This window comes from Bombus pascuorum, chromosome 12 (assembly GCF_905332965.1).
Source record: "Bombus pascuorum chromosome 12, iyBomPasc1.1, whole genome shotgun sequence".
Classification (NCBI taxonomy): domain Eukaryota; kingdom Metazoa; phylum Arthropoda; class Insecta; order Hymenoptera; family Apidae; genus Bombus; species Bombus pascuorum.
The window spans coordinates 9168407-10115089 of record NC_083499.1 but is presented as its reverse complement, the minus strand read 5'-3'; the positions used below and the strand labels follow the sequence as shown (position 1 = coordinate 10115089).

Genomic DNA, 946683 nt, shown 5'->3' with positions numbered 1-946683 from the left:
TAAAAAGAATCGTTATTATTTTATGAAGAAATTTTTAACGAAAAGCTTATAAAATTGTGTGCAATTTGTCCTTGTAATTTATTTATTAGAAAACGTGTCTATTTGATGTATCGTTTAAATCGTTACGTATTGTCGCCTTTTTCTTTTCGAAGGCTATCATTTCTACTTTACGTACTCGGTTCTTTGTTCATTAAATTCTGTCCCATGGGGACTGATTTTGCGGAATGCAAACTGCTCCGTAGCTACTATCCCCACGAAACAATTAACGTTCCTGACAGGCGCAAAAGTGTTCCAAGAAAGGGGGAAACGTCGCGACACCCCGCATCATGAAAATACAAGATTGGAATTGCTTTGCGATAATGCCAATTGTCGCTTAAAGGGTGAAGCAATTTCTCAAATATTCATACAAGGAAACATGATCCTCTGGCATCTCGAATGATCACCATGTTGTTGAAATTTAATTCGTTTCTTTTCTGTTATTGTTTCGGAAACAGGAAATTTTCATTCGTTTGGAACAATTGCAAATAATTTTTCAATTATGATATTTAAAATTCGCGATTCTAATTATATACAATAATTATACAATAATTTTATATACATTAATTCTATACAATAATTTTAATCATAGATAATTGTTTATCCGTGTTATTCTTTTATTTATTCGTTGTTCCAAATAAAATTAGATTTCGTTTGGAAATATAAAATATAAAAAAACATTTTTAACGCTTTAACGTATTAATATAAAATTAATTTTTTCGGGATCAAATCTTTTTTGGCCCGAGAGAAAATTTTCCTTTTTAAACCAATTATTAATAATAGAAACACATTTTCTGTCAATGTATTTTTGAAAAAGACCCGATGCACTAAAATTTCAGACAAATAATATCTTGTCGAAGCACAACCACGCGTATACGTGTTCATATGGCAGGCATTCGAACGTGAAATGGTTCAATTAAGAAACAAAGTACATTGATAACAATTCTTTCGTATTTCGGCAAACTTAAGAAAACACACGAAAACGTAACAGCTCTAAATATATCGCGATCGAAAGAATTATTAAATATCGAAACAACGTGAACATCAGGATCTATATGACACGATGTTTTAAAGACAAGAATCTATGATATTTGAATCGTTGCAATTTGAAGACAAGAAAACCATCGAATATAAAGATTCCAGCTGGATAATTTCATTCTTGCAGGGTGACGCGTGCGATAGTATTACAGAATTCGAATGGCAATAAATTTATGCTCATTTCGACATTTACGCGAGCACTTGAGCAATCTCGTATTGGATATTTCTATTCAGCCTTTGTCTTATGTATTCTATTCGTCTATTTCGAGGCTACGTGAACCGGAATGCACGTTTTATCCGATGAGACCTGTCTATCGTTGTTAGAAGCAAGGTGTATTCGATAAAATCATAGGGTAACGCCGAAAAGACAAACAAGTAAAAGATACGCGAACGAGATATTGGCGACACTTAGCTTTAAAGAACAGTGTCTATTACCTGTGAACGGTGAAATCGTTTTTAGATGGAAACGCAATTATATGCGATAATATAGTTCCTGTATTATACATAACGTATACATATATATATATACAAATTTAATATAAATTATTCTATTAGTAGCTTTAGATTATTCTAACAGTAGTACGTTGTACGAACCAAAAATTGCACGTCACATTAATATCTGTCGTAATTGTTCTTTCGATGTTCATTCAAACTAACTCTCGTAACTCGTGAGCGTTTAAAAGTCTGCTCGAAAGTTTTGTTCGGGAGATGTTGATTCGAGTACTGGCGACCATCGAAACGAGAGGAAAACAGTACATTATATGGAGAATATATGGTAACGTCGAGCAAGAGACAATCTAAAAAACAACCTAACAGATAATTATCTACATTCGCTGTTTCTCTTTTGATCAAGTCGGAGACAACGTAGTAGAAGAGAAAGATAGAAGAAAATTATCAATGAAATTTCGATACAAATGTTTGACGTGCTTGTCTGAGTTTTTAGGAATGAAAATCTTCCATTGGCTTGTTATTATATAATTCCGAGATTTGACTTACGTATCCTATTTATTTTCGCTAAATATTATTATTATGGAACTTCATTTTCAGTTAGACTTTTGTAATAAATTCTATATTTGATTCGTTACTATAATAACTTATTTAATAACGAAGTATGGATTAATATTATAATTTTCGATTAAATTATAACGTTGTTAGTATTCATCGAGACTGTGCTTTCAATTAATTTATTGCGATACTTGATTTAAAAGTGTTGCCATTTCGTTGCTTCGTGTAAGAAACTAACGCATATAATTAAAATATCTGACATCGTTTCGTAATAATTCTACGCACTAATCGAGATAAAAGATAAATATCATTTACATAAACACAGGCGCAGGTATTTCTATACAATAAATATATAATGGAGGCGGGCACCAAGTATAATTTCAAACATGTTTGAGAAAAAAATGGCAATTTCATCATATACTTCCTAAACTCGTGACATACGTTATGTTATGTTATGTAAAACAAATGAATGTTTATATTGGTATCTTTAGTGACGCAATGAAAGTAAGTAGAACTTTTAAGAAACGAAACCTACTGTTGTTTTTCATTTATGAAACACACGATAGAATATCTATAAAAAAAGCTCAAACAAAGTATAAAGTATTATCTAAATATAATTTCCACTTATACGTATAAAAAAGGAACAGGAAAGTTATTTTGTAGATGTTTATTGAGTATCGTGTTTAGTTAGGAAGTATATGATATATTTAATGTGTTCATGAAAAAATTAGTTCAAATCACAGTTGACACAGAAATATCATACCACATTTACGTTGAAACATATGGTGTTGAACTTGTGATATAATACAAACAGAAAATATATCAATAGTTTAATCTTCACTAGATAAGAGAGAAAAACAAAGTAATGTCTTTGTCTCTGAGAGAAACGAGGATAAAACGGTAAAAAGCCAGAATAATTGGATCTTTCTCTCTCAAAATACGAAGCTTTCATGATGATTCATATTTGAAACTGAATAAAAATAGAAAAAGCAAGATGATAAGAAAATTACAATAGCACGTACTTCTAAAGCACGCGATATACACTTTAATTTCTACTAATATCTCTGCGATTATAGCTTGAGTTCAAGAATTGCAATTGTCCATATGATTTTCCACAACACGTGTACGATATATAGCATATCGCATGATTTACATAAAATCTGTATAATTAATGCAAGACAAACCGACGAATACAATAGACGATAAAGTAGGAAGCTGCTGTAAATTAAATTAAGTGTATCTTAGCTTCCAAATAATTTAAAAACAATTTAAAAACTTACAAAGTTGTCGCTCAGCGAGACGTAGAAAAATGGAGGAACGCGAAGTCAGGAATGCAGAATGTTTCAAAGATAGAACCCATGCACTGCCGTGTACCTAAAATAATCGACAGTAATCACTGTAAAGAGTATATAACATCGAAACTGCAGTCGTAAAGTCTACAGACATAAACAGAATAGCCTAATAATCATTGATTGATTCCTTAAGTTTCGAGAATGCTTTATCTAGACGGTAACGAAGTGGTTTTAACTTATAAATAAATGAAACGAGTAAATAAATGAATTTATATAATGTATACATACTATATGTATTTATGAGAACGATCTATGTATACATGTACCGCGCGTATATGTGTATATAAATATGTGTGTGTATGCATGTATGTGGATGTATATACATACATATACATATATATATATATGTGTGTGTATATCGGTTAGCAACTACTTTCAAGACTGTCGAACATCATAGGTGTATAAATGTTTAAATAAATTATTATAACGTGGCAATCATTCTTTCCTCTAATTATTTCCCTATTTCCTTTAGTTCTCCCTCTTTTCTTTTCCTTTCATTAGTTGTTTCATAATATGTACATTGATTCATAAGTGTAAAGATTATTGGACATAGATGATTTCACAAGTTTTATAAATGATACATTTTACAAGTTCAAAAGTTCAGTCTTTTTTAATTTTCATATTTAATATTCATTCGATATTTTATTTATACCGATTTTGACAGAAATAGGAAATTTCCTGAAAAATTCTGCTCTAGCTATTTCATACGAAATGAATTTTGAAGTTAATCTATTCGTGTATGTAATTCTATCGGAAAATTGCAAATAATTGATCATTCAGCGGATTTTTATATGAAAACCAAAAGTTCAACGATACTACTGAAAAAAATGCAAATTACGTAAAAGATTGCGAAAGTATAATAGAATTATGTGTGCGAGAAAATTCTACTAATGACATGTTAAGATGATATCATACCTTTTTTTCTCGATAAGAAATAACATTGTGAATTTTTAGAAACTGACTCTACATTTCTGAACATTCGATTCTAATAGGCAGTTTTGAACGAAGTTTGAAACAATCAAGATTTACAGGTTATGTATATACAGAAAATATGACAAACACACTATCATAATGTAAGTCCACTCGTTATTACATCAATCATTCTACTAAGGAGAATGTATTTAATATTTATTTTATATTATTTTATATGTTGTATCTAATAGAAATATATTTTACATTAGTTTATAAAATGATATATTTTATAAAATTATTACTACCTATATTGCGTGTACCTACTATCTATACCATCTATTCACTAAGCATATACGTTCATATATGACGTGCTATATACAAAAATTCATTATTAATTTATTACTATATTACATCATGCATACAACGTCCATTTTTATATCATAAATGGGAAGTGATAATGAATGTATAATTATTTGAAATAAAAAGAATTAAATTTATGTTATGTGGATAATTCATTCCACTCTGTACAACATAACCATTTTCGCTGATATATTAAAAGATTTGTTCGTATCTGTTGATTTCATTTATCGAGGAGAGTATATCCTTTAAACTTACCATTTCATACTGCAAACAGCCTACTTCTTTTCGAAATTGATAATTAATTTCACACGACGTTAAATTTACACTAAATTTCGTTTGTATTTTACGTAAGTAAATTTCTATCGTCACTTCAAATTTTCAAACGTTCGAGAACCGTTACTATTATATTTTTCTCACTTAACACGGAGGCAGCACCTATCGTTTCGATTGCGTAGACATCTGGTAGACAATACTACATCTTCTTGAACTGCTTAGTATACATTTCAAAGGTTATGTTCATTAGTACAGTTTGTAAAAAGTAGTAAAGATTACTGTAATGAAAAAATTAAATATTCATTGACAATGGAAATGGGTCAAATAAAATGATACATGTTTTACTTTATATTTAAAAATTTGATTATTGCACATTGTTATTGCATATAAAAAGCAATAATAAATTTTACGGTTTTATGTGATACGAAATTTTATCAAAATGTATTTAAAATTTGTGATTACTTTTTGCATTTTTCATTTAACTTATGCATGGGAGGTTCGTATTTTAATCTAATTTTACAATATTTTCTAAAGTACCATTGTTGAATGCGAAAACCTAACCTTTACAGATACCGGACAACTTCGCTAAGACGGGACATTCAAATAATTGGGCAGTATTAGTCGATACTTCAAGGTTTTGGTTTAATTATCGACATGTGGCAAACGTGTTATCTATTTATAGGAGCGTTAAACGCTTGGGCATACCAGATTCGCAAATTATTTTGATGATAGCAGACGACATGGCGTGCAATCCCAGGAATCCTAGGCCGGCTACTGTCTTTAATAACATTAAGCAACATATTAATGTTTATGGAGACGATGTAGAAGTAGATTACAGAGGTTATGAAGTTACTGTAGAAAATTTTGTAAGACTGTTAACCGGGCGGTTAGCACCAGAAACACCAAGATCCAAGAAATTGTTAACAGATGAAGGATCTAATATTTTGATTTATCTTACTGGTCATGGTGGAAATGGATTCTTGAAATTCCAAGATTCCGAAGAAATTACTAGTAAAGAACTTGGAGATGCATTAGAGCAAATGTGGCAGAAAAGAAGATACCATGAAATTTTTTTCATTATTGATACTTGCCAAGCAAGTTCAATGTATGAGAAGTTTTATTCTCCAAACATTCTAGCAGTTGCTTCTAGTTTAGTGGGAGAAGATTCACTTTCTGTGAGTAATTGAAGTTATTTTGTAATTATTAATATGTTTTCAGCTGAATAGTATTAATATCTTCCATATTTTTACAGCATCACTTGGATCCTGCAATTGGTGTTTACATTATAGATAGATATACATATTATGCATTGGATTTTCTGGAGAAAGTAGAACCTTTTAGTTTCAAAACTTTAGGAGAATTTGTAAGTTATATATTATATAAAAAGCAATTTTTACTGCACGAATAAACTAACAAATCTTTATCTTTCTAGCTCAGAGTTTGTCCCAAACATTATTGTTTGTCAACAGTCGGAGTAAGAAAAGATTTATTTAGAAGGGATCCTGATAAAGTACCAGTTACAGATTTCTTTGGATCTTTAAGGCCTATAGAATTAACCACGAATATAATGAACGTTTTACCCGTGAAAAAAAATAAAACAAAAGCTATCGAGCCAGAAAGAAAGTATTCTTACGTCGCACAATTTCCAGACGTATCGAAATTTACGTGATTGATAGAAATAAATACGAATTTCTTTAAAAAAATTACATTTTCTTTCTAAATATTTAAGTAAAAAACGTAAAATAATAATATATATAATGTTAATAAGAGAACGTATTTCCTGACATGCTTTGACTCATTTTTGCATCACTGTTGCAAGCATATTGAGCAAATCTCATGTATCATACATTTATGTTATACTTTATAACTATATTCTTATCGTCTTAGAAGCATTAAACAAGGTACGTGATTCTGAAAGAAGTCAATAAAGTCCATGAGAGATAGCAGATACTAAGCGTACCATACTGTTATTATGTCAATTTCAGAGTAAGATTTAAAATAATTCTCCATGAGAAGTATTTAATAACTCCAAAATTCGCGAGTATTACTACATTTTACATATTTACATTACTTGATTACATTTTACATATATATGAACGTGATAAATGGAAATCTGTGTAATTATATACTTCAACTATATAGAAGTCACATATATGAACATATGTATGTATAAATGTGGTACCAGCGCTGTCAACGGCAGTTAGCAGAACGTGCTTGAGAGCATCGTACGAGAACTTTAATCGATCTAAGTGTATACAAAAGTATTTGGAACATCGTTAAAATCTTTCAACTATTGCGGTTTTTTTTTAAAGTTAGTATTTTCGTACTATTTACTGTTACATTTGGTAATAAAAATAAAAAATTTCAAAATTTATGCTGAAGATAAATAAATTTGATTTTTATATTTTTTTATTCATAATGTTGTACGTAAACTTTGATTGTTTGTTTTTTCTCCGTCTTATGTAAATCGTTAATATAATATGACGCACCCAGAATCAAAGGAATGTAAGTGACATTTGTTTGATATCGAGTAAACTGCATTTAAAATATAATGTAATGTGTAATGAAAATATAATGTATCTGTGAAAATTAAATTGTATTTATTGCTTGACGTATAGTGGATATTATATACGCAAATTTTCAATGAATTCTGTTTTTCAGTTTATGAATTATCGAATATGAAGAAAACAACTTTATTGCACATTTATCCTTTCGACACCAACAATATTTTGACAAAAAAAAAAGAAAAAAAAAGGTGAAACGTGAAACGAAATATTCTAAAAATGCATTTATTGTAAATACAAATAAAATAGTTGGAAATATTATACGTATGTTAAGTTTATCCTTACGATCGTCTCGTACTCGACAACCCATCTCGACAAGAAATAGTCCATAACATTCTATTGATTCTAAGTGCCTTATATATATTATCGTAATATTTTGTTTATTACTTTAATTTTTCATATGGAAATATTTAGCTGTTTACAATTAATTAATTATTTCTTTTAATTAATCTTCTATGAATAGTGTTCTGAATATAATCTTTCTTTATGTAATATCACAGAATGTTTCAGTGTGTGTTTCAGCACAATAAAATGAATGTGTTTTCCCAATAATTTTTCGGAACCAGTTACACCTAATCGATTTTTATGACCTTGAAGTATGTCGTCAAGATCATAATTCTTAAAAACCTTTCCCTATACATACTACCACCGCTCGGACTTAGTTTCCAAAATATTCACAAAGAATTTCAACAGAATTTAGATTACACTTTCTATTCTGAAGTAAACGGCCTGATTTTTATATGGACCAACCCAAACTTAACTCATCGATGTTAATTATCTTTAATATAAATGAAAAAAAAAAAATAAATCCTTGAGTTATAATAGGTTGAGCTAGATCAACATTTGGCTGCTTCGAGAAGGTCGGTAACGCAAGACTTAATTATTATTTCATTCGATTTTGAGGTAAAGTACCATTTATTATTATTAATATACATTACCGTAAATACTTCTGTACATGACTCACAGACTAAGAGCGTACGGGCAACTACGTTGTACAAGAGGGGCATGTATATATTTTGTATACATTATTTTGATCGAACGAAGGTCAAAATAGAGTGCAGCTATATATTAATAGATCCAGGTATTTATATCCATATATTAATAGATTCATTGAAAATCATTTCACGCTGGCATTGCCGACCGCCTGGTCGGATACTAATTTAGCCTAACTCATAACGCATTAATTTCTCTTTTTTATTAATGCAATATTAAAAATAGTTATCTCTTGCATCAATGAGTGAAGTTTACGTTGGCCGCTATAAAAATGCGGCTACTTACTCCAAAATAGAGTATAATCTAAATTCTATTGAAGCTTTTTGCGAATATTTAGGAAACTAAGGTCGAATGGCAGTAGCCACAGAATGACAACCATCACAGCATACTTCAAGGTCATAGAAATCGACGAGGTGCACCGGTTTTATCATATCTACAAAGTTATGGATTTACTATATGCATACTTATTTTTGTTTTTAGATGTATTTCTTGAGGACGTTGATACTAATCATCGCAGTCTTCACGTTATCATTCGCGTTTAAGTTAAATGGAAAATATATAGGAGTTTATGATATGAAGGACGTGTTAAGCCACAGGAGACAACAATCACCTAAAGATCCTGCAATTAATTCTTTCCCAACCGAACCAGTCCCTCCACTGATTCCAATTTGCGTGAAAGAAGGATATTTCAGAGATCCTTTCAATTGCAAGAAAGTTTATTATTGTACACATCCGAAAGCAGTTCCAAAGGCTTTCTATTGTGAAGATGACTTAGTATTTAACATCTATACTAATTGGTGTGATTATCCACAAAATGTGATTTGCTGATCGAATATCTAGGTATAACGTTCGAGATGTTTCTATTGATTCTAGTATATTGTTTCGAGAATTGTAAATGATCTGTTACCTTCGTGTTAGTATTGACATCTATTTATAATGTTGTTTATGGTAAATTATCGTTGCGTCCATTGAAAAAGTTATGTAATAACTGAAATATCATAAAATGCATTCTTATAGGATATATTATGTATATATAAAATGTTACTTGATTTGCTTGTCTTATACGAACGTAAGTTTGAAATTATAGAAGGAGATGTAAATAAAATAGAAAAAAATTCAACAATCACGTAATTATAAAAAGGGTTTAAAATAAAAAGAGACTTAAAACGTTTTATAAATTAAATTATTTAAAATATTTTTCGATATTTATAGAAATGAAAATTCAACGAATACAATGAATCATGATTTTATTTGTTATATAATAATATCTACAATAAAAATACCACATCGTTTGAAAAACAATTTTCGTTACAATTATATAGTAATTTTATATAATAATATAATATTTAGGTTTTCGTTCCAAATAAGATGTAGCGATGAACATACACCTCGCAGTGGGAGTGAGAAAATACATTTTTTTTGTTGCAAATTCCACATTGATTTCTTCACTCAGTGTTATTTTTTTTTCTTTTTCACATTTTTTTTTTTTGCAATACATAACGAACACACTCGAAACGGCACCACGACGTATCGTTTTCTTATTATCGCGTTTCCCCTCTCTTATTTCTCATTCGTATCTAGTGATTCTCAAGATGAAAAGATACACTTCTTTCACCAACCGTGGTATAAGGAAATCGCTTCGAGTGTCTCGTTCCTATCGTTTTCTTTTTTTTTCTAGTTTTTGTCTGTTTTTTAAATATTTCGCGTCGCGAGTACGCTGGCCCGCCTTCTCCACCATTTTTTCTGTTTTTTTTTTTGTTTGTTTGTTTCTTTTGTTTTCATTTAGCGAGATTTATAGAAATATTGGACTAGAGTAATCCAACCTTTTCCTATCTCTTTCTTGTAACGCGAACATCCGCCCGCCTAATTTTTGTTTAACTACACTTAGTTAATAGTACCGTAATGTCATCTCAATATATATCATTGTATTAGTTGTCATAATATATAGAAAATACATATAACAATTATTTAAATGACTCACAATCAATCATTTGTTAGAATGTATATATATGTGTATACATACGTGTAGGTATGTATACATATATAGATACACGCATACACACATGTATACATACATATATTTATATATATTTATTTATTTATATATATATTTATATTTATTCATTTATTTATAATATTTATATTTATATTTATATTAATCGGTGTGTTAATTTTACATGATATTTTTTTTACACTCGTCGTAGAGAGAGAGGAAAAGGATGCCGAGGAAGGATTCTGCGAAAGGAGGAGGGGGAGGAAGTACCTTTGAAAGGATTAGGAAAGGGCTAGGATCAGGTAATTAATAGATCTTTCATACATTTACATTGTCCTCATCGTACTACTATTTTAAAGTGAAACTCCTCAGGGCTTAGCCGATATCTTACAAACATTTCACTTTTTATTTTGTCTATCTTGTACTGTTGTACGTATCCTCGCTCTTTTACGAACTATTCTTTTCCGTCATACCGTTTTGTCAGGCGCGAAGCAGATGGAATTTTTCGTTACTCCATTCCTCTCTCATATTTAATATCTCGCAATGTCTATCCAATGTCTTTTTAACCTTTACAAACGAACCTCTGCCTCTCGTGCTCTGAACACCGGGCGCTTTGCTCTTTCTCTCCTCTCAAGTTGTTTTTGATGTTTTCGTTAACGAGGAATATAAACATTTACTCGTCTATATATATCTAACATATTCGAGTATCAATACTTTGGTAAATTCTCGCTTCTTCTGCCGATTTCTATTTCATTCTGTAATCGAAGTTTCAACCACGGCCGCTTCGACTCGATCTTTCAGCTGGCGAGTTTTCGAAATATTTCTTTCGCGTACACCTGCTCCTATATGGTATAAAAGGACGATAGGGTGACATTTGATTTCTTTTACGTTTTCTTCACTTTTGTAAAGGAGTCACAATCACGAAAATCGTCAAGCAATAATAACATTGATAACTACTCACGATTCAATGCATTTTATCAGCTGATTACTTTTGCAATTTCACTTTCTGTTCAATTCTATCGCTCAGTGCTTGCAACAATCTCTGGCAAACCGCTTTCCAAGATTTGCACGAAGACACCGCGTCCAATCGAATGACGTAATTCGAATGATGTGACATTTAGAAACTTTAGAATCGGCACGCGGTACGAAGTTCGGCAATTCGCTTATTGTACGAAGCAGGTCTTTTGAAATTGATTTTTGTGCCTACAAACAATTTTACACGCTATTGTACGTGACGAAAAAATCGTTAAAATTTCGCCGGAATATCTACATACATTCGTCTACCGTCTCTGTAAATGGTGTCGAATTCTTTAACATTAAAACATTCTCAAAACATCGTTATGTTACTCCTCCTTTATTATCCATATTGAGCGGAAAGGTATTGCTGTGTGGTTTCTCGTCAAGAAGAATCCTGTCTTTTGATATGTCAGACGTCTAGCTGGCTCTCATTCTCTCACTCTCACACTCTCTGCTTTTGATTTTTTCTTTCTCATCCTTTATTTCCATCGAATCGTAGGGGACCGATAAGCTTCGACTCTGATCTTTCGCACGAATGTCAGTGTTTCTTGTTTCATACAAATTTTTAGCTCAATTATAATTGTAAAATATTTTACACTTTTGTAATTATTTGAAACTTTCTACGCGTAATGAAAATTCACGTCCAGAACTATTTGTATAATTCGAAGATTATCTGTTGCAATTTCGAGAAGAATGGTGAATTTTTAATTTAGAAAACTAGGTATCGAAATAGAGCGGCGATTTATACTTCTGCCATTCGGTAGAAAGGTCAAAGTGAAACTCTGATTGATCTCTGTAGACCGTTTCGTGTGCACTTGAGAATGCAAACGAACAACATCGATAAACGTGTTTGCTATGTACACACACAAAGAGCACCGACAAGAAATATACAATAAATAAATACAAGAATTATCCTAAAGAATGTCCAGTCCTATTTTTTTACTTTAATTTCCCGTTCCATTAAGCACGAACGGCTTAATAAAGTTTTGCAAAGCGAAAACTATCGATGATTGTTACGAATTCTTTTATATTTTCATCCTATTAAAAATCGTTCCCATTCCCATTCACACGGTATTGGTGTTACAAATTTTCCATTATCAATCAACGAGTGAAAAAATCACGTGCTTCCCATCTGTCCACGTCAACGTCGACTTTTGATTAACGCTTTCGCTTTACAACGTCGCTTAAAAATACGAACAAAATTATTCGACGAACAATCCTATCGGGAACATGATTAAACGTCCCGATGATCGATGCTCGTATCTAGATCTGTGCATTTTGATTTGGAGCTTCAGCCACGGTTACTGCGTACACTGTATAATATATGTATATCCTTCACATAAATAGTAGCTAGAACGCAGCGAAGCGCGAGCGAGGATGCGTCGATCTCTTCTCTAAAGTCGAAAAATTCTCCTTGGATCGACACAAACCGCGCTTTCCTTGCGGAATTATGCACTCGAGAGTCCAATAATCATGGATAATTGTTCTCCGAAAAGCACTTTTAATACCATTCGATCATTTCCATCGTTTACTTCTCCGATCCTTTTCTCTTTATCTAACCTTCTTCGTACTTGGACAAATTGTTTTCCATTTTGATTGTCAATTTTGATTCTTCGATATTTTCGTTGAAAGATGTTCGAATCTCGAGCGCAGTTTGTATCCTACGCGACGTCGCTTCGATCTCTTACGCGTCTAAATTGAAACACACGAGTCGTGGAATTCATGAGGAGTATCGGAGGGGCGGGAGGGGGTTGGATCGAGAGGATCGAAAGGATTTCGTGCACCTTCTTGCACACCGTTGTTCACGACACATATAAAATCCAGACTCTTTATATAGAATATTATTGCATACTACACGTTCGTCGCTCGCGGGCTACGATTCACCACATTTGCACTAACACATTTGCGCTAAAACGTACTATAACGCGTACGTAGAGACGAGTGGAAAAGGAACGAGAGTCGATTCAGCCTCGACGACGTAACTTATTGGGAGGAACGGAAGATTCACGGAACGATATACCCGAGAATTTTTCCTAATTTTATCGCAGCAGTGTTTCTTTCCTCTTTTTGATTTACTACACCGACTGAGATGTTGCGTCTTTTGATTACAACGACGATATTTGGCACGGTATTTATTGTTAAGCGTTACGATCTCATTTTTCAAATAATTTCGCGTTTCTGGTTGATCTTCGTTGTTTTTGATTTTTCGCAGAGTGTAAATAGTTTCTTGCTTCCTTATAGAGAACTTTGGCCAGGTATCAGCGAAAGAAATTTTGAAACATTTTTCGCACCAGTTTCGATAACCGTAAAAACGAATATTTTGATTAGAGCAGATACCTTTCATTGTTATAATAGTCACTCGACGAAATAGGAATTTAAAAATTGAAAATTCATTTTTGATATTTGCGTTTAAGATCACTGGCTTCGAATATTAATGTTCAGCAAGCAGGATACGATCGCAAATGAAATTTGATGACAATTTGCTTTCAATAAAATAATTTACTTATACAGATATTCCCGTATGTATAAGCGTGTATATTTTTCTAATTGCGACTGACGCAGGGAAAAGGTTAAACGTTTTACAATATTTCGATTGCGATGAAATCTTTGATACTTCATCGGAATATATCAAATAAAATTTTTCTATTATAAACTTAGGTATCGGCTTAGAATTCTATACATCGGGATGCACTCCGAATAAATCAATTATTCCGTGTCAATTTCGATAAAGACATCGTCTTCATCTTCAAACCGATCAGAAGCCATCGCAGTTACAGAAATTATCATTGAAAACAGAATACTCTGTTGTTCATGGTTAGACTAGACATCGAACCATTGCTTCATGATTTTTTCACAAGTTCCGAATTGTTTCGTTCTCTCCAAACCATGCTCCGATTATTAACGATCGAATTTTGTTTAATTCTATCTAACTTTCGCCACTGGCGATAATTACCGGATCATAATCTTAAATCTATTCGAAAGAACGTAAAGGTTAAAAAATATTTCGTATTCTCTCGAGTAAAATTGAAATTCTTCTAAAACATGCGAGTCGCGAAGACGCTGCGAAACGACTGTCGACTGTTCGTTTCTCGACTTTTCCTTAAGAATTTTTCCAACCTATTATTCGTATTATACAATCGTTCTGAATATCGAAGCTCGTAAAATAAGCCAATGCCTACAAGAGTTTTAAGAGGAAGAAGAAAACTCTTCGCAAGATCGACGTACTATGTAACAAGCGGATACGAGGATACGTTATAACATATTTCGAGAAAACTCTTTATTGGCACGTGATTCAATTTGATTCTCCAATTCGACATACGCTATCGTTTAAAAATCTTATTCTTTTTTCCTTTTACACTTAAAAAACATCTAAATTACTCATCCATTCAACCAATAAAAAGTACCGTGCATCGTATCCGCTTTCTCTAGGATTTAAGTACACTCGTATCTATCTAAAGAATGAGAAAATATAAGAAAGAGGGACGAGGGGAGAGTGTAGGGCTACAGATGGCGAATAGGCGCAATTACTTCGGCTCCTTACGAATTAATACTTTCCATACATTTCATTCATACATAGGGACACGACACGCGCGTATTTAAGGACTAACTAACAAAGGATTGTCTGCTTAAAGGGGTTTCTCATCCGATTCAATGCATCCATGAGGCAGCAATCGCTGTTACACTTTCTATGAAACGTCCTCGAATTTTATTCGAACGCTCTCGTATAATTCGTTTCCCTCGTTACGTACTAATATCGTCGCAGAACGATTTGTGTTCTTTCTCCTGGAGAAAGAAATATTAAACACGATTCCGTTTAAGCGCGTCATGAATGCAGAACTCCCTCGGCCACGACACATTTGCTATCTACCGAGATCTACTATGTACATCAATTCCTTTTAGACATAGCTAATATTTCGTTCCTCGTCATAGTTAAAAAGATTAGTACATTAAGTATAGAGTCGCCGGTAAGAAACGGCGTACGTACGTGCACGCGCAATCGGAACACTCGCTGCATTTCCTTCTCTAGTTCTTTTCTTTTGCTTCGTTCTCGCATCTGTTTTCTTTCTTCCGTGTTTCTCATGTAACACACAGTATACACATATACATACATACACACGATGACGCAACACACGTATTCCATTCTGCTCTGACACCTTCGCCGTCTATCGCAACACCAAACGATTTCTGCTACGAATGAAAATGTCCACATTTTATTTTTTTATTTACGTCTTTTATTCAGTTTAGTCGCCGTTTCCTTTTCATTTCTGCTAACCGAGGATTTGGGACGGGATGGGCCCGGAGTGCACTGCGGCACAAGTGATTCTATCTTCTAAGCCTAACAACAGCTCGATGATCAATTTCGTCGTCGAGTTTTCCATCCCTTTCCCTCTTCTTACTTCCGTTCGCGAAATCAGCTTCCAACGCGATACGGTACCCGACACTCGCCTCGCTTCTGGCCAACTTTCGTGAAAACGCTCGCGGTATTGAACAGCGTTAAAAGCATAGCGTTTTTCTCAAGCGTTAGAAGGAAGATTCTAGCTAATGGAGGGAGTCGGTCGAGGTTTCCGAGTATGTCGACGAAACTTCGAGCGTCTCTTGCATGATAACGTGATACCATATTAACGTTTAAACTAAATTTCTATTGTTTATCTCGCTGAATAAGTTTGACAAGAGGATCGTATGAAATAATCATTTTGATAGAGGTAAGGCTTAGTGCAGAATGGATTAACTCGAAGACTTGATTGAAGCAATTAACTCTTTCGTTAACACAGGCACATACGCTACGAAGGGTAAAAAAATTCCGACAACGAAGACACGTTGCAGAGTTAACGACATTTCGCTATTCGTAAACTTGAGATCAATCTTTTTTCAGGCAGTGGAAGTAGAGAGAAACTGAGCAATCAAAACGAACGTTTTTCTCTTCATTACGCATAATCAGACGGAAGAAACGTAAAACTAGATTTTATGCACGATGGCAATACCTTCGTGCTTTGGCACATCGTTACGATACGTCGGAATCGATAAAACATTGTTACGAATCTTTTTTCGCAGCAAAACACTCGGAGCAATGAAAACAGGTATCGAAGAGAAACGTCGCTGTAAAACGCGAACGATTGTGCGTTTTGATTATTCGATTACTCGTATATACTTTCTATTCCATCTTTTAAACACTGTGCGTCTTTGTATTATAAAAAATACCAATTCGCGTTTCAGAAATTGTCTTGTTTCTTTGCTCTTTGTACGATTGTTAAAATCGTTATTAAAGTTATTATTGATAAAATCGACGAGTCGTTAAATCTGCAATGAAATTATTGAAATTAACGCGACTGAAATTATTCGAAGAGCAGATATAGTTCGGAGCAACGATCATTTAAGATCGTATAAAAAGAGGAGAAAAAGTGTATTCTTATCCTATCGAAGAACACGCTTCACTTTTCCTTCGAACCGATATCAAAAACCTTTGATTTCGTTCTCCCGTTCTTTTTGCTTCTCCTCGGTGTCTCTTTCTTTCGTTCGTTCTCTCGTTTTCTCACTTCCTCTAATATCATAGTTAAAAATCAATGATTAGTTACCAGAACACAAGGCACTTGGCTTAAACATCGTACATATTTTTATTCTTTTTTCTTCATTCTTTTTTAATTTCTTTCGTTAGTCGCTTGCTTTTGGTGTAGCTCGGTGTTGGGATAGCTTGCGCAGGACGCACCGCATACACGAGACGAACGACGCGAGACATCGATTATGTTCACTGTAATCGAGAAGCAGCTGACTCGATTCACTACCGCTAGTTACTATTTACAATGTGTTTACAATTGAAAAATATCGTTATAATATATCTATTGCACACTGAAAATACCAACATTGTTTTGTTTATTAAATCGAGTTTCGTAAGACGTCAATAGCGAATAAATTAATCGACTGATAAATTAATAAAATATTTTAGGTGTTTAAAATTAAATAATTGTAACTCGATGAATAATAAAAACAGAATTGAATATATCGAAGTAAATTGAAAAAAGTCATCGAAAAATATAATGATAGAATAATCATCTGCATTGCGTTTCGTTGCTCCTTAAGTTATACTCAATAACTCACGGAAAATTAAATATCCTTGTTTCTTAAGAATCTTTTTTTTTAATTTGCTACACGTATGTAAGATTATTTCTGTAACAAGTTTAATTAGAAACAATGGTAGTAAGTCGTAACTCCAAAGAACATTTACATCATATAAAAAATTCTATATACTATTTACCATACTAATATTTCGTTTCTCCTCATACGAAAGTTTTCGAATAGATGCACGAATAACGATTAGCTACATTCTTTTCTCGAGAAATGTACATTCAAATGAAGTTCCATTTAGCGCTACATCACATCGATTCCTCTACTAACCGCTAAATTAGCAACAATGACGTTAATATCGACTAAAATCGTTCATTTCGCGTCTCGTCGTCGGTTGCAGAGTGCCTTGCGACGTATGATGGAAATAACACGCAGCAATTACTCACAATATCAATAGAAGAAAATAGTCCATATGTATGTATATATATACATATATATCGCCACATACATATATATATATACTACGTATGCAATGCAGTTTTAATATATATTATATACATATATTACGTATATATATCATATATCATATATTATACATATAACATATATTTAATATATAATATACATATATATACATATATTTATTTATTTATTTATTTCATATATCCATTGCTCATCATCCATATCCATTTATAAACGACGGTTAGATTATACATTACATCTGAGTATTAAAACATCATTTCCTTCTTTCTATTTCATGCTTGTCTTGAATTTCCCGCAGCGGTATTATTCCACGGTTATACACATCTTTTTTTAATATTCTGTTGCACTCGTGAGCCAGGGTTTTCGGTAAGTTTTGCTCAATATCATCGAAAGGACAAACATCCGGATCGGCCGATCGAGGAAAAACCGAAGTTTCGTTCAGCTAATCCGTGAACAATTTCGTCGACTTATCTCGAGACACGCGAATCGTCGAATTTCCGCAACAGGCGGATCGGTGTTTCAAATTCGATCGATCGATCGTGATTGGTTCACGTGCAATGATCAAAAACTCAACCAATTTTGTCAAGAATTTGATGTATAAGTTGATCGACGGTTCGACGATTGCCTTGCAAAGGATCGACGATCGTTTCATTGCAAAATATCGAAGTACATCGATAAGAATTTAAACGAACACGATGACGACAAGTCGACTGTTGGGAGTTTTACATTGTTGAAAAAACTGAACAATTGAAGCAAGCAACTGCTTCCCCCGTTTTCCAAAAATCAGTCCTTTCCATCTGCGTTTCCTTTTATCGCGTACCGAAGCCCCACCGCTCACGATTCCGAAGCGCGAGCTGTTGTTTCCTTTTTACTCTTCCTCTTTTCTATTTTATTTTGTTTCATTTCAACGAACAACATCGAGATTTAAACCGCGACCTATCGCAAAGCGCGTGGTCGCTGCCTACTCCCTGCACGTAATCGGCGCCCATATATATATAAATATATATATATACGAATATATATATTTATACATGTATAAGTATTTATATATACAAATATATATATATAAGTATATATATATCCCCACATATCTATATAATAATTAATAATAATTAATAGTTAATAATAATAATATCGCCCTTTCATATCCAATATGTATATATATATATGTGTGTATATTAAATAAAATCGTATGTACGCAATATAATGTATAATCACTAGACCAATGTATATTAGTATCGCTCTTCGAACGTAATACTGATGCATAGAAGCTCGTCACTCCGGCTAAGCCTAACTAGCGCACATCAACATCGATCCGATCGTTTCTCCCGTCATCGATGGAATCCTTCTTCCTGCCCTCAATTTTCGTCGATGCTTTTGCCGGACCTCGAGCTCCTCGATTTTTGTCGACTGACGTTAAAATCAGAAACGTGCGCGTCTATGAACTCTCGTTGATCCATCTGTTTATAAGCTTGTTCAAATATTCACAATTCGCGCAAGGGCGTCGTAGCACCTCGGTCAAAGACTTCGTTAAAACTTCGTTAAAACGACGAAAAGCAAGCGGTTACATCGTGGCTATCGACAGACTAAAGAGGTATACCTAACACAGTGATCGATTCGAAATTTTCACGAGGCCATGCGTAACTGGACAAAATCGACGCTCTTCCGGTTTTCATTTATTTAAAGGATCGACAAAGAGTCACAGACGCGCGCATTCGGTTTCAGAGGATCAGCTGCGACGTTTGTGCCGTCTTTGTTGGCCGAAGACCAATGTGGTGGAGTCGCGTGTCGAGGGGTTTTCATGCCTCCTATGGGGGTCTTTCGTTCCTCTCTCCTCGTAGATCGGAGAGGAAAGTTAGTTTAATAGGCCTTCGAATCGATTTTCGATCGTTTTCGTCGACGACTCGGTACCACATCGCGCTTCAAATTGACTGAACTGTGTGTAAATGTGTGGAAAGCCACGCTATCGTTTCTCATGAGCTGATTGTATAGTATAGAATGTGAAACTGCGTGAAAGCGCAGTCGAAAAAGAATCGTTCAAATGGAAGAATTTATAGAATTAGTCCAACTAGTCTATACTATATTAATGAGAAATTTGACGAAGAAAGGTTGAAAAGCAACGTTCAAGTTTATTTAGATACTTGATAAGTAAGGCTAGTAAAAATATTGCTCACGAGGGACGATCACGGGACGTTTCGTCTGCAAATCCCTTAAAGTGGAATCCCTCACTCGGCCAGCTGTAGTTAGCGCATACGTCATCTAACACAATTAATAATATATTGTCCATATTGCTTATGGCACCAACTTTTGAGCGATATCATTGCAAATTTTTCTTCTTTCTTTCTTTGTTTATTTGTTGTAGAGTTACGAGAGGTTCGTCTGCGCTTTTCCCGGCGTAGCCTCAAAATCGGCTACCTCGATATTCTTTCTTTCACGCGAGTTTTGAGCAAAAGACAATACAAGAGTCGGAGAGAGAACGGTGTTTTTTTTTCCTTTTCCTTCTTTTCTTTTTATCGTTTCGTTTAAAAGACTAACCGTGACGAGGATATTTTAATGTATACAGCTACACCTTACAGGTAAGAACTAGTTGAGCAGAGAAGTGGAAAAAACAACGACAGCGCGGACACGCGTCCACACCGATATTGCTACCGAGCACACGTTTCTTCTTTCACTCTATCGTAATAATTATTGCGATAATAACCGTGCGATAAAAATGTCCGTGTCACATGAATACTCTGGACCGTGCTGTTCTCACGTTCTCCATATATTCGCGATTTTTTCACGACAGCAAAACGGATCAAAGATAAGGGCTGTCTAGGACAAGGGATCTTTGAACACGAAATCGAAAGATTGTTCGTATCGAACGAATGAAAATCGAATAATCGAAGGGTTCGAAAAATCGAACGAATCTAATCTCACAAAGTTGTCAGGCAAAAAAGACAGAGAGACGACGATGGTTTTGTCTGAACGAGATCAAAGATTCCCAATGCCTCGCGTTCTACGAATTTATTTCTTTCCCTTTTGTTTCTCTTTTTCTATTTCTCTCTTCTCTTACTTTTTTTTTGTTCCGTTATCTTTGTGTATTTAGGATCGAATCGATCAGTTCTCATGTGAAACGCGACATTACGTATCCGTGGCTCACCTACAGCTGACCATGCTTCGAATACATTTAAAAACACTATTAACAATACATTTCGTTTTTTGTTTCTCCGTCGTAGTAAAAGTTATAATAGAGAATAGTATTAACATCAAATAGAAGAGTATAAAGAACCATGCTGGCGTATAGAGATAGATATTAAAGTAGGTAATAGGTAAGAGGACGATAGATTACGATATCAATATAATCCAATAAATAACTTTTCACTTGTTTAAGAGTAGTTTTTTTTTCTTGCATAAACGATGATGATCATTTAGTAGACTTTTTTTTCATTTTAATACAGTATTTTGAGCACATTCCTCAGGTGTATAACCACGCTACACTTTCTTCGCCGAGTTGTACCAATATATTTCGCAACGTCACCTCGCCATTGCTTCGATTTGATTTATCGACGATATGAGACATATCTGTTTCTTTTCGCAGACATACGAGTTATGGTGTGTTAATAAATTATTAAATAAAATTCGACTAATGAAAATCAATCACATTCACGATGAACAATGGTAACGATAGACTCGAAGACACTATGTTGCCTTGGTCTGCTTAATCATTTAAATTAACTACGAATATAATATATATTAAAATATCGTTAAATAATTTTGTACTTCGTCGAAGTTTCAAAATTAATCAGCGCATTGTGAAATAATTTAAACTATACATTTTTTTTTTTAACACTTAGATAAATATAATCGATAACGTCTAGTACGATATTAAATAAATTGCGTAACAATTTCGTGCTCGATAAAAATTAAACTAAACTTTTCAGGTCGTGCTTAAATAAGATTTTTGCTAAAAATCAATTTCACTCGGTCTGGATAGTCACATAGAATTAAATATAATAAAATTAATCTCCGAATTCGAATCCGCTACGCTTTTCGTTCGGCTGTACCATTTTGCCGGTAGAAACAAAAAATTTCATACGATGAACGTAATCCGTTTCGTCGTCAATCTATCTCCATTCACTCGATGTTATCCGCTAACTCGACTAATGGCAGTACAATATCGGTACAACTCACTAATTGATGGCACGGGTCCGCCTATGTACAAATATGTAATACCATATACCACATACCATTTAAATACATCACATATTTATCATTTTTTTTTTTTTTTGTTATATATATATTCTCCATATAGATATATATATATATCATTCTTTTTTTCTGTGACGTGGAGGGACTCGTTTGTACAATTCATGCATATATTCGTTACTGTTTCATTGCTTCGTTTTATCGTACCTTTCCTCAAAATTCTGAGTAATCAGCCTCCAGAATTGCCTCTTGCGTTTACATTTGCCAAACAAATCCAGAGAGTGTGGCCAAGCTTGGAACTTTCTCGTTACAGGAGAAAGAACGTAGAATAATTACATTTTATTAAGTACACATAATCTTACCCAAGAAGGCTGATTAAAAGCTAACTAAATTTTAAGTACATAATCACTTTGTTTTTTCTTAAATTCGTAACGCAATTTAATAAGAATTATTTAACTACGAAATTAATTCGGTTGTATTTTAACAACTAACGATCGTGATCTCTGGATTTGATCTCGCTGCTGTGTAATATTTTCAACATTTTCTTCTTCTTTTTTCCCCTTTCTCGACTTCTCGTTTCTTTCTTTTTTTTTTTTTTATCACTAACTACGTCGTGTTTCACCTCGAATCGATTCTAAATCTGATTAAGAGTTAGATTACGTACATATAATAAGAATTACATTAGTAGAAACGTAGTTTCTGTAACAAGTGTATTGTCTTAAATGATATGTTTGCTAATTTTGTTGCATTGCGACTTATGACCCGGACCTGTGGTCGGGATTCACATATATAACAGTTTTACACCTTAAATGAACTTATTTTTAAATACTCGAATCACCTAGGATCTTAGTTAGTATAATTAATTATAGATTTCTAGGATTACGCATCTTATTCGACTTATTTCTTTTTCTTTCTTTCTCTCTTTTCCTTTCTTTCTTTACTGGAGGCCGTTCACTCAGAGTTTACAAAATCGTGTGTTCTTCTATGGTCGTAAAAGAGGTATACCCATGGGCCGTAAGTATCCGTGATATTCGCGATTTAAGATTCGAAAATAAGTACATGCGTCGAACGTTTGAACGATAAAATACTGCTTCGATTTAATTATTCTTCATTGCTATCAAATGTGGTCAACGTGATAAAAATATTTCTCTCGAACGAAACGATCGCTCGTTGCGTGTCTGTGGAACGATATTTAGGTATCTAGGAAACAAGGATTCGTTATTTATCAACGGTTTTCTCTTTTTTTCGAGAGATGATTTTCTTTCTTTAAATAGATAGAACGGTGCCCTTGGCCATACGCCTTTCTTTTCTTTTTTTTCTTTTTCCATCGATACGCAATTCTTGTCTGTAAATGAACGAATGGTGCGTGGCCGGAACGTTTGTCGTTTGAACAGCGCGTTACACATTTCTTTCTTGATTTCATTTTCGTCGGTAGATCAGGGGGTTGAGAAGGATTGGAAAGGGAAAACATGGAAGAAACACAAGACACACACGCATAAAGGACAGACGATTCTCTCGTAAGCTTAAAATCCAACGAATCTGCTCGAATGCGGAACGTCAAACGGAAGTATCTCTCCTTTCTCCTAGATCTTTCTCTCCTTCTGTTTCGAAACGTGTTTGTACGTTGTTTGTAACGATATTCTTTGCTCGCGTATTTTTCAGACTAAAAAAGCAACATTGGAAAATGTCAAGCAATCCTTTCTTTCGTTCACTTTTCTCTTCCTTTCTCCCCTTTTGTTTTCGTTTAAAACTTGGCAGATTCTTTAAAAGCATCCTCAGTCACTTGCATCTCTTTTTTTCGCTTTTTTCCCCTTTTTACACGTGAAAAGTTTAAAAAGTTAAAATGTATATCGTGGTTTTTTAATTCCTTTTAATGGTAAAAGTTAATAAGAAGAAGAGTGTTAACAATAACAATATCTTTAAAGGTAGAATTAGAGCAGCTACGATCGGCGGACAAATCTGAACGACAATCTCTCGAGTGACGTCGGCCAATGGATACACATGTATACGTTTTAGCGTTCACACGTATCGTGAAACGTAGCTCGAGTACGTGTCAACGCCACGTGTAGCTTTTCTCGTATATTTGTTTCTCGTATATCTTGTAAAATTTCGCCGAGAACGATGTTCCTATATATACATTTAAAACAATCAAACAACGTAACTAAAAACAAGCAACATAGAATTTCTGCCGTTCAGGCCGAATTTCGTACGCCGATGTAAATATTAATTAAACGATATAATTGCTAAATAATCGCTAACATAATTATTCTTTAATTAAATTACATTTGTACTACCTATCGGATAAAGTTTCGAAACATAAAGGTGAGACAACGTATTGTCAACACCACGGTAACAATTTATAAAATCAACGCAAACCATCGTTTAAGGCACCTTACATACAGGAACATCGTTGAATTCCGTTAAAACGAAAGGATAAAAATTTGCGAAACTTGTATCCAGGCGATTCACCGTCATTGTCTCGAGGGTCTCGCCTCGTAGTCCCTAGTAAGGTAGAAAATCAAGCCAAGTATATATACTTTATTTATAATATAGATCCCTCCTAAAACAACCTAAAACCTATAACCTACGTATTTTTTTTTTTGCGTTAAAATTCATTCGAATTGTACATACAGACACTGACGTTTAGAATTATGTACAGACATGTACACGAATTATGTACACATAGAGTGATGATCTAACGCGATCATTGTTAGTCGAATAATAATCCGTCTGTTCTTTTTCTTATCTCTTACTTTTTCTTTTGTTCGCATCTTGATTTATTTAAATAAACACTCTCTGCCACGTGTCTGCGTTAGATGCGCGTATATATAATGTATTCATGGCTGTATGTATAATTAATTTATGTTACAGTTCGATCGCGATCGCACGATCGATCGCGGCCCGAAGTGAAACTTGAACAACGTGTCTCTCTTTCTTAATCTTTTTTTTTTTTCTTCTATAGAGGACTATATCTCACCTAGGCTACGAGTCATCTTCAAATTACATCGATCTGTTTATACATATGTATAATATGTATATATATAATATATATTAAAATTTATTCTGACAAATATAGTTAATATATATATTATATATATTAAGTAACAGAGGTAACAAAAATCTTGGGGAGCTTCAACAAATCTACGAACGTTTTCTCTTGACGATTGATCGCTTTACATATCGACATTTAAATACGCTAAATGTAAATTTAAACTAAGTAGAACTAGAGCGAACGTGCAACAAGTCGTATTAATTTTAGAAGGACGGGATGTGCTCGCGAACCGTTTATAAGATCGTTACCTTACGTGCTTTTTTAAAAACAAGATCAATTTTAGATTAAGTTCGTCTTATATTACACTACGTTCATGTTATATTTAACCAATTAGCTTTATACTTCGATATATACCTCTCTTTATTCTAATCGTCTTGTTTACCATTCGAATCTCGTTGAAAAATATCCGAAAGAAAAGATTCTTCTAATTCGAAGGTTAAACGATTCGATTCGTAAGCCGATCTCGTCTACGATACACCAAAAAAAAAAAAAAAAAAATAATAAAAGAAGTAATGAAGAGTAGATAGTGAAGAAAAGACGATTAAAATTAATCTAAAATGTTTAAAAAATGACAAAGAGGCAACAGGTAACAGTTAATGTCTTGTGGCACAATCCTGGGAACATTTCACGTGCATATAGCCATAATAGGTACATCGAAAACTGCGAATAATCGTTCAACGCGTTACATCGCACTAAATCGTGGCTAATTCCCTTATCCTGACTCATCCAGTCAGGTTTAAACCTCTGCTAGATTGCTACTTAAAAAAAAAAAAAGAAAGAAAAAAAGGAAATACTTAAAAACACCAGCCAGTGTGTAGCTCGTGTAGGACACGATCTTTCCTGTAGGCCATTTGGTTCGTCGATGACGTTTTCACGCGTCTCCAACATCCTCTTTCGTTAATCGACAAAACGAAAATGATCAATAAAACAGACGGAAAGCTTGCACGTTCGATTATTATCCCATAGACAAATCCAACCGATCGCTGTTGACCGCTGCCGTTGCTGGACTGTCGCGATGTTTCGTCCATCCCTCGTTCGACACGAAATGGGGGACTTCCGTTACCCTGTCTCCTCGTTGAACAGAGATTCGACTACGGCTGCGAAGTATAACACCTACGCGATATCTCTATCCTCCTTTCGTCATTTTCAGTATCTAGATTTCTTTTCAAAAATTAGAATTTCCATTCTGATCGTACTTATGTCATTTGTTTTTCCTTTCAACGGTGTCTGTTACTAACAAAGGATAGAGGTACCTCGGGATAGCTTCATCCTCCGATGCACGTGTTCCTCACCTATGTATGACCGCTTATGTATAACTTATGGTATGGCTGGTCTGGTAGAGAACACGCGTCATTTCGTTTCGCTCAAGTCCATAGCGCGTACAAGAGGTATTTCTCATTTTCTTCGTTTAATTTGTTTCCTTCTTTTCATTGTTCTTGGGACTATATTATCTATCATATGGAAGTGTCCGTTTTTCATTTACAACTCGCCTAGAACGTCAGTTAACGTTTTGCCTCTGCGTAGGAGGTTTCGAGACACGACTCTCTCTCTCTCTTTCTTTCTCTGTAGATTGACACTGGAGTCACTAACTTTTTACGCGTTTTCGTCGTGCCATCGACGATCCTTCGACGATCGTGATTTATTGTTTTCTAGTTTTAGTTTCTCTTAGTAGTGCCTGCCTATTAACGTAGCGCGACCGTAAAATACTTTCCTACCGTACCGTTACAGCCTTCGTTAAGGTAACTTTAGTTGAACCGGCTGGTCATCGTCCTATGGTGGTCTGAGCCGGGTTGGGTTGTGCCATAAATGCGCTTGATTCTGAGCGCCGGTGTCACTATTGCTGGGAGGCAGTTGTTGCTGATTGAAGTCTTGGGCCTGCGATGAAACGCTGCTTGATTGTTGTTGTTGTTGTTGCTGCTGCTGCTGCTGCTGCTGCTGCTGCTGTTGCTGCTGCTGCGATTGTTGTTGCTGTGGTTGTTGCTGCTGACGTTGTTGTTGGGATTGCTGCACCTTCGATTGCTGCTGTGCAGGCCTTTTAGATTCCTGTCCCGTTGAATCGGGCGAGGGTACCGGCCTGTGAGATTTCATGTGTGCGCTTCTGCTTTTCACTTTGTTGAAAACTCTGCAAAGACAAATCGAACGATCGTGTTAGTTCAATCGACGATTTACTGTCGGAATTAAGTTTGAACGGATTAGACCGTAGATAGGTAAATGTAAACACGATGCCTGGGATCGGTACATAACACACAGACTATGCGAATCAAAGAAATTGAAGCTATCGAGATGTGGGCAACATTAATAGTATTGTATCGAAAGGGGATCTTTCATTTTGTTTTTGTAATCTCCTTTCTCTTTGATAAATTGGTGTATAATTTCGATGATTTTGAGTATTTGTAATTCTTGTCGAACGTATTTTCAACGATGTGTTCGGTATTCATGATCGTGACGACAACGACGTATGAACATTGAGCTAATTAATGACAGATCATGCGTATGATGCGCTGCAACATTAATTATCGATTCCATGGTAATGCAAGCATTCTAAATATTTATTGTCGGAATTATTCACCTTGACGTGCGACGTGTAACCGTATTGGAACGATTGCAATTCAAATGAACGAGATCGAAATGCTGGTTTAACAGAGAAAGGAATGTAAGTGACAGCAACGTAAACGTAATTTAATGAGGCGAATAACAAATTTATTAAAAAATTATGTCGAGCAAGGAGATACAGATGTATAATATTTTTCACAATGCATTTCTGAACGATGGAAAAGAAAAAGAAAGAAAATTTGATTTACGTATCATGGTCATATACGCTACTACGTATCGTTAGAAATTTTCCACTATTTTCTCTACATTATATGTACATCGATGTTTCTGTAACATTTTTGCAATATTTCGCAACATTGCAATTAAATTCTAGATTTGAAACGTATACGTTCAGGCAAATACATCGATTTCATTATGCTATTATGCACAGAGCGTTGCAAGCAGATTTTTAAACAAATTAATAAATCTCAAGACAAAAGGAATTAAAAGTAGAGGACAGAGACGATTAACAATACCGTTTTAATAAATTTGCCGCAAAATACCTATGGTTGTTGAAAACATATGTACCAAGCAATTTATATGAGTATATTATATAAAAAATAGTGCGTTTTCATTGAACATATCAAACTTGCTGCAATAGCATATTGCATAATTATTGTCTTACGTTAATACATAGTAAGTAAAACACTTATTAAAAAGCGGCATTAACAGTATCTAGCAGCAAGTAGGATACAAGTATCGTAATGAGTCTTTTTGTGAAAATATGTTTGTAGTACAGAGTGCTAATGAATATCAAGGATATCTTTGGCTTCTTCAAATCATCTTTCCATCAACTTCTATTTTCTAAACACTTATTTTGCAACTTTAACGTTATAACAATTTTTCAAAAATCGTTTAATCCAAGAATTCACTTTAAATCCCAAAGATTCTTTTTCCTGTAAACAATAAATTTAATCTGTCTCTCCTTTAATTATTTAATTATAATATTAAGTAACATCCCTTCTGGAACTACTATTAACAAAATATCCCTGTTATTCACGAACTCTCCGTTGAGTATACGACACGTAACCGAAATTCGAATCTACAAAAACGAGCACTGAGAAACTCTACGTGGTTTGAGATAAAAAAAAAAAAAAAAAAAAAAAAAGGAAGAAGACGAGATAATTTAATGCAGGAAGGCTCTCTTTCTTTCTCGGCCTGTTTCTCTCGCCCTCTAAAAAAAAAAGCAAAGGTGTTCTCTATAGTTGTGCTTGCGCCGATACTTGCCGCTTGTAACCCGTCGTGTTAATTAATTCGCTTGTGTCAGTGGCTAGCCGTCGGTTATTTTATTCGAAATGGACTTAATTTTTTGTTTAGATTAGAGATTGGAGACTTACTTCCCGCAAATCTTGCAGGGGTAGTGAAGTGGGGTGGGCACGGGTAGTTGTTGCTCAGAACTAGTGTGAGTTTGTGAGTTGGTGTTGACTGTGGCGTGGCCGGTATTGCCGGTTTGGGCGGTTTGGGTGCTTCCGGCCATCGTTACTGTTACACTTCCGCTAAAGCTCTGACAACACAAAGAAACACAAAGCCAAAATAAACAACACAAACAAACAACAACACGTACGACGACGACGACGACGATGACGACGACGACGACGACGGACAGAGATAAGTAAACGCACAAAACGTGTTTGGTTTTAACGCAACGCACAACGCGCTCGTACCTTGTGAGAAGAAAGCGTGAGAGAAAAGTAGAAACGACAGGTCCAACAACAAGTCACATGCGACACTTAAACGTTCACGCGTTATCTACGCGTGTCGAGTGGTCACGCGCTGTACGTACAAATCGAATACGAATCGATCATTGTGAATTTTTGTAGATTTTCGCTCACATATTACGTATCCGAGTTAGATTTTTCAAATTTCCAGTACTTTCAGGTATTTTCTTCTAATAAAAATGCCGTTTCATGCATGCATTTCTTTGAAAATGAATTTCTTTGCTTATTTTACTTCTCTTGCAATAAAAACAATATAAATTGTTAGATCGTTTTAATATTTTTTTAAAATATACTATTTAGCGCAGTAACAATATTTGCTGTAAATAATATTCAATTTGAACGATTCGTATTCAATACTCGACGAGTAGTTAGTTTAATAATTAATAATTGAAAAAAAATAAAAATAATACAAGTTCAATGAAGGATACATTTAATAGTCTCGATAATCGTCTAGACATTTAAAGATCGATCTATGCTTGTTGTTAAAAAAAAAGATATATATATATATATAAAAGAATATTAAAATGCTCGATATTATGTCATATATTCCTAATCAAAAAGAAGCGGTGACATTAAGTTATATTCAGCAGCTAACAAACTCTGTTACTCTAATACCTTATTTATTAAAATCGTAATATTTGTTATCGTTTGGAGTTACTCGGTCTCATTGTATCAAATAAAGCTTGTAGGTAAAAGATAGAATACATAGAGGGTAATATAAAGTAATGGTACTCACATCGGGGCAGTCGTATGCGAATAATCTCAGCTCTCCGTCGCTAGTGGTCAGAGTAGCCGAGTTTTCTCTCTCGTTTGTCTGTAACTGAAGAACAAGTTCTACGTGAAACGAAAAATCAAACTTCATACAAATAAATGTTAGATACAAATATCACAATATTTAGAAATGTTACAATCGTGATAATTAAATAGTCTTCGATCTTTATAGGATATAAATACAAGGATAATTTTCTATGCTTTAAAATCACGTTAAAATTGCAAGAGAATTCTTTGTCTGTATATTTAAATGTCCCTTAAACGCATAAGCATCCGTGATTTAACAATAATATTGTTCGAATCTCGATTGAACTTACCAGAGTGCGGTGAATAACAGATTTGTTTTCGCTGAAGTCCATCTCCGTGACCGATGCGATGGCGTCGCGAAGCTCCCTAGTGTCCTTGGAATCCTTGCTCTCTGTCTTAATCTTTGGTTTACCGTGGCGAACACGCAGTCTCCTGTATTCGTCCGGGCACAGCCTCTTCCACAGATAATAGAATTGCACGCATTGTTTCGCGGACTTGCCACCCACGTCTCGCGAGATCGCAGAGAAGTCCTTGTTGTACTTCAACAGGCCCTGGTAGAATGCGTCCATTTCCTGCGACGTCCATCGGTCGGTTTCGTGGCACTCGTAACTCAGCAACGGATGTTGCGCTGGTAACGGAGGCGTCGGTCTCATCAACTTTAGCATTGCTTCCTAGAAACGAACAATGAACCACGTTGATACTATTAATTAAAGAATTTAACAAAAGAGAGACATCGAGAAGATGAGAAATCCTAACTTTCTGTATTTGGAAAAGTTTCATACTAAGAGTATTTGAGTATTTGACTAAGTTGAGATAAGTTTATGAAAATGACTAAATAGAAGTTTGACAGTTAAGATAAAATAAAATAGTTACGTATTAGTAACTATTAGTTAGAGAATATGCGTTGATTTCTGTGCATGCAAGAGAATAAATGATAATGAAATATGGAAATACAAAGATGTATAAAGATGATGATATTTCTTTACTTTAGAACAGGAAGATATAAATCTATTCGATACTGTTTGCGAGTTAATTGAAATGTTTCAAAGAATAACAAACAGCGAACGATCGGACGTTGAATTTGATATAATTTCGGGCTATATGTAATTGATGAGAAACTTGAAAACGAAGGAAAATATAAAGTATGGAATATAGACAATGAGAATGATATTGTATGTACATAGAACATAGCAGAGACAGAATAGCATAGATCGAGTTCAAGGGAAAGATGTAATTTTTTAATAATCGTGGATATGTCATGTATTTTGTATAAACAACCCCAATGGATAAAATTACGAAATGTATGAAATATGTGAAAATTAGACACTAGCTATATACAATTTTTTTAACCGTTTTGTTTTCAACTACAATAATACATTGCTCAAAATTGTATCAAGAGAAAAAGAAAAGCGAAAAAGGATGGTATAGGAATTTTAGGGATAATGGAAATGGAATAAAGGAATTAAACTGAAAGAATCGTACATGAATATTTCCTTTGCACATGTGCAGCAGATGAAGCGCGTATTCTTTGTTCCTTCCTCCACCTGGTACCGCAGCGCAGCATGCAAATTGTAGGTACATTTCCACTGCAAAAACAAAAGTTTTTTGCTTCAGATACAAATTCGTTCGCGCGGAAACAACGCATTCTCTGGCGTGAAAGCGTAAACTAAATGTAATTTGTATATCTGTAGCGCGATGATATTGCAAACGTTTTACGTATTATTCTCGTCTATTTTATTACAATCTACGTTTATGGATAAAGTAATCTACTTATTCTTTTAATGTATTCTCTGTGATGCCATATAGAAACATTGGGAAACATTAATCAACGAATATCGATTATTTGTTTCGAGTTAATTTCATGGAAAATAATAATTATTACAACTGCGTTTCTTACGAAATTATTGCATATGTAATGCGCGGTTGTGTAATCACATCCTATATACAAAATGATACTTTTGATGAGAGATACACTGTACGATCATTCACATAACCATCGTTTATATAACCAATACCTTCTTAATTCAAGAATGTATATATACAAGCCAGAGATAGTATTGTTCACTGACATTACGCCTCTAATACAAACGAGAGACTCGGAGGAAAGAAGGTACAAAAATCTTCAATTTGAGAAACCGTGGATCATATAGAACTTAATTAAAAAAGCATCAAAACATTTTTACATATGTACACATATTCGTAAAAGCTTGGAACTTCCCAATAAAGTTCTCTAGCTGAATACCTATAATTGTAGATATTATTTTTTATATCCATTTCGTCAAAAAAAAAAAAAAAAAAAAAAAAAAAAAGAAAAAAAAAGAAAAGGAAAAAACATTTATCCCATTTCTCTCTCATAAAAAAACTCTCAATAAACCCAAGTCTCTCATAAACCAAATCCAATATCTTTTAAAAGCCGCAATTACTTACGTTCATTATCTGTCAGCACGTTATTTATACCAGGATCCCAGAGCAGATGATCAGCTTCAGGCTCCCCCTTTCCTCTATCTCCGTCACTCCCAACCGGCGGTATCGTCGCTTGGTACCTCGTCCCGATATTAATTCTCGGCGGAGGTCCATCGTTCCCTTGCGAATCATCCGAACTGAAGTCAGAATCCCTTTCATACTGATGCAGCCTGGCGTACAGTCCAGGTCCAGGTCTAGAAGGATCCAAAATCGGTGGAGGCGTGTAGCTACTATCCCAATGTCGATCGCAGGCCTTCCTCAATCTCGATGGATACGAATGTGACGCGTTCGCGTACAATCCTCCATCCATACGAGGCCTTTTTCTGCACTGCCTAACAGGACTGCCAGTTGGTACGTTACTGGGATTAAGGAAAACATCCTCGTCCAGAAGCTCTTGCTTGATCTGCTCCACCGGAATAGGCAAGTTTCCACTGACCGTTTTCTGTCTCATATTATTACTCTTAATCACATTTGTATGTATAAGAAATTTCGTCGGATTCACCACTTGCTGTTGATTGAACTGGCCAGCGTTGTACTGATGGTTGGTCTGCACGTTTAGGCCGAGATTTACAGTGACAGGTTCCATCTTCGGAGTCGTCAGCCGCATCTCTTTCTTGAAAGTCAACGCCGGGCTCAGAGAGCTCGTGTGCACCAGCACGTTCGTCTTTTGCAGCCCAGCCGTCTGAATCAGCTTGAACTCCCCGTTGTTATCTACCACGATACCAGTTAGGCTACCATTACCCATCCCGATGTCGACCAAGTTTTGGCTGGTGATGAACTTGTACGATTGAAACTCGAATCGCCTACGGCTGGCTGTCGTGAAATCCTTCGGAGTGGACGACAGTAGTGGGTCCTCCGAGTTGGGCATCATCTGATTCTGGAGAGCGTGATGTGGCGACACAGGGAAGCTGGTGCCCGTGAACGACACTGGTCCTGGTGACGAGACCGAAGACGGTGGTAACGAGGACAGTGGCGACGGTGCTGGGGTCGCCGACAAAGGGCTTGGCAGTGGAGAATGCGGATTCGGTGAACCGGATCCGTATAGATCAGCGTCTGCTTCGGATTCAGTTGGCAATACTTCGCTCAGAGCTTCCTCCACCGCCGCCGCAGAGGACATCGTGGTCGCGTAAAAAGCCGCTGATAAAGGTGACGATACTTGTCTCACGCTCTCCGGGTCCGCTTGAGGACTCAATAGAGGGAAGCTTCCGGTTAAAAGGCCTTCTTGGCTCGCTGGTGGCGTTGGATATGTGAAACTTGGACTGTCGTGTCTCGTTAAAGGCGATGGCAGAGGAGACTGGGTTGGTAACGTGTGCGGGCTTTCTGTATATTGGGCACCGTAAGTACTGAATTCGGCTAGCGAGTCTGGTAACGGCGAGTTGACCAGTGCTTGTAAGTCGGGATTCACCGTGTGCTGAGATGGGTATCGGTCCTCCATGGTGATATCTTGTAACTGCTCGGCAGGTTGTTCTTGCAACAGGCTCGTTGTCTGAAACTGAATGGTTTGGTTTTTCTTTGTTTATTCAGTATACTAGAATTATTAGTAATTTGTTAGACGGTTATTATACGATGACACGATTTTCTGATTGCTCTCAAATTTCGTATTGCTATTCGTGTTTAATATTTCCTAGAGTGTATTGAAATAATTTCATAAAAATCCGCCGAAACATTTAAATCGATCAAACCCATAAACTATAGAAATTCTTATTCAAAAAGTAACATTGTCCTAAGTTCCACCTACGACACCAATCCTCGTTCTAGAAATTCTCATCAAAAATTGAATTTTCCAAAGGATTGGGGATGAAAAATTCGCGGAATAAAAGCGTTCCAATGGCACGTCGATGAATGCAGCTATTACGGTGGAATTTCATAGGTCAGACGTTAATGAGTCTCCTCGACGACGAGAGAAACACGACGAAGAGAGAGAGAAAGGAAGAGCGTGCAAGATATCCGATGGATAGGTGGAGGACACAGACGGAAACGGTGCTTTCCAAACGGTACAAAGCATCGTCGACGTCACCGTCGGTGCAGTTGGTGCCAACTACTTAGATAATTCGCCTTATTAAATTCTGCGCCCGGAGAGAGAGGCGGCCCCTTGCCCCGTCACGTAATTGAAACTAAAGCGTCTTCGACGCTTGACACGGAACGAAGAACGGGGCGCCAGGTGTAATTAGCCCATCAAAGGATCTTGGATATATTCTGTTTTGACACAAGTGACGAAAACGCGGATTCTCATATCCGTTCGCGCGTCGTCGCTTTTAGCAATCTTCTTGCTATGTACTTTTTGGTGGATGGCAATTGCGAGGCAAAAGTTGGGCGTGTGAAGCATTTGGGGAAGAACGAACGAAGACGTATGCATAATAATGGAGTTATTATTTTGAGTGCGTCTGTGGAGAATAAGCGAACTGTTTATTGGAGAATTTGAGGGTTATTTTGGAGGTTTACTATGGAAATGTAATAGAAACTGAATGTTTTAATTATCGAGTTAGGTATCATCAAATTCAACAAAGGTGAACTTTGTTATGTGATATTTGAACTTTGGATCATGATTCTAGTTGATAAAAATGGTTCACTGTGTTTATAATTTTATCACATAGCTACAGATTAATTGTTCAAGATTGTACAAATATAGTCTTCTTAGAGTATCATTTTTCTACAGACAAATTTTACTTATCAAAATGCCATAAAGGAAAATAAGTCAATACTTTATAGGCGAGCAGAAACATTCAAGAAACTTTTACTTTTACATAAATTTGATAAATTATCACCAATTGATTCATCGCCTGATTATACGACAGAGGTCAGAAAGACAGAGAATAACAAGAGACAAGATCAGATGATAGAAACAAACTAGAAAAAAAGAAAAAGGAAACAATCACTCACCTGAAGAGAATCCAATTGTGTTGCATGAAGCAGGACGCTGTCAGGAACTGCGGTGACTTGCTGGAACACCTCATCCTGAAGATTTGGGCTAAAATAACCACCGTCTTCGGAATAGCCTGTCATTGAGAAACTGTCTGTAACTGTAGGCTGAGCTTGAGGTTGATTATTTTGCTGCTGTTGTTGTTGTTGCTGCTGTGCCTGCTGCTGTGCCTGCTGCTGTTGCTTCTGCTGTTGTTGTTGTTGCTGCTGTTGCTGTTGCTGCTGCTGCAGATTGGTGGTCGATTGAATCGTTGCCTGATACGTCAGGTGCAATCTTTGCCCGGGATCGGAAGTCGTCCTCTTCACAGCCATTTTGGTAGTGCCCTGGAAGATCGAAGATTTCTGCTTATAAAATCAAAATGTGCGTCTATTACGCTATACGAAACGTTATAAATTGCCAGATATATTTTGGAAACATATAATTTCTAAATTTCTAAATATACAGCTATCCATAAGACACTTAGGAGTGATATAAAAACGTAGGTAAATCTTGAATCAAAGAACAGAAGTGCACCTTCAAGATCATGTCGGCCAGCGCCTGCGCCTGAGCCTGTGTTTGTGCTTCCTGCAGTTGCTTCTGTACGGTGACGTGTCCGGAAACCGTGACATTGGGCTGCCGGAAATGCTCGCCATCCGAAAGTCTGCGGACCTTTTCCGCAGAGGCCAAAGGAGGCGGTGCTGGTACCGCGAAGCTCGTTTTACCGGAAATCTGCGACGCACTGTCGGTTTGCGTGGTAAAAACCGTTGTATTCGTACGAGGCTGTTGATTTGTGCTCGTATCTGCTGCTGAAATATGAAAGAATATTTTCTTGAAATAACTGTTCGCTTTATTTCTGTGTATTTGAGGCAATAATTTTTGTAAAAGATTTCCTTTCTACGATATGAGATTTGTTGTGAGAAATGTTAGCAGATTAAGCGATAATAACATATATATCCTGTATTTCTAAAATATTTTCATATGTTTCAACTATTTTATAATATGATGTTTGCTTTATTTATATCGTTTTCAATATTATATATTTACATTTATTTAATACGGAAGTGCAGGAATATTAAATACAAAAATTGAATATTGCTTTTTCTTCATATTTTCAGTGATAGATTAAAATCGCCTATAGTTCATTATTTGATGTATTAAATTATTACGAATGGTTATTAGTCGAGCTGATACCATATGGATTGTATCGAATTTCCTAACGTTTATTCATATTACATAAATACAGCTTTTATTCTGCAATCAAATTTCTCCGGTATTTCTTTTTCTCATATTACACGTGACTTGACTCTAATATCATTGAAACTTAAACTTACCAACTTATAAAAGAAGAGTATATGATGTATTTAAATTAGTTTGATGATTATATGAATTTCGAATTAATACACGGACTAAAAGGAATTAAAATGTCTATCGTAGTACGAATATTAATCTTATTTGGATGCAGTTAACGCAATAAGATTGAGAAACCTTTTGGAAATCCTTTAGCCTGCTTTCTAGTTATCATTAAACGATACTTCGATAAATTCCAATTGAAATAAACCGAATTATTCACTTTATCATTGCAGTTTAATTTCCCGGGGATCGGCGTGTGTGTTTGCGTGTAACTTGCGTGAATTTTCGTCGATAAAACGTGGGATCACGGCGCATGCTTCTCGAAACGGAACTGTACCCTGTCGATTCTACGAACGAACATATTTTATTAGTTAATTGAAGTACCTTGCGGACTGTACCGTACACGGGTCTTAAAATTAATATCAACTCGTTTCTAATTAAATATATTTTTAACGATGAAAATACTAAGTATCGATCATCAATTTGGAATTATTAATAGAAAATATTCCCGCTAGTAGAGCATTTAAGCACGGCAACCTTATAACTGTGTTGGAATGTAGTTTGTAAACGATCCAGCGATATCAAAGCATTTTTAACTAATTTTGTAGTACGACGTTTACTCTGAAAATTATATGAAAATTATCATACTAAATATTTTCTGTGATGACACATAACACAGTGATGATCGATATCGAAAAGAAATATATTAAAATCGATTAAAACTTTCCAAGTTAAACCACATTACAGACCTATACACAAAAGATATCGTTTGTAAGTAGAATATACCAATATATAATCTGCCAGCAGACAACGGACGCTACAAACACGAAAAGGCATACAATTTTACATAAATAACGGCTTAACAAGATACAACTCCAATGACGTTCTTCGAGCACGGCTTCTTCTTTGCCGAGATCTTTTTAAACGACTAATTGAAGAAACGAGAAGGGAGAAAATGAGGGAAGAAGATCAGTGAATGCAGCGGAACGATCCGTTCTGCCTGGCTCGTCTCAGCCGTACATATTCTCTCTTATAATGACGTTAATATGAATTAATCGTACTACCAGTTAAGCGAACGCACTTTGTAAGAGCGTTTCAGTTTATGGGGAATAAATTATAAGATCTGTGATCTTCTTAAACGAGCGCCGATTCCGTCCATTTGTGCGTTCTTTAATTCGCCTTTTCACGACCGTACAAGCTGGAAAAGGGAATAATCTTTCGACGAAGGGAAATGGTTTTATTAACGTGTCTCTGTCAAAGAGCGGGACGCTCGTATTTATCTCGAACTCGAAAACATTTCGCCATTTCCAAGTAGATAGAACACATATGTAGAGATATATATTTTTTAAGAAATTTTTACTTCAAAGCATTAAGTAGAAAAGATTCTTGTAATGTAAAAGTACATTTTAATTTGCGTTTGTTAATTCTTCGTTGATTATACCGAAACGAATATGATTTTGTCGTTTTTTCGGTGTGGAATATCGTTTAATATTTATTGGCAAATTCGATGCGAATGATTAAAAGCATATAAACTCTGAAATTATTCGGCAATCAAAAATCCGTGATCGGTACACGCATACTTTAATAATGAATTGAACGCATAATAGCGAAAATGAATAAGATATTCCAACAAATCGGCAGGAAAAACAAAGTGAAAAGAGGAAAGTTTCATATTAACTTTTCTACGTGTATATATCTATATTTTTCAAGTATCTGCCAAACGTGGTACTTAATAATCGCATAATCCATATTTAAAATATGTATTCATATAAATACTATTTTTTTATTTCTGGAAAAATAAAAATTCGAAATAAAATTCATTTATCTATAGAAGATTTATTCGGTAGAATATTCCACCGAACGGCCAGCCAATTAGAAGTAGAAATCTCGTTACGAAGCCTATTTCTTTAATAGAAAATATATCGTCTTTTTAAACAAATTTATATACGAGCCTACCGATGCTCAAAAAGGATCGAGACACTCGCTCGTTCGTTACAGGATGTAATTTAATTAGAAAATTATAGATAATGGACCAGCTTTTTATTAATACAGTTATATACTGCGATTGAAAATTGATTGTCAAAAACAAATACGTAATAACAAAATTGAATCTTTTGGATATCAAACATTGTTCAAATTATGAATTTACATAAATCAACGTTATAGCCATCAAAGTCACGCTAGGGAAGGTTCGGTATATAGGTTACTTAATCGTGTCATGCTAATTCTAATTACGGTTATTTCATCATCATCTGTCATCAACACCGATAAACTATATATTATCTACTATCTAGTTCCCACGGTACATATGTATATTGCCTAATTAGAACAATATGTATTGCCATAATTTTGATCAAAATATTGTATCGCGTGAGAGTTGGTGGCAAAATTAGAATCTTGTAATTGTTAACAATCCATTCGTAAACAATCCAATTTCGTCAAACGTGTAACAATACATATCAAAATACATGGAAAACGCTATAAACTTGCAGAACAACCTAATTCCTAGATACTCGTAGCCGATAGGGCACCTGTACAAAATCGATCAGTAGAATACGTGAGCGTGTGATCAGACGTCGCACATAAACAACCTCTACGAGTAACGAATTAACAGGAAACAATTTTCCCGTTGTAATACCGTAGGTTTTCCATCAATTGCTCGAGTGCGATCAGCATTGACAGCCGATGCATCCGCGGAGACACGACGCGGGGCTCGTTGAAAAATACATTTCGAGACGAGGAACGTCGTTTACGACAGCAACGAAACCCGACAGATATAAATGCGCGCATATCCTGACCGAGGCGCGAGAAGGAAATGGGATACGTCGAGAGTGTGCAGTTGTGTATGGCGAGAGGAAACTTTTCTACGACGATATTCCATGAATATTTGGCCCTCGTTCTGGCTACGAGCCCGTGAGTTTCACTTCCTCTCGGTTTTTTACCTTACGTTATACACCAGAAACCGCGAGTTGCTCGACGTTTTTGCTCATTGTCGACACGGCCCACGCGGCCAATAAATCAACCGGAAGAAATTAATATCCGTCTTTGACTATTGCTTTTCTTCCCTCTGGGGGTAAATTGAAATCGTTGTAAACGCTTTTGTTCGACCAATGGAGATGGAAATTGTAGCGACGGCGATCGATCTCCGTGCAATTTGTCGTGCGTAGTACCCACAACATTTCGACGAAATTTTCTAGCTTTTTTTTTTCTATTTTCTTTCGCTACCTTTACTCCACGGGGAAACGCTGAATTATGTGGCGCAATGAAACGACGCTAAATTACTCTTAAACGAGGAAATAATAAAAACCAGGTACCAAATTACATTTGAAAAATAATATCACAATCGAAACTAAATTCTAATTAAAAAAGATGATATTCCAATCGAAGAATACATAATTGTTACTTTTAAATGCGAAACATTTTTTGTATTTTAACGAACGTTTGCACAAACGTGCATATAGATTCGGAATAAAGCTTACAGGGGCAGCCGATCGATAAATCAATGTTTCATATTAACCCGCCGAAATTCACGCAGTGCTCGACGATGGAGCCTCGTTACATTTTTCAGTCGGCGCTTCTACGCATAACGTTATGTGCACCGCAAATCCATTTGATGGCCGCGCATTTGTACGGTCACGTAACGACGTAAATCCGCGCGGGCGAAACCGCCGGGGATTTTTGCAAATTGCCAATCATTGATCGCGGTAAAAGCAGATTGTTCGCAGTCCAAGAGATCCTTCGATGTTGTTTTTACTTCTCCGCGAGGAAATCGTTGCGGCTTTCGCTATATCGGAGGAAAGCGCGCGGAAAAGTCGAGTGGTCGATATTTTTTCAAGGTCTTCGCACGGGAAACCTCGATGGTTGAAGTAAAAGAGTAAATCGTGGCGATCGAACGTTCAAAAATAAACGTAATAAAATTGTAAATAAGCAAATCGAAGGGATTTAAATTGGGCCGATTGGAAAGTATTTGTTTATTTCTTCTTTTTTTGTATTCATTTAATTCGCAGGTTTTTATCGAACGATATATTTGACGCCGCGTTACTCGTATTTTTATTTCCTAGCGAAGCATATTTACTGTTTTAAATCATTAACTCTGGAATATCACAAGAAATTATAGCTTTTCGTTATTTATGATTTTGATTAAAAATAAATAGATACAAAATATATATGAAATTTTCATGATTTATCGTCCGTTTTTATGTCGTTTCTAAAACTAACAGAAAATCCATAAAAATGTATTCTTATACCTTTTGCGTGTGATTCTCAATTAATGACGAGTAGTCGTGATACGAGAAATTATTGTTGACAAAACGCTCAAAACGAGGCATAACTTGGAAGTAATATCGACACGATAATTCTTCAAGTAGAAACGACGATTTACACAGAATTTGCTGGGGATCCTGGCGGACTACGAGCCACTGCTGACGATGCATAACTCGATGCTGGGTGCATCGCTGCAATTCAATGGAAAGTACGATAAGATGACGGCGCTGGTTATGGGGAGCCGGTAAAATATCGTGGTTATCTGCTGATCGTTGCGAAAGTTTGGCAAATGGATAGAAAATATGTGTTATAAGAGATAATTTCAAACGTTTTCGACAGTACGAGGCATAATATCGTCAATAAATGTGAGAAATAATTATGACAAATAATTAACCAAATAATTATCTCCAACCTTGACAAATTCGTTGCTACAGCGATTAAAGAATAAAAATACTATTTTCAAAAAATCTGACCATGGAATTATAGTTTATAGAAGGAAGATCAGACTATAAAAGACTATGTGTTCATTTCGAGCGCGTATAGAAAATAAAATTAAATAAAGAAATAAATCGTTCGAGCTGTAAAGTTACATTCGAGCGAATTATTTTTAATGAATGAACAGCCCCCATGACCGATGTTTCATGGATTTTAAGTATTTACGCTGGCATTATCGTTGCAAATTGTTTTAAAATTCGCATCATTTCTGTTATTACGTTATTACGAGCGTCATGCTTCGGCGCGTTCGCACGCCTGTGATCACTTATTCATTTACAATCAATTTATCTGCTTATGAATGTTTTGTTCGGTGAATATGTAGTTCCCCTAAATACGCAATGAATATTTATATCGTGTTTGCCGCACCGCGTGCCGTGTTTTCATCAAAGAACTCGCGTTCCTAACCGAACGATTTTTTCCTTCCCCTTTTTCCTCGTTGCGATTATTAAAATGAATAATCGTGTGGCGTAGAAACGGACAGTTAGGAAAAAGGCTACGCGTGCGCTAAGCGAAGAGCGATAGCTTTGAAGTGGAATAATAGCTTCATTGAAACGGAAATTCTATCCGTGACGTGGAATTTTCAACGTGTAGTGGAATAAATTATATTTTGACGTGCAATTGTTTTTCCTGTCAGACGTATACATACCGGTTAAATTAAAAAGCAGCAAAACAATGGGAAATGTCGTTTTTAGGCACCGTTTTAATTAACGCGGAATTGTAAATTTATAGATCAAGCGAATCTTTTTACACAGAAAGGAAATAATTATGAGAATATTAATAATAATATAACGGGAGACGGAAAGGTATTTAATATAACTTGAATAATATATACATGCGATAGTACTAATTAAAAGGACGTAAAAATTAATATTGGTCATTTTAGAATTGTATCTTATTTTTTAAATAAAAATTGTCAATTTTTTCAAGCAATCGTATCCGATTATCGTCGTCTAGCGTAAACCGAAAGAACGAGTAGAATGCATCCAGAAGTTGTCAGACATTAGAAACGATACGAACGCTGGAAATAACAATCAATGGAAGTTCAAATATATTAAAATTTACGAATAAATTCATAGCAACAATCTCTACTTCTTAGTCGAATAAATAATTCCAGCTTTTATTGCTAGAACTATCCATAAGTAGAATATATCAGGCTTCTATCAGACCATAAGCTGTAATTCGATCATGAGATATTAATAACAGTTCACGAACATTAAGGACTTTTATACTAAAAAACACGTAAAATTTTCCAATATAGTAACACTACAGTAGAGCCTGGATTTTGCATGAAAACTATTTATCAACATATAGCATAAATATGAAACATTTCAAAGCAAAATATTTGAAAATTATCGTTCAACTCGAAAAATGAATGTGCAACGTATTTTCCAAGGAACATTCCGAAGAGTTTCAATGAATTTCGAAATATTTCGAAAGATCACAAATCAGATTTCAAAATCGTCGAATTGAATTCACACGTCAACGAAGCGTTGTCACGATGTTCACTGTCGTTTCTCTTGAGACTCTGACCAAACACCGAGCCATTTCGTCGTCGACAACTAACTCAACCAGAAACCATCCTCTAATTGCATCGATGCGTCGACGACGGACGACGCGACGCGATGCGTCGTCAGCAAGCGAACAGTGTCGAACGGTCGATTCCGCCAAATTATTTATCGACCGATTTCGTGGCCTGCCACTATAGGCTCGACTGGTTGATTTTCCACAAAATAAATGCCAACAATTCATTCTTTATCAATCCGATGATAAACCAATCATCGACGGACTTGTAAGTTTATTTCAAAAATTGAGGTGAGACACAGGCACGGCTGACCAACCACTTTTCACATATCTTTTCCGTTAATCCACACAATCACGTTTCCGTATTTACAAAGGCATTTGTTTTCTCTCGCTTTTTACTTTGCCTTTGGCATCCTGTTGTTTTGAAAATGGAAGTATCAAAAATTGAAACATTGCACTAAAAATGAAACAATATTACAAAAAAAAAAAAAAAAAATAGTACATTTACGATCGGATAGATCGAAGAAAACTGTACGTCAAGGGATGAGTTCAAGTAGACCAATCTGAATATGGAACGAGACCGGTGATCCACGAAGAATCATCGCGGAAGAAACGACAGTTTCGTCTCGCGTTGCACTTGGCAGCGGTCGACGACGAAATAGCGCATAAATCGTTAACGACGCGCACTTTGTTACAAAAGCGCGGCATCCGGCCACCCTCGCGCCACCCTACGCCACCCAGGACCATCGCGGCACAGCTTGATTTATCGTTCGAACGTGGACAATGCGAGAAATATTCTGGCGTGCTCGCTTCGTAAATCACGATTCTTCGGCAGTGCATAGAGCGACGAGGAGGAGGCGCGATTTCTCGCTGGCTGGAATATCACGCGAGCTTCTGGCAAGTGTACACGGTTTTCACAGACGGACGGACGTACTATGTAGACACGGACCAAACATAGACATAGACGCAAATATAGACACGTATATAGATACAAGAGACACGGATACATAGAAACACGCATAGATACGAAAGAGCAAGGAGAAAAGAAGAGAGAGGAGATGGGATTGGATTGAGATACGCCGTGGATCGCATGAATCATCGGAATCGCGTTCACGAATTTTGTGTTCTCAGCGTTGCCGTTCCAAGTTGATCGGATTAATGTCTTGCTACGGAAACGACTCTGCGAACATTGATTTGAAGATTAACATCGATCCACTTTTTCCAGCATTCTACACCGAATCGCGATTTTAATAACATATTCTAATTATTTATAATTTCTATAATATATGTGTTACGTTGGCTGACTCTGTGCCTAGACCGAGCCACACGTCGCGGGCAGGATGGCAATCAGATGTCTTCACATCCTTACCGCGTACCCTCAATAGTCTCAAGTACCCTCCATAAATTCCAGGCATTTTCTATTTAAGGTCCTTCAGACCGACCAAATATTCTTTTACTAAATAGTTTATTGTCTACTACGGAAAGATACGGGAAAGTTGGTTTCTCTCACGATCAGTATCTTCCGTTAGCGACTTTCTCTCGAGGGCGGCTAAGACCCTTCCTAGTCCACCAGCCGTCTATTATCCAATCAGAAGCAATGTCTATTGCCCTCACTTTCCTAGCCAAAATTGTCATCAACAAATCCGATGGTTCCGCGCGCGAGACACACCCATCCTTAGCTTTCCTCCGCCACAGCATCGTCACCGAACGGCACTGATTTTGCATCTTTCGAACGGTCAACACCTTTGACCGGGTTTCCACCTTCAGATCAATCACCTACTTTACTTATACATTCGCACCAGTGTAACTATAATCATTACAAAGTTGTCGGAATAAACTGTAACTTATAATTTGTTATATCGATGTCGCGTTCAATTTAACTAGCTCTATTATCCTAACCGAAATAGGGGACCGATCATTTCGCGGCGTAGATTGTCTAATCGTAACGGGAATTTACGACTCCCGTTGACGCGCTTCCTCGCGATCGCGTCTCTCCGCGAGTGAACGAAACAATATGATACAACGTGGATTGTATTGAACGTCATGTTGCGTTCATTTTCGTACAAATCGTATTGTTATACAACGTACAATTAGTTTTCCAATAGGAACGTATTTCTAATCTCATGGTGAATATTAAATATTCTTTGAGCTTAAACGAGATTGAAATATAAATGTAAAGCAAAGAAAAGGTAACTTACTAATTCGAAATACCATTGTATTATTCACCTGTGATTACTCTAATCTTTATCGCGATTATATTAAAACGTCTTCTCTAACGCGTAGTTACGCTCTCGCTACACTTTGCGAACGAATTCCATGTTCGTTCAAGTTGCCCTAGTTCCGGTCTTAAGTATTCGCGAGTGTATACAGAGTAGCTCAGCGACAGATTCTCTGTAACCAGATGTCACGTTAGACTCCTGAATGTGTCTAAGGGAAAGTTAACGTAACTCGACAGTTAATATAACTCGGTCTTGCTCCTTATGATAGTTCGCGAAATGTATCTGTAGAGAAGACAGATCGTGATAAAGAGAGAGATTGGGAGGAAGAAGGATAGACGTAATCCAACTGAGATACGTTTCAAGGCACATAAATCATCGTGATCGTATTTCTATTCCGCAAGCTCTTTGAATTTTCACGTTGTTTGATATTAACGTCATTATTCGACATATCATAGAACTATAAATTACACGAATAAAAGATATTTCTACCCTTATCCTCCTTTCTTTGCAATTCGCGTTTATTGCGTTAACTTATTAGGTTGATGTATACGAAACATTAATACTTGTTATTAAATTTACGTTAACATTAGTTATAAATATTATTGCGAGTGACATGCTTTAAAATACGAGCACCTAATACAACTTACCAGTCGTTCTTTTCTGTATGATTTTTTCCTCGATCAGCGCTCTCACACTGACAGACGCGGTTTGTAAAGGCGGACCGACGACCTCTTTCTTCTCACTTTTCTTATTCTCAGCATCCTAGAATAAGTAGAAATAATAAGCGTCTATAAATTTCATTTCAAATCAAAACTTTTGTTTGTTGTAAATATTAAAAAAAAAATTAATATTCTAAAAGTTTTCAGATGTGTATCTTAAAATTATCAATTCTTCCTATATTTCAATTATGTTATAAAATTTGTCCTGTATTTTATGGAATTAGGTGATTTTTATCCAATCGAAAACATTTATATTATCCACAATATGGTAATATAATAATATTTATGCTAATAACTTTGATATTGTTGGTCATAAATTTCCGATCAAAAACATTATTTTAATTCTTTTTGATATGCATATACATACACTGCAACTTAAATGACTTAATAGAAAAAAATAAAGAAAAGAACATACGAGTCGACATTAATTCCAACAAGCCCACCTTCCTTTCAATTGCTCAGCTACTTTGTACATTGAGATATACGTATAATATAAACAATGGAAGCAATCACGTAAATCAATCGGTATCAAAGATTCAGAATAAATTCGACGCAAATATACTTCCCTAATTACTGATTAGCTCATTTCACGAATCTACTACAAGTCTTGGTTGTTCACCTAAAGTTCCTTGCGCAACACGATTCTATTTGACCTAGTTCGTAATTCGCGAATGATTCAAAATCTAATTTTACAGAGCTTGTATCGATAAATCGATTAGAATGTTAAACGATGCTTAAGCGCGACAAGAGGAAGAAAGAGAGCGAGTAAAGAAAAAGGGGCAATCCAGTGGAAAAGTAACATGGAAAAGAGGCGGGAGAGACAGAGGGATGTCCGTGGAATGAGATTGAAGAGATCAGGCGTTTCAAGCAGGATTATAAAAGAGAAGGGAGAAGATAAAGATGACAGTTGAAGAAAGGCTAGACGGGGAAGAGGAAATGACTGAGCAATAGTGGTCTGTATTATTGGTCCTTTTTCCTTTGTTCAAGAACGTTTTTATATCTCTGCAGTATCTTCGTTGTTCTAACTGCGTAACCCTGCTTTAGATAAATTTCTAATTCCGTTTGAAAGAAGTAGGATTTAAAAGAGAGATTATTTTTGGAACAATATAGATGTTCTTTGAATTAAAGGAATACAAAAATTCTATTTGGCGGATAGAAGCTTGTTATGTCAATTTCATAAAATAATGTCTTATTCAAGCTTCGACGAAATTTTCTTAGAAACATTCGCAAGTTATCTGTCGCGGATATATACTAACACGTTGACAAATATCGGAAATGGTAATCATACGAGGAACCTTCGTATTTGTGCGAGGAATATTACCACCGATTAATCATAATGTTTGATAAAAATCGAGAAACGAATCAATTGTAATATCTCCCTACTTAAGATCGCTTGAATGTCTCTTCAAGGTAGTGTCAAAACTTGGCGTACTGTTCTTGATGCCTTTTCAAATGCATTACTCCGCGTTTCAACTCTTCGATTCTCCAATTACAACGACCATATAATCGAATCACGTCCTCGAACACGTTGCTTGGAAAAGTATAATTATCGCGATACGAGGCAAAGCAAAGTAAAATCTCTACACGCGCGAAAGTACAACGAAAACAGCTACAGAGTAGGAAATAACGAAATTTTACGGTAAGCAAATACTGGCGATCGAATTAAAACAATTAAACGAATTAAAAGATTAAAGGGAGTTTGCTTAGCAACGAGGATTCCCTTAATCAAACCGAAAGCCATTAATCACGAGTACACCCACAACTCTCTGATCACACCACTGTCCCCGTTTCCTCAACAAATCTTAACTAACCAAACGCATCTCGAAACCCACACGTCAAACGCTCCCCACGCGGCCCATAATCCTCGTCTCGTCTATCATGGGTGCAGCCGGTTAATCGGAAACGCATCCCTCGCCGACTGATACTTCGATCGGGTACGACCGGTTCGCAGATTAGTGGTCCCGATGAAACGAAGGGTTAATTGTGCCAGTCCTTCGGACGCCGAGGCGGCAATTAGCATACGTCCACGTCGGATGTGCTATATATCTTCGTCCTGTTTCACGTGAGAGCCAGTCCCCTTCGAGGAACCATGCATCACCGTGATACGCACGCTACGGCGTCCACGTTGTCATCTTGATGAAACCTTAATGGCGAGGGAGCAAGATAGAACGAGGTGGAGGAGGACTACGGCGAACCCGGTAATCGCTGATCGTCATCGTGCTCCTCAATTTCCTACTTCGATATGTAGCTGCGTTTCTCTCTGCTTTGTATGCGAATATCTACGGGACCTTCTAGAAGTCGTGATAGGATTGCCAAGGGGGTGATTCGAAGGGGATGAAAAAATGAGTCGAGATTATAGTATAGGGTACGTAAGTTTTGGTTCGATATGTTTAAATTTAAAATTAGGTTCGATGTTCCCTCTTTTCATTTTCATATTGCGCTTATGCGTGTAAATTATGGCATAGGTTTTTAGATATGGTACTCATTTTATATTTCTTATATCACACATATTACATAGATACATTTTGTACTTTGGTTGCATTTTTTGTGGACCATTAAATCGAGCTACTTGAATATCCATATGAAGATATTTTGCTTTTTATACCAAAAATATTGATTCTTTACTCTGTATCAGTTAAATATTTTTTATTTTCTCTTGTAAATACTACAAACCCTCAAAGTCGTAGATTCATAGATACCCTTTTTCAACACTCTGTACAGAGTATATATTATTTCACACATATATATATATGTGTGTAATATATAATATAATATATATAATAATATATATAATATAGTAATATATACTATGTATTCTTGTATTTTATATGTATGTACGTATGTGTGTATATGACCTGCCGCGAAATTGAACTCTGTCTTTGACGTGGCGTACCGCGCTCGCTTCATGAATATTGATCGGCTGCCGTTAATGCGCGGAATTGATTGCGGAACGTTCGCAGGCTCCGACTCATCAATTCGATCCGTGTCGATTCCAGCCCCGAACGCGAGTTCTCTTGTGTGCCGTAATGTACACACGTCTGACTCTTTTTTTGTACTCTCTTTTCCCCCCTTTTTTGCTCTCATTTTTTTTTTTTTTTACCACGTCCCTCTCGACACAGTTCGAACACAGGATGCTTCGTTGCGTCGATCTGTAAGTGAGTTCGAGAGTCGCCTTCTTTTTTCTTGTTTTAGTTCTTTATTTCGTTGCTCGTATATTTTTTCATCTCTTTTTTTGCTTGTTCACTTTTGTGTTTTGCTTTGTTCGATACAGTTCGAATAATAGAAAGTCGATCGCCCGATACTTTCGTGAAATAAAGAACTTCAAGCAGTGACTTTGTACGTACAAAGCTTCGTTTGTATCGGTCGTATCGCGTTCCATATCACAATTCGCTTTCGACTAAATTAACAAAATTTCATAAGTAAATTGTATCGTAAGAAATTTTATTTTTCTTCTCTGTACTAGATTCAAATATCGATTGAATTTTGAATTTATGAAATTCGTGTCATTTCCTAACAGTTTCTAACATTTCCAATCGAAGTCTGGTATGATTTTATTGCAAAATTTAAATTTTTTAATCGAATGGTATGACGGATGCGCGATTAAAAATATGATTGAATTCCTAAAAATATAAATGAATTGTTAAATTTTGTAAGTTACGACGAACGAGATTTACAATACGATATAAAGTTCGTGCTGATGATGTAAAGAACGAATACACGTATAAATATTAATTTCACTTTTAGCTGGATATTTGATTTCTTTTCCTTTTTTAATATCGAGTGTTACTATCGATCACGATAAGAGTTACTTTAATATTCAGATAACGTATTTTTACAGATGTTTAATTAAAAATGTGGTTCAACGATAAAAGAATTTCAATATGAATAGTATCGGAACGGCATATAATGGATTCGATGGGATTTTTAGTTTAATAATGAAAGAACAGACACATACAGATTGGAGAGCCGAGGAATTTCATAAATTTTCTTGAATTATACAGTTTCAACGTATCGAATCCGCAACGAAAGATTAAAAAATATAATTATTATTTTCTCCATAGCGAAACCTGAATAAATCATCATTATTCGCCCTTCTTAATGACTTTATCCTTAATTCCAGCTTTAAAGTGCTCCCAATTTCTATTGGTAATCATAGCAATTGTTCCTAATTTATCTCATAAATCCTTTGAATTTCTCAACAGAAAAGTTAAATATGCCAACTAATTAATGTTAAAATACATCCGCGGTATTACATCCTTTGACATATGTATGCAGGATTATGAAAGATTTATCGTAAAGCTTTGCTATTTTTGATATACCTAAATCCATTTCAATCTCATGATAATAATTATTTCATATATTTACTTTCTTCTATATATGTATATTTTTACATTAATTTAGATTAGTTTAGATCAGCAAATTTCACCAATATAATCATGACAGTCACGTCTTGCTACGATGTTAATAAAATTTCAGAATGTTTTATGTAACACATTATATATATACACATGGAACTCTTTTATCGGAAGTGTCGAAATTCTTCTGTCAGCCGGTGTATATTTAATCTTACTACCAGCTTCCTAGAATAGCTTCTCTCATATACCACCGTAGAAATCAATGCTGTTTTCCGTGAATCGAACGTAACAGAACCACTACTATAAACAGAATTATAATACTAAGCAGTTTCAATAGTTTTTCATTCAGGTATATCCGAATTAAATCGTGTTGTTTTTGTTCTCAAGAAGAGAAAGAATAGAAAATTCAGATGCGGACGCGCGTTGGGAAATGGCGCGTTTCATGGAATATGTCGGTTAAATCGACATCCGTGCGTGGAAATTGTCGGACCCGAAGCGTTTAAGGTTCCGTATAACGGGCGTTGCACGAGGAACGGGATTCACGTGGACTTTTAAGCAATACAAAAGTGCTCAGCAAGTTAGTTTCAGGTTCAGGTTAAATATTTTTCGTCCGATTGCCGGAAACGTTGCGTTCCTGCGCAACGACCGAGAATAATCCTCGAATAAATAGAATTTACTCGATTATCTTACGGACATAAACGGTATGAAATCGATGAAAAAATCAGCTTGCATGTAGGATCACGTGTATTTTCCTCCATTCGATAATTCGTGCCTACTCATCACAGCCTCTACTTTATGCTCTCTAAAAGATAGATTATCCATTAATCGAAGGAAAAACATTCGTGGAAAATTTCATCGTTCTTAGTTCTCGTCCTTCGAAGATTCCTCTAGCTCTCAATTTTTCACATCGACTACATAAACATTGGTAATCGACATAGAAATAATCAGCGATCTACACCAGCTATCTAATACCGATCCGGAGAACATCCCCGGGCAATAGCCACGTGGTAACCCATTAACGTAGGACAAAGTGCAGGCGAACCAGGTATTCAGATGTCGACTACAAATATATCCGAATGCACTCACGCCTCTGTTCCCCGGCCGTGAACCATGAACGTTCACCTCGTGTCCCTGAACGGCTACGTGGACCTCTCTGACGCTTGATCGTGAACACGGTCACGACGAACATAAAGGCCCCTGGCCGCGAGCATGAATATGAATCTGTGTATGTACACAGATCAAAATGAATGGATCCGGACGCTGCGCTAGTGCATGAACGGAAGGCTGGACGCGAAGCCTTGGATACGCTGGAATGCGCGTGGATTCAACCTACACACACGTACAGACATGGACGAGAGAGTGGCGAGTTGAAAACTCCGGGTGCAGTTTGAAACGAGAGCAGACCGCGTTGAAAACCCAGCCGGTAACCGGTTCAGATTCAATCTACATAATGGAGAAAGCTCGAGACAATGTTTGCACAGCCCTCTTCGACCGTGGCTGCTTCCCAATCTTTCCGTCTCCAGCCGCCACCGTCCAAGCAAAGAGCTTGTTAATGGGTTCATTTGGATTCGATCATCGCCTTACCATTCCATCTCTCGATTTTATTCTCTCACGATCTGCGCTCGTTTACCTCGTGTCTTTGCTCGATCGACCGATTCCTAACTTTTGAGTTTTCACTTTTTCATCGAAGATGCGTTTGAAGCGATAGTCGCAGAGAAGATTTGTGCGAGTTGGAATTAGACGTGAATTAGACGCGAGAATCAGTTCTACTACGGAAGCGAATTTACGAAGAAACGTAAAAATTGTAAACGTCAAATTTGCAAAATGTAGAACGATACGTAGGAGAATATTATTGTTGGAGCGGATTTACGAAACTTCAACTTATGACTTATTTTTAAAAGATGTACATCTTTGTACCTAAAAGATTTTCGTTTTCAATTATGCGATATTAACATTTTTCCGATCGATCATAAAATTATCTTACAATTAGAAACTTATTAAAAATATACTATCGCACGAAATTGTCGTTTTCTCATTTTGCGATGCATCTGCAGGCGATAATCTTTGCAGAGGTAGGAAAAAAGTGAGAAGAAATCAGGGATAGGATCTCGAGGCGAGATCTGCTCGATTTCATACTTTTCTTCTTCTTTCTCTTCTCTTCGCGAGCAGAGAATCTGAACAGAGAGGCTCTTAATAAGGTCAAGGAAGAGGCAGGCTGTTGCAGTCGTCGGAATAGAAAGATCAGCGATTCTGCCTCCTTCTTTCTTCCTCTTCTCTGATTCCACCCCAGTCGCCTCTCTTCTCACTGATTAAAAATGTCTTAACGAATGGCGCGGCGTGTCGTTTGTAGGGATACGCTGAAAATGATTCGCCCGAAGTTTTTTCTCGCCATTTCGATAGAAACGACATTCAACGTAAAAACGTCTTCGGTGGAATGATAATATCGCAGAATTTACGCGGATATGGGTAACGAAAGACGAAGCAACATTTCTTGATTCTATTAGAAACTGGATGAAAAGTAAAAAAAGGAACAGAAATTGCAAATACACTTTTCGATCCTATCGGACGTCTTGTTCCGTTTCTTCATCCACTTTCGAGCATCTATCGTTTTAATTCATATCAGGACGAGGAATTTGACATTTTAACAAAAGAAGACTTCTTGTTTTTTCCTTTTCAGTGATTATCGTCTCATGTATCGCGAAGAAAGGAGCGTCGTAGAAGGTAACCGGTCGAAATTTTCATAAAATCGCCGGTTGATTGCGTTTCGGTCGTCGAGATTTTCATGAAATCACCAACTGATTACACGAAGCTCTCCGTGCGAGTTTCTGGGATTGCGAATTCATATGGTAATGTCGCTGAACCTTGCAGGTTGCCGTAGCCTTTGGTAAACTTCATGAAATTCTTCTTGAAAATTCAATTCTGCCCCCGCGGGATGAAACGCGGTTCGTGGAAGAGGTAAGCAAAGCCCGGATTCCGTATAATTTTCATCTCGAGACCGTCTCGAGGAGAATTGATGAAGCAAGCGGAACAAACGCGAGACTAGAATTAACGACTCGTTCCTCTCAATTACTTTATCTCGCTATTCTTATTTTCTGATATAAAATATTGCAAATTTTATGATGATTCCTTGGATGACTCTTGCAAAATTATTAGCTGCAACTATCAAATTATAGCGCTCACAACTTTTGTAAAATTCTTCACTGTAACCTCGTCCAAGATTATTGTATTTTATCATTTACACTATTCTACTAATTATTGTTATGTTTCTTATTTATAACATTACTTTTATGTAATTTATAACGATTTATAAATCTAGATACGGTAAATAGAAACGCATAAAAGGAACATTGCCAAGAAAATCTGCGTTATTAATACTTTATCATAATATTTGAATCTTATTAGAATAAAATATTGTCCTTTCTTTGAAAATATTCCTATAATACTATATATAATACTGTGATAATATACTATATAGGTAATAATACGAAAGAAAACACTTGAGAATAGTGGAAAGCGTAACTTGCTTACCTTCTTGAAATAACCACCATGGAGTCTCATATGACCATTGAGTGCCGGTATATTTTTGAATTTCCGATGGCACAAATTGCATTCGACCGGTTTTGACTCGGTTTGCGTCTTGTTGGACATCGTCACAGTGCCAGGGGACGCCGAATTTCCCGACGACGGGCTGCCTTTCCCCACATTTCCGCCTCCTGGCGAATTAACTTGTGTCTGTTGCTGCTGATGCTGTTGCTGCTGATGCTGTTGCTGCTGGTGCTGTTGCTGCTGCTGCTGCTGCTGCTGTTGCTGGGCTTGCTGTTGCGCTTGCTGCTGTTGTTGCTGCAACGAGAAATAAATAGCTGAAGTTATTAATTTGTTATTGAATTTATATATAATATATGAACGCATCTAAGTTTGCTCTTCCTATTTTACTTTGTATGAATATTACAATATCGTTATTTTAAACACTCCGAAGGGATTTTTAATGCAATATCTTCTTCAAGGTTAGACGAGTGGTATACTTGTGTAATTGTTGTACGACGGAATTGTATGTATCGAATATTTAATAAGTTCAACGTTGGAAATAATTAATTTTGTTAAATTTGTTCTCCTTTACAATTTATGACTTGTCCCAAAATATCAAAAGAGCATCATATCGTTTATTTTCATATAAATTATTTGTTAAATATTATACATAATGTTTTTATATGATATATTTTATATATCTAGAGAAGATTATTTAAATTATGCTGATATTGTATTATATACTGTTATAATTTATAGGTGGTATTGCTGCTGGTCTCAGCAATGTTAACTAAAGTGGAAGATGCGATGCTTCAAATGTAAAGGGACCTTCGGAATAACATTTAATTCCATAGTTCAAAGTGGTCCTTTACCTAACAGAGTGCGAAACGAAGAACATTCTTTTCACACTAGCTTTGACAATTAATGAAAACATCTTACGATTCAAGCATACTTTCCTCCACAGCTTTGAAACACCAAGCGCTTTTCAAGCGATTACCATGAAATTAAATATTCAACATTGTTATCGTTCCTGATATCATACAGCTTCTTTCCCTCCTCACTATTTTAATGGTTTCTCATACATATATTACAGTATGGTGTTTCTCCATGACAATTTTTATCACGGTTCGAGTTTATAAAATTAGCATACGGGAAGATACTATCTCATTTGCAACCTTCAAAATTTAAATTCTAGTTTGTCTTCGAGTGCAAATTACATTTAAAAGATAGGCACGTATAATTCAAAATCAATTCGATCGATAGAATTCTTGTATCATTATTGAAACATTTTTCATTCGACTTCAAACATTTGAATATCATAAAGATGAATTATTTTTTCTAAATAAAGGGACTTTTAAATACTTTAAAATTCGACACATAACTCGTAGTAAACTACGCATTAATATTTGCAATTTTCACCGAGAAAACGCTTAACACACGCATGACCATACGCGCGCATTCATTATTGTTATAGCAAGAAAATTGAAATTCTTCGAATTGTGACAATTCTTCAGCACGAAAGCTGCATATTTGAGCTTCAACCAACAAGAATTTATCGCACGGTGTAATAAAAATTCTAATAAAAGCGTATGTTCGTTATTTCATTCTCTTTCTTTCTCGCATACACGTTTTTCGTTTCATCGCTTTCACAAGAATAATGAAGAAGTATAAAGAATAATAATAAAAAAAAAAGAACAATGCATGTAAATAATGCGGCTACATGGAATATAGAATTCCTTCTGCCCTCCAGTGAAGTCTTTCCATGAGTCTGTTCTCTTTTCTCTCGCCTACTTCAAGCTCTGAGGTAACTTTGTAATTTCGCGAATGTTAAGGGAGAAACGACGATGCCGGCGGAATGGTTAAGTACAGATCGAGAACGATGCAACTTGTTACGCGGCGTATTGTTCTGTAATTTTCGTTTCGTTGCAAGAGGTGAGAGGAAGTTTCCGTTTTATTGCAGTAGATGAGAGCGTAGGAAGAAATGCTACAAGAATATGTGTATTTTCATTCTCTTATTATTTTCCTCGGCAAGTTGCAAAAATAACGAAAATTGTATGATTTAATATTCATTTCATTTTTTACGTTGATGGAAACTTTTGGTTATACAGACGAAGGACAAATTAAATTAAATAGCAATTAGTCGAGATGTATGACGTCAAATTTATCAAACAATACACGTAAACATTAATTTTCCTTTTATTTTCATGGGGAGGTTGATAGAGCAGTGAATTCAAGTAGAATAGAGCCGTGTTTAGTCAGACATACTGCATTCATAACATCAAACGAAAGTATTCATCAAAATTTTCATGGAACCGCGTCAATTATAGCTTTAAAACAGCCCCCACGATCGATTCCCGATCATACAGGAAGTCGCATCCACGCAACGCTCAAACGAAAATTAATCTTCATTTAATTCCTCTGTAATTCCGAACCGCGTTAATTCTCGCTACGCCTCTGACCCCTACCAAAGTTGATTGATTCCGAAAGTAGACGCAGGTTTCATTAAACGTCGAATTAGCGCGACGAATTTGAAACGATCGATCCTGCTCGTCAAAGCGAAAATACAGAACAAGTTTCGCGAAAACAGCACCGCAGCGCACAAGACTTATAGAAACTTGGAAGGTGTTGAAGTAATTACTTCAAGAAAAACTCTACACATTTTCTGTTGTATATCCGTGATCTAGAGACCGCTGTTACGAAAAAAATAGAATTTAGTGAAGAAAATTCAAAATAAAGAGAGGTCCATATTATTGTGCTCTTGAATATAAATTTTGTTTTTGGATTACAAGATCTAGAAACAAAAGAGCTATAAGTAGATTTGTGTTGCTGTTTCTTGTAGCCTTTACCTAGAGCTACATATCAAGGTTAACTTTTTGGTAATGTCCTTTGCTATAAATATATGAACGTGCTCCCTATTGTATCGTAACACTGAAAGAGTGAGGATCTGGATCAGCATACTATACCTATACTTATTTTAATATTTTTTCTATTACAAATTCATCCACTCGTTCCTCTATCAGTCAGCCTCAACAGAAGGTAAGCAAACATAGAAAATATTTGCTTAGGTTCCATTTCTTTAATATCACTCACAAGAATATGAATTTACATAAACATCCTTTTCTTTCCCACGAGTTCAATCCTTCGTAATCTGGCACCATGCAGACGATTAATAATATTCTGTCAATCTTTTCGAAATTTACATCTAATAAAAGTTGAAAAATGCAAAGTCGACAGAACTTATGAGACAATCTACAGGTTTATTTTAACAGCTTTAGTGTATAGCCAGAGTAATCAGCTTTAAACTCGTAGTGAGTGGAGGTCAGGTCAGAGAATGTGTTTATATGGACGGGATGGTTAGACGAGGATTTTCGAGAATTCTGTTGGTGTGCATCTTCCTGGTACAGGATCTTGCCGCCGCAAGCTCATCAGTATTCCAACGACGATCTCGACGCTACGATAAATCGCAGAGCATCGAATCCGTGCGATTTCAGACTACAGTGTGCAGTTCAGAGTGAAGTATTGTTCGAGTTTTCTCGAAGGGACATTGAGCGTATTAGGGAATCGAGTAGCTCGTTCGATGAAAATTTATGGATAATGTATGGGTATTCGTCGTAGAAGATGAAAAATAATGGAAGAGGAAGCAATAGTCGTATTTGAATGTTATAGATTAAGGAGAATATATTCTTGTATACGAGAGGTTCCATATCGATCACCCTTTTCGTTTTATCCTTTCGTATAATATATTATCATTGTCCTACCAACCAAGGTACATTATTTTTGTGAATTTTTGGCATTGATGATGACGTTTCTAGAAGTTAGGAATCAAGTGTCTTCTTATATATATTATACATTACATTTCATGAAAATCTTCAATTTTAGTTCAAATTAATCAAGATGTAAGTTCCTTAACTTTTACAAAATTCAAAATTCTTAGATGAACGAAGATCTTTCACCGATAATTTCTATTCTACTTAAAAACCTATATCCTATATAAATCATTAAATACCTAAACGAGGATAAACACTTCAAAATCAAACCTGCAATCTAAAAAATACCTGTATCTGATTATCTGTTCGCAAACTCCACTTATTTATGTAGCTGTTATCATACTTATATCGACTTTTCCACATATGTAGCGTCAATATCATAAAACTTGATGATTCTAAACATTCACCTCTATTCATTGTCACAGCACTTGCTTTGAAAACGTACTTTATCTTAGTCTTATAACATCTACAAAGTAACAAAGCATCGTTACACAGTCGATTTCTCTTTAATAACTAGTAGTAGTAGCAGTAAGAAATCGTGCGGTATCCAGCTTTATTAAAGCGCAGGAAAAGTTGATTCGACATTCATAACGGCGCAACCACACGTTCATCTTGCGTGGAACGCATCAGGCTCGCACGTTCTACGGAAGGTTTCAACGTTGGCAAAGAATTTCGAGGAGTTTTCTTTCGAGTCACATCTCGTCTTCGAGTTACCCTATCCGCTGTCGTCAATGTCGGCGAATGTCGATGGTTGTGAGCTGCTGAAGAAGAGAAGCAAGCGAAGAAAAACTGTCGGAAGCTAAGGCAGGGCTCTTTGCGATCGAATGGTTAATTAATGGAGTCAACGGGATCACGTAGTTATAGCGCAGACTCTTAATGAAGAAGATTCTTTTCCTCTTCGTTACGATGAGACATTTTTTGCGCTTCAACTTTACTCGCTTATGAAGGATCATTGTGAAATGTTTGCTTCCTACGCTCATGTATTGTATCGTTAAACGACGACCTATTTCGATTCGTTTTCTTCTCTTTAATTGCTATTTCAAATTGACAAGATAAGATTGTTTTTACAGTGAACGAAGAAAGTTTTGTTTAATGATTTTTATTTATTTGTATAGAATATCATAATGGATGAGAATTTTCTTACGTTTTCTCGCGAGTATTTGAATTTCAAACAAGTATGTACATATATATATATATTGCACTTCTTGTACGAAAGATATATTTCTGAATTAGTCGTTGAATATGAGGTGAATAGGACGTGATAGTTGTAGTAGTTGCTGACTGTAGATGTTGCTATGTTGCTGCTGGGGTACTGCTGCATTTTCTTCCAATTAAAGAAAATATCGGACCACGACGTCGGGATTTGAAAACCCGGGTCCTGAACGTTCGTAAGCAAAGGCGCTAACTACTGCGCTATCGTCGTTCAATGCTAGTTGGTGTCGAGTGGCGGTATTTGTTGTTGTATGCCGCCACAAATATATACATGGTTTTTGAGTTTAGTGTTACAATTTTCGGACGCGGTGTTTTGATTTTTTGAGACGTGGATTAGTCTTAGTTTATTTTATATTGTATTTAACTGTTTAGAATTATTAGGTTGTCCAGAAAGTTTCTTTGAGGAAAGAATAGACGTACGACGTTTTTTGTTTTATATTATTTTGTCGAATTACGTACGATCCATTTTGTTCCGTTAAAATAAACACCACGACATTTCACAGACTTGGTTTCACATTTGTATGAAGGTGCACTATTGTAAGAAACACGTTTGCGAAAGAAAGACACTTTTCGGACAACCTAATATAATAATCGTAATCTTATATTTGATGTTAAAATTGTTTTATATAATTTTTGTTTTGTTTATTCTATATATCTTTCCGTTATTTCCTGGATAGAATAATGAAAATTCGTAATACGAAATTTTAAGAAGAAAAGGCAGTTTTAGAATATCGCAGGAAGATCTTGGAAAGGAAACGTTGGGTCTAGACACGATGGTTAGCGTTGCGATTACAACAAATTGGTACGTCAAAGTGAACAAGTTAGGATCCGTTAAAGGACTCGCCAGAACTTGGTAAACTAACGAACTCTGTGCGAATTAGAACTTTGAACTTCGTAATGTTTGAACTCGCTAAAGTATATGGACCTTTGAAGTCGATTCGACGTTCGACTCATTTAAAACTTCCTTCGTTAAAGAATAGCAATATCTATCCTCAATTTCTGACTCGAAGAATTTTTATTAAAGTACATAGAACGAAGTGAAATAGTTCAAACGAATATCTACAGTTCGATAGCTTGTTATTGAAAGTTGAATTTCATAAAACTTCTATTCCCAGCTATATATTTTTAACGCTACAAATTGTGAATTATAAATTTTGAATTTTAAATTTCACCTTCAGTTTTACATTACGAACACTGAATTCTATTTAAATCGCGTAATATTTCCGAATATTCTAAAATTAAAATTTTAAATCTTAAAATTTCAACACATTAGACGACGATACATTCAACAGGTAATTTGTCACCAAATAAAAGAGTCGTAATCATTCTTTCGCTATATCGTCTTTCTTCGTGTCTTCGTATCTTGATTACAACGGGATGAGATTTTTTGTAGCAGCGATCAGTGCACTGTCTTGGTTGAAAGGGGTAGAAGTATAGCGACAGTAACAAAATACGAGGCGTTTTTTTCTAGCTGACTGTTTTGTTTCGGAGGTCGCGAATTGTAGCAAGAATAACGAGATACGGCAGCGTTAAAGAAGACAAAACCGTGCCACACAAAGCGAAGAAACGGCCACGTTTCTTGCGCGGGCTTGAGAAAAGAGTTTGCCCTACTTTCTATAAAAAATGGAGTAAGGTAAGATAAAAGGAGAGCAAACAACAAACTTTTTTTTAATTATGATCGAAAATATCTATAAATTATTAAAATCACTTGTTTTTTTGTTATCACTAAAAAGAAAATAGTATCGGATAAAGAAATTATTAAACATTAACTTTATGAAAAATATCGATATAAATGTCGAATTCAAGTTCCAATAGTTTTAAAAGATACAATAAACTTACCACGAATAAATATTTCCGAGTTTACGAAATGCTTTCATAAACAGTAAAATTGCCAGAAAAATAATATGTAATTATCTTCTTTGATTTTAATAAAGCCACGTTTGAAAAATTAAACGATAGTTTAAATAATATCTGAGTTTTGTTCGCAAGTGACAATAGATAAATAGATATAAAGCAGGTAGTCGTATCTATCACGTTGTATCGTGCAGTGGCTGACCAACTACTTACTTATTCTACTGACAAGAGATAAAACATTGTTCCACTTAATTTACAGCTATTGAAACAACGTACCTGGCACAAATAAATACCTCTTTATACTCTTCAAACTACTGTAATATTTTCAAAAATTCAACATAAAATCGTCTCGTTTTCACAAAAGAGCAATATCTACCAATTCGTAGGAAAGCACCGTGAAGTAATCGAAACGTAATTACAAGCTAACGTCAGGTTCATTAAGAAAGAAGATAACCGTTCGCTACGCGTTTGACGTTTATCATTATTTCCCTGGCATTTTGATTCCCTCCGGGCGATCTCTAGTGCCGAAAGCATTCCGTTCGATTACCTTCCTCCTTTTGCTTCATCAAATACGTAATCCAGTCGATCGGCGATAATCGCGGCTCGTTTGTAGCGTCGATGCATGGCGGAGTACAGAGCGAGTTTAATTTAAGACTCGACCGCGGCAATGGCGCGCCGATAAAATCCGTTTAATTCGTGCAGTTCGACCGATTATATCCCTCTCGGTTCGCTCGTTCATCGTTCGAGAAGTCGCCACGATTGAACGACGCGACGGTCAAGTATCGATCCGTAGCCGGATACCTTTCGAGACAATCTTCGTGTAGCTCTTTTTACCTTTCTGCTCTCCTTTTGATCGTTAACGATGCTTCCACTTTTGAAAACGATAACGCGGCCTCGTTGCAAGATCGTAAAAGGCGAACTTAAACGTTGGAACACGGTTTTTAGTAAATTCTATATAAGCTTTTAATCAGTTGGCTTGGACGTCGATTTCTTTACACGAGATTAAAATTTTCTACGTGCTGTGCAATTTAACATTATTCTACTGTAACTGTGAAAACAACGTACATTTGTATTATTTTATATTTATTTTATATACATATATATGCGTTACTTAATAACCGATTATTTCATCGGAGATTCTTCAATTGTGTTCGGCATTGAAAATTGTTCAACACGGCGAAATTAGGTAGACTCGTATTATGATTCATGTAATCGTCGATTACACTCTAAGCTAAACATAATAGTTAAAGTAAATCAAGAAAATTCATTTCTAGGACTTAATAACGTTCTTGATACCCGGTTTAAACTTTCCATTTTGGATTCTACAATTTAACGTTTCTAATACCTAATTTGAATTTCCCGCCTTGGTTCTCCTGCGATCTCCTGTTCCTAATACCTACTTTAAATCTTGCAGCGTTACGCCCGTGATTTAACGTTTCTAATACCTGCTTCCAATCTCTTACCTTGATCTCTGTGATATTCTTAAAATTATATTACTATAGACATGATTCACGATTGAATTTAATAACCGTGGAATTATTTGTATTTAGTCCCTCAATGCAGGACTTTAACAATCTGTTACAAATTTACGCGCATAATAAATAAAAAATTTAAGGACATTAACGTTCTCCGAAATTCTAAAAATTTTTAATCGATACTCTCGCGTACCAGAGGTACCAGTAATTTCTGTACTAGACATTTCTTACTACATTGCCAATGATCATTTATTTTGAACTATTACGTTCATTCATTGCTCCTGTCAATTACAATAATCTCATTTTCTAAAATTGTCGCGATTCTTCGTGTTACTTATCCTTTAAATCTTCTTTTGTCAATGCCACTTGTATACGACAGCCCCGTCGTTCCATTTCGAGACACATAATCGGCCACGGACAACGACATCGATAAAACAGCGTCTAAAAAGGCGTAAGTTTTCTCTTAAAGTGGAAAATTACGGGGCGTTTCCAGATACGGTCTGCCCGTGAAACAGAAGAAAGACTCCATGACCAAGATTGCGTCCTTGTACTCTACGGTTCGTGCGCTAACATGCGTGTCGTCGTGTCGTTGACAACGTCCAACGAACGCCGGAAACGATGGTAGATTGTGGCGAAATTAACGAAGGAACAGGAGAAGGAGAATGGCTATCGAGAAAATTTATACGACCGTAAAGAGGCAGGCTAAGATAAAGAGGAAGAAATGCGTATACGTCGAAGACGTCGTTGGAGAAAAAACGACGAGACAAGGAGGAAAGACGAGAGGAAAGAAGAGGTAATTGGCGGCCGAGAGTAGAAAGAAGAAATAGCGAGCAGGATGAATGTTGGGGGGATAAAGATTCCTTGGGTGTAAGCGTTGTACTGTTTGGTAAATGAAAGGAGAAACGGTGGGCGTGATTGTGGGAGCAATTTGTTCCGAGTTCTTTGGTGAAATTATTCGCTGATTTCGAGCCGCGATGGGATGATGTGAAAAACACGTTTCATTTATAGGATTTTCTTGCGACAGTTCTTGTAAAATAGAATTTCCATGATTTATTATTACTATCAAGTTGCAGAACGTTTACCGATAAACGCAGTACGAGTGGTTCCGTGGTGGCGAAAAACCGAACCATAGGATGACTGCTGTTCTAAAGAGAGTCGCATAATTAAGTTTCATCCCTCGTCGCCCGGATTTCCTTTGTTACATTAGCTGTCCCCTGTTCCGGCTCTTGGAACCACGAACGCGATTCCAGGCCGACGACGTTAATCTTTAACGAGCCGAGCCGCGCCAACGACGAGGATGAAAAGGAAAGAAAAGAGATCTCGAAGGCTTTGTAATCGAATCCCTTCGCTTCCCTTCGTTTTTAGCGATCAACGTGATTCGGTTTATGTATAGTCGAAGACGCGGAGACGAAGAATTTTGTCTAATGCTATCCTTGATCCGATTGGACCAACGTCTCGTAATCTTTCGCGTGTACGAAGGATCTGTCCAATTTAATTTCTTCAATGAAAAAAATTCATCGAGTTTTGGATCGATGAAAGTAGAAGTTTTGAAATTGAGGATATATCGAATTCGGTAGAATATCGTTCATAAATGAGAATAAATCCTACAAGTGAAATTCTTTATGCGATTCGATAATTCTATAATATAAAATTTATCTATACAATTTTCAAGTATAAATAGCAATAAATAATAAATTGCACTTGCGTTACGTAAGCAATTGTTCGTTATTATAATACTGAATTCTTAAACACTGGCCACGGCGTGAAATCATAAATTCTCGAAACTCTTTTCTCACCTTTTCACATGAAATATATGTGATGTCTAATCATAGCAGCGTCTGCGCCTCGGTAGCAAGGTAATCGAGCGTGTATCCTTGCGTGTACTCGTATCCGTGTGTGTAAAGCGAGATGCGAAACGATACATATTTTGCCAGTGGTGCTGGATGATGGAAAAATAAACGAGTATCGCGACCAGCGAGAAGAATGTAGTTACATGTATAACAAAAGATATCAAACCGTATTTCTTGTATTTTTTAACATTGTAATTAATTTCATGAACTTTGTTTTTATTATATACCCCATTGATAAACTTATTTTTCCTATCTACTTCATACAAAACGATATCGCATATAAAATTTCTTTTCTGTAACGAACAACACAGAATGATCCATAGCTGCACCAACCTACTTTACTTCCAGCAAACCATCCACTTGTTCCACGCTTCCCCAAAAACTATTGGAACATCCTAAACTCTAAAATTATATTCACATTTCCTTTCGATTCACCGTGTATACGGATTTCATCGTTTCTTCGATGCTTCGAGGACGCGACGCGTCATCTTACATCGACGCGCACCCCTGTACACGAATTTACGTGCAAGGGGGTTGGATAGGCAGGAATGACGGTACCAGTAATGGAAACAGAATGGGATAATTCCGCGAACCGCGGACGGACGCGGTAATTGCGAATAATTGCATTGTCTTCGAGTCGTTCGCTCGAGTTCCCCTGTTTCTCCTTCTCCGATCTCCGCCATTCTCGGCTATCTCGCTTCGTTCCTCCATGGTGCGTTAGTCCGTTGCTCCCGCGGGCTCTCGTTGAATTGCTTCGGGTACGAATTGAGAGTCGGCTGGTGGAAACTCTCATACCGATTAGGAGATCCCTCTCCTCGTCTCGGCTGTTTCACCCTCCTCTTTCTGGCGTCCGGTCTGGTTAGCCGGGGTCCAGATCCAGCGGCCGTGCAACGGAATTACGTTCGAACCAGAGGACACGTGGCTGCCTTCTGAATCTGATCTCATCGGGTGTAATTAATTTTTGCAGACGGAGATTGCCCGGCGAATTCCGGCTCGGTGAGTATGGACGATTGTTTCAGGGGTTGAACGTGCTAGAGGTTTCTGTGCGACGGGGGTGTAAGGAGAGTTTTAAAGAAGGGACATTGCGGTAGGAGGTTTGAAAGACTCGTAAGGTGGGCGAAAGATGATTCGTGCGAGATCCGGAAGGTTAGATTTTGGCTTAAAAAAGGTAAGAGGTATAATGCTGTACCGTCTGTAGTTAGCGGAAACGATGCAAGCGAGGTCGTAGACAGGCTGAGTTTGAAAAAGATTTTGAAAAGGACAGAATTGTGCTAAGAATCATTGTGCTAAGAATTTTGAAAGATTCGTGAAGAATATGAGAAATTGAGATAATTAGATGTTAAAATAAGAATATGAAGATATAGTACTTGATACTCGAGGTATAACCAGCACGTAGAACTGCTACAAATTTGTATTATTTTATTATTAAGTTGATACCTTACATCTTGTCAATTCGTTTTTCCTTTCACGTTATTCATTAGACGAGAAATCAATAATCTAAGTTTTGAAGATAAAAGTAACTACCTATCAAGGTTTCCAAGAAGTGTTCCATTCAGTCAAATCATCCATAATGGAAATCGATCGCGCTTACTTAGGAAATTCCTGATACTCCCATGCGACAGAAGGATCATTCAACATAATGTAAACGTTAATAATTGCGCGGATATGCGTTAGCTCATCCGTGTGTCGCGCAACAGCCGCGTCGTTGTTGCTTTATCTCCGTATTTTACGTCGACTTCGCAACGAGTGCTCTCCAGGACAAGAGCCGACACGTCGATGGAGTTTGAGCCCCGTGTTGATATAACTCGCGGAACGAGAGCAGGAACGAAAGGAAAAGTGAGGCATTAAAAAGTGGAACAAGCATCGCATCGAGCTAATTACCATTCTTTTCCTTGTTGGTTCCATTTACAGGATAATTAGGTACCCTTCGAGTAAAATGCTGATTCGTACTCGATTCTAAGAAAGTTCTAGAATATTAGACGAGGAAAATGGTTTCCTGAGTTACGTTTTAAGAAACTGCTATTGTATTGACTATTGTGTTGTGTTGCGTTCGTAAATTTAAACGAAAAATTGGAAAAGTGACTTGTAACTTATAAATATTCTCTACTAATTTTCTGTTTTTGTATTTTCAATTGTTTTCATTGTTCAACGTCTTTTGACAGAGGAAGAATGAAATTCTCCATCAATTCTTTTCCTTCTTGATAATAGTATAAAGATTGTAATACTTTCGTTTTCTTCACAGACACTATTTTCATCAGGTATGATAAATTATACTTTGGAAAAAATGTTTTCCTTTTCTCTTAAAAATGTCCTTCCATCTGTGTTCTTTAGATTCTTTTCACACATTTGAAAGTGACAAGACAAACGATCATGCTAGGAAGAACCTTCTGTTACTTCAAACACGAAGCTGTTTTCCTGTAAACTGTCACATGGTTCAAGACTACCATGATGTAAGCAATATATTAATATTAATATACATATATATCGAAATAAAAATAAGTACTATTCTAAAAACTACTGTTTTTGCAAATCTCGTTAAAAAATCTTTCCATACAAACCAAAGAAGCAAATATATTCTTTTAGAATAAATTTTATTATCGACGTAATGGAACAAGAAATTCAGTAAAATAAAACAATTTTGCTATCTAAAAATGAAAAACCTATAGACTAAAAATTCTTTTTAAATTTTAAATTACACTACCAATCGTTTATCGTGCTCTCTAATTCGAATTCGTTTCGACGTTTGTGAAAACATCAAGGTTGTCGTCGCTATCGAAAAAGAGTACGTTTTAATTAAACGCCTCCATCTCCGGAACTTCTCGTCCGCGAAAAAGTTTGACTTCTATGCGACGGAAACAAATTATGCTGAAAACAAGGGGCTCAGCGTTAATTTTCGGCCTTGGCGTTTCATGGTTCTCGAATTTCCTTGATAAATAATGCTCCGGGGTTTGTGGAAAGTTTGGTGATTGGTGCGAGCACGTTTCAAACTTTATGCCGACTCCGTCTCGCGTTTTTCGTTTCTCACAAAGCTATGAATATTTAAACTTTCATAATTACCGGTTTTATTTGTGCCGGTGGTTCGTTCGTTCGTTCACTCCTACTTTTCGACATGCTGGAAATACAAGATGCGGAAAGATACTTTCACTCTACCAACGAATCGAACGCGAGTGCTCCGTGACACGCTTGAGAAACAGATGTTGAAATTGAATCTCATTTATGCAAGCAACTGTACGTTGATTCTCCTGCAAACGTGTCTTGCATTACTCTTAAATAATTCGCAGGGCATATTGAGATTGAGCTTCAACTTGCAATTGGATTTACAAGCTTTCAAGTATTCTACGTTAATTATAGTTGAAATTGTCAAGAAATACATCATCGCCAAAAGTTGGTTGATAAATTATATTCGTTAATTTCAAAGAATATTCGAGAGACTCGTTGTGTTTTAGGAAAATATGCTATCCATGGATGCTTCTAATATTTGTAAGATACTTTATACGTCAATGGATCACGTTCTTTGTATTTTATATCAACTAATAAATACCTGATACGAAGGCAATTCATAAATTCAAAATTCAACAGCCTATCAAAAATTCAATTTAATACTATGATCTGCACCCTCCTAACATATTTATTGTCTACTAATTCAAAGAGCACAAAGAGTACAAATTAAAAGACGCAAAATCTTGAGAGAGACCTTTATTACAAGAAGATCATCCTCGACCAAATACTTCCCGATGTTTACCATCCACTACCATCGTATCAAACACCAACACAACCTTAAACTATATCCAAGTTACTTGACAAAAAGGACCCGACCCTAAATCATCCATGGCAGACCTGCCAAAAAATGAAGCAACGTGACCGAGGGACACGGTTAACGTAGCAAGAACGAGGACTGGAAAGCCGAGCAATCCGTTGAGAAGGGACACGTGAACAAAGCAGGTCGGGGTATCTTGATCCAACGCGACATCATGATTCATCGCGGGGGTCAAGGAGAGTGGAGGTTACTACGTAGTGGAGGGTGGATCGAGCGTTAACCGGAGAAGTAAACACGACCTCGGTGAACATTATCGGTGCGCGGTGACAAATCCAGTGCGGGCGAAGACAGAGAGACAGAACTGTGGCGTGCACTCGCTTAGTCGGACAAACGTGCACGAACACAGATAGAAACCGAGCGGCACACTCTTCGCGACGATGGTGTGCTCGAGACACGAGAGACGACGAGGATATTCTCTCGGTGCAGTTCAGCCAGCGCATAAATTCCTCGAACACATGGCGCCTGAGCTTATGAACAATAACCACGGCTGGCTTCTCCACCTCCTCTGGCTGTCGACGTTGATGCCAGCGGCACGTTAGCCGACCTCCTAGCCGGTAATTACGCCAGACCCATAAACATTCGGCTCACGGTTCAATCTCGCCCGGAAGACAAGGGACACAAGTGCCAGGCGTGGCTTCCTGGCACATGTCTCCTCTGCGCGCCGCCTCGAATCATCTGCATAACGTTTTCTGCATCGGAGACCCGGCCTCCGTGGATTTAAACCGGCTTATTATGGCGGTGATGCATGCGTCCGCTACTAAGGAGGAACTCGCTGAGCTTCGCGACCATCGTGACTCAGGATTCTTCGAGAACAGAGCTGTAGGTGGATGAAAGTGTGTTGGTTGGTTAAGGCAATCGGATAGGATAGTATTCGTTCGGGGAAATTATAATTTTCTATTCTACTAGTTCTATTCTCTAATTCTATTCTGCAATATGATATGGATAAGAGATTAATTTGGAGCCGAGAGATGTTTTATTCGATTTAGATGGTTTCCGTTTACATCGAATGGAATAATTGTAATTAAAGCATTAACCATAGCAGGTATTTTTGATGTTTTATATGTTTTACATTAGAATGTTGTAACGAATATTTGACTTTAGATATTTTATACGTATATTTTTAGACACGCGATGTGATTCTTTTATTTTTGAATTTGTATTCCTTTTTCATATTTCTCGTTTTTCTACTCCACTGACACACATTTCGCTCTTCCTTTATCGATACAGTTATATTTATTCGCGTCCAACGTCACAATAACTTGACAGCTTTGTAGAATTTATTGTACTTTCCATCCTGTGTAATACTGAATATTAGAAAACTGTAGGAGATAAAAAGTATCATGTCGTAACTTTCTAACTCGATGTATAGATTCGTTAAAAAAGTACATGGAACGATTGGTCTTGGAATTCGCAATAAAATATCTTTATCCTATTGTATTCTTTACCAGGAGAAAAAAAATGTGTCCGTACTGTAAAAATAAAAAAAGAAAAAATTCATATATTGATAATATTTACTCAATAAAGAACTATCTTGTCTTTCAACGAAAATTAAGCTTTATTTATAATGTTTTATTTTTCATAAATATTTCACGCATCGGCCAAGTATATTTCAGCGAAGACTCCGCGTCACCTATGTATATAGTTTCCCATTCACTACACATGTTTGAATTCATAGCCTCGTAAATTGCTTTCAGAATCGTGGTGTTACGCCGCGAGAGATAAAATGTATTGAAAAATGGTTATTCTAAAGAAAACTGGTGCAGCGATCGGACACGTGTAAGGAAATGGTGTAATATTTATTTATTACGATGTACCACCAACAAGGATGACACAAAATGGTATAAATGAAAAATGCAGATTTCCTTTGCATATTTCTTTGCAAAACCGTCTTCGATTACGCTCGGTACACGACTTTTCGTAGAATCGAAGAAATCCAGAAAGTCTTCCTGCATGTATGAAACATGTTCCCTAAAGAAATCGAAGGAGCTTTACAGTAGAATCACTTTTTTCGAGTTTATAAGGAAAATCGTTTCAAGAAATTTTCCAAGAAACATTGTGTTAAGGATCAAGTTATTCCTTTTTCCGAAACACACTTTTTCTTTTATACAAGGCTCTTGTATGCAATTTTTACTCTCATGACATACAATATCCACAGACGTTATATAAAAATGTTTCGCAAATATCACGTTTTAAAACGTTCGCTTAAAACAATTAATTATTCAACGCGACGATATTGCCAGAACAATTTTATTGAAAAGCTTCTATTTTCGTCAATAACCTGCATCAATAATTACAATAAATATTCCAAAAATATCGATACATCAAAATATCTCAAATTTTCATCTTCTATATATTCGACATTTTCTACGTATAAATATACAAATATTCTACGTAGATTTTATAATTTTATAAATATACAAAATTCTACATTAATATACATATGTACTGAAATCTCATTAATTCTACTAACACGTTAAACAATTTTACTAATGCCCATGCTGTTAATTTTCAACTAAACTAATTACCCATTTAACACATAATTCCCCGGCCCAAATTCAAATTCAAGTTCCCGTCAAGTCGATTATCACTATACGACATACCTCGTCTATCTGCATCCAAATTACCAAAAGACGTACGTACGAATCATTCAATTTTGAACAGCCATCAATTTATAGGAAGCATAACCAAGGAAGCTTGATGCAGGGATACGTGGTCCCATCTCGGTTCCTTAGTTCGCGAAATCACGTTACGTCGACGATAATAAATACGACAGCGTCATAAATATTCGGTTCACGATTTAATCTTGCCGACGAGGCACGAGTGCCAAACGTGGCCTCGGTAACAGATGTCCCTTATTTGACCGAGTACCGGGGATCATCTGCATAATGTTCCTGGCAGAAGTAAACGATCCTGAGATTAGGTCAGGAGTTCTCTCTTCGAACCCTCTGCTCCGCTCCGTAATGCTGTGGTACGCGCCACGTCACGTGCAGCTTGTTCTTTAAATTACCGATTGTCCCGTAGATCTTCGCGACAGAATCGAACCGCTCTTACTTTGAAAACTAGCAAGGCATGTCCCATAAATCCCCATTATTCTCGCTTCGATCTCGGATCAGCCGAATTTCGATGTTCGACTGGAATTTAACACGAACCTCTTACATTCTTGTGAATTCTCAGAGCGGAAGAAAGATATTTTGTAAGAAATTTTGGAAAATAAAATGTATGGTAGGACTGTTTTAATGATGACAATACTATAATCTTCTTGTACGAGAGATTCTACTAACGTCTTTTCCTTTTCTTCATTTTTTTTTAATACGAGGGACTTTAAGTTAAAATTGCACAAAGTAATTATAATTTTCTTCCTCAATCCACTACATGCTTAATGTATTTAACATCGTTGTACCTTAATCTCGTATCTGTACTTCAATAATTCTTTAATTAATTTTTTACTCAATATTGGAAAGCAACTGCCGTATTAATTAAAACCCCCCCTTTTTTTTTACTTCTTGCAGTTACCCCCGCGTCTGACATTCAAAGCATTCATCGCGTTTCGCAAGCATTCCAGGCTACTTATTTTACCCAACCATTCCTCGTCGCGAAATAAAACTTTCTCTCCGCTCTTCAACTCTCTCAGGATGCCTTATACAAGTTTGTCCAGCGAGGCCAAGCTGACGTGCCTTAAACCGGCTAACGGTTGTGTAGCTCGTTAACTCAGCTTCGTCGTTCAACCTCACCCTCCATTCCTATCTTCCTCTCTTTCTCCCTCCGCCTCCCTTCCTCTCGCGCTCTCTGACGATGTTGCACCAGAAAGGTCTAACCAACCAGGACGATCCGCATTTCGCATGCACTCCGCGCGACAATTGTGCGACGTGGATGCGTTACGCCGTTTTAACGGTACCGGACGGCGAGACTCGGTCGACGAACCAGCCCGGCAGAGGATCGTTCAATTTAGTCCCGGTGAACCTTCGTCCCAACGAATGGACGACCGTTCTCTCTGCGTTACGCTGAAAAGGCTGCGACCTCTTTATCTCGCGTCTCGAGTCCGAGAGTTTAATGTCTCTAGGTAAACTGGACGACGTGTCTAATTACGTGCTGCAAAAGCCAGCTTCGCCGTGGGCCAAGCCAAAGGCAGTTCTCGTTCTTTTTCCAACTGCCGGACGTATGTATGTATATGAGTATATAGATACGAAAGTACAGGCGCTCGTTAAGCTCGTTAGAGGTGCGCAACAGAAAATGTGCTTTCAACTCGCCGTAGAATATTTTTCGTCTTTCGATTCCGATGGAGCAGGAAGAATCATGATTCTTGTGACAGGTTGAGTTTTGTGTAGATATCATTGTGCCGTAATAATCAGCAAACGATAATAAGCTCACCTGTCGTTTGCAACATTCGCTTATAGAATACGACTGGTTTTATTATCAAAGTTATTAGCATTGTTGCTATTATAAAAGATTTGTCAGATCCAGCAACTCGTAACTTGCGGTCTATGAAACGTTGCTAATAACGTTCTATCGTGCAACAAGTTTCAAATTCGTTGATCGGTAACAAAGCTTCTGGTTCATTATATCGAATCTATGATTCACAAGAAACACGATACAGTCAGTAACTCACTGTTAGAAATATTTTTCGTTTTACGAATGCGTTACAACAACAGCATTTTCCAAGAAACAAAATTACCTCTGAAAATGCATCGACCCATATTTCGCCTGCTATTTGTCGTTCCGACGAAATTTACCGCTCGACGGACCGCGTATCATGCTATTTACGAAGCGAACGAAATTTCGTTGCGACAAAAATTCGGTTATACGTATAATTTCCAAACGTATCGCGACGACGCGATGTTGAATCAGCAACGGAAACAGTGAAATGCGAAAAAATGCATTAAAAAAAGAGAGAGAGAGAGAAGAAAATAATAAAAGAAAAAAGCGCGAGGATCTCGCTGACATTCAAATAATGCGAACCGTGTATGACGTAGAATATAAAATGGATCGCCGCGCTTCAACCTTTTTCCCGGACGGTGCACGGGGGATTTATAGGAGCCTATTTTGACAAGGGGGAATCGCACGCACAAAAGAGGTGCTTCGCGAATATTTGATATACACCGAAAATACGCGTGCATCAGACCGCGGGAAAAAATGTAATTTCGCAGAAAGCTTCCTTCGTTCGCCGACCCTTTGAGCATCCGCTGGAACACGCTCGGTACACGATGATCTCATAGGTTGCGTCAGTGACGACAATTTTCGAATGTTAAGCCGAATTTTTTCATTTCTTTTCTGCGTGGCAAGTCTCGCTTCGGTTTAATGCTGTTTAATTGAGTTTTATCTTTAAAATGCACGGACTTCAAATTTGTCCATGAATCTAATGGATTTGATTTTCAGAGGAAAATATATCTCTGACGTGTATTTTAAAGTGGAAAATGTCAAATATCGATAACTAGTCTATGGACATTACTTCTTTTTACACATTGACCGTCTCTTACTCCGAATTATATCGATTGATCTACGGCCATTCTTAACGATTTTCGCTATTTCATAAGACAACATTGAATTTTCTTTTATCTCTAGTTTCATCACGATATCTCGTGTTTCTCTAAAGTTGGATATTTATGGCGGATCAGAAGTTAATTTTTGACGACAATCTTATCGTTCAAACTTTATTATTTATGTATTCATCAATATATTTTCAATTACATTTTCCATTTACCTTTTTCTTTCCCATCTATCACATAATTATTTATGTTATACGAAAGAAATTATTTTCTGCAATGGTTACGTGAATTCTTTGGATTATAAGAGTACGTGGATAGACGCGATGATATTATCAATGAATAGAGAATAAACGATGACTTGGTGGTCGAAATAGCTGGAGGTTTGGTCGATATTTGAAACAACTAGCAATGAATAGCGACAGGAAACTAGGCGATAACTTGCTAATGAGGAGCATATATCACTTTTCCGATACTGCAACGAACGCACAACGCCGGTGTTGAATGGTTCGAATTGCAATGTGGAAACGCTGAATCGTCCCCGCGAAGCAATGTACTATGAACCGCCCTGTAAATCACAACATAGTCTTGGCAAGGAAGTTAGTTGTCGAGCTGGCGCGTTTGACGGATAATGGAAAACATTAATCTCAACGAGAAATATTTGTCGGTGCCGACCGTTTTCCAACCGGTGGAATTCGCGTGCATCGTTTTCACGCAACGTGTTTCATATTATAGATCCAATCACGCGTACCGAATCAACAGATCGTAAATCGTTCTTCTCTTTATTTGACGTATAAACTAACAAGTTGTAACGTATGATCCATACATCGATGAGTATTTGGGTCGCACTACGATTATTGTCTGAAGATTCTTACCGTTAATAGATCACGAAAAAAGCATAAAAACTTTGCAGATCGTTCTTTTAGCTGATCCATATACGTACATAAGTATTAGGATTCACACGAGAAAGTGAATGAATTTGAATAACCATTGGAGAAAAATATTACAATATTTAGAAATTACTATCTCGTTCGAGATCGTACATAATGAAGAATACATACATTAATATTGCTATGATATTCAATAATTAACTCCTACTTATTTCCACACTTATGTTCCTGAAATTTCGGTAATTTCGGTTTTAAATTTCGATTCAAACAGGAAAATATACAAATTTCTTTTTAATGACGATTCGATCGCTCTTGATGCTCTGAGGAAAATCGATATGTAAAAGCGAATTCTTCTATACTCGAAAAAACCGGCGGGAAAAATAGAACTATAAAATCTTGTAACAAGCTCGTTCTTAACGTTTAACCGATAACGCCACACGCACATGCTGCTCATTCATTTCCAACGAGATCGTCCGACAAAGAAATAGCGCACGCTGAAACAAAGAGACAGTTACTCTTCACATTTTCCTCTCATTTCCCAACCAGGCCACGACGAGTGTTCATCGGTGGATCGATCTAAACGCGATCTCAACACACCAGGAAAATCCGATGAAAAGTGCGCTGCGTCGAGAATCTGCACGGACAGGGCACACGCGGTCAGAATGTAGACGTCATTGTTCCAAGCCAAGTCTTTCATCAGTGAACGAATTACCGTTGCTGTTTAGAACGCTCTATCTTCCCTTCACCCCTTCTTGTCCTGTCAATGCTGCATCCATCGTACAACATCAACCTGTCTACCCTTATCACCTTTTTCCTCTTGCTTTCTTCGACCTTTCTCCATGGCTCGTTCTTTCTCTCTCTCTTTCTCTTTCTCTCTCATTCCTTCGTTGATAGCAATGATTTCCCTCCTTGATCACTTTATCTTATTTTTCCTTCCACACGTCCTATCGTTTTATTTTTATTTTAATTGTCCTTTGGAGTTTTCATTTGTTCTTCGTCAGTCGATGTGCCTTGCCTCGTTCACGATTCGATCCTCTTGTTTTTGATTTTTTATTTAGTTCAAACGATTTCGTTGTGTTCTTTACAAATGCAAAGCTGATGTTTCGTTGTTCCGATATAATTCTACGTCGAGCGCGTTTAAGAGAGTTCTTCCTTGTGCTGCATCGATTTTCTTTAGAATTTGTTCTTGGAACGAGTTCGTTGTGTCGTGGGTCTTTGACAGAATAGAAGAGGAATTAGATCTGACAGGATTTCGCGAGAAAAATGTTTGCCTATTCTCGCTTTAAGCAGAAAGGAGTTCTTGATTCGTTTAAGTACGGATAAAATTGATGAAATTGATATAATTTAAAAAGAGCTTCGAAATGGATACCAATAACCATTTAAAATTTTGCACAAGAGTAACATAGTATGGAGAATTATTGAGGCTCCACTTTTTGTTTTAACTTTCTGCAAACACCTGTTTTATTTTGTAATAATTTTTGTGCCATCTGTACACTGTTACAATTACTGGCAGCCAAAGCCGCCATACGCGACCGTCAGCCCGTATACATGACATGAAACAGTTAGGAAAGAAAAGAAACGAGAAATGACCTCCAATTAATCCTTCAGCACTGCACAGGTACTCGAATTCCATGATCGAATGTACACGATCGACGAAATGCTCCTGTGCACGATATTCGGCCGTACCTTCGACCGAGCCAGCACACAGCCAGTGATTATCGGACGAGGACGTTGTCGATACGAAAATTGTGCACTGATTATCTCGAACGAGCGATCTGGCGTGTACAGTTTCGCGCTTTCGGCTGCGACGCCTAACGCGGGCTAGCGATCATTATCGGTCGCATCGATTGCCATGCCGCTGCCGCGCTGCGCCGCTTGTTTCGCTTTATTGTTAGCGTGGCCCGCGTCGCTATTTGCGAGACTGGCCACGTTATTGCAGTCGTTACCGTTATCGGTCCACGGCTGATTTTGTTTTCCATACGCGCGACACCCACGTTTTTCGGGCACCGCAATCCAGATAAAACCACGTGTCCCTTCTGACGATCCAACGGAATGATGGATGCGCGAGTAATCGAATCCGGGATTTATGGTGTCCTACCGTTTCAAGTGCTTCGCAACGATCGGTCCGTCGAGTTATCGTTAGCTTGTCTGATTAGTGGCACTAATATAGCAGAGTTGATGTACTCGTGAGTTTACATTGGTCCACTAGGTCTTTCATGGTATTGCGTTGGATGAACGATTTTTGGGGTGCGACGATTTTAGGGAGAGTCAGGCATTGCGTAACAAACACGTATCCTGTGTTTATTTGATGCATTTCAGATAACGCGTGATATCGTCAAGACGTAGCAATCATACAGTTTTATCGTTGCTTTGCATTTTTATATATTTTATTATTTTTAAACGACATGTCCAAGTATCCGTCTTGAGAATGTTTCATGACTTATAAAAGTCACCGTGTGTTTAGAATTATTCTACTCGCACAGAATGCTGCTACACCGCGTTATTCCATTCCAAGAGCATCGACGCTCCAATATGATCGAAATTCTTCTACGAAATAATTCACCTAGCACCTATTCATCGACACCAGAACATTTTCCAGTCGATCAGTTCGCCCATTAAGATCCAATACCTTCGCATTCCTACAGTCCTAGTTCAACAATTAATCTTTGTTCCATAAAATAATTCACCATCGACGCTCCTTGTAAATCGATAAACCCAATTACTTTCATATTCGCGAAGAATTATTCGCCTAGTAGCTACTCGTCGACATTAGAATATTTTCCAGTCGATCGATTTAACCACTGATTCTCGCGAACTAGCTAGGGCCATTCGCGCGAATACGCGCGCTTATGGACGATGCAATTTCAGTTGACAGTTTAACGATCAGAAGCGTTTCGGAGCGGACGGCCTGGTTTTTCCCGCGTTGCTCTGACGAGTCGTAAATCCGCTCTGCGCGAAGATAGCCGGCTACGATCGTTCGCCACGGGAAGAGCGAGCATAATTCCGCGCGCGTACGACGCGCGTAATTCACCGCTGTATCTATACGACGCTGGCGATACGCGTCGCGCACGCGTCTTTATTAGGGCTCTTTGTTCGAATTTTTACGATTGTCGGTAGCAGCTACCGGCTCGGAACTTCGAAACGACGCGACGGGAACGACCGTGGAGATTTGTTACGACACAGTGAACGAACGCTTCGCGAGATTTTTCGTTTCACGCGACGCTTTTTAAATCTCGGATATGGCAAACCACAAGTTTTTGGTTTACATTGGAGAGTGGTTTGTTTTTCCATGATCGTCAAATATTTTTGTTTTTGTTTCGGCTTTGAGATTTAGTTTGAAGTTCTCCGAGTGAATCATTCAGTTTTTTATTTTGCGCTTCGAGTTTATTTTCGGACGATTTTTAGTTTTGGATGGGAAAATTTTCATTTATGTCTGCTAGGAACTTGGAAAGGGGGAAGGGAAAGTTATATAATTGAACGTTGATTAAAATTCAAGGACTTAAAAATTTAGCAGTTGAATTTTTAAATAATTTGAGATTTATGTCCTCAAATATTAATTTCTCATCGGTATTGTCAAAATAATAATAATAATGAATTTTTCGCTCTTCTTATTCTCCTCAAATAAAAAACCTGTTCCTCTTCTAAATAAAACAAAGAAACTAAAAAGGCCAAGAAGAAATAAATTCCAATTCTTCTTAAGGTACTTGTCTTCTACATAAAATACAGAAAAATGGTTTCTGCAATTGGAAAAATTCAAACTATGAGAAACACCAACTATCGTTGCTCCATTCGTGTCGACGTTCCATCCTATATCCGTCAATTATTCCGGCAAATTCTGACGTAACACCGCAAAATCCAACGGAATGTAGGAAAAGCGAGGTAACCATCGAGTAATTGGACAAAACGGTAACCGAACGGCAAACAAAGCCGAGTTTCGTTCGTCGACATCGTCGACCCGCTGTACGCGTAATCCCACAGAACGGGGCAGGACAAGTTCGAATCTCCGTGTCAGAAATTTGCGACAAGCAGAGATCCGTGGCATTTCGAACGGAAATTCCGTCTGGTTCGTTCGTCGGATGCCTCTCACGGCGAGAATCATAACTTCGAGGATGACGTGCAGTGCGATAGAGGCACGGCTCTTCGCTCTTGCCATCGACCTATACTACTGAAACGACCATAGGGGATAACAGAAGCATAATTCGGACACAGGTAACGCGTAAGTCTACTGGTCACCATTTGTCAGACGAAGGCACCGTCCTGTTACCGTCACTCTACGTTGGATAACGAATTCTATCAGTGGTCGATGTCATTACGTTCTCCGATTTTCTAGACATTTATTTTCCTTTGTGTCTTCTAATGAGTTTCACGATCGCTTATATAATGGCAGGATGAGTTACATGGAGGATTTAACAAGTTTGGAGAATCGGTATTATTTTTAAAAGTCTGCTATATAAAATTATACCGGAATTAATAATTTAGCAAAAGTTTATTGTTACTGTTATTCAATTTTATGTGCAACATGCTTGTCCAACAGTGAGTAACTTCTGGAACAACAGTCGTTGCGTTTATGTACTCTTACAACATCGAATAGCTTAAAATAAAATTGTATCGATGATAAAAAGAACCTCTTTCATATTCTTCTCGTTCTTTCAAAATTATTAAGATAAAAATTCCTACAGTAATAATTTCAAAAGTTTAATGAAAACTAATTAAAATCATTAATGCGCTGATCGAGAAATTCTCTAAAATCGGTTCCGTTGAAATCGCACGTTTATGTCGGCGGTCCGCGACACGGTTAAATCATTTGGTGAGTGAATCGTGACACGACCGATGTATCCGTCTGCACGTCCATCTATCTGTGTCCCCTTTCCGCGTTTCGCTCGTTTGCTCGGCTCGATATGCGGTTGTTCATGCCGACCAATGTGTCGAACGAACGAACGTTGCAAAATCGTACGGGCACGGTCGCATTCGCGAACGTTGCACGTTGCCGAGTTTGATTAATTCTCGACCCAACGCTAGCACCCGCCTGATAAGGAATATATATGGTGGATCTCGAAAATCGTTTACGGTATTTCGTAAGAAATATCGTTGCCATGATAAATGGTCTTTCAGATTCACTAGTGTTGGTTCCAGTTATCAAGGAACCGTTCCTTCGGTTCTTAAAGGAAAATCTTCTTGTAAGAAGCGTTTCCAATTATTGTTTCTTCCACCGATCTTTCGATAGTTTCTTAGGATCGTGAGAACGGTTGGGTTCGGATAATATCCGAAATATCACCCCGATACGTAACGCGTAAAAGATTTTGTTATTACATTCGTTCTCAACAATTTCCTACGTTGAATAAATTGTTTGAGAATGTTTCACGTAGATTTATTATTTGCACGCTGACATAAATAAAGGTGAAAGCTAAAATTGTGTGTATGTGCTAAAAAAAAAAAAAAAAAAAAAAAAGAGACACAAGTATGGCAAAATAAATTTCATTTGTAGAATACTCAATTTTTAAGCAAACCATCAATATGAAGTTTTAATGTAATTTTTCATATTTAAATTTGGCAGAAGTTGCAACATTAATTCAACTTTTAGTGAATAGATTCAGGCAACGGACAAACTACCATGGGTATGAAAAATTAGGTCAAAATTCGTGGTGGAAGTCTGGACGAAACGTTATTTACCTGCAACGAGAACCGATAGAGATAGCCTGGTGGATACTGTTGTAGATACTGATGATGCACATGATGCTGATAGGGTTGCTGACTATACTGTTGCCCTTGCTGCGGCTGAAACTGTTGCTGTTGCTGGTATTGCTGTTCCAGATGCGTCTGATGTTGATGCTGATGCTGATGCTGATGTTGATGCTGATGTTGATGATGATGATGCTGGTGATACCAGGCATGATTGTAACCATCCATATCACAACGAAGTCACGTTTCCGGTTCACAACCTCGGACGTATCCTCAGTTCGAGGTGAAAAAGGGAAGCTCGCGCAAATGGCAAACATATCAATCACCTGCCAATAGGGCCCGGACGTTCGATCGTCGTATTCCGAATTCTCTTTCGCATGGAATCCCCGACATCACATTCGAGGCGGACCTCCGCGTATCTGTCTATTGTTTGGAAGCTTCCTTTGTCCCGATTGACGGATGGCTCGGCGAATCGACGAGAAAAATTATTGCGCACCCGCGAGTACCGATTGCGAGTTTTTGAAAACGAAGCGGCTTGATTGTTCCGATGCGCGCTTCGTTCGAGAGCTCTTAATCTTTCTCGTATTTTTCTTCGATCACTTCGATGAATTTTAACGTGTATAATTCGCGCAGGAACGCTGAATAATTATTTGAAAATCGAATGGTACACAAACATTTTGAGACTCTCGAGAAAACTTGAATCAAGAGACGTTACTTCTACCGTTAGTCTATGTCGTAGAAACGAATATGTAGATCATGAATCTTCATAAGATGTACAGTTATTGGATAAACACTGAATTATTATTTGGAAGTCGAACGTTTCAAAGGATTTTCCTACTGTTTCTATCGTGATTGTAGGTTGCAGTAACAAACGCGTAGATCGTTTATCTTCGAATATACAGTAAATAGATGAATACCGAACACAAAGGTTGAAAGGGTTTTTAGAAATTTCCAACGAAAAGATCAAACTATCTTTATCGTTCTTCTATATTGTACCAGTAACTGATCGTGGGTTTTCATGAATCTGATCCTCGCGAGTCTCATCTACGATCAAATGCGTCCTCGATTCGATAAATGAAGATGCGCATCCAGATTTAATGGCTGCAAAAATACGAAATCGCAAAAGAGAGCCACATAGAAAGTTAGTCACTGAACGTTCTACAATGTCTGGAGGATACCACGAAACTTAGATTCGAAAACTAAAACGATCCCTCGTTCCCCAATGGTGTTACCGATTTTCACATAGTTCACGGGAACAGGAAACTTGGTTCTCGTAACTTCGATGCTTGCACTTCCGCCGGATCTCGTATTGCACTCTACTAGGTGATGATTGCGGACCAACTAACTCGTGTTCAAATTGCCGAAAACGCGGTGAGCCGCTGGTGGTCTTTCCCCACTCTGCTTGACCCCCACGGACTATTATTGTTCGCCCCTTTTGAGGATTCTCTTCCTTCCGTCTCTTTTTCTCTCTCAGAGATCCGCTGGACCGGTCAGCCTTCTAGCTTTCGTTGCTGCTGGGGGTCGTCTTTGGGAAAAAGATGCCACGCATCAGGAAGAAAAGGGGTTGATACGTACAAGTCGTGCATAGAATTTTCGTTTGAATCGAAAACCTGCTGGAGAGATTCTTCCTGATGGATACCACTTCCTTCGCGTTCTTTCTTTTTCATTTCTAAACAACCAATCGTCGAAGATCTTTCTGTTTATAGATAGTTTCTCGAGGTTTGAACTTGTTTTCTCGGTGCTACGATTTTAGGATAGTTCGTAAATTTTGTAAATTGAAATGTTTCTTATATTTGATCATTACAATATGTTATGAAATAGGAATCTAAGTGTCTTCGATAAAAAGGGATACGTAGATCTTGAAACGTTAGGTATAAAGGATTACGCTAGTCGTTACGTTAGAAGTTTGTTCCGATAAATTCGACGGTAGGATATATCCTCAATTGTTTCTTTAGCAAGTTATATCCATTCGAAACGTCCGTTCTAAATATTCTATTGTTCGAATATTATCACAATTATACAATGATATTTAATTCGTAGCGATAATAAAATTTGCAAAGGGAATTTCAGTGCTGTGTATTTTTAGAAGATGTCACATTTCCGTTCCCTCATTGATTAAATATTGGTAGTACGATCCGGGATAATATGGAATTAAGATAAAATATACGACATATCGAATTCATTATTCCTGGTGAATTTCCATTTAAAGCTGATTTAAACTGGCAATTAACACTAGTATTACAGCTCGCGTGTTATCAGTTGCACGGGCACGAATCCGTTAACGATTATGCACTTCTAACACTCACCCGTTTCGTTTTATCGTGGCCAGATAATCATTAACTCAAATTAATTCTAGTCGCGACGGTCCATTACAGAACTGTAATTGCAACGCCGCGATTCCCATTACCACCCATTTAGATTGCATCATAGGCAATTAATACGACTCTGGATAGGAATATTCTAATTAATCCCGTCAACGGTACCCGTCAAAAATCTCGGTTATACTCGCCGACGAGAGAGGCAGGGAGAAAGAGAGAAAGAGAGAACGCAATATCGCGTGACAAATTGGACCAAATACGAGTAACTCGATCGCTGGTCTGAATAAGCGCGCGAATGAATTTGAAAAATTGCTATCTGATGCCTGTCCATGCGACACACAGTTTAAAATAAAAAATTCTAATTTGGAAATGTTATATAATTTTTTTACAAAATTTGATAGCCCGTGACTTTGACTTTTGACTTTGATACCCTCGATACGTTTTTAATTTAAAACACAAGCGAGATATATTTTCACTTTTCTTTTTAACCGTTGGACAAAATTGATAAAGGTAAACGATGAACCATTATTTAGATAGATATGGTATGATAGATATATACGTGTAACTAATAAATATTAAGTAATGATGTTTCAATTTGTTCAATTTCCGATGATAAATTTTTAAACGAATATATTCTATATTCTCCATTATTTGTCAAAATTACAGGATTATAATTCAAAATGATAAACAGGATACCGCCGCCTTTAACACGTTTTATTTCGACTCTGTTAATTAATTACTCTTGTTCAATTTCCAATTTTATCAAACATTCGCGCAATCTCGTCGTTCATTCCTATCAATATCGACTCCGTTATCATTATTTTTTAAATCCACCCGATTTTCCCCGTACGTGGACGCATCCTTTGGGCTGCGAGCAAACAGGTTAGACAGGATTTGGTGGAATCCCTCGGAGGACGCTGCTAAAAAGGCGATTGTTCGACGAAGGATAGGGAGAAGCCGAGAGGGTTCGTCCAACCCTTTTCGCGTGGTTCGGAAGGGTAAATCTAATAATGCACGGCCCACGACACCCTGCGAAACGTCGCTGGCGACAAGTGTCCGATGAGATTTCCACGAAGGGCCGTGGAAGGGGGAGAGGAGAGAAAAAATTCGAAACGAAGCAGGGTTTGGTCGGTTCGAACTGTTCTCTTTGCCTCTCCGTCGGATTTCTGCGCCTCTTTCCTCGGAAACAATGGGGAGAGCCGTAATAACGAGCTTCCATTTTCGCGAACGTTACACCAGGCAGAAACAAATGGTCGGCAAAACAATGAGACCGAACACGCTGGTTGGCCGCTCGCGAAGGTAATTCGAAAGCGTTGCGAAATTTTTGCGGAAGCGGGATTATTAAAGGCCGTAATCCTCTTTAATAACCGCGCCGGGCAGAGCATTAAGCGGCGGTTATTCTCCGCGCTGAACGGGCTAAGTGGCTGAAAACTGTCGAACCCCGATCAAATGGCCTCCACGTTCGTAGTTTTCTTTTTTTCTTTACCTTTCTGTTTGGTTCCGCGGAAATGTCGATTTCCAACAGTTCGATCTGTCGTTTGGCTGATCCGCGCCTGTTGTCCAGATGTTCATACAGTAATCGTAGCTCGCGATTCGTCGCTATTATTGCTACGGCAATTTTAAAGCGAGAGCATTAGCGAAATCGTGAAATAGGAATGGTTACTTCGCTGTAGTGGCTGGTGGTAGTACTCGTTTAGCTTTATTATTATTTAGGCTGTTTTATTTTCGCCCTGTGATTACAATCAGCTTGCATTGAGAGAATGTTGCGCGTTGCGACCATAAAATTTCACTCCATGAAATTCCCAATATTTTTACTTGAATTAATTACGATAGTCCTCTTATTAAAACTATCTTTATTCCCTTATTATAGAAATTAAGCGATCCGAAGATAAAGAATTTCCCATAAATAGTAGCAGAAAATTTCGTAAGATTGAATGATCGAGAACGTCAAATTTATCATTACGTATTCATCATATCTTTATTGCACTCGTCGTATCTTAAAAAGAGCATGCCCCTATTCACTGATGCATCGTGCACAGAAGACAGATCTTATCGAGAAGACGTATAAAACGTCTAACATAATTAAAGCGCCACAGCGTGTTCCAATAACACGCATACATTTACGATTCCTTAATGATCCGCAAGATAAAACCCGAGCATAATTATATAGCTACCTTCTCGCATTCTCTTTGTATGGTTTGGCGAGCCGGCCGTCAGTAGCAATTAAAAAAAGGAGGGAGAAGGAAAAGAGAGGAGAAAAGGTAGAAAGAACATGGGAGAAGCGGGCGTCTATAACATCATTTCAAAAAATTGACGTCAGTACGCTCGACCTAGTTTTCCCTTGGCTCTACGACCGATTCTTCCGGCATGGCGGTACGCGCTTGTAAAAATCCAACCGGGATAACACGATTGTAAGTTACACGCGCTGGAAACGCGCCTGCACGTTCAATGGGGTGAGGTCGAACCAACGTATGTATATGTATGTCTAGAGAGAGAGAAAGAGAAAAGAAGAGACAGAGAAAGTCAAACGAGATGGAACTGAAAAAGAAATGGAAGGAGAGCAAGGGAAGAGATGAACGCGAAGGGAAAGAAAAAGGATAATTAAGAGAAAAAAAGATGGGAGAAGAGAAATTAGAATTGAGATTTTCAACGAATATTTTCACTGAATATATCGTAATTTTGTTTAAAAGGTCAAGATTCGTAGAATTAAAAATGAGTAGCAACGAAGGGAAGTGAGAGAAAGGTTATAATTAGTGTTAGAATTAGAGCGAATCACCATAATTTGGCTATCTCTCTAGTTGCTGCTAGAATTACAAACGAACCAAAATGCAAATGTAATTTTGAAAGTGAAAATGTAAATCACGTTGGCGGCGCAAGCTCTGTTTTAAGCTCACGCACATTAAAATTGATTAAAAAAATGTTACAAAGACTACAATTACAATTATACCTCAACATACAGGTGACAATCTCAAAGTCAACCGTTATCGTGTGCTATTTTTCATTGCTTGAGAGAATATTACAATGAAATGTATCGTTTCGTTAAATATATACATATACCCGTCAACACAATGTAGTTATTTAATTTGATAAATAATATAAAATGAGTCGGAAAAGGGGACAGAAAAATCGAAGAAAAACGAAATCGAAGGACCACGAGGATTATTAAAACGGGACATACGTAGGATCGTGGAACGGGAAGAAACGAACGATATATACGGTAGCCGGAAAATGAGGGAAACGCGGCAGCGTTGGTGAAGCGAGGGAAGTTTCGTTTCGCACGCGTACGCGGTTCCACAAAAAGAAAATCAACCAGCGCGTGGGCGGGGCCGGTGAAAAATTCAAAGCTTTACATGCAAGCAAAAAGCAGCGGCATAGCATGCCTCTTGAATCTCTGTACCGGTGAATTTCGACCCCGCTGGACGGAGCATCGCCGATGTATAACTTTTTTTCGCGTCCAATCATCGTGATTCGAGGAGACCCACGCGTATGTATTCGCCGTGGCAAAAACAGCCACCGCGATGAAACATCACCTTCCTTTTCCTACCTTTCACTATAGACGCGCAAAGAACTTAAGCATTTCCATCGATAAACGCGATTTCACCGGCTAATGAGTTCGTTGAAACAAATTGTAGCTTATTCGGTATCTCCTTTCTTTGTGTTTTATTTTTTAGCTTTTTAAAGATTCGCTGCTCCTGCTTGGTTTGGCTTATTCCTTCTGACATATGGATTATTAAGTACGATAAAGAAAATTCAATACGCGTTTTGTTTATGGATAATCATGTGAATCCATAAGTTTAGTTTCTTCGTAATTGAGGGATCATTTCGACGGATCTTTTACAGAGCAATATTTTTCCGATTTGTTTAACATCGATGACAGGTAAGCGTTTGATTTTTCAAAGATATGGCGTAGATATAAGTTTGATACTTACACGTATTTATGAACATTCTAAATCAGTTATTCGATATTTCTTCATTTTTCATCATCGCGTAATTATCAACCGAGGACATTGATTTTAATTACGTGAAGTAGTTCAAGTGTTTTCCCACCGCACGAAATTCCGATTACTTCACAGTTTCATTCCCCAGAACCATAAATTCTTCCAGTTTCCATTTTGTTTTTTTCTTTACTATAGTATTTTTATCTCTGCCGGGGAAAAATTCCTTTTCGAACGCTCAGCAACCGTATAGTCCTCTCTTGCGTGAATGTCGCTGATGAAAAAAAATGAGACTCGCGAAATGTGCTTTGGTTACTTCAACCCCTTAATTTCGCATTAATTACTTTTCGAATTCAAGCTTGAAATAATATCGGTGGAACGGCCGACAGTAAAATTTCAGTTCGTTGAGATTAAAACATATTTATATATAAAAAAATTAATGACAATTTATATATTACGACTTAGAAGGATTCTATTGAAATCAAACATTGAACTCGATAACAGAGTCACAAATATGATATGCCTATATATATATCATACATTTTATTGCACTTTTTATTACATGTCTGTTTGTATATTTTTATTATATTAATCAACGATTAATAATCAAATCCAAATTAGTTCCAAGCAACAGTCACCTATCAAAACCCACAAAAGTAGTCAAAATCTTCAAATCCTTTTGGAATCGAAAAAGGAATATAGGGAGATTTTTTTAATTTTACGCATCATTAACGTCGTAATTCCTATATCAGATAAACATTAACGGCACATTCAGTCTTCCGGCGTTCGTAAACGTGAAATTCAGTGGACATTTTAGTCGCCGGTTAATAACGCGACGACGCACGTTACAGTAATTCGTCGACGAGCGACGGGCGACGAACGAGCACGCGGCCGACAAGATTAAAGGATCCACGCGCGTGCACGTATAAATTCGAAATGGAGATAATTACGATAGCAGCCGTATAACGAGTCCATAAAGCGCCGCTTGGAATTGGTTAAATTTATCGATCGTATCCCTGCGATACGCAGTCGCTTTTTATCTGTACGATCCCCTGGTAATTCCATTCCACGAACAAATATACACGAGACTGCTGCACGCACGTATATATACCATGAGCCAAAAGTTTGTAATCACAATATGTTCCATAAAATTGAAGAATTTAAAAGAATCAGCTTAGAAAATTTATTCACCGAAAGTTTGGCAAAATAAAGGAAATTATTATCGATATTAATCCTTTAATAGTATGGTCCGAGATTCGTAGGTATTACGAGTAATAATTTCTTTGTTAGAATTTTTGTTATAATAGAAATTACATCGATGAGAAATAAAATATAATTTTCCATTGGTTAAAAATTTGTACGTGTGTGTTCATGCTCGGCTATTTTATAATTCAACTCATACGTAACACGAAATCTTTGACCGGTAGTGTACTTGAATGCGGTACAGCTTGTGGTACAGCTTGCATCGCCTACCACGCTGTTATTTGACGTTGTTTCTGCACCGAAAAATCTAGCGACGCGACATTAATTAGCAGCACTAAAGGAAACGATTGCAACTGCTTCCGTGGTCATTTTCTCGCGTGACTGTTACGACCGATGCAATAAGATTTCAAAGCGTAAGGTTTATTTAAACACGAGAAGCACTTTCGTGTCTGAGATTGGTAGAACGTGGAAGTTGAAACGACAAGCAATACATTTACATTTTAGAATCTCGTTACCTATAGTATCAAAATAGAAAAACGTATTTAGAATTTTATACCTCGCTGATACTTTATCATTAATCGTAAAAACGTACTTCCATCGTTATCTTATTATGCACACTTAGTTCGAAGGTTGTCCGAATCAATAAATCCGCGTGCCCGTTATCCAATATTCGTGTTCTTCGTCGGTCCGGCAAAAAGGACAGGTTTCAAAGGCTGCGAGGCACTTCGTCATCTCGTGGCAACGAGAGACTCCCCGGAGGTCTTCTGTTCCGCCTCGTCTCTGAAAGCCATCCACCACCCCCTAACTCCTACCGGTTCGCGATCCTCTCGCCTCGTATTTATGTTCTTGAGAGCAACCTGCCAATTAGTTCCTACCCTTACTCGGCTGTTATGCACACTTTGAACAACTAGAGACGCGGCACGGTACTTGCAATTGGATACCAGTATTCACTTTCAAGAGTATTCTCGACGAGCTTTGTAGCCCACGTGCGATCCCCTCCAATACTCCGTGCACCCCCTCGACCGATTCGATCCCCTTTTCCATGTCTCGTTCGCTCACGCTCTTCTCCCAATTACGTATCCGTCTCTGAAGATCGTTTTCTCTTTAGATATCTAACTCTGTCCGCCCATAGAAATCGAATCCGCCTTCGAGTTCCTGAACGCGGAAGCGTCACGAAGCCGCAAAATGATTCCCCCGGCTTGGATTCGCAATTGCCAGACGGCTGCATACCATCGGTGAAGGTGGTTAGAGAATATGAGAGAAAGAGAGAGAGAGTGAGAAGGGGGAGGGAGGAGAAGAGTGCTTGGCAACGAGGGACTTGGAAAAGGGCGGCGATAACGTCTGAGCAAGGTGTCTCCGATCGAAACAGCTACTGCGAAATTACCAACGAACGGTGCGTGCGTTTTGCATGTAACGACCACGGTAATGATCGCCATGTGCGGCATTCCATGGCGATCGAAGCTTCCAGTTCGACCTTTTCTCGTCGATTTTTTAAATGGGAAGAAGGAAGAACGGGTTGGGGTAGGTTGGTAAAGGATTAATGAAGTTTGAGGGATAATGGCTTTTGAAGGCATTTAACGATGTTCGCCGGCGTAATGGGGGTGGAACAATGGGGCCGAACTCTGTGGACGAAATGAAGAAGTTCAGTTTTTCAACGTGAAATACGGCCCCCCTTTGTGGATTACTTTAAATCCCTCGGTTTTTAATACTATTTCAACTTCGAGCGGTTTCCTCCTATACATTGGATTCTACTTTTTGCGTTATAGTTCCTATATGTGTAGGAACGATTCTGTATTATAAAAATCCGAGTCTATTAGCTTAATCGTTGGAAAAGAAACCAGAGGAGATTAAGAAAATACGAGAGGTTAAGATTAATATTGGTTGTAAAATGGTGGAATTGGGCTATAAAGATTCAGGTTAGTTAAAATATTTCGTTATATACTTTTCGATGTTTTTATACCACATTTCAGCTAAACTGTGTGAACGGTCGTATATCGGCTAAGTCTTGACTTTGATATCTCGAAACATTTCCCTTATTTGCATAGATACATTAAAATATGTATTTCGTGCATGTCTACCACGATTTCGGAAGATTTAGCAAATCAGTCCAACGTACATATCTTTTTCGTCGAGACCTCTTTAGTACTTCAAGCCGAGCTTTCCAGGTGGCACGCAATATTTCCATTGCGATGAAATTGTCGTTACGATTAAGAGAAAATACACAGAATGATTATTTGGTGACACGTTCAATTTTTTAGATAGACGAAGATTGATAACGAAGCACTACAAAGTAAAAATATAATGTTCGCAATTCCTATAATAATAGTATAATAAATATTGCAACAATTAATATTTTTAAATATCTAGATATATAGGACGAAGATACACATTTAATCCCAAACGATTTCTGACGGTATAAAGTCGAATTTTTAAAAAATGTACAACTTACCATGAAATCTTTGCACCACATCGGAAAATTCAAAAATGTTCTTTGTCATTAATATTAAATATATTCGCGAGTGTTTGCAAAATTTTACAAATTTGACACCTATTTAAAATACTCGTATCATTTCAACCAAACAGTTATCTCGATCAACAGGTAACATCGAAATGAACAAATCAATGAAAACGCATATGCGTGCTCTTCGTATTCGTAAAAATCTTCTCTGCTATTTATCTAAATATGTACTTTGACCGGTCATCGTACGAAAAATTGTACGATACAAAGACAAGGTGCTTGTTTCGTTAGTACGCGGCATCGTAGCAGCAAACGTGTCAACCCCGTTTGTCAACAGCACTTCCATTCCATCGTTTGGTCGATCGAGGGAATTATTTCCGAACTTTGGGCGAGAGAGGACCGCGGGACGGCGAAGAAGCCGGCGTGCTTCTTGGATCGATTCGTTCGATAGGGAAGAGAGGTTCGTGTACACAAGGAATGATCGTTAATGGAAGATGTAATTGGAAAATACTTGGCGCGCCTCCGTTCAATTCGCCTTCGTGTTTGTTTGCGATACCGTGCCAAGCCGCGGCGAGTTATTGCAAGAATCCTGCTACTACCCGCCGCCATAATCCCGCGCGCTATATAAGCTTCCTGTTCCCTTGCCACGGCATCGTCCTATACGCTTTTACGCCGACATCCCCGTCATCTGAACAGAGATCGATGCCCTCCGCGTACCGGATGCCCGACAGCCGATCGGCCCCGCGAAATATGCGTTTTCATCGCTGGGAAAAAATCATTTCCTTCCGCCCTGGCGAGCCTCACGCGCCAGCCAAACTTTAAAGCGGGAATATCCAATATAAATACCGTCCCCCCCCCTTTTTTTACGACAAGGTTTCTACTACGGTTTTTGTTGTTCCATTGAAATATTGCCAAAGCTAGGGCTGTAGTTTTTTATTTAGAAACATTTTCCCAGGACATACATTTTTGTTAAGGATTTTCGAAGAATTTGACGAGGGTCAGATACGGGAGAAAGATGCGTTTCAGAAGAAACGTGGAATTTATTATTCTTTACTTTCTTGTAGTTGAAATTTGATTAGGATGGAGATATAGATTTGTAGCTTCGTGATAAATTTATTTTGACATATAGAAATATGGAGATTGCTTCGGGGACACGTATTTTTGTGAAAAATTTTGAGAGACTTTTGGGGGTCGATAAAAACGTTGGATGTGGATTTTCTTTCTCTCGTATTCTATGACAGAAATTGATTAGGTTAAGAAATGTAGAAACGCATCTTTCAAGCGCAATATTTGTATTAAATATTCGTTGTTCTAATCAAAGAAGAATTTTATATATTTCTTGGGAATTCAAGTGAATATTATATTTTAACATTAATTTAATTAATATTATTTACTACTTCAACAATGACAAACGGGGTATTGTAGTTTAAAAATTCGAATCGTCAAAGCAGTATTATAGCCGAAAAATTCTTCTGTAAGAATCCCATTTTCCAATCACGTCCAGAAAATCACGATTACTCTTGGCCAATATATTTCAGCGATAACATCGACCGATGGAAATTCAGCGAGCGGACGTACAAACGGAGAAACGAAACGATTCGGGATACATGTTCATCGCCGAGGATCTCGTCTGAATACTAACGGTCCTCCGTGACCTAGAAAAAGTGGCCATCCACCATCGACAAAGAGGAAGAACAGTTCTGAAGGGTTAGTAGCATGTACGTTTCGGTTTTTAAATTTAAGTCGCCGCGATGAATCGCGGAGGGAAGCGACCAGGAAGCTAGGTCATCCCTTTAAAGTCTTCAACGTACTACTATTAACTAGAAACAACGAACTACCGATGATCAAAGAAAGATAGCAATACGAAAAATGAAAAGAAATTTCACGCGAGAAAGAGAAGAAAATAGTAAAAGAAGGAGAAGACGAGCAGCTGCTGGTCCAGACTTTCGAGTTCGTCATCGTCGAGTAATAAAAATCGGGAAAGAAAACGCACGTGCTTGACATTTTTCAAGGCCATCTGACGGTCCAACGTACTCAGAACGCTTGGAGGCAGAAAGACAGACACGCTATTGGTCGGAAATCAAGATTTTTCCTCGGCGAAATCAAGACAGAAATCTTTCATTGGCCACTATCCGGTCCAAGGGGGGTCCTTTCACTCGTTGGAGAGAAAAGGACGCGATAAAACTTGCTGGGGGTCCTTCGAGATTCATTGGGGGTCTTCTTCTTTTTCCTTTAGGGGTGGACGAAGCGGAGAAATTCTTTCGTCTAACGGGGTGCATGTGACACTGGTCCGACCGGATTCAAGTGTGAGAAGAAACGTTGTACGCGTCTACGTGAACCGAAGGAGTTTCGGGTTAGCCAGGTTTCACATCTTCCTCGTAGTTGGAGGCAAGCAAAACACCCCTTTACGTACCCCTGCGATGCGACCCGTTTTTGCCGCTACTCGTTCCGAGAATAGTGGGTTATTTAAAGGGAACGATGGCTTTTACTTCCGGTCGTCGAGACAGTTTGAATTTTTAATCACGCACACGAGGCATGTCGCTGTAAGTGGGTAATTTTATTATCGATTGTTCGCTTCGGGGAACGTAGCTAAGATTTTACGCGTGCAGATGATTTAGAAGTCGTTTCACAACTTTTCCTTCCTTTCCGAAGAGCGTTATACTTCGATTTATAAAATATCTGCCATTTAGAGCTTGGACAAAATTTTGGGGTAAAAATTGAGAGACTCTGAATTTCCGAAATCTTGAAATTATTTTTGGTATATTTTTACAATTAGAGATTGTCGATAAACCGAATCAATATCTCAAGTTGTCCTAAGGTCCGCTAAGAGCTAGTTGTCGTTAAAATTATACAGATGTTGTTTGTAAAATTAATTTTGATTTTTATTAAACAATCTCGTATACGTGTTTTCTTTTATTCAATCACTTTAGACGTTGAACGTTTGAAGCCTCGGTTGACGTTAAATATTGGGACAATATTCACATGTATATCCGAAGATATAGGAGGTTATGAATTATGTTCTTAATTTTATCATAGACAATTTTCTATATTTTAGGATTTGTATCTTTGAAAAAAAAGATACCATTAAAGTATTTGATTAAAATTATTTTGGCTCCTTGAATTCTGGAATCCAAATTTTACGTACTGAATTCTATTTCTTTTCTAAATAACGAAGAGAAAATTCTTGATAAAGTCGTGTTTCGTTGAGTGGATGAAATTGTCGCGACACGAAAAACCCTCAGATATTAGCGAACACTTGGCAGACGCTTTGCTTCGTCCGGTCGAATTTAGAGCGAACGCAATGACACGAACTATTTTCGGAAATTCCTTCAGAAGTTTCGCTAGAGTTTCCAAGCTATTTATAAGATCATAGTCGTGTGTCGTTAGGATTGTGATGCATGGACAGTTATTAAGTAACGCGTGGGCCTTAATACGAAGATCAATAATATCAGTTTGCACTATGGTAACCAGTACATATATAAAAATGTTAAAGAAAAAGGAAAGAAATCGGAAGAATAATTAAAAAGAATAAATTTCAAACAGTTAGATTTAACCATAATTTTACAATTAAAATATGTAGACCCAGCGAAATATAAGCAGGTGCTGGTCGGATATTTTCTTCATTCTAAAAACGGTGGACGATACATAGTTGTAAACTAATATGATATAACAGATATTAGGTATAATAAATAATAGCTAATAATAGATATAACACGAATAAACAGATAACTTAGATCTCCAAAACGTAGCACAGTATCAAAAATCTCAAAACTCGAATATTCTTCGTAAAACGTTGAATGGATTGGACTCGATTATATAGAGAGTGTAATGATTACGGTCATTAAAAAACGGAGCAGAGGCATTACGATCATTTAAAAGCGGAGTCTCGAGAACGAATAAGAATTACGATCGAGTCGTTAGATTCGCAGAGAAACAAGGAACCTAGTTCGGTAACGCGTCTCCGACAGAATAGAACGAAACGGAAGGGGAATAGGAGCAGTTCCGGTGTGTCGCGGTCGTTTGCACTATCGTAAGTTTATGTCGTCGGTTGCAGGCTAACCTCTGCCAGCCTCTCGCGCCCTTTTATACGACACGATAGTTTCATCGCGAAACAGCCAGCGTTCGCATCTGTTGCCTTTCCCATTACCGTGCGAACATATACCAGCCCATTTGCTGGCCGGTAAACTCGAGTGCGCTCTCAATTTCCTCGTCTCTCTCTCATCGTTTTCTTCCTCGTCGTCTCTGCTTTTGTCGTCTCTCTTTCTCTCTATCTTTTCACACTTTCCTCTATTGTTTCGTTTTGGTTCTGCTTTTTGGTACTTTCTTCTTCCTTCCTTCTTTCGTTACATTTCTTTTAGTCATTTCTTGCTCCTTCTTTTCGATTTCTTTATGTCAATATTCTTCTTTCTTTACTGTTGCCACGTTTTCCACGTTTCCTCTGTAATTACTCGTTTTATTTCCATGACGCTATTCGTATCATTTCAGCGAACCCAACTATCCGCCCTTTTGAATGGCCGATCGATAGAAACGCAGGTTGAATTAACCTTTTGCGGCCAATGCATACACGTGAAGATACAATATGTATAAATTTTTCTGAAATTTTGATAGCAACTTTTCAAACGATTCAATAGTAGCGAATAGACACCGGCGATTCGTCGAGAATCGTATGCATTGCATGACCGCTGTTTTTTTAAATATAATTTATTTTATATAAATATTTGGAAAGCTTCGTAATTTTGTTTCTCTGAAGTTGTAATATCCTATAATAGTAACATGCGGAACAAAACACGCAGTAGCTACGCTAAACGTAGCTCATTGAAACAACATTCGCAAAAGTTGAACCTGAAAGTTTCGCGTGTATAAATTTACAATCTACTCCAAGTATCATTTTAACCGTGCGCTCTGGCATTATTTCAACTTCAGATTGAAATTACATCTCTCTCTTGCCGATATACGAGTAAATTCGATACATTTTGATCAACGAAAAGGGCCGTAATTGCAACGGAAACGTGCTAAAACTGTTCGCTAAATACATATATAGAATTTCAGAATGTAGAACGTGAATAATTTCTCCTTCCTTGCCCGATCACAAAATGTTCTGTTTCAAAGGTCAGATATATGAAACGCAACTTCTTGTAATCAATAGGAAATCATAAAAATAACTTCCTCGTTAAAAAATGAAGTTATATTATTAAGAAGAACAACACAAAATTTCACCGTTTTTCATATTGTTACTTTATCAATATCGTTGCATAGATTTTAATAAATATTTTATCAACAAGATAGATGTAACAATGAAAATAAATAGATGATATTATGTACACAAAATATAAAAATGATATATACAAGTACTCCGTTCAAAGCATGTTGAAAGAAAGATTCTATTATCGTTGTGTGAAAATATTCAATGTAATTTTTCTTTTGCAACAAAGCAGAGGTAATACAGTAGCACAAAAATGAACACGCGTTCGTAAAAATTGGTGTACATCGACGTCCGCTACGACTTGACAATTTTCTCGGAATTTTTACATACTATAGCGTTGTACTAACTCGTAAAACGTACATTTTCGCAGCTGACTGCTCTCTTTCCGCTGAATAAACTCCTCTTATATCACGGAAAGCGTGCTTTATAGCTATGTACGTATAACTGTTTTTAACTATTTGCGGGGAAACTTGCGGGATATATATAATATACGTTCTTTTCTCTCAGTGGGATCCCAGATTTTTATATCTTCCATTATGTTTTACTTTTCTGAATATAATTCAGTAATTCTAATTGCAAGTTCAGCTTTCTATTAAGGAACAAATCTTCGTTTAAATCATAATTGAACCACAACGTTCTATAAATTGACGATTCAGACAGATATCAAATCATAAAAGTATTCTTAGAGAACGTATCAAAGAACGAGAAGCTCTATATTACGAACCTGGGCAATTTTGGAAAATTTCTTCTGTAATATCGGAGAATGTCCTCTGGGAAATATATCATAATGATTTTTCTTCGAAATTTCCTTCGTATAATAGTTTCCTTGCATTTCCTATCTTTTTACACAAAATTCTTTAATTGTATCGCAATCACTGTTATTAAAAAATCAATTTAATCAAATGAAAATAAAGGAATTCATATTTAAAAAACAAAAAAATGAAACACAGAAATACGATTATATGAAAAACAAATAGTACATTGCAAATACGCAATATTCAGCATATACAGGATACAAATAAACGTTTACTCTCTATTATTTAGATGACCAAAAAAAAAAAAAAAAAAGAAAGAAAGAAATAATTATCATCACCGGCGAAGTCTACCATTACGAAATTTTTGAACATAAGTTAAGGTTTTAACGAAAAATAGAATTTCACATTACTCTTTTCCATCTTCCTCTAACTGCAAAACGACAAGAGCACGGAAATGCATTTGGATGCGCTAACCAGTTTGGTCCGGTAAGTCAGAAGCAGCGAGACGAAAGCGTCGAAACCCGTAAATACGAATCTCCGTGGACCAGCTGCATAAAGATAAAGCCGTCCAACGAACGGACCGAATCCTCTCGATCCCTTCATTACTATGCGAGGGCGTATCCAAGAGCGCGTACCAGATCATATTAATTTAATCCATACTCTCGTTACAAACTCTATCTTATAGCCGGTTAGGTGAAACGGCGATCCGAGGTTGGCTCTCGATCGTGTCGCCAATTTGTTTCACGAGTTTATTCGTGCGCACGTCCGCGAAACGCGCCTCTATCGCGCAATCCGGAAATATTTATTATTATTACTGGCGCTTCTATCCGCCGGTGAAACTTTGTGCAGCTTCTGATCTATCCACAACGATGGCCGACCAGAGTGCATACATATTAATGCAACCGAACGATCGTCAGCTTGCGTCTCGTCTCTTCATCTCGCCCTTTCTCTATCCTCCCTTTTCATCGCTACTCCTGTGTTTCCTTTCGACATACAATTTTCCACCGCTGTCGCTGGTTAATATTGAACACCTTTCTCTGTGGTAGTTTCGACGAATTTTCGTTGTTCGAGTTTTACTGTTAACTGTTCGGTTCGAGCGGTTGAGCAGAGAATTGTACATGTGAGGTTGCGTTGTGCCGCGAATTTGGACCCAAATGGGAAAATGCGGACGCGAGGGATGAGGAAGAATGTTGGTTTGGTTTTTGATGAAACACACGATGCAGGTGTTTGGAGAATTCCAGATGCATTTAGCAATGAGGTTATTTGGAGGGAGAGCGTTCGTTGGAAAAAGATTGCTTCAAGTAAGCGTAATCTTTATCGGAGTGAAAATCGACGAGGAAGTAAGTAATCAAAGGAACTTTTAGTTTCAGTAGTTTAGTAATTTTTTGATTCGAGAATATTTAATATAAAGTAATAAAAAATGAAATTTGATATTTTAGCATTGGTAACATTAAATAGAAAGTTTGCTTGTTTTTTTTAATAATGCTTTGGGTATCTTCTTTCGTAATAATTTGTTGGACAATGATAAGACAGTGCTTCGTCTTAACGAAGTTGGACGGAAGTCAAAGCCAAAATTCCTTTTCAACTTGATCGTGACTTTTCTCTTTAACTTTAAATAGCATAGATTCGATAGGAAGATGAGATTGGTTTGGTCTATCTGATCAAAGTAAATTCCTAAGTATATATATAGCCGAATTGTCAAAATATTTCTAATTCAAAAGTATCGATATCTAATTCTTCTTGTTACTTCACATTCGATACGTTGCAGAAATAGCGATCTACTTAAACTAACAGGGTTTGCAATCTCGCTGATAATTTATATTTGAAATTCTGTTTTAAAATATAATTAATTATATAAACGAAGCTAATGGCGTTACACGAAATAAAAATAGAAGCAAATAAGATATTATATTCTTATCGTTTTATTTCTTTCGCTCCAAATATCATTTCTATCCAATGTTACTCAAGCCTGATGGAAAAAATCACATGAAATTAACTCGTAATTCAAACTGCATTATCGTTACTAATTGAAACAATTTCTATGAAAAATCCCTTTTTGTTTCTTCACAGACCCATCTATACAAACTAATCCCCTGCAGCATCACATTACGCCGTAAATCCAACGAATATATCCCAACACTGTCGACACGTTGGAAGAAGATCTGAGTCGAAATGGAGGAGTAAATCGGTCGTCATTCGAGTCTTGTAACTGTTATTGCCTCGTATCGATTGGGGATCGACGAACTGGAGGCCTCACCAGGGAAACGATTTAAGATAATCGAGGAGCCAGCCCTCTCGGTTCGTTCGTCGGGCAACGACGAGCTATCGATAGAATAATTTTCGAGCGACTGTTCTCTCCGCTCAATCCCGGTTCTTTATTAATATTCGTCGACGTCCAAGAGTTAGGTTCGCAGCTGTGCCGTCCGCGGCGCGATTGAAAAGAGTCGGGGCAGGTGCTTTTGGAATTCGAATAGGGGGAAAAGCCGTCGGAGCGGGTTACTTGTGATTGCAAATCCTTGCCGATTCGATCTCGTTTCCTTCTCTCTTCCCGGTCGCGTGGGTCATTGTGCCTCGAATTGTGTCAGAAAATTGCCAGCCCGCGCCTTGTACAACACGGAACGGATTTAGAAAATTCGAATCCGTGATCTGCTCGAACAGTTCCTTCAACGAATCCTGTGGTTTGATATTCCAGATCCGATGGCAAGGCGTGAAATATGCGACAGAAGAGAATATATGGTGCAGATCGAGGGTACAGTGAAATGAATTTTTGAAATTTCTAACGAACAAATTTTACCAACGACTTTAGAATTTGAATAAAGTATGTTTGAAGAAAAACTGTTGAGTTTCGAGAATTTGATCAATGAGAGGTTGATCAATCCATATCGTTTTACAATTATTATTGCCAGCATTCATAAACGCTGTAATTAATCTTTCGTCGACGGAATTTAACGATTTTCTAGAATCGTATCAAATTTGATCGATCAGAATGTTTCTGTGAGTTTCGATTATACTAACGGATACTCGTTACTAGTGAAAATCATGAGATTCCTATTATATTTATAACCTGTTTATTCTATTCTATTCTATTCTTTCTAGAGACTAAAATTCTGTTTGTGGTTTAATCACACAAAAGGAATCGTATCCTCGTATCTCCAAAATATTTTATATTACATGCCTCGACCCTTTTAAACGTCCCAACGTCAGTACCCAACACCATTTTTACAACCATATCACCGTATCTCTTCGTCCAACTGTACCACTCATTCGAGAGCGTCAGCGCGAGATTCTCCGGAAACCGAACGCCATGGGCTCGTGACGCGAGTCACGAAAAGAAGGAAAAAGGATGGGCAAAAGAGGATATGACGACGCGAGAAGGAACGCGCGTGGATTTGTCGTTGACACGTTCCGTGAATGGGGGCTGGTTAAACCGAGCGTGTAAAGCCCGAAACGTTGCGTGACTGCAGTCTGCAGCCGGCTGTTACACGGAGGAAGCTGCGCATAGTGTGTGCGATGGTATCGAATACTAACGCATATACATCTCTTATTCGCATTTGTGCACGCACAGACACGGAATACGCTATTCGCAGCGAAAAGTTCGCCTGCCAGAACGCTGACTAAGAACACGTCGTTACCTGTGCAATTTGTGGCCGTCGTGTTTACTCTTTCACTTTCCCTGCCTGGCCGGGTCTAATGTTTTAGGCCAGTCGCTTTAAATCACTGCCTCGCTTCGGCCACAGCTATTTCCGGCGGAATTGGAGCAGCCGATCGGTCCGCGCGCGTTTTTCCATCTACGCGGACCGATTGCACCGTTCGTGTAATTTACGTTGATCGATCAGTTCGCGCTTCGTAACGCTGCCAGAGATTTATTTTGTCCGTAGAAAGCAGAAATATATATATGTATATATAGTATATTTTTTTTCTATGGAAATTGATGGTGGCGACGTGATCGATGAAGATTAGACAGCTGGAGAAACGAAGTTTCCAATGGAAAAAGTCATTCGTTGCTGGCTCGGGTTAGCTTTATGTCATCAATTACGAAATACGATAGAGAAAGAATTGAAGAAGGTTTTACGGGTTTATAGAATTTGTCAAAAGGAATAGAAAATGTTCATTTAGAATTGATTCTTAATATTGAGCAAGGTTCGTACTTTTAGTACTTTAGTAGAATCTAGTTCCGTCGCATCTTCTGAAAATACTTTATGAATTTATCTTATTCGTGCAAAGTAGATGAAATAGAAAAGTTCCGACCAAACGTTTGAAAAACAATCTCTGTAATAAAATTCACAAAATCTTGACTCTAAGTACTACATTAATCAAGCAGTGGTTTTATTCTTCCCAATAAGTAGCACAAGCACTTCAAGAGCCAGCCGCTTATTTTCAAACATCACGCGGGATATCCTACATTTAATATCCTATGTTTCCAGAAAGTACAACTCCATCACAATACAATCTCCTATCCAAAAATTATCCACAAAGAAACCAAACTTCTGAGCAAACATTCGGAAAATAATTCCTTTAAAGAACTGTAAAAATCCATCCAGGATGTCTTTGTCGTCAGAACTGCTCTGAATTGATCCGCTGGGTAAAAGTATTTCTCTCCAGAGTAATACGAACCATCCTTTGATCTCGCGGAATGGAATAAAGCTCGAACGCATCCCGACAGTGTCGATTGTTTCGCTGTCTCGACGAAAGCAGACCGAAAGTCCGTGAGAATTCGTTGGCCCGCGAATTCCTAGCCAATTATGAGCAGGTCCCCGTCTCGTCTTCCTATGGTAACGACGATTCCAACGATTTCTTCGTTCCTACTCTCCAATGAAAGGGGGTGGAAGGAGCGGAGGACGCGTTCATCCAGCTTCGTCGTTCTATCGGCGAAGATCTCATACATATTAATGGCGAACCGATCGATTTCGGGGCGAATTCGCTTCTTGCTCTGTTTAGGGACGTCGACGTTTCGGCGCGTAAGCCCTTCCGTCGGCCACAATGGTTATTATGCCATTAACGTAATGAAGTTAGGTGGCGGTAAAGGTTCCGGTGCCGCTGGGACGGCCTCTGCCTTGTTCAAAATACGAAGATCGTGATAAAACAGGGAACGTAGGCATTTTGATAGTAAACGAAAGGCGATCTTTGCATACGTCCTTTGGTTAATCGGAAGCTTCGACCGATGTAAGAGCCGTAAGTATTAAAAGAGTAAGAAAAACGGATTTCTTAATGAGAAGGGATGCAAATTATACGCAGAATATGGCGCAACATAGTAGATGTTGCAGACTGTAAAATATAAAAGGAGTTCTCTTCAACAACTGATTCTTCTCCTTTGTTATAATACTTATTAGTAACGTCCGTGCCTTCTTTATATTTTAATTAAAATCTTCCAAAGGATAGAAAGAGATCCGAATGCCGAACGTATTTTCAATGAAACATCGTAATATTCTCCAAAGGTGTATACATGAAATTCATTTTTACGTTCATTCAAACGGGATCGATAAATTTTAAATAGGCGACGTATATTTAAATTTAATTAAACTACTATATTCTTAAATTTCTATATTCCCAAGCCCGATAATAATCACGCAAATTTAATCGTTCTTCGCGTTGCTGGTTTTATGCAAAATAAAAATATTAACACCCAGAACGTTTCAAACGAATGCGTCGAACAAAGAATATTGCAACTTTTTCTTATACCTACGTGTAATATTTATATTCCGTAAATTTGTAAAGATTGTATCTCGATCGTGAATTAATAGTCGTCTAGTAAATCGAAATTACTGAAAATATGTAAATACGCGAACAGTGTAGAACTGTGTAAATTGTGTCAACAAAAATTAAAGGCAAAGGATACCTCGGGGATTTCTCAAGGGATGTTGATTCTTGCTAATGCATCGCGATTAGCGTTTATTGTTCTTATACATAGATTGGAGCAAACGGTAAACAATTTGTCCCCACGGTGGACCGAGTAACTACTATTAGATCGATTAAGTCAACGTGCAAGACGCATGGCTGATATGTTTAGGTGGCTGGAAACTGAATTCCTTGTGGCAACAACGTGGCTGTTTGCCGATTGTATTTCTTGTATCAACAATTGAGAAATGTACCGATGTTACGGATCGTGATTGCTTTTGTTTCACGCGACCAGTCGAAACTAACTTGCATGAGACAGGATTACTCCAAATCCCTCTGTTGCTGATTCATTATTAAACGTTCACTCAGAAATAGCCCAATAGCCAGTTACTATTTTTATACGAAACACGTCATTGACTGAAACTTTGAAACCACTTTTCCAGTTATATTTACGGTACGTAGAACCGATATCTCAAATTACACATAATTTTATTAACGACAAGACAATTTCTTTTATAATTAATTATTGGCGTAATTACAAAAGGAACCAAACGAATACTAAAACAACGTTTGCCAATAATCTCCTTATCTTATTCCAGCGTTCGTGAAATCCAATAAATCTTATTTAACGCAGACTCACAAACGTCCTCCGCTGTCCGTTATAATTTTTGCTAGCAATTTGCCATGGAAAATATAATTAGTTGTAGCGATAACCCACAAAAATCACGATTCAACGTTGTAATCAGCGAAACCGCTGAAGAACAATTCCAAAGTATCCACGTGATCTCTCTGTGTGGATTTTTATCCCCGAAATCTCGCATTCATCATTACAGAATTTAGCCATATAATAACCTTATTTCGAATTGAATCCTGAACCAGAACAATGAAAAACCTCTCTTTCTAAAAAGCTTCAGATTCCCATTAAATTTCATGTTCGCTTCTAAATTAATATAAATATCTAATAAATGAAAGTTCTCATCAATTTTATTTGTTACAAAAAATCCTTTCACCTATTAATTTTCGTCCATTTGGTCAAAGAGCTGGATTACCTGGATCATACTGATTCGCGTTAATAGAACTCTGAGAATTTAACCGAATAATCCGAAACGACCAACTTCTGAGAGCAGGAATAACAGATTATCATGGCCGTTTGAAAAGGGAGCAAATGTAAATTGGCAAATTATCGCAAAGCCAAAAAACGAGAGTTAGCAGAGAACGAATCGCGTGGACATGCTCGCCTCCATAATTTGAACACTGGCTATCGGCATTTTAACGGGTCACGCTGATTAGTTGAAATGACAAAATATATCATTAGGCACCGTACCGTCTGCTGTCTCGTTAAAATGCTTTTGCGTCCGACACGAAATATCCCGAGTAATGTATGCACTTTGCAACGTCACAATGTCCAACTGCTATTAAGTAATAGTCAACAAGATATTTCTTTGTCGCGCGTCACATCCTGGCCGGACAGCAATTTCAACGAGTATATTGCGCATTGTCGTCGACTATTACATTGTGTATAATGTATTTTAGATTTTAAATCTTTGTACACTTCTGAGAATCTTTTCTTGTATTTTCTTGCTTTGGTATTTCCTTTGGAATTCCTACTCTGTTCATAAACGCACATTTATATATACACGCAATATCTAGAGAGCAAGTTCCTTTGAGGAATAAATAAAAACGGAAGAAGTTTCGGAGAAACCTTTAGAAATTTGTGCCTAGGTTTTTCTTTCAACTTTCAGTCGTTGTTTTTGGAAACAATATACGTTCTTCCAATTGTTCAACACTAGAAATACCACAGCAGTCAAAAATGACTGGTTCTACAATTTTACAAATGTGTCAACCCTCTTTTAGGGATCATGGTCGCAGATGGATTAATAATACCAAAGATGTACTACATAACATGGAATTGCTTTTGTAAGAAAGTAATAAATCAGTAAATATAAAAATATTCCATTATTACGTATTTTTTAAAGACCAGTCGTTCTGATTGTCTTTTGGTATAAATAGCTTCGTGTTAATTATCGGTAGTTCTAGCGTTAAACATTAAAAAGAGTAGAGGAAATTAGCTTTGTGTCAAGATGGAAATTCATATTTATAGCGTCAATGTTTAACGCAAAATGATTAAACGCAAGACAATTTTTCAAAATTTTACTCACCTGTACGTGACTCCAGACTTTGGGTTTCGGGCTGGATCTCGCGTTGTTCGTTGCATTGGAACTTCCACTGTTATTCGAAACGTTTCCAGATGAAGTCGTGGACTTGACGGACGGCTTTTGCGTTTTTGAAATATGTGTTATGACTGTGGTTGACGAATTATTACGTTGTTGCTGAGGCTGTTGCGCGGATGTTTGTTGCTGTTGTTGCTGTTGCGTTTGATGCATAATCTGTTGAATAAGCTCCAATTGTTGCTTTGTGAGGCCGTCGTTACTGGCACCAGGAGACGTGGCACTCTGTAAAACACAGAAAAAGAACAGAGATATCAGTAATTATTCGTGTTTCTCGGGCAAATCCTACGACTATTGAACTTTTATTTACTTTAGAGTTACAAACAATACAAAAAACATTGTTTATGAGAAAAAGTTAGCATTGATTTTAATATCTGAAGAGAAATATCTTTACTCTAGAATACTAGTGAATCGTTGGTGTGAAATTCAACAATATAATTTAATTGTCTAGAAATAAATGAAAAATTATGAAATAGCTTAAATAATTATTTGCAGAATTTATAAAACAATTGAAAAAGCGTGGATTATTTTTCTTATTTCGTTCCTGAAACTTTTCGAGTCCCTGCCTCGCTCAAAAAAGAACAAAGAAAGAATAATCCTACAGAAAAAATTTGACGATGACCTAGAAACCTTAGTCGATTAAAGCTAGGTTGAAAATCTACCTCAAAATGGACAACTTCGTTTCAGTGTTTAACGATCTTCCCTAAGAAATTCACTTCGTTCCGCATTAGCGCGCGCAAATCCTTTAGAAATAACCTGACGAGAAATCTAATTGAAATTCTAGCTTTTTCAGCTTCTATTTCTCACGTCTTTCGAATTCCTCGATTATAAATATAATTCAAATACATTGTACTATATTGAAGAGCCGGAATTTCGCTACTCGATGACCAAATTTTAAACGAACGCGATCTTTATCGATCGAATGGAACGAATAACACAAAAGAGCGGGTTTTTCCCTTCTCAAGAAATTCCATTCGCCATGAACGTTAACGACCATCGTAATATTTGCGAAAGAATCGCCCCATAATACCGGTGCGCTATATAGTTGGCTTACGCACATGCACATGCCTAAACTCGCGATACGTGGCCACCAAGCGAACAATGAAACTGATAGCCAGCGTATATACTGGACGACGCAGCTGTGCTATGGTACACTATAGTTGTACGCATTGTTTTATAGTCGGAGATCTCGTAGTATGTGAGCTGCGTTCGTACTACCGCCAATTTCTCCAGATCGGAACCCCGTGGCGACGTGCAACGAAGGAAGATGCAAGCGAACCGCGTTATTTTATTTGGATCGAGTTATATAGAAAGAAAACAGGAAAATAAAACGTACGACCGTAATTGGATTTTGTATAGTTTTATACAAACTGCGGCAGATGTTAGTGTTAGAAAAAGTTTTCATTGGAACTATTGGATATAGAGACCAATATATATATATATATATATATATATATATATATTGGTCTCTATATCCAATATATATATATATATAAAAAAAGATACATTTGATGTACAACGAATTTTTCTAGATCGACTGCTAGAAAAACGCAGGCAGCCGTTCCTTCTTTTTCTTTCTTTAATGGGAGCATTTTTCAAATCCAAAGATTCGGGTTTGTTGCAAAACTATCAGATTCCTACCGTGGTAATTTATCTCCTCCAATTCTAAACTCAAGAGAAATAATATCCAGACGATAAATTCGGATAGAACGTTCCGCATGAAGTACAATAAAATGCAGGAAAAAAAAGAACGCGAGGGAGGGGAAAAAAGAACGAAAGAAGGATAATAAAAAAAAGGGCAATACAGGGAGAAAGAGAGAGAAATAGGGGAAAAGAGCGCGAGCGCCAGAGTAGACGCGTACCAACGAAAGAATGGCGGATGCGAGCAGTGGTTGTCCTGCCTGCTGATCGTTTTTCGACGACACACCATGGAAAAACCGTAGACGACGGTACGTTCACCTTTTTCGCTTTTTTCTCTTTTTCTTCTATTTTCTTTTTTTTTTTTTTTTTTTTTTTATTCTACTCGATGGAACGACGAATGACGAGAGCGGTAACAAAGGGACACGACGGGGGCCGGATTTCACGATTTTTAATTAAGAGACCGGTCCCATTGGGTTACCACGGACACGCCCGGCATGCCATTCGTGTCATCGCTTTCCGAACGATCCTCGGACTCGGTTTCCTGAATTATTCGGGTGTGATCGCGGAAAGGCCGGCCATTCAATGCTCCCTTCGTTCCTGTGCAAGCGTTTTGGTTATTACGGACGGCACCCAGTCGAAAAATCTCCGGACAACTGACGGCAAGCAAGAGATATGTGCGGGATATGCGCATTTGTGTTACGCGGTTTCATTGATTCTGACTTGTTTGTAAGGACCAGTCGCAACGTTAATTTCGTATAGAGAGCCAGACGTATTATTTTTCAATTTATGCATGATGTTTGTTTGCGATTAGATTGGTGGGAATATTTTCTACTTACAAGCAGCGAAGTGTATATTTTCATAAGGGGTATAAAATAAAAGAATAACGAAATTAAATAATTGTTGTTATTTCTATATTCAGAGGTAGGATCACGATAGTTATTACTATATTGTATGGATAAATCTATCGCACCGTTCTGAGCCCAAAAAAGCCTTTATTTCACACGCTTACATGGACCAGGGAAAAAATAAACAAAAAACATCTTAAAACTATCGATTGTATCTAGAACAATCTTCTAGTTACTGTTTTTTATAACTAGCGCATCTGCATATGGAGGGCGAGCACGAACTCACGTTGTCACTTTCCTACAATAATATTTTAAGATGTAAAACTATAAATTATTGTATTTTAAGAGAAACTATTTTACTTATTAGGCGAGGATTAAAAAAAAAAAACACTCGCAAAGTTAAATTTTAAAAAATTTAAAACTATTCGAACACTCGTATCCAAAACGATCGAAACGATTAATTTTATTTTACCCTTTAGTAGTATTTCCAGGCAAAGCATAAAGAAATAAACTAATCAAGTGTCTGGATCGCTGAATTTTCATATTTAAATTTCAATACTCTACAAACAAGCGTACGCATACTTATTTTATTACGTAAACAGCTTTCGACCCTCGCACTTTATGGTAACCACGGTGTCCAATCCAAAACCAAAAGAAAGAAAAAAACAGCTCGGATCCAGCTGACGCGAAATAATTTCGCCACGGAGGCAGCCGCTAATCACTTTTACCCGGGCGCGACGAACATGGACCGTGGGACATCTACAGGGGGTGGCGAGCACGAATTGGAGCGTCGATTAAAATTGGATTTGTTAATTAGCACAGGGAATGTGGCGGCGCGGACGTTCCCGATCCGTCTCATACCTTATTAAACCTTCATTTCGTAATTCCCACGCTACCATTTGTCATCGCTGTAATCAGTAGCCGGTTGTTTTCCGCTGGCACCACCGCGTTTTTCTCACCCTCCGCACTGACACAGGGTAGAACGATCGAGCAAGATATTTTACGCTACCTCGCTGCTACGTCCGTTGGCTATTGTTGCGTTACGCGAACAAATCACGGTGAATTGTTGTTCCTCTGTACGTAAAAGTTGGATTCGACTATGTAAATTTGTATATGAAGTTAGCGGAATTATTTTTCCTTTCTTGTTTGGCAAAATTATTCCAGAATTGTATCTTTTGTTCCTTATGTTTTTAATCGATCAATTGTTTCACGATGTTGAGGAATATTTTTTAATACAGCAGAATTTCTTGCGAATGTGACTGTAAAATTTGACGATATATTTAACGAGGAAATTACTGCATTCGTTCTTTGGTAATCGTTTCCAGCTTCGTTTAGACAAATTCAGATACGTTTATTTCACGACTAACCTGTTATCCAGGAATATACAGACACAAAGTTCTTATTAAAACAGTAGAATTGTAGTTTTCTGAAACTTATACGTTCGAAGTACATAACTATAACATTTATAATATTGATAAACCAATTGAAAAGAACTTCAACACGAAAACTATTAAATCACTTAGAACGTTCTAAATTATATAATAACATGTACATAATCGTATCTTTTAATTCTTTTACGTCGCCAGTAGCTCATAGGACTTAACGTGGCTATACAGAACGAAAGAAAATAAAAAATACCAATAAAACGAATATACGAATGTAAAAGTCAATCAGAAATAATTTTCATTGATCCATCGTTCTCACAAAGGTGCATAAAATAAATCCACCATATTCTTTCCCAATCAATTCGCTTTAAATCTTCCCCATGCGGTGCGAGGGTGAGCGACAGAGGGCGAAACAAAACGAAACGCGCACGGTTAACTAATGTGGCCGAGTAAATATCGAATAATTATAATTAAATATTTAGGAGAAAACGCAGAGCCCTCCGGTGTATTTTATACCGTATGAAGAATTAAAGGCGTGAGATTGCATACGTGTGTAACGTACAATGTTTGTTTTCTAAATATATATCCGTACGTTTTCGATCCCTTTAATTTTCTGCTTGGAACAGAAATCAGCCGGCGTATGTTCGCTTATTATTAATATCGGACACTTTGTGGCCGCATAAAGGCATTGGAAAGAGACACGGCTTTCACAGGAACTCGTTTATGGTTAGAAACAAAGCGGTCCTCTACCGAGCTTTCGAACGCTATTGACTTTTTCAGATTCTGATTTCGAACATATTTCGAAGCGGCACAATGATATTGTGTTATTTCAATACACCGATGCACGTGCGAGGGTCGGAAAAATTTGCAGAACGATCACGATTGTTCTCGTTCAAGCGATCGTTACGTATGAATCTTTTAGAAGCGCGAAAGCCCGCCTCAATTTGAATCTTTAACGCCGTTTACTTTTGAGCGCGGTACTTCGGCGCTAAGACCACATGGATCATTTTTTTCTTTCATTTTTCTATTCTGATTGTTTAAAGCTTGAAACTCTAGATTTTGTTTCGTTGGCAAGCTTTAAGAAAGAAAAATAAGAATCGTAAGATTGAGAGTGAAACTAGTGAATTATTCGGCGAATTATTAGTGAATTATTATTAAAGAGCGATACGTGGAATTTATTTAATTGTCTGCTTACGGTTATTTACAGTTTGTTCAAATTAGAATAAAATTACTAAATGCGATGAAATCAAGTAAAATACTTAAAGTCAAGAATTAGTTCAACTATTACGAAGAATTTGAAATAAAAAAAAAGAAAATGTAAAATGTTACGACGTCTTTTAGCATCGTTGAAAATTTTCCTCAATTTCTGAAGGAAAGTTTAAGATGTGTTTAGAATTGTTAGAAAATTTCCAAGCAGCAATTCTACAAAAATAATTCTATCCTTCTTAAAGTAAGAATTTTTCATCTTATACATGGAATTATTAAAAAATTGACTTGCTTCTATAACTTAGAAATTTTTCAATTTTCATCGCAAAAGTTTGACACGTTTTATACCTAGATCACACTTGCGATGCACGTACACCGAGGAAACGACTATTTGTAATCATAACAAAGTGGCTCCAGACACGGTCCATGAGGGAAACGCATTTGTTAGCCACTAGCTCACGGATGTTCGTTCTTCACAACGCCTCTGAAAGTTCGGTGTTATCTCTTGTTGGACGAACGAGCTTCCTTGACAAATCGTCGTTTCCGACGATAGGAGTATGTCGACGAACGGCACCACTTGGACTCGTTTTCACCCTCTTGCATCTTTCTTCGTTCTTACTGCTCGTTCACCATATTCCCTATCCACGTGTGAACGAACACTTCCTTCTTCCTATCTTCCTGTGCGATGTATCATTGACAATTACAGGCAACGTTTCGTAAAATTACTCACAAGAGCGAAAATAGCAACAATTCTTGTCGGAGACGAAGACAATTGCATTTAACATACAATAGTACTTCTTAATGATATTTTTGATAAAATAAGAACTTATCTATATTAATTCAATTTAAGGAGATATATGTATATTACTCATGAAATTAGAAATATTAAATAATTCATGGATGTACATTTTTCTATTTATGTAATTATCTCGAATTTTGAATTTCTTAATTACGAATTTACATAACTATCTCGAATTCACCGAGATTTATATTCTAAAATCACATAAATTACGTACCTGTTTCTATAAATGATATCCGAATGTCTATATATTCGTACAAGAACATTTTCGATATTCCGATTGAGAATATCACGTTGCTAGAAATTCAGGTTGAAATTTCAATATTTAAAAATACCTACTTCAACAAAGAATCCATCATTTAAGCATGAAAGGCCCATTCCAAGGCTTTCATCGCGTCCGCACGCCATAGTAATTTTCGCTGCAATTATTGGCCACGATGTCTCGCATCATCTTGCCACCCTCCTTAATTCCTTCCTTCCTACCCTCGTTCGACACTTTCCAACGGCACGGCTGGCGCGTCCGCGATTTCAGAATCCATCGTGCTCACGCGAGAATCGCATTATTTTTCTGCCAGCCTCCCTCCATCTCTCACGTCGCTACCACGCTCGTTTATCATCCGCCTTTTCTCAGAGACGACCCACTTTTCTCCGGGGCGCGGTTGTCTTCCTTCCTCCCACTGTTTATGATATTTTCGCGTCTCCGTTCTATTATTTATAAGCATATACACGGATGCTTCCTCTGTTCGTTTCCGGTGTTGCTTCCGCGAGGTCCCGCAACCACCAGAGATGCTCTTTTATTTCAATTGTTCCAGAGTGAAGGAAACGCGGCGAGCTTTTAATTATTCGACCACGTTTTTTGCGCTATAGCCAATGCAATTCTCTTTACCGTTACGTCTCTTTTCTCTCTTTCTAGATTTACCTGCCACTGTGCTAGTTTGTCTGCGTGATAGCGTTAAACTTTGTTTAGATGGCAACTTGGTACCGATTTAGTCAATTTAGTCTTTAAGTATGTTCGTTTGCGATTAGGACACAGAGTTGGAGATAGAATCATATGTACTAAGCAATTACAATGTTTTATAAAAGTTAAATTTCTGTCATACTATAATTTCATGAAGTATTAATACATTTTCTTTCAGTAAAAAAACTTTCAAAGAAACTCGTGGCAATTTGCAAATTGTGTATTATTACATATTTCTATAAATGAATTATATCTTGCGTATCTTATTCTTTTTTTTCCATTAATAATTCCGTTTAAAGGAAATTTGATCAATACCAAAGCCAGATATAATCCGAACGTAACGATCATTATTAGATTACAGCATTTATAAATTCTCCAACTATGTGATGTGCATGTAGAAAAGTACACAAGTTAACAGTGTTGTACAAACATTTATGGGTATGCAGCTTAATCAATTATGTTAATTATCTAATATATTTAATAACGTGCTCGATAATGAATCACGTTGATTAATGATAGCACTAGCATATTAATATATTCATGACGTGGAAGCAAATAAACATCGATTCAACATCTGCAACGGGGAATATTTTACTTTTTAGTCCCATTCACAAGAGCATAATTATTTTTCATTTTAACAGGACGCCCTATTACTTCGACGCTGTTCGAGATTCTTGCAATTTCTTTCCTCTGGTAACTCCCTTCCGAGGCAGCCGAATAAATGCGTGGAATTTCTCACTTCCATATCCGCCCCCTTCTTTCGTGTTGTAATTTCAATAAACAGTAGTGCAGATGTTAAAATCCCCGAAGGCGGCTCACACTTCGCGTTTTATACATCGCGTGTGCAACGTCGTTCGACGATATACAGGACGTTTCATTGATTCCGTCGCGAAACATTTTTCTCGAATCTTTTCATCGATTTCAAGAGACTCGTAAATTTTGCATTAGTTAGGAATACGAAGAAAATAGAAATTTATATAATACGATGTACGAGGTTAATATTAAGTATAATACAACTATAAATCCAATATAATCTTACTTTTAAAAATAGAACGACTCATGTAGCTGTTGTAGAAAAATTAAATCCTTTTTCGAATTTCAATTCATTAATGTACTTTCTATAACATAGTAAAAACTCGTTTAAAAATTATTTCCAAACTATATAAATCTTACATTCATTCGCCATAAGAAACAATTCGGAATTCTTTAATTCTGCGATACTTTGATCTCTCAAAATTAATTCGAATTTCCTAAAACGAAATGGGAGAATAAATCACGGAAATTAACGAATACGCTTTATCACGATGTACTTATTATATTATATCCCGAAACACGAATAGTGAAACGACCTATACACGCGAGGGAACGTGATATCCTGAATCGAACGTAAAGTTCGACGCGGCTGCTAGAGGCTGAAACGATCGAAGGGCTTTTCCACGAGACAGGAAATGGGAGTTTGAAAATGTATTCCAGCATGAGTGACGCGTATGTTATTGTCGGGAGACTGGCGAACGAACATCCGGTGTGCAGGTAAACGAGCACAGGGAGGCGGAGACGCGTGGAAGATGATTGCACGCGCGTTAGTTCCCTGAAAAATTTCAGTCAAGCCCACCGAGAGACACTGACGTGCCTGGTAATAGCGTTAACAGCGCTGGAAAATCAAATTCGATACAATACGAATAAGCAAGATGAATAACGACGAAGAAGAAGGTTGGAGAACTAAAACGATTCGTTCTGGCTTCAATCATTTTATTTAGACTGTTGTATTTTTCGATAGTTCTTTTCTTTTTTACTTTTATATTTCTCAAAAAATTGTTAACTCGTGTTATAAAAATTCATACAAAGAAATCAGACGCAAGAAGATGAAATAGGTTTTCTTGCAATGTATAAACACGGAAACTTCTCGTTGAAATAAAATATTCCACAGAAGGTATTCTTCTAACCCCTGCACTCGCCCTTTAAATTTCATTAAAGTTCTCAAGCGCTCAGCCCTACGGTCTTGTCAGTAATAATTATAAACGAATAAACGGAAAATAGGACTTCCAAGCTCCAACTTAGTTTTCATTTATGCGCTTCCAGTTTATATCCAAACGTTAAAATTACCATATATTCAGAAAGCGCAAAGTTCTAGCCTCTAAAAATTTCTTAAATCAATCTGTCTTTTTCAATCCTTTTGCTTCGGCAAATAATTATTCTTAGAAAAGTACGTATCTCGTGCTTATATACGTTTATTCGCTGTTTATTCGCGAGGCGAAAGTAGACGGCAGGTGAGAAAAGTTAGCTCTAAGTGCGTCACTTTTCGAGGAAGTGGCGTCTCTTAATCGTCTCGGGACGAAAAGGTGCAAAGACCGGAGTCAGCCAAACTTCGAAATGAAAATTGACGGAGAAAGGCGAAAATATGTGACCACGGAAGGATCTTAACACCTGCTTTCGCCAGCGACGAGGTCCCAAGGTGGCCACGATGGACTTAAACGAAATTAAAAGTACGACGTGCTTTTTTTCTCTTCTCCAGTCTTTTCTCGACGGTCTGCCGGAGAAACTTGTCCGTCCACGCCGCTTCTATTGAAGTTTTTTTTACATCCGTCGAGATAATCTGGCTTAATTAATTTAATTCCGGAGGAGAGGCGAAGCCAGGGCCGTTTCTCCTCGACCTGATTCTCCATCTGCCACGCCACGAAACTATGGCAACCGGTTCGTTAACGAACGTTTTATTATGCGAAATACAGCTACCAGCGGATATCGAACACGCTATCGATACGACGAGCACGGATCGCGATTGGTATCTGCGTCTTGTAATTGCATGATCCACGCTTCGACGCTCTCCCATCTTCCATGGGATTAGGTTCTCATGCTTGTTGCGTAGAGAATGAGAGGTCGAATATCCACGGTAATTTTGTAAATACATTTTACAAAATGAATTTTGTTTAGACGTTAAGAGCTCTTTTTGTTGGATAAGCGAGGGTGGTATGTGATTGAGAAGTTTGATTTTGTGAAAGTTGAAAAACTTGAGTTTCGTATAATTTATAGGGAGAAACATTTAGGTTTCTGATAAATTACCGCATAAAAATAAGTTTTATAAATAAAATTAGGTACTTTATACTATTATTTATACATATATACAGGAATTGTATAGTGTGTTTGAAATATCGTGCTGATTAAATGGAAGTTTTATTGCGTTTCATAGTCCTAATCATCAATTTCCAATGTTCTCAATAATTCTATAATAAATTATCATAGCTCAATACAACCTTTCGTTCTTGGAATACAGGTAAATTGCTCCAAAATCACAACTATACACAAACTTGCGAAGAAATGAAGTACAAAATAACTATCATTCATTTCTGGTTTTCACAATTTAATTTATTCCTTGGTTTTTTAAGTAAATTCGCGAACTCTCTCATTTTAAATTTGAAAAAGAAATAATTTTCTGGAAACGATGTGTAGGACGTGTCGCATTTTTTACATTCATCGGAAGATGTAGAACTGACGCAAGGGACGGGATAGAAAAATTTGACCATAAAAATTCTCCAGTTCGCCAATCTAAAATTTATGTCAACCACGCGATACACTTGCGTGTGTATTTCAAACTAGAACAGAAAAGAGAAAAAGGAGAAAGAAAAAGGAAGAACCAGACGGAGAAAGATGATATGTTTCTGGTCTTTCGAGCATTTAATACCCAAACCAACTGGCTTATCGACCTGCGAGAGATCGGCATCGTTTCACTACACAAATCGTCAAGTTTCCATGGGAATCGACAACCAGACAACTTCGTTTGTTAGTTCGCGAAACTTTTCCAGAAGTTTCATAGATGTGGTCGCGATCCTGACTATTTCTTCGTTCCTTCTTTTAGCCAGGGGACTGTTATTGACGAAGAAACTTTAGAATTCTTATATTCTAAGCTTTCATCCTTATATACTATTTTATTCTCGATTATATAAAAATGTAATATAATTAATTATACTTTGTTCTTAATTCTATCTTTATTAGATGCAGTTTTACCGGACAAAAGTGAAGCTTCCAATACATATGTACGAGCAAATAAAGGAAAAAATCCTGAATTTATCCTAAGAAGATGTATAATTTGCATAGTACGTTTGACTCAAGTACTACTATTTGATCTCTCTCTCATTGACCTAATTGCCTACAATTTTATTGGTCTGTGACTTTATAATTGGTCGATCGATAGTTGAAAACATTTTATATATTCAGATATTCTTTCTATCTATTCTACGTTAGAAAATAAACGAAATTTTGATTGCGTTACATATAATCTATTATCTGTTTACAGAATAAATGATAGCGCTATAAAAGTTTTAGCTTGAAACTTCCATAAAAATAGCGAATGAAATACCGTATTTTATTAACTCACCGAATGAAACGAAAAAAGAGTTCACCGTGATATATGAGTTTGTTCGCGTAAAATTTGTCACGAAATTGACGCAACACCCTATACATACGGTGCAACAGGGTATGCTCTGTTCGATCGACTGTCACAAGCCTAATTGCAATATCGTCAGGGGGTTGGCATTCGGGGTTGGCATTAAAGTGGAATTCCGTTTCGATTGGCTACGACGCTCAAGCGACATTTATAGATACATACACGTCTCCCTTCCTGTTTCACTTTTAATCTATCACCCTTTAATCTTTCGCTTGACCAGTTTATCCTCGAAGCATTTGCGAAATAAAAATTCCTGAAAATTTCTTGACCATATCCACCGCATTGAATTAAATTAATATTCAACAGGAATTTAATTATAGACGAATTCTCGTTCAACTGAATTCTGATATTTAAAATAAAACGTTTGTAATGGAAAGGAAGAAAACCTTATCCGTTGATACATTATTTTATACTTTTTGTAAAATTCGAGCAAAGCAGGTGCCTTATAGTTTCATAACAATCATATCGTTCTACGATAAGATATAATTTACAACCGCAGTACTATAGCACGTGATTTATAAAAATCTACCTCCAACAAGAAATGAAATGAAATCGTCATTTGCAGTTTGCAAGATATAGGTGATGCATCCATTGTACGCCAGACTATGACCATTAATATATCAGTGATTAATAGCTCCGTTAAAACCATTTCTCTCAATGATAAAGTACGATCTCTCCTTTATGAAACTTAATAAATCAAAAGGTACAAAGAAAATAAAATCGAACACCTTCATAGATTTAATCACAGGTATGGTTAATATATCATATTTATGAAACTTATATACATTAAAAATTCTTTCAATAATTACAAATTTTCATTTCGATCTTCTTTTAATAGAATTATACTCGAAATCCTAGTACAGTGTCTAATGTTTAAAAAACTCTAGCAAAACTACATTTTTTAATTTCCTTCCAATCCAGAGATTATAATACACAGATTTATATAATATACATACTAATATATAAATGCTATTTCAAGAGAATTACATTCGAATCTTTCACGTAATATCTAATACTAGTGAAACTTCGACGAAAGTACATTTTTTGTTCGTACAATGGAATTGCAATTAATCCAAAGTGATGCAGAAATTTGTATACGCGAACGTTTGAGACAGAAACGCGAAATCTGCTTTTTCGCGCTAGCATTAATCGGATACGCGGGAACAAAGGGGTGAAGCTACCGACAAGGGTGGAAAAAATTCATGTCCTGACTGCGAGAGCCAGAACGAACAATGAAATGTACATTAAACGAAGCCAATTTCTGGCCATCTTTGTTCGCAAACATTCGGATATTGCGTATTTAAAAAAGAAGCTAATTCGTCGTTTTTTGGCTACGATATTCTTCGTTCGTCGACGAGCTCGAACCGAAAAGCACGAGAAAGCTTGATAAGATCTCGACCCCGTTACGCATCGCGTTAAACCCTCGAAAAAATGTGATGGAAGATCTCCACTGCCACGAATGAATACCCATTTTCGAACTGCGAGATACACCAATTTTTCTCTTTGGGCCACTTGATGTCCGTGTGGTGTGCGACCATTCGAAGAATTTACGGTAGTCGGAAAAAAGTCCTCGCCTTCGTTTCTTTTCAGTGATGAAGCTAGGTTGCTGAGATTTTGTTCACGCTCGAGAAATAAAATAGATTACGAGTTGCGATATTTCTGTTTTTGACAATGGTATTATCTTATTTTAAATACTTGATTATATTCTTTGCTGTGTTGCAACTTTTACGTGAAAGAATAAACTCGATCGTTATCTTTGGATATCAAGCTTTTCTATTGATCTTTGAGTGTTATTAATGTTGGGCGACTGAGTGTTAAGAAGACTAGAAATTTCTGAATATTTTTATTCGTTACTTTTAAAGATTCTTATTTTTTTTTTTTTTTTTTAGAAATTATGCGAGCATTTTAAAACCTATAATACGTCTTTATAATATGTCTTTTATTTTATAAACTGTTCATGTATGCAGGAGTAGCGCGTTAATGCCATAAAAAGCTGCAGTCGTTTCAATACATAGACATTTTTGTTCCCTCGTCAAACATAATCCACAAAGGACAAACATCGATCGACATCGAATAATCTATTATCCTGTTGATTGAAAAATCCCATTACTCATGCATGTACTCTGAACGCGTACCACGAAGAAAATTGCAAGCTATTGAAAAACTATAATTAAAATCACTTAACACACACCTCATTGGAAAATCGTGTTATCTTTAAAACGCGCACCCCTTTTATGTTTGACTTCAAGACCATTAAACGGAGACAATTTAAAAACAACCGAAGGGGTGAGATTGAAATCACGTTCGAACGTTTCGATTTGTAGCTTCTATCCTTTTATTTTATTTCTGTCTCCAATACTTTCCTGCTTTTCACATTTCTCTCCTTCGAAATGCAATTATAAGGAAACTTTGAAACGAGATGAATCAACTTTCGAAGTAGGATATGCTAAGATTCCGTAAAAGTAAAATTCAAAAATTTGATGAAACTATTAATTATTCAGAATCTGAACTTGATAAAACTTTCCATTATCTTTATAAGCATGACGAAACGTGAGTCTTAACTTTGATCGCATTTTTTTACATACAATTTCAAACAGAGAATATTCAATTCTTTGGATAAACGATATGAAAGAAACTCGACCGAAAAGTCCCCTTTTCTCGAATAGCCTCGAAAGCTCTGCCGTCAGTGCTTTATACGATGTAAAAAAGTGCGAGGCATCAAGCAAACGAAAAGGAAATTCGTTTGCACGTGGCAAAAATTGTCCATTGAGTGGGAAATTTCCAAAACTGAAAAGCAAATTTTGCGGTGTGCCTGGCGTTCCGGCACGTGAAATTCGAAAGTACGAAAACTCGATAAGGTCTCGATCCGATTACACATCACATCGGCTAAAACTTTTAGGATATGGGCTTTTGTGACTTGCTTGTGTTCCCGGAGGGACAAAATCTACGCTAGAAAGCATTGCTCCTCTTTTTCGATAACCCCTTTTTCCTTCGGACAACGAAACTTCCGATCATCTCTTCGTACGGAAATCGAAGATCTTGCTCTTCGACTGATATTTGCTCGAAGTCAAAGAGACTGCTGGGAAAAGTTCGCTCTACCTTTGCCAATCGAGTCTCCGGCCGAGAAACGAGCAAAATTGGAATTAAACTTGTTACTTAAATGGAAACGAAACGTGCAAGTTTATTAACTTCTTGGTAAAATTTTAATTAGTAAAAGATCAAACTGTTATACTTTTAATTTAATATTTTCATAGAAAATGAAAGAAGAGTCGATGTATATTTTTCTAAAACGTTTGGTAGAATCTTAGCGACTCGGCAATTGCAAAACTTGAGATACATATCTCATTTAATAAAACTTTCATTCGCATAATTTGCTTGTTTATGGAAAAAAATATGTTACGAAAAAAGACAACGCTTCGCCTCTCCAATTTGATCATTCGATCGTTGCGCTAAAATCTAAATAATTTAAATAATCAATTATCAATTATCCAAGTATTTGTTGCATCCCACATAATTTGTTTATAACCATTTTTCTTTCAGTGTATTTCATTCTCTGTATACTTAAGGTCCTCCTTACGTTCCAACCGAAATTTAAATTGCAAAGTGCACTTAAGACTTACACGAGAAATAACAGCATTCCCGTCCCTGCTCCTGGTATTAGACTGGTAAACGCGCTCAAAAGATCGAACCCATTGCTTGAACATTCGATCCCTCGTCCCATCGTCCAACGGGACGGAACTGGGTTATTCAAACAGAGAACTACTAGACGCGATAAAAGGTAAATCTTATTTCTGAAAGCAAAAATATTATTTCTAGATCCCGACCGAGCCGTTATTTCTAGGATCGATATATGTAAGTTTTAGACCTGTGGATAGGTATTCGTCTTCATATGAAATATTTTTCTTCTTCTCTTGTAGACCGCCGTCGCAATCAGTTCTGCACGCAATAACAACATCATACTTTTTATTGCAAGAATGGATAAATTCAAATAGTTTCAATTAGAATTTTAAGCCGATGATCTGAGAGAATGAAGAGTAATAATAAAAAATTATAATCAATTTAATAAATATTTATTATAATTTTTTATTATTGCTCTTCTACTCTAATATAAAATTATAATCAATTTAATAAATATTAATTATAATTTGTTATTATTACTCTTCGTTAGTAGCCGATATTTTGTTTGTTATCCACGTTAAATAAGCTGGATACGTGAACAAATTTTTCCCTTTCACATACACCGAACTTTTTCTTCCTTTATAGTATTTAATTTAACTTTTTACGTATAAACACCGTAAATAATATTCATTCATCAAGCGTTTTAATTCATTCGGTAATAATTGGTACATTTAATTTCTCTTTTAATAAAAACGCACGAAATGCCTGGTAATTTAATGCCCGATTTTGTAAACCGTATTATCCGATTGTACGCCCAATTCCAAACGATATTTAGAGGCGAATAGCTACTTCATTAATATTTTTTAATATTACGCTAATTTTACGAGATCTCACGTATGTTTTATACATTTTGTACAATATATAAAAATATACTCTGCCATTGCGGCACATGGCGAAATATAGGAAACGCAAATGGTCAAGTTTTACATCGATTTCTGTTCCTTTTGTATCGTTAAATTATGAATTTGTCGAGCCTTATCTCGTTCAGATAAGCCGCTTATGTGAAACAAATATAAACGATAAATTTCCAAGTCACGCATTTAATCCATTGCTGATTCAGAATGGGAATTAGAAATACGTGCTCGTAAAATTGCCATGTTCATCGTATCGTAATCGTAATGCACCGATGTTATATACAGCGTAATATTTATGTTGTTTTACCATGTATAACGTTTGATAAAGTACCTAGATCATTTAAAACTCGACAAAACACAAGAGTATAGTAATTCACTGTAAATAAAATCGTTTTTTAATCTTCTTTCTAATCTTCTCTAAACATTCAAATTATTTAAATTGAAGATAATTATCTTAATCCGTTATCGGAAGAAAAATGAGTTACTTTTAATTCCATGAATATAGAAGTCGATAGTTAAGGGATGACACGATTAATAATTTTAATTGTTCAATTATAATTATTAAGCTTGAACAGGTAATACCTTAAATAAATAATAGCATGAAATATCAGACGGTCGTAAACTAGTTTGCAACATGATTAAATGAATTTACAATTCAATAAGAAAATAAATATAAAAACGATAGAACTATTTCTATGATTTTCATCGCAGCCTGTGAATTTGATCGGTATTAGTTGTCAATTAATATTTGTAATCAAGATCATTCGATACGCGTAATAAAATACGCTGCTATGCAGCTACAAGCATCGAATTTCATGCTTGATATAACGAAGGTAATGAAGCCACGGAATTGCATGGAATGCAACTTTTGTATAAAATCTATTAACATAAAACCAACTTTGCTTGCGTTTTGTGCGAGAGAATAAGAGAAATGCTTGAAAATTAAACAGCGCACCATACTCAATTTAATTTCGATGTATCGATAAAAGAAAATACAGGAAAATTCACGGAGGTTAGTGCGTTTGCTTTTTTTAGAAATCCACTGTCACTGCCCCTGCATCGAACTGCACTCAATTTCTGAGTCATTTTTTCGACTACAAAAAAAAATCGTTTACATCCATTCGTTAGCTTTCTCTGACAATTTGCAGAATAAAAATTGCAATCGGTTTTGACTTTTCATTGTAAGTTTTGAAAACATTGCATTTGCCATGGAAAGTATTTCTGGTATCAACAGCGGCGTATTCTGAATTCAAATATAAAACAGAAATATTGATCTTTCTAAAAAATACAATTTCGAATTAATTTTTTCCAGCAGTTTGTGAAGCTGAAAAGATACCTCTGGCGATTGGTCGAAGAGTGTTTCTTTAAATTTGTCATAATGGTAACTCGAAATGCACATTTTTCTGTTTGCGCAATAAATCAACTACCGAACTTTATGCGTTTGACGGGAGTTCATATTGCGATAGTTCAAAAATACACAAAATGTATTGTAAATTAGGTGCTAAGAATCCTTTGGAAACGTGTAAAATACCAACATGAGAATTTTAGAGGAAGTTACGGCAATTTAGTAATCGCGAATGACGCACGTGCATGTTATTCTATGTCGGCCAATGTGTAATGGCGCATGCATTTCTCGAATTATTCCGTGGAAGCATTTACACTAATCGCTATTCCCAGGTAGTTCTCGTGAATTTCATCACAGAATACCATAATGGGATAAATGAGGCACCCAGTTAAATCGCCACAGATAGCCGTGCCAAACTACTTGTCCGAACGCAAGTTGAAACAAATGAAATCAGGATATCGATAATTTTCTCTGTGTTCAGATCCACACACATGTAACGTGTTTCTAATACTGTGATCATATACGTATATGAAGAATAATATGAAGAATTATATTTACTTCCTTTTTCAATAGTAAAATGGAAACTGTTTCATTTACTATAAATTACTTCGTGTATAAAGTACTCGGTAAAAACGAAACAAGTAATTTAACTCTAAAATGACTTTCATTTAGCACAAACCGATTCTCTGAATTCCTAACTCTGACTCTCAACTAACAATGGATGCTCTAGATACCAGAGATTACACATTCAATGTCTTCCACTCGATCCTCAATCTACTTGTCATTCACTCAAATTCTCACTTCCACAGAAATTTCCTTCGCTCTTGAAACGAGTCTGACATTAGTCGTACATTAAATTATTTCTAATCGTTTCTACTTACTACGTGTTTTACGCTTTGGAGTAACTCTAACGAAGAGATAGCGCGTCGATTTTAACGCCGATCTCGAGCGTGCCCAACGTGCGGCAGACGCGCTGAGATTCCGATCTTCAATTAGCCCTATATCAAGTCGACTGCCTGTTTGTGATTTAAATACGATCGCATGTAGCCCGAACTCGATGCGATAAATTTATGACGGTTTTTAGACTCGTCCTCGCCTACGTGTACCTTTACTCTTCGATGAATGACTATACCTTGTAAAATATACTATGGAAAACGTCTCGTGTCACGGTAATGTCACTCGCGTGTTGTTTTTCCATATTATTACGGTTTATTCACTCTGCTTGAGGACGATTTCATGGATAAAGGCATAGGAGGTAGGAAAGTAGATGAACGAAGATTATATAAGTGTAAGATTATATAAGATTATATAGTGTGTAAATTAAGAAAAGAGGAAGAGAAAGATAGAAAGAGTGATTTTTATACTTGAGAATCAGATTAATTTATGTCGGGAATATGATATGGGAAAAAAGAAAAGAAATTTTGATCAGCTCGATCTCTAAAAGAGCTCTTATGCGATAACGAACAAGTGTACGTATGTACGTATGTATATGGGAAGGAATATAAAGTTTTAGAGCACACAGGCAACATGGAAGAAAGAGACTTGAATTCGGAATATGTGAATGGAGTAGATAGAGAACATTATGTAGAGGATGAAACTTAAATGCTTTAGGAATTATTCTCGAGTATCACTAGGTAGATTACAATTTGGTCTCGAAGACGAGAACAGTGCTTAATTTTGACCTAATATCGTTGCATATTTTCCATATATCTGCATAGAATTTCTAGAGATTTAATTATGAACATGTAAATTGCTTCACAACCGAATTCATACATATAAATGCATATGGGATAAAAAATTAATTTAATCGTGTAACAATATGTAAATGTCATGTAAATATATATGGATCTTCCTATTTCTGATATAGACATCGCTGATACATTTATTGTTTCAGACATGGATCAATTTAAAGCAGAATTACTTTATGAAAGTTACTTTGTTTGAATAATTTTAGCAACTTGCTGCATGCACGTCGCGATTACTATGCAAATGAGAAACGAAATAGATCCGAACGTGAATTATCATACACAAATATCGGAATATGGGAGAAATTATGAAAACGATTAATCGAAACGCAACTGGAAAAATAAGAGGATCGCGTGACGTTGAATAAATTATTTACTTCTCCATGCGTTACGACCACTTAACTCGACAATCGAATTATCACGTTCGATGATGAAATTAAATTTTATTTATTAGATCGCGAATTTTCATTCTTCTTTGTTTTTTCAGTATTCTTTATCTTTCCAGACAATCAGTCTTGTTTCTCATTGAATATGAAAAAAATGGAAAATAGTTTACTAATAATTGAAGCACAAACGACCAATAATCGAATACGAATAGGAGAAAAAACGTTGAAAATTCAATATTCAATAAGTGAATATTTATATCGGGAAAATAAATTCTTGGAAAATCTACGCAATCCGGAATTCAATTCTCGAACGAATTATTTGTAATACTTTTTTTATCTATACCTATAACTACGAATCGAATTAATCGACAATTGAATCGCGCGAAAAAATTTTGCTTTTTGATGGGTTTTTACAAAAGTGGATTTTTATTTATACATGTATCACTAATAATCCCATAAAACAATGAAAATTATCGTTTGAAGTATCTACCTCTTTTTTTTTTATTTTCCGAATTTCGTAGCAAATTAAATTTGTTAAATTCTCCGAAAATAATTTGTCTGGCATTTTTGTTCTCCAATTATGTTTTAAAATTTCTTTTCTAATTCCTCCAGAAACATTCTCAAAGCTACAAAAATTAAAAAACTGTCACAGTTTGAACATTGCGCAATAATAATTCCTATGAAAAGTATAAAACGTGTGAAAGGCAGAATTCGTAAATATATTTTCAAAGTGAAGAGAAAAAAGACGAAGGAGCTCAGAAGTATAATTCTAACAAACACTTAAAAACGTAAAGGAGTCACGATGTATTTGTAAAAATACCATCAAAATTAAAAAAGATAAAATAGAGTTCAAGATTTCTGTGAATTACAAAATCTGAAAAGATCACGGAAAGGTTATTAAGGATTAAAGAGCTAAAAAAGAAAATTCCTCGAAGTTTGCTTCAAATACTTGTTCAACTCTTTTATCCTTACACTTAAACTTTCTAAAACTCCCTCGTCTTAGATTCGAATTCCATTTCACCATTAATCGCAGAAATTTCAAGAAACGATGTTTGAAAGTGCCTCCATATGCCTTGCGAATCGTTCGCTTTCAGAGTCCAATCTTCAATTAGCTGTTCATTAAGCGGCTGCATTCAGCGATATCTCTCGTCGTTAAGCACCTATAAATGAGCTAAACGAATATATAAGTAGATGCGGTTATGCTAATAAAAGCGTAGCACAAAAAGGGAAAACATTATACATAATACGGAGAGTAGGCACTTCGATGCACGCGAGTAAATCGAGATTCACGATTTTTTCACTATTTAGGAGAAATGTTTCACTCTATTTGTGAATAATTATTGAACACATATGTTTCGTTATAATTGCACAACAAACAAATTTATTTTTACAAATAGTAGTAAACATACCCAGACCATTTCAAGACCTTCTGATCTTTACGTTAACCCATCGAGAAACGAATAATTACTCAAATTAAAAAATATACCGATTATACACCGCCAAATCACAACGATACCAAAATTCAAGATTTCGTTCCCAACATGTCTCATATCCCTAAAACGATTCTCATATCTGTGAAAATTGTTCAACGATCTATATACAGCAACCACGTTAAGAACTTTCGTAATCAAACAAATAATAACCAAACATAAACATAACCCTCACAGTTCCTTTTAATTAGACACGTGAAATGAATTTAATCCTTATCTCACGCACTGGCGCTATCTGGTCGGGCAACATACGTCTCACTTCCTCGATTACACGCGTTCAGGCCCCAAATTCCCTCAGTGAGAGGATTGTAACGCTGCCTCGAACCAAACAAGTACACTCTAAAGCAACGCAAAACGTTTCCCTTGAATCTCGGCCAGGCAAATCGAGATTTCGATCTCTAATTAGCTTCTGCGAATTCGCTGCAACATTCCGTTACAAAGATAGAATGTTGTCAAACGTTCATTTTATTTCCGCCACTCTCTAATTCCTCTTTTCTTGCCACTTTATAAGATCGCGCAAAATTCTAGACTCGCGATTACAAAGTACACCGCCTTTTGCCTTTCTCTACGTCGCGTCCTCTCGCTACTGCTATCCTGGTGTGCGTGTGTTTGCGTTAATATCGTCGGCGCATTAATGTGTGTTGGTTTTGCGCCCCTATATGAATATGTATACGTCGACGTTGCGTAGGATTTATGCGAGGGTGCACGATCCTCTTCCATCCCCATTTCCTGCTCCTCCGTCACTGTTCCCTCCGTTTATACGATAGCACCACTGTCACCGTTTGCATACATTTTAGTGTTGGTAGCTTTCTGCGTGTGTATGCGCGACCGTGTGTACGGATACGCGTACAGGGTGTACCGTTTGTCTTGAATTTCGTAATATTTTAGTTACTTTCGTCGATACGAATAATCGTGTCAGGGCAAAGCTTGTTGGTTGACAACGACGAACATCGTGTTTCGTGATTTCTTTCCTCCTACAATTATTTCTTTAGCTTCTAGACCCGATCATTTTCTGCGTTTTTTACGGTTATTATTGGTATTAGATATTTTTTCTTTCTCCATTGAAAGGTAATTTAAAATATAGTTTAATCTTGCAAAACTCAGCGTGGACAAAGAAATCGAGGAAAGTGGAAGTTTGTTACAAAGAAAAGAAAAGAGTATAAGATATAAATTGCCAAATGTTAAATATTATTTTCGAAATAAAATTCAGGGAAATATTGGTAAAAATAGTTGAAGCATTAAGAAATCCAAGATAAACGAAACACCCTATATATGCCTACATATGTGTACATATACATGCGCTGTGTACAAACGTCGCTTCTCGTGTTTCTGCATCTTCATCCAATAGCTGGCGAGACTGTCAGTATCCACGTGGAATGGTGACTTTGATTTGTAACTCGCATTCACCCTTGCAATCAGTGGATCGACCAATAGATGGACGAATGAAACATCTATGTACCATGATCGGTGGATGATTAACAGTTTTCGACCGAAGCTGACATTGGTTATCTCTTTCCCTCTGATTCTCCGGCACATAGGGAGGAGGCGATTAGGATAATATTTCTGATGAGATTGGCGTATGTGGTTGGTGGATGAGCGTTTCGAAGGGAACTAGGCTACCTGGAGATGCTTTAGATAGGATTTTAGGGTAATGGCTCAATGCGATCGTTTGATACGATACCTTCTGTGAAATGGTAGATCAAGAGGTTTTAGGTTGCAGGTTTCACCTATATCTATTTTATAATCCAATCTTCTGCATAATATACATGGGACTGTATATCATACATAGAGGTATTGCACTTATGTCAAATCTATATGAAAGTGTATGAAACGTGTATATATAACGACAGTATAAAATTTATAAAGTTACCCGGATTAATTAATTTTAAGAAAATATGGAAATGTTATTAAAATTCACAAGCTATGGCCTGTTTCATGCGACACAATTACGAGCTTACATCGTCCTTACATCGTCTCTTTCTGCAAAAATTCTGCAAATTCTTTTTCTAAATTCTTATACGCTACTATTTCACAGCGAAAACCAAAAACGATTCGTACGCGATATCTTGGAATTATCTTGGCGGTCTCAAATCCACTATTTTCTTGAAGATACAAGAGGACTCGTTTGCAAACGGAAGTACATGGTGTAGTAGCTGGCGTATTTATCTGCGCGGAGAAACTGGCGCGTGTACACACACGTGTATGAGCACTTTAGATTAAAGCTCTCATCGAGCACTTTGTCCGTTGGGATGCTTCAGGAAACTCGATTAATTCCATGGCTCGAAAGGGATACACGACTTTTGCGGTGCTTCGGCCAAAGATAAAGCCAATGCTAAAGCGAGATTCTGGCTCGCACGCCCGTTTGATTAAAGTCAACCACAAACCCGATTACCTTTTTATATCTATAGATACGGATGAACAAAGCAAAGTCACGAAAACGTCCAAACACTTGTAGAAACCTCTTATGAATATAATATCTTTGTTATACGAAATATTTTTACATCTCATTAGCACGAAGAGTTACGATGCTCGACTATTATGACTATATTGGTATAGTTTGATATCAATCTGAAGATATATATGTATCTAGAAATTATAAGGTATTTAGTGTAAGTAAACCAGTTAATATCTGCCTTACTTATTAGTAAATTTTAATTATCCGCAGACGTCGATATCTAAAAATTAAACGACGATAACGTGATCGAATTTATTATTTTACCTTCTACAAGGATACCTTCTACAAGGAAGAGTAAATTGGAGGAGATAAGAAGTATAGGAGAAATGAACTTCGAAGAAAGAAAGAAAGAAAACCGAGTATAATAGCCAAAATAAGGACAATAATTGTATTGTACTATATTCTTGGTACTTTAAATTCGCTTCTTTTTTTAAATTTCTTCTGTTTCATGTACGTTTGTGATCGTCGAAAATTTACGATAAATTCGCAGCTACGGTCGACAAAGATATTCCTCTGAAATTGGACGATCACAATGACGGGGCACTCGATCGCCTCGATTACAAATCGTTCAAAAGCGCAATCGCGCTCTCCAACAAAATGCAACGCAATAAGTGCATTTCGCTCCGATGATTATTCCCCTAATGATTGAAATCATCCGTATGCAGTGAAACATTTGAAACGCACAATTTCAAGCGTTTTACAACCAGCTACGAACGTTTCATCGTCAAAACGAACAAGTGATCCCTGTACTTATTAAAACCCGCGCTGAACGGCATGTTTTCAAAATTATTTCAATGAGCCACGCTGCGAAACAGCTAAGCTACAAATAATCACGATATCCATCTTAATTTTTGGGTTTATATGAAACAGCAGCTAATTAATTTGACACGAAGAAATTCCAGTTTTAAAGAATTGTACGCAGGTTTAAACAACTTCAATTAACTATTCCTTGAACTCTACTTCTTTAACTTACATATGTTAACCATTGAAATGGAAATAAAGTCATACGCTATGTATTCTTCTCTGTAAAAAAGTCTAATTGATGCTATTTATCATTAAACGATACGTAGAGTGAGATCGTCTTTCCATAACAAATTACTCGTATCAACGTAGTTGCAAGATAACGAGGCTACATTCGGTGTTATAAATGTTCTAGAATATACGTAATATTTTACTACAAAACCAATTTGCCCGTTTTATAGCGTGAAACCTCCATTTTCAAGCTTCACGATATTAAACAGTTGATTAACTAGTTCTAGAAGCTAGAGGAGAAATTTAAACAAGAGGTAGGGAGTAGATAGAAATCGAGGTATTCAGCGTTTAAATCGACTTCTCATCGAGAACGTCGTCGATTCGACCAGACACGGGCTACGTTCATTCGGTTCGTCTCGTCAAAGGGCGTACATAATTTTTTTTCTCTTCTTTCTTTTTTATTCAACGTCGAATTATTCTCCTCCATCGAGAGCCACGGCGGCCGGACGATACCAATTTGCCTGGGAATTTACTTTCCGTCGAACAAAAAGGTTCCCTTTCAGCCGTATCCGACGCGAATAAGAGAATACGGACGTTCCATAAAAATCGTACGTGAACTCCCATGGAATCGATGGACTCCCCCTCGTTCGAGTGGGTACTTCGTTTTAAAAGCTCCGCGGAGCGAAATTAGAACACGTCGAGACCGCCCGGAGAAAGGAAAGAGTGGAACCAGACGAGAAATTTCGTTGCTCGTTCCTGACTGAATCGCCGGTTATTATGTATTTGCATCGTTGGTCCTCGATTTCGTGGCCTACTCGAACTTCGAGCCGAGCGGATTTTCCTTTTTCCCCCGTTCCTGCACTTGTTCGTCGATGATGGTCGGGCACGAGGGTTGCGTTCGAAATCGATCGAATTTGCACCCGATACGTGCGATAATTTCAGATAATTTAGCTAACTGAAGGATATCTGGAAATGCTCGAAGAAAACGCCATAAAAGCGATTCAATCGTTATTATTCAAATTGAGCTCTTCGTGTTCTTTTCACGCGTCCGATGTATCGTTCAATTGTTATGCATCTTAGAATTTCAGCTTTTATCGAGGAAAATCGCGTTCTTTTATAATTCCTATGTTTACAGAAATTGCTATGATACTGTTGTACGTTGAATTTTTATTGAACGAATTTTATAAATAAATTACAATTAATAGATAGAAAGGTACAACGAAATAAATAAACAACAAGAAAGTTACAAATGATTCGAGAATTACCAGACGATATAAATACTGAATTCTCAAAAATGTTAATCCATCTTGATTATGTCATAAACTTGGTCTAACAGCAAACTCTAACACCCCTATTTCGAAAATACCAAACAACGATATCTCTATGAAAATACACGATCGATGAAATTTCATTCGGTTATCCTTTCGCGCTAGGCCAGCCTGTATTAACATAAATTTCCATTGTCACGCGTTATTTACGACTCGATGCCGCTTCTGGCGTTCACGATTTATCCCCGTATCGAGCGAGCCGTTTAATAAATTTCGCTGCGCCGCTCGAACGGGTGCTTGTTCGCCTAAACGCAGCGCGATATCGCCGGAAAGGGAATCGAAACTGTTCTCTTTGATAACGTACTATCTATTTACGGTGGATCCGAGCGACAAAAGGACCATTTTTGCGATATAATTCGCGCAGGAAGTCTGCCTCAGACGCGAATTCCGCCACAATCCACTTTCCAAGCGAAATTTCGCCAGGATGATGATTAACCGTCGACTAATTGACGCGTTATGGAGCAACAGGGAAATTAACCTCTGTTGCGAAATTATAATTTCCAGATCAATTTCGGTATATACTATCCGTTTGTTTGACTTTCGGTTTACGCTTGGAAAATTATTAAAAAGGGAAAATTGCCTTCACGAATTGTGTGCAGTTTAGATTACCTTCTCTTTCTCCTTATTTTACAGGAGGGAACGAAAGAATGAAACTTTTCTTTGTGTGTTCGTGTTATATATAGAAGTGAGAAAATTCAGACGACTTAGTAATTAGGTTATTGGTATTGCTGCGAAGAAATATATAACTACAGGTAAATCGATAATCACAGGTCCGGTATAAATTATTATTCCAGGTATACAAGAAGTAGTATACATAACGGAAATATTTCGAATAATCACAATTAATTTATCCACTTTATTCTTCTAACTTATTCTTCGGTATCGTATGAATACAAAGATCTGTCGTTTCACGCTTATCAACTAAAATGACTAAAAGGTTTCTAGCAATAATTTCAACAACAGATTCGAAGAGTGCTTTCCTACAGCACGATCATCTCCAATATTCAATAACCCCGTTAGCCGTGACAGAAATTCTTCGCCGAAAATATGATTGGCGTACTTTTCGGTCGCATAAAAAAGAGGCACCCGCGTGCTCTGCATAAATTCGACGTCGCCGTCGCCAGGATTCTCCCGATTATTTTTGTCCCGGGGAGCTAATAGAACGCGAATAAAGTTTCCCGTGAAAGTCCCTGGAACAAAATTTCATTTCACAGTCCGTCGTCCAACTCCGGCAAATATTATCGTAAATTTTCAAGCCCCTTGCCGACCTCCATATGTATCACCTGCGCGATTCTCCGTCTTTTTCTCTTCGTCTTCGTCCTCCGTCTCTTTCGCCTACACATCGTGAGAATATTTCTCACCCGTGGACCGATAAATCAATCTAGCCCATTCGACACGTTGGTCATCAATAACTATGGTGCTTAGACTTTTTCTTCCAGGCTTCGACAACGGAATATCGAAAGCATGTTCTGCAAGAGAACAATGCGCTTCTAACCCACCGCTGTACTCTTTTTTCTTTACCTTCCTTTGTGATTTTTCTTCCTTTCCTTCGTTTCAATCCATGACAAAAATCATGTTCTTTCTCTTCCTATTATTTACAATGAGAAAACTCGATACGCCGTACGTTATTGATCGATACATACGATGATTGAACTTGTCAACATCGCGTTATGTGGTTGCGTTTGTAGAATATATTGTAAAATTCAGAGAGAAATTAGCAAGATGTTTAATTTAAGAAAACTTTACGGAAATCTAAAACCTATTTCGCTTATTTTTCATTTTTTTTCTTTACAGATATTTTTTAGGTTGTTGTAATAACATCGTGAAAGTGTCGTTGCGTAGTATCGAACGGCCATGTACAAAGATACGCGCAACGCCGTAAAACTCGCGAACCACCGCCATTTAATGACCCGGAACAACGTTGCAGCCGGTTGCAGCGGCTCGTTTATTTTCCACGACCGAGGGGAACGAAGGAGCTTGGGACGGGAAATCGGCGGCGTTTCCGGTTCTCGTTTTTATGCGGACAGTCGAAGGAGAAGCTGCTTACGGAAATCGAGTCGCGAGATTTACGTTTGGAAACGTAATTATTCGAGGGTTGTTCCGCGTTTATTCCGTATTCTGATTTTTACTACATCAGCATAGCAAATTTTTTCACGCTGAAATTACAGTGGACGAGAGATTGGATAAGTTCTGCAACTTTTTGTCCCTTTCTCATTTTCTTCTCTCTTCTTCCGTAAATATTATTTCGTAAATCTATATAAAAGTGTATCAACTAGGTAAAAAATCTTAGATTCCTTTCCTAAAATGCTCGCATCTAAATACACGAATTCGGTCGATAGAATTTCGTCGTAGTTCGGGCACCAACTAAACTTTCGCTTCAACAAGTAGAATTCCACTATAGGTTAATTTTCCATCGACAGAACTCTTTTGTAAAATAAATCACTCAGAGAAAATCAGTAATTCATAGACTTTGTTCTCGAAAGCAACGAAAATAGCGTACTATCCAAAGCATTCAGATTTGAATTCCTCTTAATAAAGCTCGAACAAATTCAATCCGTATAAGCACACGTGCAACATCGAGAGCAAAGCGACCACGAGGTAACATTGTTAGCGCAACGAAGGAAGCGAAGAGCTTCTCCCAAGCGAACCGTCCGAATTGTCGCTAATCGGATACACTTTCAGGAGGAGAGTCGGCCGATATCGAGCCATTCGCCTCCCTCGCAGCTAACTCCCACGGGAAAGTACGTCAATTTCCGCTCGCGATGGCGATTCGTCGAAATCCCACACGGCGATGCTTAGAAACTGCTGCTCCAGCCGATGCCCGGAAATTTATCCTCTCCCTTCGTTCTTTCCTCTTCGTTTACCTTTCTTTCTCCTATTCTCCACTTTCACGTACAGTTTCGCGAGTCTCTAGATATTATAGATATTTTTAGATACAACACGACCAGCTTCTCCTAGTCGATGAGACTGTTCTCGAGATAGGAGGAAGATAGAGGAAGTATCGAAAAGAGAGGTTTCTGATCGTTGAAATTGAGATAGTATTTTCAACGCTAACGTTATTGTAAATTATTTTTTTCGATAATTGGGTCATTGCTTTCTTCAAGTAATTTCATCCCGCATTAAGACTTGCACTTTCGTTCGAAGAATTCAAATATTGTTTATTTATCGTCGTTATCGCATCTTCGTCGTAAATGTACGAAAGCTGTAAAGCTAAAAATATTCCAAGATTATCTATTTAATATCATAAAATGATAGAAATACAATAATCCTTGCTAATCATATAACAACTTGTTGGGGTTATTAGATGTATGTGAACAAAGGAACGCGTGGATAAATTGTAAGGTAGAAAATATATTTTAAAAACTGAAGTGTAAATACGAAGCGGAATATAATTGAGCTGGTCCAGATCCGCACGCTAGCAATGTTACCCTATCACTGAAAAACCCTGAAGCCATCGTCGCCTGTCTACAGTTTATGGCCTGTCTCCGTCTTTTGTCTATACGCTGTCGATGGCTTCGGTGCTTGAGAAAACTAAAAGACCAGATGTAGAGTTTTCCTAGAAGTGCTGACCACTTCAACGCAAGTAAACTTTCATCTGCTCTACTTTTGTCTGCTCTTTTAAATCCAATTAATCAATTCCGTAGAATTTTTCTCGTCGCAAATAACATTATATCTACAACAATCTCGCCTCAAATACTCAAACCAGTCAAAAACAGCGACCGATTGCTGTAAGCGTATTAAAAGATACCTTCGCTAGATAAAACTCGAATTAACAAGTCGGAAGGATGAGCATCTTCGCGGTGATCGTCTGGAGGTTTCATTAAAATCGGTGAGTCACAGTTCTCGCCGCTTAAAAGTTCGCCTCGCGAAGCGTAGACGATAATTGCAATCGTGCGATGGCTCGTTCCGATTGGGAAAGTAGATAGGGATCAGAGCTGTAGCTCGCGAGCTGCAGGCTATTACGCCGTAATTCCGTTTAAGATGGCGCCATGGAGATACGATATATCCAGGCCAGACGAAACGAAAGCGCGACCGGGCGACAATTTTGCTCCGAGAAATCGAAGGAAATTCGATGACGAGCAACGCGCGAGGATTACGAGGGATTAATCGACGACGACGACGCGACGACACCGGGACGCGATTATGCAGCTCAAAGAAGTCGGACCTCTTCGTCTCGACAACGAAGAACTCATCTCGAACGATCCTTTGTACGGAGAAACTAAATTCTGCGGCCAACAGGGAAATTCTTCTTTTTTCTTCGCGAAGCTCTAATGATTCGTTGATAGCTCTGTCTTGATGTTTTCGTGGCTTGCAACACGGTTCATTGGTTTATTCATTTTATTATTATTCATTGTATTATTCATTTTATTCATTAGTTACAGTTTCATTTATTTTTTTTTTTTTTTGTGGTGATGAGATTTATTCCTTTTTCCATAGTGGTTCTATGGCAGCTCTTGTTTTCATAGTGGTTCTATGGTAACAGATTTAAAATTATGAAACGGAATATTGTAGATACTAGGACACTCGCTGATCCATATAAAATGTAGTAATTGGTAGAAAGTTTAGTTATTCATTGTTCTACGATATCAAGGAATTACCTTTTATATCCTGTTACGTTTTTATATGCCGAGTATATCTGCGGTGTATGTATTTTATGAATTTAGAGATTTAGTATTTAGTATTTTAGTAGTTGAACCGCGTGTTCCATGAATTTCGAAATTTAATTTAGTTTTTACGTTGAAAATGGTTCTCGTATTTGTTGTGAATCGTGTTGTTTCCTGATTAATCTTTTTAGTTACGGTTTTATACGTTAAACCTTTGTGAATACGCTTGTATCATGATTTTTCGGGATTTACTATATCGAAAAGATTTTTTTTTATTCGTCTCCCGTGTACAGTATTTAATTTATAAATTTAGTTATATTTGCGGGTAAAATGCTATAGAAATTGAGAGAAAAAAAGAAAAAAATTTTTCTGTCTGATTTAAAAAGTGTATTCTTTAATTACGTTTCGATGTGTTGACTTTTAGATCCACGTAAGACATTTTTCTTTTAATTAAGCATATGATTTCTTTGTTATATTTGTTTGTTGCACCCTTTGTTATACTTTGTTACGCTCTGTTCTCCTTGGTTTCGTTTAAAAATAATTTAGAACAATTACTCTTGTTTTCATACGAAAGTTAAGTAGATACTGTCGTTTACTAATTAGTGTAATCGGGTTATACCCCCAGTGAAATAAAACAAGAGATTAATTAAAATCATGAATAGTTAATAAAACGAGGACACGTCTCGAAGTACAGTCACTTTTCTGGCACGATCTTCTCATTAGCTCTACTTTATACAATTCCGTATTCATTAATTTTTGACATGAAAAATTCGTTTCGTTAGCGATTGTCTAATGAAAAATACGAATAAAAGATTAACCAGCGAAATGTCAGTTTATTTTCATAATTCAACAAAAGAATTTACCTTTCTACATGGACAATATACATAAAAACGCGTATCGTTAAAAATTCATAAAAAGCTTTCTGCCTTCGAATTACAACAAATTTTATCCTGGTATTCCAATTCATTCAAAAAGTTCACAGTATTTGAAAACTTAATTCTGCGTAACCATAATGCTCACACTCCTCCTCCCTCCTCCTTTAATTATGTATCTACTGTACCAAATCTCCGTCACTAATCTATTCCAAATCAATTAGCCAAAACTATTATAAAACACTCGAACCATAGCGTGTCAGTCGAACCATTCACCGCGAAACTTTATCGAATTTTGTCTCTCGCAAATCCGATTCTCTCCTCTAATTGCTTCGCTTTCCAATACAAAATACAAGCACGGTTAACAAACGTTAACTTGGAGAATTGTGAATTTCACGATTGACTTGCCGGTGATCGTGATATGCTGTCTGCACGATTGAAAGGGTTTGCTGCGTGTGTGGGGGACAGCCACGAGGCCGGAACACGGTCGAACGTAATTTGCAAACTTCGAGACACTCCGATTCCGATTTCGATTGAGATTCTAAAGCCGGCGGGCACAAACAGTCAAGAGGAACCACATGAGCGCGCATCCCATGTGTACCGTTCGTACCGTGGCTCTCGTTCGACCCAGTTTACGATGTCTCCGCGCTAAGAAGATAATTCCGGGCCGGAGCGAGTATGGAACGAACCTCTGAAACGGTAATCACGATCGCAGCGAATCAAGGTCGAGTGGGACTCCGTAGGGAACACGCGTTTACCGTAATTATACAGAGCTGTACGAGCCTGGAAACGAGGGAAACTTTACGCGCTGGGATTTCGGAGGTTCGGTGAAATTTTTGTCATCAGGTGGTCGCTTGAGATACGATTCTCGGTGCTCAGGGAGAAATTTTAGCTTTTTTTGTTCTTTCGAGTTTGTGTTTATTTCTTAGCAATCTGTTCAATTTTCGTATGAAGATATATATGAAAAGAATATTTTGACTATGGTATATTGTGATATATTCGATCGATATTTCTGTTAATCGTCCGAGCATTTCAATTTTTGCATAAAAATGCGCAAAGACAAGATACGAAATGTATTTATTAAAATTACTTTTTTAATTAAACATCAAAGATTATGATAAGCGAGGTACGTATAAATCTTTAAAAATGGAATTGAGGAACAGTAATTCACAATTTGAATTTTCACTGAAACATTTATAATATAACATCAACCAGCTGAAAGACCTACATTATCAATTTTGCAAATCGATAAAGCGCTGTTTTCGATTTCCATTAACGTATTTCATGCTCAAATGGTTTTTAAAATTCACGAAACGCGTATGTTCACCGAGAAATAAATGAAAAACAACAAACGGTTCACAGGTGCACCGTTGTTTCGTTTCATAGAATTCATCTGCAAATTAAGAATACCATCGACTTCCGGCTATAAAGTGCATGCACGCGTTCCTCGTCGTCTATGATTAAGGGCAATTCATGGAATTCGGGCGATTCGCTTGATTCCAACTAATTACTGGCTGAAATTCCATCGGCTGCGTATCCTCTGTTCCATGAGAATGTTTTTCATGGGTCTCGACGCGTTTTATAGCGAACCACGCGCGCTTGGTACTTTCGGTTCGATTTTAATCATATTAAATTCGAAGCTACCGGGAGCTCTTTCAGCTGCCATTAATATTGACAAAGAGTCCCGGAATTTCATATTACACGTTCCTGTTTCCACGAGTGTGCATTCATTCTCCCGTGAATAGCGTTGTCGTTGCTATAAAATTGAACACTGCCGTGCGATATACGTCTATTGTGCATACATCGCATAATGCTCATTAGCTGAGTGCATTAGAGCTCCTAGGCTTAGAGCGTTTCATTGCTTTTTTGTCTCAGGATAAGAATTTGCCGGAAGAAATGCCAATGGAAATGCCTATGGAAACTAGCTATGGTTGAATCGATGATGAAATGTTTCATGTATATCCATATCGAAGATTTTACGATTTTTTACTTCTTATCATAGTATTTTAAATATTCTATCTTGTAAATAGTTTACACCATACAATACCCATTTTATAATAAAAATAACTTGGGAAATTGGAAAGTGAAGATCCATTTCTTCTTAGTAATACTTATGCCAGTTTCTTATCAACTTTGAAATTTTCCTACCCCTTTTTCTCTTCGTTCTCAAATATTCTCCGTTTAATTCAAAGTCAAAGCTCACAAATGTCTTTAGTACTCTAAATCTAATATACGAGACATTCTTTACGTACCTATTGCTATTAATATTTTCAAATTACAAATTAATTACAAATCAATCCGAACAAGAAGTTCAATTACAGATACCGAAAATTTTCAAATCAATAATCATCATCTCTTAAAGGGTATAATATCAAAAATGTTATTTCACCGTTGAGGAAAAAGGTATTTCTATCGATAGAGAAAATTACCGGATTACTAGCGGGTGACCAATACACAGGGACGAGCAACACGAAAGACAATGCCAAACCCGATGCCACGTTGGACCCCTTTCCTTTATGGTTCACCTTGCCCTTTGCCGCTTTTGTCGAGCGTACACGCTTCCGCGAGCAAGAAAGTGATTTTCTGCCGCGATAAACGTGATTTCTAAGACACGCTGCCTTTACCGTGCAATCAGAGGATCGGTTGAACGACCGACAGACGCCTTTTGATGTCGAATCACTGCCAACGTCCCTTCTACTGGCTCATCTTTCCGCCACTCTCGAGTGGATTTCACGCGACGAACCGCTCTTTACATCTGCCTATTGCGTTCACGCGCCATCCTTCTTTCTAAGACCTTCGATTTCCTTGTAAATCGTAGCTATCTCGTGTTGTAGTTGCATTTGAATAAAGAAAGTAGAGTTCCTCGTATTAGCGGATAATTGTGATTTGCCTGATTCCTATTAATAAATAAGAATATGTAACATTATAATATCTGGATCATAATTATAACTAAAAATTTAAGAAACTTTTTCTTGGAAGAATTTTATATTTTATCAGTTATAATATATGTTGCAATGGAATATAATTATCATCTAAAGTTTGAACAGTCATTTTTCATTAACAACGATTAAATTAATTTTAATTAAACGTACACTATCAATTAATCAGAGCAGCTGTAAAAATCTTCCAACAGAAGCGTTGGATTTCTTTTAAACTTTCTAGTATACCTTTACATCTAGAAGCAGTTGATAATCCTATGAGGGTCTTGAGTCGTCGCTGTTAATACGAAATACATTTGTACTAAACAACGCCGAAAAATAATTTTCGTCCCTTTAACGTACAATAACATACACTGGGGAAAATAGTCCCAGCTCGTACTCTCTCGCCGCTATCATAGGGGACTTTTAATAAAGGTACTTCAACGTTTTTACGTTGGTACATTCACGGCGTATAAACTGACCTCTTCTTTGCACTCGTGTCTGGTGTTTAAAGAGATACCTCTGCGCTTCTGGCAGTATTTTTCTACTTTGCATTTCTAGCCAGCATTGTGTCTGAACAAACGAAACGAGCAACGAGCCTTTTGCGAATTTTTAGAGAACTCCAAGCTTTGTGAATAGGTTGAAAATCAAATAAAAATACAAGATAATGTGTTAGATCATTCTTACGGTTGCTTCAGAGAACGATAGAAAATAAACTAGAGCAATATCTTATTATCTTCATTATCCTCTGCAGAATCTACAGGACTAGCCTTATTATTAAAGAATTATTAAAGAAATTAAATTATCCGCATCAAATAAAATTTCTACGGCGCAGCCACCGTTCACCCTGCAGCAAAGATTCACGAAGGCAAAGGCACGTGTCGTCACTGTACAAATCTTTACAATCGAAAACGACGAAGATGAAGAAAGAAAAAGAAGAAGATGATGAAAATACCTCGGTTGAGCGACGCTGGAGCACCTGCCCCACGAGGAACTCGACGATAACCACTCGGGTTACGCGGGTGAAGAAACTCGAGGTCTGTGTAACGTCCGATGAAATATCGTAAATCACGGAACTCGTTGTGTCTGCGAAGTTTTCATAGACGGCCGATTCGACCAGCCCTCTCCGGTAACACCCAGCCACCCCCAGGTTTCACCTCTTTCCGCGTCTCATTCTCATTACGAAGTTCCCGGTCATCAAATTTTATTAGCCCCGCTTCAAGGGTTCGCCTTACTTCTAACTCAATATCGTAGATTTGTAGTCTCGGTTTAACTACCCTCGTTTCTTTCACCTTTCTCTCTTATGCTCGCGCATATACGTTCTCCCTTCGCCTCTTCTCCGTCCTTCTTTTCGCTTGTACTTTCTCGGGCGTCTCAGTGAGAAGGCCAAGATGTAAGCACGGCGAGCTCGAGCTCCAGCGACTTTGAAAGCAGCAATAATTTCGTGCTCCACGGCCGAGAACTAATTTCCACCGGGTCTGAAGGCGGCTCTGGTGGACGGGGGATCAAGCCAGATGAAGAAGGGTGGACTCACCAACGCCTCCTTTCGTCCTTCACCTCTGATTCTCTCCTCTACTTTCTTTTCCTCTTTCGTCTTCCTCTTTTTCGTTTCTTGTAAGTAGTTCGTTTTCTCTCGCGCCCTTTTACCGCCCGACAATGGCCAACCAGCTCCACCTACTGTACCAGGTCGCGAACCGTCGCACCCAGTACGGTTAGCACGAAGCTGCCTGATTCCGCGGAAAAGCGCTACAACGAATGCGACGGCCAAGTCGTGGCATCTCCGCTCGTCGAATTAACCGATGTTCCTTGATCAGGAATGGAAAATTTTACCATTCATGGATCTATCGTGGAATTTATTTACGACGAGCACAATTGAGGAAGTAGAATCTATAGGCAGAGATCTCTTACATTTTGAGTTCATCTGCTGTTTTATAAATGTTCAAAAGAACTTCTTTTTGTTAGTCTGGTTTACAATTTGGAAGTTTCGATAATTGAAAATGTCAGTTTTCCATTAGCACATAATTATTTCTAAAAATCAACTTAATCGCATCATAATAATATAATGCACGCTGCTATGATCCTTATAAAGGACAAAGTTAGTGCAAATCGATTTATCCATAATTTTTAATTAAAGTATGTGCTCCCGAAAATAGATAAATCTTTGAATAACTTTGAAATATTTGCATCATTTACAGGTTATAGGTATAGTAACATTTAATGGCAATTCGATAAATGACGTAAATGTAATTTTTGTTATTTATTTTCACAAAGTACTATTGCACCTAATATCCACTGCTATCGTCGTAGATAGTACTACTGGCGGTGTTTCTACAAACTCCTGCTAGTGTCACGGCTGGCTGATTATGCTAACCAACTCCACTATTAGTAGCGTCCGTCCCTGTGTGCCAGTGTAAACGATGGCTGACTGATACGGCCAGTTTCTACTGCGTTGGTAATCGCCCGCAATATTAACATTCTGTTTGTCTAGGACATCGTATTACTACATTCTTGGTAATTATACGCTCAAGTTGCTTACATCGCATTCTTATTATGAAGCTTAGAATAATATTATTCCTTTCCTATCGAATATTGCAATAAAAACAAAATTTGCTAATATCGTAAAATTACCAGCCGTTCAATTAACATTATCGCGACACTTCTTCGAGATAATTAATCCATACATAATGCAAACACACGATTAACAAAAACGTTGAAATCAAAATAACAATATAAAATATCGCTAAAAAGTTTGAAATATATGTTTCACAAAATTAAAGAGAGTTTTAACGAATCAATTCGAAGAAAAGAACAATTCCAATATTTCCAGCCATTCCATCACGTGTATCATTAATTCTCCATTGAAAGCTAAGTGCCTTATAACACGTGCAAACAACAGAAACCATTTCGTACGTTTCTCCGTCGACCTTATAGTTTTCCAATAATTACACTTAGCAATAGATGGAGGAAGAAACGTGACAACAAATGTCGAACGACGTTATTAAAGAATTTTTCGCAACGACTATAATCCCTAATCTGTCTCTGAACTGATCTAATTCCTTGAATCCAGTTATCGGAGTCACTGTACCGAGCCGGACAAATTGAAGCTCGTGAATGACGTATAAAAATTAATGAGGGTGCAGTTAGAGGTCGCGTAACATCGCTCGACGATCAGGCAGATCAACGTAATCCTCTTATGTCGCTGGATCTTCAGATCCACGTTGACCGGACTCATCCAAGAGAGCCGCTATTCCCTAAGCCTTTAAACCTATCTCAGACGAACCAATATCGGACCAATTTCAAGAAAACGGTGTCACGATATACATATATCTATGTATACATATATACAGACGCGTAGGCAAGCTTTTGAACTATATCAGTAAACGGAATGATAGATGGAAAAGATACTTTCGAGGGAAGATTTCGTTTTCTTTTTGTTTCTTTGACATCATAACTGAGCTCGTTTCTATAATTGAACAAATATTATGAACGAGGTTTCATCAACTACAAATTATAAATTATCAACTTATTAAATATATCTCGTAGAACAAGCTTGATTAAAAATGGATGAAATTTTAACTTTTTAGATATATGACAATTGCAACTGAATTATAAAAACATGTACTTTAATATACAGATTCGAGCAATGTTTAATATATTTTTTGTTATTTCCACTGTGTTGTTTCAGCTAAGTAAAATGTGAAATATATGCAAACTTACCTTTTGCTGTTGCGCCTGTGTAGGTTCTGTGGCGAGCAGTTGCTTCAAGGCCGGATGTCCGTGTCCACTCGGTGTCGACGTTGCACCTGGTGTGCTGGGCGTACTGGGATTGCTCCCTGGAGTGTTTGGTGTATGCGGGCTCGTAGTTGGACTGCTAGGACTCACGCTTTCATTCACCTTGCTACCGGCATGATGATTCTCCGTATGCCTCCTCAGACTCCTCGCGTCGCAATACGATTTGCCACATCCTTCCGCCTTGCATTCGTATGGCTTCTTGTTTCGATGTGTTAGCATATGCCCGTTCCTGCAAAATAATATTTAGAATAAGAATTATTTTAAAGTTCGAAGAATTCTCATAGTAAATTTTTATAACAACAGAAAGAAACTCTTTTTGTAATATTTGTTCTACGATTTGGAAAATGATAAATCTTTAGCGAAATTCTTTGAGACCGTTTCTCAATATAATAATACGTATCAATAAGTATCTCTGTCCTAATTAACAATACCAACAATACGTAACTGAACACAGTAGTAAAAGATTTATACACAGTCGGTGATATTATCCATAAACCCACATTCTACAAGAAACGTGGGATTCTTGTCACGTTTCATCGAGATCAGACCAACACTCTGCCAAAGCATTCATAATCCACCACCGATATACAAGAAACATCCAAGAAAACTCGATCATCTGGCGCCCCAATCGTGCGTAGAAAATTATGTCAGTCCAATTAAGTCCTTATCTATATGGAGGATCACTGAACTCCGGAAATCCTGTACGAGTTACACAGCGATCTTGGCATCGAGTTATCTGCGAGACAGATCTAAGCTTACCTCCGACGTGACAATCTTACGACCGTTTCTCTGTGCTAAAGACCGATCTCTACAGGCTATTTATCTGATAACCATAGCGTGGAACGCCATCGATAATGCTAAACGTACCGAATGGGCAATGCTATGAGATCTTTCAATGAATATACCGACTGATTATTATCATGTTGATAATATTCGAATACGTAATACAGAGCGACGGGCTAATCGTAGTACAACTGGACAGAGGGTGGTAGAAAGAGGGTGGTTCTATGTGAAAGCATAAGTCGAAGATATGGAATAAAATTTGTTCATATGACGTGTCGTTTCTGAAAAAATGGACTTTGAAAATTTGTAGTATACCTTAATGTATGTAATTATATATCTGATGTGATATATACACGCGCATGGGAAATTTTCAAATTTATTTTCCTCGCAAATGAAACATTTTACGAAAGAATCATGTTCCATATTTTTGGGAGAAGTGAAGTTTTTGGGAGAACGACCTCATCTACTAGAAACTATCTGAAGAGTAAACAAATTCTGCTACTTTATTCATCAAACACTTTAACACTATTTGTTGAGGTTATTAGATGTGTGTTAACAAAGGAACGCGTGGATAAATTGTAAGGTAGAAAATATATTTTAATGTTGAAGCGTAAACACAAGTCGGAATATAATTCGAGCTGGTTTAGATCCGCACGCTAGCAGTGCCACCCTATGACTGAAAGCCCTGAAGCCATTGTCGCCTATCTACAGTTTATGGCCTGCCTTCGTCCTAGTCTTTTGTCTATACGCTGTCGATGGCTTCAGCGCTTGAGAAAACTAAAGGATCAGATGTAGAGTTTTCTTAGATGTTGCAACCACTTCAACACTATTAATACTTCATTACACAAGTTTTAGTTGCTTACTAGTTTAGCATTTTAAATCATTTTCATTTTTACTATAAACCATATCCTTATAGTCCCTGTTAACCTAGAAAAAAAAAAAAAAAAAACAAAACGAGAAGAGTGCGATGAAAGACGGAGAAAGTGCAACAAGTTGGCCATGTGGCAGACGAATAAAGGGCATCTTTACTACCCCCATGAATCGTCTGATACGTTCATCTCCCATGATAGTTGGCCCTATAATTGCATTAATCCAGCAACGAGGTACACGGTGGAAACGACGTCGTTAAACGCCATTGTCTAGTCGTAACTATAATCTAGAGATTGGAGATTTAACGCGGATAAAACAGCCAGTAAGTACGAGGGTAAATCGTCGATCTGTATCACTGGTGGCGCTATGCTTGTTCTCGTTGTCGCCATCGATACGAACCACTATGCTGGATCCGATTTCTCTGGACAAATATTTGCTTGGAATATCAATCGCGACGACCGAGCCGAGAGGGAAACGGCTCTAACGGAGTATTTTTCAGATTACTCGATTAATTTGCACCGTCGCGTCGTTGCGTGGAGAACGTAAACGAAAACGATTTCGAAGTAAACGACAATCAGATATCTCGTCTCGCTAAGAGACTATTTTAGGAATTTATTTAACCGTTAATGTTGACTTTTAAAATCACGAACGAAGTAACATTTTCATTCGGCGGTGCTTTCTACGGTTCAATCTGTGAAAGTACCATCTTTCCTTTTTTGTCGTTTATGGAATCTTCTCGACGTTAAATATCAAAGGTTTTAATTAGTAAATTAGTAAAGGAGCACGGAGATGGGCAAAGTTCTTTTAAATATTGTTTGCTGTTTAAGGAGATCGTTGAGCTCGTTGAAAAAAATGTTACCTTTAACCTTTCGCCTACGCGTCAACCTTTAATTTTTTAAGAGTGAACCACTTGCTTCTTCTGTTAAGAGTAAAAGCAAGAATACTTAGCTTTATAAATAAAAAGTAAAGCGCGCACCTCAATTAGGAATTGTATAGAAGTATGCAACGTGAGAAATATTTATATTATTCTCGGTTCTCGTGGCAATTGGAAGGAACAATAAATTTTAAACAGATTTTTCGTTTGTCAGAAACATCCTACGTACGAATCTTATTTTATAATCTTTCTTATTTTCCAATGCAACGCTTTGTTTTATCAGGTTCCACGTTTCATTTTCATAGCTATCAAATTTTTCTAATCATACGAAAATACTACCAAATGATACGAAACTTAATATACTTGGACTTAATTAATTACTATATAAATGTTATAATAATACACAAATACTTTTTATAATCTCTGTATATAACACACATCATACGGTATACTCGTATACATACAATTTTCCTATAGTAAGCAATCAAATACTTTTCTGAGTCACGGTGTATGTAACAGAAGGTTCATCGAACGAATCTATCCATTTCAATGTATTCCAACTAGCTATTCTCATGTCGCAACCCTTTCTCCCTTCTTGTGAAACTTTAATGAGCCCTGGAACATCGGCCACGTCTCGTATCTTTCGACACAGAGAGGATTCTCTTGTGGATCGCGCTAAGAAGTGGCCAGAGCATAGCACGGATGACATCGTTTCCAATAAATTTTCCAACAGTCCACCGAGGCCATTCTCTCTCTCTCTATTGGTGCAAGTTTTATAGTCCATCGATATACGAACGAGGTCTCTTAAATTCTATCGCAGAATGAACTTCCAACTGGGCAGGGTTTAATTTGTAAAAGCTAATTCGTTCAACTTTAACGTATTTCCTTTCTGATCCGCACACAGTTCACGCACACGCACACACACGTTGAATCCCGTGGGAATCTGCATCCATCCGGGAATCGATCGACCTATTCTTGCGACTATTCGTTGTTAAGTGGTGAAAGAGAAAAGCAAATAGCTATTTGCAAAGATATTGGAAGAGTAAGAGACGGGGTGAATAAACAGTGGAGTAATTTATTTCGTAATTTTCTCATTCACTTTGATATATAGTGCAACGGAAAGTGTAATCTGAATAATTAGATTTTGTAATTTATGGAGTGATTAATTTTGTTTGATACTTCATTTGTCTGTGTAGATCAATCGTTAAAGTTGTAGCAAGATTTTGATTCACGTTTCAGATATACAGCAAATACACTAAAACTTCAAGATATTAATAAAATTAATCTATCTGAATTATAATTTAATTTTCAATAAATCTTGAATTTACTCAACGAATAGTATACTTACTGAGAGCTTTTGATGTTTGTTGAAATTTTGTAAAAAGAAATTATGATTTTTCTTTGCGTAGTTAATTTTTGCAGATAATTAATAGTTTAAGAAATCGCTGATATTTCTTACGATTTACTACGTACATATTATCATTTTGCTTCAAAAACCATTAGGAAGACCACGAACTAACATTGATTAATTTTTCGTTGATTCGAAATAAACTTAGATTTGGCCGTGAAGAAGATAAGAGCGTGAAAGATGGAAGATGTATACTTCCATAATTTCTTTCGTTCTAGTTCCTTTTTCACGGCGAAACGTTTTTAGCTCGACGAGGGGAAAGGAAAATGTACGAACAAAGACCGTATTGAAGACGTCGAAGCAGGAAAGGAAAGCTTCGTTGTTGAAGGAGAAACAAAAGAACGAGAGTTCTGCGGATCCTTTTTTTTTCCTTTAATGACGATGTACCCTTTAAAGAACCACGTTGAAACTATATTTCTAAAGTAGAATCGATCGCCATATCAATTTTTAAGGCTAATGATGCCCCTGGATAATTAGCGCAAATCTCAAAAGCAAAATATTCGATTCTTTAAAATTGAAATAGAAAAGCGGACGTTCATCGTCTCTTTTATTTTAAGTTCCATAAAAAATTTAACGGTTTACATTCCACGTACTTTGCATACGAATCGGCGACAAAGGAAAGGAAAGGATAGTGCTTTCCTCTGAAAACGAGCCATAGCTCTTGTTTAAAAAAATTCCTCTTGCAACGAGGATCCGATGCAAACATGAGAAACAACTCAGCAATGAAAACACCAAGGCTTTTATGACAGCTTATTCCCCTTGAAATACAACGCGCTACGTTAAAACGAGGTTACATAGACACGGAGGAGTTCAACATCTATATCCTAACTTTAAACATGCTGCTCGATCAACCGTATTAATGCGACGCTAGTATGTATCGATTAGAATATTTTATTTCGGTGAAAATGCGAGGTAAATTATACTTTATTTTAAGAGTCGATGACAAATGCTTGCGAACGGTGTAATGTGCTAATTATTAAAAGTTAAGTTAGAAAAATATGTGGACTATATATTACAAGCAAAAATGTCCAAAGTTGGAATATTTCGGGAGTATAATAAAATAAACTTCTATTGAGTTTTGTTCGTAGATATATAAATTAATAATGCATAAATATCCTTGGTTTAATTATTCCAACGAATTAAACACAGGATCGAATACAATTATCCATCGTGAAGAATTGCAATATCCTTTATAAAGAGGGAAAAGTGTTCCATTTGCCATCTCAACTCCCAGCAATTTATTTACCCACGACCCACGCATTTTATCTTTCATTCAGGCTTTCAAATATAATCAACTAGTGACTCTTTTCAATAAATCCAATTTCATTCCTTTTTTATAGATTCCCCTCTATAGCCATTTAAAACGACACTACGATATTACACCTCTTTTCGCTGTTTCGCACACGCTAGAAGTGCGATTATATTAGGTTGTCCGAAAAGTTTCTTTCGTTTCATAAGGAGATAATAAATGAACAATAATTGCTGTTCTATATTATTTTATTGAATTAGGTATGATCCATTTCGTTCTATTTCTATTATTATGTTCGTGCATAATTCAATAAACTGATATAAAAGAAAAAACATTGTGTGTCTATTATTTCCTTATAAAACGAAAGAAGCTTTTCGGACAACCTAATATAATAAAACAAAATACACAGATCGTTGAACAAAAGAATTCCTCGAACATCCCTATCACCGTAAAACATCTCCAACATCGATTCTTCCCTCTAAAATCATCCAACAAACTCTCTAAACTCGAACAAATTTCCCACGCGAAAATTCCCTCCTGGATTCAGCTGTCGGGATCGAAGATTAAATTCGCGCCAATTATCAACTCTCCATTAATTCCAGCAATGACAGAGAGACGGCAGTAGGGACTAGGCTCCCACTAAAGAGGAAGCACTATCGGGTTCGTGGAGGCTGTTTCCCCAGGTCTATTTTCTTTCATTTCACGGGGTCAGAGCATCCTTAATGCGAGGCGGACGAGACGGAAGCGGAGGAACAAAGGGGGTATCGACGATATCGAGGTGGGAAAGCAAGTCCTCTTTACAAGCGGAAGACCGAAGAAACGACCAGGCTCTCTCCCTACTGGCTGCATCGGCAACGACTCTTTCTGAATCCCACTCTCTCCGTCCCTTCACCCTCGCCACCTCGAAGTTGTCGCAAATCCCTTTCGGACGGAGAGACTGTCCTCCGCTCTTTCTATGTACAGGGTGTCCCAGGAGGAAATCGAATAACTTTGTTAGAATGTTTGGTAGGTTATTCTGGATGAAAAAAGTCGGAGTAGAATCTTGGTCCATTCGACTTTGGTTCGTTTCAACAAATAAATAAATTCTATATTCTATATGTGTATATGTAATTAATTCTGTGAATGTAAATAATAATAAAAGTAATTCTATATATGTATATGTAATTGGAATAGAGAAATACAGGAAAATTCTTATCTTTCTTTACTTGTACATACTAAAAGTGTTCAAAGTGACAGTTTCTCGTTTCATGTTCGTTTCGCGTATAAATTTTTGTGTCTTAAATTTATCCAGCCATAATCGCCTAATGACATCGAATTAGAGACAACAGCGTTGCTTCTATCTTTTCCTTTTTTTGTATTTCGTACTTTTGTTATAATCTTTTAAGAAAGCTTCGGATGAATCGTATTTATACATATAACACTGTCTCGTTCATACGTGTAAAATATATCTATTGTCATAGTTTGGCCGTTAAACCCTGGGACACTCTGTATATATATTATATATATATTTTTCTCTCTTTATGTATACAGTATATATGTAGCCTGGCTCCCGAAGAAGAGCTCTCGAAGAGAATACCTCTCGAGGTATAAGCGCTTCCTTTCGTCTTTCCTCATTTCAAGCGGCACCGTCGCCGTTCGAACACGGGAAAAGGACTACGTGGATTTACTTCGATAACAGAGATACGCCGTAGAACTTACAATGGCGCGTCCGCTCGCTCGGCAAGAAAGGGTTGAACAGGCATGAGAGAGAAGGGTGGCAAGGCTATGCTCGCTGGACCGAGTCTGGAAACGCAGCTTTCTCCTCGCAGGAGAATAAGAATTTCCGGAGATGTTGCGCTCCTCTTTTTTTAGATTTCAATTAAGCGACTCTGCAGCGTTTTTCTTTGAATAGGAGAGAAAAGAGTTGTCGTTGGATTTGCCTGTTGGCGTGATTAACGTTATAGGTTGCATTGGAACGGCTCGTGTTATCCGAGGATTTGATATTCAGTGACTGCTTCTCTTCTTTCTTTTTTTCTTTTTTTTTTGTTTGGTGTATAGATTTTTGAATGGTTGAGCGTGTGAAAAGTTTTCTCATTATAAAATTGTTCAATCGTTTGCTAAAAGAATGTTAGTATCAGTGGAGTTCAAATCAAAGTTATAGCTCGATGCGAAAGCTTTTAACCCCTGGCTTATAATATCGAGCCATACTTGTGACAGAGATTATAATTCCGATTGAATGAGGGCAGTTTATATTCTCTTTCGTAACAAAGTTTACTTTCAACTCTAACTTTAGTTTCCATTCTTCAAACTGGAGATTATTAGATACAAATTGTATAGAATATTTCGATATTCTGCCATCTGACAGCGTCGCGCTCACTTAAGTTACTATTCAAGAAATCATAAGCCAAGAGCTTAATGGCGACTTAACTTGCTCGGTAAATTCTGTTACTATAGGTTATTATAATAAACTGTAGATGTACAGAAAATTAAAAGCGATTCTTGAAAATTAATTAATAACAATTGATAACTTTCAACACTGTATATGTTTCTCCTTTTAGCATATTTAAGTATCCGATAAAGGTACAAATATCTCCAATTTATTAATTCGATTACAACGTTAATATCATAAAGGTAATTCTGCAATGACGATAAATAAAATTTGCATGCAGATAAATTCGACGAAACACCATTATAAAAATTCTCTTGAATATTTCAAGTAGTAAAACGATGTATCCCAGTTTCAAAGTTTCATATAACTCTATCGTGTGTATGTGTGTGAATTAAAATATTCTTCTGGCCAAAGGGTACACACACGAACAGTTTATATTCGAGGAAATCAAAAATGTGCAAAATAGAGAACAATTGCAGTTACGAAGTTGGCAGCGAAGGAAGGAAAGCCCGTCGGCGTTGTTCTTTTATATTTCCTTTTACCCGTTTAATTACTGCAGCATGGAACAACGAATTCTATACAAATTCTATGTAGCGTCCACGAAATAAGAGGCTTTCAAGGGATAACAGGAAACAGGTTAAGTACACGGAGATTCTTTCTTTCCTCTTCAGTGTACTGTTGCCTAAAGTCGAACAGCAAACGCCTGTTTGGAATGTTTTTGATAATAAGAGCACGCAAATCACGGGAGAACCGTGGCGCTTAGTACAAACGGAAAACAAACGAGAGAACGAGGATATTGTTGCTCGTGACCTATAAGTATAAAGAATCTATGTTTTCTGCGTCTACTTTTTGGTAAAATTGAGTCAAGGCAGATGAAGATTCTGTCACGTGTTAAATGTAAATTTTCTGATCTTTTTAAATATTTCGTATACATTTAGATAGTTGTATTTTTTAGAAAAGATCTTAACTTTGTAGACTTTTTTTCAAATTAAAAAATATTTTATGTGTACTTTGAAAAATTAACGAGCAGTCTAGTATTATTGAAATTATAACGAATAAAATCAAAGATATCGTATTGGAGAATTACTGTATTTAATGTATTTTCATTGAAATGATTGTATTTACTTAATTCCCTTTTGAATTTGATTCTATAGAGAAATGCATGGACTAGCCACGTTTTAATGAAAGTAGATTAAAATACCGAACGTTAAGATTAAAAGAAGAAAATGAAGAATAAAATCATACATCAATTAAAAATTGTTACAACAATTCATAGAATTTGCGGGAAATATCTGCTGTTTAGTATAATAAAAGATCCCAAACGAAGTAGATTTAGTTCAAGAACGATCGCCCGCCGGTATGAAATGGGAAATTAATTGAGAAAGAAAGATGTTTTTATCCTTTTTCTTCTGAAAAATTTCCCGATAGCTCTACGAACGCGTTACGTGATCTAAAACCCGCTCTTTCCCCTATTATATAATGATGAGAGGAGAACAAAAAAGGAAGTTGAAGGGCTAGATAACAGAAAGTACCAGCAAAAAGTGTAATTCGATGCTTATTAGTTCGTGCAAATGGAATTAAATTACGCTCGATCATGGGAGCATTACTTTTATTTCCTGATCAGCCGTCAAACTTCCTCTGAACGATGAGAGCTCTAATCACGTTTGGTCTGAGGGTGCCTATCTCCGCACTTTTCCTGTTGTCAGTAATTCGAGGCTCGTCTAAACGTCACAAAACATTTCAATGACAAGGAAAACTATAGACAATCTTCTATTTCTGCTTTTTCTATCGAATCGATCTCCAGTTCTTTTTTTCTCGATTTTTCTTTCCTTTTTAATTAGAACATCGAACACTATGAAATGAAAATCAAGATATTTATATGCCTGCAAGCATTCAACAATGACAAAATTGTTCCATCTTTCCAATTTAGACAATAGTCTTTATATTTTGGGATTTACTTACTGTCTGTGTGTTTATATTCGTGTATTTTATTATTTAGGACAAAAGTTCAAAGGCTTCTGACATGGTAAATTTTTGCAGATATTTAAAAATCGTCTCCCACTTGATTATAGCACTATAAAATATTAATAAGAAGAATAATTGTGCGCCTCAGTCTGATGACTGAGAATACAATTACAGTAGCGGACAAAAGTTTAAGACGAAATGGAAGAAATAAATAATTGATTTACTTTCCATAAAAAATATAAATACGGTGTTCTACTTTTGGTATTAACTAATTGTACATTTGTTTGTACACTTAGAAAAAAAATTTCATTTTGATATTTTGCTCAATAGCTAAGTTATAAAAAAGGAACGAAATCTGTATAATATTTCGTCGGTCAAAAGTTTAAGACTATACAAAAAATATTAATTTTTGGTTAAAAAATATACACAATTTTTGTTTAAATTCAATATTTTGTTCAATATCCGTTATTTCTTATCCCTTCGGTACATCTTCTTGGCATAGAATCTATTAATTTTTTATATTAATCTACCGTAATATTATTCCAGGCTGTTTCAATCGTAGAGTAAAGTTCATTTAAATTTTTCGGTTTATAACCTTGTACTGTCTTTTTTATGATGCTTCACAAATTCTCGATTGGGTTAATGTCTGGTGATTGCGACGGCCACGGCAGCACGGTGATATTTTCTTCTTGAAAAAACTGTTTCACAACCCGAGCCGTGTGCTTCGGATCATTATCATTTTGAAAAATAAAATCATCACTCATATTGTTGCGTGCAAAAGGTAACATTGTGTTCTTGAGTATGTCCTTGTATTGAAAACGGTCCATAATTCCATTGATACGACATATCGGACCAGGGCCGCTTCGAGAAAAACACGCCCACACCATAACGTTGCCACCACCATGTTTAAGAGTTTTTAAAACGCACTGTGTTTTCAAACTTTCGCCAATTCGACGTCTAACGTACCGTATCCCGTCAGAACAGACGCGATTGAATTTCGATTCGTCAGAAAACAATACCTTTTGCCAATCTTCACTTGTCCAATGCTTATGAGCTTTAGCAAATGCAAGTCGTCTTTTTCGATTCCTAGAACTCAGCAGTGGTTTCTTTTGGGGTTTTCGTCCTCTTAAGTTAAAGTCTTCTAATCTTCTCCTAACAGTTCTAGCACTAATTTGTGTATCGTTTTCATAGTTTATCTCCGCAGCAATATTATTTGCACTACGAAAACGATCCTTTTCGCTCAATCGATGAATCCGGCGATCCATTTTCGGTGTTGTTTTCCGTGGTCTTCCGTTTTTCGGTTGATCGCAATACATGCCTGTCTTTAAAAATTTATACCAAGCTTGTTTACAAGCTGTTTCTGACCTGTTCACTATATTTGCTATTTCGGTGAAGGTTTTACTTTGCTTTCGCAGCCTTACGATTTGTTCCCTTTCGTTTTCAAGTAAATTCTTTGATTTACCCATAGTCTGTTCCTACCTAAATGAATTTTAAGCAATAAAAGGTACACTAAACAATGATTTTGACATTCCAGAATCAAAATGTTCAAAAACTGTACTCGTACTCACGTTTTACACAGATCGTCTTAAACTAATGTCCACTGTTTCCAAGTGCTAGGCGGTAACTAACTGTTGTAACTCCTACATTGTTTGTATTTAACAACTGACTGTCTGAGGTTACGAAGGTCAAACATACAGCTACGTTATTCCAAAGAGACAAACCGAATAGAAGAACAATATGCGTATAAGATGTTTGTAATCCGGTTTACAAATCATCGTCTTAAACTTTTGTCCGCTACTGTATATATGATGTAGTAAGCGACAGAAAATTGAACGTATTCGATTGCCATCTGAATAACATGTCAGAGTGTTTAAATAGTTGTTAATTAATATTAATATCTTTACTTGACGATAGTACAAGTACATACAGCGAGCAGAATTTGACGAAGATATAAAAGAGAGAAATAACAAGGATTCTTGCACGCGAGAAAAACACGAGGGACAACAGGCAAGCTTCCTTTTGCCCTCGATTAATTAGTTGATTTTCTTTATGCAATGGGAGTTTCTTACCAGACCCGCGCTCCAAGAAAATTCTTTGCTAAATACTTGAAAGGCAAGAGACTTCAAAGAAGTATTTCATTCACGACAATTGCAATATTACATCCAGCCGGTTGAAATATTACGTAAAAAGCAGGCAGGACGTAATTTTTTTCTCTTCACTGAACCTAGGAAAATTTTCAGCTCGATGAGCACGAATTAAACTTCACGCTGAACTCGCGGGACAAGAATCTCGAAGTGCAATTATACTTAATTTTCATACGTAATAAACTGTACGGCGTGGAAAAAAAGAGAAGGAAGATGTTTATTTTAATAACAAACAATTTCTACTTTTTTTGCCCGTAACAATTTAATAAAAGACATCCACAGTGAAACAGGAATTTTTGTTGTGAATTATAAAAACTTTAATTTGACAAGGAATAAAAATGTGTTAAGTAACAACCACTAAAATATGAAATATCCCAAGTAATTCTATTCTTCGTATTACTAACATTACTTTTTTTCAAACGAAACATTTCTACTAATGGAACATTCAAACGACATTCTACTTTTATTTAAAAATTCAAACAAAATTTTCCGAATTTTCAACATTATCAATACTTAAAAAGTCAACATTAATTCGCACAACAAATTTGCTTCGCCATCAAAATATCTTGATAATTTGTTATCGAATTTAGGAACACGCGATACAGATTAATAATTTTATTGTCGATTACTCTACTTGCGAACCGTATCGACAGGCTTAATGCCAATTTTATCGATCCCGAATACGAATCATCGAGGATCTTACTTTTTGCCATTCGAAAAGCTATGCGTTGGTTGGCGGCAAAGTTTAAAAGGATTCGTAGGGAGGGAAAACGCAATTCTTTACGATTCCGTACGTACAGAGTTAGGTACTTAAGTCCCTCATCTCTGCGAGATATCCGAGGTTAAAAGGATTTCAATAAAAACAGGAAACAGGCCAAGGACTTTTTCGCTGATCGGATAAAGTCGTCCACATCGTTTACTCGAATCCCGGCATATGCTTTCTTGAAAACGAGTTTCCAAGTAACCGACCAGGAAATTTTATGGACGCAAGCCAAATGGAATGCCCGCATGGGCCAATGTTTTTTGCCGAGCTATTCTTGCCATCGTGTGCAACTTGTTAGGATTGATAAAAAAAAAAAAAAAGGAAAAAAAAATCGTTGAATTCTGGAATCGTGGCTCCTTTGGTAGTTTGGAACTGATGAATGAGTTGTTTGAAGTGGAAGTCGATGATCGATAAGCTTAACTTCGTTACGATCTTCGAGTCTACGTATCGAATTCGTCGTATTCAAAGAAACAGATTGCATGAATTGAAAGTAGTATAAAGTAAGATAACTCACACGATCCAACTGTCAAACTTTAAAATATTCCATCCAAAGGTAGTAACATATTTGAAGAAAATTCTTCGATTCAAAATCGATAAGAGGGAATTTTCTGTTGAATTTTCACGCCAAAAGCGAGCGTACAGTAGATTGCAAGATAATTGATCTTGAATCTCAGGCTATAGAAGAAACTGAAAAAAGGAACAATCAGCGAGACGATACCTTTGAACAAAGCAACAACAACAAAAAGAGGGAAAAAATTCTGGGAACCATGGACGAAACGAAAGTAATTCTAAGGGCTGTTCGTCAGCTCGTATTGAGCCGAGTGTTGAGCGACCCTATCGAATAAAATACGTACATAAAACGAAGGCGACACAGTGGAAAGGTCGAGGAAAAGAAAAATACGGTCTACTCGAAGTGGATCCAGCGCACGTAGCACAGACGGAATCAAGCACAAAAGAGGATTGTGCCGATTTCGACGAGAGTACAAAGATAAACTTTCGTACGTTCCAGTTATAAAGGATTCTTATTAAATATCTGATAATTGAAATTACTAAAAATCATCGATACTTCTTTGTTCCGATGTTTCATTTAGTATTATTTATTTACTTAGCATTTAGAATTTATATCATGAGCCTGAAAACTTCATACAGTCTAATAAAATGTTTGCCTTTAAAACCATTTCCTTTCTCGACTTTCTCGAGGCAATCCTATTTTAAAACAATTGACAAGGAAACCATAAAACGTATAAAACAATTAGTTCAATGAACTTGCTACAACTAAAATGCTATACGAATCAATCAAGGTTATCTTAATAGCAAAATTAATCTGCGTAACATCAACAGCAAAGTTCCCTTAAGAACAAACGACTCGTATCCAAAGAAATTCACAACGAATGATTAAATATCCTAAATACGAGAAGCAACATTTCCATGACGTATCAATAAGTTTTCGACAAAGTATTCAACGAATCGCTAGTAAAACTGCAAAGCCGAGTTGAACGTCACAGAGAGAGAGAGAGAGAGAGAGAGAGAGAGACAGGGAGAGAGATGGCATGAGATGCCGAGGAAAAAGGGAAATTTACCGAGGAGAAACGTGGACGAAGATACGTGGCGAATTTCGAATGAGAAGGAAGAAGAACCGTCGAGAAGGTAGAAGAAACGGAGGGAAGATTTGTAGATCCGTCTACGCAAAAGGTAATACAAGTCTAACTCCTTCCGACCAACCAACAAGTCTGACCAAGGCTAGCAACCGTTGCTGCTACTATTGATTCCCCTTTATTTCTTTTTCCGTTCTCGAGAAGAATAGAATCTTCGATTCTCGCGATCCTGCGATCCTCCAAAGTCTTTCTCTTTTCACGCCATTGCCCACGTTCCACGCCTTTCGACTGTTCACAACTTTGACTCACGATCAGTGAAGAATAATCATTTCGAAATGTTTCTTTGATTCGAGCGATACAAGAGAACGTATTGAATTCGACCTTTTGAATTTTATTCCGCGATATACGAAGAGTTAAAAATTAGGAAACGAAGAAGTTTGGAAGATCGAGATTAAATAATTCAAGGATTCAGGGATTCGTAATTTCGAAAATGCAAAGATCAAAGTATTTAGAAATTTCAAAATCCAATGATTCGGAGATTTTAAAATTGCAACGTTAAAAAATTTAAAGATGTAAAATAACTACTCCATCGTGTGCATCGATAAGAGGCAACATCGATTCACCACGTTGCCGAAACTTTTTACCGCAGTTCAAATCAGCATTCAACTAGCACCAATCGCAAGCAGCGTGGCTCGGAACAAAAGGCGAGCTTTCCTCTTGAAATCCGGCCTAGAGAGCAAGCTGCACTCCAGTCGTGGCCCACTCGTGCGTTGCCTCGAATCGCATATCAGAAACAATCCTCTCGTCGAGTGTACAAAGCACCAAAACAGCTATTCCATAATATTATGTAATGCACAAGCCTTAGGAAGCCTCATTCTCTACCAGAATAGCGTCTATTCGTTGAGAGGCTTTGGCGAACGTACACGAAAAGCTTCGGTTTTTAGATAGAAGCGTTTTGTTCAAAGACTCATTGAGGATTCACTATCGATGAAAGAGGAAAAGAAGCAAAGTTTTATTTTTTTTTTTTTTTTTTTTTGAGAATCGAAGAAAAGATATAGACAAAAAATACTGATTTTGCGCTATAGGGAAATCTGCTCCAATGACCTTGATACACATACGTATACCATAGAAGTGACGATTCTAACAATGAATAACTTTCAGAAGGTTTTAATTATCGCTGCTACTTATTTGGAATAATAGAAGACATATGTAGAATTCTTATTTTATAAATATTTCAATTCCCTATACTATAATTCGAATGTAATTCTACGATGTTATTGTAGAACTGACCGACATTGATTCTTCGTAAATTCTGTGTTATTTATAGCTCAAAATTAAATCATACAGTGTTATAAATCTGCATCGTACAAACAAAATATTTTTCTAAAAAAGAATTACAGATGTGTCAACGCATCGTTGTAAAAGATTGAGATCTAAAATTACCCCGAAACTTGTCATTTTTTCTTAATTTAGTCGACGAACGATTGAACTGGAAGAGATGGCACAAGTGTTGGTTAATTGACGCGGAAAAGGGGCGAATGGTGTGCATCTATACTCACAAGTGGTCCTGCCGCTTGAACGCCTTGCCGCACATCGTGCACACGTATTTCCTCTCATCGCTGTGCGTCAGCTTGTGCTTCGTGAGCGCCGATGCGTTGTTGAACACCTTCCCGCAGACCTGCAGACAGAAACCGTGCTACGTGTCAGCGCGTCTTTGTGCTGATGCTCCATCCCTGACAATCGGCTTAATTGGCTATTTATGCTTTCAAGGTTACACGATTTTTTCCCTCTTACGTACTAAATATGTGCTTCCGAAAGTATTTCAAAATATTTTATCGATATATTATGAGTATTAAACAAAACATATTGAAATCTCATTCACGCTGCGCGTTAATTTTTTGTAATTGCAGATTTGTTCTAAATTTTACCAATTTAAACATTGCAATTGTGTCTCATCACGGGGCTAATAAAATTACAAAAATTTGGATATCTTGGCACCATACGTATGTGAAATCCTATTTGATTAATATCAATTAATGTATAATGTATTATAAATTAGATATAATATGAATTATATAGAACGTTTTATATATATATACCAAGTCGGAGTAGTGAGATCTTAAATTTCCGTTGAATTTTTTCGCACGAATTTACGTGAAAAATCAAACTGACTTTTAATAAAATGACTTTTCACGAGCCATTCGACCATCGTTGACAAACAGGGAAAATGTAATTTCAGTAAACCTATATTTGGCCATTAGCATTACGCGGAACACGTTTTCAGAACCGTCTAACATTTGACACATGTTACTGCCAAACGTGCGAATGTGCTTGACGTAGACAGCGCTGCTATATGCCCGCGTACACACATTTCCTAGCATCCATTAATGACTGCGTTCTAAAAATACACCCGGTTTCCTGTGTTTTTTACGCTACAAAACAAATATACACAGTCGCGCTTCTATTTCCCCCCGTTTTCCACCGGACAACCTTTGCTTGAAACATTACAAAAATATTTGAACGTAAAACGTATAAAACAGACGTTCGCGACAACAATTTAAACGAAAATACTTGTGTATATTCAAAGCTCATTTCGATAATTTATAATTTATACAATATTAATCGATGGATTAATTCAATTATTAAACTGCGAATATGTTACTGTAAATTTATCTTTTCATGAACGAGTTACGAATGAGTAAATAGAAATTTGTTTCGTCAATTGAACGCTATACGAGGTATTTTATTCTCCTGAATGTTATGTCTTTTAAATATTCCACAAACGTATAATCATCCGCGGTGTAACAATCAAAGAAATATTAAAAAATCAATCAAGTGATCAAAACGTTACAAAACCATAAGCCAACGTTAATTTTTGCCATTTATAAATCTTTATAATGGATCTTTATTTAATAATCCAAAACATAATTCTGGCCATAGCTGGAAAGCATAATTTAATACAAATTATATATATTCTACAAATAGATTTGCGATCTTTTATAAATAATTTTACAATCTCCGCCACTAATTTCACCTAAAATTTCGTATTGATTTCTTCGTACAAATTCTACATCTACTTTAATCTCGATAATTAAAGTTCTGGTATCATTTTCCTATCTATTCGTTTCTCACGAAAAAAAATTGTATCTTATTTTTTTAACGCCTCATTCAACTCTTCGTTTCAACCTTTGAATTACACGAAACTATCTCGATTTAGCTAACGAATTCTATCGAAACGAGAGAAAATTTCGGTCTAACGAGTATCACGAACGGCGATCGACGTCGAATCAAGTGTAACGACTTCCAATCGAGACTGCCGCGCTTTTAATACACGGTAATCGCGGCGCGTATCGCGCGAATGTTCGCAATTCCGCGCGGGCCGTCGCGCGTTTCGAACGGTTCATTACGGACACGTGAAACGGAACGAGGTTGGACACGATTTTCAATTACCACGCGTAGCCGTCGTAAAGCCAGGCCGGACGCGCTTTACGACGGACATTAGAACGTCGATAAAGATACCATTGCGCCGCGTTTCCACGTTCGCGTTTAGCATGCGTCAGGGTGGTCTGACTCTGCCTGTACGTTATTGCGATCTCCTTTTCATTCAAACGAATCACGATCCATTTCAGTAGCTCGAATTTCTTTGGTTACGTCGTCTATGGTTTAATGTACAGTGGGGCCTCTCATAGCTAAACTAATAGGGTGGTAAAAATGTTCGGGAAACAGAACAATCATTCTTCTCATATCGAATTTCATATCAAAGGAAATTGTCAGTTAATTTTTTACCGCCAAACTACATATATCTCTGACGCGAGAAGATGGCTATATCTTCGTTATTTTCATTTGCTATTCATTTATTTTCGTTTATGCTATTAGAGAGAGAAAAAATCATCTGTTATTAACAGACAGTCTGTTGGCATAAGAGAATACTCGGAGAGTAAAGCGTTCAGATATTAATAGACACATGGTGTAAATTTCAAATATCACAGTTCTTTGAATATAACGAAAAGAAAAGGAAAAGAAACACAGAAATCAACGAATTTGATTCCGTCATTATTAGTGAATAAATCATAGCGTACATGTCGCATAGTAAGTAGTTCGGAACAGTTCAATACATAAACAGACTTTTTTCATTACAATTCACTCAAACACAGTAGAATAGACGAAGCATCAAAATCAATAAGAATTTTCTACAAATATTTTTAATTCATAAGAAAGTTACAAAATGGAAGTCTGGAGAGAGAGAGAATAGTTAAATCATTTATTATTTTATGTATATTTTTAAGCAGAAGAGTTCTACGAAGTCGAATTCATGCTGTATAAACGAAGATAAGGCGAAACCCTGTTCTACACAATTCTCAATTAACGTGAGACGTCGGCACAGCATTTCACGTGTTAACAGCAGGAAGGTCGAAGACACGGTCGAGGGTGTTAGACATGGTATGCCTGTTAAGTATGTAGAATTGGGTTTATTTCTCGGGCAGGGGAGTGTACTATTACAACAACTATTTCAGGAAGCCAAAGGCCGAAGGCTTGCGCGCATAGGCGCTGTTTCATTTGAAAGACCCACAAGCCGCGCAAGAATACCGGGTATTGGCGTCGAATTTACCGTCAAACATTGTGCCAAATTCCCTGATTTGAATTCGTCTAGGAACGAATGGCTTTTCTGATAAAATTTCAATGAAACTCTCTCCCTACTTTTCACCTTTACTTTCTATTCAGCGTTGCGTTCGACAAGGTTTCCTCGAGATATATTGGAAATTGTAGGCTAGTATTAAATTGCTATTTAGAGATAGTAAAATAAATCGCGTTTTGTCGAGTGATAATTCAGTAAGCTAATATTAAGCTTATTGTTATGAGTAAACTACGGATGCTTATGCATTTGTGCAAAATTGGAAGAAGGGGAAATCTACAAAATACAAATATATATGGAATATCCAAAGTGCAGTGTTCAGGATATTAAACAGTACGCGAAACAAATTATTTCCAAGAGTCTGTTTCTGTATTTATGTAAAAAAATATGTAATGCAATGTGTATACAATATGAGTTTACATAAATATCCATGGTTTAGTTTATGAGTTTATTAAGATTAATATAAATATCGTGGTATTGCATTTATACCAATAATTTTGGGTAAAATAAATTACGACACGTCTTATTTTTGTTATTTATCGTATCACGTTAATGTTGTTAATATCCAGTTTTTCTTCATTAATAAAAGTTACACGGTTTCTACATTTAAAAGTGATGTAGTGAAAGAGATACTGAAAAAGCCTCTCTTATAAGGAACAGAAAGCAAATATGTACAAAATAAAAACATAGAAATGTTTATGAATATAAGTATAAATGAATCTGCAGGAATATTTATGTCAGCTTATCCACGAGAATATGTGAAACACGAGCTTACAGAGAGATTTGTATTAAGAAAAACTAGCACACATAATTATATCGTAATTATACTATCAAAAGAGCAACCGTGCTATTTGCATTTTGTACAGCATTTCATCGCTACGATAACGACGCTTAAAACATCGGGTTAGAAGTCGAATTTATTTATTATACTCGCAATTATCCTCGACATTTTGATACTTAAGCTACTAAACCTTTTAACTTTTAACAATGGATGGTAAATACATCAAGTTTTATGGAAAAAACTAAATGTATACTAAATATGTATCTATACGATAACCAACATTTTTCAGATTATTATTTTGATGTAAATATTTTTCAAGAGAATTCCACAGTTAAATTTAGTGAAAAGACAATCTGATAATACGTGAATGCTCGACAAGATACTGGCTGGCAAAATTGCTGTCATATGGAAGAACATTTTTCCGTCTTCACAATTCAACGTACATATATTAGCCTGTGTTTCTAGCAGCTTTTATTTCTATTCTATAAGCGAAAAGTCTACACATTCCTCGTACGAATTTACGTCGCATAAAGCTTCATCAAACTTGTATTTACTGCATTTCAATAGCAACTAATATATTTCCAAATTGACAAATGGCCATCCTCCGCGTGAACTTCGAATCGTTACCTCGAATCGTAAAATCCCAGGGAACAAACTCGACTTTCGATTCCGCCCATTTACTCTTCTCGTCCCTCTGGAAATCTACACGCATCAAAAACTCGTAACGCATCGGAAATCCACCGACACACCGGCTTCGGAATTCGCATCGTTAAGTCGAAATTAATTTCCAATGCAGCTGCGGCCAGCACGTGGCGACGGATCCACGATTCTCGGCTCCATTATCGGAAAACTTCTTTCCACTTTTCGTTTCGCCGTTATTTTCATCGGTTCGATCGAGCCTCTGGCTTCGACGACGACGACGACGACGACGACGACGAACGCGAATAAGTCGCGCACTCGACTCGTCCGTAGAAATTTCCCTCGCCTTCCAATCGAACCACCAACTTTCTTCCTTCTTCCTTCGATCCGCGCCCGGAAACTTCCGCTTTCCTAATGGAACGAGAAGAAAGGATAAACTGTCGACTCAGCGATCGCTGATACTTGAGCCGTGAAATTTACTGGTTTTCTGTGGACGATCGTACGGGAAGACGGCTGCTAGAATTTCGATACTTCCAGGAAATATGTATCCTATGTGGCTTATGAATTCTTCCTCTTTTTCTCTTGTCTCTTCTTTTTCTATCGTCATTCATCATCCAAGGATATCTTTCGAAAGAAAGATACGAGGCATCCATCATCTTTACTGGGCTTTGGCGCTTTGATCGAATATCAGGTGATTTCTATTAACCATTTGAATCTTACTCGGTTTCTTTTGTTTTCAGCTTGCTGTTCCCTTTGGCTCAATGATTTTAGTATTCCATGTATTTATATCTTATTACCTTTTCTTTATATTACACTGTTTATCCACAAAGTATTTCACAGTCTACTAAAAATGATCTCTCAAGTTAATATTGAGAAATTTTTTACATTCCATGCGGAACACTGTGTGTAATATCTTCATATAACCACATATCACGTAGGACACGTGAAAGATCCATAAATGAAAACTCGCACGCTATCTTTTAATGAAATTCATGAAGAATCATAGTTCAAGGCTGGTTATTAAGGTCACTAATTTAAATAAACCGCCGTTACGCGCATAAAATGCAACCTCTTATCAAAAAGAGAAGTTTATTATTCGAGATAAAACAAAACTATGTTTCCTCGCGGAAGATGTACAACACCCTCTCTAACCCTCTCCCTCGCATTCTTTCTCTATCTTTTGCACTTAATGCAACTACGTCAGTAGAATCCAGGTTAATCGAAAGACAAGTTAACCATACAATTCGTTGTATCGGGCTTTTAATCTTAATTAAACTACTGCTTGTCAGATCTTTTCTATCGTAATTAAAAAAAAGCTAAATTCTGTCAGATATCGTATTCTTCTTCTTTTCTTAGCGGGATCTCTTTTACTCGATCTGCATACGTACAGGAAATTACTGTAACATTCGTGACCTACTTACTGCGAGAAAATTCTCTTGCAAATATTTCTCTCTATTTTCCAATTGGTAAATTTGAAACTTTTGTTTGTACCAAAGCGACGAGAGAAATCAGTTCCTGTTACAATTGCCTAAACTCGTATGGTTGATATAGTTGAGAAAAAATTGAATAGTATTATATACAACCACGAAATTTTTTTTAACACCTATCTATTGTATATATCTTTACATTAATTTCAAACCAGATAATAATTCATAAATAGTTCTCTAACCATTTCTGAAGACAACTTCATCTTCTGCAAGTGACTTGATAATTATAAATGATATATCTAGAACCCAACAACAAGAGCACATAATCAAAAACAACTTCCTAAAAAACATTTTAAAACATCCTACTAACTACACATACCATCAAGCTCTCAGTAGCGATTTTCAAACCGAAGTACGCGTAAGTTGCGCGAGAATCTTCAGTGAAGACAGATCGACGAATCCTACAGAAAGGGAGGAGACCAAGAAAATCATACTGCCGCTTCCTAAGCAGAAAATCTAATTTACGTAGCCGAACTCGTAAGGTGCTGCGGATCCACGGACTTGAATACATGGGAGTTTCAATTTACGAAGCAAAAGGATCGCTAGGCCCGAAGAGAGGACCATCTAGAGAGGCTGACGAAGAGACGGATACGAGATGAAAAAGAACGGAGACGTTTGAACGGGCCTCGACACCGGCTGGTCGTTCCAGCCCTTAACCATCATCTTCGTGCCAAAACCCGTATCTTCCAGTCCCGCTAACGGTCCTTCCTCAAGAGTTAAACAAACATCATTACTCCTGGCCTTTCTCGATCCCTCTGCCGCCACCAGCAGACACGCCACTCGGCTTTCTGCCACCCCCGCTCTCCCCGGCAACGTATCAACGTGCACGTCTGCAGCAGCAGGCTCCTCGTGTCCGCGCTACCAAACCCGCCAATGTACACCGAGCAACGCCGCTCCTGAATACGTAATCCGCCGCTGGTAACATTGATACTTCGTTAGGGATGAAGCTTCATGGCTGCTACTGGTAAAGGAAGCTGGAAGGAGAGAGTCGATGGATGAAGTTAGACGATGGCAGGAGAAACGGCGATTCGTGGTCTGAGAGGCATATCGTCGGTTGGTCGATTCGGTTAACGTTTGTTCTCGCCATTCACGCTGTTACGCCATGCTGCTAAATGAGGAGACGACCTACCTCGAGGACTTTTTGGGATTTATCAAAGGCGTTGAAGATATTAGATAAGAAGGATTCATCGGAGACGATTTTGTTTGGGATTTTCGATGTTTTGTCGCTAACGAGGATTAAGATGATCGTCAACGCGCGTAAAAAACACGTGACTATCTGAATATCAGTGTATTTGTTATAGTATTTATATAGCAATTAATCAGCATCATATATTATTCGCTGGTACTTTCATGTCCTTCCATCAGCGTTTTAAACAAACCAATACAAACGAAAATAAACAAACCAATATAGGATTCTCAGACAATCCTCCAGTCTATCTACCCTAACCAATCTCATCTGTCCACATGTTCATCCCTCTGCTCCATAGAACTTCCTAAAACCAACCACAAAAAAGTGAACAAACCTGAAAAAAAAACAACAGTGCAGCTTGAAACATCGACACACTCCCGCATTAGAGTTTACCTCGTTAATCCTCCCCTGGTTCGAAGGCAGCTGGTTGATTCGAGCTTAAAACGCGTCCACGGTACTATCCGGTTAACGTTTGTTCTGGCTAACCACATTCGTCTCGACGAGGTTGCCTCAAAGCAGGGCGGTCTGCGAGGACGTTAGATGGAGGGTGAAGGGTTGGGCAATGCAATTTGTTGCAGCCGGAGTCCTTTAAAGAAGTGCATCTTATTACCAGCAGCCAGCAGGCAGACGAGAAACTCGCGCCCCCGTAAATAATGAGCGAGCCAACGTCGACGAGGTGAACTCGTCGTTGGCTGCTGTGCCGTTGCTGGGACACAAAAGTGAACCACGCCACGACTTCGTAGTCCTGGGATATTATTCGCAAGTAGGAGCTTTGGGGGCACGAACGGAATACGTCGCGAGGAAAAGGAGACGACGAGCGTCGCGACGCTACTTGAAGCCCCTTCATTGTAAGCGAACGACAATCGCGCCGAGTCACTCGCTCGAGCTCCAGCCCCGTTTTGAGTTCGTTTTCAATGGGGAATTATGGAATTACCGGTGCGGGAATGCGAGCCTCTGTCGCTTCGAGGGATTTCTTGTCTTGACGAAGGGTTTATGGTATTCGTACGGAAGATAGAGGTTGGTGATTTTGTTTTAGTTGAGAGTTTTGGCAGAGTGAGGAGGAGTATTTGTTGCGAGTGTATCTGCTAACGATGATGTAGGGATAGAATGTAGGGTAGAGGAGCAGAGTAGAATCGAGTATTTGCTGCGATGTTAGGAAGACAGAATCGCGTAATTGCTGAGATATTTTTAGTGAATTCGAAATAAAAGACGGCGAACTAAAGTACAGCTTCGTAATCGAACTTCTTACTTCACTAATTCCAAGTTTGGCACGTGTCATTCGTGAATGACAGATGTCGAGCGAGTGTATTTTTCCCGAGAAAAATTACAAGTCACACCGATGCGAGAAATTTTGTTCATTCAGTATCGTGAAACGTCTAAATTACTTGAAGGTCAAAATTCCTATCCTCAGTTCCTTCGAATTACATTTCCTCCGCTCAAAGAATCTCTTTACCACCCAGAAGTATACCCATTGAATAAAACCTTTCCAAGTATCGTTCAACCCCCTTCCCGTGCTATCTCTCGAACTTTCTGAACCATAAACACAGCTGCGCCAACTACGAAAATACCGCGTAGTCGGACGCACATAATCATCTCCATAAATCCCGATGAACCACTTCATCGATCAGCCGAAGTGTTTCTCCACCCATCTTGCCGGGGTTGCAGGCGGATCTTCGCAAGTGTTCTCGGTGGAAGCCACGTAACGTCGAGCGGGCCGTACAACCGGGTAACCTCCTAGTCAATTAATTAACTTAACGACCTGCACGGTCCGCGCAACGGCACGCTTTAACGTCCCATAACTCGGGAAACGGATCGGCCGTGCTCTCTGAAAGAGGTGCGCGCTTATCGGGTCCGATCGTTGGCGAGCACGTTGTATGCCAACTTCGAAGAGTTTCGATTCCGTGTGCTCGAATCGCGAGAGGATAATCGGAAGACGAGGTCAACGACTCTCGAAACCCTTCTACGAAGTTATCGGATTCAGGGCTCACTGTGTAAGCGTGTTGTGTGTATCGATGTGAGAGTCTGCGAGAGTGGTGAATCCACGAGAGAAAAGAGGGAAATGCTCGACGAAAACGAGACACAGAGGAGAACGAAGAGAGGTCGAACTTGGTACAGGAGAAGGAATGCCATCAGATTTCGCTCGGTTCAATCGGTTTACCCCCATTGTGCTCGGTGTTCCTCGCTTTCAGATTACCGTGAATCGACCACCGACGCGCGTACACACACGTGTACGTATGACCGACAGGTTTGGTATCCTGCTGCTCCTTGAAAGGATCGATGCAATCGCTCGAATTATCTTGGACGTTCCTCCTGCTTGTGATCTTCGCGCATTCCGTTCGAGGATCCGTTACATTGTTCTGCGACAATGGACACGCGGCTACGTCACTATGAGAATTTATACGCTTCCCTATGTCCCAGACACTGGCAATTGCATGGCCAGCCACGTTCGCGTATACGTGCATCTGCATTGTTTCACAATTTAACTTGGGAAGTTCATTTTTCATCGTTCTTTTCTGGAAATTAAATTACTGTCCAACGCGGGGTCAAAAAAGTTTTTGCTAAGTAGGATGAGTAGCTTATATTATAAATGTACAATGGAGACAATATAAATGTGTCAAGGCTAATGTTTGTCAAGGTCTACGCTTGACGTATAATCGTCAACCGCTTTCTGAACGATACAACCTGCTTCTTTTATCTACTTCTTAATGCTATTTTTAATAACAGTAATGCTTCTCTTGCAAAATCACAACTGTTTCACGTGAAAGATATATTTCGTTACGAAGATAAATTCTCTTAGCAACTTAGATCGAAAGGGTTCACAAAATCCACGTATTTCGGTTTGTTATCTTGTGCAAATATGAAACTCTAACCGATTAATTCTTTTCTCAATAATCTGAATCAATTATCGTGAAGAAAACAGCAGATGTGCTAATACTTAAATTTTTCTCAAACTCAACAAGATCAGACAAATTTTACCAAAAATTACCAAGAGGTTTATTGAAAGTATCTGCGTATTTGAAAAATACAAGTTACAGCATTGGGAAACCGATAAAATCGAGGAGATCAAAGACAAAGACGTTCGAATGGTTGTCTGAAAATGAGTCGTCAATTAAAAGTATGAAACGATGAACGACGAGTTGCCGATAATTCACGGATCGATTCGCCAAGGTTTTCACGATCCCCGCGCAACCTGTAACTATTAATTTCCTGTAAAATTACGACACGGTCGTCGTTTGGAAGCCAGAGAAGCACGAGCTAGGAGCCACTTCTGCTTCAGGTTCGTCTTCTCCTTCTCCTTTGTGGATCCTTCGTGCCAATATCCGAGCCATAATCGAGCGGTGGAGGATCAGCTTAATTCGTCGCTAACTCGATACATCGACGGGGCTTGTCAACAAGTCGGCCAAGTCATCATTTAATTATGTAACAAGGCGACCCGTAATTCACGGCCCTTCGGTTCTCAGCTATCCAAGTTGCTAATACAAAACGAAGATGCCACTTTGAGGCCAGAGGATGAGACTAGCTATAGAGATTCGAATTATCTTCAGCTTCGGTCGGAAAGTTGTATTTGGAATGTATTTCCAATTTTTGTAATTTTTATTCCAGCTAGTCGCTCGATATTAAGTTAGTACAGTATTTAATGTATAACACAATATGTTGTACATAAATGATCGTAATTAAAGTCATAGGAACTTTGTAATTTTAATGATTTCAGCAAAGTTTCTTTCAATTGCGTGATTTAACAGCATTTCCTTTCTTATTATCCTTCTTAAGAGTATATTCATTTCATACTTTAAAAACAATTACCAAAGGACAATGTGCTGTTATTTTCAACAAAGCATTAAAAAGGTCGCTCGTCCTTCTCTAAACTCAAAAACTTCCGTACAATTATTCTTCTCACTGAAAACAATGATTTCTGCCGATTTAATAACGAATCAGAATAATCCAGCCGATCTTTCAGGTATTCAACAACATTCAACGTTTCTCCGTTCTTATTTTTCTCTTAAAATTACAATGTCTCGTTCTCTCGAACAGCTTGCTAAAAAGTGTCAACGTTCGGTCTCTGTATTCGCTAAAAGCAGAGCAGAAAGAGGAGGAACGAAGCAAAAGAAGAGAATAACGGCAACGTGACGTAACTTAAACGGGGTGCGCGAAGACAAAGAAAAGAAAAAACAGTCGCGCTTCCTTAAATGGTCCTTGACGTAACTACGCTGCTCGGTTACGCGAACGAAGAGATATTGCGTTCGTGTGTTATACTCGACGAGGCGGCGTGTTCCCCCTGGCTGCTCGAGGATCGCATCGCCTGAATATTCAACAGCCTTTCCGAGTTACACACTATCCACCGTTGTTTGTGTAATGTAGTCTGCCTGTGTATGTGTGTACACGTGTGCGACGACCAGTTTGGCCGCTGCAAGCTCGCCTGCATAAACAGTCCGACATCGATAGAAGCGTGGCTTTCGCGTCTCGGTCGTTTCATACCAATCTGGGTCACGCGTGCACGCAAAAACGCACACGTGCCGCGAGTATCTAGCAACTATACCTATATGCAACTATGATCGAACGGACTAGCTTGCAGGCAGACCAAATTTCAGGAAATTTTGGAGAATTTCGATGAGATTCATGGGTGAGACGAGATGATTCGAAAACGGGGAAACTTTAAGACAATCGAGTTGTAAATAAATTTTTAACCCTTCAACGTACAAAGTTTTCTTTTGGTTTTGGTTGGTGTCAATGGAAAATAATTAACCCCTGTCGAAGAAAAATTAAATTCTTGAAATACTGGTAGAGAATTTTTTATTTATATCAAGGACTGTTTCGAAAGTTTTACGTAAAAATGATTACAGAACGATTTTATAAAAATGTTATGGAACTCGATGTGAGATTTAATTTCGTCGTAGACTCGTCTGTTTCATTCGTTGGAAGTATCAGAATGTGTTTAAAATTTTGGCAAGCGATTAGCAATTTTAAGAGTCTCGTTTAGAATATTCAAATATCGATCCGAATTATGACTTTCAACTACTGCAACATTTATCTTTGTGAGATTAAACGTATTGCAATAACATACAATGTTGTAGAAATCTATATAACCTTCTGAAAATTACTATGCATGTACAGTGAATTAAACAGAGATTGAAAGGGCACAGTTTTCAAATGTTCTTGCGAGAAACCGCAGGATGCGTATTTTCCTCGATATACGGACTTTCTCTAAGAAACGACGTTTAATTAATACGAATTCGAATTCTCGCTTTGACATGGCCCTTGCAAATATCTTCAAAGAGATGAAATTAAATGCTCCAACTGAGCTGGATGTGTTCGAAAATCAGTTTACGTTATTCGCGTCGTACGCAGCGCGTGTGTTTAATTATTAATGTTTAGGAGATTCACCGCGATGTAAATTAACAGAGAATGTTACGGACGTAGTCGTTTCTACATTTATTCTAGAGCCGTCTGTACTTGAGCGAAACGTTTGAGCATTTAACCGGTTATATGCAAACAGACTTAACTGAATTATTATATTTCCAATTACTCTTGGTTTATGTTAGATGCTACAAAATTGTCGAGATACCAATGCTTAATTTCTATCAAACATAGCTTACATTCTTTGAGACAAATTTCATAAAGTAGAAATTTACAAATTTCATAATATACCAAAGAGAAGATATTAATTAAAATTCTTAATATTATTGTGTAATTTTCTTATGTTTATAGTTATTAAATTGATATATTTAAAATTATAATCGAATAACTATAATTATTACAATCGCTATTAAATAGTTTGTAAATAAATATAGCAACGATAACATTAGTCCGAAATATCGGAATATAAAAACCAATAGTAGGAAAGAGTCATTTTTACTTTTCATATTGATTGGAGCTAAAAGTAATAGATAGAACTGAATTGCAGATTGAGAGGTTTCGCTCCAATATTTCTCTTGACTTTGTTCACAAATTGGGAATAGAAATTAAATCGAACGCGGCTAACGAAGCGGATAGTACCGAAATGGCCTTGAACTTTTGGCCTAATTCGGTTGTTACACAGATACGCTTCCGCTAAGCTGCGTTAGGTCCGCGAAATACAAGAACATAAACCAGCAATTAGTCAACGATGGAATAATAATTATTCACAGTTTATCGTTCTATCATAATCGACCAAGTTACATCAATCCATTATACCAAATCATATGTATAAAAAGGTGTTCCTCTTTTATAAAGAGAATACAATGAATTTAAAACTTCGAACGAACGATGAAAAATTAAGAATCAAACATCAAAAAATCGAAGTTCACAGTGTAAAGTTGCTAGCTTAAAATTCTGAATGGATTCAAAATGTTGTATTTGAAACTAGAAATTCAAGATTAAAATATCCGGACAATATCATATAGTTTGAAACCCTGTTTTTTAACTTTCCAAAGTTAATTAAAGTTAATTGTAATCAACTATATTCCCTACTCGTTTCAAGTTTACGATCGCGAATCGTGTTGAAATCCAAACGTTTGAGTTTCGATAGCTGCGATTGTTACCCTTCGGGAAAAAACTAACAAATGCTACACGTACAGAACACACGAGACATAAGCAAAAAGGAAAGAATTTTCTCCGAGAAATATAGGTACGCGGAAACTAAAACCGCAGAAAAAAGAAACGAGACGAAAAAAAGATTGTAACATCATAGAACGCAGGAGCACGCGGATCGTAAACGAAAAAACGAAAAGCAGAATGCCTAGGGAAACAAGAGCGATAAAAAGTAAAGTACATGTGGAACAATAGCCGAGTAAAAACATGAAACGAGAGAATAAAAGGAAACCGGTTCGGTAAGCTGGCGTAGATTTTGTGGACTTGCGGTTTCGCGAGCACACTTCGTTGGCTATCGATCGACATTCTAATTCGATCGTCTGCATGTCGCTAATGAACTGTTCTTTCGTTTTCCGCGATTTCATTGAAAATTCTCTTTGCAGTCAGTGTCCCGACGAGTTAATAAAATTGTCAAACGAACGTCACCGGGGACGCTGATCGGACAGAGCGACGATTCACCTCTAACATTAAAGCATGTTTCGAGTTCTCACTTCTCTTATCTCGACGTTCCGCGTGAATCCAACTGTGGGACGACTTCTTTTATATTTCAAACGTTGAAAGAATACTGTAATCACGAGCTTAGCTTTGGAAGACTGAGAATTCGATTTTTAATTGAAAGAAAATTGTTCGTGATAACGTGTTAGTAAGTCAAATGATCTATCACACAGAATTTTAATTGCAAGTATTCGACTGACACGTTTGTTCCGCTTTTACTTTGTGACTTTTGTTTCTGGCTAATCTTGGGATTCTATAAGCAATGAAATAGCTTATCTTTAGAATATTTTTTAAAGTAAAATTACAAAATCTGGATAATATTTTTTTTTAATAAAACTGTCATTAAAGAAAAGCTAACGTTAGTCGATGATTCTCTGAGTTTCTTCATATACGAAATATGAAAGCATTGATACATAATTCTTTCGTTGATTCATGCAAGAAGGTCCAGTCATAGCATATACGTTCCCAATATTAATTTTTAGTTATTTTTAACTACATTTAAAATGTGATGTATTTATATATATTCAGAAACCAGACTGACCAATCCCATGAATCGAAAAGAGGAAGTAAGCCACGTTCTGATAGGCATTATTGTTTGAAATTCACTTTAGGATTTACTATTATTGCGCTAGTTTTGTTACGATAAATGAATCGAAGGAAGTAAGCCAAGTCAAGATTCTTGATAATTGAACATCGACCTTCTACTTGTCTGATGAAATTGAGAAACTTATTGAAAGAGGAATTGCAGCAGTTCGGCTTTCGAAAAGCTCATATATCGAACTAAAACAACTAAATGAAAAAGATATGCAATGTTTAAAAAATAACAACTCTTCTACCTGGCATTGCTGTGGTCCCTGTCGGTTGGGCGACGAAGCCTTCGGTCTTGCTTTCTTCACTCCCAACTTTCCAGGTTCACCAGCTCCAAGTCTCGATTCCTCGCTGCTCCCTGAAACCAAAGAACAGATTTATGAGCTGCTAACTTCCTTTCACCGATATACATATATCTCGATGAATCAAAATATACCCCCCAGTGAAAATCGCACGATGACCACGCGTACAAGAAATCTTTCTTCTTGTTCTTGTTGATCGACGACGAAACCATTACTTACACATCGAGCCGATGTTTCGAGATTCCCGATCGAAAATTTCTTGCGACACCTCGCGAGAGATTTCGCTCTTACACGCGCGTCAGTTTCTTCGTACGATCGAGAACGTTCGATAGAACCGAGCGGGTGTTTCTTCGAAGCTTCGACTTATCGAAGATTGATTGCCTGTCGCGTCTCTTTTTGCGATCAGTAGACAAGATATACTTAATGGCCGATTGGCCCGTCACCACCGATCGATTCCACCACGAAGAAACGATCTAAAGTATCGATTGGCTACGAGTAAAAAATGTCTGACTTGTTTCAGATATAGAGATTCTTTTTTAGACTGAGCTCTTTCTTTTATACGCTTCTATTGTAGAGTATTTTTTCCGAATTGATATTGAATTAGAGGCGTATTAATAAAATATTTTATCGAATGTAGTGAATCGGATAACCTGGTACTTTCACGTTTACAGCTTCGTACTTCTGTCAAAGATATCATAGCAAAAGTACCAAGGAACAGTTCAATGAAAATCAAATTCTATTCACTACACTGTAGATGTTTATTCGACAAACTTAAAGACGCAAAGATGTATAGGATGTGCATAATATACGGTGTACAAAACTACATGAACTATTCAAAACGAAGTAGTGATTGCAGTATTTAGTAGGTAAAGCAAATTTCTTGCTTCCATCTCTTCAATTATGTATACAAAAACAGGAATTTGCAAGAACGCCCGACCGCTAACTATTAACAAAGCCAACAAAAGCGCACTGTTTGCTACCAATGTAGTCCACCAATTCTCCATCAAGAATCGTTAAAATAGAAAAGGAGAAAGCATCCCCCTTTGATAACAAGAAACAGTGTTTGCACAGTCGCGAGAAGGATATTTGCATGAAACGGTAACGAACCGCGAGGCTCGGGAACTAAACACTAGGTTGCCTCGTATCCGTTTACGGGACCATTGTGTCTTTTGACGATAATAACACAGTTCGGCCTTGAAAGAGAGGTGGACCGGTGGATGGTCTGCCACGATGGAGTTTGCTCGAAGAAAGGGAGCACACGGCGCAAAGTCCCTTGAGTCCGCGACGACATTTTCAATTATGGCGGACACATCACAAAGAACAAAATGGAGAGGCCTTCTCTGACCGGAGATTGTACTTGGCAAGCCTCATTTCCGGCCGAGAAACAGCCCTACTCCTCCGATTTACTTTCAAGGAGAAACATGCTCTCTCTTTTCTCTTCTATCACTCCCCATTGCTCTTCGTTGAATCGTCGTTGCTGGTTCAGCCACACCTGCGTTCATCTTCCTTCGTATCTGGCCAGTTTCCTCTCTCATCCTTGTTTCATGGCGAATCTAATTAATGATTGTTCCAAGAACGACCGTTGCGCCGGAATTCTACAAGTACGGATCGTTCTACTTTATCTTTAGCTACAAAAAGAGCAGAGAGAGAAAGAGAGAGAGAGGTGGAAGTCTTGCGTAGGATCTAATTATCATCGTATCAAGTAGTCGAGAGAACACATCTCCTGCTATAAATGTGGATGCTGTTCTTCTTTTCAAGCTTAAAATTAAGACGACGAAGCTTACGATGGTAATTGATGAATATTAACTGATAACAATAATTGTCTTGTTATTATATTTACACAAACGAGAATCAACCGTAGCGACGAACAAAGTTTCCATTTAATTAATCGTATCGAACATTCCGAAACTCATAAAGTACAGTTTATGCAGGATGTTTATGCAATATCATACTCATATCGTCATACAACAATTCTCTATTGCAAACAGCGTCTTCGAAGAAGAATATCTCTTCAACAACACCTCTGCCTGTAACATCATAGCTTGTAAACTACCCTTCGATACAACGACCCTAGTACGACCCATCATCTGTATCCAAAAACGAATCCAATTTCACGATGTTGAACAATCAACGCATCAACTCTCGAGCGACCCTCCCATGTACCGTAACGCAAACAACCCGAGCGGATGCTCGTGTCGGCCATCTTCAGAAGGGACGATGGGTTCTTCGCGAAACTTCCCCGTCTTAAAATAAAAGATTCCTCGTCGAAACCACCCTAAGTACACGCGGCTCCGCTTTCTTCCCACCCACTGAAACTTTTTTCGTCGCTGTCCCGGAAGTCAACGGGGCGCAGGGACGAGGTAAACAAGTCGCTTTTCATCACCTTCGACGGAGCCGTATTTACCGGAAGAAGCTCTTCTCTCTCGCGCGCGCGAGCTATCTCGTCTCAGCGACGCAAACATCGGACGGAAGATAAATGTGTATACAGCGAACTTTAATAATTTTGTCTTCGAGCGTGCCCCCACCCATGACAACGACGATGACGACGACATCGGGCGACGTAGGCGACGCCTCGTGACGTCGAATCCACCGTTTAATAGATTCCTCTTTCGGCGGCACAGCCACAGTTTCATCCGGCCGCAATTTAATAAATCAACGGCTCTGTCTTTGATGCGGCGCATACCAAGCGAATTTGATAAACGAGCCGCGCCTCGCGTCCTCCGCGAGTAATTCGCCCGACCGAAGCTGAATTCGGCGCCGACGCCGCGGAATTTTCATTCCTCTCGTCCGTAGCCTTTTCAACGACCTTCCACCTCCAATTATAGTTTATTTGAGCCAACCACCGACTAATTTCCGAACGCTTATACAGGCACGAATTCGCGGTCCGGTCTGATCGATGGTTTAGAAAGCGACTGCGATGAGATGTGCTGAATTACGCAGAAAAAGTCATTGTTTCGAGTGGAGATTACGGGATTTTATGAGATGATAATTTATTCTTAGTCCTTGAATTGTAATTTTGAATCATACTTGCATTGTAGGTTATGAATAAAATATAGAAAACGTAGGTAGCCGATAGTGACTCTTAGCGATTTGCGAGAAGGTATTCGCCGACAGTCTAGACAGCTTCATTGGGAAGGTATCAGCTTGGTAAGAAGAAAATCCGAGTTCGAATCCCGAATCCTCGAATCCAGCAAACCGATCAGCCGATAATATTTATTCCCCCCACAGAATGATAAATTGTATTTCCTTATATCGGAATTCAACGTTGAATCTGATTTTATTCCATGTAATTATGAGATTCTGCATTATCAACGTAGGCTGTTTTACACTGTTACTTCGTGTATAACGAGTACCTATCTGCTAACAAGTAACCAAAAACTCGCATATTTTTAATAATTGCAAAACCCACAAATTCCGATATCAGTCACTTTAAATGAATGGTAGTTTTAGCATTAAAAAGTGCCAACTTCAAACTCAACATCACCGAAATCTGACATCAGAAATCTAAAAAAACCTCGTTCTCAGATACGCTTGCAACCACCATCGTTGTTCAACTTCTTCCCATCAACGATCATCCAAACCAAATTAACCAAACCATCTCGAACGATCACCAAATCGGTCTAACATCTATCATCCTCGAAGAATACCGACTCGACTCGTTCGACGACACTTAATTCGCGAGCTCGCGGAGCAATTTCGCGCGGAGCCGCAGGCAGACCCGTGGAGGATCGCGCAAATATAACGCCTCCGCGATCGTCGGTTTAACGTGTGTACGCGTAAGCCGCGCGCAGAAGGTGTCAGCCGCAAGCGGAGATCCGCGGGCGGTGGGCGGGATGCGTTTGTAATTCCATTTACCACGTAAGTGGGTGATGCAACGCGCAGACGGCATGCTTAATAAAGTGTACTTAACCGAGTACGCGGAGCTGGTACACGACCCCGTCACGATTGCATTCGCCTCTCGCACATCCGAGGGCGATGGAGTTTCGTCCTTCCCTTCCTTGTGGCTGTAGCTTGTCTCAGAAAGCGAACCGTCACGATCATGACGTCGACCACCAGGACGAGTGCGCATAATTGCATCGCCGATCGTGGCAAACACGCACGTGTTATCTTCTCTGCAACCATCTTCCGATATCTTCTCTGTACTGTGACATCCTAAATGCTCCTACGGGATGGTTTCGCGTTAACGCTAAGGTATTTTGATATCGCGCTAAGTTCCAGGTCTTGTTCAGATTGATCGTACGATAGTCTTTCGCAAAAAATATTTTGTAGTCCGTAAAATTGAGAATTTCAATGGCGAGATAGATACTCAGAAATAAACTATCTTAATATCGATATAAGTTGCATTCTAATTTTTGTCTACGTAAATTTTCTAAACTTCACTCCAATTAGGAAGCTTCATTTTGACTGATCTATCCTCCTTATGTAGATCTTATGAGCAATATCGAAACTCATTTTCTAAAAATTTAATGTTATGTACACAATCATACGATATATTATATTTTATATTTCATAGTTTTTAAATTTCCTCGCTTCCATTACTTCTCATCGTAAAGTATCGGCCATTTCAAATAACTGAATATCAATGTTTTTAAAAAACGAAACAAGAAGGAATCAATGTACCACTGACTTGAAAAGTACTACGTAGTTGGAAATGCATTTATCACGGTAACCACATGGTACAACGGAGTCGTAATTTGGAACACCTATCTTTTAATTGCCGTTCTTCGTTCTACTGCACCGTTAAAAGTTTAACGAGAGCGTTGCGATGCATTTTAATGGGTGGTCCAGCGCTCGTCACTCGGGGAGTGGTTAATTGGTAACAATATGCGAGCAGAGTAATACATTCGCGATTGGCCAACGTTGTTTGGTCGGTCGGTCGGTCGCATTTCATTCGCGTCCCTTTGGGTTTGCCTGTGTCTCAGAAAGCGAAGCGTCACTCCTCGACTCCCGTGCATAATTGCATCGCTAATTTTACTAGACAAATACACGGTCTCGTAGCCGCGCGTATACTTAACAGGCCACAGAGGACGCGGCAATTGTACAACAGCTCAAAAACCGTTTAATATTCATACGGCCGGGTAACTCGCTCCTGTTGCGATTAACTTGCCAGGATATCTAGAATACGTTCTGGGAATATTCGGAAATAAACGACGTTCCTTGTCTGTTTTAGTCCATCTTATGCGGCATATGTATATTTAGATGGTTTCGTAATATACTTTTATCTTTCTTGATACGTTAATGCGATCATTTTTGTTCTTTCTACGAATTTATAAAATTAACTGTACTTGAATTTCATGTCTCGGTGTAATTTTCGTACAATTACTTAGTAATTTCAATACGATTAAGGAGTTGAGGCTATGAGTTTGCTATGTGTGACATGTTCAATAATTGGAGTATATGTATCCGCGTTATATTATTTTTGGATCGATGCTGTATTGATCTTTGCATGATTCTTGATCGTATTATTAAACTGCTATTTGGAAAGTACGAAACCCTTCTTCTGATTCTTAAGACGATCGCTTAACACGATGACTAAGATAATTATAAAGAGGATTATCAAACATCTTTTCAATTATTCTAACAAGTAACACATAGTTAAATGATCCTACGTATTTTTTCGTTTAAATGTTTTGCTGGTTCGTTTGACAGCGACGTGTCATTACGTCGTTCAGAGAAAAAAGATTTTAATTAAATAAAATGGAGCAATAGGGCTAACAGATGCCACGAATTTTGTATTTTCTCCGCGGTGCCGTTGCTGGTCTTAATTATTCGACCTTTCGGGCACTTTACAGATCATGCAAAACATCGTAGCAGTGCATGTCCGGTGTGCAACGACAATTTTTCACGCGTTCTGCCGCATTAAGCCGTGACCTGCAAAAATGTCGGAACGCTGAAAATGCAGCAACCCTATCCCATCATAATCCCTTGTGTCGCGGTTGAAATAAATAATGCATGAGAAATAATTGTCGGTAGCGCGCTTTTTGCGGCAGCCTCATTTGTCGCTAAAGTTTGTTCATGAATTTCCAGAGACAAAGGGAGGGTCCAAATTGTCGATACTGACAAATCTAATTTTCCTTTTCTTTGTCAGAATTTGAAAAATCATAACTGTATTAAAAAATATTTCAAACGTTAAGAAATGTTTTCTGTCTTTCTTTGCTACGTATTATTATTTGTTTAACAAAACAAAAGAAAATTTTTAATTTCTGGATGTAGAGTTTGATAATTGTTGTTACTTCTATACAAAATATAAATGCCATTTATTCCACGAGGTATATACGAATACTACTCTTGAACTATTAGCTTGAAGTTAAATATTACAACTAGAACATAAATTTGTTATCTTTTATATTTCAACGACAGGATTATCTAGAACAGAGTTTCTGATAGTTAATTTAAAAAATTATGAACCATAAATCATGAAACTTGCATCAATTCTAAACTTCAAGTTACGACTGAACATGTTATGAAACATGTACTCGTCTGACTCTTTTAAAATCTCGAATATATATCTATGAAACAAAATTTCAGTGAGGAAGGAAGATAATATTTGTCCATTGAGAGATTAGAAGGTGTACGGTCTAACTTACATACTGCAATGGCCCATTTCGGAATTACTTATCGTTTCTCAAAAAGTGGCCAACCGGGAATGGCACGCTGATAAGTAGAGAACGGAGATGAAGATATTTGTAGAGAATAGGTAATTTTAGCCAGTAATTACCAGCCGCTGATAATTCCTTGATTGGTAACGGGAATTAGAGGTGGAATCTAATTATCTAGCATTATCGTTAAATCTGATCACTGACGGACCTGTGGTCCCCTGTAGTGGCCTCGCCTTGCTATGTTAAATCCCTGAAGCCAAAATCGATTTCACCAGTGTCGTGCTCCATACCCAACTACAACTTCAACATGGTTATTCAAAAGTACGCCGTTTATTTGGATGACTTTGTCGCTTTCTCTTCATCCAGTGGAAAAAAGGTTATCCGATATGATAACCTCGACGAACACATGGGAAAAAGAAAGACGATGTTTCGTACGTAAGCTACGTTTGTTCACTCGTCTGTTCGATTTGGTCGCGAATGGTCGATTGATTTTCCGGCCGGAATATACGTATTTCCACGTCAAACAGACGGATCTATAAATATCCGGCTTTCCAAATATCGCCGATATTTACATTCCGCGGATTTGCACAATACGCGGACACTGAAAACAGCTCGCGTTTATAAATGTATCGCGAGACACGAACACAGTTTATGTAAGAAACGATAGTATAATTAGGAAGCCAGAATCATAGGAAAGACATCGATGACGGATGAATAACGAAAAACCTCGGCATAACTCTGTTTAACTTCAGTTTTAATATATATTTTTCAACCTTTTACCTTCCACTTAATGTTTAATCTACTAATCTAATTCTGCATAATACGAAGCATTATTTTGTTGAAGAAAAATTGGATTTTTAAAAAATTGGTAGAATTCAGAATTTAGGAAAAGTCTGGAGAATTTCTGAAACACAGTGGCTCGCGAAAGTATTTGTACAGTTATCGTATGGTTCGTGTGCAACTGTATGTCACTTAATTTTCATGATTGAGTATTTGTATCGTCAGAATATTACGTAAAAATTCAAACTTATCGCTGTAACGGAATAAACATACAGGCGTGTTTTCGAAATTACACAAAGCGAGAGCTTTTCACAGGGAGAGAGCTTAAAATGATACGTATGTTGGACAAACATGGAAAACGTTAAACAGTAGAAAATATATTTTAGAGGCTTTACAAATATTGCAAATGACGAGACTGGGGTTTCGTCGATGCCGTAAATTAATCAGTATAGTGCGTTGGTAAACTTGATGGTATCGATTAAACTTTCGTAAAACTGTACGAACGAGTGGTTGGCAATTGTATGATTTTATCGTGGCAAGAAAAAAGCAACAAAAAAAAAAAAAAAAGAAAAAGAAAAAAAGAAACAGAGAAAAGAAAGGGAGGAACAAAATAGAGTCCCTGGCGAACGAATGTCGAAACACAGAACTTGCGAGAATTTAACACGCGCGGAAAGTTTTCTAACCCGAATACACGTGCACCTTTTACGAGGATCCATAAAAGGCTGCAGTGAACCTTAACGACTGCATAATGAAAACGGTGCGTAAACTGTGAAAAGAGGCCGCTACGGGTCCCTTGACCTGTTTTTCGAACAGAAAAAGCAACCCTTCTCTTGAAGTGGTCCCTACCGTAAAAAGTATAAACAGATGTATAAAGCGAAACGATTCCGTGTAACAACTTGTAGTATCTTCTTTTACGATTAAAGCTTGGATACCGGTCACCGTTTGATGTCTCCTTTAAAATACGGTATTCGCTATTGTGTTTTTCTATGCGAGATCTTGATTGACGTAGTGGTCAACTATCTTGCGAAGATAATAGTAGTCATGTATTAATTTTTTTTTTTTAATTTTATTTTGGTTTTTTTACAATTTGTCCTTATGGACATTTGGTAAAGTGTTATATCTTATTGGTGAAAAAAATAAAATAAAATAAAAATAAATATAGCATGTGGGTGGCTACCCCCAGCGGGGTGCCAGCTTCGTTTTTTCTAAGTTATATCTTTTATGCCATGTATTAATGACAAAAAAAAAGAAAAGAAGAAAGAAAAAGAACAATATATTTTATTGACATTCTTAATTTGTGAGACATATGCATCTTATTGAAATATTTATTCAGGGAAAAAATAACTATTTTACGTGAATATTTAGATATATAGGAAAAGATAATATTATATCATTCTACGTAAACAGCATCTGTTTGACCACTGCAATATTTACTTACATTTACCAAGCATCATGAAAGATTTACGTAATACAATTCAAATAACATATAGAATCTGAAATTTCGCAATATTATCGATAATTGTTGATTTTTAAGTTCATTTCATTGGAAAGTTTCCAAATGTTAATGTTTTTTAATTGCGATACGCAACATTTCAGTCTTTCGATGATTTCCGAGAACAGATGAAACAGAATTGCAGCTTACGATCATGACCGTATCCAATTAAAACGCGAACAAAACACCATTCTCGGGCACGTGAAATACAATATTCAACAAGAAACGAATGATGCAAAACTTTCGATCAATAAGTGTATTTTGCGTACGAGGTTTCACGGAAAATACGCGACAGAGTAATAAAAATATCTGGCTATAGAATACACATTTTAATTAGTCCACGATATTACGTATCGCTGAAATCGAACTGAATCATTTCGTGTTGCACATTGAAAAGAAAAACCTATTCGTGGTTTCGTCGCTTGACATTTTTATAATTACGCAGACAGGTAATATTCTACTGTGAACCGGAAAGGTTCACAAAAGAGTTCGCTGGAAATATTGGTATGGTTTGTATATTGGTCAAAATTTTAGATCGTGGCCAATTTCGTATTATTCTTTGCAACTTTGCTGCACAATAACCACACACATTTGCAGAGTTAAAGAAAAGAGTCAGAATGTCGTGTAGATTTTTCAAAATATCATTCCAGATTTAAAGAATTACGCATTAAGAAAATCAATTTTTTATTGTTATTGCAGATATTTCCAAGTCGTCGAATATTCGATAGTTGTTTAACATCCTGTCAAGAATAAATTAAAAGAGAACCCTGATCATTGCTTCTCTAGAAACGCTTACAGCATCTCGTTGACAGTTCTTCGACGTTCTATGCTGATCGATCGTCTCAATGTCGAGTATCCGCAGCATCTCCATCTGCATTCACGATGCATCTATGCAATTAAACGTACAAAAAGACACGTGCACGGAAGAGGCACTTGCGACTGTGAATGAATGCGCTGGTACACATGTGTGTTGGAGTACGGACTTGAGCGTGGAGTATGAACACGCGTACTCCTGAAGTGGGCCATCATTCCGCGCTGCAGATGCACACACCGTTCGCTAAATGCATGTTGCAATAAACATGAAAATGCGATTCTGCGTGTGGATGCAGAGAATTCCGCGCGCGATATGCATTCCAGCTAGGTATCACGAGGAGAATCTTTCCGTTTCAATGCGCTAACGTGTACGTAGACCAACGCACTGGTCGTTCCCTGGTCTCATTTAACGTTGAAACGATCGTCGTTGAGAGCTCAGAGAGACGAGGATTTTTTTTATTCCTGGATCAATATGTCTTTTGTTCTTAGCATAGTTAGAAATTGTTAGAGGGCGAATGGAAAATTTGGACCATTATATACCGCGAGCAATTAACGTTTAAAAGCATTAAAGATGTGCAGATGGGTCGACTGCTTGAAATTAGAATGGGTGAAATAAAAAGTGATCGGCCACGCTGTTTAACCCTTAGATAGGTACAAACGAAATTTTTCTGAGAAATATTAATATAATTATATAGTTTTATTTATGCTATTTGACAGTAGTAATACTATAAGTTATATTACTTAATAAATTATACTTCTGTAATTATATATAGGAATAAAATTATATACACTATGTAGATTATACTTTAACTTTTTACTATTTTCAGAGTTTCTCAGAGTTACGATAACAAAATTCCGACAAAAGTAACAGAATAGCGACAGTGATCGAGTTATGGAATGATGTCAAAAATGCTCGATACTAGACATTCTCCCTAATTTAAAATTCATCGCAGTCCCTGGTTTTATTACCGAGCGTCGCGTACAACCTGATCTTTCGTTTTCGAATTTTGCCAGGTCGTAAATTCTGGTTAGCTGAGGACGATAAATCGGAGAGGTTGACTTATGTAAAATTAATCTCAATAACTCGGCTTGAAACTGAAAAATTCTTGGTTCGAGCAACTGACGCTTTCAACGTGATATCTCTGCAGCTATATTTCAAAAGCTGAACAAATTCATAAATTCGCGTATCCTATATGCCATGTTACGTGATGTGCAAGCTATTGTTGTAATTTTGGTTGGAAAATGTTTTTGAAAAAAAGAGCGGAAAAAAGCATCTAAAAACTACCAATTCCGCTGGAATGCGTTTTTCACTACAGCGTTATTTAGCAGGAACAATGTCCAGTGAAAAGAAAGATATTTATGCCTGTTGGAAGCGAATAAAGGCCACCGGCAGAAGTATTTCTTTTAACAAGGCGTTAGCGATGCAATTTGAAATTGTTCAGGCTGTACCATTCAGAACTGCGTTCTTTGTGGCAACGCGCGAAAACGTATTTTCCCGTGCGTTCCTATATTTATTCGTGGCAACCCTTCCGCCAACTTTTTTTCCTGCAAGCGCCGCTTACTTTTACCGCGGCTCGACCTTCTTTTACAGAGAGCACTTATATTTTTAATTCCCCTTTATGTTTTCATCGCCGCCATCCCTTCAAACTCTCCTCCTCTTCCCTTTTTATTACTGTGGCCGGGCTTTCGCTTTAATTTTTAATCCGCGCTGATTCCGGAATACCCGCGCAACGAAAATTCCAAAGTTTCCCGCCCGAACACTCTGCCGACTTGCCCGAGCCTCCTTCTTTTTTACGGCCTATAAAAATAAGTAGGGAACCGCCGTGCCTACGAAAAGCACACGTTCAAACTGAAATAAAAGCGGAGACAGCTGAAAAGGAAATGATGTAACCGAGTAACATGATAAAAAGTCCCGTGGAATATTCGCCGTTCTTGCTTGGCAACGATTCGACCATCGAATGTTTTGAACGAAAGATATTTAACGCTCTTGCATCGAACGCTGCGACGAAAGCTGAGGATCGTTCATTGTGGAAATATTTACTTTGACAAATGGAAAGATAGCTTTGGTAAGGTAAAAGTTGAAAATCACTCGAATGTAGTTATAATTACGCCATTTCTTTAATCGCGAGAGCGCGAAAGTACGAAAGTTAAATTTCGTAACTCGCATCGAATGGTATCGTTTCACGCAGGAAGTAGATATTCTCGAAGATGTTACTTCCAGCAGCCGAGCACGAGGCAATCTCGCTACTTCCGCAACGTCGCTTGTACAAGCAAACACACCTTCCACGACGAACATATTGCATATAACGGCCAGCTAACGCAACTTTCGATATCAAAAGGAAAATAATATCGAACATTGGTTTCCTTCTCTTCCTCGTCTCGAAGACACAATGATAGATATGAGGGAAAGTTCTCAAACATAATATAGAAAAAGATACATCAACGTGGAAATGATTAAAAAGTAAAATTGAAAAACGATATACCATTTGAATAAAAAAAATAGTACGTGGGAAAGTTTTGCAAAGAATTTGCGGAATCCAGAGTTTTTACTGAAGAAATCTGTGCAGCTTTCGAAATTAAATTACATTTTTTATTCTATTGTTTAGTATTGCAAACATAATATAGCGATAAATTTTTATTATTCTAAGGGTATTCGCGAATAAAATAAAATTTTAATATGACAATCGTATAATTTGCTGATTTATCTCGATGATATATAAATGGTAATTATTTAGGGAAAACCGTTATGAATTGATAGATGCGTCAGTGTCAGAATATGAAAGGTAATATTATAATTAATTATCATCAAAAAATAGAGGGAAAATATCGCGTATACATGCATCTAAATATACCTAAATATTCGAGCCAGTATTTGATGGATATTCATCGTTTCGTTGCATTTTTGCGGTAATATATATAGATATATTTCAGCTCTTCCACAAGAACGTGGATCGTTGCGTTATACGAAGAATCCTTTTCACTTGAGCAAACAACAGAACGTTTATTTGTTCCGATACAATTTCAAATCGCTGTTTATTTTCAATACACTCCACCAAAACACGGAGGTACGCGCATACAATAAAAATAACATCTAAAAATACATCTTCATCAGTGACAGAGTATAAAAAAAATATTTCTACAAATGCGCATGATTTTTTAAACATTTGTTGCAAAATTGGTCGAGCGTCGTACTATTATTATTCATTCGCAAATTAATCAAAATTATGACAATCGTCAAACGTTCAAAATATATTTTTATACATCAAGATTTTTTATGGAAACTGTAACCCTTTGAAGTTTAAATTACATTTTGTACAACGTTATAGAATACCTAATAATTCATGATGTTTTAAATTTTATCTACATTTCTTTTTCGTTCGTTTTTTCATTGGTAAAATATTGAGGAGACTTTTACGTAACAAGTGGTTAAAAAGTTCAAAGAACACTGCAGTAAAAAATATTCCTATACCACAAATGCGCACAGATTTTCAAACGAACCACATTAAAATCTCACTCTGCGTTACTCGCCAACTAAATCAATCAACGAATTCTTCCGGTAAAACAATGTATAAACATGTTTGTACTCTGCGTTGGGAGGAAATGCTCGTTAAAGCTGCAGCTATGGTCGATCAATATTAATAGTGGCGATCGATGATGCATGAAATCTCTACGTCACGAAGGGCCAGAACGATTTAAAATATTCACCAAAGCAATCGTTTACGGTTTGCGCAGTGATCGATCGCGAGTTCGAGCATGATCGGGTGAAAACAATTCGTCGTCAGCCGGTTGTCAGTCTCATGGTATTTCGCGACATCTTGTCGACTGGTAGAAACTAGCCGAAAATCCATCCTGTCCGAAACCGCCGTACCATGAAAGTTTCTCTCCGGCGAAACTCGATAAGTACACGTTTACATTTGTAAACTTAATCCTATACAATGGTGAATATTTTGGCAGAATTGAATTTTTTCACTGTTTTAAATTAATTGTTAATTTAGATTAATTTTCTAATAATTTTTAACAATTTTTAAAAATAATACTTGGACATTTGTAGAAACAGTATTATTTTTCGTAAAAGATGCTCGCTGCTAATAATCCTTAATATTTTCCGGTTATACTACGCTCTTTCGTTTCAACAACTGTTTGATCTTTAATTAAAGCTCGGGTAAAATTGACTTCTTCGCTTTCTCATAATCCAGTCGTTAAGTAACTGGGTCGAAGAAAATAATCTTGGATTTCAAATAACCTCAGCTCTGGTGAGTTTTGTTGAAGGTGTAAAATTGCGATGGAAGTTTTTCTAATCAGATTACGAATTCGATGGACGTTTCATGTGACGTCCGTAGGAATAAGATTATTAATGATTACGACATAAAAGCATGAAATTTGTTCTCCTTCCCTCCTTATAGAATCCTATTAGATATAAACTCTCGAAATCATCGAAGAAACGGAATCCGCAACAGGTGAAACCAGGCCAGATTTGGCAATCTCCTACAATATCTCGAAAGAAACCACCGTTGGGGTGGTTTTACTTAAATTCAGTTCAGAAGGAACAAACTTGCACGAGCCGTGTCGGGTATATCACGACTAACCCAATTGTTTTATCCCGTGGATTTCACAAGAAACTTACCAGCCAGTGAATTAACAATCCCGTACTGTACGGTACGAGGCAAGAAACGATCTGAAGTCATAAACGTGTGTTGGCGTTTGTCCTGGTAAAAAGCTACGCTGACGTTCTGGGGCAGAGGTAATGGATACGAGGCCGGAGCCAATGGCGCAAAATCGTGGATCGAGGGCAGGTCTGGCGATAGATAGTTGGGCTTTTTATCAACGGTCTGTGGAATATATTGCGGGAAGATGGAGAGAATCGTTAACGTCCACTATCGTTCCCTTACACGACGCTATCAATCAACCGGAGAGAAAATAAGTATCGCGCGACTGACTGCGCTTAATTCATCCCTGTCGATGCTATCGGATAAAGTTAGGCGACTGTGAGATCACGACGAAGCCTCTGCAAAACCAGATAATTTTCGCGGCATACGGCATGGAAAATGTTATGTTTATGTAAGTGTTGGTATACAACGATATTACATGCATAGACACAAATACTCTTACACAGGCATTTGAACAGGATGCTTACACAGGTCATACTCATTAGTGTATAGAGAGTGAGGTTTAAAATATTTAAGGGATGATGGGTCACTACCTACGTCTAGTCTGAGAGTAACTGGCCAACTGTCAGCAATCCATAAATTCTTTATCTGCATACTTTGTTAATTATACCATATCACTCGCTTATATACATTTGGTTCTGTAGTTCTGTTTAATAAATATCACTGAATGTTATTTTAACATAATGTCTTCCACAGGTTATTAATCTTAACTTAAAGATTACATTCTAACAGTAAGAAATGCAGATGAAAGTTCTGTAATCTTATTTGGAGATTTCAGTTGCCATTGTATTAATATGACAACGAATGAGAAATTATGTTGTAAAGCCGAGGGATGGATGAGTTAAAAATATGTCAGTTGTTTTAAATGGACAGAGATATATAGAGATATCCTATCTTGTAGATTTATACATAAATTAGATTTGAACGTAGGAGAAATGGAAAGTATTAATTCAGGGGGTGGGGGAGTAGCATAGATAACTGCTTCTTCCAAAGACGAAGGTAATTAATCGTTTTCTTAATTGATTCTTACTAATAAATTCGAGCAGCAGTGTCTACAGATATAATTAATCATACTGTTGTTACGTTTTCTCGGCTCTTAATCTCCTTCTATCGTGACGTATATATGTATAATTTATTTAGTAAGTTTGAAGAACAAAGATATTACTTTAAAATGATATTTCTTGGTGACGTTACTAGACGAATGTATAACTGTGTTTGTAAAAATAAAATAAAGTAATAACGAGAGACATTCTTGGATTAAGTTTTCTATATCTTTCTTCTTACTATGCGTTATCCTTTAGCGAAAGATTTAAATTAAAAAATATTTAACTAAAATTATTGCAGTAATATTAAATTAATACGAACGTCGCAAGAAAATTAAATAATTCTAAACGTAGCATCGCAACACAATAATTGTCATAATTAACACATCAATATCAACGTTCTGAACACGCTCGACATTCTTCACTCCCAAAGGGGATGGAAATTTCGTTAATTCAGAAAACGGCCGAAAGCTGACTTCCTGACAAAGACTGGTATCTTGATTTAATCCGCGCTTCGATGCTAATTAAATTAATTAACATAGCGGAACAATACGCAGCGCTGGATGGTCTTTTGTTCCATCGCAGCTTTGATCAAGAATCTCTCTTTGTGGAATCAAACCGACGATTGTATCTGACGTTTGATATTCAATTTTGCGTTTCCATTTTTAGCCGAGGCTCCATATGAAGAAGCTCACCCGATGCTTTCTTTCTCGACGCTTCACTTTTGTGACCAATTCCATTTCATCGTGGATGTGAAGCATTGTTAAACAAGACTATATCGTAATTATTTTTCTTTTAATATTTCACATGGAACGCGAACAGACCGTTGTTACACTGCGAATCTTTCGACTTTAATTTAACGAAATTGAGACGTTCCGTATTAATTGTTTTTTTTTTTTTTTTTTTTTTTTTTTTTTTGAAGGGAGAGGGGATAAAAGAGATCGAGTTAGAATTATTTGAATAGTATTAATAAATCCGTAAATTTATACGTAGCGGTTCAATAAATTATAATTAATCAAGCTTTCATTCAATGAATTTTATTAGGCAAAGAACAAAATTCTATGCGTTCAACATAATACTATGCTTTTTCGAACAAAACGTATCCTCGTTTTCTAAAGAATTGAAATATTTCCAATTACTGAAGCGTTCTCTTGTCAAAAAACATTAACGACTTCCTATCTATCCCTCGTTTTATTTGTAGCCACTTTAAAAATTGCAATTTTTGTTCTTTCCGCATCTCGAACTTCTTCAATCTCTCTTTACAAATGGCCTTCTCGTTCGGCTTTCCGTTTTGACACTCAAACTGCACAACTAATTGCGGTATCAAACTAAAAGTGCAGAAATTTTTTTCTGCATCTGGCATTTTATTTTAAATTCGTGACATAAATTTTCTGCTCGCATTTCAATTGCTACCCTCTACACAACAGTTTCCAGCTAACTTCAAAGCTCTACAAACACAATGGTTCCAAGGTATTCAACGTTATCTTAAAATACAAGTAAAAACGTCGGAGAAGCATCCAGCCTAAAATAAAGGATAAACGCAACAAAGCTGCGATGTCTCTAGAAACGCGAGAAAAAAAAAGAAAAAAACCCTCGAGCCCAACATCCACGCTTCCAAAACCATCAATCCGAAACCCAACCGTTCGACAAGCACTCCGCCGTTTTCGTCAAAGCATTTTCAGCTGGCGTATCGTTTGTTTCCGCAAAAACTGTCGTCGTCTGCGTCGGCACGGAGTACATCTCTGCCATCGAAACACCGTACGCCTCGAGTGTATTTCGAACGAAACGTCGCCGTGGAGAGGAGAAACGAAAGAAACAAAATACAGCGACAAATGGAAGAAAGCGGGAAAAAAAGAGAATGAAACGAAGGAAAAGAAAAAGTAGAAGGGCGGAAATCGAGGGATGGAATGGAGAATCGAACAGAAATGGGATGTAGAGGAAAGAAATAAAGCCCGGTGGTGGCGTCGCGATACCGGCGGCCAATAACGCTCGCGGACCATCCCCGCCGTTAAAATCGCTTAAACCATTCCCCTCCGTGGGCTAGATTTATCACGAAAGGGCTTAAAAAAAGGAGACCAGGCGAAGAGGGGTAGGAGATGGTGAACGAAGGACGACGATATATATTCGCTGGCTCAGTGGAGTCCTCCTCGCGGGGGGTGGCTTTGTGAGCGAGCAGAGAAAGTACGCCAGACACGGAGAACGCGATAGGAAAGGGGATGGCTCCGATAGAAGGGGGGTGGATAGAGCGCGAGAAAGAAGAGTGGACGAAGAAAAGGGAACGAGGGTGCGGGGAAGGTGGTGTTTCGTGTAGCCGACAGGGAGGCGAGAGCGAGGGAAACGACAGCAACCACCCCAATTTATAATATTTATCGCCGCTAGCCGATAATGGAATTTCGCCTGGCGCGTTTATGCGCGTATATGTACGGCCTTGGCCGGCCCCTCTTAAATCCTCAATCGGGACGTATGGCTGGCTTCCACCCTCTCGTAATATTCCTGGTAAATACTCGCTACCGATCGAATATGTCCTTTCTTCTTCGTTTTTTATTTCTTTGTTTGCTTGTTGTTCTTGTTTACTGATTTTTTTCTTATAGTAGAAGGTTGACTGATTAGCGAAATCGAAGCGAGATTTGTTAGCAGTAGGGACAGTTTCTTGTTCCATTTGGGGATAATGAGACAGCAGCGGTGAATTCATAAATCGAACAGGATCGTCCCAATAAATTTATTACGAGCGTCTAGTTTGAGTTGTGGATTTTTTATTTATAAGTTGTACTCTAATCTTACGATTTCTTCGATAAAACGAAAGCTAGAACGCGAAAATACGCAGGAGAATAAGACTGCAAATGATATACCTATATGAATGCATGAAAATTCTTAGAATCACATACTTCCCACCAATAATTTCATTGTATCGTCAAAAATTTATGAATCTTGCAATTACAACGCGTATTATACAATCTCTTAGCTGCACCGATGAAAGATTCATAAACCTACGTACAACAACGAATCCTCGAATCATTCGGAATTTTCTGAAACAACATAATTTCAATGGAAAAAATTGGTCGCAAACTTCCTGGAAAAAGCTACAAAGAGGAATGTAAAACAAAGATCGAGCGAACAAAGGGGGATCGAACGTTTGCAGCAAAGCACAAATCCGTCAAAAAAGTCGTCTCGTGGAATTCATTAGTCGAGCGATTCCAAATATTCGTCCATTGAATCGGTGCGCTTTGTCCGCGCGATCGCCGAAGCGAAATCGCCGTGTCTAGGCCGTAAATCCCGCGGCGGGCAGCTTATCGATTCGCGCGAACGAAACGGAAAGCGGGCCGAGGGAATGGCGCGTAACGAGCGGCTCGTAAATACGTTTCGTCGCGTATCAACTATCCCGTTTGTCCGGCCACAGGCTGCATACGTGGCCGTGTTTATGCTCGCGCGGATAATGCGTTCTGTTATAAATTCTGGCCCACAATGCAACGCGATCCACGTGTCTATTTGCCACACGCACGTAATTCTCTGTCTCTCTCGTTCACATTCATCTTCTATTCTCCATCTCTGTTTCACCGCGTTGCGAATCGGGCGAGCAGCACGCGCAAATCCACGCCGCAAACTAGATACGTCACACGGCGTGACCGGCTCGCTAATTAACCCTTTTCAATTTTCTCTCAAATATTGACGCGTGTGCGCGCCTACTCTCGCGTTCACCGGCTCGAGGTTTGGTCGAGCGCCGCGAAATTGCGAGATATCCGCGCGGCTGCTTTCCAATCGAATCGCCGATCCCCTTTTTATTCATTAACGAGAAACGGCTGGCAAAGAGGCCGCCCTCTGCGATTGTTTGTTCCGGGTACACGCTGCCGCGAATCTGGGACACATCGGACCGACTCCGGTTTTCATCGCAATCGCTAGCACACCAAGCTTTTGTTACATCCCCGGACGCTTCTTAATTGCGTATTTAGCGATTTGCTCGCGGAGATACGCCAAATTCAGACAGCTTTTCTCCATGGTTTAGCTGTTTCCTTTTTGGTTCTCCTACGTTTTGTTTTGATCCATCGACGAGTGTTGCTCGCAGAGCGGGTATTTTCGTAAAATTAAATCTGATCAGAGAGAAGGAAATGTATTTGGTTGGTATAATGGTTATTATTGCGGGAATAACGATGAGACTCGTTCTTGGTAATTAATTGGCGAACTAAATTGGATAACGCATAGGATTTGATCGTTAAATTACGGTTGTTAAGGATGCAAGTATTTTTACGTTTACGTTTGATAAATTTTGTTTCAAGTTTTAATAAAATTATGAGTCGCTCGGATACAGCGGCGGATAAAAAGAATCAAAGCTTCGCACTCTTGTGAATTTTATGACACTATGACTTTTATTTATTCGTTCCCCTTTCCACGTACAATCCATCTCGTAAAGTTACGATGGCTTTTTATATTTCTCATATTATAAACTCTCTTTCATCCGCGACTGTATATCGTGGTCAACATCAAGTATCTGAGATTATCAATTTTCAGCGATAAATTTGTGCCACGTCTGGTTGAAATCACGAGGAAGACAGCTATTAACCGTTGAATGCCGCTCGGTATTCGCCTCGGTGGTGAGGATTGTTCGAGATTCTTGCAAGGTCGTGCGCACACGAGCGCGTGGGCGCGAGACGGGCAAAGGAGATGGAGCTAGTCAAGGCGAATTTCTCGATAACCCAAGTTATTAACTCATAAAGGCCGAGCTAAGGCTGGGTTAGGGGATGAAGCATCCCCTGCTATTATCGCGAATTTACATACTCGGCGGCAAGGGTGACGGAGATGAAGACACAACCACCCTCTCTTGTCTACTCAAATCCGCGCCTCATCCTCTCACTCTTTGACAATAAAACCACGCGTCCTGAAGTATAATGATTAAATGTAAACAAGCCATTGCTTGTCGCTGTTGACGGCGAACGTGAAAATCTGTACAATTGATTAATGGCGTTGGCAAGTATCGATTACTTTGCTCTTCGGACGTAGAATCGTATCCGAAGGGGAGTTCAAAATAGAGTAGTGAGAAATGAGGTAGAGTAATGACATTAGTAAATTACTGTTGTTAATTGGTACAATATAGAACGGGCAATATGTTTGTTGTAAATATACATGTTGCATAGTAGTATTTTTTGGGTGAATAATGGGAATCTGTTCTTTATAGCAATACTAAGGAACCAAATGGAAGTTAGATGGTAAAATGCTAAAATACAATAAGAACTCTAGGGGTATTTAATAGCAACAGAATGATCATAATTGATGATTGCAAACTGAATGATAATAGGGCATATAATTTTATGGAATAATGTTTACAAATCTTTCTCGCGATTTTTAGTTTTCGGAACAACGAATTTGCTTCTTCAAATAATTTTTAACTTCTCAAGATGGCCGTAAAATTACATTTATGGTGTACCAACCTCAGAAATTTCTATCTGTAATATTATTATAATAGTGTACCAGGGCAGCGTGATATCATTTTTTACAACAGAATCTTATATATAAAAATAAATAAACATAGAAGCCTCTCGCAACTAAATCTCTGTATTATTTTTGGTATAATTTTTTAAAATTGAAGAAAAATTGAATAGACGACCTTACAAAATGTTACTGTCATTGTACGGTGTAAAAAATGCGATTCGAAGATGGTATTTGGAAATATCGTTCAATTTTACTCCAGTATACTTACTAGAGTATGCTAGTAAGTATACTGTAAATAAATTTGCATTTATGATGGATACTTCAGGTTTCTCGAAGACGCAAGAGCATTTCACTTTCGAAACAATTACGTTGGGAAAGGGGAGCAACTTTTAACAGCACCTTTCTCTTTATGGTCGTTACAGTGCCAAAGTAGCGCGGCTGCGCTCACGTAAATGAGTATGCTTTATGGTTTAGCTTTAAAACGTAAGTTTTTCATGGCTGTCAGTAGGCCCCTAACTGGATTGTATTAACGCATTCAGTTGCGTATTGCCATGAGTTAATGGACCTCGCGAAACACTGCAGAAACTTGGATGCCATGTATTTCTTACGTTGTAACTCGATGCTTTTGTTCTTACGCAAAATGAAACAAAAATCTCGGAATGTAAATGCTCTACCCTACTCTGGATGTTTTATAGGTTTTTGCTTGCTGCAGGCATCAAATATACATATTTTCGCATACATTAAAATTCCCATAAATGTATAGAGATATATATATATATATCACATAATATAACCGTTTATATTTCCTAAAAGATCGGTTCTCAAATAATTCCAGGAGAAGATTCACCGCTCATGATTCTTGCTTTTGAAAGACCTTCTTATATTCTGAAATTTTTACAACGACTAGGATCTTGTCCAACGTCCATTTCCTCTAACTCGTCAATCGCGGATCTAATTTCCCGTGGAAAGCAAGTAATGGAAAAAATGAATGGCATAAAACGAAAGGAAGAAGAAACCAAAAGAAGAAAAAATGAGAGGTCGCCGACACAATAAGAAGAATAGCGTACAGCACAATCGGAATAAGGACAAAGAATAAACGAGATAGGGGGTAGAAAGAAGGGACGAAAAGGGTGGCGGTAAAGGGAGAGCAAGCCCGCTGAGATGTGAAATGGCTTTAATTAATCTCCGCCTAATTGTGTCGGAGACCTGAGATTTCCAGGGACGTATTAATTTATGCCGCCAAATTATGCACCCACAGCAGGTGAACGCTTCTGCCATTTCTCGTCGGTTCAGGACTTCGCTGGATTCGCCCTATAATTGCATGGATTGCTCGAATAACTCAGACTCCGATGTCCTTTCTTCTTTCTCTCGTAAATTCTAACGCCACGCACGTTTTGTACGAATTTTTTTTTTTTTTTTTTAAGTACCTTATACACGTATGTTAAATAATTGGAAACAAGGATAAAACGCGAGAAAGGAATTCTAAAAATACATAAACATATTATTCGTTTATACAGGAAAATGTTCTCGTAAGAAGGTTACTTTGGATGTAAAATATACCGACGCTTCGTTCTTTCGCATTGTCCTAAGACGACAATGACCGAGAAACGATTCAACTAACACGTGAATTATCATCGATCAAAATAACAATGCCAACTAAAATAATAATACCAAGTAATTTTCTAATTTCTAAACTACTCGATACATAGAAATCAATCCACAAAGACTACATACGTATCGAACAGTTCTATTAGAAACTCTTAGCCAACGATGCTTGCTAAACAGATCAACGATCAATAATTCCCTTTGCAATACCAGAGACGCCTAATATCGTCTTTCGTCATATGCTTCATATCACATTCAGAAAGGACTCGTAACCATTCGCTTGCGAAATTAGTAAGATCCAATATCTCCAGTCATCGTCGTTTACTAATAGCTGCATTAAAAGACAACATAAGGCAAGAAGAAACTCCATTAACCAACGAGAGAGTCTCATGAAAAATTTCACTTAATTCTTGTCTTCTGTGAAACAACAAGAAGAAGAACGTAGGTGCATCGACGAGAAGAAAGAAGAAAGTAGCGGTGAAAATGGGGATACTCTATGCGCCGATCGTTTGGTTGAACGTGTGAGTAAACTAGAGCTCTTATCATGGACGAGTGTGCAGCCAAGAGATAGCGGCCGGCACGTCAAAGAGAATAAGCGATCGATACTCGATGGCCCCTTTGTCGAGGGATTAGCTCGCGGCTTCTACGTGCACATCGAACGGAGAGGCTGAAAGGGAGGAAGACGAGCCAACAGAGACCAGAGAAATCCTTGCACCGAGCGTAAACTGCGGCTGCTCGACCGCCAGGAACCGCATTACACGGCTGATCCGGGCAAAAATTGTTTCCCTTCAAACAGTATCGAAGAGGAAGCACGAGAGATCTAGCGAATTGTTGTTGTTGTTGTTCCTGGAAAACGAGCAGGAAAACTTTCGATGTGGTGGATCTCAATATGTATGTAATCTTCTATGCAACTCGCGGAACGTCCACTACGTGGAAAATAAAGTATGCTATTTGTTGATGCGAATGAATATTAATGTTTCGATGTACAAAGTTGTACATGGATTCAAATGAATTGGATATGTTGAAATTCCTAGATTTGCAATGCAATTGTCAGGTATTTTAGAGAATTCGAGGGTTCGGAGGGTCGATTTTAATTAACGACGTTATGTGAAATATTTTCAACATCGTTGAAAAATTAAGTAAACTTAATCAACTACATCGTCTGGAATATCTTTAACGTCGCTACAACACAACACGAAATATTCTAACGTTTCGCAGTTTAACGTCGTTCATTGTATACCGTCGAGGTATATTTTACTTCGAAAAATTGTTTTCGCATTTTTACGTCACTTTAAGGTGTAGAAAGCGCGTCGTCGGAACGAATTAATGAATTCTTGCGCTCCTAACGCGCAAACGGCACGACAAGTATCGAGAAAGGAACGAAGTTAAACCAGCAAAGCGCCGCGCTATTCCGTTATTTCACGATGAAGGCACTTGCAGTTAAATGGAACGAAGAAATGGTATCTCGAGTTGTTCCTTCATTTCGTTTCGTGCCGTTCTCCTTTTACGGAGTTACACTGAACTGCAACCTTCCCTTCCCCGTCACTTTCATCTTTCTAAAGAACAAACCCTTAATTAACGTTTGAAAAAAAATCCATTACCCTACATTTTCTACATTGTTGTACACGCGACGTGAAATTTTGTTGAATAAAAGAGAAAATAATTGAAGATACGTTTATCGATACATATAACAATTTATATATTTACGAGATCTAAACGATCTTACAAAATTTCATCTGAAATATTTTCAGATATTCATTCGATACATCTCTATATTTATAGAATATTTCGAAGTATTTATTCAACACGTCTATATCTATAGAATATTTCCAAATACTTATTTAATATATATTTCTATTAATATAGAAATATGTCCATTGGAATTTTACATCCTATTCTGTCATTTCATCAAGCTTCCTGTATCTCACGCGTCATTTTGGAAAACACCTTTATTTTCATCCTTCCGGATGGGACGTTCGTCTCCGTTCGAAAGATATAACTGGAAGATGAAAGCAGGATTGAAAAGAAACGAGAACGCCGGAGACATAATTCTCAGAAATGGAAAGAACCAACGGTCTTATTGACCACGAGCACGAGACGGGGTTGGGTTGACACATGGATGCACACGTTACCTTTGCAACGTTCGATGTACCCTTTTGCCCCTCGGCTTTCATTTTATAGATGGATTGCTTAGATTTATGCTCACGCGACGAACAGACGCGGCTCCACTTCTCTATCTTCTTCGAAAACCAATCCGTTTCCATCGAACCATAATATCCTCGCTTTTCGAACACCTCGTGTAATTCGATATTTTGTTATCGTTGCTGAAGAGAAATTTCTTTGGAAAATTTCCATTTCTAAAAACTTACGACTATAATTCGTAATTATATTTTCACTCATTTTATACAATCATTTGTTATTCTGCAATGTTAGAATCCACGTAGAATTTTATATATCTGTATTTCACATGTCTATTATACTAATCATAATGGAAAGTTATTATAACGTCTAACTAATTTTTCGAACATCTTAAGATGAATATGAATTTATATTTAGTAAGGAAATGAATTGAAAAGTTGATTGCTTTAGCATTCCATAAAATTTATAATTCAATAATTCTATGAAACATAAACTGGTCAGACTCGTCTGATCACGATATTCCGTATCTACTGCACGAATCTATGAATCCTATCTTGAAACATTCAAATACCAATGTTTAGCAAAGAAATTATTTAATAATTCCTTTAGCATTATATCAGTTACTTAATGACAGTAATATTCGAAAAGTTTTTGAGCATGTTTCATCAATACACAAATAAATCGTTCTTTCACTATTCGCTATTAAATCTCAGCCTAATGTTTTTCTTCATTTTTTTCTAATTCGAACAGGCAATAACGTTTCAGGGTCCACCCACGCCTATCTCAAACAAATTAACGAGTCTCATCGGTCGTAAAGATCGTCCGTTTCTTATTAACTCGGCAAACACCGAGTATCACGGAAGACCAATATTTTACACCGGGAATACTCTCTAGAACTTCGATCGTATATCCGTTTTAGAGTTTGCCTTCCTCGCTCCACCGTCGATCTGTATTTGCACCCTACCTCGTTTGGAATTATTGTATAACGTTTCATTCGTAATAACCGTGGAGATCTTCGACGATCTCCGAAGATGAGCATAATATGGAGTACGATTAAGTTTCGTCCGAATGTACGATGAAGTGATCAATTGTAAAATAAAATAGCTGTGTTTGAAAAGTCTTCTCATCAACTTAAGAAGAGCAACGAGTATGATAGAAGAAATTTTCGTAAGAATATGTATCTTTCTCACAGGTAAATTGTATATAGAATATTTACCGAGCATTGTTGCATAATAATTTAAAGAAAGACTCCTCTTTTCACAATTTTCTAAGATAAATTACCGATATTATTATCGTAAGAGCTCGTTGAACGATTCATCAAACAAAGAAATATATACAACGACGTATGCTACTTACGTGTATCAATGCTATAATAAATTCATCTTTCAACGATAAACCTAATTAAAGAATTCGATCCTTAGTGAAATAAACGTTCATAAAGACCTGTTCGTACATATGGGTAACTACAATAAACTCAATTCTCACACGCCGTAAATCCAAGACCTAGATATCAAACATCGTGATGGAATAATCGATGAAAAAGTCCCATTAAACTGGAACCCACACACAGCCCAGTTTTCCTCCTTTCCATTAATACCCTGGGCACTCTCGCGTTAACAAAGTACCGAGAAGAATGCACGATCGCGTGGCTCGCACAAAATTCCCAATTATACCGAGAGAAACCCTGGGTTTCTGTCCTTTTCTCGCGTACAATTGTATGCACCCTTCAACGATGTTCCGGGAAAACCGAATGCGGTGCCGGTCGATCATTTTCGACTGGAGAAGTTCGAGCACCCTCGCAGTTTCGAGAGGTGGATTAACGAGTTTCCTCAAAGCGGTTCCCGACGCAGGAGAAGCAAAAGGGGAGGAGAGACGAAGAGGTTGGCGGGACAGGCACTGTCAGAGATTCCAGGGAATGACAAAGTCTCGAGACGATCGTTAAATCCATTCGTAACTCGGGGAACTGGTCGCTTTGACTGATGGGAGACGTCGCGGTTAGAACAAATCACTTTTGTCGCTAATGCCTTAGATGTTGCTCTCGCGTCTTCTCCGAAACGCTGCGCCGTGTTTCTATCGGGCAAACCATCGGCTTTGAAACGACGTGCACCCTCGCGTAAAAGCAGAATCGTATACCTGCGTTTGATAAAGTTTTTTAAAGTTAAAGTTCTACCCATATGCATATAATTTCGATACCAAGGAGTAACGTTTATTGACAGAGTGATGATTGATATTCTACTGTTGTATTTGTTGTAAAATCATTGTATTTGAAACGATTGATGGTATTACTGTAAGAGCAGTCGTGTACTCGTAGGAAGCTATAAATGATAATATACCTAAACCTAATCGAGGAACGATGTAGAAAAATGAAGTTTTCCGTACGATGAAGATATTAAAAATTATTTATGTATTATCAATGTTACAATTTATAATTTGTCAGCAGAGTGGTGATTGATCTACGTTTTTCATACCGACTTCAAGATTTAAGAAGATTCCTTAATAATTAGCTGCATAAATATCATCCGACACCTAATCGAACTTCTTTCTATTAACAATCACATCTAACTTCGCAAAATATTACACACGACGCACCATTAAAGCCTCATAACCTTACGCACCCCATGTTCAATCTTCCCCACGAGTAACCCACATCTCTGAATCAACTATTTCGCTTTATTACCAAACTCCACGTCAGAAGCATGTTCGTAGCTTTACAAGCTGCTTACCATCGAACTTCCAAACACGAACATTTCTTCCCAAAGAGTTTCGCCTAACGTCCAATTCATCGTGTCTAACTCCAATAAAACGGGCCTAATGAATACATCGTTCCATGAAACGATCCATGACTGTTACAGCCTATCGCCACTTGTTGCTAGCACATGACTCGAATGCCACTTCCGCCACGAGAAACCGCGATCTCGCATCTCTAACTGTGCGTCCAGCAATGTCCGTTGAACACCTCTCTTCGCGTGTCTCATCAGCTCTGTAGAATTCTTCGGGCGTGTTTGGCTTGTAGCCAAAACGCTGACTAACCGCTATACTCTGGTCAATTATACGTATTGTTATCTTGGCAGAAATCATCGGGTATTTTTGGATAATTAGGCTCAGCTGCTGACACGACGTGGATGATATGTAGTGGCAGGCACGATCTTACGTCATGATTCTTAGAACGATTTTATGGAAACTTCAGTAGAAACAGAGTGATTGTGTTGGTTGATTTTTCTCGTGGCAAACTAACACATCCACGTCTTGGAATTTAGATTGCGGATGATAGTCATCGCGGATTGCCAGGTGATTTTCGGTGTTAATGGACCGGTTCGAGACGCTTTTATCGCGACACGTCGTGTTCTTCATCCAAGGTGGTTTATTAACATTTTAACAGCGGGTCACGCCGCGCCAGTTGGCGCGCTGCTAATAATATGATTTGACCAATGTTAAACAACAGATATATGAGTCTATTAGAAGCCAGACTGATCGACTTCACCTTTCGTTAATTTTTTACTTTCATTGCATGTGTATAGGATTATATCCACAAGAAGAAAACTTCCACGAGTTTATTTATTGCAAAAGGATGACATTTATTTCTGATTAAATATTTAAAAGTTCTAGGATTAAGAAAATGTTGTGGAAAGAATTTTGTTTTTAAAAGTAACTGACAATTCTGCTAAATTTAGAGAATATTCATTTTACAGCGTTGCTGTACAAATGTCTGTAATTCATTTCCTCGTAGTGTTTAGCTCCTTCTCATAAGTATTTCCTCGAAAGTTCAGCATGATTCACGGAAACACATCTCTTGTCCCTTAAATGTACCATAACTTTACATTGCAGTCCTACGTGAAACTCATCCTTCTTGAATTTCACCCCTTCAGAGATAATTGCCGCTGGCATAAGTGGTCTCTTAACAGCACTACGTGTCATCACATCGCGAGCAAACTTCCTACCTCGCGTCACATAATTCATATATTGTGTTACCACATTCGTCGCGCGTCAAAAAATTCAGTTATACGTTCATAATGAATGGCAAAAAAGCGGCGAACGACGAAACTTCTATTTCGTTCGTTCGTATTACTATTATAAGACGATTAAAGAAAATATTCTACGATCATAGAATTAAAAAGCAATAGAAACAAGTCCCCATTTCTATTAGGTCGATTTTAATCCTTGCACATATAAGTACGATATAATCCGTTCCTAATAAAACCGAATCGCTTCTCAAATAAATAAACAAAATATTATATTCAAGAGATTGACAATCCAATTCGCGTTCCTCAGTTAACGATCTAATTTAACTTTTCAACTTCCAACAATCACTTCCAAAACTCCAATCTCTATCTACCCTATCTAATCTTCCATCACCAACAACGTTATATACGATACTCGCATACGCTCTCATCTGGACCTTCAACCAACAGAAACTCCTGCCTCGTATACTTTCTACTTGATCTTGATCTGCAAGATCGGCCATCACGAAGAATCGGTTGTTGCACGGTTGGCTGGCTCTAGATGGTTTTTCGCGGCAGCATACGGCGCCGACAGGTCAGAAGGAAGAAAGACAGAGAGAGAAATAGGGAAGGAGTGGATAACAGGCGGGCTAACCGGCTCAGAGAATCGCGAGGAACGCAAGCTACGTGGTGTGCAGGCCAGACCTGGCCTGGATCCTCTGCGCTTGGCGTGAAAGGCTGTTAGCATAGGAATGGTTCAGCTTCGAGTGGAGTGGTCCATTGTCGGGTCAGCCGTTCGTAGAAGTGCCATCGGCCTCCGAGTGTCGTATATACTCACGGAGAAAGAACACCTAGCTCACCCTCTGGCCGTCGTATCGAGAGAACGGGACAACAATAGACGAGAGGAGCACGGTGTCCCGGCCGACTACTGGATTCTCCTTGTTACACAACCGTCCCGCCATTGTCCCAGCTGTTTGCGCTTTGCCGCGCCCGTGCGCGACGCCTCGGCTCGTTGCTCCAACCCGCCCACGCTTCTTTCAACGACCACTCGTGAAATGGTTATCCGCTATGGTTTAGAAGTCGCAGGGAATATCTCTCTGTTAAACGACACGATTCTTCCCTTTTTTAGCTTCCTTTTCGTTTTCTCCTTCTTTTCTCCTTTTTCTTTCTTTCTTTTTTTTTTTTTTTTTTGTTATGTCGACGCGCTTGAATTGTGGACTCTGGAAGATCGTCTTCAGGACGCGTGGGATGTCTGTAATGGAATGGTTGGGTTATTGGAAGAGTAAGGTAGGTGTAGCACGAGAAAGTTTTCAGTCAAGTTGACAGAGTATATGGAAGTGACGATTGGAAGGGCGATTCGAATTTAACGCAGTGAAATTTTATTAGTTGTAGATCGTAATATCGAGTATAGAGTATTATAACTTTTCCTAACTCGTCGTACGTCAGAATAAATAATCTTCGCACGAAATTTACTTTTGTATCGCAAAACTCGATGTATTACTTAACTTCGTGCAAATCCTATCGATCACTTGCCAACAAAATTTCCAATACATTATCATAATCGTAAACCATCCAAAAGAATAACGCATACGGTTGATAGAGCTAGAGCGAAATAATTATCGTCTGTTATTACTTACTCATCAAGAGTAAAAATAAACGAAACGGGTAATTAGAAAGACGGGTTGGCCGAAGGGTGCGTAGAACAAACGAGCATCTTCTATCTTAGCGATTCGACGATAAAATTGTTTTTCCGGTGCCGGTGGACAGCGAGAAACGCGTGCTAAGTGGCCAGATGTCTATCACGGTCCAAGGCTGCTCCCGTGTCAGCGTTGCGTGAAACTCGGTCGGGCGTTTATCTTCGTTTCCTCGGAAGAATTCTTCGTAGCTGCATAATAAACTGTCTCTCTGTGCGCGCTTCTGTTTCCGTCTTTTTCCATTGCCTCGTAAACACGGCAAATAAAACAATAATATTATGGAGCCGAGCCAAGCGAAACTGCCTCGCCTCTCTGTTCTTTTCTACGCTTCTTCTCCTCCTCCGTCTGTGTCTGCTATACTCTTCCGCTTCGTTTCCTAGCGCGCATTCCACGTACCACGCACCCAGCTTTATTATCGAATAATTTTGGAAATCAGCCAACGCGGAATATTATGTTAACTACTACCGTCCCTTCTTTTCGTCGTATTTGGCGTCTTTAGTCGTTCGATTGTAGATGATAGACAACTAGGATTTCTTAGATTTCATGTTTATGAGCGATTTTGGACGACGTTGGTGATGGTATTGGTGTTTCTGATAAATTGAAGTTTCAGATAAATTGTTAAAGGTTTAGAATGTCGAGCGTGTTATGGAATTTGGAGCTTGTCGCTGGAATTTTTCCTAGTTCCGAAGATGGTTGCAAAGCGATCGAAAATACTTGACACGTTCCATGTGAAAATCATGTAGTTTGAGAATATATCATGTTACGATTCTGATCATAAAATCTTGCGATTTTGGTAATCCTAATTTGCAAACGAATATTCTCTGCAACGTGATAGAGATAGAATCATATTTTCTGAAAGCTCGATGTGGTTTTCCTTTCAATATGAAAAAGAAGAGTGTTTTCAACGCATCTTTTGCCATTCCACATTGTCTATTCGATACAGATAAATCGCGGATAATAATTTCTCTTTTATTACATTCATGCATAGCATTACTCTGGTGTCGATGAACGCCCTGTTAATGTATTAACGAATAATCACATGTATTTGATTAATGTGTTTAAAAATATATGATTCCATTTATGAAACAACAGATTTAATGTTCATACATTCCCTACATTCGCAACAAAATTAACGATATTAAATTATGTTTCCCTTGAAATTATTCGACCTTCGTCTGAAACATTTTCCAATATCATTGATAGCTTTCAAAATATCTATATATATAATAATATAAATAATATAAAATATTTAAAAATAAAAAATACATCACTGACACAGACTTCTCACATTTGAAGGCTAATATTTGAAACAAATCGAAAGAATTTCAAGCCACATATCAAGCACAATCATGGAAAGCGTAATCTGAAAATCGATGAATTCAGGAAGTTCATACATAATAAAGGATGGTTGTGAAATATACGTAACGTAGAAAGCGAATAGAAGGTCGATTGCATCCTCCACCTCCGGAAAAAGCCGGGGTATCCATCTATCGACAAGTGTGGCTCGTCTTCACTGGAACTTGCCTATCGATCACTTTGTCTACCCTATCGTCGTGTTCTACTACTGCGACACTCGCTATCCTCAGCCCTATCGCGGTTGCTATCTTTCCCGGTGCCAGCATCGCTATAACCAGTGCAGACAGATACCGTCCTGGCTCGTATGTCACTATTACCAATGCCATTTCTCTTTTTGACTCTCCTTGCACCTAGTCCGCCTCTTTCGACCGCTATCGAACAGCCAGACAAACCGGGTAATTCTGTTTTTCCTTCGTGAACCGACCGACTCGAATAGATCAAAGTGCTATCGACGAGGGTAATGTAATGTGTAACGAGAGGAGAGGCGAAGGGAGGGGAACGGAGAGGGCACGTCTAGGCTGAAAGAAACCAGCTGTGAGCGTTTTGATAACAGGTAGTAAGCAATATCGGTGGTAATTATCAAATTACTTCCAAATTGTACCAAATTGTACTACCAAATTTATCGAAATGACGGATTTTATATGTTATTTTTGTATAATTACCAAAAATACGTAGGTATTTTGTCAAAAAATAATTGGAAAAAGTTGCAATAGAATTTCAAGTTCGAACTTTCAAGATTGTAGTCTTTTACAATGGAAATTGAAGTTTTGTAAATTTTATAAATTCGAGTTCCGCGTAATTAAGAATTTCGATCTTCTGACGAATTTGCTGACAGAAGTCATACTTGTCTGAACTTTTTAAATATTTTACGCCTCGCTCTTTCAAATTTCCCACTTTTCAATCTTTTATGATGGAAATTGTAATCCTGCAAACCTTGCATACTCGAATCCTCAAATTTCCTGCGTTCTATTTTTCTAAATTTTTCAAATTCTGATTATGTATCAACATTAAAATATACAGATAAATATATATACAGATATATATCAGAATATAGATTTAAAAATATCGGCAACACAAAGAGGAATTACTGTCGCGTATCTAAAATCAAACAATGCGAATTCTTCCATTTGTTTTAAACAGGCAACGTTTACTAGTAGCGATTTAACTCTTGTCAGGATTATGGCACAGCGACAAAACGTACACGCGAAATAGAAAATTACTTATAGCTATGTTGCAAGGGTAGTAAAATTTCTACGCATAAATAGACAGAAAGCTGAAACAAAGGAAAGATAATCGGATAAAACTTCAATTTGATGAGATTCTTAACGTATCGCTAGAGCAACAGTATCTTCGTGGAATTTGCTTTAAAATCCAACTTTGAGGGGAAAGAAAGGGAAAAAAGAGAAGATCGTTAGAAAAAACATTATCATCCGCTGAGTTTCCATTCGCGCAAGGAATTCGTTTGCGCATGCATAGATAGGGGCGACATTCGGTGCTTCAACCCCTGGGCCGTTACTTCGAGGCGAAATATTAATTATAACTTTCTTTATTAAAGAGCTGTATAGTTAACGACAATGTTTGAGTTTATTATGACAACGCCAGAAGATGATTTACTCGATCGATCCACGACGCTGGATTTTACCAGCGCTGGTAGAGAAACTTACAGCCACCGCGAGTGGCGCCGGCGATAAATTAAACTATGGGATGATGAAAAGCTGACCGAACCACTCAGAATCCTTTGAAGTAATCATTGAAAAATCGAAGATTTTTGAAAACTTCTTCTTGGAAAATATATTTTCAATACTTTTTCTTTAGTTATTTAGCCTGCAAGGAGGTGCAAAGAAAAATTCTGAGCGTTTGTGAAATGTGCTTTAAATAAAACAATAAAACATGACGAGGTGTAGCTTCATTTTATAAACGAACATATTCTTGTTAAATTAAATAACGTTAAATTAGATCCAATAATTACTGTTCTTTTTAAATGCTGAATTTTTGCAGTTAGCATAAAATTAGTTTGGACTAAGAAACGATATCAAAACTTAGTCGTAGAGCCACTATCGCACTAACATCACGTAGCAATCTCGTGTGATCAGATTAGGTTTTAATTAACAAGGAGCAGCCCAACCTGTCTTTAACTTCTAAGGGTTATGGAATCCTCGAAGTTATTCGAGAATAATGAAGAACCTTGGATGGAAAAGAGATTTAACCGGCCTTCTATGAGATACTTTTAAAAAGAATCTACGCCTCACTGGGTAGCCTATTTCAACCCCTGAATGTAACCTGAATTATAGTTAGGGAAGAAGTGGTTGCTCAATATCCATCGAAACAAAGAGATTTGTCTTCCAAATTATTAATAGTCTGCGGATTTTTATGTGCCCAATTTGTTCCAAAATTCACAGAATATTTCTTCGGTTATATAATTAGAAATTCGCGTAAAAAAGTGATCTGATTATTAATCGGGCAATTGCATCGTTTATTCTATTTAGAATTTCCTGTTCACTGCGGAAGTAGGAAATGACTGCGACCTATTTTCGCTCGGGATGAGCTCTTTTTTTTTAAGGAGCGAAAGCCTACTTAACGGAGCGCATAAATTCCCGGAACTAGTTAGTACACGTCCCGATATCTTCCCGAAGGAGTTTACGACGAGTAATAAACTCGCAACGCCTACAGGTTCTGCAAACACGAGTCGATTTAATAGTACGGAAAGATTCTTTCCCTTCCAGAGGAATCGTGACGTTGCATCCACTGTAACAAGCAGTAAAAGGAACAAGAAAGGTTCAGAAACGGTGTCATCGGAACACGAACGTTAAATTTTATTATCTTCCATTAGTATCAGTAGAATGAACCAGTCAGATCAGACCTGATTCTACCTAACATTTTCAAGTATTTTTGAGATAACATTTAAATTATTGTTAGAGTTACGTGCCAACTAATTAGCGCACGAAATTTTAAAGAGCTAAGTGCTTAATTACACTTACGGTTTGGAGTCACGCGTCATTCCGCACCGACTAATTAGTGCACGCGCAGAAAAATTTAAAAGCGTAATTGCTAATGCAATTTGTGGAAATAAAATTAATTTCGAATTTTTTACACTATAAAGTTGCTTGTGTTGCAAACAATGTTTCGAATAGAAGTGGACATTTTTATGAATGTGAGTCATGAACTTTCAAATGTTAAAAGTGAAATATGTAGTTGAAATTAGAGTTTTAGGCGAGTGCGACTGATTATTCTCTACGAATACTTACGAAACTTATCAGAAATTATGAATACGTAATAATTATATAGGATCTCTAAACGTATATGTAATGTTTTCAAAGAAATTAAAAAAATGTTGTTTTTGTATAAAATAGAAAACTAAAACAAGCGTAATATCTCTTTCCAAAGGATCTCGTCGTACGAGCAATACGATACGAGATATCTTATTTATAGATATGAAGGGATTAAAGATAGAATGATAAAAATTTTATTATACACAACATACAACTGTCTTTAGCATTATATCTATTGGAATTTCGTGGAAGAATCAAGCTTGATCAATTCTCAGACTTCTGGCTGGCAAGGGTGGATAGTTTTCTTCTTATCCAGCAAGGACCAACTTCTCAGCAAATATACTCTGTATTCGCAACAATATTTATATATTAGACTATATAAGTGCGTTATATTTCACTTTCTTTCTAAATACTAGATTTCGTACGCAATGATCTTACAATAAAATACAGAATAAACTAACGAGATTTAAGTTGCTAGAAGCTAAAGCATTTAATTATATTATTTCTCCTTCCTAAATGAATTTTAAACACGACCATGTCACTATAAAATACAAAACAAGCTAATAAAATCTCAAGCTTCCATAAAAATAACATATTTCGTTCCATTTTATTTCCCTTCGCCAATAAATACTAAAACCTTTACCTTTCTGCTAAAAATATCTACCAGATTCTAAATGACACAGAATTCTTCGCGATAAAAAAGAAAAATGTGAAATAGCCAAAGAATAAAGAAAAGGTGGTGAAGAATTCGAAAACGATGTCACCAGAGCGCGATCGTTAAATTGCTCTGTTTTCCCGGTGGCAGGCGAAGTTTTCTCTATTAATATAGCCGATTGACGGCGGCGAAACGAGCGACACCGAGTTGGAAAAAAGGGAGCAATGACGGGAGGACAATCGAGAGGAAGAATGAAAATACATTGGCGCGTGGCCGTGCAGTTGCAGCCGTGGAGGCGGCCACGGGTAATTGAGTCGCGCGAATCGCCGAGAATTGATTACGTAGCCACGTATCTGTCTCTCTTCTTTTTCTTCTGTCCTCATCTTTCTGTCCTTTTTCCTTCAACGCGGATCTCGATGGGAAAGTGGAAGCCTATCTCGTTTGCTTTTTCTCTCTGTCCATCCAGTTGCCGGTGCACACTGTCTCCGCAAATCTTTGTGACATTTTCATTAACCCGCTACAGAGAATGCTCGAAGAACGACTGCGTGAAAGAGGATAAAAGGAGAAGAAAGATGACAGAGATAGAGCGGGCTAAAAGGAAAAAAGGGAAAGCTGCAAACTCCCGCATAGAATAATTAAATACGCTCTCGCGGAAATTCATATTTACACTCGAATCCATTATACGCGGCAGCTTCCACGCTTCTCTCCCTTTCACCCCTTTCTCCGCTACAGCTTTTCGAAGCTTCCGCGCGCGCCATATCTCGCGGTCAACGTCTTCGTTTGTTCTCTCGCTCTCCGTTACCGTTCGCTCGCACGACTGTAATTGGAACACGGCCGCGGAAAACGGGACGACATCAGCCGCGACTCCTTTAAAATTAACCATATACCGTTTATATCTCGGAACGAGCCGAGTAATGGCCGTCTAAACGGCCGGCTGAAAAGCAGACCTGTTGAAACACCAGTGTACCACTACGCCAGAGACATCGTGTTCGTTTGTTTGCCGAAACTAATACGATGCGATGGATGTTAATTATTTCTTGGAAAAACGACGCGATGCGATGCAACGGCGGACCTCAGTGTGTTTAGCGAATGTGAAAACAGAGAGAAACGTTCAACACCTTGGAAACTGTTTCGAATGAAGAAATAAACGAAGGTTCCCTTTCCAAAAGAAGGAAGAAAGATATGACACGTATATTCTCGTGAGTATACGTATTATAATAATTGAAAAGAAATATTGTAATACAAGATAGATAAAGGTCCAAAGATATTCTTGATAAAGTTTGTAAAAATCAAATATACGTATGTTAAGGTAAACAATATTTTGATATCTTTAATATTTTACCATCCCTACAAGCAATATATTTAAAGTGACGAAGAAGTTCAGAAAATGCGCGTTTAATTAAAATTAAATAAAAGGACAATTTTGATTGTGTAAACTCAACTGATAATGTGGTGAATTTTGAAACTGCTCTGCTGTAAAAATGGATACGTAGATTTTTAACGAATAAGAGAAACAAATGAATTATTCTTGGAAATATTTGGAACTTTTAAAGTAAAATGGGAAGATAATAAACGTGTTTGCATGCATGAAATTATTTTGGAAATATTTAGGATAAATTAAAGGAAGAATAAATTAAAACGAGTAGATCTACAGACACTCTCATTTAGGAATGCTCTGTAGAAATGTTTGAGAATTACGAAATAGAATAAAATACATAGAATACCTGATGAATTTCCTTGCGCTAGCAAATATTCGTTAAAAGTATTTGAGAACTGCGAACTGAGATAAAATGTATAAGAGGTATTTAATAAATCCGTCCATTCGCGAATTTATCTTGAAAATAGTAAGGAAGTAAATTAAAAGAGGTACAGTATCTAGTAAATATTAAGATGTATTTGGATATGTTTTGTATAAATATTCAGAATAAAATACATAAAATTATCAAAACCTTGAAATAGCGTAAAATACATAAGAGGTGTTTCTATTGGACATTCTCTTCGAAAACATCTAAACTTAAGAAGAAATTTAATAATTATTATTAATTATCTAATAAAAAAATAAACATTAGAAAATTAGAAATAACCTAAAGTCTTTCTTGGAAATATTAGAGTGAGTTGAAAGAAAATGACCGAGTCGAAACGTATGCTCATTGTTATAAAGTCTCATATTTTTGTTTCAACGGTTATTCCGCGTGTTTCTGATTTTTGAAATGTTCGAAATATGAAAGAAGTATCATGCAAGGAATTTCTTTGAAATTCAATGCCTAGGAAAAGTGCTTTTTGCAGTAACCTACGAAAGAAACTCAATTTAACGCGTTCGTCGGTCAAATTGACACAGCCCTTTTTAATAAAACGTCGCAACGAATTCAACATAATATTACGAGAATCTCAAGAATACCATAATGAGAGAATGGTACTTCATAAGGGAAAGAATTTAATGTAGCTCCGGTAGCTACGTACGCGTAATATGAATCTAAAACGCGAAATATATGTGTATAACTTGTGCGACAACCAGAACGCATTTTATGTGATTTAATTTCCTTTCTCTGGTTTCTTCAACCGTGTGCAGAATTCGCATTCTTTCGAGTTTCAAACGTTAACGGTGAGCTAACGCGAGATATTTATGTTATCCAAATGCAACAATTACGGTGCTAAGCTAATTATATACGAAGCATGCGAGGATATTCCAATTTTACGTGAAACGAAGGAAATATTCGTTTAATAAATAGAAAATAAATAATTAAAGAAGTAAAATATCCAACAACGTGAGTAAGGTAGAATAAAATAAATTTATTATAATATCGTTTATTATAAAGTCGACAAATTAGGAGTTTTAATTCTTACTGTAAAAGTAATCCGATCTCTTTGCATTTACGCGAAATTCTACAATTTATAAATTGTTACCGCCCTAAATTTGTTGTTAAAAATATAAATACAGTGGCTATTGTAGCCTGTAAAAGGCGTACGTTAAATTGCACTGAACTACTTCGGGATAATTGCTTCACGCATATCAGATAATTACGCCACTCGAGTCTATGACCTTATTAATGTCATTCGCGAATATTCAGGGACTATTCCTGAATCGATATCGAGAACGATTTCGAGGACAATTCGCGAGATTCTATGCACTTCTCCGTAAAGTGCATTTCAAACGATATTACCACCAATTCACTGTCATCATTTGCCAAATTAATACTTCATTAGTAGTTTCGCAGTCATTCCGAACTTACTCTTCAATTAAGAAACGTACTGATATTGGTTTACCCTGCTTAATAATATTTTCAATTTAAAGTCGTTTCAATTTAAATAATATCTTCTTTCATACTTAAGTTCCCTTTTTGAGCTGATATAAAAAACTTAATGTTCTCATTCAAATGCTTCAGCAATTTTATTATCCCTCCTTTAATCTGGATAATGATTATTCTCTTTATTCATTAGTGAAGATTTTTAAATTTAAGTAATACCTCCTTTCATTCTTAAATTCTCCTTTTAAACTCTGAAGGATACTGGTGATTAATTTAAGTACCATTCCGAAGAATAAAGAAATATAATGAGTGCATATAACCACGTATAGTGCATATAGTTCTTTTCATTAGTTTCGTTTTAAATGCTACAAGAATTTTATTATTAAAAAATTTCTAACCTAAATGCCATTACGTAGAAATATTTATGCAGAAACGAAATTAATGTAAAATTAGAATCTGTAAAATAATATATAGAAAATAATAGAATCATTATACTGAAATATCGCAGTATTTCTAGCGATGTTATCTACAAACATTTAGGTATCGCCGATGGACATTATTTGCAATATAATGTTGCAAAGATGTACAGTTTTGTACGGTGTAAAGCATTTTCTTGAAAATGATTATAACCACAACTCAATATGTTCTTCTTTGACTAAGGTGTTTGTAACGATATCTCCTTTCTCCTTGAGAAAGGAGATATTGCACGAGGTGGTTTCGTGGAAGCAAATTGCAGTTTCCTATCGCGCTGGAACAGCAACGCGAGAAGACACGTAATGCTTTCCATCGTTTCTTTTCTATTCCTGTGCTTTCTTCGGGCGTGCGTCGTTGAGATCGTCGAAAAGGAAGTGTGGAAATATTGAAGCCATTCGTGAATGCATTTGCCGCGTTAGATAAGCGTCGTACGAACGCGAAATGTCTCTTCGTGTCTTTCGAAATCGAAAACTAGAGTATCTAACATAAATCGTGGCAAAAAGCTAACTATAAAACTTGACAAATTTGTTTTAATTAAAAGATTTCAGAAATAATATTTTAATGAACGTACACGTTCGACGTCTTAACTACGTTATATGTCACTTACAAATAGACAAGACTGCGAATATTATTAACATTTCAAACATATCAAACAAGAAAATAAAATCGTAATACAAATATAAACTTTTATTTCAATCATCTGTAGAAACTACGTTGAATCTGTTAAAAATTTCTTTTTACGGTTTTAGTTGTGGTATTGACTCATGATAATTTCATAAAATACTTCATCCCAAATTGTACCACTGTTAACACATATACATATATACTAATACATTATATACCACAGAAAAAGCAGCAAAATCAAGCACTAAATTTGTTCTTGCACGAAACAAATATTTCTGCGCTCTACAATCCTCCGTATCAATCATTCGCAACAAAAACGAGTAGAAATCGCAGCCTTGCTCACGAAACTCACACGACACGTATCCGTGTTTCATTAAGCACGCGCACGCCACTTCGCCGCGCATATTATATTTCCGCTCGTTTAACGTCCGCGTACGTCTAATTGGAAAAAATTATTCCATTTAGCCGGCTCGTTCGATACGGACGGGACTAATAAAAATTCATCGTCGCGTACGCGCACTTTGCTAAATTGCCGCCTCTCTCACCCTTCCCTCACCCGACTCTCTCTGTTTCACCCCCTGGCGTGTGCAGGCGCGCGTGTACGCGTTCCGCGTGGCGAATGCGACGCGTCGCAACGCATAATAGAAACCATGGATGTCATAGAGAAAGCTGAAACATGGAGATAGAGGAAAAGAGAGAGAGAGAGAGAGAGAGATTCGTGGTCGAATTTCAGCCGTCTCGATCAATTTACTTCTCGCTCGCGGCTGCATATCAATGCAGCATGGCATCGTGCACCCGTCACAGGCGAAATCGTCCGACGAAACGCTCGTGTAATTAGGTATTCCTGCCGATGTACGTCTCGCGGGAACGTTTATGATTTAAATTCTATTAATGCGTTCACCCACGCGGATGAAAGGAACGCTGTTCTTTTCTACAGATTTATGGATTTTTATGTTTTTCAGAGAATTCTCGTGTTGGAACGATTGGAACGTGAACCTGAAGATTCTTAAGGATATCGTGGTGGTTTTGATTTTGCTATGAAGTTTCATATTTTAAATACGTTTGATAATATGTAACTCTTTTTGAGAAAAAATGTATCTATATATTCGTAATTATAAAAAATACATTCATCAAATATATTCTATGTACATTTCAATCTGAAGAATCCAAAGCTGTTTATGTTTGTAAAACACAATAATATTCTTATAAATATCTACTCATTTACTCGGTCAAACTACTCGAAATTGCGATACTGTTGGTTGTTAGGAAAAATATATTCATATATTCGTAACGACATAATTATCAAAGGTACATTCATCAAACGTATTCTAAATCGATCTAAAGCATTCAAAGTTTGGTGATGTCACGACGAGGATTCAACGAATATGATGGATCACCCAAGTTCTCCGGATGCTCCATTAATCCACGGTGAGAAGATACGGCTTAAAACTCGCCGCAATATTTTTCCGTGGATGTGCTGCGGGCACTGGGAAAAATCGCTCTCGTCCGGCGTAGAAAAATTAACGCCACGCTGTAACTCTCGCGATTTGTCTCGCGCGGACGTTCCAAGCGATTGTTCCGTGCCGGTTGCGATGGAACGAGCGTCGTTACCGTATCGTTTCTCGTACGGCGACGATCCAGCCGTCCGTGGAAACGCTCGTTTTCCAGAAACTTTATCGCGGACGTCCGCCGCCGGAAGAACGGCCGTCGTTGCGCTTGAAAGAGGAACGATGCTCGCAATTGCAACACGGTTTTTGAATGAATGGATCTTGCTCGCCAAATAGCATCAATGGTAAGAGGCTGGAAAAACTGTTACTTCTAGCGTCCATGTAATTTCGTGAAATTCATTCTGCAAGTTTTGAGATTGCAAGAAATTGTTTCGTCCGTTTGTGACAAGTGTTTGATTCACTGGCAACCAGACTTGAAACTTTTGACAGTGAAGGTTTTAAGTATGTATTAGTGTACTTTGAAATTGTTATTCAGTGTTGTTAATTTTATATTATTTTAAGTTTCATTTATTAAAAAATCGATCTGCAACCCAATATTTCTACGGTAGGTGTGTGACTAGATGGGATAGAATAGTATATGTGCCTTCAAATTAACGTTTATACTTCTTAATGGGAAAAACTATGTAAGTACTAGGTGCTAGTTTGTTAGTCGAATTTAGTTTTAACGAAGCAAAGAGGCAACGAGTGTTTAAAAGCTAATGGACAAATTTTGAAAAATTATACTCGGAATACATTTGGTTTGAAACGAATGATCTAAAATTAGAAGGAACGCGAATCAAACAAACGTAAAATATTTCAAACGTTGTTTATTTAATCAGTTTCTCTTTCGATAAAATCATATTCGTTTGCACATTAAAAATATCCAATTATTTCCAATATTGAACTTTCCAAGAATTATTTACATATATGATACAGCATGTAATAATACGAAATCAAAACTTTCCCAATTATCATCCCAATTCTATAAATTTTCGCGATACCTGTTTCTGCTTATTTTACCTCTCGTCAATTGAGAACAACGAAATGATAAATTGGATCATTCAACTCCAAAACAAAATAACTTTACGATGAAACATCTATTCCCGTATTAAATACACACTCCCAAAAATTATTCGCAAATCACGAGGGTATGTGGTAATTATTCAAAATTTCGAAATTACTACTTTTATTTCTCTCGTCCTTTTTTTCTCTTTTTTCGCTCGAATGTGCGGAATTCCAATTTCCCTTCATTCAGTTTTATAAATCTTCATTTTAATTATAAGTCAACATATCCATACCAGCATGAAGAAAATTATTAATATACTTGATGAAAAATTTTTGCTACACCCTTTTTTTACGTTATCACATAGCGTGAAATTGTAAAATTACATTGTTTTATATGTTACGATAAAATTGCAAGATTAGCAAATGTTTTAAATATATTAGAATATAGTTCAATAAAATAGAATACTCAGTGCACACGAGCATTCGAAAAGTAAGCTTAACTAACGTCGTTCTTCGCCACCATGTAGCATTCCCTTCGTACACACTAACCAGCGACCTTACTATTGCAAATTGCCATCCGGACGTTTTTATTTGGTCATTCTCTCCCCGTGTAGAGCTCGTCCTTCCCATTCTCTCGCAACCTAATCGGCGAGAGCCGTTCCGGACTAACGTTACGTTCCCGGATTAAATTTCTACGGGGTGCTTTTCGAGCGACCGGCGTTTCTCTCGCGCTAACGCTTCTCTACACGCCTTACATCGTTCTGGCGCACGCTACCATAGTATTCTCTACTTGCTGACATTCTGAGCGTGTTTTACCCTTTCTTCTCGTCGTGGATGTTTAAGTTTCTTTAGTAAACTAGCATTGTATGGGAGTAAAGTTGAAGAGGATGATTTTATGACGAATGCCATGTAAAAAATATTTCGCTGATAGTTATTAATTATGTGCATCATGGAATTTGTAACCTTTTCGTACATTTCGAGGCTGAAGGGTAGGATGAATCATTTGAAATAACATTGGCGATAACGACGATGATAAATATAAAGAAAAATATATTCATCTTAATAAATAATTCTCTGTGCCTTGCAAATTACGAAAATTACTGTGCCTAGCGAATTTTCGAGAAATATTTGGATAGTTAATACATCAAGACTATAAAGACACGTCGTAACGTCTCTGATCCTTACAATGTTGAATTACATCTGTAAAAGTAAAATGTCTTGTCCTTTGTTATAAGAAACAGCTAAGAACATCAAACTTCCTCAAACTCCCCTTAAAAGTACAAAATACGTTCTACCTTCCAAAATATTCTGTAAAAAAGAAAATTTTCATCGACGAAAGTGATATTATTTCATTTCAAAGAATTTCAAGAAACTGAAAATCTTCCAAACACGAGTTCCATTCGACTATAACGCGTCAAATCTTGCTTCTTTTTAAAAAGGGAATCTACGGTATGTCCGTTCACGGATCCACGCGTACAGCGAGTAAGAAGAAGCGAGAGAGAAAGGAAGTCAGCTAGGCGGCACTTATTTCAATACTCCGCCACTTTTAGCCCGGAAGCGATGTAGTAGTGACAATTCGCGTGGCTTTGAGGGTGCTGTCGGATACCTGCCACTCGCTTTTGCCACGATTATTAAAATGCACTTCATCCAACCTCCGTCTCTTATCTCGGTACTTTTCTTATATCCAGCAGACTGGTTTTTCTCTTCTTTTGCACGTCCTCTTTACCCTTTCTCCTGCCGCTGTTCCTTCTCCTTGCCGCGGAGTCGGCAGTTCTTTCAGCTATTTACTCGTTACACCAGGACCACGGGAAAAAAGGTAGAATCCCTTGGCGAAAGCATGTGACGCAGCTACGAGGATAGACGGTAGGAAAGAGAGGAGAAAACTACTACAGGCTGCACTTTCCGTGAGCTTGCTCTTCTTTCTCCCATTCCACCGCCACGTTTCGTCGTACATTGTAAAGGACACTTTCAATTTAAGTTCGTCTTTCGCGAGCTTTTCGCCAGACTTGTCCCGGAACGATCAAAGAAAGCCCTTTCTGTATTGATTAACTCTATGGTCTTACAAGGATGAACCACTGTGGGATTCTCTGCGCTCTACGTCGTTGAATCTCGAAGCTGGAAAATTGATACGGTATCCGCGTTGCAATCAGCACAGGATAACGTGATACGGGGCTAATTGTTTCGGAGATGAATTATTTCAACAGTATGAGAAATATAGAGAACAGTGTTGTTAGAAGTAAATTCTGGATAAATAGACAGCTAAAGGATAGGAAAAAATGCCCTGTTCGAGAATTATATCCAGGAATACTGTATATAGAAAATACAAACTTTGGTTTATTTTAAGGAAAAGAAATATCGTAACTCTGGACTGAATTTAACTTTCAATAAACAATATCGATCGATCGATGGTGCGTTAAGTATTACTAGAAAACTGTAGAAAATTCTTACTCTGAAAAATCCTGTATTTCTATACGAAATTCTGTATTTTATAAATTTTTTTTAGTAAACGAAATTTATGTAGTCTTGGAGAAACCTATGCGATTGACGCATGGTCGGTATTTCCGCGTGTAAAGCGAAATAATTCCAACGGCCCATTTGCTCCATCCTTGGTGGAATTATTAATTTCATTCTCACACCAAAGGGAACAATATATTACGAGTTGCATATATTATTTGGCTGCCAGTGCATTTCATAATATTTATCGTCACGAAGAATAGTACGTGTTTTCAGCAGGCTATTTTTTATTTCTCCCTCAGTTTCTCGACCGTGGAAAAATAACGATCCGAGTGTGCGTAATGCGATCGCAAGTATGGCGATGATGTACGGGCGCACGTCTATAAATTCCAGCCCCGTCGAAAAATATTTTATACATTAACAGACGACGAACTGCATCAAAGCTGAAAAACACGCGCGTTCAGTTATTTTTATCAATCATGTGCGATTTTCCATATGACACGTGATTTTTTATGCCGAGCTCCTCTTTCTCTTTAAACAATCAGAATTATAAGTTTCGTGTGTCAACGACATCGAAGTCCAGCCCTAAAACAGGCTTCAGTGTATAGCGCAAACATCGACGAACATATTTTTTCGTAACCTATCATACAGCGAGAACATTTGCAAGGTTTCATTTGATAAAATATCGAGCGTTTGACATAATCGACAAATTTACGTTGCTTCGACATAAAATTAAAACATTGACAGGGGCGAGCGAACTATCGCAACAAATTTAAACAATCGACGCAATCGTAGCCGGGCTCGAGAGCGAAGGCGTTTTCCAGGTTAAAAAAAGAAAAAAAAAAACGGCGATAAAAGTTAATAAATGTCACGTGATCGACGGGAAACCAATACGTAAAGCAGACTCGCGAACGGTGCCCGGAAATACGACTATACGTCTGCCTCTCTCTGTATTGGTATATAGATATTATGTACACGTATATACGCGTACTCCAAAGTATTCGATATCCAATAACTCGCTTCATAATTACAAATCGATACTTCGGAGCTCGCTCTCTGGAATAAAGTCTCCGCATCAACCCCTTCTCCACCCCCGATTTCCTTTATTACAAATTTACTCGTTCCAGGGTAATTCCGCTGGAAGAAACTTAACTGACCGAGCCATTGTGACACACGGCCGTTTCCACCGTTGTAATTCGACCAAATATTCCAACGGGCGTAGGCAAATTTTATATCGTAACGTGTGCTGGTAATAACGATACGTTCGTGAGAAATGAATGCCTATATTGGAAGAAAAAAGAGGTCTCGCAGAATGGTTAATCGATAGCCGACGTGAAAGCAAGTTTCCAGAAGCGATTATGGAAAACGTGATCCTTTCGCACTCGAAAATTTTTTTTTTCTATATAAGAGAAAAATTTGAGTTATAATAAGAATTATAGAAAAATATATACAGAATAGTTTTCAGATGAAAAAGGATTTTCTTACAAAGATTCGACTATAGCAATTTTTGAAATAATCCCTTTTATTTTAATATCTTCTAACAAACTCTAAATATTTACTAGAATTATTTATTAACAACTGTCGATCAATTCTTATACCAATCGTCGATTTTATTTCACCCGCCACTGTTCTATCTATCGATTCTCAATTTCCGATTTCCCATAATGCCACTCTTTTATTAAATCTTTCTTTCCACATTTAAAATCCTTTCTGCGAGCTAGTCTACACTTTCCACCGACGAACAAATGAAAACAGAGCCCCACAAAACCAGCTTACGCCTATACCATCCATTCTTTTCTCATTCCATTCTTCCCACACCAGCAAAGAACTTTCGTTTAAAAATCCGTACGATCGTATTCGAGCGTGTGTGTGTACGCGCATGCGTATGTATGTACGATGCGGCGCACACATTCACAGCTAACACCTGTGCCTGTGGACGGCTCGTTGGATGTCGGAGACGGTGAAATCGTATTACTAGTGCATTGTGGGAGCTGAATAGCCCGCATTAGAGCCAACGAGGTTGTACCATCGACCTTCCTCTCCCGTTTCCCACTCTCTCTGTCTCCCTCTCTCTCGCTCTCTCTTTCTTTCTCTGTTGATCCCACTCACACTTTCCACGATCTCTCCGTATCATTACGCCGACATCGCCTCCTTCCTCTTCAACCTTCTCCGGCGTTCCTTCCGTCCTCCCTGGAACCCCTGCATTCCGACACCCACGACTACCTTGTTCACGAACGAGCATTCTACGACGCTGTTTACGAACGAGAAGCGAGATAGGAAACGCGAGGCCAGGAGAATTCCGGAAGTTTATGGATTACGAGGCGAATTAACGCTCGGAAGATCGTGCAAGCTCCGACTCAATCGATAAAAGAAAGGACTATATCCAAGTAGTCTTTGATTGTTGAAAATTATTAAACTGCGGATGTTTATGTTAATTCATATTTTTTAAATTATTAGTAAGAAATGAAGCTTGTTTCCTCCAATAAGATTTACAACGCATTCCATGCGTTTTTCATCGTTGAATTTCATACATTAGGTTGTCCAAATGTGTCTTTTACAACAGTGTACCTTCGTACAAACGTGAAACCAAGTCTGTGAAATGTCACGGTGTTTGTTTCAACAGAACAAAATGGATCGTACGTAATTCGACAAGATACGAAACAAAAAACGTTGTACGTCAATTTCCTCATAAAACGAAAGAAACTTTTCGGACAACCTAATAAATGCGTGAACATTCGCAAGTGTAGAAATGAAGTGTTGGGACGATGAACGACATAAATATTAAAAATAAGTTAGACTACGGTAAATGCAAAGTGATGGGCAAATACAAATAAAATTAACTAATCCAAAAGATCGTTTGCCATTAATTTCTTTTCCAAGGATGATCTTAATAAAAGATATATAATCAATTTTGTCAAGACCTTGAGTAAATTCTAGAAGAAAAACTAGCTGATTAACTACTTAATCTTCATCGGCCAACGAAAGTTTCCCAAATTCGTAAGAGCAAATCCAAGAAAATCATAATCAACACGTTCAACCCTATTCTTCAATGATCGAAACCTCGTTCATCACCAACGATCGTTACCTGCTCTTCTTCTCATCGAAACGCAAAAACTAAAACCCAAGGTCCCTCCATTCGCTGCAGTAGAACTCGTTAAACACGTCGCTAAAACGCGAACCGCGTCGCTGAAAATTTCTATGTTGGAAAGTTGGGCCACGCAAACGCGAGACCGTGCTCTCACCCGCAACCAGTTTCGTCGCTCGTACTCGTTTACCACTCTTGTTCGAAGTTCATCTATTAGCGACGAGGCGGCATAGAGGCATAGACGCGAGAACCGAACTTTCTCCGAAATACTCGCTCCATTCGTCGTAACAATCTCGGCCGGTTCCTAGCGACGCGACAGCTGCGTCGATGGGAACGATCCCGCCTCTCATTACGCCCGAGCTTTTACGAGCTTCTCGAACAGCCGGTGAAAGACAGACAAAGACAGAGGAAACGGAGCGAGGCCCTGTGAGTGGTAGTTTCAGAGATTGGATAAGGAATCCATAAGTTCTGACGTAATCTCGACGCGTTTGAGAATAGAACTCGGTCTCGGAGGACCAGCCCCAGTGATCTTCTCGCCGCGACGTAAAAGTCTTGGACCAGAGAGAAAGAATGTTGTAACCGGGCCATTTATGTCAACCACCTACTAGAACTCTGTATATGAATTGGTGGGGGAGGGCAAGTATTTTATCGAGTTCATGCATATAGTAGGAGTTCATTCGTTCTTTTCACCATCTATGTTTCTTCATTTTTGTGTATAAATATACAAAATATTATATTCACATTTTTATATTATTACATTTTGCGGGTTCATTATACAGCATGGATTAAAGTTACACAGAGTAACAGAATTTTATCGTAATAGAATGTCACTTCACTCGTGTGAATAACTATGTATCGAGTCAATATTAATAAAAATCGACGTTATATCGTAGACCGAAATAATTTCTTACACTTCGATAAACACAATTTCAACTGCTCTCATCTCCTCTTTGTACTTCTTCTCCAAAGTTAATGGTACAAAAATGAACAGTTCGAAGGTTAACACGAAAGAGTAACGTTATATCGTACTACAGTAACACTCCGTTATTATAATATCACTGAGTGCTCGGTAACGAACGAGAACTCCTATTATTCCTACGTATCAAAATATTTCATAGACGTACACATACATAGCTATAATTAATATGGCACGATAAATGGTAACTCATAATGATAGCTCATAACTTGAGACTCGTAAAACTTTGCTAACAATATCGATTCAATTCTGTTCAAGAGAGTGCGAATGGTGAGAGCGGTAAATTTGAACTCTCAAAAACAGGAATCGTTTCGGACCTTGTCACAAAGGGAGCCTAACTGCAAGCTGTAACAGCCGTAAGGCGAAGGGAAAAAACGACAAACGAAGCTGGCGAAAAAACGGCTACGAGTTTTTCCAGCGACAACCACGAAGTGTGTAGTGCGCTCTATCCTTTTTTTCTCATGTTCTGGGTATCTGGCTGGGTCGCGCGCGCGAAACGGCGATATCAACGAGCGGCTTGTCGCTTCTGCGTGGCAGTCGTTATTTACGGAAGCGAGCAACCAGTGCGGCTGAATTGGTCCTCAGTGTAACGAGAATATCCGGGTCAGCGTGTATGTCAGCCACGTTACGCGGAAGTAACGCTATTATTGTGCGAAAAATGATTGGAAGTTCTTCTATTTTTGTCCTTCTGTCTCTGCAAACTGGAGATCTCGCTTCACTATTCCGGAGAATGATGAATACGTCTGTCGGCTGCGCGGTTTTCGTCCTCGCGATGCAGGCTATTTATCCTGGTAACTTTCGAGGCTAATGGTTGCATGAAACGAGGATGACAAGTATAAAAAGGAGATCAGGGGAAATAGAAATTGTGTTTACTAAAATGCAACGAAGCTTTGCGTGCGAAATATACACCAGTTCGGATTTGTGATAAATACTGATTCTGTTTATAATGTTGATTTTTGTAAATATTGACTCGATATGAAGACTAAAAACACATAAATAATTTCCAGTTAATCTTGAATTAATACACGTATGTTTCTGATATACTTGTAAATAATTGTGCTGTGAATTATGAACAAAATGTTATTTTATATAACGCGTGATCGATCTAGCGTCGATAGAGATATAACAAATACGTTTAATAAAACATCAGATCAGAGAATTTAAATCCATAATTAAATATATAATCATTTAATTAGGAAATACGGAAGGATCAGAAATTAAAGTTCTTTGTTTTGTCAAGATTTTTATTTGTGACTTATACACAGGAAAATCAAATTTCCCCTAGCACGGAAGAAACTATTATCGAGGGAAAATTTTCATTGGATTTTAACTTGGAATTCAGCTTTCGCATGAAATTTTTACAAGATAATAAAGTTATATAGAGTAATTCCATGGAGAATGGCTCTTTTATTACTATTATTTTAACAATCATAGAACTCGAGAAAGTATGGTACTTTCTATTACCTTCATAACTATAAGTAAATTGCAAAATGTAAAAAGGAAATTATTCAAATAGTTGAGGAATTTCCATTCTATTTATAATAGAATGAGAAATGTTTTCAATATTTTTGCATTGTCAACTATCTTTTAATGGTAATTTTGTAATATCAAGTAACATTTATCGCACTGTTTACTAGAAAAGATACCGATACGGAAGCCATGCGTTAATAGCGAGACGACAAGTTACTATTCATAAAACGTGTGGGTGTAGTTGCTGATGTAATGCTCCGGAAGAATATCAGTGGATTTCATTGCCAAGGGAGAGTCAGAAGTCACATCGTAAAAAGTTGGCACGGATTCATCTTGGACGGAAAAGCTAAGGAGAATCGGTAATCAGCGAAGATTTTTACGATTTCATCAAAGTGCCTTCTTTGGCACTAGATAGATACTTATAAAGATTGGATTGATTAATTTTCTGCTTGCTTAACAATTTGCACAATTGCTACAAAATCCGAGACGTACTACTTGTGATTCTCATGCCAAGTTTCCGGCTACAATTTTGGCTTTCCCCAGTATTTAAAAATATTATAGTTCATTCCAAAACTTCAACCTTGAACTTTAATCAGATCACTTTCGTTCTAATTCTTGATAGTCCGTCTTCAAAATATGTTATTAAAATGTTTCGTTAAGAACTTGAAAAAGTAAGATTTATATCAGAGATATTTATTTCGTGCAGGCTGATACGAATAATATGCGAATAGGAACAAAAATAAAAGCAAAGAATGATCTTTCAAAATCAATCACATTCAGAACTAAGAATTTTTCTTGATCTGAAGGATTCTTCTCCAAACGTATACATTTCACGCTCATAAGTGTCGCACACAAAATTTCATGTTTTATGTACGGAATTGAAGATCTCAACTTGAGAAATGTCATATACGAAACAAAGTGTCAAATATATAACATCCATCGGGCCGAAAAATTTCATTCCCTTAAAAAGGAGCTTCCGACACGTTTCCTATTTCGCTGTTGTTCTCGCGAAACGTTCTCGCGAATTACTCAACTCGGTGAGCAAAACAACAGAAACCTCCGATTTATTTTAGCGATCAGAACAAACGTCCAAATCCCCGAACCACTTTATCCGACCGTTCTTAACAATTTTTATACACACTCTCTCGCATCGAATTCCAGCTCGCCCTTCTAAATGAATAGGGCCAACATCCACGACGGATAAGAGGGTAGAGCAAGCTCCCACGCGAATTGCGGGAACAGCACACGCGAATACCCGCCACAAGATCAATCATATCGAGCAATAAACCGACGGGTTGAAACGATCGCGTGCTTGCCCGCGTACAACCCCGACCATGCAACACGCGTTCGTGATTGGGTTACGTGCGATGTTTACGGCTTCCCGTAATTGATCCTCTAGCCATCGTCTAAAATCGACTCTCGCTCTTCTCGAAAGAGGCAGAAATACCGTGCACACGGTGGACAACTAGCGAAATGATTGCGTACGCTAACATTTACCACCCCCTTTATACGCGTTCGAAATTATTGACCCGGTAGTTTGCTTGTAATTCGACCCGTTTCATTTCGAGCTGCAACTTTTCTCGCTGTATATTAGTCGAGGGTATTAGGTGCAGGTAAATGGCTGGGTGAGAAATTGGAAATGATGCAATTTTTGGGTTACCGTTGAGTTGTGAAGGAAAGTTAGTATATTTCTGGCCGCCTTCCTTCTTATTAGAGTAAATCGATTATTTGACAATACCTTGGACAGGAAAAAGTAGAATATTCCGTTAGCGGCTATTAATACACGTGTATATCGATTTAGCACGAAGCAAATGTGTTATGAATAGAAAGGAAAGTTGATATCATAAAATTTAGTCAATCATCGAAATTTGTTTTTTTTTTTTACACGAGGAATAACAGATATTTCTGTCAAATTTTGTATCGGATAGTAGCTCCACGTGTGTAAACACGTTTTAATATCGTATATATAGTTCAGCGATTTTTCCAACAGTTTTTTCTCAAAATAATACACGCTCTTTAAAGCCAACGACTCAGACGACCAATAACCAAAATTACAAAGAATCAATAGATATTTCAAGAGAAACAACTTTCAGATGGATTTCTAAACTCGATCTACTGTTATTAGATAATAAGCTGCGATATCTTGCTGAATTTTATTTCCAAAATATTTAGACAACTATATCTTGTACAATTAATTTTACGGATAATTTTCATCATATCGACGTTTAAAAAATATACTATGCTATTTATAGTGTCTTTCAAACAGAATCAAGCCGATAACATCGAACAACTTCACAATTCGGACAAAAGTTGTAGGAACCGTATTTTAATAACCGAGTACAACAATGAATCGAGCTTTACAAGCCGCAAGACGGCGAAAAGTCGAGGAACACCGCGACTGGAAAGATGAACAAAAGAAAAATCGATCGTCCACGAGGAGATATCGAGACGCGTCCTGTTCAGAGTTCCATTAAAACCGCCGTTCTACGCTTCTGAAACTGACACCTCCTGAAACGAGATCGCCGTTGCAGTTTCGAGCATGGCGAAAACAACGAAACCGGGCGCGAAAGCTGAATCACGTTCCGTTCAGTGCGAGAGAAAAGGATAGATAGCGCTCTGGACCGAGCCGGAGAAAAACAAGCGTGAAAAAGCTGGTCAACGAAAAAAGAACTCGGTTTCGCGATACACCATCAGGTTCACGTTGAAAAAAGGAAAAAAAAAAGCGGCAAATAGACAGCTAGAGTGCACGAGGCTGCGCTTACACGAAGGTGATCGTCGAGGTTTGATAGTGTGAAAGTTGTTAAAACCTAGCTTTTTATTGTTACAACCGTGGTCGTGATAATTCGCAGCAGGTGAAATTTAAAACAGTTGAATTTCGTGGGTTTTTGGAAAAGCTCGTCCGAAAGTAACGAAATTTAGATGCTGAAAAGAAATGTGAGATTAATTCTCAACAATCAAATGTTTAACACTCGATGTACTGTTTAATGAAAATGCCGCAACTCTGAGCAATTAAGGAAACCTAATAGCGTTTCCCTTTGCTTTGAATCTCTTACGAGTATCAAAGAAGATTCGAAGAAACTTTGTACTCTGTCAGGCACGCTATCTATAGAAAACAAAAAATCCAATCACCTGTACTATAATCATTTCTCAAGTTTTTAGCCAAATCATTGAACGCCACCATCCGTGGCGGAGAATTCGCGTGAAATAAAAAACTTCCACCGAGAGAGACTAATGTCATGATTCCAAATAGAGACACGAAAAGACACAAATTGCGGAGTCCTGAAGTCAGAAATGAAGTTCTTTCAAGAACAAGCGGAGTTGTGTGCGAGAGATAGAGAGGAACGGTAGGAAAGGCAGCGAAGAGGAAAGGGAAAAAGTAAACGAGGAGTCCTAGATACGATCCTTTGCCTGGTATTTTCTATGGTGGTAGAAAAGTGATCCTTCTTTTTTCTTCTCTTCCCTTCGTTTCTTCTTCCTCTGTTCGCTCTCAAGCATTTTTCCTTAGTAGAAAGTTTCCGACGTGTAAAGGCGACAGAAGAACGATACCTCGGCGCGCGAGTAATTGCTTCAACGTAAGAATGCAATATTCCTCTGTCTACAACGATTCCGACGTATTTTTTCCCCCCAGGCTGAGGTTCATCCCCTGGTGACGTCCGCGTGCCAGTCTGATGTCTTATTACGAGAGCTCGCGTCTCTCGCTGAATTTAATACGAACACCATGGCATACCGGCGCTGCCTTTCTATTTCATCAAAGCTTATTTCGCGGGATCGTTTAATTAATTGTCTGGAACGAACTCGGCAACTTATCTTGAATAGAGGATTTTACTTGCTTACGAGGAACAGGAATACGACTCGTTGGTAATACAACGTGACGATTCTCCAGGAACAAGTAAATAATGTAAAATTGAAAATAATATGCCCTCGAGTCTTGTTTCCAAATATTTATTTATAAATACGATATTTAAAAAGTTATTGCGATTAAACGTTGAAATAGTAAACTAGGAAATGCCACTTTGTTACATTTCTTCGTATTTTTCTTCGACCAGGTTGAACGTTTCATTAGAGTTCTTAATTTCGACTAATGCATTATTCGAATGAAAATAAGAAGCAGAAAAAGTCAGGAGAAACTTCTACCTCTGTTTTTGAAAAATCAATGTTTAAATTCTATCAGTATTTTCATAAATATAGCCATTCTTTAAAATATATTATTAAAAAATACTCTTTCGGTAAAGGATCGTAATTTTAAGTCAATGTATCTAATCCAAATTGTAAAATGAGCTTACAATTAGATAACGATATCTAAACGATATAGACCACGTACTCACACACTACTACCACTAATGACTTTTTAGCGAGGGAATTGAAATCTCCACAATGAAAGTACTTTACAGCATACAATTACAAATTATTGAAGGAATTATAATTACAATTTTCGGTTTCGACGTTACCATACAAATCCGAAAGAATAAAATGCCGAGGATCAATAACATGCCATTTGCATACGTCACTGTGAAAGAAATGTCCATTCTTTCATATTTGAAAAGGTATCAAAAATCGATTCGTAATGAAATAATGCTTTGTCGGAGTTCGTAGTGCGTAACGTTGAAAATCGAAAAATATATGTATGTCCTTTTACAACAGGAAAATACGCCGGCATTTGCATGTTTCGCGATTTCCATGTAGCTCGTTTGAATTGCAAGTCGAATAAAAATCAGTCCGTCCGTGGATTAGCATAACAACGTTTTTATTTTCCTCGTCGTTGTAATTCGGGGAATTAATATTCCCCGAACGGCAGAAGGTAGTATAAAAAGGCTAAAGAATAAGGCGAAAGACGCTCTTGACGACATTTCTCGGCACAATGTCGTCGGGATAACCTCCTTAGGAGCGGCGTTTATCGTCGAGCAACGCGTCGTCTTTCATATGTAGATTGTCTTGGTCGACGTTCGTCTCTAACCTCGTCGGACGAATAATATTCTTATCGGTGGCACTTCCTTAACTTGGAACGTCGAAAATTCGAATAAAAGGCAAGACTTTGGAGATCGTTCCAAGTTCCCGTCAACAATGGAGTTTTTACTTCAGATCGTTGACATAAAAATCGTTTATTAGTTACTTTATTATTATTTCTTTCAAAGGAATAAAACGAAGTCTGTATGTAGGAACTTGCAAAGGTTTCATAAAATTTGGCAAAATTTCTCAGATAATCGATGGAGCAGTTTTTTGAATTTCAGAAAATATTGAACATTTGTGACGATATAAGAAAATGATACGACAAAGGGATGAATTGTATTTTTAATTTATCGCTAAATAAGATTATATGATCTTTCAGGTGTATCGAAACAGAGATAATCACTGTTATTAAAACAATGAATGTTTAATTTCTCTATTATTCTCAGTTAGACGTGTACATAACTTCTTATTCCTCTTATAAACAGCTGTTTAATTTCAACGAAGTTTGTCTAATCATCAAACATATATTACATTTACGAAATACTTTACATTCATAATTTTTGATCTCCTTTGAATTTTACATATCAATTGTCTAGTTAGATTAATTTGAATTAAGTTTAAAGTTCAAGTTCCAACTTTCAAGTAACAATCGCAGATACGTTTCATTGTGTTCTACCTGTTTCGTTGAAGCTACCCGTAGAAAGTCTACCAATATGAGCGAGCGTAGATCGATAGCAGCATACAGGAACTCTGTTCGTATCGCACAGTTCCTCGTAATACGGTAGAGTCGAGCGTTTCGATCTGGCTTACCCTAACGCGACATTCGACGCGACCAAGGTTCGGCCGTCACGTAGCAGGTAATATGCAAATGACATATCGTCACGGTGAAATTTATTCATGGACGCGACTGCCCGCAGCTGCGGCTTCGAAGTTCTCCCGACCACCCTCTGTGTCCCTCAAAATTGTCGTAACGAACTTACTCGCTCGTGCAAAATACCTTATTCCCCGTGATCGCGGTCTACATTTTACAAATGAAACAAATCCGTAGTTGTCGGAACTTCCGTTTTAGACGTGGTTAAAGCGAGTAAAATATAGTTTATCGGTGATTTTGAATGTTTGCAGTTTTCGAAAAAGATTATTGGAATTCGAGCAATTTTCAATGAATCGAGAATAAAGATTGCGTGAATTTTGATCGATCGGTGCTATTGGAATAAATTTTATGGATTTCAGTAAATTTCAGTTGGGAAAAGAGAAAAATTTGGGGAATTTAAGAATGCGATTTATTTAGATTTTAGCTTGATAAGTAAACATTTGGTAAACTCGAATATATCATTATATTACATTGGTATCTTTAGAAATGCGAATATTGAAAATAGTAATAATACACAGTTACAGAATAAGCGTTATATAAAACACGATCTCATTTTCAAGTTCTCAATCTGTCAGACATAGACAGGGTTCAAGAGTATCGTATACCAAAGACTATACGACCGAGACCCGTCAAAAGCATTGGGAAAATATAGCACTACATAAAATCCAATTACAATGTTATTCAGCAGCAGCTCATAAATCATTATCCTCAAAAATGATAAATCTTTACTCTGTATTAATTAGAATCTGGTTACTGTCCAACTTCACGTTACACGTGCAAAGCGAAATACCTATTAGAATTCACAAACGTATCTCAGGTTCAATTTCCAATTTCATAAATTATTTCTGACATTTTGACTAAAACGAAACTATAATGTCTATAGGAATTTTATCGATGTGGGAAATTTATGAATTACCATGAAATAAATTCGTGGAACTTTGAATATTTTGATGATGAATCCTGATGGGATTTACGGAATCTAATTGCATAAATTACTTGTGATATTGTAAAATAAAAATACAAAGTCAGATTTTTCACGTATTTTTCCATAACGAGTTATCGTTCGTGAAATCTATCAACAATCATCGATGGGTACCTCGATGATGAATTTTGACATACTTTTCGCCGGTGAAAGCAACCCTGAAGACACGCGACGGCAATTAGAATGCGTCCATGTGACGAGAAAAAACAAATCGAATCGCGGTTTGACACAGCGAACGCAAACAACGCGCTTTTGGCATCGAGCATGACACGCTCAGTTGTTGGCTCGCCGCTTGAAATCCGATAGTTTTTGGCCAGGCAGCTCGTTTGTTTTATCCCGCGCGTGAATCGCGCGTCAAAGGATGAGAGATTGCGTCATGTTACTACATTCTATCGCAATTACGAGAAGGACTGGATACTATGTATTTTTGTTTCTTGTAAACATGTCTTCTTTCGATGATTTACGTGTCTAAAGTTGCGAGTATTTATCGAAAAACAGGTTTGTCACGCTCGAATGTAAATTATTTCTCATAACGTTTCGATACACAAGTGCCTTACAAATGGCCACAAACGAACTTCGAAAGTAAATCTTCCTGTTCTTACATTTTCTCAATCTGTTTCGTTCACTCGGGGAGAGACGCGATCGCGAGGAAGCACGTCAACGGGAGTCGTAAATTCCCGTTACGATTAGACAATCGACGCCGCGAAATGATCCCCTATTTCGGTTAGGATAACATAATAATCGATGGGATAAGTTACAGTTTATTCCAACAACTTTGTAATGAATATAGTTACACTGGTGCGTATGTATCAGTTAAGTAGGTGACTGATCTAAAGGTGGAAACCCGGTCAAAGGTGATGACCGTTCGAAAGATGGAAAATCAGTGCCGTTCGGTGACGATGCTGTGGCGGAGGAAAGCTAAGGATGAGTGTGTCTAGCGCACGGAACCATCGGATTTGTTGATGACAATTTTGGCTAGGAAAGTGAGGGCAATAGACGTTGCTTCTGATTGGATAATAGACGGCTGGTGGACTAGGAAGGATCTTAGCCGCCCTCGAGAGAAAGTCGCTAATGGAAGATACTAAACGCGAGAGGAACCAACTTTCCCGTATCTTCCCGTAGTAGACAATAAACTATTCAGTGAAAGAATATTTGGTCGGTCTGAGGAACCTTAAATAGAAAATGCCTGGGATTCATGAAGGGTATTTGAGACTATTGAGGGTACGCGGTAAGGATGTGAAGACATCTGGTTGCCACCCTGCCCGCGACGTGTGACCCGGTCCAGACAGAGAGTGGATAAATAGATAAATTGTAAGAAAATATATTTTTAGATACTAAAGTGTAGATACAAATCGAAATATAATTGAGCTGGTCCAGATCCGCAGTGTTACCCTATGACTGAAAACCCTGAAGCCAACGTTGCCTGTGTACTGTTTATGTTTATGTACGTGTACTGTGTACTGTTTGCCTTCGACCCAGTCTTTTGTCTATACGCTGTCGATGGCTTCAGTGCTAGAGAAAACTAAAAGACCAGATGTAGAGTTTTCTTAGAAGTGGTGACCACTTCAACAAATTTTAAAACCGATCATTTTTACAAATATTTTAGTAAATACGATATCTGAAACTAGTCGATCGTTAAGTGGAACGTTATTTCATTTAAGTGAATGACGTTTTAACGAAACAACGTGTACGTCCGTACGAAATACAAACGAGCTAAGGTTTCAATCAGAACATTAAGGTGTAGCTTCCACTTCTGGAAAGGCGTGTTGATTACCGTGCACCGTGTCCCCAGGAAACAATGCGGACATTTTATAGCCGGTGTACAACTAGTACAGACCCCTTATACTTGTCGGGAACAATGGGTATTATGTAGCGTGGCGCACGCACGGAAATAGCTTCCCCCGGACTTGTTCGAACTAGTTGTAACTCACTGTTCAACTGTACCCGTTGACGAGCAGCGCAACAATTACGCTAATGCATTGTCCTCGGTTCCTTCGCCTAACGACTCTAAACGATCGACGGCCCACGCCCTTTAGACCGTTTCAATTAAAGGAAACACGGGCTTCCACTAAAACGCCGCGACGATTTCGAATCTTGATTTATTCGTCCTTATCACCAATTTCATTTGTCGAAGGTTAATCGGTTGAGTGGATGTCTAAATAGGTTTTAGTGTTGTCTGACGACTAGCGTTTTTGAAATTTTAACAATGGGATAAAATGGATGAAATTAATTTCAACGAGATGAATTTGGGAGAATAGGATTACTGTTAAGATTTAAAGCTTGCTTAAAGAGGCAGAAAATTTGGGAAAATTTAGTTGGTCAAGATTTTAGTATTAATATCGTACCAAATCATTAATAATCGGAATGCAAATTATTAATAATTGAATGTTTCCTCCGAGAAATAGAAAATCTGATGGAATTCAGTTAATTGAAATTTTAGAATTAATGTTTTGGTTGTTCACTAATTTACAAATAAAATTTCTTTGTAAAAGTACACTCTTCTAAAATGTTATATGTAATGTATAATGACTTTAAAATGTTATACATTAAAAATACTCTTTGCTGAAATATTTGTATCACAACACAAGTGGGCAAAACGAATGAAAAACGCTGCAGAAATTTTATTTACTAATTTGTAATTTTATGTAGTAAATGAATCTTTTATGAATTTGTATACTTTAAGAGCCCTCCAATATCATTTCAATTTTATTATCGTCATAAAAGAAAAGATTTAAGAGATGTGTTTTCGCTTACAACGTGGAGCTCAAGTAGAACAAGCACGGTAGTGGTCAGACAGCGCGCAATAAAAGTAGAATTGGAAACGACACTCACCCGTATCGTTGTCTCCTGGAACACCAAGACTATCACTATTGTCATTGATGAAGGCCTCCGCCGACGACGTGAAGGTCTGAGGTGATAGTGTGAGGTCCGGCCCGCTCTCACTATCGAACAATTCTAAATTCCCGTTGCCTGAAACAAAAACAGATGTATCATACATTTTCTGGCAGTCAATATTCGATTGAATAATACATTTAATAAATTGAAACGAAGTTTAAAAAATACGCGACTAACGCAACAATAAATTTTCCTAGATAATTTCGTTGTGTGTCAATCAGTTTCAGAATATTTTGTGGCTCTTCTTATTGTGATATCGCTGCTATGAACTTGAAACTTTTCATTTATTTTTCATCATATTTCCCTCGTAAATTCCACGTATTCATTATCGTTATTAATGATTAATAAAAGATTCGAATTGTAAATTTTCTTTCGCTTTTATTACTAGGTATTACATTAAAAATAATTTTCTGTTTCATAATTTATTATTTACGTTTATGAATCTACATCCTCCTGCTGGTTTATAAAATTATGTAACATAATTAACGTTAATTGCATTTCCACTACTTTGCAATTATTTATCATTGTAGATTTTGGAGTTCATAAATTCATCATAAGAAGAAAACTATCATCGATTCGATTATTTAAAATATTTTTCTCAACGTTCATCTCGTCACATTTTCTTGTAAGAAAATCTTTATTATTCTGTAAATATCTCTACATATCTTTTAGTAAAAGTAATTTCTTGTATACGTTGCTTCTAACAAAAACAATGATGAACAAAGAGAATCGCATGATGATACTAAATTTAGCAGAAATATCAAGAATAGAAGAATTCTTCGAACGAATGCTACGGGACGAAGTTAATGAACCGAGGCGAAAAATTAGTAGAAGCGTCTGCACGTGGGCGAGATGATTCTCTTGATTTCTGTGAACACGCTCGCCCCCATTCTCGTTTTTATGGCCACGCAACACGCAGAAACAAAATTTCGTTCGTTGTTGATTCTATTCGATGCCAGGTTGCTCGACATCAAAGTTGGCGAACAGCGTCGACAGATGAACAAGATTCTTCGCGTGTTACGAAGGGCACAACTCAAACGTAATTGGCTACTTCTGTTACGATATGATCCGCGGCTCATCCCCTACACTGTCATGTTTCTTCATAGGAAAATTAATTGTTTGATCGACATACAAACTGTTTAATTTCTCCATAGAAAATAGTTCTAAGCTACGATGTATAAATTACTTTCCCACTAATGGGAATAACCATGTAATTTAGATTCAAAGAAATCCGATTTGCAATGAACGATTTCCTCGATACAAGTTCAATAGTTTCATGAATTCTTCGGTAATTTTTCTATCATCAAGAATCGAGTGATTAATCTTTATAATGGAAAAAGAGATTAATCCAAAAGATTAAGCAGAAATTTCCTAAAACTTAGAAGAATTTCTTAGAAGAAACTTAGAAGAAATCTTAAGCATCCCCCATGTACATTTTCATCAAGGTTTCGCGTGTTTAATAAATAACAGAACATTGTTTTAAGAACAATCGATGGAACTTAGCAAACAAAAAATAAAAGCTAGCAAAACTGAAAACAAAAGAAAAATACACGTAATATAGTTCAACGAGTTGATCGATTATTTTCGTTATCAGGACGATACGTAGAAGGAATGGAAGTTGGACAACGGGGCTGGGAGGGTTAAACGAGAAGTTCTCGGGTATGAGACGAGTGTCGCTTTCGCATATTCCTCGGCGCACTGACAACAACGCTGAAGCACTCTTACGAGAACTAGCAGCCAGTCGAGGATCTCTCGAGACCTTAGGTGGCCTTCGCGATCCGAGGACAACTGCTGCCAAGTGGTAGCAAACTTTGACTGTGGATTTTAGGTTACGAAGCTCGTCGCGCTAAGCGACCTAAACTCCGTCTTCTTGCTTGTCAGACCCTCGTTACGATCGTCTCGGTTCACTCGATTATACCGCGTCGTCAACTGGGTCTCGTCAACCATAGTCGTGTTGAGTAATCGCGAGATACACCTGTATTTTCGTTACAGATTAACCAGAAGAATTATGAGACGATAGTTACTATCGATGATTAACAGGTTGTAAATTCGTTTGACGATTCAGTGGTTGTATTACAAGATACGAGTTTCTCAGAAACCAAACTGATCCAATCAACTTATTGCCAATTACTTAAATTTCATTGCGCAGGTACAGGATCAACGTTCAATTCCCTCCGAGTAACAAGACCAGGTCTTTCGTAAACAAAAACTAAAATTCGACATCAGAGAACCTACTACAAAGAAATTAATCAAAGGAACTAAATTAATCAGAAATACAATTCATGTAAAAATTCTGATTTACATCGTGATAATGCAAAATCATTAAAACAAACAATGTAAAAGAAGGGAAATTTTAATACGAACGGAAGCAATGGTGGCAATATCTGGAATAATTCAACACAAAAAATATACGATATTCAGCCATTGTCACTGACACAATTATACGTTTGACGTAGGGGTACACACAAAGCATTACATGCCATATTCGTCCGCTTCGACATCAGCCGTGTACACGATTCGCGTCGTAGACGAGCGTTCGCGTTAATTCAAAGCGACGGTATGCATCTCGCGGCGGATTAACATATTCCAGATTATCCGTCCGCGTTTGCGTTAATGCTTCCGCCGTTGGGTTAGTTAAATATGTAAATATAAGCGGACCAGCCATGCTGGACGTTATCCGCGCTTACGAGAGATCGATGAATCACACGCGAACACACAGGACGCGACACAAAACGTTTGCATATAGCAAGAGATGCGCAAGCGAAAGGGGGTGGAACGGGAGGGTTGAATAAAATTCTGAAAGAAACGAGAGCAGAGTTTCGACGCTGGAAACGCGTGGTATTTTGTATACCACTGCAACTCATTCTTAATTTATTATATACATAATACATTTAAATAGTTGATGTCCGCTTTTATGATGATACTTTATGTCTAATTTTTTTATAGTAAATACAAAAATAGAAGTATTCTCCGAAAAAGTGATCGAAATTTAAGTAATGAAGTAAACTATAATTACTTCCATCGCTATTCACGAGTTTTTCTAAAGTTTAATAATTTTTCCAAAGATAAGGACTACCATATTTAATTTTCTCCAAACTTTTTTAAATAGTAATGTTCTCCTAATATATTTCCCACTACTTTGTCTATCTCTCTAACAACAACCAATAAAATACGTAACCTAAAATGCAACATATACATCAGCGAACACGTTGAACCTCCATCGTAAAGACGAAAACGTTTCTCTTACTATTTCATGCACATAGTCCTCCAACTATTCACATATGTACTCTGCTAAAAGGAACCTTCAGGAACCTAAAGGAACACCGTAGGTACGAGAAACGAACGCCTTTAACCCAATTACCTAACATAGCCTAGAAGGTCGTGAATACGTCATCAGTGTCATCACGACTCGCACAAAGGCACGAAAAAGAACCGAAAAGGTATAAATAATAGATCCAAACGAAACAAGAATACCACACACGCTACGTGATCAGCAACAGTCCGACGATCGTAATTCCAAGAAACAAAAGGAGGAACGAACAGTGGCGATCCGGAATTAAAGTTCCGCCGCGAAGTTATTAACGAACGCGACCGTTTTACGTTCGCATGGCTTGTTCAGCAATGCTTAGAGCGGGGAAAAACGAGAGCGCGAGGGTGTTCGAAGACAAGGGGTTGATCATCGTCGCCCGGAAGTAGCGAGGGAGGAAGAGGAACGAAGGAGGAAGCGACGCTGGAAGGAAGCGGCCATGCAACCGAGTTTATTCAACGCGCGAACGAAGCCCAGATATTAATTTTCTCGATGTATATGGATGAGTTCCGACTGGGCCACGGTGCACAACTCGACGAGAGAGAAAGAGAGGGTGGAAGCAGCCGCGGTAGCCACGATGATGATGATGCTTCTGCTGGTTGCTGGAGGTGGACCTACGTCCGACGAAGGTACATAGATGTAGCGTCGGGAAGCGGTCGTACAGAATGGTGAGGGGCGGTTAAATTGCTATCGATCCCCCAAGCTTCGCAAATATCGTTTACCTTACCCTTGCAACCCTTCTAAAATCCCATCTACGCTCTGCCGACGCTCACCATCCGAGCGCCATCCTTCGCAACGAACACGATTTCGTTTCACGTATCGTTCCCCGTGCCGCTTCGGTTTTTATGGAAGGTTAATGTCGCGGAGAATTCAAGCTACTTCGGATGAGTTTTTGACGAGCTCTTCGCGTGCTTTGTCTCTAAAATTGGAGTGGATATTTCTATCTTACACCAGTAAGGGGTAGTTTGATGGTGGATGGGCTTGAAATCTGCTGATATTTCTGTTTATGAAGATGGTTAGATAAATAGGATTTCGAAATGTCGGGGCAAACTTAGAAGTTATTGTTTAGGTATTTTATTCTGACTCTTAGTGGTGGTTCAGAGGTCTCAGCGAATATGTTGAAGATGAAACTAAATCTGGCAGCGCCAGTTGATACTGGCAATTGTTAGGGGATATAAGAAAAAGAGGGATGAAGAATGGGGAAATATTCTTGTAGATTATATCCTAACACACTCCAAAGAAACTTGCAATTTTTTATACAAAGAATATTGACTACTAAAGAGTGGAAAATACAGAAACTCAAATACGGAATCATTCAATACATCATATTTTTCGACCCTTAAAGTGAAATACATTAAACAATGCAATCTTCATATTTATAGTGAAATGGAACTCTCGCAACATCACTGAACAAAATTGAGCGTCCATGCGCCTCAATGAGAGTAGATCGACCACTCGACCACTGACCCAGCAATCATTATTTCCGAGCGAGACAGGATGACGCCGAAAATTTCGAACGGTGAACAAACAAAAATTTTAATCAAATTGAAATTAATGACGGTAAACGTGTTCGAACTGTTATGGGTCCAAAAACATTTTTTAAAACATGTTCTCTCTCTCTCTCTCTCTCTCTCTCTCTCTCCGAAACACCTATGTACGTAGGATCGATCGATTCCAATATTGCAGCATCGCAAATTTTGTTTACCTTTCGGCAGCTGCGCTGTCAGGATTCTATCCTGTCAGATATGTGTTATCAGTTGAATAGAGGTTCGAAACTCTATGTGCTGACAATTACGATCGGCGATATCCCCGTTTGATTTTTTTTCCAATTTTTTTCTTCTTCCGCCCCTTTTTTTGCAATTCAGTTCGACAGTGTAAACCATTTTCAATTTCCTCGCGCGCGTTAAATTTATCTTCAACCCGCGGTACAGCGAGGTTGCACTAACAGTCAATTGTAACTCTGTTAATATTGACGATCGTCCTGTCACGAAGAATTATGGAATGCTTTATCTGACGGTGCACGCAATTCCAGTCGGTGGCTAATTCTTCTTGGTATCTGGTCGTTCGTCATTACTTTCCTCCGCCATTGTGAGAGGCCAATGATTTACGAGGGATCGATACCTTTGAAATTTCTTGATTATCGTCAAGTTTGACAAGAATGTATATCTATCGAGAGATGATATGGTAATATTTAAAATTGAACAAAAAATTGTAGGAGTACCGCTTTCCGCCAACTTGCAATTTTATGCATTCGACATCTGCCTATGTGATTCTTTAAAATCCGAGATCAATTCTTAAAATTAATATTCCTCGACTATGGAAACAATATTGGAAATTTTACAAACGGCTGATCACCGGAACTCGTTTCAAGATCGATACTATTATTAAATGCTTAAAACGGATACAGCCGAGTCGAATAAGGTCCAGTTGGATGGAACCTGAAACTCTGTCCTTTCGTCTATGAAGTTGCGAAAATAAAAACTGGTGCGTATATAAAACTAACAAAATATGCGAGCGAGAGTACACAATTTACATAGGGGTTTTGTTTGGCCGTTACGCGGAATCGAACAGTTTCCTCTCTGTAAAAGATATTCAGAATCACGCAGCCGCGGCCGACTCGGGATTTTATGAAAAATATCGCGTTTCACCGCTCGATGAACGGAGCTTCCGGCGGTTCTCGCGATGCACGCCGACCGTAAATGAATTCGTTCGCCAAACAGTAAAGATGAAACTTCCCGTACGAGATTTCAAGTATATTAAATAAAAATCACGTATAGGATAAACATCGTCGAATTATTTTTGGACGTATTAGCTGACAAAAATGATTCTGCGTGTTGATAAACCGTCGTTAACAAAGAGCTAATACTGTAACGCGCATTCTTATTTGATTGACGATATTAACGAATTTCAATCAAATGAAACGATGCATATAGATATATATTTTTTAATAAATCACGAGAAATATAACATTGAGACCATGATACAAAGAATCACTGCCGCTTCATGATACATTATTTTATATATCGCGCGATGAACAGCTTTTCTCTAGCTAGTTTCAAACTTTCTGTAGAATATTCTCTACACAGGGTATATATGAATCATTCTCTCTACAAGACGAATACAAACGCTTAACCACAGTATCCCCCAATCCCTGACCGCCACTCTACAAAACCCCCTTGCCAGTAAACAATAAAAAAGAGGCGAAAGAAAATACTCAAGCATATTCCAGACCAAAGCCATTTTCATCTGCCTGGTTCACAACCCTCGGGGGCTATGAAAACAAGCCGCACTGCTGGAACAACGGTCTTCGGCCAAAGGTCGGTTTCTTTAAGCCAAAGATATGCAAATTGCATTAAGTGTCCTCCTAACGTGTACAGTGTATCACGGCCGCTCGGCCGGTATTACGAAACTTAAGCCGTAGCGCACAAGTGTCGCGAGCTGCGGGTGCCATCCTCCCTTTGTGCAGACTAAGCCCGAGCTATTATCTCTCGGCCAGCAGCGAGAAACTTGAACCGGAGCTACTCGTCAGGCCCCGCGCCATCTTTCCACGTCCTTGCGTATTCCTCCCAAGGATTCCTTCTCACTTTCTCCCTTCTCTGTTTCGTTGATGATCCTTCCAGGGTCGAGCCTTTGTCGACCAACGTTTCCACGCGAAATATTTCTCGGCCAGCTTGCTGCGGATAATTAAACGACTTAGACGAGACGAGGGGACCAAGACGATGGACGGGCTTGATGAACTGAGACACCAGAATTTGGCGCGCATTGGCGGATGCTGACTTGGGCAAATTGTTCGGTTCATGGGATGGAAAGCGGTTTAGGGTGACTTTTGGGGGTGAGGAAGACTTTATGGGGTGCGCTCTCCTGTATTTGCGTTTATATGGTATATGAAGTTTGGTTTCGTAAGGAGGGAGGCGGGGAAAATATTCTGGAAGAAGAAAACGAAGCGAATTGTTTGTTCATTGTTTGACAATACGACGGGTAGACTGCGGCGGAACTGCACGTTCTTCGCACTTGACTTATATACTTAACGGTCGTCGAAGTTTTGAGAATTTTCTAGATTATTCGTAACGTACAAAGTCATCTATGGGGTGCGCGTCAACGTCCAATAAGCGGTGTGGGTGATATTAATTATACGTTTTTGCCGTAGTGTATTTTTAACTTTCTTTTTATTACGAAGAAAACTGCCCGAGATGAACAAAGAAATTACACCACGAAGACATATACATACACGCACATTGTGAGGCTATCATTCGGGTCTGACAAGTGATCGAATGGTGGCACCCAGCCGGTGTCGACATTAGTTACTGGGTCGATCCCAGCGTGCACAAAGACGGCCTAATCGGCGCAGATGAGACGGGCAGGGGTAATCACGCTCACGGCCCAATAATCATACCATTATAATTAATGTGCCGCAATTAAGGCGGTAATATAGGACAACCGACAATCGAGCCGTGATTGTCGATTAAACGTTTTCACAGTGCGAGGCGACGCGTTTATCGGCGCGATGCGCGACCCTCGTTTCGCGAGCAACCCTGCTCGTTACACGACATGCCGTGCTGGAAAATGCGATATTTTGGTCCCTGCTTTCTATGGTCGCATTAGGATAATGGAAGGTTTTAAGTGTGGTTTAAACAGAGATTCCAGTAACGTTTCATTTTCGGGCCTGACATGGCAGAATCTTATTTCATTAGTCAGTACGTGTAGAAGAACATAACTGAGTTGAGAACTATAACTTTCGTACAAATGACTTTTCGCTGTTATTAATATTACGATATATAGAAAACGATTGTGACAGGAATATTTTGTATAATGGAAGATAAGTTGGGCAATTTTTTGATGTTGTACGTAACGAGAAAATAAAATACAGAAATTATGGAAGGAGATGTTTTATTGAAAAAAGTGTATACTTCGTATTCATTAGCAGTATGACAAATGAAATATATGTATGTTAGGTAATTTCACATGTACATTATTTCTTATGTACGAAAATGTGATAAGTTCTAAATTTTGTATTTCTCAATTCAATTAATTCCATTGTTCATCATATAAGGAGATTTTTAGCAAATTATACAATGATGTAACTGTGAACAGCTTTAATTATAATGGAATTATTTATTAACATTTTAATAATTTGATAAATTAAATTATAATAATTTACAAGTTACGTAAGATAAATTTTTCCGAAGGCAGAAGAAATTCTTGGTGAAAATTAACCTGACGTATACAAAGATAGAAGGGAGAAGTTTATTTATCGCGGAAGGCAAATTCGTTCCCTCTGTTCATTGAAGAAAATAAAAGGTCCTAGTTGGAGGACCGCGTTGCAAAAATCACAGCGTCTATTTTCGAAACCGACCGACCATGAAACGCATTCAAATTACGCGCGCAGTGAAATCGCGCAAGAATGCACAGCGTCGGAGAATTTTCCCAGCGTGAAGTTTTGCGAAATTCCTGTTTGGACGTTGTCGGTTGGTCTCGGAAAACAAAGGCAGCTCGTGCATAGTTCCTGGCGTTGCCCATTTCGGAATCTCTGTTCTCAATTTCTTTTTTCTAACTGTAGACGAAATGGAGAATTTTTTCCAAACTGTATGAGCACAGTTGAAAGAATAATTTTTCTTTTAATTAAATGAATATTCAGTAATCGACAATTTGTAGCTTTTCGTCAAAAAGAAACAAAATCTTGTATGTTTAATTCAGTTATCAAAGTGTTAGTATTATCCTTTGATATCATACTATTTTGTAAGACACACACACAATATACAAAAATATTAGACTGTTCATTGCAACGAGGAGAACAAGTAGATATTTCATAATACAAAATTAGATCATAATACAAAATTATTGAGCTATTAGGGGAAAGAGTTCAACTATTAAATATTATAAGCTTTGAGGTTCGAATAGTTTTTCACCTTTTTAATTGTAATAGATAAGTAAACAAGTAATAGATAATAAATAAAACCTTCTTCGTTCACATAGATAAAACTGCATCTTAGACTTAACGCTGTATTTCGAGCAAAATTTCTCCAAAACCTGTCAATTGCCAGTACCGTCGGCAAACTCTATCAAACATCGTTGTACGAGTCAAATCGTCTGAAACGGTAAAATCTTTGGAACGTTGATAAGTAGCGAACGGACGAAACGAAACACGGAATCAAAATGAAGGAAGGAAAAGGAGGAGAGAAAGGGTAAAGACGAAGAACGGGGGAATAAATTGGATTACAACATTCTCGACAAACGGTCTGCTACAAAGAAACGTAGAAAGGAGACTGAAGGTAAATAATGGAGTTGAGAAAAGGACGGAAAGGCAAAGGGGAGGAAAGGGTGGAAAATAAAGGAAAAAAAAAAGAGAGTAAGCGAAACGCGAGAGGAAGAGCGGGCTAGGGGGTGGCGTACACGTACGTTTAAACAGGGGAAACGAAATGTGCGCGTAGTGGGAACGAAACAGCGAGCGGACAGAGAAAAAGAATAACCGTAACGAACTTGGTGCAATAAGAATCGCAAGGTAACGGGCTCGCCGGTATTATTTCGGTAGCGAAGTCAATTTGCAATCAGCGGTGCAGCCGTTCTCCCCTCGTTTCCGCCGGAACGAGTATAGTCCGTATTTACTATAATGCGATAAGAGGCGAGCGGTATCGTACATTTAAATGAGACCGGCCCGCGTACTGTGTTTCCTTTCTTTATTTCCATCGTCCCGGGCTTCGCCGCCGTTCTTTCTTAATCCGACGCGAGTATCTGCTTCGTTGACTGCTACGATAAAAATGACGACGACAGCTTGCTAGATTACCAATTCCGTGGAAGTATACTAGAAACGTTCACAGACTCAATGGATTCGTTATATTGCTTCGATTTAATGCTTTATGGTTTTGTTGGTACATATATATTTGGTTATTCAGGAAATTCATAGCAAAAGTTAAGAAACATATAAAGGAACTGCGTGTGCTTCCATAAAATTGGTATTCTATCGAATAATACATACGTCGTATCTTTACGTGAATTTTTCGAAGAACTACTTACTTGTTTTGTTTTTGGTAATTAATTCCTTTCGATAGCTTTCACAGATTTCTAGAGTATTGAATTTTTTGCTTATGTCTTTCGACTTTTTATCCTCTTATTTACACATGCCGCGAGATCGTGACTAATACAAAGAAGGAGGCGCAAAATATCGTTCGAGTCGAGGGATGCTTAAATAAAAAAAGATGGAATCGTAAGGGGAGGAGGTAAATTGAAAGAGCCAGCGAAAATAGATCGACAATGCAGAATGCTTAGAAATGGCCGCATGCATGCCAAATATAACGTGTCCGTAAGTGTATTCGTTTAACAAGGGCAAAGGTACGAGCGTTGAATATAGAGGAAGCTATAAAGTTGCAAGAGCTGGGGAAAAAAGTCGACCATCCACCATCTCGAATATTTAAATTCATAAATGCGGGTCCGTTCTTCGATCCGAGCTGTCCCTTTCCCTCCGCAAAAAAAAAAAAGAAAAAAATTGACCTCGATTTGCTATGAATTATCGCCAGTAACACGATCGTTCAAAAATATAAAAATGCGCGGTTTCGATAACAAAAGAGTTTTACTTTTCGACAATTTAATTGCTTGTGACAATATATAGAATTCTGCATCGTGTTTTTGATAAATAGAACTAACCACGAGTGTACTATGTCAACTGTACAGGCAGTTATTAATTATGAAGTTAAACAATAATCGAGCCATATCAAAGATAATTTATTTAACGAACATGACCAATCGTCTGTGAAATTGAAAAATAATTTAAAAGAGAGACTGAGAAATTTATAAAGTTTTCTGAGAATGCAACTGTTCAATTCACATTTTGTTTCCTATAGAATTAATTTAAGAAAATTGATCAGGTATTTCGACACTAACACCAACAAATGTTCAGAAAATGAGATTCAATTTGTCTTCTGAATAATTCAATCGTCGAATGAGATTTAAGATCTTATCGTTTTAGATGTTTTAAATACTTTACAACCCTCTCCCTCGTAATTCCACCTAATGCTAGAATCCAGCTAGACCTTAATGCTAATAATCCTATCATAATATTTACCACATCCCTCCCAACCGCAATAATCCTACGGTAACAGTTATCAACTCTCTTTCTCTCTCTCTCTCTAATTCTAACAATTCTAATACGACTTTTACCAATTACCTAAACCCTATTAACTGCCTTATCTATTAATAGACAAATATCAGTTCGTTTCATTCAGCAGAAATTAAAAAAGAAACAGAGATAAAAAATTACGTATCGAAATATCCAATGTTCAAAGGTTAACAAAGCTAAAGCCTAGGCTAATTACGAATTAACAAATATCATTCCATTCCAAAATAAAATCACAATTTTCGTTATGATTTCTTCATCAAAAATAAAAGACAAAAAAGAAAGACAGAATTTTCATATTAAAGTATTTGACGCCCGAGCACTCGTATTGTTTAACAAAGCGTCGTCCACTTTAATTGCATTCACGCTCCTTTCGTTCCCACTGACAACAGCCTCCGAAACAATTACCCAGCAAAGTATACAGAAGCTAATTAGAGTTTGAGACACGTGTACGACGTAGAAGCCTCAGAGACACGGATCAAGTCTTTGCCTTCGTAACGAGAATAGCAAAGGGAGAACACGGTAAAGGATGCGTTCTCTTGCGGAGCTTGAGTGGTCAATTTATCTGAGGTCACTTACCCGTTTTCCCCAAATAACAACGCCGCCGGAATATCATCCCTGTGTTCAACGAATCGGACAACAGTAACGAGACACTTCAACAGGATCTCTGACAGATACTACGAAAGTGTGATGTCGGTTGGAGAATTTCCTTCGAAAAAAAAGATCGACGATCTTCTCTTTTTTTTATTAATGGATTTTTCTCGTCGATAAAAGAATTAATAGATATCACTGTATAGTATTACTGACGTGCGATGTAACACGTAGAACCTACATACCAAATTTTAATGAATTTATTCGTGATAAAGTTTTCCTGAGATTCTGTATAAAATAAACTGAAAAATTGTGCTATATAGTCGGAATACCTTTTCGCTAGAAAAGGAAAATTAGAACGTTAAATAATTTGAATTAGAATAGGTTCAAAAATTTATGCCGAATTTATTATTTTACATGGAAATCGGATAGTCTTATCTTTTTTTTTTTTTTAAATCTTATGTAAAAATTGACACATTATATTGTGAAACAGAATTTGGAAAATCTATTTGAAGATACAAGTAGCGGATAATTATCAAATGGATTAATTTCTATTGCGATGGATCTACGTAACTGATTCATTTACAATAGAGTTCTGTTTTTTAAGGAAATTTTTATTTGATCTCGTCAAACGTTCTTCTTTAGGCGTCTTAAAACTTTGCTTTTACTGCTTGCTAGCCGCTCTTAAGAGGTTTTGACCTCGATCCCATATAAGCACCATCTCGATCACCATTAGCCTTCGTAATTTATGTATCCTTTTTCTATGCCTGCTTATTAAAAGAACAACTATTCAAGATGCACAAAAACCTCGCTAGATTATTCATAACAATTTTGAAAAGGTTGTTTTTCTACCAATCGTTCGATACGAAAGAACTAAAAGAATTAAATAATAATTGTTCTAAATTCAAAATATTTTAAAAATTACTTAAAAAACAATCACGTTGAGTAAAAAGAATCTGATCCTACTACAATAACGTTCCTCACTCGCACTACTACTTTCAACGAACGACTGCAATCTATAATCACTATTAAACCACCAACGAATAACGTAAAAAAATCCAATCGTACTATAGCCGTCGCAGATTGCAAACAAATAATTATTCCAAATTTAAATGGTCGCTTAAAAAACAATTGCATTAATCACAAAAATACCCTTTCTTCTAAAAGAACGTTTCTTAATCGCATTACTAACAAACCAGTGCAATCTACCATCAGGTTCAATAATTGCCAGCAGAGAACATCGCTAAAAGTTCAGCTCACCGAACATCCCGAATAAACACTAACTCATTTCCCTCATTCCCTAAAAAACCTCATCGAATATGAAAATTACAGCAAGCCAGGCGCTTTTTCCGCCGCTTTTCGGAACTCATTCGGCTGGGCATCCGCGTCGGGAAAAACCATCGAGCCACCGATATCTCGCGCATGGACATCTCATTATGGCATCGTAAAAACGCAATTTCCGGGTGAACGCAATTTCGTTCGTTCGGGACTTTCTCTCTGGACCAACAGCTGGGTGGGCCGAACGATGTTTCACGACGAGAGTCCCGCCATATCTACGCGGGGAACATTAATTAAATCGGCTGGCTGGCTGGCTGGAGCTGGCGGCCAAGCAAAGGGGTGGAGAACACGCTGTGCTGGAGGGGGTTGGAAGCGCGCGGCATCCCTTTGACAGCGCAGTCAGCTTCTATCGCAAATTAAAGTCCCGGCTCACACTGGCCGGCACGAAAATAATTTCGCGCGCATAAGTTTCGCATCCCGCGCCCCCCGGCCACGATTTTCATGTTAATCCGTTCGCGGCCGGTGCTCGCATACACTGTGGCGAATTATCATTCTTTGACAGACGGATTCGAATTGCGAATCGTCGAGGGACACCCCTTTGAAGCTCGACTGCATCCACAGAGGGGATGAAACGCGCGAACCTTCGTTTGTTTTCCACTATGATTAGGCGATTTTGTTTCTACTGGTAGTGGCTTTTTGGTCGTTTCGAATCGCTTTTTTTACACTACGGAATTAAGGGCATGGTAATCTGACAATGAATTATACATTTTTGGAATTAGGGGCGGATTATAGGAGGGAGGTTATTTGAAATTTCTCCCGTTTAGAATGTTTAGAACGAACGGTTTGATTCCAGTTTCTCAAGTACGGAGATTCACACATATCCATTACCGTCTACAAATTATTATCTTTTAATAATGATAACAGTGTTATCGTTATTAACAGTGTTAAAAATATCGTGCAAAGTGCACACCGTAAAGTATACGCACTATGCCAAACGTACGGTAGTCTACGTCGATCTAACTATTACTACAAATTAATCAAATCAAAGGAACTTTCAACTTTTGAACGCCGACAAAACCATTCTAATATGTCCGACGACAGTCACGAAAGCTTCTCAGGAATCTGAAATAAATCTTGGGGAAAAAATCGAGCGAATGGTATTACCGCAAGATATAGGCATCGATCTAAAAACTAGACGCATCGGAGGACGTAGAAGCGAAATCGATTACAGAGAAAGAAATGCCGGTGACATCGTCGGTTTTATCGCAGACCCGATTAATACCAAGCGCGTGCTTCTACATTCCATGGAAAAAACAGCCTCGTACCCGAAGCTGGCTCAATTTTTTCCCTCGATTCGCATTCCCGTTGCGTCCTGCACGCCCACGCAGTTTCTACTTTTTGCGTGTCGTAGCTTCCGCTGCGGCCCGCACACTTAATCAACTCTCGTTACGGTCTAATGGCTTAATACCGTGGCTAGCTTTGTCCAGAGGCTAGCAGAATCTCTCGCCTGTAGGCTAATTCGAATTTAAACCCTGCCACTTGCTTCGCCCGGTCGCCGCCACTCTTCCCAGAGAGTTACGCGCTGCTGTAGTTTTCGTAAACGTTCCCGACGCTGCCAACCACTCTACTTCTCTCTTTCTCTCTTTCTCTTACGCTTTCCTGTAACTCTTGTTACTGTGCCTTCAATTACGGTCTATAACTTTCCGTTGACCGGTGAAATCACGCTTTTAGCTGAATGCGTCTATTACGTCGTAACGCGGAACGAGTTTAGCCGCGGTACCGGCTGAAATATTTCAGTGCTCCAGAACCGGGGCCAGATGATCCCGACCGAATCTCCGTTTCCAAGCGTTGCTTAGGTATCAGACGGTATCTGTGCTTTCGATACTGTGCATCGTGGATTTTCATGGAATTCCGTCACAGGATTATGGGTGAATGATTAGGGTGTTTGAAAAAGCGGAGGGAAAATCGTGAAGATTTTTGTTCTACGAATTATGTACTAGATACGGAGGATTCGTCTAATAAATGTATAGAAGTGAAATGTAAATTTAGAGCTTCCTTACTCAAACGAGTCCTTTCATTTATTTCGATATGTGTCGAAAATGTTTCGAGGATTCGTGATCTTCATTGAATGGAAATTATTCTATTTGAATTGGTTGGTTATAGAAAGTATATTAGCGATTTCCAAGTTTCTTCAACGAATAAGACAACGTATGGTGTACGGACGAGATGTGACTATTTGCCAACCTCGTGGCGTGGAACAGTCACGCTGTCAGAGCTTGTAACGTACTCTATTGGATGCAGTAACTAATAGCTGTTCCCGTAGATTAAACCATTGCTACTCTAGTTAATGGTTGCTATGTTAATGGGTACCATGAGTACAGTAGAAATATCAAACATAACCGCTACGATTAACGCATCGATTCGTAGAAGTATTACAAGTACCTTTTACGCTTTTATTTCACAATAAAATAGGATTTCAACAAAATGACGATAAGTACTATGGCAATTGAAAATGTGGCTTAATAATAGAAAGAGGTGAAAAGTTAGACGACTATTTTATATTCTCTAAACGAAATGATGCAAAAATTTGTTTAGATTTTATATAATGTGTTTGTTTCGTTCAATGTGATTGATTTACAAAATTACGCGATAAATATTAATCGCAAGATTTAGAATATTTCTGAAACTTGTACGTAAGCTAGGGAAGATCTGATTAGATGATTAATCTAATTCACGCGTTTAATCGATACATGGTACCTATCTTATATGGAAGCGCACTCCTCACGGCTGATGTTTGGAATCATCAGCTTAAGCAGATCAAGGATCACATGTAATTAACGTCCGATTAATACGATGATCTGCGCTCCGTTTCACGTCTATGAGACCGAGCAACAGGATAGCAAGGTTCGAAGCGAAAGCCTTTCATACCGTAAATGGATCCAATAATCGCAAGATTGCTATCATCTCCGGTGGCACGAACCTAAAAATCATCTTTAATGTTCTCCTTTTGGCTCTGCCAGCCTCCTCATACTTTCTAGCCTTTAATTTGCTAATTTCAAAGATTCCTCAGCACTTTATCAGCCATCAAAGACTATGATAAGAGATTTCAATTGAAGATGTCGCTTAATAATATGGTTGAAAAGTTAGCGGATATTTTATATTCATTAAGCAAAACGGCGAAGAAAATTGTTTCACAACAGGAACATTTTTCTATTTATAGAAGATCTAGAAGATACATTATAACAGTTAAATAAATTATTATCACTGAGGTAAAGAGAGAGAAGTAAAAGAATCATATGAGATATCTCCTCAGGAGCAAAGAATAGGAAACTTAATTTATTATTCCATAGTTTTATGCTACATAATCTGACAATTTCGAAACACCGTATACACTATCTCAAAAGTCACATTTCCAATATTTACTGCCACAAAACTTCCACCATAATGTAGACCGCGATTAAAAATACACCGCGATAAAGCGCACAAAAACCCATTAAAGTACACGAAAAACTTTCATCAACGCTGATTCTCCTTCTCAAACACAAGGATAAAGATAGTTCAATATCTTTCTACAATTCTACATCACACAACTCACCCATAGCAAAATTATTTCCCGTACAATAAATTTCTTTGCTACAAAAAATTCTATCTGTCCAGCGCGATATTCACGAAAATTCCAGCGCATCATCGACGCAATAAGACACAGTTCTATTACACAGAGACACGCACAACTCGTTAACCGACGTTATAAGCAGCACGAAACGCAACCTCGTAAATGATCCCGCTTCGAGATCGATCGAGGGCAATTCCCCATTATCCGGTATCGCGTCGATCCTGCGATCGCGGCTGTATGGACAGGTACAGGCGTCCCAAAGGTGAACGAAGGTATCCTCCGTGGCGCGGCAATATCGCGGTAAACCCGGTGAAAATATGTATCGCGCGCGGCTCATCTGTTTTAGCCGGTAGGCATGCGGCCGGCATGTGCGGCCGCGGTTGACTCACGCCTACGCGGCTCGCTGCCGATTACACCAGCACGCCCCGGGTTATAACCGGTCTCGAAACCGGTCCCGAGGGATACAACCGTGCACGGTAAATACGGAACGTTGGAATGGCGCTGCATCCCTTTCCTATCTTCGATCGTTCGCGCGTCTTTACCCTGTGTGCGTAGCCTGTTGTTCGAAGTTGTTTGTAGTAGTTTGAGAGTAACGGGTGGGTAGCGAGTTGTTCTTCGAAAGTGTGTGGTGGGAAACGTTTTTTTATGTGTCCAACGTTTTACATCTGCAACGTGATTGGGAGAATTGGTTTTTTGAATGGGGATGATTCGTTTGCGAGAGGCTTGTAGTTTGTAACATGAGTATTTAGGATGGCAAGATTGGAACGAGACTTGACGATAAAACAGCTTATTTTCTTTTCAGCTGGCTAGTAGGTTATAGAAGTTTAACACAATTTTGCGTGTGTTTGTTTGGGAAATATAACAACGATGTAGTTGCTAGAGTCGAAATTGTGAACGAGATAGGCTGGAGAGTTGTAGCGATGTCGTAGTGATTTGGATACTATTGTGCGCCAGTGTGTTGACATTTTGTGACATATGGAAATCAGTATCGGAAGCCTGATGGAAACTATGTAGTTACACTGTAACGTAGTATATGACTGAAATGACGTATGAAGTCCGAGGGCGAGTTTCGTGGTAATTTCGATGTTTGTATATGTTAATTTACCATAATTTAGATACGGACCAATTTGTAATAATATTGTGAAAACTTTCTAACATATAGAACGAGTAATGTAATGGAAATTTTATGCTCAGTCTTGAAAAATTATCTTGTAACATTGTAACAAATGCAGGTTCTATTTAAAAATAGTTTATTTTATATTAGATAAGAAATGATTCATTTCGTTATAAAATACAACAGTATGCGAATATTAGATGTAATTGTGGGAGAAATTTGATGTTATTGCATTCTACGTGTAAAATCAATTTAACCCCGCAGGCTATCAGGATAATTTTAAATGACGTCACATGTGACCCCTTATTTTACAATCTCAACACACACGCTGACCTCGTATATTTCCGACAGAGAGAAAGAGAGAGCGCTTACACGTTGTGTACTCACAGACTTACGTTCTCTGCGTTTTAAACCAGCTAGACTGGGCGAGGCAAACAGAAAAAGGAGACAAACGAGCAAAGGTACGGTCACTCTGTGACTACCAATCGCTACAAACTACCACTACTTTATACCGATTCAACCCACTCGAACCCATTCAAAGCTACCACTCTAAAAATCTGTTCCCAACTCTTTCACGTACAAACGCTTGCATCGTAAAACATTTCAAGCAAACAACTATCCAAAGGAAACACGAACAAACAACTCAAATCTATAAACCACGAATAGGTTTATACGTGAATAGAATTTTGAAAAATGTAGAGTAAATGGAACGCAAGGTGTCGTATATTCTTTACACATTACACGTAGAAATCTAGCGTTGTGCGGTTAGTAGATTAAAGATGTATACGAATTTATTTAAAGAAATAGAATATAAGATGGAAAATATAGAATATCAGAAGTATAATATTTATTAGAACATCTAATGACTGAAATAAATGTTTCCGTTCCTTCTATTTTCTTAGTTACGTTCATGAAAAATGAACTTTGCACAAACATTCGCGATCTAGCGACGTAATATTTACTTTACAGATATTTAAGTCTGGTTATCGAAATTTCTAACCAATGAGGTAACGCTGATGTTATAACAACTGACCAAATTCCTCCATGGAACAACGAAGAAATCAATGATTCACGAACCCACGCACATTTTCTTTCACGCATTTACATTCACCTAACTCTAACCTGCTCCGTCACTCTGCTATGATTCTTTCGATCGAGTGACCGACACACGACTTGACACGCGGTCTGCACCGCGCACAGGTTGAAGAAAACAGAGCAAACTTCGTGGCTAAAGAAACACTTTTCGCGCAGCTCGATATTTTTGGATTAATCTGCCGGCTGACCGATGGAATTCGCCGAGACAAAGGGAGAAAAAATTCACCTGGGCGCGACATGAAACAGTTCGAAATAGGCGCTTAACAGGATGGCGGAGAAGACGAGAAGCAAAACACGAGTCCAGTCGTGCGTATAAACTTTAATTTATGGCGTAACGCCTGGAGAAAGGTTTCGAGCTAATTTCGCGTCAGCTTCTATGCGGTGGTCTGTTCTTTACAGGTTCAATCTACTTTGTACAGGTTATACGCGTTTCTAGCTTTATGGTGCTTTTCTCTGATATGGCGGTTTGAATTGGTTGGTTAAATGAAAGGATTAATACTTTTGTAGTATCGTGCAAGTAGTTTGGAAAAAGAAAATCTAAATATTGCTATTAAATATTCGTTGTTGCTTGTTAAGTGGAGAGAGCTTAGAGATTAATAAGTAAGAACGGCGCGAGGGAACTTGAACAATTTAAGTAAAATTGTTTTATCATCTCGTGATTAACTCGCTATTATAACACTTTGACGGCGCGTTCTTAATTAATGACATATTATAATAAAGTCCCATATTTCAGAAATAAACAGTTTCGAAACGATAATACGGACTTTTAATGAATATTACAAGCATGATAATTAAATTTAAAGCGGAGTACTTAATCGAGTCAATATCAGGACAGAATCATATTTCATTGAAATCAGGCCAGTGGGACATGAAAATCACGTTTTAACGTTTAAAAGCTATTAATTCATTCGCAAATGACGATTTCCTATCTTTGTTCCATAGCCTGCTTATTCTCAATCGCGTCTAAACGCTTACACGCGTATGAAAACTCGTGAGTGAAACAAACCATTTCTTTTTCGTACATTCAACAATAACTCTTCGATATTATCGATCTTCGTCGTGTTAGTTTCATCGAGAACATTAAAACTAAGATTTTCCCGTTCAACACGAGTAATTTACACAGATTCAAGATAAGATTCGAGAAACAAGCAATACACTCGTTAACAGTTTATTGAATATATCGACTTCTATCGGATTCACAAGTGACTCACGCGAGGGCTCACGTTCAAGTGGTTATTTTTTCGTGCGATCTTACAGACTGAGATCGCGCGAAGAAACGCGTCGAGACGACGCATTTAAATCGAGTCAGTGGGCGTATCTTTACGTCAACTAGCAGAAGAATGCTGTTACTTCTAACATCGGATTGACGTCATTGGAATAGGAAGAGGCTTATCGTCCAGTTGACATATCTATTTGTTTAAGACTTAAAAACTGACAGTGTATAATTCTTCTTGGGTAAAATTGATCGGTTCAACGAGGATACAAGTGAGAGATTTTTCTGCTCTCGGCGAGTTATACGTATTTATGAGATGATAAATAAAAATAAATAATTTTCTAGCTGGTTTCGAGAAATGATGACGAGTCGATAGTATGTACGTATTTTTGAAACAAGTATCATTTAAAATACATATTATGTGCATTTTGTGCAGTTTTCTTTCTATCTTTACACTTTCAAATTTCTCATAAATTGCATAAAAATCTACAGTCTGATAACACACGATGATTCAGAAATATTTATCTGAATTTAATTTGTCATAAAAAGAAGTAGCTTTCTAAACGCAAACTTGCAACGACCACGCGCCAGCTGTTCGCGACTGTTCACGCGTTACAACAATAGCTCGACAATAGGCATTCTACTGAACTGTAATATCATGCAAAATCATTAACAGCGCGGTGTGCAATTTATCGAGCGATAAATCTTGAACGAGCAGGACAAAACGCGGTGTCTTTTCGAGCCGCGTGGAATTAGAAACAGAAGTGCGGCGCATTGTTTGCCAGTAAACGTTTATAGTCGACAGATTTCGTAATTTGTCGTATAAACAGATATTCGAGATAAAGAATGGGTGCCTGAGTCCCTTTGCTATTGTAAAGATATAAATTAGCGTGTTTGTATCGTGCTGACGCGTATGGAAAAAAAATTTGTTGTTAAAAAAATCATATTCCTTTTAAGAAATGTTCGTATAATGAAAGATTTATGTCAGAGAAAAAACTAACGATCAATTAATTAGATATTTTTAACGGATGGGTGATGACAAAGTTAAACTTTATTTTTAGAGAGAAATATCAAATGTTCTTTTTATTTGCTTTCGGATTTCGTTGTTTTGTCATTCTTCGCGTTTTGGCATCGATTCTGGCAAATTTTCAACAACCCGCGACACGGTTCGATGATTTAATTACAACTCTATTTTATACCACGCCTAAGCGCCCTAATAGAATTACTCGCAATGAATGCTAAAATGTACAGTTGAATGGCAGAATCAGGAAATCGGTGGTATTAAACAAGCTCAAGCTTTCATTGCTCCATTACACAGATTATAAACTTCCGAACTAGCAAATCTCCAGCACCGGCCAACAGTTACAAACAATTATAACATTTGTTATTACAATCCGTGTAATTATTCGAATAAAATTCTTATTTGTTTGTCTATTCTTTCCTATAGAAATACTTTTATTTAGAGAAATTACATTTTTCGCGCTTACTTTTCTTAAAACGATATACGATCAACTAAACTTCAAACAATTTGAGTAAAGAAAAATTCAAATTGAAAATTAGAATATAGGCCTTCTATTTAATGATCGTAATGAGATCCGAGAAACAAGGAATCTTCAAATTCTTACAATCGGTCTATCCGTTAAATTACCCTTCTAGGATATCAAAAAATGTACATCCGAGTCTCCATTCAAGAAACAAAGAAGCATCGAATCCTTACAATCAAGCTGTGCATTCAACCCTAATTTTACAATATCAAAATTCTGCCTCCGGCTCAAAGAAACCGAACTGAAGCTCCATCGAACAAACATCTACTCCGGCAGCAACAGAAAATGTAACGCCCAGGACGAACGTGATCCAGGATGAACGTGAAAGAAAGCAGAAAGCCCTGTCCAAGTCATACACAACACGCTACAAAAACATGTAACGAAAGGTTCGGGGCGACGCTTTCGAGAATTTATTTGGAATCAATGGCGACAAGATCACGCGACAGCTGAATGAATAGCTTTAACGAGGCGAGGGGTGTGTTTTCTCGCGCGGGTTCACAGTTAAATCTTCTCCGGACTCGTTCGTTGGTTTGCTACCCTCGATAACCAAGGAACACGTGCGATCTACACGAACACAGGTCATGAAATTTCGTTTCGTGCGCGAAGCTGTGTATCCCTCGGCTCCCTCTTAAATACGTGATGCCAGGATAACGGAACCTGTCCTCCCAAAGCGTCTCTAGAAACAGTGCTGGGACTCATACGAACTCACACACACACATAGACAGACACAGCACACGCGTACGCCAACCGTATACGGGATTAAGATTCGATCGGTGATTGCAGTTCGAAGAAAAAGCGCGCGGTTCCCAGCGGCCGACCTATTAATGACCGGAGATAAGGGAGAACGAGAGATACGATAGCGGGACCGGGTTCGAAATTTCAGATAAGCCGGCTGGGAATAACGACGATCGAGTTCTAGGTCTTTTAATACCGCTTCCATAGCCGCTGCGTTCTATGTATTCGGTTGTTTTATCAACCACGCGGTTTCTTTGCGGGGGAGTGTACCGATTTAGAAACTTTATCGAGTTCTTTTTTTTTTCTTGTAGGAAGACAGAAATCTTTTAGAAGTTTTATTAGGGGTGTGGTTTGGCGGAGGAAAAGCAGAGCGGGAAGATCTTACAATGATAGGAAATAAAGAATGAACGAGTGACGTAGGTTAGAAGGATCTTTTGCATTTGTGTGTGATCTTTCTTATAGAGTATAAGCGTTTTAATTAGTTTCAGGAAAAACGTGTAGTTTCTTGTATTAAAAAAATTATTACAAATTGCAATAAAGCATCTGCCATCAGTGGATCTTAAACTACAAGGTAACACGCACAGATGTTTAAAAATAATCAGGTTAAGATCATATTATGTTTGGAGCAAGGATAAGCTTACGTTTTATCGTTGCCAAGTGGAAATGAGTGATAATCACAAGTACATATAAATTTCTCATAATTCCAAATACGAAACGTTCACGATTGAAAATCAACAGAATAATTCACAAGCTCGTATCGCGTCTTTCCTTGTACCTCTTTAAACCAGAGTTCCGCGACAACGTATGGAAAGACTAGTTCGAGCCGTACGAAGAGAAAACGAGAAAACGGGAAGGAAGCCAAGAGAAAAAGACGAGCGCAGAGGGATCGTTCTCTCGCCTGCGTGCTATCCAACCGAAAGGACAGGCAGCAGAAGCGGGACGATTGTCCCGAGCAGGAAAACGGCGGAAAGTTCCGCGTGTTCGGCCGGCAGCAGTTTAAGTTTCCGCAGAGCCGAAGTTATAACGAGAATTGCTCTGCCCGCAAACTTTTCCGGCCGAGTCTCGCATGTACACAACCCCCTACCTACCATTTTTCTCCACCGACACGGTGTTCCTTCGCATACGTGCATGCAACCCATCCCCATCTCGTCTCGCTACCCTCTTGCACAGTCTCACGCTCGTATTTACGCGGCGCATGCTCCACGGGAATTGTTTGCGTCCACGTTCCCTCCCTGCCCACATCTCGTGTTCGCCATGTAAACCGCGCGTACCGCAGACATTTTTTCCTCGACGCGAAATCCACGCCCGCACCCCCGTCCACCCTACAGTTTCACAGGTCGCGGCGCACCGATCTTTTTCTCGGCCGCGACCCGCTCTTTCTCGTAGGTATTCGCGCGGCGAGAATAAAACGCTGGCATATTTCAGACTTATTGCCACGCGCGACGAGTATTCCGCCAAGAGTATTCCTTTATTTCGCCTGTTTCCATTCCTACGCGGTTTATGGCCGCGCAGAAACGTTACACGAGCTTCGAAGCTCTACTCGTAAGATTCGTAGATTTTTGCTTTTGCTGGTTGTTGGAAACGATCGTTGGAAGCATGGTAAATGTATTTCGAGAATTTGTAGAACGATCTTTTTCACAGGAGTTTAATTCTAGATTCGAGAGAGATGGATTAGTTGTCGAGAATAAAATTCTTCAAGATCATCGTTTCATCCCCTTTCGTACAAATGCATCGTGATACGATCGTAATCAAGAAGATTGTAAGAAAGCTGAACGTTTGAAAATGAAAGGAATATCGAGAATAATAAAATTTCGTTGGAGGTTTCATTTTCGAGGAAGAACGTAGCTATAGAAACTATGGAAACTCGTAAAAAGCAATAGCAAGATTAGAAAACATTTTTGGTTGGAAAAATATCTCTTCGCCAACGTGGATGTATCAGGAAATTATTACAGATTGATAATCATGAAATCATGATCGCACACCGAATAACAACGTTCGATCAAACTGGTGCGTAATAATTGTTGCAGAATATCCATCAATTATTTTCCAGTTTGTTATAAATGTTTAAAATAATACACGACCAATGAATTCACGTAATTACAGTCTGTAGGATTGTAATATATTTGAGTATTTACCTTGTTGTCCCAACGTTAATGAAATTAATTTTGGGAAATGTAATATCGACGCAACCGCAACGCATTCGTATATATAGCTACGTTTTCGTTCTACTTCCGATAGATTTATAGAAACGTACGATTATTCTTGTTGGTAACCGAACGATTATCGATTCCTAGACACGCGTCGAAAATTCAATTGAGATTTTTCTCGCAAACCTACAGCACAACGTGTGGTTTGCAGGTGTCACTTTTTCCAAGCTAATGTCCATAAAATTGCCTGTCCTGTTTCGAATTTCCAGTTTAGAGGAGGAAACGCGCGGCAATGTTGATTTTAGCAAAACGGTAGTTTTCTTACTGCAACTTTGTTTCTCGTTCTTCTTTTACGTCGTGTTGGCTGGCCATAAACGAGCATCGTTTACCGTCGCGTGGCGTCTGTCTAAGTCTGGTTAATACCACTGCGCTGTTGCTTTTATCCGAGAAGATTGACTTTTGGAAATTGGAACTTGACAAAAACCAAACATTTCACGTGTTTTATTAATAAAATGCTGTTCGACGAAATTTTTAATTCGTTTAATATATTATAATGTGGTTAATTACATAATTGTTAAAAAGGTACAAATTTGTTTAATTCTTATTAACATTTCTTTATAAGGTCTCGAATTTTAGTTTCTTAAGTAATCTTATTAAATTTATATTACTGCCGTGCGTAAAGCTTCAATTTCTAAAAGGCACCTAATAAATTACAAGTAATAAATTCGAAATATATTCCACATGTGAGTGACTATTTACCACCTCATAATCACCCAAAGCTGCAAGTCCTCAAATTCCAATCTACATTTTGTTACCGCTGCGCGTGCACACAAATAAAATCAGTTTCGAATCCAGGAGAACAACGAGGTGAAACGTACCAGATTACCGGCGTAAAATCTCCGAATTCCCGGCGAGGTTGTCGGATTACCGCGAAAGTTTTGACGCGAAACGAGGTGGAACAAAAGAATCCGAGTGGTGTGACACAGAAGAGGCCTGAAAAGCGGCTAAGATCGGGCGGGGGTCGCGTTTGAAGTAGCATTTCCTTGGCGCAAACGACCCTCTTAATCAATTGCTAGCACCTTTATCGCGGCTCTCGAGCGACGTAAAGCCTCGATAACAAGCCGCAACTTCGATAAATCTCCTTCTTTCTCTCGCTATTTCCTTTCTCGGCTACGTCTTGTCGAAAAAAAGAAAAAAAGGAAAAAAAAGAGAAACGGTGGACATATATCTTGATTCGATCGTTGCGTCGTGGCTGAAACGCTTAGAATACGAGGCAAAAGAAAGAGAAGGGGGGAAAACTCGTGGCCCACGAGACAGGCGAAAAAGCTTTCGATGGCTCGACCTTCTCGCGACCGAATAAGGACCATAGGGAGAGAGGAAACTTATGAAAATCCGGGATTTATCGCGGCATACGCGAGAGGCAGCCGCCACCACCGTGGGAGGCTCAGACAAATCGTCCGGAAGTTAACGTTCGATCGTTCCACGAATCCTCTTTTCGGCAGAGCCACGGGGCACCCTCTGTCCCGTGGACCAGCTGCCTTTGAAAGCCCTGATAAAAGTTTTAATCCGTTTCTACTGGCTCTCTACCGATGTGGTTCCTCTGTTGCTCTCGGCCGGAGCGAAAGCCCCGGGATTCTCCGCTTTTGTCTGCTGTTTCCCCCAGAAAAATACGGGAAACGAATGTCTGCTTTTAATGAGACCTTCGAGGTGGATACAACCAGATGGCTTTAAGAGCTGTTTAGAGAAATATGAATGGAGGTTATTCGAGTTAACTGCAAGAATTCGAACTCCACGTGAATTTTTGTTCGTGTTGTTTCGTTCTTGTATCTTGTTTTGTTAAGTTTTGAATATTCGAGACAAAGTATTTAGATTCGACCATGAACGAAAATTTCCTACATAATTCAGCGATTTATTCGTTTGAGTTTTCCTTCTGGTTTCGCGTTAGAAGATTTGCTACATTTAAATATTTAATCTCTGTGGTCAAGGTAACTGAGACTACCATATCTTTGAGATGGTTAAACCATTTTCGAAACAAAGAAGTTTTAATATATATTTTTTCATTTCTAAAATTTCACGCTATAAACACAGCTGGATAAAGCGTCTAGAATAAATTCAAAATAGAAAACGAAATTCGTTAGCTAAAATCTCATTTCCAAGAACGTCAATATTAAAAATCTATTCACATTCTATCACTGTGATCGATAAATATAATACGTAATACTTGTTTCGATGATACGATCCGCTGCAACGTAGCCGTCAATGTAAAGCTATTACATTTGTACGTGTATTGAAAAACAAGTTAAACAGAATGACGAAGAAGCGGAAGACTTAAAATGCTGGAACGAATATGCGAGAAATATCGAACAGTTGGCCATTTGAAAGACCATCTCAATCGAAAAGTTTCTTCAAATAAACAGATCGAACGCCGTGTTCGCAATAAGAAAACTTTTATTTTCCAGCTGATGTTTTCGAAACGCGATCTTCCGTCTCGGCTGCAATGGCGATGCTTAAAGCGATTTATCGAGATCAAGCTGCGCGCTGCGACCGTTTCCATTGGACCAACAAAGCTAGACGTTTAGTTTCAATGGAAATACGCGAAACTGAAGCAATCTGGAAGTTCCGTCTTTCGAGAAAGCAGACTCGATCGAGGTTACGCCTCCATCTCCTTCGAGGTTAATCGTTAATGCAATCGATTCCGACGATTGCGGCAAGGGGAAACGTCGAGTACGACGTTCATTTAGATTTCTAGAGCCGTCACTGTGTTCTCGTGTATTTTTAGAGCGAACGGCTCCGGTTTCATGAAATAGCTTCGCTGATTCTACAAAGATGTTTCTTGCTACATTTTCAGACGTTCGTAAGTGTAATCCGTTTTAATGGAGATTTCCATCGTGGAAATTGGTTTATTTTTGGTTTATTTATTGGTTGGTGGATCGTGTGTTTTGCGAGCTTTCAGCTCGATCTTAACATTTTATCGTTCTATATATAAATTTATGAAAAACATAACTTTCTTCTTGAAGATTCTATAAAATTAATCTCTTCGCTATTTTCACCCTTAATTATAATATAAGCGATTAAACCTATGTATAAACGTCACACGTATAACTGAAACACGTTTCAACCTCTCGTCTACTTCGGAATCAGTTACAACGACCAATAAATAACCTGTTTTAATCCAACTATCGCATCCATGGCTTCCTATTTGAAGTAAAATTAAGATTTCCTCGTAGGATAACATTTTACAACTGAATATTTAATACGTGATAAAGTGTACTTATACGAGCAAGCAGCACGATCGTTCACCAACTAATCGAGCTCACAAATTTCACGACAGGCTAGCGGCAGCATCGAGCGCCGATAAAACGAAACGAATGGCCAGCTTATCAACGAAAAATGCATCGCACAAAAGTAGTATCGGCGATAATGCGTGCCAGGGATCGGCGTATTTCAGTAAAATAATTCTGCATTAGGCTGCGCACACGCGTGCAAACGCGCTGGCTAATCTGCCCGAGGCCGCATACGCGCGCGCTTCGGAAACGAGAAAATTAATTGCGATCCCAAAAATACGAGGGGGCGATTCCCATTATAATAAATTCTGGAGTAAGTTTCACGAAGGCTGCGATCCCGTCGGAATTTATGCACCGTATAAGCCAATTATTTATCGTCCAGCCGCTCGTCCCTCGACTTTGACCACCGTAACACTTTTTAATTTGACCTCGATTAATCGTCCAGCCGAGTGGAGAACGTTCATTCGATTATAGTTCGACATTCCGATTATGCTTTTACCGAAGAATACCAACGTTTCTACAGCCATTTTATATTTCTAATCTCGTTTCGTGTTAAGATTCTATCAATCGGAGTTTCTTAGGGTGATATTATAAAGTTAAAAAGAACATCGGTTTTATATGCAAATTCGGAGGGTAATTGAATTTCTATAGGGAATGCACATTTTGAATTAATAATATTACGTAATAATGTTCCCACGTGGATTTATACGTGCATAATAAAAGCGTATCTTCACAAAATAAATCTTATTTTAAACATATTTCAACCTTATTAAAGTTAGTCTGACCGAATTAAAACACTCTAATTTAAACCCATTCAAACGTCCTTTCCACGTTCTTCTTATTCCTATAAACTAATGACTAATAATTTTGTGTTCAGCTTTGTTAGTAAAAGAAACGAATTTACCAGTTATTCAAGCTATCGCTACTCTCAATACAGAATTTGCACCCTCGTTAACATTTACAATGATTTTTTATTTCGTCAGTCCTCACTGACCAAATAAAACAAGTTTATAACGATGAAAACGCACATATCTTCGCTCGAATGTCTTAACACTCTCGCTACTAACCTACATATATTTTGTATAAATCACAAGAACTTTGCTTTTCTACGTCTCTTAATTATGACCTAACTTTATCTGGCATTGAAACGAATATAAAACTTTTGAGCAGTGATCTACACGAAATGTGCTACAATAACAACAGATACAACAAATTGAACGAATTGATTTCTCGAAAGTCACAATGAAGCTTTATCCTGTTAAAATATTTACTGCTCTTTATCCAACACAGCGAAAGAACAGGTGACCAGAAAGAGATAAAAATGGGACTTACTCGAACCAGCCGCCCCCAGCCTTAGCACTGCGTCGCCTTGAAGGGAGATGGAGAGGGTGGCTGTGTCTTCAAGGCGTGCAAGAACTTCTTCGGGAATGTCCTCGGGTTCGCGGAGGCGGAGGGTTACTTCGCCTCCGCCTCCGCCACCCTGACCATTTCCACCCCCGGGACTCGTCGACGCCGAGTACATGAACACAGATCCGTACCCATGTAATGACTGCAACGGCAGCCTGACGCCGCCCACTTCCCCGACCGGACCCTGCAAATATTACAAGATAGCGTTGAGAATCAGATTTTTCGAAGGCTAGAGATACTTTTAGACGAATTAAAGTTGATATCTTGCAGTGGGATGATCAATTTAATGTTCGCGAAGAAGTAGAGTTAAGAGGAATTGGTGTAATTGTGAACTGCTGTTTGAAATCAAAGGTTACGTTGCTTTTACGAAGTTTCAATGATTTATTAATTTTTATAGCGTTCTAAATTACGAAACCTTGGTAGGTTAGCTTCCATTAAATTGAAGTTTAATATATCTTATAAATTGATTGTTTCAATGTTTGTTGATAAAAAAAAAAACTCGCCCTACGTAGGTGATAGGCATCTGTCGTGACGTTAGGAAACAATTGGAGGCTGAGAATGTTCAAATTTTCTTTCCGATAAATGTACACTTTGCGAATGTGGAATAATTTGTGAAAATTGATTACAGAAATGAATTACGTTAATTATATCGATTTAACGCTGATTGTGGACAGCTTCGTTACAAGTATCTTGGTATAGACAGTACTGAAGTTATTTATATACAAAAATTACAATAAACAATGGAAGACTAGAAACGAGCTTAATCAAGTACGATACAAACGAGTGAAATTTTCTTTTTGGACAGTAACTCGATCGAAGAAAGAAAGCGGACAAAGATGTTTTCGGGGCGATCGGACGCGTGATATTAAATTTAAGGGTTCAGTTTTACGTCAGGCAACGAGTGATATTCCCTAGAGGCAAACACCGTTGACGTCGTCGCTTCTCGACATAGCTGGGTTTCCATTTCTCGCTATACGGGCCACGCAGCGCGTCGCCGAACGTTCTTTTACGAGCAGAAATATTTTGCCAATTTCGCCGTCCATGCAAATTTCAATTTGCGAGCGTCAATATTTGCTGAATCGCGTCGAAAAAGGATTTCGATGTACCGCCACTCGATTCGCCGTCAAACGCTCTGGCCACGGTTCGCTCCTCTAAAAACGGTAATATCGAGCGTTAAAATAAAGGGGTCGACGAGGAAATAGCAGGAAGAAGAAAAATACCTCTACAAACGTCCATATTCTTTTCCCTTTCTTTATTTCTCTCTCTGTTTATCCATAAGTAGAAATTATCCTTTTGGTGTAGATACAAGTAATGGATTTTATATGAAATAACAATATTTCAAAAGAAATTTATCATTTTCATCGTTCGATTCAATTAATTCTAAGTGACTTTTTATAGAAGAAAGATACGGGTATTATATTTATTTTCTAATGTAACCTTTGCCCTTCTTCTCGCAAAGGTATACCCTCTTTATTTTATCTCCTCATCTTTCTAAGAGATATCATTCTGTATCTGTCCTTTTATATTGCCTTTGTCTTTCTACATGTGGGTCCCCTCCGCTTTTCTTACCTAATCTACAACATCCCTGCTATCCTCTTTTTCCTATAACAAGAATGAAACAGAAGGAAAATGGCCAATTCAGCCGGTGTCTACTTTAGTTTCATATAGCTTTCAAAATTGATATTACGCTATTTATAAAACTATGCCGTGGTTAAAAATAGCGTATTGAGAATCGCACAGTAGTGTATAAAGATGAAGATTTACAAAATTCTAATCTATGTATTTTAACGCTTAAAAGTACAATCTCATTTTTTTCATAATTAATTCAGCGTTAACTTCATTCTCCACCGCGATAGATTTTCGTGACTTCGAAAAACGTGATGAATTTTCGTAACAACGAACACACGGCATTATTTTACGCGAACGCGCTAAACTAGTTACAGCTAAAAACATTTGTAATTCATTCTACGTCCGAAAAGACCTTTATACTTCGGACAAGCGATGGAATGACCAAACACTAGAAAAAGATTTCCAGTAATAACTTCGCCACCGCCATTCATTTCAAATCTGACTGCTCAATAATCCATTCGAAATTCCTTGAAATATGGCTTCGGCCACCTGCAGCCCGAAATAACTGTAACGGGATGGACCATTTCTAGAACTCGTATTCATCACGAAATTTCAGTTGCTATCGTGGCGTGTAACCAAAATCCAACGGAGGATGAACATTTTCCTGTGCACAAAGGTGTTCGGTTCGATGGTCCACTGTTTCTGCCGGTGAAAATTTCGCCCGGCGGCCCTGCGCCCTATTCCCGGTGCCATTATTTGCGTAAATTGATTCGTACGCGGCGAACTATTTCCGCGCCACGTATTCCAAGGTATTGGCGAGCGTTGCCGGGCGTTACGTTGCTCGCGATGAGAGTAATTTATTTTAATGGTCATTTTCGTAATGGCCCTTTGAACATGGTGCATGGCCACTTCTGAATAGGCTGTGCGTAACCCTGACATAACCTGGAACCGGAGAATGCGCGATAACGCTGCCATTCGCCGAATGGCACCTGCTGCTCTCCACAATGGCAACGCGTCTGCGTTCACGTGCTTGCCACCGCGATTTTATCGCGATCGCTGTTAAGAGTTTCTGGCAGTCAAGCTTTTATCGTTATAGTCCTATCCACGTTTGTTCTGTTATGTATTTTATGGCTTCAATTTGGTAATTTTACCAAGTTCTTTTGATTTGTATCGTGCGCAGTATTTGGCGTATAAAATATTTCAACTTCTTTGATCAATCGATATTCGAAGATTTAACTCCTAACGTATCGGTATTCTTAGACTTCACGCAACCTAACATCGGCTCATATCGCCGATTCTTTACGATTTTTCCGATCGTTAACGATCTTCCTTTCCTCGATACGTCCGATGCGTGTCGCGTTGTCGGCGCGATAAGACCGCTTTACGATCTTCGAGGAAGGCGTACCGAAGCCGAATAGGGAAACGCAATGCACAACTGACGAGGAGATTTCAGAATGTCTCCTCGTAGGACAAACGACCGGAAACGTGGCCATAACAATGCGGATACGCAGACTGAGAGCATCTCTATGTAGCCGTTTCCGGTACACCTTCGGTGTATCGGTGCAATGAGACCGCACTATAGCACAGGACGCAGATTTCCTCGACTATAACGCAAATACGGGGCAGAGTCGTAAAAGACCCGGTTCCCTGTTTCGTCCCCTATGCAATCGATTTCGTGAATTATCGAGACGACTCGAAACACGCCCATGTCGTGCGTGGATTTCATACTTGAAGGCTTCGTCGTAAGTTTCGCCGGAACGCCAGGAATCTACGGCCATTTATCGAGACGTGACAGAGTTCGTGATGCTCGGGCATAATCGATTAGGAGTGGCTCGTGTTGCGTGATTCGCCTGATTCTTTAATGGTCGTTCATTTTAGAATAGGATTTTCGAGAATTTGGAAAATTTGGAAACTTTAAGAGGACTGATAACATTCTCATCATTGAATTAAGAGAATTTAAGCGGAAGAAAGATATTAGTAAAATAATATACTCTAATTTTCATTCTCATTTGAACACGTCTCACTTTTAATTATTCAAATTCTATCACTAGCAGATACACGTATAAATACCAACATCTCCCACGCCACGTTGTCACGTGCAACTAGTCAGCTGATAATTAAATCGAAGCATAAACGCACAAACCAACCAATAGTCAGGTATAAATAAGCGTCGATCTGCGAGAAAAACAATTCAACACACGGAACACGCTTGAAATCAACGGATCCACCTGCGCAACAAACAAAGCTACCGAAAGAAGTTGACGCGGGTCTCGGGGAGAAAGCTCGTTCAGGTCGTAATCAAACTCGCCTCCCGGTGGAGGCCGCCGCTGATAATTTTCCATGCATAATAATACGCGAGGCGAAGAATTTGAATAATCCACTTTCACGCTATTTTCCCGTCTGATAAGTCATTAAGCCGCCACCGTCGCCGCCGCGAGGAAACTTAACGCCGGCCGGAGAGCAATCTGCTTTGTTCCGGCGTTCCTACCCCACAACGAACGAACGAAACGTGTCTGGTGAGAAAGAAAGAGCACAGGACTGTACAGACACAGAAGAGAAGCCAGAAGAGAAACAGAGACGGTTGAGCCGTTGTTGCGCGATCTCGCTTTGTGTATTCGACGCCAGGCAATCGCTCGTCCCTGGAAAATTCACGGTCTAGCTCGCGGCGAACAAATGCCACCACCTAGTCGTCCCTTTCGCTGGTTTCTCTTCGTTCGTTCGGCCGGCCACAATTTCTCCGTATTACCGTAATATTCGCTTTAACGACTGCCGGCCGAACGACACAGCCTAACAATGCGCACACCCCTTCGCTAGGACGTAACGCGCGATTTTCCGCCGAGGAATCTTTTTTCCGCTCTTCTGAGCCGTCTCCAACTCGCTTCCGACGTTAATTCGAACAGCGTGTATCTCTATTCAACGTCGTTCAGCGTTCTTCGATGTATGATAGCTCACGGAAGTATCCGAACACTTGTAATACATTTTACGAGTGTATTATACCAGTGAACGTATTGACACAGATCGATATCATATTTTTATCAAGTTCTTTTATAAAATACAAGTTCTTAACCTGGAGTTTACGTACATTATGATAACATGGACGTGGAACTTTTCGTGAGCCACTGAACACAGTGGAGGTCTTCAGCGCGTAGGTTCAGAGAGTCGGAAGGATGAGGGGACGCATACAGATGGATCATAGCGGTCTAAGATTTCGATTGAATCAATGCCATAGAAGATGGTGTTCGGGATTTAGGGAAATTGCAGTGATTTGCTTTTGCTACAGGTAGCAAGTATTATAGTTAACGTGTATGTCCTTTTAAAATTGGAGATTACTACTACGTTATCGATGTCAACCGATTTTATTGGCGATCGCTAAAGAAGGTAACCGTCCAAATTATCCTTTTTAACTTTCAGATAGAAATCTCAAACAACCCAAAAAGCGACGCCAACTTCTCCTCTTCCAACCTTATGAATAAACCTGTGAAATGCAGAAAGCTCGTTGAAAATAACAAGGACTCAAAGCCAACAAAAAGACAGTAACATAGAAACGGAGAAAAAGGCAGGAAGATCGTTTCTCATTGATAGCGAAGGAAATCGAGAGTGCGAGAAAGATCGGCGCGATAAAATATTTTTCAAAGCGTGTAAAGCACGGACTGGCTCTCGTACACGCGACACGAAAAAAGTCATAGAGGGGACGCGCACCAGCGCGCATAAATGTTCACCGCCGATGAATTATTGCCGCGAAATGGTCGTATCCAGTTTGTAACCCGTTGGACGAGGGGTAGCGCGTGCTGAACACATTGTTTACGAAGCATCTGACCACCATGATGGTGCGATACGCACGGCCTGTTCCCTCATTTTTCTGGCGCGCGTAAAGTGCGTTTTGCTGCAGTGCATTAAGCTGCAAGGCGGTTGCTCGAAAAAGAGATACACGCGATTTCACTCCCTCCGCTGCGCCCGTTTCACCCTTCGCTGCTGCAACGACATTTATATTTTTGCGGTGACCATCGTGTCGTTTGTCAGACGACCGATACCAGCTTCGAAGAGCAACGCTCGTAAACGCTTGTAACGAACGTCGCGAAGCGATTTGTGCCACGACAAGGAGGATTTTTGGTTATCGTGCAGTTCTCGCGTGTGCGCGGCTCGGTAATTTTGAAACGAGTGAATCGTCAGTTTATGAAACGTGACAATGGTGGACCGGGGATTTTTGGATGGAGTTCATGCGCTGTTTCGTAGTGGTTTTAGTATCGGTTTCATTGAATTTTGATGGTCGTTAACCGGTGCACGCAATTTCAGCTGAAGTCGAAAATTTGTCTGATGTATGCAATATGGACGTGACTTTGCAAGCTGTCGTAGCGTGATTTAATCAGCTAGCTGTGCGAAACTGGATCATTATAAATGATTGTCCGATTATGGCTATTGTTAAACTCTTGCCTTATCTTTGTCATAAGCAATTACAAAATTAAAAGCTTTTCGGATAATATCGTGCATGATATTTCAGATATTTGCAAAATGGTAACAAAAGTATTACGAGACAATATTCGCAAGATTATACGCATCTAGAACCTCAAAAAAAAGTACCTACCAAATAAATTTTCTATTTACGATAATTCTGGCCAAATGGCAAACTCTAACGCGATCTGTATCAGAGAAACTTCATCAGCGGTTGTATCGTCTTTTTCGATTCGACTCGCGGAATATTCGATCGTTGTGTTTTCTCGTACCGAGATTGAAATTCTTACAAATGCAGGCCAATTAATTGACTGAAAACCGACGATACACTTCGATACCACGTCGGGAAGCCGTTAATTTACGCGGAACACGAGCCACGGCTAACCGAGTGAATGTCGGTGTTTCCACGTTAAATGAAAAGCAACATGATATTTTCGTGAGAACGGCTGCCGCGTTCGCCGTGGCGGGAAAAAATATGTTGTTAAAGTGGTGAAATCGGTGAAATTATTCGGAAACGACGAATACACTGCTGCGATGTTTGCGTTATATCGTGTTTCGTGAAAGCATTTCTGAACGGTATGCTGAATTTTGTATCGCTCGTTTTCGCCAGCGATTGTCGGATTCCTTGAATTTAAACGCAAAATATTGTATCGATTATTCGGGTCAAAGAAATGGAGTTTCTCCATAGCGGGTTTCTGGCAGATTTTTATATATCTTGTCCGAATTATCGAATTTGAGACTTTGAATCTTACGCTGTTGCCCTGTCTTGTTGTCATGTCCTGCAGTGTACATTTAAAGTTTGAAGCGACTCAAGCATATTAATTGTTCTGTCCTATCAAGAAAGGTAAACAAAGTCTTCACAAGCAAATTCTTCAAATAGTAATACAATCTGTGATTGTTGTTTTCTATCTATAATCTTCTTCTGCCAAATTTAGATTGATAGATTTTTCTGTTCAAACTTTTATATTTTTACTCTCTTTCTCATTCTATGCACTCGTAACGAAACAAAGTAGCAAAGAATTCCGCTAAAATTTTTACTAAAATCTAATCTGATGCAAAGCATAAGGTTCTTAAACAACCTTCCTTTAACAACTACGTAACAGCATTCGTGATTTCTTCACGATTCCATGTCCGTCAACTAGACTGATTCTTCGAATGGCCAAGAGAAAAAAAATGGTAACAACGCGCGAAACCAGCAAAGGAAAAAATTGTAAATATTCAGAAATGATAAGCGATCTTAGCATATTATACAGATTTGTCTGCGAGAATGCAATTGGCAAAGAGTAAAAAAGGAGCAAAAGGAGAAACAAGTAAAAAAGATATAGGATGCAGACGCGACACGTTCAAGGGATGAATTATTGTTGCAAAACAGTCGCGCTCGAATCGCTGTGGCAACAAAACGCGAGCGACGTGCATACGTACAACAGATAGAACACACTTTGTAGGGGTTGGTTTTTCGCGCACAGGACACCTGTGAACACCGTCCCAACTCTTTTTTCCATCAATGCACGCGGAGACTCTCCTCTGTCGGGTGCACTCCGGCTGTTTGCGCTGTCACAGGCAAACAGAATGTGATTTGGATCGAGTCTATGGGCGTGCAAACATTGCTGACAAATGGGGAGCAATTTCTAAGCGGTAATTTTTAAATCGTCCGTTCGCCGATGTATACGTATTTTATCAATCGGCTTTTTTGAATCGTCGCTATCGATTCTATGCTTTAAACAAAACGACCGAGAGAGTTTAGTTCCTGTTGCTTTAGTAATCGCTTGAATAGAATTTTTCGGGATCGAGAATAATTTTACCTTGTTGAACAAAAAATTTCACCGCAAAAACCTGCCTCTGTATAAGCGAATCGTTTATTACAAAGGTATTCTTGATATTATTAAAATAAATCATACGCTTTCATAGGAATTCTTTTCACGTGTTTCGAATTTTTGTTTCTTTTCTTCATATTTATTTCATAATCCTCTATGTGATTTATTTTGTGAGAATTAAATGTTTCGTGAAATAGCCTACGTATATATTATATATGTACAATGACTAGATCGAGAGATTCGTTTCTTTCTATTCTTCTTTTCATTTCTTCCCTCGAATCATCGTCTCTGCCTGTCGTTTCTACCTTATCCCAGTCACGAAGATCGCGTAATTACAACCCTTCCTGCCCCTTTTACTGGTCTTCAACCCCTCAGCGATTTTAGTCATTACAGTTTCTAATGTTTCTCTTCCATCCTTTCTTTCGATTGTCTTGCCTCTGTCTGCCACGATGTTGTATCGCTATTTATGTTACAAATCTCCCTACATATTTGTGAAATGTAATTTATTCTACTTTTAATTCAGCAAAATTAACCCTGTGATCAATCCATTCTTATATGCTCTCTTATATTTCGAACATAACTGAGTGCTCGATACTAAGAGATTAAACGTTATTGTTGAAGTGATCGTCACTTCTGAGAAAACTCTACATCTGGTCTTCGGTTTCTCAAGAGCCTAAGGTCATCGATAGCGCGTAGACAAAAGAATGCGTCGAGGAAAGACGATAAGCGGTACACGTGCGACGTTGGTTTCGGCAGTTGTCTTTAGTCTCAGGGTAACGTTGCTAGCGAGAGGATCTGGATCAGTTTACATAGTACCACATATTTTGTATTTTACTATTCACAATATATATACTTTCAATACCTTGCAGTTTGCCCACGCATTTCTTTAATTCCATCCACTGAATAACCTTAACAGTTATAAATGTTTCTATAGACACAAATCAACTTAACTACGAAGAAGATATACGATTATAAACAACATAACCATATTGTTTATGTAACTCATCGACAAAGCACCATATTTTAGTGATCCTTGGTCGTGAACAGCAGTCTGCTAATCGAAGAGCATCGATTTCGCAGCGAATTTCTCTGGTTGGCTGTGCGTTTCAATGTGGATATCGGCGCGTGTGCGACAAAACAGAAGCGGAGTCCGGCGCGGTGGCCGTTTGTTTTCATTAAAAGTTATTATCCACCGTGTAAAAACTTCAATGCGCGCGGCCAGGCTAACATTTTTAAACCGCCATTGTGCACGAAGCGCTTTTCTTTCGCTTTCTCTCTCTCTCCCTCTCTCTCTCTCTCTCGCCCTCTCTCTTCCACTTTTATCTTTTTGTCCGCTGCGTTGCCGCCACTGGCCGCGGAGCACAATTACCGGGAATGACTCTGCGAATTGGTTGTTTCGACGGAATAACGTATCCGCATGAAATTACGATTCGCCATTTCGCCAGGACCCGATCCAGCGTAATACCGTTTGCACGCTGTTTGTTCGCGCGAAAAATGGTTAAAAACTGGGCGCGCAAGGTTTACTTGCTTTTTCTTCTTGCTTTTGGTTTTTCTGCTCCAGCGGAATTTTACTCGATTATAAATAAAGCAACTGCGGTTCGTGCAAAGAGGCTGATTATATTTTCTTTCTGTCTTTTTTTTTTTTGGTTTTTTCTAAAGAGGTATTTTATGCGATAATTAAATGAAAGTTACGACGATTTATCCTAACGTTTATGCGACGGTAAAACGACAAATTAAAATGGTAGTCTAATGTGAGATCATTACATTTTCTTGCGCCAATATCTTTACATTTATATAGAGACAGAAAATAAGGAAAAAAGGAAGTGGACAATATACATAGATATCGGAAAATGTTTAGGAAAAAACGAAGAATAAAATAGGAAATGAAAATATGTAATTGTGTGGAACGAAGGAAGCAAGCAGCAAACTAGAAGGTACACGTGAACTTGGTCGCTTTGCCTACAACTTCGCCTCGATTGTACGATCAATACGACGTCAAATCTTATAAAAGAACAATATTACACGTTCACGATAATTCCGTCACGTCACGATCGAGAACCGAAGCAATAACTGAAAACAAAACGCGAATAAGAGCGCGCTATGCGGCCATCGGCGAAATATTTCGCGAGATATAACTTGCCTCTCTCCGTCAAACTCGTTCCGCGAATGAAGATTGATGAAAAACGTAATTACTGAACTTACTGTCGGACTTGTCGTTTCTACCAGCGAAATCTGCATTTAATGTCGCTGCTATTGACAAACGGAACGCTTACTTCGTAAAATTACTTGTCCTTGTTTCTGTTGCTCTTGCTGCAACGGATTATTGCAGTTTAACGATGACGTCTCCTTCTTTAAAGTCGCGTTACCTACTTTCAAAATAGGAATAAACAACTGTGCCTCGTTTGCCTGTTAAAGAGCGATTTCATACAGTCATGAAAAATAACGAAAAGTACAGACTAAAAATAAAACTAAGATTATTAGGATATCAGGCAATTAGAGAAATGGTTCCGTTTTATTATCGATTAAATTTAGTGCAAGTTATGGTTCTCTTATTTGAAGGTATTTGTGTATTTAATTTCTTTCCTATAACGTACTTGTAATCGAAATATATCTATATTATTCTATCTTTATATTTTTGCATCTTTGAATATAGAATATTAAATTAATATTATAGATCCAAATAAGAATGATTGTATTATTTACATTTCAGTATAATTAATTATGGCATAACATATGCAATGTACGAACATGGAAATGATTCTGCGTTATAAACAATGCCTACATACGTCTGTTTCTTAACAGACGTATCTTAACTCGATATGTGTATAACAGTAAATACACCCTATATAACGGTTAATTAATCAAACTACAGTTGTTACGCTTGCGGTTGCCAAAAGACGTACCAACTTTTGTACAACAGATATTAATATACCGAAGATACTTCCTTGCCAAAAATTGGAACATTTCTCGACGATTACAAGTACAACAGATTCGGTTTGATAAATTCAGAACACGCAACAGAGACCATTCTTCAAACGATGTAATGTGCAACACGCGAAGGTTCAATATTCGTGAAACTATTTATAGAATTCTACAATTAACACAAATTATTACTGTGTGCCAAAGAATTGGACCAAAATAATAGACCAAGGAAACACGGCCTTCTTTTACGAACATCACAAATCTATATGTATCGTAAAAATTCTAATTAAAATAACAGATCGAAGCGTCACGACCGCTATATTAGCGTAGGTCGTTACGCATTTATAATTATCAACACGATGAAAGTGATCATCGTTAAAATCTAAATTAAACGCCGTTATCAAGCTCCGTATATGCTTTCCGATCATGCTGATCCATTCATGACTATGATTACGGTAAACGAATCGACGTTCCGACGAATTCGATACATCAATGTAACCAAACACGTATTGTGTATATTTTTATGAATTTACGTGTTCCAGTTTTCGAATCAGATTCAGTTTCACACGTCGAAACATCGTTTCGTCCGACTACGTACTCGCTGTAACTATCGCCTTATTACGATACGATAAATCAGCCACAAATTCCTCTACGAGAGTTCCTGAAACGCTTTTGAAACGGTGAACGAAGGATGACGACGCGAGATATAACGACACCGTGATATAATTTAGCGAAGCCTCTCGGCGAAAGACGGAGCCACGTCAGGAACAGCGACGGAACTTTAACCGCGAATTATAGACGCGACTTTTCCCTCTGACCCTCGTCCTCCTCTGCCGCCCTGGTCCGCAGCGACGCCCTATGAAAGTGGAGAAAAACGAGCTGGCCTGTCTTTCGCGGCTGCTCCGGGTAAAAAGTTGTCTGGCTTCTATCGGGGTAACGTCCTAGCCGCATATAATAAAACGGGTCGCCTTTCACGGAAACGCTCTTGCCCCCGGGGCGCTTTTCTTTCATTTCTGACGTAATTACGCGAAGCGGCGCAAGAAAAGGAAGGGAACTGCGAAAGGGCAGCCGCGAAGAATGGGACGCGGAGAGAAAGCCTCGACGGGCCGGGAATATTTCGCGACCGAGACAGTTGTATATAGCCACCTTTTCTACCAACCACTCGAGCCGCGACCTACTACCTTCGTTTTCTCGATAAACCCTCATGGACCAACTTCGACGCCGACCAACCTTCCCTTTCTCGCCGCCTCGCTTCCCTTAGGATCGATCCTTTCGCTTTGTACTCTCGCGATGGCTCCACGCTAACTTTAAGTGGTTCTGCGTTTATTTTTCTCCTTTCTGTTCTATCATTTGTTCTTGCCAGAGCAAGCAGGATGAATGTTGTTATGTTTGTGAGATGGTATGAGAGGAGGGGTTGGCGTAGACGTTGAGTTTTCAGATTTGGGGAAGATCGAGGATGTTGTGAAAGAGGTAAAGGAAGAATTACGAGATGTTTTAGCGTGTTTCCTTTGTTCTGGCAAAAATGTAAAGAATCGATTCGTTAAGAACCGAGACACGTTAGAAATACTGCAATTTTTAAGTTTCATAAAATTGTAGAATCTAAATGGAAGAAATGCCAAGCAAATCTTTCCAATTCGCTTTCATGTGACGTTCGCGTCGATAGAATATTATGTAAGAATATTTTCGCGTTACACGCGAATGATTGTTTCTTAAAAAGCAAGCAACTTGAAAAATTCCAACGGTAACAATTTCTTTTCGTAATTTCCTCGCTCTGGTGTATAATATATACCTATAAACTTTATTCCGCGTAAAACTAATTATTTCAAGCTGCAGGTAACGTTATACTTTGATAAAAATTCGTTTATTTCGTATGTAAAAGTTTCATTAAAATGAAAGAACGTATCACTTGCACGGTCCATTATAAATATTTTCTTGCTTCGTGTTTTCGCTTGAAACATACTAATTATCGCAACGCACACGCGTGCAACGTCAGTTTCGAAATTATTAAATTATTCCTGATGAATTTCTACTGGCCGGTCTTTAAATTTCTATAATGCATTCCGAGAGGAACGTAATGAATTGTAAATTGCGAGAAAAAGCATGCGCAAACGATAACAAGAATGCTATACCTAGCAACGAAGCTGCCGCTAATTAACGCCCACGCAAAAACAACCGTTATATTATTGAAACTTTATTTCATTCGAGGAATTTACATTGTGCGGGTGCGGCGTCGGGTGGCCACGAATGGAAACCCGTGTTATTTCATAAATCCCGTGTCCGTATCTATCGCGAAACGAGCTTGTTGAAAACTTTCAATAACTGAATATTAAAAACCAACCTCGATGATATCCACAAACACGATAACCGGCGCATGTGACCGCATCCACAAAGGAAATCCGCATAAATCGCGCGCGCATCTTGTTTACATTTATCCGAAAAATTGAGTAAACACCGAACGAACATACGTGAAAAATGAGAAACATTCCGAATATTCTATTGATCCTTTTCAAAACGATATGGTTTTCATCATTTGAAGATACCGTGATTACATTTGTTTTTTATATTTGTAATATCGGAATATTTATTTTAGCGTTCAAGTTATGAAATACGAAGAGAGCGTTTTTTCAATCATTGTATCGTCCTTCTGAGAAATATTTTACTGGCGTAAATAACGCACGTATAATATGAATTGCCGTGCGTTCAAAATATAGTCGACCAAAAAAAGAAATTGAATAAAAAAATAGTTTTGATAATACGTGATCGATTAACGGTTGGTTTAAAACTGTTCTCGTGCGAAGAACGAAAGGTGTCTTCCCTGCGTAGTGTTCGTATGACAGCATCAAGCCTCACTTTATGAATTCAACATGTTGTAATTACAAAATCAATATCAGAATTACAGTCGTAAATTTGCTTTCACGTGCTTCGCCATTTATCTTAATATACCGTAATATAAATACACGAAAGAATATAAGGAATAACCTATAATGCAATATGCTTCCAAAAATACTACAATCTAGCTTCATATATTACTCGTATATGCTCTTGTCAGATGTTAATAACGTATTTTCAAAAATACTATCGTACATCTTTAAAATTATTCTACGAATCAAACCCAAGCATTATATCACTTTCCATCTGCCAAATCCCAACAACCACTAAATCACGTAGCATCCCGAATACCTCGCGAAACGAGATCAAACGTGTCTCATCATACCGAAATCCGTGTCCAATGAACGCAATAAATTTCACGGAACTGCGAATCCCGCTATTACGGAAATCCGTCGGGTACGAACGCGCGCTCGAAGGAGGGAAATAAAAGCGCGAATCAATCTTGCGGAATCCCGTTTTATACGCGCATTATGCACGTATGTGCGCGACTGGTCGCGCGTACACGCGCACAGGTCCAGACACTTTAACGACGAAAAATGCAATTCCCCGCGGTGGCAAAATTTTCCAACCGCCATATTTCCGCTGCTATCTACGGATGGACGTGTTTCCCTGCGCTTGATAAACGCGTCGCCGCGAAGCGAGTTCGCGTCCAGGTGCGCTTCCACGCCGCTCCCGATTGCTGTCTTCGCGTTCCATGATTAAACAGCGTCCTGGGAACGCTTCTTGCCTTCTTAAGAAGGAAAAATTGCTGCGAGAACCGCGTACTCCGAGATGTGTAATCGCAGGTTCGTTCCTGGAATAATCGCTTTAGTTTACGACGTTTCAGATGCATTTTTACGAGAAATATAGATATTGAAATGTTCTCGAGTCTCCGGCGAACGAGTCTACCGGTATCACGATGGTTGTAGACGTGGTAGGGGTGGAAAGGAAGAGAATTTTTAAAAATCAGTCATCGCTTAACCAGTCTCTACAAATACAAATTGTCTTTTACATTTATTTCTCTCTACAGACGCATCCTTTTCATTTTTCTCCTTTTATCGTAACGTGCACGCAGAGCAGATGTGTTTTATCATGGATTTGTCTGAAATGTCCGTGCTCGTGGACGCTTTAACGCGAATATTTGAGTGGTGCAACGATGACTTTCGCGATGTCGTCGTAAACTTTCCTTACTGTGATGCAGTTTCGAATATTGTAAAAGAAGGTATAGGTTTGTCCAAGTGTAAATGTTTACGTGTCCAAACGAAGAATTGCGTTTTCATTTTTCAAGTATTTTCTCGCCAGAGAAAATCGTTCGAATAGAGTTGAAATTCTATGAAGGTAGTTTTGGAAATCTGATTTCCATAGCATGATACCGATTGGCTTCTAATCCTATCCTGAAGATGGTGGAAGCATGTATACAAGGACAATCATGATGAAGTTTGAGATTAGTCTGTTGGTGTTTCTGCTTATGTCTTACACTGTCAAAGATCGCCATCCAGAGAATATAAGATTAACCTACTTATAAAGTTTAAATTGAAAATATCGATTAGATTTTCGTCTTAAACAATCACGCCACGGTGATGTATCTTTAATCGTATTAAACTCGATACCACAAACTTCTCTGAAATTTTCAAATAAATCTTTCATAGATAATAATACGATTCTTAGTCATTAGCCATCCGTTTGATGTTTCAACTCTTCTGTATGCTGTATGTTCAAGAAAATTGTACAACGCTAGACATTCAGCTCGATTTCCAGAATATTTATAGACGTATTGTCGTTAAAAGCAATCGTCGCAATAACTTTTTTAATACGTCCACGCTATATAACGCTTTTCTCTAAATTACATGTTCTACTTTCTTATTTTTTGTTATTAAATATATAAAACCTTAATGAAGATTTATTTGACTACACATGAGCATCTACAGAGTGTTCGTCGTAACGATCGCTACGATTTTTCAATACTTTGCAACAAATTAAAAAGTACATCGAGTGATGTATAAAAAGATATAAAAAAACCAAAAAAAAAAAAAAAAAAAACGGAGGTGACCCGAATTTTTCATCGAAGTAAAGCTTTTTTAAGAATCCTTAATATTGCAATTTGTAGTCGTTTCTCTCCGACTACCGGCAGTCCCTGAAATATCGTGGCGACAGTTACGATGAACATTCTGTATACGCGTATTTCCATTCAAAATATGCGTTTGTTAACTTTTACATAAATAATTGGCACTCTCACAAATAAACGAATAGACAATTTACTGTCGCAATATATAAAACGAATTTGTTCTGATTATTACAACTTGACTGCCTGCTGCATTCGCGTTAATGTTATAAATACTTCCGTTGAAAATGACAACGCGAGTTACAGTAAATAGTAACTAGAAGATAGTTTTAGATATAATCGATAGATATGATCGATAGATTTAAAATATTCTTTTGTTTTTATCCCTAGTCTATGTAAGAAAGTGCAATAAAGGTTTTTCGGCTCAGAACGGTGTGACAGATTTATCCAAAAAATAAAATATTGTGATCCTACCTCTAAATACAGAAATAACAGCAACTTCAAAACATAAATATAATTTTAGAATAATGAACGCCTGGAAAAACCATCTAAAATTGTCAAATTCTTAACAATTGAACTACAATTATTTCTTTAATCTACGCCACCAAATAGCAAAACGCTATAAGACTGAACACTAATACACAATCTCGGGATGGAAACTCTATTGGTTATTACTGTCAGGTCATGACGTCTTGCGTCGCGGCGCCACAGGCTTTACGAATGATACCCTTATACAAGATGTAACACGTGCCTCGATAATATAGAACCCAGCAAACCCAACGGGACGTATTCGAGGAAGGGCGATGAAAATCGCGATGCGACCGTGCTGCGGCTGATTTCTCGGGTGAAAATAATGCGAGATCGTGCAATGAATTTTCCTTGGCGACGCGCCGTTTCCGAGGAAACCGCGTCGAAAGTTATCGGATCGCGCTTGACCGATTTGGCTCGACTTCGTTGCTCCAGTTTGACTCTCTGTATCATTCTCTGATTATGACGACGTTGAATTACGAATCGTCCGAGTTATCTAAATAATTGATATCGCATTAAAGGTTGAAATGTGTGTTATTCCAACGAAAATAACGATATACTAGCTATCCTAAATAACATTCTTGGGAAATGTCGGATAGCATTCTTTAACATTGAAAATAGAAAATTGTAACACCTAATATCTATTTCTGTAAATATTGCATCTTTCATTATTTTCTATGAAAAATAACAGATTGAAATTTTTTATTTTCTACGTAAATGACAATTTTATGCGTTACGATTTTTTAAACGACATATTATTTTGCCATACTTCTAGGAATAACAAAGATGCGATAATTTTTATACTGCAATTGCTCGACTCTTTACTATGATCCTTTTAGTATCTTTTTATAATTCCATAGATAACAAAGTCTACATTAGAATTTAAGAATTTTTCGCTATTCTATCTGAAACGTTCAATATGTTGGAGAATTTCCTCACTGTTACACATCGCGTCGTTCCACTCTCTTAATCAAACCGAAAGTTTGTTCCATCGTTTTGGAAGCTTGCCCTGCGCCACCAAGGGATCACGTGCTTTTAACGGTCCATAAATGTATGGTGAAAAAGGATTCAGATGCCTTGTCACACTTTCCGGGATTACGCGAATTTAGAACTTTGTTTACCTACACCGCGTGTGAACATGATGGAGGACTGTGGCAAATTTCGTCCAAGTTGGTCGTTAATTTAACGCATACGTAACCGGCTAATTTCCAGCCTCGTTTTTCTCTAGGAACAGGCATCGCGCGAATAAAATTCCCCTTTAATAGAGATGGATTCGTGTATGGTAAAAAATCAGATTACGTGTGGTTAATCATGCTAGAGACGTTTTTACGATATATGTACCTTGTTGTCAAGGGACGAAGAGACAAAACTTTGTTTCATGTAAATACGTTAGCACGGCGCGGCGATTCGATAATTTCTAGGTGATATTAGTCATCGTTTCTATCGTCTATTTTACTTTATTTATACGATAATAATATTTTATATACATACAAAATTACGTAAAACCAAATACAATATTTCAATAATTTTTTTTGGACCATGTATGCTAATGGAAATAATTTGAATAATAAAATATTCGAAAAATAAGAATGTAGATAGCGAACGATGGCGTAGACAAAGTTGCATTTGGTCGAAGATTCTCATTGAGGGTATTAAATCAAGACGATAACGCTGCGAATTTCGAAGATAGCCAGCAGTAAGACGATCTCTTTATGCGCGAACACGCTTTCGATTAGTCTACGTCGAGAAAATCTGTGGCGTCTTAAACGGATCAGAAGGGTTCTAACTCTTGCTTTCAAGAATTCTCCGCTTGGCTTTGTGCAATTATTATTCAACGTTCCAGCGATTAGACGCTGTCTCTTCAAATGATTGTCTTTACCACTGCCACCTGTGAAATTCCCCTTGAATAAAATCCTATTTCTCAAGCGACGCTGTAACTACGTTCCCTGCGCTAAGGAAATCTACAAAATGCGTAAAATAATTTTCCTTCTGTCAAACTGACTTAAAAATTCCATCTAAGAATGCATTTCTCAGACTTATCTCTATGGAAACAGAAAAATGAGTAACAATTATTACCGAGGGATGAGAAAGAATAGAAATGTAAAATAGAGGAGGATATTAGAACCGTAGAAATATGAAAATGCGCAACGATATTCTCAGAAGGACGAAAGAAGAATTAAAAAATTGATGGAACGTAATTAAGAAAATAATTTCAGATTAAATATTATTTATATAGTTATTGAAATATTTCTCAAACGCACTTCGTACGAAAATAGATGGAAATGTGGACAAAATGAAGGAGGCAGAATAGAAGGAATGGAGCAGAAAATAGAAAGTAGGAGGCAGGATGTCGAGCAACATTAGACGTAGACCGTGCGCTGGAAAATTGGGCCCTGAAGAAGCAATCTATCATAGCCATACGTTCCTCCTGTTTGGAGGCAAAGGGAAATGGATGGGCGTGAACACGCGCGAACGAAGAAACACGTGAAAATTGAGTTACATCGTTCAACGCGAGACGCGAAAATTCTTTTTTAATGGAACAGCCCTGTCGGCTACATCGCGTCTTGCAGTCCGGGAACAAGACTTCGGTTGTTCTGCTTACGTCTGCCGAGTGAAGAAGAGGAAATGAGTAGAAAATTTGTACGAACATTACTTCGTACCTTTTATCCAACTTCATTTTATGTTCCTGTAGTAATTTCTCCCGTAAATACATTTTAAAAATTCTTTCACGAATTATTTGTTTCATGATCGCGCGATAAATCGTATGCATCAGTTTTGTTCATTAAATTGCAACTAAATTTAGTCGAAGATACTATTGTATAAGAATATCTTTTAAGACACATTATTATTGAAGTTTCAGGAAATAATATCCCTTTAAATTCTTCGTTGCGTTGACGTTATTGCTTTTCCACTGTCTTTATCGTAGTATCGTGTCTTTGTTACACGCTATGAATAATTTTCGATAATACGTGATCCGATAAGTTCCAATACATTTTAACAAGAACTTTCATAGACTCGGCAATCGCTTCGACGTGTTAATCGTCCAGTACACCGACTCGACTGCGATGTAAAAACAATGGTCGCTGACACGCAATCGTAATTAATAATTGCAGGTTTCGTACAACCGATTAGAAGCTTTGATCATCCGATGGACTCTAATTACTGGAGCTGGAGCTGGAGCTAGTGCTCGTGTCGGAAGCGGAACGAACGACGCAGTAGCTTTGTCAGCTACAAAATTTACAAGCATTCCCAAGGGCGAGGATGTCCCCGGAACTAACGTTATCGAGGCACCTGAATTAGCCCCTCCATTCGCAAAATTATGCCTCTCCGACGCTCTTCATTTCCCCCTCGTTAAATCGATGTTGTCCAGATACAGGATAATTTAACAACTCTTGCCATTGTGCAGGTCCACCAGTGATTTGCTATTTAACCCTTTTGAGCGACACGCAGGTGTTGGAAATGTAACCGATCGAAGTGTAAACTTCGTTTAATGAGACGAGAATTTTGTTTATTACATTTGTGTATTTAATTAGATAACACGTACGTTGCACTGTTATTAAACTGTATCGAGTAACGTAATAATAATTTATCCATCGATGAAACTGCAACTTGCAGTTTATTTAGATTATGTAACGTACTTTCGAATGCCATTGATAACGTCACTCTCGTTCACTTCCACCTCCACTCTTAACAATTCGTATACTCTGCCAAACAAGCGCGAAACAGCATCCAATATACGTAAGTTGGAGTGCAAAGAGTACAAAGAAGTCCTCTTTCTAAATCAAAATCGATCGAATCTCACGAAAGGCCACATGCATATCTCACAGCAGTCAAACAAGCTTTTAACAAACGTACCAACAATTACGAGTGTTCAATTTCCAGGAAGATGTGCTGCAGCCCCATAACACTGAGAAAATCGGGGAAATTCAGTGGCGGCGACTCGATTGAGATCGAGTGTCAACAGAACGAAGAAGACGCACACGAAAAGGATTTAACTGGTTGGCGTTTCACGTGTTCTCGCGACAGGGAATTGAACAAAAAGCGAGAAAGAGGCTGGATAGGAAGAGGAAGAGGAATAGAAGGAAGGTGAGCATGGCGGACCAGGCTCGTTCGATTGAATATCGACTAAAACGTTATTGCGGTTCGTTGCGTTCGCCTATGCGAGAAAACAGGACCACGGTGGGACAGCTGTCGGTATTTTCCCTCCATTTCTGTTCGATTCTCCCTCTGTCTCTCCTCTTTTTTTTCCTATTTCAAAGAGGAATCGCTAGCTCCTCTCTGTGTACCACCATTGTTGGCACGACAAGAGCGCGGAAATTACACGGATTTCCTTTCCTTCGTCGGGGAAACGATTGCCGGCGAGCCTTGTAATTAGCTGTCGATTAGCGATTGCCAGGTTCCGAAGTCTGTCGACGGGATCGTTAGGCGTCATTAGCGGCGAATTATTCTACGGGTCTTCTTGATGAACGCTTGGTTAGACACCGTTCGTAACTTCCGCATCGGGGCTGTTTTCTTATCCATTCGTCGCGATATTCGTATTGTCGTTCGTCAAAGTCGTCGCTTTTCGTTACTGTGAATCTGTGAACGGTACATCCTTTTATCTCTAACGTGATTCTTTCTCCAGTTAGGTCCAACTGCGTGCTTTATTTGTAGATTACCAGGTATGTGACAGGATACACGTAATTTGATATACGACATTTGTTTACGATACTGGATGATATTATAATATTAGTGTCTTTCATCGTTCATCCGAACAAGAATTTTTGTTAGAAGGAAAGATATAGCGGATATTTATAGTAGAATACAATATAGTTTTTCATTACACAAGGCTGTAAATTTTCAATAAATACCACGTCGGTCGATCTATGTAATACGATAGTTATACTTGACAAGTGGTACGTCTTAATATATCTCTGCCAAAGTTATGAGCCATATGCAAAGCATCGAAAAGCATTTCTTCTAGAAACCTATCAATCACGTAGAATTAATAATGGAAAGAGTGTCTAAAACATTTGTTTCGGATTATATTCGCTGAGACAATACTATAAATTTACGTTGTTTCTGAAATTTTAAAGAAAAGATGCAAAATAGCAAAAGACCACCTACAGCAAACTTTCTTTTTTAAATAACATCTAAAAATAATTCATCCAACTAAGAAATATATAAATAGTAAATGAATAAAATATATAAATATATTTCTAAATAACAAACTATTTATTAAATCAACTACCATAAAATATCCTTTCGCAAGATGTACGAACGACTAGAACAAACGTAGCTCTTCAACGAGTAGCTGAATCTTCGTCCAGTAACAGTCTCTTTTGCTCTTTTACTGCAAGCAAAGATCAGAAAATCGTGCACGCGTTTAATTCAGTGGCACTTTCGAACCCCAGTGAAATTGACGTCACAGCGCAAGGCAACAAGAAACCTTAGCAGAGGAAACATCGCGAGGATTGGAAAACCGAAACTCTCGAGAGAAGAGTTTGGTTATAGCGAGCGTAGCCAGTCGTTACACATAGCCTTTGTAGACTTTTAGTTATACCACGTTCCTGTGTAGGCGTACTGTCACACACGTACACAGGTTCACAGAATTCGTTCGCCTCGTCGTGGTAATATTCGCCCTCTTAATTAGCGTTAGTACTCGGAATAACTCAAGCGCTATGCTTTAACAAACCTTAAACGGAATTTTCCTTCGACAAGAACGTTCGTTTCTAGATTGTAATAATCGCGGTGGATTCGAACAATCCACGTGATTTAATCTTGATTAATGGTTTAAAGTTTAGAGTATGTTTCTACAGGATGATAGTTTGGCTCGAGATGTAACGTGCTTTTGTTTTCTATGCTGCGATTCTTTGATTCAGAAATATCAGATTTAAAAATATTAGACTTCGTTAAATAAGAACTTGGTCAAAGTATATGTCAGAGATTTAAATGTTCTGCAATTAATTTCAATTTTGATAAAATTGCGGTAGAATATTGTGTAAGCAATGGACAACGTTAGATTAACATTGTACGAAATTAAAAGTGGGAACTTTTATCGTAGAATTGTTGTAATTTCTGGCTTCAATTTTCTGTAGCACAATAAGCAGACGTATATTTTCATCATATTCAGCAACTCATCTTCTGTAATTTTATTTTCTGCCTCGCCTCGTTCAGAAGCTCGGTTTAGAGAAAAAAAAAGAACATATTCATATTCCATAAACATCAACAATTTCACTCCTTTACTTCCTCGAGGTTTCTCAATTTTCAATATCGCAATAAGAAAATAAAAATATAAAGAGAATAAAGAACTATTTATTACGCGGTTTCTACGTTTTCGTTCCTTCCTTTTTCCAATTTCGTTTCTTTCGAGCTTATTCAATCGCAAACGCATGTTTGTGTTTTATAATACATAAAGAAACATCCCATTCATTCTTCGGTTAACGGCGAAACAAATTTTTCACGCAAATATTCTTTATCTTTACAGCGTTGTATACGTACAATCTTTGAAGATTGATTTCGAAGTTTATCTACTTCTTGCGTGGATGGTTAAAATGACGTAAAAAGTATGTAAAGATTTCATGGAAACAACAGTGAACTGCTTATGAGATTAAGCTTGAGGTGATTTGCATGGTAATTTTCTGCTTGACATTTCACATCTTCTCAAGCTTTTTTAGTGAAAATTTTTCAACTTTTCGATACTGAAGTATTATAAAATATCTGTCACTCGAATGTTAGAAATTTCCCGTTCTTTATGATTCTATTTTTATGTCTCAACATACACGAAAAATTCATATTTACATTTCAATGTTGTTCCCATATAATACAAATAACTTTTATTCCCACTTTTGTTCTTTTTACCCTTTCTACGATTCTTCAAACTAACTGAAAATTCTTCTCCGTTTCACTTAAATCCTTCAACACTCGTAAATTGCGATAGAACGTAATTCTTGCTTCGCAGCCAGGTTTTAAACAAAATAAGCCTGCAATAAACTTCTAACAATGGAAACTCGATGAAAACACACATAGATATACATGCGCAAGAAACGTCTTCCTCTTACTGATAACCATTCAACGTACAATAAAGGCGTATTACTATTATTATCGATATTATTACAAATACCAATTTCATTCTTTCTGCTTTCTATTATTCCCATCGTTACCATAAAGCCATACAAGAATCGTCGTTTCATATCCATCGAAGTCGAACACGAAATCACGAGCGCGCTTTGCTGTCTGCTAAACTAACACACGTTCAGAAGGAAAACTCGACGAGAGGGAAACATTATGAACGCGCGAGTTCTCTCGGAGGAAGACCCACTCGAACGAGCCGCGAATCGGAAAGCCGGCTAATAATGGTCGAACGGCAAACAAGGCGCATTATATTGCCGCTATAAATTGCTGCGCTATACTTAATTTACGCGGCGCACGAAGAGCGAGAGAAAGCGAGAAGGGACGAGAGAGAGAGAGGAGAGAGAGAGAGAGGAAGTCAGAATGGGATGGCGCGTTCGCCTTCCCTTCTCGAAACTTTACCAGTTAGCAGTTACCGATAATTATCCGCGCCGCTTTCCTTTCACGGGGCGCGAAATTATAACGCTCCGCTGGTCCCGGCGAAAAGCTCGCGGCCTCGAAACTTTTCATCGCCGATCGCCTCGCCGATCCTCGCCGATTCTCGCTTCCTCGCCCCGTAAAAAAAAAAAATCGAATTTCTCTTTAACGTTAGAATTATCGTTGATCGTAGTGCAGAAGCGATAGCGAAGAAACTATAACGAAGGGCATACGGAAAAATATAGGATGCAAGAAGAATGCAATGTTTGAATTTACAAGCTTAAATGCAAGTTTGGCAAAAACTGGACGAGTGATTTCAGTAGAAATTGATCGATTAATTACGTGGTTCCTAGAACGTGTTAATGGAACTTGTTAAGAATGTAATAGCATTAAGGTATTGTTCAAATCCTATATAATACCACGGTATAAGTAGAAAAGTAGGTAGAAACTCAGTTACAGAGCACGTTGTAACATATTAATAACGACGCGATAAATTCCGAGAATCCAACTTCTCGAGACGATTTTACTTCAATTTTCGATTTTATCTCGTATCGACACAAAGCCACATGCACGCGCGTCAATCGTTCACAAACATTACGAGTTTGGCGTGGTGCGAAACAAGCGCGAAGAGGCGAGATTTCAATTTCGAGTAGAATTTACGGAACGAATCCGACGAAATGGATTCCCCGGGCTGGTGATCGATGCCTCTATTGCGCCACATCCAATTGACCTGGAGAAATCCGGTAATATATTTATAGAGGAGAGACGTAAAAGCCATATATCAACAAAAGCCAAGCATTGGCAGAATCTGCTTCGTTTACAACAATCGTGGTTTCCTAAAAGTAGGAAAAAGGAAAATAGACGAGGATCGGTGTGTTAAAACGATGGAATTCGCGAAGTAAATGCTATTCTATCACTTCGGATATTTACCATATTAAATTTCGAGCATTTAAGGTTTGATCAGTTTCGTTACTGTTACAAATGAAATCGTTCGTCTGATATTTAGAGTCATAGTAATGGAAGATTACAGCCCCACCAGAGTAATTTACATATTCTCATTATATTTGTATTATAATTTGAACACAGCAAACAGGACTTTATTACACGCGTTGTAAATGCTTCGTAAAATTTATCACTCCGATTGACAGTACATCACGTGCGAGAAATCTCATAGAACATCCTGTCTTAGCGACAGTACTATGGACGACTGAAGCACAGAATTTAAAAAAGAAAAGAAAGGAAAAACGAACGTGTCTATATATTTTACAAAAAATCACAGACATTACGAATTGATCGTTTAGACTACTCTGATAATTCTAACGTTAACGACTGCTTTCAGTGGACAAAGGCTGGCACGATGGTCTTCCTTTTTCTAGATGGGGTTATATCCTCAACGAAATCTACCGTGTAAGTTCGCTAAGAATGTAGCGTGTGCTCGCAACAACATTACCATTATTCATAACTACTTTCAGAATGTGGAATACCTAAGTACGCTAAGATGCAGGGTCGTGTCTGATTCTGCTTCTGAATTGCATCTGAATAATCTACTTAAAGTCTGGCTTGAATATTTCATCGCCTACTACATCAGACTTTACTAAAATCTTTCTTATTATACACAATAAGCAACGTACGTAGGTATTCATTGATACACTCTATTTTCATAACTTCAAATTATATCTCATAAAAGGAAAAAATGGGCAAAGTTAACGTCGATCTATACAGTTAAGCCAAATAAGTTAAACAAATTATTCGAACATAATAAATCAGTCTAATGTAAGCTTGCAACTCTTAACGTAATAATCGTTGCTTTATAAATCGATCAGATACTTTCAGTTCGTTTTCACCATCGTTATTCTCTTCTCTGGTTTTCGTCACATCTCTAAAAGTTTACAGAAAACTTTCTTACAAATTTTGATTAGTATACAATTTCTCAACCAGACTTTCTGCATTCGATAACTGATACGTAGCGCAAATTATACGTGTCCGGTCTAAATGGGAATAGTTCTAAGTACCTGAGAAAAATATGAAAGGCACGGAGAAACATTTCAAATGAAAATTGCGAAACATCAAAGAGGAATAACCATGTATGTCATACATTCGTAACTCAAATACGGACAGTTCATTTTGGAACACACCATACTGATTAAAACGTATCTATTCAATATACCTACACTGTTCATCAATCACCACCACGCTATATTCTGTAATAAAAGCCTAGCTCTCGGCCCATTTAGATCACGGCAACATCGAAAATCGTTCAACATAAAACCACGCGACGCGACTTATTGAACCCAGAATTTAGCACAAACCTATATTCACGTACTAAAAGAAATAAAAATGAGAAGAAAAGAAACCACAAAGGAGAAACTACTTAAATCGACGAAAAAGCTGAAAAGAGGTGGACCGAGGGTGGTAACAGGGCGTAAACCTTCGGAAATAAGCTAAATTCTTCCTACTTACAGCTGGTTAAATATGCAGCGAAATATCAGAGTGTGGCCAGCGATGACCATATCCTCGATAATATAGTGCGATACTTGGGAGGTATCCTGCATAACTCGAAGCAGGCAACGGAAGGAGGGTGAACAGCGTGCACGGCGAAATAATATTCCTCGACCATAATTTCGTACCGCCTCGCTCTCTCCGTGTATTTTACCTTGGATATGGTATCCATAATGCATCCAGAAGATGTAACTCTAGCCGGCGAACGGCCAATATAAACGCGAACGTTGATGCTTGAAGGAGAACCGGACGTTTTCGATCGAATCGTCGTTAACGTTTCACGAGACGTCGCCGTACGATAAAAAGCGTATTGCTACCCTCGATGACAATGGAGAAGGGAACGTTGAAATGTTGCTGCTTAAACTTTCACGTATGTGCATTTGTAAAGCGACATTCGATGCTGAATTTTATTTTACCCGCAGAACAGGTAGAAAGGTGTGGTGGCTGGAGTGTAGGAATTTCGAGAGACGTTGCTTTGTCTATGAATACTTGTAAATTGTCGATAGGATGAGCATACATTTATTTTGTAAGAAGATTTCAAACTATCATACATAATCTTAAATATATTAACAGATGTTACATCTAGTTGAATAAATTCCTAACATTTCGCGCTTTATTTTTGTATTGTATTTAACGCAGTAGAAGTTAATTTGAAAATTCGAAAACATTCAGAAAACAATTGCGTCTCCTAAAAGAAGCGTCGCACGAAACCCAGCAAATTCTATTTGAAATGCCTCCAACAATAAGTTCTACTCTTTTCGAATAGGGAACACTTTATGAGATAATTGCATGCGAATGCAAACTATATGTGCGAGAGTAACTTTTCAATAATAGAACACTGACTATATTACTCGGTGAATAATGGACGATGTATTAATAATAGCAACTTTGTGCCTACTCTCTTAAGTATCGCGCGAATGTACGGTGACACGAATCCATCAACAAGGTTCGGACGAACAGAACTAATGCACCCTCGGAAGTACTATTTTAAAGAGTCACAGAAGTTGTATTCACGAATGGCATTTCTCCAAAGTAAACCTTCGCAGGAAATACGTCGTACAGTGGAACAAGTCTTGCAAAAATAAAAGCAATAGGCTTAAACAGATTCAGCTTACAAATAAAAACTAACTAGACTGAGAATGCGACGAAAATAAAATTTGTTCCTTTAAATATTTCTTTTATTTATACTATGGGCCTGTGTTTGGCCATTGGCGGCTTCAGATGTTGTATAAAAAAGAAACAAATGTAAGTCAAATTATTTTCTTTTATCAAGGCGTTAATTAGAAAAAGAAACTGATCGAAAGATGGACCAAAAAAATGTTTAACGTGAAATTTGACGATAGTCACGATTAATTTTTTCTCAACGAGGTTTCTCGTCTCGTAGTTTATGGCGTGACAATCGGGTTACGCAAGCAATATTACGCAACGGCAATTTATTCGCATAAACAACCGAATTCCTCGGCTTTGGCACGATGAACCACGTTGCAGTGAAGCAAAATATTTTCGAGCATCCTCCATGTGCGGTATTTAAGACTCGAGCCAGTGAAGTTACGAGGAAATTATGAATCAGTAGCTTTGGATCGTCTAGGGAGCGCATTTCCAAAAATAGGGAACTTTTACTATTTCGTAATTCGTTCCTTGCAATTAATTCAACAGAAAATTTCAACAGTAATTATACGCGTGAAAGTTTATAAAATAAGAAAGTATAGGAAAAAGATGTATGTACCTAATAAGCAAACGCGTCGAAGAAACCATGTTTCTGGATTCGAGTGGATTTCAGGTGCTCGAATGTATTCTGGAAACTCATTACTGAAAGTCAATCTCTCGAAGCTTACGCGCTTTTTCAAACTAGTCGTCTGCATTTGTCACTGTCACGTGTTCATGTCATGTTTCATTCCTACCTTCAATTTTAGTTTGCTGTTATAGTCTGACCGTCTTTCGTACGTTTTCAAATATGCCATGCCAGAGCCAAATTCAAAATCGATTCGAGTCGTAAGCGCTAAAAAGTGAAATGTTAGAACGCTCTTGTAATTTTGAAAAATAACTATTGTTGCTTCGAAGATTTTCGCAAAGTGGCTGGTAGTGTGTTTCCAAACATTTGACATTCAGAGAGTAGCATTTCTCGTAAAAATTAATTGTGACTTAATAGAAAAGGTTCAAGATAAAAGATAAATATAGACAATTTCCAAACATTTGACATTCAGAGAGTAGCATTTCTCGTAAAAATTAATTGTGACTTAATAGAAAAGGTTCAAGATAAATATAGACAATTTCCAAACATTTGACATTCAGAGAGTAGCATTTCTCGTAAAAATTAATTGTGACTTAATAGAAAAGGTTCAAGATAAATATAGACAATTTCCAAACATTTGACATTCAGAGAGTAGCATTTCTCGTAAAAATTAATTGTGACTTAATAGAAAAGGTTCAAGATAAATATAGACAATTTCCAAACATTTGACATTCAGAGAGTAGCATTTCTCGCAAAAATTAATTGTGACTTAGTAGAAAAGGTTCAAGATAAATATAGATAATTTCCAAACATTTGACATTCAGAGAGTAGCATTTCTCGCAAAAATTAATTGTGACTTAGTAGAAAAGGTTCAAGATAAATATAGATAATTTCCAAACATTTGACATTCAGAGAGTAGCATTTCTCGTAAAAATTAATTGTGACTTAATAGAAAAGGTTCAAGATAAATATAGACAACTGCACGTAAGATCGGATTTCGTGAATTATTCTACTAACGCATTCTTCGTAATTTATTCTTGGACACGAAAAATCGGCTCTTTTATATTTCTCTATTTCTCTAAAATATATTTAGGTACTCTCATCCAACATACTCAGTTTTTACATCTTTATAATCTTTTTGAACTCTTTAAACTTTCGTCTCTTTAGAATATTCGTCGTTCGCATCATTGTATCGTCTCGAGCAACAAAATCGAATTTTAAACAATTTTAGTTTTCTATTCGGCTCTTCACACTATAATTAACTGTACATAAAATATTGATAAAATTCTACCACACCAACGGAACAATATCTTCCGTGTACCAGTCTGAAGATTCTAAATTTCACGCTGCGACAAACCACACATTAAATTACTATCCAGGGAAACACAAATCCTAGGAAATCTCAGTCGCCGAAGGAATCCAAGAAACTGGAAGTGGAGCAAGAACCAGTTACAAACTCGCATCAGTTTACGTGTCGTGAGGTGGTACAGCAGTTCTACCACGTTGATCGCCGCTAAATTTCTCAAGATACGGACCAGGTTCATGACACGAGAACGAATGATTGCAGCCGGCTACGTGTTCAGGTACGTACGGAAATAATTGTTGCATATTTAATGAGGCGTGAGGTAACAGAGTCACGCTAGGCGAGCGTCAATTTCCTCGCGGAAAATTTACCATTTTCACGGTCCGAACCTCCTGGTGTCCAAAGAAGACTCGAAGCGTCACGGAACGTGCCTGCCAACGTACGGAAATAATTGTTGCATATTTAATGAGACGGAAGGTGACAGGATTGCCGGATCCTGCTTTATTCTTGCTTCCAACTGCATCTCAGTCGATCTTCTGCTGGAAATGGATCAATTTCGAGAATCCTACAACGAGGACCTTGGAAAGATAGCAACGCGTGATTCGGAGGAAATCTTGAATGATGACGCTATTTTGGATGATTTAATGGTTAGCGAGAATATTGAAATAGTTGAAAATTTTGATCATGCAGCAGTAGTTCAGTGATTGAAGTTATTACTTTGCTAATAACGAAAGATAAAAGAAGGGAAATTTTTGGAAATGTTTTTAGAGATTGTTTGTAACATCATAGTTTTTTCAAGAAAATTTCACTAATTAGAATTATTCGGAATTAAATACTGGGAAGCTTCTGTATAATCTTCATTTTTCAATAAGAATTGCCCATAAAAGAATTACCATTCTTGGAATAATAAATTTGTTTCGTCTAATATGAATGATATCCTAAATATAACAGATCCTTGAATACTCATTCAAAAACAGAATCTAGTACATTTAACTTTATGAATGTAAGTAGCATATAATTTTAATAAGAGAAAGAATATCTCCATCGTTCTAACATCGCATACATTATAAAATTCATTAATTTAAAAGAGAGCCTTACACATACGAATCGTAAAACGAGAACCTACGTATATGTATTAAGATTGTTTTCTTCCGAAAATGTTTCCTATATAAATAGTATTGTTAGGGAAGCGTAAATAGAACAGGGATAAAAGTGTTCTGTCGGTGTTACGATTTTTGAGAAATGTTTTTAAACGACAGCGAAGAAGACACCGATAATATCACTACGTCATGTATATAACTTAGAGACGATATAGCATTGTTGTGCAATTTATCTACGCGAATTTATATTTTCATAAACACAATTAAAGAACTTAAACAGAGATTTCTTTCTTCGATAAAATATTATAAGCAGTAAAATAAAATACAATAACCAAAACGTAGCTCGAGTAAACGCAATACCTGGCTCTCGCTACAACGAAGCATTAAAAAGAATAAAAATTTAAGTTAAACGAGTGATTGTTTCGAATGGTTAGTTAACAGTTTCGAATGGCCAACGCGAGGAAACAATGTCAGTCACCCCATTCGTCCGTGAATTAAAAGTAACAACAATTCCGTAAGGTACTCACTAATCGCAAAATAGTGGAAACGATCGGTGCCAGGCGTGGTCGTTGAATTTTCAGTAAACTTAATTGTGAAAATAATTGCTGTACATTTAATGAGCCGGACGGGTAAATAGGGTCACCCTGCTGCCACGCTAAACTACCCTCCGTGTATTGTATAAGCACCTTCGGTTCAACTTCTTCTTTTTCTTCTTCCTCTTCTTCTTCCTCTTCTTCCTCTCCATTCGCCTCTTCTTCTGCTCCGCTTTTATTAGCCCCGTTTTCTCTCGTACAACTCGCGCGCGACTTCACGGATAATTAATTTAGTTTTGCAATTTCTCCCGCCGAAGGAACGCCAGCGTACTGCGATTTACGTTCGTTCCAACCGTCTTCCTTACTATTCTCCTTTTCTCCTCTCTCGTGCCATTTCGCTTTGTGCGCCGGGAAATCGTCCTCGGCTTGTTTACCTGCGTGCTTTCGTGGAATTCATCGATCGTTACACGCAGTAAATATGACGTCGACTCGTTCGGAAACACAACAGAAACACACGCAACGCTATTTGGTCGACCTCTGTGCAGAACAAGGAATACACTGATCTCTGCGAAAGTAGTTACGCATTTACCACAGCAAACTTTTATATACTGTACGTGATATATAAAGACATTTCGAAATTTCATGAGCACTGTAACGAAACGCGACTATCGTAATTATATACATAAGTAGAAATTGGATCTAAAAATGTACGAGTAATTTTAGACAGATTTGGAAATAAACAAATATTATTCGTTCTATTACTTATTCCACTTGGACAGGTACGAGAATAACGAATGGATGCTATATAGCTAAATTTATGGACTTCGTGGTATTACTAAGCCATGAATAATAACTTCGAAGGCGTTCGCAAGTTTGTCCAATAGATTACAGTTCAATACATTCGTTGCAAATCGATTACAAATCGATCATAAATATTTCCAGAGCATTAAAGTTACTAATTCGCTGCGTTGAAAAACCAGCGAGCAAAAAGAGCAAAGAGGGACAAGAGAAAAACAAAAGCAGAAAAAAAAGGAGATCAGAACGTTGATTCGACTTTAAACGTTAATCTTCTCTGGCCTAATCACCAGCGACGAGGCCAGGCCTCGTGTTCTTCGGTTGGGTTGATCTGGCTCCGCAGCCATTCTAAAAAGAACACTCGAAATATCGCATGTTGCAGTGGTCGTAGCCTCAAAATTTCATTCGTGTACAGATGTGTATAGCCTGTGTATTTGTGCGGGGAAGGGGCGCAAGCTCGACGAAGAGGAGAAGAGAAGGAGATGGCAGAGCGAGCGGACGTCGCATGGGCTGTGTGCAGCCTGAAACCTGGAAGCCTGGATGGGTGGGGGTCAAGTGGCAAATATTAGTAGGAAAACTGGCGTTGCCGAGCATGCGAGAGCTTCGCGACGAAAGCTGCTTAAACGTTCCCTTCCCTCGCTACCGTTCAACCAGCTCCACCTCCCCAAAAACCTCTCGTTTCTCCGCCACCCACGTCGAGGAAACCAGCCATCCCTGTAGCCCTCCGAGGTTTCTCTCTCCAACACAATTCCGCCTCGGCGAAGTTCCCCTGCCTTCCACTCGGTGGTTAAAGTTCCAAACGGATCCGTTGTGTGTGCGTGAGAGCGAGCAAGCCAGGATGAACGAGAAGAAGAAAGAGAGGCGAAGAGAGAATCGCAGTAGCGATGCTAGAGGAGTAGCAGCTTCCAACTGGTAGGATGCAGTACCAGCCTAGCGATAATAATAGTGCCGGTATATTCCTTTGAGGGGTGAGAGCATACAGGGAAGACTTTTCGCGAATCGTGTACGTATCTGCTTCGTTTATGTTCGCGTATTTACTGGCATAGTTGGTATCGTGCTTCGACCAGGGACTTCCGATGCCGATAAAGGGAACGTTAGAATATGAGGATTTGTGGTATGATCGGTCAGCAGCAGAGAGGTTATTTTATACAGTTATATTTGAAGTATAACGATAGGTTTCCAAATCTGTAGACTGTGCTCGATCGATCATTTCTAGTACTTCGTAAAGGTAACGGAAACACGAAAGATAAACTCTGTTTTAAATTGGTGTTCGGAGCAGAGTGAATTTGTTCGGTACAATTATATTTGAAGAAACAGACGGTATAACGCTAAGTTTTAAAAGCTATGCCTCGTATTTGACTACCCGATTTTCTGGATTTTGACGAGGATAAAGAAAATAGAACATCGTTCGATGTCTGAGACTAACGTATGAAAGATATAATCGACCAGGTCGACTTCCAAGTGATTCGTTTAACCATATTTATATTACTGAAACAATATTATTAATCGGAGATATTGAATAATATCGAGGTGGATATTAAACGTACTGATTCGTTTAATAAAGAGACGAGTGATAAAATTGTAATAGTCGATTATATTAAAATCACTGTAAGTACAAGTACAGAAATAGTGTACACTGGTCGTACTCGTCGCTCGCTCGAAACAATTCAACTCCTCTACTCGCTGATTACTCTACCATCGAACTGTACTAGTATTGTCTAACTGTCCCACTATTTATAACTACAGTTGTTGTAAATTCGTCCAGTCGCGGGGAGACGCGATCGCGTTGAAGCGCGGCAACGGAAGTCGTAAATTCCCGTTACGATTATAATAATCGACACCACGAGCAGGTCGACCCCCTTATTTCTTGTGAGATAACAGGGGTGTTTATTTTGTAATAAAACTGTAGTCTGCAGTTCTATAATATATATTTTTACAATAACTTACAACACTTGTTGCGTAGACAGGAGTTGGTTGACTTCGTCGTGACGGAAAGTACAGTAGTTGGTTACTCGAATGTTTAGTTGATTTGACTGTCCGATCAATGTTTGACTAGATTTGATATGTTGAAGAACAAGGTTTGACTTGACTGACCGGAGATTGTTAGAAAAGTAACAGACTCGTCTCGTACTATTAAGGAGGAGAGATCGTTGTGGGTGTTCCCTTTTTGAACTAATAACGTGGATTCGTTGTTCACGCTTTTCGGTAGAAAAACGAGGGTAACGATCCGCGATGCCCATTATAGTCAATGTTATAGTCAATGTTGATAAATAAAATACCTTGGTGTCCTTGTTTATGGGAAAAACCTGCTATTTCGCTGTACAAACATCCGCTTTCTCCGTAATTATTAAGAGCGTGCAATAAACCTAAAGACTGTTTAAAGGACCATCCATAAACCGAAAATACTTATATATAGAGATACTTATAATAGAAGAAATATATATAAGAAATACTTATAATAGAGATTAAACTAAAAAGATTCGGTTTATGGTGGTTCCTTGGGTTTATTGCGGGTCAGTGTAACGAGGTGTAGGCCTTGGTGGTCAGACCGCGAGGGACGTCGCACCGACCATTTCGCGCGACGTAACAGTTGTTATAAAAAGTTCCAATGTAACTCCGGTTGACGATTACAAATAACGACGATAATATTTCATCTGGAGTTCGTTTACCTTTGAACCTAGCAAACCAAAACAACGTTGGTCCATTCCAAGGCACAATAATATGGGTCTTTCCCATTCAAATCTTCCATTGACTCGTGTGCCGCTACAATATCAACAAGAACCAGCTTATGCTATTTCGTCCTAAACTGTCTAACACAACTCTTCAATCAAACAACAACTGTCATAAACAACCACATTCTGAAACATCTCGATGGCGGAATTATCTGACCGTTGACAATAATAAATTATCAAAGAAAACTGACCACACGGTGTCTTTTCCTCAACTGCGGCCCTTATTTGGTCGTCGTGTTTGCGTATGGTACGGACGCGTTTGAATTCATTAAACAGACCACGATGGAGCCCTTTTCCACGGATACGTGCGCCAGGCGTTCTCATTATATCCGATTACATAGAGGCCCGCGCGTACGCTTGGCCACGGGCGATTCACGGTTAATGCGAACTAATTACCGGTCGACCGGAAGTTAAAAAGTGTGGTCAAGCTACCGCCAGCATCCGCTTATACCCTCCCATTTTCTGACCCCGGCTGGACGATTCCCAGGGAACGAAAGTTTCCTGGTCGTGGCTCCGAGGTTCCTCCACTTTCCTCAATCTATTGACCGCTTTGCACTAGTGTAACACACGCGTTATATTCTTTCTATTTATTTAGATAAGTTGCCATCGTAAAAATATCGTGTATCATCAGCGGGAAGAATTCTGTGCGATCGGCGATGAAATTGTTGGACGATACGCGATGCAGCATCTTTAATTAGATCGTCCGTTGGTTAAGTTCTGTGTTTTAATTCTATGGTGCAGATTGTATTATAATACGAAAAAAGAAAACAAGGAAATAAACGGGGACCAAAAAAATTTGTACATACGGAAAAATTGAGTCGAGTTTCAAGTTGAGTTTAATCTGAAATTTCATACGCGCTGAACGAATTGATTGATGCACCGAGTTTAATATAGAAGTGTAGAGTACTTTTAAACGTGAAAAATTTGCTACTTTTGGAAATAATAAATACATATCGAGTTTAATGTAAACTAGAGGATTTGTAAGTGTGAACAAATTTGATATGTTTGAAGCTGTATGAACGTAAGAATCGAGGGGACAAAATGCAAAAGTTACGATACTTTTCATACACTCTGCGTGTTAAATTAATTAATCTTCGTTCAATTTGTATTGTTCTTAGTATTTTCGTTGTAATTTTTGAACGTCATAAAATCGGATGTTACTTTTAGTTCTCAACTAGAGTGCGAATAAAATATTTATATTATATTATAGTTTACAAGTACGTAATTTTGTTTTCTTTATCTAATTCTACTATCTGATTAGCCCTAATGAGTAATAATTTGTCCTACGGTCCAATAAAAAGATCTCACGAGACAAATACGTAAAAGGAATCAAAATAGTTGAACTAGTGAGTAATGAAAAATTAAAAAATTCACATTTTGAATTTTAAAATACAGTCGAAATTATTTTCGGCTACACCGATTGATTCGTTCGACATCTTTTACCGCTATCCGAATTTTTACAGCTAATATAAAATAATTACTGGGCGCCAGTAAAACAAGCGAAGTACGAACAAACCTCCTGCGGGATCCGCTTATTTCGTTTTCAACTAGCTTGGCCGGGATGGCTCGCTACGCGTACAAATCCCGTGGAATAAAAGTTTACCATCGCAGATGGACTGGATCTCTCCGCTTCCATCGCTATTTTAATACCATCTCCTCTGTACACCTACGCACTTTAATCCCCCGTATAATATTTACAAAGCATACGACTAAATACACGATCCGCTAGTCCGAAATGCTGCTCCCGTCATAGTGTTCACGAGTTATCAGATTAGTTTAGTTTCCAAGAATGAACCTCTGGATAATCGTGAGATAGAATTTGAAAGTTTTTTGAAAATTCCTTGGGAAAAATTTTTAGAATATTTCACATCGTTTATCTTGTAGAATTAACGATGTGAAACGGAAAGCGATTGATGTTGGAATTGATAGAAATGTTGGGAAATAGTCGATAGATGTTTGGATTTTCTCTTAAATGCTCGACGATGATATTTGAAAAAAGACATTGTACTCTGTTTTCTTTAAAGCAGAGAGTGTTAGCAATTTCTTTGACTATTTGATCATTTTTTGGCTACAATTGTTGTAAATTAATCGGATTAAGTTTATTTTCCTTTACTAGGAAGAAAATTATTGTACACGCGAAATTTGATTAAAAACATTGAACGGAAAAATGTTAAAAGTTGTCTGAATATAAAATACGATTAAACTACTTTTCATAATCGTAGCGTAATAAATACCTTTTTCCTCAGAAAAGAGCTTTAAATAAAAAAAAACACAAGTCACATTTTTCCTGTACATCGCATCCATTTCACTTTGTACTTTCCACTTTTTCGCAATTAAAATATCGTTTCTTTAACATTAAAATTACCAGTATAGCAAAAATGAAAGATTCGTAGGATATAAAAATTGTACAAACGGAAAAGATGTGTATTAGGAGATTTCGATGATATCTTTTTAAAATCTACGGATGAAAGCTCGATTTCTCCTTTTGTTCTGATTTCTTTAATACACATTTCATGCTCTGGCCTTCGGTACTTCTGGTTCTGAGAAAATTTTGGTGCTTACGAAAGTTTAAACGCGAGTTCGCAATATTCAGAAAACGGGAGTCGTTAGACGAAGTCTGAGAGTCCATCGCGACTTCTTTTTGGTGCTACTTCCGGTCGCCAGGGGACAACGTTAAAAATGCAGCTTAATGACCCGTTGTCTCGAAGAAAGCATCGTTGTTCTTTCGCTTTTGCGTTGGCACATCCGTGTTCCGTTAATGCGAACTGATACAAGGCAGCGATATCAAATTAACGAGCATCGTTACGGCCTTTAACACGATATTTCGACTCGTTGCGCGCCGCAATTGCACGTGAGAGGATTATCGAAAGAGCTGGAGGCTGAGCTCTCTTAAAAGTTGCACGAGCTGCTTGAAGATTTCCGACCAAGACGCGAACTGCAAGATATAATAGCTAAAGAAAGGTACGGTTTTTACCGTAACCGAAGTAAATTTTTAAAAATTCCTTCCTTTTCCTGTACGTTCTTAAATGTTAAGCACCTTGAGATTTGCACGAAAAATATAAAGCGTTTCTTATTGAATATATAGCACATTATACATTATACGTGGCAATCAATAAACAATTTAGAAAGTACTTCTAAAGAAATATTCTACGAAATAAACACTTCTAAAGGGTATTTAAAGAAATTGAGTTTTGAATCTTCCAATGAGAAAGTTCCAAGTTGTAAAACAGCCGCTGAATTATTCAGTTCAAATTGTTATAAAGTAAACGTTAAAAAAAGAATTGGTTTTAATATAGGAATGACACAGAAATATTCTTATTTCGATTTTCTCCCGTATCCTCTTCTCTTACCACCGTAACCGAACTAAGCTAAACGTCACCTTAAATCTCACTCGCAGAGAAAGACACGTTAAAGAAACATCCTGTGTTCCCATCTACAAACTCAGTTCTCTGTCTCTTTAACACCACTAACATACATTCCATCACTATTCGAGTCTCACGTTTTCCACGAAAATTCTATCTGAAATCTCCCTCGACTGTAGAACCACGAAACACACGAGGGCGCATTATTCGTGCTCCCTTCCTCTTACGAAAATCCGTAAGTTTCGTGGCAGCTCGAAGAGAAAAGGCGGAAGCACGCGGCGAAGTTGCAGGTCGAAGCATAACTTTTTCATTTCCTAGAGTCTTCCGGTTCCGCGACGGACTTCCTCCCAGCGGTACCCGTTGGAAAACTCGATGGTTGAGGGGTTGGTGGCTGTGTCACGTCCTTCTCGCGCGGAATATCTTTTGTACGTGAGCCTCTTGAATAAACATGCAGGGATGCAGCGCGCAGAAGCGAAGGGTGAGCGCGAAAGAAGCAGAAAGGAAATAGAGCCGGCGTTAAGGGCGAAGGCCTGTTACGGGCAAACGATGAAAAATGTCTGCGCGCCGCTCTCGCGCCAGCACCGCAAAAGACAAAAGAACAGCGGCGCGATAAGGAGGCCGCAAATATTTTCAACTTAATTAACCGCGCCCGCTTCTTAACGGACGATTCCGCTTTGAAAGCACGCGCCGCGCGAGAAGATATCTACGTGCACGCGCGCCTACGTGTGTCGCGTCGCTGCTGCGAAGGGATGGAAAAGCTAACCAAAGAGACGACGCCTGCCTTTGGCGACAAAGGGATCCTATTTTTGCGGCGGCGATGCGATACGTGTTCGCGGCGTGGAAACGAGATTACTCCACAGCCACCGGCCAAACTGACGCGACTCCGAGTGAAAAAAACGAAATTCTCCGAGCCTTTTGCTATTTACGAAATAATCTTTCACCGCGGGCATGGATTTTCGATGTTATCGGAGATCTTTTGGCGAATGAGCTGGGACGCGTCGTGTGATTATGAGCCATAAAAATGTCGAACATGCGTTCTTCTAGAATATCGACCAAATGCTTAAAAAAGAAAAGAAACTCCATCTACAAAATCACGTTAAACGTTCAACCTCTCCCAATCGCAGCTCAGAATGTACAATTACAGCCCACTTGCGCTTTAGCAAAGTTCAAAACCACGGAAACATCGTGGGAACCAAGTTTCCCGATAACGACAACCTAGCAACGCAGCCGGACTCTCTGGTCGCAGCAAACGAATCCAGACGAGCGCATAGCCGCGCATTAGAGCTCCCTTTGCCGGGATTTCGTTAATTCATCGCGTTAGGGGCACGAAGACACGGCCGATGCAAAGCCGTTGGTCCACGTTGGTTGCTCGCTCGTAGCCGCGCAATCATTCATATTTAACGGACCATTTGATGGATTGTACCAAGAGACGATGGGGTAAAGGACGAGAGAGAGAGAGAGAGAGAGAGAGAGAGAAATGGCAAGCAACGGAGGTTATATGGAACAGGACGTAAACGGAGGTTTAAAGCGTAGGTTGGCAGCAGGTCGAAGTCTCGTAGGTGGGTTAGGTCGTAGTCCTCGGGGACGCTGCATTAGTCACACTCTCGCATCACTCGGCTCACCCTCTCTTCCTACGTCTACTTTCCTTTCCCCCTTTCTTCGTGTATCCTCGCTCTACGTAGAAAACGGGCAACGGCCTTCTCTTTACACAGCACAGGAACATTTTCACGTGGGAATATTTAACTCCACGGCGGCAAATTACTCTGCGGCCCTCCGGTCACCATTGCGCGCCTGCTGCAAGCTAACCCGATGCTGGCAGGTTGCGCGCCACCGCACCGGGAACCGTCCAACACAAGACGGGACTTTACGAGCTACGCCTCCCTCGGGAACTGATAAGGCAACGTCGTGCTCGCCTGACATGCCCGCCCGCCACCCGTCTTCCCGACAACTTGATATAAGTGCGCGAATACGCTCTGTGTTTACGCGAGAGCTACGCTTCCCGCTACTTCTTCCACTTTTTCCCACGTTCCGCGTGTCTGCTCCCGACCCAACTTTTGGAAATCGCGCTACGCGACCACTTTGTCAATGTGTTTCACGCTTTGCACCAGCCTTCAGATTGTACGCGTTTTCGAAGGACTTCGTGAATAGTTTTGGTATATTTTTAGTAGTAGGTACGCTTCTTTCGCAGTATTGCTCGTGGCCCGAGAATCGTATAGCATGGGAGATGCAGGTCTGATCGATGCACATTGTAATTACCGTTACTGATCATTTTCTCTCCACGCGCGTGTTTAGAAATAAGACACACGTTATTTGTTATAAGTCGAAATAATTATATCTCGTTTCGATCTGAATTGAACTGAAGATTAACCACACGATTAATAATTGAGAGATTGTAACATAAAAGAGCGAATAAACTGCTCGTCTTCGACACATCGAGAAAAGAACCGCGAACGTTTCTGGTAACAAATAGCGAAGCTGCTCGATAGATGGGCGGTTCCTCGCGCGATTGGAACCGATTCAAGCTTGAGAAACCATGAGCCAATTTCGACCATGGTCGTTCGAAACGGAGTAACGTGGCGAAGGTCGTCAACCTCTGCCGCGAATCGCACGAAAATTCGTTTTCGGTAGACGAACGAGCTATCAGCGAACCGCGGTTTTTAAACACGCCATTACGCAAATTAACTTTTGTAGCGCCGACGGCGTCCGCGTGCGACTCGCCGACGAAGAGGGACACAGGACATCCCCTTTGGCCGTGAGCCAACCGTTCGTTCGAGATGTTTTGCCACGAGAAAATTCGCGCATATTTTCCACGTGGCGTCGAAAACGTCGAAATCGCGATTCGATGGTAAGCTGAGCTGCCGCTGGCACCTAAGACGTTCGATCATAATGAGAAAGAGAGAAACATCGTTCTCGTGGTATTACGTAGTTTGTCGAGAATTTACGAAGCAGAATTCGCCGGCTGACACAAGAAATAGCGTTATGACGATGTGATGTCGTAAGAGTAGAATCGATGGATGATGCAATATCATAACAATGTACATTTATTATTTTGTCGTGCAGTTTTAAGGCGTGTGACAGCAGGAGGATCGCAGAAGAAAAAATAAGCGTAGATAAGAATAGAAACAAAAACTATCGTTGCGATGTGTCGATCATGGTCCAACTATAGAGATTAAAAAATGAGGCGCGAATACATATGCAAGTACGTGACAGATAGACTTCAAAAATTCCAAAGTATATTTTTTCAGAGATACAGAACCGCTCGACATCTTGCGTTTCGTCGGACAGATCGCTTCTACTACGACGGAATAACACAGATCAATACTGCACGGGGAAATAAATAATTCACGTTTCAGCGACATTCTATTTTTTGAAACACAAACGTTGTCACTGTGACACAGTCCATTCGCTTTACACTTTGCGACGAAGCAAACGAGAATAATATGCATAGCCTTGGAGCTTGAAGGAAGATCAGAAAGTAACGTTCGAAGGTGAAGAGCTTTGAACGAAGTCGAAAGTACGACTGAAGATTTCTTCTTTCACAGAAGCACCTTCAAAGAAGGATTCGACCTACATAGCGTGAAAGAGGCGCAGACTGTTGGCTTCCGAAAAGTTGATTGATCTTTTTCTTTTGTGTTACGTATGTTACATTCGTCTCTGTCCAGAAGCGGCCAACGAAATGGATTTTGCTTCTTTGAACGAACATAGGTATCTACTTCCTCGGACGAACCTATGCCAAGACTCTTTATAATTCTTTTACTTACAATCGTTTTATTTCATAGTCCAGATGCTACGATTGACTGAAAACGAAATTGAGATTTATCGTCGTTTACTCGTTAGTTCACAACCTCAGCGATGGTCATTTAATTAGTACAAATGAAAGTGGATAACGCGCGATGCGTCTGATTATTTTGGTAAAGATGCGATCTTTGTAATTTACTCGTGATACACGACAAACATGCAGAGATATACGAGTTATTTCGATGGACGAACAGTTGGTGTTGAAATGCACCGTGATAACAATTTTCGTATAATGCGACAGTGTAATATATCTACCGGCTGATATACCGGTACAATATACTTCGATTATATACGATCATTGATGATGTTACAGAATTGTTGACGCGCAACGGTGGGTTAAATTTAATCTATTCACGGTAGGACGCCGTTGTTTTGCATTATGCTCACGACCCCTTGCAAATCTAGAATGACCCAAATAACGATCGAGCGAATTCCATTCTACTACTATTTCTTCTGTTACAAAAACGATGCAATCTCGATATCGCGATACGATAAAATGGCCACGTTCTCTACGAAATAGATGCTCCATATGAATAAACGAATGCTTTCAATTTTTCTTTATCTCACTAGTATTTCTTTAACAAAGAAACAATGCAGCCCGAGTATCACATTTTATTATCAACATTAACGTTAAATTCTCTCACAGAGGTATCACTATTTATCAGTTTATTACTGACACCTATAACAAAGTAATTTCACATACGTAAAACTTTGCAAACTTAATTTTCAAAAAATCCCAAATACGTAGTCCATTTTTAATCCGCTTGCATCTACGAGATTGCAAGTATCGATTAAAAACTAGCTCATTTGCCTCGCAGAGTCAGCGGAAGCGCATGAAGATACAAAAAGCTGGGAGAAACCACGAGATCACCTCCGTCTTTGAGGAAAAGTTAAAGGACAGTGATTCGACGGTCTACCATTGAAGCTGCCACACGTGTCGCTTTGCAATTCAACGCGGTCGGGACATGGTGGCACGCAAATATGCGTTTTTGAGTGTGCATAGCCCGGTTAGGTTCGGTGGCGAGATGCTTCGAGAATCACTATAAATGGTAATGGAGAGCGGTGTTCACCTCAAGCCGGGACAAAAGGTGTGGAAACAAGGCCAAGAAAAGAGGAGGACAAGAAAATGGTCGAGGAGAGAGGTCGATGGGGAAAGAAGACAAGGAACGGGTGGCCCCAGGGGGTGGTTTGAAAATGTAATATTTCTTCTGGCTGCGGAATAAATAATAGTATCGTACTATTATACAATGGTAATAATACACGTTCAATTCAATGGTACGCTTCACCACGACCTTCGTTTTCAACTCCGCTAAAGCGGTTCCCGATGCTCCATTGCATTTCCATAAATTTCAGTTGTGCCACTGGCCGCCCCCGCGGTTCGCTTACATTCGATGAACCTGGGCAAGGTTTCAGGGTTTAGCGTTGGTTTCGTTGGCAATTAAGTCGCTCGTATAATTTCAGCTAGTTGACTGTACGAGTTTCGAGAGATGATACCGCGTCCATTAATAGTCATATCGATTAGGGATAGAGGGAAGTTGGATAGATCAGGAGAACACTGACTTGGATTGAATTTGTTGGGAAATATATGAGAAGATACCAAGCTTTTGGTTTTTTATAATCTCAAAGAAATGTTTATATTATGGATAATAAATAAGAAGTTGTAAAATCATTCGTCATTCGTTGTACAGTAAAATTGACTCTAATATTTACGATCCTTACTTTTACGAAAAATAAACTTCACGAGCTTTCTTTGTACTAATTTATGGAATAAAATTTCGGTTGTATAAACTTCGTTTGATCGAGCGAAACGTTAATTAGTTTTCCATCGGACGAATTCCTTGTATACTCGAATTCATTTATCCAAACCCGAGGTCCTGTTATATGAGAGAAAGATCATCGGAATAAAAATGTTCGTTATACCGAGCTCTAATTATACAAACTATTTATCTCTTAGCATGTATAAACAGGTCTTCATTGGCTTATAAAAAAGGAAAACGAAGTCAAACGATTTACGCAGGCATAAAAATTTGCAGTGAATAGGATTTGTAAAATAATGTATTACTTAAAGCATCACTTATAAAATAAAAACACTGATAACTATACCACGGAAAGGCTATTAATATTCCTGACATAAATTGATATTCGCGCATAATCTTGATGCGATCAAACGACGTCGCTAATAATTCTTTTACCTCCGAAGTACGAACTAAGTCTCAGCCAATTTATACTCCCTGGCCCACTCCCGTTTTCTTCCTCGTTCCATAGCTATAGAAACGGGGGAAAAGTCACGCTTAACTCGCGGGTTTTCCATTTATCTAAGCCCTGTCGAACAACGTGGCGTGCTCTCGCGTTAAAACGATTTTCTCTGGCGTCCCCAGCTATCACGTTCCCCCCATGATTTTCCACCAATAACGCGCTGCAGCCCCCGCGTTCTTGTCGCCCCAACCCCATTTCTTCGAAGACCCATCGTCTCTCGTGTCGTCGCGACGCATAGGCGTCAAACGTTCCGCGACAGATGCGATCCTTCGCAGAAATTACCCTCTGAGATTTCAGTACAGCCGAGACATCTGGCAATGCGCGAGAAACCGGAGACAAGCGATGTTACAGGCGCGAGACGTTTCGAATAATTCTCAACCTGCAATGAGATTTCAGATTGCTCGAGTAATCTCGTTGTTTGCTCTTGGAAATCTCGCCAAGAGTCAGAAAGAATAACAGGAAGAAGGTGGAAGAAATTCAGTCAACAAAGAGCGAAGTTCTTCTATTTAAATTTACAACGATAATTGCAACGGTATATTGTTGTGTACAATACTTGCTGAGAGGATTGTTGGCACTAGAATTTTCGTTTATCATGCAAGATTGTTTTTAATTAAGCAACTGAACTTGTTTTCCTTATTATCGATCTTAACCTGTTCGTAGAAGAAACAACTGCAGCCATCGACAAAGAAGACTCGCTGTCGGACAAGACGGCTATAAAGCGAGTCGATCAAAAAGGATGAGAAATTGACCGACGATCTTCCAAAAGAAAACGCGTCATCCTGATTTCTGAGACAATCGCATCCTCAACTAATATCGTTAGAATCAACGTTACACCTCTGTTTAAGATATAAATTTGCATAACAATTGGCACGAATAAACCAGACCGATATCCTATCATAGAAAACTTTGAGCAGCGCGTCGATTCGAAAGACGAAGAGATTGCCGACCTTAAAATCCGCAAAAATTCCTAAATCTTGCGAAACATCCGCTTATCGATTGAAATACTTTTCACATCCCATGAAAACTATGTATTGCATGATGAACGAAGCTGGCACGGCAGATCGACAAATCCTACATATTCTTCAAGACGCGGAGGAGCCGCGAGACTCCACGGGGAGATGCGCGGTATGCTTCTCGAGTCGCGAGAGAGTTTCGAAGGCTCGAATTGCAAAGGGAAATAACTTGGTATTCTATTAAAGAAACAGCCGGTGGGAACAGAGATCGCGAAGGGAGTTGGTTTTGCTCGCGATGCTGCAACATTGGAGGAGGGTGGGCGCGCGTTATCCTGCTCGCGTGCGCCGCCATTGGGAATTAGTTGCGTAGAACTGTTTCCGTGAGAAGCTGTAAAACTCGGCTGGGGGTTGAAGCAGCCGCGCGCCATGCCGACGAGGAGAGGGGTTGGAGGCGGAAGTTTCGCCGCAACGAAAGAAGTTCTCGGGGATTCGGAACTCGCGCTGCTCTCGTTAATATCGGCGCTTGTTGCCGCGTACAGCGCGAACCAGCGCGATGATGAATGCGAAATGCACGTTACACGGATATGCAAGCGGAAGTAGATGGAAGACGAGTTTCGCCGGGTTGGAGAAGAAACGGAGGGAGGATACAGTTCTTACGCGCCGCATCCACAAGAGAAGAATTACGCTGTTTCGTTCCAATTTTCTTCGAACTCGCTGCAGATTAAATACCGGTCTAAGAGGATTTCTGACTCGTAAGATGATTAAGTGGAAGACGTTGCGTTTTCTGTAAATTAGAAGAAGCAGGATCATGAATATTTTGTTACGTATCGAGGCATGCAATGTTTCGTTGCTTTTCTCAGTTATCGATTTTATATTGCATCCATCGCTGTGTCATTAGCGGTGAAATTGTCTTCATTTTCTTTTATATCGATGCAATACAATTTTGTGGTGGACGTTGGTGTCTTTCGGATTGTTGGACGCAGTCTGTTCTCTACCGTAATACGAGGTCGTGTGCGCAGCAGAAAAGCTCAATTTACATTTTCACCTTTAAAATTGAACTTTCCAGGCTCGTGTTTTTAATTCTGAATAGAAGAAGGACTCTTATAGAGTTTTAAATAAGATACATAGGACAGAAGTTAAAGTCCAAAAATATGAGATTTAAAAGCGAATAATACGACATTGGAAGCATGGAATTAACGAGACCAATTAGCCGTAATCCATTTCTATCAGAAAAATGATTCGTGCTCATGCCCGAGTTATCAATTAAATGTGTATTGCTTTTATTTTCTAGATAGAATCGATTTCAACTAACGAGGATAATTCTCATCGAATTAACAAGTCCGTTTAATATGTAATCAACCAAACTCTACTATATTCGATATGGTTTTATTACAGAATTCCAACTAAAACACACGATCCGCTTACATTCAGGGCGAAAAAATACAAAAATGAAAAAGGTATTAATCTCGAATACACATACTTTTCATTAAATGAAAATCGAACTACGCTCTACACAAATTTCGTCTTCGATCGAACGTAAATATCGTCAGAATTATAGGAAGCTAATCAAACGGATACAGATTCGAGATTTACCGTAACTTCAACAAACAATCTATGATACATGTTGGAAACAAAATAACATTTCGAGATATCAGCAGATAACAAGAAAATCATGAATCGCAAGAAACAGATCTCTGCTTAGGTTCTATCCCTTTAATTATACTCGTAAAGATATTGTATGTATTCACGTAAACCTCTGCAATCTACCTTCTAAACACTCGTTAATCGTAGGTAATTAATATCACGAAGAGCGTGGATTCGTTAATTGAAGGAAAGCAAACGAATTTCTTATGACACAGGTATTACGCTATAAATCACGATACGACATTACGCGAAAGAGATGATAATGGAAAAGAACCACAATAGAAGCGTAGTATCCTCGAAACGAAACGGTTTCACAGAGTAGATTCTATGCAAGATGAAACGTCGTGGCATCGTTACTCACTCTTCACGGTCGGCGAAGGGTGAGTTGATGGAGCGAATCTCGTTGCCGCTTTAAGATGCTTCTCGCTTTATCTTTTCGCACGATTTGACAAAAAGCATTTGCTACAGTGTATACTCGGTAAAATAAAGCCAACTAGACACGGGCTGCAGCGCATCCTGACGCCGTTTTGTTATCTAATGATGCGAAAACCTATTCTTCACTGCCTTCGCGTCATTTCATCGAATAATGCGCAGATTATTATTTCCAACGTTTAGACCAAGAAATTGAATTTTCTCTGTTGTACAAAAGTGAAGTCGATTTATACGTAAACATAAAAATATTTATTTTAAAGACTGTTCTCCTTCTGATTTTTAAATTCAGCTGGATTATTATACGTGTTGATTTATTAAACAGACGAGTGATAAAATTGTAATAGTCGATTATATTAAAATCACTTTTTAAATACAAGTAAAGAGATAGCGTGTGCCGGTCGTTATCATAGCTCCATCAATGTTACTGTTCAACTCTGCGCTCGCTATACGACTGTATGACTCGCTATAATGATTGTCCTAGAGAGCACGTTCGTCTATTTATTTGTATCTACCGGTGGTATTAGAAAAAGTTCCAATGTAACTCCGGTTGACGATTACAAATAATAATATTTTGTCCGGAGTTTGTTTACCTTTGAACCTAGCAAACCAAAACCATTGATACCCCAAGGCACAACGATACGAGTCTCTCCCGATTCGAATCTTTCGTTGACTCGTGTACCGCTACAAAATTACAAAGTTTTGGATCGACAAGTGCCTCCGATATTTTAGAATTTTAATTTAGCAGTGGTCGAAGAAGGTTCCATATGATTACAGGAAATTCTCATAATTGAGAAGAAATTATTACGATAATACATGTGTCTAGAAATATATTAGTCCTCGATCTCGAAAAATTTGAAACTGCGATCGATTTCACGATTTATTTAATTAATCGAAATAATCATCGCAACAAAAGATCTAACAACGAAAATTATCCTACCCGTGACAGACAAATACCGAAGAGTTCCCAATGTAACTAATATGGACATGTCAAAGGAAAATGCACGTATAATGTCGAAAAGCAGCGTAAGTGTTTGTTGGAAAAATTGACATTATCATATATTTACGTATAGACAGCCATAATCCTTGGTGCTCACGGGTAAATTACGAAACCTATTTACCGCTGTGATAAAATATCGTACGTTCGAGTGTCACCGCGCATTTACGTTTCAATTGTTCATTTGTTCGATGTATATGGGGTAGAAGGGGCACTGGGAATTGTTATACATTAATAATGAAATGCTGCGTTTTGCCGTCGGTTATTATCGGACAGGGGAACGCTTCAAAGTGTTTTGAAGAAGCAGCTATTGTTGAAATGCTAGTAACAACAATAACCGGGTGCACCGAGAATAAAAGAATTTACGATATATTTACTGAATATTCACAATCAGCTTTTGCAATTACAATGAAAATGAAAATAAAAAAGAATTGTTCTTGGTATTAAAAAATCGCTTCGCTGAAATATGTACTACATGGTATTTATGGACTAAAATCGGAATGGTGGATAGCAGAGCACGAATAAAAGGATTTGTTACGATTATTACAAAAATTTTCAACGAGCTGAACTTTTCTCGATTTAAAAATTTCAAAGATAATAAAATGGTAATAATACCATTCTAGGGAATATGTTACCTAAAATGCTTCGTTAAAATTGTTATATTACAAAAGAACGTAGATAATCGATATCTTGCTCTATAGATTACTCCATAATTATTCCTTAACAGGAATCAATCGCTCTAGACTCCAATTTAAAAAAAAAAAAAAAACTGTAAAATTATAGTTGAAAAAAGAACGAGGAGGAGAATCAAAAGAGCGAATAAAAAAAAAATAGACGACGGGGCAAACGTTTCGAAAGTTTCGATCAGTTAAAAAGGTCTATTAAGTACACAGCTTTCAGAGGGTTAACAAGCCACCGCAAGTTCAGCGGAGTGTAATTAAATCTAGAGGAGACTGCGTTTAGCTACAGCGAAAGGTTGCAGAAATTTATCGAGTTCTCGAAAAGTTATACAAGTTTCGAGTCGCTCGAGAACTTGCCGGACACTCCGCCGTAGACATCACACGAAAATTAAACTCCGCTAGACTTGGGCAAAAATTTTAAAAGCGACCAAGCTTTGCCTCGCTAAGACGATTCTATTTCCTCTTTTCCGCAGCTTCTATGATATCGTGTCATAGCAGTCGCGACTTCACATTATTCAAACAAGTACAGAACTGTTGTACACTTTCGTCATGAATTTTATTTGTTAATCATTCTAATTTAAAGCGACCAATTTAATGTGAAGTTATACGAAATATTTAGACCGTCGAAAGAGTATAACAGTGCGTTCTAACCTGAATAATAATACTAAGCTTAGAAAACGATCTTTACAATCCTTTCCCTCTCCGTCTCTATCTTTTTCAATTTAAGCGAGCTTCGTAAAAATTCGCGAAAGCATTCATTCGCCTGCGCTCGAGGCCTTAAACAGTTTTCCATCTCACACGTTTCCATTTCAACTTCAAAGACTTTCCAACCAATTTTTCGCGCCTTATATGCCGAAAAGCGTATCATTCCCTATAAACTTTCATTCGAACTATCGTTCCAATCGTATCTGACGTAATTCGAGTTCCCCATTGACTAGTTTGGAGAACTAGCGGAAGTCGAAGTAAAAGTCGAGCGTGGCGTATCGTGCACCGGTAAAACTGCTCCGGAAACTCAGACGGAGATGAGCACGACCGGGCCGCATACGCGACCTGCCTTTCCGCGAATAAATTCCCCGTACGTGTCTCGAATCGTAGCGAACGAGATCTCTCTGCCTGGTTTCCGGTCCCCGCGGATGGCGAGGGAACCGGCCGAGGATCCTCCGTTGGAACGAATTTCGGGTCAGAAAGGACTGCCACGAGCTCTCGTCTCGTAGCGATACCTTCGTACGTTCGCACGTTCCCTCGTCGCGCCACCTGACAAGAATATTATAATCGTGGATCACGAGAGACAAAAGTTTTCTGGCCGGGTTGTAAAATTCTTTCGTTCGTATTTTTCAAGGAACGACCGAAGGTGAGAAAATCGAGAAAACAATTGCTGGAAGACGTTCGAAGGAGATTTACGGTAGCGACGATTCTTTCCTTTCATTTCGTCTCTTGAAAGTAAGCTACAGAGTGCGCACCTCCAACTGGAATATCAGTAGAATATTAATTTAATATTAATTTAATATTAATGGCCGAGAAGCCATGTGACTAAGTTGATCGAGAGATTCTGGTTTGTCGAGTTGAAGTTTCGCATCGATGAAAAGTAGGGTAGCTGGTGAAATTGTGGGGCTATCGATGGAAACCAGTTTCTGATGAAATATATTCGGTTATTATGCTTCCGAATTTAATTTCCAGTTTGTAGGATATATAATTTGAAAATTAAACTTGCATTTGGAAATGAAAATTTGTAGGTTTGGTATCTATACTTGATAGTCTGTCTCTCTGACAGCGGTAGTTTAACATGTAAATTTCGTACGCAAAGAGTTGAATTGTCAGATCAAAATTCAATGTGCGTATAAATCGTAACTAAAAAAAATAACCAGCTTCACGAGATACTAATACGTAATCAATAGAATTAAATCTAGAACATTGATCGCAATTTGTAATTGACTAAACGAACGGATAGTCTGAAACGAAAAGAAAATTACTGCAAGATGGAACAAACGATAAACTAACAAAATACCAATCGATAAGTACATTTTTTACTGTTGTTATATTTTTTCTGTTACCATAAACAATAGCATATTTTTCTACCAAAAGCCGATCCCAAAACCAGTGTTCCTAAATGCAATTTCCTGTACGAAACTCGGCCGAAAACGCGAGAGCCTGCAGCTGGTGCGCCCGATTGCAGGCTGCACGGCCACCAATATCCAAGAAAATCTGAATATCACATCCTTTTCCCGCAAACGCACCCCTCGTTTTCACACGGTTGATCGTACGTTCGCGTTAACGCCCCCTTCACCCCTGTTTTTCCACCCTCTCCTTTCCATGACCTCCTTCGTTGCTCCCTGCTGTTTCACTTCTCGCTCTCTTTCTCTGTCTCTCTCTCTCTCTCTCTCGTCGCAAGGATTATTGAATTTCCTGTCATTTCCAGAAGAAATACGCTCTATTTACTCTGCCGTGCTATGAGCACGCTTGCAGCCGGCCTGGATGTGGACGAGAAATAAGAAATATAAGGAGAAGCAGGAACGAATCGAGTCGTTGGCTCGCCTATACCGCGGCCAAATCAACAACAGAGTATTTCACGTTGCGACCACGATCTGGAATCGCGCGAGAAACCGTTCGAAGACGTCGTGTCCAAACATCCACTCAGCCCCGATCATCCAATCGATCTGTTTGTTGAGACTCGCGATGCTGTACCGGCGAAACATCGTATTATTTTTGTTAAAACGTTTGAATTGAGAAAGAAGGGAGTAGAGGCTGTTATATCGGGCGACAAAGCTGATGTTTCTGTCAACAACCCGATAAAAAGTGACATGATGCTGCTATGTTGTCTTTAGGCGGGACTTAAAGTAGGGCAAGTTGTAGACATTCGCGTGAAAAAGAGAATTTAACGCTAGGACTACCAGAGCAGTAAAACTGACCAATGTATACTTTTTTCATGATAATTTTATAGACTTGCAACGTAAAGTAAAATATAAAACGAAACGTTTGCTATATGCGATACATATAGACGAGAATCATCGCATATTCGACTATAATTCAACAATGCAGATTTGTAATTATCGATTCCAGCAAATTTTTTAATGTCTTCGAACTACGTATACTTTTATCTGCAAATTATCTATAACACTCGTTGCACAGATTATCGTTAAGATTGAACAAAGGCAAATCGTATTTACAAGAAACTTCAATTTCAATTCTAGCTTTAATCTCGATTCTCTGACCTGAAAATCTCCAAGTACAACGGTGAATAAGTAACGACCATACAAGTAGCTACTAGAAAAATACTGGGAGACCAGGGGTTAAGGACCGAAATCCTGAATTCCATTGAACCATTCCGTATATCGCATTACCTTTATTATCCTGTGAGAGCGATCAGCCATGCAAAAATTTCGTTTAAAATCTGGGATGATCGGCTGGTATCGGTCACAGGTACTCGAAAACGTACTCCATGGCCAGGAATTCGCGTTGTCGTGAAACCCCTCGGGCGATCCCATCGTCGAGTAGGTAAAAGGAGACAAAAAAAAAAGAACAACACACATACAGGATAACGCGAAATGGCCTCAAAGTCTCGACGATCGAGGCGTAAATCGACGAAGGTTTTAGCTTGCGGGCATAGTCTAGCTCCCATCCTACGATGAAAGCATCCAGGGGCGCTAGTTCGTACCTCTTTTCTCGCCTTATCTCGTCGCGAACGCGAGAAGAAGAGAAAAAATAAAAAAGAAAGAAGAGACAAAGGATGAAAAGCGCGCAACGGCCAATCGCATCTCGGGAATAAAAATCTCATACATGTAAAAATATTCAATCGGGGGTTGTCCTCCTCGTGCTTGGTGGGTCACGCCTCCGATATTTCCTACTCTTTCCGGGCCGCTCTATCTGGGATTGCCTGGAGAAAAAGGGAAATCCTTTTTCTCCGCGCCACCCTCTGTCTGAAACCCCTTCTCACGCCTCGATCCGTCCAACGAGAAAGAAGAACGTGCGATTTCCTGCCTTTGCAGCGCCGGTTTATTAGCGATCGCTGTCGAACACGACGAACCAAAGCTCGCGACCTAAGGACCAAAGAGAAAGGGAGAGATCGATCCGAGAAAGTACTAGGCAATTCGTCGTGACACGCTTCGCTCTGGTGTGCTGTGCTGTGGTGTGCCGTTCCGATCGAAGAACAAGGGAAGAAAAGATGCGAGATTGAGATATCGATTAGCGCGCCTGTCGGTGACTTTGATGTAACAACGGAGAAATCTCGGTAGTTTGGATCGAGCTTTGGTACTCATCGTTGGAAATTATTGTTTAATGCTTGTGGCTGTAATGTATTTTTAATTATAAAAATAAAGAATTTCACGTGACTGAGCGTTTTTGATCCGAACTACGTTAAACGTTTTATCGTGATTAGCTCGTACACTGGATTGTGTGTATGGGGCATAGCGCGAGTTATTTATTTCATTCGTTTCTTGAGTTGTTACCTTAAACTGGGGGAGGTGGTATTGAAGCTTTTTAGATTTCACTTACAAGTTATCATTTTTCTATTAAACGTAAGGTTACTGTTACGAAGCTTGGTGAACATCATGCGACTAAATTTAAAGATTGTTTATATAATTTGGCTACGTTTTGTCTATATTTGATATATTTGCACTGCGTCGAGTTTTGACAGAAGCATTCTATTTTATATTATTTTATTATTTATTGTATAGCAACAATAAGAGGAGCAGAGTACAATGTGAATTACAGGTAGAAAGATTGTGGAAGATCAAAAGACCGTTTAAAGTTACAGGTTTGTTAACATTTTATTTCAAAAGAGTATTTATAAATTTATATTTCTACAATGACGTTCTTCCTCCTCGAACTTTTTATCGCTGAAAACGAAGTTAAATTAAGACGCGTATAACGGTACCAACAAACTACAAAGAATTAAATATTTCATAATACAGAGTGTGTTGTGAACATGACATTTTTTAAAGGTTTCCAGCTTCCTTCGATGTTGCGTGGCTACCGTTCTTCCTTCTTTACGAAGATGTGAGATATTTACGATGAAATAAATCAGACTCGAAATTGATACTTCGAATGCGATAAATTGAACTTGATGACAGGAGAAATCGATAAAAGTGGTATATGCAAAACTTAATAACAACGAGCTTAGTAGTTTCCACGACAGCTTAATTATACGAAATACTATTTTAACTCGGTCACGGGGCGATATTTATATCTTCTCCGGTAAATATAAAAATAAAAGAAATTCTCTTGTGCCATATCAACGTGGAATTCTAAGATGGTATTTGTCTGAAAGAAAGCCAAACCGTAGGACAAACGTACCACGCGCCAGTATAAAACTTTAACCTTTGAAAGGCATTCTGAACGTTGAAAACAACAGACGGTGGCAACGACATTAGGTAAACAGGTCTGATGAATGCAAACTGTTCCCGGGTCAAAAGTTACCATGTCGTGAACGAACGCGACAAATCTCGAAGACGTAACGAAGGAAAAGCTTCGGGCGGCATTTCCAACAATCGCGACTTCGCTAGTTTACGTGCACCGAAAATAGAATCTGACCTACAATTGTCGTCTGCGAGAACGGCACTCCGCGAAGCCAAGCTAAACACACGCATTCCGATTTATCGATCTCGATCATTCTACAATTTGCTATTTCGTTCGAAGGCGATCGAACGATTCTTCGATAGAAAATTTTATTTTTATATCCTTTTACACACAACGTAATTGGTAGATGGAAATTTTTACATCAAAGTACGCATATATATGTTGAACAATGAGAACATATTTTACGAGCATTTAAAAAAATCATTTTTGAAATTAAAGTTTCATAACCTCTACGTATATAAATATGTCTGTGACTATAAAAGTGGCCTAAATTAAGAATCTAAAAAAAGAAGAGTTTATCGCTTAATTATCGTTGCGTATATTTACATTAATTAGATAAAACGAATTCATCACGCGCTGTATTAACATCTAGAAGTATAAAGTAAATTATTGTTTGACCACGTCACGGCACGCGTTTTTCAAGAAAATAGCACCAACAACTTAACACGTCTTTCAATTTTAACAAATTTTAATCGGCGAAGAAGAACAGGAACCACAAAATCAAAAACAATTCCATCCACAAAAAGAAGACCATTACCAATACCTACGCATCTTCGCTCGAATCAGAAAGCAATTTCAAAAATGCAAACAAAAACGTGACTAAAAATCCCCCACGAAGATAAAGTATTAAACCAGATGTCCCATTTTATTCTAAGAAAATAAAATCGATGCTTGCCAGCATTCGTATGGAATCTGTACATAACCCGTGGTTGGGTACAACTGTGCAACAAAAGCGGAAGAGGGTGGACCGATGGGTGAAGGGGTGCGAGCAAAACGCGAGGACGACGTGTCGCCCATGGCACGGATTGCGTACACGTACCAGCCATAAGAACGGATTTTCGTTGCGCAAGTGGAACGAGCGAACAGTCGTCGGCCCTTCCGTGTCCCTCTTTTAGTCGTGACTTTATTGCAGCAAGCGGCCATTTGTCCACGTCGACGACGCGACGTTCGGACGGTGGCTGGATCTTTTCAGAAATTGTGCATGCACACCAGAACGAGCAAACCGCAAGCATGTGCTCTAGACGCGCTTTTTACCAATCCAACGACCACTCTTTCTCTTCTTCTCTCGTTGTTAGACTTCGTCTAACCGAATAAATTACAGGCTTCTTTGGGTTCCTTTCACTCGATATTCGCGTTCGATGAAGGTTGACGAGCTTGACGTTTTAACGCGACGCTAATTGCATGGAGCTAACAGAGTTTTTGACTTGAGACGTGGACACTTATTAGAAACTTTGTGGACCTTGGTGTTTTTCATAGAATGTAATTTGAATGTAATTTTTTTAGAATGAGAAAGACTCGTAAAAATGTTGTTTTTTATTGAAACTGTTGCAAAATATTATAGCACGATGGAATTTATAAATATGTATATCTGATCGATGGATCGTCTGCTGGAAAATTTAGATCGATTATCATATTTTATCTGAAATTAGTATGTATCTTAATATTATGCTTAGCAACACAGGTATACGTTACGCCAATGGCTATGGACAATAAGTGTCCTGTGACTTATAGACGATGGTATACACATGTACGTTATGTGACTTCCTATGACTTATGGAAGTTAGTGAATGTACAACGTACATAGATTCGAGTGTGTAGAGCGAGCTATTTTTTGGGCTGTTTGTTATATAAAGGATGATTTGATTTAGAACGGACAAGGATTACGTGGTTTTGATGAAGTGTTGGAAGAAGCGAGGAACGTAGGTATTGTTTCAGGTTCTTCGAAGATTTATGCTCCGATATTTTAAATTTGAAACCCGAAGAACACGTTTGCCCGCTTGGTTGGTAAAGGCATTTCGACTCGAACTTCGCGCGTGCAATGTGTTAAACCTCACGCGTTCGGTATTTTTATCGTACATTAATGTTTTCTGATAGTAGCATATGTATTTTCATCGTAAATTAATACCTTCTGATAGTGGCATATCTCGAAAGTTTCTGAAAGGAAAAGGAAGAAAGTTGCAAAGAAGAAACTTTCGCCAATTTCTCACTAAGTTTGTAGTGTCTTTTTCGTGATCGGATATTTTCTGCCTGCTGGAACCCTCGACTCGGCCCTCTCAATTTTCTATCGCGTTTATCCCGCAACACCTTCGATAGAATTAAGACCCGGTATCTACGGCATCTACACCATATTTCTCGATACTTTGCCCAATCTCCCCTCGCGAAAACTTCGACGAAACCTCCTATAAAATACAACGAGGAAAGACGTCTCTCTGGCACGGCAAAATGTTCGGGATAAAATAAGATTTTAGTCGCAGACTCGCGAAATCCCATTGAACACGTTCGCTAAGCACCTTATTCTTATTTCTCACACCGTTACATGCTAACGAGTAAATTTATTTCAAGTTTTGTACAAGCCAAAGGTGTAACTATTAAGACGAATGATATATTAATATTTTCCATATTTTGATACTATGAGAAGTAATATTTTAAAATTATAAAGAGGATGGAAAAATATATGTTTGGTCTTAGAATAAAATAAAATAGCAGGAGGAAAAATAAAAAGGCTAATAAAATAGCCAAAGGTGTAACTATTAAGATGAATGATATATTAATATTTTCCATATTTTGATACTATGAGAAGTAATATTTTAAAACTATAAAGAGGATGAAAAAATATATGTTTGGTCTTAGAATAAAATAAAATAGCAGGAGGAAAAATAAAAAGGCTAATAAAATAGCCAAAGGTGTAACTATTAAGATGAATGATATATTAATATTTTCCATATTTTGATACTATGAAAAGTAATATTTTAAAACTATAAAGAGGATGGAAAAATATATGTTTGGTCTTAGAATAAAATAAAATAGCAGGAGGAAAAATAAAAAGGCTAATAAAATAGCCAAAGGTGTAACTATTAAGATCAATGATATATTAATATTTTCAATATTTTGATACTATGAGAAGTAATATTTTAAAATTATAAAGAGGATGGAAAAATATATGTTTGGTCTTAGAATAAAATAAAATAGCAGGAGGAAAAATAAAAATGCTAATAAAATAGCCAAAGGTGTAACTATTAAGATGAATGATATATTAATATTTTCCATATTTTGATACTATGAGAAGTAATATTTTAAAATTATAAAGGGGATGGAAAAATATATGTTTGGTCTTAGAATAAAATAAAATAGCAGGAGGAAAAATAAAAAGGCTAATAAAATAGCCAAAGGTGTAACTATTAAGATGAATGATATATTAATATTTTCCATATTTTGATACTATGAAAAGTAATATTTTAAAATTATAAAGAGGATGGAAAAATATATGTTTGGTCTTAGAATAAAATAAAATGGCAATGTTCGTAATGTAGGATTAATGAGATTAATTTTAAACTGCATTCTGCGTATCTTGGAATTTTCAAATTTCCCATAAATACTCAAAAGTTCTTCGTACAATCTAAAAACGTCGATACGAATGTCGTTCGCTGCGTAAATGGAACCGAACGAGTCTGCCAGGAGTGACAGGAAGATAATATTTCATGTTTCAAAAAGACATCGGCTGATCTACTCGAAGACTCATTTTTTTCTTCCGTTCCGCTTTCGCGTAGAGTACCAAGTCGTAGTCGATTCGCGTCAGCGGAAATTCCTCGAAATTAACAAGAGCTGCCAATTTATCTCTCGAGTGTGTACGCGCATTTACGCACACACGTTGGCGCGAAATAGGGGGAAGGTGTACGGCTGTGGAAACGAGAAGAGGATAACCGAGGGTGAAGCGAGGCAAGGAAACACTCGAGCATGACTCAATTCTTGGCACGGTGATTCGCAACGACCACGTAACTCTCTACATCCTTGCAGCGGTGTCACCCGCACCGCAGACGTTCCGCTCCCTTCGATTACTATATTCGGTGGTTAGAAGCGAGAAAGGAAAAGAGCAAACGCTGATTGATAGATTCCTGGCAAACATTTTGAAACAACGCATCTAAGTCAGTGTATTGGGATAATTATTTATAGGGTTTGCGAATCGAGATGGATTTTTCTTGATTTAAAGCACGGATAAAGATCTAAAAAAAACGAGATTATGTGAAGTTAGAAAATTATGCAGTACGAAGTTGGAAGTTGAACGTGTGCCAACTTTTCCAAAAGGGAGAGTAAAATTGAAGACAGATTTTAAAGAAACGGTAGGTCCTCTGTAAAATATAAATAAAATTAAAAAAAAGACCATTTTAATCGTTCTAAAAACGTTCTTCGGTCTACGTTAAATCTCACATCTCTAACGCTTTCAAGCTTCTCTTAAAACTTCACCTACTCTTATCGTCATTTCGTATTCACACAGCCCGAATTTGCTGAAACAACCGCCTCCGCTCGATCGAGCCACTCGCATGTCACGTAATTTTTAAGTAATTACACGACTGTTGATTTTTTAGTATAATCTTTATTCTTTTAGACTCAGAGTTTTATTACAAAGGTCAATATTGTGACTGAATTGGAATTAGAAATAGAACCGGATTGAAATTAGAAATAGAACTGTTTGAACGGTCTCGTACCATCAAAGAAGAAAGCTCGGTGTGGGTGTTCCCTTTGGAACTCAGAACGCGGATTCGTTGTCCACACTTTTTGGTGGAAAAGTGAGGGTAACGATCCGCGATGCCCATTGGTAAATGAATTAGGTAGTAAAGACAAGGAGAGCTAGATATGGCTCGTGGGCATCCTTGTCTATGGGGAAAGTTTTATCTTGCCAGGCACCCGCTTTCTCCGTATTAGGTAAGAGTCGAGTGCAACAAACATAAGGACCATCTGTAAACCGAAAATGTTTAAGTGAAGAAAACTGAAACTGAACAGATTCGGTTTATGTCGTATTCTTAGGCCTGCTGCGAGTTACTAGAACAATGGATAGGTCTTGGCGTCCGGACTACGTGGAATTTTACAAGGACCGTCACATCTGGCGTACCACATGGCAAAAGGAAAGTTGGTACGTGACATTCCCCCCTCCTTAGATTGAACTTGGTCCCTCAAGTTTTCTTCAGGAGGCCCTTTGTGAAATCGCACTCGATGTGATTTGAAATTGCAGCTGATTCCTCTTCTCTTTGGGGGTGGCATGTATTGGTTGAGGTACAGGTGTTGGGTGTTGGTGGAACTGTTAACTAAGATTTCATTTCGGCGAAAAGAAAAGGTTAGATTGATACATAAATGGTTATTCTGGCAAAGAGAAGTGTCGACCTGGAAAGTAGGGTTTTAAACGATTCCCATGTATTTTTTTTTTTTGAATTAAATAGTATGGAGTACATACTTTATCAATCGTGTACGGTCCCAACCATTCCACATCGAGTTTGTGTCTTTTATGGTCGTTATGTATTAATACGGAGTCTCCTTCTTTGAATACTGATTGCGGCTTTATGATTTTTCGTTTCTGATCGCGCTGATATCGCTGTTTGCTTTTAATTAATGTTTTACGCGCGCGTTGGAGTCTGGAGTCCCATTCCTTTTTACGGAACGTGACTTCGTCTGCGTATGTGCGTTGGGGATTCTTGGATATTGTGGAAGGGAGATTGGCTTGGTGTCCGAATGTGAGTTCGAATGGCGTGTAACCAGTGGAATCATGTATCATGGTATTGTATGCGAGGCATACAAAATTAAGCTGATCGTCCCATTCTTCATCTGAATTTCGCTGTATAGATTTCAACATGTCCGTTACTACTGCGTGTGTTCGTTCTAAAGATCCGTTACTCTGTGGGTGGAAGGATGTCGTTTTGATGTGTTTAATTTTAAACGCGTCTTCGTACTGTTGCATTAAACTAGATATAAAATTCTGTCCGCGGTCGGTTAGTATTTTCTTTGGAGCGGAAAAGATATAAATGTAGTGGTTCAAGAGTGCGTTCCAAATTGTCTCCGTTTGTTGAGTCTTTAGTGGCACGAGTATTAAATATTTTGTCAGTTCGTCATGTATGGACAAAATGTACTGATTGCCTTTCTTTGTCTTTTTTAATGGCCCTAGTAAATCCATAGCAATTTTATCGTTCGGTTCGAGGGGTGTGTCAGTGATACAGGGTTCTTCGCGCGGTCTGATGCGCGTGGTTTTAGATATTTGGCAGGTGTCGCATGATTCTACGTGTTGTTGTACGCGTTTCATCAAATCTGGTACTCGGTGCCGTTCACGAATGCGGTCGTATGTTTTTTGTATGCCGGGGTGTCCTACTAAGTCGTGATTTTCCTTCAATAGTTCCTCTATTTCCTCGTCGCGGTATGTTTTAATTGGTTCCCACGCGAAATTTAATTCTCTCACGGTGTCGTTCAGGAATAATAAAATTTGTTTGATCGCGTTCTTTTCTGTTTCTGTGAAACTGTCGTCGCCTATACCTATCTTTTCGTTTGCATGGATAATCTCGTTTAACTTGTTCAACCATTTAGTTTCGTCGTAATTCCCTAGCTCTGTCTTGTATAATTGATAGAAAGATTTATGGTTCGGAGGCATTTTGAGAATTTTGGGTAACGCGTCGGTAGATTTTTTCCAATCGTGATATTTTTTTTCGAGTTCTATGTTCAAATTTCTGTTTCGTCTAGTTAAAACATGTATCCTAGATAGTGCGTCGGCTGCGGTATTATCTTTTCCTTTAGTGTACTCTATATCGTATTCGTATTCCTCTAGTTTTAGTCTCCACCTCATCAGGCGTGACGAGGGGTCTTTGCAATTTTGTAGCCATTTTAGCGCTTGGTGATCGGTTCGAATAAGGAATTTCCGGCCTAACAGATATTGTCGGAGGCGTTTCACGGCCCATACGATTGCCAAGAGTTCTTTTTCGGTTGTGGAATAATTCTGTTCGGGTGGGTTCAAAGTTCGTGAGATGTAACAACAGGGGTGTCCGTCTTGTGATAAGATAGCACCTAAACCTTCGTTACTAGCGTCAGTCGTTACTATGAATTGTTTTGTAAAATCTGGGAATTTTAACACGGGTGATGAGCAAAGTTTGTCTTTTAGTGTTTGGAATGCTTCTTGGGTTTTATCTGTCCAATGAAATGGTGCGTCCTTTTTCGTAAGTTCGGTCAATGGTTTCGCGATTTTGGAAAAATTTTTGATGAACTTGCGGTAATAACCCGCTAGTCCTAAGAAACTTTTGATGTCTGTGGGATTGCGTGGCTGTCTGAAATTACTAACGGCTTCTAATTTCTTGGGATTTGGTTTTACACCTTCGGCGGTTACCAAATGCCCGAGATATTCCAGTTCGGGTTTAAGGAATTCGCATTTATCAGGCTGTATCTTGAGTCCGACTTCGCGTAAACGTTGCAATACTATCGCGAGATTGTTATTGTGTTCCTCGATTGACTGTCCGAATATTATGATATCATCCAAGTAAACAAAGCAATGTTTATTTACGAGTCCTCTTAAAGCGGTGTCCATCATCCGTTGGAATGTGGCAGGTGCGTTTTTTAAACCAAATGGCATTCTATTGTAATGGTAATGTCCTTGTGGCGTTGAGAATGCTGTGTATTTTTTAGAGTCTGTGTCCATTGGGATTTGGTGGAATCCAGAGGATAGATCGAGGGCCGAGAAGAATTTTGCGTTGCCTAGTTGGGATAGTATGTCGTCTATGTCGGGTAATGGGTATGCGTCTTGGTCAGTTAGTTCGTTTATTTTCCTGAAGTCTATTACAATTCGCCATTTCTGTTTCCCTGAGGCGTCTGCCTTTTTTGGTACTACCCAGACTGGTGAATTGTAAGGGGAGTCAGATGGTTCTATTATGTTCTTTCGTAGCATTTCGTCCGTTTGTCGTTTGATTTCCTCTTTGTGGCATTCGGGTGGTCGGTAAGATTTTGTGTTAATGACTTTGTTTTCCTTTAGCGTTATTCTGTGTTTAGCAAGGTTAGTGCACGGTAAAAGTTCGGTTTCTAGGTTAAATACGTCGAGGTAAAACAGCAATATCTTTTCGATTGGTTCACGGAGAGTTTTCTCTATATGCGAGAGTCTGACTAGATCTTTAAATGTGGAGACTTGACCGTATGTATTTGAATTTTCAATGAGATTAGTTATTCTGGTTGGGTACTTACCACCATTGATAAAGCATATCCTCGTCGGTTTTCCTTCCAGATAGACCATTTTTGACAATGCTTGTTTAGGGGGTACGTTGTTTTCCTGTTGCAACAGGAGAATGTTATCGTCCAGTTTGAGCTGTTGGTTTGAAAGTTCGAATTTAAATTTAGATAGCGCCGGCACACCGAGTATGCCGTCCTCTATAATCGGAAAGTTATCGTCTACCACGAAGAATTCTATGACCTTACCGAATAGTTTTATTAACGCGTGTTCATTAGTCCTAAACTTAGAATGTCCCATCGAGAATTTTTGTTCTTTCACTATTGTTGGTCGTAATACACATCGTCTTTTGAGCACATTAATTCCTGCTCCGCTGTCAACGAGGAGTTCACGTCGTCGTCCGTCGGATCGTAGAATCACCGTGGGTAGTCTTCCTGTTGTGGCGTTAATTCGAAGGTCTGGTCTATTGGTTCCTTTGTTTCCTCCTTGTGTGTCTCGAGATTGTGGACTGCCGGTGGTCTCGGGTGTTGGCTGGGTGTGCGAAAATTTTTACACTGATTGGAGATATGTCCGCTTTGGCTGCATTTGAAGCACTTCAGTTGAGTTCTTTGGGTAAGTGGCGTTCGCTCAGCTTGCTGGAAGTTTCTTGGCATTGGTTTAGGTGTTCCTTGGAATCGGGTTTTAGCTCTCTCAATTGGTTGATACATTGTTCTTCCTAATCTTTTGTTGCGTTCGATCTCCCCTATGACTAATTCCGCCTCGAAAGCTGCATCTTGCGCTTCTTGAAGATTCTTCGGCCTTGTAGCTGATGTGCGTATCTCTATTTCGGGTTTTAAATTCAGCACGAAAACTTTGGTTGCTCGTTCAGTTTCAAGATCTATGGCGACTGCTCGGCGTACTGGATCGCGAATTTCATGTTGAAGCGCGTATATCAGTTCGTTGAGGTTGTGTCGGAATCTCTTCACATAATTGTGTACCGATTCGGTTTGTCGCGTACGTTGCAACTTATCACGAGCTCCATTGGAAGTAATACTTACGGATACAAATTTTCTGAGGCTTTCAAATAGGTCCTCGTAGTTCTCGATTTCAGAGTGGCGGATACTACGTTCCGCTTCTCCAATGATTCTTTGTGTTAAAATTAGTCGTAGTAATATGCGTTTTTCTCTACATTCGGCTCGAGCTTCCCTTACCCGTTTAATAAACCCTTCTACTCCTATATCATCTTGTCCGTTGAGTATGGGGATAAAGTCTAAGCAGGTTTTTGCGCTGTACATGGGGTTGTCAACACTTATTACTTCTTCTTCACTGTCCATATCGTCCGTTTTGTCAGATTTTACAGGTGGTCGCTTTATCTGAGTACTGCTGGTATTAATTTCATCTATCGTAACATAGGAGTCTAATTCGGTAGTAGCGTCACGTCCTGAATTTATTTTAGACATATGTTTTCCCAATAATTCTACATCCGCTGCAAGTTTTTTTTTTTCATTGTCCGCTTCTTCCAGACGTTGCATAATAAGTGCGTTTTGTTTTAATATCGCGTCGAGTGTGGCACGAATCGAATTGTCCGTAACTTCGGTTGCGGAAACGGTCTCGGTTTCGTCTTTTCGCGATGTAGACATGATTCTAATTAAATTCACTGAGTCTGAACTATTTATTTGAGCTCGAAACGCTCGAAACGCTTGAGAAACTTGATTTTCTCGTACGGTAATGTACAAATGAATCTAGATTTCCAGCTTACCGTAGTAGCTATGGCCGTTGAGGAGTCTCTGGGATGTTTCCTCTCTGGTTGGTTCTAGATTCCGAATCTTATTCGTAGGCTTGCTCTGCGCTGACCGTAGTCCTCTCGTCTAGTTTCACCGTAGTGGAACGTTGAAAGTTGCTGCAGGGCTTCGTAGTAGCAAAGATTCGCAGTGGTCCGCTGATCCTTCAATCTTCAATGATGCGCGTACGCCGAAATCGTAATTTCGTTTTCACTGAAGCGAATGGATCCTGGCAGTGGATCGCCAAAATGTCACGTAATTTTTAAGTAATTACACGACTGTTGATTTTTTAGTATAATCTTTATTCTTTTAGACTCAGAGTTTTATTACAAAGGTCAATATTGTGACTGAATTGGAATTAGAAATAGAACCGGATTGAAATTAGAAATAGAACTGTTTGAACGGTCTCGTACCATCAAAGAAGAAAGCTCGGTGTGGGTGTTCCCTTTGGAACTCAGAACGCGGATTCGTTGTCCACACTTTTTGGTGGAAAAGTGAGGGTAACGATCCGCGATGCCCATTGGTAAATGAATTAGGTAGTAAAGACAAGGAGAGCTAGATATGGCTCGTGGGCATCCTTGTCTATGGGGAAAGTTTTATCTTGCCAGGCACCCGCTTTCTCCGTATTAGGTAAGAGTCGAGTGCAACAAACATAAGGACCATCTGTAAACCGAAAATGTTTAAGTGAAGAAAACTGAAACTGAACAGATTCGGTTTATGTCGTATTCTTAGGCCTGCTGCGAGTTACTAGAACAATGGATAGGTCTTGGCGTCCGGACTACGTGGAATTTTACAAGGACCGTCACATCTGGCGTACCACATGGCAAAAGGAAAGTTGGTACGTGACACGCACAACGTTAATTCGTTGGGCGCGCATCGAGTAATACAGCAGCTCCTAACATCAATGTAATGGAGATTCACGAGCTCGTGAAGTTCTCTCAACTCGTTGAGTTTCTAACGAAAGACTCGACCACGGGCTGCGTTTGTTTTTTCACCGCGGAGGAAAGCAAACTTACGCCGGCCAGTTTCGCGGCGACTTCGAAAGCGAATCGATCAACGTACCCGGAACGTGGTTTCCTCTGTCGGCAACCGTCTGATCCAACAGAAACGCCATCCACGACGGATAAATTGATTTAGCGCCGTTGTCTGAAATACCTGACAACGCTTTGCTCGCAACTAGACAAGTTAGACTACAAGGAATTGTACTCTCGGCTCGTTTGGAAGACACAGCCTTGCCAAATTTATACCAGAGGAGGATCCTTTGATTTCAACGACGTGGTTCGGGCTAAAACGACAAGCTTTTCATCCTGTTCGGGGACCCTGCGCCGTGTCGTTCGTTAAAATCGGACAAAGGAACTCGCGCGAATCGTAAAACGCGACTTTATCGCGCCATTGAAAAGTCTGGCGCGACCAGTTCGCAGAAATGATGGAAGAACCAGCTTCGTGTAAGCGTTAATGACAGCTAAATTGGATCGCAACGCCGCTGCTGAAGCATTGCTAATGACATTAGTTAACATTCGATATTTTTAGGGCAATTTACTTCTCGATAGAAATTTTGCAAGGAATTTTGCTCAAAGAAGTTTAAGGTGTTATAACGCGAATCCAACTGGTTAGTATATTACATAATTTCATTGGCACACTCTGGTGCAGTATTTTAATTGCTCCAACATTCGAACACTTTCTTTCGATCGTAAAATGTCTTCACAAACAGATATATATCATTGAAGAAAGTTGTTACATTACGTTTAATTCTATAACGTTATCTATGTCGAGAATAAGAATACGAATATTCGCAGCTGAAGATCAATTCACCTTCGAACCACGAGTTCGCCTATGATAATTACCCGAAACGAGATATTTAACCTAAATCGACACCGAAATCAAGACTTCCTTTTGTCTTCCGATCGAATTCCAACGAGTCATTATAAAAGACCAACTAACAGTAAGCGAAAGAAAGGAAACACGGCGAAAATTTTGATAGCGAAATATCGAGGAACAAGCCAGCCGTGCCACGGAATTCCTTTCGAATGGATCAAATTCGAGCACGAAGGTTTTATTAATAGGCGCAAGATGAAGCCACTCGATCGCTGGCGAAATGGCTCCGGCTAGCGTTTTACCGCGAACCAATCGCAATTTGTCACCAGCCACGCTTCGCGATACAAACGACACGCTTCGAGGACGCGGCTCTCTCTTTCTCCCTCTCTCTCTTTTCATATTTCACCTTTTCGTAATTAAACTGCAATCGATACGCCTTTCACCGTGAACGCGAAATCGAGAAAAACAATGCACCACGCTCGCGCGCTCCACTTCGCACACCCTCCCTTGTATTCCACGTCAAAGGTAATTACATTTTTATTACGTCCTCCGGGAAACAGTTTTGCGGACGTTCTACAGCGGACCGGTCAATTTACGCGCTATTAGCGCGCGTTCAACATCGCACGCTGTCTATTTTCCAGCGTACGAGACTCGTCGAACTTTCGATCCTTCGTTTCCTACCGACTTTTGTGTGTGTTCATTGTACGCGATAAAAACCGGTTTTTATCGCATGCGTGATGTTATAAGTATGTCTTTGGAATCGATTTTGGATTTGGTGTTCACGCAGTTCCTGACAAAATTGGCATACATTTTAATACACGTACGATGGCTCTTTTATGTATTATCGTTAAAGATAGTACTGTGCATTTTGTATTACACGTATCCTCTGTATTTGGTACTAGAAATGCAGAAAATCTGGGCGATAAAGAAACAATTGTCTTCTAAATTGTTCAGCTTGAATTATTTGTTTCTACAGCGCTAAAGGGTTAAGTCGATGCTAATAATTCTTAATCACAGTTGTACTATTTAAACCTTTTTAGTATCCGTGAATATATCTTCGCGCGACATTTATCGTTGCACCCGCACATTCTTTGTCCCCCTGGTCAACAGCTCTCTCGTTAAGTTCAAGCAAAGTCCGCAAACATTTCCAAAAAGTGCTCACTCGCAACGTGCAAAAACCTTCTGCAGCTTATATAATTCTAAAGTGACGATCTAGTTTTAAAGGAAATATTAGAAATGCAAAAAACGTTGACAGTCTATCTTATCGCTGGTAGCTCTTGCGAATATATTCGCCATAAAAATAACTTAGATACGCGATACAAATTATTAGTATTTTCAAGGAATCAATTTGGCGATTCGTCCGTGCCGCTCAACCGCAATTTCAGCCTTGAAACGCCATCGATCGGCGTAGCTCGTACGAACGCAAGATCGTGAAATATCGATATCTATACTACACGGTGGCGCAGAAATGGCTCGCGGGCAATTTCAATCGCGTGAAACTTGAAGAGACCACAAGCCGTGGAATTCGTTTCGAGGCTGCATGCAATCGATATCCAATTAACGATGATGCTCGCGAGAACAACAATAACAAGAACGAGCAACGGCCAACATTCGCAAGAATCACCGGCAAATACTTTCTATCTAGCTGATTAGCCGCTGATTGCGAGCGACTTGGAAACGAGAATTACGCGCTGTTTTGCCTGCTTCGATTCACTGTTCGTGCGAACAATAACGAAACGACAAATCCAACTGCAATATATATGTATGTATGTATGTATGTATGTAGGTGCGATTCTCGATATCTCGCTGAACGGAAGAAGAGGATGGGGATGAAAGGCAGAGAGGAAGAGGATGTTCCCCCAACCCTCTCTGCTCGATGACCGATCGAAGCGGACGGTGAACGTAACTTAATAATCTTCGAACAAACACGGCTTCATCATTAATTATCGCTGGGAATCCGGGTTTAAAACTGTTGGGAAGCTACGCGATATCGGCCGATACTGTGTGCCCTGCAAATACACTCGGCAAATATGGGATATGCGCGATTCGAACGACGATGATGGCGGCACCGTTTCCATACGCTCCATCCCGAAATCATAGATAAAGCTGTCTACGTTCAATTAAACGTAATTTACCTGGCCGCCTGTATCGAGTCCCTGGCAGATTGATTCGTTCGACGGAATGGCAAATAACACGCTAGGGATTAAAATTTATTTTAGCTTTCTCTCTTTTTCTGTCAGTCGTTCTCTCTTAATGGTTGATATAATTCGTGGAAAAATTCTTTCTTCGTATCGGTCCGCTGTTCGTGAAGTCGAGTCTAATTGAGATTTGAGAGCAGTGACGGGACAAAGTATCTACATTGGAAATAGAAATACTTTTCAAAAGAAAATGCTGTTTTTAAGAATAGAACTCGACCATCAAACTGATAGGTTCTGGATCCTTTGCTTTTGCGATTACTAAAAACATGTAGGAGTTGTTGGAAAAATTAAAGTTGACTTTTATCGAATTACGTTATTATTTGAACATTGGTTAAATAGATTTGAGTTGTGTGAAAAAGTGTAAATTTGTAAGTAGATATAATCAGGCCTTAATCGAGCGAGTTAGAATCTTTACGAGTACTTTGATCAGAAGTTTGAGTTAATTTCTCGTTTAAAACATTGAACTCTAGCGAAAACCGAACGTACGTAACGAATAGATAAAATAATAGTGTTATTTGTAGCAGATTTTTACATTTGACAGAGGAAATGTATTTTATTTTGAGAATTGTAGAGTTCCATCGCACTATATTTCACTGGCATACAATGGCTGAATACTGTGCAATCGCAGCGGTTTATAAATGCAGAAAACGAAACATACGTATAACCTCTTATGGTTAAAAATCACGTATCCATAAAATGAAACTTTCATATGGAAAATAATTTGGAACTGATGCTTACAGCTGTTTCAAGCTTATTTTACGAGTAATACAGAGCTGTTTTAACGTGTATTTTTTTCAACTTTGTTCTCCTTTCTGTTTTTTTATTTCAGCTTTTATCCGTTCAGCGAGAGACTGTAAAACATCCTATGAAATTCAGAGAACTTCGCGAACGAGCTTGCGGTCAAATGGTGGAATTGTTCCCGCTGGTTTCCACCATCCTAAGAACTCAAAAGCACACCTGTGCGCACAGTTACGACGGCCGAGTTCCACGCCACGACATGCAAACAGATATGAAATTTTATTGCACACGGCTCTGACGAACAGGCAACCGTTTTACGAGCAACAGGTACCGTAACGCTAGGCTAATTATAAACTTGTTAATTAAAATACATGCTTTGTTTTCTACGTGAATGCAGGTTATGTAGATTTTTAGCGAGATGCATCGTCGTTATTCGATAACGTTTTCTCACAGACAAAAATATTTGATCTTAAATTAATCGATATTTCAACCTTGAATTATACGTGTAACCCGTTACGTTAACAATTAACCTATTATCAGGAATAACAAATTATCACGATGAGACGAAAGCAATACCTTCGTGGAACAACGTGTGCAATTTCAACTTATTAGCGATATTAATCGATAATACAAATTCACGCATCATCAAAATTCGGCATCATAGAAGCTTTGTACTTTAAGCAAACTATTCGACCTGTATTATTAAAACTCGATAAATGTTCAATAACCATTCTGCAACGTAGCTATATAATCGAATGGACTACAAAGGAAGGTAATAAACCACGATAAAAGCAAACTTTTCAATACTGTTTTCCTATAAAAATATACCAAAGTAAGGATAATTCTGCTGAAACAGATGTTCTAGATAGCGACATTGCTGAAAACCTTTTCCAACATCGACCATAAATTAGCTGTCGAGAATAGGAAAATCATTTCCTGATTCGAAGGAAAATCAGGCAAAATTCACGCTTGCGTTGTAGAAACGAGAGTTACAAAATGGTTTGCCATTATTACTCTGTCATTTTGTTACGCCTTGACTGCAGACTACCAACGCATGGCAACGTGATGTGGGGGGAATGCTTTTCGTGAGAATTTTCGAGCGGAAGAACGCGTCGCCGACGTGCTTCGCTCGAAGGCATCGAGTTTAACGACACCCCGGAGGGTGGTTTTCGAGCTGCTACACCAGCCTTACGCTAAAGCTCGACGATGTAAGAGAGACGCGACCGTTCAACACGTTAAATTCAACCAAGTTTATAATAGTACGAATCGTTTCGTGTTTTTAGAGAATGTCGAATATTGAGATTTAACAGCGTTATTAGTTTAAGATCGCTTAGAATTGTTATCATATCGATGGTTAATTGATATTTCAGAAGTTTCATCGTTTTTGCTCGATAGCGAACGATATCGATAGGCGTTAGAGGAAGACAGAGTAATTTAGAAAACAAATATTATACGATGATTGGATTTTATTCGTATCCATTTCAATATGCGAATACCTAATACGCGAATGTATATTAATTCTGACGTATAATATAGTTAATTCACGGTATTGTAGATGATATATAGTCAGCAGATACGAGATAATACATTTTAATTGATGATCGATATTAATTAGAAGTCAAATTGCGAATTAGTAGAAACGACCAAATTGGTTACCAATTTGTGGTAATGTATTCAATCTAGAAAATCAGACTATGATCTTGTAAAATGTACAACTTATAAAATTATAGAAACACGAGTGCGAGGAAGAACATCTAACACGTTCCACTAGTAACCTTTCTCATAACGATTAACTCAAACTCACATAATTCGTCGTTTGGACGATATCTAACAGATGTCTACCTATTTTTATAAACAAGTCACATAGAAAAATCATCAAAGAATGTATGTAATAGAAAGAAATTACAAACAGAGCGAACAACGATGGATTAATAAAAATCTCGTATCAGAAGAGCCGTACTTTTCCCTATCGTTATGATAACGAACATAACGAGAGACCATTAAACTCGCCACGATGCAGTGACGAACACGTGCTCGCTCTTTTCGATAATTTTTCATTCCGCATCGTACAAGACGAACGATCGATAAAAAGTCCACGTGTGCATATCTCGTGTATTCCGCACCGCTGGAAATATTCCGGTCGCCTCGGCTGTTCTTCCCTTGCTCGTGTCCCTCGCATCTCTTGAATTTATTTTCGCGGCCTACAGGACGAATAAATAGCTTAGCCGTGCTATTTTCGAGCCACTGTTACGTTGTTTCGCTACGCGCAAGGAAACACGCGATTCTTCTCTTATTCGAGCCTGACCGCGAATGAAATTTCTACTTTTTTAACGCAAGTCCGTCGGAACTCGGTTTTGTGCAATTTGTTTCAAACGAAGAAAGGAACTTTATTTCACGAAGAAGTTAGTGTAATTATCACGACACAGTGCTGGTAATTATATGCTCGGTCGCCGTTGCTGTTAACAAGTTACTACCGTACGTCTACTATTTATTGGGCCAACGAATTCCTTGATTCTTAATAAATTACACTTATCTCGGTTGCTAACGACACGACGTTCGATGGATGAATTAAGCGTCGTTTGCTGGCCGAAACGCTCGATTCATTCGATATACGTCCTCGTGCGACGTTCGTTCACATTTTCCACCAACTTTCCTCCGCGGTCTCCTTCGACAAGCGTTCACTCGCAAGATCCGTGGGCGAGTTGACGGAAATGGGCGGTAATTGCGCGGGAACAATAACAACGACGGCAACGTAGCCGAGCGCACTTCCACGTTGATGTAACCGCGGCAGAATAAATTCGAAGAAACTTTTGGACCCGGTTCAAAAATAGACGGTGATTTATATCTCGGCCGGCATATTATTACGAGAGGCGAAGGCTCGCACCTCCGGTAGCCGAGCGGAGCCGAGAGTGTCGCGAGACAATTTCACGACGATGCCAATTTCGTCGACACGTCCGACGTAAAATCGCACTTAATAATGTCCCGGCATGACAAAGACGAACTTAAGGACGAGCGTGCCGGCAGTCGCGAAAAATTTACCGGGCAGATTTACGCGCGCACCTCGCCGAGCATGATTTACGCGGGCTACGTTCGCCGCGGATCGATTCGTTCCCAGAACCTTGCTCGGCCACTCTGCTGGCGGCGGCCAACGTAAATTAAGCCTGAATGCTACTCGCTGATACCGTGATACAGTTGGATGCTGTTCCATTGTATTCTATTTTAGTCTCTTCCCTTTCTTTCTGCCGTTAGGGAGCAACCAAAGTATCTTACCGATGACAAAAGTATAAAATCATTGTTGATTTGACATTGACACTTACGGTGGAACTCGATTTATCCGAACGAAATTTCAGCTAATGTTTTTGATGCCCGATTAATTGAATTTTTGCTGGCTGATTTATACTACGCAGATACCTGTGATTATTGCACGAAATGATATAGAAATTCTCACCCTGTATATTGTATGCTACAAAATATCGTATCCTGCGAGAGATAGGATACAATAGGAAATAAAAAGTGTGTATTTCAATGACATAGAATAAAGTGTAATACCATGCGATACTGATTGTTAGATCATAAATATTTATGCCGTATCATGCTTTTGCACGTTTTGTTTGAACCAACGTTTTGTTAGTTGTAGCAGTTATCGATACGCGTTATTTTGCCGAACATAAAATATTTCTGAAAAATGTTATGCAAGTTGAACGTATCCCGTGAACTCGCTAGACGATAAATTTTTTAGTAACGTATACGAGTGTGAGTGTAATTAATACGAAGATAAAATTTAAAAATAAAAAAAATCCCAGCTAACCGGCGCGTATTGCAAAGAAATGTATTCGCGCGTAGATAGCGCGGTCGAATTTCGAAAGCGCCGCAGTCGTATCGTTTGTCACGGCGAAGCTTTTGACAAGCCTATTAATTATAAACAAAAATGTAATAAAACCAACTTGTAACTCGTTCACGATGATAAATTGAACGACGCATCAATTCACCTCAAATGACTGTAACGTTTGTCATCGTGAACATAAAATGCAAACACGAAAATGCCCGATGCTGCGTGCACGTTTTGCCAGTAAAAAACCAATTGTAATGTTATTCCACTACGGATACACTCGACGACTAATCCGCTTCAATTATGAAAAATGCCGAAAAAATTCAGCAGAGAACATGAGACAAATAGTATTTCGTTTACTAAGCCATCGTGATGATGAATTAATTGTTGGATCATACTATAAACTATATTCTCAGTATCGATCATTTTCAATAACTGTTGGTAGCCAATGTTTCCTCAACATTCTAGATTCTCATATTTCAAAATAATCAATCGTCGAGAACAACGAGAAACCTCGTAAAATAAGAGAAATTCGCGAATATCCAATATGACCAAGATTTTAACATAACTCGATCATTATTCAAGTATCATTCTATGTACAATAAATATCAGTTTGCGGAGAAGAAGAAATATATAAACCTAAAACAGAATATTCAGTTAACTAAGAATTTAACGCTGTTATAACTGCTATAGTTCAATTATTATCTTCCAGATATCATTGCATGTATGCACGCATAGCGAATATCAGTTTCTAGAGCACGCGGCATCCAAAGCGTTAACTATCGGCCAAAGAAAACGCATACGGGAACCGTATTATCCGGAAATGCGGGCATGAAAACGCTTTACGCAAGCGGGTACGCGCATGTGTGTGTTGGAATAGGTGTGTTCCCCCCCGCCCCCTTCGATCAGTGAACGGTTTTCCAAGCGGCGTGCATCGACGGGGTATCCGGTGTCGTGGCGGTGGCGTCGAATAAATTTGCATTCGCGGGGATTTCAATTCACTTCGACCGCGGCTAATTCGAATGATAATACGGGTTGGAGCGGATACGCGGGCCGCTGGTCCGCCGCGTGGACGAGCAAAGCTTCGCCGAGAGGAGAGAGGCTTGGCGGCGCGCGTCCAGCAGCGGCGCATGCAAATTTCTGATTACAAATTAAAATTGTCCCTCGAGGGGGCGAGGCTTGTGACGAGGGTTCGAAGAATGAGAAGCGGGCCGGACGATGGTATTTCGTTTTAGAAAATTTAAATTCAAATCCGGCCGACCACGCTCGAGGTTATACACGCGTGTAGGTATATAGCGATGATGCGTGGTCATTGGCGGGCGTGCATCGTGAAAGGCGGCATGCAAATGGGCGAGGTTCTTCTGAAATAGGTGAAAACTAGGCAACGGGGATATACACTTATATTTGGACATTTGTTTATTTTTGACAAGATGTGGCTTGGTTCTAGAGCTACGGGTAAACCGAACTGCAATGTTTTAATTCGATACGGACAACATTCTAAGACGATGATTATTTCCATAGGAAAAGTATTTTCTATAGGAAGATTATCTCTATACGAAGATCACTTCTGTTGGCATTTTTATTTCAACGTAATTGTATAACTAAAATGGAATATTTTAATATAAAATTGTTGAATCTGATATTTGTAATTTATTATACTCAAAGATATAAATAGTAAAATATACCATTGCAGTGTTTTTAATAGGCGTTTGGATTAATAGACACGAGGGAACGTACGTGCTGCTTCGAATTAATATTTTACCATTAACTTTTTACTCTTTGGAAAAATTCACATACTGCTGAAGTGTATCTCTTGTTTTTTCAGTGACTTTTGTTTCCATTCCTTTCCTTTTTTTCTTTTTTTTTTTTTAGCTTCCCCTATTTTTCTTCTCTTTCTTTTTCAATGTTGTTACGTTCTGTTATTTCTAGTCTATCTGCGAATATATTTTTTCTCGTGGCCGTACGCGTGTTCGTATACGCGTGCAACGGAATTTCGGGCACGCCTGATAACCGAAAATATAATCTAGATTTCATTACCATAAACTCGACCACCCCTTCCCTTCCAGTCACCGCACCAACCCCTATTCGTGCGCTACTCTTTATGACAGAGATTCTATCATTTGCGCGGTAATGCAACCGCGAAGTCCGGATAATACCGTGGTTTTCTCTGTTTCTCTCGCTCCCTTCTTTCCGTTCGTCGACCAACGAAATAAAGGATTTTAATGCTAATAGTCGCCACGGCAATATCGCTAGAACAAATTAGCTCGCGAATAACTCGCATTCGCTGGTTGAAATTTATTCTTTTCCCCTTGTGAATTCGGTTTCTGGCCAGAGGGCGTCGAATGCTTTCATTAAAGCGACCGACACGTTGACGAGAACTAATAGAGGGCGGTAAAAATCGCGTTAACGACGCGTTGATGTGTTACGGGCTGGCTAATGCGATTCCCCCGACTGAGCTGCTCGACGACCTCTGCTAATGTCTCGAAAGTATTCAATACGAACAAGGTTTCGGAGATAACTTGCATTTTTCTGCAATACTTTACGTTTTTTCTTTCTTTTATGCAAGGCGAAGAACGCAAGGGAAAATGAGACTTTTTATTTTAGTTGCTGATTGTTCTGCAAATAAATTTAATTACTCTTTCTTTGGTTTATTTGTATATTTTTATTTGAATATTTTGTCTAAGAATTAAATTGGAATCGAACCGAAATAAAATTATTACAGAAATTTTAAATACATGCATTTTTAACATATTAATTTTACGACCTATGAAAGATAAAGAAAGTCGCTTATACATTTCTTTAAAGCATAAACGAATATAAACGAATAATACATTCATTAAATAAGAATAGAGTTATTAGCAGGAATGTTAACATAATTCGTTACACTTCATGATTTCCTTCGCGGTAATAAATGTCATTTCTTCGATAAAATTTATTTCATAAAATACTCATGTTTGGTAAATGGATCGAACTAAAAGCGAGATGTCGCAAAGAAAAATCTGCCAATTTATTAACTCTTACATTCGGGACAGTACATCGTTCCTTCGTAGAATTACGCTTCAGGATTGCGATTCGACTCGGAGCAACGGAATTCTCGTCGAATTTATCGCGTTCAAAGCATTCTAAGCTGAAAAACAGCATACTCGTTGAGACCATTAAACCAAGAACGAGAGGAAGGCTGGGGAAACGGTAAACGTAAACGCGAAGAACGATGTATCTCGTTTCGCGTGTCGTCTCGGAGAGAAAGCTCGGAGATTAAGCAACGACTAGATCTCCTGCCGTGGAAGTTCGAGCATTCCAATTTTAGTTTCATGTAGAAGAAACGAGCAACGAGACACGCCGTTTCTACCTTTGTATCGACATGTCAAAGTAAAATTCCAAATACTCTGCTATTAGGACTTCAATAAAAACGCACTCATTTTTGGCTAAAAAATAAGAACTTTTTCCTTCCTACAGTCTTCAGACTCTTTCGCGTTTCAATACGCTTCAATACGTTTCAATTATTTATTTTCTATTATTGCCCACCGTTTGAAGAAATAAAATCACAAAGAGAATACATAACAAATTAAATTTAAAACATACAGAAAAAATTTATATTTACCAAATTCATCGCTGACGGAACACCATAGACGAGGTAGTAGCCGTAAACGAGCATCGCCATTCCACCTGCCTAGCCACGTTTTAGTAAATGGATATTACCAGCACGACTTATGTCCCGCAACAGAAGAGGTCGTTCGTTTTTAAGGGAGGCAGGGCGGGAAGAAACCGCGTTCGAGAAGCTACAGATAGATCGAACGAAGAGACGAGAGAGAAAGAGAGAGAGAAAGGATGAAGGCACGAGAGCGTAGAACGAGGCGAGCTTAATGGGGCAGAAACGAATTTAAAAACTTCAGCCGCTCGACGAGAACGTAGAAAAAGAGCATGAGTCGCGCTTCGTTCCGCGTATGGAATAGGCGAAACTGCACATGTGCATTTCCTTAATTCAGACATGCCTATTATCCCTTCAAGAGCATGATTGCGTGGAATTTTTATTATATTTTTGAACGTTCATTGAAATAAAGATGGCCATTTTTTTTTTAAACCAAAGATAAAATTTTCAGTGGGTAAAGAAAGATATTCTTTGACTTATTTTTCAACAAAATACATATAGAAGAAGACTAAAGTAGTAAGAATTTAGTTTCATTGTTATTCTTTCAGAATTCAGTTGGTATACACATATTTGATTTGATGAAACATGGAACGTCTTACCGAGGAACTTTTCTACCGTATTCTGTGTACATAGAACAATACACGTCTTGTTCTATAATCCTTTACAGCACCAATTCAATTAGTTGAAATTCTTTGTAGAACAATAACGTTCATTGGATCCTACTATTAGGTTGTCCGAAAAATTCCTTTCGTTTTACAAGGAAATAACAGACGCGCAATGTCTTCTGTTTTATATTAGCATATTGAATTATGCACGAACATGATAATAGAAATATAGCGAAATGGATCATACCTAGTTCAATAAAATAATATAAAACAGAAATTGTTGTTCATCTATTATCACCTTATGAAACGAAAGAAATAATACATTAAACTTTCAGTTTTTCTTTGTTTAATCAGCGATATTAAAAATGTAAAGCTAGAATCAAGTGATTTAGTTCCTTTGTTGTTACATACGCAGATATAATATGTATCCGATATAAATAATTAAATAAATAATTACGTACAATACCGATACATTCGTGGCGTGATAGTCGCCAGTTAGCGACAAAGGATGCACGAAACTTCTGTACTTCCATTCACTGGCGATCGTTCTGGCAACGAACGAGTAAAGTTTACGCGACTTTGCACGGCTTCCTGAAATTTCACGCAGGTTTTGCACAACGCTGTGCATGGCGCGCGATATGGTTCCGGCTTTAACCATACGTTCATGCGAAATAAACAAGCCAGAGGGAACGTTATCCGCACCACCTTATGGCCCTACCGCGAACGAGCCTCTTTCCGCGTAAATGTTGTAACGCGACAGTGGATCAGCCCCGTGAGCGCTGCTTTTACGCGTGGACCGCGCTGTTTCGAAAATTAATCGCCGCTCACCGGGGACGCGTTTCGCCGCGACTGCTGCAACCCCCTTTGACGAACGACCGTGCAACTTCGACATCGACGTTGTTTATGTGCGCGGGTAACGGGCAGCGAAGGACCATTTTCGCTGGATTAAAATGCTCAAGATTTTACGGAGGAAATTGCTTTCAGGGGAAAAGGTTTTAAAGATTTCTTTGGCAAGCCAACTTTTTACTCCTTTTGCTCTCGCAGTGTTTCTCAGAGAATGCTGAGAGGCGATTTTGAGAGTTTTTGGAATCTTTATTTGGTTCACCTTTTATTTCGTTTTATATCGTAAATTTTTAACGATTTTTATATGACAGACTCTTGTAATAGAAAATCAACGTAGGAAGATTTCAGAACACTTTCCAAAAGACAAAGTTTTTGCTTACTTTTTCGTTTTAAATATCATTTGCAGCTTCCAAAAGGATTATTTATTATATCGTTGGTAATTTAATTAAGGATCATTTATGTTGACTCATTATGATGGGTGAACGAAAATGTACCCACAAACGTTCGGTGTTTTCAACATTCCGCAAGTAACAAAATTTGATGGTATTTTTATATAACGCAGTTACTAATAGTTAAAAGTAATAATGTAACGATATTCGTTACCAATATTAAAAATATTACAGCTATATTAACATGAAATATTACAGATTGTAATCTTCGCGGATTACAAATTCACAAAATGAGATATAATCCATCTTCGGTACATGTACGAGATATTTGAACTTATTTTGAAGTATTACGAATACGGGCAACCGAAAAACGGAACACGGAAGCATTGCAATCACCGTTTCCATACGGATGCAAAATTGCGGTTCGATGCGGGCTGAAGCGTACTTCGATCGTGTAAATACACCTCGGATCGTTTCCTTTTCGAAAGCTCGAATGTTTCATGGAAGTCGGTCGAGTGCGATTCCGTTTTATTTGCTCTTTCGAAATTCCGGTACACGACAACAATGCTTCGCCTCGCGACCAGCTATCTGCGTTCGAGTTTTTAACAGCATTTCGAATACCTGTCCTCGTAGCTACGTATCGTCGTGCTCGTCGCGGGCGCTCCTGACCTTCGATCGGCTTCGAAATTGAAAATTCGACCACGAGTGCTAACACCAGGAACCGATAAAATTTCATTTTACCTTGTCACTGTGTTATTTAACAGCGCAGTACCGACCTTCTATCGGTGCGAATATTTGACGAGCGTGCGCAAGTTACATCAATTTGTTAGCTACGAGATATAATTTATTCAAATTTTTGAATACCTGTGCCTAGACGTAAAATTTCACAGCATAGAATATGACGTTCAGGACAGGCATTTTTAGATCACTTGCTAAAATGAGAAAATATCTACTCGTATTTGGTGAGAAGATCTTTCTTTTAAATTAACGAAATGCCATAGTTCTGATAGATGATCGATCCGTGGAATATACATGGCGAAAGTAAAGAAATTCGTTAAATATTAATAAAAGACATTGTTCTATGAAAATCAACTTGATCTAATGAGAAACTTTAAATGGAAGAAAATACACAAATATCCTATAGTTTTACTTGTTTTATCATTCAAGTTTCAATTGCCATTTTTAATTATAAATTACTGTATAGTCCGATAAAATCAACTAGGCATTAAGTTAACATCGACAAAAATTCGAAATTATCAACTCGAAGTTACTCCTGGCTTTGTATTTTAAACTTGATCTATTCTAATGTATATGAATCTTGATCTTTAACACACGATTTGAAAAATAGATGATAAGGAACATAAGCTACGTTATTTTTTACGCCACCATCACATATTGAATACAAATTTAAAGGACTCCTGTAGCCTGAGATTCAAGAAACTTCTCTAAGATACGTACAATTCTGAATGCAACTGCATCAGTTGGAGTTGTCGCATAATTATTTCATTTACAAGTTCGCTATAATTTATATAATTTACCGTTTAAGAATTTTTCGCAACTATCGCGAATGGAATATTTTGACAACGAGCCATTGACTCTTGGAGATTTTTTCCCCATCGATATTGAGACGTTTGATGCGTTTTGCCACTCGCCTTGATTTTCCCTGTGAAAACTCGAGAACAACGAGAAAGACGAAAATTCTTTCGTGTCATTAAACATTATCGAACATCGCGTGTTCGGTTGATTAGATCTGCCGCGAGTACGCTGACAGCGGCATACTGTAAAGAAAGGAATCATTAAGGAGAAAAAAGGATTTGCCATCGAGCTTTATTCCCTCGCGGAAAAACAAATGGGACGTGGAAGACGAAAAAAATTGCCGGGGATGGCTGGTTGGTTGCAACCAAGGGAATGGAAACGGAAAGGATGAGAAACGAGGGAAACTGATCGAAAAAATAGCATCCTAGGACAAACGATGGAGAAACGCTGATGTAATATTTAACATGAAGCAATTTTTGTAAAGTACTTGGATAATATCGTATTCCCTCGTTAAGGTATTTAATTTTATGTAATAGAATAAAATCTATCAAATATTACGTGTGATTTTTATGCGTGAAATAGATAAATAAATAATAAACAATTCAGAATATAATTTAGTAATTGTAATGGACGGTAATTTTTACAAAATATTCAGCGTACAACGAATCATACAGTCCTCGCTAATTTTTTTCAATATTTCGTTTCGTACAGTGGAATAAAGTTTGTCAAACGTTACATGTGATTCTTGTGGGAGTAATAAATAAAAATTGAAACATCGCTGTATATTTAATGTCATTTTTAAGTATACGATCGAGATTTATCAAGACTGTAAAGAAGCATCCTATTTCGCGAAACGTAACCGCTTCAATTTTTAAACTTCCATACGTACTGTAACGAGCTCCCTAAAAGGCACTTCCGAGATTCGACTATCGTTTCACAATTTTCTCAACCCGTTTACTGCGAATACGGATGGCCCAGGCCACTAATGATAGTTATCCCCAAGTGGAACATGAATCTTAAACAACCCTTCGATAGGATAAGCCTGCCAGCTACAGTATTTACATCAACATTCTCAATCCTGTTATTCTATTACTAGTAAAATCTTGGCCAATGCTTTAAAGCATTTATATCTACATTAGCAACAATTTTTACACAATATTTACGTTCACTGGCAAATACAGGCTTGAAATAATTATTAAATTTCAGAACCAATAAAAAATCTACGAAAAACCTTGGATAGACCAGGACATATTACTAAAGTCACAGCGATCGGTAACTTTCTCTGTTACGAGGATACTACGTGGTGTAATTTGCAAATGCGACGACTACTGTCACCTGAAGGTAATAAACGCAAAATAAAATAAACTCCGTGTATCTTAAATAGAAATTTGTGTAAAAAAATCGAACTCCTGGAAATTGTCTGTTTCTATCCAGTTAGAAATTAGTCAAACACCCATAAGATATATTTGATGAGGTCTGAAAGTCTATTCTCTGAAAAACAAAGTTTCCAACGCAAGAAGATTTATGCTAATACTTATTTTGTGACGCTTCGAAATTTAGGACCACGGTGTATAATATATTCACACACTAACTCTAAACGTTCTTTTCAAACAACCATATACCTTGAGAAGCGTGGAAGCTCTCGAAAGCTACGATTGCCGGCGGAAGTGGATCCACGAGGAAAAAGACGGCTCTATCGTGGCGATAAAGGGCGTCGTGGTCGGTACGGAAAGAGCTCGTTGGAAAAGAAAAAAGAGCTGATCGGTGACCAGCTAAAACGAAGCTCTAAGAGAGTACGATGCCGCGGGATGAGCAGGAACGATGTTACGCGGTAAAAAGAAGCCGGAATGCGAATTGGAAGAGAAGGGACTCGGTTGTTTTGGCGAAGGTTATTTTCCGGTTGGACGGCCTCGTCTACTTCGCTGTACTTCGGGGAGAAATCTTCCTCTCTTGTTTAAGGAGACGTTTTTTCTCTGGCTACAAGGCCACCGTTTCGCTACTTGACTTCCCTGGACATTTATTAGACAAACATTCGCCGTTGTCTGTCACCCAACTCCTTTCTTTCTTTATTTTCAAACAACCGGGATACATTATTACGCGGCGTTGTTACGACCTGGCGAATTCACCGAGGATCAGCATCTCGCGTTACCAATGTTTGTTTACTTCACGTTCGTTGTTTGATATCTAGATGTATTTGAAGGAAAGCAAAGACCGTGTTTAAATAAGAATATCGTTGGTGGACTGTTTGCATAATTATTTTTACTAGCTGTTTTGGTCATTGGCATAATATTAAAAAATTGATAAATAAGAGAAGATTCGAGGATGAGTTAATTGGCGGTTGGAAATTGCTTAAGCATCGCGCGATATTATTTTAAAAGTGAAATTTTCGCACAGTGTATATATGCTGCTGTAAACAGTTCGTCGTTGTACGGAAGCTAAAGAGAAAAGTTGGAAAATTACACCCAAGGTTTTTGTACTCTTTTGTCGAGGAAATTATAAAAACCTTGCGTCAAATTTTCATTTCCTTCGTCCAATATTACATTCGCGAGAAACTACTTAATGAAGACCAAATATACAGCTATGAGAGAACGTATTGATTTTCACTTTGCTCGACTAAGACGCCAGCCCACATTCAAAAATCGTTTTATCTCTCTCAACACGTTAAACAAACCTTCTTGCACCGAGACTTCCAAACTTCTTTTCTTGTTCCAAATCGAGCGAAATTTTCAGTCGCACAAAGAAGTATCTCTAAAGAACAATAAACCGCGCATTCGTACAGTTCAGCAGACAATTCGCCAATAGAAGTTCCAGATCCAACAGGCGAAGAATCCACAAAGAAACGTCGAAAAGCAACCGAAGCTTCTAGTTGAAAACCACGTCGTTCGCGTGCTCCGATTTGTCGTCGAGATCAGGACATAGGAAGGAGATGAATCGACCGAATCGTCCCATGGGAAAAATGTCAAAAGACGACACGGAGGAGGAAATTAGGGTCGTTAGGGCGTGTGTCTCGCTTTTCTAGGGAACCAGCTTTTTCGTATGTCCAGCCGATCAACCGAGAAAAGGTAACGAACTTGGTTGGTTTCAAAAAGAAAGATGGCTTCAAAGAAGATCACTCATCCAGAGCTTATGATTTTTTGATCGTTAAACGATGCTACGTAGAGATACGTATACAGATGCTTTGTTTTTTAATGCTATAATTTTCTTTAGATGGCTACAAAAAAAAACGACTACGATCTTTCTCTGTTTGGAACTCTGTTCTGTGTCTTTCTTAAGAGTATACCATAGCGCTGCTTGATTTTACATTATTAAATGTCTATGGAAGTATTGAAAATATAAAAATGTTTGACATTCGGAAAACTAAAAATCGCAAGATTAGCAATAGGTAAATAAAAAATGGAGTAATTCTTGTGACAATTTTTCCATAGTTTTACAGATGCAAACAAACGAAATACGAAATGACGAATCGTAATATACTCAAAAACGAAACACATCGATCGACGAAAGCTGTGCACGACAGATTTCTCGTTTAAGATGTTTCATCATTCGCAAGTTTCTCTATTAATGCGTCTTGAGAAGTTGCGTTACGCGACGATACATATCTACGGATCGAGCGTGCAAAGATACGACGGATTCACAGTGGGACACCGTGCACGTGAATAATGCTGTTTGCCGAGAAAACATCGAACGCGAACGACGTTCGTACGCCGTGGAACGTGACGGGAAATCGCTTTCACGGCGGCAACCGAGTAGCAGTTGAACGACGTTTTTGCAGACACGATGAGTCTTAAGATGTCTTGAAACAGTTTGATCCGACTCAAACAAGAAATTAGAAGGGACGAAGTTTCACTGTTGATGTATTTTTGTGGAAATGATTTGGATGGAAGCTTGTGCGAAATAAGAAATATACCGCTATTCCGGATGATTCAGTTTTCCTTGCGCTCTCATAGATGTGGAAAAATAATCGAAAGATGGCAACGATATATACGAAACGTAAAAATAGCTGGAATTGTAGAATATCTTCTTTCCTAGAATGACATTTGAAACGAATATCTTGAAAGTATCCTGTACTAATATCTGTTATAAATAAAATATTCTATAATTCCAAGTTTCATAACATACGTTTCTCGGTAAAACTGTTAATTCAATAACTTATTCCTTTAAACAATTTCGTTTCCTTTAACCATCTAGAAAATATTGATTTTCTATTAGAAATACAAGGGTACGCGCAGAAGAGCCTGTTCAAATTTTACTTTTACCTCGTTAATAGACAAGTAGTAACGCAACATCCACCAACCCAATGAATTTGTTATAATAAGTACAATCGTTCGGTTCGATACTTTCTCCAAAAATCTACGTTTTCATGTTTCTGCGCAAAGACTTGATACACTCGTAACATTCCAACAACGATCGCGATCCACGTGAAATGAAAACATCCTAAACACCACTAACGATATCGTTGCCGAAAGACGACCAATTTCGCCAGTATCCCGTGTTTTCCAGTACAATACCGTTCGGAACAAGGCTGCCAATTAGGGAGCGAAGTTTGCACCGATGAAACCAGCCGAGCTAGCACGCGACGTGAAGCTTCTAACAATAAATCACGGATTCACTTTCGCCGGCGTCTATCTAATGGCAACAATTGTCTGAAATAACGCGATTACACGGGCGAGGCGATGATTTATTATTAGTCGATGCGTCAGGGCATTCCATTAGGAGCGTTAGTCAGCGCGGAACTCTTCCCTCGTTCGAAACGAAGGCTGCACAAACAATTAAGAGGGAGGCGATCGTCGGATAATAATCGTAAACGGCCGCTGCCAGCCTTTGCGAGCGAACGGACGTTCGTTTAATTTTCCCTTGGCCCGCGGCCGTCCGTGTATTTTCGTAGCCGGTTTTCACGGCGAGCCATGAACCGCGAACGTCCCGTCACTCCAGTCGAGATCTATATTCTCGCGTTCCTAGCCAACAGGCGAAGGCTGACCGGAATCCATCCTTCTTGTTTTATGTCTTAATATCGACGGCTTAACGAGATACAAACAACGTGTGTTTGGATAAATCGTTTATTCCTTCTTCAGAGATGAGAGATTAAGTAACCGACTCATTTCGCTACGGCTAGCTTCTTGCGTTTTATTTTTCTCTATTTATCGAGAATTTTATTGTTTCGATATCTCTGAAGAAATTGGTTTATTCCTTGAAATAAAAAATTCGAGAGCTTCTTTTTCTGGGAGAATTTCATCTCGAACGAATTTATTGGTATTATGCGATGACTTTAACGATGGTCAATTGTAACATTACTAATTCTAAAGCGTAAAAGTAAGATCGTTGGAGAAATAATTGATTTCTTATTGAGAAATAAAAGACCGAGTAACTTCGATAGCTTGTTTGATAAAATATTACCAACAGGTGGATGTAGCATATGCTCTGTAGATTATTAGAATTTGACAATTGCGTCTCTTTGGTTTCGTTTCTATTTTCTCTGGTTCTCGTTTACCATTTTTGATTTCATAAATGTTGACTCTTACTATTCTTAAAAAATCTCTATCTCAAGTTGCAACACCGGAAAATATTTACTATTGTGAAAGAGAAAACAAGCACGACGTTTTCGTTGTACCATTTATTAACAAATGTAATCTTGCACTCACAATTTTACTAGGAAAGCGACGACGTGTTACAACAATGTAGCGAAATGAAAAAGGGGGTAAAAAATCACAAAGTACAGTGATTAATTTAATCAGAAGGGAAAATTAAATTTCGGCTTGCGTGACTCTCGAAACGATGCCATAACGTGGCAAGTAAACACGACGTAGCGACGCGTTTAACACGGCGCCAGTGAAATTGAAATATAATCGAGACTGTAATTAAGGCGATGTTTGCATCGTTAATATTGAACGCGCCAGCGTTCAAGCGTATTATCGTAAAATCTGATCGACCTCTAGAACAGTTTTGCATTCGCTTTGTTGGCGATGAATGCTGAAAGTTGGCACAATTCTCGGCCGATCATTGCGCAGTTCTTCGTACGAATTTTATACAGATAATAGTGCATATATAACAGACTGTGATTGTGAGCTATATACGTATTATATATATTATTTGTTATATATACATATACTTATAGAGACATGGTATTTATAAAAATGTCAAAACGTTTATTATAAATATTGTAAAGTGTAAATAATTAGAATGAAAAATCCAGCTATCACTTCCTTTTATAAACAACAACCAAAGCTCGAACGATATCAGTTTCCAATTGGATCAAGTACGGCGAATAACTTCGATGTGATCGCGAAGTTTCAAGGAGCAAAGCGACCAAGCTTATGATTAATGGTATCTTGTAATTACAGGTAAAATATGCCACAGATAAAGCTCGATGTACCGTAACGATAGTCGAGGGAATTACAGTACACATACAATAAGTACACATACTTTCACGGTCTACTCCTTTTATCAGATCTGAATTACCAGCTACTATGTATAAACTGTTTGTATTATCGCGAATATTACGTATCATGAAGCACCGACGTAATCAGCTACTTCGTACTCTTTGTAGCTACTTCGCATAAGCAACGAGAAGAAAATCAGAAAGATACATAAGATATATATATATAAGGATCTTATATAAGGAACTTCAGAAGAATGAAAATAATTTATTATGAGATCGTACAAATGAAAATGGCTCATTGAACGAACGACAATTCGCTGTTAATCTTTCCTCATCGCACGATTTATTCGTGATTTTAAAATAAGCAAAGGCGCCGTAGGCGAGAACGAAAGATGCTGAAATTTATTGGAACATTCGTTAATCGACGTTTCAAATAACCGATAATCCATTGCAAAGCAATATCGATAAGAGATGTAAATAGACGTATTTTCCTTTCTTCTTTTTTTACATCTACCAGCATTTGAGACCAGTTCCGCCTACTATCAGCTACGTTAAAACGAGCTACACCTGTTAAGAGAACTACGTTCATCAATCAGTCGTCTGTCATAAGTATCCTTCGCTTACATTATTTTTGCAATAATAATGCCTACACTGATTCGCACTCAGGACAGAAACCTTCCACCATCGACTCATTTCCACGCGTAAACCATTTTTCTGGTCGCGCAACAATGCGACCGGAGTGCCACCTTCGCAGAATGCAAAGTGTCAAGTCGTAAATAACAGCGGTATTATTTATGGAGGCTGTGGCGACAATAGTAGAATCGGGCACAGAACGCTCGCGTAACAAGAATGGAAAAATGAGCAAAAATTGTAAGGGACAGTGACTGCGATACGACGGTAAATTTTACTGCGCGTTCCAAAAGCGGGCATAAATGATCTCACAAAGATTATACCTACTTGATACGTGACTGTATTTAACAAGGATTTACTCAGTTCGTAAAAACGTAAAAAAAGAAAAAAAAAGAAAAAGAAGGAAAACAAAATAAGATTACAGGGTAAGTTAAGCGAAAGTTCGTAAAACTCCATGTTAGGTAAACATGGACAAACTTCTTGATTTGTTGCATGAAACGAAAAGTTGATTGATTCAAGAGGTGTCTAAAAGTTCCGAACATTCCAAGATTAATAGTTGGCTGTTATTTCGAGGAAATGAAGATGAACCGAAGCTATAAGCTTTTATAAAAGAGTAAACAGTAATTTGCGTATTTCAGCATAGCCTATATATAATAACTATTCATCCTTTATATTCTACCCTTCTCTTTAGTTCTACCTTTTATTATAATTCTGTTGAATCGAACATTTTTTTAATTTAATTTTGAAATCTAAATTTTATTCCCGTCACACACATTAAAACCATTGCAAACCTAGCGAAAGATCAATCAAACTCGAAGGTCTACTCACTCGAGAACAGGTGAGGACCAGAGTGCAATCACTCGTCGCGTTTCCTCCATTTAATCGTGCAAATAAAATCTAATTTCAGTCTATTCGGTACAACAAAGCCGACGACATTAGCCAGCTGCTTCCGTTCTATCGTGGAAATAAATCTCACGTCGTCGTTCGGGATTGGGATCCCGCCGAAGAATCGGCCGTTCTCTTTTCTTTTCGAGCGCGCCGGCTGCAGTTCATTTTATGTGCCTTCCACTTCTCGTGAGTACGACGCGCGAGATAATATGGAGGAACGAAGAACGCGGAGCGAGAGAGGAAGCGACTGGAACGAAGTACCCGAACAAGGAAGAAAAGAAAGACGAAGGATTTTACCCTTCGTGTAGATCGAAGCACCTGAGTCCATCCCAAGGGACACCGTAGTCACTATTCGACGAAATGGGTGACGATTTATGCATCTTCCAGCACCCAACCCCGTTTATCGACTGTGAAGGATGATTCGAAAATTCTAATGAAAAATTTTCTTAAACCGTAAAGATTGATCAAATAATTTGGACTTACTTGCATTGGTGTGTTTAAGATCTGGTGACGAAGAATCTGGTAAGAAAGCTTAAAATATTCAGTAATCTTCCTTAACCCCAAAAAACATATGTGTAATCGATAATTGATACATATATGTGATCAATTACTGATATGATATTAACAATTCTCTAATAAATTTAATTTTTAAAATTTAAAATAAAAAACATACTTCTACTATTTCCAATAAGTAGATGTAACCAAATAAACAAATGACGTTCACAAGCAATCTTAGTAATTGTTCACATAGATAAAATTAATCGTCGAGCCGAACACCCACAAGATAAATTTTCTGTACCATTCTTATCAATCGATCCTCTGAAGTTCATCGTATCTGTAAAACCTGGGCCCCACGAACCGGTTCGAAATTAAAAAGCTCTCAACGCAACGTGTACCGAACCAAACGATGAAATAAAAACAGTCGACTGTAGGAACGTTTATTCATCGGTATCAGTTTCCATCTGTATCTCACTCCATCTATTCTTAGCGCGTAGATAGAGTCACTGTACGTGTGCACAAAGGGGAACGCATAATTAAGAGTCATTTACGACGGTGACATCGTAGACCATGGATAATTTACGAGTCCATTATATTCGATTTTTCTTAGAAACCATGGTCGTATTGACTAGGGCGTTCTGCTCGTTTTACTCGCTTTTACAAGCTGACGACGTCCCCGATATTTTGATCTTTGAAGACGGCTTTTGCCGCCGTGTGCTCGTAAAACTCGCCCTATCTTTAGGGAGAGAAGGAACGAAAGGCAACAGATAAAACGTGTCGCTTATAGCGCGGGCTTCGTCACGTCGTGTCGTTTCGAAAACTGTAACGTGACAACCCTCCTGACTGGAAGAGCATGCGGGTAAATATTTAGCCGGTCGACAACACATGGCTCGACTGATTTCCCTTTCCTGCCCTCTACTCTTGTATCCGATTTTCGATACATTTCATCGTTATACAATCACGGTGGTGCTAATTAGGTGCTGCTAGTTTTATTAAGAAAAATTCTTTTCTGGATAAACCTGGTAGCGAGATATCTCGACATTGCGATTTTATAATAGCCAGGTTAATTGTTTTCAGTGCAGTCTATATCTGTGTTAAAGAAGCAAGAAATTTTGGAAAAACCTGTATTACGTGAAACTACTAATAAATAGGGTACACACAAAGGCTCACAATAATGTTCGAATACTTACATATATATATACTACTACTACTAGTAGTAGTACTATTTTTTTTACTAAATATACGTTTACTGTAAATGTTTTATAATTTCTACATATATTTTTAGATTAATTTTAAATTTGGTCAGTATAATTATGATAGTCGTGTCTCATTACAGTGCTAATGGAATTTCAGAATGTTTTATATAACGTTATTACTGTCTTCAAGCATCGTTTATAATGAAATAAACGGTGACACGTACGCGGATAATAAATGTCGGCGAGTTTTTCGGGACCATTAGGAGCGACCGGTTGATGCAGCATGTGTGCACCACCGACGCGTCTTAACAAAGCTCGATGCAAGTAATGCGTGCGGCGGAATCAGCTTGCGTAACGCACATGCACGATGCACGCCACGCCGGCTGACCCACATGCGCGGTCTTTATTTAAACTGGTTTCCTCCTTGGCGTCCTTTAGTACCGTCTTTCGGCTACAATTTCATTAAAAGAGTCATCGGTTTCGAGTTCGCGTTCCGCTTCGTTTCGGAATCAATTTCACAGCGTTGCGTAAAAGACACATTTTCGACTTCGCTAGAGTTTAATTATGAAGAAATATTTTTAACTTCTTAAAACAAGATATCTATACGCTACGAATCAAAAGTCTGCGGTCACCATCTGCCGCGTATAAGTCCCGAAATAAAAAGAAAAGATACGTTTAGAATTTCGTTATAGAAAAAAATTGTTTCCTATAGTACTAATCCATAATTAATAATAAAATCAGAATAAATAATAATAAATCAGGATAAATAAATTTGTCCATAATAAAGACGAAATATCTCTTTATATGCATAAAAACAAATTCATAATTGCGATTTTTATGCAGTAAATCGTAATTTTCACACTCCAACTGTGGTGGGCAGGGTCATTCGAATTTATCGATACACCATTAACCTCCAAGCTGACGATGTATCGTGATGCTTGATTTTACTCGGTAATTCTAAAAGTAATTGGACGCACTGTTTACTCCATGGCCTTTTCAAAAATAGTTGCACACCTCGCGACCAGATAGTTGTGTCCAGTTATTTGCAGCGTGAAACTGGGTTGCACGTTAAATCGCGCGTTAATCGTGCATCGACGCTCCATCAGGGAGAATATTGTTCGATTAGAATGCATTGACGTTCGGAAGAAAAAGTGCTGGTCATCGTTGTGTCATTTTGGAACAGTGCGAAAATACGCGATCGTAGAAATTTAATCGGTTTTCAAGTCTCCAGTTGGTTAAATATGTCGGCTCACAACATGTTAATTTAAAAAAAGATAATAAATTGGGTTTGGGAATAAGAATGGAACGGGAGAAGATTATTTAATCGTTGGAAAAAAGAGAAACGGAATCGGTAAATCATTTGCGGAAACGTCGTCCCAGCAACGAGCGCGAGGTTAAAAAGAAGCTCGCGGTCAAAACGCGCGCCCAACTTATGGCTCGTGTACGAGACGCCAGCTAAAATATGACTCCCAAAGCGCGGGTACTCACTACACAGAAGCGTTTCAACTATTAAAATGGAATTTAGCCTCGACCGCCGGCGTATTTCACTTCCTAACTTACAGCGCTCTTGAAACACTCGCATCGTTGCTAAATAATACCATGCCCTTCTAAAACTCGCGTATCAACTCGTCAAATTATGCCTGAACGAACGTGAAAACATCCACGAAGAAACGTTCTCAATCTTCTGCGCTAACTAAATTATTATACGAAAGAATGAAATATTTTTCGCCACTGTAACTTTCTACTTTAACTAAATTAAAAATTACCAATTAAATTAAAGAACCTAGTTAACAATTTAATCAGTTTCGACGTAATACGAAGAGAACCGCAAAAACTAACCAACTTTCTGTGTGGTAACATCGAATAGCTGGTACATCAAGTTTCATGAAACGCGGCAAACGAAGAGGAAGAATGGCGACGAGAATGAAACGAAGAAAAGGCGTAGGTTAGAGGGCGTAGCCTCGACGTCGGTCACCGAATGGTCCACTGGAATTCTCATACATTCAATCGCCTATCGACGCGGAATTCCAAGACTTTTTGATGAAAAAAGATGGAAAAAAGCTCGTAGATGTGAGCCTTCCGACAGGGCACGTCGCGCCGTGTCGACGAACGATTCTCACGAGTTGTGCCAACTACGTTCGGGCTCCTCATTTCCATACTACCGCGAATCCCGTTTCCATCGGGGTAGTTTCTATGGATCGGGCCACTATAGAGACCGCGTCACGTGCAGCTACTCGAGGATCGAACAGAGAATTTGCTCGAATCGAGCGACTTTGGATCGGTCGAGGAGGAACTTGATTTATCGCATCCCTCACTTGAGGGGTGCTCGTCGCTTTTGATGCCTCATCGTTTACAAACTGCGCGAGTTTGTGCAACTGGAGAGGGACTTCGAGTGCCGTACGCTCGATGATTCGCTTGGAAATGCGGATAATGAGGTGGTTACGTTTGTAGATTTTAATTAGACAAACCGGACAACGTAGTTCAGGTTTTTGTATTTACTTCTACTTGTGATAAACGTCTGTTGGGTTCGATACGCGTCGATCGCGTATTTATTTTATGTAGTACCTAGAAGAAGATATATAGGGCAGAAAAGAAATTCTAATCTGTGTCTGTGTGAAGTATGACGCGTCTCGTAAGAAGTATACAATTAGACCTTCTTTCGAAGATGAAACAGAAAATAATAAGATGTAAGACATGGAAGAAATGATAAGGTTCTTCTAGTAGAATTCTACTCTTTGTGAAATATATAATTATATATATTTATATATTATATAATTCAGACATAATAACAACGTTTCTTTCCTTCGTTAATAACCTGTGCCCCTCAAGCGAGGGATGCGATAAATCAAGTTCCTCCTCGACCGATCCAAAGTCGTTCGATTCGAGCAAATTCTCTGTTCATTTGCGAATAAAAGAAATAGACACGCTAGAGTGATAAATAAAACTTGTCGATGAAATTGTCTAGTAAAACAGATCGGCTAATTAATGTTACTAGTATATCAGATATTACGTTGCAGAATAAAGCAAAGATATGTATCGGATAGTCTTAATAAGCAGATCAAATAGATAGACTCAATGAAGTAAACAGAGAAGTGTAGATTTTAGTTTGTCAATTAGAATATTAAAAAATAGAATTTGATGCTAAGGAACGACATGTCTTTTACATCAGTGTCTGTAAGATTCCATTAATTACATACCGAGTTGATGGCTGTCATGCTGCTAACTCGACCTGGATCTGTGTCCACTAGCCCGCTGTCACTCTACAACAAAAAAAAGAAAAAAATTGTTGGTTAATATGAGAAATAGCAGAGCCAGTCGCTAATTACGAGCGAAATTGGTGATATCGTGGTTGAAAACAACGCGTAAATCGCCACGACAATTAAATATCGAACGGATCGTTAATCATCGGAATTTGCAATTGAAATTAACGTGGCAAAAATCAAACACGGAGAATACGTAGAAAAACTGAATCAACCGATTCGTTAGTATCGTAGATTAAACTCGACAAGTATTTTAGTTTCTAAATTGTTGGATTACAAATTAAAACGATCGAAAGAAAAGATAACCGCGATGGGAAGAAAAGTGGAAGGGTAACAGGAACATTTTTGCCCAGCGAATTCACCCAAGAGCGGAGGTAAATGAGGGCTAACACGAGTGCACTCGACGTTGGGCACACGATTTTGTTTTAATCGCCGCCGGTCGCAATTAAAATTTCGTCTCGTCGAAAATGTTTCTTATTCGGCCCTCGAAACCGTCTCGTCAAGCGAGGACATTAATTAGGCAGCGCTAATGTCGCTAAAATATCAGAGAAATATAGCGAAATATCGATATCGTTGGTAACGATAATTTCCTTAATGGAGCATAAATTGTTAAAGTACATCAAGGTTAAAAACATTATTTATTTAGAAACTTTTTTAATCATTTCTGCTCGAAGGTAGAAATCAGAGGGTGAGGCACTAGCGTTAAAAAGGAACGTCGAAAAATAAATTTCGCTTGTACATGTTCAAACACATTAGCGAAAGTAGCACTTTAAAACCAAGTTAACATTCTCTTACTACGCATTTCGCTTATTGTTACTCTACGTGATATATCCTACGCTAAATCTCGTCACGCGATCTTATCGAAAAACACAAATTGTTTGAAAGAACGATAATATTACAAATGTAACAATTACAATTCACCTACAATTCCTACTATTCTCTAGCAAGTAACGGCTATTCGACAAGGACGCAAATCATGCTGAAATCGAAACGACAAAAAGAAAAGGCTCGTATCTCGCTACGACGACGATTGCTAAATCGTGGCAAATAAAAGCAACCCTATCGGCGCAGACTCCAAACGAAAGCACGTTCCAGCCAAACTCGAAATCGATCTCGCCAAAAGGCAACGTTAGTGGTAATTCGTGGTAAAAATCGTGTCTGGATTCGGCGGAAACGTTGGTCGGTCCAGTTTAGAGTCGTCCATGGCGATCTCGCGCGATCCAGTCGGGATTATCGAGATGGAAATTTCGTGCTCGATGCACGGACGACGGAAACGCGCTCGAGAATCATCGGAGCGTGACGTACGGGAGGGGTTCGACACGAAGAAACGGCACAAAGACGACGTCGGCCACGGAATCGTGGCGAAAGAGCAACCTGGGTGCAAGCGTCGTTCCGAACTTTGATCGTAAAACTGTGCCGGACTTCTCAGACTAGCTGGAGCGTCCGTCTTGAACGTCTGCCAGATCGGTTATGCTTGAATAAATTTACGTGTCGAAGCAAAGCGTGAACTGCCACCGTTCCGTTTTCCTCGTTCCGCCATCGTGGTTTTTTTTGGCCTTAGGCAAAGCCAAGCCGCGAATAGTCGCTCGGAGGTGTGAAGCGAGACGAGGGTGTAATTTCTGATAGGAGACAAGCGCGACGATGCTTCAGCTTGAAACGGCGATACCGATGATCGAGGACAGCTCGTAAAACGAGGGTTAAACGACCTAAGGCTCGTTTTTAATTTCTGTCACGCTGATGACATGATTTTATGATGCTGCGAAATTCAAGCTTGTATTGTCGTTCCTGCTAGTTCGCCTCGCGAAGATGTCCGCCGAATCGTGTTCGCGCTAGATCGTTTCTGTCTGGTAAATTTATACGATAGACGAGTTCGAAAACATGTTCGTTGTTTGGGACGTTGTATGTTCGATGATACACGCGATACAGGGAATGAAAGTATTCGTTGCGTGGCTATATCGGTGGGTACAGCTATTATTTCGAGGAATGAGCGAGTCCAAACAGATATAGATGAGATTTAATAGATTTCGTTAGAAGAAGACAGTCTGACAGACTTTCCTTACACAATATCAGTTTTCAACCGGCAGACGTGTTTCTGAAACGAATCTGTCATCTCGTCAACTAGTTGGGTGTTGAGTTACGTACGTTACTAGCTGAAAACGGTTCCAACATCTTTTGATCCTCTATTCGCGTACCATGTTTCGATGAAATATTGGAATAAAACTTCGCGTGGTTCGCTTTTGCGAGAAATAACCATCTTCTCTGACTCTATGGATATATATAGTGGCTCAAGACGGATGGCTATATTGTGTGTGTTTATCGTTCATCCATCGTAAATTAATAGATGTCTTCGCATTTGCAATAAATACCTCGCACAAGTTTAGATTTCACTGAAACTTTACCGATATAATCGCTCTATTTTGCTCTATTAGTACGTTAACGAGACCACGAAATGTTTCACCTAACACATGCAACATACTCGTGAAAGATGTGCGCGAGTCTTCAAGAGCTTTCGCGATTCATCCTACGTATCCTCGCTCGTTAGAGACGTCAGTTTTGTCTGTTTAAACACGTTCGTGCTCCTTCGAAGATGCAGCGAAAGCGACGTTCATTGATTAATTATAATCAGAAGTCCGTAACGCGTGACAAGCCGTGACGAAAGTTGCAACGAAGCGTTAGTTAGAGTCAAACGAGGTTGATCGGCGCATTAGTCATTAGAAGGCACGAGATGAATTACGCGTGCAACTTCAAGTTCCAGTCCGTTTCCAATACGGTAATTTATTAGGTTCGTTCGCTCGACGGTTTCTTGTCGCGCGATCGCGACCGGGATACATTAGGGAAGATAGATGGCACGAAACCGTACCGTGGAAAAATTCAGCAAAAGTGGGAACGTCGGCGGGCTAAGTGATTCGAAGACGGACACCATCGGACCTCTAAACTTGGCAAGAATCAGAAACCTTGAACGACTCGAAACTGGGTTGTATTTTGTTTACGCGCAGCGACTTCCGGGGTGGAAGTGGTCCACCTCGAGCTTTAATAGCGCCATTTGCCCCATCTGCCAAGCAACAATTTCTCGGCCAAGCATATTTTACACACCAGTCCCGTTGCACGGTTACCGAGCAAAGAGAGTATTCGAACACTTATAGAAACATTCTATGAATATATTACGCGTCATATTTTAAATTTCATAATGAAATGAAATTCCAAGCTGTTTCATAGAGTAATATAAAAGTTACCTGTGATAAATGTTCGAATATTTTCGCGAGACGTTACAGGCACACGTCGCAGCGAAATTTGATTTTAGCCTTTATACATCAGATATTTTGAAACTTTGATTATAAATAAAACGAGCTACGATTGTATGACGATGAACTAGGCTGGAGATCGTTTTATGATGTCTCGAGTGGAATAAAAGAGCAGCCAAAAGAGACCGTAAGCGTTGGAATGCGAGATAATAGATTTTAAATATTAAAATACTATCGCGCCTGATGCAAATTCTCTGTAATGGACAGAGTATCATGGGAACGATTATGCGTATATTGTAATTAGATACGCAAAGGAAGAGCAAGTTTTATTTTCAAAGTGTAAAGAAATTTACGGTTAATACGCATTGTACGAAGAAAAGTGAAATGATCATTACCTGTAATACACGATTAATCTAAAAAATTTTATTCGCTTAGAATAAATTATTTCCTTCCCCGAGTTTAATATTATCTCGATGCATGATGGTTCAACAAATTCAAGCAAACTCGAAAACGAAAGTTTTAAAATGGGAATAGGTATTTTCAATCCGTCGTAAACGTTTGTGTTACAGGAATGCAGAGTAAAATTTTACCGTTGCATAAAATCGGAATAACACGCCGAGTATTACGCGTGTTAATATGTTCCATGTGAGCCATCAGCTATTCACAGCATACGTGTAATCGGCAGAAGTAAAATTTCCGTTAGGGGAACAAAAATATCGTTTGTTATACTGTACAAATACATTACATGTAATATATTATAACGTTTAAATATTTTAATGTAGCCATGTCTTCCACTTAAATTTAAAATACTGTCAAAACTCAAAACATTCTTATATATGTATTTTCATCTTCTAAAAATGAAGGAACGTTTTAACTTCCTCGATTTTATAACTAGAATCATGCACAATATCAAATCAATCGAATATTGTTAAAGAAGATGAATGGAGGATAACCAGTGAATGTAATATCTCTGTTCTAACAGAAATTCTCTTTTCAATTTTCCTATCGTTACTATTGAGATATATATAATTTTGTGTGGTAGACTAAATTAGCCGCGTAGTAGTGACACACGTATGTGAATATGAGTGTATGGAAGGGAAGTATGCTTGTGCACAGCGTCTCGAAAAACAGACAAATGTAACTGTTCCGTTGGCAGTGTGATAAAGAAGATGATGAGACAAAGAAAGTGCTGAGACGCGTACAGATGTATATCGACGAAGATCCTGGAAATTTATTAAATATTATTAATTTTATTTTGTAAATATTATTTTTAAATATTATTATTAAATTTATTAAATAAGTCTAAAACTATTTTAATATGAATTCTAAGTGTAATCTTAGTGTTCCTTTACTTTTATTTCGGCGATTAAGATCCACAATTCTCAACAGTTACAATGACTACAAAATTGTTATTATATCTGGTATTTATTATAACGTCTATACATGAATTAAATAGGTACAAATGTATTAAATTTCGTATCGTTTAGCGATAGTTCCATGTGACTGCAAAATATCCATGTCGTGAAAATATTGAGTTCCATTAAAAGGAATTACTTGGTTGGAAAATACGGAAAGTAAATATATGTACAAATATATATTGTAGCCACTGTATGTTTCCAATAGATCTTCAAATTTTATTCCCTTCAATTAAACGAATTCTTGGATCGTCGTTGTGTTTGCTTGCAATACGTCGACCGAGTCAGTTACCGTTATGATTTAACATGGAGCGAAACAGCGTCTTGGCTAAGCCAAGTGTGGATTCGGCAATAAAACGGCGGAGGGATATAAAGACGTCGTCTGACAAAGTCAGGGTGCAAAGTTATAGAATGTAGCCAGAAGTTAAATCGAAACGCGGGGACGTCGTAAAAGAGTCTGCCGTTAATTTACGATGGCGCACTGACAAGGAAGATCGACCACTTTTCGTCAACGACATGATTCCGCGGGCCACAGGATCGTCTTCCGGCGAGCTGGCAATTTACGATGTCCAATTATCGACCTGCGCTGACCTATTTACTCGTGGAATCGTGGAAATGCTCCTTAATATCCCGAACCCCCTAATCCCAGCCGACATTGCGACTATGTTGCCGTCGATGAATCACAAACGCGATAAGGAAAAGCGTATAAAACGTGAAATGAACGAACGAGGCTTTGCATATTCTGATCTGCTCTGTTTCAATCAACTGATACTTTGAAAACGGAAGTGAAATATCATAGGAATATTTGAAAAATTGCCTGAGGACATAATCAAATTCAAGAATAATCGTATCTCGTAGAAGGGCAAGTATCGAGGCATGACAAATGTTTTAGAATTATATTAAAATAATTAGAAACTTCGTTAACGCTGTAGCGAGATACGATTGTTACGTAATGTCCACTATGATCGCCACTTTTAAGAAAACTCTACATCTGGTCTTTAGTTTTCTCAAGCACTGAAGCCATCGACAGCGCATAGACAAAAGACTGCGTCGAAGGTGAACCATAAACGGTACACATGCAACGTTGGCTTAGGGTTTTTCAGTCATAGGGTAACACTGCTAACGTGCGGATCTGGACCAGCTCATATTGTATTCCAAACTCTGTACTTACACTTTAATATTCAAAATATATATATTTTCTACCTTGCAATTTATCCACGCGTTCCTTTGTATTCACACTATTATATTAATATTCATCGAACATTAATTCTCTATTTCTCTGCGAAAAATACGAAGAAAAATCGGGTCAAAGAAAGGTAACTGGCTTGAACTCACCTCGATTTTATTAAACCTAAACCCAAAAATAAAAACAGACAGAGTTACGTAAGTATCTCTCTCTCACTCACTCTTTCTCTCTCTGTTTCTTAGATCTATTTCTAGTTTCTAAGAACAATCCAATCTTACACAAATTACTTTATAATTCAACAGCTTGCAACAACAGAATCACGAAAAATCTCTGCATAACCATTACTAAAATAGAAAAAGAATGAAACTACGGTTTTATAAATTTCTTTCTCATGCAGATTCCGGATGATCCGAAAATTCCATCGAAAAGCTAGATCATTCTGAGAAGAATACTTTCAACGACATTAAGGTAGGATAATGTTTTCAACTTGTTACAACGTCTAGCACGACGCAACAATCGTTTCTCAATATTAAGGAGACTTCGGAGACGATTTAAATAATTCCGCGGGAATTTGGTCCCGTACGGGTACCGGAAGGTCGGGAAGTTCTTCAATTTATAGGAGAAACGTCGTTGAATGGCTTTGCCTTCCTTTTGCCTTTCCGCGCTTCAGTCCCTTCCTATTTCGCCCTTTCTGTCGCCGTATCTCTTTTTCTGCTACATTTCTCTGTGTTCCATCCACTTGTAGTTCGTCTTTCATTCCCTTTATCGCTTCCCGGTCTTGGCGAATCAAAGACCGCGGTCGTAAAAATGGAGATTCCTGTTCAACGACAGGGCACCGTATCGATAAGGAAAATCAAATTGTAATTCCTCGTACGCGTACGAGCGCGACGTCGACATAGTCGATAAGATGGAAAGAGAGAGCCACTTAAGATCTAGTAGTCTATAAAGATCAGCTGCTCTCTTGTTGTTCTCTTACTAAAATAACTTTTTGCTTTACCACTACTCACTTATATATATAGTTCCTACGTATACCCATCTTGTCTCTTAAAAAAGATTTAATTACTTCCTGCCCCATAAACGAAAGTAAAATTTATTCATTCGAAAGCTAACCTCGAGTCAATACGAATTTGCAATTCCAATGTATTACTTCTTGTTTGTCATCGAACTATAATCCATAAACCAACATTCATATTCTCTATATACACCAGGAGATTGACTAGCTGCAAATTAAAGACGAGCCATTAATTAACACATTTATGCGCGTCAATAGGGTGACAACGATAAATCAAAGCGCAGTCGATATTTCTTCCATGGTCTGTCAGCATATCCATTTCCAAGAGTCCCGCAATTTCTTCGCCCGAGCATCGTCACGTCACGTCGATCGTAAGAGAAGGATACGCAGCACCGGCAAGTCGAACAGAAAAAGAAAAGAAAAAAGGAAGGACGAGCATCGCGTCCGTCAAAAGCTCTTCCTGTTCCGTGTATTTGTTACGTCGCGTCGCGTCGGCACGAGCTAACGAAAAGAATCGAGTGCATTAAAACCTTGTCAAGGGGCATGGGCGACAGAAAGAGCTCGGCCCTGGGTCGTTCTACAAACGGAAGTATACCGGGTGATTGATGGCCGACCGATTGTCAGTGGAAGCGAACGCACAGCAGCCTCGACGATAATTCACCGCTACGTCTTTCCCTTTCTCTCTCTTTCCTTATATTTCACTCGTTCTCACCTTCGCTCTTTCTCTCTCGTTCTCGGTCTGTCTCTCGTTCTGTCCCATGGCTGACACGCGCCAGGGCTGTTAAAAATAGGGAACAGCGGAGATTAGACGGCCGCAGAGTTGTCAGACATCGGCGGCATCGGGTAACAAGAGGCAACGAGAGAGCAAGACGAAAAGTGCTCGCGAGTAGCGTGTGTCGACCGTGTTCTCTCGCCCATTCCTCGTTCTTCCTCTTCATCATTTTCATTGGCCGGACGTTCGTTTGCGCCGGGCCGTTCTATTCTTTCGCGGCGACGTCGTCACGGCCGCTCGCTTTTTACCGCATAATTAAGCAGCCTGGCGTCATTCGTCACGCGCGTTTCGCCGGCTTTTAATTTAAACTCGTGATTCATGGAGCCACGATGACGAAAAAAGGCAACGCATCGTTCCTCGCAAGGTGCAGACCTCGAAGAAACCTGACTTCGTAACATCTACATATATATATATGTGTGTGTGTGTAGGCGATATGTCTACTCACGTGAAAATTCAATAGAACTTTACTTGTTTGGAAGATTGGACGAGAGAATTGATACCAAAGCTGGGATAAAGATCGAAATCTACTTCGATTCGTAACTCTGTGAAATGTGCGTTGTACACGTTGTATCTTAGCTTTAGTTAGGTTTCGATCGAAAGGCGTTGAATATTACACGAGCCTTTATGTGTCACTGCATCGATTATTGTCAATTACAACGGTTAATTTATAGGAAATTTATCTATGCAAAAATATACAAAGTATTCAAAGTGAAACACTTGCATAGTGAATGAAACGGATCGCTTTGTATTTTAATTTCACTTTTTTTTTCCTTCACAGAAAAATATAAATTTACGTAAACGTGCTAATAACGAATGTAACACTGAAGCAAATAAGAGAAGTCGTGATTTCTCGAGGCGATCAAAAAACTGCACTGAACGATAAGTTTATCCTGTATCTCATCCGCGGCTTTAGAATCAAGAAGGAGCGCAAAGAGCGACTGGTAATATACCTCTGGATACACATATGAACTTCTTGATCGATAGGTTAAATAATCCGCGATAATAAACGAACCTGTTCCTCGATCGATTCGATATTTCTGCTGGAACGATGAGTCAGCGAGCAGCAGCGCGGAACGGAGAAATAAGAGTAACGAAGAAGATGAGAAACGTGGGACGAGTGAATACTAGGAGAATGATTAAAATCGTCCGAGAATTTGATCTTTTTTTCAATTAAGTCGGTACTTCGATCAGCGACTGATCGACTTGCAAGGTTACTGCGGATCGATGCCTCGTTGCCTTTAAAAGGATTGAGTAGGCATAGGTCACGGCTACGAAAATCACCATAACACAGCACATTACATACACGCTTCGAACGATTGAAACATAATCTTGTTAAAGCGATACGTATCGTACAATCAGATATAAAAATGGAACGTCGATCTTGTATATTGAATCAACACGTTTGTATCGAGAAGAACCGCAAAGAGAGTTAGAGCATAGTTTGTATGGATGATGGGCGAATGAAGAAGCTCGTTGATCATTTTCTCGCGTGATCTCATTGAAATAATAGTAGTTTCAAGTTTCAAAGTAGAATTTACGAGGAATATATGCTTGAATATTCTCTTTACTGACAACTTGTCATTTTAGATTTAGTAACCGAGAAGCTTTACGAAAAAATAAACTATAGATCCATGGTGAATATTATAAACGTTGAGTACATTTTCTAGTCAGATAGTAGAATTATTTCTTCTTCTTCTTCTTTAAGCGGTATTATAATTATCGATTGAAACGAAGCTCATATTACAAAACTAAAACTAATTCTATAGAAAATCTTCACCGAGTTTATATCGATTACGGGAGAAATAATTTTAATTTGTGTGTAAAAGTATCTTTTGTGTAATAAATAATGGTCTACTATCCTCGTACGTTTTAATGCACCAAGACGAAATATTCCAATTTTACGTGAAACTGAATCAAAATTTATCTGACACGGACCGAATAACTCTTTCGAACGTAATTTACTTTGATAGTTATTTTCAGAGCGGTAAAACTGAGAATTCTGAGGTCGAGAACATCGAAAATTCCTTCGATTCATCGATCCGTTTTTAAATAGCTTTAGTTTATTTTTAGCTGAAAGATTCTCTGCAAATAGTCTTATAGAAAATTCCTATGATCCTCTTCGTTGCATGCTATGAGCAGAATAAAACGTATCGTTATAACGCATCGCCTTTGTATAAGACAGCGTAGCTACTAATGTCGCTATCATAGTAACGTTTAAAACAAGAGTGACGAACGTGAAGCAGACAGTAGAAATGTTATGCATTAGTCAGCCAGAGCTACAATTACGTCATGCGTATAGATAGATTTTATGCTTTTTGATCTCTAACTACCTGACATCTAAATCGAGAGACACGTGTTCAACGAGGAATAATTATTAAATTTCTCACGAGCACGTAAGATAAGACAAAATGTTAGTTAGAGGTAGTTAATAAAATGACACGCAACTGGAGGATAGATTGCAAATACACTGGATATTTTACAATTCTGTATAATACGATGTGTTTTAAAATATATAATATCTATCGAGCTTTACGATTTTCTAAAGTTCAAATTATAGAGAAGTGTAGAGTTTCAGTGGAATTAAAGAATCATAATCAAATGAAACATTATAACAACTGCACTAAACGGTGTCAAGGCTGTTCGAAACTCAGAACGCACATATATTTTAATTTATCACCCCATAACTGACAGCAGTCGTCATATGATCATAAACCTTTCGCCATTTTGCATAAACTTCCCAATCTTAAACCGCACGTCTTAACTTCAAATTTACAACTTCCTCTTCTTTTCGGTTAATTCGAGTAACTGAAAATCTCGTTCAAGCTTCAATCGCCAAGCTGTTTTTCAAACTAACACTTTCAATGCTACCGATGCATACGCTGCGTCGTCTAATAATAAATAGAAAATGTAAGTGCGGCTATCGCGTTTGTACTTTTTTATGTTTCAATAAAAAAACTTTGCACTGGTTTTTGGAAAAAAAAATGCTGAAACACAATTATCGGTTAAAGTAAAGCCACTTCTGGCGAGGAAATATACGCAATTGCAAAAATGGAGTAACTACTTTATTAACAACGAATATGCCTCACGTCGAAGCTTCGCTTAAACTTGTTCGAAAAATTCGTGGCGTGTTTGACAATCGATGTCTTAAGGAAAATATAACCGAGTAAAAAATAACTAACTGGAAAAAATAACTGGAAAGGCATAAAAAGCCTGTTTGAATTGTTTTCATTAAACCTCTGTAACTCACGCTTAAACCTCTATAAATCGAGGATTTTAGTTCTTCCTTGAAATTCGAATTGCCGAGCTTCGATTACGTTTTAACGATGCTTAATGTTTCATTTCCTAACAATCGCGAACGCAGCATGCGTTTACTATAGTCGATCGAAGAGAGCATTAGACGCGGCCAAAAAGAAGCACGCGAGCGTTCGAACAATGAATGACGAAAGACGAGAACGAACTCGCGAGAAGCATTCTCGAAAGCACAGCACCGAGCGCGTGCATTGTCATGCTAATAGCGCGCGTACAGAGTCATCGATCATCGCTGCTTTGCCTTCGCTTTCGCTCTCCTCCGTCTCTCTTCGTCTTTTTTCCTCTCTCTCTCTCGCTCTCTCTTCTGTTTGTCCTTTCAAACATTTTCCACCCCCGGTCCTTTGTCCGTACATTTTGCCGCCGGTGTTTCCTTAATAACGTAACCTGACACATGCGCGATCCACCTATACATAGACACGCACATACAACCGAGCAGCTTTTAAGCACCACGTAATCACGCAGTAGTTTCGCTAACGTCCTTTCCAACATTCGAGCTTCAGAGGGACGCGTGGCTGGTTACGTGAAAGCTCTTCGTGGACGAAACACGGGAAAGAAGGCGAGAGAAGGGAGATTAGAGGTGAAGATTCAATTTCGAACTGACGGTGTTTGCGCTTTGTGCGCCGGCCCGCTTGTTACGCCATAGTTTGGATAGGTTTTAACGCTGAAATCCGGAAGATGGATGGATGAGAAATATTTATAAGGTTTCGTGAGTTTTTCTACTTTCTAATTATAATACGATGATCGAAGAAGAAATACTTTTAATATTTGACAGATTGTTGTCTACTTAGGCTGGAATGTAACATTTATTCCTGTTTCGAGGAATTGCGGAGGTAGTGGAAACATTTAGAGAATTTTTGACTTTTCAAACTACCTGCAACGTAATATTTATTTGTATTTTGAAGTATTTCGAACGTCGAAGGAATTTTTGTGTGTTCGTATCATTCACAGTACGATATTTCTATTCAAATAATCTGAAACATAACGTTTAATGTATAGGAAGATTGCTGAAAAAGAAATATTTATAACGTTTCGAGGATTCTTAGCTACGCGTACCATCTGCAATAAAATATTTCGTGGGAAGAAAAGTATTTGTAACGTTTCAAGAATTCCTATTCGTTCAAATTTCCAGAAATATAATGGCCGATGGTGAATCGTCGATGTGAATGAAGAAAAAATATCTGCGATGTTTGAAGAATTTTGTCCATGCAAATTACCTGGCAAATGGTACTGGATAGTGAATCAACGATATGGTTGAAAGAGAATCATTTCTGATGTTTGAACAATTTTTCTTCATGCAAATTACCTAGAAACGTAAAAGTGAATCGACGTGCTGGTTATAAGACAAGTATTTGCAATGTTTGAAGAATTTTTAAGTATATTGAGTTTAGAAGATTGAGATTATTTCTTGGAATGCTGAGCAGAAATGTAGGTTTTTGATTCAGAGAGACGAATAAAGCGTGTACCAAGTAAACGTAAAGGATATGCTCCTGCAGAAATGTGCCCTACAAACCGCTTGTAATCCTGTTTCTACTCGGTGCAGCTATCTACCTTTACGACAACTTTATTATACGCTTCCCGTGATTATGTACGATACGAATTATAAGATACAGGTAACGTTCCTTCAAACGAAGCGAGGATCGTTTCGTGTAACGCGCTATTATCAAACGTTGCAAGTCCGTACGAAGTAAATTACGCTGAGAACAAGTCTTCCACGTCTGCGGTTAAAACTATAGTCTGTAGACCTCTGATAAATACCTGTTTTATATACGACAAACGCGAATACGTAAAACCAACGATTACAATGTACGTAACATGCTGATTGTGGGGAAAATGTCAGTTGTCAACTAAACGTAAGAAATACAAATAAGAACTAGCGATACACAGCTATGGTAGATTATCTACCTCCGTTCACGTAACAAATTACCTTGCTTCCTTTATCCTGTAACTCGGTACACCTGATAAACACATTTCAAACATAATGACTACATAAAGGCAGTATGATCGCAATATCTGACCAACTTCTTCGATCGATTTCTATCTCGAGGGAAGATAAACGAACGCAAAAATTACTCGACCCATTATTAAATTGTATTCCACCTTGCACGTTAATCGCAATTCGCGCGCACTGGACGAAAACATAATTCAGAAGCTCCCTGAAAGGAAAAGGATGCCTATACTCGCGCGTTTACGAAAAATTCATAAAAGCAAAACGCATTTTCCGGCCGTGTAGTTAAATCATTATAAAAATCGTATTTATTTCGTGGATATAGAAAGAACGGAAGTTTACTTGATTCATCTTGTGTTTTATAGATCCTATATATAGAAATCTTCTCGGTTGTATTTCCCTATCGAATCCACCGAAAAATTAACAACGTGAGAAGCTAACGAAAGTGACAACAGACCGGAACAACGATCATAGCGATGTCGTATAGAGATCTAATTGTACGACAACGAACTTGTTGATGCGTACAGCGAAGATACACAGTGGCATGCCAGATTTATACACACACACACACACGCGCGTGCTGAGAGAAACAGAGATACACATAGCACGCTCGGACGACTGGTCGGTGAACGAGCCGCGATTTATAATTCCTTTAAGCGGAGCAAGAGCGCCGCCGAGCGCAAATTGCCACAGGGAGAATACGCCGGCCTTGATTTGTCGCTCAACACACCACCAACTTCTTGGCAAATTGCGCGGTTATGCGGCTACACGTCTAGTTCATGCGTCATGTTTCTCGATGTCCTCGAAAGTCGTGTTTCCCGTATCGGGCGATGAAATATCGCTTCTGGTTTCATCAGTTTTCCAACGTAACCGTTTACGACCGATACGTGTTGAGACGAAAATATATTAATCGTGAAAGTCTTCTTCTATTCTTTTATTTTCAAAGTTGACGTGATATGTGATTCATTCATTGTCGTGTACAACGAAAAAGAACTTTCTACCGTCGTGAGATTTTAAAAGGATCCCTTTATTGTCTGTATGTGGTAAGAAAAGAAAGACGACACTTCAATATTCGAATATTGGTAGTAAAGTTGTTAAAATGCTATTGAGAAATTCGTTTTACGTTTAGTAAGGTGTCCTGTGTACAAGAATCATAGGTGTTTTCCCTACGCGTAAATTATTTCTAGGACTATATGAGCGTGTAAATTATCTTTATCGAATTTCTCTATTAGATCACTCGATAATTTGTTTTTCTTTCCCTGACATAAATAATGAACAATGAAATTCATCGTGATTAAAGTTTTATAAAAGGAGGAATAAGAAATTCAGTGGAAGGACAATAAATAGTCCTAGACAATGAAAATACATTAGCGATTAATTCTACACAGATATTTGCTTATCTTCGTCCGAAGTATCCAAAAAACCGTATTACTTATATATTTTACTGTAATACACGTACATATAGTAATCAATTTTTATATAAACCATACACAATATTTTAGCCATACCATCTACAATACGGCATTCATTTAAAAAACGTGTTTCGAGTACTGACATTTTTACGATATTTATTTCAAACTGGTACATCGTGCAAGACTATAAAACAGAATAAAAAGGAACAGAAGCGGAACCAGAAGCGAAATGATAAATAGAGGCACGTTAGCTCGTCCACGGTATAATACATCCCCAATTAAAAGCCAGGGCGCGTTGGACTTTTTGAAATTCCATTTCGTTTCTGACACTGTTGGCAGTAACGCGTGTCCAACGTCACTGGGCCCGCAGAAATTTCATTAGACGACAGACTGACGCAAATCGTAGCATTTTTACCGCTAATTGTCCGTCGACAACGAAAATATTCTACAGAGTCTGTGAATTCTTGCCGGATGCACTCTAAAGCGATGTAATTAAATAACGAAATTTTCCGCGTTCCATCCGCTTTATTACGAAATTCCGTCAATAATCGCCCGTTGATCGAATCAACAATCTTCCTCTTTCGTAGTTTTAACCCTTTTCGTTCATACCACGACCGAGTCAAATTGATCGGATTAATTCGCACCACGCCAGATGACTATAAAGAACCAGAGAAAATAAAGAGGAGAAATAAAGGAACGAGACGGAGGATGTAGGAAGAAACGGTCGATTAAAACGCATCGTTCGATATTCATTTTTCCAAGAGAAAGGCTGCACGTCGACGACACGGCCGATTAATTAATTTAAGCATCTCCAGCGTGACGTTATTAACCTCGAATTAAAAATAGCCTCGGAATCAACAGCGACCGATCAAAGCCGTATGAATGGATTAAACGAACAAAAAAGAAAAAATAAAAGAAAAAAGAAAAACGAAAAAATAAAACAAAAGGGGAAAGGGAGAGAAAATAGTAGAAAAGGGTCGAGAGAAAAAAGGGATGGTGACAAACAAGAGTGAAAAGAGGTCGATTAGAAAAAATGGGAGTGATATGTTACACGATGGCGTCGATCGCTCTTTGAAAATTCTATGGAAAATATTGTCGGGGCCACGCATCGAGCGTCGCTTCATGGAAAATACGTCTGACCGACGATCGTAAACGTCCATTGCCAGTAGAGGTACCGTGTACGGAGCGGCTACCATGACGATGGTTCGCGCGCGCGTCATTCGTCGAAACGACGAAACGGTTCTACACCTGCTCGGTCTATAATTCCAAGACGTTCGTTTACATTCCAACGACTCTACGAGAGCAATATTTTTACAAAGTGTAGAACATGCGCCTAGTGAGACTCGGCTGGCATGTAACGGACCTCGCGTGTGTATAAAGCTAAGAATAAAACGACAAGACTTGGTTAATTGAACGAGAAGAAGGATGCGGTAACTTCACGTGAACGGTGTCCATTAGCCGGGGAATATAGAAATAATAATAGAGGATATTGTAAGCAATATCTGTAGCACTTTAACGAAACGAACGCGACGCGATGATTATAAATGACGCGACTTCCTACCACTTTACGACGAACGCTCCTCCTATTTTCCTTTATTCTCTCTTTCAATTTCGATTTCAAACTAATGATAGAGGAGAATCGATATCATCGAGGTCACGAAAATTACAACGGACGAGTCTAGCGTGATATTCTAATCTATAATTTTCTCTATCACGCTACTTTCCCTTTCGTGAAAGCGATTTCAAAGTCTCCGACCGTTTAACCGCGTTTAGAGATCACAATCTTGTCCATGACACGCTCGATAACGACTCGTCCTTCCTCTTTCATCGATACAATATGCAAATCGTATTTATGAAAATGAATAAATTAAAATAAACAAAACGCTACGTCGGACGATATCTTATAAAGGATCGTAAAATAGTCGTGAAAGAAGAAACCGATAAAGAGGAAAGGGAAAAGGATAAAATAAAATCAGAGATCCGAGAGCGAGCTGTATCGATCGCGGCGAGTCGCTCAACGTCGGCACATAAATTCTGGAAACGAAGCGGTCGGGCTTCCTCGAGGAGCTCGCGAAACTTGAACGAGGTCAAGAAGAAGTAGTAACGTTGTCGGTTCCCGCCACGTATCCTCGTGATAACTGCGCGATAGAATGTTCTCTTAAATTTCCCAGGTGGATCCCGGCTGTACTTGCTTTCGCGACGTCTTTATACGGTTTCCAACGAATACCTATGCGTCTTGTGTCGGCCCATTCAACCATTCGCGAGAAGCCACGTCCTTCGAGAATAAGCGAATATCGAGGATGTCGCGGGAAAGTGGCTGCTTCCACGGACAGGACTGTCATTTTTCATGTATATAACTCGTGCCTGGATTTTCGAGACGGCAGAAGTTTCGCGAAGGAGCAACAGAGGCGCGACGGAATCCAAGTGAAACTGGCGTCACAATGAAATTCTGGATATCTTTCTTTTTGCCTTTTTCTCCTCTTTCCGTGATCACTCTGACGTTTAATTTCGCTCTGGATGAAAAAGCACGAGCAAACTTCGGCGCGTTGAAAATTGTTCGGAATTAAAGCACAGTATCTCGCGAAAGTAATATATTTACTACGGAAAATATTTATGTATATATTATGCGTGTACAAAACATTTTGACGTTTAATTCGTATTATAATGAGATATGACTATCACGATTATGACTATCACATTGGTAAAATTTCGAATCAATTGGAATTGTATAAAATATTGTAACATGAATGGTCGTGTTGAACGTGTAATTTGCTTTTAAATTTTACCAATATAATCGACGCGATACGATATAACATCGAACGAAGAGGTTTTTCAGGAAAAAGTAAATGAGAAATGAAAAATGACATTTCGTACGATCCTTCGTTTTCGAGAATATCGTGTATGAAAATATGCGGACCGGATACCACTTCCCTCGTGTTTATATTTGAGTAGCTCTTCAAGCTCTTCAAACACGTCGGATTTTTTTTTCTATAAGAGGTCACGGGAATTTCCGACCGATATGGGGCATTTTTTTATTACGAGCTATTGCTCCTATAAATCGCGCACGAATTTCGCGTATTTATAGCGATGTTTATTACACCGAATTTTGATTGAGCGTGACCGTACTCCGTGCATTTTCAAACTCGATTTCCTACACGAGACTTTTACACGGAAAAAAGACATAGAAACAGAAAACATACATTCGGAATTCCAATTTATTCCAACAAACGTAGCTTGATATACGCTTCTCTGTACTGAGACACGAGATATCTGCCTGATATTACTCTTGTTTCGACAACAGTGCGAAATAAATTATCCATATATTTTACGTTCGAAATCAATCACCGTAAAACCATGGATCCGATACAAAACAGTGTATCGCGATTAATTCCAAAACAAGCTCGCCAGTAAACTCGGAAAGAGGAACGGGACAACAGCTCGTGGATAACACGAATTACGGGATCTAGCAGCAAACGCGTGTCATTTGTCGCTGGCGCGCTCTCTCTTTATTAGTTTTGACTCTCGGTTTGCAGGGATGTGCCGGATCGCAGTTTGCGGCCGGTTAACGGTGACAAAAAGCGCGGGCTGACACTAGGAAAGAAAACGAAAAAGAAGAGGCTACCAACGTACACGATCGTACGTATGAACAAAACGTACGTAGGTCGGAACGGGAGCAAGAAGAAGGGGAAAAATAACGAAGCGTGTCGAGTACGCGGGAAGCGAAGAAGAGAAGCTCACACATAAACGCGCGCGAGCACCAGCGCCACAGGGACGAGTGGTGACTCCCGGTGGTATTTATATAGATGCTGGAGTGTCGCCAAAATGCTAGAACCGACCCTATCTATCGTCAAAAACACGGCACACCTCTCTTCTTCCACTCGGTTCTATCTGCCTCCTTCCATCGTTCTCGCGTCTCTTATCTGGTGTGCTCCTCCTCTGACTTCTCTCGGTTTCTTGGCCGAGGATGCGACAGCCAAGAGTGCTCCACACCATCCACACACCCGTGCGATGGTCAGAGGGGATCTATCTAGACGGTAGTTTTCGCGGGATGCTCGTTCGAACCACTCCAGCAGCTTTATTTGTCAACCACTTTGTGGCAGAGCCGAGCGAACCGTCCGTCCGGTGAAATTAAAGGCCCTGCGCCACACCGATGACGAAGGTCACTATGCATCGTAATATCATCTTAATGTTGCTGCTGACACCCGCTACTAACGGCGTCACTCTCTTCTGATACACTGTGCTAGCTTTCTACCATGGAGGTAAATTCACGATTTATCGGATTTTGCGAACGAAGAAAAGATTCAGCGGTTCTAGATGAACCGTGTCGTTTAGTGGTGGACTGTATCGACGTATTCTTTCATCTACGGATTTCCAACATCGTAAACAAGTGTATCGTGCATACGATTGTGCTCTCAGTGAAAAGTGAAAAAGAACGATGATACATAATAAAGAAGTTACTTTCTTTTCGATTTACCTTCAAAATTCCTATTATTTATGCCACCTCTTTGGAACAAGTGAACAGTAATCGTAACAGTAATCGAAGTAGAACCGAGCAAATCTTATAAACAACTGAAACAATTTAAACTTCTAGACGGACACGTCAGATTATAAATACGATACAAACGTTAGATCTCACTAATTAATCGCATTACTCGTTACATATTATCGAGCTATATAATAATACGTATCTGTTTCCACCGTATCATGAAACCTGTCGCTCGAAATCAAAGCAAACAAACAGAAACGATCGAAGTTTAGAGGCATTAAATAATTATAATCAAACGCAGCAACGTTTCCGATTGCACGTACCGTGTGCACGGATGTTCACAGTTTCGCAGATTCTCGGCACGTACGAGAAGAGAGAAAGGAAGAGAGGTCGAAAGAAAAATCTTTTGAGGGTTATTCTTAGAGATGCACCGCCGAACAGGAACAACGGCCAATCCATTCGAGTATTCAGGCAGTTAAGGATCCGCACGATGTACCAGATATCCCGATGACTGCCAAGATTTCATAGCAATGACTATTCCGAAGACGATTCTGTCCAGAGCTGGTTATAAAGAGGATTTTAAGAGGCGAATGATCGACATGGTCAACACCCTCCGATTTCATCGATCCTATAGTATCCTCTTCATAATCCACGTTCTGTTTTCTCTAGATAGAATCCACCAGCTTTGATTTCTCGACCAGAGGTCAGACCTCGATCGTGTCAGAAACGATTGGCAATCCGCGATATCGATAGAAAATACATAGATCTCGTTTTCTCGTTCTCTGCACATAGATAATAATGCTGGTCGATAAGTGTTCGTTTAAGATGGATCTTCTTCGAAGAAATGTTTTCTGAAGAAACAGCAACGAAGGTTTCATCGTTGCTTCGAAAGACAGATAAACGTAACAAAGCTTAAAAAAAGGTAACATCTCGAAAACTGAAAGTAGGACAGGAACCGCGTGATCATAGTCCTTTTTAGAGAAGACGAACGGTACGAAGTTACACCATGACACGAGAGTACGCGACAATGGCATCTTTTTAGAAATTTCCATCGCGGTAGTTCCGCTCGGCGAACTTCAGTTAATTTCGTACGCTGCTCGCGGTCCTCGCTCATATTCGGAAACATTCGCGCAAAATTTTCACCGTGGCGTCCCCGATGCGATGCTAAACGCGCACGAAGAAGCACGAATGGCTTTTGATACGCCATCTGAACTCGCAAAATGTTCGTTCGTGCGTGTTTCTGCGCGACGAAATGTCTTCGCCGCTTTAAGTGTTTGCAAATGTTCGCGAACACCCAGGCCGCACCGTGAATACTGAGAGTTTCCAGTTCGATTAAAAATTCCCCACGTTCTCATCTTCGTTCTTAGTTTCGCAGCTTAACGAAGTTACTAATTATACTCGATTTTATTAATTTCTCTAATGACAACTCGATGATTGTTCGTTGATAAATATCTGTTTGTTATATTATAAATTTTGCATTAATTGATAAGAGAAGTGGCATTATATATGGTGTATTTAAATGTTAGAATTTAATCCTAAATTAAGAAGGGCTATATAAAATGCTGGTAAAATATTTTGCCAGATACACAGTAACTGAATTTCTTCTTTACATTTTATACGTGATATTCTTTTCTATTGTCTTGGAAATTTACTTTTTCTCGGTAATCCATTTAATATGGGTAAACGTATATTTCATTCTAAAAAGTACAAATAAGCATGCAACACGAAACTTATTTCACCGTTAAACCTACATGAACAGTATTTTTCCAACACAGAATTAAAACAAAGTAAGTTGCCTCTAACAAAATGCGCGGAAAAAGGTTAAAAAAAATAGCCACACGATTCGTCTACTCTTCAAACCTTATCAGCCACATTTTTATTACCATATTAATAATCGCCATAATACAATGTCATTTTTCCTTCATTTAGCAACGACCTGTTTTTCCTCTTTTCTTTTTCTTTTTTTTTTTTTCTTTGTAATTGCAAACTTTCTTATTCCTCTAACACAATATCTTCACAAAGAGAAAACACTGTTCGAGCGACTCTCTCCATGTTCGTTTCGTAGCAAGAATTCTTCATTAACACAGCGAATTTCTAGGATATTATATTTCGGTCTGAAGGGGAAAAACGATACGACGTTCTACGCGAATTTCTAGCTTAAGTAGCCAGCTAGTACAACCGGTAAGGACGTCGTGAAAAGTTCCAAGTAGTTGGTGCTACGGCTAGCAATTAAGAGGATCATTAAAGCGAAGATATCGCGCACGCTTTGAAACGATCGTCAACCAGCGATGTGATAACCGTAAAAGAATACGAGTGGGAGCATTAGAGGGAGAAGAAAGCTCGCCATTTTGCACGCACGATCGAGCAATGACGAGATCGAGAGGAAAACGTGGAAGAGTGCTAGATCGATGTTATTATTGTTCACGTGGACGTGAACTCTCAAACGACTGGCTCGTTTCTCTCGTACGCCTCTATTTCCGCGTGAAATTATTACCTCGGTACCGAGCATGCTGAGCTTCTTCCACGATTCGTTACGACTAAACGTTCGAGTTCGATGTCTTCCGCAATGTATAATATCGAAGATATTTCACTTATCTGGTCGATGTTAAAGTGTTTGATAACGCTAACTACGCTTTTATAAATACTCGAACACCTGGCAACGATAGTTCACCGGCTAATAATATTACATTATAATCGATTAGTTAAAAGTATGAACATATATGATTGCCTGAGATAAAATTAAATATTAAGATATTAAGTATTAGATTATAACATTCAAGTATACTTCGTTGGAAATATACTTTATGATAGCAAGCTATACTTTATGTTTCGAAAAGTGTTAACTACAAATATAATATTTGTATGCATAAGTAACATTGTGTATAATTTAAAAGTATACAAGTATACATGTACAAGGGTTGAACAAAATAATGAAAACGCTTCTTACATGTCATATATGTTATATATGTAATATATAAAACATGTTTCCATTATTTCATATATGCTATATACATATATAACATATAGTAGGTGTTTCCATTATTTCGTCCACCTCCTCTATATCAAACAGTTATTTCTTTTTACGCGATCAACGTTAAATTTATCGAAACCACTATCTGCGCTAGTATATACGCGTTATAGTTCCAAAGACACTGAACGAGCGTAATTATCGTCCGTCTATCCGTACGCGTCTCCCGTTCGCTGTACGCGAGCTAATGGTTCAATAATTGTTTTATGACACTATTACATTTCTCGACGGCGTATTAACGGTGAGAAATAAGCAATGGAACCTAGGTGCGAGTACTCGATGGTTGGAAAGTTTTAAGACGTACGCCGGTGAGGGATGTAGCAGCGTTGTAGGAGAAGATACGATTAAAAGATTCATAAAGATAGTCTTTCTAGAGTTGCGCAGGTAGGTTGAATGGAGTAAGAAATAACAGCTGACTGAATTTTACAGAGTGAGGAAATACTTGGAATTTGATTTGAGAGCATTATGGCTGTTGACGAATGTCTACGTTATAATCCGTGAACGAGTGTGATGCATTATATGAACATTTAAAAACAGAAAATGGATGATGAAGTGTTCGTAAATCCCTGACTTGTCCTTAATGTAATATTTCATTTTCACACATTTATGAAGTTTATTTGTACAAAAATATATTCGAATAATACGCGTTGCAAAATCATTGGAGGCACCGTATTTTGTAATAACGTAAAGAAATGAAACTATAGAAAGAAATATTTGAAGACTGATATTAATTTACGGGTAAAATAATCTTCTCTGCCTCGAATAGTAGAAATTGTTATTATAATAAATGTAATACAACCACTTTTAACATAATTCCATCGTTCTTTTTAATCAGAACAAAATAAAATCCCTTTATATCAAATATAAAATCACTGTTTCGTTCGAAGAAAGAAAATTAATATTTTACTCCATTTCACGTATCACTTTTTCGTTCACGTTCTAAAAACTCGGAGGAAAAAATTCTCATTTCGTTCACCATCGTATCTCCTTGTTTGGCGCAACGATATTTCGCGGGAAAAACAATCGAGACGATGACGAACGCACCAGAATTAGCCGCTTCTCACTGACATATCCTGCGGTAATTTGCAATGCAGTTGTCTAATGTCGCGCACACTGGCCGTTACGCATTGTTTCGCATCTGCGATTTCGTGACAGGGGACATTCGTTGGCAGACCGCGAAGACCTCGAGACGGTGTTAGTGGTAGCGCACGTTAAGTTGATTAGGCTAGCAAGCTGGCGCTTTGCACGATTTTACGTTTTGCACGTACTGGCGCTCGTGAACGCACCGTTTCGTGTTCTCGCTGACACACCACGTTTTCGCGAATGATTTACGATAAAACCACCGGCACCATGACCAGCCAAAATCCCAAAAAATCGAACGACCTACCACTTCCTCTTTCCAGTTTCTCCTAACTACGGAAATAGAAGTTTGCGGAAACTATATATATGCACACGAAGATCGTAGAAACAAATATAGTAAGTACGTCCTTGTTAATTTTTTTATTTTAATCTCGCTTTACGACTAAAAAAGAATGTTTTAATAAAAAAAAAGATAAAAATAAGAAGAAACTGTTAGCCAATGCTATAATCGGTAAGATAAATTTTTTAACATTTTCACTATCTCAGAACTTTTCTGTATTTTAATATGATGAGAAGCAATATTTTTTAGACTATGCAAACGGTAGAAGAATACATGCTTGACGCCAAGGTCAAATAGCTGGATAATTTTGATAACATAACTGATTTATAAAAGCATTATTCTGTAAAAAATAGAAAATACAGTTTAAGTGATTATTCTACTCGGTAAATATTTTAAATAACCATGGTAATTATCATTTGGTTAATCTCCTTAGTATTTTAATCCTTATGAACTGGTAATTAATATATAATCTGATAATTATGAATGTGCAATAATAATTAATATTTAGTATTCAATTAACATTGGTATTAGATATTATATTTACTAGCTCGATTTTGCCGAGATACAAAGTGGTCACGAAGAGGTACATATGAATCGTTCTTCGAATTTGATATTTAAGAAACATCCAAGTACATCTAAATATATTAACATTCTACTACATATTTATTTAAATACACGTCTATAAGAAACCAGCGCCCAAGGTGCAAAAGATAGAAGAAACTTAACAAATTGTTCTGCTGAGAAACATGAACATGTTCGACTACTTCTTGTACTTTAATTAATCTTACTTTACTTAGCTGTTCCACCCAATTCTACTTCACGAAAAACATACAAAATTACCGAACCTTAGATCCAAGATCACATGACATTTTATAAATACATATTCTTAGATATGTTTGAAAAGAGCCTTGAAAATAGGAAAAATCGTTGATATAAATTTCAAATAGAAGTTCTTCTACACAAAGGTCGTGCTTTGTTCACAAAGTTAAGATGATTAGGATGCGAAGTTGATAGTAGGAGAAACTAGGGCGACCATTTAGACGCGTTAATTAAAGAACCTGAGTTTTCCGGAGCAATACCGATATCAATCAGCCTGATTATCGCGTATGCATCAAATGGTACAGAAATATCCATCCAGAAGGCGAGAAATGAGAACAGCTGTCGATGCTTGGCCCGGATGCGTTCACTATGACGTTGAACGCACGTGACAGCCGTATGTCACGCACATAGCCGTGTTCTTTTTCGATTTCAAATCCGCACACATACAAACTCGATTCAGAGATTTTGCCCCGAGTCAAAAAAATAATGAAATGGTCGCGTCCAAATCTATTGGACCGCAGCCAAAGAAACAGATACCGTAGCGCGATATGACAGGGGAAAAAATTGAAGCCAGAACCCGAAAATCCCATGGACGATAACAAAGGTATGCACTAGGTGTTTTTTTTTTTTTTCGACAGCACTGTGTTCGATAACAAATAAATAAGCTTGATATCGGTACAAATGTGATTAATACCGTATGACGACGCTGTTAGATGATTAAATTCAGTCCCTAATCCTTTATCTATTGACACATTTGTATGTATAGTTTGTATTTGTCAATCTTCGATATAAATATTTGAAACTAGAAAAACTACAAGTACGATATGTCTTGAGATTAAGAGGATTAAGAGGAATACAACCATAATTATTATCTGTGTTACGATTGTCACGGATATTACAAGACAGCCTAACATTTTACACAATAATCACATTACGATATTGTTTATATCAATGCTGTGTAAGCAACAGCAATATTTCTCCTGCTGTCTTGAATTATTCTACAAAAACTATTATTACCACTCTCACGACGCATAAAGGAACGCTTTATTTCTACCGAGTGCAAAGCAGTAATTATAACTGCTTCCAAAATGCAACAACGATGACCTAACGTGACTTGTCTGAAACTTTTTAATTTCCATTCCTTCTTTCTTCCGGTGTGCTGTTTGCACTGAAACATCCCTACGAACCGGCCGATGTTTCGCGTTTCCTGTCTGCGGCTGACTTCAAAGGAATCGTTCGCGGCGCTTTTAAATCCGATATTAAACGGTTTAATAAATGAAGCAATTTTCGATAAAGAGCACGGGCAAACGGCTCTCTTACTTCAGCTTCACGTGCATACGATAACCGCCCGAAGCGCGAGAATTATTTTTTAGAATACCGGAAGAGGATCGCGAAGGGGTGGGCGGCTCGCCCTGTCGAACCTGTGGGGTTAATTCGCGATTCGCAACGATCGTTGAATACTTGAACGTTGGACAAAGAATGGAAAGGAACGAAAGAGAACGAGAGTGGATCTCCCGTCCATTCGGCTCTTTTATTCCGTTTTCTCTGCTTTTTATTCAAGCAACATCGGATTTCTCGCCTGTGGCGAGACCGTAACAAGTTCTGTCAATTTCCACTCGTGGCTGAATATTGAAATGAGTCAAAGCGATGTGGAAATGTTTATCGCTGGCAGAGGGACCAAGGTCGAGAGGAAAAAAGAGGGGAGGAAAAGCAGGGAGGAAGCAAGCGAACGGAAAAGCCTCGCTAATCTAAAGCTCTAACCCATGCAGTCGGAAATGAATCGCGAGTAAGATTCTCGATATAATGGAAAGGAAAAATAACGCCGGGATAAGCTGTATCCGTTCGTTTGCATCCCTTTGCATCGTTCTGTATTTTTCTATCGGCAAATGCGTCCGGCTTTGAAATTATTTCCGCTCGTTTCTTGCGCAGCTCATGGGCGCGATCAGAAAGAAAAGCGTACGGTTCTATCGTGAATGATGCACGATCGACGTGAAATGGTTCTACAGCGTAGTTTTGGTTTCGTTGAAAAAGGACAAATGCCGCTAAAACGGGCAGATATTGCTTGATAGTTGGAAATATACATGTACGAAAGTGGAATGGAAATTTTGTTCGATTCTTCTAGATTGGTTTACTCTTGTGTTGGTTCGAGTAAGTCTGCAGGATGGGCATGGTGTGTAATGCTGCAATCAGTAGATTAGGAGAGCGGTGGATAGACAAGTAGAATAGGACGATAATTGCTGTGAAACTAACTTTCAATCTGCTAATTGTATCTCATGTACTTTTTGATCATGTATATTATTATAACAAATAAGATAATAATATTCGTTGTTAATAATCCTAGGTATTCTATTATTATATTGAAAGGAATTATTGGTTATTTAAATCTATCAAATACACGTTTCTCGTCTTTTCCAAAAAAAGAAAAAATGTTATGTAAAAATTTATGCACAAAGTATAAATTGCAATGTTAAACATAACATACCATAAAATATGAAACGAACGAGGAAAAGTACAATACATTTCTGATAAAAATACCGTTTCTATATGCGATACTTCATTAACTTAAGACATATGTACGTACATATATGCTACCAATCCTTGAAATGTATTGTATATAACGTATTCAGACGTATATGGAGATAAGAAAATAGAATGAGTTGTAAACTGTATCTCATGAATAGGAAACGATCGTTTTAACGAAGAGACGTTGATCCATTCCACGGAGAGATAGTCACAAGGCAAATAATTGCACGATTTATTGGAGAGGAATAAAAGGGAAGATACGTCGTTGTGAAACGAAAATAAATATCTACATTCGACGGAGTGATATTTTTATACGAAAAACTGATCGAGCTTCGAATAAAAAAATTAACAAATGCGGGAAAAAGTGATGATACTAAAAGATAAACACATACTTTGCCAAACACGATGAATCATGCTTTATTCATTCGGATTATTTGTTTTCTACGAAAAATTTAAAACTCATTCCGCAACGCTGTTTTTCAAATTTTGAGAAATTCACAGTCACGAAACTTATCATGTCGATTGCAATAATTTCATGTTAAAGAATTCGAATCAAAATTGTGTATTACGCTAGATACTGTCGCAACTTTCTTGCCAGTGACAAATATAAACTGAACATATACAGGTATACATTGTAGTATATACCAATTTATCTTAAGTGACTCGATCTACTATGAATGTATTTAAGCTAAGCATGAATTTAATTATTATTGTTGTCATACAGGTTATATTCATATCGTTCATCACAAGAAAATCTGTGTACTATACGTATAATACACTATAACAATGACTGCTTCAAAGATTTAATCCGATCCTCCTGACCTTTTCAAAACACGTAACGTGCACTCAGACAATATTGAATCAGTAACATCATCTTCGAAAGTAGCAGTACATCCTACACGATATCTATCAAAATGGTAAAGATTACAAATGAATTGAAATAATATTAATTTTACTTGAAAATTTAAGGCAATTTAAATTTTTTAACGTTATGCTAGCGGAGAGAAGGCACATAGCAGCGCAGTAGATTCAGCCGACATGGTCAGACTATGCATATCGCACTACCGTTTACATGTACACTTCCCCTCTCTTGTAAATCGACAAAAATCCTCGGTAACACGTAAATAGCTCAATAAAAATCAAAGGGAGCAGTTCGGTTAAACAATTGGATTTTCCAGTAATTTGACTAAACCAACGAAAACCACCTGAATAAACAGCCAATGTTCGTGAAAATAAATTTTTATACTTTTGAATATAAAATAGGTTCTAGCTATAGCTTTCTTTCTCTTTCAAAAAAACACATTTCAAATATCGAATCTTCCTACTGCAAACCCTTCAATTCTCAGACAATACTACTATTCCCAAAATCCCTTCCATTACAATTTCCTAGTAATCAAAGTTGAATCTCCATTTTCTCCTCATCAAGCAATCACAGATCACTTCAGCAAACATCCTATAGCAACGAAGCGTGCATCTGAAATTCTAATCCGTTCTGCACCTTCTCGATTCCGCAAAGCGATCTAAACTTTCGCGGGCCTCCTCGCGATAGCGGAAATTCCCCGTAAATATTCGGCGACGTTTCGATTCGTTTCGAAACGGTAGCCGCGCACGAACGTTCGAGTGGCCGCAGCTAATGCCCGTCAATCAGAAACGGCACGTAGTAGCCGCGATAAATAAAAGTGTTCCCCCGCTGGTGTGTATATTTACCGGTGACTATTTTAAAGCGCCACGCGCGCAAATACACGCCACCGACGAGGAAGTCGCTGATGCACTCACTGAATGAAGAATGTAACTAATACCGGGGCCGTGATTGCGACACGGTCCAACGATATTCCGTAATAATTCTCTGGTCGGTGATCTCTACTCCGTTAAAGTTTTAGCTTTGATTTACACGGACACGACAGATTCCATGTCCCTTCCGTGTATATAAATTATCTATTTAGAAGCAACAGCGTAAAACGATCATATTAGTGGTGAACTGTCGACGGTGAATCATTTATAAATGATTGCAAAGTTGCGAAGTATAGATAAGCTACAGATAGTGAAAAATGTTGATAGCACTTTTACTTAAGTAACGTCTTTGTAATTTAATTATATTCTGGCATTTTTAAACTACTGGAATCGTTGGGAAAAATCAAGGATTTCTAGGGATTCTTGTAAAAGTAGAAATCTTTGATATTATGAAAATAAATTAACGTAAAGCAAAGAGGAAGATAGGTACCGAGGCAGAAAGAACTCGATTCTTTTGTTTTCTCCGCAAGCAACACAACTAATGTCAATTTCCACTCTTCTCTTCATTCGTAAACAACTATTTATACCCATTACTCTCTACTCTGACAACTATCTCTATTATTCGCATCAATATTCATCGATATTTATCAATCAATCCATAGCTATTAGTACTATAGAATCAACAAAGATCCGTTTCCATATATTCATAGATTAAAGAGCTATTCGTTACCGAGCGTATTCTTGAAAACGAGTGCGCGAAGACGACAGTTCGTGGCGTCGGGACGCGCGGTCGTCGCGTGGTGAATCTCGGTGGTGAACCTTTAATTAAAATCTTTCGATCCGAGGGGACAAATCTCGCCGTCTGAAATGAGGCGAAACGACGCGAGAATGGTCGTAGAGAAACGCGCGCGAGTAATGTCTCATTACGTACAGATTGACCTAATTACGAAAGGAAACGTCTGGCGCACTCGAGTAGTCGCATCTCGTCTGCAGTTGGTGCGTTGCCTGCCTTTCTGTGTAAAATTGGAAATCGTTCTCTATTTATAGCGCTTTTCCGATAGGGTCACCGAAGCCGGACAAATATGGAACAATGTAGGGAGCAACAGGGAGCGTAAAACACTGCGTTGCACGTTCCCTCTTTGTTTCCATCTTCCCTCCTCTTTGCTCCTCTCTCGCCGTTCCCGCGGCGTGTTATTATTTTTACGTGCCGCCGTACTGGCAACCTTGACTCCGGTATCGATCTGAAAAAGCACAAGTCACCGAACGCCTCGTGAAACTACGAAATTTCCAACGTGCACTGTTAACGCCGGAAACAGCGTAAACAGTAAATCCGCCGGACGTCAGAGACGAACAGCCGCCACTACTCACGGAGTCTCTTTATTCGTCCGTGAGTTCTACGCTTTCACGGAGCAGCTACTGGTCCTGCTGGAAAGCGAGTTTCGTTGTTACGCGCCGTCGAACCGCGGAACGAGCGTTCAATTAATCACTTCCCGCTTATTCGAACGCAGCCGGCTCGAATATCAACTTTGCAGAAAGAAAAAGCGATTTGACATTCCTATTCGGAGCAAGTAAAATGAATCGATTCCCCTGAGTCTTTTCGAATTATTAAAAAAAGTTAACACTTATTTTGAATGTTTCTAATTGTTATAAAATACATGGTAAAATTGTGATATTTGAATCGAAGTGAAAAATTGGAGTCGTTTGATATATCGAAGAGAAATATAGATCGATAACGGCGGCCATCTTTACAGCGTACGGATGTATAACAAGACGTTAATAATTGCTTCGATACGCGACACTGAAAAGCGTTGAAGTTAACTATCCAAGATCATACAATCTAACCTACATCTGTCATCGCGAAAACGTATTACGCGATCCTTACTTTCTAAGTGTAACCGTGTCAAACTATATTACGATCGATCACTGTCTAACACGCGATCGACCATTACGTTAATCGACGTCGACAATGGGTTGGCTATTTCGATGAATCCCCGCAACGCGACGCGATATTTTCACGCGAAATTGCGATGGGAAATGCACCTCGCACACATAGACGTGCGAGCAATACTGCACAGCGACACTAAACACGGGTAGCGAAAAAACGGTTGCACGAGAAGAGGTAGAGTCCACAAATCGTGTAATTAACGTGCACACGTTTCAGCGAAATCCGCGACGTGTCGCGTTTGCGCGCGTACAGAGCGTAAATCACGCGAACACGAACCATACCCGCGTTTATTTGGCGCGTAAAAACGCCTGGTCAGCCGTATCGCATTACCTTGTCAACGAAATCGTCCGGTGTCCCGCCAACCAGCCGGAACAACAAGTTTCTCACATTTTCAGCCCTCGGCGCGCTCTCGTTCTCCCGCTGGGGCACAGAGCACAATCTCCGAACGAGCGTGGTTGCACGCGGCTATGATCACGGCACTGACTAGAAAAAACCAATACAAACAGGAGCAGCAGGCCTTATATATCTCCTCCGGTTGAACGGCGTGCAACCGGCTTCCGCACTTCTTCCTCTTCCTCTTCTATATTTTTTTTCTCTCGTCTCACACTGTGATCGCGTGCGAACGCGCCCCGTTATGGCGCCGCTGTCGGCGATCAGCGACGCAACGTTCACCGCGACGCGGCACGCGCCAACCAATGCCCATATTTCTTCCTCTCGTTAAAACCACCACTCGATCGTCACACGGTAAACGGCAACAACAACACCGGCGGAGTTTGATCGGTACAGTCGCGCTCGTAATCGACCACACGCGAGACCAAGATCGTCCGCTCAAAGAGATCCGGTGTACCACACGATCACCACCACGACAACGATGACCACCGCACGTATCAAACACGACTGCTACAAAGATCCACAAACGCGTGACGATCGCGCGAAGACGAGGACTAGCACAACGGCGCGACGACGATGACTAGGACGACGCGACTACAACGACGACGGCGGCGGCCGGCTCGCGAGGACCTCTTCCGCCGCACGATTCATGACCACCGACGGAGAGCACGTCGCTCTCGTGGCGACGACTGCGCCACTGCGCGGTATCTCGTCGAAACGATCCGACGGGCACGCGAGAGGGGTAAGGACGGAAGATCGGAGAAAGAGAGAAGAAGGGGGATGCCGGAAAGGGAGAGAGATAGGTAGATCGGTGCGCGTGCACGTAGTAATAGTAGGCTACGGGTAGAAAGAGAAATATATAGATCGTGTTTCGCTGTATGTGTGTGTTATATCTGTACGTATATATAATGTGCGTGGCCTAGGAAGAGCAAGAGAGAAATGGCTAGGATTCAACGGAAGAGCGCGAACGCGTACGACGAAGACTTAGCCGAAATTGACGGTCGTTCGCTGCGTTTGGATCATCGCATAGCGTCGTGACAAACGTGTCGTATATACCACCGACGAATGGATGGACACACACGTTGGGTTGAATTTTCGACGGCCGCGTTTTAGTTGTTTGTCGCGTTGTGCAGCGGCGCTCACGACGTTGGGACGCCCACCACCTGTAGTGCTCACCCTCTTTTCCTCGCGGCCAACCGTCCTTCCGCGCGCGCCATAGGCGCGCGCACTCGCGCTATGTCGTCCTTTCGGCCCGCTTCCCCTTTCATGCTGTACGTTCCGATCGAGTGGGGGAAACGAATTTTAAATTCACGTCTATGTTGTCGTTGTCATCGCGAGTCTTTGTCATCGTCCTATATTATGTGCTGTAATGCGGTTCACCTGTACGTTGTCTTACTTTCTAACTACTATATACATATCTTGTAAGATATTGGTTATTCATATCGACAACAAACTTGCAGGACGCTGGGTGGTAAACTACAACGGAAATCGTGTTTATAAACATAACCACAAACAGAGAGCTACGTGACAGGTTCGCCGAGTCATTGTGTTCGAGTTAAGGGTAAGTACACATACTTGGAATGTTTTTTAAATTGATCTCCTTAAAGACAAAGTGTTATTTCGAAGAATATTATTGTTCAGTTTCAATTTATTCTTGAACAAAGAATCTGTAACGTACGAATCTGCACGTATCGTGCCATTGTGAGTTTATAATGTTTCTTATGTTCACCATTAATATTGTAGTATAACTAAGAGTGACAGAGTTATAAAATGGCGGGATATGATCGAAAATCTTTCTATGAAACTCGATATATGTAACTTCTACTGAAGCTATTTTTTTTTAATTGTTAAATAATTGCATTTCTATCGTTATAGTCTACTCGTACACGCGTTTTTCTATGCACGTAACATAACCTTATCTCGATCATTGCTACAATTAGACTTCTTAATTTTATGTTATATGTATTATATCACAGTAATTAGATCTTTTACTTTTTATATATGTAAGAAAGATGCTTACGTTATTATAATCGTGGCACAAATTTATTTTAATACATATGTACATAGAGATTACACAGATACATGATAAATGCAGATTATAGAGTCAATTACTACTTAAACTATAATCAACATATATAGCACAAAGATGGATTCCTCAGAATCGATCGATTTTCGTTATAAATATCAGACTGAATTTTGCAAACGCAACAAGTATAACACGGAAACCAGTCATTAATTTCGAGATACATCGGTAGCACGGTAGCTATGCAAATAAAGCTTGGACAAATTTGTTACCATACCAGGAATGTTATCGCTCGCTGTCAGCGTAAGGTGTAAGGTGTAAGGTGCAACATTTTAGCGTGGTTCCTTACTCGCGGTTCGCACCATTATCCCGGCTCGTTTACAAAAAAATGCAGCGTCTGGTAAGCTTCTCGTTTCTTAACGGAGAGATAGAGGAACGGATATACCGCAGCCTCGACCCTCCGTAAACACGGATTAAGGGAAATGTTCCGGTGTAACCTTACTAATGGCCGTGAAAAAACAAATCTATTTGACGTAGAGCTTCTGTTAATTGTCAACGTAGCCGCAGAATTTTCGTTATTCCCTGTGTAAATAATTTCAGCCGGGAATTATCTGCACGTTTTGTTTTCCCGCCAACGTTAGCTGCTGGACGTTGCTCCAGCCTGTTACTGCTCCGCATGTTATTGCTTCACCTGTCTTCGATGTTTCTTTGCGCCCGCGCACAATTTCCATCGGGAAAGAAACGGAAATCACGCCGGCCTCTATATTTCCGTCTGCTTCACTGATATTCCTTGTTTTCACTGATCTCGACCTACTTATTCCCAACAGTCATTGCTTGGAAAACAAATCGTCCTAATTTAAAGTAAATTTAACGTTTATGCCTCCTTACGAAATGATGTACATAGTACGCTTGGTACTTTTTAGTGGACGCGTTATTTGAACACTACCGTCCAGACTGAGCAATCGCAGATCAGGTCTCGTTTTCTTTTCTCCGAATAAAACACGAGTTGTAAAAGTCCAGCTACGTGGTCGTGTTTTATGATCGTGGATTATAATTGGGTGAATCATAAAGCATGCGTGGTAAAACAAGATTGAAGGCTATGGCAATACCAAAAGTTACGTTCCGATGTCGCATGTAGTTAAGAAGATATCTAAATGTTCTCTATTTAGAAATTGCGAGTATAACAAGATCGGAACGTTAGACCGCATAATGCGTGTAGATTATAGATTAAACGTAAAACATGCTCCGTCGACTAAATATGCTCTTTCAATATTCGCAAGATCGTTCATTAAACATCCGAGCAAGCAGCATATTTTATCGGATACAAATGGCTAGGGGAGAAAGCAACCGCGTGTACGTCAAAGTAAAATAAATTACAAATTTACTATTGAGGAATGATAATAAAAAGGATCGAGGAAGGAACTTTCGATTCCTCTCGCGTACATTCACTAGGTTCACTGCAGCCTTTTTTAATTTTCCTTTACTAAGAAATGTTAAACTTGATCGGAAGATACGCGTGTACGAAAATTTATTTCAATGAACAAACTTAGGCCGCGCCGTGATTTTGAAGGAAAAAGAAATAACAATCGAACGTAGGCAGTTCTATTTTTAATATGATTGACAAGACACGCCGATAGGGAGGCAGGAGTTGGCGATGGTTAAGCACATTAGCCGGGAAAATTACGATCGACGAACAGTTAGGAGCATAACGACCGTAGAAAAGCAGTGCTGTAAATCGTTGAAATGGCGCCACAGGGATCGTCTCTTTTTGCCGTGGTCGGTTGTTCCCCGGACTTTTTGTAAAATACACGTAGGCCACTTTGGTGCGCGTAGATGACACTTCGAATTTCGAGAGTAACCGCCAACGGATTTACAAAGTGAGGAAAAGGCACAACGCCATTTGTCTCGCTTACCTAATTAACTGCAGCCACGGATTCAAACAAAGCCGCTCGATTTAATAACAATTTTGCTGGCGATGTTAACGAGATCCCATTGGATCATTAATTCCAGGCCCCCCTGCCTAACGTGTCGTGACTATTCGCACCGAGCTTCTTTGCTTCGTGTTTTGTAACCGATACATCCGTCGATATTTTTAGTAGAGAACGCGAGAAAGCTCGGCGAATCAGTTTGATACGAAACAGCGAGATGGTTGTACGGCATGCATAGCGGCAATTCGTATCTACGGATCCAAATTCTCAATAGATCCGCAAATAGTTGCCAACGGATTCTCTCGGCGAGTGATTTGCAACCGCACGTTCCAATAACTTATGTCAAGTAATTACATTGTTGCGATTACAAATAATTGCGTTGTCTAGTTCAAGTAGAAATCCATTTGAGTTAGATTCATTTTACGTCCCTTGCGCAGGGATAATCAACGGTTCCGGGTAAGCTGGATAAAACGCTCGTAAAGTCTTGGTCTTTATCCGAGAAAATTAAGTGTTGCTGCGTGCTCGCCTACGCGACCATGCTTATTTATTTATCGGGACGAAAATAAAGAACTACGATTGATTATGTTTGGAAGAAACGGCTAGTAGAGCTTTATTTAGCATAATTCATTTTTGTAAGATATATTCTTACCGAATGATGTTCACACAGATATGTTTGCAATAGTATGAAAATTAAAGCATTTATAAATAACTCGTCTTCGTGATTCATTGTTTAATCCATAAAAAATATTAATCGTGGATATTTACTTCGTGTTTCGCAACATCTTGATAATTGCGATAAAGGCACATCTTTTTAATTAATTCTCGAACGTTAGATATACCTGGCCGAGGGAGATGCTTAAAGAATTTTTAACAGCATCGGATAAACTCCACGTTCCTCGCTATTTACTCGGTCGCGTTTTAGTCTTTCCAAGTACGGTAATAAATCTCCTCAAGGCAGTATACTCCCGCTATATGTACTTTCTTTCCTTTTGCCGAGATTCTCTGAGGGCTCGGATTTAATTAAAATATTCTATGCGCTTCTTATACCGACATGGAGTAGGCGAGCATCGTATTCTTCCAAATATAATATTCATTTTGCGAAACGCCGTCAGATAAAAAAAAGGAAATTACCCCGCTGTATCACCAGCATTCCATTCTAACGTATAAGTGAATCACGATATTGAATTAATGCAGATTAATATCATGTATATGAAAAGGGGCGAGAAAGAGGAAATAAGAAGTGGATGACCTTTTTAAAATTACCGGAATATAATGCAACGTTGCTCGATATATTCATGAAGAAATCGGAGCTTCAAAGGTAGCGTGCGTGTTTTCTTTGGCTTGTGCTTTGGCGTATTCAGATGATCTCAACTTTTGTTTCCCAGTTCATAGTTTGGCAGAATGTACGGTTTTCCGCAGATTAAATATAACGTTTACTATGCGAAATTATTAGACATCAAAATTAAATTTATTCGGAGCAATTGCCAAAACTGGAATGGGGAGGGAGGAAAAACGAAGAAAAACGAAAAAGAGGAAAAGAACGAAGAAATAGGATTGTCGAAAGAGGAGTGGCAAAAAAGGGAGGGGAAGATGAAGGAGAATAGAAGCTGAGGGAAGAAAGGGTAAACATATGGTGGAATGAGGAATGAAAAAAGAATGAAACGAAAGAGAAGCCGTTACATTTGCTTACTTTAACCTAATACCTGGCTGACATGAAATTTGTATACCCTACCTCATCATTACTCGATTCTAAATTTATTTTATCATGACTCAATCACGATGTTTCACTGTAGATAATCTAATCTTTAGATATTTTTAATTATTGGAACTACTTTAACTAATTACATCACTATACTCAGATATATTTGCTATGGAAGATATAGAACTGCGATTTCCACAGAATTAACAGACCACGATAATTGGAATTTTAAATAATCTACAATATTTCTAGGGTTTATCGATTTTTTCCCGTAATATTTTCCACATATCAGTTCGTTGACAGAAAATTCATACATTCGTTTCGTGAAAAACGTATAATCCTCGTTCTGTATTTTGCATACGGATATTGGCACTATGCTCACGGATATTATCAAAATTGGTAATCAAAGTAAAAAATACACAACGAGAGAAGAAGAGAGAGAGAGACAGAGAGAGAACGGGAGAATTCTATATTCGAAGCATCAAGCCGAGTAAATGGTCAGTGTAGTGAGTAGATCAGAATGGAAATTCAAATATGTATTGCAATTCGACGTCATATAATGGCGACCGAGCCAAAACGTATGAAATGGCAGGATGATGCTCGCACATACTTGAGCACGCACACATAATACACGTACATATTTATTTCTAGAAAAACGTCACGACCGCAAGATTCCGTCACGAAATTTCTGGCGTGGATTCAACGATATCTTTTTGGCTCCGAATCGACATATTCGACCAACCGCTCTATAGATAAAATAGCGTTTCATTCATCGTGGATCATTTTGTTAAGCCCACGTGGCTTATGCCGGGCATTCACGTGAATCGGCAAGCATGGAACGTTGCGAAAATCCATTGGAATATCGTGCGCCCACCGAAAAGGGCTTACCGGACTATTACCAGAAATTTTCGCTGACGTATGTTGAGAGGTTTTGAGAGAAATCGCCGTTGTTACGCATTGCGTGTAGACGGAGCACGCGTTAAACGGCGCGCGTTCTCTCGTTATCCGTTGAAATATGGTGTTAATATTAGCTGGTTAAAGCGCGGCTCCCTGTAAAATGCCCTTAAAATTGAATCATCGAACCTCGGCAAGAACCGTTCTGTATGGATTTGTTCGTTGTGCAATCATGATACATGATATTATGATAAATTCATTTGCGGCTTGACGTCAGAATTCTTAGATCGTAGATATCCGAAGAATTTGAAAACATGTAGAGAACATTTGCGATTAAAATTGGCATACTACATATTTAAGATGTTTTCAGAGTAGATAGTAAGCTTTGTACAAAGCATATCTCATTGTGAACAAGAATAGAAATATATTTTACTTTATATCTAGAAATCAAAAGTTCCAAGTATTCTAGAGCCTAAAGAATTAGCTCGAAAACCTACTGCTGTTTGGTTTTATCTATACGCATATACCTACTCGTATATCTATCTGTATTTTCGACTTATTTTATTTTATCGTCTATTATGTTTTATTAGTATACCATTCTACTTCTGCTAAGTAATGCACATTTACAATAAAATCAAGATTACTATTATTAGTCGACAACCTGTTTTCTCTGCATGAGTAAACTAAAAATACCAGTTTTTAGATAATTAACAACAAGAAAAAATACATCCTCCTATATAGCAAATTGCCCGTTACATTTTACCGTTATATCTTTACCGTTTTCACAAGTAAGAGCCATTTATCCGAGAAGGGGGCGTGAAAGTAGCTATATTGCTCTTAATTTCGTCCGGTACACAAATAAATATGCAGTTTCGTCAACTGTGAGTCAATGCGGCGCGCAATAAACTTTCCGCTTCGCAATTCCCCATTTACGCACAGTTGCCCGTGTATCATGGCCTATTGTACCGAATGCAGTAACTTAATGCATCATCTACGAGTTGATGATGCAGCACGGATAAGTCTAATTTGAGTTGCTCCACGTAACCAGTTCCACGAAGAAAACTTTGCATGAGATGGAGATAATAGTGGTACATGTTATTCCACGTATATTGCGTGTGCGAGATGTTAAGCGAAGTCTATAACAACCTCCCGTACGTTGCTGTGTATCCGGAAGTCGAAATATGACGATTCTATAGCCGAGCATTTTCAAAAGAAAGATTTTCTCTCCGTGGTTGCTTGTAATTTCCCTTAAACAAGAAATTCGAGAATAGTTGTTCCGTTATATATACTTGAACGTAGAATTAAGAATTAAAGATTGAACGCAATTCAGAAGTATTTTTATTAAAAACCAATGTTGTATTCATCCGACGTATTACGTTTATGTAATTCGAAATTCTTTTTTCTAATTCTTCACTTTTTCCAGTCAATCGATATAATCGAATCTTACTTTACACATTGTGTTTATGAAGGAAAATTCGAGAATTTTGAAAAAGATTCTCTTCGTTTACATTTTGTCTTCAAAAGATTCCCATTTTCAGAAAGTTTCATACTTATAAGAACAAAAAAATCGAAAAGATATTTGAAGCATCGTGAATTCTATTAAAACAAATAAGCTGAAAATAAGCTTCTTCGCTCAATAAATTAACCATACGTATCAGCGATCAGCTCCGCCTTCGAGCAATCGGATCGAAATCACGCACTCTGCCAAAATGCCCCTCGAAATCGGCCAGTTACCACCGAGAATTATCGACAGTCGAAGCCCCTTCGACTGTGTTTCCATTTCCTATCAGGCCGTGCCAAATGACGTCGAAAAGTCGAGCCAACCCCCGTGTGCGTTATCGCGCTGGGCGAAAAATAAAATTGGTCGACGGGAGGGTCGGTCGTTTTCGAAATTTCCCAGAGCTTCGCTGTGATTCTGGAGAAGGTCGACCTGGGGCGGGAGATGGTGGAAAACTAGCTGACAGATCATCCGGTGTTACCGTGGCTCGTTGGATTATCGAGCATGTCCGTAGAACTTCGGTTTTGACGGACGGCTCTGTTATTACTGTCATTCCGGCCTCCCTCGAGCTTCTGCCACGTTAATCCTTTCGTCATCGCGCGTCCCGTCCATCGAACTGTTTTAATGAGATGCTCCGCGCTTGAACTTGTCCCTCCCCCTGGCTCGAAAATGGAATTTTTAATCCGCCTGTCTCGAATCATCCCTGTTGTTTTTTTCATAGGTTTCGTTGCTCGACGCTTGACGTTTTCAGTGTTGGTATTTGAGTAATTACCGGAGGCTTATCAGCCGGTTGACGCGTTCCTCGTCGGTGTGAAATTAGTCGGACACCAATGCGCGATGCTTGAATAATTAGATATTTACGAGGCCAATTGTGGCGAATCTTGTATCAGAAATTTGTATAGAGAAGAGGGATGAGTTTATTCGATGAATCGATACATACGTTTCATTCGATTGGTTACACTTGTTAAGTTGATTGTTTGCAAGACGTGTTTGTACACTGAATTCATAGTGTACCGTTTCGTGATGGTTTTGGAATTAATAAAGTGGAGTATGTTATGAACACATAACGTCATATGATCCGCTTGTGCACGCTGTATTTCAACCTAACAGCTCGAAATAGATATTGCAGTTTTTCATATGATAGAACGAAATAATTCCACAAATCACAGCCTTAGAATACGAAGGCCACGGGAAAAGACATATGAGTTCATTTCAATACAGTAATGTAATTTCAATACAATATCTACTTATATAATTGGAAATAAGATGCGCGATAATTTTAAAGTTGTTTTTCTGTAAAATATGAAAAATGTGGCTTATTGTGTCTTCTTTCTATGATCTTCATACAGCTTCATATACTCGATCCATAGTATTTACTATATCGTTCGTAATCAAAATTGCCCATCTTGAAGAAACCTATCGTTATCCTAATAGCATCCTTAATCGAATGTAAATGTGCTGTTTACGATTAGTAGAAGAAACCAAAAGAAAATAAGAGGAATACTCGGGAACGTATAAATTATCTGTCAACCAGGTTATGCAGATCCCCACGGAAATAGCCGTAACAGAAGAAATAATCCCAGATAAGACGTGCAAGGAGCAAGTTCGTCGAGATAAAAACTCTCGACGTTCATCACGAGGGTAACGTTTGTTTCGGTAGATTTAAACCATTCAGCCGCCCCCCAGCTTGATACAATCCAGCTAGGAATTAAGTCGAGTAAAGGCAAAGCGCTCCATTTCTAGGAATAAATCCTGGAATGGAAGTTTGCCATACAGAATATTTGGTTAGCGGAAGCTAATGCAGTTTTTCTGCGAATTGATAATTAAAATAATTGCCAGTGTTTCATAGAAATAATTTCTGATTGCAGGAAAAAGCAAATGAAAGTAAATTTACATAAATGATTCGCAACAAGTCACCAATTAAAATAACGTGACTACGTTTGTGTTAGCTTCACGGGGACACAACTTAAAGTAGGTCACTCCGCGTCTCGTTTCCAAACAAAAATCCTATTACCGCGAGCAAAACATTTTATTTGTACGTTTAGGAATAGGAATATCCACAAATTGTAGATTATACGTGACTAACGGAATTATATTCCAGATATAATTCAGTTGTTTCGCTAAGTAAATCTTCCCTATATAATGGATGGATAAGATATTTATGGCTTAATGAAAGAGAATGAATTCCAACAAACACTGTTCATTTCCAGCTAATATACAAACCGAAGAACGCTGAATTACCAATCTCCTGATCCATTAAATCGATGGGAACAAAACATGAAACGCGACTTGCATTACAACAAATCAGCAAATAAAAAACCACGCTACCATAAATTGAAAGAACCTCCTATCTACCTGCTAGCAATGTTACTGTCATAAGTTGAATATAGTACAAGTGCGCAATCTCGTAGTTTCTTGGCAAGTCGTCGATACGATGTAACTTTTCTGTGAAGTTGCACCCTTTTCCAATTAACGCGTTGATAAAAGGCTGGTAGTCGATTCCGTATCGGAAGTGAGAGGACGATGTGCCCTTCGTGCACGCGAACACGCCACGACTAGAAGTAATTGGGTTACATCGCGCGAGGATTTATTGCACGAAGAATACGAGAGGGATTCTGATTCTACGCCTGCTGGTAGACGGCGTGGCTTCGCTCTCGCGGGGATCTCCCTGGTACAAATCGAATTAAAATTCCGTAGCATCGTTAGAACCCTCCCAGTACTACGGGACTTCGAAGGAACGCCGGGGCAGGAATATACCTACCGGCGTTCCGCGTGCTTGCGTGACTGCCAGAGTTTCAGGGTCGTGCCGAACACTCGGAAGAGAGGAGCGTTGAATTGCTCTTTCTTCCCCCTTCGTGTTCGCCACCATGCTCCGACACTACTTGCCCGGTCAAAAGTCCGTGCCTTGCCTCGTGATTTTGGGAATGGTAAAAGGGGAATGCCATTCCCACTCTTTTCATTCCTTTTCGACTCTTTCCTCGCTACTGGAATTTCAAACTTCGAGAAATAAGGCATATTGTTAGATCTCGTTGTCCTGGCGAATAAAGTAGAAAATCATGTCTCGGACGAGATACAAAAATTCATTTAGAACTTTTCGTGTTAGCGTACATAAGATAGTCTGTATAATAGCGATCTTACCAATTTAGTGTCGTTCCTTTGAGGTAAATGATAAAAACCACGATAATTGCGTCTAACGTATCGTAGCGTTACTGAAATTCCGAAAAGTTTTTACCATTATTTCCCAGAACAGTGACCTATCAATTCGTCTCGCATTAACTTTCAAAGCGAAACGCCTTCTCGAGAAGAAATCGAAAATTCCCAAGCGCAAAGGCGCATCGGCGCGAAGGTATCGAGAGCAACCACGTCGATCAGCGAAGCGAGACGTTTCTCGAGTCGTTTCCTGCTGAAAGTCCCACAGTTCTAAGCTCGACGTTTCGAAGCCGTAGGACAACTGTGAAAGAGAAATGAATCGAATGTTTGTTTTTCGTCGTCGAAGGAGGTCGTCTCCCGACTTCGAATCGGTCTTTCTCGTGGCGAGGTTGGCGCTGCAACTAAGAAGGATCGATTCGTCTAAGGGCACCGGCTATCCGTTAGCGGGACGGAATAGCCTCGAGGGACAGGTCCTGAAGCGCACACACCGAGAGCTCTCGGTGTGGCTCGACGTGGCATGCCGTCTCGCGCGCCAACTCAGCCCCAAATTAATGCTTGTCCCTCGCAGTAACTTATCTGCCGACCCGGTATATTATGGTCCACGATCGCCGTTCGCTGACGAATGGTCGACTATTTTCCTGCGCAGCTTTCGCTATTTCACTGGTCTCCGTCAAGCAACATAGCAACTACCCATTACCAATTCGTGTTTTGAGCGACCATTTGTCACGTGCGCGCGTTTATTGGCATCTCAGACTGGGCTGTATATTGAAAGAACTCCAATTAACGCGCGAATGACAACGGTATAGCTTGAGATATGAACTTGGAAATGGCGTTGAATGACTTTTTGTTTCAGAGCAAGGGAAGTAGAAACGATGATGTTGCTGAACTAGTGAAAAATTAGGCTGCTAATTCTGCTATTGGCTTTGAATTTTTGTATCATAGATTTGCTTTTGTTTTAACAAATGCATTTCTACTTCTTCAAGAACTTTGGCATGTATAAATAAGGAATTATACACTTTGATAACGACTGTCTTATATTTTGATCAAATTTAGGAAAATAATGTTTCACGATCAAGAAGATAGAACTTGGGTTTAAATTTGGGTTTCTATTTTATGAAAAACTAGCATCTCGTTACTATATAGAGAGATGTGATTTGTAATTGGAATATCTAATTGGGAATGAAAAATGTGAATTTTATTTTATAAATAATATCATGTCACATCGATGTTCTTACAGTAGGGATTTCAGATTGCTAGCGTAAACATTATGGTACAACTTTCAAGTTTAAAAAATTTCAGTGAGTTAAATCCAACGAATCGAAAGGCAAACTTTTCTATAAAATTTCAATAGCGCCGTTACGTTAAAGCATTAGAAACACGATGTACGATGGAATTCCAACGTTATCAATCGTATTTCCGTCGAGCTAACGAAAGAATCGCTCTGTTCATCAACGTTCTATCAACCCTGTTGGCAAAGTCCGAGATCGATGGTTTTGAAACGCCATTATCGAGGCTCATCTCAAACGTCGTCGAGCAATTCATTCTGTCGGCTTCGAAGGTGCCCGGTCCGTTGTATCTTTAGAAACAATTTTGGAAAGTTATCGGCTGTCAAACCAAGACAATCTACGTTCCTCCCGTCAAGTTAACGTCCGTCTAGGGCAACAATATATCACACCAACTCACCCCGGTATAGATATTATGGTCCACTATTGCTGACGCTGAAGGATGGCCGACTATTTTCCTAGCGAGCTTTCGCTATTTCTCCACCTGTCGGCCGTAAGAATGATAGTGAACCAAGCTTAACATCGTGAAATTGCATTCTAAATGACCGGCCAATTTTACATTGCACCGAAGTGTATGCGTTTTTCACAGAAAATAAAATAAAATTCGCTTCAAATTGAAATTATTTACGAAATATCAAAATTAATTAGAAACGCGTGCTTGCCTTATGGAACATCGAGTCCCGTAGGTCTATGAATGGGAAATATTCTTTTCGATCAATATTCTATTTCAATCAATCCTTAATATTGTGTCGCTTTTATAAGCATCAAACATATCACCAGAAGATACCAACAATTTCATGAAAGTGCTAGCAAATGATACGAAATTTAATATACTAAAAATTAATCTATCACTGCGTAAATAGTAGAATAAATACAATGGCGTGTAAATAATTTCTATAGCCCATGTATAGCCATGTAACCACCATAAAAATGAAACGGTTAAATCTTCATTTCAACATCATCCCATTCTTATTCTAACTTAACAACCAATCAATAACCGAAAACATAATTCTTGTTTAAATTTGTCAGGTTAAATTCCTATCAGAACGGACCTGTTCAGCCCATCAGTTTACTAATTGCTATTTCAAATTCCAGAAACAAGGTACAAGTCCTGCTTCGTTTAAAAACCACTCGATGAAGCACGAACGAACTATGACTCATTATTCCTCGTTTCTTTTTCCTCGAACAGCGGTTTAGAGTTGTTACGATAGGTCCCGGCGCGTAACCGTAACCGCGTCTGCATTCCTTGGCAAGGTGCCAAAAGCGGGCTTTTCTATTCGCCGAATACGTAATTCACGTGGATGCGCGTCGTCGGAAACGAGCCCGCCGACCTTCTTTCGAATCGCGCGCGGAACGCGGGCAAAAGAAAGCGCGGCCACGCGTAATCCGACCTGACCCGTGCCACCTCCGCCGCGTCTGACGACCTCACAAACTCACCGTCCGCATTTAGACTTTTACAAGCGGTTCCGCTCGGTTGTGCGCGCGCCGCGTTTTGCGAATTTTCGACGCGAACGCCGTTCGATTCAAAAGGTTGACCACGCCGGTTATTTTCGGCCGGCCGAGAGGTGCTCCGTTGGATAATCGAATCGACGCGTTGAGCACGAAGCATGCTGTTAGAGGCTATCAATTTTTTTCTTCTTCTTTCTAATCAAAAGTTTGAAATTGTTTGGAAGCTTCGTAAAATCTTGGTGTACTGGGCAACATGGATTGATGAATGGATTAAACGGTGAGGAATAAGTTGATGTCGTTAGTTGATCCTTTCAAGATCGATGTTTTCTTTAGCCTGTAAGAAAAATTGTTGTTTGCTAATTGTTGGTGAAAATGCAAAGCTGCTCGGTTTCAATAAATTGCTGTCAAATTACGCGTCATTTCCGATAACAGTGAACACAATCGCCATGCCCATGCTTCAAACATCGCTACACATACTAAAACAGTTGATGTTTGCTCGTCGCGACAGATATACAAAACATCTAATCAACATGTAAATCCACAGTGCAACGATAAATAATACAATTGTACAACTTGAAAATTGTTCGTTAACGCTAGAAAGTTGGTTCTCCTGGCTATAAATGAAATTAAAACAAATGTAGGTATAAAAGTGGAAGATAGCGAGAAAATCATGTTCGCAACCAGATTTAAAACTAACTATTGCTGACGCCTTAACAAAGGTTGAAAATTATGTTGATGTAATGATAATATTTCATTTGAAACAGGCTACTTAATTGTCATCTCTAATTACGACGATACGGAATTTTTGCATGTAGATTAAGCGGGAACCGGAGGATAAATACATTGCGTCGAGTTCTCCTCCAAAGCTGTACTTTCCAGAGTTTTCAAGTTTTCATATAAGAGCATAATATTATAAAAGATAATTAAGTGGTCTAGTTTAGATAGGAGCATGTAGTACAAATTAAAATTAGCGAAAGATATTCTCTCGAGAGGAATCTGCAAAGTAATCTTGTAGAGCATAAGTTAGATGTTTATTCCAGTTTGTCATAAAAGCGTACTACTTTCCATTTTAATTTAGATCTGACGTTTCCGCGAAAAGAAATTACAAACATTTAGAAAAGTCTCCATTTATGATGAGTCGTTTCCCAGAAGCCACCTCTATTATAATATTTCATATACCGTACCTACTCGCTTTGAAAGACAGATCAAATTAAATTTCTATATCCGGAGATATTCGTATCAGCATTAATACGTTATGGATCTATGATATATTAATGAAAAAAATGTTATTTATGCGTTATCTTCTCTGTGCATTACGTCACACCTTCAAATCGTTCTAACCAACTAAATGAAAAGTTTGAACAAATAGAATACTCGTTCTTGATATACTTAACTTGGTTGGTTGCCTGAAAATTGGATAAACAGATTAACGTGCAGAAACCGCGTGAAGCAAGCGACAATATAATAGACTAACGTTCGCTTAAAGTTCAAGTGCAATAGCGTGAACAAGAGATTGCACGATCACCTAACTCCTCTATTCGTTTAAAACTTGGTTAAATTACAGTTCGTTGAAAAAGGTTAGTGCTTTAATCCCACTTGGCTCTCGATATTAATATAAAAATGAGCTACACTTTGTTGAAAAAATTCAAGCAGAATATCTAACATTAAACAGCGATAACGCGATAAACCAATTACACTGTTCGTTTAGGGTTTTGGATAGAATGGTCGCGTGATGGAATTCCCATATTCATTTAAACTCGTAAGCACGATCTAACTCCGTGCTGTTAAAAAGTTGGAGCGCAACAGTGTCATAAACTAGGCGATTACGCTATATATTCGCCTATACTACGCTATACATGGTATAGCAATTTAGCTGGAAGTTTTAGCGCGATCGAGTAAAGAGTTAAAACTCCGCAGTCTCGTAAAGCAAACGGTAACGCGATCAACGACTGATAGTTTACCTGAAACTGTTTTATTGCACGGTCAAATTGAGCAAATAATATTAATTCGAGTGAATTGCATTTGAATAACAGAAACTTTCTACGATCACGTATCTTCAGTGGATAAAGTCAGTATCAGTCGCGACTGGAAAGTCGTGAGTCGACTTTAATCGTCTTCTTTGATAGAACGAATGCCTCTTCTTAACTTAATATCCGTCTTCTCTGGTAAGTATCATATTATTGGAAAGAAGTATTAAAGCGTTGTTTAATATTCGTGCAAGTTTCATCCTAATAGCGGAAAGTGAAAAGCGAAGAGTAAGCGGTGGAGTGAATTTTCGAGCAAGTGTATGAAACAGCATTTTTAATGAAAATTCTCGGGGATACCAAAAATTTAACTAACGTAATTCTCCTACGCGATATACTATGACTTAATTAAGTAATTGAAACGAATGGTAACGATGAAAGTATATCGTGCAAATAAATAATTCCTACATTTCTTATTACATTTCTTATCATTTATGGCGCCTCTTAATGAAACTCAAACATCAATAACGTTCAAACGATAGAAAATGTAAATGGCAAACTTAATCGTCGTTTCCATAAAGAATCTTCGTTTCCGCTACTTGAATGGTATACAATTTCAATTTCTCAAATTGTCAGACAAAAAGAATACAGCAAATAAAATTTTTGTTAAGAAGCATTGCTCTTGAACAATTATATCTGGCAAATGTTTCGCACTAAAATGTTATATCTGATAAATTAAACGATGTCTGAAATAAAATGGAACAATTGCTCAGGCGTCTTAAAGAACGGATGAAATTAAACGTTTGACGAAGAAAGCCTCGTAAACAGTTTAGACCTTTCCGGTCACTTTGTTCCGTACGAATAAACAGCGAGCTCGTCTCGTCTGTTTCAGACGTGCCGTCGCTTTGCAGTTCGGTAATTAACTTGGCCGTGCAAACGAATCAAGACCGGATTCCGCAGCAATGGCGCGGCCGCTTCTGCAAACGCGCGAACGAAGTCGATTGGCCTAATCGTAATTTCAGCGGTACGAACGGCCCCTGCAGGACCAATAGTCGTTTCACGGTCACTGTAACCGTGGAAATTGCCTAGCGGGTTAACCGTAATTACGATCGTTCGTTATACGCGAATCACGAACGTAACGCCGCTGTTAACGACTTTCGCGTAAGAAAAAACACACGCCTGGCTACGCGTACTTTTTAATTTTTCTTTCGTTTCTGCCATTGGAATGAAATAGAGGAAAGGAACGAAGAAAGAAGGATAGGAGAAAGGAAAAGGAACGGACATTTTGGTTGCAGGCCTAAGAATCGAATTGTCAATAAGATTACTTAGCACACTTGTGTTTCAAACAGGATTACAGTATTTAGGATACAGGAGGTAAGATTGGAGAATATATAAAAAAAATAAAAATTTCAGGATCAAATTTTGTTCTGTATAAATCGTGCGATTATCTAGAAGATGTTTGTTCGTCGTAAAGTCTAGCGATAGATCGATTGCTAGACTAAATAACATTGGCTCAATGAATTTAAAGTGAATGTGAAGCAGATTCGTCACAAACGCGGAAAAGGATCTAAATGATCCGTGACAAAGGACGTCGATTTAAGATAAAAACGCTCTTCTCTTATTAAGCTCCTATTCGCTGCGAGGCATTTCATAAAAAAAGGTTCCAAAACCGACGTGTAGAACAGAGAGAGAGCGAAATGCTAATATAATCAATCCTAAATGCAGTTCTGCTATCCAAAAAATAAAACATATTTCCTTCGTCCAAGGTTTTATTTCCACGAAATCCATGTTCTGAAAATTTAACAAAAAAAGCTCTCCACCTCTTTTACGATTACACATTATACAACGTTACATCCAAATCCTATGCAAACACATACATGGCCTGGTGTATACGTTGGCGCGCAGATCCGTGGAATATGGTATAGTTTAGTACGTACTAAATATCAGAACAGTGCACGAGAACAGGCTTGCGAAACGCGTATATATCGACGCGGCTGAATAAGAACGGCCCATCAACGATAACAAATATTTACGCCAAAAGCGTGACCAAATTTTTATAACCAGCTGTGTGCACCCTTGCAGTCTCACCCCTTACTGGTGGCGCGAAATGAAATACAAGCATCGGTGGCGCATTAATTACCGCGAATTCGACGTAGCCGCGCGAAGAACGTACATTACGTACCTAATCACGTTGAAATTTATCAACGTGGCCGGGCAGCGCGCGGAATTAATTATAACGTGATCCGGAAAAAGCCCGAAAAATCTCTGGTAATTTACAATCCGGCGTTGCTGCGCGGCCGCGATACGAGCGTCCGCGAAATAATTGCTCACGTAAAAATTTCCCACTTCTATCCTGGAATCTGTGGTGGGGGAAGAAGAAACGCGTGACATCCCACGAGGGAAAAAAGAGTCAAAAGGTGGAAGAGGCAAAAAGAAGGAAACCTGTACAGAGAGAGAATGAAAAGAGGAAAAGAAAAGAGAAGAAAAGAGAAAGGGGGAGAACAAAAGTAGAATGGCCGGTTTTGACCGCGCTTTTTCCACTGGCATTGCGTAGGAAACGCTGCCTCGAATAACGGGAACGTATCTCGAGGTAAGTGGGTCACGATGCAAATAGTCGGGCGCAATTTGTGCACGGCGTCGTGGCACACGTCGTGACGCCGCGTCGCGTCGTTTCTCGTTCGTAGAGCACACACGAAGAGGGAAGCCGCGCCGAAAATACGCGCGGATTCGCGATGGAACAATGAGCGTTTGCTTGGTCGTGCGTTCCATCGTCGTGCTTTCATCGCGAAGCACGAGGTCCGGCGAAATAAAATTTCAATTTTCATCGCGTTTTTAACCGACTTCCTGTCTAACGCAGAAGAGGAGCCACCGGAAACAGATACGGAGGAAAAGAGACGCAAACGTATACGAACGAGCGCAAACGTGAAGTTTTTCGTCGCGGTTGTGAAACGGGAGGAAAAAATTATTTCCGCGAACGTTTGTCTTATTTGACCTGGTTTTCAAGTTACAGCAGTTTTGACATTGTATCAACTACCTCTGACCCTCCACGTCGCGAGTGTTGTTAAAAATTTCCTATGCAAGGTCTGCTCTCGACAATTAGCGCGAAAATTATCCGCTGCGTGATTCCCGTGTGTTTACGAACGGTCAGTGAGATAGGAGGTTTGTATCCGTTTGGGATTATAGTCAAGCAACGCTGGTTTCGATTGACGCTGATTCTTTGACAGTGAAACGAATGATGTTCCGATCAATCGACGGTAATTGAGAACCGAGTGTTCCAGTTGGATCACGAGATCATGCTACGTTATGCTAAAGAACTTTTGTTAGGTAATATAAGGGAAGGGAAGTTTAATTACAACGAAGAATAGATTCTAATTTCGAAGATGAAAGTACAGAGTGTATCGTACACGTCCAAAGTCACGTAAATAAAAATTGAAGCATTACCAGCTTCACAAACTCGTACAATTTAGATTGACAAGGATTTTTCAGCGACACGTTGTTTTCAAACATAGGGACCAACAAATTGTTTAGTATAATAAGCATAAGAAGAAGAATCTTATAACAAAAACTGAAGACAGAAATACTTAAACAAAAGAATACCGATAAATAAAGAGCAAAGCATCGGAGAACGGAATCATGCCCAATGATAATTCTGGCAAAGAAAAAGAATGCACTCGAGTACACCGCTGGAAGATGAATTTTAGCGGCATCGCTTGAAGTTACAATGTTTTCGAGCGAAATTCACCGCACCAGCGATTCGCTTAATTTCCAATTACACAGAGACATAATTTCCCCTCGAGTAAGCTGTTTTACCGGCGGGGGATACTCGCGTTAAATCGAAGCAGCGAGTTCAATCGGCCGAGACGCGATAAATTCGCGCAACCAGGCCAGTCGTCGATTTCTAATCACCAGCCGGGTAATCCACATTCTTGCCGTGTCGCAGGCCGATGCAACCGATGTCCCTGATCGGTCGTGTTATTGGCCTCCGGGTCTAACGACGAGGAATTTACGCTCGAATAGAGTCACCTGCGCACCCCACCGAGGAACTTGCCGCCTCGCATACTACCAACTACACCATTCCAAACACCTTGGTACACGTTTATATTATAGATGTACGAACGCGCGTGCTGGGGCCAGTGCCGAAAAGCCGCGCGTCTCTTCTCTCCCCCATTTATCTGCTCAGCGCCAGGGTTTCTGCATAATAGAACAGGATGATGGCGAACTAGGAGGTGGGAGAGAGTGGTAGCAAGTGGCTAAGGGCGAAGTGGAGGCGATAAGGTATGACCAAGGCACGGGCACGCGATAGTAATAGGCAAGTTACGCCATTGTGCGAAGTTTGCTTGCGCTGAGCGTCCTACAGCCTCGGTTGCACCGCGTGTAAATACAGGGCCATCGCGTTAAGGTGGGATTCGTGAGTGTAGAGGAGATGAAAGGGGATAGAGGAAGTCAGTGGGTTTCGGGGAAGAAGTCGGTAGAGAATGGACATATACATGGGGGTGCGGTGGAAGGGACAAGCGAGACAAAGAGGTGAGACAGAGAACGGGAGAAAGAATCGTGGAGAAGCAGAATGAAAAAGGGGTTATAAAATGGGGCGGTGGGAATAGTAGGCACACGGTGGAGAGAAGAGGAAGACATCGGTGGAGTAAAAGCGGGAGGGGCAGCGTAGCACGACCGGAAACGGAAGCTCGTGCAGGCGCCACCGGAAGTGACCTCGTAATTCTCCCTTCCAACCCCTCTTCACCTCGAAGCGTGCAACGCCGTTCCTCCATCCCCTTCGTCCATCCAACCATCAACCCTGAATTATAGGCCGCCTCTAAACCCTTTTGTCTGCGCTTTTCCTGTCGAGGATTCGAGACCTCGCTGCCCCTCTTGCCGTTCGTGATTTTCGGTTCGCTTTTGTTTTGCTTAGTGGAACGCCTGTCTTTCTCCTCGCCCCGTTCCAAGCTTCCCCTTCTCTCTGTCCATTTCACGAAGAAAGCGTGGCTTTATTGTTGCGAAAACGGTGCTCGCTCATCCCCTTCGTTTCCCGACTTCCAGAGACGATCGAGGTCTCGCTTAAATCGCCGGATCTAAAGCGTGAAGAAACTGTTGTTGTTGCTCCGCTGCGATTATCGAGCTACGACGAAGAACGATGCACCGGACAGAGAGAATGGTCCGCCGATCGATGTCCTCTCCGATCGATCGTAGTCTTGCAGAACTCTACAAACCAGAAAACAGGGGACTGCACGGAAGAACGTTTCTCTCGCCGCGTTCATTGTTCCTCGCGCGTGCTGGAAACACGACAACTTTGCGATAAATGGGCAAAAAGCGATGATAATGGTCCTCCGCGAAATGTCTCGCGGAAATACCTGAAGCGTTTGTTCTTTTTCTCGAGAACAGGCTAGCCTTCTTGTTCGCTCGCTTCAATTCCAACGAATAGTACTCGAGCACCAGCGACGAGATGTTACATGGCCACGCGCTCATTTTATTTTCGAAGACGTCTTGAGTGATGCAAATGGAAATAATGGGACATGGTTTTAGAGTTCGTCGCTAATCTTTGAACATATACAGACCTTTGGTCGTCATTTTATGATTTAGATAAACAGTTTTCTTAATCGTCGATTGACGAGATGTTCTACTTGACTTCTGTTACGAAATAGACGAATAACCAAACGAATTGCTAACGTTTTGTGACGTTCACAAAACAATCCGCACACGGGGACGTTCGTGGAACAACAAAAGAAACTGCAATTACCCAATATGCTTCGATGCAATAATTACCGGAGCAACAGCCAGCTAGTTTTTAAAGTAGCTCTTTAACGCGGGGATACGAACACAGCAAAGCTGTTTCGCCGCAACATAGGGGAGTTTCCTTCGAATAGGTCGCGTTTGGTTCATAAACATAATCCATCGTGGTGCAGTTGCCTTTTGGACAATTGAAAACACCTTGCTGGGCTCTTCTTAAAGACTAGCTTGACGATAATGTCCTGTATTCTACATTTGTGAACTAATCCTCATACAAATCTAACAAATGTTGGACATTTCTAGTTATTTCTAACAATTCTCTCCTGTCGAATATTTGAAGCCTTTCATGGCATCCTGTATCTAGTGACATCATTAAAGATTTCATTGTTTCTTGCCTCTATCGAAAACAGTATTTGATGTTGCAATATGTTTCTAGTTATATCATTTTTGATCCTTTATCCTACGTACAATTGAAATTACGGTTAATAGCTGCATCTCACTTCCTCCACTACTATGTAACATAATTAATCGATAAACCAATAATTCGGATGGTTATAGCGCAATGAAGATTCGTTATCTGGAACTTTAGAAAATATTGTGTATTTCCGAGGTTTAGTTAATTCCGTCGATACGAATGGAAATGATTAAACAAGATAAGAAAATCTACATTTCCTCAGACACGCTACTATTCGCAAGACTAATAGCAATAATACGAACAGATTCAAGGTGTGATTAAGAAATAAATACAAATTTTTCAGCATCATCGCTCCCCTTATCCCTCGTTCCTAATAATTGTACCTTTCGTTTCTAACTAGCGACACGAACAAGCCATACCAGAGAGACATAGCGCGACCCGCTTCGATTTTCCTCGTTGCGCGTAAATTATTAATTACTCGTGATCGTTCTCGACCGACTGAGCTTCCATTGAACACGTTCAATCGACTCGAAATCTCGGCGAATTCCGCGAATTTACAGCGTTCACGGTTCGACCACGAGGAGAAGAGGAGACCTGGTTTTCCACCAGGGTCGACGAATCGCCACCCTCGGCGGACGCGCCGTGTGAATCGCGACAGAATTCGTCGTCGAGAGGTAAATCGCGCGAAGAAAATCCAAAGGATAGAATCGAACCGGTTTGAAAGAAGGTAAAAGCGTGCGGCGGGGAGCGGAAGAAGGGATAGAAAAAGGGCGAGGCGAGATGGGAAGAGAAGGGGGGGTGATTCGAAGATGCAGAAGAAGCGGCGGTGGAAAAAGAAACGAGAATTAATTTCCGTTAATTGCTCCGAACTGAAGTTTGCTGAAAGCGTTTTATCGAATTGAAAGCCTTTCAACTTCGCTCTTTCCAGAGCTTAGCGGGGAGATGAAATGCCGAATAGACAGCACCCAACCGTCTATATGCGAGCGAGCGAGCGAGCGAACGAGCCGCCCCGGAACGTTTATGTGCGCGGAAAACGTAAGAGGGAAAGAGGAGAGAGGAGCGCGCGGCCGAGAGGGCAGAGAGTGAGGGCTAAACGCTGGCAATTCGGAGCACTCTGTTCCCTGATTGCATTTAATTACACGTGCCCAGCCCCACGGTCCGCTGCGATTGCTACATTGTACGCCAGGACAGCTAAGCTTCCTAGAGGTACCACTCGTCGTCCGCCGCTTCCCGCTCCTCGCGATAGATAGCTGGACACACGAGTCGTTGCCTGTAAGTGCGGCGAACTTCGGCGCAGGACATTCGACATTCCGGAACCGCCGCCCGGAAACGTATCTCCCTATTTCGCCCTTCGGTGTGCCGCTCATACTACGACGCTTCTACCGGCTCCTTAAACCGGGCATGGGCAAAAGGGAAAGAAGCGCCGGAATTATTGGATGGACGAGCCAGTAGAAGATTTTGGAAATTCGAAAGGGACCGCTAGAGAGTCGTTTTGCAGAGGTTTTTTGGTATTCTGTAAGAGAGAGGGAAGGTTGGGTAGAGAGGTTTTATTGGAAGACTTTTTGGTTGAATGATAAATTGTCAGTTATTAGAGATGCTTGTTTGGCTCCGGTTGGAAGATTTTTTAATTAGGATAAGTCGAATCGTTTTGGAACTATTTCGATCAACTTGCAAAATTGAGAAGCCAGCGAAGAAATACGATGACGTTGCAGACGCTGTTTCTTAAATCGGCCTTAGAATTTGCCATAACAAACTTATCTCTCGTAATCACAATCGATAGCATTCGAGCCATTTCTAATGATTTGTCATTCCAAGATTGCTATTTAGTGCTTTGGAATAAACTATTCAAATAGTTGAGTTTGAATTTGAAGAAAAGAAAGGCGAAGTCGAAATTTTGCTACTAACTTCGATGATTTGAGCGATTCGCTTTCAAGCCTTCGCCATGGCGGAAATGAAACAGAGAAATTACGATCGATAAATGTGGCAAAGACGTGGAAACGCAGGTAAATACGAGAGAACTTCTGGCAGATGTATAAGATGCAAACTTTTCGAGGATCCGACAAACCGAAGGTATAGCGATCGGAACATATTATGTGACAATGTAATTAAGCTAATTAAACCACTTCGACAATAATCTTAAACATATAATTACGAAAATGTTATTATAGATCTTTATGGTGAAATATTTTCGTATACGTACTAGACAATATTTTTAATGGCGACAAACGTTTTCTTCATAATTGTTTTTTGAAAATAGTTTCACTTTATTATAGAGAATGTAGACTAGAGGAAATAACAGTGATAAACTTACATTTTCTGAGCTTTCGACTTAGGTTTCTTTCATAATTCAGAATTCCAGAATTCAGAGTGATTTATCAAATACGAAGATATCCCACTCTTATTTCAGAAAATAAAAAAACGCTTAACGTTCTAAGAATATTTTTAGCATAAAATTGAAACAAGAGATCATACGTATTAATAATGATTCCATTACGTTTTTATAAAAGTGCAGGAATGTTAAACCATTCAAAATACAAATTGTAACATACCAGAAGTCGATTTAACTCAATTATCATCATTTACCACAAAACGCTCTTTTTAAACAAATGACGAAATTTCTCCAACTTGAACCTTATCTTTTTTCACAATACGCCGTTCCATTCCAGCTTATCGATTGCGTCACACACACACACACACACACTAAAAGAAAAGAAAAATAGAAAAAGAATAAACGTAACGTAGTATCAAAATCAGACTAACATGAAAACGCGAATCGCGAACGAAATGGTCGGTTCGATCGATTCCAGCCGGTATATTGGAACGAACCGATAACGAACCAGGAAAAAAATAGCGATATGCTTCTGGCAGCCGTTGATCTCGTTCAATTACGCCGATCGATCGGCCGCGAATAACCAGCGAGCCCCATGGTCGCTCGCTATACTCCCTTGAGATACTCTCAAGGATCGATAGATAAACGAATAATGGCAGCGGCAATGTAAATACACGAAACTCGTTTACAGAATGTTCTATATCCGGATATCCTTATCCGGTGGTGCATAACCAGCCATCTTTCAGCGTCCCTTCTGGCATCGTGCAACTGTTCGCATGACAATGCGAACTCGATGATGGGATCAACTTCCACGCGGAAAATGCGAATCAATTGGATGTCCGTTTTGCTGGCAACTGACTGAACCATGCTCGGGAAAAATGACAAGAGCGAACTGAACCGAGTGTCTTGTTTATTCTGACAGTTAACACTCTGCCTGTTTTTAAGGTTTCTCCAGCCGAACGATATTTCGAGATATATTGGGAAATTTGTAAAAAGTTAAAGTGTTTTTTCGAATGGATTTTGGTTTTGTGTCTCGCAGATATTTTTGAGAAATTATTGGATCGAGTAATAAACTCGTTCGTTGGTTGGCTTGTTTATTCTGGCGGACTTAATGCTCTTCCTGTTTCGAAAGTACCGCGATTGGAGTATTTTTTAAGTTGGTTTTGATTTTGTGATTTGCAGTCGTTTCTGCGTGTACGATTCTACGTGCACGTAGGTACGGAAAATCGTTTTTAATTAAACGAAAGCCGCACGATAAGAGTTTGCCACAAGTGAACGATACACGCAACAAATAATGGAAATTTAACAGAGATGTGAAAAGAAGAGCGACGGTTAACATTTTCATTTAGAGTTTCTATGTCAATTGTCTCGTATTGTTCTACTGCAAATTACGATTCGTTATACCTAACAAATTTTTTACGAGGAAGATGGTAATTCTGTTCGCAGTGGATAATTCCAGGAATTTTTTTAACGCAGCCGAAAGAGAAGAGAGCACGGTCGACTTGAGAGTAATGAAAATACAGGAAATTATAACTCAAATAAAACTGGGTCATGCGGAATATACGCGTGCATGTTTTTTTACAGCTTAAAGTCGATCATACGAGTCACGACCATGAAATTAATGGGATTAAGATGCGCGCAATTAAAAAAAAAATATATATCCATTTAAAGATTTCCGTGCGCACAGTTGCTGTTCGATATTGTCTTTCCAAATAAAATTCGTGCACTGTCGAGTTTCAAAATTCATGTCAAAATCTTCGAGTTTTATCATTTTAAATTTGTACTAAACGAGCCACTTTACGGATTAATGAAAAGCAAGTATGTATATCACGGTCAGCAATTCCGAATTTCCATCTTCAATTAAAAATGAACCTGTTTGCTTTGTTAGAAATTATATAAAGCTAATATGACAAGTGGACTGCAATGCGGAATAGTATAATTTTGTTATCTCGTGTGTGTGCGACGAAGAGATTTATAAATTTACGAAATAACTTTCGCAATAAGTATTTTGTATCATACAAAGTACTAAAAATAATTATATATACCTCAACAACATATAACATTCATATCCTACAACACAGGTGTTAGCTTTGAAACACGTACGCGATGTGTTTCGTCGCTAGGCGTTAGAATATGAAGAAATCACACCAGTTTAGTGTATCTACGGCGATTTAACCTCGGACAAAACGGAGCAAATGCGTGCTTTATACTTTTACGCTCATTCGCAACAGGTACAGTTACGTTTCATCCAAAGGATCCTTTCGAATTAATAGAGCAATCGCGACGCAGCTGGGCCGTAGACGTTTTAAAAAGGACGTGGCGCGTGTCTCGAAGAATTCCTAGTTAATTCCCGCGGCTAATTGGACGGAAATGAAAATTAAAAAGTTGGTTGGTTCGCTAACAAGAGACAAAGCAGAAAAGAAACAGGCTGGGACAGGGGATCGGAGGGCAGAACGGAGGTGGAACGCTGGAATGGAGGCGACGAGGCTGAAGGGTGGCCGCTAGTTGCGAAGGTAAATTGGCAATTTAACAAATTTGCAAAGTTCTCGCGCGGAACTTGGTCGTTTCCGGGCTCGCCCTAAGAGCGTGCAAGCGTTCCAGCAACATAAATACATACCTATAGACGTATTTATACGCGCGACTCGCCTTGAAAACCAGCGCCACGACTTTCCAGTCACCCGATTGATGCGCTCATTCGTGGCGTTTTTCGAGACATCGATGAAATTCCTCAATTAGCCGATGAAAATTAATTTTTTGCACTGCAGTATTGTCAGTTGAATCGCTGTACTGCATATACATTGCGTTCTCCGATCTTTGCGCCGCTCCGTTTTAGTCCTCCAGTTGATTGCTTTATGAAAACTTGTTCCTTGATTGATAAGGTCATAATTTCAGAAATAAAAGTTTGGCAATGGGTGAATATTTCAATAAGATTGAAAGGACATTTTGAAGAATCTAGTATTTTATATAACATATTGGTAGATATACTATACTAGTAGGCATACAGGAAGAGAAAGTATTAAAGTTGCTATAAAATAGGATATTAGAAATAGCTTTTATTTTTGTTACTACATACTTTGGAAATTTGCAACATTCTTGTAATTGATAATGTTGTAGCATGTTCTGTGAAATATTATTATATCTCGACTACGAAGTTATCGACTTTGAAAAGAATATTTTTAGCTCTATCCAACGAGAGTATACTAGATACGAACGCTCGCTATTTAACTTTATCGAAACTAATTAACGATTAAACGAACACTGTTAGAACATTTATAACGCATCAACCAGTCTGTGAATAATCAAAACGATTTTCCTTTTGACAACACGAAGCTTGTACACTAGTGTGTAGAAAATTTCCCTCGCAAAGACGGGATGGTGCGATTTGTCGCGGAATTATGCAAACTCCGGAACACGAGGCGGTGGGATTTCGGTAAGACGCGTCTGCTCAACGTAGAAGCGCCAGATTAACGCGAGCTTGGATATCCGGTTGCACAAAGAGAATGCGGTCACCGCCGAAATTCAGCGCTGGCCCGTTTGTATTTGCAAATAATCGCGTTGACGTTTAATTTGCTGCTCCCCGAGCTAATTCGTCGCCTTGGACGGACGCTTTGTCATCTGACCGCGCATCTTCGATTCAAGAACAAAGTTCGCAGAGCAGCAGTTGCGGATTTAATCCTTTGCGGACCTGCAACTATTGTAATAATCGTTTTCGGCTTCCTGAGCTAAAACAAATTTGTAAAAGCGTAGTCGGATCAAGACGATGTTTGTTAAACCCATAGGAAATATTTACGTTGACAGATTCTCTGACTCATCTGTCAAAATACGATATTCTCTTAGACGGTGAATGTCAACCTCGTGTCTAGTAATTAGAATACGCACGATGCGATGGCCAGTCCAAAACTGTCTCCAAAATTCCCATCGAGTATCGAGCAAGCGAGTTGGAGTCGATTGGTTTTTAGGCATTTTATTGGTTGCCAACTAATTACCTCCTAATGACAAAATCCGCTATCACTTAGTTGCTAACCCGATAGAACACGTAAGAATCCTTCAGAACTCGAGCGCTCGATAGGCGTCGCGAATATTCGAACGATAATATTCGTTGATTCGGTGAACATCGTTTATCCAAACTAAAATTTGTATTCCGGTCATTGCGTACTAAAAAATGTATTTTATGTAATCCTGATAATCGTTTCTCCTTTTTCGCAAACTTTCGAAGTCCCCATAGGTTTGCGGAGCCCGACGTTTACCGTGTCATTAGCGTCAAGATAAATCCGCCCCTGGAAAATAGTAGAATCTACTCTCAATGCAAGATCAAAGGAAAATCCACTTCGTTGGTATTTATTTTCTTTTCTTTCCTCTTCGGATAAACTTTTCAAGATTCTCTCCTTTCTTTCCAGAACAATGAAGGGGATTACGAGTTCGGAAATATTTATTTCTCGTTTGGGTAAATCGACATGAGAAATCGGCAAATCCGTAGGCAAAACACGAAAGTTGGTAGTCGAGCTACTTTAGCCACCGAGGGCTCTTATCTTTCCCTTGAGCACAACGAAACAAAGCTCCGCCATTTTTCCTTGCTCCTTTTGTACGTGCCGCTATGCAAACGTCAATCGTTCGAAGCTCTTATCGATCTAGCGATTCGAGGCCCTTGCTTTGTTTCTTGCTGTTGAATGCCTTACCTGTTGCTCCCTTACGAAATTAGGCAAACATTTTCCGAACGTCAACTTCGGTTTATTATTCATACGTCTTGTACACGTACAATAGATAAATCTTCGTGGCAGCGTGAAGTAAACAGAGAATCGCACTTTCAGCATGAAATTTCCTAAATATATGGAGAACGATAAAATGTATAATTCGTCGTAATAATAAATAATAATTATTATAATTCGTTAAAGAAAGCAAAGAATGGAATTCGTACCCGCTACTAGAAAAGTATGAATCATTGATAAAAAAAGGAATTCATCTCCTAAGATTACTTATTCTTTCCGTGGATTGAGCGTATAAGAAGTCAGATTTCTTAAAAAATAAACCTTCATAAGTTTGTTTATAGCACGAAGATGAAATAAGGAATCGTAAATTTCGAGAACTAACGTTTGTAATATTAACACTTCTTTCTGTTTTGAAACTATGGAGCTGACTAATGTAACTTTTCAGTTTTATGAAAAATTTCAGCCCAACCTCGCGTTGTAATACCATCATCGACCTATTATTCATCACAAATGTGTATTGTACAAGCAATAATTCTGTCATTAAAGTATCATAAAATCTCGCAGCTTGCAGATTCGTCAGACAACTTGCATTACTCATAGATTCTAAAAGTCTCGTAATAAAATCAACGTAGAAGTGGATTCACAGGCATATTAGCGGCGCGCGATCCTTCGATACATTCACGAGAAAGTTTAAAGAGTACGACCCAATTCTATTGGAACCTGTAGAAGCTTCTTTGTTCGTCATTGGTGATTTATCCGAGGTGTCGTTAGCCAGCCGCAATAAAGCACCGTAACGATCAAATAATCGTTATATATAGTTATAGAAGAAGTTGGTCGCTGTTTCATCGGCACTGAACCGGCGCTGTGTAAAGATCGACCGAACGTAATTGTAGTTTCAACCGCGGGAAACAGAAGAAAGAGAAAGAGAGAAGGTAAGGAGCTGGCGCAGCTGTTTCGCATAAGTCTTTCGGGAAGAATAATATCTTGGCCAGTGCAAACGTTCGGTCTACGAAAAGATGCGCGAGCTGGCTTAATAGCTCGTGCATCAGTATGAAACATCCGTTCAGTGGCTGTATCGTTTCGTGCATATGCTGCTCGAAAAATGACACGACGAATCGTCAGGGTGAACTTGGACGACCGAGCGAGAATTTATTATTACGATAGAAGTTGAACGAAGTGCGAAATGATTTTTAAGATGCTGGATACTCGAGATGGTTACGACGAAGAGGATTTTTAGTGGATCGATTTTCTTCGATCCGTCGTTGATCATGAAAGTTCATTTTCTTCCGACGTTCTTCCAACGACGATATAATTTTTGGTACCGATAAAATTGTACAAGAGTATAGTAATAAATAAATGGAACGAGGATTTTAAAAGGAAGGTTCATGAGCGTATAACTTGAAACACCTCTATAAAAAGTTAAAAAGCTTATCCAAAGACCAAAAGGAATATGATAACGTGTTATTTAATTAAAACTTGAACGATAACCATCGTAAAAGTATGAAAGATCGCAGAAGGGAAGAGCCTTAAAATAACTTGCAAACATAGGACGACAGAATTCCCACACCGACAGGGTCAAACGAAATATCGGAAAGTCGTTTCGTGTAGTTACAGCGAAGGTTAACAATGCTTATTGAAATGTACCTTTTTGGTAGACATTAACGCGACGAAGGTGCCGCGTGTATCTCAAACAGCCTATAAAATTCGATGTTTATGACTGGCCTGAAAAACGTGTGTCCTCGATTCGCGACTGCGAACGCGCGCTTAGAGCGCAAACTCGAAGGGAATAGAAATAAATCGACGTCATTTGAGAGCACAAATTGGAGCGGTTTGCGTGGCTGGTTCGAACGCGCTCGCGCGATTTCCAACAAGCCTGGAGTTTAAGCGCGAACAAGTTCGAGCGAATTAGAGCGAGTTGAGGCGAGTTGGCGCTCGCTCTCGAAACGATTTCAAGCGAGTCGAGTGAGTTTGCCCCGAGGTCGAACGTATCGAGCGTGAAACGTGTCTGACTAGAACTTTATACTTTTACTTCTATCCACTTTCTTTCCTTCCTCTGCGTTCTTCCTTCCTTCATTCGCACGCACACCTTGTTACATAATGTTGGAAATTTGTTTAAGACGCTGTAACTCGACGTATAGGATTAGCGAATTGAATTGCGATTAACAACGAAACTATTTATTTCTATTCTTGCCCAGAGAATATATTACAATAATAACTTCTATTACGATCAGTAGCGTGCAAAACGTATTATGAGAGATACGCATAATTCTAGTTGTATTTAAGGCAATTTAAACAGAACTTTAAGCGTTCTGTATGCGAAGTGAATCTTTTGTGTTTGGCTTCCTGTTACTTTGTTGTGTTAAACAGCAGTCACTTTGTTAATCGAAATTTATCTTTCCATCGGTTTATCTTCAAATATTTGTACGTTCCAAAGCAATTATTCAAGTCGTTTAATAAAATAAAACGTACAAAAGAATAGTTTCAGACATTGTAAAAATTCGACAGAAAATGTCACGCCTACGGACCAAATTAATGTAGACCCATTTAACAAATAACTGCTACGTGTTCATATAAATTTTCTTTGTGTCACCTTTATACTTTTACGTGTAAACTCTGCTTTATTACTCGTTTTGCTCAAACGCAAACTTCCGAATATCGAAGATTCATTAATTTCATCAACGATGCATATTCCGCTATCCGTCGATTCCTCTTTGACGACGGTAACATTCGCCGAACGAAGCAACGTTTGCCAGAGTGAAGGAACGGTGATCCGTCTCCGTGAAATTAATTAGAAAAATCCTCGCATGTCGTTCCAGCGTCGTTTGCCTTCCCGCGGGATACAGGAAAGAAGAACAAGCCCAGAGAGACGAGAGAAAAAGGACAGAAGGAAGAGCTTGCTTCTCGAGCGTATCGTCCACCCTCTTTCTCTTTCTCTCGTTCTTTTTTCCGCCCTCTCTTCTTCGAACGAGGCCGATCGTCCCGAGAGGAACGGAAATCCTTAATTGAAAGCGTCCTCGAGCGGGAGCAACTTTTATAATTCCCCGGTCGATGATTAAAATTAAAAGTCCGGCCGTGTCAGAGGCAGGAAATCGTTGCGCTGGAAAAAGCGAAACGAGAAGAAAATCAGAGCGAGAACCGATCGCTCGTTCCGTCGACGGACAAAGCGCGAGATCACGGAAAGGACCCGCTCCACCATTTCCGAGTTCTTCTTCTTCTTGCCGAACGCTTCTTTGGCAATTTTAATGTTCCACGGAACTGCTGATATTGTCGTATATTTCTCTTCTATTTTGTAGAAGAAGAAGATTTTGTTTTCAGACGTTTTCGCAACCGTTTGTCGCTACGTGTTTCGAGATGCGACTAATTTATTTTGTGATTTTGCTGTTAGTCGATCGGCTTTTGCTATTTATAGTTCGGAACTATAAAGAACTATAGAAATTTTCTCGTAGTAAGAAGTTTTACAAAACGTCTTAATACATTTTTTCCATTCAGTTTTGTAGCAAGAATAGATAGGATAGAAGGTACGATAGATGACACAAATGATTCTTGGAATGATCACAAATGACATTGACGCCGTAAACATTTGCGTTTTTTCATAAAATTTGTTCCATATATAGTCAATGTGTAATTGAGAATACTTGAACGTTCTACCGCAGTACGAAGATATGAACAGGTCCTTGACAAATTTTAGGCAACTACGATCTTTTAATTATACACACACGTAAATTTCTTCAGAAAAGTTCTAAATTATTTTCGAACTTTTCATTTACACAGAATGAGTCACTCGAAGTTACCACCTTGATTTACGTCAATATTATACCTAAAGGAAAATGGGTCGAACAAAGTTGCATAATTTCGAGAGTTCGAATGAAATTCTTCTGATTAAACGTTTGAAGCATTCGTCAAGAATATTTCATCGACGTAACGTAATTAGCTTAGTGCCATAAAATATTATGAAGTTACTGTACTTTTACCAAAACATACACGACGTAGAGCAAATTATAACAATTAAAGTATCGATTAACGATAGATCAATCTTGTCAGTATTTATTCTACGATATTACTTAGCGGGTACTGAATTTTTTCTCGAACGTTTATGGTAAAAGATAAATTACGTAACAGCTATTAGTCATCATGGAAATTGTTACTTAACTCTTAAATGAACCATTTGGCAGCATTCTTATATTTTCTACTATAGCAGACACACGATACTTGTTGCACGTTGTTTTCGAACGTATTTTCTTAATACTGAAAATATCGCTATGAAATATCAACTATACTATCTTTCATTTTATGAAATATTTTAATGTTATACATAGCTATTGCTTTCTGTTTTGTTTAAAGTATTTGTTATTACACTAAAGTATCTTGTTCCACTGTTTGGTGTGTTCGCATCTTTCACGTTTCATGCATTTCATACATTATTAATTTCACATTATTTTATTATATGCAGAAAAATCCTGCGTTCAACAGTTACATATTAGTTTGCTCGAAAAGTGTCTTTCTTTTACAGACACGTCTTTTACAACAACGCATCTTTATACAAACATGAAACCTAAGCTGTCAAACGTTGTGATCTTTATCTTGATAGAACAACATGGATCATACGTAATTCGATAAAATAATATAAAACGAAAAATGTTGTGCGTCCATTATTTCCTTATAAAACAAAAGAAACTTTTCGGACGATCTAATACATCGAAGATTAGCAAAGGAAATTATTAAGCTAAATTTATTACATCTTCAGCGGCTAATGTACATTGTTGTATATTCATCAAAAACGTACTTAACGTTCAAAGTAACTGCCATCAATTTAAACATCGTTCGAAGCCTCGTCTGGAATAACGTCAACTACCTTCGAAACTCGTGCCAAGGATTTTGGCATAGAAACACCCGAGAATCGATTCTAGTGGCGACAATGGGTCGACTTAATAAATCGAACGAGAAATGATTGTTTGAATTCTTTATGAAGTAACGTTCGCAGATTTATCTGTTGGAACGACACTCGAAATAAATCAAGACGTGCTGGCGGCGCGACGTTTCGGTACGCCAATCGTGCACCGCTTCGAACACCAATCTTCTGTAGCCGCTTTTCGCGTTAATCTCGTAATACTTTTCGAGAAATCAAGCCAGACAATGCATTAGAGACAACGGGCCCACTAAGCAAGCCTTTGCTAAGGTAACGGAAGAATCGTCGCAAATAAACGCGCAATAAATAGAAACACGCTCTTGAATTCTCTCGTGCAAGCGACTAGGAACGTTCGAAAGCACTTTGACCACCAGTTCTCGACGCTTTCCTCGAATGTCTGTGCAACATCGACTGTCTGAATTTCAGGTAGCTATTTGAGAATCGTGGCCAGCTTTTGTTTGTCGAGGTAAACTCGACGCGAACAGAAGGAATGTTCCAACTGGAATAAAGATAAGGAAACAATTTTGACATTGTAAGATAATCAGACTGGATTCGTGGGACATTCGAATGTGCAAAATGTAAAGTATTGTTTTTATAGGAGCTCTATTTTTGTGAACCTGCGATAACAAAATATTTCAAAATTTGCCGAAGAACACTGACAAAGAGTAGTACGGTAAAGTGAACTTGTACGCTGAAATTGACACTTGTTTCGTCAATAAAACACGCGAATAGATTTCATCGGGCGATAGACATAAATTTCCAAAGACACGCTTCATGGAATATAGTATCAAAGTCATACACGTGTACCTTCCACCGGAAAAGATTTATGAACTAGCCTGACGGCCATGGATCCGAAACTTTCAACCAATCGCTCGCACAAAGGGTCCAATTCCAGCCAATAAATCACGAAATTCCACAGAAGAAAAAAAAACGAAGACAAAGTTGGCTATCGAAGCAACGATTCTTCCCCTATAAAACCTGTGCTCTCCCCTATGCGCCGTTTCGAGCCATCCACCGTCGATGACTACGAAAATCTCGTGTAAAGGGTGGATCCGCCAAAGTCATCGTATCGTTAACAACCCTGCGCAGATTGGCTGTTCGAATGCAAAGGGGAAAGGACTTTCTGAATGGTCCAAGTTCAGCGAATGCAACGCGATCACCGACCAGAGACATCCATCTCTCGTGACAATCTCTTTTTGCGTTTCCCTGCCACTTCCTCTCTCTCTCTCTCTCTCTCTCTCTTTGTCTCGCGCGCGCGTGGCTGGCTGCTCGATTCGTGGCGTTTCGCATTTATCATCGGTCGATTAATTTATGCCAAGACTCTCCCAGACTAGGTCCGGGACAACAGTCAACTTCAGGCTAGCTGTCTGTTCCAGCGAGATATTCCGGCCGTGGCAGTTGAGTTTTACTTGGCCAAGCAGGAGGCTAATGGCAGGAAGAGAATCCAACAGGGAATAAAGGGGAATGGCTGATGATATCTGCTAAAAGAGACGCACGTTTGCGGTATCGAGACGTTGGTGTCTGCCGTGCTAATGCCGTAGATGCGATTATCGCGTCGCAGCTTTCGTCGCCATTGTGTCGATCGTAAGTAGTTTTGGATGCATTTCTGCCGACGATCGAACGAGTGGTTCTGACGTTCGTGGGATAAATTTTAGGACGATCTAGAAACTCGCGACTTTGTGGACGAGGGTGGTAGACGAGAGAGACGTTTAAGTATTTGCACTGAAATTGGAATTGTTGAAATGGATTTTAAGTAGCGCGATTATCGTTGCTTCGCTAGGCTCAGTCATTCGCTTGTACGAGTTCAAGTAGGCGTGTACTTTTGTGGCGAATGATCCAAGTTGATTTACACGTGGAACGTAAATTAACAGAAACCACGAAATTTTGATGAAGCGATACCTGTCTTCCGTGAACGTCATTTACGTTGCTACAAGTAACGAATGTATTAATTGTAAAATATCTTAACTGAGATTTATTTCGTAAAGAATATTCGTTGTTTTTTGCATCTACGACATTTTAATTCGATTTCAGACTGGTCAAAATATCCTTCGAGTCTTTGTTCTCATTCGCAGAGACGTTTTCACGAAACGTTGACACGAACCTTTATACATGTTAATACGAACGTTACTGCGAAACGTTTCACAAAGGGGAAAAAGGAATAAGATAGAAAGTTGCACGATCGATGAATCTAATTGCGCTCGCGTCTAATTCGTTTCGTCGAAGTTCTTTAATAAGTTGAACAAACCTAAGGCGATGGGCTAAGATAAAGTTTCCGCTGAACCAGAAGTATTTCATCGGGAATTTAAAGCGAGTCGCCTTTTTCTCATGCAAATTGAACATCATCCACTTAATCTAACTGGAAAGTTTTTTCTGAGAAATTGCGTAGAACAAATATAATTGCGTCCACCGTTAAACCAAATAGAACACAAGACTAAGAGAGAATTCCAAAAAGCTGCGACAGTTTGCGATTCAAATTTTCTTGTAAATACAAAAGTAAAAGGAACAGAGAGGAAGAAAATATAAAAGGAAATATCTTCCTCGATATTCTAAAAATATTTTACCATTCTCAATGCGCGTGAGAAAGATCGATCATGTTACGTTTACAAGAAACGTGTTTCTATCGCCAATAATAATAATTGGTCGATAACCATCCAAGGTCTTTTTCACAATGATCGACGAAACGCCGAGAGAAAAATTCAATTCTTCGAGTCTTAAGAACACCATATCCAGAACCTTGAATTCTCTCCACAGACATTACACGTCTAAAGCTTTCGAATAAAAAGCTACCGTGTAAAATAGAAAGTCAAATAATCCATATCAAGAGCCGTTTGAACCGTTTCCTCTAAACCTGTCTCTAATCTTAAGGACGCTATAGCCAGAGTCCCAAATTCTCTCCACAAACATCACACAACCAGAACCTGGCTCTTCATCCCTGTATTAATTCCACTATGAACTAGGCGCTTGAACAACGATGGAACAACGTACGTAGACTGGGAACCATTTAGAAATCCACGTCCGGTGTCAGGTGATTCCGGTGAATTTAAGGGATAGTTGCTACGGGGCAGAGGTGCAATTCGGGATGAAATTGGCTAAAGTCCGCACTTACCTATATCGCACCGGGAACGTTCTGTTTGTCGATCCGAACCACGTGAAACCGTATTCTGGCTATCGGTCTGTTTGCGTGAACAGAAGGTCAATATAATAGTTTCACGGAGTAAACGACGCCACTACATCCTCGTATACTCGACTCTTCTACGTGGACGACGAAGAGAAACGATGGATTGATAAGGAAGAACGACGAAGAGAAACAATGGAAAGGATGGACGTTTATCAGAATGGATGGAATCGCAACGATATTTTGATGGACCGTTCTCGTTCCTGATAGCGAGCTACGTTCACCGAAATGGCTACCTATCACGGTGCTTTCCACGCAAGCTTCTTTTAACGCGGAAAACATCGAGCTAAAGCTGAAAGCACGAGAGTCGTGTTCGCGTATCGTGTTGTTTGGCCAGTTTACGGGTTGTTTTTGAATTCTCTGTCGACAAGTGGGAAATAGAGTGGAAAGAATGAAAATATTACCTTTCCGTTGCTTTCTTTTGTTCGAATAGTTTAACCATAGCGTCCAACTTGCTGAATCAATAATTAGAAACAATCGCTACCTTTCGCTTCGGAAGACCATACATTTCAAATATTTATTGCACGATATAACAAGAATATACTTTACTATTTAATCTATTTACCATTAACTGTACGCACGAATGATATTAGTTAAGAATTATTTTTTAAGCTACAACGTCGAACGTTTTTCTATTAATTCTGCAGGATTTTAGCGTTAAAAATTTGAAGATAGATAGCTTGTCGCGTAGAAAAGAGTTCTACGAGGTTTTATATTTTGTAATATCACTTTTACCGTTACCGATTATAGAAACTTATGGTCATTATGAGGGATAATATCGTTTTAGTTCTATTTCTATCCATAATCCTATAATCAATAAACATTTTGTCGTAAATCAGCAAGTGTTGGAATAATTTCGAATAATTATATAGATACCGCATATGTCCCTTTGAAATTTTCGCATCTGGAGATAGATAGAGGTACCAAAATGCTGGAATTGAGCAAATTTAATGGACTTTTTAAATATTTGAACGACGAGACTAGTTCGAAGATAATTTAATTTATTAAAGTTCGCATTACGATTGCAGTATATTCTACGAAATTCTCGCTTGTTATACACTGTGCAACCTAATTACCCGTCCCTCCTCCCTCCGTCCCGTGATATTTAATTTCTCAAATAAACCATCGAAACGCAGAAGTGATCCACGGAACCCACCGAATTACCACAATAAATTAGAATATAATTGTACATTAATCCCAGGCAGTTATAATCACCCTCGCAACATTATTCCGCAGCGTTAATTAACGATGCCGCGTTACTCGATAACGATAGCAGCTACGTATGCGTGTGCCTGAGACGTGAATGTTCCGCACGTGATTATTTAAAAAATATCACGGGCAGAGCGTAAGGAAAACGAAAACAAAGAGGCGCAACGAAGTTTGCAGCCGGAAAATTCGCTGACGGCGTAAATTTGCACAAAGCGAGGCAACGTGTAACCGACGGCGAGGGTTTGGGCGATGGTTCTTTGAAATTTATTCGTAAAATTAATACGTCGACGCGCATCAAATTGATACATTGTAATTTCGCGCCTTTTCAAGCAACAAGTCGTAGCGGTGATTGGCAAAAGCTTCGCGTGCACGCGGACCGATACAATTGCTTTTGAAGTATAATCAAAGCGGACGAAATTGCGCCCCCGATAAAATTCGCATGACGAGGCAGGAACGAACGGACAGGGGCTGGTCCGAATTTTCCAACCACTTCAATCCCGTTAGGCTGCAAACACATTGTAAAAGGATAATGGCGAGTGTAGCGACGCGCACGGTCAAATAAATGGCCGCGCCCCCTAGGCCAGTGTTCACAATACGTGTGATTATCACTGGCGAACAGGGGAAGGGGTTAAATGACGTCCGGCAAAAATATTCTCGAATTTTGTTTGCCGTCGATTTTACCCTTCCTCGATCAGTTTTTTGATTAGGTGGATGCGCTCCAAATTCGATACTTGATCATATAGTACGGTAGCTTTTAAGGTTTCGACATTTCCTTTCCGATACGATAAATAATTATACGATACGATAAATAATTGATACAAAATATTAAATACAAAAGTGAAATTATTGGAATAGTAATTAACCCAGGCAATGAAACGATCATTGATGTACCCATTTCAATGTTAAAATTACATTGCAAGATTAGGAAAAAAGAAAACTATAATTTGTATGTTGTAACATGTCAATTTACCGATGCTATGAATCGATAAATTATTAGAGAGGAGAGTCCACATAATCTATTAAGTATCAGGGACAAAGCTAACACGAGATATTGCAACAGTTTCTAATTATGATTTTAATTGCCGATTCGTGAAGGCGATTCACGCGAAGCGGATCCTATTAAAGGAACGCGAACAACCAGCCTCTAGGAAACGACGAAACTAGAAACTATACAAAGCAAACCACAAACTGTATCTCGATGGTAAATGAGACACTTGGCTCGGGAAACAATGGCCACGATTTCACCAGCCGATGTCGCCGTCATCTCTTCCAACATTCAGACATCGCGTCTATGTTAGGCATGTACATTACCAAATATTTTCGTGCTGAATCAAGCTGCTGGCAACCGGCTTCAAAACACGTACTCGAAATACATCGGATCCCCGTTGATTTATGCCGAAACTAATCGTGAGTTACTTAAAATTACAGTGAAACCACTTGGAATTCACCGGGGCAAGATAAATGACGCGAAACCAAGAGTGGTTTGCTTAAATAATCCTCTTAATTAATTCGAGACACATTGTGCATCCCTGTTTTTCTGTTAAATTTAACTGACTTAATGGTGAATAATGGTTTGCGTTTCGAATCTCGAGAACCTCTATGTTCGTATTTATAAATTTCCTCTTATTATTAAATATCCTACGTTAAACGGTACATCGAACATCGTTTCTTAATTTTTATTCGATAAATATAAAAAATTACGACCCATTGTGTACAATCTATACATTTTCAGAATAGTTCGATTTTCTACGACTGGCTACGTAAACACTTTTAACTATCGATAAGTAGCAGCTTTTAACCATCAATAGATATATTATGACATTGTAACTTAAATATCGAAGTGTTCTTGCCCATTGATCAGCAGCGAATAATATATCAAGTTTCGATAGAAACAGCGATTTGTTATCAAAGCCACTTAACAGGCTCTTCGCCGTACTAAATAGCATTAGTACTCGATCGGTGCACGTGCCATCGAAACATTTTTGTTGCTCGCGATCTCGTGTATTACCTAGTTACGTTCGTCCATGACCACTGCTAATTTACCGAGAATTCTGCTTTTCGCTTAATGCTTTGTTCGTTGATAATGCACTGGTGGTGCAGGTTCTCCACGTATGTACCTGTACACGCAGGGATCACGAGAGGCGCATGCGTTTTCCAGTTGAAAGTTTGAAAAAACGAATCGATATATGAGTATTCTGTACTGTAATATGATCACTTTCCAAAAAACAAGCCACTACCTTTTTTCCAGTAGCTCGTTCGTTAGCTACGATTCCATAATGGGAAATCCTTCATGCTGCGATATACGATTCAATAAAAACTCTATTTTGAGGTTTTTCCTCTCAACGTGGAATTTTTTGTAATATTTGTGCCAGCGTTCAATGTCTAATATTTGATATAATTGCGGAATCGACAATGAAAGAATAATACAGAATAAAATGATATCAAACAGTTCCATTTTTGGTAAACGAAACTCTACATCAAGGTCTTTCTTCTTCGTGCAATGCGAATTTGTATTTGTAATTATTGTTTAATATTTAATATAATTTCGAAAGTGATAATCTAGGAATAAGATAGTAGAATGAAATAGTTGTTCGACTGGCTGAATAATTGTCGAATGATTCCTTTGCTTGGTCAGGTTTATGACGCAGGAAGTTAAATTGGCTCGAAGGTAATGACTTTGAATATAACTGACTGGCGTTTCAGAAAGCATTTGATGAATTCCACGTGGTTAAATTGGAATATTCTTGCGTGTGATCCTAAAGTAAGCAGTCGAAAGGTTAGAAAGCGTGGAAAAGTACAGTGATTTCGAGGTAAGAAATAAGATGGTTGAAAAATATATTAGAATTTCTGCGTAGTTCGTCAAACACCAAAGAGAAAGAAACAAGTACAGTAAGATACGATCTTTAATCTCAAAATATACATTAAACGTTGAAGAAGAATTTTATGGAATAATCAACTAACCGAGATATAATTTGTACATCATTGCAATTATTGGACTCGACTGATTAATATTTTTTAACATTAAACTACGATATTTATCAATAGGATTACATAGTGTAATAATTCAGCTATTGGTTTATATACCTTTTATTAAAAGATAGTGTTTATTCAATTCATTATAACGCAAAACGAAAATTCAAACGAATCATCCAATTCAATAATCGCGTATTGTATAAAAAATTGATTAATGGAACGAATAGGAAAAAATCTTGGTTGAATGCATGATTATTTGACATAATTTCTTCTCGAAGTTTAATGCGAATATCCTCTATAACAAAATGTCTGTTTCCACAACCGCTCGTTGCTCGCTCGCACTTCCCATTTCCCTATTCACATCACAAAGCCAATGGATTTACCTTGAGAACTCGAGAATACCATCAAATTCGCAAGTTTCATCCCGAAAAAACTATGAGCATCTAACCGAACCGAACAGGCGTATCAGTGCTATCCGGGCAAATCCGCGAGTTTGGTGTCGAATACGATTCCATCGACGATGCAATGGATATCGGGTCGAGAGTACGACTCTCGATCGGCGAAACGATCGAAACGAGAGCAGCAGATACAATTACTGCTGGCACATAATTCAAATCGAAGCTTGCGATAAAATAGTCGCGCGTCCGGATTTTCGAATCGCTCGAAATCCCGTTACTCGTACGGACGTTGCACGCATTAATGCGTCCATGTCCGTGCGTGCATACGTACGTTTCTCTTTGCTAAACGCGTGTTTATAGGGCGTTTCATAACATTCGGTAGAAATACCGTTGTTTCAACGTTAGAGGCGGATGCAGAGTCAATGAAAAAATACGTAACAAGTGCCTTTACCTTTATAGTTGGCGTTCAAAAACATCATCTTGGGGATTAAACGTAAATCTATAGTTGCTATGTCATAGGAGTTTCTAATTTCTTGAAAGTGTCAAACTGTATTGTATATTCCTTGCTTCCGGTATTATTTAAAAGTCTCAAACCACCTACGAAGTAGCTACGTTTCGTTTAATGTTATTTCGTAAGAAACGTTAGAGAATTTAATAATTAATAGTGCACGACTGTTTTTCTACGATACACATAACTCACATTTCTTTGTAATTCTTCTTTTAATGCTTCAAGAAGCTGATTCCCTTGTTTACCCTTGCATTCTGCCCTCACGCGTTCTAGTTAACTACAGTCTACGAGATCTAGGTCAAGACTTCATTTATTGCAACATTTTCAACGAATTTGCGAATCGGGAGAAATCATAATTGAGCCAGAGCACGAAGGGAATATCTAAACGTCTCGTCCTATTTAAATTAAATGATTTTGAGAAATACATTCGGTAGTAATTAATTTCCGTATATATGCGTGTTTGTCTGTTCATTATACGTACGATAGAATGTGATAAATTTGATCTTCTACACGCAGTTGTCGTAATCATCGAACCTCGCGAAATTCTTTTGTTGCTTGAGAAATTTTTCAGTCTCGTATCCTGTAATCCCTAAACTGACGAACCACTGCAATTAATCCAAGCAATAATACCTAACTACCTACCACAGTTGCATTTTCAAATCACGTCTCCAACTATGACGTACTAAAATATCCATCTAAAAATATTAAAATATTCAAAATATCGAAATTCACGGTCTACCAGTTTCATAAAAAGGCAACAAGTACTGCTCCTCGTCACATAAATCTTCCATTAATTCCTACACTTAGTTACAATTCATGTACCTCTTACGACAAATCGATCAAAGTGTCCCGATACTTATGAGCGGTAGTGTATACACTCGCACACACATATACATATACACGCACGTAGGTGACGTGCGTGCGAGGCAGCGAGGTGCGCGCGCGCGCTGAAATTCGAAGTTTGAAAGACGAATCGATACATGGAGAGCCTGCGTTACCGTAGCGAAGGGCACCACTTGACTACGACCCAATGGGACCGCGCGCGCTTTCCCAACCCGCCCCCTCGCCACCCCCAGCCCTTCCATCCTTTCTCCATCCGTCTCTTTCCACCTCGCACTCTACCCCGTTACATTTTCCCTTCGTCGCTATTTCTGCGTCGCTTCAGCTTCTCGCTACGCCTCTCCTTCCCGTTTACCCTGAAACGCTCTCTATCCTTTCCATCTTTCTCCGTTTCCCGTCGGTTTTCCCTATCGTCCGTTTTTCTCTGTCGCGACTCGACAAAGCCGCACGCTCCACGTAGCATAGAAAACTGTCCCGCTGCTCTCGACAACGTCCAATTAACGTAATTTCGAACGATAGGCACATCGATCAGACCGGCATGAGTTTCCGTGTCGGCGAGTCAGCGCCGCGCGCGTTCACGCTCGTCAGCGCGGATTCGCGACACGATATGCTTCGCCCTCGCACGAGTAATAAGCGCAGTTTTTTCTGCGAATTAATCAATCGACGAGCGAGACGCTCGTCGCGCTTAATTAAGTTCGAGGCGTCCGGTTTTGTTAGGCTGTGGGGCGACGTGCTCCGTCACCGATCGTGGAATCGTAGCCGGATTCGAGGCGTTCGAAGTCTGTGGATACTTTGAAGTTTGTCGGATGATCTCGAAGATTTAGTACATTCGGTTTAGATTAGTTCGGAAGACTAAATGCGGAATGCTTGATTTTTTGTTATAAGGATCCCGTGATTGAGCGTTGGCTGTTTATGCCAATTATCGTAGGACAATTGTTTCTTTGTTTGCTCGTTGGAGGATCGAACAAGGTGACAAAAACACGGCCAAGTTGTATTTCGAATTTACAATGAAAATCTTCTTATTGCGGTAGCCATTGCTAAACCATTCTTCGAAAATCTTCAGCCCTTTCATAAGACAACCAACAACAAAAGCGGAAAACTATATTTTCCGACGCACGATTAACGCCTTTTAATTTGCTCGACCGATGTCTCTGCCTCGTTAGAGAAATGCCAAAGCATGCTCTGCCGCAGTTAGGTTAAACGCACAGATACGTCCGGAACAGGCGAAACAGACGCCCCGAAGATCCGCAGATAGTTGTCGCGCCGCGTGTGCCGCATACGTACCTACGTGTACACGTGTGCGCGACGAAAACTTGTTCCTGGTGCGCGCGGCGCAATTAACGTCTCGGAGTTAATTAATAGGCACGCCACGGAGAAAGGAGCCCCGTAGCCATATCCAAAGGCAGTGCAGCAGACATTAGGCAAACGAACGTAAACTCGCACAGTCCCCGTCTCCGACCCTTCGTTGCTGGCTTCTACTCCATCCTGTTTGCCGGTGTTCGTCGTTGCGTGGGCGCAACGACAAGTGTGGTACAGTTACACCGCACGTACGAACTCGTGGCAGCACACACGGAACTTCGGATGGACGAGTGTCGACGAGGAAAGGGAGAGGAGAGAAAGGAGAGAAGGTACCCCGTAATCACCGTTGCGTCCCGCTCTCTCGGCGTACGAAGTTAAATGTAAAATTGGCCTCGTTAATTTCGCTCTATGACGAATACAATCCAGGCCCGGGGCTCGTTAGGAGGAAACTAATTAGGGCTCGCGAGGAGCCGGGCCTCGCGTCTTCGCCACGCGGAACGCTTATCTTTGAGCTGGCTGCAGGCGTGTGCCCGGTATCTCCGAGTCGCGTGTACAAATAATATCATTCAACGGATATCTTTGTAGTGCGGCTTTACGTAACAAGCACTTCCGGTTAAATTGCTCGTTCCGAACAGCCTCGGCCTCGACCTCGCTTCGCCAAGGCAGAGACAGCGAATTCGTTCTCTGGCCTTTCTCTTTTTTCACGTCGCCGCGGAGAGAGTGGAAAGCAAGCTTGCAGGGGCGAGACGGAACACCGTTTTCAGAATTTAGACACGAGCTTTAATTTTACTAGCAGGACTTTCGACAAGCCACGCTTGCAGCGTTCTTTGCGAGAGGAAATTTAAAATTGACGTAAACGTGGGTGAAATATAACAGTTGACGCGGGCGATACACCTGCTTAAAAGCAATAGCGTCATTCGTTTTAATATTCCGCTAAGGAATAGCTCTTTTGTGTGTTACCGGAAGAATCTCCCTGCTGTAGGTAGAAGAGTATTAACTTTCCTTTAGTGACCAAAAATTTCACTACGTAATAAAGTACTTGTATGAAATAAAAATACGAAGAAAGATGTTGATCATTAGCGCAAGAAATGGTACATTTACTCGTCTTGTGACTTAAAAGCTTATAACCGGCTATGATATAATACTTCAAAAGTTGTAAGTAGAGCTGTCTTGTCGGGCGTGACACATGTCTGACCATAGTAGACTCCCTTACCACTTGCGGCTTCTATATCGAGTTCTTTTATAGTCTGTTATTTTCTCCTTACGTAGCGAACTATTTCTCTTCGTGTTTCTTCCTAGAATCTACTAAGAACGTAGTTTCAAAGTTTATTTTAAATATGAATAATTTCCCCAAATTTTGAAAATATACCTTAGCGTTACCAAATGGACGAATGCGTAACATTATAATAAAAGACACGCGTTTAATCAAAAGAGAGGGTAATATCTTTCTAGTTCACAACTTATACAACATAAAACTTTAAATCACAAAGAAATTCACGACTAAAGTTGCGTATCAATTACAAAACGGTCGTAATAAATTTCACTTATCTTTATATACCTCGGTGTCGCGTTACGATAATTTCCAAACTGAAAAACACCAGAGAGTAAGCAACGAGAATAGAATCCGCGCTTTCTAAACATCTTTTACGATGGACAATAAACGCAGACTGCTAGATTTCGAATTTACTCGATCTCCATCTCGTGTCCCTGAAATTTAAAACTCGTGTTTCACGATTACGTCGTAAATCTTCCTCTATACATACGTGAACTCACATGTTCCACACCTAATCTGTTACATCATTCGAATTTACAAACACGCGTATAAAGGTTCAGAAATGGCTGTTTAACAAGGGAAACGAAAAGACGAATCGTTAGAATATGCCTGTAGCGCATCCTCGTAATCATCTGAATGGCACTCGTAAGCGTATAAAGCTAAATACGAAATTAGCCTCGTTAATGCTTCTGTAAAAGAAGCACCGGCCTTCTTCCTCGTTAGTGTGAAACTAATTAGACGACTTCTATGGCCGAGCGCCGACAGACATTTTTGCAGACGCGACGTTGTGTTCCGTGAGATCTCAGCGTCTATGACATCTTTCGACGCTAGAAAACACGTGCATGCCAGGCACATCTTTTTTACAAACGAAGAAAATCACGTTCTTCCGAAATTTTATAAAGTCGTTTGTTAATCAGGCTTTGTTAAAACGTGAACGACTTGCAAAAAGAAATTCATATCTGCGAGCTGTTAGAAACGAAGAAGATTCTCTTCGAGAATCTTTCGTTTAGAATAATTATAATTTTTCTCTTCTCGTTTGTTATTCACTTTTGAATGGCTAAAGAAAGTTGATTAAATATATTCTCGCGAGGAAGCATATTAACAGTAAAGACGATGCGCCAGAAGATTCTTTTGTTTCGCCAGAGTTAAACTTACACTTCAGCCAACTCTTGGTTAATCAAAGTTCATTCAGGAGAACGATGATAATAATAGAGGAAATTCTCCAGAACATTGTCTTGTCATTCCCACGGTCTATCCAGTTTCCAAGCTTGATTTATCAAAATCCAGCGTGACAATTCTTTCGAACAAAATTTATTCTCATAGAAAGTTCACCCTTTCGTACTTAATATCGAGCATGGACAACGAAGTTATTAAGCAATTAAATTACCATTTTCATATGTTATATCTTCTTTACAAGGCCAGGAAAGGTATAGTTTTATCATCGACAATCGGCAAGAACAAATTTTCTCTTGCACAAAATAAACGTTCGGTCATGTAAGAGTTATCGAAGTTCTTAATGAACAAATGAAATTCCTGAGAAACGAATACACAAAAAGAAACGCACAAAACGGTAGATAAAATTCTTAAAAAGCTTACAGTTTCACTTGCATCTCGTGTAACGCAGATAAATTTCGACTCGTCCAAGAAAACTAAAAATTCTACCTACAAATAATACGTTCCATAAGTACTACCATTCGCGCCTGAAAATTCCAGCGTCGAACGAAACCTATCAAGAGGCCAATAAACAAACTCACCCCTTTAGAGTTTGAACGATATCGGTAGCGAAAGAACACTCGTCGTTCGATCGAAGCTACCTCTACATCTTCGACCCTCTGTTCGCGGCAACTGGCGCCAGAGGTCCACTCCGAGTAGGAAGGTGAAGGGCGGTGTCGTCATTTTGAAAAATCGCGTAATTGGCGTCAAAGGGATCCGATAACACGGAGCTGGATCTTTGCCAGCAGATAAGGGGGCCACTCAAGAAGGACCCGGAAAGGGAAAGGGTTCCAGAGAATAGAGCGGAGGAAGAGGTAGAGCGGGTGGAAGGAGCGAAGCGGATTGCTGACGGGTGAGAAGGGGACGACAGCGCGTCGGGTATCAAGAGCATCGAATCGTTATTCTCGATTTTCTCGAAATAGACCGTACAACTGCAGGCGACGATAAAAATCGTTCCATCTGACGACGGTTGAATCGTTATTGTCACGCTGCTCTACGCGGGGCTATTTATATAAGGAGGGTGCTTTTTCCCGAACGCGCGGAACGGCTCGTGTGCCAGCCTCGAAAATGGGGTCGAATGGACGCAACGACGGACCGGCACAAAAGGGGAAGCCCGATAACGGCCAGAAAATATAAATCTCCGCTGCGTCGGAATCGCGACATGAAAATTCGATGAGAGCGTTTCGCGTTCGCCAGTATCTTTTAAGAATGTGTTGGTGAATGGGAGAAACCTGTAGCAAATCGTAAACCAGGATAAAGCTGCTTATCTGCGTAATTAATTGAAAGAAGAACGTTCCTTTGACGATCGCCTTTATATCGGAGTGTTTGTTAATATAAAATTAAAAGAAAGAATCTGGCGAATTATTATGTTCTTACGAAGAATATCGTCGATTTTCATGGAACGCGTTAAACGTAAAATAGAAATGTTGTTAAGGAGACGAAGAATGCCGAGTATGTCGTAATGGCTGTGTATATAGTTCGTTTAAGGATAACGCTTGAATATTAGCATGTTAGGAATGGTAAGTGCAATTTTGAGAAAATTTGTTGGAAACTATTAAAATAAATAATTGAAACAACGTTACACGGATAATAGAAAGTTCGAGAGACTTGTTTGATAATGACAAATACTTCGCTGTATAGTAGTAATTTTATAGACGTTACATTGTTGGCAATCAACGTGACTGATGAGGTAAATTACTTTTACTTATGACACGTAAGATAAAAAGCATAGTAGAGAAGAAGTTGGAGAGAAAAGTGCAAAAACATTGAAAAAACAGGATATTTTATCGATAGGAATGTTTTTTATGAGAATTTTAAAAAATCCTATACATAACATCGACGTTGAACTCTTCATTCGCTATTCTATACGTTCATCTATTCTCACAAAAAAAATGTCGTCTATAAAATCCCAAAATCCCAAAACAATTCCCCCCCGAAAACCCTTATCACTCACCTCGAAACACAAAGATCATCGATCAGCAACGTCATCGTTTCACCGGCACTTCACCCGAATCCACCCCTTTCTGGTCGCTTAAAAATAATTTTCCTCGCCGGGACCAGCCCCGCCGTGCAATTTGCACACCCACTAGAGCAATCACCGCGGACAGTTTTCTCTCTTTTCTCCCTCGTCTCGTCCTTACTTCCTCCCTCATACACGGTGAACAAAGCCACCCTTTCGCCTCGTTTCGCTTTCCTTTCCTCGTCCGCCCTCTCTCTCTCTCTCTCTCTCTCACTCACTCACTCTGCCGTCTAGCCGGTACGTCTGCAAATGCGGCAAGATAAACTGCGAACTCTGAAATTCGGTGCACCTACGACCGCCCCTTTGTATTTTCACCCTCCAGGTCGACTGTTCTCGCGTCCGTAAACGAGGAGAGGGAGAGAGCACGGAGAAAGAAGAAAGAGCACGGCGAATACACGCATCGCGAGGTCAGGATCGTGGAAACAGAGTGCACGGTAATTACACCGCTTGCGTCAGCTCTGAGGGTTAAAGTTTGCTGGTGGGTAACGCGCGTGTACTTGTTCATTCTGGAGCGAAAGCGACCGAGAACGTTTGATCTTCCCGTCGATCGTCACAGGTCACAGATCGTGGCGATTTGTTCTCTAGGACCTTCCTTCTTCGGCTTATATTTATTGCCTTTGAACTTCTTAGGTCGTATGTTCTTTACGGTGGTGTGGGTCCTTTAGGTGGAATTTAAAAGTTGGTCATTGTACCCGGGAGTTGAGTCGAAGATTCAAGAGCAAGGCGAGGGTAGAAGAATCGAAAGTAGGGCAAGTTGTTTCGTTTATTTATGGGTGGTTTTAAAGCGAGTAATTGGATACGAAACAACGAGTGTTATATTTCGGCAGATTTATTAAACGGATAGGTTTTTGTGTTCTCATTGACGCGCTAAATATTGTTAGCTCTGAAACGAGTTTCAATTAATAATATTCGACTATCACAAATAATTATATTATTTTGTACTCAATTATTGCACTCAATTATTAGAAGAAACATGGCTTACGACAGAAAACGTAGTGGATCCAAAAAATACTATTTACGTTACGGAGCGTTATAAATTAAATATGTTTGAGGTTGAAAATATTTAAAACCACGCTAAACTAAATACTCTGTCAGTCTCCATTGCTGCCAAATCACTCCTTCGATATGGACGACATTAAAAAATTAAACAATGTCAATGTTGCGCTCGAAAATGAAAAGATGTTCGTCGATATGAGAGCGATTTTGTTCTTAATTGTTGAAGTGATCGTCACTTCTGAGAAAACTCAACATCTGGTCTTCGGTTTCTCAACCGCCTAAGGTCTTCGAGGGCGCATAGACAAAAGAATGCGTTTAGGAAAGGCCATAAGCGGTACACGTCCGATGTTGGTTGAGGAGTTGTCTTTAGTCTCAGGGTAACGTTGCTAGAGAGAGGATCTGGATCGGCTTACATAGTACCACATATTTTGTAATTTACTAGTCACAAAATATACACTTTCAATACCTTGCAGTTTGCTCACGCATTTATTTAATTCCATCCACTGAATAATCTTAACATTAATATAATTCGTTCAAACTATAATATCTGAAACCACTACACGAGTTTACACCGGAAAAGCGGTTAATATCGCAAACATCAATTTTCTATATATAAAACTAATTTAAGAAAAAGCAAGTAAAGGAAAAGAGCTTGAACCAAGCCTAAACAACTTGAACTACTTCATAGCAATTACAGGCTGCAAGTCAATGACGAAACAGCCATTTCTCGCCACACTTTGACCGACGTGTCGCGATACCACGCGGAAAAACGCTCTGAGCGCGTAATTTTTTATTGCGTTCTCCATTTTTACGAACGTTTTCAACCGCCAGTCGGAAACATCGCGGCTTAAGCTGAAGTTTATAACTTCTTTTCTCTCTTCTTCTTCTTCTGACTGGGATTTAAATTGCAGACGCCATTATCTGCTTCATAAAAATCTGCTTCGCTTCGTCCCGCCCTCCATTCGTTCCTCCGTGTACCACCATGACGATCCAAATTCGTTCAGGCCGAGATAAATACGCGCGAGGAACGAATCCTCGTAGAATGATCGCATGCATTCTCATGTCCGGGGAAAACGCGGAACGTAAACGAGATTTATGGAGGGCTGTAAAGAAAAATTCATCGTTTTTCTTTCTCGTTTTTAAACCAGGCGATTCTGTTGATCGTATTGTTCATCGCAGTGCGCTGGTAGAAGCGCAAGATTGATTGCTATTGTTATTGAGGTATTGTTATCGAAGCTTCGCATGTTTTAAAAAATGAAATTTATCGTTGGAAAAAGTTGTATCGCGCGTACAAATATTTTCGTTCAATTATCTTTAATCGGGTAGACATTACGAATGAAAATATGGAAAAATTGGAAATTTAACGAACGTTTCGACTACAACCGATCTATTATTTGATCCGCATTCTCCTTCTTGCGGCATTTCAAAATATAGACGTACAAAATATAGAATCGTTTAGTTAAAATTGAATCGTATTTACAAATTGCAACATAAAATTGACCCATTGTTCTATAAATAAAATATTTCCAAAAGTCTATTCCGCTGATGGCAATTTCACAAAAATGGCTAACCGTCAGCCTAAAACAAAACCATCGAACAAATAGCAGGATCGTTACGATCGCATCCGACACCCGTTAAACCAATTTCCTGCAAAATTCGAGCAATTTCTTCGCCGACCAGCAAAAAACCATGAAACGAAGCAAAGAATAGCCGATTAATCGTTCCAATTCCTTCAACCGTTTATCAATTCCGGCCCCTCTCGCTACGGGTACACCGCATCGGGCGCTCGAGATATCTCGGATCCAACTAGGAAATTACAAAGCCGGAATCAACACGACTTTTCCAGGTTGAGGGAGGAGAAGATTACAGGTAAGCGCGTGCACCGGTCCAATTCGCTGGAAGCGAGGCGCAACGACGTTACAAACGAAAAAGTTTCACCGTTGTATGTTCGTCTTTTTCATTGTCTCTGCTGGAAGCTGCCTCCATCGCTCTCTTTCCCTTTACTTCTCCCGTTGCCTAGGCTCGTTGTTGCCGGACGAGGGGCCGGAAATACGGCCGCTGTACTGCCCTCGAAAGTTTTTATCGCGCCGCTCAAGCCCGGGGTTTACAACTTCTTCCTCGTCTCTTCTTCGTTTCCCGAGCCGAGCCAGCGTTAACTCGTAGCACAAAATCGTAAACTCGCGAATCAGATTCCAGGGATCTCGATCGTCGACGCCGAGGGTCGTCTTCGAATAATCGAAAGACTTGTTAGAGAAACGCTGCAGTCGTTCGGAACGACTTTTGTATCTGGCGACCGAGTGCCAGTAAATTGTAGAATCCTTCCACGAACTGGATAAACGTGTTCTTCTCTAGGGATGAGTCGTATGTTGACTGGAATTCTTGGATTTTGCTTCAACTCCAGATTTCTAGCGTTTTCTTGATAGTTTTTGGATTTATGAGGAAATAAGAGGATAAATTGTCGAAGCACGAATAGTGGTATATCGATTGTGTTTGGAAGGAGAAAATAGATTAAAAGAACGTAAGGGATTTGATACATTGTTATTAGTTTTTTCGAGCTGTGAGCGTAATTGGATTTATAGGTATATTTAGAAATCGAGTTACGTAAGGAGAGGAAATTGAATTTACGATATCACGTAGAATTCAATTTTATATTGAAATTTAATCTAATTTTGATATCGAATATTAGAGAAACGCTATCCCAAAGAAACTTCAGCCGATATGGAGCTTCGAAATAACGAATCGAGCGAATAAAATACGTGTAATTTGCTACTCAATACATAGCCATCTGCTATGAACATATATCACAAACTGATTAATTCGCGAACAAATTTTTCTAGAAAGAAAATCTTGCATTAAGAATTACTTTTAGAGGAATAACTGGATTGTCGCAATTTTTCTGACCTAATAATCTACCGCGAATAACGCAATTGTTTCATAATTCAGTTAATCTGATCTGTTAAGCAAAGCACGACAACCGAAATGCAAATATATATCCAATTGGCAAAGCTACGATTGACCTATTAATATTCTGTTCAAACCAGTGTGTATCATATCCTGCGCTATTGTAGCAATATTATTGTATTCGAATAGACCGCAGAAATCTCGCGCTTTTCAACTTACAATCGAGTAAACATCCAGCTGGCAACCCCGTGCTAATCGATGAAATCCCATCGTCCTGTGCAACGGAGATTAACCGTTCGATAGGCCGAGCAAAGTTCGGAGGTGGCCGAATTAACGAGCTATTTAGCGGAACACGCCAGGCAACGCAGCCCTTAAAAAGTTTTTAATCAAAACGCGAGACGAGGAGTAGAAGCACCGTCCACCGATCCAGCTTAACCCCTCCTCCCTCCTCTTCTACATATACGTACGTACATCCTCTCTTCTACTCCCTTGAATTTTATTTTTTACTTTACAACCGGTCCTTTGTGCAGCGACTACAACGTCGTCCCTGCAGTTTCGCTCGATGCCTCCTAACGAAGGCTCGATAAAAGGATGTTTATGGGTAAGCCCCGATCAAAGGCGAGTGGGCTGACGCGATTAACGAAAAGTCCGCGCAAACCCTCGGTTTCGGAGGATCTGTGGTCCATGCACAAAGTCACTGCGGACGTACCACCTTTATCTCTGCTCGAGACACAAGCGCATACACAATTACGCGCGCTGAAATGGTTATATGTACGTATGAACGATGGTGTGATTGTACGCGAAAGCTGGATGCAGTTCTTAGGCCGATGAGAGAAGTTGGAGCACGAGAAGCGAACCAGAGCCCTTGCAGCTTTAATGTCTGCTAGCTGATTATAATCTCGTCAACGAGTTATGCCATTAGAAGCAGGCTACGCCATAATGCAGCCGCGTACAACGCCACACCGGCCTTATCCGTTTCCATGGCGTCTTTCCTTCCTTGGTAGGATAGCTCTGGTTGTTGTTCGAGCCTCCTTGATCTCGGTGGCCTTCGAAAGTCGGAGAAGTCGACTCCTGAGAAAACCAACCAATTACGTGATTAAAGCGCCAACCCGTATCAAACAACGCAAATGTTTGCCGACGCTGTCATACGCAGCACAAAGACATTTGTACTCGCGACCTGTTTGTTAGCGCGGAATGTTGACTTCGTCTGGCCATTGCTTTATTCTTCGACGCGTTTCAATTTCACGAAGATACGTAACGTCGAAGCTTTTTCGTAAATTTCGCTAGGAACTTCTCGAACAAACCGATACTCGTTTCGTAAGAAAATAGCGTGTTTTAATGCGAGATAATAAATAAAAAAATGCTTGGGAATTATAATAAATTTTCACGGGCATAAGTTCATGTAAATTCAGAAGAATTAATAAATCATAGGGTAGTATAATAAAAGTATGTTAAACTGTAGACTCAGCAAGGATCTCTAAGCGACGTTCCGAAGTTAGGGGTTGCTGTCTACCATATACTATATAGCGGGGCTCGCGAAACTGTAGCTTAAGCTCATTTATCATTCTGACTTCTTATCAGACACATCACGAATTTAAGCAGAGTGGTCTTGAGACGTGAATAGGGTGGACGAGGGCTATCTGGCAGCACTCTTGGCTTTTGATAGCTCTTGTCCACGCTTCGCTATTCCTGATAATTCAAAGTAACATTTGATGGAACAAAATGGAATTTCCAATAGTGATTCATATTTTATATTTCGACAAAATAACTAAGTTCCTTCAGAATCATTTAACTGTCGATTCAGAAATAGTTATACATTTAGTAACAATAACATTAATACAAATTTTCGACGTTTCCCATCGAATTCACCCTTCGACAAAAAATCCAGTCCATATCTGCAAAATCTCAGAATATTAAGAGATCAAACGAGATATTTTTCTGTATTATCTTATACATTATTCGTATATTCCGCATATTTCGAATTTCCCATGCATAAACATTAGCGGTCTAATAATCGTAATACATTGCAGCAACGCTAATGTATAAACAATCCCATCTTTCTTGCAATCGCTTTTAAAGCGCTTAAAAATCGCTGTTACGTATCATCTACCATAGTCTGGATAGATTTTTGGGTGAGTAATTTCTCGCTAAGAAGCTTACTCGATTCGCGTTTCCGCTTGGAACGTAACGGGCTTACGACGCGCACGGGAGGAGAACGCCTCGCGTTAAGACACACGGTGTAACGATCGTTGGAAAGATTTCCAAGAACGCGTCACAAAAGAAGATTAATGTCGACGATGAGGAGGAGACCCTCTTAATTTAATCGCGAGAGGACGGGAATTTTAAACGCGCACTCGCGCCCTCCTTTTTGTTCCTGAACTTCTCGACGATAACACCGGAAGTCAAGAGACGCGGCCACGCTCCTCTTCGGGGGCGAAGAAGCCGGCGGATTCTCAAAGGAGGCTCTAACGGCCGGAAGGGTGAACGAAGGAACGCTCATTTCGGTTAATCACGCCACTTTCCAGATATCCCGCAGGAACAGAAGACCCGGTTTATGTAATTTTTCCTCGACTTTGATAATTAGAATCGGCCCGGGGGCTGCCCGCCAACCACTTCGAACCAAGCGCAAAGGCTTCCTTTGACGAACCGACGGTTTTCAGCTAGAATTTGAACATCTATCCTTATTGCAAGCTTGACACGATATTCTATTCTTCGGCTGGAAATTTATTATAATTTTCGAGATATATTCGCGATACTTTGTTCTGAGTTGATGCGAGTTCAAAGTATACGCTTGTTGCCATTTTTTAACGACGTTGCAATACCTTGGTTTTGGTTTACAGTTGGTGATACACATCGAGGAGGTATCTTCTATTTATTCTAATTTTTAAACAAGTTTATAATAATTTAGTTTGGGTTTCAAGGATTACCAGCATAAATCGACGTAAGGAAAAGAGAAAACCTTGACGCGTATGTTAAAAAAGAAAGATCGTAGAGTATGACATCGGAAGTAAGAATTTTACATTTCTCTACCAACGCTTTACGCTTGTAAATATTTCACGCTATTTCATTGCATATTTTCTTCGTCGTCTTTCGCTCTATTTAATCTTCTGCATTCGCTTCTTTCCGCGCATGAAATGGTGGAAAGTAATCTCTATTGGAAGAACGGGTTACTTGATTCTTCGTCGTCATTCACGTGACAAACGAAGAAAAACTTCATATCCGGATTGAGACTTGGACATTTCTTTCGTTTCCTTATTCTCGCTCGTAAGCGTTATCGCTTCCTTGGTATCGCTTTCCACCGACATTATCGCGATCGACCCAGCCGAGTCACCAGCTATTAAGTTGACGAACAGCGTTGAACAATCGAGTCGAGTCACCGCGTGGCGGACAGCATTCTTCAACGTCGGACGATATATTTCAAAAGTGCCGGCCACGTCCACGTTCCAGCACGAAAATACGATTCTAATCGGTGCCGTTCGAAACCGACTAAACATAGGTCCGTCGCGGGCGTATTTGCGTAACGGAGCCTCTCGATTAACTGTGTCCGCTCTTGTCGCGCGGCAGCAGCTGCGAACCGAGTGCAACGCGACGATAGAAGATGGGAAACGCTCCATTCGATCGGTATCTCGGCGATCGAGCGACCTCGAGACCAAGGTAGCACGACTTTACACTCGAAATCACGTGATCGTTATTAAAGATTGCAGGTTAAATTAGATTTTATTGCAGAATATACGCAGAAGACAAGCTATATGTAATATACTCGGGTTCTATTCCTTTGTGCGCCTTTATAAAAATATAAATTTGCGCAAATATCTGCAGTCCAGTGATAATTTAATCCAGTCACTGATCCCTGTTTTTAATTCTTCTGTTTTTTTCAAAGGTTTCGAATCGCTTTCTTCTTTGTACCTGTGCTGTGTTTTCTATATTTTTACAATGGTACCTTCACGATTGGTACCTTTGCTTTGCAGCAAATCACCGTAAGTTTTCCAATTTATATATCCTATTTAGATGACGGTGTCTCAGTTGCATTTCAGTTTCTTCACGATGCATTCTTATTCGTATCACATACCAGCAACAAGATACACGTAATTGAAATGAACGAAACTAATTTAGTTGTGTCAAAAGATACTGTCCTTGCAAACCAAAAACTATCTATCGCATGAGGGTTATATCTGCTTGATTGAAGCGTCGATATTATCAGAAATATGGAGGCAAAAATACGGGCATGGTTGCTGCAGCTGCAACTCAGCGAAACGAGAATCGCGCGATTCGTATCTTCCATATTCGATTCTGGCGCGGTTATGAGAAAGAAAGCAAAAGGTCGTAGAAAAAATGGCCGTAAAATATGACGCGCTAGTTAAGAGAAACATCAACCAAACGGCAAACTATGCAAACGTTCAGATATTCAGGTATTTCTATTAATTTCCATCTGATTCGCGCGAGTATATGAAATATCTGAAAATGTACTTTCCAATGTTCTTTCGTTTAATTTCAGAGCGCTTTTGGCTATATTCGTTCTTCTCCTTGGCTCCTCTTTCAGCGGTTTATTCAACGCAAAACATTCCTTCGGTAACCCTTGGGCTACGAAAGTTCCTGCGCACTTGTTAAGTTAACATTTTGCTTTTCTCCACAGTTATTACTAACTAACAAATAAGTTTACAATTATATAGTAATAAAACGGGCCGTAAATGGACAAAGATATTGCACTTTAAACAAGCAATTTAAAGAGCAAGCGTCAACTTGGCATTTATAATACATTGCTACGAGCCTATCAACTTTTTATATATTTTATTCTCCCATAGTTTTATTCCACAAGAATAGCAATTGCAAAATTTAATATATATTACATACATTGTGTAGTAGAATAATTTAAATGAATTTTTAACAGCACGTAATTCCTCCACAATATTGTCTTCTATGTTCTCGCGCTTGGAACATATACTAACGATCAAACACTTGGAATTATTATTCGTAAATAATTGGTTCTGACTAATTTCAAAGAAATAATTATAATGTCATTCGTAATTTCACATAGGAGAATACTAAATTGCCATTTTTTTAAATTCTCAATATCCACGGAATATGTATTGATTAAAAATTTGCAGCCGATATAGTACATACATTTAAGCTATCCATAATTGATGAAAATCCCGGAATGAAGTTATGAATATAGAAAGAAAATCTGGCGACAGAGCTTTCCAATCAACCCAACACAATGATAATAACGATACTATGCAATCCTCCGAAACGAAAGCAGCACAAAGTATTAAACCATCCCGGCCAAAGCCAGCAACAGACCGAAACGCTGGACATGAGAGTACGTTCGAAAAACTAGGCTGGAAAATTCAAGTCCCTTGTTATTTCTGTATAAGGATAACCCGGACACGTTCGCGGCGGCAGCCGGGGGCCAAATGGTTCGTGAGCTAAATTAAAAGCACGAATCGCTGGGAGCCAGCTTCCTCCTTTGATCCATCGGGCGACGTGGTCGACGGTTGTGTACGTGACGTTATTACGAAAATCTGGCCGCGCGACAGAGAAACGCAAAATCGAAGCTCAATGGCTCGCGCGATACGACCGCGCGACGAGGCCGATGGTTTCGCGCACGCGTTCGAATTCCCATTGCCCGACGTTCCGCGATGACGTTCCGAGTTTGCTTGATTTTCGCGTTGGCACAGCTGAGCGTGTGCGACCCACGCGCGTCGCCGAACCCGCGACAATTTACAACGCCATCGATGGCCCATGGATTTTCGAAAATGTCCCTGGAATCGTCCACCGTTTATAGCTGTTTCGTTGTTTCTTATTTTGCGTGAAGGAAGAGTCGAGAACTTGGAGCAAAAGATGGTATAGGGATGTATGGATCTTGTAATGTTGCTTGTTAGTCGATTGTTAGTTAATTAGTTTAGAGATCGATAAGATTGAGGAAGATGCCGGGGTTGATTTTATAGATGATTTTTGTGTGATTTTTAATTTGTTAATTGGGTAGAAGTTGTTACTTAATTAGACGGTTTGTTTCTTAAGTAAATAGGATTTAATAAATTTTATAAAACAACGAGGGATGCTTTTGTAGAAGTTGGATGTGTAATCCATTAGGTAGCTTGTTACTTAAATGTTAACAGTTTATTTTTTATTGGTTGCACGATTAAGAGTTGATACGATCGAGAAAGGAGTCGAGGATAAAAATTGTTAAATTTTGATTAAATCCGTTTGGTTCCTTAAAAATGACGATCGAAAAGTGAAAATATTATAAGTTTTACCATTTCACGTCTGTAGGGGAGTTTTTCGATATAATATAGTTTGGTAATATTGAAAAGAGAAACAGGTCCTTTAAAAATAGACGATATATCCATGAAATATTGTAGAGAAACAGTAGACCACAGCTGATGTTATGAAAATCAATATTTTTGGAGTTTTCTACAGGGTGACGAAAGTGTATATTAAATTCCAAAAAGAAACAGACACTTCTGATAACATAAAATACATCGACTATAAAAGTTGAAAAATGTTCTTTCCAGTCCTCGAATATAAATATTATATTAATTTGTCTTTCATAAAATTCGATAAAAGAATGTATAAAAAATAAAGTATTCGTAAATAAATCAGCTTTAGTTTATATTGGCAATCCAATTTTTATTCTCCCGTTAACAAGCTAAATAATATTTCTGTTTGATTTCGTTGTTATTCTATCTTATACCTTTTTTTTCCTCATATTTGATATTGTTCTAGAAATTTATCCCATAAGGAATACAAATATTTGAAAAACTTGACAATGAAATGGAAAAATTGATTTAAAAAAAAAAAAAAAAGAAAAAACGGAGACTGCAGGCGAATAAAAAACTACTGTTGAAAATAATAATGGAGGTTTTTTAAAAGTAGAAAAATATTCACGTCACTTGTGACATGACCTAACAATGTTAGGCTAATATCGTTGGACCTCCGCTTCAAACAGAAAATGTATGTAAATTTGGAGGTAGACGTTTTTGGATGAGTTCTATCATATTGAAGTTCAGTTAGTATATCCAGAATATTCAGTGTATTCGGGAAAGGGTCACTTGTGACGTCATTTGTAGTGGGAGTAGTGGCCTTGAGCGGTCAATTGATTTTGAACATGGACTAGTGTACAGTTACTATTGGTACAGTATCCTACGATATCATCGATGTTTACTATCGTCATTTTAGGAAATAACGTGAGATGGACTTACCGAAACATTTTATATATTTCTCTTAATATCACGTATTTTTATTTCAGAAAATTTTGCTTCGCGTAATATATCATACTTTTCACGTAACGAAAACGCGTACCATTGACAGGTCTAAAATCAAATAATATCGTTTAATGGAAAAACGTGATACGCATCTTAAAGAAGCTTTCCTAACGCTGCGATATATTTTTTACAGTAGCCGATAGCAAACGTTATTCAAATAACTGAAGCAACCTGTACACTAATGGCAACGGCAACGTTAGTAAAAATTTCTTAATAAAAAAATGGAACACTCGGTTAAAAAATGCAAAATCTAAACGCTGGAGAAACAAATATCCTTCGATTAATAAAGAAAGGAAACCTAAAGGCCGTGTCTACACTTTAAATAAACGCCTGCGAAGTCTCTCACTATACTGCGAATCATTCGAAAATATCACAAGGGAGAATGGCCGTTTTGCTTGTTCGGCCAGTTCCGCGAAGAAGCTTTTCAGGCCAGTAGGAAACGAAACGCTCGTGACGAAGAAACATCGTCGTCGACACGTTCTAGACGTGGCACCTGTTTCTTTGATCGCGTTTGTTTAAAGTAACCAAAGCATCGGTTGTCACTGCGCGTTGCGTGTGCCTGCATCCGCTTTCAAAGTGGCCGCTGGCCCTCGCCGTAGTTCCGTTGTTTTCTCAGTGTCCATCCGTATCCGAACGATCGTTTCCAAGCGAAATATCACCGGGCTGAGTCGAACCGTGCAACGTTCTCGTCATTCGCCGATGAAATTACCGGCGGCCTTCGTGAAATTTCTACCCACGGCCGGAACGTTACAGATTTTGCCTCGTTTTCCTTGACGCACCCCCGTGCGCACCCTGCGCGCTCTTCCATCGAAAATGTAGGTCGTAAAAGCCGAGTCGAGTAAACGCAACGATTTACAGCATCTTCTTCGCTTCGGTTAAAAAAAAAAAAAAAAAAAAAGCGGCGGCGATAAAAGTTGGATCGTTTACCGAGGATCCGAGTTTCCAGTTTCCTGGTTTCTTTATTTCGTGGCGTTATGTGAATGGAGGATACCTGTAGTTGTGTGATTTTTTATTCCTTTTTTTTTTTTTTTAATTGGGGTGGATGCTTCTTGTTAAATGGAAGTTGGATCAGGGATTCGAGCGTTGTGGTGTTTTACCGCGTAGGACAGTCGTCTGAAAGATACAGTTTGTCATTTTGAAATTCATGCTCAACCACTTATCCGTCTGCTATTTCTATCTATTTGACACGTAGAAGTTAGGAGATAGCATAGTCTTATTACACGTCGTTTTATTATTTGTGAGTGAAAGGAGAAGCTTATGCTTAAGCGTATTATTTTCAAGAAGGCATTTGCATTTAACTATTTATCTTTCCATTATATCGACCTTTTGACACCGAGAGATAAATTAAGTTGCGATTAAATTAAACGAAGGTTAGTCAAGGTACTGAAGAAAATTAAAACGTTGTTATAAGTCTACGGTTTTAGATCCACTACAGGTAACGTTTCACGTTCGCGTCTAATTTTGAACAATTTTATTTTTATTTTTCCCCCGTGCAAATTTCTGTATATTCCGTTTGACAAGTCGCTCTAAAAAAAAACTACATCGTTGCCACCGATTCCAGCGGTGACACGTCGAAACTAAACTAAAAGACAACCGCGCGAAATCTTGCATTAATCACAATATAACATGATTAAACATAAATCCGCTGAAACAAACAAATAGAGGATTCGAAATAAAAATGTGGTAAAATGTTATTTATACGATGCATGAAATTGATTCGAAATAAAACAGAAGCTCGGCGTTATTTTTATCCCATACACTTGTCACAGTTCTCAAATATCTCTCACGGTGACCCACAAATTTCTACGTCTCCTTCTCTTCCGTAACACAATAATTCACTTTCAAACTCTTGGAAATAGAAAGCAAGCTGTTCACAATGAGACGAAAAACGAGAAGGAAGAGAGACGGAAAATAAACTGAAAGAAAAATAAGATGAGAAATAATTGTGAAAACGCAATAATTCGGTCGCATTTTTCGCGGTTAAGGGGACAAAGCGTTCCAAGCGGCACGGCGCGCTGTCGGAACTTGGTTTCGAGTGGGCTCGTTGTACCAGCTAATTACAGGACGAGAAGAAATTCCGTCCGTAGTTCGTGGACATTACATTTCGCGGTGTCCGCATTCCACGGGTTGCGTAAGAAAACCATCCGAAACGAAACGACGTCGAGCATTAATCACATCGCGCGCCACCGAAGTGGACATTTAGCTTCTTTGACGGACAGGATTCGTGCCTTGGAAAAAAATACGCGTTCCTCGCGATACGTGGGTGTCAAGATGAATTGGACTGTTGTCTGGACGCGTTCGCCCTCGTAAATTGATTTTCCGTGACAGGTATTTTAGCATTCCTCTTTGTGAAAGCGTGTTGAAAGAACGTTTTATTTTTATTATTCGCTCGTTAAATTTGGAACCGCTGGTAGATGATGGTTTTTTTAGTAATGTAGGACAACATGTGCACTACTATCCATAAGTCATAGAGAATGATATATAAAACTTCTGCTTACAATCTTCCATTAAACTTACTTTATGTTCACGATCTATCGCTTTCTACTCTGGTTAGTCTTAATAACAAAATTACGAGAGTCTATTCGTGTCCGTAAAGAATTTTCATTTTTTACACAAAAATTGAAACTCTGTCGCTCTAGGAATTTGGATACCACCATCTCGGCGATTTCGTTTGCATACGACCTTCGATAATCTTCGGTGAACTGCAAGCTATTAAACTCTGAGAAACTGTACTTGCCGATTTTTCTGCGAAATCCTTCGAAAATGAAAACATTTTCGCTGAATAACGATCACTTGATAAGTTGTTCGGCAGGAAGAAGTACGTATTAAACATCTCACGATCAACGTTTGCTTCGTCGCAAGCAAATTATCATAATAACATGATAAATTGCCGGTCTACGCCATAAAAAGAATATTATATCCATCGGAATTAATATCCTTCCATGGCCGTTTTTTAACGTATCTATTGGTAACCTTGTTGTTGTCGTTTATAATTCATTCTCTGTTTCTCTTGGAACATACAATCCCATTTACTGGATCTAAAAAAACAAATACTGTCTCCAAAAAAACTACACTCTTTAAAAAAACACGAGAGAGAGAAAATACAGAGAACGCGTTACATAACCATCGTGACGAGAGGCGAGCGCAGAGATCGCGCCCTGAAAAATTGACAAAAGCGATAAACTCGTAGTTACCGGCGCGACGATCTCCGAGCTGACAATAAACAGCCGCTTAAAGCCCAATAAAAATGTACCCACCGTCAGCGTGAATTCCTGAACGATCACGTATCTTTTAAGCTTTTCAAGAGACATCCAGTGGGATTCTTTCTCGCGTAGGTCCAGCACCGACGCGTTAGATTATCCTCGTAATGCGAGGGGGTGCCATTAAAATTCACGCGAGGGACCACGTACGTGGCAAATAGGTTGGCGCCCAAAGGGAGAAATTTATCATTTGGGGCCATGCTGGTGTAAAACGAACTCACGGAACTAACAGTGGAAGGGAGTGGATGGAAGGAAGAAAGAAAGTTTCTCGTTTGCATCGTGATGAACGAACAGAAAAGAAAAAAAGATAAGGGCTGACGAGGATAAAAAATGGAGGGATAAAAGTAACGCTATGAAAAGAAGAAGACGTCCTACCTTGAGATGAAGAATGAACAGGATCTCGTCATTTTCTCGTGGGCCACTAATGTTTCGCGGCTTGGTGATTTAACTGCGCCACAAACTACGGCACGACAATGATCGCACGATCATCCGGCTTGCAAATGACACTCGTTATCTTTATCGGATGAGCGGTGCGCTCACGGCGCTCGCACGATCTGCTCGTTGTAACAACACGCTCGTGGCACCGAAATCTTCCAGGCGGGGGAACATCTGTTGGACCAGCAACGGCACACGCAGCTGACGGACGCAACGGCGTCTTTAATTGCCGTCCGACCACGGACATTAACGTTCCCGAGCACTCGTAAAACCAACGCTCGACCATCGACCGTACGCGCACACTGGCTGAGACATTCGATGGGACACGGTTATAGCGGAGATCTTTGCGAGGTCGAAGGAATCGAGATTCGATTTCCAACTTAGGACTTTGAATTTTATCGGTGGCGTAAAAATGCCACTTCGTAATACTCGGAAGCTGTTCGACGACGATGAACGATGGACGTTTAGAACCCTCTCACACTCTGTACACGATCGAACCTCTTCTTCTGGAGTCTAGCCTCGCGTCGAATCGCAGATTACACCCTGTGCCATACTTAACACTCGAAGATTTGGTTAAGATCAGTTTCGAGCGGATGTCCGAAGCCAGTCGCTTGGACCGGCAGCCGTCGTTTCGCTTCGAATCGAACACCATAGCATGGTAAAAAGACACAACAGTGAATGCTGCGATTGGTCACCACTGATACATCACGGCACTGTGGACTAGCACTCGCGAGCACTCGATCTATCCAGCTTCAGTCTCGAACCCTCGAATCTCTATCTCGCTCGAATGAATCGCACGTGACGGATCAGAGAGGGATCGATCGGCTTGGGGATCGATCGCGGAATCACTGACATCGCGTCGATCGACTAGCAATCACTTTCACTGTGCGCTGTTCCGCTCGTCCGCGAGCACACCGTTGCTCTCGCAGACTCCTCATCTTCTCCGATCAATCTGTCAGCAACGACGCCTCGTAATGCCTCGATATACGCGAACACGGCTGCCCGATTCATTCGTCGACACCCACGAGATCACTGCTCGATTCACGCATCACCGATCGATCACTCGTCACCTTGCATCGATCCGTTCTCTCTATGTCTACCCTCGGTTGACCGACTAACACCACGTACAAATAGGATCTCTATTCACGTGCACACTGAAATTCGTGAAGCTCGCGGAATTCGAAGGACGATCGCGGAGACACGAGACGAAAGTATGCTTGGCCTGTGACGCGCGACAACAAAGGGGCTCTGCGACAACAACCTGTTAATCACCTGGCGGCGTCTCGCGTGCACGAGGCACGCATCGACTGTAAGAAAAGCGCGATGATCCACGCCAGACTGACCTTGACTACCAGAAACCTCGTCAAACTCCTTTCACCAACACCTAAACTAACGCATTAGCTTTCTTTCATCGGTAACTCGAACAGATAGAGTAACGTCACACGCAGTCACACTTTAATCGAACGAATCATCGATCTTATCCCGATGTTCACATCAACGAGATCACTTTTGACGAGATCACTAAAACGAACACCGATGTCCTCGCCGGCTACTTTTCGCACCACTAGCTGACGACGTTTCGGGCCGCGAGTGACGCGGGTCGCGAGAGATGACAGCCGGCGGGTTGCTGGTGGCCGTGTTGCTGATGGTGCCGCTGGCAGGCCGAATATCACGCGCCGGTGGTAGCGATAATAGCGGGGGTAATGGTGGCGGTTCGGCGGTGCGATATGGTAGCCGGAGGTCGGCCGGTCGGTCGGTCGGTCTGGTTGGTGCAGGTGGCGGCGGTGGATGGATGTGCCAGAGTGCGGGCTTACGACGGAATGAGAGGAAAGCTCGGCTTAGGAGCGCTACAGCGTGGCATCGGCGACTCCGCGATGAGCGAGAGAGTTGCGCGTTATCGACCCATCCACGACGCTATATTCAACCGCCAGCACACGCTGCTGCTCTCCGCTCCGGACCGTACTACGCGCGCGGCGACGCGTACTACCGAGGAGAACGGCGCGTACGCGCTGACACCGGCTGCGCGCCGCTGGAACCGCCGGATCCTCCTCGTTCACGATCGAAATTTTTCCGCCAACGTGCATCACGCGACCACCAAGCGGAACGCTTTTGGATGAATGGAGAGATGAGAGGGTGAGTCGGTTTGTTTGGGGTGGTTTCAGGCGACAGTTTCAACGTAGTGGTGGATTTTTAAATTGCTTGGAAGATGCGATGTGATGGATATCGATGTTGGTGGTGAATGAACGAGGAAGATGGAACAAGGGAGAAATTTTTTACTTTGCAGACAGCGAGGGTTAAAATAAAGCCTAGGGAAATATGGATATTTTTAAGTGTCAAAATAAGTTGTTACGTGTAATCGGTAAAGTTGAGAAATTTATAAAATTCTTTAAACCAGTACGGATATATTATATACGCTTTTTTGTACTTACCTCGTTTTTCGAAAAAATCCTGTTCCATTTCGAATCCTGTTCCTTTCTCGAAATCGTCGTTCGCGAAAGACGGTATAATTTAAAATGATAATGGTTTTTCAAAGAATTATATTAATGTGACGTATAGAATGTATTTGGTATAGTTGTAAGTACAGGAAGTATTATTTGAAGGTATAATATTGCTAAAAGTATCTAATCGCTTATTTATTTTTAACAGGATGCAATTACAAATACAATGAGCAATTGTGACTTTATTCTTGATTATCTTTATTAATGTGAGCTTTGTTTAAGTATTTTAGTAATTAAATACGCGTATCTAAGACTACTTTATTTCAAAATTAATGTTACGACGTTATTTTAATTTCATGGCATTTTATTTCAGTAAAATAATCTTCTTACGAAGAAAACTTTGATCCTCGTTGTATGCGTTAAGATTCAAGTATGTGCTAAGCGCTCGTGTGAAGGTTTAAGTTACAAGATTCTAAATCCTTTTCAGACGTGTCCGACATAGTTTAGTATCATTCAAATATTTATACGTGGAATCTTCGTTGGAAATATGGGAAACTAAATGGCACGGCCTGTAACTTTTAAGCTACAGTTATTATCGATTTTATGCAGGCTCTCTGAACAGAGCACGATCTATAAACCAGATATTTAAAAAGCAGCATGAATGAAACATAATCCATTAAAGCAATTGAATATGTTATGATACAGAAATGTTGAAAAAACCAGACATTTCATCTACTACTTGTCAATAAAACATACGTAAAAATGTTCTGCGATATGTTCAGACACAGCCTACGACATTACATTCGATCTAAAATTTATATTTACAAAACTTCTTTCGTCGCTCCAATCTCACCCCTTACAATTATACTTCGCATCAGCTCATATAAATATGCATTCGTACCAAATGGAACGAGACGTTAGACTATGGATATGGATATAAAATAATAGACGACGATGCTAACAGAATTGGTAACATAATTGGGAAAATGTATAAAATATAAAAGATAAAATAAATGGTACAACATTTGAACAATAAATTATACCTCTAATCAATTTCTATCTCTTTGCTTAGTATCGCTAAAAATATAAATTTGTATGAACATCTATTTTACCAACCACTCTATTCAATGATCTTAAAATTTCACTTCATATCAGGATGATCACCTTGCTTTATACTTTCCTTTTAAAATTTACAACGTGTTAAGTTAAGCGTTAAATTGTAAGATCTGCCTTCGTAAAAATCTCACGTCTGAAATTACGTCGACGATCATCGCACTGATTCCACTAGCAATTTCACACACGAGGACGACGAATCTACGAAGCGAACCGCTCGCTCGCGGCGCGCGGACAACGCTCGCGTTGAAATGAAATTCGTCAAGCTGGATCGACCAATCGGCCTACTTTTAATTACTTGAAATTATTCGCCGCGATTCGCGTCTTCTTCTTTGCCCTCTTATCTCGTACGCGTCTCGCCAATCCCTTTGTCCGATCTTTCGACTTCTCGAGAACCGCTCGATACACGCGCCAACGCACTTTTGTCGTTCGGAATTTCTCCTTTTCGCGTTCTATCCTGTTCGCATCGATTTACGCACGTGCACGCGTGTCGCATCTATGTGTGTGGGTATGATCGAGCAGAGAGAGCAGCGTCGAGAGGCGGGAAAAATGGGTAATTCGTCAGCAATTTCGCGGCTTTGTACGGACGAAGCCGCGAGGGGAATTGAAAAGGGGCGAACCGTTTCTTCTTCGATTGATTTTTTAAGCGGACGAATTTATCCTTCCCGTTAATCGACTTCTTTTTTACACGGCCGTTAACGTTTCTCTTGCCGCGTAACGGAGGAAAACGTCACCGAAGGAGACGAACTTTGACTTTTTGTCCGACTACGATTTTCCTACGAACGTGGACGGAACGGTGTTTTTAAAGAGAATTTTGTACCGTTGGCGAGTTGGTTGGTTAAAATCAATGCTTTCGAGCAAAAATTTATTTTCGGATAAAGTCTTGGGAAATTGATGAAATTGTAGATTGCTGGATTTTCTGGGTTTTGTTAACAGTGTGTTTTATATGCAAGTAAGAACACGTAATATTTATTTATATACATAACGTACTATATCGACGATTTTAATCAAGAAATTAATTATTCTTCGAATATCTTTTAGCGCCACGTTGCACTATCAAACTTGCTATTGGTATCATTTAGTTATTACATTATTTAGTGGCGTTATCCTGATAAGTACAGGTGATATTCGTTTTATCCACGATTTGCATCGCTAGCATAAAAGTTTTAAAAAATGGATTTTGTCTGAGCAATCGTAACACAAAGGCCACCGAAGGAATGTAAAAGTAAATACAACTGACTACAAGTTACAGTAATATTTCACAATATAAAAAATATCATAGTAAGAGAACTTTTTTTTACAGAATCATATATTCGAAAGTATACTTATAACTAGGAAAATACCTTTCTCAAACGTTTAAAGCTTATAATAATTTCTCTACACGTTTCCACTTTCTTTGCGCCTTTCTGAAATACAACGCTTTGGAATATATTCGCCTAATCGAAAATCTCCAGATCAGAGAATCGAGAAGCTGATTCCTACTACGTACACAGGATACGTACGATTTTATCGCAATATACTTACGTAAGACGCGTTTCGGATCGTTTCACAATTTCCAAAAGTCTATGGTTTTACGGCTCGATGCAGTGGTATTGTGACGACCATTGTGCTGCGATCGTTCGATGCGCACAAAGGTGGTGGGTCACCGATAATCGGGAAAGCTCCCGATGGAAATGGAAGGGAAGAAACGAAAAGCGAGGCCCAAAAGGTCCGGCAGAAGGTCTTCTGCTTTTGAGGATCAAAATGAAATCGTCAATCGGAACGTGAATGCACGCGCATAGAAATGTCCTCTTCAATGAACTTCTTTAACCGTCGCGAAATGGACGCAGTCGAGTTTGATCTCTCTCTCTCTCTCTCTCTCTCTCTCTCTCTCTCTCTTGCATTTTGTGGTTTCAGTAAGCGTATATCTACGTTCTATTTCTGTTGATGTTACCTCTTTTCAGTGAAATGTTAAAGATCAGTAAAGTGCATGATAAAATAGTAAATAATTGGAGATAGTTTACCATTTCACGTACGATATACACGTATGTACGTTACATGTGGATGCGCAAATCTATAAATAAATTACTACGATGTTTGATTGAGAGATAAATATATTTGTTTCCGATGAAACTAATTGCAGATTTTAGCGAAAATGAATTACTATTATTCGTGATCAATAAAATATTATTTTTCTTATAGGATAAAAACAGTCAGTCCTGAAACAGTTAAATTTATCATTTAGTTCGTAAAATTGCAAATAGCAAAGTTAAATGTGATTGAACATTAGGTCTACCTACTTGTAATATGCAGGGTGACCCACAAAATTGTTTCAAGTCACAGTTCTTTCTTCGGTACAAATACATCTTCGAGAAGATATTTTCTGATTACTTTGCTCTAGCACTTTTTGTACAAGTTCTATAAAAGATACATTTATATATATAATATATATGTGAACGTTGAAAAATCAAACTCCTATGTGCAAGAGAGAATCCCGAATTTCAAAAGGATACATCGAAAGGATCTACAGACACAAAAATTTGATTGGGAAAGAAAAAGAAGAAAATTCAACGTTTCACGTATTTTATTACGTATTACAGCTTAGTACGTACAACGAAGAATCAAATTATAAACAGAAAAGAAAGAGAAAAGAGAACACATGGAAATCGAAGTATCGTTAAAGTTGAAATTAAAAATACTTTTTAAAATGGTGAATTGAACAAATTTCAACGAACGAGGGAATAATTTTTTCGCGAAAATTGGCCAAAACGATTACGCGCCAGCATGGAAAAAGGTGACACAGGTGTGAACGGGTCGGAAACAGCGACGAAAGCCGACAACGATATTGACACAAGCTTCAGTTTAATTTCTCCGTCCGGTAAACATTGGTTTCCCAACCACGCGGAGTTACGTGCACCCCACTCGTGTCTTGTTCGATCGACACGGACGTCGAAAGAATCGAACTTGACCAGGAACGAAACGTAGTCAGCCTGTCGCGCGACAAATTTGCTCGTTACTTCGCCAGCCATTACGATCGCGTCGGTTTGCGAACCGAATGGGGACGTTTCGCGTTTTGCTCATCCGGACCAACGAGAAGTTTCCATCGTAAAGGGAAAAAAATTCACCAGTGTAATTTCAGAAGCGAGTTTTGTCCGCGGTGCATTTAAAATCGATGAATTTTTGATCGGTCATGATGGATCGAGATTCGTTGATGAAATCTTTGTCTCGTTATATTGCTGATTCTGCGGTGAAAAATTGATCCTCTACCTTACAGGAAGAATGTCATTTTAGTCGAAAAATTATCGAATATACATTTATATAAATGTTGTGAAATTTGAAAGAAGAAGGTTAAAAAAACGACTCTCTTTTTAACATCTTAATTTTTGTTAAAATGTCTTGTTGTGTAGTTGTAGTAAATAGTTGATAAAAATTGAAAGAAAACGTTCATAACAAAAATATATATTTTTATATAGATTATAGAATAAGGTAGATGTTCGAATGAAATAAATAATACACAACACAAAAATTATTTTGTGGTTACAAAAAAGACGATATTTTCTCTCTTCAAAGAACGAAATTTTTCGCGTATTCTATCGAATTTTCCTAGAATTTACTTCCAATTCATCAAAGAATATCTCAATCTATAGTTAACGATCTACGATCGCTCTTTCACGTGTCCACCTTCACTTCGATCTTTACTCTAGAACATCCAAGAACGTTACTCTTTCCTCTACTTCTCAGCTTTCAATGGTATTCTCAATTATCTACTCAAATTATATTCCCTTTTCGTTAAGTAGAAAATAAAATCATTGTTAGCAATATATTCGTATTAAATACGGCATATCACTCATGGCGGTGGAAATGTACAGAGCAAATGTTCATGGAGCGAGTTTACACGACGCGAAAAATATTCCTCGTGTATCCCGGCGAATGTTGGCCGACCGAACTTTCGTTAGAGGAAAAATCGGTAACGAGGGAAATACGCTCGTACCTCAACGAAACACGCTCGCGGCCACGGCGAAATTTATTTATCAGCAAGCGTTACGATATCTCGAAACACGGCGTGCCGCTGTAACAACCGTGTCTCTGAAAAAGTGTCGGTACATACTGATAACGATCACCCCTCTGTATCGCGGGTTATTAATTAATGCGCCGCGGGGCCGGTTCGCCAGCCATAATCGGTGAATTGACGCGACGAGCTTGTCTGCTGTGGTCTTGTTTTATATGTGCGCGCGTATATTTACGTCTGAAGATCGAGAGAAAAATAGCAGGTCGTAGTTCATTTTTGTCAGGATCTGTCGTATCAGGGAAACGCGTCAGATAATGTATTATCGTGAAAAATTTGACGATTTAAAGAGAAAGTGAGAGAATGAAGAATATTGTTAGGAGAAATTAATTTTCCATGCGCGTTCACCGATATTTAACTTTTAATACCTTTCGCGGCGATTATGTGAAAAGATAAAATAATGTTTTTACCATATTACTACTTGATACCTTATCAAAAGTATACCCATTGTGTATGAAATTTTTGTATTCACATATGAAACTATTTTTGAAGAAAGTTTCTGTAATTGAGAAAATACCTACTTGTTGTTAATAGAAAAAACGCACACTTTTTTACCTGACCGATTGTTGATTGTTAATCAATATCACGAGAGATATGTATTTTTACATAGTCAACATACGATGTGTTAGAAGCTTGAGCGACTATGTTGTGTTACTTGTTTCTCTTCTCCATTTACTATTTATTGATAGTGACATTCATGATAGTCGTATAAATATACATTTACGATTATGAAGTGGAATGTTTGTTTCATCACAAACTAATCATAGAGTCACAGCCTACTCTAGCTTTATTCCGGTTCTTACTCGGTTTAAATGTCAAGATATTCGTCTGACTCGTTCGTCTACCATACACGCAGACAAAAGAGTCGCAAACAAACGTTTATAGCCATCAAATAATTTCGGACTGAGAATGTATTTGAAATCTGGATATTTTTTTTATCAAGTTTTACATATGCTTCTGATTTTATGAGAAAAAGAAGCGATAAATTTAGCAGAAATTTAGAGGAAAATTTCATTTAGCATTATACAAGCAAATGATAATATAGTGTATGAAAATATGTTTTCGTGTAGGGAAGGATATTTTTGATTGCAATCGGCCAGACAATAAAACGATAGAAATTTTATTCGCAAATAATAATATTATATGTAAGAGAATTTGGTTGGCCAACGCTTACAAAAACCACGTTAGCATAAAGCTACGTTACAAATTATGAAACGGCGCATTTAATACCAAACGTCCGACGATTTACTAATCAAATTTTCAGAGACGGTAATTTGACATATTTGATAACGTTCATTACTGATCCACGCAATTGTAAGCTTCGATACAATTAACTCTGTGCATCGATACGTCGGTAATTATTTAACGTTACCTTGCCGCAGTAGAACGATGCATGCAAATTTATCATAAAACCTGGAAATCTGTTAATTCCAGAATTCAGCTCGCTATCTATATTATTTCTATGCTTTGATACCATCGATGTAAAAAACAATCGATATCGTCGACAGTTACGATTCTTGCAATTAACGTATGTGCAACACTCTTTATGAAGTTTATGAAGTTTGTATGTGTAGCACTCTTTATGAAGTTTCAGAAAGTATACGTTACATAAAACAAAAAAGATGCAACAAAAGAAGGAATGTGTAGCGAAACAACAATCCCAAATAAGTATCAGAAAATCCGACAGGTTTCGGATCTTTTATAATTATTAATAACATACAATTATTTTGGGGAAAATTAATGTTGACTTTTATTGAGAGAGAAACATGATCATTTATTTATTTTCATCGTACCTTCATAGAAACTGAAATATAAACTTTATGTACGCACCGATCTTTGTATCTCTTATACTCGTTTCACTGTCTGTCGTACGACGATCTTCCACAGTCCGTGATGCAACGAATTTTTTCCAGCGCTTGGTAATTTTCTACCATCAGGCCAGTGTATCTGCTCGGTGTTACATATTGTACACGCTTATTAACATTTCGAACAGCTGTCAATCACGCGGCTGTCCAATGAACAAGCATCGTTGCGCCAATTTATATAGAAATAATGCAACGAGGTAACGTTATCCCGGGCGAAAACAATGCGCCGGGGCAAAAGATATAATTAACGGAGCTTCTGATTTAATATGCGCCGCTTTAAAGCAACATCAATGGACGGTCGACGAATGATTTGCAATTAATGCACTTGACGCGTTGCTAATGTCGTTCCTATTCGAGCGTCATTGTTTTCGCTATTACCGTCGTTACTATCGTCATCGTTGTCGTAATATTCCAAAAAGGAATTCGATATATATTAAATACGTCTGTTTAAAATTATCTTTGTAAATTTAGTCGAAAATTGGTGATCGATGTGTCACGACTTGTATAGCGAGTTCACCTAAAACGAATATTTGAATTATGGATAGCGGAGAAAAGAAAAAAGAACTAGGGGAAGTTTATATAATTTCAAGGTTTAGATACGTTCGATGAGGGTGGAAGAAATGGAAGAAGCACAAAGTCATCTTGGAAGCCATTCCAAGGTCATCGTCATTCTTTCTTGTCACACGTCAGCATATACGTTTTTAAAAGCACACCACTCGATTTTGACGTCGTTTGATTATTTAGAAAAATTTCCCTCTGAGATGTCATGAATCTCTATCGACCTAATTCTAATAATAATAGTCTAATAATAATAAGAGGGTATATGCATAACTTTCAGATTTAACCTAAAATGGTAGAATAAATTATCGCAAGTTCTAATAAATTTAATACTGCTTTATATTATCATAACGTTCAATTTTATATTCGTATTATATACAAGTACAAACTATAAATCCTTCTTTCAGTGAGCAGGTCTACGTAACATTTCGAACGTTAAAATTCATTTCTCGTCATATTAATATAAATTATATAGATACTGTAAATTTCCACTCGAACCAAAAATATCAACTTTCAAACTACTTCGGCCTTCCTTCGGTTTTCCGCATTGTCTCTAATTTGTTTTTAATATCTTCTTTATATTCTACCATAAAGACAATAGGCGAAAGACGATTGGACAAAGAAGAGACACGGGGACGCGGTAAGTCGACTCGTCTCATTCTCCTTGCAATTCCAAGAAGGCGTATCAACTGGTCGCACTCGGTTGTCGCGTCGTCGACGATGTCGGCACCTTCTTCTATTTTCGATCGGCGAGTTGCATAACCAGACTCACCGAGGAGAAATAGAAACAGGGTGGGAATAGAGCAGTCGAGAGGAGAGCGAGTGTACGTTTCGCGGCGAGTACGTTTGCCTTTCGACCAGCTCGGTTTTTCCACGAAAAACGACCGTATAGATTGCCCCAGGAATGTTTCACATCGCGGGATATTTTACTTTTTGATCAGACGAACACCGAAATGCTTTTAGTAAGGAGCTCTATCCGGAAGAGATGTTTATTGACATATATTATTTAAAATGCTTCAGGTAATATTTAAAATAGTTCATACCGTTAAAATTAATAATATCCGGCTCTTTTACCTTTTCTGAGCATTGTGGTTAAGCGTATCGTAAGTTTGCTGGAGGAACAACGTATTTTAAAAATAGTCGCCTCTGAGGTATTTGCAAGAATTGATTTCAAAAGTGTGTCACTTGGTAGAATAAAAGTGTCGTAGTTACTTAAGAACGCTATTGAACAACTTAAAATACAGCTTTAATAATAAACAATACGCGTGAATAATATTTTATTAGACACCTGCAAAAAGTTTGTTAATTAAATAATCAGAGAGAAAAAATACTTTGACCGTTAAATAGTAGGATAATTAAAAATTTTCTACTCTAATCTTTTCTCATCTACTTCAAACTGATTTTTTGTGATATTTTCTTCTCTTATCGGCATTATTCTTCTAGCAAGCTGACGATACCACTGCGTGAGAAGATTATATAATTGTTGATTCACTAAACTTAACGTGGAAACATTTTCGTTCATTTATATGGTAATAAGACTCTACGAAAGAGAGAAAAATTCTAAAAATGAAATATTTATTTCTCCTGTTTTGTTTCCTTCTTCGAGCAACGCTCGTAAGTAGAATAAGACGCTAGTCAGACACTGAAGCGACCTTTCTAAACGATCGCATAATAGAGACGCGTAATAGATCCTTAATAATATTTCTTGCCACACACGTTATAGTAATTTCCTTGATACTCAACATCTATTCACACGTTCCTTCGTAAACGTGAAATATCCTTTACAACCGCTATTCCTTCCAACGAAAGCAACAACAAAATTCTGAAATATTATTATTTCAACAACTTTTCACTATCGAAATGAAAAGAAAGAAATTGAGAAAGAATTGAATGAAAAAAATGAACTTCCAAGAGCGCGATGGAACAATCAGTTGAAAACTCTGGAACAAGCAACCGTCGAAATTTTTAAATTCTTCTAGCACGCGTTTCGATCGCTTTCGCGTAACGAACGCCTGGAGGCAACACGAATTCGCGAACATTTTGCATAATTCAGTCGCGGTGTATTGTGCAAGGTAATAAAGGCTGCGAGTTTTGATCAAAGGATCTTCTTCACCGGAAGCATGGCTCGTGGCTCGCTATATCTATGTTATCACGTGTACAGAAGCAGGAACGATGATGCTGTTGCGATGAGTCGTCGATGGATGCGCGATGCGGACCGCGTAATCGAATTTCACGCGATGCTTCGCCCCTTTTTCCTCGCGACAACGTGGCCAGGCTTGAAAACTAACGGCTCGAATAACCAGTTCCTTCGTCGACAGCCACGCTGATCGTCGGAAGAACACGAAGATTTATCGTGACGGGGATCGAACAGGAATCGAGTGATGTACGAGGCTGGCCGAGAGAAAAGAGACGCCGTGGCAGCTTTTTCGAACCTCCACCGACCATGTTTTCTCCGAATCTTTCGACTAGAGATTGGTTTCAAACTTCGGTTGTGAAATTTTAATGTATGACGTAATACTATCTTCTATAAGTAGCCTTCACGATAAAATTTGGTTCTTACAAATTCGTGATTTCCTTCGCACAAGCTTTCCAATTTCATGGTACGTATTAAACAAATAATATCTACTCGCGCGATTTTCAAAATTTTCACCGATCACATTTAGGCTACAGAAATCTACTTACAAAACCTGCACGTCTTGAAACTATCCAAAACAACGTAACTTAAATAATATCTATTAGCAACAGTATCTTATCTAATCGCACTTTATCCTCGTGATTCATTCAAATCTTCTACATCGTTCCAAATCTATCTTCCACGGTCCAATGTTTCTTGCCTTAGACTTTAGACGATAGAAATCTCCTTACAAGACCTACATTCGCCCAAAAAATAATCGAAACAACGTAACCATCGACGTTTCTCCTCCCTTGCGAATAATATTCTCAAATCGTAGCCTCGTGTCGGTCTAGGTCGAGCATTCGTCAAGCTTATCGTTGGTTCGTATCTTTAAATCCAATTACACGGGCGAGGCACACGCGTCGAGCAACGATAGGCCACAGGTAGAGAAGGCTGGCTTCGTTGGCCATCGATCACCGTAGATCGATCGTTCGCCAATCAATCGGATCGATCAAACCGGTTGGAGATCCGGTGAAAACGGTTTACTCGCAACGTGTAACACGCGCTACTGGAGAACGGATGCTCGCACTTGGACGAATTATATATGCAGGATATAATAAGCTGCCGGTCCTCGAGATATCGACGAGTTATGGCCACCCTAATGGGTTCATAGTGGTTGATTTATAACGCGGGGTCGAACGCGTTTCCCTCTGGCTGGCGTGCGCCATAAAGCCGGTCGGGACGAGCTGGGGGGTTTCGCGACGACATCCTTGGCCCTGTGATGACCCGCGTCAGCTTCCGATTTATTGCCCGCTCTCAAAAATGTATTACGCCTCGTGACGGATGCGCCGCTGTGACCAGCCCGTCACGAACCTCTGTTTCCGGTTGGTTGCTACGTATGGTTGTGCGTGAGTTTGTTGCGTGATTTTTGATTGCAGATTTCATGGGGGAATTTAGAGCGCAGAGGGTGCTTTTGTTCGAGGATTTTGTGGTTGTTGGAGGGTTGATTTTTAAAGGATGTCAGCTACGCGAATGTTTGCTGAGTTTCGGAACAAAGTACATTATGATAAGTTTGGAACACGCAATAAACCAGTGTACGTATTTTCTCTATACCGTGGCCTAGAACTAGAACATAAAACGTGTAACAAAAATGTTCACGTCTCTATTACTTGCTCCCTTCGGTATCGCGTAAATAACGTCGATCTTTCTACAATTGAAATACAAGTGAGTACAGTAGATGTACATGTTATCCATTTTCACGTTGCACAACCGATACGTAACGTACTTCAAACAGATTCTACAAGAGTTTGAAGTAGACTCTGGGAACACAAGTGTCGACGAGATAAAAATAGGTTAAGCTATCTTTGAGCAAAATAGACTCGGTCAATAAAGAGAATTGATAGTTTGAAATAAAACTCGAGTTTAGAATAGCGTATCAGTTTCGGAATGAAGTTACGTATTACGACAATTCTATTATATTTACCGTTAATTAGAAACAAGGCAGATTTTCATTTTCCTAATACCCACGTTAGGCCTCAGATATAAAATAAAATCTCTTGAAAATGATCGGTTTGTCCTATTACACAGCATCTTTCCGCGCATTTCGTCATACTTAATACCTACAACTTACATTACATTAAATACAATTACAAATATTGGATTGTCCGGAAAGTGTCTTTCTTTCACAGACATGTTTTTTACAACAACGCGTCTTTATACAAATATGAAACCTAATCCGTGGAACGTTGTGATCTGTATTTTGATAGAACAAAATGAATCATAATTCGATAAAATAATATAAAACGGAAAATTTTGTGCATCCATCATTTCCTTGTAAAACGAAAGAAATTTTTCCTAATATATATTGTAAATATACCGTTACAACATAAAACGCGTTATTCGTTACAACATACAATTACCAACTCCGAATCGAATACAACTACAACACCACTCGTAAGGCTCGATACAAACCGAAGCTATCCTTTGTATATCACACGGTCGTTCCAATAACAGTTTCCGAAAAACGCGAATCTCTATCAGTATACTTCCAGCAATTCACAATCGTTGCTTTCATTGCTTTTCGGACGACCTAATATATATTGTAAATATACCGTTACAACATACAATTAGCAACTCCGATTCGAATACAACTACAACGCCATTCGTAAGGCTCGATACAAACCGAATCTATCCTTTGTGTATCACACGGTCGTTCCAATAACAGTTTCCGAAAAACGCGAATCTCTGTCAGCATACTTCCAGCAATTCACGATCGTTGCTTTCATTGCTTTTCGGACGACCTAATATGTATTGTAAATATACCGTTACAACATAAAACGCATTATTCGTTACAACATACAATTAGCAACTCCGAATCGAATACAACTACAACACCATTCGTAAGACTCGATACAAACCGAAGCTATCCTTTGTATATCACACGGTCGTTCCAATAACAGTTTCCGAAAAACGCGAATCTCTGTCAGCAATACTTCCAGCAATTCACGATCGTTGCTTTCATTGCTTTTCGGACGACCTAATATATATTGTAAATATATCGTTACAACATACAATTAGCAACTCCGAATCGAATACAACTACAACACCATTCGTAAGACTCGATACAAACCAAAGCTATCCTTTGTATATCACACGGTCGTTTCAATAACAGTTTCCGAAAAACGCGAATCTCTATCAGTATACTTCCAACAATTAATGATCGTTGCTTTCATTGCTTTTCGGACGACCTAATATATATTGTAAATATACCGTTACAACATACAATTAGCAACTCCGAATCGAATACAACTACAACACCATTCGTAAGGCTCGATACAAACCGAAGCTATCCTTTGTATATCACACGGTCGTTCCAATAACAGTTTTCGAAAAACGCGAATCTCTGTCAGCATACTTCCAGCAATTCACGATCGTTGCTTTCATTGCTTTTCGGACGACCTAATATATATTGTAAATATACCGTTACAACATACAATTAGCAACTCCGATTCGAATACAACTACAACACCATTCGTAAGGCTCGATACAAACCGAAGCTATCCTTTGTATATCACACGGTCGTTCCAATAACAGTTTCCGAAAAACGCGAATCTCTGTCAATATACTTCCAGCAATTCACGATCGTTGCTTTCATTGCGTGTTTCACGTGTACCGACAAATACAAGGGTTAATGCGTCATAACGCGTTTCCCGCCGCCATTAACGAATCGGCGGCGGCCGCGCGACAAATTGCATGCGCGACACAGAGCGCACCACGTCACCGAATATAGTCGTATTCATTTTGCGCCACGGGCGATAATCGATAACCGGATGGAGGAACGGATAGATTGTCAGATATCGACGATGAACATCAAAAGGTAGAACGATCAAAGTCGCATTTGCGCGGTTGTGTCGTTTAGCCGGTGCCCGTTTTTCAGACAGGGAGGGATGTGCTCGCTGTCGAAACGTTGCTTATCGCGAACCAACTTTCGATCGTACTTCCGGCCAGCGTAAAACGCGTAAACAATTCGCCCGGTATCGGAGTTTACGTAAACGCTTAGCGCTAATGACGCGCCGGGCTGGATGGTATTTGGGCGAAAATTCGCTTCCGCTTTTCAGCGTCGATTTTTCGAAGCGGATGCAACAAGTAAAATGTGCTTCAGAGATGAGCTTTGGATGTTACCGTGTTTAAAGGGGGATGGGCTTTTCCCGTTCAATCGTAGCTTCCGTTTGGAAGGTTCAATTGGCGGCTGTGGCTCGGGGCGAGAGATTTCAGCGATTGCATTTACTGCGATTGTTTTGGATAAATCGACAGGAATCTTGAGTTATCGGGAAACAGGTACTTGAAACGTACGAGGAAGCTTTGTACGTTAAGGAACTCTTTTCAATCTCTCGTTGCGAGTTACAGTTGTAAAAAATAAAATCACAGTTGCATTGTTTTATAACATTGCCAGGATCAATTGCGAAGACGAATAGAGATTTTGCGATGAAATCATATCTTTTTCAAAACAACCGTTCTAATACTCTTCGATGTCAATGTACATACAAGGCGTTGTTAAAAGCTGATCGGCCAATTCTCAAACTATCGCCTCTCAGATTGAAAATTACCAGCGCCTCTTATCCGAAACATAACGAGCCTTTTCAAAACAGCGAAAGCCGCAACACGAGGGTCCGTTTGTCGCGAGCAAGTTTCGTGCAAATTAACGCCGTTACAGCAACAATCGCGTGGACGCTTTTATAGGTTCAGCCACGGCTCCTCATTTACGTGACGTGACGAAATATGTTACGTTCAAAGGACTATACGCTACGTAAACACTGTCACCGTGACGCTTTGACCCAGTTTTTCCTTTTCTCGATTTTGCGAATAGGTGAAGTCGACGTTGCGTTCTCTCTTTAGCATATTCGAATCGAAGTCTTCCCCGACCATTCGAAGGTGACTAATAATCGTTATCGACGTGTACCGTGCGACTCCGCTATTCCATTTGCAATCTGCAAATTAATGCGGATACTTGGAGAGAAGATGTATTTTCCGGAAGGCGGGCGACGTTCGCTAAGGTGAACGCAAACAGTGCTTCGAGGGTGGAAAATGGTCGAGTAAAATCGAATAAAAAGTGCGTGCGTGCGCCAGCTTCTTCGATGTACATTTCCGAAGAACGTCAATGTGAAACGAGAGCGAAGAAATTCGAGTAAAATGGATGAGTGTAAACGTCTATGGATGGTGAATTGTAAATATCTGCTTTTGGATGAATGAAAATTTGGATTTGTGACAAGGAATGTTGATCGTGTAAGTTTCTACAGCTCTGATTTTTAGAGCTGGATAAGCTGAATAACAAAGACCAATTTTCTAAAATTCCTGCGAAAAGTCTCATTAACACCAGCCTCGCTTAAAGCCATAATTACTTGATATTCTCTTTTTTAATGTTCCTCTGAAACTTACATACACAACATACACTATCTTAAACAAGTCATAGACAAACACTCGTGCTTTAAACTTCAGAAACTCGCAAGTATGATATAATATTTACACCATACATTATACAGTACAATATAGAAGCTTGCACGCCAACGATTACATAATCGTACTTGTTCTTACGAAACTAATTTTTGCTAATTCGTTAATAGACCACATTGACTCGATTAATTGTTTTAATATGGTTGAGAATTGTGAATCTTAATTGCCGAAATAAGAGTAAAGGAACACTAAGGTTACACTTAGAATTCATATTAAAATATTTTTAGATCTATTTAATAAACAATTTCCAGGATCTTCGTCGATATACGTCTCACCATCTTCCATACCAGACTGCCAACGGAACAGTTACATTCGTCTGTTTTTCGAGACGCGCGCACACAATACTTCCACACACTCATATTCACACACGCGTGTCACTACTACGCGGCCAATTTAATCTAGCGCACAAAATTATACATATCTCAAAAATATCAAAACCCTCTTCTCTCGACCAAACCACCTGATTTCCTAATCGAAGAAACCAACGCCCTGGTTAGTCTCTTTAAAACTTGCTGTTATCGCAAACACCTACGTTCCATCGCCAACAAACGGAGGCCTACGAACGAAACGGAGAAACTCGGCAAGGTTCCGATCACGGAAGCATCGAAATCAGTCTGGTTACCGTAGGAGGCAGCAAGAAGAAGGTAGGACGACGCTGCGGAAGGAAGTATACCATCCCCCTGCCCAGTAGCCAGCGGCGATAGAGTCGCTATTCACGTCGTACTCCCTTTCGAGCGGACTCTTCAGAGTTTAATATAATGGCTAATATCATCGGAGATCCGCACAATGCAAACAATTTGAACCTGCGGGTTCCGACTGCTCTCTCGTGCCCCGTGAACGAGCGACAGGGGATGCTGTGGGAGGGTGGCACGCGATAAGACGGCCAATGAACAGAAAATAGCGTGCTCGCGGAGGAAACTGTGGGCCTCGCTGGTTAAATACGACGGACATCGGTAATCGATAACGAACAATGGCTCGCGGAAAACGCGAACCCGATGATGTCGTGTCTCCGTGATATCCACCACCAGTCAATCTGCTCTCCTGTGAATGTTGTCGATGGTTAGGGATCGTTGCCACGATCCCTGTTCCTACTTTGATTTTCGCTCTTTGTCTTTAATCAGTTGCAACAGGGGCACGTAAGTTATCGAGGTTATTTGGAACGTGATGAAATGATAGTTTTTAGATTTAAATTACTCGATTGTTGATACTTACTATTTGCTTTTTAATATTGGCATGCACGAGGAACAATGAGAGTTTGTGGTCACCACTTTTAAGAAAACTCTACATCTGGTCTTTTAGTTTTCTCAAGCACTGAAGCCATCGACAGCGATAGATAGACGAAAGACTGGGACGAAGACAGACCATAAACAGTAGACAGGCGACGATGGCTTCAGGGTTTTTCAGTCATAGGGTAGCACTGCTAGCGTGTGGATCTAGACTAGCTCGAATTATATTCCGACTTGTATTTACACTTCTGTATTAAAATATATCTTCTATCTTACAATTTATCCACGCGTTTCTTTGTTCGCACATCTAATAACCTCAATATGAAGAATTTCTTTGGTCTTTATGCTATAGGTGAAACAATATTGTCTACCTTATAATTAGATCGTAACTGTGATTAGCAATCGCTGATTGTGAATACATATATCAAAATATATAACATACAGTTGTAACTCGTCGATTGACAATTTTTACAACTTCGATGCATCCAACATTGAATTTTAATAATCGAACGACAGCACCGTGTATATTTTTCGAAAGAAAAATCTTGAATTCGTAATGTGCTTATTGCGATGGTATTGTTACAAATGATTTCAGTACATCAGCAACCTATATTTTCCTAAGGTTACTGGATCAAACACGAACATCGTCCATAATTAATAAAAGCTATTGTTATCGCAAAATCAGAATCGTATGTTTATCAGTGTCGTAATGATTTGCCAGGTCCCGTTTAACGTGGCTACATTTCGACCAATTAGCATTTATAATTAGAAGCGTTTGTCCTCCATTATTCATGGAAAGCCGATGGCTCGAGCCATCATCGTGTCGTTCACGAATTCGATGATCGACCTCTGTAACCTGTTCCTCGTCGTTCGGCGATTTTTCATCGGACAACGTCGAATAAACAAACGCATTGCTCGTCTCTAGTTAGTTAAACGACTTCAAAAACTGCCGGACATTTTGACGTTCCATTATACTCGAAGGATAATGAGTGCTTGATAAAACGTTGCGTCAAATACTTTCGGTAATTAAATTTCAAGCGACGTTTAATTGCGAGCAAGAAATTCCAAATGAACGTTGCTGAATATTATTCGTAGAAAGCGACGTCTCTTTTGTACGAGAGGAATGAAACTAAAGGAATAAAAATAAAAGAAATAACAAGTAAAATAAGTAAAACAAAAGTATCTTTTCCATTATAATGGTTGATGCAATTGTAGACGATCAATTTAGAAATGTAACAGAGTGCACTTGTCGTGCAAATAAAAATCTTCTTGTCCTGTAATAGGTAATTTGTAAAACAGATTGACAATAAGTATAAGGCAGTATTTTTAGTTTTTTGTGATGATGTATACTCATATTATAGAGTTTGTATTATCTCATTCGGTAAAATTTTCACTGTTTCATCAACTTACTGTTTGGTCTCTTATATCGTTTAGTTTGTCGTCGCGTTTAGTGATGATTAAATATAATTTGGAAATTTTGTAGACTTTATCTTCGGAGATATTTGTTTAAAGAATGAAATAAAACTCGTTCGATCGAAGAAATTTGTTTCGTTTATTTATTCACTTAGAGCGACAAAAATAAACTTTTCGCGTATTAATTGTCCCTGTATCAAGACCACTCGTACACTGCAGTATTTTACGGCATGAATCAGCTCAAAAACTTTTTAATCCTCGCTGGATACCTTGAGGATCCGGCTGCTTTAGAAACTTGTTGCTGGCCATATATCTCCACTGAATCATTTCAGAAATATAAAGCATTTTCTTATATTCCTTACAACTTTACTTCTGTCTTTTCCTTTATAAGAAAACAACGAAACAATTTATCAACTTTCATGCTGAATATTTCAAAACTGGCACTTCAAATCTCTAGATTTCATTAAATCAGAAATAGAATTTCCCCGTGCAAAACCATACTGCAAAATCTAACACACACCCACCGATAGAAATTTTCATATATTCTATTAACGCAGTAAAATTGTACGAATTGTTCGCCGCCAAGTTGATACTTTTAAAAATTCTGTGCCAAGAAAAATTCTGTTTTATTCCCTCTTTATCCTCTGACAAAATAAATTTGTGTATTTTAACACGATACTATATACGTTCTCCTTAAACAGAAATGGCTTTCCTCTGAGATGTATCGAGACTTTTGTAGGTAACTTTTGTAAGTAAAAAAATATATAATCGCCATAATTAGACTTTTACCTTAAAGTTTTAGATTTGTATTTAAAATACAACTTCGTTCGGGGGACAAAGAAAACCAATATCATCATTCTTCAAAATGAGACTTTTGCGAAATTAGAGAAACAGTGTAACAAGATATAAGATGGAATCGTTCGCTATAAGGAAATTGATTATCATTTGACGATGGAAAAATGAATATCGAAGGGAAGTATCGATTATTAGTGGGAAACGACGAGTAGCGAATCGTCGGCTCTATTATTCCCTGTAACTGGGTTAATTTTTCTTCGGGTTCGTTTTCTCCTTGCCTGATCGCAACGAAGAGTATCCGACAGGTGTACCATCCTTCTCCAGGCTGAGAATATATTATCCCCGCTTTAATTGTACTTTTATCGTCCGGTCGTCCAGCTTCGATAAATCTCGCCAGTTAACTCAGTGGCTCGCGTTCAACTACCGCTCGTACAGCTCTCACTGTATAACACTTGACAGGAATTTCTTCGGTCAAACGAACGGCTCACGAAATAGATTTTTAGAAGACAGTGGAGAAAAAGTGGGACAAATTATGAAAGATCATAAAAGATATAACTTGGAAAAAACGAAGCTGGCACTCCGCTGGGGGTAGCCACCCACATGCTATATTTATTTTTATTTTATTTTTTTTTCACCAATAAGACACAACACTTTACCAAATGTCCATAAGGACAAATTGTAAAAAACCAAAATAAAATAAAAAAAAAAAATTATGAAAGAGAAAGAATTGATTGCGAAAACTAGAAAATGTTAACGTTGGTAGTAGGTAAATGTAGAAGTTTATCATGGCACGGAGATCGTTGAATAATTCGATGAATAGAAAAATTAATCGTTTTTATTACACATGTAATTTGTCGTTCAATAAAAATGTTATATTATACACATGTTTATACGTACAGTTCTAACGTAGGTTAACGATCTATATACTGATATCGATAGATTGTAGAGATAGATTTTAGCAGAGAAAGAATAGCTTGCCAAAATTAATTCTGTCTTTAAAAACTAACAGGTAATCTTTATTACATGACTGTACAAAGAATTGAAAAGTGCATGGTACTTTTCAGTTACACACAATTTCTTGGTATTTTAATCGATATTATATTATACCTAATTTTATTAAATACCAAATTATTTCTATCCCATGATCATATGTATACAATATCACGAAATAGCGTGCATATAATACATAAAATGTTAGAATTTAATCTTAAAGTTAAGATAAATAATCTGTGGAAGACACAATGTTTATGTTAAAATAATATTTATTAAACAGAACTACAGAACCAAATGTATACAAGCGAGTGATATGGTATAATTAACAAAGTATGCAGGTAAAGGATTTATGGATTGTTGACAGTTGGCCAGTTACTCTCAGACTAGACGTAGGTAATGACCCATGATCCCTTAAATATTTTAAACCCCACTCTTTATACAGTAATGAGTATGATCTGTATAAGCGTCCTGTTCAAATGCCTGTGTAGGTGTCTGTGTAAGAGTATTTGTGCCTATGCGTGTAATATCGTTGTATTCCAACGTAAAATACCAAAATTTCCTTTCGCCCTGCAAAGGAAACTGTTGCGAATTATCGACTAAGGAGCAACCGGTCAGGTCAAACCGATCGGTCGATATCGCGTACCTCGAATGACTTAACGCACACGGTGGAGGAGGTTTGATAGATCGAATGTTAGAGTAATCCAGCACTGTATTTGCACTTGTATAAACGTAAAATGTGATGTTCTAAACATGGCGGTGGTAAGATTTTGTTGGGAGTGAAGTATTTCACCCGCACGGTACGAAGTCTGTTGACGAACTGTCCTCCTACGTTGCTGATTCTCCCTAACAGACGTTGGGTTTCGTCTGTCCATCGTGCCTTTCCGGCTAGGCTTTTCCCGGGGTTTTTACCTCACCTCGGAGTCATTGGGTTTACAGCTCAGGGAGGATATGAAATTCGGAATTTCCTAAAAAGGGAAATGGGTCTGTCCGTGCCATAAACGGACACCCACTCAAAATTCCGGACAGAAACTATATTAAAATTAAAAATAAATAAGCGATTATTCCAAAGAAATGTTTATTATCATTGATACGTTATTCGGACAACAACGATTTCTCCTATAATTTCATGATTTCTAATTACAGACCTTAAACAATCTCCGACCGAACTAATGAGAGGAACAAAAGGGTCCACAGCGATTTCCGTGAGAGCGTAAACGATATATCAGTGACGACTAGCAGCGCCGGTTAAACATCATCGGCAATAAAGCATGCTTTGCATCGAGCGAACAGTTGCCTTTAGTCTGCATTCGGATTAAGGGGAGGGGTGGATTAAAAGTGAAAATAACATTCTGGATCTCTTTAACGCTAAACATCAGAACGGAACAACCGATGGAAAAGCTTCGAGCGTATTACGCGAATTAGTGTCGTTTCCACCCTCGCAGCTCGTCCCGTGAATCGCATTAAACGTTAATGCTTATATATTAATATATTAATCGAGCAACTGAATGTGGAAACTGAACGATTCAACAGCGGCTCTATGCCAGGATTTTGCAACGCCATTAATCAAATAATAAATAAGTTTGGATAACTTTCGTAGCACGATGGTTGAAAATTGAACCTGTTTCATTAGCGATTAATTTATTGATAATGCGGGGCTGGGAATTTAATTGTTCATCGCGAGTCATTGAATTTTGTGGACTAAAAATGTGCGAACAGATGGAATGCTCGATGCTACGTTGAAAGGAGAACGAGCCTCTTCAAAATTTTTAATGGATATGCACTTACGTTGTGAGGAAAATCAGAGAAGATTGTAAAATAGGAAAAGCTGCGTGGAAAGATGTAGTTGAATATGGTACTGGTTCAGAAGGTTTCTGAATGATTATGACGCAGAACGATGATCGAATGTTTTACGTTCGATATTACAGCATTTAAATATAACACTATAATATTTAATTGCGCATTCAAATTTATTCTTATTTTATATGGCTCTCGATTTACACTAATTTAGAGAATACATAAAAATGATAGAATAAAATGAAGAAGATCAAAGAAAGCACTGTTCAGTTTTGTGGATTTCTAAAAATTTTATATATTAAAATGAAAGATCTCAAAAAAAAAAAAAAAAAAAAAAAATAGAGAGATTTTGAAATTGTTAGACAGGATTCGAACAAAATTAAGAATCCTAAAGTTTCACAAGTTTCTTCGACCATTACACTTCGAGGCTTCGGAATGCGAAGTCCTATCCGATAAGAATTGCACGTTCCAAAATCCGAAATTTAAGATTCGATATTTTTATTTAATATAAGCACCATCGTGCCTTCTGTCGTCGATACGAACTCTGTCTACTTTTCAAACAACAGAAACCATCTTTTTCACTTGAACGCACAAGCGAGATTACCAAAATCTAACTCTTTAAAGAAGGACGAAACTTGCGTTGGCGAAACTTAGTTTCCAATCTTTGCCTTCCCAAATCGGACTTCTTTTAACTCCACGCAAAGTATTACGATACACTAGTTTCGGAAGGAGCAAGAGCCCGGAACAGAACGAACATTATCAACTCAGAAAAGATACTCTGTGTCGCGAGCATCTGGCCAACAGTCGCCACCTCGTTTGGAATTAAGTGGCCTCTGAAATGGAAGCATATTTTTCGGTTGTTCGGCAACGAACGGCCTAACTTTCGCGGCGATATTACGCGGTACATACGTTATCCAAACTTTTCTGGATTACAACGGCTTTTTCCAGACCTGGTCGTGTAAAAAATGTATCACCGTTATGGAAGGTGCGCGTGCACGCAGCCAGTGTCAGTGTCTAGATTTTATCGCGGATAATATGGTTACGTCGTTCTTACTAAGCCGCCTTACTTCTTAAGAATCTATGGGCTGTGCATAGGTTATTCGTGCTCTGTGACATTACAGCTGGAAAGGAAAGTTTCTATTGAATTGTTCTCCGAATAGATGTAGAAGATTATTCCGCTGGAGCTTCGTTCGGATTTCTAAAATCCATTCGGCACGTTCAAAGAATTTTCCAAAAAGCTTCGAGTAACTTGAACGACGTAGAAACCTGTATGACGAAACCTGTAAATCTGTGAATCTATTATATAAGTTAAGAATATGTGAAAAAACTTTCTCGCATTCAAATCCACAGATTTGAAAGTACGGCCAGAATGTACATTTTTAACGAATATTTTGATGGCGTAAAAATGTCGTTAAGGCATTAAACCAAACTAAAAGAAAAAAGTGTAATATGGAGCGGTAGAAATTCACCAACTGCAATCGCGGTATCCGCTAACACACTAATTATGTCGGAAAACATTTACAATGGCACAATTTCCAGTCTCAAATAACATTCTTCCGATACCGTTTCTTGAGAAGTTTCCAAGAATCGTCGTTTTAAGCATCGAGCGATTCTTTTTAAAGCATCGTCGCAAACAAGCGACAAAGGGAGAAAAAAAAGCAGAAAAAGACTGGCGCGGAAATTCTTCAAAAATTTCCTTTTGTCGTCGTTCGTTCGTTTGCTCATGGACCGGTCGTGTTGCAATTTTATCGCGCAAATAGCTGAGCTCGTTCATTTTCAATTTCTCGCGCCGTTTACCCCTCTTATTTCCCTCTTCTTCCGGTTTTAACGAAGGTGAAAAATTCAACGGGATAATTTTCGTATGCAAATACAGCGTTACCGGGGCGGGACCTCTCGTAATCGCGCCTCTGCCCATCTAACGAGGCTGCATTGAATTTTTATTTAGCCAAGCCTCGTTATTCCCCCCACTCGTGAAACGTTCCACCCCGTCTCTCTTCGATTATACGTTAAATTCTTCGTTGTTCGTGCGTATCATCGATCGTACGATCGACGAGAAGAAGGACGAGAACCGAGGATGGAAACGAGGGAAGAGAATAGCGAGAAGGAAGCGGAAAGACTGACCTCTTTCGGTGTTCGTGGTTGAATTAAATGTTTGGACTTGGTCGCGTTTGATGGCGCCGAGCCAACTAGTTTGTCATCAGGAAAAGTTACGCGAAAAGGAAAACTGGCTGGCAGGAAAAGGACGAAACAGATTATTTATTTGATCACTGTTTCGTCGAGATTTATTGTTGCAAACGGAAGCCAATGGAGACGCAGAAGAAACAACGACACAGAAGCATAAACATTAATCAATGCTAGAAAATTGATTTTTATGTGTTGTATCGTATTTGTCTCGTCGTGTAAGTAGTACGACTAAATGAATGTTGTTTTTCATCCACTCTGGAGAAAATCTTTCTTACCGCGATGTGATTGAAAATATATTTATCCTTTGTTTCTTTCGCGAACAGAAGATTTTAATATTTTTAATATCTTTTTAATATGTTTTCTTCAAGGTATTGTAAATATCGTAGTATTAATTTGAAACATTAAATAAATAGGTAATCAAACGGGAAAATTTGAAGACACGCTAAATGTTAAAAGACGTAGACGTATCTCGTAATCTTCTTAATTACTAATTTTTTCATGGAACATGTAAGTAGATATTATGATTTATAGCTTAAATTTTCCCTTCAATGTGTTATACGAAGACAGAATATAGAGATAGAGATCTGTATTATGTGCTTGGGTTAATGCCAATGTGGTTAATAATTCAAAAATACGGAAGCAAAATCAAAGGGACCGAGGAAATAGTGGGAATTGGGTTGGATATATAGCATGTAGTATAAGAAATAACAAGCAGCAGAAACAGACAAAGAGACAAGAAATAAATGATAAGCAGTGCTTTGTGACAGGCGACTAGATATAATGTGGGCAAAATACACCGAACTAAAATATAGGGGGATAAAAGTGACAAATATCGATGACAAATTAAAATATAAATCTTGCTCCATTTAACACGCTATTGCGGCGCTAATTCGACATTTCGATTAACGAGAATCTTGAGAAATATCGTTAAAACACATTCGCAAAGAATTTCTTGCTACGTTAGTCTCGAAGATAGAAAGGTTGTTAAAATGAAATTTTGTGCGAAAGTACGACCATAAATTAAAATATTTAAAACTTCTCAAGTTTCCTCCGGTTTAATCAATACATAGTTGATCAACACCTGCGCGCTCTAAATTATGAACGCATTTCTGTCCAAACGAATCGATGCACGGTCCGCTTCGCGATCTTACCAAACCTAATACAACGAAATCACAAGCTGAAATCGAAAAAGTATATACAATGCGATCCTATAAAACGAATCACCGTAGAAAAAAAAAAAAAAATCGAAAGATTTCAACGTGCGGCCGAAAAGCTCCTAAACCGCGATCGATTCGAGCGTAACGCGTACAAAATAGCAAAACCGCGGACGTCGACGTGTTCAGCAATTGATACACGGGTTTTTTCAATTTCGTTCTTCCATTTCCGTGGCGACGCGAAAGATATTGAAAAACGGCCGAACGTGTACAACCGGACGAGGTGGTGGCCAATCCTCAAGAGGTAGGGAACGGCGGATATGGGTACGTAAGGTAGAAAATCCTTCTCGAATTGTGCTTGGAGCAGCATTGTTACTGGCTTGGACCGAAGGCAGGACAATGAAATTCTGAAAAATGCGGAAGAAAACAGCGTGGCCAATACGCGACTTCGAGAAGAACGGAAGTTTTACCGTCTTTCTGCCACCCTCTTTCATCTTCTCCTTCATCCCCTCTTTCATCTCAACCACCGCCCTTATGGCAATTATATCTATATCCCTCGAACGTATGAGCATACCAGGTTAAAGGCATCCCCGTTTTTCTCTTCGATCGTCCCCTTTTCTTGTCCGTTCAAACCCCGACGTAAATCGAGGGTTCGCTTTCCAAGTTTTCGAGACGCTGCGCGATTGTAATGGCGATCAGGATTCTCGAGGATCGATTAATGCGAACGGTAGCCTGGAATTCGAGGAAGAATTGCCTCGTTCCTTTCTCGGGTATACGAAAGGTAGAGTGGAATAACGGAGGGAAAAGAATTACTAAGATGCTGCGACGTTATTATAGTTTGCGTGGGATTGTTGTAATGTCTCGAAGGAAATATAATGTCCTACGTACTTAAGAGCCGAGTCCTTTTCAGTCTGTGAGAATGATTCGTTTTATTAGTAGGAACAAAGATTCTTCGAATGTTTTTGTGAATGAGGCATAACGTACCAGGACTTAGGAAAAGAGACATAATTTATAGAACGAAGTGCAGAAAGGTGAGAAACAGCGTTGATTCTGATTTTCGTATTTTTGAGAACAGTTTTTACCAATCCCTTGCTTTCTTGCTCTCAAATAGCTACTTAAGGAATTGTTAGAGAACCCTGCGCACTTTGTATTTAACGAACCTTATCGGAGAATCGACGCCAAAATTGCAGTTAAACTTCCTTACAAATAAATCCGTTTCTATTAAACCAGAACCCTAATCGTGAAACATCATGAGCGTAGTTCGATATTAATATGAGCCAATCAATTGCCGATGCACGAGCTTCCCAACTCAAAAAACAGTAAAATTAAAGTAAATTTCTGCAACAATTAGCAATTCAAATCGGTCGTTCTACAGTTCCTCTTAAACATCTTCACACACTAGCCCAGCCTCGTAACACAGTTCAGTTTCAACTTCATGTTCAACTATCCATCGCCATCAAAGAAAAGCTAGCACTAAGCAACCAACCTCTGGAACAATCAGGAGGAAAAAGAGTCGTAAAACAAGCCATTAATTCCACCCAGTTCCCTCGATTTTCCGAAACGAAACAGGTGAAGGTTGCGCGACTCGAGTCGATACTCTACACGAAAGTTTCCCTTCCTCCGTCCCTTTTGGTGGGTCTCCACCCCCTGGGGCGCGCGGATGACGTAAATCCGCGATCTACGCTGATTTTCGAGGAAATTTCGCCGAGTGCCGGTGTAACAATAGCTTCCTATAGCTTTTTCCAGAGCGAAAGTTTCGCCAGCGGTTCGTTCGTTCATTCGTTCAGGATAAAAAAGAGACGAGCGAGGCGGAGGGGCGGAAGCGAAATTCAATCTTCCGGTTAAAGAAAAGTTAAAGCGGCTACCGGCTTATCGGGAAGTTGCCGCGCCGCGCGGAAACGGATCTCGGTCCCCCGGACATATTTAAATCCCCGGCGGGGCTAGCCGTAAATTACCAGGGTTAGGCCAACACGCGCTGCTAACTTTGACGCGGGGGCGGAAGCGTTCGTTGCGCCGGCTAAACGAGCCTCGATCGCTCGTTGATCATCGACCGCGACGATTAAGGGTCACGGGCTAATGAAATCCGCCTCCACCGATCCTGCGTGTGTACAATGTGCGAGAACGAAGGGAGGGTCGTTCCTGATTGGATTGTTAAATATTTTAAAGCAAACTTCGTTTCTTTTTCCTTTATGCCTCGATAATGAGTAGATCGAGAACGTTGGCTGCTAACGAATAGCTTAAAAATGTTTGTGGATTTATGGAAAATATATATAACGCAATAATATGTAAAGTGTATTAGAGTATCGACTCGTTCTGCTTGAAAGAAATCTCTACTTAAATTCGATTTTTCTACTCTTATTTATAAAAATATAAACGTCTACGATATTGTATAAAGATCTGTACTCAAGCTGTAGGTGAAGAATAGTCGTGTTAATTTTTTATCAAGATTTTACGAGGATATTTTTCCATTTTGACTTTCAATCGATACTGTTGAAGCATGGATGACCAAAATAGTCTGAAACCGATCTAACTTAAGTTACTTAATTTTGTAGTATTGAATTTCTATTTGTATCGTACATATTACTCGACGAATCCCATTGACGATTCTTAATATAGGATATACCTTAAAACGAAACGATCTAGTTGGAACTATCGTGAATTGTCTGTAATCCAATACCATCTGAGTGCACAGAGTACAATCGCATACATGCATTAATAACGAAATATAAAAATAATTAACAGGAGACATCTTCCCTGTTTACGAATACATTAATAAAACAATTATTCTAAAGAATCTTGGTATTTTCATCTTTTGAGTATCTCTAATGAAGTTTTCGATACTAAAAACTGATACTATATTAATCATATGAATTATAAAGATCTTTAAACTTTGTTATTCTACGAACGAAGCTGCCTTTCCAATGGCAACCTCGTATACCGATATTATTTTCCATTTTTAATCGACATTACAAATCGACTGTCGAAAATATAACTCGAGTTCATTTTTACTTACGTTGCCCAGAAAATGAAGATAAACGTTTGAACTATTTGACTTGACGGAAAGACGTAAGCTTCGTTCTGGAAAGTAACTAGAAGTGCAACGTCAGGTGCGTGAACGCGCGACTTCGCGCGCAGCCGAAGCGAGTAACCGGCGACGACGTATGAATGATACATGAACGAGCCTGTGGATCCTCTCGCGTCCCATTACCGCCAGTAAATCGTCCTTTGGAAAACCTTCGAACAGGAGTGCGCTCGGTCGAGTTTGCATAATGCTCGGCGAAGAACGTGGTCGAAAAACGTTGGAAAAAGATTTCGCTGCTTGACGACCGGTGCACGTTAAATCTTGAAAAAGTGTGGAAATTTTGTATCTTTAAAGCAACTAATTGGAAATTTAACAAGCCACGAAGAAGTAAAAGAGGAAAAGGGGAAATTTAGCCTCTTAAGAAAATATATAAAACACCATTTACATTGAGATTCTTACGCTTAAAATTTACGATAATAATAAATAGTTTAAAATATTAATAGCTTAAAAAGTACTCGATAATGAAATATGTACATATAACGATAGCTAAACACGAAGATGCAAATTACCACGTATAGTAAACAACTTTTGACGATGAACAATTAATTACCGATACGATGGAATTTTACATTATGCGTAAAAGAAGCAATTACATAGCCAGGTTAATTAAACGAGAAGTGACGTAAATTTTTCAATATACGGCTAACACGATCGTCGAACGCGAACGTATAAATTATTGAAATTAATTATTAGTTATGCCTCGAACGCAACAGTTACGTGTAATAGCGACAAATAACGAAGAATAATAGTCTCTGGTAATCGGTTGCACTGAATTCAGCCCGTTCCAACGGGGCAGCATGACTTCACGAATGCTAGAAAGCTCGCAAGCGTGCGTTTCACGGGAACAATGGACCTTCGATAAGTATGCCAGTCAACAACAATTTACTATCCGATACGCGACATAAATCTTTCCTATAAATTGTTCGATGATTCTTAACCAATTTATTAGTTAACGAACATGTTTGCTCTTTATATAAAGGGGCTTTTTTAATCTGAGAAAATTCAATCAAACACCATAGGGCGATGTTAAAATTCATAATCTTGTCGAGCAATCCTGGATTAGCAAAGCTGTTGCTCCGTTTAGTTTTCGGATTAAATACAGATTTTTCCTCTGGAAAATATTTCAAAAATATCGACTGTTATAAGATTAATTACACCGTTTGCTTTACTTTTCTCTTTTCACAAATCTTCGCGGATCTATCGCCTATTTTTCGCAGGTTTATATCTTTGGATCTAACCTTTCCCCATTTACTTCATTTTCAACAGGTACGACGAGAAGCTGCAAGTGTGTTCAACAACATCGTCAACAAAAATATTTCTTCGTCCTCGCCTCACGCTTCCCTTCTATGGTTTCCTTTGAAAAAGAAACTCCACTGCGATGTACGTTCAAAATTACAAGTCGTGCGTCGATATAAAGCAAAGAAGAGTACGATCGATAATTAAGCTCGCGATCTTCCCCTGCAATTTCGCAACGAAGGTTAAGGAATCGCTTAATAAGTATTCGAGATATTGATTGCCGAAGTTAACTCGTTTGTCCCAGTTAACAGGTGAACCAGAATCTAACGTAACAGAGATCCGAGCAGATAACGAGGCAATGGAATGGTGGTACGCGGGAATGGACCGTTTAAAAAGTGCAGTGGATTTTACGAGGTGGTCTGGTTTGTCGCGGCGGAATCGAAGGGGCTTATGCAGATTGCTTATTATATGACCACGGCCTGTATCGCGTAGATTTTATTACGGCTACAGTGACGGTCGGCAGAAGAGGATAGCGGGATTGAACAGGGTTGAAGAGCAGAAGGAGGGAGCGCGCTTTAATTGGTATGTAAATCGCGTCTCCCTCGCGTTCGCGGTTCGTACAGGAGAACGCGCATACAAGGGACGAGCAGGCCGCTTATCGTTTATGCGTGCCCGTACTCGTTGGCTTTACCATACATTATCCCCTCGGTGATATCAGCCTAAATCAAGCGGCTTTCGTGTTATCGATTTTCGAATGGAGAGCGTAGCCCGCGCCTGGACCGTCGACCCGACCATCGAAAGTGATTTTAACCCATTTCGATCGATACTCCGTTTACCCTTGCCACGAGTGTTCGTTCCGTTCCAACCGGCATGGTGACCAAACACCATGACGTACAATGGGGTACGTAATTTTTGATGATTCTTCTTTTGGGCTGACTTTATCGAACGACTGCTCGTTTGCTGGGCTATGGCGTTTATTAGCTGAAAACAATGCGTGTTACGGCTCTTTGTACCCGGTTTGGTTAACTTGCTTGGTGATTGATTTCAGGTTTAATAAATCATGTATGCCGTAGGTCATAAGTTTTGTGGATAATGCAGATACCAGTAGAATTATAGAATATTCCGTGATAAGCACGTTACGATAAGTACGTTGAATTATCGAAATTCGTAATCGTGTTAAAACAATTCCCTGATTTTGCTTCCAGCTATTTAATAATTCCAGCCTACAGTGTCAGTAGCGATGATCGATAACAACTCAGGCGTTTGCAAGCAGCAAACAGAATTAGATATTTCACCACCACGCTCCACGTATTAAGATGTGCTTCATTCGTATCTCATCATCAATTTCGTTTTGTATTAAGAATATTTGAATAACTACTTTTTCGTTCCGGTTTGCTATTTTACGAGCTATCTATGTTGTAATAAATAAATGTAATAAAGTAAGAAGATTCACGTGATTCTGCATTTTCGTCTTCGATAAAAATACAAAAGCGAATTTTCAAGAGAATTAAGCCTACTTTATCCAACGTACACACAGCAATCAAAACCTGTCTGCAATTCGGTATTCCTTCGAGAATCTAATTGCGAAGCTACGCAAGGATACCTTCCGCTATTCCTTATGAAATTCCTTTCCAAGCGTGGCCGTTTAACTTCCACAAAGAAAAGCCACCCTTCAGAAACAACTCGACAAATCGACTGCAGGTTGAAACAGACGGTTCATACACGCCAATTTCACCGTCAATTGTCACGCGATGTTCAGTCGTTCGCGAGGAGACCCGTTTTCCTCGACTGGTTCGACATCATCGCGCATCGTCGAGGAGGGCGGGAGAGACACCTTTTCGCATATTTCCACACGACAGCCACGAAGGGGAGACGCGACGAACGCTCACCAGGAGTCTACGTTCCAAGGAAACGACGCGGCGAGACATAATCAAAAGTTGCCATGACTACACTCAGGATCCCGTGTCACGACGCGGCGTGGCCTTGGGCCGCGGCTTGAATATAAGGACGAGAACGAGGGAAAACAACCCCTGCCCTCGCTCCTCGATAACGCAAGAACGTCTTTCAATTACGGACCAACCCGACAGCGAGATCTCTGCTGTCTAAGACACGACAGCAGAATCACATGTTTTTGTATAAAAATAGAAAAATAGTATTTTCATTTCGAAATTAGTGCGAATATGTTCCATCGATAGTAAAGATGTACAAGCCAAGTATGTGCAAATTTGACGTTAGAATTGGCAAATTTGTCGAAATGATTTTCCTTCCAGGCTTCTAGTTTAAGTCGTTTCTAAAAGTGTGCATTGATATCTGTCCAGTTTTACTGATAGTGAATTAAAGGTTGATCGAATGTAGGCTGCTTCTTAATAGATAGATTGGACGTGAAAAAGTACGGTGAAGATGTATAATAAAGCTTGTTGTGGACAAACACCTTTTTGAAATGTCCGATACTCCTAAGAGCTTGTTTTTAAAAAATAAAAATGAATAGAAAGAGAGGATATTTTGGTCTCCGCTTCTTTGCCAAGGCTTGGCCTTTGTGACTTGTTCTTATTCTTCAACAACAGAATAAAGTTAATGAGAGGAAGGTCTGAAGACGTTGATATAATTAAAGCGGATTTAATTAATGTAACAGCTATTTATTCCCATCAAAAGACTTTCAACGAAGTTGTAGCAAGCATACAAATACTATCAACAGAAGACTTCTTTGAAAGGAATAGTTGGCGTTTAGCTGATTATTGGTGTCTCTGGTCGTTGGTATCTGCCTTTCTCTCTTTCCCTCTCTCTTTTTCTCTTCCTCACTCTTCAACTAATTGCAAATAACGTTACAACATGTCGATCGCTAGGACCAAGTACACGATTCTAATCTACCGTCGTTTTATTAGATTAGATTATACTGTCGTTATTAATTAGAACGCCAACTACTTTCGCAAGCTACTCGCACAGAAACGTCTACTCCTTTCGCTAAACGTCCACGTAGTTTTTCGAAAATTCCCGGGAAACTTGGACGTGCTGCTGGAAACTCGATTTCGAGAGAACGTGGTCGCCTTCAGGATTATGCCATTTTAAACGAACTTAAAGCGGCACATATCGATCGATAGTCAGAGGATGGGCGAGGAAGAGATAGACAGATGGAGGAATGGAAAGAGAGAGCTAGGCAGGGAATAAGTGAGTTCACAGTGGGTGGAGGAGGCGACGGATTCGCGTGACGTCTTTGACGGTGCGTCTTCGTCGACGACGAAAGCGTCGGAAGCTGCACGTCTTGAACAGAACGGCACCGAGCGGCACGCATCTTCAAAGGGGCCGAAGTCCTTTGCAATTCTAGTTCGCGTCATGTGAAATGCAATCATATTCTATTTCGAACGCTCGCAACTCGGCGAAGCGTATTCCGGCATCCGTTTGCCGAACGCTATATGTACCCTTCGCATAATTGATTCATTGTTTCCGGCTGTTGCGATTATCCTTACTTCGACGATCTATTATTGCGACTTTTTCAGCTATAATTTTAGAACGAAACGTGCAGAAACGTTAAAATTAAATTTATCGTGGTAACTAACGTAACACAAAGGTTTCTTTTCACGGCTTGTACTGAATGGCTAAGAGACTGAACTTTGCGTTCGTTGCAGACAAAAGGTCTGTTTGTATTTATTTAAAAAAAATGACGTATCTAAAATTTTGCTTGTGGTATTGGGATTTAAAATATCAATTTTTATTTTGGAATTATGAAATTTCTTTTATATGGAGAATATAACCTAAGTGGAAATTAGAAATGCATAAACATTCGCAGTTTATGATTAATTAATTAATTATCGTGCAAGAAGCATCCTCTGATAGTAAAACTCTGAATCTCAGAAAGAAACGTAAGACACAGCGAATCAAACAAAAATTTAGTTTCCGAACCACAGAACGTAACACTGTCAGATGACACTGTTCGACGTTATCACGATCTTTGCGAGTTAAATGTAAGTACCTACGCGAACGCCATTCCTTGCATACTATCGAAACACCTTGCTTTAATTGTCGAAAATAACAGCATCCTCGCGAGCATCTGTTCCCTTGGTTGGTTAGACAGTTGACGAGGAAAGAGGAAAAGAGAGAAAGTTGCGCGTGGCGAGCAGCTTTGCTACTTGATAAACCGTGTAGCTTTCCCGGGCTTTTCTTTGCTTCAGCAACGGCACAGGGTGATTTCCTTTCGGAACGTAGCGCGCAAAATTCTAACTAGCAAAGTTTCACGGCGACGCGACGGCGACGTGATAGTAAGAGGAAAATGAGGCAGAAGGGCGGCGGAGGGGGTGGACCAAGAGGTGGAGAAAGAGCAGTTGACAACTTTTTAATCTTCTTGGAATCTCATTGGATCCATCCGCTGGAACAACGAGGCGAAATTCGCGCCGTTGGCAAACAAATTTCGTTTGTCCGCCAGAATCACGCTGATACGCGATCTCCTCGATTTCTCTGCTCATTCTGCGAATAACCAATAGCTGCGAATAACTTCATTTTGTCTTCCATTCCCTTCCTTCCTTGTCGTTTTCGTCGCCTTATTTTATTGATTATAACGAGGTTGAAAATACGATCGAAGGGATCGCAACTACAAAACCGACAACTTCATCTTTTGGCAATCTGAGTAAATGAAACGAAGATTTAAGAAACAAACTTACTTTGATCTTCCCTCGTACACGAGAAAAGGAAACAATCTTGTTTTGCGTGAATTTATGATCTATTTTTTGCATTATTGCTTAGAATTATTAACTACGATGAATATTTTTGCCTGGAGAAATGAATAGAACTGTTTTGAAGATTCTTTCAGATTCGTCAAATACAATAAAAGGTAGATCAATAAAAAATCCCTAGAAGAGATTAATGTGTCTAATTGTTTGACTGAAGACGTTTCATTTCTCGTAATTTTTAATATCGAACTTTACATTTCTGTTCTCAATATTTCTTTCCTATGTGATGTAAGTTTTATTTCTATGACAACAATAAATACCTTTGTTCGCTACGTTTTTAAAACACGATTTATTTTCTTTGTCTCGTGATCCATACTAATATGAATTCTACGCACGTGTTTCGTTCTAACGGATTTCCAACACCGTGCAATGTTCCTCGCTAACAAGTACCAGTCACTAAAATTTATATCTGTTGTTAGATCTGAAACGCAAGCAAACGGTGTAAAGTACGATGCAAGGCCAAACTTCGGGCAACAGAAACAACGAAATTTGCTTTTGAAGCAGGTGCAAGTGCCAAGTTTTTCACAAAAATTATGATCTGCGGAAATGGCACAACGTACAGATTGTTACTTCCAAAAAGAACGAATTATTCAACGTAAAGGTGCAAAATTATGTACGAATAATTCATTCAAACTGCAAACAATCTGTTGTGTAACTTTTTCTCGCGCGTGTCGATGACTCACCCAGAACAAAAACCAAATTATTATTAATTATTCGTGTTCGAACAAAAGATAGATAAAAACGTAGAACTAAGGAAAGAATAGGTGAATAAAAATTAATTTCAAATTCTATTCTCAATTAATTATTCGTAAACCTTTATCGTACAGTAATAATTAATTAAAACGATGAATGGTCCTATTTAATACCTTTTATTTTTTTATATTATAAGATGGCAAAAATAATATTACTAGAGATTAAGATAATAAAATTTCAGATAAAAATAATACACGATACCGATAATATCATGGTTTGACTGTTTGTAATAATTTTCTCTGATTGTAATTATCTCCTGAATTAATTATTCGAGACAGTGAACACGAATGAGCGCATGCACGGAAAATTCTACATAATTCATTCGATTAACAGTTACTGCAATTTTTCTGTTATCTATCCGCAGCTGAGTAATGGATCGCCGAACGTGACAAACGTTTTTGTCGCGTAATTTATTACTCCGATTTCAATGAAAGCTCCCGAATATCGTGACGGTGTAAAAAATAGAACGGAAATGAAATTTATAAAACTAGGAGATACCGATCTGTATGCGTGTTGTGCAAGCCATGATCGAGAAAGACTGTCACGTAGTTTCACGATCATATTATATATTTTTAAATTAAATGAAAAGTAAAATAAAAAATTAAAGAAAATATTATTAAAAGTTATGCGTAAATAGTCAGAAATTATGATATATAGCGTATCATGACATAAGAAATAATAATCATAGAGGAACGAGGGAAATGAAACGAATGATAAAAAAAAAGCAAATTTATCATTTTACCGACGATATGTTTTTATTATGAATTTATACGATTTTACTTAAATTGTATTATCCAAATTGAACGTGATATTTTATGAAAATTTAAAAATATATCGTCTCTAGAATTATCAAACCGTTCGAAATATTGATTTTACTGAATTCTAAATACAAACTGTACTGTATTCTTACTTGACTTTTATCGTATAATTTTAATCACAATTATTCACTTAACTTTATTTAAATTACATACTAGATATTTATAATATCTGTATTAAAATGAATCTTTCAGCAATCTGAAATCTCTTTATTTCTCACTTGCTGAACAATTTTCAGAGCTCGTACACTTACAATCACTTGACATTAATTTCATAAACAAAGCAATTTCTAAAACGCGGAACAACGAGACGGCAAACGAAACGGATACAACGAAACGCTTTCGTTGGCCTTTTTCCCTTGTGAAACAACGCTGGTCGCGCGAAAATTTCAAGCGGAAACAACCCTCCGGCATCGCGCGCAAAGCCACGAAACGGAACGCAACGTAGAAACGCGGCACGTATACAGCTGTCCTAAAAAAATTCGTAGAAGCTCAGACTAACCGACGTTAAACTGGAAACGAGGCAGTTCGAAAGGTTAACTCGACTTTCATGGCCGCTTCGGCTCAAATACGAGTAACCGAAATAAACGAAGAGGGATGACGAAAAGAAGAAGCGCGAACGGTGAATTGTTACGAGCACATCTACGAATACTAGCTGTATTGAAAATCGTAGAAATAATTCTACGGAATTTTTTGCAATTGACTTACGATCAGAAGAAGGCTGTATATAATTAACTATTAATCGTTAATAGCAATATATTTAAGTCTTATTAAGCCAGTCATATTTTTCTGTAAAGTAAATTTGTTTTGCAGAATATTTTTTACAGGATGAAGCCAAACGACAAACGCGACAGAAGAAATAAGCGATGAAAATTTTGCGACGACGCTGAGATAAAATTTGATTTCAAACATAATGGCAATTCTTACAGGTTTTGAGGATTTCGTGACGCTTATAAACGAGGTTACATTGTATATCTTAACGCAGTAACCACCGCTGACGTAGTACTACGTCTTTTCATGGCTAAAGCGGAAAGCCGCTAACGTTGTAGCGGTCCAGGGTTATTTTATAGAAGGCAATAACAATTTAACAACATACTGTAACTATAAAGGTGGATAGCATGAATGATGTCATATCATACTATTACATACTATCACACTATCGTCAAAGAAACGAATAGCGATATAAATCTTTGTGGATGGGAAGTTACTGTCTTTAATATTTTACATTTATATAAGAAACAAAAATCAGAATTTAATATTTCATTATATGTAATTTTCGTGTATCTTTCGTACGACCTTTTGCTGTTAAAAATAGAAAGCTTACTTTTGAGCTACAGTTAATACATTTTTATAGCGTCTAATGTCATTTACGATCCTTTGTAACATTGCAACTCCATGACTTGGATGTTCAGTTTCTTCCGCTTGCAATTAGTTTATATGATATCTCGCGAACGAAATTGTTGTTTCCCGAGAGTATACTGTACATCTGGTATGGGTTAGGTTAAAAGACTTAGCGAAAAGTCGACAGTTTTATTTGTCAAGGTACAGAACCAAGTTCTCAGATATTACGAGAAAAGAAATGGCTAGAGGCGAGGAACTCGGTATCGAAGTTAGAAGTGCTGTCGTCACTGTACTTGCACAAAGTGGCAGAAGAAGGCGTGCGAGGCCAATTATCAGTGACTCTGAGACCAAAGAAATTTCTCCAATTGTAAATACTAAGCAAATCGAACCATGATATTCGCAGACTCTTGTTACTTTATATCGTACTTTTTAGAAATATCTCAATACACGTTCCGATGTTTTATAGTGTTATCACGTTTCAAGCAAAACGTATTTATATTAAAAAAAATATGAAAATATGGTGACACGTATTACAGATAAAACGAAGCTATTCAAGGAGCAAGTTCTAGTCGAAAAGTATATATATCCTAACGAGTGGATTAATTTCAATAGCTTTAACAGTACGAACAGGAAAATTCTAATAAAATATCCTTAATAATCCTTTAAATTCTTTCATTCGTAATAATTATTCATAACTACGGTTGCGGTTAACTCTCCGCAAATATTACCATCCGTTGGAACACTTTTTAACAAACTTAAGTTTCATCAAATTCGTTCCAACTATCGAAATTAATCCCCTCGTTACTAGTAACATTTTCTTCTTAAATATTCCTGTTAAAATTGCAATGATATTAACGTTTTACGAAATATAACGAAAACATTCTGATTTCTCGAGACGTGCAATCTATTACTAGATTAATTGGTTTCCCTACAAGCCCTTGCTTCAAAACACGCACGCCTCCAACAACAGTTTTAACAACCCTTCGATCAACCCTACGTACGAAAACATTTTCTCAGAATCCATTAAAAGGTTTTCCAACGAGTCTCATCCGAGCCGCGTACGTCCAGAAAATTCCGAAAATCCAATTTTCCTGAGAAAAAGCTGCGTCTTGGTCTTCCTTTCGAGAGAAAGATTTCCTCAAAAAATCCCCGTCTTCTCGATCACGGTATACAAACTCGAGGTCCTCGACGTGCTACGTACCACCCATCAGCACCCAAACATCCACACCTACATACATGTACTTACGTACTCACACATTGGCGCATACACATTAGGGAAAAAAGGAGAAAAAAAATGTATTTGCCGTCCCAGTTTGCCCCGGTTGGCATGGCAGGGCAAAAGCTCTTCAGTAAATCCAGCTTAAAGCAGCTGTGTAAACGTTGACCTATATTACAATCACGCCGGCTCGAGTGCTCGGCGACGCCATCGGTCTTTTCGAAGCCGCTACAAAGTAACTTCGTGGCCGCCTGGTGCACGTGGTCGACCGTGTGGTGTGCGTGGCGTGCAGTCGAACGCCTACGCGAACGCCACCAGCCTCTACCTTACTACTATTTACCGTGGTTCTTGGCAAAATTTCCACTAGCCGAGCACAGTCCTCTCTCGCTCTTCGCTTCTTCTTGTCGCCGCTCCTCGCTTTGCCTCGTTGATCGTTTCGCGATTCGACCACCGGAGAAACCCTTTTCAACCCTTCGGAACTCGGTTAATCGGTGCTCGCATAGAAAATCCGTCGTATACGGACGAATGTTCATACAGGGTGTCTCTAATAATTTCGGTGCAATCAGCAAGAGGGTGGCTTTTACATGAAAACGTAAGTGGAAATGAAATTGCTTCGTACGACGAATTTGTTAAGTATATGTAAATGTGGCTAATCTTCGACGAATAAACAATGGACAGCAGGTTATTCCAAATGAGAAAATAAACGAAAGCTGTGGAACAAAATTTGTGTAGAATTAATTCGATGCATAGGTAGTCGACAAATTTACAAATTCGATTTTCTAAAAGACGAGACTTCAAGTGAGAAATTCTTCTTCTATGGTTTCAACTTATTTTCAAGTGTGAGGTTTCAGTCGATTGTCCGCTCTTATCTGGTTAGGAATTAGCCAAGTTCACATATATCTGACAGACTGAAGCTTCGTTTTCTCGAAACCTCATTTTCAACTCGTTTTTTCATCCAGCAGCAGCCAATTGCAAATTGTACCTGATTATTGAGACACCCTGTACACCCGTGTCGATGAGATCGACGAACGGATGGATGGATATTTTAAACGGGAATTTTTTTCACCTTCTGACGTTTCCTTTTATCTCTTTGCTTTGATTCCCTTCGGAAAGAGATACCGTAACGATTGGACGGAGTTTCATCTTGAGTTCGAGTCGAGAATCCAGGGAATCCGGTCGAACTAATTTGCCAGTTTTCGAGGGTTTCTCCTTTCGCCACGGATTTTTCGGATCACGTGGCCGAGATCGGTGCTCGAGTCATGTTTTGCTACCAGCGATCGATTTTGTTTCTGGAGTTCGACCTTTTTTTTTTTTTTTTTTTGTTCTTTAATGGGTAGCCAGCTGAATCGACGTTCGAACTCGCCTTTTTCTCTCCGCTAGCAAATATCCTGGATTAGACCTCGTTAGCTTTCTACGAGTGGAAATTAGAAGTTTAGTTTGTTAACTAGCGACCTCTCAATCAAAAAGAGAGATAAATACATTTTAGTTTCTTCTTCCTTTATATATACGTATTACCAACGAAGAAATACACGCAATTAATACCTTAATTTCTAAAAAAAAAGAAGAAATGGTAAAATTGTAGCGTAAAAATTTTGCGAGCAGTTATTTCGGGTTTAATAGAAAGAAGTCTTTAACTACGGTATACTCTACTATACAAAGGCGAGAATTTGTCAACCTTACGCTGTTCCTCGAATCAAATCTCAAAGTATTTTTTATTAGGGAATTATTAGGGAAAGATTGCTTCTTTTTTCATGAAACGCGATAATATGGAACGTGGCGCGCGCATAACGAAGAACGGGTCTACGAAACGAACAGATTTTCATTTAACACGTCGTATGTAGAGAGTGAGCAAGATGTGGATGGTCGATACTTGTGTATCGCGTGCCAAAGAATATTTGTTTGCGCGTCGGTCGCGATATTACTTGCGAGAGGTGCGCATAAAAAATAGCGGGCAGACGCGCGCAAAGAAAAATGGCACAACTGCACAAGTAAGTACTTCGCTTTACTCCTCCTCACTCTGTTATCTACACTCCAGGGGTTGAGTGGTAAAAGCGGGGAGACACTTAAAGGATTTACGGGTCTGAGAACTCTAGACCGCTCTTGGATTGGCTCGAAAGTACGAACTTGAAACCGAGTGCACGCTCGCCCCGGAAATGCTGGATGGAAAACGAAACGAAGCCAGGGAAAGGAAAAAAAGATCTGAAATCATCGTTGCTCGACGCGATCGAATTAATTCTAATTACACGGAGTGCTCGCTGTCTTTGGTCCGTGAACGATCTGAGAAAGCAAAAGATTAAAAGACAAATTTTTCTATGATTTATATTTAATTAAACAACGTTACGTACATTTTTGTCTCCTGTATCCTTCAAGTAGCATCGATAAAAGTCACTAAATCTCATATAAATCTGAAAATTAAAAAATGACGATAACGACGATCGATATACAAAAGCGAAGAATATTAAAACCACTAGGAAGTCTGAAATTTTCTTATAAATAAATAAAAACTAGCAATTATAAAATAATAATAATCTCAGTTATTCTTACAATTAAAAGACAAACTAATCTTATAACCCTGAAAAGACAACAGAACTCGGAAAGGGGGAAAAAATGTCGAAACCTTTCCACAAGAACCAAATATTTGAAACCCCGGTGTTCACAGTTGTAGGTTAAGCGCTGTTGTTTTCAAAGTGGAATCATAAAAAACCAATAAACTACAGCCCATAGTCGGACCAGTTTGACTATCGTTCGAAGGGGAGCAGCTCTTTGCATCACTGGCATTGTTATGGACTCGAATACAAAGCTGTTTCCCCTTTCTTCTTACATGTCTGTCCTTCGACTCTGTGGCTATGGTTCTTCTCAACCCTCCAGAGTAGACCTCCTTCTGAAAGAGGGTGGAAAAACCGATACTGGATCGAAAATGATTAAATAGACAAGTTAACGAGATGAGAGCAAAGGTCGCGGTATATTCGATGGATCTTTTAATCGACGAAAACCCCATGGAAGTTAGATGATATTTTAACATCGGACGTTTTACCTGGTAAAATGAATGAATTTTCGAGACGGAAATGATTACCGAGCCGGTGCTCGTGAAAGAAGCATGCACGTCGGTGCTTAATTAATCGATTCACTTTGACGGCACACGCGTGCAAAAAACGTTGAGATGCTGTAAGGAAAGAGGGTCAACTTCTTTGCTCGGTAATAAAAGAAAAAAAGTTGCTTCGCCGAGGTTGCCTTGGTTAGGCGGAAAAATCCTGAAATTAATGATTCGTTTTAAAGCGCAAAAATGCTTTTTCACGTGAGCATCGTTCTGCTGCTATATGGGACATTATTCGGAGAGAAGGAATGAAATTTTTTCAAATTTTTCGATAAAAGCACCACTGATAGCAATTGGAGAAATATTAGGACGGAATTAGAATTTTATGCGACGAGATGGAAAATGTTTGAACAATAAATGGGAAAAAAAAGAAATACGTCTGATTTGATGCTTGTCGATGTACATATATAATGGTGTATAAGTCGGCAACTTGATACGTGATATTTTCAACAGGATGTTTATGAATATGTAGAATTTTTTGGACGATAGTAGACATCAGGATAATGAAAAACGTTCATTTACACAAATATTGGATGAAGCTTATTCTTTAATTTACGAAGAATTTAATTTTCCGCTAAAAGGACTTATACGCTAGAAATTCGTCGTGTACGATGTAAACAAGGGAACTAAAATACAACAGAACCTTGATTATTCTAATTAATTATGGCATACCCTGTTTGGATAATCGAAATGTTCGGCTAATCGAATAACTTCGTTTTCATGCACAAGGGAATTTTTTATTTTACAGTATTTTTTAGATATTGATATTAAACGCAAATAACAACTTTTAATTATTGATATAACTATATTAATATTAATATATAATTATTCATATAAACATATTTAAATATATAAACTCTATCAAACTGTATATAGAATAATTTTATTTAGAAAAATTAAATTAAGTTTTAAATAATCGATCGTTCCATGATCAAACCTCTCTCTCTCTATATATATACGTTGAAATTTGATTCTAATATATCGAGTTACATTTAAAATAACATATTTAATCGACTTACAATCTGTTGCTCTACTGTTATAAAGCAATTTCCTAAATATCCGATCCTCTATCAGGATATGGAAAAATATTAATTACTAATTACCGTGGTGTAACGTGATCGATCGCAAAACTGATGGAACACTCTCCGATAGACTAGGCCGGCAATTACGCGTATAATCGGCGTGCGTAATATTTTATTATGGATGGAAGGTTGGCAGAAGGTCGATAGAGGGGTGAGAAGCTGGCGCTTAGAGGGGTGGGCGTCGAACAGGAGCGGAGCTGAATGCTAAACACGGCTAGTCTGTTACGTGTGGTTGCAGTTTGGCTTCTTAATGAAAACCAGCGGCATGGAAACGTCAGGTTTGGTTTACCCTGCAATTGGAAGCACGTCTCCTTCGAGACAGGCGTTACCGACTCCAAGAGGAAAGGCGATGCAAGATATGGATTTAGCTACCTTAATTTTCGACACTTTAACTCGCCGCTTAATGTCACCTGACCTTTTATGCTGTTCGTGATAATCATTGATCTATGCACATAATCTTTGCTTCTTCTCGAAGGATAGACGAGAGGCACAATGTGGTACCAACAGTGTTTTTGTAGGTGGAAATCTGGAGACGAAGCGTGATTTTTTAAATGGAATGTTCTCAACGTTGTATAATAGAATGCACATTTTTCACAGTGCACGATTTTCCGTTCAAACAACGAAATGAATTTGATTATGAAGCATCGGACATTCTACTTAAGGAATCAAGACTGATCCTTATCTCCTAACAAGAAGTTATTGCTACTGTATCTTCCTTTGCAAGCATATGACTCTTGCGAATCATTTTTGTACTTATTGCTTGAAATAATAGCGGTAATTGAAATTTACAGAACCATACAGTGGAACACAGCGTATATGGTGGAATTGCGCTGTTAAATGGAAGATGGAACCTTGGAAAATCAACTATTGTATAAAAACAATAACCAATTTTGATTAAAACTTCGAAGATTTTGTAAATTTTACCAATACCTACATATAAAAAATTAAAAAAAAATTGAAGGAACAAAATAATGTAGAGATCACACTTGCTTAAAATTTAGTAGACAGACGTGTCTGATTTATCAGACATATACTACTGCGTTCAACATTACACACGCTGTACTGTACGTCCGTATGTCTAACAATTTTCTATCGTCCTATACTATATCAGTGCAGCTAAAATACATCACAATCTATTCCTAACCAACTCGAATCCCCATTTCCTTACATTTATTCACCGGTCTAACGGAGGCCGCTCTCCAATCAGTTTTAAACACTCTCTAAACTCGAAGAAGCATCGGGAAAATAGATTAAATCGATCGGACACGTGTATGGTGGTAGAGTTTTCGCGAAATCCCTTCAGAGTCTAGACTTCACAGCCAAACTTAGATCGATTCGAAACAGACCTTGATACTTTCGATATAAAATTAATTGTCCTCCTCATATTTAACTAGAAAACTCCAATACCAAGTAATTCTCAAATAGTTACAATAACAATCCCCAACTAATCAAGAAGAACAAGTAGACAAGCCATACGCCAATCCAAGAAAACAGCAACCACCTGTACGTTACAGAAAAGTCACCCTAGATACGACCACGTCAAACATACCTAACAAACCACTCTAACCAGCCCCTTAATTTCTCCTTCCACTGCTCTTACACCCCAGACGTTATATACATATATCCCTTCGCTCGATCAACTCTACATCAAACAGTCACCCCATAATGAGTCCGTAATGTCACGAAAACAACGGAAACCGACAGCGACCTCGGCCACGCTAGTTTGCGTCGCCGAGAATTCCAGCGCAGGTGCGTGTTGCGTGTTATCGACTAGCGATAAACGGTCGGCCAATACATCGATGGAACATCTACGAGAGCCAGTATAGGGGTAAGTCTGATGGCGCGGCTGCGGCCGCCAACGATCAAAATGGATGTTCGTGCCGATAGCGTAGCCCTTCGCGTGCTCTAGCCACCCAATTAGCTCCCTCGCAACAAGCAGCCACCCTCTGACCGACGATCACCGAACTTCTACCCTCCTTACTGCAATTCAAGAACGATCAACACGAAAAGGAGCTGGTAAGTAGAATTCTTTTGTGGGGGTGAAACGGGGCAGATGGATTACCGTTATAGCAATAAGGATAATAGGGATATTTAGCAATAAAAACATTTAGAGATCCTATTGTGAATTACATATTTACGGACGATTCTGCGGAAAGAGTATTTGTAATTAAATTTTCCTTTTGGGCGATGAATAGAAAAGAAAATTAGTATTTTTGTTTAACTCGTAGGTTTACGGTAAATAGTTCTAATCTTGGTGGTTTAATTTATTCGCGGTAGATTCTGTGTGCTACTTGTTCCATTCCTTGGATAGTATGTTATTTTAAATTTACAAATTGATTGATTGTAGAAAAATAGCGCGTAAGAATGGATTGAAAGGCGTGCGTGAGCTGTGAGCTTTCGTGGAAGAATAAAATGAATTTTAAACGATTGGTATAACAGAAAATGAGAGATTAGAAATTCTGGTGCTAATGTAACGAATCCTCGTAACACGGGAAAATTATATACATAATTAATCGCAATTAATTCCATTATACTGATACAGGTACGACAACGAACCATAGAATTTTAGATCCATATTTTTAACTTGTAGGGTGTGTGTCCACCCTCGCAAAAGTACACGTATTTCAATCGTATTTCAAAAAAATGGGTTCTATTTTTAACGGATATTCAAGAATAACCTGCACCCTATGAACACCTAGTTGCAACGACGTTCGTCCTGTTTGATCCAGGCAGGCACGTACGTGGCCGACCAAGCTGGAGATATACGACGAACGAATATCCGGAAGGGGCGGTCTGAAACTTTGGACTTTGTCCATCGTGAAGGGAGAACGAAGTGCCCCTGTCTCTATCGTAACGCGCTGCTGCACGTGCACGCTGACAAACAGGCCTTCCTCTAGGGCCTAGTGACCGATGGGGCTCGGAGTATAAACTACGAGATTGAGGAAGGGTTATTCTCCAAGGGGATACAGCGACAATGCTCGAAATCGTAACGTTTTACGGGAAAGATCAATGATGATGTATTTCAAGATCGTTAGACTACAGTTCAAAGATAAAATAATTCTTTAATTATCGAAGATTATAGAATTTGTGAACAATAAAATTCACGTATGTAACATTGCTTGTGATTATCATTTTATATTTACCACTTGGAATTATTGTTAATTATACGAAGATGACTATACCCTCGATATATTACCGAAATTGTGTGATAATCATAAACTGCTTCAGATACGAAGTTACAAATTTTATTAATAAAAATGATCACAGTTTGGTTACATTGTATATAGCTTTTCTATATTTGGGATATAAATATAAGGCTGTATTTTGAGGAATAAATATCTTCGAATAAATCAATCACTGTGTCTAAAATATTGGCAATTTTTGTGACAAGTTAAGTCGTCTTTCCAGATAGCAGGTTAAAGCGTGGCTTTAGCCATTATTATTTATATGCAAAGTAGAAAAAGTAATATATATTGAATTTTATATCGAAGTAAAACTACACCACTATTAAAACACTTTGTACTTACATTAATAACCATCTGCTCAAACTACCTCAAACTAACTACTTGATATATATTCTTCCTCTATTATTTTGTACATATCATAATACCAAGTATTCATTCTATTTCAATGTATTATTTATTGTCAACTTATTTTAAATGTATAATTTTTACAAGTTATTATTAAAACAAATGTGAATTTATTAAAAATAGAATAAGAAATGTACAAATGTATTTGAAAATTGATTAAATTCTACCTTAGAACGACGGATGAAGTCAACTTAAACTCGCAGAAACAAATCTTTCTCCACTATCGAGTGACATCGGAAACAAGTTGCGATAGAGAATATTCGTGGAGAAATGGATAACTTTGATATCGGAATCTCAGACGAGAAAAGCGTTGACGAGGGTAAACGCGGTAAAGGAATGGCCGTTAGTCGAAAACGGAAGACACGCGCATGGGACACGCGAGATTCTCTGCTAACGAAACTAATTTTATTGTCGTCCACTTATTAAGATCAAGACGGGGAAACTCGTCGACGGACAGACTGTTGGCATAGCGTTGCATAAGGAGCAACGAAGGGTCTCTGGTTAACAATGTTTTAGCGTCAATTTACTTACCGTGGCTGCCATGGAGAGATGAGGGGCGGCTCGGACGGCGGGATCTGAGGCTTCACTAAGCGAGCCATAGCCAACCGGAATCTGTACCGCCTTTGGACATTCTGCAGCAGAAATTTATTCCTATAATACGCTTTATCCCATCGTCCGTTTCTCTCCATACTTTATCCGAAATCGCGAAAGATTCCTTCTCAATTTTCCGAAAATCAATATCATCCATTACAAACAATAAAATTATTCCAACTCGTAAATTATAACTCTATTGTTAGAAAAATAGCAAAGCTGTAAGAAACGCGTGTCATCTCTACGCTTTCGAAAGAAATCACTCGTGTCATCCTTGAAATGTATCTTCGTCGATCTTCGAGCAATCTTGAAACTCCTTTTCCCCATAAGGACGTCTGTTTTTCAAAATGAAAATGAGGTATTACACGGTCGTCGCTTCACAGGGAAGTAAGTCAATTTCGGAAATTCGAATGGCAATGCGGTCCAGGAGCAAGTTGAAAGCCAATCGTAAACTAATTGCAGCTAAATTCGCCCAGCGTAATTACGCGTTTTAATTTGAAGCCTCGCGAAAGTGCTCTTTCTCTCGTTCTCTTTCTTCGCTGTCGTTGTCCTGGCGTAACCAGCGTTCCTTCGTTTCTCGCGCTCTTTAAAAGGGGCTGTATTTTAAGCTAGCCAGTAATTAAAAGAATTACATCTTCGTTCGCTAAGGTAGCGAACTGTCGCGCCACCAAGACGTGGAAAATGGAACGGTCACGAATTTTAATCCTTCGTTCGTTGGCGTCTTAATTGAACACGTTCGCCACACGTAAAAATCAGGCTTATTGAATTTTAACTTGCTCTCGCTTTTCACCGATCCAGAATGACACTTTTGGCGAAACATTTGCGATCTACGATGATACCTTTATATTACGAAAAATTCTATCCTAAAATTCGGCTGCTATGAAATGTTACGATGATTGATTCTCTTCGAGTATTGTATACTTCAAATACGAAGTACACAGCCACACAGCAAAATGTATCAATTTCCGATATTCTGCTTACTGTTTACATGATCTTTCGATAGCACCATACAAGCCTCCAATTTTCAAATTTTCGTAGATGAAACGAAATTACAAGTCATATGGAGACTTCATTTACCTTCAATCGCATAAAATACTATTAGCCTGTGGCCGGACTTGATCGTGGCATTAAACGTATTAGAACGAATTCCAAGCGAAGAATTGATTCCTGACACAAAAGACCACGGTTTCATTACAAAATGAAAAAGATGAGATTGAAAAGGATAATACGTTCGTTCGATTAACAGTCGGTAATTAATATAACATGCAGGTAATTTTATTTGAACAATTCTTTTATACCGTGCCATTGCAATAAAGTCACAGAACAGTTTGCTCAGTGAATATTTAACGAGAAAATCGTTAGACGCAATTAATTGCTGTTTAAATAAGACGCTGAGACGGGTAAATATCGACGCGTGTATTAACTAAAAACATGCAACCTAAAATCCGATTTGTCTGTAACTTCGCCAAGTTGCGGCTTCCCGTAGATCTTACAGCGTACAAGCTGAAGTTCTACCTGCCTCGTCAAAACTTAATATACTGTTCACGGCCAATCAAACTTCCAGATCCACTAATACCCAAGTCAAATATTTCGCATGAACGTTGCTGCTCGTAAAACAGTATTTAGGTCTAGAGATGGCCAAATTAATTTTCCGATCATCCACCAAAAAGATTCAAACTTTCTTCCGATAAATCTAATAATCCCAATAAACATTCACTACGCGTCGACTACATACGCACGCAACAGCACCCTGCGCTCACAGTCAGCGGATCACCTAATCATTCCGCATTCAGGCATCCTCTGTATTTCAGCGCGAGCAGTCGCAACCGGTCGAAACGACACGGCATTATCCAGCCAGTACGATTCGCGCGACATCGAGATCGTTCTCACCCCAGCGTTCTCCAACGCGGCGAGTTCGATTTCGAGGGAGGGCGTCGGTGTTCCACTCTGCTTCTTCCCCGCAGGAACCCCCTTTCGCCCCTCTTTCCACGACTGCAACCGTGCACCGTTACATGCGTATGCAAATTTATTCTGGCTATGCGTCCGTGTGCGATCCATGCTGTGTCCGGCAGCGAGTATACGTCTACACGCGCGCGACTACGCGTACATCTACAGAAGCACAGGCTTCTCGCGCTTGTTGTCGGTGCAGCGTAGAGGGTCATAAATTAAATGATGTAAATGCTCTGTCCACCCTCTGTCGTAGCGAGGAGAGACGACACACGAGTTCTCTCCTTCTGTCGTTGGCTGAACGTCTCTCTCCCTCTCTCCCTCCCTCTCTCTCTCTCTCTCCCTCTGTCTGTCTGTCTTGCTCTTGTTACATCAACCCCTGAGTGACCTGGACGATCCATGCTAACCCCTAGCCAGACCCCTACTGACTGATTATAATTATCGGGGCGTACCCTGCGGCTCGCCTCGCATGGATGAAGAGGAAAGATAATGGCCGAGTGCCATTGATTCGGATGCGCCTAACTGCCGTCGAATTGTCGTAAGTGTTCACCGCGGGTGTGATTCTTCCGCGACTCTGATTGAATGGTACTTTGATGGGTAGTGCGTTGCTTGGTATATTGTATATAGTTGGCGATAAGAGTATTTGATATATTTTATGAAAAATGATAAAAGAGTGAAAAGTAAAGTGTAGAAGAAATTTATCTTTGATAAACACTTATCGTTTTACTCTACCGCGTCGATAGTTGTAGAGGAAGTATACTTTGAGAATTGAATAACAAATACTCGGATGATTGGATATTTTTGTATATTTTGGACGATACATTTAATAAGAAGAAATATCGACGTTTCTGTTGGTTTAAATTATTAAATTCGTTGATGGTTCTCGTAATATAATATATTATTATAGATTTAGGTGTTCAAGACTCGGTCTTTAGGAAATTGATATCTTAATTTCGCATACGTTGATCAGAGGAGAAACTAGATCACGATTCTGTGTGCGTTATCGTATAATTTGCCTCGTAGCAATGAAATACGTTGCCATAGTTTTCGTATAGAATCTCATTAGGAGAATCGATCGTAACTAGAAACAATTGTGCGGCTGCCCACGTACGGTCTGCCTTGCGGTGAGAATTATATCCACTAAATATGTTTAAATGTTAGGATCTTTGTATTATTTTCAGAAAAAGGAATATGTATGTAAGCGATATGTGCACGCATCAAAAGTATTTTTACAGAACGAACTAAACGATAAAATAAAATAACGATAGAAGAAACGACGTTCCTTAGAAAACTCTTCAGTTAGAAAACATATATTGTTTTCGAAATTGTCAATAAAATGTTGTGAAAAATATTAAAATAAAAGAAGATAACGAAAAGAAATTTGTACAATACTCTGAACAATTATTTATCAAATAAACTATCTATGTTGTATCAAGTATTCCATAATGGGATACATAAAGACGAAGAACATATAAAAAGATAAATATAGACAGGATTTTCGTATAGCTCCGCTATTAATAAAATCCGTTCTCCCCTTTTAATACTAATGTTTGCTTTCAATAAGTTTGAAGAGAGATCTGTCAGTCGTTGAGTAATGTATTCAATAAAATTCGGCAGTATGCAAATCTGAAAAGCTTTCGGCGGATCTCTCACAAATTCGACAGTGTTCCAATCCACTCTGCGATCCTGCTTTCCTTCTTTTCAATTCGATATCCGATTCATCGGAAATAACCAGCATCAGCCTTTATTCAGACGCTCGCTACAAATTGCTCGTTTTCTCTGGTACTTTGCTCTAATCTTACTCGATGCGACACGCTCCTATAATATTTATACGATAATCGACTGCTTAAGCAGAATTTCGCATTCTTATATCGTACCGTGTCGTTAAAAGTATGCTCGCTATTAAACGAACAAACAATAGATATCAAACTATTTCATTTTTCGAATAACATTACTCTATAGATTGTATATCTACGTTGGAATACAATGATATTACACATATAGACACAAATACTCTTATACAAACACCTACATAGGCATTTGAACAGGACACTTACACAGGTCATACTTATTACTGTATAGAGAGTGGGGTTCAAAATATTTAAGGAATCATGGGTCCCTTCCTGCAGTCAGTCTGAGAGTAACTGGCCAACTGTCAACAATCCATAAATTCTTTTCCTGCATACTTTGTTAATTATACCATATCATTCGCTTGTATACATTTGGTTCTGTAGTTCTGTTTAATAAATATTATTTTAACATAAACATTGTGTCTTCCACAGATTATTTATTTTAACTCTAAGATTAAATTCTAACAATCTAATAATTTTCAAACAGTATTTCTGACAAACAATTTCTTAAAGTAGTGGCATTTGATAGAGTATTTTATCTACGTACTTATATAACAAAGGAAAGAATCTACCAATCACAATCAATCGAGTGTTTAATTTGCCAACTGTCAACAATCCATAAATTCATTTCCTGCATACTTTGTTAATTATACCATATCACTCGCTTGTATACATTTGGTTCTGTAGTTCTGTTTAATAAATATTATTTTAACATAAACATTGTGTCTTCCACAGATTATTTATTTTAACTCTAAGATTAAATTCTAACAATCTAATAATTTTCAATCAGTATTTCTGACAAACAATTTCTTAAAGTAATGGCATTTGGTAGAGTATTTTATCTACGTACTTATATAACAAAGGAAAGAATCTACCAATCACAATCAATCGAGTGTTTACATTGAAAAGTCTCTGAAACAGACTAATACGAAGCATTACATTTTATCTGTGACATAATACAGAACATCACATTTTGTTTCCAGTCGTTATACTACATTAACATTTATAATACTTGGAATAAACAAAGCGTCCGTTTTGCTTACAATTAACCAAGTATGACCGCGTCAACATTTCCTAAGCCATCGTATACCACGAGCATCTCTAGCACATTCCAAAATATTACACTTAAGCGAACCATTAACCTCGATTTCGCTCGTCAGTATCAACGATCATGGCGCAACGACCACGAAAACCCGTATCAGATTCATTCGTCGGCGCTAAAACGCAGTTTCGAAACGAGTTGCCGTCGTGGCCGGTATACAAGAACACTTTTGCAGCATCAAACGGGCTGCGCCATAATTTCGCGAGCACGGCAACACGTCCGCTCTAGCAGGCTACAGTTTTACCGTGGCGCAAACTAGCGTCTCGTACGCGGCGAATGACCGCTTTCATAGTGATAGACACGCAACAGGCCATCGACGTTCCCGTGTTACGTCGCAGCTTGGCGGGCTTTCACGCCTTTAACGTCGTCGTAACTCGTCGCGAAAAACTCAATTATCCGACCGCGAAATACCTGAACCGATAACGGAACGATAATGCAGCGCGAGCTCAAGTGGCTATCAATTATCGTCTCATTATCATTATCATAGCCGAGATCTCGTTAAAAGCGATAAAAAGTATACGGAATTAACGTGCTTCGCGTATCGATCATACGATGTATCGAGTGTTCGCTGGTGTTTGCGACGATTGTGAATTGTGAAAGTTTGTGCGGGTTTATCGTATAAAGTATGCAGAGGCTTTGTGGTGAAAAGGAAAAGATTTAATTTTTCAGATGGAATTCTCCGAATGATTTGTGAAAAATGAAAGTTGGCATTGGAGGTTTGACGATAGAGAAGAATTTGAAAGGTTAAGGATACTTGCGGTGAAATTTGTACGAGATTTGCACGTTTCTCGGCATACTTGTTACGCTATTAAAAATTATAATAATAAAGAAAGATAGGGATGGACAACTTTTTGGAAGCTTCAACGATGCAAATTTTTTATCGAACGGTAAGAGAATAGCGACGGTAGAACAATATGGAGATGTTATTTAATATTCGATAATTATGATAATAAATTCATGAATAACTTGAATCTCCAGTTACAATGGCAAGATAAAGGGAATTTTAATTAACAAGATTCGTATACATGTACAGGGAAAATATAGAAAATATTTATACGAGTTTAAGAAAAATCAGAAAGAGGTAAATAAATAAGAGTCACTGAGAGGAGCTTCGTAAATAACAAAGCACGTAGGAAACGAACAAAAATTCACAAAGAACAAATCGCGAAAGAAATCATTAAAACGAAAGAAATTCAAAAAGAGAAACGAACTACGATCGCCGACTTAGTTTCGAATGCGTTCACGGTGAAGAACGACGATGCTAGTATTCGCTATCTCGTCGAGGAAAAATGGCTGTGCTCCGCGCTTTTACGCTTAAACGTCTTAAATACGCGTCGCAAAAGAATCGTCCGGTGTTGTCCCATTTCTATCTGTCGGGACGCGTCTCTCGTTTCCACCCCCTCACGTTCACAACCCCTTGCCACGCCTCTGCCACTTTTATAGACCTCTCTTTCTCCCACGGAGCTTTAATCGTGCGATTAAATTACATCTCTCGCGAGGAAGACGTACTGCCGCGTGGCGGTTCACGGCAGAACGAATTTACCCTGTCTTTTACATTCGTTAAGCTTGTTCCACCGCGAAGACTTAATTAAACGACTCGGCGAGTCGCCCGTGGACCGTGTGTATTTATCCTTTGAACGGAGGGACAATTTTATGAATTACCTTCAATTATTTTCCCTCGACGCTCTTGCAACGTACGCGAACTACGTTTCGCGAAAGATGGTCGAATTATACTTATGTCGATTCTTGCAATTAGCCAGTAGTTGGTTCCGTGTTCAAAGAACTATGAGATTATGCAATTATTAAAATTTATTACCCACGAGTACAGTAGAAAGTAGCGTCCTTTGTACTTGACGTCACAGATACAAGCAATCTTGATAAAGGGATAATTATTTCTAAATCGACCACTCCTCTAATTTTACGTCATCTTATTCCACTTATCTGCACTACAGACTCCAAAAGAATGAAATACATAAAACTATAGAACAAATACACAATTCCGAAACTGCAAACAATTCTAGAACTTGAAAGAATGTCCAGTTGTACGCTAAGAAATATCACCGTCCCATCAGGAAGTTAAAGTTCGATTTAAAGCATCTTCCCTCTATCGTTCATTGCTTATCTGCGAAAGCTTCGTCACGCAAGCCCATCGTTCGTCGACCAAACAAACGGAAAAACGCGTCTATTAACGTATCATCCTCTGCTGAGCGATCTCGCCAGACATCGTTATTAGCGTCACGCGTACTCTAAGAAGAAGCTTCTCAGAAATCCAATCGAGGAGGAAACGACGACGTCGTGCCGAGGAAGCCGAGTGGAGCTGTAGAGGGAGGCGGCGGATCGAGACGTTACCCCTCGCCCCCCGACGCAACTAAAATATCCCAGCAAATAACTCGAATTCTATCTGGATTTCCATCGAGCGGATCGAAGCAGGTAGGCGAGTTCGAAAGGGTGGGTAGAGTGGCGTGGAAGCGAATCGTGGAATTCGCGGTAAAAGAACGAGAAAGCCGGCTGCTTACGTATTCGATCACGTAAGTACACACTGAAGAAGGAAAAGGGAAGCAAGCGGGCGAACGATGATCGTACACGCGGCTCTGTAGAGACGTCGTTGGCACACACATTCTCCAACAAAAAGAAGAATATGAGCGTGAACGCGCGCAAGATCGTATTGGTTTGCGCTAAGCGGCGTCGAACGGCGAGAATCAAAATCCTGGATCGCGGTGGGCAGGGTCGCGCGTGGAATTTTAAACGATCGCAGAGACAGGGATACGCGGCTAGGGCCGGAAGCGGGAACAATTTGTACCGGTCTTTCGAAATATACGAATAATCGCGGGCCGCATGCCAATGGCGGGAAATATTTCCGGCGAAATCCCAGTGCTTTCCCGCGCTCTGTCACCGCTCGTCCTCTTGATCCTCTTCCTTTTTCGTTATTCTCCTCTTTTACAATTTTTCTTCCTTTCCTCTCCTTCTTCTTTCCTTCGTCTTCGCTCCACGCTTTTTACACGCCGCGCCCCGACCAGCAATTGAATTTTAAAATTCGACACCGCGACGAATTTTATTGTTGCCGGGGAATCGCGCGAATTGATTTAACCCTTGCGCTTGCTTCCCTCTCGACTCTCTTTCCGGAAGCGACGCTTTTTTACTTCACACCCGGAATGCTAATTGGCCGTGATGGAACTCGGCGATTGTGTAAGTGATAATTGAGGCAAGGTGGAATTACTTGGCCCGATTCGAGGGTAATTTTTGACCGAGTGATGGTTTTTGCTCGTTTTTGCATTATCATTTAGGAAGCGTAGGAACTGAGATTTTCTTCTCGGTTCGTTACTTTTGTATCAATCTTGTTACGCTGTTCTATAGGTAAAAATAGTCTCGTTATCGTTTATTGTAGTCTTAACAAAACTTCTCGAAAAGGCGCTAGCAGAGAATTAAATATTTTTACAATTCTGTAAAAGCTATTATACTTGATTCATCATCAACAAAGAAAAGAAAGAAATGGTTTTTCAAGAAAATATTCGTAAGATTGTCAGACGAAAAAAGATCCAATTCTCGTTAAACCTTCCTTATCTTTCGCTGTGAATTTTCCAAACAATTTGATATAAATATTCATTCGATCAACGTTGTTCGTTATTCTGATACGATACGTTTATCGATATTTTCATGTATCCTCGAAATACGAGATATCATCAACGAAATATATCGAAAAATTGTGCTCTTTGGTAAAGAGTTCCTTCGCGCACCGTGAACGAGCTGTTCACAGACATCAGCCCTTTCATCCAGTAAAGATGCTGCAACTAAATTCTTTATGCACGCCAGTTACGTTACTTCGATGCACGCAGTCGTGATCGTACATCACCGGAACGTAGTCTTTCCGCCTTTCCATCTGGCTAGCGAGCGTGTTCAATAATATCTCGCCCAATTTCACCCGATCCTTTGCACGCTTTGAAAACACGCGTCTCGCTACTCTCTGATCTTCATCGTCGACACTACGCGCGCGCCGCCGGGCATCAGCCAATCCGACGTATCGATATTGAAACTTGTTCCCCTTCGTTCGAACCTACATCACCTCACCTTTTTTCCTTTCTTCGTCTCGAGTTTGTTGAACTTTCGATTTTTTATTCTACTAAAGCAACTAAATTTTGGTCCCGATTTTTCTAATATATTATTCAATATTATTATTCCTACCACTGAAAGCCAAAAATCTATGTATCAATAACAGTATCGATCGATGGTATTAATAAAAGAAATTTGAAAATATCAACGAACATAGACAACAACATCGAGAAACATTTTAGTGGACAATCGGGAATATCTTACAGCGATAGAATTTAGCTAGAAAATATAAAGAAAGTACTTTTTCATCAAATTTCAATTATGATCGAAGTGACAGTGATCCAAATTTCAGTATAATATTCTATACGAATTTATTGAATCGCGATTAATATACGTAACTTCATGATTGGGTCTTTTACAATTTCTTGATTATATTTCATTTTAATATAGTTACTAGTATATAGAGTATAGTATTGTAAGAGAGAAAGAGGAAGAGGGAGAGAGAGAGTTAGAATCAAACTATGTTCGTACTTCGTTTGTACTACTTAGTAGATTCAGACTCTACTAAACTCAAACTTCTTTAGAACACGTAGACAACAAATATCTCGCAATGTACATACTTGTAATTAACATTCTACTGTACCTAATATTCCACCAAATATCTTATTTTGCATAACAAAATAGACAAAATTTTTACGATTTTAAACTTGAAAACCCTCGCGCTGTTTACAATCGGCTCTGTCGATCAATTTTAAAACTCGATAGTTACAAAAAAAAAGAGAGCACGACAAAAGAAAAATCAATGGAATTTGAAGATAAATTAAAAAAATCGTGCGCGCTACCGATGATCGAGGGACAAAAATGGCCCACTTTTTACATTCAACGCACAGCAGAACGAACATTTATAGAATGTACGTGGCTAGAAATGCCTTCAGCGTTCCAGAACTCTATTATCGCCCATGACGAGGTCATAAGACGAGAAGTTAGTGAGAGAGGGAGATAATACCGAAGGGAGTAAGTCGTAGTTTACACGTGAAATCCAACCCGTATGCCGACGTAATCGAAATGAGACGGGGACCCCCATGTACCCCATGGACAGGATTGATGGACAGCCGGTGGTCCGTGACGTGACCACCTGACATTCTTGTCCGATCGGGCTGACATGCCCCAGGGATCATGCATGCGAGTTTCGTGCTCACGTAGCAAAACGTCTACTCCGATTTTCCGCCATCCACCAAGTGTACAACCGAATCTGCGTACTGAAATTTCGTCTAATGTTCGTCTACCCGCGTTCATTTAAAGTCTTTGTGGAAGATTTTCGGTATCTTATCGATGGACATTGTAATTGAAGACTAGTCTAAGTCTTCTATGACCGAAATCTTTCTTTGCTCTGTGATAAAAATTGTTTTCTGTCAGTTACTGATAGTAGCAATACATTTTTTCGATTGCTGAAACATAGGATCAGTTTTACAGAAAATAAATATACTTAAACTTAACAAGTTTAATTAATTAGTAACTTACAAAGAGCACAGTGTCGCGTACATCGAGTATGAAACTATCAAAGATGATCACGTTTTTACAAAGTATATTAGTTGAAAGTGACTGATATGTGAATGCTTCCTATATATATTTATGTTAAACAAATATCGTGAAATTGTGAATTATGTTGAATAAAGTAAGTAAAAAAGAAAAGTAATAAGTTACGAATATTTCACTAATTCGAAGATTCTACAAATCAGATATAGACAATTCTTCTATTAAAACAGCAGACATTGAAAACCTTCCAAAAATAATTCAAGATAAATAATCCGAATACCAAGTAAACCTTTAAACAAAATCCGGCAATAAAATCCCACCAATACATCTATCGTTTCTCGATCTACGTGAAAATAACGTACGCTTAGCTCCTTTCAAAAAAACAACATCAAATCCAAAAAGAAACCTGTATAGTTCTGACTACAATTCTGAAAACCTGACGACTATAATTCCGAATAAACCGCAACGATAAAAATCCATCAAAATTCTTATGACCCCGAACACTGAGGCTCCCTATCTCGAAAAACACATTACCATCGCCAACCAGATCGCCCTCCTGCATCTTTTTCTTCGACAAATTGCTATTTCCCTGCAGCGTGTTTCGTATTTTTTACAGAGAGACAAGCAGCCAAAGGGGCTGGCCACGCGAACATTGACGCTCACATTTATTCACACGGATTCTTGCCACGATTCACACGCATTTGGCGCGTATGCCTGTTCGTTCACACGTGCCAGGCAATTTTGCCATAACGTCGAGAAGTATGCGGCGGAGACGAGCGGGCCGAGCGTAAATCCAGCCAGGGGGCTGGCTGAGGCTTGATTTCACCATGCGCGCGTGGAAACAACTCGAAACTCACGGAGAGAGAGACGATACTTTCGAGCGTGCACCGTTTACACGGAAATGCACGCGTGGGTGAGCGCGCGGCCGCTCGCGAGTCAGCAAACCGTGCGGAATGTCGACTGACGTAACGTCACCGAAATTGAACGGCACCCTGGCTGTCTCGCGTAATCGAAGCCTCGTTCGACTCGTCGGCCTCGCGTCCACAGATCGTTAAGGGGTTGCTCTCGATTCGAATATTTGCCGGTAGATTTTTATTGCGAGTAGACTGTGCATATTTCTGCAAATTCATACTTTCTGCGAAAAAAATAGGGCTTAGGTAGAGAATGCTTTTAGCTGTTAACCCTCAGCGGTGGACGTATTTTTCTGGTGACGATACAACGGCGGCGACGTCCAATTTTGAGACAAATTTTAAATGTTGCAAAAAAGAAAAAAAGGAAAATGGTTAAAGGATACAAAATTTGCATGCTTCGGTAATAAATTTGTATAAGCGTTAATAACCCAAAAACGAGGCTATATTTGTAACTTTAATCACATACTTTACCGCAAACATATTTTACCGCGTTTCCAGGCTATTTTAATATTTCCAGCGTGTTTGACATTTCCTGCGCAAGCATCGAAATATACGCATAACGGTGCGTGATTTTTAGGATCGAAACTCGGGCGGAACACGTTCGAAGCATTTACGAACGCGCCATTAATCAAGCCGATATTTCCCGTGTTTCAGATGTTGCAGAAGCGTCGGTGAATTTAACGTTATCGTCGCTTATAGCTTCATTTACGTACAAACACGCATAAGTGCTTGTACGTGCGTATTCGCAGATGCGACCTCCGTCCCTGTGGAATTCTAGAGCTGGTCAATGTATAGTTACATACATACGGAACATACCACCGAACCGGCAACTAGACACGAGTGTTTACCCCCCTGTGTGATCCTTACGTTGCCTGCAATTTATAGGAAAAAAGTTCTACGAGATTATTCTAACTATACCACACACGTGTGTTTTCTGGATACACGTGTACGTTTATATATAAAACAAACGTTACCAATTTTTGTGAAAAAAATTATATTACAAATTGCAATAAATAAACTTTTCATACCTTGCACTTTGATTTTTCTCCTATATTAATTAACAGGTAACACTCAACTGATACGAACTAATTCTGCTACAGACAACCCTTTTGTAACGTGGTGAACTCGTTCCGCGTTATATCGAAATCGGGTTTCCAAGTGTGTGTTAACAGCAAGTACTTAATACTAAGGAAGACTGCAAGACCCTGGATATCTTCACCTTAAGGGATCTATATATATGTAGGTAAGTCTTTAAACTCCTATCCTAAACTAAACCTGTTTGGTACACGTAGTTTGACATTGCAATTTCTCTTGGAAGATCGTCGAGCGGAACGCGTGAGCTGGAATCGGAAAGGTCAGAGGATCTCGTGGCAATGCGTCATCGAGTAGGCAAACAGGACACCGATCGAAGCGAGCGTTCCTATCCCTAGGACGACGTACACTGTACGCCACACATCGGTCGTACAATTCGTCGCTGCCGTGGGCTGTCAACGTAATTACACGTACAGGGACCATTAGACACGCGCGACGCTTACAAACGACTCAAACCACCTGCGAAATCGTCACTTTGTTCCGCAGTTAAATCATGCCAAACTCGAACGACCCTGTGTACAGATGCGTTCCACCTCGTTGCAATCGATATACGACGAATGTCTACAAATGTCTGAAAAAGGTGAAGGTTATCGTCGTCGAGAATTATGATCGGAGTATAATCGAAAAATATCGTTAGAGTTCTTCTCTCTACCTCGCACGGAGATGTGTCTGACGATGGGATCTGAAACACTTCGAAACGCTTCGAACTTGTACTGTATTTTATGTGGCGGCAAATTCGAATCGCTTCGAACATGATCCGAAATTTAAAACTCTGGAAAGCTTTGATAAGCGTTGAGATACGTGGCCAGATGTAAAATACAGGAAGATATTAACGCGATCAGTATATTCGGCTAATAGAGTAGCTGAGCACACATAGTTTAACCGATACAGCTTCTACATATATTTATAAAAGCAGCGATAATTTTCAAGTTTTATAATTTTCAAAAACGTAAATAGTAGAATTATATATAAAGAAACATATAAATAAATCGAGAACATAATTTTTCTTTTATTCTTGCTCTTAGAACGACGGAATACCAGCTTGCAGATGTGATATGCAAATGTAAAGAACATACACATAATATGCAAATTTAATACGCAAAAGGTATAACGCAAGTGGTATAAGAGAAATTTCTAATTAACAATTTTTTCTTGGCATTACCTGTCTTTTTAGGAAATAAGGAAGTTTGCAAAAATCTGTATTTCGAAGGTTTCAGAAATTATGTTCATCGTCTGCCACGAAAATTACATAGCTTACATACGGTCTCCATCGAGATCAAAATAAAAGTCTGTAAAACACGTTCCAGTTCCCATGGCGACACACGACCGAACAAGAAATCCATTTCCCTCGTGTGGAACACTTTCTGTGTTTCAATGAAAGGAACTGGAGATGAATTTACCGATCAACGGCTGGAGGTTTATACGGCGGCTTGTGCCTGACAGAAACATTTTCTAAGATCGATTCTCGCGAATCGCACGAAAACGAATTTCTCGTGGGCGAAACTAAAATTATATAGTAACGCCGTATTGCAACCTGTCCTATATCATAAAAATATCTTTGTGTGCAATAAATAAATATTCATCGAAGATACGATATTTGTAAGATTTTCATATTTTATTTATTACCTAAAAATGTAATTTAGATCACAAACACGAATAATAAATAGTGCCCACTAAAAAGACGATAAAGATCTACCATTTTCACATAAAAATAAAAGTTACATGTACCATGATCTTCCTTCCAAAATTAATTGAATTAAATTAATGTTAAATCCTCCCGTAAGAACTCCGAAACAAAGCAAAATTGATACTAAACAGCTTCAAACAATCTTCGACGCATAACTTCAAACATTGCAACCGTGCAGCCACGAACAATAGAACCGAAACCAATGCCAATATTCCATCAACCGCAGCACCATGCTAACAACTTGGTATTGTCGCCAAATTTTTCTACGATTCTCTTCTTCTTTCAATGATTTTTCTTCGATCTCGTTTATTGTCCAACAGCAAAAGTAAAGTTGAAATTTAACCACGGCCACGGAGTATCAAAGTTTGGAGAATTTTCGCGCTGGCCAAGAGTGTCTCGGTGGTCGGTTGCAGATGCAGCTAACTGCGCTACGGGGCGTATTCATTATCGGGCCGCCGGAACCCAGGTTGCTGAGACGATTAAACAGGGAATGGGAGGATCCTCCAATGATTGGCTACACGGGGCCGATTCAATGTCTACGGCTCTATCGGTCTATCGCTCTCCCGCGGCCGTGTTACCCATCTCCGCCGTTCTATTTTATCGCGTTGTACGCTCGTCGCTAGCTGAGCGAAAAACGCGCATAGTTTGACGAATTGTTCAAAAATTCTTTCCCCTTTGCCTTTCGTTTTCTGGAAATATATATTTGTGACGATCCTTTGAAACGAACTGCAAATTAACGCATCGAGCATGACTCTACGACTAGTTAAGCGAAAAATTCGGCTATTTCGGGGAATTGGCCAGGAATTCTTTTCGTTTTTTTCTTTTTTTCCTTTTTGTTTTATGGAAACATTGGATATTCGGCGATTTTGATATGTTGGAATTGTGACGATCGTTCGAGATGTATTATGATTGATGAAACTATGAGCTGGTATGTTTCAAGTGGTAGAGCGGATTCAAGTTGAATCATTGATCGATGGCTTAGTTTTCGTATAGATAGTATTTCTGTCGATACTGCTTTTTTTTTTTCTTTTTTTCGGTATCGTATAATAGCAGACCGACTCTAATTTCTTTTCTACGTTTATAAATTTGTAACGAGAATAAGATGACATATCTTTATAATTACGTATTATTTGTATCGATCAGTCCGATGGAACTACGATAGATTTCTGATAGCTGTACTTGTCTCACGAGATATAATACGTTTGTTAAAATGTTCACAGGATAGAGCAGTCATTATTGAAATTGAAAGACGATATCTAATTAAAGACAAAGCTCCACGAAAAGCTTGTCTAATACCACGATCTAGAATCTCCTGTCCACGTAGCGCTAGTTAGAACACGAAAGCTATCGCACATTGAGAACAGATAATCCGACGCAATTCGACCAAAATGTATCCACACGTCACGAGAAATGCAATTACAGATTGACGTCAGTCAGGTGCTTCTGAAGCGTGTTCATCGTATCTCGGGTTTATAACCGACAGCTTACCAACTGATGCAGCATTCGGCTGATCTTACAGGTTGAAATTTTTCTTCGAGGAGAGTGGATTCTTTTAAGCAAATAAATTCAATTTCTCACATTTACAAATATTTAATATGGCAATTAAAAAAATAAGAAATACTTATCTTATCACTTCTAAAAAAACTCTGGTCTTTTAGCTTTCTCAAGCACTGAAGCCATCGACAGCGTATAGATAAAAGGCAAACCATAAACAGTAAACAGGCGACGATGGCTTCAGGGTTTTTCCGTCATAGGGTAACGCTGCTAGCGTGCGGATCTGGACCAGCTCAATTATATTCCGATTTGTATTTACACTTCAGTATTTAAAATATATTTTCTACCTTACAATTTATCCACGCGTTCCTTTGTTCACGTACATCTAACAACCTCAGCAATTAGTGTACTGTGAAATGTTTATGTCAATTTGTGTTTCTGTAGACACTGATAAAAAAGAAGAATAAAAGTATATCTTACTTTCTAATTATTATCTAACGTGTATTTCATATTTGATATTTAATATACTTTTCCATATTTGTAGATATTTACAAGTTTACATTTGTCACGAATGTACAAATATTCACGGTCTAGTTATTACGTGTCCACTGATAATATTGGATCAAGAATATTGGGAAAAGATGATCATTTTGTAGATTATTGATCTAAGAGAAATAGCAGAAGTGAACATCTACTGGATGAAAAACCATGTCTATTCTTCGTTATAGGAAAAAATGCAACGGACGATCAACTTGTCGCTAATTCGACAAAAGTAGCATGGTTTTTCTAATTTTCTTATTTTTATATCGCTATAATTCTTCGTTTAAACCATTTACTTTCCTCTATGCACGAAACGTAAAAGTTGCTACAAAAACGACTCTATCGGACTGCCACAAGTTCAACTTCAGCATCATCGAATTAATGCAATTTTCAACACTGATCGATTCCTCTGTAGCCAGTAACAAGTTCAATGGTAATTGCAATCGCGACAAACACCTCCAACAACCGTAAATGATTATGTATCCATTGCACTGGAACGCAAAATTACACGAAACGATACGATACCACCATTTTCCTTTTGAAAGAATTTAACCCCTTGGCGTCGAATGACGAGTTTGACTCGTCATAGTAATTTAATCCCTTGGTCTCATATCACGAGTCTGACTCGTCACAGTAATTTAACCCCGTGGTGTCAAATGACGAACGCAGATCTTTATACTTATAGTAAATTTAACATTGCAAAAAGTGCACGAAATATCCAAAGAATAATATTTGCTATAACAATCAGTGAATTAAACAAATTCCTATTTAGATTTCATTCGTTTGACTAGGTTTATAAAGGTACGAATTTGCTTGAAAATCTGCCATCTAGTAATAACGTTACGTACAAGGTATACGATGACGAGCCAATCTCGACTAAATTGTGCGTCAAGGAACACGTATACTTCCGCGTGGACACGTCGAAGAGAATGTTGTTCGCGCGTGTGCACTGAAAACTGTTCGTGACTTATAGTTGTACCTTCGCTTAAGCCAACACACTCGTACCTACACGCGAATCTCCACGTTGCATAAATCCTGTCCCGATGATATACGACCGTAAGGCTTCCAACTATTTGCCGGACCAGTCTGGCTTGGCACTTGCGTGTACCTAATGCGCATACACGCGAACCCTCGTGACAACTGGCCGACCCTCCATTTTCGATTTTCAACCTGCGACTCGCTCTAAAAGCGGTCCTAGACTTGGGACTCTATTTCTATCGGTTTCGATTATATTCAATATTATAATTATATTTTTTATGTAATTATATAATTATAATGCTATAATTATAATTTCAGGAATTTGTAATTCATCGCAGCAGTTTTAAGCGTAAGCGTGAGAATCTGACCGAAAGTTACTCCAAGTGGTAGTATCTTATTGGCTAAATATCTCTATGGAAATCTATATTAATTCATATATTTATATTAATTATTAAATATTTTCCATTCGCGAAAGCGTACAAAATATTAGATTTCAAAAGATACTGAAAATGTTATGCGACTGAAGTTTTCGAACTATCCTGAATTTCAAACAGTGATTACTATACTGCGGATTTGTATGCAAATTCCTATGTTTGAGAATATAATTAAAAAAGTAGAACCTCGGTAGAAAATCGTTTTACCTACTAACGATAAGTAGCGGAGAAAATTCTATAGTACATTGAATATTTTACCTACTTTTTCGTATTACATGCATTCCATGCAAATCCTTAAAAATTTCCTACAAACGCATCAAAATTCGTAGGCTGTTAATCGCAACAGTTCCTAAAATAATCTGATCACGATAAAAATCAACCATTGTATCCACATATTTACCACAAAAGCACATTCATAGAGAGGACAATAGTAGCTCATCCACGAAGCTTCGATTTATCCAGTATATCTGGGTATTAGCCGAGGTAGGGTAAGAAATCGAGATAGTTGGAGGCGCGAAGCGAGCAAGAACGGCGGAAGTGGTAGAAACTCAGGGGGAGGGGGATGTTAACGACAGACGAAAGTCCGAACCGAAACGAAACGGAACGGAACGATATCCCCCTTCTCTTTCTCTATGGTGCAGCCGTTTTTTCCGTCTGGCAGCCGTTTTCTTTTTCCTCCTGACGATCGAGCCTCGTTAACTTCGCTCTCCTCGTCCCACTCGACGAGACTTTCGTAACCATGGGGCCATTTACATGTAAATGCCTCTTACCAACGGACATTTCCTCGAGCCTTTTCCAGCATTGGTATCAACGCAGTGTCTCCCGTTCCCTTTCTTCTCTCTCTCTCTCTCTCTCTTTCTTTGCCCCTTTTTTTATACATATATACAATCGTCCTTTTTTTCCGACGCTCTTTGTCGAGCACTTGCTTCGTTTCGCTTACAAAAGCTTCGGTAATTAAGTAGATATCACGCTTGGACGTTTCTGGAGGGAGAAGAGGACCTAGAAATCGTGCTCGAACGAGGAAAAAGGAGAAGAAAATGAAAAGAGAAGAAGGAGCAGCGCCTACGAAAGTGCTCTTCGTCGAAACAATCGCTTTAATCAAGATGTAGACCGGCGGTGGCTCGTTCGATTCCAAAAGAAATCTTCTGCAGGATCTCTCGAGATGACGGCAGCTGCCGACAAAAGTCAAGGGTTGCGTCGATTCGATGAAATATGCATTCGTGAAACAACGCGGCAAACCTCTTATTTGCTCACCTTCTCTTCTTCTCTGTTTCTCTTTCTCTCTTCCCCTTTATTTGCTTTTCACTTTTTAACTTACCGTTTTAACTTCTTGCATCGTGCGATTAAGGTGTCCATGGAGAAGGAACGCGAGTGTCTTTTGACAAGAAACGAACAGATTATCTGCTCCGTAGAGTAGCGTGTTTTATAGCAACTAGATAACTTATATCTATGTCTAAGACTAATCTTTTATATGTCTGTTGTAAAAAGTGACAGTCGGTGGAGCGGTTTGTGAGAACGTATACAGACATTAATCATAATCCGCGATTATCAACCGATGTGTGGCAATGTTTCTTAAAACATGCAATACCTAAATATTTGATCAATGACGCTGACCTCTTTTCCTTCGGATTGTCAAATAACAACAGCAGTCATCCAATGCGAACGTCTTGAATCAAATACGATATATTTTTTGACACTTTCGCAGAATTTCCCTAATTAATTTATATTAAAAACGGTCAAAAATTACGATTACGAAAAAGCACAAGCGAGAAACTACGCGAATATTAACAACGATTCTACCATATTTCCTTGGTACTCGAGAGACCACTTTCAACGACAGAAGAATACAATTAAGCTGCAGGGTGTAAACAGCGACGGGAAGATTTCGCGTGAAAGTATGGTAGAAAGGGTGCCGAGCGCTGTACGTTCGATAGATTCTATTAATCGTAGAGCGGGAACGGACGACAATCGCAATAAATTTGACGCGCGGAGCGTGGCGTGCGAGGAAAACGTGAGAGAAAAGGGCGATGCCGGCCACGGGCTGCCTGCTCGATATTGATGCCGGATTTATGAAGTCTCGCTGAGGTCACGTAACGTACGCTCGGCTCGCGTGGCTAAGCCTCTACCCGCTTCGAGAAACCTGTTCATTTTTCACCCAGCCGACTCGATCGTACATCGTTCACGCCACGAAATCGGCCTGGCCGCGATCACGCGGTTCGCTCTCCACGATAACACGTAGAACCCGCACTACGTTCTCTCTACGTCAGTGCCGCGAGATACGAACGACCGATTACAGAAGCGAAGAAACTAGAGGGGAAAGGCCGAAGGAATTGCGAATGCCTTCGGCGAAGTAGCCGGCGAGGTATGATTCGTGAAGCAAGTAGGAGATTCGAGAGCCGATTTTCAGCTACGAACCAGTCGCTATCACGGTGATGGTGAACTGACGAGGAACGGAAATGGGTGGTCCGTTCAACGTGTACGATACACGTCTCAGGAATGGTAAGTGATCCAGGAATGGTTGTCTCGGGCTGACGTAGATACGGGTGGCACGTGTTGCGCTCAATGGTATTCTGAATTTTTGCGTTGAATTATTGAGTAGATTTCCTTTAGTATTTTGGTACTTCGGTAGTCGTTTGTTCGTTCACTATACGATTTTTATTTGCTTTTAGAAAGTTGGGGTGTGCGAGGAGAATTTATTTATTCCTTGGTTTTATGGTTGAAATATTTTGTTTTATTAAGGTTTCTGGTAAGATGTTCCAAGAAGATACTTGAATTATATCGAAGTGCAATTTAAAGACAGAAATTTATTTGTCTTTTTCATCCGAATCTAACTTAGGAAGTTTTAGTGTTTTTTTTTTTTTTTTTTTTTTGGATGGGAGGGTGCAATACGTAGTTTTGATCTCTATAAATGTAATTTTTGTCATGTCTGTAAAATCAATTTACGGTATAATATCGATAAAAGGTGAATTAGATTGTGTTTAAATGTTAACATACCTCTTGATACTTTGCTGACTTAATTTTTCAGTACACTGTTTCTATTAGTATATCTTATGAAAGAATATTGTTACTGTTAGCTGAATAGCAGATCCCATAAAACGTGCCGGGGGGCTGGAGGAGTTCGAAGCTGATCGAAGCCAATTCTATTGAAATATCACTTTCCCGTTTTTTGCCCATTTTTATTCTTGGCAAATGAGCTAGGAAACAGTATTTCCAATACCTACCCTGAGAGAATAAATAGTAGAAAAGAGTGGCAAGAATAGAACAATAATGATAAATAATAATGATGATAAATCATATCGTTACACCCTTCAATTTTTACAAGGAAATAATTAATAACCCAAAATAAAATAACATTTATTCTAATCGATAGTCTGATTCTTTTTAAAGGCCAACTGTCCGATAAAATCTACTTTGTGTTTACAAGAACATTTTCTAAATTATTTATCCTAAATTACTACATTGCCATCTTACAGTTTAGAGTAACTATATGTTCCATAAAATTCCAAAATTTGAGAAATAGTCGTTTTAACTTTGGGAAACATTTTTATTAAAAATCTACCGAAACCGCAAGAAAATTACTATCGATATCTGTAGCATTAATTGTCTTTATAGCTGCTATATATTTGAAATATCAAACGTAAGTTTACCTTCCTATCAATAATTCCGAAATAATTTTTCATTTGTACTTATACCCGATTTTCTAATAATCTTGATAGTAATTTAAATTTTTATCAAAAACTTACCGAAACCGCAAGAAAATTACTATCGATATCTGTAACATTAATTTTAAATTACTATGAAAATTCTTAGAAAATCGGGTATAAGTACAAATGAGAAATTATTTCGAAATTATTGATAGGAAGGTAAACTTACGTTTGATATTTCAAACATATAGCAGCTATAAAGACATTTGTTCGTCACAGCAAGGAAAAAAGATATGAAAACGTAGATTAACTAAAGCGCGATGTCGTAAATGTTTCTACGAATTTTTATCAATTCAAAGACGAATGATGTTTATCCTTTGACTGGACAGAAATATTTCTTTCGATACTTTCGTACGGAGATGTGAGAAAACGCGGAAGGTGGGTAGAATTGGAATGTCAGTTCGACTTATACGAAAACGAATAGAACAGAGGCACGTTCAGCTATCTCCACATAAAACCTTATGAATGACAAGTAACGAGCAAAGGTATTTGTTACTGCACTCGAATCCGCGAAGACGAATCTTGAGAAGGGACTGACGGCATTTGAGATTGACACGAACGCTTCGAGACATTATCCCTCTTCGATTTATTTCCACCGCTTTCTCCTCTCGCTTCTGAATGCTCTTTTATCAAACAACACACCAGAGATATAGTATATTATCTTCCGACATTGTTACTGCCATTTGTTTAGTCCAAAAATATATATCACTCACACTTTCTTCGTTATTCATTGTTATTTGAAATATTCCTAAACAGCTGCAGATTAAAAGCTCCTGGTATTTTATATTCTTTATGATTAAAAAATAATTCGAAATTTGTCGAGTTTCCTGTATTTTTATATTACTTTCATTTATCTACTAATAAAATGTATTTATTAATATATTCATTCCACGAGAATTGAACAGAACTAATTTCTATTATTAATAGTCATGTGTAAAAATTGAAGCATTAAAGTAAACAATAAAAAATAAAATACTCGACTAAATGTAGACAACATTGATAAAACGCCAATAACTTTAAAGTAACGATCACAAAATTGAAGAATAAAATATAAATACAGTGGAGCTCGACGCAATTTGAAATATATTTACCGCCAAAGTAAAGAGTTTTCCCTTCACAAACCTAGAATTGTGAATCAGATTTGTTAAGCCCGATCCTAACATCGAAACTGCGCAAATTTTAACGTTTCTAGAAGATTTCCCGAATATTTTTCCATTGAAAGAGATCTGTTTGCCAGCAAAGAGGAAAATGTGACGTGGCGTAAGATGCTGGGACGCAATATCCATAGGAAGAGAGCAATATGAAACTGATTAAACTAATTACGACTTTCCGATGGCAATTTCCAGCGAAACAAGCGCAGCAACTGCGAGCGTGCCGCGTTCGTGTGAACGTACGTGAGATTCTGCACCACAAACGCGTTCCCTGAACAAGTTGCCTCGCTCTTCGAGTTATCGTGCTCACGTGCTGCAACCAACTGCAAAGATGCAAACGGAAGATTTCAGGTCGCTTCGCGATTACCTCGATAAATTCGAAAGCATTTAACTACGAGCATTTTGTGTCTCCGTCGTTTGAAATTCTCCGGCGAGTTTCTTAAAGGGGATAAATGATAGAGATTTAGAAATTCAAGATGGTGCACGCGATAATTAACGCGAATACATTTTTCATAAAATTCTTCACTGCAATTTAATCTTTTAGAAAAATATACCATGCGTTGAAAGTAACTAATTAATAAGTGAGATTTCAATTCTGTTTTTTAACAGGCAGTTCCAAGAATTCATTTAACATTTTTCTCGTCTGTTCCTTCTACGTATTAATTCGCTTCTCGATCTTTAATGGGTTAAACATATAAAAGTTTCTTCGAAAAGTCTAAAATTATTACTAAAACGAATATGTAAGAGTTCGTAAAATAATTCCCAGTAAAATTTTACATTCTGTTTCCGCCATATCAGAAAATTGCAGTGCCTTCTATCATTGCGCGTTTTATTTTAGGATAAAATCCAAGCATACAGTATAAATATTTTTGAAATTAAATTCTTTACGTTAAAAGCAATGCTTTAAATGCCCGTATTTCCATACAAGATACAAAGTTTTAATCGCTTATTAAGTTTTCGCTGTTCAACATTTTTTAATCCTTCCGTTGCGTGTACCGTCAGAAATCTACATTTGCTATTTGCTCGTTAAAAAAAATCGCCATAACGTAACGTCTTCTGTTTCAAAATGTTCCATCGCTCTTGGACCACTTTTCACCGAAGCCTTCCTTTTTCAAGTTTATTCCCCGTTCGCTTTTAAACCAGAGTAAACTGTTTCAAAAGACCCGGGAACTGATCCTAGTATTGATCTTGAAAAAAGGAAGACATCATTTTCACGGAATGCTCAAAAACTGGACGAGTTTCTTTATATATTTAAATTCGTATATTTGTAAATTTTAAATTCGGAGCTTTTGTTCAATAATTGGATTTTCTATAGAACCGATATTTCAAACAGTTCAAAAATGTGTACATCGCCAAAAACAAGAAGGAAATCCATGTACCTGTTTTCTATTATTTGATAATTAACAGTGAGATCCTCACGCATCGTACATTATCGCCACATATCAGTATTATCAATAATATCGACAATACCATTTCAATTAGATTTACGACTTTTAAGAATTAATTCTGAAATCAAACGATGATGGTGAACAAATTGCAGACGATACAAAAATCTTCATAGGAAAATAAAAATTAAAAAAACTCCATAGAAAATTTCGATACAAAACGTTCATTTACAATGAATCTCTGACAAAAGAAAGGACGAATTTAACAAGAACGCTGAATCTTCCGTCTGGATTACAGTTCCACTACGTCATTTTCCAACTTCTTCAACAACTTCATCTCTCTCTCTCTCTAGTGCCCTTTTCCCATGTCTATCGTCGCAAATCATCCGCCTACAACCCCAAAAGAACGAGAGAAACCATGCACACACGCCCCGTGCAGAACATCCAAGACACGAGAGCGTTGAACGAATAGCTGCGACACCCTTGCGACAGATAACCGTGAACAAGTTCGCGCTCACCCTTTCCATTCGAGCATCTGGCCGATTCAAACGTAAGACGCGACACGTTCGAGCTCCTTTTCAGGATGATTAAAAAACACGGACACGGACCAGGCCCATCTGTGTCTCTCTCCTTTCACCAGCTCTTCGTTTCAACCGTTAACTTTCGTTCGTCGGGGAAAGGAAGAAAGAAAGAAAGAAGAGAAGAGAAGCATCCCTCCCGACGCGGCGGATTCAAGGGTGTCTGCGTCGTTGGCAGCGGCGGCGCGCGATCAGCCAGAAATCCGATACTCGATGAGAAAGCTCGAGGGAGATGACTTCGCTCGTTGGAAAAGTTTCTCCCATTAAAGAGATGAGATTTCATCGAAGGCCCGCGCGCTCCCTGTATCTTGCTTCTTCGCCCATTCCGCCCCTTTTCACAGTGTCCGCGAGCACCGCCATGTTTCACCGCCTCTACTCGTCCGCGAGCCACCCCCCTTTCACCCTCCGTCGGCCTTATTTTTTAATACGCCTTTTTAGCCGTCCCGCTTTTCATTTTGCCGACGAGAAAGCCGCGGGCGGGATTAAATACCCGCGTTAATCCGATTCGCTGTAAATGTTTTCGAGCGCTTCCCAACCCTGTTCGTCCCCCGCTGGACCACTCTCTCCCTCTCTCACTCTCTCTTTCCCTCTCTCTCTCTCTCTCTGTATGTGTTCTACGCTCCCCATTTGTCGTTCGCGTGGATTCTACGAGCTTTCGTGAGAGTGGAGTATGTGAAACCACGGTTGTGCGTGTGTACACGCGTTATAGAAACGCGGCACGGTTGTACAGTACTGTACACGCGCGTACGAAACTAGTTTCAGGGCGAAAGGGGATGGTTTTGCTCGATAACGTCTACGGGGCTAAGGGCGCGCCTCTTCTCGCGCGCATTATTACTTGACCGGCCTCGTAATCTCGGTCGCTGCGCTAAATTTATTCATGGCTCGGCTAACAGCGTTAAGGTGTGTTTTACCTACCGCCACTGCATGTTCTTCGTTCGAGCGGGCTTTTTTCCGTGTATCTTGAGCTTTCGGTTTGGGGAACGGGTTGAAGTAGAATTTGCGTATGATGGTTGTCTCGTGGAAAAGTCGAGTGAGACGAATGACACGATCGGAGAATTAATTTTCTACGAAGGTAGAGTTAATACCTTTGCCATTACTGAAGTTTCGTTTTGTTTTCTGCATCCAGCTTCGTTAGCAACAACTAATTTCGAAATTCACCGAGTAGTAACACTGTATCGTTCGAAAGGTTGAAATGTTTTAACTTGCACGCCAATTTGCGCCTGATCGTGGACCGAGTCGAGTTCCAGCTTTTCCTATGCAAACCGATTAAACGTATTCTGTAATTCTCGATTTTTCAAAATTTGTAAAAAGCAGGAAAAACGTTTACCAATGAACGTTTCTTAACAATCTAGAAATCACTCGACGCTTGCCTTGTAATCGCTTTTGGAAATCGTGCAAACGCGCGCGCAACGAGGTAAACACTCGAATCAGCTCGGTTCGGTTGAAAATTCGAAGCGCCTCGCACACTCCCGGACGAATTATCGTTGACTGGGTTCGGGTCACATCGTTGCATAGGTGTACTCACCGTGTAGCGAACTCCAGATGACGTCAGTACATCCAATTCACGTCGAAGGCAATCCCTGAAACACACAGAGGTACACGGTTACAGAGAGATGAAACATTAACCGAGTTGTTGACTACCGGGACGACACAGGAAATCCGCGCCAGGGTTGCTTTAGGCTTCGATCACTGCCACGACACGAGTACTAGGTGAAAAGGTTTTACACCGAAGAGAAATATACAATGTGTGCGCGTACTGTAAACTAAGTTTGTTTAAATTAACAAACATCTTGGAATTCGTGAGATTACGTAGAATGGTTCAAAAATACACAGACAGAATGGAAAACTTTCACGTGTATGTTACGTTCACACGGTAACGCTCGTTACACGAAGGTCTAGGAATGATTTACATTAATCATGCATTTGATAATTAAACTACGTGCTCGTGGCTGCTAAAAAAAATCGGTAAAAACAATCTCCATGATAAAAATAGTTTCACGAGCGAGCTATACACACGCATGAGCAGTTTCCTACAGGACAAACAACGTGGTACAGGACGTCAAGCTGAACGTTCTATGTCGCTTACATGTATTATTCAAGCTGACAGTGACGCGACGCTTAGCAAGGGTGGATCCTCGTCGGACAAGAATGCTTGGTGAGAAACAAAAATACGGAAGGACAAGGATCCGCTCACCGCGATGTCCTGCAGGAAAAGGGGAAAACTGGAGTGTCCAACGAGAATGAGGCGGACAACGAGCAACATGACGACGACGCCGACGACGACGACAACGACGACAATGTCGCGCTGATGCTGGAGGAGGAAATGTTATTTCTTTGGGACGCTAAGTGACAGGTCGAAAGACATTCGGAGATACTCGTGCCAGAATGTCGCGAAGACGCTCGCACGAATCCGCTGAACGAACAGCGAGCCATCGTGCAAAAGTTCGGACGCACTTTTGCCAAAGAGAGAGGGAACACGACGATGAAACTAGTCGCGAAACATCTCGCTGATCGTTTGACCGACGCGACGACGACGATTCTCCAGAACAATCGGTGGAATTGTTGTGCCGGAGATTTTGCTTTTTCCATCCTCATCCTGTTTTTCTCAAGCTTTGTTCTCGAAGATAATGAATCGAAGGAATAAAGGTTTTGATGTTGCCAGAGAAGATGACGAGAGATACGGGATTTGTGAAAAAATGTATTAATTATGCGTGTAATTATGTATTTATCAAAAATGTGCATTGTAATATTGGTCAACGAAAGCAACTGCGACAAGCGAAGGATTTATCTTGGATATTTTGACTTATTCGTGTTTCCGCGAAGAACTGTTCTGGAAGAAACGTACCGAGTCGAGAAAATAAGAGATTCGATGGAATTGAGAAAATTAGAAAGCAGCAAATCTGCTAAAACGCGTGTATTCTAGCAAAACACGAACGTAAACGAACAAAGTGGAGAAATTTGATTTCGGTAAAATTCGAAATAAAAAGATCGTATTAGTTTGAGAAAAGAGACAGATTCGATCGCAGTAGAAAGGTTAAAAATAGCGTTATTCGCGTACTATGTAGGTGATATTGATTTATAGCGTCGCCTCTACTATACATTTTCCGTCGGAAGGTAAAATTTAAAGGCTGAGTTTTTATAGAATAAATAGAGCTTCTTCGTAAACTGGATAAGAACTTATGACTCATTCAAGTGCTATTTATCTTCGTCAAGGTTCCCGGCCGTGGAGTTCTTGGATCTCAACTTGAATTACATTAACCTATTTTAATGAAAAGCAAGATATGTTTTCCTAGAATACATATGTACATAATTTAAGACAAACTAAAGCAAAAAGACTTTCAAAATTGCTAGAGTGAAGTAGGAGATGCATATATGGAGAGAATGAAATTTTACCATTAATAATTGCTTATCGTTGAAAGGTATTATCGAATGGTAAATTGCGTTCTCGATTCTCAGATTAAATTAAGTACACTCGATATGCAATGGCTATAAAAAATATTTCCATACCATTGTATATTATTATAGCATTTGCATATTAATCGGTTAGGTTCAAGTATAACGAATTTCATATCATTTAACAACGCTTTCATACGGCTATAAAATTTTGATACTATGAAAGTGAAGTAGAAAACATGATAAAAGCGACGTTTCGTTAGAAAATGAAGAGTATGTGGAAACATGTTTTACAGCCGCTATACGCAGGCTTCTGTTTCCTCTCTTTCGTCGTGCAATCAAATTGTCTATTTAAATTCTCAATCCGCTTCTATCTAAGCTTCGAATCAACACAAATCTACTATCGTCCAGCCTGTGAAATATGTTTCACGAAAACTGCAGCCATCTTTCACGATACGCGGAAACAGGACGAAGATTAAACAGTTAGGCGAAAACCTGTCTCGCGGAATCATCCCCCGAAACGGATCGTCGTTAACACATTCGTTATCGATAGGAGCGAACGACAAATCGAACTAAAAAGCGAAAAAGAAGAAAAAGAAGGACAGGAGGGCAAGAAAAACGACCGTCCATCGATTGCTATCGAATTACCCATTCGAGCGATTCTGCGCCGCGTAAAAAATACTTTTATTCGACGAGAGCGATCGTTCGCCGATTATTGCATTCTCCCACGCGAAGAGTAATGCTCCCCCGGCATCGTTTGCTTCGCGCGGCCCTCTAAACCGTGCCGGCAGAAAAATGGTGAAACGAGCAGACTGAAAGAACGCTGCGAAAGCTGAAGAAAGAAAGAAAGTAGATCGGTGTGTATATCCAGGTTCTATGTGTGCGTGAATAAAAAAGAGAGAGAAAGAAAGAGAGAGAGAGAAGGGAGAAAGGGAGTGAAGGTGGAGAAGGTATAAAGTAAGAGGAGCGGAAGCATTAGTGGTATTGCCATACTATTACTCGCGCCCCTCTTAATAGCTCGCCCATTAAAGATAATGAACGTAAATTATGCGTAACGGAGCACAGTTAAAAAGGTCGCCTCTATCTACCGCACGAGGTACGGCCACTCTAAATTGACTGTACAACTGGACGGTTCCGCATGGCGGGACACGGCTGTCCGTGAAGAAGTGGATCGGAATGAACAATTTATTGACACGCCGAACCTACCTGTCGTGGGACTACCGTGTACATACATTTACGTGAAATGCAAAAGATAGTCGTGGAGATCGAATAAGAGAGCCAATAAGGGAAGAATTTTTAATTTAGGCGGACCAAGTATATGTACAATATATGTCATTTTGTAGGCTTGATTTAAATCAGTGTGAAGATACGAGAATGTTTTTCGATGAATGGAACATTGTGATGGACTTGAATCTACGATATAGTGTAGTAATAAATTAATTATCATGTGCACGATATTACTGTCAACCGGTACTCTTTTCCACTCGTGATACAGCGTTGTAATCAGAAAGCGAAATGATCCCAATTGTCAGGAATTGTATAAAAAGATTCGTTCCATTCTCAACATACAAACTTAAAGAACCATACGGAACTTTCTCATATTTTCAAACTCGGAACTCATTATCTAAGAAAATATTTTACCACGTTTCGCTTCTCTCTCTTTCAAACTTTCGGCGTCACAAGGTGAAACTGTTGGACCAAGGAACCAAATGTAAAATGCTACATTCGAAAAATTTGGTTGCCTGCTTTCACAAATCTGATGAAAAGAACGTAGTCGCCTGTCTATACAAGGTAACGCTGCAACGGTACCTTTTCGTCACTGAATCGTGAACGAAATCGACGGAATAACAGGAGAGAAAAGGGGACACAGGAACCTGTATAATATACTGATTTTCACGTCTACATAGGGGGATATATTCGTCGCACGTCCGTGCCAGATTTCCTTGAGTTATATCGGCAAATGCTGAGGAAAATACGTTGTGTTCGAAACGTTGCCGGTCTAGTCGGAACAAATGTTTCACGACTGTACACTGTACATCTGGCACTCCAGGTTTTACGCTCGTGGATAGAGAGAGCGTGTCGTTTTATCGCGAGCACCAATCTATTCTTTGATTGCGCCATTGTGCGTTTCCTCGGTTTACGTACTCGCGGAAAGAAAAAGGGAAGAAAGAGCGGAAGACGCGGTCGATTCCAGTGTTTTTCTTTAGCTTCGGTCGGTATTGTTCTTTTTTGCTTCGTAGAAATTAATGGCAAAGCGTAACTCTTTAACGCCCAAGCATTTCAGTTATTATGGAAAATTGCGAAACATATGTGTGCGTTGTAATTTGCTATTTTGAAGTCGAAGATACGAACAACGAGACAAATTATAAATTATTGACGCATGTTACATCGGTGCAACAGATATTTATAAGTTATTTGTATGTATGAGATTTTAAACGATTTCACAACGTTTTAGCACACTTGATTGAAATTTCAATCGAGTATTACGATATACTTGTAATTCACTCGAAGTGAATCAATAGCGATAGAAATGAACGCTTTGGCAAATAAACAAACGCGACAATAATCCATCTACAAGCAACGCGCGTAAAATATTAAGAATTCCAATGAATAACAAATTAATGGCTGGACTTTCAATTTCCGAGATCAATCGAATTTTTTCCAAACGCATTCATATAAAAAGTTTAAATGGCCGATTTATCCCGGACAAAATGAAACGTTAAAAACTTATAATTTTCTATTACTAAATTTTCTCAACTTTATCGTTATTAAACGAGACTGTCCTGTTCGTTGCTGAAAAGCAGCAAACGATCGTCCCGCGAGAAGGCAATATCGCGGCACGGTGCATAAAGTTCATAACGCATATGCTTTGGTAACTCCCTATTCAGCCGACGTTCGCATGATGGAAGTACGTCAAAGGGTAAACTTTATTCCACGGCATTCCTTGTGCAGTGGCTCCAACCGAGTCGGATAATCGAGACTCTATTGTGCCACTAATAATATTAGCTTTCAGGACAGCCTGCGTTTTCAGTCGTTCTACGTTGGCAATTCTCAGACGTTACGTTAACGAACGCGACCATTAGAACACCGGATACGAAAAGAAGTTTGAGAGCTTCGTAACACGATGCCAACATATCTCTTTGGTTCCTGAAATTTTGCATTTTCTATTATATTTCTCTGGAAGAAATTATCAACTGAGAAGATAATTTGAATTTTAATAACCAATTAGTGAAAGCTTCTGTACCTTCGTAAGGATTGCAGGGACGAGTCGTATCGTTCAAGGCTTACGATTAAATTAATACCAAAAGGAAATTCAATAAATGAGCCATTTAGAATGTCAAACCGATCGACTCTCTTCCTAAAAAGTTCTTAACTCGCGTATATAACTGACGATCAATCTCTGAGAAACCAAATCGGTGGAGCAACAGTTTAACTTCTGTATAATTCAAATGGACCTCCTTTGTTTTAATATATCGCGTTATAACGAGCACTTTACTTCGCGGATTTCATTATATACGTTCTGTTCAATTTTACACGGTTCAATATCCCATAGACAATTTATTAAACAGCAGACAATTAGATAAACAGCTGCGGTCAAATCATTACCCTTCTAATCGCGTTCCAGCGAAACGATTTCTAACTTTCAACTCACAATATATATTACGTATACATATATCATATGTGCGAACGATCGTCTGTCAATTTGAAAAGCATTTCCATCGCGCAACAAATGGCAAATACCTAGCCGAGCGAACAAGGCAAAAGCACGATGGCTTTCATTTTCGCGTGTTTTCATTACCAGAGATAATTGACAGAAGCATAAACCAGCATTCGCAGATGCATCGGCAATGCAGCAAGGAGTATTCGATACTCGGCAATGTCTCTTGGAAGAGGCCATTAGACGCTCGCCACCTGATTCACTATCCGTTAGCAAACGTTTCACCCTCGCTTCTTTAGCGTGACGCGGACCCATTACCATTTAGATACGAGGTTGCTCGGCCCTAGGTAGGAATTCTAATTCGAGGCCGGCTCGAGTAAATTACACGCGGACCGCTTAACGTCCGACGATATTTCACGATCGGCGGCGAGGACGCGGGAATGGCCGCGTGTCCGTTCGAAACGTCGATTCCCATTGGTCGACTCGATGCCAGAATGCCATCGTGATCGTCGATGATTTACGGCGTTTCACCTCGTTCGCTACTGTATCGAGTTTTCGTTATACCTCGGCTTAAATGTGTTTTGCGCGCAGGTTATAAACTTGGAGATTCGCGGCTCTTTTTTCTATGGTATAATTTCACGGATATGGGATCAGAGTGGTTAAGGCGAAAATCGTCGTGTGGATATTTGACGTAGTTCGAACGATGAAATACTAGGATCTGAAAACTAGGTTTATTTATAGCCTTTTGCTTCTTTTGCTATCGTATCGGATTCTCGTCACATCCTCAGCTTAAACATGCTCGTGTATCGACCGTAAAGAGTGAACATTATTTATTATAAATGTACTAACTTAATACTAACATAATATTGATAAGTTTTTTTTTTTTTTTTTTTTTTTTTTTTATTTTATTTTGGTTATTTTACAATTTGTCCTTGCGGACATTTGGTAAAGTGTTATATCTTGTTGGTGAAGAAAAAAAAAATATATAAATAAAAAATAATATAGCATGTGGGCGGCTACCCCCAGCGGGGTGCCAGCTTCGTTTTTATTGATAAGTGTTGAAGTGATCGCCACTTCTAAGAAAACTCTGCATCTGTCTTTGGTTTCTCAAGCGCTGAGGTCATCGATAGCGCGTAGACAAAAGAATGCGTCAATGACAGACTATAAACGGTACACGTGCGACGTTGGTTTCGGCGGTTCTTTTAGTCTCAGGGTAACATTGCTAGTGTCACGAATCAACTTTCCTTTTTCTCATGTGATACGCCAGATGTGACGGTCCTTGCGAGATTCCCCGTAGTCCGAACGCCAAGACCTATCTATTGTTCTATTAACTCGCAGCAGGCCTAAGAAGACGACATAAACCGAATCTGTTCAGTTTCAGTTTTCTTCGTGTAAACATTTTCGGTTTACAGATGGTCCTTATGTTTGTTGCACGCTCTTACCTAATACGGAGAAAGCGGGTGTCTGGCAAGATAAGACTTTTCCCATGAACAAGGATGCCCACGAGCCATATCTAGCTCTCCTTGTCTTTACTACCTAATTCATTTACCAATGGGCATCGCGGATCGTTACCCTCACTTTTCCACCAAAAAGTGTGGACAACGAATCCGCGTTCTGAGTTCCAAAGGGAACACCCACACCGAGCTTTCTTCTTTGATGGTACGAGACCGTTCAAACAGTTCCATTTTTAATTTCAGTTCAGTCACAATATTGACCTTTGTAATAAAACTCTAAAGTCTAAAAAATAAAGACTATACTAAAAAATCAACAGTTGTGTCATTATTCAGATTTTACGTGACACTAGCGTGAGGATCTCTGGATCAGCTTACATTGTATTCCACAGTTTGAACTTTAATATTCACAATATACAGGGTGCGCCGTTAGAATTCGGACAGAATTCAATTTGTAGTTCCCACCATATTAGAATTCAGATGTTTGTGCTGATTGACTCTGAAGTTAGTTAAATATGTCAATAAGTCTTCTATAACCTCAAAATGACAGAACTCGTTAAGCAAAACCCGGAATACGATAGAAGAGCGGCGATTATAGAAAGTCTTCGCGCCGGGTGGATGCCAAAGTGAATCGGAGGAACGACCGTTGGCTGGCCCACAATCTCGAAGATGTTCCTGTTGTGGGCAAAACCAAATTTCCAGCAAGTGTTCACGTTTTGAGCGTTGTCTCAAGTGAGGGCGACGTCATGCCTCCGCACTTCTTCCAAAAAGGCGAAAGAATCACAAAGGAGGTTTATTTGGAGGTCCTGAAGACAGTAATAAAGCCGTGGATGGAAATTACGGCTTCTGGAAGGCCGTATTTATTTCAACAAGATGGCGCACCTGCTCACACAAGTCATCTTGTTCAAAATTGGCTCTCTGACAATGTGGACATGTTTTGGTCGAAAGATTTCTGGCCTCCTAACAGTCCCGACCTAAACCCATTGGACTATTACGTGTGGGGCGTTATCGAGAGACAAACTAATAAATGCAGGCACCCCAACGTCAACTCCCTACGAGCTGCTATCGAGTCAGAATTCGCGACAATTAAACGCGACCAGTTGAAGTCAGCGTGCTCGCGCTTTAGAGCAAGAATAGAGCAGGTCATAGAGGCAGAGGGTGGTTACATAGAATAAAAGTTCTCAGCAAGGACCCTTTAAATGAGATATAACAACATTTTCATGTGTTTTTGTGTATTGACTTAAATAAACAACTTTCTGCACAAAACTTCTTTTGTCCGGATTCTAACGGCGCACCCTGTATATACTTACAATACCTTACAATTTACCCACGCGTTTAATTCCACATACACCGAATAACCTTAAGAATAAGAAACCACCGAAACAGTGTCTAAAACCGTAAATTATTCGTATCCGTAATATTTGTCATACAATTAGAGATCTCGCTAAATGAAAATCTTGCTTCAAGCAAAGCGGACACGTTATTCGTAGTTTGTATCGAATGACAGCGCCAAGATCCAGCGCACAGTAAAACGGACTACCCTCTGTTTCAGACATTCCAACCCTCGTGTCACGCTTCGCCGAGCTCGCCCTTCCTCAAACACAGCTCGAACACTTTAACGGTACCTGTCAAACAAGTCCAGTCTAGCCGAAACCGATTCTAACCCGACGTAAAGACGATTTAATCGCATCACGCGAACCTCTTAAAATTCCATCATCCTCCCCGAGGAAAACGTACTCGTAGACGACACTCCAATCATTTCGAGCATGGTGGAAGAATTTTCAGTACCGGGAATACGAAACGAGTTCCCCTTTGCATCTTCATCGGCGTTTAAAAGCGTCAGAGAAACCTCCGAACTCGCCACGATCTTGTCTTTCGACGAGGACGGCGATCGAGAAGGGCGTTGAATAAATTCGCTTCTGGCCGCGTTTAAGGAGCGATCGGCCGCTATATAGCGGATCGTCTCGTCCATAAACATTAGATAACGGAAATACGAGGGTGGAAAGGGGCTGAAGATAAAGAGGAGCGCGAGTCGGTGCGAAAGAGGAGAGAGGCAGCCGGTAATAGGCGCGTCCATGAGAAATATCGACGAGGGGCGGAATTCCGAAGATGCTATCAGCCCTTAACCTTTACTCTCTCCCCTCCCTCTCTCTCTCACTCTCCCTCTCCTTCTTTCTCTTTCTCTTTCGCGTTCACTTTCGGCCGAAAGGCGAAACGAGCGGCAACTCGACGATGGTATCGCACACCTCCGAGAATCCGGCTTAATCCGCGAATCGCTTGTTAGCAGCGCAAAAAGCGGCGACCAAGTCGAGGGATCGAGCACGCGGCTTCGAATTAGAAGAGAAGGGAACGTCGAGAGAGGTCGATCGTGACGAAGATATCGCGAAGGTAACGCGCGATGTAATTGACTGATAATGGCAGATAGCTTAATATCTCGCACGGCGTGCCACGGAAAAATAGATTTCGCGAAAGTTTGATGATATCGATGTTGGCACGAGACTTGATGCGGAAAGGCAGGAAGGAAATACTTTGCGATAAGCACAGTGGCGGATTTAACTCTGCGAGCTACAAGATAATAATCATTTTGGAGCTTCTGAACTAAGCCAAATTTGAAAAAGTTTCCAGTTAAATCGATGTTTGTCGAACCAAGGTGAAATTAATATTTACGTCTGCAGGTTCTTTGGCACATCTGTCAGAATATGATATTCGCTTAGAAAGTGAATATTGACTTCGTGCGTAGTAATTGAAATACACGCGAATTCACGATTGCCTTCAAAACTGCCATGATAAGTGAGTCTCGTTGGAGGTATTCCTTGTTTTTCACGCATTCCGGAAAACGCAGGCTCCTTCAGAACGCTGCAGAATAGACCCATCGAGTGATCGATTATACGTGCTGCCTCCAATTAATGAAACTGAAAGTTTTATCCCAGTCTTTGCATATTAATAAACGTATTTTCTGTAATTTTGATAATCGTTTATTAATCTCTTTGACAAACACTTTTGGAATCCCCATAGCGTTTCGGGGCAGAAGACTCACAGTGTCATTAGGGTCAAGGTAAAACCGCCCCTGAACGAGAATCATTTTTGTATTGCGTGGAGAAGATACGGACACTCGGTGTAAAATTAGTTAGGTTTCAAAAGCATGAGATCTACAATGTCTATAAAAAGTATTGGCACTCTTCCTTATTTTCTAATGAGACGCTTTTTCATCAAGTTCTATACGTTTCGTTTTCGTAGTTTGAAATTCTAATCAATTAACATAGAAATGCTATAATAAATACAATGATATGTTTTTTATAGGCAGTTATATATGAGTTTCAAAAAACGAGATAGGAATTTGAGATAATTTAATGGGACGTAAGGTGTAGAAGACTTGTCAGAAATGTGAGATGTTAATTCGGACTTACGTGTTCTTCCTTCACAGTTGCAGGTTAATTTTGACGAATAGAGTGATCAAAAATAAATGTGACGTAATTCTCAACACACACACACACACCAGTTTACAGCGTTCTATTTTCTTTCCTTGTCAAACTTTGTCTATTCTATGGACATAAATAGAAACAAACCGATATATAAATTTGTATCCTTTGAAAGTTTATCAAAAAATGAGAAGAAAGATAACAAAATATAAAAATATAACGTAGAAAGTAAAAATAGATGGACGATATTTAAGTCTAGTTAAAAGTAGCATAATGCGCGACATTTATAAAACGTTAAAGGAGACTACATCTAAATATACTTAAAGCCGTAAAACTTCTTGCGAAAGACGCAAAACCCAAAGAGCCGGAAAGATTAGGAAAATCACGTCCTGGCTGCGACTCCCATTTAAACCGTCAGCAAGAAAGTTGGATAGCGTAGGCAAGCTTACGAGTAAATAACAAGCAAGAAGAGATATAGTTACACGAAGGAGGCTGTAATTAAAATCAGTTAGTATATACTCGGAGGTAATGAAGGGGCAAACACACAGTTTAGCTATCCAGCGACTCGCGATTTCCTCATACGTTCAGATACAGTCGTATCGTTGAATACTAACAACCCTTGTGTCACCTAACATTCCATTTTCTATTTGTAGTTCGATACATTTTCTAAATTCCACTATACATTACAACACAAAAGTTTAAGATTATTCTACTTAAAGTCTCCAGAATTGTATTTTACGTGAGAATTTAGGAAATCAGATTTTACGAATATTTTATATTTTACTTTAAATTAGAAAATTAAGGCTACAATATACTAAAGAAAGTTTTCAATTTCGTTTTAGACAGAATATATTATAACAACGATCGTTAACTTGAAACAATCGGAAGATATTAGCTTCGCAAAACTTCTATTCAATTGTATACCAAGGTGTAACACCGAGTTAACGATTAATCCGCATCCGCTAATTTTGAGGTCAAAATCTACGACTATGACAAATTAGAAACTTACGATTGCGACCATCTACCGCTATTAACATCGTCGAAATTATCTTGCAAGGAGTCGTCGATCGCGTCAGCAGCAAGAACATCATGCGCACCTATAATCGTATTCGTATGGATGCTGGCTGCGCGAGTGTAATTTCGCAGACGCACACCACTGCATTTCTCCTGTGCATCGACAGCGATTACAATTCCCCGCAACGTAATTCCTTCGAATCCCTAATTGCCGCATTCATTCTCGCTCCACTCCATTTCCAGGCGTTGCGCGTTCATGCGTGCGCGTACTAAGGCTGTACACGCTCGAGCGACACGCACGTGCGCGATTTACGCGCCCGACCACCAAACGAAATAACCGCGGCTCACCTGATCTCTTATCAACATCTGGAATCGATACTGCACGAAAGGGTACAGAGAATGCTGTTATTTTCTCCATCTTCCCTCTGCCAACCTTTTTGGAATAGCGACGACGTTACATCTTTGGAAACGCGATAAATCTTTCAAGCTGGCCTGTGATACATGCCGCTTTCGACAGGACGATAGCGCGAAAAACTCGAAGGAAATTCGTCACGCGTTAAAGAAGAATACATGTGGCAGTCGATAACGAAGATACAAATATGTATCGAACTTGATAAAGCGACACACAGTGAGACATTTGTCCAGATGGATATTCGGCAGGACAATGGGAGACACGGGTTTAAAGGATTTATTCGTTTCACCAATGGATTGGTTTACCTCGTCTCTGGATCATTTTAACGAAGTACGTGAGAACGTAGATTGAGATACAAATTATCTGTTCGCGAATGCTTCGCTTCTAATTTTCGGATAAGTCGTCGTTTGAGAAAACATAGGATGTTTGAGAAAAAAATAGAATGTAAAAGAAAAGCATAGGCTGAAATCGATACACTTTTCCAACACGTATTTCCAATTCATAACGTTTTCACATTATGTAATTTTTCCAAATTCTTATATCAAATCCTATTGGGAATATCTCATACATTTTTGTATGTTAACTGCGTTCCGTGAGTTTTTGCATGCTCAAATTTCCCATAATCCCATAAAAATACGCAGCCTGACGACACGCGTTCTCACGACAGATTAAGCTTCGAAGAAGCAGCAATCAGACTAACGAACGATCGCTTGGTCTCCATCCTTGTTCGCAAATGCGTCTCAAAATTGGAACGGATTGAATTCATGGTCGATTTGCCACCAGAAGGAGACTCGAACGTGATTCTGGTTAGACAAAAGCTCACGACGAATTCGTCACAGCTCGTACACGTGTACTCGTGTCGCAAAATCGCGGCTGTATGCCGACCGCGACGGAATTCGAGCAACGGCCAAATTCGACGGCTTTAACCAAGAGCCAAAATTGGCTCTTAGGCGCTCCGTAAGGAGACAATTGGACATCGGCCATTCGGCTGAGCGACAGCACAGATGCGACAAAAATATGCACAATTACGCTGAACGTTGGGACGTCGCTTCGTGAATAATAGGCGACCGTTTCTCCATCTTCCGCTTCGTTCCTATAGAAACTCTGGCCAGTATAGAAATTGGCCCAGGCCATCGTACGACCGTTTTACGGCATCGTTGTCACGACGATTTTTTTCCTCGTTTTTTTATCCAACCAGAATGTCGTACTTGGTTCTCGTCTTACGAAATTTCATTGCGAGCTTGCTCCTAATACGTACCGGTGATAGAGGATAATCCAATTACATAGCAAAGGTTATGTGGTTCTAATTACAAGGATAATAGGATTATTTGAGTTACCTAAGCTTCAACACCTTAAAATTCAATCTTAAACTTTGCACAAAATTTACGAAACACTTCTCATTTGATGTTACACTCGAACAGCAACTAGCTGTACCTAATAAGTTTGTCATATACGTAAGTCTATCGATAAACCTATACCTGAAAGACGCAACAGAACGAACGATTCGGAATGAAAAGCTTCCTCCGATACTCTGCGGCAAGATAATAGAATCAGGGTGCGGTAGAGCGCACAGCGAAGCGTCGCGTCGCAAACGTTGTTCGTGTTTACCGTATGAAACAAGGCGGGCGTAAAATCGGGAAACAAGCTTTTTCAGTTTTCGCCACTGCCCTCTCTACCCCCTCTTATTTGAGAACGTGGACGGCGTTCGCGCGACGAGACGATATCCGCGCGAAGATCCGTGCCGATGAAATTCCGGGGCCGAGGCTATTATCGGGAAGCACTCGTTTTAAAATATACCCCCGGCGTGTGGCATTTGCAATTCCGACGAGGAGTCCGCGAGTTTGCAATTCGTTCGGCAGGAGGCGAGCACGTAGCCGGCCAGACAGCCGAACGCTCGACCGAGCGTGCGGCGACTCGCATAAACACGCTTCAAGTATCGAGCCCTGGACCAGGAAACGACCAGGTCTTGTGTACCGACAGACGCGACGTTTCCATACTGGTATAATATGACTTCGTGTCCTGTGCTTGTTAAACGTCCCTCTGGATGCAACGTTATTTATGTACCTTCGAAACAGACGGTCAACGATCGAGAGTCCACCAAGATGGGTGTGTACAGTGAATCGCAAAAGTATTCGTACCAGCCTTTTTCAATTGCCAACTTTGAGCGATTCCAATCTTTTTATAAATACAAGTTTAATCCTTGCAACGTACGTCATCGTCGATACGAATTTTGAAGTTTGTACCGTAAAAAATATCAATCGTTCAGAGTTCGAAATTCGCAACGTATCGTTATGCCGATAGGAAAATCGGATGATTTTCGAGGATAAACCACGCTGGTTGATTAAGGTCCGGAATACCGACCACGTCGAACGCTAATTATTATCGTATAGCGGCGTACGTAACAAAAGCCGCTGCGTGATAAATGGAGGGTAACATCTTCCTAGAGCTCGGGCAAGGAATTTGCGAGCGTAGCACTTCCGAGTAGCTGGCTTCCAATGAAGTGAAATCAGTCTTCACAACGAGTAACCCACAAATTCCCTACCTTAACACATCCTCACAGTACGAATAATTTGTAAGTCATTGTACGCAAGTAATCAAGAGAGTAAAAAATACCCGAATGTGTTATTATATCGTGTACTATCGACCGAGTACTTACAACGTAAAGCGCTGCATCTATCGATTAATATCCGAAAGGTAGCTCGATTTGCATCTTGCGTGGATTCGTTTTAATCAGAATTCACCATCAACACAAGATACATTCGATATTGTCGATTAAATTACAACTGAAACACAGCTCACGCATTAATCTATCCTATCTAAACAGATAATTTCCAGCAACACCATTTCAAACAAAATGGGAAAGCCACGAAAGCGCACGACTGTCAATGATACCGCACGATATCGGCGAAAGAAGCACGAGCGGAACGTAGCACACATCTGCCATCGTTAACACCACGTTCCATAACGACCGAAACAATCCTCGAGCGACGTTGGTTTCAGGCGACAAGGGTTATTTAGCGCATTTACGGTGAATCAGTGCTTTCTCCGTGAATTATAACGTTGAATGTTTATCCACTTCTGACGAGAGACCCTCCACGCGACCGACTCTTCAAAGTGGTACCGTTAATTTTAACGAAGAAATACGCCCCCTTCAGAAGGACGCGCTCCCTTCAAAGCCTGGCCTCGCTTTACTTAGCCGACGTAACTCTTTTTCGTAGCCCCCTTTCCCCTTCCGTTGCTCCCCCTCCCTCTTTATGTGCGCAACGCTGTACCGTGTGTATACCCCAGGTGTGAACGCGCGCTGAATTTTCTCCTTTTTCACCCTATCCTCTCCTCTATCTCGCGCTTCCTTTTCTCTCGACGTCAAAACGACGCCGAAATTGGACGACGGCCAAAAGCGACCCGTGCAGTACGCGAAAAGCCTGTCCTTTTCCTCCATCTCGCCCCTGGCCACCTTCCTATCCCGACCATCCTCGTCACACCTCGTAGTTTCGAATGGAAACCGTCTTCGTTCCTTCTTCGTCCCCGTGCTATCAATTTATCCAGCCATTTCTTGGCCCTCCTTTGCCCTTCCGTTTATTCTTTTTGCGGACTTTCGTCGCCGCGACCAGCCCACCGTGGATAAATTATTGTTTACTCCGCCTAACATGACATTTCTTTGGCGAGGTTATCGTTTGTTATTAACAATATTTAGCTGGCGCTCGTCGATAAGAACGCAGCGAGTAATGCATAGAACGTTGGCGAGATTCGATGAATAGCTGGAGGAACGTTTGTCGTTGGACTTGCGACGAGAGAATAATTTTTTCGAAAATTTTTCTGAAATAAACATTTTTATGAAAATGTTTCTTTCTCGACGAATACGAATTCGACTTGTCGAGAACAATGCGTCGTATCAAATATTTTATTCTATATTTTCGATTTACTTTTTCACATAGAATTAAGAATTTTATTGGCTGTACGATAATTATAAGGACATTCCGTATAATGCAAGAAATCATTTGCACTTTCTCTCGTTGTTACGTTCTTCGTTTTCTTGATATCGTTATATTCTTATTTACTTCCGTATTCTTTACCGCTAAAATTTGTATATCACCAGGGTCAAAATCTTACTATTAACAAAGTCATTTTAGTTATTTTTTCTATGTATAAGTTCCTATGAAACATGTTCCCGAAACATGCAAATACGTGAAAGGAACTTTTCATCGACGTCTCGTCGAATTTGATATAAAATCCAATTCGGAGTGTTCAAGACAGGTATCAATAATTCGTTCGGCCAGGATAAAGGGCCGATGTAAATTTAAAGTGCGGTGTATATCGCAGCGTAGCTTTTTTTCACGAATCGACGAGCTGCGTTAAAATTTATACGACACGCGTTTTCATGCGAGAATATCGAACGATCTCTGACACGCGCCGTTCCATTCCTTTTTTTCCCCTTTTTTTTCATTTTTCCTCCTCCCTCTCCCCCACTTCGTGACACTTTATTTTCGATAGAAAATTTAATACCCGGTGCTGCTGACGCGTGCAGCGAAACAAAGCAGATTTTAATTATGACGCTGAGCCCCGGGACTTAAAATCAACGGAATAACATTAAACGTAAAACGAACGCTCGTTCCGAAAGTAACACGAGCATTGTTGACGAATATTAATTTACTATACGTTATTTCTGCCTTTTCTTCCTTTCTTAATAGCCACTAGTACCCTGACACATGATAATTCCTGGTGAAATTGTATCGCGACGTTGACTGCCGATATGGTAAATACGTGACTGTCACATTTTTGTACAAAGACAAAAGATTAACCTTTCACTGCGTTTCATCGATCGATGTTCCGCGCTTTTCGCAAAACCAGTGACATAAATCAGCAAATAATAGTTTACAACAATACTCGAAGCTCTGTAACGTACGTATAATCAAAAGTAACAAAAAATTACCGAAATATCAGAAACACATACATCACGATATCTACATAAAAAATATCTACAAATTACAATCGTTCCGATACTTTCGATAATTTCACTATATGTTCCAACTAAATTGTAATTTAAATAATATAAAATAAATACGTTCAAATCCTTTTTAATGCATCCTCCTATTTTCGTATCAATATCTTGATTAATTAAAAAATTCCAACAAAACCGTCGTTCGCGTTAAAAGCTCGTCAATAAAGCGTTAACCGAAATGAAAGGAGGATTTCGCGAACAGAAAGCGGAAAGAACACGCGGCGAAACGGACGTATCAGCATGAAAATACAAAAGAGGTTGCGCCAGGGTGAGGGAGGACGAGGGTGGAGGGATAGCACGATTGTCGCAGATGAGACGCGAGGCGCAATGCGTTTCAATAAAATTCCTTATATATATTCGGGATCGGGCAAGGGTTTACACGAAAGCGAGTCGAAGGGAAGGTGCAACGCCGCGGAATATTGAGTCGGGGGCTTACGACGTAAACGTGGCCCGTTTCCGTTTTCGCGGTCCTTCCGCGATACACATTCACGCGAACAATACGCGCCCGAAAAGTAGAAATACCCGTCGTGAGACTCACTGCCGCGGAAAATAGAATTTCCAATACGTCACCTCCTAGCTGTTTCGATAACAGAAAACACCGTCTCTCGTGCATCGATTCCGCGATTCTTCGTCTCTCGTTCTTCCGTCGTCTGTTATTCCGATATCCGACTCTTGGTGCTGGTCGGATAAGGTTGGTTTTGGTGCGAGAGCTTTTGTATTATTATAATTGGGCTGCGAATTTTTCGAAAATTTCACTATAAACAATGGAATGAAAATATTTATTTCGTTTATTAAATATTACAACAAATATTCTGCTTTCGATGTTTTATATTTTCTTTTCTTTCGTATTACGCGCGTACTTTTGGGTGCACTTTGGCACCTTCAAATTGTCCGCATATACGTAACAATTCGCAGTTTAATTATAATAATATCTCTGGTGTCTCTAAAATTTCGCGAAATAAATACAAATTAAAATCTGAAATTTACACGGGGTCGTTCCATCAAATTTTTTACAGGTGAACGATCAAATAAAAAAAAATACACGAATAACTTGCTGAAGGTAAACAGAAATAAAAAAAAAAAATACCAAGGAAAAGAAACGCGTATTCCTTTCTTAAGGTACTCGCCGGCTGAAAGTGCATCCGAGTGCAAATAGTCGGGACGATTAGTCGGTGGTAAAAACAGAAGACGACGTGGGTCGAGGTGGTGAGAGCGTAATGCACGTATTCCTATAGAGCGGAACGAGATGGAACCGAGGCCGCAACTTCCCGGAAACAGCTTCGCCTCGGCTTACGCGCGGCCGTTACAGCCGTTATAGATAGCACCTGTTACCTTTACTCAAGCTCCACCAGTCGCCCCTGGCTCTTTCACCCCGCTTCAATTCGACGCTCCTCTAACTACTCGAGCATCGCTTTTACATATCGCGCCAGCGTCCTCTTTTTATCCCCCCGCGTCGACGTGCCGGCAATTCTTTCGTGTGTGCACGCCGAGATCGAAATTTTTACAGCCACGGCTTAGAAACGTGGCGTTGCTTGTGACCGTGATTCGTGAGATAACGTAAGAGCAAGGAATAAAAAGTATCACGTATATGCTCGAATGTTCTTTTACGATGAATTTTTAGTAAACTTAATGTAAGTGTAAAATTAATAAAAATGATCGTATAGATTTAAAACTTGAACGACTGTGGATGTAAAAGATTCAATGATCGTTTCTAATGATCGATATATTATACGTACTGCTGATCGAAAATTTGAGTTTAATTTTTCCAGTGTACCTATATTGAATCAGCTGCTAACTTTGTTATTTGTATGTTTGGAATGAAGGCTAGAAATGTCAATAACAATATCTTTGATTAAAGACCAGGAACAACCTGACCCAAGCAGCAACATCAACATCGTAGCAGAACACGTTGGTAAGTTTCTGCAAGATTATTGGAATTCTCGACAATTTACAAAGACCCTACCGAATCATCCCTTCTAGTTCGATTGGTCGCAAACCCTTACCTATAATGTTTATTTAATTCAGCCAACAGTCGCTAATAACCTTTGATGTTGATGCGACTTGGAACTTATAAATAAAAAAGGATACGTTTTACTTTGATGACATTCTTTTACCAAGAACTTCTTTAAAGCGAAAGAATACAAAATTGAGTTTTCCTTTAAATTCTTCGGTTCTATGAAACACATAGCGATCCCAAACTTTTCATCAGTACGATACCTATAAACGTATCGCGTAAATATATCATTTGAGAAATATGTTTATCCTAATAAATGGCAGGACCAATATCCAACGTATACTTACAAGAGGATGAAACAAATTGTTAAACATTAATACGTTTCTGTTTGTTCAGATAAGAAAAAGAAATTAAGATTAAATCCTGGACAATGCTAGAATCTCGACTAAACAAGTAGAACGAGACGTTTTTGATCAACCGCGTAGACTGTTACGTGTATAGGCTGCATCTACTTATGAGCAGACAAAGTAGAACGGGACCGTTTATGATCAGACGTCGCTCCAAATAAACTCTTTAAAATTCTGTTAACAATTTTAGACGTCGACGAATGATGGAAATTAAACGATCCGATAGAAATTAATCGAAACGAAATTGCGTTCCCTTTTAATTTTCGTAATACGTTGTCAAGATTTTCCATCATGCCACGAAAAGATGCGTCGTGCAATATAACCGCAAAGTTTCTCATCGACGGAAGGAAATTGGTTTGAAAAGAGGCGATCTAAAAAAAACGTAACAACTTGTCCTTGCTTTGGTAGGTCTTGCCGCGACAGGAAATTGATTTACCTGCACACGTGGATTTATCTTTACGCTGTGGAAAATATACTCGTCTTTCCTTTTCTGTTATATCGGCGATCAGCAACGCGACCTCGCTTATCGTCTCTATCATTTATCCATCTTTTTAATACTTTAAACAGCACTTAAAAGTTTATAAGTCGATGTGTAGATTTATTCCTATCGAATATTGAAAATTAAAAATTATTATAACCATATATTAATCTATAACGTGTACTTTACATATCACTCGCAGATTATTTCGAATACCGTTTGACTGTTTGACTTAAAAATTGTTATAATTTTATTAATACGTACGTCGTCGATGACAGCGTAAATTTTCATAATGAAAAACAACAGCGTGAGTTGTTACTGTACTACTGTGCAAAGCATATATACAAAAATTGTATATGAAATCATAGAGACACTACACAGGTACCAGTGATTTTGAAAGTAGCTTTAAAAAATACACTTTCAAAGCCGTCGAGCAATTTAGCTTTTCAATTATTTTTCGCAAATGGTTTCGTGTTATTAAAATATGGATCGGTGTAACAAAAAATAAATGGAAATTTCTCTCAATCTTACTTTTCATCGCTTTGCAAAGCGTTTCCATTCGCTAGTATATTTTCAAATTGTTTAAAACATTATTCGACGTTTAATCTGTTGCCAAGCTATCAGATATCGAACAGGTTAACAAATAATCACGAGATCGGTTTACTTAGTCAACACACGAATCTTTTCTAATTCTCAATTCTAGCTTACGCTATTCAGAAGGACGAAACGGTAGGTGCAAGCGATTCTCAAAGAGACGAAATAGAAGTTGATAATCGATCGACTTAATTCTAAACCAAATTGTCGTGAAAGTAAAGTGGTAGTATAATGACGATACACGACACCTGAGACACATAGTGTAGTATCGTGGACAAAGGGCCTAAAAGATATCAGGTAAAGCATAAACATTGTCGCGAGCCGAGGTGTCGACAGGCCTATCAATGTGTCGTGAGTTTTTCAGTTGAAGAGTTTCGTAGAAAAGGTCTACGTGACCCTGGCTACGAGCGGTTGCGTAACACGTGCGTGGTGGGCCTAAGACAAAGGGACAAAAGGGATGCTAAGGCAGAAAGACAAATTCACAGTGAGTGTCAGTAGAGAAGTCAGAGAGTGCGAGTTTCTTTGTCGAGATAGTGTTGTTAACGTTGTCGAGAGAGTGTGGTCCGCGTGAGAGAGAGAGAGAGAGAGAGAGAGAGAGCGTTGGATCCGTTGTGACGAGAGTTGCAAATTAATTATTGAGTTGTCTAAAGTATAATACGATATTGCGATTAGTTCATGTTAAACAACCATCGTTTTTCTGTTTAATCAACATCTGTACAATCCATACATTTGTAAATAAATCACCATCATTAATTAATATTTCCCGATGCTACAATAGATACTTATACGTTTATCACTCATATTATTAAATACTTCGTCTTTATATAAAGCAATTATTTAAAGATCTAAGATTAGGAAGGGATTACTGAAAGATTGTAGGATATAAACGGCGCTAACTATTCAAAAAGATTCAAAGCCCTGATGGCCAAGAAATTCTATCTCAAAGCGAAATCGCCATTGCACCTCCGATTCCTTACTAATGAAAAACAGCGCGTCGGATGTCTGTACGATGCAAGCAGAAAATCCAACGTCTGTAATCCTGAAACGTCTTTGACGTTGCGGAATAACGTTCGTTTCCAACGATATCGCAACGAATCTCTGTCTCGGCGAGTTATTACCATCGAGCTGGGGATCTCGAGGCGCCACACGGATAAGATTATTCACCGATGTTCTCTTAATCTTAATAGAATTACTCTCGAATCGAGAGATTCCCGCGATCCTTCCGTAATCCCAGTTTCGCTCGGTAGAGAGCTGCAAAACCATGGAAACGTAACCCGAATCGTGCCTGGCCGCGTCCACCATTTTTAACCACGTTGGTGCAGCTGGCCACGACGCGATGGATCCATGGAATTCAACTTATTACGGGCGTACACGTGCACGTTGCCGCGTGTAACGCGCACACTACATTCGCTCTTAAGTTACAATCAGTTCGACAAGTAGCAACGTGTCACCGACTGATTGTGCCAATATACCTTGCCGTTTCCGCCCGACCGCTACATCCAATCGGTTTTCATCCCTCCTTGCTTCCTCTCCTGCCTCTCTTTCTCGTCTCTGCATCTGGACGACGATCGAGTATTTTTCCTCTTCGCATCGAGTTTGAAATCCGCGAGTGTTTCTTCGTATCGTTCGGTTTCGTCTTGCGAGAAATCTTTCCGCAGTTAATATTTTAGTCGACGAAAAGAAGTTCGTTTATCGCTAATACAATTTCCCTATTCATGGATGCATTGCTGTTCTCCTTTTTTTTAACGCGTTGTCAAATTTCTGCTAGAAATAAATTCGGACTACTGTATTTACATTTAGAAGATTTAAAATCGATTTAAATTTGATTTGTCAGGTATGGCGATGTTTGATAGGTTCGGTGATACATAATGTATCTTGTTAACATTCTCATCGAAATATAACATGCGGAAGAATGTAACGTAACGGGGAATTTGAAAATCAAATCAATGTTTCCTCTAAGATTTTCCTGAGTAAGGATATTGAATTTATTTCAGCCTATATTTTAACACCGCTATATTCCTAGCGAATCTTTTACATTTGACAAGAAGAATTTCAGCTGCTTTTCTGAAACCTCGTAAAGAAGCCGAATTCTTTCTCTAAACTTCATAACCATTACCAACGCCTGCAAAATTCCCGTGCAGATAAGCGTAGCAGCCGTATACTTTTCCATCGCCCTATACCTCCTCAACCAGTCATCTACCTATCCAATAGTTCCATCCGCGTCTCTCTTCTTCTCCGTGCTGCGCGTCCGCTCCTTTCATCCCTGGTGACTGAGCGTCTGTTCGCAAACTTAGCTTCAAAGACCGGATGCAATTAGCGAGCAAGAAAGATCCACGTTGAGGGAGAAGGGAGACCACGAAGGAAGAGCGAAAGAAGCCGAAGAAGATAAAAAGGAAAAAAGTAGAAAGAAGAAGAAGAAGGTTTGAAGGGATGATAGGAGGAGGCAGTCGGCCGTTTGCGAGCAAGATTTTCACGGAATCACGATCACGTCCATCATCGGTTCCTTGCGAAAGTAATTGGTACTACTGCGAATTCGCGTAATTGATCCGAAAACGTTTTTCGAGCGGCACGTCGCGTCGCCAACGAATCCCTTGGATCCCTGAAAGATTTCTCTCGTCCTCTCCTCGCCCCCGCTTCCGTCTGCTTCTCCATCTTCGGATAGAAGGTAATCACCGGGTGATTACGCCGCGTACTTACACACGGACACATTGAAAAAAGAAACGAAGAATACGATCGTTACAGCCGCTCTCCTTTCGATATCCTCGACGAAGGCTACGATAATTAATTAGTCAGGTCGGCTGATTTACTGATCGCGAAATAGCAAGGTACCTGGCTCGCCGACCTTTGATCCGCTGATTTTGATCGAGATTAACGTCGTGCGCCAGTTACGCTGCCGTGCTTCGACTTTGATTCGACAGAGGAAAGGAAGCGAAAGAAAATAAAAAAGGAACGACTTAAAGGAGTAAACAGAGACGAGAGCGAAAGAGAGAACGGCAGGTAGATCGGAGAAGAAAGTGGAAGAAGGCTGGTCCGCCGCGTAGAAAAGTTGCATTGGTGCAGCGGTCTGGTTGGCTGCTGCTGCTACTACTGCTGCTGCTACTACTACTAGCAACGCTCTCGGAGCCGCAAGTAATTAGAGAAAAAGTCGCGACCCAGATGTGGGCGAGCGTGTCGATCGATTACAGAGCGTAGCCTCTCTTTCCCGCGCCCAGGAAAATTTTCCTTTCGAGAAGCTCGCTGGAGAATGTCAAAAAGATGGATGCATGTTTCACGGTGGCCGTCGCGTCGTCATTCTTCTTAGATGGTCGTTCAGTGTTTGCAAACGACCATCTGACTGAGAGAAAGTCATAATTTTCGTCATTTTTTTCTTGCCTGATATCCTCATTCCTTTTAAGTTCCATATCTCATAAAAACTCTTAATCAGAATATTATTTACTTGGAAAGATTATTTAAGTAGACTTATACGAGTATCGAAATTCTGTCATCTTTCTATCGCAATTCTTAGATAAACACGTTCCTCTACAAAATTTATAACACGTGAAACGATCTACTTTAAATATCTCTTTTTACAACGGGAAAAGTGGTATTCTTTAAAATCACCGATCGAAGAGGATTCTTCAGAATTACTGACAAACATAATTCATCTCTATGTACTCATCAACCCAATTATACAATTAATTTTTATACCTACCAATCTAAGTGATATAGTAATTGAGAATCTTTAAGGAAAATTTTTATAAATAAAGGACAAAAATTAGATAATATGAAATGACGAAACTCATACGTTGCCATCATTCCTCCTAAATGAACGCCGCCTTTCCATCTTGCGCCATTACATACGAACGCAAACCTATGAGTTTACGACGTGTCTCGCAGAACCGGAAATGGCCATGGACCGAGCTTCTCGCAATGCTATCGTAGTTATCGGAGCAATTAAGGGAAACGAGGGTCGCGAGCCCGTTATAAAGCTCGTAGCTAGTTTTCGGAACACCGTGCAGCTTGTTACGTCTTAATCCCTCGAGTTACGTGCAAGTGGCTTCCCAGACTGATTTGCGATTAATTGAAAATATTTGTCCGCTTCGAGCGAGTTTTCGAATTCTCGAGTTTGTTGTGGAACAAGGTTTTTTGAATCGCGGTTAAATTGTGTTGAAACGATCGCCACTTCTAAGAAAACTCTACATCTGGTCTTCGGTTTTCTCAAGCGCTGAGGTCATCGATAGTGCATAGACAAAAGAATGCGTCGATGACAGACCATAAGCGGTACACGTGCGACGTTGTCTTCGGGGTTCTTTTAGTCTCAGGGTAACATTGCTAGCGTGAGGATCCGGAGCAGCTTACATTGTATTCCACACTTTGTACTTTAATACTCACAATATATATATACTTACAATCCCTTACAATTTACCCACGCGTTTCTTTAATTCCACATACACCGAATAACCTTAACAAATTGAAATGAACGAAAGATGGAAATTATCATATCACATGTTCGTTGAAATTATATTCTGGATAGGTATTTTCTTAATCTGATAAAGTAATATTCTAATATAAAGAATAACGATAAAATAAAATTACATCGTCTATTGCTTTTTATTTCATCAAATTTCAGATTTATAAAAGATTTATAAAAATACCATTAACCTTTTACAAGACGTCGTAGGTTCGTCATCGTATGAAAGACTCGTATCTTTGTATTTAATGTATTCTTTCCTCAAGTACTTTCTTCGGTTACCAAAATGAAAATCGCACGATCAATGAGACTCTCTGTACAGTACGAGATACGGACATGCACAGACGGCCGAGTTGAACATTTAATTACCAACGCACGATGCATCGAAGTTCAGAAACTATTTAAAATCAATCGTTTGGAAAGCACGTTCTACTCGTAACTATATGTACGTAGAAAACTGATTAATCATCTAACCATAAAAGGTTCTTCCTACGATCTCATCAATCTGACATCGTCTGAGCTACGCTGAGTGAAAAAATTCGCAAAAAATGTCTATTCTCGATCATTAAACAAAACGAGAACTTGGAAAGGTAGGTCTTGATGAAACTGGTCAAGTTAAACGCAGACGGTGGAAGTGTTCTCGCGCGCGTCCATTATACTCGCATAAAGGATTCCATCTAGGCGTTCCCATTATCTCGTAAAAATACGACTCTGTTCGACTCTGTGGAAAAAAGGTCGCGATCATTTATACCGCGATTTAATAGCAGATTAACGAGGCAATTTGCGTCAAAGGAGGGTAGCCGGGTCGTTTAATCGGCGGAGACGGCTAATTTGTCATCGACATCGATACCTATCTACTCGTAATTTCGTGGCGGATAATTCGTGCCGCTCGTAGATCGGCCCTGGCCGCTTTCGCTTCCTTCCTCTCGCCGATCTATAAAACTAATTGATCTCGTTCGCGACGTTTTTCACCGGCCATCCACGCCATGAAGATCGATCTTCCGTCGTATTGGACGCGGCCGTGCGAAGAACTCGCGGTAATTAACGGGCCGAAACATTTTTAAATATTGCCCACAGATAGCGTTTAATTGATAATTAAGGGCCGTGTAATTAGTCGAAATTCGTATACAATGCGCTTCCTTCGCGCTCGCGATGTTACAACGTTTACGGGAAATTAATTAGCTCCGATACATTTATCACGGCCGATCAAAACGTGATAAATTTAAAAGGTCTTTTGCCCGGATGCAACTGCCTCCTCTCGCGAGTTTACCATTATCGAAATTGTCTATAGGCGGCTGTTAAATGATTGTAATTAATTTACTGTGAAATGGATACCGAGCCGCGCCGATGTTGTCTCAGCCAATCAACGTGCGAAATTCGTTTCGAACGCCGGCTGACACCTTCTGTCCCGAAAACAGACATCATCCGTTCTAATGAACGTTCATCCATCTTCCAATTACATTTCGATAATAAGTTATTGCATCTGATTAGCCTGTTCTCTGTTGTTTTGTTATCGATCATCGATTACGAAAGGTAATCGATTTTTCTATTGGAAAAAGAAAGTTTTTTAATACCTAGATAAGCTACAAAATATTTAACAGATTATCGAAACGATTATTAATACAATCAATGATTACACATCGTACTTATGCACGTAAAATTGAAATCAAAAGATATTACTGTTGTTGTGGTTATTAGATGTATGAACAGAGGATAAATCGTAAGGTAGAAAATATATTTTAATACAGAAGTGTAAGTACAAGTAGGAATATAATTTGAGCTGATCCCGATCCGCACGCTAGCAGTGTTACTCTATGACTCAAAACCCCGAAGCCACCGTCGCCTGTCTACTGTCTATGGTGTGCCTTCGTCCCAGTCTATCGTCTATACACTGTCGATGGTTTCAGTGCTTGAGAAAACTAAAAAGACCAGATGTAGAGTTTTCTTTAAAATGGTGACCACTTCAACACCCTCCCCAAAACTCTACATCCCTACAAACAATTATCTCTTAATATTTTTCTAACTCTTATCGTAAATATCTGAACCTTCATTTCGTCAATACCTTCACAAATACATTTGCCAGCCACTTTCTCTTTTCCATTCAAATTAATTTATTAGTAAAAAAAGCTACGAGAAGACTAAACACATCATGTAGAGTTTTTTTTTTTTTTATATAAGTGATAACCACTTCAACAACTTTTAACACCATACGTAAGAAGATAATATCCCTACGAATTCCTAAAGATTATAGTCCAGAACTTGAATAAAATACTACACCGTATTGAAAAAGCCGCGTCCAGCGTACGAACGAATACTTACGTAACCGACAGCTCCTTTCCGCTTATAAAAATCAACCACCTTAGCGACTGAGAAAAATCTCGATACGTCAACTACCACTAACAGGATTAACCATTCGGGCAACCTATCCAATCTGCGGCTTCCAACTTGTTCGAACAAAAAAAAGTCCTTTACAAATCCAGCACGACATCTACTCTGTGCCGTGAGACAGCCCTCAACCTCGATCCATATTCCCCTGTGAAAGAGGGAGTCGAGCGAACGTTCCCAGAGCCAAACTGCACCAGCCAACTGAAACACCCTTTTCCCAGCCAGGTCAATTCTCGGCCTTCCAGGATCCGTCTTGCAAATCATGCAAGGTCGTTCGTTTTCGGAAAAATGGGCGACGCTGGCGTTTCCAACCGGCGACAACGCGGCGTCCCTTTACGAGCGGCTTTTGGCCAGTGGCATGTCGTTGGCCCCCGAAACGGGTTTTCGTCGAATGTCGCTCCCTTGCGGCCGGTCAGCGGGGAGTTTTACGCGCGTACGTGCGGTATTGATCGTTACGCGCGAGAGCACGCCGCTTTTTACCGGCCATGAAATTTTCCCTAGATTACGGTGGATTTGGCGTGGTACACGGCGTGCTCGCGACCACCACGCCGGATGGCCGCTGCTCGTATTTAATGGATAGTTAAGTGGAGGTTTCCTACGTGGTACGAATATGCCCCAACTCGAAACCGCGTCGCATGTGTCGCGAATACGCGCGCGGCCAGAGTTGGCGAAAACGCGAGGCCAACTCCGCGAACAAACGTGTACGATCCCCTTCCACCGCTTCTCTGTTGTGTTGGTGCTTGTCGTTTTGTATTCTGGAATTTTACGACGTGAACAAGGAGCTCGGAACGACGTTTTTCTCTTTTTTTTGTAGTCTTTTTGGTTTTTTTTTTTTTTTGTTTTGAGAGAAGATCTGATATAATTGTAACATTTTCGTTGGGAATAGACTTAATTTTGTTCTACAGAAGTTGAGAATTTTTGTTTCTGGCGATTTTCATGGCTCTTGCGGATTTATATTTTACGAGTTGTTTTTCTGGTGGCAGAAGATTTAAAGGTTCTCGTTTCTAATAAATGAGTTTCGGATTTCTTTTATTTCCGATTATTCAAGACGCTACTTTTCGTCGCCTATGTATTTTCCATAAGAGAAATCCTCTGTACTTGCAACGATTGATGCAAGAACACCCGATAGTAGTTACATTCCTGTAGGCAGCAAAATTTAGCGATTATATTGCGCAGGGTATAATTTGATCCCGTGCTCGAAGGTTTATCTGAATTTCTCTTTCCATAGAAGGGTTAAAAATCGATCGGAAGCTACATAGAAGCAAAGTAGAATTGGTCTATTGAACCAGGAATGGAAACCGAAGAAATCGCAACCTGGGTGAGTTTCATAGAGAAGAAGAATCGATCATCGTGGCCTCTTATTTCCCGCGAAAAATCGCTTATCTACCACTTGCCCACGTAATTGCGCAACAGCCAGGGCATAGAAACGATCCGCGTATTAGGAGCATAACCACACCAAACACGTACCTATAGTGACCGAACCGCTTCTGAAGCTGGCCCTAGAACGAATGAAACGCCACAACATTCCTATACAGAAGCTTTTATGGCCTGCTTTAGATTATACGCATGAGATAACGACCGAAGAAACAGCGGCGAAGCGAGCTTTTATTTGCAGCCAACGGAGAAGGTATGCGAAACCGCCCTCTCGCTTCTTCCCCGTAACGCGGCTGGTCCGGTCTCTTTAAGTTAACCCCTTTCCCTTCTGCAACAGCGACCTCTTCATCTTCTTCCTTCTCTTCTGCTTCTTCTTCTCTTCTCTCTAGTTCTTCTCGAGATCCATACTTCAGCTCGAACTTAACTTGCTGAACGATTCGTTTCTCGAACGAACGAGAAACACGAACTAGTCGTGGAATTGACAGGATTTTGCCTGTCCGGTTTATTTTCCTTTGTCTCTGGTGGGCGGCAGGAGGACTGATACGATTCGGGATTCGAGTTTGGCAAGCAGAGGTAGGTCAGGGCGACACTGATACCCTCGCTGTTGTCCGTTCAGGTGACGTTCGAGTGGGTTTGTGTTTGAAGGTGATCAGAAGTTTCTTGATGTTTGCGAGATTATCGATGGAGATCGATACATAAATAATTAGATGGCGGACATTTGTGCGAATTCATATTTTCATGAATATAATTAAAAGAATGGAATCTAGGTATGGAACTGTTCCAAAAATGAGAATCTCTCTTTTACAGGATAATTTCCTTTCCTATGTCCTCTCGTTTATTCAAAATAAATTACATCGTACTTGTGCAAGGATTAAACCCAACCAAACTAAAATTGATTCGATTTTATCCACCTTTAGCATGGTTTCTATCTATGGAAATAGTTAGACGTTGGAAATATATTCTTCTCGTTAAGGGATAACGCGATTAACTAAATAATTGCAATTTCCTTTAGAGAAAAAAATATTCCGAACAGACAAATATTGTTTAAGAGAAAGAAGAAGAAAATGGAAGATTGGGCTGGCTTTTTGCTACTTCGTTTCCTTGTTGAGTGTTGATTATTCGGAATTTGAATTCATTGGCGATTCGTATGCGCGCCACTTAATAGGAAATTCCGTTTTCCTATCGGACTTGTCCTATCGGTAAGATTCTTTCGTTATCCTTCTCTCCTTCTTTCCCCGCTTTCTTCCCGGAATCGTAACTTCTCTGTGCTTCTGCGCCAAGGAATCGCGGTCACGTTCCAACTAAGTTCAGTCGTTCGTACAAAAAGGTGATTTATCTCGACGATGAAGGGGAAGGTATTTAGATTTCCTCCTCCAACGTTACCTCTTCGAGGCAATTTTTAACTCTGCTACAGTTCTGCCGATTTCCTTTATACTTTTTCCATCGGTCGATTCGCTGGTTAAACATTCGTAGATACAAAGACGGATATTTCGAATAAATCGACATCATAATCTGTGAAATTTCTTAAATAAATACCTTAAGCGCTGTCGATTCTCCAGGAAAACCAATCACTAAAATAAATATCTTTTTAAGTAGTTTACACTACTGGAAAATTCCTAGTTTGCACTCTACTTTTGGCAAATTTTTACTTATTTTCTTTCTTACTGATAAAACTTCGAATAAAATATCAATTTTACCAACATACAAAAACATTCGACTATAATTAAACACCGCTGTACTTAGAGATAAATTACATACTCGTTCTTCTACCCTCGAAAAATCGGTATACGAAAGCGACATAAAAATTGCCCAAGGGTTGATAATCGAAGAATTTTTGTTCTCCATTAAAATTAATTACGCTTCGGTGTAATTGGAAAAATTAATTAATTACACAGGGTAAAATTGAAACTTAAACAACGATACTTTATATATCAATTTCTTCGAAATCTTACATCGAGTATGAAATATCTGGAAATCCTGAAATCTTATAAATCATGTTTAAAACATAAAATCATCCTTAAAGCGCATTCTCACAAAATGATCTCTAGATAACCGTACAAAATGAATCAAGGGATTTGCTGGAGTACCGCGCGAGTATGGCGATTATCGAGCAGGTCTGTCGTTCGGTTTATAACGCGTTCATATGTTAGTGTCGCTGTACTGTGGAAACTTGAGATCGCCTACACGAAAGTGGCCGGAGAGATCGTAAAAACGAGCCTGATCCTTTTATCGCCAGCACCCTTACTCGCCCACTGTGGATTACGTTCGCGGAATCCAGCATGGTCAGTATCAATAACGGTTTCATCGTCGTGGCGTTTGTCGCCATCGTAATGTTTGTTCCAAAAGTGCGATCGTTTTCGCGCGATAGAAATATTTCTAAAGAAAATCTTCATTCTGAAGCTATTCATCGAAACGAGCGAGAATTTAACTGTTTAAACAGATTTCTGCAATAAATAGGAATTCTCTCTGTACTTTGTAAAGCAGTAACATTCTTACTTTTATAATTAACAATCCATGTGGAAAACATCGAAGTTTGTCGAACGAGAAGAAAGTTAAATCATTGGTAAAGATGAAAATGAAAGATGATTTCCAATTTTCAATTTATGTTTTATATAAACGTTTCTACAAATGTCTTTTTGTAAATGTGTCAAGCTTCTCCTAATTGTAGAATGCATTCGATGCGCGTAATTGGTTTATCCTGTAAGAACATGAGAAACGACGAGGTATTTCCAGCGTTCACTGCTTACTTTGTGTTATAAGGGTATCCAGAATTCAGGTTTAAAGGGTCAACCTCAAAGAAATGCTTTTACGAGCGATACTAACGTGAAAGCCGGCTTCCAGTTAGTCATATACATCTATCTATGGATATTCATAATCCATTTGCGTTTCAAAACTCCTGCTGAATCACAATCTTAATAATAGGGTTTTAAAGCGCGGTGTTATAAGCGATAATAGCTTTGAGAGTGTCAATTTGTCTTTGAATAACTGGAGAAGTAAAATGTTCGTGAACTGAAACGTTCGAAAAGAATTTTACGATGGTATTACGTTATGGAAATAAATTTAAGAAACGAAGCTTTTTATATTATATAATTTAAATAGAATTTAATGTAAGCTTGACTCTTTTAAGAATGAAAACTCGAGAAGAAAGGTTCTATTACAAAATATAATTCTATTTCGTAAAATAGATTCTAAATTATATGTTGTTATTTCTATATTCAGAGGTAGGATCACAATAGCTATTATTTTATTCTTTGGATAAATCTATCACAGCGTTCTGAGCCGAAAACTTTATCACACATTCTTACGTGGACAGGGATAAAAACAAAAGAATATTGTTACGCCACGAGGCTTAGTACAGGCCGTATTTCTAACCGTCGCTCGCGGTCCTATAGCGTCGCAGACAGATCGTCTTATCTGCCCGACGGAAAATATACAATTTAGCGACGAGCGCATATTTGTCATCAAGCGTCGATTTCGGTCCGTTATTTCATCCACACAAAGAAGGTGGCATACGTGATCATAGCCGCGAACGGTGGCATGACCCGAGCGTAGTGGGAGTCGTCTCCCCGAGAAGACAAAGAAATGATCGAAGGACAGTGAGTCTCTTTTGAAGATTCCAACTGCATACATCGAGAGGTGTGACGAATAAAGTCGCTAAGTCTAACGAATATATCGAGAGACATCACAAAGTCTAGTCGAATTTCTGTAACACATTAACTGTATTCATCGCTAAATAATTTGTGACATTTTCATTGTTATATATGTCGGAGATGAAGGGAGCCTTTCTTCCGGAATATTTGGGAAGGTCCCCGATACTGTGGTCCAGACTTTTTATTATAGCCGTACTTAAACAATAAAACTGAGGAATAGTTGTTTATGAGTTAAGTCAATTATGATTATCCGAGATTTATGACAGTGGGCTTGGGCTCGAAGTGACATAATGGGTCACTGAACGTAGCCACGGTCACGGGAGGGACGTGTACCTAACAGAGGTATAAAGTAATTAAATAACTCTCCTTAAAAACAGGGATTCACCTGAGGAATACGGAGAGGAGTTGGACCGAGGTTCAATCCGATAAGTTCGACTAGCCCAGTGAACACGTACATCGAGTTCCTAATCGCAATCGTCATCCCGTTGACCGTGTGTTCGTTATCGAACCTAAATTCATCGTCATAGGCATATGGATCACTCGATCATCGATATCACTTGTTAACTTTTGTAATACATTCCCATAAACAAACATCATCTGGTATAAGACAACTATGGACAACTCGCAGCAAAACTCATCACACGCCCTATTTTCCAAAGATGATCCGACATATAATTTATTGTTAAATATACAAGTTATGTTAACACAGTGTTAAATTCATTGCACTATCTCTGTTATCTTAACCGAAACGAATCGATTATACGAATTTATGCCTCGTTTTCCTCGCGATCGCGAACGATCGTAACAAATTTCTTAAACCTATCGATTAAATCTATCGATTGTGTCTAGGACAATCTTCTAGTTACTATTTAGTGTAACCAGCGCATCTGCATATGAATGGAGAGCACGAACTCACGTTGTCATTTTCATATCTTAAGTTTAAGCAGACACCGTAGAAAAATGAAACACTGAAAATTGTTATTCCGACGAAACTTTTACAAAGAGGTAGAATAATCTTGTTGATCAAATTCCAAATGCGTACTACGAGTCTCGAAACCTTCTGAAATATTCTTTCTTCCGATTCGTAACTCTTTCTCGATTTCTTTCGAATCCTTCTTTCGCTCGATCTGTTTCCCTTTGAATTTTCGCCCACGTCGATCCTGTTTTTATCTCTCCTTGTTGGTGGCTATTGCTCCGAATTCACCAGCCATTCTTCTCTCGGCCGATGGAGTCGGAGTTCGAGGTCGGATATCGATTTGCCGCGTTGGCACCCTCGAAATCCTTCTCGAGTCTCATACTTCATACGCATCGTCGAGAAATTGAAAGATATCGCACCCTTTTGTTCAAAGGGAACGGCTGCAATATGTTTCGTTGAAAATCAAAAATTGCGTGTCGACGTTTGAACGCTTTGAACGATGCTTTCCACAAACTTTCGCTTCATTTGCGATTAGTATTCATATTCCCATTAGTATTCGTATTCATTATACTTTGAAAATATTACAGTATCTAGTTGCAAACTAAATTAATTAATAAATTTCTGCTCGTCTGTTTCAAACTTATTTCTAGTTTGAAAATAATAGAACCGGCAGCTTGTACTTAGCTAATGTTAAATTAATCGATACATTTTTATCCGCTTACTTGAAAACGTCTCGCACGCTTTTTACGATAATAAATTTTTGCAATAATAAATATTAAGAAAACACGATTATCAATATTCAAATACCATAAAATAAAACTATCTAAATGTCAACGATATAGCAAATTCCCAGCGTTCTACTAACGTTACGTTGCAACCTCAGTTTATTAACTCACCGAATGAAATTCCCAGCAATAGCATAAAAATTCAACTGGCAATTTTCGTTTCTCCGTTATTCATCAATTTCATTATCCATAAATCCCAATTAAAAATCTGTCTCGTCGCATATTCTACCTACCATCGATATCCTCGTCAAACGAAATTTGTAGGAAACCAGTGAAATTTCACTTGCATCGACAACATAAACGAAACCATAGTGTCCTCGAGCGAAATCAACGGACTACGCCGAAACCCGTCTCTTCGGGATATTTTTTCCATTTTGGCCAGTACGCAACGCAAGCTCGCCTTTTCCGTCGCATGAAAGTTTCATGCGCGTCGTAACAGCTCGCAACGGGGTACACAGAGAATCAAAAATTTGCTTGCGTAATAGGTTGAAATGCGCACGTGGGGAAAGAGGGAGAGAGAGAGAGATTTTCGCTCGGCAGTTTGCCTTCCGTCGATCGGACTGTTTCTGAAAAAAATTTTTTTTTCCCTTAGCTGCCCCTCTCCCTCGTTCAACCCTTACCTTTCGTATGCGTCTATTTTCGTAAAATAAACGCGCTACGTGCCAGACGGAAGCCCGTGGAAACTTTTTTACGCTCTAATAGCCACGTTTCAGCCCGGCGGGTTTGCAATCTAAACGTGACACGTACGCAACGCTCGCTCGCTATCTCTTGTGCAGCCACGCCGGCAACCAGACCGCGTTGCGCTCGTCCGGCGGCCGACACGTACCTGATAACCTCGATAATTCATGGAGATACAAAGAACTAATTTTCAACGAGCCGCAGTGCGGCCAGTTCGCGAGACACGAACGCCGTGACCGGCGGTCTCGGGATAATTTCGTTTACACCGGCCAAGGGGGAAACTTTCGTGGTTACACGCGTTTCCTATGCTAGTTAGTTAGGGTAAAGCAAAGGACGAAGGTCAAACGGCAGAAAACCCGTCGGTCGAATGGATGGCCTTGCTCTTATTTCTAGCCTCGTTACCAGTGGCGCTTTGGTTCGGGGTAGGTTCTTCCGTTTGGTTTTGGGAAGAGTGATCTGATTTTTTGATTGCTACAGACGTTGTATTTGATTGTAATGTACGAATTGCTAGTAATTGAGAATACATTTAAGTATACATATATGTGATAATTTGGCGTATATGGAGATTGAATGAAAGAGTAGATACGAAAGGTACGCGAGCGAATCTGATTTTACAGTTATCAGGTAGAAATTAATGATTTACGAAGTGGAAGATTTTTAAAGAGACGTGTTTCACTGAATCGTGAAAAATACATGACTATGTATGTAAAAGTTACGAAGCTAAAACCGTGTGCGAAAGAGAAAATTTTCAAGTTTGAAATAATGCATACATGACGTGGAAAAGGACAGAAATAATTCTTGGGGAAAGAGACTTAGAAAATTGATGGAATAAAATTGAACGTTTCCTACGTTACAAGTCATAATGTAGTTATATAAAAATAAATTTGCAACATAAATCAAAGGTACGATAGTATAGCGTATCTCTTTGATTGAAATTGAATTTACATTAAATACGATATCAAACGATATGTTTGGTCGGAAATGAATGTTTCTACTTGTACAGATCTCGATAATTTCCTTCAAATTCTTAGGGACATAAAAGATATAACTTAGGAAACACGAAGCTGGCACCCCGCTGGGGGTAGCCACCCACATGCTATATTTATTTTATTTTATTTTTTTTATTTACCAATGAGATATAACATTTTACCAAATGTCCTTCAGGACAAATTGTAAAAACCAAAATAAAAAAAAAAAATTCTTAGGGAATAGAACTGTCCGATCAATGGTAATCCTGTTCTACTTGCCGTACTAAACAGAGCGTAGATTCCTTTTATGTTCTTGTCCACTTATGTGCTTAAAAATAGAACTATTATGGTTATTAGACCGGAAGCGTCGTCCTAGTTAACCATCTATCTTAACAGGAACAGTTCCTTTGTATTTACATGATTAAATGCAGCAGCGGTCTACTTGTCCGATCAGGAACAGCCCTATTCTACTTGTACACCGGTTACTTTAATTGCTCTACCATTTGTTTGAATAATAACGAACTAGTTCTCTTCTACATCAGCTCCATAAAACGACTGTTTTTGAACATGAAGAGTGTAGTAAATTCTCTATCGCGTAACAAGGTCATGATAAGAAGTTCTATTTCGAACTATTGTCCTACCTTCTGTCTGATCACGACACGTCATATTCTACTTTGTCCAACCGCGATCGACTAAAAATAATCTTAACTGATAAAAATAAATAAATAAGTTTATGAAATTCTTAATATTTCGAACGTATTGATAGAGTTATCGAAAAATTAATCTTAATCAAAAATTTAGGCTACGCAATTAATTTTATCAAATCGTTTTTTCGATGCTTCATTAACATGAACAGTCTTTTGTTCGCATAATTTTAACGAATAATTCAATTTTTATTAAAAATACGTTGTATAATACTTATTGAAAAACAGCATTGACTAAGTAAGCTGAAATTTTCGTTGCACAGCTAAGCGGCAAAAGCAGCATGAATGAACTAGGAAAGGAAAGTAATAAAACGGGCACCATAAATCACCGACAAAGAGCTCTTTCTTTCTTCAAAAGGCACAAAGCAGTGCTCCCCGATCCTGAAATTTGTGGAAACTACGTAAATAAAACGTTATACAAAGATTTCTAACGTTACGCTATTACAATTTTTCTACCGTCAAAAAAAATAGTCCATTCACCTAAAAAAAAGATTTAATCGATAAATCAATCTCTCTCTGAATATTCCTTCTGCGAAACTACGAACGTCCCAAAAAAAAATGCTACAAATTCTACGGTCAGAACGATCATAGATGACAATTTCACCCTGATCCCTTGATCTTAACACGCTACGCAATATGCACCCTCCGTATTTAAATTCAAAAACCGATACACTGTGAATTCCAATAACTCGCACTTGTTTGTTGTAATAACGCCTATCCTTCTACAAACTAGCGCTGTACGTTATACTTGTTAATTGCTTCTGCTAAGTAGCAATATAAAGCTACAGCGCCTTTTTATACTTCTTAATGTACAAACTTCCTTTCGTTCAACCACTATAGGCATAACGTCGAAAGATTAATAAGAAAAAGAAGACTTCTACAATTGGTGATTTCGCGGCATTCGAGTGCCAACAATTGTTGGTCGCGACCCAAGAGTGCGTCTGTCAGATACGTCGGAAACGCGGGACGGATATCGATGGCCTCTCGATGCTCGACTACCGCCGAACGAGTATACACGGGGCGCGGAAACGTGGCCGCGTGTACCAACGGAGACAACGCGAAGGATCGGTTATCGTGAAACGTTTGACAGTGCGCTGTGTCCCGAACAGCGACACGCCAACACGCCGCGCCGGAGAACTACACGCTCGTATTACGAGAGTGTGCACGCGGTTATACTCGCTCGTCTCTACGACGCATTGTTCGACGTAGGCACGCGGAGTTCCGCATGACCAGTCGACGCGCGATAACACGACATTCATACGCGACGAGCCACTGTTACGCTATTTGCCATGCTGGCGGATCAACGGGTACAGGTAACGCCAGCTGCGCTCTCGTCGCGTTTCTACGAGATTGTGGATGTTCCCCAACGATTCATGATGGCGGACGAGGCAAAGGGATGTAACAGGATTTTGAACAAATTGCAAGGTTCTGCCGGTTAGTGCGTCGAGCTTGAAACGGATAATGAATTTACCGCGTTACAAATTTAGGTGCACACCTAAAGGGGAATTATTGGGAAAGTTTCTGGATTAGCGTTTTGAAGATGGGTGCTGTGTCGACGATGCGGCGTGCGGCTCTGATGAACAAGTTTTAGACGAAGGATGCTTCGATAACTAGGTTTCTCATTTTACAATACGTTGCTGGTACCTGTTGTTACTCCTACTTGGTTTTCGTAGTTTTATATAAAAGGCGATCGATATTTTCGAAAATCCTGTGTTATTCCTTAGTGAAGAATTTTTACTGTATTTGGGCGAAAGTAAAGCGAATTGCTACTTAGAAAAGAAGAGCTACTAGAGAAACTTCTCTTCCGAGGCGTTGCCTCGGCGTTGTCAAAGTCGTCCGAATATCGCGAGAGTCGTCTTAGTACTCTGGTGGACTCGTCCCATTGTCAGTGTTGTCGAAGCTGTCTGAGAGTGTCGAGAATCTAATACATATTACAGTAAGAGTGGTGTTCACAGTGTTAGAATTATTTTTACATTTAACAATTCTAACGATTTACAACACGGTCATGAATATATTACGAATGCTTAAGGTATATAGTTCACATATAATGTATAAGTACATAGTTATATATAGTAAACGACAATTCTACATACACAGAATATTATCATTTACTACGAAACTACATAATGCACTCTTACATGCGAACAGAACTATACACGACAACAAACGCGAGACATGAATTTTACTGATTCAATGTATACTGTTATATGAAAAAAAGGACAATTTCATAAAGAATCCATCACACAGGCAAAACAGAGTAAACACGATGTATGTAACAGACAAAATTGACCATCCAAATAAAAATAAAAGCTCCGAGGCTTTCGACTAGCTTTAACCAGAAAACTCCCGTTTACAACGAAATTTCATGCACGGTGTGTAAAAACAAATCGCTCAAATAAAAATAGAGATCCAAGTATCCTTCGCTCCGTCTACTCTTCGCTGTAAAAAAAATCCTACTTACACGTAGCATAATTTCGCAAACAGCGTCAGGTTTCGCGATCGAACCAGAAAAAGGGCTGCGGAAAACAATTAATCGGTGGAAAATACTCTTCACGTCACTCGACGTTGGTCAGAGCACGGGCTACATGCATAGGTGCTCGTGTGCCGGCTACTAGCCATTGCCTGAGGGGGTTGGAAGCATAGGAAGGATCGAGGGGGACGAGGGGAGACGATACCGGACAATGGGAGAGCCAACAATGCCCAGCATGAGGCGAGCGCCGAGACAATGCGGCGCGGTTGCTTGCTCCCCGCCGAGATCCCTAAATCAACGTTCAACATATAATAAAACGGCGACGCGGGACTTTAATGAATCGCGATTTTCTTTCACCGGCCGGCTCTGCCTTTCGGTTTCGCCGCACCATGCCTTTCTGGCCGACGGCGTCTTTTGACAGTGTCAAAGGCACACGAGGATCGCGCGAAGCGATCGCCCGATAATTGCGAGCTCGCAAATCCAGCATCCGTGAAAGAGAACCGTTCATCAGCGGCCGATTTTAGTGTCCGCGTGAATTATGGTAACGGGTCTTTTTCGCGGAGAATTCGTGCTCCGCCTCTCCGACCGGTTTATGTAACATTGATTTATGCAAATGCGAGATGATCGCTTTTGATGGGAGGGAACGTATGAGGCACGGGTTTGGGATAAGGTAGATGAAAAATGGGGTATTACATATGTGTCGAGGATTGTATTGATTAAATTTGAACGATGGACGTGGTGGAGAGGTTGGTTCGTTTGTGGAAAATGGGCGAATGAATTAAATTTTGATATTGTGCAGGTAATTTGGAAATTTATCGAGGATAAGGTAATTCAGTGAAATAGTAGTAGTTTGATTTTGATATTAATTTGTCCCACAACGTGGATCCATCCGTGTATCGTAATTTATTAATTAACAGTAACAGTGAATCGATTAACGATACGTTACGAGTTATACATTTCCGTTATGCAAATAGCTTCTCCAATTTTCGAATTTTTCGTCAAATAGAACGCCTGACTTACTTGATAAATGTTCTCTTACGTCATCTTTCGAACAGCCGATTACTATATACTTTAGATAATTTACTCTGCAATTCATTTTTCTATTCGTCAAAACGACAGTTCCTCGCGAAATAATCTCGCGGAGGCTACGATCGGAGATTACGATCGGTTTCCATTTAAGAATTCCTAGATTCGATTCTTCTGAAATGTCGTATTATTCGTGTATTAAATTCGTATATATCAAGAAAAGATTCCGATAATCTTTTCATATATTCACGTATCATGCACGGCAAATAAAAGCGCAGAGAGCCTGGAGCGGACAGTGGATAAGCAGACCGCGTGTAAAGCCAGTCAAAGCCTATTGCCAGTTTACCTCAAATCAACCGGTTAAGCTCTTGTAACGAAGCATTTACGTTTCGACGATGTTGCAATGCGATTATGTTGCGCGAATTAATCCCGTAGAACGTCTATTCCGCGGAGAAGCAAATCCTCCGTTCTCACATAAGTCGTGGGCCTCGATTCGATCGATATCGTGCCATTCGCGCGTATATTGCACGTTGGATCGGTTCAAGCGAGCTGTACGTTCGAGCCACGGAATTTCCTTCAGTTCACGTACTCTGCATGTTTATTCCATTTGGAAACGTAGCAGGGTAATTTCTTCGATCAAAGAGAAACGTAACGCCAGCCAGCTCTTTCCTTTGTTCCTAAATATTAAGTTATAACTTTGCCGCTCGTAACGCAGCCACGTTGCTCGATCGTAATGGTTCTGCTGCTCGCAGTTATCGCGAGATACAGTTTTCTAAGCGGCGCGGCGTCTGGAAATAATGCGAAGGCATCAAACCTCGAAGCGTCGGTGGAACGTTTATGGCCGTCGAATGCTACGGAAAGCACCTTCGAGGAGTGTATGGCTCTCTACTCGTAACAACGCCGAAGAAGGCATGCGACTTTCCGCCAATTTTATCTCGCTTTGCGAACGTGATGCTCGCCTCGTGAACGATAACGCGAAAGCTGCGGTATCCCAGCGAGAACAACGGTGGCTCGTGTTAATCCTCGGATACGTGTACCGCGTTTGGCTTTTAACTTTTGTGTAAAATTTGGTTATTTACGGCACCGTGCGTTCTTTCGAGGAGTCGCTCACGACTGAATCGTATTTTTCTATCGTTAAAAAATTGTTTAAGTTTGATGAAAATACCAAAGAATCGTTCTTAATATACTTGACTCTTACTGTAGAACAGCTGCCACGAATATTGAAGGGTTAAATACAAAACGTAAAACGACTGACGTAAATTATCTTCCTCCTGTTGTTGAATCGAACAACAGCCCAAGAATCGATCAGAACGATGAAGAAGCCGCGTTCAACGATAATTAACGCCACTGCATCGATACCACTTACACAACTCCGTTGAAAGAAATTCTGCCGAAGGAAAAGAACGAGAGAAGACTCGGCAGAGTTCCGCGGCCAGAAAAGGAAAGCGATATAAGCGTCCATTGCGTAGCGAACCAACGAAGGAACAGCATAGAGAGAAGGGGAATTTCGAGATCGAGGGATTCAACGAACCAGTAGTAAAGTCAATCGTACAGTCAGACTAGAACACCAAGGCGGAGTTTCGCCGTTCTATTGCGGAACTGAACGGCGTACCAGTATCGTAGCTTCCGGATGTTCGCTTAAGTCCATCTTACCCGGAACACCTACCGGATGGAGCTAGCGATGAAAGAGAAGATAGCAGAGAAGAAACGAAGAATATCATAAAGCGAGGTGGAAAGAACCGTCTGAAAAAAGGGAGAGAAGTACCGAACACGGAAAACATCCGAGAAGTCCGTGACGCCATCCACAAGTTTCGTCCTATTCCAAGCTTTCCCTTTTTACCGCGCTGCCGGTTCTCCAACGCGCCTTTCCTCGGGGTTGGTTCGTCGACTCTGATCGGAGGAACTTTTCAGGGATCTATATATCTATATATCTGTATATATATATCTATATATGATATATATGGTTCCTTTGAACGGTACCTATGTAGCTAGATACGTAGACACGCGAAGTCCGTAGGAGAATAAGGTTGGATTGGCTTCGTGGAAAGGATTTTGTGGAATTCGAATTAGGAAGGAAATGTCGCGAGGGTTTCCAGCCACGGTTTCTACCGCGCTATTGACTCTATCGAGGGGTGTAGCGGAGAAAAGCGACGAAACAAAGCACAGAGCTTTGAGGAAGAGTGACGTGGTGGGAATATTAATATCGTGGCGTTATGACATCGCGTGAGCCCAGCAAATTACGGTAATACGACAGTAACGTTACCTCTGCATACTGTAGACGCGCGACAAATAGAAAACACGGCTGTTTTTCACTCGTTTCTTTCCTTCTTCCATCCGCGAGCCTCTCTTCGGCCTCTGTCACCTCGTCCTGTTCTCTGTCGAGTCTCAATTTTACTTCGAGTGCACGCTCGTTTTCCTTTCCGAAAGGAAAAGTGTGCGACACCCGTCTTGCTCGTTCTTTGCTGTTGGCTCGTGTACGAGCGTTCTATCTCGCTCACAGAGAAGAAAACCAGCTTAAAAGAAACGTCTTTCTCTTCCAGCTTTTCTCTCCTTTCTCCTCTGTTTCCCTTTTTGCTTCGAAGGCGAATGAAAAGCGCTGCGAGCCCAGGGATTCAAGGTCCGGGATAATTTGAACGTATTTTCAGGTCGGTTTGCTTTAATTAAGAACGCGGCATGAAGAGGCCCGTGAGAAAATTCAGTCGACGAAAATTCCACGCACGCTGTAAGAGGGTCTTGTGCAGGAGAAAAAGGTTGAACCGCGGAAATACGTACGAATCGAGACTTTTAATCCTGGATTTCTTTTAAACGAGATACTGATTGCTGAAGGTATTCGAATCTCGTTGCGTTGCTTTAGGAAAGCAAACTATAATATGCGAATGAAACTCAAAATAGATTTTAAAAAAAAGTACATAACTGTGGATAATTTTACATCAGGTTGATAATATTAAGAATTTTGTACGATGTATAGAGACTAATAAATTATTTACACTTTTGACGATCAAACGTACAGGTCGTACGCTTTGTATTCTAATCATGCGCAATAAATTTGGCTTGTGCCTTTTTCGTTCTCCACGTCGATGTTACGAGGCAACGAAAATCTGTACGCAACGTACGAATTGAAATCGCGAAATACGCTTGAACGAAGAAAGATGAGATCTTGAGAAAACATCGGTACAAAAACGAAAGGAGAAGGAAGAAGAGAAAAAAAAGGAGAAAAATTCAGGTCAGAGAACGCTTTTCTACATTGACGATATTTCATTTTTCTGAAACCTTCGCTTGGAGATTTATTCGTTCCTCGAGCATCGAGCCGCGTAATATTTTCCGTCATCGAGAAGATCAAAGAACGACGAAACGATTTAAAGGAAAAGTGGAAGGACGGCGGGGAAAGGGAAAGAGAGAGAGAAAGAAATAAAACAGGCAGGATTTCACAAATTTTCCGATAGGAACACACATGTAAACGGCCAGAATATTTTCTGCTAATTACATTTTTCCGATATCGAAAATACTAGCTGCTCGACGAGCAAACACGATCTTTAATTAACCATACTCTGAACGTCAAATAATTATACCGGATAATCGATGAAATTTTACCATCTGTTTATGGTGCAGTTAATTAAATTTCGGTGTCTCAATTATTGCGACTGTGCACAACATCGATCGTCATATGCTCGTAAAAAGACGAACATGCTATGATATTCGCTGGTACAACGCGTGTTTAACAAGTTGCCTACTTGTTATCAAACGCAGATTCCGACGTATAGTAACAACGGGAAATACCCTATCGAGGAAATGTTCCATATTCTCTCCTAACGCTAGAAATTGCAAAAGAGAAGAGACGAGGAAAGAAAAGAAAGGAATAACGTTTAGCATTATTAGACATGTCCAAAGATGATCCAATTACTCTAAGACTGTCGAAATAGATAAAAATTTGTAGAGAAAGCTCAAAGTACTATGGCTGGTTTGCGATTAAAACACGACAATGAGTTATAGTAAAACAAATATAGAAGCATTACAAAATCTTATGTTAGATGGATCGTTCATGCTTGAACCCTGGGATAAGCAGAAGCGAAGGTAGATGTTCTTAATGGTATCCCTTCCATCTTCACTGCATTCACATCCTTTTTGCGTTTTCTCTTCTCTTTACTTCGTTTCCTCCCGTTTTTCTTTCCTTCCTTGCTTTTCTTCTTTTTCCCCCTTTTTCCCATCTCCACTTTTCTCGTTTCCCGCGAAGAAAGCTTTTCCGTTCTTTCCTTTTATTCTTCTTATTTTATTCTTTAATCCTTTACTTTTTTTACGTCAAAAGTCGGTAAATTAGTTTGCCGGAAAATAGCCAGAAAAATCTGTTCGATCATAAAGCGTGTTTACTACTGTACGCATAATTCTGAGAAATTCTATCAGAGGAAATATATCGATAAGAATTTACAAAAAGTATACCGCGTGTTCCACCTGCTGCAAAAATTATTTCCACTCGTCGACAAAGGTAAATTCCTAATGACCGAAGCATTTAGTAAATTCCAGTAAATTACACCGGAATTCGAAGAACACCTCTGAAATCCAAGCTTTTCGGCGCGTTTCCTTCAAAGCCGGCAATTAAAAGTTTCCCCAACGCACGAAATGTAGCGAAACGTTATTTGAAAGGCCGGTGGATTTCGCGAACGTGACTCACGCAAAACCAAGATCGCGCACAAGTTTTCCAAATAATTCTCTCAATTTTCTGTCAACATCCCAGTCTCTGCAGGTAGATTTCTTACGAAATAGCGTACCTACGGCGGATTTCTCGATTCTGCTCGTTGTTTGACTCGTTGAGCCAGTAATAACATGATTTAAACCTCGATAGAACAAACGTTCGTTCGAAATTTCTCATTCACGAAACGCGTTCTCGACAACTGTACGATTTATCGATTTAGGAGATAGATGGATCGCTGTGTACTATAGTTTACCGATGGAGTTGCTGTACGCGAACATGTCGCTTGCTTTGCACCAATTACGAAAATTAAACGAGCTGCCTCGGCAAATTGCAACCGGCTATTTATAAACGACCGTCTGTAAAGATAACTTCGTAACGGCTGTATTTAACAGAAGCTTACGATATTTAGAATCTCCTATTAATTTTGCTTGAATGTTGTATTAATACGAAGGGAGGAGGAAGCCTCTGAAAAATTGTGCCAGCGTTTAGCGATAAACTCGCTAGTCCTCTGGATGTAGCAATTCTTCTTGAGAATAGAGGATTATGTCCTTTCGTATAGAGGAGTAAAGTTCTATAATAATAACTTTACACTTGTGATAAGTACTATGGAATAAAGTTGGTCGTACATTGAATTATATTTTGAAAGATCGTTTATTTAAAAACTAAATATTCGCTAAATTGATAGAAAAATAACGAAAGTTGAATTTCATATAATCGTGATCGCATAATCTCACGTTGGATATAAATCTTGTAAGTGATAGAACGTTGTATCGACAAGTTTCCAGTAGTATGAAAGGCTGATTTTAAAAAATAGAATTTAGCTATTCCTGTGTTGTAATGTCGAGTCACAATTGAGATAAAAACGATTATTACTTCTCCATAAATAATAAGTGTTTCGTATAATGTGCATAGTAATTTTTCAAAACGTTGATACAATTACATTGTTATTGCAAGTTTAAAGTTCTCTCGAATATACATAAATCCGAATATCTGGTAATCTTGTTCAAAGTCGGCCGAAGTTGGTACCATAAAAAATAAAACATGCCCCTATACTTTTGACGACCAACTAAAATCCAATGTTCTATATCACACACAGTCCCCATGAAACGAATCATAAAGCAGGAGAGGTTAATCATTGCACTTCTTAAACACAGATGACCATAGAATTTAAACAACTTCCAGGATATTCGCAAACTACCTTAAACGGTGAATTCCGGCAATTCCCATAATCCCGAATATAAAAACTATTTTACCGCGCGTAATAGTTATCCACTTGATAGTAAATTTAAAGAGAGAAAAAGTTGCACCACGCTGGAATCTCGTTTCTATTGAATTTCGAGTTCGGTGCGCTATCTCTTAATTACTCGTTAGGTAACAGGGGCTATGTAAAATAAACAGGCAGCAGGTCGTGTATGCGGAAATATCGGGCAATGCTCGAAAATGTTTGCGTTTCTCGATACGCGAAAATTAAATATCATCGCTGACGCAAACGAGGACCCTTTGATAATTTGAACAACAAACTACGCGTTCTCCGGTTCGATGCATCTTCTCGTGTACCAACCAACGCTCGACGAGGTCGAATTTACGACCAGCAGAAGGGATAACCGGTAATACGGATAGAGAAGGATGTAGCTTGTTAGAGGATGAATGAAAGTTGTCAAGACGGTCCAATTAATGTCAACTCTTCAAGCCGAGTTTACCAGTGGCTTATAACCAATCGCAACTGCTCCCTCTTCTTCGTTCCATTCACCCCCTGCACGCTTCAGCGTCACGAGGTTTTCCTTCTTACTCTGTTTCCATCGTGCGTTTCTATCTTCCAACTTCTCTTGTCTACCAGTTAGTTTTGATCGAGAAATGTATACTCACGATCAATCACCTGTTCTTAGTTCGTATTTATCGAACATACGTAGCGTATGTTTCATAATACACCGTGTACTATATGGAAACTTTAATTCTGAATATATCGTTAAATAATAGCTTCGAGTAACAGTTTCAAACTTGATCTTACACGCTGACACTAATGACAACATTTTGATCAGCCTCTTGGTAATCTTCGGGTGATCTCAACTTTCAGTATACAAATTCTCGTAATCATACGAGAATACCTCTAAATCGTGCGAAATTTAATACAATTGGATTTAGGTGGTACCAGTGCTACATAAGTACTACTATTAATAATAATAAATGATATCTATATAAAGGGTGAGAAATAGAAATAGAACGTAAATAATCCTCAGCGATCTTCTCCTTACTGTGACGTCAAACCTAAAGTCCTTCGATGACTATCAAACCGTTCTATGTTCTCGCCTAATTATACTTCTACCAACAGCACATAGACGATGAACATTTGATTGCGTAGTAAACGTACATGTTATGGCTGTTGGCATTCTCATACGTTCACGCGAGCGCTGATTCCGAATTAAATGAATAAGCCTGTACATGCATTGAGTGCCACGAATGTATAAATAACTACGATCACGACAATCCCTATCACTGCAGAAGTAGATGTTATTATATTTGATAGCGTAAGTTATACAACGAAAGAAGTACACGAGAGAAACACGGTATCGTATATAATAGATCTTTTGGAACAGGTATTAGCGGATATTAGCTTGGTGTACTCGAGCGTCACGCGTATAAACGCGTATAAACGGCGATAAAAAGTCGAAAGTGTGCGGTAGACTTACAGGCGGCTTCATAAAAGCAACAGGGACGGGTGTTATTAAGAACACGCTTTGTGTTATCCCGGAACACTCGTGGAAGGAACAGCTACGAGCTTCTTTATCGGCGAAAACTTCTTCCACGCGGTGGACAGGGACTGCGACGGCGGACAAAGGATAATGCGAAAGTAAGTTTGTCACGGCGCGTGCTAACTTTCCCATGGCCACGGACAACTTTGGCCCGCCCTCTCGAATAATATTATTTTTTCGCTGGCGTCGCGGGATTACGTTAAAGTAGTCGGACCCGACCCGGTGGTTCCAGCTTTTTTGCAATCGGTTATCACGCCGCTGTCAGCTGTAGAGCCTCGCACGGTACTGCGAATACCCCGGTCGTCACGCTCGTCTCCTTCGATTACGTAATTGAGAACGTAGAAATTTTTAACGTAACATCTATAGAAAGATGGAAAATAAAGAACGTTAAGTACTTTCGACGCTGGAATAAAGTTAGAAGTAGCGTGTGTTAAAGCTAGAGACGCGCGATTCAATGCGATGAAATATCACGTAAAAACTACCATTCAAAGACCAACTCCATCTTCTGTGACGCAATAAATCTTTTTCTCTATTTCACAACCTCGTTCATTCGCTTTAAGCAAAGCGCGCAAAACACATTCAGCGTTTAGTTCAAAGGAGGATCTTGAAAGCGTAATATATTCGTGTAACGCTGGAAATTCAATCGCTTCTTACAAACGATCGTCCGAAATTCCCATTGTCTTGCGAATGCTGCAAATATAGTAAGAGAAAGTTGCCTTTTATGCTGGCAAAATTTGTCTTAACAAAAATTGTTTACCATACAAATGGATCGTAGTCTATTTTCCATAAACAGATGGAACTCCTTTCGCGCAAATTTACTTCGACGTGCTACAAAATCTCCGTAACCTACAAAACCTGTGTACACGATTTATCATAAAACGTCGAAACGTAAAATAAATGTGCGAAACTCTTGGAACGTTATTTCTCCGAAGCTGCAAAACTATCCAAGCAAAAACGCAACAGCCGCGACAAGATTGCATTCAAAACCGTTTCAATAACGCGACAAGCCTTAAACCGCACTACGGCGAGTCTAACGTAGACAGGCGTCGTCGTGGAGATTTGATAGGAATAATATTGGCAGCAAACAAGATTCTTCGCGAGAAATCGTTTTTCGCGAATAAGAAGGGCTTTTATGGGCTTGCTGAGTCAGGCAGAGCGCATAAACGAGATGGGCGGTACCTGGCAGACAAATATACTACCTTCCTCCCTTAAATCCTGTACCAACTGGTGGAGAAGGAGAACGGAAAAGAGAAATACTCGCTCATGTTCAATTTACTTGTATAGGTGCTAAAATAGCTACACGCACACGCGTACGCGCGAGCGAAACATCCGCGTCGATCGTCCATCGACGGTACAGGACTGAACGGCATACTGGGCCAAAATACGATCACTAATCAACGAGACCGACATTTCCGAGCATAGTTTCCGGTGCGACGGTCGAACAGCATCTTGGAGGCAGCATCGATCCGTAGGTGAACCAACGATCCACGAAATAACTTCCAGTAGCAGAGCAACAAATAAATAGAAGGTTGGAGCTCGCGTTTCACGGACCGAGGTAAACATTTCGTTACGCTTTGCCTGGCTTTTGGTTTAAAAGGATGGAAAAACATGGCGCGGTAAATCTTGCGTCGGTGAGCACGTTGTGATTCCAGCTTGTTTTCGTCTTTGTGTAACAAAATAAAATAAATATTGTTTTTCGAGAGCAACGTCTGTCGAGGTGTCGGAATGTTACATTTTAATAGCTTTGTAGATTATTGAAATTGCCAGAATTATCAAACTCATTTGGCTTACTTGATCATGCTGCGCACAGACGTTCGTAATTTGCAATTTTATTCGTTACGTACGATTGTTAATTATCGACCATCGATGTATTGACTTATGAATTATAGATAGAAACTACGATATTGTGTGGTTAAAAGAAAAATATGAAACAAATGGTAAAGTTCTTTTCCTTTCAGAAACGTATCGAGTATCGTTTGCATTGTATGATTAAAAGTAAAAGTAAATAAGAGAAATGTATTTAGCATCGTTGTTTCTCCAAAGAAATGATCGACGAAGAAGATTTTCATGGGTTGTAATATAAAACGTAAGAGGGCCATCGATCTAGAAGTAAAACACACGTTGAAGAGAGAAAGATGATACAAAGGAATGCAACTGCTACGAGGATCGCATGAAACTTGGAAAAAACGGGAATTTCTATTTCAATTCGCGAGGCCGTTTCATTAAGGGGACGCGCGTCTCGGCTGATCTTCTTTTTCGGACGTGTTCCTTTTTTCAAAATGACGTTACATTATTAATTAATTAAACGACGTAGTTTCGGTTAGCTTCATTATCATCAGCGAGTCTCCTCTCGGCAGGCAACCGGCCCGTCCTAAATGCACACGTGCTCCTGCCACTCTCTACTATACATTCTTTTCCATTATGCAAATTCTCAACTATTATGCAAATTTCAAGCCCTTCTTCGGTGGCCGTGCAAGAAAGATATGTATTTAAACAGGAGGACCATGCCACTGTGTGACCGTGTTCTACGTTACGCATTCAACGGGGCGTTTCATAGTAAAAATAAAAGATAAAAAGTGGAAGAAGAGAAAATTACTCGAAAACCAAGCAGACTGACAGAGAGAATTTTCAGACGAAGAAGGGGGTAGAAGGGGAAAAATATGGAATAAGAAGGCGTCGAGATTAATAAGTGATTTCCAGCCAAATGAAAAATATCATTTCATACGATTGCAATACTCTTCGTAAGATATAACGATCCACTCATTGCATACCTGTATACAGGTACACGTAAAGTGTTATATCTTTCATCAAGCTGGTTTCGAATCTTAGATCGAATACTTGCAAGTTTCGAAAATCCACTGATAACTATCGGAATATTTGAACGAATCGAAATCCTTAAAGAAACGAAATGACAAGAACTAGAAAAAGACATTGGACAAATTATCATTTTATTGGATTCTAAAACCAAATGTTAAGAAATTTTTAAATGTGTATGAAAGATTCGAATGTAACGGGTCAGTGTTCGAGCCCACTTGCGGGATTGCGCTTGAACCCATCGCTGATATTAATCCATCGAAGCTGAAGTCGTCGTTTCAAAGCTCGCTGTCGGTTAGCGGGTATCGTTCCATTTTTAACGTACATGCGTTCACCGACTGTGCAACGAATTTTCAGATATGAGAAACTTTTAAAAAAGTTATTATCGCGAGAAGGCGGCGCCTCGTAATCCACGCCGCGGGAATAGAAGATCAGCGATGAAAAACTTAACCAGGTCTGCCTGTAACCTCAGCATCGGCGTTTCTTTCTTCTGGTTAACCACCGTACGCAAGGAAAACACGTGGAATTTGATTCAGTACTATCTAAGTAAGTTATCAAGACCGTCTGACCAAAATGAGACATTTCTACTGAGAAAGAGAACAGTGTAAGCCAGTTACAAAGTTGCGATTAACACCCACGTTGAATTTTGTACGTTTTGCGTGTAGCACATTTTGGAGTGCTGTTGTTGCTTGTTTTGGCACAATGTATTTTACTGAGATGTGTTTTCACTTAAAAGAGTGACGCAGCTAAGAAAAGTAGGTTTTTCAGGAAATCATATTTTGCGAAAACGACGTTGTTAAGTGACGCGTAGAATAATATACGTAATAAGATTTTAGTTTATAGTTAGATACATCGATGGTCCCTATTAATTCTCCACGTGTAACTCCTTTAATCGATGTGACAATGGGTTAATAGTCGTTTGGAGTTTCATACGTTCGTACCTATACTCATCTACATCCAACATCTTCGCGCCAAAAGGCCAAAAATTCCCAATACCTAAAGAACCTTACACTTCTATTGCTTTAAAAGGGTAAAGTCCTTTTAAAAAATTGAAACAGCTGTGCAGCAAGGAGACAATGCGCAATGAAAATCAATAGAAAATCAGTAAAAATGAAATCACTTTTTAAAGTATACTACAGTCAACTATAAACTTCTGTACTTTTCAACAGGAGCCCTCTACTTTCCATTGTCCTCCAATAAGTAGAATATAAATATCGAAGCTATTCCCTTGTTACTGCAAACCGATTTCACTCTCGTCTTTATGCTCCATATTTCCTTACGATCGAGAATCCTTGCAACTCGGAACGCTGGAAATCTGCCGTCTGGTTATTCGCATTTTCGTGGTTATTTTACCTCTTTTTTTTAATCGTTTAATCGTATACACAGGTACGTCGATTCCACTTGCGTGTAGCGGGCGACGTGTCGCGGTGAAAGAATTTATCGGTCCACCGCGATGGCCGCAACTAAATTTGCGTTCACGGTTGGCCAGATAAATGCGGTGCCACCGCCGCTTTTGTTAGCCGACGGAATAATATAGGCGACCGTGTATGCATACATATATTGCATATGCGTGCGCGTGCGTGCATTCTCCCCGTTCCACGCACATGCATCATTTATATGTATAATATACGCCTACGGAAATGCGTGTGTTTCCACCTGTATAGCCGGCCCGCAAACTACTGGATGATTGACCAGTGCGGGAGAACAATAGGCTGTCGCGCACCGTCGCTGAAATACTGTTCGAACGCTGCTAGCAACGCTGAATCAGAGAGAGTGAGAGAGTAAGAGAAGGAGGGAGAGAGGAAGAGGAGGAAGAAAAAAGAAATCGCCCGACGAGATAGAGTTTTTCACGATAAAAAAAAAAAGGGTGGAAAGAAAGAAAAAAACGAGAGCGTGACGCCTGCGCAACGCGTATTATCGAGGAGGAACTGTACTGCTCCGACAGCCTGTTGAAAGTGAAACAAAAGGGACAATTTCTGCGCGATGACATTTTTAGCAAGAAATTACCGAGTATGATGAAAATAAATTTGTATTTCTACCATAATTATCGTAATGTATAGAGGGGTGCAAGAGAAATTAGCTAAGGGAACGTTGTTTATTATTCAACAGACAGACAGACAGAATTAATTCGTTCAATGATAATCTAGAAGCAGATATAAATAAGAAAACTAGTGTAAAAATATTTGTTTGAATAATTTGCCACGCTTGTCGTATGCCCGTATACAGAACTTTATTTTCGTAAAAGTATCGTTCGTTAATGATTGATCTAATGTGAGATACATAGCTGACGATTTCACTATGTAAGTACAATAAGTACGGAGCAAAGCAGCGCATCCTTTATCTCGTGTTTCCTGCCCCTTTTCATTTTTCATTTTCTTGCCAACATCGCTTCAGCAACCAAACTCTCGAGACCACGGAATAAGTGGCTCTTTCTTGCCGCACTCTGACGTCACCTTAGAAAATGCACTCTAACAACTGCTGTGTGTCTTAGTCTTGGATCTAGTTTTTTGTCAAAAATAGGTTTCACCTTTCGAAAGAACAACCCGATAGAAACTTGCAAAGCCTGCGTTACCCAGAGCATGCTAAGTGGTATCAGGGTACTTGAGGTCAGATCAATAATTATGTCGTCAAACTCTCACTCAGATACTTCCTACGACTTTTCAGGAGCTACTTGATTTAATGATCGACCGTTATACGAACCTCTGATCAACTCCACTCGTTGCGAATTTCGTGATTTCGTTGCTCAAGTACATAAATATTAAGTGTATGAATAAAAATGTATTTATTAGAAAGAAATCATGTAAATAATTGAAAATTCTAAAGTGAATTATAGAAATAACATTTGTAGTCGTCACAATCGTACAAATTTTCAAATTTTTATTCATTCTAAAAGTAGCGGAAGTATAGACAAGCATTGAACGAACGATGCCAAATTTTTGGTCAATAGTACAAGCCCATTTAATTGCGTGCATTTTGAACGTAAAGGTTGCAAGTGATATAAAAACTATAGAATCTTTTGCAAGTTGCACACGATAAAAGAAAGCGAAAAACAGAAAAGAATTAAGAACGATATCGAAAGAATGAAATTTAAAATAGTTGCAGAATCAGTACGACTAACGAGCAGTGAGGAAAACGAACTATCTGCGACGATACTAACAATATACCAAATATTCGAGCATCTTTCCATAATCCTTAACGACATCCTTGCAACAACTGCATCTTCCTTTTCGCCCTGCGCTGCGCAAGTTTAATGAAACACTGAAACGTACGTCCCAATTGTGGAAACGAAGACTCCGCAAGCACAATTTTGCAGTTTCGCGTGCATAGTTTTGCCGAATCGTTTGCAACGACGCGAAACGCGAGTTGTAGACTCGAGTCAGAAATTAAGGACAATACCGACGCGACGAAGCGGGTGTCGTTGAGCGAAACGAAACGTCGTCGCGCGTCTCGTGTTCTCCGGTTGCGTTCCTTCGGTGCTCGCGCGGAAAAAACGCGTATGCGGGTCGATGCATGCGCGCGAATTCGGAGGGCGTGAAGAGTCGAGAAGAGGTAGACATCCTCGAGCCAGGATAACGCGTCCTCCAGGCCTTCGTCTCCCGCGTATCCCCGAAATCTCTGCCTCTACTTAGCATTCATCTGCGGAATTAGGTTAGCTACGAGAAAGCATCCCTCCCTCGGCCGTTTTTCTCCGCTCACGAGACTTTCGAGCGCTCCGCTGCTGCCACCCAATGCGAGTGAATTTAAACGAGGCCCCTCGTATAATTTTCAACTCTTCGGTTCCGCCGGCGGGACGGAAATTTTCAGTGAAATCGTAGAACGGTCTTCGTTACGGAAAAAAGAACGAAGGAAATTGTCCGATGCTCGGGAATCTCGGTTCGAGTTTTTTCGGAAGATCGAGTAATCTAGAAAGTTGACCCTTCGCAGCGGAGTTTTATTTAGTTCGTTTAAGAGAGAAGTTTGAATTTGTGGATAAGGTGGACTATAAATTGTTGGTTTCATGGTAATGTTAGTGATTAATAGATAGTGGGTATTTACGCACAGTTAGGGAAAATTTATGTGTGTAAAAATGTACAAAACGCATAATTTACAAAATTACGCATGAGATGAAGAATTAGTAATAATATTTATATATATGAGGAACTTGTACTTAGACTGTAATTATTTACTGACACGTATAAAGACGTCAATTTGCGGAAACACCCGCGAGCTAATAGTTAATGGTTGCTACAGATATATATGTAAACTTCCTAGAGTTCAAGTGTGATAGGAACTTTCTTTGTTTCACGGACAGAGCGACTTTCTTTTGTTTTGCGGACAACCATTTTGAGAGACACTCGTTTCCCAAACGGACGGACAGAGAGCAACATCAGAGATAGACAAGATCACAGAAGAAAGAATAATTATTTAAAACATTGAAGATTGACGGAGAAAGATCGGTAGCTCAGAACGTTGAAAATCGATTCTCGATTTTCAGGTAGACATTGCACAGAACTTGTTATTTATTGTTTACTGTTATAGATTGGTATTAATTGTTGTTTACTCCTGTATTTCACTTAAGTATTTTCACGGCAAACTCGATTTCCAGACTTCAGAATCGATCACCTGAATTATCCCGAGATCTACGACATTACATATATATAATATATATAAAGTACGCACACAACAAGAATACGAAATAACGCTATACCACATAGATATATATATAATCATACTTCTACTTGAACAAAACGCACAATTGGTCTTGCCAGAAGTACCTGCATGATTTTAATAGTTGCGAATGTTGAAGTGATCACTACTTCTAGGAAAACTCTACATCTGGTCTTCGGTTTTCTCAAGCACTTAGGTCATCGATAGCGCATAGACAAAAGAATGCGTCGATGATAGACCATAAGCGGTACACGTGCGACGTTGGCTTCAGGGTTCTTTTAGTCTCAGGGTAACATTGCTAGCGTGCGGATCTGGACCAGCTTATATTGTATTCCACACTTTGTACTTTAATATTCACAATATATATATACTTACAATACCTTACAATTTACCCACGCGTTTCTTTAACTCCACATACATCGAATAACCTTAATAGCGAAAACAACAACTCTAAGACCCGTTGTTTAAAATGTAGCGTTCTACGTTCCGAATAGTTGTAATTTTGGTATTAATAAATATGACTGTCCAATGTATCTATCATGTTTCTGAAATTTCTCTTTCAAAAATTCGCTTTTTCAGAAACTTTCGAGGCAGCCATAAAATTACAGGCAAAGATACAACCGCGATTAATTAGAAATGCAACAGGTGAACGTCACTATACCAAACTAATTGAATCCCTCGCGAGATCGCTTGGAAAAATTGCATTACTTCCGGCGTGGCGCCTATCATACTGCAGGCCTCGTATTAGAGAACTGCTTCCTCGGCCGGAGAATTTTCTCTGTCGTACTTATACTAAGCGCCTCGTTCGAGTAACCAGCTACGTGAAACTACGCTTGTGCCAAAGCAGCGCGCAGAAAAGTGACACAAGAGGGGTGAAAGAAGCTACGAATAGAAAGAAACTACGTTGTACCCACGGGGCCGAAGTTTAATCTCGTAAACGCATAAAAAGTTTAGCAAGGTACGCTGCTAGATAATATTACGCGGTTGGAAGTTAGGATAAAGACGATGCAAATTGAAGAGGCGAACCAAGTGGCCGAGATGAATTTCTCGACCGGCAAGTAGCCCAAACGTGCGATAAAGATTAACGAATATTCTTGTCCCGTGATGGAACTTCTTATTCCTTGCTGTGGATGGGACATCGTTTCTGCCGAGTATATGATACTTCTTCGTACTTTCCTCCTCCTTTCTTTTGCTCTTTCGAGACAGTGTTAGTCGGTTCGAGAGTAGAGTGAGTCGTACGAAGAGCGAATAGTTTCATATTTGTTTCTGTCGTATCGAATTGCTGTTTTCGATAACGTTTTTATATTAATATAATGTGACATTATCGTTTATTATTTGGATGTTTTAGTTACCTTCTGGTTGCGTACTTGCAGCATATAACATAATTATATCTGTGTATTGATATAAATATTTTATGTCCAATATTATGTTCACATAAAAGATATAACTTAGAAAAAACGAAGCTGGCACCCCGCTGGGGGTAGCCACCCACATGCTATATTTATTTTTATTTTATTTTTTCTTTTTTCTTCGCCAATAAGATATAACACTTTAACAAATGTCCATAAGGACAAATTGTAAAATAACCAAAATAAAATTAAAAAAAAAAAATATTATGTTCGAACCAGGTCTTCGTATTTTCCGGTTTTCTTCGGCTTGCTACGTATTTTCGAAGAGGTAAATGAATTATGATAAAATGTGCGAGTTTTCATAATAGAAATAACAGAATTTGAGAAACTGATTTGCGAAGCATCGATAATTACCATTGAAGTGGTCATCGCTTCTAAGAAAACTCTACATCTGTCCTTTTCAGTTTTCTCAAGCACTGAAGCCATCGACAGCGTATAGACGATAGACTGGGACAAAGGCAGACCATAGACAGTAGACTGGAAGTAGAGACTAGCTCAAATTATATTCCTACTTGTACTTACACTTCTGTATTAAAATAGATTTTCTACTTTACAATTTATCCACGTCCTCTGTTCGTACGTCTAATAACCTCAACAAGTACCAATCATGATCTCCATGAATTATAATTACGACGAAGACAATGTATCAGATTTCTTATAATCGTTGAATCTATTTAACGTGGATAAACGAAATAAAAATTGCGTATATACACTTCAACACCAACTATTAGAATAAAAAAATAGAACAAAGATCTCCAATTAGTCTATCAAAACGAAAGTATCGTAAGAAGTTAATCATCAACGGAAAGACAAAAGTTTATCAAGAAATTTAATCGTGAAATTGTTCTCACATTAAACCTGTGTTTCTCGAACAAAGCGCAAATACATTATTCCGTTCACGATTATTCCAACACGACGCAACGACGTGGACACAGTTACAACTTACAATTCGAGTAATCGACTTCGACATTGGTTACAGCTGTTCCCTCCCTCGAAAGCGAACGACGAGAAGCTTCGTGTCTAGTGTCGGCTGTACTTTATGTTTCTACATTAACATAGGGAATACGAATCGTCTAGCTGTCTCCTTCTTCCATCGTGTACGTTAACGGAGACAGTATCGTTTTCTTGCAACGCTGGTGACAGAGGATTTCACCGTTTATCCCGAAACCGTGACCCGTTCCCTCGTTCTCCGACCATCGTGAATTTCTAACCCCATACTACGACGAAATAAAGACACACAGCATGCCGGAAGTCTCCGAAGCATCCGACACGAGGATATCCCGGTTCTAAGGTATTTCCGCGAACCTCTGAATTCGACTGCGCAAAAGATACACTGCACTTTCGCACGCGAGGCATAAGCAGATGCAAAGTGGCGCAAAAATATCCTGCCACGATTTCCCGACCTTTACTCGCATTGTCCTTCGACCCGCGCAAGTGGTAATTTCCAATGAAACCGGCATTTTTGTGCGGCTACGAAGATTTTCTCGAGTATTTCCGGTAAATTTATTTCGGGGATTCTCTTCGTGTGGAATATGTAACTTCCTTTATACAGAAACGAATCGATATCGATTAAATCAATTCGAACAGGATGATCGATTTCATAAATGCTATGGGAAGACGTAATTTCTATATTGTTTCGTCCACTCGCGGAGAGACGCGATCGCGAGGAAGCACGTCAACGGGAGTCGTAAATTCCCGTTACGATTGGACAATCGACGAAAATGAATCGCGAAATGATCGATCCCCTATTTCCGTTAGGATAATAGAGGTAGTTAAATTGAATATGACACTGATATAACAAATTATAAGTTACAGTTTATTCCAACAACTTTGTAAGGAGTATAGTTACACTAGTGCGTATGTATCAGTAAAGTATGAGTTGATAGAGGGTAATTGTAATTTTTAAGATCGAGTAGAATAACGCAAGTTCGAATGGTGAGAGGTCGGAAACGGAAGAGCAACTGACTGTCTATGAAAATGATGCTGCGGAGGAAAACTTGCGATGGGTGGATCCACGGACATGAGATGAGCTGATTCGTTAAAGACAGGGTTTCGCTATGATAGTGAGGGAAATAGGCTTCGTTGGTAATTGGTTAATTTTCGAGCTTGGTGGGTGAGGAAGGGACTAACTGTCCCTGGAAGAAAGTGGCGAGTGGGAAGCATCATACGTGAGAAAACTAACTTTCCCGAATCTCCCGTAGTAAACAATAAACTGTTAGAAAATGAATTACTAAAGAGATGTTTGTTCGGTCTGAAGGACCTTAGCTAGAATTTGCTAAGATTTATGATGGGTCCTTAAGGCTATTGAGGGTACGCCATGAGGATGTGCGGACAGCCCGAGGGTCGATGTAACATATATACACTGACTATTTTATTAGAAGCGATTAGAATAGGAGATATCCGAAGATTTAGATTGCTCTTTAATTTATGGTTAATTGTTACATTTAGATTAGAAAGCGTATTTAAGAAAATCGTTCGTGTTTCACAAGGATACAATCGGTGGCAATAGTGGCTGTAGAAAGTCGTGCGAAACGAAAGAGTCTACGTTGACTCGTTGATTAGGAACGATCAGGATGAAAGAGGAAGATATTTGGTTTGAATTATTGATACAATAGGTTCATAGTTTTCTTCAAATTACAGAAATGGAATAGTCGGCTGAGAGAAATGGTTAATAAAGTTTCAATAAGAAGTATACATTGGTGTTCTGATAAAATTAATCAGACTAAAGGAAGCAGATATAGATTACTTAAAACCTTCTAATCGGCAAACCTTCTACGAAACAAAAATTACAAAAATAATTATTTAGGCAACCATGCACAGATATTCTAAGCAACTGAATCCTCAAAGAGTTCTTTCTCTCGTAGCTCGATACCTGAAATAACTGGACCCACGAGTAACGGCGTTAGACAGTCGTCGTAACCGAGTGAGAAAATAGAAAATATGGATAGTGTAAATACGATTGTGCGAGACCAGTTCGCGTGTCGACAGAATAGACGAAAGCACCGCCCCTCGACACGCGTTTCTCGCAAATGAGAACGTAATGATTAAGACACTCGATTTCTCAGCCGTTCTAATGTCACGAGGCGGTAATAAGAACGAGCCGTAGCAACGGTAAACTTGGAACATCTTCTCTATCCAACACAGGCCCAGACACTTCCTTTCATCTTATATAGGAATAACGACGAACAAGTCGACTTTAATGTCTGCCTAACTTTAATATCACGGACCGTCATTTACCTTCGCCGTTAATGATTCACCTATTAAGACCAATTCTCGACAGAGAGGCAGTAGAAACTTCAAAGCCTAGGGATCAGACAACGCCGGGGCCATGATTACGTAAGAACTAACGTTCTTAAGCTTCTTTCTTCGTTCCTTCGGCCTTGGATTCGAATTCAGCTTCGTCGTCTACCCGGCAATCTTTGTTTAGACCGATAACGAGCCGGAGTTTGTCCTTTATGCGATACGAGGCAACCCAGAGGCTGGATTCAACGTAAAGCTATCTTTTCTCTTTATTCTTATCATTTCTTTTTTTCTTTGGTTTTGTTCGCGAACTCAGAATGGATGGAACAGGACAATTGATGATCGAATGGTGCGTCAATGAAAAGGAAAATGGATCGTATCGAGCAAAGACGTCAAATTCGAAATCTTTGGCCGAGCTTCGTTTCTAGGCATAGCTAGTTCATGACTTTTCTTAGAATCTACGATAATTTGAATAATATCAATTAAAGATGACTCGAATCTAATCCAAACCAACGTCGAGAATCGAGTTGCTAATGTAAAACTTCGATTTTTTAATTCTTTTCCACTCGTCAAAAGAAATTCGGAGTGTTAAAACGGAGTTCAGTTAAATTCTCGTTCTATTAAATGTTTCATTAATTTATTTCTCAGTAACAATTGAACTGTTCCACATCCGGCAGCCATACGCGCATCTATGGTTCATTAAAAAACAAAAGGAACAGGAAACCGATGTCGTAACCGTTCCATTCGCGTGTCAATCGAGATGAAAGATAAACAGTTGGTGCATTTGTTACAATTGACTCTGTTCTCTTTACGAGGTATAAACCAGAATATGTTCGAACCTATCGATATGATAAACAGCAATGTTTACGCAGCTGTGACTGGAAAATTCGCCAAAGCGTGATGTTCGTTTTCCAAATGACGATGTTCATCGTCAAACTGTGTATCGTATTCGAATCGCTGACTGTTTTTCGTCTCTTTCAAATTCACACTTCGATCCAAATTCAATCTCAATTCTGTTCGAAAAACGAAACGTATGAAGCGACGATGAGTAGCTACAATTTTGTGAAAAAAAGAAGAGAAAAAGAAAAAAGGAAAGTTGAATAATAAAAATGATTTTGTCATGTTCGAAAGCTTTGAAGCCGTCTTGTAGTTACACTTTGGATAAACGAACTGTCTTCCATGTTCCCTTTCAAAAATATCCTTTCTAAATCTCACGGGAATGGCACGGGTCCATGAAAACCTGTCGATGTAGGAGACATAGACAGATTGCACCCCCAGGTTTGTAATGTTCTCACATCCGGACTCTTATTCGCGAGCAAGGACAAGCTAACGAATAGTTTTCAATAGATATAGCAACCGTTCCTGTCAGTTTAAACTATGATACCAGCGATTCTGACAGTAGCATTGCCGTGAAAGTATTACGATACTTTTCAAACTGGAAATTCGAATCTTTTTTATCGTAAAAATGTTATTATTATCGTTGATTTGGATTAAACAATATTTAAAACGTGTAGAGATAAAACGAAGAATCTTTTATTTCGTTTTGAAAAGTCTCTTTTTTTTTTTGTTATGAAAAATAACGTTGCTTGATATTAAAGGAAACACAATTTAAGAAGCATGTTTAACAAGGAACAATATGAAATAATACAGTTGGAGAAATATTATCGTGCCGCTAATGAATCCGACAGAAAAATTCTCCAATAGCGAATTTCTTCTGCGGAAAACTTCATTTACTTTTATAAGCTCGCTACATACCGCGAACTCGATACGCCTCAACACACGTATACGGCAGAACTTCCGTATCTTTACCAGCTTTTCACAAAGTTTCGGCGATACCATGCTTCAAACTAAATTATCGAGTACATCTATTAAAGTTTTCACTGTTCCGAATTTATATGACATGACGCTATTATACCGCAGTTAATTCATAATAACTGGTATTATCTCATTGAGAAATTGCGAGCTACGAATTAAGATAATGTAACCCGCGTAAAAAAAATACGAAGCGTATTTTCAACCGTTATAAAATATAATTGTCCCGAGATTTTTATAGAGATCTACGAGCATTTCTGAAAAATGAGTTTGGCGAGACCTCCATTATTACGATTAACGGAAGTTTCTATTAAAACAATCCGCTATAAAAAGAGATGGAATTATCAACAATTTTTTCCAAGCTAATAACCTTCCAATGCAACTTTCTCGCTTTGATTCTACACTCCGGTAAAACCCTGCGTATCTCGCAATCGTTAAAAATCGAACTTTCATCGGAAACTTTAGCACTATACGTAAAACCGAGAATCTTAAGTAAAAGAGTAAAACCGTGATCGAGAGGTATAATATAATTACGATATTCACGCTCGATTAATTTTCGTTTACCGTAAAAGTAGATCCATATCATTCGAACGAACGTGCAAACTCGGAAAGGTTCCACGGGGAAACGGTCGAGCGATAAGCGGAAGATTTTTGCCTGAACTGGTAAAAGCCGCGTGGCTCTCTATCTCACGAAGCATTTAGTCGAAAGTGGTGGGGAAAAAGTTGCCGGAGAAAAATAAAAGGAGATAAAGGAGTTTGAGAAAGAGCGAAAAAGAAAAGAGGAGCAATGACGTGATCGATAAGAAATCGCGGCTCACCGATTCATCTCCGAATATTCCCGCATTTCCGTGACATTTTTGAACTGTTCCGCGCGAACGAGAACCAGCAATGAATTTGCGACTCGATTAAACGTGAACACGACGATGATATTCAGCTTGGAAACGTGACAACACGCGAGTCTGAGAATCTTGCGTGCCAACAACGTCGACAAGAAATTAATTCAGGTCGGTGGAATATGCACTCGATTAGCTTCGTTCGTCAGCAATCAATTCTCCATACTGTAACATATATGCAATTTCAATCTAATTAATAAACGAGTATTACGATACAATAGAGAACCGCAAATGGCCGGTATTTTTCCTCGTCGATAATTATTGCAACGATTATTATCCCTCAGGATCGCGAACGGCTAATTTAATTAATTTCGCGTTAATTCTATTGCGATGATTTTCTCGATGAACGAATCTTTGGTTATTGTTCATTGATCATTTATAAGACCTCCTGGTGAATCCAGTAACTAGGTTACAATATATTTTCCCAGTCAAAAGTCTTACGATTATATGTATATTTCATTATATTTCCTACATATGCGATTATATATATGTTTCAAAGTTGGAAAAGGCAGAGCATTATTAAAAGATAGGAAGGAACGTGATTTAACATTTTACATGTCGTCGCTCGACATTTTATATGACGAAGAAAATATTTGATGTATAATGTATTACTCTATTAAAATGTATGCTATAAACTGCATGCAATTTAAGATTCATAATCTACGTTAAAATTTTATCAAAGATAAAACGCGTTCCAAGATTTTTTAGCGAGAGTACCAACTATGAAAAGAAATAAGAGCAGCAAGAACGAACTATGTAAAACGAATAGAGGAACGCTTTTTGGTTATTTAATTTGGTTGTTTAAAAAATATTCTCCTTTTATACGAATAAGGACAGCGTGTCATTCTAGTTCCATACGTAGAATCTCGATACGTTGAGATGGATATGGATGTTTGGAGACATTGAAACTCTGTGGAACGACGATAAATTTAAGGCTGATAATTACAGCCAATATTCGTATAAATCTGTTGGAATACAACGATATTTCACGCTTAGGCACAGATACCCACACAGACATTTGAACAGGACACTTACACAGGTCATACTCATTACTGTATAGAGAGTGGGGTTCAAAATATTTAAGGGATCATGGGTCGCTACCTAAGTCTAGTCTGAGAGTAACAGGCCAATATCACTCGCTTATATACATCAGGTTTTGTAGTTCTGTTTAATAATATTATTTTAACACAAACATTGTGTCTTCCACAGATTATTAATCTTAACTTCAAGATTAAATTCTAACAAAATCGTGTTTTATAAATTCGTTCTACTACGTTATTAGCAAGTTATTATTTACAAGGTACCTAATTAACAGACTCGACATAATAGTGGATTAGAATTTCATGGAACGAAGTAGGTATCGGTTGTATGTGCGGCAGTTTAGGTTACTCGTGCATCAATCAAATCACACATTGGAAATGTTTGCTGTTTATGGTTAACTTTGATGTCAGACCCTGACAGTCTATGCGATCGTAATAATAGCAACTGCATAACCAGAAATAGACCTCGCCGATGCCTTTGTCGCGATTAATCTGCCATTGGATTACAATTCAATATAGTAAGTACATAGCGTTCATTAACGAGCTCCCATTTACATGAATTCAACGATACACACAAAATACGACACAACGATACGCACAATAGTTTAATATCCACTGGTTATGCGTATACAGAAACGAAGATATAAGGAATTGTTAAAAAATCTTTCTCAGAAAGAGAAGGATACTTTGAACTTTATTACACGTTTAATAATATTTAGAGATAAGGGTACATGGATTTTTTTAAATTGTTCTAGCATTTTCTTCCAATATGTTGAAAAGCTTTCGACTTTTATTAATACAATTTTTTTCTATCTACGATCGTCTGCTAGTTAGCTCGTAAGGAGTTGCAATTTGGAGGACTTAACGTGCTCTTCGAGCCTACAAAGTTTCATCCAAATCGAAGCCGGACAGTTCGAGAGGTTTCCTTGTGAGGAGTTTCTCGCAGAACAAGTAAAAATATATTTAAGTTTCCTATTTCTCGTAGCTCAATCCGTACAAAATATACCGCATGAATTATTATTATTAATTAAATCGCCAATTAGTGTGTCGAGATATGGAAAGCCCGAGAGAATTGTAAAAATTTAAAAAGCCACACCTCTCGTGTTCCCCTAACAAAAACGCGAAACAAAGAACGAGGATTTCCGTAGCATCGAAAGCCCGTGACGGTCACGCTCAACAAAAATCGTCGATCCGCGGTTAATTCCGCGTTCCGTTCTTTGGCGGTCGTGGCGGTTGGCGAGGATCGGTCGCCGCTATAAAAACGCGACATCGCGGCGAGCTTTACATGCTAATGCACGAACAAAGAACAGGTGAAAACAAAAGAGAAGGATTTCAGTGGTGGAGCCGCGGATAAAAGTCGGCGATAGCGGCTGTAAAAAGAATGGTGAACCAGAAACGACCGGACGAAGGAAGTGGAGAAGGTGAGAGAAGAGAAAGAAAAACTGGTGACGTGGCAGGAAAATGGGGTGGAAAGAGGGAAAGTAGAAGGATCGGTGGTGGGAAAGGGTGGATCGAAGGGTGGAACGAATAAAAGGAGAAGAAAAGTGGGAAGAGTTTCTTCCGCACGGGATCGATCCGCAAAACTTTCTGGCTCCGTAACGATCGCAGGTGGCCCGTATTCAACGTAGGTGCACGGGTCAAGCCGTAGTAGACGGTACGTCGAAAGAAACTGGAATAGAGAAAGGAGGAGGGAAGAGGAAGGAAAAACGAACGATCGAAACGAGAGAGGCGGCGTGGCGGCGGGTAACGAGGAATTGGAGTCCGCGCAAACTTGACCGTACCGAAAAATTGGACGACTTGTTCCGAACGCTTACGAGTTCTGGACGTGTGCGGATTACTGAAATCTTTCTCCGTGCGCAACGGCCGTGCACGCTCGAGCGTGGAACGCGTGTACCTTTGCGCGAGCCAAGCAACGACTAACCGAGACCAGGATCAATGATGGTAACACACCAGGAACACGGCGAATCCGCTGCGACGAGCAACGAGGAGCACACGTAATCGCCTTCGGTTTTGATCGCCTGTAGATGACATTGCAAAATGTGATCTTGCGTTTTTTACCAGAAGAATGGTGAGATCAGTTGGATAAGATCCAGATTTTAATGTCGAATACGATATTGTTCGATTATTATCGTCACATTCGTGGATTGTACTTGAATTCCATGTAATTAATCCAACTTTTACTTTCAATTCTATTCGACGATCAAAGTGTTTAAAATGGTTTATCGCACGAATTTAACTACAAACTTCGTGATCTCTAATTAGGAACTTTTAACGAACGTGTGTAAAAAATATAATATTTCCTTCTGCTTTCTTGCGTACGTTTTAATTGCAAGCTAAAATCCCGATATTATCGCCTTATTTCCAAACACCATTGAATAATGATTTCATGCTTGATACTATCGACTAATACACGTCATTTGAGAACATTGAGCGAATCATAAAAGACAAAAAGTAATCAACTTCGTCATGATAAAATGCTTAAATTTGAAGAGTTAATCTTTATTCGCATAACTGTGGTATTAAACTTGAGAAGTCCATAAAAAGATTAAGTTTAACAGTTTGACTTCTGAATGGTTTAAACGTAGGATATCTAGGTACTTGAAGCCAATTTTTCTAACATTCCATTCAGAATACCTATAATAACAGCTAATACTATTAACTACAATATCTTCTAATGGATTTGCAATGAAATCTGGTGGATTTTAAGTCGCTGACGATTCTTTTAACGTTTCATCGTCTTTGCGCGAGTATAGCGGCGACGCTAATTTCGCTGGATTCTTTTCAGATTAAACGATGCATAGATGAATGTGCATCGACGAAGAATCGATGTTTATAATATCCTATTGTCTTATCCTGGCACGTTCATTAGGATCCTGTTGAACAATGAAATGCGTAAATGTCGTGGACCATTATGATCTCATTGGGATTCGTTAATAGAATAAAATTTCATTTGCAAGGCGCTCGATTGTAAAGGGAACGAAATAAATCAATGAACGCTTTAATACGTGGCTCTGAATTCAGATTCTTATTGTCAACGGTGACCTCGTTCGTTTCACTTGATTTACATAATCCCTTGCAGAAATACCTTTTCGTAATTTCGCAGTTGCAGAAACAAGCAGAAGCATGCATCGGTTAATAAACGTATAAAAATAGTATGGCATTCAATTAGTCAGAATCGAAAAGTTCCTGGAAACTCAGCCACATTATTTTCCAATAAATCCCTCAAACGATATACACTCTTCTGTCAAAGAACGAAATATGTTGCAGATCCTTGCAAAATTAATTAATTCTACTTTTAGCAATCAGCTCTTTTAATGCTTTCAACTTTACCGATTGAAATTGCGAGTTAAATTTAATACTAAAACTCGTACTAAAGAAGTCAGTATGAGAGACGTGTGGGAAAATACACGACGCAAGACAGAAACAAGCCTTTGTCCGTATAAACGCTTTATACAAGAGAAAAAATGATCAAATTTCCAAAAATACACTGTAGTCTTGCATCTGTTACACGATGGCTAGAATTTTCCAGTTTGTTTTAACTTCGTCGATAGTAGAGAAGCACAACACGTACGACGAAGATATCCTTTAGATTTCCGATAGGTTTAAAAATTTGACAAAAGAATCCACTGATAACGACAAGCTTTTATTGAGATTGCCGCTGAGATGTAACTTTTAGAACATGTAACATCCGTGGACGTGAAATTGGTAAAAAATGGAAAACCGATATTACGTCGCTAAGAATAAGCGGAGAAAGAACAAATATACGTTGAAACTCGATGAATCTATAGGATTTCCGTAAATAATCACCAACTGGCCATTTCAATCATCCTCTTAGTTTTGTAGTAGCATTAAATATCGTAAGCCCTCGACATAAAGCTTTATTTTTTATCTTCGCGTTTTTTCTGTTTACACAACTTCGGTGTCGCGTGAAGAGCTGCAGAAGAACCGTATCGACAAACAACAACATCCAAATATTGCGAGAGTCGACAAACAAAGACGAATCGCTCGAATCGTTTGCCGGAAGAACAAATCACGCAAAGACTCGCCTACAACGCAGCTGAGGGTGACGTTAATCCGGATATCCAGGATACATACTTCGATACGACTGGTAGAGCGATAGAAGGCGGCGGCTTAACCGTAAGCTCGAGAGATCGACTAGCTCTATCCAACTGGTTGGTTGGAGACGAGACGCGAAACCACCCCCACGCGGCTCGCCCCCGGATTGTAGACAGAGCGAGTGTCAAATGATCGGAAACTCTAATCAGGAACTGAGCAATCAATTATCGTAATGCGCGTCGGCAAAGCGTTTAAGCGAGCTTCAGATTACCGAGTGCGATTGGCATCCCGAAAACCCGCGGAGAAATTGTGTTCGATACAACGAGAATCTTGCAAAGCCGAGGGAACACCGCTACCCTCGTTGACGTGCGCTTTCAGTCACACATGCTCGAGCTTACGCGGTTGACTGTCACAGTCGACTGTAATTTACACGAACAGGAAACTGGAACTAATTAGAGATAATGCAAATTGGCAGTTTGTTTGAGAATGGATCGGACGACATTTTTCTTTTTCTTTCTTTTTCTTTTTTTTTTTTTTGAAGTTTTACTTCGAATAAATGATAGAGAGAAACATGGAATTATCGGATGGGTTTTTACAGGTGATGTTTCTTACGGGTATTGTTTCAGTACGTCAAAACGAATGGAAGTCAATGAACGTGCGTGGTATCGTTCACAGAAATTAAAAAAAGTTTGCAGGACGTTATTTAAATAAAAATTACAATTTCATAAGATGTAGTAAGAATTTTATGAGAGAGATGTCAAAAAGCTCTATAAAGGAGTATCAACTAAACTCGCATAATATATATAATACCCTGCTCATCTACCTAAAAATCGGCACAAACTTTCCAGGCAACCCGATAGTAATTAGGAAAATCTGGTGCAATTTATGAAACGACCGTGTCCTCGACAACAGTTCCTCCGGATTGCAAGGTTTTCGTAGTTTACTCTGAGAAGAGGGAAAAAATCGGAAACGAAGATACGTGGCAGAAAAGACGTAATCAAGTAGGAAAGGAAGAGACGGGAGACAAAGCCAAGATAGAGCATCGAACGACCGGTCGACGAGCATAGAATCCAAAGAAAGTGAATCCCGTTTCTGCTTTCCCCTCGTTTGCTTCATCCGCTACTCCTTGACTCGTGTGGTCAGAAGCTTTTCTTCTTTCGCTGATCAAACTCCTCCTCCTCCTCTGTTTAGCCGTTTCTTTCCTTCCTATATATTTTTCTCTTCTCTTTTTTCTTTTTCAACTCGGTCTTAGGGCTCGCCTTTCTTACCCCATACCCAGCCGACTTACTTCGTCCAGCTAGCAGACGGGCCTTTCCATCCTTTTCTTACCTTCCACTCGCCTACCTACACGTACAGCCTTTTACCACGTGCCCTCGCTCCTCACGCACCCTTCTCGACCTTCCTTCGCCGCTCTGTAGCTTCCGACAACGACGACAACGACGCCAACGCTCACTGAGACGCGCGGCTACACGGGTGTACGGAACGAGGATTATGGAAGTTTTCTCAGCGAAGGTAAAGTTGTCGAGGTAAAGCTTAAAGTCCCACCCTTCTTCCCTTCCTCTTTTCTTCCCTCGTTTCCCCCTTTTCAGATGTCGCGAACGCAGAGAGAAAAGGAGAACTCGGCTGGAACCCACCGAAAAGCAAGGTTGAACTACGCGAATCCATTATTCCCTTTAGATTTTAGTTCCTCCCGCCAAATGCGACGTGCACACAAACCGAGCCTCGTAGTGTAATACATACGTGATTACATACGAGCTCCACTGTGTGTCCTTGGTTGGCGCGCGCGCGTGGCCACGTATCTATATAAAATATCTGTCTCGCACAGCAGAGAAACCAGCTAGGACACCGTTTTTATTCTTCAGCGGTTTCCAGGTTTCCCATGTTCCGCCCGTCTCTAATCGTGCTTTCCTTTCTTATCCTTTAGCCCGCCTTTCCACGTAATGATCCTCTTACCGTACGCCTTCGCTACCTTACATCCGTACCCCACCTCCAGAACCGCCACTCACAGCAACCTTCCAGGTCTACGATCCGTGCAGCCTATGGCACAACCTGCGCCAGCGAAAACGACGAGAATTATGGAAGTTTCCTTGCTGCTGACGTAAAGCTTCAAGCCCTTCCCTCTTCCCTATTTTCACCTTTGCGTTCGTCCTCCGATAGGACCGCGGCTCAGCCGCTTGAAACTGCACCGATTCGTTATTCTCTTTGAATTTTTGCTCTTTCCGCGAGGTGCGTCCTGTTTATGGTGTCGGGCCGATAACGTGATATTTACGCGCAACCATAGCAGCGACGAATATAAATCGTTCTTCCCTCTTTCGTGCAAAAGGAAAAATTAATATTTCAGTTATATTGCAATATAACTCAGTGGCCCGTGTCGTGAATACGCGGCTCGCGAGGATGTAACGCTCTAACAATCGGATAGGCGATGGTTTTTCATAGATGAAATATCGGCTTTCTTATAGAATATTGGAGTAATTGTGGGAAATGTGGTGCGAATATTCGCAAGTAGTCGAGCGATTAAATTTCAAATGCCAGAGAAAGTGCAAGCGCTAGTGAAACGATCAAGAAAGTGCTCGATATTATCGTGGAAGAAGAGAACACGAGCGTATCAGTTTTTGGGTGCACGCGATTTGTCGGAATCGAGTGAAAGAAGGTGTCAAACGATGAAATAGAACACGAGTGTGTATAAATAGAAATTATATAATTGTTGCGTAACGAAGCGGTGATCTTTCGCTTTGTGGAATAATTTTATTTTATTACGCAACAGTTGTGTTAGCATTTATAATAGTTTATTGCAACAAATGGCGCGGAAGTTGCTTTGCTCGTACCAAGAGGACACGTCAGAGATAATCTGGGACTCAGCGTGCACGATACAGGTGTCGCAGGATTCGTGGGACAAAACGCAGATGACAATGTGTGCACATAAAGTCGGACCGATGTATACGATGTTGACTATGTTGGTCTCGTGAGACACGAACGACTACGAACGAATCTGAAATTTGTAAGAGCCACCACGGAGAACTCCAAATACGTACAAGTCGATACGTAATGAATTCGAAAAATATTTGCACACCGCTGTATTCGCTTAGCATTTACACGATACTTAATTAAGATCAAACACGCTCATAATTATTCCATCGACAAAGAAAATTGTTATCGTACATTAAATTACAATACGAGATTTTATGATACACCAACCGTAAGTATTTTAAATCACAATTGCGAAAACAAAGGAAGTATAATTACGAGTAGTATTGTATGTTAAATTTCCTACCATTTAAAGGTAATCCTACGTGACTAAACAAATGCAAATCTTTCTATAGAAATGTAATGTAGAATTTGGGTAAAAAGTACAATAGGTCTGATAGATTAAGTATAATAATTTTGTCAATTGTTTTGTCAGTTCGGACAAACTCGACTAATTTTCACAGTCTTAGTTCCAACATACAGAGTTATACAGCTTATAAGTAAATCATTCTTAACATAAAAAATAATTTTTAACATCAGGTATTTTAAACCATCTTTCCTCAAAATATAGTAACGCTATTGATTCAAGTTTTATGGAATTAAACTATAAAGACGATCCATTCTGCACTGGTCTTTTCAATATCGATACAATTACAAGATAGGGGCCGGATGTCCCTCGTAGAACCGACACGTAAATGCGGAAGCAAGGGCACTACGTCTGAATGTAACGACGGAACTTGAAGTACTCCGACATTTCCGAGCAGAGCCGGATGTTATTGACCAGTCGGGAAGTACACGAACATTCGTAGTTGTCGGCATGTTGCTCCAGATATTGAAGACAGTATCGGAGATGACATGGGATACAGATGTCTATCGGGGAATAAAAAGAATCATAGAACAACGGTAAAAGAGGCGAGGGAAACGGGAGCAGAGGCTCGAACGCTTTCGGCAGACGATAGGTCGTGGATAGGATCCCTGAAGTTACCCCCTTCGATCTCCTTTTCGCTTCACGGACCAAGAGGAACTACGGAATAGAGTGCTATAATTTTCGAAAACAATAACAGTTCGCGCTGAGGGCGTCCAAATGAAAAGAGATAACTTGGGAGTAAAAAACAATATTTCCTTTATCGAAAATCCATCGTTTACTATTCATTGCGAATGAAAGAAGAGAGATGTTCGTTCGAAGGTGTGCAGCGACGTTAAAAAGGGGTAATCGAAGGTAAGAAGCAATTGGTAATTAAAAATTGTGCCTCTCGAATGGAAACGAATTTGCCTGAAAATGAATGTATTTGCTATCGTCTGTGCTTGTTTAAACCAACATCTTTCCAAATTCGAGTATATTAATTGTCCGTACTCGTCTGAAGCTTAGTTTTCTTTAATCAAATTCACGTGTATATGTGTCTGTAATGTTGTATTATGGCATTCGCTGTTTAAAAAAATCTGCCCCGAAAAGCGATTCCAGGATGAAAAGAAATTTATCGAGGAAGATCATGCCACATTTTGCAGAAGAACAAATTTTACCGAAAGAATAACTTGCTGTTTCCAAATGAACGAAAACTGTAAAAGTCTGCTACACAATAAAATGTTACAGAAACGAGGAAGCAGAAGAAGCGAAAGAAAAAAGACGGTGGAAGTATTAAAAAAAAAAAAAAAAAAAGAATACGAGATGCGGTAGAGGAAGAGACGAATTGTATACTTTTTAGGTTAATCGTAGCTCGGTAAACGAAGCATCGAGGCGCTTCTCGCTTATAAAAAAAGCTTTCCATCTTCTCTCTCTCCGGCTGTTCCGTCATACTGTCTTATCCTGAGGGATTAATTTCTCGAGGTTTATGTACGTCGCTGGAAGAACGGGACCAGGTAAATCCTTCGCCGTGAAATGTATTTCAAGGAGAAAAATACGATCCGAAAGTATCGGGCAGATCCAGGGGATTGCAACTCTTTCTTATTTTAAATCTTTATTCGCACTTTGCAACCGCTTAATTCGATCAGGATTATTTCAAATTCTGCTTAGAACACGCGCTCGAGGAAAATATGTACAATGTATAGTGGCTCGCAAAAGTATTGAACGGTCAATTATTTATTACATTAATAAGCTACAATATTTAATGGAATCACATTTAACGCTAGTTAGGTAGTTCGGATACGTTCAGGACCACTGTTTACGCTGTACATTAAATTTTGATAAGCGTACGATTATAGTAAATGTCTTATAAGAAAACACAGCACGGAGGCAAAAGACCAAAAATTGCCATAGTTTTGGAGACAGAATATATAATGGAGTTCAATATAACAGAGTGGATAAGAAGGGAGGTAGATATATAAGAAAAGAGAGATAGACAAGGAAAAGAGTTTAGATAGATATAAGAAAGGAGGCAATAAGGTGGTAACGCCATAAGACTGATAGAATGTAAAAAACGTGATAGGTAAACGAGATGTAAAACCGAAAGCTCGTCCAAAAGCTGAAAGGCACGGACTAAGTAATAATAATAATATATTAAATCTCTTGTAATTTCCATGTACATTTTTTAATTGGTTCCAAACATTACCAATGTAATCACGATACTCGCGTCTCGTTACATCGCTAATGAAATTTCAAAAAATTTCATTTAAGACAAGCGCTACACGTACGGTATATTCTGAAAAATTTTCTATGACAAATATTCAAATACTTTTCTAAGTGCCTATACGTACGTATGTAATCGAATCAAGAGATACTGGATTTACGTAAAAGCAATTATTTACACAGAGTTACGGTAAATCTGAGCAATTTCAGAGGAACCACGTATATCCTATCATACCATTTAAATATATATATATTCTATGCTTAGATTAATTCTGACACCTGTATCGGATAATGTTCCATACGTTTCTACTATTCTACAAGATTTGCGGTTCTATTGAATTATACATTCTACGTATAATATATTCTATTGAATTATACGCCCTACGTAGGTTTTCTCTAACTACAGTAGAATGTAAACTAAACTCTTCTTTGTTGATAAGAAAAATACGAGACTATAGAGCGTTACACTTGTAACGCTTATGGGTCAGTGGTTTCGCTATAAAGCCATAAAGCCGTAATTGTACTTTATTTTTATTTTTCTAATAGTTTCTTGGATCTAAACAAAGTTGTTCTTTTAACTCTTGTTTCGCAGAAATCTATGGTAATGCCTCCGACGAGTGTAGAATTACGCTATTTTGTTCTCTCCGTTTCTTGCATCTGTACTATGCTGTGCTTTTTGATATTGTCCTGAAACTCGCATAACGTGTTCAGACCTACGTACATTTCTCTGAATTTTTTAACCACTCGCGGTTAATACACCTTCGCGTATGTGCAAGTATGTTCTGTGTTTAAAAGATACTTTTAACCCAAATCGCAAAGAGTTAAAGAAATATCGACTAAAAGCTATCATTTCCGCGAGCCAATTTATTTCCGAATTAACGATTGACGGCCTATTCGAGTCGCAAAAACTAACGTCGGGAAGTGAAAACGAGGAAAACGACAGTGGTGGAGAGGGCAGAATAGGCAAATACGCGAGAAGAACGAACGCTGGTCTTGTCCCCGTGGAATAAACCACGTCGATATTGAGTTATTCGCTCGGAGGTGGGATCCTTCGTTTTTCAGAAGCTTCGACTGGCACACACTTGCCTCCACGTACGTCCCTGGCCGTCGACCAAATGAATATTAGTGGTACCCTGGAGACGGAATTAATAACAATCGTTCTCCGCTCCCCTCGTGTCCACGGCCGCAGACAAAACACACATCCCTGCGAACGCAACTGAAATTTATACCCGGTGACTAGTCCGTTCGACCGGGTGAAATCGTCTGGAAATACTAAAGTAAGCTTCTCTTGGCTGGACGCGAAATCGTATGACCGAGTAGAAACCGATATTTCTCGATATCGGCCAGTTATCTAATTTTGCGTGAACTTCGAACGGGCAAATAGCCAACGCTCGATTCTCTGATACATTTCTAACGTATTTTAATTCCATTCGCGTGCCATTCCGTGGCACAGGGAATCTCTTTTTCAAAAATTATTCCGCAACAATGTTTCGAGTAGTATGTTCGCGGAATATCTATTCTCTGCAGTATTCGCCCTTTTATATTTTATTTCGTCGTTGAAAAATGTCTGTGAAAGGACAAACAAACACTGTGTATTATGTAAACTTCAAATCGAAAGGCTACGTAAAGCATATTAGTAGATAGTTTAACGTATGTAATAGTTGTAGAGTAATAACATTTAGGATTATATATCATTCATGGAATAATAACGATGAAAATACCACAATTCGATAAAGAATTTTAATGAACAAAAATGATACAAATGATGCGGCAGACTGAGGTAATAGATTAAAATCGATCAAAGTTGTTATTAATATTTGCATCGTTACTTAGGCAGACACGTGTTCGTCGTAAATAAAATTAACCCCGCGAATATTTATCCATTTAACGATCGATATCAGCGTTTTGACATCGATAAATAATGCCGATATTCGGGTTTTCCAGCTTAAAAGCACGCCAGAGTGGAGGAGGAATATTAAAAAGTAAGCAAGCCCGCGTCGAAGGAAACCAATATGTTATGAATGGAAATTCGAGGATATTTCATAGTCGATATGCTAGAAACGGTGATACGACAGGGATAGCCATTGTCCGGGACACGAAAAATTACATCTTGATGCGTTAAAGAGAATAGCGTGTATCAATTATTTGCTCGTTGCTTTATATCTAATTAAACGTAACGCACGAAACTACAGGCGACAAATAATTATTTCCTCTCTATGCCTATTACAATGTACAAAGTAAATGAATTTTATCGAATCAAAGGAAATAATATTGATCATCGACGATGGAAGCAAAATTTCAACATCGAATTTCTTGCCTCCGGATAATTTACTTCGTTGAGAAAAGTTTCCAGCATTTGACTTAAAAAATCATTGTACGATATAACAGAGATATTTAAAAATATTGCAGAATGTTTCTAGATTTCTTAGAAACTGAAAATATTGGACATAAACGATCCTATTATTTACATAATGTGGAAAAATATGTCTGCCTGTTACATAAATGTTGAATCACCTTAGGTCTGATAATTTCGTATAATAAATGTGCATTCTAATTACAGGCAATATTCTAAAATGTAAAACGAGCAATAAATTACAACGATGACGCTCAAAATAAATTATCTCTATCGATAGAATCTCTTAAGGGAAGAATACGCCAGAAACGGTAGAAAGAATCAATTCCTTTTCTACGTTTATATATAAAAGGTATATGTTTTATTAGATCTTCTTCGTTCAAATCTACGAAGAATATATAAACTATAAGTATCATAAAAATGACTAATTTCAGATAAAGATAATAAACGAAACTCTGGTGAATGATTGTTAAAACGAATGTTCAATGTCATCGAGCAAGTTGACCACCACTGCCAGATACTCGATGCATCTCTGTAACAATATGCGCGTATGTGCAGGGTTATCACGTCTTACGTCTCTTTGTTCGTTGTAGATCCGACCGATACACGATGCAATCTAACGGCTGATCGCGGATGGGATGAACGTATTAAATATGTATGTGGCACGGAAAGACGGATGCACTGAGATGCATCGCACTGAAGATAATCCTCGTAGAAAGGTAAAGCGCAATATTCGCATTTTGTACCCTCGTCCACGCTCTTGAACATCTACCGGTATATAGATGCATCTGCTTTCCATATCGCAGTTACGACACACAGGAAAAAGAACTGCTGCTGTTCGAGCAATTCTATGGATCTGAACTTATTAAAAGGATGAAACGATAGATAGCCTTTACGTCAGCTTTGACCATTCCAAATGCTCATGGCGCACAAACTGAAAATCTCCAACAGTTTTATCATACGTATCTATTTAAGATCACGAAATTGGAGTTAAGTTGATGGTTGAGGAATAAGTTGACGAACGACGGAATAATTGCCAGGATGGAAAATATTTCGATCAGGGGTGGATTTCTCATTTCAATGTGCAATTTCACTATGAATCCAAATAAGTCTCGATATAAAAGTTTCATTTCCTGGCATTCGATTACTGCTCGTCAAAAGCGATATCCAATTTACTGTATTTACGAAATACTCGAATTACATAAAGTGATTTCGAAGTGCAGAACGACTTACCTGTAGGGTTAGAATGTCCGTACGTTTTTGGTACTTTGTGCGATACTTTGACGCGTAAAGTAATTAATTTCCGCGTACGTAGATTTCGATTTGAGTGAAATATTTGGAAGGAGAAGCTGTAGTAAGTAAGTTCCGTAAATATCGAATTTTTAAAAGTTGCGCTATCTTACAAATAAGGAAATACATTTAAAACGAATTATTTCGAAGTGGAGGCAATTACAGGGCGGAAAAATGAGGTTGTTAGCCGACGCTGTTTATAACGGCGAAGTTACTTTATCCGAATGTTAAACCTCGTAGCGTACGGAGCTAAAAATAAAGAGAAGCGGAATAAAGTATGAGCAGATGCAACAAGGCAATGTCGTGGCTCGTAAAACTTTTATGCGACGATTTTACTTCTTTTCCCGCTACTTTTCCTCTCTATCCTTCTTCGAGATACCATTGTAGCCGCGTCTTTATCGTTTTATTGCTGATCGATTATTAACGTAACATTGTATTGCTTTCTAACAGACGCACCAAGACCGGCTAAGCACAATGATACAGGGAACACGAAATCGTAAAATGCTAATCTTCTTGAATCCACCAAAATGCCAAGCTGGCTATGGTACTCGATATTTCGACTACGATAGGCAAAAATTCGCAAAACACAAATACGTAAGCAGCGAGGAAAACATTTTCATGAATATTCACGACCTATCGATTTTTTACGAAATCAATCGCTTATGTAAACCTTACGTAAGAATAAACGAGACCTTTCGAATAATAGATGCAAATGAAGAATATCTGACTAACAATAAGACGTTCGACTTTAATCCCCTCATGAGGAATTTTTTTTAATTTTAATTCTTCTACGAATAGCTTTCAACGAAGATGACATTCTATTTCGCTTTAGTTATAATTCATTACACTCAATTCTATACAATCATCATTAACATAAATTCAAAAGCATGAACTTTATCTGTTTACGTGCTTACTTTGATATCTAACATCGTTGATTAAAAATTCGCATATGTCCACGTACCAAATACGTACACGTGGCGCACAAGTGAATCATGTTTGATTTATGTTTGAATTATGTCATGAACGATGTTGGATTATGAACGAAACGTACGAATTTTAAAAGACAAAAGACAACACGTGTCATCAGCGAGAATTGTGCGATTGGACAAAGTCGCAGATAAGAAGAGCGCTGATCTTTAAATAAAAATATCATCGCTTTCTATCATACGAGTAACCATTTTGTTTTATTAAAATATTAATTTGTCCGAGAAGTTTCTTTCGTTTCATAAGGTGATAATAGATGAACTACAATTTCTGTTTTATATTATTCTATTGAATTAGGTATGATCCATGTCGTTATATTTCTATTATTCAAAAAATAATTCAAAAAATATTGTCTATTATTTCCTTATACAACGAAAGAAACTTTTCACACAACCTAATACAACTCTTGTTATTATTCCATCCAAAAAAAGTTCGCAGCGGAAGATTTCAACAGTTAACCTTCCGCGTAAAGTATTTTTCGAGAACGCAGCGTGTAACCGGAATTTCAGCGGTACGAATGGAGTCGGTGCAAAAAGGCGCGCCCACACAGGGCGAATAAACGAACCTGTGGACACCAACACGAATGCCAGGGCCGTGTGTTTCGACGCCAGTTCAAGCCCGCGTGGCTTTTGTATCAAAAAGCAGAGTAAATGATCTGGGAATAATGAGGAAGTAGGCGAAGGGAAAATGAGAGCCGGTCGAAAAGGTGAACGCCGGCTGGCGTCTTCCGCTTTCAAATCCATCGAGTCATTATCGCGCTTCAACGATCGATGCTTCGATCCGTTCTGTGCCCTACATTTTCCCTTCCCAGATAGTAGTATCTAGCCACCATACCGCGTTGCTTTCGTAGATTACTCACGTTATTGCGCGAAAGCTTCGAGAGCATTGGGTCGCGCGTATTCAGCCCAACGCCGTGCCGACTGTAAACCTTTTAGTTCCTCTCTATCCTCCGTATCAAATGTAGCAGCCGAATGTCTTCCTTCCTTTTCGTAGAAATTGAAAATGGAAACACCTTACGACTGATGAAAACCTCTATTTATCGAACTTACCTTCGATGCTTAGCCGGTAAACGGGTTATCAACGTGTTTCTTCGATTCGAGTGGTAAATCACAATGAAAGGATTTTTGGGACTAAGTTGGAACCAACTCGTGGAGAAAATTCAGGTTGACTTACGAGATCGATGGAACAAAGCTGAAATTCTTTGCGAAACACGTAAGACAAGATAAAAGTATCCAAAACGTGGAAAATAAAATACCTGGTATGATATTTATCGATATTAAGTATTCCTTAGAAACATTTCGCGCAAAGATCTGTGGTCTAAGTATGAAATTCGTTACAACGCGAATAATTATGTTACGCGTAGTGGTAAAACGTTCTCTCGTAGTTACTATGACTGATTAGTAAAGACATTGCACCGGTGAGCGACGATCGGTGTGGGTATGTCAAAAAACCGGTTGTATTTAAGTTATGCGACAGTGAATGAAAGAGATAGCGATAAATTCAAGTAACCGTTTTTGTCCAAGATCATTTCAGAATCAAACAAACCACGGACAGTGTTTAAATCGAGAACGGAAAGCACGTTCTTCGATGGTGGAATACGTAATGAGAATATTAAACCTAGAAAGGCTGATCATTAAAATTTCCACCGTTTACCCGGATCAAGGTACTTTAATCGATTTAGAATTTCATGCATCCGGATTTATATTATCGCTGTTAACGCTACGGATAAAATAATTCATCCTATTCCAATTCCATAATTACTATTCCCTTTAGAATTATCTATAATTAACGCGATGCGAATTACAATAAATGCAGTCGCAATATCGGTAAATTATGAAACAATACGCGGATATATTAATCACAAATAAAGTAAAAGATTGAAACGTTCCTCGGTTGCCACACACCATATGATGTTTCTATTGAAAGATAACACCGACCGATCAAGTCACATTATCTTGTCAAAACAAGAAGCACGTGTCAGCGATGCACGCGCACAAAAGATTCTACCCCAGTTGCCAACAATGTTCAACAGCACGCCCTACATTCGCCACCGTATTCCCCGATATCCGTAATTTTTAATTCACCCAGCGCATTTTTTCTTTCTTAATTACCTTTTATTTAATCGCCGCTGATTACCACGTGGCCTGCATGAAGAAAACCCGCGCGATGTTATACGGTTTCAAGGCAGAACTCGGACAATACGCGGCAGTGCGCGCGGTAAAAAAGAAATACCGTACGCATTGTAGAACGCGAACGGTTCGTATAATGAGACTTGGGATGATAAAGAATCCTCCATAGATCACTCGGTCTCCTTTGCGTTCGGCTATTTCCAGCGGAGCACTGCTCGGGATGTGCATTTTCGTAACGTGGCCCGATTCCACCGGCGGACACGTGGACAACGCTCGAACAGGTTTATTAACATGATTGATGAAGCGTGTCTAAACGAGGCAGCAAAGTCGGCCCGAACAAAGATCGTGAAACCACAATTCGCCCTCGTACAACACGCGAAACTTTCCAGACTTTCACATTCGTCTGTCTTTTGCCTCCATGTGGCACGCGATCCTAACGCTGAATCACTTTCGGAATCAACGTTTGCACGTTTACGCGTTACGTTCGTCGGCATTATACTTTCACGGGGCGTCATTCAGGGAACGTCTTTACTTATTCACACGAGCCTTCCCTCGCAGCTATTTACGACAATGGGATGCGAGGGAATTCATGCCTCTGCTTTACGACTTGCACAGCTTTCGTGAAAAGCGGAGAAAGATGCAGGCGACGGATGGAAAAACCAGCGAAACGAGATGGCGTGCACGGTTTATCGGGAATCGAGAGCGATAGGGAATCTACAGATTAGATCGATGATTCATTCGTAAGAAATCACTCGAGTGCTAATGGATTTTTATTATTACGATCGAAACGGATTGTTCCTGCATCTTACGGATCCCCGATGATTTTTCACGGTTGAAGGATGATACGATCGATCAATTATCGTAACGTTTTTCATTATTGCCAACTCTGAGTTTTTTTTAAATATTTTACAGAATTATTATGTGCAGGTGTGTAGATCGTCGGACGAAAGTTCAAGTTTCTATGTCTCTAGCGACTTTCTGTAGAGATACGAGGAAATTCTTGTTCAGACGATTATTTTCCCTTACTAATCCCTGATTTGGAAGATTGGCAATATCGTAGATCAGTATTGACAAAAATAGATTGTATCAGACAGCTACTTTTTAATTTGCAACGCAATTATTGGTCATTTGAAACGTTTCTTTTATCATAATCGTTTGTTTGTTTTGTTAATCTGTAAATTGTAATCTGTAAATCAGTGTTGCGCTACGAAATACCTTTAAGCTTCCAGCGATAATACTTATCGGTAACAACCTTAAATCAGGAAAATATTGCGGATATCGATTTTATTTCGTTACATAAGATCAAAGCTGTAAGAAAGACGAAAGATTTATCGCTCGCAATAATAGTCTCGGTTGGATATTTAAAGCTGTTAAAGCGTTGCTCAACAAAAAACCTGCCATTACTTATCTTTCTATAATATTACATTGTTACAAAAATGTTATGAGATATTATTGATATATCGTTAGGTAATAGTAATTTAATAGTTCAATTTAAACGAACCTGACGATCAAACGAACGTACTTTGAAAAAACGATTATGAAATACGATGAATAATAAGATGCGAAACGCAGAATGTACATTATACCTTTAGCTAAACTCAACAAGTTCTTTCTATTCTTAGTTATTTTATACGAAAATATCGCCTTTGAATTACAAAACGACGTCGAAATAAAAAAACAGCAATAAAAACGTACTTATCATGTTTTCCCTGTAATCTTCGTACGGTAGCAATAATTCGTACTAGCAAAAATTATTCGTCTCAACGAGGATAAAGAGTCGCTTCTTGGAAAAATTATTTCTACGCTAAATCAACGATCGTCGATATTTTCTATATCCCGCAAGACGTATACCGCTCGAAGCGAAATTATCCTCGATTCCGGTTCGGAACTTAGTCGGCATTTGCATATTAATCACAAATTCATCGAGAAGTTATATTCTGGACCGAGCTTACGCGTTGCAGATTCGCGTAATCATATTACCTTTATCGCACTGTTAAGCTTACTTCTCGTACCCAGGGGAACGGCGGGATACTTGGAGCAACCGTAGCAACGGTAAGGTAACTTCGTCAAACAAAAAGCCGGAACGAGGCTCTCGAGAAAAACGATACACGGAGCTGTGGCGCCGCACGGAATGCAATTATCCCGCTAACGGCGAAATAAGAAAGGATTATTCTGCTAAACGTTGCCGGCAAGTGTAGGTAAACATAATTGCGCGATGTTGCTCCGCATGGAAATCGCGAATCGCTCGAATATCGGTACACGATTCGAGGAGAATCAATTACGATCGAGCCCAATATGGTTGCTGCTTTTAGTGGAAAGAACAGCACAGAAAACTTTAATTTTCTTACGCAGATGCCAACACAGCGACTAGTGGGTGGCAGGTGATCTTGAAGGATGCTTGAATCGAACGAACGACCTGATCTCGCTCAGAAAATGGAAAATTCGGTAAGATAAGAACGAAGATCTACCTTGCCTTTGTAGAGGATGATAACTGCAGACGAGTTAAATAAATCGAACGATTAGATTAGATTAGATTTTTGACAATGACTATCTGATCGATTAACGACAAATAATTTTTCAACAACGAGCCCAGTTTTAAGAATTACGATCGATTCTCGTTTGTTATTGATAATTTTACTCTTTTTTCGTGGACATTTTTACCAATTGCTTCTCCGCAAAATGTAATTTGAAAATATTTCAATCCTCGGCCAGTGTATTATATTAAATCATTAACGTACGCTCTCGTCTTACGAGTTTGTCATTTTTAAATCATTAAATCTTGTGTGTCTTTCATTTCTCGTGTCAGAGTGGATCCGATCGATAAACCGAGCTAATAAGAAAGTAAACCGATACTGAATAAAAATAGATAAAGCGTAGAAGGAAAGTGGATACAGAATCGCGATGAATAATGGTACAAAGTAATACTCGTGATCGATTTCTATTGCAAAACGAGGTGAGCACATAGATATCTTGAGGGATCACGACTCATGACCTTTCGATACAATAAGCTGCAACAATGGTCGGTCGAGTACATGGTCAACCGAGATAATAATCTCGTACAAGCAGAGAAAATGAGTCCAAACTATTTATGGAAAACAAAACCAAAGAGTTCGATAACAATGGTATCTAAAGTTTCTTATTTATTTATGTATAAACGTAAAATTAATCAGCGATACTTGAAATACGTCGTTTTCACTGCAACGATTTAAACGACACTTAACTAATTCCTTCTTTATAAACCTAAAGAAAAAAAAAAAAAAAAAAAAAAAGGAACGACTGTCTCTACAAACAAAACGGTGAACGATTACTTATACATTCCCGTTACGTTATTCTCGTGAAACTTGTTTGCTGGCCAAAATTGCATAAAACGGGGCCGATCTGGCAAGCAGCAGCCGGTGGTGGCCGCGTTTCGGTAAACAAAACGCGCCTTCCCATATGGATCGGTGCACGTACCCGTGAAACAGCCTGCACCGTAGGGTTTTGTTCATATAACACGGTTTTTCACAGTTCGTAAGGAGAAATCCGGCGCGAGAAGACGCGAAACGTATTCGTTCACGAAGGATGCGTTTAAGCTTTACGGAGCTTTCAAGAAAATTGAAAATTCTACGGGACGGCGATATAATGTTTCTCACGCTGTTCTTCCTCTCTTTTTTTTTTCTTCTCTTCGTCTTTCTTTCGCCACCGACGACGGATGCCGGTAATCGTCGTCGGAGAATGTAAAAGTAGGCGTGCGACACCGCTGGCACGAAAGTTGACGCGAAAAAAGAGATTGCATGGAGGAAACAAGACCGGCAAGGGAAAAATAGACGAAGAGGTGGAAAGGAGAAGAAGAGCAAAAGGAAGAATGGAATTGGTACGCGTTCCGAGAGATCTTTAATAGAAATTACGGTAAATCACGGGTCGACACGGGTGCAAAAACGGAAATCAAGAGAACAAGCCATTCTATCAACACCCGAGTGATATATAACGGCGCGAAACTCAAATTAAATATCTCATAATACCGTGGCTCACGTGTTCACCGAGTATAGGTGAGCACATGTGTACGTGTATTTGGCCGCACTCGAGAACCGGCTGGCTGCGAGCCAAACTTTCCCGACACGCCAGATTTGATGCCTAAAAAGGATCGTAAATTTGTCTCATCGCGCGTTCGTCCCACATTCGCCCTGAAATTCGCGAAATAAATAGAATTTTCATGGTTTACGACGATCCCCGTGAATCCTTATAAATTTCCCCGTTATACGTCATGGCTGCGTGGTTACGTCGAATTCATCGTGCAACGTCGATCTCATGCTCTGGCCAGCTTTAATCGCATTTACTTCGATTCCGCAACGACAGCACGGATGAGTGCTGAGAAATATCGTTCCGTGTAATATGTGGCTCCTCTTTCGACCGGTACGTCGGAAAAAATATTTGAAAAATGAAATTTTTACCTTGGGCTTTACGAACAGGATTTTCTTTTTAATGGAATTTCATAGAACGCGACTAATCCTTATGTCGCTTAATAGATTTCTTTAGTTACCTCGAGGTAGTTTCGATTTTATAAAGAAGAAATATTCTTTAATTTTCAACTTCTTTGCGCTGTTCTCACATTACCAACATACATTCCATTGTCGATCCCTAGAAGGAGACAAATTTTAACAGCGATTGGCTTGAAATAAAAACGCGCACGACTGGTAGCACTCGGCTGTAATCGAGTTTCGTAACGTAAAAGTTAACATCGTTGTGGAAATGGATTATTTTTTTAAAGTTCGTGGCTGTAAAATGGAAAATGAAAGATTTATCGACAATTAAGATCGTAATTATCGTCCAATCGTAACTCTATGAGCAAATTAAACAAATTTTTCAATCCGCGTTTCATCGAAAAAAAAGAACACGCTGTACTGGTAAGAATATAAATAATAAATGGAAAAAAATACGTTGTGTCGCGGTGTACACAGCTAGAGGTAAAAAAGAATATTGAGCATTTTTCATAGCGACGACATTAATCGCCCCCCAAGGCGACCACTTTCCGTTGTTATTACGCCCCTGAGAAATTTACTATTCCTAGGAAGGCGATATCACGAAGTGCAACGTTTTATTATAATTTATAACGACCACCCGTTGAACTGGTCCAGCATTCGAGAAATAGCTTAACTGTGTGCGAATATTAAACACGCGTGCATTCGTCGCTTGCATAAATTAACGTAAGCAATAAAACACGTGTATTCTTTTCTCAACAAATTTGACTACCATATAATAAAAAAATAAAGAAAGATCCGTCCGAACAAGCTCAGAATCTGTACGATATCAAAGCAAATTATATTCTTCTCTAATTTCTGTAGTACACTCCTGTCCAGCACTTACTTATCTCCTTGTCCTAATCAAATCGTTGTACTCTGACAAAACGATATAATTACTTTATAGCACCTGTTACGCCACGAGGCTTAGTATAGGTCGTATTTCTAACCGTCGCTCGCGGTCCTACAGCGTCGCAAACAGATCGTCTTATCTGCCCGACGAAAAATATACAATGTATCGACGAGCGTGTCACGTAAAATAATAATAAATTTAAGGAGAAAAGAAACTTTTATTTTTTTCTTATGTTTCCAATACACTTCCGAGCTCTAGGTGTGACTGTTCAAGACTCTCCGACTGCTCTACTGCTCTTACTGAGGAAAACTCGGTGAGGGTGTTTCCTTCTAAACTAAGGACGCGGATTCGCTGTTTACTCTTTTGGGTAGAATAGTGAGGGTAACGATCCGCGATGCCCATTGGTTATGGCCAATGTTAATAAATACAATACGAGGAGAAAGTCTCCTGCAAATTTGGCTCATGGGTGTCCTTGTTCTTGGGGAAAACCCAGCAGTTTCGCAGGGCACATCTGCTTTCTTCGCAATTAGCGAGGATGTGCAACAGACCAACGGATTTTTGAGAACCTTCATAAACCGGCGATGTCTATATGACTGTACCTTAATGTTTAACAGATGCGGTTTATGGGGGTTCCTTGGGCCTGATACGGGCCACCGTGACGATAGGCCTGCTAGGTGCCCTGACCATGAGGGATGTCCCGCGGACCATCTCACGCGACGTAGCAATATAGCTGCTCGAATTTCAGCCGTGACAAGCGCATAGTTGTCACCAAGCAGCGAGTTCCACAAACGTCGATTTCGGTCCATTATTTCATGCACACAGAGAAGACGAAGAATTGATTTAAGAGCAATCAGTCTCTTTCGAAGATTCAAACGACATACATCGAGAGGTCTGACGATTGAAATTAAAGTCGCTTAGTCTAACGAATTCATCGCTAAATAATTTGTGACGCTTTTATTATTATACAATTTATTGTTAAATATACAAGGTATATCAACCTGTTAATACGGTGTTAAATTCATTGAACCACCTCTGTTATCTTAACCGAAACAGAGGAACGACTAATTCGCGGCGTCGATTATACGAATCATAGAGAGAATTTACGCCTCTCGCTGACGCGTTTTCCTCGCGAACGCGTCTCTCCGCGAACCGTTGTAACAGCACCTGTGTATATGTAATTACGTAATATACAAATTTCTTCTACCTTGATACGATAATATTACGATATTATTTACATTTTTCAACGCTACACAGTTTACGTAACATTTGACCAATAAATTAAATGTAATTCCTGCGCGATAGAATCACCTGCCGTACCGAATTCCTACCAACACCCTCGTCTTTCCTTCTCAACGTGGAGATACGATATTTCCGAAAAATTCCTAAAATTCTCGAAAGGCGCGATAAATATCGAGTATGGCCGTCTCGTGACAAGCCCAAACAGATCGCATTGAATTTCAAATGGGGAAAAGTGCGATCGGCCGATGCGCGCAACTGTGCCTCGAATTCGCTTTTGATTATTTAATGCCGCGAAAAGCCTCAACGTACAAATCGCCGGCCAGGAATAAGGGAGCGTGACGCGAATCGCCATCGACGAGCCTTTCCGATCGAGTTTACAATTACGCGTCAGCCATCCCGCGTGGCGCATTATCGAACCTCATAACGTACTATACCGCGTATCGGCCGTTAACGCCACGCCGCAGTTCGTTCATTAATAACAGAAACGTTATTAACGACCGGTCGTGCGGGAAATATTGCCGGTAATCAGTGCACGGTTCGCGTTTTCGCGGCCGCGCGATTTCTACTTCTCCCGATCAAAATTGTACCATTTTTCGTTCCCTTTGTCCAGGGAATCGATCGCGAATTAATCCGATTTGTTAACACCGGGACCACAGAGTGATAGAAACGACGAATTCGGAATTTTTTATTTTTATTTTTGCGGATTCGAATGATCTTTGACGAAGTATATGATTTTATTAGTAAAGCCTGTTCTTCTCCTTCCATCATATACATTTTTGTTTATATTCCTCGATTCGTTTGCTACAAATTTAATATTTTTATTCGTCGATGGTAGAAATTTGATTAGAAAAAATCTTCTTTAATCCCCCACGTAATACTCTGTACGAGCAGACTGTGCACGTTTACACGGTTACGTATGCATTTGCTTTATGTATACAGGAATACGTAGAATGTATATGAACACGTTTTCTGAAAAATGAAAGTCGAAAATTAGATATCTATAATGAACGAACATAGAGGAAATGAAATTACTGTACATAGAAGCGTACAGAATTTATCGATATTTCATTACTTCGAATGATCATTTCGTTAGCTTTGAACGCTCCAGTTACGTATATTCATATTAATTAAATGAAACGTCCCCTGACTAAAAGTCGTCTACTGATCTATCTGATATCGAGCCGAGGATATATTTACCGTGAATGTAGCTTCTTTTTCAAGTTTGCGATCAATTAGCTGACATACGCGTATCCGTACAAGCCTGCTGAACACGCGTAAAACGTTGCAACTCGCGCGATCAAAGAATTAAGGAGAGTAACGGAGCACGCTACGATTTGCTCGGCGAAATTCCTCACGGCGGATCGTTAGAGTGGAAACTAGGGAATACATAGATTTTTTAGCGAAACAGGCAACGTCCTCTGGTCGAAAGGGAAGGAAATGTCACGATCGGAATATTAGTGAGGTCGAGCATTGTTTTCGTTCCATTCGGAGAATCGGTGAAATTTCATTTCTGTGCAGATCGATGCTTCGTTAAAATCAACCGATACTTCGCGGTGGTACAATCGAACAATTTACATTTCAATTAAAAGGGCCTCTCGCCGTTCGAGGAAAAACGAATCGAAATAGAATGGAAACGCCCGGCCTAAAATGTTCCTCTGCTCGCGAGCGTTTTAAATCGATGCCGAACGCAACCCGCAACGGGACAATAGACGCACAATTATAAAACGGTGCGCTGTTAATTACAGCTGTTAAAAAAAAAATGACGTGGATAGAACGGGGAAAAGAGAAACGCGAAAGGGAAAGGGAGACAGGGACGGAAAATGAGTCGCGTGAACGAGCTACTAATTACGATTTTCGATCTACCAGAAGAGTGTAATAAATAGAAAACAAGTGCGTGCTAAAAGCCTCCAACTGATGGACAGCAGAGAAGACAGCGACGTGGGATGTGGGTAACCAATTTCACGAAACAAATTTTAATTGCAATTACTTCAACGCTACCGCCAGTAAAGCGTGAACCACTCTCTCTCTCTCTTTCTCTCTCCCCTAACCCCTGTTTCCCACCCTCTCGTCACACGGTTCCCCTGGTGAAGATAGACATCGAAACAAAGGGTGTCTCCAGGGACAAAGGTGTCCACTCGGTAATCAACGTGGCTACTATTGTTTATCGTGCTTGTCGCACACCGAATGCATTTGTTTACAGTAAATTATTAATGGTAACATGGGAAAATCGAACACTAATCATGCCACATTTCGTTAATTACGGTGCAGGTCTACTTGAAAATTGATACTTCACGTTGGATGCTTGTTTTATGATAAAATAATGTGAATACGTTGGTCTAAAGTAGACACGATTGAAACTGATCATTAAAGGCTACGTTATGGTAGAATTATTAGTAATTGTCTATAGTAATTATTACAATGACAAGAAATCTATATACTTTGTCCATTGGAAAGCAACAAGAACATAATGATATATTTATATACCTGTATTTCGTTTTAAGATGTATTCATTTCGCGTTAACTCGTATTCATAAGGATATACATACGTTCTGAAGATAGAATCTTCGTATACTTGATATTCAAAGTTCGAAATTGACCAGGGTACCAGTTCGAAACGAACGGCTCAAGCAAACCCTCTGAAAAATCCCGAAACATGCAACGTGTTTCCTATTACCTGCGATAAGAGAAGCAGATCGACGATAACCCTCGATTCGCTAAACTGGATAACTCGTATATAGCAAGAAATCACAGTGGCGATCGTATCGGAACAACCAAACAACCTGTTTTACGAGAAACGCACGGGGAGAAAAAATTTTCGTAGGCCGTTTACTCGCGATGCGAGAAGCAGATTGTAGATGCACGTTCGAAATAAGACAGCAGCCAGGGAACAATAGGAAGTACGAAGCCGTAGAGAGCTTCTTAAAATCAGCCGCGGCTCTGATCGACGAACCTCAGCCTTTTGTTCCGGTGCATAGAGGATGATTGTAGAGATGCGTAAATGTTAACGTCGAATAACGTACAATGCACGAATCCCACGCGTTTCACTGGAAGAAAAGTATTATCGTGGCTGCAAGAGTGTACTTTAGATTGTCTACCAAGAAGGAATCTTATGACATGATAGATTATTGCAGTGTCTTAAAGTTTACCAGTGGGTGGTCCAAAACACAGTGCTGTTCTATTGAAACGATTACCAGAGGCTCCTCGGTTACGCGTATACCGTGTCTGGTCGAATAACGTGTAAAAGTGAGCACGTCGTGATTCCTTGTGGAGAAATAGGAAAAAACTATATGATGAAATTTGTTCATTCGCCGCTTAGTTTTCGAGAAATTCGAGTTTCAACATTTATCAAGTTTCAAGGTTTCAACATGGCTAATTCCGGACTGGTAAAAACTAGGTTATCGACAGAGGGTCATTCTACTTGCGAAAATAAGTCGAAAATGTAAAATAAAATTTTTCCCGTTTGAAGCTTCGCTTTTAAGAAAATGGAGTTTGAACGTGTTTGGTTAAAAATCAGCCTAGTACATGCGTACGATAGATTTTCAAACTTATTTCTCTCGGAAACAAAGTGTCTTGTGTAAAAATCTTATTCTACGTTTTCCGCTTATTTCACACGTAGAATAACCTCCTGTCGATAATCTAGTCTCGCCCAATCTGGAATTAGTCACGATCAACTATACGTGATAAATTTTCAAATTCGATTTTCTCGAAAACTAAGCTGAGAATAAGAAAGTTTGAATCTCTATTTTTTCTGATTTTTCTAGGAAGAATCATCGTCGTGCTCGCTTTTACGTGTTACACGGCTGAAACCGTTTAACATAGAGGATGTTACATAAAAAGGATCTCAGATTTTGCTAGTACGTAGCAATTTTCGCAAGAAAATTAATTAGCTATGATAATAGACGTAGGTATTATATGTATAAGAACGATAAAAATTTGTACGTGTTTTATAATGGGAGAAACAGGGTTTCTTCTTTAAAACATATGATTTAAGTGATACAGATTTTGATCGTGTAACGAGGAGAAACACTTTTAATTGGCATCATTCAAAGCCGGAACTAGAGTAATTAGAGCTGCATCAATTCTCAAGCAAAGCGCACTAGAATCAGCTAAAGGTCTATCTTTTTCCGAAGATTCAGTTTTTCAAATATTTTCAATATCAATTCGTGAAAAAATCCAAAATTTTCTCGCCAAAATTGAAAAATATTCTATAAACAACGGTCCAATTAATATCAAACGAATGAATTTTAAGATCCATAGATATTGATCGTACATTGTTTATCTATCTCTCTCGATGAGTACTGTAAGCTTCCAAAATCTCTCTTTTCTTCTAACATCCTATTTATATCGTTGCTTCCAAGAAAGAGATGATTAATTTGCTTCGAGAAAATTATATCTTACTGTCAGATTTAATTGTACGATGTTATAATTTGACCGTTATGTTCAGCGTTATTCTATGTTTAGGACAAATTACCTTGGGAATAAATCGAACATAGTAACAGGCAATCGCATGAAGCAGACGAACCGCAAAGGGTTAATGTATCGAGGCAACTGCATGAATAAGTACGGAACACGGTTTGTTGAACGCATTAATACATTAATATGTATATTCACGGTGGAACGATATTGCCGCGTTAGTTAAGTCGTCTACGATAATTCTCCGTATTTAAAGGAAAAAAAAAAGAAAAAAAAGAAACCTCATTCTGTACTTCGTCCAGGCCGTGATAATAAAAATCATGCGACAGCGATAGGAACGCGTTTTGTAACCTACCTGACGATGCAATTAAATTCGAACCGGAGGAGACGATAACTGACCAGAAATTACGGAACGTTCGTGTTTGCATGTACAGAGGTTCGTGCAAATATAAACTCTCTTAGGTACGTACAATCGGGTTCGTACCGGTCTAGCTTCGCGTTTGCCTATTCAATATAGTTGCCACACCGTGGGCGAGGGACCACCCCGTTGAAATCGCTTATAGAAACTGCGATTCGAACGATCCCTCTAGAAAAAGTTTTCGCAGCCACGTGTTGATATAACATTAAGTAAAGAGATATCGAGCGGAAATTATCGAACTCAAAAATAAACTCGTAGTATCGAAAGTGCTTTTAGGAAATATTTGGGTATTATTAAATTTATATTTTATACACGATAGGGGAACTGGCGTTTATATTTGATACATAAGTAGACTACATATTTCGAGAATATTTAGAGAAATTCATAACCTTCTGAATATATAGTATATTGAATATATAAAATATAAAAATTGTTCGAAGGTTAAGAGCGATTGTTAAGGAAGTTGCTATTACATTTTTAATTTGATTTTGAATAAATTTTCTAGAAAACTTTCCATTATCTTATTTTAACTACGGACGCAATTAGTAACGAATGTAATTAATTCAAATGTAATTGGATATCTTAATTAGAGGACATAAGTACAGTATTGTTAAGATATTTCACAAAGTGTAGAAAACATTCTCAAACGCTGCAATCGCCATTCGTTGAACGCAATGTAGGTTACAATTTACGGTTAAACGTGAGTCAACAGTTCAAATATACCTGATTTTACAAAAGATGTTATATAACTATCAATGTGTTTGAAGGTAATCAAACGTCGATAAAGGATAAAAAGTACGTTGCTTGCATAACAATGCAGATCCTCTGTTATTTAGTAAAATATACATAGGTGAGATGCAATATAGTAATTAACCTTCGAATAATCGCGTTTATGATCGGCTATAATTATCGAACGTAAAGTATCTTTGTTTATAGAATCGACTTAGATTAACTTCTGAAAAATCACATACTTAGATATTCGTTAAAAGTAACGCGACTTAAGATTTCTCTGAATCAACACTATACTATATCTATTATTATATCAATATGTTCGTAATAGTGTATCATTAAATCGATACCTTATTATCAGCATATTAAGGTGTAATTAAATTGTAATTATATAATCTCATGTGAAAAATTTCCAGCCAATTATAGTATAATTATATATTGATAGAAAGAATCTTTGAAAATAGAACCCTGCTACATACGAGTACAAAAGCATTTTAGCTTGTAAAATATCCGATCAAATTTCTCTGAAGAACAAGTTTTTAAACGTATAATTACGATTAAAATAGAATTATAGTTTGACCAGGAATTCCTTGCCAACCACTGTCGTTACTAAACTAATTTTTTAAACAAGGAAATCATATTTCATCTACAAGTAGGTCAGTGATCTCTTAAACTACCTATAATTTACCAGGCAATAATATGTAATTAGCAAATTGATAAGTTCCAAGTTGTAGGTTATACACTTGTCTTTTATAATTTCATAATTTTCTATCAAACAGAATATTTAACTAACTTTACAAAAACTTAACTAAACCAACAAATAATAATAGCAATACTGGTAACTTAAAACTTGCGATTATTAAAATTTCTTTAATAATAAAAAGTATCGTAGTAAAAAGTATAGAAAAATATAATATACAAAATAATACAAACTACAGCAACTTCGTACTTCCATGTAACGTGGATCAGAATGCTAGTTTATTTAACCAACAGGTAAACCAACCGAGCCATTCTTCGACCTACACTTTTCAACCAACTATCTATCGATACCAACCACTTGTTTCAAGCAAAACATCATTCGCGAACGAGAACGAAGATTGGCAAAAAGTTAGATACACGTTGCTCTTTGCCGAGTGCCTCGATGCTGCGTGCACGAGATACATATGATAATGATAAGTTGCGCAACAGAACCGGAAAGCTTGAGGAAGAAAGGGAAAGAGAAACGGCTGGTGATGAGGGTTCGTGACTGCATACGAGCTCCCATAGGTAACACTGACACGTCGGAAAAACTAGCGGGAGATTGATGAGCCTGTAAGTGAAAGGGCCGACCCGTTGAAAAACGAGACACACCGCGAGAATTCCTTTTCCGAGTTTTGCCGGCTAAAAAGACAACTGCCACCCGTTCATCCCGAAAAACACGCCGGTGTAATTAAGCGGCGGGATAATTACGAGTCGCTGATTTCCAGCGCACCGATATTTTTCACGTCCAATTCGACCAAATAAAACTTTCCGCCTTTTACAATTAATTTCATATGTATTACGAATACGTTTGTGCGTGCGTGTATGTGTGTGTGAGTGTAGCAAATTGTTAGAAGGTTACGTTTTTATCTCGTGAAGTGTATTACGTAGAGGAATAAGATCGTTCGTCTTAAACGCGTTTGCGTTTCAAGAAGTATTATCTCAAATTAATGCTTATATGCTAGCTACGACGAATAAGGTCTTAGAATGGTTCATCTGCAACATCAACCAGTTCTTATTCAATTTTCTACGAGTAAAGTCCTTCCGAGGATACATATACATTTTCCATGTTAAATGTGAAAATGAATCGATATTATAAAAGTATAGAAGAAATAAGAAAAACAATTTGTGATATGTATAGTGATTTATGATGATAACATACCATTAAAAAGTGGATTAGAAGATACAATAATGGAGATTTCAACCTGGAAGATAATGAACGATGTGACAGACCAACGATGAAGATAAATGTTGATGAAATAACGACCGATGAAATATGCGATTCTTTGTTAAAACAACACGAAAACTGTGAGTATCATCTCGCCTAATATATTCGCCTGATTTTACCCTATCTGATTTTTAATTATTTTAATTATTACTATTTATCTAAATTATTATTATTAATCATTATTATTTATTTAAAGCACCAAATAGAAATTAAAATAAAGTACTCCAAAATTAAGCAGCTTAATCTAAATTTAAAAACAACGATCGAAAATTAAGCACAGAATTTATATATTATTGTATTTCGACTGATACAATTTTTCGGAGGTTTTTTATTTATTAAAGAATTTGTTACTTCACGACTGGCTTATCGCACGATTTATGTAGAATATTGAACGAAAGAGTGAAACGTCATCAAAACTAAATCAACGATAACGCTGTGTTATTGTACGATAAGAATAAGAACAAAGACTACAAAGATAATGCAGAGGAATTTGAAGTCGACCTTACGAGTTATACGTTATTTGATCTTTTCGGATATTCGCCTCGGACTAACATCGTGAGCGATGGGATTTAATTAATCGCATCGACAATTACGAAATGTCCTTCATTACCACTCTGAGACGTGACACGACTGCACGCGCTACGCGAAAATTAGATCGCCTCGAATTTCACGGTTGCTCAAGCAAACACTGCGCGAAAGTATCAGAATCCTACGCATCCGTGACAAAATATTATGCGTGACGACTGATGACTATGTTTTCACGAAACGAGTTCATAAATGAGTGGACACGGTACGTGACATACGATTAATGATATTTTTTATCTTCACGACCATGTCATATTTCTTCTTTTCAAAGAGAACTGTTTGAACAAATTTTAAGCATCGACTGTTTAAAAAACTACTCGACTTTTTTCTTATCTCTTTTTATAATTAAGTTACTCCAAAAGGTATTATATATCGTAATAAGTAACTTACTCCAAAGTATCGTATATTATTAAACATATTATTTACTATACACTGCATTATAACGAACATATATTGTCAATATAACAAATGAACAATTTAATCAATCCCTTATATTATACAAGATGTAATAAACATCAACTTCACGGTGATACGACAAAATTTACCAACCATCTTTAATACTCTCACGATATGGATAAGGAACTGAGTAAAAATTCATTTCTCCAAGGTCAACAAACATAGAATGAAATTACTCACCAAGTCAAGTAGGTCTCGCTGAAAACTGCAAACAAACCCCACATTCCGAGCCAGGCAAGTTCAGTGTTCGTTTGATATTACATAATTTTCTAACCTCAAAACGTGGCAGAAAAAGGCGAAGATATGGCACGTAAATAGAGCGGAAGAAAAACGATCGGAACGTCTCACCGTGAATCGCGATCGAACTTGACGATCTTGTTCTCGTGGCTACGGGCGATGCGAACGCGATTGCACGTTACCGGCATCGGGAGCAAAACACAAGTCCCGATACGTTAAAAACAACGAATAATACGCGAAAGACGTTCAAATAAAACTAAAGCGGAGCGAAAAAGAAATCGAGACTTGTCAAAGTTTAAATGCCTTGCTATCCGGCACACGAGGACTACCGTTATTGTGTTTGTAGATATACCACGCGTGTAAATGTAGTTGCCCTCGACCGCTTACATTTAAAGGGCCCCGGTATGAAAGTTCCACTCGCGTTTCAGTCGTAAACGGAATCCAGTATCACCCGCGTGAACGTATTTTCAAACGTTCTTACACAGAAACGACTCCGAATTCGCGCACAATTTCGTTAACTTGTTGTGCATGCGTATGTGTATATTTTACAACTTGCTAGAGATGAGAACGACGAATTCGGTGGATGTTGTCGAAAGAAACCCAAACAAAGTTGACAGGCTGAATATGCAGCTGGCACGCGGCTGATGTACTTGGCACTTGGGAAACACAGACTCGTGACACTTGACGTCACGGCGACAATGCACGGACACGTTCCACGCGCGTCAACCAGCTGAAAAGCGCATGGGCTGGCGTTCCCTTAATGACCGAAGAAATCGAACAACGCGAATCGAAAGGCACAATGTTGCGCCACTGTTTCGCGCTGGAACGGTACGGTAGTGTTTCGTTTCGCTCCCTTCCTCACTCTCTCTCTCTCTCTTTTTCTCTCTCTCACTCTCTCTCTCTCTCTCACTCTCCCTCTCGTCCACCGTTCTGTCATTTGTTTACTAACCCGTGCTCGACCACTGTACGCTGATTCGCGCGTAATTGTCAATGCGCACGTACATTCTGTCAAGCTGCATCGTCACGCGAAACAGCTGCCAGATTGCAAGGGCGATTCGGTCGACGGGTCCGGACGCTCGATCACCAGCAAAACGAATCTAAATTCACGTACGAAACAAACCACCGCGCACAGCATCCACATTCCACCATAGGGAATCTACGACCGTGCAACTGCCGGGATCAAATCACATCCGCCGGCGAAAGTAGTGCCGCGCTTCGCCGAAACCGCGAATCAGATGGCTTCAGGACGGCTGCGCGCTCCCAAACTAGTAAATACGGAGTCTAACGTTCGTATCGTACACATTCTTGTTTTTCATCTTGTCGTAGTCTTTTTTCATTTCGTGGTGTGAGTAGTTAAACAAACTTTGACGGACTTGTAATCTTTTTTTATGAGAAGAAACTAAATGAAGCATTCTTTATATCGTTAAAATTAATAGAAGGTATGAAATTAATAAGATTAATAGAAGGTTGAAAGCTATGAACTATACCTATACGTGTATAGCTTTTAGTATCGCATGCCTCTTCAAACGTGTCTATTTGTATATACTGTTAAAGTAGAATTCGTTTCCAAATATGCATGTTTATACTCATAAAATTTAAGATCGCTCGATTCTTATAGGTGATAAAACTGTCAAATCTAGTTTGAGTATTTGAACGTCCAGAAACCGGTTGTAATTAGTGAAAGTTGAAATAGGAATGTGAAGTTTCACTTATAAGAATAAAACTCTATCGATCATTTTATAACATAATTAAAAAAAAAGCAGTACGCTCTCGACGAAAAGCTAGCCTTAAGAGGAAATTTATTTTTAGATATGTATCTAATCTCATTGATTATCTGTTTGAAGTTTGAAATCTACTGTTATTGTTCGGTGTAACGAGAGTAAAAGCACTCGTGGGAAGAGGTTACCGTTCTTTCCCACGAGAAGCGATTCACTTTCGTTAATATTATTCTTTGCATTTACATTCAATAAACGTATCACTATCAAATATATCGCGTAATTGTCACGAACAAGTAAAAGTTAGCGACAAAGTTCGTTTTAACCTACGTAGTAAAGCAGTTGCACGCAGTTACGGAAGTGGCGTCATTCTTATTCCATTATGGCGGACATTCAGCAGAGTAAACAGAGTGGCAATTACAGCAGATCGTATGTGGGTAAGTACTGCTATTATTTTTCAATATTTTATGATAATATAAGAAGGAAAATTCAAGGGATAACAACGACGATATAAAATGTGTTTAATAATCACTGAAATGTACTCTGAAAGTTCATGTGCCAGATGTAACCGCTCTCCGTTATGCCTTGTGCTCTTTTTTTGACGTTTTGTCAACTGTTTAACTACATTTCTAGCTTAATAGGACGAATATTAACGTTTCTTGTTAGTTTAATTTAATTCTGATCAAGTGGGGAATCGTTATATGTTAAAATAATGAACAATTTGTAAGAAGTGCTGCCAGAAGCAATGTAAATCATTGTTGAAAATCCTGTGTTTCTAACTTCGTGAATTACAACGTATACGCATTGCTAACGAATATATTGCTTCGTAACTGTTGCATCCAGACTAAATATACGCTGCAAGAGTGAAAACTTTAATGGATGTGTTAAGTAACGTTGGTGGTTGTAGAGGTTAAAGTACAATCGCAAATATTTTTTATTAGTAATATATGACGGTTTGATCTTTTGTATCAATTACATGATAGAGTATAAACAATGTAATAGCCTGTTATGCATGCATAATCATGTTTAGTAACGTGATATTCTGTCAAAGGAGGATGACGTAGCCTCAAAGCATGGCACGTATGTGCTGCCGCCTTCTGGAAAAGTTTCCAACTATGTTTCTTAAAACGAGGGAATTTCAAACTGTGCCTCTTACTGACATGCTTGTCCTTGCTTGTTATTACTCAGCAAAATTACCAGCTATTTCACTTGTTACTGCTTTGTAGGATACTATTTGTGCTGCGTCAACAAGCGAATATTCTCTTCAGAGTAATCTAAGCATAGTAATACTAATGATTAGCAAACCATACACAGGACAAATTTATTTTAATGTATAATAATCTTATTTCTACATTTAAATTACACAATAAATTCTTTACAATTTTCAATTATTTTTCTTGTTTATTACATAAGTTTATAAATTTTGGCCTAGAATTACAAATATATGTCCCATTTTATTGAACTCTTGTTAGGAAAATATTAATTACTACAATTTTATGATAAACTGTTTTAAAAATCAGACTTTCAATTATGACAAATAGTTTCAAGAACTATTTATGAATTTAAAAACTAAATAATCGCAGTAATATGATTTTTTATATTTTAAATTTTCTTTAACTTTTGAAATTACCGTGCTTTCTAAATCCCGAACTCAATTTCTGGAATACTTCTTTTAACTTTAATTCACATGACCTGATAAGCGTTTATCGTTACTCATTTTTATTGCTTAATATACACACATGTCATTGACCGTCCACAAATTCTTCTTTATACATATAACCAGGAAGTATATTGTGGCATATATTTCTTTGAATGCAAAATATATACGATAAAATAATGTCGAAGGCAATGACCTCGAATTAATGACCGGTATATACGGAGTGCTCGTAAAATACGAATTCAAATATTAACAAATTCGTCCTAATATTTATTCGTTTTCTCGTATATCTTCTTTTATCTACGATCACATCATTAAACATTTAATACAAATAATACTTGCTAAATATTTACAAATAACATTCGATATCATGCCGATTAGATATTTGCAAACACTTTCGTGACACGCTTTGCGAATCATTTCTCTTCGTTCTACTGACCAATATGATGACCAATATGAAAAAATGTCGAATAGAATTTTTTTTTTTTACATTTCTTTGCATCTTTTTCACATGTTCTGTTTGTACATGAAATCATGCTTACGTTTCATCGTGTTGCCTGTATAAATACACAATAACGTTAAACTGTCTATTGTACCCGCTATAAAGTTTGGGGAAAACGTTATCCCTCTGAACGAGCAGGGACCAAAGAATGGCCAAGAACGGCGATACGTTATACGAGGGAGGGCTATAACATTATTTCGCGTTAAATGAAATCCGTGACAATGAAACAGGTGGAAACAAGCAGGCCGGAGTTCGAAAGCAATTGCGTTATGCAGAGCCCCGATATTCAGGATTGGAAATGAGAGCTGTGTATTGGCATACCTATTCAGCCCGACACAGCGCGTGTTTTATTGAATTCTATCGATAGGTTTACGTGTCCAATGAAAACGGGTCTTTTCGTTTCCCTCCCATCGATAATTCAATCGATAGTTCTCTTTGCGAGGCGGCAAATACATAATAATAATCGATGACGTGTGATTTTCCAAACTGGGTCGTGTAAATGATAAATCAACAACGAATTCTTTTTAACAGAAAGTAAAATTAATTGTAACGAAGTATAAAATAAGTAGAAAAGAAAACAGAACCACTCGTTTGATAGAAGAAATTCATAAATAATATCGATCGGTAAAAGAAATTCATTTAGGTAAATCATTTGTTATCATTTATGATATCGTCCCGATAACTGAATTGGTAATGAACAATATGTGTTATTAAGCGATACATTTTTCTCTAATCTAAATTTTGCTCATCGTTACAATTTTTATTACGAAAGTAAATCAAATTGGAAAACGTGTTTCGAGTTATCACTGTGCGTTCTTTGTAACTATAAATTGAAAGTGATAAAAATATTTGATCCTATTTTATGAGTATCACTCTTATCGCTAGGAAATTTGATTAATAATATACTATATCATTATGTTCAAAAATAGCTTTTATAACGCGTCACTTTCTAGTTAACAATGTAGCATCATTGTCAGATTGCAAATGTTTATGCAAATTTATATCTTTATGTACACGATTAAAGAAATACATACTAAATGTGGATTTCTTTTATTCTTTGCATACTTTTCTAAATACGTAAACATCCAGCATCTAAACATCTATGGCACAATCTGGTAATTACGAAATTGCTTGAGCGAACTTTCTATATCAATTGATACCTCGAGAACGTACATAAAGAAAGTGCATTAGTACCAAACGAAATCATTTTCCATAGCCGAATAGCGCTTAGCTCCGATCGATAATTAGCGAAAGACGAGATCTGGTAACGAATGGGAACTATGTCAATTGCCAGCGAGGACCTCGCGAATCCGTTTGTCGCAATCCAATAAGACTAATACCAAGAGTTTCTCCTCTAGAGTGTACCAATACACGGCAAAGTACACGCACGCGTGCTCCACATCGCGATGGATCCATCCAATTCACTTCATTGGCCGCTCACGTATTTCCGTAGCTCGTTGATTAAACTCGCATTATTCGCTCAAGCGAGTTCGGAGACGATATCCACGCCGTGCAAACCGGAACGCGATTCCTCAGAAAAACACACAATTCCTCGTCTCCGTTTTTCTTTGTCCCTTCGTTCGACTATCGCGTCAAGGTAAACGATTGAACGTCTGTCCCGGTGGAATTGCGACTAGTCCATAAAAGATTTTTACGCGACCGGGATAACGTCGTCCAACGTTTCAAATAGCGAAACGCACATTCCCGTCGTAAAATAAAAGTGCGACCCTCGATTCTGCTCGATTCGTAAGACGAGTAAACGCGTGGTCTCTCCAGACTCTGCAACGTCTCGCGCGATCTTTGCCTCTACCTCTCGCTTTTAACCGCGAGATCACAGCGGCATTTTTCAACCGGCCATATTTTTCTTATACGCGCCGCGGTAAAGGCGAGATTGAGTTAGTCGAAGAACGCAGTAAAACGCGTGTAAGGGCAGTTGCACGTGGTCACTGATCTATTCTTCTACATTGCCACCACGCACCACGAAAAATTCGTTTTCTTTCTTCTCGACTGCTTCTACGAACGAACCATGTCTATTATCGAATAAGAAAAGGGACAGACCATGATATTTCGTTTTATCCCCCTCTCATATCTTGTTCCCAACTCGTTCTTGCTCCTAGTGATCTCCCTTTCTATGCGATCATTCACGACGATAATAAAGTTGACATTCTGATTATTCCGTAACTTTCTAGCTTCTATGAACGTAGTCACGTACAAACCACGGAGAGAAACAGGACCAGCGAATTTATCGCCTTATCGCTGATCAATTACGTTATACGCAGCTTTCGCTCCGCTTTTTTATAATATCGAGGCCCTCCGTATCGCGTTCCTCGTGCAGAAGCGAACAATCGAACGTTTATTGCTAATTACGCGCCACAGCTACGCTATAGAACGCTGTTATGCAAATGTCGTTCACATTTTGCTGACATTCGCGGAAGTAATCTACCAGTACTTAGGTAAGGTTCTTAATTCAACACTGTTAACCAGTTTCTTGGCCACATTGTTAACCTCAATTTCCCCAATGGCAACTCGAAGAAGCGCTGCCACCAGGGAATCTCTGTTCGATAGATGCGCTAGCCTGTTTCTTGGAAAACGCATAACCAAACAGCGCAGCATAAACTCGAAGCGAATCGTAGTTACTTGCTAGCGTACGCTGGTGGAAATATAAATAACCCATGTAGGAGATATAGCCGAGCCTGGGGAGATTAACGATAGTTCAGGTGGTTGAAGGAGGCATAATAATCCTGAGTCACTAGCCGGAATACGATCGAGCTCTCGTTTCTTCGTTCGTCTTGTCCCGTTACTCTTCCTTCTTCTTGATCCATCACGACATACACTTCGGCTTTTTCCATCCGTAAACCTCGTTTGTCGTAAAACATTTGCGTTCGTGCGGGACTAGGGATCACGCAACGAGGCGTAGAATATATAGAGCTTGGATTCCCAACCTGTGCAGCGCTGCCCCCAAGGGGGTTGCAGAATGTCTTGCCAGAAGTTATTTTTATCTACAATTATCTTTATAGAGAATATTTTCTGTGCAAATCTCCATCACGAAGACTTTCAGCATTTATTTCTTTCAATATGAGTTTGTTATAACATTATTAATATCGTTAATTCTTTATAAATGAAAAGTGGTCGAATTTTCTTATTATGTCAGAGCCTGATTTTATTTTGCTATTCTATTATTATTATTATTATTAGATCTACGTTCTTTTAATCTAACTGGTTCGTTTTCTTTCTCAGTTACGTCGCATTAACATTGTTCCGTTTAATTACGAAGCACCAGGAAAATCAGAATGTCAACAAAAATATATTTTATCGCGTTTTTCTCCTGCCATTTACATATACGCTTACACTCTATTGAAACCGTTGTATTAAATATTAGATTAGAACTACATTGAATGTATTTGCTTTAATTCGCTTAATTTTCTTTGTCCCATTGAAAATATCTTGTTATGTACATAATAAACTAAAGGTCGCGGATTATTTACTATACTAGAATAACGTCACGATTCGTAAAAGGTTGAGAAACACTGATACCGAGAGGGATGGTTTCTTAAATAAATATCTTGCCATGAAAGCACATCGTAACTTGGTGCACCACGGATTCGATCGTTAACTCCGCGGTTTTATAGCTGCCGCTAACCGTGCACCGATATCTAAAAGTTCTACCGAAGCAGCCGACGACGCTGACGCGTCGCTTTGATTGCGATTCTTCTTGTTCGGTCGGGGCTCGTAAATCGGTAACGTTCGCGGAAACGCGAGCGAACGCCGAAACAACCTAAACGGGGATATCGTGAATAATGAAGTATCACGAACAGGCACACGTGTTTTTAGAAAGGAGAACGCGTCAGTTTTTTTGACGTTGCCGTCTGGTTAAGTGGTACGTTTGTTTCTATGTTGCACGCAGCTATACCTTCTGTTCTCGTCGCTCAGGTAGGTGACCTCACCTAGCGTCTTCGGACGCTGCATTTTTGATAAAATGTTCTTTGTGATAATTCCTTTTCGATTTTTTGAAATATTATATGTTTGCGAAAGATTAGTGTTTGAAAATATCAATCTATGTGTATAGAATTTGTATATATGTATAATACGAAGTGTCTGTGTATTCCTTCTATATAGAGATAAAATAGTTTGTCAGAGGATTGTTTTTTAATTTTTTTTACTACTTTAATTTATTACTCTTTCGAGTGAATTTATTCTTCAATTGTAATTTTCGCTCGTGAACGTATATTTAGAAATTCTAGAAAAATAAGTAGCAAAAAAATGTACTGTCGACTGTTGTTTAGTTGTATTTAACTTCCTACCGATTGTTATTTAGTTGTATTTGACTAGCATTTTGCGTTGGGTTACTTGTCTTTAGAATATTTCCGCTTTATTTGCATTCCATATTTTACATGATAAAGAGCACCGACAAATAAGTCATATAATATATGTTGTACAGTATAAATCGCCTGAAATTTACAATTAAGAAGTATAAAATAAAATTAAAGAATCTAGTCGAAACGTGATTTATTAATTATAGCTATCTACGCTTCAACGATAACAGTCGAAGACTAAACTTGACTCTGAAGGTTAAATCTCACTATTTTACCATTAAATTTCACTTTCGTGCAACTTGAAAATCACCTTCACCTTGAAAATAACTCTCGGATTCTGTTCATTTTTTTTCTCTACTTCTGTCATAACAGCTAACGTCATATCGTGATCGCGTATAAAAATTGACGATGCAAAACAGAATAATTCAAAGGTCAAACAGTTTAAAAGTCGAACAATATGATTCTCATGCTTAAACGATTGCAACTCATCGCAGCATATTCAAGAATATGCATAATATGTAGATATAAGATACAAAAAATATTGTTTTATGCCAATTACCTTTTTCCCGAAATTTTTTTAGGTAAACATTATAAAAGACCGAGATCATGCGAGGAAATTAATACGTGTTTACTCGACAGCCAGAGATGTTTGAACATCCATTCTATTCATTTTACACAAATATTTGCTTGCTGCTCAATAATCGTGGTACTTAAATTTTTGTTTACCGTGTCATCATCGATTGCATCGTCGTACGTTAGTTCTACTATTGTAGATTACGAAATAAATGATACAGAGATAAGAACGATTTCTATTTGTAAACACATCAATTGTATCGTGTAGCTAAAGAATTATCAAATCGGATTTTTTTCCTATTTTTTATTTTGTTCTGTTTGGCTTTTTTAAATTATCGTTATCGTTCGTTTTACGCTTATTCGTATATTCCTATCGTTCTCTCGTAATTACGAATGTTGCAGTTATTTACTCTCTATCATTTTTACGCAATCCTATCGAAAGGAAGACTTGCAATCTACTTTATAATTTTCCTTTCCCTCCTCTTCTTCCTTTTTTTTTTTATTCTTTTCTTTTTTTTTTTTTTGTTTTATATTTCTGTTTGTATTTCACTTTTACAAGCCATTATTCATCCACTTTCCCGTCTATGACTATGCATGACCGATATATTCCACTTCGCTTTGGTATGCATTAACCTGTTACTCTATGATGTGCAACGCGAGCAAATCGATCACTTGTCCGATCGATCGCCGCGCACCAGAGAGCAAAACGATAATACTCGACGGTTGATTTCTTCTCTCCTCCTTCTTTCTCCTTCCTCTTTCCTTTTCCTACGTTCTTTTCTACGCTGCGTAAAATTGAAGTAAAGCTACCTGAAGGGAATTAGAAGTAGACACCGAGCGTAAAATTTCTACGCAGAATGTCAACATCCAATGATCTAGCCACTAACGTCCGTTCGTCGTAGAGTCACGACAACTATCAAACGGTTGGAGAATTGTAATTTACTCGTCGACATAATATCTGTCACAAACAGTATCTTTTTTGATCCTGTATTTTTCCAGTTTATGTCCTGTGTTTACGATGAAACAACCATAAGCAAACATTGATAGCAGAATCGTAACCGTTGTAGCGTACTGATGATCATCGTCAGCTGGATTCTCTAAATCTTTATCGTCATCTCGTATAAAGCGGAAAAACGAGGGAAAAATAGAAATTTATCATTATCCGTTCTTTATTTTAGAGAAGATAATAGTAAAGTATCCTGTTCTTTTGGATTCCTTTGGTTTTTTGTCAAGCTCTATCAATGTGTTTTATAAACAGGAGAAAAACATGTTGTATTTGTAAACATACGTTTTCTCATCGTAAATCGTTTTATCTCATCGTCAAACTCATCAATATCTCATTACTAATACAAATTAATTTTAAGACAGACATTTAAAAAAAATGGCTCGAGGGTCGAACGTGAAATAGACAAAATAGAAAACGATTTTAACTAGCTCGAGCATATAACGAAAAATACGAAAACTAACGGAACTATCGTCATTGATAACTTACCGACAAGTTAGAAAGAACAAGTCGAGCAAGTATAGGTCAGTGCCATTTATCGAAGCCGTTTATACGGTCAGTGTTTACCATTACATTTGCACCAAATGTTTACCCGAATTTCGACAGAATCTCTCTTAACCTGATTTCGCTTAGCTCGGCCAAACTTTCGTTCGCTCTCAGCACCAAAACTAAAATACTTGGAATCTTCTTCGGCAACGAACCCGAAGATCCGCCGATCAAGAAGAGTTACGTGGAATCGGAACGATATGTTCAAAAACTATCCCGCGATTTTAACCAAGATCCATGCCGAGTTAAACAGACCCGAACAGAGAGAACATTAAAGTTGCGTTTATCCTCCGAAAAAAAAAGAAAAAAGGTATACACATATACAGGTTGTTCGTGTATTAGTCGCCAGAGTTTTTCTTCTAATTAATAGATTTGTGAGAAAAATCCAATAGAGGAATGGACAAAGTTTTATCGTTTTTAGACTGCGAGTGTCCTATCAAATTAATCAAAACAGCGGAACCTAGACAGTCGTCTTCTTTCTAGTAAATATTATTGCGTGGCCCGTAAACCAAACCTAATTCTTATCTTCTGTTTATAGTTTATATAGATTTGGGTTAGGTGCCATTTTATTCGGCTGTCGTGAAGCGGCTGCCAACGATACTTACGCGTACGCTACAGCGGAAGTACAATTTTAAGCAGAATTCAGGGTACTGTTACCGAAACTTTTTTACGAATATCTCGGAAATTAAGGTCGATCGGCAATTATACGTAGAGGAAGAAGTTGTTCAAAATATTGCTTTCTACAACATATTCAAAGATCATCGAAATCGGTAAGGTGGATGATCGATAATTACCAAAAATAGTTTTGGTAATGTGATAAGTTGACAAGATATTGCATTTTAGAATTTCTCTCGTGTGAAAGAGAAAACATATGACTATCGTATCTTCCGTCTGTGGTCTTTACGTATTGCATATATATATTTTATTATTTAATTTGTGCTTCAGAATTTGTCCAGCTGGACATTCGATAAATTTTTCTAGCTTAATATGCATGTATATTCGGAAAGATATATTAAGCGTTTAATATTTGGAAGGTATACTTCCGTGTATCATTGTTTCTGTCTTGACTGCGTTATTTAATAAATCATTGAAAACGCCGTGGTACGCGATAAGTATGGATTAGGTTATTCCATAATGAAGTGATCTTCGGATACGGCGTAATACGATGACTGATCTGGGATTGGGGATCGAACGATCAAAATATTGGCTTCGAGTGATTCTGAAAGTGTAATGTATATACGAAGATTGTTATTGAGATCGATAGTCACTACAATGCCTTAAAGTTGCTAGAATTATGAAAATATTCATTCGTAATATTCGAGAATACACTGGTCTGTTACAATATTAACAGATAATCGAATAATCGTTCTAAAGAATCTCAAAAAGTAAATAATTACATCCAGAGCATCGAAGGCGATTATCACTTACTGTAAAAACGGTACCGTTTACGGTATCCTTAAAGCGTAAACGATCCTCAGTGGCTAATAGTCTTTTAAAAGATCTATAAAATTCATGTCTTCAAACTTTTTAAGTTAATTATAACGTACAATTTTTAGCGAATAATTTATTCAAGTGTAGTAAACAGTACATTGGTAAAACACGCCAAGTGTAATATTACGTTCGGATCAGCCCAGACACTAAACACCTACGTTCACACGATAAAAGTCAGAATACATTAACAGCTAACTGGAATCGTACCTCAACAAAAGTACGTTCTAAAATGTACGTAGTAGCTGGTGAAAGGATTTGGGAGTTTACCATAAAACTTTCAATATATATAAAATTAATTAATTCGTCTTTCTCTCTTAAGCATCCCTTTGTCTCTTCTCGTACCTCCACCACGTACGTGTTCCGTATATACATAATATAATATCGTGGACAGATTGCCTAAGAAATATCGGGTGAACTATAAACAACGTTGCTGACAGGCCGAAAGGGTCGAGAAACTTCAATGGGCGAAGCGGCCCATCAATGTGTCGTCGGTCCTTCGGTCGAATAGTTACGCGGAAGAAGGTGTACGTGATGATAATCGTGGAACACGTACGTGGTGTGGGTATGAAAAAAGACAAAGGGATGCTTAAGGGAGAAAGACGAATTAATCGGCAGTCGTTAACTGAGAGTCAAACTGTGAGAAGTCGTTGGTTGAGAGCCGAGTTGTGAGGAGTTGAGACTCGAGTCGAGAGAGTTACCGAGTTGTTACGAGTTGTGAACTATTAGTTATGAGTTGTGAATTATTCATTTAGTTGTCTTAGTTACAGCGCATTACTGTATTTGGTTTATCGTATTCTGGTTAATCCATTGTAAATAGATTCATCTGTGAATAAAAAAGTTATCATATAGGATAGAAATCATTGGGAATCTTAATTTCTAATATTTCTGAATAAATAAATCCTATAATAATGTTACGTTTATTGCGTAAAACATTTCGGAATTTCATTAATGCTGATCGGGCAGAATTCGATTGTAAGATATAGTATATATTATGCAAATTTTCGTAAAAAATTTCTATAAGCATTCTGACATTTTATACAAATTGCTTTTTAACGTAATCTGTACGACGAAAGCTTGGACGATGACGTTCGCCAAATCGTGGCTGTAAATCTATGAAATGAGATCAGTACAATTACGTCTATTATTAAAAGTCATGCGTTCGAGTCGGTTTATTCCTGGACGCCGGCATCCAAGCGAATCTCCACGAGCCGATTCTCGTTAATTACTATCCGCGGTGCGTAATATTGGGTCATACGCGGGGCTACTGTCGCGATACAAGGTGACACGCCACAGCACATCACCCAGGTTTCACCGGTATTCACCGATTGTGGGATACTGCCAACTCTGGTGGACTCCTCCGCTTCTGGTCTGACCACTGTCCATCGGCTGGCCACCACCACACACAGCAGGATATTTCTAGTCGGCTGGCATGTTCGAGTTAGTGTTGGATCGTGTGCGCATCGAGCACCTGTGCGTGTCGGTACAGCCTCGTTTTCTCGCTCGTTCCGCGGACTCGCGATTCCCTTTTTCAGTTGACGAGCGAGGAACGCCGAAAGAAGAGGCTGCTGAAGCCGTTGCATCGAATGTGAAAAACGAGCTACGGCAACATGAGCGACAAGAGGAAGATACCGTCCAGCTGGAAAAGGCAAGAAGAACAGAGCAACAGGCCCAAGGACCCGGTCAGGCCACCGAGGACAAGGACGCAACAGGCTCGTCACAATGCAGCTATCGATCGACACGACAATCGCGGTGCGCCGTGGACCAGCGTGAAACCAGCTTAAATAGCGGACCGAGACGGGTTTAGGTTTAATCGTATTCGAAAGTTTGATTGCCGCCGGGGATTGGTATTTTGTCAGAAATTTCGGAAGACGATGTACCAACGAGTACGACGCGGAATCATCGATCGAGCCGAGAATGAAATTTAATCGCGAAACGAAACGAGCTTAAATCGTAGGCAAGAAAGTTTGAAGGCAGATATCGAGGCTGAAAATTTGCTCGTTGGAAAGGCAATTGGCTTGTTGTCAAAAGCTGCGGCAAGACGCAACAAGAACTCGTGATAACGGAGACGTTTGATCGGGATAACGATGGTTCTGAAAATATACGAAACGTACTGATTGGTGGTCGTACATTAAGTTTCAGGGATTTGATTGCAGCATAAATTGTCGATAATTTGCTAATATTTTTGATCGTGACGCATTCCAAAGTACAGTTTCATCGTGAAATTAACGTAAATCGTCCGATCGATCGTTCGATCACGTGAAACTTCGACGGGATTGTTAAAATTTTGAATGCGTCGCGTATTCGTAAATAACGAAATTTCGTAGAAGAATGTACAATGTAACGCGCAAAACTAGCTTTTCAGAACGACTAGAATTTAGTTTTAATCGAACGTGAGAGTTTGGTCATGATATTGGCGCGTTTCCAAAACCTCGACAACGCAACAGATTCGCGGCAATGAAAACGTTTATCGGAACGCAGACCTTCAGAGTTCATCGTAATGCCAAACGAATACACGAGCAGCAACTTAGAGAATGTCCGAGTGTTGAAAAAATGTGGTTCGTTACGCAGAGCATGCAATAGTTGCTTCTTAATTTTACTTTCCATTCCTTCGATCATCGATGATCGTTGGAATTTTTATTAAAATCTTTCTTCGCTTGACTATTTTGTTGGTTCCGTTCTAACGTCCGTTGTTCGTTTATAGAAATTATTTACGAAGAAAATATTTGCAGAAACGAAGGAAATAGACTAAATATGCGTTTCAAAATTTGCTTTCAGTCAAGAAAGTCTCGATGACGACCCTCGATGAAAACGTGAACCGTGTTCCACGGGTGTACACAAACGAACGAGAGGAAGAAGGTGAGTTTCTTCATTGACTTATTCTTTAATATGTCTTACAAACATAACCGATGGTTAGACCTTTGAGCCACAGCGCATTCTTAATAAGTTGTCATACAAAACCTTCTTATGCTTCTAAGAATTTCAAGTCGAAGTATAATAATATATTCCGGTACAATATTTACTATTATATAATATTTAAAAAAACGTAACGTTTATACTGTGAATTCCTGCTAGTCCGATATTATTTATTTAGAACTGTGATTATTATTTAAATTTTTATTAACTATCACGGTCAACCGATAAGTTATGCCGCACGAAACGCTATACATATGTATTTTTTGCGTACTTTACGATGCATGCAATCTCGTGCAAAAACTATTATCACAGGTTTGCAACGTGGAGAAAAATATAGACACGTATACAGCGTGTATAATACTAGCGTTCTGCCAGCGTTCACACGTTGAATACGTAAGCATAGCAACGATCTGCAGTTTTTTTTCTTTTAATTAATAACGTCTATAGATCTTTATACTTACGCAGCTCGAATCGTTTTTCTACTCATTGACGTTCGCACGGACTTCTAGGAAAATCAAACTTATTAATACCGACTATCTCTTTAATTGTTACTTTCTAATTATTTTCACTCGTATAAGCAGAAACACCGTACGAAGATGGATCAAATTTTCACCACGTCACAAACATATATTTATATAGATTGTAAATTTCTTTTTATTATTATTATTACATGGAACTTCGGAAACGTGCAGTATACATAATTAAAATATAGAAAAAATTGCTACTAGATGTAAACCAAAGATCATTTGTTTTTATCTCAGTTATAGTTCGCCTATCACTATCTGTTCTTAGAATCTTGTTCGGTATCTTAGTTCAACATCTCATAAAATATTAAAAGTACATTAAGGAGATTCAATCCTTCCCCTTCTTCCTCGATAATGATACTTTTTATTGTGTTTGACAATAATTACTTTTGGTTTTAACTTCCGCGTTGTTTAAATCTACCTCGATACGTAATCATATACACGTACAAATATATAATATTCTCAGAGATCTCCGCGTACACACAATTAGCCACATGCTCTGCATACTCTTGAAATATTTGATAAGAACGTTGCATACGCGTTGCTTAAAAGTAACGACGATTAATGTGAAAAGCAGTTGTAGCTACCTTTAAAGCGTGGCAGAATCTTTCTAGGAAACGGTGTGTGCAAACACGGCGAGCTACATTTTCACTAGGCCAATTGCATTAGTCAACATCTCGTTTTCAGAATTTCCTTCTTCTTTTCGAGTGTAGCAGAGGCTGGCGACGCGCGTCTGTTAATTAAATTCTCGTATTCCGTTTTTCTCGCTACGTCGCGTCGCCCCGAGTCTTCCGTTCCAGATGAGAAATTCGACGCCCTGTATTCGCGAGTTTAATGCGGTAATGATTCGTGTAAATACAAGATTGCAAGGCACCGATGCGGCTGTGGATGGCAGTCGGCGTCGGGTATTTCACCAGCGACGACGACGACAACGACGACGACGTCAACGATGACGAGAGAACTAGCGTTAAAGCAGAAGAAGGAAGGAGAGGCGAAGAGGTGGAATTAGCGCTCGCGCGAGTATAATTGGCCGTTCGTTCGCAATAAGTAATCGCTCGGGGCTCCTTCGTAGACGTTCTATCGTGTAAAATTGAAACGCTCCACGACTCATGGGAGCTGCTTTTCCAATGGTCTCCGCTTTTCATCTGCTCCGCGTTTCGAACGCTCTTCGCTTTAAACGAAATTGTTTTCTTTATGCTTGAAATTGTCACTATTTATATATTATATAATGAATTATACGAATTCTTGATCAATTTTTTCAATTATGAACAGCACGTTGATAAAAGTAGAATAGGCTTTTATAGTCGCTATTGATGAAATGGTCGCTATTTGTGAAAAAGAAGCAGAAATTAAGAAACGAGGTTTCCTAAAAATATTTAGATAATAATGTCAGATTTATAACCGACAATTTATTTTCATCTCGTTGATCTTTTTGAAATGGAATTACGAACAGAATTAAAATAATTATCTTGTGTTATCTCGTGTTATCGAAGAAATTAATTTACTTGGTCTGTAATGGGTGCAACGTGTATCTCAATCGAGATACAATGATTACATTAACCCTCCCATTAGCTTCTTAAAAATTTAGTTAATCGCACAATCATATCGTGATTCCGTATCTTTCTGATAAATCTGACACAAGTCTCATGTATTTATTGTATGATATGTTTAAAGCTAGAAAGATTAAAGAGAAGTTTTAAATAAGCTTTAACACAGTGCTACATAAATCTGTGACATAACGACGTAAGCTAGTTATATAAGTCGATAGCCGTAAGAATTGAAATACTTTTAAACGACGAATTAATTAGTCATTACCGATCTTCGTTAAAATCCGTTGAAATCGATTAAATCGTCACTGATACCCAAAGGTACTATGTAACTGCAGTTGAAACTTTCGGCTCATAGTATACAAAGTCAAAGAAATAGATAATCATTTACAAGAGGGCAGATCGATCTGTTGAAGTATTCAGTATGTTTGTGACTAACAGATTTACGATCGAGGTGCCAGACTAGAATTCGCGTGGTCGTTTCACGCGAATGCAAATGCGTACATAGTCGTTCGTCAATTATAAAAACTGCTTGGAAATCGAGTCGTGAGAAATTTCCACGTATCTCACGTTCTACGTGCAGTCACGTACCATGGAAACTATGCTGGAAAACGAAAGTGTTCAAGACTCTTGAAACCTAGAAGCCGTGTAATAATTATCATTTCACGCGTTATGGTAATCTTTGTGTGACGTTTCTACCGCTTACATGGATATAATTCTTTTTTACCATGACATACAGTTTTTTCAAGAATATTTTTGTTGTTACATAAAAACGATAAATAAGAGAAAAATCCGCGAATGAGACTAATTATCTATTTTATTTTATATTTTATCAACTACATGAAAATTTATATTCGATATTTACCATTAGTTCTTCGTAACGTAGTTTTTACAACAGATCTACTTTTTTTTTTTGAAACGATAAGAAATTCAAATGAAATATCGTTTAATAATCAATTTCCGTTACGCGATAGAATTATATATAATTGTTTAATTAGATGTTTCAATCGTTATCTTCATCAGACTCTGACATCAATCCTTTGCACGAGTGCGTAAGTTACGTGTCTCGTCGTCTCGTCAAATTGAATCGAATCACGTGGCATAGGTCAGCGTGTTGTTCACGTAAGATGTTAGCAATGGTAGTTGATTTCATATAGTTCGCTTTCATGCCACGTGCGGTGGACTACACCTATTTAGTCGTATGTCGGAACGATGTCAGCTATGTCAAGGCCTCTAAACATTACATTTCCCTCCTTGTCGTACGAAGTCGCAGCAAAAGATTTTGGTCGTACAAGGTCCACGTTGCTCTCCTCTCCGTTATACTTGTTTTCGTTTCTTCGCTCTGTCTCGTAAAAATCTAACAGCAAGCCATTGTATAAGGAGTTAAAAAGTTGGTATAAATTGTTTTTAAAAATGTATTGAAATTTCATATTCTCAAATTATAATTATAGATAATATAAAACATCTTCAACAAAAATTTTAATAAAAAATCCTTAAAAAGTAAAACAAAAGTTTGAAGATGGTAAAATGTTTACGATTGATTATAATTCTTTATAATTTTCATTTGTTTGACGTATGTTTTAGCAATAATGGATATTATTACAATGCGATAATCTGGTAAAAAAACGAACATAGTTCTAAGAAGCTTATGTTTATAAAAGTTTAGCGACGAATACCTAAGATTATGTATACGTTACATTTTGCATAAATAAATACGTATATGATGATTCTGTATCGTTGCGATGAAATCTGACGAAAAGCTCGTTTGAACATGATGGACCTATGAATTTATACAAAAATCTGAATAATAATAAAATTACAAAATTAAGACATTTAATTATATTCCAGAATTTCTAATTTAATCTTATCAGGATATTTTATTATACCAAGTTATTATACCATTAACAGCGTGTAATAATAATGATCTTTTCTATGTTTGTTACTTTAGAAATGATATGTAATTATAAATAAATGTATTTTTTTGCTTCTGCACCTCGCTAGATCGATCTGGTTGGCAAGAAAGAATAGAACGTCTTTCAATGGATAGTCAGGATAAAAAGACATCGGATGTAGGACAACCTGTACAAATCGTGCTTGCTCATCCAGACCATAGTTTCGAATTAAACGAAGAAGCCTTGTCAAAAATTCTCCTTGATGATGATATTAAGAATAGGAGTGTGGTTGTTGTGTCAGTAGCAGGTGCTTTCAGGAAAGGCAAAAGCTTCCTACTAGACTTTTTCTTGCGATACATGAACAGTCAGGTATGTTATTATTACTGGTAAAATTGAAATATTAATTTATAAGTTAGATTGCGGATATTTTAATGGATCTATGGGAAATTTGAAAATACAAAAATACACAGAATGCATATAAAATGCAAATATATATGAAATATTCAAAGCACTCGTTGTAATATTTAGCAGATAAAAATGATCAAATTTCTATTTAGGTTTCATTTACTTAATTGTCTCCACGAATATCCGTAGTCTAATTATTGTTTCCAATAATTTATTAGAATACTTATTCAAATGAATAGATAAACTAAACCGAATAATTATTTTTATTTTTTTCATGCTTGCATGGAACATTGGCTGCATAATTAACATCGATCATAGTATAATAATAATAACCAGACGGATTCTTGGTTGGGCAAAGATGATGAACCACTGAGTGGATTTTCATGGAAAGGAGGCTCTGAAAGAGACACAACAGGGATATTAATGTGGTCGAAAGTTTTCTGCGGTACTTTACCGGACGGTGAAAAAGTTGCTGTGATTTTAATGGATACACAAGGTGCTTTCGATAGCCAGTCCACAGTGAAGGACTGTGCGACTGTGTTTGCTCTAAGTACAATGTTGTCATCCGTACAAATTTATAATCTATCGCAAAACATCCAAGAGGATGATCTTCAGCACTTGCAACTTTTTACGGAATATGGTAGGCTGGCGTTACAAAAGTCTGGAGTCACACCGTTCCAGAAGTTACAATTCTTAGTGAGAGATTGGAGTTACCCATACGAAGCACCCTATGGTTCAGAAGGTGGAAAAGAGATACTGAACAGAAGATTAGAAATCTCCGACAAACAACATCCAGAATTGCAAAATCTGAGAATGCATATTAAGTCTTGCTTCTCGGAAATATCTTGTTTTCTAATGCCACATCCAGGCCTGAATATTGCCACTAATCCTCGTTTCGATGGTAGATTATCGGAAATTCAACCAGAATTTAAGGAACAGCTCAAAGTGCTCATACCGGTGTTGTTAGCTCCAGAGAATTTAGTTCCAAAGAAAATCGATGGTCAACTTGTGAAAGCAAGGGATTTGTTAGAATATTTCAAAAGCTACATGAAAATTTACAAAGGAAACGAGCTTCCAGAACCAAAAAGTATGTTAGTGGTAAGTTTTCGTTTACTATATATTTAATTTTATAGTTATATGTCTTATTGGTGAATTTGTTATGGTATACGTTCTATTTTTAGGCAACAGCAGAGGCAAATAATTTGGCTGCGGTAACGGAAGCGAGAGAATTTTATATACGATTAATGGAAGATGTCTGTGGATCGAGAAAACCATATTTAACAACAGCACGTTTAGAAACCGAGCATGCACGTTGTATGGATAAAGCTATGTGCATATTTCAAAATAAAAGGAAAATGGGCGGAGATGCATTTAGTCAAACCTACATGAAAAAATTATGTGAGGTGAGAAACTGTTCGAATTTATGCTTATCTGATATTTCGTCTTGATTCTAAAAATGTTAATACATGATTTATTACAGGATATGGATAAAGCGTTTGTTCACTTTAAAGCACAAAATGAAAGTAAAAATGTTTTCAAATCAACACGAACCGCAGGAGTATATGGTGCAATTGTTGCCATCATGTACTTTTTGTCCTCAGTATTTGCTTTTACTGGCTTATATTTGCTAGCAAATATTTGTAACTTCATCATGTGCATCTGTATATTAACCCTCATGTTGTTGGCATATATTAGGTATATACATAATAGTAATTTACATAAGTACTTTGCAATTTTGATTTAACTATAATTATTATTTTATCAATATAGGTACAGTGGTAATTACGACACACTTGGGGTAGTAATAGATGAAGTGGCAAACACTTTATGGAATAATGTAAGTAATGTATATTTAATTATCTACGTATAACAGATATCCGTAAAATCTCTATAGCTATAAAATTAATAAACTTAATTTATTTATTAATAACGCTAATTCCACGCGTTAAAATGATGAGAAGTAATTTGCATATGTATAATTAGATACTTTCAATTAGTATCCAGTTTTACATTAATGTACTGTGCACACATTTAATCATTCACATTACATAGCTATATCATATGAATAGAAATTTATATAAGTTCTTTTTATAGTTTTGCGACTTAAAATATGTATATCAAAATTTGCACTATCTTGAAAACCTCATATATTTAAAATATTACTTGAAATACTACACACGCTAAATTTTAATGATGGTATTGTATGTAGCGCAAGGTATTAACTGGGTAATGTAAATAATTGCTGCTCATCATTTCACCATATTTCCTGATTCATACCTTCCACATATGATTTCTACAGGTCCGAGATATGGGTGTACTATTCACTGTACTTACACTTGCTGTGGCTGCTGCTTCATCATGGTTTATAATTTTATATGGTTTCATTTCATTTCCACTTCCTTCTCCACCTTTGTCTTCTACACGTTTTAGTTTTGGAAATATATCTAATTTTTGGGAACATTTATATTCTATTATTGAGAAATATCAAATATTCAAAAATATCAACTATTACTTCGGTAATTATATAGAAAAGGGCACACCTCACCGATTTCAATAAGCTTGAAATATGTTGTCAAGGATAACATTCTGAACAATTTTTTACTGTACATTTAATTACCGCTCGACCTTCGTGTTAGTTACTATTACATTTCATTCCTATAACATAATAAGCATATAACATAAATGACCGCATTTTTATATGACCCAACCTAAACTTAACTCCAATCCGTAACCCATAACTTTTATTTTTTGTTTGCACAATATCAAAAATAGTTTTCTTTCACCAATGAATTAAACTTAGGTTGGACTATATAAAGATGCCCGCCTACTTCAGAGTGGCGTGAAATCTTAACATGAATTGTATTGAGGTTTTTTGCGAATATTTCAGAAATTAAGGCCGAGTGACGATAACATGTACAGAAAAAAAATTTTTCCGAATGTTGACTTTGGTGATCTTGACAACACATTCCAAGGTCATCAAAATTGATAAGGTGTGCCCTTTCCCAAATGATTACCATTACTTCTTATTCTAGCTCTGAGTTCTTGCAATTCCTTTTTACATTGTTGTTCGTCCATTTTTTTTTTTTTTTTTTAGAGATATTTATATAATCTAACAAATATTATTATTAATAATATTTATAAATTATAGATCCTTGTTCAAATTTCTACTCTTCTCTTTTTTCAGAATATATACATTACTTAACAAATATTATTTTTAATGATGTTCCTAAATTATGTGATTCCTGTTTAGATTATTATTCCTTCCTTTCTTTTTTTTTTTTTTTTTTCAGGATATTTACAGTACTTCACAAACATTATTTTTGATAGTGCTTCTAAATTATACGATTCCTCTTTGACACATTATTCCTCTCTTTTTTCTGAATATTTACAGTACTTCACAAACATCATTTTTTATAGTGCTTCTAAATTATATGATTCCTGTTTAATTGATTATTCCTCCCTTTTTTCAGAATATTTACAATACCTCACAAATATCACTTTGTTTGGTATTTCTGAATTATGTAATTTCTGTTTAGATTATTAGTGTCACTTTTACAGGATATTTACAATATCTCATGAACATTGCTTTTAATGATATTTTTAAATTATACGATCCCTGTTTAAATTATTATTCCCCCCTTTTTTTAAATATTTAAATGATCTGACAAACATTATTTTTGATAATACTTCTAAATTATGTGATTACAATCTAGATCATTGTAAGTCATTTTGAATGTAGTTGAACTGTTCTAACATCTGCATATATATTCTATCTTCTATATTCTGTATATATTATATACTCTATTCTTCATTACTTCTAATGTGTTACATTTTTTACTTATATAAATATTGCCTTTAATATTATGTTACTATTTTTTTTTCCTCCTTAATGTAAGCTGAATACTAACAGGAGCGAATGTACAAAAGGTATGGGGTTTGCTTATAATTAATTTAGAAATAAAAATAATTCTTATTCCATATATTCCAGTTTGAAAAAAAGTGACTTTCACGCACAATTCATTTATCTTTATAAATTTTATCAAAGTTATAACGTTATATTTATAATTAAATAATAATTTTTATCATTAGATGTCATATATGTCATATTGTTTTTCATTTATAAAGTAAAGTATATAAACATCAGTAATTGTTTTATACTAAATTTACATTAATTTGCTAATTATGCTTAAGTATATTAAAGAAAATGCACTTTTGTTTCTGTTCAGTTAATTAAACCAGTCTATCAACAATTTGTGGAGAAGTCAGTGTCTGTAGCAGTGGCTCAAGCTGCTGAAATGGCTACAAATACAACAATGAATGCCACTGCCACTGCCAATGGCAAGCCTAAACTATCATGATGTTCATTCCCTTTGTGTCCCAATTTCGCAAGTGCATTAGAAACATACATCAATGTATTAAAACCAGTAAGTGACATAACAAAATTTCATTGTCTTGACCATGTAATATGAGGCCATAAATAGCTTTTTCTTTGTTAAGTCACAAGGAAATACTGTGAGTTACATATTTTAATTTAAAGTGACTATGAATGTATATACAATATATTTTGATTACAATTCCTTGCTAGATTGTTGAAAATCATCATTATTAGTATTGTCTATGATTGATATTACATTTGTTAGAAAAATAAAATTCCATAGTTACTGGTAAAGATTATAGTTTGGATAAAAGCTATTGTTCTGGGGTTGTTAATGTTTATCATCAATTTTAATTTTTTTTTATATTGAAATATATGGATATATATACATACATAAAAAACAAAGTGTAAAGAAGTCTTTAGAAACAAATACCTCTACATTTTTTTTTTTTTTTTTTGATAATATTCAATTCATATTTAACTTTTTAGTTAGAGGAATATACGTACTTAAACGCATTTCAAGGTCACAAGGAAACGTGGTAAAATATTTTTGAAACGAAATTTTAATAAGACACACTTTGTATATTTATGCATTATTCTATGTATATGTACTAACATACCTAAATTATATCTGTGCCAGATTTACCCTACATCAGTTACTATTGTATTGTTTAATTTTTTTTAATAAACTGAAGTGTAAATACTATTCACTGTTCTTCACATTTAATAAATTTTAAATAAAGTTGATAATGTATTTAATTACAATGGATTGAAAATACATATATGCCATGTAGTATATATTTTATTAGACTTAGCATTAAATGACTCTACCTTAGATTAATATTTTACAGAATATCAATTATGTACTAACAAATTTTCAAAGGATTGTAAATATAATAATAGTTTTATTTCTTTCCTTATTGTAAGAATAAGACTTTTATCATAACAGACTAGAAAATTCAAAAAGTTTTATACTTCAGGCTTGTTTTTGTAACACTCCATTGCATGTTCTAATGCATAGACAACAATCCATAGTTTCAGAAGGAAAGATCGCAGAGAAGGTTTTATATTCTAATATTCTATGGTGATAGTTTTAAAACATTAATTATCTATTTGTGCAGTTACTAATGGTCACATTTATTTCAACAAGAAAATGTTATGCATTCTGCACGCTTAACAAATATACTTTCATACATTTATTATGTATATGTAATAATATTTATTTTAATGTAACTTGCAAGCTATAAGATCTACTGTTATTTTGCTGCTACATTTTAAAATAATATTTACATGGTTCTAATCTTATTTTCTCAAAATACTTATAGATTCCATAATGTTTTCTTTAATAAAATTTTTTCAAAATAAAAGCACAAAATAATAAAAGTGCCAATATATACATTTGAAACTAATATTTTTAGAGGTATGTATTAATATACGATTTATATTTTGTTAAATAATAGGGGGAGGTTTATTATTCTAATTGTCTTATATTCTTGTTCCAATATTTAATCAATTTTGCAATATAATTATAAATGCAAGAAATAAATTGTTCTCTTGATGCATCATGTATTTTTGAATAAATTATACGTAATTTAAAAATATTTCTGTTACTATCAATATGCAATTGTTACATATAAGCCACAAGAGAAATACAAGACATGTAAGAATGATCTAACAATAATATAGTTACATAGAATTACAAAGTTACATATTTGTAACAAATTCTTAATGTTGTAATTTTAAAGTAATACATTACTTGTAATATGTAAATTATTGTAGATAAAAATAAACACTTATTTTTTTATTTACAAAATGAAAAATGTTTATTTTTTTAATCCTTTACAGGTAAACGTATCAACATAATGTTTAAGCTTTGAACATCTTTTTTACCATATCTTCAAATTTCTGGTTTGCCTCTTGTAATTTTGTATTATATATTGTAAGTTGTTCTTTTATTGCTTGGTTATGCGGTTCTAGACTAACAGCATATTTTAGATCATTAACAGCATTGTCTACATCTTTCAAATTTCCACGTGCCACTCCTCTTCTGTATAATGCTTTAACGTTGTTAGCTTCTTTATTTAGAACTTTATTACATAAGGATATGGTATGTTCATAATTTTTACGGCATAATTGACACCCAGCCATATTGTTATACAATATAAGTCTCAATTTATTAATTTTAGTTTCTAATGTCTTATCTAATTCTAAATCCTGAATTGGCTCTAATGTTATTAGAATTTTACAGGCTTTACTAAATTTATAAAATGCATCCACGTATCTATGTTCCTGAAATAAACATACACCTGCTTCCTTATATTTTAAAGCTATCGAATACTTGTCTTCTGGCGTCCATTCCCAAATTGGTTTATATGGTTGCACTTTATTTAACGTTATTTCGAACTTAATAACTAAACGATCATCAATGCCTTCTAACAATATATCTATTGTAACTAAACTTTTTTCTGATACCATCATCATTTGTATTGCTCGCTCAATTTGACGATCTATTTCACAATTTGCTTCACCTATAGTTAACGCTTCTTTACTTATCCCACATAAAATCTGCGAGTTAAATTTGTTTTTCAAATCCTCTACAGACGCATTGATAACGTTTATGTTTTCAATAACAACTTCACAAGAAGCGCAGTCAGTCGGTTTTTTCGAGAAAGTTCCTGGCTTTATTATATCTTTTCTTACGATATTATCTGCCGATTTCCACGTTTGAAGCAACATCTTTCTTATTTTATTGATCTTTACCTATATTAAATAATATAAATTTATATGTCAGTTGATTTCATTAACCCTTAAACTGTAAAAGTATATCATGCCCGGTCTCTTTCGATAGAGTTAAGTATCTAACAAAGTAATAGGTGGAAAACCTTATTTTCCTCCGGCTTAAAAGGTTATTCGATAAAGATTGCATGATAACCTTAATTTAGAACGTTTGAGGATGTTATATGAACTTTTTGGCATTTTTTAAACAAGTATCATCTACTGAAACATGCATCGAACATGAAAGACCCAAGTTTATAGTTTGATGGTATCGTAAAGACGTTTATAGTCTAAAGGTTAGTATGAATTTATTAACTTATATATATAGTCTAAACATATATATTGATAAATATACGTACTTCTTCATATGCGATTAATTATACATATTTTACATGTAATTAATAATATTTACGAAATAAACAACGACGCATCACTATGACATTTCATCTAACCTTTACCAGATCTCAACTGTGATTCCAAAATCCAAATATAATAATGCGCAGACGCAAACTTCATATTTGTATGAATTTCGAATACATTAAGACAATGAAAAATGTTTTATTAAATATTTGTACGAATTAATATATAGCGTAGGTTAATATTGCAAGATATTTTAATTTATTAAGAATGAAATTATCTTTAGATGTATATAATAAATTAAAAAATTTATTATGCATTAAAAATAAAATTATATATACGTATATAAGACGAAAAGAATAACCGAATATCTGTTGTTGTTTGTTCGAAGATCAGACGTAAACAATCAACAATCATAACGCAAAATATAAATTTAAACTCAGCTGTTCAGGATAATCGTCTAATATCTCTGTATATGCTTACTTATATACATATGGATGTACAAATAATTAAAACTGGAACGTGATTTTAATTTTATATACAGCAGAAATAATTTAAATTTCTTTATTTTCAAAAAATTATAAACTTCACATGAACAAGGAAGGTCTTACATTAAAATAAGTTGTCAAATATCTATATTAGTCAATATAAATAATGAAATTATTATATTTCATATGTACAATTAATAGAATATCACGTATGAAATAAAATAAGTCGATTTCGATTAAATACCTTGTATTTCTTTTTTTATTATGAACATGTTTTACAAAGCAAAATTGTGTAATGGTGGAAATGGTGGATGGTGGTGGAGGCTGAGAACTACGGAATTAGTGTTAGTGGGGACAATTTAACAAGATCACTGGAAAAGTGAGTGCGGATAAAGGGACATCGGCACAGTAATATAAAAAGTACTCTTCAAGAGACAGCATGAGGAATTAGGCCGGCACATTCATTCATCACGTTTCTAAATACACACAAGTACACTGCACTTTCGTATGTATGCATTCAAAACGACGAACGCATATGATTCGTGGTTTTCTTAAATATCTGAATAATGACCCCACCTAGTTTTTATACTCCTTATTCAATTTACGCTGTTTTAAGAGAAACGTAGCACAAGAACCGACCAATCTTTTATTTGTTTGTACACTTATGTCACAATTATACTTTTGCTTTATATATGTACTTTTTTATTAAAATAGGAATTAAACGTTTTTCACGCCTGCACATTTTGCTACCTTCGTTTGGATATAGAACGCAAAGAACGGTAAATACTTCTTTTTATCGTTTCAAATCCAAATATCAATTCGAATATCAATATTTTATAAATGTTAGGACCTCTGTGTCTAAAATAAATATCAATTTTAATCGTTCTAAAATTTAAAGAAGACGACGAAGGTAACATCAGAAGTCGCCTAAAAATTAGTTTACATCATTTCACTTACACAAGCAGTCTCAAAGATACGATATCCTACCGAAAGAAAATTAATTATATTAAAATGTCGCTATGTCATTATGTATTGGTTTAGCGTGAAAATGACAAATCGGTATCCTGGTAAAATTTTTTCATTTAATGACCAATGAAAATCAATCGTACATTTGGGCTTCGACAGAGGGATCGGATATCAGAGTTCCGATCTTTTGTAAAATAGTGAATCTGCGATGTCATTGAACTCTATTAAATATTTACAAATGAGATCGATATTAAAAGTAATGAGCAATTAATTTGTTCCGTGTTTTAACTTTTTTTCTCGTTTTTCTTGCTTTAATATTATATATCTCATAGTGCGTGCATAGGAAGGCGCAGATCAATGATTCTTTTTATTCACAACAAAAAAGTTCAGTCATACCACACCTTGCAGAGCCGACGAAAACGTGAACATGTTAGAATACGGTATTTCTTTCTTTTTTTTTTTTTTTTCACTAACAGTAATGGCGACTGGCAGATTAACAGACAGTTTGGCAGGCATGGTGAACATAAAATCAAACATATACACACGACACGATTAATCAAACCTTTTTTCTTCCTTCTTTTTCTCTCTTTCTCTCTGTCACGCACAAACGCGCGCGCGCGTGCGTACACGCACGCACACGTAAGACATTCACTCCGTCTTTCTTCCTCTCGACTTCCATTTCACACCCGTGATTACTCTTACGTTATCCTTATTTTCTATATCCATGAGGTCCTATAATATTATAACGTAGGCTTTAATATGCTATACTTGTAAGCTATTCTAAAAACTACCAGCTGCGTCGCCTACGATGCGCCACAGCCATCTTAATTAATATTAGGAATATCGGCAGTGAAATTCCAATGATAGACGCGGCGGGCAGGCAGTCAGTCCAGCAAAGTCTGTGGCACTTGCGCTGCTCCGGTGCAATAACGGATTAAAAAACTTGATCTTTAATCGGGGTGCCCCGCGCGTTAATTTTTAACATTTATCATTGCGACATTCACGGCAAAATGTCTAGAAAGATAATGAATTAAAATTAGGAGGGCACCCCATTGTTCGAACAGAGCGATTCTCCATCTTTATTTCCACCATGGCACCTTCGTCATCATATTTACCATAGCTTACTAACGTCATTATCATCTGTTTTTTGTTCCTTATATTCTATATTCATTTGCTTTTTTTCTTTCTTTTTTGTTTCCCGTCTTTTTCTTTTTCTTCTTCTTTTATCGTTTGTTGAAAAATAATTTCTTTTTGCTTTCTCTCTTTACAATACTTCCTTGTTTGATCGATCCGCGACGCCGCGGATCGCCGGTGTCATCGCTTGTATGATGAATCGATCGGAAAGAACGAAAAATAGCGTCGAATTGTCCGAAACATAAAAAGTTACTAAGATTACAAATCACAAATGAAATCACAGACTTTCGTTGGTGGTTTGACAGAGGGGAGGGGGCCGCACATTGCAGTTAGAACAACATTGTAGGCATTATTCTTATATCAGGAAAAGTTTTGATGGGCCTCGTATATGTTTTTATCGGGAGTATCCTGTTTCTCTTGCAGTGGGTGACCCTCGACTCGATCTATTCCCATCCATTCTCCTTGATCATGTGAGCAAGCTCGATTATAAACTTGCCCTCTTTATACTTTTGACTCGACTCGAACGCATGCTCCTACAAAATTTCCAAGCGTCGTTAGCAAATACCCGGATCGATCTACGTGCATACACCTAGTTGTCTTCTTAGAAATTCCAGAGGGAACTTACGTATTTCCACCCAAGGGTGGTCTTACAACATTCACAGTAAATATCAGCGACAGCATGAAGGCCAGTTAACAGAACTCGCTCTTCCGCAGGACCACAGCCTACATTCACCCTAAAACAACAACAAGACCGATCATTATTCTTTATCATTTACATAAACAGCCTATCGTATCGCGACAGACCAACGGGAATAGAAGAAGAGAGACGGGCAAAATATACAGAAAGCACGAGAAGTTTCACGGGTAAAATAACGCGTCCTACTTTCCATCGCGATTTGATCTCGTCTCTCCGAAGACATTAGCATACTTACACGGAATTAAAGAGATAGGCACGACCTTGACTGCCCTGGAAGGACTGCAATCAAAAGGAAATAGCCTGTATAGTAGACTGCGCATAGTTGCTCGCATATGTAGAGGATATATAGACGCATAAATACGCACAATACAAGTATACATAGGTGTGTGCAGAGCTCGGTAATGAATGCGAGAAGTCTGTTCGTTACCTGATCTAGCACGGCTCACCTTAGAGATGAGTTCGTCGTGGTTGGCGAGGTGAGCACGGCAGTGAATGCACGAATAAGTGCGGTGACACGAGGGCAAGTATGCTTGAAAAGTTTTGACCATGATGGCGTATCCAAACAAGCAAAGAAATCTTCGCCCTTGTCTTCTTCTTCTTCGTCGTCTTCGTCGTCGTCGTCGTCGTCGTCGTCGTCGTCGTCGTCGTCTTCTTCGTCGTTAATTTGTCTCCTTCTTTTTCTTATCAAGTGTCCAGACGCCTCGCTCCTTTTTCTCGACCTTCGTCACGTCCTTCCTCTTTTTTCGTTCGTGGAAACGTCTGGCCGTTAACCAGTGACCGATTGATATATCAAATTTTTTCCAATCGCGGGGTGGTGGTGCAATAGTGGCCCCGTTCACCGCCGCTTCGTACTCCGATCAGCTGTTGAGCTGGTTCAGACAGCGCCGGTTCGGGGACACCTGTCGATAAACATCATTATTAGTAGTCAATATATTCTCGCCGCTCTTCTCTTTGTATCTCTAATCATAGCGATTCTTATTACGGAGAGTTATAAGATCGACTGTGTGTTGTGCAACTTAAAATTACGCGCTTATAACATCTACGATGACGACACGCGTTGTATACCACTGTTCAGAGATAGCCGCGTGATCTAACTAACGCAATGCGTTCAATCCGATATTATTAATCTCTACCACGAACAGATGACATCTATTTGAATAGGATCGTCGAGATTTTATTAAAGATAAAAAGAAACTGATATCTGTAAGAGTTCAAATACATGAAAAGGGATACCGCTTTCTTCTAGAAGAAAGAAAATAGCAAGAGAAAAAGGAAGAAAAATGAAAGCTCTTTAATAACCATAATATTTTAAGGTAAACTATAGCTATGTATTCGAATTGAGTAAATAAAGGCAGTCACGTGCGAAATCTAAAATTACATTCCTTTGGGCATTAAAAATAAAACAAACATTGGCTTCTAAGCGTCTTCTTGAGAATCCGCGTTCTCGTTACGTTGTACGCTCTACACACTATTTATTCGCTATCATGTATATTTATTCCACAACTATCAGTTCCGAGTTATTTATAACGTCCTGTTAAATAACGTGCGTGCTCTGGCTCCAAGCGCGTTAAACCGCGCGCTGTGGCTTACTATTAGAGTGTACTATGGAAAACCAACAGCTGAGAAGAAGAAAGAAGAAGAAGAAGCAAAGTAGGAAGGAGGAAAAATCTCAATACGGTTGCCGCATCGCGTCGGTAAGATAAAGAGAAAAGCAGAAAAAGAATAGATAACATATGGTGCGCCGCATATATGAAAATAAGAAATGCATACGCGCGCACAGCGGCGGAACAGCGAAACTGCTTCAACATTTTGAAGCGCAATAGCATTGATGTACGCTCCATATCGAGCGACCGGCTACGCCACGTGCTGGCGTGTGTTCAAACAAAGAAAGGAGACAAGGTCTTTATTATGATGCACCTAAAGAAAGACTTCTTTATAAGGATCGAGGAAGCACGGGCCAGTCTCTCTTCTTGTTAAACGTTCACGCTTCCAACCTGTTTCTGTACAACGTCTTTTTTTTTTCTTTTTGAGATCACACGATCTTAACATAAGAATCATTCGAAGAGAGAAAACTTTAAAATGTTGAAAAGGAAAATGTACGACTTTAACCAGAATTAAGGATGTTTAACGAACAATGCATCCCGCAGCAGGGGCACTCGGGGGTTATATCTGCCTGTTGGTTCTTAAATGAAACTGTATCCTGTTGTACCTTACTGTGACCTTGAGCTGTCCGAAGGCCACTGTACTCATCGCCAGAATCGTCAAGTTTCTTTCATATTTATCTGCTAAAGATACTGAAACAAAAGCGTAGCATTTGGTTTGAAACGTCGACGAAAATTATGCTTCACGCAATCTTGAAAGAAAACGATTTCTATCGATATAAGTATATCAAGCACCGATGAGAAATATCGATTTAGATCGATTGGTCGAAGCCTTCTTGAAAAGAAAAATCTCGAAACGGGACGATCTTCGTTTTCTCCAGCGCCCATTATCCAAAATTAATAACGCGAAAGATGGAAAGAGAAAACTAAGAATATCAACAACGCTGTGATTCGGTTCAAGGCCTCGGAATAAAATGTAGCATCGTTCATTAATATGAATGAGAAGTGCATCATAATTATGGTCATCTCGTTTCCATATTGTATTGAAAAAGACACACACACACACACACACACACACACATATATATAGTGGCGTACGTACAAATAAAAATAAGAGAGCTTTTGTTTTGTTAGACCTAGCGAAGTGTTCCTGCTTTATAAGAATGAAAGAACGGTAACCTCTTATTTGGATTTAGAGAGCCAGACGCTTTCTGCGGCTTTAACCCGTATCCTCCTCTCCTACCTCTTTTTTCCTTCTTCGATCCTTCTTCGTCACGTCCTTTTCTTCGTCTACGTTCCCTCTCTTTCTCTTTCTTTCCGTCCTCCTCGTTCTCTTTCTTTCTCAGCTTGAATCAATCGAAACAATGATTCGTCGTGGCCTTGCGATAACGGTACTATGTACTTCACTTTTCAGGCTTATGGCAGCGCGCGGAATTAACAGCCTGTGTGACACAATCGCCGGACACACTTCCTGCTGTATTATTTCTGACGCGTGAGAGTCACTCTAAAGACCATAAAAAAAAAAAAAGGAAAAGAATGCGACGTAATTAAAACAAATTATACCTCTGTTCAATTTCTTGAAACTAATTTTACTTTCTGTATGTTTAAACTCGTGGCACGTAGTTTCTGTACTAATTGAAATTAGCATATTTGAAATGGAACAGTTTGAAAGAGAATAAACGCTTCAAGACGATTTTAATCTGCCGAAAAGTAAATCGATACAATAATTGGATTCATATTTTATTTTGAATGTCAACAAGGCACCGTTCAGTCTGACAGACTAAAAACACGCATTACTTTCATTCACAAATACGTAAAACCGTTATCGGTTCGCATATGTTACATTCGAAGATACGATTTCGCGTTTGCGAACGATTATCTGCTAGGGTTAAGCTTGAAACGTAGTTTCATATCTAAATGCATAAAGTTATCTAATGGAACGACGCAGTAGTCCACAATTATTTCAAATACTAAGAATATGAATTATAAAATTTATATAATTATACGATATTTCTATAGACTCTATAGACGCTATAGACTAACAAATTACGAGGACAATGATTAATATATGACAACTTGTAGCTTGCAATGTTTCACTGACAATATTAACTAAATCGTGCAAAACAGCGCAGAAACTTTTGAATAAAAACGCGAATAGAACTCTTTAGATATAACGTAAGATATAATAAAAGACGCTTCTCGGGTTAGATTAAAAAATTTCTTAGGCATCTCCTCGAGCATCCTTGAATACAGCGACGATAAAGAACAACTGTATAGAATGGTGGCGCGGTTCGATGGCCGCGGACTATGAATCCGCAGAGAGGCCGTACCGCAAGAAAGAAGTTTCCCGACGAATTGTTGGGAACAAAGAGATGGAACACCGAGTCAATACACGGCCCAAGGTCATTGCTACCCGTCGCCGGCGCATCCTCGGAATTTCCGATTTTCTTGTCATCCTTTTTTTCCCCGTGCCATGTCGGTGCAGACGGCGTGCGTCGCGCGAGCCCACCTAGCCAATGAATAAGACACGAAGAATCCAGTGAAAGCCCGTTTCTACCCGCGATAGACGTTTTGTTTTCTTTTTTCTTCACCTGCTGTTGATATACGATGCGTGTTATGTACTTACTACAGACGAAGCGTGCAATAGGAAAACACGTGGAACAGATGTCGTGCGGTGCAACTGCGTAACCCTAAAGCGTACAGTTCACTCTTGAAAACTGAGTTGCGCAGCGAACAACTTCTAGTTGCGAAGTTGCAAACAGTCGCACACACGTTTCAGACCGCGTGAGTGAGTCATAACAGTAACTCACGATGTTTACAGACAATGAAACTTATTTTTAAAAATGGTCATGTTTCCGTTCACCTTGTTTCAATACTAAAGACAAAGAAAGGAATTTTGTAAAATCGAAGAAGCGTAGAAAACCATTTGGACGTTTATGTTTCGGTCGCGTTTTCATCGAGCGACAGAAACCTTACGATATTCGGTAGGATGATAAGATAAACCATTGGATTCTTCTGATACTAAAGATAGATATCGACACCAGAATTTCAGGACATCCGTAGACATTAGATAAAACGAAATAACTATTTATACGATACACCGAAAGTTTATCGGGAATTGAACGACGTATATGCTTCGATGTTTCGAAAGCTGAATCGATAAAACAGAAATTTTACGTCCTACCTTGTGTATCCTTTGATTTCTACTTTAATTTTAAATTCATAGGTCGCTTCAGGTATTAGTTACAAACGTGCATATTTATGAACATGTTTTTACACGCATTCCGTGTAAATGTGTCTTATATGAATCTAATACGCTTAAAAGATCACGAGAGGCAAAAAAACGACTTATAACTTGATATACATCGTGAAATTATCGAGAAATGTTGTTTCTTTCGAGAATTCAGGGTCAATAAAGAGGCAATTTGTAGAATGGTAAACAATATTGTGTCAAGATAAACGCAATAAAGATCTAAACAGATGATTAGATTAAATACAGATTACGCTTTTGCAAAGGTTAACAGTCAGCTGTAAATGCAATCAATATGAATATTGTATATCTTATCGGGTTTTTCCAATCAGGCGTGAAGTTTTTTCTTTCGGATGATCTCTACGTTAATATCATATAAGAAACATTCTGGTAACGTGGGCTCGATCGAAAGTTCGTCAGAGTGACTTTCGCAGATTTTCGATTCGATATATAATAACGGAGATAGAATGAAAGAAAACCTTTCAACGACATTATCGCAGAATCTTCCCGCGGGAAATTTAATCGGCGCGAAAGATAATCGAGTTAGAGGAAAATTTCGTTAAGGTTTGCATTCTTCCCATCGATAATTTCACGTTTGCGCGGCCAACTTATCCATTTTTAACTTAACCGGTAACTTTATCGATAACATTAAACTTCTCGACCGACAGAGAAGTCTCTCGTGCACGCATTTAAAATAAAGGAGAAGGTGTTTTCGCTAGAAAAGTATTCAATCATTTTTATTCAGATGTACACGTGTCTAGAATAGAAATAATTAATCATTTGCCTTATAATATCAATGGAAATTTGTGATTACAATCTCGTTCCGACGAAGGAAAATTACATTTCTAAAGAAATCTTATTTGAACTCTAATTTCAGTTTCTTATGACTAAATAAATATTATGTACAATATTTAAATACCATCTTATCCAATATGATGTTGCATCAGCGACTAACTAAATAACTGAATGCTCGCTCAAATAGCTATGTACTAAAAAAGTCATAGAGCAAGGAGTTAACATCGACCATGAACGTTAAAAACGACGCGATGTTCATTTATTCTTCCCAATTGAAACCGACAACCGAACTAAACCGAACCGATCGTTTTGCCACTGTTCGCGTAGATGTTCGATTCGTATTGACTAGCATCCCAAATGGCACCGAATGGACTACTCTATCAGAATCGTAAATTGAAACGATCGTAAAGATTCATGAAGAGTCGTTAAATAACACTTATGTTAATGATCGTTCGCTCACACATACGCGTACGACGACGCACAAAATTGTTTCAATCTAGTAGAAATGTGACGACCGTCGTAATAAAAGCACATGGATACATGGCTGACGGCCAACGGTACAAAAATTCTTGCCGATTCTAATTTGGTCCCGATGTCGAGGTATAATCCTTCACGTTCCACGTATTGTTCTCGGCTCCATTGAATAAGGAGTTGCGGCCATCTTCGACTAAACTTCATTCAACGCAGCCAACACATACCACACGCATCATGTGGTAACCAAATACAAACACGTGACGAGCGCGCGATTATTCGGGATGCTGTTACAGGGAAATCACTATCGAGTAGATTAAGCTGAAACTATCGAAGTTCGCGAGAAGTCGCGTAGCACCTGTTTCAAGGACCTCGGCGAACCTTACGTTCGTGTACCGTAGCCGTCTAACCAGAAATCAATTTTAATCGATTTCATGCTCGGCCACCCATCTAAACCCTTCGGCGAACCGAATGTACGTATTTGTTTGGAAATTTTGGTACTTCTATCAAGTTCTAGATGGCTACACCATAGACTAAGAGCTAGTACACAATATAACATAATAGGCTTCCCCTTAACCTTTCGCTAACTCGATATAACAGGTAAGGTTAGTATAATAAAGTTGATATAAGCAGCTTAAAAAGTGCTAGTAAATACGCTCTAATTTCCACTAGAGGTCGAACGTACGAGTTCCATGCGAATTGACTACAATTCTTCATTTTTTCTTTACTCTTCGAGCATCGTCACGCCGACTAATTTGCAGTAGAATTATCGTATCGATTTCAAATATGTATAAAACAATCGTTACGTTACAATCTGGACAATGGAAATCCATGCAAATGTGTTGCACACGTATCACGATGCAATTTAGCGAGCCATTAATCGCATAGGTCGAAAATTATCAGGCTCTTGTATTTGATACGACGTAAAACCAAGAAACGAGCATTCTTCCGACAAAAACTACCGACTGCATCGATAAAGCATTTCCGTGACATAATCGAGGATCTACACGCGACCGATAATTCACATGCAAAAGAAAGTGTTCCATGAACGAATCACGTACATGTCTAGGTACGTATGTATATTCTTTGCATATTTCATGTATATTTCATGTATTCTTTTTGTATTCATAGAATGTTGTCCACCGTTTAAACGGCGCCATTTATAAGTTATCGTTTAAAATGACGGATGGCTACAGAAGCGTTGAAAACATATTTCAAGCACATAGACGATACTTCTTTAAGAATACAGACGATCGTATATTTCGATAAAAATATTAGTTATTCATAATCCTCAAGGTAAGTCTTCAAATTCTACACGATGACTATAGTGCCGGTCAATTACATATGTACGTGTGTGTAGTCGTACAATTTCATTTCGTAATAATTTCATTTCGTCCCTGTCGGATTTCATTTCGAGTTCACAACTTTATTGACGTATATATACACACATACAGGCAGACATACACACACAACTGAGGATACGATCGTGATCGACTACAGCGATAAACGAGATATCGGTAATATCCATGATGTAAAAAAAGGATGAAAGACGCGCTATGTTGCAGTTCGATATGGCACGCGCGATAATCGATAACTCTTTTCAACGACTAACCCTATACGGAAAAGGGTTAAATAGATGATCGTGAACGGTGGCGTTCGCGAGAAGGCAATCACGTGTTTGACCCACGATCGACGGAACACGCATCGCGGGTCATGCAATACAGTCACGACTCTGCGCGTCATCGCGTGTATTGACAAAATGTTTTCTATTGCATATCACATGCAAGGCGGTACACGGTGATACGGCCTTAACTTGGATTACACGCGCAGACGACGTAGATCAACGTCTTTCATGATAACAGACCCACAGAGAAAAAAGAAAAGAAATAAAAAGGAAAACAGAGAAGGATCACAGTTTTTACAAACATTTGCCAAGTAGCTTACACACGATAATGTTTACGTTTTGCACAACCTGTTTACACTAGAATACAACGTAGTAAAGTCTCGTGATCTTTACAAACTGACCTTTTCCTGAAAAACGAGCTTTTTTCTGCATTGATAAAAAGAAATAGAAGTTCCAGGTGCTACTTCCTATTTGAAGAAAGATATTTATTATCGACGAACTTACTCGGCAGAAGATATACAGCACAAATGTAAACGTAGAATTAATTACTAATTAATAGGGTTAGGTTGGGGTAATCAACGTATCGCGATAATGCCGTACGTTTAGAAAAATCAACGTGCTCGAACATTGGCCAGGGTTCAAATAATCGATTGATAAAGGATCGGGAAATTTCAACGAGAAGGTTCGATGTCAACGGATGTACATATAACAATTCGGAATAAGGACACGGAAAAAAAGTAACGTAACAGCAAAATCGAATATTTACAACGTTTACGTTCTAAGTCGATTCAGGCATATACATTAAATGCGTATGTATAGTCTCCGCATTCGAATTTCACAGTTCGTATCTCGCTGTAAAAACCGAAGATAGACGACACGTAACGTACGTGAGCGTAAAAAGATCAACGTTTGGATACGAATAAATACGATGCACGACTAACAATATATTGTATAGAAACGAACGCTAAAAAATAAAAAGACAATGAGAAGTAAAAAAAAGGAGATTGCGTATTATACTTTTCCTACGAAGATTCGCAATGTTACAAGCGCGAGGTACGTGGGTCCAAAAAAGCTGTTAATCTCCGGTTAAGTGTAAATAGCGAATGTACGCACTTGGAATACCAAGTGCACCATAAACACAAACATTAGTGATAAAGAAACGAGTGACGTTGCGTCGTTTCCCTCTTTATCTCGTCGACATGGATTTAGTATGCTTTACGCGACGATCAAAATATCTCTCGCTGATAATACGATGTAAACAATAAGCCCTGATAGAATTTCGTATGATACGATTTAACAAGAAACGTATATGTAAATACAAAGTAGGAAGAATACGTTATTTTTCGTAAGTATTTCAATTTTATTCCAACACGACGCCTTTATGCAGATAGCTCGTAAGAAACATCGTCGACTTACGTTCCCTTTAGTCGTCGTGCAACAACGATATCTCTTCTCCCTTGTCTTCCATTGAATGCACAGGAAGATATGGCTTTAATAAATCACGCAGACCTCTCGAATAGGAATAAGAATCCGACAGTGCATCGTAAGCAATAAACATTTCCATAAAAAAGAAAATCTGATTTCATGAATTTCTCGATACTTTGATCGTTTCCATTAGCCCAATTCACAAAACATCTTTAAACTTCATATCGGAAACCTGAGAAAGAAATAAATTCTATTAAATTCTATTTCGATACTAAGCTAAAATAGTCGACGGTAGACACGTTGCGGTCCGATATAAAATAAGAAAGGTAATGTAATCCAGATATCATTCGGCCAGTTATTTCTACGAAAAGTGATCGCGGATTTGTTTCTTTTTTCCTGAGCACGTTACTTACCAAGAGAACGCTAACGATCCATATGTTATGGTAAACGTAAGATCGCGACTGGGAACCAAAATATTCGAAGATATTTCGTTCACGCAGCAACCGAAAAATTTCAAGCAGACATCCGCAACTGGAGGAACAAGCTCACACGCGATCGTCTAGTGCGTATATTCGTACATCCATGTATTTCCCCCACGAGTAAGGGAAAGAAAGAGAGAGAGAGAGAGAACAATGACTCTAAAGACGTCGCGTTGCGCGCGTTTTCTTCGCAACAAGTTTTACATTACACGCCGCGGCGTGGCGGGACTGAACGAGCAACGGCGTGTTCTCGCTTAGCATACAGATAACTCCTTCGTTGAGCAAGGTGCACGATCGTTTTATAAATAATTCGCGCGGACGTCTAAAAGCGCCAAGATTGTTGAACCACGAGCAAGATTGCATGCAAGAGCAACGAGTAATTATATACAATATAACGGTGCCATGCACACCACGCGAAGAAAGAAACGGACCGCGATAAGAGTGAATGCGTTGCTGTGAATATTTTTTTCCAATCGCGTTGAAGTCACTGACGAAATCTTTTAGGTTTGAAATGAAAGATTTTGTTAAGAAAATTTCACTCTTTTCATATCGTTATGTTAAGATTTATGAAAATTTAATGGATAATTGGCCATAAATCAGGACTAAATATAACCTGTTAGCAAGGTAGGCTATATACCAGGGTACACCTAATCCTAGGCCAGACAACCATAAAAGTGAGTCATTAACATCCTAAATGCCGGAGTTTTGTTCTATGAAAACAAAACATGATGGGGAGAACAAACGCGTGAACGTAAATATATAAACCTAACTAAGTACGGCTACTGATTCATGGTAAATAATACAAAAGGAAAACACACGAATTGCGTAGCGTACATGTGGCGGTGCGTTGAACAAGCGTATGTAAGAGTACGAATGATTCATACTTCCGAGCAAATCGTTGAACGACAATTCAATAACCCAGCTGGCTTTTTTACCGTGCAGATTTACATTTCATCGCGACGACTCGTTGAACATAATTAGTGATCCGCGCGCACTGACGACGTTCGACGAACCGAGATAACCATGATAATAGGAAATCTAAACCTTAAATTCCAGCATTTTGGTTAGCTTTCTAAAACGTATTACGAAAGACAGGTACTACATTATCAAATCGATGAGCACAAAGCGAATAGCCTCTTTCCTATTAGAGCTCGTTGTTGGTGGTCAGCGTTTTCTTTCATCCTTGTTCTCCCTAAACTCCTCCTTCCTTGTATCTACATATATATCTGTATGTATTCCAGACTCGAGTAAACATATACATATCCGTGGTTATATTTACGTATATTATGTACGGCTTCGACTATTGGCTCGTCAACTATAAGTAAAATCAAACAAAAACGGCGACGCACTAGGTGATAGCGACGAAAACACTACGCTTTTCTCTCCTTCTTCTTTACCTCGTAAATACATTAGGAAAAAATAAAAAGAATAAGCAAGGGGAGATATGCGCGTATCTTGTTATCGATACTTGGAATAACCGCGAACTTAAATTTCTTGTAAAGATAACATGTTCCAAGTACATGTCATAATCAAGCGTAATCCATTGTTTTCGATGTCTATCGTAGCGAACGTTCGATTCGAAACGTTTCAATTATATGCGTGAAACAGTGAATGGACTTCATATTTATCCATGTCCCTATTATTCCAAGCAATGGCCACCGAACAAGCAGACCAATGACGCGTGGCAAGGACTTCAGATACAATCCGGAATATATGTTCCAGATAAAGAATATAATCCAATCTGTAACGAAGCATCGCATGGGATCGTTGGAATCAGTAGAAAAAAAAACCAGTATCGTGATCTAATCCGTTCGTTTGGTCGCTTTGAAAAAAAGAAATAATGTTTTTTTAAGTACGCATTAAAATTGCCATATCCTAAGTCTCCAGTTTGGTATTTTTCTTTTAATTACGTAAACTCGCAATCTTCCGTTGTACAATCGTTACAATGCAAAAGAATGAGAGAACGATTTGAAAAAAAAAGCGAAGTCAAGTTGCGTAGGTCACGCACGTACAACGAACCAGCGCAGCGGTAGAGTGATAAATGATAGCGAGGTTTTTGATCGCAAGCCCGCCGAGCCCCACTACCATGAGAGCCGAGTTTAATCAAGTGCGTGCGAAGAAAATAATATGTGCGTTAGTTTATAGTTCGGTAATAAAGAACGTGTCTAACGGAAGTTTACTTGTGTCGTATAACTGTACGAATTATGAATGGGAATCTTCATGTAGTTTGTCACGTTTTACCAGCTATTATGACTAACTAGAAATACGTTCCTGGAATTAAAGGTCGTTCGTAACGTTTCCCGATGTTGCAAGATTTTCTTTCACGTACGAGAACGATTATAATTAAGTACAATCACCGCTAAACATTTAGAAATATAGTAATTTTAACACGCATATTTAGCAGCAAATCGTTAATAAATTACCATTGTGTAGAAATACGTTCGTTATATTACCGAATACACGTAAAAATAGCGTATAAAAAGAAAAACGAAACTGGACGTTATTTATAGATCCCTATAAAAGCGTCGCAATTGTTTTCGTTTATACTTTTTCGGTATATTTGATAAATATAGATCAGAAAAGAATGTTACGTAAATAACAGTCGTTCGACGATTTATTATTAAAAAGTTATAAAAAAGATAGGAAGATAGATAAAAAACTTCAGGTAACTATTACACGTAACAATAAAAATAGTAAAGTTTACTTGTCAACTCTATTTCGTTTCAATGAATTTTTTGTATCGACTTACTTAATATAATTTTTCTTACGAAATTCTCTATGCAAGTTTAATAATATGAGACCTAATTGCAAATTTGCAGACTGAAATACTATTCCTCTCATGCGTCATATTCTTAATACAACTATAAAAGACCACTGTTTATACAGCATTTTATATTTCTTATTTATATTCATAAAACTTACTCAAAAAGTTTGGCCGGCAAAACTTATAATACCCATCCAGTATAGGCGAGGGTTTACGCTTGCGTACATGTATAACGCAAACGCGTCGAATATAACCCTTCACCTTATCCCAACCGCTAGCGACTCAACAGGGATAAGTTTAAAGATTGTAAGAGGCATTGCCCTGACTGGCGTGGTCGCCAGCGAGCAGAGCCTCTGCTGGGAAATGACAGAGGAAGAAAAAAAGCAAGAGAAAAACAAGACCCCCTCGGAGCGTTCTGGAACATGCGTTGGCCAGCCTGCTAGATGGTTCTATCGCGCGCAGCCCAGCTGACAGCCCAATCAGCTGTAAACGTACACAAAAGCGTCGTCCAACAGGTCCACGGAGGACGCGTTCATGGAAACAGAAAATTCGATGCGTTTGCTTGCTTGAAATATTCAACGATTATAACAGAATTAAAAAAGACTTAAAAAATTGACTATATCGAAGCGTAACGCGTTACGGAGAGATAATAACAACAAGCCACTAATTAGTCATAATTATACTGGAATTCCCACTTTTAGAAAATTTAAATAACTGTGTATAACGATTAGAGAAACGATCATTACAGATAGTGTTTTTATTCGAGAGTACGTATTCCGTGCAACTTCTTATATACATAATACACGAATACGTAAAATATCGGTATCGTATTACTCAACGTGTATATTTTGCTTTGTTCGGTGGACGTCAAAGTTTAAGACTAGAACTACAGGACTCGTATCAAGGAAATCAAGAAGAATTTATAAAAAAAATATAATATAAAACTACAAATTATACATGCACCGTTGTATAAAATTTCTATAAAGAATTACGAATTTCGAACAGTCTGGTAGTCCTTGTATTAATATCACGGAAACATTTCCTCGTGAAAAAGCAAAATTGATACGCATGCACTATACGATACAGTGTAAATATCTTAACATCAAACACAAGATAACAAATAATATGAAATGAATTTACCGAAAACTTATTTGACAGCGTCGTAAAAGAACTTTCGTTATCGAGGAGGCAAAAAAGCTGGTACACAAAGTTAATTACATAAAATTAACTAACAACTTTCTAGGGAATTACTTCTAGGAAATTTTTGGGTAAATGTTTCTTTATAAATAAGAATAGAATTAAAGTGTATCGTAAAAGTATATTATCATTCATTCGTAAAAGAAAACAAAAGATTTATATTTGTTAAATAGTCTAAGAATACTTTTGCAGAGTACTGTACATATGGTAGGTGTATATTGGTATGGCCAATAGCATGGTTACGAAGGAACGAGCGAAGAACTTTCGTTGCGCGAATCAAAGTGACTGTATAGCAGCTTGGTTTGGTCGCTGTTGCCTGGCTAGACAGGAATCAAGCGAGGCTACACCACTGCAGCTTAAATAAACACCGGGAGAGGAACAAGCGCGGCGCACAGCAGCAGCTTCGAGTTTAGTTAATTCGGGTCATCGTCCTTCGTAACTCGTCGCGCATATTTAATTTTCCATGTAAAGCGTCCTGTGGACGAACGCATCACGCGGATGTCGCTTTCAAAGCGAATTGCACCTTAATATGCACTTTGTGTATATGGACACCGTCCACACAGCAAACGGTTCTCGGGCTATTAAATTCGAAAGGCGCTCGATCGACTCGAGAAACCCGTAGTCAAATTGTACTCAATCGGTACAAGTACAAGGAAAATAAACATATATATATTATTCCCTTTTAGGGAATTTCTGTTGACGGTTGATTTGTATAGTAAGAGTCAACTTGTATCATCAATTTACTAAAAGACACAACTAGGAAAAGTCCATTTTTCAAGAGATCGTTATAAACTTGAAAATTATTAATAATCTCATTATCTAGTAATAAAAAATAATTTCTTTTCTTTTATTGTTGGGATAATAGAATTTGGGTTTTGAGAATCTTGAATAAAATAATATTAAATAAGGAGTTGATACAATTTTTGCATTACGACATTTCTTTCGTTAAATAATTCGATATTAATAAATAAAGTAGTATTGTTTCTATAGAAAATAGTTCACTTCGAGCTCTGATCGGAAATGATTAATTTCTGTAGATACTTCGGAATTGACAATTTTTTAGATGTATCACTCTTATAACAAATCGACGATACGTAAATGTTGATGTAAACTTGGCCAAATATTTACGATAGAAAAATCGATCGGAGTTTGGTGGTCTCGGGTGGAAACACACAGAGGGAAGAAGCAAAGCGTTACGTCAATTCCCTCTACCACTTATTGTTAGCCTTTAGCACAGGTTCTATGCTGGATATTATGTATGTACGGTTTTTTCAGAGCGATCGAAGCCATTCTGTACGTACGCGTTCACATACAGCAGAGAAAAGAAATGTCGCAAAAGAGTATCCGCGTACTAAAAGATAACAGTTTGAACGTTTTTAAGACGCGGCGGTTGAATCAGCTGTGAATGTGTACAAAACAAGACGGCGCGCATTATCTTGGCGAGATTGCCGGTTAAGTATCAACGAAATTATCACCACTGACGCGGAGTATTACGATGTCGTTGACATTGTGTGTAAGTGGGAAGTAATTTAAAAAATTTGAATAAAAAAAGTCGACGAATAAAAATGTATTCGAAAAAGAAACGAGGTATACACACGAGAGGTTGATGGAAATGTAATGAGATGTTAGATGAGTGTAAACTAAGTGTACAATGATCAATTAACAATGGAATAATAGATTCTTGTCCTACGCACACGTGCGGACGTGACGACAGAGCTATTCGATATGGCAGATTATGCACTGTTACCAAGCGAAGAAAAATTGTATTTAGAATGCACCATCCAGGTAGAAACGAAACGGAATGGGTCGATTATAAAATTCCAGATAAACGAAGTAACGGGAAAAATTGTATAGAAAGGCCACACAAAATGACGGCCCTGATCTTCTCGTGGAAGGCAGCTGACAGGCCCCCGTCAGCTGAGAGCGTACACAAAGTCCAATGCCGTATGCGCACGTACTTTTAATCTGCGGCCTATTTTCAAGGGAGAGTTCACTGTCGTGCAAAATTCATATAAGTTTGCACAACCCAAGATGATACTATTCTAATCACCTGAATGATTACACACCAAATAAACAAACTTAAAGAAGAAAAAATAGTATTGCGTCGTTCCAAGCACAGGCTGACCGAATGAAAACAGCATGGACGTTTCCTTGAATCGCGTTTCAAACATACTATTATTTGTAGAAAAATATTAACTCGAGGTAATGTACGAAATTGAAAGTTCTCAACGAGTAACGATCCTTCGATTCGACGCAGATATCGTAAATAATAATTCCTGTGATAAATGCATCTATTGCACTTTCAATTGTCCAGGATACATTCGTGTACTAAATCGTGTTTCACGGGACAGAGGAGATCACATAGGAAAATAGCAGTGGTGTTAAAGGAAGTGTTTGTAATGTTTTCAAAGCAAAGAAAAAACGTGTGCATAGATGAAGAGGGTGCATCGAAACAAGGGTTTACGCACCTCCATATGCATCCGTGGCCGCGGCAACGAGCGACGATGTGTGTCCTCGGCCTCTTCTCCGTCTCGAGCTTTTGATCACGGATCACGGCTTCTTCGTCTTCGCGAAATGCCACAAACAACGACGACGACAACTCGTTTTGATCATCACTAACGCGAAACAGTCGCATCCAGCGAGCACCGTACTGCTGATCGGCTCGGCGTCGTTCGATTTATTTCGGTTCGTCCGCAGGCGGGACGATATACGATGACCTATGCGCATGCGCTATTTGCGTTCGTCTATCTCCGGACATCACCGCCAGATATCGCTTCTGAACAAATGCGTGTTACCTATCTTCTATTTTTTATTACATTACCAAATGAAACGCGGGAGATTTCAGGATGTTTAAATGAGTAAACAAGTGAAGTACCGCTGTATTCGAAGCGTTTGATTCGTGCGTGACTGTAAGTAACTTGAATAAACTTATATATTGCACAAATGAAACGAATGAAAATTTTAATCGCATAGATGTACTACATGATCGTATTTTCATAGTTTGAAAAAAATATGAATACTGATTGTTTCGTGTAGCCCATATATTTTCGTGCGCGTGGGCGAAAAGTTTACTTTCACAAGATAATCTGTATCGTATGCGAATAGAAACAGGAATGCAGAAGAAGGAAAGGTACTTTAATCGCGAGCTTGAAAAAAGGCACATTAAAGCTCGTTTTACAATATTTCATCGTTTAACAATTTTTCTCCTTTTTTTCTTCCATTTAAAAATGTGATTCTAATTTAGGTCGTGTTTCACTTTCGTGTAAAATCACGAAAAAACGCATTGCATGTTTGTTATCTGTCTGGAAAAAATATATATGTATGTTAAAACTATGTAGGAAAGCTACCTTTATTACTTCTTTCATTTCTTTGCGCATTTCTATTAGCTATTACATATCTCTGACAAAACTATTACAAAAGTTTACTATGTTGGATGCTTTTTTGTAAGAATATGTGAATGGCTTTCACACATATCTTGGTATTATAAAGTAAAAAAGTCGAAGTCGAGAACATAAGAAAGTACGGAAGTTCAAGAAATGAAAACGCTATCAATCACATAAAAACAAAACGATTTTAACGATTCGAACTTTATTCGAATCTTTCGAATTGATAAAGTTAATAACTATCCATTTAATGGAATATAAATTTTCGTAATGCTCTTGCGCTCTTAACTCTCTAGAATTTGTTAAACAAATTTCACGAATTGCTATAACGTAAAAAATACGTTTAAAGACACCATTCATCTCTTTTTTTCGGGCAGACCTACAATTTTAAATGCTCCATAAATGCGCTATGTCTGCCACCCTCTCCCTCTTTCTTGATACATTCTACATATTTATTTTTTACTGATCATTCACACGATCAACATTTCTCTCGACTTTCACCATACAAGCACAGCATGAAGGATAACAACAAAGCAGTAGTACATAAAAAACTTATTTTTTTACGTTTGTTTATTCAATATGTATTTTCTTATAAAGTGATGTCCTACTAATTAAAAGTAAATGAAAAAAAAGTTCACCAAACAATAGTTAATATATTCGTTAAAATTCTTCATCTCATTAAGGCAACTAATTTGTTTAGTTTCATTTTACATATCTAGAGTAAATGATATATAAAGTATATGTAAAACACTAATATATGGTTATTTTTATTTCCTTGTTACAAGCCTTACATGTTTAGAATATAATATGTATACTTTGTATATATACTCTTGTAATAAAATTGGTTATTTCGTATTCGATTCTAGAGATAATAAATATATCTAATGTGTAATGTTAGTACAAGAAAAGTGCGTGCAGAGGGTGGCAGCAGGGTGCGCATTTGGGAGTGCTATTGTTCCAGGGATCGACCAATCCCCACTTTCTATATCGTCTCACATAGTGACATTTAACTGTATTGCTTTAGTGTCCACAGAGCACGCTTGTTGTTGTTGTTGCTGTTGCTGTACCTGCTGTTGTACCTGTTGTTGAACTTGTTGTTGCACTTGTTGTATTGCTTGAAGCTGTATTGTTTTTGTATCTACAGTGCACGTTGTTTGTTGCTGTTGAGGTTGCTGCTGCTGCTGCTGTTGCACTTGTTGCACTTGCTGTTGCTGCACTTGTTGTTGTTGCACTTGTTGCACTTGTTGCTGCTGTACCTGTTGCTGCTGCTGCTGCTGCTGTTGTTGCTGCTGCTGCTGCTGTTGTTGTTGTTGTTGTGCTTGTTGAGCAGCAGCTTGTGCAGCTTGTCTCTGTTGTTGCCGAAGTATGCTAGGCGGTGGATCCATGTGTTGGCGTTGATGTAATAACAAATGATTCTTCTGATAAAACGCTTTTCCACATTTATCGCACACGTGTGATCTTATATGGCAGCTACCATCCGTATGACGTCTTTGATGTTGAGACAACCCATGTTTCTGCGCGAAACCACGACCGCAATCGGGACATACGTGTGGTTTTGGTTTCGGACCTGTTCCTACAGGTGGTGATGTTTGCGTTGCACCATGCATATGGCTGACACCGGGATTTCCGATGGGTCCATTCATCTGCAAACCCTTTGATTGTATACGCACTTCGTATATTACGCTAATGTTGATAATACCTGATGAGTTCCAGAAGTGTTGGGTGTAAGGAAGTGTCCAGGAGTTTGTTGGAAAGCAGCTGCTAACCCACAGAGATCTGTTACAAGAGTACGATCACCAGAATGTAACCTTAAGTGCAGGGTAAGAGCTTCCCGGTTTGAAAAGTCCAATCCACATTCCCTGAAACATTAAATTTAACATATGCAGAAGATTTTAATATAGGCAGACATGCACATTTAAACTATATGTTATTGAAATTATTGTTTACCTGCACATAAGAGATTTTTCGTCTGTGTTCGTATTATTGTTATGTATCTTCGAATGGGTTACCAGGTCTGTTTTTCGAGGAAATGCTTCTCCACAAACGGTACAAGCAAATGGCGTTTCTCCTGTATGTAAGCGCATGTGTGCTAGTAGTGTTCTCTTTTGGAGAAATTCTTTCCCACAAACAGTACACGAATGTGGAACTCTGCCATGCAAACGACCATGATTCACTAACTCAAACTTTCTCTGGAAGGTTGCTCCGCAGTCGTGACAAACAAATGGATGTAAACTGCCATGGAAGCGCGAATGCATTGTTAGGTGATCCTTTTGAGAAAATGATTCTCCACATTCTTCGCAAACAAAAGGTCTCTCCCCTGAATGGAATTTACTATGTGTCACTAAATGACGTTTTAAAGGAAATGATCTTCCACACTCTTGACAAACAAATGGACGATCTCTCGTATGTACCCGTGTGTGCGTTACAAGGTGGTGTTTTAGTGTAAAAGACTTTTTACATTCTCTGCATTGGTATGGTCGGTCCGCACTGTGAAGGAGAAGGTGAGTATGAAGACAGTGTTTGTGTGCAAAACTTTTACCACAATGAACGCAAACATGAGGTCGTTCTCCTGTATGTACCCTTGCATGTGTTGTAAGGTGATGTTTCAGAAGAAATGACTTCCCGCATTCTGAACAAGAATATGGTCTCTCTTTTGGTACTCTGACTTGACTTCCCATATCTTGTTGTTGTTTGACCTTTGTTTCGATTTGTGTTGTGTTCACATGCGTTAAAACATGCCCAAAGTGAGCTGTACTATCTGTCTGGCTCGTTGCCACATTGTTTACATTGGCTTGGTTTGAAGCAGCTGCTGCTCTTTTCATTAAAATTTCATTGCATTCTTCTGCTGTGAGCTGTAGTGGTCCAAGAGGTGTCATGAAATGCTTACTCATAGCGTGTTTATCAGCTGTAGTAAAAACTAAAGTATTTGAAAAAAGAGATGGTGGGGGTGTTGCATGTGCAGCATCACAATTACAACCTCCCTTGTCGCATGTTAATGAAAATACATCATGATGTTTCTTAGTACGAACATGCGTGCCATGTGTTTGATTATGAGCTCCAGCTGTATGATGCGTTGTCGGAGTCTGTTGACAAGTTTCATTCATAGTGAACATGGGTCTACGATGTGTACTATTGGCAACTTTAGTTGGTTTAATGTCAACCTGTATCTTCTGACTGGATCCTTGGTCCTGATTATTATTCACAGCATAACTAATATTTGTAGTAAGTTCACCCTGTGCATTTTCTCGGGTTTCTGCTCCAGGTCCACCAAAGGACCAAGCATACCCAAATCCTGTGCCTACGTTGCCAGGGGTGGTGCACATGTTTGACAGAGGAGTAACGGAGGGGGTGGGCTGGCTGGACGCACTGCTCGTGGGCCCCTCCGTCTCTGTCAACGTATTGTCTGCACCATTTCTTTCCACTACAACAAACTGGTCTGCGGGAAATATTTTGAAGGGCTCTAAATAAACGTACCCGTCACACTCCAGTATCTCGGCTGTAGGTTTCAAAATTGAGAATCATATCTGCCTGAAGCGGCTCTAAGTTACTATAATATTTGACCCCTTGATATTAATAGACAGCTTATGGATAATCAAGATTCATAAAATAAAATATGAAAGGTGATCAACAACATGTGTTTGTCATCTGTCACATAAAGTATAACAAATGCTTGGTGTGTTCCCAAGTGTTGCTTTGTCAGACTTAGGAACACACAGTGTTTAGGTGAGGCGAGAGTGCCTGAAGAATTGGAGCAGGCGGCAGAGGGGGCCTGTGCGCTGTAAACCAGGTTCCGTAAATCTAGAGCCGTTCTCGTATAGTTGTTACCGCGCCACCGCGCGCCAATGAAAAAGATATAGCGCTCGGTTGATTTTTCAATATATTTGAGTTCGTAAGTTATTCTTCGTTTCTGTGTTCGGGCCCGCGGCGTCCACGGGTCTTGAAAGACAACCTCCACCTTCCTCTCACGGCACTCCCACACGCTCACTTACACTTTACTTTATCTTTTCGTACTTCCCAACACTGAACCTATACTTTGACATACATACACGAGCGGCCGATGGTCATTAATTTTACACAATTGCATATTTTATTGTCCATACAAAATAGCCTCACATATCGGCCATTTTATTTGTAAACTACCAAAAAACAATGCTGCCAATGCACGCGCGGTTTTGGAGGGAGCAAACCTGGCAATAGCGTCATCGAGTACTTCCGTACTGGCAACACTGTACCGCCGACGCGATTTCTTCCACCATATTTAAATGTTCACAGGTTACAAGTTATTACTCTTCTTCTCAACAATCTTTTTATTAATCGTTCGTCTCTTGACAAAAAGGTATACTGAAATTTTTTCATATAACGATGTATCATTATGAAATTTCTATGTGCAATTACTATAGCTACAAGTGGAAAGTGAAAGGCCTATTTTAACATAGCGATAACCCATAATTATAGGTTTCGTAGTAATCAATTATCTACTTCAGGATGTAAAGGGGAAAACAAGTATGAGGTGATTACATCGAGTGTCAACAACGCTAATTACACTATAACTACTTTTCACGTGTGAAAATAATTATCATATAGTAGATATAACCATTATTCACTTTTTTAAATTCATTTTTCCGTATACAGATAATCTTATTAAATATCAAACTTTGGGTATCTCATACAAAGTTAAGTATATATAACTAAAAATTGTTACTCCGATAAAAATCATTATAAATTGCATTTATAATGTACTTCATTCGTAATGTTTTATGTACCATTGTTTTAGTATATTGTATCGTAAGAGATTTCCTGAAGCGTTTTCTAAACAATCAGCTTACAAACAAAAGGAAGGATGATTTTTGTGCGGTAATTTTTCGTTATGCACGCAAATAGTTCCATAATCGATGGGAGGTCAATATCACGGACGTAGGTTCTTGTGAACGTGATCGCTTTCGTCATTTATAGCTTATAGCTGATATCTGGCGAGTTATGAAACGTGGGGGCATCTAGGTGGCTCGGGGACAGAAACAGCGTCGCCCGCCGCTCGGTTGGTCATCGTCGACGCAATAACGCGGACTCAGCAACTGATAAGCAATCCCGCACGTTAATGGCTCGCGCTCACGACTTGGCAAAAAGCCAGTGCGTGTTGGCGGAATGAGAATCTTACAGCCACGTCCATTCATTTTCTTCTTCTATCTCTTTCTCTCTGTGTTAGACGTAACACGTTGGATTAAGTGCTATCTTTACAAACTTTTACTCATCTTCACACTCAGGCGCCAAGCACATCTTCAACGTTTATTCACTTTTATGCTCGTTTATCTCTAATTAGTGTCGATTACGGTGCTTTATTTCTTTGCAATCACTTCTTAATATTGTCCCTAAAACATCATGGATATTTTTGTAAATTGATAAATATATAGACAAACAGTTTCACTTAATTGATATATGTGAAATATTTCTTTCGTTAATTAATAATTAGAGAGGTGGATATTTTTAAAAATTAATTTTTTTATAACACTTCAATGACATTTTTGTTCCAAAGACATTCTTTGAGAGGGTTAAGATAGTTCATCCTCGTTAATTTATATAGGATAATATATTACTGTAACACAAATGAAATGGTAAGTATGAATTTTAAATACTCCTGAGAAAGAAAATATTTTTTACGATATATACGATATCTATTTAAGATATTTTCACGGAACAGTCAACGTTAACCATCTTCGTGTTTCAGAAGCTATGCCTGTTGCAGTTACAGTAGTTTTGTCTACCAGAAAGTAGTGAGAATTTTTACGGACGATTTGCACGGATTATACCAGCCTGACAAGATGATTAAAAAGACCTGCGCGTTCGCTTTAGCATAGCGTGACCCCTTTTTGGCACAGTAAATCCCGCAGCTTCTTATTCCACCCTTTCAGAAAAAAGTTTGCCCACCCCTCGGTTAACTGGTAAACGCCTCGAGCTGTCTGCACGCGCACCTGCTATGTATATCGCCCAGCCGTTTCTTACCACGCGACCACGACTTATGTCCTCTACTGATAGATAACTTTACAGAGCAAAAAGAATATTGTTGCATTTCGATGGAACAGTATTGGACGAACTATCAAAAAAGAAAAATTCTTGATTTTCTTTGTAAGTATATACGTTTTATAAATATCGAGAGAGGAAAATTGCATCACTTTATCCTGTTTGTTCTCTATTAAAATCACCTACTCTTTTTGTGCACGGTCCGTGTCAGCTGATTACCATGCAGTCTCACACGTGACTTGATCTTGGAATAAGACGGATGCGTGAGGCGATTGCGTTATGTTCATGGATTCACGATCCGTCCGCAACATAGATTTCTCGTCGAACAGACGCAAGATGGTTCAAGATTTACAATTATTCGATGGTACTCTCGGATAGAATTTTCTATAAATTCTCTTTAAGTATACGAAAGTCAATATATTCTTATGAAGAGCAATCATGTTCGCTGGTACTCTGTTACTTATATTGCAATACGTAATGTAATAATTACGTCAACGTATCTACATTAACTTAGTTTAAACTACATTGCCAAAGACGAACTTCTCAAATTTTTCCACGGTACAATCGATTCCAACAGTAATAATCGAAAAACTATTCTCCAGGTAGAAAATAAATTTTTTCCATAAATTTTCTCGGATACAGAACAGTTGGCTGAACAATTTTCGTGGTAGAAGCCGTGAAGACGTTTCGATGCTGCAATTTGTAAGACAAATGCGTTGTTCACCTAACCATCTGTTAAGTATGTTTCGTCGTGAGATATGTTCAGATCCGACGATCGAGGGTTACAGATCGCCAACGATGGGTAGCCTTTACCGTATCCTCTCTCTCTCTCTCTCCCTTCTCTCCACCTCTCTCTTTCCTTTTTTCACGAGGAAACACGAGCGTAGAGACAGGGTGGAGACCCGAATCCTGAAGCAGTGGACCGTGAATGCGATACCAGGTTTGCCATGCCTCGGCGTGGGGGTGGTACCGTCAAACAACCGTTCGTCGACCATCCCTTCGTAGTGCAAATCCCATCCTCTGCAGGTCAGTTGCGATCTCTATGTATATATATCAATTATACTTCGATATACACTGTAGCTTTTTCAATAACAGTTTCAATTTTCCTTAGAATAATAATAATCGGTGATCATTATCCTTAGATAAAAGTCATCGGAAGAAATGGAAAATACAATACTATATTATTTTATTTTTATTCTTATTCGGATAAATAAAATAAAACTTATTTTATCGTTATTTCGATGGGTATTAGCAGTAAAATAGATGTAAAAGTAGCAGGTTCACAGAGATACTCGATAGACTAGACTAAATCTAAAGGAGTTATATACCCTAGTCCGTTCGAAATCAATTTGTCACTCAAGGTCACTTCCCGGACTGTGAACGACGTCAAAGTGAACGGACATCGCGAATATGCACGAGACAGTGCTTTGCGCTTTCCGCCTTCGAAACAAAGGAACAAACGTGCAGCAAGAAGATAAGAGATAGAGCGAGGAAATAAACAAACGATATGGTGAGATTTACTTTTTAACGTCTTAATTAATTCCGTTGCAGAAAGGTAGCAAAAGTTTCTTAACCGATATTTTTTCTAGAATTTACATACTTTGTGAAATGCAAAACTATTAATCACAGCTGCGATAATAAAGAAGTTATGCAAGTTCTAATATTTATTCATAACATAACTTTATACGATTACGTCTCATCATCTGTAAGCAACAAGCGTGACATATAGACATAAACACATGGCTGCTTTGAAGACACATACCACTTCTGGCATTGTTTAGAAAAACTGAGGCGTTAGCGATTACAAAGGAAACGTAGATTAGAAGAATAGTTCCGACATCATCACCATATGAAATGTACCTGACATAGGAGTTAACCGTGAGATTAGAGTGCGTCAAGTTGTATGTCAGCCCCCATTCGAAGACACAAAGCTACCTGTTAAACCGGTAGAGCAAGGTAATTAGAGTTTTGTGGTTGCAGACTATGTATCAGCGGCGTCTTTTTTTCTTGGCTTAATTAAAAGATGATTACCTAACGAGGGTCATCGATACTCTCAGTCACTAACGAGTTCCTCTGTCGCCGAAAACATCTATATAGTCGAGCTATAATTTCGAGATTTCTATCTGACCATGGAACGCCATTTGAGGCCATGGGGTAGTCTAAAAATGAATGCATCGGTATGCGTGTCTATGAGGCTTAAGCTATGGGGCAATTAGTTATCCCGCATTCTTGTCCTAATTCGTCTAGTTTTTAAGATCAGTCAAAAGTGATTTTCGACTGTATGTTTTCACTGTTTCTCTCCCTTTTTCTTTCACTTTTCGCAATGACAAGTGAAACTAAGTTTGAAACGAGTGCATGGTAGGATGAGATCTAAAACGAGGTATTAAAAAAAATGATGTCCAACGAAAGGGCGAAATGTCTCCGTGTTCATATATCGCGATCAATCGTTTCCACGCGATAGATCACCAGTCACGTGCCGCTGCGTGCCGGTTCATCGATCACGATTAGTCGTACGACCTGCCAGAAGTTCATCGATTTTCGAGCCACCCTGAAATCAACTCGTGTGACAACAATTCATGCGTTCAGTGGTCGAAAACGATGCACCCTGTCCAATACGCGTTTTGCACGAAGCGATAGGAAGCAAACACGATAGGATATATGGTTGACTCGATAAAAACACGACTTCTTACATATTAGATATTATATTATTCTAGATAAGACAAAGATTGATCGAACTAGATTACTATTATCGTCTTATAGGAATCAAACATTCGACAAGAGGAACGTGAAACGTTTATTGGACTCTGCAAACCGATACAACCTTTTGATCTTCAATCCGTGTCTTGGATCGTAGATGCATCGCATATTTGAATTCCCAAAAGACCGGTGCAACGACATTCTCTGCGATACTCAGCCGAATATATGTATTTACAGGAGTGAACTCTTGAGCAGAACTCTTTGTTCTCCTTCATATAAAATTCTGAGCGGTCTCCGGGGCACTTTGCCGATCAGTTCACTGCTCACTTTCGAATGTATTCGCTAGGGAATTTCGGGTTATGTTTTCCATTCTCGGGAGCGGAAGCGTCGGCCTCCTTTGATCTGACGACCGGCAGCGTTAGCTTTTAAGCTTGTAAAAGTGACGAGCAGATGGTTATGATAACAATAATTTGATCGTCGATATAGTCAGCCTTTTTGCACGCACGTGTCAATGTAGTATTTTTATTTATATAGGATATATTAAAGTTTCATGGTTCAGAAACTATGTATTGGGCATGGCATAAAAGACTTTGAACGAGGTCCGATCGAAGAATTTGAACATTTTCTTTGCAAGTATATTTTCTAGAATTATTTTGGTACGATTTGAAAGCACGTGGTTTGTAGTGTCAAGTCAAACAGTTAGCCGGTTGCGTATTTGTCGGGAAAGTACGAATTCTCAAAGCGGAGAACCGGCTCCCTTCGAATCGATCGAGAATTAATCCGACTGCTATCACGTCTCGCAAACGTCACTCCATTGTCTCATTGTCCATTGGAGTGAGAGATAGCGATGGAGCAGTAGAGAACGAGAGATGACTTTCCTTCGTTCCTATCTTGCCTCCTTTTGAGATCCCGTCTCGATCCTATTGGAGGCCAAGGGGATTCTCTGTTCTTCTATGGGCAACTAATGCCATCGAACGAGAATTGAGGCTACGACCTGTATCCACGACTGGTTTCTCCGATTGCTTTTTATCGCTTTTTCCATATTTATTCACCGACTGCACCAATTAAGTTCCCGATCTTTCATTATATAAGTTAATGCTCCATCGAAAGAAAAAAACGAACACCAAATAAATCGAGACTCAATTTTATATTTTAATTTATAGTTTCGCCGTTTATTTATTAAGAATATACAGGGTGAGTCAAAGACAGTTTTCTCCTAAATCCCTTCTTTAAATTCAGCATTATTCTTACGTTAACTCGACTTAAAAAATCCAAAGTGACATTAAACCAATTTTCATATACATACTCTTCCTTAGTCGATACTTTTAAACAATCCACACGCAATGTAAAACTTAAATACGAGCAGAGTATTTTTCACATGCTTCTTAGTCGTGTCTCCATAGATGGGTCCCGATTATCAGATTATCAGATGGGTTGTCGATTCAACCGGTTTAGCTCTCGTTCTTCGGTCAACTCGGCCCGTTCTGTCGGCCGTTATCAGCGAAACATTAAGCGGACAAAGAACAGAGGGCTGCTACAGACTATAGATCAGATCGTCCTCGGTGATCAGGGTTCATACACGGAGATTCCTCGAGTGTATCCGCTGAAAAAGGGCGTCATGCATGGCTCGCACCAGGGTGTCATCTGCACCCTCTGCAGCTCGACCAGCTCAGTCGACGATCTTCACGGTCAATATAACGGATGTCGTAAAATCAATTAGTGGCGAATTGTGCCGCAGCCCGGATCGTGTGCACCATATACGCGGCTCGTAAAGTTCCTCTTTTCTCTATGATCTTCTCGGGGAACTGCGTGTTCCCCGATCACCGGTTCCACTCTGTGATCACTTCTCACCGGAGGGTGGTGCAGGAACATCCACTTGCCATGTATCTTTGCTTTTCTCATCTTTAACCATCACCAATGTTCTATTATAATATCACATACTCTTCGTGAGTCGTTTAGAAATCGTATTTGAGTAGCTGCTTTTCTATGATTTTCTTAAGGTCTACTTTGAAGTTAGCCCTCCTTGCTTCAAGCCGAACCAATTATTTTGAAAAAATCAAAATGCAAATCTAAATGTATTAAAATTCTTTCTATATCAAAGCAATCTTCCAATCGTTTCAAATCCTTCGCGTCTATAGAAAAATGCGAAACAGAACAGTAACAAAGAGGGGCATGTTTTTGTAATAAACAATAGAAATCGTTTGTTGGTCCAAGCATCGCGTTCCGGTATGACTCAAAGCTATTCAGCAATTAGTAGCGTCACAATGATTCGCTTAAAATTTTTCGTATGTCGATTTCACGCCGCTCCGACAATAGCTTGGCTGATACCAGCTTTTGAATGGGCCAATCGGTCTTACAAAGACCGTGGCTTTCCTTTCTGCCGCGTTTCAATGTGCAGTAAATATTATCAGGTAGATACCGCTACGGCTGTTTTTTGGTGAATTGATGAGATTGCCAGTTCATTTCTTTTGCCTTTCGTTCGCTTTCTTTCCTATTCCCATTCCTTTCCCGTCGTTCTTCCAAGAAACCACCCCCGCATGAAGAAGTTTCGACGACATTCGGACAAATCTTTGGGACTCGACTCCGTAACCAATTCGAAAGAATTTCCCGTGACGACCGCTTCATTGTGCGTGTTTACAAGCTAGACGATTTTCACGTTGTCAAAAGGTCGGAATATTTTTAAGAAATAGAATGAAAATTTGTAATATCGTAGAGGCAAACGCATCGACGGAATAAATGGTTTAAATGTTGGCAAAATATAAATAGAATATCGACGAATATAACGTCTGTTAATTTTTTCACGATTTTTTCCTTCTTCCAATGGCAACAACTCGAATCTCAGTAAACTGTACAAGTTTTTATCGCCCAAGAGGCGTATATCTATGAAAAAGAGAAATAGTCCGCGTAAAACTTTAACACCCTTTGTGCGAACGTCACCCGTTACAACGCAGCGTTGCTTTCGCTAAGAGCCGGTAAAAGTCGAAATGAAGGAAGTTCTCCTCTGAATTCTATTTCCTTCGTCAAGCGGTTTGCAGCCTTGCCTATCTGTTCTCTCTTCGTCTGTCGTCTCTTCTGCCCCCTTCTCCTCGTCACAGTTACCTCTCCCTACTTAGAAAATATAACCATTTCCAGCTGTAAATCAAGCTATTTTCATTTATAATTATCAGCATAATAATTTTGGGTAACTGCAGATTATTCTTTGTAAACTGTTTCTATTCATCTTACTATAGGTATATATAGCACAGGTATACCGATGCTAATGGGCTTTCGACCGAATAGATAATTGTATTTGACTTAGCATTTATGATATTTGAAAACAAATTTTTCACACGAATTTCAGGTATAGAACCCCTAGTGACCGACCAGATACGTCAGACTGAACGAAAAGTGTAGTTCATTGTAATTCCTTACTGTTTACTAAGAAGTTCGAGGTTCATTGATGTCAGTAACTGTGTTTTACATTTTTCTATCTTTCCGTTTTGCAATGTATATTTTGCTTTTTATATTTTCTATAGGTCGGCTTGATCTCGATGCTCCAGCATTCTCCGACGATTAACCCATAACCCGAGAGTAAGAGGAACAAAATTCGTCGAAGCCGCACGTCGGTCACAAAATTCATCCTCCAGCGGCAAAGTTCGAGGAGAGAAAGAAAAGGTGGCTCTCCTTGCGGATACAACTTACAAGCTACAATTCTGTGGCTACGAAGCGGCTACACCCTTTTACGAACGCGCGGCTCAACCACTCATGGACCGACCAGTTTCGCCCCGAGTGGCAAGTGTGGCGGGAATTATGCAATTATTGCATTGCGCTCGCAATTGTCGCGGAAAACGGCGACTGCCTGAATGGCCTGAGTGTCTAAGGGGTAACGGGGCAAGAAAGGGGGATTTCCTCGTCGTTTTACTACCGACATTTCCCCGTACGTTTCGTTCTCCGTTTTAATTCATTCCCGTTGGCCGCAATCACGACCACGAATCGGAGATAAATACGATTTTAATTTGCTTTCAAGCGTATGAAGTATTGAGAGATTTGCTAGAATAACAAAATAGATGTTCGCGGGGAATATAGTATAACATAATGTTTTTAAAGTAGAATTGTAAAATTGGTATACACATGGGAGTTTCGGCAAACTATTGTAAATTGAAATTTCACTAGATTCCTGTATGCGTCGGTTTCTCACGATTTCCAAGGGAAAGCCAGCCGCTCGGATGCGACATTAGTCAATCAAGTTGATGTATCGCGCGATGGTCTTGAATCTAAAATGCAACTAAACCTGACGAACATTAACAAACGTCCAAATATTTTCTGTATCATTATAGAAATGGCTTGTACGAGAGATTAGATAGACATTTTACCGCAGCGGTCGTTGATTTTCATCAAGAGTTCGAAGCTTGACCAATAAAAGAAAAAAGAAGAAATCCTGGGTATCTCTGTTAATAAAGACGCCAATCTTTTTGATGTATAGGTCACGGACAAAGACACATCTATGCGGGTACAATATAGATTATAACCGTGCACGTATACACTCACCGTTGGCTATTTAGGATATCCATTTGCGTTCGTACACGTTCCTCCATGGTATCATATATTTGCACGCACAGCGTTTTGTTGAATACAGAAAATAAGCCACGATTTTATATTAGAAATCCGACAATGCTTCCATTATAAGCTTCCATAGGCATTACGGTCCCGTGGAACTACTCAAAGATTTGAATGACTCACTGTTTGCAATAACTTAGAACTCAAGTGCTCGATAAAATCTCAGCGTGTACGGATGAATTTTAATTTCGACGAAAATAATTTTAATCGATACAGCTTTATTGTTATGAGTATTCCTTATTGATTCAGCTAATTTTTCGTCTGTTACGGAAGAACGTTCTTTGCAGTCAAATTTCAAGACGTTAAACCAAAAAAAAAAAAAAACCAAGAATGTGACGAGTAAGCAAAGAAAACAGCGCATCGAATCCTGCACTCTATCTTTTGTTATATCAGAGTCTACAAATTCCATTGTCAGCTGTCTGATGTCGACATAAATCAAACTATTGCCAATTGTACATTTGGCAATTAATTCGCCATCGTGTGTAATAATAACGAGCCTGCTTGATTTGTATGTTCGTGCCTCGGCAAATAATTACTACGATAAATTCATGTCTAAATCTCTCCGCTTGGAACCCTAAAACTTAATCACCTGCTAGGGAGACGCACCACTTGATCGACCGGTTATTTATTTTTCCCGGACGATGAAGAGCTTCACATAGTGGAACTGCTTCGATTAAAAATCATGGTTTCTATAAATTTCACGGGAAGATCAAAGACCCCTTCTTGCAGAGTATAATCGATCGAACAAACGTTCCTCGATTCCATTAAATCTATCTTGTAGGAATTTTTATATGAAATCATAAAAGCTATCAACAAAATAATAACTCAACTCATAATTTTACAGGATTTTCTACCCATAAATTTTCCAGGAGCATATGTCAATTTCGAAGAAGACCGCTATGAAATATCAGCCGTCAGTTCACGAGAACAATGTTCATTACGGAAACCAGTATTATGCTTCACGGCGCTGTCTGTACGGTACCACGCTTGATTATTTTATATCTCTCATTTTCTGCCATCGACTAGACGAATTTATAAATTGTAAAAACTATTAAATTATGTGCATCGACCAGGGAGGAACAATCAACGTATGGACGTCGAGGGGTCAGTGCAGTAACAACGAGACGATCCGCAAATAAAGAGGACCTGTAGGAAATCCGCAAACACGAGCGAAGCAAACGGGCCAGTCCATTAATATTGCCTCGTAGGATCTGAACAAGAAACGAACGGTGGACCCGAGGTCTCTCTCCTCGAGCGAAGCTATAAAAATTAATTAGCTCTTAGAAGGAGAAGTTGAATGGCGACTATACCTCAACTCGTTCAACAAAATCCATGAAGCCATCCTCCTTTGAAACGATCGTCGACCTCTCTCCGTGTTCGAAGGATCTAAGCTGGCACGGTTCCTGTAATGGATCCCCGATGGATGATCGATACGTTATCCCATAAACGACGTTCGATCCAAAACCTTTTTCTCCGCGTCGTTGTTCCAACGTATAATTAGTCATTGATTCGATTGTGGAACGTTTTGTTAAGATGATTATATTTTAGGTCTGGATCGTGTCTACAAGATGATTCATTGCGACTGTGAGATTTTGAATCGCGATATATATGTTTTACCTACTTTATCTATTTTCAGTGATGAAACAAATATTCTTTTTTTACTTTCACCTTGAAATGATTTTTGTGGTAAAGGTATTCAATTATAATTCTGCTTGAATTTTAGGAGTCAAGAGGAATAAGACGTGTGTATAATCCTCTCGAGATAATTCTTTGTTCTTTTCCGAAAATATAGTGACCCGCGTTGTACACGAAATTTTCGATAAAGTCCGTGTGTTTACCAACTCTTCACATCGGTAATGTTTACTAGCGCTAATGGCTCGTTTTACAATTGTAGGAGGAAAAGAGGCAGCCGTATAGAAAATGAAAGAGAGGCGTCTAATTTAACGTAGTACAGTTGTCATACAGCACAGAGGGAATTCGATTATGGCCAGTATCCACAAATTGCCTTCTAGTTAGCGGGAATATCTTGCGGTTGAACTATCGCGAGATAATTACACTTCAACCGCTATAATAGCAAGTTAGTTATAGAGCGGCGGATCTTAACTCGGGATCTGCGAGCTTGGTTGATCGAGCACATCCACGGGCAAAGGATCCGTTCTGTCATCGTTTACTTCTCGAGAAGACAAACTTCGATCCACGAATGTTTGAGGAAGCCGTTTACCAGTCATGTGAACCACGCGATGCCAATGTTAAACTGACTTCTTTTTCTTTTTCTTTCTATTTGTTTTTCTCCTTCTACCGTCTACATTTCCTTCGTTCATATTTCCACGAATTCTTTTCTGGTTGAAGTAGCTGTAAAAATTGCAATTAGGTACGATCCCCAAGATAATTGTCGTGTCTACGAAATTGTATAAATATCGGCGATTGATGGAACAATTGGCATATTTTTAACTATGAATATTGTTTCATATTAATTTGCTTTCTTTTAATTAGCTTGTAAAAAATAGCATGGGGATCGAAAGGACGTAATTGAATAAATTAGAGAACTGATCTTTAATCGACGTAGAAACGCGAGAAAAAGGAGGCAGCCAGATGTAACGCGACAAGAGGTAATAGATATTTTTCCAAGATTTAAAAGTGTCTGCAAGAGTCAACCCACGGAACCTTACCTCACACTATGTGCACTGGCGTTCAAGCTCGAGAGCTCTTCGCCTTCGGAACAATAAAACCATTCCTGTGGGGGAGTGAAACAACTCTGGAAACCGTTCTTCAGATTGCTGATGGAGGCACAGGTAGATCTCTATTTGGCACTTGAAAATAAAATTCTTTCGTCGCAGAATTCTCTCGTTTAACGCGTTCAACGTTTAATAAGTTATATATTTACATATATGGAAATATTTGCAAAAATCTTATCTCTACTAATTTCCTTGTCGTTAGAACTTACCATTTTGCTATACACAACGTAAAATTCTTCTACTCGCAGGATCATAATTCACACGCACAAACAGAGTCGAAACACGAAATGACAATGTTCTCGACTGAAAGGATACTGCGAAACAGCAACTGTACAGTCACAAAACATATTTTACGAGGCAATTGGAAATCAGAACGGGATGACTTTTGTTCGGAGATCTTTTATGAGCCCCAAAAGCGTGCATACGGAGACGGTAGTTCGTGGACGAACCCTCGAGGACCGAACAATCGAGTGCCCCAAGAACTACCTACTCACTTACAGACTCTCACCTCGACTAGTCTACCTTTCTCTGTCTCTTGTTTTCTCTCTGTCATTCCATTTCTCTCCCCCTCCCTTTTAACAACCCTGTCCTGCGGCACCGAGTCATAACCACAAGGAGTACAATGGGTGGAAACCACTGGCGGCTTTTCACTGCCACTTCTTCGTCCCGCCAATTAATTTCCGTGGAGCCGATCTCGTTCCTCAAGGAGACCACTCAAGAGCTGCCGATGGATGAGCATAAATCTTCAAATCCGTCGTGTCGCCCTTCTTTCTCCCCTCCTTTTGCCTCGTGCTATTAACGCGTTTAACTTGTGAGATCTACCTGAGTCGAGAGTAAGACCCTCGAGTGTTCACGATGGGCCAGTCATTCATCTTTTTATGACCGGCTCCTTTAAGACATCGTGCACGCGTCTAATTGTTACCTGTGTTTTATAGCTACTAGAATAAGCTATGTGACGGTATATGGTTCTTTGAAGAGGAAGGACTCGGAGGAATTTACAATTTTTGGAATGATAGAAAAGAATTTTCTTTTCTCGTTTGAGAACCTTTGGGTAATATATATTTTTTTTTAGTAATGAGTACATTTTTTTCCTAATACTAATCTGAAGATAAATTACCCTTGTAAATTTCCCTATTGTTTTATATCTTTTATATTTAATTCTATTTATTCGTAAGATTCGAAGGATAATGGTGACGATGATATATTGTTGCAGCTACTGCAATATAAATAAGTAAGCTAATGGAGCATAATTTCACGGAGGCATCCGTGGGAACCGGGACATCTTCTTCAGAAGCATCTGCGAATAAAATATTCGCGGTGCACCGGTGGAAATAAGGAATCGTCGCGCAGGTGATCCATTTCAGAGAACGCGGCCGGCTCTCTATAAGTGCCTAACCGGCGGAAAAATTGAAAAGCCGCGCTAATTCGCGCGACAATGCTTTCTGGTTGCACGCCGGGACGAAAGTTTATCGCGAACCTCGCGAAGAACGACCTTTGGCTAGTCGCCAGTCGTGATACGATCTTGCGGGTCTCATGGCCAATGACGAGGACTACTCATGTCGCGCTGATTTGCATAATTTGTTATGGACGAACGTTTCGACGACAATTTGGTCGACATCTTCCTGCGTTAGGAAAAATTTCCCAGTCAATCAAACGCTGACTTTGTCTGTACTATTGACGTCGATCATCGAATAATTATAATAATAATTTCTTTCGCAGTGTATATGCAAAAAGGAAAGCTTCTGTCCGAGCTTTGATTATTGGTAACTCTATCATGTTCATCTATTACAACCGGAAAATAGCTGACGAAACTAATGCTTCTTTACGTTGATTTATGAAGAGCTTTACATTTAGAAGATAATCGTTTTCTTGTTATTTGTATTAATACCAATATCGATAAAATAGTAAATTTATTTTATATGATCGATTAGGCGAATCCACCGGGCTAGGAGGCAAACGACGAGGATGCACCAACACGCGACTCGTAACACGGAATCAGAGCCATGGCCCTCGGTAACCTCGACTTGCCTGTGTGACGCTCGGTGATGGATGCACCGGCATTTACCAAAGTCGCTCGCCAGCTCGCTAGAGTCGCCTAGACGATAGGAAGGATCAGGGTGTAAAAAAGCAGCGACTTGGTCGGTGGAAGGACAAAGGAAACGAAAGAAAGAGAAAGAGAAAGAGAAACGAGGGGGAGGAAGAAACGCGAGATCCAAAGACGGCTACAGAGGGGAAGAGAAAGAGAAATGAGGGAAAAAGGAAGGGAAAGAGGTGTGCGCGCGGAATTCAGAAGCGGAAAGAGGGATGAAAAAAAGGAAAGGGGGATAGAGCAGACAGGGAGTTAGAGTGAAAGAGTAAGAGGAAGAGAGCAGGGATTAGATCTTAGGGTGAGTGGGTAGGATTGGATTTGGCAGAGGCGGCTCCTCACGTTGGTGGTAGAAGGTTGCAGGAGAAGGAGGAAAGGGGAAGCAGAGACTTTGGTTGGTGTCCGAGTGGTGGTGGGGTTGCAGATGGGGAAACGCATCGAACCAAGGGGAGAGCGTCAGAGAAGGAGAGACGTAAGTGACAGAATAGGTAGTGGTGTAGGTGAACTGGACAACCACCAGAACTCTCGCCAGTATTTAAGGGAGAGTCGCGAGCGTAGCGCGCCAGTTACTACGGCCGATTGCCTCCACGAGGTATCCCCGAGCTAAACGGAGCCACTGTGCGCTGCACCGATTTCGCTCGAAAGAAAAGGGCGCGAAAAGTCTCAACCACGTGACTCGATTTTCCGAAACATCTCTCCCTTCGCCTGTTCTATTTGTATAATTCGCGACTTCGTTCCTTCGTTTGAGATTCATGTCGATTCAGTGAGGAAACACGTCGAAACACCACGAGTTAGAGCTTCCGAGTTGACAATTAACATTTGAAAATAAGATTTGAAATCCTTGATAGGAGAAGTGAGATAGTAAAAAGGTGGTTGAGTCCGTGATAGCCATCGAATATGAACGAATGTGCGTCCCGTGAGGAAGTTCGCAGCGGTTCACGGAAGTGCACTATTTATGGAAGAGTTTGAACCGCCGCGCCAAGGGCTCTTTGGAACTTTCGCTCGTGGACCGTGCAGATGAGCGTGCTACCAAGGTATCGTAAGATCTTTCAGCTTATTTCAAGAGAACAGGAATTTTCTAGCAATCGTCTCTTTTATCGCGTATAACCGACAGGATATTAAGAATTCTTGAAAAAGTAACCGGTTAAAGGAAACGATACGGATACGTGTAATTTTTATCTCGTTCCTTCAAACGCGATAATATTTTCGCGAACTGCATGAAATCATGTGTCATCGTTCCAAGATTAGATGCTACCGCAATTCCAAATTTACGTCATGATTACTTTTATCACGAAACTCGTTAAACTCTATCGACGGAAGGCTAATGTTTTATTTAAAAACCGTTAAAATTCAACAAATTCAAACATTACAGAATTCCAAGATTCCAGAATCTTTCCTTTTTATCTTTCTGCTCGTTCTTACTTGTCTTTTGTCTAAGTCTCCGAGAAGAGGGATTGTTTTGCCGCAGCAATGGAATTTTAGGACGCTAAAAAGATTAAAACATTACGACATTCAGATATCCAGATATTATTTCTTATTTTCTTTTTTTTTCTTTATTTATTTACATTTTATGTATATATGCATATGTTTGAGAAAAAAGGTTTTTTCGGTGAGAGAACATTAGAAATTTGCGGGGCTTCTCGAGAAAAAATAATAAACAGTCGTGGAACATATGGCTGTGCAGATATCATACGTGTTAATTACGTAAGAGCCAGCATACAGAGGCGCGGCTTCTTTTTATCTTGCCGATGAAAAGAAGATGATCGAGCCTGTGATGGCAAAGCGCCAAACAGTTCTCCACGAACGACGAGAAGAAACTGCGACAGGATCGCGGGTGGTATCGGCCCCGGTGGCTTGTCAAAGCCACGGCTCGGTGCTTTAATTTCTTCAAATCGAAGTTGTACGCCAGAAATTGATACCTCCGTTACACCGTCCATCGATCCAACCAATTCTCTTTACTACCTGTCTGTTACTGAATTTACCAATAATACAGATAATTCAAAGAGTACAGAAACGAACAGAAATTTCACTTTGAATAGACGAACGCTAAATTATTACACATAAACATGGAAAAATTTATATAGCGATTTATAATTTATTCTGATCATAAACTCGCACGAGGAAAGAAATATTTTTATATAATAGAAACATTTTACGTAAGCTTATTTAATAAAAAATAATGGTAACTGAAAGAATTTATTTGACAAATAATATGGAACGGAAAGTATATTTTCATAAAATTTAATTTATTTATTCTGAGAAGCTGCATATCTGAATAATATCAAAGAGGAAAAAGCTGGTCTGTAACGTTAAACTGAATAGCGAGAGAGAAGATGTAACATGAAACTCCTCCGAATTCCTCTGGCCAGAAAATAAAAGGATAGAAATAAAATTCAATTTGCTACCAGGCATCGTGGCGGATAGCTTAACGAGGCAATAAATATCGCGTGTGTCCAGGGAAAGAAGGCGAATCATTTGGATCCCGTACTCGATGCTGCTGGCATTTGGGCTGCTCCTGGTGCTGTCGGACGCCGGAGCTGTTCACCAACAATCGAACCTCCTCCTACCGTTCACGAACGTCTCGTTTGGATTCGCCAAGGCCGCAACTAATCGCGGTATTTCAGTCACCAGGATCCTGCAGGACGGGGAACTCGAACGGGTGATTCGACTGCCTGGAATTTGCGCCAAGGAGACCATCGTCAATTGGGGGTAAATGATCTTCATCCTGTCTCTAAAAGAATGCTCCTTTTATTAGTTTTAAGAATCAAAGATCCTCTTCCAAGTTTCTTTCTTTTTTTTTTTTAAATATTTCTTTAAATCGTAAAGTCTAATTTTAATATCGATATCTCTCGTTTAATCCTTAGCTACAGAAGAGTAAATTTATTATTTCATTACTATTTGAGAATTCGTTTATGTTTCCGATTCAAACCAAACAGTTACGTTAGATCAACCTTGTAACAATGATTTTAATAAATAAAATTACCAAGAAGCTTAGAGCCTACGTACCTATAATAAAATTGCAAAAATACGAATGTCTGTAGTTTAAAATTTATTGCATCACACGAAGTCAATTCTCTGAAATGTTTCTGCATCGATTCCCACCTAGTCGACTCACGACCGCGTAGTATACATATTAATCGCGAATAAACTTCGTGAAAACACTTGGCAAGAATTTCTTCTTGAAACGCAAAGTTCGATTGTTTTTCCGATCGACGTTAGAGCAACATCGTAGCATCCTCTTTGCCTGGAATAACATTTCCTTCAACTAGGAGGGAACAAATCTCCCGAAGAGACAGCATCTCACGACTACAACCCTCCCGGTGAAACCGTAGGAGTCGGTGTTAGCGAAGAGGAAAACAATGCCTCCTTTCAGCATTGCCAATACGCGTGGGAGCCACGAGACTGGCTACGTATGCATTTAACTTCGGTTACCTCTTTCAATACGCCGCGCGTAGTCGTTTTTACATCGACTAACTGATACCGGGCATACGTTTGCAGTTTACTGGACGCGCGTCCTTGTCAGCCGGAAACTGCATAGAATTACCACAGCGCTAAATCGAGTCAGTCGGCTTTTTTTCTTTAAAAAGAGACTCGCGTATTTCCCACGTGAGTGTGCCTCTTCACGCGATTCTTTCTTTTTAAAGATCCAATGCGTCCAGATGCTTCTTCTCCCTTGAAGATTTACGACTAAAGATTTAGAAAATAATACAAAGATTTTCTCGGGCAGAAAAAAATTGAAAAATTTTTCAATTCGCTACGGTCCTCCAATTTTCATCCCGATCAATGATTGATTTTAAACGAAAACGGTAACGTTAGATATTCCGGTTGAACGATCGCATGGGAAGAAATAAAAAGAAAAACAAGAAACGATATTACACTTTCAAACACGAAAATTAAAAGCGAAGCGTACTTTCCAGCAAATAGTACGTCGTACAACGATAGTTATATTGTGTTTTGTTAAATTTTCGAATCGAAAACAATTTATCGCGTACAGCCGTGGACAGCGACCGCTAAGCCAACCGAGGCCTTAAGCCGAAAAGCGGCAAGTTAAGTAAGCAAGGATTAGGTGAAAGCAGGAGACCGAACATCGAGAACGGTCCCAGAGCTGCTGGCCTCGGACCAGCGGTTGTAACTCATCTGCGGATACTCTCACGAGGATACCAGGGAATTCCACGACCGCGAAACGTCACCTTGCACTTAAATCGGTGAAAGCTCTTTTGCTGTAACGAGAAAAGCACGCGGCTTGCCTGTTCTCATGATTCGCCAACGACACCATCGTTCTCGAACCATCAATTCTTCAGCGGGAAACGAAATCTTCCGATTCGATGAATACGTTAGAGAACTCCAATCCTTCCGATTTACGATTTCTTTGGTAACTGTTCATACGTTTGATTCATAGTAACGAGTTACGATTGTCAGCTAGATGAAAAATAACTAAGAATGATCCTACTTGTATCAAAGTTCGCAAAATGTGAAATTAGAAGGTGAAAAAATAGGATTAGGGCTAAAAGAGTTGGTTGAATGGTTCTCGCTCTATGCTTCATTGTAAATAGTATCGCGAAATAGAAGGTTTATCGTTTCTTAATCGCTCAAAGTGATTCATACGTAACAAGTAAACGAAGAGACACGTATTGAAACGAGAACACATGGACGGAACATTGTTATCGGGGAACAGCCGTCGACGAATGTAACGACGACCATTTAACGTCGAAGATGTTTATCGACGAGTTGAAAAGAAGGCGGGGGAGCATCAATCATAGCTACGCGTTAATCACGAGGAAGTATCGTGCAACGCGTGCGTGTGATCAATCTAGCGTGAATTACTCGGGCATCGCGTTAGGGTTTTAGCTACTTTAAATGAGCGTATTAAATTAAATTAAAGATGCGTCTCTTCTTGTGTCATTCGTTGTCGATGTGAAAAGAACTAACAACTAAAAAAAAAAACGCTAAAAAGAGTAAAGCTCAAGCTACTTGAGAAGAATATTTTTCGCGTTATATGCAAGTGATAGTTTATTAAAATTCATGTTAGAGAAAGATAATTCATTTTCTAAGCTTCGGCATATATCGTCGCAACATTTTTAAATTGCAGTGATTTAAATAATAATTCTATTCTTTATAATACGTGTATGACTGTGATAGAGATACGGACGTAGCACTGAGGCAGGTCTGGCTACAGGAGACGGCCAGAAAGGTGCAACTGATATACGAGGGTGGCACGCTTACTGACTGCGTGGACGAGAAACTCGATGTCCGTGACGAGAGATCCTGCACATCAAGCACGCACTTGGACGACGATTACGACGATGAAACGTCCGTCGAACTGTTCGATGTGGACGATCAGGAGGACTCGTCGAGGATCCCGCAGGACCTCTCCTGGCTCTCGTCCACGTCGGATCTACGTCATCGGTGCACCCACGTAAGGAACAGGGCGCGAAATCAATTGATTTTACAACATCGACGAAGGTATAAAAATTATAATAAAAAGAAAATGTATGAAATATAGTATAGAATAAAAAAACTGTGATCTTGTTTTATGGTATCATCTAAGAATATAACGAAATATATCGAGATTCAGTCATTGAATCACGTTGGATAGAAATAACGAATAGAATCTTGGATAAAGATTTCTTAACCAGTCCATCTCGATGTGCTAGTTAACTTTTTTCTTTAAATATATATCATAAAGACACTTTCAGCTTTGCTAAATCGATAAATCGAATTTCTAAAATAGAAGAATTATCTACTTGTCGTACTTGTTACAGAGATAGAGAGAGTTTTCAGTTTTTCTTTATATATCGCGTAATACAGGAAATACTCGAAGCTTTTAAACGGAACGAGCAGCAGTCACCGCCAGAGACGAGGTAAGAGCCGCTCGCGAAGGGACTTGTTGATGATCCCGGGGACACAATGGTGCGGCCGCGGTCATCGGGCCACGAAATACACGAATCTGGGCGGTTTTGGCACAGCAGATGCCTGCTGTCGCAGACACGACACGGCGTGTCCTTTTTTCATCCCGGCTTTCGAGACGCGCTACGGTCTTTTCAACTGGGGTATCTCGAGCATGATGCATTGTGCCTGTGACGAACGGTATCGAACGGTATCGATTACAGTACTGCTTTGCTAACTGGCCTCAAATCTGACCAAGGTCCTGTTGCATTACTCAATTAATATTATCATTATATATCAATATTGATATTACAAATCGTAAGTTACAAATTATCGATGCTAAGAAGTTCCACGTGAAATTGATAGAGAGATAGAGTTTAGCTGGAATTTCCTATAAGGACGCTTTCAGTTCAGTTAGACGCAGCGTTCACACACAGAGATTTTCTAACAGTGTGAGATGCTTGTAGTAGGATACATCGAAGAAGCGTATTTCGCACAAACGATCTCCGACTATTGCATTTGCATCAAACGTACGCGTTTTATAGGAAATTCCATCCTTAGACAGCAATAGCCGTGTTGTCTAAAGTTGTCAGTCAATCTATATAGAATCAGTTGAATGTCGGGATTCGGACGTCGATGTCAGACAAATGAAATAAAAAGGATACGTTTCCAAGAAGTAGCTTCAAGAGTAAAGATGACCAACTCTTAGCGAGATAAAATTTTGGCCAGTTAGCAAGGCAATCTGTAGATTCAAATGAATTTATCAAAGACCAATCCGAATGCGAATCGAACTTATCAAATTCTCTATCATATTTACAGATTTCGTACGTGTTTGAAGATGGCAGACACAGCATCCGCGAATTTTATCGGCAAAATCTTCTTTGACGTTCTAAGAACGAAATGTTTTATATTGAAACCGCAAAAGGTTTGTACGAAATGGTCGTGGATGGGCAAATGCCAGCATCACGAATACCGAAAGCAGGCTCATGTCCGTGAAAATGTTCCTTATCATTAAATTAAATGGAAGAGATTTAAAAAGAGAGCGACGAATGTTTGAGAATATTCTTTTTCTAGAGATGTCAATACCAATTCTCAGGGATGTAATAGTTTATCGAGAGTATTCGATCGTGACCCGATCGGTCGTTTTTTGGACAACAGATCACAGATAAAAACAGTCATCCTCTTTGACCGTCTGAATGACAGAATGACAATACGTAGTGGTCGCTATAGAAAGTGTAATCATTAGAATAGATTGACGACAGTTTTATATCATATTTCAGTTCCTTGGATCGATTCTTTGTAAGATCGAGTTAATCTTCATTTATAATTGAAAAGTTAATTGGTCGAGTATCTGGAATCTTTCAAACATATCAACTACGAAAATTATATGAAGCAGATTTACTTATATAAAAGTGGTTTATATTTAATTTTTCATATTTGCAAGGTCAAATTCGTTTTAGACTGCTGATTTTTACTTAATCGCTTAATGGTAAAATGAAATGAAATGGAGAAATGAAATCGTTCGAAATAGACAGGGTATCATTTTTATTATCTATATACTAACTATGTAGTCGTTATTGTCTTTGAAAATGCCAAATAAATTATTCTGTAGATAAATTATAATAAAACTGTACATATCATGAGTAGCATAATTTTTCAAGCATAAAAGAACTAGAAAAAATCGCTATATTAACAAGTAGTTTAGAAAATGAAAAAATCTCTTTCCTACAAAATTGTTGACTCTTGTAATTAGAAATCTGCGTAATAGTTCACTTACTTTCATCTTATTTTCTTGATTACGTGTACGGTAACGCTAATTCCGCGTTAATTGTGCTCGTGCATGTATTCTGTATGATTGTATTTATGTATGAACGAGTCATGTTCTTGCGATGTAAAAATGTTGAAAAGAAAATCAAGATTGTAACGATACAAAAGTATTTAAATATTGAAATATACGCTGTATTTAAATGCGACATATAAAAAATAAGTGTAATAAGTTAAATATGCAATATCTCCTTGTATTGTATAAATGAAAATAATTCATAGATATATATAAACTATCAAAATTCTTAACAGTAGGTACATCGTTGTAAATATGTATAATAGCGATATAGTACTAACATATTTAATAAAGGATGCATTATAAAAATAATTAGAATAAAACCTTATGAAAATTACCAAGATTAATATACATAATATCTTTTGCATTTTCCTCTACAACTATTCGGGGTTTGGATTCAAATTCAATGTCGAATTTGGCGCGCTATTAAATGCGCACGTGTTTCCGTTATTCCACTTGCACAAATTGCGCGCGATTTATCTATTTATATTATATTATCTGTTCTGTAAGAAAATAAACGTTTAAAACTGTTAACCCTGTACGAATAATCGAAATTTCTAGTATTACAAATTTCTCCTGTCTCGTATTAAATATAGTGCATTAATAGAAAAGATTAAAATCTATTTGTCAAGCAATACAAAACATTTGGAAAGAAAGATGCACGAAAATGAAGTGAGAACAAAGCATGGTAAAATCGTTTGCTTGAAGTCTGAATTAGATTTAGGCATTACGTTAAAAGGCGGTCAAAGTTTCAGGTAATCTTTTTAATGACATAATTAATCTTTTAAAAAAACATAACCAATATTTTTTTAGTACTTCTCATTTGTCTAACATAATTTTCTCGCGAGCTTTGAAATAACATAGTCTTGCTTCCTATAAATAATGTATAAAATAATTATTTTTATAGATGGTTTAATTACAATAATGGATATAGAGGAGTCTTTGATGGATATGTTTGGACTCTTACGCAACATGATAATCATCTATTCTACAATGTACAAGGCCCACTAGTAGATTCTAAAAATTATGATGCGATTCTGTCCAACTATTTCAGATTGAACGAGTGTTTACAAGACCTGTGTGAAAAATGGACTGTAGCGGATCAACATTTTAAAGAATCATTAAACAAAACAAATGGTGTTAGAATACTAAATCAAGATGTTGTTGAAAATGTATTTTCTTTTATATGTAGTTCTAACAACAATATCCAAAGGTTTGTAAGGTAAAATACTTTAATTTATATATCATACGTTTAGATACATCATTATTTTAGGATATCAGGAATGATAGAAAAATTATGTATGTTCTTTGGTGAAAAAATTTGCTCGATCGAAGGCAAAGATTATTACAAATTTCCATCTATTGAGGCATTAGCAAGCAAAGGTGTTGAAAGTAAATTAAAAGAAGAAAAATTTGGGTATCGTGCGGGATATATAGCAAATGCAGCAATGCATTTGATAGATCTTGGTGGAAAACAGTGGCTTTTAAATTTACACAAAAAGAACAATACATCATATGCTAAAGCTAGGGAACAACTAATTATTCTTCCTGGGATTGGTCCAAAAGTTGCAGATTGTGTATGTTTAATGTCATTAGGTCACTTAGAAGCTATTCCTGTAGACACTCATATTTTTCAAATAGCTAGGACAAGGTATTTGCCTCATTTAAAACAATATAAAACTGTCACCCCAAAAATTCATGAAGAAATTAGTAACTATTTACGCGAATTATGGGGTCCTTTAGCTGGATGGGCTCAAGCTCTGGTTTTTTGTGCAAAAATTAATGATATTTCTGCTCGTACCAGATCGCATATCAAACGTAAAAATAGTACAAGTAGCATGTCACAAAATCTTAAGAAATTTTAATACTTTTACTTAATATTTTAAAAAATCGGCATATACATTATATTACACTTTTACAAAACTCTATAAAGTTGTATGAAACTTTCTATGTGTGAAGGAATAATTCGTTTTTAATGCACATATTTACAATGATCGTTTCTATCTATAAATAAGAAATTTTACAACTTATTTGAGGTCATGTTGAATCTACATATTTTCTTCCTTTTTCTACCCATACCCACTAGTACAAAGTCAAAGTCATCTAGAATTACATAATTTGTTAGAAATTCGAGTTGATCCTTCTCATCCTCATCGTCTTTGTCTGAAGAAAAGAACAACATTTAAATTATAAATTATTAATTGTACATTTCTTTGTAAATAACTTACTTGAGTGAGTTTTTAATATATCTGCAAAAATGCTCTGAGTAAGGTACCGTAATCCAGGAATCATAGTTGATAAATATGTTCTATGTGATGGTTTTAATACTGACAAACAAGATACTGATAAAGAAGCTGGCACAGAACAGCTATGAGTCAATCTCATCATACTGTGTGCAGCTGTGGAACACACCATAGGATATAACGCAAAATTCTTTAATCCAGTAAAAGCAATACCTAAATCATAAAAGTATTGTAATGAAAAATATAAATACATTGATATTTGCAATATAATGAATTTACCTAGTGGCTTCCTGTTAAGAAAAAATTCTAGGGTGCCTCTCCATGTATCCAAGTATATTCCTATTAAGCTACCTTGCCCGAAACAAGCGCCATAATTACGTTTTTTACCAGCATGTTGTATATATCCATGATAAGAAAAACCAAAAGATTCGTGATCGCGCCCAAGAAAGGAACAGAAGTCACGCTCCGCACTATTTAAATTCACATTACTTGTACCAACTCCAACCATCTGAAAATTTTGTATTATTAATAGAAACAAAATGTAGATTATATATCATTAATTTCTGTTGAAGATACTTACAATATCAGTCCCATAAATATAAGAAAGCATTTTAACTTCCCAATAATGATGCCTGTTTTTTTCTAATATGTTTGTACCTCTCACAACTGCTGTACCATAACTATGGCCATTGTGAAATTTAACTTTTAAATTATTTTCAGATAAAACGATGGTATATGTATCATTTCCTTTGTCCCATGTCCATTCATGCACTAGGTATACAAAAAGATAATATTTATGTGAATTTTGGTAGTATTTGTGAAAAAATTGGATTTAAATTATTAGACTCTTGCTAATGCAAAAAGAAAGAAAAATGAAAATCATTTAACGTTGTTTTAAATATCTTGTCACACCATTATTTTCTCCGCAATGACAGCTAGTCAGTGAAATACAATCACAGAATCTTGCATACGGCCATATAGGATTATACTCGAAATCCATAATTCTGTAATTAAAATATTTCCACTGTCCTTCAACTATTCTTCTACAGTAAATTATCGCACTACACTGTATTATTGTACTTTGATTTACTTATGATCAGCGATAATCTAATGATTGTACAAGTAAAATATTCATATACATAACATCGTATCGTGTACATACACACGTGTAAGTACTCATATATGATAAACTCGGTACAATTAAATTTGTATGTAAATTGTTTGAAAAATATGAAAAAATAATATATAATAATATTGTCATAATGATAATGAATAACTCAAACTGTATATAAATGTACATTTTTAGTATTTTCTAAATTTTATTGACTTACATTTGTAAAATATTTAATGTCATAAAAAAAAAAAACTAAATAATAAATTATACATATATTGTAATCGGGTTAGTTTTAAAAATTATATACAGTGACGTAAAAGTAATATGAAAACATTTGATAATTGAAACACGCGGTATAAGATCTGCAAGCATGTAAATTGACCGCTTTACTACTTTTAGGTTGGCAGAAACGTTTCGATCGAACTCCAAGCAAGTTTCGTCTTCTTCTGATATTACGCAAGAAGCCAATCGTGTAGCCTTGCTATCATATTCAATTGAATTTTCAGTAACATTTCATCGAAAAAATGTTACGATTTGTGGGAAAACAAGCAAATAATATCATAAGAAATTCTCTACTACCACGCGCTACAGTTGTAAGTCGAAATGTTCGTGCCTCTCACGATGGCCCAGAAGAAAGTGAGGAGGAATTCAATAAGCAATACGTGAGTTATCTAAGTCGCCCAAATCTCGATCACTGGGAAATTCGCCGAGTTTTTAACAAATTAGCTGGTCAGTAATTATGTAGTTATATCATGCTTTACAATCACAATTATTTTTTAACAATTTAAATGACAACCATTTCGAGTAATTTAAATCGAACAGTAACATTCCATTTTCAAAAAATTTGTTTTCGAATGTTCTTCCTTATTTATTTAAATAGTCAGATTGAAATAACTATTATTGTAGCAATATTATAATAATTGTTCTAACAGTCATTGTCTTTTCAGGTTTAGATCTTGTACCAGATCCAGTTATTATTTGTGCTGCATTAAGGGCTTGCAGGAAACTGAACGATTTTGCTCTTGCTATCAGGATTTTGGAGATGGTAAAGGATAAATGTGGAAGCAAACTAAACGAAATTTATCCTTACATTTTACAAGAAATCAGACCTACATTAGATGAATTAGGTATCAACACCCCAGAAGAGCTTGGTTATGATAAGCCTGAATTAGCGCTTCAATCCATTGATGATATACATTAATTATTGATTCTAAATTAATAAACATAGTATCTACGCTTAGAGGTGCTTTCTATTAGACTTGTCACAAATAAACAAAAAATCAATTTTTAAATCAGGATAAAAGAATACCAATTGTCATTTCTCTTATTAAATATTGATTTTGACAAGTATTTATCATATGTCGTATCTGTTTCATACAAGAAGCATATTGTTCATGAATTGGAAAAATATATGAAACATGTATTATTTATATATTGCTTTTCAAGACTTAATAGTCTTAATAGATCATGAAACAAAATGATATGTATATATTATATTTTAATTGCAACTTCTATTGGTTCCTTATGTTGCCTTGAAATTTTTAATATTTTTCAAATTCCCTTTTTTTTTACCTTTTTACATCAAAAGTAACCAAAGCAGAAAGGTGACACAATAATGACATATGTACAAATTACATTGTAAGATACACAGCGGTAAAGTCATGTACACATACATCTATAATTATCTAAAATGGTATTACATTCTTTTCTCAAATGACATTAAACTTAATTTATGTCCTGTGTGATTTCTTACAAACAAGAACAAAAAAATACAACATGGTCTTACATGGGAGTATCAATATATTACATCTTGTATGTAATGGCCATAGTTTTAAAAAACAATATAACAATTAATATCTAGTCATTGTGATCTGTTTTCTACTGATAATTATTAAATTTATCTACTTTCTCCTATAATGTTATAAAAACCTTCTTTTTTTTTTTGGTATCATTCATACTTAATGTCGAGGGCAGTTTGTTGTTTCAATGTTACGACTCTGCTCTTGACATACACTTTGTTAAAGAGAAGACTGTACTACACACCTACAGGAACTTCATGATCATCATTCATGATAGAGATACATGTACTAAAAGATATTAATTAAACAAGTATCACAAATTCATTATTAGTTATCATCTGAAAACAATATATATGTATGTGTGCGTGCGCGTGCGCGCGTGTGCGTGCATATATATATATATTACTATATATATATTACTGTATATATGTATATATATATACAGTAATATATATATATGTACACACACATACCCATATATATATATATATATATATATATATATATATATATATATACGTATGATGCACACAAAGATACTAAAAAGTATAAAAATGTAAGTAAAATCGTCAGAATAACAAAATTCATTTTTGGTAGTCAATATGGTAGTCACATATGCTTGCAATACTTGATACCGCAACATTGAAACAAGATTGCACAGAAAAAATAATATTCTTCCTAACATTAAATATATTGTATAAAAGTGAGTTGGCATTTAAATGCATGAAAACGTTTTGATTTTTTTTCATTAATAACCAGAATAAATAGATTACCTGAAAATGAAAATAAAGAACAATAAGCGATTCTCCATTTCTACATTCTGCACATTATCAAAGTAATACAGAATGGAAATGGAAAACTTTAATTGTCATTTTTGTAAGAATTATGTATATAGTGTTCTTTATAACATCACCTAAAAATAATTTTCTAATATAACATAGTATTAATATGATAAAAGTAATTATGTTTTTTGGATGTGTACTTCAAATCCATATGTCTTATTTTTCAAAAAATTATGTCTTATAGCCTATTTGTACCCGTCAGAAATGCTTAATTTTTTTTTCATTTATCTCTACTGTCGATTATTAATGTATATTAATATGTATCGTTATATATCTCTATCGTCGAAAAATGACTCGTCTCCATATCTCAATTTATCATAAAAATAGGCTACATATTACATTTTGTTTTAATCCGATAGCCAAATTTGATTAACTCAAAAATTACATTTAGTTCGGAATCCTGATGCTACGAAATGTGAATTCGTTTTTCATTGAACTTCGAAAAGATTTTTACATATGACAGATCTTTCCATAAATATTTTTGAAACCATAGCAACTTTTGAGGCTTTATCTTGTCTGAAAAAATAATCTATCATTAACAAGTTCAACAAATAAATTCGAATTATAGAATTTACAGCATCAACTCGTTCAATTTAAGTCCTTTTTAGATCATTAGTTCGATGTAATTAAATTATATAATTTGTTAGTAATCATCTCTTTTGTAAAATAGTTCAACGCAAATTTAAAATTCTTTGGTATATCGATCGTTCTTAAGGACCCGACACTAAGACTAGATGAAAATATTTGTATCCGTGTTTGCTTATTGGAAAATGTTAAATATCCAGACGACGGATACTATCACTATAAATACATCGATGAAACTTTGTATGTTCAACGATTTTCATTCATCGAGCGTCGCAGTACTTTCTAAAAATTAGTACTATCTTTGAGAAATTGAATTACAAGTGAATACTTCTAAGTGCCTACAATGAATCTTGAATACAAATATGATTACATTCAAGTCCAATGAGTCATCGAACATTCAATCATTTTCACTCTCCAAACATATTCGCTATTCATTTACTGTTTCTCAAAAAGAGAACACACTATACGATGATTCAGAAAAGACACAATCATCTTCCTTAATATTAATAACACATATCATTTCTAATACTCTCACTCTTCTTCTCATGAACACCACTAATGTGCACCTGTCGCATTTTGGTGTTAACATAAAAGCTTTGTATTAACTATGTAAAACGCTTTATTCTGGACTAGAGACGGTTTGTTGTTGTTGACTATCCTCATCTTTTACAACATCGGCTTGCATAGCTTTCGTGAGGACATTAGCATCTTTTAATGATATTACTTGAAGAACTTGATGTTCACCTGCGGCGTTTATCATTGTCATAGGATGGCCTTGAATAGTAACAGCTTCAATGCTAGCTTCCCCATTTCCAGGCTCAACCTTTGGGACTTGAACCATTGGTGTGACTACTTGCATCGTACCGTCACTTTGAATATTGGCAACCATAGTTTGATACATACTAGCAGATACTGGTACTGTTATCACTCCTGAGACGGAAACAGGATAGCCTGAAACAAAGAAGTAACTGTCCTGTGTTCTGCCCCTGACCAGGCATTTTTCTCTCTGTATAGCAAACTGGGAATTAAAACGTCAAACTTAATAATTCGAAGAGCACGTATTCGTACGTGTATTTTCGATATCGACCATTTTTTCGGATTTGTGCGTTCATGCTACCAGTTTACGATACAGTCAGATTTGACGGGCTATACGTTTTTTCTAAAACTTAAATGACAAGTTAAAAGTATATTGTTCTATACAAAGCTAATAAAATGTTAGATTAACAGGGTGTGCTAAAGAAAAGTAGATATACTTACTCTATGTGTCAAATACTTAATGTAATTGAAAAGATGAATACTTTTGTTTTCACATTTAGCATTATCCTTTTTTCTGGCACACCCTTTTAATGTAATATCATTAATGTGCAAACATAATTCTCATCTACACTTCAGAAAAAATAAGGCATTAATAAAAAGCAACAGATGTTTAAGCCAATCTGTAAGATCAAGTATGGACGAGCATAAATTATACAAATACGAATTGTTTTATTAAAAATAATTTATTGATTCAAATAAATTAGAAAATAGCAATCGTGAGTAGCTTAAACAAAGGCTGCGAAATACAACAGCTATAAAATAATAAAAACATCAACAAAAAATACTCTATGTACAGCAGTTTTATTTCTCTTTGTTTTAATTAAAGTAAATTAAAGTAACCAATTTTCGATAATAATGGTAAAGTGATTGTAAAACAGGGATAGGTTCTTTCTGTGATCCTCAATACCTTCCTTTATTTTCTCGTTTAAATTTAAAATCTTAAGAATCCATGTGAACCGATCGATTCTATCTGTTTACTTTATAACGTACACACTTTAAAAATCTTTAAAAATCTGTGTATCTAAAGCTTTCCATAGTACCAACTATACATGCAACATTCCAATATATAAATAGATTGTAGGCTTCATGAATTGCTTTTCAATATATAAAAAAAAAAAAACAATATATACATGCATCTACGATACGTTCAAATTTAATTCTATCAATTGTATCATTTCATTTAGCCCCTGTTAAAAAGTTCTTGAATTTTATCTCATCTCAGAATGAGAATAGTCTAAAAACGTTATAGACATATGTGTATATACAAAACGACACAATATTAAGAGCAACTTCTCTAGTTTCTCTCTAAAGTTCCTTCACTTATCACACGACATTTAAACGTAAATTAATTCATAAAAATCAATACATAAGTGCCCTGAATATTTTTTTTTTTGATGATCTCTTACATGTATCATGGATTCTTAAAGAAGAAATTAAAATAAAGCTGTGCATAGCTCCGAATGAAATTGCATATGTACAGTATCAAAAAAGAATAACTAATCGATATTCTACTTTCGTTGTACAAAGTAGTAGAACACGTAGGTATTTTTCTTGAATGGAGCGTAGCAGACAGCATGCAAAACAACAAAGGATCCTGGGCCAGTAAAAATCAATTCACTGTTCAAGTAGCTCCTGGCCGGCGACGGTGCAGAGCCTATAGAAAACTGTTTTACCGTGTCCATCTTCTCCTGTGAGAATGATTTGACCATCTTGACCTAATGTTGCTTCTGTAACGCTGTTTAAATCGACAGCGACACTAGTACCTTCCCCATTGCCTGCTACTTCAGCGAGTGCTTGTACTTCTCCTTGACTTGTATGGATCTGTAGATAAGAAAATTCATTCCCATTTTAAAACTTTGCTCCTAAAATCAAAAAGGAAAACATAAAAAGTGGTTTATGATAACTTACAGTAGCTACGCCTTGAACCTGAGCTGTTGTACCATCTGGTAGTGTAATTATTGGGTTACTAGGATCAACTTGGATGATCGATACGGTGCCATCAGGGTTCGTTATTGTTTGTAAAACTGCCGTCGGATATTGAGCCGTCATCTAGAACACAAGAATAAAATATTAATTATGATGGCCGAAACACGTGTCTTTTTAAATATTTTAAAAAGCAAGATATGATTATAACTGAAAAAATGGTGAAAATTTTACAGAAGGTATAATCAAATAAAATGTGGTTCCAAGTATGACTACAGAAATAAAGATAGATTAAACTCAAATAAGGGAAACTAAACACATGAACATAAACGTAAATTGTGTATAAAGGAATTTCAAATTATAATTATTTTTAATATAAAATCAGAATTTAAAGAAACACCATGATCTCACAATGTACTATCGAATCTTGGATCAAATTTGATTAAACTCAAACTGTACTAAATAATTGGACTTTTTTCAATCACGTTGTTTCCATCAATTCTTTTTTTGTACTCTATCCACTCCCACCTGAGTGGCAGTGGCAAGAGCTGTAGGAGACGCGGCAATGATTTGTGCTGGCGAAGAGTTTCCCTTAGATGAATCCGTGCTGCTGAGGCGAACAACTCCCACCGTCTGCTGTTGTTGCTGCGATTGTCCACCTTGCCCTTGACTGGATGAATGTGACGGATGCGACGAGGAATGAGGAGTCGATTGTTGTATCAGTACATTGGCTTTATCATCTTCTTCGCTGAATGCAGGTAGAAGATCTTCTCTTCCATGAAATTTATAACAGTTTATTACAATTTGTCTTAACGCATGTGTCCAAGAAATCTAAAAAAAATACATTAGAACAAACATTAAGTAGTTTAGAAAATTTATATACACGAAATAAAAAGAAAGTGTTCGAAGATTCTTTAAAATATTTACAAACCTTCTGTTTCTCGTCTTCAGACCTTGCATCCATACGCACATTTGCCCAAGGAAGTTCTTTTGGCCACCATGGTGGCCGTGTACTATCTCTTCCCCAACCAGGTTTACCTCTGCCTGTAGAATACTTTAACATTAAAGGGATGAATGCTCTGAGTTGAGCTTGCGTCATTTTTTCTACGGGTGTTGGTATGCCATCTATTATAAGAGGTGGTAATTCATATAAAGATGGATCGTCTTGTACTGGTGGCGGAGCTTGTTGTGCGAGCGCACTTTCAAGTTCTTCCATTATAACATTTCTTAAATTTTTTACTACATCCTCTAACGGTTTTGCTCCAAATACTTTATAACTACTGTTTGGCTTTCCTGGTGTAGCTACTAATACTACTGCCTGTTGTCCAACTCGCGTTGCAAACTCATCTATAGTTTGCTGTAAATAATACATATTTAATAAATAATAAATAAACAAATAAATGATAAATATTTAAAGGAATACAGATAACAAGATGAAACATAGCAATGTGTATATACTTACTCTAAGTTTTCTTAGGAGTCTGTTTTGTTGTCTCTTTCTAATGCTGGGATTTGTTTCAAAGCTATGAGGTCGTTTCCTTTTTTTCGCTGAGACAATGGCTGCGGCAGCTGCTACGCCAACAGGGCCTAAATGTGCAAATTATTAATTATATGTTTTCTAATTTTACAATCCCACACCAAATAAAATGTCAGTAAAATATCAGTAATATTAAAAGATACTGAAGAAAAAATTTCAATTTGTGTGATATTTCCAAAATATTTTTATCCTATTCACGTATATGTATATATGTGTATAGATATTTTACTGACATGTCAACATGTATCTTTAGTTCATTCAAAACAAGAGATGCAAAGCAGTAGTGATATGAAACGTGCTTGATATCCAAGAATATATTATACATATATTAAAATGAATTAAATTTATATATGTATATATATGTATATATAGAATTCAACATTATGTTTTACAACAGTGAAATGAAAGGTATTTGAAATCTAAATAAATAATATATTCTTGAATTTTTTTCGATAAGGTAAAAATGAACATCTACAAAATATTACATATTTTTCTTATAACATTTAGGGAGTAAACATAACATAATAAATTTATTGCACAAAGTGAACACAAATTTAAGTGATAAATATTAAGCTAATTTCTAAGCTATGATATTTTAATAAACACACAGAAAGATGATATATATGAATAATTCTAAATTTGCAAGTGGAAATTACTGCATAAAATGCAAAATTAAGATGTATATAAAAAACAGTGTTTCCATGTATGTAGAATATTAAAAACATGAAGCAAATAATATTACAGCACACAAACAATGTAAAATGCATTCAATAATGGTATTTTTGTCAATATTTTCTTTGTAATTTGCATTATGAGTACTTATCTTGTTGAAAGAAAATTAGAATGATAAAAAAATGAGATATAAACAAAGGTAAAAAAGAAAAGAAACAATACATTCATGCTGCACTGTCAATGATGTAAATGAAAAAAACAATAAACTTATGCATTTTCTTTTAAATGACTTAATAAAACTATAAACAACTAAAACTATTAACCATGTTAGGGCTCCATAGAGAATCTTCTTATAAATGTATTCTAGTTTAATATTTAATAGTTACCAGATTAGATGTATCATTGGCAGGCAGTATTTTACTTCTATCTTTCTGTTGATAATAAATCAAGGTAACTTCAATTCTATGTATCTCCATATTTTTTGATATAATTATTATAATGTTGCAAAAATAATCATTTCTTTTATCTATGTTTAAAGAATTGAATAATATTATACAAATTATACTTTAATACTTTATATATTATATAAAAAAATTAGAATAATATCCATTATTAACATTATCAATTATAAACTGAAATATGTCAATCACAATCCAAAATATTTAATTTATAAAGTCCTTTACTTATTTTTTCCTTGTGCCTATGTAATGAGACTTGTTCATTTAACATTATTGGTGCACCCTCTATGTTACTTTCCTTTTGTAAATGAAAATAATTAGAATATAAATAACTCAAAAGGTGAAAAAGCAAAAAAATGGAAATCACCATTAGCGTGTTTGATTTGCCAACCTGCAGCGGCGAGCTGGGCCGTCACATCGTCATCCATAGCAGCTGTCAAAAGGTCACCCTCCTCATATGTTTCAGACCCACTACTTGGTTCGTCGTCATCATCATCTGAGATTCTATCCATTGTGCCAGGCTCTGCACTAGGCAGAGACACCATCTTTTTGTCTTCGTCCGTGTTGTCTTCGGTTATATTGCAATGCCCCGTCGAAACAGATGCTAATCTTTGATGTTTTATTTTCTTTCTACATCACCTCCTAAATCGAAAGAAACAAACTTATATGAGAAATAAAATATAAAATATGAAATATAAAATATAGAATAATAGACTGTCTCTTGTAAATGTATAAATTTCCAAAACAAAGTTGTCTTCCATAATGTTTATAAATTTACCTTCTGTTAAGCTTACATAGTGATATTATTTAAATATAACTACAAAATAATGTTCTTTTAGCGATATATAGAAAATCATTTATATTATTTATAGGAAGGAACTTCAATGTTAAACGAAATGTTGAAATTTACTACGTTCATATATATAATAAAACATAACAGTACAAATAACACTAAATCCAACAATAAAAAAGATGATAAGATCGTACATCAAATAATATTTTACGAGCAATTAAAATAATGATATTATTATCTGCGTATCATTGATTGATGATATAAACGTAGGAAAAACATAAACAGATGTTCTTACTACATACACAAGAACTATAAAATATTACAAAGTATAATAATGACATTGAATACATAAGTATTTCCATGTGGAATACTGCATGATGATTAGAGTAGATAAGAATCCAGGATATTGATACTACATACGGCCAGAATTTGAGAAACATAAACAATGAGTTTCAGGCGGAAGTTTTTCCCGCGCGTACGTTTAGGATCCCCACGCATGATGAAACGTGATGCGATAAGATATTCGCACTAAACGTGAGACAACATCGTAAATAAGGAGCGCGCGGAAACAAATTAACGTAACGTAAATTTGTGAACATCGTCGTCGTCGCCGTGGTCTCTGCATAGACATAGGATATCGGTAATGCGCGGATGAAGCGTAGCGAACCGGTGTTACACTCGGGGTGACAGCGAGCAACAGATACATATTTGTTGGATGAATTTGACAGGCGACGCGACAGACGACAGACGGCGGACAGGCAGTTAAGAAGAGTGGTAAGAGCGTGGCTTGGCAAAGTGTGACGAGGTGTGAGAGAACAGAGAGAGAAGATGCGCCAAGCCGCGCACACGGCGCGTTTATTTGGTGGATACTTGGGGGGGCAATGAAAATGCGCAGGGCACACGCAAAAGAGACCACCTCCGGGGCCGCAAAGCTCATGACCGCGGTACCGCGGAGCCATGGAGCAGGCCCAGTGAAAATCGCGAGTTGCGTACGCACCTTGTGTGTCCCGTGAGTGGTCACCCGATCAGGGAGGGCTCAGGGTTTCGCGTCTGCGGGGAGGCCGCCGTCGGCTACGCTCTCTCACCACGCCCTACGCTCGCGTCTCGCGGTCTCATCTCGCCACCCGTGTTAAACGCTCACCCGCACAGCACCACCACCGTGAGGCTAAAACGCGACCTTCTACCTCACCGGGCGTAACTCGCGTGTACGTCGCGCCACGCCACAACAACACACACAACAGCCGCCATAGACACCATGGCCAGTTTCGCCAGCAGCCGTATCGATCGGCTACGCGGCCCTCCATCTCCACCACAACAAACGCGGCAGCGAGGCGGCCATTTTGAGCGAGCCTGCGCGGTGCACTCCAAGCAGACGATGCGAAATTGCCCTTATTTCGCGAATAAGCAACATACGCGCATCGCCCGGTCCCTCAACGATCAATTACGTGCTAATAACGCACCGATACTTATTCGGCACTCACCGATTTCCCCTCAGAATCCGCAAAAAGGTACCAGCGACCACGGAAACACGAACACCATATACATGTATATAGATCTGGAATAACCTGATTGGCTGGTACCACTGGGGTACGCGTCATGGCGTCCATCCGATCTATCTTCTTATTGGATCCTGAAACACGTGACTCTTGCTCTCAGCGTCCCTGGAACGATGTTGCTGAGTTTCAGTCTAACCTAAAAACTTGCACCATCTGAAACGGCAAGAAACAATCGTTTGTTGTTTTGACGTTTTCTATTCGAAAGACTTTATCCTGGGTATGCAATTCCTCTTTCTATTTTATTGTCTTTATAGCGATACTCTTTTCTTATGTTTTCGTAATGAGAAATTTTTGTAAATTGTTATCAAGTTATAAAGTTCGAATCTTAAATACGAAGGTAATTTAAAGAGACAACATGTAATCTTATGACATCAACAAGGAAAAATACCAATTACAAGAAAGAAAATATATTTTATTTTTTTTTTACTATCATTATAATAAATCTAACAATATAAAAGTATATTATTTAAAAATAATATTTAATAGTATAAAATGTTGTAAAGCAGCTTTACATATCACATCTGGGGTGGGGTAAATTACTAATTATACATGTTAGTTTAGTGGTATCAACCAATTGGATTTAAAAAAAAAAAATATATATATATACTGTTATTAAATTTACATAGTAATACTTTATAAAATTAATGATTCGTAATTTTTTGAATACATATCTAGTATTGTCTTAAGTATAAAGATTGTTAAACTAAATGCGAGGTTTGAAGTAGAAAATGTCTTAAACTCATGAATGAATACAGTCTAAATAGAATTCAAGACATTTTGTAATTTTACGTTAAATAAGAAATCTTGTTGCATCGATCCAATTGGCTACAGACCAATACCACCAGTGAAAAATATGTTTTTACTTTCAAGCCCATGGCTTGTTTTTATTGCACAGTTTTCCAAACCAACCAGGCTCACAAAGACATGTATTATCAGGTTGACATGTTCCATTTCTGCATGCTCTTGTGCAGGCTGAGCGTTGTGGAGATCTTCTACCAATTTCACAATGATCTCCTTTGAAACCAGTAGGACATCTGCACACATTGTTCCCTTTGCATTTCCCTCCATTTAAACAAGGAATTACACACTTTGCTAAAAAAGTGAAAACATATTTATTATGAAGCCAATACTATTATTTTAACCATTAGTAGCTACATTTCTATTATAATTTTACTTACAAAATTCACAACGTAATCCAAAATATCCTTTTGGACATTCGCAAGTATCTTTTTGTATACATTTCCCACCATTTAAACATTTTTCTGCACATATACCTAAAATTAATTGTGCTTTAATTAAGAGAAAAAAATTTGTGTCATAAACGCTTTCTTAAAGTTTATAGAAAAAAATGCTGCATCTTAGACAGCTTGGAATTCGATTGGCTAGTACATCAGCAGCTTCAGGAGCAACTAGATCAGGGAAATTATTAGATTCAGTTATAAGGGTAGATCATGCTGGAGAATTAGGAGCTGATAGAATATATGCTGGACAAATGGCTGTTTTAGGTATAAATATACTGTAAATATGTACCAGGATGTTGTTGTTTCTTTGGATATAAATTTAACACAGGTATATAAGACAGGTAGAACATCTGTTGGTCCAACTATTCAACATATGTGGGATCAAGAAAAGGAACATCGTGCAAAGTTTGAAGAGTTGATTAGAAAATATCGTGTAAGACCCACTGTTCTAACACCTATTTGGAACATTGCTGGGTTTGTTCTTGGTGCTGGTACAGCACTCATGGGAGAAAAAGCAGCTATGGCTTGCACCGTAGCTGTTGAAACAGTGATTACAGAGCATTACAATGATCAATTACGTGCATTGATGGAAAGTGATGAAAAAGTACATGAAGAAGTTTTAGAAATGATTAAAAAATTTCGTGATGAAGAACAAGAACATCATGACACTGGTCTAAAACATGGTGCAGAACAAGCACCATTCTATCAAGCTTTAACAAATGTTATTAAATTTGGTTGTAAAACTGCTATATCAATATCCAAAGTTATATAAATTATATAATTTGTTAATATAGTATAAAAGTGTAACGTTAATAAAATATTTATAAATATTAGTTTGATTTTAAGTAAATAAAGTATCTGTTTTATATATATGTCTTATTTTGAAATCAAAATACCTCCTTCACAATATGGTCCTTGAAAACCTGGTGGACATGAACAAACACCAGGTGCTGTACAATTGCCACCATTCATACAGTTTGGATAGCACAATGCCTTTTTACAATGAGGTGGGCCTAAATATCCATCTGGACAAGGTCCAGGATTAGGTTCTGCAATGAAAAATATTACGTAAAGAAGAAATTCATTTGATATCAATAAAAAGTACAGGATTTGAATATAATAAGTGTAATCATAAAAGTATTTTTTAGTAATATTGTATAAATTCATAAATAGTACAAGCAAATATCAAATTGGTTCATGCATAAATTTTATCTTGTCTTTTACCTTTAGACCATAAACAATTATCGTTCATTGCAAAGGAACACAAGACACATTGAGCGATTATTTTCCGCTACACCTACATAAGTTTAAGCAGATAAATGCAATTACTTTCATTAATAAAAATTTTAGGATACAATCGGGTCATTCAGAGTCATGCGTTCATTGATTTGAAGAAACTATTTTATCGATTACAGATCTATAGTATAAGCGGATAAAAGGATCTACCTTCATGCTAACCGGAAAGCGTTATACACAGTTAAAGTTTCCCGCAAAATATCTTTTATCGAGTTGTATATACAAAGATATATTTTGTGCACCGATCGGACAGAAACACAATCGAAATCATCGTCAATTCATAACATTTCTCTTACTCCACATACATCATTATTACAAAAAATGTTTGCTTCTATCGTCGTCTTTCCTTATCTTTTTGCAAAGAGCAGTTTTCATGGTAATGAAACAGTTGAGATTTCGATAGTTTCTAATTGAAGTGTGTAGCAAGTTGAGCAATGAATTATTGCTGATACAGAACTCTGTGAGTGCGGGCAGGCGTGCACACGCGCGCGCGGGTGTATGTGTGTGCGTGCGTGTGCGTGTAAAAAGAGATGATCATGGGCGCGATTGACGCACTCACCGCGCACGGCGCATTCTTTTCTCAGGTTAAGGCGAAGGGGTGTTCCGTTTAAAGGTTTTCCCTTACGACTTTCAATCATCAAACCGATGCCTAATTGCGCAATGCCCGAATTATTACCAGAACATGGTAATAGGACGCTGAATTCTGCGAATTTAATGAACATTATGCATTTATTTATATACGTAGGCATTAAATTTAATAATTTTTTGTTAATCGATTAAATTTGTTGACTGAAAATACTTCGATAAATAAAAAGACATAAATTACCCTTGGGTCTCTTGGGTACTCTTCCTTGCGTTTTGATCGTGATATATGGTGTTTTCAGGATTGTCTCGTCGAACGATTTTAATCGATAAAAATTATAGTAATATTTCTTTACACCGGACTTCCATGTAAAATTTACGTACGTTACTTCGCTCGGAATAATCGGTAATTTGCTTTCGAATTCTGGATCCAATAGATAAGGCAAGACCCTACCTTCCGTAATCGCGAATATCTCCATTTCAACCCCTAAACGAAACAGAAGGAAAAGATCGATTGTAACTTGTTACATGTCATACATATTCATGTGGAGTGATGTTGGAATAAATTTAAAGAAATAGATTGTTACTCTAATACTATTTATAGAATAAATAAATACAGTATATCTATACTTAAACATGAGAGGATCACATAAAAGATATGTATATATATATATATATATGAACAATAATGAATGAATCTTTATCTCATAATGAAATAACATAATATCATATAACATAAACAGATATATGAAGTATTTTATAACATAAACTAGACATAAGATAAAAAATAAATATTGTCCCCATATACTAAAATCACGAATAAGTGAATGCCACAACAGCATCCCAAAAAATAGCAATTTTATCGATATCAAATAAATTCTTCAGAATGACAATATGTATTTTCTTCTTCTAATATCAATATGATAAGAATATCAAGAAGAACAAAATACTGTAGGAATGAAATAACACAGTATATGCAAAAAGAAAAATGCGACACCCAACACGGATGGATATTCGTGGCGCGGTAGTATCGATACTCGTGAACCAACTTACCGCTGAACATTTTGATCTGTTGCTGGTCGATCCATAGGGAGATGTCACCGGTTGGTTTGTGCCCATTGCCGGATCGATGGTGATTTCTCGCGGCCGCCGTGTCCAGGAGCAGAGCGATTGCCGCCGAGGCCAGGGCGGCTGCGGCCCACTGCATAATTAACGACGTGCCGCCAGGTGTTGCACGGTTTATGACTAGCCCCCTTGTGGCTATGTAAATCTTTCTCTTTCTGTGTGATTCTTTGTAAGCGTAAGCTATTCGTTGGTGTATGTGACACTCGTGTGCCTTGGTGTGTGCAGCCCGACGGAACACGCCACGATTCGACGCGTGAAATTTGGGATTTCACGGCGAGACTCGAGACGAACGAGCACGTTCTCACGCACGCAATCTAATGAGCTGACACAACTCAGAGAGACACGTATGCGAAGCTTCAATGGGGATCAGATCTTGCGATCAAGGGAACGACCAACGACCGGTTGACCGACGACCAATTTCGCCGATGCCTCGCTGTAGCTTTCTGCCAGCTCTGTCGATAATGCAGCCGTACGATCACACGATGTTAAGTCAACAAGACGCGTATACACACGTTCGTACAGGCCGCGTCGCTGCGGCAAACTGACTGACTGACTGACTGACTCAATGAGAAAAGGTCTACAGCAGCCCGTCTTCTTGCTGTGAGTCCGAGAGCAAGATCTCTATCTCTTAAGGGGTCCCGATACGTTTGGGGATAAGGGTGCGTGCACAACGATTTCCAGAATCGATATTCGATGCTTCTTCTGAAACTTGACCGATCATACTTTCTGACATAATCTCCATTAGATTTTCTTAACTTCTTTGACATTTCTAATATTTTTTAATTTTGCTACATTGCTTGCCACTGTGATCTTTCATTGTTAACAAAATGTATTGAATTTGTTGAAAATATGAAAAAATCATTCTTAAACCATTGAATATTTTTTTATTTGTTGAAAGAAAAATAAGAACAGGGCATAAAAAATCGTAGGTCATAGTAGTAAATATTTGATGTTAAGAACAGCATCGAAATGTAATATATAAGTCCTCATTGAACAAAGTTGTGAATTTAAATTTCAATTGATTCAAATATTACATTGATTGCAATTCATAATTACAATACAGCCATTGTCATCGATAAAATCCATCGAATATCGAAGATAAAAAGAATTCATCTAAATACAATTATTTGTATAACAATCGCGATATTACAAAATTCTTTGTATTCGACGAGTCTGTGAATGATCTTATTAAAGATGGACGTGTTTCTTGGAGAGATAAATATCTGGTATTTATTTGGTAAATCAGAGACAGTCCTGTTGACGTATTTTATGATCTATCAGTCGATATCAATCTCCTCGGGACTCGAATATTGTATACGCGGATATATGGAAATCAGAATTCGGATTAGCAAATAAGGTGAAAAGAAATGGGTGGAAGGAACCAGTTTTTAAACGTCTTTGGCCGGGTTCCTCCTCTTCGTTTCTTCTCTCCATTCTCTTTCGTACTTCATCGTCTATTCCCCTCCTTGTCCCTCCCCCGTCTGTCTTTGCATTCGGCAAAGAGAATTCACTGTTGCAGTGTGGACTTTGTTCCCAAGCTTGACACCAAGCCTGCTGTTAACTTATCTTTCGGTTTCTCTGGAATCTCTTGAATAATCTGTGAGATGTCAGAAATCGATCAGATACGAACGATCGACGATGAAACACTTCAAATATTTCGCATTTCGCTATTTCGCACAACTGTTTCGAAGTAACATACTCTACTATTCCAGGACTGCTCTTACATCTCTGGCAATAAAAATCTTGTAGATGGAACAAACTCTTTAAAACTTACTTTTGGTCAGCTTTTTAATAAGAATACATATTCCAATCCGCGTTAAAAAGAGATTACTAATCACAAACAATATAGAAGAATCTTCTGAAGTATTAAAGAGACTGCTACGAAAATTAAATATAAATTTATCAAGTATTTTAAGTTTTTATCGTACTTTCTATTACATAATACTTTTGAGACATATCTTAAAAGATGAGCGAATTTCAGGATGGTATTTCATCGTTCTCTTGTGGTGTAACTCTTCTTAGTTACTACGGTATTCTTCCCGTCGAATGTTCGACCACATTTCCATGGTCGTTTTGCAATCCGTTACAAAGGCTGGCTTGTTAGGTATCGTGGTATATACGACATGCACGATTTTACACTCTGGCGCTTGTGGTCGGTCAGGCCGCAAACATTTTTCGCGCCTCACAGAGACGAGCAACTCTTCGCGACGCGATTGATCTTCCGAGGAACATGCCAGATCGTCGGAAACTTTCTACAAACAGGTGCAGGTGACGAAAGGTACACAAGACGCTCTCGATATGTACTGGTTATTTCACAGATATATATACACATAGATATATGCGTAGAGATAATATGGTCGAGAAAAAGTACACTACAAATGTAAAGCACAATGCTATTTTACGTGAATTATCCTTTTAAGAATTATATTAAACATTATACTACATACGTACTATACTTTGAGTGTTTTGTATATTTTTGCATGTTAGGTGCATTTTACATTTTTTTATACTTATAATTTTCCATAAATACATAGAACCTACAGTCTAATTATCACCATACATTATATGGAAACATGAGAGACATCTGTAGCGTATTCTATAACCTAGATTTCATGAAAGTTTCATATTACTCAATATATTTTCAAATTTCATTGTTTCAAGAGAACAACATTACTATATCACCTATTTTCCTAGAATAATGTCTCTTTTTCATTAAATATTCTATAACGAAGAACTCCATATAAAAGTAGAGTTTCTATTTTAAGTGATAAAATATTAATTCTTATATATCTCAGCATCTAATACATTTTTTATTGTACTTCTATTTTGTTAATGATATTGATTGATTGATTTCTTAGAAACTACAAGGGGTTCACTGAAATAATTCATGGATTCTTGAAGAGAAACAATTTATCTTCATCAAATAATGAACGATAACCAGGTTTATTTGCGATTCCACGGTTACTTATGGGAGCTGAGATGAACGATTCTCCTCCGTGTTTAGCCGAAATCAACGCAAAAGTAGAAAACAAGCGCGTAATAATGGAATGGCTGGCGACTGCATTACTATTTCCGACCACGGGGTTCGAATGAAAGCCCGGTTGATGAATAATACATGATATGCGATAGATGTGTTGCCGTTGCTGTGGACCGAGTTTGTTAGTGAACTGTCTTCGATCTCCGTGTCTCGGGAAAGGAACTATATTTAATTTAGCACTCCTACGTAGCATTATTATTTAGCACTAATACGTTAAATATATGTAGCAAACTACCAACTCTTCTATTCATGCACTTTTTGTTATTTTTATTTATATTTATATATTACTAAACAAATTTAAAAAGGCTATTGTATTCAAGGTGTTCCGGGTAATTCATCTGAAAATTTAACGAGCCATTTATTTTCTTTAACAGATTGGCGATATCTTCATTTTTAGAAATCAAAGTACTCAGTTCCTGAAGGAGAATGGGGGTTGTTCTGGATACATCAGGCAACAGGTTTAACAGAACGGTTAATGAATAGTTGATAATAGTGTCCATTGTAGGCTACGTGTCCGAGGATTGGCCCATCTAACAAATGGCCCATTGTTATCTCTTACGACTCCTCGGTCTTCCTCTTGCTTTTTCTCTTCTTCGCCTTTTTCCTTCTTCATCCTCCTTTTGCTGTGCACGAAACGGGCGTGCATACAGGGTAATTCAGAAAAGAGAAACGATCTTCTCGCGCGCAGAGCTATTATTACTGTGTTTGGTCGGTTGAAAGATACACACGGTTCGATAACAGCCCATCAGTTGAATTCTTAGTATTTTTGATCGGTAAGTAAAAATAAAAAAAAAAGCAACAAGCATCCCTCTTTATTCTTTTTTTCTTGCTTTTTATTCTAGTAACAAAAGAATCATATAGCGTATATACGATTTTCTGCAGAATGAAATCAGAACAGTCTTACATCGTTTTTATGCGTCATAAGTGACAAGTAGGAGGAAAGGTGGAGACAGAAATAATCAATTTCACGGATATTGGAATATCCATCGAGCAATCAATATTTGTAGACTGGAATACGTGCTGAGACTCTAATGGCCAGGCGAAATTAGAGGATATTCAATAAACCATTGCACGAGAGAATTGAGCACTGTATATTATCGGCGGATTACGAAGGAAAGGCCGTTTCGTCCGATACACAACGTAAAATTGATCCGAACGTATATTATACATGGCTCACGAACGGGGAAGCGAGTCTCGAGGGCCGTCCCCATGAGGAGCAACCGGTGCCGGTTTATTCCCGATCGAATGTTTTTGCCCGACCGTCGCAAACCTAATTGGATTCGCTACGAACCACCTGACAGTCGTACACGGCAGAACATTACGCAAAACCGTGTACCGTCCCCAGCTTTTTAAATGTCGATTCGCCGACGGTCGGTCCGTTTCGAGCCGCATTAACGCAGGGGCTCGTCCGATCATGCTTGCAAAATCGAATCAGCTGTTGGTTATGCTTGTTAATTGTAACGAATAGATTGTATCAAAAGTTGATCTTTCACACGATTTTACAGGAACAATGAACCTACTTCGTGGAAGTAAAAATCCAGGGAAAGCAATCTAGGCGTTGGATGATTTTTTATTCTTTTTTCTGTAAATGGAATTCTTGTTTTATTATAATAACATACGTTATAATATTTTATGCTACGTTGATCGAGATAATGTCTGATCTTGCGTTATATATTTTCACCTTATGTAGGTACGATATACATGACATCTACTTATCATTGTAATTTTTACCTTGCAACGTACTCGTGTATCCGATCAGCGTGTGCAACTCGTATATACGATCCTTCTTTCTCATATGCACCGACTTTACCTCCTCTTTTCCCACAGGATACAAACGCACACGACCTCGGATCCTACATGGACACACGGCTCCTTCGGCAGGCAGCCAGGCGCTAACGTCGATGCATGTAGCTGATGGCAGCGGTCAGATCGTGCTATGTTTCTGCGTCATCGGACCGCGTTCTCCTTTCATCCTTTTTCATCGTTCCCTTCTCACTAGGTAGACAACAATGATAGAATGATATCTCTACGGAGTGGGGAATACGGAAAAATGGGATTAGCGACCAGAGAAAGAATCCGAAAAAGTCGGAAAACTCTGAAAGAAAAAGAGAGAACAGGGTAGAAGGTTGGGTAAAACAAAGAAGATGGAACAGGGACGAAAGTATGTTGGAAAGAGACGGAAAAAGGAAATGTTGGCGAAGGAGAGGACAAAGGAGAAAGAGGGGACAAGAAAAAAGAAAGAGAGAGGAATTCTCGAGAGATCAAGTTAGAGTACTGGCACAAAAAACCTGTCCCGCATAATTACATTATCGGTCACATCTCGTTCGACTTCTGTCCACAGTCACACAGCCCTTGCTTGCGAAAACGAATGCGTTCCCATACAATACAGGCTACCGTTGCTTCGAGGACGAAGCAGCAAGGTCTCCAACGAAACTGCAGGGGGTCCTGCCATTGCTTCTTTATCCTATCTTTTACGGACCTTTGGTAGAAAGTACCGAATATTCTGACAAATTGAATAGTCAGCATTGAACATTTTCTGTGATGATTGCTTTAGTTCGGGCCATTACTCTCTTTAATGGAACATGTTGATTGCTGTGGTGGAAAACGATGAGAACTCGGTGGTCAAAGAATGATCAATGGTCCTAGATTCATATTTTTTGGTTGTTTCAAGATTTTGATTTATTTATTTATTATTCATAATTTATTCTTTTCTTTATTGACATGGGAGATGTTACACAGGCATTGGAATGCGCGTTATCATAGTCGCTGGTAAACAGTCGAACACAAAGCGAAGTCACTTTGAAATTTTACATAACATTTTTAACGCAATGTGATACATACTCTCAATCTCTGTTGCACTACAGGGAGATGAAAGAATCTTTAACCAGATTGCTAAACTCTGAAAACTCTACTCCGTAGAAAAAATATTGAAACGATGACATCGCTGAAAAAATGCATAATGATGTATCCCTTCTAGGAGCACTTTTATGCATCTTTTCATCGGAAAACGCATTAGTATCTTAATAGTACTAAGGTAATGTACAATCAAAAGTTAGCACGATAGACGCGCACATGTATGAACGAGCGTATTCTCTTTGTTTTGTTACTTTTGTCACAGTTTTATAGGTATAACATGTGCTGTCATGTCGTTGTAAAATGAACACGGTTTTGTAGAAAGTCTCGCATATATCATACTTTTTTTTTAAATATAAATCTGTGCTCACTACGCTAACACGGTGTCATTCCTTCGACGGTATAAATAAAACTGTTAATATAATTATAAAAAAAATCAGATCCAACACACGAATGCGTCGTGCTAGACGCTCATCGTACCTATCGTGAATACAAAAAACTTTCTATGTATATAACAAGTGAAATAAAGAAAAAGAAAGATATCAAAATATATTAAAAGTATCAAAAGACCAGTAACACGTACGAAAATATTGGAAGTTCACATAAGTTACCATGTGTTTCAGCCAACTAGAAATTCAAATCCTGATAGATATCATTTGGATACACTTTGAAACTATACAGAAGATGCTACGATTAGAAAAATACGTTGAAACATAATTATATACGACTATATTTTGACTTGGACGTCGGATGCTTATCCTGGCAAATATGTAATTTAATATAAGTTTATGATTAATCACGTTTAAATATATTACACGTCTCCGCATCCTTTTATATATTCATACTATCTTCATAGTATCTTTATAATAAATTATTGTTTTCTTTCATTTACAATACATTCTTTTTTGTAGGCGCCTATATATTTACGTATATATTTATATATATAAAATTCGTAAAAATTACGTGACGTCCAAGTCATTTGTACAGGATAATCGGCAAAAAAGACCCTGACAAATATAAACTGAAGATCAACGAATTTGTTCATTTAGTAAAATAAATTTTTTTTTGCTAAAGATGGTAATCATCAAAATTTTAAAAGTCAACTCGGAAGGACAATCATAATTTAGTTCGATTTCTTGTCGTAGGCTGAGAGGTGTGTACGATTTTGCATATATAGACTTTTACGAACTTTACGCGCACATGTATTGTAAGTATTCTATATTTTGTACCTTTTTTATTTTTGTACCTGATATATTTGCTCACGACACTTTTGCAGACAACCTGTACATTGCATTGAATAACTTAATACGGTAAATAAAAAACATTAAATTTATTATCGGAGAAATTAACGAACTCTATGATTCTCATAATAACATTTCATACACTAAAATGTAATAATAGCTGCTCTCATGTGATCGCATTTTTTTAACACTAATTTTAATTAATAATCAATATACGTCTCTATATATTCAATAGCTATTTCATATATTAAATTATATTCTATATTGATTGGATTATAATAAAATTACAAAAAATAAAGTAAACATTAATAAGAATAAAAAGAACTTTCATTTTCAGCTAAAGCACGTTTCACATACAAAAAGCAACAATTAGAGGCCATGTGACATTTTTCGTTTTAAACTACCATAGTGCATGTACAATGTTCTTTTTTATGTTCTAATAGTAGTAGCAGTAGTAGTAGTAGTAGTAGCAGTAGTAGTAGTAGCAGTAGTAGTAGCAGTAGTAGTAGCAGTAGTAGAAGTAGTGGTAGTAGTAGTAGTAGTAGTAGTAGCAGTAGTAGTAGTAGTAGTAGTAGTAATAGTAGTAGTAGTAGTAGCAGCAGCAGTAATAATAATAATAATAATCATAGTAATAATAATAATAATATCTTTCATATACTTTTGTTATTCGTGTATCGTTAATGAAAGTGCACGTGCACAATAATTGTAGATAGTCACTGATTCTTTATATTTGGCCCACTGTCGGCAGAGTAAAAATTGATTGCATCTAAAGGTTCTTAGAACAACTTTTTTCTCATTTTTTAATTAAAGTTAGTTTCAGTCCCGGCCAGATTGCGACACTATGCTCAATGAGAGTCCTTCCGTTTTCAAGATTGCATATAAGTAACACCAGTATGTGCCGTGTATTAACTAATTTTCGGGTAATACGAATTAATTATTGATACTGATTATCTTTAGTTGAAAGACGTGAATCCTATATGCAGCCTTAAAAATGCTTCATACTTCCTTTTTTTGTGATACGCATACTTAGAACAATATAAACATAACTCGTATACCCTGTAATGGTCAGGAAGTGTCAATTTCCAATCTGGCCATGTCAAATGTTACAATCGATGCTAGAATACTTTCTACTATATTATGTCCATAAATAGCTTGCACGCTATGAGACACCTCTATCGTCTTTGGGTTTTATAATTAGTCAAAGATCTTCTCAACAAATTCAGTAATTGTAAATAATTTTCGATCGACTAATAAATTGTACTTTGGAACACACGCAATCACATAGATGAAATAATCATCGCAGATCAACGTTTCTCAAAAATATAAAAAATTGCTGAAACACTCGAGTAACACACATCTAGACGTGTGTTAAATATCCACGAGGAATTACCTTTTAAACGACACGAATGTACAAACGTTGTGCATGACTTATATAGCCTTTACTCGGCTCGACATAGAAACATTTATACTTATCTTTCTATGTGAACTATAAAACCCAAAACCAAAATCTAATTGGCAGTATAGTGTTGGACGTTGCGCCCAGCGCAAGGTGCATAGCAGAGATGCTGCGGCTAGTAAGGATTGGATACCTTACTTCTGACAAAAAAACAATGTTTATGCGGTTTGAATAAGATAATACCAGAGGTTACACGTATGTGGCCATAGTGCCGCTTGGAATAGGCGGTGTTTCTTCCGGTCTACCTTTGGGCCCATATTGTCCAATGAAAGAACCGTCCTCCGTAAACCGCCCTTTAACAAAATGACCATCACAATTAATAAATTCGCATTAAAAATTATAATTTGAAAAACATAAATCATTAATGTTCCGATCTATTTTTAAATGTATCACTTAACCTACCTTACACTAACGTGGCAAATGCTTGTGAATTTGGTTCCTGTTTACGATGTCGACCATACTGACCGATGAATGATCCATCCTCGTTCATACCTTCTATATTAAGTCAAGCAACAAGGCAAAATAAAATAGACAAACAAAAACATAACATAAATTAAGGTGCTAAGGCAAAAAAAATAAATAACATGTAAATAAATATCTTATCCTATGTTGGGTGTGTAAAAAATGGATATAAAATAAGTATTTGTATTCATGCTGTTATGTGGATTTACACATGTGGGAATTGAAATGCACATCTACTGAAATCTAATACTACTTACTACAATTGTGTTCTTACATTGTTAATGTAAATAGACTGTTATTATCTATTCAACTAACCTGTATCTCCCTCTCCATATTCTGCCATAGAATCAGTATCAGATTCAGGATGCTTTCCATCTTGATGGGAAGAAGATGCCAGAGACGCGCGACCGCCTGCTGATTTGGTATCTAAAGGTTGCGAATATTCATGAAAACCGCCTTCATCTGGATAATCGCCGCGCCCAGCAGCTAATTCTCTTTCATGTACGGCGTATTTTCCACCTCTATTACGTTTAATAACGCATACTATTATAAGTACCAAAAGAAGAAAGGCAATTGCTAACATCATTCCTATGAACCATCCAGCGGTTGCGACATTTTCTTTAGGCTGAATGATAGGTCCTTCGCTACTCGTTTCTACTTCTTGTGGTTCGCTTTCTGTGAAGTAGTTACCATCAACAGCAACGACAGACATTACATAAACTTCACCACTTTGAAGTCCTCGAATTTCGATCGTGTTCGATTGATATTCTGGTTCGGTCTGGAGTGGTATCGTTTCACCTTTGAGTTTATACTTTACAAAAAAGTGACTTCCTGGATTCCCATTGAGATTCAGCTGCCAGATAATTCTTACATTCGAGTATCCATTTTCCTTTGGAATAGCTTCCCATGTGAATTGGGGTATATCAGGTCGTTGAGATGTGCGTGTTTTTTGCTCGATAAAGTAACTAAGTGAGTATAAAACAATATGTTACCTCATACGCATATATATAAAATTAAAGTAGAAAGCAATGATACATACTCATTTCCTTCACCAACTTTAGTTGTTGCTCGAACATGTACACGATATTTCATATCAGGTGCTAGAGCAGCTAATTTTGCACTGGTGGCTTCTGCATCTATAATATGCGGTTTTCTCTCCAAGAGAGGTCCCAGTTTGGTTCCATTTACGGATTCATAATATATTCTGTAGCCAGTCAAGATACCATTTGGTTCAGCAGGTTTTGTCCATGCTAAAAACAAAGCACTGGAACCCATTGGGAACGCCTCAAGATTGAGAACTGTTCCTGGGACACCTTCTGGTGTGTCAAAGCTTAAAGTTTCAGAAGGTGGCCCAGCATATCTAATAAATAAAAATAAAAAGATTATCGTTACAAATAATGTTACATATGAAAGTCTATAAACTGCTATTTTAAAATTCATTACCGTCCGTTGTACGCTAATATTCGAACATAGTTCTTGTTGAAGGGAACAAATTTGGTAACCAGTGCATGAGTCCTATTACCACCTCTTATATCGATTTCTCGCATTCCCTTCTCACCATCTTTTTCTGTCCACGTTTGGATCTTGTATCCTTGTAATTCACCCCGTACCGATTCCTCGGGGACCGGATTCCACGAGAATTGTGCGCTTGTACTCGACTTTACTTGATTTAACGTAAAGTTACTCGGTGCTTGCAATGGTACTGTAACATTAAATAAATTTTAGGTAATATTAATTCTAAAAGAAATTGCAAATACTATAAAAAATATAATAAAAAATCCACAAACCATCCTCTCCAGAGTATCCTGTTACTTCTTTAGGTGCAACTCTACATTCTCCTCTTTCATTAATAGCTACGACTTTAATCTTATATCTTTGATAAGTTGGTTGATTATCCACAACCAAACTGTTCTTCTTCCAATCGTGTATGTCTTCTATAGTCCATTTTTCTCCTGGTATGTCACGTCTATAGTATACTCTATACATGAATTTGGGTGCATTGTGTTCAATTTGTGGCATTACTGTCCAAGATATAACCAGATTTTGTGGTGTTGTTCCCTTGCCCATAACGTTGTCGGGATTCGTGAAAGGAACGTCTTGTAATGTAGTACATACATCGCTATGAGGTGAGGGCAACGATGGACCTACTTTATTCCATGCTAATACACGGAATGTATAGTTAGCCCAAGGCGACATCGGAACATCGTATGTTTGTTCAGTTGATGGAACATCATCTTTCGATATCTCCCATGTATCTGGAGTGAAACTGGTATTATGTTGAATAGTGTATCTCACAATTGGTGCTCTATTATCACCCATTGGAGTCCAATGTATAGTAGCTGTAGTTCCTGCACAATTAACACTAACTAACTTTGGCGGATTTGGTACATCTTGTACAACTAGTGTAGCTTGTGCCTTTGCCTCATCCAACTCGGTATGAGCAACGCAAGTGTAAGTACCGGTATCTAGTTCAGTCGTTTTTGTAATCATTAAAGAATAATCAGTACTTCGGATAAATCGTGGTTCCATCTCAAAATCGATGGGTTCGTTGTTACTCAACCAATCGATTGTAAGTGTTAAACTGGAATCTGTAACAGCGTTACATCTAAAAGTTGCAGTAGAACCTGCAGCAACTTCGTAATCTTCTGGTTTATCTGTGATCCTAGTATGTTCTTTTACTGCTAGATTACCAGAGGCTTCTATTTCTCCGAATTTATTGGACGCATGGCATGTATAGGTGCCTGCATCTAAGAATATTACGTTTTCAATTTCTAAGTCACCAGAATCTAAAGTCTTGTATCGTCCTCCAGTTAGTTCTTGCCCATTTCGAATCCATTTTACAGCAGGTTTCGGTGCTCCAAATACACGGCAAGTAATTCTCACAATTTTACCATCGACTGTAGCGATATCAGCGGGGGGTTGAGTAATTTCGGGTTCTAAAGCTAAAACATTTACGTACACATCCTTGTATACATAACCCAATGAATTTGTTGCATTGCAACCATAGTTTCCTGTATCCTTTTTAGTCAACTTTTCAATAATAATAGAATTTGGTGTAACTTTTCTGCGTGGATTTGGAGGTGCTTCTGATATTGGTTTGCCATTATGAATCCATTTTATCTCAGGGACAGGTACTCCATTAGCAGCACATTTGAATTCTACAGTTTCGTCTTCTGCCGCATTTATAATCTCAGGCTCGATAGTGAAATATGGTACCGCCATTACTTGTAAATGTATAGAATACGATTTCGCGTCACCCACTCCGTTTGAAGCTTCGCAAGTATACGTTCCTTCGTCTTTCGAATTAACATGTTTAATTATCAAAGATTTACCATAATTTCCTTGCATTATTCTATCGTTAGTTCTAATTACTTCGCCATTTTTACTCCACACTATTTGTGGTAATGGTGTTCCACCATGTATGCAATATAATTCAATTTTTTTGCCGCGTAAGGCAACTTCATTTTTTCTACTCACATATTGTTTAACAGGTTCATATTTATTTTGACTAGCAGATATTCCCGAAGAGATAACGTTCAATAAAACTCTATTACCTAATTTATATTCATTTCTGAATACAGATGTAGCTGCACACGCATAATAAAAATCGTCAGAAGCATCATTTCTTGTAACGTTGCTGAACCAAAGGTTCCCTTCAGGATCTAAAGTCATTCGCGAATTATTGATCGACTTGATGCCTCCAGCAGTATCTTGAATTAACCAATATACGTTTGGTTTTGGCCAACCATCTGGTGGTTGGCAAGTTAGTTTAAATGGCTGTCCTTCATTTGCATCCAGACTTATAGGATTCTGATCTTTGAACGAGTTCAATTCAGCTTTTCTAACGAAAACTGAATTAGACGTCGCAATTCCCCATTCATTCTCTGCAAAGCATTGATATTGGCCCAGATCTTCGTCTCGTGGTCTAGAAATCACCAGTGTACCTCTACCAGGTTGCTGAGATATACGGTCATCATATGCTGGCCACTCAAAATTCTTTCCATTTTTAATCCATCGATACCTACATTAGATCAATAAATAAAATTTGTACTAACATTAGAAATATTCTTGCAAGATTGGTCAAATACTCAATATTATCATTATTCATGATTATTATTATGCTAAAAATAATACAATATTGATCATGAATAGATGAGAATAAATCATAATATGGTAATGATATTTTCTATTTTCCTTCAGTATAATGTTAGATCACTCCCATGCATCTACAGTTCACACCACAAGTAAGGTATCTTTATCAGTACTAGTAACTTTATACCCCCTAAGGCTATGAGGTCATCCTGGTAATTAAGACCAGTTACTCTGGCTTCTTTGCAGGACAGAGATAGTGTACTTACATGTAAGTGCAATAAAACTACATGAATGAAATATTCCTGGAAAATATACTATTAATGTTGCACTATTGCATTAATTCTTTACAAAATTTCTGCTTTTCTATGATCAGCATTTAAAATATAAATCAATGCAATAAATAGTTTTTTTAAATGTAGTATCATTTTTATCTTTTTCCTTAACATTATATTTTTATTTGCAAAATAATAACAAAGTAGCAAGACATATTTTAAGGTTTTATTTATTTTCTAATTAAATGAACTTTACCTTGGAGCAGGTTCTCCTTCTGCTTCACATTCAATTAAAAATGGTTTGTCATTCTCATTAATCTTCGCTTGAGCCACTTGAAATAACTGCTCATCTGTTGGGGGTTGTTTGGATATCCGTGGTGGAGATTGGACTAATAAAAGATACAAATGACACATGTGCATTATTGTTACACACTATGAAACAATTTGCTGATATGCACTTAGTAAAATATGTTACATATGTTGTTATATGCACATATGTGCTATATAACAGTAACTATGTTTTTATAGCCATTGAATAAATTTAAATAAAAATGCTTTAAAATATAGTGAAATGTAGTGAAATTAAAGTGCGTTCTTAGAACAATATAATCTCCTAACTTAATGCATTATAATTGCATTAAACTAAATTCACTTAGTGTTACATGTCTTATAAAAGCAAGTGAAAGCAAAATATGTATTTTTTATAATTTTCTAATGATATAATAAAAATTGTTTGTGATTAAAAGTTTATAATTAAAGAAAATTTGTTTTATGTGAAAACAACTAGTTGCATCTGGTAAGCTTGCTACTGTTTTCACCTCCTATAATATCCAAAATATGGACTATAATTAAAAATCACAGATTGCTATTATGAAAACTGATTGATCATAACAAGTATTACTTCGAATTTATTGTGACCGATATAAAACGTGATGACGGAATTACACTCACTTAAAGCCGATGCCTGCAGTATCAGTGTTGAGATAATACACACGATGAACTTCATGATCGACCGATATTTTCTTGATCTAGAAATAAAAGTTTTTTTTTAATATTTCAATCGTACAAATTTCGGGAAGAGGCAAAATATATTTTAAGAAAACATTTATGAAAATTGCAAATTTTTCGCCATATAGGTAAAAACTAGAATCTATTATATGAAATCAAATTAAAATTTCATTTCGAATTCCTTTTAAGAAATGTAAATTATGAATTTGAACATTCTTCCTATAGATTTATCCATGTTAATTAATCTTTGTGATTCAAACGAATCCGACAACTAAAGTTGTCACGTTAGAGACTTTGCAAACCCTATTGGCATTCGCAAGTAATTTTTTTTGGTACAACACTGGGCTGCATTTTATTTGAATCACATTGTATATACGCGTATACAAAGAATATGAATCGTGCGCAGGAATGTCAGAATGAATATACAATATGACATTAACGATTTTGTTCGAAATAAATGTATTAACGCTATAACTACCAATGACTAAGGCATAAACCACATTCCAAAGAACTCAAGCCGAAATATAAAAAGATACATAATGCAAGAGAAGAAAAACAAGCCTTTATCCGGTATACATCGTCAAAAATCATTAAAATGTCTAAAAATACGCCATAGTAAATCTGAAAAATTTCTATGAAAAATGATCAATTTATCATTTTGACGTTATTCAAGTAGTTCTAACTTTAAATAGAATTTTCAAATCCCCTGGCGAATAGTTGCCAATGGAGACGTGAGAAATGGGCGTGCTCTCCGCGTAAAAAACCAACGAACAATATACATATGTAGAAAACTAGACATGTGTCATCGGACCGGCTAATCCATCAGCAGCTTCTTAAAAGTATTATGCAAAATCTATGTTATTTTTCTATATTTTTTCAGTGAAACTAGATAAAATAGAACAAGTATATGTAACAATGTTATGTATTCGTTTCAGGATCGCGCACAATCGTTGGAACAGGTGATGGTGTTACGATGATCTCACCGAAGTTGTCCTTCGAAATCACAACATCGCTGATGAAAATTTTACCGCCGTTCTGTTCGTCCACCTGTTTCACGACACGTTTGCTTTATTCTTACGACGTTTAAAGGAATCTGAATCGATTGACCGCTACTTAGAAAACAGATATACTATGGGGACCAAAAGGGAAAAAAGGGAACACACGGGGCTGGGCAAACGGGCACACCCGCGAACTAGCATTGATCGCCGACGCTTCGTTTGTCCGTTTCACTCAATACCTCGGTTATTACTCGATCTCTCGATGTACGTCACTAATTAATTATACGTTTCTTCACGTCAATGACAATAGCTCACCTATCTCAACCTTTTAAGACGTGTTTGATTATTAAAATTCCGTCATCACCAAGGCATCATCGAAAAACCACTGACTCGCACACGTAACGTAGCGCACCGTACGGTACTGTACACTAGTGTGGATGTGCACGTTGCATGTATTGCAGGCTCCATCCCCACCTAGTGTCTTCGGTCACACCGATTTACACTACTAAGTTTTCACTGAACTTTAAGGTCCGCTCACATAGGAGTGTAGCAGTTTGCTATCTGGCCACGGGTCATCACCAAACCTGGTCAGTTAGCAAGATAGGATCTGCATTATGGTTCTCTTATACTTTTGATCTAATACTATTAATAAGATTTTACATTAGTTATAGATTAAGATTAATATATTCTTTTTTAGACAAGAATAACAATTAATGTTTGATGATTAAACAAATGGAACTTTAAAAGTAAATTTTATGAATCACAAGTCATCCCATTATCCTATTTTACCTGAAATCGTAAATATATAAAGTGTTATAACCCATCACTTGTAACTTGTCAATTCACTAATATTATTATTTGGAAAATTATAGCGCAGAGGTCCAGGGATTCTATCTTATAAATCTACATATATTCATCGAACTCTCAAAAGTTAGAAATCTATGAAGATTTTTAGAACATTCAAGATCAAGGTATTCGAGACTTATCGAAACATTAACGATTTAAGATTGATTAAAACCTTAAATAGTTTCTAATACTGAATCATGTCAAAAATAGTTCGAATCTTAACAATATTGTAAAATTTCGATTTGTTTCGAAATTGAGATTCAAACACTCATTGCTATAGAAATTCAACCAAGATATTACGGCTCCAATATCTAAAGGTTTGTTAATCTTTATAAAAACGATTAAATGTCAGGTCTCGTACAAATACACACACGAACATGCACACATATGTATAGTGTTAAAGTTCCGCTCCACTTCCAAGAAATGGTAGGGGTAGTGATGTTAGTTAGCAAGGCGGAATTCCGGCCAGTTAGTAAGACACTACTGCATTCTATGAAAAGAGTTGACATTTATAAGATCACTGCAGACGAGTACAAGAATTCTATATAGCAAAATAGTCGTTCATTAGATAGTTTGTTAATACTGCTTTATTGAATAATGTCAAATACCTACAATCTTTTTATAAAAGTCTTCTTTTCGCAGGTTAAACAAACGGTGTGAGTATTCCTTTATAGGAGTGAGTCTTTATAGTCTCTTGGCCAATAACGGTCGAGACAGATCGAAGGCATCTTGTCGCGCCAGATTCAAAAAAAGCGCGCCTCCTAAGCAAACTTAGCTACTATGTATAGCCTGTATAGGATCTTAAAGTGCAGCTGTGTATACTTTGCAAAAAGGGGGAAGTGATATATTTTAGAACTTATACGTGTCAAAGAGAGGTAAACGATGCATCTTTACGTGAGCCGTCATACCTTTGTCAACTTCTAAATATGACCAAATTTTTCAAGTTTGAAATTCATGTTTAGTAGGTAATATGGTTTTTTGAGACATGAGTGCAACAGAGTTTATCAAGATAATATTTTATAAAGAAGAAATAAAAAACTTAATGTAAAAATGACAAACGATTGTAGAAGATGAGAAACTATGCCATTAATTAATTATCGGTATATTATCGTATATATGATAAGTATGAGAACAATTGATATATAAATGGTATTCCAGGTAAAGAGATATAAATATTATAACAAGATAACTAATACATGTATATTCTAAGAACCAATAGCAAATCTCTTCTGTGATAAGAAATACGTCTGAGTCTGAGCAAATTTAAACTTCGATCGAATGCTCGATATAAAAATATAGGTCGAGCCGTATGCTATGACTTACACGCATATTCAATAAAATTGATGATTGTTATCGTATTCTGGAAAGTTAAGATGCAAAAATTATCATGTCTCTGAATACAAATTATGTTAATAATTATGTGCGTAATCATATTTGGTTTTCATATCAGTTCAGACCACACACAGAGAGACAACGAGCGCTGCTTACAAAACACTTAACCGCATCGTTTCTTTTGGCGTTAATTGATAGACCGTGTGCAAAGAATACGTTCTATGAGCCGTACTGGATACCAAATAAGTTGATGTTCGTACTGAATATCATATCTCTTTCATTTTATTTGATTTTTCTGTTCCGTTAATCGCATTTACTTCTTGCATTAAAAGTTATATAATATTTGTTATACTTAGGCATCAAAATAAAATTGTTGTAGGAAGTAAAATAGGAAATAGTGAAGGAAGTAAACTATATTTGCATATAATTTGCATCTATTCATCTGTATTGGATAAATGACAAGTTTAATAATTTCTACTTCATTCACAATTCTTGTTTGATATTTGATCCTCAGTGTAGATAATTTGGCAAAGTATCAAAAATTGCAGTGCGGTTTATAGGACATGTAAAAGCATTGTCACAAATTTAGATTGAGCTACACGAAACCGACAAACTCAAACGCATATTTTGGATTATTATATTAAGACATGATTTCCTTGCGATTGTAAATTTATTGCTTTATTATCAATTTACAAAATAAAAATTTAATGAATATATATTATATAAACGCTAATAATAGTAGGATTAATAATAGAAAAAGATCGTCCAATCTTCTTCATACTGATTTTGTACAATTTGAAAATAAAGAATAAGCCTTAATACGTGTTTGCGTCTTAGGTACTTTTCTGATTAGTCAGTTTAATTAGTAATATTTAATTTCATTAAAAAACATGATATAATAAAAATAATTTAAATATACAACAGTATAATTAAATACATTGTATATCTATTTAAAATTTATTTAAAAGTAATGCAGTCTTGCATGTTTGTATAAATTAAAAATCAGTTTGTAATTATTTATACATTTAAGATCTAGAAATTGTTTTCCTCTTGTTTCATGATACACTATATTACACTATATAAATAATACAATAAATTGAATTTTCCTAGTTATTAAAATTATACAATTTGATACTGTTCTGGTTCTACTTCATTTATATGTCGTAAAAAGAACGTGACTTTAACTTGTTCAACGTGCCGACAAAGTTTCATAGCTAAACTCGTTCGCAACTTCATGTGTTGTGTAAGAGACGGTAGATTTAATAGTAAAAATGCTAGCCCATCAATTTCCTGTAAAAGAAGAAAAAGGAAAGTAAATTATTAGAATTATGCCGCTTTAGGATTTATATTTCTGTATACATTACCTCTTGTTTCACTCGGTATGCAATGTCTTTGCAATCATTCGTTTTTCTTAAGTATCTGAAGACATCATCTACACTCCAAAATAATGGATTCGAATCAAGTTTCCGCGTTTTTGGACGCCTTTGTTTCTTCTGCATCCTTACATATTCTGATTCTCCATCTGAGCCATCAGATTCAATACTTGTATCCCAATCTCGTTCTCTCTTACTTGCTCTAGTAACAGTGGAACTTTGGCTAAATTTTGATGAATGCTGTTTATTATTTAAGCTATTAGGACTTCCTCTGTCTTTCATCTTCCTATTATCGTTAAATGAACTTCCAGAATCATCCGATGCGTTGCTTGAAGGTGGCTCAGTTTTAAATTCATCTGATTTTTCTCCTTTCTCTAAACCTTTCTGGATCATGATATCTATCTCAGAAAGTGGTGGTCTTCCATCGAGCGTTTCTTCAAGCCCTGATACGTGTTTGGCTAAATCTAATGACATAAATGGCATTTCATCTTCTTGCTCGAAATCTTCATGAGTCTCTTTTTCTCTGTTTGCCCATCTTCCTCGTCTCCTTTTTCGCCTACCACCCCATGGTTTTGGTTTTTGTACCATAATACTCGTATAACCCTTTGGCTTACCTCTTCGTCCAGTACCAACAGATGCTGCTAAAATAAAAAGTTAATTAGTATTAATAAATTAATTGAAATGAAGATTATAAATGAACCACATATATGATAACCTAAATATAAAAGAAGTGACACTTACTAAATTTTGCTTTTGATGTTTTGTGGCACTTATCCGGACATTCATTTTCAGGTACATACAAGGGACCAAATAAATTTGGACATACCATTAACTTTTTGCAAATATTTCTGCAAAAATCAGCCACCATATCTCCGGATGTAACTACGGCAACACTGGCACGATATGTATTATTTTTATGTTTGGCTTTTAAAACTTCTAAATGGTATCCTGGATCTGGTTTAGAATCACATTGAAGGACCTTTAATATCCGAGCACTTCTATATCCTACAGATACGATCATTGATAAAACTTCTCTCATAACTAAAATTACAGGGCCAGGTCCTACTGCTTTTGGTAGGGTTGCTAATTTCCCTTTAGAAATCATAGGGCCTGTGAAACAACGATAATTAAAATATATCTTTGGACACCAAAGTGAAGAACGTGGTTCAGATATTGGTATATCTAGAATGTTAGTCTTTTTTTCTTCCTTCACGGGCATTTGCAATTGTTTACAAACTTCCATATAATCTTTTGGTGGTTTCAATGGATAATGATTAGATTCACACCATCCAACAGGAAATATTTGTAAGGAATACATATCGACTATATGTTCTGGTTTTGTATTTTCGTAATTATCTAACTTTAACCATAAAAGATTGTCAACAATTTTTGTAATATGTGCGGCACATATGACATTTTCACATTCTGGATCAACTGCTTCTAACCGCATACTACATTCAAAGCGTGCATCAGTGGCACTTTGTCTTTCTGGAAATAATTTTTCTTCTGCAGCAGTTGCTTGGGTATCTTTTAAATATTCGTCCCAATCAAATTCGTCTTCTTTTGGAGTCCAACCATTTGGATGCACAATTCTAAAAAGCATTAAAATGTCACATTATAAGGCATGAATCAATTATGAAGATTTAAGAGCACTAAGGACATATAATTTAGAAAATAATTATTTCTTTGTATTTAAGTAGTTTTGCATTTCTGATACTAAGTACTGAAATACTTATTTTCACTTTTTATTAGCCAATATGTTTTTAGATTGCATTGTTTCAGAAGGATACTTGGAAAGCTTACTTATTGTTGCTGTCATAAGGATTAGACTTACTTGATATTATGTTGTTTTGCCCATCCAACTGGAAATATATATGGATGTTCTGCTGTACAAAGCCAAGTGTTTTTCTCTGTACTGTTGTACATACAGTTTTCAATATCCATTCCCTTTGACAACTCATCATATGTATCAATATGTACAAGGAAATAGGTGTCATCAAATACTTTTATAACAGTAGCTGGGCATATTTTTATCTGATCAATTGGGCTCAATGCTTCTAATTTCATACCAACTTTAAATTCATGTTTCGGATGATCTACAGCATTATGAAATAATTCTTCTGGAAGATCATAATTTTTTGGTATAGACTCTAATAAATCTTTCCATTCTTCATATGTATGCATTTCTACTATAGAACTGGGTGGTTCTAGAAACCAAGTAGAATTAGATTTAGATGCAAAACCATAAGGATGAAGATATTCTGATGTACAGAACATCCAAAAATCTTTACGTGAAGATCCAGGAGTATCATATCTTAATAAAAGTCGTCCTCCTACATTTTCTATAATCTAAAGAAACACAAAATTAATTAAATGATACTTATGCAAATAATAATATAAAATTTGTTCATTACTTCTTACCGTGGCTACCCATAATTTATATGGATGTAGTATATCACTAACTTCAACTTTCATGCCTTGCTTGATTCTCTCTGTTATGCTTAGACCATCCTATATGGAAACAAAAATTAAAATTAGAAAATTAAATTATAATTTTATTTTTATATAAAATTTTTTACAAATTTTTAACTAACTCCTGATAACATTTCTGATGGAACACTCCGGGCTGTTGTTAAAAATTCAGACAATCTTTCTACGCAGTCTGGGGATCTTTGAAGAATAATATCAGTTGGTACTAATTTTTTATTATTTTTCACACACCAACCAAGTTCATGAGCAGCTTCCTTAGTAAGGTTGAACCAAAATTCCAATGATCTATCATCTCCACCAAAATAGCGTAAACGTAATAAAGGACCACATGCCATGACAATAGAAGCCACCCAGTAATTGGTGTCTTCCTCATCTGCATTTTTTGGAATTGGCACCTCAAGGGACATGCCAATTTCAATACCACTTTGAAGTGTCAGCTCAACATGTGGAAACATAATTTGTGGTACTTCAACACTGTTTGTAGCATCAAGATAATCTTGCCAAAAGAAGCCATATTCTGAAAAATAGATTTTTATTTCAGATTTCTTAAGGTATAATTTTTAATTATTAGTTTATGAAATTTATTAATATTTATATTTAAATATATTATATAATTTATCTTTAATTATAATGTTAAATATAATAATAATAATAATAGTAATAATAATATAATGATAATAATAGTAATAATAATAATAATTAATAATAATCACGAATATACTAAAAATAAAAATATTTCTATTAAAAAAGTATATATACATAAATATACTTTTAATTTATTGAAATAAATTATTTTTTATTTTTAATGAAATATATTTATTATAAAATAATTGTTAAAATGACACGTAATTTTATTTTAAAAAATATATATCTTGTGTGTCTAAAAACTATATATCTAATACTCATAAATAGATTATAAGATTCGTCATTATCATGACGATATGATTAATAAAATAAAATAAATTTCACTTGCGCGTCTCATTAAGGATTCCATGAAATTTACTTTCCTGCAATACGTTACTATCAAAAATTCTGCGAACGTGATTAATGTCTTCTAATAGAATCAGTGTTAAACGGTCAGAGTCATTTCAAAAACTTTAAAAGGTTACCGAATAATCATAATTTTATTACAAATAACATTGACGTTATATAATAAAAATTGCACGAACGAAACACTGTAAAATAATCACAAATGCAAATTAATTTAATCTTACCTCCTTCTTGCACTTTCTCTTGTGATCGGTTTTCGCAAGGTTCCATGACTTCGTTATAATATTATAAGCCTGCACATAAATACATTAAAATCAATTTCCATCGCGGCCCCGTTAATTGGGCAGCGGATAGATTATTAATTTCTATTAAACTTTCTAATAAATCGTCGAACAATTTACAACTTACCTTTTTTATAGTAAGCGCTTATTTTCGAAATTTGCGTAGTGTTTGTTTTAATGAAAAATAGTATCCTCAATCGTAGCTGTCCGTGCCGCTCTATACTGGTCTACTGTATGCGTATCTTTCTCTTTTGTTTCCTATCTCTCTCGTGCGGTACGCTTGGCGCATTCGTCCCGAACCTTAGACCTACCTACTTTGAATTGGGCAACATTTTGAATGTACCTTCTATAATATTTTCTGAAACTACTATTAACCTTGTCCTATCTATGTCTTTGTCTATGCCCCTTATGGCAATTCTTTTTAATATTTCCCTAACACCAATAACGATATCCTCCAACAATAGGTACTTGTATACCTTGCTTTCCATACCATATGAAGTATAACTGTCTACGATTATTCATCGGATTTCATTTTTCATTTTAAATATTGCAAGTTTATTATCTGTCACGAGAAAGATATTATCAATCTTTTAAATGATAAGATTTATAAGCCTCAGCGATCATCAATGATATAGTTACACAAAAATTTATCTTCTATTTTTTGTTTATTTCTTTTATGTTAATATTGATCCACTATAGTCAATTGTTTAGTAAGACAGACCAGTTGTAACGAGGAAAGCTTGTTAAGCGCAATATAGATTATTATATACTTATATATATATATTGTAAGCTAGTATTTCGAATATAATCGTTGTATTAATTTGAACACGTGGTTGTTTATATATTACATATTTGATATATGTACGTAATTAAAGTGACTGCATTTTAGTATACGTGTATGATACATATATATAAGTACAATAACAAGTTTTATTTTAATTGATTTATAAATGGTAACATTGTTAATATTTTTATGTACACTATGTTTCTTGTAAAATTATTATTATAGTTATTTTATAGCGTTACACAGAGAAAGATGGGATATATCAAGAGTGAATTGTATATAATTGTATGTACTCGTTAGAAAATCGATACAATTGATATACCACATTTTCCAATCTTTATACATATACTACTTACGTATGTATCTGTTTTCCAATATATAGATTCGTTAAAGTAAATAGCAATCATATATTATAATGATTTTATGATTGAAATTAAAATATCCCATACATTTTTGAGTTTATGAGTGTCTATAATGAATATCTGTTGCTACAATAAATTATACATTTTAATTCAATTATATGTATACGTAAAGAGTAAATGTTATAAAAGATGGTGTTCCTGTACTCTATTTTTTAATATTATGCAAAGCTAGATAAACTTAATTGAATTGAGATTATAAAAACTATCGAAATAATGATACAACCTGCTGTTACCAACAGAGGTAAACTTAAAATATTATACTTAATCAAACATTTCAATTTTTTATTTCTAATTTTGTAAGAATATCAGCTACTCATATAAATATAAATTGTGATTATTTTAAATTAAGGAACTTAGGTTTGCTTTAAGAATATATAATTTACAAAATGTATATAATTTTTAAAGAACAGTTTGTATTTCCTTAATGTTTTCTATACTGATAGCGTTAATGCCATATTGGCGCTTTCTTCAGTTATAAATATAAGCATGTGATAGGTGGTTGTATTTTTACTTAAAGTCGCGTAAATGTACAATGGAACATATCGTGATTGCGTAATAATTTGTAATGAAATATGTTATTTCTAATAAGAGGATGTTCGCTTAATATTTATCAGTGCTATAGAAATTTCATAGCTAAAACTAAACTGGTCGAATCGTGTTATCCAGTGTTCCTTAACCTCAACAAGAAAGTTAATGCATCTATATGTCAATTATTTTGTTCGAAAGCGACTTTATTTGTAAATAATGAGCATGTTAGAAAATATTTAAATCATCTTACGAATGCGTATCAAAGTGGTAATGAAAAACGAGGAAGTATTTCTGATATTTTTAAATTACAAGAAATACCCCAGTTGCTGAATGAGAAAATTAAGATAATTGAGAATATAAAGGATTTGAACGACCTTGGTAAGTACTTCGCATTCATTTACATTATCGTAAATTAAAATCCTCTTTCCTGATTGTTTAACAAATCTATATTATAACTTATGTTTTAGTACCTGAGAATGAAGAAATGAAAGATCTTATAAGAGAAGAAGGTTTAACATATGTACGACAGATGTCACAGATTGACGAGAAAATTTTAGATATTATTTTACAAAAAGTAGATACTGAAAATTATGATAATGTTGTTATGGAGATAATACCAGGTGTAGGTGGTCAAGAAGCTATGTTGTTTGCTAAAGATTTATTAGTTATGTATGTAAATTATTTTGATCATTTAGGGTTTAGTTATGAGACATTGGAACAGCTTGAAAGTGACACAGGTGGGTTAAGGAGAGCTACTTTATTAATAACAAATAACAATGCCTTCAAGAAATTAAAATATGAAAGTGGTGTACATAGAGTACAAAGGATTCCAATAACAGAGAAGTCTGGTCGTTTACATACCAGTACAGCTGTTGTAACAATCACACCAGAACCCAAGGATGTTGATATCAAGATAGATGAGAAAGATTTGATAATAGAATCGAAAAAAGCATCTGGAGCTGGAGGCCAACATGTAAATACTACAGATTCAGCAATTAGAATAACTCATATACCCACTGGTAAAATTGTAACTTGTCAAACCAATAGGTCTCAAATAAAAAACAGAAAGTTAGCACTAGCGAAACTGAAAACTATATTGTTTGAGGAACAATTGGACCAACAGGCTTCCTTGATTAATAAAATACGTAAGAAACAAATGGGGTCGAGATTGAGAAACGAGAAAATCAGAACATATAACTTCAATCAAGATCGGATTACGGATCATAGAATATCAAATGGCACAATGTACAATTTAAGAGAATTTATGGAAAATGGAGCAGATCTGGAAATACTGGAGGATAGACTCTACAAGGATATGCAACCAAGGACCACGCTGGAGATTATAGAGGAGATGATGAATCAATTCAAATAACACTAGTCCAACATTTGCCATTTTGATAAGAAATGATTTTCATTTTACATAGGCAAGCCATTGTACATAGCAAATTGTAATAAACTCTGTGTAATACAAGTAACATCATTTGTTTTTCGGATGAAAACTCGCCACGTCTTCTATCAATAAAACCTTTCTGTTTCGTTCAAGGAAGCAGAGAAGTTATTGAAGTAGAGAGATCAGTTGTTTATTTGAAAAACATACAACAAGATTTTGTTTCTTTTTTTCTTTTACTTTTGTTTCGTTTTGTCTCGTAACCGCGTGTCCAAAGGCACACATCCTTGTAACTCTCATATAATACATTAATATACAAAATTAATATTCGTAATCTCTATAAATATCAAACGACACGTTTTACATCGGTTAATGTACAAAGCGCTGTGTGTGTATGTGTGTGTGTGTTTCATAGTATCATGAATGTATAACTCTTATATACGACCCTGCTCGCATATACGTAGTTTCCTATAAAATTCTACATAGTTGAATGCTCCAAAAATTAACATTAGCGATCGTGACGAATTAAGTTCGTGGTAAATGCGATTTCATCGTTTCCTCACAATTTCCTTCAACCGATTATCCCACGAAATGTAGGTGCGTCCTCCACCTACGAGCGTTTCTCGCGTGAATTAACTTCCTCCTTTGTACCACACTTTAAATCTAGATCTTAAACATGTCATATGTATTTCGACCGCTCTAGAATTTTCTTCCTACGCAAGATTGGTCGAGTGTATGATTTGTAGAGTAACTAGCAGCGACAGTATTTGAATGAGCAATGTATTTTACATTTCCTCATTCAGTATTTCTATACGCGATATTTCTTTTTCTTAAGAAAGTATACTTTTGACTACTGCTTTTTTGTCGTCTTTTCTGATCTATGTAAATTTATAAAATTTTGATTATATCCATCTGTTATCTTTCTTTTTTCCATTTCAATCATACGGGAAAAGAATAAGTGCCGTAAAACTTTCGAGAATTTGATTAAGTACCTATAACAAGTCTAAGAAATATAATCGAATCAACAAAAGCGAAGAGAAGGATAAAAAGAAGAAACAGAGCAGGGACGTATATGAAATAGACACCGCATTGCGTTCCAGGCAGTAAGATTGTTTTTTTAGGACTAGTTCGGCACCGATTCACGGGTATACATCCTCTTTAAATTTCGTTAACCCTGATCCCGTGACATAGTATAATCCTTGAGGTACATTGATGATTGGACCAATTAGTATAGAGGTGCAGACCCTGCTTGCACCATCGTCAAAGTACCATTTCAGGAGACAGTACCAGGACTCGGAAAATATCTCCCTATTATAGCGTCGCTATAAACACTAGAACATCTTGAAATCGCGATAACTATAAAAACGGAAAAAAGAATATCGATCGATTCGTAACGAATTATTACGAATTGTACTTTTCTTTCGTTTAATAGCTTTCCGTAAAACGTCGATAAATGTAATACGTTTTTACGAACCCGAAAAACGTTCTAAGGACATCTATATACTGCATAGCATGAACGGTCGTGAAGATAATCGTTCCATTTGATAATCGATTCCGAAAAAAACAGCAGTGTGTGAATTTGTAACTGAAATTTTAATCGCCTTCTATCTCTTGTCTTTCGTCTTAAATCGATCCAATGAAACATTAATGTTGACCGAAAACGATAAATGATAAAAGAAGAAGGAGGTAGACATTCGGCGCCACGTTCGAAGCTAAACCGCAAAGATCTTTGATCTCGCTTTCTCTCGCGTGACTACGAATACAGGATTGAGGTCTCTTTCGTTTTAATGAAGTGAGCGCCTTCTGGCATACCAGTGAATTATTCTCGTAGATTATTTCTTCTGGAATAACGCTCAAAGGAGGCATCATCATTTGCTCGCAGTTCTCATCAATGTTCACAACCAGAAGAAGCATGTTACTGTATTCAACTGGTTGTACGATGTACTTACATCCTGTATTTGCGCCTACATCTGTGTTGGACAAATTGAAGGATGCGTTTCGCAAGTACAGATATACCTGATAAAATTGAAAGAAGAATGGTGTAGTCTCGTCGCGGTAAAATTGGAAAATATGTTACAATGCAACTGATATTTTATGAAGTTTACCTCTTGATCGCAAGCTTCTGGTCGTGTTCGATTGATCAAAACCTTTTGGTCGAATAGCCTCTCATCCTTAGGATCTATCGGTGGTTTATCTTCGCTTTCCTGATAGTCTTCATGCATACCTTCATCTTCGTTCGGATAAGCATACGCTTCTGCGTAGTCGGATTCCCAAATTCCAGCTTTGGCCCAAGCCCAGGCTGCTTGGCCGATGAGCCACGAAACCATCTGTTGCATGTGTTTCCATGGCTAAACATGTAAATACAGTAACACGTTAAAAAATATCATTATATGTTTGTATTCAATTCTTCATAAACATTTTACTAATATAAATAGAAAATAAAAGGTTCTTACCGTCAACAAAATGCTTCCATCATTACTAGTTTGCTTACTTTTGAAGCAAACTGCTTGATAGTCGAATATTCTGATTTTTTCGAAGACACCTTCTTTTACCAAACTAGACATAATTGGTCCTTTCAGTTCACCAAAGAATTTCCCAGCATCAGATTTATCTTCGGCTGCGATCACGTATCCATTGTCGTCGATCAAGTAGCAGGCCCAGTTATCCGCAGCGCAATCTGTGCATTTTTCACCTCCTTTGCAACTAAATGTAATATTCTGAAAGAGAGCCTGAAGAGCGGTATGTTGGAACTGGAAACCAACAACCGCAGCTGGCGCTTTTTCCTTATCAGTCCCTGAAGAATAAAATAAATAATTGACTTCGATATTTTTATCCGATTTATCCTTTCGAAAAACTTCTAGATTTGTTTTAGGTCACTTCCAACTTTTTAATCTTCTTTTAATTTCTTCAAATTTATTTATCTTTTTACGCGACACTTTACCGATAAATATGGCACGACTAGCAGTGACAAGAGTAGCGTTGTCTGCCCCTTCCTCGTCGATTGGCACGGAAAAGACGAAGCTATCCGAATTCACGTAGTGCTGTTCCACAGCACGTTTGTACCACACTTCGTCGATAGCTCTGGGATACATCTTACTGAAGTGGTCATCAGGAATAGTTTCTTCTTCGTTTATCATGAAGTCCTTCCATCTTGTCAGACCACTATGGGTAGCCATGAAGGCAAGCGTTACGCCGAAACGTTGTTGGAAATCTTTCCTACAAGAAAAGTGGTATTAGATACATGTAGAGGATACATTCTTTCTTTAAAATCCAAGTTCTTTATTTTCTAAAATGCCGAGATACTATATTTGATATAATACTGCATTATGGGAATACTGGCTGTGGTTACTCATTTGCTTCGCTTCGTTTGATATTTTTTCAGTTAGAATTTGTTATTTATACTAGATTAGCATGGAAAGCTTCACAAATGAGTTTGACTACTGTACAGTATAATAAAAATGATTCTTCAGTTTTTCAGTCGTCAATGTCCTCTTCCTCTTCAAGGTTCCAATATTGAAAGTCTATCTTCTTCCTCGGACTATAATACCTTTTACTAATCAAATGTACAAGGAATAATAGAAGAATAAAATACAGATTGTTGAGAAGATTTAAGGAAAAGAAACATTAAATGAATGTTACAAAAAGATATGTTCTTAATAGTAACAGAGATAATAAATTAATCAACAACAAAAAGAATAAGTAGAGATAAATAAAAATATACAAACTGTAGAACGAAAGTTTGTACAAAGAAAAAAGCAATAGCACATTGTAACCAACTGGTTAACTTCTAAAAACGTAAGGTGCGTTTATGATGGACGTTACCTGGGCAGCAGATTCATCAGCCTAGCTAAAGGTCTGCATGGCGTTAAAGTGGTCAGTATTAGTAAAAAAGGAAATGGGTGCACTTTTTTGTTAAAATTTTGACAGAGGAAAGAATAAAAAGAAAGAAACGAGAGAAGAACTGTGCAGAAAACGTAAAAATATAGAGGGCACGAAAATGGACGCTCACCGAACCTATTTAATGGTACAGTGGCGTATAAACATCTTTTTCAATCTTTTTAATCTCTTTTTTTAACAATTTTAACGATTCTTCTCAAGAGAAGATGATATTCAATCCTTAATATCCCCAGACCATTGAAGCTTCATATAATATATATTTTTAAAGCGTACAATTCACCAAGAATGCTTTGCTATTTTGTTTTAAAAATAAAATTATATCGGTACTCACCCTGCCTCTTCGCGTGCAGTTTTGGGATTCGCGAACCATTGGGTTACCTTTGCATCGAAAACCAGACTCAATAGAAGATCCCTGTCGCAGTAATAAGAGTCTTTGTCCGCTTTGTATGGTGTAGCTATTCGAATCAAAGAATTTGTCAGTTACCGTTTCATTTTATGAGGATATGATAAAGACAAAGTATGCGGAAGCTTACGTTTTGATTTGCGGTGAGTGTCATTACCGGAATTCGTGGCTGAATATTCCGGTGGCTGGGATGGCTGTTTCATGTCATTCCACCTCCAGCCTGGCTGGCGGGTTCGCTGTAGGAAGTGCACAAGCTGCTCTTCCGAGGTATTGAACGGTCGGTCATCTTCATAGTGATACCTACATCAGAGGATTATTTGAATCGTTATAGTTCTACCAAGAAATAGCTGAAGAATAAAATTGTAAAAAAATTGATTACTTTATATTTATTCACTTACTTGCAGTACAGCCAATGTGGATGTACCCGCCAGTTTTTACCAGTGAAATAATCAGACACGTTCTTGCCTATAACGGGCAATCTTATTAAAATATGATTAACAAATAATTGGAAATGTAATGTAACGATGAATTAAATTAGTATGATCGCAATGTATTGGTCAGAAGAAGTTTAAAGAATTATTCGTACAAGAGACGTAAAGTATTCGAAGAGTTTCTGAGATTTAGACCAGAAGTTTGAACATTCCCATGATTGTATGTCCTAGAGGGAGAGATAACTTTATTTTCGCGGCCTTTTTGATTATATACGCAGGCAAAAGTTGCCAGCTTCTCCCGCAAATGTGTATGCTCGGTGGAAAGTTTGCAATCAAACTTCTACCGAACTTTCCACGTTGCATATATATCTCTGCTATTGAATAAAACATTGAATTCTATTTACAGGCACCGTTGAGAAGTTTCGAGACGAAATTCTCTCGATTATTAAAAGTTCAGCGTCCGCAGATGCGTCTGACCATTTTAATTCTTGAATGTTGCTGGTTTAACGAGATTTATCTTTAATGTGGGGAATTACAAGAATGTAAAAAAGAAACATTATTTTAGTCATTGTTGAAATGTATTTTACGAACGTACCACTAACGTGTGAACGATGTATTTCTTCGGTTGCGTGCACGCGATAATTTCCAATGTGTTCATGTTCCGGTAGACTAACCACCACCGTGAATGGTGTATTTGGTATACCTGTGTAATCGTACTTCCTCCTTACCCTACCCACACGTTTCTTCAGAAAAAACAGAGAAGTTTAAAATTAATATTTCTAATATTATATTGTTCTAATTATAATACCGATCTTAATACAACTCACCATATCATCGTAATGATATTTCGTGTGCAGTGTCACGCTACCGTTTTTTTGGTCGACCACGTCATCCCGAAGCTGTGGATAAATGACTATTACATATATAGTAGTAGAAATTATTTATTTTTCGAGAAGCTAATTTATATGTACCATAATAATTCCTTCATCAAACTCCCTGGGTTCCCTATCCTGATCCATCAGCTCAACCTCTGCCATGTCGACGCTATTGTACGCTGGTTTTAGGATGCCCTGAAACTATATTTCCACCACCATAAATAACTGTAATGACATTCGTTAGGTGATTTCGAATGACATCAAATAATTTTAAAGAAAAGTTAAATACGAAGAAAATTCCTTACCACTGGTCGGAGGTCCGGATGAATCAGGATGAAACCGTTATTTGTCACAATGAACGCGTATCCATTGACGCCAAGCTGTTTTTGAAAATAAAAAATGAGAATTAATATTCTATTTCTAATAGAAAGAAACTAAGCTAAATGTAATCTACTCACTAAATGTGGCATCATGAGTTTCTGTATCTCTTCGATAGGAACATCCGTACCAGCGACGCCAAGCAGATCTGCGATTCGTGTCTACACAAAGAATCATGACAACGTTTTAATAAAATCCAGTAAACAAATGATTAATTTGTGTGTCAAAATTAATTACAAATCATCATCATCCCAAGTCGCATAACCATAAGCGTATCTACCTTCTCCAATATAAACGCTATCACAATAAATTCGTCTAATGATACACGTTCTAGAATTCAATAACGATAGTTACTAAAAAAGAAAAAACAATAGCAATAATAATAATAATGTTCACTGACGATACTGCTGGACGTATAACTAGCTCAACTACGTTCTCAATAATAACGATAATAATAAGAACGATACACAATAAGGACAATAAACGTTTGACGCAGGCTATCCTAAGTGTTAATAATCAAATCACAATTAGCCACGCCTTTATCGTTCCGATAGCCGTCTATTTTTCTCCAAATTTACTGTAAAAGGATTCTTTATCGAATACTAAAATAAAAATATCGAAATATATATAAAGTGAATACTGTAAAGGAATAATACAAGGAATTTGTTCTATCTCTTCTTCTCTTGTCATATGTATTAGTGGAAAAGAAGATGGCCATAGGAACGATGTTCGAATTAATTCTACTATGTTACTTGTCTAGCGAAATCTAGCACTCAATAAAACTGATCAAATTGTACCACGTGTACTTGGTACTCATTTTATACCCAACCAAAATATTCTCTCTTATATTCAGTATGAGTATACGTATACATATATAGACACTGCAGAACCAGAAGTTCTTCTACGAGTCTCAATGATAATAATAATAATAATGGTAATATCAAGAGGAGGTATCGTTGTTCGCAATCCAACAGGCGAGCGGGATTATCCGCTTTTTTCTACTCGTCTCGAACAGGGCACAGGGTAGACTAAAGTACCTAAACCTACCTAATGATTAAACTAAATCCAATGCTAATGTTAGACCAAAGTAAGATACCAGAGAGACGAACGTAGACCTAAATGTAACGAAAGATTGTTACGCGACATCGATTTCATCCCTGGATATCCACGTCTCGTTTAAAAAAATTGCTATTTCCTTAATTTACATTATCTTACAGTAAAATATAGCTTTCGTCGTCGACATTACAAAATAAAATAATCGTCCATTTCTATTAAGAAGAGCTCTAGATCAGGCAGATCAATTTTCCATTGGTAAACGTGGAGACCAGAAAGGACCAAGTCGCGTACTTGAATACAATAAGGTGAAAGGATGGGTACAGGGTTCTATGCATTGAAACAACGTTGCTTGTGTTTTTTGTTTAGCTGCCAACCTCTCTTGTCTCTGTCACCCAGTATGCTTCGTTCACCAGCACCTGCCTTGTGATGTTCTGTGGACAAACAGGAACTTAAAACCAAAGGAAAAAATGCACTCATTGCGGAGGTGATTTGCGCGATTAAACGTTTATCCGTCAACGAATAAAGAGGGTAATACGACACGTGTTGATATCGTCTGATCGATCGAACGAAGGCAGTGGAGTGAAAAGGGGTTATCATGGGGAGAGCGATGATTGTGAATGCCTGCTTGCTCGAGTGTCTCGATAATACCACCATCGTTAATTTCATTTCATTCAATAATATACATAATCACAAAGGAAACCTGAGAATCGCCCATTTGATCATGGTGTGATCGAGTAATTGATTGATGTTCGAATTCTTACGAGCCAATGTATACACAGGTATAATAGGTGTATCTCACCGTAAATAAATATTAATAGAACGGGGTTAATGATAATCTGCATACAGCGACAGGGACGTTAATCTATTCTCGATATGTAATAACACAGGTTCCAGGATATTTTTAATGATACCTAAAGTTGAATCTTTTATTTATGCACCATGGATATTGCATCATGTGACGTTGCATGTAATTGCATATATGTAATTACATCGGGTATACTTGAATTTCGAAATTTTTCATAGCGATCTTCACCATCCGAGACAGAATATAATTTTTTATAAGAATATATGCGGAGAATCTAACGTAAAACAGTTACGACGTGTCCTAGCACGTTTCTAGAGAATTAGTTGTTTTAATTGAACCGTGTAAGGAAGGAAGATCTTACCGCGTTCTCTCGTCGGTCGAACACCGGCATGCTAACCGAAGTCATTAGCCTGTATTCCTGAAGATCGCCGCTCTGGTCATGCGATTTCCTCTGCTTTTTCACGAATCTGCGATCTCGTTCCTCGGCATTGAAGAATCTTTTCCTGCTGTGAAGCATGAGGAATCTCTCCTTCTGTTCTTCGCTTTCTCTTTGCTCCCACAACCAATCGGTCATCTTTGGATCTGTCACGTCGGCGTAGACTGGAGTCCAGATCGTTGGATGATCCGTACGACCGAGAACCAATGGTCTTGCCATTACAGGAACATATTTAAGTACCTAAATACGACAATTTGTTAATTAATTCTCCCAATTGATGTATAAACTAAACTGAAATATAAATACTGATCAATTTAAAGTACAAAATAATTAAACATACCTCTTCCCTCACTTCAGCCAAGGTGCAGAGATGCACGAAGTAACCTCTGTTAGCACAGGCCATCCACTGCACCTCCTTTACGTCTGCCACTTCTCTGCCAATCAGATAAGTGAACATTCTGACAGGCATGTCAGCTTTAAAGGGCTCGTTGGAATTATCTTCCCAGTTGTATGTCTCGAAGATCTCCTTGTAGTTGTAAGGAACGCCGTCTGTTATCAGCATAATCGCTTGGTTGCATCTGGCTCCTTCCCTCTCGGTTCGATAGGTTCCGAGGAGCTCGAATGCGGTGGTCAAGGCCAGGGAGAAATTCGCAATCTTCTCCGTGTCTAGATTCATGATAGCTCTCTTTAATTCCCTCACGTTCGCTAAATTAGCTTGTACTAAGGTGTCGTTGAAACATGGCACCACCTGAAATACCATTTTTCACTGGTTCTATAACTGGTTATCATAAATATGATCGATAACTAACTAACTCATATTTGCTTTGTTATAGAATCTAGCTGTTCGTTCTTAATATGGGGTCATCTCTGTGTCAATTACCTCTTTCGTAACGTTGGAGAACGTTATGATGTTAACAAAATCATTGTTTCCAAGAGTGTCCAGAATATTATTCACTACGTGTCTAGCAATTTCTCTGCGAATCCCTGTCATACTACCGGAAGTATCTATAAGAATAAGAATGTCTTTTGGACTGGTAGCTGCCTCGATGTACCAACTTCTGGTTCTGCAGTCGAACAAATCCACAGGCTCCATCAGCCAGTTCATCGCAGGATATTGTCTCATGAAACCAGTCGCGCTACCAAAATATTGCCAAGACAACGAAGGATCTTGTTCGTAGTTGTTGATGAAGGTTTTATCCAACTCCTCGGACCATTTGATCGCCCTAATTACGTTAGATGCTCGATCATAGACATTCGTCGGAACGTGAACTGCCGACATGGTCAAATTGACTTGACCGCCGAAGTGAGCACTGTGTTTCAGTTCGATCGTGTTGTTCTTTGCGTTGATATATAAGAAGGACTCCGGAGGGTCGGCATCTGGAGCGGACAAAGCTGATGTTTCCGCGACATCCATGATTCTCTATGATAACATTTTAAATACGACATTTACGAATTGCATGATTTTTACCTAAAAGCTGACAGATTGTCGCAGATGTTATAATCTATATTATTAAAGACTTTTTATTAATAAATTTATAGCGCTAGGATTTATTTCTAGGCTGGTTAGATTAGACTATGTACCTTAATAGCTGATATCTTCGATTCCATCATGGCTTTGATGTCTTTAGCGATCTCGTGGACTAAAGCAGTGCCATCACGTGGCTTCACTGCTGCCTGTTTGTAGCTCTCGGTGAACTTGTCCACGTTGGTCACAAACTTGCCCAACTGCGACAACTCGAAACCCAACTGTTTTGCCCATGTTCCCACTCTGTACAGAGAATAAATTTCAAATGGTCGCACTACTCGTGTACTACTAGTCTGACATAATGTTATGTTATATTATTTTAATGTTATGTAAGCAGTGGATGTATTTGAAATATTACGGTTTACCAATTGAAGACAGATTGAACTTGAAGAAATTTCTTATAACTGCACGGAATAGTAAGTCAAATCTAAAGCTACCCATATAATTTGTAAATAATTATACAATTGTCTATTTAAGTGTCTCAATTGTCAATGCTCAAATGTCATCAAATGTTTCAAAATGCCAATAACAGAAAGAATATAAACGTGTTACATAAAATCCATAAACTCTACCGTTCCTCGTTTTCAACATTCTACGTCTCTTGTAAAATCTCCAATTATTCCAAGCGACCTTCGCTAAAACTACAAAGGGACGACCTACACAAACATACCAACGAGGAACGTGTATCAACATCCACGTTTTCATTATATCAAGGGTTGCGCATGTGGACTAATCGTAATAAACTCTTGAAAATTCCAACCGTTCTATCAACCACATAAAATTCTAATATGGAAAAGGAAAAAAATGGAAAAATTCTCATGTACGAGTTACTGGATGAATAGTCGTTTCGAACTTACTTGTCGGATGATATGTTGTCACCATGTGCCTCGATCAGGATCAGGATGACAATAGCAGGCAGGAAACGGAGCCTCATAACTCTCGTCTTCTTCGGCGCTCCGGTGTTTACGCGAGGACACGGTAAACAAAACTGAGGCCGAGAGAAGACTCGCGTCTGACATTAAGGATACTCCGGTCCGACCGTAGTCGTTGTCGTCGTGCTCGTCGTCGTCGTCGACGTCGTCGCCATGCAGTGCGCGCACCGTTCCACTCCGGACACCACGGTACTCGCCAGTATGGTTTATCGATCGTTCGGTGAGACGTGGAGCTTGCGCGCGATGACGAGCAGAGAGGCGTCGGAACGGCCGGCGAGTCCCGACGCCGCGTCGCCGTTCGTATAAGCATCCTTACGAAATTGATAATAATGTTTGTCTCTCGGAAAAGTCACCTTCGAACTGGGCCGCCCTTGTTTTTCCAAAGATTTTCGTAGCGGCGATTCTCGTAGTTATTGTAGATGGCTGATGTTTTCGCAAATTTATAGAATCAGAGAGAACGTTCGAGTTCTTCGTTGATTCGACACGTTTTCGTAGATTTCTTGGAATATGAGGAATGACGAAGTTGATAAAATATAACGATTGATTGGTTTAAGAATGAAAAGATTAGCGAATCTATTGTTAGATTTGAGAAAATACCTGCTATGGTTATCGCCCAGATTTAAGAAATGGTCATCCTTGAATTTTTAATCTTGTTTAACGATAGGAAAGAGGAGATGAGGAATCCAATGAGTTGGCGTTAATGGAAGCTTTTCTAAAACAGGAATTGTTGAATAATTAATTTTTCTACATAGAAAAAGAAACTGATTGGAAAAGATTGAAAAAAAACTGATTAATTTTGATTAGCCATTTTTAACGAGTATAATTTTATTCGATACAAGAAAATGGAATAAAAAATTACAATTAAGCTGGCGAAGGAGTTATGATCTAAATATCCGAGTGGAGGAGGGTACAAAACATTTTCTGGGGCAAGCTCCTTTCACCCTATCAACAGACATTCTGACGCCAACAGAAAATCGTATCTTGCATGGATAGGGAGATATTTCGTCAGGCTTTATGTTCTCTTTTCTTCGCTACAATCGATTCGTTCTTCGATGTCTTTGGTCCACGAAAAAAGAACATAGTCTGCTTTACAAAACATCAAGCTGAATATTTCTAATCTGAATAGCTATCGAAGTTACAGTAATCATCAATCTTACGTTTTTTTTAATAAAATTAATTCATCTTAATTATGTTTCAATATTTAATTTTATTTTTTTGTAAGAAGTTATAAGGTTCGACATAATAAATATTAACGTTATTATTATCATACCATTTATATACTGTAATTCGCATCGTACTCAAGGCAATTAATATCGTTAAACAAATCCATAACCTTCTTGTTTTAAACAATTATATAAATATATATAAGATTCTAGCTACAACGGTAGAAAATAATAGCAAAGATACAGTCAATTGTGATGCCCCTCCGCAGTCCTCGATCTCATATTCCAAGGGATGCTCCGTGAAGCAACCTTCAAGACGCCTCCTTTTAAGATCGTTTAGTGGAATTTTATGGCAAGGCGCGCTTTCCGAGCCATTCGTGTATTCAAGCGGCGAAATTGTCACCGGTGTTACCTCTAATCTCTTGTAACAGGTTGGATACATAGCATCGACGACCACCAATAATAAATTTGTATGCGGAACCTGCGAATCATATCATTTGTGATTTCTTTTTTCATGTTTTAAATTAAATTATCGGTAAAGTATACTACTGGAGAGTAAAATGAAAGACACTGACCCTACGAGCATAGAACGGCCTTGAGCAATAATCCGAATGATTCGTGACGCCCTGGCCAGCGATCGTGTTGTTCATCATATAAAGTACCCTTTTCTGGTCGCAAGGATAGTGATAGAGACAAGGGCGAGGCGGAGGCGGCGGGTCCGGGGCGTCTTCATCGAAATGGACTTTGGCGTAGCCGACTGGCAAGTTCACGAACTGGGTCGTGAACCACGTCACACGTAACAGAAACCAGAGCAACAGTTTCCAGATGTACATCAGCGGGTCCGTCAGAGAAGTGGCCGCACCGCTGATGCGCTGTGGATACGGTTTTGTTCCCGTGAGATTGTTTTTGTCTCGGCCGAGTTTCTCATTTTGTTTGCGAAACGTTCCACGACAAGTTACGGCTATCTTTCGCCCGGCGAGAGAACTTTTTCTTCGGTGGAACTTGGCACGAATTAGAAATATGTCGCCAAAGAGCGGACAGAATCGTACAGTTTCTAGGAACTTTTCGATTATTTGTTTTACTTGTTTCTTGGGCTTCTTTTCGAAACTTTACCTTACACTCGCATGCTTCTCGAAATACAGAGCTTTTAACAAACTCTCGCTCGGTGATGGAACTTGAAAACTTGAAGTTTATATGTTATACGATTGCGGATGCTGGGTATAGTAGGTAGGAGAAAAAGGTGAAAATGGAAAGGAAATAAGATTTGTCCAGGTCTTACTACAGAAAAATCTTGTCGTTGCATATGGAAATTAATCGTTACATGACAATTTATAAAAGCAGAAATGAAGAAAAGGTATGATTGTTTCGGTTACTAGAATATACTATAAGTTCAAGTACTTACAACTTCCTCACACCAGGCTTGATAATCGTAAATATCGACAGGATTATAGAGACCCTGGCCGACCATGGAATTCATCACTGCACCCTCCTGTGTCCCCATGAACTGACCGGTGTCGTTGTGCGCTTCTGATATCACGATGAAGCCATTCTGATCGAGCAAGTAACAATCTATCCATAAATCGCAGCAGTTTATCGAGGATGAGTTTGATTGGCCGGAAGTTAGGTTAATAAATCTGTTATAAAGATCCTTCATTGGCATTTGAAAACCGATCACTGCTGCTGGTGCAGTTTTGCGGTCGTCTTTAGGGAATATCCCAATCGAAGCTGTTACTGTAGCATTTACTCCTGCTTCCCAAGGAACTGAAACAATTTAAAAGATAAATAGATATTTAAACGTTAAGAAAGTAGGTAAGCAATTTTATTAAGAAATGATATTTTCCAATCACCTGACAGAGATATGCTGTTAGGATCTAAAATATTTTGGAAAATGGCACCTTTATACCAAGGTTCGTTTACAGCTCTCCTGTGAAGATCACCAAAAACGATGCCATCATCGTCTTGGGGTAATTTGTTTGTATCTAAATTATGCCACCTAGTTAAACCACTCTGAGTGGCGACGAATCTTAAAAAAATTTTATAATCTTCTGCTAACTGTCGCGCTCGAGGATCATCCAATACAAAATCGCTATTGAAGCTGGCATTCGTTGCTTTTGCATCGAAAACTAACAGCTGCATCAATTCCTTGTTACAATAATAATCATCCTGTGACAAAGTCCGTCTACCACAGTTAGGAACATGGTCAGTTTCATTTTCGTATTGTTCAGACCAACGCCAGCCAGGCTTATTTAACAGGTCCAGGAAGTGTCTCAACTCTTGTTCGGGGCTGCTGAATTCGTGACCCTCTAAATAGTGAAAGCGACAGTATACCCAACCGGGGTGTACTCGCCAGTTGTTGCCCGTAAAGAAGTCGGAGATATTCACCTTCAAGTTCTGGTTCCTCCGGATTTCGTCCCCAACCTTGAACAATGTAATACAATTTTTAATTTAGGAAATTTTTTTATGAAGATGATGATTTAGAGTGAATTAAGGATAACCAGTAATATGTTGAAAAAGAAAAAGCTATTATTCAATAAAGTAAACTATTATTTTTTTAAATCGAATGTATTTTTAAATGTTTTTAAAAACGGCGAAAAATACATGTTGCCGTTTCCGTTATTTTTACCATTGATTGTTAAACCATAAGTTTCGAGCTTCACCTCAAAGTTACATTAACTGCAAGGAATTTTCCGCGCTCGATCGACCATTAAGAGGTTTCCGCAGATGGTTGCTGTTTACCATCTAAGCTTGCTCTAGGTTTCAAAGTTTATGCGCTCCACAATCTCGAGAACGCGAGTCCGAGTTTGTGGCATCGGGTTCACCGGAACTAGCCGAAATACTCCGGGATTCCGTAAACTTCTAGCAATGCGTGTGTACACACGATATCCTGAAAGGATTACCTTGATCCAAGTTGTGCCATAGTTGGGTATAGCGACCGCAAGGCCAAAGGGCGTTCCAGGGAGAGGCGCGTAGAAGTAGTCACGTCTTTCGAGAGACACACGACGGTTGTCGTCGTAATGCAATTTCACGGGTACTCCTTTTAAGCTGCCTTTTTTGTGGTCCACCAACGCAGCTCGTAGTTCCAGCACCTCTGGCCCGGGGTTCCTGTACCCGTTTTTAATAAAAACTCTTCTTAAACCTCTAAGGTCTGCCGCGTGGCACGAAAGCAATATCTTCCTCTTTCAGGAACCGCTATACTTCGGAGATTTATCATGACCAAGCTTTTAGAATAGATTATTATATCCTTTACTTTTTTATTCTTTAGGAAAGAATGAGTGTAAAATTTAGATCTTTATTAAATTTGACGCTATACAGACAAACATATTATATATGTTTCAGACGTACTATATTTTTGTAAATGTAAATCTAAAAAATAAAGGAAACTACCTTGGGCCACGACCATCGTCCAAGATCTCCACTTCTGTGAGATCTATGCTGTTGTAATTCCGCTTTAATGTGCCTTTGTAAACGGGCCTCAAATCTGGGTGCAGTATCACATATCCGTTGTTGGACACGATGAAAGCATATCCATTCACGCCCAGCTTGTATGGCAATGTAAGCTTTCGAATGTCGTCAATTGGTACATCCGTGCCGGCTACACCTAGTAAATTCGCTATTCTTGTCCGATTGTTGCGATTCCCTTTACGGTCGAACACTGGCGTACTGACGGATGTAAGGAGCCTGTATTCCTGCCAAGCTGTCGTGTTCAGTAGAGATGCATCCTGTCGAACGTCCTCACTCTTGTGGAGCTGTTGAATGTACAATTTAATTATTTGTAAGTTTGTAAATTCATAGGTATAGGTTTAATTTGTTTTCCCTTCTACGTGTATATTATATTCTATTTCGTGTTATTCTATGATTCAATCAGTGTAAAAAAGTCACACTTATATATATATGAAAAAAAAAATAATAACATTTGAGGTTGTGCTATAAAATCTAAAGAACTATTAAATAGTTTATAGATGCTGTGCAGTCTTGTTTGCCATTAATTAATATTTTACGACTTACATTTCCTAAGAAAAGTATTGCATGCAAAGAAAATACGAAACTTTATTTCCATTCAAAACGCTTTAACAATAGGTCAATAAAAAATCGCATTTTACAATGGGATTAATTTTCGGGATACAGGGGAGCAAGATTAAACGCGAATGGAAATTAAAATAAAAGTGCCTGGCTAACGATAATTATATGCAGGATTCGCCTAAATTTATCTGCTGGGTGTACTACTATTTCTACATTCAACTAAATGCCAAGGGAAAGAGCGCATCGAGCACGATAAGACAGCTTTAAAGCTACAGGGATGATTGTTGCTTGCTCTGAACCTTCTGTATGTAGGTATCGTCCTCATTTATTCGAACGCCCAGACGTTTTCCTTTCAGAAGTTTCTGAAGCCGTGATTGTTGCTCCTTGTGCTGCATCACCAGCCACAGCCAAGTGGCGAGTGCTGGATTCTAGCGAAAGGTGAATCAGAAAATTTACAGAATTGGGGACACTATGTACAAAGTGAAACGGTCAAAGAGGAAACAGTGCCATAGATGCTTTTCGATGTGTACAGATTGTTAACATAGACAAACGTTTTACTTTCTTCAAACACCTAAAATGATCTAATAGTCGGGTAATTTTGATTATGAATTAATTATAGATCAATTGTTTACACGACAAAGATTATAACGTGATTATACATTATACAATTATTAGTTATCTGTACAAAGTGATTATCTCACCGTAATGTCCGCGTAAGCATGGGTCCAAACGACAGGATGCACCACATCCTGAAGAACCATAGGTCGTGCGACCACGGGGATGTATTTCAGCACTTGTTCCCGAACTTCTTCTAGTGTGTGAACATGCGTATAGTAGCCGCGATTTAGACAAGCCATCCATTGAATTTCTCGAACTTTGGTAACTTCTTTTCCCAAAAGATATGTGAATACTCGTACAGGAATGTGTGTGTCATTATCTCGCCAGTTCCATGTTCTGAATACCTAAATAATATTCATATAGATTATATCCTTTCGAATGTTACTTGATAAAAATAACAGAAATAAAGTTAGTTCGAATAGATAGTAAAAAGAAATAGAGTATAAAAAGGTCGTTCGGAGCAGCATATTCACAGCCATAAAGTTTCGCGTAATCGTGGTGCAACTGTGCCGCGGCGTTATCGTTGATGATGCGTTTTCTAAGCGCTAGAAAGAGTGATAAGGAAATGCGACCACTGTCGCGTGAAGAGCGCCGATATATACGTAGATACTGAGTAAGAAGGAGAGAAAAATGTGAGAGACAGACGGAGCAGCGTGAAAAGAGGGAAAGAGTAGGAGGAAATGACGGTAAGAAGGAGAAAAGACGAAGGAAAGAGAAGAAGACCGGAGAAAGATGAAAGGAGCGGAAAAGAAAGAGAGGTAGAGATAGAAAGACAGAGATCGCTATGATTCTCGTCGATTCGAGTGGGATCTCATAAAACTGAAGAGCTACTCATCGAGGATAGAGCTGAAAACGCGACCTTTTTCTCCAATGGAAATCGCGCTCACCGGACCTACTTAAATTTAGTGCGGTTTCGCGACAACGTAGCGTGTTCTTATGCTCGATAGTATAATTCTTGTGAAAACGTAGCTCAGCCAGGGCGAATTACAATAAGCACAAGTGGGAAGTTAAATGGTCTGTAAATAGAAGCGAGCTCTGTATTTCTATGATAGAGCAATTAATTAGAGGGACTTTCTCTACATCATGAATAATAGCATTCAGATAGATGTATAGAAAAATAGTTGGGGTATACATATGTACATATAGATCCTCTAGAAAATTGTTTCCATTATTGTTAAGTCTTAATCATCTATTTAAGCGTAATTATCTCGTCAGATAAAATCGCTTTTTTCTTACTAAATATGCTGCAGAAAAGATCTACAGTTTTAAGAGAAAAAGATGAAGAGATAATTAGTAGCTTAGATAAATAACATAATTTTTTATGAGGAGATATGAGGAGATATTGGTTTACTTCTGTCAGATTTCCAGGAACGCCATCCGTGACAAGCATAATTAACTGATTACACGATGTGTCTGCACCACACCCGCGTGTTTCTCTGTATGTGCTTAGTAGGTTGAAAGCTCTAGTGAATGCTTCTGTTAGATTAGCGAGTCCTTCTGTTTTAACATTTGCTATAGCATTCTTGAAAGTGTACACATTTTCTGGAGTAGCCTGGATTAGCATATCTTTGAAACAGGGCACCACATCGTATGTCACGTTTGTATAGCTCAATACAGTCACGAAATCATTATTTGACAGAGTATCCAATATTGCGTTCACCGTTGTCCTTGCTGAAAAAATATTTATGAAAGAGTGGAGATAAGTATATTGAATATTTCACTTAGAAAGGAAGGGAAATTGGACTAATATTAGTTTTCACATCATTAAAATAACTATTTTTCTGTGATTATATTATACCAAGAATGAAAAGATTACCTAATCTTTGCGAAGATTTATGCGATACGATTGCGTCAATATACTCTATCCTCACTAAATACTGCACGTGTAACCACAGATTCGCGGTGCATTCCAAACATGCATTACATAGTTTACACGGAGCAACCACAAATGCGTTCTAATTTTGATTCTAACACATTTTCCGTGGTTGCATCAGACCGTTATAAGTTTCAAATTTTATTAACGCATATAGTACATATACGAGTACGTAGAAATATGTAGAGCCATAAATTGAAGGGAAACTAAACAGTTTCTTAAAAAATGTTAAAACTGAATCAAAGTTAACGTAGCTCTATCATATCTCTCGATTACAAAGAATATTCTCATGGAAATTACTTCTCATTTAAGTTAAATTAACTCCACTCTACGATTAAAAAATTGAAATACTAATATTTCATTCACCAATAGTCTTTCCCATGCCCGTCATGCTGCCGCTGGTATCCATCAGTATTACCATGTCCTTGCTACAAGTCGCTGCCTCAATGAACCAGCTACGTACTCTGCAATCATAAATGTCAGGCTTTTCTTCATCTTCTTCATCTCCTCCTTCGTTGTCCTGCGTAGAATCCATCTTCCACTGCATGGCAGGATATTGTCTCAACATTCCCGTGACAGAGCCGAAATATTGCCAAGACAAAGCCGGATCTGACTCGTAGTTTTGTTGGAAGATATTGTCGAGGATCTCGGTTTTCTTTATATCCTCGATCACCGCTGGTGACATGTCGTACACGTTTGTAGGTATATGCACTGACGAAAAGCTTGTATTTACTGGTATATTGTAAAAGTGTGAGTCAGGCGTTAGCAGCATTTTTCTGTAAATATTTTTAACAATCGCATTTATATTTTGTAATACGGAATCAATTATTTTTATTGTTTATAGAGAAATAAGAGGATTATGAAAGTATCGAATGTATTTTGTAACTAATACTTGTTCGAATTTCATCTCATTTGATTTTCATGTTTCAAATAAATGCTATCAATTTCTTCGACCGTCAAACTATTCAGACCAAGACAGAATGCTAGACCCAATTTGTGGTTCGAACATTCACCTACGAATCGATGCCGAAGACGTTTCAAGCTTCTCAGCCTAATTCCATTCGGTACCACTACTCAGAATGCTTCGATATTACGCACGAATTACGTATTATTACGTATATACCACTACGTACTATAACTGTATTCGTTCCATGAATAATATTGTTCATCTCAAATAATCAGTAATCATCAAACGATATAGATATACTTTCACAGAAAAATCGACTTGCTGATTCGTCTTTAATCATTTACAGCTTGACTAATAATTTTTAAATAACTATATTTCTTCGAACAATTGAGAATGAGAATGAATTTAGATATACAGTATACGTATAATGAAAAAGTGAAGGTAGATAGATATTTGCAGTTTATGCTAAATTGGATAAAAGCAATTTCCTATGAACCTGTAAGCATCGATGTTTTTTTCCATATTCGATGGAATCTTTGGTAACTCCTTGTTCACTGGACTATATTTTCCGGATACGTAAGTGAAATTTCCCTCCTCCTCGTCGTTCTCCCAGTTTTCTGCGTGTTCCTCAGCCGCCATCCGGATGCAGGTCACCGCGTCCATCTTCCTTCGGAGCATCCTACCGACGTTCTCGCTGATTATGTTCACCAACTCCTCCCCGGACTTATTTTCCACTCGCGTGTTCATCGCTTTGTATTTCTGCAATTCATTCGGGACTACGGTTATACCTTGCCTCCCCTTCGACCTGGATTCTACCGCTTTTTCCCTCTCGTCACGCCATGCTACTATTAATTTCTTGCGCCGAAACCGCGGCCTTTTTTTACTCGTACGCGCCCGTGTCTCATCGTATTGTTCAAAAGAACAATACGTAATGAACCTGGTCGTTCATTCCTTCGCATCGGAACAAAGTTTTTGGGAAAAAAGAAGGAGAAACTTTACAGTTAATATTTTTATAATACATCGCTATGGTAATGTATGTATGTATACGTATAATAATAGTATATGCATCGATTTACTTTTTGTAGTTGCGAAGTGCTATGTACAAGTGGTACAATTAAAAATTGGAGATCTTTAATTATGAAACTGAATTTTCATACTACATATATGTTCAATTTTGAGCTTCGAATTATAAATTTTGCGGACGATTTACAAAAACATTAGAGCACAAAGCTCTACGAATGTCAACTGCTTCATGATCATTTTTCAAAATTTTACCCGACTCGTTTATAGTAATGGCTGCATTTTTCGCATGGTTGTGCTTCGTTCTTGATAAAAGAACAAGAATGATCGATAAACAGTGTAAACCAGGTTCTCTTCTATTGACCAATTTTAGTCATATCCTTGTAAAATATGTACGGTTATTATAGTAAATCTCCTGCGATCCACTTTGGATAATTAATACAACTAATAGTCTATTGTATTACAAATCCTGGCTTAGTTTTATTAATGATGAAAGCCATGAACCATCTGATGAGAATGCAATGTCACTGCATTATCGTGAATTATCATAACACTTGAAGTTTAGTTCAGTATAAAATAAAAATAAAATTATATTCGTTTTCATAACAAAATATTTGTTGGAAAGACCGTCTACATTTCTTAGTGAAAAAATATTAATCATAAATGTAAAAATTTCTTTTTTCTTTAAAAGACCTCTTGTTTAGTGAGACATTAACTTTTATCAGCTTTTATGGAGTTATGTTTTCCCGTTATCAACTCGTACATTAGTATTTTACGTTGTTTAACAAATAGACTTCAGCAGACGCAATCTATTCATTGTTCAAAACGTATCGCAGGCGGCATCTGTACACGGAGATCGCGCTTCAAAGCGCAGAACACGTTCCCTACGCAGATCACAAGTACTTTCAATTTGCGTACCATAATTTCAGTTGCTTTTTCAGGGCCATCTAAGCTATATATAGATAACGGATAATTTATTGCCCTCTCAATGAATTATCTCTCTATAAACCAAAATTACCAACTAAGTTATTAACGGCCAAGTAACCAGTGCAAGAGTTTGGCGATTTAGTTTATCGTAGGTCGATACATTGTATCTTCGTTACCGCTTATCACAGACGAGTAATGCATTTATGTATTTTTCCACTTTCTCTTCTTAGATAAAGTATAGTATCCGGACTGCAAAATTTTTTATCTGAATGTGACTTTTCGGGAGTATTTAGGTTGCCAAACCCGAAGATGACAGTCGCTATTCATGGAAATGAACGATTCTGAAAATTCGGTTTTACCAACATTTAGCTGTCAAAGACCTTGACCGTAGAAATTCGTGCAAGACGATGATCATACAGAGCGGTAAGCGGTAATACAAGCGGTGGCACAGCCAATGCTAATATTCCAAATGCCAATTTTGTGCTTACCGCTCTCTATATGATCACAGCCTAGCTGGTCCAAATCTAAATAATCTAAATCTATTCCAATACTCATGGTTCAAATACATACAGAATAAATCACACGGTGGATTAAGCGTACCAAAGTTTGAAAAAAATATCCTCAAGATCCACGAAGTCGTCATACATCAACAAGTCGACCGAGACTTTTTACGACTTATTTCCGTGAAAAGTCATTTCAGGCGATTGGCTCATTTCGGCTTCGGCCGAAAAATCTCTAAAAAGTATAATTCTTCGAATATTTTGCAGTCCTGATATTATGCTAGTCTCCTTCTTTATCAAATATTTTCTTCTTCTTTTTGTCTATCTCGCATGCCTAATTTTCTTCTTTTCTGTGTTGATTATTTTTTACATTAGTAATAACTTTGTTTCCCTTGTGTTTTGTGTCGGTCTTTCTCTTTTACTATTTCCTTCTTCTCTGTTCGTTAAGTCTTCTACCTCCGTTAAGTGACGATAATCATGTACGGGGGCGTGACAAAAATAGTTACACGAATCAACCGATATTGATGGGCAGACATAGAAAGAGAGAAACACGCGATCGCGTGTAACTTATGTATCGACATAGATGCATGTACGAATGAAGATCAAACTTACGCTTAATAGCTCTTCGGGTCGCGCCACCTTTTCTGCAAGTTCCCATAATTCGTCGCCCAAGGTCTCTGCCCATCGCGTGACTCTGTAAAGCGATAAAATAATGAATGCACTTTTTAATTTCTGTTCCATTAAATGAATAATTAAACAGATCATAGAACATCTATTGTCATCAAATCTGTACACATTTTAGAATAACAGTTATTGATTAACGATATTTAAAGAATGACGAAAGTATTTCTCCTTGAATTACCATAAAGTACTATTGATTTTAAATTTATATTTATATTTTGATAATTAATGGAAATAACGGAAATTGAAGACGATCTGTTAAACTAAAAAGTAATACAGGTAAAGTAATACAATGTCTAATCCCTGTCAGTTTCGATATACGGTATACACCGTTCCAAAAAGATCAGAAACAGTTAACGTGATCGTATCCATTAATCATTTTACTATTTATATGTATATTTTTTATTCAAAATAATGCCGCACCTGATCTAAAAAGGATAATAAATATTAACATTACTTACATGTACCCGTCTTTAGCCAAGCAACCAGTGCATAGTAGGAAGTCAATGGTGAGAATGATCCAACGGATATCGAGTCTCTGTCGCATTGTTCGAGAGATGAAGATTCACGTTACACCACGATTTAACCGCAGAAGAGATATCGCAAACCCATCATTCCGTTCTGTTTTCTATACTTTGTGAATTTGAATCGGTGGCTGCACGTTTGCCTCTATCTTAGTATCTTCGAGTCTTCTGAATCTCGAGAGACCGGCAAAGGCAAGATGTCTCGCTTATTTTTGGTACACGAACGGTGCGTCGTCTCGTAAACCAACGAATCACAAAACTCGGTTTTCCACCACGTTGTTTCCTTCGCGTGGTCCCGTATATTTATAAAATTGTAGCTCTCGGTTAGGATCATGACTACGCTTCCAAATACTTGTTCTACATATGTATGAGTATTAATCAACCGTAGGAAATCCTTTTTATTGGCCATGTGTTCGAAATATTTTATCAGCATAATACATTAAATCCTGAAAATTTGATAATTTTATCAATTGCTTTTATTTAGGATTTCATATACAGGGTGTTCCATTCAAAGTTTCAGACAACTTACGTTTTATTGGAACATTCTGTATACTCAATTGTTCTATATATAGTGTAATAATGCGTATAATAAAACTATAAAGTAAACGGTAGATTAATTTTACTTTCAAATAAAGTACAAGCATATTAGATTCTAGTAATACAATTAAAAGAAAGTCTTCGTGTTTGAAGAAGCGCCTATGAATCCTCAAACACGGTATTAATTGAATAAAACGTCTTACTACCGGTAACTAATGATACGCGTAAACCGCTTACGTACGCATACACGGGTAACCGGAGATCTCTGTAACCATAAAAAAAAAAAATGCATAGGCGTATAGGAGTTACATTCTTGCGGAGATTCCGAGTGTCGTTTTCATATTCTCAAATTCATCAGAATTTTATAACTGGGAAGAATTGAAATTTACATACAACAGCATAAATAAGAGACGTGCAGCGTCGAAGCATCTACCGTAATTTGACCATGCTTTAACGCACTATTGCATAGTTGCATAACGCCGAAAACACGCACACTTGACCGCTCCATCATCATCTAGTAGCCGATCCACTAATGAACGCCCGGTCGGTGGCGTGCAATCATTTAAGGTAGAATCAAGACACGTCATACGCTTAACAAGTTTCAAAAGACTACCTACCGCGTACGTGTTTGCAATCAGCAAAATTGCTGCATCGTTGCTACTTGCTGAGACTATTCAATACCTTATCACACGCAACCACTGAACGGTGGTTGTGCGGTAGAATATTGTGTATGTGCTCGAAAGTCTGGTGATTCCAGCCGACCAATCACCTCACAGCTTGGTCAACCTTCTTTTCCTAGTAGACCATCCTGTACGGTTTAAATAAGAACTTTAGGAAAACTTTCACTGCCTCGTTTACTTTACTATTTTACATTCTTTTATATTAACTGTTTACCTTAAGTATCCTCAGTTCTAAATTCCTTTTATTTAGAGTTTCCGAGGTATACATATAATGAAACGATAAGATAGATGACTTGTATATATAAAATTTGTACAGAGCGATTTGTAAAGCGAGCCACATCATCGATCATCAATTCTTCGAAATATTGCATACTGCTTGGTTCACGATCTACGTTGAAATCAACAAACCGATTCGACCTCGGGGAACCCACCGCAGCCCTAATTCGGTATCCCTCGTAAACGTCCAAAACGACGATGTGAACCACACGATTGCGTTTGCGTAAAACCTTGACCACGCGGCCCTTTTTTCTTGCAGGGGAGATAAACTAATATATTTACCTGTGCTAAAAAGTTTTAAGCATGGAAAGTTATCTTTATAGTGAACGCAATAAAATATTATACTTTCATAATTCTTATAATCAGTGAGAAAGCATATCTACTAACAAGGAAGACGTAACCCATTCAAAGAATTAGAGAAATCTTCCTTATAATGAATGAGACAATGCGTGACATTACGAGTCAATGGCATTCGGTTCAGAGCAACCATGTAAGTACTTATGGACGTATAGAAAACCATATACTCGAACGAAATTAATGAAGTTCCAAAACGTGGCGTGCTTTTAGATGATTATTGTACAATTAAAGTAATATCTCCTTCTTTAGCGTTAATAAAGTTATCATCTTTTATTAACTGATTTTCACATAGGGTTTCGCAATAGTGCTGATTGACACCTCGGCAACCCTTACATAATACAATGCTATTTTCACTAAAATGACAATTATATGAGTATTTAAGAGCAACATAAGCTGGCTAACGAGCAATTAGCGTATTAACTATTTGTTTAATCGATCGATATTTACCGTAAAACTTGCACAGTTAATTTTTCTACGAACTAATTATCTATTGATTCTTATTATTTAAATCTTAGATGAATTTCTTATCTTTTCAATCGGTCTTCTATCTATTTTTACTTAATATCATACTTAAATATACATATATCACATTAATATGCACATAAAATATATTTTAGATATGAATATGGATCTACAATTATGGTATTTTTCAGTTTTTTTTTAAGCAAACATCTCTTAAATGTTTAATTAGGAAATATTAAAATAGTTATTCTAAAAAACACATTATTAAAAAAAATTCCACTCCGTCAACATCAATATGTTTCTATGAGAAAGGATCCGGGGGGCACTACGCAAAGGTACGTTCACCGTAAATACATAGTAAGTCGTTCATAAAAAGGAGGAAACTCACCGGCAATTATTATCAGAACGTGTCGAAAAGGTGGTCGCAAGGAACACAGTGCCGTATACCACGGGGGAAACAGCTGGTGCATAGCGATTGATATTGATTTGAAGCACGCGGAGCCGGTTGCCGGGCAGTCACGGGCCAGGCGTACGTCGAACAGGAGGCCGGACTCAAATGCCTCCCGAGTGCGAGGAAATAGAGGACCATGGCGTGCCGGAGAAGATTTCCTGCATCGACGGCAGGATCAAGGAACATCTGCGGATCCCGGCACCCGCAACGCTATGCGGTGCGAACGTTTATCCTCGTTCTTTCCTTTGTTTCCGGTTTCTTTCTCCTTTTTACGTTTACGTCACGCCGTTCATTCGATAGCAGCAAGGACTTCGCGTTATCTTCATTAGTACGTAATGGATTTTCCAACCGGCTATAAATTTTTCACGCGTGTTGCCTATTGCTGTTTCTCGATCATTCAAAGAAGAAAAGTTGGAGGATTAAATGAGTCAAAGATCTTGTGCAGGTTTATAGTTGTTCGGTGATGCGTGTGAATATAATTCTTCTTCTGATGTTATAATGATAGGAGGATTAGATGTATGTGGATCAGACTGTTTAGAGTGAAGGACTAGTATCTGAAAAATGTAATATTTTGTAATTGAAGGATAGAGATGACAAGCACAGTTGTGTTCTTTTTCTCAGCGTACAGTTATTCCAAAGCTATAAAATCTACTAACTTCTACGTGTGACGTCAGGCTACGCAAGATCCACGTTCCTTTTGTTTTCGTAAGTTACCGAAGAAGAACCTGAGCTTTAAGTGGGTTTGTAGCTTGTTGTATACTAATTCATATGTTTTTCAGCATGCTCTGAAAGACGCTTCTTCTTTCTTCCTTAATTTTTTTTTGAGTAAAGTGTTACAAATGAGTGTTTTACAAATAATACATACTTGTAAGAGTATATGAAAAATAACATGTGCTTCAATCTCTGGTAAGCATATATAGTTATTACGTTCCAAACCTTTTGACGAATGTCATTGATGATTCGAATATAAAATTTTAATTATTTAACTTGAAATTACATGATTCATGAGTTATGTATATTTGGGCAAAATAATCAAGTGGAAAAGATTCGATTCCACGGACGTCCTCGAAATAAAAGCTATCAACCGTGATTGTTGAACGAAAAGAAAGACCGTACGTTCTGTGAATGTGTGCAGTGAAGCTGGTCGTCCAGGGGCGGTTTAAATACATAGTTAACAAAGGGTGGAGGAAGGGAAAGGGTAATGTACGGATTGGATTGATTTCACTCATGGGTATAGGGTTTTGACCAGACTGGACAGGAGACTGGTCAGTGACGAGTCAGGCGTTCTATTGTGCAGGCAGATTGTGTGTTTATGGTGGTCAAGGATCGACTTGATCGAAGAAGACATTGTTCGTGTCATAGCCCTCAACAGCTAAAGTCTACCTCCCTCTTCGTGTGCCTGGTCAACAACTCGGTTTGTGATCTGTTTACATTCTTCCTTTTTCTTTCATTTTAAAACAGAATTCCTCTTTGCTCCACTATATAGAGAAAATTATTGTTACTTTGTTTGTTGTTGTTTGTTTGTTTTTTTAGAGTTCGGTCCCTCTGAAAATTTTGAATTTTAAAAATCTAATCTGAAAAATGTGATATATATCATCATCATAGATATCATAGATCGCTATTAATATTGATAAGATCAGTTTCATAAAGTGCCTTAGTGATAACGAAGTATTTTATCAGATGTCAATATTAAGAAATCGAACTTGACTTCACTCGAAGTAAAGAAGCTTCAGTTTTATTCTTAACTCAATAGTCAGGAGTTCCTTCAACGTGTTATTTATACAATTTGTAAGTACTAGTACTACATACAGGATGAGTCAATAAGAAGTACATACGATATAAAATAACTAGTTAATTACTGGTCTTATCGAATATCATTTTAAATGAATTATGTTGCATTTTCAGAGACTCATTGGATAGATGCAATTTCACTTTTTTATATCTCATATTTTTATCTATTATATTTTTAAATGGCACCGTATATTTTTTAGAACATTAGTCGACCCAGCTGGTCATCTGCAAAAAATATCTATTTGCTAACTAATAATGACTTTGCTCTATAAATAATTAATGCATTTTTATAAAGAATATCCAGTAGGATCGATTGATGTTATAAAAAATATAACATGACATTTAAAAAATTCCTAGTCATCTTGATACATGGTTTTTTCAGAAAATATACGATACTAGAAAATAAAATTGCATCCATTTTATAAGGTATGAAATACAACATAATTCATTTAAAACGTTTTTTGTCGACAAGCAACAAATTATTCTAGATAGTATTTCTTATCGACTAGCTCTGTATGTATTTAATACACAAGCAGATATACCTTCCGCCTTAAAAAAATTTATGTTTGATTACAACCTTTTTTATATTTCTACCGTTGGAATAGGTCTCTTCCATTATTATTATTATTACGAAAAGTTGTGGTTCTCGATAAAACGATCCATGTGGGTGTCATGTGTTAATTTAAATTTATCAACAGATTTATTCAATTATCATCAAAGCCATACTGTAGCTGCGTAATCAATTGTCTGAATCAGATAATCGATCGATAAATCGAATTTCAATGTAACACGTGATTAAAAAATTTGTCTTTCCAAGCCACTATCGGATTTTCCATTCATTAATCTTAGATTGTAGATGTAATTCTTTCACAAGTAATGTAAATTCCTAAGGATGTTGATCCTTGAGGAAAAGTTTTTACTTGTAGTTGTGGGACTATAGTGATAATAATAGAAGATTGTAATAAATTAAGAGAGAATTGGTATTGGCCGATTGACCGTGCTGTCACGCCTTATGTATCTATATATATATACATGCATATGCGCGGTGTATGAGCTTAGAGTGCTGTCCGTGCGAACCTCAGCGCCTTGGGTTAACAGGGTTAATTACTTCAAAACAGCTCCCATCTGCGCCGGTGTCTGGACAATGCCATTAAAGATTTTACACAGCTGTTTCACCTCAATCGCTTCAATCTTTCGAATGAGCGGCATGGCGTACTTTTTTCTTTTATTTCTATTTCTCAAGCTGTTATAACCTATAAATGATACTATGTATTTATACCTCTGGTGCATTTAACTATTTCATCAATTACTAAAAATTATATAATGTTTAAGATATCACTTGATCTATGTAGTCTTACTTTGTCTTGTTTTTCTCTAGTTTGAAATATTGACACTATGTGAAGAAATGTATAATGTATATATATATATATACATATATATGTTTACTTCCTGAGAAAGTGACATATATAATTTTTAGAAATGTTTGTCAAAATATAAATTTATTATATTTTATTTATCCAATTAGATTCACTCCCCGTGCGTATATTCTTATCAAATATTCGACTTTGTTTAACACAAACTTGTAAATTATAATATTTAACTTAAAATTTACGCTGCAGTGCTAATTTTTACGAAAAAACTGTATAAATGTATGAAATTGTTTTTAATTATGATAAAATTAATACAAAATATAATGCATAGATATGTTTACAGTACATATAAACTATATAATTACTAATTTAAATATAAAGAATGAACAATTATGAATTTAAAAAGAATTGAATTAGAATTAGAATATTTTAGAATTAGATTTTACGTGCATCTGTCAGATCACCTGCGACTTAAATAGGGGAATGATTGATATTTGTTATGACATTGTATTTTTATTTAATCTTGCATTTAGTCATTGCTAGACCAATTGACATATTTTATTTAAGTTAAAAAATAATATTATTTAATAATATTTGAATAAACACTATTTTTCGCGGTAAAGATAAAATTGTTCGAATAGAACCAACATGGCTGCGTCCACAGTGACTCTCTAATCACACGTAGATAGAGGTTATGTTACTTACCAATTTTACGACAACGATATTATTTCACTTACTTTTTTTTAACAAAAGGCTTTTAACAAAAACTTTCGCATAAAAGATGGTATTAACACTATTCAGCAGTTTGGTAGTCCCAAAACGATTTCTTTTTTCACTTCTACAATGTTCATCATGTAAGTTATTTTTTAATATCATCGATTTTCGAAACCAACACTATGCAGTTGCTTTATATGTTTCTGTCACAACACAACACTTGCTATTGAATTTCCACAACATTACGATCATCTTCTTTTATACAAAAATGTTATCACTCTATTAAAATTGGTATATCAATCATTTGTATTGTAATTGTTGATTTTGAACTGCTCAAAAGTTTTGAGCGGGAAATTTACCGGAAATGAACAAACACGCACATGTACTATTCTTACTGTTAACACGATAATTCGTAATTTCAAATCCAAATAACGGGATTCTAATTACTGTAATATAACAATCATGCACAGACAGCCAGACAGCAGGAATTATTGCAGCAGTCCTATTTTAATGTTTCGTAATTTCCAATATCTGTCTTGCATAGTAGCATTCGTTCTAGACTTTAAAGTTGCATAACAAATATATACCATATTTTTTTACTTTCATTGTACGTAAATATTTTTTATGAATATCCTACGTCATTAATAATAAATATTATTTATTTACAGGTCGTCGAACAATGGTAAATAAATTCTGGTGCCAAGAAGCAGCAAGGAAGTGGTTCTACAAAAAGGATCAGTCACTACATTCACGACTCTTGTCCGAACCAAAATGTCAGAAACACGTAGCCACCTGGTACCTACTTTATCGTTGGTTAATCTTTATGATCTGGGCTTGCATAGTCGTGTGTTCGATTTTCGAATTCGGTAGCTACAAACCTATGGTAGTATATGATAAGTGGCCAATTTATTTGACAAACTGGGATTTAATATTGGGTATCAGTCAAGCTTTGCTTGGCGGGTTTCTCGTATTGAGAAGATGGAAACTGCAAAAAGTAGCAGACTTTGATCCTTCCGCGTTGATGCTGGGATTGATAGACAGAGTTTATTGGTTCCTTTACGTCGTAACTACTAGTATCGCGTTTGGAGTTACGATTACCTATTGGTGCAGCATATTCGATCCCAGGATTCACTATTTGGACCCTTTAAACATTATGCTACACATATGTAACAGTATTTTAATGATAATTGATTTTTGTATTACAAGCATTCCGTTTAGATTAAGGAACTTCTGGTGGTGTTTAATCATAGTGTTTTTATACACCATGTTTTCACTAATATATTATTTCGCTGGAGGATTAGACAAGAATGGTTATCATTATATTTATAAAATCCTCGATTGGAAAAAACCTGTTCAAGCTTCATTGATATGCGTAGGCGAAGGTATATTTATAACTATATTGCATTCCTTAATGTGTTTCCTAGAGAAAGTGAAGGATCGATTGTATCTGAAGATCGATAAGAAATTAGGAAGACCGTATGCGGAAACACACATGTCTAGTGTAGAGAAACATGCCGATATTGTCTGAAAATTAGCGATAATAGGCAACATTTTTTCACGATTCTAAAATGAAGTATTATGTATTTGTATTTTGTCTTAATATCTTTAGAAACTCTGTACCATTCGAAACTATAGTTTAAAGCATTGATATACCTATCTTTAGACAAGTTAATTTTCTATTTTTAGCTATTGATAATTACGACTAGCGCCTATGTGGAGGAAGAGAGGACTTTCTTTCATCCTCATTCAATGAAATTTATATCACATCGACAATAAATTGATTAAAAGTATTGTGATATATAAAAACATACGCATGTGTACGTGCACGATTATCATATTTATAATCGGAACGTTACTAAACAGTATTTTTCAAATTAATTCTTTAATAAGTATCATACATTACAAAGATTAAAAACTGTTACAAAAGCAAAATTTGAAATTAATAGAAAGTCAATTTAGGAAATAAAGTCAGTTATATTGCGGCCAATAATTTTGTTAGTTAAACTATTAGTTTTAGCACTATGAAAACATATGTATATTTAATAAAATAAAAATAATGCATTAAGGATATTTTTAATACATGCACCTAGTGCGTTTATAGGTATTGAAGTACATATCTGCAGTACATTCGTGCAGCTTATATTTTGTCCAATTATTTTTTAATTATTGTATTGTATACCAATTTTATAAAAACATTCCAATTTTCCGTTTTTATTGATAGTTCGGTATATCTTGGTTTATTAAATGCTAAAATTATTGAATTGTTATACAATTAGTAAAAATCCTCAATGTATGAAGTGTACAACATGTAAACGACTCACATTTTACAAAATGTGTATTCAGTTCCTTAACACTAGTAAACAAATCTTATACATTGGCTATTATATACACAAGGTTTTAGGAATTTTATATACAATAGAAGAACAATGAATAAACTTTTTGGAAAAATAGCAATAATTTATTAATAAAATAACGATTTGAAGCAATTATGGACTGTAGTATAAATGAATGGGGCTCATACTAGCCTTTGATCACAGACCATATTAAAACTTATCCTATATTAGAAAATAACAATGATCAGTTTTTTCACCCATTTCCAAAGTACATTACTTGTATTATTCGAGTCCTCGTAGATTTATAGTATTTTCAGATGGTACCGAATCCAGTAACAGTACCTGATACTCTGTTCCTACTACATCGTCTTGATAATACATTGAAGGCAATTCCTCTGTGAGCAAAAGACCCTCTTCTAATTCACTTGTACCTAACACAACATCGGATGCTCCGGCAACTGAATCTAACACAGCACCATTCGCCTTTAATTTCCACACATCGGAGAATGTCAGATCAGTCCGTGCGGAACCCTGATCCTTTCTCACATGTTGATTAGATATTGGCTTATGTGTAGCAGCGTTTGAAGAAGATTCCGATGTTTTCAATACATTATTAAGAGGCGGTGGTTCTGGTTCAGGAAGAGAGCGATCTGTTTCCGAAGAAGTACTGAGAATAACCGCATCGCAAGGTGCTACCATTATCATTTGCTCCGTAAGCTCTGATATTGAAGGAGCAGTATATAAAATGTAATCCATGTTACAAACAGAATCTCCAGGTATTTTATTAGCTGTTTTACCACACTCATCAACAGGAGTGCCATGTACTTTTAACATGTGTGCTCTTAGCGTAGCTTTTGTAGTATATGAACGTGTACACGTTTCAACTGGACAATGGTATAAAGTCTTAGATTGATCTCGTGCAGGCACTGTATCGTCCTTAGTTTGACTTTCACTGTTATTTTGAGTTACTGTATCGTTTTGTTCAGATTTTTCTGTTATTGTAGATGTATTTAGGCATGCTACGTTTACATTCAGATCTATCGACTTTCTTTTCGATTTTATTATTGATGGTACCTTCTTGCTTCGACTATTGTCGTTATTGTGTGAGTTTATCTTTACCTCTTCCTTAACTTGATGCTTCTTTATATGAACGTATAAACTACTTTTTGCAGAAAATTTTGCATTACATATAAAACATTGAAAGTACCTTCCTTCTTTATGAGTTAATCTATGTTCCTTGAGATGCTCTGATCTCATAAATGCTTTTCCACAGGAAGGTATATCACACACGAATTTTCGTTCATTAGTGTGTTTCTTTTGATGTCTCTTTAATTTGCTAGAGGAAGAAAATGCCCACTGGCAACCTTGAAACGTACAAAGGTAAGGCTTGCAGCCAGTATGCGAACGTATGTGTGCTTTCAGCCTACAAGGCTTATCAAATACTTTACCACAACCTGGCCACGAGCATTTTACATCTACTTCCTTATAACTATGGCATCTCTGATGCGATGTCAAAGCATTACTACTATAATATCTTTTGCCACATCCTTCATGTTTACAAACATATGGAGCATGACTTTGATCATGACTCTTCATATGCAGTTCCAGTGCTCTCTTTGTCTGAAACTTCTCTTGGCAATCTGGCACTTGGCATACTATTCTATTTGGGCGAGTATGCAATTTCGCGTGACTCCATAAATTATAAATCGTAGTAAATCGGCGATTACAGCCTTCTACCTCACAAACATAGTCTTTACGTTTCAAATGAGTTTCTTTATGTCTCTTGAGTTTAAACTCTGAATAAAATGCCCAGGCACATCCTTCGAAATCACACTGAAAATAAAGATATAAGTGAATAAATAAAATATAATAAATTATAAATAATACAATATTTATATTATTTATTATTATTAATTAATAATTACATATGATATAATAATACATACCTTAAAAGGTCTCACACCATAGTGCGCTAGTAAATGACCTTTTAGAGCATAAAGTTTGCTAAATTGTCTATTGCAATCATCACGTGGACAAAGCCATATTTTGCCATGCTCATTAACAGATATTGGTTGTAAATTATCATCTGAAATACCTAATTCTTCTAAAGCATTAGATATTACCATTTCGTGTTGATTATTGGGATTTTCTGTACTATGTTCCACTGTTCCATTCCATACAGTTGAAGTTTCTATTTTTGGTAATTTTGGAAAATTTCCTGTAGCTTCTATAAGTTCAGAAGTTTTTCCTTGATAAATCTGTTCCTCTGTACCGGTATTTATCACAATTTGAGTCATATTTGAAATTTTATCTGTTGATATAGCTACTACAGCCATCACACCATCCTCAGTATCCACAATATCTTCTCCAGATATCCTAATCTCATTATCATAGCTCTTATCTATCATTTCTGGTATTTTCTTACGTTTCTTAATAATACGTGGTTCTAATTTTACCTTAGCTTTCGTTTTCAATTGTTCAATTATAGTATTTTCAGAATCACCTTCATCTAGCTTTGTACCTTGCAACTCTTGCATATTGTTTTCAGAATTGAGATCCTGCACATAGAGATTCGTAGGATTATTACACAAGTCATTGTCCTTTTGCAGCTCGATTTCTTTGCTTGTGCTATTTATGCAACGCAAATCATCTACCACAACTTGCGTAGACTTGTTCTGCAATTCCTGATTATCTGGTATCATGGCTTTCTTCATCAGGGAAGATTGTTCAGTTTCTGTACACATTCCTTCGACGTCCCTATTAGGGACACTTAAAGTAGGTTGAGCACTGGTCGATGGTAAAATTTCACCAGCGACCATCATGTCATCCGGAGACAACGCCAGTGGATCCAAATGATCCAGCTGAAATTCTGGTAATATAAAGCTATCCTTTTCATCGAGCAGCTTCTCATTTTGAAGCTCCTGAAGTAATGGATCATAACCTAAATTGAGTTTCTTATCGGAGAGATCGATGTCGATCGACAATCCGTCAGGGTCCTTTCCCAGAAAAGCGTGCTGCAGTTCTTCGCCCAGGTACCGGTCGACGCCCTCCTCGACCCCCGACTTGATCGCGTCGAGATCCATGCTCGACACGGATTCCGACCGCGTTTTTAACCATTTCTCAATGTCGGCTACAGTCTCGACATCGGCGGTTTTACCGATCCCAACATCAACATTCGATTCGTCTATAACACTATTGTTTGTCACTTGGTTACCCTCGATCCACACTCTGTCGTGATACTGTACAGTGTCGTCATTGTTCTTAGCTTTCTGTTTTTCTTTTTTATTTGTTTCCTCCCTTTTGTCCCCATCCGGCAAACCAGGCAGGAGGCTTAATTGATTGTAACCTATCGAACTACCCACAATCCCGACCTCTCCTTGCGGCCAACTGCGAACCGAACACAAACCTCGTCGATTACGAAAGATTCGCGGGATTTGTTTTGACTTGCAAGCGGAGGGAGTTCCTTTACGAGACATTTGACTGCCCCGTAGCCAGCTCTACAGGGGTCCACACACAGCAACAACGCCGCCATCGAAGGGAATGTTGTAGCTCATAGGCGGCTTATTCTATTCAGAATCGACTGCAGTTTACCAAAGTAGATGGCACTGTATCGCTTTATAGCCTCGCGCAATTTTTGAACAACTCCAGTAAGAACACCTTACAATGTGCATTGTAACTTGTAACATTTATATGTATATATTTCGCGAATCTTAATTTATCTTGGAAATATGTTTTTTCAGATTACAAATATCTTTTCTTATAACAAATTCAAATCGCATTTACGTTTTCTTTATTCTTGAATGATGTACTTAAGTGAACAACATTACAGATTACTTCTTTTGCACACACGGACGATTTAAATATACATTACACGAAAATTAAGTATTTTATTCAGTTAATAGATTCTTTGTCAGGGCAAAATGGATTCAACATTGTCGATCAGAAAGGAAATGGCGGATAATAAGACATGTCTTTTTGTCTAATATGCATTTTAAGCTGCTCTATTCTACTTCGCTTTTGGACCATTTGATCTAAATTGGTTCCAGTATCAGGCAATTTCTTCTGGCATGTTTGGGTGGATTTGAGGTTCTTCGGTAGTTTAGCTTCCTGCACCGATTGTTGTCGAAGACCTCCATAATAATTCAAGTCTCTATTTATTGGTGGAAGAACATCTTTCGATTGAATTCCTAAGTGACAACTGAATGATCTTCTTTGTCTTTCTGGAGGTCTTAATTCTTCGTACGGAAGACTACACGGTTTCAATTGTACATCTTTGTCAACCTTATACATTTGCATATCAAGGGCCATGCGATTACCCGGCGTCTAGAAATTGACAAATTGTCCCATTAAATTTATTTCTTAATATCGTCGTATTACGTATTACGAAAGAATTTTATATATGTAACTATTATCATTTATAGTTCTTCAAACTTTTACATGTTTTAAGATTAACAACTTAATTTTATTGACCACGCGAGGTTTCCTTAATTCACATTCGTACGGGAAATTGTCATCACGTAAGACACAGAATATAAAGCAAAATGAAAGGCCTGCTTTGAAATATTGCACGCAATTAATTTTCCTAAATTATTGACTATTAACTGACTATTAAAAATCTACTTCCAAAAAAAGAAACAAAATTATTATTCACCATATAGGAGACATCTTCCATGATTTTGAAAACCGCTGCTTTGGGTATCTTGTATCCTGGTGGAGGTTTCGGTTGTGGTTCGAAGCAAGAAGATACCGAGCGTCGTCTTACCGGTTCTGTATACAAAAGAACATCTCCTCCAGTCTGTTGATATCTTGGATCGCGCAATTTTGGATCACGTGCCCTCATCTTTTTTCTCTCTCTATGGGCTAGTCTACAAGTACATGGATCAGGCCAGAGTCTCTTAGGACTTGGACCGAATATCGTCTCCCACCAGACCAATTTCTTTTCTACCGGTTTCTGCTCCTTCTTACAATTGCTTGGCTTTTCTGATTGTTTCTTAGAACCAAAAAATTGTCTCTTCGATTTTTTTTTCTGTTTTTCAAATTCCAGACACTTTGAAGGACAACCCTTGCAAACGAGATCCATACGAGGTGACAAAGGTTGCCCACAGTTGCCTACACCAGGTTCGACCGGTTGATCCTTTGATTTCCGGAACCAAAACGCTCTGATGTTCTCCTTTAGCACAGATTGTATTATCGAAGGACCATTCAACAATGGTCTCTGATATCTGTTATCCTGGGAATAGTAATTCGTTTATGCATGCAACCTTGTTGATTCGTTTCGTTAGAAACTAAGCTTAGGGGGAAAGCTCTGTTAGGTTGTGGTATAACCTATGAATTCTCTTTTTCCTATCTTTTCTCTTATTAATTGAAAATGATACCTTTAACGACACTACACTGGGAATTTGGAACTTGGGCCGGAAGGATGCCATGGCGAAAATGACTTTTTTTTTTTGTGGACGGAAGTCGTCCTTTCGTCCGTGTGTGCGTTACATCGGAAATTTAGTCTTCCAGAACGTGAATGAAACAAAGAAATATCGACGACATTGGGCACGTGTCGTTAAAATTTCTTTAAGACGAATATAAAATCTATCGATCGATATTTCTGTCTTTCGATTGAAATTTGTCCGAAGATTGGAGTCCATGGAGAAGGTTCACTGTAACGAAATGATAAAGAAGCTTTTATATGATCTTTAATGATAAAAAAATGACAAACATTAGGACAAAATCGAATGTAGAAAACGAACGATTCACTCGAATTTCCGCTAATACCGATTCGCTTTCCTTTGATCGTCGACCGTTACCGGTTTCCTATGCAAACCCGTGAGTAACCCCGTGGAACGGGTCCTGTTAATTCTGGGAGAACAGCGGAATTACTGATACTGCCTATGCAAACGAGATCAGTAGCTTCGGAAACGTCGATATCGCGCGCATCCATGTGTCGATGTACCGCGATGGAAAACGACCAAGAATAGAGAGCAAATGAAGACCAAGAAGTGAGTATACGTGGAAACAAGTCAGACAGAGGAGAAGCTAGAAGCTTGGCGAAGACGCAACGGAAAATTTCGAAGCGTTTGCAAGCCGCAAATTGATTCGGCTCGATCGAATCTCTGGTTTCGTACAGTATGTCTTATAAATGAATGACGCGCAAGTCAAACTGATTATTTCTATCGGAATCTTTATTTGTTTTCGTAAAACTAAATATCAATCGCGTATTCTAATATTAAAATGAAAAATGTTTAGCAAACAGAATCGATTCGATCGATTTATATCTCGATTGACATTGAACTTTGAAAAATTCTCATTCTTTAAAAATATACCTTGCTACGTTATCGTGTAGAGACAGAGTAAATAGAAAATGAATAAAATAATTCACGATACGAAGGTTCGATAGAAGGACAATTATTATTACACCATGAATAGTAAAACAAACTGTCGATTAGTCGACGATTAAGGATAAACCAGTGCAAACAAGGACAAAAACACTGATTCAACTCTTCACGCGATATTATCTGAAACTGCTTCATCGCTTCGCTAATTCCTCGCCCTAACATCATCCCCATACCTGAACGATGCAGTAAAGACGATGGTGCGCGCAGCCACCACGACATCCCCTCCGCGCGAGGAGAACATATCCCCAACCGGCGATTTTCCGGCGGCGAGTCGCGGTGAGGAAGGGTGTTTACTCAAGACACGACAATTCATTACGTAATTGAATTGAATGAGGCCTCTCTCCTCCTGGCCTGTTTCCCCACCGCCTGTATCCCTCCTTCTCTCACCCTCTGGGCTAAGGGTAATACAGCACGTGTAGAAACGACGGTGGTTGCGCGTGTGCGGCTCTATTTAGCCAGCCAGAGAAGGCTGGATGGAGAGATCCATCCATCCCATGGCCACCACACCCAACGAACATCCACAGAGAGAATTCGGCCCGTGTCTGTCTCGAAAACGCTCGCTCGTAGGGGGGTAGCTACCGAATTAAACGATTAGTTAAACTGATTTCGAGTTAGGCGAATGAATAAGTAATCGGATTTCTCGTTAAGGTAATCGCATTGCGCCCTGATTGGCTCCGTCTGCCTGCGTTATAGACCGTTCCCCTCTCCAACGTTTCTCTGTAGCCTGGCTTCTCCCTTCTCTTTGCTCTACCAACCTCTTGTTATCTTTCTTGCATGCGTGTTAATTCTCTCCTCGTTTCGTTTCTCGCCTCTCTCCGTTCCTCTATACCGCTGTTGGTCGGTCTCTTTCATCCTCTCGTACGCAAGCGTCATTCAATGTCGCTACAAGTCTCCTCTTCCTGTCTACTTCCATCTCCGTCGTCCGACTCGCGGCTTCTTTTTCCGTCTTTCGGATCCATTCACCTGCATTTGCTGCCTTTTATGATATGGCACTGGCTCGATGACACATATGTGTCTCTGGATTGGTCGGTGAATCGCCGCTCTGTGTTCTTTTTTGAGCAGGTTGATCGATGATAATCGAATAGACATATAAGAGACTGGGGATTCTGACGCGACAGCCAGACTCTAGTTGATAATAATTGTATATATTTTAATCTGGAACTACTTTGGAAGTAACTCTCTGTTGCATTTGATTTTGGAAAAGAATCCAGGAGTAGTTTTCATTCGTGTATCAATCGCGAAGAATCTGCTGTATCCTGAAACTCCCACACTTATGACGATTCTCTTTATCAATGATACTATGATACATTATGCTCCACTATTTCATTGTTACCACCATTTTCCTTTCTTCTACGTTTTACTCCTGGCAATCAGGTCAGATTTCTTCCATCCCCGTTGGATCTCCCATCTGTCAGCTCGTTCCTCTCTGTCCATATCCGTCCCAACGTTTCACGGGCCGTATTTGTCCAAGCAATTACATTCCCGAACGCAATCCCATTTAAATATTGCCGAGTTTGGTAGCGGCAAACACGAGACACGACGCGTCCCGGCCTCGCAATTCGCTTGGAACGCGGCTGGCCTGCCAAAAGGGCCGTTACACGTCCATTTCGATGTAAAACGTTGCCACGCAAATATTTTCGACTACTCTTCAAAGTACCACACATGAGTTCTCCATCTTTTACCTAAGATTTAAGATCGCTACCTGAATTTCAATTTTGTTCTGTGGACCTTTTACCTTCGAAGGTCGAAAAGATTCGACACTTTGGGTGTATAGAACGTCGTAGAGCGCTGAAGATAAAGAAGAAATAAAGAAATCAACCTTCCTGACACGATTCCATCGTTACTTATATACTTAAATTTCTATCCTTTAAACCAGTGTCTATTCGCTCCCCCTACTTTTCGATCAGTTAATATATTCCAAGCTTACCCTTCAAACCCAGTCATTGACGATTAGAGGTTGCTTAAACTCTCCCCCTTTAATCTAATCTGCTATCGTTTTTCGAAAAACCTTCCAAACTCATCGCTATTCCTCGTCGAGAGACGTCTCTAGACAAATCTATCATCTAGTAAATCATTTTAAACCGATCGTCATCCTCCAGAGCGGTCGTAGTCTATCGCGACATAGACGTCATCGACGGGAATCGTGAGCGTGCATCGTTTTCACCTAAAACTAGCATCCACGGGGACGAGAAGCGTGTCCTCCAGGGAGGAGGAATTGTCCCGACGTCACCGAGGGTGGATGGTTGCGAACGAGAAGCTCGTAAACGTGGTGGTCGTCGAGCTACACACACCACCAGCCATTTGGAGCAACGGAGAGAGGAACAGAGCGAAAGACGTGGGATAGCCAAACGCTGGCCAACGTAGGCAGCTCGGCCATCGGTAGGTGGTAGTTTGCGCTTCGCGGGTGGAAAAGCGGGCGCAAATGCTAATGAGCCTCGGTTTACGGGTAGTAGCCGGTGGTAGAGGGGGCGAACGATCGAAGGGTGCGAGGAGAAGGGTGTCGAAGGTCGATGGTGGTCGACAGGGATGCGGAGAGGAACAGGAAGGCAAGAGGGCGTAGCAGAAACGCCTACGAGCCGCTCGATTGGCCGGCGTCCGAATGGCGTCCTGGGGGACGCGTGGCGTCGCGACGCCGACCGTCAGCTACCACCGACCAGCCACCTTCGTGCACCCCCTTCGGTGCTCTCGTCCTCGGCGACGAGGTTGACGCGAGAGCCGCGTCGTCGCGCGAGTCTTCTCCGCGAGGATGGAGCAGCTCGCCCAGTTCGTTTCCAAGAGCTTCGACAACGCGGCTGGCGAACACGCGCCATGCAGGACAACCACCGAACGACCTCCGTCCGCGAGGATCACCCTCAGTGTCGCGCATTTGCTCGGCGATTCTGCGGAGAACGATGGCAGTACGTCTTCTTTATTCTTTGGAGATTTACTTTTACATCCCTGGAACCTCGTCTGTTGGTTTACGTGTATTTTCTTGGTGGATCGGTTTGAGATGATTGTCACGTGGTTCGGTTGTGGTTGAGTTTCATGTGGCCGCATAGTTGTGAAGTTAGATATGGTTGTTCGTGGTGATGGAAAAGGTGAGAGGTTTTACTTATGGGAATGTGGAGATTGGTCAATGGAAGTAGGTGGTTTGTGCAGTTTTATTCAGTTTGTAGAGGTTGATGTAACAGTTAATTTTTTGAGGAGATTTTGGTTTGAAGAAATTACCAAGTCACATGGTATATATTTATTTCTTAAGAAATCTTAACTCTCCAATGACGATCATTGTGCGGAAGAAAGTTTACACGTAGCCAAACTTCGTGATTTCAATTTTAGTTTGACGAGGGAACGAACGAAATAGACGTGTTTAGGTGTTAAACAACGTTAAGGAATTAAACAAAGGGTTAAGAATGCAAATAGATGATGATAAAATCTTCTTTTCCCTTAAACAGCGAAGTTTCTTGAACAGAGAGAAAAAGTCAAAGAAATATTCCGCGTACCTTTCTACCATCGCACAAAGTTTCAACAGATCTCTTTTTCCTATTCAGTGAATTGATAATCAATTGATCCTCGTGCACGATTCGCTTCCCACTGTTTGTTTCCAAGAATATCGCGAACGTGCACTTCATTCCTCAAAGATGATGTCAAACAAACTGTTCCCACGGTGAATCTTGAATCCTCAATTTGAAAGCAGACTCTGGGAAATATAATTTTACACTTGAAATCTACATCAGGAATTTCCAAGAATCCTTTCAATATTTTCAAACAACAATCTCTTGCGTCTGCTTATGGTTGTCTTATATTGCTTAATCGTTCGTAATATTTGGTTCTAACATTACGTTAAGATTAACCGGTCTTGTCTCGTCAAATATAAACACGCAAACGAAGATTTCCCATCGCTGATATCTCTTCTTCCTTTTCTTCTTCACTTCCCCAGTCAAAATCTTGAATTCGTCCTAACATTCGGTAGATGAAACAAATTTCTGTCTGGTTCTTACTCCTTTAATTGCGACTACGAGGATATGAATTTGTATAATTCTACTGATTAACGATATTTGTCTGAAGAAGAACGCAATGAGGTGTTCAGACACTGATTTCTGGCAATGGTTCTCCAGATGTCGGTGCAGGGACGAGCGAATCCGCTCAAGATCCATCGAGCGTCGAGGCGAGCAGCGTGGATGAACCGCCGTCGCCGGAAGGCCGTCTCCAACCGGAAGATCTCTCCGTTACGACCAAGAGCAAGGAGGCGAAGGACGTGGTTAACACCGTGGACAGCCTCCCGCCTCTAAAAACACCGGAATTAAAGCTCTCCGTAAGAAAATTGCTAGGATGCAGTCCGTCGCCACCACCGATTTCGAGAGATCGTTCAGCTAGCCCTGAAAATTGTGTCGAATTGAAAAGTCAAGCATCTAACGAAACGAAATCGTCGGATTTGAAGCTACAGTCGCAGGTTTCGAGGTCTTTGATGCAGGGACAGGAAGAAAGTACGAAAGGTAACGTTGAATATAAATAACATTATATAACTTTTTAACTAGCTTCCCATATTTTTTAGTAATTCATTTTATTCGTGTAGTGCTAAAAAGTGTCGACAATGACATACAAATGAATTCTGCTATGTCATTTGTGTTTCGTGCCTTAAGTTTGAGGAAAATATGAAACAATCATTGGTCTTGAGCTTTAAATTCCTCAAGATTTATTTACGGCGATTCTGCGGAGTATTTAATTCGTTTTTCTCGTTGTTAGAAGAAGAAGAAGAAGAAGATCGTCTCGTTATATTATTATTTGTGTATAATCTTGCAAGCTGCACAAAGACATTTTAGTATCTCCCATGGTACGATTGGTGTTTTGTAGGATTCCAAAGGACGTTTCTTAATTCGTTCTTGTTTCGATAGTAAGAAGGTCAGGAACCTCTGGACGAATTCCGTGGCCCGACACGTATCGTCGGAGGGTTCGATCTTCGTTTATAATTCAGCACGTCGTCCAATAAAGCTCAGAAGTGATTGGGAATAGCTGACCGTTCACAACGTAACGATCACCGACCTCCAATTCTACCCACATTCCAAGTCGACTTCAATAACAGCCGTTCCCAGTCCACCACTTGCACTTTTCCTTCTCCTCCCTCCTCGCCGCTCTCTTTTGTCACGTCTTTCCATCGAAATCAATTCCCTTTCCAAAAACTAAGAATTTTCTTTAAACATCTCTATGATACTCTAATCTCCCTTGGTTGCATTCTTTCGCTACGAAGAGAGCAAATTTTAAAATAGTCGTACAAAGATCAATTCAGTAACATTCTCTTAATTTTCTTCGTTTGAGTTACGATAATTATCGATACAGTTCAATTTGAATCTGTTGTCTCGTTCGCGCTACTGAGATTCGGGATAGACTTGGTAATATCGAACGTACACGTTGAATTGCTCTTGCAGAGTATTCTGCGAGGATGCGGAGAACAGTTGACGTTCCTCTCGAAAGGTTAACACTGTGTGGTAGTTGAATTATGTTCACTGCTTATCTAGTCCTTGTGCTTATTTCGATTCAAGCAACCAGCTACTGTACGTCTTATCGCGTCCTGTAACAAGATGTCGACAAATTTTGCTTCAACCTCTACGACAAATTCTAACATAGCCAGAATCGTCGTGTTCGAAAATAGCCAGGAAACACGCGTCTGTTAAAACACGCTCCAAAATCCCTCTGAAAAAGTCCAAAATTCACTTTCGCGGTATAAATCTTGGAGTCTCGTAATTTACAGCACGTCAAACGATCGGTGACAGCGGTCACGGCGGGCAACAGTAGGAGAAGGATGGTCGGTTGGATAAAAAATGCAATCGACGGGCTGGACGTTACATACGCGCGGATTAAATTGGATCGAAAGCGGACGGGGCACGGTCGGCTATAGCGAATGAAAATCACGTTTAAAAACTGACGCGTTCAAGTAACGCCAGCGCGGATTCCTCGCCGCGATAACTCGACGTCTATTGCGGCCGGAGCTCGCATGAATTTATGGTTTAATATGCGGCCCGCCGCGTTAGTTGTGTACGCCCCCTAACACGCGGCTCTTTTGCTTCGCAGAGGGTGGAGAAAAGGGAGGAGAGCAAGAGTCCATGTTCTCTCTCTCTTTCTCTTTTCGCTGCTCTTTTCCGCCTGTATCTCTCCGGGGCCCATAACTTTTCCCGATTAAGCGCAAATCAAAAAGCAATCTGCCCGGCCGGCAGCCATCAGACGCGCCCAAGTAAAACCATAAATAATCACGAGTTGAAGAAGCGGCAAAGGATCGGAGGAAAACTCGTTCGACTCTTTGGTTTTTAGAAAAAGCTGGAGTAGCGGGTAGAAGAATCTTTCGTGTTTTGTAGTTCAGGTTCGAGAAATGAAAGTTTTGAAGATGTGAAACGCGAGTTAAAATCAGCCAACGGAGTGTGGCTTCTGATTTGGAAACGGAATTTCAATTGAAAATAGCGATATCTCGAATCTATTGGATTTTCCGATATGTATTCAGAGTTATATCGCAATCTCGGGAAGATTAGGATAATAGGAGATATAAAAGCGCCAGAGTTGATAACAGCGGAGAACAGAATTTATTCAATTATCCTGATAAATAGAAATAAGTGAACAAGCTAATCGCAGCAGCTACTTGTGAAAATCATGTACCTCGATGTACTGATATATAGGAATTTCATTCTCTTATTTTTAAAAAAAGACTGTGAATAGATGAGAAAAATCTTCGTTCCAAGTACCAATTACCAGACTGTCATTTCGAAATTCATAGAAACCAGAATTTAATTTTCCTTGCACATCCAATTGCAGTAGATGCGATTTCGCATGGCGTGCGACATCCATAGCAGACAGGAGAATGGGAACCCATATCTCACGACTTACGATGAGGAACGATGGGCTGCATGACATAACAAATATCACTGAAAGAAAGTGGTCTGTGTCGTAGTAGATCATCACGTTTCTTGGCCAGCCACTTAGCCTCGTTTGCCGTCGACCTGGCCCCGCGCACGCGTTTCCTCAGCAAATGGCCATCGCCGATGGTCCTACCGCCGTTTTCGCTTGACCCCTGGTCAAAGGTCGTGCATCGATGTTTACGGCCCCTAAGCTCGTAAGTTTTTGAAGCATGGCTATGGTTGTTAGAACGTTACTGGAATTTTTCCCGATATTTACAGTACAACCCTTGGTTACACCCTGGTGAATCTTCATCGAGCAGGTTTTAGATGGTCGTGAAATATAAATGACACTTCGATCGATGATTTGCGCAGTCTAAAATTACCTACGTGTTATATCATGCTAGAAATCATCAAGATAAATATCCACGCACTGTGGACTGGGTGGACAAATCTCTATTGAAGTTCCATTTCTTCAGTTCCAAGAGAATATCAATTTACATTATATAAACATTCGTAGTGTCCTATTGTTAATCTTGTCTTTATCCAACTATCTCTCAATACTCTCCTCCTATAGAAGCTTTTATAACGAGTGTTAAGGTTATTCGGTATATGTGGAATTAAAGAAACGCGTGGGTAAATTGTAAGGTATTGTAAGTATATATATATTGTGAATATAAAGTACAAAGTGTGGAATACAATGTAAGCTGGTCCAGATCGTCACGCTAGCAATGTTACCTTGAGACTAAAAGAACCCTGAAGCCAACGTCGCACGTGTACCGCTTATAGTCTATCATCGCATTCTTTTGTCTATGTCTATTTGTCTATAATTTAAAACCAATTCTTCCGTAAATTTGTCTACATAAAACAATCGTTTCTTCCTTCTATAAAAGTAAAAGAATAAAATGTTAATTCCTTGAACGTTAATATCTCTCCAATATCCCACCTCTTTTTATAAAAAGAAGAATCTTCCTGCAAAACCTCTTTATCCGAGACAAAACAAAAAACACAGATCTTCGACTATTTCTACTTTCTTGGCAAACGATTCACGGAAAGTTTCACGGCTGCGTGCCATATGCAGTTACAACGTGAACGCGACTAGTAAGGGGGTTAACCAGGATTGTCCCGACGCTTTTATACGCCTAATGGCTGCGATATCCCGACTCGTTTCGCGAGGGTGAAAAAATACAGGGACCCGGCCACGATCGGCGAGCTGGTGCACGAAGGGAGTCGAGGGTGGTTTGACTGGATCAGGCCAAGAGGGCAGCGCTCTTAGTAATCGAATTAGCGACCCCTCGTGTCCGAGTGTGATTGCTTCGGGTTTTCCAGGAGGGTTTCGCTACTAGCCACCCTCCCTTTTTCTTCTGTTTCTCCAGTTTCTATCTCGTTTCATCCTTCTAGCATTGTCTTGCCGATTTCGGCAATACGATATTGGCTTTGTTCGAACAACCACTTCGCACCTACGATTCGCTTGTTACCGTTTCTGGACCCACGTTATTCGTACACGGAAAACTTTCGCAGCTTCTATACTTGTGCAAGGCATCGTTATTACTATACCTATCAATTCTAGACCATCATCAAGTCATATCCAAAGTACCATGAAGCAGCATCACTTAAACACTTTTAGAATCTCGTCATTCTCGCAGAAAGATCCAATTCTAAACTGGAAAGTTCGTGGAAAAAATAGATCGACCATAAAATTGTTTCCCACAGAACTAATAAACTCGTAGCAGCGAGTCTACGACTCGATATCGTTAAAACGATCACAACAACACGGGAGACAACTAGAAACGCAGACAGGCTAGAGGGGTGACGAAAACCGTATAAACTGGTGGGGATAGTTTGATGATGAAGGGGCGGATGACGGGAACGACAACGGGTCCGGAAACCACGCGAGTTATTTTACTAGGAGGGGTTTTAAACCGCTGTACATATGGATGCGGGCTTCGCTCTGCCTGGCCTCCGATTGGATTACGTAGCTATGCGTTAATTGATTAAAGCGCGATACTGCGTCCTTGTAATTCCTCCTCGTTTTAATCGGAACACTGTTCCACTCTTTATTTTCTTTGTCCATCGATTTTTATCATTTTTCGTTCGTAATCCTCTGTCTTTCGAACTCTCCTCTGATGTCCTATTTTTTAAATGTTTCGCTTTTGCTTTTAAACTTTCGTCGCCACGCTTTTGCCTCCGTGTTTGTAATTTATCGGCTAAAACGAATGGCGAGCTTGCAAATATTATCAGTGTTTGTTTTCAGTTAACTACCGCGGCTAATGAGAGGGAGGCGCGTTGTTTTGCTTTAGGGAGTGGATCGTTCTGTTGCCCGCCGGGGAGGGAGAAATTGACTGTAATCGATGGTAATTGACTTTGAATAATCCTACTAATCTATCTAATGAATTCTATCGATAACAGTTACGTTTACTTGCACGTGTAAAGACATACAAATCCGCGATCTATGGTTACTACTTCTTTGTGCCTTTACGTGGCTATCGTAAGGTATGAACAGGTAACGAGTGTCCTGTGCGGATCGTTGATCGACCAATTAAGAAACTAAAAGCGGACTGGATTTCCAGACTTTTTTAAATCTTTATATAAGGAAGATATTTTTCCTGACGAAACCGGTTAAAACGTCCGCTCTGGTACCTCTTGAGCGCAACACTCCACCATTCACAAAAATTTGAGATCAACCGTTCTGATCCACTTGCAAATGCTTAAACCGACCCGACGAGCTTCGAAATCTTCGTCAAACATCGTTAATGATCGGTACAAACGTGTGACTCGCTTAAGATCCATCTACAGAGGTGGAAATGTCGACGGACAGATGCAGAAAGGCCGAGAGGGAGTGATTAAGGTGGCGCGGTGAAAGAGGGAGAAACTAAACAGTCGGATAGAGGGGTGGAAGGGTAACTAACGATCCCGTACAAGGCTGCGTAGCTCACCACTTTGCTAAATTATATAAATCACGTCCCCTTCGTCAAGGGCTCTTACGCGAGACGCTTAATCCACCCCTCTAACGTCTCCTCTGCCTCTGTTCTAGCTACGGACCTCCTTCTGAGGATCTCCCATCGGCAACACCTTCGTCGGAGTTCTACTCCGTAGTTACTTTGCATTAAGCAGCCATTAATTAGATCGTACGCCCGTTAATTATCCCATGGCCGTCTCTTTAACTCGTTGCGGCTCTTTTGGTGCCAGGGTCTTGAAGCTAGTTTTTAAGATCGTCTCCGGAATGACCGGAGAAATTAGCGTCAGTTGACAGGGAGAAGATAATTAGTCCAAGGTTGGACCTTTCTTCGAGACGATTCGGTCGATTAAGGTGCTGACGCGGAGGATGCGGTTATTTTGTGAGTTAAATTAGGTTTGAGCGCCTGTTTTACGGCCTTCTTTTTGGAACGTGAAGACTTTTATTGGATTGACTCATCGGTACTTGGAAACATATTTCAAGGGGTGCGAATGCAAAAACATTTCGTCGTCGTTCGAGGTTGAAACTTTAGATTTTCCTTATTTCTTTAAGTCTCCTGGTAAACAAACGGTTACGACTGCAATGGAATAATAATCGAGATGTGTATTTTTATCGAATTTCAAAATCGCAGCAATTCGTCTCGACTTATGTTAATCTGCTTATTGATGGGAAAAACGACTCGACTTTTTCGAAGAAGCAGAGAGGAATATGGATTGTACAAGAAGAAAGAGATATAAATCGTACTCCGAGGAGACGCGTCTCTGATGTCGACTAATCGGAAGTTCTTCTCGTCGTGTAATTTGAATAAGATTCTCGTAAGGGGAAGGAATTTATGTTGATGCCGGCCAGACCGGAAGAAATGACCTGTGAACGATTCGCTGAGATTAATTCTGAATCTTCTCCTGACCGCTCTTGCTGTTCTTGAATCAATCCTCGTAAAACATCTGACTCGCCTAAGTTTTCTAGCTATTTCCACTATTAATTTTTACATTCATATAAATAATAAAAGAAGAGAGAATAAAATTGCGAAAAGTATAACAAATGGTTGCCTCGATCGTGCGTTGCGAATTTGGAAGCTGACGTATTTTCTGAAATATTTCCTAGGATCGAACTGTCGTAATAGCGGAAACGGGAACGGGAAACAGAGAAGATCTCGAACAAATTTCACTTTGGAACAATTGGCTGAATTGGAAAGGCTGTTCGATGAGACGCATTATCCTGACGCGTTCATGAGAGAAGAACTGAGCCAGAGACTCGGTTTAAGCGAGGCGAGAGTTCAAGTCTGGTTTCAGAACCGACGTGCCAAGTGCCGCAAGCACGAGAGTCAATTGCATAAAGGTGAGCTACAACGAAGAATACGATCAAGACGATAGATGTTCGCTTCCAAAACAGTCAGCTAAGTGCCCTAAAAATTTTCTCTAAATTCCTCATAAACCTCGCACAGATCTTCAACGCAAACCTAAATATAAGTTCCCATAAACGCATAAAGACACCTGCAAATTAATTATTACATACATTAATATGTAGGTTTGGCAGTAACAAAAAGGTTTGATGCAGCAGGTGGAATGGTGCTGGCTCCTCGAAGTCCGCCAGCGACCCTGGAACCGTGTCGAGTGGCGCCGTACCTACCGGCCTTGAGGTTGCACCCCCCAATGCAGGGTGCCGGTGGCAACATGACCACCGCGGCAGGTTCTGCGTTCGACCCAGCTGTCCTCCATTACGCGGCAGCCGGCGGTCTTTTCTGTCTTCCACCACCGCCGCCTCCGCCACCGACGTCCACTCATCCGCACCCTCATCCCCTGAGTTTGGCGGCTTCGTTGGCTGCGGCCGCAGCACGTTCCAAAAATAGCAGCATCGCGGATCTAAGGTTGAAAGCCAGACGACACCAGGAAGCATTGGGACTCGACAGGCCTGCGTAAAACGAAAAAACTCCGACTTCGAAGTCGACTAACAGCGATTGTTGCTGTTTCCTTGCACGGTGGTGAGTATGGTATCGTTCAGAGAGTTTCTCCGTATGATTCGTTGGGTTTCGAGGTTTATTCGAAGATTATTTCGACGATAGGAAGCGTCTTCGATCTTGCAGAACATTTTCTTCCATTCACTTTTTGGCGTGAAAAGTAACAGGGTGTTTTGGAGGGGAAGAGTTTGAGATCGGATGAAGTAGATTTCTTTTGGAACGCTGGAATTATTTTAGAAGAATAAAGTTGATCGTAGCCGACTCACCACCGTTGTGAAACTGTGCAGGTGAATATTGATTCGCTTAGAGTATTTGGCAAGCACTTGACTTCTTGGTTGTCGAGTATTATCAAGATACTCGCTTCACGTATTAAATTTTCTAACAATAACGAAGAGATGTTGTTTCCAAGTAAATCATTTTTCATTTTTTCGCTTTATTTAATACTATTACATCTATAGTAGCTATTTTTTGACGATTTGGCGAAGCTCTGCAAAATCGTGATGCAAGGATACTCGTCAGCGAGACAGCTGCATCAGTACGTGTCCGAGAAGTACAAACGGAGACTCGATGTGTATAAAGTGAACAATTTCCGGGAGAAGTGTGTATTATACATATAATATAAAGTATTATACATAAATATAAATAGTCGAGGGTCGGTAGTAGCTGGGCTTGGAAATAACGAGTCGGTGAGAAGTTGCATCCGTCGGAACGGTCGAAATTTCTCATTCCGAGACGAATAAATTCTTTGTATTTCGATTTCTATTTTCTTCGTTGAGCCACGAAGTGAATATCAATGAAATTCTGAAAATGCATGGAACGATGTTGTAGAATGATGGGTGTGAAAAATTCAGAGATTTCGATAGGTGTCTAGCGTCTCCAGGCGATTAAAACGAATTCGGCGATGGCGTGTTGAGGATACATGATTGTTCTTGAATACATGATTGTCACACTGTATACTATTAGCTTTAAAATATATAAACTTAAATCTTGAGCGAGTCGTGGATCATTTATTGCTCATTATCCTCACCTACGACGATTTTCTGATTAACCAGTCTAATCGAAAACCTAATGAAAAACCAAAAGAATTCTTCCACTTACTTCATATCGGACCAACCGGATGCAATGGATTCTCTTAACACGAAAACAGCATCTTAAATCGCGAATTCTCTGCTTTCTCAGCGTCGGTAACGAGCTAGTGCTCGAGCTATCCAACGACAAATCGCGCGTCCTGGCACCACCGTCCAAGACATAATTCTTAGGGATGATTCACGGCTGGTTGGACAGAAGGACTTTTGGTAGCCGCGATGCCGAAGCGCCCCCGGGACGCTGGCCAGTGGTATCGTCGTCGGGGCGCTAATGCAATAACGCTTTGGTACGCGGATAAATCAAGTCGGCCGAATCGTTCCACCCAGTCCTGTGCCATCTAATCGTGTTACCCCTCTCGTCTCCCGGGCGCCATTACAACCCATTACATCTACCTCCTGCTCGTACGTTAGAACGTTACTTCTTTAAGGTTTCTTTCGTTTTTTAGTCTCTTTGCATCTTCCGTAATATCTTTTTGAACACGACGATTGTAGTGGCACGATTCTATCACGGGCCGGTTAACACGATCGTTTTTAATTCGACGAAGAAGAAGAAGGAAGAGAGGGTTTGCTAAATACTAGAAACAGTAAAAAGTTGTAAAGTTTATTAGATTTTTTTTAGACACTCAACGAGCCGCGTTGTTTCGCGATTCGTTAATGTATTTTAATAGGAGAACTTTGGAAGCGTTCGTGTTTTGCAGGTAAATCAAGCGGGCGAATCAGTTGGAAACGCAGCGTCGCGTAATCGCGTTAGCCGGGATTCATTCTGGACGCTCCCGAGGGCGTCGTTATTGTCCTATCCGTGCGCGTTCGGTCGTACCGTTGCGAAACGCTACGCTCGCTCGATAGAAGCATCTGATTAAAAAACAAAACGACTCCGGAATTGCTCGACGACTCGGTTTTCAAACTATAATTTCACCCAGTCCAGCTAGAAGCTTCCAGTTTCAGTTGTATCCAATGAACCTAACAAATCTTTCTTTCAACGATATACAAAACTACCATAAAGAGAGAAATAAAGGAGACTACTGGCAAAGATTGCGTAAAAATGATCGATTCACCGGAAGGTGAAAAACTTGTACTGAAAACGTAGCGGTAAATATGGAACGTACGAAAGTATCGCTTCTCGCAAACGTATAGTTCGACGCGAATGATCGATTCAACCGTCGCAATCGTCGTCAATTTAACCAGACGAATTGTCACCCAACAGAGATTTACGCCAGGCAATGACCCCTCGATTCCCTTATCGTGAATAAAATAAAGCTCGTACTCGAGCAACGAAATGAATTTCAAGGGTGTGTAAGAGAAAAAAGAGGGTAAGGGAGAAGAAAAGGCGTTTCGTCGCTTATTTTAATCCGAGTTTAAAGAACTCTTCTCTTTCCCGCTGCTCGTAAATTGGCCGTCGTTTGTCTGCCGCCAAGGGGTACCGTACCATGCGGCTGAAAATCTGCCCTGACAGCGGAAAAACGTCGCTACCCTCCTGGTCCCCCGAGGAACCAACGCGATTCTACTATTTAGGCGGTACACATTTGTATAGGAATATTGTCCCTTTCCAGATCTTAATACGATCTTGATCGATCTCGTCGTTAATGGTATTAATATCCAAGTTTGATCACACTGGATTAGGGATAGAACGGTGGCTCGACTTTAACCGAGATTGTTACGGTGTAATACTGTTATTACGATTGCTCGAAAGTGGCGTCTGTGTGGGATTATACCGTTACGTGGTGGTATTCTTATTCCGATTAACATAAATCCAGGCGTTGTTATAACAGCTATGACGTAATAGACTAACTTAGATTAAACGCAATTGCAGGCAATCGTATAGTTGTTCTATATTAGACCGTACTTCTTTGTTCATTCGCAATTTATCGAAAAACGAATCGGTTGTAGTAATTGGCTAAGAGGTCGAGACTCGACGTTTCGACGGCGAGCAGCGGCGATTGGAGAACGCAATATCTTCTTATTGTACCGTGGCGCGCTATTACTACTAGTGTACGTACTTCGTAATCTGTTCACTGATTCTTTTTCTCCGGAAATCTTTCGTGGTTGCGAAATTAATCAGGAATACCGACGATACATGCAAGGAATTAATTCACATCTCTCGAGTTAATTGATTAAACGCATAAAATCGAGTAACTACCTCTTCCATACATCCAGTAATTATATACATGTTTGAGATTGAATTAACGAAACTATAAATTGAGATATGAATATCTCAACTTTTTACGACGATGTACAACCACTGTAGCATCCAGTCGGACCAGTAACGGCGATATAATGTCCCGCGAAAACCAGCGACGATCATCAATTACCAGTTGCCCTTCGTCGAAAAGTCGACGAGTCGAAAGCGTAGAATAATCACGCGGGGAATGAAAATGGATTGTTGCGGTTTCGCGGCCCCTTATGGTTGATCACGATTTACGCTATGTAATACGATTATCTCTAGAGTCATGGTGCATCTTCTGTCCGATTTGATCGCACATTTATTTATTTCGTACGAATCACGACACGTAACGTGGACACCGTACTACTGTAAATAGTAATCATCATTTTTCCGTGTTATCGCGTGTAATTTCTTACGGTAAAATCTGTATCGCCCCATAGAACGTATGCACGAGGATTAATGAATTAACGACGTAAACGAATCATTGGACCAGACCAATAATTCGCGATTAAATATTGCAGTTTCACGGTCGATACTTGGAATACAGGAATACCGACACCAAAAATAATTATCCACGACGACGACGACCTCCCCGAAGCCGGTTAAATGCGAATGTTTACCCGATTCCGAACGTGCACACCGTTGCAGGATAATCAATCGGTTAACCGACAAGCCATGAACGCGTAATGAGCAACAATTCGGTTAGTCGGGCTTCGAATAAATTATTCAAATTACACACCGTCGATTAACTCTATCGCGTGATTCTATTTCGACAGGAACCGGAAAAGAACGCGTCCAAACGTGGTAAATAAACCGAGGACGACGAATGATAAAACGATTATCCTTTTGCCTTATTCGCGGTAGTCCGATCGATTTACGCGAAAAGTAGAGTTCGAACGAAATTTCAGTCAATCCTCGATTGAATAAATCTCAGTGGATCGAATCAACCAATTCTGATCGAAGAATTATAGATATTAGGAAGAATCAATGAACTCTCGTTATACAAATTACATTTTATACGACGCTATGTTGCCTTTCGGTTCTGATACATTTCGATGAAAAGCCTTAGACGGCCGAGGGTGTCAGTGGACGGTGTATTAAATCCAGGGTAATACAATGGCAGACGAAATGAGGATTTTTTGGGAAAACGTGATCGTATTTTAATAACAACGACGCTACTAAACTTAGGCTTCGCAATACGTGAAAAAGAGGGAGAGAGAGAATTGGTGGTATTCCACGGCCGACGAATAGCAATCGTGCACGATATCGGGATTTACCTGAAGGCAAATATGTATCTGACCATGATGCATAAAATAATAATGCCAGTGACTGCGAGAAACTCGGCTCTTGCCGCGAAAGCTTGGTGTAGCTCGACGAGGTCGAACAGGATGCTGAAGGGGTCAGGAAGAGTTCGGTGGGAAGCGAATGGACCAAGGGATGCAAGAGGAAAGACGCTGCCTCTACACCCCCACCAGATATATCATCGCCTGGCAGTTATGTGTGTCATGAATTTTAGATTATCCTTGGATTAGATTAAGGGGCGGAGGTGGAAGGTGCAGTAGAGGCAGCCAACCAGCCCCTTGGTCCGCCAGTCAGTGCCGTACCCGGGTAGCGACGTGCCCGCGTGAATTATTTTCCGGTCCTCTAACATCCCTTCCGCTCGCTCCACGATTGATTTCTAGTATCTTTCTAGCTACGATAGCAACTTTCTTGGGTATCATTTATAGCGACCTTCCTTACTTATTTTATCCGTTGGAACGTTCTTTACCTGTTTCCGTAGGAGATTCTTTATTTTTTACGTGTAACGTTTGATTTCGCTTTGATGTCAGAATTTTCCCTTTAAACTTCCCTCTAAAACAACAGACTTTACGTTCCAATTATTTGCAAAATTTTTACTTGCAAATGAAAGAAGTAATCCCCTAAGGTCGATCAAATGTACGCGAGCAAAGAAGAAAAGCAGAAAGTGGTTTATCTCTAAACTTTCAAAACTCTTACGCCCGAAATCTGAACATCCAAAGGAAAAACAAAATATAAATTTACCTGAAAACTTTCGCAACTCCGAAAACTCCTAAAACTCAGCTACAAATAGCCAATAAATATCCAAAGAAGAAACAAAGAGCGAACCCCTTCGAACACCCTCCGTCTCCTTAAAATACTCGCAGTATAGTGTACGCGTTAGAAAACCGAGTAGACAAGAGTAAAAGTAGGAAGGGGAGAAGAGAATGGAAGAAACGAGGAGCTAAACGGTGCCGCGGTGCTTGGCCGGCTCCGGGGTGGAACCGATGCCGAATCAATTCGCGTAATAGTCTCTCGGGTGGCGGAGCGGGAAGGCAGGGGTTAAATCGACTGCAACTACCTCGTCCGCAGCCCCTTTTCTCCAACAGAGAAACGTGGAACCGCTCGGATACGGGCCATTACCACACCTGTCCCTCAAGTTTCGCCCCCGAAGAGAAGGAGATCAGCTCGAACGAAACGAGCCAGCCTCTAATGAAGAGAAGCAATCACTTAAGCCGGCCGTTAGACCGATCGGACGTGGGAACGCGTTTTATCCAGCTCGAGCCACGCTTTTATGCGCCACTACGAGAAACGTTTATTGCCGTTTTACTGCATTGGAATGGGACATGCCATTCAGGATGCCTCTGATGGCCTTTAACGACGTTACGAGCGAATTTTCCCACTTTTCTAACGAAATTTTAAATCGATGGAATATTGTTTATCGAAATAGCGGAGCTCGGTGTCTTTCCGCTACGAAATTTTTAACTTTCTTTTGTAATCTTCCGATTTATCGATAAACGAAATTTTTCTTTTATTTAGTTTCAGAATCTGTATGAAATAAAAATGAGATTTTTACGAAACACAGTACTTCACTAGTATCCTAGTATCTTATAATAAACTTTTTTTTGATTTATAATTTCTGAATGAAGTTAAACTTGTGACTTTCGTGTTAGTTAATTAAACTTAGTGTAAAAGAATGTTAGAGACGTCTGTCGACCTTGAAAAGGGGGAAACGAGGGCGATGTGCGAAGGTTAACGTCCCAAGGGTTCTCGAATCGCCTGACATTGCTTCTTTCTTTAAGATCAATTTATCTTTCCGAATGATACAAAACGACTACTGTTGGCTGCGTGATTTAATCGCTTTGTCACCTCGTCGCTGATCAATCTATTCGTAATAACTAATTCATTTCGGTACGTCATAGTTCTTTAAATCTTTTCACAGGATTGAAGCCGAAATCACATAGTCTTCGTAACTTTACATACATTTATTTGGAAAATAACAGGAGATAACGGCATCTAATAAATATAAGCTGTAATTAAAAAAAAAAAAAAAGATAGAAAAACAAAATCACGGGACCATCGAGCGAATAGAAAAGCAGTAATTAAAAAAATAGATTCGGTAGAAAAGACTGGATAAAGGGATACATTCGCAAAGATTATGCCACACTCTTTTTATGCTATTATTCTTCAAGATTTATTTCCAATGGCATGGTCACGTAGCACACAGAGAGCCAAGAGAAAGTGATCGAGAGACGGATCGTTTCGATTGTGCGCGTGCATAGGTACAATATATGTATATCGACGAACATGCTCTGAACTAGACGGGAAGCTGATCCTCTCGAACTGAGAGAGGAAAGAATCTCGATACAGTCCTCTTCCGAACGTCGAAAAATTGTAAAACGCAACGATACAATTAGAGATTGAATTTCTTAAGGCTAAAACGAAAATAAAAGGTGACAATCCGTATTCTCTCTTGGCGCCACGATAATTCCATCATTACAGTTTCGTATACGAAACACATGCAGAGACAAAATGAAAATAGAATTCACATCTGTTTTTAATTGTTGAAAGACATCTTCTGTACGGTCTTTGCGTGCTTACGTGACGCTTTATTCTTTTCTATGGCTCCTTTTTTCATTGTTAGTTTTGCTCCTTTTTATATCTCATTCTTCTTTGTTCTTGCTTTCATTGTTTTACAATAAAAAGCCGACTTTTTTTGATTGTGGGCCCCGAGGATCGCAATTCCTACAGATGAAAAGTCGAACGATGACCCTTCCGTTCATCGATTACAACAACAATAATAATCGTAATTAATAATTATGTAATAAAGTGTCGAACGACAGCATTAAAATAAGATTTTCACCGATCACAATGAGATGATTGCCAGAAGCTTATCGTACATCGGTAATACAATACTGAATAAAGTCAAGAATAGCGTGTCGCTCTTCTTTTGGATTTTTGCATCGCTTTCGCTTTCCCCACCTTTCTTATTTTAATCCCTTTTTCGAATTCAATGATTCCCCCGCCTATACATTGTATTACGTAACTCGAAATACGCGATGCGAGAGAACAAATCGTTGGGTGCTTCGTTTTCCTCGTTTTCGACGTATAAAAATTCGCAAACAAGCATTCGACAGCACCTTTCGTTGCACCTTGACAAGCGTGTGTCTATGTATGTGTGTGTTAGTGTGTAAGAAAGGAGGAAAAATAAGATATAGAGTCTCTCTATATTCGGTATTTATAAGAAATCCATGCAAAGAAGACTCACTTTTGCGATCACTAATCTTGAGTTTTCTTTATCTCTGTCTTTGTATATATATATATGTTATATATATAATATATTATATATATGTATATATATATATATATTATATATATGTAAGATGTGTGTATATATACATATATCATGTGTACTTAAGTACTAGGCAGTCAAGGTATGCAACAATAAAAAGAACACCGTTTTACGATTTTTTTTTCTCTGTACCAAGTGCGAACACTGGGCAGAATAATTCACTGGCGCTTGCGAGACGCGAGAGAACAGAGAACCCAATTACCAGAAGATGTTTTCTGGTTGTTCCTGTTTTGTATTTGTTCATCGTTAGAAAAAAAGAGCCTTCGTGCCGCAAGGATAGGATAATCAGGTACTAGGAACAGCCCCACGAAGTTCCGATCCTTTGGGCGAAAGAAAAGGATTTTTGCTTTCCCTTCTTTTCTCTCCGACACATGACCCAATCGAGAAGAACTTGACGCGATCTAGAAGTGCATCTTAGTAAAAAGCTGGATCATACTTCTTTCTGCCTATCTTTAGGATGAAAAAAAAAAAAAAAAAAAAATGTAAAATCGTTCGATAAACAATTACATAACAAATAAGAATTCAATATATCTTCCCGCGCTACAAAAATTTTAAAACGTTGCATACGTTATTCACGCTTCTCGATTGGAATGGAAATATATTATATACGAACACACGACATACAAACACACACAGAAACACGCAACACGCACATACATACATATAGAAAGATATACACGAATACGTCTACTTTACAATTTAGGGGGTAAGATTTGATTCTTTAGCCACGATCAATTATGTTAAAAAACTAAATTAATGATTTAATCATTGAATCTTTTCTATGATAACACACGATAAAACACAAATTAGAATATAAAACGAACGATTTTGTATACATATTTTTAGAGAACGATATGATAAATGACATCCTTAAGTTAAGGATGACGAGGCTACCGTTAATTATAAGTGAATAGTGTTTACAAAGTCCCAAAGGATAAGAACTCCCTCCAAACACTGCCCGCACGAAACGGTACGATTAAATATAATACACATCGTATAATAATTACAATAATATAGTATTAATTAAGAAATATTACGTTAATAGTTATTTAACCACATGTATGGCTCAGTCTATTACGCTAGTCTCATGCAACAACAACAATAAAGATACAACAATATATTTACTTCATGTTTGTTTCATTTAATTACTTATTCATTTTCACGTCTTTCTTCTTCTATATTTTATTTGCTTTGCAATCATTCTGTGCATTCTTTCATGCATTCTTTCACTCTCTCTCTCCCTCTCTCTCTCTCTTTGCAAATAGAAAAAACTTGGAAATTTCTCAAATATCAATCAACTTCTCGTTTCATCTCCTCTCTTTCTTCTTTATAATAATTAATTTACTTTGATATAATATTATGTATAAATAGTCAATTCTTTTTTTGTTCGTGACACTTTACTTCTCCACTCACTGTCGTAATTCATTATAAATTTAATTAGTCCTTATCTTGAGTTCCGAGCAGTAATAAATAATAGCGAGCCACGTGAAATCTCGACGGGAGTCGTTCACAAAGTATTTTCTTTACACAAGAAAATCATATATGCTATTATATTTACAACGATACACAGGACACTATGACAACATGTATAACAAGTATTCTTTCATTGAAAATTCCATTTCTTTGTAGTATAAAAGTGAATAGAGATAACCTGAGAGATACGTCTATTATAAATCGTGTACGCATCTGTGTCTGTGTTCACTTGTGTATCACTGAAAAACATTCTGCTTCTAGCTTAGGAACTATTTAAAAAAAATATATATATGTATATATAAATATATATCTCGAGTGTGTATGTTAAATCGAATATGTTATTTAAACACTAGTCAATTCAGTGACAAAGATAAGTGACAATGTGAAAAAAATGATTTTAGTGATGAAGTTCGCTTTGTATTATTTACAACATTGAGAATGTAATAAAAGCAGGCAATAATAATAGCGTGTAGTAATAATAAGAATAAAAAAAATATATTTTTTAAATATTTCTGTGAAACCTAGATAGAGAAAATTTATAGACTCGAGTCGATAAATCGCACATGGCTCGTTTTTGTTCTTTCCTTAAATCTTGTTTACTTCCAAGCCCTTAAGTAATTATAAAAAAATAGTAATATCACAAAAATGGCGCAGGCAGAGCAAGGAAAGGACCAAAAATGGGGATAAAGAGTAATGGCAACAAGGAGGTTGCCAATTGACAAACGTGGATCGAGTCAAAGGAGCGGTCACGAATGTACGTATATGATAAATCTTTCTGTTCTCTACGTAAAAGGTTCTGTTCTTCCTTCCTTTTTGTTTTTCCATTCAAAACGACGAAAACAGAGACTGCACGTTTTATTTCTCGTGATCACGTGATACTTCGTTAAAGTAGAAGTAGAACGTTAAAATAATATCTTTTTCTTCCATTTAGTCTATGATGACAATAAAAAAATATTCTCACTGCCGGACTGTACTTGTCACAAGCGTTGCTGTGATTACACGATGGTCTCTGTGCTTTTTGATCGAGCGGATGGGAATCGTTCGGCTTGAAAAAGTGTCTTGAATTGGCCGAAAAAATCGCCTCGCTTATTATAAATGCGTAACAGATTCAACGCGTTTTCTTTTTCTTGTAATATCTAATCTAGCCTGCGCTAGTTCATCCTGCCAGTTTGTTTGTTCCATTTTTTTTTTTTTGTTTTTTTATTAATAAAGTTTGATTGACAACAGTGACTCAACGACGATTAAATTAGTTCATTATTCAAGTTGAGCTTTTTTTCCTTTACTTGTTCACATTTGCTTTTTGGAATACTTTTTTCAACAAATAAACAAAAAATAAAAATTACAGTTCACGTTATAAGAGTTCTAGAAATCGATTTCCGTGGGTTTTTTCTCACAAAATTCACGACATTCGATAATATATTTGTTATTATCTTTTACTTATTCATTTCTTATCATCAATGCATATAAACGCGTTTCTCGCAATTTTAAGATTTCGTTTTCGTAGTCTCGTTTGACAGCAAAAATAACGACAACAAACACAATCTCGTCTTTTAATGATAAAAAGAGCTTGCTTTTTGAACTGGCCCAAAAACTGGACTGGAATGACACAGTCAACGCTTGAATTCGAAAAATATCCTACAAACGCAAAAAGAGATAGAAAAATGAAATGGAGATTGGCGTGTACACGACGAAAATTTCCCTACATCGCGATAGATTTCACGTCATAGATTCAAAACTCTGTGAATCGTTACCTGCAAATCATATTCAAACTATATTCGCTCCCACGTGTTGCTTTATATAACGATAACCCATTAAGAGGTGATACGTAAGCAAAAAATTTGAAACACTATAGTGATAACAAAAACTTCCACTCTAAAATGTATTTACCTATTTACACTAAGAGCTAATATGATCTTAATTTAATATTTTTAACAAAAAAATAATCACAAAATAGTCTGTGGATTAAAACATCATATTTGATACATATAATTATATATAATATCTACATACATTCATTTTTTTATATGTAAGTATGTATATATTAATTCATTTTAAATATGTTCCATTCATACATGACGACAAAGTGTCATATAACCTAATATCACAATCAGCAAGGAGAGAATAAAGTAAGCAGAAAAATTTTGGTTCGAAACGAACGGAATGGCACTTTCTCTGCATTTATATTGAGTTTCAACGTATAAAAATACATATTCTCAAAAACCTTCTGTACACTATGAAATTTCTACTAACATACTTCTCTATTTGTTAGTTTTATATCAAATAAGTATTACTACCACCGTCTAAAGCTCTACACAACTCATGTAGAATGTAATATCTCTCTATTTTCTTTAAGAAAAAAAGAAAATTAATATTTCCTAATATATAGATTTTCGATCACAGTAGTTTAGCAAGCTCTATAACGTGAGATCTATACCCTTCTTTTTGTAGTTCGATTATTTTCTCCTTTTCATTTGTTTTATTTCTTGCTGTTCGCTATTAGTTTCCTCCTCCACGATGATAATTGAGAAGTCAGTTTCGTTTAAGAGCTGGGCTAGTTGATTGCCAGCACTTCGTGTCTCGTTTCAATACGCGAGAATTAAACACTTAACAGTGTTGCACAGCGCTAATGGAAACGGAGTGTACAGCGTGTACGTTTTCACTACGTGAAGGTATCACTTTTGTTTTTTTTTTTTTGTTTGCAATGCGATTTAGCGTCAAAGTTAGGATACCTTTACTGTAAAATGGTCGGTGACCCCAACACAGTTCCTCCCTCCCTCCCGCCCCCCCTACCCGCCCACCCACGCGTTACATTTCGGCCCATGACATTTATTTTGTCGTTCTCAATTTTCTTCGTTTCATTCTCACTTTGATTTTTCATTTATACCTCTTGCTGATTGCAGCTTTAATAACGCATATTAATTCCCCCGAGAGCCTGACGATGACCATAACACGGTAACGACAACGATGTTGATGAGAAGAGGCCGTGGTTTCACCCACCCACCCTGAACACCCATTGTTCTGTTTCCCGCCCAACCCCTTTTGGCCTTCCCCTTAAAGCGGCCTTCTGAAAGAGACACAATTACTTCACTTTAATACATACTTACAAAACTGGTACTTAAGTAAGGATCATCCTTTGTCTATGTTGTCAGTCTATGTATATGTGTATATAGAACTGTTCAGAATTCATTTAACATAAATACAAATTTCGGGATCAACTTACCGCATTTAGGCGGGGCTTCTCAAACGCCATACATATTATGGAGTCTTTCATTGAGTTGTGGTGGGAATTGATCTGAAAATCGTTTCCAATTTTCCACACCAACTTGATTTTTGAACCCATGTAATATCTACAGAAGAACAGATTTTTCAATGTTGTACAATAAAGCAATTAATTAATTGAAAATAATTTAAGTTGTGATGATTTATTTTGATATACCTTCTCAAACATGTCCTTAAGATCTTCTCTAGGCGTCACCCAAGATGCAACAGCATCACAGAAAAAGATGAAATCTTGTACAACTCCTGCTGGATTTACTGTTATCATCTGACACATACCTCTGAATGCAGAATCCTTTTCTTCATTATCTCTTATGCTCCTCAAAGAAGTACACCTAATAAAGTATGTGTGCACATTATGACGTGAATAATATTAATGATTCAAGAAGGTATATTCATCATAATTAAAGAATGTATGCTAAATATGATAGTGACATTTTTCTATAGTACACATTAGCTTTACTGGATAAATTTATTGTTTGCCTGAACTATTATTGTAATGATAAATCTACCTTCTTTATAATTAAACTGTTTACATTTATAAGAATATGATTATAGCAAAAAATGACAACTAGTCACTTGACATAATATTCATTCCCACAAGTTATGTAAGTTATACAGGAATAAATCATCTCCATTAATGTGGCAAAATCGTTAGTTTTGGTAAGAGCAGTCCTATGTTTGGATTACCTAATGAACGTTACCCTTTTTTTATTTTTATGTTTCTATTCTTCAATTTGTTGAACAATTTAGAATAAAAATCCAAACTATTAATCTAAGAAAATAAAAAAATGTTATCTAATCTAACATAAGATAAGATAGAGTTCCTGTATCAGATGTTCTGTACTTTTGTATCTCTTTTTGAAAACATTTAGAAACCTCATCCAAGAACAATTTCTTCAACTCTATGTGAATCATTAAAATATTATTTTAATATGACCGGCATTGTATTAGTACAAGTTTATTAATTAAGGTGTGGTTTACATTTGACAGCATCCCTTTAATTTTGAAGATTTTCATATTACAAAGCAAAGAGACATTAGCAGTAGTTGTGATAGCAAGAATATAACTAGGATGTATTTGACAATATTGATGCTGAGTTAATTAACATGCAAAAGGACACTTTTGATTGGAACTACCTGTACACAGTGAAAAATATACTTTAAGAAAGAAAGAATATATGTTTCTAGATTTCAATGCAAGGCAATAATACACAGGCTAAAATATTACACAGATCTAAAAACGTGACAAATGTAAACCTACCCTAGACTCAACTGCTTAAGAGCTTAACTATATAAGAGCCTATAACATACTTGCATGGTGGCAGTAAATCAAGGTAAATATACAAAGTAAATGTAAAAACTACTGCAAAAAACCATTGGGCAAGTTTAACATTATACTTAGGATAAACTGCACCCCTTTTTATCGAGAAATCATATAACGTATTTGTTTATAATATGTAAACAAAATCATGATGGGCTCTCTCTATATATGTATATTATATATGATACAATATTCTTGCACAAAAGTTCTTAGCAGCCCCTGATGCAATGTTACTGAAGAGTCGGGAATAATATATAATAATAAAGTGCTAATAAAAATAGAAGGTAATATAATTAATAGAATATAATAATAAAGAAATTTACACACCACTGTCGGACAAACTGCTGTAACATGGGGGCGACGTCGTGGGGACACACATAACCTAGGCGACCGATCGTTATGGCTACGGTTTCATTTCATTTCGGTAAGTAGACAAGTGAAGTGTAGTGAAGTGACCGGAAACACAAACAATAAGACAAACTGATAGAGAACCAACGATCAACTCAGGCGAATATGTTGTCGTTTATAAACTCCAATTAATTTGTAATTAATCATTTAATCAATAATAATTAATTTAATATTAACAATTAATAGACAGTGGGAACAGAGGTGAACATATGAAATACCGACAATGAACATAGGCAATACCGTGCTATTGTAGCTGCTGAAACAATAATAAAAATTAGATAGCAGCGTGCGAGCCCATGATTTGTAAAAAACCGATATGAATATGATCTCTACCAATAAATGTTAATATAAACAAGTACAACCAAGAAACACAAAAATAAAAATTTTCCTCGTGAATTTAAAAGCCAATTTAAAGTACCGTTGAAACAATATTTGGGGCTTAGATGCAAGCATAGTATATTCAATTGCAGTATATTTCTGCCATATAAAGCCTGCAGGCAATCGCACACCACTAAATCAGGTCCAATATACAAATACTAATAATTTAACCCGCTCATAAAACGTGCAAGCGTGGTCATATAAAACCACTCGAAGTCGTCAGTCTGTGTGGTTATTACCTTTAATAAAATTATTTACGGAAAATGCACCTAAACTTAAATGCCACCGAATGCTGAATCTAATGTGGGGACTTTCTCTGTATATTTGGGAGACTTCTCATTAAACAATCGTTGAATATCCTAATTGCATAGAAACCTTTATACAATATTTGTAATATACAGAACACGTGTACTGCAATGCCTTAAATGAAAAGTTTCCCCTCGTGTGCAGAGCATACTTCTAAGAAAAGGTATTACTTCTACGAGATATAGGTGAACAGTAATAACATAGTCATATTCTTATGATATCCACAAAAAAAAAAAAGAAAAAAAAAAGGAAAAAGAAATATGAAACTTTACTATACATTACCCTCTAACATTTAAAAGTATGCTCCATATACTAAGCTGTGTAGAAAAAACTATATATTTGAAAATATTATACACAGATACTCACCTGTATTTTCTAACAGCGTTTTTGGCGTATTCGGTCTGTTGATTATATCGATAAGCTGGGTCAAAATTAATGGGATATATGCACTTGTATCAGAACCTAAAAAAGAAAAAAGAAAATACATTCATATACATACTCTACCAGAGAGTTTTGCGATATGCTTCAATAGATTACATCTTCAAAGCAGTTTACCGAGTTTTATAGCTATTTCACCGATAGTCCATGTTGCATTATTACATACAGATATAAACTCAGGATTTAAATTCTGTCCAAGTATAGGCATAAATTCCGCTATAAACAAAATCAATAAATGAACATACTGAACTCATATAAACATAATGAACGTTAATAAACATAATAAATTTACTATGTAATTACATAACAAAAATACTCACGTATACACGGTAGAACATGTTGGAAACAGGCCTTTGTAAGGTCCCCTAATAAGGCGAAACTGCTTTGTCTAACTTCAGGCATAACATCTTGCATACATTGATACAGCAGTTGCATTACATTACTGTTCATTACTAAGCGTTCCATATGACAATCCAACCCTTCTGCTAAGCCACTAAGAAGGTCTAATGCAACAATCATAAAATCTTTATCAGGGGCCTCAAATTGTTCTGGACTCTGTGTATTTGCTATGTGTTGATTTAGCGTCTGCTCTACGAGGGATACACACCGCCTATTAAAAAAAAATAAATAAATAAATAAATAAACATAAAGATTTAAATACACTATCAAATCTACAAAGATAAAGGTTAATGAAACCTACCTATACACGGGTTCGCAATAAGGAAGGAAACCAGATCGTAAAGCAGTCGCAATTGAAGAAAGGCATTCTAATAATGGGAAAAGGTCTTTGTCTTCATCTTTTAACACATTCCACTTATTAATGAGTGGTGGCATAAGAAGGTTAATGTAATCTGGTTTATTAAGATGATGTCCTACTGAATCAGCAAGTGTACCAATTGCATCGTACAATATTAAAAGATTTTTATGTTGATATTTGCCTGCATACATAAAAATGATTAGTAAAAAAATAAGCGTTTGTCCAATTTAACGGTAATGTAAGAGCATATTTACCAAAAGCAAAAACAAGCGTTTCAAGAATATATCCAAGATAAGGGACTAGTTCTGTACACGCTTCCTCTTCTAACGTTGCAAAAGCAGAACATGCTGCTTCCTGGACGCGTTTATTGCCATCAAGTACTCGTTTCAGTAATTCAGTCATTAAAGGTTTCAAATGTGTGTCGTGTGGTTGCGCACAAACCCAATGTGCGTAACGGCTTAGTGTCCAACAAGTAATAGCACGTACTAGTGCTTTTTTGTCGCTTAAGCAACTAATTAAATAAGGAATTAATTCTGATAAATGTGGAATCATTCCGCTCATACAACCTGCAATAGTATATTACACATTAAATTACGACCTAAACCCATATAAAATGGTGTAATATATTGATGATTGTTACGAAAAGTACCTTCTGCTATAGCCCCCAGTGCTAATATTCCAGACTCTTTAATTACCCAATCTTGATGGAACAGCGTTTCTTTCAAAATTGGTACTAGAACTGGTAATAATTCTTCTCTAAATACATTTGCTAACATATCTAATGCAGCAGCAGAACATTTCCTTAAATTCCAGTCACTAAGTGATGAATCGTCATCACATCCATCTTCAGCATCTGTGTCTTCTTCATCACAACCTCCGTTTTCGTTTGAGTGCTTATTCATATTGCCATGATGTGAATGGTGTGTTTTTGACTTGGGAAATCTTGGTCTGATATCTTCTTCTCTATCTGGGATCATTTCATCTTCTTCCACATCTCCTTTTAGAAGTATTATATCAATGTCCGAGTATTTCATACCTCTTACCTATGGAATTGTAATGCATTATAAATTTATTAGTTTCCTGTGACATTTGCTTTAAAACTTATTTTATTTTGTGATTACCTACCAATACAGGTACTAAACGAGGTAAATGTGGTGCAAGTGCTTCTTTACATATTGGTTGTTCAGCTAATGAAAGCCAAAATTCACAGGCTTCTAAAGCAACTCCTTCATCAAGATCCTGGGTCCTCATTAACATATATTCTATTATATTATGCATGTGTGGTATTAATCTATCCATTCGAACTTCAAGCAGCATAACCAGAGCTCTATAAAACCATAAATATGATATCATACAAGATATTGTACATATCTTATATATAATATCAATATACTTTATATAAAAAGAAAAAGAAAAAATGCAATTATACCTGCATACGTTCTTTCTGACTTCTGGATCATCGTCATTAGCCAAATGGAAGAGATTTTCCAGGAAGCTATCTATGTGAATCATCAAAGCCTGTGTACGATTAACAATAAATTGATTAACACAGGCAGTAGCATGTGATCTAATTTTGGGGCTTGAATGTCTAAAAAATTGCAGGAACTTTGGGATTAAAACATTTAATGGTCGATTAAGTGCATCAGAATCTAAAATTTCTGCAGAATCTTCACAAATCTTTTGAAGAGCACCAAATGCACCCTCACAAACATTATAGTCTTGTGAGTCTAACATTTGACAAAGTGCAGGTAGCAACTCCGGCCATCTAGTTAATTCACCTATTAGAAACAAGATTTAGTAATTTTCTGAAGTTATTTGATAGTTATTTCTACTAAATAATAACTATACCTTTGGATGCAATGGTAGTTATTAAAATACCAACAGTTGCACGAATCAGAGGTGATGAATCTCCAACTGCTGATAAACATTCTTGTTTGATGAAATTTGTAACCTCTGGTAAAAACTTATAAAAATGAGCTTTAACGTTATTTTTCAAAATCAGTCCACTTAAAGACCTCGTAGGTTCATCTTAAAAAATAAAAACAATTGAATTAAAAAACCCATCTTTACAGATAAAAATTATTAAAGGTTACATCAAAAGTTATATTTGAAATACGTACCCTCTGATGTGAGTTTTGTTAAAACAAAAATAAGATAATTGTTGAAGTCTGGGAATTTGTTTAATTCTTCCAATTTCTAAGAAATATTGATAAGGAAAAGTTCTAAGAATAAGTGTGCATCAAAGTATAATAATTGAACAATTTTTATAGAAATAAAAAGGAATTGCGTATTTGTATAATTATCGTTTGTTGTAATACTATTACTATTACATAATAAATGTGAAAAGATATTCTATTTACGTTCAATACATTAACACAAAATAAATTGCAACATGCCACACAAAATATGCCACAAATTTTCTATTATATGAATGAACAAATTTATTATAAATATATAAAACTGTTCCAATTATAAAATCTTTGTTCAAAATTTTGATTACATATAAATGTATACATACATATATATGTACATAATATACTACGAAAAATGTGTAAAAAAATCCAAGTTTCTGTTAACTTAACATTTATTGCCAGCTGTAATTCCCAACAGATACATTTCACTAACATTCGTTTGTGTATGTCATTCCCAGTCTGTTTAATTAATATTATGGCCGAAACTATATACAAGATTTATCGATTACGGCGTCAAGAAAACAAACTCGTCACCGACAGTAACGGCATTTCCGACGCGCCCCGCGACAGATATCATGTATCGTTAACATATTTCTTGGCGCTTGAGTATAACTCACGTGTTATTCGAGAAAAACCTATCAACTTATGTCGACCTACTCTTACCGAGCCTAATATTAATCGCAGAATGATTTCCTAAAAAGTAATGTGAACGACTACGAAATGGCTTTCCCGATCATAAAAAATCATATTAGTTACAATAAGGTGTCTCAACAGCTTTTCAATCGAACCGTAGACGACAAAAAAGGGGATTCGTGACAGGCTGCGCAAAAGCGCGCCGAACATTTACCCATCTTACATCAAATAGAATATTTCGATAGCCTTGATATCTGTTGAGACCCCCCTCTACGTCTTTTTAATGAAATTTCCAACGCTATTTAAAAGGAGCAGAAAATTTTATCGCGACGAAAAGCACGCCCCTTGATTGACCTAGCCGCTTCACTTCGTTACCGCGTCGCGGGTGTACTCACCGGGAACAAAAATCTCTGGGACAAATTTTTTTTCCAAAGCACTAAACGAATTTTGATCAAATATGAAAGGATACTTCTTGCACAGCTCGTTGAGTAGCCGTATCCGGGCTCTGAGACTCCTTGAGGAGCGTCAAGATTTGTCGAAGTCCTTCCTCTTGCGGTTGCCACGCCATTTTCATCGTGTTTTTCAACAGCACCACTGAACGCAGCCAGCCTTCTCTGACCTCACAGATAAACGGAAGCTCCCCACGGTTGCCCCCACCATCACGCCACGAAAGCATTAAGATACCGGCCTGTCACACCAGAATTCTTTAGTTAATTTTCTCTAGGTTGTACTGTCAGACCCGCGATTAATTGTTCAGGATAATTAGGTGGATATTTAACATCGTTTCGTAACGATATTCTATTTTCGGTTAATTCATCCAGATAGACAATTGAACGTTTTTGGTACTTAGCAGACGAGCTCTTCCGGCGACAGCAACGACATCGATCGGCCTCCTGTTTCGATTTGTATTAAGCTATGCAACGTTTTTCAAATTTAACGTTATTTCGTGGAACGTATAATATTGGCCGTTAATGATTTAAAAGATTGAAATCGTTGATGGTACGAGATATTTGTTTCTTAAGCCAATCTCGAAAGAATTAAGAATTAGGAATAATTACACTACTGTCTAGCGGCTAAATTTCAAATGTAGAAAGACACGCTATTTATGGTAGTGTGTATTTTAATGATCTGTTGAGTTTAACTGATCAATTATAATGATACAATATGTTTACTTTTTTATTCTATGATATATTTTGAAGTAAAGTAAACATATAGGAGAAAAAACAAAAACTATAGCAAAGCATTTATTAAATTTTATCATGTATACATATATATTTTTATAATTTCATTCGTTTATTAAAATTTGTAGGATATATACCATAGAAAAGCGAAATGCTTATAGAAATCATTAATTTATCGACATATTTATGCATATTGGATTTGCGATCTCGGTCTCCAGATTTCAATTCCCTCTGTACCAGAAACTGCGAGAACGTCATTTAAATAATCCGTCTACAAGATAACAAAAATTAAATTTATATAATTAAACTTCATAAAAATCTTTATTTTGAGCTACTCACACTAGCTATTTCACCATAACTAGATTTTAAGGTAGTGAGATGTTGTGGAGGATCAGTAGGACTGGAAATTCGAACCGTTTGGTCCAAAGAACTCGTGATCAAACATCCAGGTGTAAAATGAACACCATTGATACCTTTTTTATGTTCGGTGGTGTAACATTTAACACGTTTAAAATCGTTTTTTGGATCAAGTACATGCAGTTTTGCACTACCATCTCCTACATAAATCATGTCCCGTTGCATGCACATACTCATAGGGAATGATTCCTGGGAAATCTAGAAAACATTCGTTTTGAATTATGCAAATTTTGTAAAACATTTTTGTAGAACATTTTATCGTTTTATTCTTTAACATTTTTACCGTGATATTTTTCATAATTCTCCCTGCTCTTTGATCCCATATAGACACTGTCCTATCCTCACTAGCCGATAGAATAAAGTGAGAACTCATAGCCAGTTTAATAACAGCTCTTTTATGTGGTTGGTAATTTATAATGGGTTTGCATAATCTTGAATCAAACACTAATATAGTTTTACAAAATGATCCTGTAGCAAAAAGACCTAACTCTGGACATGATGCAACACACAATAGAGCACCTCTGACGATCCTAAAAAATTAATAACGTTTCTATAGGAAACTCTATTTTATGAAAATGATGCAGTACTTTGCACAGTCACTTCTGGCAGAGCGAGTGAAAGCAGAGTCTTTTACTTGATAGCATTTTTCAAAATACCTTAAAAAAGTTATGTTTGCAATTTAACACTATTTTTGTTGAATGTACTTTAACGTCTAACTATCTAACAAAGATATTCGTGCCTTCCTCGCTCGGCCTTCCCATAACGAGAGCAGCGAAAATGACCAGCTTGGTTTTCATGTACATCTCATAAGTTTTGAAGTGAGCAAGACCGGTGCTAGTAAGCGTCCATGCTTTGACACTTTGATCCCAGCTGCAACTATAGACTGTATTATCTATTGCTGCTAGATCCCAAATCCATCCATTATGAGCAAAGTCTATACTCGTGTAACTTTCTCTCTCGTTTTCTTTTGCAGAAAGCTTCCAACACACTAAGGATCGATCTCTAGCTCCTGATATACAAATATTTCCACCCTGCGTACACATATTAATGTATTGTAAAATTATAAAGGCATAACATTGAATGATCATTACTTAAAATATTATACTAGCCTGCATTAATAACAAGCCATCGATAGTACTGTATTGCACATTATTAAGTGATAACTTCTCCATAGTGACATTTTCTTTTCTCCATAATGATGTTTGTTTTTCCAATGCAACACATGATAACTTCCAAAACAGTTCATCATCTTCAACTTAAAAGAAAAAAAAAAATATATATATCGTTTCAATGAGGAAGATATAAATAATTGTCAGCAAATATTATTAATACGTAAGAAAATACATTTTAAGTAGAAAGTTAAATGCAATGTTGTTAAATATTAATATAGCTTTCCATAAATTTTTGTAAATCATATTTTCCCATGTTAACTAAAATATGATTACTTGCAAACCAGTCTCATTATAAAATGTAGTATGTGAAAATTTGATTCTAAGTTAATGTCTTTTATTGTGAAAAATGTAAACTAAAACTAATTATTGGATACAGTAATAGATGGTGTTTTATTTATTTACAGAATGATTGGTTGTGCAAGGCGCAAGGTGCTATCAATTTGAGCTAACCAGGAGGCAAGACTGGGTAACCAGTATCTGGCCAAATCTTAGTAATCCTCACTTTCCACAGTGAGTTGTCATTTAAAATTTGATGAAATTGTTTGCACACTAAACTCAAGCCATGTACTAATGTAGATGCATCTAGGAAGGAACAGATGTGAAGAAATATCTGAAATATAACAACGAAAATATATTAATTACTATTAGAAAACACACATAATTTTTACTGAGGACCCATTTAAATGTAGTTTTATGTTCATACATAACATCACAGTCGGATTTTTAAATATGCTGTGCAAAGTATTTAAAAATGGTATTTAAAAATGGCGTCCACGATTTACTAATGTTTCGATAAAATTTTTCAACGTTCCATTTATTTTTTAAAGTAGATCGTTACAGATCGCTGCTAAACGAGTTTATTCAGCTTTCTATTCTTACTTGAGGTATATCTCTCTTATCATATTTACGACATTCAAATGTACTTAAATAACACCCGTTTCATTGTTTGTAAACAGTCGATATACATAGCATACAATATTCTTTACAAATTATTATATTATATTAATCAAATATATTTGTTAAAATATATTCAAACAACTGTTACTCTATAAATATTATTAAAAAAATAAAAATTTTTTCAATTATTTCAAATAATACTAACTTTTAACGTATATACATGCTTTTTAGAATACACATTTCTTTGACTAATCAAAAGTACGTACGTATAATATTTATATTTTATGTATAATATTTATCTATACAAACCTCGACTGGAAGATCTGATAGAGATAATTGATGGTTCGTCTGATCGGTATCAATTCGAGTACAACTCTCATTTTCATCGCACATTTTAGTCTAGAAAAGCCAGTGTTGAACGTTACGTTTTTAAACAATATCATTCGATCTACTGTTAAACGTTCTAGCGATTCAGCTTGTAATAACAAAAAATAAACGTAATGGTTGCTTTTTACTGACGTTATTATTTACCGTTTTGGTCTCGTGCGCGACACAGCCTTACTTGAGTGCGCATGACTCACTTATCACCTCCATTTTCGTTCATTTCACAACTATCTCCCAAGAGCAGGGCTGGCAACGTATATTGATAAGTTTAAATTACTTTTACGTTGATTTTATTATACTTATAAATTATTACAAATCGCTATATATAAAATTGCACAACGTTTACATATCGCTTGCACATGTTTCATATAAAAGAAGCATTTCTCTGAATTAATATAATATTTATTAACAATCAATTGACAATCATTAAATTTTAAAATACAATTGTGAACATTTGTTTTTACTTGTTTAAAAAAATATATCAATTCTTATATATTATAAACAATTATGATGTATAAATATAATGATTTTTCTTCACGAAGATATAATTCGAAACCAGTTGAATATATGTATATGTATAACAAACATATCATAAGTACATATATGGCAATTGGAAGGCAATACTTGAGATGAAGCAAATTGGTTATTTATATACTTTTTATATCTAATTTTATTAAGATTCATTCTTTATTTGTACAGTTGCTTTGTATTATTCATTTGTTTATATTTTTTAATTTATAAGTGCAGGCACATGTACAATTATAAAAATATTTTTATAAATGTAAATTTATATGCTCTATTGTTTTCCTTGTTCAAAGCTACGCTGATAAAGAGAATTATTGTTACATTTTTATATATGCATAAATCAATTAAATACATGTCTCAATGAATGTATTATTATAATAAGTATCACTCTGTATATACAGCATATAAAAATAGATATAAGATATCACATTGACAATATCAATTTTCAATTTATGCACAATCATCATGCATTTCAAAGTAATTTGTAAAGTTAATTGTTATAAATGAAAATATTGCACCACTTGCAGATCCTATTTGCATAATTACACCTGCTTTAAAGAGTATATTAGGCAATACTGTAGTTCTAAATACTGATACAATGATTAATTTTAAATAAGAAGTAAGTCCTATCAAAATCACCCATGATATAATAACTAGAAAAATGCCAAATTTTGTTGCTTGTAATGGTGGAGATGGAGACATTAATGCTAAATATGTAACAAAACTTCCAATGATTAAACATATTACAGATAAGAAATTAATAACTTTTACATTTGATACCTTCAACCAGAATGCTAATAAACACACAAATGGATTTGCAAATTGAGCAAAAGTGATTGATAATTTGTATGCTATACTTCCATATGGTAAACAAGAGTAAGATTGTATGCTAGGGAAGAAACCATTACTCAAAAAGCAGAAAATACCAAGCAATGTAAATAAATAATTTTGTGTCTGTTTAGTCAGATGCTTGTCGTTATCTACCAAATAATGGTTCACTTTTTGTGTGCCATTAAGATAATGATCATGAGAAACATTTGATTGTTTCCCATTTAATACTATGCTGCTAGTATTATGAAATTGTTTTGTGTTTTGAACATCCAAAAAATATTCTAAAATAGCAAAAGCAGTTAAAGATAGAAATAAAATAATAAAAATGAAAAGAAAATACACATTTGGAGGAAAGTATAGATCAAAAGAATGTGGAGATTCTATGTTACTATTATTCTTAAGAATTGCACATTCTAAAGTATCTCCAATTCCCTGGATTAAAGCAATAACACTTGGTAGTACACCACTTAATCCTTCTCCTATAAAGTAGGATGTTAAACATCTTTCATTAAAATTTCGAAAATATGGCATAAATAATACAGAACTAAAGCAACCTACTAGGGCATTGAAAAATGTTAGAACATACAGTACCAAACAGTATTCATCACCAGCAATAATTATTTTCTCCGAATAAAAGAAGCTTAGAAGTCCCATTGCCGCTGTTCCTGATACCAATAAACATAGTATCAACCAAGGTTCATTTAGTTTACATTGAAAGTATTGCAAGATTGCATAAAGTAAAGGTCCAAAATTTGCAGCTTGTATTGCTAACACTAGATAAGCTGGTAATGTCCAACCCTCAGGAGAAGTATTGATAAGCACTGGTATTTGAATAAATATTCCATTAATACCAATCCAAGCAGATATGCCAAATAATATTATAAGAAAATGCACGATATAAGTTTCTTTATAGCATCTATTTGAGACTTGTGCAATATCTGTCATTTTGCCATTTACTGTAAGAAAAAGCAAATTTTTATATATCCCTGTATAACATCCCTGTATAATGAACAAAACATTAATAATTTAGTAGTATTAACCATCATATAATCCTTTTTCATAATATTTCTCTAACATTCTCACCTAATTATTTTGTTAATTCTTCAAATATAACAACTGAAATAAAATATTTTCACTAAGAATCTCACTTTATATTATATATGATTATAAAACTATTTTAAGAAGTACCTGATTGCTAATCAAGATTGTACAGCATTGGATATATTCATGTCAGAGAAACTGATATGATGAAGTCATGAGATGTCTGGCTTCAGGTCTTTCTTAATCCATGCAATAAAATTTATCAGATAAAATATAAAATTTGAACAATCATACCTCTTTCAATTGACTTAATGATAATCAAACGTTCTATGAAGTACATTTTAATATCCGAGAGTATTAGATCATATATCATCATAAAACATACATTGTACATTTTTGTAGTAAAATCAATAGTAAATATAGCATTCATTGTGACATGTTTTTATATAGACAAATATATTATAATAAATATATTATAATTGCACATTCTATATATAAAGCAATTTTATTTAAATATATAGAGCTATATTTTAAGTACATTTATATCTTGTGTACATTTATATCTTCTGAATCAAGTTCAGAATAGAGATAAAAATTCATTTTAGCTATTTGTCTTAAATCATTTTTTTCATAAAAATTTATATCCTTGATATTTTACAGCTTAGAGTATAAGCAGGTTTAATACTAGTAATGTATAAAATCAACTTTGAAATTGCAATTGTGTTTATTTAACATCAAAATTATAAAACCTGAACTAATTCCTACTTGTGTAAATCAACTAGTTCCACCCCCTAGATTTATAAGACTAAAAAATGATAAGACCCTGCTCTTTCATGTATAACAGCATAAGTAACAAGAGCTAAGAAATATATTTTGTTTTCTTAATTAATTTTATACTATTTTCTCTAACAAAATTATTTATAGTAAACGTTAATGTACTGAAGTCATTGAACATGGTGAATAAGAATGGAATAGTTTTGCATGATTAACTAAAACAAATGTTGTTATTGCTCCTACTAATGATCCAACTTGAGTTGCAACACCAGTGTAATATAGACCCCTACCAGGATCAGGTCTAAATAATGTTGTGATACCCAATTTTATAAATCCTATTAAACCACTAATTAATATCCAAGATATGACTACTAGAAATTCACCCACCCAACTATATTGCAGAGGTGGCGTAGGAGATTCAATAGCTAAAAAGCAAACAAAACTAGAAAGTGCTATAAGAATAACCATCAGGCCAGATAGAAAACTCACTTTTGGTATTTTAATAACAAAACCTAGACACATTGCCAATGGACCAGCCATTGATGACAATGTAACAGTTAAATGATATGCAACATTTCCATATGGTAAACAGGAATATGATTGAATACTTGGTAATGTACCATTACCTAAGAAACAAACCACTGCCATCATAATTAATAAATATGAATACACTTGCTTAGACATTGTCCAACCAGAATTGGTTTTATAACTAGGAGGTGCTCTTGTATCTGTTGGCAATGTTTCCATGCTTGCTGGGTGTTTCACACGTTCTCCAACGGCAATAGACAAATTGTTCAGTCCTAAGAAAGCCAAGTAACACAAAAACAACAAAGTACCAATAAAAATAAAGAAAGTCTGACTTGAAAATCGGGGTTCTGGATAATAAGGTGTGAGTTCTACATGAGTAGACCCAGCTTTAGTACTATTCAAACATTCTGGGTTTCCCCCAACACCTTGGATTAATGCCACTACACTTGGCACAAATCCGCTAAGTCCTTCTCCTACAAGATAGGACACTAAATAAATTTCTCTATAGTTCCTCATGTATGGCATGAAAAGAACTGAACTGGTACATCCAACAATTGCAGTTACAAACATCAATGACAACAAAGCAGTGGAATGCTCATTGCCAAATATTACCGTTTTTTTATTATATACAAAAGCTAATATAATAGTAGATAGTGCTCCTGCTGCTAGGAGGACATAGGTAATGTATTTATCACATGCCCATTTACTATATCTAAAACAGAAAAATAATATATATATATATATACATATACATATATTTAGTGAGCTGTAGTATTCATATATTATAAACAGAAAATATTATTTTTAACATATACATACTTTATATATAATGTATATATTATTGGTCCCAAGTTGGCAAATTGTACTAACATAACCATATGAGCAGGAAGACTCCATCCTTCCGGAGCACTGTTCACAAGAAGTGGTAGTTGAACATATATGCCATTCACACCAATCCATGCACCAAGACCAAACATCAGTGCAAGTAGATCTACTAACAACCTTCTATTACTTAATTTTTGGCTCAACATGTTCTGTGTTTTGTTATTCATCAACAGTGGGTCTAAATAGGTCAAATGACCTTGCTGATGAATTTTTTGCTCTTGTACTGCCGTTTTTAGTCTGTTTTTTTTTTAAATTAGTTAATTTTTTGATAGAAAATGTGCATACACAGCATATGGGAGTAGAACTGTTCTTTCTTATGTTCAAAGTTTTAAAATTGCAAAATATAACCTCTAGAAAACTTTTATCTTTATCTTATTAATTAAGATAATATGTCAAGCATGAGAAAAATAATTCATTCGATGTATTAGTTGATAATGACTTTAAAAGACACTTTTATTTAATACTATTTCGGTATTGAGACAGGCAACTCGTTGTATTACGACGATCTTCACATCCAAAGAGATTTTCTTTTAAAATAAAAATATTTTAAAATTAAGTAACAAATTTTTCACGTCATGAAAGATCACTTGAACGTCATCAAAGAACACATTTTTTTCAAGACATTTTTCTTCTTTCTTCTTGTGAAAAACATAACCTTAAAATAACAAACAAACGTTACAGCCACGACGATAGGAACTGAATGAATTCGGTGTTCGCTAGGTGCGCATGTATGTATATAGTTACTTTTAACTTTTCTGCGACTGCGTGTAGAAAATTGTTGGAAAAAATTAATGATCTAAAGATACAGTTTGGTGGTGATTATAACATGATAAAATTGTGATACGATAATCTGTATATCGCCACGGTCGCAACACGGCTGTCGTCTTTGCTGATTAATGGTTGATTTTAATAATTATATAATATAATTATGTAATAAATAATTATCCACTTTTACTATTATAGTTATGGATAAATTGTTAGATATACAGTATAATTTAAAAATGATATCAGTTCTCACATTTTCTTTTAACTATGTTCCGTTGACTTTGATAACTCGCATTAATGAATAATAATTAAAATCCTCCTGATGTTTTCTGTGGGCGGGAGGGAGGCACTAGGATGTGATAGCGCAGAGTTTGTTTCTTAAAAAGATGGTCAAATTCATTTTTTGAACTTTTCCCCAGAAATTGTGCAGTTCATGGTACAATATGTCTATTTCTAATTTGATTCTGTCATGGAATGTAATTGGTTTTGGTTGGAACATTTTGATTGATATCTTCTGCTATATTATTTTTACGAAAATTGATATCATCCTAAATTGTCTAATATAAAATGCGAACGGATGAAATACAAGAGAACGTAAGTTTTTTAAAGCAAAAGGCAAGTAACTATAGATGTCCATGCAATTGTAGTAACAGTAGTTTGTAAGACTGTTTATCATAGAGATTAATACTTAAATCGTAGATGGAGAGGTTGAACGAAATAAATACCACCATCAGTTGAATATAGCAAGAACTTTATAAAAGACGAGGCAGACTCACAGATGGTTTAAGTACATTAGTATATGTCTCAAAACTCTGAGAAACGTATGACGGTTTTGCATTCGCATTTTTTTTTATTCTTTTTTTCTTTTTTTTTATATCTTTTTCTCTCAAATAGATCACACGCATGAAAAAGGTTGTTGCGTAAAGAGGTGTGTTTACATCGTGCGTAAAAAGTACGAACATACATCAATCGAAAAAGAGTCGTTAGACAAGGATAAAAGCTGAAAAAGGAAACGCTCGACTAGATCGTTCGATGAACTCCCTCGAGTCGTCGTGTTACGGAATATCACCAAAAATTAATACATATATATTTAAGGTGTTCTTTTTTCTTTATGTGCAATTATAACGACCGAAAGCTTCTGACGTTGTCACAAAAAATACAAATCCAAATGGTCGTTAATCGTTTTGCAAGTCATTGGCCATTTATCACTTGTCAATTATTATCTTATTTTTAAACAAGTACTTTTCTTTGTTTACCATTAAAATTATTACAGTGGCAAGATACGACAAGGTTCGACGCGGACGAGCGACTTTTATCGTTGCGATCCCGCTGTAATCACATGTTTTTCTTTGTTTTCTCAGTTAAAAACAACGCAGACAGATATACGATCGCAGCGATATGGCAACGACAAGAGTCGCTCGTTTACACCGGGCCTAACGAAGCGAGGATAACAGTGCGAAAAGTATCGGCACGTAACACGAAGGAGAGAGTTTCGTCGTTAAGAAAAAACGTGACTTTCGCTCCCGTTGAAGGAGCACCAGGAAAAATATATCGTTCAACTTACTGTAAGAAAAATTATTTCGAGTAAAGTAAACTCGCATCGCAGGCGATCGTAGTTCGTGAACTAACATGTGAGCGGTCCTTTCCGCGAAAATGAACTAGGGAATTGATATTGTTTTATGGTGTCATCATCCGTCAGCGCGCTACGATGTTCTCACATGTAACTGCAAGGTTACGTTCACATAGAACTTTAAGAAGTGTATGAAAAATCGGCTTTTTGGTGTTTCGATCAGATATTTTGTTTATCATTCACTATCGTTTCTTCAATCGGGTTATGGAGCGTTCTTTCAATGATACGGAAAAATATCGTTTTATAGACTTGGACAGAAAAGAGAAGGAAAGGTAGTCAGCAGAGTGTTTTAACATAAAAGGTAAAAAGTTCCAGGAAAACTAATCAAAGTTTAGAAAATGAAGCGACAATTTGAAGGGAAGGGCATCGCGAGGTATATGTTCGCGTTCCTCGTAAATATCATCAGGTCCCAGTCATAATAAGTTCTAGGAATTCTGCAGGATTTTTGACGATAGATATGTGCTGCCTGTTACATACTTCATATTTCATATCTGGTTTTTAAGGAAAACCGATAACCTGGAAACAGGTACGATATTAACGTCCTACCCCCAACCCTCGGCACTGTTGAAAAGAGTTACAGACTCGGAATATCGATGGACAAAAATTAATTATGCGACATTGGAGCGGAGAAGAGCAATATTGGCTCAGGTTCGGAGAGCGAACGGATAAGAGGCTGATGTCCGATATTTACATAGCCCGAACAAAAGCTTATGGGACCATCCTTTTATTCGTTCCATCGCTTAAGATTTCCCAATTTCCGTGATTTTCATTCTAAACTAAAATTTCAAAAGTTTCAAAAAATCTGCATGAATAATCCACAACGATCTTTTCAGAACGCGTGATCGATCTCTCCGCTTGTTTTTCAACGATGGATCGCTTAGCAACACGCGTCGATCTCCATAAAAAGGGTCAATTGATCCATGCTGACGCAAAAGCATAAGAGACGCGAAACGACCTCTCGCTAACCGAAGGAAGAAATCGCAGATAATAAGAGATAAGAAAAAACGTATAAGATGGTTGGAAGATACTATAATAAGAGATGAACTCAAGGAAATTGAAACGAAACAGAGAGAGAGAGAGAGAGAGGGAGAGAGAGAGAGAGAAACGGGGCTCCTTGACCCAACTGATATGCCGACATGCCGATGATAAATTCCGAGCGTGTCTACTATATCGTAGTGTATAGTTATGCGTATGTAATTCCGCTTGGTGTTCTGCGTTTCTCTGGCCCGCATCCGACTCTCGCGAGAGTGAGTTTAATTGACTGAAGTGCCGAGCCGAATTGCGGGCACGAGGACCTCGAAGCGTGTTCGGGAGCTCGCTAATGCGACGACACGTGGGAGATAAAACGAAGCTATTCGTTAATTTGTCTTCAAATTATACTATCATTTAATCTATACATTATTCAAATGTTGTATTATCTTACTCGCACAGTACACAGTGTAATTTTCTATATAGTATAAGAAACTGGAATAAACTAGACAGTCGTATGACATACAAGGTGACTAAGGGTTCTAAATTATCGCGGAAGAAAAATTAGACACCGAACGAGACTATTTGGAAAATGTGTGGACAAAGATTGCTATAAAATGGCGTAGGTCGCCGAGAGCTCTGAAAATTGAATGCCAATTGTAGCTGAAATGCCTGCTGTCGCTATTCTAGATATTAAAAACATCTAGATATCGAATACGCTACGTATCCTGAATATTGGATAGAACATTCCACGTTCCAGCTATTCGAATTCCTCTTCTTTCGGTGTAGTCACACCTATTGCGACTATGCTATCGAATAGCTTGAAACGTGTACGCATTCTTTGTTATACAGACATTAATAAATTCTCCCAAGCGTCGTGCAACATTTATCAGGCATCGCATCGATTAGAACGTGCCAAAGCGGAGATCGCGGGATTATCGCGCTGACAGACGCGTGAATTTAATCGTTCGATCGGATTAGGTGCGATTGTCAGAGCTGCTGTCACGCCTGTCGCAAGCGTTTCGATAGAAAATTGAAAACCGTGAAACAGGAGAGCTTAGACTGGCAAGGAGGGACACACGAGAGATTCCTGTAAACGGTTCCGTTTCTTTAGGTGTTCGCATTTGTGCGGACGCGAACGTTACGATCGATAAAATCTGACAAATTACACAACAATACAATGACATTAGATACGATCGGTCTTTTGTCGCCGATAAAAAATTCCTTCAACTTGGCCTGGTCGTCGATATTTCGAACGAATCGCGATCGTTTCGAAAAGATCGTTTCATTATTTTCCTTTTTCTTTGTTCTTAATTAACGTCGACTAGAACCAAGTTCGAGGATCGTTGGCCGTTAGGCGGGAGATGCGACAAGCTTCGGAGACGCATTGACGTCGACGATTCCCGTCTGTGGTCCTGTACACACGACTGTATACTAGATAAGAAAACTTTGAATCGAGGATACTGGTGGAAAGCGCGTGCACTGCACGACGAATCGCTTCCGTTATTATTTCTTCTCTGTTACGTTTACAGAAACGTGTTACACTTAGATCGCGACGATCCTCAACCTCCGTAGGTGTAGAATCATCGAGGATCGCACGATCGTGTCTCTCGTTCATCGTTTCGTTATTTTTCTAATTTCTCTCTTTTTCTTTTATATTCTTTTCATCGTGACAAATTCAACGTTTTTTCCTAATTGTTTTTTACTAACTCGATCATACTTTGGATCTTTGTTATCGCGAGATTAGAAGAAGATACACGGTCAAACGTAATCTTGACGGTTATATGAATTTAAATTGGCGTCATATTAAAATGGAAATAGGATTTCGCGGAGATCTCAGCCCGGTTCTATCCTGGGAATCGAATAAATTTTCGCTGACTCGAAAGGGAGAATCCTCCGTAATAGTCGTGATTCATGGACGCAAAAAAAAAAAGAAGACAAAATAGCAGAAACGCAATTAACGCAACGAGTTATTTATCGTTTTTATCGTCGCTAGTTCCATCAAGACTCGGTCTTATCGGTTTCTAAGCTCGAGGATGATTACGATATCGTTAGTAAGAACACGTGGTAAGTAATTTTTCCGCCATTAGTGTCCGTTTCAAGTGGCGATTATACTGGAAACTAGAACACATTTCGTGCTAGATATTTTATCTAAAATTGTAACACGAATTATGGCAAATATTTCAAAAAGCAGCACGGGATATTATTGCGACTAAAACAGACGGAATAGCACGAATTATATGAACTATTATATAAGCATACAATATTATACGTAATTATACGAATTATATGTAGATTATCCGCGGTTTCCACGAAAGTGCAACAGAAGCAGTCGAGTCAAAGTCTAATCGCAGAATGTAATTACCGTTAAAACGAAACGACGAGGTTCTCGATCGTGCGATACCCTTTGAAACCTTTCTCCGCATCGCGCATAATATGTAGGCACAGCTCTCTTCTCTAATTTTCACTCTTAAAGTTTTTCAACAGTTTAGTACAGTTATATACAAAGTATACAGACTCTGCTACTTCAGAGGAGGGATACAACTTTCATGCGACGCATTTTTTCTCGGTCGGTGCGACCGTCGCTTCCGGTTAAAAGCATCAACTCGAATTTCGCGAATCTTGCCATTTTTCTAACTAAAATCTATGATCTTTTCGAATAAAAACACTTGGAACATCCAAATGACCGAGCATTACGACTTATCCTCGTCGACATATTATTTCCACAAATCTATTTAAATTATAATCCTTCGAAGTTTACTTCTTCGAGGTCACGAATACTTTAATTCCAACATCAAGGTCATGCTAAATCTATTAGCTTCGAGAAGTGAAAAGGACGTGCATAGCGAAGGCGAAATGAAATTGGAGACGTATCGAGGTCTGGAATCAAGATCGCAGGCAACGGAACTAACCGGAGGAAATTAGGGATATCCCAGGATTCCATGGAATGGCATCGGCTTTCGCGTCCATGCTTTTAATCGGGCATCGCGGGACCCGAGTTTCGTGTGTACAAGCGAGCCCGAATCACCTGCGGGTACACGTGCGCGGTACACGACGATTCATGGTGGTCTGTTAAACGTATATGCGGTGTATGGACTAACGGTGGTGTATCGATCGTCCTCGGTACCGATGTAGCCTGATGCGAACACCGACGTGCACGTATCGTCCACGTACATGTGTTTCGATGTACACCGTTATTTGCAGCTACGATTACACGGGGAATGAAGATAAGAAGAGGATACGATGTCTTCAAATGGGACGTCATATCGGGACCAAGACACAGGACGAGAAAAGACAGGTTTCAGGCGAATTGGTCGTAGAATTTCTGCTTCTACTACTGCGAAGAAAATCAATATTGTACGAAGTAAACCGATATAGTAATACGGAATTACATTTTCTTGTCTCTAGGTGGACCATACTGTGAGTTGGAGCAGAAGATGAAAGGTACTGATCTGCGAGCTACTTTAGGAAACGGGGAAGAACGGTATATAGGAGTTGTTGGTAGCTAGAGGAAAGTTTGCACGAAGGGATATCTACATCTGTCTGGTTTGTGGGTTTGTTGTGGATCTGGGCTTTGTCCAGTATCTGTTCTTGCTTAAAGGAGAATCGAAGCGGGGACAAACTGCTTTGGGATTTAGGAGCGACGAAGCACAAGGAGTTGGCGACTCTTTGGGGATAGGGGACACAGAGATTACGAGGATACTGGTGTTTCTCGAAGATCGACTTCTATGATAAAAAGAATATGATATACGGAAGAATTTGATAAATCCCGAAGGACAATAGAAGATAATAAACTTATGTCTTCTGGAAAATGCGTCCCATTTGAAAATTGTATATGGATCAAGGGTAACATAGAAACATCGATGACGAGTAGCCGGCAAAAGGCGATAAGAATTTAGGTGACAAGCGCGCGACGTAAGGACTAAAATGTGCAATATCGTCGAAGACCTCGCACGTACGGTGACACTATACTGGTACAAAGGTACAGTAGAACGTTGCCAGAGTGGCTGCAGAAACGAATATGTACTTTTGACATTTTCAATAAACTCGATACCTCTTCGATCTGTAAATGTTACACGTGCCACGTTGTTTCTGGCTTCTTTCACTCTGTACGGGTATCTTTGTTAATTTCTCTCTGGTTCAAACTGCACCTTCGATCGTGTTGTCTACAACGCGTACTTATATCTCCAGATAGTTTGATTTATCGATAAAACGACGATTAGCGCGACTCGTAATTGCTAAATTTTGAGAAAAATAGATTCGACACACATACATATACTGGACTGGGTAATTAACGAAAGAAACCAACGAACTCTTCGCACGATAATAAATAAATCGAACGTATACACCCGATGGGACAGTGAAAAATTTCACACGAATCGTTCGCATCGTTTTTTGTTTCTTTTTTACCCTGGTCTTCTTTGGCTTTTTAGTTTTTGAAAAAAAGCCGATGGTCGAGTACGAACGTTAATGACTGTGTATTTTCGTATATGTGTACATTCGTGTAGAAGTGTAAAGACGCATGTTTATAGTGTACCACGTCGATTACTCTGCAACGAGAAATCGAGTCCTTCGTTCATCCCTACTTTCGGTTTATGTAACATCGACTGCACTCTAAGGTATTATTCATTAGTACTGTTATTATTAAATTTTTTTTTGTTTGCATTCGTTTAGGTGTAAGTATTCTACAGTAATAATAAGTTACGCTGTTACGACTCGACGACTACGTCGCGCACGGATTCTTTATTATCAAAGAAGTCGTAGACGATAGGTGAAAAAAGTCTTTAGAGGAAAATAGGTTTTTTGTTTTGTTTCTTGTTTTCCCTTAGTAAATTGACAAAGTAGTAGATAGAATTGTATTCATATACGTGCATAATAGAATTCACGATCGAGGGAGACCTTGTTCTCTTTCCCTTTCTCTTTTCTCTTTCGGTTCCCTCTCTTGGTTTTCCGATTCCTATCAAGTGTATGCGTGTATGTATACGTATGTGAAATCTGACCAGCATTCGGAACGATTTGCTGTTTTAACGTCAACAACCTTCCTGGTTCCTCCTGTCACCATTCTCGAGAAAGAACAGCTCCGAATAGGTCGCGTTGGTTCCATTCAGCCGAAATTTCTTCGGCCGGAGCTGCCTTATCGTCGAGAAGGTCAAACCAAACGAGACGTTCACCCTCTTCGTTCTTGCTCTTTTCCTTAAACCGGACTCCAACGACAAAGAAATGGACGAAAAATGATCGATCGCTTGTCCTTGTACGAACGATACCTTCCGAGTCCGCACGCTACGTTATCTTTCTCTTGTCGTCGTCGTTTCTTCTCGCTGCTCGTCTCATCCATCTGCTATATTGTCGAGTTGATCGGTAGTCTGGTCACGAGCTTGTATAGCGCCCACCAGGAACATGAAACATTATATCTTTCTTTTCGTTTCTCTATTTAACATCGACACCGCTGGGTAGTCTTCCGTCCTCGAAACAAGCGATCCCTCGAGATACAGCGATTAAATACGACGAATATACGAAACGAGTAACGTTCTTGGTCGTACTTCTGGTCCATCGATGATCTTTGCTCTCTACTTCCCCCTAATATTTTCTTTCTGCCTCTCTCCCTCTCTTTTATCCGTGTCACGTTCTGCTTTCCGGGACGCGTTCGCAACGTGTCACGATAAATCATCAATTCGTAGCTCCGTATCTTGGTAATCCGTTTCGTGATCCCAAACGTAAAACGTACCAGTCCACTGGTCCGCGAGAACGGGTTTAAGCTTCTTCAAAGTGGCTCTCCCCGTCTGGTGGCCATCTTGGCAGCCCTGGAAGCCAAAGCGCCCAATGAGCACACAAGACCCGTCAGGGTCTCCCAGAAAGTTGTCCTACGTCTTTTGTGCGCTGCCTGACCGACGTACCCCAAATAGTAGCCAGAGTAACGATCGTTTCCACGATCCGACCCGCTGTCCGATCTGCCCACGCTGGATCGCGCCGACTTGGGTTGCTGCACGATACTCAGACGATGATGATGACGATGATGAGGAGGATGAGGAGGCGGCTCCGACGACTGATCGACGATACTTTGACGCGGTGAGCCGTCCCCGTATCGTTGCTGATAGACCGTCTCTGATTCGCACAGCCGTTGCTGGAGCTGAACGTTGCTCAATCGTCGATCCATCATCCGGACTAGGTTCTGGTGAACGCGACGATCGTCCTCGTGCACGATAGGCAATTGTCGCCGACAACTGGCGGCTGGCAGCTCGTTCGGGTGCATCTGTTGTTCCACTTGTCAGGCATATTCGGTGTCTGTGGACGCGGATCTCTCCAGGTGAGCCTGATGGCCACCGTGATGCGGCTGATTCTGATGCTGTTGCTGTTGTTGCTGTTGCGCTTGCGTGTACGCCAGACTCTTCTGGTAACTGAACAGCTGCCTCTCCAAACTGTAGTTCTCCGCTTGCAGCGAGGCGATTTCCCGTCTCATCTGCTGATTGTGGATGCGGCACACGTCGTCGTATTTGTGGTAGGTTGCTTGGAACAGCAAGTGGCTCTCGTTCCATTCCAGCCGGATCCTTAATTGCCCTTTGTCCGTGAGGAAAGGACAGTGATTTTCCTTCACCTCGTTCGTGTCAAGATTCGTCTCCATGATGATACCTTCGTCTGCGGATTCTTGGGCGTAATAGCGGCTGAATGGTGCGCCTGGTAGACTGATCGCCACAGTGCTGGGCTCCTCGTCTCGAAGTAGATAGGCTGACCAGCTGACGTACCTGACGAAGGAAAGTTAAGTTTCTATCAGAACTTCGTTTAAACTTAGCTTTCAAGATTCGATAAGAGATGGCGATAGAATGGCGTTCTAAGTTCTAAGGTACTTATTTTCGAAAGAGGATTGTTATAAGTCATCGAGATTCGAATGGAAATACACGTGGACGATCCGAAATTTCTTTCTCGAATGCAACAAACATATTACTATTATTACGGAGTAAGATCCGTTCGAAATTAATCGTTCGATCAATGTTCTTTTCAATGCCGCGGTATTTCACATTCTCTCGAGTACGATTTACAGAAATTCCTCTCTGCTGATCTACATAGACCGACTAATTTCAGACATCCTATACGCTAACTATACGTACTCAGATATCTGGAATCTACAAATTCCCTTTTAATTACCAACCTCAAATGATTCCTCGGAACGTTGTGAATATCCTTGTACACAAGGTGTAGCCTGACGGTATCCGAATGCAAATCAGCTCGAATCATCCAGGCTTGTTTGTCACGATCGTAACAAGGGGTTGCTGGTAGCACCGAAGGTCCTCGAGCTTGTACGGCGACTTCACAGATGGTCCTAGCTTCCACCATCTCCAGGGATACCCGTACCACACCTTTGTGCGCGACTTCCGACCATCTGACACGAGTATGCCAGCCGAACCCGCATCGTTCAGCATCCGACAGATCCTCGATCTGCCCCGAATCGATTCTACGATCTCCTTCGCCCAAGGCCACGCTGTATCTCACTCTGCACCGATGATCGAAGCCGCTCATCCTCATCAAATAGACGCTGATACCACTGTCGTGGCCACGGTACCCTTCCAACTCTTTGTTTCCATTAGGATAAATTACTAGGTTCCAGTCAAAGCCACCGAACGCGAAATAATCGGTTTCCAGCTTGTTAGATTTGGATTGTCCAGCTGGGAATGTGCTGCTGGGCATCTTAAGATCGGTCATGTAGACGGTCCTCACGTTTGCCATTGATAATTCCAGTTGAAACTCGCCGTTCGTGTCGGCAAAGTTTCGGCTGTAGAGGTCCGACACCGGGATGTAGTTCCGGTTGCCCTGGGCAGGCGCCTCGTACGTGAATTTCACTCGTTTTCCGGAGAAACCTTCGTTCATCGAGAAATGTTCCCGATTCAGCAGGGTGAACGTGAAGTCCACGTAGACCCGTAGGTTTCTCGACGCCCCACGCCATACGAGATACGCGCCTAGAACCTAAATAACGAAAAGAGATTTCCAAGTGAATTTACGTTGGTTGGTTTAGTTGGTTATTTTGGCTTCCGATAAGTAACGAGTCGAAGTCTGCAAGCTAATAGTTGGTCCTTCTTTTGCTGATTTTTATGCGCTTTTAAAGAACTTGCAAAGCGTTGTTACAGAGATTGACGCAAAGTGGTAGATGGTTGGATCAAAGCAACTGATAGCATGTATTTTACAACTAGGTTAACTACAGATTTGCTTTCGCTTAATCGGTATTTGCAGCGAGAAAATAGACGCTGTGCAATCATGTTAATACGTACTATGAAAACGTGCGCGTAATTGTTGCGAATACTTGGTGCAAAAATACATGGCACACAGGATCATAAAGGATCGATAGTTTAGTGTTTTAATTGCTTCATTTGCATCGTTATTATCTTTTTTTTTTCAACAAAATCAATGTTTTAAATTTAGTTCTCGATATTAAAAAGTGGATTATTTTATTCGAATTTACTATCGCTTTTTTCGAGCGTGCAAAGGCTATCGAACGAACGAGCATCGATCGAAATGGACGTTTCTTTCATTTCCAGTCGACGACTCCAAAGAATCGGCGATTGTATGCGCGACGCGATGCGACGCTGCCTTCGCTGCTCGATGGCGAAGTATTAACGGCCGCTTCGTTAATTTCTGATATTATCGTCATTTAATTATCGAGTTAATCGCGACATATTTTACTACGCGCGCAGCGACCGGTCCTGACGTTTAATCGCATTCAAGCTTTCCCAATATCGATTGATTTTTTAGTCTGATGACTCGCGTGCACGTTCGAATTCTGTGCTTAATCAGTTACGTTGTGAATTTAGTTTCTTCTTGCCGTTTAGAGAATTTTTACCGCTACACGGTGCTCGATAAAAAAGAGAAAACAAGCTTACCGTAATTTAACGACCCGGAAAAATTTCTTTCCTGTCCCCTATATTTCCAAAGTTTGTTCGAATAAGAAATCAGATATTTGCTCGATCGTAAACTCTGCATTCCTCGAAGTTGCTTAAATCGTGACGGAAATATTCGTTCGTGTCGAAGAAAGAAATTGAATTCATTACATGTTCCATCAATGAAATAATAACGCGTATGTTTGTATGCAAATGAATGGCCAAGTCGTGGAAATAAATGTTTCATTTTTCGCCACGACTCGCTCGGAATAGGATTACGAATTGCAAACGCGAGTGCAACCAGAGAGTTGCCTTGTATTTCAGCGGGAAAAGATGACGAACATCCGTGGTCGTATTTGCGGTTCGCTCGGCGCAGTTCTTCAAATAGTTCCGATTCATTAGCTACGATCGATTTGCGATTTTATCGCTGGTTTCTCATTGATGGCAACGTGCTAGTTTCCAAATTAATTAAATTCACTTGCACATCTATTGTTTTACTGTTTACCTCGTCGCGTTATTATTTTACCAACGACTATTTAATAAACGCGTTAATTTGAATAAATAAACACGAATATCAGGCTGAAGGAAAAACATGTACGTCCGCCTCCCTGTACATATATCACCTTGTTTCCACGTGAAAATGCGACGGACCATCGCTGGAAGCCGCAGACGAGCTCCTTGCTGGTGACGTCTCTTTCAGGGTCTCGTACCACACTCCTGGTGACGACGAAAGAGAAGACCCGCGTGCTGCTGCTATCAGGCAGCTGCGCGAATCTGTACAGCAAAGCCATCACCGCATCTCGAGGGCACAGCTAAACCGATGGTCCACGATTACTCGACGTCTCTATCTGAATAAATTCTTTGCTTCACCAGTATCCTGCAATACAATTCCATAAATCTCTTTCTTTATTATACTCGACTAATTACATTTTACATTCAGTTAGAAATTTAATCGAAGGATCCGATAAAAATGCCATGTACGTACTTGAGTACGTAGTATCGAGTAAGTACGTGATCGCAATACTTGGGGATCAAAGACGATTATTTTGAGCGGCGAACGTAAAACGACGCTAATTTATTTTGTAACGAATGCGTTTGTCGTTATCTCGAGTCTAAACACTTTGCGATTATTACGAAAGCTCTCGTGATAATAATAAACAATTAAATAATTTAAACATTAATATTTGCTGTAGTGGCTGATAAACGTTCACGATACAGTGAAACGAAGGGCGTAAGAAGGAACGCGCAGTCTGATATTTTAAAATTGGTGAAGAGAATGGAAGAAAAGCTACGCTCGTAATTCCTCAGCCGTCATGCGGATGTAATCCGTCGACGTGCGTGACAATTAATGCCACAAAGAGCTTTACGCGCGTGCTACTATTTTAAAATCGAAAGCGGATTACGTCCGTTCGTTGCATCTCGACTCAAAGGGAGCCTGCGCGTTCGCGCGACTCGAAAATCGCGGACAATGAAACTTTTTGCTTTGATCTAGCGCAAGGCGATTTTCAAATCGTGTCCATTTCCCTTATAAATGTTTCATGAATGAAGTGGCTGGAAGAAATGTTGGTCGACAGTATATTTGTGTAACTTTTTATTAGAAGATTTGTTTTACTTTATTGCAGGTGCTTTGTTATAGGATCATAGGTACGCTGGTGTATCATTTCATTCGGAAATAAATTTTTATTAAAAGTAATATTGTCTCTCAAATTGCTCTGTTTCTGACCAGATAAATCCGCCTCTTAAAATACGTTATGTTTTTTTCAAGTACTCTAATAAATATCTATTTTCAATTTGCGATATCGATAAATAACAGAGAAAGCGAAAGGACAGAAACAAATTTCAGCTTTTTGATCCAATAGCTTGAATCGTTCTACGAATCATCCTACACACGTGTATCGAAATCGGCTGATATCATGCAGAACCAGCTGACAGAAGCTTTTGTTCGCTTCCACGGACGGCTACGCAGATTTCGGAAAACATGTGATCGCGTAACCGATCACTCTTTTCCAATCCACGGTGCAAAATTTACGAGTGAAGAGCAGCCTCTGGGCTCCATACGGATTCTTTTAATTCTCTGAGTTGTATATCGATCCAAAGCATAGGTTAAGCTTCAATGCACTCTGACGCCAAACATTCTTCGAACGATTTCTCGTTTTCTTATTCAAGAAAATTAGATTCCTAGCAAGATGGCGAAAACGAAGGACGACGAGGGTGGTGCCTTGTTCTTCAGGGACGGTATAGTTTACCGAGAATGGGGTTACCGGCTGTCGAGCCTCGAGAGATACCCCCTTGCGGAGATGTATTTCGAGAAGGCGATTCAACAGGGCCAGCAAAACGATCTTAGGACATACGTTGGCCTCGGAAAAGTGCAACTTAATTACGCCAGGTTCCGCAGAGCATTGAAAACCACCGAGAAATGTCTAAAATTAGGTTAGATATTACGTTCTGATAAAATGTTCGTAAGATGCTCCTCATAGAAATTTGTAATTTGAAATCCGAGTATTTGAAAATTCGAATTCCTTCGAATATCAAGTTTCGTCGTGTTGCTATTGTCAACGATACCATTAGGCAAGGGAATAAATATTTCGAATGATTTCCATACTGTAACTTGGAGTCATGAGCACCGTTCCATAGCTTTTTCCCTGTTCTAAAGTTCAATTTCTATGGCAGAGTTAATTTTCGAACGAGCAGCGCCGAACTGCTGCTGGACGTTTAAACGCAATTAACTCGCTGTTTCCCGAGATTGCTTTCATTTCCAGATCCGACCCATTCCCATGTGAAGCACATGCAGTTGCAGACGCTATTTTACATCGGCGAATTCGAACACAGTTTGGTACACGCTCATCAGGGTTACCAGAAGTATCCAACTACGTTCTTCCAGCATGGAATATTGCGAGGTAACGAAACCATCGAGGACTGCATCGGCTTAGATACCGAACCTATGGCACTCGAACTTCTCTCTCCGTGGATACGAGAGTTGCAGATATATCGGGAGTTGCTGATCGAGAAACTCAAAGAGGAAGTGGACGAGCTTGCAGGTAAGGATGAACGATGTACGAAAATTTCTTTGGAAATAGGAAAACAGAAAGGGAAAATTTGATAAGTTTAAAAAAGGTTACCAATTAGTATGAGAGGTGGATATGTCGTGATAGTGTTGCTTGTTGTATAAAGCTGAGATAAGGTAATTGCTGCTGGTGTATGAGAGATTTATGTCTGCGCATCCGGTAGGATTCTTCTCAGTTAGGAATCGTGGAGAAAAAATCGAACTACAGAGGTTCCAGGATTTGAACCTGGGTCTTGAACGTTCGTAACCAACGACGCTAACCACTGTTCCGCCGTCGTCCGGTTCTAGTTTACCGTCGAGTGTTGCTACAAGTATTGCAATAAATAAACTTGAAATAGGATTTAAAAGTATCTGTCTCGATAGATGTTTAGCAAACTTCAGAACGCTAGCGGCAGTCAATTTAGCAGCGCGAACAATGCGGACAAAACTGTAGCGCGAATATAATTCTTAAGTTGTGCTGCAACTTCCTGATTTAACGGTTTCAGTTTCGCAGCAAACCTGCTCCCACAGGCGAACACAGTTAACAGCTTTTGCTCTGCTCGTCGACTCGACTTCGTCTCGTGTACTAATTGAACTTTAACTTTTCGTTTCGGTCGTAAAGATGATTTTTTGTGAGCAAAAAAAAAAAGAAAAAAGAAGGAAACAGAAGAATGAAAAAAGGATAAAGAGAGGAAATTGAAAAGCAGAAACTCGTTAGAGCATAATGTCGTTCGTTAAACGTTTTAATCTTTCCTTTGATCGTCGTGGTGGCTACACAACTTGCCGCTGGCGTTGTTCTCACTACGTTCAACGAACGATACCCGGTGCGTTCTATCGTCTTGATAAATCAGGAAACGCGAATGCGGAAGTGATAAAAGTGGAACCTTGACTAACAGTTTAAAAAGATAATTGATTCTACCTTAATGCAGTGGTAATCAATCCTACTTTGCTCGAAATTTTAGTCCGCTATGCTATCTGGGGAATATTTCACTGGCTCAGCAAACACGGCTTGCCGGGGTTTCATTTGAGACTGTAATAAGAGACGGTCGCCTCTATGCGACGCTTTTGTCTCTTGTTCCGGCCACGTTTATTCCAATGCGATACGATGTAGAGATACGCAGGTAGCACGATGATTCTTCGAACGATCAATTTCTCGTCTCCATCCCACTCGTGAGGAAATGTTCATCGCGATTCGCAGAATTATTTCTAGACACTTTTATAGATGTTTCATCGAACACCGTACGAATAGAACAATTATGATAGTAAGCGTAAACAAGATCATTCCAGTAGTAAGATATGTAGCATAAATCAGAGTAAACTACCCCCCCCCTCGTTGTCCTTAAAAAATAGCGAAAATCGAGAATTATATTGTTCTCTAGGCATAGAAGAGGAACAGACAAAGTTCAAAGTGAATTACCCTGAAGCTCGAGCGGAAGCCGAGTTCAAAAGGATGCAGCGTATCCTCGGGCACTTATATCTTGGTTGCTTGGCGCACGATAACGAATTTTTGCAACACCTGTCCGAACATCCGGAAAAACTGGAATCCCCGAATAAAGAGACCAGCGTGTTGCTTCATCAAGTGATAACGAGAAATTACCGGAGAGGTATCCGTAGGCAGAACGTGTTGCGAATGCGACGACCACTTTACGTGATGATGTTCGAGAGTAGACGCATACCTCCGGGTCACAAGAAGATATTGGAGAATGAGAAGAAGCTGAGGAGGAACCTTATCGTTATCGAGGCAGACTTCCTGTTGCATCGCCTGCACGAAATTAGAATGCGAAAAGACTACATCACCTTTTTTGGGTGAGTCGTTGGTGAACGAGAATCGAATTCTCTTCACGCTTGAATATCTTCTTGAGAAATTTTTTCGAATACTTCTCCGCGAAGAACGTACATACTGGATAATTCAGAGGTGATGAAAGTATGATAAGAACGAGCTTGTTTTGAGAATTTTTGAAAGGAAGCAGAAGAAATTCAGGGAACGGATAGAGAAGCGGTAAAGAAAGTAAAACATATTTTACTACAGAACAGAAATAGCTTCCGATCTCTTATTCTAGCTAGGAATTTTAAGTGGTGAAAAAATAATTCGATGTATATTCGATTTATTTCAGAATGGTGGACCGCGTGAAAGACAAGTTCGACTCGTATTCGCTGAAGATGTTTCCTCTAAAAGAGAAGTGTCTGAACGCGCTCTACAACATGGTCGCGTGGACCTATATAGACACCCGCGATTTATCGAACATACAGAGTAGACAACGTAAGAGAACATACTTGAAACATCATCTGGGAATTCGAGTTGCTGAGCTACCACGCGACAGCGACATTGGCTGGTTAAAAGCGACCGATAGAAAAGAAACTCTCAAGACCTACCGCAGGTTTCTTCTTTTTCTTTCGCGATATGTATTTCTCTTAAACGTACTAAATATTCTATATTAAACGTTCTTCTGTTTCATCTTTAAAATGCAGAAGGTTAGCCATGGCCTCGGAACCTTTGGAGCTAGCTTGGCTGTTCCACGAATTCTCGAAATACTTGATCGACATCCGTCGTTACGATCTAGCCAGATTCTATGGTAAAAAGGCTCGAGACATGGGGCAGGAAGCAGGCAACGAGCAGTGGATGTTAAATTCTCAACATCTCTTCATTCGGATCGAAATCAGTCAGAATTACCGCAACGAAGCGAAAGAGGCGGCTCTTCTGGCATTGTCCAGTGCTAAGAAACTTGGCCTCGACTTTCTCATCGACTTCTATAAAAGCGCGATCGAGGTGATCGACGACATGGACATGGAGAAGTTGTTGGCGTTCGACGCGATCGCAGCGAGGCAACAGCTGATATTAAATTTAATGCCAGACGATATGAAAGCCGAGGTGGATTTTCTTTGGAGGCGGATGGACGCGGTTCCTGCGAACCGTAGATTGTCGGTGATGCCTGGCTGCAAGCCCGTGGATCGCAAATTCAAGCTGCCCTGCAAGAGGATAACTATATTGCCCAGTCCTCCGCGAGACCCTGAGAAAGAGGCCAGGAAAGCTCTACTGGCGCAATACGAGTCCTCCAAGGACAGACATAGCTTCGAGGACTTCGATGAATATGAATAACATTTAGAGTTTGGAGTCTCGTAAATGTCAATCCTATTTCTCCGGTTGACCGTGTCACCAGGCTCGCGAGTACGAAGCATATCCTGGTCGATGAACGAGAACCACAGCTTTGTCGAAGTGCTACAAGTTGCACAAGGACGGACTTAACGTCGTGTACGTTGATGAATATGAATGGCAATGATGAAGCGTAAAGTTACGAGTATAGGTACTAAGTTTCGTTGATCTCCGATAAGATTTTGAGGACTTTGAGAAGTTGAAACTGTTATCCTTGACAAGCGTATACTTGTTATAAACTTTTGGACCAAGATCGGGCCAGCCTTCGTTGCGCTTGGCTAGTTTCGAACTATAAAGCCTTGGAGATAGATACGAAATTTCGATACGTGTTTAGGAAGCGAGAGTTTAAGAAAGTCGAAGAGGCTAGAACCGTCGTCGAATCGATAAATGAAAAATGAGGATATTCCTGGCTGTGCGAAAGAGAGAATGGGAAATTTCTTTGCATTTTTTCACAGTCGAATCTACGATTAAAGCTTCAGAACTTCGAAAGAGAGTGGCGTTTAGCGTTCGAGTGAATTTTTCTCGGTTCTTTAAGGGATAATCTTAGACGTTCTGGCGGTGCTGCAGCGTCGATCTTCTTGAGAATGGTTCTTTGAAAGCGGAATGAGTATGACATAGCGCCGTATTCGCTAGTCTGTAACGCTTTATCTCCGCATTTAGGTTTGCACAGATGAAAAAGATAGAATTGATGGTAGCTGGATTTTCCGCGCAGACTCTGGAAAATTGCGCCAGCTAATAGGATAAGTTCTCTCGTTGTCTGCTTGCGCTCTGTTAAATGGATAGTTCAAGTTCCTCTGTTGAAGTCCATTGCAAAAATCCGATTGCAGATCGATTAACAAAATTTGCGTTTAGTTCGCGAACCTATACTCTGTTAATGTAATTGTATAAATTTAGCTCGCACCTGTTTCATTGATTTCTTTTTATGAAACCATTACTCTCGCTTGCCAATTCGCAATAATATTCATTCTATGTTGTATGTGTATGTGCGTGCGCGTAAGAGGATTTAAAAAATATAAATCGATCTTTTCGAAATAACTGAAATTATAGTAGAATCCGGATGCGTAAAGCTTCCCGTTTATATTTTCAAATATCGTAAAATTATAGTTGCAAACTTCAAAGTACCATAATTATGGCAAAATTCAGGCGAGATTTCAACGAGACAAACGTCAGCGTCAGTTCAAACGTTGATGGCGGTCCTCGCGAGTAGAGGCCTGAGAGGCAACTCGGAGGATTTGAACGATACAAGGAAAGCGGTGGAAAATGCGGAAAGTCGCGCGCGTCTCGATCACAAGAAAAGCGATTGCAAGGTGGTCTCGAAGAATAATCGGGAATACGCGCAATCTTTGCATCGCGAAGCTGATCAACTATACCGCAGGCAAGATTTGCAAAATTTTTATATTTTATTCCCTTCAGAAGATTCTACGAGGCTAACCACTCCGCCCAAGAAGTAACTTTTACAAATTGGACAGTTGACGTTTTCAATTTCATTCACGAACTTTCGACAGTGTAATTTTCCAAGCAAATCTTTTCACTTTAAAACGCGACCTGGAATAGCGTTCGTATATCGCGTTACAATTTATTTTGTAAATGTTGATACACCGATGCTTTGATAAAACTGAATTTTTCGAGAATACAGACAACAAAGCGTAGAAAAACCGACGAAGCAGCTGGTCGTGTTTGCGTTCGTTTTGTTATCAACGTTCTACTATCGTTTTATCAACTTTCCCTTCGAATCGAGTGGAAGCGGAAATTTCAAGCCGAAAGTCGAAATAGAAACTAAACCGCAATTATTGGAATTGTTTCGCTTGAAATTTAATTGCGCGCTTTGGTCAGGCCTTTGCTACGCATCGATTTCAACGATTTCATCAGCGAAATGAATTTATTTCTTTGAAATGGCTGTACAGACTATTAGAGAAACCGTGACTGTATCGTTTAATCATTTTTGCATAATTAATCGTGACCAGAGTGAATGTTCCACCATTAAAGACGTCATGATAGAATTATGTCGGTGACAATGTTAGCTCTCGCATCGAAATCCAATTGTCTTTTAGTATGTTGCGTGTCGTTGAAATTTAATACGTTACGAAATGCATTTCACATATACAGATGTGTATCGTAATTAATGGATTAGGTTTCTTCATTCATTGTACGTGTGGTAACGTTATTTCAGATCGTTAAAGTGATCATCGATAAACTGTCGTTTGTTAATATTCAAATTGTATTTCGATTTAAGGTAATATTCTTCGATAATATGTTCAAAGGTAAAAACCTTCAAAATAATCTCCTCCGCAGTTCCAAATACGTAACAACAAGCGATACGAACGTTTCGAGTTGTACAAAGTCTTTGATATGGTACATTCAAAGGAATTACAGAGAAATTATTGTGAACAGTTTAATCAGACCATGGACATTATAGCAACGCTTCAAAACCACATGAATTTCACGCGATATAATTTCGAAATCACGATCAGTGAAACTACGAAATTGGATAATTTTTGTCTGCGTTATTACGCTCGTGCAAATATTACAAATTCTTTGTCATACGATCGGTAAGCAGACACGGTAGCACGTGTACAGCTCGAAACCGAAACCGAAACCGAAACCCGAGTGATAGAACGTCCGAGGAATTTACAGACAATTGTATTGAAACGCAATGCACCATGTACGTATTCGTCTGATTCAAACTATGACAAAGCATTAACTGAAAACTTTTCATTGGCTACATATCTAATTAAATTTCCTATTTCCATTATAATCGTATTTAATAAAGAGCGATTGGCGTGTGTCACCAAGCGCCTGTTCCAACCGTTGTATTTTCCATAATTTCTGGCATTTTGCGCGTGTACTCTAGGCGTCGGTTAATTATCGAAATTAGCACATCGCTACGGTACACAAGGCAACGACCGATGACGCGGTGTTAAAGCGTTGTTTAAACAGATCCTTGTCCTTTCCCCGTGATTAATCGTCAGTCCATTTCGCCGTGGCTAAGCGAACGAATTTTGAATGTTGCATCGCAATTTGCAGCGGTGATTACGAGTCGGCATTAGTACTGTATCATAGAGCAGCGAACTTGTATCCGAGGGACAGCAGTCACGGTGTTGCGGCTAGGAGGACCGCAGCGACGATAAGCTCTTGCAATAATCCGTCGAAAGCTTTGCGGAAGGTTTTACCCAGCTCTGGAGAGCGATTAACGGCTGCCCTATGTCCAGAAACCGCTGCCATAATGGCGAACGAGCAGCTGAAGAAGTCGCCCGAACCTATGTCGATCCCCGAGGTACTCAGGTACGTTACAAAATTTATTATCGAGTACGTGGAAAAATTTCGAAGCTGAGAAAAATGTTATTGAATCTTTCGTAGCAAAATCGAATTGAAGAAAATTTCAACTCTGAATTTCTTTCATGGGAATTTCTATTTTGCGAAAACGACGATTTCATACTATTGTCCGTCGCGTCAAACGTTTCGCAATGAAAATTCTAACATGTTCGACTAATAATGTGGACAACATAGTAGTATGCGAACTGAAACTTTGTGCGATTATCTGTTGCGAATGATCGAGTTTCAAGGGTTTCTTAAAACCTAGAACAGTGAAAAATTGGATCAGAATTTAAAAGAGCGAATTTAGCTATGCAGAGTTAGAATCAAATTGTTCGTGGAAATCAGAGAAGGCGAAAGATGCGATAGCTTGTTGATTTATTTCATTTACCGCTAATAGGATTCTGATCCATGCAGTTGGTAGGATTGTAGTCTGATAATGTAATAGACGATGCACGGTATTCATGATTTATGCGAGAGCAATCTATCTATAAGATGATATATTCATGCCACCTGTAAGACGATTGTCTACGTAAATTACGGTCTGTCAGATCTGTCTATTCTATGAGAACCTGATCTATACCGAGTATGATATCAATGCGCCTTCAGACCATGATTAAAGTATTCGAAATGTCGGGATAACGATTCGAAACGTAGCTCAGAATACGGATCCTCGACTGACGTCAATAGGAACAGGAATGGGAACCTCAGGGAAATGAGTCGAACGTCTCAATGCGAATCGAGGCAATTAAATCATTTGCATAAAAACAATGCTCTATGGAATAGGTTCTATCTCGTTACTGTTCTCCAATTTATATAATAATAGTCTAAGAACTCGATCTTCCAATATTTAAAGATATCTGACAAAATTTTCTGCTAATATTAGCACTAGAATTTCTATTTAATTCTGGGCTAAAATTGACTAGAATTTTCCCGACCATTTTTTTTTAAATTATTTATCTTTTCTATATCAATCTAATTATAAAACGATCGCATTACTTAGGGTAGGCTGATATTATATCAGCCGATAATTCTCAAATGAAAAAATTCTCAATTTCCACGTTTCAGAGACCGAGGCAAAGATTCTACAAAATAAATGATTAAACACTACCCTTTCCTCCAACCCTTAGCTATTTCGACAGCCACAAAAGCTACTGGAAGAGCCTTCCGTCTCCTCGAATCTCCAATACTCAGCTAGCAAGATCCAAGATGATGTTCAAACAATTAAACAATCTTGCTGAGACTACATTGAAGAATCTAGAGGCGTCCTTCGAATCTGGAAAAGTATCCATCGCTCTGAAGATCACTCAGGAGTTGCTCGTGCTATCGGAAGGCTTGCACGACCCTAGTCGCTATCAGATAGCTGCCTATCATTATTTATCCTTGATCCACGTAGCCATGGGAAGACACGATCGAGCAGTATGTAGCGTATCGCGTTTGATACGCTTGTCGAAGAGTACCGGGGACGTGGTTCAGATCTGTCGGTCATTGGTGACCTTGGGAAAAGTGCATCTCAGCTTTGGACACCTCGACGCAGCTGCCAAGGCATGGGAGTACTTGTCCAAGCACTTGAAGAAACCGATTCCCGTGGCTTGGATCAAACACGAGATTGGCAGATGTTACTTGGAGACTGGAAAATATGAAAAAGCAATGGAAATGGGTTTCAGGTGCGTGGAAGCGGCGACAAAAGCTCATTCGAAGAAGTGGATGCTCAATGGAAGGCTGTTGCTAGGTACGCGTTTGTGGAATTCATTTTTTCTCTGAAAAATCTTCTATCTATTATATTTGCAATTTGATTTGGAATTTGCAATTTTATGTCGCGTGGTATCGCAACTGTCATAGAAGAATATAAAAATCGCAAGTGTCGTAGAAATTTAGGAAGATGGAAGAATAAATCGTCGGCGATCCGATGATCTGCGATTGTCTCGGTCTACTATATATTGTCTATTGTGCTACAATTTGTCCGTCGGGTGGTTTAGAACCTATTTAGCGCACCAGACCTCTGGTAGAACTGGCTACAGTCGTACACCGAAATCAATTTCCACGCGAGTACGATTTACACCCGAGAGCACGGAATGTCGATAGGGATAACGGTTACGAAGGTAGTTCGGACTGTTGGTCTGTGGGAACATTGATACCGCTCGTTCCACTCGAATTACAATTAGTATCGCAATTTGACCACAGCGATAAAAAAAAGAGGCGGATGTACTACGTTTTCGAAGGAGACAAAATTACAAAATTTGCTTTAATCGTAAATAACGCGTTATTAACGAAGACGATTAGCTATCATTTTTTACACATCCACTGCATAAACAGATTCTTTTTTCTCGTTTCTCTAATTTTTTTCTTCTTGCTCTCCGTAACCATTTTGAAATATCTTACGCGAGCGCGTGTTGTTTGTTCGCGTTGCGATCTCAAGCACTCGTTGTCAGTTTAAAGAATCGTACGCTGCAGATCATTGGCATCTTTGAACGCAACGCTCCCATTCATTCTTCTTCGATTTGTTTTTCAAGGTCAAAGCCTAGCGAAGTTAGGCAGATTCGTGGAATCGCTGGAGGAGCTACAGATAGCGGCGAAGATCACCGAGGAAGAGGGTGATACCCCGATGCTGTCCTACATCCGCGATCTTATCGACCAAGTGGCGCGCGCCCTCCGCAAGATCCCGTTCGGGAACAGCCACTGGGAGGTCGTCGAGTCGGTCATCTCGCATGGCCAAAAAGGCAAGCAAGATCTGAGTCTGTTTGTCAGCCGCAAGGGAACCCTGACAACTACGGTATTCTCGCAGAGGAAAGCGATTATCGAGCGAAGAGACGATTCCGGCAACGAGGACACGTCGGTTGACGAAGACGGGGAGATAACGACGCGGTCGAACAAGACAGCGAATTTAGCCCGCACTTACCGCGAATGTACCGCTCGATCGGATCTCGAAAAGGACCAGTACGTTTCTCAAGGTGGTGCCACGTTCAGAGTAGATATCGAGAAGAAGAAAATTTCTCCTTCGTCTTCTAGCTCTTCCTTAACCTCTCTTATATCCACCATCGATGCGCGAGAAGAAGAAAATAGAAACGATGAAGATAATTTGGAGAAGATAGCGGATAGAGGAGGAGACAACGTACAGGAGGAGGAAGATACGCCGAAGCGTGAAAATAATAGCACAGTATCCGGAAGAAGCGTGAACACGATGGCTACGTACGTCATAGAGGAGGAAGGATCCGTGTTGGAGAATGTAAAACAGGCGTCCGGTAACGAGGAAGAGGATAGCGAGAAAGCGACGGACAGAGGATCCTGCAAGTTGGTCGGGTACGAGGATAAGATCGGGGAACAGAGAGGGGATATGCTAAATGCTCTCCGCGTGATCGAAGAGCTGGGAAAGAAGGACGAAGTGGAATTGTTGGAGATGCTCAGGGACATGCTGTTGTCGACCGACGAGAAAGGTCGACCAGACGATTTAGGGAATTCGGGGGATGGTTTCCGGACGTCGAGATCCGGCGCGGATAGGCAGAACGAGGTCGTGGCAAGTCGTTCGATCCGAACGACCTCTTTGCCGTCGAGCCCTCGCAAGTGTCAGGCCGATGGTGATTTTCGTGACTGTGCAATGCCTTTGGAATTTAATTAATGTTAATCTTTTCATAACTTGTTCGCACGATCGTGTAACTTTTGGCAAACGTAGAATATTTACTAGTGATGTATCATTTTGTTCTTCTTCTCTGTGGAAAAAGTGAACGACGGTAATCTTGGAAAACATTTGGCAGACTTTTCGAGAGCAGAGATCAAAGGAACGTTAACCGAAAGGAAAATTATACGAGGAATCGATGGTAAAATTCCTGCTTGCACGAAAGGCAGCGGAAAGTCGGTTTAACCTTTCACACGCCATTTCATATCCGTCGAAATAGAAATTCGGTAATAACATTGCGCGAGCAACAAGGGGAAATCCTCGGATTTCCTTTGAAGAATTCGTAGGATCAAGAGATTAAGAACCTCGGCGTAAGCCTGATCAAATGTGGGATACAGCTCAGCCAGAGCTCGTTAGCGTAATGAAAAAACCTTCACCGATGAAAATCCTTGTCACCTGCTACGCTTAATTTACTCAACGACTCTATTCGTTTAAAGGAGCGTTGCACCAGCTGCGCAGCTCTCCTTTTTACGAGCGTGTTTCAGCCAATCGAAACCACTCGAGCTTCGGCCGTGAATTATCGACCAATTCACTAACCGAGACTCTCTCGAACCAGAGATTAAAGGCTCTCCATTTTAATGACACGTACAATCAAGGAACGAGCCATTATTCCTTCACATGTTCTTCACTTGCACCTCGATCAGCCTAATTAGCTCGTTATCTACGCGAATTCAATTCCAGGACTCATCTTTGTTGTATCATGAACGATCGAGAGTGCTGGTAAATTAAACAGGAATCGATCGAACGATTCGGCATTGTTTTCACGGAACGTGAAAGCTGTGCGGAACGTTCGATTCGCCGGACTACGAAATAGTGAAAACGCTGACAGAGTCTTCCTTCCTTGGCGTATCACGATTGTTCGAACACATCCGTCGAAATTCGTTCTTTGACCGTTGGTAATGCCAGTGAATATTCAGTCGACCGTTCATAATCCTTGGTTGTATGGCTATGCAGTATTTTCTGATCGAAAAGATGAAAAAGAATTCGCAGGAAGAAACCGAAGGATATTTCGACCTGGTGCGTTTGTTTCTCTGCCTTCAAGAATTCCTCGTGACGTATCCTTACATGGAGTCCTTACACCATTGGTCATTTCACGGTAAATCGATCACCTTTGCAGCTCGATGATGAAATATTTACGTATAACGTAGTGCACGTGAAATTAGAGACGATGACGTTAAGTTATCACTTTGCTGATTCGATTTGACGTCGAGATTGCGTCAAAGTTTTTATATTATTTAGAGATATTCAGGTTAGATTGGCAAGAAAGTTTCTGTCCAATATTCGAACTTTCTGCCAAGCTAGGTAGACCAGGAATGTCGCGTTTCGGAAATTGGTTTGAAAATTCCCAAAGCGCGGAGAGGGCGTTGAATAGTGTCAATGCCCAGGTGAAACGTGCGTGTGTAGGCACAGGGGAGGCTCTCGTCGAGTAAGAAAGAAGGCAAGGGTGGGAACTGCGAGAACACGCCAGGGAGGAAGGTACTCTCAGTGCTACCTGTTGAGCTACCTATGTGTTCTCGGCAGGCCTCTTTTGTATGGTCATCAAAGCGCCTGGAATAGCTCTTCGTGCTCGTGTTTTTCAAGTCTCCGGCGGTGGAACGCGGCCCTGAGCAGAAGCAACCGGACCAACCACTTGAATCCTCGCTATTTCACGCCATCCCGCTGGCGTACATGCTCTTGGACCGTTTGTTGCGTCTCTTAAGGGATCGTTGCTTTTGTCACGAATACTTTAAAGCGTGGTTCACTGTCTGAACCAGAGATAATCTTTGTCCCTGTAGCGTGTTCCGTGTAATGTACACGTAGTTTAGTGTAAAGTGTACGCTACGTAATATAGCGCGAAGGAAAGTGTAGATCGTAAAGTTCAGTGTGTAGAATATGATGGTCATTTATTAGAGCGTCAGTTAATTCTCCGAACCAATTAGGACCGAGGTGGTTCGGAAAATCGAATTGTTCGATAATGAAACACGTACTTGCCTAGTTGATAGCTATAGGAATTAACGCAAAAATTGCTTAACGGACACAAGAGTATCAGTTAATTCATTTTTAGTAGATATTTTTTCGGATCTTTCGATTAAAATAATCGTTATTTTTGTTCAAATTTCTATACGCGTTTGTCAAATCAGACCATCGCGCTGCATCGCTACGGAATCGTGGAATTTCAGGTTGAATCGATAACGCGACCGTGACGTTTCCGTCCTAAACTAAGCAATTTGCGAAAGAAGATGCTGGAAACGAAACTCCGACTTGCCTTCGTGACCGTGCCTCGAGATTCTTCTATCAAGGTTTGTGGTCCGCGGATTTCTGAAAAGTTACCGTTATTTTAAGCAAAAATATTCCCAAGTTTCCAGGAATTTCCAACGTGGAGGAAACGCTCCGTCGGGAATCCACGAAACTTCCGACCTCCTGCGTTAACAATCGGAACACAACCACTGTTCAACTTCTAAATTACTACCGGATTGCCATTTTATCTTTATCACGATGAAATTCATATCTTTCAGTGTCGTACGTCTCGAATAAAATAATCTGTTAATTTCTTTTCCATAAAGAAAACACTTTGCAAAGTCATCTAAATTCTAATTCTCTTGACTCCTATTACTATCTTCCATCTCGTATAACCATTTTACCTTTATCACGATGAAATTCATATTTTTCAGTGTCGTACGTCTCGAATAAAATAATCTGTTAATTTCTTTTCCACAAAGAAAACTCTTTGCAAAGTCATCTAAATTTTAATTCTCTTGACTCCTATTACTATCTTCCATCTTGTATAACCATTTTACCTTTATCACGATGAAATTCATATCTTTCGGTGTCGTACGTCTCGAATAAAATAATCTGTTAATTTCTTTTCCATAAAGAAAACTCTTTGCAAAGTCATCTAAATTCTTATTCTCTTGACTCCTATTACCATCTTCCATCTTGTATAATCTAACTTCCGATTCCAGCAAATTAAGGAATTTTAAAGGAGAAAAGGAAGAGTGTTGCCGTATAGAGAGGACGCGTTTCATCGAATTTTCGCACGATCTTGGAACTCTCGTTTGAAACGCGTCGCATTGAAACTCGACGAACGATCCGTATGCTTTCGTGTACTTGAACCGTGTCGTTAATAATTATTTTTACCCCAGGATCGGGTCAAAATTGATTTTCTCGTGTTAATTGAACGCGAAACGGGCCGTCTGACTCGTACAAGCGCTTATTAAAGCGCAATGGCTTAAAATTCACACCGTGTTACGTTTATTTTCGATACGGTTGCTCGCGTGAAAACTCCAGTCTGCTCATAATCCACCAGTTTCTCGTCCGTGAAATTCTATCGCGATAGAGTTCCAATGAGACTTGATCCAACCGATAATTAAGTAACAGGTTAACTCGATTTTATTCGTTTTGGAAAAATGAAAATTGTTAAAAGACACAGACGAGAGTTAAGAAATCAATACTTGAAAACCGTCACAAGTGAAATTTCATCGTATGCAGATTTCAGTCGTAATATAATCAAAATACACGACGCGCTAGATCCACATTGTTCGCGAGAATTAGATCAGCCTATTTGCTCGGGGGATGAAACGTTTCTAATTTTGCGGTCGTATAATGTTGGCTTGCGTATTTATTATGTTGGTCAACAGCGGTGCGCTTGGTTCCTTGCTGTGGAAGGAACGCAATTATAGCGACAGGGAAAAGGCTGTCGAGGATGAAATGCATTATTCATTTCATCGAGAGACTGCAGAATGGCTTAATCGAAGTTTTACTTAGAAAGAAGAAGATAAAGGGGAGGATTTTTGCTCGTACGCAGTGGAGAGTAGAATTAACTTATTTTCAGTGTATTTGTAACCGTGCAAGTATTCTAGTAATCTCATCGGAGAGCTTTTTAGGCTTTTTTATACGATGGCGTGATTCAAAGTGATTTATTTGCATCGCAGTTGGAACGGTTAATAGCAGTTTCGTTTTACAAGAATAATCGTTCGTATAAAACCGGCAGCTTGGGACCAAACAATTTGCCACGGGAAATAAATTCTGCCTGGTTTGTTTCGGTGTGTCGGTGTAATCAATTTTGCATCGTTTGGATTCACTTTTACCTCTTCCTGGTTTACTTTGGAAAATAAATTAGCAACGTTTTTCTGTTGCTCTTCGCTGGAAACTTTCGCGCTCTTTGGATTTCAATGTATAGAAAATATTAATAGAACAAGTTCGCGTTCGCGAGACGGTGAAATACTTAAGGTACGGGGAACGAATTTTAAACTCGAGGGCAAAGACACCGTTTAATCGATTTCCTCTTTAACGCGCTGTGCGAGACGTTTTAACCATCCCATCGCGATAGAAGTGCAACAACGACCTTCGTAATCTCGTTGATCCCTGTGCAACGACTTTCGACAAATTCTTTAGCGATATAAGATTACCTGACAACTAATCGTTTTATGGTCATTAAGGGAAGCGATAGTCGTCAAAGTCTAACTTTCGGAAACTTTTTGAAAAATTAATTGACAAGAATAGAGGTATGTTCGATAATTTTTCTGTTATACATGTACATGTACGTTAAAGTGTAATGTAGCATTGGAGATCGAAGTACCGAGCATATTTCGAGAGTAATCGCGTGGAAATGATTCTGGAATTTATTTCGATACAATTGTCTTCGATACGACTCTCGTTTTACATTCGATTCGAAGGTCGGACAGTTATTTCCTGGGAAATTATAAGCTCGGTGCTTGTTTTTCCTCCTGTTCCTAGCACGTTCTACCTGGTAGCTATTTGTATTTTATCCGATTTAACCTTCGAGTACGACTCTACGACGATACGCGATCGATTTGTCTAACGCATGCACCAGATGTTCGCCTCCTGCAGTTTTACATTTTCCTATTCGTCCGCCCGTCCAGGATAACGTTACGAAAAATCGATAAGCGAGCTTTGCAGTCGAGATGCAGATACTCGAGCCAGCGGTGAAGAAGAAGCCGTAGTTACGATCTGCACGAAGCGACATATCGATATATCGGTAAGAAACAGGAATTCTTTAACAAGCATCGATAAAGTTGAGAAAAATTCTGTATCAAATTGATCCTTTTGGAAGCACTGAAACTACAATATCTGGTTAGAATTCTTTCAATTATCGTATCGATTCGTACTTTGATCGATATTTACATCTACTCTCTAGCTTTCCCTGTTACCGTATTCGTATTTCTGATATAAAATGAACGTGAATATCGTAATGGCTTATAATATATTATTCTAATCTGATATATTCTATTTTTTATTTTTTAAATCGCTCGATCGTAGCGTACATTTACTGTCACGCTACATGGAAATATTATCATCATTCGTTCCTCGTTAAAATTCTTGGTCTATCAGGTTTACTTTCGCTATATTCGCTATCGTATTTTCGTATACTTGATATCTGTGAAACTTTCTTTCGCTTCATAAGCAAATAACAGATATTTTTTCTTTTATATTATTTTATCTAATTATGCACGATCTATTTCGTTGCAATAGAACAAAATATAAAATAAAAAATGTTGTGCATCTATTATCTCCTTACGAAACGAAAGAAACTTTCGGGATAATCCAATGCATACATTGCTACAAACAGTTGAAGTAGCGAAATTTGCCTCCGATTTATTCTATTGCTATCAAACGTCAGAACAAAATATAAAACAAAAGATGTTGTGCATCTATTATCTCCTTACGAAACGAAAGAAACTTTCGGGATAATCCAATGCATACATTGCTAGAAACAATTGAAGTAGCGAAATTTGCCTCCGATTTATTCTATCGCTATCAAACGTCAGAACAAAATATAAAACAAAAGATGTTGTGCATCTATTATCTCCTTAGGGAACGAAAGAAATTTTCGGGACAATCCAACGCATACATTGCTATAAACAGTTGAAGTAGTGAAATTTGCCTCCGATTTATTCTATCGCTATCAAACGTCAGAACAAAATATAAAACAAAAGATGTTGTGCATCTATTATCTCCTTAGGAAACGAAAGAAATTTTCGGGACAATCCAACGCATACATTGCTAGAAACAATTGAAGTAGCGAAATTTGCCTGCGATTTATTCTATTGCTATCAAACGTCAGAACAAAATATAAAACAAAAGATGTTGTGCATCTATTATCTCCTTAGGAAATGAAAGAAATTTTCGGGACAATCCAACGCATACATTGCTAGAAACAATTGAAGTAGCTAAATTTGCCTGCGATTTATTCTATCGTTATCAAACGTCTCTAGAAACCGGAAGTATTCGCAATTTCGTTTCCGCTCGCAATATTTCCGGGTCGTATCGCGACGCATCGTATTTCCGTCCTTTCCATATATTATAGCGTTGCGCGCGTCGTCCACGAGGATAAAGCGATTGGAAATCGATGAACGAAGCACGAATCTCGTCGAAGCTTTCGAAGGCACGATCTTCCATGGTATTGTAAATCAACGTGGCACGGCCGAAAGTGGCGGCTCGTTGCGATATGCAGCTCGGCCAATTTTTCCCCTCGAGCGCGCACCAACACGACCAACAACCACTTTTTTGACAAGCAACGTTGGGTACGTAACGGGTTTAGCCTGAATTTATAATTTCGTGCAGTTGATCCGCATTCATTGCTCCCTGCGAGGAATTCAATTTAAAGAAACGAAGAAACAAAGAACAAGAAGATCGTGTCGAACGTATTTAAGTTTCTTGAGACGAAAGCAAATTAGAAAAATACTTGTAAATAGACCGTGGATTTTATAGAAAATATTTAGCAGCAAATAGAAAACTATGTAAAATATCCAATATATTGTGTTGGCAACTAAGTGATTGCGGATTTTGTCAATACCATCTAATGATAAAATCCGCAGTCACTTAGTTGCCAATCCAATAGTAGATACTCGTTACGATATTTAGTAATTCTCCATCTAGGTTCCATTTTTTCAATTACGTTCATAAAGATACGAATTCGCATAAATATTCGTAGTGTACTTGTGAATAAGGTTATTCGGATAATCGAGGGTCTACAATTTCCCGAACGAAACTCATATTTCTGTAGTCGAGAATAATCAATACCGTGATTATCTGGTCGGAAGTTATGCATTAAAATTAGATAGTATGCGCGAGGGGTCGATTGCGTGTGCGTGATTCCGTAGAGATGCTTGAAACGTAATTTCGTAATTAGCGTAATTACTTTTTAGGAGTACGTTCTCTCTTCTTTTTTTTATTTCTGTTTCTAACGAACGATTACAGGTGAAAGTTGAGAAAGCTGAGAAGCATATAGCACGTTGTTTCTGGAGAGGATTCATACCGAAAGCTGTTCGTCGTAAAATTACAGAAGCTCGGAGTTTTTGAAAATTTTATGACGCCACGGGAGCTCCGGAAGCCTGGCCGCGTAACGTAATTACGAAATTCGGGTCGAGCTTGAATATCGCTGAAATATTTATTACACGCTGTGATTCCGGTAATCAGATACCGAAAACTTGCTACAATTTAGCGTGCAAACTATTTCGTTGCCGAAGTTCCTCGACGAAATAACGAGCGAATAATGCTTGCGCGAGAACAAAATTTTTGCTGATACGAGAAACCTGTCAAAAAATTTCTCACCTCTTTCCTTTCTTTTCTCTGTCGTTCGATAACGCTCGAAAGAATTGTTAATCGAAGGAAGAAAAACTCTAGTTTCTGGTTCGCTCGAAATAAATATCATACGTTTATAGTCATATTCGTACGACTGGCAGGAGATCCAGCCCACGTTCGTCCATTTTACTCCGCTGCTTTCGAATAATCCGGAATCTTTTCCAGGTTTTACGAGACGATCAAGGAGATTTCCTTGCGGCTCGGTATAGCAGCTGCGGGAATAGGAAACAATCGATGAAAATCCTTAGATATCGATGGAAAGGGGAAACTCGAGTCTGTCGACTATTCTTTTTAAAAAATGAACCTGTTCGTAGACGATGTTTGAAGAAATCAGCTCGTAGATCCGATTGCCTTCGATGACGAGAAAAATAATCTCTAAGGCGATGTAAAATCGTAGTACCATTGCCGATTGATAATAATTTTAAATGAAGTAACATTATGGAATATCGTAAAAATTATAATTTAACAAATTTTTCCAACTCGTAATCGTTAAAGATCGACAACGTTTCGTCTCCCCTAAACGACGTATCATTTTGCACGATTCAATCTATAAAATTGAAAGGATCGGAGGTAAGAGTTGTTCGTTTTGCCGAGAAGAAACGAAGCGTGGTGTATACGCTTCGTTTCGTGGCATCTGTTCGAGTCCTCCGCGACGTCTTACCAGCGACGAGGATCTTCCACTTCGGTATCCACGTCTCGAGCACTATCTGTCTTTGCATCGAGGTTATTCTCGGCACGACGTTGGCCTAGACATCCGAACAACCGTTCAAACCTTTCGCTTCACGGTTTTTCTCGCTCTACGTTCCTCTTTCCACGACAGAAAAAACATCTTGTTACGCTTCGTAACTCGAGAGAAGCCACCTTCCAAGTAGAACAAGGAACACGCCTCCGCTCACTTCGTAGTTATTACTGTTCTCTTATTTACACAGTCGGCACACTGTCCTACGAGCTCCCTTTTCGTCGCGAGAATTGATAGCCAGAAAAACGACATCCAGACGTTCCGCCGTTCTGAATGTTTTACAGCGCTTCCGTTTTTTTTCACGCCATGAATAAGAGAAACGAGGGCAACAAGTTGGCGAAGAGAACTCCAAGCCTCTCAGGGTCTTTCCGAGGATTTAAGAAGCTAAGTTTTATTCTAGGAGAATACCGCTGGTGTAAAATGCTGTTTATTTACGTAGGTGAAAATAAGAGGCAGAGAACAGCACGTCGGTTATTCCATATCCACTAGATCGCGATTTTAAATTCACCCGAGAAACATGTTTCCTCGTATTTCTCTTTTCTTGCGGATCACTTGCCGCAGCTATCGTTTTATAGCGGCAATATGTTATTACGCATTCTTGCTCGTCTTCACACCAACTTATATTTCTGAATTGGCTGCGCTCGGTCTGGTAATGTCGGAAGACACTGTTAGGAGGAGGTTGAGTTCGATTCGAGTTAGGATTTTACTCGCCAACCTAAAATTAATTTTGCGTAGGTTAAATTTCGATTATGATTCGACTCATGCACGTCGGATCAACTTTTGCACTCGATCTATGTACGAAAGGGATCTTCGAATTTCACAGAAACTTGAAAAATTGCGGAGAGTGAATTTTCAGGAAAGTACAACCGTCGCAAAGATTTAATTTCGAAGCAGCTTAATTCACGAAAGAAAGGGGCATCCGAAAGAATACACAGAAAGGTCTAGTGTACTTTAGTTGTTATCGAGCAACGGGTATCTCGTAGCTACAGGAACGTGCCGGGCTGCTATGAACCGATCTCGGACACAGGACAACCCGATAAGCATCGTTAACGTCGTTATTCGTAGTTGGCGGGCCTCGAACGGCTAATTAACTTTGCCGGACGGCGAGACTCGCTTTGTTCGTTGTTCGTAACACCGATGGCCCAACTTGAAAGACAGCTCCACCGTGTAAATTGCACTGCCAATTAATATGCCGAGCTGCACACACGAAGGTGGCTCGCTTTAAAACCGATATACTCGTCGCACCACCTCCGTTCAGGCTTCTACCCCTGCAGTTTCGTCTCACCTTCTATCGGCGATTACTTTTTTACTTTTGTTTTTACCATAGAAATCGAGCAACTTTCGAGCACGTCGTCGAAAAGTCAGAGGTCAAAGCCGATAGAACGCTGGTGGTTCTTTGACGCGCACCGATGATAGTTCTCTCTATTCTCAGTCCTAATTACAGTTAGTTCTTGATAGTGTAACAATTTCTGTCGTGAACGACGTAAATCATATAAAAGCAAGATTTTTAAAGACAGGAAGATATCTCTGATACTTTATAAATTGCAATATATCAGTGTTACGTCTGGCGACACTCTACCTAGACCAGGCTACACACCGCGAGCAAGATGACAACCAGATGTCTACACATCCTTACTGCGTGCCCTCAATAGCCTTAAGGACCTACCATAAATCTCGGGAATTTTCTAGCTAAGGTCCTTCAGACCGAACAAAGATTATTTTACTAAATCGTTTTCTAAAGTTTATTGTTTACTACGAGAAGACACGGGAAAATTAGTTTTTCTCACCTATGATGCGTCCCACTAGCAACTTTCTATCGAGGACGGCTAAGACCCTTCCTAGTCCACCAACCTTCTTATTATCCAATCAGAAGCAATGTCTACTGCCCTCGCGTTCCTAATCGAAATTGTCATCAACAAATCCGATGGTCCCGTGCGCTAGACACGCCACTAGCTTTCCTCCGACACAGCATCGTCACTAGATTTCACTTATTCTTCATCATTAGAAGAGCCAACACATCTTTACCAGGATTCTACCCTTGGATCAGTCACCTACTTAACTTGTACATACGCGCCAGCATAACTATCCACTTTACAAAGTTGTTAAACATTAATTTATACGTGTTAATTTAGTGTAAACTCAATCGAACCACCCTCTATTATCCTAACAGAAATAAGGGGATCGATCGGTTCGTGGTGTCGATTATCTAATCGTAACGGGAATTTACGACTCCCGTTGATATGCTTTCTCGCGATCGCGTCTCTCCGCGAATGGTCGATTAAACAATCAGTAAATTTGGAACTTTCCGATGAAGTTAACTCAATTTAGATAACTAAACACGAAGTCGTTGTTGCTCCTCTGCACGCAACAATAAGTTGGAGCTTAAATACGGATTGATGTTTGCGATTGGTTTTTTGGTATGGAACGAGCGTTTAGGAGACGCGAATGAGGAAAATTCATGGAGCAGAGGGAAAACAGGAACGAGCGTCGATCGAACCGCTTGCTCGAACGATGGATTGGACAGCACTTTTGATAGAATTCAAAACGTTCAATCGTCGATGGCATTCGTGGGCCGCTTGTTCGTTTCGTGCCTTCAGTCGACGCTCCATTGTTTTCGCAAATATTTATTTTCGCCACGTTTTCGTTGCTGCGATTTCGTCCGAACAATGCGCCACACTGTTTTATGTTTTGCGCGTCGAAACCTATTAACGATGCCTTGGGAATGCTTCGAGCGGAGAAGAGCAACGGACCTTTATTATTTTTCTGCCTTTTATTTCGAAGACTATACAGGGAGAGAAACTCGTCAAGTCTATTTTTGTCCACTTGGTTTCTGATATCACAAAGGAACGATGCTTTATTATTACGTTGTTGAAAATGGAAAATAATCTTTGATGTATCTTTCAAAAATGTCAACGCTCTTAAGAGTGTCTTTTTAATAGCAATTCTTTAAATTAATTAATTAATTATTATTCATTTAAATTTTGAGTAATTTTAATATTAGAAATACGTTATACCATTATTTGCAGAACGACGTCAAGCTGAGAATTACGCTAATGTAGTCTGGTCTGGACCATCCAAGATTCTCTTCGTAGCCTTTGGGTGATTTTGAACCAGACTAATAACTCGTCGTGGGACGGCTTGGGAAATTGCAAGGACATCGTAGCATGCGAGCAGCTTAGTTTTAATTAATCATAAAGTAGACATACATACGTAGGCTGTAATCTACGATTTATGGTATCTTCGTAATTATGTAATCTTTGCAAGATCTCTATGTAACCGTCGTGTGAGAGATAGATGGTGCGTAATATATCATTACTTTTAAATTTTGCGTTCAAGTATCGGTTTTAACTCTTAGCTTGAACAGTGAACGTGGGATGCGTGCATCTTAGTATATATTAATCACAAGATAAATATACGTTAATAAATTATTAGAATACCGCGTGTTATGAAATATCGAGGAACGTATGCGTTTTAGTTTTCATTAATTTTAAAATAAATTTATCTAGGCCAAGTGGATCGCGCGTGTTTTTTTACGAAGATACGTCGTCTAAGAGCGAGAAGTTAAAAGCTTCTTTATCAAATCTTTTTAAATATTAAATTATCAAATAGACCAGTTGAACGGTATAAGGGCTGTCGGTAGAGCTGCGAGCTAATGTACTTCAGTTTGAGCAGGTTTTAGTGCTAAGATGTAGATTAAGTTAATTTTAAGCCTCGTTATAGGACAGCTGGAACGGCGAGGCATTTATTCTTCGTTTTAGATCTTATCGTTAGTTTCAGATCATAGTTCTAACGCTTGATTTTAAGTGTCAGTCCTAAGTTGCTTTATTATTTTTAAGCTTTACTTTGAAGTCTTAGGTTTAAGTTGCGCCGTTAATTTTGAGCTCTAGGCGGCTATAGAAAGTTGCTGCGCGCGAGTCGATTGCTAATTTTTCGTAGCCGAGCTGTCGTTCGATCACCTTTCGGGAGAACGCATAATCTTAATAAATATGTGCGTAAGTTTTAATTTTAAGCCGTTTGTTTTAAGCCTTAGTCTTAGCATATTGACGAAGATCAAGTACTCGATTGGCAAACGTATCTATCCACAGCAGTAAGATTTCGATGATCTTTCGCTCTTTTCCTTGATATTTAGCGTTTCACACTGGACGTGAGTAGTCTGTTTGGGTTATCGATAATTATACTTGATAATATATCTTTTCTGTGCTTCTATTCTTCTATACTTGAACTTCTTCTATACTTCTATAGTTGATAATTGATTTGAGAATAAAAAGAGGAAAATTGCGGTTGACAAATTCACGTTCTTATGTTTCAGATACATAAAATTACAATTTTGTTTGAAACTAATTAAACCAATCATTTATTCTACGTATTAACTTTGATTTTGATAGCGTGTAATGTCCACTGAAAATTTATTTATTATTTATTTCTTATTAAAGTTTATTTCTTTATTTATTATTGTAAAAAGGAATTATGTGCTTCGTTGCGATTATAGGATACGCTGTTCTATGTTCTATCTACAATTTCATACAAGATTTTAATTTTAATTCAATCCGATACTATAGCGAATCCATAAGGTCGCAGGCGATAGGAAAATGGTATGGGGTGTCAGATGAGCCCCAAAACCTGGTACTCGAAAAAGCATTGAATGTCACGTCTACTCCTGTAGCTCGTTTGTAACAGAACACTGGTATTTGCAACGTCGATAATTGTTCGTGAAAATGACGACGAAACCTGATGGAAAAGCTACTGAAAGGTCGTCAGGAGGGTAGAACGGAGGGAAACGGGGTCGAAATGCGGTTCGCTTGGCCTGCAGAATCTCGTTCGCGGTGTTCTTTCCTGTGTTCGCCGTGGGCTATTCTCTTTGAGTTGCGGAGAAGGAAGCGGCGAGCTTTCAAAGCTATCCGCGAGAATAGACGGAGATCGTAGCAGCCGGAATTATAATAAATAAGTCCGTGAGGACGACCCTGGTCGTCTTTGAAAACGACTTCAGAAATACTCGTGTTCATCCACCTACCAAATGAATATTCCCATTTCGACGGTATTCCACTAGACGATTGCTCCGTTTCACGTTTACGATCTTCTTAGGATTCTGCATCGTGTAGCCACTAGACACGGTCGAGTCTCCGTTTCCTTTTTTCCCGCTTGTCTTCCTTCGCACGTCCAGAATTTCATTCTTACGCCCTTCTCGCGATTATTTTCTCGCTTGCACACAGTTTCTCGAATATTTGCGCGCATGAAAAGTTAGTATTAATCGGGTTAAAGCAGATAGAATTTATTAATATAGATATCTGGAAATATAAACGAAGCGAGAAACGGTTTGTTCATTTATGGAAACAATTTTTCAATACAGAGAAGAAACTTTCTTCTTTTCTTTTCGAGAGAGACGAACGCTAATTTAATTCGCCGTGTTCTTCCCTTTTTTTTTTTTTTTTTAGACGATGAGATTGATAAATGAATATAATAAAGCAGCGTTGACTAATTTGCCTTCTGACGGTTTAATCGTGCAGATGTAACCGATATTTTGTATTTATTAATGCGATTAACTCTAAACAAATGAATTATAAGGTTCCGTCCGACGAGATCGTTGAATTTTATGTTGAAATTAAAACGTTATTATTAGCGAGATCAGGAGTACGGAATAATTAACGCACACACGAGAGCCATTTTCAGAGGGATCGGTATTAATCGTCCGGTCGAGTATTTCGCGTTAATATACCGAGGTCACGAGGTCTTTCGTGTCACGGTGGAAAAAAAGGGAGGAGAAAAAAGATAAAAAAAAAAATGAACGAAGAGAAGATTTCGTTTGAGGATGATACGAAAAAAGGGAAGGAGATTATTTATTAAAGCATGACCTCGGTTGGTCGGTTTGGGTCAGAGGATTTTTTTGGTGAGGAACCTTTTAATAAGCTGCAGCGTGTTATAGTTAACGATGGTGACACAGTCAACCAGAAGGAGATTGCATATAATGCAACAGCTTTTGCCCGATAATATTTGAAGAATTCAGAGGAGAAAAGATACGAGTGGAAAAAGATCCGTAATTTGAAGAAACCGTGATTAAAATTGAACTTTAACGAGGCATTCAGATGTGCAGAAACGTTAAATAAGATATTTAAAACGAAGCATTTTCTGCAATATTTAGGAAGCGAATCAAACCTTCGTTTCTTCAACTGTGTTTATAAAAATATGAATTTGCATAAGCATTTACAGTCTACACGCTACTGTACGTATTCCTGGGATATCTTTAAATCACCGATAATCACTTCATCGACACGATTTCACCGGCACCGAGCTCGTCGACGATGTTTTATCACCACCAATCGTTTCACCTACGTCGTCTTTTGTCGGCGATCGTTATACTTACCGTCATACGTTATCGTTGATTGCGCATTGTACACCTGTGCCTATACGTTCGTTTCTACGCACAAAGAAATGAACAAGTATAATGCAAGTATAATAACTGTTGGTAAAGGACGATATCGGTGAAATGATGAATCGTCGGTGATTTAAAAATGTCCATGTTTGAAAATGTCCAACAAAATCCAAAAGTAAACAAATACAGATCTTACGTATCTTTTGCCGTATTTATTTCGTCTTTTGGCCTCTTCTCGATTCTGATCGATCAACAAATTTTTGCTCGTTCTTAAAGCTACGTTTAAGTTTTTCACGTCGATGATTCGAATAGAAAGGTTAAGGTAGAAAGAAGCTGGTTTACGTTTCGTCGAGCGATTATTAAAACACACCCACGCATTATCAAGGACACATTGTGGCGAGGGTTTACTTTCGTGGAAGCGTAATTAATGTCGTAATTAAATGAATACTTAAGGGGAATCCCGCCTCGAAATTTAAGCGAGGTCACGTCGACGAATGGCCGTAGTTTATCGGATGAAAAATTCACAGAGGAAAATCTATTTTACGGTTTTTATTGCGTATCGCCTGCACTTTACTGGCTTCGTTCTAGACGACTCGTACGTACATATGCGTATGGTATACACGGTATACCTATTAGTCATAGACGCTACAGGGATTAACCGAGTGATAATACAATTAACGCGACGTGCAATTAGGTAGATCCACGAGTTAAGTTGTAATTCAGTTAATGCAAGAATGGTGAATTATCGTGTAAACTAATTTACGACAGCAAACGTGCGAAATGGAAAACGCAGATGCATTGTGAACGCAGGAATATTGTGACAATGAAATCCATTTGGTTTATTCGCGTATAAATAAACTGCAAATATCGCTGGTCCAAGTAAATTGCGTATTTTTACATGTAGAGAGACCAAAAGTTATCTTTAAACTAGACGATAGAGCTTTACATTTGCCGGATTAAACGAGGGTTGAAAGCCGGACAATGTCTGGTGGTAGTCGAGAAAACTTTTTGTAATTTAGCGTTGCCGGAGCGGACGTTCGTGCCAGTGGACTCGTTAACTTCCGCAATTAAGAAATATGTATGTCGCCCGAGCATTTGCGTTAAACAACCGGAACATTTACGTAAAGCGGAAATCTCGCGGGTGTCCGTGATTTTTCTTCGCCACTTTTCTCCACCTCTAACCTTTCCTCCTTTTCCTAAATACCTTAGAACCGAAATCCATCTCGAACAAGATTTCAATTTTTCCAAGTTTCGATCGAAATCCTACACAATCTAAATCGCACAAGTTCCAAACACCTTTTTCCCCTGAAATCTTTCCATTTCCTCGCGAATTTATTTACACGCCAACGCGTTTACCGTTACTGTTCGAGTGGTGTTTAAAAGCGAAAGGGAGGAAGGTCGGAGATAAAAGTGGAAGGAAAACTCTGAATTCAATGGGAAAGAAATTTGACACGTTCCTGAACAAGAGAAGACATTATCTCGGAGCAGCGAATTGCGCGCGGAGTATGACGCGTATTGCAGGCGAATCTATTTAACCGCTTCTGTTGCTCGTAACAGCGTGATGCCTGTTTAAGAAGCGAAACACGCCGCGAGTACTTCGGACGTAAAAACACGTTCCTCCGCATTGACGTAACGTTCAATCCCTTTATTCTCGTCGTGCTCCGTTCCGAAGCGAAATACACCGCGTGAAAAACAGTTTACCCCCTTTTTTTTTGTAGCAACTATTATGGCAACGTTTGCGCGAATATTTCCAGCCATATCATCGACCATGATGAAATATTCTTCTCGTACGTCTTTGAGCTTGATTGGCTGGCTTGTTCGACAACTTCGTGCTACCTTTTATGGTCGGTATATTCTGTCGTGTATTTCGTAGATTTTGAATTTATTTTCAACCTTGTATACCCTTGCATAATTATATTTATCAAAACTGTATGTACGTTCGTCGTTTCATAACGATAGAAGAAAAACGAAGCTGAAGCTTCGTAGCTTAGTAGCTTGAAAGACCGTGACGATCCTGCCGCGGGATATTTAATTAATTTAGCCTTTTGTTCTTTTCTTAAGGGGACTACCTTGGCGACTTTGCGGCGCAAGTTGAAACGGGAGCAGATGCACACAACAAGTCCCTGGAGATGTCTGGAAAGCGGAATCGAGTATTCGGGAGAATGGTGGCATAGCGCGATGAGAGTAGGAGGACACGAAGAATTTCAAAGGGGAGGAAAATGTAGTAAAATAAACTAGCTGCAGGCGACACGGTTGAAATCGAACAGCGGACCCGCACGTAGGCTGCGCGGAGTAGATTGAAAGGAATTTAATTCACGAGTCCGTCTCTTCGGTACGGTTTGATCCTCTCACTTGCATCGATCCTCCCTTTTTCATTTCTCCACATTAAACTTTCAAAGGGTGATATTGATCGGGCCGCTTTCAGGGAGAATACCGTTTCGATAATAATAAGATCGCCGATGTTCGAATATCAAAAGGCTCGACGTTCCATGCAATCGCGTTTGACGTTGTATTAGTTGAGTTTCAATCGTGTCAATTTTGAAAGTCTTTCATTGTTAAATTTTAATTAACTCCGTGAAGCTTCGTTTGTACGTAGCGAAACTCAAACATACGTAACAGCTTTCACTACAGTCTTTAAAACACCAAGTTTACACGTGAAAATCCATCGTGACAATCTGAAATTCTAAAAGTCAAAACTTCCGAATAGAAGCTCTATGAAGTGTGCTTCGACGTTCTTTCAGTCGCTAGCTGTTCCTCTTATCAACGATTTTTCTTTCCGTTGTAATCGTCCCGTTTTACCGTATGCGCGTTAAAAGATCCTTTGACGAGCAACTTTTCGAAACGTTTCAATTTGACAGGAACGGCATGAAGGCGTTTCATTTTCCAATACCAACACACACTATGCGTGAGGTGGTTATAATGTACACGGTACGAGCAAACTGGCTGGCTGGCTTCTTTGAAACGAAGTCGAACGTGTACCGTCGTTCATTGAAAACAAGCTTCGCCTGGAAACTCGATAAGCAACTGTTCTTTTTTCCAACTGGCTCCCACGAAAATCTTCTACTTCGTTCGTACGTCAACGATGTATCCATCGAAGGAGAACCGCAATGTTCGCTTGCATCGGAAAAAACTCAGGAACGTACTTCTTTTGTAGACTGACGTTTGATGGATGCTGTCGTTTGCTTTCCGTCAAACGCATCGCTTTTTACCCAGACGAAAGGCAAGCGATTTTTAATTGATATCTGATTGGATAGAAAGGAGAGGAAGAAACGGTAATGATATTTTCATCGACAGGTTGACGCGCGTCGGAGGAAGATTAACGCGCGAACCAAAGTATACAATGCAAAAAATTCGATCGTATCTGGTGGAAGATACCAAAAAAACAATTGCAGGATTTCTAGCTGAATGGTCGGCGCTCTTTCTCGCGCTGGTTTTACACGTCCGATGTAAAACATTTATTTCCAGGTGAAAAAAACGTAGACGTCTCGGACGTTTTGAAAGGCAGAACGAAAATGCGAATCGTGCGTGTTTTCATGAATTTTTTCTCTGTGAATAAACTCTGTCAGGATCAGAATTCAACGCCAACAGTGAAAAACGGTGGAATTTTACAGTTTCTTAAAAAACATGGTTTTGGATTCTAAAATTTACAATTTGAATATCAAAATTCCAAAAATTCTATAGATTTATGTTCGTAGGACGATAAGTGCTACACGAAAATATTCCAGTGATCCAATAATTTTTTCACCAATGAAGCAAAGCAAAAAGACGCGAATACGTGTGTATATCTTTTTGTGCAAACAAATGACCGTGTCGTTCGTTATGGCATTTACAACCGTTTTTGAGCGCGTGGCATCTATAATTTTGGAAATACTATATGTTACAGGCTTGCGGGATCTGTCGATATGCAAATTACACTCGGGAATCGTGTGTTTGCTGTTAATTCATTCGTTGTAATTTATTCATTATTCGATTTATTTGTGCCTCTATTCATTTCTCTTGTTTTTCTTTCTGCCTGGATCGCTCGTCTCTCCAAGTCCAATATTTTTAACATGGTCTTTTCTATCAACTTTCTTTTTTACGAGGGAAACTATTTTATTCGCTTGGCTATTTCAACACCGTGCGCGGACTTATTCCGAAATGGAGGTTCGATCGATATAACGCGTCAGCGAACAAATTCGTTTATTCCGGCGAACTTGTTTCTTCTCCAGTTTCATCATATAGGGTGTGGTATTTGCGTAGCCAACAATAAACGAAACAGACATCGAGGAAAAACGTCATACCACGTTGTCTTTCAGGTTTTACGCTCTGCCTTCATTATGGTCGAAGATTACGCTATGATTCAACCGTGTCGAGGTATAAAATCTTCGAATCACCGTTTCGTAAAACACATGAAAACCCACAGAGAAGCGAGTAGCACGTGATGCACGATACCTATGCATCTACCCTTGACCCAGCCACTGGCACGTAAATCGAGGATGAAGCAACTCGTACGGAAGACGCGCGGAGTTCAGTTCGAGCGGACGTTAATGTCACCGCGTAATTTTTATGACCCTCTTTATGAACTGGAAAAATCAGCTGGAAAAGTCGACTTTTTTTTATCCCGAATGCAACCAACGAAGAAGAAGACAGTCGAGGGCAGTTCGATTTCGAGTTTTCCTTTCAGTCTTCTACACAAATTACGTAAATCTTGGAGAAACTGAAGATCCTTTTACGTAACACCCGATCATTAAGAACGAGTTTGTCTTTCCACGAAGAATCTTTCGATTCGTTGATTTGCAAACATTTTCTCTGCGTAATATCGTTATTCCATATTTTTCTTTTTTAAACCATCGTATTGCGATATCTCGATGTCGTCCTTGCTAAAATACAGTAGCATTCTCTTTGCATCGACATTACGTGTTTTTATTCTCGACAGCTTGTTATTTATTTCTCTTTTTTATTAGAATCGTAGACGTTGAGGTATACGACAGCGTTGCATGTAAGAATATAAATAACGAGAATTTCCAGATCCTTTGCTGCGAGGATCCAACGTTTCTGCCACGAAGAAAACGCGATAACAACACGACAGTAAATGGGAGAAGTAATCGTGGGTGCTCAGGTGAAAAACGCATCGACCAATCTCAAAGTAATCGCGAGAGAAATTCCATCGGGTGATCGGTGACGATCTTTCCCAGAAGCCCTTGTTCAATCGTCCAACCGATTTACGACTGCGTCACGTTCACCGTTTATTGGTTTTGAAAACAGCGAAACGAATCCTCCGTTTTGATGGAACTTGTCTTTTCCTTCCCTCTCCATCGTAATTACGATCGAACGAGAACCCAGCACGATCGACCTCATAATTCTTAAGAAATCTTCGATTCTCCCCACGAGATCCGAAGCAGGAGGCACTGCGTTTGAACTTTCAAACTCTATTTCAGTCCAGCGAAGCGGAACGAAACGTTCTTCGACGAATTTCCACAGAATCATACTGCATATGAGAAATTACGTTTATGAAATGATAAATAAAGAATGGAAGAGAAAATACGAGCGACGATACTTAAAAACATAGGAGACAATCTCGTAGCCGTAACATTAGGCTAACTTATACGTATATTTCGCTATTTTTAAACGAAGACTCGTCGTTATTCGCGATTATTATGCGATCGATTTACTGGCAATGTTTTTTAAAAAATTACTCGATGGATTTACTGGCAATGAGTGTTTTTAGATGGCAAAATTTTCACGCATCGTAAAAGGATCGAAAGTGGTGGTGATCCAAGCGGATAGAGTCATAAGGCGCTATATTAGTTCGCCTGACATTGCAAACGTAAAAACGTTGCTTTTAAACAAGCCAGTTGGCGATCTTCTGTTCCCTTAGAATGGCACTCATTACTTTTTCTAGAACCTTACAGGCCATCGTATACTACGGTAACGAGACATCAAGAGTCGCGGTTTTTTATCAACTTTTATCATCCCTTCGTTAACTCCAAAGATAGCACGCTCTCCGCCATCGTACTCGATGGAACGACTGGGATAAAAATAAGAAGCGAGAAAGAAAATAGAGAAACAGGAATAAAGTAAAAGGAAAGAGGATGGTGGTGTTATCGTTCGTTAGAAAAATGTTATTATCGCACGCGACGCGGTGGTTCACGACACGGTGACAACCTACGACATAATAAGGTTCCGCGCGCTACCTGGAAATCGATTCCTCCCCCTTCACGGATGAACGCCTTTTTACACGGCCACGTTCTTTACATCGTTCGCTTTGTAAGTTACGCATTGGCTACAAAATATGCTAATTAAATATGGTTTTAATTAAATTACGATCGTCGTTCAACGACCAACGTATCGTTCGTCATCTGTAATTCGCGGAAATTTAATTAAACGTTTAACCATTCGCGAGGGCCGAGTTTTGCCCGACTTGTGCCTGGGTCACAGTTGCTTTCGTAGATATTTTACCAGCGTTCGTGTATTTCGCGGTTCCAACGAAGCTTCGCAGCTTCTGCGCCGTATACAGTTATTAAATTGATGCTTTTTGATGTTAGCCGAAGGAAGACGCCGTTAACGAGATTTAGGATTTGGATGCAGCAACGGAGACTAATCTCTGTTAATTTGTAGCACCGACTAGACTTTGCGACTGGAAAAGCGAAGTATATCAACTCCTACACACGTTTAGTCGTACGTTGCAGTAACTTGAGAAATATCTGCTAAGAAGTTCATAATGTAACAAGTACGATATCAGCTTCTTCTATTCTTCTAGGTAGCTGTAAATTTGCCAAAAATTCTGTAATAATATCTACGCAACCAAATTACCATCGTTTCATAGTGGCAGATCTTAGAGAAAGCCTGACGTAGGAGCGTAAATTAGGTGAAAAGTCGTGAACTTTAAGCAGGATTTAAGAAAGAAGGATGATGACAGGGACGAGAACGAAGACGAGAAATCCGTTTACACACTCACGATTTTAAAGGTTGTGTGTGTACTTGGAGGGTTACGCGAGGACGCAGCAAATATCCTTGAAGCTAAAGAGACATCCAAGAACGAGAAACCAAAGATGTCTAGAAAGTCTCGAAGAAGTCTGAGAGGAGAAAGTTCGAGAAAACAACGGAAAAGCTGTCTCTTAAAAAGCATGGTCGTTAAGACGCTGTATCGGTAGCGTAAATACCACGAAGCAAGAAGATCGCGTGATTGGAATTTATTGACAATTGTCATTGCGCAAGTAGAATAGATTATCGAAGACACGGAATGTTTGTCGATCATGAAGTTCGTTAACTTCATCAGTACGATCGAGCTTAAAAAAGTACACAGAAATTAGAGCAATCCTGCTTTTTATTAGTGTCCGATAATAAAACGTGACTTTCAAACCTAATTTTTCAGCTGATCGAACAATTCCAAATTTTACACGATCACCGTCGCAAAACACTTGACGAGTATCCATCGATAATCCTCGCCGTTAACGAACGATCCCGACGCTTGAGCTTCGTCTCGATGTTTTCGTCGACTGTTTTCTTCAAATTTTTCTACGGATTTTCTCACTCGTTTCGATTCCATGTTACTCGAGTGTTCACGTTCCTTAGGGAGATATTTCGTTGGCGAAGCCCTGGTCGCTTTCTTCAAAAGCCTCCCACCAGGTTTCACTCTGCATTCTCTAATTGATCTTCCGCTTCTCTTTTCTTTTTTTTTTTTTTTCATTCGAATTCATTCGCAAAGCTGCTAGCTCTTCAAGAGCTTCTCCGTTCTTGAAACAGAGCTTTCAAACGTCGCCTCAGCTCGAGATCGTTGCCAGCGCTTTATACCACGCTCCAACTGCTTCTCTTAAATTTGATCGATTTCATCCTCCTTCGTATTATTCCATGAAAATTCGTTCCAACTTAGTTGCGACGAAACTTTTACAACTGTAAGGTTTATGGACTGGTCGACTTCTTTAGAACGTTTAGCGTCTCTTTTATGGCTTTTCTTGGTAGCGTCGGATCTCCGTCAACTTTGACTCACAATAGAGAGATCCAAGGGTAGTTTCTTAGAATTTTTATTATCGCTTCTTGTATGGCCGCTTTTTTAGAAGAAGAATGAGATCTCGGTAGCGGCCTTGCCTTCTCTACGAAAATGAAAGCCGAAAATTGTGAAAAGTTCGCGATAAAAGGGTGGACGTTGAGAGATCAAAAGACGCGTTCCCACAAGTCCAGTCTCGAAGCTCTTCGTTAAAGAAGAAAGGCTAAAGTGAATCGTCAGGAACGACGATCGAGAAAAGTATTGAATTTTGTTAATTAAAACGTTCCGCCTCTGTTCATCACGAGGTTTATTCCATTCAGTTTTTCCTTCTTCCATCGATAATTCGATTTATAATTCCTCGATTCCGCTACGATTCATCGATCTTCTTCATCCACGCGACTACTGCGTACCTATTTTCGATTAATAATTCCTTCTACAAAGTTCAAAGGCGCGATCGAACGTCATCCATCAACTTGAATTCACTTTCAACTTCTCCATCCCGTCGTCTCTAACTCCGTTTAGCTGACTCTAAATCCTGTCCCATCTTCGTAACCGCACTCGATCGCCAAAGCCGCAAATAATCGGTCAAATCTACTTTGCCTATAATAAATTCCAACCGAAGGATCCAAGCTAAAACTGGCAGCGTCGAACTTGTCGATTCTCCGTTAAAATATATTGCTTGCTTTTCCCATTCTTTTTTCGCTGAAACGCTATAAATGCAGCGTGGGTAACTCGCAGCACTCAAGAAGTTATATAATAGAAATTCATCGACTCTTTCTATTACGTGCGGTGACATTTTATTCAAATATGTGAAATTTCATTCGAATAAATACCGTTCTGTTCTATATTAATATCGTCATTCTAACTTTCCACGCATTTTTCCGCTATTTCGCAACTCAGTTCATACCGGTGCATCAACGCAACAATTTTCTAACTGTGCTTTACGAAAACTTGTACGTGTAAATGGAAGTATATCGATAGCTTCCTGGTAATCGTAGAATCGATATGAAACCTTGTTACTATGCTTACGCTATATTAAATTTCACATCTGTTCGAATATTCCTTCGAACGGTAAAAATTCTTCCTATGGCACGACGAGAAAATGAAGTCGAATTCGATGCATTTTTCTTTTAGTATGGTTTGTCGTTGAATACACGAGTTCGTTGGCAGGTGAATTTCTCGCGAAACGCACACCTGCGCACTGCGTATGTACCTGCATCTGTGTGTACAGACTCGGTCAGGTGAGTATTGATCGTGGCGGATGTGCAGGGACGAGCAGGCAAGAACGGACGAATATAAGCGGGCCGGCAATGCCCGGGCGGAAGAGAAGCGAGCAGGAAAAAGGAGCGTGATTCGCTGGTCGCTGGGTTCACGGACGGAAATCCAGGCCACTCGGCCTCTTCGAGTGTCATGTCGGAGCAACAGGCGCGCCGATCCTCCTTCGGATCGGTTCTCTTCTCGCCGTATCCTTTTTCACCGATACCTCGTCCTCTTCCTTGTTTTCGGCTGGGAAAAACGGCGGGCAGAACGCCTTTCTTTCCCGAGTAAAATTTCAAGTTTGTTTGTAACTATGGCACTACGCTATGCAACGTAGTTAGCTGTTTGAACAAAGAAAAAGAAAGTTCCGTTTTGAAAAAGTATTTTGTATCTGCGAAAATTCAATATCACGCGTGAGTTCTTTCGCGTTGTATTCAATGATCTAAGAAAACACGAAAAACATGGCCATAATAAATTGCCAAGTTTAATGCACTTACTTCACGTCTTAAGTGAGACGAGAAACGAAAGGATCGGGGGAAATCACGCGAAACAATAGGCGGGATAAAAGGAAGTGAGTGATCAAGAGGGTCCAACGTGTTCCTTAGATACGTAGAAAGCTGTTGGCCTTGGTGAAATGTCTTACTCGATTGTTATGAGAACCGAAGGGGCGACTGAACAGTTGTAACTCATGTGGAAAACACGGAAGATGGATGCTAGGACCTTCGCAGAAGGGATTTTCGGATCCAAAATGGAAGGTGATAGAAAGTTACGCCATAAAGGGCCACAGAGTTGTTTCGTGGAAAAAGGGATTCGCAAAAGGATCGTTTCGTTCTAAGAATCACTCGTCTACGAGGAATTCCATGACGAGTCTCTAAATCATTTATTTCGGTGAAGAGCTACGAGAGACTTAACTGCAATTTCGAAACTGGTCGCAGCTGACCCTGGGCAAGTTAAGGTATCGATTTCGAAGTTACGTAGTCGGGAGACACTGAATAAAAGGATCAAGGTTGTGCTACTAATGCGGCGCAACGACGTTTCGGGTCAGCAACGCTGCTAAGTATAGTCGCGATCACCGAGCACGCGATAGTTTTTCTTCTCTTTATTTCATTCTTTTTCTGGTTTTTGTAATCGCTCGTCGGTTCCTAACTCTTACTGCTTTTACACGATCTTACATGCTGATTTATCCCAGGGTTATGAAACTAAAATTATCGTTATTATGGGAGGATGAGGATTATCGTTTCGAACAAACAATGAGCTCACCTTGCAACGAGGAAACACTTCGAGCCAGGTACAGCAACATTATACCTCCTATAATGAACCACCACCTTGTGTCTCGCAGATGTGGTCGTAGCAGAAACGCGGAATTTTCGAAGAATTTTCTACCAAGATCATAGCATCATTAGTAAGCGATCAAGCGTTAAACAGACTGTATCGGTTGTCCTCAACTGTTGCACCGGATCAAGGCAGTCGTAAATTGCAGCAACAGGCGATCAAGCTATTTGTCTGACCCAGACCACACAATACTACTTCGAGCATTTTATTTCTTATTCGTGCAACTTCCTATCGTTGGTCATACCGTTTCTCTCCAAGTGCATGATATATATCGTTATTATCGTTTAGTTCACGGTACATGTAACAAAAGATATATAACTTATGATAATATGATAAAACGAAGAATAGAAGGTCTTTTGGTTATATGTTCGCTACATCGATAGATCAAACAGCACGAGCTCCGAACCGTTTTAAACTGGTTTTCGCTCGATTCAGTCATTCTCAAAACACATTCAAATACGTGCATTCAGTTCGTCCTTACTTTCAAACGCTTGGTCCTCCCGCGTGTTCCTAACTCTCGGAGCTCAGTCACAAACTACACCTTACTTCGACCGCTACTCAAACTCCACATGTCCTACTTCTACCCCAACGTACCACCGATATTTCCTTTTTGGAACACCAAAGCTCCATGCTCGTCGAAACTAAATCCCCCATTCGCGGAGGCAAATGCAGTCATCAGCCCTCTGAACGTGACACGGTAATGCAACCACGCGGGTCATTTCTTGTCTCCGTAGTCCGCTAGGCTTTTAGAGTAAAATTGACCGTGGAGAATTTCGACGACGAGCGAAGCTCGTTCCCGCGAGAAATGTATTCGCAATCTCCTTTTCATTTACGTATTTTCGCCATAGTATATGAGAACGTTAGTACACTTTACGAACTCGTGGACATACGTTCGATATGTTAAAGCTCGAGCAGCGAGCACAGTCACGTAACTCGGTTCCTCGAGGCTCTTGCGCGACCTTGACACGTGTCACTCACTCGTATCGCGTATTCGCATTCCGCTGACCTGCGCGACCCTCTTGAATTAAACATGCGGAATCGCAGCTAAAGACTGTGCGGACGGTCGAGCGCAACTGTAAAATTAAATTGCTGCTGCGTGGCTGACGCTGACGATCCGCTAATTGCTTCGTTATACGACGAATTTTCAGGCTGGAGAAAAACATTGATAAAATGAAGTTCCCTGTTCGCAAGAAAAATTCGGCTCTACTACAGAATTTTAAACGTTTTTTGAGCTGCAATTGGCGAATTCTGATTTCGATTTTATTCTCGCCCATATTGTTACGTGGTTTGAAAATTACATAGAAAATAGATACTTAGTTTCAGAATTTTAGCTTTATCGTTGAACGATATAAAAATTGAAACGACTTAAAATCAATCGCTTGAAGCTGTGTTCCGGCTGCGAGCCGCGTCCCCGATGAATTACATTCTGACACCACGGGATTTAAGCATTACAACTTCTTCGGGGTTCGAACTTAATCGAGGGTATCTTACTGTTAGTGCGTCGCCTGAACAAGATAGCTGGGACGTTTAGATTCTGATACGTCGAGATATAACTCCACGTAGACGTGACTTACATTCGAAAATCACAAGTATTTAGTAGTAGCGTTAGGAAAGATAGTACATCGCGATATAAAGTAGAGCGAAATTAAAATTTCACCATTGCTCGTGAAGAGTTTAGAGTTTGCTTGTATCGGTTACGAATTTCTTGCCTAATTTTCAAACGAGAGCTCAAAATAGCGCACGAATGATATTTCTAAATGAACTGACACAGAGATTCCCGTTCATCATCCTCTAACTAGCATTCTCCTCCGATTACTCGACAAATCATCCGCGAAGAAGTACGTATAAAGACCACGGTTGCATAATTCAGTTGGCGGTAGATCGGAATTGGCCGTGTTTCACGACAGTATGCGAGCTTCGTTTAACGGTGTCATTTAGCGTTAAATTATTCACGAACGGCTGCCATGGCTCGGCAAAGAAATCTGCTACCCTGGCAACTTAAAATTGCCGGGTGAAGGCGATTCCGCTAGAAAATTGTTTGCCGATACGACCATCGAACACCTGCTATCGTGTGAAACAACGTTCTCCTCCTACGCTGCATGTTATTTCCATTTCAGGGGTAGAAGGATTTCTACTATAAAATTGCGTTTATAGCTGTCACATCACGTTGAAGCATTCACGGCCGGTAAGTTTTAGTTTCTAAGTTAAAAAACTACGAGTTTCTGCAATTTAGACGAGGATAAGAATTTTAAATTTGCTTTCGAATACTTAATGGCCACTTAACTTTATTTAGAGGACAATGATTTAATTTATTAAAATGGCTCTCAGGTTAATCAGCCGTGTCGACCAATGGTCGAATCAAATTTATTTCAAAGGAATATTTCTAATTCTCGCTGACACATCGAAGAGCTTGAACGCTTGGAAATATTAATATACAAGGTGGAGTTTCGAGGAACTTGGGTGAAAAGTTTAATCGAATTTTAAAGTGGCTGCTGAATCCAGAAGTTGTTGCAGATCTGCGCAAAATGCTAACTCTTGCGCAACGTATCTTTACATGCAGTATTATCACGAGCGATCCTGTTTCACTCTTTAATAGACTACGCTCCTTGCTCCATTTGTCTGACCGTTCATTGGTTTAATCCACTTACGATTTCTCTGTCTTCCAGTAATATCGCGTACTTTCTACGATGGAAAATACCCGTATCCTCGATACGAAAGGATGAGAGAATTGGATTAGACTGCTGCTGCGAGTTGTCTTGTGTTTCACGACCTATGGCTATGGTTATTCTTAGAACCGTTTGCTTGGTTGGTTTTATTTCTTCGTAAATAGATTCTTCTTCTTTCGTTGTAATTTCTACTAATATTCCTATTCTTATTGCTATATCTTCAACCGCAAGATATAGATTTTTTATTAATATTTAAAAAGCATCGTCGACGAAGAAGCTTCGTTAAGAATTCACCATCTTATCGAGCGAAATCCATAAGAATTACATTGGTCCGTCGATTATGTTTCGCGCCAGTCTTCAGCTACGTGTCTTCTTGTTTCTTCGAGTGAATCTCCGCTGGACGTTTGCCTACTGGCAACGAAAACGGTGCTGATTTCTTCCGTTTCAAGGAATCCTTTTCCGCTACAACGAGCGGACCAGAGAACGCCGGAAATGGAGGCGAGGAACAAAAGCGATTCTCGCGATCCTGTGGTTGCTCGTGGTCGAGGAACACTTCGTTAAGGATTGGCACTTCTCTTCGATCGTCTTTTTCTTTTTCTTCCTCCCTCAGAAGCTGTTTATTCCTTGAATTTACCTTTCGACTCTAGAAAATACAGAAACTACAGGAAGGGGATCGGAACTCGGGTTCCTACCTCATCTAAGAAATTGTATACCGTTAAATTAGAATTTTTAAGTTGGAATAAGCAAATTTCCATTATTGTCCAATTCTTTTCAGACGAAACTTGGAAAAAGCAAACTTGATGGAATCGTTCGGTTCCAAATTATCACACGTACAAGAATAAACCATGTAAAAGCGTTTAAAGCTAGAAATAATTAAAGGAAAAATTCTTGATCTTTTCCTGTCGAGTTTTCTTTCGACTACTCTCGAGTATTCCGAGGAAAATCATTAAAGTGGTAGGCGAGCCTCCTAAATTCTGCAAACAGAACTTCGAGATCACTCCGCAAGCCTGTTCCTCGAATACAACCTTCAACTTTCGGCAAAGTAGTTAAAGAATCGTTTCTGCCTCGGTGTTCGGATCATTTGTATCCTCCGTTTGCTTCATCAGCGATTCGAGCAACTTTTAGGGATCGCGTTAACGACATCGTTGGTAGTCTAGCCTGTTCCACAGGCCTTCCACCAGACTATTGGCTTTTAACGAACGATTCGGCAGTACAGTTCGGTTCTCCATTGGTCCACTTAATCGATCCTTATCGTACTCGATGGTCTTTCTTCTTAAGTCCATTATTCTACTTCTAATGCTCGCTACTTCTTGGCCAATTTCTTCGATGAAACAACCAATGGCAATCGTGTATTCAACTTTAGCAAATTATTGGCCAAAGTGGTCGCTGCCTGACTAGCGAGAAGAGAATTTTTCCTGTCTTTGCGCCAACTCGAAATCTTCTTTCCTTTTCACGTATCGTCGATCCGATCTATTTCGCCACTCTTCTGTTATCAAAAGAGTCGCTGCATTAATCCCAGGGACGTGGCGAGCTTTCCAACGAGCAGCAGTTTCAAAATCCCCACGCAGAAGTTAGGAGAATTCTGGAGAAAAAGTTGGTGGTTCGTGATCTTGCTCCTACCATAATATGGCAGCGTGCAGATGCGAAGACGTTGCAGAGCCAACTGTTCCTTGCATCGTCCCACGCAGTCGGTGAGCTCCCGTCTACTTTCTTACCGTACATCGTCGATGCACCGAGACTTCGTTGACTTCACGTCGAAACCGGAGGACCAACCGCGCAAAGATCATCTTTTGTTCGAGAAGAAAGCTTTCAAGAAGAGAGAAATCTGGAAACGAAATCCACCGGAGGAGCTGTCAAACGAGTAACCGAATACCATCGCGTCTTTCAACGTCCGCTTTCGTGATTTTCAGTTTCATTTTTCCTTTCGAACTTCCTTCTCCAGGCTTTGATTATTCTTTCTATCTCATTTCATAGGTTTTGGATCGTTTCGACTCGTCTTTGTGACGCTACAACGAGAGGCGAGTGATAAATTAATACAAAAACAAGCTTGTTACGATACATCGAATATTCGTTATTTCGAGGCTACGAAACAACCTGTTCTCTAACTTTTTGCCATTTCTTTTCATAGTTGGTTAAACTTTCCTATTTTGTTTCTTTTACACGAACTAACACGAAGCTTTAATCGTACAGTCGGTTACGCGAAATTGATGGGATAGTTTGGAATCTTTCGCGTAGCTGGCGATCGATGAAAAGCAGGAATGAAATTTTTGAAACTCGAGGAACCGAGTCTGCATCGAACCGATGACGACAATGGATGAATATTTGTTCTTGATATTTATTTTTCATACAGCAATCATACGTATGCCTTTTTCATTGTATTCCCTTTTAAACGTAGAAATTACTTTCCCGCTGTAACAAAGGTTCTACGTTCTACATCTTCGAAAATTGGAAAACGAAATGGAAATAATAGCGATACACGGTTGATGGAATTCCTGGTTTCCATTTCCGGTTCTCTGCAGTTTTGATTAAAATTTTCAACACGATCTATCTCACAAACTCGAAAGTACAAGTTTGCAAATAGAAACACTGATGATGGATACGTGGTAGATAGTGAATTAGTCGGTTTCGAATGTTCGATGTAACGTTGTCATTCGAGGCGATGCTATGGTGTTTTATGAAGACACTGGTGCCGCGTGGAGCGAGGAGGTGAGGGGGAAATGATTTATCGTCTAGATACCGTAACGCGAACAGCACGATAACGTCTGTGTAACAGGCTGTTTGACGTGACGTTGATACTAACAGTTTATAATTCGATCATCGAGACCATTGCAAACTGGTTCACGCGTTTCTGCATTAATTTCATGTACGGATTATGTACCTAATTTTACTTCAATTTTCTTTTCTCATTATAAATTCTGAACACAAACACACACATAACGATTATTTTAGAGTTCCAAAAAAAGTCACAGTAGATTTTTTCTTCTCTTGATTAAATTACTGAGGTGGATATTAAACGTGTTGGTTTGTTTAATAAACAGACGAGTGATAAAATTGTAATGGTCAATTATATTAAAATCACTTTAAGTACAAGTATAGTAATAGTGTATGTCGGTCGTAATCGTCACTCGCTACTATTCAACTCTCTATATTGAGATATGTGTAATTTTGTGTGCTACATTAAATTGGCCGCGTAATAGTGACACACGTATGTGAATATGAGTGTTTGGAAGTATGTGTGTGCGTGGCGTTTCGAAAAACAGATGACTGTAACTGTTCCGTTGGCAGTGTGGTGTGCAAGATGGTGAGACAAAGAGAGTGCTGAGACGCCTGGAAATATCGGCGAAGATCCTGGAAATCTATTATTAAATAAATCTGAAACTATTTTAATATGAATTCTAAGTGTAACCTCAGTGTTTCTTTACTTTTATTTCGGCAATTAAGATCTATAATTCTCAACACTTTAATTCTTCAACTATTCGACTATATAGATAGAGCAGGTTCATCTATTTATATCGACAAGTGTTATTATAAAAGGTTCAAATGAAACTCCAGTTGACGATTACAAATAAAGGCGATAATATTTTATCTGGAGTTTGTTTACCTTTGAACTTAACAAACCAAAAACAATGTTGGTATTCCAAGGCATAATAATGACTAACTATTCGACTACATGACTGATCTAGATAGAGCAGGTTTGTTTATTTGCATCGACAAGTGTTATTATAAAAAGTTCAAATGAAACTCCGGTTGACGATTACAAATAACGGCGATAATATTTTATTTGGAGTTCGTTTACCTTTGAATTTAGAAAATAAAAAACAACGTTGGTATTCCAAAGCATAATAATGACTAACTATTTGACTACATGACTGATCTAGATAGAACAGGTTCGTCTGTTTGTATCGACAAGTGTTATTATAAAAAGTTCAAATGAAACTCCGGTTGACGATTGCAAATAACGGCGATAATATTTTATCTGGAGTTCGTTTACCTTTGAATCTAGCAAAGCAAAAACAACGTTGGTATTCCAAGGCATAATAATACGAGTCTCTGCCGATTCAAATCTTTCGTTGACTCGTGTGACGCTACATTACAAAAACGCACAGAATTAACAGAGCTCGGGCCAAGTGCACTCTCTTTTCCTTTTTGTACGTCTCTGTTACAGCGCCGCGCCTCTTAAAACCGTGCGTAAGAACAATACACGCGTTTTTGCTAGACTACATTAATGTTTTACGCGATTGTAAGAGAATCTGAAAAAGTTCGAAGCAAGGAAGGAGGCAAAGAATCGAAACGGTTCAGCCGGTGGATAATCCAGTCGATAGGACGCGCGGAAGCGAGTACGTTGTACGCGTAATAGCGGAGCCAATGAATGTAAAATGAAGTTCTTGTTTAGGTGCGCGATGAGGAATATTAATAGAATTCCGCGGAGTGAAAATTCCATCGGGGTGGAAAAACAGCGATGCGATAACAACTGAATTCCGGAGATACGATTAAACGAGGAAATTCAAAGCAATTATTCCGCGTGGCAAACCCGCCCGACCGTGCTTTTACCAAAACACAGCGCGTCTATATTGCCCTCGATTCTTTCCACAGCTCGATATGTTCTTACTCGATATAGCGAGGTTTTATGTCGGAGAAACGATACGAGCGAAAGTCGGCCGCGAGTGAAACGAGTTTGCGTTGGTCAGACAACTTTCTTAAATCCTTTTAATTCAACTTTCTTCCCGTAGTCTTGTCTACTGAAGTGACGTGCTGCTGTAGGAGTGGCGTGTACTGTATATTTGTGTGTAAGTCGATGCAAGTAGTATGAATCTGGTGTTAGTCAGACAGCCGTCTGAAATCCTTCTAATTCAACTTTTATCTACTGAAATAATATACTGCTGTAGAAACGGCGTACATTGGATTTTCGGTAAAATGTCTTTCGTTTCTCGGAGAAGAAGAAGTAGTTTGAATTCTACGTTCTCCTGATCCTACGTCGAACTTGTAAAAATTCTACGCACGTATAATAATTTCACAGATTCCTTATTTGCTCGTTATACGAGAATTTTGTTATCTCGTCGCGTTGTCTGATATTTCGAAATGCTCGTATTGCAATTTTTCTCGTTAATTACGCAAGAGGATATCGAAGAAAAGAGCGACGAGATAGGAAGAATTTTTCAGGCACGTAGCTCAGCGATCCGACAGCACTGTTAGCCGTACGAAGAATAATTTCATGGATCGTAAACGCGACGGCGAAGGGCTCGTCAACAGCGTCGTTTCCCTCTCTTTTATAAAACACCGAACGTGAGGAGGATCAAGACGAAGCGAAGCGGAACGAAGCCGAGCTGACAGTCGCCGGAATCGAGGAAACGGAACGACGAGGAGAGTTTCGCGACGCGCGATTGTTGCTAATTGCGCGAATTAACTGAAATTAAGCGGCCGTTGAGCGTTTCCATAAATTTCGCCCGACAACTCGCTTCGTCACGCGTTTCCTTCTCGTCTGCCCCAAGTTTCAACCATAATTCCGACGTTAAGCCATCGCGCCACAGCACGAATAACTTGACAACCACTCGTGAACTAGTTGAAAATCATCGACCAACTTGCCTCGTAATAGTTATTTCTCCTCAAACATTAATTTTATCTTCTACCCTTCTAAAATTATTACACAATCGATCAACAACTTTTGCAGTGAAACTATCGAAAGTGATTTGTAGAAAAGTTCTTCTTTCCCAATTTCTTCTGCCTCCAGCTACATTTGTTAGCCCATTGTTATATTCTCTTAAGGATAGATTGGAAATTCGATCGATCGGATTCTCAGAAGCTCTCCGTTCTAGATACTCTCCGATAATTCCCCAAAAAGTAGAAACATCGTTTTTTGTAGGCGTGAATTTTCCCTAATGGAGGCGGTGTTCGAACGTTGTAGCAACCGTGTGGATAATCCAAGCGATCGTCGAGATAAATTGTTAGCACCCGAGTGGAGTGGAGAGCAAGTGGTGTGCCTCCTTAATAGCCGCCCATCGTCCTCTGTCGATGATATATGATACTAATCTGTCCGTATTAAACGTAATACACGATGGAGTTCGACGTACACGTACAAATTGTATTGAAAGTTGGAAGAGAGAGATTCGAGTTCGTGAACCCAGACTGCTATTCACAAAGAATAGAAATCAAGCGAAATTACACGTGGAACGTAGGTGTATGGCGCGTCCTAGTAAGAATGATAGAATCAGTCAAGAGAGCATTTTTTTTTATTTTGTCATAAATATCAGACCCAGTTTACATATGTATTAAGCAATAATAGTAAATGTAAATGTTCTACCTATTTGCAAATTGATACACTCAACGATCCTTATCGAAATTTTTCTCCTCGCAGGGGAAAGAAACCCAATCTTGATGCGTATGTACAAGCAACGTTAGTTTCTTTCTTCATATTCAAAAACTTCGTCCAGTGTTTTTGATTTATTTTATTTTATTTGATTATTTTTTACTTTAACAACCGGTAGAAAGTTGAATTTCGCGAGAAACGTGAACGCAAAGCGACGTAGTAGTCACGGAATAACGAGAATGAGCTGGAAAAAAAAACGAACGAGGATGGTTCTCCTTTGTTCTGTGCAGAAACCTCGTTTAGGATTACGTAAAGCCCTGTAATGAACGATGATCGAGAGCGCGTCCTGCTGATTATGGACGCTTTATGAAACAGCGCACGCGAGATGCGGTTAATAGTCCGTGCCAATCGATTGTGTAAGTAATAGGCGGGTAGTTATATAAATGACATTAATATCGTTACGAGCGACATGAAAATGGATCGCAGAGCTAATGAAGTTTTATAGGAATTTTACAGAAACTTCAACTTATTGAACGATACGATACTGATACTTATCAAACGATACTTACGAGGTTAATAATTAATTAATATCGATAATATCGATTCCCAATCATCCTACTTTCGCGATAAATATTATCAATTGGCTATCTTGCAAATACATAAATATAAGTCAGACTTATACCGTGGATAACTCGTTGTTGAATTGGATCAGACGAACAGAAGGGTTGTCGGCACGCGAATACTTCTCAACGGTTAACTTTATCGCGTGGCTGAATGAAATACGAGCAATAATGGCACAGCGTGCCATTTTCTCTACCATTGACTCGCTGTCGCTCATAATCTTTATCGTTAATTTTATACCACGCTCAACCAGCTCCGGTACACTTTCTCGTTGTTCTTTCTAACTCGCAATAAGCTTCGACAAAGTCTAACGAAGAACTTGCAAAACATCACGCGACTCTATTTCCTCTAATACTTGCAGACGTAATTAAGCAACCGATTAACCAGTGAGAACAGCGAAGAGTCTTTCGGTAATCGAATGTGGAATTTTTGGTCATATTCATAGACCTGCACGATGAATTTCAGCACGAGGAGATTGGAAGAAATTGGAGCGGCATCGATACGCAACACGCTTGATTATACGCCATGAATTCTGCGAGAGGAAACATTGGGAATAGGGAAGAATGGATATGGCGAAGGAGTGAGGCGAGGAGCGAAGGGAAGAAGGGAGGCGAGGAGCCGAAGGAAGGAGAGAGGAACGGGGTCCAACAGCAAGAACGCAAGGTACGCATTGATCCTGCCGACTGGTGGCTTGTTCTCTGCAGCTCCTCGGCCTTGTAAATTAAGCTCTATTAATATCTCAAGCATGCCTGGGGTGGCGGAATTTCAACCCTGGTGCGTAAATCAAGTATACCTCTGGGCATACCTCTTTTCTCTCTCTCTCTCTCTTTCTCTGTTCCTTTAACGGATGAATTGTTCAACCGTTTCGTTTTTTATCCTTCAGACGGATACAACTTTCTCTAGGTTCTAAAAATAATTTTTAAGAACTTGTTTCCCACCTTGAGTCAGACTGTGAATTTTTTGAACTTTTTTGCAGCACTGGAAGAGAATCCTTTTAAAAGCGAGAAAGGAAGTGCGAAACTTGAAATTTAAAGCGAAATAAAGAAGAAATTTCGAAATTACAAGTATCAGGAACTTGTTTGTTGTCCTCGAGAGAAACTTCTTCTTCTTCCCCTTTTAACTACTTCGAAATTCTTTTTTTAAGCGAAATTTAAATGGAAGAAACTCGAATTCAGCCTACGGCGGAACAAGACCTTGATAGTAGGAGAAGAATTGAATTATCGAAGAGAAACGAAACCGAGGTATCTGGAGTCGACTCGAGATAGCCAGACGAAAACCGACAACCCTTCTCGCTACCTCGTACACCTTCGTGAATTCCAACCCTTATTCAAATTATTTCTACCACTGTATTTTATAATACCTCGTACGATGTTATCTCTAACGATTACAATTTTAACGCTATTCTTCTCTCACTTTGCGACAATTATTCGACACTTATTTTTAATAATCGTACTTTTAACGATATAATCATATTTTGCTTTGCCTCTACGTTTCATCCAATACCATCCATTTCGCTATTCTTTCATAAAAATTCCCTGGCAGATCCATCTTTTTAACGTCGGTACACCCACGTCCTTTATACTCGTACTAATCGCCTCGCCATCCGTTTCATCCTTTAATCTCACGATTTTAAACGTGTCACGAGCTCTGTAACCTGTCCCTCCAGTCGTCGAATCACCGTGTTTAACGTAATCACCGAGTAGCGGGCGTCGTTGTAACGTGGTTTCCACGTTAATTTCACGACCTCATCCAGGCTGGAACATCGTATTCCGGTTTACCGTGATCATCGTTTGCCGTAATCCTTCGCCTTCGATCGGTCCAGGTTAAACGCACCATCGACGAAATTTAGTCGATTTGGCTCGCGGAATTTCTTCGCAAGTTTCACGCAAGATTTACGAACAAAGTCTGTTCTTCTTGACGATCCTACTTTTCCTCTTATTTCTATTTTTAACGAGTTATCCCTTCAAGGAAATAAATCGCCCTTTTGTTTCACGAGAAAAAAAAGATTTCTTATGGTTTTTTGACTTCCTCTCTCAACATTTTATTCAACATACGACTTCTTGTCCATTTATCAAAGATTCACCAGGGACCTTCAGTTTCTCGTATCTTTTTCCTATCCACGTGTTTCTTGTATCTTGTTCAACGTCACCGTTGCTCATGGACCTCTTAGCTATCTCAGTAGTGGTTTTACCCTTCGCCAGTCGTTGTTGTAACGTAATACGTGTCTTTCTGTATCCGCTTTCCTATTTAAAATAACAGATAATATACGGGAAACGAGAAGAATCTATTTTTTTGTCTGATGCATATTTCACGCGATACTTTCATAATTCGATTTAAATGTAATTTCGATACCGTAACTGTTTGATCTCTGAACTGTTGCAATTGTTTGATTTCGTACGATTTGTTTGACAGTTTACTCAAGTTTTTTTTTATAAACGCGTATCAGTTCGAATTACCAGTATTTTGAATTATACGTAGAATGTGACAGGCTTATATTTCTGATGACGTGGTGCACACGAGCGTGCGATACAGCTATTCCTAATATTACTGTTTGTATTATATTACACGCGTAATAGCTGGATCGCACGCTCGTGTGATTTGCATCGTCAGAAATATAAAGCCACGATTGCAATTTCCATAGCGATAAACGAGATAGCGGAATATTCTACAGAAGTAACGCTCTACGCGTTTTGTTTCGACGAAGATTACGTCGAGATCAGAGCCGCCAAGTCTAATTAGAATTCGAAGCAAATATCGTTTCTTAAACTGGCGGAAGTCACACACGAAATTCCAAGAAGCGCAGTGAGATTTCCCTTTGCTGTTCCGTTCATCCAGTGGTTGGATCTTCGGTTTAAAGTAGATAAACCTGGCTTTTTGGCCGAAGAGGACGCGGCGGTGCCCGTAGACGCGCCTATATGGGGCGCGGGAGAGCCGCAGCGAAGAGGAATGAAGTTAGGCGCTGGACCTTCCAGCACCCGGGAGATACCAAGCAGTCCGGTTGGGGATCCGGACGCCCTCTGAGAGAGGGAGAGACGTAATATAGACGGAATACTGTGCGGGGAGGGCCCGGTGTGTCGCCGCAGCGGTTCCCGGGCTCCCCTCGACGCAGTAGAGACAGTCTCCGTGGAGGTTTTAGTCGGTTGGAGTCCGACACTACCACGCTGCCCTCCCCCTTAGAGGCGGCAGGTGTCCGTGCGGATTTCCTCCACGAAAATATAAAAAAAAAAAAGATAAACCTGGCTTTGGAATCGGGTGACACAGTCAAAGATAGCATGGCGAATAAAACGAGCAAAAATTACAGAGAAACGTCAAAGAGGAAATTATGGAGCAAGGACGATGTAACGCGGGCTACAGTTTATCTACGATTCAAGTTTCGAGCAGAGGATATCCCAGATTTTCAACGAGCTTATTAATATCCTGCAAACCTAAATTCGACGAAGTATGGCGGGTAAATTTCGATAGGAACTCGTGAAGCGTTTACCAGGCCACTTGAACAACTTCGGCTAATTCCCTCGTTCGATTTTCCACCGGCAAGCGCTTGATCCTTGTTATTAATCCGATAATAAGAATCTGATTGGAAATGAGCGGGACGAATGGGGACAGGATGGCTTACAACATTGTTACAGGAATTTAATCGAGTTCGGGACGATTCGATGCTAAATTAGATAAGAGGAATTCGTAACATCCCAAGTTCCTCACTACCTATAATTACTAGTGGCACAGAGGAATTCCAAACTTTCCCTTCCTTTCCTCCGGAATAATTTTCTTAACTTTACTTCCTTCCTATAGCCAATCATCTTCGCAAGATATTCGTTACAATAAAAAGAAAAAGAAATAGCTAAACATTTCTTTTATATGTCGGGTTGTCATTAGAGTTCGGGGCGTATAAGGAATCTTCCTGTGAGTTGGCCATCGTTGTTGTATACCATAAATGATATTTATTGGCCCGGAGTCCTTTCATCTCCGACATATATATATATATATAGAATAGAGAATATATATATAGAGAGAATAGATATATATAAGAAACTGCTACATTTTCTTCAGAAAATTTGCTGTGCAAGTATTTGTCCAAGTTGTCGCGGATTCGATCGGCTTCTCGTTATCGCGTAGAATCGTGTTTGCGTCGAAGGCGAGACGACGCGGATGCAATGTAAATCGAAGCCACACGCGACATCGAAAACGTGACGTAATCATCTCCGCCTACTCGCGGTTTCGAAAAGTTTCTGCGTCTGTCGTTCGTCGACGAATCACCTTACAGACGAGCATCTGTATCCTCGCAGTCGATTCGTTTAGTTTTTTAAGCTGCGACAGAGTAGAGAAACGTCGATGATTTTTGTACGATACGTAAAGAATATTCTGAGAGTGTCTGAGTAATAACGTTTTCTTCTACTGATTACAGTCGCTAGAAGAGTATCGTATCGAGGCTGTTAGGTTAGCACAGTGAATGGAGCTTTGCGAAAGGTAAGATAAAGCGGAATTGGAACCCTTAGGAAACAGCGACAGGATACTGCGACGAGAATAGAAACGAAAGGACCTTGGAGGACGGATGAATAATTCATTTTAACAGGCGACCGAATTCCCTCGCGAATTAACATTCGTGGAACTTTGTCACGGTTTTAGAAGTATTTTCTGTTATCAAGGTAATAAGTAAAAGATATATAATTCTACTACGAATACTTGAAACAATGGTGAAATAAAAAGCTGAACGTTTCGAGAAATTGCTCGATTTCCGATCGAATTTTTCCAAGTTCGCTATAATTCAGCTGGCACCTTCATTGGGAATTCTGCTATTTCAGAATCGTCGAGGATGTAGTCGGAATTAAGTCGTGCGATTTGCGTCGTTTGGAAATGGAGGAACGAAGCCGCGAGGAAAAAGTATCGAACGGAAGAAGTTTCGAGACTCGAAGAACTCGCCGAGACTTGAAAAAGTTCAAGGTACTTTGCGCGAATTTATCCTCGATCTGGTATCCTCGGAATTTCTATCCTCTTTCTTTTTTACGTAAGAACAGAGAAGATTGGTAATCCGCGATAATCCTCGATATCTCGCGGTTCGATTCGTCGCAGGAATTAGAAATTTTCGAATTTGGGATTAGAAAATTATATTTGTTTGATTCGATCATTTACTAAACATTTGACTAAAGATTTGTATCTAACCGGGCCCATTGTTAAAATTTATTCAAATAAACCCTGCGAAGCTTGTAAGGCTATCGATCGTAAATTAGTAACGTTTAAATAATTAAGTAACTCGAAGGAAAGAATAAACAGAGTTCTCTGAAAGCTTTCGAAAGGGAGAAATTACGAGAACCAAGTTTTCCTAATTACAGCTATCCTTCAACGAGTAGTTTCCGCCATGGCCGACTTTTCAATTTCATTTCGTATCAATGTGGAACAACGATACGGCTTAACGGTTTCGTTTCGCGGAGAATTTCTCTCGACAAACTTGTTCCTCTATTAATAATTCAACATCTTTGTTTCATCGCGATGCGCTCAACTGTCGAAGAATCTTTAATTCGTCGCGTCCCGTGACGTGGTATATCCTCCTCCTGCCGTGTTTTCTTCCCTACCTTTTCTTGTCTTCTATTTTCTTTTCTTTTTCTTACCATTAAAGCTACCCTGCCAAGAAATTTAAGGCGTGTAATTTTTACTGAAATGGTTCGCCCGATTGTTTCTACGTTTAGCTCCGTACAAATATGAATTTTATTGTGCCGAGAATTTTCTTATACTTTGCTCAAACTTCGGACATTTCTTAACGTTAGAAAAAATATAACTCGGTTGAAAACGATTAAAGGAACGCGGTAGAGTTAAACCTGAACGCTCTTTCACTTTTCCTATGCGTCTGTTCGTAAAATACGGTGAAATAATGGCAAACACGCGGGTTTTTAAACAAAACCATGGTACAATGGACGATTGCTTATCCATCTATTCCGTCCATTTTTCATGAACAATCGCGATCAGTGACGCGACATGGATCGCCATAGAAATGTTCCGGCTAACGAAAATCGCGTACACAATGTAAACCGAGCGGGCCACGCGAAAATAATGCTATCCGTGACTGATCACGTACACAGGCGAACGGTGAATCGATAATCGGATCGGTGATCGGATAACATGCTGCCCGTGCATGCGGAGAACATAACGCGCTTTCACACGCGACGAGCCAGTTATGATAGAATACGTAAAGGGGCGAAATCCGAAAGTATTTTTTATTCCAGAAAATTACTCGAATTACTCGAATCACGAAGAAGTGAAACTGCGATCGATCCACGTCTGATATCTAATTTCGTCTCTAAGAAATTAAACGCTAATCGCATATTCAAATTAATAGCCAAGAGGCAAACTTCTCTTAAGTTTGGCTTTCGAGTGGCTCGTTTAATAGCGATGGAATAGAATTAGAAATACCTTCTCGTCCCTTGTCGCAAGTTGAATGGCGACAGCAAGAACCTGAAAACACAGAAGGGATTTTGTTATTTCCAAAGCTAGGAAAAAATATTTTTATTTTTAAAGGACTATGATTCATCTCCATAGTATTCTATCTCTATCTAATTTTCTATGATAGAACGCCTCTGCAGACCGAATAAACCTCTTCTTGGAGAAGCATTCAGCGTAGATTCATAAGAAGATCGTTCCAAGCACAATGTCAGCATCCATTCCGACCCATCTACTTTCAATTCAGCGAGGCCCGTTGCTACAACATTTTTCGCTTTGCAGGACGACGCGTCGAGCGTCGCGATGCCGCACCATCGTTCGTGGCGCAGGTTTTCGCGCGATCTCGATGTGGAATCGAATTTTATTCTGCTAACAGCCCTCTTTCACCGAAATAAATTTTTCTCTAGTTCCTGCTCTTGACTCAATGAATGTATCTCACACAGAGAACCGTTACATACGAGTATGACATCGAATAGAATTTTTTATTTGGACTGTGTTTAGAAGAGGAGTTCGTTTTAATTGTTGCCTCATTAAACGCAAGATAAAAATGCAACGTCGGATTAAAACAACAGATCGATCTTATTTACTCGTATTTCCTATTTAACGAGATAAAGTTACTTTGTGGTTAGATAGAAATTTATGGAATATCAAGTAAATAATTCAACGAATAATTCGCTGGTTTAACGAAACTGTCGCGGCTGAATTATATTTCCAACAAACGAACGAATTGCGTGTGGCATTAATAAAGAAATATCTCGTGTTGATGGATAAATGGGAATAAATCCTGTTGCAAGATCACGCGAAACTAGCGTGTCGGAAATATTCACATAGAAAGTGTAAAAATTAGAATATCAGATTTTACTTCACGATTTTCAACATGTAAATTATCTCCTAACTAACCAACTATCTATCTAACGAGGAAACTCGAACGAAGAATTTTCAAACGCTCGGAGCCGAAATAAAAATTTTGCTTGCAGAGATACACAGAATTCTATAGAACGCGTGAAAGCAACGTTGCAAGATTCCATTGAGGCGAAGGGATGTGCAAATCGGTTGGTACAATTTTCTCGCTATCCTCTCGAAATCTACGCAACCTCGAAAGTTTATTACGTGGAGTTTCCTCGAACGATGGGCCGCCATTGATGCGACCACGTTTGCTGCATCGATGTCCGTTGTTCGTGTTAATAATTATCGATCGGCCATGTCAGAAGTTAAACGAACAGGCCTGCAACGTTCCTTTGTGAGGCAGCTAGCGAGTTCCGCTCGGCCAATCGGATCAACCCGATCGCGCATCCCTTGCCGTATGCACGATGAATATTTATTTGGCCCGATATAGAGAACAGGAGAACGAGAGGGAGATAGAAAAGAAAGAAAGAGAGAGCTTGATTCGTTTGGTCGTCAATCGGTTTGATCTCGTTCGCTCGATTTCAGCCACAGCAAGAACGATTAATCTCGTTCACGATCGAACCGAGCGGATTCCACCGGGTTTCAGCCTGGAAAATGTAGATCCCTTTGAATTTTCCACGAAACCCGAATTTATTTTTATTCTTGTATCTGTTCCGTATTTTTCCTTATTTTGTTCTTTCGTCCTTTCTCCTTTTATTCTTATTTTTCGACCTTCTTTTTCCGTTTGTTTTGAGTTCTCACGAGTGATTCCCTGGACGAGAATCGCAGCGCTCGTTAGTAAGGGAAATATTCATTTTCCGTGGCACGAAAAGAGGCTCCGACGTTTTGCGAAACCCGGTGAATAACACGGTAGATAGAGTTTCCGAAAACGCGCTTTAGGTAACGCGCCGGAGTCATACCCACCACACTGACCCAGCTTCGTTCCATTAAAAGCTGTGATAATGACGAAGTACGATACATACGTAATTCGTTGAATGGCGGTTTAAACGTTTGAGTTTGTAAAAATCGCGCGCACTTCCAGCCGTTCTTTCACCAGTTAGCACTGTTAGCAGTATCACACGGGAAAAACTTTCCTTTTACACGGATCTCTCTGGAATTTAATCTCTCTAACTTGTCGCGAAATTAATACTTTTGGACGAAACAACGAAAGAACGTAATCGAAGGAAAGAAGAATGTAACTGACAGAAGGAAAGAATGAATTCGTTTGACGAGAAAATGAACATCGCGTCGTGTGACTTCGATACGGAAATAGTAATCTTATATGAAGAACTATTTCCTATATACAAGCACTGCCAATCCTTCGAATACGACATATTGGGAGCGAATGATCGAACTGTTCGTATATTAACTATCGACTGTAGTCGGTGTTCCGTTTGTTTCGAACCGGAAATGGTCGGACGTTCCACGCAATATCTGCTGACAAGGTCGTGGGATACCCTTTATGCTCGGTGGAGAGAACGACCGATACTTGGTAACTGTGCTTTGAACACCCACAAGGGTCTATTACGATCAAGAACCGCCAGGCGGAAGGTACACTCGCCAAGTTTCCCGGCGGCACCATTTGTGGGACTCCTGGACAGCCCGTGTACGTTATTGGGCTCTGCTTTTAGGATCGCGAAATGGATCCCTTCCCGACGAAGGGAATATTCGTCACGCTGCTATATCGATCGATACAACGACTTACGAAGCAATTTGCGAAGGGACTATCGTTTTATGAATCAGAACACGTAAGCTATAAGCGAACATTGTAGCTACGATTCAAAATTTCCCGTGTACAAATCACCGAATACAAGAGAAATACAAGAGAAATCTCGTATCGTTGATACGAGATTTTTAATTCTTTTTAGTCGTCCATCAAGAGCAGTGTTAGCTCGAACGTTTCATCGTTTTACAGAGATCTACGCACTTTTCGAGTAACCTAATACTTTTCCAATGGACAACGACTCGTCGGTGATACTAAATACTTGCGATCGTCGAGTACATGGCAACGATACGATGGAAAGAAGATCCAGAATAAATTTGTCTCTTCATTACAGCTTCAAGAATCGTCTCGGCTTAAAAAAGGAATTTAAGCAATTAGAACTCGCGGTACCATCCCTGTCGTCGTCGTTCTACCTTTAAAACATGATCGATTACCTGGAACGTCGCTTACGTACTCCATTCGCCTCTGTTTCTCGACCTACAAACTCCATCGTGCCCAAGTCGCTGCAACGTCTACCGCTGAATTTATTCCGTCAACCGAGACCGAGCAAACGCAGACAGACTCCTTTGTGCCTTCGTTGAAAGGGATCCGACGCAACCATCAGATTCCCCTGGAGATCGGAAGCAGATGGGATCGAAGCACGCGAAATACACGCGGAACAGGATAGATCCTTGTAAATATTTGAGCAACACGCGCTCCAAATTTGGGTTAATTCTATCTGTGTCAAATCGCAACAAGTACGAAGGAGACATTTATACGCTGTGATGAGATCCATTCAGCGGACTCGCGTTGTGCCTGACATCCTGACGCGTTACGTAAGCGAGAATTTGGTAAAAGAGAATTTCCTGATATTTTCGAAATCTCGAAAGCCAGAAGTAACAAGCGTCAATTTGCCTTGGTGAGGTTCCAAAACGAGGATGGGCGACGAAGGATGGAACGAGGTACGGTTCGTCGAGTACATTGGAATTCTGGCGGAAACTGTCGTCAGGTTTTGAGGCCGGTGTAGTTGCATCCGCTACGGTGTATGGAGGAATACGCAAGGAAAACAAGGGATGCAACGAACGGAGTAACGTATGGTAATGTTGTAGCCCGGTTGCCCTGGCCTTCTGCCACGAAACTGTTGAAACATCGTTCCTGTCTTCGGCCTTGCTCACCCGCCTTTTCCACACACCATGTATCATCCTGGAACTTTCATTTCGTTCGCCGATATTCGATCTTCCTACTTTCTCCATCGAACGCTGACTCAACCAAAACGTATTCTTTACTTCTTAAGATATTCTTCCATTTTCTTGCTTCTGATCTCGCGTCTAATTTCACCACTGTCTGTTTGTACGTTCGAGGCTTCTGTAATTTTCGCGCGGATTTTCATCTTTTCTTCTTACGAATAATATAATACGAATTCTTCTTGTTATATTGTAAGATCTTACTACAATTAGTTTATTTACAATAAATGGATTAAACAGACGTTGGTTTAACAGGAAACGACGGTTGTTTAACGTGAACTAATCACAATGACGTACTATAATTAAGACTACTAAATAGTTGATTTTCAACTCTCGTCTCTACCAACGTTCTCTCTCACGCGGAGCACACTCTCTCGACAACGCTAGTGTCACACGCTCAAGAAGACCACCCGCTCAGAAACAGTAACAGGGTAGGCTAGACATCCTGCATACCACAGCCATCGAAACAATAACCAAATAGTAACGGAATAGGCGCCTCTGAGATACACCAGACGACAACTCCTCCAGAGGGACGAAAACCTCGGTATAAAAACCCTCCACAACAAGCGCAGTCTGTTGAAACATTTTGACCCAGTCTCTTGTAACACTTTGAATCGTTCTGTCGTAACACTTTGATCCGTCACTCTGTTGGATTTACATAATAAATTCTATTATCGTATATAAAGATCAATTTCTTCACTTCAATTCTTATTCGTAAAACGTTCGAACTGCGACGCGAGGAGATCACCGGTGATGTATCGGTTTCGTGATTTCTTGTGTGTCCGACGTGACACTAACAACTCTACCTCCCTGAGGTAGAGTTCTCGATTCACCCTCTCTGGCTTCTCAACTCACGCTCCCTGACTTCTCAACTAACACTGACTGTTAATTTGTCTTTCTCCCTTAGTATCCCTTTGTCTTAGCCTCACCACGCACGTGTTCCGCAACCGCTCGTGGCTAGGATTACGTAGTGGATTTTCCGGGTAACTATTCGATTGAAGGACCGACGATACATTGTTGGACCTATGGGCACTTCGGTTTTCTCGCGATATTGTTTATGGTATCTCTTAGGCCTTTCATCCATGATACTACAACGATAATCCATGTATATCTTTTTAGTTTCCCTCGATGTAAATCTCTTTTGTCGCGAGTGCAGAAAGGTCAGCACGATTTAACTCTTGCATTATTAACATCCTATGCGAACAGCCCACTGACTTTACAGCTCAGTTCGCACGAACGAACGATAGAAATAGCAAAGAGTTGGAGGAGAAATAGCAACGAAATTTTTATTCGAATAGACTCGATACCTGATATCACGCATTTATCAATTTTATATAAATTTTAATCGAATATCGTATAAATAACTGTGAATTTGGTATTTTCCATTTTTTTCTAGCAAAAGATAGTTACCTTCCATTAGATAGATTCCACTCTTCTACGTACAACGTACGATAAACTGTTCCATTAACGTATTAAAAGAAAAGAGCGTTTATTGGTCGTGCAAAGGGTTTAATCTCTTAAAAAATTCCCGGCCATATTCATTAAAATAATGGTGGAATAAATTATCGCCGACAGGAACGATAAGCACTTAATTAGTACTTGAAAGGCCTGGGGCTTTTTAGAATAAAATTCGATTAAAAATTCTAACTACTCGTTTTTTTTTTGTTAGGTCTTGGAGATATTTTGACACGTGTCTCCAGCGGAAGTCTCCTCGCGCCGCCAGACTCCTCTTGATGAATTGATTTTCCGTTGCGAAAGACGGCACGGTACGATAACGCTGCCAGATCGCAGCGACGGCGTCGTTCACCGTGTCGTTGGAAATGCTTGTCGCGTGCTGGAAATGACATGCTCCCGTGGAATATCGATCATCGACGCTGACGAGGAAACCAACAGCGTCGTCGATGATAACGCGTGGAATAAGCATCGGCCAATGTTTCAAATTTTATCGTTCCTCGCGACGTGATTGTCGTCGGTGCATTTCGAGCCTTGGTCGTTGTGTTGTAGCAAAATTAAGAGCTTTCTCTCTGTGTCGTACGACTACGGTGTATTTGTTTCAACAATGCAGGGATTCTGATCTAACGCAAACGAATGTTCCGCTGTTTCCATTCCATAATCCACGCTGTACATTGTTTTTGTCCAGAATAATCAACGATCAACGTGAAGAACTTTGCGTAGTCGCGTAATTTCTTATTTAGCTTGATAACAATTTCGTTGAGTAATCTCATGGTCATGTTTTTAAAGTATCAGTTTATGGTAGCAGTGAGTAGGAGGAATTTGTAATTCTCTCGAACGCACAAACCAGGCAGAAAGATCCTAAAAACCACCGTTATTTGTCATTTAATCCGCGTGACTCGATTGTGACGCGAATAAATTCGATCAAACGACGTTAACTCGGCAAACAAACGCGAGAGACGCGAAAAGTAAATTTTTAAACGACAGCCATACCGATTTATAAACTCATTTTCTCGTCACGAGCGCCCGAGAGCATAGCAAATATTTACACGACCGTCGTAAACGAAAATATTGAATCTTCCACGATGAACCCCGCTGAAGAGTAAACCGTGTGAGAGAGGCACGATAAATATCGTTCCAAGCGGCTGAAATATTTCACAGGCGTAACAAAAATCGCGTCGGAACGACGCCAACGGCCGAAGCCAAGTCGGCGTCGTCGACCGCGTAAATCGTCGCGATGGCGGTTGTTCGCGTGCACGACGCCATGCAAGCGAGGGTTCGCCTCGAGATTGATCGTTCCTTTCACCGTCTGTGCTAATGTTCGCGTGATCCACTTCGTTTTCAATTAACATTTTGTCCGGTCTACACGTTGCACGTCAGTCTCTTCCAGTAGATTTCCACCAACTTTCGCTTTCTAAAATCGCCACGCGAATTCTTTCTCTTACAAACGTAATATCGTGGCGTGTGAAAAATTCGTAGCGAAATTTAAAATTTTTTCCTAACGTTTCTTCGAACCTTTTGCCATTTAAGGTGTGTAGCTTTACGATTATTGTTCCGGAAAACTTCTTTCAATTACTGAAATAGCTTCTGCAGGGATGTATAGAGTATTCGAGTGTGGAGTATTTCATTTGTCACGGAAGAAAGTATGGTAAAGCACGGAACGGAGAAAGAAGAATGTTTATATCATTTAATTAAGAATTTTTCTTTCATCGCTAACTTAATTCAGTTTGAAAAAACCGTTCTCATATTTACCGAAACTTGCCCGTTAACTCGTAAAATGGTGCGACAGCAGGGCGAAGCATCTCTTGCAACGCGATATTACGTTCTTTGACGAGCTGAAGATTTTCTAGCCAACGTCTTTTCATAAGATAAAGCCAGGGATCTTTGATGGGATCTTAACTCGAGGAAAAAACTGTGCATTACCGTGAGAGTGCCTTGTTTCAGGGTCTCCAGAGGAGCTTGAGACAACGTGAAAGATTAAAATTCTTTATTTCAAACGAATCATCTCTCGTACTACCATTTTGCAAAGTATGCTTCCACGTAATGCTGACTTTCCTTTTCGAGATCGAGAAAGCCCGATGTAATTATACTACGTTCTTTCGCTATCGGGAAACTTTTACGTATTACGTATTATTTCGTACCACGCTTCTTTTCCAATCCTTTGCAGCAGAATCCAAGTGGCAAAGGTCAGGACAAAAGCAACAAACTGAAGTCCACGATAAAATATTCTTCCATTTTGTTTTGTTCTCCTTAATGCAATTTCTTCGGCCAACTATTCCAAAGTTAGAACGTAAAAGCCGAACCTTAACATCCCTGTGTTCTCATTGTTCCATTGTTCCATTCATTTACATATCTAGCCATTGTTTCGCGGAAATGGCGGAATTTTTCCGCGAATTTTTCTGACGAAGCAGGTGCTGGTGAAATCGAACGACGCGATAAATTCGAGAAGATGCTGAAAGGGTCACGATTTGTGCTCAGCCAGTCGAGAACGATCAGAGGAGACGAAGAAAGATCGTCCAGCGTATCGTTCACGCTTCTGAACGGCGAACTTCGACCTACTTTATGTGGAAACATCCATTTCTTTAAAGCGGAAGTGGAAGATCGTTCGCCGTGGCTCGTTTCGCTAATAACACTTTTCTGATCGTTTCGTGAGAAACGCGAGAGGAAAATCTTCGCTCGACGAGTCGTCAAAGGCGGTAAAACGTCGGGAAGGTTAAGAATGTTTCAAGATCGTCGCTGGAAATATTCGAGAAACAAGAAGAAACAGTCGCGACTTGAAAGAATCTTACGATGATCGATTTGTTGGAAAAAGTAATTCGCTGGTATGCTTGGAAATATCGCTGATTATTACAGCGAATAAATACGATGCATTGGTATAGTAAAAATAGCTGGCAAAGCACTGTAGGTAGTTCAAAATAAACGATAATATAAAGTTTGTAAAGGATCGTAGAAAATACGACGACGATATTAAATTTAGGAGTAATCATTTAAATGTAATATCACATTCGAGAGAACTTTTAACAATGAAGCGCGTGATAAATTCCATTTTAATACGTTTAACTCAAAATAATGGAAAATACCGTCGATATTTCACGCTTCAACCAGCAGCTGTTTATTCACTACCTGATAACGTTCGATGTGCCGATTTAATGCGCGTCAATTCTCATGTGGCGGATGATTAATAATCCAAGTGGCAAGTAGGTTGCAACTCGAGTGCATACGATTCGCTAAGAGAGTCTTTCACGGTTAGGCTCGCGATTCGTCGCTCGGAGTAATTGCCGTTTGAAGGTAATTCGGATGCAATGGAAAGCCGATCAGGATTTGAAACCGAAATCGCAAGGACTCGATCGATAACTCGGACGAGATGGTACTGGTTGATTTAGGATGAAACGCGATGGATATGCAAAGCTCGTTCTCTTGTTCGTCTCAACTCCTCGTTATAGTTATATCCTTGGGTTACTTGCTATCAGCCTCTTGTAATTTACACATTAACAATAAGATAGTTTCTCTGATATCTCTCAACTTGTAAGAACCTTACAGTCTCGTTACGGCTGTAGTTTGTACAGCATCGTAATTTTAAGCGATGGTCGTGAAAGAAGGAGCACGAGTTTGGCAATCAGGAAGAACGATTGAGACGAGCATCGCGTTTGAAAAATAATGTAGAAGTTGAGAAGATAACGAGCGTTGGAAATTCTCGTGGAGAGTCTTGAAAGTCATTTGTCGAGGTTATTAGATGTATGAACAGAGGAACGCGTGGATAGATTGTAAAGTAGAAAATATATTTTAATATAGAAGTGTAAGTACAAGTAGGAATATAATTTGAGCTGGTCCCGATCCGCACGCTAGCAGTGTTACCCTATGACCGAAAGCCCCGAAACCATCGTCGCCTGTCTACCGTCTATGGTCTGCCTTCGTTCCAGTCTATCGTCTATACGCTGTCGATGACTTCAGTGCTTGAGAAAACTAAAAAAACCAGGAGTAGAGTTTTCTTAGCAGTGCTGACCACTTTAACATCATTGAAGCGTTGTAATTCGAGCAAGAATTGTGCGGTTGAATTTATCATCGTATCATCCATGCTTATTTATGAAATTCCTACTAAATCTCTTGGGTCACACGCGAGCACCATAAAACCGTACTAAAGAACGAAGCAGCAGCGTTATGCGTGTGTAGCATACAGAGAAACGAAAATATAAAAGTTACGCTTGCGAGTCTCCAGAGACGTAGTTTACGACGATACTACGTAGCGCTATAACATTTCGTTATACTTATACAATACTCTGCGTCGCGTTCCAGTAACCCTATTTTTCTGGAATTCTTCCTCCGCTCCGGAAACCGGAAACAACAGCATGCAACGTCCCGACAAACGTATGCACGTTATTGCACACAGGTTTTGACGCAGTTTGGCATCTTCGTCGCGCGCACGGTTCAAGCACCGGAGTCACGGCGAAAACAAATGTGATTCAGGCCGCGTAAATCTTTCACCCTGCCACCCTCTACGTGAAATTCCCTGCGGCGTTCCTTGGCGATGCCGTGCAAGTCGCCGGAGGATCACGAATTTCTCGACGATCGATTCAATTTCGAATCGCAAATCGTCATTGCCCGGCAGGATTTCAAACAGAACCGCAGCTGAGGTTTGCTTCGGCTCTGTTCCTGTCAGAATGTTGACGTATCACCGTGCTGGCATGCTGGATATGCAAACGGGATCAGGACACACTTTGCAGCGGACAACCGCCGCGGTTGGACATCGCAGAATACCAATGACGATTTTGCAGAAGATTTTCCATATAGACTCTCTACATTTGTTTCCTCCGTTCCGTTTCTACCTCCTCTTATCTTTCGTATCTTTCCTTTCCAGTCCTTTGCTTTTTGTACGATCGGGTCTATCGCGACAGTTCAGTCGTTGCTGTTATCTACCGTAGTCTACCGTAACTACTTTATCTCGAACGTTTGTCTATCTTTGCCATGCTATTACCATCGAAGATATTTTCCTTTAGTTCTTGTGTTCGCTCTCGTGAAATTCGCTTTCGATACTTTTTGCATTTTTAAGCAAAGCACGTTTTACAAGTTTATGGCGAAAAAGAATCAAGATCAGAAGAATCAAATCTCCTCTCTCTATTGAATTTTTGCTCCGTTCTACGTTCTATCTGCGCGATTTCCTGGACAAGCGACACGAAACGAGCTTCCTGACACCATCTCCTCGCGTCTTATTCGAAGGTTTGAAGAAGTCGTTTACCTCTTTTCTCGCCTCGAGCTGCAACGCAGCTTGTCCCTTGGACATTTTACTCGCGACAGCTGTTTCCACAGGGCAACGATGCAAGCTGATTTTCAAACAATATGCGCTTGTCCAGTGACATTTCGAGGTGTTTGCCCGGCGAATTCCCGCTGGAAATCTGCGAGTATTTCACTACGCGACAAACAGACCTCTGTTTGTCAAAGCGAGGTTTTAAGAAGTTCAGAGTGTCGTCGCCCTTTGCCTCCGTTTCGATACCGCAGACTCAACCAATTTCTTTCAATTATTTGCACACGCCGCGTCGCGAACAAGAGATTACTTTCGTCGCTTCGTATTTCACCGTGGAATGGAGCGTCCTTTATGCCGATGTGAAAGCTATTCTCCGTGGAAATACAGCAAACGCGGTTTCTTCTTGGACAACGAGGCCACCGCAGCTGACTTCCACTTCAACTCTCGAAAATCTCTTCGATTCTATTTCAAAGAAACTTCGTCGAGTAACGTTTCTCGTATAGAAACACATTACGCACGTTTATCCTCTTATCTTAATAATTTCAGAATCAACAAGACATTTCCAAGTTCGTCCTACTTATCTTTCATTAATTCCCTTGAAACAGCCTCAGGCTTGTTTTTCCCGATTCAGGAAGTATTTTCAAAGAAGAGGCTAGTAAATAAGTCGAGATGAAAATTTTGTCTGTTCTGCGCGAGGCAAAGTAGCAACGAACGGTTGCTTGCTGTTCGTGATCTCTTCGGCAAACGCAGCGAAATGATATTTTTCCGTGTACACGTGGCACAAAGGGCGAAGGTGACCAGAGAGGCGCGACGCGCGAATGCAAATGCTATTTAAATAACGGAGAGCGGAAATAGCTGCGGCTGCTAGGCCGCTTTGAACAGGTGACATCCTATACATTCTCCTCCTTTTCCTCGCGAAAGTACACCCACCCATCTCGCCGACGAGAGAGCCAGGCTCTTTATCTTTGCCAAAGAGTCGAGGAAGACGGACGACTATGGGGTAGAAAGGAAGCGGAGAAGGAAGTTAATGCATCTTTCAACGCGCGCGGAATAATTTCTCGTGCGCGTTCTCTCCTATTTACTACTAGTTTGCTCTCCAGCAACTCGCTCACCCCTTCCAGAAGGTCTTTCACCGACCGACGGAACATAATATAACCTACCCTTGCTTTATTCTTTGTACCTTTTTCTCTCCTTGGTAGAGCGTACACGGTTCTCCGTTGCCATTATTTTTAATCTCTCGCGTATTTTGTTCTTTTGCGTCAGGTCGCTTTATCGCCTGAAACGTGGATGGAGGAAGCCAGGGACAAATGGAGGACACTTAGTGCATCTTTAACGTTGTTGCAGCAAATTGGAAAACGAACTTTTTCTGTATATAGGGCGTTATTCTAGATATTTTGATGACTGTTGGCTGTGCGGAGAGCGGTTCCGTATAGAACATACAGGATTTTTTATTGCACAAAGGAGAGAGGGAATTTTTGCGGGAATCTCGTAATTGAGAGTTCTTTGCGACGGTCGTTCGTGGAAAGTGCATCCGGAAGATTCTTTCTCCTCTTACATTCGACTTTCTGTTATCCTTTCTTGGCCAATGAGATTTTACGGAACAACCGACTTTCCTGTAGAGTAATTCATTTTCTTCTTCGGCATATAAGCGTCAATTTTGGCGTTTAAATTTCGGTACTTTAAACGATATTATTAGACAAGGACAACATCGATAATAAAAATATCGTACCGAAGATCTTGAGAGTTAAAGTCTATCTATTGCCATAGTAACCTACTAAACTTGTTCCTACATTTCCAATGCCCTTCATATGCAAAAAGTTACCTTTATCCCTGAAATTTCCCTTTCGTCGAAAGGTAAAATACCCATTGTTTGCCCCGTCGACCGAACTTTACCAAGAGATTGACCTTTTTAATAATGCACACTGGGACTTCCCTATCCCATGACTTCAGCGATTGTTTCGCAACGACGACACAAGTTTCTCGCCACGTAGTAACATCGTCTCCTTCTCTTTTCGTGCGATTAATAACCCTTGCACCAGGGAATTACAAGTCTCCGTTTTAATCACGCCTGTGGCAACTTTGTCGCAGTTTCCTTCGTCGAGTGCGTTTTCCATGGAAATTTCCACCAACTTCCGACCTCTTCGTACGACAAGAATTTTATTTTATCCTGCGTGCAACGTTGTCCTCGTGCCTCTCGTCTCGTTGTTTGTCTTTCGACGAGGGTCCGTGAAAATGGTGGAACAAGCAGCACGGCTCCTATTTGCCAAGGGAGCGCGCGTAAGTAATTGGACCTGCTCCCTTAACCCTTTTCCACCAAGTTCCACTGTAACTAGTCGCCCGAAGGTCTACCATCCTTCGCAGCACGAATATATGTATCAAACTAATATTTCTAATTTAATTTAGTCTTTCCTTTGAATTCCATTTTTTAAATAAATCGGATATTCGAGATAGGATTTCTACGATGTACGATATCGGATTGGAAACGTGGAATGCAAATTAAAAGCCATAAAATTTTCGAAAGCGAAACGTTCACGATAAAACGTAATACTCGCGTAAAGTTTCCCGATATGAAGATATATTTCAGACGAAAATCGTTTGTTCGCATATAACGTAAATAATAAAAATCGAATCTGCAGTAAACACGATAAGGATCGTTCTTTTGCCTTTCCCACGCCTCTATCCTTCTTTCATAGGGCAATAAGATCGATCTGTATTCGTAATTTTTCGAATAACCCACGCAGTAGTTTTGAAATTCTCGTACCATCGATGTTATTTTCATACGCAAACGCGATTCGTAAGCGACGAATCGAGTCTCTGACATCGATGTACCCGCATTTTTCTTCTGGATATGAACGATACAAACGCGACACGATCTAACGCGTGCAATTTCTATACGAACGCCAGCATTTTATTTCGTACTTTTCGATGAATGAGATTCTCTCCCCCTTGAATTCTAGCTGCGTTTCCGGATAAATAAATTCCGATCTACGCGACCCCGTTTCCCAGCGCGAATACTCCCGCGACATGTCTGCATACGATCGTTCGATCATTCTTGAATGAATAAATAACGAACCGTTGCCTTCCGTCTACTTTTACGCTGCGGGAATGTTCCGTTTCGAACGAATTAAAGCAACAAGTTATCTCAAGAATTGCACGGAAGAATTTTCTTACGAACGATGCTTGGATGAATATTCTTGCCAGCACGGACTTGGTTATTGATTTTTCAATACGAACGTCTCGTTCTGATGTTGAACGATGATATAAAATAGCTATATAAATGTTTCGTAAGTTGTCGAAGAAATAAATATTTTATCAATCGCGTGACTAAAGGTCATTCTCCTATTTTCTTGTTCTCGCTATGTCATTTTAACAGAGGGAGTTTTTTTACGAGTATTTTTCTAAAAGGTCCTCCTTTTCCAAATAATCTTTCAAGAAACGCCATTTTTACCACCTCGCATCTCGACACCGAATCTTTCTTGTCCAAAGCAGAGTCCTCCGGCTGGAATTATCGATCCAGTGAAGTCACGCTCAGACGTAGACGTAGGAGATGTTGCTTTTACGTCGAATTTTTGGATTCGTCGATTCCCACAGTTTCTACGTTGCCTGATTTCCTTCAATTTTCTCCATTTTACGTCGCACTAAAAATATTCATCCTGCGAATTCTGCTGTTTCTATCCGCCGGTATTATTTACGAGCCACAAAAACAAGTTTCAGCAGCATCCCAGGCGCCTCTAAATTCACCCTACGTTACACGATCTTCAGCCGCTTCTTCAACAGCCATAAATCCTACGTAACAGTTGTCTCGACGCAATCTTCGTCGCACCTTACGGTTCCACGCAAAGGATAAACAGATTTAATCGCTCGGTTGTTTGCAGAGGTAATAAAATCACCGAGGCTGACTCGATTCGTCTCTACTTGCGTCTTTGGCATGTGTTCCCATCGAGAAATCTGTTTTCCTCCAGCTGCGCTGCATCGTCATAGAACGTCTAACGGAAGTTCGTTGCCGTGGAAAAGTCAGCCTTAGACGCTTTTCCTGCTCCATGCTTCCCTCGGAAACTGTTGAGAAATATACGTACCTCGTTTCCCGTGGCTCTCAAAACGACCACGCTTAATGATCGCGTGGTTTGTCACGGTGAACGTTTGCTTTTAGAGAAACGCGAGTCGGCAAACAAAGCGATGTGCGACGCTTGATATTTATTTTAATCGTTGAACGCGCAAAGAGGTGCAATTTGCGGACGTTATCAGGCCGCTCTTGTTCGAGTAATGTCGACAGTTTAGGTACTAGGACAAGGTTTAGTTTCAAGATCGTAGTTTGAGATTTAGAATGGGGGCGAAATGGTACGTGGGTCGAAAGATTGATTTGAGCAGCGATGTTTAGAAGCGATGACTGCAGTCATGGATTATGTATATTAATTCGAACAAAAGAAGAAACACATCATTGGAAATTAATCTTTTAGTCGACCATCGAGGACGGTAGCGTGTATTCATCGATAAGGAAGCTCGGTTCTGGTTCCGTTATGGGATCACGCAACAAACATTGAGAAATCTATCGCGTTCGATAAAACTGCTTTTTACGTTCCGTTCGAACGCGCGATGTCTATCTGCTGAAGATATATATATATAGAAGCCATGCGCGTTTGTTCTTCCTCCGTTTTCCACCCCTTTTCTATCCGATATTTATACTTCGTCCGATTTAATTTGCAGATTCTAGGACACACGACACGTTCCATGCGCGCAGTTCGCGTCTTACTAAAATCTTTGTCACCCAGACACGACACGGTTTCGTGGAAAACTGAAAAAATTCGTTCGCGATCAACCCTTTCAAATAGCAATTTGGAGCAAGCGCGTGGCATGGTCGTGATGGTTGACGAGTGACAGACGCCTGCAGAAGCGAGTTTTCCAGCTGATTAAAGTTGCTGTCGTTCACAAGTCTACATCGTTTTGCGTTCGCCGCTGTAAAAGGCGTCGACTCGAAGGACGAAACGATCGTTCGTGAAAGGAACTGGCAATCGCGCGCAAAGTCAGCGTCGCACGTTGCAGCGACCATTTCGCGCGAACAAGCGTCGGAGGAGGTTGTCGCTCGGTGCACTTTGACCGAATCAGATCGGATCTAGAGCGAGCTGCGCCAAAGGAGGGTCGATAAAGCGACGCTAGAGCATATCGGTGTCGGGAAAGATCGTTAAAGCCCATCCTCGTGGTTTTGACGATCCGTTAAGTGACAAGTCAATGATAAAACATCGTGTTTATGACATTTCGTACGCGCGCAAATATGAATTCGGCTGTCAGCGAGGAGAAAACGCGCGTTTAATCCGTTCGTTACAATCCATTTGAAACTTTGTTTTACCAATTACGCTGTAACAAATTGAAATGGAAATAAAAATGATCGTTACAAAGAGGTTACAAAGAGCTGCACGAAAGCTTTCAACGAGTGACGGGTTATAAATTGCTTTTACCAATAAAAAAAAAAAAAAAAAAAAATGGATAAGCAAAAGACCAGAATGATTCGTTTCGTGAGCATAGAATATGAAACGTGTGGTTTCTACTGGAAAATGGTAACAAGGATAACGTCGACGACTACTAGCGAACCGACGCGACGCGACATAGAAAAAAATCGCTCGATAATCCATTACAGGTTCTCTTCCTGTAATCAGTCGTCTAACGAGCAGAAAGTGACGACGATAGAACGAAAAGGATTTTCGATGGCGAGCGAGCCTCTTGGCCCTCCGCTTTTCCATCTCTGGCGCAAAGTTTGCGGCCGAAAATAAACGGCCGAAAGAAATCGATCGATAACCAATTCCTAGCTGTTCGCCAGTAATCCGTTCCTTTCACCGGCTGTCTAACTCGCTGGTGGTAATCTTTATTGATACCGTGGCAGAGCAGGGGAGACATGTGCCACGAGGGCAGCCGGATATTCCGATCGAGTGTCTCGGGCGAAATTTCCTATTAGTCACACTTGCTCTCGTTGGATTAAAGCGAAATGACGGATCGACCAGAAGGAATAGAACGGTTCGAAGTTTCTGTCGAAAATTTCTCGACGATCGCGATTTACGGTATGCAAACACCTATGTAAATATAACGTAACGTACGTTGATATAAATTTCCACGCGGACAAGCATTATAACTTGTTAGAATTTAATTTTAAAGTTAAGATTAATAATCTGTGGAAACATAATGTTTATGTTAAAATAATATTCAGTGATATTTATTAAACAGAACTACAGAACCAAATGTAAATAAGCGAGTGATATGGTATAGTTAACAAAGTATGCAAAAATTTATGGATTGTTAACAGTTGACCAGTTACTCTCAGACCAGACACGAGTAGTGACCCATGATCTCTTAAATATTTTGAACCCCACTCTCTATACGGTAATGAGTATGACCTGTGTAAGTGTCCTGTTCAAATGCCTGTGTAGGTGTCTGTGTAAGAGTATTTGTGCCTATGCGTGTAATATCGTTGTATTCCAACATAAATACGACTATAAAAGTCATTGTTTTTCGTTTGTATGCATTTGTGGTACTTTGATTTGCCTTTGAATATCGAGCTCTTTTTGAAGCGGACGCGTAAAATATAATTTCTCACCTCGAAGGACGTTTTCGATCGATGTTCTCGTAGGAAAGATTGCGAGACTAATTTTCAAAGTTTTAATTAATTCCTTCTAATTCCGATACTCCGATCGTCGTTCATAAGCTGCAGATTCAGATCAAAAGGGAAATAATTAAAACGATTGCAAGATGCTTGTTGGTAGATTGGTGGTAATTTGCTGATTCATAAAACTTGTCTATCGTTCGTTATCTATTACTGTGATCTGAAAAGTCTGCAGACCAGAGACCAATTAAACGAGATAAGTAAACTTTCGAATTTTTCCTTTACTCGAAAGAAAGCAATCGATATGAAATACAATGAGATAAAGCGTCCTCTAATTTTTACCAATGACCTCGGATTGAAACGACTCGAGGCAACAAATCGCTCCAAATTGGGGACATCATGGGAGAAATTTCTTCGGAAACGAACGTCTTTGTCCAAATCGATCGCGTAAAGTTCGACGCTTTCGAACAAATTATCGTGAATCGCGGTGACTCGGCGATAGCCGAAAACTTTGGAAACCGAGGAATCTAACCGTTTCAGAGGGCCATCGCGCGCTTCGTTTCCACGCAGACGTTATCACGATCGAATCGAATTTATTCCCCCGCCATGTTCCGCTTATCACTGGTGGAAAAAACTTGGTCGACCAACAAAAACATAAACGAGCTGACAGAAGACGAACGAGTTTTCCCGATAAGCATATTCACGGATGCTGTTTTAGTTTCCAGATAGTAATCGTAGTAAATAAGTAATATTCGTCTCTCTTCTTTCCTTTCTTTCTCTAACACGCTGGCAAAGGCATGCAAATCTTTTCTTATACAGTCGATGAATTCTACGCGTGGGTTTTCGAAGGACACAAGGCTATGGTAACGCTCGCGATAGACAGGAATACGAGAGCAATTTTTCAAGCAGCTCGAGACTACGACAATTTTTCATGACAAACTTGCTCCGCGGAGGAGTCGCCGGAAGACAAATGAACGGGACAAATAAACTTCTCATTCTGTTACAACGTTGCCTTTCACGAGTAACTTTTACTTACCGCAGCTTTTCTTTCTTCAACCCCCGTCCAATGTACTTTACTTATCTTTTAAGGGAAAAAGAATAATTTGAAAGAAAATTACGTTGCAAAGAAACACCTCTGAATTTTACGAAACCTTTCAAACTTTTGAATATTTCCAAGTTTCCAGTCTCTAGTCGTTTCTATTCTTCCAGTCTCAACCGAGAGAAGGTAGGAAAATGGAACAACGAAGATTCAACGTGAAAGTGGGATCGATATTTTGAAACTAGAAAATCAGAGGAGCTGCTAACGAGCCGAGAACCCCGGGGAAAACTCGAGAAAGTGTCGCGTTACTCGCTGAAAGCAGTCGACAGTCTCCGGCGGAGAAGCGGAAGTGGAAGCGAACCGGCATGTAAACAAGTGTCGTTCATTCGTAGCTTCGTTTCACCGCGTAGCACGCGGCATACGCCATTCTTGTTAGCACAACCAGATGGAAAGATAAAACAGAAACTAAACGCGACTGTGCATAGTCGGCTTTCATCGCGTTTTCCACTTTCTCAGAGATTTCACGCACGGAATTGCACTTGCCACGAGAACGCGTGAGAACAAATATGAAGGAGGAGCAGGCAAAGTCACGAACAGCAGAGCAACAGTGATGAAATTTGCATTTGTAAATTATGTAACCTGATGTTTGCGCGTTTTTCGGTTCGTCGTGCCGATCGATGATCAATTTCCATTTGCATCGTAATTACCATTCTTCGATTATTCTGCGTTCGTTCCGGTATTTCTAGAGATGAGATCGAATAATGCAAACAGCTTCGAATTTGATTAAAAAGAAGAAAGGCGATGTCCCTCGGTAGATGTGAATCTACGTAAATTAAGCTTAACATTTTTTTGTTGATGTTGATTCGCAACAACAAATAGATTCTAACGTTTAATCAGTACCTTCGTTAGAAGCATTTCATCGTGTACGAATGTCTGACGATGAGCATCACAGTGACCGACATATTTTATCGTTGTTACCATAGAAAAGAGGCTTGAAGAAAATGGACAGCGTTCGACGTTAAGCAACAAAACAGCGATGAGAGAACGACAGGTCGTGGGAAGATAAAGAAACGCGAACCGAGTCTCGTGACTTTTACTGTTTTCGCTGTTCGCTCGCAGCAACAGGTATTCCCGTTTCTTTTCAAAAGGCAAGTGCATCGATAATTGTCGATACTTTTCGCTGACAGTAGCTCTGTTAGATCGCGTTGGCGGAACGAATTCTACTTACTTGGGCCGAGTTTATAAGAATTAAAACTTCAACCTGTTGATCTGTGTACAGATCGTCGAATACCCGTAAAACGTTGAACAAGACGTTCTGCAACGCAAAGATGTACCGGTAACGGTCTAGCGTTTAACCCAGTTGTTTGTATTCCGAGTTGAGATTCTGCGATGTCGTAAACGAGAGATTATCGGCGATCGACGATATTTTCTAACACCTGCGCACAGTTAACCGCGTGAAATACAGTTAACGGTACCATTATCTCTAATTGCGCGGAAAATGCACGCCCACCCACAATCCAATTGCAATATCGTGCATTCGAGCAATTATCCGCGCACCTGTCGAACTTGTTGATGACTTTAATTGTACGCGCAATTGCACGCGCTTTTATCGTAACGATAACACGTATTTTTCGTTTATTTAACGGAAGGATCAGAAGTTATTCTTTTTACTCTGGACACATTCGTGACGGTTACCGGTGAAACGACTTATTCCCGATAAAACATATATACGTCGCGTCCGCTAAGAAAAAGAAAAAAAGAAATTTCTAACGACTTGGTTTGATCGATGAAGCGATTCAGCGGATCAACGTTGATTTATGACGTCGCGTCGCTTTAAAGGCACTACGTTCGCCCGAAGCGATACATCTCATGATTCATTCTGCCAGGCGACAATGTAATGCATTGGACGCGCGCCTATGAGCAAGGATTCGTTTCACAGGGCTTATTTTCAATAAAGCACAGGGACAGGCACAATGGATGACAGTCAATCGTATAGAGACCAAGCTATTTTATAAAATGTCAATTTCCTTTGTATCTATATCGCAAATACACGTTTACATCATTTATTTTATGCCTAAAGCTCTCGAAATCTTCGTTTCTTTATTTAGAACAATACACGTGAAAAATCAAATTATTCGTAATGGAAAATACGTGTATTGAACGATAGAACATCCTCAACGAACCATACACACGAATCTCAAACAAGCTGGACTTCGAATCTTTTAAAAATCGATCAAACATTTCTAATCTGTGATCTAATTGCTAGCGCGTGTAGTTGGTCGCGAGATAAGTCCTGGAAATAACGATGGATTCGAACAAGCAATTTCTACGTGGAAGCTGGCCGAACGGTATTCGGTGGGTGGTTCGAGTTGTTCGATGTCGAGGGAATTGCCTAAATCGCAGACGGCAACGTACCGCGTCGCGCACTGCAAGACGTAACAATCTGGAACGGGGTTAAGCGTTCCATTTTCCGACGACACGATGTGTAATTCGCCTTAAATCACCCCGGCAGCTTCATTACGGCCCCTGCTAACCAGAAGTTCGTAATTTCGTTTGTTGGTCGCCTGGGACATGCACGTCAGCCAATATGAAAATGAAGGCTGAAACTTGTCCACGAACGAATTAATCCGAGTTCACCGAAATTACGAATATTACGCCATTTAACTAATCGGTTTTTTAGCTCTATTCAAAATTTCCCATCGATATTTATCAGTATCACTGAGTTGAATACTTTTGTTGCGTTGGAGTGTAGCATTACGTAAGCTCGGCTAGTAAAATGGCATATTCGTTATACGTTCGTTATACTTATGGATTTCCACTTTTTAAGCAGATTTAATGTTCAATGTATCATTTCTTTTGCAAAACGTTGCACGAGATCGTTTACGTCTCTGAATATCATGTTCTTCTGCTTTACGATTTGTAGAAGGTGCATAAAGAACTTCGACTCATACGGGAGCTCGTTTTTTATCGATTTACCTACCGTGTAGATCGAAATAGAACGTTTACTTATTTCGTAATAATTTAATTATTAATTTTTAACATTTAAATTATTAATATAGAACATTTGGACTATTAGTTCCTCACGATTAAAATATTAATTTATCACAAATAAACTAATAGTTTATAATAGTTACGCTATTCTTTTATAACAATTTAATATTAATCTAAAACAATTACTCCATTAATTTTTAGCAATTATACTATTAATGTGTATAATACTATTAAATTAAATTAAACGATATGCTCCCATTAATTAAAAATAATTATGATCTTAATTTATAATAGTTATAGCGTTTGATTATAATAGAACAGTTGTTTTCATCAAAAACTACCATTCAATGTAAATTAACATAGTTCTAAATCAAAAACTAGTACCACAGAAGTGTGAGTTTAGTTTCAGCTTGTAAAAAGAATGAAAATTATAAAAATGGTTATTGTAATAAATTGATGAAGGCGTCAATTTATAATAAAAATTAAAGAATTATTAAATTTGATTACGTTATGATGGAAAGACCTTTTATGACAACAGTAAACTGTTAAACTGTTTGTGTCACCTTTCGTCATCTCTTTAAATCAGCTATATAAGAAACATGCAACTCGCGCGCGAACTCTTTCGTGCCTGAACTGCAGTGGAGTGAAGATCGAAGAAAATCCTTTGCGAATTAAGTTATTAATTTATAACATGTAAGCTATTAATTTATAACATTTAAGCCATTAATTTTCAACATTTAAGCTATTAATTTACAACATTTAAGTTATTAATTTGCAACATTTAATCCCATTAATTTATTACATTTAAACTATCAATTTATAATATTTAAGTCATTAATTTATAACATTCGAGCCATTAATCTAAAACAATTACTCCATTAATTCTTAATAATTATACCAATAATTTATAACCATATCCTCCCATTAATTCAAAGTAATTATGCCCTTAATTTATAACAGTTGTACCATTAATCGAAAGCAACTCTACATTCATTGATTTAAATGAATACCATCCATTCGTTGTGAGTAAATTAATGATTTATTTCGTTTTATTTAATATTTACGAAATCTTTCAAGTCCCTGAAGTGCTATTTTATTTCTATACAGCATTATTTTTTAATTTTAAATATAGTATTTAATTTCTCATTTCACTATTTCATATAAAAACAATGGTAACGCAGAGTGTACCTATTGAGTGTCTATGGATGGGATGTAATTTTCCATGTCTGCTCAAAATCAAGGAAACAGCACCGTATTCGTGGAATGAAGGAAGCAAGTGCAATTTAATCGAAAGCAGCGACAACTCACCATTCATCCATACGCACTACAATTGGTATCTTGCATGGTTTCGTTTCTTCGATGATAAGTTCAATATTCAAGTATGATTATGCAAATCCACGTACTACAACCATTCTAATTAATAAATTTCAATACACGCTACTTCTTTGTTATAAAATAATTTGACATCTCTGCTTCCAATGCTTAAAAACTGTTTATGTAAATGGGACCCGAGCGTAGTTACCTCCTCGTGGTGGGTCCCGGTAATTGGTATCGTTTTCCAAATAATAATACACCAACTACTATCTTAAATATTAGTATTATTATTTGAAAAACGATATCAAGCTAAAAACTACTTGAATATAGTCTGGTCTTGATCATCCAAAATAGTTTGGGTGATCTAGACTGGACTAAGGCCCCCCCGCGGGGGCACCGAGGGACATCGTGGGACAACGTGGGACATCGAGGGACACCATGGGACATCGTGGGATGCGTGCGTTTCAGTCTTAATTAATCGTAAGATAGATACCTATGTTATGTGCATTGTAAGCTCATTCCGTACAAAGATACTTATCCATCTTGGAACGAAAAATATAAATCTCGTCTCTCTTGATCCCCTCGCTTACCACATTGGAAAAATTGTTCCCGCGATTTATCGGTTCGCGATCGCTCAGTTCTTTCAAACTGCGGCGTGGCGTACTCGCTCGAGCGTATCCCGGGTACGTGCGGGTCAACGTGCACTGGACAACTCTTTGGATTCATAGCTTGCCCAAACACACCTTTTGTCTCGACGACTGCTCGTTGTTTGCCTCGAATCGCGGGCGTTGTCATCACGCTGGTGATACTTGTGAATCTGTTGACGATTGAGTCGCGGGTCCGCAATGCTGTCCGATTGGTACTTCGGTACTTGAACAGGGACCTGCATTTCACGTCCTCCGTAATTCTGATCGAACCCGTGGGGGTGGACCCCACTGTGCTGTTGGGGCCTTGCCTTTGTAATACGGTTCAGCGGTCCCTCCCCGAGTTCATCATGTTCCGTTGGAGTGTGTTAAATCGCAGGCCCATTTGCTGGTCACTGGTATCATCGTTAAGTACCATCGACCGTGATCACGCTGGTGATACCTTTAAATCTGTTGACGTTTGAGTCGCGGGTCCGCAATGCTGTCCGCTTGGTACTTCGGTACTTGAACAGGAACCTGCATTTCACCTCCTCCGTAATTCTGATCGAACCTGTGGGGGTGGACCCCACTGTGCTGTTGGGGCCTTGCCTTTGTAATACGGTTCAGCGGTCCCTCCCCGAGTTCATCATGTTCCGTTGGAGTGTGTTAAATCGCAGGCCCATTTGCTGGTCACTGGTATCATCGTTAAGTACCATCGACCGTGATCACGCTGGTGATACCTCTAAATCTGTTGACGTTTGAGTCGCGGGTCCGCAATGCTGTCCGCTTGGTACTTCGGTACTTGAACAGGAACCTGCATTTCACCTCCTCCGTAATTCTGATCGAATCCGTGGGGGTGGACCCCACTGTGCTGTTGGGGCTTTGCCTTTGTAATACGGTTCAGCGGTCCCTCCCCGAGTTCATCATGTTCCGTTGGAGTGTGTTAAATCGCAGGCCCATTTGCTGGTCATTGGTATCATCGTTAAGTACCATCGACCGTGATCACGCTGGTGATACCTCTAAATCTGTTGACGTTTGAGTCGCGGGTCCGCAATGCTGTCCGCTTGGTACTTCGGTACTTGAACAGGAACCTGCATTTCACCTCCTCCGTAATTCTGATCGAACCCGTGGGGGTGGACCCCACTGTGCTGTTGGGGCCTTGCCTTTGTAATACGGTTCAGCGGTCCCTCCCCGAGTTCATCATGTTCCGTTGGAGTGTGTTAAATCGCAGGCCCATTTGCTGGTCACTGGTATCATCGGTAAGTGCCATCGACCGTGATAAGATCCAAACGACGTGACAGGAATCGGGCGAAGGTCAATGCTTCGGTTAATCTGAACCTTAGGGTTATCTGGTGCACGGGGGTACGTCGCGTAGGTTTGTTAGTTCTTTCGAGAGATCGCGTTTTCTTTCATAGTCTGATTGTTGGATCTTCTTTTCCATAGTAGCCTCATTTCTTTTCTTTCGTACCAAGATAGACAAATGTATCTTTGATACGGAATTTTGCCTATAGGGTTGCGAATTATTGTATGATGTTTGTACTGATCGATGTAATCGTTGTGTGTGAGATACATGTTGCGTTGTGTGGGAGATAGATATTGCGTCGTGTAAACTTTGTTTTACGTTTGTAGAGATTCGTGTAACCGCTGCGTTGGAGATATATGTTTCGCAGTTAGGCTACGAAACAGCTATCTCTTTACGCAGGCCCATGATCACGTAGAGTCAGAACTCGACATTCCTGCCAACAGGTTGAACGTCGAGACCGATGCATAATGTGAAATAAATCATGGGCGGGTCTCGTGCGTAGTCACCTCCACGTGGTGAGACCTGGTAATTGGCATCGTTTTCCAAAAATTAATCAGTTGATTAACCTTTGGAAAACGATACCAAGCTAAGAACTACGCACCAGTCCAGTTTGGGTCACCAAAAGCCGCCAAAAGAATTTTGGATGATTTAGACTGGACTGCACCGTGGGACACCGTGGGACGTCGTTGGACGACGTGGGACAACGTGGGACAACGTGGGATGCGTGCGTTTTAGCCTTAATTAATCATAAGATAGATACCTATGTTAGGTGCATTGTAAGCTCATTCCGTACAAAGATACATTTCCATCTTGGAACGAAAAATATAAATCTCGTCGCTCTTGATTAACATCGTTTGATTAAGATCCCCCCCACACCTTGTCAAGTTATATAAGGAACACGCAAGTCGCGCGCGAATTCTTTCCTGCTTGAACTCCCGAAGAGTGAACGTCGAAGAGGAATTTGAATATAAGGTAAACAAAAAAAAAGCCAAACAATAACATTGCAACTAGTAATTTATAACGTCTATGCCATTAATTTACAACACTTAAATAATTAATTTATAACATTTAAGCCATTAATTTATAGCATTTAATCCATTAATTTATAACATTAAAGCTATTAATTTATAACATTTAAGCCATTAATTTATAACATTTAAGCTATTAATTTATAACGTTTAAGCTATTAATTTACAACATTAAAACTGTTATTTTATATATTTACGGCATTAACTTCTAATATTTAAACTATTACTTTATGACATTTAGACCATTAATTTATAACATTTATACTATTAATTTACAACATCTAAACCATTAATTTATAACATTTAAGCAATTCATTTACACATATAAACCTTTAATTTATAACATTTAAGCCATCGATCTAAAGCAATTACTCCATTAATTCTTAACAAATACAGCAATAATTTATAACCATATCCTCCCGTTAATTCAAAGTAATTATGCTCTTAATTTATAACACTTGTACAACTAATCGAAAGCAATTCTACATTCACTGATTTAAATGAATACTGCTTAAAAACTGTTTATGTAAATGGGACCCGAGCGTAGTTACCTCCTCGTGGTGGGTCCCGGTAATTGGTATCGTTTTCCAAATAATAATACATCAACTACTATTTTAAATATTAGTATTATTATTTGAAAAACGATATCAAGCTAAAAACTACTTGAATATAGTCTGGTCTTGATCATCCAAAATAGTTTGGGTGATCTAGACTGGACTAATACCCCCCCGCGGGGGCACCGGGGGACATCGTGGGACATCGTGGGACATCGTGGGACACCATAGGACAACGTGGGACAACGTGGGACAACGTGGGACAACGTAGGACAACGTGGGACAACGTGGGACAACGTGGGACAACGTGGGACAACGTAGGACAACGTGGGACAACGTGGGACAACGTGGGATATGTCTTGACTCTCAAATCCATTCTGAGTCCATTCTGTACAATGATACTTATCTGACTTGGAATGAAATATAAAATTCGATTCTTCTTTGCCACTGAATCTTGCGATTATTTTGTGCACGGGAGTGCGTCGCGAGAATCCATTGATTCTTTCAAAAGATCGCGAACGAACGAGTTCGCGCCGCGATTTGTCTTTCATTGTCTGTTTGTCCGAGCTTCTTTTTATTTTCCCATTTTTAAGGGAAGATTATTGTGGTGATGTTGGAGAATATTAAACAGTTTAGTACAATGACTCAAATGTTCCTTTGACAAGACGCGAAATTGTATATGCTTTGTCAATAGCTTCGATTAAATAAATTATTGTTCTATTTCCGATTTATGAAATCATTCTCGTATTTCAAACGAATTTTTATCGAATTGTCTTATTATTTCAAATTGAGTTATATCTCAATAAATCACTTATGAAATTCAATTTCTTTTGTTGTATTATGTGAATTTGCTACTGCTAACGTCATAAACTTGCAACTTGGTAATAGTTAGATTTAAATACTTCGAAACAAGGTTTCGCGTGCGTTTGTCAAGTATTCCTTAAGTATATTTAGTGGCGAACTTTTGAATTCTTACAAATATTTTCCAATATTTATAACTCACGAGTATAGTGTATTAGTGGTATGTATATTTCGTATTCTAATAACGAAAATTCACAGTATATATTCTAATTGCGAACAGTATAATTCTTGCAAGCGATTGCATTGCATTCACGATATTCGTAAGCATTTCTTCGCTATCGAGAAATATCTCACAATTTTCAACTTACATTTTCATACTTGTTCCAATTTCTTAATAATAATTTTTAAGTATAAAGAAATAGCAGTATTTTCTAAATAAATGTTCGATAGGAAAAAGAAGAAAATTGTCGAAACGACGTTTCGCTTCTTTTCCACCCCCTCAACCCCGCCCCAAAACTGCTTTATTTTCAGGGAACATTTGTGACCGCGCGCAATGCGGTTTGTAGAGTCAGTGTTTGCTACGCAACAGTTTCTTTTCAATATTTAAAAATCACGATAGTTTTGATTAAATTCGATCGAATAATCACACGCGAAAGAAATAAAATTTTATCAATCAAATTTGTACGCGCTATTAGAGTTCTTGTTCGCCGATCATAATTTAAGCGGTCGCGGTAACGTAGTCTTTTATTTTTCTTTTTTTATATATTTATTTTGTTGAATATTCGTTTTCGGTATTAGAGTCAGTGCCTCCCTCAAGAGGATAAAGCCTCTCCAGGAGCTCAAGAATGTAAGTAGTTTTATATATTGTATTTCAATTTGTTCTATTTAGTATATTTTGTTCGAAATACTGTTAATTATAAAATAAAAATGATTGATAATTCAAAAAGCTGTAAATGTCCTTTTTAATTGAAATAAAGTCTTAAAGTCTTAGCATTAAAGTACAATAAAACTGTCTGATATGTATAAAAAATCACTGAATATTTTGTTCTCAAACTTTTATATTAGAGTTCCAATTTACATACTTATTAGAGTATATTCTTAATTATTGGTAAAGTTTCGAGTTTGTTATTATGTATTAACGATATTAATGATATCTTATGTTTGGTTATAGACATACCACTGCTTCAACTTCTTTACCTTCTTTGGGAATCTTCTAACAGTGGCTCAAAAGCCAGGAATGTAAGTATCTTTAAATATCGTACTTCAATTATGTCTATTCTGTATATTTTTCTTTGATCACTATTAATTAAGAAATACAATTTGATTGAAAATTTGGCAGATTAGAATCTTCTGGGGTAATTCTTTCATTAAAATAATATAAGTGTTAAAGTCTTAATAGCGAATTATGAAACAAATGACTAACGTATTTCAGAAATCATTAGATTCTTAATTTCTATATTTTTTACTTTCATATTAGAGTTTCAGTTTTTATACTTACCAAAGTTTATTAGTATTTCAATCTTTATTATTACTAAAGTTACTACAGTTAATAAACTTTCATTTTTCATTATCTCCAACCTTTTAAATAATCAGCAATCACTCATCGTGTTTTGTTCTGTAACAGATTCTTCGCAACCTCCATTTCCACCACTGGACCCTACGCAGTTCCTGATGATATTCGTCCTCTGTTTCTCCGCTTCGAACGGTGAGTCGCATGCGTTTCTGTTCCTCCGGTCACTCAATCATGTCGTAGGACGAAAGGTCCGAATCGGCACGAGTGACTGGTTGTATTACGTAGAATTTTTTGCGAGCATAGTGACCGCGGGTATTCTTCATACCCGTGAGTAGTAACACTCCTTTTTCAAATTTATTAGTTTAGGATAGGTCTTCTTGCACATCGCGATTATAATAATTAGTTTTTTAATAATTAGGTTCAACATATGCACTTGAAAATATATTCGTGTTACTTATAAATACGCATGTTAATATTCCGTATGAATATTTGCAAATGGCAAATATCTACACGAATATACCTGTATGACATAAATATATTTGATTTTTAACTATGAATCGATCGTGACAATATTAAGTCACGTTCGTTTATTTCACTTTGGCTAGAATGAGTTAAAATTCATTTTTTCCGTATAAGAATGTGTAATATTTTACGTGCAAGAAGGCACTTCGCGACAGACAGATTTTTGAATCAAAGCAATAATTTTGAACACTGCTTCTGCACTTTCGAATATATGCTTTGATAAAAAGATCGCCTGAGATTATTTCTTTTTTAATAATATATTTAGAGTTAATAATTCCATTTGATCGAGCCTCAATCCTTTTCAATTAACGCTACCTTTTTTGCAATATTAAAATTTTGCTCTAATTTGCTAAATTAATAAAGTAGAGTTACTTAGTTACTATTAAATTAATAAAGTAGATTTAATCAGAAACGAAGTAGTAAAATATAAAATCAAAAAACGTTAGTCCGTTAAATAAAAATTACACAAAGTAATCATCTTTTTAGATCAGGATTTTCAGGTTTAACCCCTTCCGTGCCCATTGTCAGGATCTCATTCACGTGCCCAGGTGCTACTTGAATGGGAGAAAGACATTGGGCACGATGATCTAGAATTAAGTAATGTAATAATTTTTCAGCGACTGACGACGCGTTAGTGTATCGTGCACGACGTATTTTCCACATTATGTATGTGTGTTGTTAGGCCGTGGAATTGCGTCGTTTTTTCTCATTCGTTACAATCTCAAATACTAAAAATGTCGAGACATATATCGATTCAATTTACGTCTCGATACAATCATAATTTCTGATAATATCATCCACGCGATTAACTGCAACCACGCTTTTAATATTGCCGTAAATTACAATTATAATTCCAAGTTTACTTACATTTATTTTAACGATATCATTTCCTCAGACGTGTTTATCACGTTTTACGCAATGGTCACTAGCCTTCGTCAGTCGATTTCAGAAAAACGGTACGTACCTTAGAGTATGCATGTTGTGTTAAGCTCGGGTGTCGGAGGCGTCCCGGGACGTCCTCTCTAGTGTAGGACCTTTGCACCCGGGCGTTTGTGTGAGAACCGTGGAGCGGGTGTGTTGGTGTGCCTGTTTTGCTATTTTTTAAATATAGCGCTAGGTAGGATAGGTAGTATACTTTCTGGTATGTCTGTTAATTATAAGTAGGTAGGGCCGGGCAGGTTGGCACAGTCTCTGGTCGGGTAGGCACGTTTTCGTGTGACCAACCTGTTTCTGGAAATTTATTTGAAAAACCGACGGTGAAACTGGCACGAGTAGAGCATGCTCTCGTCTCTGGTTTTGCCTTTCGATTTTTCGAATTTCGCGGTCGCGGTCGCGGGTGGGCGAACGAACGTTTATCGCTCGAGCACGCACATGCGAGTGGGCAACGATCACCGCTGTGATCGTTGGTCAGTCCATGTGCACTTCAATCAGCTTCCGCGGTTTATATTTTTATTTTCAAGTTTTTTTTTTGTTTGCGATTTAGAAGTCTCGAGCTTAGATTTAAGTTTCAGCGGGCATTGCGCCCGAAGAAAGAAGAGGCTATAAGCCGAAGAGGCCCGGCAAACTGTCACTCAAGAGGGCAACTACTAATGGCTCCCCATCCTCTGGGTCATCCAGAGCATGGGAAGTCATTATTGTTACTACTTTGTCACTATGCTCGCTTTTAGTATTTTTAGTCGTAGTAGTAGTTTTTGTTTTTTTGACCGATGTATATATCGGTCCATCGTCCTATTGGGCAAATCGCGATTTCTCTTATTAGTGTCGCGATAGATTAATTACGGGTTGTATTAGAGTAGCGAAATAACATCGCGGCTTTTTATTAGTGTCGCGAGAGAATGATTACGGTTTGAATTAGAGTTGCGATAAAATGATAATCGCGTTTGCTTTAGAGTTGCGAATTACGATATCGCGATTGCCTTTTGCAAATTTTAGAATTTTTCCTGTTTTCTATTGCTTAAAATTAGATTATAAAAGTGTTCACTTTATTTTATAGTATTGCAAGTAGCAATACCAGAATATTTAAAATAGCTTTTTCATATATTAAATAATTATTTTCATTAAATTCACTTTAAGAGTTAGCGTTGCGATATTGTTCCATCGCGAGTTCTACTTATTTTTCCCTTTAGCGTTGCGACAACGAATGAACGCGTTTTGTTAAGTAGAGTTGCGTTTACAAAATACCCAAACCCTCCGACTGCATTTGTCGGACACTGTTCCTGGATCACACGATACAGCTGCAAGAGCTGTGCAAGTGTGATCGTTTATCAGCAACCTCCTAAATGGTTGCAGTACGATCCCTCGCTATTAGTGTTGCGTATTGTTTAAATACGAGTGCGTAGATTTAAATTTATTAGCGTTGCGTCTCAAGTTTCGGGAATTTTCAGACTTTTCTTCTTTTTTATTTTAATGATAGATTAATTGATATTGCAGATATAACAAAGCACTCTTCGCGTTTGATTTTGAGAATTTTCTGCTTCATAAATATTAGTAGTAAATTAGCGTTGCGAAACAAGAACATTCAGTTCCACTCTCGGCGTGTTGATCGGGTTTATATAGAGTGGAAGACGATCGAATCTTTGTAGCCCTTCTGGCTACTGCTTTGTTTTTTTTTTCAGCGCCCCTTATTAGTACGTTTATTACTGAAAATACTGCTAAAAGACTTCTGTAATACTGCTAAAAGATTTCTGTATCAGCGTTAACGTTACCATGACTGTTAAAATACAGTACTTTATTACGAATGTAATATATATACATACATGTATGAAATTGTGAACGATTTTAACACGTAACGAAGTATTATAATGAAATATCTTAATATTGCTACGAAGGCTTGAAATATTTTAAAAAATTTAATTCATTGCTATTAGAATTAATGCTGATGATTGTTCGTTCTTAGAACCATAGCTGTTAGAATCCTTTCGGCCGCGATATTGTCTATCTTTTCACAGTAACATAAGAGTAACAGTATTTTTATAAATATTCGAATTTCATTTGTATGAAACAAGAGTTCATTCGCGATTATCGTCACGTTTGTAGCAAAAATTCTGCAAAATATGATTTATGTGCATATCTTTCGGTTCACTATGTTGCAAGTCACTATGTTGTTGTAGGAAATAACAGATACCGTTGAAAGTTAAAAGACAAAACAAGTGATTTTATAATAATCGGATTTTCTCTCATCTTAGTTATTGCATATAAAATTTTCAAGTTTTAATTCAGTTTAAATTCAATTACTTAAAATTCTTGTTCTCGACGTAACCCTACTTTCGTTTAAAAAGACACAAATGATTCTCTATATTTGCTAAAACTTAATCAATAGTAATATGATCTATAATTGACCATTATTAGTAGTTTATTTTTCATATATAAAATGTTCTCGTTTTAAAGATGCCTGTTTCTTTTATATGTATCAAATTCAGTAAATGAGTTTGTTTCAGATTTATTAATTTACAGAAAATACATTTCAGTTACATATTTCAACGTTTTATAGCATATTAAATATATATGCTAGAGGCCCAAATGATTTTTCTTTCATAGTCTGATTGTTCTTGATATCACATTATTAAGAGAAGTATATTACGGCATCGTCACAATTTATAACTTTCGATATCTTCAAAAGTTTAGCACAACGAGTTGTATGTCCCTTTTGCAAGACTCTAAATTGTATATGCAGTATCGGTATTTTCATTTTCCTTCTCTCGATCCAAGTTAGACAAATGTATCTTTGTTACCGAATGCTGCCAGTATGGTTGCGAATTATTGTACATTACATTACATTACATCGATCAGCACAAACATTGTACAATAATTCGATACCAAGCTAAGAACTACGCTAATACAGTGCAGTTTGGATCACCAAAAGCTACGAAAAGAATATTGGATAATCTAATCCGGACTGCGCCGTGGGACACCGTCGGTCCCGTGTGGATCTCCAAAAGCCGTGAAAAGAATTTTGGATGATCTAGACTGGACTGCAACGTGGGACACCGTTGGACACCGTGGGACGACGTTGGACAACGTTGGACACCGTGGGACGACGTGGGACAACGTGGGACAACGTTGGACACCGTGGGACGACGTGGGACGACGTGGGACGACGTTGGACGACGTTGGACAACGTTGGACACCGTGGGACGACGTGGGACGACGTGGGACGACGTTGGACAACGTTGGACACCGTGGGACGCCGTAGGACGACGTGGGACGACGTTGGACGACGTTGGACACCGTGGGACGTCGTGGGACGACGTGGGACACCGTGGTACGCCGTGGGATGACGTGGGACGACGATGGACGACGTTGGACGACGATGGACGACGTTGGACGACGTTGGACACCGTGGGACGTCGTGGGACGACGTGGGACGACGTTGGACGACGATGGACGACGTTGGACACCGTTGGACACCGTGGGACGACGTTGGACGACGTTGGACGACGATGGACACCGTGGGACACCGTGGGACGACGTGGGACGACGTTGGACGACGATGGACGACTCGGGACACCGTGGGACGCCGTGGGACACCGTGGGACGACGTTGGACGACGTTGGACGACGTTGGACGACGATGGACGACGCGGGACACCGTGGGACGCCGTGGGACACCGTGGGACGACGTTGGACGACGTTGGACGACGTTGGACACCGTGGGACGCCGTGGGACGACGTGGGACGACGTTGGACACCGTGGGACGACGATGGACGACGTTGGACGACGATGGACGACGTTGGACGCCGTGGGACGACGTGGGACGACGCGGGACACCGTGGGACGACGTTGGACGACGTTGGACGACGTTGGACACCGTGGGACGCCGTGGGTCGACGTGGGACGACGTTGGACACCGTGGGACGACGTGGGACGACGTTGGACGACGATGGACGACGCGGGACACCGTGGGACGACGTTGGACGACGTTGGACGACGTTGGACACCGTGGGACGCCGTGGGTCGACGTGGGACGACGTTGGACACCGTGGGACGACGATGGACGACGTTGGACGACGATGGACGACGTTGGACGACGATGGACGACGCGGGACACCGTGGGACACCGTGGGACGACGATGGACGACGATGGACAACGTTGGACGACGCGGGACGCCGTGGGACGACGATGGACGACGATGGACGACGCGGGACACCGTGGGACGCCGTGGGACGACGATGGACGACGATGGACGACGATGGACGACGTTGGACGACGATGGACGACGATGGACGACGATGGACGACGTTGGACGACGATGGACGACGCGGGACACCGTGGGACGCCGTAGGACGACGTGGGACGACGTTGGACGACGTTGGACACCGTGGGACGTCGTGGGACGACGTGGGACACCGTGGTACGCCGTGGGATGACGTGGGACGACGATGGACGACGTTGGACGACGATGGACGACGTTGGACGCCGTGGGACGACGTGGGACGACGCGGGACACCGTGGGACGACGTTGGACGACGTTGGACGACGTTGGACACCGTGGGACGCCGTGGGTCGACGTGGGACGACGTTGGACACCGTGGGACGACGTGGGACGACGTTGGACGACGATGGACGACGCGGGACACCGTGGGACGACGTTGGACGACGTTGGACGACGTTGGACACCGTGGGACGCCGTGGGTCGACGTGGGACGACGTTGGACACCGTGGGACGACGATGGACGACGTTGGACGACGATGGACGACGTTGGACGACGATGGACGACGCGGGACACCGTGGGACACCGTGGGACGACGATGGACGACGATGGACAACGTTGGACGACGCGGGACGCCGTGGGACGACGATGGACGACGATGGACGACGCGGGACACCGTGGGACGCCGTGGGACGACGATGGACGACGATGGACGACGATGGACGACGTTGGACGACGATGGACGACGATGGACGACGATGGACGACGTTGGACGACGATGGACGACGCGGGACACCGTGGGACGCCGTGGGACGACGATGGACGACGTGGGACGACGTTGGACAACGTTGGACACCGTGGGACGCCGTGGGACGACGTGGGACGACGTTGGACACCGTGGGACGACGATGGACGACGCGGGACAACGTGGGACACCGTGGGACGACGATGGACGACGTTGGACGACGCGGGACAACGTGGGACACCGTGGGACGACGATGGACGACGATGGACGACGTTGGACGACGATGGACGACGTTGGACACCGTGGGACGACGTGGGACGACGTTGGACGACGATGGACGACGATGGACGACGTTGGACACCGTTGGACGACGTTGGACGACGTTGGACGACGATGGACGACGTTGGACGACGCGGGACAACGTGGGACACCGTGGGACGACGATGGACGACGATGGACGACGTTGGACGACGTTGGACGACGCGGGACAACGTGGGACAACGTGTGACAACGTTGTACGATGTTTGTACGGATGTTGTGTGGGAGACAGATATTGCGTCGTGTAATCTTTGTTTTACGCTTGTAAAGATTTGTGTAACCGCTGCGTAGGAGATAGATGTTTCGTGTTTATACTACGAAATAACTATCTCTTTACGCAGGCCCATGGTCGAGTATAGTCAGAACTCGATATTCTGCCAATAGGTTGAATTTCGAGATGGATGTGTAATGTTAAATAACCCATGGGCGGGTCTCGTGCGTAGTCACCTCCTCGTGGTGAGACCTGGTAATTGGCATCGTTTTCCAAAAATTAATCAGTTGATTAATATTTGGAAAACAATATCAAGCTAAGAACTACGCTTGTAAATTTTGTTTATTAAATCATTAAATGGATATTGTTTTTTAAACTATCTACTTTCCAATGCATCTATGGTTATATTACATTAGTGAAATATAATTAAGATATAATTTAAAAGTGTAACTAATAATGTAGTATCGTGGACAGAAAGGCCTAAAAATCGGGTATACCATAAACATTGTCGCGAACCGATGTGCCGACCGGGACCTCGATGGACGCCGATGGTCCGTGTGGGAGAGAGGGAGAGAGAGAGAGAGCGTTGTGATCCGTTGTGACGAGAGTTGCAAATTGATTATTGAGTTGTCTAAAGTATAGTACGTTATTGCGATTAGTTCACGTTAAATGACCATCGTTTCCTGTCTAATCAATATCTGTATCAATCCATTCTTTGTAAATAAACCATCGTTTAATCATTTAATTATTAAGTAGTATATTTTCGATACTACAATAATAAGTACTTTTGGTACTTAATAAAGTGTAAATAAGAATCGAGTATTTATAGAATTAAATAACTCCATCTAAACCATCGTAGCTGTCTTGAGAAATTGTAAGAACGATTCTAATGATCAGGCTCAGGTGCTCGTTATTTCGTATATATGTATGTGTAGAACATTTATGTCGATGAAAGAAGAAAACAAACGCAAGTCCAACGCTAACATTGTCATAACACTAAAACGAGGATTCGAGGAAAACATCTAAGCGAAAGCTTTTTTTCTTGGAATCTTCCCCCAACGGATCTCGTTTCTCTTTCGCAACCCTCTTCGTTTTATTCCCTTTGAAAGCACTCGATGAAATAAAGAATTCTTTTTTACAATATTACTTCATCGTTTTAATCACGTTCGATCTTCGCGATGTTACGCTACCAGATGTAAACCTTTCACTTCGCTCGCTTGTTCTGGATAATTAATTCGCATACGAATATATTGAAATGCGCTTCAACCAAGAATCATCTTACGTTATTCGGATTTGCCGTAACGAGGGAAAATCTCATTAGGTCGGAGACGATTTAACGTCAACGCGAACACCGTAGAAGATGTTGGCATTTGAAGGCAGGTAATTGGAAGAAGATACTGTCATTAAACGAGCAACACGAGTATTGATTTACTAGAGCGAATTAACGTTCGTCCGTGAGAGTCGTGATTGCGGTTCGGCGAAATAGAATCGTTAGAAGAACGCGGTTGATCTCGCGGAATCCTCGTTAACCTACCATACACGCTTTGTTAACTTATTTCCTGAATTTTTCACGTTAAGGCGCGTTAGTTGAAAAATCGACTGAGCGAAGTGCTTTGAAAAGAATGAAAGAAACTCGCAGAATTATTTCGCGAAGCACGATGTATCACGGGGGAAACTATTCTTCGGATAATCTGTTTTAACGAGAACGAGACCAGCTTTTTTAATTAATTCGAAATATTTTCAGCTGCATTGAGAAGTAGATTTAAGGTTTGAATAAGAATTGAAGAAAAGTTGCGATACGCTATAATTTCTACGCAAGGAAACGTTTTCCAGAGTTTTGTCGAAGATTTTAAAGAACATTTACACCCAAGTGGAAATATTTCCCAAGTTTCGTATATTGCACGAAGCGATATCGTTGTAAAATCCAACTCGTTAACTGGCGTAATAATAAAACGTCGAACTGTTAATTATCGTTAAATTCGTATTGGCACTTTAATCCTCACGTAATGGCAAGTCTTCTCCAATCTCGAACATGTAAGCTAGGAATTGCGTGCAACTTGCATTTGCCGGGTTAAACTTTAAACGTAGGAACAACTGGCAGATGGCAGGAAACGATCACAGGTATGATCGTATTTTCCTCGTTGACGTTTCCTCCTCGTTGGTTCAACGCTGGTTTGGTCCGTTCCTCGTCGCGTTAGACGACTCGCGAGGAATATCTCGTGCATTTTAAGTAGCTATTTGCTGTAGACAATCTAGACGATCCAAACAATCTAGAGATCGGCCGTTGCGCAACAAGTACACGTCGAAATTCACAGGACCGCGTTTCCACAGATTATTTGCGCACCACTCTGACTTCTCATTAGCAGAGTGGCAGGCTGTCATGGAGATTACATTTCGCAGAGATCGCCGAATTATTTTCTGGATGTGAGAATGACGAATTTAAACGTTGCTTTCATGATAAAACATCAAATGGATGGAATAGATTTCTATCTGTGTCCCCTTTTTCTTCTGCTTTCGAAGAATATCTTGTAGAAAGTTTCAGGAAATGTTATTCGAAGAATAGCTAATGATATAAAATGTTTTGGTTCGTCGACAACTTTTTTCTTCTACAGGTCGAGATACTTGTTATAGGCATCGAACAAATAGTCGAGGAAAAAGTGCAGCGAGCATGGAAACGAACTTTCCCAGCAAACATCGCGACATCACGAATGACGGAAGTTGCGAGGTCGTAAAAAGTTCGTCGAACAAAATTTTAACTCGCGCCCGCGCGAAGTTACGTTTCGCGCTTCCCTTGAAATTTCGAAAGTCACTAACAGGACTAACAAAGCAACTTTAATTGAAGTTGCAGAAAGACAGAGGCGAAGAAAACTTGCGTGGCCTAACGAGAAGGCTGCACGACGCGGCACTTCTTCTTTCATCAAATTCCCCTTCTTTTTAACATTCTGCGCTTTTTATCATCTGTTCGCTACGTTGTATCGAGCGAAGAAATATCGTTACGTACGGCTCGGAAATATTTCTGACCCAGAGACTCCTCATATCATATCATATCGCGGTATTCAAACATTTAGTTGCAAAGCGTTGCTTTAAGACTAGCAAAACCGTAATTCTGTTGCTGGCCGTTGTCCCAATACCAGAGACCGACATCAAAATCATCGCACGACCGATGAAAAGTTTCCTTTGTTCGTAAATCATCGTGTCACTCATACTCGTCAAGCATACAGAGCGTATAATTTGTATATCACGTGTCAAGTATCGAATTTGTAAAGAATACATTTGAAAATCCAAGCTTTGTCTTCGTTATCCTGAACCGCTGTGTCCGGATCTCGGATTTTCCTAGAAAATATCGTCGATTCCCTGCAATTCCATCGACGAATCTTCGCATCTTCCCACTCTAACTTCGAACTGAGAAGCCGCGGTATAACAGTACAATAAACAGTTGCATTTCACCGTAATTTCTATGTATACATAAATTATTTATACAAACAGAATAACAAAAGGAAAACTTGCAAAAATTCTATATTAATTTGAATCTTTTCTGACCAATGCAGGAGGATCAGTAAATTTTTATAAGATTCTTGGATGATGAAGAATCGCTGATGTAAGGTGTCCCGAGCTGTATCAGTCAGCAACGATATCATCTTTTCACCTGGCCTTCACCTTATACGCTATAATTCGCTTGCTTCGGTCGAAGTTCTCGTAAAATGTTTCGCGTAACTACACGAGGCAGCTGAATGATCACGGTCATGTAATCGTAATAAAATTCAATAATGGAGTCCTGGGACGTGGATGTTCATTTAACGAGGCTGGAGTACGTGGCGTAATAACTTTCGGTAAGAGTAATCTTGTAAATTTTAAACCGTCTACTTTGTCGCAGTGTGTATTGCTGTGTAGATAGACTGTACGTTCGTGGGCGTCGAACGTAATTACGCGACCAAGTATCGAAAGAGCGAAAAAACTACCCATTATAGCAAATTCCAGCCCGTGGAAAATCACCTTTAGGAAAAGCGAGTTAGATTTAACGTAGTAAAAATTTCGCAAAAATTCGTTTGAAAGATAAATGTCATAAACTTGAAGGGACTTGGCTCTACCATTATGGAGTAGAAAACATGACGAAACAGAGAATTTTCTTGAGAAGCAGATAAAGTTGCAGGAGAAATAATATTTTATATTGGAAAAAGAAATACAGGATAATCTGACAGATCTCGGTGAAAAATTGCGTAGTGGAGAGATAAAATGTGGAGTGTCTGATTTTGACATTATTTGAAATATATTCCATGCTTTTAACGCCAAAATTATCAAAACTGACGGATTCCAGATGTTTTTATCTCGTTGCTATCAAAAATATCCAACTACTTCTGATAAAATCGATATTGATTTTTCTCAAAATGGAATTAATGTCGTTCAACTACAACTATAACAATCATTTAAACTAGGATTATCCGTGTGTATGTAGTATATCGATGATTCTAATATTTGAAGATAGCATACTATTTTTGTGTCTTTCGCAACGATAGTGTTTTACTATTATCGAAGCGAGTTACCGGTAGTTGGCTCAAAGTTTGATCGGGTAAAGGCAGCTTGAAGGTCTTGACACACGCGAAACATCGGCGAACGACGCTTACAACCTGACATTTACAGTCCAAGCTCGAAACGAGCATCGTCGCTTTGCCGAAATTGTGAATTTGTTCAGTCGTCGGGGACAGGGGGCTAAATCCCTGAGAAGTAACGGCCACGAAATTACACTTGGCAAACTAATTATGCTAGCCGGGCAACGTCCCGTCGTATGTCAACACCAATTATCATGGTGAACTGGAGCGTTGGACCGAGAGTTTCCGAAATCTCCGCAGGAAAACCAACTCACGAAATCGTATCTCCATGGCGAACTTTCCTGGGAATGTTTCATTTTGGTTTTTGTTTTGCGGACTATTAAAAAATTCGAATTTACATACTTTTAATCAACGGGTAACTTTTCTTTGTTTATTCGTTCGTACGTTTACTGCTACCAGCTTTCTCCCTTTTTCAAGTTATCGATTTAACCGCTAGAAACATTTTGCTGTAATTTTGTTCGCCTATTAAATAACAAACATATAAGCGAATCATGCGAATATCTTGATATTTAGAAACTTGCGAGGATTTTGTACAAATCGAATAATTCGTTATTTTTACGTAGACTCGCAAGAGTTAACGAACTAAGTTTTAAAATTTCCCAACAAGAAGAGAGAAATGAAACATGGCGAGTAATTTATATTAAAATTACAAGTCCTAGCAAAGTTCAATTTTAAAAACGGACGGTATAAGAACTACGGTCTGTAAGAAATTTGTCGGCTGCTCAGGACCATACTTTTACCACCGCCAATGACAAGAGTTGCTCGGAAATAAAACTTTTTTGAATCTTCCATCAAGATTCTTTCTTCGTCGAAAAATAACTCTTTTCGACCTAGTTTCAACGTTTACCCCGTCCAAGAGTGGAATTTGTTAGGATAAGCAGGTATGCCATGCCTACGTGAGGAAAAGAGGGTGGGTGGTTTTAATTCGACAGACGCAAAAGATACGACAGGATGAAAAAAGCAGAAACACGATGCCGGTAAACCGAAATTATCTTTCTACCGTGTACATTTTCCCTGCTACGGTTTGTTCTGTGAATTTCGTACGACGCGTCAACCAACTTGCCAACTGTCCACTCTTTTCTCTTCCTCTCGCTCCTCCGAGGCGAAAGCATCGCGATTTCTTGTTTAATTTATTAACGTTTTGTTGTCGCGAAACAGCTGTACGCGATAGCGCAACGACGCGTGTTTTTATTTTGACAAACTTCACTAGCGCGGGTATTAAAAAGAGAAAATACTGACGAGATACATACGGTTGGACTAAGAGTTGCAATAAACGAAACGGTCGTTTAATTAACGTTTCTTATACTTTGTCGGTATATGCGAATCATTTGAAATGGAATGAAAAGGTATCCTGCGATGTATGCGTGTTTTTCAATCTACTCTGCTCTAATCACTAGGTTTTTGCATAACGAACGTTGCTTTTTCATTGATCCTTCGAAAATACGCTAAAATATCAAGCAGAAATACATAAAGAAAGAATGAGAAAAGCAAAGAACGCTTACTCGTAAAGAATAGGATTACTAAGGTATTTCTTAACATATGGATTCGTAGGTCGATTCGAATCAATCACCCTGTCCGCAAAATTTCTATCCAATGATGGTACACACGAATGAATCGGCCAAATTTTCCCTCCTATATGATCGTTAATCAAATTTCAATGGAACCGCGTCGTACATTCATAAATCGTCGCCTGTTGGCACAACCACAGCGGTTGTGATTTTTCCAAACAGGGGTAACATCGAACGTAATGTGCTCGACAGCGCATAAATTATATCGTCTTTGATAAAGAAAAAAAAGTATACAGTTAACTTTATCGTAGTGTAAGAGATATCGAAGGATTGAGACTCGCGTTAAAAGTAATTGTAAGATATAAAGCACAACGGAACGCGAGATAATTCGTTTCATCGAGAAAAGAATAGAAATTTTGTTTAGCTTGCCTTCAACTTTATCCGTACGAAATGCATGGGAACCAAACAGCATGAAATTGCTGCTGGTCCTTATTACAAAAATCCAACTCGAAGCCCATCAAGCTCGTGCTTTGCCGTTCAATCTGTTCTGCAACTCACGGTGAACGGCGCGAGGCAATAAATCTTCACGTAGCTAGGAAAAGCGCAGGGAAAAAAATAAGAGTAGACGTGAAAGAGGAAGTTGCTTGGTCGATCGTAGGATAAAAAGCATAGGAAAGCCAGTGAACGTGGAACCTGTCGAGAATACTTGGCTCGTGGAAGGGATAACCACGACATGGGATGCTAAGGACATTGTTAACACGGTGTATACCGAACGTCAAAGGCGTCGATTGACTGTCGGCCATGGGAAAAGAGACGATGGAATTCGGAAAAGCGTGACGAACATCGCGCAGCGAGATATTGTAAGGATGCTTGGGAATATTTTAAAAAGAGGTGAAATTTTTTATTTAAATGGAAAGAGAAAATATTCGATCGCGATGTCGCTGCATCTTCAATAAAAAGAAAGATATTTACGAGTGTAATAAACCCGCGATTTAATGGAATATCGACCTGTGGACAAGTATACTTTGCTGTAACTTTGTTGTATGGTTATACGTAGGAAAATGGCTCGACGCGATGGATATCAAGCTATTCTACTTTTCTAATTATAGTTCACCATCGATGACTTCTCTTTTACTTTCTGCAGTAACGTATTGAAGTTTCTCTTCCATCTTGTATTCTCTTTTTCCGCCATTGTAATTAAATGAATCATCTATAGTCCTGAGGGACATCTTCGATTTGATATCTACGGACTTGGGATTTCTAGAATCCCAGATTCTCTGGAATAGCTTCATATCTTAGCGACATACGAAGCCCTTAAGACGCCTTGGGAACTCTTATACCTTTAGAACCTTCGAAGTCTTCCTGGTTCCTTTGTATTTCTAGAATGTCGAGGACTCGCTCGAAATTCCAGAACGTTTATTTTACATTACTGGTATCAATTCCCACGTTCCTTTGAATTCCAAACACGTCGGAAACACAACGTCTATTCGCAAATTCAAGCAGAGTAAATTTTTTTGAAAAATCTTCATCGTGAACTACGATCTTGCATCATAGAATCCCAACGAATTAAATTGTTAGATATTAATATTGTATCATCTTAAATAATCGAGACAACTTAGAACTTTAGCATAGAACTACGACGTGATGCTTAAGAGTTTGTTCCTTAGAGAAAGTTTAATCTTTAGTTTAATTTAATTATTAATAATGTCGATGATATATATTTAAGAAATGGATGTGTGAGAAGTAGAAAACGGTAGCTTCAGCTTGGAGAAGTCGGAACATGAAGCGGAAATGTAAAACATTCGACGTGCAATTAATACAAATGAACAAATAAGCTATGAAATGATATATCGTCTTGATCTTAATATGTACATATCTATGTAGTCATTCTGTTTAATATGATAACACGATTAGGATGAACTACCTTCTCTCTATCCACTTAAAATCCAACACGTACCTGTATAACTATAATTTTCAGTCACTGTTCAGTTTGACCTTCTCCAAACTTTGCAATATCGAAACCTGAGCGAAATCCCATCGAATAGATCCTACGGGATATATTATTCCATCAAACGAGTTTCTAACGAGAGATAGCGATCGTGTCTGCTCTTTTTCCTCAATTTTCTTGTGCGGACCGACTAACAGCCGAAGGAAATTCATCGTGATTGTCAGGTTGCGTAGATCGTAATACACTCTTTGTCCTGTCCATTGCTCCTTTGTCCGCCTCCAGTTTTACTTCCATTGTTCCCGGTTTCGAAAAGGAAACGTGACATTAATTGTATCCGATACAACGCGGAGATTTTATGGCGAAGGTTGGATAAACGTCTTTTGACAGCAGCGACAGCCAAAGAAGGAGAAAATAGGAAATAAAACGTGGAAATTGCAGAACGTCGAGATTGCTGGACAAAAGAACAACGTATCCAAAAGTACGCCATTTACTTTTAACGAAACTTCGATACTTGGCGAAGATTCTACGCATTTTTTAATAAAATTTGTTAATTCCAACGTTAACAAATTTCTCGGGTTAATTTAAGCTAAATTTCTAGGAAAATTCAAAGTAAAGTTCAGGGCGACGTCTTTGGCCGCAGCGAATTGACATGGAGAATTTATTCCCCGAGTGAGTTATGGTATTCGACCCTGGAATCTACGAATTTACGAGGATCGACTGCTGTAGGACGATCGGAAGGAATAAACATGGCGACAGGAAAGAGAATTCGAATCGGTTTGGATGGTTTCGTCGGTCGTCTCGCGACAGTCGCTTCGTTATACAAAGAAATTTCGATGCCCGTGTCCTCGAGACGATGGCAAATATTCTTCTCACGTTCGCCGCCATTGCCAACCTTGCGCTTACGTCTATTTTCTCGAGGCTTAACACCATGAACCTCTGTCCCTGTGTTTAACTTTGTCGCTGCTAGGGGAATAACCACGAACTCGATTACGCGATTCGCCTAGAAAAACGCGCTGTGAGCGATGTTTAGACGAGTTGACGCCCTGGCAAAATATCTTTTCCCGCAGAATGGTACGTCCGAGAGAAACGTTGCTCTCGGCTCCGAGTTCTGGACTTTCTATGAATTCGATACGAAAGAGAAATATCGAACTTGGAAGAACTTTACGCATGAGAAATTCCTTTTTAAGAAAACATTTTACTCGGGCAAATTTCTAGAACTCGTCGAGGGTTTTGTTTTTATTGCGTGAAACATTCGGCTCGAAATAATTGATGAATTCCGGGCCGCGGAATTGAGTTCAACATTTCTGAAACTTTAACTACGCTTTGCAAGCTTGAACGAAGAACTCCTTCGTATCTGTTGTGTGCTTTGTGCGTGTACATGTATGGAAAATTCACCAAGATTGTCGTTGACGAATCTGGAGGAAGGATAGCGAGAACAAAAGTTGCGAAGGAACAAATATTTTCAACGATCAACAGAGGATATAAAGTGTGTATAACAAATTGTACAGAGAATAGAATTAATGGGAATAAAAAAGAGCGCATTAAATTCGAAATAATTGCAACGTAGAAGAAGTGCAGCTATTCTGTACGAGGTTACTTGTTGAATGCCGGAAAACCAGGGATTCGATAGGTGGGCGATGCGTGTGAAGTTGGTTGCTTGGTAGAACATGTCGGTGAAATTCACCGGGTCTATTACCATATGAATAGACCTGACTCTGCGTGACGGCGTAGGAAAACGCGAGATGAGACGCGTGATAACGATTTCCATAAATATTGGCCATGTAATTCGACCATGTCGAGCAAACGAGCGTTTCAAGAACTATCGTTAACGGTGCGCACGAGCGATTCTAGCCGATTCGTACGAAAATCAACTCTACACTTTGTAATTGAATAAAATTTTCCTCTTCTCGTGGTTCTTTTAAGTCGCAAAATTCTAAATAGACAGAACTAGAACAGAAGACTCGTTCAAATTAAAAGGACGGAACGTACGTCAATATTGTCTTTTAATTCACACAGTAATATCGGTTTTTTCTAGAATATATGTTAATGTACGAGTGGAGTTTCTGGTTCCTGTTATACGAGAGACGGTCGTTTCTTCGTGCACCGGTTGATCAAACTATTAAACAGACTCGTTAGGAAAATTGAGCTGGCGGTGTCGGTATAATCACAGTAATATTTCCTTTCTCATCCGGCTAAATTCCATGAAATTAATGACGCTGGATCTATTAAGAGAAATCAACGGCGACGTTCATTGGCTCTCTCGTGAATCATCTTCCACGATTTCGCCGACCTACGAATCTATTTATAGTGGATAGAGTGGGCGACGTTCGAGTTCGGTATCATCGGAAATGGCTTTTGTACTTGCACAGTCGTGAAATCGAGTCTTTATCGATAGATCGATGAGACCCAAGTACGTTCGACTTCGGTTACGCGTGCTCTACGAGTCGCAACTTCGCATCCTTTCAATGTAAAATCGATGTGAAATCGACGTGAAAATGCTAAAGTGACTCTTTGTAGTCTCGCGACGATTTATTTCAGGAATATAAAGTCGGAAAATTTTATCGGTCTCGCTTACTTTTCTAATGAATCTTTTATTCTCTTTGACACGTAACTGTCTCTTATACGTATGTAGCTATATTATACGTAGATGTAGCTGAGAGAGATTGGCATCATGCATTTTTCATATCGACGCGTATTGTACGACGACATTATGCTATGTATTCGATACCAGAATGTCAAAAAAAAAAAAAAAAAAAAAAAAAGGAAAAGAAATATTCATTTTACAAAATTGTTTCTTTTATGAAACTTCTCGAATAATCTGATAGATATTGTTAGCAAAATTTTGCAAGTTAAGCAACTTACGAATTACGAGCTATCAATTACGAGCAACACCAGTAAGTTCGGTGATCAAACGAGCAATAAATTAATATCGTGCAATTGTAGAAACTGATTGTGCAACAGGAGTCCTACAACAACGCTTCACTCGTCAATTTGCTAGTATTAATTGGTAAATTATCGTGCACACGGATATTGAATATCACCTTCGTATGTCTGACCAAAGCTGGGACCTACTACTGCACACACCATCTGCGCTATTCTATAAATTCTACGTTCCATTTTCCCCAATTTCCTATCTTATTATGACTACAAACTACTACGATGGCATATTAAAAAAAAAGAGAAAAAGAAGATGACACTTCACATTCATTTCGCCGCATATTCAAACGTCCAACTTCTTTCAATGCTCTAGCAATTTCCATCCTTAACAAACTCGATCAATTATTACTCAAACAAATTTACGCACGATAGAAAGAGAAAGCTATCCTTTGATTTTGATTCTAATACATTTCCAACCAAGCATCGATACGTAATCGCAATGTTCGTCTAATTCGAACAGACGCAGAACCTCTATGAGATTCTCGAGGACGTACTCGACTCTGACTACGTTTGATCCTATTAGGAATCGCTCGATTCCCGCGTAAAGGGCATTTATGCACCTATGGAATAATTTAAGACACGCATCAACAGACATTTTGCTTTGATACGCGAAGCGATAATTGGGCTGAATCTCATTCACGCATTATTCCCTGCTTTGAAAACCGATACGCGTTGTTCTCCGCGTTTGTACCAGCCCGTTGCTTAAATCATGGACGCCTGGATTATTAAACTCGCCTCGTTCGTTCTGTGTTTGGTATCGATCTCTTTCCTATGGTGGTTGGTAAGTTCTATTTGAAGGGGATGTTTGGCGCGTTGGAAGGAAAATTAGGTCGAAGAGTCGGGGTTGATTATCGGAATGGATGGATTCGTTGTTTTAGGGGTTGTCTGTTTGTTAGTACGAGGGACGAGAAACTGTCGGTGTGCACGGGGGTAGAGAGTTAAGGTCAGGTGCTATTATATGGAGGAGAGCGAAGAGTGGACTTTATAAAAGTTCGATCCCAGGGAATTATCAAGTTTAATAAAGGAGGCGGGCAGAACAAGGGGATAAAATTGTTGGAAGAAAAATAAACGATTCGGAGAATTTTACGAGGCAACTACCTGCCTATTTTTAGATAAAATCTTGTCTAATATTTCAAAATTTTGAAATGAAATTTTACTAAAAGATGGCTGATTATAATCGGAAGAACGATAAAGCGTGAAACGAGCAAAAAGGTAATTTCTGTAAAACATATTATTTTTTATAATAAATAAATTATATAAATAAATTTCTATTCCTTGTGTAGGAATAATCTCTGTCTATTCGACTATTCGAATCTACAAAGTGTCCCATGTTAGCCATCCGTAACAAGAAGCGGATAGTCCAAGTAATCGTGACGATAAAATGGCACCATAGTCGCTGGCCAACGACTTACTTTGCGCTCTCACCTCGCAAAACTCGGCGTCTCGATCGATATCACTCGCTATTTCGATAAGAATTATCATCAATGGGAGACTGCTCAACGATATCGCATCGACTGCTATCGTATAAGAGATTTCGCCGAGCTCAACTTACTCTTACGAGCGAATCTCGGATAACAATATGTTACTTGGATCATATAATCGAACTTTTCTCGTAAAAAGTATTACGTGAAAAAAACACAACATTTTGAAGAATACAGAAAAGTCTTTCTATTTCAATTCTGAGATTGAATTTTTAGGTAATCCGTGTTGAATGTAAAAGCGCGAATCTCGTTATTGTTCCAAATATACACTGTCGGTTAAAAGTTTCGGATCATTCAGCATTCCATGGAATCCAGGGATTTAAAATTTAAAAGGATTCAACTTATGGAATTCTGTTGTTTCAGAAAAATCTTTAGTGAAACATTTATCGAAATGGGGTAAATTACTATCGATATTCCATTGTGATATTAATTTCGAATTAATAAAATAGTTAAAATAATAAATAATTTAATGTTTCTTGTAGATAGTATACACGCGTATAATTAGATCATTCGATCGTACCAATATCGGTATTTATAAGTAACGTGTATGAATGGTCGCATCGTTCAGACGTCTGTGTCTCTATTATTCGTATCTGAAAATAGCACGCGAAGTCAGTTGATCTAGCTTTAATTCTATCTGGAATTTTCATTTCCGCATCAGAACGAGTGAATGAAATAATTTCTTATGGTAATCGTAACAAACTGGATTCGCATTCGTGATTTTGTCATTAACAAAGTTAACATTAATTCAACTCTGCGTCGCGCAGTTACGCGTTCCGTCGAACTTAAGCCGCGTCACGACTCCGGTCATTCGGTGCACGAGTACTCGCGCCGATTTTAAAGAGCGACTGCAGAGCGACAGCTAGTCCTAGGTCAATGTATCGTATCGAGTCGATTCTTCGCCATTAAACGAGACGTATATTCCATTCACGAGAACTTTTGAAAGCTTGAATGTACGTATCGTGTGTCTCGTCGAAAGATCAAGTTTTATATCGAATATCTAATACCGAGATTAAATATTAAAAATCACGCTTGACGTATCGTGATATCGAAAGTTACACAAAATTACGTCGAAGGTATCAGAAGCCGTAAGAAAAAAGAAAAAAAAAAAAAGAAATCACAGATGCAAGCCAAAACACAAAAGATTAAACCTCCAAAGTCTTGGTTAATGGGAATTGATGTTGAAAACGCAAAAAGTCCTTCATTGCGACAACCTGCAACCGTGACATCGATTTCTCTGCTGAAAACCTCGACGAACCCTCCCCCATAAGTAGCCATCTCCAACCCCGTTACAAAATATTTCTCCAAGAGTGTGCATAAATATTTCATTGATCCTGTTGCGAGAAAATCATTTGAAAACTGTAAACCATCCGCGTACCTGTTACGCCGTCGGACCAAGATTTCCCGCGTGAGTGGATGCAGCAGCAGGAAGCGCGGTGGTTGGCTCGACGCCTGGTCGACACTTGCGGAGAACCGGGCAGCCCTCTGTAACGTAAACACCAACGTTGAACGCGAGATACGATCGAGTGAACGATCATAGAACGACTGGTGAAACCGGTTGATGTAACGCGGCGACGTGAAACTGTACGACGGACGCGACCGTTGGCGTCGCGACGCCGCTCTGACGAACGCCGGCGTCTCGTCGCCTCGACCCGGCCGTACCAGGCCTTGCACCCTCTCCGACGTCCCCTCCACACGCCGCAACTCCTCCCTCTGTGGCGGGTGACGCAGGCGTACGGCAGCCGCAGGTAGGCGCCGCGACGCCTGAAACGCCGTGGCCACCTACACAAGCCGGGAACACGAATGACGTAGGCCTCGTCGTGTGGGTGCATCCGGCGTCATTGATGCTTCTTCTATCGCGTAAATTCCACGCCGCGAAATCTACGTCGCGTCTTCCAATCGAACGGTAGATCGAGGCTACGCGGCAGGACGTGTTCAAATTTGTTTGTGTTCAGAATTGGTGAACACCGAGGATTATATGACGTAGGAGGATGTTTGATGGTCGCGTGATTTCGCAGGTTGAACGGGGTGATTTTAGTCGAACATCTTTCGACGAATAGTACACGCGGGTTTAGTATCGTTTTCGGGTATTTAAGATCGACGACCAACGCTGTTGTTTCGTAGTTGGCGATGTAACGCACCGCGCTGTTGATACGAGTGAGTGATAAGTTGTAGAGCATCTTATGAGCATCTTATGATATGTAAAATCAAAAGATAGAAAAAATGTATGTACAGAGGATAGATTCAGGTGCTAGAACACTGACCCTGTGCATTATTCGTATCTTCGTATCCTGATATTTAAAGATAGAATCCTATTGTAGCCATATACCGCGGTAATTTCTGACGATCCTTGAATCAGGTCTGATCTGGAACGCGTTGCGTCGAATTAGAAGCGAAGTAGTACCGATTTTGATATCAATTATGTGCGATCTAGCGCACACTTGGTGGGTGGCGATTAAGTCGCAGTTAGATCGCGTTATGTTTGGATTAGGAATCGATTAGCTCGGGTTTCCATGTCGCTTAGGTTCTAACAGATCTCCGGTCGGGTGTCTAAATGAAATTAGTTTTGGTTTACATGCCATTTAGCCCCAATATCCCTAGAGTCTCTGACGCAACAGGGCTCAGACGTAGGAAATTCTCAGACTAAGAGAAACATAGAAAGTTTAAAAAATTCCATAAGGAGAGTCTTAATCGAATCCGATTACTTTCCTCGGGGCTTCTTCCCCAAAGTTATAACGCGTATCAGAGGATTCATAAAACACGACTAAAGCTATCGAGGGGAAGTTAAAAAGCGTCTCAGCCAAAAGTATCAATTACCTCGGGGCGTCCCTGTGTCCCACGAAGGTCTCGCGTCTTCACAAATTTACGAGCGAATTTATTCGCCTGGTCGCGCTAAGGTTGTTGTAGATCCCTATAGCCCTGTGTGCATCTTGAGTACGCCGTAAATCTAGTCGGTCGTAATAAAGCGTGAGTTAAAACTGGTCAAGGCCTATGAGGTCCTTGCATCAAGAACACCTAGGACCAAACTTTCTTCTATGAAACTTCATCGACGTTTAAGAAAGATTTATTCTGTCTATATAGATGGCCATTTCGATAAAATTATTCTTGTCGTTTTACGAAAATTTTAAATTCCCAGTGAAATTCCCAGCAAATATTTTTCCACGTAAATTGCGAAGAAAATTGCGGGAAATTTATTCGAGCTCTGTACTTGTATGCATTTCTCGAGCCTGTACACGCTCGTGACGCAGAAGGTAACGAAGCGTGCTGCTGTTAAAATCGCTGTTCGCATTACATTCCTGAGAAATACGCGACTGATTGTTTGTCGATTAGGCGAATCGATAGGCAAGTATTTAAAGCGTTTGACGGAACAGCGTGATTAATGGTAGCGGGAAGCTTATTATAAAGTACATGTTCGTTGCGATTTCTTGATAAAGCAACTGTTAATAGGCGAGCCCTCGTTCGTATGCAGCGCATAAAGGAAACATATTATTTCCAATTTCTTTTCAAGGTGAAAACCGGCTACCTTCCTTTTCTTTTCAGTAGGAAGTTACTTATTCCCTTAGCAAGCAACAGATGCAGATGCATTCTTCGCGAGTATGTATTTGCAATTGCTTATTTAAATTTCCCCCCAGAGCTTGTTACTCCTGGCGAAAGAAAAATCAAACTTCGTGCAGTTCCTTTATCTCCGTTGTAGTTTAACAAACGACACGAATTACGCACATTATCTTGGATATTCGAGTGAAAATATTTTCTCGAATACGATTCTTGAATACGAAAGTAACACGCGTTCTGCAAGGCTAATTCGTCGATATTATGTCTTTAAACGATAGAATTACGATACGATCTACGAAAAAAGAGGTTTAATCAACAGAAATTCGTATACGTATCAGGAAATATACCAGTCAAGAATATTCGAATTTTATCGCAGACAAAAAGGACTAAAAGTAGATTTGCAAAAGTGTCTGCGAAAGAAACAGTGGCACGTTTGATCCTTGCTAAAGAAACAGACGCGTACCATATTTTACACCAATTACGTGTATAATTGGTCGTGGCAATCGTAGCTCGTTGAAGATTTCTGCTAATTGAGTTGCTCTTGATGGAAAATCCCGTTCATCCATATGGGTAAGACCTTTAGCGAAAAGTTCACCATAACATTAGCTTCGCTTCTGCTGAACCCTGACCGACGATGATTTACTCGCAACTCATTTTCCACCCACGGGTCGTTCCTTTGCATCTTCCTGATGCCCACGCAACTAGGGATATGGAGAATATAATAGTAACGATATTATTAACCGTCTCTGTGAAGCATCTCGGATAAATTTGTGACACGCGCATCCGTAATCCTTTCCACCGTTGGTTACTCTAACAGGAAACTTCTACGATCTTCCCCAATTTTCTTCCACTCTCGAGAATGACCCTTAGAAATTTGTTCGATAAGGAAGCTTCTTTTTCGAAAATGAAAAAGACCAAATAAACAGACATTTCTGATAGAAGAGTATCTCGTTGAAAAGGAAGACGAGGTAAACAACTTTGTTCAGCTACTCAGCTTCGATTAAAATCAGATTTTCTCGCGTGCGAAAAACGGATGAAAGGCACTGTCGAGCGTTTCAGAGCATCGCTAGCACGTACCGCATAAACTCTAGTAAACCCGAATAGACCTAATTTCCAGTCAAGAGACAGCGGAATACTTTCAGGCAGTGGTAAGCATCGCGAGGCTTGCGGTTCGAAAGAAACCAGAGGGAAGGAAAGCGTTGGTAGCTAAACGGAAAGTACACGGCGAGCCTTAGGAGGATTCTGTAGGATGAAGGTTAATACCTTTTGTGCACGGTGTTATCTTTATCACAGGATTTGTCGGTGTCGCGTGGGAAATGTCGAACATCTGCATGCGCCTGCTCGCGAAGAGCACGTAAATGCCATACGTTTGTTGTAAGAAGATGGAATTCTCGAGAGACGACTGAACGGAACAACTTGAACGTGTTCCATTATTATACGCATTTGTATTTTATTTTTACTCCATTGTTCCCTCGATCGACATGGCATAGTGATGGAACGAAGCAATATCCGAAGCAAGAAATAACATCGAGGTACGGATGAAAAATATTGTAAACGGATGGTTCTTGGGAAAAATATATTTTGGATCTGTTGACTGGCTTCTCTTTGAATTTTTTAATATTCCTCGTACAAATGGAATGCGAGGCACAAAGGGGAACTGGGACGTCTATTTAAGACGCAAGAGCGCGTTTCTTCGTGAGAGTAACAATAAATCTGACTTGGACGACTACAAATTTGTTATCCAATAAAGCTAAGTACATGGGGTGTCGCGCAATACTTAGTTCTTTCTTTTCTTCGCCCGTTTCTCTGTGGTCAGACGTGAATACGCTACACACGCACGGGATCGTTTACATAAATAAACCTTGTCGTGAAACGAATAATTAATGGAATTTAGTTTTGATCGAGTTACGAATCAGTCCTTTTTTAAAAGGGTTTCAACGCTACACCTTTAGACTTTAAAAGCAAGTACGAAATCGTTGGAGTCAAAAGTTCTCGATATCGCATGTCTCGAATAGAAAAACATTTGCTATCAGATCCAGCGAATCGACAGTCTTCGATATCACGCTATATTCCAAGAACGACACTATCGGGACTTTCGAGGCGCCAGCACCAGAATCCCCCATTCAAGAATCATTTACACTCTACTTCTATAGTACCATAACTCTGAAATCAAACTGCTCGACTCCGCAATCTCTACTATATATCAAAGTCCATAGAGGTATAGGTGGCCGCATAGATAATGTGGATTTTTCGATATGGATATTCCATGAAGATAAATAACTATCTGTCGAGAGTTAATCGTTGATGCATTTCTGTTTATTCTCTCTTGTTTCCATCGTCTTAAATTCGACTCTCAACAGAGTAATAAATAACTCGACTGTAATAAATAACTTCAAAAAGGAATCACACAGATTACGTGTATTCTTTTGTGTGTCGACAAACACGTTTGCATCGGAAAACAGGAATGCGTAATTATCGTGGGATCAGCGACGAAGCGCCATTACTTCGAACATCTATAAACATATAATTAACCAGAAAATTAGCGGCGAATATTTCAAAAGCGATACACTGACGGCGTGGAATTTCAATAATCCGGCACGTCGGTCTTTCGGGATTTCCAATTTTCCGTGGAGGAACGAACGCGATAGAGAGGTCATGAGTGAGGGGTGGGTGGAAAAAACGAGGAGAGAACGGGAATCCGAGAAAGGCGGAAATTCTGGCCTGGATATTACGCTGCCGCCGATTTTACTCTCGCAAATTCCGCCTCTCCCCTTTTCTTCCCTCTTTCCTGGCACATTCGTGGTCTTCGTATTCCTCGACTTCTCTAACAGACATTTTTTTGCTACGCTGTTATACCAAAAATGTCGACGTAATTCGATTGAATTTAAAAAATGAAACGAGTAATTCAAACGTACACATGTAAAAGCGAATATCGTAAGATATCAAGGACACAGTCGTTCGTCAGTGGTTAAATAAATTACTCGCTACGACTGTTCGTCGTTATACTTCTTAGAAGTTCTTAAGCAACTTCTTAAGAAGAGGAATTTTAAGTAGCCCATCTTGCGGAAATGTTTCGCGCTAAGTCTCCAATCTCCACTTTGCAGAGTTAATCCTAAACTACGTTAACTACCTGTTCGTCCGAAACACAGAACGATCCAAGCGAACTAGATTGCTATGTACCACGGTCAGTATCCGTAACATCAACAAATTTCTTCCAGAGAAAAGACACACCGACCAAAGACTTAATTGCATCCCTGCCATCTGGCCTCTTCTCTATTCCCTTTAGAACGATCGATACAGAAGCCTCGAACACGGTGTAGACAAGAAAGATCGATGGAGAACATGGGATGGAGGATCTCGTAAAGAGGTTTCGCCGGTTTCTAGCGATCATCGGTCCATAAAGGGTAGCTCGGTTTGCCCTGTTGCCACGAAGGACGTTGCATGGAACGTTATTGTCCCAGTTAGGCATCGTTCTGTGGAAAAGGGACTAAGACGACACGAGAGACCGTACGATCCGATCGGATTCGCTTTGCCGTCTCGTACCTCGGTACACATTTTCTCATACTCCAGCTTCGAAACTGATTCTCGATGTTTGTCGATGGAAGAAGCCTCGAAACGCTTGGGATCCTTCGCAAAGCCATTTTCAAGACGAAACCTGGTTGTTCTTTTAAAAAGCATGGGGATAAAGTCGATCGATTCGATTCACCGAGATTGTGATTAGGAGGTCGATACGCGAGCAAAGTAGATTAAACCGAAGCCAGAAAACGAGAAACAAAAAGAAGATGTGGAACGCGTAAGATGAAACGAGCGGATGTTGCTTTCGAATTTCGCAGCGTGTACGCTCGTGCTTCACGGCACTTTCGTTGACTCGATAATCAATCATCGTATCGTTCGTTAAATTGGATTATCCGTACGACAAATAATTAACAAGGTAAACGCGACAGAGGATCGGTGAAACGGGGGCGGTTGATTCAGACAGATATTTAGGTTAATTAGGCTATCGATGAAAAGGTGGCTCGCGCGATTCTTTTCGATTTTCGCGCGGTTAAATCGACATCTCGAAATCTGATATCGGACGAGCAGAGTGCGCCAACGACTCCTTTTTATCCCTCGGATAACAAAGACACGGAGAACGAGAAAAATTCACGGATCGTTCTATGATTTTCGCCCTTTTGTTTCCAATGGACACGTCTGTTGGCGTCACAGACAGTCGCAAGGGCGATTCAACGACGTTTTGAACGATTCAGACTCTTGATTTCCCGATAGTTCTATTATCATTAAACTGGTAAATCGGAAACCGAGTTTAAACTCTCGTCTCGTACGATTTTATCGATACTCCGAAGCATAATGTTCTAGAAGCATAATGTTCCGAACTAAGATATCTGTGCACCTCGAATCTCCAAAATTTCCATCCAGACTAATTGTGCTTGATAATTATCTCCGATCTTAGCTTTGTCTCGCGCATACATATATTATCAGAGCGTATAGCGTATATGTACCTAATTAATAATTATATCACGGCAAGCTCGGTCAAAAGTTTATCCAATAACGAAATTAAATTAGATCTAGAGGCGGCAGCGAATCCTTTGAATACATATTCGACCGCATTTAATAGTTTCCATTACCCAAAATATTACACGATGGTTTGTCGGCAAAGCACACACGGTATTACGGGCGATTAGTAATTTATTCGGATTTCGCTGGATTAATGAACATCGGTCGAGCACGAGTGAGGTTCGTGGGTTGTAAAGGCCGAGATTGTGTTTACAAGCTGCGCTAAATCAAGGGATCGCTTCTATTACAAGGAAGGTAGTCGTTTCTAGATTCTTCGAAGCGAAACTCGTTTATACGACAGACTACGAACAATTTGTCAGAGAGAGGAACGGTTTTTAAGAAAATTGCGACTATGAAACTGCGAAACAGCTGGAGGGGTACAAAGATCGAGGTAAAGTAAGATCGCCCTAATTTTTGCGACAATTATTCGCTTTGTTTTGCGCGATGCATGTCGTAAATCGTAATTAGTAAATGGATACGCTTAGTTTATTTTCCATAAAACGCGTGCGACAAAGCGCAACTTTGCTACAAGTCTGCTACGTGATTTCATGTCGTTAATATTTGCTTGCATCTTATGTACGTTTAAGTCGCAAATTACAGACTTACGACGATAATTTTTAACGAAATTCAAACTTCGTGATGTTGGTCGTTTCATCGAAATCGAGGACAAGTCGCCATTTACGATAAGTAGACTTGTAGGGCATCGAATGTCGATGAATTGCCAGCGATAACCGTGGATGAGAATTTCATGTAATATTCATGCAATGTAACCGCTTGTACGTTTATTACTGGGGGGGGAAAAACTTAAAATTCCATAGCTACAACGTCGAATAAAATCGCGCGGTATACAGCAACTGTATCCAATGAAATTGTCATTTACGTTAACAAAATATTCTCGTTTTACGTTTCATCGTCCCTAGCTAACATTGTAAATATTTCAATGTCGCAATATGACACTCGTTAGACTACCCACGTCAGCGTAAGGTCATTGTTACGCGAGAAACGAGATTCACTTGGCCGCGAAACAGCCCTGTGCAAACACTTTATCGTGTCTGTCGGAAAATAAAACGCGTACTCAGGCAGAAAATGGTTCTTCGTCTTGTGTTCGTCTTGTGCTTTCCATAGTCATGGGGGATAACCACCGAGTCTTGTACAAATTACTTTGAACGTCGATTTCTATCTCTAAGCTCGTTAACTATCGGTGTCTCCTTCGAGGGGTTCGAAAGCTGCGATTACCGCTGTTTCCCGGAAGTTTCCTTCCCGGTGAAACGCCAAGCGTTCAAAGCGAAATAAACAGAGGTCGTAAATTTCACGTTTCTCCGGAAGAAAGCGCAGAACTTGACTGGAAGCAGCTGTTCGAGCCGTGTCATTCGAAAGCCACCCTCCTTCTACGGGAAACTTCCTAACTATCTCTCACGTCTTGGTTTTTTTATGTGTAGGCGCGGTAACAAGGTAAGAACAACGAGGGACGTAAGAAATTGAAAAAAATGACGTGGAATTTCGAATTCTCCCTTTTTTTTCCAACAGTTCTTCCCCTCGAGAAACATCAACAATGAGATACGCCATCGTGGCAACGAGCACTGTCACCAAACCTACCGTACATTGAGTTTCCAGCTATGAACGTTCTTCGTTGGTTTTCTCAATTGTGATTTATCGACTGTCGACGTAAGACGAAGAATTTTCGTTCTCATTCGAGCGATATTATTAGATCATAGGCGATGAGTTCAGTAGCAAATAAATATTCGCTTGATGAAATTTGGGAATCAACGGTGGAGGAATAAAAGGAACTAAATGACAGAAAGCAATTGGCCCCAGTGACGCTCGGTACCTAAGTCCTAAAGCTTATATCGCAAGAAATGTTCGCCCTGGCATGAACGCAACTTTCGGTTCTTACGTTGAGAAACACTGGCTTGGCGAAATACGCGTAGGTGCGGCGCGTAGATATAACCCGCGCTAAACCGTGACGGCTGTATGGATGTGTTTGAATGTATATAGTCGTAGCAGTTCCATTCAACGAAGCTTATTGCCGCTGTTACACCGTATGAATATTGCATGCACAGACACATCGTAACCGGCGCTATCTCCAGTAGCGCAGGCTCCTTTCTCGTCCATTCACGCCGGCCCGATCTATCGATATCATCGAAACGGCTCGCCACCGTGGTCACGGAAGCACGTTGGCCAGAATCGATTAACCGAAGAGAGCCCGGAGCGGATGGTGGAATCGATTAACCAAAGGGAGCGCCGGTAACGGAGTGAACGCAGCACGTGCTTGGAGAAAATGAAACTCGCTCTTGGCTGGATTTAGAATTTCAGGGAAATAGTTACTTTAGAGTACACGAGGTTAATATCTCTTAACGCATTCACTGAATTACGTCTTACGAGTCATTAGACCCAGCTTGGAATGCACTTTCACGATACGTTGCACGATACCGAGTTGCCTGGTTATTTGACGGATAGATTCCGATACACGCGAAACATGTGGTAGAACGTTCTACCACGTAGAAGTCGCTTTTGCGTATGAACTGTGAACGTGTCGAATTAGCTCATATTTTCTATTAAATACATTTCGATACATGCTTTAGGAATTTATAATATCAAACGTTTATAGTTGGAGTTGTGACTGAAATTTAATTATAGTGTGAAATATGTTAGGAATGTAATATAACGATATTTAGGTACAAGGGATATTAGGAACATCTAATTCCAAGAGAATTTACGAATTGTTCAGTTCAACGTTGCTTAAATTCAGAGTCTCGAAGAACGTCCTCGCTCGCTCAACAGAAACGAACTCGTGTCAATCTCAACCAGTTCATCGATGGTCCATGAGACGCGAATCGTATCAAAGGGGCAATGAAGATCGAAAGGAGCCAAAGGAACATCATTCGTGGTAGTTTATTTTATCGAAGTCGGTTAAAAATTTCAGTTAATTGGGTTTCACAGGCTGTCGTTTTACGGTAAACGACGTTAATTGCGAGTGGCATCCGTTTCTGGTCTGACTAGGAAAATCTAACGAAACTGTTTAGCTGTACAATGTCACGTTTCACATTGGGAGAGGTTTATCGGTTTTCCCAGAGGCATTTTAATCGGCCCATCCGAGCGAAGTAGTCTCGAGTTTTTGAAAGGGAGGTTTCTGAATCGAAAGAGAATGGGGACGTTTCAACAGGTATACGCGATTGATCGAGTGACAAAGGAGGATTACAGGTCGGATTTCTTAGCCGATAGAAGAATAGAGAAATTTGAAGTTGCAGGTGGAAGTGAACACACGGGCGGACTTAATTTTGCGAGAAAATTAGAAAGAACAAGTTTTTAGCTGACTGGCGTATTGACTTAGGACCAGGCTGGCCATCTGGCTATTTAAACAAGGCAACGTGCAAGTTACACGGAAGCCAATTTGCGCGTCCGAACTTTTCAGTATATTTCAGCTCCTTGTTCTCCTAAAATTGAAAAAGTTACCAACTACAGCGTATATTAAACTATAGGCCAAATTAATCTCCACAATAGGTTTTAATTAAAAATTTATTTCCTTTCTCGTGGCCCTTCCTCGATTAAACAAGAATTCCCACGCAACTATCCTTATACGGTTTCATACTACTTCGTGCTATTACTAGCAAATTAGCGAATAGATACGAGGCGAATAGAAGAAAATAGAAAGGGACAGAAGCGAGTGGAAACAAATGGGAATATTACTGGATACGGAGCGTCGCTACAGGAGTCACGGTGTTCGATAAAGCACACGATATCTTTTCCAGCGTGGAACACCGAAATATCCCGATAAAGGCGACCCAGCGCCGTGTCCACCCACGCGATCTCGTGCCACTCCTATGGAAACGATAAGCCGAAGGGCGAGTTATCAAAGGCGTCTTTGCTATCAGCTAAAGATACCTTCGACCATTTTCGATCGACCGAAATTCAACCTTGCGCCCGTATTTTCCATCATCGAATTTCGTTCGATCAAAAGCACCTTTAATAAGCTTGTTGTACGCGAAGTACAGAGATTCTTGGCAGATACTACGACAGGAAGGTGGTTTTCTCGAGAATCTTCGGTTATCGGATGACAAAGACAGTGAACGACGATTCTTTGTGCAAATCGATCGACGGTGAGTCGATTGAGAAAACGATAACCAACGAGAAAAGGAGTATAAACGTAAGACGTAAATCGTAAGGTCGTACGAATCTTCGATACAGTAATATCCGAATTATTTTATTTCGCGAAAAGGACGACGTAATTTCCTTTGAAATGAGTTTAAGTCATAGAAGAAAATTATTTCTTTCTTCGAGTTCGTATTTCGCGTCGATGCTACTTGACGATGCTACTTGTATTCGACGACATTTTCGATGTAACTCGTGCCTTCCGGGAGAAACGGCAACTTTAAGGGACCTAGGCGCGCGATTTGCATTATTTAAATCGCAAGACGGATATCCGGCCCAACTGGCGTGCTTCCCAGCCTGGCCATTTGTTTTCAGAGAGAGGAGTTGAAAACGTTGTTAAAATCGTCTCTGTTAAATAAAGCAAATCCTGACCGAAGTAGGACGAGGACGAGGATGTCTAAGACGTTTGTCAAACTTGACGATACGCCCGTTCATCGATAAACTAAGAAATCAGTGTTGATCGAACTGTCGTCCTTTTCAACAACCAAAATACGCGACCCCAAGTCCATCTAATTTTAACCCGCGAATATCGAACGGATACGATCGTAACGTAGAAATTTCAGATTTCGTTTCGGACCTATGGATGTTATAAATCGTTGGAAATAACAAGGCGAAGGAAACCTCCGTGAAAGTCAAGTTTCAGCAATATACAAATGCTGTTGTCGCCCTGCTGAAATCGAAGCCCATCAATCTGGCATGTTTGTGCCGTTTCCAGACTGAATATCCATTTAAAATGCAACGCAATGAAGGCGGTGTGCGCGGTGAACGACTTGAAGTGTTTAATCTTCGTTTGTCCTGCCATTTGCATCCGTCATGCCGCGATTAAGAACGATTCAAGAAGGTGATTACGTGGAATCGTTTAAAAGCACGTCACCGTAACGATCGTCACCGATGACGAGCGATATTAGCATCGATTTCGTTGATGATGCACGAGTAGAAGCTTCGTATTTGCAAAAAGTTTTCAATTGAACTTACTACTAGAGAGTTTTAGAAGTCCAGGCTTTTCGACTTTAATAGTTCCAACTCGAAACTCCGCTACTTTAAGTTTTCATCCTACTTTAGTCTCTTTAAATTTTCGTAATTAAAATATCTATTCATACTACTCAAAGTTCGAACTTTGATATCTTCAGAATTTAAAAAGAGAATTTTCAAGGAAACGAGAGAATACTAAGAGTTTTTTTCAAGAAGATATACTCAACTCCTCGAATTATCTGGAAAGAGGAGAGATTTTCATCTGATTACTCGTCGACATCGGACATGGCCGAATGAACTTTGAACTCGACGATCGAGCTTGTTCTAGCGGTCGAACGATGTCACGGGTTAAGCGCACCTCCGGCATCCTGTTTTTCATGAGTTCACACTTCCTATGGTACGTCGACATTGGCAAAACTTTCTTTCGAGATAAAGTTATCGCAGCTTCGACGTATCTTACAGGAACGAAGAAGTTTGTCGAAGATTATGGCACAACTCGGCCAGTCAATGTCGCGAGAAACGATTCTTTCTCGTTTAGGTTCTCCGGTGTATTCAAATTTCGAGCAATAAATCGTTGTTTCTGCTATTTTTATTTAACCGGTTGGAGTTTCAAGAAAAGTTATTACATTCGGTTTTAATTGCAGAATTTTTACAAGAGATCTGTAAAATACTGTAATGTTTTGGATTTAATGGTAAAATTTATGTGCACGAAGCGACTAATTGTACGAATAGTAGACGTAAACTTTACTGGCCGGATTATCATTCGTGAAATACTGCTTTGTTAGTGATATGTAAAATGCTCGCTCGATTTATCATGATGATTAATTGTAGCAGAGCGATCCTGCTACACCTCTGAAGATAATTTCAAAAGCGTTTATGAATTTGAAATTTTGTCATTACCATTTGTGGCAGTGTCTAATGAAACGATTAATCAAAAGAGTCGACGATGCATTTCTTTTTTCAAATCGCAAGTTTATAATATTTCCTATAAAACTTTCTGTGCTACGAATCACTTCGAAACAAGCTCGACGATGTTCAATTATTGTCTTGGAACAACGGCCGCATCATTATCCTGCACGTGCTCGTGAGAGCGTTTACTTGCATTATTGCGTAAACAGATCGTAATAATTGCTGCGGATGACAGTAGACTGAACCGTCCGATTTAACTTGTCAAAATCCTTCTATTTGAGATATTTAGCTCGTGAAAAATCAGTTTGCACGCGATACGAAAAACCATCTCTCACTCTTTCGACTCGCATCCTAAATGTCCAATTTATTTTACAAACAATTGCTAATTTCGAAATCATTGATTCGTCCGATTCTAATCTTTATATCTAATTCGTTTAAAAATTAACCACTGACCCGAATTAACAGCCAAACCACGATTCCATTGAAATTTCAATAAGAAATAAATCAAATGAAAGGATTTAACGTTCATCGGTTTGCGTGTATTGCAAACCGATAATTTTTCCACTCGTCGATTCTACTCCTGATATTCTACTTAGCAACTTGGTCGACAAATTAATCACCGACTTCTAAATTGACAATTCTCTAAGAACTTCTGCCTGCGAACTCATTCGTTGCAGATCTACTAATCGCTTAATGCAGCCTTCGAAGTGAAACTTTTGCAGCGAATTATCAAATATTAGTTCGTTGGAAACCGAGAGTTAGATACCGTTTCGAAGAGCCACGAATATATTTCAGCACGGTCCACGATGCATTAACAGACTGTCAGAGTCAAGAGAAAATCTCGCATGCGAAACAATTGGCTCGTTTCGAATTCGCCGCGTTCCTTCCTCCCGAATTCCCGCAGGAGTGTTCGCGTTCCATCAAATCCAGGACCAAGCTCGGACTGCACCTGCCATGTCTCGGTAAAATATCATCGACGTTGTGTTTTCTTTGGACTGATAGTTTGCGTTTTTTCTACCGCAAAAAAAGAAGAAAAGAAAGACACTATTCCGTAGCAATTACGAACGCTTCAGCGCGAATTTATACGTTTAACGTTGTTAAGGTTATTCAGTGGATGGAATTAAAGAAATGCGTGGGCAAACTGCAAGGTATTGAAAGTATATATATTGTGAATAGTAAATTACAAAATATGTAGTACTATGTAAGCCGGTCCAGATCCTCTCGCTAGCAACGTTACCCTGAGACCGAAACAACTGCCGAAACCAACGTCGGACGTGTACCGCTTATGGTCTTTCTTCGACGCATTCTTTTATCTATGCGCTTTCGAAGACCTTAGGCGGTTGAGAAACCGAAGACCAGATGTAGAGTTTTCTCAGAAGTGACGATCACTTCAACAAACGTGCTACCGATTACTCGACGTGTTAAAATGTACATAAAATACATAAAGACGTAGGAAGATGCGTAAAGATTCGTAATACGTCGAATATACTCGTCGAGCATTTGCTAGACGAGAGGAATATCTGTTTAGGAGCTAATTCATCATCCATTTGGCAAAGTTGATGAAAATATGGAACTTCTTGGGTTAACAACTAAGGAATGCTGATTTTGTCATTAGTTGGTATTGACAAAATCCGCATTTCCTTAATTGCAAAACCATTAAAATGTACATAAAATACATAAAGACGTAGGAAGATGCGTAAAGATTCGTAATACGTCGAGTATACTCGTCGAGCATTTGCTAGACGAGAAGAATATCTATTTAGGAGCTAATTTATCATCCATTTAGCAAAGTTGATGAAAATATGGAACTTTTTGGGTTAGCAACTAAGGAATGCTGATTTTGTCATTAGTTGGTATTGACAAAATCCGCATTTCCTTAGTTGCAAAACCATTAAAATGTACATAAAATACATAAAGACGTAGGAAGATGCGTAAAGATTCGTAATACGTCGAATATACTCGTCGAGCATTTGCTAGACGAGAGGAATATCTGTTTAGGAGCTAATTCATCATCCATTTGGCAAAGTTGATGAAAATATGGAACTTTTTGGGTTAGCAACTAAGGAATGCTGATTTTGTCATTAGTTGGTATTGACAAAATCCGCATTTCCTTAATTGCAAAACCATTAAAATGTACATAAAATACATAAAGACGTAGGAAGATGAGTAAAGATTCGTAATACGTCGAGTATACTCGTCGAGCATTTGCTAGACGAGAGGAATATCTGTTTAGGAACCAATTTATCATCCATTTGGCAAAGTTGATGAAAATATGGAACTTTTTGGGTTAGCAACTAAGGAATGCTGATTTTGTCATTAGTTGGTATTGACAAAATCCGCATTTCCTTAGTTGCAAAACCATTAAAATGTACATAAAATACATAAAGACGTAGGAAGATGCGTAAAGATTCGTAATACGTCGAGTATACTCGTCGAGCATTTGCTAGACGAGAGGAATATCTGTTTAGGAGCTAATTCATCATCCATTTGGCAAAGTTGATGAAAATATGGAACTTTTTGGGTTAGCAACTAAGGAAATGCGAATTTTGTCAATACCAACTAATGACAAATTCTTAAGTTGCGAAACCATTGATCTGCGCAAATTTTAAACGAGGTTGATACACCGGTGGAAATGGAGAACGAAATTTGACGATTCGGATGACTGAATTATAAAATACTGAAAATATCTTTATCTTTAATAGAAAGTAGAACACTCTGGCCTAGATCAAAGATATCGAAGAACTCGAAGACATAAGATAAAAATGAATTTATTAAGAAATGATATCGACGCGTTGATCGAGGTTAAATATGAAATTGGGAAACTTAAAGCAACGGAAGACACGAAATTGGAGAAACTCGAAAACCAAAGCATTTTCTACCGAAGTCTATTTTTAAATAAAAAATTTGCGACCAAGAGATACAGATATTTCTCCGTAACAAATGCCAATGAAAATATTGACAATGAAAACGAAAATCTCGGTTTGTTTCGAACCGTGCTGTGTTGCCCCTAGAATTATAGCTACGCCGTTTTAAACAACGAAACACCGAATGATAAAGAAAGGAGGAAACGGTAAATCGACGGTGAACAAAAACGGCGTTGCTTGTTTCCAGTTTACGGCCTCGTTTTTCCACGTCCAACGGAAAAAGGAAAAAACCAAAAGTCCCAACTATACGTTTCCCCTGTTCAATTGATTTAGTCAGTGAGGAGGATTTTGTATTTCACCTAGTGGTAACGAAAGAAAAAAACAAAACGACCAATTTTCGTAACCTATTTCCGCGTCTCACGTTACGATCTAATGACCGAACAATGAAACATTCTTTCGTTAATTGCCAAAAAGTCATTGGTATTGTAATTAAAGTTGATTTCGAACAATTTATTTTACCATATAACGAAAATAGAAAAAAAAACGGAAACACGTGATAAAGAGTATAAAACGTGGAACAGTTTTTTGTCTGTAGAGATAAGCGGTATCAACTTCACATAAACGGACCTTTCAAACATGTTCTGTATATTCTGCACGGAGATACGCTTTTGTATGTTCTACCGAACGTGCCGGACGCCCGAAAATTGGTCAGCTTATCTATTACATCGATTTAAACGAGACGCTTGGATATATACTATGACCTGAAACCTTCAACGACTGTAACTAAAATACCAAATTCTAACGATACGGAACGTAGGTCTTATCGCGACAGGTCTTTCTATAATCCTGAAGATAGATGGATTTTTACCTGTGCGAATCCTTCGATACTGACGATCTACTGTCTCATGATAATCTTTCAGGTATAACGATAACGACCTCCGTGATTCACCAGCAAAAGCTGACTATAACGGCGATAATATCGTGTCTTAGCTTTCTTAATGTTGGCGAATATTAAAAACAAAATTTCTGCAATTTGTTCACTGCAATTTACATTTGTATGTAATTCCATGAAATTGTTTTAATCTTATGTTTATTCATTTTATGTATCCACGTTTGTTTTCATTCAAGCGCCCAACAAAGATTTCCCTCGTACGAATTTACAGTCCATACAAATGACGCGTTCCATCTCGAAACTAGTATCGAAGTCTGATCAATTTGCAGACTTGAAAAAAGAAACAAAGGACAAACAATTTCCATATCGATTCGCCAGTGAATCACGTGCAAAGGCAATACCGTTATTACTCTCGAATCTCGGTCCGATTTTTCCCAAATTTTTGTACACCGAAAGCCAACGTTCGCTCGCTACACAGACACCTAACGCGTATTGTGCAAATTTGAATTTTAAAGTCGAAAGATACGAGAAGTGGAACGCGTGAACGTGAATATTGAAAATGTTTCACGAACGGCCGATGCTCTTTTGTCGGTCAAAAGAATTCGAAGTAAATGAAAATCGAGATGGAAAGGATCGGGAAAATAATCCATCGACGAAGAAAATGAGAAAGAAAAGATGTTTCCCTTTTGTTCCCGAGACCAGCCGTGGGGTAGCCGCATGAAAACACACCAACGCGAGTACCAAATTTCTCTCATCGTACGGAAGCTGATTGGCGAAATTTTACGGTTTCGGTAACTGTCGAGTTTTCTGGGAAACCTACCGAATCCTGGGAAGCCTATTGATTACACGTGTCGATTAGAAGTTAGATTTCGACGCTATATCGATGGCTACTCGTAGAAGGATTCAGACGTGATCCGACGATAAAAGCTGTTTTAGTATTTTGTCGTAATCCTCGCACATATTTGATTCACTTTAAATTGTCCCCTGATTCTTTATTATTTTTTGTATATTATAGATTGTATATTATATTTCAGATCGGAGCAATATTTTCTCATAATCCGTATTTCTGTTTCTTCGTACGGTAAATGCTAATATACAGAGATAACGAAATATTGAAATAGAAACGATATAAATTAAGTTGTGCAGAGAGAAAGGTAAGAAACGAAGTTTTACGGACGAGAACAAATATCCAGAATTCGGTATTGTTCGTAGAGAAAATCTTGCGATGATCCCGTTCGATTAAACTTCCTGAAAGAGGACTTGTTCCGGACGCGTGGAAAATCGAATTACGAACGAACGGAAAAACAGCCGATGGCAGCTCCTTTGCTTTTTACTCTTTATTAGAGAATTACGGGAGCGAAAGAGGAGGCGAACGCTTTTAACCAAACTTCCGCGCGCTATGAATTCTTCTATAT

At 38.6% G+C, this 946683-nt stretch overlaps 30 protein-coding genes and 5 long non-coding RNA genes across 76 annotated transcripts; 16 read left to right on the top strand and 19 right to left on the bottom strand.

The window, feature by feature from the left end:
• Nucleotides 1-5189: 5189 nt before the first annotated feature.
• On the top strand, nt 5190-7587 carry LOC132912663 (putative GPI-anchor transamidase). The gene is made up of 4 exons (XM_060970288.1): nt 5190-5472; nt 5546-6151; nt 6229-6339; nt 6409-7587. The coding sequence occupies exons 1-4, from the start codon at nt 5416-5418 to the stop codon at nt 6643-6645; spliced, it is 1011 nt and encodes a 336-aa protein (XP_060826271.1). The 5' UTR covers nt 5190-5415; the 3' UTR covers nt 6646-7587.
• A 344-nt stretch (nt 7588-7931) lies between these two features.
• On the top strand, nt 7932-9703 carry LOC132912669 (uncharacterized). The gene is made up of 2 exons (XM_060970296.1): nt 7932-8946; nt 9014-9703. The coding sequence occupies exons 1-2, from the start codon at nt 8902-8904 to the stop codon at nt 9359-9361; spliced, it is 393 nt and encodes a 130-aa protein (XP_060826279.1). The 5' UTR covers nt 7932-8901; the 3' UTR covers nt 9362-9703.
• A 490-nt stretch (nt 9704-10193) lies between these two features.
• Nucleotides 10194-619215, bottom strand: LOC132912642 (uncharacterized). Of its 5 annotated transcripts, none has more exons than XM_060970231.1 (20): nt 618002-619215; nt 523376-523430; nt 497355-497455; nt 354268-354330; nt 261960-262218; nt 232537-232674; nt 172560-172669; nt 157492-157610; nt 141839-142142; nt 104134-104427; nt 54247-54558; nt 46292-46406; nt 36331-36602; nt 35778-36140; nt 32862-34389; nt 31917-32020; nt 30725-31105; nt 30373-30456; nt 29256-29422; nt 10194-27448 (listed from the first exon to the last, which is right to left on the bottom strand). In XM_060970231.1, exons 3-20 carry the CDS (start codon nt 497364-497366, stop codon nt 27097-27099), a joined length of 4977 nt encoding a protein of 1658 aa, XP_060826214.1. In that variant the 5' UTR covers nt 497367-497455; nt 523376-523430; nt 618002-619215; the 3' UTR covers nt 10194-27096. The 5 variants fall into 5 exon arrangements, with proteins under 5 accessions (XP_060826214.1, XP_060826215.1, XP_060826217.1 ...); XM_060970232.1 differs by having other exon boundaries at nt 36331-36599; XM_060970235.1 differs by lacking the exon at nt 29256-29422 and having other exon boundaries at nt 27234-27448.
• On the top strand, nt 221991-223840 carry LOC132912673 (uncharacterized). Its single transcript, XR_009659255.1, has 2 exons — nt 221991-222225; nt 223072-223840. It is a non-coding gene; the product is annotated as an uncharacterized LOC132912673 (long non-coding RNA).
• On the top strand, nt 385763-496265 carry LOC132912674 (uncharacterized). Its single transcript, XR_009659256.1, has 3 exons — nt 385763-386347; nt 386426-386526; nt 495963-496265. It is a non-coding gene; the product is annotated as an uncharacterized LOC132912674 (long non-coding RNA).
• LOC132912651 (atlastin) lies at nt 616612-642220 on the top strand. Of its 9 annotated transcripts, none has more exons than XM_060970261.1 (9): nt 619357-619497; nt 620108-620210; nt 632634-632714; nt 636844-637103; nt 637458-638237; nt 638321-638542; nt 638620-638834; nt 638910-638976; nt 639439-640345. In XM_060970261.1, exons 2-9 carry the CDS (start codon nt 620156-620158, stop codon nt 639694-639696), a joined length of 1938 nt encoding a protein of 645 aa, XP_060826244.1. In that variant the 5' UTR covers nt 619357-619497; nt 620108-620155; the 3' UTR covers nt 639697-640345. The 9 variants fall into 9 exon arrangements, with proteins under 9 accessions (XP_060826242.1, XP_060826244.1, XP_060826247.1 ...); XM_060970265.1 differs by lacking the exons at nt 619357-619497; nt 620108-620210; nt 639439-640345 and adding exons at nt 631302-631607; nt 641036-641066; nt 641366-642220; XM_060970259.1 differs by lacking the exons at nt 619357-619497; nt 620108-620210 and adding an exon at nt 616612-616860.
• A 275-nt stretch (nt 642221-642495) lies between these two features.
• LOC132912666 (uncharacterized) lies at nt 642496-644787 on the bottom strand. The gene is made up of 2 exons (XM_060970291.1): nt 644649-644787; nt 642496-644274 (listed from the first exon to the last, which is right to left on the bottom strand). Exon 2 carries the CDS (start codon nt 644248-644250, stop codon nt 643381-643383), a length of 870 nt encoding a protein of 289 aa, XP_060826274.1. The 5' UTR covers nt 644251-644274; nt 644649-644787; the 3' UTR covers nt 642496-643380.
• A 577-nt stretch (nt 644788-645364) lies between these two features.
• Nucleotides 645365-664267, bottom strand: LOC132912670 (protein yippee-like 1). 3 transcript variants are annotated; one of them, XM_060970297.1, is made up of 5 exons: nt 664006-664267; nt 648378-648830; nt 648167-648210; nt 647860-647968; nt 645365-647767 (listed from the first exon to the last, which is right to left on the bottom strand). In XM_060970297.1, exons 2-5 carry the CDS (start codon nt 648477-648479, stop codon nt 647678-647680), a joined length of 345 nt encoding a protein of 114 aa, XP_060826280.1. In that variant the 5' UTR covers nt 648480-648830; nt 664006-664267; the 3' UTR covers nt 645365-647677. The 3 variants fall into 3 exon arrangements, with proteins under 3 accessions (XP_060826280.1, XP_060826282.1, XP_060826281.1); XM_060970299.1 differs by lacking the exon at nt 664006-664267 and adding an exon at nt 652159-652287; XM_060970298.1 differs by lacking the exon at nt 664006-664267 and adding an exon at nt 650712-651036.
• A 594-nt stretch (nt 664268-664861) lies between these two features.
• On the bottom strand, nt 664862-669098 carry LOC132912650 (zinc finger protein 530-like). 2 transcript variants are annotated; one of them, XM_060970255.1, is made up of 3 exons: nt 666868-669098; nt 666620-666779; nt 664862-666572 (listed from the first exon to the last, which is right to left on the bottom strand). In XM_060970255.1, exons 1-3 carry the CDS (start codon nt 668241-668243, stop codon nt 665913-665915), a joined length of 2196 nt encoding a protein of 731 aa, XP_060826238.1. In that variant the 5' UTR covers nt 668244-669098; the 3' UTR covers nt 664862-665912. The 2 variants fall into 2 exon arrangements, with proteins under 2 accessions (XP_060826238.1, XP_060826239.1); XM_060970256.1 differs by having other exon boundaries at nt 664862-666563; nt 666868-669093.
• On the bottom strand, nt 667649-746145 carry LOC132912644 (voltage-dependent calcium channel subunit alpha-2/delta-3). Of its 5 annotated transcripts, XM_060970240.1 has the most exons (20): nt 745873-746145; nt 745072-745258; nt 744371-744910; nt 743831-744238; nt 743416-743730; nt 742624-742680; nt 741274-741354; nt 741121-741195; nt 740912-741016; nt 740768-740839; nt 740536-740683; nt 739908-739974; nt 739640-739809; nt 739438-739561; nt 739032-739064; nt 738151-738425; nt 737663-738003; nt 737315-737557; nt 736872-737225; nt 667649-667669 (listed from the first exon to the last, which is right to left on the bottom strand). In XM_060970240.1, the coding sequence occupies exons 1-20, from the start codon at nt 745947-745949 to the stop codon at nt 667649-667651; spliced, it is 3693 nt and encodes a 1230-aa protein (XP_060826223.1). In that variant the 5' UTR covers nt 745950-746145. The 5 variants fall into 5 exon arrangements, with proteins under 5 accessions (XP_060826223.1, XP_060826225.1, XP_060826226.1 ...); XM_060970242.1 differs by lacking the exon at nt 739032-739064 and having other exon boundaries at nt 745873-746144; XM_060970243.1 differs by lacking the exon at nt 742624-742680 and having other exon boundaries at nt 745873-746144.
• Nucleotides 683483-691087, top strand: LOC132912661 (uncharacterized). Its single transcript, XM_060970285.1, has 5 exons — nt 683483-684083; nt 685507-685758; nt 688189-688512; nt 688858-689136; nt 689755-691087. The coding sequence occupies exons 1-5, from the start codon at nt 684067-684069 to the stop codon at nt 689948-689950; spliced, it is 1068 nt and encodes a 355-aa protein (XP_060826268.1). The 5' UTR covers nt 683483-684066; the 3' UTR covers nt 689951-691087.
• LOC132912664 (N-glycosylase/DNA lyase) lies at nt 691254-692803 on the top strand. Its single transcript, XM_060970289.1, has 3 exons — nt 691254-691530; nt 691683-691988; nt 692049-692803. The coding sequence occupies exons 1-3, from the start codon at nt 691433-691435 to the stop codon at nt 692638-692640; spliced, it is 996 nt and encodes a 331-aa protein (XP_060826272.1). The 5' UTR covers nt 691254-691432; the 3' UTR covers nt 692641-692803.
• LOC132912665 (SPRY domain-containing SOCS box protein 3-like) lies at nt 692728-694180 on the bottom strand. Its single transcript, XM_060970290.1, has 5 exons — nt 693931-694180; nt 693599-693789; nt 693298-693526; nt 693004-693231; nt 692728-692938 (listed from the first exon to the last, which is right to left on the bottom strand). The coding sequence occupies exons 1-5, from the start codon at nt 694016-694018 to the stop codon at nt 692796-692798; spliced, it is 879 nt and encodes a 292-aa protein (XP_060826273.1). The 5' UTR covers nt 694019-694180; the 3' UTR covers nt 692728-692795.
• LOC132912668 (cytochrome c oxidase subunit 5A, mitochondrial) lies at nt 694568-695372 on the top strand. The gene is made up of 2 exons (XM_060970294.1): nt 694568-694861; nt 695080-695372. The coding sequence occupies exons 1-2, from the start codon at nt 694657-694659 to the stop codon at nt 695331-695333; spliced, it is 459 nt and encodes a 152-aa protein (XP_060826277.1). The 5' UTR covers nt 694568-694656; the 3' UTR covers nt 695334-695372.
• On the bottom strand, nt 695792-705144 carry LOC132912652 (DNA-binding protein P3A2). Of its 4 annotated transcripts, none has more exons than XM_060970269.1 (8): nt 705039-705144; nt 703132-703406; nt 701560-701684; nt 701029-701454; nt 700626-700928; nt 700083-700223; nt 699848-699995; nt 695792-698309 (listed from the first exon to the last, which is right to left on the bottom strand). In XM_060970269.1, exons 2-8 carry the CDS (start codon nt 703307-703309, stop codon nt 697978-697980), a joined length of 1653 nt encoding a protein of 550 aa, XP_060826252.1. In that variant the 5' UTR covers nt 703310-703406; nt 705039-705144; the 3' UTR covers nt 695792-697977. The 4 variants fall into 4 exon arrangements, with proteins under 4 accessions (XP_060826252.1, XP_060826251.1, XP_060826254.1 ...); XM_060970268.1 differs by lacking the exon at nt 705039-705144 and adding an exon at nt 704555-704696; XM_060970271.1 differs by lacking the exon at nt 705039-705144 and adding an exon at nt 704555-704696 and having other exon boundaries at nt 700728-700928.
• LOC132912667 (5-demethoxyubiquinone hydroxylase, mitochondrial) lies at nt 705133-707222 on the top strand. Of its 2 annotated transcripts, XM_060970292.1 has the most exons (3): nt 705133-705330; nt 706449-706618; nt 706696-707222. In XM_060970292.1, exons 2-3 carry the CDS (start codon nt 706462-706464, stop codon nt 707124-707126), a joined length of 588 nt encoding a protein of 195 aa, XP_060826275.1. In that variant the 5' UTR covers nt 705133-705330; nt 706449-706461; the 3' UTR covers nt 707127-707222. The 2 variants fall into 2 exon arrangements, with proteins under 2 accessions (XP_060826275.1, XP_060826276.1); XM_060970293.1 differs by lacking the exon at nt 705133-705330 and having other exon boundaries at nt 706383-706618.
• Nucleotides 705505-709947, bottom strand: LOC132912662 (protein shifted). The gene is made up of 6 exons (XM_060970286.1): nt 709286-709947; nt 708477-708719; nt 708210-708353; nt 707251-707403; nt 706292-706387; nt 705505-706205 (listed from the first exon to the last, which is right to left on the bottom strand). The coding sequence occupies exons 1-6, from the start codon at nt 709437-709439 to the stop codon at nt 705979-705981; spliced, it is 1017 nt and encodes a 338-aa protein (XP_060826269.1). The 5' UTR covers nt 709440-709947; the 3' UTR covers nt 705505-705978.
• LOC132912675 (uncharacterized) lies at nt 711351-716026 on the top strand. Its single transcript, XR_009659257.1, has 2 exons — nt 711351-711635; nt 714222-716026. It is a non-coding gene; the product is annotated as an uncharacterized LOC132912675 (long non-coding RNA).
• On the bottom strand, nt 716875-725246 carry LOC132912643 (neuroglian). 3 transcript variants are annotated; one of them, XM_060970238.1, is made up of 8 exons: nt 725092-725246; nt 723722-723798; nt 723027-723159; nt 720194-722427; nt 719850-720108; nt 719446-719766; nt 718722-719371; nt 716875-718237 (listed from the first exon to the last, which is right to left on the bottom strand). In XM_060970238.1, the coding sequence occupies exons 2-8, from the start codon at nt 723774-723776 to the stop codon at nt 718134-718136; spliced, it is 3756 nt and encodes a 1251-aa protein (XP_060826221.1). In that variant the 5' UTR covers nt 723777-723798; nt 725092-725246; the 3' UTR covers nt 716875-718133. The 3 variants fall into 3 exon arrangements, with proteins under 3 accessions (XP_060826221.1, XP_060826220.1, XP_060826219.1); XM_060970237.1 differs by lacking the exon at nt 725092-725246 and adding an exon at nt 724762-725085; XM_060970236.1 differs by lacking the exon at nt 725092-725246 and adding an exon at nt 724558-724592.
• On the top strand, nt 726080-726745 carry LOC132912672 (uncharacterized). Of its 2 annotated transcripts, none has more exons than XR_009659253.1 (3): nt 726080-726193; nt 726265-726497; nt 726588-726745. It is a non-coding gene; the product is annotated as an uncharacterized LOC132912672 (long non-coding RNA). The 2 variants fall into 2 exon arrangements; XR_009659254.1 differs by having other exon boundaries at nt 726138-726152.
• Nucleotides 727606-732538, bottom strand: LOC132912648 (scm-like with four MBT domains protein 1). 2 transcript variants are annotated; one of them, XM_060970253.1, is made up of 8 exons: nt 732216-732538; nt 732032-732100; nt 730922-731334; nt 730749-730838; nt 730162-730676; nt 729069-729919; nt 728319-728965; nt 727606-728244 (listed from the first exon to the last, which is right to left on the bottom strand). In XM_060970253.1, the coding sequence occupies exons 2-8, from the start codon at nt 732075-732077 to the stop codon at nt 728074-728076; spliced, it is 2733 nt and encodes a 910-aa protein (XP_060826236.1). In that variant the 5' UTR covers nt 732078-732100; nt 732216-732538; the 3' UTR covers nt 727606-728073. The 2 variants fall into 2 exon arrangements, with proteins under 2 accessions (XP_060826236.1, XP_060826235.1); XM_060970252.1 differs by having other exon boundaries at nt 728319-728968; nt 732216-732537.
• LOC132912658 (peptide chain release factor 1) lies at nt 733709-735297 on the top strand. The gene is made up of 2 exons (XM_060970282.1): nt 733709-734200; nt 734290-735297. The coding sequence occupies exons 1-2, from the start codon at nt 733867-733869 to the stop codon at nt 735192-735194; spliced, it is 1239 nt and encodes a 412-aa protein (XP_060826265.1). The 5' UTR covers nt 733709-733866; the 3' UTR covers nt 735195-735297.
• Nucleotides 746146-746741: 596 nt separating the features above from the next.
• On the bottom strand, nt 746742-760994 carry LOC132912625 (voltage-dependent calcium channel subunit alpha-2/delta-3). 5 transcript variants are annotated; one of them, XM_060970196.1, is made up of 15 exons: nt 760881-760994; nt 759335-759525; nt 758118-758626; nt 757588-757669; nt 755025-755287; nt 753988-754397; nt 753100-753419; nt 751832-752092; nt 751430-751558; nt 750495-750856; nt 750008-750212; nt 748958-749528; nt 748513-748871; nt 747686-747982; nt 746742-747591 (listed from the first exon to the last, which is right to left on the bottom strand). In XM_060970196.1, exons 3-15 carry the CDS (start codon nt 758201-758203, stop codon nt 747298-747300), a joined length of 3639 nt encoding a protein of 1212 aa, XP_060826179.1. In that variant the 5' UTR covers nt 758204-758626; nt 759335-759525; nt 760881-760994; the 3' UTR covers nt 746742-747297. The 5 variants fall into 5 exon arrangements, with proteins under 5 accessions (XP_060826179.1, XP_060826183.1, XP_060826180.1 ...); XM_060970200.1 differs by lacking the exon at nt 751430-751558; XM_060970197.1 differs by lacking the exon at nt 759335-759525 and having other exon boundaries at nt 760881-760969.
• A 32-nt stretch (nt 760995-761026) lies between these two features.
• LOC132912628 (protein rolling stone-like) lies at nt 761027-766507 on the top strand. 5 transcript variants are annotated; one of them, XM_060970204.1, is made up of 2 exons: nt 761027-761160; nt 765487-766507. In XM_060970204.1, the coding sequence occupies exons 1-2, from the start codon at nt 761049-761051 to the stop codon at nt 766344-766346; spliced, it is 972 nt and encodes a 323-aa protein (XP_060826187.1). In that variant the 5' UTR covers nt 761027-761048; the 3' UTR covers nt 766347-766507. The 5 variants fall into 5 exon arrangements, with proteins under 5 accessions (XP_060826187.1, XP_060826189.1, XP_060826190.1 ...); XM_060970206.1 differs by lacking the exon at nt 761027-761160 and adding an exon at nt 762219-762357; XM_060970207.1 differs by lacking the exon at nt 761027-761160 and adding an exon at nt 762580-762731.
• On the bottom strand, nt 763399-764259 carry LOC132912630 (uncharacterized). The gene is made up of 2 exons (XR_009659243.1): nt 764074-764259; nt 763399-763987 (listed from the first exon to the last, which is right to left on the bottom strand). It is a non-coding gene; the product is annotated as an uncharacterized LOC132912630 (long non-coding RNA).
• A 744-nt stretch (nt 766508-767251) lies between the features above and the next one.
• Nucleotides 767252-770716, bottom strand: LOC132912626 (zinc finger and BTB domain-containing protein 11-like). The gene is made up of 2 exons (XM_060970201.1): nt 769098-770716; nt 767252-768984 (listed from the first exon to the last, which is right to left on the bottom strand). Exons 1-2 carry the CDS (start codon nt 770625-770627, stop codon nt 767434-767436), a joined length of 3081 nt encoding a protein of 1026 aa, XP_060826184.1. The 5' UTR covers nt 770628-770716; the 3' UTR covers nt 767252-767433.
• Nucleotides 770717-770924: 208 nt separating this feature from the next.
• Nucleotides 770925-774291, bottom strand: LOC132912627 (uncharacterized). Of its 2 annotated transcripts, none has more exons than XM_060970203.1 (3): nt 773711-774291; nt 771803-772381; nt 770925-771474 (listed from the first exon to the last, which is right to left on the bottom strand). In XM_060970203.1, exons 2-3 carry the CDS (start codon nt 772229-772231, stop codon nt 771091-771093), a joined length of 813 nt encoding a protein of 270 aa, XP_060826186.1. In that variant the 5' UTR covers nt 772232-772381; nt 773711-774291; the 3' UTR covers nt 770925-771090. The 2 variants fall into 2 exon arrangements, with proteins under 2 accessions (XP_060826186.1, XP_060826185.1); XM_060970202.1 differs by lacking the exon at nt 773711-774291 and adding an exon at nt 772527-772830.
• Nucleotides 774292-776183: 1892 nt separating this feature from the next.
• Nucleotides 776184-786263, top strand: LOC132912495 (short stature homeobox protein 2-like). Its single transcript, XM_060969946.1, has 4 exons — nt 776184-776434; nt 777632-778009; nt 784455-784688; nt 784908-786263. The coding sequence occupies exons 1-4, from the start codon at nt 776284-776286 to the stop codon at nt 785267-785269; spliced, it is 1125 nt and encodes a 374-aa protein (XP_060825929.1). The 5' UTR covers nt 776184-776283; the 3' UTR covers nt 785270-786263.
• Nucleotides 786264-791997: 5734 nt separating this feature from the next.
• LOC132912647 (transportin-1) lies at nt 791998-805101 on the bottom strand. 2 transcript variants are annotated; one of them, XM_060970250.1, is made up of 15 exons: nt 804834-805098; nt 803660-803735; nt 803388-803567; nt 802969-803317; nt 802665-802866; nt 802189-802582; nt 801794-802105; nt 801483-801720; nt 801103-801392; nt 800900-800998; nt 800711-800806; nt 799580-799655; nt 798090-798264; nt 797874-798000; nt 791998-797717 (listed from the first exon to the last, which is right to left on the bottom strand). In XM_060970250.1, the coding sequence occupies exons 1-14, from the start codon at nt 805038-805040 to the stop codon at nt 797893-797895; spliced, it is 2802 nt and encodes a 933-aa protein (XP_060826233.1). In that variant the 5' UTR covers nt 805041-805098; the 3' UTR covers nt 791998-797717; nt 797874-797892. The 2 variants fall into 2 exon arrangements, with proteins under 2 accessions (XP_060826233.1, XP_060826234.1); XM_060970251.1 differs by lacking the exons at nt 791998-797717; nt 797874-798000; nt 799580-799655 and having other exon boundaries at nt 798107-798264; nt 804834-805101.
• Nucleotides 805102-805595: 494 nt separating this feature from the next.
• LOC132912659 (F-box/WD repeat-containing protein 9-like) lies at nt 805596-808678 on the bottom strand. Of its 2 annotated transcripts, XM_060970284.1 has the most exons (8): nt 808563-808678; nt 808341-808430; nt 807585-807744; nt 807072-807217; nt 806764-806993; nt 806246-806492; nt 805885-806160; nt 805596-805816 (listed from the first exon to the last, which is right to left on the bottom strand). In XM_060970284.1, the coding sequence occupies exons 2-8, from the start codon at nt 808422-808424 to the stop codon at nt 805730-805732; spliced, it is 1230 nt and encodes a 409-aa protein (XP_060826267.1). In that variant the 5' UTR covers nt 808425-808430; nt 808563-808678; the 3' UTR covers nt 805596-805729. The 2 variants fall into 2 exon arrangements, with proteins under 2 accessions (XP_060826267.1, XP_060826266.1); XM_060970283.1 differs by having other exon boundaries at nt 808341-808619.
• Nucleotides 808679-808688: 10 nt separating this feature from the next.
• LOC132912655 (solute carrier family 52, riboflavin transporter, member 3-A-like) lies at nt 808689-811376 on the bottom strand. Its single transcript, XM_060970278.1, has one exon. The coding sequence runs from the start codon at nt 810714-810716 to the stop codon at nt 809391-809393; it is 1326 nt and encodes a 441-aa protein (XP_060826261.1). The 5' UTR covers nt 810717-811376; the 3' UTR covers nt 808689-809390.
• Nucleotides 811377-811517: 141 nt separating this feature from the next.
• On the bottom strand, nt 811518-813890 carry LOC132912656 (solute carrier family 52, riboflavin transporter, member 3-B-like). 2 transcript variants are annotated; one of them, XM_060970280.1, is made up of 3 exons: nt 813744-813890; nt 812934-813654; nt 811518-812826 (listed from the first exon to the last, which is right to left on the bottom strand). In XM_060970280.1, exons 2-3 carry the CDS (start codon nt 813164-813166, stop codon nt 811743-811745), a joined length of 1317 nt encoding a protein of 438 aa, XP_060826263.1. In that variant the 5' UTR covers nt 813167-813654; nt 813744-813890; the 3' UTR covers nt 811518-811742. The 2 variants fall into 2 exon arrangements, with proteins under 2 accessions (XP_060826263.1, XP_060826262.1); XM_060970279.1 differs by lacking the exon at nt 813744-813890 and having other exon boundaries at nt 812934-813731.
• A 5456-nt stretch (nt 813891-819346) lies between these two features.
• Nucleotides 819347-929048, bottom strand: LOC132912654 (uncharacterized). 3 transcript variants are annotated; one of them, XR_009659250.1, is made up of 6 exons: nt 928755-929048; nt 879645-879686; nt 825851-826104; nt 823508-824319; nt 822258-823103; nt 819347-822164 (listed from the first exon to the last, which is right to left on the bottom strand). XR_009659250.1 is itself a non-coding variant. In XM_060970275.1 (5 exons), the coding sequence occupies exons 3-5, from the start codon at nt 826016-826018 to the stop codon at nt 822629-822631; spliced, it is 1455 nt and encodes a 484-aa protein (XP_060826258.1). In that variant the 5' UTR covers nt 826019-826104; nt 879645-879686; nt 928755-929048; the 3' UTR covers nt 819347-822628. The 3 variants fall into 3 exon arrangements, 2 of the variants coding, with proteins under 2 accessions (XP_060826258.1, XP_060826260.1); XM_060970275.1 differs by having other exon boundaries at nt 819347-823103; XM_060970277.1 differs by lacking the exon at nt 879645-879686 and having other exon boundaries at nt 819347-823103.
• Nucleotides 827250-834391, top strand: LOC132912860 (outer dynein arm-docking complex subunit 4). The gene is made up of 5 exons (XM_060970639.1): nt 827250-827657; nt 827945-828265; nt 829650-830076; nt 830385-830648; nt 830740-834391. The coding sequence occupies exons 1-5, from the start codon at nt 827414-827416 to the stop codon at nt 831365-831367; spliced, it is 1884 nt and encodes a 627-aa protein (XP_060826622.1). The 5' UTR covers nt 827250-827413; the 3' UTR covers nt 831368-834391.
• Nucleotides 833673-838349, top strand: LOC132912859 (outer dynein arm-docking complex subunit 4-like). The gene is made up of 4 exons (XM_060970637.1): nt 833673-833682; nt 834391-834747; nt 835842-836465; nt 837247-838349. The coding sequence occupies exons 1-4, from the start codon at nt 833673-833675 to the stop codon at nt 838347-838349; spliced, it is 2094 nt and encodes a 697-aa protein (XP_060826620.1).
• Nucleotides 929049-946683: the final 17635 nt, after the last annotated feature.

Bases quoted from the DNA above. Each gene is read 5' to 3' on its own strand.
- LOC132912667 (XM_060970292.1), top strand. From the start codon at position 706,462: ATGCTGCATCTTAGACAGCTTGGAATTCGATTGGCTAGTACATCAGCA. The intron at 706,619-706,695 runs GTATAAATATAC...TATATAAGACAG, and splicing joins TGGACAAATGGCTGTTTTAG to GTAGAACATCTGTTGGTCCA.
- LOC132912664 (XM_060970289.1), top strand. From the start codon at position 691,433: ATGCACGAAAATGAAGTGAGAACAAAGCATGGTAAAATCGTTTGCTTG. The intron at 691,531-691,682 runs GTAATCTTTTTA...TTATTTTTATAG, and splicing joins AAAGGCGGTCAAAGTTTCAG to ATGGTTTAATTACAATAATG. The intron at 691,989-692,048 runs GTTTGTAAGGTA...TCATTATTTTAG, and splicing joins TCTAACAACAATATCCAAAG to GATATCAGGAATGATAGAAA.
- LOC132912627 (XM_060970202.1), bottom strand. From the start codon at position 772,577: ATGGCATCCTTCCGGCCCAAGTTCCAAATTCCCAGTGTAGTGTCGTTA. The intron at 772,382-772,526 runs GTATCATTTTCA...TACTATTCCCAG, and splicing joins CCAGTGTAGTGTCGTTAAAG to GATAACAGATATCAGAGACC. The intron at 771,475-771,802 runs GTGAATAATAAT...GTCAATTTCTAG, and splicing joins TGGAAGATGTCTCCTATATG to ACGCCGGGTAATCGCATGGC.
- LOC132912625 (XM_060970196.1), bottom strand. From the start codon at position 758,203: ATGCGACAGAGACTCGATATCCGTTGGATCATTCTCACCATTGACTTC. The intron at 754,398-755,024 runs GTTCATAGGAAA...AAATATTTACAG, and splicing joins AAAAACATCGATGCTTACAG to AAAAATGCTGCTAACGCCTG. The intron at 749,529-750,007 runs GTAATCCTTTCA...ACATTGTTCAAG, and splicing joins ATGGCACAACTTGGATCAAG to GTTGGGGACGAAATCCGGAG.
- LOC132912859 (XM_060970637.1), top strand. The intron at 834,748-835,841 runs GCTGAGAAAAAT...ATGATTAAACAC, and splicing joins GTACGTGGAAAAATTTCGAA to TACCCTTTCCTCCAACCCTT. The intron at 836,466-837,246 runs GTACGCGTTTGT...TTGTTTTTCAAG, and splicing joins CAATGGAAGGCTGTTGCTAG to GTCAAAGCCTAGCGAAGTTA.
- LOC132912666 (XM_060970291.1), bottom strand. From the start codon at position 644,250: ATGTTGCTTCAAACGTGGAAATCGGCAGATAATATCGTAAGAAAAGAT.
- LOC132912654 (XM_060970275.1), bottom strand. From the start codon at position 826,018: ATGGCTTTGCTGTACAGATTCGCGCAGCTGCCTGATAGCAGCAGCACG. The intron at 824,320-825,850 runs GTGATATATGTA...TTCGTTATTTAG, and splicing joins CATTTTCACGTGGAAACAAG to GTTCTAGGCGCGTATCTCGT. The intron at 823,104-823,507 runs GTTGGTAATTAA...TTCCTTCGTCAG, and splicing joins GTTCCGAGGAATCATTTGAG to GTACGTCAGCTGGTCAGCCT.
- LOC132912661 (XM_060970285.1), top strand. The intron at 685,759-688,188 runs GTAAATGATCTT...TGACTGTGATAG, and splicing joins GAGACCATCGTCAATTGGGG to AGATACGGACGTAGCACTGA. The intron at 689,137-689,754 runs GTATCGAACGGT...TCATATTTACAG, and splicing joins CATTGTGCCTGTGACGAACG to ATTTCGTACGTGTTTGAAGA.
- LOC132912495 (XM_060969946.1), top strand. From the start codon at position 776,284: ATGGAGCAGCTCGCCCAGTTCGTTTCCAAGAGCTTCGACAACGCGGCT. The intron at 778,010-784,454 runs GTAACGTTGAAT...AATATTTCCTAG, and splicing joins ACAGGAAGAAAGTACGAAAG to GATCGAACTGTCGTAATAGC. The intron at 784,689-784,907 runs GTGAGCTACAAC...GGTTTGATGCAG, and splicing joins CGAGAGTCAATTGCATAAAG to CAGGTGGAATGGTGCTGGCT.
- LOC132912643 (XM_060970236.1), bottom strand. From the start codon at position 724,577: ATGTCTAGTTTTCTACATAT. The intron at 723,799-724,557 runs GTATATTGTTCG...TTTTATTTCTAG, and splicing joins ATGTCTAGTTTTCTACATAT to ATCAAGAAAATATCGGTCGA. The intron at 718,238-718,721 runs GTTAGTTGAATA...ATTTTGTTAAAG, and splicing joins ATATGGAGAGGGAGATACAG to GGCGGTTTACGGAGGACGGT.
- LOC132912648 (XM_060970252.1), bottom strand. From the start codon at position 732,077: ATGGAACCTTGCGAAAACCGATCACAAGAGAAAGTGCAAGAAGGAG. The intron at 730,839-730,921 runs GTTAGTTAAAAA...GTTTCCATATAG, and splicing joins CATCAGAAATGTTATCAGGA to GATGGTCTAAGCATAACAGA. The intron at 728,969-729,068 runs GTAAGTGTCACT...TTTTTATTTTAG, and splicing joins AACATCAAAAGCAAAATTTA to CAGCATCTGTTGGTACTGGA.
- LOC132912668 (XM_060970294.1), top strand. From the start codon at position 694,657: ATGTTACGATTTGTGGGAAAACAAGCAAATAATATCATAAGAAATTCT. The intron at 694,862-695,079 runs GTCAGTAATTAT...TTGTCTTTTCAG, and splicing joins AGTTTTTAACAAATTAGCTG to GTTTAGATCTTGTACCAGAT.
- LOC132912650 (XM_060970255.1), bottom strand. From the start codon at position 668,243: ATGTGCACCACCCCTGGCAACGTAGGCACAGGATTTGGGTATGCTTGG. The intron at 666,780-666,867 runs GTAAACAATAAT...TTAATGTTTCAG, and splicing joins GAAAAATCTCTTATGTGCAG to GGAATGTGGATTGGACTTTT. The intron at 666,573-666,619 runs GTATTATCAACA...ATACAATCAAAG, and splicing joins ACACTTCTGGAACTCATCAG to GGTTTGCAGATGAATGGACC.
- LOC132912670 (XM_060970297.1), bottom strand. From the start codon at position 648,479: ATGGTCAAAACTTTTCAAGCATACTTGCCCTCGTGTCACCGCACTTAT. The intron at 647,969-648,166 runs GTAAGTATGCTA...TTGTTGTTTTAG, and splicing joins GCCTATCTCTTTAATTCCGT to GGTGAATGTAGGCTGTGGTC. The intron at 647,768-647,859 runs GTAAGTTCCCTC...GAAATTTTGTAG, and splicing joins CCACCCTTGGGTGGAAATAC to GAGCATGCGTTCGAGTCGAG.
- LOC132912651 (XM_060970258.1), top strand. From the start codon at position 631,466: ATGAGCGACAAGAGGAAGATACCGTCCAGCTGGAAAAGGCAAGAAGAA. The intron at 637,104-637,457 runs GTATGTTATTAT...CATCGATCATAG, and splicing joins TGCGATACATGAACAGTCAG to TATAATAATAATAACCAGAC. The intron at 638,238-638,320 runs GTAAGTTTTCGT...TTCTATTTTTAG, and splicing joins AACCAAAAAGTATGTTAGTG to GCAACAGCAGAGGCAAATAA.
- LOC132912669 (XM_060970296.1), top strand. From the start codon at position 8,902: ATGACAACCATCACAGCATACTTCAAGGTCATAGAAATCGACGAG. The intron at 8,947-9,013 runs GTGCACCGGTTT...TTTTGTTTTTAG, and splicing joins AGGTCATAGAAATCGACGAG to ATGTATTTCTTGAGGACGTT.
- LOC132912642 (XM_060970231.1), bottom strand. The intron at 34,390-35,777 runs GTGAGTGATTGT...CAAACCATTCAG, and splicing joins CACAATTGGATTCTCTTCAG to TTTCAGACAACGAGCCTGTT. The intron at 31,106-31,916 runs GTACGATTCTTT...GTTCGTTTCTAG, and splicing joins TGTGCAAAGGAAATATTCAT to GAAGCAATGCTAAAGTTGAT.
- LOC132912860 (XM_060970639.1), top strand. From the start codon at position 827,414: ATGGCGAAAACGAAGGACGACGAGGGTGGTGCCTTGTTCTTCAGGGAC. The intron at 828,266-829,649 runs GTAAGGATGAAC...ATTGTTCTCTAG, and splicing joins GGAAGTGGACGAGCTTGCAG to GCATAGAAGAGGAACAGACA. The intron at 830,077-830,384 runs GTGAGTCGTTGG...GATTTATTTCAG, and splicing joins GACTACATCACCTTTTTTGG to AATGGTGGACCGCGTGAAAG.
- LOC132912644 (XM_060970240.1), bottom strand. From the start codon at position 745,949: ATGAGGCTCCGTTTCCTGCCTGCTATTGTCATCCTGATCCTGATCGAG. The intron at 740,840-740,911 runs GTACATATAAAT...ATTTATCCACAG, and splicing joins TTGATGAAGGAATTATTATG to CTTCGGGATGACGTGGTCGA. The intron at 737,558-737,662 runs GTAAGAACCTTT...TTACATGTTTAG, and splicing joins ATGGAAGCATTTTGTTGACG to CCATGGAAACACATGCAACA.
- LOC132912663 (XM_060970288.1), top strand. From the start codon at position 5,416: ATGTATTTAAAATTTGTGATTACTTTTTGCATTTTTCATTTAACTTAT. The intron at 5,473-5,545 runs GTTCGTATTTTA...TAACCTTTACAG, and splicing joins ATTTAACTTATGCATGGGAG to ATACCGGACAACTTCGCTAA. The intron at 6,340-6,408 runs GTAAGTTATATA...TTATCTTTCTAG, and splicing joins TCAAAACTTTAGGAGAATTT to CTCAGAGTTTGTCCCAAACA.
- LOC132912647 (XM_060970250.1), bottom strand. From the start codon at position 805,040: ATGCTTTCGTGGCGTGATGGTGGGGGCAACCGTGGGGAGCTTCCGTTT. The intron at 803,568-803,659 runs GTACGTATTTCA...TTATTTTTTAAG, and splicing joins AACAAAACTCACATCAGAGG to ATGAACCTACGAGGTCTTTA. The intron at 798,265-799,579 runs GTGTGTAAATTT...ATACTTTATTAG, and splicing joins CAGCAGTTTGTCCGACAGTG to GTGTACTTCTTTGAGGAGCA.
- LOC132912652 (XM_060970269.1), bottom strand. From the start codon at position 703,309: ATGGTGTCTCTGCCTAGTGCAGAGCCTGGCACAATGGATAGAATCTCA. The intron at 701,685-703,131 runs GTGATTTCCATT...TTGCACATTTAG, and splicing joins GCAAATCAAACACGCTAATG to GCCCTGTTGGCGTAGCAGCT. The intron at 701,455-701,559 runs GTAAGTATATAC...TATTATTTACAG, and splicing joins GACTCCTAAGAAAACTTAGA to CAAACTATAGATGAGTTTGC.
- LOC132912665 (XM_060970290.1), bottom strand. From the start codon at position 694,018: ATGGATTTCGAGTATAATCCTATATGGCCGTATGCAAGATTCTGTGAT. The intron at 693,232-693,297 runs GTAAATTCATTA...TTTATGATTTAG, and splicing joins TCTTAACAGGAAGCCACTAG to GTATTGCTTTTACTGGATTA. The intron at 692,939-693,003 runs GTAAGTTATTTA...TCTTTTCTTCAG, and splicing joins TATATTAAAAACTCACTCAA to ACAAAGACGATGAGGATGAG.
- LOC132912626 (XM_060970201.1), bottom strand. From the start codon at position 770,627: ATGTCTCGTAAAGGAACTCCCTCCGCTTGCAAGTCAAAACAAATCCCG. The intron at 768,985-769,097 runs GTATGTATTATT...CTTTATTTTCAG, and splicing joins ATGGTGTGAGACCTTTTAAG to TGTGATTTCGAAGGATGTGC.
- LOC132912659 (XM_060970284.1), bottom strand. From the start codon at position 808,424: ATGTGCGATGAAAATGAGAGTTGTACTCGAATTGATACCGATCAGACG. The intron at 806,493-806,763 runs GTACATGAAAAC...TTAATTTTTTAG, and splicing joins CACTTCAAAACTTATGAGAT to GATCGTCAGAGGTGCTCTAT. The intron at 805,817-805,884 runs GTGAGTAGCTCA...GTTATCTTGTAG, and splicing joins GTTATGGTGAAATAGCTAGT to ACGGATTATTTAAATGACGT.
- LOC132912662 (XM_060970286.1), bottom strand. From the start codon at position 709,439: ATGCAGTGGGCCGCAGCCGCCCTGGCCTCGGCGGCAATCGCTCTGCTC. The intron at 708,720-709,285 runs GTAAGTTGGTTC...TGTTTCGTTTAG, and splicing joins ACAGATCAAAATGTTCAGCG to GGGTTGAAATGGAGATATTC. The intron at 708,354-708,476 runs GTAATTTATGTC...TTAAATTCGCAG, and splicing joins AGTACCCAAGAGACCCAAGG to AATTCAGCGTCCTATTACCA.
- LOC132912655 (XM_060970278.1), bottom strand. From the start codon at position 810,716: ATGACAGATATTGCACAAGTCTCAAATAGATGCTATAAAGAAACTTAT.
- LOC132912656 (XM_060970280.1), bottom strand. From the start codon at position 813,166: ATGAATAACAAAACACAGAACATGTTGAGCCAAAAATTAAGTAATAGA. The intron at 812,827-812,933 runs GTATGTATATGT...TTTCTGTTTTAG, and splicing joins ATATATACATTATATATAAA to ATATAGTAAATGGGCATGTG.
- LOC132912658 (XM_060970282.1), top strand. From the start codon at position 733,867: ATGTTATTTCTAATAAGAGGATGTTCGCTTAATATTTATCAGTGCTAT. The intron at 734,201-734,289 runs GTAAGTACTTCG...CTTATGTTTTAG, and splicing joins AAAGGATTTGAACGACCTTG to TACCTGAGAATGAAGAAATG.
- LOC132912628 (XM_060970204.1), top strand. From the start codon at position 761,049: ATGCCTCCCGAGTGCGAGGAAATAGAGGACCATGGCGTGCCGGAGAAG. The intron at 761,161-765,486 runs GTGCGAACGTTT...ATTTATTTACAG, and splicing joins GGCACCCGCAACGCTATGCG to GTCGTCGAACAATGGTAAAT.